Consider the following 1,153,433-nt stretch of genomic DNA (forward strand, 5'->3'; position numbering starts at 1 on the left):
TCGATGATTCGAACAGTCCATTATTTATCTTTATATAAATCGCTCTGTGGAAATTAGCGGAAAATTTCACAAGAAAATTGCCTGCGAATTCTCACCCGAAATCATTAATGTGTGTCTGAAAGCGGAAGTATACCCTGCGTTAGATATGAATTGAGAACAGTTTTAGAGTTTGGAATCGGTATCTACTATCTACTGAAGACGCCACAACTTGGTTGGTGAAACGTGTGTCGCGTCGAGAACATTATGGAAGTTCTGGTGTTTGTTTAGGAATAGTGCTGGTTTTAGATTTATTCTACGGCAGAGTTTTCAGTTCTACCTTTCAATTCCGTATTGAATGTTGATGTCAAGGGAGAGGGGTAATACTCCCATTACTCCCTCCCCATAAACTCGCCCTTGCGTCCTATACTTGTTCTCTTTTGTATCAAAAATTTTAATGGAAGTGCATTTTTGCAAAACTTAGTGAAGTAATTCATTCGATTACTTACACATACGATTAATTACTACAGTAATGAATATTATGATTGTGACGAATATGAAGTGCTAGCATTTTTATTAGTGACATTAATGTTGATAACCTCAGTGATGCAACATGTTGCCTTGAATACTGTAGATAATGATCCTAATAAATATGTTTTTTTTTGTAGTTTTATCAATAATTATCCAGGGAATGTGAGGAAAACCAAGAAAAAATATGATCTTCAGAAATGGCGGAGTAATGACCTTATTGAAGATCAAACTGATCTTCCTCTTGAAGATGATCACTTGGTGATAGAAACACGTATCGAGGTGTTAAAATAACGGTTTGGTGTTGGGAAAAAACTCCAGTAATGTTCAACCTTTTGAAATAATTGTTGAAGAGAAAAAAAATTGGATACAGCAGTTTGTGGGGGAGAATATAATAAAACGACATGATAGTTTGCAATACTGTGAAAGAAGATTATCGTGGAAACTAAAAAAAAAATATAAAGACCCTATTTCTCGAGCGAATTAAAGTAATTAAACCAATATGTGTCTTTTAACGGAGCCCTATAATCCCTACAGCTTTTGCGATGACCTGGAAACCCCATACGATTTCGTGATGGCATAGAAACCTCATACAATTCATTGCTGGCCTAGATTTCACAGTTCGCCAACTTCGGAAAATGGAAAAGTTCAATCGTTCGGACTCCTATTGAATGTGAAATGCCGATGCCTATCAAAATCTTGAGTTCCCTATTTCTCTTTATAACTCTATAAAACTCTACAAAAATATGTACAATTACCTCCCACATGGTGAAGTGGGTGGCGAAGAAAGAAGTTGGGTGTGAGGAAGAGAGGGAGGAGTAGAAGGAGAAGACTGCAATACTGACCTATAGAATGACTGCAAGAAGAACGCCACCTCACGATTCCATGATTGTGTAATGAAATAGTTCGCATTTTTGTTCCCATTTATGAGTTTTTTAATAACTGTTGTTTCCTATCGAAATAAATCAGTTTGAATTGGAAACGTAAAATCATTACATGGCGCTGCGAATAATTCAAAGCGCCATGTAGTACGAAATTCTTGTTTATTGAGTTAAAAGAGTTTTTGTTTTCATCAAGAATCTAGAATCTCCAATGTTTCCTTAGAATAGCCAAGATCCCTGACCAAAGCGTTAAATTCTTCCTGGTTAAGGAGCTCAGGAGTAATAGATATGTGAATTAAAGTCAGTAGTTCCACTTTCATTACTTGAAGAAGAGATTATTTCATCTGATCATTTCGCGTAGATGAAGATAACACATTAGGGTGAAACCATTTGGACCGGTTTTTTATCAATCCCGTTTATATCAACCACGCAATCCTTCGTCATGTCTTTTCTTATTTGCCCATAATTTCAAATACCTACTCCACGCATGTTTTATATAGCATATTCGGCACCCATTACTTGTCACGGGTGTTCATAGGAAATCCAAAGTAATCAAGATACACGCGTTTTATAAACTACGACATACATAATCTGTAATTTTTGAATGTATATTCAATACAGATGTTACAGAAATAGTTGGGATCATTTTTACAGATTTCTCGATGAAGACGTAACAAAAATGAATTTTTAAAAGAATCACACGATTTTATGAAAATCAAATGTAACTAGTACACAAATTTGGTTAATAGCTATATCTCAAAAACTAGTGCTGTTGGAAAAAAGGGAGGGTAGATTTGAAATCAGCGACCTCAAAGTAATAAACAGCCATGAAATTCCAGGCAACAAATTACATTTTTCTTTTACCTACGTAAATCGTTAATTTTTTCATGGCTCAATTTGTTTCTTGAATGTTTCAAATGGCAAGGACATAACAAGAAAAGGAATCTAGTAACTACCAGAAAAGGTAATTTCTCAAGTTTGACACAACTCACACGTTTTTTGCGATAACCTCTTATTTATTTGCTATTAAGAAAAAATAATAGCATTGGCAAAATCATTGAAAGATCATTTGATGGCAACGCAAGTATTTGGGAGTATTGATTGACCAAGGACTCATATTCAAAGAACATGTTTTGAAAGTGATAAAAACACTATCACCAATAAGGTGAATTTTCTGGTGAGAGTATGGCCTAGCCTATCTAGATGGTCAAAAATTACAATGTATAATACATTAGTTTTACCACATCTTACTTTCTGTTCTTCAATACTATTTACGGTTAATAAAAACGAGTTGTATCGAATTCAAAAGGAACAAAATAGAGCCTTTTGAATCATACTGAGTGTACCAAGAGACACGCCAATAGTCAACATGTTGAGAGAATTGAAATGGATGTTATTGAATGACTATGTGTACTATCAAACAATGGTACTGATATATCTGTTTTAAAAAATATGTTTTTTCGTTAACCAGATGCATCACCATCTATCTCCGAACTACTTGAGCAGAAAAATAACATATAATGAAAATTATCATAATTATAATAATACCAGAATCAATCCAAGTAGGAACCAAAAATAAGAGGTGTACTGAAAAATCCATTTATCATGCAGGAATGTAGGCTTTCAATAATTTAGATCATGGTATCAATAATTGTAATTTGATAAGTCAATTCAAGGGAGGGTTGAAAATGCACATAATGGACGAGTGATTTTGATTTTATATTTATATCTTGAGTTCAATAACTTCATTACTATTCCAAGGTTTTTAAAATGTTGTGTTTGTTGCTTTGTATCTGTATCAATACTTTTGTCTTACCTTTGTTGCCCACCTACGTGTAGATATTTCATGTGAGTCGTTGAAGTTCATTATTTGTGATTGTAACCAGTCATATATATGTATATATTTGTAATTCATTGTTTGAATATTTTAACATTAGCCTAATGATAGTTAGGATCAAACATATTGTATATTAGCTTATGCTGTATAAAGGAATTAATAACATTAAAACTGATACAGTTAGTCTACAAAAATTTCTGAAACCCAGCAAACACCAATGTATATAAAAATCTTAGAATGCACAAACTGATAGGCATATCTACTTTTTTGTCATACCAGCTGTAAAAAAACGTGAAACATTTCGATTTCATCTGATTCTACCCATTACTATTTTATATTTTTGTGTCAATGGCACAACTACTGTCATTAGCTTCGTGTTCTGGATAGGCTATGTCAATAACTTCCCTTCAAACAAATAAATTCTCGCCAGAAAAATATCTGGCCAAGAGGGATTGGAACCCACAACCTTTGGGTTATAGGTCGGACACACTACAACTAATGACAACAGCAACAGCATTGGAGACACTCTTGAATTTTCCCTCTTCACTTTTTTTATGTTGGTACACTCGTCTCGAACATATGTTCACAGTCACAGCTTCTTAGCATGTTTAGTTTGTTGGTGAGAGGCATAAAAGTTAGAAGTGTTTTGCGTGTCGGCGATTTTCTGCTACAAAAAAAATTGACCAAAAAATTTGCATCAAATTTTGTTTGAAAAATTGAATAAAGGGCTGAAAACACTTGGAAACTTGACAGTGGCATACGGTGATTGTACCCTGACTCAGAAAAATGTTTACAAGTGGTACAAACTCTTCACATAAGGTCGAGATGTGAATGACGCTCGCCCTGGACACCCCAGCACGTCAACAACTGATGAAAAACCTGGAAAAGTGAAGAAAATTGTTATGGAGAATTACTATTAGAGAAGTTGCTGAGGATTCCTCATGCCATGCAATTTTTCGGAAGTTTTGGGCATGAAGCATGTGGCAGACCAAAAAACCCGTCTCATGAGCATCGCTCAGGAATTGTTGAATTACTCCAACGGCGATCCAGATTTGCACAGAAGGGTCATCACTAGTGACGAATCATGGGTATAGGGTTATGACATAGAAACCGAAGTCCAATTGTCCCAATGGAAGAGTCCAGGAAAGCCAAGACCAAAAAAAAACACGTCAACTTCGATCAATGTCAAAGTTTTGCTCATTGTTTTCTTCGATTACCGTGGCGTAGTGCATCATGCGGACAATAAGGAGTATTATCTTGAAATTATGAGCCGCTTGCGAGAAGCAATAAGAGGAAAACGTCCAGTATTGTGGAGATACAATTCATAGCTTTTGCATCACGATAACGATTGTTCACTCGTCATTGCTTAGTCGTAATTTTTTTTGCCGAAAACAAAACTAATCATGCCTCAGCCACCGTATTCACCAGATTTGTCTCCCTGCGACTTTTTACTCTTCCCAATATTGAAGAAACTAGTGAAAGGATGGCGTTTTGCGACGATTGAAGAGAAAAAAACCCAATCGCCGAGAGAGCTAAAGACACACCAGAAAGTTCATACCAAAACTGCTTCGAGAATTGGAAAAAACGTTGTATTATATCTAAAGGAGAGTACTATGAAGGGAACAAAATAGAAATTGATGAGTATTTTTTTGAGAAAAATTAAAATTCACTTCATTTTTTGAACAAACCTCATAATAATAGGAGAGGCAAGAATGAGCCAATTCAGATTGAAAAATTTACTGGGTTACAATGGCTAGAGCAGTCTTCCAGGCTGAAGTGAACGCAATCTTGCATTACACAGGCTATTTGCTGGTCATTGTCTACTGAGAGGACACTTGAATAAAATAGGGCTGTACAACAGAGACACTTACTGTAGACAATGCAACAAAGAGACAAGATAGGTTGAATGGGTGACATGAAGAAGTGCAGTTTTCCAGAACCATGGGAGAAATGAACAAGTTATAAGACTGCCAAGATCTGGGTGTTTCAAAGTTATTATTATATAGTTTCTTATAATTGAGTCCAATCAACTAATATGTAATAAATGATTCAATATTTCTTAAAACCAAACAACGATTTATTATGTCGAAAAACAAATAAATTGGTACTTAGAATTAAGGCCGGAATAGTATAACTAAAGTTGTACTGTTTGCACTGGTTTGATATTATAAATATCCAATAAAGCAAAATTTTAAATGAAATCTAAGAAAACTCAAGTTTTGGACGCTTAAAAAAGTTTTCAAGAACAACTTGATCAATAACAAAATGTTGAAATATAATAGTTACAGAAACAATTGCAAAGTGAATATAATGAATTCTGTATAAAAATAAATGTTCTTAAAGTATTGAAGAACTCAATCCAATGGAAGCTAACAATGAATTTTTTAAAATATCCAAAAATTATTGTTAAAAAAATTTTGCTTTATTTGTAACAAAAATATATGTATTACCAATATTTTTGAGACCTTCATACAACAGACAAAAACACCTAAAGATTAACTTTTAAAAACAATTTAATCACAAAAGAATAGATATGAACGATCAGTATTACAAAATAAATATAAAAACTTTATTGATGGATTCGACTCAATATATACAAGTAAACAAAAACTAGATTCCTTTGATGGTTTTATTATATTAAATATTAATCTATAACAAAAATTATATATATCTATATTTATAGGTATGGTTAAAAAACAATTATACAACTAATTACAAATTATTAACATGACTTTCTTTAAAAGATTTTCTTATAAAGAAAATTCAAAGACATTGTTTTAGAAAATCTACAGTATATACATCATTGTAGAAAAAACTATGATATTTTTTTATTTTCATTTTCTATGGGAAGATGCTTCATAATTATATTCCCAGTCTGGCCACTTTGAAATTCAGGTCAAATCATGTTTTAAATGTCAAATTTTATCATCCTTGAACAAATTTCCTGCTTCCTGCAAACATGCATTTCATTTGAAACTGCAAATTTCAATATGATGCGATGATAAAAAAATCAAAGCAATATTTTCCATATGTTGAGATTTTGAAAAACGTGTTTTTATATACATTGGGTCCAAATAAATATTTAGTTTCATCTTAACAATAATCACAACTTGATAATTACTAATAAAGAATGAATTGAAATCTTTGAATTAACCCAATTTGGTCAAATATAAAATCCATGGTTTAACCTTTATTTGATACTCTAAACTTGATGTGTTTACAAGCAAAATTATACATTTGTAAAAACATTTTTTTCATTTCATTAAACTTTGTATTGAAAATTTATTTTTTATTAGATTTGACTTAATGAGATCAATAATCTATCTCTCATATCTCTTTGTCTCGATTCCAACAGGAAAAGAATTCAAAGTTAACTCAAAAACCTGATCCAACTTCAAAGACATTGAGCACACGTACCAAGAATTTAAAATTCTAAGCCTAATGAGAAGAGTCAAAGATTTTTTTTATCTACGAGATCGAAGGCAATACTAATACACCAGAGTGGTCCCCAGATTTTCAGGATTAGATTATTTTTTTGACTTGCTGTTTTTTCATTTTGGTAATCTTTAAAAAAAATCCTTCTATATATAATATGCGGATTGTAGCCATGACTTTAATTTAGGGTTGGATTGATCGTATTGCTTTTTCGTCACTGTTGACAGCCGTCAACTTAATTGAATAACATTTTTGGTAGTCACTGTTGAAAAAGTTACAGAAATCTGAATTGTTTCAGCAACCCCTTTTTTGAAACGTGCTAAGCCACTCAAAACTTCTCTTGATATTTCTTTGTTTTTTAGTATACAATCTTTATGTAGTCACAATATACACACTTCCACAGGCACAGTTTCTATGACATACACATTGACTAGAATTAGGATCTCTTATCCACTCAGACAACACTCAGTTCAAAAAGTGAGAATAATTGTTTCTGTAAACCAATGAAACTCACATGTTGAATGAATATACGAGATTATTTTCCTTTTGCTCTTATGATAGTCTCTGGAGTCCTGGTATGAAAGTCCCATTTTTTTATCTGCTGATATTGAAGACAGATAATAGCAGATAGAAGAACATTAAAAAGTGTGTTCGTATTACCAAGACTGTAAAGATTACCCAAAGGTTCACAAGTAAAATATTTTTCGATATGCAATTGTGAGTTATAGGGGTTTGCCAATGTATGAAGTGGCAAAACACTTGGTCTTGCTTTCGAAATGACTTATCGGAAACACACAATAACATAATGGTCAGTTCTAAGAATGGTTTCTCTATGTTTCACTATATGGATAAACTAATGGCTGAAGCTATAGGATTTATTGATGAAAAAATGGTCCTAGTTCAGTATGTGAGGTAAAAAGACATAAAATTATCATTCCTGGACCTACCAGTCACTTATGAGGATAAATGACAAATATCAATGTATCGAGAAAACAAGTCATTCAGGCATAGAAACAGCAATAATTGAGATACTTTCAAATGAAAATTGAAACACTTGGAAAAAAGTTTTTGAAGCAAACGTTTGCACCAAAGAAGAGGGAGCCAAACAACAAAATAAAGAGAGACAAGACAAAATGTATAAGGGATCAGGAAGGACTACCAATTATTTAAAAGTCGTCTACGTCAAAAACTCATTATAAAACTATTTTCAAAGTTGTCTTTAAATGAATTGTAACACTTGAATGTAGCCCTTTGGTGAAAACTATAAAGCAATGTGTTGAGATTTCAAAATTAGAGTATTAACTGAAATTATTCATCTATTTTTGCGAATTCAAAAGCCAACTTTTTTAGAAAGGATGCTAATTAGGGTTTCCCTCTCATATCAACAAAAGCCCATAAAAAATAATTCTCACTAAAATTTACTGAGAACGTCAAAGGAAAAAAGCCACCACGTTTCTACAAGCCATAATGCATACAGTACTGGTAGAGGGCAGCAAATGCTAAGGTGACTTTTTGTAAACATTGTATTATTCAAGGAGGACAAAATCCAGGCTAGCAGGTGGTTATTGAATGGAACCTAAAGTACCAAACGTTTCGTCTGCCAATGCGGTAAACATCTTCAGTGGTATGTGCGAGTTGTATCTCGAAGTCTCAGTAACAAATCGTTCGTAAACAAGACTTAATGATGAAACTTTCATCCTCACAGTAAACGCGCATACCACAGATGACGTTTGCCGCAGTAGCAGACGAAACGTGTAGTACTTCAGTTTCCATTTGGCGATGTCCTATTAGCCCGGATTTTGTTGCCTATGGTTTAATATTCACCAAAAAATTTGATAGATAATGCAATTTAGGAGGATTGTTCACATTTGTTAAAGGCCCTGTTCTGGCTTCATCCGGCTTTGTAAATATCTAGTATCTGTGGAAGTAAGTATACTACAACTATAAAAAAATATCAGAAAAAAGGTAAATGGAGATTACCCAATAGGATAAATATAACAAATCTGCACTTAAGTTTCAACACTTCAACATACTCTGCCGAATTATAGTGAAAACTGATTGAATTCATAGAATTTAGATCAAGGATTCATATCCTGACTAAATAATACCAAGTTTATCTAGTATGTTACATCAAGCTTCCATTAGAAGTTTGAAATAAGGAGAGAAACTATCAAAGAATGTTTCGTTTAAAAGTTTTAGATATCAATGCATCGTGAAGAAAAGAGAAATGAAACTTTCTATGTTTTTTACCACTTTTACTTGTAACTAAAGTTACTGCAGTTTCGTCCTATATGGACATTTTCACACTTATACAATAAACCAACAATGATTCATTACATTCGCCATTATATACCACCCCTATAGGTACCAATAGAACTAGAGGTACTTGACTTGATTGAGTACCTGAATTTACAGTGTGAACTGTACCTTGACTTGACTTGACTGAGAAATTCTTACAGTTCACACTGTAAATTCAGGTACTCAATCAAGTCAAGTACCTCTATTTCTATTAGTACCTACAGGGGTGGTATATAATGGCGAATGTAATGAATCATTGTTAGTTTATTGTTCAAGTTTGAAAATGTCCGTATAGGACGAAACTGCAGTAACTTTAGTTACAAATAGAAGTGATAAAAAACATAGAAAGTTTCATTTATATTTTCTTCATTATGATTTCCTACCACGTAGTAACGGCTACATCCATTAATTTATCAATGCGTCGTTTTTTTTAATAATCTCTAATATATAGAGTACCCAGTAGAAGAGTATTGCAAGAAAGGTACGTATACCAAAACAGTTTAGTGTAATATTTCCAATACAAAAATTTTACAAAACTTCGATACCTGTTTCATTATACAATATTAGGAATTTCTGCTGTGGCGAAAGATGTGTCGCAGAATAGTAAACCTTTTTAAAGTAAAAATCTTACAGTAAACTGAATCAATAGTTTTTATGATTTTTTGTGTAAAGATTCATCAATTTGTCCCCAATTTATTTCATTCAGAAATTCAATTTTCGAAGATTTGGCTGATAAAGTTTAATGCAATATTTTCAAAACTATTTTTGAACAGCTAGGTATGAACCAACACAACCCCATACTTATGAAAAGATTTTCAAGGAAAAATAGTTTTCAATTAGAAAAAATCAGTAAGAAATTGTTTTTAATTTTTGAGACTCACAGCAGTTTAAAAAACTGGTCAAACTGTTTGGAAGACCTTTAGCAAAACTCAATACCTTCCATTTAGAATTTTACGTATTTAAAATAAATTCATGCTTGCTAGCTTTCGACAACTTCACATCTCATCTCAAACTTCCAATGAAAGCTCGATGTGCTAGACACTGCTTAAATACAAATTATGGAGGACCAAAACCAGTCCATTATATATTCAAAAACATTTCTTATCAAGATGTCAACCACTTCTGTTAATAACGAAATGGTATGCAAAATACAACACTGTGATGGCATCATCCATCAAATTTTTTAAAACTAACAATAATAGGTTGAATATTTGTCATTTCTTTACATGTACGAAGGGAGTCCCAGAAATACCCGACTTGACCTAGAGATGGCGGTAGTTGTTTGAAAAATATCATCTATTAGAAAGTACACAATCTTTAAAGCATATGTTTCAAGTTTGAAGACGCTGCGTTGTTTAGTATTTGTTTGGCAGCCACCAATAGCAAAAGTTTTTGGTGAATTTGTGAAAATGAAGAAAATTGGTCAGTGTTATGTGGTACAATACTCTCATTTGAAAGGCCTCAGCACAACCAATATAACAGCTGAACTGGATTCTACTCTGGGTGAGTCTGCTTCTTCATTTACAACAGTAAAATATTGGGTAGCAGAGTATAACCAGACCATACGATCTGCCACTGTTTTTGCTCACACTTGAGAAAAAACAGTGTTGTGAAAATGTTTCAATTGAGTGTCTAGCAAAGTTTCACAGCAACAAAGCAGTATCCTTGTGTCGTTTCATAATCATGGATGAAACATTGGTTCAACACTTTACACCCGAGACGAAAGAACAATCAAAACAGTGGACTCAAAAAGGAGAACCAGCTCCAAAGAAGGCGAAGACCGTTTCATCTGCAGGCAAGGTCATGGCATCGGTTTTTTGGGGTGCGGATGAGAGAATTTTCATCTTAAAAAATGGTAAACTATCAACAGCGAATATTATGCGAACTTATTGCAATGTTTGAGTGAAGAAATCAAGCAAAAACATCCACATTTGGCTAAGAAAGAGTGTTGTTTCATAAAGACGATTCATTAGCTCACAAATCCATTACTGTAATAACCAAAATTAACGAATTAAAGTTTGAACTGCTACCTCATGCACCCTATTCGCCAGATTTAGCCCTCTGCGATTATTTTCTGTTCCCAAACTTGAAAAATGGCTCAGTGGTGAAAGTTTTTCCAACAATGAAGAAGTGATGTCAGCAGTTAATGGCTATTTTGAGGAGCAAGACAGTTCTTATTATAAAAACGGTATCGAACTTATGAAACGTAGCTGGGAAGGAGGTTATGTTTAAAAATGAATACATTCTTTCCAAAATGTTTGTGTTTTCTTTGTTGTGTCAGGTACTTCTGAGACCACTGTCATATGGAGAGACATATTGATACATTAAAATGTATCTATGTATGTAAATATAAGTGCGTGTAAGAGTCCAGAGAAACTGAAAATACACCAGCATCATAAAATAATTCATTGGTTAGAATCCAATCTTTTCAAAAAATTGAAAACTCATTTTGAATATTTTCCAAAATCACAGAACCAAAAGATCCAAGTTATTTCACTTAAGCTTATATTTCTTTCAGAGAATAGTATGTACAGTTGGGACGATAAAAGAACACATCTTTTCTTCTACAAGAAAAAAAAAAGCACAATCAAAATTTGCATTTGACTTGAGAGAGCTCTTACTTGGATGATAGCTTGCACTTAGTACATAGGAGAGAAATAGTCATACAAATGTGAGATGTCGGCAACTTCTTAGACTTTGACACCAACTGATGACATATAAGTATCGTTTTATAGTTTATTGTTGTTTATACTACATAAATAGTTGTTCCCAACTAATAAATTAGGGAGGCTTTATATTTCACACTCAGAAAATTATATCTCATAAGTATAGGTTTCAACCACAAATTGGGAGTTGCTCTGTCTAATGTTCCGCATATTGAAGAATTTGAATTGCCAAATATTGAAGTACTGATGAATTTTATGATATTGATCCAAAATCGTAACATGATTTTCAAAAATGAGAGCAATTATTCATCAAAAGATTAGATTTTTCGAAGTAGTGCTACATTTTTACGATTAGTTTGTGCCAGTTTATATAGCCAGGTTATATCGAAAGCACAAAGTGATGACGCATATGTATACTTCTATCCTCCCAACTGTCGTCAAGAATGTATACATTCTCGATAGCTTGAATCGGAGCCCTTTTACAGCTAGCAGCAGATATTTTTTTGACATCCCAAGATCAGATAACTGCTATTAGTTGTCCAATATTTTCCTTAGAATATGTCAATGCCAAATGTTTTTGATATGAAAGTCAAATGATCTATTTGAATTCAAAAGCACCTTTTCAATATGAAAGTCAAGAATAGATTCCTTGTAGTTTTATAACGTTTCAAGTTAGCCAGTATGTTCACATTCCTAACCATATACTTTATTTATGGTCAAAATATTAGCTTTGTTAAAATGTCTTGAGTCCTCTGGCTCTAAGATCTTGGACTATCTATAACTAATCTCGAGAGTAATATTCATTGATTAAAATTATTTTTTTAGGGAATGGCACGGGTCAAATGTACAAAAAATTTAACTATTTTCTGTGGTTCCTAAAATTATTAAAGCTTTGTTGAAATTATTACATTTGAGTCGACAGTCGTAATGTTTTCAACCCAAAAATTACACAACAAATAGAATATTAATTTCATGTTGATCTGTGATTTCAAACTAGTCAGACTCTACAACAAAATCATCCACAAAAATTTCAACCGTCAGCACTAAGTAAGAAAATATGAAGCTTTTTGCGTATAGGCTATAACGAATCAACTTTTTTTTTCTACAAGTTTTGATACAAAACAATTATTTCCCCAATAAATTTTTCTCACTTGATTGTTGATTATGTAATTGACCGTCACGAATGTTCCCCTTCAACAATTTTAAAAATTGAAATCATATAAAATCTTCCTCCCTCTTCAGAGTACGTTTACCAAATCATCAATACAGTTATAAAAATATTTGTTTTTGTGTTACCGTTATAAAAATGTAGAACATCATGACGGCAATAAAAACCTTTTGATCCAATTTCCGAAAAACAACTCCTTACTTCGCGTAAATATCATAACGAACACAGGATAATGTATCAATAATAAATTTGATAATGCCTAGAAGGTCCGTAAATATCACAACACTGACAAGAAGCGAGCATCACTTGAGATATGACTTGTATAAAAGTTTACTTCTGCATAAATCTTTTTCTGTTTCACAGAGAAATTGCAAGTCTCTTAGTGTCACTTTCTTCATGCGCTGCCGCAAAGGCATCTGACCACGAGCACCAGTATTCGAACCACTAGCATTAGCCTGTAAATAAGAAAAAGAAATGAAACAGATAAAACAATAACCGTTGGGAATAATAAATGCAATATAAATGAATCATTCACAATTGTGAGTTGGCAAATGGTGTTAATCCCAAAATGCATTTTCTCATTTGTTAATGGCAAACCCAGTTCACAAATTTCAATTTACATTTTTGTAGAAGCTGAAGCTAAAAAAATATCTATACAAATTGGGTAAATTCATACTAGTGGTACTGCTGTATCTGAGTTCCTTGACCCTCTATTGTTTATAGTGATAATTACATAATTTCGATAAAATTCAAAATTTGAAAGTGGTGCTGGAGGGATAATATTAATAATAATAACAATAATATGCTTGCCGTTCCAATCTTACTCTACTCGTTTGGAGTAGTGAAGTGGACTCGGGAGGAGCTGTATCAACTAGACGTAAAGACCCGAAAAATGATGCATCTCAATAGGAGTTTGCATCCCAAATCGTCTGTTCCACGGTTGTACTTCCCCCGACAAGAGGGAGGCCGTGGACTTTTGAGTTTGGAGTGTCTACATGACAGAATGATGCTGGATACAGCCTGTAAAGTCGTCAGGAGTTCGGATCCCCTTCTCTGCATGGTCCGTGACCATGAGAGAGCAGGAATTGGAGCATTTTTCTTTAGAACAGCTGCCCGAGCAGCTGATGATCTCGGTATAGTTTTCGACACCGAGTTGGAACCTGTTCAGCAAAAAGCTCAGATAAAACCCGCAGAGATCACCTTACTTCTGCGGAAACCCAAGGATAAGCCAATGCATGGGGTCTTCTTCAATAACATTGGAGACCTTGGCTTATCAAAGCGCCTGACCTTCGCTTTTCTCAGGTCGAGTGGGCTGAAGTTGGAAACTGAGGGGTTCATGGCTTGCCAGGATGGTGTCTTCAACACTTTAGTCTACCGCAGTCGCATAATGGGTATAGAGGTTCCTGACACAAGGTGCGGGGCCTGCCGCGAGGCGCCCGAGACCCTAATGCACTTGCTATCAGCATGTCCAGCATATGCGGTCTCGGCCTATATCCATCGACATAACGCGGCCCTAAGAGTGCTATACGACCATCTACGGCACTCTTACGGTATTGACGAGACACCGGTGTTGCCCTACACTCCGGGGGATATTGAATCCGTTGTGGGTAACGAGAAGTGCCGAATTTACTGGAACTATTCGTTCCCCACCCTCAGGCTCATACAAGCTAATGAGCCTGATGTAGTCCTTCTCGACCACCAGACCAAGACGATATTTGTCGTGGAGTTTTCAGCTCCTGGCGAGATTAATATCGTCAGAAAAGAGCAGGAAAAACGGATAAAATATCGAGATTTTCTCTTCGAACTCCGCAAACTCTATCCAGATCACTCTGTCAAGATGGTTAATCTGATTATTGGAGTCCTTGGTGGAATGATGTCTTCTCTACTCTCGAATCTTAAAATCATACCGGCTTGCCACACTAAGGCAGAACTCTTAGCCGCACAGATGCAGAAGGCTGTCATTCTTGGTTCACTGCGCTTGCTCAGGGCACATGATTCTCGGACCCAATGATCACTTACCCCACGGTGTGGGGAGTGGTCATTGGTTGATAATTCTGGCGCGCCCTCTCGAATGTGTCGGGGCTTCGGGGGATAGGGTCTGACCAGCGCACACTACGGTGAAAAAAAAATGTATTGCCCAACAAGTAACACCCAATTACAGGACATAATTAAATACCTCAGTAGTGACAATAGATAAAATAAATCAACAAATCATGTTCATTCTTGACATGCAACATGAATATAACATAACAATGATATATAACTTCGCATAGAAAACAAAAGAAATAAAACTAAAACAAAAGAAAAAAACTGATTGTATAACTATTCATTGCGCTACTTGGTAAGAGTGGTTATAATAACTGAATCTCTCACAACACAAAAAAGAAAAAACACTTTTGATATCACTTTGAGATTTCCATTGCAACTTTTTTTATATGATTCGCCGAGCAAGTATTAATATCGCAAAAAATGCATATTGAGTTGTAGTTTCCACACATATATTTATTTGGAGAATGCGATATTATGTTAGTTCGTGATGCAGAGCAGTAAAATGTGAGATTCACCCGTGACTGAGCTCTTGGCACCCTAAAGTTCAGTTCTGACAGGAGCAAATGGCAGTCTACTTGGCTGTGCAGTAGTTTATGCAAAAAGGTTATTGAAGCACGTCTTCTCCTTTTTTCTAAAGAATTTAATTGAAAGTGATTGAGAAGATTATAGTGGTCAGAACCCCTAGCTGGATAAATTCGTGTTTTTGAAATAAAAGAATTTCAAAAATTTTTCTTGAACTTTTTTAATTGAGTACTCATGACAGAAATAGTAGGAGATTCAAATAATTGAACAGTATTCAAGCTTGGATCTGACATGAAAAATATAATATCTTCACGACGTTTATGTTTGTGAAGTTTTGACAATTTCGTGTGATAAATCCTAACATTTTATTGGCTTCGGAAACTTTTTTGTTTATGTGATTGGCAAATGCCATTTTAGAGTCAAAAAATAAACCTAAATAAATCCTTAGTCTCCACACAACGGGTTAGCAAACTACCTTGAATATTGTATGGATATTCAATATGTCTTTGTTTTCTAGTATATGACATGACTTTACATTTACCTATATTCAGATGTAGGTTATTAATTTCACACCAAGCCTGAACATTATCTATATCTTCCTGATGTGTTATGCAATCATTCACATTTTGGATAGAATTCAGTATTTTCAGATCATCAGCAAAAAAACTTTCATAGAATTTATTTGTGTGCTTAAATCGTTGATAAATATCAAAAACAACAGCAGTCCCAAATTTGATCCTTGGGGTACGCCAGACTTAGCTTAGAAATAACCTCTATAAATGAAAGATAAAGTAATTAGATATAACTTCACTAGATGTTATGAATAATTTTTTTAAGACTGCTGCTTTCAAAATGCATCACTTGATCTCTTTGAGAAACAGGTGTATTCAGGTTCAATATAATCAAGAAGCAAAGGAAGCTTCCCAAATTTTCCTAATGGAGTTGTCGGTTTCAAAAATTGGTTACATAAAAACGCCGATATAAAAACTTGGCAAGCTAGCTTGGGTATCAGTTTGTTAATCACAGTTAAAAGGGGAAGGGAGCCAGGCTTCAACCTGAAGAAACTCAAGATGGATTTCAGTTTGTTAACTATCAATCAAAAACCGCTTGCCTGGTACTGATGCCTAACAGGCTGAAACAGCTGTCTACCGGTGGATTTTGAATTGGAACCAAACTGTGGATGATCAGAAATAGTAATCATCTATTTATCTTTTCATTTTTATGGAATTATTTTCCAAGTAGCTTTACTGCATTAACCTGTCTTAACTTTATATCATTCCTAGAAACATGTATTGGTTTTCTGATGTCATTCCCAGATAGCTTCCCAAATTTCTGCTAATGCAGTTGTCAGTTTAAAAGATTGGTCGGTTATACCACCAACGCCAATACAAAACTTGGCAAGCTAACTAAGGTGTCACACCTATAGGTGGTTCCGTTTAGGTCTTGCTTGCGTTTATGTCGTGATTTTTATCTAGTACTCTTCTTTGTTTTTCAGTTTGTCTTCAATCGGGGACGCCCTCATAAATTGTAATCAATTTGATTCCAATTATAGAGCGCCAGTAGACACTTGTTTCAGCCTGTTGGGCATCATCAGTAATGGGCAGACGGTCCTCGATAAGAACAGCGAATTTTAGAGCAGGCACTGCAGTCGGAAACAAGGAAAATGTGAACTCTTTGAAGTTGAGGTTATGAATATGAAGCCAGAAAGAATTATTCAGTTTAAAGTTTCACTACGATAATGTAGATATCTTTGTAATATAGTATCATGGCTTGCGTTTTGAAAGAGTTTCATTCTCCTGTTGGTGATTTCATAACAGTTATGCAGGACTAATGTGATTATTATTAGAAAACATATATTTGGATAGTTGCATCTAACTGCAACTGCGGCAGTCACCTTCAGTGGTATGGTTACAGTTTAAACTTTTGGAGATTGTAACCAATGAAAACCACGGCAAAACCTGGGCACCAACCCAAACATTGACGCCAGCTGTGGAAGCCTGCATTCCTATATTAGAATTTAATTAGTGAATCAAGAAACTTATTGAGACGTAGCAGAGTAATTTTTCATGACTAAAGGAGGAGCAATACAAGATTATTCCATTGCTATCACCTTGCCTGAAAGAGGTTGAGTTTTTGAAATTATGTATGTCAGACAACAAACCTTCATAAAACAAAATAGTAATTTTGCACTTTTCACATCTCACTAGTTACCTAACTTGACAAAATTGGATTTCTCTACTATCGATATTGATAACTTATTATACTTGTATTCTTATAAATGGTGCATAAAGGTGTCCCAAGTGATTATTTAATATATTTCATTTTTCAGTGTGATTCAAAGTCAAAATAGGAAAGATAACATACCTGGGATGAGCCAGATAATTCCCCATCCAACCTAGGTTTTTTCCTAGGACCAATGGCTTGCAGAGCAGTAGCATTTGCTTCTCTCTGCCTTAATTCCTCCATTTCAACTCTTTGCATTTCTTTTGCTTTCGCCTTTAATTTAGCTTGCTCAGGATCTTCAGTCCTTGATCGACTCTTAGCAGCTCTCATTAACATTTCCCTTTCCAGCTCCTCATGCCTTTTCCTTTCGGCTTTGTCTAAATCTTCTAAAAACTTTAATTGACCTAAAAATAACTGCATATTATCTTCAACGCTCGAATTTGTACCTTTTTTGCTATTACATATGAGGAACAAGAATTGCTTTTTCCATGTTCGTTAACGCATTTCAGCTTGGTATATTTTTTTATATAAACTATTAGAAACCAAAATAACTAATTAAACATGTAATACTTGGTATTATAATACTTGATCTTGGAATTAACAAAAACAAATAACATTTATTTATAATTTTCACCATATAAAAATTCCGAAAAGTTCTTTCTACATTTAATAAGCTGTACTAATTTTCAAATCGTTGCGCAGGGTGAAATAAAATTTATTTATTCAACATGATAATTGAATTCGATAGCAATGAAAACTCCGAAATCGTCTTTCAATATAAAAATTGCGAAAAATGTTATAGTCTCATCAATTTACAATTGTTTGAGAAAATCTGACTTCCAGTGGTTATGTGATAAGTATTGACGTTTTGGAGCAAAATTCATAACAGTGGGGGAGAACATTTGACTTTATTGAAAAATTACTCTTAAATACAGTCCACGCATTTCTGAAAGGAGCTTATAAGGAGAATATAATATAAGTTGTCATATTTTTGTCTGCTGGTCATAAATCTGACCGTCTGTTACAGATGAGGAAGAATAATTTCATTTTGAAGGTTCAGCTAGTATTATTGTTCGAAATGCAACACATTTCATTAATTAACACATTAAGCTAATAACACCAATATTTCTATATATATATATATATATATATATATATATATATATATATATTCCTATATATGGGTTGTCAACTTAATTTTACTTACATATTTGTATCAACTTTTTTATATAAATTATTTTCTATTTAATGTTTGATTCATGTCATTTTATATATTTTATGTTACTCGCATGATTGTGTTATTGTATGTTCTGATTTTTTTATCTTATATTATCTGTTCAATGGTTCTCTTCATTGTACTCACTTCATTATATATTTCATGTAATACATTTATACTCGTATTTATCAGCAGTACTTCATTCACTACATCTGCGTATTCCAAATATTTTGTCAATTGTATATATTTCTTACACTCATTATTTTATTACAATATTCATATAAGCTGCTGTTATACAACCTGAATATTGATTGTTATATTGCCTTTACTGTTATACTGTAACTAAATTTCTGGGAAACCTATGCACAACTCTAAGAGTCATCAATGGGTGCCCCTGACTTATTTGGTTACATTTTGTGGAAAACATACATAGGCAGACCCATGTTACTAATTTCATATATTACTTTTGTTTATTTGGTGTTGTTGTTGTTCAGATTGAAACAAAGAAAAACTACAATACAAGAAAATTTTACCCTTTCAATCCAATATAGTAACTCTGGCGAAAAATAATCAACTTTAAGAAATCCACGCTTATCAAAACTTAAACTGGAGAAACGTTTCAGAAAAAACACAATTCATTTATGTTAATCGAAAAATATTTAGATATCTGTAAGCGTGGATCTGTCTAGGATGCAGATATCTACTCAGGAATACATTTTGGATTTGTTATAATAATAAGATCAATAATCGTCTTCATTATTTCTATCTTATAAAAAATACAATAAATCTTCAGGCATTATGAGCATAAGTATGGAAACGAAGGGTTATGTGAACTTGATATGAAAAATCATCAAGACAGTTTATTATATGATTTTCACTATAAAGGGTTTCACAAAAATACGTGTTTCATTATACACTAGCTTTCTCAAGCTTAAAAAATTGTTTTACGCTTGAGAAGCTATTGTATAGCGAAACACGTGTCGCGGTTTTTGTAAAACCCTTTATAGTGAGAATCATACAATAAACTGTATTAATTTGTTTTTTAATATGCATTTTCAAAGTATCGGCCAGTTCCATTCAAGTATGATAGAAAAATCATTCCACCTGTGTATTAATATAATAATACATTTATAATGGAGGTAAAACGATAATGATTATAAAATTTGGGATTCTAAGAGATGATTTTTGTAAAATTTACTAAATTTATAAACATTTTGCGTTCTTATACTACTGTTGTCTGCATTCTGCAAAATGCAAAACTGAATGCAGACTCAGTTTTGCATTCTGAAAAACGTTGAAATAGGTAAAAGGTCTGCAGTATGTGATCATGAAAAAGAAACATTTTACAAATGTTATTGCCAAAAGAGAGTTTCTAAAATGATAGATTTTTGACATTTTAAACTTGTAAAAGCGAATCTAACATACCATAGAAAATTTAAACATTAGTTCCAACCCAGAAAGAAAAGATCCACTTTCTTTTCAAAACTTAGAAAAAGGTCTCTAAAATTTTTTTTCAACTTTAATACTACTCTTAGAGCTCTCTTCTGATATTAATAAACGGAACTGACTTATTAGTATCTACTATTAACACAAAAAATTTACTCTTACCTTTAACATCACTCGTAATTTCATAACGTTGATTAGCCTTAACATTCTCTAGCCTATGCTCAGTTATAACAGACAACTTTTCCAGTAAATTTCTAAGCCTTTCTTGTGCCGCATGCGATATGCAAGCTGCAACATCTGTGTTCGGTTCATCCAGTCCGTGTTTCATCATAATTTGCCTAATTTTCTGTTGCAGAGGTGGCATAGAACACAGCATATCTTCTTTACAAGAACGAATTTGTGTTCCCACAAACTCCGTTGATCCTAGAATTTTTTGTGTTTCTTCAGCCAAGTTTACGCCACCCATGGCTGCTACATCGTTGATATCATCATCGCCAGTATATGCTGAAGAAAAAGTTTTCTTTTCCTTGTCCTTGGCTGTAGGCTTGAGATTAGAAGGCACAGAAGGTTTCATCCCCTGGAATTTAATAGTCCCCATTGGTTGTTTCTGTAGAGGAACTGCTGTCCTCACTTGCATTTGTTGTCGAATTTGACCGGGAGCCAAGGGTCTCACCTGCTATTGCATTAAATGAATTAGAACAATTTCTTTATAATTTTTTCCAGGACAATTTCTTTTAAATACTGACTGGATACAAAAAAATAGGTGACATAAGAATGTCAAATATTTATGTAGATAAACCTTGTGTTGTTTGACAAAACTTAATACATGAATTGTTTTTCAATTTTTCAAAAAACATCAAAAGTTCCATGGAGTTTAAATTGTTCATGTGTGTTAATATAACTAGTAGTTTTGTTATTTTATAGGGAAACGTGTCGCGGTTGTGTAAACTGTTCAATGGAAATCAGACAATAAAATTACTTAGATAAGTTATGGCCACCAGATAAATTGTATTTGGTAAAATGCTTATGATTTGTTCATATTGTATATTTTTGCATTATTCATCGAGAAAATCACAAGATGATTCAAATCATAAGCCCTGTTAACACTGACAGCACATGATAGTTCTTTCTGGGGACTAAACCAGTTGTAGTCTATATAAACAAATAATGATTTAAGCATATTTACTAAAAACAAATCAAGACAAAAATTCTGTGTCAGGCGGATCAGAAATATATAAGATAACTGACTAGCTACATGCTAAGAATTACACTTTTAAAAGGCGATTGATCAGAGAAAAGAAACTTTCACGGCCCGGAGATTACCGTGTGAAAACTATTTTTCGGGTTTTTTGGCCTTAGAAAAGATAGGCAATGAACATTAATTAAATCTGGCTACCTGTCCTCAAAGGTGCACAAACAAGGTCAGGTAATCCAATTAACAACGGGAAAAAACGACTCGAGCACCAACTTGAGCACTGCGACCGTTACCACATCGCCTTTGATAATGTCTACCACATTAGTAGACGAAACGTCAGGCCTAAAAAACCTGCTGACCAAAGTCAAAATCCCGGAAAATAGATTTTATACAAAAAAAAAAATATTCAATATAACCCATTTTAACTTGTGGTGTCTGTCCCAGCAAGGAGAAAGAATTAAAACCTATGAAAATAGTTTATTAGATAGGAATACCAATTTATCATTTGCAAAACATATTTTTTGAAGGGTTAAATATTTATAATATTTACATTTTGCATTATACAATGAAATATTGAATACAATTAAGAAATATGACAAACTGAATTTTAAAATGAGTTTGAAAACACAGTTGTAGCTACAATTTTTTTTATTACTGGTAAAAGTTCTGAACTCATCGTTAAAATGTTTTAAAAAACATGTTACAAATTCAGAACACAATATCAATGAATATAGGAATGTCAATGTTTTGATTGGCTTCCGGGTTTTACCGTGGTTTTCTTTGGTTATAATCTCCAAACGTTTCAACTGCAACCACGCCACTGAAGATGACTGTTGCAGTTGAAACGTTTGGAGATTATAACCAAAGAAGACCACGGCAAAACCCGGAAGCCAATAGAAACACCATATCCACTTGTTTTCTGTTGGTAGCCGTTGGTAGTTGTTAATGGTAATGCTTGTATATCCTGCTCGATATTCTTCTGTTCATTTACTGTCTGTCCTGAATGGCTTCCTTGCAATACCCCTGAACTAATACACATTTTTCAAAAAGACATAAAATAACTAATAATCCCAAAAAACATACATGTTTTCAATGGTAATTAAAGACTCAAGCAAATAATAAAACAATAATAATAATAATAATACAAATAATCAATTAAATGAAATGAATAAAAACACTTTTGTCTAAATACCACTGGTAAATTTTATTTATACAACCGGTTTCGGGTTTGACCCCATTATCAAGTATAAAACTGAAATCTGAATTTTGAAATATCAATTTTTTTAGAATTTTCAGGTATGCTGCAAGGACAGGTATTTGAGAGACAGGATGCCATTAAAATACCACCCTGAAAATTCTAGAGGTTGTTAAACTCATAAATTCAAGAGAGGAAACCTACAAAATCAAGTTGCTCGTTTAGGGGTATATATTTCTGGTTTTTAATTGATTTGTTAATTTCCATGGCCTCCAACAGATTCATTTTTCTTCCTTTATTACATGTATGTAGGATTTTGAGGTTATCTTCATTTATCTTGTGGTTTGATTCTTGAAGATGTTCGTACATTGCTGATTTTTTGTCCAAACAGACGTGTTCACGCAGTCTTATTTCAAAATTTCTACCGGTTTGGCCTGTACATACTGCAATGCATTCGCCATACTCTTTCTATATATACCTGATTTTCTCATTCTATCCCGTTTGGGTTTTGCATTAAACAGGGTTCTACCTGTGAAAGCTGTTGAAATTTTGTATTTGGAGAAATAATTTTGAATATTTTCTGAATAATTGATGCTACTCTACTTGACTATATTGTGTTCTCGACAGTTTGGGTATAATTTACTCATAAGTGTTTTGTGAGTTTTACCTGATATTATCTTTTCTATTAGGAAAATTGGTACCTGATTGTTCACTGCAATTTGCTTAATTATTTTTATTTCATCTTAGAAATTCTTTTCCGGTAAAGGGATTGCGAAAACTCTGTGTATCGTTGACCTAAACGCGGATAACTTATGTGAGAGCAGATTGAAAGAGTCAAAGGGAATTGTACAGTATGTGAACGTGTTTTTCCGGTAGATATTGAATTGAAAACCATTATTAACTCTTGAAATATTCAAATCTAAGAAGTTAAGCTCCTTGTTTTGTTCGTTTTCTACTGTGAACCTAATTTTGTTATGCAGACTATTGAGAAAGTTTAAAAATTGATTAATTTGTCTGTTTGAACCATCAAAACCAACCAGTACGTCATTAACATATCTGAACCAAAACACAATATGTTTCTGTGAAAGGGGGGTATTAAGGATGCGGGTGTTTTCTAATGTGTCCATGAAAATGTCTGCCAGAATGGGACTTAATGGTGAGCCCATAGGGAGACCTGAGTTTTGCAAGTAAAAATTATTATTATATTTGAAGAAATTTTGTTTCAGACATGTACCAAGGAGATTGCAAAATTCGGTAGTTATATATGGATTTGTATGACTCTTATCTAATATGTATTTCATGAGGGGAAGACATTCGTCTGTTGGGATGTTAGGAAACGTGTTTTTTACGTCGAACGATACAATGCTCAGTAGAACCAAATAAAATCCAAAAGTGTTTCATATTTATTGAATTAATTATTTTCTTTGATAGATATGTGTACTCGGGTGGGCTATTAGGAATTGTAAATCCAGTAAAGAATTTTTGCCAACTTCACTTTTCACAGTTTCACAGTTTCTTTTTCTAAAAGCAGAATTGCCAGTGCAAATGGATTAAAATATTTATCTTTGTTTCTTCCAGTGAATTTCTGTGTTCATATAATTTAGTTGTTGGTTCATGGAAAGGCAGTTTATAAATATATTTTATCGCTTTATTTTTTGTTTTCAGGGGTTCCAAAATTTGTATTGTGCCAGTAATAAAAACCTTATTTAGTTAAGGGTTTGTATTCAAATTCTTGTGTCCCGCCAATATGGGCATCAAACTTATTAATCCTCTAATAATTGAAATAAAAAATGGAAAAAAGACATTTGTTATTCGAATGTGACCTAAAGAAATTAAATACCTCATAGAAAAATGTTTGTATAGTGTAAAGAAAAAACGAAAGAATACACTTGCGTCATCATTGGAGTATGCAATAAAACACATACTTTCATATAGCATTCTTTTTCTGCCACAAGTGAAAAAGCTCTTGTTTGGATGATCGCTTGCACTTGGTACATCAAACGTTAGTCTTTGCAATTTCTTGGATTTTTCGATGAACTGATGACTTTTGACGATTTACATGTTGTTTATTGAAAAACTTTCACTTTCAATACTTTTATACAACAAAAATAGTTATTTCACAACTGTGGGCATTTCATATTTTACACTACGTAAATTTTATATCGTAATTATAAATTTTGACCTCAAATTAGGAATAGTTCTGTCTAATATTCTGCATACTGAAATATTCAAATTGACATATACCGAAGTTGGAATATGAAATATAATGTATCAACATAATAATTAATAAAGTGATGATGAATTTTATGAAATTGAAACATGTCAAATTGTAACCTGGGGTTTTCACTAAGAGTATTCAGAGCAGTAGTCACATCATTTCGTTTTCATTAGTTTGTTGATTCATATCGAATGCACACCCTGATGTCCCATGAGCATTTTGGTCAGCACATGTTCTATTCTGTGTGAAGGATCCAATTCATTTTCTCTAGAACTCATTTGTATGAATGATTTAACCTATAAAAGCCCAACGAATTTATGTCCATACACTTTTTTAGTGCTCTTTGATATGACTTTTCCAATATAATTTACTTATTTGATCTGTATAGAATAGATTTATTATAATAGTGATTATTATTATTATTATAATACCCACCCATTTGACTTTCAATTTTATGTTCATATTTCGTACTGCTGTTCTCTCTCTCCTACGATACATTTTAATTGCCCCACATTCTTTTTGACTTTTTCTTGTAATATTCTGTTAATTTCATCTACTTCCAACTTGCCACTCCTTATGCAGTACATATGTGTTTATTTCAACTGCTAGTCTGTCCATTCACATCCTTTCTAAGATTAATACCCTATTCTGCATGTTAATCCTTTGTCCAACAATTTTTTGATTGAATGCAGAAGAAGTAGGTATATTTTCCCAAGTGTCCAGCTATAATATACAATTTACAGATTTCTATATTTTGAAAAACAAAATATGTTAATATGTCACTTTTACTAGAAAATCATTACCTATATATTCTGCTGAAGAAGTGATTTTTGTTAAGATTAGGCCATATTATTCAGTATTGATTGAATAGTTGCTGTTACTGTAGAACAATGAGAATCGAGATTTCTGTGACTATAACTTTCAACTCATACTAATTGTGTTCCTCGACACTGTTTTTATACACTGAATGTTTATATTATTCTTTATAAACATGTGTATTATGTGTATGTAATAACATTTTATTATCTATTGTAAACTTTTTCTTGTATATTTTCACAACCAAACATTTCCAATAGGAATTTATTCTTTACACTGTGAAGAATATTTTTAATCAAACTGCGTTGTATTGAAATACTTGTTTTTCAGGTAGTTTTATTATATCTATAGTTAATAAGTGAAGTGTAAAATATGTAATTATGGTTTTTCTGGATAGTATTCAATGTAGAAGTTCAGTTGATTAATCTTTCGTTTTTACAAAATATGAAAAAGCCAAAGCGATAATATTTAAATTATTCAATAACTTATTAGATTGGACGCAACCAAAATCGTTCTCAATCAAACTGTGGCCGCAAAAAATGACAGCAATTTTTACAGTCGTTGTGCTAAAGGGTAGATGTGGGAGTTTTAAAAATATTTATTAAAAAGGATGTTTTCCATGAGGTAACTAACAAAAACAAAACCACAGTAAGAACTGCTGTAATTTTTATTTCAACCGCTGGTGATACCAAACTTCAATTGAAAACGGCTCAACTGATAAACTATACATCATCACAATGAAATGGGTATTTGTTTTTTTTTCTCCCTTCATCAGATCCAGTGCAAACTATATTTTTTGACTTTATTTTTTCATTATTTGTATTTCTGTAATGAACTGGACATCCAGATGCTTATGCCCAATTATTATTTTCTAACAGAACTATGTTCTATGGACCTGTGTCATCTGCCCTCATTAACATGGAAAGAAAGATGGTCAAGACATTTGTCAGTCAGCCATTGATCAAAAGATGTAGTTTTTACTTCATTTAGAGTAATGGGGAGTCATAGTTTTACTAAAAATATTATTCTTTTATTAATAACTCGCAATTATTTTCTCCGATTTCGATTAAACTACATGTGTTTTTATGAATGACAAGGGACGTCTTTTCATGAAATTGAATTTGCCATTTTGATTCCACTGACGTCGCAAAGGGTTACTTGATTGATATTTATTGTAAAAATCAAAGTAGACCACTGTTTTCGTTAGTTTGATATTATTTGAAATAGCTGAACTTGAGTCGAAAGTTATTTCAACCTTGCTGGGTCTGACAGGTAATTAAATCAAAAGTAAATAATGTATATCCCTTAATTCAATTCATATTCAAATTTTACTTCAATTCATAAATATTAAAAACAAAAATTATAAAAGAAACATTCTTGAAGACAAGTTTCAATACGAATGCACTAAAAATGAAAAACTAATTTCTGTCATTGTTTGATCTAGGTTTCTCTGTAAGAGGCTTGCCGCGGATACAAAATTGCTACCTAGACTTGCGCGGGAAGATTTTGAATATGTTACCGAATAACCTATATCAAACAATTAAAGAAATTATTTTTTCAATGTGGTGCATTTGTACACGTTTTTTAACTGTTCAATCTTATAAAAATGTCAAACTTAGAGAAAAACAGTATCGTAAAATGACTTTTATCATAAATATCAAACACGTAACCTTCTGTCATGCCACTGGAATTATCTGAATCTAATTTCATAAAAAGAAGTCCCTTGTTACTATTAAATCATCAAATTTCAATAAAATCGGCGGAGAGACTTTTGATTTATTAATCATACTTTTGGTAAAACTTAGACATCCCGTTACTCAGAAACTAAGCACGTTGGAACAGACGTTCATAAAATATTACAAGTAATCACCACCAGAAATTAATGACATAATTTAAAATACACCCTATATAGCGGGGCTGAAAACATATGCACATCTGTGGTGTATTTGGATTAATTTTTTCTCAAGATTTGAATAGGCAAGTTTTTGTTTTCACTGAAGACCTTGGCAGTGTGATATAAGTATCGAACTGACCCTTGATAAAGGTTTGCAAATTAGCTGTCAATTTTCTCTTGATGAAACTTTTATTTACATGATGAGGAATATAACTATTTAATTTTATATTACGGTTTTCAAGAAGGATAGATTTCTTATAGAAAGTCCCGAGTTTCCAAAAAAATTTCGCTAATTTCTTCAGAATAGAATTTTGGCAACCACCTTTGTTTGCTGTTCTGTGATTGCGGTAACTGAGACAAGAGTTCAAATTGTATCTGACTGCCACTTCGTTATCCTTAATGGCTGTTTCTCTGGAATCCTCACTATTACCCCAGGCTCCTGTAATGTCTTTCGTGTTCTAAAAACTGTGCTTGAGGACAACACCAGTCTTTTCTTCAAGAGAACTCAATAAGAGATACGTTCCCTTTTTATACAGAGTGTTAGCCCAATGTTGTTGTAATTTTTTTCACATCATATTTAGAACATTTGCAAAAAGATAGCCATTGTCTGCAAACACTATAACATAAGAATTATTTAACATAAACTAACTCATGACATTCTAATCATGGTCATCATAATAATAATGATATAATATATTCCTTATTTAATCAAAAACATCATATGCAGGTGAATATGTTAACAGAAATAATGTTAATTCATGAAGATAAAAATTACATTTTCACTTGAAAAATACTTTTATTTTTGTAATGAAAATGACTGCACGGCAGCTTTAAAATATCTGAAAATTGTGTTTCTATTTATATATGCAGACAATTTGATATAACTTTTACAACTATTGTAGTGCAATATTTTTTTATGTATTTTTGGTAACGGTAATTGGTAATGAAAAATTTCTATCTCGTCTTATGATGGTCATCACGGTTTACTTAGCAATATAAAACAAATTATCTCTAGAACATGACTGATGTCATTATTAGGAAACCTTTTTTATATATTCCGGAATTTTTCAAAATTTTAATTTGTAATATATCAGATTCCGGGAGAAGTAGAAAGAACATAGTTCTATAACATTTATTTATTTATTTTTCATTATATATTTATTGCATGGGATCACCCCTTTCATAATAGTACGAACATAAAATATAATAAATATTCATATACAATTTGAAAAGTATGGAAAAGACTAAAAAATGTAACAAGTAAACTCAAGCACTTGAAAAGGAGTAAAAGCACTAAAATAAACAGAACTATAGATTATGCAATTCAAAATACAGATATAGATGGTGAGAATAATATAATAATTTAGTGTAAAATTTATTTTCAACTCCCTCTCAGATGACATTTGAATTTTGATAGGTCTATACCTGTGATTTCTAGGTGATAGGTTCATTATTGAACGTTCCAAGTAAACGATCAATAGGGGAGAGCATTCAATAGTTTGTATGTACGTATGTATGGGAGGAAACGTGAAACATCATTATTTCTGAGAGTTCTCTTTAGCACATGAAGTGAATCCTCTCCAAAAGTTCCGGGCATGTTATCAGGCCATTAATTAATTTGTATATAAGTATAAGGACAACGTTCTCTCTTCTTCTGTTCAACAAGTTTAGGTTGAAACTGTTCGAAAAAAATTATATAATTATGATCGTCAATGTGTATATTCATTTTATAGGCACGAAATCTCAGGAATTTATGTTGGACTCTGTCCAATGTAACCGTGATTTGCATAAAATTACCAGAAGAATATAAATTAATGATAAAGCCCTTGTCTCTTGATCAGTGTTGTTATTAGTAAAGTATACTCAGTGTGTGAATTAATACGTATGACGCTTTCATACATGTGTTCGCACATGAAGGGAGTTTCGAAACCATCAAAAAAATAAAGCTGTGAAATCACCAAAACCATCTTTACGTGGAAAAAACTGTGTATGCTGATGGTAATCAAAAACTTGCAGTTAGAAAAACAGTAAACTCATTTTATTTTATTCAATTCAAGACATAAATACTGACCCTCGACAAAATAATGGGAGCCTTGAAAGAAGACTAAAGTATGTCTACAATGATAAGCAGAAAGAAATTGTGGAAAACTTAGAAATCAAATTTCAGCTGGAAAAACCACAACAGAAAATCGCTCTCAATGATGAAATTATTTGTTGAAGGAGACTTTACCTAAGGCAGATAAGAGAGTTTCAAAATGGGGATAAAAAGGATTAATTTTCTGGAGGAAATTTAGCTTAACAAATGATATACTGTTGGGAAGATAACAAAGAACTCAAAAGTAGCTGAAAGTTATATGAAATGTCATTTTGAACTTTGTTAATACGTTACTACGCACAGAGAAATTTCCTTCAGAACTAAAATGAATAATAAGACTGAAACTAGTAATTTTTGTCCCATAAACACTTTAACCGTTATTGGAAAAAATTCTAGTTATGTGAATATATACAGAATAATCCCCTCCAAATGGAATATCAATCAGCGTTTAGATCTAATAGAAAAGAATATAATATAACTATATAATATAAATATAATATAACTACCTACAGAATAGGCTCTGGTAAACGTCTATCAGAAAACAACTATTTCCCCAGCTAATGCCGCGCTGGATTTATATCCGACTTGATTAACTTCAACACAGCTTTGCAACATTTATGGAACCTTCTGATAGAAAGATTGTTAACTATTAACAACTCCATCTCGTGAACAAAGCCCCAAGCGGGGAACACAGACAGACAGACGTCTACCAGAGTCTACTGTGTAGGTAGTTGGGGGAGATTAATATTTCGAAATTTATTTCAAAATTCGCAGTTGGTCAGATAAAGTATTTCCATCATTGATTTCAAATGTAAAACACCCAATCATGTGATTTTCCGAGATGTATCAATATTATTGAACTCTTCTTTTGTGTTATAGCTACAACTACAGCTACAACTATAGCTAACTGCTGCAAAGAGCTGTTATATTTGTATGTGTATTGTATAAAATATAAAAAGAAGGCTGCAACAATTTCACATTTCGCAATTTTTTATGAAATAATTCACTTTTTATTGATTGTTAGTAAAATAGATTGGTGGTAGTCACGTTATATAGTCAATAATTATTATTTTGGGTGCTATAAAATTCCAAAAATTATGGTATAACAATTTTTAAGTAACATGAGTAAAATATTCAATAGTTCCTCAAGTTTCATACAAATTATTCATTTCATAGAATAAATAAATATGATAATATATCTAAATACAGATTCTGATATAATAATTAACATATAGATATATTTTTAAAAATTTTACATTCAGGGGGCAATGGTTCCTTTAAACTCACCTGCATAGGCTGCCGGATGTTCAACCCTGTTCTAATTTGCTGATTATTTGGATAAACAGGATGTAGTGCTGGAGGCTGTGAAGATGAAACAATGACATTGTTTGCGACATTTGGCTGTCTTATAGCAGTCACCATTCTCGTTTGTTGTTGGCCTTGAGCTCGTATCGGGGCTACAAGTCTTTGTTGGATCACTTGACCAGGTCTGACGACAGCAGTTCCAGGTGCAACTAATCTTACTTGATTGGAAGCTATAACAGGGCGTACTGTCTGAACTGAGGGGGCAGCTCCAGCAAGTGAGAATACCACGTTGGAAGGTGGAGGACGGATGCCTTCAATGGATAGTTCTTGAGTAGCCAGAGAGTGACGCAGTAAAGGTAAACTTTTCTGTAAAAATGAGTACAATGTTATGTTCTTGTAATGCTTGAAAAATATAGTTCAATTTGTATTTCAGGTAAGATTTATACAGGTTTTATCAAAATCTTATTTCTTATCTTATCCTTTCTGTTCTGTTTGTCACAATGCTTGGATTCCTTCACAAGAGAGGAAACTCTGGATGAAGATGAAAAACCAACGTGTTCGAGATGCAAGGAAAGGAGAAAATGCACAAAGTCCCTATCAATCCATAAATTTCCCCGTATTTTAGTAATTCATTTAAAAAGATTCTCTCCAACGGAAAGATTCAGAGACAAACTGAATGATGTCATCGACTTTTTTTTAGAAGGATTAGATATTAGCAATTATGCAGCAGACAATGTGGCCCCTTGTCGTTATAATCTATATGCACTTTCGAATCACAGTGGGACTACTTGCAACGGCATTACACAGCATATTGCAGACACCCATATAGTGGCGCGCGACATGAATACAATGATTCACATGTGTCCCCAATTTCATCTAATCCGCTTGTGAGTGAGGAGGCATATGTCCTCTTTTATGAACAGAAGAGAACGAAGCAGCACTTTTAAGGTGTTTTTTTTTTTTCATCTTTTCTCTTAAATTTTGTTAATTTTCAATTGTTAATTAAAAAAAGTAGAAAATTACAAGTTTCAAAATAAATTTTTTGAACTATATTCAATAAAAATTGTTGGGTTTTCATAGCCATAGCCTACTACAAGATATTTGATGGAATTGACCGATACTTGATGAAAATCCATAACATATTCAATAAACACTTTATTGCGTCTTTACACGCCAGAAGAAGCCATTATATGGCGAAACACGTGTTGCGTTTTTGTAAAAATGTTTAGTGAGAATTTCAAAATAAAGTGTTTTTTGAACAGGCTACTATAAGAGTATTTTGTCAGGTTTGAGAGTCCTACTAGGTATGAAACTTACCTTCAAAAAACCAATCAGACATGGCTGTGGCGAAGCATTCAACAATCTTTCCAGCTTGTCACAAAAATCTTCAGGTTCAACCTTATTGTCAATAAGTTCTTGAATCAAAGTTCTTACATTTCTTTCTACGGATTTAGGCTCTCTACTTGACAACTCAAGTAGATTCGCGAGGAACTTTCTACATTTTTCTTTGGTATTATCATTTGCAGGCCGCTGAAATGAATTTGTTGTATTTAGAGCAATCAAAATAAGTTTGAAGACTGTATCAAGAAGAATTCAATGTTGATTTTACGACACTGAATAACCTGCACAATTTAGTACGGTCCAAAGGCTGAAAACACATGAGGGGGATTGCGCGGAGTTGCCCACAGAACCGGCTGCTGCCTTCATCAAAAGATATAACTTGGGTTTACTTCTGGAAAATTCACATTCGTTTCAGCCCCACATATCAGCGACTGTTAATGAGTCTCTCAATATGCTTGGTTTCCTAAGAAGACGCAACTCAGACTTCACTGACATCAAATGCCTGAAAATTCTGTATTGCTCTCTGACAAGAACTCATTTTGAATATGTATCCTCCAAATGGAACCCATCATTTGCAAGCCGCATCCATATGTTAGAACAAGTTTAGAGGAAATTCCTAAGATTGGTTGCTTTTAAATCCAGAATTCCCCTGAGGACTACATATACAATTATCCACAACTACATTCTCTCACCAATCACCAAACACTCCTTAACAGAAGATATGATAAAGACTTGGAGATATTTTTCAATAATATCGATGGAATTGCACCTCGTTGCAGGTTTGGACTTTCAGCCTCTCCTACATTCACTAGAAATACAGTTACATTTTCTCAATCACACTGCAGAACTTGTCAGTACATTCATTCCTTTGTAACACCGGCAACAAAAGCGGCAAATAAAACAGACTTTTCTTTACTTCTGTATCCAACTTCCAGAGGCAACTGAATTCGGAGTGGAATATGTAGTTTCTGTGAATGTTTTTATGACAATCAGTTCGGTGATATATTTTCATGTTATATATATATATATATATATGTGTATATTCTCTCTTGTGTGTATATATATACACATATATAATGCTTTATATTGTTTTCTGCGTTTTCTTTATTATTGTATTGTTGCAAAATGCCTTTCATTTATTTTGTTTTTTTTTTTTTATTGTATTGAGTAAAATGTGTTCTGAACCTGTGAACATATGAATTATAAAAGTAATAACATTTATTTCAGATTTCACTTGAAATATGTATTCAATGTAAAAAAATATGGATCCTTCCAATTTTTCCCATAATCAAATTGATATGATGAATCTTTCAATGTGCATACCAAATGCATTTTCCAAATTATAAAAAAAAAACTTTCAAAACTTTGAAATACAAAATAGCATGGCAGAGAGCGAAGCGACTAGAAAGCAAATGGGGTTTGTCTATATGAGGAGTCATTTCATGTCATAAAAATGAACAACAATCGTTTCAAATGAGCGTAAGCCATAGTTTTCCAGGTGGCTAGCTGCTCAAACAAATGTAAATGTTTTATATAGCATACAGTTATAACAACTGTTGTCGACCTGTGACTGAATAGACACAAACTCCCTCATGTGTCTTCAGCCAACTAAGGGTACAAGAGACCCCCATATTTCAGTTTCAAAATTTCAAATGAGAGAATTTCAGTTAAGTTTTAGCAGAACTTCAGTTTTGAAGTTTATGAGCCTATTCTTACCTGAACCTGAACTTGTACCTGACCAACTTGTGCATGCTGGACAGTCTGCTGAGCTGTTGACGTAACGGTTGTTGTTCCACTTGCATTCACTGAATTATTTGCTGAACTAACTGTCGCCTGCACAAAAAAAATTATCTCATTATTTTTATGGGTCTATATTTCAAAAATGGGGAGCACCCCCCCCCCCCAACAGCAAAAATATCAGTGGAAAATAGTATCAAAAGCTAGGTTTCCTCTGTTGTTACTACCACTGAATGATCTTGATAGGATAAGAGGGAAAAAAAAAGAAAAATATCTAAATATTAGTTAGGATCCATCATATGAAGAGATGAAGCTTTTGTTAGAGCAGTAAAAGGTAGAATGGCATAGAAAAGGATCTTTCAGAGACTTTTTTCCTCAACAATATTATGTTGGTTATTTCTGATTCTTCTTTAAATCAAATTGTTTGCTTGAAGTAATTATTTTCAATAGCTTATCCAGCCAACATGCTGAAGTTTCAACCAACGTTCAGATGAATTGCTAAGACCCTTTGAGCTAACCACTTCTGTTGTAAATATCAATGTCAGAGGTCAGTTTGTTAATATTTATTGATAGCTGGCTTTACCTCAATTAACAGTAGAGCCTTCTGAATCTTTATTATGTGTAATTTTTTTTTTGATGAGTTTCATTATTATCAATTTGACCGTTTTAATGTTACATTTAGCCTATCGATATGTTATGCGAAATAATTAAGTCTCCTCAGCAGCAACTAGTAGACCATATTTTCTTGGTTTAAGTTGGGAAGGCAGTAGAGAAGATAACGATGGTCAAGAAAAAAGGACAAAACACAAGTATTACACGAAAATTCTCAAGGCGTTCGAAGTGAACCAAACTCTCATTCAGAAATGTGTAAAGTAAAATACTTGAAAGTAGGAATCTTAGAGAAAACTCAGATTTCTTTGTTTAGAAATTTCATTATCTTATGATTAAATGTAACTTTTTGTTAATCATGATACTCACCGCTTGTACAGTTTGCATTCGAAACGTAACTGGTTGACCTCCAGCTTGTGAAGAATTGATGCTGGCTGTAGCTGGTGCCGGTCCTACCCTAAGAAGCTGGAACCCATTATCAGTCTTGACTAATAATGCTGCTCCCTGCTGACCAGGTTGCAAACCGTGAAAGGATTGTAATGTTAATTGCTAGAACATTGACAAGCACACCTTTAGACAACACGTAGCCCCTGTTTGGATAGAAATCTCAAAACTTTTTACAAAATTATCAACTTCCTGCATTACACATGCAAAATTTATGCCAAAAAAGCTATCCATGAAGCAAATACTCTATATAATAAAGCGTATCATGCAGGAAGGAATATCAGATATGAATTATATTATCTCTTGAAAATACTGTCCTTCTCAATCTGAGTGACTATGATGACTGTGTGACTATAGATTCATTTGCTAAAAAAGAAAATGTCCCAATACAAAGTTTTATGAAATTTTTTGACACTAAAAGTAAGTTTATGTGGCAATAAGGAATAAATCAATGATTACACAAAATATAAATGATATGATATGAGATATATATATATATATATATATATATATATATATATATATATATATATATATATATATATATAGTGAAATAAAATAGTGATGGAATTCACTATTTTATTATAAGACTACTTTTCAGGAACTAGAATTTTATATTTGAATTTTAAACCATAGATTCTGAAAAAACAACAAAAACAAGGATAAAAGATTGTATTTGAAAATGTGTTTCTTGAAAAAGTTTTTTCATTCCTTTAGGATTTATGATAATTCACATAGTGTAATAAAAGAGTGAACAAATTTTCTTTGTACAGGAAATAGTTTAGAAACTGCTTGAAAAAACTACCTCATAATTTTTAATCGGCTTAGAAAATTATCAATGAGAGACAAAATAGACAAATGTAGAAAATATTGGAAAAAAATTTAGGACCTTTTGTGTTGGCACTAATATGATAAACACCACATAACAATTTTGCACTAATTGCTATACTCTGAGAAATGTTTGTTCAAAATAGAAAACATTATATTTTGTCTTTGAAAGGTTAAAAATATCCAAAACTCACAAACAAACAATTTTGTAAACTTCAAAGTAACAAGAAAAATGAATACACATTTTCTTATAAAGTGAATATTCAGAAATTATTTGCAGAATACTAGAAAATTGAACAATAAAATATTTTCTCAGCTTCCCAAAATTTCAAATAGAGTATTAAAAAACCTTAAAATTGCTCAGAAAATAGAAAAGTGAACATTTACCTTTTTCTTGATAAAAAAAAATCAATTATTTGATGGACAGGACTAATTTGTGTTTCGATTTGACAGATATCAACGAATTTTAAATGGATTTGAGCTGTTGTAATGAATGTAATCATTGATATCCTCATCCCCTTGGACAGGTGCTTATGTTGCAGAATACTAGTATGCTTACGTACCTACTGTTAAAGCAAAGCATAATTTCCTTTCGATGTATTTTCAAAAACTACAGAACAATGAATAGAAAAAGTTTTTGTTGAAAAATCAAGTAGTAAGTTAGTGTAATCCATTTGATGGTATCATATTGAAAAACTGTACTAGACTAACTCGATAGAGAGAATATATATAAAATGAATGTACTGAAAACACTTTCCCTACACAGCAAAACTATTGCACTTTCTCTCAATTATTTTTTGGTCATCTCCTGATGAGGGTAACTTCATTAGCAAAACATGTGATCTAGTTTTGGTGTGTATGAAAATTGTTTTCATTAAATTTTCTAGACTAATCCAATAGGTGGATCTACTACTATTAAAGGAGGTGGTAGAACCAAAATGTAAACTTCATTTTTGTAGTTACAGTTACCTAATGAAAGCAGAGTGATTCAAACCTCCTTTTGAGACCATAAGTGACTAAATTTGTAATTTTTGAGGCAAAACCGAACAACTTTGAGCTAGTGGTTGAAGGGTTAATTATCCAAAAATTTGAATCCGCACATTGACATTACTATACTACCTTTTAGTAGTCGTGCTGGGTCTTTCAGACAGAAGGTAGACAGCTCTTGTGATTAGAATCTTCCTAACTGTTCTTTAGGACAATTCAGGGTCGATTTTACGAAGCATGTGATTAAAACCAAAACTGATTTGTGGGGTGACTAATAATTAATATAAACCGCAATGTATTTTGACAAACTTTTTTGAACACTCTTCAGTTCAGAAGACAGATAGAAAAGCAAAAATCTACAAACTATAGCTATTTTACAGTCATTTCAATAATTTAAAAATGAGCACTTTCAACTAATACTATGCAGTACCTACTAAGAATTATAATTGATTGCAGAAGCCCAAAATGTGACCAGATCGTGGAAGGCTATTTTGTAGTAAAAAGTAAATTGATCATTGAATATTGAACCCTAGTTTTACAAACCAGATCGACTACTTGTATACAATTTAGTTTGACAACTAGAATGTAAATTCAATAAACTTTATGAAATAATTACCTACATAGAAACCAAAGCAGTTTCTGAAAGATACAAAAACATTGCCAAGTAGTTCATGCACATAGTATTTAATATAGCTCAATGTGTATTACTTATTTAGCTGATGTGAAAATATACATATTACTTACAGTTCAGGTAACTTCAGCATTATAAGGAACTTCCATTATTATTATTGGTATTAGTTGTTGTCACATCAATAAGATTCATTTCCTATTTCATTTTTCAGAACTGTTATATTTTCAATTTTGTCTGATAAACCACCTTAATTGTTGTAAAACGGTGACACGTGACACAATGTTCTTGTATTCGCTTCTCTTCTCTATATAAAAGTGATCTGTTTCATTACTTATCTATTCATAAACTACAGGAACAAATTAGAGTCTACTATTAACAAGTGATTTTTTTTTAATATTGAATTTCTGTGATAAGTAAAAAACATAAGTGTGTCAGTAAACATAAGTGTGCCGGAATACATTGAAGAATCTCAAGGTATGGATTCAAATTTAAGGAATATGAGCCCTTTTACGAATAGTTCATAGTGGTTCAGTTTAATTAAAAAAATATATATATACATATATATATATATATATATATATATATATATATATATATATATATATATATATATATATATATATAAGTAGTCATAAAATACAGTCTCAGAGAAAGGGTTGACTAACCATAGGTTATGTATTAGTTGTTTGGCAATAGTGAAACATCTTAGGGTTACTGCGGTTCACTCTTCTATTGTTAAAATAATTAAGCAATGAGTTAGTGCAATCTACACATTCCTTCTTCCAGAGCAATGCCCAAAAAATACATTATAAGGGATCACAAAATATTATTTCAAGTAACCATTATTCCCACATTATACACATTTAATTACACAAAATACAACCAGCAGTGTTTGAATATTTTTCGAATTTACTCAAAACAACAACAACAAAAGACAACTAAATTGGCCATTTACTAAATACTCCTTTGACAGTACAAATAAATCCAATTCAAAAATAGAGATTTGATTTGTTATTGTTTACATAACCTAAGAAATATTTCATGAATTTATGATGAATAACTGGAAAATAATTGAATAAATGACTATACAGTTTTGGAGATACATTTTTCATAATCAAGACTGTCAAACAAGTATGCTTACTGATACTCTTTATGAGGCACACAAAATTTGAACTGTCGAATAGGAAGGCTAAAGAGTTAGGGCATTAGTATTTAAGTTAGAAAGCTGTATACTATTAGCGTACAGGTAATTATTAAGCATGGATGGTGAATGCAGTGTCTTCCCATTCGACTTTCTATCTTTAACTTACTGGAGCTCCAGGACGGGCCCCGACTAAGTGAGGTGTACTGAGCACTACACGAGCTGGTTGTCCTTTCTGCTGCTGTGTGGGAACTCCAGGACGCACATTGACAACCTGGAGGTTGGAAAGGATATTTGGGGATTGAGTGCTAGGGCTACCTACATTATTAGCCTGGGCCACAGAAGAAGTCACGTTCATTGGTAAAGTCACTAAACCAGGGGCCCCAGGTGCGCCACTAGTCTTCAGCACCAACGTAGGTTGTTTAGTTTGTATGGTCTGTACATTACTTGGATTGGTCTGCAACACCGTCTGTTGGGGAAGGCCTATAGTGCCATTAGGTAGTGACTGATTCGGCAAAGTAACTCTATTCTGTAAAATGGTTCCCGAACTAGTCATGACTTGGTTGGCTTGTCCCTGCGTGTATACTATCTTGACGCCCTCACTGGTTTTGTTTGGCTCAATAGTTGCACTTGGGTTTATGTAGCCTGTGGTCACTGCTCCTGCGGCGCCGCTAATGATCATTGCGTTGTTCGTCACTTGTTTGCTTCCATCGCTGGTGTTCATAGCACTTATCGAGTCACCGTTGGCGATAGTCCCATGTTTCTGTGGGACAACAGTCCCGCCGTTTGATATTGCACTATTTATATGATTTTGATTGATCACAATAGCTGAACCTGTTTGACCTGACGTAGGGGGTGTGGAAGTGACAAGCTGATTCTCTAAGGAGCCCACTATTGCACTTACTGCCGATTCATCAACATCTGTACTTAGAGCTTCCTCGAGAAAGCTAGCTGACGCCATTTTCCGAGACCCAAATGTAAACTGAATTGCGCATGCTCCGTCCCTCAGGCATTCTTGCCAACGTCTGCGCGTTTGCTGTTGACAAGGCGAAGGCAGAATAGCATATGAAACAAAACTTGAAATCGTACTTCTATAAACTACTCAACCTGTTTTGAATTATGTACTTTCGGGGGCGAAATATTTTACAACTCCCAACAGTCAACCACAATCGCTCAGTGTAGTAGTAATAGAGTAGTAGCCTTTTAGAAGCAAAGGCGTTTAGAACTTGCTTATTGCATTGTCATGACACATGCTCCTCTAGGGCACGTCATCGTAGGCGCGAAATTTAATTTTTATTGACCTCCATTGTAGACTTGCAAATGTTGGTATGAAAGCTCCTCTTTTTGGATGAAACAATTTCAAATAACAATACATGTATGTTATAATTGGTATATGGTGTCGTTTCTGATCTGTAGAGGCAAAAAACACTTTCATTACCAGGAAATGGATCGATTTGTAGATGAGTATTATAAAATATTTTATTCAATTAGCAAGTCCTTGGTAACAGTGTCGATCGGGATATCGTTGTTGTTTTTCCATGTTAAGTGGTCGAACATAAGACTGAATAAGGGATATTTTCAATCAAATTATTTGGCATATAGATAATTATGGAGGTTAAGGACCAAACTTGTGGACAAACTCAAGTAACGAAAGAAATCTATATCAAATAATACTTATCAAATATTCATTCAATGTAAGGGTTATCTAACAAATATGAAGGCAGTCCATTTACAAAAATATTCATAAAAATATTGAAAGTTTTTTCATTCTATTTACAACTGTTCTTATCATATAGGTTTTTCTATAATAATCAATATATAGTTCAATTGAATTTTTCCTGATAAATTATCATAATTTCATTGATATACAAATTATACAATTTACATATTTTTATTAACTTCAACCACATAAAACCAATATTTTTCTTAGTAATAGGTTGCTAAAGGCCCTTCAATCAGCATGCTATTTTGTCAGAGTACCTAGAATAAGGAACGTTGATTTCCTGTTAGTTCATTTCATTTAATTGGGCTTTTTTACTACGCACCATTCCGACAACAAAATGGAGAATGATCATTGTCAGTGTTGCCACAAACCTTTCAGAAAAAGTACTAGGAGGCCAACGAAAAAAGTAGTAGATCGAATCCATCACATATTTGACCGATACTTGATGAAAAATCATGTGAAATATCTTCTAATTATTATATGTGAGCGCTTTCGATAGCAAACTGTGCCATCATCGCAAACTGTTGGTTATTAAAGCTTCAAATACTTTTTGTGAACAAATGGTAATATTAAAACATTGAAAATTTTAAAATAAAGGAAAACTAGTTGCATCAATAAATGTGCGGTAGGCTCCTATTGATGACTGCGTTCGCTTGTGCTGTTTTCTGGTTTTTCGGCAACCAAGTGTTGCCATCTTATTTGCACCTGGCTACACCGCGATGATGAGGCCAATAGTCAGCGACACGTATCCGCGATTTGACCTTCCATTTTCTAGAGTGCTGGTAGGTCCAAATCCTTCTTTTTTGATTTCAGTCATAAATCTCCATCGCAGCGGTGAATTGGAGCAGTGTTAGTGCGCCCGACTCACGACTGAAAGGACGTGAGTTCGATCCCAACCTCGACCAGATATTTTTCCTAAGATAATTTATCTAGTTGATGTTCGGATGATTCAGCAACGTTATATAGCTGACGGACTGCAAATAGCCATGATGCTTCCTAGGTGGCTCGGGGAGTTACTAACATTGGCTACCCAGGACACGAGGCTAATGACCAATGTAGTCGATGCCGATGACACCAAGAAAAAACACTCGATTGCGGTCAGCAATTTGAAGGCAACCTGCCTACTCTCCAGGTCTCGTCGTTCAAATTTGAAGTAACTTTTTCCTGAAATCATATATTCTCTCATATAATGTTAAAATGTTTAATTCTAAATCGTGGTAACCAAAAGATATTCTTTTGGATGACAAATGTCACTTGTCCACTTCACATTGTACCGGGTAAACTTTTAACCACAGAACTTTAATTTAAATATAAGTCTAAGTTATAGTTCTGTGTTTTTAACGAAGGATTAGGGACAGTGACGTCATAATATGGACTCGAAAAATTGACTCCAACAACTTAACGTCAGATATGTCACGATGTTACATATTTATTTCCATTATGATTTGTTTTGTCACATGGTGCTAGACGCAGTGGCCAAGACGTTGTGTAATCCGCAGGTAGAACATGTATATATAAAACTGGCATCAGGACCAGAACAAATTATAACTACGATCAGGGAACACGAATTCAATATGTCTCAATTTATAAAATATTTTGTTTCAACATTTATTACCCGAAAGGAAGCTATGAAACTTGTTTGAAATTACAAATGAAACTAGCTGTAACTTATTAATAGAAAGGGCTATGGGCTACCGATTCAAACCCATAATTTTTTTATTTAAAAAATTCTGACCGATATGCATACATTTTTGTTTTAAACTGCATTTTTTGTTTCTATCAATATTTTTTGATAATTTTTCACATAAAATGTATTGATAATTCATATTTCTTTTAGAATACGTCTTGATATTTTCATATGATTGTTACAATTAACTTTTTACTTGTAAAAAGTAAATTCAGTAAATTACCTATTTTTCATTTTGTCGGTATTTTTCTCATCTTTAACTCATTCTGGATGTTTTTCTCCTTTTATTTTTCTCAATAACTCTCCATTCAATTTTTGAATCTCAGGTTTAAAATTTGTGAAGAATATTCTTAGACATAAATCGCAGGCATCTGACATTTTTTAATTTAATTTTCAGTCATATTTTTTTTATTTTTTCAATAATAATAATGTATTCAATTTTGTCACATTTGGTATACTTTAATATATATCAGTCTAAGCTCATAGAAATGGATAGGTACAGTATTTAACAAGAAAAAATATTTTGATTTCACACAGAGAACATAAAAAATAGTAGAATTTGGATGTCTATAATCGAAGTGCAATACGGGTTGCGTTTTTGTAAAACTATTTAGTGAAAATCTCACAATGAAGTATTTTTCGAATACGTTATGAATTTTCATCAAGTATCGGCCGATTCCATCATATATTTTGATTAGAAAGTCACTTCCCATTTGGAATCAACCTGTTACTTAATTTGGCAGAATGTGGTATACATTCAATAGCTTATGCGAGGTGTATATAGCCACATCTTTCTCCATAATACAGTTACTGCCACGTGTTGGTGCAGTGTGTGTATATTTTCTGCTCTTATATAATAGTTATTTTGTTGAAAATGCTGAATACTACAATTTTGTGAATTCAAAATTATTGGTTTTGCATTGATGTACCTACCGTAATAATGTCCATATTTTCTACAAAGAATTTAATAGGGATAGTAAATTAAAATAGATTTACTCAAATTCAACATCTAAAAAGTCCATTGTGACAAATATATTTTGAGGATTTTCATGCTATTATTATTTTTAAGTATTTATGTGTTTTTCTGAATCAAATAATCATTACTCAATAATTGTATTTTTTCAACAACACCAAAATTGTGTTCGGATTCACAAATGTTGGAATTTACATCATAACTGGATTTCAAAAATTCAGGTATGAGAATCCAATTTCGATACTATAAGTAAATATTCGATTGTTAAATTTCATTAATTTCTGAATATTTCGAAAGACTTTTTTAGTAATCAACATTTCTATTGCAAACCCAATACATCATGTTTGCTTGAAGGTGATTGACAATGTTTCATGATGAATTTCACTAGTTCGGACTTCCATTGTCTACTTTATAAAATGATTTGAAATCCCTGAAACAACTAAAAATGAATAATTGAAAATTAATAGCTGAAAATAACAATTATATTAACCAAAATAAACCTGAAATTAAATAATAGTAAAATAAAATACAAGTAAAAATAGAACAATTGAATAAATAAAAATAAAGAAATGAAAAAATAAAATAAAAATAAAAAGTGGAGAGATTCCAAGTCACGTTAGTTCACGACGTTTCGATTATTAGTATCTACAAATGTCTTCGGGTGATGACTGGACTGATTCCTCCGAGAGATGACTATTTATATGTCGTTCGAGTACTTTCACTTATCCCCGCTTTCCATTTTCCGCTTCCGTGGGAGACGAGCGTTTTGGCGGGAGTTGGCCATTTTTCGCTTGATGATGGGTTTCCATATGTTGCGTATTTCTACGCTGGCTTGGCTGAATACGTTGTTGGACAACATGTATGCGGCTTCCTTGAATTTTCTCCTAAACCAATGTACCTCTCTGTGCAAGATCTCAGCTTGGGACCACTCGATGTTGTGTTGATGGGTCCAAACATGGTCTGCTATTCCTGATTTGCTGGTTTCCCCTCGCTGTGTGTTGTGCTCAGCAATGCGAACATTCAATGGCCTCTTAGTTTCACCAATATAGGATTTTCCGCACTCACAAGGTATCCGGTAAATGCAATTCTTGGAATCGCAGTCCGCGTTTGGTGGCCTGGTTTTCGTGAGGCTGCTACGGATAATGTTACCGGATCTGAAGCAGGTTCTGATGTTGTACTTGGAACCAATTCTTCTTATCCTCTCCGATAATCCTCTGATGTAGGGAAGTGCAAGAACTGGTTGTGACGTGCAAGGAAGACGTGCAAGAAAGAGAAGCCGTAGATACTAACAATCGAAACGTCGTGAACTAACGTGACTTGGAATCTCTCCACTTTTTATTTTATTTTTTCATTTCTTTGTTTTTATTTATTCAATTGTTTTATTTTTACTTGTATTTTACTATTATTTCATTTCAGGTTTATTTTGGTTAATATAATTGTTATTTTCAGCTATTCATTTTCAATTCTTCTTTTTTAGTTGTTTCAGGGATTTCAAATCATTTTATATAGTAGACAATGGAAGTCCAAACTAGTGAAATCCAATACATCATAATATCATCGTTAATTTTGGACAACAATCACAATTCCTTATACGAGGTCTGGTGAAAAAATTACGTGAATTTTCATTTTTTTCAAAAAATATTCATTTATTAATCGAAGCAGTTCTGATATGTACTTTATGGCATGTCCTTGAGCTCTCTCAGCGATCTTCTCAATCGTCGCAAAACGCTGTCCTTTCATTGGTCTCTTTAATCTTGGGAACCGGAAAAAGTCGCAGAGAGGCATGTATTATCATGATGCAAAAGCCATGCATTGTTTTTCCACAATACCCGACGATTTCTTCGTATTGCTTCTTGCAAGCGACTCCTTATTGACTGTACGACCATGTGGCAAGACCTCCTGATGCACTACACCACGGTAATTAAAGAAAACGGTGAGCAAAAACTTTGACATTTGATCGAACTTGGTGTGCTTCTTTGGTCTTGGCTCTCCTGGGCTTTTCCATTAGAACGATTGGACTTTGGTATCGATGTCATAACCATGTACACATGATTTGTCACCAGTTAGACCCGTTTCAGCAAATCTGGATCGCCGTTGACGTCATTCAACAATTCCTTAGCGATGTCCATGCAAAATTCAGCTATACTAAAATGAACTTCGCTGCCACACGCTTCATGCTCAAAATTTCCAAAAAAATTACATGGTTTGAGCCTGCCGATATCCTCAGCAACTTCTCTAATAGTGATTCGACGATTCTCTATAACAATTTTCTTCACAAACCCAAAAAATAGTGACATTTCACAATCAGAGAATTGGGGATAAACTGCTTGCCAATCCCACCGGGTCTAGATCCTTCTGGTCGGTAGCTGAAACTGTTATTCAAAACTTTACATACTCCACAATTCCACCACTAACACATGCGGATGGTTAAACTGCAACAACAACCACAGAAAAAGCAAATCTACTAGCTAAACAATTTTCGTCCCACTCCACAGTCGATTTTCTGGGAAAGACACCACCCACTATTCCCACACTAGAATCCACAATTCCGTAAATTACTGGCGAATTTTGAAACATCTCAATATTAAAAAGGCATCTGGTTCTGATAAGTGCCCGTTATGCAAATCTTGGAACACTTTTCCTAACCAGAAAACTGTATACACCCCAGCAACTATTGATGCTTTATAAAGGTAAGATAAGAATTTCTTTGGGGTACCTACTGTTCTCATGTATGGAGCATCGAAGAAAGAAAGGTTGGGAGTTTGTCTCTCTTCTACTTTCACGGGAAGTATTCAAGTGACTTGGCACAGTTGATTCCACGAAGAGCGGTGTACACATATCAGAAATACGGATTGTGGCTGCTTATCGTTTTAAGCTTCAACTCAGTACACCTCGAACTTCACTGTTTAAGAACTATTTCTAGAAAACTGCGTTTATGTGGAATAAACTTCCTGAAAACGTTTTTCCAAATGAATTCAACCTTGAGCAATTCAAATCCAATGTAAATCGTTACTTTGCACAGGTCTTTTGATTTGTCTTTAAAAAAAATTGCTCATCAAATGTATGAAGCCCATGAAATTTGAATATTCACCTTATTTTTTTAACAGTCCCCGTATACTGCCGATCTACCGGAACCGAAGTTATCATCTTTATTATTTTTGATAAATTTACTCAAATTCATTCGTTTGGCAGGCTAGGTCCTAATCTTCCATAAAAAAAGCGATATTATTGGTGGGATTACTAAAGTATAGGTTAATAATCTCCTATAACGCGGCAGCTGATTAACGAAAAAAAAAACATTTTAAGAACAGAACAGATTTTTAAACGCTTATTATCATTCTATGAAATCGCATAGACTTGGTCCAATGCTTGATTCCATAGCTTTTTAGATAGAATTGAATCAAACTGCAAAATAAACAGAGACGTTATTTTATTCACTTTTTCAAGAGTCAATAAATTATATAATACAAAAATCAAATTTACATGCTACATACATATCTACATCAAATAAACAAGGGTCGCTCCTAAACACTGTTTATTAGTAGTTTACAAAAATAAACTATCAAACTATTTTCAATAACAGAAAAGATGATGAATATTCAACCTACATACTATTTACACCTACAATGTGCAGAATGAATTTGTACCTAACCCAGAATATATACAGTGCATTGCAGATAAAGCCTTTATTTATAAAAATTAAAACACTTTCGAACATATCTAGCATGTTACTAATTCAGCCACGAACTACTATTAGTAATACAATGCAGCTTTCCACTCTCATGATGCTAATGGAACACTATATCTATACCAATAGAATTGGGAATTTATGTGTACTTCGGATGAGTCTCCTCAATAACTTTTCAACTATTATAAAAAAAACAAGGTTTACGAACAGGTTAATTAATAATGTTCTCTTACTTTCTCACTTAACTTCAATAATGAAAGTTGGGTGGCACAAGAAACACTGGCTACAAAGAAGTTATGGAAAAAGGGATTGTGCCTCAATTCAATACGTCACAATCCAATATTATGATTTAAAATAGTATTGAAACAGTTAATAATCATCGACATTACAAAAATTGAATATGAAGTTTTGTCTTTCACTCTTCCTTACTTGTTTCTCTTTGTAATTATATTCAATAAAGATGTGAAGTACAGAAAATTATGGTAGTGTTTTATTTTAACCATTTTATTCAACATAGGAATTTTGGCTACAATTTTCATAGAAGCCACAAAATGATTCCAATATTACTGTATATACAGTAAAATGGGAAGAAAAATGCCCATCTTTGTTTTAAAGCACCTGGCACAACCTGCTGCGTCCATGTCTTCATTCTCTTCACATACATATCATAATATTGATATTTCGATAGATATTCCAATTTTTTATGAAACAAATTTGAAGTATATTAAAAATAATTATAAATCCCTCATATTTGGTTTAATAAAGTATCATTTTATTTCTGAATTTATACTCATAAATTGTACAAGAGTTGCTAAGCCAGTGGGCATTCGAAATTATATTTTCCACCGTCGTATTTTCATGTTGCTTCCATGTGGAGTATACTTGAAATGTAGTTCCAAAAAGTGGGGTATTACAAGCTATTTCAACACAGGGTGAAAATAATACTTGAATGATTTTTTTTCTCAAAAACGTTAAATCAATTTCATCTTTCTTACATTGAAATATTCATTTTCCATTAGAATACGGACAATTTTAGAATTTTCATATTTTGGTAATAACATTTACTTTAAAAAAAATTTATACACCTTACAAAAACAAATACATCTCATGTCTTTTTGATTCTAAGAGAGCACTTTGAAATTCTCAAAGAACTGCATTTTACTAGTTGGTGTTACCAACCACGGGTACAACAATTTCAATTTTTTTTAGAAAAATGTCTTCAATCTCATGGAAATTACAGCTTGTTTTCCTCTTTTGACAATATTTGGGAAAATAAAATTAATATTAAGAGCACACATGCAGTAGTGATATTTGTTAATGGAATACTTCACCAAGAGATGACTAAAACTAAACACTTCAACATCATCTCCTGATGATGCTGAAGTGTTGAAATTTACATTTAGATATAATAATTTTCAGGAAATGCATCTTTATATATTCAAGTTAACCTTATTCAGAACGAAGGTACCACATATATGAAAATTTTTTTTATATATCAATACAATAAATGGTAACAAAATTATCTAAGGATGCAACATTATTGAAAACATTACAGCAAAAAATATTACTATCAAGGTTGAATCAGAAAGCTCAAAAAATAATGAAGCTGAAAAAAAATTTGAATGAAGACTGGCCTATGAATCTATCAATAAAACTGTATCAAAAAAGTAATTTCTTCCTTTCCTTGAAGTGACATTGGATAATTGATCTAATATTTAAGTTTTCAACAATGATGCAACTAAAGTAGGTTATATTACATGTAATGGTTAGAATTGATATCGTCCTGAATTAAAAAATCTTACAACCACAATTACATGAAATTAATAGTTCTGGAAATGTTTTAGTCTGTATAATGAAACCGTAGACTTCCTATTACCGAAAGAAATGTATCCGCTTCCAGGAGAAAAGTTCAACACATTAATATGACCCATTTTTGTTTGGAAATTTGGAAAATTATTAAAAACTGTACCAGAACCTATGTGGAACAGTTTAACAGCATTTTGTATTTCAGTAGAAGCGAATGCCAGGATCTCAGAAGAAGGGTTGAACTTCAAGTCTTTCACGCTAGTAGTTAAATTCATTATCGTTTTTCTAGGTTTTGGTATATTAGACTGCAAAACATCCTCCATGTTATAGAGGTTCACGACACCCTGAGCAGAACCTGCTGCTAAGTATTGATTCGAAGAAGATATTGCTAAGGTGGTTCCCTGAAGACATCCTTCGTCGGTGAATTTGTGAATCACTCGTCTCATATTCATATCCCACACTGTAACTTCCCCAGTGTCACCATGACCAAACAATAAATTCCCTGAAAAGAAGGAGAAATATTCAAAAGGCAAATTGTGATGATACTAAACCTCTCCCATAGGAACAGGTATAGAAAGGGACCCTATTGTTTCAGAAAAAAGGGTGAGAGAGTTTGAATGGAGAGAGAAGTTTACGTGATGGAGGATATTTTCAAAATAAATCTTATTGAAGCATCACTATCAGATGCAATAACTCTATTTCACATGATCAGGCTGTGAAACTAGGTGCATCGTAAGATAAAAACCTGAACTTCTGCTATTTCTATCTTTCTTACATTTTTTTATAAACTACCGAAATTATTTGAACAGGTAGGAAGTTATACCATATTTCACTACTTTGGTTTTTAGTCTCGTGTTCTCGGTAGGCAGTTAATAACTCCGCGAACCACCTAGAGAGCATCATGACTATTCGTAGTTCGTCAGCCATGTAACATTGCAGAATAATTCCTATTCAACTAGATTATTTCTATTGAGAAAAATATCTGAATGAGGGACAATTGACCGTTATCAAAATTTATTAGTGTGTGTGTAGGTAATATATATTTGAATATCTAATATATATTTTTGTCAAAAGAAAATAGAAAATAAGGTGAGTAAGTTTCTTCAGTTATTTTTTTTGTTGTCAATGGCATCAACTGCTACACAGTCATTTGCCTCGTGTTCTGGGTAGGTTATATAAATATATATCCCCAATCCACCCGGGCATTATCATGGATAATTGCAATTACTTCAGCCTTGTAAGCAGAATTAACCCAACCAACTATAAAAATTGTCTTGAAAAGCTAGATTTTAACTTATGACCGTTAGATCACAAGTTGGGTCTACTACCACTTGCGCCAATTCCTCACTTTCAGTGATGTTAAATGCGCATTCAAGTCAACCAATGTTAGGTAGGTCTAAAGTGACTGGGTCTATTCGACCCTCCACCGCAACCCATAAGGGTTTATTGTTGCTCACACCTATTCACACCCGGCCAAATAAACCCAGCTACGGATCTGCCGAACTCTAAGAACCTGATTCGGCCCCCAGCGGGGCAGGCACAAAGTATATGCTCTGCCGTTTCATTATTTTCCAGACAGAGGCAACACACACTGTCTTCCAACAGTCCAAGTCTATGCATATGATGATTCAAATGACAGTGACCTGTAAGAAGGCCTGTTAGACATCATAGTTTATCCCTACTGTAGTCCAACCAATGGTAATCAAATGGATCAATGAGTGAAAACACCACTAAATGCACATTTGACAACCGAAGTAATGTCCATACCTAAATGTTGACTCTTAACTATAAACATTTTTTATAGAAATATCTCAATTAATAATTAAATAAACAGTAATAAAATCAACATACCTGTAGGGTTATAAGCAAGAGCAGATACTTCAGAGTCTTGTTTCAAAAGCCCTATTTGTTCTTTGGAACCAGATGAAAGCAGATGTACTTCTCCCCATTTTCCTGTAGCTGCTATACACTGGTTATTTGGTGAAACGATGAAATTTTTGAACTGAGTCAATCCTTGGGGCAGTTTGATCTTCAAGGACTTACCAGCAAGCAGATCGTAACTAAAAATATGAGACTTTCTAGAGCCTAGGAGAGCTTCTTCCCCATTTTTTGTAAATTTTGCACAAATGATTGGATATCTCTCAAAAGCTACGCTATGCAATTTATTATTGCGTTTACCATCCACTGCGAATAAACTAGCAATGCCACTATTGCCTGCAGCTAATGCCACACTGTACGATGGATGAAATTCAATAGAATTAATGTAGGGTCCTTCAGAATAAGTTTCACAATTCAGGTCTTTAACTTTTTTGAACTCTAGCAGATTAGGAGGCAACAGATCTTTAGAACCCTTCTTTAAGAAACCACAACTTTGCAGTATTTCTTCATCTGAGTCTGATTCGGAGTGTTTACGTTTGTTGAGAGAAGCCCACTTTGGAGTACCGACAACAGCCTGAAACTTCTGCTTAAGCAAGTTAGAGTACTGGTTACTGCGGCTGTTGATACCTCCGGAAGGTAGTCTTCGTCCTTGGGCGTCCAATGCTTGTCCCACTTCAATTCCATCATCGTCTTCATCAGTCCAAGCAGGTTTACGTATATTCTCATCACTGTCGTTACTGTCATCTTCGCCTACTCCAGAATCAATGTTCGAGTGCGAAGGGCCGGCTTCTTGCTCGGCTTCTTCGAGACATTGCAGAAAACTTGTGGATCCTCCAAAAAGGATATGTGACAAATGTTCTTCTTCAGCTTGAGCTTTCTCATCAAACGGTCGGAATTTCGATTTAGGAACATCTATCTCATATTCTACATCTTCTCTGGCTTCAACATCATGTTTACGTTTTTTATTTTGTTTTACTTTCGGCATTTTTAGTAAGATATAAGTCAATCAATATAACAGGAAACAAAAAAGCAGACAAAAGACAGAAATTGAGAAAACCAGAAAATTGAGACTTTCTTCTTCTTCTTTTTCCATCAATAGCTTCAGCTGCTAGGGCTATCCAGCCAGGAGTTCCAGGATCATGTTGCTTCTACAGGTGGAACCCACACTAAAGTGGATCTGAGTTGGACTCAAACCCCACCGGTTTTGCGCTATAACAAAGTTCGACTGTAGTTTGAGGTCATTTAACAAGCAATGTCCGCCTGCACTAAAGTGTAAGCACTAATGTGAGGTGATGCACTACGGTTACGTGTATGGACACTACGATCAGGTCATAATTGGCGAAGCACTGCATGCGAGCGAAACTGCCATTCTTCTTCTTATTTCCCGTCTTTCCGGACTTATTATCAAAGTCAAATATCCAGTTTCGATGAACAGAAAAACAATTTCGAAATAATTCATATAAGAAGGAGGACTTAATACGTCTTAATACGACTTAATGAATGAGATTTGAATGAAGTTATTCTTGACTAATTGAATAAATGCAAATTTAAATTCTGGTTAACGACTGAAAGTAATATGTAGCATATGGCAGGATGTATATAACTGGATGTTTAGTCAAAAATATGTTCAAATAACAAACTTACTCTGGGAAAGGTTTTCATATAATAGTAGTTTCGAATTTCGTGTAATTCAATGTTTATATGGAGATAACTGTTTCGAGAGGGTTTTTTTTTCAGTTTGTGTCTGAAAGTTACTTCTTTGATCTACACATCTTTGTATATAATTAGTTTTTTGAAATCGATTGATTTCTACCTTTCTTTGGAAGATTCCTAGATTTTTTTGTGGATGGAGAAGTAGAAGTAGAAAGGTGTACTTCTTCTCGCACCTGAAGAATACTTTCAAAGGGAAGGAGCACGCCGAAAGAGAATTAGAGAAGGCCATACGACCCGACCCAAGAAAGACACAAGTACAGCTAGATTTGCGAAGAATAAAAACTCAAAGTCGTTTCTACAATTTAATATCACCATCAGATGTTAGAGCGGTAAAACCATTAATAAGTACATGTTTCGAACCTATATAGGTTCATCATCAGCTAATATTTTAAATTCTACAATAAAAGAAGAACAACGTAATACTAGTTAATACAATAATGCAATAAAAATACTTATACATGGAGAAGGAAGTATTTTACTTTATTTTATAACGGAGAAAAGAAAATTAATTTATATTATCAATGAAACAAATAGTCACCATGACATATTGATAATGAAGAAATATTTTTAATATAGTAGAAAAAAATAGAAATTTTTATCACATCATATTTCTCAGTAAATGAACAAGAGGAGAAACACCACATAGAAATTGACTCGTGTTCTAAGTAAACAGATCCCATACCATCTATACATGCCATCTTGTTACAAATTGGGGGTTTATGGAAGATTAGGGAAGGGGGGAAGTTTAGTTAAAATTAAGAGAATTGAAAAACTTTTGGCAATCGAAGTGTACTTGTTCATTAAGAGATATGACATAAGGGTTAAATAATAGCAGAATCAATTTCAAAACTTTCAAGTAAATTAAGTAAAGTTCCTTTTTGGCAGACGTGTAAAATATCTAAATCAGAATCAATATAAAACTATGCTTGTAATTAAGAATGTGGTTAGAAAATTAACTTTTGTGTTATGATCATCTAAGTTTAATTTCTGAAATTGTCAATTAATTTAACATGATCAAGAACTCTTGTTTTAATTTTTCTGCCACTTTGTCCGACATCTGAGGTAGAGTTTATTGTATTCGTTTGTAGGACTAAACTGCAGTAACGTTGGTTACAAATACAAGTGATATAAAAAAAAGGAAGTTTCAATTCTCATTTTTCATGATGATCCCCTACCACCCCTACTACATAGTAAACGGTTACATCCGTGAGTTTATAACCTGAAACTTTCAATCTACATTTAGGATTTTCAAAGAACAGTCCTATTTCTGTAGTATACTTAGACATTTATGTGAGAAATATTTGATAAGGCTTATTGCCAAGTTGTTCTTAGGGTGATAACAGGTTTGCAGGGATTTTCAATAAAATTCAATTATGGTTAATATCATGTGTCATTTATTTGTCCAACTGTAATAAATAAACATATGTATTTACAGAAAACACACAATTTGACACATGTAATGAAAATCGAAATAATCTTATTTGTGATATGTATTTAATCAAACACCTATATAAAAATGTCCACATGAGAAAGATCGTTTTTCTTACACAGTATAAACAGTGAATAAATGCCTATTTCACAATGAAATTGTTTTTTTTGGAGATGTGCCTCCGTTCCACAAAAGTATAATTGCACAAAATAGATGAGGCTCTAAAGTTTTGCACAAAGAAGCTGTAAAGTGGTGCAACATAGAATAATTTGAACTGCCAGCTTTAAGAGTGATTTTGCCTTCATTACTAATGTTCTCGCTATAAGCATGAGTTCTTATTCACGCACTTGATTGTCTCGTGCTTTTGAAAATAAATTACTAACAGTTTTGCAAAGTTTTGCCATCATAATTACATTACTATTTAGGTGGTACTTTAATGTCACTTTCCGTGAAACCAACAAATATATTTAAGGATTTTTTTATCAATGTCCACGGTATACATAATTATAATATGACCTTTCAACAAGAAGCTTCATAGAAAATACATTACTAGTTGAACCTTACAATAGTATATTAGATTCATGTCTAAAAATAATCATGCCTGTATACATCCTTGGTACATTATGAGTAATCCCATAGACTTATTTTACTTTCAATATATACAAGATTTTATTTACAAGGAAAAAGGTGGAAGGAAATTTACAATACAGTAAAATTGTTCCAATGTTTTACATAGAAATACAAAGCTCTTTTAAATTAATTACTGTCCCTTCTTCAAACGTGAACTCTCTTGCTTTTCTTAGAATTATGTAACTGAAACACTAGCTATAACATTCAAAATTATAACAGCCATACAGGGTGATCAAATGATGCCTTTTTTCCTAACTCTTAGACCGTTCCGTTCATTTTCAGTGACGAAAAAAAAATAATTGAAATAAGTTGTAGGTCAAATGACAATTTCTTCAAAAGATCTTTCAATTATTTTCATTATGTATGATGCTCCAAATATAAACCTTTCATATCTCAATAGTTATCGAATTTAATTTGCAATTATAGAACATGTAGAATTTTCAATAAATCTTTGCCGAAAAATAAATCCAAATGAGGCCTTCTCTCTGGCTGATCTACTCATTATTTTTGAATTTTTTAATGAATGTACTAATCCAGTAGCGCTCAATCACTAAGGTCTTTCAATTTTTTGAGCATCGTTCACAGTATTTTCAATTTTAATGAATTAATGGTAGAGTGATACCCGAGCATGTGGATTGTTCTGGAAAGTTTCTCCAATAGTAACAGTCAAAAAGACAAAATAATATATGGACATATAGATATATTAATATATCTGAACGTGAAATAGTGAGTGTTATACAAAAATATATCAGTATTGGGGATTTGTCCACTCTAATAAATTTTATGTAGAATCTAGCTGAGTACCTAGTAATTGAAAAAGTGTATGTAATTTCAGAGGGTACTTGGATACTCATTGAAAATGGCAGATAAAAATTATAATTTTGAAAATGAAGTGTCATTAGAAAATTGAAATTAAAAAAAGAAGTCAAGATAACAAGACCAATAAAAAATAAATTTGTGTTTGTCATCTGAAAACCTGAATTGTTTTATGAGAAGCGCATGTAGAGGAGTTCATGTAGAGGAATGATTTTCAGTGAAATATTTTTGTCTCTATCAAGTTAGATTCAAGTTCAGTATTGATCGAAATTTCATAAATGAACACCCATCAACTAAAAAGTAGCTTACAGTATATTTACATAACGCCCCTAATGAAATTCAGGGATATTGTTCAAGGTAAGTACTGAAACTAAACAAATCAACCAAAACCATAGGCAGTCATTTTTTGCACGTACACAGAAAAGGAAATATATTTGCGAAAAGGACAAGCAGCCCTATTGCTCATACAATATTATACTCTCGAGTTTATTTTCGTTCAGTCCATGAAAGTGGACAAAATCTTTGATACTTTGAGAAATTTGTAACAAAAAATCTCTGTTTTGATAGTTTTAGATTCGTATCTCGGCACGGTATGTCACGTTGATTTGTTGATTCACCCTGTTAGTAAGACAATCCTCAGTCCTCACACGGAATTATACGAAAGTATATTTCACAAGGAAAAATGAGACGGTATTTTGCAAATTCTGTAATATTGTGCTGAGAGTTTCATCTCACTAGATAATGGAAATATTATGTTTAATGGGAACGTCACTTGCTTTGAAATATGTTGAGTCCGAGTCCATGATTGATTTTGAAGTTTATGCCGAAGGAGAGATACTTGATAAAAAACTTGAATTGATTACTTTCATTTACTTTCAATACATCCAGTTTATAGTCAACGATAGCGAGATGAAAACTAATGTCACCACTACAGTAAAATTTATTGTATTAGCTCTTGACTGATGAAGTGGAGCATTTCCAATAGAAAGGAAGAAGAAAAAAAATTGACTTATTTTGGAAAGGTATTGGTGGCTTGTTAAACAATTTTAATGATTCCTTTTCTTTCATTCATGAGTTTATAATATAAAATATACCAGTTTTATGCATTACTCACTCTGTAAAGACAAGGGGAAAGACTTTTTTGAAACATACAGCGAAAAGAAATTTTGGAAAATATGTATTAACTGTAACCTAACGAAGATACTTTTGTTGTGAAATGAATTACAAAAATCAAGAATTCGGATAATTGTTCCAGTGAATGGAATGCCGCCACAAAGTACATTTCAATTATTTCAATTTGTTCAAATGATTCAGAACTATATGAAAACTTGAAATGAATGATGCAACATTTTATTTACCTACTTCAAGAAAAGCAAAGTGTATGCATATGACTTCGACGTTTTTAGTTGCAACAGATTCAATTCTGTAAACGTGTATTATAAATTCGATTTGTGAATACAACTTCTTACCGTATAATATTAGATCCTAATTTCTAAGAAATACTTTTGACTAGAGAAATTTACAATCCCAGTGAATATGGGTAATTGAAAGGATTTAATTTCATTGTAAGTGAACCGCAAGTAGTTTCAACTACTTTTCGAAGGTATGGTACAAAAATGTTAACAAAAAACATCGAGTCTATTTAGGTTTAATCGATATATAATATTTGAGGAAGCACATAATTAAGAGAGAGGTTCCTAATACTAACTAGGAAATTTTTCGAAAAACATTTGCCATCGAAACAAATATGAAAAGTGGATATACATTTTATTTTTCAACAAATCAATTCTAACACATATTCGAATGTGTTTTGTTGTGTAGACATCGATATTTTCGGTATTTATATGAGAAACTGAAAATATTGGATGGTTATTTTCAATAAGTCAACAGAAAATACCTATTATTGTCCTGAAGAACGATGAAAATTTGTTGCAGGGGTCCCAATCCAAGTTTAGAATTTCAGTTTCAAATATGCAGATGAATAGTCAGTGCAATTCAAAAATGAGAAATATATAATGAGAAAAATCCAGAATTTTTTGACTATGAGAAGTACAAGTATAAGTATATTGTTTATTCAAACATGCATTTAGTTCTAACATATTTTCCACAGATTTAAACAATATTAGGGAGGTTTTCATTTATTGGCTATGAATAGCTGATTGAACTTGCTCAATATTATTCATTTATTCGAAAAATGAATATCTTTACTGAAATTTCAGAACGATAATGAAAAAAAAGAAAAGAATATAGCTAAAAATCCTATTCAGACACAATATTCGTAGGTTCTAGGGCAATCAAGTACCGACAGAACATTGAGTATTCATTTATACAAAAAACTTCATTACACACTGTAAGCTGACAAGAATATGAAACATTTTTTATACAATCATTGAGCATATTTCAGGGCTGAGTTTATTTTACATTTTTAATCCTACAACAAATTGTAATTAATGATTTCCTTATGTCTAGCAAATTTTTCGGCAAATGTTTTTCGAACTGATAAACTTTACATTTTTATAGAACGATATGATTAAAATTTGCACGACTATTTGTGCGATATCACAATGGGTTTATAATGTTATAGTGTATACTCGAGCAAAATATTTTTATACTTGTGGAACTGTGCTAATCTGGAAAATCAGCCTCTAAGGCCATTTTTTGTATCCCTAATAAGAGATATTATGTAATTTCTGGGACTTCTGGTGCTTCATTTTGCAAAATGAAGGGCACTAAGCCGTATTTGGATTGCTGCGTGCACCACGTTAACTTAAAGAAAAAGGAATGCAGAATTTATCGACAAAGGAAAAACAAAAATTGCACATGTCAAAAGGGCACTAAGCGGTATAATTGTTAATAATAATTGGATCGATATGTGAAGCACATCAAATAAAAGAGAAAGGAATGAAGAATTTATCGACAAAGAAAAAACAAAGATGGCGCAACATGTTAGAAGGGCACTAAGCCGCATCTTCGTTATTAATAGTCGGCAAAGAGGTTTAGATATTGAATATGCCGACAAAGAAAAAAAAACAAAACGTTATTTGTGTTTCAACAGTTGACGTGTGTTAGAGTGAGAGACGAGGGGCAATGTATGTGTATATGACGTCAGCAAGTGGTAGAGTGGTATCATTCAACCCTCATCTCCGAGTTCAATTTCATCTGATACGACCACCCAAATGATATTTACTCACTTCAACCTGATGGCCAAGGATCTTCCTTGCTGACCAGTTGGAATGACCTTGAGATGTTTGAAATTATACAAAATGAAGCACCATGAGAAAAAGCATTGAATTTTGTCCCAGAAACGGCATAGTAACTCTACTTCCATACCGCCATAAATTTATCAACGTATCCTCGCGAGAGCTAATAAACAATGTTCCAATTCACAACATTTTGCGAATATTCTGGTATACTTCGTTATTTTCCTCGAGTATGAAATAAAAAATAGAACGGGGAACGATAGTTTGCACAGTCTCTTACGCTACAAGTATTACCTGTATGTTGACATTCAAAAATATTTCGAAAGGAAAGATACATCACATACATTTGTAAACTTAAACTGAAATTCCATATAGCAGTCTTATATTCAATTAACACTTGTCTATACTTGCGAATTGGGCATAGGCATATATCCCAAATTTTTTCTCTGCAAGAAAAGATGGATTTCAGAAAAACGTGGTCGGTCCGAAGCGTTTCGTTTCCAGCATTCTCCCATCAAATCGTAAATTTCTCTAGGACAGGCAGAAGGCCTCGGTAGATACCTTTGACATCCATCGTTCTGGTACCAATGGTTACTATTTTCCACTACTTGTTCGCTGGTCAGCTCCGCGTATGGTTGTTGAGTACACAGCATGAGAATTTCCCAAAGAGTAATTGCAAAAGCCCAAACATCGCTTTTCGTAGTTTGCCTCCCCTGGAAATAGGAAATAATAATCACTTTATGAATGATTCCACAATATTCGAAACATGTAATGAAAAGTGAACTTGAGAGTTTTATATCACTATGAAGGGCTCATTTATGGATGTTGGTGACTGCTAGTTTGGTTTGAAAATATATTATAAACAATTTTGTTTAACTGTTTTGTAAACAAGCGGTTCAACAGTTGAACATTTATTCAAACAACTGGACTCAATCTTCGTATTTAGATAGATAGTATTCCGGCAAATTTTGGATAACCGCAAGATTCAATAGTAACAAGTCCCAAATAATTCTTTTTAGATCCAAACTCATAACGATGGAAAATGAACGGTTGATCAACGTATGACATGGGAATGATACTCCATTCCATTTCGAAATGGAATCCCGAAGCATCCATCTCTAGCAACGTACCTACACAGTATGTTCTGGCAAATGTCTGCCGGAAAACAGCTACTTTCCCGGCTAATAACATGCTGAATATTCAATTATATCTAACAGACATTTATGCAGGATATCTCACAGAGGTTAGCCTTGCAGATGTTTCTCGATCATTCAGCAGCAGGACATGTAGATAACCTACAGACCGGTTCCGAGGTATTACCTCATTCATCAGGAAAAATTCTACCCAAACAGCAGTGTGCCTGGGACTCGATTGACTTCAACAACGCGGCTCGACTGAATGTATGAAAGACTGTCAAATAGTAACAACTTCATCTCGTGAACAAAGCTCCAAGCGGGGAAGAAAAAAAATCTGTTTTTCCGTTAATAATTCAATGTCCAGCGTGGTAATACCACGCTGGGGAACTACTTTTCCTGCAGGTTTTTACCAGAACTTACTGGGTAGGTACGTTGGGAGAGATGCATTTTTCGGGATTCCATTTCGAACTATTTATTTTATCATAAACAAATAATGAAAAGTATTGCAAACTCAAACAATGGATAGGTACTTGTGATGCATTGTTAGGAACCTTTGATGTAGTAATAAATATTACTTGAGTTTTTTCCCAACACCAAACCGTTATTTTAACACCTCGACACCAAGCGATCATCTTCAAGAGGAAGATCTTCCTCTTCCTCTTGAAGATGATCATGCACTTGGTGATCAATAGGAATATCTTCCTCTTCCTCTTGAAGATGATCATTTGGTGATCGAAACACGTGTCGAGGTGTTAAAATAACGGTTTGGTGTTGGGAGAAAACTCCAGTAATATTTAATGGATAGGTACCCGATATAAGTACCAATGTGTTCAATAAGTATGTCGAAATTTGCTTCTCCTTGATTTTTTAACCATTTGAATTGTCTTTCTGAAAAATTACTGAATATTTTTCACAAATATAAATACCAAATTTGGTCTGAAAAACTTATAGGTTTCGAGTTTTGCTCCGAATGATAATATTGTATTGAACAGTCACCTCAACTATCTGAACAAACGAGTGTTTGTGTTTCATATGCATGACGGTAATAGCTTAAATAAAAACAGACATAGCAAATAATAGGTACACCATAAGAATAGTACTTACCAAAAGTAAAGCCTCCCATGACATCCACCTTAAGGGCAGCCTTGCCTTAGTATCGCTAATGTAATAATCGTTTTCATATCTATCGCAGTACATCGCATGGTCAGATACTTTCACCGTGAAATTTTTATCTATCACACAATTCCTGGAAAATAAGGTAATTTCGAGATTCTTTATCTTCAAAAGTAATAACAATGATATTTCAAACTACACTATAATTCTAAAATAGTAGGCACTGAATTCCCAGAAATGACTGTTACTGCCTAAATCTGGCGTACGGAAATTATATTGAACAGATGAGAAAAAATGATGATAAAATATATAGAATTAAAACCTTGACAACAATGTTTTCGTTTTTATGCAATAATATTTCTGAGAATTTAGTGCCTATTATTATGGAATTGTACCAAAGCTGCTTTGACTTTTTTTGGGCGAAATTCAATTTTTTAGTTTTTCCAGATTTTTTATCAGAGGAAAGTTCTTATGTATTGGCCTATCTTTGATTTGGAAGGAAATCGTTTCACAAATTAAACTATGAAATCATAGTATTTTATAGAAAACAAACACACAATTAAGTGAAATGAAAACCAAATAACTACTGCAACACCAATTCAATAATCAGCGGTTGTACAATAACGAATAAAGTTCAGGATCAGTTAAACCTCACTTAAACTATAAACTTAGGTAAAATATTGTCATCCATTGTACAATCGAAAGTTAAAACGGGTTTAATAAGGCAAAATTCAACTAACATTCATGAATACGCAAAATACCTAACAAAATACGAAACAGATTTTATGTTGACATTTTCCACAAATTGTACCGCAGTTTCTTCCTGGCTATTCAGATGATATGGTTTATTCAGAAATTCTGCAACAAATTTTACATTCCGTATCATATGACTTACTGTACCGTCATAAACATCAGAAAAGTTATCAGCAGATAGGAGAAAATTTCTAATGGCATATAACGGCAACGGGTCAAAATAGTCCGGAGGTATAATAGCTCCCCAATCGGATCTCCGGGTGGGGTGGGAGCTGATTCAAGGGCACCATCCTGCAGAAGTTATTCGAAAACCGCTATTTCTGACAGTTAGTAGGGTCTTACTAACATCAGTCCACAGGGAAATATCATGATAACTGCAGTTGCTAAAAGGCCCACTAGCAAATTCAAAATCGATTTCTGCAACATCAGAGGACTCAACTCAAATATAAACTCAGTGCACCAACATCTGCAGTCAAATAGTCCTCATATTCTTGCACTCATAGAAGCTTAAGTTTGTGCTTCAACAAACCTCGTCAATTTTCTATATCCCGGCTATGATTTCCTCTCCCGATTTGGAGGTAACTTTGGAATATATCTTTTTATCAGAAGCGATCTCTCCGACGAGAGGAATGCTGGAACCCCAAAACTTTGTTGTTATGTGGTTCAAAATAATATCAACAGAAGGTCACCAAATTCATATGTTGCGTTTATCGACCACCTAGCGATACACAGTATAGGGAACTATTCCCTTCACTTGCAAACACCATTGATTTTCTGTAACTCAATCATCCCAGTGCCGAAATTTCCATATTCGGTGACTTCAATGTCCACAATATAGAATTGCTCAAATTAACGAATATCAACGACGAACACGGTCGCGAAGCTGACGCTTTTGCAATAAGCAGCGGACATACTCAGATTATAAATGAGGCAACCAGGATTCCTGACCGTGATGAAGAATATGCTAGTCTTTTGGATCTATACCTAACAACCAATCCAGAAATTTACACAGTCACCGTAATGTCTTCACTAGGATATTCTGACCACAAACTCATTTCAGTGTTGAGTGAATTACCGATAAATATTGGGGAATAATATAAGCCGCAAAGTTTGGCATTACAGATCAGCTAAATTTCCCCTGGCTAGATATTTGTTTCAGCTCTAAAGATCCATCAACCTGAAGTCACGAAAGTTATTCTATCATCCATCGATGCATATATTCCAGTGGCGCAAAAATCTCAGTGCCGAAAACCGAACCAGGTTTATCGATGCTCGCAACCCCGTGGGTTGGGCTACCTATCGGGCGCGTACCCAGGTGGTGGATAGGGGAACGGCCAGGGTACTGGAGGCCCTGTCCGTGAAGCCAATGTTGCCTTACAGATGGGGTCGCCAGACTCCTGATCAATGGAAGAAATAAGTAGGGTGAGGGGAACTAAAGCCCCCAAAAGCCTTTGCAAAACATGCCACCGTGGACCAGCCTACCCAAACTAAAGTGTAAGGAATCGTGCCGGCAGCTGAATGGCCGCAGGTGATAAGCGGTCACGAACGATCCCATTGGGGAACTGGGCGGAACCTCATTGTAATCACCCTACCTCTGGTAATGTGGGGTTCTGCCAGAGGTGACTAACTCTTCCCTTGCTACTCGCGGGAATAAACATGAATGAAACAACGGAAATAACAAAAACACAAACCAATCTCAAGGCTGGATAGAAGTGCTCACCTCAATCTGAGACGGTGGCTGGGGATCTACCGCTTGGAATGAGGCTGGACATAGCAGATCACCTCCAACAGCAAAGGCACTTCCTGCGGCGGGCGCCAAGAGCTCCGCCTTGAATAAAGGCAAGGAACCGGCTGCCCCTGCAGGAAAGCTCCCTCACTTGTGCACCTCCACGGAGGGAACCCCAAGAAGGTTGAAGAAGCCGCGCAACGACACTAATATCGCTGCACCTTCCAAAACCTTCGCGGAGGCCACCGTGAAACACCTCAAGGTTGCCAAAGACAGTGTGTGGTCGGCAAGTCTTGGCATACTCCTGCCAATATAAAGGAGATGTCTCCTAGTGACCTGTTCACCTTCCTGGAAAGGACAGGATGGTCGATGACCTAGGAGGACAACTCCTCGGGAGGATGTACAATGGGTCACATGTGGCCTAAGTGCTGTGAGTCTACACTCACCCTCCCTACTCTTAAGATACCAGATACTTGCACGTGTTGTTGAATGCTTTATTAAGGATCATATATAACAATGGCAATCTCGCAACAGCTGCAAACTTAGGACAAATGAAAGCAAAGGACTCTACAATCAGAGAATTAGGGATCAATTGCTTGCCAATCCCAACGGGTCTAGGTCCTTCTGGTCGGTAGCTGAAGCTGTAAATCAGAACTTTACAAAATCCACAACTCCACCACTAACACAAGCGAAGGGTTCAATTGCAACAACAGCCATAGAAAAAGCAATATCTCTGTCAAGTTGTTGTATAGGAGTAATGTGTATGGACTTTTTTCTAAAGAAATGAATGGAGAACAGAGCTCCAAAATCTTTACTGTTTGACGTTTTCTACTTGATACTGTTCAAGTGAGTCTATGATGAATGTAACATTCGGCATTCAAAAAAATATTCTCTACACTTTTCCCTTAACATTAATTTTGAACACATGAATGAATAATTCATAGTGATGAACCAGATGCAACTATTATGAAAATACTCACCTAGCTGCTAAATCTCTGTGCACCAAATCTAAACTCTCCAAATACTTCATTCCAGATGCAACCTGTGTCGCTACGTATATCAGACATCCATAACTGAAAAGAAGAGAAAAAGTGGAAAATTAAATATGGATTAAAGCACGTCCATAACATCGCGAAATAATTTTTTCCCGAGTTTGCCGACATTAAAAAGCAAAAGTAAACGAGAGTGGAAAATCACTCTGGGAGAATGTTTCATAATGCGCAAAGTTTTATAGATATTAAATTGAAAACTCCCTTTGAGGTGCCAGTTCAAAAGAAGTAACTCGCCTCTGATGGATATACGAGTAATGTTTTCATTTCACGGACGATAGCAAATTGGTTTTTTTGGTAGTTGAATTCGCAAAATTGAAAGGAGTCTACAGCGGAGATGAAGGAAAAATCGAAAGGTAGAATGGAGTTTGCCTTTCGATCAAAATTGCCTGTAACTCTTTGAACGATTCTGTTCTTCATTATAGGCGCTGTTTGATGATTTGAACGATTATTGTCGATATAAGGGTGAGTTTCCATTTTCATATTTCAGTTAATATCTGTCCTATCATTGGTGCTGTTCTATTTTTTTCAAATTTCAGTTTTTTGACACCTTTCAGCTTATATAATATCGTTTGTTTAAAGGCGATTGACAATGTTTCGTGATGAATTTCATTAGTTTGGACTTCCATTGTCTGATATTATATAATGATTTATATGATGATTTGAAATCCCTGAAATAACTAAAAAAGAAGAATTGAAAATTAAAGAAGAAGAATAAAAATGAATATCTGAAAAAACAATTATATCAAACAAAAAACCTGAAATGAAATAATAGTGAAATAAAATAAGTGAAAATGGAACAAATTGAACAAAAAATAAATAAAATAAAATAAAAAATTGAGAGATTCCAAGCCAAGTTAATTCACGACGTTTCGATTGTTAGTATCCACAATTGTCTTCGGGTGATGACTGGACCGATTCCTCCGCGAGCTGACTATTTATATGTCATTTGAGTACTTTTACTTATCTCTGCTTTCCTTTTTCCGTTTCACTGGTTTAGTGGGAGATGACCGTTTGGCGGGAGTTGGCCATTTTTCGTTTGATTATGGGTTTCCATATGTTTTGTATGTCTACGCTAGCTTGGCTGAATATATTGATGGATAACATGTATGCGGCTTCTTTGAATTTCCTCCTAAACCAATGTTCCTCTTTGTGTATTTGGGGGCATTCGATGTTGTGTTGATGGGTCCAAACATGTTCTGCTATTCCTGATTTGCTGGTTTCCCCTCGCTGTGTGTGTTTCTTGTGCTCGGCAATGCGAACATTCAATGGCCTCTTAATTTCACCGATATTGGATTTTTCGCACTCACAGGGTATCCGGTAAATGCAATTCTTGGAATCGCAGTTCTTGTTTAGTGGCCTGGTTTTTGTGAGGCTGCTACGGATAGTGTTTCCGGATCTGAAGCAGGTTCTGATGTTGTATTTGGATCCAATTCTTCGTATCTTTTCCGATAATCCTCTGATGTAGGGAAGTGCAAGCACTGGTTGTGACGGCTTCTCTTCCTTTCAGGGCTCCTGCTGTCTTTTAGCCAAAGTCTGTTCCACCATCGCTTTGGAGTAGCCATTTCGTTGAAGATCATTTTTGGTGATGTCTAGTTCCTTCTCGAGACTTTCCTTCGTATAACAAAGTCCGAAAGCACGGTCTAATAAAGTTTTGATGATTCCTTTTTTGGTCGATTGATGGTGGTTGGCCTCGTAGTTCAGATACTGTCCCGTGTGAGTGGGTTTTCGGTATACAGATGTTTCCCACTTAGTGTCGCTCCTCTTCACCAATACGTTCAAGAATGGCAATTCGTTGTGGGATTCCTTCTCCGTTGTGAAAGTTATGGAAGATCTTACGCTGTTGATGTGTTTCAGGAAGGCGTCTAGTTCAGTATTCCCATGGTTCCATATTATGAAGGTATCATCAACGTATCTCAACCAGACACGAGGTTTCTTGTGGGCTTCTTCAATGGCCAGAGTTTCAAACCACTCCATATATATATTGGCTATAACTGATGAAAGTGGCGATCCCATTGGCTGTCCCTCATCTTGTGTAAAGAATTCGCCCTTCAGTTGGAAATAACAGTTTCGTACACAGCATCCTAGTAATTCCATAATTACTTCTATAGATAAATTCGTTCTATCATTCAGGTCCTCGTCTTTGGATAGCTTTCCCTGTATGATTTGGAGTTCGTTTCCGACCGGAACGTTGGTATGAAGGCTTTCCACGTCGAAACTGATTAGTTGATCTTCATGTGTGACTTCAATTGCCCCTAGTAGTTACAAAAGACGATGTTTTTCCTTGTAATGGTTGTATTATGGGGAGTAAAAATGTAGACAAATTTTGTGTAGCCGAATCTCTGGAGCTGATGATCGGTCTGAGCAAAAACGGCCTTCGTCGATTTCATCGAATCCCGAGTACCCGAGTATGCTGACGGAACAAATCGACTTGTGTTACGTTGGCAAAAGTGCACTAATTCAAATGGCGCTTATTTTGATCAAATTGCACTGAGACATTACAGTTTCAAGTGGACGTGTAAAAACGGAAAAACTTTCGAAACAACCTAATACATTCAAATTATTGAGTGCGGTTCATGAAAGTTCCATGAAAAAAATCAATATTTTTCTCACTGGACACGAAACACTCTTGCAATTTGGAATATAAAAATATTCTCAAAATAACCACAGGATAGAGGTAACGTATTATCATGTATCAGAAGTGACTGAGTCATCGAATATAATGGAAATAAGAGATCGAAAGAAAATTATAATAGGGCTCAATTTTATTCAGAAATTGTTATTGCCATATTTTTTTATTATTAAAATGGATAAAATATGCCATGTTTCATTTACCTGATTAATTTAAAGGGTTAAACTGGAAAATTGTAGAGAAAACATTAGAAAGGAATCTTTATGTTCAACAGAAAGTATATCTCCATACCCTCTGAAGACTCTCCTCGATGGGAACACTCAACAGATTGTCTCTGGTTTGAATTCCTGGCCTGGAAGGCAATGAAGCTGCAGACTCCCATGCGAAGGAGGTTGCTGCAAGCAGCTTCATCGTACCAGAACCTGTCATTGGCATCGCTTTAGGCTTTGCCAAACAAAGATTGAACACATGGATAGCAAGAAGATTTGTGGACTTCTGGCAGAATCTTCCAGGATTGGCTCACTCCAAGGCGTTTATTCACCCTTCGAAGCGTGATACCAAACAGTTGTTGGACTACAGTAGGAATGAACTACGTTGTCTAACATGCCTTCTTACAGGTCACTGTCATTTGAATCATCATATGCATTGACTTGGACTGTCGGAAGACAGTGTGTGTCGCCTCTGTTTGGAAAATGATGAAACAGCAGATCATATACTTTGTGCCTGCTCCGTTGGAATCGAATCAGGTTTTGAGAGTTTGGCAGAGCCTTATTTTCACCATCTGACCTGAAAGACCACTCACCATATAAACTAATCGGCTTCGTTGAGAAGCTGGGTTCATTGAGCCACAATAAACCTTTGCGGGTTGCGGTGGAAGGTCGAATAGACCCACTCACTTTGAACCTAACCTAACTTTGTTCCGGCCAAAGGCTGGAGACGCACCAACGGGCAAACAAAAAACATGTATTTCAGCACAATTCGAAAGTCACCCCTTATACAGAATTACATAGGGTTAATTAACAGTAAACGGAACGTTTATATATTTTATAGAAATGGAAAATTCCGTACAAGGCTATGTTTGAATAATGCTCTCAGTGATATAGAATCATCGACGTTCTCTTTTGGGCAGGATTGTTTATGTAGCACTCTTGTTAGCAATCGTGTTAGGAATCACACGTTAAAAGGTGAGACCTCGTTAGTCCTCAGCTCGCACAAGTTTCTCAACTCTTGAGAGTTGTCGTTCGTATGGGGGCGACAGCTGATTAACGGAAAAACAGATTTTACGGAACATTCCAGCTTCGTGAAATATAACCGGTTAGGAGCCAAGTATCTTCATTGCCTATTGCGACCAATAAGCCAACAAAGAAAAGAGGCAGAGAAATAGAATGGACTATCGAAAAGGAAACTGTTGATGTGTAGGAAAAAATCCTAGCAGAAGAAGAAGAAAACGAATAATGTATAAAACACTGCTACAAGCAACTTAGGGGTGTGTAGGCACGCCTTTACTCTACAAACCTTACCTTATAGTAAGTAGGCCGCTTGTTCATTTCGAGAAATATTGACACATAATTAACGAATATATTTCTGAGCATATGCCCATGAATGTGTCTACGTGATTCCATAGAACAAAGAGGCCACATATTAAACTATAAATTAGGCTATACAGGGTGTTTCAAGTTTAATCCTCACCATTGGGATCTCGGAAACTATGAGAGATACTAAGATGGTTGAATTGGGGCAAAGTTGCGCATTTATCTGACTAACAATATGCCGTTAAGAAAGTTCTAAAATCCGAGTATATCCGGAGATGTCCGGAAAAAACAGAAATTTCGGAAAATGGTTTTTATTTTTTTCTGGATTTATTTCCTAAAGGATTCGAGAATAAATTGCACTTCCACTTAAAGGCGCTACATTGGATTCTTTCCGTTTTGAATAGAGCCAGATTTTATCTTTTCAATGATGAATCATAAGTTATCATTCTTTTTCGAAAAATTGAAGATGTTGGGTTTATTCTATTCATTTGTTGAAGGTGTAAAATTATAAATAATGAACTGTGAAGCATTTGACATTTCGTAAAAGTCTAAGTTGGTTAAACGGGATTTTATCAGTGTAATATTGTTCTCATTGGAACAGGAAATGGGTTCATTTGATTGGATTTCTATTTCCGCAAAACATTTTCATGTTGGTCTCATTAGATACATGTCTCAATTTGACTGTATTTTAATTTCAATCCAACATTTTCAAAGGAATTTTTCTTATGAAGCTATGAAGTATTTTCGTGATTGCATCTGCAGTAGCTAGTAATATAAATATGCAATAATCAAGTCACTTCAATCTTTACATGAAACGTTGCATGAGAACGCCTATATCATAGAAAGAAAAACAAAATAACAACCGTATTTCATTAGTGTAAAAGCAATTCATCAGTACCGCTTTTCTTTTGAAATCTCGCCATTTGAGTTATCATGTTGCAGCGACATGCAAGCCGTGCGATAAAATTGTGGCATGTATGCATATTGTTCATTGATAGGTTTGCGGCGTACCCTCGAAAAACGTTTTGATTTCCGTTCATACAGTAACAGTCTGGTGACTGAAATATATCTTAACTGATATTATGAAGAGGAAAGATTTGTTTGCTTGCAATGAATAAACTCAAAAACTAATACTAGTCTGCTTTTGAATTCTCTTTCATCTACAGAAAGCTACATTATCAGCGACTATTATCGGCTATACTTTATTTTTAGAGATCAGTACAAAAATTGCCATAATCTAATGTGCCACCACAGTAGAATGATTCAACCGAATAATACAACCAGTGGGCTTTCTTACCACGTGATCCGCCCGAATTGCCAGGGACCTTCAACTGCTCTTAGGATGAGATTCTCATCCAATGTGTTCAGTGCTGTATTATCGAAGGATTCGACGGTCTACGGCATCGGATTATTTATAATAAACAGTCGGAAATTGATATTGTGTTTATTATAGTTATTATAGATCTATATATAGTTTTTGTAGTTGGTTATAAGTAACTTACCACAAAATTTCCTATAATATCCTTAAATTTCGTTTTTTATATGAGCGCACGCCTATGGTGAAAGAACGAAATTGGCTCCGCACTTCATGTCGAGGTCTTCGAGAACTTTGTGAATTTATGAATGAAAGTAGTGGGAGTGGACTTACTGGTTGATTTTGACTATAGTGCCACGTCTTGAAGATTTGATAAATTCACGTGTTTTCCATTGTCGGTATCAAAGTTTCATCTATATGGATGGCAGTTATTTTCATTGGATACAATAGCTTTTGCCCATATATGACTGATTAACCCGCGTAGAATCCGATCCCGTGGGGATATCAGTGGTCTGTTATTTATGAAAAATATAGCTTTCTAATAGTGGGATGATAACTACTGAGATACTTTTCACTGTGGTGCTTGTCTAAAAAAATTGCAGTAGAACACGAACAAATGCAGACTGAAATGAACAATTTATTAAAAGTAGATACCGTAGTGAGTTGTAGGGACCTACCCTACCCAGTTTGTTTCATATTTATTCCTTGCAATGGTAAAAAATGTATCATATTGTACTTAAGAGCTACCAATAAATATATTCACGATCCCTATTGCAAAATGGAAGATACGACAACTGCCAGAAAACTAATTTAAAAAGATACTGTTGAACTCTAGAAGGCATATTATTCATTACCAATTTATAAAGAATATAGAAAATGCTGTTTCTATATTTTCTTTCGATAATATCATGAATTCACATGTTCATAAATCTAAAGAAATGAACTTTGAACGTTCAAGCCCGTCTCGAATATACCTACACAGTAGGTTGAATAGACTGACGCCTATCAGAAAACAACTACTTTCCTGGCTAATACCACGAAGGGCGTTGTATTATATCCGACAGGCGTCAGTGCAGGAATCTTCACAGAAAATTTCCTGCATATGCAATTGGCAATACAACTGAAAGAGTCGAGCTTCAATTTTGGAACGGGCACACTTGCAGACCGGTTTCGGGCTCATTAGTCATTCATCAGTGCAAGATAGTGGCCATCATCGACCTAAAGTCGATGATATTCCATAATTGAAAATCGGAATATCGGAATTCTTTCAGAGTATTTCATTCCTCTTCCTAAGTTGGAGCGAACAACAAAATATCGTTCCATCTAGTGGACAAGGTACTAACCAACTGAATATCCGTAGTTTGCCCGATTCCTCTGAATGAGGAAGAAAAACTTTCTTATTAGTCTGTGAGCTATGCTTGAAGACTGACAGTAAACAAATCTAAAGAAATGAACTTTAAACGTTTGAGCCAGTCTCGTATATACCTACACACTAGGTTGAATGGACTGACGCCTATCAGGAAACAACTACTCCCCTGGCTAATACCACGAAGGGCGTTGGATTATATCCATTGTTGGATTTGCACAGTTTTTAGGTTTGCTCATAGCCGTTTGTCCAGCAATTAAATATTGTTTGGGGTTTTGCATCAAAATCCACACAAGTTACTCCCACAATCATTACTTTCCAGAACGAAGTGCTGGCTGGGACAAATAGCAACTGCGAAAAATAACCTCAACAGAGATCAGTATGATCTAGAAATTGGTACTGATAATGGGGAGCTTTTTCAGGCAGTGAAAATGCTCAGGGCTGTGGACTCGACAAAACTTGTCTAACCACATCAATCATCTAGAGCTGCAAGCCATATTTTTTGGCTTCAAATGCGTCGCCAGACTGTTCAATAATTATAACGAACAGGCAATACAACGGCATTAGCTTGTTTCAACAAAATGGACAGTGTTAGACACCAAGAATGATATTGTTTAACAAGGAAAATTTGGCAGTGGTATGAGAGACATTTATGGTCTTTTCGTTTCCTAGATTCCATCTGAGGAAAACTGGTAAGTTGTCGAGTATCCCACTCACTTCGTGCCGAAACTGAGTGGGTACTAAATCAAAACATTTTTGGTAATATTACAAGATACCTGAGACAACCAGAGACTGATATATTTGCTCAAATGGACAGCCACAATACCAACGCTATATTTCGGGGCTGAAGGATCCAGGACCAGAAAATATTGATGCCTTCATGGTCTATTGGTATATATTTCTATGCTTTTCACGGATATCTTAGTTTTCTATCAGGATATCCTCAACTCTTCCAACTCTTCCAGAAACATTTATCGCACCTTAAGTTAACACCAAGCAGCTTTATCACTAATAACTGATAAAAATTCAGGCCCCAACAAAGAAATTGAACGCTTCTTGAAAGAGGTTTTTGGACTGAGAACTTCGAAACCCAAATATCATTGCACCTGGAATCAACAACTAGTTCTTGATATTTTTCAAAATAGTCATGATTCTGGCCTAAATTTATATCCTGCAAACTAGTTACTTTATTGGCATTTGCCACTATAGAAAGGATACACAAAATTCAACTCATTGAACGTTCAAACGTGAAAATTTCGTGTTCAACGTCAAATTTTTGCCAACCGTCCTTGTCCTAGCCATATTTCCATGAAAACCCACAGCTATGCCTAGCATCTTTGCTAATGTACATGGGTATCAGTATAATACAATAAAAGGCATATGGAGTAGTTTAAATTAAACTCTTTGTCGTTAGGTGAGATCCATGGTTCAAAAAGCAGAAATAGACACTTCACTTTTACAGCCTATTCCACTAAACAGGGACCAAACTCTTTGAAGTTACAAAAGTGGTTATCAGACGTGATCAGAAAGTCGGTTAGTTGGAGTAAGGAGAGAAATATATTTGCCAAATTCTATAATAGGCCTCTGGCTAGCTCTAATAAGGTTACACCATGTGATTTTATGGCTCCTACATAACTATGTAATATTGGGGACTGGACATGAAACATAATTACTCAATCAATAAAACTTACCTGAAGTTCTGTCGAAATTATCTGATGATCCAGTCTGAAAATGAGTCAACCCTTTCCCTCCCAAATAAAAAACTTGAGGTGACTTCTTTTGATCGATTAATTATTTGAGAGTTCCTATATGCTATAAGACGCCTCATTTATAATTCTATAATCACGTTGAAGATGTTGAAAGTTATGTGCTAGCAAGGAATTGTTTTAGATATCCTTTATTTCAGAAGAAGTCACAGACAGCAAAACATGTGAAGGAGAAGAGGCATAACTAAGCAGTAGTATCAGATAATCTGTGGAATATTGTTAACTTTCAAACTATTGAAGATTTTGAATGACTTAGTTAAACTTTTAAAGAAATCAGACCATCAAATTATTAGTTTAATTACTTATCAAATCGATAGATGAACTAATGAGGTTACTAAAACACTGAAAAGTTTGATTAACACCTTTAGGTTTGATCTTATTTTGAGATGTTACATGTATGTAATTGAACTTGAATTCAATATTTTAAAATGATTTTTTACATACTTCGAAATTTATATTTTCAATTCTATAATTTATTTAAAACTCTTTATGTTGAAGTTGCAGATAAATAAATACTATTATTGTCGTTGAAAATCAAAGTTGACATGGTTGGAAAATAGTTTGAGAGCCTTTGCTGCTACTTGGGAGTCTGATTTGTCCATTTCTTTCAAGTCTCCGAAAAACAATGGATTATTTTATTTCCAGTTTGAGTTTAGTTTTGTTCTGATTTTTGAAATACAACCGCCATCATGTATGCTGTTGGTTTCATGCACATGGATAACTCTTTAAAAAAATACGAATGAAAGACTTATTCATCTGGTATGATATTAAAACTACATATTTTATCGCAAACTCGGAGTTAACGACTAGTTGTCGATCTAATAATTTTTGTACAGAAGTAGACATTTACCGCCCGCCTATCAAAGAGTACAAAGATATGAAACGGTCGATGTTAAAATATATGAAATTCCACGGAATATGTAGTTCCGACGAACTAGACAATCGTTTCAGCTTTTATACTACGCCATATATATTTTTTATTCGAAAACTGATAGAGGTGATATACCATTGTTGTGTAACGAAACGGCATATTTATGGGACATACCGGTGTTTTTTGATGAATGTATCGTTATCATCAATTTTTTTTTATTTTTCGCAAAAATACACTACGACTATTTGACATCAGAATTATGTCATCAAAAATGGGTGTTTTGTAAGAGAACAATGAAGATCATTATTTTCAACGATTATGTTGGTTTTCATCTCCTACCGTAATGTTGGCAAATACCGACTTTGCCCTTGCGACAGTCGATTTTGATAAGTTCAATTAAACAAACTAGTTATGGTTAAGGAACAGAAGTTTGGTTGATTTCGTTTACTCAAAACACATGATTTTCGGATCCAATGATCAATACACTCACGACGTGGGGAGTGGTAAATGGATATTGATGTCGGCACGTCATCCTTAGTATCGGGGCTTCGAGAAAAAGGACCGTTCAGCGCAACCTTCGAAAAAAAAAATACCATGCAACTACCGCCATCTGGCCAGAATCATCAATTCTTGGCTGGATTCCAGCAGCGAAAGTCAGATTTCTCATTGGTTTTCCGAGGGGTGGCCGTTTTTCATCCTTCGAAACAGAGATTCATCCACTTCAAAGTATTTCTTCCAGGATAAAACACAAGCACTCCAGAAAAAACCTTGAGATGCTCTCAGAGCAGTGCCTGTGCGGAAGTAGCGATTCACGTTGGATTTGAATCGCTGGAGATTAAATTCATTTGAGAAAACGTTCTCAGGAAATTTATTCCAGCAGTTCCCCAAATGAAAGAATTTTTAAACAGTGGAATTCGAGATGTACTGAGTTGAACATCATAACGATGAGCAGCCACAGTCCGTCGCGTTTTTCTGATATGTACCGCTCCTGGAAAAATCAAAAGTATCTATGAAAGAGAGACAAATCTCCAACCTTTCTTCGATGTTCCAGACTAATAAAGTTGCAAGTGATATTCTGGTCTCTCATCAGGCGGATAACTATGGGCGGAGCTCCATATATGAGAACAATACTCCAAAGAAGGTCTCATCTGAGATTTATAAAGCATCAAAAGTTGATGAGATGTGTACAGTTTTCTGGTTCGGAATAGTGTTCCAAGCTTTTGAGAAGCAGCCTTTGCAATTCCAGCGACATAATTGTGCCAAGACATATTGGTGTCCATTTCAACCCCCCAACAAACTTATTGAAGCACAAAGCAGAATTATCTGCCCTGACATTATTATATCTGGTTCGGAGACATTTATTTCATGGAGAAAACCGATGCCTGGGTTTTCGATGCATTGAATTAAAGCTGGTTACTTTTATCCCAATTCGGAATCACCTCTAGATCCTCATTAAGATATGCTGCAAGTGAAGATGTGAATCTGCATCCTATGTCCTGGAATCCAAATGGAATGACGAGACAAGTATGCTGTCGCCAGCAAAGCGATATATTGGATTCTTGTTTTCTCCCAATAAGTTGTTGATATACAATGAAAAGAGGGAAGAGGGTTGGAGACAGTTTGGATCCCTGGGGAACACCAGCGTTGATGGTTGAAAGTTTTAAAGAGATTTCCATCGACGGCCACTTGCAGGTTATGTCCTTTCAGGAAGCTGGAGAGCCATACACAAAAATGATCTGACAAGCCATAACATCGAGGTTTGGCCAGCAAACCCTCATGCCACACACACTCAAAAGCCTTAGAATTATCAAGCTCAACAGCTCTTGACTCTCCATATATCTCGATTGCGTTATTCCAAATATGGGTGACATATGATGGAAGGTCGCCTATTGATCTTTGTTTCCGAAAGCCATATTGATGATTGCTCAAAACGTTAAAGCTTTTCAAATATTTGAGAATATGCTGGTTCACGACTTTCTCCATGATTTTTGATATCACTGATAGCAAAGTGACTGGTCTATAGGATTTTTCTTGAAAGACCGATAACACGCTTGCATTCATGTTGTGAGTTGTTTATCGACATTTTACTCGTATGTGGACGAAAACTCTCCGTAGTTGACCCAGTATTTTAACGGGTATGTGAACAGAGATGGTCGAAAAGAGGACTTACGAGCTGCAACGAGAATCTGCTTGTCGATAGATGTATAACACAGCGTTACGCTAGTTGCACACACACCGATTTTGGACGGCCAGTATAAAATCGGCCGATAGCACCCGATAGCACCCGCCGATAGCGGGTGCTTGCACACTCACCGGATTTTTATCGGTCAAACAATTAGTTGCTTTGTTGTCGTAATTAGCACGCACTACCAAAACGAAGTTAATGCGTAGTAACTACAATTTCACCGAGCATTCGAGACTGGAATGGTCGGTAAAAAACCAGTGAGTATGCAAGAGTGTATTTAGTCATGTACGCCACTACTTCCCGGTACTGCCGGCGATACAGTGGCAGTGGACGGCTGCTCACTGGTATTTTACCGGCGACGATCACCGGTAGGCATGTGTGCAAGGTCCCGTTCCCACTAGCGTTACGCTAGTTGCACACACACCAATTTTGGACGGCCGACTTTGTACCGGTCGTTCAAATTCCAATAGTGAACCACATGTGGGAATGGGAACTGGCACATACGCCGACCGGTGATCGTCGCCGGTAAAATACCGGTGAGTAGCCGTCCACTGCCACTGTATCGCCGGCGGTACCGGGAAGTAGTGGCGTACATGACTAAATACATTCTTGCATACTCACCGGTTTTTTATCGACCATTCCAGTCTGGAATGCTAGGTGAAATTGTAGTTACTCCGCATTAACTTCGTTTTGGTAGTGCGTGCTAATTACGACAACGAAGCAACTGATTGTTTGACCGATAAAAATTCGATGAGTGTGCAAGTACCCGCTACCAATAAAATATCGGCCGATTTTATACTGGTCGGCCAAATTCCAATAGTGATCCACATGTGGGAACGGGACCTGGCACACATGCCTACCGGTGATCGACGCCGATCACTGGTCAGCGTGTGTGCCAGGTCCTGTTTCCATATGTGATTCACTATTGGAATTTGGACGACCGGTATAAAATCGGCCGTCCAAAATCGGTGTGTGTGCATTTAGGGTTACCTCTCTATGGCCGGGACTCATTATCGCAAGACATTTGATTCAAGATTGCATAAGCTAATTGCTCTGTTGCTTTGCGGTACACGTTCAAGTAGTGAGATTATTGAACAATTGATGCCGCTCTGAAGGAATCGCTTCACCGTCATCTAGCCAAGCTGGGGTCTAAATAGAGAGGGCCACAGAAACGGTGTATTCCGGGCCCTCGGCCCCTTCTTTTCTCCATCTGACTCTTGCCATTATACGTTACTCCGGTGACCAGAGGCATAAGTTCACCCATTTATTCTACATGAACGCAATTATCTTCATCAATCCTTAAGGGTGGTGGAAGAGTACACGCATACTATTGATATGGATTTCGAAATGGACGACTGTGCAACAGTCCATCTTAAAAAATAACGATTCGAGGATTACGGAAAGGAGGTTTAGCTCTTAGACGGGAGCATCTTACGCCATCTGAATGTCGTACACTTACCTTGGGACGGAACAAAGCCACTCCCAAAAGGTAATGATCGTAAAGAACTATCTCTGCGACAAGTATCAGCACAAACCCCGACAGATTTAGGTCATCCCAACTGTCCGGGAAATACAAAGTTGCTGCCATAATAATGCTTGCCGTTCTAATCCAACTCTACTCTTTTGAAGTACTGAAGTGAACTCGGGAGGAGCTGTATCAACTCGACGTAAAGACCTGAAAAATGATGCACCTTCATGGTAGTTTGCATTCTAAATCGCCTGTTCCACGGTTAAACATTCCCTGACATTTGGAAGGCCGTGGACTTTTGAGTTTGGATTGATAACACAACGTAATATTGTTGAGACCGTGAAAGAAACCGTGGTACGTTGAACTTAATTTGTTTCAAAATTGTAGAACAGTCTACCTTATTTGTTTGAAGGTGGTTGGAGGAAAGTCTACCTTATTGTCCACTAATTTCATTAAAAATAATAGCGATGTACACTTTCTACACTGTTACAAACTGAAATGGTCCAAATTTCCATATTTCATCATTGCCCATTCCAGGATATGTATCATTTATTTAAAAATTTGTAAAATTTTCTCTGTACTCTTTCAATACTCAGCTTACGAGTGTCATACAATGGATTTCCAACAAAACTCGTATATTCAAGTTTCGAACGTACATAGATATAATACTAGACTCTCATAGTTGTAATACTTTGAAAGTTTGAATTCGTATTTGTTTGTTTTATGTTTTTGTGTATTTTTTTGACTCGAAGACATTTTTATTTTTATTATTCATCTAATATGTCTGATTTTTTAAAACAGTTATATTTTCAACACAAAGAAACTCTTTTCCGGTCCCTGAGAAGGATTTAATCAAATTAGAAATGTTTGCAAGAAAACAATTGTTTTTTCAAAGAGAAATTGATCTTGTCACCCAATTAATCCTTTTTGAAAAAAATATTGTGCATTTTGGAGTGCAGTTCGTTCATTCAAGAACCGCGATTTTCTTAACGATTCGATCTAGATTTATACTATTATCTTCGTCAATGGCAATAATTTCTCAGTGCGAAATAAATTCAAATTAAATTCATTAAAGGCGTATACGAGTTCGATAAAAACAAAGTTGGCTCGTAAAGCGCGAAAGTTTTAAAAAGCTAATTGGCGCAGCTTTTAAAATAGTTTTCCGTTTTTCTTTGTGTTTTATGGTCGAACTTTATATTAAATTCTAAAACTTACTAACCCTAATTTAGAACACCGCTGTATGGAAATAAAAAGTCCTTTGGAACTCTTCGCATCGAAAATACCTACACGATGGAAGAGATTAGAAAGTACGCAAGTAATTCTACCAAACTATTGCAATATGAAAATTCGTTTTGGAAAATGAAAATGATGAAGGAGGAATTGAAAAATTTTTGTCCAGAAAATACTATTCTGCCTTCATGAATGTAAAAAAAAAAATTTTAAACCCATTGCAGCGATTTAAACTACCATAGAGTTAAAGGAATTTCATAATTTTTTGAATTCTCGATTGCAGGTCCAAAGAAGGCACGATTATTCTGCAAATACTGAGGTATGAAATTCAATAAGAGTTTAAAAGCCAAATAGAATAAATTCATTATTTCGATTACGGTACAAATTTTAGCAAAATCTCGAAACACGTCAGATTTAAATTATAATTTGACATACTTCAATGGAAAAATGCTACCCCTACCTTCAACTACCGTCGAATGACAGGTATAACTCCCAATTTTTAAAATGGTGATATATCGTTTGAAAGATCTTTTCAAAATGTTCAAAAATGTTATCGCTTTCAAGTTTATTGCAACAATTAAGATAAAATGAATTGAAATCATGTGGTTACCGAAATTCGATAAAATATACTAAAAATTCATTTCATGTTGAGGTATTGATGATAAGAAAGTAAGCAAAAACCATAGCAATGTTCTTTTTAGATGGTCTTTAAAAAACTGTAAATATTTTCCGTGGCAACGTGAGTTTAAAACTCCTTGTCAACTTGTTTTGTATATTACAACATTAGTTGTCAATATGTAAATTTAAGTTCAAAGTTTGTTAACTTCAAGTCTGACAAATGGTTAAATTAACGGAAATTCATAAAATAACAGATAAAACCCGAACACATGAGAAATTTCCTAATTTACCGCCCATAACTCAACGAACAATAAGCAAAATAGAGAAGCAGATTCGCGAGCTTGGTCATGTGGGGCAGATAAAAAAAGCAACTGCCAATGCAATGACTGATGAACTCAAATTAGGTGTGATGCTTGAGTTTGAGGAAAACCCACATACATTGAGTAGACGTGCATTCACTACATTCAATGTTAGTCATACATCGATAGTAAACATATTAAAAGAAAATAAAATGCATCCCTATAAAATGGTACTTACTCAGGAGTTCATGGAAGACGATTTTGATAGAACTTATTTTTGTGAGCAAATTATGGACATGCTGGATAACAATATCATCCAATTCCTGATCCAGGAAACCCTCAAGTTCCAATGAATACGGTATGGTTTCAGCAGGATGGAGCACCACCACATTACCAAGGTAATGTCCGGCAATACCTTTATACAACATTTCCGAATCGGTGGATAGGGAGGTGAGGACCGATTGAATGGCCAGCGCGATTACCTGATCTTACTTCATTAGATTTCTTTTCATGGGGATACGTGAAATACAATGTGTACAAAACTAAACCTTCAGATTTGAATGACTCAAAAGAACGAATAACGCTTGCGTTTAGGTGGGTCACGCCTGATGTGTTTAATGTATAAGTTTGAAAATGTCCTCGTAGGACGAAACTGCAGTAATGTTAGTTACAAATAAAAGTGGTAAAAAACATAGAGAGTTTCAATTCTCTTTTCTCGATTTGTGTTGTTTCTGAAAAAGTGTCGTTCCCTAACGAAAATCAATAATCAAAAGTGTATCATTATATAACATTTAAATGAAGTGTACTACTATCTGAATTACTAAATAAAGAAGTCATGTTGCATTTGCTACTCTAATTAAAACTAATTATAGGTAGACATTGGCCAGCACGGGGCTTATCGTAATCCAATAGGAATTCAGCTTGCCATCACATTTGGCGCTTGCTATACAAATATGCAAAATGTAATATACACCATCCTCAATATCCTATATATTGAGAAAAGTGAAGTGAAATTGTCTTAAAGAAATCTGCTCTTCAAGAAAAAAAATACTTACTGGGTAATGGCCGATGAGAAGCCCCTACCTCAAGATGTGCAGTAGATGTGTAAAAATCTGTTATCAGTATGTTAGATTATTCGAGCCGTAAACATAAAATTGCAAACAGAAGTTTCTATTCCTTTTCTCCTGATACTTTCTTTGTCATACCCAAACACAGATATGATTTCTTCCACTGGCCATGACTCAGTCCGGTAGCTGTAGTCAATGTGATGAATATTTCAAAACTAGTATAAAACTTCCTGTATTAGAAAGCGCTGGTTGGATCATTTATACATAATCATGAATTGGATATATCACTAATATTTTCTCACAGAATGCTCATATGAATTATTAATATCAAGTATTTAGATATTTTCATAAATATCAGGTAGTGGGAAAAAGCGAATATAAAACCTTGTGACAATATTGCAAATAACCAAAGCTCTTTGGTTAACTCGTATGTAATGTCGTATTTATCAATACCTTGATACTTATCTTAATTTAAAACACGGTGTGATAAATTCAGCCAATTCCGTCCCAATACCATTGAACGAAACATCAAAAAAAGCAAATATCGGATCAGCCCTTCCTTGTTGTAATTACTCGTTATTGGATTCTGTTCATTACTCAAAGGATTAAATTAGTCCTGGAATTGAAATAATTCGTATCGGACTAATTCGACAAAAACGGGCGCACAAAAGAGATAGTATCTCATAACGGATTATATCATGTGACGTGCGTACTTCTCTTTGTTGTTTCCAGGGTAGATTTACCTTGTGATATAACATTTTATTTGATTATTTTTTGCCGACAAACCTTTAATCAAACTTCGAAATGAGAGCGAAAATTCACGGGACGAGCTTGGCCAACTCCATTCGGATTCAGATGCGTGGATCAATTTAATTTAATCCTTTTACGCTCGCTTGAACATGCAGTCGCATAGTTCCGACGAATGAGGATCAATTTTCATACTAGGATAGGTAGATATTCAATTACAATGAAAGTTTATACTAAAAAAAAACATATTTCCTAGCTAATGATGCATTTGAATACAATTTATTGAGAATTTTATTTGATAGTTTACAGAACCTCGACACGTGTCACTTTACAGTAGCTTCTTCAGGTGTGTTCAATACTATCTGGTATATCATAGTGATTTGAATGATTATTACTAACGGTTAATGAATTTTCACCAATCTAAGATCATGGATAACTCCACTATTCATAAAAATTCACATATTACATATGTAGATATCTCCTTCTGTTTTACTGGCACAGGCACAGTTTCCACACATTTTCCAGATATCAAAGGAACGTTTTTTTCACTGAAAAGTTCACAACACGTGTTACAAAATATCTGTTGAAATCTGTTTTTTCGTGATGTCATGAGCAGAATCGCGCCAGAGATTATGAAAACATCAGACAAGATAACTTATGAACTACCAGTCATTTCAATCGCTTCCTCATTTACTTTCTCCAGGAGTTAAAGTATTCCTATTCAAGAAACACTTTATTGTGAGATTTTTACTTGACAGTGGAACGAAATTTCAACAAATGTGGCATAGGCATAGATTTCACCTCCTACTAGATATAGATAAAAATTTACATGATTTTCAAACCAGAAATAATTCTGTATTTTCATTAATATAAATCATAACATTTTAAAAATTTTTGAACAAAGTTCCAACCTCTCTATGGCAAGGTTTTACTTTCATTTAACAACAACTCGAAACTTGTTTTTCTCAAAACCAATAAGAATGTTGTCAATTAATTAATATTAAATTGGACATATTTGACATTGGGTTTACTCATTGATTTACTTATATAACAGCAGATGTCTCTGATCACGCTTGCACCCTAACAGTTCTCCTTTGTTCCATAGTTTTATCAGAGACAAACAAACACACCTTTTCAAACTGAATCACATGACAGCTATCATCGTCAATTGTTTGTTGTCTCTCTTTTTGTTCTGCAACCACATGGCTTTTACCGGTAATCCATGTTTTATTGTATTGACATGTTTCAATTGTTTGAATGTAATATACTTTTCGACTCGGCCATCTTCACTAACAGTAAGTGGAGCCCTTTCATAATAACTTTTTCTTGAAGATTCCCGCCTCGACCAGATATTTCTCTCGAGAGAATGTATCTGGTTGAAGCTGGAATGATTCTGCAACCGTGTTAGGAATCACACCGTTAAAAGGTAAGACCTCGTTAGTCCTTAGCTCACACAAGTTTCTCAACTTCTGAGAGTTGTCCAAATCAGACTGAAAAAATTCATCAAGCGAATAAAATACCTTTTCACATAATGGTTTCCGAACTTTTTGTTTGAAGAGCTTTACAATAGTTATTTTTTTAATGGATATTGGGAGCTTGTTGTACAGTTTTATTGACATGATATGAGGTCCATTAGTCACCTTGGCTAACTTACGACTAGGAATTAAAATGTTACAGTTTTTTCTCAGGGTGAAGCCCGAAAGAAGACATGTATCATCTCTGTTCTGAAACTTGGATTTATCGTAGAATTACGTAGATTACGCAATTAAGAATATACATGCAAGTAACAGTTAATATATTCAACTTTGCAAAAAGTGGTTTACAGGAATCGAGTGGTTTTTTAAAACAAATTGTTCCAATAATCTTTTTCTGGAAAATGAATAAGTTACTGATTCTATTGCAGTTGCCAAAACAAATAATACAGTAATTGAGGGTAGAGTGAACATATGCATAATAGTAATTTTTAAGAATTTCAATAGACACAATGGCCTAATACATACATGCTGGAGCTTTTGGATTCTGAAACTGTCTCTCTTCAAAATTCCCGGACCATACGTAGTTGACATGTAAAAGAACTAAAACATCGCAGAGTATAATTTTACTTTTTTTAACAAGGATAATAACATATTGGCAATGTTGGAATATGGTGAACCTGGAACTTTTAGTGTAAAACGAATTTATTGAAGACACTTATTAGAACAAAAATAGTGTCTATTGACGCTGGTTTTGCTATCCAAGTTTGCATCATTAGGAAATGAATAAGGCTTTCTTTCAGTCATATCCTGATGATGCTAACCTGGTGAGCAAAACGTACGTCGAGAGACAGTATTTTTGTTCAGGTGTAGGAATAGTGTTTTCAATAAAATAATGGGATATATTTTAGATAAATTGTTCAATATCAAATTACTCCATAACAAATTAAACCATTTTAAAACGATATAGAGTTTACCTAGAAGTAAATAAGAGGCATTTTAAATAATGTATTACTGAAATCCTATGCCATTGAAAAAAAAATGGATGTTGGAATTTTATAAGACTCCTTCGAAACAAAATTGACGTGTGCTTTGAAATATGTGTGAATACTCCAGTTTCTGAGTTATGAGGAGAGTCAAGTTCTTGTTGGTATGCCCTATGTTTTGGATAACCTCGAAGAAACTAGTAGATGTCTCTTTTTTACCGACGGGGATCCTAACAGAAAGAAATTTTTGATAGGAATCATATGACCCCCTGAAAAATTTCGTAAAAGCTTGTGGTCTATAGCAAATTTGCATATATTCTCAACTACCTAAGAATTTTTTGAAATATCATATTTGTTGACATGTAGGTCTGGTGGTTCGAGGATCTTATACTATCTCTTCTTCAATTTATCATGTTCTCAACAATTCAGGCGATGAACTGAGGGGTTTTGACTTTCTTGAATACAAAGTACGGAACATTGAAATATCTTCAACGAACTATTTCATTTCATCTAATTTTTTTAACATATCAAATATCCTTCTCTTTCAATGTCAGTTTTTATAATACCACCTTTAAGTCCTATGCGGACAAATTGAAAAGTGGTTATTTTTACTACTTTTCTTCCCACATTTTTTTGTATAAAGATGGAGAAGTAGATTAAACTAGATTGTCGGGGAGCTGGCCCCTGGCCTGATTCTCTGCGACCTATTGTTTGTTAGAGCTCATTGTCTAGCTTGATCTCTTTGATGAGACTCCCATAGCCTTGACACTTGAACTCCTTCGCCTGCCTCAGTCCTGGGAGTGTATACCGCCAATCTATCGATTCGGCATGCATTCATGAGTTTATGGATGTCTTTATACATGCTTTCGCTACTCCGCAGAAGGGTTCTGGGCCGATCATAGCTTCGGATGCGCCTTCACGGGCTAGAACATCGACCTCCTCATTGCTCTTGTGGCCCTCATGTGCGGGTATGGAGAACTAGAAAGCCAAAACATTTCTTTTCCAAAATCTCTCTTTTCAATTCAAACTCGACGTTTTCTTGTACTTTTTCGAGAACTTCTCACCCGGCTATGCCTTTATGATATTTTTGTAATTTGTTATTCGGTTTCAAAAACAATTTTGTGTTCCACTGTCACTGACATGGCTCCAGAGATTCATAATCGAATTCTTCATAGATTTCTGCGCTACGTTATCAATTCGACGTTTGTCTATAATTCATCTAGCTAGCTAATATAATTGCCTGTTTGGACGTGGCGCAGACACAGACTACCTCTAATAAATTTTTGATAAGACACGAGCAATAATTTCCTGCGCAAACCTGCGATGCGGTTCAAATCCCGAGCTATAGAAATGTCGACAGGCTCCATTCCTCTGTAATATTAAACATATCAAGGCGGAAATTACTCGACGTGATCCTATAATCCTTTCGGCGTTTCGAGCATCAAAATATAATTCGAAACTCTCTCTATTATATTTTGAATAATTCACAGAGAGAGCTTCATTTGTATAGCTGCTAAACTCAAAAGGCAACACCACAGCAAAACCGTTTTCATGTAATTCATGAACAGTTATTATTCAAATTTTGGAATAACTGATAACGTTGAAATTAATTATTCAGTTTCGGTGTTTCTGTTTTTGTTGGGTATTGGCAAAAATGTAAAAGGAGCTTATGCATTGGCCATATATATGGCCATATTCCAGTGATGAATATTTAATGAGTAGATTTGGATTGAAACTATCACTAAACATACAAAATACAATCGTATACAAAATATAGTCCAAACCGAAATTTCATTCTAGTTTTTGGAAAATAATTGAGAACATCATTAAATAACATAACTTTTTTTTAATAATATGTTAGTAGTGATTGTTTTTTATTTCATTATTAGGTTTAGTTTATTTCTATAGGTTTTTTCATTGAGCGCTTCCTACCTTCAAATTTAAATAAAACAAACTGTGTGTGTGTTTAAAGATCTGTTGATGCCATTATGTGTGGAATATAATATCGATCAAATGACCGCCACGGCTTCTCTGGTTGGAGCGCATCCGAAACGTTCAATTTTCTATGACTCTGGTGCATAAATCAGGCTGAATTTGACCAATGGCATGGGTTTGGCTTTGAGGACCGCTGTGGTTTTTGGCTTATTCGCAGACACCTGTGACTTGAACCGCACAAGAAAAAGTCCAACGGGGTCAAATCGCATGATCTTGGTGGCCAGTTCACATCACCTACACGTGAGATGACCATGACCTCAAATCGCTCGTGCAGAATATCCAATGTGGCATGAGCTGTGTGGCACGTAGCGCTGTCCTGTTGAAACCAAATGTCGTTGGTGTCCAGATCATTCAATTCAGGCCAAAAGAAGTTGGTTATCATCGACCTATAGTGTTCGCTGTTGACAGTGATGGCCTGACCAACGTCTCAAAGAAATATGGACCGATGACGCCACGCCGCCAGCCAAAAATCCACACCAAACAGTGACTTTTTCGGGATGCATTGGACGCCTTTGAATCTTATGTGGATCGGTATCGTTCCAAATTCGACAGTTTCGATGAAAATTAGGGTCAACTGCCAACTGCTCCAGAATCCATTCAGTGGACACAAATCGTTGTTTATGGTCGTTTACCTTCAGTTTCTGGGTCAGTTGAATTTTGTACGGGTGCGGGCCCAAGACACGACGCAAAATTCGCCAAATTGTGGTCTGCGAAAGGCCGAGTTCTTGTGAGCGACTGCCTCGGATTATCCTGCACACTCTCACAGACTGTGGCGATGTTTTCATCAGATCTTGCGTTACGTCGCCGTACGGGTATTGGTTGATCATTTATCGAACCAGTGGAGTCAAATTTATCCATCACATTGCGATGGTAGGACGATTATGACGACCACAAAATGGGCGATGCGCGCGGTATGTTGTCCGAACAGAACACCTAGTTTGATAAAACAATTTTATTATTTGCACGTGTTGTTGAATGCTATATCAGTCCATGTTGAATGCAGCTTCATAAATATGGCTTTTATTAATTGTCAAAGTTGAGAAGTCCTTGTTGGAATACCATATATATATATATATATATATATATATATATATATATATATATATATATATATATATATATATTTATTGATCTTACTAGCATCTTACTAATTGATCTTACTAGCAGGTGTTCCTGTGAATAAATTTGAAAAAGACACAACTGAATAGCGAAAATGTAGAACAGTTAAATGAGAAATGTAAAAATGTTGAACTCAAATATATAAAAATGTTCTAAGTCTACACCGAACTAATTATTGTGAATATCGAAACGCACAATTTGCCTGTGAAATGTCAGTTATTATTTCAGGGTCACTGTGACTTTGTTTTCGTGCTGAATGGAAATTCTTGGACAAATTTTTTTATACAGTGTGACCCATTTAAAATGGAACCACCCCTGTAGAATGAATTTTTAATTTTCTGTTATTCAATTATTCCATTTTTATTTTAATTTTCACTTCTCGTAACCTACCCTCAAATGAATGATTTTAAGGGAATATTATCCACAAATCCAGTGGCGTAGTCAGATTTTTATTACAAAACGCTTGCACCACAAATCTCTCACATTACCATATTTTCAGGAGTTATAACTGTAGAACGCATTGAGCTGTTGACTTCGGATTTTCACTGTACAAATTCACTGGTGCTCTACTTGGTGATGACAGTGTTGTCAGATCTCAAATATGTCTATATACTGAATAAAAATTACAAACAAATACTTTGTTTCCAAAATTGAAGTTGTTGTAACTTCGTTGTTAACAAATATTTTTTAATGAAAATTTGACAGTTTTGATTTATAACGACTACGAATCCAGTGGTGTAGTCAAATTTGAAAACAAAAATTGCCTAATAAACTTTTGCCGTTTTTGACAAACAAAAAAAACCATAGAGTGCCTTGGAAATGAAACTAAAATTGTGAAAGTTAGTGTCAAGATACAGTTTTTCATGCTTAATATTTCAATAAAAAATAAATTGAGATTGATTGAAAAATGCACATTCTACAGGGGTGGTTCCATTTTAAATGGGTCACACTGTATATGCATATATTTTATATTTGAAGTGGAACAGGTAAATACCTGGTTTTCCTTCAATGTTTTTGTGTATTGTGAGTTTTCTAACCTTTGGATTCCTCCTCTCTCTACTAGGAATCACTGGAACTTGGACTGGATCTGGCTTATCAGGTTGGTTTTCATTATATTTGCTTTTAATTATTAGTATACAATACAATAATATTCAATTTTCTAACTTTTCAATTATAATATAATTTAATTTCTAGAGTCAAACATTTTCGTGGCGTTCACCTTCGTTGCCTTGAGAAGAATTCTGTTGTTGATAACAAAGTTGAAAATTTCTTACTTTTCTTAGTTAACAACTCTTGATTTTCATAACTTCAAAATTTAAATTTTAATATCACAAATATATATATATATATATATATATATATATATATATATATATATATATATATATATATATATATATATATATATATATATATATATATATATATATATATATATACATATATAATAAATAGATGAGTACTCTTTGATCATTCCCATATTGATTTTAATTTAAGAGCCACCAGTATACAGCCGTTTCAGCCTATTGGGCATCGTCAGTACCGGGCAGGCGGTCCTTGATTGAAGACAAAATGAGAAAAAACCAAGAAATTTATTATTTGATTTTCATGGAATTATTTTCCAGCAGCTTGACAGCATTAACCTTTCTAGAAATTTTCCTGAAATTTATATTACATTCAGTAATCCACTGAAAAGGTTGAATTTTTATGAAAACTATCAGAATAACTACGACTCTCTTGAGGCGGGTTAGCCCTCTTGAGTGAGTGATAACTGCTCATAATGGCCAGGAACGAGTGGTGCTCATGAGACGAGTAGGCTAACGTCAGCGGCAAAATGAACCAGCCTGTCACTCAGCCTCCTTGGCCGGATGTTATTTTGGGCAGGTCCGCAAAAGGTCATGACAATTGCGGCATACTGGTAGCCGATGGGATTTATGTGGATGCTAAACACCTCTAACCCTTGTCGGCGGATCCTGGCCGACAGCTGAAATAACAGTTCCGCTCGGGGAAGGCTCAGAGAATCTGAACCTTCTCCCTACCAGAGCGGCAGGGAGAAGGTCTGGTGGGTCTAGCAAGTCCCCAGATATAAAAATTGCTCCAATTGTAGGTGAATTAGCCTCGGATGCATGTGCTGGCTCTGCTCCCCTCCCAGCAGATGACCAACAGGGGGAGCAATTAGACGACCCAAGCAAAGCCTACGGTTTTGACCTGAACCATGGTAATTCATTCACAGAGATTTGCGAGACGATGGGCTACCTAACATTGATAGCCCAAGAATATACCCACAGATCCTATTCTCTATGTCTCCTCGAGGGCAGGAACCTCCTATCTATGTCTCTGGCAGACGAAGAATGATATTCCAAAGAGTGGCATATAGATCGGGTGATACAATTTATATGCATAATTTTTGGTTTTTTCTCCAAATAACATAAAAATGACTGAGGTACTTTCCAACAATCACCAAATAATATTAATTCTGAGTTTTAAGTCGGAATTCCGAGTACTTTAGCAAAATTTTCGAATTCAAAGTAGGAAAAATATATTTTCGATCTTGATTTTCAAGAAAATTAAAAAAAAATATGAGTCTTCCACGATCTCATAAAAATGGTAACATTTTTGGAATCTTTCCTATCTGTTCGTGATTTCAGTGTTGTCACTATCATTCTGAAGATTTACTTTAGTTTTGTTCAGAACAAAAACTAAAACTCAATTATACTTTTTCTACAGATATATGCGTTTCGAACGTATCCATCACAAAACACTTAGAAATGTTAGGAATAAGGCAGGTATTGATAGCTTTCACATCGATGTCTGGACTCTCGACAATCCAGTTGGATCCGTAGATTGCTAAGTGGTTGCAGTAGAATCGCCAATCTGATATTCGAATTACTTTTCACGGAATCTGAAAAATTTAATTTCCCGCTGACCATCTACCGTATGTTTGAACAGGCACCGTAGATCAGTTGAAATTTGTCCGCGTAATTCTTTTATGAATTCCGGCAGTTTCGTTTCACAAGGATTTTCATTAACGACGATTTAATTTCAGCACGGTAATTCTTCCTTATCCCGTCCAGAAGAAGGATCACGATTTTTTATCGGGCGAGCTGTTAATTGATGTAGTTACTCGACTACCAAGCGGAACGACGAGAAAAAACGATGAAAAAACTTTCTCCCGATTCATCGTTAACGACTAGACGGTTTATTGAAATTTTTCATAAGGAGAAATTATTCAGTAATTAAGACCCCAATACCCCTCGTAATACTCATCGAAGGAGATAATAGTCCGTGTTAATGGGAAGATTCGTTTTTGGCGCTCAGTCGAGCGGCAATCATTCAAAATGGCGCTAAAAGTCGGGAAACGTTGGGAAAACTTCGAGATTGTTTGATCAAGAAGAAGTGCTGAATATAGCACCTTCGCGGACTTGAACCTGGAGTGGGAAATGATTACAGTGGCATTTTTCTTGAAGTATTGAATTGAATTCCTATCAATGATGAAGATCAAGAATATTAAACAATAGAGAAACGGCTAGATACATCAAGATTTTGAGTAAGTGTAAATGAGTCAATGAGTGGAAAGAAAATTCAGTAGCAAACAGTCCGTAAAATATAAGAATACTTATATAAAACTATCCAATAGAATTAAAATCGTCAACTGGACTCTGACAACACATCGTGAATTCTTTTTTATCATAGCATTCAGGAGCAGAAAAGATTTCAGTTTAGACTTGAATCTGAACAGGTTCGACTGGTTTTTTAATTCATCGTGTAATAAATTGTACAAATTCGCGCCTGCATATTTTGGGGATTTTTTGTAAGTGTTGTATGTGGCTAGTTCTAGTCTAAATTCTTTTTCTTGCGAGTTTTTGTGAGTTTTGAAGATATTTCTGCAGAATTCTCGATAATCCAAAAGGAACGTCAGGCGAATTATCCTTTTTTTTGCTAAAAAGACTCTGGTACTATCGGTGGCTAAACCATAAGCTACAATGTTAAAACTTATAGTCGAGTAAACCAATGCATAGATAATCCGCAATAACCGATTGACTTAAGCCATATCTTATATATATTCCAGGTAACAGAAAAACTAATAATAAGTAATTTGGAAGCTGTGTAAATCAAAAAAGGATCTGTGTTGATGAATCAGTAGTCAGTAGTAGTATTCAATAATGGACAATCACGTGTTAAAATATCTGAACAAGTTATAATGCTAATAATATGAACACAAAAAAAATGATTATTTTTCAAATTATTCTCGTATACAATTTAAATGCGCCACTGGAATGAATGAAGTCGCCCTGGAGTGCCAATTAATTTTTATTGTTGTATTTATTTTATTTTTATCGTTGTTTTAACACATTGTAATAATTTTTTATAACTATTGCAAAATGACCTACAAATTAAATATTTAAAGAATATCAATTATTCACCGTATTAAAATTCCACATAAAATTTCAAAAACGTACAGTTACAGAGAAATAACATTGAACAATCAACGTGAAAAGGTCATCCTGTGTAGCAAAAATATGCTTATAAACTAACATTCGCTACTGTATCATTCAGTGTCATAAAAATACGTCTGAATAGGGGTCATCCAGATTTTGTTATCATGGAAAACGATCCTTGTTACGTCGAGCATCAGTTTATTCGTTGGTCGACGAATGTCATGCACATAAAAACCTCCGTGAGCCTGAATGTGGAATTTTTATGAACAGAAATAAAATAATAAAACCCCTGTACCAAATCATATAATAGAATTTTTCTGTGCACAATATGCGGAATTTCAACATATTTGGAATACTACCCACGCTATTGTGTTTATATAGCTTTGTCGGAGTTGGATTTCGAAAATTGTCAGGATATTTTTCGGTCCTGGCGGAGACATGCTCTTATTCAGATTCCAAAGTAGACACTAATTTATATTTGAATGGAATTCAGATTACTTTTTTAACAAAGGTAACACTTTTTCATCAGAATACTGTGTGAAATGTCATCTGTTTGAAATTTGCATTGAAATAATGGCAGAATTCGCATTATTAGCTTCATTTCTATATGAAATAACATTCTTTTTAATAGATCGAACACGACATCGGACAAAACATTATTACGTTCCGAATTTTTGTTTTAATGAAATATTTAGGATTTTATCCATGAATGGATTATATTGATTGAACAATATTCGATGGTATTGGTAAAACTGTTGATGGAGCAAATAAATTCCTAGTAATATAATTGCTATGTGAATGTAAACAATTTGGGGAAAACAAATTTATGATTTTTGGGAAAGAAAGTTTTTGGCTTTCTACTACTCCATCTGATACAAAAAAATGGATGAGAGAATCTTCCAAAGAAAGGAGGACTTTCTTTCAGTTTGTGTCTGAAAGTTACTTCTTTGCATGATCTACACATCCATGTATAGCGTTACTTATTTTCAAATTGATTACTTCCTTCCTTTCTTTGGAAGATTCTCTCATCCATTTTTTTGTATCAGATGGAGTAGTAGAAAGCCAAAAACTTTCTTTCCCAAAAATTAATCACTCCTAAAAATATAACCCCTTTCAATTCAAATTTATGATAAAAGTTTATTTTTATGAATAGAGTTGTATTTTCGTGGCTTCTATCCCCCATTAAAAAGAAAGGATTGTAACATTTGTAATAACTTTGTAACAAGTAAAAATGAATATTTTCCTACGTATAAAAAAACCCTATACATGTTCAACTTTCTTCATCAATTTTTATGTCCAATTAATTGTTTTTCACTCATTTTTACCGCCCTGGAGAAGCTTCCCATTAGAAGCAAAAGCTTGGCAAAGTAGAGCCTACTTGCCTCTGTTCCCTTTTACAAAATGAAAATCTTCGTTGTACTTGTTTGAAACCAAAACAAAAATAGAATATTCCAAGAGAATGTTCTCGCAGAGTTAAATTCTTTTTCTGGAACGAAAAGAAATCTTCTGGGAGAACTTTGCTTGCAAAAATAAAATCATTACTAAGACTAACAAGTTCACAACGGACTGTTATTTTTTGTTTTTATTTTCTCGAAGGGATGAAATGACGAAACGACAGGAAAGATTATTGTGTTTTTGTTGCAGGGATTGTTGTCTGGGAAGAAACCGGGGTTGAACCGTATCAAATTTATTATTCAGGCCCGGGATCGGAAAACAAAAACGAACTTATTCAAAATTAACCCACATCTGTTAAACTGGAGAAAACTCTCAGAGATCGGGTAATTATTGATCACAACAAAATGGATAGTTGATTTTCTTTAAGAATCGAAAACTTGCCGTATATAATATAAAATGTGTTTTACAAAAGTGATTTATTTGATTTAATAGACATCCACGACATATTATAATATATGGCGAAAGTGCCAATGCAGGGAAATGACCGGCGCATCCGCCACAACTTAACATAATATTCTAATTTATGGTGGCATACTCTGTTATATTGTTAAGGCATGCAGAGAGTACTTCATGAACCCTTTAAAATATTATACAATCTATTCTTGAAAACTGGAGTATTTTATGTTCAAAAAAGGTAATAAACAAAATGTAAGTAACTATCGCCTAATACTTATTTTGAGTTGTTTTGTCAAAGTATATTATATGAAAACATTCACTTTTTCATAAAAAAAAGCTTATAATCAAAGAGATTTTTCAGAAAAAGGTTGATGAAAACAAATCGATTCACTTTTATGATTGAAGCGTAAGATGCAAAGCTGAAGGTCTGTGGACTCATATCGCGGATTGAAATCTGGTGCACCACAAGGATCAAATTTAGGAGCAATTCTTTTCTCGAATTTCATTATTTATATTTCACGTATTGTTAAAGCTTGTGCTGATGAATTCTGAATCTTCTTCTGGGCTGGAAATATTGATGATTTTTCAGCGCCACTGAATAATATTGATGATACAGGTATGTAATTGGTCTATAGGAAATAAATTATATTTCAATTTGATTTTGAATTGATATTGAATACATTCTCAAACAAGCTAGAAAATTCACTGGTCACTAGAATCCAAAAAAAGTGTTTGAAATAATTCTGAACGATGGATTTTATTCTATATACTTACTTCAGCAAATATACTTCTGTCCACTTCTTGCTGCTTTATGTTTAAGGCAAAATGTTTTTCATAGTAACAGTATTGCACTACACAAAATGTGACCAATATATGAGACACTTTCCTGTAGATACAATTTACTTGTGATGCACTATTTGAAACCTATTGTGTAGTAATGAATATTACTGGAGTTTTTTCACAACACCAAACCGTTATTGTAACACCTCGACACGTGTTTCGATCATCAAGTGATCATCTTCCTCTTGAAAATGATCGCTTCATTTAGACACGATTTACTTAGATTTTGTTCTTGAATGAGATTCCTCTGAATGAAAAATGTGATAAAAGTCAATATAAAAGAGATAGAGGCCAATAAAAAAAAATTGGTAATACATTCTCGACCGATTATAACATATACTTAGGTGTAGAAACTAGTATTGATACAGAACACGTATCAATACTGAAAGGTTTTCAAAAGGAAATACTGCTGTGGATAATAACAATCAAACCGTCTTGAAAACTGAACTTTAAACTTGTTGGTAAATTTATGGAATGGAACACTCGAAAAGAAAAGTTACAAACCATGTTGTTTTGTCTTCAACATCCAAACAATATTTCTACTGTATTGCTTTGAATAATGAAGTTAATAATAATAATAATAATAATAATAATAATAATAATAATAATAATAATATTATTTATCATGTACAGTTCATTTATTATAAGAAGAGAAAAGGCGAACTTCAATTTACATGATGACAAGTCATCATTCAATTGCTCTTCCACTTAACCTCAATCATCTTGTGGAAAATATATCTATAAGGTATTTCAGCAACATCGGTGAAATACCTTGGTGTCACGATATATCGACATATAAAGTGGGATTTACATATGGAACAACTTGTCAAAAAATTAAAAGGCTTTCTTCCGAAATTCAGATAGGTATCTCAAAGAATTTATGGACATCAGACAATTAAAAATGATTCATTTATTGCTAGTACGATCAATCGTAACTCACATACGGAAGTTTAGGATGGGGGGGGGGGTGTTAGTGCAGAAAACGTAAATGTGATTCAAATATATATTCTAAAATGGATATTTGCCAAGACATGTCATTAAAGTTTTTTTTTCCTGAGGGGAACGCTCCTGCTCGAAGTGTGGGACTCCATGACTCTGTCACAGCCTACCCACTAAAACCCCTCTTTAGCATTCAAGTGGCTCTTTCTGGAACTGCTTTGGGGCATTACTTCAGAAAGAGGATGCTTATTGTTCTTATTTTTTTTTCCTCATCGTTGTCTATTTTCTCTCACCCTGATGTCTCTCTCCTTCGTGTCAATTATGTATTTGGCCAGGGAGCTTATCTTAGTCCTCCAGCATCTTGTTTATTATGTTGTCTGGAGTTAGTTGACCTGTGACCGTTTCCACTTCTTGTCTTTTTTGATGCCATCTCATACAGGTGAAGAATGTATGTTCGACGGTGTCACCTTCCTCGCAGTATATGCATGAGGTCGCTATTGCTTACATGTAAGCGTTTGAGGTAAGTCTGGAAGCACCCGTGCCCTGTTAGTAGTTGTGTCAGGTGGTACGTGGTATCACTATGCTTCCTTGAAATCCAGGTAGCTATATCCGGGATAAGTTTGCGCGTCCACAGTCCTGTGTCTACTTCTCCTTGCCACCATTCCTGCCATCTTTCGAGCATAGTCGTGTTAGCGTTGGTCTTCTCAGTTGACCTCTCTTCCATTCTTTGTCTAGCCCATATGTGGATGGGGGGAATCCGTGCTACTACTAAAAGTGCCCTAGTGGATGCGATTCTGTATGCTCCAGTTATATAGATAGCTGTCCGGCGTTGAGTGCTTAGCAAGACTTTTCGGTTGACCTCTCTCTGTAGAGCCTTGTGCCAGATTGGTGCTGCATAGAGCATAATTGAATGCACCACTGAGCACAGAATTTTTCTTGTGGCCTCTCTCGGACCTCTAGCTTTGGGCATCAGCCTTCCTAACGCCGCTAGGGCTTTGTTAGCTTTTTCCGCTGTTCTCCTTATATGAGCCCCCATTGTCATGTTTTTATCCAACAGCATGCCTAGATATCTCACCTTTTCCTGGCTCTCCACCACGGTATCCTCAATTTCTAGGTTGATGGTTTTGATTTTTCTTCCTGCTACCAAGAGAACTGCTTTCGTTTTCTGTGGGACTAGTCTCAATTGCTTGAAATGGAGCCATTCTGCAATATTTTGTAGAGTCTGATTTGCTATCATATGCAGGTTTTCCTTCGTTTTGGCTGTAACTACAATCCCCACATCATCGGCAAAGCCTACTAGTCATTGAAGTAGTGATCTATTTTATAAAGAAGCTCAAATCATTGACATCGAACAACTTTTCTGCATGAACATTGAAAATAAAAAATATATATTACAAGTTTATGAACATGCTTATGAACAACGAAGTGTCAGTTACCTGGTGCCAAGAATATATAAGCAAATACCTGATGATATTCAGAATATTGAAAAATTTAGAAAATTCAAAAATTCTTCAACTGAGTGGATTCTGAAGACAAAATATTTTTAGTAATATGATAAATTCTAAGTGAGTATTTGATAGAAAAACAAAAAAAGGGTACTTCCTGATTATGTCATTTACCTCCTGATTATGTCACCTGGATCTACACTGCAATAATAAGACATATGTTAACGTACGGAGCCATTGCATGAGAACCGAAAATTCTACAAGCAACGGCCATTCAAAAATTGTATGAAATGCAGCGACTGACTTGTTCAAACATCACAGGAGCCATGAGAACAACACCAACCGCCGCAATGATATTGATTACGGGTCTGACCCCTCTGGACCTGTACGTTAAGGAGGTTGCGTTAATGGCCATGTTACGATTGCCCACGACTGGTGTAAAACTCGAAGTAGGAATGGGTCAATTGAGGCTGAGCCTATGGTAAGAAGCGCTTACTGCGCAACCACTGCTGCAGGCAACCAGTGATGCAATTGAACCCAGATTTGTGTTAATAATGAACCCTACAAAATACAAATGAAACAGAACACAGAGTCAGATGTTACAAATGCATACAGACGGCACAAAAACCAAAGAAGGCTCAGAATGTGGAGTGTACTCCTAAGCCTAAGCCTAAGGATTAAGTGGGGAATGGGAAAAATACCAGCGTGGTCCAAACAGAACTGGCTAGTATCTCAACACCATAAAAGAAATAACCAGGAAAGAAATTTCTGGCAAAAACATAACAATCCGCACTGACAGCAGACAAGCCCTATTAGCCTTGAACATACAACGTGTTACCTCAGGGCTAATACTAGAGTGCCACCAAGATTTAGTCAAAGCTTCGGTAGATAATAACATTATCCTGAGGTGGGTTAAAGGGCACGATAGGAGTCTGACAGGAGTCCTCGGATGACTCTTCAGCCGAGGAAGCGGCTGGACTAAGAATTTTAGGACTCAGTGGCACCTACGGCCTGATGAATTCGACAATTGCTCAATCCCTAAAGAGATGGGATGTAATCAAAGGATGCATTCTTGCCAGGATCACCCTGGGTGACCCTGGGAAGCTGACGCCAAAAAATATCTGGCGATGACCAGGAAAAATCTACGCTTAACAGTAGGATTACTGACTGGCCACTGTCAACTAAGGAAAACCTCCATAATATAGGGCTAGTGGACACACCTCTATACAGGATGTTTGAACAGGAAGATGAGACTGTCAGGTATGTCCTATGCGAGTGCTCAGAGTTATCCTCAATAGGAGAGTGTGTGTTCTGCGTGTCTTGGCCTATACCTGCCGATATAAAGGAGATGTCATCCAGTGTCCTTTCTGGAAAGGACAGGATGGACGATGACCTAGGAGGACAACTCCTCGGGAGGATGTACAATAGGTCACATGATGTAGGATACGTGATGTGGGCAATCACCATCCCTACTGTACAGATACAGATGTCATTTACCGAAGTGTGAAATTTACTCTACATGTAACTTATCGAAAAACCTAAATATGACTTCACCTGGATGTGTCAATATATCATGTGCAAGCAGTTTGAACCGCTTCTATGATTTTTCTGTTTATTTGTTCTTTTACATGTGTTACATCGTTCTGTAAGATTTCATTTTGTTATGCAAATAATCAATAATTTTATTATAATAATTATTTCGAGAATATATAATAAACAAAGGCAGGATTAGTCAAGGAACTTGACTAATCCTGCCTTTGTTGGCATCAAGCCCAATTCGTAGTGTTCCGGCCACGTTGACAAATTCGGCTAAAGCCTATGAATCCCAATCCGCAATTTCACTGGTCATTTACAACCCCAAAAACCCAGGCATGAAGCCGGCAACATCATCGAATGCATATTATCCGTATCGCCAATACCCTCGAAAGCTCTCACGTCTAGAGGTAGAGGTTTAGAGAGCTGGCTGCTCAAACAAAGCACACTTTACATTCATGATCGTGGCATTCGTCCATGCGCTGCTTGATATTCCGCTGATTGTTTCGTAACGTCGCAAGGTGCTACAAAAGCTTTACGGAGTAATGGGCACGATTTAAGAGCTTATTGTTCAAGTGGTGGCCGTTCACTTGTCGCTGATTCTGTCAGGTGCAGCGTTGCCGCTATCCTTCGAAGAAAGTACTGAAGAGTGTATGAAAAACGTACTATATTCAGTACGAAAGTACTCAAAAGTACTTCATTGATAATAAATATTTTAGTTACTTATCCACTCTTTCCCGCGGTATAGTATAGTTTTCATTCAGTTTCAAATTTGAGTTGGCAAATAATCGAGTCAAAAAAAGTAGATCGGAATGATAATTATCATAACGAATAAGGGTTTATTAGTTTATGAGGCCTTGTGGGATGTACAATACGGTCAATGGATCTTATACAGGATGTAACATAAGTACGAAAAAATATTCAAGTGACGAATTTCTGAGACAATCGAAAGAAATAAAATCTATATAAACTTGTGTCCGGAGATGTTTCGTTTCGAAGATACAGCGCATTGAAATTTAATTTTTTGTTCGTTTTTCAAAAATAACATTTGCAAAAAATAAGTTATTTGGGTTATTTTTATATGGGAAATCCTAATTTTGTATTCATTTTCATTTAATATCTAGAGGGCGCTTCGTACGTTGTCAATATTTATTTCTAATTGCCCTAATTTTTTTGACAGTGTACTTTTCATGAAAAAACTTCCTCAACAACGCTGGAGCTCCTAAGACCTGAGTGAAGTTGCTGAGAACATTACAAAAACTAAGTGTGTGGTGGATCTCATTAAAATAAACAACTTTTTTCAATAAAATATTTATCAAACATCATTAGTTTTCGAGATACAAATTGTTAAAATTTTTCAAAGCATGGTTGGTTTTTATCATGAGTTTTTTGCAATTTCATTTTCATCAAACATATGGTTTTATTGCAAAATATGATGGGCATCAAAACCATCAGTTCATTAAGATTAGTTAGAGAAGTTAACATCAACAGGCATTCAGTGCCTACGAGAGTGTAGGCACTGAATGCCTACACTTATTATGAATAACTACAAACGGTGGACCTAATAGTATACTATGTAGCTTGTTGAAATAATATTTTTACTATCAGATTTACCTGACTACTAAATAAGGCCACATTGTAAAACGAATTCAAGTCTAGTAGATAAGGCAACATTGTAAAATTAATTTAAGACAGTTGAGACGCAGGTACCTAGCAGATACCTTCCTCTTGAAGAGGATCACTTGGTGATCGAAACACGTGTCGAGGTGTTAAAAATAACGGTTTGGTGTTGGGATAAAACTCCTGTATCAGTCATTACTATACTAAAGGTTCCAAACAGTGCATCACAAGTATATTTGTGAAGCATAAACTTGTTTTTTCGTCCGAAAATCAATGTAAACATTCAATTTCATAAGCCATGAAAGTATTTTTCTGACTAAGTTTCATCAGAATGTAGCAATTTCTGAGTTCAACTGAAGGTATTATAGAAAATACACACACGTCATTCATGAATTACGATTTTTTAATGTCACAGAATAAGCTTGATCTGCTTATGTCATCGATGACATCGTAATGACATTCATTCACCTATTTGATAATGTTATCCAATTTGGTACTGAAGAGCCTTAGGGCAAGTGTCTTAAGGCGAAACATCGGTGTATACCAGTGAGGATGGCAGTGTTCTATGTAAGTGCAATTTGTTACCATTCATTTAAAGTAGAACTCATGTGAATGATATCTAATTTTCATTCCACAACGAATGTCTGAAATACGAACTGAGTAGAGAAAAGTATCTTCTGTATAATTCAGTGTTCATATAGAAGTATTTGTTACGAAATAATTTTTTCTTTCGTATAATTCAATGTTTATATGAAAGTAGCTGTTTCAGGAGGACTTTCTTTCAGTTTGTGTCTGAAAGTTACTTCTTTGCATGATCTACACATCCATGTATAGAGTTACTTCCTTCCTTTCTTTGGAAGACTCCCTCATCCTTCTTTTTTGTATCAAGTTGGAGTAGTAGAAAGCCAAAAACTTTCTTTTCCAAAAATTAATCACTCCTAAAAAATATAACCCCTTCAATTCAAATAAGATTCCTCTTGGCTGGGATTAAATCAAATAGGTGAATGAATGTCATTACGATGTCATCGATGACATGAGCAGATCAAGCTTGTTCTGTGACATGAAAAAATCGTAATTCATGAATGAAGTGTGTGTATTTTCTATAATGTTATCCAATTTGGTACTGAAGAGCTTTAGGGCAAGTGTATCAAGGCGAAACATCGGTGTACACCAGTGAGGATGGCAGTGTTCTATGTAAGTGCAATTTGTTATCATTCATTTAAAGTAGAACTCAAGTGAATGATATCTGATTTTTATTCCACAACGAATGTTTGAAATACGAACTGAGTAGAGAAAAGTATCTTCTGTATAATTCAGTGTTCATATAGAAGTATTTGTTTCGAAATAATTTTTTCTTTCGTATAATTCAATGTTTATATGAAAGTAGCTGTTTCAGGAGGACTTTCTTTCAGTTTGTGTCTGAAAGGTACTTCTTTGCATGATCTACACATCCATGTATAGAGTTACTTCCTTCCTTTCTTTGGAAGACTCCCTCATCCTTCTTTTTTGTATCAAGATAGAGTAGTAGAAAGCCAAAAACTTTCTTTTCCAGAAACGAATGTTTTGTCTCATAATGGTATCCATATTTGGTACCGACGAGCTGATTAGGCAAGTGTCTTTCGGCGAAACATCGAATGGCTACCAGTGAGGATGATAGTGTTCCATGTAAGTGAAATTTTATCTCTTTCATTTAGTATATTGTGTAGGAATCCTGTGAATGAAATCTGATTCAATTCTATAACGAATGTTTGGAATACAAACTGAGTAGGGCATTTTCTTAGAGTTTTTGTCTGAAAGATACTTCTTTGCATGATCTACACATCTTTGTATAGAGTTTTTTTAAATTGATTGCTTGCTTCCTTCCTTTTTTTGGAAGATTCTCACATTTTTTTGTGACAAGATGGAGAAGTAGAAAGCCAAAAACTGTCTTATACTTATTACATCTTCCAATTTTTCTTTTTCAATAATACCAATATACTGACCCGATATTTGAAGAAAATTATTGGGTGGAAATAAAAAAGCTGATGTGCGGTAAAATGGAATTTGTTTAATTATTTTCATGGTTACTTTTATAAATAACAATATTACAATAAAATAACACATCAACATGTGAAGAAAATGGCGAAGGGTCAGTTTGACTTGTTTTCCAATTCGACCAAGAAATAAAATGTATCAGAACTTTAGGAACAAAAACTGATAATGGCTGAATTTCCGGTTGGCACAATCCATAAACATTTCTATTCATGTAATGATGCAAGCGAGTAAAAATGTTGCTATGACTAATTCATTGTGAACAATATGAATGGAACAAATGAAGACATCTCGATTTCCGTGAAGACAATGAAAGTGCAAACATCCAATATTCAACAAGAATTTGACAGCCCCCTAGAATGAAACATGGTTTTGTAAAATGAATTGATACTGCAGATACACTTTTTATACACGTTATGCTGATCAATTGAGAATACCCCTCCACAGGAGCGCTAAATTCCAAAAATCACCCCTTTATAATGGGATCATCCTGTATAATAATCTAACAACTTCGATTAAAACTCTGAAATCCAAAAATGTGTTCTATAACCGTGTTAAATCCTTGCTCATTGAGAAGTGTTACTATAGTCGCCAGGAATACCTAAACGATAATTTAACGTAGTTATTTTTCGAATAGGGCTAATGTGAATGTAATAAATGTTATTTATTAGTGTTATAGTATGCTTTTTGTTTTTAATTAACCTGCCATATGTACATATTGTACCCATTGGCGGAAATAAATTACTATTAATTTTATTATTATTATATAAGATATATCTTACTGACAATTGCTTTTGTAAGTATGTTTAAATTCTTATTCTTTTGTGTTTTTACTACATATCGTTTTAATAGATTCACAAAATTTTTTTATACTTCATTTCAACTATGTACTAAGGGTAAATGGTTTGATTTAATTGACGTACCATATGTATATATTATACCACAGTGGTTTAATAAATTATTATTATTACTATTATTGAACAGAATATATTATTTACACTTCTTTTTTGATAAATTCGAAACGTCATCCAATATCAACATTATTCAAAGATCAGCTAGAAAAGCTGTATACCCACCTTCAGTCTCATGATGTCGGTAAACTCAGTTTCATTATTTCATATCAGATGTCAACATCAGAATTTACCAGGTCGTTATTAAATTGGTTAGGTTTCACTTCGATAATTTAATATGCCAAGGTTTTGCTGAAACTACTGCAGCGTGATCAAAATATTCTTCATTATTCCCTTGAATATAATAGACAGAGCACATAAAGGAGTTAAATATACCGGTACGATTGCACAGAAATTCATTATAAACCTGGCGGGATTACGTGCTGATAGTGCAAAAACGAATAGTACGAGATTATTACATTAACGTCTCATAGAAACACAATGCATGCATATCAATTCGTAGATTTTCCACTTGAATATACTGAATTTGATCGGGTAGAATATCGATTATCTATATGAAAATAACAGTGTGGAAGCAATTTTTCGTTTTTTAGCCGCGGCTGTAGGTTTTTATGCCTGGCGTCTCGTTTACTACTGCGGTAGACATTAACAAAGGGGATGTGGTGATAGTGTCAGTGCCCGAGTAGGTGATTCCGTTGTTCCATACCCATTTACTGCCATACTACCCTCCTACCCCATGCCCCCACTCGGGTGGCCCTGATATAGAATCATCCCTACACGGTTACTGTGTGCGATAGCTAGAATCTCATTCCATCCACCCCAACTCATTTATGAGTGGACCTCAACTTGTTGCTGGCACCTAAGCAAGATTGGCATCTGACCTCCTGTGGTCGGGTTGAAGATCTTTTCTAGGCATTATCAAAAAAGACCTTCAACGAAATGTTCACTGAAAAGTGATGGTAGAACAGACTTTGGCTAAAAGACAGCAAGAGCAAGGAAGAGAAGCTGTCACAGTGCTTGCAAACCAGTGCTTGCACTTCCCTGGATCAGAGGAGGAAAGGATAAGAAGATTTGGGTTCAAGTACAACATAAGAACCTGCTTCAGATATGGAAACACCATCCGTAGTATCCTCACAAAAACCAGGCCACCAAACGCAGATTGCGATTCCAAGAAATGCATTTACCGGATACCCTGTGATTGCGGCAAATCCTACATCGGTGAAACTAAGAGGCCATTGAAAGTCTGCATTGCCGAGCAATGCAAGAAACGCACAGAGCGAGGAGAAACCAGCAAATCAGGAATAGCAGAGCATGCTTGGACCCATCAATATAACACCAAGTGGTCCCAAACGAAGATAAGCTAGCATAGAGATACGCAACATATGGAAACCCATAATAAAGCGGAAAACGGTCAACTCTCGCCAAACGGACACCTCCCGTTAAACCGGTGAAGCGAAGAGAACGAAGAGGGGTGAAAGCACTCGAATGATCTATAAATAGTAATCTTTTAATAATAATAATAATAATAATAATAATGGCTTTTATTGGTGGTTCCATACAATTATAACCAATCAAATGACATGATTCTTCCACCTAATCTTAAGACCAAATAAGGAAGAGAGAAAAATAAAAAAACAAGAGTATGCTATCAAGAACAGTGCAAAAAATATATACAGCGAAATTGAAATACAAATATATACCTATGTTCTGTTGAGCTTGGAGAAAAGTTGATTGATTTCGGCATAATTCGATTAGTTGGATCTATTTATTGTAAGAAGATATTTTTTTATCTCCGGTCCAGTTATAACTCGAAGATGATTGTGGAAACTCACAATCGAAACGTCATAAAGTAACTTGGCTTGAAATCGCTTAATTTTTAATATTATTTCATTGCAATTGTTCAATTTTAAATTTTTTGCAAAATTTTTAATTTATTCTAATTCCTCTTCAGGGTTTTTTTGCTTGATATAACTGTTATTTTCAGCTATCTTTTTAAATTCTTATTTTTATTTGTTATTTCAGAGATTCAGACAATGTGAGTCCGGCGGACTAATGAAATTCACCTCAATAGTAGTACTGTTTGAAAAAGTTGCATATTCAAGATGGCCGGAACTAAAAAATGGCGGATTACATATTATCTTATGAGAATAATTGACTAACGAAATTAGTAACTGAAAACTTGAAAATGAAATAAGTAAAAAAAATTTTAATGTTAGAAGGCTTTATTACAGTATTTAAATATTTACGCTACAACATACAGTTTTTTCTCATTTTATTATTTATTAAAACAAATTAGCCTATTGCTGATTGAAAAAAATATTTTCAATCTTCTAAAAAACATTCAAGACATATTAGACATTCACAAAATATTATTACAGAGATTGGAAAGATCGGGGATAAGAGGCACAGTACTTAATTTATTTGAAAATTATCTCCAGGATAGAACTCAGAGAGTGAAAATCAAAAACTGTTATAGCAACCCCCTTCCAATCACCATAGGCGTACCGCAAGGAACAGCAATGGGTCCCATACTCTTCCTAATTTATATTAACAATATTGGAGTACTGAGAAACACCGAAAGCTCAGTAATCTCATATGCTGATGACACAGCGATCATGTTTTTTGGAGATTCTTGGACAAAAGTGTACGAACAAGCCGTACGGGAGTTAAGTATATATTTCGATTACATTGATGGCAGTCTTTTAACCATAAATACCGATAAAACAAAATTTATTACATTCAGTGCTGATAATAGAGACCAACCTGAGGGAATCACAGTAAAAAAAGGAACTTGTGACCATAGACACTGTACATGTCGAACTATAAAAAAAATTGATAAAATCAAATGCCTGGGTGTAATCTTAGACCAACACCTTCGATGGTCTGAGAATGTATCATATACAATTCTGAGACTTCGCAAACTTATACGTAAATTTTATCAGCTGAGAGATATTTTAAGCAGGAGAACTATTATGATGGTGTATAATGCACTAGCAGAGTCCATTATACGTTACTGTGTCATTATTTGGGGGGGGGGGTATGTACAAAACAGCCTTATGTGATCTAGAAACTGTTCAAAACACAATAATAAAGATTATACTTAAAAAATCAAAACTATTTTCCACAAATGAATTATATGGTGAAGCTAACTTACTGAATCTTAAACAAATTTATATATACCAATGTATACATTGGATGATGAAAACCAAAACCTACACATATACTAGTCATTCCTACAATACGAGGTCTATTTCTAATAATCTAGTGTCTGTTCCTTTTTATAAAAAGTCTCTACCACAAAGATTCATAACTTATTTTGGCCCAAAACTTTTCAACATGGTTCCCGAGTACATACGAAAAATCAAATCGAAACTTAAACTCTCTATAGAATTGAAAAATTCATTGAAGAGAATTATGTCAAGTTTGGAAACATTGTTTACTGATATACATGTATGCATTAAATCACTGTGAAAAATAGGTCCTTATCACCACACGTAGTATTTGCAACAACTATTTTCTCTCTCTCTCTCTCTCTCTATGATCTATGATCGTAGTTTCTTCTTTCCCTTCTTTTTCTTTTTTGATTGTATCTACCAACCAATATTAATATTAGGTATTCAATCATTTAAATTTAATTTAAGATTTTTTTAATTTTTATATTTTGAAAAATGACTCTCTAGCACAAGGTGAGTTGTAATACAAGTCATTGACTTAGATAATGCACCTAGTGCAAAGCATAAAATTATCTTGTAAATATGTCTGAATAAATATGTCTATATATAGAAAATATATTTGGTTTCATTCATATATTTAGAAATTTATTAGGTTCAGTTTCTTTTTTTCTGTATATAATATTTCACATCATTTTTACAACTTGTGTTGAATATGTTGAGTTGAGTTTTCTACTCGAATAAATGTTTTTATGGTATTTTATCAACGACCTCAGACACATAAAAGTAATTTAAGTAATTTCAGCAGAGATCACTGACCATCTGATTGAAAATAAGATGTTGAAAATCTCTCTGGACGTTTATCTACCTGAATGATTAAGATAACATCACACCTGAATGTATACCCTTCTCAATTTTCCGGTTCTATATACTTCTCCCCCTATTATAGCCTCACTAAGTGAACAGCAATAAACACTGCATTACAATTCAAGATGCTTCTTTATCTTCCCACAACAATCTTCATACGTACTCGCTTTGCTCCATTTACACGCTTTTCTTCACTAACAATATCTCCGTCTTCGAGGCGACACGCAAACATATACGAGCGTCTGGAATTCATTAACTACGAATGTTATCAACTGCTAATTGCTAACGACATATCAAGGGGTTATTCTCGCTATCTGTTTGTCTTCGATGAGAGCGAAGACGCGAGAGTTCTGAGGATTTCTTATTGGGAAAACTAATCACCGTGGACGGAATGAAATTTTGAATTTTTGTGGACTGTGTTGTGGTGAACTTGTGCTATTACAATTTTGAAGTGATAGAAAAGCTGCCAAACTCTAGTGGAGAGTTTTATTAACACATAATTTAGGGAAGAATGGGATAGATTCATCATTAAAAAAGATCCAAACATCTTTAAATAAAAACACACGAGATATTTCACCCCATTGAAATGTACTCGAATTTATCGCATGATGATAATAATAATAATAACGTATATTGTCACAAAACCAATAAAATCTAAATTTATTCATAAAAATATTAATTCCTTGTTATTTTCCTCGAATACCGGGCGGCATATATGGAAGTATCCAATTCACATTGTATCAAGTAATATTAACATCAATTATAATCGCTGAGACTGCTGTTACTTCAGCAAATGTTGGTTTTGTTCGATGGGAATTGGAATTGCTGACAAACGATTTATCACCTGGATATTTAAAGAGGGGGAATGAGGGAAAAGAAGGTCAGTTGATGGAAATTATGGTGGTGTCTTTGTAAGTATGATTGTGTTGTTTTTATTTAGAATAGATGTATTGCTTTTATCTAACTGTTTCATTTACCTACCACCCTACATCATGAACTGAGTAAACATAACAAAATTAAGAGTGAAACCCCCAAAAAGGATAAATTGGTAATTGGTTACCAATGGTGTCGTGACAATATTGCCAAACGTTGGCAATATACTCCAGAGTAGTTTCTGAGAACTGTATTTGAGAGAACATTTGATATGTTATGTTAAAAATATACATATATTTTTCAACATGAAGGTACTCTTATAAATATATCATAATCGGATGTTTCACAAAATAGACGTTTCATTGAAATAGCAACTTAGAACTTACAGAGTAGAAGAATATAGTGACAAAATATAAATATAATAACCAATGAAATATCAACAAGAGAGAAATAAACATCAACAGATATTTATTTACATTGTATATATACATTCATTGGTTATTACAGTTATAATAATCCACTTGTTGAAATAGAACACAGCTTATATAAAAAGTTAAAGTCAAAATTATAAGAGATAAGTCAAATGTATAAAAAATAACTGTTATTATATTTGATTTTTCTGTAATCATGTATAAAATATATATTACAAGGTGCATTTCTCAATTAATTTATGCATCAATTATATTTTTCACAGTAGTTCTGCTTGCCTATATATATAATTTTTTAACTTTTTTTAAAGATTCCAAAGTTGAAATATTTTGTGGTAAAGAATTTTTAATAACTGGTACCAGATAAGTTGAACTTCTTTGACCTATTGTTTTTTCAAGTGATGAACATGACATAAGTTATTGGTCCTCGTGCTTGAAGAAATATCGATTGGTGTATGATGTTCGAACATATAAAGACCTACAATAAAAAAGTATGTTTGTCTCATGTCAAAAAGTTGAAGTAGGTACTAGGTTCACGCAGAATCACTTTGAAAAATCACTATAGAAGGTTTTCTTACGGTTGAATATAGGTTTGGAGAATTCCACCCCAGGCAAGTATCGCGTAGTTCGAATGAGGTGCCACTAGACTTTTATATAATGTTTTTCGATCCTTAAATTTAAGAATATTCTTTGTTTTGTAGAAAAGGTGAAAAAAACTCATTATTACAGTTTACTGTATGATTTTCAATATAGAGGGCTTTACAGTAGCGTAAAATAATATTTTGACGCCTGTAAAGCGAAATACGGTTTTTATAAAAACCTTTAATGTAAAACTCGATATGATGAAAAGGTCACTCTTTTCTTGTTTATCGATTACAGAAAGGCTTTCACAGTCTGATGTGCGCTAAACTTGGTTTTTTGGTTTCAGTATGGAGGCATGTGACTTTATTACTTCATTTTTAAAAAATACGTCATGGAGCCCCGCAAGGTTCAAATCTCGCCCCGCTACTCTCCATTATCTACACATCTGACTTCTCCAATGTTCCTATGTTACTCAACATTCATACATATGCAGAAAACACTAACTTATACTACTCCAATGAAGTAAATCATCTTATTGACCACGAAACATCGCTCAATAATGATATAAAAAATCTTGTTCAGATTTCGCAGCAACACTGTCTAAACCTTAATCCTAGTAAATCATCTGTAATAGTTTTTGGAAAAGCCGGAGTCAATACTCTCATTTCAAGGTCGTACGGTACACTAAAACATCTGTATTCAAACAGACACTATCTTTGTAGGTCACTCAAAATTATCCTTTCAGACGTACTGATTCTATCCATGTTCAATCATTGCGAGGTCATCTATGGTACCTGTATCGATTTCATAACCTCTGCAAGACTTCTGAAAGTACGGAACGCTTCCATTAGACTAATATTCAGCTTGAATTACAGATATCATTTGACCCCTTCAATTAATCAATTAAATTGATTAAAAATGCAACACAGAAGAGAATTGCATTTCGCCTGTTTCATTTACAAACAATTTACAACAACCCACTTATTTGGTGAAGAAACTCCTTCCCATAAACCAGATATGTTCAAGAAACCTTATATTCAATAATAATTTTGACATTCTGAATCATAACAGCACTATCTATGAACGATCCTTCACGTATCATGCCGTAACAGTGTATAATTCATTCAGTGAATCTTTGAAAAATTCATCACTACTGCTATCTAAAATTGAATTGCTCAGTCAAGAGTGATCCAAATATGAATATTTGTATTTCATTTTCATTATTGTACTGAAACTGCAATTTATATTTTGTAGTGTTACTTTTATTTTCAAACGTGGTTGAGTGGAAGAAAAGCGCTTTGCTAAACTCCGCCATGTAAAATAAAAATCATTTATTATTATTATTATAGTGAGTTTCATATGAGTTTCAATATGGATATTCATCAAATATCGGCAGGATCTATTCTATTAAGAAAAGGTAAAGTATGGATCTCAACCTCTCAACAAGATATTCTACGTGGGAATCCCGTTTTAGATGGCTATCAATTATTATTCCTAGATATTTCAAGCTTCTTTTTGAACCGATGTTTGTTACTACACCATAGTCTTCTATTTGTAGTGAATTGTGAGTTGGTAACTCGTGCTTATACGAAGAGAATGGTACAAAAAAAGTTTTTTCGAAATTTACTGTAAGTAAGCGTATTAAAAACTGACAGGCATCGAAGAGGATATACACAGGATATACGAGTATATCAAACTCGTTCTGTTAAATTCTATAAATTCTGTTGAATTCTATAAATGCATCACTGAATCACAATGAGTAGAGAACAAAATGAAACATTGAGAGGCAAACCTTTGAGGCTGAAATAGCGGTGTTGGAATTTTTGACTAACAAATTTTTATTACCTTTGAATAATACCGATAAATAATAATTCAATTCGAGTCTATTGCCGTAATTTTTGATTTATTCCCTCTCACAACTTTAGATGTAGGTTATTTCTGCCATTTCAGGTCACTTCATAGACGACGGTTTCCTTCGGCAGTATCCTTCAGGAAATTTCAGTAGTTAAATGCGATTAAATCTGAGACATTGCACACCATTCCAGTTCCGACTTTTCTCATAGTTCCCAATAACCCGGTTTCTATGCCACATAAAGCTTATAACTAATTTTCAGGCGAACTTCAGCTTACAGAATTTCAGCGGAAGTTTATGAAAGACATTTATGTGTGTGTGATATATTGAATTGAATCGAGTGCGGGGCTTGGTCTGTGTATAGGGAAGTTTATTCTGAAAGTGATGTTATGAATTAAGGGTTTACTGGGGCCGATATTGTATGAGAATCTAGAAATTTGTAACCCAGTGAATGATTATTTATTTACTCATTTATTTATTTAGTTTCATAGGAATACACAAGGGATGAACTCAGAGAGTATTCACATATATATTACAAATGCTATGCTAAGTAACAAAACTAAATATTATAAGCAGCAGTAAAAGTATGGCACAACTTCCGAATTCGAATTAAGTTGGGCGAAAACACGTTTCTTTAGTTAGAACGCGAAGATAGTCAAGGAAATAGAAAAAAAAGCAACGCCAATAAAATTTAAAATTGATTTATAACTTTACTGACAACGATGCAGAGGGGAATTCATGAAGTGCTGTGCATTTGTTGAATATACATTTAACAATTGGTAATATCGAGTAGGATTTGTTCGATTGATGAACTATTTATTTTGTATTGAATATAGGATAATGAAAATAACTTTTATCTAACTTCTATTAAGTTTTTTATTTGTTACCACCCGTTTCGGTTTGTTGAACCATTCTCAAGTAAACTTGTCAAAACAAGTCCCTAAATATACAATGTTTACTATCAGTTACCTGAAATAACAAATGTTACCTGAGTTATTAATATCTATTAATAACTAAAACCCCCAAAAGCCCTTGCAGAACATTCAACCGTGGACCAGCCTACTCAAGCTAAGGTATAAGGAATCGTGCAGGTGATATGGGGACACGAACGATCCCTTTGAGAAACTGGGCGACACCTCATTGTAATAAGCCTACCTCTGGTAAAGCGGGGCTCTGCCAGAGGTGACCAACTCTTCCCTTGCTACTCGTGGGAACACACATGAATGAAACAACAAAAACAAAAACCAATCCCGAGGTTGGACTGAAGTGCTCACCTCAATCAAATGTCTATCCCAATCTACCGCTTGGAATGAGGCTGGACATCACCAGCAAGGACACCTCGTGCGCCGGCGCTGGGAGCTCCGCCTTGAATAAAGGCAAGGAACCGGCTGCCCCTGCAGGAAAGCTCCCTCACTTGTGCACCTCCACGGAGGTAACCCCAAGAAGGTTGAAGGAGCCGCACAATGACAGTATTATCGCTGCACCTTCCAGAACCTTCGCGGAGGCCACAGTGAGACACCTCAAGGTTGCCAAAGAGAGTGTGTGTTCGGTGACTCTTTACCTACACTTTCCAATATAAAGGAAGATGACCTAGGAGGACAACTTCTCGGGAGGATGTACAATAGGTCACATGTGGCCTACACTCACCCTCCCTACTCTACAGATAAAGTGAACTATCCATCTTCTGTAATATATCAAAGATTACCAACTATTGATTCCCAAAAGGAGGTAGCTGCATAGTTCTACTTGTCATTGAGAGTTTTGAAATTGAGGTTTCTATATAATTTATTTATTTTCAGTGCTTCCAAAAAGTTAATCTCCCTTCCTTTATTGCACGCATGGAGAGTTTTCATGTTTTCTTTATTTACAGTGTGGTTTATTGCTTGTGGAAGTCCATATATAGCTGATTTTTTATCTGATGATACATGAATTTGTGAATTTTGACAACTAGTTTATGATCCATTGGTAGCTGGAAAAATCCACAAATGGGTTTTTGGAGATCAATAGTTCGTTATCTTGATAAACTATGAGAGAAAAATAGTTTTGAATATTGTTATTGATAACAACAAATGTTACCTGTTACACAGGTAACATTTGTTATTCCAGGTACCAATTGCAGGTACCTGCCGGTATATTCAAGAACTAGTTTTAACAAAATGTATCAGTTCACTTGAGAATAGTTCAACAAACCGAAACCGGTTGCACCGAATGAAAAACTCAGTAGAAATAAGAAAGAAGTTATTTTCTTTATCCTATAATCGAGTAGGATATTGAGGAATATTATATTTGATTAGATCGTTAATTGAAATAGTATTATATTGAATGGTATCATAATTAGAAAAATAGAAAAGCAATCGACTCTTCTCAAACACCTATCATTGGTATTACTGAATAGACAAGAGTGTATGTCATTGATGAAATTGATTTACCTTGATTCTAATATCGATGCATTCAGCTGAGAATATGTCAGAAAATAATCTGTACAATTACAACTTGACTAAAAACGTCGTTGCACAAGATATATGTGGTTTCCTTGAACTTCCTCTTGAACCAGTGTTTCACCTCGTGGATAACCTCAGCTTGAGATCTCGTTATGTTATGTTAATGAGTCCAAACATGCTCTGCTTTTCCCGATTTGCCGGTTTCTCCTCGCTGTGTGCTCGCTTATTGTGCTCAACAATGCGATCTTTCAACGGCCTCTTAGTTTCATCGAAATAGGATTTTTGGCACTCACGGGGTATCCTTTAAATGCAATTTTTGGAATCACAGTACGTGTGGTGGCCTGGTTTTCGTGAGGGTGCTACGGATAGTGTTCCCAGATCTGAAGCATGTTCTGATGTTGTACTTGGACCCAATTCTTCTTATCCTTTTTGGAAATCCTCTGACTTAGGGAAGTACAGGCACTAGTTGTGACGTCTTCTATTCCTTGCAAGGCTCTTGCTGTCTTCTAGCCAAAGTCTGTTCCGCCATCACTTTGAAGTAACCATTCTGTAGAAGATCTTTTTTGTATGATGCCTTGTTCCTTCTCGAAACCTTTCTTTGTATTACAGAGCCCGAAAGCAGATCTGCTAGTGCCTTGATGATTCGTCTTTTGGTAGGTTGATAGTGGTTGGATTCATGACTCAGATACTGTCCGTGTGGGTGGGTTTTCATTCCACGTTTAATTGCTCAAAATAATTGATAATTTAGCTTTAAATTCTGATTTTATTTGTACTTTAACAGATTTCGAATAATAGTAGAACCATGGAAGACAATGGAAGTCCGAAATAATGAAATTCACCATGAGATATAGTCAACCAGTACCAAACAAAAGAAGATTAGTATTCTGATGTTTTCACTTCTTGTAATTAATTTTCCCAACCACCCGTTACAAGAAATACGAAACATAATAATCGAATTTGATGACGCGACCGTCTCGCTTGCCTCCGCGAGGACTGATTCATCAATAGCGAGATAACCGCAATGATGAAGCGAACTTTCGTGAAGATTTCGCAAAGCAATGTAAATAAAAGCCCAAAGGACCGACAGACGTATCTAATGTGATTAGGGTTGGCTTCAAACTTTGTATTATATCCATTTTCTTAGTCGCTCGGGTCCATTATGAGTTATTTTCGTGAAAAGCTGACAAAAAAGTTATCCTCAATAGAGAAACAACGGCATTTGTAAGGACTACAGACAGATCCTTCGGTTTTTATGAGGGTATTAGAGCGACAAAAAATTGGTCTGGGTGGCTTGAAGCGAGTCATTATTGATGTTGGAAACGGTGTGTAGAGATAAATAGAATTCTGGCGTAAATGTTTGCAGAGTCGTTTCTTACGCAAGTCTATTTGAAAATAAGGCTGTTTGGCGAGACATTCATCACAGAGGAAGAATTGAAGTTTCAAGGACAAATTCAGCGATTCAGACAAATTCTTTTACAAAAACAAGTCACAAATCGGGTGGCGATATCAAAGTAGACTATCATTTGTCGTATTTGTACATGTTTTAGATCACTCAGAAGTAAGACAATACATGGAAATAAAATTAATTTGAAGATATCCCTAAAGAGATACATCACCAATATTACTCATATATTCAATATCGTATTGAAGGAATACAAAAAATATTGAAAGAAGATAATTTTTTGTGGAGAAAATCGGAGTTTTTATCGACCAACAACAGATAAATAAAAACATTGCATTTATGAAGTACTTTGTTCTTGTGATGAAGGTTCTATTGGTGAAACTTCAAGATCATTAAAAGTGCGTACGAATGAACAAAATTGTCAAAACACATTCTGAAATCAGACGCCCCACTTTGTGAAACGTAAGTTCAAAGAGTCAGCGTATATACTTATACCGGACGTATATCTTATATCTTTTCTTTCTCTATTAGTTTATTTCATATTCTATTCTACAGGATGAACCCAATTACAGAATAGGGAAAAACAGTGGCATTCACAAATATGAATTCACATAATATAATTTGTTAATCTATATAAAAAAAATTAAAACAGAACTGTCAGTTAGCTAAAAAACGTCCTTTGGTTTGTATAATCTGACAGTTGAATGTATCTAGAATATGACAGACAGAATTAGAGGTATTGCACATTGTATGAATTGAAGATTTTTTCCTTATATTTGTACGCGGAGTGTTGAGAAAGGAAGAAATGAATAATATTTACTCCTTATCTCGAGACTACAAAAATTGTGAGTTTCAAGCAATTCAAAATAGGGTATTCCTACAGTTGGATATGTGCCTTCAAGTTTAAAAGACATATATTTTAGGAAGCGTCACTGTAGGGCTTCTAGTTGATTTATATGAACCTGATAGTAGGGACTCCACACAACAGATGTATATTCCAGCCTAGGTCGAACAACAATTAAATAAAGTAATTTCAATGCTGAAGCTTCTGCGAAGTTTTTTGTATTTCTAACTAAGAATCCATACATGCGATAAGCATCTGTCAGAGTAGTGTCAATATGTTTATTGGAAGAGGGGGATGAATGAAAAGTAACACCTAGATCAGTGAGTGTGTCAGGACGCTCCAGAACTTGATTGTTCATAACGTAGTTGTCTAGTGTCAAATTCGTTTTCAGTGAGTAAGACATTACATCACATTTGGATAAGTTAAGAGATACATTATTCTTCCAACACCATGTAGCAACACAATTTAAATTCAGGGCGAGACGTTCGCAATCATAAAAACATGTTATATTATGATAGAGTTTCAAGTCATCTGCATATAAAAGGAAATTGACCTCAATCTCAGCTCCGATATCATTAATGAACATATTGAACAGTAGGGGTCCTAGGTTTGATCCTTGTAGTACACCAGATGTGGCTACATATTCGACAGATTTGAGGCAATTGAGTTGGACATACAGCTTACGGTTGTGAAAATACGATTTGAAGAGAGTAATCAAGTCATTGGATAACTATCAGCATACGCTGACGATTTTACGTTAATTCTATCAAATTTTGATGATGACCACCTTGAAGAAAAATGTAATGTATATATGGAAAAGTTAATTGCCTACTATAGTGTATATATGGATAAGTTAATTGCCTACTATAGTGGTAATGACCTACATTTCAACCCGTCGAAAACACAAATCGTAAAGTTTCATACTAGGCAAAAAACGTTTCAGCAAAAACCCACTTTTACATCTGATAATGAACCGAAGGGCAGTACTGCAGAAACCGTGAAATTTTCAGGTGTATATGTTGATAAATTTCTTAGCTGGAAATTTCATTGTGAACAGTTAGTGTCAAAGTTAGGTAGCATTACATTTCTTTTTAGAGATTTGAAAGAGGTACTGGAACAAAATCAGTTGATAACTTTCTATCACGCTCAAGTAAATTCATGATTGAGGGTTGTGTCTGTGGGGTAATACTATCCATAAACGGGATGTTATCATTAGCCAAAAGAAAATTTTGAGACTAATGGCAGGAGTTTCCTATGATCATTCATGTAGAAATATTTTCCCTTCTTATAAAATTTTACCTCTAGCAAGCTTATGTATTCTTGAAGTATGCGTCTATATATTTATGAATATTGACAAATTTTATAAAAATTCCAACATTCATACATTGAACACAAGGCAAAAAATTATATTCACGTTCCATATGCGAGACTCAATATTACTTCAAATTCTCCTAATTGTGGACCTAGGATATATAACCATCTTCCTGAAATTATAAAAGCAACAAAGACATTATTTTGCTTCAAAAAAGCTTCGAATGACTTCCTATTGGAGAAATGTTTTTACTCACTAGATGAGTATTTCAAAAAAATTTTTGATTAACTTGTGCTTGTTTAATGTATTTTCATGCACTTTTATTGTGACACCCAGTTTTTGTGGTATTTTGTTTCGTTTTGTAAACACTTTATTTTATTGTATTTTATTAATACTATTCCTATACGTTCTAGATGTCAAAAGGAAAATAAATATTATTATTATTATCATTGTTATCTATTGAGGATGTCCTCAAAATAAAACGAACCAAAAGAAAAACTCCAAGATCCATTAGATTTTTTACAATTCTGAAGACACGGGCAGATTTTAGCTCCCAAAACCTTATAATGGGTATCTGTTTAATTTGTTAGCTCGTTTCTGATAGTCAGAATACGACAAGTTACTAATAAATAGGAAATAGAATACCTTTGACTTTACATAGCAACTTATCAGGGTGTAATAAAATGTTTGCACTTTCTATATCTATAGGGCCTTTCATTAAACGCTTCCTTTCTTTGAAATTGAATAAAACAAAGTGACTGTGACATATCATAAAAAATGTATTCGTTCGGAAGATGACATTATGGGTGGAATATAACATCGTTCAAATGTCCGCCACAGCTTCTCTGGATGTAGCGCATTGGAAATGTCCAATTTTCCATGACCATGCTGAATTTGACCAATGTCATGGATTATGTTAACTATAAGGACCGCTGTAGTTTGTGGCATATTCGCATTCACCTGTGAAGAAAGCCCCACAAGGAAAAGTCTAACAGGGTCAAATCTTACGATCTCGGTGGCCAGTTCACATCACCTCCATGTGAGATGACGATGCCCTCTAATGGCTAGTGCAGAATATTCAATGTGGTATGAGCTGAGTGGCACGTAGCTCCATTCGTTGATACCACATGTCGTTGGTGTTCAGATCAACCATTTCAGGCCAAAAAAAGTTGGTAATCATCAATCTATAGTGCTCGTCGTTGACAGTGATGGCCTGGAAGGTCGTTCTTTAAGAAATATGGACCGATGGCGTCGCCAGCACAAAATTCATACAAAACAGTCGACGTACGGGTATTGGTCGATTGTTTAATGAACCAGTGGCCTCAAATTTATGGGCCAAGCGTGCAGTACGTTGCCCGAACAGAACACCCATTTTGATATAACAATTGTATTATTTGCACGTGTATTATTTGACAAGATGGCCGTTATCAATTGTCAAAGTTTGGAAATCCCTCTTGGAAGATCCTATATATGAAGTTCTCCATAAAAATTTTCACATTGTTCAGGTTATAAGAGGTGAAAAGCCCAAAAAAAGTCGATAAATACTCCAAAAAACCTAATGGAAGATACCCACGCTTTTGATTGCAGAATACAAGCATGTTTTACTATAAGTAAACCTTCAAATTATTAGGATTACAAAAAAAACCCAAACCAAATCACCTTCTGAGACTCATCGTGAGTTTGGAGAAATATTTTCATCATCTGATCAAGATAAAAAACTGAAAATATCGAAGAAGTATCTTTTATTATAAAAGATACCAACAATTTTGGGGAAGCATGCAATATTCAGGACGTAATATTCGTCTAGCGGATAAAGATAGTAGGCAGAAAAATAAATAAATCTGATTGCTAATGATAATTTGTATCCAAGTGGAATATATTGAATGTAGATGAAAATAGAAAACTAAACAGAATTTTCATAATGTACAAAATCAATTACAACTTCAATTCTAGTTGAATGAATAAATTAATTGAGTTCACCTCTATTCACCCCCATCCATGAAACGGTTGTGAAGTCCTGACGATTTTCAAAAATGTATGTATAACCCGCACATTTGAGACTAACAGCATAATCTAACTACTAGCGACTGTTCAATTGGAGGGGAGGGTTATATTTTTTTTGAAACTTGGAAAAAGCTATCACCTCCAGACTATTAGAGTCTTCACGGTGTTGGGAGCTCCCCTTCAAAATTTCTAGCTTCCAGCTTTTGTTTAATGTGAAAAGTGCTAAAAAATATGTGTACGAGGTGGAAAAGCTGCGAACCATAATAGAATGCCTGATACCATATAATGAAGTTTCTACTGTAACTCGTTTTTCACGAAATATATCAGATCCCATTTGAACATCTTAGAACTTCTGAGAATTGGGAACTAGGCTATGCCTAGTTTTTAATATTCAATTTAAACTGAGTGTGTTCAACATTCTTTTCGAAGAATTCAATACTCTCTTTATGAGTTTTTCATTTCATTTTTGAACGAAATATATTTAATATAGGTAAATTTTAGACCCATGCATGTACATTCGCAACTACGGTGATAATAATGTACCACTGTAGATAAATCACCGCTTATGAGTAAAAATTTCAATTATGACGTACGTCAAAGAAAGTTTAAATGTTTTTCTGTTATTTCTTTAAAATTTGGAATAGGAAAATCAAGATTATTATCAAATTTGACTTAGTCTCGTTCAGTCAACTGTTCTCATTCATAGAAAATGTAACGTTACGTCGTAATATATTTTCCAGATCTACTTGCAAATAATTTGAGAGGTAATCAAATCCGCAAGGTTTTTATTCTAGCTTGACCCAGTCCCTCAAATTTGAAAATAATCATTGGAAAACATCCTTGACATGCTAGCTCGTTATCACTCACCACTTACTACGTGAATTCCAAAATTAATTCATATTTTTGTTAGCATCATAAAGCATGCTATATATACAACACTTCTGAATTGAAATCGTGACTTTAATTGCAGACAATCATGTCATCATTGTGATTTATGCGAAAATAATTAGAGGTTAGGAGGATATTCTTTTCGAAAAAACCCATATTACTTCATTAAATAGCTAATTAAATTATTGCGTGCTTGACTTTCCTTGTTTTTCTTCGGAGTAAAAGTAGGCGAATGTGGAAAGTGATTATAAGTTGTTTTATCAGTACCATCGGTGACATTAAACAGCGTTAATGATACCAGAAATTGTTAGTTTCTCTCGGGCATCTGAAAATAACGATGTGGAGTTGCTTAACTGGGACTGGGTGGGGAATCGATTATTGGAATCCGCATTGCGAAACTTTTATCAAATGGATTGTATATGTATGAAATAGAAGAGTGATTATTATTAACTGATGAAGAGAAGATTAATTGTGCAATCGTCTGATAATCGAGAAATCCACGGGAATTCTTGAAGTAATTGACTGAAAAATGAAGAATCGATTTCAGCGTAGATTACTTCAACTGATCCTGGATAGGGAATGTAGATACTCCTCAAATGACCTCAATGCAGAGAGTGGAGTATTAGATATGTGGCAACTATATTATATTTCAAGTAAACGATATAGTGCAATCTACCTTCTAACAGCTCCCCATTGATATTGTAGTTAGGAAGCTAACTAATTTCGTTATTCAATAATCATTTCTGATTATATAAGAAGCAAAGCAGCTCACATTGTGGCCAAAAGTATTCAATTTCTTCCTTATGATTTCAGTTGTAGGAATCTCATTGCTTTTGTAACAGTGGTCGTTATTGGTTTTTTCAATGATGTTATTAGATGAACATCTAAAGGTTTTCTTATCCTGTATCACATAAGGTTTGTTTTTGATTATTTAACGTACAGTTGAGAAAGGAATTTCGGTCGAATATGATGTTGCTTGTAATAGTTTGTTTCCCTCGAAACCAAACTTGAGATGTAGATTCTTATATATATATATTGAAACATACTCTCTGTGTTTCAATATTCAAATGCATCCGAAACTTATTCACTGGTATGTCTTCTTCGCATTGATCACCATCGCTATTGAAACCACTACACTGGAAAAAGTCTGCGTTATTACGCAGACACACGTTATTACTATTAGTACTTGTCCAAGGTCACCACATTTCAAACAGATAACAGAAATTTTGAGTAATTATAACTACACCAATATCGAATTTCAACACTGCGATCAGTTCCTGAATTGAACACGACGGTGATAACCAAGGCCGCATTCCCCGATTTCTATTCATCACCGTAACATGACTTAAATTAAATTTTATGTCTCTTCAGCCAATCATGAAACTCGGTTAGTAAAACTCATCCAATACGAACCGCCAATTCTACAGTAAACGTGGAATGTAGAATTGCCGGTTCATTTCCATGTATTGGTTTTTTTGGCCTTTGAGAGTGCCGCCAACTTTAAGTGTGCACAATATCGTTCACCTCTTCAATTCATTCCTGACACCAAATGAATTTCCGGGTTTATTTGAACAAATTATATATTCAGGATTGTATGGATACGTTGAGAAAAGTATAATTCCCCAGCAACATGGCTTTGTTTCGAAAAAAATCTGTTAATACAATTTCATTCAGCTCTGTTTGTACAGATTATAAAATACTCGATGCAATATTTACTAATTTCAAAAAGGCTTTTGACAAAGTTGATCACAATGTACTATTAACAGAGTTGAGAGTGTTTGGACTCTCTGATGGCACATTCAAAATATTCGGAAGTTATTTTGAAAATAGATTTTTAGTAATTAGGCATAATGGAAATACCTCGGGAAAATATGAAGCTAATACTGGAGGGGTACTACAGGGTTCCAATTTATGACCCTTGCTCTTTGTTATGTTCATCGATGACTGGCTCTCAGTTCTTAAGTACTCAAGCTGTTCATTATTTGCAGATGATCTAAATTTTTTGAAAAAAATTGAACTTGTCAGAGACAGTATTATGTTAAAGGAGGACTTGTAATATGTTTGCGAATGGAGTTGTAAAAATAAACTATTCTTCAATCTGAAAAGATGTTTGTTTGAAGGTGATTGACAATGTTTCGTGATGAATTTCACTAGTTCGGACTTCCATTGTCTATTATATGAAATGATTTGAAATCCCTGAAACAAGTAAAAGAGAATAATTAAAAGAGAATAGTTGAAAATAACAATTATATTAAGCAACAATAAACCTGAAATGAAATGATAGTAAAATAACCTACAAGTAAAAATATAATAATTGAATAAATAAAAATTAAAGGAATGCAAAAAGAAAATAATAAAAATAAAAAGTGTAGAGATTCCAAGTCACGTTAGTTCACGACGTTTCGATTGTTGGTATCTACAATCGTCTTCGGGTGATGATTGGACTGATTCCTCCGAGAGATGACTATTTTATAGGTCGTTGAAATACTTTCACTTTCTCTACTTTCCATTTTCCGCTTCACTGATTCCGTGAGAGATGACCGATTTGGCGGGAGTTGGTCATTTCTCGTTTGATGATGGGTTTCCATATGTTTCGTATATCTACGCTGGCCTGGCTGAATACGTTGTTGGACAACATGTATGCGGCTCCCTTAAATTTTCTCCTGAACCAATGTTCCTCTCTGTGCAAGATCTCAGCTTGGGACCACTCGATGTTGTGTTGATGGGTCCAAACATGGTCTGCTATTCCTGATTTGCTGGTTTCTCCTCGCTGTGTGTGCTTCTTGTGCTCGGCAATGCGAATATTCAATGGCCTCTTAGTTTCACCAATATAGGATTTTCCGCACTCACAGGGTATCCGGTAAATGCAATTCTTGGAATCGCAGTCCGCGTTTGGGGGCCTGGTTTTCGTGAGGCTGCTACGGATAGTGTTACCGGATCTGAAACAGGTTCTAATGTTGTACTTGGAACCAATTCTTCTTATCCTCTCCGATAATCCTCTGATGTAGGGAAGTGCAAGCACTGGTTGTGACGGCTTCTCTTCCTTGCGAGGCTCCTGCTGTCTTTTGGCCAAAGTCTTTTCTACCATCGCTTTGGAGTATCCATTCCGCTGAAGATCACTTTTGATGATGTCTAGTTCCTTCTCGAGACCTTCCTTTGTATTACAAAGCCCAAAAGCACGGTCTAGTAGAGTCTTGATGATTCCTCTTTTTGTCGATTGATGGTGGTTGGATTCGTGGTTCAGATACTGTCCCGTATGAGTGGGTTTTCGGTATACAGATGTTTCCCACTTAGTGTCGGCCCTCTTCACCAAAACGTCTAAGAATGGCAATTCATTGTGGATTTCCTTCTCCATTGTGAAGGTGATACTAACAATCGAAACGTCGTGAACTAACGTGACTTGGAATCTCTACACTTTTTATTTTTATTATTTTCTTTTTGCATTCCTTTAATTTTTATTTATTCAATTATTATATTTTTACTTGTAGGTTATTTTACTATCATTTCATTTCAGGTTTATTGTTGCTTAATATAATTGTTATTTTCAACTATTCTCTTTTAATTATTCTCTTTTACTTGTTTCAGGGATTTCAAATCATTTCATATAATAGACAATGGAAGTCCGAACTAGTGAAATTCTGAAAAGATGTGTTATGTGTGTTATGAGAATAACAAAGTTACGAGATCTGGTAACATTTCATTACATGATGCAAGGAGAGGGGTTAAAGAGTCTTAGGAAAATGAAAGACCTGGTTATTACATATGATGAGAGACTATCCTTTTCAAACCATGCAAAGAGTATAATTGAATCAGTAAACCGTATGTTAGGCTTCATAGTAAGACAAACATCAAATTTTTCCAATAAAGAAGCTGGAAAGATTTTGTACTACACACTAGTCAGATCGAAACTTGAATTCGGATCAGAAATTTGGTTAGGAAAATATCAAACTATAATTTTCGAAGAAAAAAACATTCAAAAACGAATTTTTGAGATTCTAGTAATACAAAAAAACATTATCCTGACTACAGAATGGTTAGGACAACACATTGAGAAATGAGTTCAGAATATTGTCTCTGGACGATAGAAGAAACAAAATATATTAATATTAATATTCAAAATACTGAATCATGAACTCAACTCTCCTGAACTTCTAACACGTCTAACGTTCAATATACCCCTAGTCAAGCATGTATTAGATATTAGACTGTAAGTCATACAAATCTGTCAATGTTGATTCATATCTCAAATTTTTTATTCATGTAATAAAACCTTGTAGGCCTGTTTGAATAATGAATAAATAAATAAATAAATAATTACCTAAGTTTTCAGAAAAACTATCGTGTTGTTCCCCAAATGACAAAATCTATACGCCAGCGGTCTTTTGCCTACCTATCAGAAGTCTACAATAACCCGAAGAAATAAAACATTCGTGATTATCCAAGATGACTTATCAATGATTTTATTGAAGGAAGACAATGAATGAAAGTGTCATTATTTTATCAGAATAGATTTTTGATTGTTTTGAGTTTGAATATTTGAATAACCGTTTTTCATATTTGTTGAACATTTTACATTATTGTTTTCTATTAATGTTATCCTGCACTATGGCCCATTCGAAATAAGAGAGAATTATCTTTTCGAATATGTCCATGTTTTGTGTACATTTCACATATTGACTTTTTTAAGTCACCCTATTTCGAAACAAGTGTTAACTCACTTATCGTGTATCATCAGTTATATTTCCGGAAATTTATATTATCAAACTGTTATTTTATTAAGTACCATATACGGAAAATAAATGGATAAAGAGAAATTCATAATCCCAAGACAACAAAAATATATTCTCATATCAGAAATGATGTACATAATCAAAGTATGAGGGTCAAATTGAAACTGGAACATGGGGAAACCAAAAAACCAAAATTAGAACAATTACTCTGATCCATAGTATATTAAAATAATTCGGTTGCTGAAAATTAGTTGTGCATGAAACATTCTGTCAAATATCGCTAATTTCGACAACACTTATACAGATTTTCCAAAAAATTCAATGATTGAATGTTTTTACTGTTTAAAAGAAATTATTTTCCTATAGAATAACCTAAAAATTTTCAGAATATCAGATGATTTTTCAATAATAGTTTTTAGTAGTATTACCAAATGAGGTTACAATTACGTTACAATTACGTTAAGTTTCAGATATATAAAACAATTAAGCTTCAACAAAACTAATTTAATGAAAAAATAAAGCACTCCCATCAATCCAATTTAAAATACAGGAACGAAACGAGAGATTATTTTAGTCATCATATTTATTCAAGACTCGTATTCAAAACAGTTTCATTCGTTTCAGTAATTTCTGTGATTTATATCTCGTCCATGGAATGCTTAATATACACTCGAAAATCATAATCAAAAGGCAGCGAATTTCGAGACAGCCATTACTAATGTCAAAAATAGCTCTTCATAAAGCATCGCCGCGACTTTCAGAGCTGGATCACTCATAACTCAAATTAATTTCTAACATTTATTCGATGTCAAGAAAGGTAAAATGTGTACATAAACCTTCCATTAGAATTAATTATTTGAAATTATGGCGGATGAAGCGGGACTGAAACAAGAACTTCTAATGTTTCATTAAATTAGGTAATGGCTCCCGAGTTTTAATTATATTCGCTTGGTATATTGAAAGCAAACACCAGCCGAGGCAGATCTGAGATAATCATGCATAGGGACGTCTACTATGTATTATTGCAAATTGCTCAGCGTAGGTTAGATGCTAGAGATCCGGTCGGTACACCCGGAATATATCAGAGATAACCTCGAAGATAATTGACGGAAGGGCAATCTCCGACCACTTAATACATATCTTACAGGATTCAGGTACGAGATCAGAATCTTGATTACTTGGTGCAATTACAGTTTTAGTGAAATAAAAATACATTTGAAGTTCCGATCAATGGATTTTGGGTTTAACTGAAATCAATATACTATGAACTAACTGATAACCAACAGAAATGAGGTCAGAATTCTTCAATCTATTATTTTCAAGTCTTCCAAAATATTGAATTTCAAACCTTTCCCTTGCAACTGTAACACGTCATAGTCGTTATTGAACTCATGTCCCTTCACTGCATATCCTCTTTAACTCTTTGTGAAAAACTTATTCCCGTTTGCCTAATGTAAAGTTTTGGTTGAGAGACACAGGTCTCTGATCTATCAGATACTGGTCTTTCTTGTTTAAAAAGAAAGGAATGAATGGAATCGATAAAATCTACCTTGTGACCGTTGTTGACAGCGAATTACTTTCTGACAGTGGAACATTCAATAGTCTTTGAAAGCATACTATTGAATGATTCTACTTTATAGTAGGATGTGTTGAGGAATTATACAGTGTGTGAACGCCAAATGGAATAAATTCATTATTTCGGTTACGGTGCATATTTTGAAAAAATCCCGAAACACGTCAAATTTAAGTTATAATTTGACATACCCCTACCTTCAAACCCCGTCGAATGACAGGTACAGTCCCCAATTTTTAAATAGGAGGTATATGCTTGTATAGGCTTGAAAGGCCTCTTCATTCTCAATTGAAAAATGTTGTCGCTTTCATGTTTATTGCAATAATTGAGATAAAAAATAAATTAAAATCATGTGGTTACTGAAATTCGATAGAATACACTCAAAACTTATTGCAATATACTCAAAACGTATTTCATGTTGAGTAATCGATAATAAGAAAGTGAGCAAAAACCATAGCAATGTTCTTTTTAGATGGTATTCTTCAAAAAACTGTAAATAATTTCCGTGGCTACGTTAGTTTAAAACGCCTTGTCAACTTGTTTTGAATGTTACAACATTAGTTGTCAGTATTTTAATGTAAGTTCAAAGTTCGTTAACTTCAAGTCTGACAAATGGTTAAATTAACGGAAATGCATAAAATAACCGTTTTACAAATGTTTGGTTACGGAAATAAAACCCGAACACAACAGGAAGTAGCTTGCCTATTTCATTAAAAATGTCCAAATTTACCGCCTATATCTCAAGGAACAATAAGCAAAATATAGAAGCAGTTTCGCGAGCTTGGTCATGTGGGGCAGATAAAAAAAGCAACTGCCAATGCAATGGTGATGAACTCAAATTAGATGTAGACAGGCAGGCATCTACTACATTCAATGTTAGCCATACATCGATAGTAAACATAAGGAAATAAAATGCATCTCCCTATAAAATGATAAGTACTCAGGAGGTCATCGAAGACGATTTTGATAGAAAAACTTATTTTTGTGAGAAAATGATGGACATGTTTGATAACAATATCATCCAATCAGAAGACGTTATGTTATCTGATGAGTGTACTTTGTCTCTTAACGGTCATGCTAATCGGCAGAAGAACGGCTACTGGTCAACGGAAAATACTCACTGGATGAGAGAAGAACACACGCACATGTGTTCAATTTTTTGCCTGAAGACTTGCCTGAAGACTCATCACCAATAAGAAATATTTCAAACTATCTTTGAAAAAGTTTCTCATCCGCCATGCCTTTTATTCATCAGACGAGTATAAAAGACGTAGCGACTAGGCAGTTTTGTTTCAATGTATTTTAACATGTGTTTATATTAAAAAAAAATTATTTCATTTTATTCTTATTATTCTTAATCAATTTGTAACGACTAGAATGTTTGTGATGTTTTTTTTCTTAATGTTTATATAATGAGAATTTTTCCCTCTTTATGTACTGTGACTTATCTCATGTTGTAAAGCAACCATAAGAGATTGAATAAATATCTATCTATCTAATACCCTCAAAAGGTTATTGCTTGGGCAGGGATTATAAAAAACCATATCATTGGTCCCTTTTTTTTTGAGGGCAACTTGAATGGTAATAATTATTCGACACTATTTCAAAATGATGTCATTCTAAGTTTAGCAAATTTATATCGTAATCTAGGATTGCGATTAGGTCGCTTGCCATTAGGTCGGTCACGCCTGATATATTTAATAATGTTACAAGACAGTTTTATTTGAGAGTAAGATGCTGCCTAGACATTCGCGGTGAACGTTTCGAACATCTTCTTCGTTAACATCCATAGTTCTCTTTCGTATTCTACATTTCATTACGTTTTTGCATTTTAATAAATAGTGGAAATGAAGTTGAAACCGATAACATTTTTGAATAGTGAATGAAGAGACCTTTCAAACGATATATCACAAACTTATATTTCCCATTTAAAAAGTTGGGGGTTGTACCTGTCATTCGAAGGGGTGGCATATTTACGCAGAATAATGTCATAATATAATTTACATTCAATTTGTTTCGGGATATTTTTTTACTATGTACAGTAACCAAAATAATGAATTCATTCCATTTGGCTTTTACACACTGTATGTGACAATGTCCGTTTAAGAAGATTTTTTGAAAATCATGTCCAACATTAACTTCAATAACATTCAAATCTAGTAGATTTATTGAATTTTTCACCTCTGTTTTAGTGGTGAATTAAATTGACGGATGAATGAAATTGACAAATTCGACAAACTTTTCTGCTTACCTGTACTAGTAAAACAGATTAAGATTATTAAGAAATTCATTTTCCAGGTTATCCATGAAAATAGCAGCAAAAGACTCAGCGGGTTTGCCATTATTAGACCTTCGCTGAATTTATAAAACTTTTCATTAAATTCAAAATAACACCGAATAATAACAAGTACATCTAGAATGTCTTGTTTAACTTAAAAATAAAATGGTTACCATAAATAGTTCATTGAAAATAAAAATTTGGACATGGCTTACAGAACAAACAATAATTTAGGCAAATTTATTGAAAATGAAAGCAATAAAGAAAATACTTCATTGTCGAATAAATCAGAAGTATATAAATTGACTTGACTTGACAAGTTTTGCCCGTTTTGATGTCATGATTTTGTAGCTCCATATCTCAATAAATATTTATTCTACTGTATCGCGGTATATAGTGATCGATAAATAATTTTGTACTCTATACTTTATACACTGATCCTGTTCATTTGTTTCCAAATTTTAATTTTTTGTCTCTTTTCAACGTATTATGTCGTCAATTTTTCCTGGTGGAGACTGACTCATCACAAATAGTGCGTGGAATGGCAGAAGAACTGTGTCTAAGCTCCTATGCGGTTTTTGATAATTCAAAACGTATTGGAGAGGTCAGAAAGTACGGAAAGTGTGGTCTGTTCTTCTTTGCTTTTTGGCAACAAAAACGCTCCTTTTTTTGATAAGATCGTCACGTGTGTCAGGACAGTAGTTGGACATCGATGAGCTCCCCCATTACTTCAGGATCCTATTGTGAAAAAATCGATGGAATGTACCAAAAATTGCGTCAGCAGTGTCTGATCCTGCTTCACGATAACGCCCATCCGCATTTACAAACCCACGCCCGAAAATGAAACAAATGAGCGTCGAAGTTCTGTCTCACCCACCATACTTCCCAGATCTCTCTCCAAACAAAATATTATCTTTCCAAGCACTTCGATAACTTTATCACCGGTAGAACCTTCGCCAATCAGGACCAGGTAAAAAAACGGCCTTCGTCGACTACATCGAATTCCGAGCACATAATTTTCATGCTGCCAGAATTGATCGACTGTAAAAGTGCACTGATCAAATGGCGATTATTTCCATCAAATTGAATGTGTATTCACTGAGATATTACAGTTCAAAATAGACTCATTGAAAAGTACAAACTTTTGGAATAACCTATAATCTCTCTAAAATAAGTTTTCTACGTGATGTATATCTCTGGATTGTTTGCACTCAGCTGTGTACAGTTTAAAGTTTGGCTACTTGATATTTCTTTCGAATAATGCTTTATGTTGGCCAAATCAGTTCAGTTTCCGTTTTTTTTGCATTTTGTTGGACAAAAGAATAACAGCTAATGTCTTCAGTATCTCTGAAATTCACATTCAAATTATTACAAACTAAATTCCAGTTTCTTAACCTTTTCTCTACTATGATACTCTATAATGGAGGTAAAACAAACTAAAAACCTCTCAATCGCCGAACCATCTGCGAGAACCTTTCATATTGAAGCAACTTCTCCAAACTCACATTCAAACAGTTTCGATTCACTTCTAACGTTGAAACAATGAACATCAGGCAGAACAATCGTAATACGTCTTCTATCCTCGTGTTGTTGTCTCTAATTACCATAATGAAACAATGAACAGAATTTAACGACTTCTCATACCTTCTTAGACTCTTACATCGCAGTTGAAACTCCAACAAAGAGCATCGTAAGTCGATACATCCTGAATAGTTAGGAAAGTTTCAGAATAGGTATTTTCTCTGGAAGTAAAATAACAGGAACTCCAGAGTGAGATTAAATCGAATTCAGTTCAACAAAGTAAGATATATGTCTGATTTGAATCCCCTTCAGTATTATTGAATGTGACAAGTATTTTTATTCATTTTAAGGTGAAAATCGTAGGTATTCGATTGAAAAATTCAATTCTCCAAATATCAAAACGTATGCTTGAACAAATCTATACTAATATTATAAATGTGAAAGTTTGTGAGGATGGATGTATGTTTGTGGCTCTTTCACGCCTAAACGACTGAATGGATTCAGATGAAACTTCACATGAATACAGATTATACATCAGAATAACATATAGGCTACAATTTACAAAGGTTCTGTGTGATTTTGGTCATAATATAACGATAAGTATTAAGTAAGTCAGAAAAATTCTTGCTACCTGAGAGCTATCTTGACGTGCACTGCATATGCAGTTACATACAGTTCTAAATAAAAATCCGTGATAGCATATATCTACCTCTTATGTGGTAGCCACGATATGCAAAATACTGAGCCATAAATACAATCAAATTGTAAACTCCTTTTACAATGAACATTTTAGAATATCTGTCAAATACTTATAAGAATTGATACAATTGTCATTTTGAGTATTTAATATAGATAAACTTCGTACACTGAATAATTTGAAGTATTTTTTTAAAAGTTATCACGATTAGAATAACTTGACGCAACCCAGGGGGCGGTTTAAGCAATGAAGCGCCATCGCCGAGAACGCGACCCGAACGCGTTGTGTTAGTATTGCGAAATCTCTTTATAGATAACATTATTCGATTTTTGAAGCTATTCATTACTTATTGCAGCTGGAATATTGTTTTAGTAACTGTATTTTTAAAGTAAAAATATAAATTATTAGCTGTTGCCCGCGGCTTCTCCCGCGTAGAATTTGGTTCGTCACATTAAGTTTCGTGACAGACCATTTTAAACAAATAGTTACAATATTTTTTTATTAACCCAAAACTTCAGGTTAACAACTTCAAAACTGACGAAATTCAATACAATCTTTGGACCCTATTTGGAAATTTCTGATTCCTTTTCTTGATGCTTATTTACGCTATACAAAGAACCTACCTGCATATTTCAATATTCTAGGTTCAGTAGCTTCGACTGTACGTTAATATGAGAGTGCCAGTCAATCAATAGGTATCAATAGGTGTCAGTGTATCTTCAAGTACTTATCTTGGCTTGATATATTAGTTACTTGAAAATTGTCGCAACAAATAATGAACTTAGTAGAAGTTAGACAAAAGTTATTTTGTCCAATAAAGAGGCAAATTACCTCTTTATTATTAGGCTACCCATTTATAATTAATACCTTCTTCTGTTTACCCAATTTCAAACTACTATAAATATGTCTTTACATTTACTGAATACCATAAGGAATAGCGAAACGCCTCACATAGTAGGCACAACTAGTAATATATTGTGGATATTTAAAAAAAATGTGTTTTGTTATTTAAATCCTATAATCTAGATTTTTCAACTGATTGTTCCACAAACACGTAATTGTACTACTTTTCAATCAACTGAAGTATGAATTCACTATTAATTAGAAACATTTATTAATGCAAATGAATTCATTGTTGAATTACTTCGAATTCTATAAAGCAGATAAGTGATCATTTAGATGGCGTTGAACATAAAATAGCTATTTATGATATGAGTGTTGAAAGTAAGGTTTTTCTCAACTCGTTACAAGCGTAACGAGTTGAGAAATTCCATGTACAAAATGAAACTTACTTTTAAGACAAATATCATACAAAGTTTTTTGTACAACTGTCCTGTTTTCATAATAAAATAGATCTCTCTCTCTCTCTCTATTTTGGATGGTCGTTGCTTCCTATCTTCAGGCGCATTTGACCAATGCTCCTACTGTTATGTAACTGGCTGTTACATAACAAAAGCTTCGTGGGGGGACAAATACTGTCTTGCAGTTTGCAAGTCTGTGTCCGAAATGAGGTCTACTGTTCTTGAAAATAAAACTATTGTCTTCTTCATAAAATAGTATTGTTGCGATCCCACTCCCACGTGGACATCCGGTCCACCCCGGCCTTCAACCGGCGTGAATGGGAGCAGGTATTATAAATATTTTACACAAACACAAACAATTTTTATTAACACTATTATTTTTACGATTGCTGGCTCATTATAAAACGGCGGACATCACAACACAAACTGAATTCCGTCTCCGTGTCAGGTGACGCCGTATCACCTGATTACCAACAAACAGTATTGTTTATCGCTTACGCGTTTTATTTAAAGTCACATTTAAAGTTCTTGCTGATATTTAATGTCTTGCATGATGAAGAACAATAGTGACGATATTGAAGAGGCTGCAAAAATAGCTTCAATTGAATTGTTACCAAAAAATCAACTCAGCAGTACGACATGGCATATTCTAATTTTCTTAGCTAGAAACTCAAAAACGTCGAAGGAAATTTCAGCAAAAAGCGTCTTCTTAGCGTATCTAGAAGAAAAATCAAAAATATGGAACTCGTCAACTTTGTGGAGTAAGTTTTCAATGATGAAGTCGAGTGCGCTCGTTGAAAATGATGTAAATACAAGCAAATATTTCAAGGTAATAACATTCTCAAAGCGGAAAAATTAAAGTTATAGGCCCAAAAAATTCAAAATTCTTACGTTTGAACAAGTTCAGAGGTTCATAAATAAGGCGCCACATGAAAAATATTTGATGATAAAAGTTGCTACTATTTTCGGAATATATGAAGCCTGCCGACGTGAAGAGCTCTGCCATTTATTATTAAAAGACATTCAATTAATGAATCAATCATTGATTGTTCAAATTCTAAATACAAAAACGAAAATAGGTCGTTCTTGCTGCATTGTTACAAAAAAATTGACAATTTTAATGAATACGTTACATTACGCCCTTCTGTTATCAATCATCAACGTTTTTTTTGAAATGCTCAAATTATAAATGCAGTGTCAACCCAGTAGGTATAAACATGTTTGGGAAAATGCCCTCTAACATTGCTGAGTTTCTGAACCTCCCAGAACCAAAGGAATATACAGATCACTCATTAGGAAGGTCTTCTGCTTCTGCTTAAGAAGCACGGAGGATGGAAGTCTACAACAGTAGCTGAGGGTTACATCGATCAATCTATTTCTTATAAAAAAACTATTGCTGAAAGAATAATCCTAACAGCTAGCTCCAGCGTTACAGCATCTTCCTCTTCACTTCAAGAATTAAATGTTAATGCCCATGAAATTGTTAACTCAGCTAGTTCAGATATATCACAAGGCTCTTCAACATCACGAGTTATCAATATCAGCAGTTCTTCCATAATAATTGTACTTTTCGTATTATTATTCATTAATAATAATAATAACGTGGTTAATGTATATATTACATTTGCAACATATTACAAATTGTATTATATATATTGTTCATAATAAAACATCCTTAAAAATTGAATATTTATGTTCTATTTATTGCTATTTGGTCGAAAAAAAAACTTTGACGCTATTTCGTAAACATCGTCTTTCAATTCTCTTGACAATTATTAAAAATGTCACTTTTAATGACAGTTGTGCAAAAACAATTTTCAGACACAAAATTTAATGATAAAAAACATATACCAGCCTTGCTACAGCTACATAAATTATAAAATCATAAGAAAAAAGTCATCTTTCAATTATATGAATTGACAAAGAAAATTCAAGAAGCCTACTAACGAGTCACTCACCTAATTGAAGGACCTCCCACAGAACTGCCATCCTCGCTAACTGCTCGTTGCGCCAAAAACCTCGGTAAGTCCCCAGGCTCAGAATGCTCCATGAGAGCGCACATAGGTTCGTCTTGACTACAAAAGCCCACCACTCTGGCCAAGTTGGGGTCCCGCAAGCCAGCTAGCCAGCTGGTTTCCCTCAAGAATTCATGTCTGAAATATATAGACCTTTGTTCACGTTTGAGTGGTAACGAATAAAAATAAAATAAAATGAGTACTGTGTATAAATTGTAGAGCGTTGGATTCTGGAAACAGGTGACTTTTCATGTGTCAATACACACAAACGTAGATCAATCATTGGATATCAATCATGTGAAAACCACGACCGAACGTATTAGACCGGATAGTAGTTCCCACTTTAAATATTGCTTATACTATGATGATAATGATGATTTCTATCAGCCTTTTGGCGTCATAAAATGATGAAGGTAAGTCAAGTCACAAAGAAGAGTTACTTATCTATAGAATAGGGGAGACCGGGGCAAGATGAAGTTCGGAGCAGCACGGAAAGTAAGCTTGTGTGCGTGAATAGTAATCGTGTTCGGAGCGGTGACAGCGCCATTTGCACGAACTTCACTCTCCGCTAGTGTGTCCAAGCAGAGCGAACAGGTTAGAACTCGTTTTTGCGTTGCAGAGAGAAAAAAGTGATATTGCTAGTGTTTTTACGCGATATTAGATTCGAAAACTGATGTACAGACATGTAAGTACCTGTGTTAATGTATTATTTCAATCCCGAGCTCATTATAGTAGTCCAAAACATTAAATTCAAACCAGATTTTTCCGCCGGTAAAGTTTGAGGTTAGAATTGCGTCATCGTTTTTACCTACGTGTAGATTGGGGCAAGATGATCGGGGCATAAAATAACATTTTCTATGTACTGATAATCAAGTGACTGAAAAAGGAAAAAACAAATAAAGAAACCTGGAAAAAAGACTGCAAAGAAGATTAAAGAGACAACTGACAAGAAAAACCTGCAGAAAAAGCGTCAAACCAAAAGGTGCAAAAAAGAAACTGAATCGGAAGATAGTTCATCCCAAGAAAAGGATGATGACTGTTCTTGCATCTATTGTGGGTACTTATACTCAGATTCAACCGAAGGTTGGGTCATCTGCGGCGTGTGCCACGGTTGGGCGCATAATTCATGTACCGGAGTAGATGAGGAAGATGAAGAGGCACACATTTGTGAACGCTGTCTACCCGATTAAAAAGCGTACTCGTTTTGCCCCACAGCGTTTCCCATCTTACCCCAGTTATGGGAAATTTGCCGAGTTTATTTTTTCATTATTTGCCAAAAAAAGTTCTGTGATTTTGCATGCTACAACGTTTAATTATAAGAAAGAAATGTATAATGGTTACCTCTTTTGTTAAAGAATGTTATTAAAGAGTTTGATTTTCCTTGTATAACGAGTTTTGTCTTAGCTATCTCATCTTGCCCCAGTCTCCCCTACATACAAAAATAAAATACAATAGTGAGATCAAGATAAAATAACATGAAATACAATGATTACGAAAAACAATTGAGAACCTAAAAAATAAGACCCCGTATCTATAACTACCCTGTTACTGCTTTCATAAATTCATCTACTGATTGATTGGCGGTGAAAATTTCCCAAAAATCATAGAAAATACTGAAAATCTCTTTAAAAAAACAAAAGAATGGTTTGATAGCAACAAATTAATTCTTAACGAATCAAAAACCCACACAGTATTGTTTCGCTCAAGACAGTTGCAGTTGGAATGTCCACCGACAATCAAAATAGCTACAAAAGAGAGAGAAATAACATCAAAATCAAAGTTTCTTGGTTTATATATCAATGAATTTCTGACCTGGTCAGAACATATAGAAGATCTATGTATGAAACTCAATAGGGTGCTTTATGCTATAAGATCTCTCAACAAATATCTCCACCCAAACTCAATGAAAATAATATATCATTCCAGCTTCGAATCGGTGGCAAAGTACGGAATTTTGTTTTGGGGATGTAGTCATGATGTTCAAAAAATTTTTGTAATACAAAAAAGAACCTTACGGGTTATGTTAAACATGGCCTACATAGCATCATGTAGAGGGTGTTTTCGGAAGAATAATATAATGACAATTTTTGGCATATATATATATGAATGCTTAATATATTTTTTCAAAAATAAAGATACCTTTTTGACCTATAATATTTCACACGGGCATGAAACGAGAACGAGAAATATCATGTATCCATTACACAGACTCTCTATAACAGAAAGTAGTCCTCACTACATGTGTATAAAATTTTTCAATAAACTGCCAGATCGAATAAAATCAATCAATGGCATCAGCAAATTCAATAAAGAAATTAAAAAAATTATTATAGAAAATGAACCATATAATACTGGTGAATATTTTAATTGTAATTTTCCCACCTGATAGGCAACTCTATATGTCTTCAATATATGTTTATGAATATTTTTGCAACATATTTCATATCTACTTTATTATTTAATTTTTTTTAGATTTTATATATACAAATGTTTAATGTTTTTCACTGTGACGCCTTTTCATTCTATGTCTTCATTACTGCTTCAGCTGTATTAGTCTGCATTTTTTGAAAGTATATTATTATTATTATTATTATTATTATTATTATTATTATTATTATTATTATTATTATTATTACTGGGTAGACTGTTTTTTCGAGAAGATAATTTTTCAAGCTCTCCTGAAACTGTTATATACGGAATTTCAAAACCATGCACCAGCCATTTTTGTCATTTTCTCTTAACATTTCTACTACCTGAAACTCCAAAATAAAGGCTCAATACCTTTTTCATGTGTATATAGCTTCAACTAATTTTTTGAATAATTGTATCCTTCAATTCAACAAAGTTCATAATAGATGAGGTTCAGTCCTGTCACTTTTTTAATAGAGATGTCCAGAGATAGAGAAAGAGAGTTTCATACTGTAAACGTAAGTTTTATGAGTAATCAGAGGAAATATCATTAATATTGAACATTCAATTAAAATTGTCACGTGCCCAATTGGTTGAAAAAAACAATGTTTTCATAGAGAACGTGCGTCGACGACATGATAAAATATTTTCGATAGATATTGTATGAGGTTCGAGGCTATTGTTCATCTATTCACAATCTCGTGAGCGTACATAACATCTATTATTATGATATAATACCAGACACGAAATTGGTTGCATTGATCTACTCAATGCAAACAAAAGAGAATTCAGTTCACCGCAGTGAATACTCATAAAAAAAATGAGAATTTTAGTCAGTGGTATCTAGGGTGTTTTAAAGTAATGATAAAAAAATCATACACGATTTGATTGCGATAGAGACATGTTGGAAACATATGAACACCAAAATTGAATAGAACTTAAATAAAATAGAAGCAGATTCTTCATTTTATAGTACTCAAAAATTATACAGTGCCAGTCTCTAACATGGAACAAATTCACTAGATCAAAGGTGTTGTTTCTTTTGGAAATATGCTCGTACACGTCGATTAGTATTTTAAAGTGCCCTTATTTTCATGCAAAAAAAATTATACAATGTGTATGACTTCATCGATAATTTTTTAAATGACAACCCTGTTTTAATAATGAATTTTATAAAAGGGTTCAACAAGTTGCACCTGTCTGCTTAATTTCAATTTTTTACTCCTTGTCCTTGTATTTAACAAACATTATCTAATTCAAAAAATGAATTCAATTCAATAGTCTTCCTTCAATAAATGCTTAGAATGTCGTGGATACCTGACAGTGACATTATCATAAAAAAGTTATCAAAAAAAAATAAGGAGAGTAGTCTCGCATTCCAATCATATTTGTGCACAAAAACTGTCGTTTCACAGTTTGTTGTTCGCCATTAGTAAAATGCCGTACTTAACTGGAACACATAAGATTGAAATTCTAATGATGATTGGCTACGGAGATAGGACAAGAACACAAAATGAAATTACCCTTTTATTCAGAGAGAAGTATCCTGATTTACCACCCATATCGCGAAGTACCGTAAGCAAGATCGAAAAACAGTTCTGGGAAAATGGGCATTTAAGAAAACAAATAGGTAATCATCGTCGGAGTGCGCTCAGTGAAGTGGTCAAAATAAATGTTCTTCTCTTTGTCGAAGAAAATCCCCATGTCCCCACTAGGGAGATAGCTAGGGAACTCGAAATTAGCCAGTCTTCAGTGGCAAGAGTTCTTAAAGCTGAAAAATTTCATCCATATAAAATAACAATCCTCCAGGAACTCACCGAAGATGATCCAGATAGAAGACTCCAGTTTTGCGAACAAATGATGGATCTACTAGACAAGAATGTTGTACAAAAAGAAAACGTTCTATTTTCTGACGAATCAACGGTTATGTTGGATGGTGTGGTAAATCGTCAAAATTGTCGTTATTGGGCAGACAGAAACCCACACTGGATGAGCGAAGGCCACACTTAACATCCAGAAAAAGTCAATGTTAGGGCAGGGATTGTTGGTGATCAAGTTATAGGACCGATTTTCTTCCAAAAAAATGTTACTGGAGCAAGATATTCAGAATTCTTGCAGGATTTGGCTATTTTGTTCGCTTGTCCTATAGAAGCTGACGTCCCGAATAGAAACATCTGGTTTCAACAGGACGGCGCGCCTTCTCATTTTGCAATATCTGTCCGTGAGTACCTGAATGATGTATTTCCAGGCAGATGGATTGGCAGAAGAGGACCCTATGAATGGCCACCTAGGTCTCCGGATTTAACACCTTTGGACTTTTTTTTATGGTTTACTTGAAGAGCAAAGTTTTTAAGACCAAACCGGCAAATATTGAGGATTTAAAAGAACGAATAAGACAGGAGTGTAGGCTAATTTCTGGCGAAGTAATCAGAAATGTTCAAAACGAGTTTCAGTTACGTTTAGGGTATTGTCAGTTAGTAAATGGACAACATTTTGAACACTTGTTAAAGAAAGACTATTGAATTGAATTCATTTTTTGAATTAGATAATGTTTGTTGAATATCTTTTTAAGGACAAGGAGTAACAATCGAAATATGGCAGGCATGTGCAACTTGTTGAATCCTTTAATAAAAGTCATTAAAAAACAGGGTTGTTATTTAAAAAAAATGATCGATGACGTCATACCTCATATCTGAGACACACTGTATAATTTTTTTTTGCATTAAAATAAAGGCAATTTAAAATATTAATCGACGTGTCCGAGCATATTTCCGAAAGAAACAACACCTTTCATTTGGTGAATTTGTTCCATGTTAGAGACTCGCACTGTATACTTATATACTGATATAATACTATATAAAAACACAGTATATAGGTCTCCTGCATATTCAGCTTATATGAATATTCAAAATAGATAACCTTCGTATGAAGATTCAGTATTTTGAATACATTCATAATAATACAGAAGAACATCCAAATTGAAAAAAAAATCTACGTTACTGTTTGACAAGAAAAAGGAAATTATCATGACCAGTGTATAATCGAATATTGAAAATAGAAATCTATTCACATTCCTATTTAAATATACAAACAAACTGTGTGTGTCTTGATAGGGGAACATTGGCATTATTTGCCACAAAAAGTTTTCAACCGTGTTCATTTAGTCAATATTGCAAAACACAATGTGTCGTGTTTATGAGTTTTTGGTTTTAGAAACTGAATGTTTCTCAGTTCACAAACATATAAAAAATGATTATCAACAAAATATTCTTTGGAAATTCTCAAATGTATTAATTTAATTGACTCATCAATATTAGGTAAATGACATGAATCAAATATATGTGTATCGCCTGTAAGAAAATGAATCTGCAGTAAAAATAATCATTTGAAAATATTACAACAATGGGGTAATCTAATAAATTAATTTACAGGCAAGTGTATGAAAGGGGGGGTAATTAATCAATCAAGAGTTTAAATTTCCATCAGTCTTTACTGATACTACTTTACTTTTACTACTGGAAAAATTAATTCCACATAAAAATCCATCTATAAAGTAATTACCAGTATAACTAGTTATTGCCGTAGATGAGTTTCAATATACCAACTTAAATGCTGAGAAAAATCAACTTATTCAACTAAAGCTGGTAAAATCTCATGAAAACGAAACCGACGCTGACATTTTCTCTTAGTCCTAAAAAGACTTGAATATTATATTTATAAAATAACGTTTTCATATTGACATGTATATAAATCCAATGTATTATGTAAATAGTAGGTATATAAAAATTATATCGATTATTCAAATTTTAATTTTATTCTACTATTTTTAGTAAAATTTTGAGTGTCACTATTTATTCACTTGAACCGATTTGAGGCTTGCCCTGTTTGTAACTCAATGTAAATAAATGAATAAATGTATGAATAAACGAATGAATAAATTAATCAATGTTATGATGTTTATTCCTTCAAGAACTGAATGTCAAAAATGAATTCCACAGACAGTTATTGGGTACAGGGGCCAATCAAAAGCGAAACACAGGCATCCGTTATCCCTTATCAGGAACTTCTTTAACATTTCAGAAAAATCAGGGATCCGTCGATTGAAGGAAAACACCATTTTTTATTTTTGTGACTCCGAAACTTGCAACTCCAAGCAAGGCATGGGGAGTTGGAAGATATTGGGTCTCAAAGCCCCTTAAATTCTATTTGCGAAAATCTTTAAATTTCAAAATGCCGCCTTGATTGATGGACTGCTTTAACTGTTATGCTATTTAACAGTTATTCGTTACCTATTGTCGACAGTTCTTTAAAGCAAATGAAGCTGGTTATGTTATGTGTTCAATTTTTCAAAAGAAATCAAGGAGTGACAAATCAAGTGCCTGTGGAGGTCATTTAATGCTGCTGCCTCTTTTCACAATTATCTGCCATGAAAAATGTTGATTTGAATCAACAACAGAACAGATTTCAGCTGAAAAATTTCCCTCCATATTTTGCCTGGTCGTCAGTGCATTCAGAGTAATATTTTCCTCACCAAATTTGAGGATATTCAGAAGTCAAAATTGTCTTCAGAGATTTGTGTCAATGATTTGTTGGAGATTATTGTCGAAATATTACGGAAATGCTTCAAAATGTGCAAGACAGACAATATCTTCATTATTGTATTGATGCCAGGGATCAATGAAACCGAGTAGTAGGTAGCTGAATAAATTCAACTTGTGAAAATTATTTTTTTCAAGAATATCTCAGTTGACTCTCAATTCTGTCATAAATAATTTGGGGATCTTTTCACCCTCGTTTGTGGGTGAAAGTCACAAATATCTGGGAAAAAAAGAAATGAAAAGAGTCCTTGCATTTTTCAACATTGTTGATGCTGACTGATTTGTTTCATTTTCTTTCATTTTCGTTGGGCCACAATTTTTCATAATTATAACACCCATACCATTAATCGAAGAAACCCCTGACCTCATACGGTTTTGACTACGAGCTTTGAGACTGAACGCAGAACACAGGGAATCGATGTAATCAGGGGACGCGCCACTCTAATTCAATCTTTCAATTGATTCATAATCAAAGTCAATAGAGAGGCAACTGTTGTGAGGAATAGCAAATTGATAAAACTGATCAAATTCGATTTAAACATGGGGGATATCGGTGAATGAGATTGCAAAGCTCATCTTCTGACTAGTTTCATTGGGGAGTGAGAGAACCGTTACTAACGTCATGCGTCATGAGACATCAGGTGTGGGATGAAATAATTTCATTGCTGTTCCGTATGGTAACACATTGATTGAGATTAGGTTTGGTTATATTTCCAGAAGTGAAACAGTATTTATTGACAATCTCACAAGGAATTTGCCGATCCATATGATATTACCATTATGGTGTTGGTTGAGTGAGAAATTATTCAAATCGTGAAAAATAGTTCCAAACTTTCGATCTGGGATACAAATATATTTTTAACACTTGGAAAATTAATTGTAATCCTAGGGCTGACATCAAAGGCGAAGTTCAAATCAATATCTCATTTTTTCTGATTTTTTCTACCACCAACATCACACACGCTCATCATTATGGAATATGCGCAGAACACAAAAGATAAAAAAAATAACAGGGACTCTTAACTTATGAAAGATCTGATTTATTTGATTTATTGGTTCCACAAAAAATTCTTATAGTAGTACTTAAAAGTAATCATAATAATTTTTTTAATTTCTTTTGGTATAAAGTTGTACACGTAGCCAATTTGGTAACTGAAGGATCATTCAAAGAATTCATGATGGTGAAATGGTGGAGTTCAAAGACGTTTGAATCGAATATTGATTGTTGAGAATATCGTTTCGAAATGAAATTTTTTCATATAAGTAAATCGGGATCTTCATAATGATTATTCTTTGGAATAAACACGCTGCATGTAGCCATCTACGCATTGCCATATTCAACCAATTTGTTGGAAATACTTGATCTCCAATGGACAGGTCTTTGTCAAGTATTTTCATTTTTACTATGTCTTCAATAATTATCTCCTTGTCATTTTTTCACCCAATAAACAAAACATTTCACTTTCTTCAGTTATCAACTAGACAATGATCAGTCGCAGTTTCCACACAAGCCTCATTAGCGTCTTCAGGTTTGAAAGAGATATATATCTGGGTGTCGTCTGCGTATAGATTAGAAGAACAATGTGTAAGGGAGTTAACGAGCTGACTGGCATAAATAGAATAAAGTAGTGGATCTTGGATTGAACCTTGAGGCACTTCCAACTTCAATTCGAGAAAGTTCGACTGATTGGTTCCCACTGTCACACTCTGGTATCTTTTCCTTAGATGATTATATATTATCAAAGGATTTAACACCATCTTCAGATATTTCTATATAATGCAAAAGTGAAATTAGTACGTCATAGTTCATAGTGTCAAATGCCCTACTGAAATCGATAAGTATCAGGCTGTACATACACCTTTATCTGGAACTGTGAGAATATTATATAAGGAAACAAAAAAAGGATATTATAAAAAGCGCGTAGAGCAAGAGAAGAATGCATCTACCAAACTTTGGAAAACAGTTAATGAAATTCTGGAAATATCAAATCATAAACAAATAGGTGGAATTGAAAACGAAAATGGTGACTTAGTCTCTGACATCAAAGAAAAAAATGAATTGTTCAACCAATTTTTAATACGTATAGGGGAACATTTATCAAAAAAGATTAGTGAAAATTGGAATTACAGGATAAAAAAAAATGGAACAGTAAATTCTATTTTTTTCGAACCAACTAACGAAACAGAAGTTAAAAATATCATTCAACAATTGAAAAACAAGAAAACTCCGGGATATGATGGCATAAAAGGAGAAACATTAAAACTACTTTCAAACTATATAAGTGAACCTTTAACACACATTATAAATGAATCTTTTGAACGGGGTCATTTTCCCACAGCCTTCAAAATGACAATCGTAACTCCCATTCACAAAGGTAGAGACAAACAAAAAATAACAAATTACAGATCGATATCTCTTATTACATCCTTGAGTAAAATAATAGAAAAAATAATGAAAATCAGACTCACAAAATTTCTAAACACATATAACCTTCTATATCCATCTCAGTATGGATTTAGGGAAAAAAATCCACCCAGGATACCATTCATAAATTGATAACTCCATCTATGATTGTGTAGATAAGAATGTACCAGTAATAGGAGTTTTTCTGAACCTGAAGAAAGCTTTCGATACCGTCAATCACCACTTACTCCTCGAAACCTTATATGATATTGGCATAAGAGGGAAAGCTTATGATCTACTTGCAGGTTACCTGACTAACAGGAAACAAAAAGTAAGAATAAAAAATGAACTGAGTACAAAAAGAACTATTACTTGTGGATTTCCTCAAGGTACAGTACTCGGGCCCTTACTGTTCACAATTTATTTAAACAACTTCTTTTTACAGGAAAAAGACGGAAAAATTCTCAGTTTTGCAGATGACACAGTCATCATTTATACTGGGGACAATTGGTACGATTTGAAAACAAAATCTGAGAATGATCTGAGCAATTTGAAAGACTGGCTAGACAGTAGGCGTCTTTCTATAAATTTTGAAAAAACTTACTATCTACCTTTTAACAGTCGAGAAATTGCATTACCTAACTTCAATTTGAAAATTTAGAAAAATCGTTTGATTAGACCTGAAAAAAAATTGAATATTTAGGAATTATCTTGGACCCTATCTGCGATGGGATGAACACATCAATTACATAGTTGAAAAATTGCGATGTATTCTATATAGATCCAAGCAAATAAAACCCTACCTTGACTATCAACAGAGAAAAATTGTTTACCAGAGTTTGGTTGAAACACATTTGAATTATGGGGTAATATTATGGGGAGGAGTATCGCGGAGCCACCTAAATATACTTGAAGTTTCTCAAAAAAAATTCTCAGGATGATGGCAGATGAAGATTCTAGATATTCAAGTAACTTACTCTATTCTGAAACAAGTATACCCGATACAAGGCAACTGTATTTCCAACAAATTTGTATCAGATATCACCTGCAGGGAATGAATGCAAGTTTTCCACTTTACACTCATTGCACTCGACAAAAAAATAAGTACATCGTCCCGCGAATGAATAAGGCAATAGAACAAAAGAGTTACCATTATCTAGCTCCTAAAGTTTATAACTTCATTCCAGAATCTATAAAAATTTTGAAACCGCTGGAAAAAATCAAAACAGAATAAAAAAAATTTATTAGACAACTAACAGGAAAAAAATTCATACACTTTTTGAAGTTTGACTATACTAAGCTCACACAATTCCATCTTATTCAACTACTACTATACCTACACAAATTAGAGAGATGATTTGTACCCCCTACATTTAATTCATATTTGCTAGGGCTATGATTTTGTGCGTAAGTATGTGAACATGTTTATGTGCACGTATATACGCGTATTTAGGTATATGAATGTGTATTTGTGTCTACGGTACAAAAGAGTGGTCCTTTATCACATACCTCTTAGTAATTGTATTTAATATGTGGAGAATCAATGATATTCACTTATACCAAATTGTTTTTATGTATTATTCATTAATATTAATATTCGTCTTTTTATATAAGCTATTTCTTAAAATTTGCATTTGATTGCGTTATATGTATGTATGTCATTATATTGCACTTGTATTTTATTTTTCAATCACACACAGGTTTTTAAACCCTCAGTGGATTTTAAATTTATTCGTCGCTAATTTTAAGATGTAAACCCTATTTCATATGCAACATGTACAGATGATGAATAAAATATTATTATTATTATTATTATTATCGACTATATGCAGCAAGGCGGTAGTGCAACAACCTTTTCTCTTCTAAATTCAGATTGTGTCGTAGTGAAACTATTTTTTCCAACACTTTTGACATTGTGGGTAAGATGTTTATTGCACGAAGATCCTTAATTTCTTAAGGATAAGTAGTTTTTGGAGGAAAAACATGGATATGAACTGTTCACTTAAAACTGAATATTTTTCGGAAGATTTTGTATATAAGGAATCTTGAAATATTTTGGATTCTGGATTTTTCTCTGTTTTGCTAATTTCCACTAAATGTTTTTTGCCGAAAAAACTGGATATATTTGATGAGCTGATTTGTGACAGATGTAATCGATGATTCATTTAGAAAAAAAAGGTTTGTGATACTTTTCAACATTCAGAATGTATTGTAAAATTTTTACTAAACAGTTTACAAAAGCGAAACCCGTATTTTACCATATGGTAGGTTCTTCAGGTGTGTTGAATTCAAAATTTTCAAAACTTTTTTGAATACTCTGAATACTTTAGTCTTCCAGAAAGCAGAAGGATTCTTTTTTCCAGTAGAACGAATAATCTGAATTTTGGATGATAATCTCGTAATGTTCTAACAATTTCTGATTCATTGTTTTCTAATTGTTATTCATGTACTTTTTCAAAAATGATTCCAAAATAATCATGATTCTAGGCTACTTATAATGTTATAATCATAATGAATACAAATGGGAAATGTATAATATATGAATGCTATGTAAATGAAAAAAAAACTCGCCAACTCTCTTCAAAATATATTCGATTTATCAATAATTTTTGTGTTTCAGAAAGGAAGCTTGTGGTTTAACAACTCACTTTATATCAATGGGAGCTTTTGAATCAACCATATTTACGTAAACGAAATGAAATGAAAGTTATTTTCTTCCGGTTTATTTTTCTGGTCAAAAAAAAATAATTATTTCAATTGACATCTGTCTTTACTATTAATTCGAATATAATAACTCACCTTTTAGCATCTCCACATCCCCTCCAAAGACTTTTGACGACAACCAATTGCTTCTTGTGGAAAGATGAGGCACCATTGAAATCCGGTAGTCCTTCTGCTTCACAGAGATGAACCTGACGAATAAAGAAATTGAAAAAATAATGATAAATGAATGTACGAAGATGTGCTGAACTTGAGAGAAGAAAACAAATTCAGTTTTCTCCGTTGCCTTTTCGAAATTTTATTTGGTATTGTGAGTTGAACCAAATCAAACTGATAATTATTATTATGCTTGAATTTTTGTATGGACATTTTCGAAGTTAGAAATTCAGGTATTGATGTTAGCTTTCGGGGATATGGTGATGATTTCAACTTTCAGATTGTAATAGATTCAAAAATATTTGGCAACTATGTCCAATTTTCGCATTTTTACTGAATTAGTATCTTCGTGAACAGACCCAAGAAGTTGTTCGGCTGGGTTTCATTACTTTACCGTACGGTATTCAGATAACTTTGGGATTATCTACGTGAGTTTGATTTTCACATTCTTTCACTACTTTTAGTTGTGATTCATGCGAAGGGAAAGTTTTGATGATATGCTTGTTACGTTAAAGAAATATCCAATTGGAACAAGAAATGTTGACCTTCAATCGTCAGTCAAAAGAGAAAAATAAATTTCAGCTTAACAGAAAAGTTAATTCATGTTAGATCCTTCCTTTTTCAGTTGTCATATCAATTGCAAAAAATTGTATGAATAAAAAAAGGATATACATGTATTGTTGCAAAGAAACAATAGTCCAGCTGTGAAAATTATGAAAGCAAAAAATTTTGGATTATATTTTTTATTGTATGAATAAACTTGTCGGAGTTATTGATAATAAATCAAACAACCCCAGATATTAACAGATAATAACAGATAATGACAACACAGCAAGCTGTCCCACACTTCAAATACTGCTACAAAGAACCATTATTTGTGAAACAATAGAATATGTTTTCAAAGGAGATGACGACGATCCATCATTGCAAGAATGTCAGATCAACGCCTATGCTTCATTGACCGCATAAGAAAAAAACTAGTTTCGATGCGCTCCACCAAATTCAATATCAAACTAAGCTATACCGTTGATATTATCAGCCTAGATTTACTGAATTTAATTTATATAATCTCTAGTAGCCGTGATCGTCTAGTGGTTAGGACCCCACGTTGTGGCCGTGGTAACCCAGGTTCGAATCCTGGTCACGGCATTGAGATTTTTTTTCCTAAAATTTAGTAAAATTTCCTGGAATCATTTCTGAATATTTTTGATCTTTTTTGGTTGAGTGGGAAAAATGTTTATCATATATTCATCATATTTCAGCTAAACTAGTATTTATTGCATAAAAATATCTTTTTCTGCAAATATTTACCAAAGAAGTGCTTCCGAATTTAATGAATAAACGAGGGCCTGTTAGAAAGGTAGGACAAAAAAATTATTAACAGCATAAAAATATTTAGAAAAGGTAGATTATAAATAAAATTGTTATTTCGATAATTAAAGTAATTTTCATGAATATTTATTTCAAATTATTTTTTGTTAAATAACATTCATGTATAACTTCTCAGTTATAGTTTTCATCAATTCCAAATGTAAACATTTTTATTCCATTCATAACTCCATTTCTCCATTATCTGTTTAATCAATTTTTATATATTGAACAATATTTTTTCCACCCGAGACTATTTCAAAACCTAATATTCCATACTCAAAAAACAGTCAATTTTGAAGGTATTTTGAAACATATCATATTGAAACGGCTTGCTATTACTTCATTCAATAATGGTTTATTACATTCCTACTTTTGCCGAGTATTTCAACTGAAATTATTTGTACACATGAAAAATTTCGTGTTTCTCCAGCTATTAGCGTTCACTGTATTGTGGAATTGGCCGCGGTGGTAGTGCGCCCGACTCACGATCGGAACACCGTGGGTTCGATTCCTGCCTCGACCAGATATTTTTCTCGAGAGAATTTATCTGGTTGAAGCTGGGATGATTCTGCAACCGTGTTAGGAATCTCACGTTAAAAGGTAAGACCCCGTTAGTCCTTAGCTCGCACAAGTTTCTCAACTTCTGAGAGTCGTCGTTCGTATAGGGGCGACAACTGATTAACGAAAAAACAGATTTTAAACAGAAACAGATTAGCGTTCACTGACAAATAGTCACATGTAGTTTTTCTGTCGCACCATATGAAAGAAAATTATTCAACCAAACGAAAAAAACTGTTTTTTAAGCATGCGTATTCTAGGCTGAAAGTTATTTTTTAAAGATAAATATTTCGCTTAAAAAAATTCAACATGATAGGAACACAGGTGAGTTCCCAACAAATTTCGTCAATAACAAATTATTGTATCAGGAGAAAGACATTAAAAAAGACAAATAGATTTTTTCAATTTTTTTCGGAAAGTTTCAGGTGGTTCGGTTTCGGTGGAAATGGACAACCATTTTCCAGCCCTAAAATTCCCCCATTTCTTCTCCCATACTTTGGATCGACTTTGATTTATTTTGTTTCGTATCGATCATACTATTTTCTTTTCCCTATCATTATTTTTATTCCGTTATAAATTTTTTTCTACTCAAAAGTATTTTCATTCACTGCGGAATAACTTCTCAACAATTTTTTTGGAACACAATCTCTCAACAACCCAGAAAAATTGCATGAATTAATTAATTATGAATTATTAATAGAAGTGTCTCATTTCCAATGAGAAAATTATCGTTCTTTAATGAGATAGTGAGGTGAATAGTACAAAACTGCATTTTTTCAAAAGCAAGTACGTTACTGTATTACTCGGAAAAAATTTTCTTGAAGGAAGTGTAAGTGAAATTTCCGGCATTCAACCCATTTCAAATGCAGTTTTTTTCAACGAGAAACATACTGTCATGACTTCAATACCCCCTTCAGTCCTTCAACTTTTTGAATATAACACAAAACCGCAAAATGTATATCTGCGGGCACAATTCCTATCATATTCATCCCTCACATATTTTTTCTTCTCGAATACGTCTCCCAACAAACAGTTTCTTGTCAATATTGACTCCTGTGTCCTCGAGGCTAGCAAATGGAACCAATATAGCTGTTGCTAGTTTTTGAACGAATTACATTTTTTGTCCTTTTGTGTTTGTTAATAATCGTGTTCACTGATTCATTCACATGGAAACTCTGGAACATAATCACTTCGTTTGTTGCAAAATTACCTGATGAATTATTTCATCAGTGGCTGGAAAATATATTATCGGCTTTGATCTGGGATCACTATAACTATATACAATAAAATTGCAATCACGGTATACTTCTTTGATTTCCGATTAATTTTGCAGTTGGCAAACATAGACAATAATATCTACTGTTTCTAATTTAAACAGATATTTTGTTTTTTATCGTTTGGATCTTACATTGGAAGGTAAGACCTCATTAATTCTTAGATCGCACGAGGGTCGCCTTTTGAGGGTTGTCGTTCGTGAGTAGATGACAACTTTTTTTAATATCTCGCAAACAATAGATGGATAGATAGATAGAAACAATGGGTTGGTTCATATACGCAAAAGTGATATGTTTTGTGGGACAATAATATTTTATTGAAAAATCTGGACATCGATAACATTTTCAAAATATTTGGATATATACGTATCGCTTGAGAAATAAATTCTATTATGAATTCATCATCTCATCTATTCAGGTAGGAAAAACGTGCTAGAAATCGCACGTTGAAATGTAAGACCTTGTTTATCCTCAGCTCGCACAGCTGGTTTACTGAAAATCATATGTTCATTAAATAATCAATAAAGAAAAAACGAAATAATGATAATTCCTTCTTCAATTAAGGATTTTTTTCAATCTGAAAATTATTATATTTACTTAGGAATGTTAGTTGATGAATTGTGCAAGTAATTATTGATTCAACACATTATAATCATTTTATATCTTTTATATAACTTTATATGTTGTTGTAAAACATGCCCTAAAGCAAATAACGTCGGCCGCCACTGGAAGCCATAAAACAATTGTGACGTGACGAGAAGCGCCATTAGTTCGACCGACATTTCGCAGCTGTTTGCACCGAATCGATAAAATTCCCGGCGAATATTCCACCGACTTCGATGGAATTCCGAGGAATGTTCCAGCGCCTTCGACTGCCAAATATAAGCGCCCTTCACTCGTCCATCGAGACAGTTAAGTAAGTTAAGTTACTGTGCGGTACGCGGAGTGATCTAGAAAGGCGATAGACATTTGAATAATAGTTGAAGTTTAAGTTAAAGTGTCTTGTTTTATTTATAGTGAAATGAAGCCGAGTTTGATTATTGTTCAGTGTATCAATTATTAGTAAACCCACGGGGTAAAACATAACAATATATTCACCGTCTACCAACTAAAACTCATTTGAGTTGGAATATTTCAACCAGAATTGTATAGAGAGTTCATGATTGGTATTGCAAGTTGAAATGAATTCCTACCTATTACAAATTTGCACAAGTCTCCCGACGACTTCTGAGGGTTTCTCATATAGGAGTAGCTTTTTGACAGTTGAAATGATTCTAACGATATTTGACAAAATCCCAAGTTATTTTCTATTATTCTCTTAGGAAATAGACGTACATTTGAAGTTTATTTAAAATGAAGTTTTCCAACCAAACCTGAAAACTTTCTGTTGAGGTTGAATAGTTATTGAATATTGATGTTAGTAGGAGCCACTCACCTAACGTTTTCAAGAATGCAAATCTAAGAAGAATATTGGCAAATATAGTTTCGGATTTATATTCAAACATTATAAAATACCTTACGTCAACTGTAAAGAAGTCATGTATGGGTCAAACAGAACAATTTCTCAAATATTGAAAATATAAACACAAAAGTAAGTAGGATTATGAACCAATGACCACTCCCCACACCGTTGGGTGAGTGATCATTGGGTCCGATAATCATGTGCCCTGAGCAAGCGCAGTGAGCCAAGAATGACAGCCTTCTGCTAAGATGTCTGCCTTAGTGCGCCAAGCCGGTATGATTTTAAGATTCGAGAGTAGAGAGGGCATCATTCCACCAAGAACTCCAATAATCAGAACAACCATCTTGACAGAGTGATCTGGATAGAGTCTGCGGAGTTCGAAGAGAAAATCTCGATATCATATTCGTTTTTCTTCCTCTTTTCTGACGATATTTGTCTCGACAGGAGCTGAAAACTCCACGACAAATATCGTTTTGCTCTGGTGGTCGAGAAGGACTACATCAGGCTTATTAGCTTGTATGAGCCTGAGGGTGGGGAACGTATAGTTCCAATAAATTCGGCACTTCTCGTTTCAATTTCCCCCGGAGCGCATATGCTGGACATGCTGATAGCAAGTGCATTAGGGTCTCGGGCGCTTCGCGGCAGGCCCTGCACCTTGGACCAGAAACCTCTATACTCATCACGCGACTGCGGTAGAGAAAGGTTTTGAAGACACCATCCTGACAAGCCTTGATGAACCCCTCAGTTTCCGATTTTAGCCCCTTGACCTGAGAAAAGCGAACATCAGGCACTTTGATAAGCCAAGGTCTCCAATGTTATTGAAGAAGACCCCATGGATCGGCTTATCCTTGTGTTTCCGCAGAAATGAGGTTATTTCTGCGGCTTTTATCTGAGCTTTTTGCTGAACGGGTTTCAACTCGGTGACAGAGATGTGGTCACCTCGGTCAGGGTCGGAAACTGTACCGAGTTCATCAGCTGCTTGGGCAGCTGCCCTAAAGAGAAATGCTCCAATTTCTGCTCTCTCATGGTCACGGACCATGCCGAGAAGGAGATCCGAACTCCTGACAGGGTGTATCCAGTACTATTCTGTCCTGTAGACACTCCAAACTCAAAAGTCCACGGCCTCCCTATTGTCGGGGGAAGTACAACTGTGGAACAAACGATTTGGGATGCAAACTCCTATAGAGATTTTTTGGGTCTTTACCTCGAGTTGATACAGCTCCTACCGAGTCCACTCCACTACTCCAAACGAGTAGAGTAAGATTGGAACGGCAAGCATATTTGTTGCAGCAACTTTGTTCCTCCCCGACAGTTCCGATGAACAGATCTGTCGACGTTTGTGCTGATACTTGCCGCGGAGAGAGTTTTTCACCGATGTTACCTCTTGTGATTGGCGTTGTTCCACCCCGAGGTAAGTATACGTCTCTCCGGCATCCAGATGGTGTAGGATGCTTCCATCTACGAGCTGCATCCTCTCCGTAGTCCCCGCATCTTCCTTTTTTGAGATGGACCATTGCAAATTTGTCTATCCCGAATTCCATACCGATAGCATGCGTATACTCTTCCACCACCCTCAAGGACTGATGGATATCCTTCTTTTCAGAGGCATAAAGTTTAAGGCCTTGGGTGACCTTGTGCCTCCGGTTTCCGAGGGTACCACAGTTATACCTTCGAGTATTTCTGAGCGCAACGGATAATGCCAATAGTGAGATGCAGAAAAGAAGGGGACTTTGGGAATCACCCTGAAATACACCCCTTCTGAAAGTGACCCACCCTGTTTGGACAGGGTGGGTCAGTTCGCCAAAGTGGTATCAGTTGTTCAATGCATCTCACTATTTTGTCGGGTACCTACCGCAAGGCATCTGAGCAAGTGCAAGATGAGCTCATGCTCATTATTATAATTATTAGATTAATTTTGTATCTTCCTGAGGGTGGATAGTTTTAATAAATTCAGCACTTCTCACTCGAAGAAGTTTATTCAGTATTTTCATAAGGAGAGAACACAAGCACTACAGAAAAATCCTTACGGCGCTCTAAGAGCGATGCCTGTGCGGAAGTAGCGAATCACATTTGAATCGTTGGAGATTAAATTCCTTTAGAAAAACGTTCTCAGAAAGTTTATTCCACATAAACGCAGTTATCCAAACGAAAGAGTTCTTGAACAGTGAAGTTCTACGTTCTCAAAACGAGGAGCAGCCACAATACCGACAAGTACGGCTCTTGGTGGAATCAAATGTGTCAAATCACACTTTCCGTGAAAGTAGAAGAGAGACAAATTTCCAACCTTTTTTCGATTTTCCGGGCTATCAAGGTTGTACGTGATGTTCGCGTCTCCAATCAGACGAATGGCTCTTTTCTGGATGGAATCCAGCAACTTCATGTATGGGCAGAACTCCATACATGAGAACAATACTCCAAAACTCCAAAGAAGATCTGATCTGAGCTTTATGAAGCATCAAAAGTGGCGGAGGTATGTACAGTTTTCTGGTTCGGAACATTGTTCCAAGCTTTTGAGAAGGGGCTTTTGCAATTCTAGCGACGTGATTGTGCCAAGACATACTGGTGTCCATTTCAAACCACAACAAACTTTTCGAAGCAGAAAGTGGAATTGTCTGTCCTGACATTATTATATCCGGTTCGGAGACATTTATCTTTATCGAAAAAACCGATGCCATTAGATATTAGAAGCAGATAATAATCGATCCCCAGAATTTTTGGAAAACATTTCTAGAAATAATCTCAAGTATTACTATAGATGTCGTTCACATGAGGTTCGAAGTATTCCACTTGACTGTGTATGACGGAATCTCTCCTCATCGAGATTTCATTCAACACTCATGTGTTATGTGAGCCAAACCGATGTCAGCGAACTCCTCAAAAATGATAAATGTTTTTAGCGTCTTCACGTGTTCCTTGTTAACAGTCATTTCATTTTCCGCACACATTTTTCTTATTTGAATTCGATTTCAACGCACCCCAAAGTACCGACAAAAAAGAATTCTTCTGTCTACAGCTAATTTCGACACTGTTACTCACCCAGTCGGAGTCACGCTGCTAATGACAGGCATGAATTTTTTTATTCATTACTTCGATAGAAATGAATGATGTGTGGGTTTTCGGATGGTGCCTATTAAATAAGAAATATTCCACGCGAGTGAAATGCATCCAATTTGTCTTCAGAATGCATGAACGCTCCTGCTGTTAGGTACTGATTGAAACATAATGAGAACGTTTGAATCCACACAAATAAATCAAGAGATCGTGGTTCAAACACGTTGTTAACTTTCTGTTTGCTACTAATTGATATTTATGATAACCCTTTAAATAATGCCTATATTTTCCATTTCTAGTTATGAGCCGGCGGTTTTCCTTTCAGTAAGAAGAATTATAACGTCAATGAGCAAGTGATTGTAGCTGCAATAAATATACAGTGTGTTCGCAAAGTATGGAATAAATTCGATATTTCCAAAACCAAAGGTCGTTTTACAAAAACCTGAAACATGTCAATTTTCAATTTTAATATTCTACATTTCACAACAAAATTTAATTATACCGGGTGATCCATATTAATGCGATGACGTCATCGGTAATTGTTTTAAATGCAACACCCTGTATTTGGTGTGAGTTTCAGATAGTCCGTAACGAGCTGAATCCGAAAAGGTATAATACTTGGGGTCTAACGGACAGAATTTAAAAGATGTGCGCTTAGAAAATAAATTTTATTGATATCTAATAAAAGTGGAAAATAATTATTTTATATTTTTTTCTAATGAAAAATTTAACAATGGGAAAGTAATCCAGTAATAAATACATGACTTCATTTTGAATGTTCGAACTGTAGTCCTTGCTGTATTTGACAGTAACCTAAACGTTGAATAAATTCTTGTTGAACCTTGTTTATGGTTTCTTGAGAAATATTGATTATTTCTGGTCAAATTTTCTCTTTTAATTCTTGAATATTTACTGGTTTCGTTTTATAAACAACATTCTTCAGATGGCCCTACATGAAGTAATCCAACGGATTTCAGTCTGGCGACCACGCTGGCCATTCAATATGTCCACGTCCACCAATCCATCAGTTCGTAAACATTTGGTCGAGATACCTTCGAACATCTGCAGCATAATGTGGAGGCGCACCATCTTGTTGAAACCATAGACTTTCATCAAAACTTCCAGAATTAATCCTACTGGGAAATGAAGTACCGTCGAAAGAGTAGGGTCCGATTATCCTATTTCTTACAATGCCAGCTCATACATTTACCTTTTGCGGGTATTGTGTATGATGCTCACGCAACCAGTGGGAGTTTTCTGTAGCCCAGTACCTACAATTCTGACGGTTGACCCCACCATTTAATGTAAAAGTGGCTTCATCAGAAAACATTATTTTTCACGAGGAGACGGTCTCGGTGACAGTTATCCATCATGGCTTTACAAAATTCTATTCCTTTATCTGGATCATCTTCGTTTAATTCCTGTAGAAGTTCGATTTTAAAGGGATGCCATTTTTCCAATTTTAATACTTTGTGTATCTACAGTTGTTTTACTGACATCGAAATCACGACTAACCTTACGAACATCTTCTTCAAAAGCAAGTAGAACATCTAGTTTTGCATCATCATTAACAGATGGACCACCTGATTTACGTGCATTTTCAACTTATACCAGTTTTTCGAAATTTCTTTTCAATCTTATTTACTACTGACTGCGTTATGCGTCTTTCTGGATATTTTTCATTAAATAAGTTACACACTTCCATATGAGTTGGCGATCTGTATCCATAGCCAATTATCATAAGTATTTCAATTCTTTGCCTTACACTCAAATTCATTACTACTTCAAATTAATTCGAAGCAATACTACAGAAAATTCACGAATCAATACAACTACTGTCCTATTTAACAGTTACTGAAATAATGACATTTCACAATAACAAGTCTAGTTTTTTGAAATTAATAAGAATTACTTGTTAAGCGTACATCTTTCAAATTCTGTTCGTTAGACCCCAAATATTATACCTTTTCGGAATCAGCTCGTTACGGATTATCTAAAACTGATACCAAATACAAGGAGTTGCATTTCAAAAAATTACCGATGACGTCATCACATTAATATGAATTACCCTGTATAATGAAATTTTGATGTTAAATGTAGAATATTCAAATTGACAATCGATTTGTTTCACGTTTTTGTAAAATGACCTATGGTTTTGGAAATATCGAATTTATTCCATACTTTGAGGACACACTGTATACTTACATGAAATATTATAATTGTCTTATGCGCTCCCCATAACAAAGTTAGAAACTATCGAATCTGGAAAATATTTTCTCTTCTTTTTGTGTTCACGTCGATCATGATTGGTAGATAAATGGTTTCGCTCGAGATAATTTCGAAAATATTTGAACTAGAAAAAACTTCCGGGAAAAATTCAAAGACCAGTGTTATTATTATTGAAGAAATGATTGTTTTTTTGATGTTGGTTGGTGGTGGTTCGAATGCTTTCATTTTAAATTTTTTCTAAGATAATGATTCCGTACCCGGTGGTAACACAATATTTAGATCTTTTTCAATTTTTCACTTTTCCATCATTTATTATATTTATTTAGATTAGGAGAACAGAACAGCGGTAGATACAGTTAATTGTTTCGCGAATAACAGGGTCCATAATTGAAATCTAAATATGTAATTTTATAAAATGGAATTTGATAGTGTTCAATTAACTTTCAGCTGGAGTTGTTGGTATTTCAACTAATTAAATTGATGCATTGCGTCATTCCAATTGGAAATTATGAGTTGTTTTTTTTCTATTCTTGTATCATAATTACATTGGCAAATATTTGAATACAATTATTATCGAGTTTTATCGATGATGTACAAAATTATCAGTCATCGCCAACATTCCAAATTTAATTATTCATAATAAATGTTCTATAATTTAGCGATTTTCATAGTGGATTAGTAAAATTAATTGAATTTTGGGATCTGTTCTACTTGAAGTTGAACTGTTTTCAAACACAGCGTGCGGCACCAAAAACACATAGAATATCCTCAAGACACATTAGTTGAGAAGAAAATGCAAAAATAGATCGATGAAGGGTGGACATTTTTCTATCATAACCTCAAATGACAAACTTACTCCCACGAATTTTGACGACCATCACCTTGGAATTGAAATCGGGAAAATACTTAGAGTAGAACATCATTGGCCAGGTAACATTATAAGAAGTTCATCCATGTGACTATTTATTATGCAACTTTTCATTTTGGCGCCTTCGTACGCGAAAAACATTTTCTGTGTTTCAAATTTCGTACTAGATATTTTTGATAAACATTGAACATTTTCGTAGTACGTCTGAGCTACTGAGTTTTAATATCTTACATTTATTAACATTTCTCTTGGTTAGTACTCTTCTTGCAAGTGAATTATAAATAAATATAGTTTGAAAAAACAAAAAAAACACGTTTTTAAAAAACATCGAACTAAAAAGTCGAAAATAATTAAAAAAAAGAGCTTGAAACAATAACGATAAAAAAATACTAGGATTATTGTGAAAAAAGCGTGAGCGCTAGATATATAAAAAATGTGGCACAAAGCGCCCACGCTTTTTTCACTAGTATTTTTCGATCGTTATTGTTTTAAGCTTATCAAAAAAAATATTTTTAACTCTTTATTTCGATGTTCTTTAGAAGCGTATTTTTTAGTTTTTTAAAAATATATTTATTATTTAATTTTTAGGTTCATATGCTATAAAAGCGTGTTTTTCAGTTTTTCAAAACTATATTTATTTTTCAAATCAATCTTTCCATTTGATATGTAATGTCAATTCTAATTTTTCGATTTAAAAAAAAATCTGTTTAAAATCGGTTTCCCGTTAATCAGCTGTCGCCCCCATACGAACGTTAACTCTCAGAAGTTGAGAAACTTGTGCGAGCTAAGGACTAACGAGGTCTTACCTTTTAACGTGTGATTCCTAACACGGTTAGGTTAGGTTAGGTTAGGTTAGGTTGAGTAACTGAATTTCTTAGGTGTACATTCTGCGATAACGTTTTCATTATTGAAATCCATATTCTGCTCTGCTTTCAAGTAATCGAATTAGATTTTGAAATATATCTTTCGTTTCGTTCAGAACTTTTGTCTATATTAAATCACGGGTAATTGAAAATATTCAAATACCTATCTAAATATTTCATCTGTAGTATAAAATTTCGCTAAAACTTATAATTCTCAAAATCCATGTTTTATTTTGATTTTTTTAACAACCTATCAAGGAGGTTACGTACGGCGCCATCTGCCCGCGAATAGATCAAGCAATAATACTGTCGATGATTCTGTTAATACAGATCCCGAGCTTGCACGTTACAAGCAAATAAACATACATACATACAGGTGAAGCTAATATAAAACGTGTAAAAAAACAAATTGTCTGAACTACATTCGTCAGTATCACTGTTTTTGGGTTTTGAAGGCCGTCGATTTTTGAAATTTTTTCCTGAATTTTCGCTGGTGCGAGAGGCTAGTCAGGTAGTTTGGTGTGCTAATACCTGTACCTGAATTGTTTTTTTTGAGGACGATACACAAGCACCACAGGAGAATCCTTAAGACGCTCTCAAAGCGGTGCCTGTGCGAAAGTAGCGATTCACAGTGGATTTGTAACGCTGGAGACTAAATCCACCTGGAAAAACGTTTTCAGGAAGTTTATTTCACATAAACGCAGTTCTCCAGATGGAAAAATTTATATATAGTGAAGTTCTCGGTGTACTGAGTTGAACCTAGAAACGATGAGCAGCTACAGTCCATCGCGTTTATCCGACATGTAGCGCTCTTGGTGGAATCAAATGTGCCAAGTCACACTATCTGTGAAAGTATCTATAGAAGAGAGACACATTTCCAACCTTTCTTTGATGTTACAGGCTATCAAGGTTGCACGTAATGTTCGCGTCTCCAATCAGGCGGATGGCTCTTATCTGGATAGAATTCAGCAACTTTAGGGTATCTTTGAGAGCAATACTCCGAAGAAAGTCTGATCGGAGCTTCATGAAGCATCAAAAGTTGCTGAGGTCTGTACAGTTTTCTGGTTTGGAACAGTGTTCTAACATTCGTCAACCCTTTTCTACCAGCAGTCATGGTGTTTGCTATTCTTGAATTTCTCAGAATGAAATGCTATATTCGGTTGAGGTTAACAGTGAACACGCTTTACGCAATCAACCTAATCCAGGTACATGTATAAAGCGGCCTATACACATGAGAACTTGGTTCGCTGAACTTGGTTCGTCACTCCCTACAAACAATGGAGGGGAATGTGAACAAGGGTTCGTCATTTCACCAGTTTCATTCCAGCAGTTAGGATGAGTTCTTCGAACGGCCCTAATATGGAACCTCAGGGTTCCATATTGGGGCCGGTAACCTACTCAGGATCCCAAAACATACCAGCTCGTTGTACGAGAAATCTCCAAATTTCACTGGCATTGAATTTTATAATTGTCTTCTTATCAGCATTAAGGTGAACAAAATTTCATGAAATTTAAGGCCAAATTGAAATCACACTTAGTAGAGTCATGTTTTTACAATGTTTCAGATTATTGCCCTACAATGAAATGAATAATGTAAGACGTAGATTTTACTTATTTATTGTTTTCACTGTTTCCTGTGTTGTATTTTATGACATTTCCTATATCATGTGAATGATCTTTCAAGAACAAATAAATTTATTATTATTATTATTATTATCTATGGGTATTAGTTTTCTGATGTTTGAAATAAAATGACATAACCCTCTAGAATCCAATCTCTGCATATACTCTCAAACACACAAGAAAGAAGACTTATGTCAACATGAGAAATTCAATTATTTTACCACAGTTTCGCAATAAAGGTTTCTTACGGAGCGTCTCCACCTCTGATAAATGTAGGTACTGAAATATATTCCACAGCACGCAGAGTGTTTTTTTATAGGTCGCTATTATTGGTACAGGGCATGTACCTTGTAGGTATCAGAAAAAGTGTCTAGACCGTTTGGCTAATCCAATTATATTTGGCGTAGGAAAAATGTAGTGACTTCGCAAAAAAACCTCCGTGTAAGCTCATTTCAAACGGGTTCGTCTTTCATCGATTTGAGTTACCTTGACTAGCAAATTTCAAAAGTGATTTGTTGTCGACGTGGGCAATAAAACGGACTAGTTGCGTCTGTCTCTGTAACTGGGATTCCAGAAAAACAGCACCGAGGCAGACGTTGAAAGAAAAAGTATATGTCATATATCAATTGAAAAAGAGACTGTGTCGATTTCGGCAAAACAAAAACTTGAGTTGTCAAAAAAAGAAATATTCTGAAGAATTAGTCTGTCAGCAAAGGAATGTCCCGGAAAGATCAAAAAGTTCGGTTTTTTGTCTGTGTTTTTGTAAACTGAGTTCGCTATGTGGAAACGTTCGCCAACATTATTACTTTATTTAAAGTGGGTATAAATTTCGATTATTGGCAATAGGTACGATATTTTTATTGATTTGATGTATTGTTGTTTATTTCAAACAAGAATGAGATTTAATTTTCCTGTGTAGAATTGAAGAATGCAGCAATTTGATTGCTGTACGCGACTCAGGCAAGTTTTTGTTTTGGTTTGGTGGGTTTCGAGTCTCGAGTTTGTGTTCGAAACTAAAACAAGTATTTTGTTTCTTTTTTTGGAAATAAAACTAGTCGCAAGCGAGTCCGTTTGGTGTAAATCCGTCTTAAGGAACAGAAAATCTTAAAAAGTTAAAGATGCCATTGAAGGAACATTTGAATTCGTTTCAATTTGTTTTGAATCCCTAGGGAATTATTCAGTTATTTCATTTATATCAAACACGAATGAATTTGAAGTTGTGTTAATCATTCAGTGAAATCGGTTAGAATGATTACTGAAAAATATGTTGAAATTTTGAAGTAACAAACTCTTGAGAAATTTGTTATTGTGTTTCAGCCAATTTCGTTGCAAGGAAACCTAGTAGGTTAGATTTCAGCCTGCCAATCAGCAGTAAAAATTAATAATTGGAAATTCAGTGAATGTTCTTTGGTTTGTTTACTGTGAAACACATTGTATTCAACATGCATCGTGGATAGAAACAGATTTGCCTTAACCATAGTGATATTCGAAAGGTATGAAATAGTCGTAGGGTCTCTTCAGTCAGATTTTTCAGAAGTGTTTCACCTGAGTATTTCGAACTATTGAAGGCCCAGGGTTTATTTATTCATTTATATTCTACGTTGGGTAGATTGGTTGATCAGCCGATTCCTCAGTATTTTTCAACAGATTATTATTTAGTTTTTTTTCTCTTTATGATATAAAATTTTTGATTTATGCCGGTTTTTCACCCAATAAATTATAATGATTTCCAACTGAAACAGGCAGAATAACACGAATTACTTACATGAAAGCCAAACAGATGCTCAGAATAACAATGACAGTTAGAGAGCAAGTGAAAGATGACAAGAATAATCATTTCTATATCAAAATTGTAATTTTTCTGAGACCTCTAAGACCCCTAAAGCTAGAGAAGAAAAAATAGAATATGATGAAGTTATGTACTCATTGTGATGGTTCTTGAGGTTATGCAGCATCATCAGAATGATAACATTACTTATAATAATTGAGCCCGTTAGAAATAATTCAACCCGTTAGAAATCGTGCAAAGGAAAATACTTAAAATTATAATGTTTAGAAACAATCGCTATTCCTCGGACGAACTATACAAGGAATGTCAAATAATGGACCTTAGACCGCTTTATTTTTACAACGTACTCGTCAAATACAATTCCAACAAAAACCAAATAAAAGAACATCACAGTTACTATACAAGAAATTACAAGAAAATACCGTATCCTATCATACTGAAAAAGTCAATTTCACAAAGAGCATTTTCATACACATCAACCAAATTCTACAATATTATTCCTGATGAAATTGAAAACAGTAACGGCACTCCAATTTTCAAGAAGAATTTGAAATCGTTTATATTCGAAAAACAAAGACAATATGTGATAAATATATTAGAATAAAAAGTATACCAACCAATTATGCTATATTACCCTAGTCACATTATATAAATTTTATACAAATCTTATTATTATTTTTACATTCTGTCAACATATATTGGTTTATGTCCTTGTTTTATTTCTTTTTATATTATTTGTCTTGTGCCGTATTCTAGAAAATATACTCATTGTTACCATAAACAGGCACCCTGTATTAAGTTTACACGAATCTTATTATTATTGTTTTATTTATATTTTTTGTCAACTCATAACGTCATGTCTTTTCAAATTATTATTTTTTTATTTTTATGTTACATTCTATTTGTCTTGTAGCGTACTCTATAAATTATACTCCTTGTTACACAATAACGAAACAAGTGCAATAGCGCTTATCGTTCAAGTCTTTATTCCCACTCTATCATGTAGTTCATTTATTTATATTCTGTACTCTTACGGTGAATAAAGTTTATTATTATTATTATTATTTAATGAAAGGGAAGAAAAAATGTTGAAATGATTAACGCAAAGAATTATAGCCATACATCGACTATCACAGCAATATTGATATTATTATGTCTCGCAACTACGATAAGTTGCCTTTTATGTTTCGGGATTTGGCAACCTCAATGTTGCAATCTGGCAACTGACAGCTCTATCGTAAAGTTGGACATTTTTGAGCGTATATGTACTCAGAACGGTTTGACATACGTGCATTTGTGTAGTTTACAGTAACTAAAAGAATCATCTCGGCCCAAAAATGGAATTAAATCGTCAACATTTTCGTGTGATTACTTTTTTTACAACTTTCGACGTGGATTAACTGAGCAATAGTGCATGGGTGAACTGAATTCAATTTTTGGCGATGAAGCTCCATCAAGGATCAGTGTTTATCGATGGTATGGTGAATTCAATCGTGGTCTTAGTTCAGTCCAAGACGAATTTCATGAATGTCGTCCAAAATCAGTTGTTGTTCCGAAAACCATTGATGCTGTGCGCGAACTGATATTACAAGATCGTCATGTGACCTATCGTGAGATTAAAACAACCTTAGGCATTAGTGGGACCAGCATACATTCAATATTGCATAAACATTCGACTGTCAAAAAAATTTGTTCGCGTTGGATCCCATACAAAAAATACGATCGCGGTGCTTCGAAACACGTCTATGACATCGTGACAGGTAATGAATCGTGGATTCGGGCGTATGAGCGCAAAAGTAAACAACAGTCGACTGCATGGCTGTTTCAAGATGAGCCAAATACAAAAAAAGTTGTTCGCCCACGAAGCACTTTCAAGCAAATGGTAGCCTATTTTTTCGTAAAATCTGGACATGTCGCAACCGTACCATTAGAACAACGCAGAACAGTCAATTCTGAGTGATACATAACCATTTGTTTGCCAGTTGTCTTCCAAGGAATTAGGAAAACCAACCACCGAAGACGGATCACTTTTCACCACGACAATGCGAGCTCTCACACATCAGCTCAAACAACTGCATTTTTGAGCACCCAAAACATCGATTTGATGAGTCATCCGCCGTATAGTTCTGACTTGGCACCGAATTACTTCTTTTTATTCCCGCACGTAAAAAACAAACTGAGAGGTCAACGTTTTTCGACACCTGAAGAAGCGGTTGCTGCATTCAGAATGCATGTTTTGGAGATACCTCAATCAGAGTGGCAAAAGTGCTTCGACAATTGGTTCAAACGCATGCAAAAGTGTATAGATCTTCATATGGAATATTTTGAAAAACAATAAAGTGATTTTCGAAGATTAATATTTGTTTTTGTTCCCTAATCCCGATTAATACTAATGATTTGTGAAGTAATTTATTTACCATTCATTCTTCGAACGATTGAATTATGGTTGAACTGTTGGGAAGTAGTTTCGATATCATTTCGATATTTAATAAATGTAAGCTTATTGATGAAACTATTTCAATGTGAAAGCAGGATTTATTAAAAAATTTGAATTATGGTTCATGTTTGTGAATTACTTTCTATAAAGTTATCGAAAAATTTGAATTACGGCTCATGTTTGTGAATTACTTTCCATAAAGTCATCGACCGAAAATGGTTTCACTGATTTTTGAACCCAGACAATCCATAAATATGCAATTATTCATCCGCTGAACACACACAATAATCGAAAATACGAAATAAACCTTATATTATGACAGAAATTGTGACAATTTTTTTTGTTAGTTGTAAGTAACTCCGGCTTTAGATCCAATGCAAAAATACGGTCCCAGGATCTGTGAATAATGTATTTTCAATCGGGACCGTACTAACTGTATTAATAATTAATTTTATACAAATAATCCTCAACATATTCCATTGTTTATTAACATGACTAGGACACGTGTCATTTTAAATCAATCCCTGTTTGGATATTATTCCATCAAACTTATTGTTCAGGAGTATGCCGCAACTCACCCCAATTTCGAAATATAAAATTCCCCCACGACACAAAAGGGACTTTTCTCTGGCTCCTCGATCATTAATAAAGGCGCATTCATCCTGCCATAATTAATTCTATCGATAAACGTTCGTTTGTTTATTAGGGTTTTACATAACCAAATTCATGTAACTTCGGGATTGCACAAGAAATATAGTTTTACATTTCCTCAGCAGGAGGGGTTTTATGTTCGGGAAAATTCGATGTATATAATATATATATATATATATATATATATATATATATATATATATATATATATATATATATATATATATATTCAAGTGAGGTTGTAAAATGGAGCGTTGCCGGGACTACACCTATCCAATAATGTATTCGACAGAGTTTATTATGTTACAGCTTTATCTTTTTGGATCGGGCACATAACCGTATTCTGTTCGGTTCATTACAGTTTGGTATGGTCGGAGTCAAGCTACAATCTAGATACTGAGAAAGGAAGTGAAAATGGAGGTGACACTTTTGATATATACTTCAAAGAGAAAACATTTTCACTGGGCATTCAAGTTCATACTATGAAATCTGCGTGACGGGAGGTTAATGTTATTTCAAATGAATTGCATTCCATTTGAGACACATAAGTATTGCATTTTTCCGCAACTGAGCATTTCCAATTACAACTACAAATATAAGTATGATACAATATAGACTATTGATATGACTTACTTTTGGAAATGCTAATTTTGGTTTCATATTGTTACTTTTTCATTTATTTATATCCAAACAAACCTAACCGGTCAACATTTCATGTATGAATCTAACTCAAGACTCAATATTTGCAATATCTATAATGCATTAATATCAGCACACATTTCTAAGATACTGCATTGAAGTTGTTGGCAAGGGTGACAAGAAGGACCCTAGTAGTTGTTACCAATCGAAGTATTTTGAACAAATACAGAGATATAAACCATCCTAGGGACCATAGGTTCCTATCCATCCTAGGAACCATAGGTTCCATCTAGGAACCATAGGTTCCTAGGATGGTATTTCAAGCGGAAATTTTACGCTATTGAATTGTGTGCGGAGAGATTGGAAGAATCCAACCTCATATACAAGTCAATAAAAATATTCTCGGACAGTCAAGCGGCATTGGAAGCTCTTGGCTCTCACCGAGCAACGTCTAAACTGGTAGCAAATTGCCTAAAATGACTTTTCTCGATAGATCTGGTCTGGATTCCTGGCCATACTGTCCTGGAAGGCAATGAGGATGTTTGACTCCGTTGGAAAGGAGGATGCTACAGTCCAGAACCTATCATTGGCTTTGCGTTAGGCTCTGCCAAATAAAGATTGAACACCTGGATGACAAGAAAATTTATGGACTTCTGGCAGAATCTTCCAGGATTGGCTCACTCCAAGGCGTTTATTCACTCTTCGAAGTTTGATACCAAACAGTTGTTGGACTGAAGTAGGGACGACCTACGATGTCTAACAGGCCTTCATACAGGTCACTTTTTTTCTGATTGGTTCGACCATTACTTGATGAAGATCCATAGTAATTTCATGAACTACACCTCACAAATCACTGTTGATAAAGCTACTGTGTTAGCGAAACATGTCATGATATATTTTTCAAATAAAGTTTGTAGAGATCAAATCGTGAGGTGTAGTTTATGAAATGACAGGTCACTGTCATTTGAATCATATGCAGAGACTTGAACTGTCGAAAGACAGTGTGGATCGCTTCTGTTTGGAAAATGATGAAACAGCAGAGCAGATACTTTGTGACTGCCTCGTTGGGGACCAAATCAGTTTTTTAGAGTTCGGCAGAGTTATACTCTCACTATCTGACCTGCAAGCTGGGTTTTGAACAAAGCTATAGTGTTCGAGTTTTACGTTCCATATTACATTTGATCAAAGCTAACAGTTCGGGAGAATTTATTTCATTGTTGATAATCTTGAAGAAGAAAACCAACTTGCATGTTATGCGTATTTATCTAAGTTGGCCCATTATCATTCTAGGGTGTTAATCTTTCTATTTGGACACCAGGAAGTTCATGAAGTTAGCTAGATGCGATTAAGGTAGTAGGGGCCTTTTCATAACCTCTATATTTTCTACTAGTTTGAAGAACATATCCGTGGTTTGATCCTACCCATTTTTCCATTCTGTTGATGGTGACCTTTTGGCGATTCCTTGTCAGCCCGTGGTTTTTGTTCTCGGTCTCTTGGTATCTTCGATGAACGCTTTGAAGGTCCCCAATTCAAAATGCAAAAGTCATATCGTTCAAACTACTTCCCATGACACAGTGACAGTTGTGAGTATCTCTTTTCATAACATAATCCTTTTGATGCCGAGATACTCTTCTGCTAGGGGTCGAGGAGTCAGGCACTAGGTCACTGACTCCAGGGGAATAGCCGAGGAGGTCAGACCAGCCTCTCGAGGACGCTTATCCCAAGACCGTTGTGCGCTATGAAGAATAGCACCCTGCACGAGGTGGTCCTGCATAGCAGTATGCTCACAATGCTCTGGCAGAGAGAGGGGCTGTGAACCGAACACAACGGATCTAAACAAGGCAAGTTGACAAAATCCCCCCAAGTCAAGGTGTGAGTTACCGTGCTGAGGACTGGATGGCAGCAGGGTAAGCTGTCGAAAAACGGCACCTTTGAGACACCAGGTCGCATCTCAGAGTGTCAATACCTTACCGCGGCATGCGGGGCTCTGTCGCGGCGGACTAAGTTTCCCTAGCTACTCGTGGGATTCAAATGGATTCAAAAAAAAAAAAAGTAAAAAGTACTCAGAGGGCTGAAGCCATCAGTACTGCACGGGGTAGACATTCCAATTGCACAAGAGGCAAAATACTTGGGAGTCATTTTTGACCATAAGTTGACAAGGAATCAACACCTACAACTCTAGCATACATGAGGGCACACACAATAGACCTGCAAAGGTCCCAGTGTAGTGGCTGTCCAGCACAAAAGCCCTATATTGATATAATCTAATCTACTCTTTTGCTAGGCTGTGATGAGGTTGGTTCTGATTCCTCAGTACCCCTTGATAACTTTGCACCATCAGATCAAAATTCATTTCTAGCCAGCTTCAAATTATATTCCACACCATCGTCTTACTGCTGGTCTGTTTTTTTTCATCTCTCGTCCATAGGTCAGGTCATTTGAATTCAATCTAAAGGTTATATCGCATTGCGAATGACAAATTTCATCTTCCTGTGGAGTTTAGGCACTAAATTACTTGTATGGTTCAATTTTATCCTTCTCGATTTCAGAACATTTACTTCTTACTATCTATCATTAATTTACGGACTTCGTTCTCTTTCTCATGTCGGTGATCTGTGTTTCCCAATTTGGTTTTGATGACATTTGTCTCCTCTCAGGTGTTAGCAAACTGTTGTCTATTCACGAAATGAGATGATCTCTTCTAGGTTAGCTACTCTGCCTTGTTCCGGAAACATCTCTAGCTTCATTGGGTAGTTCTCTTCTTTGTATACTGATGCCTTGTTTCATTGCAATAGTCGTTCTAGTTTTAGTAATGAGAACCCATGAAAAATTTAGTTGTCCCTTGCGACTCGCTCAAATTCATAACGGTTTGAAATAGAAGCAGATTTGAAGAAAAAAATTAATGAACCGGAAAATATAACAGATGATCTCTCAGCAAAATTTTAAGTTCCCCTTTTGTTGTCCTAGAAACGGCTTCTGATGCGGTAAAAGAAAGATTTTTCTATTTTAATGTATTTGGTGTTATTCACGGATCTTTCTGGAAATCTCAACTTAGACAATTTGAAGCTAGTACTGAATAAAGTTTTCAAAACTTCAGCTATTCGAAATCTAACTACACAGTTGAGACGAAAAATAATATCTGTAATCTAACTTTGAGTTTCACTTTGATATTGAGAGAACTTCACATATCTATAACTATTTATGATTATACAATGCCGTTGTTGAAAGTCACATAATACACTGAGGTTTTTAGATCTGTTTAAAAAAAATCTGTTTTTCCGTTAACCAGCTGTTAACCAGATGTTCAATTTATTGTATTTTATGAAAAACTAACATTCGTTCCATTAACATAACTCAATCATGAATCGTAGGTAATAAAATCGAGTTTTTTGTATTAACACGGCTTAACAAAAACATTTTTCCGTTATTGGGTATAACGGCAGAGTCCGACAAAGGCACAGATATCTAAAAAAAGACACAAACAGGCACCAAAAACAGAGCTGACCCTGCTAACGGTCAAATAATTCAAAATAGATTAAGATAATATGTCCTGGTGATATGATTTAGGGAAGACCCCCATTCAACGTGTATGGTAAGAATGGTATTTTTCTGCCTTCGAAACACTTGAAAGTTAATAAATCAAAGCGTTCCTACATCATTTGTTCACATAGGAGCGTAGGAGAACGGAGTTAGTAAAAGAATGACCAACAAACCATCAAAACTCGATTCCATAATTGAATTGCCCTTTCACGGTCGCAGAAACGAAATTGTCGTTATTTTCGTGCGCCCTCGATCCTCAATGCAGACGGGAGCAAAGAGCAATCAGACGTGTTGTAGTTCCTCGCTATTATGTCATTTATTGGGTTCATAACTGGCGTGCACTAAGAAACGAGCATTTGTACAATAGATTTCGTCACTTTGCTTCTGGGGAGAGTACAAAAGAAATATATTTCCTCACCTACAGGGAATGAATGGTCGAAATTGATGCTTCCAATAGTCGAACGATATGCCGTGATAATTCATTGAGTGGTTTCTTAACTACATAATCTTCCTAGAACTTGAGATGTGAAGTGTGAATGTCAAAAACTTTATATTTGGGAACAATTCAATGTAGTTGAAAAGTTTCAGGATATTATATTATGTGAATGACGTAGTATAGTTTATCTTTGAACCTTATGTTCGGATTATGAAAATCGATACAAAATTTATGTTTTTTGTACGGATACTTGATCACAGAATCAGATATTCTATGATATGAAATGGCACAGTGGCACATCCGTCTTCTTTACATATTCAGTCAGTTCGCAGGTTTCAACTCATTGTTTGATTCAGTAATACAACATTTTTACTATTGATTTTTATCTGAACTGAAAAGTAGAGTGTGTTCCAATGATATTCTATACACAATTTCAAGATTATCAAAGATTATCTTGCAACTTTGTTGGAGATCGTATGGTTTGGAAGTAAGCGTCATCAGCATACAATTGCTACAAATGTTCAAATACTTGGTACAAGCTTCTCACAGAAGATAGACAAGATGTGAATGACACGCTCGCCCTGGACGCCCCAACATGTCAACAATTGTTGAATGACGTCAGCGACGATCCAGATTTGCTCGAAAGCAAAGTCCAATCGTCCCAATAGGAGAGCCCAAGAGAACCAAGACCGAAACAATCATGCCAAGTTCAATCAAATTTCAAGGTTTTGCTCACTGCATAAATGAACATCATCAGTTTTTGCCACTTGCTGTGGCTCGGTCAATAAGTATTATTGTCTTGAAGTTAGGCACCGCTTGTGAGAAGCAAAATAGAAGAAACCCGAATCACTGAGAGAGTTGCCAAAAAGGGCATATCAGAATTGTTTCGTGAATTGGAAAAAATGTTGGCACAAGTTATTAATTGAAGTTATTAATTTGAAATATAAATACTGGTCGCAACGCCATTCAACTGAATAAACCCATGACTATGTGTAGATGTTCATAACCTAGTGTTAGAACTACAGTGTTATTTATATGACCTGCTACAAACATTATGTAACGTAATTAAATAAATTTATTTTGAAGTAATGCGCTGTTTACAAGAAGCAATACAAAGAAAAAAAATCATGGCTTTTGCACCACGATAGTGCTCTAGCTCACTCGTCATTGCTTGTTCATAATTTTATGGCAAAAAACAAAACTACAATCATGCCTCAGCCACCGTATTCACCAGATTTGGGCCCCCGCAACTTTTTCGTGTTCTCAAGATTGAAGAGACCCATGAAAGGACAGATAACACTCTTGTACAAGTGTAGTATTTGGAAATGTAGGCTTTCACGGCCGGCGACAATGTTTTGCCGTGATCTTCTTTGGTTATAATCTCCATAGCGTGGTCGAAGTACTCTTCTTTACATGTCGAATGAAAGCTAAGCTCCCATTTTTGCCGTGTGATTTATAGTGCTGAATTTTCGCACACATTCTGTAATGGCAGGTTTGCGCGTATTTCTTGCGCGATTTGGTTGACTTGGCTTTGTTGTGGCGCCTTTCAATGCTGGCTACCAGATCTTTGGTATCTCTCTTTCTTTCTTTTGAAATTCATTAGCGCCTAGTAACCTAAAATGTCTAGGTTTGGTTGGGTTATTAAACGTCCAAAAAATCAAACGTATAGTGTAGGGGATGTAAGGTGGACAACCAAGTATACACCCTTGGTTGTTGACGTTGTGACAACTTGTCATAATTAATTGGTGACAACGCCCCAAGATTTATTTGTGACTCTTGTAAGGCGTGATTTGTTATAATAAACAGTTCATACACAACCAGTTTTGTATTATTGTTATAACCACTATAAAGTTATAAAACAGGTACCATCGCTCCCTTTCATCTGGCCGATGTAGACTTCACCACAGTTACATACAATCTTGAAACTCCCACAGATTTGAGTGGATCTCTGCCTTTTGCTGATCTCAGATACTCCGATATTTTCTTCGTTGGTTTAAAGACTGTTAATTTTCTCCTTCTTCAAAATTTTCCCGATTCGGTTGGTGACGCCTTCTATGTATAGCAAATTGACAGTGCTTTGGGTTGATGTTTTCCCTAGTGTTTCTCTTCTTCTCCCTAGCGCGAATTATGCATTTTCTGCCGTAGCCGTTCGCTTGTAATACAGTTCTTAGGTGTTTTATTTCGTCGTCAGCGTACCTTCCTTCACATATTCTCAAAGCTCTGTTCACTAAGGTGTTAATGACGGTTCGTTTCTGTTTTGGATGATGGTTGGATCCACTATGTAGGTATCGATCTGTGTGTGTTTTCTTCCCTACACATTATGGTCTAGTTGATTACCTTCTCTCTCTCTCTAGATTTTCTTGGCTTTTGCTTCCGTACAGCGCATTTAGCCATAACCTGATGATTGGAACATCAAGGAATGAGATCTGGAGGTTTTCTTCTAATTCTATGGTGTACTGGAGTTTTCAATGAAAGCTATTTAGATGATTTGGGAAGTTCTAAAGTGCTTATTTTCGATGGCTTCAAACAACGAAAGTTGTACCTTAACCAGTGCTTCGGTCATTTTTCTGAATGTTTGAATGGCTCTTTCTTCAAATTTTTTCATGTAGAAGAGAGATTGTAACCAAAGAAGATCACGGCAAAACCCAGAAACTAACCAAAACGAGTGTATCATATCTGAGAGGGACTACTTTGAAGGGGATCAAATAGAATTCGATAAATAAATAAACATTTTTGAGAAATATGAAAATTTATCTTATTTTTTGAACAAAGTATATCCAATTTTATCAGGTGTATAAGAGGACGGAGCTGGGTGTGTCATACCTTGATCAGAGTTTCACCGTCTAGAGACGAATGTTTTTTTATATAATTCATTCCCCTCACTTTCTTTTTCAAAATCGATAAAGACTTGTTCGTAACATTCGAAAGGGAATAGTTCACTGCCTTCCGGTAACCTCATAATAGGATAATGGTATTATATTTACTCACCATGCCGAAATCTCCTTCGCCGAGTTTTTCCAACAGCCGTAGCCTGTGTCTGGGAAAATCCAGCAGATGTGCGACTCCCTCTAGCGGCGGACCTTCGGGCAGTTTGATTGGCGTGAACCGCCCGGGGGTGAAATGCTGTTCCCGTCTTTCGCCCTGCAACGAAAATGCATTATTTATTTCAGGGATTGATGGCGCCGATTTCACCGGAAAAGCTGCGTGCGAGTGGTAATTCGTTTCTCATGGAAACCCGATTAGCCGGGAAAATTCGGAAATTCCGAGAGAACTACATGGACTCGCATGAGTTGACCGAGTTTTTTCACACAGAAAAACCGCTTTGTTGTTTTCTATCACGGCATATTTTTGAATTCATTTCCATTCAATTTGCTTCGATTAGGAAATAAATAATATCATTAATAACTAACCAGTCCGTGCAAAGCTTATTGTTAAATCATCTGAAAATGGAAATTTTAACAGGTGATGATCGACTGTATTGCCAAACATGCGCCAAACAAACTGACTGTTATGAGAAAATAAGTATATTTGATGAACCAGTCAATCTAATAATAACACTGATGATCTTCTAACATGACTCAACCTTTGACGGAATCACCAAAATTTTACGAAGGTTCGAAATAGATGAACACGTCAATCTAGCAGACCACTATTATAATCTTCATGCCGTCATTGTTTAATGTGGTTCTGGCGTTGAATCTGGTCATTATTGCGCCTTGGTCAAAGACGAAACAGACTGGTTTAAGTTTGACGACAGTCGTGTCACTAAGTGTTCTGCCGATGTATAGAATTCATTGAAGCCTCTGGAGAGACCCTACATTTTGTTTTATGAGAGAGAGTACATTGGCAAATCAAGGTTTTCAGATGATGTGGTGCTGCAGGTTTTTCTGGGGTTTCCTGCAGCTGAAAAAGCCACTGGAATCAATGAAGTCGCCTCGGAGCGCCAATTCATTTTTGGTGTTGTTTTATACTTTTTTTTAATAAATGTAAAAAGTTTATTTATTAAATTCTAATTACATTCATGTGATAGAAAATCTCATTATTATGATTATATTTGACATATTGAATAAACAAGTGTTTGCTGCAGAGTAAATTTCCAAATTGCTGGAATCACGAATCATCAAGCCCTTGTACAAGAATGGAAATAGGGCAGTCTCTTTGCTGTCGGTGTTTTCTAAAGTATTTGAGAAAATTGTGAACACAAAAATGTATACATTTTTTGAAAAATTCAGAGTTCTCTCCACCAACCAGTTTGGATTTAGGGAAAGTGGAAGTACAGAAGATGCGATATAAGCTCTAACCACTGATATCTACAAGGCCATAAAAAAATTACACTAATTTACGTTTCTGTAGATCTGTCAAAAGCCTTCGATACAGTGTGTCCAAAAACTCTAGTCCTATGGAATAAGAGGACACGCATACCTACTATTGGAAAGCTATCTGTCAGAACAAAAACAAGTGGTAGAAATCGATAGAATAGTGAGTTCTTCAAGAGTTGTTTCTAATGGAGTTCCACAAAGAACGGTTCTTGGATCTCTACTCTTATTGACTATGTACACAAATAGTCTCATAAAATATCGATCTACAGGTGAAATCATCAGTTTTGCTGATTCATCATGAGGACGAATACTTTATGAGGACGAAACTTGTACAGATGTTAAAAATAAAGCTGAACAAGACTAACATGGTGTATGTGACTGTTTCAAATTCAACAATTTACCAATGAATGATGAAGAATCATACTATTTACCATTCACATCACATTTCCACTATTTACCGGAATTGAGGCCTTTGGTAGTGAACAATGTAACACATTCTAGGAAAAGATAGGTCGAAATATACTTAGGAATAATTATAGACAGGCACTCAAGATGGGATCTCCACATTAATTTTAATAACATGCTGATTTTTGAGAAGGTTCGTTTCAAGTCAATTTCGAGAAAAAAATATCAACTTCTTATGACAACTCAGTCATGACTCTAGATGTTCTTTTCTTCTTCTATGCATCAAAAGGTATTTGTGCAAATCAACATATTTTTTGTAAAAAAAATGTTTTGCTCTCTACTTCTCCATTTTTATATAAAAAAATCTTTGTATCTTCCAAAAAAAAGAAATAAAGAAAGTAATGAACTCTTCATAAAAATGTGCAGATCATGCAAAGACACTAACTGAAATTTGACTCGAAACAATAATTTTATACGAACATTGAATTATACAAAACACTTTTTTCTTTCAGTTTGTTTTCCAAACATTCTTCATGGAATTGAATCAGGTATTCATGGAACACAGGTATTCCCAAGGGCGAGCATCCGATGTTTCGTAATAAAACAGTTGCCTTTTTACCTCTTCAGCACCAATTTGAATAACATAACAAGGTGAAACACTCAATTCATTCATATAATCAGGAATTTATGACATGAATGAGTTTAATCTACTCATGTCATCGACGACATTACGTAATGACATTCATTCGCTCATTTAATTCAATTCTAGTCATTGGAGTCCTGTTTGAATTGAAAGGGGTATAAGGTATTGATTTTTGGGAAAGAACAGTTTCAGCTTCTTGCTTCCCCATCTTCATACAAAAATGAATTGTTTTCTTTCTTCCAATGGAAGGAAGAAAACAATTAAGTTCAATATAAATAAATTTTTTGTATAAAGATGGAGTAGCCAAAACCTGTCTTCCCCACAATAAATCTATCCTAAAAATATACCCCCACAAGGTCACCCATTTGTTTTATATGGATGATCTCAAACTTTATGCCTTTGGAGAGAAGGATCTCCATCAGTCCATGAGGGTGGTGGAAGAGTACACGCATGCTATCGGTATGAAATTTGGGATAGACACATGTGCAATGGTACATCTCAAAAGAGGACGATGCGGGGACTACGGAGAGGATGTACAGCTCGTACATGGAAGCATCCTACACCATTTGGATGCCGGAGAGACGTATACTTACCTCGGGGTGGAACAACGCCACTCACAAGAGGGAACAGCAGTGAAGAACTCTCTCCGCGGTAAGTATCAGTATAAACTTCGACAGATCTGGTCATCGGAACTGTCGGGGAAGAATAAAGTTGCTGCAACAAATATGCTGGCCTTTCCAATCTTACTCTACTTGTTTGGAGTAGTGAAGTGGACTCGAGAGGAGCTGTTTCAAATCGACGTAAAGACCCGAAAAATGATGCATTTTTATAGGAGTTTGCATCCCAAATAGCCCGTCCCACAGTTGTACTTCCGGGGCCGTGGGGGATCGCTGTTTATGTGAGATGAGTACCTATTCGTACAGTGTTGTGTATGATGATGTGAATTATGATGTTGACGTCTATTGTTACTTTTTTCATGGTTTATACTGTTTTTTAAATATTTTACAAACTATCCTTACCTTCTGTACATACTTGGATCGTCACTTTTGGAACACCCACACAAAAAACAATACCACCGCATTTCAGCCATTACTCCAATAAACTATCCGAATAGCAAAACAAACAAACAGAATAATCATATCTGTCACCAGCAAAGTTAGTTTTTCTATAAGGATATTTTCAGTTCATTGTAATTGTAATTGTTTGAAAATGTCCTTATAGGACGAAACTGCAGTAACATTAGTTACTAATAAAAGTAGTAAAAAGCATGTACAGTTTTATTTGTCATTTTTCACAGAATATACCTATCTAGAGAAGAAACACTCAACATGGAAAAGGAATCATGAACTTTCTGAACCAAGGATAATTTTAAGGCTGGCGATATAATCAACCTAGAAGTTTCGTTGCCATGGAACGAGAATATAGTAAAATAATGCTAGTTTGGTTAAAATGCTGGTTCAACTTGCCGTTAAAAATGACTTTGAATGTCCTTAACATATATTGTGGGTCAACTCTCAACCCCAAAACTCCATCAATTGGGTGTTTTTTTGTGAAAGACATTATCATGAAGGCGATACTTGTAGTTGACAAATCATTTTTCAAAACTCACCTACTTTAGTTACCCCAAATTTACTTCAGGAGTTGGAGATATGATTGAGATATCAGAAAGATCAGTATGAGTATAGTGAAAAATGTTTTATTGATTCACAAGTCTTTCTAGAGTATGATATTTTGCGATTCAGCACGCGAATATTTATGAATTCGATATGATATATTATCCCTCACTTTTTTCGAATTCGAATTCAAGAATGACTTATGAAGTGTCACCGAATTATAACGTATAAGCCGCAATAGAAAACATTGATCAAACTTCACATTTCCCGTTTCCACAATTCAGTTGAGGCACTCTCTATATTATGCACCATCAAGGCGTGGAATGCCTATGTCATATAATATAGCTCTGAGCTATAAAATATAGCAATTTGAGGGAGTAAATATCCCTATTTTATGGGTCAAATAAAAAATGAACAATACACTTTTGGGCCGCTTCAGCCTCGAACGGAAAAGGAGACGCCATAAACTCTTTATGCATTATCAATATGGTTGTAGTACATTCCTTTGACATATTTACGAATATTTTCTTCAGGGCACGGTTCAAAATGACGAGTATTAAGATGGAAAATGTGAGATTGTTGTGTGAAATTTATGGATATACCTGTTGTACGTTTTGTGTGAAACATACTCGAAGTTCAGTAGTTAACCTCAAAATTTTTGTCTATTTTCGAAGTACGATGTATGCCGATAAGTAGTTTAACTTCGTAGATTTCCTATAAATTGTATTGTTGATTAGAATTTGTTGGTTGTTAGTTGGAAGATATATTTAGGAAACATGTTGGTTATTTACAATTGGAATTATTAGTCCCTCATCAAAAAATATGCTCAAATATCATGATTGAAAACAAAGAACAATTTTGCATATTCGAATTTTTATTGTCTCGGAAGAACCATCAAACTGGAAATTCACAAGTACTTTTTTGAGGACAAAACACAAGCACTACAAGAAAATCCTCAAGGTACGCTCAGAGCGGTGCCTGCGCTGGAGAAGAAATTCATTTGGAAAAACGTTCTCAGGATGTTGATTCCACATAAACGCAGTTCTCTAGATGAAACAGTTCTTGAACAGTGATGTTCGAGGTGTACTGAGTTGAACATCAAAACGATGAGCAGCCACAGTCCGTCGCGTATTTTTTATACGTATCGCTCCAACCTTTCTTCGATGTTCCAGGCTATCAAGGTTCCACGTGATGTTCCCGTCTCCAATCAGGGGAATGGCTCTTGTCTGGATGGAATCCCGCAACTTCAGGATATGCTTAGGTGCGAAACTCCATACATGAGAATAGTACTGCAAAGAAGGTCTGATCTGAGCTTTATAAACCATCAACAGTTTCTGAGGTATGTACAGTTTTCTGGTTCCAAACAGTGTTCCAAGCTCTTGAGAAGCAGCCTTTGCAATACCAGCGACATGATTGTGCCAAATCATATTGGTGTCCATTTTAACCCCCAACAAACTCATCAAAGCGGAATTGTCTGACCTGACATTATTATATCCGATTCGATAACATTTATCTTCTTGGAGAAAACCGATGCTTGAGTTTTTGTGACATTGAATGGAACCTGGTCACTTCCACACCAATTCGAAAACACTTTTAGATCCTCATTAAGATATGCCGGTGAAGATGTGCCTCCGTTGCCGATGTCCTGGAGTCAAAATGGAATGAAGAGACAAGTATGCTGTCGTCAGCAAAGCAATATATTGAATTCTTGTTTTTTTCGAATAAGTCGTTGATAAACAATAAAAAGAGGGTTGGAGACAATATAGATCCTTGGATGGTAAAAGTATTCGAGAGATATCCATCGACGGCTACTTGCAGGAAATGTTCTTTCTGGAAGATGAAGAGCCATACACAACGAATTCAGTAGAAAAGTATAAGATGGAAATATTCAGATTATTCGATGGAAATCTAATGTGAAAATCACATTTAAAAACCTGAAAGATTTGTAGAGTAATAGCTATTTGTGTAACATATTCTCGTAAATGTTTCATTTTGAATAATTAGAGCGATTTCTGCGAGACCAGGGAAATATACGAGATAAAATTTCCTGAAATGTTTCACGAAAAACTTTTTTCCTTTTTTGACTGAAAACATTTTTCATTATCGATTATATGAAATTTTGCATGTTTTTGGTGACAAATGCATCGCTACTACGATCTAAGTCCCGTGTTTTCAATATGAATAGTTATACCTTTCGACTTTTTCGCGAATGAAAATGTCGATTATTTCAACCAATAAACACACGTTTTCAGACGATTTCCTGCGACAACACAAAGAGTATGTATTTTTCCCAGAAAATCATTCTAAGAAAAAATGTAGCTCATGAGAAAACATAGGAAAAGAATCAATGGAGAAAGTTGATTTCTATTCGTCAAATGAAAAACTTAAAAGTTTCAATATGAAGTAATCAAAAGAAAATGCATTTTCCTCAAGAAACTCATAGAATTTTTCAAGTGCTTAAAAAAACACTTTTGTTTTTATAAAAGTCCCTCACATCAAAGCTACGCGAGTTATGATGAAAATAATCACCTAATTAGCACCCTAATTGGAAATAATAGTTACTTGTACACAAGTAATAATACACAAGTAATAAAATAATATTTATTTCAAAAATGAGATAGCATTCAATAGCATAAAGGTGACTTATAACCATGAGTTTTAGAAATAAACAGAACATCACAGAAGTTATGAAGCTTGTGCATAAACAACACTATGCATCACTATTTTATTGATAAAAACTCATCAAAGTGTAAAATAATTTTTAACATGCCAATAAGTACTCTGTAATGCATTATTTGGAACCTTTGGTATGGTAATGGATATTACTGGAATTTTATCCCAACACCAAACCATTATTTCCAACACCTCGACACGTGTTTCGATCACCAAGTGATCATCTTCAAAAGGAACATTAAATAACTGTTTGGTACTTATGATGCACTGTTTGGAAACTTTGGTGTAGTAATGAATATTACTGGAGTTTATTCCCAACACAATATCGTTATTTTCAACACCTCGACATGTGTTTCGATCAACAAGTGATCATCTTCAACTTCAACTAGTAACTAACGCGAAGCTTCAACTAGTAACTAACGCAAAGCTAACGCTATTTATGCTATATAGATATCCCATACAGGTGAACCATCCCGGTGTACCACCCATACAGGTATACCAACCTAAATTAATTTTACAATTTTGCCTTATCTATTATTTTTCAATATATGTTTAACTGTTATAGCTGTATATAGCTATATAAAAATTAATTTCACAATATTGCCTATCTAAATTTATTTTTGCATTTTGTCCTTATGTAGTAATCAATAAACCCAACAATATTATTTTAACAAGCTATATAGTATGCTCTTTGGTATAGGTCCATCATCGTTATTCATAATATTATTGTGTTTACTTATTTCTACACTCCCATAGGCATCTAGTTGCGTGTTGTTGTTAATTTGTCTAAATAATCTTGATGAACTGAAGTCTATGGAATGGTTTTGTTGCAAAATATGATGGGCGACTGCTGATTTTTCCGGTCTTCCATATTTTTTTGATGTTTGGTTTGGTGTTGGGTTAAACCTTCAGCACAAATACATAAGTAAAGTGAATTGCTACGGTTGTAACGATCATTTTCAGTTTCATTTCACCATAATTGGGTCACTTTGAAGCTAGGAACTTTTTTATATTAAAAAAAAGTTACCTAATTCTGGAACTATTCTCCTAAGCATTACCTGACTTGTTTCTTACTTTTTTGTTACTCATTTCAATCATCCCTGGTGAGGTTAGACTTTTTCACAATTTTTTATAGCTTTCTTCAATATTCCAAAACCGCGCATTCCATAATGGACTCATTAAGAGTTATGTGTTTTACCACTCTCCGAAAAAACATAATTTGAGAATAAAAGAACTTCCAAAGCCACCCCTGTTTCTATAACGCATATTATTTCTCGAAACTTCATTACCAACTCAAATACAGAAACGTTCTCTACAAGTCAACCCGCCTCGCAAAGCCAAGTTGGCATACCGACGCCACCTGAGACCTCAGAAGGACGCATTAAGAGGAAATATCGACAGCATGGGGGCGTCCTACGACGCCGGCCTACGTCGCGACGCCCAGAGAAAACATCCGCCTGATTGAAAGTACACAACAGCTGTGGCTCGCATATTGGACCAGACCCTCAGACACGTGGGTCTGGGGTTATAGGGTTGATTCTCTCCCTATGGGCGAACTTGCGGACTTCTGAGTACATTTTCGTGTCGAACAAGTCAAAATATTATCTATTGGAATTTCGCCAAGTATTTCATAAAAGATATTGATGGTCAGGACCGACTTGTGCGATTGTGTCCTGAAGTTGAAAAGGGGTATAATTTTTCTCCAGATATGGAATATTGAAATCTCCACGCAGAAAATAAATAATGTAGTAAATTTGACATTAAGACTTCCAATGATGAAAATAATTTTTTTGGAATGTAACATTTTCTTGAGGTTTTTTTTATTTCTGGATTCCTTAAAATAATTATAGTAAATAACAAAACAACGAAAATACTGAAATTTTTTTCTTCGAACAATGAAATGCACCTTAACTTTTTATCTGCATTAGAAATGTATAGACCAATATTAAATTTTACCAGTCTTGGGGAAGGATCCCTAAAAATGTTCAAAACCTGGTACATTCTGTAACACTATAATTTCTCATAGAATAATTCTCTAGTTTATGGACTAGTAATAATAATAATAATAATAATGTATTTTTTTCACCACTAACCTGAAAAATTGATATTATTTACTCCATTCCCCTAACGAGAATTAATATTTCTCACCCTTGGTAAAAAACACCTAGGTAAATAATGAGAACAATTCTATAATTTTAAAGATATTCACAGAAACTTTTGTTAACTTAATTATCAACTAGAAGTAGGAAAATGAACATTGAAAATGAGCTTGAAAATTATTAGAAATTATAATTATTTGTACAATTGTGACAAATCATGTGTATTCCAGCATTTCCTGTATTTAATGGAACTAACATTTGGACCATGTAAATTCACTTCTATGTTACAAACAATCCTCGTATTTTGAAAGCATTCATTACCTTTTTCCACTAAATTATCTTCAACATGGACGTTTTCTAAGACAGAATCCTGACTTGCAGAAGAAGTTATATTTGAAGCTTCATTTGGTAAATTACATTTTGGCACTAATTCGGCGATTCTCTTCTTATCAGCTATTGATTCCTCAATATATCCTGCAGCCACTGCAGCCGACTTCCACCCACCGTGCCGTTTCAGGCTTAGTAAGTCTCATCCGTTTTCTGCGAGAAGTGTTGCCGAGCTACGTCTTAGAGAATGACCAATATAACACTCAGGATTTTCTAATTTGAGATAATTAGCCACGACATATGGTACTTTACTAATAGTATTGTGTCCAATATTTTGTTTAATATGTTTATCTTTACGGTATAAAATAAATAGTTTTGTAGTGTCAGTTGGCCTATTAGCTAATTATTTTTTAGTAACATCAACCCATTGTAGCTCAATAACAACAAACTTCCTTGATATTCTGTTCTTTGACTTAAGAATATTTTCTTTTATTGCAATATTGTCTTTTATTGGAAATGTCGATTTTAGCAGGAATAGAAGGAATAATTTGCCCACAATGTCGATACCTTTTTGCCTTCAGATTTCTCTTTGAAATACGCTACGTTTTCAGTTGGTTATATGCATTCATGTACAGTCTCTTTGAATCTAGTTTATTCAATCCCAGATGACAACTTCACTTTCTTCGTGTTCTGTTTCAAACTAGTTAAATGGATGATTACCTCCACTTGAAACCAACATTCAATATTGTCGCAACTCAGTTCTCGCTTGGCTATTAACGAGAGGATTTTCATTTGCTGTTTCACCCATTCATTCATTCATTCAAAAATAATGAAAGAACTCATTTAAAACTTAATAAAATATTTATTGTGAAAGAAACGGAAAAAATACTTTAAATAAACTCAAACTCAAATGTTAATAAGAAAAATAATGCATTAAAACAATCAAAAACTTACATTATACTGCCACCCAGCAGGATTGAAGAAAACGAGATTTCTGCATTTCTGAAGACCCAATCGATACGTAAATGAATACTGTCTGTTGACTGTTAACTGTTAATTGTTAATGATCTTGACCTTCCTCAATATTTATAAAGAATTATACGCTGACATTGCGACTTTGATCCGGTCACTGTACTGAGGTAAAATGCACAGCATGCAATTTGTGCCAAGTTTGCATATTTGGAGATTGTTTTATATTCCATATCCTGTGATCGGATCAATTTCGATGTCTATGAACTTGAAATATCAAAAGATGGAATTCTGAATACTGAGTGTTCTTGTGTTAAAATATTGAAGTGAGGTTGGAATATCTTTCAATTCATATATTTACTCAAATGAATCTGAATCATTTCATGATTATTTTCTATATTTGACAATATACTATTTTTGTTGTTGATTCAGTTAGTAGAAATCAACAAATCATTGATCTTCTTTTGTCATTGCCAAATATATCTTTATTGTTCTGAAATTTCTGAACCCAAACAAAGCATATATCTTAAATGTGTTTTCCAGAGGAGCTACTTTTTGAGACTTCTTGATCCTCATTTCCTATTTTTCTATAATCATATCAACCCCAGCTGGTCCAAAGTAATGGGGAATCTTTCAGAACCAGGCATTTTTCAACATGGTTTCCATGACTGCTTTCTACTTAGATTATGAATTCAGTGTAGATAATTTTTGACACCACCTCCTTATGACGTCAACTTTGTTGGCGAGAGAAGTGTTGCCATGTTGGTGTGTGAGTAAAGTGTCCAATTTCTACTAGTATCCAGTTCCCTGCAAGTTGCCGTCGATGAATATTTCTCGAATACTTTTATCATCAATTCTGGTGTTCTGCAGGGATCCCTATTGTCTCCAACCCTTTTGTAAATGTATATCAACGACCTTATTGAAAAAAACTATGAATCCAATATATTGCTTTGCTGTCGACGTCATTACCTTTCCAGGACATCGGCTGCCGATGCACATCTTCACCGGCAGCAGGAGGTTGAATATCTTAATGAGGATCTAGAAGTAATTTCGAACTGGGGTGAAAGTAACCAGTTCGAAGCCACAAAAACCCAGGCATCGGTTTTCTCCTAAAAGATAATTGTTTCTGAACCGGATATAATGATGTCAAGTCAGACAATTCCGCTTTCCGCTTCGATAAGTTTGTTCATGTCGCTGGAATTGTAAAGGTTGCTTCTCAAAAGCTTAGAACATTGTTTCGAACCAGAAAACTATACACACCTCAGTAACTTTTGATGCTTCATAAAGCTCAGATCAGACCTTCTTTGGAGTATTGTTCTCATGTATGGAGCTCCGCCCTCAAACATACCCTGAAGCGGCTGGATTCCATCCAGAAAGGAGCCATCCACCTGATTGGAGACGCGAACATCACTAGCAACATTCATACTCTGGAACATCGAAGAAAGGTTGGAGATTTGTCTCTCTCCTATAGATACTTTCACGGAAAGTGTTCAAGTGACTTGGCACATTTGATTCCACCAAGAGGGGGTACATATCAGAAATACGCGACGGACTGTGTCTGCTCATTGTTTCTAGGCGCAATTCAGTACACCTCGAACTTCACTGTATAAGAACTCTTTCATTTGGAGAACGGCGTTTATGTGGAGTAAACTTCCTGAGAATGTTTTTCCAAATGGATTTAATCTCCAGCGATTCAAATCCAATGTGAATCACTACTTTCGTCCTTAAAAATAAATAAGTGCACAAAATACTGAACAGAAAGCTGTTGCCCCTGAACCCTTCGAAGTTATCGAGTTGAATTTATGGCAACTTAGTGTACTACTCATATTGATATTACACTTTTTACATTTTTTGATGAACTCTTGGATGAGTATTGATTAATCATTGATGGAGAAAGACTTGAGTAATTGACGGTTATTCAATATGTGTATTGAAAATAAAAATACACTGAAATATAGCCACAATAAAACTTAAGTCTATGAATTTAGAAGTTTTATATTTTTTGTGACTTCATCGCACTGGTCAACGAAACCTCTTCTTATATTCAATTTCCAGCGTAAAATTTGGTTTTTCAAAGCTTCCTTGTAAATGATTCAACGCCTTCAGCAACTTTCCTGATTAAAAAATGGTTATTCATTAAACTGTATATACTTACAATTTTTCGCACTTCAGGGTTAATGAAAAGGTAAATGAAATAGATGAATTTAATTTGTAAAATTATAAAACAACAATAAAAATTAATTGACGCTCCGGGGCGACTTCATTGATTCCGGTGGCGTATTTGCTTTTTCAGCTGCAGGAAAACCCGGAAAAACCTGCAGCACCAAATCATCTGAAGATATTGATCTGCCAATGTCCTCTCTCTCATAAAACTCCTCCTCCAGAGGTTCCAATAAATTTAGTACATCGCCAGAACTTCGTGATACGACTAACGTCAAACTCAAACCAGTCCGTTTCGTCTTTGACTAAGGCGTACTAATGACCAAATTCAACGCCAGAACCACATGAACATGAATGCATAAATATTATAATAGTGGTGTGCTAGATTGAAGTGTTCATCCATTTCGAACCTTCGACAGAGTTTGGTGCTTCCGTCAGAGATTGAGTTTTGTTTGAAGATCATCAGTGTTATTATTAGATTGACTGGTGCCTCAGTATACTTGTTTCCTCATAACAGTCAGTAAGTTTGGCGCATGTTTGGCAATACAGTCGATCATCACCTGGTAAAAATTCCATTTTCAGATGATTTAACAATAAGCTTTGCACGGACTGGTTATTAGTCATATAACGAAACGCTAGATGAGGATGACTCAAGAAGTTGTATGTGTATATTTTGCTGTTTGACTCTCAGCAATGTATGTTAGGCGAATTCTACTTTCTGAATTTGAAAGAGAGCTTCAATGCTTTAAAAACAGTAACTGGAGATGATGAATTAAAGTATATTCGACGCGTTAGCTTTCACGGCCGGAAGTTGAATGGGAACTTCAGTCATTCGGACTAGGTAGCCATGGTCCAATTGATGAAGAGATGATCTCCGAGCGTTCAATCCATAAATGTGACAGGCATCTGTCCCCAGCCGTAGTTGGCAGCAATGGGTTGCAACCCCCTAATTATAGACTCGTTAATGAGTCTACCTCCCACTTGGTAGACTGGTTACTGAGTCTATCAATGAGGAGGTCGTAACACATTTTCGTGACAATCATAGCAGAATGCTGGCTAGAGCTGGTGCCAAAGATGACGTTAGATGACGTTAAAAGTCATTGAATTTTCGAATTTTAATCAAATTTAAAATTCTCATCTCTATCAATACATCAATCAGGCGTTATCAATCTCAATTTGGAAGTAACATATTTATTCACTGGGTTGAAATTGATTCAGATTTTAATGAAATATCAACTCATCACATGAGATTTCTTTATAAAATTGATTGTTGACGGTGCTCTACTTTCACAACCAATAAAAATGGGCATAATCCGTATTCCACAACTCCTTACGTAATAAATAAAAACAAAGGTGATCAATGAGGCTTTTTATAGTTCTTCCTGAAGACATTGTCTAGATTAATAGGATAATATCATATAAAAGTCGAATTTGCAATTTATGACCATTCATTACTTTTTTTCATTAGACATAAAATGCGAAACTTTCAATATTTCATGAGCCAAACTTTTATTACAATTTTCCCATTTATCTCCCATCCATACGATATTTTTATGACTGCAATAACTTGTTGCTCTTTTCCTTCATCGGCCCTATCTCGGGCTTTAGGAAGTTCTAGCGGTTAGTGTTGTAACCATCACTTTTATGATCATTTTTCAAAAAATTAACTGATGAACGTCATGACTGTTTCTCTTCCGAATGGTATTACTAGCAGGAAGTGTTTAAGCTGATGAATACAAATCTGACTATATTTAAATTTCACACAAACTGGTTATGATATTGTTCACTAAGTTAATTCAAATCAAGTGAAAACTATTCATAATTTCGGAAATGACAAATTCATTTTAATTCGAAATTGTTTCTCGACGAATAATTGATCCTCTTACCCAACAACCCATTGGAATAATAAACCCCGAAGTAAGAGTTTATTCAGTCACTTTTGTGACATTGAAATCACCAACATGTCAATTCACAGGCCAATAAAAAATGTTTTCGAAAACGATGTTTACTTTAATAGCTGATTTTTATAGATTTCTGTGTGCTGAAGGCAAATCTGATCTAAGTTTATTTGTATCACCCATAGATTTTGAAAAATTGACTTTATTATATAATTTAAAATCGATACGGTATATGGTAAAATTAATGGAATACTATGTTAAATCACTACCATGGTTTTTATTTACAGTAGGTTACTTGAAATAATGATACAGTGTTGTAATGTAGATTTCACAAGTCAGATGGAATTGGTTTATACCTTATTTCTCTTTTTCCCTTGAAGTTTCTTGTGTAGCTTTTCCTGCGATGAGTCGCTTGTTGAGCTTCACGGTGAAGTGACCAACAGTAGTATCCCATCATGTTGATGTTCCAGCGGCCCTGGTAACGTTTTTTCATCAATTTAATATCTTGGTAAAAACGCTCACCCTGCTCCTCCCTAACATCTCACAAATTTTCCGGGAAGTAATCAAGATGACGGTTCAAGAAGTGGACTTTCAGGCTCATCAAGCATCCTAGTGGTACGACATTCTGGGTTTTTTGCATTTTGTAACAACTTGCTTGAATGATACACATGCTTCTTTCTCATGTATGATTATTGTGGTTTCAAAATTTACGTCAAGCATTATTTTTCGAATGTCGGGTCCTACAAAGACGCCTTCTTTGAGTTTAGCCTCTGAAAAGTTTGGAAATTTCTGACAGAGATACTTGAAACAAGGTCCATCTTCAGGCAATGCCTTCACACAATGCCTTTACAAACTGTTTCATGAGGCCTAACTTTATATGTAGAGGTGGTAAGAAAATGTTTTTAGGATTTACAAGGTTTTTTGCGGAGAATGTTCTTCTCACCGGGTTTTGAACACTCCCTCACAGGCCAGTTTTTTTCTGCACCAATATTGATCCCTTGCTCTACTGTCCCATTCACACAAAAACATGGAAATTTGGTAAAACCGCCTTGCTGACCAAGAAGCATGCATGTTACTATCGAATCACCACATATCATCCAACCATGAGCCGAATATCCAATTTTATTCAACACTACTTCTAGGTTTTCATAGGTCTCTTTCATATGTACAGAATGGCCAACAGGTATAGATGCATAAGTGTTACTATTGTGTAATAAAATAGCTTCTGAACTATTTTTGAAAGAATCAATAAACAACCTTCAGTCTTCTTTTTTGTATTCAATACCAAACTCTTTGATCAGACCTGGAATGTCTGAGCAGTACACTAAATCACCTTCTAGTTCACAAAATTTCGAAAACTTCTGCTCTCTCTTCCTATACACATATATGCTAATTCCAACTGCCAACAAGTTTTTTTTTTTAGTCTAGAAGCAAGCAATTCAGCTTTTTCTTTTGTTAACCCAAGATCCCTAACTAAGTCGTTAAACTCAATCTGAGTAAACAGTTTAGGCTCTATATTTGCTGTAACACATTGGAACTCTTCATCATCTTGCTCATCTATATCTGACAGTACATCAGATAACATTTCAGTTTGAACAGAATTCAAATCATCTGGAGGTTCTGTGACCAGCAAATCTACATCGTGCCCTATTGGTCGGATGGCGGAAATTAGGTTAGGGTAGCTTATTACCTTCTTGTTTTTCGAGTTATGGCCAGTAATATGAATACTACAAAAGTAGCAATCATCAGTGTGGTTTCTAGGTTCCCTCCATACCATAGGAACAGCGTACTTAAAAGCTTTTTTCTCCTTTTTTGACCATTAACCATTTGTTAACCCAAAATCCCTAACTAAGTCATTAAACTTGATCTGAGTAAACAGTTTAGGCTCTATATTTGCTGTAACACATTGGAACTCTTCATCATCTTGCTCATCTATATCTGACAGTACATCAGATAACATTTCAGTTTGAACAGAATTCAAATCATCTGGAAGTTCTGGGACCAGCAAATCTACATCGTGCCCTATTGGTCGGATGGCGGAAATTAGGTTAGGGTAGCTTATAACCTTCTTGTTTTTCGAGTTATGGCCAGTAATATGAATACTATAAAAGTAGCAATCATCAGTGTGGTTTCTAGGTTCCCTCCATACCATAGAAACAGCGTACTTAAAGGCTTTCTTCTCCTTTTCTGACCATTTTCTAAGATCTTCAACACAAACATAACATACCTTATGCGGGGCACAAGATTTATCCTGATCACCAAGTTTAATTCCAAAATATGAGAAATAAACCTTCTTCACAAAGTCTGTAATGTTCCTTTGATGTTTTTTAATAACAAACTCACCACAAATATAAGAAAAACTGTCAGCAGAGTTCTTACAACCGCGATTAGACATTTTAATAAGCACATTTACTGGAAACCAGAAAGTAAGGTTAGGTTGGCAGTAAAAAAAAATCAGCTGTGAACAAAACAATATGATTCCCTTTTTCTGGACAGTTAATGTGTTTCAGCAGTGCTGCCAACTCTTCTACATACAGCACAATTTTATTTGTAGTATATAAAAGCTGTTAAATTCTGTAATAAATCAAAAAATGTATTATATTGATGTGCAAATGTGAAAAAATGGTAGATGATACAGCTTAATAAGTGTCATATTTGGATTTAGCACCCTGAAAAACGGAAAAATAAGGTGTTTTAAGTAAAAATGTTTTTTTTATCATTGTCCTATGTAAGAAGTAACAGAGTATGGAAGAGAAAATATAATAATGAAAACAAGAAGGTTAGATTCATCGAAGTACTTTCTGATCACTCATCACTTTTATATTAAATGACAGTGATCTAAGTGGAAAAGTGACCTAAATCACCCATATCGATACGGCGTCACACAAAATAAGGCCGGAACTAGCTTTGTATATGATCATATATCTCCATGAAAAAGTCAAATTGTCGTACAGCGGGTCCATACACTTTAGTCGCTTCAACTGAAAAAAATTAATCTGCACTTGTATTCATCTCCGGTGAACTGCCAATAAAGTCTCTGGGGATGGAAGCCAGGCGAAAATGCATGTGCAGACGATATTATTGTAAAACTAGGAACAAGCTGAACTCAATTACATTTAATTGGATGCTCCATTACTGCAGCTACATTTGCAGCACTACATAAGGGATATTTGTTTTTTGAAATATCGGATGTGCTTGAAATTACAATATTTCGAGTCGGATAAACTTCCTCAAGCATGTACTGAACACTTTTTTGGATGACCTGCTAGTTTCATTCAGAACTATAACAAAAAAATTTGTGTAATAAAAGACATGGAACACATAGATCAACCTATATGTGAATATAAAAACCTAATTGATGATTTTGAAACCATTAGTCATTAGCAGTACCGGAACGTATTGATAATTTGTTTGTCTAGTAGTTTGGTAATCAGTGAACTATTGGTTTGATGTTGAAGTAAAGAACTATCAAATTCATCATCATAATTTGAAGTCAATGGCTTATGTTATGAGTACTCTTCATAAATCCATTCCATAATAACGATCAGAAAAAAAGATAAAACATTGTTAAAGACCCCTTTTTGTATTCTGAGTTTTGGGTAGGCCTGCAGGTAGGGTGGCATGAAAAGGGGGTTACAAACACCACATATGTCACAGTTTTACTCTGATATGATATATTTATAACACAGGTGATGAGAGAGTGGATCAAAGCATCTGAAATATAATATGCTAACAATAACCAAAGATAAAATTATATAATTTGGAGTGGTGACAAGAATGTTATGTCTTCATTTCAAAAGTTGCAGATGAAAATTGAAATTGAATGAAATCAACTCAACACTGTAAGATTGTCGTTCAAACATCAAAGAATTTCACGATATATCAAGGGTTTGGCAGTTTATTATTGAGACTTTCGAAACAAAGATACTACTACGAATAAAATTGAATATTTTAATTTTATCTACTGATGTGAACGACAGTCAGGCTTGTTGCTAGGATATATTCGATTGTAAGTTTCAGTGGGAATATGAACTTCAAAACATTTTCTGACTACAAAGCTCACGAACTCACTCAAGCAGGTTGCTATTAGTTCTGTTCTATGGTTGAGGAATTGATAGAGGACTCACTTCAAAAATAACAAAGGAAAACGATGCAACCATAGTTCTTTATATATTTTCCTGTAAAAGTCTACGCACACTGCGATAGGACGCACAGGACGGGAACATGCCATGATGTTTATTTTCTCTTTGTATAGTTTCTTATGAAGGGGCGCATACTAAGGCAGGCGACAGATAGACACATGCTAAGACGGGAACAGTACGGGCAAGGCCAATACTGTGCTGTTTCCGTTCAAAGGCAACGCCAGAAGTACTAGGTGTCGACGCTTGGTTTTCCAACAGACCGTCTTTCGGTGTCTCGTTAATCTTTAAAATTTGTGGATCTCCGGACGATCCCAAAAATGACGTCTTCATTGGGGCAAATACCATCACCGTTTCCTACCAAGACGTGTTCTTTGAGGACAGTTGAGGTTCAATCCAGGTTTAGATCCACACTAGGGTGGATCTAAACACTGTTGTTTGGCGTTGAATCACAAATGCTTTGTTTTTGGGCTCTAGTTTCGAAAGATTCTAGAGATTACGACAAAAAATGCATGATGCTCATAGATGTCTCGCGGCACACTCTGTTCAACCTTATGCTTTGTAGTGAAAGCTGAAGAGAAATACAGAGGACGAATATCTGATATTCGAGGGTTGAGTTCTCTGTCGATCACATAGATAGGGTCTTAGTTAGGACACTGGAGTCCAGCAATGCATTTGTGGTTCAGCCTGGCACCACTGATGATACCTGGTGGGTCGAAACAGCAGCGCTGTCTGGTGTTGAATCATAAATGCGTTATGTATGGGCTCTGGTTTTCCACCTTATGATTTGTAGTGATTTGTCAGAAAACGAATCTTCTTATATTCGAAAACTGAGTTCTCTGTCTGTCTACCCATAGATGGCGTCTTCGTAAGGGGAGATGTCGTCGACCTTACTTCTTTTATTTGGTGTCAAAAATGTCTACATCCATCACACGACTATAGTAAACATAGATGTTGAAGACATAATCTAAGCAGGCCATGATAAATCTCCCGATTTCTTACTTCAGCCCACTTGAGATGTTATTGAAGAAGATACCGTGTATTATCTTGTTCTCATGGAGCCACAGGAGCAAAGTTGTCTCTGAAACTTCAGTCTATACATTTTGGTAAACGGATTTCAACTCGCTAAGAGTTCTTGTCCTAACTTCTTGAATCATTTTTAGGTCTGAAGAGGATTTCTAAAAATCGCTTGGTGACTGAATCAGTGGCAATGAACGAGTTTGTTTCTCATTTATGATATAATAGTTATTGTTATCAGCTATAATATCCCAAGGACATTGATAACTAACGAAATAATTTTATCACAGTTTTCGAAAGCACGTTATTTGGTAACATCCCGACGCCGAAGGCGGAGGGATGTTACCTAAAATAACGTGCTTGAGGAAGTTGTGATAAAATTATGAGTTATTTATCAATGTTCGAGGGATATTCGGTGAGAAAATTTTTTGCAATTCGAACAAAATTATTTATTGAACACACAGTTATTAAAAGAACAATTCGTATAATGATATAACTCCATAAATATTTTCCAAGTGTATTTTTTACTATTGACAGTATTTTTTGGTGTATTTTCTTCAATGATTTTGTCAATTGCCGCATCATTTTGAACACCAAAGCGAGGAAGTGACATTTTCGAAATAAATTGAATTACTGAAATGTCAAACAACTTTATTGTGTTGGTTGCTTAGCAATGTCATGACATAAGTGATAACTACCCGTGAAAACTATCCATGGGTGTAATGATGGTTTCATTGGTTATTTCGACACACATGACTAGAAATAGACAAATTTGATAGGATAATTTTTTTGTCAAAAAATTTTCATTTGAATAAATCAGTAAATGTTGAGATATTTTGTTGTGAATTTGGTTTACTATCATTTTCAAAAAAATACATTTTTCCCATGAATTAATGAAAATATTGGATATGAAACCCACTTACCGAATTCTTAGCTCAAATATAATTGTACTGAATACAAATTTGATACAACACACAGAAAAAGTGATACATTGAAAATGAAAAAAACTCATTTAACGAATCAGTTTTCCATTTACCTCCCGACAAAGCAAACTAGAGTCAGTTTCTGATTAAATTAAGGAGACTCAAAGAACTTTGCACCAAAAATGACGAATTCCTGGAGGTACTTTTATGTTTTTCTAATAATAGGACGATAAAAATATTTTCTTGACAAATATTCTCATATTCATCAGGAATGTCAAGTCTATATCATATTTCGCCCTAATCAGTAGACCAAAATTTCAAAAAAAAATGAGAAACAGTATGGATCCGAAATTTGTTGAATAACGTAAAAATGAACCATTTTTATCTGAGGCACTCTCAGTAATGTTCAAAAAAAGTCAATTTTTTGAAAACCTATTTGAAAATGTCAAATTTGACAGGCCCAAAATAATAAAAGAAATTAAAAATTTTCAAAAATTCAAAGAGACATTGAAGATTAAACAAATTGTTGACGTTTGGTTTGTATATTATACAGTTGTCAAGGTATGCGCAAAAATTATTGAAGTTATGACATTTGCGATTATGCGCCTATGAATAAAAGAAGCAACGTCAGTAAATTCCGTCACAGTGTTATTGACCCAGCGACAGAGAAGACCCAATATTTCCCAACGAAGCCGTAATGTAATCAGACAGTGGAATATTGAAAATCAATCCATTGCAGATCAAAAAGAAATGACATGAGAGTGGCACCGTGTTCAGTGTTGTCAAGTCTACTGGTTTTGTAGTAGATCTCCTGTTTTGGTTCCCGTTCTACTTTTGAGGGTTCATATCTCCCGATGACTCAGTTCAATTCTATAATTATTCCTAAATGACTGGGAATAATGAAAATCACTATGTATACATTTTGTTCGTATCAATCTACTATTTGTCTGGCACAAAATCTTCTGCCGAGCATGAAACACTGGCAATACTGTTCATGTGAGTATTATCTGATTGTATGCTTCATAAACACAATATGAATAAGTTAATAACTCAGCTAATAACTCAACACAACATTATTCAAAAAGTTCGCCGGTCTGATAGTTCCATAATAATATCTATTTCTATGAGGTTTAATGATAGTTTTCTTATTCGATACAGTTGGATCTCAATATCTTGGAAAAAAACAACAAAGGTATGTATTTATCTTGTTTATTTTTGTGTGAATACCTTGATGATGTCAGTAGCTGCGTAGTAGTTTTCTGATGGAATGGCCCCATTCTGGACAACGGTTCCATTTTGAACGTCATATGCAGGTGGTCGAGAAGATGGCGGAGGCGGAGGGGTTAAATTATAGAACGTCTGTGGAGTGAATTTCATGTCTTCTGGAAAACTGTTGACGCTGGTGAAATCTGGAACAGGAATTTCTATTTTGAATGTTACAGATCTATTAGCAGAGATGTATATACAGAAAACAGTCAGTTATACATTATTGAAAGCCAAAATGTGTTTTTTGTGATTCATGATTCAATGAATATACTGATGGATGTAGCCGTTAGGTAGGAAATCATAATGAAGAAAAAAAACTGCAGTTTCGTCCTGTACGGACATTTTCAAACTTTGAAATAAGTTTGAAAATGTTCGAAACTGCGAAACTGCGTTAGTTACAAATCAAAGTGGTAAAAAACATAGAAAGTTTTCATATCTCTTTTCTTCAATGAATATACATTATTGAATTATTCATTAACGTTGTATACACCAATTTTTTTTAATATTCGATGGATATTAAGAAGTGGAGAACAACCTGTTCTGGTCTCTCTACTTCCCTGATAATTCATAGGAAATGGAAATCTTTAGAGAAGGATGAAAAAGTAAAACGATTCGAAGAAAACTCTATATGTGTAGTTCATAAACGGGTAGTTCTTTCTGATACAAATTGAAATAAAGATTCTATCTGAAACAATTGCTTCCTTCCATTCTTTTTCAATTTGTCAAAACGATAATCTTGACAAAAACTTTCCTCTCAAATAGAAGTGAGATGACCATTTTCCATTCTCGCATTCCTGAATATATGGTCAAAATGAACGAAAGAGATCAAGATTAATCTGATTGCCATTATAGTTGCCAAGGTGATTAACAGGTTATTGTGAAAGTCACAATATCATTATCTTCATTATCCACATTCATTTTATCTAGAAGTTTCAACTGACTACAGTTTCTAGGAACAAAACTGAAAAAATTAAGTACGTTTATGAGTTTCTTTGGTAGTCCTTCATCCAAAATCAATCATTATAATTGATAGATATAAAATGAACAACGATCTGAAACGTTTATTAAAATATCATCAGTTGAGCAAACAACCTATTTCTCTTTCTCTTTTTTTCGAATGTATGAGAAAACATCTAGACTATAGAATGAACACTTTCACCGTCGAAGTTAAATGTCAAATGAATTTTTCGAGTTTCTTGGCCATGGTCTGCTTGGTATGCCTGAAGGCAACGAACGCAGTACACTGCATAAAAAATTGAAGGCCGTGACCAACAAAAAAAAAATTAAGTTTGATGTTTATCCCATTTATAATTATTTATATTGTAGCTTGAGGAATATTTCTGATATAGATTCTGTGAAACATGTTCTTCCTTAGGAATCAGTAGACAGTTGTCCTGAAAATCTTGAGAGAAAAAAAGTGGATTAGATAATTTAGGAAACACTTGCTACATGAATAGCATTTCACACGAAGAATTTCAGAAACGTTTTAATGATGAACGAGAATGTTTCCTACTTATTCATCAAAATCAAACAATTGTTCATGCAGTTGCAGTTTCGTAAGAATGTATCATCTTTCCCACCAACCGATTTCTTGGAGTCTTTGAAGTTCACTAGATACTCGTTAGGACAACAAGAGGATTGCTCCGAATTCTTAGGGTTCTAGTTGAATACTCTTCGTGAGCAAAAAATAGCAGAATCCTTACTCCTGACCGCTCTGGAATGAATGATTCCATACAGTCTATCTCGTCGTGTGTTTGTAAATCTTTTTTTGGAAAAATCATCAGTTGTTTACTTTGTAGTAAATGAGGCATCAGTCAATTTAATAACAACACTGATGATCTTCACTTCAATCTAGCGGACCACTATTATCATATTTATGCAGTCATTGTTCACTGTGGTTCTAACGTCGAATCTGGTCGTTATTACGCATTAGTCAAAGACAAAACGGATTGGCTCAAGTTTGACGATAGTCGTGTCACGAAGTGTTCTGGCGATGTTTTGAATTTATTGGAGCCTCTGGAGACACCTTATATTCCGTTTTATGAAAGATAGGACATTGGCAGATTAAGATCTTCAGATGATGTGGTGCTGCAGGTTTTTCCGGGTTTTCCTGCAGCTGAAAAAGCAAATGCGCCGCTGGAATCAATGAAGTCACCCCGGAGCGCCAATTAATTTTTGTTGTTTCATATTTTCATGATTTGTATTACTTTCTTCTTTCATTATGCAAATATTTTATTATGAAAATATTTCTTGTTATTTAGCGTGGGAACATTTGCTTGATTACACTATTTACTTCTTGACAATGGCTGATGAGCGAGAACAAGAATTTATATCATATTTTGGAAATAGCTGCATTATTCAACGAACACATTTAAGATAATCCCGTTGCAAACTGTAATAATTTCCCGAGAAGAGGGAAATATATACACATAAAATCAAACGGAACGTGGAATCAGATTTTCCTCAATTCCTCACCATACTCATCTTAATCAATCTTATTTCACTTTATTGCGTCACGGTTTTTCGCAATTTGTCTCATTCACTCCATTCGCGAACCGATTTCAAAGTTTAATTATCTCACACTTTTACTAAAGTCAACAGCGTTATTCGTTTTTCACTTCCGCAGCTTTAATCGAACATTCTGGAAACAAATTATATGTAATTTACATTGACATAAAATTGATTATACGTTTCTTAATATATCGTCAGAAACAAAATGAATCAATTTTTTGTTGGATCACAAAATACAAAATAAGTGGATGTTTTATTTGTTATAAATATCTTTTTTATCGACCTTTCTGAGAATTTTCAGCTTCCATAATTAGAAAATAATTATTATGGAAAACCTCATTAATGTGTGAAAACAGATCATCTCGTTCAGTATCGAAAACTGAACTATTTATAGTGGAATTTTTGAATTTGATGTGAAAATATCTAATTAGAATGTCGAACACAAATGAACATATCATTTTTAAGTCAATAAAATAATATTAGATTTTTTCAATAGTTTTATTAGTTTCAATGCTGTTCATTTTTTACAAATTTGATTTTTTTGCTGTCGTTTTTCTCTAATAATAATAAGCCAATGCATGGGGTCTTCTTCAATAACATTGGAGACCTTGGCTTATCAAAGCGCCTAACGTTCGCTTTTCTCGGGTCGAGTGGGCTGAAGTCGGAAACTGAGGGGTTCATCATGGCTTGCCAGGATGGTGTCTTCAACACCTTAGTCTACCGCAGTCACGTGATGGGTATAGAGGTTCCTGACACAAGGTGCAGGGCCTGCCGCGAGGCGCTCGATACCCTAATGCACTTGCTATCATCATGTCCAGCGTGTGCGGTCTCGGCCTATATCCATCGATATAACGCGGCCCTAAGAGTGCTAAATTACCATCTACGGCACTCTTACGGTATTGAGGAGACACTGGTGTTGCCCTACGCTCCTGGGGATAATGAATCCGTTGTGGGGAACGAGAAGCGCCGAATTTATTGGAACTATTCGTTTCCCACCCTCAGGCTCATACAAGCTAATAAGCCTGATGTGATCCTTCTCGACCACCAGAGCAAAACGATATTTGTCGTGGAGTTTTCAGCTCCTGGCGAGACGAATATCATCAGAAAAGAGGAGGAAAAACGGATAAAATATCGAGATTTTCTCTTCGAACTCCGCAGACTCTATCCAGATCACTCTGTCAAGATGATTGTTCTGATTATTGGAGTCGTTGGTGGAATGATGTCCTCTCTACTCTCGAATCTTAAAATCATACCGGCTTGCGGCACTAAGGCAGAAATCTTAGTCACACAGATGCAGAAGGCTGTCATTCTTGGCTCACTGCCCTTGTTCAGGGCACATGATTCTCGGACCCAATGATCACTTACCCCACGGTGTGGGGAGTGGTCGTTGGTTGATAATGCGCGCGCCCTCCCGAATGTATCGGGGCTTCGGGGGATAGGGCCTGACCAGCGCACACTACGGTGAAAAAAAAAGTCTTTATTTCCAATGAAAAATAAAATGTTACGTTACGGTTTCCGGTGGTTCGACAATTTGGTGCGCCACGATTCCAACGATCGACAGAAATTGCCACGTTTCGAGATCCGTTAGTATTTGCTTTTGCGCAACCATAACAATAATTTCTTGGATCGGATCGTCACTTGTGATGAAAAGTGGATCCTCTGCGACAACAAGAGACCCAGACACTTCCTAAAGATGAAAACCCACCATAAAAGACTCTGGTTTCTGTATGGTGGTGAGTGGCTGGAGTGGTTCACTAATAACTTTCACAGCAATGTCCCATCGTGAGAAAATCTACGAATTGTATCGAAAATAACATCACCAGCAGCCGACCATGGTCAACAAACGAGGTCCGATCCAAGACAACTCACGTCCATACGTTTCATGAATCATCGTCCGAAAATTAAACAATTTTATGGTCGAAGTTCTGCCTTTCCCACCATACTACGCAGACATCTCTCCAACTGACTACCATCTTTTCAAGCACCGGCAGACCCTTCGCCAATCAGGACCAGGCATAAACGGCCTTCGTCGAATTCATCGAGTATCGGCTCACAATTTTTATGCTGACAAAATTAATCGACAGTTGTTACGTTGGCAAAAGTGCATTGATTCAAATGGCGCTTATTTCGATTGAATTGAATAATTATTCACTGAGACATTACTGTGTTTCCCAAGGATCCATATCGTCTCCAACCCTGTTTTTATTGTATATCAACACTTGCCTCGTCATTCTATTTGGATTCTAGGATATAGGCTGCGGATGCACATCTTCACAGGCAGCAGGAAGTTAATTATCTTATTGAGGATCTAGAGGTGATTTCGTATGGGGTGAAAGTGATCAGGTTCAATCAAATGCCACGAAACCTAAGCATCGGTTTTCTCTAAAACGATGAGTGTCGCCGAACCGGATATAATAATAGACCACAAGCCCAGGCAAATTTTCAGGGGGTGATTTTATACACCACGAGTCATATATAATCTTGAAGTACTGGTCAAGAAACAAACTTTAGGCACTATGCCGTCAATTGCCCGCGGTACTTGAAACAGGGTACTTCTTGATCACATTATACATAACGGCACTATTCTCGTTAAAGAGTCAATTAAAAAACAAAATGCTTTAAAACTCAGTGCCGTCAAAAAATACCGGTACCGGAAGTTAGAAGTTATTTCGAATTGCGGTGAAACTAACCAAATTTAATTCAATGCTACAAAAACTCAGGCTCCGAACCTTATATAATGTCAGGTCAGACAATTCCCCTTTCTGCGTCGATAAGTTTGTTTGGGATTGAAATGTACACCAATGTTTTGGCACAATCATGTTGCTGAAATTGCAAAGGCTGCTTCTCAAAAGCTTGGAATACTGTTCCAAACCAGAAATTTGTACACACCTCAGCAACTTTTGATGCTTTATAAATCTAGATCAGACCTTCTTTGGAGTATTGTTCACATGTATGGAGTTCCGCCTCTGAGCATATCCTGGAGCTACTGGATTCCATTCAGGAAAGAGCCATCCGCCTGATTGGAGACACGAACATCTCTCGATAGTCTGGAATATCGATTCTTTCACGAGAGGTGTTCAAGTGACTTGGTGGAAGCAACTCAGTACACCTCGAACTTCATTGTTTAAGAAGTATTTCATTTGGAGAACTGCGTTTATGTGGAATAAACTTCCTAAGAACGCTTTCACAAATGAATGTAAACTCCAGCGATTCAAATCCAACGTGAATCGCTACTTTCGCACAAGCACCGCTCTCAGAGCATTTTGAGTTATTTTTCTGTAGTGCTTGTGTTTTGTCCTTTGAAAAAGAACTCATAAAAACGGACGAAACTTTCGAAAAAACCTTATGTATGCTTGTGATGGGGTGATACATTTGAAACTTTAATTCTACATCAGGAATGTCCATTATTAAATAATTACTGTTCTAACATCTGATAGTGATATTAAATTGTGGAGACGACTTTGAGTTTTTATTCTTCGCAAATCTACTGCACTCCACTTTGAGATATAATTACTTCTACCAGAGGTTAAATAATTATTGTAATCGTTATCGTTACTGACTAAAATTAAAGAGGCAACTTCGACAGTCTCTTCGAAATCATTTTAGTCGGCAACATATCCCGGCGAAAAGTGAACCAATATGCCAAAAAAAACAATGTCTCCATATCGAAAACAACAGGGCCACAGAGACAAGGTTTATACGAAACACATTGGCATAGACAGAAGAAAGCCGCGAGCAAACATTTGTATTTTCCTTAAATTGGTTTCCGAGATAAGCGGGTATGGAACAAGCGTTCCCAGCTACGGACCTTTTAAAGTGAGAGACAGCTGGCATTTTTCACGTCCCATCTAACACGAATTTCTATTAAACACGAATATCTCGCACAACACATGAATCTCTTATGATTTACATCCAAAAACAGTACAGTAAATAAAGGCTTGCATGATGTTGACGTATTAAAACGTGCGTTCGTAAACTCACTCGCAAGTTTTTGTTGTCTAGTGATTTTTCATTCATCAGTGATTTGTCATTTCTCGATGAGTAGCTGAATGAAGATGAATATTTTGCAATAAGGTTATATCCATTTCTCTTTGACGAAATTAATATGACGACAGGGCTTCAGTAAATACTACCGAGCTAAGATGAACATGGTTTTTGTCATCCACAATCGTTTTCGGGTGGATAATAACGAACGAAACGCCGTGAAGTACCTTGGTTTGAAATCTTTTGATATTTTTCATTTTTATTTATTCTTCATACCATTTAATTTTTTTTTTGGGAAAGAAAGTTTTTGGCTTTCTACTACTCCATCTGATACAAAAAAAAAATGGATGAGAGAATCTTCTAAAGAAAGGAAGGATTCATCAATTTGAAAATAAGTAACTCTATACATGGATGTGTAGATCATGCAAAGAAGTAACTTTCAGACACAAACTGAAAGAAAGTCCTCCTGAAACAGCTACTTTCATATAAACATTGAATTACACGAAAGAAAAAATTCTTTCGAAACAAATACTTCTATATGAACACTGAATTATACAGAAGATACTTTTCTCTATTCAGTTTGTATATTTTAATTTTTTTATTTTCCATTTTTGAAAATTCTAATTACATTCATGTCATACTTTTTTAATATAAAAAAAGTAATAAAAATCATGAAATTAGGAACCGACAAAACTTAATTGGCGCTTCGGGGCGACTTCATTGATTCCAGTGGTGCATTTGCTTTTTCAGTTGCAGGAAAACCCGGAAAAACCTGCAGCACCACATCATCTGAAGACCTTGATTTGCCAATGTCCTCTCTCTCAGAAAACAAAATGTAGGGTGTCTCCAGAGGCTCCAACAATTTCAAAACATCATCAGAACACTCCGTGACACGACTATCGTCAAACTTAAACCAGTCCGTTTCGTCTTTAACCAATGTGTAATAATGTCCAGATTCAATGCTAGAATCACAGTGAACAATGAATGCATGAAGATTATAATAGTGCTCTGCTAGATTGAAGTGTTCTATTTCGAACTTTTGTAAGAGTTTGGTCACCCGTCAGAGGTTGAGTCATGTTTGAAGATCATTAGTGTCATTATTAGATTGACTGGTGCCTCAGCTATACTTGTTTTTTTTATAATAGTCAGTTAGTTTGGCGCATGTTTGGCAATACAGTTGATCATCACCTGGTGAAAGTTCCACTTCCAGATGATTTGACAATAATCTTTGCACGGACTGGTTATCAGTCATATTAGGAAACGCTATGCAGTTCAAGTTCCAGAAAATCACATACGTTTTTGCAACCTTTCGAACATTTACTGCAAAGTAAACAAGTGAGGATTTTTTCAGCAAAAAATGGACAAACACAAGACGAGATAGACTGTACGGAATCATCCAATCCAGAGCAGTCAGAAATATTGATTCTGCAATTTCTTTGCTCACGAAGAGTATCCAACAAGAATCCCAAGAATTCGGAGCAATCCTCTTGTTGTCCTAACGAGTATCTTGTGGACTTTAAAGACTTCAGGAAATCGGTTGGTGGGAGAGATGATACATTCTTTCGAAATTGCAACTGCATGAACTCGTTCATCGTTAAAACCTTGTTCTTGAAATTCTTCGTCATGAACAACACTTGTAGAATGTAGAATGCTATTCATGTAGCAAGTGCTTTTTAGATTATCTAATCCAATTTTCATCTTGAAATTTTCAGGACAACTATCTACTGATTCGTGAGGAAGAACATTTTTCAAGCTGCAATCGATCCTTCCAAGTGAGGAACGGTTTCGTAGAAGGATTGATTCGGCTCTTGCTTCATGAATCTCTTCCACTGAAAGGTAACCTGAACCACGAGGACTGCAGCTCATATTTGATTGTTTGCTTATTTTTATATTTTTTTTTTATTTCTTTTCTACTCTGTGGTCATTTTCATCTAGTCATCACTTGGAGATGGATACTAAAAACCGAATCTTCGTCAAGTAACTTGGCAGGAAATATTATTCAATAACATTGTGGAACCAGCTACCAGTGTTCAGAAGTAGAACTGACATCGAGTTGTCCCACATGTTAAAAACTGCCTCTGTCACAATCTTCTTTCTATAATGATGAAAGTAGCACCCGCAGCAGCAATTCAGTTCCATTTTCACTTCAAAAATGAGTTTGGTTTGGATAGGCAAGTGGTTTTGCTTTAAACGCGCAACACTGTTATGTATCGAAATCCAAGTTGTTGTATCCAACAAATACGTTGCCAGAATCTATAAACTTATTGCCAATATTTTATTGGCCGGTCTGTACTTACATTTATAAATGAATCCGACATTACATGCAACACCCAATGTGTGGTAGTAATTCAGAGTACGTTTTTTAAATTGATAATCCTCACTGCTTGATAAAAAAAATTAAATATCACTTGATATGGGAGCCGACAAAGAAAACAAACATCAATCTGTTCTGGTACGCCTTCAGTAAAATAAAAACTACGACACGCGAAAAAACCGTTCCTACCCAGCGATCTATTTGTCATGATTGACAAGCCGGAACGAGATAATGAGGGCTCGTTTAAAAATGAAAGAAATGTTTTATTTCACAGCGCCAGACTCTCATTTCATTAAGAACGATTCTGTAAATACACAACCGAGACGCGGAAAGTAATTTCGACTTATAAACCCTTCTCTGTTATCCGTAAGACAGCTACATCCACTTAAAAAAAAACTGTTAACGGCAGCAGTTTTTTTGTCGGAAACAAACAATGCATTAAACGCGAACACCTCGCGTAAGCAAAATATTTAATTAAAATGTAGACTGCTGAGGAGCGTTGATGTTTTGCGTTTCGGTTTGAAATTCTGAAAAAGCGGACGAAATGAAAGACCGTACTTATATTATTTCTTATCTCGATCATGCAAGTCACGATTTTCTTTCTCAACGCTTTCGTGTATCACTGAATGGATACATTTTTTGTTTCGAAATTTCATTGAAAGTTAAATGGAGATACATGTTTTTCTCTCTCGACAAGTCAATTTGAAGGATTGTATTCAATATCAATTTCAGCAGACAAACATATTATGATAGAAACATAAAGCGAACAAAAAAAATCTCGTAAAATAATATCGGTACGGGATAGAAATGACTTATATTATCAATAGTGAGTAGGTCCAAAACCTACTTTACCCTCCAATACTCCAATATTGTGGCTCACACCTATTCTAACTTCACCAAATGAACCCATTTTGTCATCTGAGCCGGCTAGTTTATTTGGTGAATGAATTATCTCTCAGGTCAGATGGCAAGACTGCAAAATACTGAAAACACAAAGAATGTGCTCTGCTCTTTCGTTATTTTTCAGACAGAGCCACATAGTCTTGTTGGTAAAAAAAGGTATTCTGTGTTTGTTCAGCAAAGCCTAGAGATGCGAAAGAATGCTCTGGTTCGATGAAACCGCTAGCAACGTCCTCCTTAGAAAAGAAGTCAGCAGCTGCATTACCTTCCAGGACAATGTCGCCAGGAATCTAGACCAGAGACAATATTCTTATTGAGGTGAGCCTTTTTTGACAGTTCTCTTCCAACTTGGACGTTGCTTGACGTTGCTTAGTTCTACCAGAGCCGCTTGGCTACCGGAAACATGTTTATTCGTGAGTTAATTTTTGCCAATCGCTAAATACATGAATCAGTAGCGTAGATTTCCGCTTGAAATACGGTGACGCATGTCCATAGGCAGGCTGATAACTCTGTACTAAGTCTGCGACAAGATATTAGGTGGGATGAAAAGTTCGTAGATTGACGGATAGATGGTGCTACTAGTATTGAATCCATATCATTTTTTGTCAAACCTAACCTTCAAAATATACCTGTATAAATTTCACAGCTGTTGGACTATTAGTTTGTGGGATAGAACATTTTGAGTAAAGCAACTTTTGTTAGTCTGATCAAAATAGAAGCATTGCTTTTTGGCAAAAAAATACTGTTGAAGCCAAGGCTTGGCTTGATAAGCATTATTCGTACTTTGAACCGGGAAAATCAACTGTTGATAAGTAGTTTGCTGAGTTTAAACGAGGTGAAATGAGCACTAGAGACGATGCATGCAGTGGACGCCCCATAGTGGCTGTTACCGACGAAAACATAAAAAAAGTCCACGAAATAATTTTGGATGATCGCAAAATGAAGTTAGTCGAGCTGGCTGATGTTCGAATTGCTTCCACATCCACCGTATTCTCCAGATCTGGCCCTCAGCGACTTTATCCTGTTCTTAGAAAAAATATCTAGCGCCGATGAAGAGATACTCGTTGAAACTGAGGGCCATGTTGAGATAGGAGACAAGTCGTACTTTAAAATGGCATCAAAAATTATATCACCGCAATAATCGTTATGTCGCCTTCAAAGGCAACTGTATTGAATAATGAAACAAATTTTATGAAAAAAATATTACAGGTTAAGATAAAATATATGTGTGTAATCTTAGTCGCCTCATACCTGACATTAAATAGTCAAAAAAAAAATGTTAATATAAAATGTAGAATTATATATTGAAACATATTAACTACAATTACATAGAAAAATTTGAAATATCATCTTACTTCACCAATATGATTTTATATGATAAGTCGAGTTTAAATTTATCATATATTCCAAATCCTAGACAGTTCGTTTGTGATTTACCTTTTATCTGTTCATTTTCCTCAGATATATCAAGAAAATTGCAGTGGAATACAAATATACTGTTTTATTGAAGTTCTAAGCCAAACAATTTCAGTTAACATCACTGTTTCATTGAATCCGTATACCTTTCAATTGTATCAAAAAGTTGCTATGGTGTTTTACTATAACACTGTTGGTCAACGATGCTGATTCACTTTATATATTGAGTGACCTTTTGAAACAACTACAATAATTGTTAAGTGAAATACATGTCAAAAATAAAAAAAAATGGAGGAAAAAATTACTTTGCTGTGCCACAAATGATGTTCAAGTTATATAAATAGAACATGTCAATGCAGGTATAGCCTTGAGATATAATTTGTTCAAAGAAAAACATCATACACAAAATATTCATGAAGTAATACAAATCATTCATGAAATCATTAAAATAATCAACAGGTAGAAAGCACATGTGCTAGGTAAGCTAGAACAAAGAGACTAAAATGTAACATGAAATATGACACAGAATTAGCAATTTTGTGTCTTCCAAAGAACAAAGAATGTTACCAACATACGTGATATGAAATGTTCTATGGGACCATGCTTACCATTGAGAAAACATTACTACCAATTGCAAAGATAGTGAAAAGTTTTTGTCACTAAATTTATAAGAGAATTGTTTCTACAACAATCGTTTAAAATTTTTGCTCGAAAGTCTCAATAGTACCTACGTTTCATGTTTCAACAAAAAATTGAATTTGCTTCCCTGTCACTTTGTATTTGATGCTGATAATTTTTCTTGCGATATTCCTACACAATGCATTTTATTAAGTCTTTGTATTTGGGTTATTCCACTGTTCAAAAAGCAGATACCTTTTTCATATATACACAGCAGTGTCAAGTAGACGGTTCTCAGAGGAATCTTCCATAAAATCATTGGCAAAAATAATTCAACTTGATCGATTAGAGAATGAATTTACCACCGTCAAGGTGACTGAGGACTGGAATAAAACAGTAATGTCTATGAATGAAGTCATCAACATACAAAATTTTGTATACAAATTTAGTTCTATAATAATTGCTTATTTATTTGATTTATATAATATGTATTCAAAGATATAAAGTATATTAATTGATAATAAGGCAAAGTTTGATTATGCAAGAAAAAAAGGAAGATATTTATGAAATACATTCTGAAATTGACGGAAAAAACCATAAATTTTACTGCGTTGATGAACATCAGTTCGGTTAAGGTAAGACTCAGACTGGGAAATAATACCATTTCCAGAAACAACAAATAAACAAACAAAATTTCAGTTGAACTGTAGTCAATTTCGTGATCTTCTTTGAAGACATGGTTGCTAAAAGCACATCTTTCATCACTTTTCAAGATTATATCGTGAGACTGTTACAATAACGGATGAGTTTTCGAATTGGAAGGTCAAGAATAAATAAATATCAATATATAGAAGGTGTATGAAAAAATTCACCAAATCAAAGTTCAATGTAAGTATGAAAGTTGATTCAATTAATTGGTGAGACTGTAGACGATTGATTAGCGAAAGTGGTTAATTCGATTTATTGAATAAACTATAATTCTGAATGGGGATTCGATATCCACTCTGACATGACGGGTGTCTACTGCGTATCGTCTGATCCGTGCTAAGAATCGTACGTTTGGATAGACCTCGTTAATTATTGGATCGCTTGTGTTTTTACTATTGTGGGTTGGAAATTACACTTGTTGATGAAGAAACTAGTTTCAAATCGTTCTTAAGTTAAACCAAACGCTGAAATTATTGATTGAAAAAATGTCCATAACTTCAACTGAACACTTTCACAATTGAACCATCCTGAATACTTCCACATTCGTCAGGCTTTGTGATTTTTAATAATATTGTGATTCAAATACAGTTTCTTTCAATGTCGGCGCTGGAAATTGAATATTATTTGTTAAAAATCAATGTCAGTTCAAAGCTGGAAGTCAAGAAAGGAAAAAAAACTGGTTTTCTACCTGCCAAAGACTCTAAGTAGCTTCATCTATAGTCCTACATTTGTCATACGTTCCATCAAGTTCCATATCTTCGAGTTCCAAGCTCAACAGATATTCAATCACTTGTAACAGAACAGCTTCTTCTGACATAAACTCAAAATGATATTGCATTGTTTCGATACACAATTGTCATTGCTTCTTCCGAATTTTTGTTTAACTGAAAATTTACATGGAAAATGTGACTAACGGCACCGAATTCCCTCAAGTCTGAAACCCATTCAAACCGTCTATTCTCCACCTCTTCTCCCGAAGCTGAAATAACTGAATTCGAGCTGCGAAACTCTCCCGGAGGCTTTTCTAATCCTTAATTAAGTAAAAGAGAGCATACCAACTGTCAGATGTTCTAAATGTAAATGACGGGAACCTGTAGATCTCTTAGGTAGAATTGCATTCTGCGAAAATGGAATCACGTCCTAGTGCTCAGACACTTTGGGATCTCTTATGAATATTCCTCTGTCTATTTGAAGAACGTTTTGTGTTCTAGACACAACTATTTGTTCAGTGGCGTCCGCGTTGTATAGAGATGAGTATATAATATTAATTTCGGTAAATTCTAGGCTGATTCAGGATTGATTCATTGATTTATATCAACTATATACTTATTGTTTATATTATATATTTTTATATTCCTTTTATGTACTACGTTATGTTATGTTATCATTATCTTATATTTCTTCAAATAATTGATGTTATATTATTATATATATTACTTTTATCAACTATAGACTTAGGTATTGTTTATTTGGATATTTAGATATTTTATATTCTTTATATGTACTATGTTATATCATCATTATCAACTTCAGATTCAATTGAACCTCCCCGTCTAATCCCCTACGCACAGACTTGATCTTCTGTAGGTTTGCCCATTTATTTCCCTTCCCCGCTTATCTTCTGCACTGTGTCATATGTATGTACAAAAATGTAAAATAAAAGGAGAATAAATTATTATTATTATTATTTAGAAAGCTCGATTCAAAGAATAATTACACAGCAAAAATAATGGAAAATGTCTATTTACCTGTTCATTTACAATTAACCAATTAAGTCGTTATATGAATGAATCTTGGTTATATTTTACATTGGGGAGTTTTGAGGGAGGAAGTTGAAGCTAATACTTTTCTTTATCAAGTATATCATCCGATGCCATGAAAGTAACCAGTTCTTCGGAACATTATTTCTGGTACTGAATACTTGGACCAGTATTGGACTACCAAGATTGGACCACTCCAAGACATTTATCCATACATATTTCGAAAAGAGTCACGAAACTGTTGTAAGACTAAACAGTGATGACCTACGTTGTCTGGGTCACTATCGTATGACGACTCATCTTATAAAAATACTGTTTGGAAGTATCTGAAAGACGATTAAATAATGGGGCATATACTATACGCCTGTCTAGCCGTATACCAAGTTAGGTTTTCAATGAATGGCTGAGTTTGATTCTCGCCATCTGTTCTAAAATATCACTCAACAAATAAACTCATCGGCTTCATTGACACGTTTGGTCAAGTTTGACTTGCACTTTGAACCTAACCTAACCTGTCTTTCAATTTCATCTGAACTGCCTATCCAGATTGCTTTTTTTGACAAAGTGTTGATGGAGAGGTGTTACTTGAACATAGTAGATTGCTTCATCTCCAGAAGTTGCAGTGGACGACGAACTCAACCATGATCAACAGATCTCAAATCTCTTCATAATATAGTCATATTTACTGCTTTATTAAGCGTCTGCGGATTTTATAAATATACGTACATGAAACTGTAGACAAGGGTTAAAGTCTAATGGGAATGTTAGACTTCTGTAGAACTCGTAAACACCACTGAGTGCAATATTCAAAGTATCGTTAAGAACTCTGTAAGGACCGCCGCTGTCTTCATTTCGGATTTAAATTCGAAACCGACTCCGCATTTAATGTATTAAAAGCATCTAGAAATTCCTTGAAACATTACACAATTATTCTAAAGTGTCTCTCTTATTTTCCGTTATGAATTAAAGTTCTTCTGGTAACAGCTACAAGGCCCGTTTTTGCATTTTTATAAAAATACACTTCATTTTATGAAATGAATAAAATGTGTTATTCTGTTGAAAGATAGTAATATCGTCAGTAAGATTCCTGTATATGAAAGAACGAGGTCTCAGGATTTGAATAGTTTTACATTCAACATTATACAGTGCGCATCTACTGTTTCCATTACCTCTAAACTCTTCAATTTTGTTGAATATTAGGAAAACTTATAGAACATTATCTATATCAATATCCTGATAATTCCGTAAGAGAGTGGAGAACTGATACATGGATCAGTTATCCACTCTGAAATATCAAGATGAAGTATGAGCAATGAGTATGACTACTTTCTATGCAAGGACTCCATATTCGGCCTTCATCTACTTGCATATTAGCACATGTAGATGATGTTGAAACACCACCGTCTATCTTTTTAATAGATTGTTATAAAAAACTAATGGAAACAATAGAAGTATGTATTAACGACTCTTTTCTTTTTCAATTCCTGATGAAGTTTTGAAAAGTCCAATGTATTATTCTGCTCACCTGTATATTCTCCGCTTTTACTAGTCGAAATACCCTCCTTCTTCAGTAGACAACCATACTCCTGTTTACCATTCGGAAGTAGTTTGTAGGGTTCATGGTACACCGAAGAATTTTCACTATCAGATTCTTCCCCGGTAACATGACCATACAAATTGCATTTCTTCTGTTTCTTAGAAGTATCACTGCCCATGGTATTTCCTTTACTTTTCACTGACAACCTAGATCTCGACAGACTATTATTGATGATCGGGGTCGACATGGGGTTAGTTTTCAGGTCTTTCATATTTATCGTCGTTGGTTTGGTGCTACTAGACACCAAGGCAGTGTGTTTATGAAGGAGAGCGACCTGTAACAGAAGACAAATAATATCAGTAAATACAATGATTTTAGTAAATTTAGTATATGATTTCCTCTACAAAAGGAAAGACTGAAAATTCAGTTGATAAAAAGACAAAAATGAAGAAGAGAATGACAGATAAGTTGATAGCCTCGTAGCTCAGTGGATTTTTGAGAATATATCAGAACAGTAGAGGGAAAATAATATGCTTCTAATCTAGAAAAATCTGATTCGAACAAAAAATAATTTTTCAATGGAAATGTTGGTGAATTGTATATTATTTTTTCTATGAAAGGCAGGAAGGTGTCCGAAACTAACTAAATTATAAAGACCAACCAAAATTGTATATCGTAATGACAAAGTTCATATTATCAGAATTTCAAGTGCTCTCTTACCTTTTTTCTTCCTCTTCTGATCATCAGAAACACAGTACAAGCCAAGAGGAGTATGATCATCGCCAAGGCTCCTGTGATAAGTCCAATGTACGCTTGAGTGCTGTTGGTAGGACTGGTAGCTGGAGTCACCTCCTTTCTCGCATGGGTAGTCTCACTAGGAATACCTGGAGCAGTTGTAGTGGCAATAGTTTCAGGAAGAAGATAGTACTTCTGTAGATCATCTTCAGTGAGATTATTGGTTAATCCAACTGAAAAGAAAAGAGTATCATAATGAAGGATTGTAATTGAGCGAATTCCGAATATTCTTTACTCATGAAAAAAATTTAGGTTACTAAACGGAAATGTGTTTTCAAAAGATTGTTCAATATAGTATTCAATAATTTATTTCGGCTTTATTCAACGGCGTTATGTTTACCCTGATTATATTTTATTGATAAAAATATAATTGATGTAGATATCACTGGAATATAAAAAAGACAGTGTGCACTAAAAAAAAAGGATGAAATATATATCGGTGGTACGAATCTTGACAGCCCAAATTTACCTGAAGTATATAATTTGTTGTATTACTTGATTTTATTTCATTTCTTTTCGTTCATTAGGTTTTGTTTTTCTCTAATTTCTTCGTTAGATTTTTCAGGATTACTTTATAGATGGTTGTCTTTTATATTTCGGGATTAGAGAACAAAGACAAGCATTAATCATCTGAAATCACTTTATTGTTTTTCAAAATATTCCTCATGAAGATCTATACACTATTGCATGCGTTTGAACCAATTGTCGAAGCACTTAAGCCACTCTGATTGAGGTATCTCCAAAACATGCATTCTGAATGCAGCAACCGCTTCTTCAGGTGTCGAAAAACGTTGACCTCTCAGTATGTTTTTTACGTGCGGGAATAAAAAGAAGTCATTCGCTGCCGAGTCAGGACTATACGGCAGATGACTCATCAAATCGATGTTTTGGGTCCTCAAAAATGCAGTTGTTTGAGCCGATGTGTGAGAGCTCGCATTGTCGTGGTGAAGAGTGATCCGTCTTCGGAGGTTGGTTTTCCTGATTTCTTGGAAGACAACTGGCAAACAAATGGTTGTGTACCACTCAGAATTGACTATTCTGCGTTGTTCTAGTGATACGGTTGCGACATGTCCACTTTTTTTGAAAAAACAGGCGACCATTTGCTTGAAAGTGCTTCGTGCGCGAACAACTTCTGTTGGATTTGGCTTGTCTTGAAACACCCATACAGTCGACTGCTGTTTACTGTCGTGCTCATACGCGTAAATCCACAATTCATCACCTCCCACGATATCATAGACGTGTTTTGAAGCACCGCGATCGTATTTTTTGAGCATTTCCTTCGACCAATCGACATGAGTCTTTTTTTGAGCGAGGGAAAAATTGTGTGATGTGATGAACAATTGTTTTGACAGTCAAATGTTTATGCAATATTAAATGTATGCTGGTCCAACTAATGCCTAAGGTTGTCTCAATCTCACGATGGGTCACATGACGATCTTGCAATATCAGTTCGCGCACAGCATCGATTATTTTCGGAACAACAACTGATTTTGGACGACCTTCACGAAATTCGTCTTAAGGTGCGTATTCACCAAAAAAGCGAGCACGAGCGAGCATGAGCGAGCATTCGTGTATGTTTGCTCGTGTTCGCTCATGATTGCTCGACATATTGATGTCTCGTCCACACCAGAGCGAATATCTTCAAGTTCGTAGTTGTAATTGATCCATCTACTTTGTGCGAGCAACTTTTTATGTACCGCCTTCTTCTCAAACTTTTCTGAACGCGAATAAGCATACGTTCGCTCACTCGCTAGCCCGTACTTACCAGACGATTATTGATGCAGAATTCTCGTTCACTCTTGTTCGCTCTTGTTCGCTCGTGCTCGCTTTTTTGGTGAATAGCACCTTTAGAGTAAACTACGACCACGATTGAATTCACCATACCATCGATAAACACTGGTCCTTGATGGAGCTTCATCGCCAAAAATTGAATTAAGTTCATCCATGCACTGTTGCTGAGTAAATCCACGTCGAAAGAAAAAAATAATTGCACGAAAATATTCCATTTTTGGGCCGAGATGAATCTTTCGAGTTATTGTAAACAACACAGATAGCGCGCGTATGTCAAAATGTTCTGAGTACGTATAAGCTAAAAAATGTCCAACTTTACGATAGAGCTGTCAGTTGCCAGATTGCAACATAGAGGTTGCCAAATCCCGAAACATAAAAGGCAACCTATCGGTTATAATCCTCAAGAATTGTTTTTCAGGCATAAAATTATCGATGAAAATTTTGATTAGCAGTGAAATATTTATGTTCAATAATTGAAAATGAACAAATTTTGAAAAATCTCAATAAAAAATCGGTAATAACACAAAAAGGTTATCCAATAGTTTTGAATCGGTTTTCGAAGTACAGTTATTTGATGTGAATAAAACTTTATTGTCTAAATTACTATTCCAAAGATTGATTCATATGAAGCAAACCGGAAAATTACTTCTCAGAAACATAATAAAACAGTGAATACATTCGAATAAATTATCAAATTTATAAAATGTCTTCCTGGAAATACAAAAAATCAAAATGGAAATTAGGATGTCACCCAGTTTCAAGATATTGAAAGACACTTTATAGATTCTGTAATATAGTTAGAGGGATATTTGGAACGTAATTATGCATAAACTAAATTATTAAATTCCGTTCTGATTTCTGTTGAAATATGTTTCTTCCGTAAACCAGCTATCATCTCACAAAAGTTGAAAACTGTGCGAGCCAAGGATAACAAGGTCTCACCTTTCAACCTGCGATTCCCTATACATTACTTCATATAGTTTCTGAAATAATGTAGTAACTTTAGTAGTGGAATAATACTATACCCTATATATTCAATTTTTACTTTTATGAAAAATTGCTCAGTTTCTCAGGGTGACTGACACTGAATAAGAATTGTATCGAAAAATGACAATTGTGGCGGTTCATATCTACGAAAAATATAAAACTGAGCTAAAATTAATTCACAAAAATATGTCATATTATGTAGAATTATGAAATTTGTATACTTCGAGGTGAAATCGTCTGAATTACTTATTATTACATATCTACTTGCCTGCAAGGAGAACAAATATCCATTCTAGACAAAATTATATTTTTTAGGCACTTTTCACCAATAGAGTCTGGCCGAAATCAGCTAACAATATAATTGAAGAGTTATTTTGGGTATTTTCGCTTCACTCGAGGTATTTTTATCCGAATTATAGAGAATGACAAAAAGAGAATATTTTTCTCAATGAAATAATTAAGAGAAATTCAGCTTGATAATTTCAAAATCCGAAACTATGAAATATCATTTCAATTTTTAATTTGGAGTTGAAAATTCAACTTCAACATAAACTTCTCTCTTTCGATCGAAATTTCTGAAACTTGCGTTGATGTTAGAGAGTTGAGTATTTTTTTGCGTGGAGAACCAAAACTTGAAGTCAATCGAGATAAAAATTCGAAAAAATGTCTAAAACCGAGATATAATACTTGGGGAATCAATTTTTTTTGCGATATCATAGATTGAAAGGCCCTGTAGTGGGACAAGTATTACTCAATATATATATATATATATATATATATATATATATATATATATATATAAGTCCTGTCGGTTGTTTCAATTTCTTCTCCACCCCAAAATTGTGAAAGTTTTTTTCTATAAATACGCACGGATGCAACGTATCGGATGCAACGTATAAACTCATTTGATTTCTTCAACCAGTTTTATTGTCATCACATAAAAGAACAACTTTCGGTAGTCCATATACACCTATAAAACCCCCACCTCTTTATCTATCATCGTCATCCACAGATTCGAAATCATCATTTATTATTGTCTCAACTCACATATGCCAAGCTCATTACGCCGTGCTTTTGGAGTCAGACTAGCTCAACTTTATTCAGAAAATGTTCTCCATACACCCTCCAAGATCATTAGATATTCTACTTTGCTCCGGCAGGATTAATGGTATTATTTGTTGCACCTCCTCAATTGCCACTTTCCCGGTTTTTGTCCTGTTTTAGTACACGTAAACGGGAAGGAGTGTACGGAACTAGTTGAGTGAATTCCGCACGTCGGTTATTTGATTAAAATGCTTGATTGTTATTTGGAGCAAGGGTATGGGTTGGAAGAAGAACACGGAGAAGTCGGGAACAGATGCACTTTCTCTCTGGTTGGGACGGACTACAGTTAATCTTTCAGAACGTGATTGGCTTCTTTATGGTTGCTTGAGATATTAATGACCTTAAATTGACCAAATTAGGGTGAGGAGGAAATGAATAATTTTTCAAGAACATTTTCCATTATCAATTGACTTCTTCGCATATAAAATGTTAGGTTCTCCCACGCATCATCTCCAGATGATGATACGTGGGAGAATATTTTTCTTCTGATGTGGGAAAACAATTTTCAATATATTTATTCTTCGCTAGAGTTTCCAATTTTGCCTATCAAGCCCGTGTATTGCGGATTCATCTTTTTTCAGTTTTCGTCATTCAAAATTTTTTTGTAAGCCGCTTACATTCGACTGCAATTTGAGGCCGTTTCTCAGTCACGCGATGAATATAATGAATTCAGGAAACACATAATATTGAAGAAAATATATTCTGAGACACGTTCAAAATGTTATCCATAATGATGCTGTATACATCATGCATTGTAACAAAACTTCCTCTCATCGTGGTTAGAAACTTCTGTCTTCAATTTCCAGAAGAAAGAAAATAATTACTATTCAAATCACTCAAGATTTGTTTCTTTTCTTCAAATAACCAATTTGAAGAAATGTCTAATTGCAATCAATATATTTTTGTGCACGTTGCTGAACTACTCAAATACTTTTCAGTACGGCTCTGTGATTTGTGTTCACATCAGTACTCGTATAGTTCCATTTATCAAGTGAACCTACGGAGAAAAAATTAAGGAAAGTAAAGTCGGGGTACTGGAAGGACTAATGAATAGAGTCATGCGTTCATAATATATGAATAATAATGTTATTTTTCACCAAATGCAACAATGCGACCATAAATTGATAAGTTCCTTTTTTTGTGAGCAAGTGGCTCTCCAAAATTCGTATTCTTAGGAATTTTCTGTATTGTATCATTAGATAGATTGAAATCTTTAAATTTTCATATGGTAGTCAGAAATTTTCTTGAGGATGGTGAAAATACCCAGAAAGTTTTTTCAAAATATTAATTTTCCATATGAAGTCAAAGTTATAAGCCCAGAAAACATCAAGGATCATTGACACTGAAAATATATTTCCAACTCCGTTAAAACTCCGTTAAAAACATGCGAAGGCTGATGCGAAGGTTTGTTTCACACTTTGCGAAAGCAAAGTTTTGTTACAAACCTGCCCCTTACACTGAATTTGAATTCAATTCTTACCTAAGCAGCACAGCCGTGAAACAGAGCTGCGCAGGGTGACCTATCGCAATGCGACATGGTATAATTTCATTTTCACAAAACGTAATGCTTGTGTCTAATAGTTGTTTAGTTATATAACTTATATGTATTTTGGAAAACTTACAAATCTGGAACGAAATATCGTTTTGGAAGTGAAACCTGTGGGCATTCAACTGTTGAGACGTCAGTTCAGTCAGAAAAAATTATGGTAACAGAAATATAAACCAATATTTCTAAATCCCTCAAGTGAATTGTGAAACGTAAAATGTTCAGAATACCACAAAAGTGAGCTTGCCTGCTTTGGTGTTGGGATTAAACTGTTGGGATTAAACAGACATGCAAAAAGCTTTTGATCGAATAAATATCTTCATTTTCCTCAAGCGTCTATCAGAATTTGGTTTTTCAGTAAAATTGGTGAAACTCATGTCAAATCATCTACTCGATAGAAAACAATATGTAGAGTATAAAAGATTTAAATCTGCTCTATATACTCCCAGTTCCGGAGTGCCCCAAAGCTCGAATTTAGGACCCCTTTTATTTTTGATTTTCATTATTGATTTAACTAAAATGATAAGCAATTCGGAAAAGTTTTACGTCGATGACCTTAAAATATTCAAGGTGATACAAAATTATGGAGACTGCTTAGACTTACAATATAAATTAGATCTGACATATGATTGGTGTTCCAATAATCGTTTAAATGTTCACATTGCTAAATATCGTGTATTGTCTTTCTCTAATACAATTTACTTACAAAATTGATAACAATACCATAAGTAGAGTAAATGAAATGAAAGACCTTGGCATTAATTTTGATCAGAAATTCACTTTTGTTTCACATATAGACCAAGCTGTTTCGTCCGCTAGTCGAATGTTGGGCTTCATAATGAGGGACACCAGAGAATTCAGAGATACAAAGGTGAAAATCACGTTATTATATTCTTATGTGAGGTCCAAACTAGAATATGGGGCGATGATCTGGTATCCCATTATTAATTCTCACATACAGCAAATTGAAGCTGTCCAAAAAAATTTCTTGAAATTCTTGTCTTTTCGCACTACAGGTATTCAGCCCCAAAAGAGGATTGACTATTTCATCCCTTTGAACTAATTCAATCACTAAATACACGTAGACTTCCTCATTACGGTCACATTTCTATATAATTTAATAAATAATAACATTTCCTGTGCTCCGCTCCTACAAAAAATAAATTTTTATGTACAACACCTCAACTCAAGATACGAGAAAACGTTTCAGTGTCAGAGTAGTAGAACAAAAAATGTGAATCTCAAAGCACCAGTAAATTTAATGTGTAATAATTTTTTTATTTATTATGTAACATGTGTGACATTAATAGTAACTCTTTGAACTTTATCAAGGATGGTATCCCACATAGAACCTTTCATTTATAGTTTTTTTATATAATTTTCAATTGTTTTATGTCAACCTTGTGAAGGCCTATTCATTTATAATATGTCAATTGAATCTTATTAAATTATTTCATTTATATTATTAATACCATTTGTAATTTGTCAATTGAATATGTAATATGTAAATTCAATTGAATTGAATGTTATTTTTTTCAGTAAATTTTCTTTAACATTTCCTGTTATTGGATGTACACCTGTTGGAAATAAAGTGCTGCCAATCTATCTATCTCTTTAATCTGTTTAAAAATCTGTTTTAAAATTTGTTTTTCCGTTAATCAGCTGTCGCCCCCATACGAACGACAACAAGCACAAGTTGAGAAACGTTTGCGAGCTAAGGACTAACGAGGTTTTACCTTTTAACGTGTGATTCCTATCTATCTATTACTACACCAAAAGTTCCAAACAGTGAATCACAAGTAATGTAATTGGTGATCATCTCATATATATCACATCATATCATATATTTTCATGTATAGACTATACGATTATATATAACAATAGACGTTACTAAGTGCCGGAGTTATCAAAAATATGAAATAACAAATGATCTCAATTTATATACTGATGATCGAGAGATTCCGTGGTACCAGTGAAGATAGTGTTCAACTAATAGATATGATCTCTAACCGAAGCATCCTCATTTACAGATGCATACTTTTTGTCAGGTTGTCCATGAACAGAACTCGAATGAAATATGTAATATAATCAACAAATAACCTTGAGAACAAAGATATTTTTGAATTTTATGTAGGGTCTGAATTATTCAAGTAAGATCGTTTGTATAATTCCCCATTCAATAAAACTCAGTCCCAACGAGGATGATTTAAGGACAATCGTATCTTGATCACCCTTTCATTTTCCTTCTGATTCATATTTCTATTAAATCCGAAAGTCCTGATTGCCATCCCCCTTCTGTTCGAAGGAAAATGAAGGAAAATTGGGATGGAACTGCGGCATACCTTCGCACTTGATAAATCGGCTGCGGAGCGCGATAAAGCAGCCAGAAAAGCCCCAAGTTGCACAAGATAACTTCCACAACTTTTTTACTTGTTACACTTTTCAAAAGTTGAGACACGTTTAGCTTTTATCTATCGTACGGCTATGGGAGTTCGCCGGCTCTCGCTGCTGATCTTTCTACAGTTTTAAGGAATCAAAAGATGGATTGTGCCATAAAGAGAAGTTCTCTTTTAATCTCACTGCAACCGACATGTGCTGAAGTTGTTTAGGAGATTTTTGCAGAATATTAAGGAAAATTGATTGCAATGAATTTCATAGATTGTATCTGCGCTTATTGGAGGAATGAATGAGAATTTTATGATTGAGTGCTTGCATTCTCCATCAGAGCTTTCTTTCAGCGAAGAACTATTTGATGATATCTCAAATGAAAAATCTTAAACCACCTTTACTTACCTACCACGTAAGTTGACAGTTAGTGTTTGATAAAAGCAGATGTGTGGTAAATACAGAAGTCACTGGTGAAGCTTTTCGATAAGATAGTAAAGAATAACTTCAATTTTGGGTACTAATGGAACACCATCTGAAAACACCGTTAAAAATATCATGTGGACTTGCGTCCTTCAGTGATGAATGTCGTAAAATGCGAATAAAATCAGTTGTTTCCACAAACAATTCAATGCCACAAGCAAGATGATTGGAAAAGATCAGTATGTGACATGCCGCGAGATGAAAGAGTAGTACTTCGACATGGCAGAGTGGTCCCAGAAGTACCGACCTGACCTAGAGATGGCGGTAGTTGTTTGAAAAATATCACTGTATCAGGAAGTAGTTGCAATAGATGCAGGGTTGCTCTGTGCATATATTGAATATTACAGATCATTTGAATCTTCTGATTTGGATGCATCGGTCAACTTTTTCCTTTTTCTTAAGAATCATTCGAAAAACTTCTAGCGATATAAACTAGTGTCATTCGAAGGTTGGTGGTGATAGAAGTGGTGAATGTTTCTGGTTGCTGAAAGTTTGAATTCGATTGATATGATTTGTCTCTTAGGAATGTATGGGTTTGCTGTGAAAGAATTATTCTGGTTGGGGATCAAAAGTTTTCTATTTGGGAAAATAGAGGTGGCAGATCCACGATGAGGGTTTTCCGTCTATCTTGGGCAGAATGTTTCGAAGGAAATGCTGACATTATGATGAACAGGGTTCTGTAATTTCATAATTAATATCCTGCTCCGTAATTTTGCTCTGATCTAACTGGGGATTTCTAGATTCTCATGAAGATATATTTTTTCCCAAAGTCAATTAACAGTTGAGTATTTCTAATAACACAACGAATGAAAATATGCGACTAATGTTATAATGGCTATACATGGGGGTTTAAAGCATCCTGACGGCGACTTCAATATCAAAAATTTTTAATCACGTAAAGATTTTGAGTTATAGGTAGTTATTTTCATTTTGTTCAAAAATTTTCACCTATTATAGGGAAATATAACATCAAATCAAGAAAAAAACAATACATTTTGAGGACAGCTGACTTTATTTACAATACACATGAAAAAACATTCAAATGAAGTCTTTTGTGCATAAACTTTTTGCAAATATTGACTTTCGTTTATATGTTTCATTGTTTTCTGCTTTGGTAACGTTGCTCCATTGTCAGTATATCTTGGTGGAACCTTTCCCCTTGTTCGTCACTGACATCACCCAAATTTTCTGGTAAAAATTCAAATTGCAGTGCAAGAAATGGATTTTGAGAGACATGCGACATCCCATTCTGCAGTAGTTTTCAAGTAGTTCTTCTACAAGTGTTTCGTAATTTTCTACTTTCTTGTTTCCTAAAAACTCCGAAACAATTCTTTTGAAAGAACTCCATGCAGCTAATTCAACATTACTTAATTTTTGATCAAACTGTTGATCACTTAGTAGTTTTCTAATTTGTGGTCCAACAAATATACCTTTCTTGATCTTTGCATCACTTAATTTTGAAAAAACGTGATTAAGATATTCAAACGCATCACCTTCTTTGTCTAATGCTTTTACAAAATTTTTCATTAACTCCAGTTTAATGTATAATGGAGGTAACAAAACGTTGTTGGGATCAACAAGAGGTATATTCTTCACGTTAGCTTTGACCTACACGCCATTCTTTTACTTGATAATGGATCTGTGTTGCCCTAGTGTTCTTAAGGCAAAGAAAACAGCAAAACTTCGTATATCCGCCCTAGTAATAGTCCTATGACTTTTAGGTCACCACATATTTGCCACTTATACATATTATAACTTATTGCATTTAGAATAAGTGACATAGTTTCGTATGTTTCCTTCATGGCAACTGCATGTGCAAGAGGAATAGAGGGTCTTTTGTTACCATTATGGAGCAGAACGGCTTTTTAACTTGTTTTAGACACTGTGTTGCCAGATTTCAAACAATTTCCTCAATTTAAAGAAAAAGCAAATTTGGAATGTCGTGTTTATTAAATTTTTTTGAAAAAAATCATAATTCAAAAATCTTGTAAATTGGCTGTAAACTAGTGTAATAATATGAAAATTATCATTGGCGTCTTTCTCTCTAGAAAAACTGATTGCTGTTTTCCGAATTTCCCCACTAAGTCAAGTGCGTCTAACATGATATGCAAATGAAAATATAAGCGATTAGTTTCATTGAAATATCCTACATAAAAGTGTATGAATATGAAAAAAATGTTTTGATTAGAACATTCATTTATGGGAACTAAAATAATACAACTTTCACTGTATAGGAATTTGCCAACAAATAAGCATATCTCATTCCAACCTGTCATTTGCAAATCACACGACATGCGAATAAAACCCAAATGATTCTTTCCTCGCAGATGGCTCTCAAGATTTAAAACCCTCTTACTAGGGAACGAGCGTGCTTTTTCTTTTGTTGCGGAGATTTTATATATTTCACAATCGATACTCAGACCTTTTATCGACGAACAATTCTTCATACTCAAACCAGCAACAGTTTTCTGGTTTGCCGGTTGATAAAGTGAATGAGACATATATAATATATAAGAATGTCATGAAATATATCATTTCTTTTTTAAAATCGTTCGGTTTTACGCTTTCTCTTTGTTATCAGGTTCGGTACGTCGGCTCGAAAAAAGTTTATGAAGATGTAAACGTGAAAGCATTCGGTGACAGATATTTTAGGCTTTCGTCTCGGTTCTTCGACATTCCATGACAAAATAGATGTTTCAAATGATTGGATCTATTTCTCTCAACTGTTGTCAACACGTCAGTGGTTTGATGAATAAATACCTTTTTATGTTTTTTGCTAGTCTGATGTTTTTTATTGTTTTGAACGTCGCATGGCACAGACAGTTCATACAAAATAACTGTTGATAATAATTATGAGATAACCAAAAATAGCAGGCCAATATTTTTTGCGTAGAAGGGCAGAATCAGAAAATGATTGAGATGTGAATTGGATACGTATACCAATCTATATAATAATAATAGTGGTAATAATAATATTCATTTCACTTGTTGAACAGTATAAAAGCATTACAATACAGTAATAAGGAAGACGTATATTTATAACTGGAAAAAATATATAAAACAACACAACATGACAGATACTAATCTGGATAAAGGTAATTAACAATTATTCATCGAGAGAAGGTATTAACACTCGTCAACGGTGTAGCAGTTTCTTTCAATGAGCTATTTTTTCAATTGTCTTTCGAATATGCAGGGATGACATGTCATGACATGCCAAAGTAATACAAATTATGAAACAACAACAAAAATTAATTGACGCCTCGAGGCGACTTGGTTGGTTCCAGTGGCGCATTTGCTTCTTCAGGTGCAGGAAAACCCGAAAAACTTGCAGTACCACATCATCTGACGATCTTGATATGCCAATGTTCTCTCTTGTAAAACAAAATGTACGGTGTCTCCAGATGCTCCAATAAATTCAATACTTCGCAAGAACACTTAGTGACACGACTATCGTCAAATTCAAACTAGTCCGTTTCGTCTTTGTCCAAGCCCTAATAATGACCAGATTCAACTCCAGAACCACAGTGAACGATGACTGCAAGAAGATTATAATAGTGATCTGCTAGATTGAAGTGTTCATCTATTTCGAAACTTCGTAAGAGTTTGGTGCTTCCGTCAGAGGTTGAGTCATGTTTGAAGATCATCAGTGTTATTATTAGATTGACTGGTGACTCAGCTATACTTGTTGTCTTACAATTAGTCAGTTAGTTTGGCGCATATTTGGCAATACAGTTGATCATGACCCGTTAAAGGTTCTATTTTCAGATGATTAAACAATAAGATTTGCACCTTCTTGTTATCAGTCACATTGGGACACACCAGTTGAAGTAAGTCACATACGTTTTTGCTACCTCTTGAACAAGTACTACAAAGTAAACTAGTGAGGATTTTTCCAGCAAAAGATCTACAAATACAAGACGAGAGAGACTGTACGGAATCATTCAATTCAGAGCGGTCAGGAATATTGATTCTGCTAAATTCTTGCCAACGAAGTGTATTTAACAAGCTTCCTTAGAATTCAGAACAATCCTCTTGTTGTCCTAACGAGCATCTAGTGGACTTCAAAGACTCTAGGAAATCAGTTGGTGAGAAAGATGAAACATCCTCACGAAACTGCAGTTGCATGAACAGGTGTTTGAGTTTAGCCAGTTTAGTCGTTAATCGTTAAAACCTCCTTCTTGAAATTGTCCGTCATGAACAACACTCGTAAAATGCTATTCATGTAGCAAGTAATTTCTAAATTATCTAATCCAATTTTCTTCGCAAGATATTCAGGACAACTGTTGACTGATTCGTAAGGAAGAACATATTCCACAGAATGTGAATCAGAACCACTTCTTGAACTGCAATCAATTCTTCCAAGAGGGGTCGATACGGTTCTTACTCCATGAAGCACTTCCACTGAAAGGGAACCAGAACCACGAAGACTACAACTCATATTTGGGGAGCAAAAATGACTTTTGAGTCCTCAATAGCAACATCTAGCTTGTTATATAGTTTGGATCCAAGGTATAGATGACTCTTGTGACAGAGAGAGGTTCGGTGAGGATTCGCTATCAGCAACCCGCTAGCTCTAGTTACGTATGGGTGGTCTTGTTGGTTTGCCCTAATTTTTTTTTATATTCTTACAAATATAAAGACACATCTCATATATGTATATACTGACCAACAACTGTGAGCGTTTCCAGCTCTTTAAATGAGTTTCTGCATGAGTGTCGCCATCTCAAACTAGCTATTCTTTTGACCGCGCGCTTTTCTGAAATGAATACTCTTCCATCTGAAGACCTCATACTCCAATTCAAGATTCCATAGCGCAAGTGACAGCCAATAGTTGCATAATACAGATTTAGGAAAACCTCTCTTTCCAAATGATTCTAAATGAATCTCAGTGCATAACAGTTCGTTCGTAGTTTATCACATGGTGAATCTATATCAGGACCCCAATTGAGCTCATGATCTAGAATTAGACCTAGCATTTTTGTGTCTGGGTTGCATGTCACCTCTATTTGGCTATCTTCATATATTTTGAGATTTTCAGTGGTGTTCTGCATAGAGAATTTTACTAATGCTGTTTTGCTGATATTCATTGTTGAATGATAGTCATCAGCCCATTTCATTATTTTCTCATGTATGGATTCTGTTGTTTCTGCAAATGCTAATGTATTATGATCAGTGACCGGAACATTTGTATCGTCTGCATATGCAACTATATGTATCTACCAAAGATTATTTAGGTATTGTATCAGGTCGTTCGCATGAATAAAAAAAAGCAGTAGTCCGAGTATACACCCCTGTGGAACTCCTTGTTTGCGAACCAAAGACTGACTGTGAACACCTTGTATATCACTGTTGAACTTTTTATTCTATATTTTGCAATATATAAATTGTTATTGGACCAGCACTAATCATTTTATTGTGAACAAATATTGAGTGATACAAAAGTCATAGGTGTGACGCGCCACGAATCACAAATGCGTGTTTGCCAGATTGTGATACTGACTCGGATGATGACGTCAATGTCCTCTACGTTCATGAGAATAAAAAAAAAATTAGCGCAAACCAGCAAGACCACCCATACGCTACTAGAATGAGAGGGTTGTTGATAGCGAATCCTCACCGAACCTCCCTCTATCAGAAGAGTCACCTTGGACCCAAATTGTATAACAAGCTATAGTCCGTTCATAATTTGTCGATAGCACAAAATGAGGGCCCAAGTCATAAAACGGTCGTAAAACTCGTAAAATCATAGGCGAAGGTTCCTGAGGTGTTTATTCATTAAATATAAAGCTTCAGTTTATATTCGAAACTTGCCTTGAAAGAGTGAAGTTGTTACGAACGAAAATAATTTTTGGTTTAGTACATTTTTTAATGGCATTTAATTTACGGCTCGTTGGTGTTTCGGCGTCTACGGCAGTAATTAACGTCTCTAATATTTATTTTGCGAATTTTGTGCAGTGCGTGAGTAACTTTTTTTCATATTCCTACAAACCTATACGTACCTTTCGTTCCTGCTTGTTTTGTTTGATTGCTTGCAATGGCTTCGTCATCATCATCAACATCATCAAGTTTTACTACACCGGTACTGTTGCGTACAGTCAGTAAGTCTGTCTATTCACCAAGAGAGAAGACTATTATTTTGAACGTTCACGATGCTCTGGTTTCTCAGAATCCCACAAACACTGTTCAGAACATAATCAAGAGTTGTGCCAACATGACGGGCGTAGGGGAGTCAACAATATATAGGTTCCTATCAGAAAGAAAAAAAAAAGGTATAGCTAACCCAAATACAAACGAATACTTAAAGAGGGGGAGAAAACCTATTGAAATTGATGAATTTGCCAAAAATGGTATTCGAAGGAAAATTCACGAATTTTTTTACAAAAAAGAAATACCCAACTTAAACAAAATTTTATAAGAAGTTAGAGACGACCCGGATTTGCCTCATGTCGGACGAACCAAATTGTGGCAAGTTTTGAAAGAATTAAATTTCCGGTGGGAGAAATCAGACCGAAAATCACTTTTGATTGACCAGGAGAGATAATAATAATATGTTGGAGAATACTCTCACAAAAATTTGGACAGATAAAAATATATCAAGCTCCAGGCAAGCCTTTACGGAAGGTTGGTCTACTGGTATTTCCCCACCCTCTGGTAAAGGCAGTAGATTAATAGTTTCTCACATTGGCAGTGAAAAAGGATTTGCTAAGCATAGTTTGTTGGAATTTGAATCCAAAAGCACAAAAGACTATCACGAGGAGATGACAGCTGATGTTTTCGAAGAGTATTTTGAGCAGATGATTGAACATATACCACCAAACTCAATTATAGTATTAGATAATGCACCTTATCATTCACGACTAGTTGAAAGACTTCCAACGACTGCGTGGAAGAAACAGGATATCATTGACTGGCTACGGAATAAGTCCCTGCCTTACGAAGATGGAATGGTTAAAGCAGAACTTTTAAAAATTGCCCGGCAACACAAATCCAAGTTCAAGAAATACGTAGTTGACAAAATGGCGGAAAGACGAAACATCACAGTCCTTAGACTTCCACCCTACCACTGCGAATTAAATCCAATTGAACTCATTTGGGCACAAATGAAAAGCTATGTGGCTAGAAAAAATAAGTCATATAAAATACAAGCTGTACGTGAATTGTTATATGAGTCTTTACAACATATTACAGAACAAAATTGGCGAGATGCAGTAAGACATGCAATAGAAGAAGAACAAAAAATGTGGGATCTTGACAATATAATTGATGCGACTGTAGAGACACAACCGCTAATTATTAACCTGCAAGACGACTCGGATTCCGAAGATGATCCTGTTTATTTTGAATTTGAATAGTTTTGTAAGTAATCGTAGTTTATATCATTTAAAAATAGGTATTAATTAAATAAATATATCTTTTACAAATTGCAAGTAACTTATTATTTTTGAATAAAATGAAGAATTTTTTTTTAAATAAAAATACAGTTTACAGTACCTACAGTTTAAGAATATTAATATATTTATTTATTTAAAGTAACTAATGTTTTAATCATATACTCTACGACACTGGTCACTCATTTCCACTCAAAATACCTACATAATCGGATTAAAAGTTTTATAGCTGTATTGTATTTCTTCAGATACAAGGTGGGATAGTCGAAAACATCTTTTAAACTGCCAGTTTTAGTTTGGTTTTTGTTATTATATCATATTAGCTGTCCTCTCTGTATTTCAGTTCTCTAATGAGGGTCAAACTTGCAGTGAGCTATCAACAAATTATGAACGGACTATAGATGTTTCTATTAAGGACTCAATGAACATCTGCATTTTCAAAAGACAATTGAAAAATTTTTAATCGAAAAAAACTGATACACCGTTGACGAGTTTTATTAATTACTCTCGATAAAAAAACTGTTAATTACCTTCAAATGTACAGTTTAGTATCTGTCGTGTTTTGTTGTTTTATATAGTAAATAATTGTAATGTTGATTGCAATGACCCTGTTAGGTCAATAAGATCTTCCTTTCGTTCGAATAAAAACATGAATTCTATTGATGGATTTCAGTCGTGACGGTGTTGCTGGAACATAATTCTAAATTTAGTTGTCTGAGAACTTATTTCAGAAGATACAATTGTATTATAACGAATTGATGAAAATTGTAATTCCTTGGTGAATTTATGAGAACAAAATTCCAACATTCCACAAAAAGTTACGCAACGTCCTTAATGTATCAGCTCCAAACTGTTATGTCCGCATACGTTATCAGTCCCCGACACATTATTCAGATTTTCGTGGAAAATGCTTGAAATATTCCTGGAATTTATTTAGTCTGGGCGTCTCCGAAAATATTTCGTAACCCATCTGTAGATCCCTCTAAGCTAATGTAAAAACCGTTTTGAACATTTGTTTTGGGGTGAAATTTGTCTTGACAACCGAATAAATTCAAGGGAATTTTCATTCTACCATATTAAAATTTCACTTTACCCCCGAGACGAGACGAATATCGTAACAGTTTGAAATGGACATTTCAAAAACAAAATATGTCCTGGTGGCTTTCAGTCGAATAGGATCATCATGAATAATACATTTTTTGTCACACTGTCTCAATTTATTTGAGGACAATGCCCATCTTGATATATTTTTCATCTATTTTCTCCTTCTCGGCTGCATGGAAATAATAGAAGTCTGAGAAACGAATAATTATAGACGGAAAGTAAATGAGCAGAACAACAAGTTTTAACTCAGTGGTATAACAGTGGTTGTAGAGAAGTTTGGTGAAAAACAAATTAAAGATTATTCATCGGAGAAAAAAATTAAATTCTAATGATTGAAAATCTGGAGTTTTTTTTAAATCAGTTACGTGTCTGACAAATAAGCAATATCAATAAAAAAAACATATCACGTTAAATAGTGTTCAGATTGTTTTAAGTGTCTACAATATTTAGTTGTGGCGAATACAATCAAAAGTCTTTGTTCGATAGCTCTTAAATGGTCTTCCGTAACCACAGTTTTGACACCAGGGATCATCTCCAGATGTTCCCTAATAGTTCTCTCTGTCAACTTCAAAAGAGTCTTCCAGGTTTCTCTTCTCAAAATGCAACACTGGTACAGAGGGGCTAGGATATCGATGTGATAGGTATTTGGGTTCCCTAATCCTTCACCATTGTCTAGCCAAAGCACAGTATCATCGATAGTTTCGTAATTGTGCCTGTCCCCGTTTTGTATAAGAAAATCAAAAATGGATATATCTATTAGGTCATGTAAGCGTTTTTCAGATATTCTTTCTTTGACTGTCTTACAGTAGCTTCCAGGGAACACCTGCCACAGAGCTTATTTTCCTTTCTTATACGTCCTCTGCCAAGGAGACCTATGAGTAGCCAGAGTTGCGTTGAAGTTAAAAATCACAGCCCCACTCAAATACAAATTGTTATCACATACCGGGTCAGTTTCTAGCAAAATATTCGTGGCAACAGGTAGAACATCGTTCTTAAGCGATATTTGCCTTTCTACGCTTATAGAACACAAATGTTTCTTTAATATCATCGAGAGATAAAACCCGATGATTTCAGAAGCATATCGGTCCTTCCCTGCGTAAACTGAACCTTTTACCATCTTCGTTTTATCATACCATTTCGGTTTGAATACCACCAGTTGGTTCTTTTGTAAAGTGAGAAGGATCTTCAGTTGAGTCCCTCGGGTATCTACGTCTGCTTTGTTGATTTTAGCATGCTTCAGTGCGAATCGTACTTTTCTCAAATTTGGGCTACTTGTATTTACTAACTGCGTTTTGGAAACCTAAGTGTTAGCTTCCCTCCATAATTCCTTCAAGCTTTTTCCATCATAAGCCGCTTCAACATTTCTGTTCCTCGGTGCGAAAGTATAGATTTGAAGTTGTAAATATCGTGCAGTTTTTTTATTTCAGAATATATTTTCTCTTCAATCTAACCTAACCTCATTTTTATTAGTAGGCAAAGCAATCCAGACGTAATTAGTTGTTATTAAAAATAATAGTAAAAGTCCGTTTTTGACGGATCATTTAAAATTGCAGCCATAAAATATTCGTACTTTCAACAACTTTACTACTATCATTGCCACGAGTTTCATTCAACCTTGAAATATATATCCTATGACTAACTGTGATGCCAACATGAAGAATGTGAATTACCAAACTTCAGTTAATCACTCACAGCCAATTTATCAATGTGAGCTAGGTTAGGTTGGGTCAGAAGTGGATCTATTTGATCCTCCACCGTAACCCCAAAGGGTTCATTGTGGATCACACGTATTCCAAATAAACCCAGCTTCTTAGTTCGTATGGTGAGTGATCTTTTAGGTCAGGAGTTTGGCAGAGTGCGGCTCTGCCAAACTCTGGATACCTGATTCGGCACGCAGCGGGGCAAGTACAAAGTATGTGCTCTGCTGTTTCATCATTGTCCAGAGGCGACACATACTGTCTTCCGACAGTCTGAGTCACTGCATATGATGATTACAACGACAGTGACCTGAAAGAGATCAAGATGACTATCGTAACCTGTGAGAAGGCCTGTTAGATATGGTAGTTAATTCCTACTGTTTGGTTTCGAACTTCGAAGGGTGAATGAACGTCTTGGAGTGAGCTAATCCTGGAAGATTTTGCCATAGATTTTTTTACCATTCAGGTGTTCAATGTTTGTTTGTCAAAGCCTAAAGGCCTGAAGCTATGCTAATGTTGGAAGTATGCCTGCAAACACTTGAAGATAACGATGTGTTGTTGCAAACTTGAAACTCCTCACTCTAGAAGAGAGAGAGGATGGGGGATTATTAGGGACACTTCCAACCGCCCCTTCCAGGATCGAGCGATGAGTTGGCTCATATTATGAAGTGAGAACACCTACCGTCTTTGAGTTGCCAGCTGGTTTCATATATTCTTTTGATGAGACGATTTCCGTCCAGCCTTTTTCCTGGTTTTCTTGACGAGACGTTAGCCGTCTTGGTCTCTTGAGAACCAACTGGTTTCCCAGCTTTGGGATGGGTATGAGCCGCCGGTTTACCTCTATGTTTGAGTGGAGGTTCGATTGTTCTCTTTTCCATAGGTGGATTGCCACTCCGCCCCGCTTAATTTACTATAACGGGTACATTAGAGTGACTCGGTTGAGTAGTTGCCTGCTGGGAGGGTGCCCGAGTTTTAAGGCGAAATAAGACTTGCCCAAAACCATAATGTGGTCTGACCCCATCCTCGCCAGCACGGCCATGGATCCATCATCAACGGCGAAGGTTCATGTTTGACCAGGGCCTGATTTTTCCTTGTGGAGAACAGTCCACTCCAAGGTTGAGAGACCATGGTTCATTCTCCTCAAAATGAGCTAACAGTTATAGTTTATTTTTTCATAGAACTACCGAAAAACGTCAGAAGGAGTGGTTGCATTTTCTATTTTGTTTGCCGCCACATGAAAATGAGCGAATTCGTGTGGGTGTTGCTTTAGGAAAACGTTATTGAGTTGAGCACTTTGTTATAAAAACAATTGACCCTCTCTAAGTGTTGGAACACAATGAAAACAGGAGCGATAATAGGATAATTGTTATTCAATTTGGGGAAACTTTCAACTATTCGGATTCCGAAGGGTCTCACTTCAGCCAATTCATCACAAAAAAGTTCGTGCCGTACCTATATAGCGTGTGAACACTGAAAATCAATGGAATATGAGGATTTTTTTTGAGACAGTAAATTTTGTTCAAAATATTCAAAACTATTGAATTAAATCCATGGATTACATGAACATACAACAAAATAAAGGTATTTTGATGATGAATAGAAACCCAGGAATGTCTACGTCAGGTTGAAAGTGTAAAATTGATGAATTTTGACTACTTTCTGGTTTATATTTGATAGACATTATTTTATTTTATAATATGTTATGTTGAAGTATACAGTGGAACCATTAAAATTTAGTAATTGAAAGAAAGAAAGTTTTTGGCATTCTACCTTTCCGTCTTTATACAGAACGATGTGGAAATCTTTCAAAGGAAGGAAGAAAGCAATTGATTTCGAAATGAACTCTTCAGAAAGCTGTGTCGATCTTGCAAATAAGTTACTTTCAGACATAAACTATTCCAAACACCCTTAATGGAATCGAATCAGATATCATTCACAGAATTTCTACACAATTGAATTATTGAAAGAAGTAAAATTTCACTTACACGAAACACTGTCATCCTCAATGGTGGACATCGATGTTTCGGAATAAGTATTATTGCCTCTTCAGCACCAATCTTGACAACATTACAAGTTAAAGCACTCAATCCATCATAAAATTACGTCATCATGTCATCGATGACAATACGTAATGAAATTCAATCGCTTATCTGATTTAATCCCAGCCATAGGAATCTTGTTCAAATTGAAAAGAACCTATTTTTAGGAGACATCTAGTTATGGAAAAGAAAAACTTTGACTTTCTATTTTTCCATCCTTATACGGAATAATGTGAAGAAAGAAAGAAATCAAATGATTTCAAAATGAACTATTTAGAGAGATGTGTAGATTATGCGAAAAAGTAACTTTCAGTCACAAACTGAAAGAAAAAGCCCTTTCGTAATAATAACTTTTATATAACCTAACCTAACCCACGACTACAGTACCCGAAAAAAAATTATGTGTCACCCTTGATGGTTAAAGCCACAACACAGAATGTTAGCTACCGAGAACCATAGATAACAATAGAACATTAATAAAACTATTGAAAAAATAAATTCGAGACATATGATACGTCACTAGCTCGATATATGAAATAATTTTACTACATTTACCACATTGAACTATTTTGAAAGTACCCCGATTCCATAAATGACTATCAAATTTCTTATATTTATTTGTACAATGTGAGTATGATAACTATTTTCCTATAATAAACATTGAAATTTAATCCCGACTGTAGTATATTGTTTTAAATGTTTTTATTTATGTAAGTATCTGTATAATTTCAACTTATGATAACCATAAGTAACTTGAAATGATATTTAGTCTGGCCTTTAGTATATACTGTTTTAAATATTTTTTTACCCATTTCATTCTAATCTAAATGTAAATAAATATTAGTCGAAAACAATGAATGATTTTATTTTTATCTAAATGTGAATGAATATTATTATTATCATTTTATCATTATATAAATATTTAAATATAGGAAAACAAAAATGAATTGTTCTCTTCCCCTTTGAAGTATTTCCACATACTTTTGTATACAGATGGAGAAGTAGAAAGCCAAACCCTTTTTTTTTCAAAAAAATAATCTCTCCAAAAAATCTATCCCTCTCAATTTAATCAATGAGCTTCGGAACACAACATATAACCTCTTTAGATTGTACAGATAGTTTCAAATTATAAATTATTATTAACCAAGATATATCATCAAAATATATTAAATATTAAAACAAGCTACTTGCATAACAAGTGTCAATGAAACCCTCCCATACGAATACTCGTTTATTACCAAAAAAAATATAGTAAAATTCTTACTTAAACCCTAGTTCGGATAATGGAATATCCTGAAAAAGTTAAATTGAGTGACAAAATAAAAACTAACTCGAATACACGCCAAGTAGAATTTGCCACCTCTGACGTGAAATTAATCTACCGAGGACTAATTTTTTGTCATTATAATGAAAATGCCGTCTGCCGATGCGCGTTTCGCTAGCCAAGTTAGCATCATCAGGAGATGACTAAAACTGGTAGCGAAACGCGCATCAAGAGACAGCATTTTTATTCTGGTAAGGAAAACGTGTTTTCAATTGACTGTAATCAATGAAAATAGGACTACAGAATAGTGGAAATACTACATACTCATTATCTATTAGCTGATTGCTCAAATATTTCTCCAGAAGTTAGAAAACGCTCAACTTCGATTCGGTATTATTGCTTACAAGGTAAAATTGGTTGAACAATCTACAAAAAAAATCCAAAATATTATACGGATAGTTGGAGTTCAGATAATTGGAGTTCTATTGTATAATAACACCATTCAACACGAAACAACTCAGCGTAGTTGATCTAAGTACTGTGTTCATCCTTTTTCAGCTCCACAGTATCCTTACGTAACCTCCAAATCAACCAAGTCTTTGGCGAGGGCGATTCTATAAAAAAACTACGAGATTTTCGACAAAGTCCTTCCGGTAAATCTTTCGGTCAAAAAGTTGTTGCCACTTTTTTCTTCACTTCTCTGAGAGCAGTGTAGTGGGTCTGTAGCAATCACAATATGAGATTTACAGACCTCATATTAACTAAGTACATGATTATTTCAATAATTCATAAAATACTCTTGTTGTTCCTTGGTACATGTTCTTTGGAGTAATTGGTAAACGAGTATTTTGTTCAGTACTGAAGGCTAATAAATTCGACACTCAGATCCTCTCAACATGAGGTTCTCGTTTATTTTCTGAGTACAGTTGATATATCCGGTAGTGTGTTATAAATGTAAAAAGTTTTCCTGAACTCGCAAAAGTTTCATGCATGAAAAGTTCTTCTTTTTGAGAGTTAGGTATATTTACATTTGCTCTATATGGCTGTTTACACATTTCATATCAAGCTATAATTTTGAAGGATTTCTGAACGTATATGCCAGTATGACTATCTAAAAGTATTATCCATTGTTCCTGTCTACATCCAACGCCTTTTTATCCATACTTCCATACTCAAGAGTAGGTAATGCAATGCACTTCAATTATCGCAAACGTTTTCTTGATGACAAAGGCTGGTATAATCCATTACTGGCTAAGGACTTTTTTCCATGTTTTTGATACGATTGCTGAAAGCAATCGGAAGTTGATGAACATACGACGGAAATGCCTTTGAACGTTATAAAAATCAATTATCGCTGTTGGTTGTGTTTATTTTCTCCTGAACGATGAAAAATTTGTTCTTCTATCTTTTGGATTCAGAACTATTAAGCAATTCGTTTGACGTTTTACGAATAGCTGGAACAGAGTTGGCTCGTTCGCACGTTGAAATTATATGATAGAATCAGGTGAGATACGAAGAGTTATTGAGTCACATTAAGTAAGGTTCTGATTATTTTCGTCTGGTACTTTAGTTCACTCGGTGGAAAGAGTCAGTCACTGCACCAGTTAGAAGTTAGAGAATGAGTTCAGGTTGAACTCAAGGATGCGATGATGATTCAGTAGTTGGTGAAACGCGCGTCGAGAATAGTATGGCATTTCTGATGATTGGGAGAAGTGCTTGTTTTGGAACATTGCAGTAGGTTCATTTCTGTGAATTGTCCTCTTACGAATCTTTGTTGTTGTGGGTTATGTATAACTGACCTGTTACGTATCGAAACTCATTAATATTTTCATCAATCATTTGTTGGAAGATTGCTCGCGTTCAGCCTATTCCCAAAAAGGGCAAGAACAATCTTCCAAATAACTATAGACCAGGAAGTCTCGTGGTGGCCGTGTTAGTGGACGGACGTGCTGATAACGTACATCCACAAAGAAGGTGCGTGGATGCTATGTGCTATCGTGGGGCTCCGTTTTGTGTTGTGTTGTGCTAGTGCTTATAATAAATACTGAAATATGTGAGAGTTTTTTAAAAAAAGTGAAGTTCAAGGGCCCCTTTATTCACGCCGGTATCCAGGCCTGGGTAAAGGGGTCATATATGTGAATTCAAAAATCAGAAGGTCTCCCGAAAAGGAGGCGACCCAATAAATATATATGTATGTAATAAATCAAAAAGTCTCTTGATTAGGAGGCGACATTTAAAAAGCACATCGTTTTTTATTGTAAAAAGTGTGACAGAAAAGGAGTGGCAGCATTGCTTCGAGCAAGACCGCTGCGCCCCTCCCGACGAAGCTTCTGTCAAATTGATGTCAATTTGATAGATGGAGACTGGACAATGCGCCCGAGTGGGAAGCAACGTCCATAAAATTGGAGAGAGAGAGAGAACTATAGACCAGTAGTAGGAGGTTGTATATCTTGATGAGGATTTAGAGGTGACTTCGAATTGGTGTGAAAGTAACCAGGTTCACTTCAATGCCACGACAACCCAGGCATCAGTTTTCCCAAAAAGATAACTGTCTCCGAACCGAATACAATAATGGACGCCGATATGTCACAATCATGTCGCTGGAATTGCAAAGGCTGCTTCACAAAAGCTTGGAAAACTGTTGATAAAGCAGAAAACTGTACACACCCCAGCAACTTTTGATCTAAGATCAGACTTTTTTTGGAGTATTGTTTTCATGTATGGAGCTCCGCCCTTAAGCATATCTTGAAGCTGCTGGATTCAATTCAGAAAAGAGCCATCCGCCTGATTGGAGACACGAACATCATTTGCAACCTTGATAGTCTGGAACATCAAAAAAAGGTTGGAGATTTGTTTCTCTTTTATAAATACTGTCACGGGAGGTGTTCAAGTAACTTGGCACATTTGATTTCACTAAGAGCTATACATATCAGAAATACGCAACGGACTGTGACTGCTCATCGTTTTGAGGTTCAACTCAGTACACCTCGATCGTCACTGTTTCATTTGTAAAACTGCGTTTGTGTGGAATATACTTTCTAAGAACGTTTTCCAAACGAATTTAATCTCCAGCGATTCAAATCCAACTGGAATCGCCACATTCGCACAGGAACAGCTCTTAGAGCACCTTGAAGATTCTCCTGTAGTGCTGGTATTTTGTCCTTGACAAAAATAACAAAAATTGGGTTTGTAGGTCAATAATTTGGCCTTTTGAAAAATGCCCGTGACTGAAGCCATCTTCCAAAATTCTGATAGTGGAGATTGGACACAGAATTTGTCAGCGTGGCTCTGGAGTCAATCCATCAAATCTTGGCTAATAGTGCGGACATTCAGTTATTTTTAAGTTATTTTGTGAATAGGTATAGAAAATGAAATAGCAGAAAAAACAGCGGTTTCAGAATAAGGAGTACAAGTTGATATCACTTTTTTCCTGAAGAGAAACATTCACTTCTGCATTGAGGTTGAAATAAACATACCTATATACTTTTTCTGATTTTCCTGAACTAACGATTAGTTTTGAAATTCTTCTCAAATATGAATCTTCAGACGTTTTGAGAAATTTGCGAGACATTTGGTAATATCCCTGGTTATTTGTCATTTGCGTTGAATAAGTGGTAAGTGATTGAACCCCTACGAATCCAGAAAACTGAGCTATACAATATCTGCTTTGGATTGGACTTCTTTGCAAAACATATGTAGCAGTACACAGAATTTCCCATGAGGAAATCTTATGTTAAATTGTAAAATGTGAAAAAAAATTCTTTGTAGGTTTTATCATGATGACCAGTTCTGTTCAGGATTCGAAATTCATAGATTCTTCATTAGGAAATATGTCAAGTTACTAGTTTACTATGTATCTAAGTACTATAAGGACTGAATGAAGTGTGTTGCTTAACTACCTACTTCGCATTATTTAATATTATACAGTCCACTCAAAGTGGGCCAACAAGTCGAAAAACCAAAATTGGGACCTAACAGGATCGATCACAAAACAGAAGCATAAATATTTCAATAGTTATTGTCAGTATCACCGTATCTAATGAAATTTTCTCATTGATCAATGGAAACTGATGAATAAAAAAGCAAATGACTAACACATACGAATCAACTAAGGAAATTATAAACCCCTACGAAACCAGAAAACTGAGCTATACAATATCTACTATGGATCGGACTTCTTTTCAAAACATATGTCGCAAGCAGTACACGAAATTTCCCATGAGGAAACATTATGTTGAATTGTAAAATGTGAAAAAAAATTCTTTGTAGGTTTTATCAAGTTGATACTATGTATCAACTGTAAGAACTGAATGAAGTGTGTTACCTAATTACCTACTTCACATTATTTAATAATATACAGTCCACTTGAAGGGGCCCGCAAGTCAAAAAACCAAAATTGGGACCTAACAGGAGCGATCACAAAACAGAAGCACAAATATTTCAAAAGTTATTGTCAGTATCACCGTATCTAATGAAATGTTTTCATTGATCAATGGAAACTGATGAATAAAAAAGCAAATGATTAACATACGAATAAACTAAGGAAATTGAATCCCTACGAAACCACAAAACTGAGCTATACAGTATCTGCTTTGGATCGGACTTCTTTTGCAAAACATATGTAGCAGAACACGAAATTTCCCATGAGGAAATCTTATGCTGAATTGTTAAATGTGAAATGAAATTTTTTGTTGACCAGTTCTGTTCCGGATTCTATATTCGTTGATTCTTCATTAGGAAATATGTCAAGTTACTAGTTTACTATGTATCAACTGTAAGGACTGAATGACATTGCCAAATTTTGCCATTTAGATATTTCGGAGATATATATAAAAATTTAAATTGAGTTTTCTAAACACTGTTACGCCTCTGTGTAATTGTCTGTGTCTGGTTGTCAAGGGATACGTACCTACCCTCGGTAACCAGAAGCGTGAGTCCTGTTTGCTTATCTCTCGCTGAAGAGTACCCTCGTTCACTCAGTATGGTTTCAGCACAGTGAAAATAATCAACCAGTAAGTCAACTCCCACTACTTTCATTCATAAATTCACGAAGTTCTCGGTGACCTCGAAACGAAGTGCGGAGCTGATTAGTTCTTCTACCATAGGCGTGCGCTCATATAAAAACGAAATTTAAGGATATTATAGAAGATTTTGTGGTAAGTTACTTATCCCATACGGCGATTTTATTGGCTCTTGAACAGCTCAACCCTCGAAACATGAGGTCCACACATGTCTTAATATCACCGTCCGCCAGCCAGAGCAAAAATTCTGGCCGTTGACCATTTAGAAAATGTTCACCGCAGTTTTAAATGTGTATTTTCTCTTTTTGTTTCATTTTCTTTTTTTCTTGCCTTGAATATTTTCTTTCTATAATGTTGATACATATAATAAAATGTGAACTCATGTGAAATAACAAAAAACAAGATTTTAGGGATAAAGTTGAAGTAGAAGGTGTGTCGTCTGCTCCAGATGTCCCTAAAATTGCTTTTGCACAGTGTTTCTAATTTGTTAAGCAAATCAGGTTTGCAGCATGCTTCCAGCCATATTTTTACCCTAGAATAAAAATCTTACAGATTGAACAACTCATTAGGTACTTACTAACCTTTCGTGGATCTATAAAATTTCTCACTAAAAGTATAGGCCTTTTTTTGCAATTTTTGAAACAGCAAACATTTCCTGACTCCTTTAATAATGTCTTTTTACATCTCACATTTTCTAATCACTCAATAACAAACAGCAATAACTAACTACAAAAACTAAAAACAATAATAACAACTGCAAATAAACTGAACACAATATCAATTTCCGACCGTTTATTATAACTAATCCGATGCCCGTGGGACCGTCGAATCCTTCGATACTACAGCACTGAACGCGTTGGATGAGAATCTCATCCTAAGAGCGGTTAAAAGTCCCCGGCAACTCGGGCGGATCACATGGTAAGTACTGGTTGTATTATTCTATTGTGGTTTTAGTATATCGTAAGGAAGGTCTATTAGGTGTATTTGTAGTAAAGTAAGAACTGTTCGTTTATTGTGTAGAATATCAAAGGTTCTCATTTGTATAAGCTTAGTGGTAGTGTTTCTCACTTCAAATTAAACTTATCAAACCAATTGTCGTATTCGACATTCTGTGAAATCTGTAAATGAGGTATGACAGAATGAAGTGTGTTACTTAATTACCCACTTCTCATTATTATACAGTCCACAGTCCACTGGAAGGACTGGGACCTTACACGATTGATCACAAAACAGAAGCACAAATATTTCAATAATTAGTGTCAGTATCACCGTATCCAATAAAATGTTCTCATTGATCAATGAAAACTGATGAATTAAAAAACAAATGACTAGCACATGCCGAAACTAGCTCGAAATCGATGAATTAATCATCTACCATTCCTTACTTACAGCACTGAAATTTCCACAGTAAGGCACTTACATCAGCGGGAAACTGAGTGGGCCAATTTTGTTTCACAAATAAAGGAACACAGCCAGACAGGCCGCAATAATATAATTTCAAGTAGTTTGTACGCCTTGGGCGGGCAAATTATTCGAAGGTACCGACCCAACCTGAAGCGTTCTCTTCGGCCTTGTTATGCACGATATTATTCAAAGTGCTTGTAGTTTCCAGCTCCAAACTGGGACACGAGCAAAAACTATACTGGTCCGTCCGTGCCTTGTTCAATTTGGGAGAATGGACGATACAGAATTGTGTTGTTGCTACATTCAGATCCTTGCTTGCTACATCAAAAGTGAATTGGAAATATATAAACAGGAATTATGCCACATTCACCTTGATACTCTCAGAGGGAATCTTTGAATGCATATACAAGCTCACAATTCAATTTTTATTGTCATACTCATATGAAACTTGAATTTTCTCAGTTGTAATAACCCGAAGACAATCATAATTTGTTTGATTGATGACCTATTTATTCATATCCAATAATTTCTGCTAAGTTTATTATTTGTTACAACCGGTTTCGGTTTATTAGACCATTTTCAAGTAAATAATATATCAAGTTCCGCTCTGTCGAACTCTAAAAACCTGATTCAGTCCCCAGCGGGGCAGGCACAAAGTATGTGTTCTGCTGTTTCATAATTTTCCAAACAGAGGCGTCACACTGTCTTTCGACAGTCCGAGTCTCGGCATATGATGATTCAAATGACAGTGATCAGTAAGAAGGCTTGTTAGACATCGTAGTTCATCCCTACTATAGCACAACAACTGTTTGGTGTCAAGCTTTGAAGGGTGAATAAACGCCTTGGAGTGAGCCAATTCTGGAAGATTCTGCCAGAAGTCCATAAATATTCTTGTCATCCAGGTGTTCAATCTTTTTTCGGCAAAGCCTAAAGCTATGCAATGACAGGTTCTAGTCAGATGAAGCTGCTGAAACCCTATGCATTCTTGTGTAGTGGGAGCAAACTTCTTCAGTTCACCCCCGATTAGTTAGTATTTTTTCCGAAGAATGATGTTCTGTTCATCAGTAACTTGTCATATTCGATGATTTTATCTATAATGAAAAAAAGATAAGGAATTATACAGATACTTATTCCAGCGTTTCTAGAGATAAAATTTGCCTCCGTCTTCAGAATAGGAAAATATCTAACTATTATTGCAGTTTTTTTGGTTTGATTTATTTCTGAAACTTCCCGATAGATATAAAAGTAGTTTTGAATTGTGAAATATGTCAATGTTTGAATTGAAAGAGGTTATATTTTTAGGAGTGATTAATTTTTGGGAAAGAAAGTTTTTGGCTTTCTACTACTCCATCTGATACAAAAAAAAAAATGGATGAGAGAATCTTCCAAAGAAAGGAAGGAAATAATCAATTTGAAAATAAGTAACGCTATACATGGATGTGTAGATCATGCAAAGAAGTAACTTTCAGACACAAACTGAAAGAAAGTCCTCCTGAAACAGCTACTTTCATATAAACATTGAATTACACGAAAGAAAAAAATTATTTCGAAACAAATACTTCTATATGAACACTGAATTATACAGAAGATACTTTTCTCTATTCAGTTTGTATATCAAACATTTGTTGAGGAATAAGAATCAGATATCATTCACATGAGTTCTACTTTGAATGAATGGTAATAAATTGTACTCACATGGAACACTGTCACCCTAACTGGTATACACCGGTGTTTCGCCTTAAGACACTTGCCCTAAGGCTCTTCAGTACCAAATTGGAAAATAAACACACTTCATTCATGAATTACGATTTTGAATGTCACGGAATAAGCTTGATCTGCTTATGTCATCGATGACATCGTAATGACATTCATTCACCTATTTGATTTAATCCCAGCCATGAGGAATCTTATTTGAATTGAAAGGAGTTATATTTTTAGGAGTGAATAATTTTTGGGAAAGAAAGTTTTTGGCTTTCTACTACTCCATCTGATACAAAAAAAATGTTTATATGAAAGTAGCTGTTTCAGGAGGACTTTCTTTCAGTTTGTGTCTGAAAGTTATTTCTTTGCATGATCTACACATCCATGTATAGCGTTACTTATTTTCAAATTGATTACTTCCTTCCTTTCTTTGGAAGATTCTCTCATCCATTTTTTTTTGTATCAAATGGAGTAGTAGAAAGCTAAAAACTTTCTTTCCCAAAAATGTCAATGTTGTTGTTTGATTTCTAAAACAATTTGCGATTTAACCACTATTCATATCTTTCTTCAAAATGGGTACTCCTCTCTAGTTGAAGAATATACGTTCGTTTTGCTCCATTCAACTCGATATTAACCGTCTAATTTCAAAATGTGTTCTGACAATTCTGATCTTGTTAATTGCGTATTTCTGATATAATCTCAATGTTCCGTCTCTTCTCTTCCTTTAATGACCTTGAAGTTTCACCAATATGACTCTTTTCACAAGAACAAGGTTCTGTACATAAAAGTATAGAAGGTGAAAAATTCACTAGTCTTGAAAAAACTGTGATTTTTAAATGAAAAATTACCGTTATGATTTCCATGCATGCTGCTTTCGTGAAACTAAAACATTTCAAAGCATCACAACAAATGGAGTCATATTCCCATTCACCATCACGTTGCTATTACAGAGCTGTTCGGAAACCAAATTAATAATTAGTGCACGCAAAGCTAGATATTGTTACAGTTATAACGTTGTTAACCATTAACAAACAATTACGCGGGGTGGTTCACTTCAATTTCAAAGATAAACAGTGCCGTGCGTTCCAGCCGCTATTTCGAACCGTTGCCGGCCCTTGGGCTGTTCAAACATGTCTATTGTTTCGCCTACTTCGACATAACTTTGTGTTGCTGTTGTGTACGGAATAATGCCACTATTTATTCATTTGTGACCGTGAGATAAATTTTGCAGATAGTTGGTGTGGATATTCAATTTTGCTGGTAATTAACAATATTTAAACTTCGCTATTTAGCCAAGCGTGCTTGATACATGAGTGGGGAAGAAGAACTCAATAAATTTTGGGGTCCTTGAACACCAAGTGAAGTACAACAAAATTACGAGAAATGAATCTCAAAGCTGACATCCCCAACATTTATAAAGACTGCAAGCAAATCTAGGATATATCGAGCAGAAGCAAGTAAGATATATCTTTGAGCATAGGGTTAGCGCAGTTATTCTTTGTTTTAACCAGAGGTTTGAAAAACACCCAAATCCCAGTTAGGTAGCTCCAAGATTCTTCAGATATACATTCAAGTCAGACGATGTGAGCTTTCAGATCAGATAATGAATTCATGATGAATTTCATTAGTTCGGACCTCCATTGTCAGTCATCACTCGAATACGATTGTGGATACTAACAATCGAAACGTCAACCCAACATTCAGGTGGCAGGGAAAATTATATAGTGAAGGAACAGAAAGTATTAAACTTCTTTGGTGCCTGTATTGGAATGTATTCAATTTGTGATGGTGCTATATTTCTGGGTGGCAATTGAAATTGAACAGTAAATACTGTTTTCATGGAGCTGAGTAGTACCTATATTATTTTCATTATATTCCAGACAAACAAAAATATAATGCAAATGCGAGAAGTGCCGTTTTGTGGTTTCTTTTGAAATATGTTTGAAAATTATACTTGGGAAAACTGATCTCTTTAATTGAGGCAGACTTGATTGGATATCCTTCAATGTAATGTTAACTTATGTCATTTTCACAAAAGTTTAAAGAAAACTGTTACTCGTGTATCAAATGAAAACCCTACTTTAACTATAGGATACTATAGTCCATCATTTTGAATCATAAATTTGTATGAAGGCAGAGCATATTAAAGTTCTTGCGTTAGCTTAATAGTTTGATATTCTGACTTTACTAGACATTGAAGAACTAAGTTGAAACATCATCATTGGAACTTTATCATCAGCCTCGGCAACTCATTAATAACTAAAAAAAAACTATACACTGCATATGCATCATTTGCTTGATTTTCGAATCTTGAGTCGCGAATAATTTCTGTGTATTTTATTTTCTAAGTTTAATAATATTCCATTCCATTTATACATTACAATAACCAGTTCATACTCGTTTATTTCCATGTACTGAGTTTTGTATTCAAGGTACAATAAACTCACTTGAAATAAAAAAATCTCGACATATTGATAAGTTTCCATCTGTGGATGACACCATACAAAAACATTATTATTTTTTTTCATTACAATTATCAGAATATATTTCACAAGTGAAAATTCCCAGCTCCTAAAAATACTCAATAATTATTTACACTTCACGACTGGGTTCATCTGCACCGCCTAGAATAGTAATGATTTTTAATCACGCTGATATATTTCTGTCGTTTCACTGGGATCCGAGCGTAAATCCTTATTAACACTAATATGCCAATTTGTTTCAATCCAGCTTAATTCATACAAATTTCTGTCTGTTTTCTATGCGACATCCGACTTAATTGAGAGTAATTTGTCGGCATATAAAAAAATTTCACAGTTATTTAAATACGTGACGCAGATGATCGTTTAACGGGAACTGATCCGAGAAATTTCCAGATTTCAAAATGAATGACAAGTTATTCAAAGACTGTGAATTTTCACGGCCGAAGATATTCTACAGGTTTGTTGGCTGTGTCTGTAGAGTTTTATGCCTGACTTTTCGTCTACTACTGCGGTAGACAACATTAAAGGCAACGAGGCAACGGACGAAGTGTTGTGGTCGTGTTTAACGAAGATAATACAGATATGGTTTGGGTTTTCGTATTTATTTCATTGATGAGGGGCTTGGCATAATTCTAATTGATTCACTTGAACGACCTGATAGGAAAGCAATTAAATGCAGGTAAGCAAATTGCATCATTGCTGATTCTCAGTTATTTTTGGTTGAAATTGTTTATGTTTTCGTGGATAACACAGTTCCGCAGTACAACTTTCAAAAATATTTCAAAATTAGCATACAAGTAGAGAGGACTGGCAAAACGGCCCACCGGTAAAAGCGGAAGAAACTTGGTATACAGATGGCTCAAACACCCAAGAAGGAGTGGGATTCGGTATATACAGAGGTAGAACAAAGACGAGAATGGCACTCAGCCTCGGATATGATGCAATTGTGTTCTAGGCAGAAGTAGCGGCCATCGAACACTGTATAAGGAAAATAAACAGACAGAAGGTTACGAATAAAACCATTGCCATTTTCTCCGATAGCCAAGCGCTCAGCTCATTTCAAGTCTTCTCTAAAATGAAGGCACTCTAGCTTGGGTACCCTGATATGAGGGTTACAAGGGCAATGGGCGGCCGATGTTCTAGACCGTGAAGGCGCATCCAAGGCTATGCTTAGCCCAGAACCCTTCTGCGGGGCAGCGAAAGCATGTATGAAGACGTCCATAAATTCATGGATGCAAGCCGAATCGATAGATTGCTGAAATGAGCTCCCAGAAATGTGGCAGGCGAAAGAGTTCATAAAGAAACCATCGCTCATATTCACGGAAGACCTGCCAAACCACAACCGTAAGGTTGGAAGGGTAGTGGTGGGTCTACTAACGGGACATAGCCGACTCAGGAAATATATGAGCAACATGGGTCTGACGAAGAAATCCAATGCAGTTTATGTCAAGAAGAGGAAGAAACTTCACTGAATGTGGTCTGTGAATGCGAGTCGATAGCAAGACCGAGACACGCAAGATGCGGGGAAGAGAAACCAGAGGCTGCCATCTATCGAGGCTATGGAGTCTGATCAAAGAGATCAAGCTAGACAATGAGCTCTAACAATCTAGGAGCATCACAATAGATCTGAAAAGGTCTCAGTAAATCGGGCCATGGACCAGCTCCCTGAAAATCTAATCTAGTCTTCTGTTTTCTATCATGTTTCTATATAGTCTTGAAGAGTAACTTTGTGTTCTATCGAGGTCTCTTTAAACGTGGGTACTTTTCCTGAGTACATATTCAGCTTCCTCTGATACGTCGCGACCTGTCAACTAAAGTTTCATTGTTCCGTCTCCTTTGCCGTGGCTGATGGTGGTTGTGCGTTTCCTCTTGACGTTATGACCCAATGCCTCATCTCCACGATGGAAATAAATTCGTTTACTTGCACTCCACCGTGCTGCCATACCCAGAAAGAGTCAGCAACATAACGCAGCCAACGATATGGTTTCACGGTCGCTCGCTCTAATCGAATTGTTCTAACTTTTTCATGAAAAATTCAGCCACTATTGGTCTTAATTGGCTGCTCACTGCCTTACTTGTTCCTAGAAAATTTCGTCCTACTGAAAATACGTACTGTTATACAATGAGCAAACAGAACCTCCCCTCCATTGTTAATCATTAAGTTAATTTTAATGGGACGGTGTTTTCTATGAGCATTGCAATGAGCAGCCCGTCAGGTCCTGAGATAACAATATTATTGATGAAGAAATTCGAACAATTTGCCTTGGACCGTGCAGCCTTTAAACTATATTTCGGCTGCGAAGTGGTGGTTCGAACCTCAAGGCCGAAAGATTGATTTTCACCTCCTATCGTCCAACCTGTGTAAAGAATCACACGTTAAAAGGTAGAACCTCGTTAGTCCTCAGCTCGCACAAGTTTCGACTTTTGAGAGTTGTGGTTCGTAGGAGAGCGACAGCTGGTTAACGAAAAAACAGAAATCACCAGATCTGAACAGCTTCAATCCGAGAATACAAAAATCCAATTCATAATGAACACAATTGTCCAGACCTGAAGATGGATTACAAAGTTTATAGAAAAATAACGAACGTTCATGTGAGAAACTCAATAGTTTGAAAAATGGTTTCAGAAAAAATCGCCAAGGCAACTCCAAATAGGCCTGTCAATTGGAAAACATTCATGACATATATGAAGAATATTACCGATCGGATCGAGAGAGTTCTGGAGGAATACAAAGTAGAATCAATATTCTGGACAATGCAAACCATCAGAGAGAATATAAGGACTCCAGAGGGCCATTATATCGGTCAATGGTTCACCGCATTCCTTGTACCTGTATACCTTGTCAACGACGGAACCACGACGAGAAGTGTGAGTATTCCGCCCTCTGAATACAAGAGAAAATTTCGCATGGAGCATACTGACAAATCAGTATAGCGGTCAGTAATGAGGTTCTACCTTCAACGTACGATTCCCATCATCGATCGTCCAGCTTTGCGATTTGAACCACCGGTTCACACAGCGGACAATTGATTGAGTAGAGCAAACCACCCATGCCAACCCACCGGATATCGTCCCACCGACCAACTCATCGTTATTGCGTTCGTAGGAAAGATGAAATATCTAAGTAATCCTCGACAAAAAAACTCACCTGGAATGCTAACTTGGAAAAGGTTTCACAAAAATCCAAACCATCCTTATGGATAGGCCGAAGGTTCTGTGGGAAATCTTAGAGTTAGGGTCCAAACACTGGATATATGTAATAACTGTTAGATCAATAATCAGGTATAGTACAATTACCTGGTGGCCGGAAATTTTACAGTAAACGGCTAAGGAGAGTGCACTTTGAACACACCGTCAACGATTTCGTGAAGAGAGACGTGAATGGACAGCGTAATTGTACTTATGATGCACTGTTTGGAACCTTTGGTGTAGTAATGAATATTACTGGAGATTAAAACTCAGTATTAATCTTCCTCTTTGAAGATGATCACTTGGTGATCGAAACACGTGTCGAGGTGTTAAAAATAACGATTTGGTGTTGGGGAAAAAACTCCAGTAATATTCATATTTTTTAAATAATTGTGTTCATTGTTGTACAAACAATCTTATGCGGCCAACTATAACCTCCCTAATGCAGTGTTAATTCTGATTAGAAAGGACTGTTTCGTCCTTTGAAGGGGATGGAATCTACACCATTGATTCATTTGTGCTTGTTGAAGGTGAGATTTTATTCGTCCAACGTCAAAATTGAGAGTTTCAACTTGAAGTAATCAAAACACCAGTGCATTTTTTGCATTTTCCCTCTTCATGTTTGTTTATAACTTTGGCAATTGCATTTGCAGGAAATTTTCTGTGAAGATTTCTGCACTGATGCCTGTTGGATATAATCCAACGCCGTTCGTGGTATTAGCCAGTGGAGTGGCTGTTTTCTGATAGGCGAAATTCCATTCAACCTACTGAGTAGGTATATCCGAGACTGACTTGAACATTCAAAGTTCTTGACTTTAGATTTATTCAGTGCCAGGATTCTAGCATAGCCCACTGACTAAGAAGAAAGTTTTTGTTCCTTATGCAGAGGAATCGGGCAAATTTCGGATATACAATTGGTTAGTACCTTTTCCACTAGATGGAGTGACATTTTTGTTGTTCACTTCAACTTAAGACGAGGAATGAAATGCTCTGAAAGAATGTCGATTTTGAAATCAATTTCAATTACTTAGACCTGGACACGCAATATGTGGACGTGTATATGAGAGAACACGCGAAAGCGTGTTCGATAGAATCAGATCGCACAACGACTCAGCGCTACGCGATCTACACGATGCGTTGAACATGGATGACTCCAGGTTCCGAGAAAGGGACAAACACCCAAGGCCGAAGAAACAGAACCTACGACCATCCCCACGAGTCGCCGTCAGGCGACTCCTGTAAGCATATTAATCAGATTTTTTTTTAGTAAGTTCACCGCAGAACAACTCGACCACGATACAATTATCCTTAGATTCACTGAGGAACGCTCGACGCTAATAACAATAGCCGCCGGTTAGTTTTTGGGGGCCCCCATGCAAAAATTCAGTTAGGAATAGTCATGGCAAAGCATTTTTGCCGATCGCGAAAGAATAGCACCTAAAGACTGACTTTCGACCAAAAGAGGTCAGATGTCAATCTTGCTAAAGTGCCCATCAGTAAGTTGAGGACCGCTCGGAGAGCGGGGGTGGATAGAGTGGGGTAGTAGGTTCTCCTCGCTAACTATTTGGGGGGGAAGCTTCTACTTCAAGGCACTCAACCCGGGAGGGGGCATGGGGGGATTTTCAATTATGGGATATCATTGACTTTAGGTCAATGATGGTCACTATCTTGCACTGACGAGTGGCTAGAGAGCCCGAAACCGGTCTGCAAGTGTCCCCTTCCAAAATTGAAGGTCGACTCTCTCAGTTGCATTGCCAATGGCATATGCAGAAAATTTCCTGTGAAGATTCCTGCACTGACGTCGGATATAATTCAACGCCGTTCATGGTATTAGCCAGTGGACTAGTTGTTTCCTGATAGGCGTCAGTCCATTCAACCTACAGTGTAGGTATATCCGAGACTGGTTTGAACATTTGAAGTTCATTTCTTTAGATTTATAACTTTAGAAAAGAGGCCAAAAATTATATCAGGAATTTCTTTCCCCCAAGTAGAATCACAATTCTCTGAGAGAAGACCACAACTGATGATTGATTTGTCGTATCATTTTCACAAATGGCTAGCACATGGCCGAAAAGCGACCCTTTCAGACCGTGCAGCTGAAAGGAAGCGCCTTATTAATAAAAATGACGCCGTCAAAAAATCAACCGAAAAAAAAAACGTAGTCGCGCGAACTTTCACAAAGATAATGTGCAAATTAATGGCATTCAAAGCGGCACCGTCATTTAGTATAAATATCATCAGGCAGCTGAGACATTTATCATTATATTAGAGAATAAACGCTCTACGGCTTTATCTCGAGCTAACTTACAAGATATTTAGAGCGATGTCGCCGTTATTCGGGAACAGGTTGAGGCAATGCATCATCCCGAATTCTCACTTTGAAATACCGGCAGGCATAATAATTAAAGAAAACGGGTTTGACTTTGAAATATCCGAGCAGGATGTTGGAAATGCACGTTCGAGAAAATGCTCCTAGTGCTGACGGATGAATGGTGGTATGATATCAGCGACCTGCGAAAGGGTTGGCTATTTTTGAATGCTGTTCTGACAATATTTATTGGATAACCATCATTTCAAAAATATCCAAATTCACAGTGAAATATACTGTGTATGTGAATCAGCAACGCCCTCTATAATAGGAATATATTTCTGTATGTTCTTCCGTAAGTCAATTGATTTTCAGTAGTTGCTCGTATTGGCCTCGTTGCATAAACTTTAAGAGGACACGGGTCAGTTTAGTCAGTTTTTGATTTATGAAATTCGATACTGCAATGGATACACTACATTTCGTGCTCGTATCTTGACATATGGAACAGTTATCGACATAAACAAGAGTTTATTTTAATGAAATATGGATTGTGTTAGACAATTCCAACTGGAGCTTCAAAACAAAAACGTTCACATGTACTGTTCTTCTTTTAATCCGTATACATGATGTCCCATATATAGATATTTTCATGATTAGAAATTAACCCATACGGTTATCGCGTATGAAAAATATTTAGCGAAAAAGAAATTTCAGAAAACGATGCAAACGACAGAAATTAGGCCCCAAAACATGAGTCCCATTTAGTGACGTCACAATTTTTTATGGCTCAGCTTAGGTGTTTTGTTAAGTGTGAATATTCAAGTGTAAAGACTTGAAAAGGCTTCAAAATCTGAAATGGCTCGACCACATAAATGTTTTTGTGGGTTGTATTTTCAACAATAAATTAGACTGTGCCGTTTCTCTTTAACATCGTATTCACTTGTGCACTGTTTGGAACTATTTAGAACTTCAGTAATATTCGTTTCATTGGAGTTTATTGTTATTATGTTTATTTTTTAGTACTTTTTGATTATGAATCATCCAACCTCGATAAGAATTTTGTAGTTGGTTTGAAGAAGTTCCTTAAAAAAAATAATGACTTACAAATACTGTACGGTTCCATATTCTTGAAGTGCCATCGTATCGTGTTTTTGTGAGATAATGCATATATGAATGATACGAAAGAGTATTATGAATGAAATACCTTGATCCCCAAGACTCAACAAAGTAAAAATCACTTTTTATGAGCTAATTGGACTTCCCATTGCCACACCATCGAGTTGCTCAAAGAAGTTACCCCTCCATCACACAAATCCAGACTGTCCCTATGGACATGTAAAAGGATTCACAGTAAAACTTGGGGTTTGGGTCCCAAACAAATCTATTGACTTTATTTGATCATTGGTTTGGCAATCATGGTGCAATTGCCTGGTGGTCGAAGGCTTCACAGAAAATGGCCCAGGCTAAGCTCTATGGCTTACAGGGACAGGCTTGTCTGGTCCTCACTGGTGTCATAAGTACCATTTCCTCTCCACATTTGTCTGAAAAGAGAGGCTGGATGGACTGCATATAGACTTTTGCATATTGCCAATTGCACAAATCAATCTGATGCGGAGTGCAACAGGCTGTTGGTTGACACTGGAAGTCACAGCATTCTGGAAATGACCTCCAACTTTATGCCTCCAACTGTCAACTACGAACTGCCTTGTAAAGTGCAGTTCCCGAGTAGAGAGGACTGGATCCCCCCGGATAAGGGAACATTAGGAGCAGATAGTAGTTGTTCACAGATGGATCAAAAACACCTTCCGATTCTGGTGCAGGTGTTTCCAGTCGCAGACCCAGAACAGAGATATCAACCTGCCTAGAAACCTATGCGACTGTATTTCAAGCGGAAATTTACGCTACTGAATTGTGTATAGAGAGATTGGAAGAATCCTACCTCATACACAAGTCAATAAAAATATTTTCGGACAGTCAAGCGGCGTTGAAAGCTCTTGTCTTCTACCGAGCAACGTCCGAATTGAAAGAAAATTGCTAAAAACGACTCTCCTCGATAGGAAGACTTAACAGATTGTCTCTGTTCTGGAAGGCAATGAGGCTGCTGACTCCCTTGCAAAGGAGGGTGCTGCAAGTAGCTTCATCGGACGAGAACCTGTCATTGGCATCGCTTAAGGCTTTGCCAAACAAAGATTGAACACCGGGATGGCAAGAAGATTTATGAACTTCTGGCAGAATCTTCCAGGATTGGCTCACTCTAAGGCGTTTATCCACACTTCGATACTTGATACCAAACAGTTATTGGACTGCAGTAGGAATAAACTACGATATCTAGCAGGCCTTCTTACATACTGTGTGCCTGCCTCGCTGGGGATCAAACCAGGTTGTCAGAGTTCGACAGAGCCGTACTCTTACCATCTGACCTGAAAGACCACTCACCATTCAAACTAATCGGCTTCGCTAAGAAGCTGGGTTTATTTGGCCGAGTGTGAATGGGTGTGGGCCTCAATTAACCTCAGCCAGTTGTGGTGGAGAGTCGAATAGAACCACTCACTTTGGACATAACCTAACCCAAGCTACCTCCATTGAAAGAAACTCCGTGAGACATTCTCTGAAGTGACCGACGATATCACTCGAAAACAAGTAGGGTAGCCCCCTCGGAGATTATTAGATTGGAACATTGGTGAACAAGGACACAACAGCAAAGCCGACCAGAATATCGGTCGTCTCCAGAGTTAAGTCCATAATTTTACCAAGTCTGTCTAATCCTTGACGTAGGAGTCTGTTATTCACACGTGAGGCTGGAGGAGCCAGGCCAAATTCCACGCCAGGTGGCAGGTCGGCGAGCCAGTGTAGTGGCACTGACTATTGGTGTCAGTGGCATGTTGATTTTATGTACCTTCGAAAGAGCGTAGAGCCTGAGTGGAACAGCTTCAGTTCTCTGTACGGTTTCCGGCAGTGAGAAAGATTAAATGATTACGTTATTGTTCCTCAACCTAGATTGTGTTGGGTCCCGTATAAGTTTGCAGTAGTTTGATGGGCCTGGAAGTTCTTAAATTTTGCTGTTATATTCTTTCGTTTCCAGAAGCACCGTGACATTTTCGTTTCCCGATGGAAGAATCGGATACCCTCATCAGAGTTCAAGCTTTTGAAGGCTGCAATATCTCTTTTTGAGATGTTTCATTTTGGCGGTTGTGGCGCGCATTTATAATGGCGCAGTATAGTTAGAGTGAAAGCGTTTTGACGTAACGAAAAATTGAATGGAATTGGATTGAAGAATTTTACATTATATATAAATTTTTTTTTAAACATGTTAACTGGTAGTTCAGCAAAAATAAAAAGGCATGTAGTGTAGCCAATTCAAATAAAAATTATTAGAACCCTATCTGGAAGGGTTATTGAGAAGAATTCCTCAGACAAAATATCTTAACAATTCTGGGCTACTGAATTATCCGAACATATACTGAAAATTCAATAAAATATATAAACTCCTTCTCGAGGAGAAAATTCCAAATCGAATTTATACTTACACCACGTATGATTCCATCTGAGATGGTATCAACATCAAACTGATTCCCAAAGATCGTCAAACAGACAATTGCAATGCCTGAGCCATCGTTTGATATATTTTCCTTATCAAACGACATATTTTTATGGATCTAATCATGAAGTATCTGGAAAACAGGTATAAACCAGATCTGAATTAGGCTTATTTTGTCGTAAATGCAGGCACCTAATACAGTTATATGGACCACCGTAAAATTTTACTCGCCAATCAATACAGCCATAAGGAAACGAAGAACAACATAAAATATGGAATTGTCAGTATTCCGCAATCCCTGGTTCCAGTTACGAAATAGAATAGGTTTCAATGCAGAGTTGGACTGCCGTTCCGTGATTTGAATTTTAAGTAGAAACGGGTGGAGTTGAATTTGTGAATAGTATTATGTGAACAAATTTAAGTGGATATTTGTGTGATAATAAATATCGGAAACTACCTCAGGAGTGGGGTTGTACTGAAATTGGTTCGGAATTTAAAATAATGTTTTCCAACTAGCTGTAATTGGTGTTTCTCATTTTGTAAATAATTGGCACACAATTGACCTAATTCATTGGAACATTTGTACAACTTCACTTTAGAAAATTACTTCACCCGCAACCATAACTACTTCTTTAAGTTACCTAATTTTTTCTGGTATCATTCTTATTGATATAGAATTTGAAATGTCTTGAAGAACTGAAAGGTATATTTGAAAGATAGATTTATTTATTTTATGGGAAATATAGAGGACTTTTTCTTCCCTTCAGTATCTGAAAGTAACTTCTATGCATGTTCTACACAATTTTATAAAGTTAATTCTGAAATCAATTGCTTTCTAATGAAGTGTCTCACGTTATTTGTATAAAGATGGAGAAGAAGAAAAGCCGGAACTTAGTCAATTCAGTATCACATATATAACACACTGGAACTTGTTCTCCTGAGAGAGATAACTGTGCGTGAGAAATGTGTGTCCAATACGTAAGCGAGATAAGATAGTTTGTGTTCGCCGTTTCTTGAGTGATATTTTCCATGTTAAGACGAATGATTTGACTCTGGAAAGTTTGGAATTGGATGTATTCCATTTTTGTTGCCAGTGTAATGTAAGGTTCATTTTCAGTGCTGGTTTCATGTCCTGGTAAATACTTTTGGTTATTTGATGTGCAGATCTATCACCGCTTGCTGCTTCTCTTGCTAATCTGTCTGCTTTCTCGTTGCCTTCTATTCCGATATGAGATGGGCACCAGAGGAACTGAACATTTGAGTTTTTCTTCTGAGAAATTTCTAATTCGGACTTTATTTCAATCAGGGATGGGTGAGTTGGGTGTAATTGTGAATGTGACTGAATAGCGCTTAAATGGACACTGAAACCAAACTGATATTGAACTCGATGACGATACCGTTGATGTTTGAATACGTGGCAATGAAATGGAAACAAGACATATATTTCTGAGAGAGTACATGCATGCCACCCTAGTAAATCAATAATGAAGTGAATAGTTAATCCAAACAATATAAATGCATTTCGAACTAGACTAAATGGTATAAATTGGTGTCCAATTTTAAATATGTCTGTACAGAAAGGCTTTGCTTTTTCCCTAGAGTCTCTATCCTGGTGTTTTGATGTATCATGCCCAATAAAACAACGTTAAGTTAGGAAGCCTAAAAACTCATGGATAACTAACGATGTTCTTCAAGAAGGAAAATGCTTGAGAGAAATGTTCTATCTGATCACCAGTTATGAATTAATCGATGCCCAAAGCATGCTTACATATAAAATGAGATTGAGAGTACATAAAAAAACTATGAAACAGAATAAAATTAACTATTTTTCTAAAAAAGATGGGAATGCAGCCAACAAAACGAAGGAGACATGGAAAATAATAAACAGCGAACTGGGGAAACCAATGCATTTTGATGCTGGGTGGGGGCGGCATTACTTTAAATTATAATTCAAACTCAGTTGGGAATGCGGCGCAAAATACATCTGAATTATTTGCTCAGTACTTTGCAAACACTGCTACATCTATCATAGCCACCAACTTTGGACAGAATTCAACCCTACCCTGCACCAGTAGTACGAATGTCAGTATCCAACACCCCTTTGATAACAGCCCTATATTAGAATCTGAAATATATGACGCTCTCAGATCAATGGAAAATACGTCTACAAGCATTGATGAAATATCAATTATTACAGTTAAAGATATAATCAGTGCCATAATTGATCCACTTACCTATTTGATGAACCAGTCTTTCATACAAGGGTACTACCCAAAGGAATTTAAGAAGGCTTTGGTAATTCCCCTATTTGGAAAAGAAAATCATGCTTAGATTGATAACTATAGACAGATCTCTCAACTATGCTGGCTCTCAAAATTGTATGAGAAAATTGTAGCCTCCAGAATAAGGTAGAAATCAACAACATATTATGTAACAACCAGCATGGTTTCAGAAAAAATCGTTTCATAGAAACATCCTCTTATCACTGCCTCAGCAATATATATTCCAACTTGGATACTGGTAACTTTGTTATAAGTGTATTCTTCAACTTGTCAAAGGCATTCGACTCTGTGTCATGGAAATTTCAGCCTAATAAGTTGATTGGACTTGGTCTTTCAAACAGTTTATTCAGATGATTGGGCTTCTATATGGAGGGGCGCTGTATGTCAGTCAAATATGGAGGTACCATGTCAGATGAGCATGCTGGTAAACTGGGCGTTCCGCACGGCTCAGTTTTAGGACCATTATTATTCATTATATTTATCAATGATTTGCCTGAATATGTAAGGGGCTGTCACATAACAATGTTTGCAGATGACACCACTGTTACAGTCACTGGATATACTATGGACGACGTGGTAACCAAAATTAGTAACATTACCGATGAATTCACTTCTTGGTGTGAACGCAACTGACTAGTCTTGAACACCTCAAAATCAGTGACAATGAAATTTTATAAAAGAATTATAATACTCAAGATGCAGTGTTCTGTATCGATGAAATCGATTTGTCACAAGAAGTTAAATTTTTAGGAACAATTGTGGATGAAGCCTTGAACTGGAACTCTCATATTGATGGTGTCTGCAAGAAACTCAATAAAGCATTTTTTGCAATAAACCAGATGAAAAACTGTATAGATCAGAAAAGTCTGATTAGCATCTATTATGCAATGGATTTTTCACATATTCCCTTGAACATCATGTCTTGGGGGTGCGGTTCGGATTTCAACAGGGTGTTATAGGACAGAAACGTATTCTGAGACTAATTTTTGACGTGTAATATCGTGAAAATTGTAAACCAGTTTTCATAAGCATGAAATTGATTCCAAAAATCACCACTAGATAATGTGATCATCCTGTATAATAATCTGCCAACTTCGATTAAAACTCTGTAATCCGAAAATGTGTTCTACAACCATGTTGAATCCTTGCTCAATGAAAAGTGTTACTATAGGCGCCAGGAATACCTAAACGATAATTTAATGTAGTTATTTTCTGAATAATTCTAACGTGAATGTCATAAATGTTATTTATTAGTGTTATAGTATGCTTTTTGTTTTTAATTAACCTACCATAGTACATATGTACATGTTGTACCCATTGACGAAAATAAATTACTATTAATTTTATTATTATAATATAAGATATATCTTACTGACAATTGCTTTTGTAAGTGTGTTCATATTTTTACTCTTTTGTGTTTTTTCTACATATCGTTTTATAGCTTCACAAACTTTTTTTTATACTAACTATATACATTTGCCCTTAGTACATATTTCAACTATGTACTAAGGGCAAATGGTTTGATTTAATTGACGTAACATATGTATATATTATACCACAGTGATTTAATGAATTATTATTATTATCTGAAAAGTGTGACCTTTAAGGTTGTAGTGTAGAAAGCAATGAAATCACGAAACAGACAAAAATGATTTCTCTCTGGCGGAATGTCGTGTAGAGTGCTCCAAGATTTTCCACTGGTCCATTGATCCCGGTCTTAGGAGAAGTTCGTAACTTCAAAACTATACGCAAATTGAAATAACTTTACATTTCTGGATGTTGCAGAAATGTTGTTGTCGCTAACAACCCATATGGAATTACAAACTACTCTCAAACGTCTCTGTTTGGTCATCATTGGACGACAATGCGACTGTAATTTCGCAAAGGAGACCGAAACTTCTGAATGAGCGCAGCCGCTCACACAAATTACGAAGAATCGTCTCATATTTCTACTTCACGAGTTCAACGCTGATGTAATTGGAGATAAGTGAATTCTTCGGAGATTGTTTGAGAGTTGTGGAATTCAGAGAAAAAATAATTGAAAGCGCTACAGTCCGAGACCAACGCGTAGGCGAGTTTTCCGTGTTTTAGTCATGAAGAAGACGAAAACAATTTGATAACGATGAAATGATTCACAGGCGCAGTCGATGATGTGGACTTCTTGGTAGAGGTCATAAATATGATGGAGTAACTGATTTTGATCAAGGCTCTAGAGAAGCTTCAAAACACCCTAAAAACAATAAAGAATCGAGAGTATACTTTTTTCAACAAAACGTATACTCAGGAGAGCTGGAAAAACGGCTATGAATTCAGTTCGTTTTGTATTATCTGAAGCATTCTGGAGTTTCTTATTGAATTATTTTTTATTCATCATTCCCGAGACGGTTTCTGGTTACCCAAATTGAGTTATTGTGAATGAGTTTCGTGACTTTGTGTGCGTTCATCAAATTATTTCTAACAATGGTGTTTTCAGTGTCATTACTTTTCGAGTTTGAAAGCCGTGGATTTTTGGAATTTCTTCCTGACCCATTATCAGCGGCAGGGGTCTATCGCATACCGTGCTCTTGTGAAAAGGTATATATTGGAACCACCAAACGATCCATGGGAACAAGACTAAAGGAGCATAAAAGGAACTGCAGACTAGGCCAAACAGAATAGTCGGCTGTGGCAGAACACGCACTGAGTGAAGGAGACCACAGAATTTTGTTTGAAAACACAGAACTAATTGCCCTCAACCAGGGATACCATAGCCGACTGGTACGGGAGGCAATAGAGATCCACAAACACACGGATAATTTTAACAGAAAAGAAGAAGCGGTGAACAGTTTCAAAACTAGTAGACCCCATAATCACAACTAGTTCATAAAATCAATTCAATTCGGCTGGTAACTAACAATACTATGTTATTCGCTTTTTTCAATAATTCACTGGTTGAATGATAGATTTTCTGGCAGACGAATTGGTCGTAGCAATAGAATGTCCACCACGATCATCCGACTAATCGCCTCTAGATTTTTTCATGGGAGCATCTGGAATCGGTTGTTCATGAAACACAGCCTCAAGATTTGGAAGATTTGAACAGAGAAAAATAGCTGCGGCTAGAGACTTCAGGCAGAAGTTTCTCGGAATGGTAAAGATGATTTTGAGAGCAGAACTTGCCATTGTTTAAAAAATAATGGACAATATTTCGAACATTTCACGACATTACTTGATTTCTCCAGAAGTACTAAGAAAAAAGGTCAGTTATGTGGTATTTTTGAAAATATAGCAGGTATAACCCCTCTTTCCATTTAAAATTGATCCCTGTGTTTTTATATGCTATTAGATTTCCAGTAGCAAACGAAATATATTTCTGTATATTCCTCACACTAACATATGTTTGATTTTTCCATTTTGTCCTCTCGCAACAAGACGTTAAAGAAAGTTGGATTAGCGTGTGAGGCATAACTCGGGAATGTTCGGAAACAGTCAAAAAATATTATTCATTAAAAAGTATAAATATGATCTCAACAACGAAGAGTGGGACCTACCTACAATATATTAAAACTGTCACGATTGGAAGATGATGAGTGGAGTTCAGAGGATATTATTCATTCAAGTTCCTTTCACAGGTTACAAGTAAGTCGATGAATATTACCAACTTGTCACCAATATTAATGAAACATAAATATTATGGTGGCATGAAAAGTCAAGAATGTAGACTTCAAATGTATACCTATAGTATTTCTTCAATACCCAACATATTTTTGGATATTAGTATACTATTCATTTGTTATTTTTTCTACTGCTCTACAGTGTAGGTAGATGAAAGGAGTTTTATAGAGATAAGGATGTCGCGGTCTTGCGTTGAATTTTGCTTATTCATGTCAGAATTCCTTGAATAACTGCTCGTTGAGAAGTTTTTTGGTCATTGTTTGGTCTCAGAGTTTTTGACCGGTTGCAACCAGTAAGTAAGATTTCAATAAATGTGGTGATATGAGGACTGAAAATTGCAAGCTTTGATTATTGTAATTGCTAAGTTCGAGCCTGAATGGACTGAATTTCAGATTGCCTGCATTGTTTTTCTGGCACCAGAATAGCTGCGAGATGTAGTCTATTTAAATATTTGGCATTGAATGGATATGACTGATTCGAGTTCACTTCCTGTCGTCCAACCCGCGTTAGGAATCACACGTTAAAAGGTAAGTCCTTAGCTCGCACAAGTTTTGACTTTTGAGAATTGTCGCTTCGAGGGGGGCGACAGCTGGTTAACAGGAAAACAGATTTTTAAACAGATAAATAATGCCTTGGTGATACCTATCTAATTCTGAAATAATTTTTTGATAACTTCTTGATATTCATATTATTACTACATTGACAAGCATCGGTGGTTCAGTGGTAGAATGCTCGCCTGCCACGCGGGCGGCCCGGGTTCGATTCCCGGCCGATGCATTTTTTTTATTATTTCACTATTTATTATTTTATAAACTTTCTCAATGCAGTGGTGACACACAATCGCAAAAATTTGAGAAAATATCAAAAAGATATTTCGATTTATTCTCAATTCAACAGATATACAGACAGACGGATTAGAAAAAAAATTGATAAGGGTCAGTTTATCTCAATGTGAATTAGGGACATTTCACCAAATAACAAAGTTCAACAATCTATTTTACGACTCCTGTCGTATAAAAATTGACTTTTGTATGGGACAAAGTAGACCTGCCTGTGTAAGCAACCTAATAAATTGATAAATGAAAATTACTAATTCACCTACCCTGGTACTAGCTCACGTCTCTCAAACAAGTGAAGGCAACCCAAACAACGATAGATTATTTTATGGTCGACTTACCTGAATCGAAGGCAATCTCGCTGATCAACATCCACTTGTCTGCGAAAGACAGTCGCAGTTTGACGAATCTGGCTAACCGACCTCGAAGCCGAATGGTGATGTTTCTAGCAGATTCTCGCATACGGTCGGGCGGAATGATGGCACGGATGCTTTTCGGCTGATACCTATCGCCGTCTAGGCTCAACCACACTTCTGCTTCGGCGAAGACCTGTGGATAACGAGAAACTTATATTAAAGTATATAGAGAAATTTTAGGAATATGACTGATTTTTGGAAAGAAATGGTAAGTACTTGATGAGTGAAGTTTGGAACCTCTGGCGTAAAATTAATCTAATAATAATAATATGCTTTATTGCCCAAAGAACATCATAATATTCTCCTAAGTAAGTTATACAGTTATGGTATAAGGGGTGTACCATTGGCATGGGTAACGGATTATCTTTATCACAGAAAACAATATGTCGCTATTAACAATGTAACTTCCAGCATTGCCCTCTCCAAATTAGGAGTACCTCAAGGGTCGATATTGGGACCTATATTATTTGTATTGTACATAAATGAGTTGGAGTATGCAACGCCCGGAACAATGTATGCAGATGACACGTCGATTATAATCTCTGACAAATCAGATTTAGTTTTGAAAGAAAAATGTAAGCATGTTTTTGGAAGTATTATTAAATGGTTTTCTACGAACAAATTGTTTTTGAACGCGAAGAAAACATATTCAATGAGATTTCATCATCAGCAACGGGAATGTGATCTTATTAGTTTTAGAACAATTGATAATTCCGACACAGTAACACATAATGTACGAGCTTAAAATTTTTAGTTCTTCATATTGATGAATGTTTGAATTGGCAGAACCACTGTGATTCCTTACTAAGAAATGGAGTGTGCTTCTGGAGTCTTTCCTCTCGCTGCTCTGACGTCTTTACAGCACAAAAAAACATATACGTATCATTAGTGGCACAAGTAACCGTGATTCATGCAGAAATGCTTTTAAACATTTGAGAATTCTAACCGTTCCCAGTCTTTCCATTTTTGACTTATGCTTGTCTGTTTTTGAGAATAGAAACAAGTTGTCTGTACCAAATAAAAGTAAGCATAATATTGATACAAGACAAAAAAACAATATTTTTGTACCATTTGCAAAAACCAAATTTATCACCCGATAAGATGGCTCCATTTGCCTATAATTTGCTTCCAGATATTATAAAAAAATCCAAAACCATGTATATTTTTAAAAGAAAACTCAAGGATTTTCTTGTCGATAAGTGTTATTATCGCTTAGAAGACTTTATGTGTATAAGTAGGTACTTGTCATTATCTTTTTTTCAGTAACTTCTAGTCTCCGATCTCTTTGGTTTTTTTATTTGACAATTCCTATACAAATTTTATAACTTTGTCAAAAATAATGGAAATGAAGATTCATTATTATTATCATTATTATTATTATTACACATATATACACACACATACATATACACATATAAATATCTATACACACATATATACATATACAGAGTACAAATAATATTGAAATAGTACAAAATTCATTAAAGATATCATACAATAAAAAATACCAAAAAAGTGTCGAATGTTCAAATGCACTCCACAATACTTTGTTTAATAAAAAATACAGTTGAGAAAGTAAATTAGAGAAAGCTGTCCTAATAGAACTCTTCTTAACAATAATAGTCTTTAACTGATTTTCGAAATACACAGTTATCCTCTAAAATTTTAGTATAGCCAGGTAAATGATTGAACATCTTAAGACCATTATTATCTGTTTAAAAAAATCTGTTTCTGTTTAAAATCTGTTTTTCCGTTAACCAGCTGTCGCACCCCTACGAACGACAACCCTCAAAAGTCGAAACTTGCGCGAGCTAAGGATTAACGAGGTCTTACCTTTTAACGTGTGATTCCTAACACGGGTTGGACGACGGCAAGTGAAGATCGATCGTTCAGACTAGGGCTTGAACCACCGACCAACACGGCAGTCAATTCGAGTGAGTGAACAAAGCACCCACGCCGAACCGCTTGGCTATCGACCGACCATATATAATGGTCTTTGACTAGAGTGGAGGCTAGTATGGGTTGTCTTAGGTCTTTAGATTGACGAAGGGCATAATAATTGGAGTAACCAGTAAATATAAATTGATGTATGTTGATCAAACATACTGTTTCTAGAATAAAGATTCCAAAAACTGTCGAGATTTTATATAATTCAAATAGGGGTTTGCAGGAGTCTCGACTTTTAGCATTGCACATGAATCTTATAGCCCTTTTCTGAATTATGAACACCGTCTGCATTTGAGTTTTGCAACATACTCCCCAGAAAGGAATTCCATACCTGAAATGCGACTCAACAAGTGATAAATGAGCCGATTTAGCGGCAGAAAAACCAATATCCTTATAAGTTATTCTCACTGCAAAACACCCTGAAGCTAGCTTTTTATTGAGGGTTACAATGTGATCGGCGAATTTGAGTTAATTGTCAAGTTTTACACCCAAAAATTCAGTACTAGGTCTGTTTTCAATGATCCTGTCCGCGTCCTGTGTTGGTAAAGGAGTGCTGTCAATGAGAGCAGCGGAATGATATCAAATTGTTTTCGAAACATTGAAAGACGGCAGATTAGAGTCGCACCATTTTTTTTATATCTCGTGGAGATTACATAAAGTTTCATCACGCCTTAATATTGTGCTGTCATCGGCAAATGGGGTAAATTTTCCTTCTATATCGATAGATGCTAAATCGTTTATGTTTAGCAGAAAAAGTATCGGTCCCAGTATTGAATCTTGTGGTACGCCTTTTTTTATTTCGCCTTCTGATGAGGTTTTCACAATCTGACTTCTTTCTGAGAGAGAGAATTCTTGAACCACTTATGCACAATTCCATGGATGCCGTAGTCATATAATTTTTTAACATTGAAAACATAATGAAAACATATTTTCCTCACCAGAAAGAAGATGCTGTCTCTCGACAGACTTCTGCTACCCAAGTCAGCAGGAGATGACTAAAAATAATTCTTACAGCTTGGGTGATGACAAAATGGTTGAGGTTGCGACCGAGGTTTCTAATCCTAATCATCAAAATCTATATTGAAATCCAAATCTTGAAAATAAAAAAAAATAATTATCAATACCAAAAATTATATATTTTTCAATTATTAAAAGTTCTTTTTATTTATTTTATACTCACGTTTCTCGAAAATTTGTTTAAATATTTCGTATTCATCTGATATATAGGTCTGTGATCTATGTCATTTAGGTTGCAAGGTAGGTTGCAGTTCAAGTGGAGTTTATTTTTCAGATAATGTATATGGATGTTTGTAACTGCATAGTAAAACATTTTTGTCGCTTTTGTACATAATTTCAATAATGTTAATATGATGCCCTTAATCATATCCAAAATTTCCATTACAATTTGTCTGCATTTTTTGAGACGTAAATATGATTCGAGTTATGTTTTTTTTTCAAAACGTATTAATGATGCTACCATTCTAAAAACGAAAACCATATTTCTTTACGTGGGTAGAAAAAAACTGTTTACCAGGTTAAATTCAGTTAAACTAAGTCTGTACATAAAATGATATACTAATTTAAGCTAGTATAGGGTGACACCTCAACTAGTCATCAATACGAGGTCGGTTCAAAAATAAGGTGAATTTTCATTTTTCCCGAGAAATATTCAATAATTGAAAAATTTCTATTTCACATTTCAGATTTAACACAGCCTTTATTTTCAATCCTCAAAGTAGTTCTGATATTGATTGATATGATTGATATGAACTGAACTATCTCAGCGAATCGGATTGTATCTCCTCAATTGTCGCAAAACGCCGTCCTTTCATGGATCTCTTCAACTTTGGAAACAGGAAAAAGTCGCAGGGGGCTAGATCTGGTGGTTACGGTGCCTGATGCATGATTAATGGTGTTGTTTTTGGACAAAAAAATACGAAAAAACAATGACGAGTGGGCACGTTCATTATGCAAAAGCTATCAATACTTTTTCCACAATACCCGACATTTTCTTCGCATTGCTTCTCGCAAGCGGCGCATCTTGAAGATGATCACTTGGTGATCGAAATACGTGTCGAGGTGTTAAAAATAACGGTTTGATGTTGAGATTAATTTCCAGTGATTCACCCATTTCCACTAAATTGAATTGTTTACACAGAAATTTGATGTAGATTCTTCTATCCTTTTTTTATAGCAGAAAATCGCCGAACACGCAAACTATTTTTAACTTTTGTGCCTCTCACCAACAAAATAAATATGCTAAACAGCTGAGATTGTTCACATAAGTTGAGACGGGTGTACCAACATAAAAAAATTGCTAATCGATCCTACGTAGCCCGCGAAATTTTAACATTCACACAATTTTCTGAACAGATCTCGTTTATTCAATGTCTGAATGCTCATTTATAACTTGTAACAGTTATTTAAGATCAGTGCCAAGTAAGACATTGAGTTAACTCTATTTTATATTGAACCAATACAAGTATTTTATGAAAGACATAAAACAATTTAAAAAATGATGTAATAAATATATTATTGGTATGTGCCGTGAAAAACTTTTCAGTGTTTCCTTAAAAACATCTTGGTTGGCTAAATTTAAAACTTTCAATCCCCCAGTAAGAATCAACCATCGTATTAGTGTACTAAGTACGCTCCAGGAACATAAAAGTTTGAACATGGAGTTTATCCAAGAGAGTGCGAAGTAATTCGGCAAACTTTCGTGTTACCATATACGAAGTATTGACCTTTGGGTATATAACTTCTAGCTGGGAACTCCTGAAAAGCCGAAATCGGCGATAGGTTGGACGTTTTCCTGTAATCCTCGCTAAGAGGCTGAAAGCGCTCCTGTTTATCGCAAGTTCGTCGAAGGATTAAATACGAGACCAGTCAACTCCATCGGTGAGAGGTAACTTTGACAGAATAAATAACGTTCCAATCAGGTATTTCATTAAAAGTTTCTGTCCGGGACCTTTTAAGGTTCTATTTGCATTGGAATATTTGTTTTGCTGATGTGTTTGCTAGCGCCGACTGAGATTAGACTTTTGTGCTTTGTCTCGTGTCAAATATTGCTGTAAGACCATGTTATATTTCTGAATTTGAATTTTTTATATACAACTACTAGTAGAGTAGGCGAAATAATACAAAAATTAGAGTACACAGCTCTTAGGCGAAACTGATATTGATTAGTATAGAGTTATCTCGTTTTGTGTTTGATCTAAATACCTTTGATATGTTTTCTTTTAATGTTATTTCAATGTCGAAGAGTCAGAGAGAAATAATATTCCTGAAGGTTGATATTTTTCAGGATTAAATTTATGATTTTAGGATTATATTTGGCCACAGTGATTTGGTGTGCCGCTCAAACTTGTCACGAAAGCAATGAATCCTTATAAATTTCCTGAAGGAATGACGATTGATGAGTCTCTAAACTCCAAAAAATATATCGAATTACTCGATTCTGATTAACTTGTGATAGAAAGTGACAAAGTCTCTAAGAAAACTATTGGAATTTGTATACATGAATATTTGTTCAAGACAAGACAAGTTTGGAAAGAAATGAAAATGCAATTGGAATGGAAAAACGATGATAAGAATTTGAACAAGAGAGCGGACGAATTGAGTACGAGCTAGAAGAAAAAAACGAGAACAATTTGCATCTTCTGAAGATACGGAAATCCCCAGAATGATTTTTGTTTCACAAGCAACTTACCAATTTCAGAAATATATGCTGTTATTCAAAAGAAAACATTGTGTTGAAAAAAAAGTGACACCTCAGAGGTGAAGTTTTTGGTTTCTAGTATGTTACTGACTGGTGACTACGTAGACCTAGTGATGCATACTCTACAAAAAAGATTTGGCAGATCAGAATGCGTTATTGTAACAATCATCACGATTGCTTTTCATCAAAGATAACAATTTAGAAGAATCAATAATATTCTCAGCGAAGTGAATAACATGGTGTCCATTCTGCTGAAAACCCCAGAATCCAAGAGACATCTCTAGTATCCTCAAATAATCGAACAACTATTTATTTTCTCATAATGTTATCCGTATTTGCTACTCAAGAGCCGATAAGGCAAGTGTCTTCCGGCAAAACATCGGATGTCTAACAGTGGGGATGACAGTGTTTCATATAGGTGAAATTTCACTTCTTTCATTAATTATATTGTATAGGAATCCTGTGTGTGATATCTAATTCGATTCCATACGAATCTTTGGAATACAAACGGGATAGAAACACGTTTTTTTCGTATAATTCAGCGTTCATATATTGCTAAATAATGGCCCATCAGAAGTTAACACCAATGAATCATCCATGGAAAGTCATTCTGACACAGTTTGTATACCAAGTAGATTATTATTGAGAACAACTCCAGTCTCATCATATGGACCAAATGGACATTTGTCAGTTGTGGTGTTGTGTGAAGGTCGAGAAGCATCACGGTCGAGGGTCAGATCTCAAGGATGAATTGAGAGATATCATGTTATACAAATACAAGAACGCACATTGATTATGAAGAAAAATACTTCTGGAGAGAAACGACGCAGAAAAACAACATTCCATTCGAGATTTTCATTTATATATTCAATTAATAATCTGAGTAGGATAGAAATGTATCAATCTGATATGATTATTAGTTTCTTGGTCTCACTTTCTAACGTAGGAATAAATAGAAACAACTGAAGTTGGATAAATGAAATTAGTAGATAGATATGTACCCATCTTGGGCAATATATAGTCTTTGGGGAAAATAGTTGTAGGAATAATTTAAAATCAAGTTTTGTCAAGGTATTTTAGAGACTTTGAAGTACAATGAAGTCGTTTGTTAAACATCCAAACCGTTGATCAGGCATAGAACTATAAATTGCCCATCTTGGGCAATAGATAGTCCTTGGACGAAATAGTAGTTGTGTGAATAATTTAAAATCAAGTCTTGGCAAGGTATTTCAAAGACTTTGAAGGACAATGGAGATGATCAGGTATAGAAAACTCAAAGAGCAGTGAAGAAAACTGCAGATATCACTTTTGAATTAGTGATTATCATTGAGTGTACTGGCTCAATACTCGAAGTGATACTTCTACTTCTAATACTGAAAGTTCATTAAAAACGGTGTGTTTTCAGGAGAAAACACCACTTGAAATTTGAGGAACCCAGAAATATCAACATACGATTCATCAGTAATCTCCTATGTTGAACTAATTCAATACAATCAAAAAGCACATAACTTTCCTGGTATTTCCTGTCAGTCACAAATATATCCAGCAATTAACACGGTCAAAGGCCATACATTCGGACAAGGCAATTGTTCCATTTCCTTTGTCATCGCTCTTTCATCAATCATCCGCTCAGTTTTTGATCGTTTCTATCGGGAAATGTCATCACTCCAATCTTTCCATATCAATGAAGATTGATGCAGATAGCTGAAGCGCATCTATCGATCGTGAAAACCGAACATTAGCCGTATTTATCGAAAAATAAGAAGAAAAACGTTCAGTCCCAATTCAGTTATAAATCCATTTGGTATGCAAATTCCGTGTTGTGCCAAAACAGGCTAAAACGCATTGTGACATTTTCATTATGGAACGGATATTGCTCCGAACCGCAAAACATATTCCGCTGATGACTATATTTCCAGATGAATGTGAATTATTTATATTGGGATGAAAAAAGAAATCAAAGTGACATCTGCTTGGTGGACAACCGTAATAGGAATATCCATAGTGATAGTGCAGTAAAAAAATGTCTAGGTCAAGTTTGGTAAGCGATTTTTGGGATGTGAAAAGGTACACTGTGATGAAAAATTTCATAATATGAAGCTCTGCCATCATTTGAATACAATATCAATATAATAAATCTTCACCTTTCAATGATAGAAAGAAATCATCAAATACTATTCAACCCTTACGGGGGAAATTTGTAGGTCATCTATAGCTGTTTTTGTCCATCTGAAAGAATTACTCAGGTTTTTGATGGTATCGCTGGTAGGCACCCCAGCCAAAAACAAACATTATTGATAGCAACATAAATATCATGAACGTGAAGACTGATTTCAGTTAAAGCATAGAAAATAAAAGACAATATAGATAAGAAAAGAAAATATAGAATACCTAAAATCTATTCTTTCGAGCTTCAGAAACTACAAACACTACAGCTATTTCTTCCTATATATATTGAATTATGGAAAATTAGTTTTTTTGTATCAAATATTCATTACAGGAATTGAAATTTACATTTCCTGTTATAACTCTGCCCAATTTCCTACAGAAAATCATTATTCCTTTCTGCAATCAAACATGAACTCATAATGGACATACTTTTTTATTCATATCAATTCTTTCAACTCATAATTGTTTGACATCTGGCATTTTTCTATCTATTCTCAAAATTTGTAATGTCATACCAGTGTACAAGAATGGAGATAAAAAATCTATTGATAATTATAGACACAGACCGATATCATTGACAAGTAATATTAGTAAAGTGTTCGAGAAATGTTTAAAAGAAGAGCAGTTACCTTTCTTGCATATTAAAAAAATTTTGTCAACTAAACCATTTGGTTTTAGGAAAGAAATATCAAGAGAAGATGCAATTTTTAGTGTTACTCGAAATATATATTTCATTAGTTCAGACTTCCATTGTCTAATATTATATAAAATGATTTGAATTTCCTGAAAGAACTAATAAAAAGGAATTTAAAAAAAACGATATTTGCAAAAATATTTATATTGAGGTAAAATTAGGATGATTAAAAAATTAAAAACGAAGATATTTCAAACCAAGTTACTTCACGATGTTCGATTATTAGCATCCACAATTGTCTTCAGGTGATGACGAGAAAAAAATAGTTAAAAGAGAGAAGTCAAGAACTTGGTAGTTTTTGAGCATCATAGCCACTAGTCTTTTTTAAATTTCCTGGCAAAAATCCGTTGATATGCCGATTTTCAGTTCCAAATAGACGATTCAAGACACAAACTTTGGTATTTTCTTGCTGATATTATTACCGACTACTTTGTTTCAAAGTTAATACTACAAAGCAAACAGCTTGGAAGAAACCACCAATGGTACAGGAATTAATCAGTTTGTAATGAGTACGATTTCATACCTAGTATGATTCCACACGTTTAAAAACTTTTCATGTTGCTTACGCAAACCTGAACAGCTAGTGGACTAAATCATAATCAGTAATAGCCACAATTGAAAGAGTTCCTCAGTTGACTTTTCTGTCTAGGTCACACCGAATGCTAAAGTTTTTGCTTTCGTAAACTTCTGTGCACCTAACACTGATACAGTCCTCTTTCTGACGACCATGTTGATGAAATACTGTCCAATTCACAATGTCAATCATGCATATTATTTCTGTGTAGCCAAGGTGTAATTTCACAGATATTCATAATTTATAAAGTCCTGCCTCACATGTAGATCATTTTGTGAAATCGCAAGAATAGTACCCTATCTATCCACAACAAAACTGTCAAGATAGCTTGGTGATCAGTCTTCTCCAACTCATCAACCTAGTAATTTCTTGGAAACGGCTGAGGCTTAGCTCTCTGGCTTACAGAGACAGGCTTGTCTGGTCATCTGTGGTACCATCAGTACCACACTGTCAGCGGCCATGGAGATCTTTCTAGATCAACCTCCTCTTCACAATTTCTGGAAAGAGAGACTTTATTTGGTCGAGTGTGAATAAGTATGAGCCACAATAAACCCTTGCGGGTTGCGGTGGAGGGTCGAATAGACCCATTCACTTTTGACCTAACCCAACCTAACATAACCTGATATCCATTTTTCTGAAAGAGTGATCTAAAAAATAAATTTGTGAATGGTGTTGGGAGAAACAGTGAAAGCCCATCATTCGAATTGAAACTGAATAATGTGAATAATGACATGAGTTTATTTCATTTATTCATTCCTTTGTTCTTTCACCGGTGAAATTATCGGACTGTATAGCGATTCAATACGGTACATCAATAACAGTAATATAGCAGTGGCAATAAATACGAGATGAAAATATTTGTACGTTTAGAGTTTATATTGCCTAAGCGAGAATAAGCGAGAAACCTTCTCGCTTATTCAAAGAGCCTCCACGTGTTGTGGATAATCTGCCGACTGCTGATCCGGTGGAATCCTTCTGAAATGATATCTATGAACACCCGCAGACACTCAACTTAGACACTCCAGCCCTAGCGCAGTTCGAAGCTTTCAATAGAGAGCTACGACAGCCTGAGCTCAATGAACTGCGCAACCCGATAACCCCGGATGACGTTCGAAGGGCCCTTGTTGGTTCCAAGAACTTTGCTGCTCCAGGCCCAGATGGGCTGAACACTTATTGGTGGAAAAAACTACCAAGTACCCACCGTCATCTGGCCAGAGTTTTCAACTCATGACTGGACGGAGAGCAGCCAATTCCGGATTGGTTTGTCGAGGGGTGGACCGTTCTCATCCCCAAAAGCGGTGATTTGTCGATTCCTAAGAATTACAGACCGATAACATGCTTGAATTCGTGTTATAAGTTGTTTACAAGCATCTTATACACACGAATACTCACTGCAGTTGACCGAGTGTTCGAACGGATATATGAGCAGAGAGGGTCGAAGAGAGGAGTCGCTGGATGTGAAGATAGCCTGCTCATCGATAGATGTGTAACGCAGGACTCGATACAACATAAGCGTAACCTCTCTATGGTCTGGATCGATTACCGTAAGGTATTTGATACAATTCCGCATGAGCTCAGCTTGCATTTGCTCAGATGCCTTGCAGTACCCGATAACATTGTGAGATGCATTGAACAACTGTTACCACTTTGGCGAACTCGCTTCACCAAAACATCTAGTCAAGCAAGAGTCCAAACAGGGTGGGTCACTTTCAGAAGGGGTGTATTTCAGGGTGATTCCCTCAGTCCCCTTCTCTTCTGCATCTCACTATTGCTACTATCCGTTGCTCTCAGAAATACTCGAGGGTATAACTGTGGCACCCTTGTGCCACAACCTTGGTTGAATTATTTCTCCTAGTGAGATGGGCTAGTCTTGTAGTTGAGCTCCTTCTACTGATGAAAATATGATGGCTTGGTCTTTCGTTGGGTATTGCTGATGAGCAAGTGTTTCGAAATATGTTCTAGTAGTTGAGTGTTCATTTTGGGAACTCCTGTAGTCAGAAGTTCACGGAGGCACAAGGGTGCCACACTCAACCTTTGGACAAACAGAACAAAAGAACAAAAGATCATAGACAACTAATAAAAATTGAGTAAAACTATAGATATATGTGCTGATTCAAATAACCGCTTTCTAGATATTAGAGGATTTCATAAATTCAAACAAATGTTTTCGAAATGAGGGAAGTTTCATATTCTTAAAATCATTTGGAATAGCATTGTAAGTGGTCGATACATTACAGGAAAAACTTCTCTCAAACAATAATGATTTGTGGATTGGTGGTGTTATAGTACCTTTCGATCTTATATTAAGATTGTGAACGTCAGTGCGGAACACAATCTCTCTATAAAGGTAGGAGGGAGTTTGGGTGGAGCTGTGAAGTTTTTGGCAAGATTTCATATTTAGCCACCCGGCTTCTCGTAGCTTATGACTGATGAGTTGGCGCCTACGAATACCATGGATGAATCGGAGACAATAGTTTTGAATTTTCTGGATTTTTTGCGTAGATGTTGCCTCAAGACAAGAGCTATAGACCGTATCGCAATAAGTAAAAGTAGAAAGAACTAGAAAATCGCGAAGTATTTTTTTAAGATTCAAATTCAACGTTGCACGAGATCTAAAAAAATTTCAGTTTTCAGATACTTTTACAAAAACATTCCGATATATGTTTTTCGAATCGTAAGGAGTAATCTATCCCGAGCCCAAGATTCTTCACCACATCACAAAACTGTACAGGAATGTTATTGATAGTAACAGAAACATTTTTTTGGTGAAGAAGTCTGTCATTTCGCCCCCCGAACAGCATTGCTTTAGATTTGTTTGTATTCAATTAGAGAGAATGATATTTTGAAAATTCTATCAAGGTCTTTGTTGATTTTCTGATAACCATTCACTATGTCTGAAGGGTGGAAGGAATACATCATCCGCATACATTTGTAGATAACAATACGAGACAACGTTTCTGAAAAATGCTGTAAAATTACATAGAGAATTGGTCCCAAAATGGATCCCTGTGGATGTCAGTTCTCTTGTATGAGAAACCCTAGTATTGACTACAACTCGTTGCTTTCGACCACTTAGATCATAAAACATAACAGATTCTTCTGAAAGTCCAATATATCGTAGAATATGTTTCAGCTCAGAATGATTTAGGGTATCGAAAGCTTTCGAATAGTCTAAGTCTAGTCTAAGTCTAGTCTTGGAAAATGTTTCTATTCAAAAAGATAGAAATTCATTTTTATTGAATAGACACAGGTGTGACGGACACAAATGTCCATTCATTGGTTATAGAAATAATTGAAACGGCAACTAATACATCATATTCAAATTTGAATCAACTTCACCTAACAAATCCCTTTATAGATGATTCTCATTATGAGCAGTCCGCGAAGAATTATTTTGACCTTTCTTGCGAGAAATAAATACTCCCACACATTCGAAGAGAAATTAAAACAAAACCCCACAGACAATGTTCCTCTTGAAATTATAATCTACCGATCCTTTCACAATATTCATTATATTCTCAAAGCTTTTGATATATATCTTGTTTGCAATTTTCAACACAGCTGTCTCGAGCAGATATTTTGTATAATGTAAAGCTCTTCAGGTTGGAATAAAAGAATTTTCTGACATTTTGTTCGTTATTTTAATATAGTTTATTTTCCCCTTTGAAACAGACAAGTTGAAGTAGGGGCAGAAGTTTGGAAAGCTTATTTAAAAGTTGTTTCGAATAACAATGTTGTGCGGAAACGAAGAGTCATGTGAAAAATCTTTCAGGAATTTCATCATGTACGCGGAAATGAGGAAAGTGGGAGAGAAAATCGGCCGCGTGGAAGACTTTGAGTATTTTTCATGCATATTGCATGCATTTTTAAATAATGAAATTGGTAACGGAATTGTTTCACAAAATTGAATATTTCTGCAAACGGAATAACAATGAAACTCAACTTTTAAATGGACATGAAAGCGATATTGAGATACAGATGAAAAGTGATGACTCAGAAAAATTATTTTAAATAAGTGTATCCGGTATTCAAAAGAATTACAGTTATAACACAGACGATATACGTTTCTCTATCGTTCATTCCATGGCATTATGAACATTTGTTGATGTATAGGTGAATGTTTATTTCAACATATTAGGAAATTATCACAAAATCATTTTTGAGAAATAAAAAATCTAACTTCTTTTTTTATTGTTTTTTTGATGAATTCACAAATCATAGTTCCTAAAACTTCTACAATGAAATAGCCATTTAAATATTCACCACTTAGCAGTTGAGTCACTAAAACCCTAGTATTATTTCGTAACTTTCTAATTATTTCTAATTCAATGTTGTGAATCATGCTCTAAAAGAATAAGAGCGCGCGAATGTTCCCTGCTGCTCTAGAAGCAACGAGAATAATGCTACCGATTTTGATAGAACTTCGACGAAATTTCTAATGCATTCAATTACGATATATAAATGCTATCCAGGAGCATGTCGACACAGTCAAGTGGAAGCTACAGTGCGGTACGCGAAGCGATCTAGTAAGGCGATAGACATTCGAATACAAGTTTCAGTTGGAATATTTATTGTTTTCGAAGTGAAATAAAGTTCAGTTTGATTATTCAGTGTAGCCAACTATTGGTTGGCTAGGATAAGTTGAAAAACAGCACAAGTTGACCTCCACAATATTCAACGAAAGTCATTTTTTGTGGAGGAAAAAATCAGTTTTTTATCGACCTTTTTTTGAGTAATTGTTACCTTCCACAATCTGAAAAAACATAAAAATCATAATGGAGAACTTTATACAAGTGTAGAAGGGCAAACTTTTTAGTTTTCATCGAATGTTTCATTCTATTCAATTTGTAATTATCCGATTAACGAAGCCTATCATTATTGCTTTTATCACTATGTTAAACTACGTATTACACTTATATTTAAATTTATATTTAATAAAAAAATCAATAAATTCAGGAAAAAAGAGAGAAATGTGATTTAGGGTAATTTTTAAATTGTATTTTTAATTTCGTTGTGGCGACTGGCTAGCTTCTTCAGAGTTTTATACATCCTGAGTTATCTCAGATTACTGGATAATACAGCTGAGGAAACTATATTCATGTTGACTCGGGCAGTTTCGTGTGCCAATTCCTATACCTGGATGAGGTAATTTGCGTTGAATCGGTCAGTTTGCTGTCCTAATACTTGATCAGGAACACCTGTTTCTGGAACAGGTATTAGCACACCAAATTACCTGAGAAAGTCAACATGAATACACTTTACGTAGCATTGATATCCAGTCTTTGGAGATAACTCAGGATGTATAAAATGAATCTCTGGAGAAGCTAGCGCCGGCGAAATGTCAGGAGGAAATTCCAGAAATCGACAGCCTTCGAACGAAAATAGTGACACTGTATTGAACTATTTTGTGGATGTCACTTGCAGCTCATGCCCTGATATTTTATGTGTTGAAAAATAATAAAAAAATAAGGATGAGTTAACATTGAAATTCTGAGTAGAATATCATATTTAGATCAATTAGCATCAACTCAACAGACAAAACGATCATTATTGGTACAAAGACTCACATTCCTTCAGAGTTAGTTTCAATAGTTATTAAGTAATATAAAAGAAAATAGTGAATCCTGTCACATGTCTTGGTTACTAATTTCTTTTTTATTCTCATCACAAATAGTTCAACTAAATATACTATCTTCATTGTTAACTGGGTAGACGATGGACTTTGAGAATTTACAATGTTGTAAAAAAATCTGCTAATAAACATAATTAGGAAAAATTGAACGAATTTCGAAAAAGATTAACCAATGAAACGAAATAAAAAGTAGATAGGAAATCAATTACATGAATATGATTTTTTATGAGATCTTGGAAAAATTATTTAAAATTTGATATGAGTTTTTTTAAGTGCTGGCATCTACCACAAGAAAATTTAGGCCCCTAATTTGTTAATTAATTTTTTATTTTAATTTCTATTGTCTATTAGCTCGTATCGGATGACCTGGCATTGTTAAAATTGTTTTTCAATTCACGCCGCGTTTTTGTATCGTGAGGCCAGTTTGATTCCGGCCAATTTCACTATAAAACTAAAATTCAACCAAACTTTTGAAATGTTTTCCCGTTGTCATCTGACCAGTAGCTCGATTCAATGTGCCATGCCGTCACACTTATACATAATAGTTCATATTTTGAAAAATATCCAAAGAACTAAATGTTAGCTACAAAAACGATGGTCACAACAAATTTCGGAAAAATAAGTGGACAAACACAAACATTTATAATATATTTACATCAGGGTGGTTTGAAAAGTTTCCTCAACATGAAGATAGCAGCACTATTTTGTTGTTCATCTGTTGACAGTTACTCACCCGAATTTCAGTCATTTTGGACACTCAGTTTTTATGTAACAGTCGTTTGAGTGAGTTGATGTGAGTGTTTTGATGAAACTGGACCAAATCAAGTATCGAGCTGTCATTAAATATTTGTTTTGGAAGGCAATACGCCTACACAGTTCAAAGATAAGTTGGACTTTATATATGGGGACTCTGCTCCATCATTTAACACAGTGAAACTTTGGGCAGCTGAATTTCAACGTGCCCGTGAGAGCTTGAGAGTCGATGAACGAGCGAAACGTCCAAAAACTGCAACTATCGACGAAAACATCGCCAATTGGTGCGCCAAATGGTGCTAGACGACCGAGAAAACAAAGGTTATGAATATTTTTAAAAACCTGGAACATATTGAATTGACATTTAGGCACGAGAAAGCTGTCCATGCTCTGGGTGCCGCGCTTGCTCACGTCAAACCAAAATAAACATTTCCAACGCTCTGTTGGCGCAGTTCAGGCGCGATAAATCCGAGTCTTGCCACCAATAAATTACTGTAGAATAGGTAGGTCGGCAGGTAGTTTTAGGTGTGAGAAAATTTTAACGAGGTCCAGAAAATAAGAATTGATAATAATTAAGTGCTACTTATGTTTTATTTTGTTTCCAAATAAAATTCTGAATTATAAAACACAATACCTAAATTTAATGTGAGAAACTACATAGACGGTCTTGAGCCAGTTTATTATAGTTTAGTTCTCGACAGGAACAGAAAATTTGAAGTGTGTATTCTAGGTAGGCATCCGTTAATCTTGAACGATATTTGTTTTTCAAAAAATTCTTTTAGGAAGATGTTTCACATACGTATGTCGAGCCAAACATAGTGGTCAAATTAGTAGCTAGTTTCTTTCAATTTTCATATTTTACTGGGACATGTTTGGTCCAAAATTCTTTAGTGCATACCGTTTTATACATTTGCAAAGACACATCTTCTCTATTTGATGACAGATATAACAACTTGGCAGGGACATCTGTCCATTCTGTCGAATGGCAATTTAAGAAACGGAGATAGCTTGCCCACTCTGTAAAGTCTTGGAATCTTGTAGCAAATTCGTTCTTGAGATCGACCAGAAATTTTACAAACACCGCAGTCTTCTTCAGAATTTTTTTATATTCAAGAATTGTCGAAAAATGAATACATTCTGTTCTTGCAATATCGTTTTCAAAGATATCCAGCTTGGGAGTAAAAACAGACTCGCTTTGTATCAGATCATATATTAATTTTCCATTTCTTTGTAATTCTGTGTTGAGCGAATTCAAATATATATTCATTCTTTTAGAAAAGCCACAACCAGCATATTGTGCTTGTTTGTTATGAACTCAAAGTGATTTCTGCGTATTTAAATTTTGAAAGAAAATTTTGCAAATTCAGCCCTAAAAGTTTCAATAACTTGACCTTCACTTAGCCAAGGTACATTATTATGTTGCAGAAAGTTGATGGTTGATGCTGAAGAGCAGAATGAGCCCTCATAAAATTATTCAACTTGACCAAGCTGTTCATCACTCCTTTCAGTGCAGCACTGAGTTTACCACAAAGGGCTACCTGGTGAATTATGCACTGATACGATATTAGACCTGAGTTTTCATCCCTGATTCTCTTTTCTTTGCCAATAATTGCTAGGGTTGAAAGAACATATTTCCGTAAAAATGGTATGTAGTTCAACCTATGGATGTTTCGTGTGCGTTATAAAGGTTTGAAATTATTACTAATTCACACAAATACACACGCACACACAGGCTAGAGAGGAAACTGATCAAACGATATTAGTTATTAATAATAATAAATGGGCTTCATTCATTGACATACATTGTTTATAGAGAAGAAGTAAATACAAAAATTAATAAAAGGGCGAAGTTCAGCCTAGGCTGTTTTTACAAGTTAACCTGGGGATAGCATGTTTTATATAGAAATATAAAAATAATTACCTAGTATACATTGGTAAGTGGGTAGTTTATGAATCTTTGTGGAACTAAGAAAAAACAAAGGTTATAAATTCCAAAGTAAATATTGAAAATCTTTTCAACTTAAATAAGGTCAAATATATAGAAAACATACACAAAGATGAGACAAGGGGAAAACCATATGAGCAAGGCATAACATGAATATATTATCTATCCAGAAGACTTCAGATATGTTTTCAACTTTTTTTTGAAATTATTTATGGAGTAGTGTCTAAATTCACTGGGCAGAGCATTATATTGTTTGATGGAGTTTGGAGTTTGATAAAACTACGAGAAAAGCAGGCTGTCGAGTGTTTTGGAATAATAAAAGTGTGACGGTTTCGTGTCCTCGACTTATTCTGTGATTTGAGAGTTTTATATCTTTCATAAATATAATTTGGCTTTTTGTAAATGAGAAATTTATGTGTATTGACGAGTAGGTGGAACTGCCAGGTTTTAGCAATCGGTAACCAACCTGACTTCTCGAACTTGTGGGATATATGGTCGAATTTTCTCACACCCTAAGAAAGACGAATGCAATTGTTTTTTTTTTGTAAGCGATTTACATCAGTTTGTATCAAAGCAGCCCCTAGATTATATCGCAATATGCTAATCTAGACAATATGAGGTTTCAACTTCAATTCGCAAAGTTTCAACTTCAATTTGGAAGTCATAATATCTCTACTTTGATACAGTTGACGTTAGATACTGTATGAGCTACGACGAAGTGAATTTATATGTTTGTGAAATCTCAGATCAGCATCTAGACAAAAACCCAAGTTCTTGCTTTCTGTAATTGTTTGTAGTAAGTCTTGTCCAAGTTGGATTTCAATTCTTCCTTCAATTTACCGTATTTTGTATTTCGGGCCAAAAAGTATCAGCTGAGATTTTTTAGAATTCAATTTTAGGTTATGGGCTATAGATAGATCCAGTAACTTTTATAGATCGCTGTTAATTTTTTCCATTGCCACCTGCCAGTTACTTGCAACTACAGTTATTTATGATAATATAACTGAGTGTCATCTGTATAATGATGAATTGTGCAATGATCAATTATTTCATATATATATATATATATATATATATATATATATATATATATATATATATATATATATATATATATATATATATATATATATATATATATATAAAGAGAACAGAATTGGGCCAAGAATAGAGCCCTGAGGTACTCCATAATCAACAGGTAAAGCACTAGAACACTTTCCATCCAGACATACTGCCTGAGTCCGATTTCTGAGGTAACTTTTCAATAGATCTACAGTCCCTTCACTAAATCCGAGAAATGACATTTTCTCACACAGAATATTTTGGTCTAATGTATCGAATGCTCCACTGTAGTTGTAAGTACTCATAAAACAAGTTAACTAGGTAACTTAAAATAAAATAAGTACTAAGTTGAATTCTTTGTGGCTTAAAAATATTATTTCAATGAATGAAGGTAAAGTGTATCTTATCTACGTATTGATTTATACTTGCTATACAACACATTACAATATTCGGCGGTCCGAGGTTCGACCTTTCAGCGGACCGCGGTCCGCCTGTTGCCGACTGTTGCTGTAGATGAAACTTTGGTACACCATTATACGCCCGAAACAAAACGGGGAACTGCCTTCAAAAAAAGATTTTTCGGCTGGGAAAGTGATAACGACTATTTTTTTGGGATAGTAATGGTGGTATTTTACTCGATTATCTTCCAAAAAAAATACAGGAGCATACTATGCATCATTACTTGACAAGCTGACAACAAAACTTACGGAAGAACAGCCACATTTACAGAAAAAGAAGATCGTGTTTCACCAACACAACGTACCGTCTCATATCTTAGCAATTGCCATGGCGAAAATCCACGAATTACGGTTTGAACTGCTTGACCATCCGCCTTACTCACCAGATCTAGCCACAATCGACTTTTTTTTGTTCCCTCATCTAAAAATTGCGCTCGGAGGACAAAAATTTTCGTCAAATGAAGAAGTAATCATCTTCGTGAACAATTATTTTGCAGAAAAGAAAAACGCCTGGTTAATGAGATGGGAGCATCGCTGAGAGAAGTGGAATAAAAGGAAACTTTGTTGAAGAAACTGAGAGAATGACTTGCATATTTGTCTTGAAGACGTAATAAGTTATTATCTGGGATGATGTTACAAACATACGTTTCGAATTCATAACCTCCTTCTTTGAAGTCAGTTAACATTAACTATAATTTCAACATTTTCAGTCCACAGTTTAGATAACTTAATGAACAGTAATAATAAAAATTCATCCAACGTCGCCCCCATGTTGGCACGCACCTCTTTGATTCAGAGAAGGTTTTTGTTTTGTAGCTGCAGGTTTCGAAAAAAACAACTGCGTCGTTCAGTCGGTTGTTTTGGATTAAAACGCTTTGTTTCCCGCACAAAAACTCAGTATTTAAATTAAAATAGAATGGGGATTTTTATTCAATCAAATTCTTTGCGTTGGGACCGCCCGGGGGCATTAAAATACAAGGTAATGGAGGAATACAACTTTATTTTCGAATGCGCGATATATTGCAGGGTATTTCGCTTATGAAAGCATAAGTAAAATTTCATTTCGGTGAGTTATTGTTCGAGACAGGAAAAGATGAGGTTCGTTTAGGGTTCAATTCCAATTTTCTTGTTTTCATTCGCTTTATAGGTAGATAATATTTCATTCTGGATGTATTTCATTATATTTCCCAGGTCGTCGGAGACTTCATTAATGACATCATTCCCATTCTTTGTTAGTCCCAACTGAATAAGAAAGAGAAAGATGAGTGGGATTTCGAGGACGACGAATACATCTTTTCATTATTATCAAGGAGAGGTTATAATTGTTTGCTCGAGTGTATTTATTCAGGGGGAACATAACCAATAAGGCGAGGTACTACAAACTAATTTCATGAATATTTAGTCGAGTCTTCAAGCAACTCGAATCTATTTATTCGTAAAACTATTTTTTGCTATGAATAATATTAACTGATGTTCAATTTCTGCTGAACCACACCATCTATTTAATTCACTCAAACCCACTATTTGTTATTTGATATTCATTTCAAATATCCAAATTATGCCAAGTTGATGAAATTGAAAATCATTTATGCATTTAGTAACAAGCTAAAATGAATTACGAATTTGCTACATCTTGGCATTCAGTTGCTATTACCCTAATTGAAGACTGGGTGTCAATTTTATCATTAAACATTTTTTATCAGTATATCAAATCCAAATATTAAGTACCACTCCTAGAGGGATGATTTTGCTGTGAGAATATTATAAATGTATCAAAAAACCGTATAACAACATCCACTAACTCAGAATAATCAAAGTAAAAGTGGTACAAAATTGAAAATAATATTGTCAGGTTTTTTCTGTGGGTTTACCAATAATTGACTGCACTGAACAATAATTGAATTCAACTCTATTTCACTATCAATATAATTTCAGCCATTATTGAAATGTCTATCGCCTTACAAGATCGCTCTGCACCGCACTGTCCGCGAAACTTGACTATATCGATATGCTTGTCGGTAGCGTTTATATGTGGCAAACGAACTATCCCCAAACTGGTCGAGATATCCTCAGAAATTCATCGAAGCCGATAGAATATTTGACGGAATTCCATCGAAACGGCGCAAACATCAAACAACCGCGAAACGCCGGCTGGGCTGCTCTGGCCACGTTGTCTTACGACGGCCAGCGGCGGTCGCGTTATTTTTTTCTTAGGGGATATTCACAACAATATCATTCTATTCAAAATTTCAGACCCCAAATCAGTGCTTTTAAGGTTTGTTCCAAACGATAATGTTTTTCATTGTACGTTCATCTTAACTGAAATCTTCGAAAATAGTGCAAAAACTAGTCAACATACATCTAAAATTATGAAACTGTATATTGAACTATATTTCATTATGTGAATTGAATTTGACTCAATGCGAAACACACTTCTGGTTGAAAAATATCTCATTGAAAAAATCCCCTACGAGTTCAACAGTTGTTAATATTTACTTCATCTTTGACATATTCAAAATTTACTCAGTTACAGTGTAGTTGATCTCCAGAATGAAATCTTACTATAGTAATCGATTATTTTGATTCCAAGCTACTCTTGTTGGTTTGAGTGATCTGAATCACTTGCCATTCCTTCAAATCTTGATAACTGTATCTTTTCATTCTGTACGAAGTCAACCTCTTCTAGAAAAAGTTTTTTCGTATAAACTGCTTGGTTTTGAAAATGCTTCAAAAATACTTCAAACACCGTTAATATCTCAAATTCTATACTGATAAATTGACTTCCATTGTCAACGACAATAATTTGAAGTACTCCATAAATAAAAAAAACATTGTTTCCTATGAACTGATAATATCGCATGAGGTAGCTTTAGTGAGTGGCGGGGAACCACTGTCTCTCTCTTATGGGTGTTTGACAGGCCCCCGGTGCAGACCACACGGCACTCACCCAGTAAAGTTATCGGTCAACCACCCAATCCCGCACCTGCGGGTAACAGGCGTTGGCCGGTTTCAAGCTAGATGTGTGGAAGAGGTGTCTCGCAAGAGCCCTCGGCGGTTACTCATCCAACGCTGGAAAGGTAGCTTTCCTAACATGAGTGCCCCTTGGGGTAACGTAAGGGTATGCGGTGCAGACCACACGGCGTACACCCAAAAGTTTTTGGCGAACCGCCCTATCCCGCACCTATACGGGTAATGGGCGCGACGTCTTTGACATAAGATGTGTGGTAGAGGATGCTCGAAAGAGTCCTCGACGGTTACTCATCAATCGTTGGAAAGGAAACTTTCCTAACATGAGTTCTAGGGGGGAGGTGAGTGCCCGCTCGCGGCTGGAGGCTAGCGAGTCTCATCTCCAACTGGCGTTGGCCTCTTAGGGGCAGCGGCTTCACTAGCGGGTAAAGGGATACAGGGTTGCGGTAATCCATTCATGGGTGCATTGCAGCCCCATTACTGAGGCCCTGGACAGCTCATGCTGTTCCGTGATCCTCGCCTGCTTCTGTACGGATCCAAGCGTTCGAGGTGTCGGGGCTCGCGGTCTTTCCAACGGGCAGTAGTATCCGAGTCTAGTCTTGGAGGGTACCAATGCAGACGTTCGAGGTGTCGGACTCCGGATGGACGGAGCTACTAGTATCCGAGCTTAGGATCCCGACCGGCCACTTCCGGGACAATATTCCCAACTGATTTGGCATGGTTGGTGGAGGCAGGTGTGCGACGCGAGCACTCTCTGGCGAAAGACGAGCTTAGTTAACTTGTACGAACGTTCGGTCGAACGCTGCCGATGGTCCTGTCTCTTGGTTAGCCACACTAAGTAGATGTAAGGAGGCAACTCCGGGTTTGGTGTAGCGGGAGGAAGCCCTGCGAAATTCTGTTGGTGTGGGCGAGGGGCGGTACCCGCAAGGATTTCCCGAAAATCCACCCCACCACGCCCGATTGCATTCAACGCCAGGGTGCGTCTGGGGGGCCTAACCAGCCCCCCAGGCCCCCCGGTGCGGTCGTAACTATGACTGTCTTAATGATAAACCCCGGATAAACTGAGACATATTTGGTAAATCAATCAATAATAACTGAAACATACCTTTTTTTGACCGGAGATAAGAATCCAATGAATTTGCAGAGACATTGAAAGGAAACATAAATATTTTTGAGAGATCCCATATGACCAGCTCTAGGTAAATTCAAACTTTTACAAGCAGTACGAATAGGATATTTCCTAACATACTGTTACAAACCATTCCCTGAAGAAAATAACGTCGGCCACCACTGGTAGCCATAAATCAATTGTGACGTAGTTGAGAACGCGCCTACGTTCGCAGCCATTCTAGACGTGGCGAGAATAATGCTATCGGCGTCGATGGCATTTCGAGAAATTTTCTACCGGCTTCGATTGCCACATATAAACGCGATTCACTCGCCTATCGGGACAGTCAAGTTTCGCGGACAGTATCGTACGGAGCGATTTGATAGGGCGATAGAAATTTTAATAATAGTTAAAGTTTTAGTTAAAGTGTTTTGTCTTATTGATAGTGAAATGAAATTGAGTTCGATTGTTGTTTAGTGTAGTCAATTATTGGTAAATCGACGGGGAGAAACAATACTGATATACATCCTTTCCTATTGAAGGACAGTTGTATAGTTGTGAAATACGAGAAAGAGTTTTATATATTCCTAAATAGCGACAATTTCTTTATCATAGTAGAATTGAAGGATTTTCTGTCGATTGGCAATGGGTACCACAATTTTCCAGTCAGTAAAATTACCAACTATATTGTGATGAAGAAATATATGTTTCAATAAATTGATGGATGTAGCCGTTACTATGTGGTAGGAGATCATGATGAAAGAGAAAGAGAAAAGACGAAATTTCCAAAAACGGTATGCTGAACATGAAAGGTTCTTCAGACTGGGAAAAAATGATTCGACGTTTTCAAACCATTCCTTGGCATGCAACCACAAGTTTCCGAATCTAAACGATACGGAAATTCTGCACTATGCAAGGAAGGGTTGCAAACTCAATTATTTAGAATCCTTGAAAATTCACAAGCATAAACATTGCAACCTGTTAAATGACCAAATCGATTTAATTTACTCTCCGGTTTTTAAATTGGCACATGCGCATTGTGAACTGTAAATTCAGGTACTCAATCAAGTACCTGAATGGTATATATTAGCGAATGTAATGAATCATTGTTAGTTTATTGTTTAAGTTTGAAAATGTCCATATAGAACGAAACTGCAGTAAAGTTACAAATAAAAGTGGTAAAAAACAAAGTAATTTTCATTTCTCTTTTCATCAAATATATGTTTATATCCAGAGTTACTCATAGATGCTTATGCTTATTTTACTTATGGTGAAAATGGGCCATATTTCCTGCCATTCATGATTGAAATTTCAAGAAGATTGTGCTTTTTTCGTAGTATTTCTGCTTGGCTTTGGGGATCTAAGAGACACGGTAAAACTTATACCTAGTTGCAGTTCAATACTGATTCACGATGGTTTGAATGATGTGAAGAGAAATAATTCACTAACCAAGTACATACTATATCCTGTGAATGGACATCATTTTCAAATGTTCGCAGTAGTATTTCATTCTATTCCAAGTACTGTTTCTTTATTTGACTGAATATCTATATATGCTCGTTTATAAGAGAGAAAAAATTGAATTTCGTAGATTCTCTAGTTGGTGGTAAAGATTTTCTCGGGGTTTTTCCTAGAAAGAGAATGCACTATCTAACGTTTTTGATAGAATTATAAGAATCGAAGAGATAGATAGATAATTATCATTATATATTTATGAAGTTTATAAGGGTATTATAATCCTGCCACAATGCAATATGTTGGTAATAGGCAATCTTATTTTTTCCATAACCCTCAATGTTGAAGACGAAATAATTGCATTGGGGTTGGCTAGTGGGTTCATTTTAAAGACGCTTTCCTTCCTGTTATATATAACTCCCAAAATATAATATTAGATGAGTGCTTTGCGGTGAACCTGGTGAAATTTTTGATTTAAAAACGTGGTTACTAAATTAAATATTTCTGATTATTATTGTTTCTTTCAGCAAGACGTTGAAAATACATCCAAAAATGAAATACTCCCACCCATACTTTCATATTATGAGTATAGATTAACCAAGAGAATCCATTCGTGCATTAACAGTCGGATTCGAATATTCATTTCATTATTTGAAAGCCTTGAAAGCAAGAAACTCTTTGCATCAGCATTCACCTCTTCTTTTGAGAATTCCCAATCACTTAATATTGAGTTCGTACTGAAAGGTCGCTAACTAAGAGGATTCACTGACCTGAACTCCTCTGGTGAACATGTTGTTTGAATGGAGATGGACCGCATTGAACTCCCTTACGGTATCGAATTCGAATGTGATGTTGATGGGTTTGCCGTTGTGCGTGTCATTGTTCCATCCTACCCATCTACTACCTGGAAGAGAAACGAGGAACTCAAATCAGAATTAGTTGTCAATAAATCAAAAAACAATCAAATTTCAATTTGGGGAAAATATGAACCTACATTGAATATTATTCTCCTAGTATCTTGTCTAACTGTGGTTCAGAACCTATGAAAGAACAAATAAAATCAAAATGAATAACTGAAATATCATTTATATTAAGCAATGAAACCTGAAATGGAAATGCAATGAAATGAATAAAATAATCAAGATACAAAATAACGAAATGAAACATCTGCAAATGATACGTATATTTCCTTTAACAATTTCAGTTTACTGTCCTTGATTTTTCAGTACTTTTTCGAAAATAAAGAAGTAGAAAACCAAAAAAGTGTATTTTCTAAACAGTGGTGTCTCTACGATATGTTTTTTGTTACAAAAATATTTGTTCTAGTTACTATATTTATAGATTCTTAGGATGTTGATATATTAATAAATTCTAATTACTTGTCAAAAATGCTAACTACAAAAACTTTTCATGGTATATGTAGGGACCCAAGAAAATCGAGGAAAAAAGTACCCAAGTCATAACGGGCCTTAACAGATGAGTCTAGCAGGAGAGATGAGAGGACTGTCAAAAACGCCAAACTGTTTATATATTTGCAGGAGCCCAAGACAGTTGGAGGAAAATAAATCAAACCAGAAGGGATCTTAACACATGAGGCTAACAGTTCAATCAAACAATGATCACAATTCTAATTACTTGTCAAAAATGCTTACCAGAAAATCTGATAACTATTCATGATCTATGCAGGAGCCCAAGATAGTTGAGAAAAGAAGTACACACGCCATAAGGGGCCTCAACAGATGAATCTAGCAGGAGAATTGAGAGAACTATCGAAAACTCCGAACTGTTTATAGCTTTACAGGAGCCCAAGACAGATGTACTTACTTCAACAGATGAGCCTAGCTCATGATCATAACTTTTATCACTTATCAAAATGCTTACTAGAAAACCTAATAACTATTCATAATATACGCAGAGGCCCAAGACATTTTAGAAAAAATACCCAAACCATTAGGAGCCTCAACAGATGAGCCTAGAAGAAGAATTGAGATAGAGAACTTCAAACTGTTTATAGCTTTGCAGAGGCCCAAGACAGTTGTGAAAAAACTAAAACCAGAATGACCTTAACAGACGAGCCTAGCAGTAGAATTAAACAATCATTACATATGTCCAATGGATATATTCGGGTCCTAAGCTCCAAAATTCTCCACAGATCTTCAAACATATCCATAGGAATAATCTGACCTTCACAGATCTTTGGATAAATTCATAATCTGACTTTTTATGGAATCGTTTTTAACTGAGGGCTCTGGCACCAACTATAAGACCAAAAAAAACTTCAGGGTAGCAACCCACGAATTTGAACCATTATCATATTCAAAAATTCGTATACCATAATGAAAGGAAATAGAAGAGTGGACATTCAGAAAATTTTTGCATAATTCCATGCCATTTGTCCTATGGAACTATGTCACATAATTTATTTGTTCATATTCATGTTCGTTTCAGATGCGAGGGTTATGAAAACTTCAAAGAAAAGCAAATTGTTGAAAGTTCGAAAATGTCAATGTTTCTGATTGGGGGTGTGATGAAATAGTGTTTTGTGAGTGAGAAATTTTTGCAAAATTTGACTGTAGTTATATGCACAACTTCAAAACTCAATATCGTAGCAATCCAAAGAGCTGTTTCACTCGGTAAGTACACAGAATAAATACAATTGTGAAACGTGTTGAATCATTTGCAAACTCGAACGCCCATTAGGCAAAACGGGCCGTATCAAAGTGTGAAAAGCGGATCTCAAACATTGTTAACACTGCTACGATAAGCCTAAACGCTTCGTTCAATATTCCTCTCGAAAAAAAAAAAAACGAGGAAAAAACGCAAACACCTGCGAAAATTCTGTTGAAATTCATATATTCGACAATAGGTTAGACAAACCTTGTCCTGCTTCGAACAGATAACGCCGTTTAGGCGCGTCTTATCGTCGGATCTGGCTTCAAATTCGTCGGGGGCATGTAGAGACACGTTCGAACAAGTTCTCACGACGCTTATCTGGCGGCAAATAGGCCGAACCGTATAATGAAAAGTTATATAAGGGAGGTTATGGTTGGGTAGATGGGGTTTGTATGATTTCGAGAAAATATGACTATTTCGAAAGAGAGGGGTGTAAAAATAATGTGGTAATCGTATAGATACATCATTATCACATGAAATATCGGTAAATAGTCCATTGATACGTTTTATTCGTAGACACGTATTGCTAACACTATAGCTTTTTTGGTAGAAAGCGCGTCTGAAAATAAAAAATGTTTGTGAAAATTGTTCAAAATTATTATCATGGATCCTAATAGGTACAATTGAAACCTGTGACGTAAGATGAATCCAATAAAAACACTTTTCTCACACCAGGGCACTATTTTCCTACATGGCACTGAAATTAATGGTTATTTGAACAAAAATGTATTTTCAACACAAATGCTTTGACCATTCATAGTAATATTCCATCATACCAGGATTATCTAGATACATCTTTTCCCCATATTTCTGCCTTTACAAATAGAGATAGAAATAAAAAAGGTTCTATATGCAAATACTTTTGCATTATCATTATTAGACATAAAGACTCGAAAGGAAGAGAAAAACTCAAAAGTAGCACATGAATTTAATTATTTTAGCTTTAATCACGAGTATTTAAAATTTTTCTTCTTCACTGGGAAAGATAAAAGCTGAAATCTCAAGTATATTAAATGAATTTTTATGTTGTGTACTGTGCATGAACCTTATTATTATTATTGTTGTATTTAAAAATGTATACTGTAATATTTCAGAGTGCGGCCAAACAAAATATAATTCGGTGAAGATAATGACCACATTGTGCAGATCAAATATTATTATATATAATTCTTCTCTTTGTCACATTATGGCGATGAACGAAAATTTGTTGATATTTCTTTTACTAAGAAATCAATAATTGAATAATTCTGAAATTGTTTTTTTCGTTGATTTACTAGATCGTGTGCGATTTTCTTCCCACTGATTTGGCGTTACACTATATCTCTCGCCATACTGAGCTCGGATACCTATATTGTATATAGTTGTATTTACTGTAGTATACATAACCTGTGTTTCACTAAATAAATAATTTTTGAAAATAATAAAAAATCAATAGTTGTTGTCTGACAGTCATAATTTAGAAAGTGGAAGTGGACAGCCTCCTACAAAGAAGGCGAAATTACACTAAAACACACTATCGCTTCATCGGTAAGTTAATTATATTTTTATTCTTTATAATTAAAGAGTGCATTTATCTGTGCATTAAGCTCGCGTATTGTTGGTCTGTCTCAAGGGTCAGAAGATTCAAAATCTAGTATCTTGCTAAATTAAAATTTACACAATTTTCATAGCATATAATATTTTATAATTAATTTTTGATTATTTTGATTTCATTGTTATGAAAAGTAACGCACTGAAAATCTTGCTTGAAAAAAAATTTCATGAAGACTGACAAAATTGTATTTTGTTATTAACGGGAACATCAAAATATTAATTGATTGTTAAATTTTCTGATGATAGTGAAATTTGTTTTGAAACATTTATCATTGATGTTTATATTGCGAGATCTTCAGTAATATATCACAATAACTGGCTAAGATTCTTGAATAATACTGCAGTTTTTTCCCAACAGCAAACTCAGTTTGATCTTCCTCTTGAAGATGATCACTTGGTGATCGAAACACCTGTCGAGGTGTTAAAATAACGGTTTGGTGTTGGGAAAAATTCCAGCAATATTCATTACTACACCAAAGATTCCAAACAGTGCATCACAAGTAAGATTCTTGAGTTTACTATAATATATAACAGCCACATTGAAATTTTTTCGTGTTTTTTCAAGTAACCTTGAAAATGGCCTTATAAGCCTCATAATCTTGTTACTTGAAAATGGCCTGATGAGCCGAAACCGGTCGTAACGAATAAATAAACACAGTAGAAATTAGACAAAAGTATTTTCTTTATTCTATATTCAACATGAATTTCTACAAAATAAATAAGTCATCAATCGAACGGGTTTGATTTTATAAATATTCTTCAATTTAAGTAAAATTATTTTTTGAAACGATTCACTATAAAAAAATAGTATTACGTAGACGAGATCTGTGAAAATTTTACTCAAGACGAGCTTAACTTTTGGATGGAATCAAACATTTGTGATAAAAATGTGTTATATTTTAGTTTCGCTTGATTTTTAAATCAAGCTCAATGTGTAATGAGATGAGCAACATAAAACAAAATATTTTTTTACGCTGCCCACTGGAAACATTCTTGAACTCGCTTAAATTCACGAACTTTACGTTTCCGCATATTCAACTATTCTCTTTTCTAGAAAAAAAAAAGGGGGAAACGGCTTTTCCGTCGTTGGATCGCAGAGGTAATCAAATATTCACCTGTTGCAGTAAACAGTCGAGCCGTACATAAAGTTATGCAGTGAAATGTTGTTTTGTACAATTTGTGTAGTCGTTTCTTGATCTTGTCGCAATAAATAAGAATTTCCGATTGACAAAAAGACCGTAGACTGTCGTATTTTTGGATGTTGTCTGGTTATAAAGTTACTTTATTGTGATCCGCTGTAATAAAATTCCTGAAATATCTCGCAGCTCAAAGACTGAACACTGATGTTTTTTGTTATCCGTGTTTTTTGTTTTCCTCCAGGAGACTTAGAAGTGTAGCTTTTCAATAATTGAGGTGAAAGGGGAGACAGACAATAACTACAAATGGAGAAATGTCAGTGAGTTTCAATGTTCTTGTTTATATTTTCACCTTGTGTTTGCTTCTAGTATTTTATTACTCTTCTGATAATTGAAAGATAGTCCACTGAGGGAAATATATTTTTAGATTCATATAGGTAGCTACGAAGAGAAAGTAAGTGAAAATTAAAATATTTAATAAAAAATAATAGAATAAAGTGAATGCTCTAGGTGAACGAATTTGAATGAAAAGTTTCTATCATTTTCGAAGTGTATGGCAATAGGACACTAATTAATATATTATTTACTATATCAGTATTGATGAAGATTGTATATTCAAAGGAAACGAAAATATAGATTCAACTATGAAATGTTTGAACTCATTTGGAGGAGGGCGCAGTCTAAAGGACATATTGTCTCAATGGACAATTCTCCTACAAACGGAGTGAGACATCTGGAGGAATTTCGAGAGAAGACTAACGTTCAGGTACCACAATATACCGAGGATAGAAATGGCAAAAGCCCATCAAAGGACGTAGGATTAATATGGATCTTCAAATGAAACTGATCAAGAATCAATACATGTCTGCTTCATCATCTCATATGCCTCCATAGCATGGGGTTAAGGCGTAGAAACATACGGCTCCAAATAAAAAAGTTTATGAACATCTGCCTGGGGATGACCTTAAACACTCCTCTCAACCGATACATCTACCAGGACCTGCATTTTCAGCACCAGTACGTAGAATTTCTCCTGAGAAATCGTACTGGAAACATCGAGTGGATTTGGACATACCACAACCTAGCTTTGGATGATCTCTACAAAGCGCTTGAGAGGGTCGATTCCAGAATCCTCGAAATATACAAAAACAAGAGGGTGACGAATCAAAACTAGAGACCACCTTCGAAAGTTGTCATCCGGGGGATCCGGTGATTATAACAACACCTAAAACCAGACATACAAACAAAATCTAATATTTCAGGAAACCAAACAACAACAGAACTGAAGCGGCAAGTTGAAGACTGACTGGAAGTGACTGGAGTTGAATGGATGAGATTCTAGCTTCTGCACACATCAACTGTATGGGAAATCTTCTATCTTGGGGCACTTAACCCCTGAGAGGCATGGAGGGTCACTATTTCTCCCACCCGCTGCACTATATAATCTGTCATATTATTACTTTATTATCGGTAATCATTGACGAATCAAATCAGTTTCTCAACGAAATAATTAAGAGTTGAAAATATAAAATCAAACTCTGATATTCTGAACATTCGATAAAATCCCATTGTTTAATCTTTCTAACTGGGTGGCATCAACTGAATCGGTGACGTGAACCGAATGAAGACATCAAGTAAAAAATGTTACAACCAGTCAATCAGGGAACTATTCAAACCCATCCATAGTGAAACGCCTACCACCCAAGTGTTGAAACTTCTGACAAATTCATTTCGTTTTCAAATGATCTAGACCGACGATGAAGACAAAATGTCGCTAATAAATAAAACAATCAGCCAAAATAAAGTAAGAAGGCACGACCCCTTTTACGTTGATTAATTGTTCCAGCTCGACCATAAAAGTTAAGCAAATGGGTTTTTTGGTGAATTAGGTTTGAATAATTAATACCGCCGGAGGTCTTTTACATTAATAAAATTTTTATAAAACACTAGAAGAATTTCATTAGAGCAGGTCACGAGGAAACCTGGTCACGATGAATTTATCGCAAAGAAATTGAAAGAGATTTTGTTTGTAGATTACAGCAGTTATATTTTACTTTTATTGAAAATACGAGTATGATTTAATAGCTTGCGCAGATGACGTGGAAAAAGAGGTCTGAGTAGATTTATTTATGTAATTGTGATAAAAAGAGTTGCGTTGGTGAATATCAAATAATTCCAAGCTTTATATTACTTTGGTGTTCGCATATACATGTTGTGAAATATCTACTTTTCTGTCCGATATTGATGTTTTTTTTTCGTTTTCTGTGTACCATACCTCTTTAAAGTTTCTCGAAGATTTGTGTTCTTGAGTGGACAAATAATGTGTGAAATCGATATTATTGTGACTTTATTGATTGAGAGTTCATTTACCATTCTCTTGAGAAATGTAGCCTGTTGGGATCATTATTATCTAACGTTATACTTCGAAAACTTGCCTAATTTCATTTTAATTTGTAGGCGAGTGCCTACATTTGTATTTGTAGGCACTCGCTCCAGTCCCCTGGTCGGTACCGCCGCAACCGCTATGTCCCTACATTTTGAATCTGTGATATCTTCGAAAATATTCATTTGAAATACACGCTTTAAATGGCCATGTTGATCTATATTGAATGCATAATGTATTCAACGCACTTGATTGGATAAGGACTGATGCTGTATTGCTTGGAATCACTTCGCAAATAAACCATTATTTCACGAGGATAAAAAAGGTTATTGTGGGTTATCCCTCAGAGATAGTTACTTTCGCGGACTACGTCTATATATTAATCAATTATTCATCATGACTTGAATCTCACTGATTGATTATTAATTTAGATATATAAAAATATTTCACATCTGAACCACATGATATAATCAGTTTCCTATTTGGTTTTTTCTTTGATATCATATCGACCATCATTAATTTCGTAAATTGAACATCTGTTAGGAGTAATGTTATCACCTGAATGTTCGCCTTGTAATTGTTTCTGATAATCATCATCGCCGTAGAGTCCATCCACCAGCTGTCCAAGGCCACCCCTCATCATCCTGCCACTAAGGGTACCGTCGTAACTTATGTCTTCAAGATCGATATCTGGTTCTCGAACCTCTCCTCGTGGTGCTTCGTATTTGACAACATTTTCTGAAAAAAAAAAACAATTAAGTATGCAGACTCAACAAATAATATAGGTATAAAAATTGGATAAAATTGATTGTGACTTCGCAAAATGTTTAGACTACTTCTTACTCTTATTAAGAAAATGATGAGACTATAAGAATAATTTTTTTATAATATCAATCAGGAATAAATGAACACGTCTAAGGAAGCTATTTTATAGACTAACAAGGATATCAATAAAGTATTTGTTGAATAAGTTACAGATTTTTATCAAGCACCGACCCAAATCAATCACATACAGTAAATTTGTAAATGACTTTGTCATTTTTCAATCTATAAGTTGAGAGCCACAATTTTGCAAAATGTTTGCCAATTGGCAACTATTTCTTGTTGTTCTGCATTGCACAATTACGTCAGCAGAAGGGTGTATTGATCTTCCTCTTGAAGATGATCACTTGATGATCGAAACACGTGTCGAGGTGTTAAAATAACGGTGTTGATCCACATCTATGTGAATGACAATATTTCAACTCACTTGACTTGAGAAAGTCAAAAATGAAGTGCTTTCATCAGTATCTGTTTAAAATCTATTTGAAATCAGTTTTTCTGTTAATCAGCTGTCGCCCCCATACGAACGACAATTCTCAGAAGTTGAGAAACTTATGCGAGCTAAGGACTAACGAAGTCTTACGTTTTAACGTGTGATTCCTAACACGGTTGAGGAATCATTTCAGCTTCAACCAGATAAATTCTCTCGAGGAAAATATCTGGTCGAAATGGGAATCTAACCCACGGCCTTCCGATCGTAAGTCGGGCGCACTACCACCGCGGCCAATTCCACTCAGTTCATCTGATAACGGCTTCTTGGTTGAACGCGAGTCACAAAAAGCGTTATGACGTTGGTTGGTGAGTGTGAGCAGTTTTTCCTCATGCAATCAAAGAAGTGAAGTGATAACTCGATGATGGAGTGGTGGTCTCTTCGCCCCTCAAAAATGAAGCAAAAAAATAATGGTTCACCTCAACAAGAGAACAACTAAATATTTTGTTTGATTTTTTTGCCACTTTCAGACGATATTTTTCTCACCTGAAGCTGAAAACTGTGTCGAATAAAAGTACTTTGAGGTGGAACACTTCTGATTTTTCATAACAAATTCAATAGTTTTTGGAGCATAAAGCAATATTGGTGTCGCATCAATATCGCAGTTAGTGAAGATGTGTGAGACAGCCTTATGCCGACGAATATGGGTTCAGATCGTATATCCTGAACAAGCTGACCGGAAATACACAGTGGCTTTATGTGCCTGGTAACAGATTTGATTTTATTAGGGACCTTCAATCTATCGGACGACTACGCTTAACCAGTTTATCAAACATGCCATACTGACAAGCCAAAATAAATTCCTTAGTCTTCCATTTGACTCCAGTCAATACAACTATGCGACTGTATTTCAAGCGTAAATTTACGCTATTGAATTGTGTTCGGAGAGATTGCAAGAATTCAACCTCACAAACAAGTCAATAAAAATATTCTCGAACAGCCAAGCGGCATTGGAAGCTCTTAGCTTCTTCCGAGCAATATCTTAATTGGTAGCAAATTGCCAAAAACGACTCTCCTCGATAGGAAGACTTAACAGATTGTCTCTGCATGGTCTGGATTCCTGGCCATACTGGCCTGGAAGGCAATGAAGCTGCTGACTCCCTTGCAAAGGAGGGTGCTGCAGGGAATTTCATCGGACCAGAACCTGTCATTGGCATCGCTTTGGGCTTTACCAAGCAAGTATTGAACACCTGGATGGCAAAAAGATTTATGGACTTCTAGCAGAATACACCAGGATTGGCTCACTCCAAGGCGTTTATTCACCCTTCGAAGCTTGATACCAAACAGTTGCTGGACTACAGTAGGGATGAACTACGATGTCTATTAGGCCTTCTTAGAGGTCACTGCCATTTGAATCATCATATGCAGAGACTCGGACTGTCGGAAGACAGTTTGTGTCGCCTTTGTTTGGAAAATCATGAAACAGCAGAGTACATACTTTGTGCCTGCCCCGCTGGAGACCGAATAAGGTTTTTAGAGTCCGGCAGAGCCGTACTCTTACCATCTGACCTGAAAGACCACTCACCATAGTAACTAGTCTGCTTCGTTAAGAAGCTGGGTTTATTTGGTCGGGTGTGAATAGGTGTGAGCCATAATAAACCTTGCGTGTTGTGGTGGAGGGTCGAATAGACCCACCCACTTTGAACCTAACCTAACCTAACCTAACCAGGCAATACAAAGAAAAAAAATGCCAATGATTTGGAAGTGATTCCAGTGGCATTTGTGGCTTTGATGTGAAACTGTTTCATAAACTAGTTCAAAACAGTCATAAACTGGTCATAAACTGTTTCAAAACGGTGCAAAGTTGTGGTCAAAATTATTGAAGAGAAATAGTCTGATTTCTGTTTTGTTCAAAAACATATAATATTCAGAACTGTCCAGATGCATGTTGTGCCATGCTTAAACATTCGAAATCATCCTATCGTCAAGGTAAGTAAAACTGACCAACAGTCTATGCACAAGCATCTTCAAATCTATCGGAGTTTGTGATGATATTTGATGTGATTTTTCAGGAGATAATAATTTTGGATATATTGGATTCATAGGGAGTTATTTTAAATACTGTCTCTCAAAATACATCTTCATTGTTATAATTATCATCATTGAATCACCCGCAAGTCTATATAACCATCCATTTGTAACATATTCGTTTATGTTAACGTTGTTAAAAACCATTTCCTTTTCTCCTCAATCCTGATGCTCTTCCGCTGTTTCTAATACATTCAAGAAGGGAAAATCTAATTCAGCAAGGGTGTGAGATTTGATTTGATCGCGATAATGAATGATATTATCGTTACCACCCATGAGCAATTTATTTGTTATACCAATCGAATGTGGGGAGAAACTTTATCTCGAATATCTTATACTGCACAGTAATGAATAACATCAATCATGAAAAAATGAATACACCCCACATTTAGTCATTATTATGCATCGTTAATTAATTTCGATTTTGCCAGTCATATATCATTAATTCAAATTTTCTTTGTAATATATATCGAAGGTTTGTGAAGCATCTTTGATATCGATCATTACTGATATCGAAGGGTAGTTTTTAGTTAAACAAGACAAAAAAATGTGATAAAGATGAGTTAAAACTCATTTTCAATAATATGGCTAATTTGATATTATGCACTATTCACATGAAATTGTTAGACATCAAAATATTTGTATTCAGTGGTATTGACACAATATTCTCAAAGCGAAGAGACGTTGGAAATATTCTTTTCATCAGCTTTATAAAGTTTTTGTGGGTAAAGTTTTAGTCTGAATAAATGGTTGGAACCGGTAGAAAGTTATGAATATTGTAGACGCTTTTAAAATGATTGATGTAGTATTATTACAATATATCTTTTCAGAACTGATACCAAAAATTAAAGAGCTATGGAAATCATCCTACGTTGAAGATTTATAATTTTGATTTTGATTATCAAATTCGCCAACAGAAAAAACGTTTTGAATCGCTTTTGCGTAGAGTTTTTTGAAAAGTATTTTATTTAATAATTCAGCTTCAAACCCATTGGTTTCTGCAATTTGCTTGATGATATTATGTTCTTTATTGACATTATCTATTGATAGATAATCTATTGATGATTAACAGAGCTGATTACCGGAAAAACAGATTTTGAACAGATGAATCTGTCACTCATAGTTCAAAAGTTAACCATACATCCACAATGGAAAATGGGACATTTGGTGACTTGGTGACTGATTTCAACACGCGCTCAAGAATGGGTCGCGAGCCTTCACCAATTCCTAGATAAAAATTATAAAACTTCTTCAGAAAGCTTGCCATTGTCGGAACATGAAAACGAACTCGGTGTTCATTATCCCGTCACGGGAAACTAAAACTGACGCTCATGCAGAAAAGATCAATTTGGAGATAACCGAACCCCAGTTCCAAAACTTAAATGCTCACTCTCATATCCATAACCGAGGCATGACCTCACCATATTTCAGCAAGGACATTAAGAGAAACACACACATGTCGGGTTTGACGCGGTGTGTGCCAGTGGGCGGAATCCTCAACTTTTCATACATCAACTTTCTATGCAACACGTGCTATAAAACACCCTCGTTTCGCGATGGAACATTTACCATATTCCGACGCGTATGTATGAGGCCACTATCCCATCCCGAACTTATATATCTTCATTAGATGTCTGGGTCCTTCGGGCCAGAAATGAACGCTAGGGAATTTGTGCGGAACGGCATCAGAAGGTGACACAACCGGAGAGAGAATCACGAGGCGATATCCAGGTGATATATTTTGAATTATAATTCGAAAGGAACAAAATAGTCGAGTTACATACTGGTAGTGCCTGTGATATAAGGGTGAACAGGTGAAAAAATATCTGAGAGACGATATTGAATGTGAACTTGTTTTCAGTTGAAGGTTCTAGATAAAACATTTTTTGGACTGCGAATGCATGGATAAACTAAAAGAAAGCAGCCAGAAATACCAATACCCCACCAAAACTGTTCCTAAATATAGAATTTATAAAAATATGAACAAATATCCTATTTGGTTCACAAATGAAGTTAAAACTTTACTGAAAGAGAAGAACTACCCTAGAAAAATTAAGAAGAAGTCTAATTAGGAAGGAGGAAAAACAATACATAAAAAATTTGAAATGAATGTTTCTAAAGATATAAACCATTTCGGGAATTTTGCGAACAATAAAGAAACAAATAAAACTTGCTTGGGAAGCTTTACTCATAATGGCGAAATGGTAGCAGATGAGGTCACCGCAGAATCTTTTGTAATTTTTTTTCATCTGTTTATTGTGCAGAAAAAGCTTCATACAATTTAAACTTCGACAATTCTAGTATGACAAACGACTATATGTCTGACTATAATAAAGCTGTCAAAAAACTTGAACACAAAAAAGCTGCGGGAATAGATGGCATCCCTCCTTACATATTGAAGAGCTGTTATGAATGGTTAAGATGTTCACTACTTTATATTTTTAATTCAATAGCTAGATGATATATTCTTCCTGAATTTTGAAAAACATCTATTTCCATACCTATATTCAAATCGGGAAATAGAAATTGAAATTATAGAGGTGTCTCAATTATATACGCCTCGTCTAGGTTATTGGAGCAAATTATATATTCAAAACTGTATAAATTCGCTAATAAACACATAGCACCTGAACAGTATGGCTTTATGACCCAGAAGTCAGTAAAAATGAATCACACATCATTTTTACACCATTACATAACAAGATAGCATATGATTTTGGAGTAGATGTTCATCACATATATCATTTACAGATTGCAAGTCGATATTTATTTCTCTGTATGACATTATCGGGTTCAAATATTTTATATATCTGAATGTGTTAGGAATCACACGTTGAAAGGTAAGACCTCGTTAGTCCTTCACTCGCACAAGTTTTTCAACTTCTGGGAGTTGTCGTTCGTATGGGGGCGACAGCTGATTAACGGAAAAACATATTTTAAACAGATTTATACATGTGGTGATTACAGTACTGCAGAGCCTCTTGGAATGTTGCAGTAAACTACTACTTCAAGTAGTAGTAGGATTCCTAAATCTGCTAGGAATTGTCTGCCTCTGCCCTTTGTGAAATTATAGATAACTTGTTAACTTTTCCTTATACCTTGCTCCCATCCCACATGTCAAGGACTCCCATAGATCTTCTCTCACATCTCTTATGAAGAAAAACATCAAACTTCTTAATTCCAAGACCAATGTCATTCCATCTCAGATCGATAAAAGGAAATACAACCAAAACTTTTCTGAGCTTGTTTTAAGAAAAATAGCTTATGGTAACATTAGGTTAGCTACCAGAATCTTGAGCTCCAGTGATACGTTGACCGAATATGATGAATCCATACTTCTCTTCATGCAACCACCACATCATTTTTCAAGGGTTTCCGCTGTTACAATTTTCAGAACATGAAGTATCGGAGGCAATTAAATCTTTTTGTTCTGGTTCTACTGGTGGTTTAGATTTTTTCGCCCTTGACAGAACTTCTTTTTTCTGTTACAAAACCATGTAATTTCATTTTTACTGAAGAACACCTCTAGAACACTTGTTGGACATATTGAGCCATTCAACTTCTTCAGGAGAATTCTGTGGTTTATCAAATCAAATGCTTTCAAAAAGTCAATGGGATGAGTACAGTTGCTTTAATTTCATCAATTCCATTGATAATGTCATCTGTTATATGACATAACTGTAACCAGGTCTGAACCCCGATTGCTTCCGACGTAGAATTTTAAACTGTTCAACAGAGATTCATATTTGTATTTTCATAATTTTCTCTAGTACTTTTATCACAATTTTTTGATTTCTGATTTCTGTCAGGATAATTTGATTTTTTGCTGATGGAATAATTGGTTGTTGTTTCTCATTCACCTTAGCATCGTATACTTTATTGAATGCTCAAAATGAATAATTTTCTTGCTATTCGCTTTCCTATATGTGTCCTTTGAGACACTGGACCAAAAGGTGGTTATTAGGTATTCTAAAATGAAATTATAAAATGTAAAGTGTAAACTGAAGAGTGGAGGAAAATATGAAGATATCGCGAAGTCATGCAACAATCTACTGCAAACTCATGTATTACTTCTATTAATGCTGAAAATGGAAGGAAGAGTTATATATATGTCCCAAAACGCAGTAAGGCATATACCGTAACCTCCATTTTTCCTGTTAGATATTTGCGAAACTCACATTTCAACCCCAACTTTCAATTTCATACAGCGAATCATTCAAATGTGTTACAATAGAAGGGCGTTTCATAAAGGAATTATTCATTTGAGAACCTCATTTCCTCCAGCATCTGATGCGAGCTTCCAGTTTCTATGAATCTCTCGAAAGTAGAATAAGTTATACTGACAACAATTAGGCAACTGCCTCAACTGTGCTAATTGTTCTGAAAAGTATTGAGGCCAACTTCACGCATCAGATAACGTGAATTGCTGACAAACTTTATTTCAACTTCGAGAGTCTTTACGAGTATTCGAATTGGGCCAAACCAGACAATAGCTATTTTATCTTCCAAGTACAGATATTAATAGTTTTTGGGTGCTGTCTGGACCTTCTTCTGGCATAAAATATTCCATATTCGTACAACAAAGTCAGACACGAATCCATCAAAGAAAAGAAACGGGGATGAGAGAAGACACACTATAAATTTTTCAAAGGTATTATGCTGTAGTTGCGGCTGTCTGGATGTGAGCATTGGATTAAGACACTGATGAAATAATTAACCTTTGCAAGGATGACATAAACTTGATTCATTGGGGTACGAAGAAAAGGTTTTTTTCATAATAAAAATGAAAGTCAATGACGATCGATGTGTCTGTTAAAAATACAAACACTTGCAGTCAGAATTTCATGTTGTGCTCTTCTCTACTAGAACTGAAAGAAGCAAACATCGGTTACAATGAGGTTATTTTGATCATCATATACTTGGGTCTGCTTTTACCAAGGAGTTTAATTATAAATAACCATCTTACTTTGGATTGTCATAGTCTTGTTTTTGCGTATCTGTTATCTTTATAATTTGCTGTCAGCACCAAATTTTGTCGCCGTATTTCACATATTTTCTAAACTAATATTATTAAATGATTGAATTGAATGATTTTCGCAACGTTTTGTACTCAAACAAGTAATAAATTTATCACAGATTATATAATCTGCCTTCATTGCAAATTTTCAGATTATCTTACGAAATTTACGAATATTCAATCGCAATTGAAAGTAATCCATTTAGTATACTGCGCAACTGTTCAAAAGAGACACGATTCAAGCTCACACATGAAATTTAATGATTAATACATGGCAGCACAACACACGAACAGACTCTGTGTCACAATAGAACAAGCACTTAGTTGAATTGCGGCCTACTTTAATTTATCGCCTCACTAAGTTACGTGCAGCTTTGCTTCTCTGATCTACTGAGTGATTTTTTACTGCGTATTCATGTCTGATATGGTGATTCCGAAGTTGTGTAGAATGTTGTGTTTTGATATCAGCAATAATGAATTCAACAGAACTAATACTTCTATGGAAAGTAATACCTACTTTGAAAATGTTGAAAGTATTGAATATTCATTAAGGAAAATGTTCAGATGAGATAATATAAACATATAGTCTAAACATACATCAATTGAGTCATCAGAGATCATTGTAACAATTACCAAGTCTTAAGCTTTTGTATTTTCTCTCGAGATATAAGTGTAGTGATGATATTTTGAATATGTATAAATAAGCGAAGTATTCTGAGTTGAATTTTAAAGAATAATCCTATTATAAAATATCTGCTATCTGATCGAGGAACCTTTCCAGGTCCCTCTATTACGGTAAATGTACCTTCTCCATTTTGGGGTATTGAACTTGGGTTCTAAATCATCTCGATGAACCATCAGTTCCCTCACACCCCCATACAACTGAGAGTAATGAAATTTAAACTAACTAACCCAATAACCATTGAAGGTTATCCGGATATACATCCAGTGGGGTTCAATGACTAATGGACGGTCCATTAGTCGTAAGTCTTTACTAGAACACATTGAAGTTGTATCATCTGCAAACAAGATACAACATGCTGGTTTCTTGAGACTGCATAGGTCACTGATGTAGATCAAGAACAATATTGGACCTAAAATGGATCCCTGTGGAACACCATGCTTTATTTTTTTCAGGTCTGACTTTACGTTGTTCACTTCAACAAATTGGCACTGATTTGTTAGATAAGATTGGACGAGCATGAGAGCTGTGCCTCGGACACCATAGTAGCTCATTTTGTTAATCAAAATACTATGCGATACACAAACAAATGCCTTGGTCAGGTCACATAATGTCAAAGAAGAGCACTCTAGTACTAGCCTCAGGGCTAGTACTAAAGTGCCACCAAGATTTAGGCAAAGCCTCGGTAGATAACATTATCCTGAGGTGGGTTAAAGGGCACGGCAAGAGTAAAGGTGATCGCATTGCCGACTCTTTAGCCAAGGATGCAGCTGGATTGAGAATTTTAGGACCCAGTGGCACCCACGTCCTGATGACTTCGACAATTGCTCAATCCTTAAAGAGATGGGATGAAATCAAAGGATGTAATCTTGCCAGGATCACCTTGGGCGACCCTGGGAAGCTGGCGCCGAAGAAATATCTGGCGATGACCAGGAAAAATCTAGGCCCTACTGTAGGATTTCTGACTGGCCACTGTCAACTAAGGAAACACCTCCATAATATGGGGCTACTGGACACACCTCTATGCAGGATGTGTGAACAGGAAGATGAGACTGTCAGGCATGTCCTATGCGAGTGCCCAGAGTTATCGTTAATAAGAGAGTGTGTGTTCGGCGAGTCTTGACCTACACCTGCTGATATAAAGGAGATGTCTCCCAGCGACCTGTCCACCTTCCTGGAAAGGACAGGATGGACGATGTCCTAGGAGGACAACTCCTCGGGAGGATGTACAATGGGTCACATGTGGCCTTGGTGCGTGGGCTCACACTCACCCTCCCTACTCTACAGATACAGATATATATATATATATATATATATATATATATATATATATATATATATATATATATATATATATATATATATATATATATATACATATATATATATATATATATATATATACACTGCGGAGTGACAGTACTGTTCTTTTTTATTTGTTCTTACGATTAGATGTAAGAGCAATCTCTGCGATGATTTATCATACGCAGATATTGAAATCTGCCATTTGATTGGTTGCAATTGTATGCAAGGGTGTTCCAATAATTGAAAATTAATCTATAGCGCCAGTTGTATCGTCAAAAGCATATGTAGGAATAACTTCAGTGTAGGGAGTTGAGACTAGCCTGAATAGATTGTTCTTTCAGATGAATTATTTCAAGACGTATTCGATTGATGACCTACTTATTTTGTAGGAATTCATATTGAATTCTCTTAATTGAATCACCCGACCTTGTTTATGTACTTTTAGTAACAGGTAGCTAGATTTGAATAATGTTCATCGCCTTTACTTTTCTAGTGAAACGAAACTTCAGGCATATAAACCTGCAGACATTATTTTCAGGGGATTTGTATTTTTTGAACCGCCACGTCAACTAAGAGAAAAAGCGAATGAACATTACTGGGTACTGAATGTTGAAGATGTTTCAGATGATTCTTGAATATCAAAATATGACATATCTCTATAGGAATGTAGAATTTCATGACAGGCTTCAATGTATTGGTTCAAAACTTTTCAACTGCAACTGCGGCAGTTATCTTCAGTGGCGTGGTCGAAATATTCTTCTTGATGTATCAACTGTTGATGCGTCAGTCGATCAGTTGATACGTCACGCCACTGAATATGACTATCGCAGTTGAAACTGTTGGAGAGTGTAACCAAAGAAGACTACGGTAAAACCCGAAATCAACCAAAACATCACACATATCCTTTCACTTCTTCCAATGTTTCTTTTCAGCATCTAAGTATACAAATACAACTTAATTTTTGGGAAAGAAAGTTTTTGGCTTTCTACTACTCCATCGTGATACGAAAAACAAGGATGAGGAAATCTTCCAAGGAAAAGAAGGAAGTAATCAATTTTGAAATAAGTAACTCTATACATGGATGTGTAGATCATGCAAAGAAGTAACTTCCAGACACAAACTGAAAGAAAGTCCTCCTGAAACAGTTACTTTCATATAAACATTGAATTACACGAAAGAAAATATTCTTTCGAAACAAATACTTCTATATGAACACGGAATTATACAGACAATACTTTTCTCTACTCAGTTTGTATTTCAAACATTCGTTGTGGAATAAAAATCAGATATCATTCACATGAGTTCTACTTTAAATAAATGGTAATAAATTGCACTTACATGGAACACTGTCACCCTCACTGGTATACACCGAAACAAAAAAAATATAACCCCTTCAATTCATACAACTCAATATTTTGAACCGTTCTTCCTATAATCACCTGCGTTGTTCCTACTTCCCATTCTACACTTCTTTCAAAACAAACACTTTATGATGGGATTGCAGGTAATTTGCGCTTTGGCGAATGAAGTTTCCCGCTCTGTATTCAGACTGAATTCATCAGTTAAAATGCTATTAAATTAATTACGTTTCTAGTATCTGGACGAACTGCAATTAGTCTGAAAGTTATCCCGTGAATCCAGTCAAGTTGAAGTCCGTCTATCAAGTCTTTACATAATTTATTTCATTGTTAAACACATTTCGTTTCAGATTTAAAAATCAAAACTACACAAAAGAGTTTCGCCCTGAATTAAAATTATAAGTTAGTTTTTGTTGTTCAAGAAATTCTCAAGACGGAAGAAAAATTCGCCCACGAAATAAATATGTCGTTTCGAAATTTTATAGAAAAATTCCTTCAACAACTCCTCATCGAATTAACTCAAGTCAAATATATTCTAAGGTCAAAAAAGATTAATTATAAGTTCAAATTCAGTATCAGAATTGTATCGTGAATTGTCATCCATTTCAGAAAACGATATTGATTTTTTTATTATGATTTCTCATGTTTCAGAAAAGAAATAACTGACACTACAATTGATCACAACGCAATAATTAATTTCGTCGGCTATGGCGATGAGTTATTTGTATGATTCTATTTCATTTTCATATTATTTTCATAAACTAATGATGGAATTTGCGATTCTGATGCTTCCAGATATGAGAGCTATAAAAATATACAGAAAACCAAAAAATCTTTAAAGAACTCTCAGAGCGTACAAAACAACAATTCATAATAATAATCTTCCTTTCAAACACTTTTTAAGTGAGTCAATCCTGCTAAGATAATGTTTTTACGGGAAAAATAATCATTATTATTATTTACTGTGATGCTCAGAGCTAGATTATTCAATATACTATAAGTTTTTGTATGACACTGAGCGGGAAATGAAATGAAATGAAAATTGTCAATGAAAACTATTTGAAAAACATCATTAACATATTTTTCCGAATACAAACTTGCCCTTTTCAACACTGAAAACAAATATACTGATAAAGAAAGTTTGATTTATTGTTTGTTAAAGCTTGTGTCGAAGTTTGTCAATTTTTGCTGCTTACGACACGATGGTAATTTCTGAAAAAAATCATTGATACTCCTATTTCCTCGATAGATGATAGATATTTTTCCAAATATTAATACTTCGTTCAATTTCGTTCAATTTTCCATAATCGAAGTTGCAACTATTCCACTCAATTATCTTCCTGATGTGAGGACATTTAATAAGCACTTCCTATCTTTAAATTTGAATGTAGTGTGTGTGAGATATCATTGAAATTTTGTATTCGTTTCGTTATTTGTATTCGAATTCTCTTTAAAATCATTACTGTTACGTGCAATTAATCCGTACAAACGACAGGAGGAGGTTACAACATTATCGATATGCCAATTAAATGACAGTGTAGTGTCAAATGTGACGCCAAGATCAGTTAATGTTTCTGGTTTCACCAGGGAAACGTTTTCTATTGAATAATCAAACATCAAAATGCTCCTTTTCAAACTGTAGGACATGACTTTACTTTTTTCCGGATTTGGCGACAAGTTATTTCGATAACACCATTCTACAACCCGTTCTACGTTTGCTGAGAGGTTCAAACAATCATTTATGTTCACAACGAGGCAGTATAGTTTCAGATCAGCGGCATACAAAAGGAAATATCATTAACGGAGATATTGAAGAGCAACGATCCCAGATTTGACCCTTGTGGAACACCGGAAGAATTACTTATTCGGTAGATTTGAAACCATCGAGCTGAACATATTGTTTTCGATCCCGTAGATAGGCTGAAAAAGTGCCATTGAGGATGGAGATAATCCAAAGGCTACTAGTTTGTTTAGTAGAATGGCATGATCAAACTTGTCGAAGGCCTTAGAAAAGTCTGTGTAAATAAAATCAGTTTGGGCCCTATTGTCAATAGATTCAGCATTATGTTGACTCACAGTCAAAAGTTTGGTGACCGTTGAACGATTTTTCATAAAACCGTGTTGATTCATACTTATATTGCAACTTACATGCCGATATATAACTCGCTCCAGCAGAATCTCAAAAACCTCTGCAGAATTGCGAATAAAAGAGATAGGCCGATAATTTGAAATATCTCGTCTATCTCCTTTCTTGAAAATGGGACAGACTTCTGATGATTTCCAGATCCTTGGTATTGTAGCCGATCTTAAGCAGACATTAATTAGTATTGATAGAGGACGAGCAAGCACAAGTGCACACTCTTTTAGCATTAAAGCTGGAATGTCATCTGGACCAGTAGTCCTTTTAGGCTTGAGCAACCTTAGTGCCTCGTATACTTCGTTTTCACTGAATCTTGATATATCAAGAAAGTTATTATATTCAATATCGGAGTTTGGTTGAAAAAGGGAAGAAACGGTATACGATATTAGAGGGCCCCTCCAGCAATTGACCTTCAAAATTCAGTACTTGTGATATTTTGAAGCTATTTCGATTATTATTCACAAATGACCAACATCTGTTGAGATTGATATGCATTTCTTCCTCAGTTTCAACCAAGACATTTTAGTATGCCACATCCACATCATGCTTTATTTTTGCCCGAAGGTGTTTGAAATCTTCAAGGTCCTGCAAATTACACTCACGCTTGTATTTGCGCCAGATTCTGCTTTCAGCCTGTAAATCTCTAATAGGACAATATTTATTTTTGGATCAGCAGCGATCAAAAACATTATAAAGATGTAGCTTCGACAAGATGTTCTTTGCCAACTGTCAGAGTTCGGAAGTCCGCCATATTTGACATCAACTGGGCATAATTACCACATATTCAAATAGTTATATTATTCAAAATATTTTTATATGAATTGTTCTAGGCATCGTGTCAAAATATAGATAATAATGAATTCAGCATAAGTATACAGGAGAAAACCTAATTTTTGCAGAATGCGGCACGATGGTGATTTCTAAAAAAAAATTAGATACTTGAATTTCCCCAATAGCTGAAAGCATTCCAAATATTGATATTTTTCACCCATTTTTTTCTTTAGTTTGCTCAATTTCTTTAAATTTCCTATACTTCAAGTTGTAACGTTTTCCCTCAATTGTCTTCCAAAGAAACGCTGTACGTTTGACATAAACCGGATATATAATCACAACACATATTCAAATAGTTAATCCCGACTTCTCGTCTGCACGGCGGCAAATCGAGCAAGCCGAATTTGTGATTTCGAACACACTGGCACAATATGCGAAATGATTAATAGTAAGGGACTAATCCATTAGGCTTTTAGAAGGATTAGGAAAGCATGTTCCCTCCCGAATGTGTGTGTCCCACATCAGCCACACATATTCATTTACTTTAGGTCGTAATCTGCATTACGAAGCCTATACTCACTAACTACGCTAAGTTATTTTCCCTCGCGAATTGTAATGAAGATATACGGTGTTTTCAAAGAGCCCTTTTCGTATATTATGTTAGGCAAGATGGAACTTGGAACTAGGAGCTTCGTCATCAGAGAGAAAAATATCCTACTGATTATGTTGTCAATATTCCTTGAGGTTATACTCGTAGACATCAGAAATACGAGTATAGCTCATTGATATTCACAGTTATATTATTAACTTTTTCTATAAGGTACTTTCGAAATGTATGGTTTTGTTTAATATATTGAATGTGAGATCTTGTTGTGTTTTGATTTGTACCTGTTCCTCGATAAGTGATTTATGACTGTTAAATTTATGGGTGTTCAAGTTTTCCCAAATGTCCATGCGGTTTCTCTTGTTGACTTGTTTTATGAGTTTTATGTTCTCTGGTGGAGGGAAATTATGCAACTATGAAAAAGAAGAAGACAAAGACCAAAACGGGATATACAGTATACAATGCTCGGACTGCAACAAATTCTATATCGGCCAAACCAAGAAAAAACTGATCCAAAGTCAATGAGCACAAAAAGGCATACATAAATCCAACAGTATATAAATCAAACCTTGCAACACACGCCATACAAAACAAACATAATTTCCCCCCACCAGAGAACACAAAATTCATAAAACAAGTCAACAAGGGAAACCGCATGGACATTTGGGAAAACTTGAACATCCATAAATTTAACAGTCATAAATCACTTATCGAGGAACAAGTACAAATCAAAACACAAAAAGACCTCACATTTAATATATTAAACAAAACCATACACATTCCTAGAGAAGATCTAACACAAAGGAGAGTACCTGATGCAGAACAAATACAGGCAAATTTACCTGAAGTAATTGAAATACCTGAGTTAAGACGCTCTGACCGTATAAAGAGGCAGACAACAGGATGACCAGTTCAGTTTGAAGGGTGCCTAGAAGATGACAGTACTACCAACTGTCGAAAGCGCTCGCAGATAATTTATAGAAGATATGAAGCTTCAAATCCTTTTTGTAGAATATGTATATATATCAAATAGGCTGATGTGTTTTTTCCTTCATAACAATATCCGCAGGCAGAACTATACCGAACTATAGTACACTTAAAACCAAATATTGATTATATTCATATGATATGGATTTACTGATGACTCAATTATATCATAAAATCATAAGTGAAGTCTTTCTCAAAATCTCAAACCATGTTGTACTGAATAGTAGTATTTTCTTTGTAATTTCCAACTTGGAGGTCCCGTTATTTTATAATTCATATGAATTAACATTTATGAATATTCTGGAGTTCATTTTTTCATACTTTCATGTTTCTGAATATTTTATAATAGCGATTATACCAGCGGAAACGCCAAATAATTGACTAGTATAGGCACTTTGGGTGAAATACTTCAATGCGTCATTTTTTGTTATGTCAATCGCTGATATGAAAATACTTGAGAATGATTTTGTATAGCGGAACACGTGTTGTGTTTTGAAAACTGCTAAGTGTTTAGTGAAAATTGGTTACATATAATCCTGTAAACTCCCGCTGATTTGAGTGGATCTTTGATGATCTCAAATTTTCCGATATATTATTCGTTGGTTTGAAGACACCGTCTTTAGCCTAGTCGAGCACAAGCACAGTAACCAATTGGGACAGACCAAGAAGTCTGCAGTCGCTGAACATGCACAGTCCGGCGGGGAACACAAGATCCTTTCCGAAAATACTGAATCGAATCATTATTCAACAAGAATGTATTTAGAAGCCATAGAACGACACAACCACCAAAAGAACTTCAACAGAAAGGAAGAGAGAACAAATCCACCAAAGATCTGGCACATAGCATTGCCATGTCACCCAAATCGCGCGGGAAGTACCCCGCCATTACAGAAAGTCCGTGGAAAATCAGCACAATGAATGACATGGCAGAAATGAGAGCTTCAGTTTCAGTTGATTCGTCAAGAAGAGTACTTCGGCAACGCCACTGAAGATGACAGCCGCAAAATCGCCGCAAACACATAATAAACTTAGTAGAAAGTAGACAAAAGTATTTTCGTTATCCTATATACAAAATACCCCATTTCATTTCGAAGCCATTTTCCAAACAAGATTCAGGATAATAAACTAAGCCCATATCGTTGATTGAAACATCGAATCGTATCTAACACACTCAATGGTGCAGATCCCATCAAACCCTTTCATAACGTAATTTGCTCGGGTTCGGCGTTAAAAACGTTCTGGCAACATTCAAAATTGATCCGATCATATCGTTTCGAGTCTATACACCTCCCTCATCGAAAACACGGCAAACATAAAAAGCCGGGGTCGAACTACACGTCGCGAAATTGAATTTATTTATTCATACTATGGAGTTGAACATCGGGCGTTTCATATGGATTACGAGATGGAATCGCACCTAGTTTTTGACATGGTTTTTGATGAAACGCTTTCAACGGACACAGAGTTACGTCGACGCTTTATTAATTTTTTAGGACCGCTTGATGCCTTTGTTGTATATTTTCTATTGTACCTGATCAGTTTTCTGTTCGGGAAACTGAATGAGTTAGTGGCACTCAAACTCATTCTTCGTGGCGGAAAGCAAAATTCTGAATCATTAGTCAGCAGAAATTTCATAATGTATTTCACTAGTTCGGACTTCCATTGTCTACTATAAAATGATTTGAAATCCCTGAAACAACTAAAAAAGAAGAATTAAAAAATGAATAGCTGAAAATAACAATTATATTAAGCAAAATAAACCTGAAATGAAATAATAGTGAAATAAACTACAAGTAAAAATAGAACAATTGAATGAATAAAAATAAAGGAATGAAAAAAGAAAATAAAAATGAAAAGTGGAGAGATTACAAGTCACGTTAGTTCACGACGTTTCGATTGTTAGTATCTACAATCGTCTTCGGGTGATGACTGGACTGATTCCTCCGAGAGATGACTATTTATAGGTCGTTCGAATACTTTCACTTATCCCCGCTGTCCATTTTCCGCTTCACTGGTTCCGTGGGAGATGACCGTTTGGCGGGAGTTGGCCATTTTTCGCTTGATGAGGGGTTTCCATATGTTTCGTATTTCTACGCTGGCTTGGCTGAATACGTTGTTGGACAACATGTACGCGGCTTCCTTGAATTTACTCTTAAACCAATGTTCCTCTCTGTGTAAGATCTCAGCTTGGGACCACTCGATGTTGTGTTGATGGGTCCAAACATGGTCTGTTATTCCTGATTTGCTGGTTTCCCCTCGCTGTGTGTGTTTCTTGTGCTCGGCAATGCGAACATTCAATGGCCTCTTAGTTTCACCAATATAGGATTTTCCGCACTCACAGGGTATCCGGTAAATGCAATTCTTGGAATCGCAGTCCGCGTTTGGTGGCCTGGTTTTCGTGAGGCTGCTACGGATAGTGTTACCGGATCTGAAGCAGGTTCTGATGTTGTACTTGGAACCAAAACTGATCTTCAACGGAATGGCTACTCCAAAGCGATGATAGAAAAGACTTTGGCTAAAAGACAGCAGGAGCCTCGCAAGGAAGAGAAGACGCCACAACCAGTGCTTGCACTTCCCTACATCAGAGGATTATCGGAAAGATTATGAAGAATTGGTTCCAAGTACAACATCACAACCTGCTTCAGATCCGGTAACACTATCCGTAGCAGCCTCACGAAAACCAGGCCACCAAACGCTGGCTGTGATTTCCAGAATTGCATTTACCGGATACCCTGTGAGCGCGGAAAATCCTATATTGGTGAAACTAAGAGGCGCAACACACTCCAATTTAATCGGAAACGTTCGATACGACTTCGTCGACAGTCGATGTCTCAATTTCTTCCATCTCTTTTTCGAACACATTTAAAATCACTTCTTTCATCTCAACACTCAAATGTCTTTTTTTCAATCGTTTCCTGGCTGGACTCAGAGGATAGCTCAGCAGTGTCTGTACTGGACATCTTGGAGAACAATTTCAAACAATATACTATAACGCACGCCACACAAACACGCAAACGACTGATTACAACCCTGTGCTGGTACCGAACTCATACCAAGAAGGCGAATTCACCAATGAACGCTGCCCTTCCCATCTGACACCGGGCGATCACGTGAACATCACGCTTCGGTTTTGTTTTGTTTTACTCTATCTTGGATTTGGATAGACTTTAGATCGTCTGCACATCCCAGAACCTTATACCACTAGTAGACGTGATTACTCGTCCATTACAAGGTTCCATAGCTGCGGGGACAAGACCTCCCACCCTGAGGACAACCTCTTGATACCAGTGTCACTAGCGTTTCCCCCATAATGGTCCTGTACGCCAGTCTTCCTCTGAGCATGCATCTGCAGCTTACGTCAGATGCTTGCTCTGATGCTTGCATCTTTTGCCGTATGCAAATGATCGTCGATCATTTGCCGTATCCGTATAGATTTTCTGAGTTTTGAAGTGGAGAAGACACTATGGAGTTGAATATCGGGTATATAATGTGGATTATGAGATGGAATCACATCTTGTTTTTGACTTGCTATTTATGAAACGCTTCTTTAAATAGCTTGTCGACATAATTACGTTGACACTTCGTAGCCTATCTTTTGTTTTGTCTGTTTAATGCCTTTGTTGTGAAATGAATGCCTCAGAAAGACTTTCATTAGTTCTTTTCCTTTCGACCTTCCAGAGCACCTTTTGCTGTTATACTTCAATTAACTGACAAATCCAACCTGTCGATCGATATAGACTGGAGTATGTCCCAGTTTGTTTTCGATCCAGGTTGTGGCATGGATGATGTACTTGCATAGAAGATAATGACACTATGGACACCGACCAGAAAATAATTTGCGATGTTCATGTAGACGAATGTATCTTTATAACAAAATAAAGGAAACATATTTATATTCAAAGAGTTTTGGGAGCTCTCCATCAATGGCAGTATAATGGTACACTAAGTAGTTCCTTAGTTATGAAAAGAAAATATTCCTAGTGGCTAGTGGTTCTCATAGAGTAGGCGAAGATGTTCAACCCTTGGAATATAGGCAGTATTAGTAATTCACAGAGCTACAAGGTAACATTATTCGAAAATTGTGTTCAACTTCCAAATTGGCACATATGAAGAGTAGAGTTGGATCCTTTCAAAGCGTATGTGATTTTAGTTGCTATTCAGAAGGCCCCGACTAAAGTTATTTGTTATTTGAAACCCAAATATTTGTTGTCACTCTAGAACCCTAATTTTTTTCAGTCTTATTTATTATACTTTGTTTTATTGGCAATTTCCATTATTATATTCAAGAGCTACTGCCATGTATAATTAGAAATTGTTAAACCATGACAATATTTTTTATTCAAATGATACTTTGACTCTACTCTTCATTGGTTTGTAAGAATTTTCCATTTTATGTATTAATGTTTAATAGTTCATCAATTTTTGTCAGTGACAATATTTTTGACTCAAATGATATTTTGACTCTACTCTAAAATGGTTTTGTAAGAATTTTCGATTAAATGTATTAATAATAATAATAATAATAATAATAATAATAATGTTTATTCGCATGAAAAAAGAAAAGTTTTACATAATAAAGTACAAATGTGAATAAACAGCGGCAACAAGCAATATATGAATATTGCTTGTATGTGTTATGGCCATGCTGAAGCTAATAATGATAAAAAATAAAACAGAAAAAATACATGAAGCAGCAATTATTATATACAATCATTAACAAATATTAGCATGGATATGTTCTGACATTTCGATAATTCATTTAATAGTTCATTTATATATACATACATATACACATGTATATATATATATATATATATATATATATATATATATATATATATATATATTTACATACACAAGTATATTATGAAATTGTATCAATCGGGTTTACTTCGGGTGCAATATTTTAAGTCTCTTCAGGTTACAAATTCCAGTTCTAGTACATATATAACAACACTACAAATACTCATATACATATGCACACGAATATTCATATAAACATATTGGTGCAGAAACAAATTCGAGATATATTTAAACTTATAGACATTTATACATATACACACACATATAAACGGGTATATATGCGTACGCACACGTGTACACACACACATTGTGCCTGCAGATTATAATGTTATTACATACTATCTGGGAATATTTTGATTCACAAAATCTTAAAAAAACATTCTTCCTTTGTCAAATTTCCAACCTTTCATTTTTTTCTTTGACATTTTTAAGCTGTTAATATTCTTTATTGTTTCTGGTATGATTTGGTAAAGGCGCGGTCCCAGATAATAAGCAATTTTTGTCCTATAGTTTTTTTCACATTTAGGTGTAATTATGCGCATATTTCTATTTCTAATATGATGAGAATGAATCACTACTTCTAATGAATTTTTTTTTCTTATATTATCAAATATTCTCGAACAAAATAGTTGACGTGCATAAAGTACGCCAGATTTCTTGTAGAGTCTATCGTTTGGGTGAGTTCTACTTTTATGTAGCATAATTTTGATTATCCATTTCTGTATTGTCTCAAGGTTGTTCAAGTAGCAGTCATTCACCCCTCCCCTCTTATATGATATTTGTGATTCTACAAAAGCATGGTAAAGAATTTTCAGATATTTGGTGTCTAAGATGTTCCTCAAGTATTTGAATTTGGCCAGTGTACCTCTCAATTTTCTGACAATGTTTTCAACGTGAATGTCCCATCGTAGATGTCTATCAACAACTATTCCTAAGTATTTTATCGATTCTGTTTCTGGTATCACATAGTTTTGTCCGATGTGCAAAGGAGCCATGTTTGTTAGACTGCTAGAGTAGGACGTAAAGGGTAGGTATTTAGTTTTTTCGAAATTTATTGTCAGTTTGTTGTGTCGAAACCATTTTTCAATTTCTAAGAAATCTGATTCCGCAGATAATTTCAACTGTTTCCATGAAGGATTTTTGTACAAAATAGCTGTATCATCAGCAAAACTCAATACTTGACCTTTTGTTTCAAGACGTGGTAAGTCATTCAAATGTTCAATAGTTCATCAATTTTCTTCAGTGCTGTTCCTAAATCCAAATTATATTAGTATGATTGGTGAAAAAATAAACGAAAAGTAATGCGTTATTTGTAGAAAAAATATATAAAATTTTTGAAAACTTCTCATTTGCGACTCTATAGAAAGTACTATACTACTCGGACTTGATTAAGTGACCTCTGACCCGAGAGCTGAACCGTTTTCCACGAGCTTCTTCTTAGTTGTGGACCGTTTTAAAGCGAACCTCAATTAGCGAAACGTCAGCGACGTGGCGCAGCTTACTAGATTACTTGTGTAATGCGGGTTACTACAAACAACATTCATTTTCGCAGTTTTTATCGTGCCTCGGGCAGCATCTTTTGTAGTTACGTTGCGTAGGGGAGACGGGACCTAATTAAATATAAACAGACAACAATAAGGGCTCCTTTCATACTCCTCATGATAAAGAGCTTTTGCTGCGCGCCACACATCTGTTATGACAAGTTAAATATTCATTTTACGGTGGTTTCATTCGTTTTTGAAGTGGTTCGTACCATATCTATATATCTTATGCGAGAGCACAATGGTGGGTTGTTTGCTTGGGAGATGAATTACTTTTTGTTGGCCTTAGATTCCTGGGAGCAACGATTACAAATATTGAAGCGGTATAATTGTTTGAGTACGATATAATTTGCATTGGAGCAGGAACCTTTTGTATTGTTATTTCCGAGATCGATTGGCAATTCTGCAATGCTCATGAATATTGGTCATTGGATATGAGAGAGATACGGCCTGTGATGATCGTTGTGGTAGGCAAATATTTGAGGCGTGGGTAAGAATTCGTGAAATATTAATTCAGACACATATATACCTTTCTTCATCATTATACACTATAATCTATAAATTAACAAATGTTAACACATTTAATGAAGGACGGTCTAATATTCCTTCGCATTCAAACGTTCTGGAAGTTGTGTAAAATCTCTCTGAGGAATATATTAGCTTCTGCAATGACGTTTCCACGCCAAATTGCATGTAACTAGGAAGACGATCATCGGATATCCGCCCATTAGTAATGCGAGAAAGGAAGAGCGGCTACCTAATATCCTTCGAATACTGAGGTCTAGTTGAAATAACGATCAAATAATCAGTTGAATGGGTGAAGAAAGAGACTGAAAATGAACTTCAATTCTTGATATGAGGAAAGCACTTTGGTATTTATGTCTAATCCATCGGAGGGGACCAATTATACTGAAAGAATTACTAATTAACTGGCACTAGAATTGTTGATGACAGTAACTGGTGGCCGAAAGCTTTACAGAAAATGGCTCAGTCGAAGCTCTCTGGCTAACAGAGATAGGCTTGTTCTGGCTATCTGTGGTGCCATCAGTACCACATCCCGCTAGGCCCCGCCATGGATATCCTTTTAGAACTACCTCCTCTCCATATTTTTCTGGAGAGAGAGGCTAGATGGACTGCATATAGACTTGTGCACATCATCAATTGCACGAAGCCATCTAATGGAAAGTACACTAGACTACTGGCTGAAACTGAAAGTCACAGTATTCAGGGAATGAACTCTGACATTATGCCTCCAACTGTCAACTACGAACGACCTTATACAGTAGTTTGGAAGAATAGAAAGGATTGGATACTCCGGGAGAAGGAAATTTCAAGAGCAGATAGTTGTTGGGTCATAGATGGACGAAAAACACCTTCGAGCTCTGGTGCAAGTGTTTTCAGTTGCAGAACCAGGACAGAGATATCAACCTGCCTAGCGACCTATACGACTCTATTTCAGACAGAAATCTATGCTATTAAATTGTGTGCAGAGAGATTCGTAAAATCCAATTTTACACACAAGTCGGACAGTCAAGCGGCGTTGGAAGCTTCATCAAACCAGAACATGTCATTGGCATTGCTTAGGTTTTGCCAACAAACACTGAACACCTGGATGGCAGAAGCTTGAAACCAAACAGTTGTTGGACTATAGTAGAGATGAACTACGATGTCTAACAGGCCTCTTTACAGGTCACTGTTGTCTGAATCATCATATGCAGAGACTTGGACTGTCGGAAGACAGTGTGTTTGGAAAATGATGAAACAGCAGAGCATATACTTTGTGTCTGCCCCTCTGCGGACCGGTTCAGGTTTCCAGAGTTTGGTAGAACCATACGTCTACCATCTAACCTGAAAGATCACCCACCATATAAACTAATCGGCTTCGTCAAAAAGCTGGGTTTATTTGGTCGAGTTTGAATAGGTCTGAGCCACAATAAACCCTTGCGGGTTGCGGTGGAGAGTCGAATAGGCCCACTCACTTTTGACCTAACTCAACTAGTGAGATTATTTTTCATAAATAGGTTCAACCAACATTATTTACGAAAGGATATATCAACGAAATAACACCTCAACTGACGTATGAAAGTAAAGTCACTGTTTTTTTTTCTATAAAGGTCCGAATGTCAATTACATTACAATTACATTTTCGTACACTAAAACTTATTATTGTGAGAATACGTGTAAGAACAATATTTTGTGAGTTGTACTGAAAATAATTATATTTAATGTAAATCACTGAAATTCGCTTAACCATCTATATTTTGAGATTTTCGTTTCAATACTGGATATTTGAAAACAAGAAGTATCGTGATTCGTCGATGGGATGGTGTTTTTGAAATATTTTCCTTTCAGTTATTGCTGATGAAATTACACTGACAATCATATTTATCTTCAATAGCAATATTTATAGGAAAAAATATGTGCCTGTAATGATTTTCTTGGATGATATACATATTTGCCTGAATAATTCATTAATATTGGTCTGAGTTTCCATCTTTTGTTTCAAGTCTTCCAGTAGCATATACAATGGTGTCCATTAAGTTTACAAAAAATAGGAAATATTTTTATCAATTGCACCATCGCCAAAATTGCTTGAAGTTGCTTGAAGTCAAACAGCATACAGAGCCGGTAAACAAATATCAGATCCATTCTAAAATGAATTACCTTCATACAAATGACAGAAACTATTAGTAGGAAAAGTTATTGAGAATTCATACTCATACTCACTTTGACAATTTTTTTTTCAAATAGTAACATTAGCAGAATTCACTCGGATTGATTCATTTTTTAAGTAATTATCAACTTTCACCTATGTTGCAATAATATTCATTAGCCTTCAAAAATCACAAAATTTTTTTCAATATAATCAAGACATCAACTAATTTACACCGCTTATATCCAATGAACTCAGGAAATGAAATCGTTAACGCTTGTCTCTTCTCAACTATACTAGCAATCAACAAATTAACTTTTCAATCGATTACAATCATATCTGACGTTAATTTATCGTTTCGACCAATTACTGTACAATTTAATTAAGAACCGTCTGTTGCTAATCAAGACATTACCGGTCAAATTCATTTCGTTTGAGACGTTCGATCATCTAGTAGAATCATTCTCTTGTTCAACAGAGCATTTAGTCATCAGTTGATTAAAGCTTCTTGGTGTTTGTATACCAGACCGCAAGGTAACATTATCTAACGCAGATGCTTTTGTGTTAATAGGAAGGCGGTTAATGCAAGGTTCTATACGTGAATTTAATGTTTCCTAGTGGTTTGCAAATATCGCGACACATTAATCACTTCTCGGGTATGAACAGCTGAACGAATACGGGTCGTAGAGATGTTTTGTTTTATTCAAGTGAAATCTATTCGTTTGAGTTTAATCGAAAAACCATCACAGAACTAGAAAACAAATAGAATTCTCCGTTCATTGAAAGTCGAATATTAAAAGTTATGCGTTATCAATTAACAATTTTAATGATTTTCAAAACAATTCAGTAGAGCTAGTATTTCAAATAAAACAATCTAGAGTAACCAAGAAGAAATAAAAATTCTTGCAACTAGATATTAGTCTTTCAGAAATTCTCATAAAACAGGAAACTGAGAAATGGTACTTGAGAGAGCAAAACTACAAGGTTATTTCAGATTGTTGTAGTGAAAGGAAGCCTTCAAGGAAGCGGTCCAGGAAAAAATACCATTTCTTTGATTCCGAGATTCCCAGGACTAGCTCTGATATCATAATAAATATACCAATCGATTATACGAAATCTGCTCAGTAGTTTTGAAAGTACGCAGCAAAATCTGGTATGCGCAGCAAGATCTGAGCTAAGCTAAGTCTCAAAAGGTAGCGAAAATTTTGAAGTTTGAGGCTGATATAACATGGCATATTCAACTATCTCCATGACCAAAATGATGGGTTAAGGTACCGAACGCAACAGATTCACTGGCTCAAAGACGGTAATTGAAGCAACCACAATACTTATGGGAAAATTGAAGCTGGAGAAAATCATTTTCTGTGATGGGTCTTAAGAACAAAATACTTTTGACTTTGATGATGTCTCAAAAGGTAGCGAAAATTTTAAAGTTTGAGGCTGATATAACATGGCATATTCAACTATCTTCATGACCAAAATGATGGGTTAAGGTACCGAACGCAACAGATTCACTGGCTCAAAGACGGTAATTGAAGCAACCACAATACTTATGGGGAAATTGAAGCTGGAGAAAATCATTTTCTGTGATGGGTCTTAAGAACAAAATACTTTTGACCTTGATGATGTCATGGTTTTGTTAAAATATCTCAGATTTTCAGCCAACTCAGTTGAACTCATGAAAAACTATCTCAGTGATCGCTCTCAGTGTATTATATTAAACGAAATCAAATCAGATTTTCTTGCTACTCGGAATGGTGTCCCGCAGGGGTCCATCCTAGGGCCACTTTTGTTTGTAATATATACCTCCCAATTCCCTCATTGCCTTCGTTACACAAACATACATAGTAACGCTGATGATACGCAGTTATACATGCATTTCGAGGAATCTTCTGTAGATGATAGTTGCTGAAGAATTAATACAGATTTGAAAAGTCTGACTGAACTCTCGGAAAAATATTGTCTTTCTGTGAATGTCAACAAATCGTTTGTCATGCTTTTTGGGAGGTCAGCAACTAGGAAAAAGGGCTTGAATAATATAAGCATCACTATCGATAACGTGTCGTCACCAATAAAAGGCGAAGATGACAATATAAAAAACCTTGGTTTGCTGATAAATCCGTCGCTAAGATTTTCATCGCATATCTTACTGATTTTGAAAAGAGGGTATTGTAACCTCAAAACAACCTACCGCAACCGTGAACTACTGAATCGCCAATCTAAACAAATTCTTTGCGATGCACTTGTTTTAGCCCATGCGAACTATGCTGAAGTGGTGTACAGTCCTTATCTGTTACAAACCGATAAGGGAAGATTGCAAGTATTACAGATCTCATGCGTCAGATTGATCACTGGTTCGCGAAGACGGGATCATGTGACACATCACTTACCAAAACTGGGTTGGTTGAATATGGAAAATGGGCGTATCTTACACTTGCATGTACTCTATTTCACAAAATCATAAATCACAAATTCAGGTTTCGGACCGACGTTCATAATCTCAATTTAAGATTCAATAACTTGCTCACTCGCCCTCACCACAAAACTTCCCATTATCGTGGATCTTGGCTCTTTAACAAATGACCTAAGGAATTGAAGAATTCAACTTGTATTATATTCAAGAAAAAAATTAAACATATTTTGCTCATGAATGAAATTCCTAGCATGCTGAAGTAAAAAGTGACGATAACGACCAAGATGCTATCTATGAGATTACCAGGACATAAACCAAGAATATGGAAGGTGAGCGAGAGTCCTTACGGTGGTACAGCTGGAAGATGAAGCTGCAGAGGAAAAGCGATTTGTTATTCGGGTACCGACGTCTAAACCAGGCTTTGCAGCAGATAACAGTGAGAATCTACGTTTCTCTTTGATATTGAAGGTTCTTTGTATATCCCACAGATAACGCAAGAGAAATCGTCATAGGGCTTATTCTTATTGAAAATAGAAGACATTGATCGTTACATCCTGAGCCAGATCTGAAACTACTGCTGAGATTATAGAGGATTGAAAGAGTGCGGTCTCTCTGGTCATGAATCATCGATGTAATGTCGACGGTCGATGTAAAGCATACACTGAGGGTAGTTACGGAAAAATATCGAAGTGGTACAAATGGGAATCAAGAATTGCTTCAACCATTTTTAATGGTTTAATTAGTATAATTATTTCTATACTTACAAATTCGAGATTTCTTTATAGTATAATGTTCTCAATATAATCAGTTTGTCTCATTAGATATTATTTTTCATCAACATATTGTAACGAATCTGAAGCCGCTTCTGACCAGTTGAATTGATACGCCAGCCGACTCATCGAACAAACACATGACCTCACCTCGAAAGAATGCAGCCTGGAACCGCCTGGAACCGATATAAGCCCGTCTTCCTGACCCAAGAGGGCAGTTGAGAAAGTGAAGTGAAGAAATTCGAATAGTGGAAATAAATTAGGCGTTAGATGTAATAAATAAATTAGTTCATGATAATTGAATATAAATTTCTTCAAGACAGTTAATTCATTAATTTGTCATTTTTTAATTTGTAAAGGATTGGTTATTAACACACCTTATCCTAGTCGACCCCATTAACACCAAAAAAAGATAATACTTTGGAACAGATTGTTTGTTTCATTCGAAACATAAAAAATTATCATACTTACGTTCCCAAGCACAGCCATACAGCTCCACTCTCATACAAACTGTTCGCGGGTGTTCGCTATAGGGGATGAACCGTACTTTGCTGGCGATGAATGGTAACTCCAACCTTTGTCGAACCACAAGGTAAGTATTGCTATTGCCTGTCAAAACCTGAAAAAAAAGTAAAGATTGATCAACTAAAGAAAAAGCAAAAGTAATGTGAAAGAACAAAATGGCCATAATGCATATTATGATATAGAACGATATCATCCTCTACAAATCCATCAATAATAGTAATTACTATTCTATGGTTGTTTCATTTAATTTACAAATGAACAATGGTTTTTCATCCGCAAAAATTCCATAACTAAATAACAACAAATGAAAATGAATTCCTCAAATATTGGATTTTGTTATCGGTGTATTGTCCAACTGAGATCAATATTGCACTGAAACGTCGAATATAAAAACATAATTTATGTCTTGTTCGCCGCGGAAATGAAAATATTTATACACCTTCCATGATTTACGTTCGTAATAATTTCAATTTATAGAACAATGAAAAGTTGAATGCGAATATTTCACTTGATGAAGGATTCAAACTGATATCTAGACACAACTTTGTGAACGAGAATACTAATCGATATTTCCTGATTCGTTTATGGAAATAAATAGGGGTGTTCAGTATGTTTGCGAACGAATGATAAAAAACAAAAATTGGATATGTGATTATTTCATTGACCTTGGTTATTGAACAAAAGACATAGTTCACTGTTTTTCTTTTTGTTGGACACAAACAAGCATTTTCATGAATGAAATAACGTCTTTCAAATGCATTGTGAAATAACTAAAGTATCCAACATTGCAAAAATATATAGTTCAAATCATTAACACTGAAATTACTATCAACCTGCGACAAAAATTAATTTGCAAAGGATTTTGAAAACATTTTGGAAGAATAAAGATCTCACTTATCCCTAAGACCTACAGCGGAGGAAAATGTACCTTGGTCTGTCAACCGGATAGTTTTATAGCATTTGGTAGAGTTTTACTCTTTCCGGCTGACTGAAAGATCACTCACCAAATGAAGCAAACGGCTTCATTTGGTGAGCGAGTTCGAGCCACAATAAACCCTTGCGGATTGCAATGGGGTACACATAATGGGAATTATTATCGATCTGTTAATTAGGTTAACAATTCAGTAATGAATTTCACTGGTTCGGACTTCCATTGTCTACTATATAAAATGATTTGAAATCCCTGAAACAAGTAAAAAAGAATAATTAAAAAGAATAGTTGAAAATAACAATTATATTAAGCAACGATAAACCTGAAATGAAATGATAGTGAAATAACCTACAAGTAAAAATATAATAATTGAATAAATAAAAATTGAAAGAATGCAAAAAAAGAAAATAATAAAAATAAAAAAGTGTAGAGATTCCAAGTCACGTTAGCTCACGACGTTTCGATTGTTGGTATCTACAATCGTCTTCGGGTGATGACTGGACTGATTCCTCCGAGAGATGACTATTTTATAGGTCGTTGAAATACTTTCACTTTCTCTACTTTCCATTTTCCGCTTCACTGATTCCGTGAGAGATGACCGTTTTGGCGGGAGTTGGTCATTTTTCGTTTGATGATGGGTTTCCATATGTTTTGTATATCTACGCTGGCCTGGCTGAATACGTTGTTGGACAACATGTATGCGGCTTCCTTAAATTTTCTCCTGAACCAATGTTCCTCTCTGTGCAAGATCTCAGCTTGGGACCACTCGATGTTGTGTTGATGGGTCCAAACATGGTCTGCTATTCCTGATTTGCTGGTTTCTCCTCGCTGTGTGTGCTTCTTGTGCTCGGCAATGCGAACATTCATTGGCCTCTTAGTTTCACCAATATAGGATTTTCCGCTAACAGTTTCGTACACAGCATCCTAGTAATTCCATAATTACTTCTATAGGTAGATTCGTTCTCTCTTTCAGGTTCCCGTCTTCGGATAGCTTTCTCTGTATGATTTGGAGTGCTTCTTCGACCGGAACGTTGGTGTAAAGGCTTTCCACGTCGAAACTAATTAGTTGATCTTCCTGTGTGACTTCAATTGACCCTAGTAGTTCGACAAAATGTCTTGAATTCTTCACAAAAGACGATGTTTTTCCTTGTAATGGTTGTATTAAGGGAAGTAAAAATCTAGACAAGTTTTGAGTAGCCGAATCTCTGGAGCTGATGATCGGTCTAAGCGGAACGTCCTTCTTGTGGATTTTGGGTAGACCATACAAGTGAGGGGGCTTACTATGGTGCGGTGTTAGCCATGATCTTTCCTTGTCCGAAAAATAGACTTGGTGTTTTTTCAAAATCTGGTACAACTTCCTTTCGATTGATGCAGTAGGGTCTCGTACGATCTTTGTGTATCGTCCCTTCTGCAGAACCTCTTCGATCTTCTGTTCGTAGAGAACGGTGTCCATTACCACAGTAGCGTTTCCTTTATCTGCAGGTAGAATCTTAATGGTGTTGTCTCTACGTAGGCCGTTCAGAGCTCTACGTTCTTCCTTGCTGATGTTAGATGTTGGAACTGGTTCTCGATCCAACTGTTCTCTAATTTTCCATCTGAACTCTTCTGCCTCGGTCTGGTCAATGAGGGAACTGGTGGATTCCACTGCAGTAATTATCTCCAAAGTGGGCACAGATGTTGGCGTAATGGCAAAATTCAGGCCTTTCCTCAACAAGGATTCCTCTATTCCCGTGAGCGGGCGGGAACTCATGTTGATGACGTTGGTGGCTTCATAGTTGTCCTGTTTTCGGTCTGTATTTGGGCATTGTTTCCTCACTAACTTCCCCCACTTTCTGTTGTGGGTATTCTCCATGTCTTGGCGGATCTTCAAGCACGTCCTTTCAATCTTGGCAAAGATTGGTCCATGATCATCTTCCAATGTCTCTCTTCTTATTTCTTCGAATCGTTCTGTGGCATCCTGCAGCAAAGTTGACCTCTTCCAACGGTGATAATTGATTTGAGACCTTATCAATGCTCGGCTGGCGCGTTCCAATATGCGTTTAGCTCTCTCTCCTGGGATTGGCGATTTCAGTAGAAAACCTTTGGGGATGATGTTATTGTCTCTGGCTCTGCACAGAAAACTGAGGTGAGTTTCTTCCTTTGTAAGCTTGACCATAGTCTTCTCATATCCTCGGAATAAGTCGCTGGTTCCGGGTCCGTACCGGGTATTCAACGTTTGTTTGAAGGTGATTGACAATGTTTCGTGATGAATTTCACTGGTTCGTACTTCCATTGTCTACTATATAAAATGATTTGAAATCCCTGAAACAAGTGAAAAAGAATAATTAAAATTAAAAATCCTATATTGGTGAAACTAAGAGGCCAATGAATGTTCGCATTGCCGAGCACAAGAAGCACACACAGCGAGGAGAAACCAGCAAATCAGGAATAGCAGACCATGTTTGGACCCATCAACACAACATCGAGTGGTCCCAAGCTGAGATCTTGCACAGAGAGGAACATTGGTTCAGGAGAAAATTTAAGGAAGCCGCATACATGTTGTCCAACAACGTATTCAGCCAGGCCAGCGTAGATATACAAAACATATGGAAACCCATCATCAAACGAAAAATGACCAACTCCCGCCAAAACGGTCATCTCTCACGGAATCAGTGAAGCGGAAAATGGAAAGTAGAGAAAGTGAAAGTATTTCAACGACCTATAAAATAGTCATCTCTCGGAGGAAACAGTCCAGTCATCACCCGAAGACGATTGTAGATACCAACAATCGAAACGTCGTGAGCTAACGTGACTTGGAATCTCTACACTTTTTTATTTTTATTATTTTCTTTTTTTTGCATTCTTTCAATTTTTATTTATTCAATTATTATATTTTTACTTGTAGGTTATTTCACTATCATTTCATTTCAGGTTTATCGTTGCTTAATATAATTGTTATTTTCAACTATTCTTTTTAATTATTCTTTTTTACTTGTTTCAGGGATTTCAAATCATTTTATATAGTAGACAATGGAAGTCCGAACCAGTGAAATTCATCACGAAACATTGTCAATCACCTTCAAACAATTCAGTAATGTTTCTTTTTACACGCTTCACCTGTTTGTATGTATGTATGTTTGTATGTATGTATGCTTGTATGTATGTTTGATTGCTTTCAACTCCCAAGCTCGGGATCTGTATTGACAGAATTATTGACATTATTATTGCTTGATCTATTCGCGAGCAGATGGCGCTGTACGTAACCTCTATGATATTTCTTGATATACTCGCGGAAGATGGCGCTGTACGAAATCTCCTTGATAGGTTGTTCAAAATATAATCAAAATAAAAAATGGATTTTAAAAATTATAAGTGTCAACGAAATTTTGTACAACAGATGGAACATTTAGATATTTAAATATTTTCAATTACCCGTGATTCAATACAGAAAAAAGTTTTGAACGAAACGAAAGATACATTTTAAAATCTAATTCGATTATTTGAAAGAAAACCACAATATGGACTTCAACAATGAAAACATTATCGTAAAATCTACACCTAAAAAATTCTGTTACTTAAATATTAAAAAAAAATGGAAAAATTAGAATTGAGGTACCTGACATTGCATATCAAACCAAAGATTGATTTGAAAAATGAATATAGTTTGAAAAACTAAAAAACACGCTTTTAAAGAACATCGAACTGAAAAGTTAAAAATAAATATAGTTTAAAAAACTAAAAAACACTCTTTTGAAGAACATCGAACTGAAAAGTTGAAAATAATAGCGACTTGTGCCATATTTTTGGTATATCTAGCACCCACCCTTTTCTCACAAAAATACTAGTATTTTTCGATCGTTATTGTTTCAAGCTTATTTAAAAAAAAATATGTTTAACTTTTTAGTTCGATGTTCTTCAAAAGCGTGTTTTTTAGTTTTTTAAACTATATTTATTGATGATAAGGTTCCCACACTTTATTGAACTCTGCAGAATATTTTTTTCTACATATTTTTGTATCAAAAGACGACAATTCTTCACATTTTACTCTATTCAGCATGATACGAACGCAAATATTGGAAAGATTGATAACATATACATATAGTAGATCACTACTGTGAATGTTATTCATCGCGGAGTTCAGGGGATTTTTATTGTTTTACTCAGTTCCATATTGGATACTTGTTGTTCCTCAGGCAGGACACTGATATTGAACAAAAACCAGGTGTACCCAAACTGCATTTTATGCAAAACCATTCGTAGATAAGCCCACCGCATTGCGGGTAAGTTTTTCCCCATCATATGAGATCGTGTAACAGCTGCCGAAACGGATTCGAAGTAGATCTGTATTTTCATAACCCTTTATTACAAAAAGTGTAGGTAAACAATATACCTTTCGGAATTGACGAATGAAAGAAATGTGTTTTGAACCAACGTAAAATATTCATTTGAAATTTTCAGAAATGGGTAAGTAGTAATTACTTTCCTATGCCCTCGTCTGTGTATTGAATACATTCATACGGGTATAAAGTGTGCTCTTGAAGGTTGCAATAAATGCATTTTTTATCAAAAGCGGCATAATTTTCATAAAAATGTTGGAACTGGTCAATGTTTCAATTTTGGCCCACACAGATGGCCCTACTAGCATCAAATTCATATGATTTTTATTTGATCCTAAACTTTGACAGACATATGTACTTTCACAGTTGTTGGACTATTGGTTCGTGTGATAGTCCATTTTGAGTGAAACAAATTTTGTTAGTTTGAAGAGAATGGATAAAAAAGAATTATGAAGTACTCCTCTTGAAGTGTCAACTGACACGTCAAGAAGAGTACTTCGAACATGCCACTGAAGATCACTGCCGCAGTTGCAGTTGAACCGTTTGGAGATTATAACCAAAGGAGACCACGGCAAAACCCGGAAACCAACCAAAACAAAGACAGTGCCGTTCCATCAAAACATTGCATTTTATGAATTGGGCTTCGAATTGCTTCCGTATCCAAAATATTTTCTAGATCTGGTCCCCAGCGACTTTTCTTTTGGTGTCGATGAAGAGGTAATAGTCGAAAGTGGGGCCTATTTTAAAAATAGTATCGAAAAACTGTAGGGCCGCTATAATGATTGTATCTCCTTCGATAGCAACTGTATTGAATTATAAAATCAAATTTAATTTTTATTTTTTATTTTAGCCTACGAAAGTTTCAGCTCAAATGTTACTATTTTCGGTAAGGCGTACACAAAAAACAAAATTGTCTTAATTTTCTCTGTAATGACTGAGAACTTTTGATAGCTCAAAATTTCAGGAAGCCACTTGACCATCTCTATATCAGCGTATGTGAACAAAACTGCATCTGAGAGTTTTAATCTTCCTCTTTGAAGATGATCACTTGGTGATCGAAACACGTGTCGAGGTGGTAAAAATAACGATTTGGTGTTGGCAAAAAACTCCAGTAATAATCACTATGAAAAGGTTTTTTCTTTGTTTGAAATTGAAAATGGAATAAAATTTGCAGTGTTGCGATTACTCTCGTATATCTCCTGAATCGGCAGTCAGTGTGATGAAAGAATTTTATCTATTTCTACGCGAGTAATCTTTTGGTTGGCATTGAAGTTTCATAGAAACAAAATTTTGAGTACTACTGCTAGTAGTACTCAAAATAGCTAGTAGCTAGTAGCTAGTAGTAGCTAGAACAACTTTATCCAAACTTCAAACTTTTTGTAGGTACTTCGCTTTGCACTTTCCTGTGTCGTTCATCGAATATATGGGTTCGAATTGGCCGCGGTGGTATTGCGCCCGACTAACGATCGGAAGGCCGTGGGTTCGAATCCCGCCTCGACCAGATATTTTTCTCGAGATAATTTATCTGGTTGAAGCTGGGATGATTCTGCAACCGTGTTAGGAATCACACGTTAAAATGTATGACCTCGTTAGTTCTTAGCTCGCACAAGTTTCTAAATATCTGACAGTTGTCAGATTTTGAATAAAACAGATTTTTAAACAGAAACGAAAGACGTTTACCATACCCTACTGTGTAGGTAGTTGGGAGAGATTGATATTTTGAAATTTATTTTCTTATACATATGTATCTCTCCTCGATAGTTTTCGCTTTTGATTTCTGTTAGAGTTTTGGTATATGGGGAGTTTCTTCCGTACTTCGGGCTTTGTTCACAAGATGGAGTTGTTACTAGATAACAATCTTTCTCACAGATGAAAGTTTCATTTATATAGCGGAGCCGTGTTGAAATCAATCGAGTCCCAGACACTTTGCTGTCTGGGTAGGATCTTTTCTGTACTGACGAGAAGTAATACTTCGAAACCGCGGTCTGCAGGTGATCTACTTGAATAACTTCAGCATAGGCCTGCTGCTAGATGAAGGATAAACAAATGCGATACTAACCTCTGTGAGGTATTTTGCATAAATGTGTGTAAAACATAATTCAATATCCAGCGTGGTATTAGCTGAGAAAGTAGTTGTTTTCCGACAGATGTTTACCACCCCGTACTGTGTAGATAGTTTAAAGAGATTATTATTTCAAAATTTTATTCGAAAATTTTTTTTCCTGATACCTATGTATCCCTTATCGATAGTATCCACATTTGATTTGTGTATTTTTTTCAGTATTCTATTACGAACGGTTACCTCCGAGGTTTTAGGAAGTCTCATCTTTTAACGTGCGAAAAAACAGAAAAATATTTTTCCAAAAACCGATCACCAAATGATAGACGCACTTGACGCTGCTTCATTCATTTGAATTATTATAAAATGGAAATTCAAAGAGTCAGTATATGAGGTTCAGCCTCGGGTGCAGAGGCTGAACCTCATATACCGATAAATCAATAAGGAAATATTTTCTATAAATGAAAAAAATGGTGAATGAAATACGACTAACGAAAAGCCGTGATTTTCTATTCTCTTCATCAGTCATATCACCATTTTGAACCTTAATATACTTCTCAAAATGTATATAATTCTATATATCATAGAACGCAAATGCTTTTCCATCAAATTTCTCTCCAGATTCATATTATCCATGTTTTGATGGTATTCATCAATATAAATGAACACAATGAACTATTATTATCTTCGCACAGAGTTAATATAATTCAGGCCCTTTACCAGAAGCTCAGACACCTCAGAAGGTCTTATAATCGAGTGCTCTGATCAGACGGAATGGGGTTATTTTACCGGTTAATATTTCTGCCATTCCACTGCAGACCGATATTATTCTGAAACTTCTATGACTAGTATACCACTATAATGGAATAGGCGCATTTCACGGTGGTTTCTTTATCTAATGTCAGACTACTTTCTGCCCCGCATACGTTAGATAGATTTCCCAACTTCACGGTTGAATGTTTGTTGTCAGTCATTATTACTATTATTCAGCAAATTTAAGAGGTACATAATTCATTTTTAATTGAAATTCAAATGAAGATTCATTCATTTGAAAACTGAAATCAAAATTTCAGAATTACTAAGGGCAACTCGATTGTTTTGTTTCCCTGACAACTCCCTTGTTTCAAATTGCATAAAGACTAATTATTTCCTTTTAATTAAAAAAGCTAACAAATCAACAATCCACCCCAAATTTCCAACTCTAATCTTTAAGGCGGTAATTCATTCCAAGATGAGCAATTAAGACCGAACCGCAGTTCTTGTGACAATACCCATTCAATGATGAATATGCAGAGACCGCAAAAATGAGTCTAGAATATTTTTTAATATGAATGAAAGTGGATGTTGAATCTGTAATTTGTAGAAAGAAGTGACACAACAAAATAATCAATTATGAATGAAATGAATAATTTTGCAATAGGGTACTGCGACCGTTATTACATCGCAATTGATAGAAACCATCACAGTAGTAGACGAAACGTCAGGCATAGAAACCTGCAGGCCACGGTTTAAAAACCCGGAAGAGAGCTTTCACACTTTCGTTTCGAATGATTTGATGTCATTATTGGATGAGAGGTGATCGCAGTAGTTTTTCGAAACTTTTGTGAAGCTTGAATGTGAACCTATATCACGATTATCACTTCGAAAAACTGTATAACATTCAGACTAGAAAATGTAACATATTCTTATCTTCAACATCTTCGGGGAAACCTAAATCCCATCCTATTTCTTCTACATATCGATAACTTTCTGTGGTTTTTGTACTCTAAATATATTAGGTTAGTAAGAATTCTTTGGAAGAAGTCATATCAATTGTTTTATGAGGTGAAACAATGGCAGTTTTGTAGATTTGTGGCAAACAAAATTTCATCCTTAAATATATGATAAAGTTGACTAATATACATATGATGAAATGAATCAATTGATTGATCTCTGGAAATTAATGATGAACATAATGATGATAAACAAAGTTCGAATAATCTGTCGGTGCATCCATTCCAATAAAAGAGAATGGAGGTTCATGAAACAACCGTGTCAACCATGGTTTCGTTTTGGATAATACTGATTCAATTCATGTATCAATGACAAAGTCGATCGCCAAGGTCGAACTCCGTGCTCAAGTTTATATGGCGTACTCATAGATCAAGGCAGTTCAAGGTCTCCGAGGTCATACGAAATGCACAAAGATCAAGGTCGTGTGACGTCATTCGAAGGCAAGGTCAAGCGGTGTGGGGAGGTTCCGAAATCGGCTTAAATCAACTACATAACACTTCTAGTATGCAGTGGTCTGAATAGGAGATAATCATCTATCAAACTGAGTATAATAATTTCGGAAAATCAATAACGGTTTTGCTGTTGATAAACGCGCAGAAAGCTGACGTGAAACCCTAAGGCACCTGTGCAACGTCTTCCGTCGCAAATAACTTCCTAAATATGAAAAGCTGAAATTAATTTCATCGGAGTACTAGCTCCTTATCAGTGCCGTGTGGGTCATTTCAGACGAAGTGAACCGTCTGGATATTCCGAACAAACAAAATTAATTTCAACTAATCATAAGCGCTGCCTACAGTTGATTTAGTAGGATGTACCACTGCGCCATCTGCAGACAAAGTCAGGAAACAACTACACAAACACCTCCGGAGAGGTGCATACCTAATATTAATATTTCTGCTGATCATAATCCCCAATTGATTAACGTGTTAACGTTTCTACGTTCCAAACCACGTTCCAAAAACCAAAGAATTTGCAAAACTGGTCAAGGGACTGAAATCATTTGCAGTTTTTTTTACTGCAATATGAACTGATGTTTTCTTACATGTGAAGAACTATAACCAGTCATCAAACTTGTTATATATTTTCATCGAATACAAAACTAAATCAAAATGATCTGTGATTTCAAGTAATAATGACGAGGCCACCCACAATAGTAATATTTATCCCTTCAGTTACTATATAGAACTAATGGTTCGGAATCTCCAGAGCATGATATTAATTTTTTGCATTAATAATGAATTGGCTTTCTGAAAATTGACTTCTGGGAAACTTTGCATTCTATAGCAGGAGAGCCCACGATCCAAAATGGGGATGTACTCGAGATTATAAGAAGAAAAAAATTATATATAATATATAACTTATATATAACATATTTCATCTTAAATATGTAAAAAACTACTGTTGTATGGACTCGAGCGCGTCAAATATTGATAGGTATCAATGTCCTACGTATTTTTAATAATGTTCGTATGTTAATCTGATCGTTTGCATGATGCGGGTGGTTGTACGTAAGGGTTAACAGATTTTTCAAGGGGATGTTAAGTGCAACAAAAAAAAAGCTCTTATTCAATAATCTGACGATTTCGATCTGACGCAAACTCGCGGCCATTATTATAATGCGCCAAAAAAATTCGCCATTTTGAAATACTCAAGCGCGTCAGATTAGAATATATATAGTTCATCTTTATGTTCTGGACATGCTGTCTCATAATCTGACGATTATCTAGAGGGATTCGCCTAATCTGACAAAAAAAATATTAATAAATTTAAAAAAAATCATTGAACCTAAATAATTGAAAAGCTCAGGAAATAGCATGCAAATGAATAAGTGCATGTTTTTCAAGTAGAATACTTGTATTTATAGGAAATTAATTTTTAAAATGCTTAAAAAATTATTTTTTATAATCAATTGATTAATTAATCATCATCTTCATCACGAACGAGTCTCTGTTTTCAGATGTGATGGCGTCATGGCAACAGAATTCAGAGTGGGGACGGAGTGAGAGAGTAATAGATAGAGAAAATGTGAAAGAGGAATAGAAACTCGGAGAGGGAAATATAGGTATCATACAGCTGCACGCAATAAACTTTATCGACGAATTTTTGTTATTTCGGCTTGCGGAAATCGTCAGATCATATATTTTTCTTTATCCTTGAATTATTTCTTTCAAAATAAAAAAAAATCATCTACGCTCGATAATGTCGAAATGACGTTATTTTTTTACAACTTTGCTGCCCCACCCTTTCTTTACGTCACTCTCAAATTATCAGATTACTGGAATATACACTTTTACTAATCTGATCCTTTATCCTTCACGGGCGGCCTTATATATGGGGCTCATTTTTGGTGGAAGTACTTAACCGAGTACAAGGTGTCCCCCTGTATATTAATCTGCCGCGCTTTAGTAAATCCCGAAATCCCCGCTTGGGCTCCCCTATTACTACATCATAGCTCCTGACAAACTGATATACTTATTAATATAAAAATCATGTGTTTGTTTCTTATGTTAAAATTTTTTTGTTGATAGGATTATCTAAAATTTCAAACATTGGACTTAATTGAATATCTTCGAACCTGACAAAGATATATGTGGGTGAGCAATAAGAACCGACTAACAATGAATTATTTATGGTGTGACAAATGAATTACTATACACCTGAATGATATTATTTGATTCTCGTCAGATTATTCCTGCACCTGCCAAGAATCATAAATGTTGATACATTCTTCATTCAACGAAAGATTTTTTCATCGTTTTGATATCTGTAACCGATCGATTGAAGAGCTGAATCGGAATGTATACCGTTGAAACCCTAGTTCAACATTCGCGATGACGATCAAACACTTTTTAATACTTGTATCAACACGAAGCTTTATCGCGCTCTCCGGGACGCAAAAACAAAAGAGTGTTACACTTGTGTCATGTACTTTTATAAATTTATATCACTTGTTCCAGAACACATCTGCTGCTGTTCCATTTCTCAAATGGCGGAAAAAAGTAATTGCTTTTGTTCTTATTCAGGCATCTCTGCGGTGTTTTGGGAGATAGAATTTAATTTGAATTAGTTTTGGAAGAATTTTCACTGCAAGTTTTGTGGATGTTTTTTGGTAGCGACCTCTGGTAATATCTGATCGAAAGGGTGAAATAAACTCTACTACTTCATCATTGAAATAAATGACTATCATGCAGTCAGAATCTTTACGTCTCATGCACCCTTTGAATTGAGAAAAATTGTATACATATTGGCAAGCTCTCTCTATTCAATTCTGAAATGTTTAACGTGACAGAAAAATACTGAGGACGGAGGACATTGATTTCATTTGCTATTTCTCATACTATTTGTTTACTGCTATGGTGCATTTGTATCTGTATATGTATATGGTGCAATTGTATTCAAATATATTGTCTGGAAGGATATTCACACCTCTATAGATTTCTATTTTTACATTTTATAATCTCCTTATAGATAATTTCAACACAGCTTTTCCAATTCCAAAGATAAAAGAGAAGAAAAAGGAACAATGGCTCATAAAAGGAATAAGGACATCGTCAAGAAACTTAAAATCCCTCCACACAATCAGGAGATATACCACTGAACCATTTTTAACACCTACTACATTAGATATCATAATTTATACAAAAGGGTATTGAAATCAGCAAGAGATATGTATTATAAATCAATAATTGACAAATTTTCCTAAAACTCTGAAGAAAGCTGGAGATTGATGAACGACCTTGAAGAAAAACAAAATACTGCACTTTGAATCCCTTTGAGCCCAAATATCCTTAATGACTATCACTGTTGTACCCTCTACATTAACTGCACACTTGATTCCGATGAATAACTTAGATAATTACGTGTCAAATCTCAGTGTCCAAAAAAACTTCTATTTTGATCCAACTAATCGATATGAATTGAACGAAATCATTAGTAGTATGAAAAATAAAAATGCAGCAGGGCTGAATGAACTATCGATCAGTTCATCAACCAAACATCCCAGATTCTGATCTCAAAGTATTAGCAAATCTCATCAACCAGTTATTCCAACATGCTGTCTTTCCTGAATTTATGGAAACTTCAATTAAAATACCATCACACAAAGGAGGCGAACTTGCTGACCAATCAAATTAGCGTCCGATATCTCTCATACCTACTTTGGCTAAAACAATTGAAAACTTATTTTAGGGGAGAGTATTGAAACGTCAACTTAAAAATAATATTTCGAGCGAGAATCAGTTTGGATTCCAAAGGCAAAAGAGCACCACTGACGCAGTATTTTCCTTTCTTACAAAAGTTTACAATGAAATTAATGAAGGATAGGCAGCCGCAGCAGTGTTCTGTGAATTGTCCAAGGCATTCCACTACGTAAATCACGGAGTTCTGCTGGGCACACTATGGTTTTAGAGGAATCAGCCAGCAGTGGTTCAAATTATACCTAGAAAATCGTTCACAAATGGTGAAAATGAATCATCTCTCTCGAACGATGGCACAATGCGGTGTGCCACAGGGTTCAGTGCTTGGTCCCACACTGTTCTTACCTTTTATAAATGATCTCACGATATCTTGTTTATCTTCAATGCTACCAAGTCTAATCTATTTACATTCCGCTGTGAGCTTTCTAGCCCGAGCTTAGGCTAGATTTGTAGGATTTCACATTGATGATAAATTGAGATTTGACGACCATGTCAAGGAATTGTGCAAAAATTTGTCATCTGGATGCTACGAGGATAGAACTATATCAAATGCATTGGGTTTAACAGCTGGTAAAAAAGCTTATTTTGCTCTTACTGAAGCCGATCTAGTCTATGGCATAGCCTTCTTGGGAGTGTGCAACAAACTACAACAACATATCGTACAAATTGTTCAAAAAAGAGCTATGGGGGCTTTCTGTAAAGTAAAAATGCGTTATTCTTACAGGGACCTTTTCAAAAATGAGAATCGTTACAGTTACTTCAATTTTTATTTTACAAACCGCTTGCCTAATACACAACTATCGTAACAAATATAGTACAGTACCCTTATACCATATCAAGCGATCATCGCAAAAATTGAGATTACCTCTACCTCTACCAAAAAACAATCTTGTTAAGGAATCTCTCTTTATAATGGACTAAAAATTTAAAATTGCACACCACTAAACTTGAAGGAAAACGAATCATTAGGACTGTTTAAAAAACATGTTAAAGACCTGCTTTTCACATCATATCCATTCTACAATATGGAGGAATGTTTCAGTAGTGAACCTTTTTGTTGTCAATAAAATACGCTTGTCACCTTGATTGATTTTGATACGTTTTTAACATGTGGCTGTACCTACTTATTCATTTTACTAGCTAGCACTTGGCTTCAACATTTTACTTATACACATTTTATTATTATCAAGTATGAATCAGTACTATTTTGTCGTTTTCAACATTTCAACTTATTTCACCCTATACAATGACTTTATCGATAAGAATTGTTTCTTCTGACGTTTAAGCATATTTGATTGATTGATTGAAATAATTGGTATTGGTCCAATAAGTGGGAATCATGAGAAAAACTTTTTCACTTATTGATAATTTTGTAAGTGATATCATTCGTTAGTAAAGTTTTGATAGAATAAACTTTTCTCAAGCGTATAAAGGATTTGTTAAAAAATATTAATTGTGTTCAATTGTTGATTGTATATCAATATCAAAAAGTTGTTGAGAAACAAGTCACTTTCCTTTATGGAATTGGATTAATTTACAATAATATTTTATTTTTCAAAGCTTAGGTTTACAATGAAATCGAAAATTTAATTGTGATTATTGTACATACAAAATCATTGAAAAACATTACGAAATATCTCAATATCCTGGAGATCTTTGAAGATAAATTTAAGACTGATCACAAAGACGCCATCTCTAGGATTACCAAAGAAGTAAAACAAGGAATTTCATAGATAAACAGCAGTGATTCCTGACTCTTTGCATCTTTCACTACAATCAGTGGTTTCTGTATCTGTAGACTAGGGAGAGTGAGTGTAGGCCCACCGGCTTAGGACACATGTTACCCATTGTACATCCTCCCGAGGAGTTGTCCTCCTAGGTCAACGTCCATGCCGTCCTTTCCAGGAAGGTGGACAGGTCTCTGGGAGACATCTCCTTTATTTCGGCAGGTTTAGGCCAAGACTCGCCGAACACACACTCTCTTATTGACAATAAATCTTGACATTCGCATACGACATGCCTGCAGTTTCATCTGGTCATGCCAGATATTTCTTCGGCGCCAGCTTCCCAGGGTCGCCCAGGGTGATCCTGGCGAGATTGCATCCTTTGATTTCATCCCATCTCAGCATGGGTGTGTCGTTTGGCTAGTTCCGTAATGGGGAATGTTCCTCAATTTGAGTTATTACAGCAAATGCAAGTTTCAACAAAATAAAGTTGAGTTCAATTCATGAGTTTTTCAAATTCACTTCGAAAAGTATTCAAATTTTGATGTTTCAAATGTTGGGTTTTAATTTTCAAAGGGATTTGTTTCTAACTCACATATTGGCAACAGCGCCTATCAAGTTGAAATAATTAATACTTCCTAGATATTCTACTTTAAAAAAGGAAAATTATCTTTATAAATCAACAATTAAGGCAAAATATAAATTATAGTTAAATACCACCTCCACAAGCCACATAAACAATAGTTGTTTTGTTATTTATTTATTTAGAGGAAGATCGGTTAGATGCACAAAATGTCATATGTCACAGAATGTCTCGGAACTCGGAACATAAGTGAACAGAACAGCACGCCTCTGAAATATGTCATCTTTATTTGTCTCATACAGGTAACAGATTTATTGTCCTTTATTAGCTATAACCGATGTTGCCAAATGGTGAAATAGAAACAAATCCCTTTAAATGTTGAATGCATTATTTCATTCCCCTTTTTTTAGTATTTGAATAATTTTTTAAAGAAAAAGGTTGAAATGATAAGTTTAAAATGCGTTGTTTTAGAGCTCTTTTATGAAAACTACTTGATTTTCGTCAGGAGGAACATTCCCCATTCTTGAAGTCATCAGGCCGTAAGTGCCACGGGGTCCTAAAATTCTTAGTCCAGCCGCTACCTTGGCTAAAGAGTCGGCAATGCGATTTTACCTTCATTCTCGTGCCCTTCAACCCACCTCAGGACAATGTTATTATGCACCGAGACTTGGCTAAATTTTGGTGGCACCCTAGTACTAGCCCTGAGGTAACACGTTGTCTGTTCGAAGCTAATAGCGCTTATCTGCTATCAGTGCAGATTGAATCAGTGTGTTGATAAATGAGAACGTTATATCGTTATATCGCATATTTGGCTTTCAGAAAAAGGAGAAATTAGTATTTTGCCGATTTCATTTCATCAAAAAATGTTCTTCATTCATGTCACCATAAATTTTTCGTTTCGTTTTCTGTCGTTGTGAACACAAAGATCAACATTGAGGCACAAAGACATCGTTATCCTTCCTATCTGTCATCGGTATACAACTGTTGACAATGCCCTACTCGATCATCCCCTTCATCTGCCTATAAATTGTAGCACACTCGACAGAATTTTTCAGCGATCTCGCCTCAAAGCTGACACACGTCATTTCCGTAAAATACAGTAAAATAAGCAGAAACACTACCGAACACGTTTAACCAGCAACGTCTTCGTCTAACCTCCATCATCGCGCGTGGAGCCATCTACCGTTAATCATACTTAGTATCATTTGTCAGCCTTATCACTGAGACGTCTTGTACAACCCTTGTGCCATCTTCTTCACGACGGCCGCGTCATTTATTCATATCAAAATGAAAGATGTTTCTATGCTGATGAATCATCATCTCGCAGGATTAGACAATATATTCCAGTCGCTTTCAAACCAAATCTCATTTATATCGAGTCAGTTATTTGACTTTGAACTCGTGGTTTCTAAGAATCGCTCAGAGAATGGAACTTGTCACAAGAAATACGGATCAGTCTTAATTGCTCATCTTGAGATAAAATACGATGTAAGAGGAGGGTTCCGGGGTGAATTGTAAATTTGCGAGTTTTTTTTTTAATTAAAGGGAAATAATAAGGTTTGTTGAAATTTGAAATAGGCCGGTTTCTTCAGGATAATGAGGGCATGACAGCTGAAAAAACAGTCATTCGTTTAAATTGAAAGGGGTATACTTTTAGGGGAGAATAATTTTTGAGAAAGAAAGGTTTTAGCTTTCTACTTCTTCATAAAATGCGTGAATCTTCCAAAAAAGAGAAGGAAGCAATCAATTGCAGAAAATTATTTCTATGCAAAGATGTGGACCTTTCATATACACACTGGAAGAAAAAGCCTTCTCGAATCAATTATTTTCATATAAAAATTGAATTATACGAAAGAAAGTTACTTTCGGATCGAATACTTTCATATGACACTGAATTATACGAAGACACACTTTTCTCTATTGTAGTTTGTATTCCAGACATTCATTATGGAATTGAATCAGATATCAGTCAAAGGATTACTACTTTATACGAAGATATGCAGATCATGCGAAAAAGAAACTTTCAGACACAAATTGGAAGAAAAACCCTTTCCTATGAATAGGATTTAATTAAATAAGCGAATAAACGTTATTTACGTACTGTCATCTATGACTCATTTTTGACAAGTTCTTCAGATTTGGTGGTGAAGAGCCGACAAGGGAAGTGTTTTATGACGAAATATCTGAAGTTCTTCAGTGAGGATGACAGTGTGAGTGAAATTTGTTCCACGTCAGTGAAATTTTACCTCTTTCATTTACTTTATTTTCTTTCAATTTGTGTCTAAGAGTTATTGATTTGCATGTATAGAGTAGATTTTTAAAAATTGATGCTTTCTGTCTTCATTTGGAGGACCTATAATGGTGCTCAACCCAGTAAACAGTTTGGACTGATTTTGGAAGTCCTCTCATACTTCCTTCACAAACTTTTCAATAAGTAACCAGAACATGTTTATGACACTTCAATATAGTGTGTGATCCGACATGGGTCACGCCCAACTTTTAAATACGGCTCTGTACTTTTTGTAGCTATTTCTTGAATTCTAATTTTCATTCAATATTGGGAAATTTAGCTAATAACGATATTCCTGAGAGTTTCATGATTTGCGGATAAATTATTGGGTTTCATTATAGCCTTTGTAATCGTTCGTGTGAAAACAAGACCATGTTCCATATCTGATTTAAACATTTTTTTGAAAACTATCATCTGGATAAATTAGGCACCAAGCTCCTGAAATATAGTAGCAGTTTCTTCAAGATACTTCCCAAGATCATAGACATAACTATCTTTGCGAGAAAAAAATTTATATTTGCTTTTAAATCGAAGAAAGAAAAACACTTGCTAGCAAATCACTACATCTTCTTTTCATACATCTGCTGATGAGTCACGATCCTTTTTTGCGATGCCAACGGCATTGACTGCTCTGGTCGTAAGCCTCATTTTCTGGGTAGGCAATGTTAATAATTCCAAGAGTCACTCAGGAAGCATCATGGCTATTCGCAGTCCGTCAACTATGTTACTTTGCAGAATCATTCAAACCTTGATTTTCTCAGGTCGAGTGGGCTGAACTCGAAAACTAAGGGGTTCATCACGGTCAACTAGGATGATGTCTATTCTATTCTGATCTACCTAGTCTATCTAACGCGAATCTTTGAGTGCTTTATGCTGCGAAGACATTGAATTCGATTTATTCATTCTTCACCCTCAGGCTAATGAAAATAAATAAGTCCAATATAGTCCTTCTGGACCATGGGAACTGATACATTTCTGGGTGAGGTGATTATCTTCTGTGTTGTGTTTGAGCTTTGTAAAAAGTGTCTGATTGACGCATAGTTTCTGATATCAAGGCTAATGTCTTGTTATCATGTCTATATAAAAACGAACACCGAAAATCAACATCGGACATGTCCGTGAGGATTAACTATTTCTCTTTAATGTAGTTTCCTTCAATGACACAAAACAACTATGAAATACTTCACAAAACCCCCTTCTTCTTCGCCTCTGTCTAGAAACTGAGCACCAGCACACATTACGGTTTCATCATACTCTGTTCCGAGTTTCATGCGTTCCCCAAGGGAAATTTAACGTATGATATTGCGGATAACAACGTTCGATGTTATAGGTGCATTCTTTCATGGTCGTCTTCTTATATGTTTCTTTGCTCTTTCCGCAGTTTTGTATTTGTTGGTAATCCTCAACGTCACTCATGATGGCCCAGGAGAGTATTTTTGGTCATTTATGTGTCTGTGAACAACATTATGAATTCAGACAAGAGAAAAACTTCAACCCCAGAGTATATTAAATTTGACTTAAAATGATACTAGCTTCAGAAAGTTTAGCTTTAAAAGTATAACGAAGCAGCATTCAATAGTAGTTTCACAGAATACTGAATATTCCACTATTACAAAGGAATTTTCCAATTTTCTCAAGCAAATTTCTGTAAATAGCGATCGTTATTATCGACTCCTTTCTTCAAAAAAAAACTACGAAAACTAGCCATTTACCAGCTCATACATTGATGAACCCACCAATAACAACACTCGTTTTTTTGAAAGAGAAAGATTTGGCGTGGTTTACAAACTAAATAATGATTCAAACAAATTTTTTACAAAAAATAGACAAAACTTCGGTGATGAACAGATAGGATAGATCAGGAGTATACAAGTGGAATTGGGGGTCTTGTCCAAATTTTTATACTGGTCCAAACCGGCAAAACCTTTTTCTAAAGCATGAAAGAACCAAGAACAAGTTTTTTGGAAGCGAAAACCAACTCCATATTTGCGAAGCTTTTTTTGTCAGAAGGACATGAGTTCAACCATGTCTATGAGGTTTCACATTCACTACATGGGATGAAAAGCCTAACACCTAGATGTCGCTAGTCTTATTGCATTGCATTGTTAGGCGTACACATTCTCGAACTATCTGTCCACCTTTTCGTAACTGTTTCGTGTCACACCAAGTTTCGTCCAAATAAAAAATTTGCCGTTGTACTTGTTTATATTCAGCTATTTGTTTTGAGTATTCGTTACGTATTTCCACTATTATTCTGCTTTCCACAACTGCTTGACGTTTGTTTATTATTTTAAATCTGAATACTAGTTTCTTCATCCAATTCTGAAGAGTTCTGTCACAGCAGCTCACGTTATGACCGAAATTATTTAATTTCTTCCTTATGATTTCAGTTGTAGGAATCTCATTGCTTTTGTAACAGTCGTATATTGTTTTTTCCAATGATTTTATTAGATGAACATCTAAAGGTTTCGATAATCCTGTATCACATCGCGTCTTGCGTTCATAAGGTTTGTTTTTGACTATTTTATGTAGAGTTGAGAAAAGAATTTCGGTCAAATCTGATGTTGCTTGTAATAGTTTGTTTCTCTCAAAACCAAACTTGGGATGTAAATTCTTATATACATTGAAACATACTCTCTGTTTCAATATTCACATGCATCCGAATCTTATTCACTGGTATCAATTTTTCGCATTGTTCAACATCACTATTGGAATCACTACACTGGAAAAGGTCTTCGTTGTTATCACACTCGTTATTACTATTAGTACTTGTCCAAGGACGCCATATTTCAAAAAGATAAGTAATTATAACTGTACCAATACCGAATTTCAACACTCAAATCCCAATCAGTTCCAGAACTGAACACGACGGCGATAACCACCGCCGCATTCCCGATTTCTATTTGTTACCGTAATATGACTTCAAATTTAGTTTCAGACTCTTTGGCCAATCATAAAACTCGGTTAGTAAAAATTATCCAATACGAAGCGCCAAGTTTACAGTCCACGTGGACTAGTTCGCTGCCGGTTCATTTCTATGTATTTGTTTTTTTGACTTTCGAGAGTGGCGCCAACTTTAAGAGTGCACAATATCGTTTACTTTGACTATATAAGGTCATATGATTCCAATACAGCAATAATTAGAAAGAATTCCGTCTGTATAAAAACGCCCGAGGAAGGGTTGTAGGTATAGTGTCACTCGTGTTTTAGTTTTGTGAACTGTTCAGTGAAAATAGCACAATGGAGTGTTTCTTGAATATATATATTGTTGGTTTTTTAAAAAAAGTAAAATGTGATTCATTACCTCAAGTTATTTATTCTGATTGATGAAAGCTTACTTTTTCATGAAATCCTCCAAACCCACTTCATAACTTGTGGCGAATTCCTGATTATTCATGTTCCTGTCCAAACTCAGAATATTTACTGAAATAACAAAATTCAGCAATTAGGACCATTCAGTCCGTGAACATAGTTGGAACATACAATAACCGAAGGGCCGAGCGGTCTCTCCAAGTATTCCCCAAGGGCCGGCCCTACTCTCTGGAAGCATAATCGACCACACAATTTGCCAACTTTCCATAAGCGGCCGTTAACAATTAGTACTTCCATTTTATTACCACCCATGGCGGCAATGTTTATGGAAATTGATGTTTTAAGTTTCTCTCTCTGTGGAAAGGGTTCGCGAGTTCGGAATAAATCTTTATTGTTTCTGACAGTATGAAGATTGATGTGATAAACGACTGGAAAATGTCCCAACAAAATTTCTTTGGAATTTGTGTTACGGCTTGGAAGTGAAAACCGTCTTAACGTATTCATCTAACAGATGAAATAACCTTTGTTGTTCGTTTCGAAGTATGATTCGACATATTTCCAATATCTGGATTTTATTAGACATTTTGTTAATGCATTCAATGCATTGGAATATGAAACGAAGGAGAAATTCCAAAAGGAACATATTATTAACTTTCTTGTGAGCAATTTTGTAGTAAGATATTGCTAGTCCAGTTCTCTTCACTCAGAAATTTTTCGGAAAGTAATTTTGACAAGATTCTTCTATTCAATCAGTGTTGACTTGGCGGGTTGGCTGTCTTTGTTCATCCTTCACTGCCTGACCAACTGTGCATGCTGCTTTTGGCGAGTGCATTTTCTTGGGATGGGGAGGTTGAGCAAACCAGCCATCGGATGCTTGCTTCCACGTAGCCCCGCTGAATACGGGAATGATAGAATCACTTGCGGTTCTGTTATTTCCTAACTGAATGGCATCCCAACGATGGCTTGATCCTAAGGTATGTGTATCCGTGCCGAAAGGATGAATGACACTGAGCCTGTTTCTACGGAACCTTCGAGATACCGGGCACCGTCTCGTCGTAGCATCGCCTTGTCACGGTAATGCGGGACTCTGTCGTGATTGACCTCCTTTCCCTAGCTACTCGTGGGACTTTTATGAACAGAGTAAGCTTAAAAGTCTTTTCTGACGCTGAGTCTACAGTGAAAATGGATGTCGAGCTTACGACTCCAACTGACCTGCATGTAAATTTAGATCAGGAGCGAGAGCTTCTCAACTCTCCAACTCCTGATCCAATAATTGAACCTAAAAAAAAGGTTTGATGGTGCAACCAGGAAACGACTGAGTCTTCTCCTCATGAGCGGGGTACCTTATGAAACCGCCTATACAGAATCTGTCCCAGGTGGAGGACCAAACCTCCCATGAGCAGGTTAGCAAACGTTTGCGCTCAAGTGATGATTCAGCAAAACTAGATGCGAAAAATCCCTGCACGGTTGAATCTAAGGCATCGTCAAGTGTAGCTGACGTGCAAACACCCTCACATGGGAAGGTTGTCGCGGGTATCAAGGTGGGGATATTGCACCTTGACTATCCGACTACCTCATCAACGATGAAACAGCAAAGCATATACTTTGTGCCTGCCCCGTTGGGGACCAAATCAGGTTTTCAGAGTTCGACAGAGCCATATTCTTACCATCTAACCTGAAAGACCACTCACCATACAAACTAATCGACTTCGTTAAGAAGCTGGGTACATTGGGCCGAGTGTGGAGTGTGGTGTGGAGTGTGTGTGAGCCACAATAAACCCCGTGTGGATTGCGGTGGGGGGTCGAACAGACCCACTCACTTTGGACCTAACCTAACCTAACCTAACCAGTGTTGACTTGCAATATTCATGCAAGGTAAATATGAACTAAATCAATCAGAGATACTCTTTGAAATATTTGAAACCAGAGACCAAAAACAACGAATTAGCGATTCAATACCACATATAGCTGTTTCGACCCCCATAGATTTCATCAGTGGTGCTGTGCAGAAATACGAATACACTACTAGACTAAGGTTCTTTTTTGGTAGATAGATTTCATTCAACAAAAAAATCTTTATACACAGGAACACAAAACGTCAGATTGGTCCCTGTAACATATTTGTTTCATAGTCCAAAATCGATATTTAATGTGAATGAATGAATATAGTTTAAAACAATAATGCACGAACAATACTAGTATTATTGTGAAAAAAGCGAAGGGCGCTTGATATACGAAAATTATGGCATACAGCGCCCACGCTTTATAACTTTTCAGTTCGACTTTCTTCTAAAGCGTGTTTTTAAGTTTTTTAAACTATATTTATTTTTCATCTTTTAGTTTCATATGCTGTAAAAGCGTGTTTTTAGTATTTTTAATCTATATTTATTTCATCTAAACTTTGGGATCAATCAGCCGTATATTGTTTAGAAAAATGACCATTGTAATTTTCGTATTACGTACAGCGCCATCTGCCCGCGAATAGATCAAGCAATAATGTCGATAATTCTGTCAAATACAGATCCCGCTGATGAGCGCTAATATGATTTTTTGTGTAAAAATTAAATTTACACGTCGCTCAAGTCGACTGAAGACTGCGTCTACTTCCTCGGCTAATACCGGGGAAGTTGTTTTTCGGCAGGCATTTACCATAACCTAGGATGTAGATAGTTGGGAGAGATGAATATTCCGAGACTCCATATCAAAATACTTATTTTCTAGAAACCATAAATGATTTCCATTTGCACAGTACTGTGAATATTTTTGTGGAATATCGATACCATCTCAATGTTCCACATAATTGACTTCAATATCCAACTAATTATAGTATACAAAAAACCACGATACGGTGTAATAATGCTCGAAGTAAAGTTTATAATTATATTTGAGAGATTAAGCGAGTAGAATCCAAGGACCGTCGTCAGCGACAAATTGATTAAAAAGTTTAAAACTAATTTGTCGTCAGCAGGCATTGATACGTTCTTATAAACTGTCATAAATCTATTTGCTCTCAAGTTATATTTTACGCCCGTGAGTTCGCAACTTTTAATTGAATTCACAAGTACTTTCGACCCGTTACTTTTGTGGCTTCCGGATATGTTCATGTTATTGACGAATTTATTGCGTGGGTTGAGTGTTCGTGACGGATTCATGATTTCCACCAACGTTCACCGGTGAATTAGAAGAAAACGCGAAAGTTGCTGAACATTCTAGCAGGAATATTTCGACTGAAAAAGGAAAACTAGGGGAAAATACATTTCTCCATTGAAGAAGAGTCCTCAAAAATCAGGTTGATATACTTAGAAAGGATTTGATATTTGATTTCCTACCACGTAGTAACGGCTATATCCATCAATTTATTGAAAGAAGCATGTGTTTTCAAACAATTCCTCGAAAATATTAGCTTCCATGTTCTTGGAGGCATTGCAGGCCTCAAGTTTTTTCTACATAATTTCAAAGATTTCGGGACCCATCCTTTACTCCCTCCGCAATGCACAATGATTAGTCAGGATCCTTTTTTTTGCAGGCATGTAAGGCACACACATTCTCGAACCATCAGTCCACCCTTTCGTAACTGTGTCATGAGTGTCATACCAAGTTTCGTCCAAATAGAAAGTTTGCCGTTGTTCTTTTCTATATTTAGTTATTTGTTCTAAGTATTTGTTATGCAATTTCACTATTCTTCTGCTTTCCATAACTGCTTGACGTTTGTTTATTATTTTAAATCTCAATCCTAGTTTCGTTATCTAATTTTGAAGATTTTGTCACAGCAGCTCACGTTATGGCCGGAAGTATTCAATTTCCTCCTTATGATTTCGGTTGTAGGAATCTCATTGCTTTCGTAACAGTCGCATATTCTTTTTTTCAATGATTTCATCAGCTGAACATCTGAAGATTTCGGTAATCCTGTATCACATCGTGTCTTGCGTTCATAAAGTTTGTTTTTGACCATTTTACGTACAGTTGAGAAAGGAATTTCGGTCAAATCTGATGTTGCTTGTAATAGTTTGTTTCCCTCGAAACCAAACCTGAGATGTATATTCTTACATACATTGAAACATACTCTTTGTGTTTCAAGAGAATGTTTTTGGAAATTCAAAGTAATATCACTGATACATCTGGTCTTAGTAATAGATTTTGATATGTGAAAAAAGAATCACAAAATTCGAACAGAAAATGAAAGATCACAATTTTTACACAATGTTCTTTGGTGACGAATAATTCAAGAGAAAAAAGTAATATAGTTAGGCGGATATTATGGTACTGTGAGAAATAAAATAATCTGGAGATATCTCAAGTGTACTTTTGATAAGTGAATATTAAAAATATAAAGACTACGAAGATTTGGGAGAAGCAACAGAAGCAATTGGGGAAAAAAGCATATACAGGAATTCAAATTTTGAGGAATATATGATTTTGTTGGAATAAGTAAGTTTTGCTTCCCTCAAATGCGGGATTATCATATCCTCGAAACCGGGACATCTGCTCGGAATACAATCCAAAGAATTTCTCCTGAACTTCTCCCTGCATAGAAGTGCTTTCTTTATACATAGTTAGAAGTGCAGTGATTCAGAAAATATTACTTTCTCGGGAATGAAAATATAGAAATATTCTAAAGAATATTTGTATTCTCGTTCGATTTCACAAATGTCATCTACGTTCATATCACCAAAATGATTTTTATTTTTAGAATAGTTCTCAAAACTTCTCGTTACTCAAGACATGTTTGTAGTTGGATATATTTATTTTTACAGTAGAGAGTATTACCGAGATCCGAATATTCGAACGGTGAAGCATAAGGATTTTTTCAGTGGAGTTTGAAGATGGAGAATATAATGATAAGGATACCGAAAATAAACTGTATGCATCCAACAAACAAAGTATCCCAAAGAAAGATAGATGCGTGATGCACATTTGCATCTGTTGGGTGAAATGAACAAGTCTCCTTACGCTGGCCAATCAGGTTTAACTGCAATCGGCTGGCAGAATTTATGTTACTGGAGTGGTCGGTTACGTTTCAACACCAGTGGTTTCTACATATACGGTATTTTGAAGCTGAAGTTTAAAATGTCAAGTACTGATTCGGCTAAAGAAACTGCTACACTCCACCTAAAAAAATTCCTATACCCAGCCGCTTATTATAAAAAAACAATGGATAAAATGTCAGTCGTTCCTTAATACGACTATGTACAAGCAGCCTCGTCTGGGAGATCATGTACACTATGCATGACATTGTTTTGAAGCACGCTGTTGCTTAGATGGACAGAGTATAGTTATTAACTTGAAAAAAGGATGAAAAGTGTCAATAAATGTATTATTCTGTGATGAACTATTTCAAATAACAATATTTCATGTTGATTCTCATCTTTGCATAAACTGCAATCAGTAGAAGAAACGTTAGAAATGAAATCGATACTCAAATAATAAGTTTCAAAAATTCACTCGTTTCGGAAAATGAAAAAGAAATACATTTTTGTCTCGTTCATTAGATTGTTGTGAGTTTATTTGAATTTGCCCAAACACTTGAAGTGAATTTTCTCAGTTGTAATGTATCTGTATGTATATGTATGTATATGTAATGTATATGTATATGTATATTGACTTTATTCAGCTTCAGAAAAAATGCATTGGAATCGTACGATGTGTACAAAACGGAATTAAATTAAATTGAATTAATGATAAATTCGTATTATTTCTCCTGATACAGTCTAAAGCAAATGTATTCATACGATACAATATGATACAATGACAGTATTTCTCATCTTGGTAGTATTTTTCTAAAATCACTTCTAAAGCTCTTTTTTGTTTGTTGCTCTTGAACCAGTCAGAGGATTTGAAAAATTTTGTTGAATAATGCATCAAAATCCTCGAAATCTTTTGTCATTCGTTTATCAAATTGTTTTTAAATATTGCTGAAAAATGTGTTTTTGTCACCTGCTAGTTGGATGTCAGTGAATCATCCAAAGCGTTTGAATCCCATTTACCGAGAAACTCGGGATTTATTGGACAATGAAAAAAAATAATTCTCACCTTTTCTCCTCTGGAATCTTTGTAAGTAATCCATTGATTCAATGTTGCTCTCCAGTATTCGACTAGGAATGCTTCAGCGTACTCTTGACCTTGACCATTACCGAAACGACCTTGGGTCTCAGTCCAAGTCATTAGGTGGTTTTTCTGGAGATCAACTTCGAGATATTCTTTGATTTCACTGCTAATCTGGGCTTTTGGACACCAAGCTCCACCGTTTTTCTCATTACGTATTCTGAAACAATAATATAATATTACCATCACAATATTACAAAACATATTTTCTATGAAATATAATATCTTGTCTCTGAGTTGCTAACATGTTCTCACATATTAATTTAATTTGAAGTTAATATTATACAACTAATATTATTTCATGAAAATTGAGAATTAAAACTTCCTATGATAATAATTATAAGAAGATGATCAACCGAGAAACAATATCTTCATAGCATTTTTGTTCACTTGAAGTTTCTGTATCATTAAAATTCACAATATGACCGGTTAAGTTAATATGATCACTCGAAGCACATCTATTAATAGGAGCAAGTATTCAATCACTTTTTTGTAATGCACTACGGTTTCAAAATAATCTTGATGTTTGACCAATGTATTTTTTGCAATGATAGCAAGAAATTGACTATATTATTTCTAATTGTGATATAACAAATATTTCATTCTAGGTATGCGATTTGCAATGTGAGGTTAAGACACAAAACGTGACAATCTAATTATCGTGTCAACGGTATCACTATTAACATCATTGATGATAATTGAAATATCACTATTATGGATAGAAATATCGTTATCATCCATTGAAATATTGGTATAAGTTCGAGTCAAAGTAAATGCACTGAACAGTATCTTCAGTATCTTTTATGCTAACTATGGTTGCAGTAAAAGACAATAATGGAGTAGTATGACATGGAAAGTATTTCCGCTGCCAGTGAATAATACAGATGAAGTAACGTCTGTATATACTAAGACCTTCATTCTAACTTCTACAAATCTGCACTTTCTTTCCTACAGACATTTTTCCGTTCTCCGCAACTGTCTCATGATTTTGATGATCTCCTACAATGTAGTACAGGAGCTACATCCATCGATCTATTATTATTTTATGTGAAATGAAAAACGAAAAAACGTATAGGATACTAACGTATTCAAAAAAAAATCATTGCGAGATTTTCACTAAACAATTTTACAAAAACGCAACACGTGTTTCGCCATACAATGGCTTCTTCGGGCGTGTCTTCAAAGACACACAAAATTTTGAAAACAGGTTGCATTATTGTTCGGGGAATGGGAAAAATATATTTCGCGTTTAATGTGAATCGGAAAATCGTATTTGAAATATTGTAGCGAATACTTGGTACTCATATTTGCTCAAAACGAATGTAATAGGAAACATCCGATGTTTCATTCTAAATTTTTATTATATGGCAACTCGGGACTTTTTTAATTATTTCAACACGCTTTTATTATTATCTTCACCCTCAGGCTCATACAAGCTAATAAGCCTGATGTGGTCCTTCTCGACCACCAGAGCAAAACGATATTTGTCGTGGAGTTTTCAGCTCCTGGCGAGACGAATATCGTGAGAAAAGAGGAGGAAAACTGATAAAATATCGAGATTTTTTCTTCGAACTCCGCAGACTCTATCCAGATCACTCTGTCAAAATGGTTGTTCTGATTACTGGAGTCCTTGGTGGAATAATGTCCTCTCCACTCTCGAATTTCAAAATCATACCGGCTTGCCGCACTAAGGCAGAAATCTTAGCCGCACAGATGAAGAAGGCTGTCATTCTTGACTCACTGCGCTTGCTCGGGGCACATGATTCTCGGACCCAATGATCACTTACCCCACGGTGTGGGGAGTGGTCATTGGTTGATAATGCTGGCGCGCCCTCCCGAATGTATCGGGGCTTCGTGGAATAGGGCCTGACCAGCGCACACTACGGTAAAAAAAAATCTTTATTGTTTTCAAAGACCTAAAAGGCATAAAATAATACTAGTATTTTCCGTTCGTTATTGAAAACAAATTTTACTTTTTAGTTCGATGTTCTTTAAAAACGTGTTTGTTAGTGTTTCAAACTATATTTATTTATTTACGTTACGGGATACAGGGTGGATCACAATGGAAAATAGACGAATATTGAATGCTGCTAATCTATATATCAAAATTATATATACCAAAACGCCGCCTTATCTGTAAAGAAAAATCACTTTTTGTATTGATGTTCACAATCTGAACATCAGATTTAAGGGTACTTTTACCCCACCTAGTTTTAAAACTGAATTTTTCAAGCGATCCTTTAGCTATAATATATGCCAAGTGATCAACCTGTTACCAAAAGATATAAGAAATTCAGAACTTTCTGTTTTACGGAAAAGATTCAAACTCCTTCTGTTCGAAAGCCAACTTTAAGTATAAACTGCCCAACCCTATACACTTTTCATCATTATGACACCAGAATAAGTCTTAGTAATGGACGTCTTCTCCAGCATCCTAATAGATATTGAAACAATCCCAATTTTTTTCTATGTATTACTTTCTTTTTGTTTTAGCTTAGGTAGAATTTTTTGGAGGTTGAGTGGAAGAACAACTTGTGCTAACTGAGTTGAACTTGCCTTTTGTTATGTCAGCAACTAGCTCTCTAATTTATTTAAATATTTGTATGTAACTACAGCTGGGTAACAATAAAGACGATTATCATTATTATTATTATTATATCCTCATTTTCAAGATATTTCCTCTGAGAACGATATATATAAACTAGTTTCATGTTGACTGAACATCGAACTAGAAATAGAGCAACAAACATAACATTCAAATCAACGAATATAACTGCTACACAAATATAATTCAAAGTTCATGAAATGAAGCTCTAACTCTGGAACGAGTGCACTCAAGAGTTAGTTAACGTTCAATTGCTACACCAGAATTCGATCGAATTATAATGATGCTGGAAATCTGAAGTATGAAAAATACTTACATTGCTGATGGTGGAACATTTGAAAATCATCAAGTAGGGAGAAAAATTTCAATTCAATTTCAGAATATGTATAGTGAAAGAAGCCTTAAATTTCATGTTATTTAAATTCTCTCTTCGCGAGCAAAAAATAATAATCGTTCAATCGGACAGTTCAAACTCATAACAATCAGTGAAAGACTATTTTTGTCAGTCAGCCAGGAATATTTGCGGTAAGAAATGAACATTTTCAATGTTTCGAAGATGGGTAGTCAGTTTTTAATCTTTGATTGAAGTTTATCGATCGATATTCAACAACTGGTGAACCATTTGAAGATGAACTGCCAGAATCAAATGAATTTCTGAAATTCAATCGCTGTTGATATACATTGTGTCAGTTGTTTTTATTGAAAAATTCCATCTTCGACAATCATTATTGATCCAGAAATATGAGCTTTTGAATTCTGAATCATCCAAAATCAGTAAAAAGATTTTGTTCAAATTATTTATGGCGAAATTGTGAACTGCCAAGGTTTCACCCATGTAATCATATTTTTTGTAAGTACCTTTAGGGGGATCTGAATATAACATTTCATTAAAAAAACAATTCGAAACATAACTTCATTAGATTACCTCAAATTTCTAATGGGACACATATTCGATAAAATATACTGGTGAGACTTTTCAGAATAAACCAAAATATCTCAACTTATCATATGATAAATAGAGACAATACTGATATTTTGATGATATAATCAACCAAAATGAAATTAAAAGTGTATAATGTCCAATAATAATTATGTTCTATTGATTTTGAAGCTACCTCTCCAAGAGAATAAAAGAAGCTGAACTTGGAAAATTTTACACCAATGCAATATTTTATCAATTCTGAATGTCATTCTCAGATTTTTTTCAAGTTCATATATCTTTGATTTATTTTCATTTCAGTTTCAAAATTTTCAATGAGAAATGTGTTACTAGGTTTTTGATTTTTGGAGTGTGAACTTTCTTGAATATAGATAAAAATGGTACAGTTCTTGTGCGTACTTCTGTTCGAGTCATTCTAATTCTAGAATTATAGATAATTGTCAAATCAACGGTTCTGGTTGTCAAGCAGCTAATAGCAATTGATATTCAGAAAGTAATATCGCTGCCTCAATGATAACTGAAAGGATTTCTAGCATTTCACTTAAAATCTTACAAAGTTTCGAATATCCAGAACTTTCATCTCGATTTGGTAATCAAGATAAAAAGTGCTTGAAGAAATTTCAAATAAAAATAATTTCCAAATATTTCACAGCTGCTGATACGCTATCAAGTCCAAAAACCGCTCGATTTATGAATAAAATATTTTCACAGAAAACCTCCAGGCCCAAGAAGCTATCTAATTATCAGTATAAGAAGAGTTACCAATTAATAATTAATTTCATAACATTGAGGAGCGACCTCAAAAGCCCGAACTTATATCTTTCGAGCAACTCGAATCAAAATTGAAACAAATAGCACAAAACATAACTGAGAGCGAAGAATATTCAGAGAAGAGTTAGAAATTATTTGTCGGTGGAATGCCAGCACGATTTATGATTTTATGTAGGGGTAATTTAACAGTATTATTTATGTCGAACGAATTATTTTTGAATTATAAATATTAACAACAGAATCTATCTCTAAGGCTGCTTGAATCCAACGAAAGCTACCAAATAATAGAAACACGCAACAGTTAAATGCGAAAGACAGGAATAATGAAAGGGGGCTCTACATGGAAGCTTTGACAAAAGAAAAACAAAATGTTCAGTCAATGACCAGAGAGCGGAAGTGAACTGAATGAACAAAACGCAACCCTTCATGCAAGGACCCCTTTCATTGTAATTGTACCAACTCGATTATTAACTATTTCTTAAATACTGTAGCCAGTGACACTTGATCAAGAGAAAATTACTTATAAATTCAAGTAAATACGTCTTCGAATACAAATGGTTCCTTATTTGCACTGGCAGCAGATAGTTGTTGCTTCAGAGATGGATCAAAAACACCTTCCGGGTCTGGTGCAGGTGTTTTCAGTCTCAGACCCAGGACCGAGATATCAACCTGACTAGAAACCTATGAGACTGTATTTCAAGCGGAAATTTACTACTGAATTGTGTGCGGAGAGATTGGAAGAATCCAACCTCATAAATAAGTCAATAAAATATTCTCGGACAGTCAAGCGGGATTAGAAGCTCTTGGCTCCTTCCAAGCAACGTCTAAATTGATAGCCAATTGCCAAAAACGACTGTCCTCGATAGGAAGACTCAACATATTGTTGCTGGTCTGGATTCCGGGCCATACTGGCCTGGAAGCCAAAAAGGCTGCTGACTTCCTTGCAAAGGAGGGTGCTGCAAGCAGCTTCATCGGACCTGTCATTGTCATCGCTTTAGGCTTTGCCAAACAAAGATTGAATACCTGGATGGCAAGAAGATGTATGGACTTCTGGCATATTCTTGCAGGATTGGACCACTCCAAGGCGTTTATTCACCCTTCGAAGCTTAATGCCAAACAGTTGTTGGACTACAGTGGGGATGAACTACGACTTCTAACAGGCCTTCTTACAGGTAATCATCATATGCAGAGACTCGGACTATTGGAAGATAGTGTGTGTCGCCTCTATTTGGGAAATTATTAAACAGCAGAGCATATACTTTGTGCCTGCCCCGCTGGGGACCGAATCAGGTATTTAGAGTTCGGCAGAACCGTACTCTTACCATCTGATCTGAAAAAATCACTCACCATACAAACTAATCGGCTTCGTCGAGAAGCTGGGTTTATTTGTTATGTCTGAGCCACAATAAACCCTTGCGGGTTGCGGTGGAGGGTCGAATAGACCCATTCACTTTGGACCTAACCCAACCTTACCTATTTGAACTGGTAACTTCGCAAGAATTATTCGAAATTAAATGAAATGAAAAAGGAGATCTGTCAATGACAGGTGTTTCTGAAAACGTGCTGAGTCTCAGAAAAAGTTCACAATCTATTTGGAATCTATCGTCCTCGTAGTCTACTCAGCTCAATCTAAAATTTATATGATTTGGTTGGGTATTAGGTAGTGTAAGGAAATGAATATCTTTGGTGATTCACATTGGGTGGTGAGAATATTGAATGTGCATTGTTCAAACACACTAGCGACCGTCCCTGCTCCGCACGGATGCAATGCTGAATTCACATACCGGAAATTTAAGGGCATGGAGCAACAATGATAAAAAGGTTACTTTATTTTATGAACGCGCCTTTTTCCCCGTGGCTGGCGTACCAGTTTCATTCCCAGTGAAGAAGCCCCGGTTGAAATATTTGAAAATTCTTTTTTATTGCACATCTACATACAGAATTTCAGACTCCGAAAATATAGCGGTAGGGAGAAACGGTGTTGAAAATGTAGTTTTCATTTGCAAACGCGTCCCTTTTACCCCCTTACGACTTCATTATATTGGTTATTTGTGCTGATGTGAATTAGTGAGTTGTCGAGATCGAAAATCCTTCAACAGAAACTTCAATAACTAGTCAGTGAAGTCCATCGTCACGTTAATATCGGGTCGTCAACAGGCATCGGAAATAGGCCAAGTGATCACGTGACGGTCCATCGAGTGGGACTAAAACTAGTAGTTCGATAAACACCTATTTGATTAGAGACTGAAGTGCAGTTGGTGATTTCGTAATTGATAGAATGCTGGTCGATTAATTGAAGATATCGTAATTTCGCTGAATGGGCATAGATATGCTTTATCGTTTAATTTCGAAATTGTGAATTCAATTCAACCATTAATTGAAACGTTGGATCTTTGTGTACGAGCTGTCAATCGATTATGACGGTTGTTTGATTTGGAATTATAATAATAATGATGAAAATATTATCAAATTCATTGCCCATCAAAAATAAAAAAATACACTGCTTAACATTTGATGTGCAAATGACTTTTGGTTTAGATCGCGAATTTGCATTCGCATCTGCTTCATTTGTTTTTTCATTTAAGGAGATGATTTATTGTGGAGGGGATATTATAGGAAAAAATTGTTTAAATATTTCTTTTTTATGTACAGGAATGCTTAACACTACCTTTTCACGTAAATTCAGGTCATGAACATGAAAATGGTCAAAGGGCTTTTGTTGGGTTGGACTTCAGCAATAGACTTCTGATATATAATAATAATCTTTATTTTTTGAAATAGGAAAATCCTAATTTTCATACATTTCTAATAATTTTGTTTCAAATTTGTTACATATTGGAATTATTTGAAAAATATATGACAAACAATAGATGAATACATTCTAAAGTTGATCGATAAGATAGGCATGATGATATTTCGAAAAAGAAAATTGTATCTACAGGTAACAAACACATAATACATATAATACTTGTACATTGAAAACACATTTCTTCAGTTCGTTTTTGAAGTTTTTAATTGCATTTAGTAACTTGTTGAACCGATCAAAACCCTTGAAAAACAAAGAATTCATGGTGTTTTTGTATTTTATTCTGTTTATATATAAATTATTATTATTCAACGAAAGTCATTTTTGTGGAGGAAAAAATCAGTTTTTTATCGACCTTTTTTGGGTATTTGTTACCTTCCACAATCTGAAAAATATAAAAAATATAAAAAATAGAATGGAGAACTTTCAAGTTTACCCCGATAAGTTACTGCGTAAAAAATCAAAGTATTTTTCACAAAAAAAATCTTCTATTTATCAGTAACTTGTCGTATTTAACAATTTTGCCTATCAAAAAAAAATTAAGAAATAATACTTATCTTTTACGTTTCTTTTACGTTAAATACGACAAGTTACTGATAAATAGAAGATTTTTCTTTGCGAAAAATACTTTGATTTTTTACGCAGTAACTTATCGGGTAAACTTAAAAGTTTGCCCTTCTACATTTGTATAAAGTTCTCCATTCTAATTTTTATATTTTTCAGATTGTGAAAGGTAACAAATACCCAAAAAAGGTCGATGAAAAAAAATTATTATTATTTCGAGTGAAGTGGTGGTGAATATCATGATAAAAGACAATGTACTGTTCGAAATAAGATGGTTCTAAATTGTTCAATATTTTGTATAAAAAAATCATTGTGAAATATAATAGTTTCTGGGAAATGGATAATGAACTTACATGAATTTCATTGCAGTTGTGACATAATCAACTCATTTGTGGTATATTTCTGAGTAGGTATATATTCTTTTCCTCTTGGAGGGACTAGTTCTTGTCACTGGACCCTTCACGTGGTTTAAAGAATATGCATGTTGCATGAAATCGTCTGTTGAACATAGTCAACCACTTCAAATCTGTTAATTTGTGTGAAATTCTAGACCTACTTCTGATACCAAATATTAACCTGATGCAAGAGTTTTGAACTGTTTATATGCGACAAGTGTCGTTGTTGTCTAAACATGAATGATAAATAAAGTCACAGTGGTTGAAACGAGATAAAACTAATGAATAACATAACATTTTTTTGACATTTCATCAAAATATTGTCTATGAGGATATATGAGTTTCAGGGATGTATAAGCAATTTTAAGTTTGTCGGTTACATGTTCATGAAATCCAAGGTTATAATCTGAAATGATTGACTGTATTAAAAACAAGGAATATGAATGTTTTTTTTTCAAAGTTGAAATATTGTGATCAGTTTTGACTCAACAGTCGACCTAGAATACAAAACTGACTGAAAAACGTTTTGTCCACTGCTAAGTAGATACTTTGAACAAATCAGTTGATGATTTTTCGAAATGATATCTGTTTATATCACATCTTGATCATAGAGAGGTGTACAAATTGGAAATCATGTCTGTAAGTAGTTGAATAACTGAATTGGGAAAAATTGTTTCAAATATTCTTTTTCTTCTAGTTTATGTTCAACCGTGAATTATCTATATATTTTTGTGAAGAGTTTCATTTCTTGGTGATTTTTTTTGTGAGATTGAAAACCCGGAACAACAACAATTTGAGAACGTTTCGTCTGTGTACTGTTCAAATGATAGCAAGTTGAAAAGAAATAACTCTGTAATCCTTAATGGACAAAGTTTCGACTCCAGAGGAATATCTTTCTTCATACATCTGGTTAGAAGAAAATCCATCTTAACTCCAGTTAACCCAAGATGAACTCAGTCCGTAACTTTCATTAATTCATTCTCCGATTTCATCTCCCAAATGAGTTTATATAAGTGAAAATTTATATGGTTAGCCTGTTTTCAAAAAAGATTAAATTCCAAGAAGTCATCCTTTGAATTTCTCAAAACCCATTTTTTATATTCTGAAATTGCCTAGAATAAACTTTCTGAGTTAACTTTCGTCGAGTGTCATGAAATGTAAAAGGTCTAATGATTTATTTGCTATAGAAATATTAAGTTTGTCCTTTGTTACAATTACGCTAATTTTCTACTTACTTGGATTCATTTCTTTCTCTAATTCTGAAAGGTAAAAACAAACACTTCAAAACATCTCGTGTTTTCAAAATATAGCTAGTGCGCCGTGAAAGATTCAAAAGTTAAGCTAGTCCATACTTTCCCAAATGAAAGAAGCTTGGAAGGGAACTCCTTTACAGCAATAATAACGTTATTGATAGCCCTTCCTAGCAAATTACCCTGAAAGGCGCCCATGGCAAAGAAAGATGGTTGTTATTCTTCTTGAGTATTCAATCTATTAGGGCCATTAATTATTCATGGCGGCATGCTCTCTGCTCTCCGGATAAAGCTCAGGCATTGATGATTGTTGCCGATTTAATACACCGTGCACGCCAAAAAAAACATGCACTTCAGTTGACCGCCGCAGGATTGGGTTCAGTCTTACGTGTACCCATTGAGAAAACTGCACAAACAATGAAATTATGGAGTCAAATTAAAAGGGAGATATATTTTAGGAGAGATCGGTTTTCACTTCTGATTCATGATCTACACATCTTTGTAAAGAGTTTATTTTCAAACTGATTGTTTTACTTTGCGAGGTTGGTCCAAATGATTATTTCAAATGCTGTTTTTCATCAGTCAGTGAAACTTTAAAAACTGATTTTGAAAAAGATGATCATACATGAAGATTTTCTTTTGATATCTCTAGACGTAGAATTCCTTCTCACCAACATCCCTGTGGGTCTCACAATTGAAATTATCATTAAAAATCGACCCAAAATCTCAGATTTCACTAGTTTGTCTCTAGATGAATTTATAAAAGTATTTGAATTTTGCATTGAGTCAAACTATTTTAACTACGACGGAGTTTTTTATAAGCAAATATCCGGACTAGGAATATGCAGACCGAATGATGTCCGAAATCCAACATCGTAGTCTAGTTTTTTTGATGCACTGTTTGGAATATACTGTTGAATTTTTCTCTTGTCTTCCTCTTGAAGATGATCAATTGATGATTGAAACACGTGTCGAGGTGTTAAAAATATTGTTTTGGTGTTGGAACCAACCTCCGGTAATATTCAACGTAGAACCTAGAACCATTATCTTTTTCAGTTTCGTTTTGCAAAAGATACGTTGGTGATATTTTCACTTCAATAGCTAAGAATAAAAAAATTGAACTTCTTGATTTTTCAAAGCTTTCACCTGAATTTGAAATTCACAGCAGAATTGGAATAGGGCGATTGTCTAGCTTACTTAGACACTGAGATATCGAGAGCACCAAACCAGATTTTAAAAGTCGACTGGTACCACAGAACTAATTTTTCAGAAAGGTTCATCAATTACATTTCACAACACAATTTCAACAAAACTATTATTAGTAGGAACTTAAAATCAAGACCACTCACAGTTTTGGATACTGAGTTTCATAAAAAATTATCAGAATCATTCAAGATTTTCTTATTGAAAATGATTACCCTCCTTCATTAGTGAAAAAAAATGTAAATGAAAGTAGACAACCTCCATTGCAAACAAACAATTCAAAATATTTTTAAATTTCTTATGTGCATATAACCTTTCTGAAAAACTTGGATCAGTTTCAAATAATGAACACATCGAAATTGCGTAGGAAAAAGATTTTTTCAAAACAACAAACAAAAACTCTGATCAATATGCAATCAAACGTCATTTATAAAATTAATTGCAAAGTTTGTCCAAAATGTTATGTAGGACATACGAGACGTTACTTTAAAAACCGGTTGTCTGAACATGAAAGAGATACAAAAAAGTTGAATATTGCCAATCCACCAGCCCTTGTTGAACACACAAGAGAAAACAACTACAGTTTTGACTTTGCAAACCCTAATTTTTCAGATGTTCAACCTTCATTAGGTTAGTGAAAAATATAATAATTTGCAATATGTATTGGCATGTATACTGCTTCCTTATGAAATTATTTTATTATAGAGCCCTGCTGATGTATTTTATGGAGTCCGAAACGTTGGCGACAAACTGAATTGTTCATCTGCTAATTGTTTTATTCTATCCCTTGGAAGTTTCACACATTTTTCGAAAGAAGATGAAAAAAGTAGAAAGCATTCATTCTTTCCCAAAAACTAATCCATCAACCCTTCAATTTTCAATTCAAAAAAGATTCCTGAGGCTGGGATTGAATCAAATGTTATCCAAAACGGTGCTGATGAGGTGATAGGACTACTGTCTTATTCCAAAATTCCGCTATTGAGAATAATAGTGCTCATTGTAAGTGAAATTTTATAGGGAAACTCTTCATATATTATAATGTGTAGCATTTCTGTGAATGATATTTGATACGATTCCATAACGAATATTTGGAGCAGAAACTGAATGGGAAAAGTGGTTCTCGTATAATTGTATGTTCATGTGAAAGTAGTCCCAAAAGAGCGTTTTCTTCAAATTTGTATCTGAAAGTAACTTCTATGCTCAATCAGAACATCTTTGTGAAGAGTTTATTTCGAACTCATCGCATAAAATAGAAAGCTAAAAAAAATGTTTTCCCATGAATTAAAATTGGTAGAAAATAAGTATCAGTATATGTAACCAATTTTTTCGGTCTTGACTCTCCTGTGCTCTTCCATTGGGACGACTGGATTTTGTTTTCGATATCATAACTATATACACATGATCCGTCATCAGTTATGACCTTTTCAGGCAAATCTGGATCACCGTTGACGTCATTCAACAATTCCGGAGTGGTGCTCGTGAGACATTTTTTTTGACCAACATTCAGCAATTTTGGAATGAACTTCGCTACCACACGATTCATGCTAAAAATTCTATAATAGTGACTCAACGATTCTCCATAACAATTTTCTTCACTTTCTCAACATTTCCATCGGTTGTTGATGAGGCGAACGTCGTCATTCACATCCTTTCAAACTTCTGTGAAAATCTTGTACAGCTTGTAAACATTTCTCTGACTCAGAGTACAATCGCCGTATGCCACTGTCAACAGTTCATTTGTTTTTTTGATCCATTTTTCCGATAGCAGAAAATATTCAATTATCTTCAGAGCACGTTCACATCTCAAAAGAGTAATGGCCGTAATTGTCATTTTTATTATATCCGTTTCGGAATGGTCATTGTTACAAAAACTTGTACTGGAACTTCATGCTGCATGATACCATTACCTATCGTCTGAAACTAAAGTTGTATGGAGCACGGGCCAAGTTTTTCAAAAGCCATTGATTGTACAACCTGTTCAAACAATTCTCAATTAATAATATGATTATTGTTATAGCCACGATCACTCTTTGAAGAACAGAACCTGACAACGTGAAATGAGCTATAAAACGTGCAAATGAAACTGAAATACTTTCACCCGTTCATTTTGTTTTCTAGTTCTAGAACCATCATTCCATTGGATGATCAATATATATTATCGCATGACAGTTGAAATTTTTCATTTTCTTAATGAAAATCACGTGTAACAAAACTTATGTAATTGAACATTATTCTCCTTCACTTGACGTTCTGTTGTGTTTCTTGTATGAGTTGTAATTACAAAGTTATTTATGAAAAGCTTTCGGTTCTTGCTTCGCAAAGTTTCAAGTTGGAAGATGGATTTAGTCAGAGCCAGACACATAACATTATGAAACTTCTGTAGAGATTCAAACAAATGAATGAAGGTCATACAACATATTGAAAATTGGTTAAAAGTGTAGAAATGTTTTACATCATTATAGTTACTCAGGATATTCAAGACAGTCTATTTAGGTGGAAATTTTTATTATAGAAGAAATTTACAAATATTGAAAACACTGTGAAATTTTCTAAAGAACTGGCCTGAACGAAGTGTTCTTTTAGATGATTTGAAAAAATAACAACTTGATATCAATGAAAAAGGCGCGACCTTCGGATTATATTTGAAAATTTTTCTCCAGAAATATGTATTCATCAAATAAATAATCATAATAAATAAATAAATAAATAAATAAATCAAATAAATAAGTCTGAAACTTCGATTTTTCTTCGGAATGGAAAATTTCGGTTTAACTTTCTGATGAATGGAACATTTTCTCATAGAACTAACGAATAATATTATTTTATCTTTTATTTTTCAGAAATTATGAAAGTTTATTGGCTTTCCCCTATGAACAGAAAATGAAAATATCAGCCAGCAACAAGTAATTACGAATATTTCTCTTGCTTCAGACCACACTGAATCAGCAATGTAACGATTTATATAGGCGATATCGAATGTATTTTTCTTTCCCATTGTATTCATGAGACCTGTATTTCGGTCGTAAGTGCCAAAGGGAAGCAACATAAACGCGCCCCACGCGAATTTATTGCCAAACCAAAATTATTATTCAAATTTTATATTTACGACCGACCTGTTATAACTGCGTAATGAGATTTATTGCCTCGGATTACACCCGCTCCGGTCAAGTATGCATCTCACATATATATTAATTTCGTTATTAGTGATATATTAACGTGTGACATAACGGCTTGGATTCAGCTATGAAAATTATGGTGTTGGTGCTTTTTGATGTATCTTTATGGTGAATACATCCACCATGTGCGACCAAGGAAACGTGTCGTGAAGATAAATTAGATGAAGCTTTCGTGATCAGTTTTCACCCAGTTTTGTTTATTTGTGATTTCTGACCGTAGTTCGTTATGCGAATTTACCAACAGCTCTTATTCGTGAAGAATTAGAAACTTAATCAAGTAGTTTACAGAGATAGTCGATTTTTTTTTAATACAAAAAGGAAATGATGAATATATTTGAAAACGACGAAACGATAGATCATTGATTCAGGTTCTTGGTTCAAGATGTGACTGAAATAAAGTCGACTATTCAAAATGAAAAATTGTGGTAAAAGCTATATTGGCGAAACTTCGAGATCATTTAACGTGTGTGGGGATGAGCATTGAAATAACAACAAAAATTGACGATAAGCAGAATCAAAATTGTCAGACACATTTTGAAACCAGAAGGTGAGCATCGAGTTGAATTACAAAACGAATGAATGCCAATGAAGCTCACTCTAAGAGAATAAACTAAAAGAATCAGTGCATATTCTGGAGAGAAGTGTATTTCGAAGAGCTCCTTAGAAAGGAAACGTCCTTGGCTACCCGTCTTGAAGAAAAATATGGACAGTGGCGAAATATCATGAGACTGATATTAGAGAACACCTTGTAGTACATAGAATGTTTCAGGAATCAATCAACAACATTGATGTAATCCACAATCCTTCGCCATCTGACGAAGAAGTTGCGAAATAAAAATAGTCAGTAAAAGAACTGCATATAGATTTGAATTTTGTTAATTTCTGAAGATGAAGGCAGATTTTTTTGCCTCTGAAACGTTGAGATAGTTAAGATTAGATTGTTAGGGCCTGATTCACTGCGACCTTTTCAGATCCACTGTGATACTCTTTGTTTGTTAGAGCTCATTGTCTAGCTTGATTTCTTTGATGAGACTTCATAGCCTTGACACTATCCCTTCATATACACTTTCTACACTTGAATAAAGTTCTCCATTACAATTATATTTTTTTCAGATTATGAAAGGTGGAAATATCCACAGATTGTCAATTGATTGATTTTCCTCCACAAAAACTGACTTTCGTTCAAAAATTAATCCTATTTGAATCAACAATGTACACAATCGGCAATGCTGTGAAGTTTATCGATTATATGATTTTTTTTGTACGGGAAATATTACCATCGATTTTCATTATTTTGGAAATCGAAATATGTTATAGATAGAGGAAGAATATTGCTTACTTTGAAACCGTGATTCGAGAAGTATGAAGTGTGCCCTCATATACATGAAACAGAAGAGCCTCAATTCAAATAAGATATTACTCATAAGTCGATAGAACGAGGATATCAAATCTCAAAAAAAAACAATTTTAGATTCAACATTTCATTGTGAGTTTTTACTTGACAGTTTATTTGTTCGGTAAGCCACTATGCACATGCCATTGCAACACGTGTTCGACTATACAATAGCTTTCTCAATCATTATCATACTGGTCCAATATAAGGTAACAAATTAACGAGCAGAACTTGTTCACATATATTTTGCGCATAGTCGAGGATCGAGTCGAGGAGCGGCCCCAAGGATCTAATTTGGGGCCGCTCTTATCTTAACGTTTTATAGATGACATATGCGCATCGATATAATCAACAGAGCTGATTTTCACTGATGATTTGGAGTTTTTCAAAGAAATTTAATTTGATTGTATGTTGCTCCAAAAGTGGTGTAATGAGAACAAACTCATATCTCAATATAAGGAAATGTAAAGTTCTGACTTATGCTTCAGATTATTTGAATGTATTTGGTTGGTTTACTATAGTTTGGTGTGTGGTAAACTGGAGGAATACTAATCGAACAAAATACATTGATGCTTTGGAAAGGATTCAGAAGAAGTTCAAGTTTGCAAATTATAAGGAACATGAAAACTATCTGGTTAGAAATTATGAACACATTTGTCTTATGAATGAATGTAATTTTGCGACATCAGGAAAAAGACGAGAAATTGCAGATTTTATTTTCATGTATAAACTGATCAATAGTACCATGGACCCACCAACTTTATTGTCCTAAATGGATTTTAATGTCCCTCTATATACGTCCAGATCAAATATCACGTTCCGCATTAATGTACCCAATTCTTAGCACCATTTCTACAGTCCAGTAATCTCTATGTGCCGAAGTGTCAGTGAATACTCTATGGATTTATTTATTTCTACCCTGAATTGATTTAGAAATGATTTGTATAGATTAGATCCTAACTGAATATCAAACTGTTTACTGATACTTCCATTTCTCTAGAAATAGTTAACTGCTCTATCAATGACCTCAGCCTCCTTGATGCATGAATGAATGAATAACAGTGAGTTATTAGGATATCAAGAAAACAATTGAAAAATCACTGCTCACAAGCCCAATCTGAAGATGGCTTTAATATTGGTTACGAAACAAGTTGTCGGTTTATTAAAAATGGAAAACAAGTATTTTAACAGAACAATAATGATGAACGAGTAGAAAGCCAAAAAGTTTTTTCAAAAAATGACGTCTCCCAAAATATTTCTTTCCAATGGTTCAATATTTTTTGAGTTTCTATTGATCTATGAGTTAATTAATTATGTAAACTGTATTCAAAAGTTTTATAGAAATATGTTTTGTCAGTGAATTGATGCCAGAAAATACTAAATTGTTTTTCATGTTGTATGGCAAATGGCAATGTCGAGATTCGATTGGAAACATTCTGCATATTTGTGTCTGTCATGGGAAGAAATAAACTTCTTCATGCCGCAGGGATTTTTAATGCCCTAGGTTCACCTTTTTGTTAAAAATCAGTTATGTCCATAATTCGCTATCATAGATTTTCAACGAATGCGTATACACACCCTCCATCCGAAACTTCTCAAACTCTTATTACGGCTATGATAACATCTACATCTACACTCTTAGTATTACGGTTCCATTTGTCTTATAAATAAACGGCTTATTCAACCGAAGGTGTCCATTTATTTCAGTTTCCGCATCCCTAAGGAACGAGTAGTCTTACTTTCCCATTAGCGAGCAAAAATAATCCTTGTTGTCATAACGACACCCCACAATGTCGGTTCGAACGAGGGAGGATATTAGTAACGACCAAATCTGGCCAGGGAAAGAAGCCGGTAAAAAACTGATTGTGATCGAAAACATAAGCACCCAGATTGGGGTTGTGAAACACTCACTGCTATTTGGGATTTTTTCAACTGACAAGGTATCAGTAGAAGTGCCGTAATGAATAACTTTCAAGATAAGGTTTGACAATCGCCAAAGAAGCCTCGTGTTAGGTATTGGAATTATAAGAGTAGGTTTACCAAATACGAGTCAGTCTACGGTGGGACGACAGGTTGTATGAGGGTATATTTTGACCTAAGAACCCCATCTGAACCTTCAATTCTTCAACGTTACTGAGAAGCTTGTCAGCATGGATTTTACTCTAAAACTCATCCTGTTAATAAAATAATAGAAACCGTTGTACATTTTGGAGCACTCGCAATGTTGTTTTGCAACATACATCAATGATTCGTCCTCGCAGAAGGCCTTCCAATGAGTCAGGCGAAGAGCGATACACTTGGTTTTTGAGAATCTCAAGAAAAAATCTAAAAGGCTCAATTCGGGTTACCAAGGAGTCTATTTAATTGCACCCATCCGTCCGATCCACCAATCTCGAAAACTGTCATTTAAATAATCACATAGGTACATTTTGTCAGTAATGAGGAGAATCGCCATTTTATTGAGACACCATGTCCTCTTCAATATATAAATATAAACCAAAATTATATTCACAGATAATAATCAATTCGGTGTATATGCATTGAACCAGTGATAGGTGAATCACAATTACATGCATACGCTGTTGGCAATACAACTGGCGGAATCGATTTTCAATTATTGGAACACACTTACAGACCGGTTTCGGGCTCTTTGACCACAGTAGTTGTTTACAGCTGATTCTCGGCCTCCCCCCACCACTATGACGTATTAATTGCTTTTTTTATTGGTTGTTGTTTGGTGAAGTTTTTTTGTTGTGCAGTGAAGTCAAGGCGTTGTGACCTTGAAGTGTCTGGTGCATGGATCGTTCAGATTTTTTTTTCATATGAGATTTTGTGTGTTTATGTGTGTGTGTGTGTGTGTGTAGGAGAATGCACGGTACAGGGTTTCATCATGTGCTTGTTTGTCTATGTACAAACATACGTCTGCATACTTCGAAGATCCTCCAAGTAATAAATGCTCCATCGGTGTTAGGGCACCAAGTTAGTAGTGGAGTGACGTCACAGCAATAACCGTTCAACGGCTAGAGAGCGACATGTTCACTCCACGACGTGTGGCAGAGTAATGCGTATTCATCGGCCTGCCCTCACCTCTCCCGAAGCGCCGCTTCGCTCTAGCCCCGCTATCGATGGTGACACAACGGCAGCCGAGGACCATCTGCCTAGCGTCTACCCTCTCCGAGACCGCAATGACCACTGCTTGCTCGTATATCGACATCTGTTATCGCATTCAGTTGGGAGGTAATCTTGGCGCATGTAGTTGAGAAGTGGGGTTGGCTATGACGTCTTGACGGGTCCTATCAGAGTGTATTTAAGAAGCGTACGAGTGTTGGCTATGTCAGTTTACATCAAGTGAGTTAGTGAGAACTATTATATAAAATGTATTCCTGTGACTGTGGTAAATCTTTCACTCGTAGTGATAATCTTCGTCGGCATCAGCTCCAGAGTTGCCAAGGAGGGCCTGCAGTGAAACGGGTGAGAGTGGATAATGCAACACCTATGTATACGTGCAATTGTTGTAATGTGACAATTCCTATGACCCAAGTGAATTCTCACCGAAGAACCATGAGTCATAAAAATAATGCATGTGTTCAATTGTCTGACGGTGTTCAAATTATAACGAATGCATTCAATTGCCGCATTGCTACATACAGGGTGGAGAGTTCGATTGTAACCAGTGACTACATGTCATTTTTCAATAAGATTAGGCAGAAGGTCATTGAATTACTGGAATCAGCCATCAGGATCCATAAAAGCATCAAGGTGAATATGGAAGTTTTTGGGAATTATATTCTTCAGACTGATGATTCGAGGGACACGAAGTCATTTAATTCCCAAAATAAAATAGTGGACCAATCTTCAGATTTGAATGCTGTTTTTGATGGATTCCGTGATGTAATTGTGGCTCAAACGACTGAGTTCCAGGATCGTGACTCAGGTATTTATTTTTTAAAAATTTCAATAAGATTGAATAGTAATATTTTTTTTTTATAATTCAGGTTGGACTTGTGAAAAAATATTGTTTCTCGAGGTCAACATTAATAAATACAGTCCACTGGAAGGACGTTCATATGTGAAGCTGCCTCAATGTATTCAATGGAAGAAAGCTGTTGTGAATGTTCGTAATGAAGATCAATATTGTTTAGCTTGGGCTATAACATCAGCATTATATCCTGCAGATAGTCGAGTGTCCGAACTTACGTCATATCCACATTTTTCCACTGTTTTAGATGTCACAGGTATGGATTTTCCGGTTAAAGTTAATAATAAGAGTATCGAAATATTCGAAGATAGGAATGATATTTCAATCAATGTTTACGGTTTAGAGAGTACATTTGAGAAGGGTAAAATGAAGTATGAAGTGATTGGTCCATTGCGATACTCACAGAGAAGACTCCGGAGACATGTCAATTTGTTGTTTATAACTGATGACTCCGGTAATGGTCACTATTGTTGGATCAAAGATCTTTCAAGATTAGTTTCTAATCAACTATCAGCTCATAGACAGAAAAAATATTTTTGTGACGGATGTTTGATATATTTTTCTGATGAGAGATTGCTTTTACGTCATAATATGTATGATTGTAATCACATTAGTACCACAACACCAACTACTAATTTAAAGATCAATAAATATGGTAGAATGGTTGCGGAAAATAAACTAATGTTTGAAAACTTTGAGAGGCAAATGAGGGTGCCATTTGTAGTGTATGCTGATTTTGAATCAGTGCTTAAACCGATTCATGTGAATGAGCCAAATCCTGGAAGTTCATACACGATTAAAACATTCAAACATGCCCCATATTCATTTGCTTATTTGATAAAGTGTTCATATAATGATGATTTGACAAAATTTGTTACATATAGGGGTGTAGATGCAGCTCAGAAATTTGTGAGTAGCATTGAAGATGATTTGAAAGAGATACATGAAAATCATCTCAGAAACCCTAAACCAATGGATACACAAACTGTCGAAGAAGAAGAACAGTTTGTTGCAGCCAGAACTTGTGGTATATGTAATAAAGCATTTACTGATGGTGACGTCAAAGTAAGAGATCATTGTCATGTCACAGGAAAGAAAAGATCACATGCCGCTCACTCGAAATGTAATTTAAATTTCAAAATACCAAACTTCATACCTATCATTTTTCATAATTTAAGTGGTTATGATTGTCATTTATTCATAAAAGAATTGTATAGGAATAAAGAGAAAGTTGATGTTATCCCGCAAACTAAAGAGAAATATATATCTTTCACGAAGCATCTCTTTACACACAGCTATACCGATAAAGATGGTGTGGTTAGGAAGAATTATCTCAAAATGAGATTTATCGATAGTTATAAATTTATGACTAATTCGTTGGAGAAGTTGGGTGCAAACTTGACCTCCGATCAATGTTTGGAGATGCACAAACATTTCCCACAAATTGAGAAATTCAATTTGATGAGACAGAAAGGTGTATTTCCATATAGTTTTGTTGATGACATTGACAAATTGAATTATCCATTACTTCCGACAAAAAATCAGTTTTATGACACACTCAATTGTGAACATATATCGGAAACTGATTATGATAGGGCTAGAAATGTTTGGAATTTATTCGAGTGTCAGAATTTGGGGGAATACTCTGATTTGTATTTGAAGTCGGATGTATTGCTACTATGTGATATTTTTGAAAACTTCCGCACCACAAGTTTAGAGATATATAACTTAGATCCGGCACAATATTACACTGCACCTGGATTATCATGGGATGCCATGTTGAAGTTCACTAATGTTGAATTGGAATTACTAACTGACATTGATATGATTCACTTTTTTCAAAAAGGTATACGAGGTGGAATTAGTCAATGTAGCGAGAGGAAACATATAGCAAATAATAGATTTTTACCCAATTATAATCCCAACGAACCTTCCACATTCATTACATATTTAGATGCAACAAATCTATACGGTCACAGTATGTCACAACCTCTACCAACAAGTAAATTTACATGGTTGACACCAAATGAAATTCTTAATCTCGATGTGATGGATGTGAGTACTGATAGTCCGTATGGGTATGTATTTGAAGTGGACATTCATTATCCACAAGAGTTGCATGATAAACATTCTGACCTTCCATTTTTAGTCGAAAAAATAATACCACCTCGTACACAATCGAAAATTCCCAAATTAATTCCAAATTTGAATGATAAAAGAAAATATATTGTTCATTATAGGAATCTACAGCAAGCTGTCAAAAATGGATTGATTGTAATGAATACACATAGAGTATTGAAATTCAAACAATCATGCTGGATGAAACCCTATATAGATCTTAATACTGAAATGCGTAATAGGTCTAACAACAAATCTGTTAAAGATTTCTATAAACTAATGAATAATGCGGTGTATGGAAAGACAATGGAGAATGTAGATAATCGAATTGATGTTAGACTCGTTACACATTGGGAAAATATAAAGAAAAATATAGGTGCCAGCACTCTCATAGCCAAACCAAATTTCAAAAATTGTTCAATTTTCACTGATAATTTCGTTGCCATTCAATTGGGTAGAGTGAAGGTTCATTACGATAAACCATTATATTTGGGATTTTCCATATTAGAATTATCTAAAACAGTCATGTATGACTTTTTCTATGGATGCATCAAACAACACTTTGATGAAAATGTCTCTTTACTTTACACAGATACCGACTCGCTCATTCTTAAAGTAAACACAGAAAATTTTTATGAATTCATAAAAACTAACATAAGTAGATTTGATACATCCAATTACAGTATAGTTAACCAATTCAATATTCCAGTAACAAGTTCAGTCTTGGGTAACTTCAAAGATGAATTTCCAAATGATCCAATCATGAGTTTTTATGGTACAGGTGCTAAAGCATATTATGTGAAATCTGTTGATGGTGAATTTAAGAAAGCCAAAGGGGTTAAACGATCTGTAATAAAGAATGAATTGACATGCGAAGATTATCAAAATATCGTCGAACAAGGTGGTATGATATTCAGAAAGATGAATTCATTTAGAAGCGTGTTACATGATATGTATACTGAATTAAAAAATAAAGTTGCATTATCATATCACGACGATAAACGATTTATCATTCCGAATACTACCCACACTCTTCCTTGGGGTCATAATGATATTGAATTTTATGAAAACGATCCAAATGAGAACATTCGTTGGATAAGTAATATTATTCAACAATCACAATCTCAGGAGACTCCATTGGATCAATTGATTAATTTATTATCTGCCGAGATCAATGATTGAAATATCATTCAATATCTTCAAAACCGGAAAATTCAATATTGATATTTATGTAGCCATTTATAATTAATAATATATGATAGAAGTAATGTGATATTAATGTATTATGTATGTATGTATATGTATTACTGTAATGAATATAAAATGATTAAAATTTTATTTGTATTATTTCTATTTCCCTAATCAATTACTGCAATTTATAGTATAATGTAAATGACAGAAATATCAGTTTGAAGAGAATCATCGTAGAGTGCACAATGTCTAAAACAATCGATAAGTTTGGTAGAAAAAGAAAATGGGGTGGTAATGTCATTCGAGGTCCTCCTGGGAATGGTTTTAAATTAACAAAAGATGGTCATTATGACATGCAAAGGAAAATATTGAAAAATACAAGTGAACCAATTGACAAGAGTGATTGTGTAACTGTATCATATCTTGAGGGGGAAATTAATGGAGCAAAGGAAGTTATACTTCTAGCCCTACAAGCTGCAATACAATCCACAATAGGCAATATTGCTCGGGACGCCCGGCAAGCATTTGACGATAAAATTGCAGAGGCTCGGATAACTTTCACTCGTAAATTTGACAAACTTACAAGTGATGTAGACATAAAAATGTCTGACATAACAGCGTCTACAAATAAAAAATTTGATGCTATGTCAAACATAACAGGGACTACAATGAAAAAGTATGATGTACTGGAACAGAGAGTTGAAGTATTGGAGAAAAACCATAAAGAAGTTTTGGAGAGAAACTATAAAGTCAGGCCATCATCATCAGGTGGACTGGGATATCCAGGACTGAACATTAATCCAAATCATAGAATAATACAACCAAAACCAAAACCAACTGATGATGTATTAATGGAACCAACATGGTGAATGTATTCCCTCGTTAGGTTAGGTTAATAGTTACGTTAGGTTAGCTGCATACTTACGTTAGGTTAGGTGTTAGGTTAGTATTCCCTCGTTAGGTTAGGTTAGGTTAATAGTTACTGTAGGTTAGGTTAGGTTAGGTTAGGTTAGGTTAGGTGTTCGGTTGCATAGCGGTAGGTTAGCGTACTAGGTTAGGTTACGTTAATACATACGTTAGGTTAGGTGTTCGGTTGCATAGCGGTAGGTTAGCGTACTAGGTTAGGTTACGTTAATACATACGTTAGGTTAGGTGTTCGGTTGCATATTATGTTACGAACGCGCGCGCGAAGAGGGCGTAGATGTCTCTCCAGATGTCCCGCCTACCTGGGGCGGAGGCCCCACCCACCTGGGGGGGGGCGGAGCCCCCCCCCCCCCGTCGCCACCAACTTTTCGGATACCCCGCCCCTTCCCGAAACCCCGCCCCCTTTCCTAAGCCCCGCCCCTCCCCTCCCCGAAGCCCCGCCCCCCCCGACTCCCAACATTTGCGCATGTACACCCCTACCCTCATCGCGCATGTGCGCTCCCACCATTTTCCCACCGCTCACGCATCGAAGTCGATACCCTCCGGAGAGCACTCCACAACATTCAGTTCGAGAAGTCATCTCATCGAGAGCAGTCCACTCCACAACAAGGCAGTACGTTCCAACGACCAACTTGATATTTGAGTAAGTAAATTAGGAATGTTATTTTTTATATCAACTAACTTTGTATTATTTCTTCTTTTTCAGAATGGCAACCAATACACAGGAGGTGAATAATGCTGTGGCGTCTATTCTGCCGGTGTCCGCTGACCAGGAGGAGGCAGCATCTTCGAGAGCGGTGACGGGTGACCAGCCAACCACTTCGCGTTCGCGAGTTAGGTGCAGATCTTCTAGCCCTGACTTATTCGAGGAGGAGGAGGAAGTCAGGGCTGTGAAGAAGGTTTGCCAACGACCTGCAGCAAGGGTTGGTCCTATTTCAAAGTACCGAGCTACTTGCAATAGGACTAATCCTTATGCAGGTAGTTTTTCGACCTCTCGTAAGAGGGCCTCCACACCAGCAGCAGCACCAGCAGCAGTGGAAATTCCGAGGAGTCCTCCGGAGTTGGTGATATTGTCGCCGTTGGTGACGCGACTACCACCGCTGCCAGCGACACCGGCGGATCCTGAGGTGTTGGTGCCACAGCCTATCGGAGAGGTTAGTGAAAAGATGAGTGTTTTTCTGCAGAGATGCAAGAAAGCAGAACGAGCTGCCCGATCTAGCGAGGCCGCGTTGGTTACCATGAAGCGACAAATGGCTGAAATGGATAACCGACGGAGGGAAATCCAAAAGGAAATGGCCGAAATAGATCGGAAGTATGCATCTATGCAGGAAAGGTGTAAAGCAGAGACCTCTTCGATAAAGCTGTACAAAAAAATAGTGACAGTTATGGACACTCTTTTTGTAGATGAAGTGTAAATATAAGATTAGTTTTAGGTTAGTTAGGAGTATTTAATTATGGTAGTTTTAAGTTTATATTTGTTAAGTTTATATTGAATAAAGGAAAAGGAAGTGAAATAAAGGGTGTACACTGTTTTTTGGTTTGGTACACATTGAACAATGCGATGGTTGGAGCATTTTTCTTCACTTCCTCTTATTATTATTATTATTTTTTTTATTTCAATTCCAAGTTCTTCTAGACAAATACCTCACATCAATTTTTGTGTTCTCTAATCACTTGTAAATGATTTCATGTGAAGAAAATTTAAAAAATAAAAAATAGACATGTTTCATAGTGAAATCGACAAGTATATTTCATTTGTATTTTATCCATTCAAGTATCTCTTTCATTGAATATGTCTTATGTCACTTTGCAATTTACCCCTACTCATTGAATATGTCTTATGTCACACTACAATTTACCCCTACTCAATGTTCCACTCCTCTCCCACTCCCTCTCGAAAGTATAAAAGTAGAAATCATCTGATGAAACATTCAGTTGATCAGCTAGCATCGAGATGGAACCCGATTCAACCTCCGAACCCTATAGCTGCCCGGATCAGGGGTACAACTTCAATTACTGGGATAACAGCCAGGTACAGGTAGTCTCTTCCACCACGGAACCCCACAGTCCGCCATACGAATACCGGGATCACGACATCAGGATGCAAGTTCAACATGTCACTGGCAGTGACGAAGGACACTTGGATGACTCGGAATATCCAGATCCTGACGGATGGTGGGACCCTGCTTATGATGACATTGTCCCAATGAGTAGCGACGACGACGATGATGACGACGACGACTCTGGTGATGATGCTGATGACGAGCTTGACGTTAGACGTCCTCCACCATCCCCTATCCTCATCGAGGATAGTCCTCCGCCATCCCCAATCCTAATCGATGATGATGTCCTCAATTCCGATGATGACATATAATCATCTACTCGTCCATCATTTCCTTTCCTTTCCTTCCACGGAGTACACACTTTTTGGTTGGTGTACACGAGGCACTGCGAGGCTGGGGCAGTGTCTTCCTCCCTTCCTCTCCCTCTTATTAGTTTTTTTTTTCATAATAATCACTAGAATTTCTCCTAATAATCGCTCAGAGTTTCATTCTTGATGTTTTCGAATCTCAAACACTGTTCTACATTTCACCCCCTCCATTTCATTTCTTCCAATATAAATATAGCAACAATCCCAGTTCTATATCATTCTTCCACAATGTCGAGTACAGGACCCATCCAAGTACATGAAATAGATTCAACGTCTGATCATTTGAGTACAACCTTCGCTCAATTTCTGCAGCGAATCTATGATCTTCCTGATGATTTCGCAGAACGAGTGGAACAAGGTATTCAGGACGACATAGATGCTGTTGACGATAATAATGCGGATGATGTGATTAGTATATCATCTGATTCAGCTGATTATGACGACGACGACATCATGAGTATATCATCTGATTCAGATGACTACTATGAGGATGATATCATTAGTATATCATCTGATTCAGATGACGATACCATAATTATTGTTTCTGATGATGAGGAGCGTTAGTCCATATCATTGCATGGATTAATAAAAAAATAACAGCCCTTTTCAGGGCTACAATTAAAGACTGAAACAATAAAAAAAATAGCTCTTTTCAGAGCTACCATTATACTTTCAAACAGAAACAGATTCATACCATTGTTAACATTATGTTAACATTATAATCTCAAACGAAATATATGTATGTGAAAGTATTCATCATTATATGCATATGAATGATTGACAAATGCCAACTTCAACTTTCATTTAAAGTAGTACTCATCATATGCATAGATATTCAATGACTATCAAATTCCAAATTTCGACTTTTCAGTCAAAGTAGTAATTTATTTGTCATATAATGTATAGATATTCAAAGACTAACAAATAGTAATTTATTTGTCATATAATGTATAGATATTCAAAGACTAACAAATTTCCAACTTAGACTTTTATTAGTCAAAGTATTCATTTGTCACATAATCTATGAATACTAATACAACTAACTACTGTTTGTGTGAATAATGTAGCCCTGAAAAGGGCTGTTGTTTTTTTTTTGACCAGTAGGTCCACGGTTATTGTGCCACAGGTTGGACATTATTACATATAATACATGTAGATACTCGGGTGAAGTTTGTTAGTGGCCTCTCGCAAGCTTCACACCAATTCTGTCCCATTTCCATAATTGAGACAGTGTTGTGGGTGTTGACATGGGCATACCACCCTCCATTATTGTTTCTATGCGAATAAAACCGAAAGCAGCACCAACATAGTTTTTTGTTCTCTCCATCTATTGTGCTGATCAATACGTATGCATCCAATGCACAATACAAATCCAAGGGATCTTCCAGTGTCTCACTGACATTGAGTGTTCGCATACCGATCCTCATAGCACCATCACCTTCAGTTGTGTCAGCTTCTATCCCTTCATCATCTCCTTCTTCATCCATGACCCTCTCAAACTCCATCACGTCATCATCTTCGTCGCTTTGGTTGGCCTCGTTTTCAACTTCGTCTATCTCATCTTCATCGACTCCAACATCTTCTGCTTCAACTATTACTTCCTCTAGCGGAACATTGACATCCTCATCATCTGATTCGTCTATCCAATTGTTTTCATCAACAGCAGCTATTCTATTTAATGCAGCATTTATTTTTGCAGAATTCATCTTGTTGTTGTTTGCTCACAGTTGTAGAGAGTGAATGAATGAACTCTAGGTTTACAAGTCAACTTATATAGGAGGTGATGCGACTCCCACTTGACTCGTTTAGAGTGGAATAGTAGGAGAAGTTATCCCACTATACTTCCACATGATGTTGATTTGTATAAATAGAGATCGTAGGTATAGGAGAGAGCATTCAGAGTTTCTGTAAGTCATCTCTTAATATTTCTAATCGAATTAGTAAAATGCCGTTTCCAAAAGAGTGGAATGAAAAACCAAAAGTGTGTGTCTACCCAATGATGATTGCAGGGGCTATTGTGTGCTACTTTTGTCAAATAAGTAGACCTAAGGATTCAATCAATCCATGTACTGGTATGTGTAGTGATTGCGTGTTGCGGATTCAACTATCGCCTCCTTCTCATCCACCGAAGCGAACAAAATCGGATTATCGTCAACAACAGTTACAGTTTTATGTAATTTAATAATTCCCGATTAGACCAGTGGTATCGTTCGTAACAGTTACAGTGTCTGAAGTGTTCCGAACCTATAATATTTAACAATATAGGTATCTGTAGAAATATTTGTGGTACCTGTGCTGCCGTTCCAACTCCACTGCAACGTTGTTTGCGTTGTGATACATATTCCATGAATTGTTGGAATCATGTATGCAATGTATGTAGAAGTACTTGGGATCTGTGTGAGAAGGTTGGTCAACTCTACCCCAATAGGAGAATCCATTTTTTTCAATGTTGGTGTTTGACGCACGAGCAACAACTATTGAGGAATAGAGTCAAAGAACGTTCCACATCCACAGAGACATATTAACATTTTTCATTTTTTATTATCGTTATTGTCCTCTATTATTAATAAATATATATATATTTTGAATTTATTTGTATTATTTTCTAACATTTAAAAATACATGCATGCAACACAAAGTTTTCCTCTTAAATGACAAAGATTGTTACATGCGTGAATAGTTTAGTGAGAGAGCGCATGTGCCAGTTGATGAAAGAGCGCATGCGCTAGTTTATTTTCTTCTATAAATGGTGAGGTCTCAGTAACATCATCACCTTTCCTATCCACATTCTATTGCTATCACATATCATTCCTCAGACCTTAATAATCATGAGCTCTATGCCGCTATTGATTGCTGAAGATGGTTCACCACTTGTTGATATCGATCAGACTGATTTTGAAAATATTCCAGTATTACATTTATCGAGTCAAGATTCGATAAATGATTTTGATATTAACGACTTCGTTAACTTTGCAGATGTGCCAGAACCAAATGAGCAAATTATTATTGAAAATCCGATCGTTTCGCAATTATCATCACTCAAACACTCTTCATCTACCCTTCCTCTTGGTGTTGATAAGAAATCTAGAACAATCAAGAGGAAGGTTACTAAGGCATCTTCATCGATTGTCACTGACTTTAAAGAAAAGAAAGAATCCAAAAGTGTTGTGCGACAGAAAAAACCCGCAACGAAAAGTGACAGATCGAAGAGGAAGCCAAAAGGTACTCCTAAAGAAATGAAGAGTGATTTGAAAGCTGAACCGCTATCTTCTTTCAGTCCCCTCCATCGGTTTGGGGAAATGAAAAGGAAAGCAAAATGCCGTCTTGTAAAGGCACAGATGACTATTGCTGAACTTGAGAAGAGTGAGCGAGCTATTAATGCTAATAATGAAACTCTTGAAGCATTAGATGCCAAGATTGCATTAGCGAAGGTTGAATTGGCTAGAATGTCTAAAGATGCTGATGAACTCCGTTCAAAAATTGGTAAAGATAAGCAATTCCATCAACGTTCGAGAATGCAAGCTCAGGCTGAGCTTGAGGAGTCGACTAAGCTTTATGAGACAGCATTATCAGTGAGAGATAATTGGCAAAAAGAGTTGGATACTGCATTTCAAAGTGACGGCGATTAGTTTTGGGAATGATAATGTGTTTTCAATATCGTGAGTTGAAAAATATAAGCGGGAATGGAGTATACAATTAATTTGGTTTGGTATACACAGAACATTGCGAATGGCTGGGGCAATGTTTACCGCTGCAATATTTTTCAGTTCACATACTTATAATTGAAATGAAAACAATAATGAACTTTAATATTACTTTATTCATAAAAGTCACTATTATATACATTTAAACCATATTTGATTCATCAATCCAAGAATTTTGTTCGCTAGGAAGGCCTAACCACTTTACATATACTTTATTTTTTCTTCTCTTCAACACCTTCTCAATCAGATATACGTCAGGATTCTCGGTTCGTAATAACTCTTCTTCGTAAAAACATCCTCTAATCGGCTGTTCATTCATATCTTCAAGATTATAAGTCGTTGGGATGGTTTTATTAATTTTAACAATCTTGAATAGCTCCGTGGTAAAATTCGCAGTGTAAGACTTTTCAAAAATATGTTTGTATTTACTTATACGTACAATATCATTTAATTGGAATTTGGGTTTACTTTGTCTTCCTCCAATTCCATTGATACCCTTGAATTTTAATTTTGTTGTTGAATCAACATTGATGGGTGCCATACCTATTGTACGATGAACTTTATTATTATATCTACTAGTTATAATTGGAAGAATATCAAGCCATTTGTGGTGACCTCTCATCGAAAATTCCTTGTAGAGCCATGCCTTTATTGTACGAATCACTCTTTCTGCTATAGCTGCCTTCTTTGTGCTAAATGTTGAATAATGATTGATATTATATTCTCGCATGAGAGATGAGAAGCTTTTATTGAAAAATTCTTTCCCTTGATCGCTTTGTATGTGTTTGGGGGAGTATTTGGCTTCTTTCAGTACATGTTTCATTGCATTAGTTACTGTACTACCTGTTTTATCTTTAACTGCTACAGTCCACAGATATTTGGAGTAACAATCTATCACTACAAGTATATATCGGTATCCTTCATTACTTTTTGCATAAGGTTGCAGTTCAGCTAAATCTATTTGCCATAGATCTGCAAAACCTTTGATGGTGGTTATTCTTCTACGAAAATTACGTCTTGCAGGTTTATGTAATTCATTAACAACTTGTCGTTTGACATCACTTATTTCATTAGTCATTCTATTTCAATATGATTAAAGAGAAAAGGTGATAATGTTACTGCATTGAATGATGATGTGACAGTGATCATTACATGTGAATATGTTAATATATTATACCTTCTTCACGTAATTCTTCAATTATTGAAATTATTTCATTATCATGTCCGGTATGTCCGGCTGACTTTGAAGCTACCAATAGTCGTAGGCGAGCAACTAACTCTTTCGGTGAATTCCAGTACACATAATTCACAGGTTTAGAATTATATATTTTCTCCATTTTCACTCGTTTGAGTGCTCCACCAATTTTACTTCTACTTCTTATTGGATATTGTCGTGAGTCTAATAGAGGTTTGATAACTTCACGAAATTTTTTAGAATTTGTATTTTTAAAACCATTCTTCAGATGATATTGTTTATATGGAGCATTCGTTATTTTCAATATTTTGGAATATACTTGACGAGTTTCTTCATTATCAACATCTTGTGGATTCTTCAAAAAAATCATATCATACAATTCTGGACTACCTGCGCATTCATATTTTTTCACTTTATTAGCATCCCAAAATGAAATGTTTCCATCTTTGAAATTTACCACTAGACTTCCCATTTTCAGCTTTTGTGTAATTGGATCCATACGTACGCCAAATGTTCCATCATATGCTGGATTTCTAGATTTTATATTATTCAAATGTTTCATCAAAACATCTTCACCACTTTCATTCATAACAGGTGAGATGTCAGGATCCGAGGAATCGATGTGGGACGATGATGGTGTTTCGAATAGAGTTGTTCTCATATCGTCTTGAAGTGTGCTCGTGTCACTATTCACAGATGATACACTACCAAAAGATTGTTTTCTTCCTATTGGAGTACTCATGGGATAATTTGAAGTAGATTGAACAGTTCCATGATTTGGTGATAACACTGGTGATTTAGAAGTAGCGTTTGATGATAAAACATTCAATGGTTTCATTATGGGCTCATACAATCTTTCAAGTGTCGTACGATTTTCAATATTATCATTCTTGATAGAGTTGAATTTCTGCCTGACAGCTTCTGTTGTCTCTACTAGTTGACGTTTCAAATTTATTTCATTGTTTTTATTTTCAGGATCTTTTTTTGTATTCATAATGCCCTTTTTTTTGAATTAAAGCTTAATTCGTTGGTGAAGTGACCACTACAATATTCAGTGATCGAATAAGTTCCAAAAACAAGATCATGGGTATATAAAACTATCGAATCCTTTGCGATATCTACCTTCATCTATTTTTCTATCCTTATCAATGACTAGAAATCCATATTGGTCCTCCCAGCATTTAACACACATCAATTGGAATTGTTTGAATGTTACATCGGGTGAAACATGATCTGAATAAATGTGATGTAAATTCGTCTCATCTTGTTTGAACATTATAATGAAATTGGTATTGTCACGCACTAACTGTTTGGGTACCCGTGAATATGTCTGTGCTAGATAAAAACAATCAACATCCTTATGACGTCCCATACAGAAATATGATCTAATAATATCTTGCTTTTCACATATCACATCATCGAAAATGAAAACAGAATTAGGCTTAGCGTCGGAGGGTTCCACTATTTCTGCATTATTGCTGAATGTATAAAAACCTAATCCTTTTATAGGTTCCAAAACACTTCGCAAGTACTGATATTTAGGTTGATTGAGTGATTTCGAATAGAGATACACATTTCTAAATCTCAGTCCTTGTGGATGTGTTAATAGTGATATCATTGCATTCGTCTTTCCACAATTTGAAGGTCCTATAATGAGTCCTCGAACTGATGATGGAAGTAGTGGACCATGTCTGAATACCCTTTGTCCATTCAATCCACAACCAAATTTCTCATCTAGATTATCTACAGCAAACTTTTCTTTCTGTTTTACAATGCGCATCGTGCCGTGGTTGGAGACTATATAAATGTTATTAGCTTATTCATTTCAATGTGTACCATCAAACGATACGGACGTATTGAAAGTGATCGTAAAATTAAAAGAGGTTGTGGTTTTGTTAATGATTTAATAAACAAACTTCCTTTCGAATTACATCTACCCGGAGGTTATCAATACTGTGGACCGGGTACAAAATTGAAACAACGTTTAGCTCGTAACGACCCTGGAATCAATAAATTAGATATTGAATGCAAAAAACACGATATTCAATATTCTAAGCATCCATCCGATCTTGCAGCAAGACATTTAGCCGACAAAGAACTTGAATACAGCGCTTGGGATAGGGTTAAATCGAAGGACGCGAGTATTGGGGAAAGAGCAGCTGCATTACTTGTCACCAACATTATGAAAGCGAAAAGACATATGGGCATGGGTTGTAGTACCAATAAGAAAAAATGTAAGAGGAAACAAACGAAGAAAAATAAAATTAAAAAAGTTGCATTTGGTGCTGGGATAGTCCATAAAGTGCGAAATGTATTGAAGAAAGCTGGTGGGAATCAATTTGTGACGAATAATAGCAAAAAAGCTATCACTGTGGCATTGCAGGCGGCACGTAAATACCTTAAAGCTGCCGGTGGAAAGAAGAAAATCCGCACACCACGCATAATTCCTGTTCCCAAGATCGGTGGACTTTTACCATTGATACCAATTTTTGCTGGACTATCCGCACTAGGAAGTTTGGCGGGAGCCGCTGCTGGTATTACCAAGGCCGTGAATTCGGCAAAAGCCAGCAGAGCGGCTTTAATGGAAGCCAATCGTCACAATAAAACCATGGAGGCTGTAGCATTAGGCAAACGCGGAAGTGGAATATATCTCAAACCATACCGTAAAGGTTTAGGACTATATTTAAAACCATACAAAGCCACAAACAAAACAAAAAACTAATTGAACCCCTACCTCAGAGGCCTCTTACTGATCTCGATCTCAGTTATTATGCACAAAAAATGAAAATTCCACATTTTCGTGGTGTTTTTATGCGTGATAGATTACCATCTTCAGGTCCAAAACAAAACGAGACAGCTATTGTTAATTTAGATGGAATAAGTGGACCAGGAACACATTGGGTGGCATATAAAAAATGTGGGAAAGAAGTCACATATTTCGATAGTTTTGGAGATCTACCCCCACCATTGGAATTGACTCGATTCTTTCGAAAATGTTCGAATGTAAAAATCAAATATAACTATGATCGACAACAGAAATTTAATACAGTTCTCTGTGGTCACTTGTGCTTGCAGTTTCTCTCTAAATAATTTTCCAAATAAAAATGGATTCAACACCAAAACTGGATCGGGAGGCTATCAAGGGAATGGGGTTTTCACTTAGAATGTTTTCAAAATATGGTACCTTGAAAAAAATGGATAAAGTGATGCTTGCAAATATGCCTAAGGAAGTGATACTTGCATGTGTTGCACATGAGATTGCATATGTTTGGGAAAAGTTGCCTAAGCATCTGCAAGATGACATCGATATAATGAAACATAGATATTGTTACCACCAAGATCAAAATTCAGAATCGGATGTTAATGACGGTCCTATACCTCGGAAATCTATGTGTTGTATTTGTAATATAGAGGATGTGAATATTGGTATCAATAAAAATGATACTTATTACAATACATCACCTTCCAAAAAGTGTAAATTGTCTCAAATGTGCTGTTGCTGTGTACAATAATAAATTGAAATGTGTTTCAAAATATTCATCAGTCATGTCACGAAAGTTCGAGCTACAAGCTGTCGGGACAAGTGTCTTGAGTGCGGATTTTTTTCCACCAATTGAATTGGATAGGAACAGTCGTTATGGATTAGGACTTTTGGGATTCTATGGGTGCAATACAATCAATAATATAACTGAAGCTAATAACTTAGTTAGTTTTAGAATCAGTAATGACAACTCATCGATACCCCAAAAGTTGACAATTGAAATTCCATGTGGTGCTTATGAAATAGAAGAGATCAATGCCGTCATACAGAAACATATCATGTTCAGATTGTTTCATGATAAAAAACCAAATGATGTCGTTGCAGATGATATTTTCTATCTACACGCCAATAATAATACATTCAAATGTGAAATGCGATCCAAATATGAAATTGATCTGACACATCCAAATTCAATAGCAGAAATGATGGGGTTCGCTCATGAAATATTTCCACCAAATCAGATACATGAATCATCATTACCAATAAACATTACAACTGTGAGACTTATCCGCTTAGATTGCAATATAATATCTGGTTCATATATAAATGGTGAAGAATCCCACATTCTTTTCTCATTCGATATTGATGTTGAACCTGGCTACAATCTCACTAAAGAACCACACAGTATTATATATATGCCTGTCAGTCCAGAAGGTCGTCAATTGATTCACAACATTACAGTGCGTATTTTGGATGAAAAAAATAACCTTATCGATTTTGGAAGTGAAGAAGAGATTTTCATTATTTTGGAATTGAAGAAAATCGAATAACTGTTGTTATGGGTTTCATTTATAATAGACAAAATCGCATTGAACAATCCCAAACGAGTTGCACTATCAAAAAGAAAGGTGTGCATAAAAAGAAGCTCATTCCACAAGTGTATGCTAAACAGTTAGCACATAACGCTCTGTCTGTGAGTGATCTTAAATTTTTGAAATCGATTGGATTGAAAGTGAGAAAATAACAATGGTGCTCGAAACAAACAATGAAAAGTTGAATATATTCAATGAACCAGTGCTCGATCATTCTCTCATAAGTTTACATGAGCACACATATAAGCCCTATGGATCACCGCTATTCAGGAATTCGGATGAAATCAGAATTGCAATCAATAATCAAGATGTTATACTAGATATTGCCGAGAGCTTCATTTACATAGAAGGTAAATTCACCCCCAAAGATGTAGCGAAAACATGCTATCTCTCGAATAATGCAATTGCATTTCTCTTTGACGAAATTCGTTATGAAATGGGTGGTGAACAAGTGGCTGTTGTTAGAAAACCTGGGATAACATCTACAATGAAAACCATGATATCATTTGGACAATCTCATGCTAACACATTATTGACATCTGGTTGGGGACTTTCACAATTGAAGCAAGATATCTTGGATACAAACAGTCATGTTTTTAGTGGAAAACTACCACTGAAATATTTGATGGGTTTTGCTGAAGATTACAACAAAAGTATCTTGAATGCCAAACAGGAATTGATTTTGATTATCGCTCGATCATTCAAAAACTCATATATAGGTGAAGTTGATGCTGATTTGGAAATAAATAAAATCGAATGGAAAATAAGACATATTGTACCAGATGATAAACACAAGCTTAAACTTTTGAGTAGAATAAACGAAAGCGGTCTGAATGCCAAAATCAAGTTGGCGTATCGTATGTGGGACCTCTATGAACTACCATCATTACGTGGGACTTCTTCAGACATATGGGCCATCAAAACAACTAACGCATTGGAAACTCCTCGTTTTGTCATCATCGCATTCCAAAGTACTACCACATCTGAAGATAGAACACAAGATATTACAAAATTCACAACTGCTGATATCAATAGTATTCGAGTATACTTGAATTCTGAAGTTTATCCATATGAGCGTTGGAATTTGAATTTTGATAAAAAACTTGATGCTCCTGCTTATTATGCTTTTGAGAGTTTCCAGCGAAGTTATTATGATAAAGATATGAGTGAACCTCTGATGGACATTGGACAATTTAGAGAGAATCCACTATTCGTCATCGATTGTTCCCATCAACCGAATGCAACAAAATCATCAACTATTGATATAAAGATTGAGTTTGAGACGAGGAAGACCAAGTTTCCAGACAACACTAAAGTATATGCATTAATTTTGCATGATACAGTTTTAACATACAATGCATTGGATGGTTCAGTTCATAGCAGATATTGACACTTTTTTTTCACTCTATCATGTACTGTTTTATGATCTTTTTTTTTTATTTGTAACTGACTTATATCATGTATTGTATTTTATATCATATTTATTGTTTTGTAATCATTTTCTATTGTATTTCATCAGATTTAAATAAATAAAACATGAAAATAATACAAAGTTTTTTATTCGACATTATTTATGATTTACAGGAACATACAGACTATCTAAAATAACTTCTTCCTCATAATCATCATTTTCGCGACCATCTTCAATTTCCTCTCGATTTTCATCATTCAATTCAAAGTGATGAATAATCCATTCTGGCAAGTATGGTTGGAGGCTATACAGGAATCTTCTTAGGTTCAGTTCAATCATAACCTCACAAAGTTGCCACAATTCCAATTCATTATCCAAAAATTTGTTGCAAACTTCTGCACCACTCCAATAGTTCTCAGCATCACGAAGGCTTAATTCGATTTGTTTTTCATCATAGCATACACTCATATCATAAACGCTTGCATGTTCGGCTCCATCACCCAACACCTTCAATTTAGACGACAAATGTTGAACCGATGATTTGAGATCTACAATATCGACCCAATCTTGACTTGCGTACTGCATCCACATCTTTAAATGGTGGAACTGAAATCGAATAAAAAAAACAATAAGCAACCTCCAATTTTTCAGTGATATAATACTCACATTCCCATTTTACTTGTAGTTACAAAGTGAGTGTATTCAACTAAGTTAGTAATGTTTATATTTCCATATAATTATCATCTAATATATGAATATTAATAAAACAATAAGAAATTCATTATAATTACTATTATCATTCAATCATATTGAATTTGACTAGAGTTATCGTTTTCACACCAAAAAAACTTTGTAAGCTATGACCTAAAGAAATTCACTATAAATTATTACTATTATTCAATCATATTGAATTTGACTAGAGATCGCGTTTTCATGCCAGCAAAACTTTGTTGGCTCTGTCCTAAATACATCATCGTATATTTACCACCTGATGAGTTGATACAAGATATATCGTCATCACTGAATTGCAACGAAATACGTTTTGGTAGCCATGTTTTAAATAATTTATCATTGCTCACATCTTGCAAAGTTAATAAAATTGATTTACCAAATCGTGTAGAATAAGTTGACATATTTTTAATTATGTACACTTCATCAATTGGCAATGATGATAAGGCCTTTTGCTCTAGTATTTCAACCTCCTGTACAATCAAATTATTAATTTTATTCAAGTCTACTTTTGAAACGGACATGATGAAAATATATATGAAAATATAAACAATTTCCAACAGACAAATACACTCACCGTCTTCCTTCTATTACGAACTGAATAACACTCTACCAATTGCTAACTGCTGCAGATATATTCGTCTACTGATTTCATAGTGTGCCAGGCATTTCTTTTATATTAAACAGTGTGAGTCACCCCCACCATGAAACCGTGAAAGATTCACATTGCTAGTTGCTATCCATTAGAGATGCCTGACGTCACAGCCAAGCCCATCTCCCAACTTGATGCGATAACAGTTGCCGGTACGAGCAAGCAGTGGTCGTTGCGGTCTCGGAGAGGGTAGACGCTAGGCAAACGGTCCTCGGCTGCCGTTGTGTCACCATCGATAGCGGGGCTAGAGCGAACCTTCATCGCTTCGGGAGAGGTGAGGGCAGACCGATGAATACGCATTACTCTGCCACACGTCGTGGAGTGAACATGTCGCTCTCTAGCCGTTGAACGGTTATTGCTGTGACGTCACTCCACTACTAACTTGGTGCCCTAACACCGATGGAGCATTTATTACTTGGAGGATCTTCGAAGTATGCAGACGTATGTTTGTACATAGACAAACAAGCACATGATGAAACCCTGTACCGTGCATTCTCCTACACACACACACACACATAAACACACAAAATCTCATATGAAAAAAAAATCTGAACGATCCATGCACCAGACACTTCAAGGTCACAACGCCTTGACTTCACTGCACAACAAAAAAACTTCACCAAACAACAACCAATAAAAAAAGCAATTAATACGTCATAGTGGTGGGGGGAGGCCGAGAATCAGCTGTAAACAACTACTGACCACTAGTCAGTGCAAGGTAGTGTGTATCATCAACATATAATCAATTCTTTCCGATAATTGAGAACTGAATTCCTTCTTTCAGAGCATCATTCTTCGAACTAGGCAACAAACAACATGTTTGTCATCGCCCCATCTGCCCGACAACGAGGTAACCAACCACATATCCCAAATTTGCCCAGTTTCTCTTATAAGGAAAAAACTTCATAAAATGAGTGATTTATAATGGGCATTCAGCAAAATATGTTTTCACATTCAATATTTCATAGTTTTTACGTCATTCGCAGTTGAAGTTTACTTCGAAATAACATTTCGCGTTTCTATCACATTCACTAAGTTGGAAAGTCTATAATTATTTATGTCATTAATGAACCTTTTGACATTGAAGTTCCTAGTTGGAACCATAACAAGCTGAAAACTAAAGTAGTCAATTTACATACATATTGATGTCAAATTTATTGGAAATTAGTTCAAACAAAAACATTTTAAACTTTAAATGGCCTGTAGAATTTGACTTGTGATTCATTTTCGTGAAATAAATATTCAGACTTATATTTTTGAACTCATAGAATGTAAATACATTTTGAGGTATTTCTAGAGTACTGACGTAACAAGAGAATACTTTTTGCAGTCTGATGGGAATGTTGTGAATGGCCCACCAGCTATAAAACTAGTAGACGAAATAACGGAGATTGAACACCTCATGAAAAAGCCATTACCGAACATCCAATTGTTTCCAAGAATCCTGGGGTCTAAGAATCGAATCCACTGGATTATGTTACCGCTCAACATCTTGCGTGCTTTCCCGAGGGAGAGCAGAATTAAGGTGGATGAACGGTCAGCTAATTGGAGTCATTTGTTTTGCTGCTTCTGACGTTTGTAATTGTGTCATTTCACGGTTCTTCCACTGACTGCCAACCGAAAACCACGTGTAAAGTCATGAAAATTTCAAAGTTATTAATGCTGTTAACTGTTAATATTCGCTTAGAAATGATTTTGTCACGACTAAAATTAATATATATTACTGGAGTTTAATCCCAAACCAAAACGTTATTTTTAACACCTCGAAACGTGTTTCAATCAATGATTGATAATCTTCAAGAGCAAGATTGATCTTCCTCCAGTAATAAATTCCAGTAATATTCATTACTACACCAAAGGTTCCAAACAGTGCATCAAAAGTACGAACAAAATCATTCAAAAAACTTTCTAAATTCAAAAAATGGTATACAGGGTGGGCCATCGAAAACTTGACTTGGAGGTTTTGGGTACTTATCTTGCAAATCCGAAAAAACTCTCGGATAGGTCGATTTTTATTGGGGGGGGGGCAGTTTTTTCCCCATTTACAGCGTCGTTACTTCAACCCCGGAGCAGAGGGGCAAACAACTCTTGGAATTTCAATAGGGAATAAGTAGCGAGTCGCACATCGTTTGAAAGGTCTTGGAATTCTCTAAACAACGGTGTACATTTTTTTAAAATTGGATGTATTCAAAAGAGTTCTTTCCGATAATAATCTTTTTCAATATTATTAATAGCAACAAATTGTTGTACGCCACTGCTCAATTGAGATGTATTTGGAACTCTTTCATTTGTTTCTTACATAACTTTTTTGGTTAATTTTTTAGTTCTTATTTGATAAGAGGACTATTACAATTGAGAAATGGTTAAAAAGGCTGTTTCTAGTGAGAGCCACTGAACTATTCTATCAACAATATGCACAATATGCATCCTTACAAGATTAAATTAACGCAAGAACTGAATGAAGATGATTTCGATCGACGCTTACAATTTTGCGAGTTGGTTAGTGAACGAGCGGTGGAAAATCCACATTTTGTTTTCAACATTTGCTTCAGTGATGAATGTTCTTTTTTTCTAAATGGCACAGTTAATTGCCATAATTGTCACTATTGGGTTGATTCAAATCCTTAAATATTTCATGAAGTGCATACTCATCGTCCACAAATATTAAATGTATGGGCTGGAATTTTTGGTGACCGTATTGTTGGTCCATTGTTTTTAGAAGGCAATTCAACTGGACAAATGTATCTGGAACTTCTGGAAGATACTATTAATCCTCTTCTCATTGATATTATTGAAAATGTCCACAATTATCGGAAGGATCTGTTAATATTTCAACAAGATGAGGCTCCTCCGCACTATGCTCTGCCTGTTCGGCAGAGCTTTTTCAGACTTTTCCGGATCACTGGATTGGGATGCGGGGCACTATCGAATAGCCACCACGATCACCAGACCTTTCGCCGTTAAATTTCTTTTTGTGGGCTCATTTGAAAAGCAGAATTTAGTGTACTCCTCCTGCATCACTCGAAGATTTACGGCAACGAATCACAAACCTTTCCAGCAGAATCTGTATTATTGCATGGAAGCTGGAGGTGCCAATGTTGAGCATATGCTAACATGAGAATAAAGTAAGTTATTTAGAGAATTCCAAGATCTTTCAAATGATGTGCGACTTGCCCCCAGTTCCCTATTAAATTTCCAATGGTTGTTCACACCTCTGCTCCCAGGTTGAAGTGACGACGCTGTAAATGGGGAAAAAACTGTTTCCCTCCCAATAAAAATCGACTTGTCTGAGCGTTTTTTGGGATTTGCAAGATTAGTATCCCACCCTGTATGCATATTCCCCCTCGAAATATGTATGTACATTGTATCTCGCTGGCGTAAATTATAGCAAGGTATTTCCTGATTTGTTTGTGATATTGATTACTTCAGGTAAAACTGATACCTCTGGTAACTCATGATTCATTGATGGATAATGGAAAACTCATTAATTAATTCAGCTCGTTTATTTCATGTGGAAATTCTGCGATGGACAAATTCTCAGTTTCTTTAACAAACAACTGAATATTTTCAAAACGATCCATTTTTGGTTTGGGAGTTATTACAAAAACTCATATTAAAATTATGTCAGGTTTCTATTAATAGTAAGGAAGTTTACATCGACTTGTGAAGTAAAGTGGAGATGCCATTATTTTCATTCGACAAAACTATTAAAAAAACCCTTGCTAATTTTCAAAATACGCAAACCAACGGTCATTGCGTTTTATCCTGCTCAAAAGTGAATTTGATAACCCAAGAAGTAAAGATCGATTATGGAATAAGGACACGTTTTCATATTTTGACAAAAACAAGAAAATATATTCGACTGAAATAATTGAAAAATTATACATATCCTTAGTATTTATATTCGTTTGATAACAATGCCTTTTGTATCTACTATTATCGATTCCATATTAAATTCACTTTAGTTCTTTCAAGTTCGATGTGAAGTGATATAATCATTCGACAGAAAGGTCCTTGAACGTGGTAGGATCATTACCGGAAACAAAGCATTCTGTCTTTCCTGTTAAATTGTTCCAAATGGCCCGAAATCTTGGTAATCGTCTACTTCGGCTGTTATTGATGACAGGTATTATCTGGCACTGGACCACGGATTTCCAGCTCGACTATTCTCGACTGTTTTCCATCGGATTTTTCACCTGATAAAAAGCTTTCTTTCGTTACGGTACAGTTTCCCACTGCTCCCTTGTCATTATCCCTTCGGAGCTGAGTGAAAACGATCGCCCTCGAGTGAAGTGATATAGAATGTGTCAATTCTGGAAGAACAATGATTTTGGTGAAAACAAGACTTTGAAAATAACTGTGTCTCCATCTCAAAACATAAGTGTTTTATTTTCCGCAGAAACTCGAATGTTACAGCGGAATCAATGAACGGAGTTACCTATTGTGAAACTCTCATTCAATGATTATAGATGAAAGGGTGAAAAACTCCACTTCAATTGTTGCTCCTTGAAGATGATCTCATATATTTTCAGATACAACATTCAAATATTTCCACCTGAAAATACAGTTATGTGCTATTATAAGATTTTTGAGAATGCCTGTTTGGAATTCCACGAAACCAAAATTTCATTTTAAACTATCTAACCATAGAAACATTACTAATTTGGCATGGTAATGTCACGATACCTATAGTTTTTCTATACAATGAGGATTTTGAATCATCGAAACACATGATCTTTGCGTGTTAGCATAGTGCCTTCAACACCTTAGTCTACAATTAACAAGATGATTCTGATCAAATGGCTTCCTGTGGAATAATTGATCCTCAACAAAACTGATGATTCAAGAATATATCTTCATTTCTTACAATCGGTTGGTGACCATTCGTCAGTAAGTATACAAGTATTACCGAAATTCCTAATGATTTCTTGAAATATTTTGGAGTTCCAGGTTTTCTATTCTGGGAAAAATTGAGTATTTATTTTGTTTTGTACATCTTATTAGCTAATAAAAACTAATAGTTAGTAATAAGTTTCAATTGGCTTTGCTATAGCCTGAATTATATGCTTTTTTTGGAATCTCTGTGAGATCCTGTTCAGTGATTGGAATCATTCATCGCAACTTTTCACAATTTCTTCAGTTTCTTCTTCGGCTCCAGACTCTGAACTCAAATCCTTCTGTTACATTTGATCAGTACCATTTTTGTTCACAAAAAATGATTACCGAATGAAATATTCAGATTGTGGTGTAGCCTTATACGTGCAAAACAGTTTGAGAAGACAAAAAATGCAATAATTTACAACAAACTCAGTTTTATATTTATCGGTTTTCGGTTTGACAATTTTTTTGAAAAAACACAAGCACCACAGGAAAATCCTTAAGGCGCTCTGAGAGCAGTGAAGCCACAGCCGTCGTATATTTTCGATATGTACCGCTCTTGTTGGAATTGAATGTGCCAAGTCACTTGAACACCTATCGTAAAAGTGTCTATAAAAGAGAGACAAATCTTCAACCTCTCTTCGATGTTTCAGATTGTCAAGGTTGCAAATGTTCTTGTCTCCAATCAGGCGGGTGGCACTTTTCTGGAAACCAGGGTATGCTTAGGGATGAAGCTACATACATGAGAACAATACTTCGAAGAAGGTCTGATCTGAGCTTTATGAAGCATCAAAAGACATGATTGTGCCAAAACATATTGGTGTCCATTTTAACCCCCAACAAACTTGTAGAAGTAGAAAGCGGAATTGTCTGTCCTCACATTATTGTATCCGGTTCGAAGACATTTTTCTATTTGGAGAAAACCGATGCTTCGGTTTTCGTGGCAGTGATTTGAATCTGGTTATTTTCACCCCAATTCAAAATCACTTCCAGATCCTCATTAGGAAATGCAACCTCCTGCTGCCGGTGAAGATATGCATCCACAGCCGATGTCCTGGAATCCAAGTGTGCTGTTGTCAGCACACTTGGTTTGTATCCGAGAGCAATCCGTCGATGGCCACTTGCAGGGAACATTTTTCCAGGAAGCTGGAAGGCCATACACAAAAATGATCTGACAAGCCATAGCATCGAAGTATGGCCAGCAAATTCTCATGCCACACAAGGTCAAAGGCTTTAGAAATATCAAGCGCAATAGCTCTTGACTCTCCATGGGTGCCTGTTGATCTTCGTTTCCGAAAGCCATATTGATGATCGCTCAAGATGTTGAACCTTTCCAAATATTTAAGGATCTGGTGGTTTACGGCTTTATCCATGATTTTTTATATCACTGATAGCAAAGCGACTGGTCTATAGTTATTTGTAAGATTTTTCTTGCCCTTTTTGGGAGAAGGCTGAACGCAAGCAATCTACCACCAAGAAGGAAAAACCTCTTTCTTGTAAGACAGGTTGGAAAGTCTGCAAAATACTGCTGCGAGTTCATTTGCGCACTTTTTCAGTACGATGACGGTTCTTAGCCTTTTATGTTACACGAATAGTTGTTTTCAAAAATAATTAATGTGAGCTCTTCACATTTCATAATTATGAATTTTCACCACAATTGTGTCCAGTGTTCCACCTCCTGGAATAATTGAATTGTCAGATATCGGAGTTAGGATATATAATCGAAAATATGATGTACTTACAGGATTATTAACGACAAGCTGACGAACTTTATGACACTGACCTAAATTTATTGAATTTCGATAATAAAATGAAGTCTCCAGTGAGAAATTAGGTTTTTCGGAGCACCCACCACTTAATTTCGTCTTATTTTGGACGCATTAATTGATGACTCATATTTGAAGATGACCGTACGATATTTGAGATTTGAATCAGATCGAATTCCAAAGGTTGAAACAATCCAGCAAAACCAGGAAAACTCGTTAGTACATAGATATTTGTTTATTATAGTTTTGTACTGATTGATTCGGCCGTTACTTGATGAAGATCGATAGTAATTTCAAAAACTACACCTCACGATTTGATTTCTACAAACTGCTACTGCTACTGTGCTAGCGAAACATGTTGTGATTTATATCTTTTCAAATAAAGTTTGTGGAGATCAAATCGTGAGAAGTAGTTTTTGAAATTTGAGGAATATTTTTCAAAAACAATTGTTCCATAAGAAACATTGAAATCCGAGAATGTTGAAAATCCTGGTTGAAACTACCCACGAACCAGTTCAGTCCCCATCACCACGAAAATAATCACTTAACATATCCTCACCCTTCGCTGGTTTTCAACAATGCACAAATTCCAAAAGGAATTGCCGAGCGATATCACTTTCGAACCCACACACCATAATAGCACGGTTCGAATTCTAAGTAGGCGGGAAAGAACACCTGAAAGTGCATCAAGTACTCTGGAAAGGAATATCAATGCATTGAATGAAGAAAATTGTGGGGAGGTGAAAAGAAATCGGTCTGCGGTGGTTGGGGTGGCTCTGAGCGTTTCCCGATAAAAATTGAAGAGTAATTGCTATCGGAAATTGGGTATTATTTTTCATCATAACAGTCTTTACAGAACAAGAAAATGCTATTGGGAAATGCAAATGAATGCGGTTCTCGGAAATCGTTCCTAAATAGATTAAAATAAGGAGAATGAGAGGATTTTATGTTTCTATGGAAGCGCAGCTTGTAAATACTGATGAGTGTTGAAATGGATTCATTGGATTGATTGGATGGAAATATATTTCGAGCTAGATTTTTCAACCCTAATTGAAAATCGCACAACGTGAAAGGAAATAATGTTTTAAACTCTGAAGAAAGCGTGATATCCACTGCATCAAATTGAAAAAGTAAGCACTGGAAAAATAAACTGATGTCTTTTGAAACGGGGTATCATTTGATCTCTATTTCCATTTGAGATTGAAGGGTTGGATATCATTACTTCAAAGGGAGAGGGTACATGATTCAAAATATGCTCAAAAATTCGCCCTAGAGATATAAATAGCTTGATGTCATTGATATTTCACTTACTCATTAAATCATATGATAATGCTTCTTTATAACAGGTTACAATAATTCGTTTTCTATACAAATTCCAGTTTTTATATCTTTGAATTTAATACTCATTGTTAATTTTTTGGCATTTTCTTATCTTCCTTTCAACTTTCCAACAGTACGAATATTCATGTTCTTGTAATATTACATTTTCAAAATAATATTCATTTTCATTTTATATTTCTTTTCATAGATCATCCTTGGTAAAAACCTGTAAGAATAACCAAAAATAAAATCGTCCGAGAATTTTTTTAAATGGAAAATATGAGAAATTGTCTTTGTTTAGTTTTCCTTGTTTCACCCTGTGTATCATATCTCCAAATACTTTCTCCATAAGATCTCCACAAGATAAGATCGTAATAATGAAATATCGTCAAGCAGAAGTAAAACTCCAGCACCATTCGTGTTGGGAATCACACGTTAGAAGGTAAGACCTCGTTAGTCCTTAGCTCGGACAAGTTTCGACTTTTGAGAGTTGTCGATCGTAGGGGTGCGACAGCTGGTTAACGGAAAAACACATTTTAAACAGATTCGACTGACAGAATTTAGTGCAACTGATACTATGAAAGCCAAGTTATAGTTTTATTCAACTTATGCACATTGTATTTGTGAAGCACGAAGTTGGGCCATACCAACACAAACAGTGTTGCCAGATAATATTCATACCAAGCAATAAATTCCATGTCAAAAAAACAGTGTATTGATACAGAAATGATAAGAAATATATTTTCTGTATACATACAACATATATGGTAATCTCTCCTATTTACAGTCATTCATTAATTATTATAAAAAGAGAAATAAACGTGGCAACACTGAACACGAAACTCCTCTTGTGCGGTTTTTCTTCATATGCGGTGGATTGACTTGCAATCTTCTGCATTCTAATTGCAATTGATAACTGCTCCTGATGATGTCCTGAGTTAGCATAATCAGGAGATGACTGAAACTGTCATCTGTCAGTTTTTATACAGGGTGATTCAATTAATATTGAAATAAAATTTTCTGGAAACCATAGAAATCACTTTGAGACTTTATAAGAAATACAGAGCTTTCAATATAAATCATGAAACTATAAAACAATAACAACAATTAATTGGCGCTCCGGAACGACTTCATTGATTCCAGTAGCTCATTTGCTTTTTCAGCTGCAGAAAAACCCGGAAAAAACCACATCATCTGCAAATCTTGATCTGCCAATGTTCCTCTCTTTCATGAAACAAGATGTAGGCTCCAATATAGAGGCTCCAATAAATGCAATATATCGCCAACACACTTCGTGACACGACTATCGTCAAACTTGAACCAGTCCGTTTCGTCTCCAACCAATGCGTAATAATGACCAGATTCAGCACTAGAACCACAGTAAACAATGACTGCATGAAGATTATAATAGTGGTTCACTAGATTGAAGTGTTCATCAATTTCGAACCTTCGTAAGAGTTTGGGGCTTCTGTCAGAGGTTGAGTCATATTTGAAGATTTATCAGTGTTATTATTAGATTGACAGGTGCCTCAGCTATACTTGTTTTCTTATAACAGTCAGTTAGATTGGCGCATGTTTGGCCATACAATCGATCATCACCTGTTAAAATTTCCATTTTCAGATGATTTAACAATAAGCTTTGTACAGACTGGTTATTAGTCATATTAGGAAACGCTAGTTGAAGTTCCAGAAATTCACATACGTTTTTGCTACCTCTTGAACATTTACTACAAAGTAATCAGGTGAGGATTTTTCCAGCAGAATATTTAGAAACACAAGACCAGATAGACTGTACGGAATCCAGAGCGGTCAGGAGTATAGATGCTACTATTTTTTTGCTCACGAAGAGTATTCAACAAGAATCCCAAGAATTCGGAAAAATACTTTTGTTGTCCTAACGAGTAGTGGACTTCAAAGATTACTGGAAATCGGTTGGTGAGAAAGATGATACATTCTTACGAAACTTTCGTTCTCCAAGTTTTTTCTCAAGATTTTCAGGACAACTCTCTGGTCATTCGTAAGGAAGAACATGTTTCACAGACTCATAAAAATTCAAGAATTTGGTGCGGTAACTGCCTTTCATACAAGTGGCAAATTCAGCTCATTTTTTAGATGTATTTTGATTGAATAGTTGACCTTTTAATATTATTTAAGAAAGGTACAGAGATTATATAAATGTAGAGCCCTAAAGACGAGTGCTAATTTTTGTCTTATTTGTATATTATAGAGTTTTCATCATCAAGTTCAAAAAAACTGTTCCTCATAAAACATTACGATGATTACTTTGGTAAAAGATTTCGGGAGTATAAGTGAAAACATGTGATATTTTTATTGTGAGGAGTCGGGGTAATGTGTTCGATTCTTTGGCAACCTATGATCTGTACTGCAATTCAATACAGTGAATTCAGAATTAGAAAGAAATGGAGAACTTCCATAGGCGTGATGAGTCGGTGAAAAAATAGATATGAATATTTTGAAAATCAGTCAGAGTAATATATCTGGGTACAGGTGCCAAAGTGAAAAAAAAATAATTTCAGTTGAACTGGTTTCAGTCATCTTCTGATGGTGGATGCTTACTCAGTTAAAGAAAAAAACGTCTAGAAATAGTGCTTGAGTTCTGGTATGAAAAAAGATTACATTTTTTCAGAAGTGACTTTTGGTTCACTAGTACTACATCTACAAACCAAAATGTGGAAAACTTGCGTAAAACGAAGGAAAAAAACGATTTCAAAATAAATTATTACCAATAGTTTGTAGAATATATACAAAAAATTCTTTCATATATAAACTGGAAGAAGTAGCCCTTTCCAAACAACTACTCGTACTGTCACACGAACATAGAATTCAACAAAAGACAATTGTTTTCAAACAACTTCTTTGATATGAATATTCAATTATATAAAAATCACTTTTTTCTATTGAGTATTTCATTTATGTGAAACACTTCCATCCTAAACAGTGTGAAATTCCTAGTATTTTCATTTGGGGAATACTTCTCAGAAACTCCAAAAGTTTTATCATCTGTAACATTAAAAAAATCAACTAAATAAGTAAATCAAATTAAAAAAAAACGAACACCAAATTCCATTAGGATCATTAGATATCACTTTACCGAAATGAACGTAAGACTAACACAAACTAATGATCCAGAAAACTTGATGATTGGCATATAATTATTCCAAGTTCGAACTTAAATTGCTTTTTCAGATCATTTCCTCAGAACAATCACTCAATTCAACAACCAAATCAATATTCAACAAATTATCCAGAAAACGAATGCTTCTGAAAATCGTCTAAACATCACATGATTCGAATAGGCGTTGTAACGATTTATAATAATTTCAGGGTAATCGAAACTTCTGCTCTTGAAAGGTCCATTACGAAACTGTAATTTACAAAAATAATAACAATCAGATCGAATACACGACAGTATCGTTAATCAAACCATTGTTAATAGTTTTACGAAGGATTTGTAGCACGAAAGAGTATCGAGAGAGGTCAAATCAGGTGGTAACGATAAGTCTACAGTTCGGACGGCGGAATAATACACATGTGTCACCAATAAAATACGCGAAAAACACACTTTCATATGACATCCTTATGAATAAAAAAGAATACAAAAGGTTTGTTCTGGTTCTAACATCCGAAACTGTTTGGAAACTGCGCAAGACAAACAAAAAATCTCAAACAGTCCAAAATAGTCTCGGACACTTGGTTAAACCAGAACGCATTTTGAGGAGACCACTGTGCCACCTGTCGTATATATGAAGAGATGAAGATGAGAAAATACTGTTGATCATGTCTATTTTGTTATGTATTCTTTAATTCAAATAAACAGAAAAACATCCTAAGAATAGCTCAAAGAAATTTTCACATGAATGCGCATGAGCAACGGGAACAGTTCTCAACAGTTCAGCTTCGAGAGCAAGAACGATTCGGGACGATTCAAGACAGTTTAGGATCATTTTGCAGTCGAAGCCAGACCAGAGAATTCATCAATTCGAACTTATCCTCAATAAACCAGAACGCTCTATATCCACTGCGCATGATCCTGACGTCCTAGAACCTGAATTTCGTAGAACCAGAACAAACCTAAAACAGCTAACATTTGCATTATTTTTTGACAGTTCTTGTTGGGATGATAGTCACTCATTAGGATAGTTGCGGTTCTAACATCCGAATCTGTTTGGAAACTGCGCAAGACATGATGCGTACTAGTAAAAACTATCAAACAGTCCGAAATAGTCTCGGACACTTGGTTAAACCAGAACGCATTTTGCTACCTATCGTATATATGAAGAGATGAAGACGAGTAAATACTGTCAATTATGTCCATTTTGTTATGTAGCGTATCCACATAAATGCGTATGAGCAACAGGAACAGTTATCAACAGTTCAGCCTCGAGAGCGAGCACGATTCGGAACGGTTCAAGACAGTGCGTCTAAGATTTCTGCCTTAGTGCGGCAAACCGGTATGATTTTAAGATTCGAGAATAGATAGGGCATCATTCCATCAAGGACTCCAATAATCAGAACAACCATCTTGACATAGTGATCTGGATAGAGTCTGCGGAGTTCGAAGAGAAACTCTCGATACTTTATCCGTTTTTCCTCCTCTTTTCTGACGACATTCGTCTCGCCAGGAGCTGAAAACTCCACGACAAATATCGTTTTGCTCTGGTGGTCGAGAACGACTACATCAGGCTTATTAGCTTGTATGAGCCTGAGGGTGGGGAACGAATAGTTCCAATAAATTCAGTACAATGGATTCAATATCCCCCGGAGCGTAGGGCAACACCGGTGTCTCTTCAATACCGTAAGAGTGCCGTAGATGGTAATATAGCACTCTTAGTGCCGCATATGCGGTCTCGGCTTGTTATTATTATTATTACATTATACATTTAATGTATAAATTTGAAAATATTCTCATAGAATGAAACTGCAGCAACGTTAGTAACAAATAAAAGTGGTGAAAAAACATAGAAGGTTTCAAGCGTCATTTTTAATGACGATTTCCTACCACGTAGTAACGTCTATATCCATAAATTTATAGTACTGAGTAGGTAATTACTGATTTTTGACTTTCTTTCTGCCCTAGGCATCTCAACTTTCAAATAGCATTCGAATTATTCTGATAATTCAAGGGAGAGAGATCAATATTCTATAATGAAGAGCAAATTTTTGGGCATTGTTTGCTCATACCGCCAGTTGACGCGATTTTCCACAAATTATCTGTAACATTCGAGATATAATTATCATTTCAATATGAAAACCAGAGCACAAACACAACGAATTTACGAAACAACACCCGGCATAGATCCGTTGTGCTAGGCAGAACTACAAATGCATTCATGGACTCTTGAAGGACAAACCTAATCAAATGAGGGCGATGACATATATCCTTATAGTGAAAGCTGTCGTGAAGAACAGAAAAAGAATCTTGTCGGCTTTGCAACTGACCGCCTTGAAGAACCTCTTTTATCTTGTATATTCGAAGATTGATTATCTGTCAATCCCAAAGATTGGGTCTTAGTAAGGGGGGCTGCCATTTACCTTACTGATTATTATATTATCTTTTATATCATAATGATACTAGTTTTCGCTGACGGATACAGCAATGTTGACTGTAACATTATGAATTATTATAAACAATCTGTAGCATCTGATACATATGACGGCCCATGTATTCTCAATAATTCTCAGCAAATTTTTTGTTTTTGTTACATTGCAGAAAGTTATTTAATATTCCAACTGACCGTGCAATAAGAATCAGTTCCACCTCAGAGAAACAAAACCTCATATACTTGATAGAAAATTTTTGCCCTTGTCAGATGTACAGTAGATAATCTGAAGTGACCTCGACATTTTGTGAGAATGTACACAATTCTTATGCGAGTCGGAAACGAAAAACTTCTTTTATGAGATTTCTCTTGACAAATTGCTTGAAGTTTGTTCCTGAATTCGGTGAAGCAGGTCAAACCAGATACCAGAAACAGCAGCTGAGATCTTGAAGTATCTTCTTTGTATGAGTTACAGATAAATAAACGCCAAATTGCGGATTGAAAATATCAGTTTTGAATAAACTGTTATTCAAGATTCAATCACAAATGAACGTTCCGTATAATCCAGGATAACTCGTGATCCTGATTAGGAAAATAAACTTTGATTCGCCTGTTAGCGAGAAAGAAAAGGCTGGGCTATTAGAATCTAGTCCAGTTGAATAATATCTATATATTCACTGTGATAACCCGATAACCCGAATGATAACCCGAAGACGATTGTGGATACTAACAATCGAAACGTCGTGACATAACTTGGTTTGGAAACTTTTAATTTCTAGTTTCATTTTTTGAATTGAAGGGGTTATATTTTTAGAAGTGATTAATTTTTGGAAAAGAAAGTTTTTGGCTTTCTACTACTCCATCTTGATACAAAAAACAAGTATGAGGGAATCTTCCAAGGAAAGGAAGTAATCAATTTTATAGTAAGTAACTCTATACATGGATGTGTAGATCATGCAAAGAAGTAACTTTCAGACACAAACTGAAAGAAAATCCTCCTAAAACAGGTTGGTTATTGCTTGTACCTATGTTATTTCTTTGAAACTTCAGTTTTTTGTTTATTAAAAATGTTATTTTTCCATTAATATTTTTAATTTCTTTCAGGGATTTCAAATCAAATTATATTATATTAGACAATGGAAGTCCGAACTGATGAAATACACCACGAAACATTGTCAACCACCTTCAAACAATGAAGGGTCAACTTTATGAAAATGCATTGACATTATCGAAAGATGACAGGGCTTGTTAAATATACAAACCCTAACAGATTTAGTTGAAATTTTTCCAAAAGTATTGTATAATTCATTAGTAGACCCAACACTACAGATCTATTCAATTTGTGTTAGAACGACATTTCAAATATATACATATCTTCATTGGTATCATCTATATTAATTCAACATTTTGTTGTCTCGAAGCATGTATTTGATTCATATATTTGTTAGCTTTTTTTACAATTTGTATTATAGACCATTTGTAGTTATGAATAAATAACCATTATTTTTGTAGCAAATGTATTTGAATTCATTGAGAAGCGTTTTTTTTTTTGTTACAGAAAAACGTAAGAGTGACAAAAAAAGATAGTAGGCCTTTCTATTGAAATTATCAACGGCCTAATACCGGTTGAAGGTTTTGAATAAAAATGTAGTTAACGACTAAACCGGATATGTTTCCAGTCTGAAAAATTTCATCAATTTGTCCCCAACTGAATTTGCCGAATCCTAAAGCAACAGAAACCGCTCCCTCCACATATTTTTTGACCGGAACGCTCACCTTCAATCATTTTCACCGATACATCGATAGCGGCACGAAACAAACATTGAAACTTTCCAATTTCCTAGATAGAGCGATGAATATGGTATCCGACAAAAAATATGCCGCTTCTAGAAAAATAATATACACGTATATGACATTTTCGACATAGGTCGGATGATAAATTTAAACAAATGTCACGGAAACCGGCATGACTTTGTTTTCACATAAATCTTCCGAACTTTATATGTGAATTTATAGTGCAGAAGAAGGCTGATAGTGGATTTTAAAATGTCATATCGCAGGTTTCTGACGAAGCTGATTATTATGTATGCCGCAAAGGCGATGTCGCCTACTTTCAAGGGCCTGTGATAACCGTGTGTTGAGTTTAAGAAATGAAAAAGATACAGAATCATATTGAAAAATCATTCATGAAAAAGGAAGAGTTTCCCGTTAAAGATAGAAACACACATTTTCAAATAGCTTCTGTTAGTATATTCTAATGTTTTTTAATTCTTCTCTGATAAAGTGCATATCTGAAAAGGAGGTATCTTTATCATTACTGCGAAAATAAATATCTCATTTTAAATTCATATCTTCCTTCAATTATACCCAAGATTGAAAAATTTTCTGATTATTCTGCAGCCTATTTGTACAAAAGTTAGTAAGGATTAGAACAAAATAATGAAATAATCGATAATGACATCAGGTTGCAAATAAATGTTGGAAAAATTTTGCAGAAGTTTTCAGAATTTTTCAACAAATCAGGGAAAAAATAAGGAGGAAGTGAAATATTGAAATATTTTTTGGCAATTCAATTAAGGTTCCATTTATTCAGACTTCTGGAAAATTTTATAGTTTTTTTTTCATTGTTTCAAGATTTTTAGGGAAATGTTAATTGATAGACACTACGGACTGACCTACTGACTCACTAACTCCATACAAAAAAATAAATATAATTTAAAAAACACGTTTTTGAAAAACATCGTACTGAAAAGTTGAGAATATATTTTTTAAATGAGCTTAAAACAATAAAGAACGGAAAATATTAGTATAATTGTGAAAAAAGCGACGGGCGCTTGATATACCAAAAATATAGCAGGAAGCGCCCATGCTTTTTTCACAATAATACTAGTATTTTTCGTTCGTTATTGTTTTAAGCTTATTTAAAAAAAAAATTCAACTTTTTAGTTCGATGTTCTTTAAAAGCGTGATTTTTAGTTTTTTAAAACTATATTTATTTTTTACTTTTAAGTTTCATATGATATGAAAGCGTGTTTTTTTAGTTTTTTAAACAATATTCATTATTTTGATTTTGTTTTGAACAACCTATCAAGAAGTACGTATAGCGCCATCTGCCCGCAAATAGATCAATAAATATCAAGTAAGTTGCGTACAGCGCCATCTGCCCGCGAATAGATCAACCAATAATGCCGATAATTCTGTCAATACAGATCCAGAACTTGAGAGTTACAAACATATACAAACAAGCATACATGCATACATATATACATATATACAGGTGTAGTTAATACAGAGAATGTAGAAAGACTGAAGTTTCCTTAGTGAAGCAATACTTTGAAAGGCACATTCGTTTCAATGCCACCAGTATTTGCATATTTCAGTTTTTTCAAGCAGTATTCAATTGAAGATTTTAGTTGATGGGAGCAATTTCAATCTGAATTCGCTCGAAACATCATATATTTCGGTGTAACAAGAACTTGTAACTGCTATACCTGTTGAGTCAACTGACGATGGAATTCAAATTACAAATTGTCTCGAAATCAGCATACCATAAAGACATGTTGATGAAGTAAATAAAATAGATTCGGAATATCTGAAATGTCAGACATATTTCAATTTCCGGAACTGAAATGAAACTTCATACTTGGCAACGGCATTCTCATCGCGAACTGTTGCTATGACGACTCACCTGGCAAAAATACGGAACAGATTCAGGAACAGACTCCAATAACCCTGTAATTGCATTAGCCCTTGTAAACAATGTCGCTGACGCTGCTCGATTATCTATTCTACTCGGACAAGAGCGCTGAATTTACTACGAAGCAGGTGGGGTAATGGGCTGTAGCAAATGAGGTTTTGTACTGGCACTGTAATTAATTTTTTCTCGCCAAACACTACAAACTTCGTTTCCGTTAATAATGTTTATTTAACAAAGTTAACGCCGAATGGAAAATGCATGTTCTGTTGAACTATTTTTCTCGTAAAACACCAGATAATTGTAGTTTCATTCTTTCAGACCATATCAATAGTCAACTGAATACAGAACTAAGAACTTCTGAAAAAGTGATGTGTAGTACTTATGCAACCACATTTATGTAATTTCATGACCTTGACATCTTTGCAGAAATGACATCATCAGAGGAAGCAAATATCACAGCAAGAATGTATTACTTTAATTCACCTAAATGATTATATACCAATAAATTGGTGGATGTAGCCGTTACTACGTGGTAGGAAATCATAACGAAGAAGAAAAGAGAATTGAAACTTTCTATGTTTTTTACCACTTTTATTTGTAACTAACGTTACTGCAGTTTCGTCCTAAAAGGACATTTTCAAACTTATACATTAAACTAATAATGGTTTATTGCATTAGCCCTTATTTAGCACTCCTGTAGGTAATAATAGAGGTACTTGGCTTCATTAAGTTCCCGAATTTACAATTTACACTGGGGATATGCTAATTTGAAAACCGGTGAGAAAACTAAATCGATTTGATCATTTAACAGGTTGCACCCGCAATGTTTATGGTTGTGAATTTCCAAGGATTCTAAAAAATTGAGTTTGTAACCCTTCCTTGCATAGGGTAAAATTTCTGTACCGTTTAGATTCGGGAACTACTCCATTGGTTTATGTGTGGCGTGATGGGTCATTGAAAGACCTAACAAATATTGGAAATAAGAAAAATGAATAGAATTTTAATTTTGCATCAACATATAGATAAGGTTTGCAGAAGTGGATACTTATTTACGCAATTATCTCGCAACCTTGACGATAAGTTTTGATCGCGACGAAGTAAACGTTTCCACGTTAACGAGACTCATTCGGTTTCATGTATATGTATCGGAACCCTCATTGAAACATTTGGAGAAATGATGAAAACAAAAAGTTTCAAATACGTGAAGCACTTTTCTGGTTTTCCAAAAGCAACGGATCTGGAGCTAGTTGAAGAAGAATTATCGCCATTGAAAGATGAAGGTAAATAGATCAGCAATAGTAAATGTTTTCATGAAAATATGAGTTACGATGCGAACGGATAATAATGAATGATATACAATAACCGATAAACGGTGACAAAAAATATTGAAAACGATTAGCAAAAAGCCCAAATTGTTCCTTCAAAACATTGTTACTTTTAACTTACAGAAAAGTATTTGGAAATTTCTTAATAAATATGACCATCAACCTGAAATATTAAAAAAGAAATCTCATTACCAGTTACAAAACAATTTGGTTCCATGATTTCTTATTCTTGCTGTTTGATATCGGTGCCATATTATCCATTGAAAACTGAAGAATGGAAAAGATGGTAATGGTACAAACATTTGAAGTTCAATTGAAATAATAAAAAACATCAAATTTTCAAGACAGATTAGTATTTTTTATGATGAATAAGTTGAAAGCTCACTTCCCAAAAAACTCATCTCTCCTAAAATTATTCTTTTTCAAATTCCAATATGATGAGAGATAGACAATCAAAAGCTTTCTTTCCAAAAATTATTCTCTTTCGAAAACATTCCCATTGAAATTTAGGTGAAATTCCTACGACTAATATTGAACCAACTAATTATATAAACGTACTGTCATTCTGACAAGAATAGTTTTGTCACTTTCGGTGACATAAATTAGTAATGTTATGAAAGAAACGAGTGCTTGTAATGTTATCCGAAATGCTCCTGATGAGTGTTGAAGACAAATTTCTCGTCCCAAAATTTTGAAGTACTCCATTGACTATTGACAATGCTGGTGTTTCATATGAGTGGCATTTTGTATCAATACTCATTTATATATCATATTGTGTAGCGTTCTTATGAAAACTCAGCTAAGGACTTCTGTAAATCATTTTCTCGAACCAAAACTAGTTTGTGAAATATAGGGAAAGGATCTCCAATTTCTTGAAGTCATCAGACTCATTATCAATGAGAAATCACCAATGATAAAATATATGGAATTTAGCAGTTTCTGAGTCTATTTAAGTGTGAATGGTCTTACCAAAACCATCGATTTCTTCAGCGTACAGAAACCTTCATAAATTCGTGAAATCAATGCATGTTGAGTTCAGAAATCTGACTTCGAAATTTCATGTATAATAACTGATGATTGCAATCAATCAAGGCATTTCTATTTCAGGCAGGAGTTAGTAGAATAATCTGCCTACTTCAAGAAAAAATTGTGATTTTTTACATCGATGAAACATCTGGATCTGAAAAGGATTTGAAAATCATGTACGTTCAATTTCATCACCAGAAAAATATATGTGACTGAACATTTGGGAGCTGGAGAATTGTGTTAACTTGTCTAATGTTTTTATTGCCAAAGAAATTATCGTTTCTCTAGCCAGTTGATTAGCTGAAATATTTCAAGCAGCACATTATTTCTTGTTCATTTCTCTACGAAATAAACTTTTGTGATTTTTTCACAAACTTTCGAATAATCGCAAAAGTTCTGCCAGCATCGATGCCGAATGAATCAGAAGATACCTTATTATCCACTGAATATAGCTAAGAGAAACCATATTTCGAAAGCGTGGATTGTCATCCACGAGGTCATTGCTAAATTCCATCTTCATCTTCGGAGCAGCATTGGCTTATATTATCCTTGTTTTTTTTAGAATCCTGGTTGACTCTTGCTGTTTTCCAATCAAAAATACACCTAACACATACGTGTATGAGAGGTCAAACAACTTGCTCTCAATTAGTTTTCCAACAATAAGACCAACAAATTTTGGAACACGAATTTTAATATCGATTCGAAAGTTTTTTTCTATTATTATTTTCTCATTGAATTACCTGGATTTCGCTTGGGTCGAAATCAGATTCACATTGTTTTTAATTTTTTCCAATAACAAGTAAGTGTGACAATTCTTTCAATTGTAATTTTTTCAATTATTAATGTGCTCAAGTTTATTTTTAAACCTTTGAATAGCATTGAGAATGATTGCCTCATGCGGTATTCAATGAACCCGTTGATTTTGTCTCAATGTTGATTAGTATATACTTTCGATTGAAACTCAAATCATTTAATATTGTTTATGATCACTGAATGAAACCTCACATTAAAATTTCATGGATTATTTAACCAACAAAATCAAAATCCTCTATCTTCTTTTGCAAGTATTATCATTTTTCGAAAATGAGGAATTAACTGTAATGTATTACCAAAAATTTAATCACAATCAATTCCTACGAAAAGTTATAAGAATACGAAACTGTTCAATAGAATTATAGAAACCAAGAATTCCAAATTTCCCCTTGGTAAATACGTCGTTGGAGGATTTGGTTGGAGAACTCACACCATATCGAATGGAAAAGGAGATTCTCAGAGCTTCTTGTCTCAAGATCCGTATCTAGTGGAGGATTGTGAAGATTTTTCATTATCTAGCATACTGGGAGTTCTAGGACCTTCTGGGTAAGTGCAAAATCCGAAAACAAAAGAAATTCCCGAAGAATGACTGAGATGAAACAGTTGATGTTGTTTTTGTTCACCTTCTTTCAGATTTATTGTGTATGATGGTGGAGAGAGTCTTCTCTGAATCATTGATCATCAACGTTTGTCCATTGACAAAAGAATTATTTCATATAAACCTTGCGTGAGAGTTCTACATTATAGTTGTTATTTAGTTGTGGAGGGTGTACACGATGAGAGCAACTATAAGTGAGTGTGTTCCCGAGTAGAGAGAACTGGAACCCCCGGGAGAAGGAAATATTAAGAGCTGATATTCGTGTCTGTTGGTTCACAGATGGATCAAAAACACCTTCCGAAGGCAGTGACATCAACCTGCCTAGGAACCTATGCGACTGTATTTCAAGTGGAAATTCTCGCTGTTGAATTGTGTGCGGAGAGATTGGAAGAATCCAACGTCTAAACTGGTAGCAAATCGCCAAAAACGACTCTCTTCGATAAGAAGACTTAACATATTGTTTCTGGTCTGGATTTCTGGCCTTTCTGGCCTGGAGGGCAATGAGGCTGCTGACTCCGTTGCAAAGGAGGGTGCTGCAAGTAGCTTCATCGGACCAGAACCTGTTATTAGCATCGCTTTAGACTTTGCCAAACAAAGATTGAACACCTGGATGGCAAGAAGATTTATGGACTTCTGGTAGAATCTTCCAGGATTGGCTCACTCCAAGGCGTTTATACCAAACAGTTGGTGGACTAGAGTAGGGATGAACTACGATGTCTAACAGACCTTCTTACAGGTCACTGTCAATTGAATCCTCATATGCAGAGACTTGGACTGTCGGAAGACAGTGTGTCATCTCTGTTTGGAAAGTGATGAAACAGCGGAGCACATACTTTGTGTCTGCCCCGCTGGCCGTACTCTTACCATCTGACCTGAAAAACCACTCACCATATAAACTAATCGGTTTCGTGAAGATGATGAGGTGTGAGCCACAGTAAACCTTCGCGGGTTGCGGTGGAGGGTCAAATAGATCCAGTCACTTTGGACCTCACCTAACCTAACTATAAGTATACAACTGTTGTATTTTTAGGTATGAAATGAATATACTTATTGATCTGTGTAATTTTTCTATGAAATAACAGAAGATTGGAAAACACAATTTCATTTAAATCCTTTGAAAAAATCAATCGTAATGTTATGAAAATATCAAATCAGTACACGGAAAAAAAAGATTTGTTGAATGAAATAAAATTCACTTCATTCAAAGAAATAAAAGTGTCATATATGCACGACAAAATATTTTGTTGATGCAAGTAAAAAGAATTCTTGACTCCTAACTATTTCTTCAAGCATATGTTCATTGTATCAAACAAATATTTCATTGAAACAATCGGATCCATTAGTTATTTCAATTCAAAGAAGAATTGAATTCAAGTAATATTTTGTCTAATTGATAGCGAGAATGGTTTAGAGTAATTCGAATATTCTATTGAAGAAACAAAATTTAAAGATGGGTGAAATAGTGGATCTGTTTGAAATAACCAAATGTATTTTCTATTTGAGTAGAAGTTATGTTGAAGAAACATAATATATCTGCAGGATGATGGAGAACTTTGCTTGTTTTGATAATGGGAAAATTTCCACTAAAGTAATGATTTTGTTGAACAAATAATGAATAGTAGTTGAACGAACAATGTTTATACCTCATTGTGAGTATCTTTCTGATAGAGTAAAGCATTTCGAAAGTTGAAAATAAGTATGAATAATGATATACCAAATGAAATGAAGTTACAAATCAAAATCCTTCCCTCTTGTTTGAATTTGGTTATTGGATTCAATTAACCAAATATTATACTAATCTGAGTACCACCATCTCGTTGGTAGTAATTTTCAGTTCTACTGAAAATTACTTTTCTCTTCTCCAAAACTTCATTATGTTTTTTAAGTTTGTAGATAAAAAGCATTACGTATAGTTTTAGTATATTGAGAAAATTACTTTTCGGCAGTATTAGAAATACAGAGTCAGTGATTGAATTTACATGAATCTCCAATCAAAATAGATCAAGTTATTGAATAATTGTGAGAATATATTATAGTTTGTTCAACAACCTGATTTCTCAATACATTAAATACACTTTGTATCATTTTCTCAACTGGATTATTGATCTACTTACGTATCACGATTTTTTAATCAGCTGCTGATGGGAGTCTTGCGGATAATAATTCATATTCAATACTGATTATGTAAATGCCATGGAAAATTGTTCAACGTGAGAATGAGCAAAATATAAATAAAAATCAAGAAATTTTGGTACAAAATTTATTCAAACAATCAATAAATTATAATAGAATTCTACAAATATTTAAATGAAAATATAAATTTTTCACAAATGGTTAATCCTAATATAAAACATTAACATATTTTATTATTTATTATTATTATTGGTGATATCTACTAAAAAACAATTAGAGTTGATTTCGAAACCTTTCACTGAAGTAATGATCTAAAATGAAAGAGAACAGAGATTAGTGATAGTCTACATTTTCGCAATAATACTATTGGATCAATTTCTACTAACTAGCTTAGATATTGTCCCATAGAAATATAAAAATATATTTTTTTTTTGTACACATCCAATTTAACAAAAGGAGTTACCCTTATTTTTTGATAATAGGAAAAAAACAATGACTTACTTCATCACAGAAAAATTTGATTAGAAATATGACTGTGATGACAAAATTTACCTAGGTCTCCAATCGTAACTTTCAGGCCTTCAAATCTATTAAATTTAAGAATTCTAGCATTCAATTACTTAGGTATAGACCTGAATAATAATAAGTATCTACAGCAAATCGCAAAAATATATAGTTATTTGAGAAAACTGAATATGTTTTTAATTGAAATGGTATACATATTTATTATTAAAGTTATGAATGAAAGACATACCTCTGTTATATATGATTCTTAATTTATTCCTTCAATTGCTTCCTTGATTGAATATTTTTCTTTTGCCAATTGGGGGAGTCATTTCTTTCATTTCTTCATCAGTGAGCCTTTTAGCTATGTCTAAGGTTACATCATTTTCTGTCTGAAAAGTATGTGTTTTGAGTATATTATTAGGAGATAAATAATATATGTATTTTTTAACCTTTAAAAATGCTAATTAGGCCATTTAATCCCAAGTTATTAAGAAATTCCTCCATGTCTAAAAATAAAAGAGATTATATTGCATGTTTTGAGTTCGTGCAGTTTTGTTGGATGTCATCATTTCTGTAAATATGTTACAAATAACTTTCCTTTTTCGGTATTACTGATTTTTATAAAGTAATACAAGAGAAAACTGTGATTATTTCACAATGTTCTTTGAAAGAAAAATCTTAAAAGGAGATTCCTTCAAGGATTCAGTATATACTATCATGATGAAAATGAAATCATTGTTTATGGCACCATTCAATTATTTATGATGTAAGAAATTTACAATTCGAAATAAAGTTACAGCTCTTCGCCGACATTGTATACCTACACCTATTTCTGTGGCAAACACCTCAATTGTATTTACTCTGAAAATGTCCAATTCCTTCGTATCCAAAGATCAAAGGTCAACTAGGTACCCAGTGTATGCATACCTACCTCTCAATGATAATCATTTCACTCGACAACTTCTACTTTCTTAAAAACAGAATTGAAAACATGGAAGCTTTCCTTCAGTCATTACATTAAACAATAAGAACTTCAAGCCACTTTTATAGATAGCTGTCGAGAAAAATGTATCGGCACGTGCTTGAAAAAAACCATGTCCATTTATCCAATACATGCTATTCATAATTATTTCAAAATATGGAATGAAAGAAACTATATTATCAACATACCTGTGAAAACACTGAAAAACTTCAATCCACGTATAATCAAAAAGAAACTGTAAACCTCTTCGTCATTTCCTTGAAAATCACAAAACACATTTTTAATTCTTATTCCATTCGTGATTAGTTTACGGTTCTTGCGAAAACGCAAATGGTGCCGACCGGCACTCTATTCCTTAGAAGTATTTCAACTATATCATTTCTTTCAAGGAAACAATTTGATTTTTCAAACCAACAAATAATAAAAATATTGAAATAAAATTATCCATAGTCTTGAAATTATTTCCAAATTTAGTTAAAGGTAATGATATGTATTGTTGAAGTGAAAATGAATATTCAGTTGATTCAATTATATATTAGTGTCAGAACAGCACCCCATAGTGTTAAACTGAATTGGAAAGTTTTCATTCAACAGACGTACTTTGATTTGATGAAATTATATTGTTTGACTTACCTGAATTATTTTGAGAACTCAATCAATGTTATTCTTGAAATGATCCACAATTCATTTGACTAAGTAAAAGATCTCTTGAATTGAAATATTAGAGAAATTAAAATGAGAATTTTATTTTGTCTCCGCAAAATTATCATCTAATCGATACAATACACACGTCGTTTGGAATGAATGATATTTAATCAAAGTGATGAAATAAATTAGACTAAATAAATTTCTTTGAAGTAACAGATCTTTTTTTTCCTGTAAATAATCATTCATTTGATTTTCAAATAAAATTAAAAAATGTGCTCACTGCACACCCTAAGATAATTGATATTTCGTGTTCACATAGGAGGAGTAGCCAAAAAAAAATATATTGATGACATCCATCTATTGAAAAGATTTTCCCCCGCCAAAACAAAAAAACTGTCGCTAACGTGAAAAAATGTTCTCAGTAGATTGAACACTACTCCAGAATTTTCAATTTCACCTTTCAATGCAATCTATTCCTAGATGTTTTCATTTGCTATGATGCAATGCTTGAAAGGCAATAGTTGTTTCAGACTATTGTCTCCGGTTTGTATCTACAAGAAATATCAGTGGATGATTTGCATATTTCCCCAATCCCCAAATCTAATTGCATAACGATAGGTTGTTTCTTTCCTTTTTCTGTTGGACCTTTACAGGTACTTCTTGATTGCATGGAAACGTAAAAACTAATGAAAGTATTTTCATAGTAAATCTGATTTTTGCTACACAATTCAGAATTCCTATACCTTACTGAAATTTTGAACTCACCTTCATTGAACATTTCGAAATCTGAGCTATTTGTTTTACTATTTTTCATTTCGTCTCGATCGTTGCAATCTTGGAAATGAAGCACCTGCGGGAATTATAAAAATCATCAAGCTACCCGTTTATATTAGATACTCAAGTAATAACGTTCAAAATTCACTAGTTTGTTTTTTCTATGGCTATGATATTACGTGTTTTTTTCAATACATGTTTCATTTGTATGTCTTCATGAGAATGTCGAAGCTATTTTCTGGGTTTGTTGGCAATGATCTGCATTTTTTATGGCTGACGTTTCATCTACGACTGCGGTAGAGATGATCAAAGGAGATAAGGTTACGGATGAAGTGTTTCAGTTGTCCTCAAAGCAGATAACTAGTATCTGCTGCGGTATAGAAACCTGCAGACCACGTCCAATAAACCCGGAAAATACCTCCGACATAGTCAACTGCGGTCTTGAAAATTTACACTCTTTGATCTTCGAAATATAAATTTTATACTCTGAAAATGATGCAAGTTAATTTAATGAACACGCTTTAATTTGGGAAACTTTATGACAAAGTGATTTCTTTATGGTTATTTTTGATATAATCAAAGAAATACAGCATCTGTAAGTAACTCAAAATTGTGTAAAAATGAGAATTCCAATGAGAGGTCATCACTTTGAACAACTATTAGTTTTCAACATTTATAAATAACCAATAATCATTTTATTCTTGCAAAACTTTAATAGTTCTTTATCTGCTGTTTGACTGACAAGCAGCATTATAATTGATAAAATTGAACAAGTAATGAAGAATGAAAAACTGCCATATGTTCTCAATACACAACAATTTCAATAGTTTTTCAGCATACCATGGCTTCCTGGAAATTTGTACTCCTGAAAAAGGAGAAACAGTAGTTGTTTCGGCAGCAGCTGGGTCAGTGGGGAGTCTTGTGGGACAAATTGCTAAAATAAAAGGTTGCACGGTAATAGGAATCGCTGGCTCCGTTGAAAAAGGAAATTGGTTGCTAAATGAATTGGGATTCGATGGATTCATTAACTATAAAACAGAAGATATACATGAAAAACTATCAAAGTTGGCTCCAAGAGGAGTGGATTGTTATTTTGACAATGTGAGTATATTATATTTGTTGGATTGTCCCACCATATGAATGACGTTTCAGACTAGTGGAGAATTTCAGAGATTTTCCCATTCTTGAAAAATATTTACGATTGCACGGGTGCAATTCAGAGGTAATTTTATCACGAAACATAGTTCAGGTCCAAGAAACATATAAACGGAAAGTCTGATTTGTATAATGTAACGAAGTATTTTCACCTACTTATTCAACCTTGATTATACAATTATTCAGTTGGACTCCAGGACTATGAGAGAATGCAAAACGATCTTGATGCATTTGCAGAAATCTGTGGCAATATACCTAAATCACGATAAATGCCACAAAATAATTTTTACCAGAAATAGAAATCTCCTTGATTATCAATACCAAATAGGAAATCGTACAATTATTCGTAAAACAGCGAATGAAATACGCGATTTAGGAGTAATATCCGTAATCGTTTATTGGAATTCATTATCAGAAATACAAGACCTTTCAGAAATGCAAAAACTCTGGTAAATATATATTACTCTTCAAAAAATAATCCTTTGAACTCTGCATCTGTCCTTTGGAGTCCGCAATATACGATTTATCAACAGAGAATTGAAAGTGTTCAAAATAAATTCATCAAACAATTAGCCCGTAAAACAAAAATTTCTGTTAACAATGGAAATTTTCGTCCAGTTTCAAAAAAATATTCCTTTTTATCTCTAACAGATAGGAAAAAAATTTCAGATACCTATATGAATGTTGTACAAAATACTCAATAATCGTGTCGATTGTCCAAAGTTGATAACAATAATTTCTTTGCTATCCCATTTAGAAAAACCAATTCAGGTAAAAACTCTCCTGTATGCAGAATTGTCAGATCCTTCAATAATTATTGTAATGATTTCGAAAAACAGAGGATACCGTTTCTCAAATTTCAAAACTTTGTGAAATCTATTTATATTTATAAATAATTGGTTCTCATATTTGATATATTTAGTGCATATTGTTCAAATATTTCATATATTGTTTATTTACTCATAATCTTTCATATGTAAAATGAGGATATTTTTTGGATATATTCTGTTTGTATCCCTAATCGTGTAATAAATAAGTAAATAAATGAAACTATATCAAGAGTCCAAATATCATGTTTGCGGTTTATTTGTGGCATACGAAAATTTGAAAAAGTTTCCCATAACTATATATTTCACAGGTGGCAACAAATTTTAACAAAATTATTTTCAAACAATCCCTTTCATGGATGCTCAAAGAGAATATGAATATCTCAACAATATCTAAGTTGAGATATTCATAATATAAACAAGACAACAAGACAACAACTTTGCACTAAAAATTCGCACATACAATTCTCAGATATCCTTCACTGCTCTACACCGATGAACTAAAATCTACACCACATTGCACAGCAATCAATAATGATGTATTTTTGGTTCATCAAGTTTTCAATTTTTTTCAAAACTACACTATTTGTTAATTTTCGTAAATGTGACCTGTGAAGTTTTCTTCTGATTGGATTTTTTTTTGTTTTTCTTTACCTAGGACCGACTTTCAATCTTACAAAAACGCAACACGTGTTTCGCCATATAATGGCTTCTTCTCTTTACTCAGTAAAGACAGGCACGAAGAAGCTATTGTATGGAAAAACACGTGTTGCGTTTTCATAAAACTGTTTAGTGAAAATCTCACAATACTCCAGTTATAGAATTTCATCAAGTATCGGCTTATTTCAATATATTTGTTACTTATAAGTTGAATGAAAGACAAATGAAACCTATATTTCATTAGAAGATGTGAAGTACTTTTTAAAACTCATTAATACAGTTTATTGCATGATTTTTACTATAAAACCACGACTGGTGTTTCACTATAGAGAAGGTTTCTCAAGCGTTAATAATCAACGCTTGAGTATAGCGGAACAAGTGTCATGGTTTTGTTAAACCCTTTATAGCGAAAATCTTACAAAAGCTTTCTCAAGCGTTGATACTTAACGCTTGAATAGAGCGAAACACGTTTCGTGGTTTTATGAAACCCTTTATAGTGAAAATCTTACAATAAACTGTATTAATGAGTTTTAATATGGATTTTCATCAAGTATCGGCCAGTTCTATTCAATTATTGCAGTACCCTTCTCCAAAAAAAATGAGAATGATATTGGAAGGAACAAATTGATAATTTCGATTTTCAGGTTGGGGGAAATATCAGTTCGATTGTTTTGCGTCACATGAATGATAGTGGAAGAATTTCAGTTTGTGGTTTGATTTCAGAATATAACGAAGAGGAGAAAAAAGGTAATCATTTTATTGAAATCCAATCAAACCTTACTTTATCACCATTTTAATTCACAAAAGTTTTGATAGTGAATCCAATTATTTGTATTTGTATTTTGAAACGGCGAAATATCCTAGAAAATTCAAAACATAACCAAAACATTTTATACTGATATAAAACATTTTTAACATCACTGAAACAATTAATAAGATGAATCATTACCTTTTTTGTTCATTAAAAAGTTAAGAGAAAAAATTTTTAATTCATTTAATAATTTCGATTCATCTCCATCCATCTCCAATCAATCATAATATGATGGCTAGTTCTTGAGTAGACTCCATATATTTTTCTGGATAACAGGAGCCACTGCGCCTTGTTCAATTTTGTTTCAATATTTTAACTGGTAATGTTTACAGGAAACCCTATACATGTTTAATTACAAAAGGCGACAATAACAAAGAGCCAACATCCATCCATAGGATTGAATGAAAACTAACTTATGAATTAGGGCAATTTTTTGAAAATGATGATTATAACAAAAAAGCAGGAAACTTATTTTTCTGTGGAGTGAATTGCATAACGAATAAAAGAGGTAATATAGACTCCCTAGTGAACATTTCGGTAGAAAACTACAAGTTATTTGAATAAACTATAGGTTATACTTAATACCTGTAATTTTACTTGAAAGAGGGTTTATTGAAAACGATGAATTTTAGTGAAAAAAGTGGTGAAAATAACCACCAAAAAGGTAATAGATATTTTTGCAAGAGTTTTCTATTAATGAAACAACTCATCTTATCTATAGTTCTGAAGAGATTGATTTTTTTCAAAAGAGTATTGATTAGATTAGCTTTTATTTTTAGAAGCTATAATCTTATCAACATATAGGCCTATGTAATATAGGGGGGATAGAAGTGACAAAGCCATTAGACAGATCCATCAGTTACTTTATGGAGAATGGAAACAAAATTATTTATCGAGATTGATAATTTCGCTGTAGTTTCATGTAATTAATTCAAAAGTAATGTCTTCGAAATAACAGAAATATAATATCGTGAACTATACTTTATACATATGTTATATTGAAATCATTATTTTTTCCAAAATTCCATACTGTCTTGAAAAAGTAACCCCCTCAAATAAAAACTTATTTCAGAAAAATCAACTCTGAAGAATCGCAAAATATACAGTGAGATATTTTTTGATAGAAACAAAAATGGTTTGAAGAGACATCAAGCTATTAGAAGGTGGTTGACAGTGTTTTGTGGTTCATTTCATTAGTTCGGACTTCCATTGTCTATTATGATATAAATTGGTTTGAAATCCCTGAAAGAATCTATAAAAAATTGAAAAGATTAGCTGAAAAATAACAAATACAAGGTGTAACTAAATAAGTGTAAAACATTTAAGGAGGTGATTCTTCATCGAAAAAAATATAGTATCTTCTATATAAAGAAATTTCATTGGAGTATCCCTTGTTAAGATACAGCCCCTTGAACGGGGTACATAAAATTTGTATAACAATTTTTTTTCACAAGCACTGAAGAAGTTACAATATTGAAATTGACCTGACGTTTTGCCTACCAAGAAGAACCTTAGCCAGAAATTTATTTGGTTAACCCCATGGTTGTAAGAGGTGGAAAACGCAACCCCTAAAATTAATTTCCAATGTAACTTTCTGTCTTATTATTTGTTCACCATTTAAAAATTCATTTCCGAAAGCCTGTTTCATTCTAAACAAAAAATGTCTCTTGGGTTTTTTACCCAAAATAAACCAGTTCGCAGCAAAACATTATTTTAGGAACAACTACAGAGATAAATCGTCATAAATGCGAAAATACGAAACTATCTAGTAGGTCGCTATTAGCGATAATGACAATTGAATGGGTATGACGCTGTCAGTTTGTAAAATTTAAATATTACTAATTGTTTGTTGTTGTTCAGTTCTCAATTTGTCACTTTAATAATTCACTTGTTATTAAAATGACATACACTAATGAGGAAATGGCTGATATGCATTACGTTTAAGATCTGTCGAAGGGGAATGGGTTAGAAGCTTCTAGAAGATATGCTGAAATGTATCCTCAACGGCAGCATCCTTCACATAGAATATTTGCCAAAACAGTACTGCTGGAGGAAGTTCCTTTGGGCATCAGAAGGGATATGTTTTTTATGCATGATAGGGCTCCCGCCCATTTTAGTCAAGTAGCACGTCAGCATTTAACTGAAACATATGCAAATCTGTGGATAGGTCGAGGAGGGCCACAGAACTGGCCCGCTCGATCCCCGGATCTCAATCCTCTCGATTTTTCTATTTGGGGTCATTTACAGCATTAGGTTCATCGTACTCCTGTTTGCGATGTAGAGGACTTAAGAAACCGCATCATCGATGCATGCAGGGTAATCAGAGAGACTCCAGGAAAATTTGAGCGAATGCGTGGCTCAATGCGCCGACGTCTAGACGCATGCGTAATGTCTGAATGTAGACATATTAAACATTTACTATGATTTCTACATGTTGTGTGTTTTGTTATTGATAAATTAGTTTTGTTTATTTTAATCATTTAATGCAGATACTAACTAAAAAATAACAATAAATCCAGTTCGCATTTATGACGATGTATCTCTGTAGTTGTTCGTAAAATAATTTTTTGCTGCGAACTGGTTTATTTTGGGCAAAAAACCCATGAGACATGTTTTGTTTAAAATGAAACAGGCTATCGAAAATAAATTTTTAAATGGTAAACAAATAATAAGACAAAAAGTTACATTGGAAATAAATGTTAGGGGTTGCGTTTTCCACCCCTTACAACCATTGGGTGCACCAAATAAATTACTGTCTAAGTGTCTTTTTGGTAGTACAAAACGTCAGGTTAATTTCAATATTGTAACTTCTTCAGTGCTTGTGAAAAAAATTGTTATACAAATTTTATGTACCCCCTTCAAGGGGCTGTATCTTAACAAGGGATGCTCCAATGAAGTTTCTTTATATGAAAGATCCTATATTTTTTTCGATGAGGAATCACCTCCTTGAATGTTGTACACTTATTCAGTTACATCCTGTATATTAAGCGAATAAAAATGAAATTACAATGAAATAAAATACAAGCAACAACCAAAAATTGAACTATTAACATGAGCTGAAAATTGAAAATTATCAACAAGAAATGAAAAATTAAAGATTCTAAGTCAAGTTACGTCTCGACGTTTCGATTGGTAGTATCCACAATCGTCTTCGGGTGATCACTGGACTTATTCCTTCGGGAGAGGACTATTTATAGGTCATTCGAGTCATTCGAGGAAAAAGGGATAGGTGAAAGTACTCGAATGACCTATAAATAGTCAGATCTCGGAGGAGTAAGTCCAGTCATCACATGTACACGATTGTGGATACTAACAATCGAAACGTCAATTTTAAATTTTCATTTCTTGTTGATGATTTTTAATTTTGAACTCGTGTTGATAGTCCAATTTTTTATTGTTGCTTATATTCAATTTTATTGTAATTTCAGTTTTCTTCGCTTAATATAATTTTAATATCTCAGCGAATCTTTATAATTTTTTGAAGATTCTTTCAGGCATTTCTCAATTTATATCGTATTAGAAAATGGAAGTCCGAACTAATTACAAAAACACTATAAACTTGAGTTCTTCGATGATTTTATGTGACAATCTGCATGGATTTAACTATTTTTATATTCTCAGGAGGATACAATCAGTTCACAATACTGAGTAAACAACTGAGAATCAAGGGATTCTTGTGTGAGAAATGGTATGGAAGAACCGATGGAAGAGATCAGTTGATCCAGTGGTTGAAAGAAGGAATAATCAAGTATCAGGAAACGAAAACGAAAGGTTTTGATAAAATGTTTGCCGCTTTCGTAGATATTCTAAATGGTCGTAATTGTGGTAAAGCCATAGTGGAAGTTTAAAAATCGATAAAAATATTTTGGAATGAATGACCCAAATATCCTAAATATTGTGACAAATCCAATATTTTTAAATACTGATGAGATCGTAGCTGTTAATTAAACCATGTAATACATAGCATCAAACTTATATAACAATTGAACGTTATATCTGAATTAATGACATACAGATTGTGTTTATTTCACTAATATTATCCATTAGTCACTGTTCCAACCACACTAAAAATAATATAAATAATTACCTTCAAAACCTGGTCACCCCATGAACATTCAAAAGCAACACCAAAAATATGACTTACATCAATCATGAAGACCCACATTTACATACAGCATTGTATATATTAATATTTAGAGACTACATGACGTCGCCGCGTCTAGTGCTCCCGAGGGGTTGCAATAATTCAAAGGGTCGAATGCAAGCTTGATATTGAAACCGAGCCACCGTCTATCTAGGGATGTTACTCAATTACAATCTACAAACTCCTACCTAAATACTGACCAATGTCTACGTCATGTTCTGCAAACACATATTGTCAATATTTAGGGGCAGTTAGTTGATATTCGATTACCTCAGTGTTGATAGTCAATTGTCTACACCGAATAGGTATCTGTTATTGGGAAGTCTCACAATCAATTGCTTTTCATAGAAATGGATTGTTCCATGTTTTGTTGAAAGAGCTTCTCTCACTTGGAGAAGAAAGCAGTAACGAGTAATACTCTGCTTCTCTCTCTCTTTCGGAAACAGTACTAAGCCGAAAATGAATAGTTCATAATTGATTACCGTTAAATTTGTTGACACGAATTATTTTCAGGATTCAAATATCCCTTTTTGTGATTCAGGAGCCACAGACTGGAAAGTCCGAATTATGTACAGGATATTCACTTGATCACGTTCACCTGTTTCTTTAGATGCATGTTTCACTAACTAAGTCAGCATCATTAGGAGATGACTAAAATAATGCTTCAACTTTTATGCCAGAAACGCGTTTTCACTAGTTACATAAACAAATAAAATTGGCAACCTCGATATCGAAATAATTTTGGAAATTCCAAGAACAGATATTAGTAGTGTGAATAAATGAATAACTGAAATGAACGAAAGTATTGAACAACGAAAGAGAAATGTTGCTATTGCTGAAGTCGAGCATCGTGAACCATTCGAGCAACTAATGGTAATTTTTTGCCAGTGGAATAATATACTTCTATAACAACAGGACTATTTCGAAATAAGATCCATTTGTAGAAGATTTCGAGAGAGAAATATCATCAAATCGCCCCGTGGGTTGGTCTACCTATCGGTCGTGTCCCCAGGTGGCGTCCCGTACTTCTGGTCAGTTTCAAAAATAAGTAGGGTAAGGGGAACTAAAACTTCCCAAAAGCCTTTGCAAAACATGCCACCGAGAACCAGCCTACCCAAGCAAAGGTGTAAGGAATCGTGTCGACGATTGTAAGCGAAACCTCATTGTAATCTACCTCTGGAAATGCGGGGCTCTGCCAGAGGTGAGCAACTCTTCCCTTGCTATTCGTGGGAACACACATGAATGAAACAAACACAAAAACCGAAACAACAAAAATGAAAACCAATCCCGAGGCTCATCAGAAGTGTTCACCTCAATCTAAGGCGGTGGCTGGGGATGTCCACAGAAATGTCCACCCCAATCTACCGTTTGGAATGAGGCTGGACATAGCAGATCACCTCGTAATGTAATACAAAGGCCAAGACGTGAGCGCATTTGCGGCGCCGTGGCCGAAAGGAGAAAGAGAGCGAAGGAGGCAGGAGTGGTAGCAACTATAAGTGCACCCTCCTCCTCCCCCACTCTACCTCCAACAGCAAGGGCACTTTCTGCGGCGGGAGCCAAGAGCTCCGCCTTGAATAAAAGCAAGAAACCGGCTGCACCTGCAGGAAAGCTCCCTCACTTGTGCACCTCCACGAAGGGAACTCCAAGAAGGTTGAAGAAGCCGCACAACGACAGTAATGTCGCTGTACCTTCCAAAACCTTCGCGAAGGCCATCGTGAGACACCTCGAAGTTGCCAAAGAGAGTGTGGGTTTGGCGAGTCTTGGCCTACACCTGCCAATATAAAGGAGATGTCTCCTAGTGGCCTTCCTGGAAAGAACAGGATGGACGATGGCCTAGGAGGTCAACTCCTCGAGAGGATGTACAATGGGTCACATGTGGACTAAGTGCTGTGGACCTACACTCACCCTCTCTACTCTACAGATACAGATAGAGATCATCAAATAGTATAACGAGAAGCAATCTGTTTTTTGTTAGTCAACTCAATTTCTGACAGTTTGAATATTGAGTACAAAAAAGCGGCTTACAAATCAGTGAGACATGAAGTTATTCAAGACTTTACCAACTCCTATTTTGTTATCAAATGATGACTTTTAAAAGAAATCAATTTTTATCTCTATTTTTTGTCAGAAAATATATTTCGAAACGAAATGTCAGTTCAGTAATTATGTTTGACAATTGTCATGAAAAAAATATTTTTTGAATTGTTGTCACAGTTGTGACACCCAAACAGGAGTATGAATACTATTCCAGAGCTTCGGTAAAGTGTTGTAGGTTGTCTCACATTAGACTCATAGGGGCCATTCAATTATTACGTAAGCCTATTTATTACAATTATTCACCCCCCACCCCCTATGTCCGCAAAAGTAAGCAACGCCCTAATCCACCCTTCCATACTTACGTAAACACTGTTGTATGATTTCTCTTATAATAATAAGGATGAAGGACTTTAAAGCACATAATATTCAGTCAAACAAACTTTATTGACACAATATTCAATGATTATAATCTAAAGAAATATAATTAATAAAACAAACTCAATTGAAATTGTCGGTATACATATTATATCCAGTCTATAACACTCGAATCTATGATTCTAAGTTTACAATAACATAGGATGTTTGCTAAAATTTTAGACAACTAAATAGCGCGTGGTAATTCCCTTACTCGGTTCTAAGCGAGCTCCTAAACGTAAATATTATTTACGGGAATCCCCAAGAATGCACTTCGTTTTCAAACACAGATAATGTGTGGGTTGCCATATGAGTGAAAAAGTAAATAACTACTGCTGATGTAATCACCATCCAGACCCCCCGCCTCCCATGTCATCAAAAATAAGCAAATCTAAAGAAATGAACTTCAAGCCAGTCTCGAATATACCTACACAGTAGGTTGAATGGATTGACGCCTATCAGAAAACAACTACTCCCATGGCTAATACCATGAAGTGCGCTAGATCATATCTGACAGGCGTCAGTGCAGGAATCTTCACAGAAAATTTCCTGCATATGCAATTGGCAATACAACTGAAAGAGTTGACCTTCAATTTTGGAACGGGCACACTTGCAGACCGGTTTCGAGCGCTAATTAGCCACTCATAAGTGCAAGATAGTGGCCATCATCGACCTAAAGTCAATGATATTTCATAATTGCAAGTCGGAATTCTTTCAGAGTATTTCATTCCTCTTCCTAAGTTGGAGCGAACAACAAAATATCACTCCATCTAGTGGACGAGGTTCTAATCAACTGCATATCCGTAATTTGCCCGATTCCTCTGAATAAGGAAGAAAAAACTTTCTTATTAGTCAGTGGGCTATACTTGAGGACTGGCAGTAAACAAATCTAAAGAAATGAACTTTAAACGTTCAAGCCAGTCTCGATTATACCTACACAGGAGGTTGAATGGACTGGCGCCTATCAGAAAACAACTACTCTTCTGGTTAATACCACGAAGGGGGTTGGATTATATCCGGCAGGCGTCAGTGCAGGTATCTTCACAGAATATATTTCCTGCATCTGCAATTGGCAGTACAACTGAAAGGGTCGACCTTCAATTTTGGAACGGGCACACTTGCAGACCGGTTTCGGGCTCATTAGCCTGGGAAGTAGTTGTTGTTGTAGATCTGTTTACTGCCAGTCTTCATGCATAGCCCACTGACTAATAAAAAAGTTTTTTTTTCCTTATTCAGAAGAATCGGGCAAATTACGGATATTCATTTGGTTAGTACCTCGCCCACTAGATGAAGTGACATTTTGTTATTCGCTCCAACTTAAGAAGAGGAATGACATACTCTGAAAAAATTCCGATTTTCAATTATGGAATATCATTGACTTTAGGTCGATGATGGCTACTATCTTGCACTGATGAGTGCCCACTGACTAATAGGAAAAAAAAAATAGGCAAAGCAAAAACCGCCCCCCACCTCCTTATAGTGCTTACGTAATAATTGAACGACCCCATGCCAGATACGAAAATTTTTTATAACTTGATATGTCCGACGGTAATATTCCACTTCAAATTGTAAAACCAAAAAATTCGTTTTTATTTGACAGAGTGATAAGTTTTTCAAAATTTTCAAAAACTAGTATTCATACATTCTGTTATCTATATATTTCAGGATGACTTTCCAACTGCCTGTTCAAAAACAAAACATATATAGGGTGATCAAGGTACTGTGGAAAATAATTAATTCATTTGAACAGGAAGTACAAAAAATTGCAATGATACTAATAGTTTGATCATCACCAAATGCGATTTCCTAATCAAAATTACTAAAGGATCCAACGAACCCTCTTCATTCTGTGAATCGTTATCCAATACAAGAAACAGAGAAACAAGAGATAACTACGAAATTTGTTATCGTCGAGTCCTGTTGCGGTCGGACAGGACGTAATCCGCGAGGATTATGCAAACCGCTCGGGATACCGGAAGAGAAAGGAGAAAATGTTTATATTCCCCTAGATTATGATGTCTACAGTTGCGAGTTTTGATATTATAGACGAGCTGACTGTTTTATATAATCCATATTTACATAAATTTCACTTCATCGCCCAAGTTGCCAACTGAATTAGCAGTTACCACGGATTTACGATTATTTGCCGGCGAGTCGGGAAATTTGTTCCTCGGATTAGTTGTCGGTCTCAACCACTGTTTTTTTACGTTCTAACTTTTCTTTGAATGTCTTTAAAAAGGAAGGTACATTTTCACAATCTGATTTTACAATTTTAACTTATATGTTTTGCCTAGCTTTCGTCTCAACGTTCTCCGTGATTTTTTATCACCACACGTTTCATCTTTCACGTGTTTTTCCCATCGACTGAAAAACATGATCAGACCAGTATGTGTTTGAACTTGCTGCTATTTCTGGCAGTTCCCAAAACAAACAATCATACAAACACATTATTCCTCAAGAAATATGAACGAGAACCATTTGATTGTATCGTTTCAGAGAGCATTCATCTCAACATGTCTCATCAGGTTTTATAACTCTAAGACAAATGCCATTTAATTCATAACCGATTCAATATGAGCTATATAATTATTGATCAGTGGATATATATATATATAATTAACAAGTAGTTATCTACATGGATATATATGTAATTAACAAGTAGTTTGATCTTGAAAATGATCACTTGGTGATCGAAACACGTGTCGTGGTGTTAAAATAACGGTTGGTGTTGGAAAAAAACTCCAGTAATAATCTAACAACTGTTCATCTAGCGGCTAGTTGAATAAATAGAGCAAACTTTTATTTCTACCTAACCGGCTATCGTTTTATTTCAACTGTGTCTGATTTTTTTATTATCTGGTAATTTTAAGACAACTCTCGTATATCTGATCTGCGAACTCATACATTTTTTTCGTTCAATTCGGTAAGTCATGAAGAACCGAGTGCGATCCATTCACTTCTATCACAATTTGTTTTAACAAGAATTCAAAACCCTTATTGAATTTTCAATTTTTTACAAAATGAACAGCATACTATGAACTGTCCGATAAGAGAGTAATAAATTACTGCGTTCATGAATTCCCAGATGCGTCCACAGCTAAATGTAAGAGGGCTTTCGAATGAATTTATTCATGGGCATCTACCAGTGTGACAAGATATAAATGATATTTATTCATTTGAATCCGACGCGTGCCCTTTTAAATATTCCGTTTTAAAAAATTCTTTGTTAATCCTGCCTCCGTGCCTACTACAACATTCAACAGAACACAATAATGGAGGATCATTAATTATCTTTGTATAAATACAGTGTTGATCATACCTTTTAGTTTCCTTTCCCAGTTTATTACCGTAATGTTTTATAGAAAGAAAATATGCAAATGAGTTTCGTGAATTGAGGATTATTGCCATTGAATATTGAAGAAAATATACCTCCATGCAAGTAAAGTTGAAGAACGTCAGAGCCTTGTAAAACTCTTACAGCCAATAATGGAAAGGAAAGTTTACATTTCCTCAGTTCTCTCCACGGATTGAACTCAGTGCTTCTGATAGTGGAAACACTGATAACTGAGCTAATACTAGATTAAAACTAGATTCCATAAACAAAGCAATCGTTATCCAACACCTCCTTATCATAGGTGGCCGTAGCAAGTGAAGGCAACGCCACCAGATCCCAAAGACAAAGCACCATAGTTCACCACAGGCACCATCATCAATGGTGTTAGCCCGTTGGACTTTGGTTTCATCTAATTCTATTGCAGTGTGAGCTGCAGTGACCGCCTTTGAGAATCCTGTTTGAGTTTGATAGTCTTGAATTGATTCTTCTTTCTATCCCAGAGCTTGAGAGCAATAAGCTCAATAGTTTATTGAAACCTTCTTTCTCTTCAGTTAGGTCTTCATGAATATTTTAGGAATGATGTGCCATTTTGAAGAAAAATATGCTTTTATGATGCTCCTATCGTTTGACTGATACTGGTATAAGTGATTGTGATGGCTCTTGATGAATGTTAATAATCAACCATAATAGAAATCAGAGTTTATCCGGCTGAAATGTTTTTAAATATATCCATTTGCAGTCTGGTAATAGGCGATGAGATTAACGAATTCTTCATGTGCATTATCAACTTCTACTTAATGAGTTGCATGGCAAATTCTCTAATTGATACATCAATACTGATGAACAGGCCGGTCACCTTTTCTCATGCGATCTATCATGGTATCTGGACAACTCTCATCTGAATATTCTCGTCTAGAAGCTAAGAGAAAATCATTCCACTTTTCGAAATGTTCGGATATATCCGAAATATTTTTTTGAAGAAGACGTTTTATAACGATGGGTGTTCAATGTCAGGTGGATTCTAGATTCCGTAAGGTGAAAAAACTAAAAATGTAGTGGCTCAACATCCAATAATCATTCGAAAGACCTACCTTTTTGAACAAAGTAACTCTTTCTATCGCTAAACGTTAAAAACATACTGAGGTATTTTAGAAAGACGATAATATTGATAATTGTTTTTTGATTTTTGTATAAACCAATACTTTCTGACTGGAAACAGAAATACGTAGGAATGTACTTGTATTTTATGATCACTCTAGTTATTCAAATGAATTTTGATGACTTTTTTTCTCACTGCTCATAGATTCATGTAGCAAAAGAGATTTTTCCAATTCGGGAATAAAACTAAGAATTGCAATTCATATACTCACAATGAAGTCGCTGCGGTCACTAAAAAAATATACCTACCCCAGCTAATAGCAATTATATCAGTTGTGATTCTGTCACAATAGTGTCAAAATCGTGTCAGTTTTCAATGCGACAGGTTACTGATTGAGTGAATTCTGTTGTACAAATGCTTTGATCTAGCTATATTACAAGGTGAGTTCAAAATAAAGTGGATTTTTGGCTTACTATTTCTCCATCTCTATACAGAAAATCCTTCTCAAACAACTACTTCCACACGATCAGTGAATTACACAGAAGATACATTACTTATGAACTTCATTCATTCTCAGAAACGCTACAAAATATAATATTTGAAAGAGTTACGTTACGATATAGCATTTCATACACATGGAACATTGTCATTCTTAATGGCGTACTTCAAAGTTTCGGAATAAGAAGCCTCATGAGTCCCTTTTTATTCGAATTGAAAGGGGTATATTTTTTCACGCGAGACTAGTTTTTGTGAAGGCTTTCTACTCCTCCCATATTTTTGTATGAAAATGAAGAAATGGAAAAAGTTCAATATATTATTTTATCCACGACCAGCATGTGTTTAAACAGTCGGAAGTTATTTCAAATTTCAAAATAGTGTTTTAAATGTCAAAATTCTTTCCTGTAGTTCTTTTTGAAAGGTATTTCAAAGATATGAATTTGTGCAAAGACATTCTCAAAAAAGATGGTAAGTTTTTATAGAGATATAAAAAATAACAAGATAAGTTGTGTATCGTTCAGAAAATTTTGAAAGGAATGTAAAATGAATAAATAAATAATTTTGAAGGGTTATTGGGAGAAGAAAATGCGGAAATAGTTAGGGAGAATGCTTTGCTTGCCTATTTTTGGAAAAAAATATTTCACTTGATGCCACAAATCTACCACTTTACGCGGCACAGATGGCGGAAAATAACAGATAATTAACTAATTATTGACATTGATGTTTGTAATCGTATTTTAACACTGCTCTATGCATTGAGGGTCCGGTTCATGACTGAATAAAGACATTTTCACTGTATACCCGTATGTATGGTGATTTGGTATATAGAGTTTCTGAAATATCCCAAAACCATTAAAAAAATTATTTCATAATATATGAATTTCAAGTTTGGTGGAATCGATTATTTGAAGTGAATAATGGAATGGGGTTTTTATTATCCTTTGTGAGTTCATAGGACCCAAATCACCAATAGTTTTGTAATTAAGGTTCAGAGCCCTTCGTATTGAAGATCATTAGGTTATATGGAAATTTTTGGCAACAAGGGGACTACTGTATTTCAAAGGATTATCTGGGATATTTCGCGATGAAGAGCCTGAACAGTTCCCGTCTCTCAAGTTCGCAAAGAATTTCCTTTTTAATGTAAAATTGAGAACGAATCCAACCCGAAACATCCACTGAGCAGAAAACCTTATTTTCTAAAGATTTTGCTTCAACAATGTTGACTGATGTTTGGCATTAACTTTGAAACCAGTGTTACTGCGCTGCCATTTTTCAAGATTAAATGAAAATTTATATCTCCGAAATGAACACGGTGAGACTTCGGATTTCCACTCATTATGGAAACTCAGAGCAAGGAAAGCGGAGCGGGAACTGACGCATTTTATGCCCAATTCTATTTTATGCGCGAACAGGTGGGTTATAAAGCCGCGGGAGTAAAAAATGGGCGGCTATGAACTGCTGTGAAAAGTATTATTACAAATGAAAATGAGCAAGTTTTCAGAACTACTACGTGAAAATAGGAGTGATTATTTTCATTCTTTGTGTGGAATTTTGACATGATGCAAGGACAAACTTATATATATTACTCCGCGTTTTATTCTTGTACTATTATTTCTAAACTACAAACAAAACAAAAAAATCACTATCAGAAATATTGGTTGAAAAAGCTGAATTCGAAAAAATGCTTGGCATTAAATTTTTTCAATACATAGTAACATCTTACCAAAACATTTGTATACTTTCTTTCCTTTCACATATCACAGTGATGTCACAACTCATTTCATTTTGAAATTATATACCATTTCAGTTACTCGTTTTGGAAATTTGAAAACATTCTTCTCACAGATTGGATATGCCATTTTAGAACTGAACATTCCAGTGCCTTTGAAAGTGAGAGTTTGTTCATTCGAGAAACAGTAATAAATTTTCGATCGAAAATGAGACTTAAATCAATCAGTTGAAAAAGAAATTGTGAACAATTCTAGTTCCTATTCACTGTTGTTAGTTAATATTTGATTTGCGGAACAGATTAATTACTTCTGAAGGGTCTGGGTAAAATATTCTTCTGAGAAATATAATCAGAAACTTTCTTGTTATGAAGCAAGTATAGGTGTAGGTGACAAAGTTATTTCTATTTCAGCAATTATAGGTAAGGTACTACGAATGCTTCAGTAGTCATATATGCTGAAGAATTATGTATAATAAAATATATTATATTCAATAACAGAGAAACAAGAAAATATCTTGGACATTTCAAAATCAATCGTAACATCCAGAAGTCGAGAAAACTCCGGGAACTACAGTGAATGAATTTATCGACCATTTCTTTCCTTTTTCTGGGTATTTTGAGTTCCTACAGACTTAAAATTGATACTTTTAGACAGAATTCATCATACTGAATTTATCATTCAGTTCTCTGTGATGAAACGTATTTAAAGGATATTAGTTGTTGCCCGCGGCTTCGCCCACGGGCGAAATATGGTCCGAAACTTGCCAGTCTTGGATTTTGTTTGATATTATGAAGAGAGAAACTTTGGATGAACATGAAAAACCGATGTGTTCGAGTTGCAAGAAAAGAAGGAAATACACAAATCTCTATCAATCCATGAGTTTCCCCGTTTTGTAGTCAATCATTTTGGAAGATTATCTCTAACAGAAAGATTCAGAGGCAAGTTGAATGTTGCCATCGAATTTTCTCTAGATGAATTAGATATGAACAATTATGCAGCAGACAATGTGACTCCTTGCCGTTATAATCTATGTGCACTTTCGAATCACAGTGGGTCTTCTTACAGCGTTTTATACAGCATTCTGCAGACATCCCTATACTGGCACGTGGCACGAATACAATGATTCACACGTGACACCAATTTCACTAAAATCGCTGGTGAGTGGAGATGCATACATCCTCTTTCAATTTTAATGTTATGATGAATCATGAAATGATTTTTTTTTTCATTTGTACGTTTCTGAGTTAAGAGTTGAAATAGTTCTTATAACATTCAATATGTATCAACTACGTTCCTTTCGACAAATTGAAAATAATCTTCAACCGAGGTTGAACGTTCCTGAGAGTACCAATTCTTCACACTGAACCTAAATCAATAATGCATTTAATTCCTCCACCAGCTGATTTACCCCGCGGTTGGCGAACTTCGAGAATGCCCTTCGAAAGTGGCATTATTTTCCAATGCCTCCGTTCCACGCAATAAATAAATAAAATCATTCTTTTCCATTTGGGGAAATGATCACGTGCAATTTTCTAACAATTTTCCTCACATGCCCATAACTTTCAATCACTTGTTGGGGTACGTCTGGCCGGATAAAAGTTATGTAGTCGGGAAGAGCGGACGGGCGGCAATTTACTGCCCCTGGGGATTTGTACAATACAGTTAACGATACGGCCGGACTTTTGGGAGGCTCCTAGCCCTGTCCGACGCTGACTTCTGACCAAGGTTTGCGAAAAAGAAGTTCATTGTTTGATTCCCTGAAGATTAGGAAAGCGATGACGTGAGTGATGCCTTGGATCATGATTGGGATGTTATTTAATTTACGGGGGAGATTGAATAATTACTTTTTTTGTATTAGTATTATAAACTGTCCCTGTAACAAAGAAGGTGTGTATTTTTCAGTGACTTAAAGTCATGCATGGATTGCATTCTACAGTTTTTCAGCCGAAGCTTCTAGAAATCTACCCAAAGATTTACAGTTTATGGAATTCAATATGTAGATTCTTACATATATATAGTGAAATTTCACGAATAGCTCAAACAGTAAGTATTGTATAGCTCATAAAAAACAAATAGAACGGTGTGTTTATAGTGTTCATCTCAATTACCTGTTCAAAGTGATTACTTTAAAAAGAGAACTTAAAATGAAAACAGCATTTTTGTAATATTACTTTTTCTTCAAAACAACTCCAAAAACTATCACTTGCCGCATTGATGAATGCACATTATGACTATATTTTGAGTATCATTGACAGTTTATGAGTTATTTTGAAGAAAAATCAATTTTTTTGCAAAACTTACACAAATGCTCTATTCAATTCAAGCAATTTTCAAAACTGAACTCGAACCTATCCAACTTCTAGAGCACATTGAAAGTACACGATTGAAGTGAATTATGAAGTTCAAACGAATATTTTCGACTGGGGTGTGGATTAGGAGATAATTTTTATATTTTCTTGTCATCGAAAAATATAGGAATCAACATCATATTCGTTACAACTACCTTAGTTTTGATGAAAGTTTTTTGAACATTTCAAAAAAGATTGAAAGTTTTTCTCGAACACTGCAGTACTTTTTGATTACTGCACGTTGAAATTTTCAATTTGGACGTTTGATGAATGAATAAGAACCAGACAACGTAAGCAAACCTTTTTTTCTTGTTTTATAAGCTACATGTTTTCGATTGAATAATAATTTTTTTGAGGAATTCGCGAAAATCCCCATAAAAGTTAGGTTAATTGATCGAAAAGTTGATACTTTCAGCCGCGAATAAATCGAAAACTACTGACTACTGGACGAATTTAAATATCTACCGAATGGTATTTTCAATGAAAGATGTTTCGCCCCTACCCCCCGAGGAGAGGTGGGATTAACCCAGTTTTTAACACGCTTCAATTAGCTTCATCTGTATGTATGTATGTATGATTATTTATTGGTTTGTTTGTAACTCACCTTTCCATTTCATATTTATTCCCGTTTGAATGCTCGGGATCTGTGTTTGATAGAATTATCGACATTGTTGCTTGATCAATTTGCGAGCAGATGGCGCCGTACGTAACCTCCTTGATATAATTCGAACTCACTTTATATGTATTTCTTTATTTGAAAAAAACGCGCGCCTGCTGCCTTATTTGTACCCTCATTTGCGCTTTTAAAGAACATCGAACAAAAAAGTTAAAAATAATTAAAATCCAAGTCCCTTCTATTATGCATAGGTAGAACTGGAAATTAGATCTCTTTATATATGTTACAGAATTGGGCAATACTAGTGATAATCCATTATGAAGTATTCAAGTAACACTTCGTGAGATTTTCACTGAACAGTTTACAAAATTGCAAACTGTTATCACTACCTATATACAAAAGCTTCTTTGGGCTTGTTTACTACCGTACTGCCGAAGGATTATTTAACTTTCTTGCAGTTTTCGATAAATCTCTTCCAGGAAACTTTTCTTGGAGTTGTTCTAGCAGGTGAAAAGGGGGAGTGCTATCTACAAGACGATTTTCTGTATTGTTTACACAATTATTCATCTTTATGTTGAAACTTATTTTTCAATTCACCAACTGTATAATTGACCTAGTTGAGCGTCTCTTAGACAAAAACCATGTAAATTCACAAATAAAATAAGAACTTTCGGGCTTACTTATTATTTATCTTTCTAGAAATTATTTCTGATTCGACGAAAAGTTTTATTCGTGCAGTGAAGGAGTAATAATGGGTAACCCGTTTAGTCTTTTGCTAGCTGAAACTTTCATGGATAACCTAGAAAATGAAATCCATAATAATCAATTATTATTTACCGTTTTTTGTAATGGTACAGTCTGTTCACTTGTCTGTTCTACTTGTACAGCAAGACAATTGGGTAAGTTTGTCGAATATGTCAATTCCATTCACCCGTCAATAAGATCCACTACTGAAAGGGAGATGAACAATTCAATGAATTACTTTGACTGAACCATTACGAAAATTAATAATAAACATGATTTTGCAATTTTCCATAAACCATCTTATACAGACATAATTCATAATAATAATTCCCCCACTCTCCCATATTAGCGTAGTAGCTACCATTCAATAGTATGCTCCACAGACTATTGAATATTCCACTGTCGGAAAGTAATTTCCAGAGAGAGCTGAGTTTCATCAAACAAATCGCTGCCAACATCGGTTACAGGGTGGATATTGTTGACTTCGTTTTTTCCAAAAAACTATAAAAACAAGCCATGGACCAAGTCTACCCAAATTTGAGAAACGATAGCGTCCGCTATAGGATATTGTCATATTTTGGTAAGCCACCAATAATATCGCTCGTTTAAAAAAATGTTTGGACGTGGCTTACATAACGAATAATAGTTTGAGTACTTTTATTAGAAACAATGAAGACAAAACGTCAGTATCGAATAGATCAGAAAGAGTATAAAAGTTGACTTGTGGCTCTTGCCCAGAACTACATATTGGCCAAACTAGGAGAACTTTTCCCAAAGAATCAAAGAGCATAGAAGTAGTGCCCTGAATGGAAAAACCAATTCCACATTTTCAAACCATCTTTCAGCAGAAGAAAATGAATTCAATCATGAATATGACGTTCAGTGAAAGTCCCACAATTAAGTGTTTCTTCAATATTTTGAATCCACTTTTATTACCCCAAACAGAAATGTATAGATGAATGGATCAATGAGAAAACTGAATATGCGTTCAAAAATGTCTTATAATGTTACCAATATAAATTTCGTTCGTCAGATCAATCGATAGGTTGCCTTTTATGTTTCGAGATTTGGCAACCCTAGTGGTTGCCATCCAAATGTACAATACTCTGCCTGATGAATTCAAAAAATTCAATATAAATAAGTTCAAATATAAATTAAAGCATTTTTTACTTGGTAAGCAGTAAGCATATTTATACGACCAGGCATATTAATTACTTCGACTACTTCATTCACAGCTCATACTCCAAACAATTTGTTAGAATATATATATATATATATATATATATATATATATATATATATATATATATACATATATTTTTCTTTTCTTGGGCTGTGTCCCTCTGTTGGTTGAGTAGAATAGCTTTGAGCTAGACTGCGCCAACAGTCTATGAATGACCCAATTATGTACCTACTGTTCTAGAATGACAATAAAAGGCGTTTATTATTATTATTATTATTATTATTAGTTGCAATCTGGCAACTGATAGCCCTATCGTATAAAGTTGGACATTTTTGAGCTTGAGTTTTGACATACGCGCGCTATTTGTGTTGTTCACAGTAATTTAAAAGGTTCATCTTGGCCCAAAAAAATGGAATTAAATTGTGAACATTTTCGTGCGATTATTTTTCACAACTTTCGACGTGGATTACAGCAAGAGTGCATGGATGCAAATAATTCAATTTTTGGCGATGAAGCTCCATCATGGACCAGTGTTTATTGATGGTATGGTGAATTCAATCGTGGTCGTAGTTCACTCCACTCCACTCACTCACTTCACTCCAAGACGAATTTCATGAATCTCGTCCAAAATCAGTTGTTGTTCCGAAAACCATTGATGCTGTGCGCGAACTGATATTACAAGATCGTCATGTGACATATCGTGAGATTAAGACAAACTTAGGCATTAGTGGGACCAGCATATATTCAATATTGCATGAACATTTGACTGTCAAAAAAATTTGTTCGCGTTGAATCCCACACAATTTGTCAATCGCTCAAAAAAAGGCTCGTGTCGATTGGTCGAAGGAAATGCTCAAAAAATACGATCGCGGTGCTTCAAAACACGTCTATGACATCGTGATAGGTAATGAATCGTGGATTTACGCGTATGAGCCCAAAAATAAACAGCAGTCGATTGTATGGCTGTTTCAAGATAAGCCAAATCCAACAAAAGTTGTTCGCGCACGAAGTACTTCCAAGCAAATGGTTGCCTGTTTTTTCGGAAAAACTGGACATGTCGCAACCGTACCACTAGAACAACGCACAACCATTTGTTTGACTGTTGTCTTCCAAGAAATCAGGAAAACCAACCGCCGGAGACGACTCACTATTCACCACGACAATGCGAGCTCTCACACATCAGCTCAAACAACTGCATTTTTGAGCACCCAAAACATCGATTTGATGAGTCATCCGCCGTATAATCCTGACTTGGCACCAAATGACTTTTTTTTATTCCCGCACGAAAAAACAAACTGAGAGGTCAACGTTTTTCGACACCTGAAGAAGCGGTTGCTGCATTCAGAATGCATGTTTTGGAGATACCTCAATCAGAGTGGCAAAAGTGCCTCGACAATTGGTTCAAATGCATGCAAAAGTGTATAGATCTTCATGGGGAATATTTTGAAAAACAATAAAGTGATTTCCGATGATTAATATTTGTTTTGGTTCTCTTATCCTGAAATATAAAAGGCAACCTTAGTGTTCATGAATGCCGAGTTGCACTATTAGTCCAGAACTAGCTCGGGGTAACTAACCCTTTCACCCTCGAAAATGAAGGAAAAAAAAACCGCATGTTCCTTTTCACTCAAACCAACAAAAATAAACATATTATGAATTTCAAACCCAGACAGTGACAAGCCTAATACTGGAACCGAGCCGTGTTTGCTTCTTTTAACGAACTCCTTATGCACGTCACGTTTCCAGAATCGAGGCGAAGAACGGTATCATGCGGCTCTCGTTTTCAAGGCCTCCTGAGTGCAAGCCGACGACCAAACGGCTGTTCGAATCCCTTCGAGTGCATTCCCCGAGTAAGTTAGTTACTCGACTGCAACGCCGAACGCGCGGAACAGGGCAATCTGCGATCGATATGGTTGGTCGGAGAAAATGCGATGTTGGCAACCCTCGCGAAATTCAGTAGAAAATGGAACAACTTGACAATCAAGCACTAAGTGAAAAAAATCAAAAACAAAATGTATATTGTCCTATTCCTCTCCATAATGTTGAGGTTCCTATGAAAAGAATATTAGTTGCCATACTTCATACGGCTTGACCGATTATCATGAAGTTTGATATTTATATTCGATCGGTCTGAGAAGCGGTTGAAAGCCACCGTATGATTTACAACTGAAAGTTGAATTGCTCCGTAATTTGAATCCACCACGGCTGTACAACGGCACGCGATTTAGCAAATGAAAATTGTTATCAAACTATAGCATTGAGAGATTGATATCATTTGTAAGTTCATTTTTATAAAAGAAATAATCAATTGGCAAAAAAATGTTTGCTGGGTCAGCTAGAAATAGATTCAAATCTCTTCCACATACGGGGATTGGTGGAAAGAGAAAAATGATTGGTGCGGGAGAGGAAGGGGTCGGCAGGGGAAAACTGCAATATTGAACCCCACGACGCAAACGTCACCACACAGCCCCAGGATAGGGTATGGAAGACGCCCCCGCTGATGGTAACGGGTAGCTCTCTGCCCAACAGAGCCAGTCTTTCTACGAACTGAGTGACATTGCGTCCGCGTCGTTCATGGAAGATATCTAACGATACCTCGTGTTTATGGGGCTGATTGTGATAACTTGAAGAATTTCTTAGCCAGCCTTCTGATATGATCAGTGACCAAATCTAGCCAAGTGAAAAAATCGTCTTTTCCTTCGAGACATCTCGAGAATATTGGAGCTCTCGTTCGATATATTGAGGAGCTGTTGGACTGAGATTATTGTTTGATTATGCAAAAAATTTATTTTAAATGAATGTAAATGAAACTGAAACCTAGGAGAAATGCATTCGTGATTCTGCAGTGTATCACTGCTGGATGGAACATGCATTAGTTCTCAAGAGGAACTAGACCATAAAGGTTGCAATATCTCACTGTATGGCAGAAAAGAACAACGCTCCGATTGAAAATTTTCATCATCCAGCTTCTGTTTATAACGTTGAAAGAATACAAATTATGAAATTATGAAACAAGTATCCAGAAAAGTGATCATTTCCACAAAACATATAATAATAATAACTATACGTATTTCTTTGTTATTCTTGTGTCTTATTAAATTTATAAATTTGTGAGTTTCCAAGTGTCTTTATTATTAGTTATTATAGAGAGGGAATCAAGAAGTATGCTAACCTATATATTTCTACTCCGGCAATATCAAATTTGAAATTGTTTTGAAAATATGTTCATATTGTTATTTTGGTTAGTCATTTTTTTCTGAAACTGACACAGTGAATATCATTACCGTTGTTGTAATTGACGATGAATGTTCTCGCAGATGTATTCAAAACTCTATCAAGTTTGTTATTTTCAGTATTGATTCATCGAATTGCAATTTATACTAAAATTTTTCTGCATTTTTTGTTCTGATGAAGGAAAGTTTACTCACCAATCATAGAGTTGATTAAAGTTGATCATAGTGTGTACTAACCTGAAACAAAAACGACAGGTCTTTTATATTATGTTTGAAGTTCTTTCCTAAATCGACAACACGGAAACTATATGCAATGTTCAAAAGTACCAGTGCTATATCCGAAACTCTCTAATAATTTGAGAGTAATTCAAAATGTTGCTTATTAAAAAAATAAAAACACAAAAGTTTCACTGTGAACATAAATATTAAAAAACAGTTTATCAATAACTAATAATAAAATCTTATATTGAGATAAATATAAATTCAGTAAAACCATTTCTCCTAGTACATGAAAATATATAAACATATTAATACTTTTGTTCGAAGGTGGTTGACAATGTTTCGTGGTACATTTAATTAGTTCGGACTTCCAGTTATCACCCGAAGACGATTGTGGATACTAACAATCAAAACGTCGTGAAGTAACTTGGCTTGGATTGGCTTTCATTTCTTGTTAATAATTTTTAATTTTCATCTCGTGTCAATAGTTCATTTCTTTATTTTTTATCGTTGCGAGTATTTTATTTTATTGTCATTTATTTTGCTTAGTATAATTGTTATTTTTCCAGCTGATCTTTTTAATTCTTTATAGATTCTTTCAGGGATTCCAAATGAATTTATATCGTATTAGACAATGGAAGTCCGAACTAAAGAAATATCAGTACCTATATAGTGTATTTTCAGAAATGCTTTCAAAAACTACTATTCAACTTTCCTCAATTATGAAGACCATTATCATCATAGCATTACTTTCAGTAACAAATTTGGGAATTTCAGCTGAATGAAATGAAATTTGTGACAGAGAACATTTTTGAGAAAAATTCAACTCACTGCACTGTGTTATTACTTAAACATGAAAATAATGAGTTCAAAGAAAGACAGAAGTACAAAAGCATCTGAAGAGAAACAAAGATGTACAGCTGTCATTATTTCAACCAACGTCTTACTATTTCAATTTCAGTTCACTCTCGAAAAGACTTTTTTCTCGGAATATTAATGATAATGATGTTCTACCTATCAAGATTATAGTTTATAAAAAATTTAACACATAGGTTCATTGCTTATTTTTCCCATCTTTCGAATGACACTTACTCCAACACTATTGTACCATGCACCTAACTTCTACACATCCCCCATTGGATGTAGGAAAGTCATATATTTCTGGACATAATTTGGGTTGTCCATAAATGGTTTGCAGTTTGCATAACCTCACATTCACGTGAAATATGAGGAGCAGTACCTGCCTTTTTGTTGCATTGCCAGCAATTGAAGCCTCACTGAAGTTGAGGTCTCCGTTGTACACCCTATTTTTTTAGGAGAACGTGCAATGATCAACCCTGAAATTTTTCCGAGCCAATTGCAGTTATTCTTCAGTTTTTTTCTCTGATGACCCCTTTGACGGTACCAATGTTTTCCTAGAACTCTCTTATGATTCTTTCACACCCACATTCCAATCTGGTTCTGAACCAAAGACTCTGGTACTTCCACATCTGAAGAAGTTGGCAAACTCATCGATGTTTTCGTAGCCTGCGATGCCTGAGTGTCTTGAGACACAGCATATATTCAACCTATTCCTGTCAGCCAGTCTCTTCAGTTCTTCATCGCATTCCTAGAGCAGTCTGCAAGTAAAGCCTAGCTTCCTGTAAAAATATTGATCCGCTCATTTCGTTGAGATCTCAGTTCAATTCATTGCAATATATCATACACTTCAGCCTTGAAGATGTGTAGTGACCGAGCGGGTGGAATGAAGATTTCTCTCTGCGCAGAAAGCATATTCCAGCTCCTGTCCCATGTTCGATTTTAGATCCATCTGTATACCAGGCGTTCCTGCTGAGCATGTTCTCAGAATGTCTGTTCATTCTCTACTATTCTCGGTTTGAAGCTTTAACAGCAAAGTTAAAGTATTTTGGTGTCATGTGATCCGAGAAAATGTTTGATGATCGTTGCTCCACATATTTCGAAATTTATGTTTTACCGGATCCCATGTAGGTACGTACACTTAGGATATATAGAAGCTGTGTGCTCAGTTAGGATATAATAACTGTCCTCGGTTTATCATGACATATCAAATATCTCCTCACGAAGTGAATGGCCTCTGTATTAAAAATACAAAATCTGCTGAATTTATTGGAAACCTCAAATGGAAAATTGAACACCGAAATGACTAATAACGCTCTGCTATATAGTAGTCGACCTGGGATTTCATTCAGAAGGGGATTTTATTTCCGACTGAAATCAATTTCGAACTAGCGAATGTCATGGAATCATCCTGCTTTTAGCTTAACTAGTGAATTCATAATAAACATGATGTGACAACACCGCGCTAAACAAGCGCCACATGTGCTATTATTCCGGACCGGATTAACTGGATATGAATAACAGGAAAACCGTAACCCGGAACAAAATGTAAATTACCCCAGTTTGATTACTTTTATCCAGATTATATTTCCTTTGTATCTTGGAGTGTTCCGAATGGATTTGTATATTTGTGTGGATTTATCCAGTTTTCCTCCAGTGAAAAAATAAACTGCCCCCAATTTGGAAACGAACATGCTTCGATATGTTTATTTTAATCTCCAAGAGATTCGACATCAATCATTGATGAATATGTTTTTGCATTTATACAGGGCTATTCAAATTCGTTTCTGTACATGGGGATCTTTGCCATAATTTAACCGACACTCTTATCGTTTACGAGATCCCCATGTACAGAAACGAATTTGAATAGCCCTGTATAATCGAGTAGTGCCTGGAACTTTTGCATTATACATGACAGTTTTGGCACGGAGTGCAATAAAAACAAATGATAGAACAAAATTGATAACAACAATAACCAATACTTTTCAAAAAGGTTTTTTTTTATTTCCATAATTGGTTCAACTGATATTTGTTAATCAATGGGAGAGCCTATAAATCGTATTATTTTTAAAGAACATGAAGTTTTTAGTACCTAAACGTATACGAAAGAGTTATGAATATTATATTTTCTTGAATAAAATGAAAAAGGAATTATAATAAGAAACAAATGTATAGATACTGAAGAGGACAAGAATCTCTTAGAAAAATCGTCTTCAGTTTTTATTGAAACAGATGCAGAAGGCGGTCATTCTTGGCTCACTGCGCTTGCTCAGGGCACATGATTCTCGAACCCAATGATCACTTACCACTCCCCACGATGTGGGGAGTGGTCGTTGGTTATTACCCATCCCTACTTCGAATTAAATCACGGTGGTAAGTTGTTCAGTCATTCACCTCTAGAAATGAGAACTGCATATCTAAGCAACATCCATTTGAAAAAGGCGGTGAAGAACCTACTTGTTGAAAAACTCTCTCCGCGGCAAGTATTAGCACAAACTTCGACAGATCTGGTCATCGGAACTGTCGGCGAAGAATAAAGTTGCTGCAACAAATATGCTTGCCGTTCCAATCTTACTCTACTCGTTTGGAGTAGTGAAGTGGACTCGGGAGGAGCTGTATCATCTCGTTGTAAAAACCTAAAAAATGATGCATCCCAAATCGTCCGTTCCATGGTTGTACTTCCCCCGAAAATAGAAAGACCGTGAACTTTTGAGTTCGGAGTGTCTACATGACAGAATGGTACTGGATACAGCCTGTAAAGTCGTCATGAGTTTGGATCCCCTTCTCTGCATGGTCCGTGACCATGAGAGAGCAGGAATTGGAGCAGTTTTCCTTAGCGCAGCTGCCTGAGCCGCTGATGCACTCGGTATAATTTTCGACTCTGAACGAGGTGACCACAAGTCTGTCACCGAGTTGGAACCCGTGCTTAGATAAAAGCTGCAGAGATCACTTTACTTCTGAGGAGACACAAGGATAAGCCAATGCATGGGATCTTCTTCAATAACATTGGAGACCTTGGCTTATCAAAGCGCCTGACGTTCGCTTTTCTCAGGTCGAGTGGGCTGAAGTCGGAAACTGAGGGGTTCATCATGGCTTGCCAGGATGGTATCTTCAACAACTTAGTCTACCGCAGTCGCGTGATGGGTATAGAGGTTCCTGACACAAGGTGCAGGGCTTGCCGCGAGGCGCCCAAGACCATAATGCACTTGCTATCAGCATGTCCAACATATGCGATCTCGGTCTATATCCATCGAGATAACGCGGCCCTAAGAGTGCTATATTACCATCTACACCTCACTCTTGCGGTATTAACGACACATCGGTGTTGCCCTACGCTCCGGGTGATATTAAATCCGTTGTGGGGAACGAGAAGTGCCGAATTTATTGGAACTATTCGTTCCCCACCCTCAGGCTCATACAAGCTAATAAGCCTGAACTATTCCTTCTCGACCACCAGAACAAAACGATATTTTCGATATATCTTTAGAAAAGAGGATGAAAAACGGATAAAATATCGAGATTTTCACTTCGAACTCCGCAGACTCTATCCAGATCACTCTGTTAAGATGGTTGTTCTGATTATTGGAGTCCTTGGTGGAATGATGTCCTCTCTACTCTCGAATCTCAAAACCATACCGGCTTGCCGCACTAAGGCAGAAATCTTAGCCGCACAGATGCAGAAGGCTGTCATTCTTGGCTCACTGCGCTTGCTCAGGGCACATGATTCTCGGACCCAACGATCACTTACCCCACGGTGTGGGGAGTGGTCATTGGTAGATAATGCTGGCACACCCTCCCGAATGTATCGGGGCTTCGGGGGATAGGGCCTAATCAGCGCACACTACGGCGAAAAAAAAATAATAAAAAACAATGAACACGAAATATTTCAATAAGGTAACTGGTATAATCGCCAGTAATTTCAATTCAGAGAACCAGGTGGAACTCTAGGCTACGATATACGAGTACATTAAAACACTTTTACAACTACGAAAATGATGAATATCCAGCATGACAAATTGGCTAGTTTATAAAACTCTCCTAAACTTTCCCTACTTCAATAACCCATTGAGCTAGGTATTACAAAATTACTTTACTTTCCGCTATTTCACAAAGACACTTCGTTCGAAAGCGCAACTTTTCCTGTTCAAGCTCCAGGTGTCCGTCTCACGGAAAACAACAGCGTACCGCTAATGCCTAAGAGCCGACAAACTCGACTGAAAATAAAAATACCGTTGCTCATAATAGAGCTATCGTATTTAAAATGTAGAACTGCGAGCGGAGTTTCATTTTGAAATTAATAATAAAGTATTTGTAATCCTCTAGTCGGTTGAAAGGCAGATGGGACCTCAATTAGGTCGCATTTTAAAAGTACGGCAGCCTAAAGCTTCTAGCGTATGATGAATTTCAGGAATAAAGCTTTCGCTGGAACTGACGCTACTCCGAGCTCTACTCTCACTGACAATGAGAATCGATCGAATTTAAAAAGTTCTATCAACTTTCATTAGTTGCTGAATCATGGATGAATTATGAATTTTGGAAACGAAGTATTTTTGGGAGAATGTTTTTTTTATAACTTTTGGTGACCTTGGTAATGTAGAATATTCAAATAGATTCAATAATCAATAATACAACTCTCACTTTGTTTGAACTTAACAACAAATAAATAATAATTGCACAAAGAAAATTTCCCTCAGTTATCTCAAAGGTGCGATTTTGTTCCATCCTTATCAAAAAAGAGGACGTATGCTTCTCCACTCACAAGCGATTTTGGTCAAATTGGTGACACTTGTGAATCGTTGTATTTGTGCCACGCGCCAGTATACGGGTGTCTGCAGTATGCATATAGATTTTTGGGAAAGAAAGTTTTTGGCTTTCTACCTACTACTCCATCTTGATACAAAAAAAGGATGAGGGAATCTTCCAAAGAAAGAAAGAAAGGAAGTAATCAATTTGAAAATAAGTAACTCAATACATGGATGTGTAGATCATGCAAAGAAGTAACTTTCAGACACAAACTGAAAGAAAGTCCTCCTGAAACAGCTTCTTTCATATAAACATTGAATTACATGAAAGAAAAAAAAATCTTTCGAAACAAATACTTCTATATGATCACTGAATTATACAGAAGATACTTTTCTCTACTGAGTTCAAATAAGATTTCTCTTGGCTGGGATTAAATCAAATAGGTGAATGAATGTCATTACGATGTCATCGATGAGATAAGCAGATCAAACTTATTCTGTGACATTGAAAATCGTAATTTATGAATGAATTGTGTGTATTTTCTATAATGTTATCCAACTGATGTACTGAAGAGCCTTGGGACAAGTGTCTTAAGGCGAAACATCGATGTATACCAGTGAGGATGACAGTGTTCCATGTAAGTGCAATTTGTTACCATTCATTTAAAGTAGAACTCATGTGAATGATATCTGATTTTAATCCACAACGAATGTTTGAAATGCAAACTGAGTAGAGAAAAGTATCTTCTGTACAATTCAGTATTCAAATAGAAGTATTTGTTTCGAAAAAACTTTTTTTTCGTGTAATTCAATGTTTATATGAAAGTAGCTGTTTCAGGAATAATTTATTTCAGTTTGTGTCTGAAAGTTACTTTATTGCATGATCTACACTTCCATTTATAGAGTTACTTCCTTTCTTTGGAAGATTCCCTCATCCTTTTTTTGTATCAAGATGGAGTAGTAGAAAGCCCAAAAATTAATCACTTCAAAAAATATAACCCCTTCAATTCGCATATGGATTATAACAAAAAGTAACCACATTTTCTGCTGCAAAATTGTCCATATCCAATCCTTCTAGAGGAAATTCGATGACATCATTCAATTTGTCTCTAAATCTTTCCATTAGAGAGAATCTTTTTAATGAATTACCAAAATATGGGGAAACTTGTGGATTGATAGGGACTTTGTACATTTCCTCCTTTCCTTGCATTTCGAACACGTTGGTTTTTCATTTCCATCCAAAGTTTCTTCTCTTGTAAACGAATCCAAGCATTGTCACAAACTCAGTTGGTTGGTCGGTTCTTTGTGGTATGAAGAGAGACAAATCCCAGTAAGGATCAAAGGTTATCGATGAGTGTCCACAGTGTGTGCATTTCATCGTGTATTTCAATTGACCAACGAAATTATCTACAATCTTAGAGGTATGCATCCTCAAATGTGTGAGCCATGACTCTTGTGCATTTCCGCTGTCGCTCAATTTTTCGTCAATCTCCGTTAGGATTGGTTTAGGTTTCTCAATTATTATATTAACGTCTTTATGTAAACTTTCTAAAAGATAACAAAGAAACTCCTGGGCGTCTTGATGGGAATTACCCATGAATCGAGGAGCAAAACTATCAATCTGATTTTTAAGGACGCACAACTCCTAGATGACTTCTGCAGAAGCTTTGATTGAAGCACCCTCAATACTAGAAATACGAGTATTATTATCTTCCATGAATTCATCCTTTTTCAAATATTCCAATAACCATCTCGTGTTTGATAAACATTGGATTACGCTGTTCATGAAACAGGTGTTACCAATATTTTTCAACCCTTTCAATCCAAGGATTTTAACTGAAGAATCTATTACTGGACAATTCGAAATATCTTTGAAACCCATTTTAGAATGTTGCTGAAAGTATTTTTTCCATTTGCTTTTTATTTCTTTTTCTTAAAGTGGTTTGTTATTACCTCTCTTTTCTTTATAAAGAGGTTTTCTACTATTCTATTTCCACTTTATATGTGCTTATATTAGTTTTTCTGAACTGAAAGAGTTACATGGTCGATCAAACTCTATCGACTGATTTGTTTTTCGGTTTCAACAGCATTGACTGCTAGTCATTAGCCTCGTGTTTCGGGTAGATCATGTCAATAACTCTCCGAGCCATCCAGATAGTCTCATGACTTGACTATTCTCAAAACTATATAAGGTAGCAGAAACAAGTCAACTTCTAGTAGAAATATTTTCTCGAAAAAATTATGACAGCAATATTTTTTTGGGTTTGATACACTTAGATGATAAAGTAGATGTTTCGTATTCTGTTGGCTAAACTTAAGACCAATGCTAAATGTTTGACTCCCTAAAAGACAAAATATCAGCCGAAAAACATACCCTTATTCGACCATAATAAAGATTACTTTGGATCGATTAACTTCACAGGTAATTAACTGGTGAGAATTGTAAAAATGTTCGTTGAGGACTTGAAATTAGTGTGAGGGCCTCCCTTTTTATCATGAGAGTCTGTCGAATATGAAGGAAAAATCTCAGTATTCCACCCATCTTTTCTCTCATTTCGGACGAAAAATTCCATGACGAATATCATCGTACTTTAATGGTCGAGGAAGGCTACATTATGATTATTGGTTTATATTAGCCTGTGGGTGGGAAAAAATTCCATAATAAATTAAACCTCCCTCATTACCCACATCATATTTTTCAATTAATTCATAGTGTATTATTTTTTTAAGGAAATTCAAACAATTTTCTGGTATACCATAACAAAAAAAGTCGAAGATTTGATGCTTGACGTGCATTTCAGTGAAACTTCTCATTTCCTCGAATACCTATTAGAGACAATATCCATATAAAGTTAATACATACAAATTTTTACTTCAACAGGGATAGCTGGGTTTTTATCAAGTCATATGTACATCGATGCTATTCATTTTTTCACCAAATTTAAAGTTCTTGCCTGTTCTCAGATTTTTCCTGTATGATATGGTTGAGCGATTATCGGCCAATACTTCTGTACGAATTCAAATTGAACCAAAGCGTCGCCGAAACAGAGAGATATTTGGCAATGATTATAGTAATAAACGCATTGTTTGACGTTGGTTTGCGAAATTTCGTTCCAGAGATTTTAGTCTCGAAGATAAGCCCCGAAGTGGTCGACCTATTGTAGTCCAGGACGAGGATTTGAGGACCCTTGTGGAGACTGACCCATCATAAACGGTACGTGGGATAGCGGAAGAACTGAGCGTCAGCTCCCATGCGGTTTGATGGTTTAAAACGTATTGGAAAAGTCAAAAGTGACATAAATTGTCACGTTTTGAGGTCTGTTCTTCTTTGCTTTTGCACAACCAACACGACCCTTTATTGGATCGGATTACCACTTGTCATAAAAAGTAGATCCTCTACGACAACCTCGACGACAACAGGAGACGTTAAGAACAGTGGTTGTACAGTGATGATCCGCGATTGCTCCTCCCGACGGCGAAAACCCATCAAAAAATACCTGTCTAGTATGGTGGTCAGCGGCTGGTGTGATTCACTATAACTTTCTGCAACCGGGCCAAACCATCACAGCAGAGTCCTGTTGCGGGGTACCTAAAATTGTGTCAGCAGCAGCCAGCCCTGGTCGAGAGAATAGGTCCGATCCTGCTCCGCGATAACTCCTGTCCGTAAATTAAACGACTTGAGCGTCAAAGTTCTGCCTCAGCCACCATACTTCCCAGACCTCTCGCCAACCAAGCACTTCGGCAACTCTACCACCGTCAGAACCTTCGTCAATCAGGATTAGTAAAAAACGGCCTTCGTTGACGTCATCGAATACCGAGCACACAATTTTTGTGCCGACAAAATTAATCGTCTTGTATATCGTTGAAAAACGTGCACTGATATTACCGATAAATTGAATGAGGATTTTTACATATTTGTGAAAAATTTCCGTCAGTGATGTTTTCATTAGGGTTTGTTTCAACACTCTGGATGACATAACAAAGTTTAGAATCTACACTGTCTATGAGGGTGGACGATCGAATGTCAGAGGAAGAATTTTAGGAACTGTTACACAATATTAGGATCGATTTATGAACACAGTTTCCTGAAGTTTCACAGTTTCCATGCCCTCACAAAACAGGAGTTTTGTGAGGGCATGAGTGAGAGATTAATGCAAAATCACGAGCTGCTTTATAACATCTGTTTTTCGGATGAAAGATAATTTTATTTAAATGGTTGCGTGAACCGTCACAATTCCCGTTATTGGTCGGATGAAAACCCAAGACAATACGCAGAAATACATACCCAACAAGTTGAATGTCTGGGCCGGAATATTAGGCAATCATATTATAGGTCCATTTTTCATTGATGGAAATTTAACCGGTGATTCTTATTTACAACTTCGTGAAGAGGCAATACAACCTCGTATAGTTGAAATAATTGAACAGGATCCATGATGTCAAGATGAATTTATCCATTTTCAGCAAGACGGTGCACCACCCCATTATGCCCAGCAGGTTCGAAATGTTTTGAATATTCATTTTGAAGGACAATGGATTGGCAGAAGATGTCCAATTAAATGGCCAGCACGATCACCAGATTTGACACCACTGGACTACTTTTTGTGGAGATATTCAAAGTCTAAAGTTTATGCTACACAGCCAGCCAATTTGGATGAATTACGTCGTAGAATTATTGATGAATGCCGAGCTACAACTCCTGAGATGTTGAATAATGTCAGAGCAAAATTCGAACAAAATCTTTATTGTTGCATGGAGCAAAATGGCGTTCATTTTGAACATTTACTCTAAATTTCCTATGTGACTTACCCTTATTAGGTGTTACTTTTTTTGTGTGTGCTTTAAAAACAATTATTGGGATTTATTAACCCTAAAACAGTTTTTTAAACTTTTCTTTGTCATCAGCATTCAAGGAAATCAAAGGAAATCAGGTTGTGCTCGTTGTGTAGGTAAGTTTTTAGTATGATTCACTTTATTATCAGAAGCATAAAATATCCACGTCAAAAGGCAACCTTCATTAGGAGGTGCCATTCAATTTACCTAAAATGTAAGGGTGGTAACCAACCCCATCCCCCGGAAAAACTCTTCGTAATAAAAAAATAATTGTTACTTTTTCACGAAATCAAATGACACGTATTAGCAGGTTGTCATAAAAAGCAAAAATTTATTTTTTTATGAAAGTTCTGAACGTAAATTGTACCTTAAAAACAATTTGATTTATTTTAAAAAGAGTTGAATTCAATAAAAATACCTTTAAATCTTCAAATTATCTGGAAAACTAATCGTTACAAAAATTTTCTTTTATCAGAGATGTAAAGGTATTCGAAAGACCTTTAAAACAAGGTGCCACTCGACCTACTTTCCCTATCTAAATAAGGGTCGTCGGACGCACCCCTCCGAGGGGGTGCGTACTACAAAAAATGTAATTAGTCTGAAAGGTGTCCTCCTTTAACTAGAAATCGAAGTGTCCGAGATTTTTTTGAAAATCTTACTTTTTATATTCAAAATCGGCTCTGTTAAGTTTTCGTTGTTACACACTGTATACTCGTATAAAACTTTGACTAAGTCTTCATACGAACAGTTAGTATTTGTGAGATACTTCTGTCGAAAATTTACACATTTTCAACGATTTTCGACTATTTCTTCCTTTTTTTAAAGATAGGAAGCCAAAAAGAAAAAAAATAACTTACACGAAGTTTCAGGTACGAATTTTAAATTATCGTATATTCAGAAAATCCTAAAAGCAACAATTACTTCATATAAATACCGGACAAATATGGGTACGAATGCGAGATGGAAAGTAATACTGAATAATCTCTCTAATTTACTCATAGAATGTAAAGGATTTCCAACGAAACGAACACATGCTTCAAAATTATAACCATAAGAGACGTAATCCCAAATTAATATCAGAGTATGCTCGTGAAATCAGTATGAATAACCATATGAGTCCCAGGAACCATATGGAATTGCATTTTGGTATTAGTAATAAATAATAACATATGTTCTGAATCACTCAATGGTTGTATGTGGAGAAACCTCAGCTAAAAACTTTCGTTCTCTATAATTTTGAAATCACCGTATTTTCAGTTTTCTAAAGAATAAATTGAAAATGGATTCAGATGATGGAATGTTAGTTCAGATACTAAAAAGTTGCTCTGATGTATTTTAGTATATTACGTATATAATTGATATCTCTGGCGCAAAATAAATCCAGGTGATAATGATGATTACACTTTATTGTTCAAAGAAAAAACTTGTTAACAAAGCTAGTAAATGAATATAAAAAAATACATAAATGTTCTATGTATATAAAAATATAGATGAAATATAATGTAAACTAAAGTTTGAAAAACACTGAAAAAAAACACAAACAACGATAGAAACATACATACACACAAACTGTGAGACCACATATTGGAATTTCATACATGGCCTTCCCCCTGCGCTTGATAAAACGGAAAAAATCCAAACCTTGGATTACTAAAGGACTTGAAATTTCTTCGAAAAATCTAAGGTGCCTACATACCATTAGAAAATTCCACAGTGACAATATATTTTTATGTCACACTTTACTAATTTTCGTCGTATGTACAGAAAAACTATTAAACTAGCCAAAGATCACTATTATAATGAAAGACTGAATGAAGAAGGGAGTAAACAAAAAGATATAATCTCAGATGGCAGGCCGATTACTTTTCGAAAAAAAAAAGATTTATGTAACCTCAAATATGGAATAGAAATACCGTTTTTTGCAATTTCAGATTACAATACAATTACAACAATCAAAACCCTGATGTTTGGATTCAGCACACGTGAAGCCCTCAGCAAATTATAATCTGATCTCTGGTTTCAAAAAATGTTGGCCTGCTATTGATTATTTAGAAACGAAGGTACTACTACAGCTACTGCTAGGTAGCTGTAGCAACCCAAATAATTACAGAATTATTCCCTTTAAGATCATCAAAAGAGTGTCATGAAAACTACCCTTTTATTTATTCTGATAATACTGTCATAATAGGATTCTACCCCATTATTATGTCACAATTTCATGGATTGGATGAAGGAAATTCATGTTGAAATGTCAATTGGAAATCCCAGTCTATATCAATGGAAAATCAAAAATCATGAAACGAATTTCTCCATTGTTATGTTTTGAATTCAGTCTATTGGGTACGTCACATGAAAATACATATCTAGTAGAACATCACATTTGTTGGAGCGTTATTATTTTTCTGTCACCATAGTGTGCGCTGGTCAGGCCCTATCCCCTGAAGCCCCGATACATTCGGGACGGCGCGCCAGCATTATCAACCAATGACCACGTGGGGTAAGTGATCATTGGGTCCGAGAATCATGTGCCCTGAGCAAGCGCAGTAAGCCAAGAATGACAGCCTTCTGCATATGTGTGGCCTTAGTGCTGCAAGTCAGTATGATTTTAGGATTCGAGAGTAACCCGCAGCATGCCCGCATATGCTGGGCATGCTGATAGCAAGTTCACTAGGGTCTCGGGCGCCTCGTGGCAGGCCCTGCACCTTGTGTCAGGAACCTCTATACCCATCACGCGACTGCGGTAGACTAAGGTGTTGAAGATACCATCCTGGCAAGTCATGACGAACCCCTCAATTTCCGACTTCAGCCCACACGACCTGAGAAAAGCGATCGTCAGTCGCTTTGATAAGCCAAGGTCTCCAACGTTATTAAAGAAGCCCACATGCATTGGCTTATCCTTGTGTTTCCGCAGAAGTAAGGTGATCTCTGCGGCTTTAATCTGACCTTTTTGCTGAACAGGTTCCAACTCGGTGACAGAATTGTGGTCACCTCTTTCAGTGTCGAAAACTATACCGAGTTCATCAGCTGCCCGGGCTGAGCATTATTATTACTATTATTGAAATTATATATAGTATCATTTTTGAAAATCGTATCTTGTACAAAAATAATGACCTTTTTGTAAAGAATTCTATGTCGAACAAAAGACGAAATGTTATTTCATTATATCTTTCACCAAAAGTTTCATAGATATTTCAATTATATATCTATATCATGACACCTACGAAATAGATAATTTTATGATAGTGAAGAGACATTGATAATTTTTTTCAACTTGACTAGAAATCAGAATCAGAAATGAAACAATGTCGTGTCCACGAAATGTATACATATATATTTGTAAGTTAGAAATTGATAGCAATTAGATACGTTTCGAGTGGAGTGAACCACACATCTTCACTAAAACAAGAAAGCTACAAAAAAAAAGGACATAACCATAAACCATAAATCACCACGTATGACATCGTTATTATTCAATTGGTTCAACCTAAGTTAATTTAATAATTTTTATAATATAAATACTCGAAACATGTATTTCATCAGTTCAGACTTCCATTGTCTAATATAATATAAATTGATTTGAAATCCCTGAAAAAAAATTAAAAAGATTAACCGAAAATAACAATTTTATTAAACAGAAAACTGAAATTACAAAGAAATAACATACAAGCAACAATCAAAAAAAAATGAAATATCAATAAAAGCTGAAAATTAAAAAATATTATTAACAAAAAATGAAAAATAAAAATTAAAATATTCTGCCGGATAACTGCCAGGTATCTCCCGAAGACGATTGTGAATACTAAAAATCGGAACGTCGTGACGTAACTTGGTTTGGAATCTTTGAATTTTTATTTTTCATTTTTTGTTAATAATATTTTTTAATTTTCAGCTTTTATTATTATTTCAATTTTCAATTTTTTTTGGTCGTTGCTTGTATGTTTTTCTTTGTAATTTCAGTTTTTTGTTTGATGAAATTATTTTCGGTTGATCTTTTTAATTTTTTTTTTCAGGGATTTCAAATCAATTTATGTTATATAAGACAATGAAAGTCCGAACTGATGAAATACACCACGAAACATTGTCAACCACCTTCAAACAAATTCGAAACATGTCTAACTGCCAATAATTTCTGACTTACAAATACGAGTATATATGTATAAATTTCGTGGAGACGACATTATTTTAATTATGATTAATTATCTCCACTTCGAGCTATGGACTAGATGGCAATCCATTAAATTATTTCGCGTGGGGTTTCATTAAAAATATGGTTTACTCTACTCCAATAACAACAATGGAAGATATGAAATCGAGAGTTACAACTGCTTTCAAAAGTTTGACTCCAGACTTGATCAGAAGCGCTATACATGACAATCTTTTGAAGAGATTACATGTTTGTTTAAGTAGAGGTGGAGATGTGTTTGAACATATTCTGAAATACACTGACGATTAAATTAACTCATTAATTTATGGGTTTATTATTTTCAGTTCGTGTTTCAGCGTTAATAAAACTATTGTTTGAAGAGAAGTTTCATTCGATGGTTGAGGAGTATTTTAATAATTATCTTTTCATTGTATTATCTGTGACTAATTGAGAAACATCAAACGAAATCTGTTTTACAAAAATGAGTGATAAACAAGGAAACCATGTCAATTTCCGTTTGAAACAGTTTATCTCGAAAACGGTTCAAAATAGAAATAGTATTATCTGAACAAAGTTGATCTAAAATTGGATGTAGAGCTCAAAAATGTTGAAATATACAGGGTGTTCCATTTGAAAAAATTGAGTTCCACTCATTTTTTCATGAGATCAAAGTATCTGCATTTTTTGAAGACCCTGTATGGGGCAAATGAAAATATGACTCGCAGTGAAGATGATAATAGAATCGCTCCACTCCATTTCAAATTTGATAGTTTTAGTGCCAATGAGTTCATATTGACTTATGCATACTGTGGAATTTTCAGGTTGATCCGTTGAATAGTTTGCCAGAAACGGCTAATTAACGCTCATCATGAAAAGCCCTGTATATATCAACAGAAACACTTACTCTTTGAAGCCTCGAGAAATTTTCTTAGATATTTTTGAATTATATTCAACTACAGGTGAAATGTCTAGTTTTCATTTTTGTTATTCTCGTATGACCTGTTTCTCTCGATTGTTGTTGAATTTTACTGAGAATTCGTCAAAAAATATAACACAGATTTTGGAGTTTTTTTACTGTTTTTTGTTTATGTAGAAAGATATTTAAAGGCATTTTCTCATGATAATGGGTTATTCAGATGAAATTTCATGTTAATATGTCTCTCCTTATAATTGTTTCAACTTGTCCAATGAAAGAAATTGCCATATCATGACCTATTGATTGGTTAATACTGTGTAGGCCTTACTTGACGTTAGATCGGACTCCAACTGTAGAATCTCGATATTGAAAACTTACAAAACCTCAGATATATTGTTGATTTCATTTCGATGAATGAAGAATAGTGTTTTCAGAAAAACATCGAATTGAATTTGCAACACTGAGCAATTCACGAAAATTAATCGCAGGTATTGAACTATGTTTCAAATTCAACAACTATTTTGAAATTAGATGAAATAAGCTCATATTCCATCATACCCGGCAATGTTGGGGGATTTGCTTTGATTCCATATTCTCATTTCCTCTCACATCCTTCCAACAATTTTCATTAAGTATCACCCCCTCAGCGTCAACCAACTCATGACATAAATAAACATTCCATTCCACTCCAACTCCGACATCGACAATATTTCATGCCGACTGCAGGGATTTATATTTCGAAATTAATATAAGATTTTATGCAATTTCCCGTCTGATGTTGTCGCAGCTGAGTTTCTCAATGGATTTCTCCTGAACCGTTTTGCTACTAAATTGTAGAATGTCATGTTTGCATTTGTGATAAAGCGATGTCATTAAGAATTAACTGCGGATCTTAGTTGGAGAATCAAACAAGTTTCTGGTTCACTTGTTTTCACACCTGGTACGGTAATTGATCGTTTTTACCCTCGCTCCATTAAATGACTGTGACAGATTTGATGGGATTATGATTACAGTTAATCTTGAAGGGTCCAATTCATGTCTCACATGATGTATTATAGTCAATTAGTTATTTAATGTGTACACTGCTGTAGTAACTGATCACAGTCACAACGCCACCGATGTGCTGTGTACTTTCGCCACATTCAAAAGTATTAGATGCTGGAGAGAACTTTCTGCTGATTAAAGTACACCCGGATGATTTTTTCTTCTATACGTATTTCATAGTGGAGAATAACACCTAGACAAATTCAAGAAATAGTCCATAGCTCGAAGTGGAGATAATTATTCATAATTAAAATAATGTCGTCTCCACGAAATTTATACATATATACTCGTATTTGTAAGTCAGAAATTATTGGCAGTTAGACATGTTTCGTATTTGTTTGAAGGTGGTTGACAATGTTTCGTGGTGTATTTCATCAGTTCGGACTTTCATTGTCTTATATAACATAAATTGATTTAAAATCCTTGGAAAAAAAAATTAAAAAGATCAACCGAAAATAATTTTATCAAACAAAAAACTGAAATTACAAAGAAAAACATACAAGCAACGACCAAAAAAATTAAAAATTGAAATAATAATAAAAGCTAAAAATTAAAAAATATTATTAACAAAAAATGAAAAATAAAAATTCAAAGATTCCAACCAAGTTACGTCACGACGTTCCGATTTTTAGTATTCACAATCGTCTTCGGGAGATAACTGGCAGTTATCCGATAGAATATTTTAATTTTTATTTTTCATTTTTCATTTTTCATTTTTGAATGGAACCTTCCGTCCAAAAATCATTCGTAAGAAGACTAAAGTGGATGATGATGACAATGGTATAACAGTTTTGGGATACTTTCATGCATTTCCAAATGCTTCTCTGCACAAGGCTGAAAGGAAGCTAGGTATACCCTACGTGACAATTTGTCGAATTCTTAATAAGCATAAATGGCATCCCTATAAGTTCTACTGTGTCCAACATTTGAAAGAGACTGATTTACCTGGTAGAGTGGAATTCTTTGAATGGTTACTTGTCAAGACTCAAGAGGATGAACATTTCCTTGACAATATCATATGGACAGATGAGGCCAAGTTCACAAAAAATGGAGTTTTCAATAGACACAACAGTCATTATTGGGCGCCAGAAAATCCCCATGTTGTCCGCCAAAGGGGTTTTCAAGAAAGATGGCAATTCAATGTATTTTGTGCCATAAATAATGAGTCAATTTTTTTATCGAGTTTTATGATGATGATTTGAATGCATCAAAATATGAAGATTTACTGAGGAATGGAATTCAAATGATTTCAAATAATACACCAGGAAGAGAACGTGTATGGTACGAAATGGATTGTGCTCCACCCCATAATTCTCATTCAATCAGCGAAGCTTTAACCGAAATCTTCGAAGACAGATGGATTGGTAATAATGAAATTGGTAAGAAATTGGTAATTATTAAAATGGATTCGTCTCAAATTTTTTAGAAGTGAATTAGCTAGTCGTAGGAATATTTCTAACAAAGTGTCGAACTGTCATTGTTACGAAGCAGATGTGTCACTTCCAGTGACATAAAGCCGTGACATTTTTGCAAAGATTGAGTAAATCGTTAAGTTACTGAGACAGATGTTGAGTAGTGTTTTCAACTGAAACTTCTACATAGTTCATCAGAAGATTGAAAGTTTTCCTAGATGGTGAAAAACTATATCCATATTTCACCTTATGTCGCGTTCCTGAATATGGTATCTGTTTATTTTTCTTTACGAATGAAGTACGAACTGAATGGTAGAAGGGATTCTGATATATACTAGTCAACGAGCCAGCAGCTCGTTTCTGTAAGAAACTTTTCTGAATATTCACTGAAAGAAATATTAGAGGTATATTCAATGGTTTTCTCTTTCTTCGGAATTTTCCACCCTCTGAATACTGACAGAAAAGCAGAAATCCAAAATATTTTCCCAAAATAAATATTTCCCTTCCGATTGTCTATGAGTTTCAGGGGATTGCTTCTATAACCCAATGTGCCTCAATGGTTTCATATTCCTGCCTTCTACTTATCCCCAGCAACATATCAGAGTAGCCTTGAACCAGTGGAAATTAATCAAAGCAAACTAATATACGAAGTGATTACGCCCAACCCATTCACACAGAGAGTCAGATCAAAATCAACGCCGCCGAATCCCCAGCGACCATTCAAATTTTGCGATTCGAACCGTCGATAAATCAAATGATTATCCTCGACCGAATACAAGGGGAAACCTGGAATTTACTATCCGAAAATGAGCTTATCCAATTAGTATATTTTCGGTAAACATCGTAAATTAATGAGCGGGCTCGGGTATTCTGATACATGACGCGCAATATAGCTAGTCTAAGTGTATTATCAAGTGGTCGTGTAGATGGGGTTGAATACAAAGGGTTGCGGTATGGTATCCACTGCTAGTTTAATTAGACAGATCATCAATTCGAGACACGTAGGACCTTTTGAACGGCGAAGCAGTTGGTCTCGGTGTCATACGCATGTTGTTCGGTTCAGAATTGATTCACTTCATAGTGAGAGACACTCCTCGATGCTCAGACATGGAGTTGGGAAGCGATCATATCAACGTTAGCAAAGTCATTGTGTGTCATTTGTCGGGATTTTAATTTTCAGAGTATATGAAGGCAAGAAAACAGATCCAGGATACTGTACCATCAAAATTCAACCCATAGGCTCTCTGTTCAAAAAAATACAAATCCTCCTCGGCCTCTATATCTAAAAAGTGAAAAGAAGTATTTCAACCATAGTTTTCTGAAGATAAGTTTTGTTTTCACTGGAAGAACTGAGTAAAATCTGCTCGCTATTGAAATGTTTTCTGTTCGCTAAAATTTCGAAACTTTTCTACTGAATTGAAAGTAGGGCAATTTGAATCATTGGTAACCCTCTCAAAACCTTTTTTACATTGGCAGAGATACTTTTGTAGAGTTTTCAGTAAATTGTCTGAGTCCTCCTATTACTGTCCATTCCAGAAGGATAATAGCGAAATCCAGTAGTACTCTCCTTTACGTTTGATCTGCAGGTCGGTTCAAATATAGAGGAAGTCCTATGGCGTACATCTTTATATATTTATCATGTTGGACCTTTACGCAGTGCTCAATAGGAGACGTCTTTTTGAACAATAAAATATTCAACATTGCACCTCCTGCTGCAGGCAACCAGTGATGCAATTGAACCCAGGTTTGTGTTTAATAAACCCTACAAAGTACAAATAAAACAGAACACTGAGTCGAATGCTACAAATGCAATACGCATATATAGTGTGTTGTGTTGTGGGCCTACACTCACCTTCCCTACTCTACAGATACAGAAATACAGATTCAACATTGCAAGGTTTTTTTCAATTCAAAATAGAAAAAAGTGGGATTTAAAGAAGTCAATCAGGCAAATCAACAATTCTTATATTATAGTTTCTCTAAATGAAGCTGGTACCCAGGTTGGAGAGAATTAGATTTTGACCTATAATAATCGCACTCTTACCTATGCTCCATAGAAGGAAAAATGCTCGGAGAAATGCGTTGTTCATGGCAATTGTTTCTATAGGAAATTGTGATATCCGGAAAGCTCATCCTGATATAACAAAGCAATGCGTTATGGTTGTGCCAAGTCATGCATCAAATGTAAACATTCTCTTGTAATAATTATATTCCGCAAGTGCTATATTCACAGTTTTTTACAGTTATATAATTGTCACAGAGTGCCTGTGAATCTATCTTGAATGACATATCTGTTTACTCTTCCCTGGTTGAATGAATTGGTTATAATTAATCGATCCGTTTTTGATTTATATTTCAGTATACTCTCTTGAGTATACTGAAAAATTGTTTTTTCCTAAGCATACCTGAAGGCGTAGATGCCAGGTTTGACAATTTGTGATACACTTATAAAACGAAATCGTACGAGGAGATATATTGCAATAACTTACTGTAACGTAATATTTTGAATTATATGTTCTACTAAATAAAAAAGATATCAATTGAACGAAGATAGTTCACCAAAAATTATCTCTTGAATGTAGTATGATAGATTCCAACACTCTCAAAAGGTTTTTTAAATAGTTAAATATATATTTTTCCCAACTTATTTTTTTTCGTTTCAAGAAGTTTCAAAAAAACTTTGGTCATATATTAGGACAAACTGTTACAAGTGAAGCAGCATGGAGAAGATTTTCTATTTGTTTATAAAAGAAATTCTGTTAATTGATTTGTATTCCATGATTCTTCTGCTTTGATTATTGTGTTAAAAGAAATAAGTTTAACAAAAAAAGTGATTTTATGTGTTTCCTCATTTGAGAATTCAATAATATCCAATGAAAATTGGACAGCTTATGAACAATAATGTAATGAATAATATCTCTGATACATAATTTGTAGAAACATGTACAAACAATCAGCTTTTCGTGAGTCTGCTGTTATTATCAAAACATGAGAAAATGAGTTTTTGGAAGTTCATCTTATTATATTTATTGAATGCTACAGTGAATAATTTGAGAAATATAATTCCGGTTCCAAACTGTCAAATACTTTCACTAATAGAAATATATTCTTGGAATGAAACTTCTAACAGTTTTTCATTAATTAATTCCCCTTGGATTGATGTAAATCGTCACTACTAACTTTAATGCAATCTCGCATAATTCAGATCATAATAGTCGAAAAAATTACAAATCATCTAGTCGAGTATTAAACTATAATTTAGCGGACTTAATCTAATGAAGAGGTCAACGTACTGTGGAAAAACGTGGTAAACTAAACTCGTAGTGAAGTTGATAATACCGATCAAATATATCAACTTTGTCATCAAGCATTTTCAGTAAAAATTATAGCTTTGTCTCGACTCTAAGGCGGCATTCCCACCCCTTTGCGTGCATTAGGAAATCTAAATTTTCTGAAACTGTTTTGCATTCAAATGAAAAGATTTACATTTTATCGATCGATTTTTGAAAGTGGATGTGAAAAGTAGCCCTTTTGAAAACCACATTTGTTATACAAAATATAGATTACCCCATTCAACAGAGCATATGCAATTATGCAGAGTGTCAATTCTGTTGAAATCTGTTTTTCCGTTAACCAACTGTTGCCACCCTACATACGATAACCCTCAGAATTCAAAACTTGTACTAGAAAAGAATTAACGAGTGATTACCGTTCAACATGCGATTACTAGCAAGAAAGCTCAAAACTGAGCCAATGAAGTTGCAGTATTTTTTGAAAACTTTGCAGAAAAAAACTACTCACAAGCAGCGAACGTATCTGTCTGTTTTCAAATCTGTTTTTCCGTTAACGAGCTGTCGCACCCCTACGACAACCCTCAGAAGTCGAAACTTTTGCGAGCTAAGGATTAACGAGGTCTTACCTTTTAACGTGTGATTCCTAACACGGAAGTATACCTATTGATTAGGTACTGACTGATTCTATTAAAATGTATTCATTTTACCAATCATAGTTGAACAGAAATGATATCTTGAGATTCGATGTAGTTCATTCTTTTACATAACAACAAATGGCTTACGTCTATTAGTTTGCTTTGGTTTGCTTTCTGATCGAATGAATTCGTCATTTTATCGATTGTACCCATACAGAAATATTACCAGATGTTTACCATAGTTGCTTACGTCTAATAATTCACAGTATAATTCGCCCGAGGTTACCCATAAGGGAAAACATTTTCCATATATACCTGCATTACTATGGTTACGAGAAATGAAATTCGCATTTCATTGATTGAAAACTTTGTGTGATACTCTGAATAAATAAGAAACATCCAACTTTTGTTGAGAACATTATAATGTCACAATGCCTACTTTTCCTAACCTTACACCCGATCAAACTCATAAAATTGATTCATTGGAGTGGATAAATTCAATTCAAGATATTTTGAAAACTTTGCGTCGCAGGCAACGAACTGCCCCTTCAGCAGGCGTAAAAAGTAACGGATTCGGTGTTTTTCTCAGTTTTTGTAAACAGACAGTTTTTGTAAACAGACAGTTGACTATTTTGTTTCAATGTGTGACTTCATGTGACATTACTTATTTTTGGACAAAACACAAGCACTACAGGAAAATCCTTGAGGCGCTCTCAGAGCGGTGCCTGTGCGAAAGTAGCGATTCACATTGGATTTGGATCGCTGGAGATTAAATCCATTTGGGAAAACGTTCTCAGGAAATTTATTCCACATAAACGCAGTTCTCTAAATGAAAGAGTTCTTGAACAGTGGAGTTCACAGGGTACTGAGGTGAACCTCAAAACGATGAGCAGCCGAAGTCAGTCTGATATGTACCGCTCTTGGTGGTTCAAATGTGGCAAGTCACTTGAACACTTCCCGTGAAAGCATCTATAGAAGGGAGACAAATCCCCAACCTTTTCCCGATGTTCCAGACTATCAAGGTTGCAAGTGATATTCGCGTCTCCAATCAGGCAGATGGCTCCTTTCTGGACGGAGTCCAGCAGCTTCAGGGTATACTTTGGAGCGGAGCTCCATACAGGAGAACAGTACTCTAGAGAAGGTCTGACCTGAGCTTCATAAAGCATTAAACGTTGCTGAGGTGTATAGAAGAGAGAAAAATCTCCAACTTTTCTTCGATGTTCCAGACTATCAAGGTTGCAAGTGATGTTGGCGTCTCCAGTCAGACGGATGGCTCCTTTCTGGATGGAGTCCAGCAGCTTCAGGGTATGCTTTGGAGCGGAGCTCCATACAGGAGGACAGTACTCTAGAGAAGGTCTGACCTGAACTTCATAAAGCATTAAGAGTTGCTGAGGTGTATAGAAGAGAGACAAATCTCCAACCTTTCTTCGATGTTCCAGACTATCAAGGTTGTAAGAGATATTCGCGTCTCCAGTCAGACGGATGGCTCCTTTCTGGACGGAGTCCAGCAGCTTCAGGGTATGCTTTGGAGCGGAGCTCCATACAGGAGGACAATACTCTAGACAAATCTCTAACCTTTTTTCGATGTTCCAGACGGAGTCCAGCAACTTCAGGGTGTGCTTTGAGGCGGAGTTCCATACATGAGAACAATAGTTCAAAGAAGGTCTGATCTGAGCTTCATGAAGTATTAAAAGTTGCTGAGATGTGTACAGTTTTCTGGTTCGAAATAGTGTTCCAAGCTTTTGTGAAGTAGCTTCTGCAATTCCAGCTACATGATTGTGCCAGAACATATTGGTGACCATTTTAATCCCCAACAAATTTATCGAAGCAGAAAGTGAAATTGTCTGTCGTGACATTGTTATATCCGGTTTGGACACATTTATCTTTTTGGAGCAAACCGATACCTGAGATTTTGTGGCACTGAATTGAACCTGGTTTGTTTTACCCCATTTCGAAATCACTTCTGAATTTGTCTTGGTTTTTTTCGCTTTCGCTCCAATCGCTCAAAAGATTCGATTATGAAAAACCGCTCATTATGAAAACATCGTCTAGAGAAGGCATGATAAAAAATGTTTGCGTACTGTGTGGAGAAACCACAGAAAACATTTCACAAGAAAACATGCGAATCAAACTAGTATTTGTCTGTTTAGTGGAATTCGAGTTTCGGAATTTGTTTTCGAAACTAAAACATGTTTTTTGTTCCTGTTTTTGAAAACGAAACTAATAGCAAGCGAGTCCGTTTTGTGAAAAAATCGAGTTAATGAATGAAAGGGTATTTATATAAAATTCAACTTCTACTATTAAATTGTGAAATATATGTTATTTCTATATAAAAGTAAGTATTTATACTACTTCAGAATCTAGTCTAGTCACTTGAATACCAGTCATAACTACTGAAATAATGAAAAAGGCTTTTTTAGCATGAAAGTGTGGATCCGTGGAAAAGAGTATTCATTTAGATCAATTCTATCGAACCGTAACGAATATTCATTAATCATATAAATTCCGCTGAACTTGCATGTTTAACGACTGAAAAAATGTTGTTGGAACTTGGCACAATACACAAACGTCAAACTCAATCGCACATCGACAATAAAATCCATTTGCGCTCAGGTAAAATAAATATTTATTGAAATGCCGTTCAGCATCCAATTTTGTTTAACATTGTTACATCGAAAACAAATTACATACGCATTTGATGTAACATGAAAACATTTTCAGTTTCATTAGGTTTTTTGCTGTTAATGCAGGAAATTCATTTCTACCTGAATTGCTCTTTAGACTATTTGCATAGCTAGCTGCAATATCTGAACGAGCGTGCACATTTTGAATGAGCAGTTATCATTGTTTATTCAACATTTCAAGAATATTTATAAGCGACATTCCGGTCCCCAAGTGGTACATATCTACAAAATCCAACCATTGAATTAAATGCTGTTTCTTACTGAGAACATTTTTTTGCTTCTATTTGCATCTCTAGAAATCCACACTTAGGTAATCAACAGGAATGAATTTATCCACTTCAATGAATCAATTCTATGAGTTTGATCGAGTTTAAGGTTAGGAAAAGTAGGCATTGTGTCATTATAATATTCTCAACAAAAGTTGGATGTTTCTTATTCATTCAGAGTATCACACAACAGTTTTCAATCAATGAAATACGTATTTCATTTCTCGTAACCATAGTAATGCAGGTATATATGAGAAATGTTTTCCCTTATGGGTAACCTCTGGTAATATTTTTGTATGAGTACAATAGATAAAATGACGAATTCATTTGATCAGAAAGGAAACCAAAGCAAACTAATAGACGTAAGACATTTGTTGTTATGTAAAAGAATGAACTACATCGAATCTCAAGATATCATTTCTGTTCAATTATGGTTGGTAAAATGAATACATTTTAATACAATCAGTCAGTACCTAATCAATAGGTATACTTCCATTCAATTCATAAAACATTAATTCATTTGTCAACCGTAATAGCTTATAATGGACAGGTTGATATTTTTGTATAACCGCAATGAAATAAGTATTCATAATAACTCAGTTATTCAGAATATCAATTCCTCAACCTCTCAAAACCACTGTTTGTTTTCATCTACTTATAACAAACTACTTATTCCACATACCTTTTAGGAGAACTAATTCGTCTCAATATTCTCCTTTATGTAGAATTGCTCGCAACACTAACAAGTACAATGATCAACTTGATATTTTGTCTACATCCCATCAAAAATTAAATACCATTTTCAAACGACCCACGTAGTTTTGCTTATATTAGTTAATGCTGACGACTTATAAACTATTTTTTGTCGTTGTCACCTTAATATTTATATATTTTTTCATTTCAATTGAAGGTTTGATTATTTTAGATTGAGTCAAAGTTAAATTGATAGTTTGACGTCAGAAGTTTTACAACTTATCAACTTATTATTATGTATTAAGTACTGATGTATTATTTTATAGTTTTATACCTGCTCCAGTGAAGATATACGAATTTTGTAAATGAATTTTATTCAATTCAGTAATAAGACAAAATACATAATCGTCTATGACAAAGGGATTGAAAAAATAAAATAAAACAAAATTGAAATAAATATAAAATAAAATAAATGAATAAAAATACATGAAATGTAGAGATTATACAATTCTGATGAAAGTCACTACCTAAGCAAGCTTGTGTTGTAGCCAGCAAACTAAATAGTATATCTTTTCCTGTATAACCAAACATAGTGAAGTGAGTATAGAAAGGAAGAGATAGTAAGAAGATAGAGGACTTATCAACGTAGATACTATAGTGGACCTGGTGTCTGTTTGCATCTTCTATGACCATTGAATAAATAAATAAATGAAATATTTTTTATTTTTGCCACTCTTTCAGACCAAACATCTGCTTCTAAAGACTTGACTTGGGATTCCTAGTATTTACGGGTGTTATGGGTGTTGAATTGAAATTTCACCTCTCACCTCTTTCACATACTATATTGGGCAGCCACAATAAACCCTTGCGGGTTGCGGTGGAGAGTCGAATAGACCCATTCACTTTGGATCACTTTGGTATTGGGTAGCAATCTCGTGAATATCTGATTCAATTCCAAAACGAATGTTTGGAGTACACACTGAATAAAAAAAGTGTTTTCTTATAATTCAATGTTCATATGGAAGTAGTTGTTTTATAAGTATATCTTCTCTCGTGTATGTTTTCATGAAATTTGTTGTTTCGAAAAGGCTTTATCTTTCAGATTGTGTCTAAAAGTTACTTCTTTGCATATTCCACACATCTTTGTAAAGATGAAGCAGTAGAAAGCCAAAACCTTTTAACTAATCAAGAACATTATGAAAATGGAATACTATAGAAACGTCTCAGTGACAAAAAAAAGACAAGAAACGTATAACCAAGCAGAAAGATACTTAGAATTTTCTTTGGAATTTTCAATTTATATTTTTGCAAATTATTAAGAAGAATTTTTTCTTTATTTCTTTCAGGTTTTGAGTGGAAATCACAATTACAAAGCTTCTCATTTTTGAAGGGAATCGATACCTCAGAAGATAATGGATTATGGTATAGAGATGTTATATCTCATTTAGAAAACATAAATTGTTAAAAATTATTCATTTTGAAAAAAGAAAACAATACTGTTTTCCCTTAAGCTATATAGTATACAAAATATAATTTTAAATATTAACGTAATTTGAACGTAGCTCCATTGCAACTATAAATTGAAAGTATAAGTAAAATGAACCTAAGAAGATGAAACTACTTTGTGTTGTGGGTTGGAAACTGCGTATTTGTCGGATATCGATTCAGCAATGTCCGCATTATAATTGATCTTGTTCATTTATGTCACCTTGGGTATGAATAGAGAAGGTTAATAAACAACATATAACAGAAATTTACAGCGCTTGGAGATAATGAAATAACCATACTCGTATATTTTCATGTTCTACAATCAATTGACGTTACTACATAGTAGGAGATCATCATGGAAATTGAGAAATAAAACTTTATGTTTTTTCACCACTTGTATTTGAAACTAACGTTACTGTAGTTTCATCCTATGAGCATATTTTCAAATGTTTTGTTATAAGAACTTCCTATGTTTTTACCACTCCTATTTGTAACTAAAGTTACTCTGTATTGTATTCATTTAAAAATGTTCTGCAATAACGCTCGTTACAAATACAAGGTGATATAAAGAGATAGGAAGTTTTATTTCTCAATTTTCATTTCCTACAATCATTGGTAAAATATCAAAATATAATGGTTATATGCGGGCAAAAATCTTTACATACCACCTTACAAATATTGGTTGTCCCCTTCAACAATATAAGATATACTCCTACATATCACGGATTTTCTGTTTCATTAGAAACTTTCCTATGTTTGCCTCTGTAATGAACCATCTTATATCTAATATAAAGAAAATGTCTACACCCCTTTCCATAATATACCAGATTTCAAGAAGCCGATGTTGAAAATTGAAAATATAAAACCCAAAGTTATATTTGAATTCAGTTGTTTGTGCGTGTTATATCTGAAACAATTCATCCAACTGCTAGTCAGATAATATATTCAGTAAAATTTACTGATCCGCTCACGTTTTCAATTTATGTTGAAAGTCAGTGTCCAAATTCAGGTCACTAGTCTATTTGATTATTTGCCAATCAACTAATTAGTTCCGGAAACCGCTACGGTCTAATGTAATGGGTTGGAAGGTTTTCCGAAAGGCAGTCGGCAATATCCGATTGATGGAAAACAAAGAACTGATGGGCGACAAAAAATACTGGAATAAGGCTTTTAAAATCGTTTGAAAACTTTCATTGTTGATTATGGCAACCACAAGTGGAATGAAAACATGAATTTAGATTATAGGAGGGATGCGGCACTATTTTTTAGTATTGTTTGAAGGTGATTGAAAATGTTTCATGATAAATTTCATTGGTTTGGACTTCCTTTGTCTGACATTATATAAAATGATTAGAAATGTCTGAAAGAACTAAAAAAGAAAAATGAAAATTAAAGAAGAAGAATAAAAATGAATAGCTGATAATAAAAACAATTATGTTAGGTAAAAAACCTGAAATGAAATAATAGTGAAATGAAATACAAGTAAAAAATGAAACAAATTGAACAAAAATATAAAATTAAGAGATTCCAAGCCAAGTTACTTCACGACGTTTCGATTTTTAGTATCCACAATCGTCTTCGGGTGATGACTGGACCGATACCTCCGTGAGTCGACTATCTACAGATCATTTGAGTACTTTCACTTATCTCTGCTTTTCTTTTTCCGCTTCACTGGTTTTGGTGGGAGATGACCGTTTGGTAGGACTCAGCCATTTTACGCTTGATTATGGGTTTCCATATGTTGTGTATCTCTGCGCTACCTTGGCTGAATACATTGTTGGATAACATGTATGCGGCTTCTTTGAATTTCCTTCTAAACCAATGTTCCTTTTTGTGTATGATCTCCGCTTAGGACCATTCGATGTTATGTTGATGGGTTTCCCCTCGGTGTGTGTTTCTTGTGCTTGGCAATGCGAACATTCTCTCTCTCTCTTAGTTACACCGATATAGGATTTTTCGCACTCACAGGGTGTCTGGTAAATGCTATTCTTGGAATCGCAGTTCTCGTTTGGTGGCCTGGTTTTCGTGAGGCTTCTCTTCCTGCTGTCTTTTAGCCAGAGTCTGTTCCACCGTCGCTTTGGAGTAGCCATTCCGTTGAAGATCATTTTGATGATGTCTAGTTCCTTCTCGAGACCTTCATTCGTATTAAAGTCAGAAAGCACGATCTAATAGAGTATTGATGATTCCAAAAACCCACAATTCTGAAGAGTTTCGTCACAGCAGCTCATATATTGCCGGAAGTATTCAATTTCTTCCTTATGATTTCAGTTGTAGGAATATCATTGCTTTTGTAACAGTCGTATATTGTTTTTTTTTCAATGATTTTATTAGGTGAACATCTAAAGGTTTTGGTAATCCTGTATCACATCGCGTCTTGCGTTCATAAAGTATGTTTTTGACTATTTTACGTGCAGTTGAGAAAGGAATGTCATCTGATGTTGCTTGTAATAGTTTGTTTCCCTCGAAACCAAACTTGAGATGTAGATTCTTATGTACATTGAAACATACTCTCTGTGTTTCAATATTCAAATGCATCCGAATCTTATTCACTGGTATCTCTTTTTCGCATCGCTCACCATCGCTGTTGGAATCATTACACAGGAAAAAGTCTACGTTGTTATCACAATCGTTATTACTAGTAATACTTGTCTAACGACGCCACATTTTAAACAGATATAAATTTTTTTAAGTAATTATAACTGCACCAATATCGAAATTCAACACTCAAATCGCGATCAGTTCCTGAACTGAGCATTGACAACACGACTGTTCTTATTCTATTCGTCACCGTAACATAACTTCAAATTTAATTTTATGACTCCACAGCCAATCATAACACTCGGTTAGTAAAAATTATCCAATACGAACCGCCAATTCTTCAGTACTCGTGTACTAGTTGGCAGCGACTTTATTTCTTTGTATTGGTTTTTTTGGCCTTTGAGAATGCCGACACTAAGTGCGATACCAGTTACTTCTACTATACCAAATAACAAAAATCAATCAAGAATATATGATACAAGAGGTAACCCTTCAAATTGTTGTATGAATTCATCTGTGTCAAATTTCGTTCGTCTTGTCTGACCTTTCCGTCTGCATTTCTCTGCTCTGTGGACAGAAGACACTCATTACTCTTTTTGCGTACCATTTACATCTCCCATTAGAAAATATCTGAGACCCGCACCTTCGCCAATTAGTCGACCTTTAGTTTCTATAGAGTCCATACGCTCCATTCCTTCCTCTTTGGAAAACAACGTAACAATGTCTGCAGGGCCAAAGGATTTTGGTCAACGAAAACGTCGCGCTGAAATCCGCCATACATGCAGAAAACACGAGTTCTCCATCAGAGACCACCGACTAACAAAAGAAATGGGACTTGCGGCACGGCGCTACATAATGTAAAATATATTCGTACTAATTGTGTGGCAGACGCAAAGCAAAAGCCCGGCTAAAAGCCCGCAAGGTATGTCTGTACAGTTCGGTTCGACGAAGGTCGCTTTTATCTGCAAACTAACTCGAAACTACACGAGCACGATATATTAGGCGAGAATTTACTATTTAAATGTAGGTTCATTGTATAATATACGTATGGCGGAGCTATTAGTGTTATCGATCCTGAATAATTACGTGTCGTATACAGGATTGTACGCCAATGGCATGAAAAATTACCTGTCACACCGGGATGAAATATGGGTTTGGTGAAGGTGGTAATTTCCCGTGAAGTTGGTCAGTGAATACAATATGCTGATCTTTTGGGCTGTTGTATGCATTTTTTGCATTATGGGTTTTTGACATTTTTTAAATGAGTTGATCGTGTTACTGTTGTTTTTTTTCATCGATATACAGCTAGCTATAGTTTAATTATATCATATGAAAAATGATCATGTTTGAATAAATAAAATATTAATAAAAATAATATAAAATAGGGTCTTTCATTACGCGCCTCCTATCTTTGAATCTGAATAAAACAATGTGTTAGGCATTATCAAACTTTTTCATTTGTTTGATAAACTTATTGATGCCATTACGAATAAAAAATAATCAAATGTCCGCTACGGCTTCCCCGGCTGAAGCGCATCCGGAACTTCAAATTTTCCATGACTCTGGCGGATAATTCAGGATGAATTTGACCGATGGCATGGATTATGTTGGCTTTGAGGACCGCTGTAGTTTATGGCTTATTCGCATACACTTGCGACTTAAAACAAACCTCACAAGAAAAACGGGGTCAAATCTCACGATCTTGGTGGCCAGTTCACATCACCTACATGTGAGATGACCATGCCCGCAAATCGCTCGCGTAGAATATCCAATGTAGCATGAGCTGTGTGGCACGTAGCGCCGTCCTGTCGAAACCATATATCGTTGGTGTCCAGTCATCCAGATCATCCAAAAGAAGTTAGGTTGACAGTGATTGCTTGGTTAATGTAGTTCTCAAAGAAATATGGACCGATGAGGCCGCCAGCCCACAATCCACACTAAACAGTGACTTCGTCGGGATACATTAGACCCTCTTGGATCTCTTGTGAATTGGTATCGTCCCAAATTCGACAACTTCGTTTATTCGCATACCCATTCAACCAGAAATGGGCCGCATTGCTGAAGATGATTTTGTTTCTTCATTGATTTTTATTTTGTATCATAAAGTTTTATCAGAGAATTAACTTTTCATAACTGTGTTATCGAGCAGTAGTCCAAAATATCCATCTGCTTGTGTTTTTTGTGTCAATTCTTTTATTTAGATTTTTACTTAACATTTTCATATTTTCTCATCGCATATCGTTGGCATGTTCTCTTCTCGTCCCACTGTTAGTCAGGACAGTGGGACAAGAAGACCTATGTTAACGTATGGAGACATTGCATGGAGACCGAAAGTTCTACAAGCAAGGGTCATCCAAAAATTATAACAAACAAATGGCTTGTTAAAACATCACAGGAGCCATGAGAACAACACCAACCGCGGCAATGGAATTGATCACGGGTGATCTTGATCTGTACGTTAAGGAAGTTGCGTTCATGGCCATGGTACGATTGCGCACGGCTGGTGTAAACCTCGAAGTAGGAATGGGTCAATTGAGGCTAGGCCTGTGGCGGGAAGCGCTTACTGCGCAACCTCTGCTGCAGGCAACAAGCGATGCAATTGAACCCAGGTTTGTGTTCAATAAACACTACAAAATACAAATTAAGCAAAACATAGAGTCAGATGATACAATTACAATACGTATTTATACAGACAGCTCAAAAACCAAAGAAGCCTCAGGGTGTTGAGTGTACTCCAAATCACTGAGCCTAAGAATTAAGTGGGGAATGGGCAGCAATACCAGCGTGTCCCAAACAGAACTGGCTGGTATCTCAATCGCCACAAAAGAATTAACCAAGAAAGGAATTTCTGGCAAAAACATAACAATCTGCACTGACAGCAGACAAGCCCTATTAGCCTTAAAGAGACAACTTATAACCTCAGGGCTATTACTAGAGTGTCACCAAGATTTAGCCAAAGCCTCGGTAGATAATAACATTATCCTAAGGTGGGTGTAAAGGCACGACAGGATTAAAGGTAATCGCATTGCCGACTCTACAGCCAAGGAAGCGGCTGGACTAAGAATTTTAGGACCCAGTGGCACCTACGGCCTGACTACTTTGACAATTACGGAACTAGTCAAATGTTACACCTATGCTCAATCCTTGAAGATATGGGACGAAACCAACGGATGTAATCTTGCCAGGATCACCTTGGGTGACCCTGGGAAGCTGGTGCCGAAGAAATATTTGGCAATGACCAGGAAAAATCTACGCCTAACAGTAGGGTTTCTGACTGGTCACTGTCAACTAACAAAACACCTCCATGATATGGGGCTGGTGGACACACCTCTATGCAGGATGTATGAACAGGAAGATGAGACTGTCAGGCACGTCTTGTGCGAGTGCCCGGAGTTATCGTCAATAAGAGAGTGTGTGTTCGGCGAGTCTTGGCCTACACCTGCCGATATAAAGGAGACGTCTACCAATGACTTGTCCACTTTCCTGGAAAGGACAGGATGGACGATGACCTAGGAGGACAACTCCTCGGGAGAATATACAATGGGTCACATGTGGCCTAAGTACTGTGGGCTTACACTCACCCTCCCTACTCTACAGACAGAGAAACGCTCTCTTCTCTCAGAACGAAAGTTTATTGACGAAAAACAGATGAATATTTAGAACGACAGACACCATTTGGGATGTTTTGAGTAGGTACTCATTGGTAACACTTTTATAGATTAAGATAAGGAATTTGGACCGAGATGGTTGATCCTTTTTGACTATATTTATGAATCCGACCATTGTCAGCGAGAAAGTTACTTCGAACACATTTTTAGCCGATGCATTCATTTATTCTGTTCTGAAATTGCGGCCGAGAACTATTTCTTATTCAGGGATTTTGGCCGAGAACTAAACTCGCTCTACAGTCTCCTCGCTGATCGAAAAAAGACTTAGCGTTAGTTCCTCGAGGTTACCCTGTAATTTTCTTGTTTGTGTTTTGTTTGTTGTTGTGTAATGTAAATTTTATTATTGACAAACGCTGTGTTCTTCTAAATAATAATTCACCTATCACCAGTCCCGACAATTTCTTAATGAAAATTGGGGTCATCTGCCAACTGCTCCGGAGCAGTTAGCGAACACACGAAGGTCTTTTACCTTCAGTTCCTGTGTCAGTTGAATTTTGTACGGGTGCCGGTCCACGTCACGACGCAAAATTCGTCGAATTATCTTCTGTGAAAGGCTGAGTTCTTGTGAGCGATACAAAATCGACTGCTTCGGATTCTCCTGCACACTCTCACAGACAGCCGCGATATTTTCGGCTTTCGTCGACGTACGGGTGTTGGTCGATCGTTTACTGAACTAGTGAACTCAAATTTATCTACTACATTGCAAATAGTCCTCTCAGTAGGACGATTATGGTGACCGTAAAATGGGAGGAGCGCGCGGTACGTTGCCCAAACAGAACTCTCTAATTTCATTATTTACACGTGCTATATCCGTCCATGGTGATTTGGCAGAACAGATTGAATAATTGACGAATGATTTGACAAATGTAGCTTCAGCAAGCTTCAATGTTCTGGAGTCCCTGTTAGGAAACCCCATATTTGAACAAAACAGAAGTACACATTGAACTTCCTCAAAATATTATAACGTCGATATTGCCACAATCTCAACATGTGAATAGCGATAGTTCGAATGCGATCATGGTAATAATTTCGATATTGGAATTATTTTCGGTCGTTTCTGGAATGGCACAAATCACTCAGATCGAAACCCAATACGGGTTTGAAATACATCCACATCGAACGTAATGTACGAGTCTGGCATAAAATCTGCAATAGTTCGGATTTCCCATATTTCATCCTACAACAAAAGTCCGGACTGCATATTACCACATGCAAATATGCCAGCAATGTGCGGACTATGGTGGGGCTTCGTATGCTGAACATTCTTGTATCTGAACCAACGTATTATGGATTTTGAATGGACCTTTGCGCGATTTATCACAATAATATCCTCTTGTTCGATGAACATACAGTGTGAAATGAAGGAATGCTCCGTATTGAAGTTTTGGAAATTTCAACGAATTTGAATTTCTTCAAAAAGTATCTAATGCACAGGGAAATTATTAGAAATGTGGAATAGTTTTTTTTAATAAAATGAGATATTTTGTATTCAAGAAATACTTCATTATAAGATTTTCACTGAACAGTTTTACACAAACTCAACACATGTTTCGCTATACAATAGCTTTTTCAGGAGTGTCTTTACACGCCTGACGAAGCTGTTGTATGGCGAAATACGTGTTGCGCTTTAGCGTTTGCGATAACCCCGTTCAAAAAATAATTGACACCAGACTTATTTGGTCTACGGAATTGAATATCAGCCGCTTACTGATTTTTTGCCTATAGTTGAAATTTGACTTATCGTTCTACCCATATATCATTTCATTGCCATTTCTGAAACTTGCTTTCTTCATAAGTTAGTGTTATTATATTTTGAATTTTGTGCTCATCATTCATTTTTTATTTTATCAATTTCCTTTCAATTTTTGAAAAAATGATGGATTATCAATGGAACTAGCCTCATCATATCAAAGTAATGCATTTGGGTACAAAACCAAGATTTTGGAGTTCACTCAGAAAAGTAAATTCTCTATTTTTCTGTTTGATAATTTCATAAGTTATTGTATTCAAAATAGTCAGTTAAAGCTGAATTACTAAGATGAAGATAAATTATAGACTACTACACTAGACACATAAACAGAAACACAGTCGCACACTACATATACACTTACGTTAATTAATCATTAACGTTGTGAAGTGCATTAAAAACTGAAAAAAATTGAAATGTTTTGTTCACTTCTATTTCAAATAGCAAAACAATGAACAAACGAAGACATTCAACATTAGGACCTTTGACAGCATTCCGCCTACGAGCTAGCGGGACTTGATATATTTTTTTTTTGCCTAGTGTTAATATTATGAGTAGAACCTATTGAAGAAAATCGACTCTCATTTTGAAAAACGTATACACAAATTTCCAATATGTACATGAAGAGTAAAGTCAGTATTTCTGCTCTTTCGAAAAATGGTTTACAGGACTTCATGTAATTTATACCAGTTATACTTCGGATGATGTTTTCTGAGACAGAAAACTTCACCTACGTTCGTTGACCAACCCTAGAAACAGACACCACAGCGCAACCCCAACTCTAATTTTCAGTTGATGTAAACTGAGAATATGGCTAAGTTTTCATTGCTTGAATGCGAAGAATGCAATTTTGGTATTAGTTCATCGCAAATTCAGGTTTTTGTAAATCTCAACACCCCAAAATTTGATAATTTTCGACAATGAAAGCGGACGACTATTTACATGAATATATAGTGTGTCAAGAATTTTTGATGATTACAAAATTGAATATAGCGAGTAACTGTAAAACCCGCAGTTCAAAGATGTCATTGTTTGCTCGTATTTCCGTTGTATACTCGATTGGTAGACACCATAATAATCGTGCCAACGTCATCAGTAAATTTTACGCACTTTCTGTCAGGAACAGATTCGTCAACTTTATCTGTATATACTCGAAATAGCACAGGTCCCAAGACTGAACCTCATAGTACTCCAAGCAAGTGATAGAGGTATCCGTTTAAAGTTAACTGTTCTTTTGTTACCACCAATTACATTGGGGGTGGTTACATATTGGCATTGGCCAGATATAATGAATCGATCCACCAATTTTCCGCTATTTTTCTCAGAACCAATTTCATGTAACTTTTTTGAGAGAATCTGAGACCTTGTGGGTTGCCAGTGATTTTTGCGATTTTTTTTGGCCTGATGAAAAAACATTTACTTTCCTGGAGGTACCTCAAAAAAATCGAAGTATATCTCACATTTTCCTTTGTAGATTCGTTCTATAATACCTAAAAGATCCTGAGAATTCTGAAGAAGTTATTGTCTGTTTTGAAATCCACGGTCATGCTGGGAATTTATTTACCTTTTTTGGGCTGTATTCTTCAATAAAACGTGAAATCTCGAATAGATGGATGTCACGACAAGGATAAACCAACATCAAGCGCCAACAAAAAACTGATACCTCCTTGTCAACAATAGTCGAAGGAAAAGGGCTTATAATCCCATCAGAAAAGACACATTACTCGTGAAAGATTTCCCTTCCGAATGGGAACGTTCGCCAACAAAGATGGCAGTCCGTGTTCTCAACACGAGAGGATTTACAAACTCATCCTTATTGTTCCTTCACATACAGTGTAAACAACCTAGACAAACAAGAATAAATCTTGAGGGAACTGACGTGTACGCAAGTTATTTCAATTTAACTGGCAGTGGCACGTAAATTCCGACGCGTGAATTCCAAGAGATCTACAAGTGATTGTTTGAAGGCATTACATTCGTCAAGGTTAGTTTCACGGATTTTCAATTATGCAAGGAGTGTGTCCTTACGTGCGGTCTGGAACTTCTGAACTTCGATCATATGTCAAACGAGTGGAAGCGGTAACTCCTGGGGATTTTCACGAAATATCTTGTTTTGTTTGAATGAGTTCGGTTTCCAAAGTGAATCCTTACTTGGAAGATTTCGTGTGAGAGAAAGATCGGAATTTTACGTTGTGAAATAAGTTGTAAATGTTTGGAAGTCTCTTGGGAGACCCTTCACAACGTTAGTCTATAGATTGGAGAAATTCAAAGATAAAAATGTTTGAGGAATAGTGGCTTTCGTTAGATATAACTGAAACGTCGATTCCGTCAAAAGTACCGTAAAAAGTTGCATGGGAAGTGGTGAACCATCTGATTTAACCTAGGAAAAAGGAAAAATGAAAAAAAGTAAACAAATCTAAAGAAATGATCTTTAAATGTCCATGGTAGGTTGAATGGAGTGACACCAATTAGAAAACAACTACTGGCTGGCTAATACCACGCACGGCGTTGGATTATATCCGACAGGCGTCAGTGCAGGAATCTTCACAGAAAATTTCTTGCATATGCAATTGACAATACAATTGAAAGAGTCGACCGTCAATTCTGGAATCGGCACACTTGCAGACCGGGTTCGGGATCCTTAGCCACTCGTCAGTGCAAGATAGTGACCATCGTCGACCTAAAGTCAATGATATTCCACAATTGAAAATCGAAATTCTTTCAGAGTATTTCATTCCTCGTCTTAAGTTGTAGCGATCATCAAAAATCTCACTCCATCTAGTGGACGAGGATCTAACCAACTGCATATCCGAAATTTACAGACGGGCGGTAAACAAATATGAAGAAATTAACTTCAAATGTTCAAGCCCGGCTCGGATATACCTACACAGTAGGTAGAATGGACTGACGCCTATCAGAAAACAACTACTCCACTGGCTAATACCACAAATAGCGTTGGATTAGCCAGTGGAGTAGCTGTTTTCGATGCGTGGTGAATGAAATATAAAATGAATCTTCTACATGTGCTTATAATGTAATGATGTAAAACATGAAACAATTGACGAACTGAATCAATTTCTGGCATTTCAAACACAATGATAGAGATTCAGAATTTCTTGTTTGATAATGAGTTATACAAGAACAACTACATGAGAGCTAAAACACATTATTATTGTGAGAATGTGAGAATTATTCTATATCATCAAGTTCACACGAACTTGAATCAAGAGTGCGTGAATATTCCAAAAATTATCATGGTCGCCAATTCATTTAACCATGTTTCTGTCGTTATAGATCCAGTAATGATGTGTTTCAATGACACGTACAATGATAACGATAGTGAAAATAATAGCAATAACAATTCATGCGGTGAATAGCCTCACAATAGTAAAGCGAGCAAAGCATCGCGAAAAACCTCAAATTCTGTGAGAAACGCATATAATTCGCCGCCCGCTGATAGGGTGGAATCCTTCTGGAAAAATATTCATCAATATACTACGCTTCCACTTAATCTGGACACCCGATAACCACGGATGACGTTCTGAGAACTCTTGTGGGTTCGAAAAACTTCGCTGTTCTAGACCCGGATGGACTGAACCCTTATTGGTGGAAAAAACTAGCAAGCACCCAACGTCATATGGCCAGAGTTTTCGATAATGATTGGAGTAAAAGCGAATCCGGATCAGTTTGTCGAGAGGCGGACCAGTGTTATCCTCTGAAACGGAGATTATCGATTCCTAAGAATTGCATAACAGAAACTTGCTTGATTTCGTGATATAAGTTATTGAGGAGCATCTCATATAATAATAATGATGATATTTATTTACCAAATCTTCTTGGATTCATTACATTAATTATTGAAAAGCTTGAAGGTATCCTAAGCACAGATAGTGAACAAATAAAACGATTGCCACTTAGGTTCACATGGAACTGTCTGTGGCTTTGTCTTTCCAAAAACAATTTAACGAAAAATCACGCACCTGTTTACAACTCCTGGTTCCATTTTTCATAATTATCATACTTCATTGCGAATGTGTTTGAAGATTGAATAAAAACCTGTAATTGAAGAGCGCCTTCACTGCTTAAATGAAAATTTGATATCTACCAGTAAAAATTTGCATTCTGTTTCATCGCCGCATCGTCCAAAGCCCACTTGATCAAAGTGTGCGTTCCAAAGTCTACATGAAAAAACCTTAAAGCTTTGTATTTCAAAGATGACTCTAGCAAAGACTTTCAAAAAGGTAATTTTAAACTCTATTGGGGTATCTCATTAAGAAATAGTTTTCCATCGATAACTATTGATATCTCATTTGAAAAAATGAGTTTTTCACACCATTGAATTTTACGTAAAAGAGTGGTCTGGAAATGTTTCCATAGAAACAAGAAATTTTTGACAGGACAAAAGTTACAGCAACATTTCGAAAATGCACATTTTCGAAAATCGAAGTTTGTCATAAAATTTGACGTTCAGACACAACCATCAGCTTTTATCTATATAGTTTGAAAACAAGAATTTTCCTTTGAAAATGTCCAATTTGGGCCACTCTGTATAACCGAGAAATAAGGTCACCAATTTTTATATTTGGATGTCTTTAAACTTCATGCCTATGGAGAAAATGATCTCTATCAGTCCTAGAGTCCTCGTTTTTAGCAGGAGTTGACTAAACATGAAAAGCTATTGGGCCTTGTTAGGGGTGTCTATTGGGGTTGTTTTGGAAGTTTTATGTTGCGAATGATCGATGACTTTGAGAACTTTGGCTACTTTATTGTAGATGAACATTCATTTTGAAACAGAAAAAGTTAAAACTATCTGACTGAATGTTAAACATTTATAGCTTTACTTTTTCTGAATTCAATTTCTAATGAGTCTTATCCTTGTTCTTGGTATTGATGTTGTATAACCTGAATGTATAATTGTTCTGAAAATTAATGAATTCTCTCCTCAACATAGGACACCTCTAGAGATATTCAATCACAATGGTACATCTTTGTATTATCAATAATGCAAAAGGTTTATCGGCAGTTCATTCTCATTGGGGAAAACAAAGGACCACCAAACGAAACTCCGCACAACAACATTATACTTTTACGGCAACTTCAATATTCTATGAAAGTATATAAAGCATCACATGAATTTTCTCGCAGAGCTCGTATACCACAAAGCTTTTAGATAATTCAGTAAGCAATTTCAGTTTTATTTCATATAAGGCTAAAATTCATCGCCCAACCATCTTTTCCGTAAAGCTTAGTCCGTAAAATTACTAGCATCCAATGGCGTACGTACTCTCGAGAGGATTAGGGTCGTAGACTTGGATGAGTATGTATGGCAAACTGGATATATGTAACAAAACTCTGCTACATATTTGAGTAAATTTCAATGAATACACTCTTTTGATTAAAAAAAGGAGATTTCTATTGAAATTTTGACATGTTGATTTGGTGGAATTATAATGCATGTTTTTTATGAAGATTACATCATTATTACAAAATAACCATTGTCGATGTAAGTTGTAAGATGATAGTTGTGTATGATTTTTGAAAAAGCATATACAACCATTTTTTGAAAAATACATCAACATTTATTAAATTTTTCAGTCCAAACGAGAGACAACTCATGATTTGATTGGTATTCATGCAAAATGAAATATCTGAAAATTGTTGATAATTTTTTTTCAATTGATATTTAGGTGTCTGTTTTCACTTGTGATGCACTGTTTGGAACCTTTGGTGTAGTGATGAATATTACTGGAATTTTTTCCCAACACCAAATCGTTATTTTCAACACCTCGACATGTGTTTCGATCACCAATTAACGCGAAGCTAACGCTATTTATGCTATATGTTATATGCTATATGTTATATATACAGTGTGTCAATTTGAAAACTTCCCACCCTCAATATCTCCCTTCCAGTACATAATATGAAAAAATGGTCAGACAGGTCAACTTTATTTGCAAGGGGGACACTCTGAATGAATATTTTCAACCCTCGGGGTTCAACCCCCTAGGAGGGGTGGATGTTACCCTCAGAATTTCAAATGGAAAGGGGGGTCAAGTGGCACATCATTTTGAAGGGCATTCAATTCGCTTGCCGACGGTGCCCTCATTTATTATTTTCCGATCAGCAGTATCCGAAAATGTAGTTCTAAACTAATAGAAGTAATTAGAATTGGCCTATACTAAAATGCCTGGTTATCAAGTTAGTATGCAAAGAAATACAATTTATTGACTCTCTTATAAGTAAAACTTGTGATGACGGGTCAGCTTTTCAACTTTCCATCAGGGGTAAAATTAGACAAGCCTCAAAAAATTTACATTAATTAGTTATCTGATTTCGGTGACTTTCATTTGGGTTTATTATCGGATTTAAAACTCTTATCCCTTTTTTGTTACTTCTGCTATAAAAAGTATCGTTTTTTGAGCAAAAAAGGTGTTCATCGCATTCAAGCCATTTGGTAGTACTATCATTTCAGTTTCATTTGTTGAGCTGATCAGCGATACCTTAGAAAGTGTATAAATTGTAAGAATGGTTTACACTATCCAAGACCGAATTGAAATAATTTTTATTTATGGAGAGGTGGGCAAGTGCGCACGAAGGGCGGCATCTCTTTTTAATGAAAGAAATCCAAATCTTAATATAAGTCACCGGTATGTGCTTGATTTGGTGACAAAGTTTTCCGAAACTGGTTCGGTGAAGAATAAAAAAAGGATTAACCCCAGAGTACTGAATGAGGATGCTCAAATTGAGGTGTTGGGAACATTTGCTGCAGAGCCGACTAGCTCCTTACGATCAGTAGCAGAACAGACGGGAATGTCACACGAGACTGTAAGGAAAGCACTGAAAATGCACAAATTTCATCCATATAAAATGCAGATTCTCCACGAGCTCCATGAGGATGATTATGACAGAAGAATAGAATTCTGTGAAATCATGACTCTTCGAATCAATGCTTTACCTAATCTTCTGTTCAATATCTGTTTCAGTGATGAATGTTCATTTTTCCTGAATGGCAATGTTAATAGGCAAAATTGTCGCTATTGGAGTGACGAAAACCCTCACAATTTTCGAGAAGGACATACACAACACCCACAAAAAGTTAATGTTTGGGCTGGTATTCTTGGAAATGCCATTATCGGACCTTTATTTTTTGAAGAAAACTTGAATGGTGATTTGTACCTAGATATGCTTCAAGCACCTATCGATCCACTTATAACTCACGAGCTCGAAACTCAAATTGATGCACACGGTAATTTACTGTTGCAGGAAGATTTGTTACATTTCCAACAGGACGGTGCGCCACCTCATTATTTTCGCCCCGTCCGACAATGGTTGAACGAGCGATTCCGGGAGAGATGGATTGGCAGAAGGGGATCAATTGAGTGGCCACCGAGATCACCGGATTTGACTCCATTAGATTTTTTTCTTTGGGGATATCTCAAATCTGTCGTTTATAAAACACAGCCCACTGATATGGATGACCTCAAAGGACGAATTACAGCAGCATGCCGGTCAATTAGTGGTGAAGTTTTCCAAAATGTTCGAGAGGAGTTCAAAAACAGACTGTATTACTGTTTAGAGCAGAATGGACAACATTTTGAACATATTATCAGATAAAGCGTAACAAGATGGTTGAAATTTGTTTTTTGCAATTTAGTATTTTTTGTTTGCACTCGATGCGTATTTCGTTAACTAAGTAGTTCTACATTCCTCTTACATCCACGAATTCGAATATTACTCAAGGGTTGGAACGATGCTACCTAGTACGATGCTCACCTTTTCCAATAGTCCATTACAATCATTTGTTTTGAATACCAACCTGAATACCAAACATCTAGTGCGGGCGAGTTTTAATCATTTATTCTTATTCACTTCTAATCACCGTTCGTTTGGAACGTTATTTTTCAAAAACTGCTCATCAAAAACTAATGAAAAAGGTATCATTGGCAAGAGAATTGAATGCCCTTCAAAATGATGTGCCACTTGACCCCCCTTTCCATTTGAAATTCTGAGGGTAACATCCACCCCTCCTAGGGGGTTGAACCCCGAGGGTTGAAAATATTCATTCAGAGTGTCCCCCTTGCAAATAAAGTTGACCTGTCTGACCATTTTTTCATATTATGTACTGGAAGGGAGATATTGAGGGTGGGAAGTTTTCAAATTGACACACTGTATATGTTAAAATTGATAATTGTCATTCTCAATCGTATGGATTTAGGAGTTCCTCAAGGATCTATTTTGGGACCTCTAATTTTTTTACTTTACATTAATGACACGCCAGACTATGTTAGCACGAATTGTATTGTCTTATATGCGGATGATACAACTCTAGCAACTAATGCTGAAAGTCCCGAGGAACTTCAAGATAAACTGAACTTACTGTCATTTGAATTCACGAATTGGTGCAAGAAGAATTCATTAGTAGCCAATTCGAGTAAAACAGTATTGATGCAACTTTACTCTAGAACAACCAAAAAAATTGAAGAATTTTTTGTTAGGGTAGGAAATGAGAACATTGAGTCATCAGATAAAACCAAATTTCTTGGTACCTTGATAGATAGTAATATGGCATGGGAATCAAGTATAGCACAAGTGAGTAAAAAAGTTAATTCGGGTTACTTTGCTATTAGACAGTTAAAATCAGTATTTAACAGAAAACAGCTGCTCAATGTTTATTTTGCCCTGGTATATTCCCACATTTCCTATAACATCGCTGTATGGGGTTGCTCCACCAAGCTACATAAAATATTTGTTTTCCAGAAAAGAGTTATGCGCTTAATATTCAAATCAGACTACCTACCGGGAGTCATGTAGAACATATTTTATTGAAAATGGAATTATGTGTGTACCATGTATATACATCTACAAGTGCATACTATTTTTTAAGAAATACATACATGATCATCACCGAAATTCTGAAATGCATTCGAACCCAACGAGATATGGTGATTTGATAAGACTTCGACAACATTCAACCTCGTTTTGTGAAAACTGCCCGTCTTTTACTGGTGCAAATTTTTTTAATAATCTACCTCTCATAATTATAAGTGAAAAAAGCGATATTATCTTCTATGCATCTAATAATAGATGCTATGTTAAGTTCTATTTGCCAACTAGTTTATCTATACCTATATGTATGTACGTTTATTTGCGTTCATTTATACTTATGTGTATGTATTATCTTTATCGTTGCATTTACACTTATATTTATAATTATATGTATGGATATTTATATTTATGTTTGTATGTATATATTTTATTTTCTATAAGATGTATCCTATATCATTTTTTGTGATCTTAAAGGATGTAATAAATATAATAATAATATAATAAATATAATATATTATTTTCAATTTTCAATTGTTTAAAATCGATTTTTTTATATTTTGATTGTTCAAATAATTAGTTAAGAAATAATTTTGCTTTTGAAAATCATAATTTACACTAATTGTTTGGCAAAAAAAAAATCATTTATTATTTAATTGTTTAATAGTTTAATTTGTTATAAACGAATATTGACCAACGTGATTTTTTTTGAAGCAGAAGAAAATTATAAAAAACAGCTATATATACCATATCGTATGATATTAGAAAGTATTATAATAAATGAAAAAAAAAATTTATGACACTTTTTTGTATATAGCTGTTTTTAAAATTTTTCTACTTCAGAAAAAAAAAATATAACGTTGGTCAATATTTCTTCATAACAACTAATAAACAATTAAGTAATTAATAAAAAAATATGTTTTTTTGCAAAACTATTTAAAAGTGTGAATTATGATTTTTAAAAGCAAAATAATTTCTTAACTGATTATTTACATAATCGCAATAAAAAAAAATAGATTATAAACAATTTAAAATTAAAATTGAGAAAAAAATGTTTTTGAAATAATAATTATCTCTAGACAACAAAATAGCAAAAAAATAATTCAAATATATTGAATTTCTCTACTTATTTAAAACAATTTAATAAATAAATTACGTAAAAAGTTCATATCCTATGTTGATAACTGCCATTGTTTAATGTGAAAACAGACATAGCTAAATATCAATTGAAAAAAAAAATGTTCATCAAAAATTTTTTGCAATAGTTATAAAAATCATAATTAATAAATTTTTATGAACTTTTATCGCAGGATCGTATGATTTTTTCTACGGGACTTGATTCATTCAAGTGTTAAGAAGTTACTAGATATTTTTAAAATTTTTAAAATGACATAGCGGCAGCGTGCGCATGCCGTAACAGCCACGCGGAATCCTATTTTCAACGTCAAATTAAAATTACAAATAATGAAGATAGAGTTTCGGGAGTCGAGACTTTTTTATCGGAAATTTTCTCCTCTTTAATGATCTTTTTTAAAAATTGCTTAAATATTAATATTTTTTGAGTTATTAACGGAAAATTAAATACCATTTTTTTAAATCCTATTTTGCAATTTTTTATCTGCACCAAAATCCCCCGGAAACCCCAGAAAGAGCTCAAAATGTTAGAAAATAGTTTGAAAATAGACTATAATAATAGGTAATGTGCTTCTAGATGCAATATGTCTGTATACCTTTTTCGAAATACACACCCTCTGACCACTTGATCCCTTTTAAATATTTTCATACTCCGAATGTTTCGGTGACACAAAAAAGAAAGACGCATCACACGATCAGATAGATCAAAGAACGTACAAAAACGTCCTATCTATCTCGTCACGTCCCGTTCAAGCTAGCAGACTTCCTGTAGATACCGCCCTATACACTACCCACGGATGCACAAATTGCAAGAGTTCCTTCGGAACCGACTCATCCTCGAGCAGGGAATCCTTGCACAATCAAGATTAACGCTGTCACATTGTCACGTGCCAAGAGCGAAACCGTTTAACGGCCAAACACTGCAAATAACCCGATTTTATCGTCGCAAAGTTATTAGGTTTTGATTAGAACGACGGTTAACGGCGAATTTCGAATGAACTCTCTCGGATCATTGAGGATGGAGAGCATCAGGAGAGCGATTTCTCCTTTAAATAGAAATCGACCCGTCACCCTCTGCAGAAAAGGGTACGTGTACGCGAAGGAATTTCGGAGGGTTGCAAGGTGTTTATAAGCGAACGTTTTATCAGTCCAAAGTAATGAGTTTACGAAAAAACAAAACTCGAAAACTTTCCACCCTCAGACGGTCTCCGTTGCCAAGAGGGTGGATTATAAGGTCTTTGAGAGAAAATTATATGTTACTTTTCTTATTTCTTATTTTATTACTATGATTTGTTTCAAGGACGGGTACGAGTATGATAAAAAATTAGATTTTGATATTCAAAACCGACAGATTGGTGCTGATGAGACAATAAAACAAATACCTTACTCCGAAACATCGAAGTCCGCAATTGTGGAGGATAGAGCTCAATGAGGGTGCAATTTTATATCTTAACTTTTTCACATATTATTGTATCGTGCAGCATTCGTATAAATCAGAGGTGGCCGACCTGATAAGACCCAAGATCTACAGTTCACTGACGAAACCCTGTGTGATCTACCATTTACATACTTCTTCAAATCTCGAATGAAATAGCATGGTTCAGTACACAATCATGTAATATTTTTTATTCTATCGAGAGAAAATACACAAAACTGAGGATTATTCTTAGAAACTACTTACTTATATTAGTGTGAACATTGTGTCTGAGCATCATCCGATGGACTAACAAAATCGGGTGTTTGTAGTTGGAAATTGCAAACCTAAAAGAATACAATGTATGAGCGCCTGTCAAGCGAGAACGGTAGTTATTTTTTGTATGTTTCAGGTAGGAAAATGCTGACTAACATAATAATGCTGAAACAAAACACAAGTGCAGTTGTTCAACACATTTCTTCTAATTTGGATTGGTTGGTTGGTTACCTCGTTCACAGGCAGATGACGCTATAACAAATCTGTTGTGTGTTGTCCGTTTCAGCCTAGTGGGAGAAATGATACTCTGAAGGAATTCGATTTTCAATTATCGGAAATCATCGACTTTATGTTGATGATAGACACTACCTTGCACTGATGAATGGCCAAACAGCCCGAAACCGGTCCTGTAAGTGTGTTCCAATAATTGAAAGTCTATTGCGGCAGTTGTATTGCCAACAGCATATGCAGGAATTACTTCAGTGAAGAATCCTGCACTGGCACCTGTTGGATATAATCCAACGCCTTTCGTGGAATTAGCCAGGGGAGTAGTTGTTTTTTGATAGATGTCAGTCCATTAACCTACAGTGTAGGGAGTTGAGACTGGTCTGAACAAATTGTTCCTTTAGATGATTTGATTTATAGCCAGTCTTCAAGTATGCTCACTGACTATATGTGAAGTTGGATATTTCTTGTTGGAAACCACTAATCTAGATTTGAGGATGACCTTGCTTATATAAATGTCGCAGCGAGGGTAAAACTTTCGTTTTGAAATATCATGTGGTACGTTTGAAATGTATCTGCAAATTTTGTAGCAGTTCCACCTTGATCAATGGAATCAATAAACGGATAACTAATGAATTTCATCAATTCAAATTTCCGCCGTGTACTTGTCAGGAAGGAAATTGTAGGTAGTATATTTTTCCATATGATCCTTGATGTTTACCATTTGTTGAATTTTTTTATTTTCGATATCAACTATGATAGACGCTGTTTGACTTTGAAATGCTGCGATAGAACTCAGTTCTGTTACTGTTTACCTCTTGCCTTGTAGTTCCTGACTTATTCTGCTCACTTTTCCAGGAAAATCTGATGAAAATGATAAATCACATTGCCAATCTAAACCATGCAGTTGCTGATAATCATCACTCATCTCTTCAAGAAATTTTGTTATTTCGTCCAATAGATCTCAAAATCTTTGCAAGAACTCGTTTCGACTCAACCACCTAACGTCAGTGTACGATGCCAAATTTGGTTCCATCTCATCTAATTGCTGTTCAAAGGGCTGCATCTTCCTTTCATGGAATTTACAGTCTTGAAAGAAATATCCAATATATGTTTCGTATTTAATCTCTTACTAGCCAGTACTTGTTGATGAATTATGCAGTGGCGGCTAATGAAGTATAGAAAATCTTCGTCTTTGTGACGAAGAGCAATAAAATCATCATGAATATCTGTCATTGCCAGAGCCTCATCAGTTGTCACTGATATGAGTTCATATAAAGGTATGAGGGTTTGCTGGCCAAACTTTGATGCTATGGCTTGCCAGATCATTTTTGTGTAAGGCTCTTCAGCTTCCTGAAAGAACGTTCCCTGCAAGTGGACACCGATGGATATCTTTCAAATACTTTCACTATCAACGCTGGTGTTCCCCAGGGTTCCATATTGTCTCCAACCCTATTTTTATTGAATATCAGCGACTCATTGGAAAACCAAGGATTCAATATATTGCTTTGCTGACTACAGCACACTTGTCTCAAGGACATCGGTTCTGGGGGCACATCTTCACTGGCGGCAGGAGGTTGCATATCTTAATGAGGATCTGGAAGTGATTTCGAATTGGGGTGAAAGTAACCAGGTTCAATTCAATGCCACAAATATCGAGGCATCGAAGATAAATGTCTTCGAAACGGATATAGGAATGTCAGATCAGACAATTCCGCTTTCTGCTTCGATGAGTTTGTTGGAGTTTAAAATGGTCACCAATATATCTTGGCACAATCATGTCGCTGGAATTGCAAAGGCTGCTTCTCGAAAGTTTGGAAAACTGTATACACCTCAGCAACTTTTGATGCTTTATAAAGCTGTGGTCAGACCTTCTTTGTAGTATTGTTCTCATGTATGGAGCTCTGCCCCCAAACATATCCTGAAGTTGCTGGATTCCATCTAAGAAGAGTCATCCGCCTGACTGGAGACGGCCCATCACTAACAACCTTGATAGCCTGGAACATCGAAGAAATGATGGAGATTTGTCTCTCTTCTATAGATATTTTCCCGGGAATTGACAATCCGTACGTAAGTTTCACAAGAGGCATAAGGGAGATGTGCATGGAACTCTCCTGAAAGATTTTACCCCATCTCCATGATATTCTCCAATATATTATTGATTGAGATTGAGTTTGCATTTATATATCTTCTTTAGGAAAAAATCAACACAGAAATGAAGTATAAACATCAAATTGGCCCAAAACAAAACAATATGAATTGTTTTGAATTTCATAATACGGAAGTGTGCTCTATCAATATCCAAATGAATTTTAGTGGATCTCTCCTTGTATCGTTATCCCTTATATCAATGGAATTATCATTAACAGATATCTTTACGTAAGTAAACGTAATACCACAAACAAAAACAATCAAATAATTGAAAGAATGACCAAATATTCGATATTATGATTGGCATTGTGTCAACTCCTTAAATTCTTGAATAATTTGAATTTCAAAATTGATTCCTTCGCTAATCCATTGAAGAACGACTTTCTTTTTCCATCATTCATCTTTAAACCCTTCCAGATGAAGCTAGAGTCCAACATTTGTGATCTAACACCATCAGTGGTGCTATGCTGAACCACGAATATATTGCTGGACAAGTCCGAGTAGCTGAAGGCAATGACATGCACCCTTTACTATTCTGTTATTTCATGACGATTTCCACACGACGGACATTTGGAGTGATTCAAATTTTATATACGAACCTATACTACAACATGAAACAAAATACCAAATTACATATTCATTCAACTTGGCAGGAAGCAAAATACGGATAAGGAGAAGACGAACGAGCAAACACTCAAAGAGGGCGCTGCTGGGCTGATATCAAATATCGACTAGCTAGAGTTACAGACAGGTAATCAAAAGTTGAGAGCATATCTTTTGTGAAATATTCGGCTCCTTTTTCCCTGTTACTTGTTTCTTTTGTAAACTCGCAACAAATGGTGAGCGCGAAACGAGGTATTGCAACTTTCCAGATTCCCAAAGGCCTATTATAAGTTTCAATACCGATATATCATGTAGCCAGTGTATTCTAAGAGCCATCCCGATAAGTTTTGCATGGTTTAGGAAGATTAATGAGCAATGTCTTTCAGAAGGGGGTCTTCAACTCCGGTGAAAATGACATTGAGGGTAGATTGGGGAACATAGATGTGAAGTTTGGGCTGGTATTGGAAAAAGCACAAGATACAAACATTTTTGAACAATTTTTGATTTCGACTTTGAATTTTCAAAATATGGAAGTCGAAAAATTTTATATCTGTCTTTTATACGTTTCCAAAATACAAGCTATGAAATGGTGAAGTGGCGTATCAAAGTTATGTTTTTTTCAATGAAACACCGTTGATTTTTGTCCCCATTTACAATTTTCCTGAAGAATATTTTCTAAAAATCAGGTCATGTTTATATATACCTTACGATTTGATCTGCACAAACTTTATTTGATTCCTGAATGTTCTGCCAGTTTGACCAATATATACCTTAGGACACGTTCTACACTTTAATTTATATACCCCTAATTTCTTGAATTTGGAAGTTTTGTCTGTATTATTTTTAACTAACTTTCCCAACGTACTTGTTCTTTATGCAATTTTAATATCTCATTTCCTCAAAAATGAAGTAACTTTTTCTGTTGTTTGTCCAAAATACATTAAAGCTCTATAATTTTGATTGTGATTATCTAACTTATGAATGGAAAAAACGTCTCGAGTCGCTTTTACGTAGACTTTTTTGGAAAGTATTTTGTTTATTAATTCAACTTCAAAAAAAAACAAGTGGTTCAGATATTTTATCAAAATAATGCTAAAAATAAAATACATTCAACAATCCTCATATTGAATTGTTCGGACTTCCATTGTCCAATACAAATGTCCAATACAATAATTATATTGAGCAAAAAAACTCCAAGAATGAAATGAGAGTGTAATGAAATACAAGTTAAAAATAGAACAATTAAACAAAAAAATAAAAATTAGGAGATTCCAAGCCAAGTTACTTCACGACGTTTCGATTAATAGTATCCACAATAATTTCAAATCATTTTATATAATATTAGACAATGGAAGTCGGAACTAATGAAATTCATCATGAACATTATCAATCACCTTCAAACAATCCTCATATTTCCCGATCACTCAGTTGGAGAGTTCGTTTTTGATGGAGCTTTTCCGTTGGTGACAATTGATATGAATTATTTTTTGGTTTCCAGGATTATCAAAACTAGAAAACATTTTTGAAATTTGTTTCAAATGAAGCACCAAATTTAATAGAACATACTTTGAAAACCACCTTATAAAAAAAAAATTCATGTGGATTCATGATGAATCCAATATTTTCAATAAAAATATGCTGGAAGTTTTCAGAAGAAGAATTCGAATAATTATGCTTTTCATCAACAAATAGTGATTACGAATATCAATAATTTCGGATTATCAATAAATTTCTACTGCAAACGGTTTATAATTTGTAATTTCCCTTCCTCAATAATATACATACATTTTTTAGCATACTAAATTTATTTTGAGCTTTCGCTTATAAATCGTTTGAGGGTATATTTGAATCCATTGATTTTGTCATTGTTCTCAATTCTACTGGGAGTAGGTTGTACAATTTTGGACCATAATAGAACAAAAATCTTTGTGTACGGGTTTCCTTGTAGAGTGACATTTTGATATTTAGATTATCGACTATTCAAGTTCTTACTGTTGTATGAGTTACATATTTGTTAAAGTTCTAGAACACCCATACTAGACACCGGTAACTATACAGGGCCTTTCATGATGAGCGTTAATTAGCCGTTTCTGGCAAACTATTCAATGGATCAACCTGAAAATTCCACAGTATACATAAGTCAATATGACCTACACGCCTAAATATTTTACACAAAGCGGCGTTGTCGCTTCTACTATAAAGTAGCGGCTTCTTTGATTTTTCAAATGGAATACCCCGTATATAATATCATATTATGATTCATTATCACTTTGTCAATAAATTCATTTACTATTTCCCTATACCTATCTATTACCGTTTAGAAGATATAAATTAATTTCGATATTTTATTTACCAAACATGAACTTTTATAAATGCTGATAATCTTGGACTCTCTTGCACTGAAACGATCAAATTTGAAATGGACTGGAGTGATACTATGAGGATCTTCACTCCGAGTCATATTTTGAACATATTCTGAAATACACTGACGATTAAATTAACTCATTAATTTATGGGTTTATTATTTTCAGTTCGTGTTTCAGCGTTAATAAAACTATTGTTTGAAGAGAAGTTTCATTCGATGGTTGAGGAGTATTTAAATACTTATCTTTTCATTGTATTATCTGTGACTAATTGAGAAACATCAAACGAAATCTGTTTTACAAAAATGAGTGATGAACAAGGAAACCACGTCAGTTTCCGTTTGAAACAGTTTATCTCGAAAACGGTTCAAAATAGAAATAGTATTATCTGAACAAAGTTAATCTAAAATTGGATGTAGAGCTCAAAAATGTTGAAATATACAGGGTGTTCCATTTGAAAAAATTGAGTTTCACTCATTTTTTCATGAGATCAAAGTATCTGCATTTTTTGAAGACCCTGTATGAGGCAAATGAAAATATGACTCGGAGTGAAGATCCTCATAGTATCACTCCAGTCCATTTCAAATTTGATCGTTTTAGTGCAAGAGAGTTCAAAATTATCAGCATTTATAAAAGTTCATGTTTGGTAAAAAAATATCGAAATTAATTTATTATTATTTATTATATTTATTAATTCATATCTTTATATCTGAAATATTTTAGGCGTGTAGGTCATATAGATTTATGTATACTGTGAAATTTTCAGGTTGATCCGTTAAATAGTTTGTCAGAAACGGCTAATCAATATAATGATCTTAAGTTATGTAAATTATTATCTTGATGTAGATGATCCATTAAAAACGTATTTTTTCAATATCACTTTCAAAATTGAGTTTTGTGCTATATGAAAACAAGTTTTCATATAGTCTTCTACAAATTTTCAGGTAACTGAAAAGTAAAAACTTTTGAAAATGTTTAAAAACTTTTGAAATTGTTAGAATACACTCGAGATATTTTTTACGATTTGAACCCAAATTTCAATAAAATGTTTTACGTTCCACCCCGCCATATGTCAGCTTCAAACCAAACTGTTGAAAATAAAGCTCTAATCTTGACTTGACTCGTAACACTCGACATCAATTATAACCTTTCAACCCGACTACCTAACAAAAACTCGATATAATTCTTCATTCCTATTGTCGTTGCGAGTCTCTTTGTAGGGCTATCTTTCAGGGTCTCCAAATCTCATTTCGGAGTAATAACACAAAGAGTGGCACATGTTGTGAACAGGAAAACTGCCGTATTTCAACGTTCGGCTCATAATGGCCGATGGTTTAGGTAGCAGAAGTAAGTGGCCCGATGGCGATAAGGGGGACAAATCGATCGACGGGGCCGCAAAGTCCGCTCCAAAGACTTTCGGATGCGGTTCTTGAAAGGACACGCGTTGTTGACGACGGACCTTTTTGCGCAGCGTTTTGCCTTTTTTCTCGATGATTAGGGTTATTACAACGGAAAAGAGCATAAATAAGGGTCTGCCTCAGTTGAATTAGGATCGAGATAGAAATGGAGGTCGGTAGTCTTTCAACTTGGGACCAATGAATAAGGTGGTGGTTTGTTACACACTGTGGTCTTCCTCAACCATCTAAACTCTTATGAAAATATGGAATTGAGCATAAAATGCTTTTGATTAAAGTTTTTGAACTCATTTTGAGAAAAATATGGTGGAGAAATTTAAGAATCATGGGCACCCATGTCGAGTGAAGAGATATTTATCTACCTTCAATTGAGGAGCAAAAGATCACAATCTGAAAATAAATCTGCCTGTGGGAAACAAAGCTCGAGCGTTATTTCTGACACCTTCACCGTTTAAATCTGTTTGTTTTTCCGGTAATCAGCTGTCGCCCCCATACGAACGACAACTCTCAGAAGCTGAGAAACTTGTGCGAGCTAAGGACTAACGAGGTCTTACCTTTCAACGTGTGATTCCTAACACGACATACTTCAAAATATGAGAGTAGGTAAGCTCACGTTTTGCCAGAAATTTTACGAAATTTCCAGTATTCATATTCCTGGTAGTTAGATAATTTATTGGTATTTTATACATTCAACAGTATTTACACGAATCAATACATACGTATTAATAAAATTAGCATATGTTAGGTATCTAATGATATTTACATAAACAATAGTTGCTTACAATTCGAAGAAATTTTTTTTTATAAAACAGTACATTTGAGAAAATTTTTGGCTTTCTACTACTCCATCTGATACAAAAAAAGGAATGAGAGAATCTTCCAAAGTGTATTTTCTATAATGTTATCCAATTTGGTACTAAAGAGCCTTAGGGCAAGTGTCTTAGGGCGAAACATCGGTGTATACCAGTGAGGGTGACAGTGTTCCATGTGAGTACAATTTATTACCATTCATTCAAAGTAGAACTCATGTGAATGATATCTGATTCTTATTCCACAACAAATACAAACTGAGTAGAGAAAAATATCTTCTGTATAATTCAGTGTTCATATAGAAGTATTTGTTTCGAAAGAATTTTTTTCTTTCGTGTAATTCAATGTTTATATGAAAGTAGCTGTTTCAGGAGGACTTTCTTTCAGTTTGTGTCTGAAAGTTACTTTTTTGCATGATCTACATATTCATGTATAGAGTTACTTATTTTCAAATTGATTACTTCCTTCCTTTCTTTGGAAGATTCTCTCATTCCTTTTTTTATGTATCAGATGGAGTAGTAGAAAGCCAAAAACTTTCTTTCCCAAAAATTAATCACTCTTAAAAATATAACCCCTTCAATTCAGTACATTTGAGTTATGTCGACGAGCACATTTAAAATCAAAGCATGTACATTAAAAATTGGGTATTATAAAACAACGATGGTTAAAGAACTTATATCACAGTTCAGAAAATATTCAGTGCTGAAGAAGGCGTTTTTTATTAAAAAATATTTTATCCTCATTTTGAATATGTTATTAGGTAGAGATCTTATGTTTTGTGATAATTTATTGTTGATTAGGCGACAATACCATAAGAAATAATGGATTCATACAAGGAAAAGTATGCTGTTCGAAGAGTTGCTATTGAAACTTGCCTGGAGAGGTTTATTAGTAAAAATAAATTTCTCATGAGTTTTTTAAATATTTCATTTATGTGATGACCCCATTTGAACTCACTGTCAAAATAAGTTCTCAAAAATTTCACACTACTTTGCGAAATTGAATAATTTTTCATATTTCTTAGGGTGAATATCATGTTTTGGGTTTTGTTTTTATTCAGATATTATTCGTTGCCATTGAACTACCTTTCATTTTGTGACTGTGCTTCAGAGGGTAATGTAAGAGTTTCAGCATGTGTTTGGATTGTATCGTCTGCATATAAAATATATAATATCGGTTTCTCCCGATATTGTAGGTAATTAATGGAAATTATGAAAGATAGAAGTCCCAAAATAGATCCTTGCGAAACATCAGTTGTATTTTTTTTCTTGTTGATAGAGGATTGCCCACTTTTACAGTCTGAAATCGATTTTCTGTATGAGTTGATCAACTTTATACTGTTATTGAGTTTTAATTTATTTAAGATACATGCGATACAGAATCCAAAGCTTTGTTTAGAACACAAACAGTTATTTCTGTATACTCTAGATTTTGAAAAGTTCTTATTTTATTGCTAAGATCTATTATTGCCATTTCAGTATTTCTACCTTTTCGGAATCCATACTGGCAGTCTGTTGAAATCCTCAAAATAATGTACAATTTTCCGAATATTTTTGATATTATTGGTAGCAAAAATATTGCTTTGTAGTTTGTTGGATCATTTGGATTTCCACTTTTGAAGATAGGTATTACTAACGCTTTTTTCCAGACGGAGAGGAAAATGCAATCTTTTGAACACTGGTTCAGCAGTTCAGTTAAGGGGATAAGAATTAAATTTAATTTGCATTTGATCAGTTCAACATTCAGACCGTATATATCTCTGCTGGGTTTATTTGTTAATGCTTTTATTACATCTCTAACTTCATTGTGGGTAAATTCGATTAGAGTAAAACTTTTAAGATTCAAATTGTTTAGTTTTTCGAGAGGGTTCTAGTTTGAACTGTTAATTTCTTGGATTAGGTTTTTTTTCATTATTTATAAAGTAGGCATTGAAGGTGTTTGGTGAGACTGGTGAGTCTTCAATTATCTGTATACTAGTCAGGTAAACTTGCATAAGCAAACCAGAAATGGTAAACCGAAAGGTTTCAATTCAAGAGATAATGAGCAAACAAGATGACCACTGAAGTAAAAACGTAAAGTATGGTGTGAAGATCACAGATGAATTAATAGTTCTGCATAATTATGAGGCAATATCAAAAAATTAATTATCCTGGATGAATCCTGATTATCCTGGATGAATTTGATATCAGTTCAAATTCAACCTTGCTTTCAAAGAAGTAGCCAAAAGTAACCTTGAAACTAAACAAGCATCGCTTAGGTCTACAAACATATGCAGTTTGCCCTGCAGCGTCTGCCACATACGCTCCGGTTCACAAGGTACAGGTGACCTATATGAGTGAACCTTATGGGTATACCCGAGTGAGACTGACGAGCATAAGGGATCCTGAATGTTCTAAATATATACATTCCCACAAGCTGTAGGTTGTAAGATCTTTGAGTACGCAGTAAATGTTTCCTCCCCTACAATTCAACAGAGCGATTTGTATTCGAGTTTACAATTTGAATACATTTCTTACAGAGATTTTCACAGCCTATCATTTTGTCTATTACTGCGGTAAAAAATCATTAAAGGCAATTAGGCAACGGACAAAATGATCAAGCTATTCTCACTGTGCATACTCAGCGTTTACGATGAACACCTGCTGCAGACCATCGACAAAAAACCCGGAAAATATTTTAGACACAACTCACATGATTTTTACCAACGCTGTGGATCATACCCTGAAAAGGAAATAATTTTGAGGGGTTACAAACACAATTTGAACTTTTTTGTAGGGAATTCTGCTGAAATCTTATAATTTCGAGATTTTATATACTATTTGATTATGTTACAACGTTTCTCCAAGGATGGAAGTTTAAGTATTACGGTCAGTGCTTATCCAGTTGGTTAGTTGGTTAGTTAGTTGAGCCCTACGACTACTTGTGAAATGTTGAAATTCTATTTTTGCGTTAAGTATGATATTTTGTTGATATTTGATGATGAACTGAAAAAATGGTATCTTCAAATTTAATCAAAAATTGCCTAGGGGGATAATGAATTTTGCATCCCGGCAGAAAATAAAAACACTATATGTACTAGAAACCAATAATTGAAACAGTCGTTGGAGAAACTCCACTTGCCCGCCAACTGCAAATTTGCAAAATTAAATAACCCAAGATTTGTAAAACAGGTGTGGTACATACATTTGTAAGCGGAAGTCGATTTTTATGGACAATATGGGTTTTCCGAGCAACTGATTCAATTGATTATGAGAAAATGTATTGGATACACCATGTATATATTTCTAAAAAAAACGAAGCGAACTCTGGAATGAAGAAAGGAGGAGATTAGTTCCAATCGATCAAGTTGTTCGTGATTCAAAAAATATAACAACCTTTGGCAAATAAACATTTTCAACACTTATAAAATATCCCAAAAAATTTAACGCTTTACAAGATTGAATGAAAAAATAGATCTCACATGAAAACGGTTCGTTTGAAAGTGATACTTACTAAAAAAAATGATAACGTAAATGACTCGATTCAGATTGCGTAGATGCGTAATTCAATGGATGCTATTCAGTCTATATGAAGCCGATATGATCGATTAACGAAGTCTTTTACTCACCTATTCAGAATTTTTAGATGGAAGTACTAACCTGTAACAAAAAAAAATGATTGAAATACGGAGGTACACGTACATTTCACAAATAAAAATTACAAAAATCCTAAAAGTCAATTTCATTACATCTAGAGATGCTGATATCCAGCCATTGCAAAGTAAAAAAACTTAATGAGAAAAACCAAAATAAGAAGATTAATTGATGTAACTTTATGAAAGAACAAATAACATGAAACTTATTGAATATACTGAAGAAATACTCTTGGATGTATTTCGTACATGATGTTAATATCATAGTAAATTGTCTGAGTAAGAAAATATATAGACAGAAAAATAAGCCTAACGTTTTGTTTTTATTATATCCCTATGAGCATTCAAGAATCTGTCAACATTTGGAGCGCTGTAAGATCCAGATAAATAAATAAAATTGAACAACTCTATTGTGCTAATTGTTCGTTCAGAAACCCTCTACAAAATTGCTATGATGTCATTTTATTGCGAAATGAACTGGAAACAAGTTATAACCTCCAAAAGGAAAGTTGTAACAAAATTTTCACTTATTTTTGTTTATAACTTTTTTGTTGGTCACTTGACAATAAAATGTAATAGAAATGAAATTGTAGAAAATTCAATTTGCTATATTTTATATTCGATAAAATTTTCAGAGATACAGCGCTAAAACCCTTTGCACCGCTTTTTCCAAGATGGTGGCCGGGGGAAAAGGGTGGCGACCCCACAAACTTGAACTTAAGCTTCTACTGACTCCCCCTGCACATTGAAAAAATAAAATTGCGTCCTGTGAAAAACGCAACCCTAAATGTAACTTTTCAATGGACTATCTAGTTTCTTGGGAACGATAGAATTTTATTAAATGTGAACAAGTAGGTATCCTCTACATACATAACTGAGATTCCATGCTTAATTTTTGTTCGACCGAACCTGAATCCTCAATAATAAACATAGATCACCAAGTCAACATAACCTTCGGACATATTTCATATTGCATTAATTAAATTCGAGAGCTTTGAGTCTCGGATTTCAATCCAGGATTGAATATTTGAGAGGTCGGGTCGGTCCGTGATTCGTTTCACTGCCACAGAGATGTAAATAACTACCAAAATAAATTAGAGCCCTAGGAAATGTTTATTCATACAACAAATTGGTCTTAGTCGCTTTTCAGGAGGAATGCACATCCGAAGGACTCGGCAAATGATGTTCTGAGATTGGGGGTGAACGGGGAAATGAATTGCGGAATTTCTGTTATTAAAGTGCCATTTGCAAGTCTCGTCTGATAGTTAATGGAATTTCAGTTTACTGTTCCAAGAGACAAGAGTAATGTTGTATACTGTACAAAGACACGTCATAATAGAGTTAGAAGGTAGAGAGATGGGAAATTTGTTTGAAGTTGTTTTCGCAAAACAAGACTCATTTTCTTGACAGTTCCTGTGAGTCAAAATTCAAACTCGAAGGGGATTCATATCGTCTTCAACCCTCTTTTTATTGTATATCAACGACTTATTGGAAAAAACCAAGAATCCAATATATTGCTTTGCTGACGGCAGTACATTTGTTTCGTCATACCATTTGGATTCCAGGACATCGGCTACGGAGGCACATCTTCACCTGCAGCATGAGGTTACATATATTAAAGAGGATCTAAAAGTGACTTCAAATTGGGGTGAAAGTAACCATGTTCAATTCAGTGACAGAAAAACCCAGGCATTGGTTTTCTCCGAGGAGATAAATGTCTCCGAACCGGATATAATACTATAAGGTCGAACAATTCCGACTTCTGCTTCGATAAGTTTGTTGGAGGTTGAATTGAAACCAATATGTCTTGGCACAATCATGTCACTGGATTTGCAAAAGCTGCTTCTCAAAAACTTAGAACACTGTTCCGAACCAGAAAACTGTACACACCTCAGGAACTTTTGATGCTTTACAAAGCTCAGATCAGACCTTCTTTGGAGTATTGTATGGAGCTGTGCTCCCAAACATACCCTTAAATTACTGAATTCAAGGGACGTGGTCAAGTGAACTGGCACACTGGCACAAAAAAATCCACAAAATCGTTATGAATGATCTACAAGTGAAGTTACGTGAGTTGCTGACATTGTAAAGATATCAAAAGAAAGAGTTGGCTCTTTATTGCATGAGCAGTTGACTATGAGTAACCTTCGTTTGACCATGTTTAAACATAACAAACCGGAATTTTTGCGTCCGTATGTGACAATGGAAGAAACATGGATCCATCACTTCACTCTGGAATCAAAACGATCGTCATTTGAGTGGAGAGCAACTGGTGAACCCCGTCCAAAGCGTCCGAAAGCACAACAGTCAGCTGGAAAGGTTATGGCCTCGATATTTTGGGATGTGGGTTGTGTAATAATATTCATCGACTATCTTGAGTAGGAAAATACCATAACTATTGAATATCATATAGCGGTATAGGAGCGTTTGAAGACCCAAATTGCGGAAAAACGACCCCATCTGAAGAAAAAAGTGCTGCTTCATCAAGACAATGCACAGTGTTACGAATCCAATGGAAATGGAGGCAAAATTGGACGAAATGGGCTTCCAATTGCACCCAGCGACTACTGGTTGTTCTCAGACCTCAAAAAAATGCTCACCGGTAAGAGATTTCGCTCGAAAGAAAAGGTTATTGCTGAAACTGAGGCCCATAGCTTTTAGTAAAATACAAAATGATAGATGAGTGTCAGCTAAGTGGGTAAGAAGATATTGTATATATAAAATATATTAAGATAAAACGATGATATATAGATGAAATGTTTTACGATAAAAGCTAGAAAATGGTAACAATGTCTTAGTAGAAACTGCATGAGGTTAGGTTAGGTTGGGTTAGGTTAGGTTAGATTAGGTTAGGTTAAGTTGGGTTAGGTTAGGTTAGGTTAGGTTAGGTTAGGTTAGATTAATGAAACAAAAAGAGGAGGAAGAACGAAGGCATCAAATTGCTGCAGAGGAAGGACAGGAATAAGTCTTTGGCACGCAGGAAGCCTGAAGAATATCAGAAGACAGTCCCGGGCTATCCTGGCGAAAGGGGGGGTTTCAGTCGGAGTAGCGCCAGATACAACAAAAAAAAAGGTTAGGTTAGATTAGGTTAGGCGAGTAAAGATAAATGATTTTAATTCATTTTTGGTAAGAAACTACATACTAAACTAACTACATCTAAATACATAAATTTCTCAATTCACGTGGTAGCTTATTATACAGATGCGAATTCAGGTAATTGCATTGTGAAATCGCAATATATCTATGAGGCCTCATATGGTCTGCTTCCCTAGTTGAATAATGGTGGAAATCGTTATTTCCGTCAATTTCAGTTTTTTTGTATGTATTTCAAGATAGAAGCTTCTGAAGAGTTCTTGGCATGAGTCATTATACGGGGCATCAGCCATCAATTGTATAGACGGAAATCTGTAACAGAGTTAGGTGAGTTTCCCCATGAAATAATTCCTTAATTCAAATGAGAGTGAAAAAGAACGTGATATGAAGATAAGAGGGTAGAAGAATTTAAAGAATACGTTTCAACAGAAAAAGCTGAGTGGATAGTATTGAAATTGTTAGATCGGCGCTGGAATAAATGAATGAAAAAATGGAAGGGAGTGATTATTCATTACACCATCGTGACATTTTGGATGTGTATGAAATTACTAGCTATGATCATCATACAAACTACAACGTTCAAAAGTGTGAACGTGTGAAAGTTGTGGAGAAATGAGGTATTTCCATTTGAGTTGCGATTCCTGACACGTTAAAAGGTAAGACCTAGCCCAATTTCTAGCCAGAAGTAACAAAAACAAAAAAAATAACTTTTTGAAAGTCTACACAAGATTACTTGAAAGAGTGCTAATTTAATGAATCCAATTCTACGGTAACGATGGTTGAAAGTACGATCTATCCATGTTTTTTCGCCAGTACATTTAATTCCAACTACGCTACTTCATCCAACCTCAAAATTAATGAGTGCACCATACATTAAATTCCGAAGCCAAGCGAGCGTGAGGGCCTATCAAAATTTGAAAACTCATTTTTACCATACAGCCAAGCCGAATTCAAAAGCAGAAAGCAGTACATACCCGAACGAATACGTTCCGTTGGAGTTTCCCGAACAAATAAACTTTATATACCTTCTCGAAATGAATCAAGTACAAATAATTCATGAGAGAGCGTCATTGCACTAAATCCGGATATATAAGTTCCGGCGATGTAATTTCCACCTTGAATGGAGTTTTCCAAATATAATATATGAGCTCGAGGAGTTCGTGGCACGCAAACATGGAATCGGTCCGCATCAAAAGAGATTTCAGAGCGACTGCTGTGCGTTTTATTAGGCTGAATCAATCAAGGAGTGGAAGAATTCCGGAAAGCTTTTTCATTTTGAAGGTGAGTTATGCTCTGTATCCGGTATGCTACCTGTAATATACTCGAAAAAATTTGCCTGAAAAACAAACAATTCATCTGGAAGAGATGGAGGTTCTGTTTTATTGAAATAAAAGGAAACGTCTCTTATTGGTTGAAAGTGGAACAAGTTACCGGTAGAACATTTATTATAAGTTCTTCAGAATTTTTTTTCCACTATAAGCTATATAGGATGCTGGTTCGATTATCTGGAACTTGAAAGAGAAGGTGGGATTCGTTTTTTTCTGTAGACACTTCATGAGAAGTGTTCAACCCGCTTGATTTCGCTGAGAGCGGCATATAGAAGAAGAAGGTGATCACATGTAGATGGAGTTCAGCACTTTTGTGGAATATACTTTTATTATGCGGAGATGCTTATGAATCTTCAACCCCTGGTTCATTGGTACAATGGCACAACGTTTAGTGACTCAATAAAACTGTATTTGAGACGATGAAATGTGAAGATAATATATCAGATATTAATTTTAAATAACTTCTATGAAGATTTTGGAAATATTGGTCATATGTATTTCAATTAAACTGTCGAGGTGTTGAAAAAAATGGTTTGGTATTGGATAGAGTTCCAGTAATATTCACTCTTTCATCTAATTAACTTTCACGTAAATTGTTCATACAGTGAATGAATTCTATATCATGTATCTATGAACAACTACTTCCTTTCTTAACGAAACATAATGTAATCAACAAATTTCAAAATGGATTTTGCCCTGGTAAATCGACGGAAAGTGCGACTACAGCTTTCTTGGAAAATATCTATAGAGGAATTGACAAAGGAAAGTATGTGGCCGAACTCTCCTTCGATTTATTCAAGACTTTTGATTCTAGAAACTTCAATATACTGGCCAAGAAACTTAGTGCAATTGGAATTCGAGGTGAATTTCTATCTTGGATTATATCTTACATGAAATTTCGAAAGATGTACGTAGAATGGAATAATGTAAACTCGAATACTTATGACTTGGAAGTTGGAGTTCCACAAGGCTCAGTCTTGGGACCATTAATAATTTTACTATACATAAATAATTCACCACAACATATCGGCACTACTTTGATAGTTCTTTTTGCCGATGATACTTCTATTTCCGCAGAAGCCGACAGTCCTTTGGAACTTCAAGAGAAATTGAATGTAATAAGTTGAAATTTCTCAAAGTGGTGTTAAAGAAATAGACGTATGGTCAATGCAGAAAAAACAGTATTGGTACAGTTTTCTCCAAGAAAATCTGTGGAACATTCCATACACGTTATTATAAATAACACGAATATATACCCTTCAGAATCCACAAAGTTTTTAGGAGTTCACATCGACCACTCATTGAACTGGCAATTTCAAGTCGACTACGTGAGTAAAAGACCGAATAGCAGTTTCTATACCTTAATGCAGCTTAAAAAATAATGAGTGAAGAACAACTGTTTGATGTTTACTATGTTCTTGTGAATCCTGTTCTATCTTATAATGTGGTCTTATGGGGGGACGCAACAAATATTAACAGGGTATATGTTGCTCAGAAACGAATAATTCGTATACTTCACAATCTACGTCATACTGATTCATGTGGACCTGTTTTCAAGCAAAGGACGATATTAACAGTACCTTCTCTCTATATTTATAAATGTCTGCTTTTTGTAAAAAAACGAGAACTCGAATTAGAAACTAACTCCCAATGTCATAATTACGCAACAAGGAACGGGAATTTGATCAAACCAAAACAAAATTATTCGAAAAGACGCCATCTCTAGCAGGTTCAAAATTCATCAATTGTCTACCTTCCGGCCTGAAATGTGTAGCATCAATTTTAGTATTTAAACGGAGAATTAGAGAATATCTCGTAGATGGTTGTTTTTAAAATATTACTGAATCAACATTATTTTAAACAAGCACTCTTATATGTTTAATGTATGCATTTTGTAATACTGGTGTACTGATGTTTATATACATTTCATGTTTTTTACCATTGACGACTCCTATATCATTGTGAAGTGATCATTTTAAGAAATAAAGATATTGTATTGTATTGTATTGTATATTATCCTTTAAGATCTTTCTATCTGTTATGTTGTTGAAATACGCACCAGAATAAATTCTCCTGACAGTCAACTCATTGTCCTGAAAGCATGACAACTTTAATCAAGTCAATTAATATTAATACTCCTTCAAGCGATTACTTACCGCCCTTCTCTAATATCTAATATCATCCGGTGTTCATATTTCATAAGAACTAGTCCACGGGGTGAATATTTGCGAAAGGGGTGGCATACTTCGATACAACAAACAACACTCCGGGGACAAAACTCTCAATTTCCGGCATATTTTTAGCATCGCCTTGGCACAGACCCAATTTACAATTTAATGAATAAAGAACAGACTTGGTCGACATGGCAACAATTATTAATAAGATTTACGTTATGCTCCGGTTAACGGCACTCATTTCCGGAATGCTCCGGACTAGGCGATAATCGATGATTAATGGGGGATGCAAATGGTCCTTCGTCCTGTCCAGGATACACACGTAACTTACTTTATGGCCGTCTGCACACTAGGATTTCTCCGAGTCACCGATAAGGACGTGATGGGTAAGAAGGTCAGGAGATACCAGAGAGTGTGAAAGAATTTCATCCAGTCTGATATATTTTCAGAATAGCGACTTTTCATTGATAATCCTATATTTCGGAAATAAACATTATTTCATATGGGCAAACTATCATCGACAAACCTGATTATCAACACAATAAACCTAGAAAAAAATCATTTCCGTAGAGAAAACAAAATCGAAAACAAGAAATTCTCATCGAGCAAAAAGTAAAATGAAGTGCTACATGATGACTCCAAGTGACTAGCGTGCATATTTCTCCATATTTTCGACTGAAAAATTTGTCAAATATTTATGTGGCGCTTTTTATACAAATGTAAACAATAGTGTAATAAAAACCGCTGACTTGGGACCTTTTCTTTTTCAAATATACACAACTTGTTTCAGTCTAAAAGAGATTACCGCCGCAGTACGAAAACCGGTACGATTTTGAGGTTCGAGAATAAAGACAAGATTCCATCCACGATTCCAATAATTTAAAGCTCCATCTCAAGAGCGGGGTCTGGATAAAATCTGTTTTCCTCCTCTTGATATTTGTCTCACCTGAAAAATAAGGGTTGTTCGCTTGTATAGTTATAATGAATACTCAAAAGGTTAAACAACTCCAGTGTCTCGTCAAAACCGTGGGAGTGCCGAAGATGTAAATGAAGCAAATATCTGATGAGTAAAAATGATTCAGGATTCGGTTGTTGAGAAATGTTCAACTGCAGTCTAACATGCAAAAAAACATTTATTCTGCTCAGAAGAAAATCAGATTAAAAATGGAAATTCGGATGTCAAGCTTTCCAAGGTGAATATTCAATTAAAACTTTCCACTGAAACGAAACTTTTCCAGATTTGGAAGTGAAATTCAGGTCAATATATTGTGCCACGGAAAAACAAATCCACACCGCCGACAAAAACCGTCCCTTTCAATTTAATTCTTTCTTGCCCCAATTAAGAGTCAAAAATTTAATTTATGGAACACCAATGAATCCAAATGACGTAATAAAGTCCATTTAATCTACTTTATCGCTTTGGAGTTGTATTTTCTTTGAAAGTGTAGACGTAAAGTTTGTTTCTTTTGTATAATATTGAATTCTCCGTTGGAAATCTCCTCAAAAACTTATTCAACTTGTTAATTAAGTGAATTATAAAAAACGCGGCTTTCGACTATTTGTTCAGATTCATATTGTTCGAGGAAGTTTTAGTTCTGCTAGTGTATTTTTGCAAAGCCCTGATACCCTTTCATTGTTTAGGTAATTAATGAAGTTCGACAGCGGAAGTTTGAAAGGTTTCGATGAGAAAGATTCAATTGTGAGAAAGATAAAGAATAATTGATGAGAAAAGACTCGAAAGTATCATAAAAGGTTGCTTCAGATGAATGAGGAACTTAAGAAACTCCCAAAATGCAAGTTGGCGTTGACTTGAAATTGAATTTATATAAAATCTGACAAGGAAATCGAACGTGATGAATCTGGGATGAGAACTGGGACGGTTTAATGAAAATTCATTTCTCACGAAAATTATTTGCACCTCTATACTGCTATACCTAATTATTGGTTACTATTTTTAGTATACTTACTTTCATCATATGCTTTTACATTATATAGTGGGATGTAATCAAAACATCTGATTCATCAATAAGGCTTTTTTCTTCCAATTTGTGTCTGAAAGTTACTTCTTTGCATGATCTACACATCTATGTATGGAGTAGTAGGAAGCCAAAAACTTTCTTTCCCAAAAAAACGAAAATACTTCTAGAAGAGATTGGAAAAATATTTCGTGAAGTCTTACATTGTTCGATTCCATAGAAAAAACTGTCATGAAACTATGAAGAATTGGGGGAAATCAACTAAAATCAATTGAAACAAGGAATTGCGTTCCTTATTATCAAAGGGTAGACACTCAATAAAAAAACAAATGGTAGCTGTAACCAAACTAATAATAATATTTTCTACAACTCTATTTTGAAAAAAAACTGTTTAAAATCTGTTTTCCGTTAACCAGCTGTCGCATCCCTACGAACGACAACCCTCAGAAGTCGGAACATTGCTAAGGACTAACGGGGTCTGACTTTTGAACGTGCGATTCCTAACTCTGGTTGGACGATAGCAAGTGAAAATCGATTGTTCAGCCTGGGTCTTGAACCAGCGACCAGCACGGCGGTCGATTCGAGTGAAGTGAACAAAGCACCCACGTCGAACCGCTCGGCTACCGACCTACCTCTTTTACTTACATTACAGAAATAACGCCTAGATTGGCCAGAATTTTCAAACCTTTCGAGAACATCAAAATTGCAAATAAAACTGTTTTAACTATTGGATTCATCTTTACCAAATAAAAAGAAAAAGCTCCAGTACTTCAACGTTCAGAACTGATTTATTGTATAGCATGCTCCAACTGCAATGGAGAATATATTGGACAAACTACAAGATGATTGAAAGATAGAATAACAACTCATGAAAGTGATTGTAGATCAAGAGCACGTAAATAAAGAAGGCCATTGTATGTACTTTAATTCTACAAAAATACTTGGAACTGAACATAACTATCACAAAATACTCTTATCTCACGATCACGTTTATGCTTTAATAAAAAAAAATGATAGCAACCATTTAAGTGAAATATATTCCTACCTGGTACACTTGGATGAAGGAAATGTCCAAAATCTTTCTAATGATTTGTCAAATTTCTAACATATATTCAAATGTTAGCTTCCAGGTATTTCAAATTGCGATATCCAAAAAAAAATTTATATTCTAATATATCTTCAATTTTTATCAAATAAAAGTTAGGACATCTATCAATTTTTTTCCAATGGGTGTTTTATGATACATCTCAACTTAGTGTTCTATGAATCTGGTTTTTCCTGGATTACCATAGCGTGGTGTATAAGGAGTTCTTGACGTCGTACGATCAATTAGGAGTATTATCTTGAAGTTATGCGTCGCTTGCGAAAAGTGATACGAAGAAAAATGGAAGAGACCAATAAAAGGACGGGGTTTTGCGACGATTGAAGAAATGAAGACCTCAAGGTCATACCTTGACTACTTTGACGGGGACAAAATAGACATCGATAAATAAATGAATATTTTCTGAGTAAATGAAAATTCACCATATCTTTTGATTAGAGTAGTATACGAGAAAGCAGTCATATTCCCTGATTACATATATGGTTTTTGATTAACTATTTGAGGTTAAAACTAGCAGAACTCTGAAATTTCTTGTACTGGTGAATTGAAAAAGTCAAACAACATAGTTTTTAAATAACTTATTCAGTGTTATTGCCTTTATACATGCTGCTATATCGCAAAATATGTTTTACAAATCAGTAGTCATATTATCTATGGTTTGTTATATATCCAGAAACGATGAAAATATCTGAGACTTACAGAGGTTTATATGAAAGAAAGATAAATGGTTAATTTCGACAATTATATTTGGGTAAGAGTTTCGACAGTCTCGATTAATTATGATCAAGTGAATTAGCTTCAACATTTCTCTGATGGTGATACAACAATGAACGTTTTGTAAAATATATTTCATGAATGCCTCTACGAAATAATAAATTGTTGGATTGGCCTGGATTGACTGTGTAACCATAATGAAAAATACAATTCCCACATGACTTTGATTTGGCACACAAGCAAGTTCATCACTCTGAAAAATTCCTTCCTCAAAGAAACTCATAACGTTTCTCTTTCCCGTTTTGTGTATTATTCAGGCTTCGGTTGCGCTTTTCGTACGATTCTCTCCCCGAGCGTCCTACATGGAACTTTCTTGACGCTACATCGGACAATACACGAGATACACTTTGGTTTGTAACCTAAAGGCATCTGTTTTTAAAGGGATTTCATTTTCCTCTCGACTGGTTCTGTGGAAATGCCCATTCTCGGTTGGACGTTCTGCTAGCCAATTTTGATGACGGTCGTTCTTTTCTTTCTCGTGTTCCAGTTTTACCGAGCGAGGTTATTTACCGAAAAAAATGAGGCGAATATCGGAAATATTTCTTCTCCAGATTTTTCTTGATTATAGGTATAGCTGCAGGTTGCTTGTTTTAGTATAATTTGAAAATGTGAACAGGTTGTTCGGCGACGATAGACAATGTTGAAAGAAATTCATTATCAGAAAGTAAACGTATCAGGAAAATAAAAAATATCAAATGATATTTAGAGAACATTGTAAAATATGTCCTTTTTATGCGAAAATATGTGAAAAATACGTTTTTCCGTTAACCAGCTGTTGAAACTTGTGCGAGCTGAGGACTAACGAGGTCTTACCTTTTAACGTGTGATTACTACCACGGGTTGAACGATAGTAAGTAAAAATCGATCGTTCAGCCTGGAGCTTGAACCACTGACTAACACGGCGATCGATTGAGTGAGTGAATAAAGCTCCCACGTCGAACCGACCGGCTGCACTCTTTCTCTTTGTCCTAATATTTAATCTTTATCTGTATTGCTCGCCTCTATTTTTCCTTTCAATTCAATCTTCATCTTCAGGAGGAAATGATCACTTCTACTTCCTCATCTTTCTTTACTCTGACGTCATTAATCTTTTTACAGAATTTGACACTGACCTAGGAATAGGTCAGGTTATTCATTGACTAACACGTTTCAATAAGAGAAATGGAAGAGTCACTTCAAAGCAAATTAAACATAGAAACGAATGGAATAGCATTTATGTGTATCTATACTTTAATCATAAACTGCAATACTAGGAAGTCATAAAAATAAGGTAAGTTATCACTTGGCGGTATTTATAACTAGTAGTAACGTAGTACTACGGTACTATTGAATATTGTTTGCTAATAATACTTGATAAAAATTCTAGTAAGGGTCATCACAGATAGAATACGTCAACTGATTCGCCATATTCGTGAAGAAATGTTTTGGAAAATATGTTTTTCCGTTAACCAGCTGTCGCACCCCTACGAACAAAAACCCTCAGAAGTTGAAACTTGTGCGAGCTAGGGACTGACAAGGTCTAACCACTATATGCGAGTAGTGCTTGTGTTAGATACGTTGAAATACTTTCCAACATCATTTGCTCTGGTAGTTTCCGAAGTATGCAGCAAAAAATGTTCATAAAATAATGAAATATGATCATGTGATAATTGTCGTACAAAAGGCCCGTATATCGGCCGCCCGACAATTCGGTGAATTTCCGGAACAACACTGCAATTTTAATTAAAAGTTTTGCCGTTGAGCCTCCGGGGAACGTATTGTATCCAAAGTGCAGCACATCGCCAGTATACTGATATACCTGCCGTGGTGTTGTTGTTAATTAAATTCTAGAGTTCCCCGGGGACCGTAGGTTAATACTGGCATAGAATGTAACCGAAAGTTTACTTTTCCTTGATTGACTCTAAAAGGCTGACTAAATGATAAATTTTTACTGTTAATGAATCGTGAATCATCGGAAATGAAAACTGCTTACGAAGACGAGAAATTTTTCAAATCAATAATACTAATTCAGGCAAATCAAATATTTTGCTAAAAAAGGAATCCAATCTCTGATCACATTTTTGAAATCATTATTATTTACCGCTCCTTAGTCACGAGCAACCCTGATAGCTTTGAACATCGAAGGAAGATCGGGATTTCTTTCTCTCTAAGATACTTTACGTGAAGCTTTCGACTGATTTAGCCCGCTTGAGTCCGATCAGAGCGATATATTCGCAGCAAAATACAGTAGTTCAACACTTCGACTACAGTTTCTGAGAACTCTTTCATTTGGAGACGAGTTTTCCAAAAATAATATATTCTCCAGCAATTTGGAACCAGCTGAATCGCTTCCTTCACATAGGCACTCCAAAACAAATTACATTATTATTGTTGTAATTATTGTAACTCCACCCAGCAGATGGCTCAAAAACCAAAGAAGGCTCAGGATGTGGAGTGTACTCCAGATCACTAAGCCTAAGGATTAAGTGTGGAATGGAAAGAAATACCAGCGTGGTCCAAACAGAATTGGCTGGTATCTCAATCGCCACAAAAGAAATAACCAAGAAAAGAATTTCTGGCAAAAACATAACAATCTGCACTGATAGCAGACAAGCACTATTAGCCTTGAACAGACAGCGTGTTACTTCAGGGATAGCACTAGAGTGCCACCAAGATTTAGCCAAAGCCTCGGTAGATAATAACATTATCCTGAGGTGGGTTAAAGGGCACGACAGGAGTAAAGGTACTCGCATTGCCGACTCTTTAGCCACGGAAGCGGCTGGACTAAGAATTTTAGGACCCAGTGGCACCCACGGCCTGATGACTTCGACAATTGCGGAACCAGTCAAATGTTACACCCATGCTCAATCTTTAAAAAGATGGGATGAAATCAAAGGATGTAATCTTGCCAGGATCACCTTGGGCGACCCTGGGAAGCTGGCGTCGAAGAAATATCTGGCGATGACCAGGAAAAATCTACGTCTTACAGTAGGATTTCTGACTGGCCACTGTCAGCTAAGGAAACACCTACATAATATGGGGCTAGTGGACACACCGCTATGCAGGATGTATGAACAGGAAGATGAGACTGTCAGGCATGTCCTGTCCGAGTGCCCGGAGTTATCGTCAATAAGAAAGTGTGTGTTCGGCGAGTCTTGGCCTACACCTGCCGATATAAAGGAGATGTCTCCCAGCGACATGTCCACCTTCCTGGAAAGGACAGGATGGGCGATGACCTAGGAGGACAACTCCTCGGGAGGATGTACAATGGGTCACATGTGGCCTAAGTGCGTGGGCTTACACTCACCCTCCCTACTCTACAGATACAGATCTCCACCAAGCAGAGTATTCGAAAGAAGTAATTTTGATTTCAAATGTATAACTTGTTGCATGGCATAATGGAAGTAGGGATTCACTTGAATATTTGAATCGCTGAAAGGTTGATTCATTTGGGAAAACGTTCTCAGAAACTTTATTCCACATACACGTTCTCCAAACAAAAGGGTTCGAGGTGTCGAGTCCGTCGTGTATTTTTGGTGGAATCAAATGTGACATGTAACTTGAACACCTCCCATTAAAGTATCTATGAAAGCGAGACAAATCTCCGATGTTTCTTCAATGCGATATTTCAAACTATCGAGGTTGCAAGTAATGCTCTAGTCTCCAATCAGGCGGACGGCTCTTTCCTGGATGGAATCCAGCAGCTTCAGGGTATCCTTAGGGGTGGAGCTCCATACATGAGAACAATACTCCAAAGAAGGTCTGATCTGAGCCTCACAAAGCATCAAAAGTTGCCTGGATGTGTACAGTTTACTGGTTCGGAACAGTGTCCCAAGCTGGTGAGAAGCAGTCTTTGCAATTCCAGCGACATGATTGTGCCATAGCATATTGGTGTTCATTTTAACCCCCAACGAACTTATCGAAGCAGAAAGCGGATTTGTTTGTCCTGACATCATTCGGGGGGACTTTTATCCTTTTGGAGGAAACAGTGGCATTGAATTGAACCTGGTTACTTGCACCCCAATCCGAAATCACCTCTAGATCCTCATTGAAATATGCAATCTTCTGCTGCCGTTGAAGATGTGCATCTGCATCCCATGTCCTGGAAACCAAGTGGAATGACGAGATGAGCGTGATGTCGTCAGCAAAGCATTACATTGGATTCTTGTGTATTTCTAATGAGTCATTGATATACAATAAAAAGAGGGTTGGAGAAAATGTAGATTCCTGGAATACTTTAAAAAAGAATCAAAAGGTTCGACATGCAAGTTTATTTATGTTTTTCAAAGCATGTCCATTTCCCTGATTGAAATTGGGAAAGTGAACATTTCAAGCAACATATATTTCAAGATTTTGATGATTTTACACACATGGTTTCACTATTCTCAGATTCGAACTCATTGCAGCTGCTGTTATTTTTTTTATTCGACATTTGAGTATATCCAAATTGTGAAGATATTTGAAACCTAACAAACTCTGTTATAATTAGGGCCATATGCAGCTCAGTTCCATTTTGCAGAAGTTCACGTTTCCATTACAATATTGATGCACAGTTTCGCGAGCCTCCAATTACATATCTTAATGAACAGACGATTTTTAACGCTAGGTTGAACGAATTGACAAAATCGTGATCTCCAATCGTCATCATTCGTAAGATAGACTTTTGCTAAACAATTTTCTGAAAAAGTTAAGGCCACGTGAAAAACACTGGATATCGATGACGATGAGCCATGGTGCCTGCTTCTTATGAATTGGTTCTATTGACTATTACTGTGGCAAATAAGACAAAAGAGAAAATCGAATGTTTTCAACTGGTCATAGTCTGAATTTGTGTTTCTTTTGAACTGAATTGAATAATTACCTAGGGACCAGAACCGTCAGTACTGTAAACTGAAAAGTGCTTGTATGTACTGTGGAGGAACATTTTTGAATGTCGAATAAAAACCAACTTCTGAAATATGAAAAAATATCATGATTTTCCGCTCATAGCAGGTTGCTAAGCATGATTCGTTTGTTCTACACATGCAATCAACCACTTTGAGATGATAAGTAAGTTTCAAACTGTGGGATTTGAGATTTCCACTGCGTATCGTCTGACGCTTGCTAAGAATCGCACGTTAACGGGTTAGACCCAATTAATCCTTAGCTCGCCCAAGCCTCAACTTCTGAGGGTTGTCATTCACGGAAGAATAGTTTTCGAAAGATTTTTTAAAGAGAGTACGAATTAATCCAAGTATCAACATCCGAATAAGGTATGATTTTCTTTAAAATTATCAAGAACAATTACTTACTTACAACGGAAAATCTGAGAGTAAGATAACCTACAGTTGATGAAAAATTGCAGGGTAAAATTATATTGGACTGTAAAATTCCGTTGTAAAATTATGGTGGAGTGTAAAATTCCATTGTAAAATTATGGTAAAGTGTGATATCACGATAGATATCATGATATTACATTGCAAAATTACACTCAAAATGAAAAATTATAATGAAACATTCCATATTTTGTGTTAGAATAACAAAGTAATAGTCAGCAAGGAATGTGAAATCACAAACAAAAAAGTAATGTTTCGCTAAGTTGGGCGACAATTAACATTTTCACCATAGTATCACCATGATAAAAATAGGTCTCGAATGTACAGTATGTCATATTACATAATGACTGATCTCGTATAATCAATGTGCAATATGACAATCTGGTTATACGTCTAATTACTGGAATAGAAAGAATTTCATAACATATGAAACCATTTCTTCTTGCAGATACTCCCGTATTTTTGCCAGCAAAAATTCAATAACTACAGGTTCAACAAAAAATGAACGGTTAATGAGAATTATTGAAAGAATTACATGCCAATCGAAACTGCAATTGAAATATTTCTTCACATTCTACTTCTTACTGCAGACCTTACCTAAACCGAAAATTTCACCATGCTCTCATTTCGAATATAAATTAATTCCGCCCAGGACTAACATAAATTCAAACTTGGCTTCGCATTAAAATACTTCGAGCTGATATTTTTTGTGTCGTAGGAAACGATAAAATCCTGAAAATCTCCTATTAACGTTCCTCAATCCATTTTAGTGAAGGTCGCTCCGCCCCATCCATTCCGAAATGTTATGGTAGCTATGCGAACACGTTCCGACATTATCCGAAACAATATAAATTTTACTAGCTACTAATAATTTAAAACTTGAGATGTAGCTGAAAACGACAGCTATAAAAAGTCGAGGAACTAAAATGGCAACGGTTGCAACTTCGGATGTGTAGGATTGTGCCAATTCCTTCTACGAACGTTGTTAAAACTGCTTATTTAATGTCCTTCTTGGCTTCTGTAACATGGAGTCTGCGTGCGACGATATGAAAGTTGCATACAGAAACTTCATTATTATGCAGCGGTTTGAATAATAATGACAGCTTTGTAGAAAGAAAATTCCTAGTGTTGATCTTAGTTGTTGTTATGGAAATAAGCGCCATTCGTCACTTTTTTCAATGTAACACAAGTTGATTAATTCCGTCAGCATGAATAATGCGTGCTTGGCATTAGCTAAACTCGACGAAGGCCTTTTTGGCCTGGTTCTGATTGGAGAAGGTTCTACCGGTGAAAAATTTATCGAAGTGCTTGAATGTCAATATGTTCAATTCCCGAAAGAAAATTTGGGATACGGGCAGATGGACGTTGTTGTGGAGCAGGATCGGAGCTCTTCTACTGAACAGTGCCGGTTGCTGCTGAAGCAATTTGCGGTACATTTTGTCTATTTTCCCACAATATGACTCTGCTGTGATGGTTTGGCCCGGTTCATGGAGGGGAGAGGTGAGGAGAACCGCCTCTGTGTGGGAAAACTATCTGTTAAAATGTGCTAAATAAGGGTGGCTCTAAATTTTGAAGTGCTGAACGTTATTAGAATAGGATAGAGACATAAAAAGGACGAAAGGACTTCCGTTTCGTTATGGCGCACTTCTCAAAATAAGAATACAATAATCAATTGTTTGCTTATCATTTCCTAACGCTTCATCAATATAACATTTAGAAAATAATACATAAATAAAATATCCGAATTACAGTTGTAAAAGTAGAGAACGAAAGTTAATCAAAAGCAAAAAAATTAAAATGAATTTCATAAATGTCAGTTTCAAAATATATGTGAAAATTCATGTTAATAATCAATGAAGAATATAAAGAGAAACATTTAGACTTGCATTAAAAATAATGAGTCTCTTTAAACGACGAACGACACAGACTGGATCATTATTTATATTTTTTCAATTTACGCCCACTTGGACAACTTTTCACCATGCATATATTGCCCATTATTGCTCACAATTCAATACAATGTATTGTAACAGTAAGCACTACAAAATGACAAAAAGTATTATTTAAAGCTGATAAGAAAATTCAATCGGTATCTCCACCTTTCACCACAGCAATAATTATAGGTTATATTGACGACATTAGTTTGGACTACGTGAGCATATGAGGTCTTGTATATTACACTGTCACTAACTACTCTAGTCATTAAATTTCCTAACTCAGCATACTTCAATCAGTTAACAACTGCTTAATTCACATCACACCCTGTGCTAGCGCAAGTCTGGAGGGTTTTTGCACTATTATTCACAGCTGAAAGTTGGACACTTTTTCGATCTTCTTCCCATATGAGACGGTTCTCCTTACCTCTACCCTCCATAGCCCGCTTGCAGAAATTTGTAGTAAATCACACCAGCCGCTGATTACCACACTGTTATCATGGCTTTTTTTGGTGACTTTTCACCTTTGGGAAGTGTCTGGGTGGGTATCCAACCACAATCCTGAACGTCTCCTGTTGTCGTATACTATAATTCCAAAATAGTAGGCACTGTATCCTCAGAAATGACTACGTTTATACAGTGGCGTAACCTTGACCTTGACTACAATGTTTTCGTTTAAATACAATAATATTTCAAAGAATATAGTGCCTACTATTATGGAATTGTACTATAGAGGAATCACTTTGCATCACTTGTGGCAAAAAGAGTCGTTTTGGTTGCGCAAAAGCGAAAAATAACAGACCTTGAAACGTGACAATTTATGTCTGAGCTTTATGAAGCATCAAAAGTTGCTGAGGTGTGTACAGTTTTCTGGTTTGGAATAGTGTTCCCAGCTTTTGAGAAGCAACCGTTGCAATTCCAGCGACATGATTGTGCCAAGACATATTGGCTCCCAGTTCAACCTCCAACAAACTTATCGAAGCAGAAAGCGGAATTGTCTGACCTGACATTATTTAATCCGGTTCGGAGACATTTATATACTTGGAGAAAACCGATGTCTAGGTTTTTGTGGCATTGAATTGAACCTGGTTACTTCCACCCCAATCACTTCTAGATCCTCATTAAGATATGCAGCCTCCTCTGCTGCCGGTGAAGATGTGCCTCCGTAGCCGATGTCCTGGAATCCAAATGGAATGACGAGACAAGTGTGCTGTCGTATTTGGAGTCTTCGTTTTTCCAATAAGTCGTTGATATACAATAAAAAGAGGGTTGGAGACAATCTGGCTCCCTGGTTAACACCAGTGCTGATGGTGAAGTATTCAAGATATATCATTCGACGGCACTTGCTGGGAACATCATTTCAGGAAGCTGAAGAGCCATACACAAAAATGACCCGACAAGCCATAGCATCGAAGTTTGGTCAGCAAAGCCTCATGCCACATACGGTCAAAAGCCTTAAAAACATCAAGTGTAACAGCTCTTGACTCTCCATGTTTCTCGATTGCGTTATTCCAAATATGGGTGACATACGATAGAAGGTCCCCTGCTGATCTTTTTCTCCGAAAGCCATATCGATGATCGCTCAAGATGTTTGAAGCCTTCCAAATATTTGAGGATATGGTAGTTTACGACTTTTTCCATGATTTTTGATATCACTGATGGCAAACGAAAGACTTTGAGAAAGATTTTTCTTGTCCTTTCTGGGAATTGCCTGAACGCGACCAATCTTCCAACAAGAAGAAAAACCCCATTTCTTATAAAACAGGTTGAAAAGTCTGCAAAATACTGGTGCGAGTTCATTTGCGCACTTTTCAAGCACGATGACGGGCACTTCATCAGGGCCAGATGCCCTGAGCTGTTTTAAAATTCGCCCGACTAAACGTTGTCGGCATTGTGGGTTCTAGTGTGGAAATAGTCAGTGATGCCTTTCCCAAAAAATCGACTGTGCAGTGGGATGCAAATTGTTCAGCTAGTAGGTTTGCTTTTTCAATGGCTGTTGTAGCAATTGAACCATCCGCTTGTGTTAGTGGTGTTATTGTGAATTTTATGAAGTTCTGAATAACAGCTTCAGCTACCGACCAGTTGAATCTAGACCCGTTGGGATTGGCAAGCAGTTTATCGCTGTTCATCCTGAAGATGAAAAAATAAAGTGTCGAAACGTCGACAATTTAGAAATTGTCTTCAACATTTTGTCCGAATTCCCGCCAACTTGACAATCAAAATCATATTCAACGGTCGCCATCCTATTCAAATATACAGTTTATCCCTAATTCTCTGATTGTACGTAGAGAACTCGTAGAGAAAAATTTACCGGAAATCGACTAAAGACATCATACAGTTATAAACCGCAAAGAGGCAAATAAATAAAATTTGGAAAAAAATCAACAGCATCAGCGTGGAGTACAAAATTCTCTATCGATCAGTATCTATCTATCTATCGACAAAGTAGAATAAATATTAATTGAGATATGGAGCTACAAAAACAAATGACAGTGAAATGGACAAAACATTCGAAACAACCTAATAATAAATGCATATGATTTGATATGTGTGTTTTCCTCCAATTGTTAGGAAAATTGTAAGTTTCATAGATAGTTCTTAGGATGAATAAATACTCCAGAGAAGATATGCCAATGTGAGAAAACTATGTAACCTGCTGTTACTTAAACTACCAACCATTTTCTTGGCCTTTTTGATGGTATAAAGGTAAAACTGAAAGTTATTTGAAAAAAAAATTCAATATACATATCAAAATTGAGATCTCAAAACCTTACTTCAAAACAAAATGTCTAGCATCAGCTGGCCACCTCAAAGAGAAAAAATGCCACCAGATAGATAATGCTACCAAATCGTTGATGCTACCAAATCGTGATCAAACTCATTGATCTTTGCCGAACGGCTCCTCTCTAGCCCACGACCACAAACACGAAGGTGATCATTACGAATCGAATGAACGCCTCTGATTATGACGTTATACGATCAATAAACGAACCATGAATATGTAGCCAGGTAATGAGCATGAAAAATGAAACTATAAAGTGATGAGAAATGCGATGGCTCGGAAGTCCTGGCCTTTAATTTGCAAATGGAGTGTTCCGTGCTGTTAACGCGGTTAGAACGGCCCAAAGTGAGAGACTACCCGACACGGTCGGATGATCAAAGCTCTTCCATCCCGGTGTTTCTCCTTAAAGCTCTACGAAATCTGCTTTGCGCGGCTTAGAACTCCTGATGCAACCTTTTCGTGAAAACTCCTTGGATCTTGGGAAAATTATGTTGAACGATGCATCACTTCACGATGTCACACTATAATTAAATCGATATTATAACAGATTGGTCCAATCGACAGAGATCTATACAAGGCATTCCTTTGAAAATTTGACTCCACCTGTAAGTCAGAAACGGACGTGTAATCGAAAATTTCAAAAAACACGTCAATTTTCATTTCTAGGGGACTAATTCTGATATGGAAATCATACCCAGAACTTCACCCCTGCGGTCAGCAACTACTCCCCCTATTTTTTTCAACGGCATGAGGGGTCGAGTGATATATCATTTGATAGGTCATTTGTCCCATCATTACCTTTATACATTTTTTTCGAAATTGGTTCACTCGTTATTGAGAAATTAGGAAAGTTTTTTTCGTGAAAAAACAGAAAATTCGCTGAATTTCATTAGTCCGGACTTCCATTGTCTGATATTATATAAAATGATTTGAAATTCATCAAGAAACATTGTCAATCATCTTCAAAAAAAAAAGAGAAAATTCGCTGTCGCTCATTTTATTGAGGAAATCAACAAAAGTAATATCAATATGGCAACAGAATCAATGGAAAAAGTGTTCAAAATGACCTTCATCTAGTTCCCCACAATAACACAGTCTACTTTCGAAAGCGTTCCTTACATTACAGAAAGAAGGCCATCCGTGTGAGATCAGGTGATCTAGCTGGCCACTCCACTGGACTCCTTCTGCCGATCCAACGCATTGGAAAATGTTCGTCCAAAAACTGTCTCAACCGAACATGAAACTATGGGGGTGCACCATCGTGCTGAAATGTTATTTCATTTTCTACTAAATTGTCATTATTTTCTAAAATTTGTTATCATAGGATCAACACAGTCTTGTAATAGATTTAAGTATGTGTCTCCATTGAGATTACCTTCAATGAAGAATGGTCCAACGATATGATTACCAAGAATGCCGGCCCAGACATTCAATTTTTGTGGAGTATGTGAATGTGTTTCCATCACCAACGGAGGATTCACATCTCTCTATTAACGACAATTCTGTCTATTCACTTCACCATTCAACATGAAAGAACTTTCGTCTGAAAAACATGGGTTTTTGGTCAATTTTTCGCTGAACTAGCCTTATTTTGAAAAGATGGAATTTGTAGGCTTTCAAAATCCGAAATTCACTAGTAGCTGATAAACCAGACGCTCTAGCTACTTGTCTGATAAATTGTCGATTGTCCATTTGTACATGTCCTGAAACTGCAACCTCAACTCAGTCATTTATGACAAGACGGGATACTTCATGTTTTCTGTTGTGAACAGAATCTGAAGTTCGAAACTTATCCATTAACTGTTTAACGTATTGATGGCTCACGTTGTGGTCTGGATAATTCGTATCATAAATTCTTGCAGCAGCTTTAGCACATTCATTATTCCGGTAGGTTGCAACAATTTCTATTCTTCCTTCAGTAGAATAAACCATGTTGGAACACTGTGAACAAGGATGACTGAATAATAATTTGTAAAAAAGTGATAGTGGCCAACTATATACTTTTTGTTCTGCGACAACTAGATCAAACAAAAACTACCAGTGCAGAAAAAACTAATAGTGTCGTCGTCCATTTCAAAACGTTTACTACTAAATAAATGAATTCTACAAATCTAGAACACCTGCGATAGAGATTTGTTCGGGAATGCCGATTTCTGACTCCGGACATCTTCAGTAATGTAAGGAACGCTTTCGAAAGTAGACTTTATTATTGTATGGAACTAGATGGAGGTCACTTCGAACACTTTATTCATTGATTGCGTTGCCATTGATATTACTTTTGTTGATTTCCTCAATAAAATGAGCGACAGCGAATTTTCAGTTTTTTCCTGAATAAAACGTTCAACATTTAATTTCTCGATAACGAATGAACCAATTTCGAAAAAAAAAACAGAACTAATAGAGGGACAAAAGACCTTTCAAATGATGTATCGATCGACCTCCATGCCATTGAAAAAAATAGGAGGCATGGGGTGAAATTTCGAGTATGATTTCTATATCAGAATCAGTCCCCCTAGAAATAAAAATTTACGTGTTCTTTGAAATTTTCTATTACACGTTTTTTTTCTGACTTACAGGGGGGCCCTGTATGTAAACTGGAGTTTTCTCATTCGATGTTAAATGTACAAAAAAACCTGTTTTTGATATTATTTCGTGAATTATCATTGTATCAATATACGAAATGGAATATCTCAGTTACTCTCAAACCAATAAATGGTAGCGAGTTTTATTCAATTTGGAATTCTCTAGAATCATATATCTCGCTTTTTCCTAGAAGTAAATGTTTTCAAAAAATTCAGTTCTATTCACTATGCCGATATATTCCACAATTTATTTTTGTAATTATGTAATATTTCAACAACACTTCAGAGTCATTTTTTTATTGTTTTTTTGCCGACGTTTCGAATTCAATTGAATTCTTTTTCAGGGGTCAAAAAATAGTTTGTTCATGTTGATGTTATTGCTATTTTAAGAACTATCAGAAATATTAGACACATATCAAAAAAAAAACCTTCCGAGACAACACCAACAAAAAGCGACATGAAAAAAACGAATTCGTTTGTTTCAACGAGTGTACTCTATACAGAATGCAGATGAATTGCAGCAAAGTTTTAGATCTATCTCTGCTATCCGAGAAAAGAAATCTACTGAAGAAATTCAAGAAACGAATAACGTTCACGACAGTTCTTCACCGCAGATTACTACAAGATATGGTCGAAAAGTTAAAGCTGTTCAAAGATTGAACTTATAGTGAATTGAGTTATCGAACCTAGATCAAGGTGAGAGTATGTGTTGGATTTTATAGTGCGTGTATTTTTTGTACACTTTATGGGATTTTCATTGATTATGTCTGTTTTATGTCACTTGATAAAAGAAATTGAGTAATGAATATATTTTAAAAAACTAAAAAACACGCTTTTGAAGAACATCGAACTAAAAAGTTAAAAATAATTTTTTAAAATGAGCGTAAAACAATAACGAACGAAAAATACTAGTATTATTGTGAAAAAAGCGACGGGCGCTTGATATACAAAAAATATGGCACAAAGCACCCACGCTTTTTTCACAATAATAGTAGTATTTTTCGTTCCTTATTGTTTTAAGCTCATAAGAAATATATTTTAAACTTTTTAGTTCGATGTTCTTCAAAAGCGTGTTTTTTAGTATTTTTAAACAATATTTATTTCATCTAAACTTTGGGATTAATGAGCCGTATATTATTCAGATAAATGACCATTGATATTTTCCGATTCCGGGGAGGGAGCCTGAAAATCAGCTACCAAGCCCAAGGCAGCAGGCACGCAAAGGAGGGTTACAAATAAGGCAGCAGGTGAGCGTGTTGATAAAAAAAATAATTTTTCCAAATGACATGTAAAGTGAGTTCGAATTACGTACAATGCCATCTGCCCGCGAATAGATCAAGCAATAATGTCTATATATCAAGGAGGTTACGTATAGAGTCATCTGCCCGCAAATAGATCAAGTAATAATGTCGATATATCAAGATTGATAATTCTGTCAAATACAGATCCCGAGCTTGAGAGTTAGAAACATACATACATACATACATACACAGGTGAAGCTAATAAAAGCGTGTTGATGTTAAAAAAGTCTTTGAATGAAATTAGTACTTATAACTGTATTTCTCATCTATATTCGACGTATTCAGTCACCGGGTAGGTGAATTTAGAATATATTAAACAACCAGAAATAGTGAGGAATTGATTTGCTATATTTTTTTCATCATGAACCTTTACAAACTATCTTCATTATCTAAAATTTGATTGACTTCAGAAAGCAGTAATAAACGAAAGACATTTTTCACAAAACTGGAGAAAACAGGGGTAATAAATTGTTTTCTAATTTTTCATCCTGATCTCATAGTCCACATTCTATCCTGTTTTAATCACTACTAAGTTTAAAAGTCCCCAATAAGATTTGTTAGAAGGTGGTTGACAAAGTTTCGTGGCGCATTTCATCATTTCGGCCTTCCTGATGAGAATTACAACTTTGTATTTGAAAAAAAATCTACTTTTCCGAAAGCCAAACATCAGATGTATGAAACATACATACGAAAGGCATTTAACAATGCAAACTCAGCTCGTTATAGGTGTAGGTTTAACAAAAAGACTTCAGCAACATGATATTTTCACAATAATATTTCGTTACAAAACAGCCGTGAAAACACCAGTCTTTGCTTTTTCCTGTGACATGGTAAAAGGATCTCAAAAAAGCATAGCAAATTGGGGATCATTTACCTGTTTACTGAAAGAACTTCATGAATATTCGTACAAAGAACTCTTCAATTCATTCTTTTTATATGCCGAGGTTCTTTGAGGACGAACTCACTTCTACATTCACTTTTTTTCGCGATGCATGGACGTTATCAGACAGAAATTCAATGTAAATTTTTCTTCAGTTCACAAATAAATAATTCAGGGAAGGCAAATATTATAATTAGATCTCTTCATTCAATCGGAAACTGAAGTCAAAGAACCTTTTGTGTGTGAGCAGAGGTACGTCTAGAGGGACTTTGTGAATTTTTAAATTTCATGATGAATAATCCGAAAGATAAAAAATATGTTCGTTTCCAATGAATTTGAATAGAACAAGAAAACAACTGTGGTATTACTCTGTCAACGATTCAAGGATGTTCCGGATAATATAATAATAATAAATGAATTTATACACTGGCACACTGGCTGATAATGGAACAATTTTACGAATGATAAGTGTTTCACAAATTTTCTTATGTATTCAATGAAAGTTATTTTTCACAATTTTGGGAAATTGTCCCACAAGTTCGCTGGGAAACTATGTGGCATTTGAGAAATCTCTACAATATCATCCATTCGAATAAAAAATTTGTTTATTTTTAGAACATAATAATCTCGACGAAAACCATCGAATAATTTTCTTTCGAAGTGTTCTAGGTTTGTCCGATATATTTCCAGAACTTTTTCCGACGCCATCTTTACAGGTTATCGTTCCCACGATCGGAGAATTACCACGCAAATACTGCTATACCAGATGTTACATGCAGCATCGATAATTGTAACGGAAAACACGAACGTCTTTTATTGACTTCTTTTGTTATCATTGGTCCCACTCGGGATTCGGTGAGATCACGTACCGTAGGAAACACAAACAAAATGACATCTTAGATCGGAATAATTGTGGGGTACGTGAAGTTTCATGGCTCGGATTATTTATGTACAAAATTATATTGGTGATTGAGATCTAAGATGCCAATCACGAAAACAAAAACGTTTCCCAATGTATGATTACACTGTTATTGGTTGATTCAATGCTCGAGATAGCTTTCAAAGAATATTATCATACCGGTTGAGATTTCTGTTAGAAAGCAATATTTGAATTGTACCTCCATCATGAGAGTTATTCTGACCTTTGTAAATAGTTATTTGAAAAATAAAATTGAGAAAGAATATTCGACAGTTGTAATCCATATGTGAACCATATCTGAATTGCATGATTTGTTGTTTTTGCTAAGAGCAATAGATGTTTGAATGAATATTGTTGACAATATTTCTAAATGAATGTTAGATATTCATACCTCCATTGCAGACTTGAAATCTAACAAAAGATTGATGAATCAAGAATTTAAATCTAACTCAAGAAGTATGCTATATAATTAAAACAACGATAGAAATAAAATGAAAACAACAATAAAAATTAATTGGCGCTCCGGGGCGACTTCATTGATTCCAGTAGCGCATTTGCTTTTTCAGCTGTAGGAAAACCCGGAAAAACCTGCAGCACCACATCATCTGAAGATCTTAATAAAAAAATGTTCTCTCTCTTATAAAACAAAATGTAGGGTGTCTCCAGAGGCTCCAATAAATTCAATGCATCGCCAGAACACTTCGTGACACGACTATCGTCAAACTTAAACCAGTCCGTTTCTTCTTTGACCAAGGCGCAATAATGACCAAATTCAACGCCAGAACCACAGTGAACAATGACTGCATGAATATTATAATAGTGGTCTACTAGGTTGAAATCTATTTCGAACCTTCCAAAGAGTTTCTTGCTTCCGTTAGAGGTTGAGTCTTGTTTGAAAATCATCAGTGTTATTATTAGATTGACTGGAGCCTCAGCTATACTTGTTTCCTTATAACAGTCAGTTAGTTTGGCGCATGTTTGACAATACAGTCGATCATCACCTGTTAAAAATTCCATTTTCAGATGAAGTTCCAGAAATTCACATTAGTTTTCAGTACTTCTTGAACATTCACCACAAAGTAAACAAGTGAGGATTTTTCCAGCAAAAGATTTACAAACACAAGACGAGATGGATTGTACGGAATCATTCAGTCCAGAGCGGTCAGGGGTATTGATTTTGCTATTGTTTTGCTCACGAAGAGTTTTCAACAAGAACCCCAAGAATTCGAAACAATCCTCTTGTTGTCCTAACGAGTATCTAGTGGACTTCAAAGACTCCAGGAAATCGGTTGGAGGGAAAGATGATACCTTCTTACGAAACTGCAGCTGCATGAACAGTTGTTTGAGTTTCATGAATAAGTAGGGAACATTCCCGTTCTCGTTCATCATTAAAACTTCGTTCTTGAAATTCTTCGTCATGAACAACACTTGTAAAATGCTATTCATGTAGCAAGTGTTTCCTAAATTATCCAATCCAATTTTCTTCACTAGATTTTCAGGACAACTATCTACTGATTCGTAAGGAAGAACATGTTTCACAGAATCTCCATAAGAACCATTTCTCAAGCTGCGATCGATCCTTCCAAGTGAAGAAGGGTTTCGTAGAGGGATCGATTCGGCTCTTGCTTCAAGAAGCTCTTCCACTGAAAGGGTACCAGTTCTACGAGGACTGTAACTCATTTTTTGGGGGCAAGAATGACCTGAGTCCACTGACCGCACTGAAAAAGAAGAAGGTGGATCAATCACTCGTGAATTAACCTTGATAGGAGACTAATGAATATCCACATATCTCGGCTTCTTTCGGAGAGGTTTCAGTTCCGTACTGAAATTACGGCAATGCATGATCTCATCAAAATTATGTGAAGGAGGAATATTTCCAAGTACTGAAGCAGCATTGCCACGTTGAATAGCAATACTAATTATTTCTATCAAAAAAGAAGTGGAACGGTGATCTTTCGTTGCTTGGCCTTTTCTCCTTCCGAGTTCATGAACGAATAACAGAGACTCCGGGCCATAAACACCAAAAGTTTCAACCGTTACTGGATGAAACAGAGAGTTGTTTCCTTTTCAATTTCTCGCCAGATAATGCTGCAGTTCCAGTAGAATTGGAACTTTCGGCTAGATGGGAAGCCGCGACCGTGTCAACGCAAGTAAAGTCCCATACCACAGGTTTACCGTATTTCCATGGTATGAGAGACATGCCATCTGGTATTATATCTGGTATATTAGTACCGCTATATTCGGATGAATTGAAAAATGATCAAAATTGTCACCAGTGAGTATGACATATTGAAAGAATCAAATGAAGTATTTACGAGTATACATAAAAATAAAATGAAATACTTGTGTTGCACTTTTTGGAACCTTTGGTGTAGTAGATATTACCTACAATACTAATAAAGTGTAATATTCCAGTAATATACATAGAATGGAATATTGAATCACAGTCATTTAGTGAAGAATAATAGTTTTTATTACCGTTCATTATGACCACATTGTACAATTCAAAATGAGAAACATGTTTTTTATCGAACTTTTTTTGGGTATTTGTTACCTTCCACAATCTGAAAAATATTAAAAAAAGTCGATAAAAAACTGATTTTTCCTCCACAAAAAATGACTTTCGTTGAGAAACAAGAATGTATATACCTTAAAATTAATAATATGCGTTTTTTACAAAATACAATTTATTAGAAAGCCATGCAAGTCTTATACAGCTTATTATATCCGGAACTAATCCATAAGAATTCAATATCTTTCTGGATGACTCTCATTGGTTCTGCATTTTTATCAAATCTAAGACTACCAAAAATAACTATTTCTGAAGTAATGACTATACATACGTTTATAATTTTCGCGCGTTTTCTATTCATTACATAATTCCTGAAAAATCAATTTTGAAATGATTCCCTTTGCTACGTTTCCAAAAAAAAAACACGATAAATAAAAATGAGAATGGGATAAAGTGTATCTACATTGACAATTAATTTTAATCAGCTACAGGTCTAAATTGAAGACGGATCATTGTTTATAAAAGAATAATATTTGTGTGAAAACGTTTCGGGCTACTACGTATCAATCCTCAAACAAAAAAATGTTGGAAAAGCAAAAAGTAGTTGTAAAGGAGCTTTTTTTCTAGTTTTTACTGAAAAAAATTTTGTGCATATTCCTAATACCCTTACAAAGAGTTTGTTTCAAATCTATTTGCCTCTCCCTTTCTGCTGAAGTTTCACAAATTTTTCGGTTTGAAGATGGAGTAGTTGGAAGCCAAAACGTATCTAGGTCTTAGTGTTTTCCTAATATCGACCAAACCTGCCAATTGCCGATTGTTCTTTGAACTACCTTCCAAACGCTGTCGATCCCTTTCAACCCTTCTCATTCAGCATTGATCCAACATAAATCCATACTAATATCATCGAAGCAATCTTTAATAGTGCTGGATGGAGATTTTCTGTTCTCTTGAATTCATGAATAAAATTATCATCAGGTAGGTGATTTAAATGGAATTATGAGTAAAATATTCAGAAGTGTCAGCATAGGAACAAAAGGTCAGTCCCTTGTCCGGCATAATGTAGGGCAGACAGAGGCGAACATGGAAACGGGATTTGAAATGGCTCTTATGGCGTTTGATGTGATAAATGGATTTCGTGAAAGATGATATGAATTTATAACGGATGCCAAATGGATTCCTAAAGTAGAAAAAAGTCAATCAAAACTTGAGGCAATCTCTCTTAGATTTTCAGTTCGAGATAAAATGTGAGGTTCAATAAATATTGAAAGATATACGATTTTCATTTTCGAAAGATTGTAAAATTGGAGAATATAGAGGAATCCTGTAAAAAATATTTGTGTTTTATATCATATGTGATATGTTCAATATTGTTAAAAATATAAGTTGTTTTATAGAAAAGAGTAGAAACGGTTGAATCTTGTTTCATAATGGAACCATATCGATAATATGAACTTGCATGTTGTATTTAGTAATTCAATAATGATACCAACAATGTTAAAGTAATATGCTTATTAATAGTGTTTACTGTAACAAAACTAGCACCCTCAAAATCAAAGAATTTTAACTAAATCAGAAATGGAATTGAATGAATACCAACAATATCTAACACCGTGATTATGGCCAAATTCTGAATTGAAAGTCATCAAAAGGGCGTTCAGAAAGAATTGTCAATTTTTAAAGAAAGGGGGATTACATAGGACTCACGTCATCTATCCAATGATGCAACACAAAGAGTCAAAACTTCTATTTCAAAAATTTTGTGTTATCCTGAGAGCAACAAGAAGTGTTTTCAACTACTTTTGGGCTACCCCCCGAGAGAAATCTCGTAATGAACAAATTACTATTCTTCTAGAACAAATGAACAGGCAGTCATCTTACTCCATGATAAAAATAATGATACAGCAGACCCTTGAGAGCTGTAACATCTTAGATCGTCCAAAAATAACATATACCAAATGGATAAAGATAGAAGCACCTGGACTTATGAACCTTTCAGTTGATGAGATAAAATAGTGGGAGAAAGAATGATACTGGATGAACGTGGATGAACATGCTTGGTAGAAACAACTGATATAAAGAATATGGTATTGAAGCTGTTACTATACTGTGAGGGCTGAAAATCAAATTGTAGCTACCCAGTGTTTTCTAAGGCATTTAAAAAATTTGACAGTGAGTTCTTAGAGTATCAATTATACAGGCATCCAAGCGAAGAGGGATCGAAAATACCAGCTGCAAATATATAGACTGGAGAAAGTTATGCAAGATTACTATGGGGAAAACAATAGTGCCATTGGTAGACAAACGCTATCCTCAGAAGGAAACCCCGTAACGAACTAATTAATAGTCTTCTATAGCAGAAGACGAGACAGTCATCCATGGTTAAAATAATAATCCAGTTAAGGGACCCATGCAGCAAGCGCTGAATACTATAAGAAGATGGTCCCAGCTAAAACGGCTCGATACAAGCCCCTCCAAAAAAAAAACATTTTCCAAGAGGATAGAGGTAGCAGACATGTTTCACAAAAAATATGAGGAATATGGTATGGAGCATGGAATTTACTGTGAGGGAAGAAACTCAAGTTACAGCTACCCACACGGGCAACATAGGACGGCTACCGAAAGACAAAACTGAATGATAATAATGATAATACCGATTCATTGATATTTACCAATGCACTCACATGCCTTATTGAACTATAGTGCCTGTTACACAATTTTCAACATGTGTTTTTAACTTGTTATATGACCTATTTTAAAAATGTTCTTTGAGTGTTTTGTTAAAATCTCATAATAATGTGTAGTTAAAAATGTTTTTCATGGATTTTCGACAATTTTCATCATATATTCCAGGAAAGATTATGACTCGTTACCTACCGAGGAAGTAAGTAATACTAAGCTAGTTTGATTATGACCGAATTATCAGTCATCATAGTGAATACTATTATTGTAAATCATCTCCTAAAAAAAAAATAATGCCGGCCGCCGCTGGTCGTCATAAATCGATTGTGACGTGGCCAAGTCCGCGCTCAACTCGACGTGCGCCCTGCGATTGTTCTAGTTAGATGCAGGTTGCTACGATAGACTTCTAACAAATTCCCTGTTGGCTTCGAGATGATTCGATTATCATATATAAACGCTACCCACACCCCGATCGACAAGTAGAAGAAGAAGCGACAGTGCGGTGCGGACTGAATTCAAATAAGGCGATAGACATCTGAATATCAGTTCGACGTTATAGTGATTGGTAGTATAAACAGATAATGAAGTTGAGTTAGATTATTGCACATGTATAGTGAGCCAAACATGGATTATCAACTCTATATATAGGCCCTAAACCAGCTGAGTGGTACCAAAATGTTTGGTATGGAACCACATTGGAAAATGGATTTATGAAAAATTCAAATAGTACTAAAAAAACATACTGCTTCAACAAAACAGGGATCGGTTCAGAATGATTGCAGGTCTACTCACTTCACCAGGAGTAGAAGAATGGACGATGTAACACCACTTTCCATTCCATTTGGAACGGAGGTGAAATATCTTGGCGATGTTCTTGATAAAAAACTCACCTGGAGCGCTCACTTGGAAAAAGTTTCACACAAAGCCAGACTGTCCTTATGAACATGTCGAAGGATTTGTGGTAAAACTTGGGGTTTAGGTCCCAAACAAATCCATTGGATTTATGTGATGATTGTCAGACCAATGACCACTTATGGTGCAATCGCCTGGTGGCCGAAAGCTCTACAGAAAACGGGCCAGGCGAAGCTCTCTGGCTTACAGAAACAGGTTTGTCTGGCCATCACTGGTACCATCAGTACCACACCATCGGCGGCCATTTTTCTGAAGAGAGAGGCTAGATGGACTGTATAGAGACTTGTGCACATTTCCAATTGCACAAATCAATTGAATGCAGAGTGCAACAAACTGTTGGTTGACACTGGAAGTGACATCATTCTCAAAATGACCTCTGATTTCATGCCTCTATTTGTCAACTACGAACTGCCTTATGAAGTAGTGTTCTCGAATAGACAGGACTGGATCCGCGAAAAGGAAATATTAAGAGCAGATGGTTGTTGGTTCAGAGATGGATCAGGAACACCTTCCAGTTCTGGTGCAGATGTTTTCAGTCGCAGGCCCAGGACGGAGATAACAACCTGCCTAGCGACCTTTGCGACTGCATTCCAAGCGGAAATTCACGCTATTGAATTGTGTGCGGAGAGATTGGAAGAATCCAATCTCATTACCAAGTCAATAAAAATATTCTCAGAAAGTCAAGCGGCGTTGAGAGTTCTTGGCTCCTACCGAGCAAATTGTCAAAAACGACTATCCTCGATAGAAAGACTCAACAGATTGTCTCTGGTCTGGATTCCTGACCATACTGGCCTGGAAGGCGATGAGACTGATGACTCCCTTGCAAAGGAGGGTGTTGCAAGCAGCTTCATCGGACCAGAATCTGTCATCGGCATCGCTTTAGGCTTTGCCAAACAAACATTGAACACCTAGATGCCAAGAAGATTTATGGACTTCTGGCAGAATCTTCCAGGATTGGCTCACTCCAAGGCGTTTATTCACCCAGCGAAGCTTGACACCAAACAGTTGCTGGACTACAGTAGGAACCACAGTAGGAATGAACTACGATGTCTAACAGGCCTTCTTACAGGTCACTGTTATTTGAATCACCATATATGGAGATTCGGACTGTCGGAAGACAGTGTGTCGCCTTTGTTTTGGAAATGAAACAACAGAGCACACACTTTGTGGCTGCCCCGCTGGGGACTGAATCAGGTTTTTAGAGTTCGGCAGAGCCGTACTCTCACCATCTGACCTAAAAGACCAGTGTGTTCGAGTGTGAATAGATGTGAGCCACGGTGGAGGCTCAAATAAACCCACTTACTTTGAACCAGATCAGAAAAATATAACATTCATCTTGTGAAGGACCTGTACAAACTAGTTCAGGGCACAAGATTGTTGGAACGGGTGTCATGAAAGGCGCAATGAGCCCATGAGGTTGCAGTGTTTTCTGGAGACTTGGGAGAAGTGACTCCCAAGTAGTAGGAATGTTATAAAACACCTATTTTGATACTTGACAATTATAATCCTTTGAATTGACTGAATTATTCTCGGAATTAGGACATCACAGGGCCTCGACCCCAATCCTTGTAAACATAAATCCTTTTTTCGTCCCAATTCGACGTTCCATCCCGACAAATGTCACCTTGTGAATCCGTGATTTCGGTAATCCCGATAGCACGTACAAGCCTCCTTGATCATATCCGGAGCAGGGCGTGTGATTGATGCGCAGCGCTAACCATTACTCTCCACCGGATTCTTTCGATGCTATCGGAACTTGATTGATTGGATCCGGCTAATGTGCATCTCATTAATGGCGTGATGCAAACTTTAATGAGAATCGTTTCGGAAAGGAAATGAACGCCAAAGAGAGAAGAGCGGAGTTTTTCGATTCGGAAAAGCCGGAAAATTATTATACACCAGTGACTGTGGAAAGGAAATAGTTTCAATGAAGATTTTTCTGTTAGTGAGGTGGTATAAGTGTATAAAGTTGATGGTGATTTCAAATATCAAGAAGATTTGGAATATAGATATCCTGTACGAAAAAACAGAGGAACATCTTGAGCCATCAATTGGTGGTATTTTTCATTCGCCATCTATCTTTGAATTGATGCAATTGGGAGATTCAGACTCTCAAGCTTTTGCGCTTGATATTTCCAAGGCGGTCTTGATCATGTGTGGCATGAGGATTTACTAATGGAGTTTCAATGCTCCCTTTTCCATTCCTGGTTCTCTTGCTTCCTCAAAGGCATATCCCAATAAGTATACATCTCTTAGTTTCATCATCAACGCTGGTGTAATACTAAGATTCATAGATCACGTACTCACGACATCCTAGAAGTCAAAGTCAAACCTTTAGGAAAAAGGATTAGTGTTATAAAACGGATTCATTGAGTCGTGTGAACATCAATTTTAAATGGAGTAATAATTAGGTGAAATCAAAATTCCCTGGAGCCAAAATGACCGTTAATTTAACGTGACACTTGTAATAAAAATGAATGAAATGCAAGTGATGCATCAAATATATTTCCATGAAGTAGAACCTATGCAATAAATGACAACCATATGCAAACTATCCCAACATTAAAATATAAGTTTTCAATCGATATAAAAATTATTGGTTTCATTTGAGAAAAAGTAGAATAGCATTCCTGCACTTACTATACTGGAGATTTCGCGTTAGAATACAAAAGTTGGAATGATATGGTCCTAGATAGAAAGTAATTATATCAGAAAATAGATAGGTGAGTAGATAGCACTTTACTTCCAACAGGTGTACACCCAATTACAGGAAATGTTGAAGAAAATATGCTGAAAACATAACATAACTAGATTCAATTTACATTCTGTAAATGAATTAGTTTTTACTATGTTGATATAAACTGAAAATTAGAAGATAAATGTATATGTGAAAAGTTCTATGTAAAATACAATCCTTGATGGAAATCCCTTAGTATCACACATATTACACACTAAATTAAAATTATAACACATTATATTTGCTGGTGATCCGAGATTCGAATTTGTTCTACTACTCTGACAATAAAATGTTTTCTCAATATTTGGAGTTGAGGCGTGGTACATGAAAATTGATTTTTCGTTTATAAATGTGACTGTACCTGTGATACGAAAAGACAATAATTCAAAAAACTTTTTTTGGACAGCTTCAATTTGCTATATGTGAGAGTTATTAATAGGATAGCAGATCATATTCAAGTTTGGACCTCACATAAGTATAAAATAGCGAGATAATTATCTTTGTATCTATGAATTCTTTAGTGTTCCTCCTTATGAAGCCCAACATTCGACTAGCAGATGAAACAGCTTGGTCTATATGTGAAACAAAAGTCAATTTTTGATGAAAATTAATGTCAAGGTTTTTCACTTCCGGCAAATTTTATATTTCACCGTAAACAGATCTCAACTTTCTGACTGCGCATATGTCAAATTTACGAGGGTCATTCAAATTTTACGTTGGCAATGATGGTAGTCAGGAAAGTGTTGGTTATACAAATAGATGTTTAATTATGTCTGACCCTTGATCCAAGCTATAGTTGTTATATCACCATGAAAAGTGGTCATATTCTCTATAACACTTATTCTATTTTACATCAACAACCTACCAAAATACCAGGAGTACAATATATTTCTTAATGAAAAGATACTAATATCTTTTTTCTATAAGCTACTAATGCATACTTTTCCTGAAAAAAAGATGATTTATATAGGGATTATTTCTAGCAGAGAAAGGTTTTTGAAAAAGAGTACTTCGAAAACCTTTAAATTGGTTTTCTGACTTCCTACAAACATTCGTAATGGAAATTCCTTTTGCTGGGATTGAATTGAATAACTGATTCTTCTCTCGATATATTTCAAAACAGTACTGATGAAGATATGAAGACAATCATTTTGCCCTAAACTTCCAAGTACACCTATAAAAAGTTATTTTCATGTAATTTAGTGTTCTCATGTTTTTTCTTCCCTTTTGTATCTGAAAAAAACTTTTTACACGATCTACAGATCATGGTGAGTGCTTGTAATTTGAGTCGATTATTTTCTTCTTCCCATTAGAAGTTACCCACAGTATTTGTATAATGATAAGGAAATAGAAAGTCAAGAAGTGTTTTCCCAAGTTTCACATCTCAAAGAAGATATGAGTGAAATTTTTGCTGATGGTGGCTAAGTTGAATTTTAAGTCATCAGTTATCTCTGTGAAGTTAATGTGGCAGAACCGAAAATAACAACTACTGTTGGCGTTGATCGATTTGTTGGGATTCCAATATGTCGCGGCACAACCACGCTAATGGCATAGAAAAAACAGATTCTCCGAAACTTGAACCACTACTCCAAATCAAAGAGTTGAACACATTTTAGCAATTTTCAAAGCTTCATGGAGCGCGAATTACACTTTTTGGAAAAGTGCTCACATATAAGCAGCTTTGCCCATAAGAGTATTCTGAGGCTGCTAAATTTTATCATGCAAAGAGGCATTCGCCTAATTGAAACCCCATATATTATAAATATTGATAGCCTGAAACATCTGAGGAAATTTATAGACTTGTCGACTGACTATACGCGGCGAACTATAACTTCCCATTTCCCATCACTGAAAAGTAACGTTTAAAGAACATTTCTGATTTTATGTTTGTTGTATATCTCAATAAAACTAATTATTTCAAACCTATTCATGATTTATAACTGAATATTTTCGACAAATAATACTTTCAAAAAGTAATTCTAGTTTCTGGACGATCAAAAATATATATGTTGAATGCCATTGAAAATATTGATTTCGAGTGATTCGTTCAGAACCAGACAATGAACATCATAAAACGGGAAAAAACCGATATACAGATCTATCAAAATATCGCAGCAAAGTTTCAAAACACACATCTCCTGCGGACGATTATATTTCATGACCCGCAGCACATGAATTGATAAATATAACTTTTCCATGTTTCATCGCAGAACAAATAATAATGTTTTCCAGGCTCATTGGAACTGTATAAATTGTCATTCGATTGATGAACATTGAAATTCAAATATGGGAAAATCACGTAACTTATAATGAACCTTACTGAAATAAAAACCACCAAACCATGAAAAGTTGTTTACTGATGCGCTTAGTGGACATATGCTAATAAATTTCCTGTGGATCGAGCAGAGACACAATTTTTTCAACTCATGTGGTATATTATGAAATTGGGATTTATTTTTCCAACATATTGAAAAAGTTGATTAGCTAACTGCATTGTGAAAAATAAAAGGATAATTGTCAGTAAAAACAAGAAATGAAATGAAATTTGAACCTTGGAAAATTGTTCATTTTGCTATACTATCATAGTAATGCGTAAATTGGAAAAACTTCAGGTGACCACAATGATAAGATAACCAACGTTTGATGTCTACCGCAGTAGTAGACGAAACGTCAAGCATAAAAGGCCACGGTTAAAAAAACTGAAAAACAGCTTTGACCCCGGACTTTAAAGGTTACACTCTTCAAGAAAAACATGAAAATGTTGTCAAAGACATAATTGATCATTACAAATGAAGAATATGTTATGTATTCCTTTCATTGAAAGTTTTTTAGGGAGTGAAGGATGTTAAGATTCTGGAATAATCTAATAGTCCTTGGTGAGCTAAACTGAATACGTCTATGGAAAAAATAATGTTTCAGATTCATACCAAACGACTGAGTTCTCCAAAACAGATTAAATTCATCTCCCACTCGTTTATGTGAACAATTCCCATGTTCTGCTCATTTTTTCCAAGCCATTTACGATACATTTTCCTTCTAGTGTTCAAAGGGCTAATAAAACGACAAACGCCGGTGTTAGTTTGATGAAAAATTCCAGTCTTGTAATAATAATTCTGTTAAAGCTACAAGAGACGGCGACAAGTGGCTAAAGTCTTACGTGAGGTCATGGATGTGGAAAACGAATAAAGCAGAATCGAATACAGGACCGAATCAAGAGCCTGTTTGAACCTTTTGGCAATCAAACATTATTCAGGAGTTGGACCTCTACAAACAAAAAAGGATCGGAATAATCATCAGGAATATGTCACAGAAGACTAAAAATTTTGGGAATAGCACCAATGGCCATTTTATTCATTCAAACTGGTTACTATTGAATAATATTGTATTATATTATGAATAATATTAACTCAATTGGTTACCCACCGTTTTTTGTGGAATCCTTTACTGTCCATTCACAAATTTTGAATTTTTGGGGAAGATAAGGAGTTAAGAGTTTCTTTTGAAATAAAAATTGAACTTTCTTCTATATTGTCAATTTTGTCTACAACCCTCTTTTTATTGTATATCAATGACGTATTGTAAGGAACCAAGAATCGAATATATTGCTTTGCTGAAACAACACACTTGTCTTGTAATTCCATTTGGATTCCAGGACATCGGCTACGGAGGCACATCTTCACCGGCGGCAGGAGGTTACATATCTTGAGGATCTAGAGGTGATTTCGAATTGGGATGAAAGTGACCAAATTCAATGCCACGAAAACCCAGTCATCGAATTTCTCTGAAAAGATAAATATCTCCGAACCGGATGTAATAATGTCAGGACAGACAATTCCGCTTTCTGTTTCGATAAGTTTGAGGGCACAACCATGTTTCTGGAATTGCAAAGGCTGCTTCTCAAAAGCTTGGAACACTGTTCATAACCATGAACAGTTATAAAGCTCAGATCAGATCTTTGGAATGTTGTTCTCCTATATGGAGCTCCAATCCTAAGCATACGCTGAAGCTGATTGATTCCATCCAGAAAAAATCCATCCGCCTGATTAAATACTCAACCATCAATTGCAACCTTGATAGTCTGGAACATCGAAAAATGGTTGGAGATTTGTCACTCTTTCATAGATTCTTTCACGGAAGCTGTTCAAGTGATTTGCCACATTTAAATCCACCAAGAGCGATACATATCAGGCTGTGGCTGCTCATCGTTTTGAGGTTCAACTCAGTACACCTCAAACTTCATTGTTTAAGAACACTCTCATTTGCAGAACTGCGTTTATGTGGAATAAACTTCCCATGAACGTTTTTCCAAACGAATTGAATCTCTAGAGATTCAAATCCTACGTGGATCTGTTCTTAAGAAAGGAATTTTCTTTCTATTTTTCACAAAAATCGTGTTAGGAATCACACGTTAAAAGGTAAGACCTCGTTATTCCTTAGATCGCACAAGTTTCGACTCCTGAGGGTTGTCGTTCGTAGGGGTGCGACAGCTGGTTAACGGAAAACATATTTTAAACAGATACCAGTAGAATTATTTTTTCTTCAGCATTGATGAAAAATGTACACAAGGTGATAAGGTGACTCTGTGAAAATTTAGTTGAAATGAGAAAAATATTTTGTGAAGAATACCTACCGGGAAAATTAGAACAGGAGTCTGAATCATTTTGATAACATCTAAAAAAGTATAACTTGAAATTCAAGAGTTGAAGGTATATACTGAAATTATTACTCAATCTGAAAATATGCCACTATATTTGAACATATTCATTGCTCTAACAACAATCAATTATTAAAATCAATAGATTTTAGTAAACCCCAACTGATTTCTTAGGTAGTGAACGTATTCAATGTCAGCTATTACTTTTCAAATTGAATTACTTGATATGAAAATGCCATCCCAATTTGAATTCCTATGAAGGGTCAATATCCAAGAAAATTTTTTATCTATAGTAGGTCTTGGTAGGTTGTAAGATACTTCGTTTCTAAAGTGAATTTCGTTAATTATTTTAAGACAAAGTGAATCAAAAAATTATAAAAGTGAAATATTACAAAAAAAAAAAATAAACTGATCATGTGAAAAAAATTTTAAAAACGAAGTTTTTGAAAATCAAATCGTTTCTAGTATGATTCGTGGAATTGAAATCATTGTTTTCTAATCTGTTTATACATTGAGAGTAATAGATGTGATTTCATACACAAGTCAATAAAAATATTCTTGGCCAATCAAGCGGCGTAGAAAGCTCTTGGCCTCTACCAAGCAATGTCTTAATAGAAAGACTTAACAGATTGTCTCTGGTCTAGATTCTTTGCCATACTGGCCTGGAAGGCAATGAGGTTGCTGACTCCCTTGCAAAGAATGGTGCTGCAAGCAGCTTCATCGGACCAGAACCTGTCATTGGCATCGCTTTAGGCTTTGCCAAACAAATATTGAACAACAGGAGGGCAAAAAGATTTATGGACTTCTGGCAGAATCTTCCAGGATTGGCTCACTCCAAGGCGTTTATTCACCCTTCGAATCTTGATACCAAAGAGTTGTTGGACTACAGCAGGGATGATCTACGATATCTAACAGGCCTTCTTAGAGGTCACTGTCATTTAAATCATCATATGCAGAGACTCGGACTATTGGAAGATAGTGTGTGTCGCCTCTGTTTGGAGTATGATATAAATCCTTTCAATCAGTATTGAAAATTTACTGAATTTGAAAAAAAGTAACTTTGAAAGTTTTCGATTGAAAAATATCAACAAAACAATGAAAGAGACTGGGGTCCGATCCTGGATTGAAATAAGAGTTTAGTGTGTCGTAAAGCTGCACATCGAGACATTCCCGAGAACAGGCCACTGGAGATTCCATCGGAGTCCCGTCATTAAAAGAGCAGACCGGATGATTGGATCTTTCAAACTGAAGCCCAGAATAACAATCGAAGTTCATTTTTCCGCTATATAAACACCTACTCAAAAATAATGGAACTTCCTTCGATTACGAATCAACCGTTTGATGGGATTTTGGATGAAGAACATCTTTGATCGAAAGAAATAAAAGTCAAATCTGTTCAACGTAGTTTGAAAATTGAAGTTAATAACAGAAAACACAAGTTTGAAGTTGAAAATGGATGTATTGACCTCTGACTCATTCTAAAAATCGCATGTTGAGATGTGAGACTTCGTTAATCTGTCATGTGATGATGACACCGCAGGTTAATGGAAAAACGCATTTCAACCAATTTTCACTCATTTCAATCTATTATACTTCCGAACTAGACAATTATACAATGTCAAGAGCATTAAAAAAGTCTTGCTTGCTGAAAAGTTTACATCCAATTCAGAAACTAATTTTAAAAATGTCTGTTAACAAGAATTCTGCCCTGAGGAAATACTCGACGTACTTTCAAAATGTGACTTTATCCAAAATACACCAGAGTGGAATTAGAGTTGACAACTTCAGTTAACTAGTTTAGTGATCCAATAATATTTCTGAAGAACAACAAGAAACCTTCCTTCTTGACAGCATCTTTTGAAGCCAAAACTCAATCTAGAGATATCAAAGAAAAGGGGTTCCTCAAGGAGGTTCGTTGCAAAGCCAATCTTTGATATCGACTGCCGAACTAGATTCGTTCTCTATATTTCACGTCAGCTTTTAGTGCAAGGTAATAAGATAAAACCACGGCCCAAACAAAGTGTGAGGGAAGATACCATTGCCTTTACGTACTCAGGCTTTTCATTTAAGAGCAGTTGAGTCCAGAAGTGCATGCTAAGTTCAGCCTAGTACCCCTGAAGAGACATCTGAAAAGTCAAAATAGCGCTGTCTGGTCTTGGATTATGAATATTTTGTTTTCGGGCCCTGGTTTCACATCGAAAGAGTATATTGAGTTGCAGTACCTCTTTTACAGCGAAACGACTATTCTTCAATTTTTAATGAAACACTAAATTACATTCGACAGAATAACAAACAATTTTTCCAACACTTTGTTGGACTCTTTTTATCAATTTTATCAAAAAATCAATTTGAAAATTCACATAAATGGGAACATCAATTTTGGGCAGTAAATTAAATGCTTCTTGCCATAACTTCACACATTTGTTTTCACGAATTAGTCTTGACTTCAATGGCAGTAATTTTGATATCTTCTAAGCTACCTTCAACTTCAACTTGAAATGCGATTCTATTTCTTTGCCTCGTTTGTCAAATATCATTTCTTGAATTATTCACAGGTTTTTCAGAATTCATCTGAATTACCAAAAAATATTTTTAATTCATTTATAAAACTCAAAAATTAGATATTCTTCGGAAATTTATTTTCACTTATGAAAGAGCACCGCTTTCAAGTACACTCTAAGACTAATAAAAAAATACTCTGACTTCTAGAATTCATGCAAAGAAAACATGCAGTATTATTTTTTGAAATTTGGTAAATTCATTATCCCTGACCCGAGCATAAAAGTGGACTCTGGAAATGTGGTTCTTTCCTGATTCCATAAATATTTTCATCACCAACTATCTAATGTGCATAATCAATGGTAGTAATTAATCGAACACAGTTTATAGTTCCATCCGTTCAATCCATAATAATGATTGTACTAGTGGAATAATAGAGTAATGTAATGTGCCGGTAACAGGAATATCATTAAAATTTACTTTGTGCTCTGGTGCATTGAGGGAGCTTCAGCAAATGATGATCGCTCATCCAGAACATGTAGTGCTGTCATGACGTTCATAATTCATTTATGGGAGGTTTCACCTAAGGTAGTAAGTTATTGGTTTATGAAATAGGTTATACCTGAGATAAAACTGATATTGTTGACTAATGTTATTACATGTACCTTCAAAATGCATAATTACGTAAGGGCAATGGTTCAACTTCTTTGATTTTAGGGAGTTTTCAAACTAATTTGTTAATGGAAAACTACGAAATAAGGAAATCTTGATTACCTTCATGAAATTTTCACAGATTGGGTCGTTATGTTTTCGATGTATTTCTATTTTATGTTTTGAATGTAATGTTGAAGTAAAAACATATTATTCTTAGTGACATTAGTTGAGAACAGTAACCGTAGTGATAAATGTAAATAATTTTCCTTTTAAAAGTCATTTTTCAGTTTGTATATTGAATAATAACGGTGACACTAATTATAGTATACGCTTCATCAGCATGAACAGGCAAATGTTGTTGTCAACACTTACTTTCATCAATGGTCTTTTGCGAAGGATGCCTGATTTACAATGAGAAGGATAAGAAAAGTATAAAAAATAAGAATCCCTCAGAAAAAACAAGGTTGCTGGCGAAAGTATATGAAAATGATTTTCAGCGGGCCTGTTGTAACTCTTATAAGGATTCATCACCAAGAAAGCTAAAACAATAAACAAGGAAACATAGAGTAAAAGGAATGACTCATCAACAATTTACTTAGCAATCTATTATATCTAGAAAACTGTAACAGTTTCCATTATCAGATCAAAAATGTAATATTGTGATGGAAATTGAATTGTTTTGTGTCAGGTAACTGAGCTTTTGTCACGCTAAATATTTGTTTTGACCATTATTTCCATGAATGAAGTGATACCAATCGTTATTGAGTACTCAAAAATTGTTTTAATTTTCTCACCTCTAGATTAGATTAGATTGCCGAGGAGCTAGCCCATGGCCTAATTTACTGCGATCTTTTGTGATGTTCCTTGGTTATTAGAGCTCATTGTCTAGCTTGATCTCATTGATGAAACTCCATAGCCTCGACACTGACCCCTTCATATAGCTGGCAGCCTCTGGTTTCTCTTCCCCACATCTTGCGTGTCTCAGCCTTGCAATTGCTTCGCATTCACAGAGCACATATAGTGCGGTTCCTTCCTCTTCTTGACAGAACCTGCATTGGGTTTCTTCTGTCAGACCCATGTTGCTCATATGTTTTCTGAGTCTGCTATACCCATTAGTAGACCCACTACTACAACCTTACGGTTGTGAATCCGGGTGATGGTTCTTTATGAACTCTTTCCCACCTCTAGTAATATGTCATTTCTGATGATTGTGAATAGTGATTGATTTTGGATTTATCTACAACAGCCAATTCAGTTTTACTTTTCATTTGATGTATACGGGTGGTCAGCATTATCCATAACTTCATATACATATTCATCAATAAAAAAACCAGATTGTACATTTATATTTCCGTCATAAAGAATGTATGAAGAGGCTGCATAGAATAACATGTAAAGATGAAGTACACAATAATCGTGTAAAAGCTTTTCTCTTGGAACAACCTAGCTGGGGTTATTTTGGCGTTTTTTTTCCTGGTTTTTATGGTCTGCTCGAATTCTCCTTCGCAAAAACTCTACGCACCAGCCACAACAAAAGAGAGGTATAATCAAAATGTTGGTTGAGAGAGCACGACATATCTGAGAGTCTTTCTGGGGAATTCAATCACCTAAAAACTGGCTTCAGAGGGAATGGGCACAGCAAAGGGAATTTAAGCCGGCCATACGACCCAGGAGAGATAATACCAAAGTAACCACAGCTAGGCTGGTCAATGAAGCTTTCTTAGAATCTCAGAAATACACATGAAACCAATATTTAAGGTAACAAAAACTACCAGACATACTCTGAGGTCAGCTAAAGACTCCAGAAAACGTTCAGCAATACACGGGGTTTACCGGATTCCTTGTAGCCTGCGGATCGAAAATAAGTGTAGGTATCAATTGCGGTATACGTCTCTCTGAACAGAAGGAAAATTGTCGACTGCTACAAACCGACAATTCGGTAGTAGCTGAACATGCTCTCAACAAAGCAGGCACTCTTATTATATCATTCGAAGATACAGTAAAACTCAAAATAGCCACCCAAGTGTATATAGAGAGTCAATAGAATTTCAACAACGAGAACAAGTCCAGCACCAACTCGGGCACTGCGATCGTTACCATCGCCTTCGATACTGCAGTAACAGACGAAAAGTCAGGCATAATACCCTGCAGACAACGGTCAAATGAAGTAAAATAGCTTTCACACAGTTATATTCCACCGTGACAGTTCATATTTTGTGTACAATAATCACTTTATATATAAATAAGGTAACTTCATAGGAGCTTCTTAAACTTCAAGATTGGGAATGAACATTATATTCAGGATAATTCGAGTCACTGATAAGGTCTGCTGGTGCGGTTGATTGGGAAAACTTTGATAAAAAAGATATTTTTTGTTAGTCAAGTTTTTGAGATCGAAACTGCTCAATATTCTAGCTAATTTGGCTCCTTATATCTAATATACTGAACCTATCAATCGCCTAAATACAGAAATACATAACTCCTGTAATCATTCGCATTCCCAAGTTGGCGTCTTTATTTCCTGAAACGCCTACTTGTTTAGTGAAACGCGCGTTGAGAAGAGTGTTGCAGTTCTGGTACTTGAGAAAAGTGCTCGTTTTGAATTCATTGTGCGCCAGAGGTTCTAGTTCAATCTGTTATTGCTGTGGATAACGATAATAATAATAATAATAATAATAATAATAATTAATTCGTTCGCTTTTCTCAGGTCGAGTGGGCTGAAGTCGGAAACTGAGGGGTTCATCATGGCTTGCCAGGATGATGTTTTCAACACCTTAGTCTACCGCAGTCGCGTGATGGGTATAGAGGTTCCTGACACAAGGTGCAGGGCCTGCCGCGAGGTGCCCGAGACCCAAATGCACTTGCTATCAGCATGTCTAGCATATGCGGTCTCGGCCTATATCCATCGACATAACGCGGCCCCAAGAGTGCTATATTACCATCTACGGCACTCTTACGGTATTGACGAGACACCGGTGTTGCCCTACGCTCCGGGGGATATTGAATCCGTTGTGGGGAACGAGAAGTGCCGAATTTATTGGAACTATTCGTTCCCCACCCTCAGGCTCATACAAACTAATAAGCCTGATGTAGTCCTTCTCGACTACCAGACCAAAACGATATTTGTCGTGGAGTTTTCCTCCTGGCGAGACGAATATCGTCAGAAAAGAGGAGGAAAAACGGATAAAATATCGAGATTTTCTCTTCGAACTCCGCAGACTCTATCCAGATCACTCTGTCAAGATGGTCGTTCTGATTATTGGACTCCTTGGTGGAATGATGTCTTCTCTACTCTCGAATCTCAAAATCATACCGGCTTGCCGCACTAAGGCAGAAATCTTAGCCGCACAGATGCAGAAGGCTGTCATTCTTGGCTCACTGCGTTTGCTAAGGGCACATGATTCTCGGACCCAATGATCACTTAACCCACGGTGTGGGGAGTGGTCATTGGTTGATTATGCTGGCGCGCCCTCCCGAAAGTATCGGGGCTTCGGGGGATAGGGCCTGACCAGCGCACACTACGGTGAAAAAAAAAAAAAAATAGAACTTTATTTGCCAAATATAGAAAATAATAACTTAGGAGGCAAAAGAAGAGAGAGACAATTCCATTGAAGGAAGAATCTTGTACATGGGTTATACAGTTGAATGTAAGAAAAATTTACATATACATACTATCAGTGTATTCAACCAATAAATATTTGAAACCCATTAAAACTTCTACATTTGCGCACGGGTAACAAATATTTCAGGTATATTTTAGTAATTTGAAATCTTGTTAATTATGATATTTGGTAATAAATTGAGATTTTACAATAAAATTATAATCATTGGAGTAGGTTACTATTAATAATCACATTTCTAATGATAGGTAGAGTAAAATTATATTTCATTTATATAATAAAATCATTGTATTTTCAACAAGACAACGAGCGGTCTCTCTTTTCATATTGTAAATGAAATTTTTAAAATATTTCTTAAATAGTTGTTCAGAGTTAAATATTCTTATATATGTTTTATAATCATCAGGAAGATAATTAAATAATTTTGCACTCAAATCAATATGACTTTTCTGACCAAGAGATCCTGAACAAGAAGTTATTTGAATTTTTTTTGTGTTGGATACTTCATGTATGGGTTTGTGAAAGGTTGTGAAAGGTTATATAAATATTGAAGTAAACTGTAAACATACAATTGTCTTACATAAAAAATATTTTGGATTCTTCAAAGAGATCATTAGATGGATAAGTGCTTGTTTTAGCATAAATAATTTTTATAATTTTTTTAAGTACTTCAACTCTGTTTAAAGGACAAGAAACGATACCACCCCATACTAGAATTGCATATTCTAGGCCCGATTGTACCAAAGCGGGATAAACTATTTTCAACTGCGATATGCTTAGAATAGTTTCCAGCATTGAAATTATACAAGTAGTAGTATTCTAAGTACGTTTGTCAGATCATTAGCATGGTAATCCAATTTTAAGTGTGAATCTATGATGACACCAACATATTTGATATGATCAGTTTTCTTTATTACTTTTACTTCACTTTCGTTTATTCGAACTTCAATTTCGTCATAGCTTGGAAGTTTATTTTTATAGCAGCAAAAAAAAGAAATGGATTGTAAACAGTTTATGGCTTAAAATTTCGAATAACTTCTAAGTTCGGTTTCGGTTGTACTTTTGAGGTCAGTCCAGTTATGCGCGGAATAGAGCGTAATATTCAGTATGTCATTTATATACACTGAAAACAATATAGGACCTAATATAGTGCCTGGTGGAACTCTATACTTACCAAATGCCTGGTTACTTGTTACTCCATTCACTTCAGTAATGTGCGTTCTACCTTGACGATCATTTGTCACAAAAGACTGTGCTTTCTGCAACCTGGACATTCTAATGTGCAGAATTATATATTATGTGATGGAACTGGAAGAAGTTGATGAGAAAATGATACAGTACGTATCTACAGACACTTCATTGTGAGATTTTTACAGAATAGTTTACAAAACCGGAATACGAATATAGTAGGTACGTATTGCGGTTTTGTGTATTGTCTTCGAGAATATCACTGTGAATTATTATTTAACACTTTGAATTCCAGACGAGTTCAATCACAATTAAAATAAATTACTCCGAACAAAGTTATAAGTGGTACATGTGCATTTGGGGAATTGGAAGTATGCATATGAAATGGGGCTGTTAATTACTAAAGTATAATAACCAAAATGACCGTGAGAAATATTTCAGAAGATTTTCATTCACGCATAAATGAAGCAAACTACCATAGAAAAATTTCAGCCATCATCGTGAAATATAAATTTTTAAGTGGACCTCGACGACTCTTGTTGATTCTGCACTTTGCGAACATTTATGGAGGCGTGAAGTACCTTTCAAGTGGACAACGGTTGGCGCTAGCGATCATTCCGAAGGACGACGATGATATATCGCTTCATATTAACCAGCTGTAAAGAGAGCGTATCCTGCAGTCCTGCGGAGCACTGTTACATTGGTGGGGAAGTCGTGTTCGCGTGATGTATAGGTCTGCGGAACGGTCCGAGCCTGATACCGAAATTTTATTTACGTGTTTTCTTGGTTTTACGGTTCACTCGAGATTTACCTTTCCCAAATGGAAAACGTGAAAAAACCTGTGGCAGAAACATGAGAATAGTCTTTCTTGGAGATTATCAATAATACAGCTCATAATATTTCAATTTGGGATTTTCAAAGAGAGATAGACATTTATTGATCATACACCAATTAACATTGTATTGATAAGTAAAAAACAGAACAATGTTAAAATAATAAAACAATAAAACACTTCCAAACCATTTTCAAACCAATTAACACCAAAAGTATGTCGTACACAGTACACTGTACATTGACAGTCCAAAATGAATTCTGAAATATTAAAAATGCCCTAGTTGACAGATAAGATTTCAATTTTGTTTTGAATCTGAACAGGTTTGACTGATTCTTCAAGTCATCATGTAGTATTTTAAAAAAGTTTGCCCCAGCATATTTTGGGATTTTTTATAAGTCGAGTAGTTGACAATTTCCAATCTGAATTGGTTTCTTTGACGGGTTGGGTAGTGGTGGAATAGCTTTGTTCTCATTCGGATTATCGAATGATACGATATACCACAAAGGAAACAACTTCATTGAAAATTGAACAAATTATCCCTTTTATGTTATGAATAAATAGATATGGATCAAACGAAAGTCATGTATCCCAAACGATGGAGTTAGTACCGTCAAGGAGGAATCGCCATCTATGGTCTGGTGACCAAAGATGGAGGATACTTCTGCTATTAACGAAGTGAATAGGTTGAGAAAATTTGAATGTTTGGAAATGACGGAGCGGTGAAGACGACTCCAACAATTGCTTTGGAGACAGTCTTGAATCTTCCTATATAAATCATAGTCACTAAATCATACCTAATTATTGCTTATATAAATCAACAACTTGAATCATATGAGAGAGAGTATGTGTTCATTATCCAAGATACATGACCTTATTGATAACCACTGGTAAAAAAGAAAACATGTAAATAACTACATCCAGATAAATATACAAGTACATAATTACATAAAATTCAATATTTCTATAAAAACACATTTTGACATATCTTGTAGTTAACTAGTTTCATGTTATCGCATTTGCTGTAAAGTGGACGTGTCAGATGACGTCAAATTACCTGGTTACCAACAAACAGTATTGTTTACAACTTATGCGTTTTATTTGACGAAATATTTAAAGTTCTTGCTGGTGTTTAATGTCTTGCAAAATGAAGAACAATAATGAAGAATTATGTGTTCAAAATGATATTGAAGAGGCTGAAAAAAGAGCTTCAATTGAATTGTTACCAAAAAAGTCGGTTCAGCAGTACAATATCGCATATTCCTAAATTTTTTAGCTGGTGTAGACTTAAAAACGTCGAAGGAAATTTCAGCGAAACCGTCTTCTTAGCTTATCTAGAAGACAAATCAAAAATATGAAACTCGTCAACTTTGTGGAACAAGTTTTCAATGATTAAGTCGAGTGCGCTCGTTAAAAATGGTCTTGATAGAAGCAAATATTTCAAGCAGAAAAATTAAAGTTATAGCCCCAAAATATTAAAAACTCTTACGTTTGAACAAGTCCAGAGGTTTATAAATGAGGCGCCAGATGAAAAATATTTTATGATAAAAGTTGCTACTATTTTCGAAATATATGGAGCCTGCCGGCTTGATGAGCTGTACCATTTATTAATAGAAGACATCAAATTAATGGATAAATCATTGATTGTTCAAATCCCAAATACACAAACGAAAATAGGAGTTCTTTTTGCACTGTTGGAATCAAAATTGACTATTTTAATAAATACGTTGCATTACGCCCTTCCGTTACCAATTATCACTTTTTTTCTGAAATACTCAAATTATAAATACAGTGCCAACCCAGTTGGTATGAACACGTTTGGGAAAATGCCCTCTACCATTGCTGAGTTTCTGAACCTCCAGAAATCAAAGGAATATACAGCTTACTGTTTCAGAAGGTCTTCTGCTTCTTTACTAGCAGAATCATGAGCAAAACTAACGGATATTAGAAGCACGGAGGATGGCAGTTCACAACAGTAGCTGAGGGTAACATCGATCAATCTATTTCTTATAAAAATGCTATTGCTGAAAGAATAATCCCAACAGCTAGTGCAACAGTGCAAAAAGAACTCCTATTTCCGTTTGTGTATTTAGAATCCCAGCGTTACAGCATCGTCCTCTGCATTTCAAGAATTAAATGTTAATCCCCATGAAATTGTCAACTCAAATAGTTCAAATATATTAACATCGCAAGGTATTAACATCAGCAGTTGTTCTAATTGTACTTCTCATATTAATATTCATAAATGATAATAATAATGTAATTATTGTATATCATGCATTTGTAACAGAATTTAATGTAATTTAATTGTATCTATATCTATTGTTCATAATAAAAATTCCTTGAAAATTGAATGATTATGTTTTGTTTATTGTTGAAAATACTTTCAACACTAGTGTTAAAAATATATTCAACACGCTGCTTTGTAAACATCATCTTTCAATACTCTTGACAACCATTGAAAATGTCACTTTCAATGACAGTTGAACAAAAATCAATTCATCTACTTCGCGGTACAGTCGACATATATTAAAACTGAAATGTGAATACCGCCCTGCGAATACATATAATTCGCTGATAGCCTTAATTATCCAAAATGGATTGCTTCGAAAGCAGTAGCATGTTTCTGCCACGTTCAGCCATAAAGAGGAACCCCACCTACCACCAGTTGTGTGAATAAACATCTCGGCTCTAGAATTCTGGGGCTACTGCACCATCTCATATATGTTATATTTATAGAGGAATAAATCACTTCGTTTGATATTTATTCAGTAGTTGCGGTCGAGATGAATTCTGTTCGGACTTTACACTACGTTGAGGGAATGTAGACCGTACTACAAATATTGCTAGTTCATAAACGTGTGTTTCAAATAACTGAGATATTTGTACTTCAACATGGATTACTCCAGGAAATATTCACATGTTCATATGATAGATGAAATAAATTTCTTAAATATCAATTGGGAAGTCAGATGGAAGATAAAAAATGGTATTCTATCATCTTATCAACTTCCAATTGAATATGCGCAACCCTATGGCCGTATTACTTTTCATTAAACCCATACGAACAATCTCATTACTACTACTGGCTTCTGTAGGCCTTTTTCTTTATGTCATTCATATTCTTCTGAAAACCACTTTCATTGCCCATAATTTGCTTACTTTCTCTGATTCAAAACCAACGTAAGCATAGGGTATAAGGAGCTGTTTCTATCTCTTTGATACATCCTGTTGAACTCTTCGATTTACATTTTTTATACGTTATATAAGAGCACTTTTCTATTTGTTTATAATTGAACAGTAGAAAACAATATTTATCTTCACAGAGCGGCAAATACAGGAAAATCCACATAGTATCCCACAGGGGTCTGTCTTGGGACCACTTTTATTTATCATATATATTAATGACCTGCTCTTTTACATATTTCCTTATAGCAAGATGTCATATGCAGATGATGCTACCTATTTCTCAACAAAAAAATTATTGATAGTCTCCATACCACTATCAACCAAATCGAAGCTGAAATATGGAACAGTAACAATAAGCCTAAACTAAATAATATGGAAACTCAAACCATTATCGTCTCCAATCAAAATGATATGCGGACTGGGAGAAATTATTGTTTGGCGAAACTCGTGTTGCGTTTTTGTAAAATTGTGGAAGTGTTTCTTGAATATATTATGAATTTTCATCTGTCTACTCTAACCGTCGCGACGCTTGGGAGGAGGCAGATTGGGACCAGAAACAAGACCAGGGGAGTAGGCAGATTGAAACCCCGGCACCAAGCCGGGGTCACTACCAGAGGAGTAGGTAGATTTAGACTTCAGTGTAGTCACAGCTTCTTGTGGGTTCACAGTTCAAGCCGAAACGTTGAACTTGAAACAACAGACGCGGTTTAACCCGGACTTTAGATTATCATTTCAATCGGTAAGAGAACTAAATATTAAAATGATACTCAGGTGGAAAGTGAAGGTAACAAATCAGTTTTGAAAATTTAATTATCGCCACGGCGAGAATGAATTCGAATTGTCCGAGTAATTTCCGAAACAACAAAATTCTTACGCTAATCCGAAATAGAACCCAGTAACATAAATTTAAATAAGAATTTAGTGAAGACAGACTGGTAGAAAAAATGTATTTTATGTCCATTAACATTTCTGTTTGAACTTCAAATAGATTGCGGAAAAATTTAGGTAATTTATTTAGATATTTTTTAAATCAAGAAGAATAATGATAATAATAAAGGACTTTAATTGAATTTTCAGTTATTTTCATCTACTTTATTCACTTTGGAAATGTCTAGTTCAAAGAACTGAATTTGTATCGATTTTTCAGTTAGTACTAACCTTCAAGAGAAAGTTGTTGAAATTTCATCATATAGACTCATGAGTTTGCGAGTTATTGTGCTTAGAACGACACTACTTTTGTTATATTCTCAAAACAATAGATCAAAAACAATTTCGTGTTTTAATTTCATAACGTTCAAGCAAAGCAATGGCTTGAAACGTGTTATAAGGACTCCGATCCATCCAAAATAACACTGAACGTTGGTTTACTGACTTCAAACGCGGTCGTAGCAACTACTGGCTATTCGCAGACCACAAAAAAATACTCACCGGTAAGAATTTTCGCAAATTTGAGGCAAAAGACAAATGATAATAACATAAAATATTCTTCAAATTACATAACGAGGGTAAATAATTGATTATGCTAGGTCTTAAAACCAATTCTTCCACATAAACCACAATGAAAATAAATGAACATTCTAGATTCTAGCTATAGTTGTACCACGATATAAAAAGACATCAAATATAAATAAGGAAATATTCTAAAAAAAAAATCTTGTTTCATTGCTTCTCAAACAAATGTTTTTTGGTATTTTTTTGAAAATTTGAATTGATGTAGAGATCTCTGGAACCTGGTAGGTAAATGACCTTTTATGAATTTCTTCATTGTGTACAGGAATATGTATCATATTTTTTCTCCGAAGATTGACGTTATGAACATCTGTCCAATATACAACCTTTCTATATTATTATAAATATTCAGGATTTTGGCACGAATGTCTTCTGTATACGCTAATTGCGTTCGACCTGCCTCGGGGCCTGATCCGGTGGATTGGGTCTTTCCTGAAAGACAGAACATTTCAGGTCAGAGTCGACTGTGATCTGTGTGACAACAGAGAGATCCTCGCTAGAGTGCCACAGGGGGCTGTGTTCTCTCCCACGCTGTACTCCCTTTACACCAGTGACCTTCCAATGTCCGAGCGTGATCTCTATACGCCGATGACATGGCTCTCATCTTAACTTCCATGGGTCGGGAGCTAGGGATCGTCTGCATGCAACGTGCACTGGACGAGCTCGAGCGCTAGTACCTCGAATGGAAGGTCCGAGTGAACCCGGACAAGACTCAGGCGATAACCATGGGAAGAATGTTATCTTCTCCAGTGAGAATCTCCGCAAGGGAGATCGACTGGCAATCGCAAGTAAAGTACCTTGTTCTTCTGATACACCGTAGGCTCACCTGGAACCGTGAAGGCAAAGATCGAGGGTCGGATCAAAAATCTCTACCCTCTGATCAACAGATGATCTAAACTAAGCCTTAAAAACAAGCTTTCGATCTACAACACGATGTTCAAGCCTGTCATCATGTATGCTTCAGACGTCTGGGGACAAGCGGCTCCGTCTAAGATCTCCATTCTGGAGATAGTACAAAATAAGCTAATACGGATGATTGTGAATGTTCCATGGCCCAAGAGGCTGCGGTGTTTTCTGGAGACATGGACCAACTGGACAAGTCAGACAGCTTACAAGGGACCAAAAAAAATGGTTCGTGCGGAATGAAGCCATCTGTAGAGATTTGCAGCTGCCTTCCATTCAGCAGTCCTTTCAGTCGAGGAATCGGCGAGTTTTTGATTGTGTGAAAACTCACGAGAATCCCTCAGTTAGGAAAGCTATAGATTATGCTGTAGACGACACCTCACGATATAGAAGGCCCCGTCACTGTGTCGAATGAGGCTTTCATGTACTCCGTTAACGGATGAACAATTTCCTCATCCATTACACCCCAGGTAGATGTACACCATCAAGGGCTATATCGATGTCTTAAAACTTTCATACCGCCATCACCTAGGCTCCAACCATGATTGAACTGAAGATGGCTGTCGAAAATTCAGGATTTTTGAATTTCAGTATTTTATAGTAAAAAGTGAGAGCGTGTAATTTGCGTCTGTTGTACATAGTCAACCATCTATACATGAACCATACACAATGTCACAGTGATTGAAATGGGAAAATATCATAGTATCGCTCAGATCGTTCTATTAATGAATGAAACTAACTTTGAAAAAAAAGCGTTTTCTTTCTCAGGCCCGAAACTTTCCAGCCCAGGTGTTTATGTTCAAAGTTTGAGAATTTAAACAGAACATAGGATTATGAGTTGTAATATTTTTATTGTGTACACGGATTGATTGTATAATCACTCAAATAAATCATAAGTCGAGTCACAAACACAATCAATTCACCGATGAATCAAATTTCTTGATAATTTTTCTCAATATTTTATACGAGGCTGAGTATACTGCTTTCTGTTCTAGTTTTCAATCTACCCGTAGCTCCAGAATTCATTGATTATTAAGGTGTGAACTATAATAATATGCTTTCATTATTGGAAAAGAAGGGAAAGTATTGACTGTTTAAATCTTCGATGATTCGCGTTGACGGCAACTATATTTTGAGTACTATAATTATGTAAATGATTGGTCACATTAAAGCAAAATTTACATAATTGCCATCAAGTTAATACGGTAACGAGCTTTCATTCAATTTACGTTTCCATCCCTGAAGCGAAATTCGAAGTGATTCAAACTATACATATTATACAGGGTTTCGTTTTTCTCAATCACTATGAAGCCTTTCAAAAGTCTTCTCAATGTTATGAATAACAATAACAATAATAATTGTCCAGAAGGGAAAAACTGGGACCTCTGGCGTGAATTGAATCCAAAAAAAGGAGTATCCGAATCAACAAGAATACAAAACTTTTCTCGACGCGCGTTTATGTTGGCCGGTACAAAATTATCTCTAATTACTTTGATTTTTCGAGACCACTCAGTCATTTTACCGGGATGGAATATAAGGTTATTCATTGAAAATTATTTATTTTGATAAAATTTGGTTAATGGATAGAAATATTGAAACTTACAGTATTGCAGTACTGTAGTTTCAACAAATCAATTCAAATAAATTTGGAATGATCATCGTAACTTCAGAAATAGAACTTAATTGTGTTGCGAAGTTTCAGGGATAACTTTCAAAAAAAAGATAGGTACTACCAAAACTATTTGCATTGAAATTTCATTATCATTTCATGCAGAATGTTTTATTTCTTACACTATTTTTCATGAACCTATTGAAAAAAAATATAACATACTTGTAATTGAGGATACTGAAACTTACTTCTGTAATCCTTCTATTATTTTTTACTATCAATATACCGGGTGACCCGGAACCAATTTACCCCCCTGTATCTGTACTGTTGTTATTTTATATTGATGTTTCAAATTCGGTACTTCGATTTGATGTTATGAATGTACAATTTAGCAAGTATCAATCCAAATATGACACTTTCGGTTTGACCGGAAGCATATCCAATTTTTAATATTTCAAATGGAAAGTATGTATTTATTTCAAATGGAAAGTATGTATTTATTTCAAATGGAAAGTATGTATTTTTTTTTAAATTACGATTTGGTATAGAATTACATTTCCAATGATATGTAACAATCATACTTCTAATTCATAATCTGCTGATATAATTGAGATTTTATAAAAGAATACTTTTTGTATTTTCCTCGTAACGGACCATTTTCATGAAAGTATGCTCTGGAAGATTCAGAACAATATCGTATAAGTAAGAATAATTTATGGCCCAACTTTTTATACAATAAGTTTTATGTAGACTAACTATTTTCACAATTTTAGTTTCTCTTCATTTCTCAACTTTTAAATGCTAACTTAGAAATTTTTAAAGTTGGTTAGAAAGCCAATACATATTGAAATACAAAACATGGAAAACCTCCATATATTTGTTTCCTATTTATTTTTTATGAAGTTAATTTCGATGCTATACCTACATTTGTATTGAACCTTTCAACTTCACCTCAATTGGCTATGATATTGAATTTCTTCTGGAGGCCTGGTATTATTTTTGAAACTGCAAAATCGAACACAACAAAATATTTATTGAATTTCACTAGTTCGGACTTCCATTGTCTACTATATAAAATGATTTGAAATCCCTGAAACAACTAAAAAAGAAAATACAAGTAAAAATAGAAAGAAAATAAAAATAAAAAGTGGAGCGATTCCAAGTCACGTTAGTTCACGACGTTTCGATTGTTAGTATCTTCAATCGTCTTCGGGTGAGTCATCACCCAAAGACGATCACAAATGATCATTTTGGAACATTCAGAACATTCGAAATGTCAACAGTTTGGTGTAAACACAACGACAGAACAATTCAACAAATTTAATTCCATAGCCAATTAAAATGAAGTTGGAAGGTTCAATACAAATGTATGTATACCATGGAAATTATCTTCATAAAAAATAAATAGGAAACCAAAATATGGAGGTTTATTCATGTTTTGTATTTTAATATGTACTGGACTTTCTAACCATTTTAAAAATTCCTAAGTTAGCATTCAAAAGAAATGAATATATTGATGTTGAAAAATGGAGACAAACTAAAATTGTTAGTCTGCATAAAACTTATTGTGTAAAAACTTTGGCCATGAATTATCGTTACTCACACGATATTGTTCTCAATCTTCCATAGCATACTTTCATGAAAATGTCCCGTTACGGGGGGAATACAAAAAGTAATCTCAATTATATCAGCAGATTGTGAAATGGAAGTGTGATTGTGACATATGATTGGAAAGGTAATTCTATACCGACTCTCACTTTTGGAAAAAAATACACACTTTCCATTTGAAATATAAAAATTGGATGCGCTTCCGGTCAAACCGGAAGTGTCATATATTTGGTTTGAAGCTTGATAAATTGTACATTCATAGCATCAAATCGAAGTACCGAATTTGAAATATCCATATAAAATAACAATGAATTGGTTCCGGGTCACTCGCTATATTCAAATTTGATAATTGAATATTTTTTATCGTTTACAAATGTCATCAAATCTCTCTTGACAACTCAATTGGAACGCATAAACACTCGTTCATATTTCAACATATTATATATTGTATAGGGGATGAATTTAAACGGTTATATTTTTGTGAAAGAATAATTTTTGGGAAAATTTTTGCATAAAGATGCAAAGGAGTAACTTTCAGACACCAACTGAAACAAAAATTCCTCTCGAAACGACTACTTCTGTATACACATTGAATTACACAAAAAAAAATTGAAAGAACTACTGTTATAGAATTATAGAAGAAACACTTTTTTGTATTCAGTTACAACTCTAAAAAAGTATATTTAGTAATTATTTCTGTATTCATCATAATTTTGTGACTTTTATTTCAGCAATTGATTTGGTTTATCTTCGACATGACACCCCGTACTATTGTAAACGATCACATCGAAAACGGCCAACAAAGGATGTGATGCTTTCAGCGCATCATCGATTTCACGGATTATTTGGCCTAATCCACCGATTAGTAACTAACTTAACGTCAATTAACGATTGTTAACGCTTTTTTCGATGTAATGGCAACATTCGCAGAACATCCTCGATGCGCTGTGTAATTTCGATACAACACAAAACAGATTCCGCCGATTGGTACTGATCAATATAGTTATTTTCTGTTCAATTGAAGTAATGGTTTTCAATATGATTTAGACCACATTACTGATGTTCTGATATACCGCCCTAGGGGATGTTATCAGCGATGAAAGAGCACTTTCGATGATTGTTGGTTATTACATCATTACACAGAGCCTCATTTCCTTCGGCAGATTCAATGAATGAGGTCATATGCAAAATAGTGAACTATTTCGAATCGGGAAATTCAATTGAAGGCCATAAAATTGTGAGAACTGACTTAGATCACTTTTATTTCAACAAATACAATTCACCTAACTCACCAAACGTATCTCAATTTGATCAAAGAAGTTTTTTTCTACCAGATGGGATACTTGGTGTTCTTTTTCCCAATAAAGCTAACCTATGAACTCTGTTCTGGATCATTCACTCAGATTTTCCAGTTTTCTCCTTCCACCTGGAGTGTATTATTGAAGAATTTGCTGAAATAATGAATAATGAATCCTTTTTATACTTCCTTATGATTTCCTGTAGGAACACAGCTGAACTAAGAGCAGTTACAATCATTTTCAAAATTCTATGATAGTAGCTTTGAGAGTGATTATCTCAGAGTCGTCCATGATGACTGACATAGGAGAATTGAATTTTCAATCGATCATTTCAGCACCATTGAATTCTGAAGAGGTATTCTAGTCAATATTTGACTTCATCTACATTATGTGGACGCATTTTTTCCCTGTCATTATAACAGCCATCCATGTCTTCTCTAAAATTGGAATATAAAGCTGAGAATGAGATGAGTCTCTTTGAATGAATGGAAAACTCCAGAATCTTGCCTTGGTGTCTAATTTGTTCAATTTTCAGTTGAACTTTATTTCACCGTTATATCATTTCAGGTTTTTTGCTTAATTTTTTTCAGCTATTCATTTTTATTCTTCTTCTTCAAATTTTGATTCTTCTTTTTTAGTTCTTTCAGGGATTTCAAATCATTTTATATAATATCGGACAATGGAAGTCCGAACTAATGAAATTCATGATCCTATGGATATTTACCGATGCCCTCTTCACATCATTTGTCAGTTCGGTACTCAAGAGAACCTAAAGAAATGAACATTAAAGGTTCAAGCATTCACAGATGATTTTCTGTGAAGATTCCTGCACTGACGCCTGTTGGATATAACCCAACGCCATTCGAGGTATTAGCCAGTGGAGTAGTTGTTTTCTGATAGGCGTCAATCCATTCAACCTACTGTGATATTCGAGACTGGCTTGAACATTTAAAGTTAATTTATTTAGATTTGTTTACTGCTAGTCTTCAAGCATAGCCGACTGACTAATAAGAAAACTCAAGAGAACGTCAACAATGGAATGAAATTTTTTTTATACCATCAAATTACCATTTTTTTATTATCTATAGCTATAGATTATAGAAAAATCCAAAATTGAATTCATTATTGAGAAAGTTCTACCTATTTTCAGATTTTTTCCAGCAAACAATTAAAACCGATGAACACCAACAAATAACAAAGAATAAGTTATGACTTATAATTCAACAACTTAAAAATTGTTTACCGAGTAAAATCGCCATATAGCTTTTATTTCTACAAATAATCAATCAATGGACACTTGAGAAACGTGTAATTAGATATTTCATTTGGAAGAAATGAATAACATAGGGTCTTTTATTAAGCGCTTTCTATAGTTGAATTTAAATATATTCAATTTTTCATTCGTTATGATGCCATTATGTAACATAGACCATGCCCTCAAACCATGCTACGCGAAATCGACTGCCTCAGATTCTCCTGCACACTCTCACAGAGAGAGACAATGTTTCCAAAGAACGGTGGTTGCTCGATCGTTTACTAAACGCTTATGTGGATTGATATCGTCCCAGTGGTCTCAAATTTATCCATCACAATAGTTCTATCGGTAGGATAATTATAGTGACAGTAAAATGGGCGAAACGCGCGGTACGTTGCCCGAACAGAACACCCATTTTTATAAAATAATTTTATTATTTGCACGTGTTGTTGAATGCTATATCCGACGAAGGTTATTTAGAAAAACATACAGAATAAATGATAACTAATTTGATAGATTCATCTCCAACAAGATGTCAGTTATCAACTGTCAAAGTTCTTCCTGAATACTGCACAAGCTTAGCTGTCTACGGTAGGATTATTTACCTAAGTGCCTAACAAAAAACGAGTATATATCAGAAACTTCTAGAACACCGCCTTTATAAACCTTTCTGAGTGTTCATGTTTTCCGAGCGACTACTTCAATAAGAGGAATTCGTATGTTTGCTATTTTCCAAAATAAAATCAAGCAGTCCTCATTTCGGCCCAAGGAATTTGAATAAAGCCAAATTTCATAATTCAATATTTGCAGATGAAGTTTAACTACCAGAGAGAGTACACTAAAAATTAAACGGATTCTCCTTTTGTATACCTCATTCGCTTTCAGTATTTGTCTAGAACAATTATTTTCAAGCTATGTTAAGCGAAACGTGAAGAAGGGGCATTAGAAGAGATTCCAACTCATTGTGTTATTCCGTTTATGTTGACTCAAGCGATCATTCTTTCTCTCCGATATTTGCTGTAAGAAAAATGTAAACGGCGAGATCAAATGGAATACAATATACCGTGCGTAATTTAGAGAAATGTTTGTTGTACAAGCTCACTAATTCGAGACAGAATTTTTCTGGATATTTTCAAGAAATGTAGACAACGTAATGAACTGAAAAATGCTCTTTATTAGAAGATGAGAGGCATACTAACTGGTCAGTCGTTGCTGAGACTTCGAAATACTACCTTCGTTCTCCCAGTACCACTGAAGATGTATCACGCAGTAGCAGGCGAAACGTTTGATATCATAGTTTCCATTCGACTACGGCCTATCTGCCCGGATTATGTTCTCCATGATCCTGACTCCGGTCGTGAAAGCCTATGTTCTTATATTGATTCAATATTATCGTAGTTTTTGTATCAGAGATACTGTCACAATAAAATAAACAGGGCCATGCGCATTACTTTCAGGCAAACAGATCAATATTCTTGAAGACATACATGAAGCACCTAACGCATTGTAGAAGAGATAATATCAGGAGATAGTTGGTTAAATATGGAAAAACAAACGTTATCTATTCATATTTTCATCTCCATGAAACTATTTTCCAGTAGACATTAGCCTATCTTGATTGTGTATTATCATATGCACCTTTCCTTGCGTTGCACATGTGCCTGATGGTTTACCTTCAGCTTTATGTACGGCCTTAGCTGATGAGATAGTCGTTGTTTCTCGTCGGCTATTTGCCACACGTACCTACGAAGTCGTAGTTCTCATATAGGAGGCAAGGGTTTGTTATTCATACCAGAACATGGGCATATCATAAGCACCTATTCAGAATGGGTTTATAATTCAGACTCCCACCACAGAGTAGGTGTTTGTAAAGTTGCCTCCGGACTTTGCCTGCAGGTGGCACAGCGTTACATCCTACTGAATCAACAGCAGACAGAGCTTATGATTAGTTGAGAATAATTTTGTATGTTCGGGGTATTCCAGACGGTTAACTCTGTCTGGAATGAGCCACCCGGCACTAACGAGAGGCTAGTACTCCGAAACCGATCTGTCGGTGGTCATCCTGACCTATTGAAATTAATTTCAGCTTTTCGTACATAGGACAAGGTGCCTGATGGTTTTACTTCAGCTTTCTCCAGGGCATTAGCTAATGGGTTATAGGTGTTTCTCCATCGGGTATTTGCCACACGTAGGTACTTACAAAATCGTAGGTCCTATATGAAAGGCAAGGCTTCGATAATTATCACCAAAATTTGGTCAAATAGAGGTTTCCGACATTTATATGAAATACTCAACAGTTCAAAATGCATGTTATAGGATATCAAATTAATTTTCTCGTTGTATGTCGAATATTAATAGTTGAGTAGATTTTCTACAGGAATGAAATTCAATTAAGGGTATAATTTTGTGGTTACTGGTTTCAACGTATGGATTCGTACACACTAATTGTTAATATTTCGTATTTAGTTAGAGGCAAAACTCCACTGCATTCATTCGTTTGAACTAAATTTCATTAACGAATCAATTCAGCTGTATTTTCATATCGACTATCAATTGTATTGTTCCAGAAACAAATAAACAGATAAAAATAAAACAATCAGCGACCATTTTATTATTGTTGTAAATAACAAATGCGGTAGAATATTGTATAAGTTAAACAACAGAAAATTTTCATTATTTCTTTTTTCAAAAAGATATAATGTTGGCAATGGTAGTTGTTGTCCACGATATTTGTGTTATTCAACTTCAAAATAGTTGGTGTTTCAAATAAAACTCGTGTAAATTTAAATGACAGAGAAAATATATTCACATATATTCTGATCACGAACCTCTAACGTGTTTTATATTTTGGAAATTGGTCAAACTTCAAATTTTATGAAAAAGAAATCCACATTTCATTTGATGTAAACGAGGAAGTAATCATTCCCATCGTTAATAGTTCTTTAAAATAAATTACATGACATGTTCTGAATTACTCGTAAGGAAAAACTTTGAGTGATTTAAGGTCAGTTCGAGTATATTTCCCGAGTTCCTTATGAAGTCAACCGCTTTTGTAAGTAATTATTCGACATTTTTTAATCATCCACTAACTTTAATTTCCTAAAAATCACTCAATGGATTTGAATGGTTAATATATAAAACAATCATTTTGTATCAATACTCATTGAAAAAGTTTTTCTCAGTTTCCAAACTCTTAAAGTTCGATAATTTTATTGATTTACCCTCTAAAATAATCAGTAAACTGGTTGCAAGAAAAATACTCGAGCTACGCTATCAGCTACAAACTTCTAAATTATTATTCCGTTACCCACAATGTAGTCGTCTCTCATCTAATATACTTTTCCAGACTATCAGTTAGGTTATAGCTCTCGTTAACAATTTTATGTTATATCTACCGTAATGCTGAAATAATAAAACTACCCACTGAATAATTGATATGCAAATAACCATTACAGAGATACTAGTAAACTCAACGGTAACTTTTGTTATCAAGTACTTTATTCGACAAAAGAATAAGGAAAACGCTCATGAAAATTCCTTTTCCTCATTCAATTTATACTACAAACACTATCGTGGAGTACTTCCAAATGTCGGTACAAGACACTTGTCTTATCACCTCATCAGCATAGTTTTGGATGAAGATAAATCACTCATTACTTTTATAACATTACAGAAAAAAAAATTCACGAAAAACCTGATCTCTCCAAAAAATATACCCTTTTCAATTGGAGTGAAATTCCTATGGCTGGGATGTGTATTGGTACTGTTATCGTGAAAAGAGCCAATTTGTATTTTTCAGCCTCGTAATATTATCTAGATCGGTGCTGATGGGGTGATAAGAAAAGTTTCATGTCCCGAAACTTCGAAGTGTAAAGGAGAAAAATTTTTTCTTTCGGTTGACTATTCTTGTTGGTGTTATAAGACAGTTCAGTTTTCTATAGACGATATTTTCAATAATTTGTTCCTTTTATTACTATTTTATGTGACATTCTCCATGTGTACTTTTTCTTTACTTGATCTGTTTTTATGTCCTCTGATACCATAGAGCATCATTTGTTGCTCACTTTCATATGCTGTTCATCCTTTCCCAGTATCTCGTTTTCAGTATTCTCCCTATTGATTCCATAATAATAAATTTTAGTGCTTTTCTGTACAAAAACTGTTGACTGCGTCAATCCTCAGTTAATCTCATGAAAGTTACATGAGATAGGTTTTGTGGAAATTTTTCATCGATCGACTCATTCATGTCTGGCAGAAGCCAATATGTAACCATCACCAATGTAATTGAGAGTAACAAAAGAACAATCAACTCTCAACGGATACCTCCATCATTCGAGGTACCACAAGGTTCACTCTTGGGACCTGTGCTATTTCAAGTATATATAAATTGAGTTGATGAATCTGTTCCTGATGGAAAATGCGTAAAATTTGCTGATGACGTAGGCACGATTTTAACAAGCTCCGACCAAACGAGTGTACAACGGAATGCGAACAAACAATGACATCTTTGAACTGGTGGTTTTTTCAGTAAATCTCTTGTTTTCAATTCAGATAAAACAGTCATTGTTCAGTTTTGTAATTATCCAAAAAGTTCTTGGCACTATATATAATCAACCGCTTCCAAAATTGCATTCTTTAGCGTTTAAGCTATGTTGAAGTAGAGCAGTGGTTGCGCTAGGGTGTCCATTTCTGGGGTTGGCCAACTAACGCAGGTGAAGATTTTTTGGCTCAAAGAAACATCATCAGAAGTATTACTGGTATAAGTTTCATAGAGTCCTCTAAACCGTTCTTCAAAAAAAATTCAAACACTGACTTTACCCTGCTGGTACATATTGAAAATTTGTGTCTACGGTTTTCAAAATAGGAGTAGAATTCCTTTAATGGGCTCTACTCATACAATTAATACCGGGCAAAAAAATTACATTGAGTTCGGCTAGCTCAAGGTCAATTGCTCTCAAAGGTCCTAATGTTGCAGGTCCTCGTTTATTTAATTTTACCAAGTGAAATAGAAGTGAATAAAACGTCATAGATGTTCAAAACAATTTTTTTAAGTTTTCAATGCATTTCACAGCTTAATGTTTATTTAACGTAAGTGTATATGTGCATGCATTTTACGTGTGTGTGTGTGTAGTAGTCTGTAATGTATTTTTATTTTTATAAATGAGCTTTTACTGACTATTTCTAATGCAATTACGTATAAAATTATTAAACAGGAAAATAAAGGATTTGATTTGTATAATTCCAGATTTTCATTTGAAGTTTCCTTATCTTTACCTGTTATTACCTAATCGCCTTCGACTTACTTTATTCTCAACATTGTTATCCACATTTCTAGCTCAATGAATAATATACAATTTATTTTCGAGCGCGAAAATACAATTATAGTTTGCTCTGGCCTGTGCTATACGTACGTCAAAAATATTACTCGGCACTAATGGATGACCCTAGCTCGTGTAAATTCTGCGAATGAGGGCAGAAATTATGAAGATGAATGTTCGCCAACTGCTAATATTCCAACAGACAGCCAGTGTTCCATCCTACGTAGGCGTGATTCCACGTGTTTCCTTCGACAAATTTCAGCGGATGCTGAAATGATCGCAAGCACCGTAAACTGACTTGAGAGAAATGATATGTACCCACCTCTTGTGCATTCACGATGTGGCAGATGAGTGTATTCCTCAGAAGTGAAGTAATCTGTTTCGGCATATGTATTAAAACCAATTGATTTCGATACGACATAAATGTATTCTTATTCTAACTGGAAATGAAACCATGGAGTAGATATTATCGCCGTGTTTTTATTTTCGAAGTAACATAGATTTGAATTTCTCGTCTTCAATTGCACTTTATGCAACGTACGATGTGTTTCTTTAAGTGTGCAATGTTGAAAATGAAGTGTCTTCAATCCGGAAAATGCAAAAAATTGTTATCTAAAAAAGTTAATAATAAGATTCACCAGTTACGCTCTAATGCAAGACTGTATCAGTATTCTGATCGAATCATATTCAAAGTGGCCGCAATCGAATAACTTTTGCATATACCTTGCCAAATCAAAGGGTAATGGTAAATTTACCAAATTTTTACCAAATTCGTGGAGTTCTCGTTTTTCAAATTACATTCTGGAAGATTTCACATATCAGAGTGATCGTAGGTTTCGGGAACAAACGATATACACAGGTCGATTCACTATTTTTTCATGAATACATTATGATCATATATATTCAATTTAATATTTTGCATGATTATTTGTAGACAATCAATAAAATAGTTATTAAACAAATTTCCATCTCCGATAAAACAATTATTACTATCTACTGTAATGTTGGTTTGGAGGTATTGTGATTTGTTTATTAGCATGCTATGATTCGCCAAAGTGTTCCTTCATTCGAATTCATCTCAAAACAAGGCATACGTTCGATCAATACTATCACTGGCAATTTATGTTTTTTATATACATCGATTTATGTTCATGTAGCATATGTTGATAAGGCTCAAGATGTGGAGTGTACTCCTGATCACTAAGCCTAAGGATTGAGTGGAAAATGGGAAAAAATACCACCGTGGTCCAAACAGGATTGCCTGGTATCTCAATCGCCACAAAAGAAATAACCAGGGAAGGAATTTCTGGCACAAACGTAACAATCTGCGCTGACAACAGACAAGCCCTATTAGCCTTGAACAGACAACGTGTAACCTCAGGGCTAGTACTACAGTGTCACCAAGATTTAGCCAAAGCCTCGGTAGATAATAACATTATCCTGATGTGGGTTAAAGGGCACGACAGGAGTAAAGGTAATCGCATTGCCGAGTCTTTAGCCAAGGAAGCGGCTGGACTAAGACGTTTAGGACCAAGTGGCACCTACGGCCTGATGACTTCGACAATTGCGGAACTAGTCAAATTTTACACCCATGCTCAATCCCTAAAGAGATGGGATGGAATTGAAGGATTCAATCTTGCCAGGATCACCTTGGGCGACCCTGGGATGCTGGCAATGACCAGGAAAAATCTACGCTCAACAGTAGGATTTCTAACTGGCCACTGTCAACTGAGGAACCACCTCCATATTATGGGGCTAGTGGACACATCTCTATGCAGGATGTGTGAACAGGAAGATGAAACTCTGAGGCATATCTTATGCGAGTGTCTGGAGTCATCAATAAGAGAGTGTGTGTTCGGCGAGTCTTGGCCTACACCTGTCAATATAAAGGAAATGTCTCTCAGTGACCTGTCAACCTTCCTGGAAAGGACAGGATGGACGATGACCCAGGAGGATAACTCCTCGGGAGGATGTACAATGTACCCTCCCTACTCTACAGATTTGATACAGATAGAGTTCATGATCATATTCGTTGAAAATAGCATAATATGTTTATGGCTGTCAAGTTCAGAGACATGTCTCCTCAAATTCACATCATTCAGTAACGTTAATATATTTTCTTCTAATTTCGTTAGTGAAATAACTCAAATTTCAAATAAAAAACGTGAAGATACACTCCTGTACTATTACTCGAATATATCATTATAAAAATTACAGGAAACTGTTTCCAGATATATAATTTTCTTCTTCACGGGTAATGGATGAGTCAGGAATATGTTAGTTATTCGAACAACTAATTTTATGTCATTCATATTCTATTCAGTTGTAAGTAGGTAGGATTATTGGCGATAATGACGAGCATGAACGATTTCTTTGGGAAAATGGACAGCTTTTCTGGGAAAGATCAATCAATAAGACATCCATTTATTGGGTGGAGTCGTAATGAAAGTTAGTTTTTTGTTCAGTCTGATATATAATGAAAACCACTGGAAAAATTGTTTTAACCACCGAGAAAACTTTCATTTATTTATTGAATCATCAAGAACTCTTTTCTAGATCATAGTGCTTGAAGCAAGTTCAGTATTAATTTTCTTCATCAAATATTCAAACCTTTGTACACTACCATCAATCAATTCTTAAAACAATAATAAAAATTATATCGACTGTTCCAGAAAATTTTAAAACATCAATCAATCGGAAATCATAAATGAAGCGACATAACTAGTATCGACTAAATATGTAACTATAACAAAATTTTCGTTTCTATCGTGATTGAAGAAATCACTTGACTTTTGCCAAAATAACAAAAGCAGCATATTTCAATTGTCATATGGAAAAATACAGAAATGAACTGATATCCCATGCACACTCCTCGAAAAATACATATACACTTTTCAATATGCAAACAAACTATTATGAATTATCATCTGAAGTAATACATTGTGTTTTTCTGAACACTTATTGATTTTTCATCAGCTGAAATTAAAACAGAAAGTTTTAAAGTTATGAAGGGAACATTATAAAACTTGATCGGGTATCTAACTGCATTATACTATAACTGAGATGAAACAGATTTATTCCCGCTAGTGTCAGTGAAACACTGAATATGAATTGTTCTATATTTTATACGGAAAATATATATTTTATATTTATTTTCCTGTCCTGGTACTCATTTCAGTAAATTCAGAAAGGAATCGTATTCTGAAATGAATCGCATATTCCTAACACTACTAGAAATAAGGATAGTAAGTATAGTTTTCAATTCGATTCTAAAGATTTGGTGCTAAAAATTATATCATTGCTTTGAATGAAGATATATTGGTTTTTTCAATAATCAACCTATTTTGATGTACAATAATGAAAAACAGACAAATAATGTAATTTGATTTTTTCCTAAAGTCCCCTGTTAGATTGTTTGATATCAATAAAATCAAGTGGGTGGCTTGAACAATATTTAATGAAACTGAAAATGTAGCCACATACTTATTGAGTTTGAATACGAATCCATTATTTAGTGTTAAAATATCTTGAATTTTCAAATTTGAACAAATCTAATTTGCCAAACTGCAGTGTTCAATTATAAGGATTTGAAGAAACATTCGATTATGAGATTTTCATTAAACAGATTTACGAAAACGTAACACGTGTTTCGCCATACAACAGCTTCTTCAGGCGCCTCTATACTGTCGGGCGTGTCAAGCGAACATAGCTGATTTTCTGAAAAGTAGGCGACTTGAAAGGTCATATGTAATATTTTACGAAAGAAGATTTTTTTTTTCAAGGACGGAACACAAGCACTACAGAAAAATGCTGAAGGTCCTCTAAGAGCAGTGCCTGTGCGAAATTAGCGATTTACGTTGGATATGAATCGCTGTAGATTAAATTCATTTAAAAAACGTTGTCAGAAAGTTTATTCCCCATTAAGGCAATTTTCCAAATTGGAGAGTTCTTGAACAGTGAAGTTCGAGGTGAATTGAGTTGAACCTCAAACGATGAGCAGCCACAGTCCGTCGCATATTTTTGATATGTACCGCTCTTGATGGAATCAAATAAAGCAAGTCACTTGAACACCTGCCATGAAAGTATCTTCAAAAGAGAGATAAATCTCCAACCTTTCTTGCATGTTCCAGGCTATGAAGGTTGCAAGTGATATTCGAGTCTTCAATCAGGCGGATGGTTCTTTTCTGGATAGAATCCAACAGCTTCAGCGTATGCTTAGGGGCGGAGCTTCATACATGTGAACAATACTCCAAAGATGGTCTGATCTGAGCTTCATAAAGCATCAAAAGTTGCTGGGGTTCATATAGTTTTCTGGTTCGGAACAGTGTTCCAAGCTTTTGAGAACCAGCCTTTGCAATTCCAGCGACATGATTGTGCCAAGACATTATTATATCCGGTTCGGTGACATTTATTTTTCTGGAGAAAACCGATGCTTGGATTTTAGTGGCTTTGAAATGAACATGTCTACTTCCACTCCAATTCGAAATCACCTCTAGATCTTCATTAAGATATGCAACCTCCTGCTGCCGGTGAAGATGTGCATCCGTATCCGATGTCCTGGAATTCAAAAGGAATGACAAGACAAGTGTGCTGTTGTCAGCAAAGCTACATATTGGATTGTTGTTTTTTTTTCAATAAATCGTTGAGATACAATAAGAAGAAGATTGGCTCCCTGGGAACACCAGTGTTGATGGTGAAAGTATTTGAAAGATATCCATCGATGGCCATTTGCAGGAAACGCTCTTTCAGAAAGCTGGAGAGCCATGAACAAAAATGATCTGACAAACCATATCATCGAAGCCCTCATACCGCACACGGTCAAAGGCCTTCGAAATATCAAGCGCAATATCTCCTAACTCTCCATGTTTCTCGATTGCTTCATTCCAAATATGGGTGACATACGATAGCAGGTCGCCTGTTGATCTTTGTTTCCAAAAGCCATATTGATGATCGCTCAAGATGTTGAAGCCTTCCAAATATTTGTTTTTTGATATCACTTGTAGCAAAGCGACTGGTGTATAGTTATTTGGAAGATATTTTGCCCTTTTTGGGAAAATGCTGAGCTCCAGCAATCTTCCAACAAGAAGGCAAATGACATATCAAATGTTTTTATCCGAATATATTGGTTACATTTTCGAGAAAGTTAATTAATTTGTCCTTCAGCAACAATTGAATTCCATTTCAATAAGAGTATATTTTAGAGGGGTGATTACGGGATCAGTCAAGTTCTACATTGTCAAATAATATCTCAATAACTCCAACCAAAATAACGTTGCAATTGTTGAACTTACCCCGATGAGAAGAACATTAAATATTGAATTCGACAAACATCTGTTTGCTCTCTTTTTCATCAGGAATTATTGATTAGGAAATGTCTTGAATTGTCGTTAATCCAGTTCAATATTTCATGAACTTATTGCAACCATAAATGATGGGAAAATGCGCAGATGCTATGTAAAAGGCCAATCGCTGATGATTGTAGATTATTGACTAGGATGTATTCATTATCCTGGAAAAATAGTCCATCTTTTCTTTCATTATGGTGTATTCCTTTCATAAAACAAACTCCGTAGTATACAACTTAGCCGAAAATGCCCCTGTGAGGGTACTCGAGAGCTTTATTAAATAAAAAGAGCACGTATGAGTTTAAGCGGAGTTTTAATGTTAGTTTATATTGGTTGTGCACCCCTGGACCATAAAAAGCTCCCTTGTGCGGAAATTTCTAAGGGAAGGAAACTATAAGCTGTTTCGTGTCACGCCAGGTGCCGTCATCACGCGAAGTTGTTTTTTTTCACTCGAGAAAAGACAATCTTGGTTACTTGATTGCAATGGTTTGCGAACGAGCTGATTGACAATTGAAGTGCTGATAAATTTCATCGAGTTTTGGATTAGTTACCAATAGTAATAGCTAAACGAGTTTGATAATTAAGACATTTTTTTCAGTTAATGAAACCACATTGTTTGTGAGCTGAGTCTAATTACCTGAAATAACTTGCTTGCGAGAATTGTGACATTTTCAATGAACTATTTCAGTTTTTTCTTCGCCACTTTCCGTTTTAAAAAAATCTTCTTCGGGAGTTCGAACGTTTAGTCTCAGATATCTTGCTACTCTTTGTTCACATTGAAATATATGGCACCAATACCAAGTCTATCTATAACACATTATAGTAATTCGTCAATTATTTGAAGGTAGCCTCATATCAAAATTGTGAATATTGAACCTGAATGAATATAGATCTATAACTCTTCATGAAACTTTTCGCTCGTTCAAAAATTTTATTTTAATAGAAGTGATAACAACCTATTGAAATGACCAAGGAAATCTTGGACTCATTTGTTAAAAGTAATAATAATAATAATAACAATCGTCTTCATTACTACAATCACAATTTTTTCACAGTATTAAGTTTAAACTACATATATAAAGTTATATCAGAAGACGAGGTTCAATTTTCGCTTCTATGAAAATAACTGCTATACTGTTTTTCCATTTTACGTGATCAAACTCATGTATCAGACCAGATAGTTGATCTAGTTGAAGGTTTTATGCTACGTTACATGGCCGAGGGAAACACGAATATTCATGTTTTCGTTAAGGTGACTCGGAGAGTTATAAAAATAACCTACTCAGAACACGAGGCTAATGACCACATACATGGATTCCGCAAACACCAAATTGCACATTCGCTCTCACTAAGAGTATGCTGTCCAGATTAATTCACCATATTTAGTGACGGAAATTCAACTTATCGGAAGGGCTCAATGAAAGGCAACTGGATTGTCTAATTTTTTAAGTTTTCGGAAAACACTGTAGTTCCCATGAGATAATTGTGTTCATCTACCCATCTTCCCTCTGGCGTATACAACTCATTTGATGTATATTTGTCATATTTCTCTAGACATAATTTGGGTTGTTCATAGATTGTTTGCCTCCAGTGCTTTACATTTGCATGAAACATAAGAGGGAACGCTATATTCTCTTGCGTTTTTTACCATGTGCATTTATGCAAACATCTCCTAACTTAGTCCTGTACCAACATTTTTAGTACAGCTGTTTCACGGCCTATATCTAAAATTGATTTTTCTGCGTCTAGCACATTTTTTGCGTATCCTGATACCTAGCATAGAATCAATCTATTTCATACCAAAAGTTTCTTCAGTTCTTTACGACAGTCAAGTTATTGCTAACTTTGTCCAGTGATTTGCTTCAATTAGACTATTACTTGAATTTAGAATATTCAAATATTTTGATAACGAAAGTCTTGATTGTAACCTTACGCCATAAGTGATCCAATAAATTAGGAGAACATCACCTAACCTCAAGTCAATGAAAATATTCTTGGGCAGTCAAGCGGCGTTGGAAGCTCTTGGTTCCTACCGAGCAACGTCTAAATTGGTATCAAATTGACAAAAACGACTCTCCTCGATAGGAAGACTCAACAGATTGTCCTGGCCATACTGGTCTGGAAGCCAATGAGGCTCTTTACTCCTTTGCAAAGGAGGGTGCTGCATGCAGCTTCATCGGACCAGACCCCGCCATTGGTATCGCTTTAGGCTTTGCCAAACAAAAATTGAACACCTGGATGGCAAGAAGATTTATGGACTTTTGGCAGAATCTTTCAGGATTGGCTCACTCCAAAGCATTTATTCATTATTGGAAGCTTGAAACCAAACAGTTGTTGGACTACGGTAGGGATGAACTACGATGTCTAACAGGCCTTCTTACAAGTCACTGTCATTTGAATGGTCATATGCAGAGACTCGGACTGTCGGAAGACAGTGTGTGTCGCATCTGACCTGAAATACCACTCACCATACAAACTAATCGGCTTCGTTAAGAAACTGGGTTTCTTTGGTCGAATGTGAATAGGTGTGAGCCAGAATAAACCCTTGCGGGTTGCGGTAGAGGGTCGAATAGACCCACTCACTTTGGACCTAACCTAACCTAACTATAAGTGTACAATTGTTCTATTTTTAGGTATGAAATGAACATACTTATTGACTTGTGTAATTTTTCTAAGAAATAACAGAAGATTGGAGAAACAGTTGCACTAAAATCCTTTGAAACAATCATTCATAATGTTATGAAAATATCTAACCTATCCTAGGAGAACATCAACATGTTAATAGTTTGTAAATGTAATATTCAGACTGATTTTGATAAGGTGGTGAATAATTTTATTTCAAATAAATAACAGCAAAATACAAAAAATCTATAATATTTCATCTTCTTTGCTATGTTTCAGTATCTATGATGATCTATAAATAGCATCGTTCAACAAATAATTTCATCTCCACTTTACTTGAATTTAAATAACACTTTATTGTGAGATTTTTACTATTATAGTCTAATGAAAGTTGCACAATAATTTGAATATGTATTTTCATCTTCCTTGAAATAGACAAATCTTTCGAAAATCGAATGAAATATTTTATTTTGTAGGTTAGTAATATTCTTGTGGTTTCGCAATTTCACGGGTGAAAAATTAATAAAAATGTGTTTCCAGCGATTTTCATCTGTTTCTAAACTGGCATATCCTTTTCAGTTATTTTCATATAATGTTCTCCTCAAATTATTGAATCTTTTATCAACTCACCGAATAATTTGTTGAAATTTTCCACATTCATTTCATTGTGATTGATCCACCTTCTTCTTTTTCAGTGCGGTCAGTGGACTCAGGTCATTCTTGGCCCCAAAAAATGAGTTGCATTCCTCGTAGAACTGGTACCATTTGAGTGGAAGCGCTTCTTGAAGCAAGAGCCGAATCGATGGAAGGATCGATCGCAGCTTGAGAAATGGTTCTTATGGAGATTCTGTGAAACGTGTTCTTCCTTACGAATCAGTAGAGAGTTGTCCTAAAAATCTAGAGAAGAAAATTGGATTGGATAATTTAGGAAACACTTGTTACATGAATAGCATTTTACAAGTGTTGTTCATGACGAGGAATTTCAAGAACGAAGTTTTAATGATGAACGAGAACGGGAATGTTTCCTGCTTATTCATCAAACTCAAACAACTGTTCATGTAGCTGCAGTTTCGTAAGAAGGTATCATCTTTCCCTCCAACCGATTTCCTGGAGTCTTTGAATTCCACTAAATACTCGTTAGGACAACAAGAGGATTGTTCCGAATTCTTGGGGTTCTTGTTGAATACTCTTCGTGAGCAAAACAATAGCAAAATCAATACTCCCAGCCGCTCTGGACTGAATGATTCCGTACAACCCATCTCGTCTTGTGTTTGTAAATCTTTTGCTGGAAAAATCCTCACTTGTTTACTTTGTGGTAAATGTTCAAGAAGTACTGAAAACTTATGTGAATTTCTGGAACTTCATCTAGCTTTTCCTAATACGACTAATTACCAGTCCGTGCAAAGCTTATTGTTAAATCATCTGAAAATGGAATTTTTAACAGGTGATGATCGACTGTATTGTCAAACATGCGCCAAACTAACTGACTGTTATAAGAAAACAAGTATAGCTGAGGCACCAGTCAATCTAATAATAACACTGATGATTTTCAAACAAGACTCAACCTCTAACGGAAGGTTCGAAATAGATGAACATTTCAACCTAGCAAACCACTGTTATAATATTCATGCAGTCATTGTTCACTGTGGTTCTGGCGTTGAATGTGGTCATTATTATGCCTTGGTCAAAGAAGAAACGGAGTGGTTTAAGTTTGACGATAGTCGTGTCACGAAGTGTTCTGGCGATGCATTGAATTTATTGGAGCCTCTGGAGACACCCTACATTTTGTTTTATGAGAGAGAGGACATTGTTGGATCAAGATCTTCAGATGATGTGGTGCTGCAGGTTTATCCGGGTTTTCCTGCAGCTGAAAAAGCAAATGCGCCACTGGAATCAATGAAGTCGCCCCGGAGCGCCAATTAATTTTTATTGTTCTATTTATTTTATTTTTATCGTTGTCTTAAAATTGTGTATGTTGTAAACCGCAATAGGTGTTTTTGGAAATGTAGAACCGTTTGTGCTGAGTATTAAGTACTCTTATTCGAAACTATTATACATGCTAACATTTTTTTCGGTCATAATGTCGAAGTATGTGACTAATTATAATGTTCACCAATTAAACATACAGAAGAATGTTTATGACTATAAATTTTAATTTCAAAAGAGTTAAGTGCCTATCTAACTAATGACAACGAAGGAAAATGCGACGTTAACCTTCAAAAACAAAGCAATCCCAACCTTTCTTCATCACGTGTGATGCATGGGTATGTGAGGCTACTTGATTTTTTTTGTCACGTGATAGTTTAAATTTTTTGATAACTACAAAGATATTAAATTAAATTGTTCGGATACGTTATATGTATTCAACTCGATAAAAAATTACGTCGTTCATCGTTGAGAACCGTATGAAAAATCTTTCCGTAATTTTTGAGTTTATCGCGTTCAGACAGACAGAAACGACGGGGAACTTAATACGTAATAATACATTGAAACACATCACGAAGTGTCTAATTGCATTCAGCCACATGTAGCAGTTGTAAAATCAGATGCATTTCCTCGTATGGTTGTCATTTTTTTCACTCTTGAAGAACTTTCGTAAATATTTAGATACTTAATCGGATTCGATTACAAATATTTGCTGACATTTGACGAGTATAGGATGTGATATTTTATACGTTCCTTCCTGTCATATGAAGTTTCATTTCGGAATGAGGTGGCTCTCAAAATATCGTCACACATATGTTACTTTTCCTTTCTTTTTCATAACAAGTCATGCCGAGGTAAATAAAACATCTGGTATCTTTGGTTTGTTTCTTTCTCTCGCTTACCTGGCACACCCACAAAACAATAAATTACGATTAATTGCGAAGACGACTGTGAGGTATTGGAAAGGGGACGTAAAACCAATTTACCAGAAAACAAAAACTTCGGAAACAAAGAGTATAAATGTGGTTGGAATCGGTTAACGACAATATGGCAGAAAGTTTACTTTGATAGATGCGTTCATTTTATGATAATATTAGGAATGAACGGAGGTTGAGAGTGTTGTTATTCATGAATTAACAATTTATTGCGAATTATTATTGACATATAACTGTTATTGATAACACGGCTCTGCAAAACAATTTTAGTTCCTTTTCAGTTTATCTTACGATTTTTGCTTAATTGTGCACGAAAACAACAATGAAATGCCCTTTTACCACATGAAGTTTGCTTCTGTAATAGTTGAAATAATAATACTAATTTTCGAGTTTTTATACGAATTTAAATTAATTCGAGTGACAAATAACATTCAGATGTTTTGTACAAGTCTAGAAAGAATTAAAATGTCGTGGTCACTTCAGAGAAGTGTAAGATGCAAAATTTGTATTGAAGACATGTAACGTTCTGTGTAGAGCCAACAAGTATATCTCCACTTTCCTTTTCGAAACCAAGATAAGGCATGGACTCTACATGTCGCTTGTAGTACATGTAAGAGAAGTTTGGAAGTTTGGAGGTAAAATATAATGGACTCAATAATTTTTATTTCTATATATTTCAGGTTGGTATCGAGATGGTAGAAAGTCTATGGAATTCAAAGCACCGATAATTTGGCGAGAACCAAAAGACCATGGTAATGACCGCTATTATTGCACTGTCAATTTGATTCTTCTTCTGCTCCAATCCTAAATAGCTCGATACTTCCAGTACTTGAATATCCCATAGAATTATCCCAGAAAAACTCATCTTTCATTTCTAACAAAAGTGCTTGAGGTGAGGAATTTTAACATACGCCAGAAGAGGCCGTTTCAATCAAGATACCATGAACTTCAAACAACGTTCAAGGTCAATATAATAAAAATATGATGGGAGACTATATTTAGGATTTATTGAGAGAAAATACTCACGAATATAATAGGAAAAGTTATACCGTGCATTTTTAAATCATTTTCCACTTTCTAGGCTGATTCGATAATAAAAATTTATAAAAATTATGTATCCCTTCATTATAAAATACAGCTCAAAATTACAAATTTTCAAAAATATCGTTAGAACATTCTCCTGGATACAAAAGCAAACTTTTTCATAGCCTTTTTCATGTCGTTCATCTATGATCTGATTGATCAAAATTTCATATGTTGAGTTCGAAGTCAATTGTAATTGTTCCTATGACGGTGTTCTGAAATTTTGAAAGGATATTCTTTAGTCATCAGATTCAGAATTTTTTTTCAGAGAACACTGTACTTTTATATTAACAGAAATTTTTTTGAAGAACTATATGAACCTACACGTAATGTCATTTTCATTTTAGTTTTACCTTCAATTTTGTCGATAATCAGCCACTCGAAAATTGTATCCAAGTGAAGAAGTTTAATGTTGAATGTGATATTATAATTTTTGAAATCAGTTTTCGAACCTATATAAATTAATATTTCTCAAAAACGTTTCAGTTGAAAAAAAACTATCAATCGGTAACTAAAGAAAAACTATATCTTCATGACCAAAAAATCTTCAAGTGAGATTCAAACCCCCACAAATGTATACATCTTGAAATCATATTTCATCGTTTGGCTTCTTTCAGACACCGTGTATATTTAACAACATTTCAGAGAAACCCAATGCATTCATTTATATCTGCAACTTTCATAAAAAACATTTTTTGATAATTCCACTCCTCATACTTTCAATGGAGGCTCGATGTGAATCATACTGTATAAAAAATTAATGGCTGGCAAAAGAATACCTCAACATTCCACTTCGAGTACATAAACAAAACTATAATCAGTTTTCCAATGTCGTCTGCACTCAACAATGAACCGAATTCCATTCAATGAGATACCCATTAAGTCTCCTTCAAGTTTTTCCGAGGAAATTATTTCACGCGGCTTGCCACAATTCAACATTGAAATCGCGAGGGAGTTTAATTTAAAAATGTCAGAAACTTTGGTTCGGCAAAGTCGGTCGAAGTGGAATACCACAGTTGACATGGATAGAATCTTTTCATTACGCTCCAGCGACTAGAAAAGTATGGTAGTCGAACCGACTGATTGAAAATCCAATCACCAACAATGATAAAGTAAGTAGTACATTTGAAATTGAACTCACGTCGGTTTGATCCTCGAACAGGATGGTTTGAACTTGGAATGTGGCGGTGATATTATGAAGATAAAAGAAGTTGAGAATGCTAGAGAAAACTACAACGTAAAGCCAAAGTGAACATTGAAAAACGCGAGATAAGGGTTTTTTGGATTCGATATTCAAATCTGCAGCTTAGCATTGGTTGTAATTGAGTCGTGCGGTTAGTTATGATTGGGTTATTGCATCCCTCTTTAATTTATATTCACTTGACTCTGTCTATTCTGAATTTTCCAAAGCCTTTGATAGAGTCAACCACGGCCTGCTTATATCTAAAATTCAAGCGATTGGTATAGGCGAAAATGTTTTGCAAGTAATCAATGGCTTCTCAACTGATAGAACTATGTCTGTAAAATACGGAGATAAAACATCTACGCCCATCAGGTTCCATCAGGGGTACCGCAGGGATCCCATATGGGCCCACTGCTGTTCAACTTGTTTGTATCGGAGATAGACGTTGTTTTCAAATATTCAGAATTTCTTATGTTTGCGGACAATTTCGAACTTTATCGAGCAATTACTTGCCGGGAAGATGCTGAATTAGTTCGAAAAGATCTCAAAGTTTTTGCCACGTGGTGTAGGAATTATTTGTCAGAGGTAAACATCGATATGTGTCAAATCATTACGTTCGCTGAAATTAGAAGTCCAATATTCTTTGAATATACATTGAATAGTAATATAGCTCTTAAAAGAGAAACATTTTTTCGCGATCTGGGAGTTAAATTTGATAGCAAAATTAATTTTATTCTTCAAGTATCAGAAATAGTGGCAGAACGTCTTGAAATGCTAGGTTTTGTATTGAGAATTTCTACAGAATTTTCAATTAAAACAAAAAAAATGTATTGTACTTTCGTATAATCCATTTTCGAATATTGTTCAGTCATATGGGACCCATACTATAATGTGAATATCGATTTGATTGAGAATGTTGAAAAGACATTCTTAAGGAATTGTGCTTTTCACTTTGGTATTCAACGAAATGAATATGAGTACAGTCAACTCTTAACCAAGTTAAATATCAAATCATTGGAAGATAGGAGAATTTCTATGAACTTGAGTTTTCTCTTTAAATTGATTAATAGTGAGATTAACTGCTCAGAACTACTTCAACTAATAACTTTTCATATCAAACAAGAAGTTACGAGAAACCCTGACATTATTCATAAAATTGTTTTCCATACCAATTATGCTTTGTCCAATTATGCAAACAATCCAATTCCTCGAATTCTGAAGCTAGGAAATCAGTATCAATGTATCACTTCACGTCTTTAAAAATCAATTGAAAAGGCTATAGCGTTTTCGAAGCTTTTCTTTACCTTACCATTTTCTTTGTAAGTACCAGATTTGTTACATCTTTTTCCTCATATGTGCCAGAATTGTTTCATCTTCTAATAATGTCGTCACTAGACATAAGGATTTATTAATATTTTGTATTTCACACTTCGCTAAATGTTTTGTAAAATTGTAATGTACATATCAGACATGAACATTCAACACACTTTGTAGTTCTTCACATTTTGTTAAATATGCTTTTGTAAATTTTCTTTGCCTTGAATAAATGAATAGATAAATAAATAAATGAATGAGTAAATGGATTTTTCACATAGCCATTATTTTGGCAAATTATCAGCCACATAACTAGTTTTGCAATAAAAAAAAAGATCCAAGGATGGTAAATGTGACAAAAAGGTGAATTCAATATATTTTCATTGTACTTGTTCATGGTCATAAAACAACATTTTTTCATAAACACATGCAGCGTTATTCATCAATTTTACTACCCAAATGCTTCTACATCACTTGAAGTTGTTAAAACTTTTGAGAAAGTATCTCCTTGCTTCATTCAGTACGTTGGGCAGTCAGTTATAGGCTTCACTAAAATAAAACTTCACTCAACAGATGTTTAATCAACTAAGCTAGTTGTTTCAAATTATATATATATATATATATATATATATATATATATATATATATATATATATATATATATATATATACAGGGTCCTGCAACAGTGGCGCGGTGTTCCATATCTCTATATAGGAAGCAGATAGGAATCTAATTTTCTATAATATTACCTTATTGCTCGAGCTCGACAAAATAAAAATATTGGCGGTCACACAGGGTGTTCGATTTTTTCTGGGCGGATCCCAACTGTGTCTTTTTAAATGGCAACCTATATTTTTTATCGCTTTTTCGATTTCTTCATAGAAAATAAAATAAACTTTATGTATATCTGTACTTCGAAAATATTGATGGTTTTCGAGATATCTAGCATGACAGGTTTTTTTTCCCAATATTCGTCACTCAGAATATTTGAAATTATAAAGTGGTGCCAAGTCCAGTTGAAATTTTTTTTTGGTCGAATATTCTACATTGGTAACTCTCTCAAACGATATATCTGAAATCGACCTGTGATATACAGGGTATGAAAAACCGCTTGCCAAATATTGTAAATGAAAATTTGCAAAATCTTCCTTATATTAAATGGAACACCCTGTATATTATTGATCCATAAGAAGCGCCAACGAAACCTCTACAAATTTCATTAAGTATTCCCTATGGCTAAAATCAATAGTTTTTCTTAAATGAGCATTTCTTTCGAAAAATGGTCATTTTTTCAAAGCGAAATCCATTTGACGACTGATAAAAATATACGAAAGATATCTTGTTTCAATTTTGTACATTAGAAGGTGTCCAAACAAATATTTTTTAACGAAAAATGTATGTACCTATCACTTTTTGCTAAATGGAAAATTAATTTTTCATTGGATGCAGAATTTCACTCATAAATCGTGCAATATCAAACCAAACAAGTTAAAAGAAAGAAACATTATAAATAACTATTTTTTTCATGTTATTATATTCATTCAGAGCTTGAGTTCTAGATATTCAAATTTGTCAACTGGCAAATTACAAAACTACAAAAGGGAGAGTTTAATTAAGATTGATAATGAAACTTTTATAAAATAGGTTCAACATGTCTTCCATTTTCTTGAATGCAGAGCTGAAGTCTATGTTTGAAAGACTGTTCTACCCTGCGCAAGACAGCTGGTGTAATGCTGCGAAAAGCATTCGTTATTCTAAGTCGCATATTTTCGGGAGAAGTTGGTGGCTCAACGTAAACCATATTTTTTATGTATCCCCATAAGAAAAAATCTAGTTTCGTCAAATCTGGTGATCTAGCGGGCCACCGTACAGGCCCATTCCGTCCTATCCATTTATTGGGAAATACTTCATTTAGATGATCTCTCACTTCTGCCGAATAGTGAGCAGGTGCATCATCATGTTGTAACCACATTCTATTGCGGAGGTCAAGAGGAATATCATCTAACAAACCTGGTAAATCATTTCGTAAGAAATTGAGATACATTGCACCATTCATATGTCCCTCAAAAAAGTATGGACCAATTACATATTCTCCAATGATGCCTCCCCAGACATTTATCGACCACCTATGTTGATAATCCACCTGTCTCAATAAGTGAGGATTTTCTGTCGCATAATAATGGTAATTATGTCGATTTACAAATCCATTTTTATGGAATGTCGATTCATCCGACCATAAAATATTATTGAAAAAATATTCGTTTCGACGAATTTTGTTCATGGCCCAATTGCAAAATCTCACTCTTTTCTCGAAATCAGCATACAGTAGTTCTTGATGTAACTGAACGTGGTATGGATGCAAGCGATGTTTCTTCAATACTCGTTGCACTGATCTCTCACTTATATCCACTATTTCCCCAATTTGTCGTTGACTCCTACTAGGATCTTCTTCAACAGCAAGAAGAACTTGCAATTCATTATCTTCATTAGTAGCTGGCTTGATGCGCTCATGTTTGGAATAATTAATAGATCCAGTTTCAACGAATCGTCCCAAGACCTTTCGGAAAGATCTTTCATCTGGATGCCTTCTATCTGGATACCGTTGAGAATAAATTCTACTTGCCAATAAACAATTCCTGTCTGATTCACCTAATATGAAAATCATATCAATCAAATCACTTTTTGATAACAACATTCTGATGAAATTATACCGACAGTTCAACTTCACGATTGACTAAAAATTTCAATATTCATTTGCAGCCAAATATTTTGTTCTGTCATTTGCCAGACAACTTGATTTCCAATAAATATTTCATTCGCTGAAAGGTTGTTTTAGACCGAAAGAATATGGCACAAATTCCGAGATTTTTGAAATTATTGTAACTATTCAAGAACGTCCATTTTGTGGTGTAATTCGCAACTTGTTTATCTAGCAACAGGTAATTTTAGGAATGGGCGATATTTTAAGGAAAGGGTATTTTTTGTATATTCTTATCAGTCGTCAAATGGATTTCGCTTTGAAAAAATGACCATTTTTCGAAAGAAATGCTCATTTAAGAAAAACTATTGAACTTAGCCATAGGGAATACTTAATGAAATTTGTAGAGGTTTCGTTGGCGCTTCTTGTGGATCAATAATATACAGGGTGTTCCATTTAATCTAAGGAAGATTTTGCAAATTTTCATTTACAATATTTGGCAAGCGGTTTTTCATACCCTGTATATCACAGGTCGATTTCAGATATATCGTTTGAGAGAGTTACCAATGTAGAATATTCGACCAAAAAAAAATTTCAACTGGACTTGGCACCACTTTATAATTTCAAATATTCTGAGTGACGAATATTGGAAAAAAAACCTGTCATGCTAGATATCTCGAAAACCGTCAATATTTTCGAAGTGCAGATATACATAAATTTTTTTTTATTTTCTATGAAGAAACCGAAAAAGCGATAAAAAATATAGGTTGCCATTTAAAAAGACACAGTTGGGATCCGCCCAGAAAAAATCGAACACCCTGTGTGACCGCCAATATTTTTATTTTGTCGAGCTCGAGCAATAAGGTAATATTATAGAAAATTAGATTCCTATCTGCTTCCTATATAGAGATATGGAACACCGCGCCACTGTTGCAGGACCCTGTATATATATATATCATATTTGAAATTGAAATTTTGTAAGTCCTGGCATTATAATTCAAAAATTCTCTGTTGCTGACCATTTGTACATTGGTCGCTCATTTACATAGGAAAGCGAGACAGATGCTCTTTGATCAACACAACATTATATTAGATTTTATGTCTTTTATACTAGTTTGTTGATGTTAAAAATAAGATTGAGCCAAATGGTCAACTTTTCACAACTGAAACTATTGACTGAATTGGTTCAGGTGAAGCCATGATGAAGCTAAGGGAGTTCCAAATTTTCTGCTCTTAGGAGTTAACGAAGTCATAAAGGAAGTAGCTCAGAGGGCTACCTCTATATTACGGAGGTGAAGAGGAGGACTGAAATACATGTATGATGAACGATCAAGTGGATATAGAAGCTACGATGTGAACTAATATACGTTTCTCTTCTCTTTTGGCTATGAAATCTGTCTTGAAAAGCAGATGCGTTTCTCCATACTCCCTGAAAAAAAGGAAGAGAGACCTCCGTTCTTTCAGAAAGGTGTCGTTAGGAATCGAAATTCAAGGAGAAGGACAATGTCTGGTTATCCTCAGCTATCATGGATCACAAGTGAATCGCAAAGGAAGAGCGATATACAGTGTGACCCATTTGAATTTGTAAATCGATTTTAATAATTTTTTTTTAAATGTCAAGTACTTAAAGGTCTACCTTGGGACAAAATTTGAAATGTTTATTGAAGTTTCAGGGCATACTACGATATTTTTTCTTAGTCGAAAATCGGGATTTTTTATTAGCGACTTTTTATTGAAAAAATCACTACGCCACTGGATTCAGAGTGCCTCTAAATATGTGTGACCAAAATTTCATGAAAAAATATTCATTATTAACAAAGTTATGACAACTCAAAAAATTCGAAAACTCACACAGCTAACAGTCACAATTATCATTTTTTTTATGATTTCAACAATAAAGTGCCGCCAGAAACAAATAACGTATATATTTTTAATGAAAATAACGAAATTACATTCACACAATTCAACTAACAATGAAGTAAAAAAAATTAATAAACGTAACTAATGACTAATTATTGAAATGTTTAGATTCAGTGCAACTATTAATTCTATCTCATATTCTAGTAGCCTCTACTAATCCACCACGTATTTCGATACATGTGTCGTAGCGCTTACGAATGTTTCTGATTAAGTTCCTTAGTTCTTGAGGACTAATATCTGCACATTCCTGCCGAATTCTTGCACAAAGTACAATTCTATCTCTTGAGCGGTTTTTGTAAACCTATTGTGTGAGAAGTCCCCAGAAAAAAAAGTCCAAAACTGTGAGGTCTGGAGATCTGGGTGGCCAATCTATAAACGGACTACCACGGCCTATCCATCGGTTTGGAAAATGTTCGTTAAGCCATTGCCTCACAGCTCTGGCATAATGAACTGAACACTCATCTAACTGGACAATTACATTTGATCGTTCATTGATTGGCAGCTCGTGAATAGCATCCCAAAACTCTGTGTTAAAAAATTCTAGAAACTTCTGCGCATTAATGTTTTCCTTAAAAAAAAAGGACGAATAATTCGTTCGTTCAATATCCCACACCAGACGTTGATTTTTTGGGAATACTGGCTTTTACAGCTTATTACCCAGTTAGGATTATCCGCTGCCCAATAGCGACAATTTTGTGATGACACTACTCCAGTTGTAGTGAAAGTAACTTCGTCGGTATATAAAATATTTTTTAGTAAATTTCTATTGTTTAAATATTCTCCTTGGGCCCATAAACAATATTCTAGGCGTTATGCTTTGTCGCCTTCTTGAAGTGTGTGTAAAAATTTTGGCTTGAAAGGTTCAATATTCTTCACCTTGAGACATCTCCGAATAGTTTCTCGTGGAATATTCAAATCTAAAGTGGCATTCCTTGTACTGGCATTAGGATTATTTCCGAAATAATCTAAAATGATTTGATTATTCCTGACATTCCTGTTTCGTCTTTGTACAGTATTACTTTTTAACATCATTTTTGATACTGCACCAGTTTCATTGAATATTTTATTTATTTTATTTACCGTACCGCACCTAATACGAGGACGATCTGGATGTCCCTCATTAAATACTCTACAAACCTCTCTAGCACTTCTAACGTCATCTCCCGAAAGGCGTACAATTTCAATTTTCTCTCTTACGCTCAATCTTGCAGCCATGACACAAAATAATTCGAAGAACTGTAAGGTGAATATTGTTGACAATAGTACACTTGAATCTTTCACAAGTGTCAAACAGTAATATCATTTCCATGGCAACTAAGATTTGAATTGAAATATTAGGTTTAAGTTTTACTTAATTTGCGTGAAAACTTGAATGTAATTCCGTTATTTTCATTAAAAATATTTACGCTATTTGTTTTTTTTTTCTCATCTGGCGGCACTTTATTGTTGAAATCATAAAAAAATATTCTCATGGCTATATCTGTTGATATAGGGTGTTTTTTGTAACTGTTAGCTGTGTGAGTTTTCGAATTTTTGAGTTGTCATAACTTTGTTAATTATGAATATTTTTTCATGAAATTTTGGTCACACCTGTTTAGACCCACTCTGAATCCAATGGCGTAGTGATTTTTTTCAATAAAAAAATCGCTAATAAAAAATCCCGATTTTCGACTAAGAAAAAATATCGTAGTATGCCCTGAAACTGTAATAAACATTTCAAATTTTGTCCCAAGGTAGACCTTTCAGCACTTGACATTTCAAAAAAAAATTATTAAAATCGGGTGACAATTTCAAATTTTTTATTCATAGGTCAGAAAAGATGGACGATGTTATGAATAAGATTCTGATCTTATTATTTTTTCCAGCAATATTGTCATAAGAGACATATTGAAGGATTCATTGTTGAAATAACAAAAGCGATATTTCGTAGAAGTCCCAATATAAAAATTCGCTTCGATATTTTTCTCTATTTCTTAGAGTTTCGCATCGCCACTTTGTGGCATCAGCCCCCTCGAATTGCTGACTGCTCCATAATGTCCTTTGTAGATGTTAACCGACAGTTAGCCGTGTCTTATCAAGACACGGCTAACTAGCGATTAGAATCAAAACAATGAGCGTGGCTTGCATCCCTCTCACGAAAAGCAGGATACGCCCTAGTCAATCAACCTAACGAATCCTCTTCTACATACAGTACAGTGGGCACATACAGCCCGAGGTTACAAGTAACATTCAACTTTGAAGATGTTCATTACCTCGTGAGTTTATTCACTGACGATGGCGTAATTTAGCAGTATGCACACTCGCAGCTCTCTAGGACGAGGAAAGTGCATCTCGGTGCTCCTCCAGAAAGACGTGAAGTATCCCTGATGTGCTTCACTGTCTTTCAAACCCTGCGGAATGTTACCGTTGCCATAGAAACGGCCATTGAATAACGTGTACTTCGAGGTGCTCTAACAAGGTATGGAATCACAAGTTCTTCCAGAGATAAGCATGATGAAATTGGCTGCCTAGTAGATACGAGGTGATAACTATTCCGAGGAGTACAGATTTCAAAGATAAAATGTGGCGATATTTTGGAGCTGGGGAGGTGGATTAACTCAGACTTCATGTTGGGAATCACGGAAAAAAATGAGACGTTAACCTGTGTAGAGGATTTGTTAATTCCAATGGAGAAATGAGCTCAATGGATTATCAAAATTATATTACAGAAACATTATCCCGTTATTTTCGAATTCTTGGGATACTTATGCTCCGGTTGCTCTCGTCTGGTGACTGGGTCGTGAGTAAGTCTAGGAAAATGTCATGAAAAATCCGTTCTCTAATTCAGAATTCTTTCAGTTTCTTTTTTTGTTTTTATGGGCGCCACCCAGCTTGTTTTCTCTAAACTGGGAAATATAAAAAAAATACTTTCACGGACTTTCGGAGAAGGCGGGTTTATTGCCACAATAAATATTAAATTGTATATTAATAATTAATATATAAAAAATATCGGTACGCGGAGTAACGTTACCCTTGGCTTACACTTCAAAATTAACACTTATTTTCTTTCGAACGACCCCAAGGGTCACAATAATAGTACGTATATGTGGGAACTAAATATTTGTTAGGATTATCTTTTCTAATCCAGAGCTCGCCTTTTGCAAAATCAGGGAGGGAAGGTTAAATAATCCAGGAAGGGATATATGCTGGAATTCTAACGGTACACGGGGAAATTTCTCCTACGTCCTTGCACAATTTCCATATGAAATAAAAAATAGATTCGGTCTGACCTTAGGATCCAACTGATTGAAGCCCAAGGTGAAAATTATTCATTCATCTTTTCTTATCCAACTGCACCAATGAATTATTGTGATTAATAGTAATCTCCGTGTTACCAATTTCTATGTAAAAACGGCGTTATTGATATGATAAGGTATGGAGGCCTGACAGATCTACGAAAATTAGAATTGAATTTAACTTTTGATTCAACGATATAATTGTCAAAACGGATAAGGATGCAACCTATCTTCTTCCCAGAACAGCCTCCAAAATTCCTTTACATATCAACAGGTACAGGAATGTGATTTCGCTTCTTTTGATAAACCAACGAAAAATTTTGTACCGGCTAATCTTCTCGACTCCTTCGTTCTCGATCTCTTTACCGTTCTGTTAGTCGGGACATGCGCAAATTTGAATTCCAATATTTAAATCAATTAAATCTTCGAATTAGCATACGGTATGCAACCTTCCTTACCCTAGTAAATAGGTTTATTCCAAATATCTACCGCGTTACTTGTTGATTTAGTAAGGTCATTTCGATTCTCTCTGAGGGATCTATACCCAGGTTAACAAAATTATCCCAACGTTTCTGAAGTGTTCAAATTTTTCGTTACAATATTAGGATAAGATAGAAAAGGCAGCTTTTAGATATTTTCAGAAAACAAAAACAAAGTGGGTAATGATAATAAAAACAAAGAGACTATTAGTGTCGCCAATAGAAGTCAAGCTCAACCGTAATTGACGAAATTATATTTTTATACCAATCTTGTGTTCAAATATACTGATGCTTCCAACATACATTTTTATCTTCTGGAGGATCTACTGCAAACGAACCGACAGAAAAATCTGTAGTATCAAAATTTCGAATCCGGAAGTCAATATTTGACAACCGTTATAGATGTCAGTGGTAATCGTCGATGATTTTCCATGAGTTTAATCTAGATTATTGACAGTAATCAGATAGAACAAATCAAAATAGACATCTCTGAATATTTAAGATATCTAAGAGAAAACCCGAAATAATTAAGGTAATTACTGAAAACAAAGAAGAGACGGTTTTGGAAAATTCAAAATCATATCTTGATAAAAACCAATTAGGAAAAAAATGTCAACAGTCGATTGATACTGAATTATTCACTAATTATGCTAGCAGTAATTATTTGCCTTTCAGCAAACAACTACTTCTTTAGCTAATGTCATGCAGGATGATGAATAACATGTCAATACATGGTGAAGATACACACTCTCATCGAAACTCGCTGGTATACAACCTTCCTCTGATAATATAGCAGACGTTGAAAAAAATGTTCAATATTCAAGATATAATGTAACGTTCTATTCAAGAATGAATTCTATTTTCGAAAACTGACGATTCATTACACCCACCCTAGCGAAAACTCCATTCGAACTGTGGCTCACGTTGACGTAAAAAAGATCGAAACAGTCTCTTGTTAGACGAGGGTCATGTTCTTGAGGGCAATTTATCACAAGAAAGACACCTAGTCGTTCCCCCAATCGCTTCTATCCACTACAAGAATAATTGATAAATGTTATCTCCACTTTCCCAACCAAATATCCCCTAATAAACGACAGAATGAAAAATGCTCCTTTTCCCATTGAAAAAAATCGAACAACTGTTTGAGTAAACATTTTCCTATACACTTTTTACCTTCCAGTTATCTACACACAGTGTTGCCAACTCGATGAAGGCGCAAGGTATAAATTCATGGCAAAATGGAAGCACACCTGTTTTTTTTTCGGTAATCAGTTGTCGCACCCCTATGACCGACAACCCTCAGAAGTCAAAACTTGTGCGAGCTAAGGATTAACGAGGTCTTACCTTTCAACGTGTGATTCCTAACACCTGAATCATAACCTTGAAAAAAGTCACCTGTATTCAAAATTTGACGAAATGCACTTTAACAAATGAAAAAACAAATTAAACAAATAGATGAATTGATCATGAAAGGGGTCTAATGTATTATTTGCTATTTTCGGGTTCATTAAACGTGACCTGACGTTTCGTCAGCATGCCACGTCGCCATTGATAATATCTGCTGCAGTTGAAGAGGTAACGTCAGGCACAAAAACCTACAGATCACGGCAAATGAACCCTAAAATAGCAGCAAATAATCTTTCACATCGAATGATATCAATAATAAATTATATCAAAACATAAAAGAGTAGAACATGTTTGATTGATCTTGTTCGGAGCGTTTGTTTCAACAAAAGTTTAACAATGAATTGTACTGAGCCTGAGGAGAAACTAGTCTGCCGAGACGAAGTAGTACGGTGTAAAATGTGCAGAAAATCCTCAAACACCAGAAGCGCAACAAATGGTAAATATACTGAAAATACTCAGAGTTTCTGTTCTTGACGCCTAGTTGGCAACACTGTCAAGAACAACTACCCTTAGCCCGCAATGGTATTTTCATTTGTTTGTGAGTTAATGATGAAGGGGAGTCAAAGTAATTTTCTACAAGTCAAAAGGTTTAATTTATAGATGTCGGGTCTTTTGCGTCGGAGCATTAGCTGAATGACCAATTGTGGACGGAAAAAAGCTATTTTCCCTTTATGATGTTCAACTTCAACTCCAGGCTGAAACGCGATGTGTTAAATTGATGGAAATGCTCCCATTCAATCATTTATTATGTTTTCTTTGTCAAAGGGGTTCGTTATATTCAAAACGAATATAAATGGATGCAGTCATGGAAACGAAATGATTACACTCATTCATGAAATTCGAAAAATACTACTGTTGAATTAAGGAAGAGTTCGCAGGAGTTTAACAGGACATAAAACAGGAGAAAAAAAAGTAGTTTATTAAACTACATTGAAATCAATAATTTATGCATTTTATGTGCACGTCATCATATTTACTCTTTCTTCCCAATTTTGAGGTGTGATACCTGAAATTGAACTTCGATATTTTTTTAAATACGGGGGTTACTAGTTTACCCTTGAATTATATTCGTTTTGAATCCATTCATGATGAACTATTGTTTACAATTTTCAATAAAAAAAATATCTGGCGTTGAATTCGAAATACTACTCGTCAGTCAACGTCTACACCACTGAAGAAGTCTACCGCGAACGAAACTATTGGTATTAATTTCAACTATGGCTATACCAGCACAATTTTTTTTTCTAATGACAACCCCGACCGTAAAATGTTCCCACGTTATAGATATTTGTGAACAATAAATAATATCTAGATCTTGGGATACAGAAGTTCTTGTGACTTCGAAAAAAATCTGGTACTTCAACAACTAATAGATGAAAAAAAAGTAATCTTAAGTGAATGCCGCTCGAGAGAAAGATATAATATTTTATCAAGCAATTGAAAACCCAACCACGGCGTGAAGTTATTAACATCCTTAAAGTATACTGAGAGAAAAACAATAAATGATTATTCATGTCTTTAACATCTATGCATACCTGCCATATTTCCAGATAATATGTCAATTGATTGTTTTGGTGTGGAAATGAGTTAATAATATTTTGAAAATTAGTATCACGAAAAGTTGACTATGTACCTAGAAAATTGTGATAGGTACATAGGTACGCTGATCAATTGAAGCAGATGAACTTAGAAACGGGGTTACAATTGAAAACATACGTATCATTGAGAATCAAATTTGTAGATCCTGAAGATTGAGATAAGTTATTCCCATTGATGAACTGAACAAGATGAACGTTACCTCTAAATTTTCTAGGTCTTCTAAGGGGGTGGAAATGTGGTGTACACCTAGAAAATTGAGATATGTTAATTCTGTTGATCACACAAGATTTCAAATTGATTTCTGAAAAAATTAATGAATTTGCATGTCATTAGCGTAGTGGAGTGAATGAGAAATCTGAAATATGGTTGTTAAATGGAAGAGATCCAAGAATTGAAACCTGTGGAACGCTTCAATTGGGGTTCCAAACTTTAGATTTGATTTGATTAAGGTTAACACACTGAGTATGTTTTTTCAATGAGACCTATCGCATCCTATTCATTAGAAAAAAAGTTATTCGGTTCATAACATCAAATATCACCTCAACAATAATGGATTCTACACAATTGCATATGCAGATGACATAGTTATTTTGCAGACCGGCAAATTTGTGAACACACTGTGTCATAGAGGGCAGGATGTACTCAAATTATTAGAAACATGGTGTAATCTCAATCCCAATCCCAAGAAGACTGAGATGGTCCTTTTCACCAGGAAAATTAGTTTATCTAGCTTAAAACCTAAGAACTAAGAAACACCTCCATAATATAGTGGACACACCTCTATGCAGGATGTGTGAACAGGATGATGAGACCTGTCCACTTTTCTGGAAAGGACAGGATGGACGATGACCAAGGAGGACAACTCCTCAAGAGGATGTACAATGGGTCAAATGTGGTGCTGTGGGCTTACACTCACCCTCCCTACTCTTCAGATACAGAACATCAAATATGGTGACCTACTAAGGTATCAAAAGGCTTGGAATAATCTCATGAAGCTAATCAAACGATATTTTATCAGCTCCAATGATTTTTTTATTCCTTGACCCATTTCCACCGCCTTAGACGTCATGGAAAAATCGGAGGTGAAGTTCATCTTGTTCAATAGATCCATAGAAATATTATTACAATTTTTTTTGTGTGCGAATTCAAATTTAATAATAATGATACGTATTTTTTGTTTTCACACAATTTTGACCCCCTCGGACTGCCTGAAAATTCACAAGTGAAGTCCATTTTGTTTGATTGAGCAAAACAATATAAAATCTCAATGTAGTAGGTATAGAATGTTAACTTTGAAAGATACGATGTTTCAAAATATTCACCCTGTTTAAAACACTTTGGACGGTATGGAGAATTCAGAGGTGAAGTTCGTCTTGTGCAAGTGATCAACAGAAATGAAATAAATCTTGTATGTTAGTTATTGCATCTATCGTCTATATCTATGTTATTTTTTTATCAGTTTCGAAAACCTAATAACATTCAATCGAATCATAAATTCTTAGACGAGTCTGTCCCTTTTTATCTAAATCACATTGACAACTTTTCTAGATATCGGCAGAAACAACGGGAAAAACGAACATCCACTAAGCATACAATAAACTCCCCTCTGTATGCAAAAACCGTAACAACTTGGAAGGACGAGTATACACGAGTATTGGGGAACCTAAAATACAACAATTTTCATGGAACATAAATCTGAACACGCGTTATAAAAGAACTCCGTTTTCAGCACGTGGTTAGTTTGGGGGCGGCAAAATAACTTTATTATAGCCTCTTTTATTCGAATGAAATGTTTATGGAAATATATTTCAAAATATAAAGTACTACTACATCCATTCATGCTTGACTGTATATTACACCCGATTCGTGAAACATGAACATCAAGTTGATAATGGATTTTGTACTGTACGTTTTTCAGGAAAACGAAAGTATATTATCAACGGAAAAACAAAGATACGGATTTTGTTATGGTGCTAGTATGTTGAAGGGTGTATTATTTCTCAAAAATAATTCTATTCCAAAAATTGATCTATCCTAAAAATATACCCATTTCAATATATATGGATTGATTTAAGGCCATACACTTTTTCAAATGTTTTTGTCTGTAAAACTTCAAATAGTTGGTTTTTGGTATAGTTATCTTCAAAATGCTAATAGTTATCCATTAAAGAACTTTGTATTTCATCTGTCCTCGAATTTTTGTTCGGTACTTTGATGAACTGTCGCGAACGATGGAAGCGTTGTCAAGAACTATTACACTATTCGCATCCAAATTTAGGATCAATGTGTTTTCAAACCATTTCTCAAAAATATTAGCTTTTATGTTCTTATGATAGTCAATTGTTTTTTCCACATAATTTCAAAGAATTCGGAACCGATCCTTCACTTCCTCTGCAATGCACAACGATTAGTGGCGATCCTTTAGGCGTACACATTCTCGAACCATCAGTCCACCCTTCTGGTAACTGTGTCGTGAGTGGCATACCAAGTTTCGTCCAAATAGAAAATTTGCCGTTGTTCCTGTCTATATTTAGTTATTTGTTCTAAGTATTTGTTACACAATTCTACTATTCTTCTGCTTTCCATAACTGCTTGACATTTTTTTATTATTTTAAATCTAAATCCTAGTTTCTTTATCCAATTCTGAAGAGTTTTGTCACAGCAACTTACGTTATAGCCGGAAGTATTCAATTTCTTCCTTATGATTTCAGTTGTAGGAATCTCATTGCTTTTGTAACAGTCGTATATTGTTTTTTTCAATGATTTCATTAGATGAACATCTAGAGGTTTTGGTAATCCCGTATCACATCGCGTTTTGAGTTCATAAGGTTTGTTTTTGACTATTTTACGTACAGTTGAGAAAGGAATTTCGGTCAAATCTGATGTTGCTTGTAATATTTTGTTTTCCTAGAAACCAAACTTGAGATGTAGATTCTTATATACATTGAAACAAACTCTCTGTGTTTCAATATTCAAATGCATCCGAATCTTATTCACTGGTATCTCTTTTTTGCATTGTTTACCATCGCTATTTTGGAATCACTACACAGGAAAAAGTCTGCGTTCTCTCTCTGTTTGAAATTTGTTTTTCCGTTAATCAGCTGTCGCCCGTATACGAACGACAACTCTCAGGAAGTTGAGAAACTTACGTTGTTACCACATTCGTTCTTACTATTAGTTCTTGTCTAAGGACGCCACATTTTAAAAAGATAACAAAAATTTCAAGTAATTATAACTGCACCAATATCGAATTTCAACAGTCAAATCGGGATCAGTTCGTGAACTCAACATTGACGACACAACGGCGAAACTTATCCGACACGACAAAAATTATCCAATACGAATCGCCAATTCTTCAGTCCACGTGGACTAGTTCGAAGCGGCATTATTTCTCTGTATTGGTTTTTTTGGCCTTTGATAGCTTTAGGTATTCACAATAAAGTTTACTTCGACTATAACTCCAACGGTATAGGCTGCCGCACGCCAAGATAGCTCTCAGGGAGCAAGAATTTTTCCAACTCACTTAATACTTATCGCTATATTATGACCAAAATTACACAAAACCTTTGTGAATTGTAGCCTAAATGTTATTTTGATGTATAAGCTGTATTTATGTAAAGTTTCATCCAAATTCGTTCAATCGTTTGAGCTTGAAAGAGCCACAAACATACATACATACTTACATTTATCCATCATTATAAACTTTCACATTCATAATATTAGTATAGATTATATCAATCATTTGACTCCACCATATTTACAGCGTTTCATTAGGTTCAATGGAGATATTCATCATCAACTCAAGGGATGATAATTTTGTTTGTTTTGTTTTGGTTATAATCTGTGTAATGTACCATTCAACATAAGCGGAAAATAATGGTCTCATATTTTTATTATTTCTTTCTTGGACATTTACACTTTAAAGTCAAAATTTCGATTTCAACTCTATATTTTGAAGTTAAAGAAAATTTTGAGCTTCAAGTCGAATTTTCGACTTTCAGGGTATACTCGTATATATAGTCTCATAGACTATATCGACAATAATCGACTCTGTTATATGAGTACCGTATCATATTTAGTAATGTGTAAAACATGGACTGAATAAAAGCTGGTTTCCAACGCGATCAGTTTGTTGATTTACGATGTCATTAAATACGAATTTTTATACTTTTTTGTCGTAGGTTGTCGTGTCGTCACGTAGGTTATTTGCCGATAGAAGCGTGAGATTACGGTTCTGCATTTAATATCGGCTTATTTTTGAACGATTTTTGCAATAAATTGCAATTATGAGCTATGAAATGATTATTTCGCGTGAGGCAAGAACTTCGGGTTATTGAAGGTTCAAACCGACTCATCGTCTATATAAGTTTGATTTGTTTATGATTTCAGAAGAAATAATACAAAAATACAATAAGAATAAGTAGATGAATGGAAAATAATATATTCCAAACTGAGGGTATCTTGTGATGCAGTGTTTGGAACCTTTCGTGTGGTAATGAATGTTACAGGAGTTTTTTCCAACATCAAACCGTTATTTCAACACTTCGACACGTGTTTCGATCACCAAGTGATCATCTTCAAGAGGGTATCTATTCAACAAGTGCATGCCTCAACAGAATTGATGGCAATGAGTGAGTGGATGATAGTTCAAAAAAAATTAGCAGTACCCTATCCAGAGCTCTCTATTGAAAGGAGAGGAAGCGATAAAAAATCGATATGTACGATTATAAATTCAAGGTTAATTTATGCCTAGAATGTGAGTAGTGTGAGCACCTTTATTGTAAGAAAAGCGATTATGTACAATACTGAAAATACGTAGGTATATCTATTTTTAGGTGAGGAAAGTAAAGGAAAAATGCAGAAGCCCAGGGTTGGCCTTAGCCATACAAAATATACAGAAAAAATTATGAAAATCTGGGTATCAACTTAGGTGGATATTAGATGGGATATTTTGTACGTGACGGTAAACACTTGGCACCCGTTGTATTATCATATAATATCACATAACAAGAAAAGGGAAAAGAGAGGAAAATAAATGAGATCCAAATCGATGGCACGATTACAACTCTGACAAAAATTCGAAATTCATGTGACAACAGTCAAAATAATTTGTGGAATGAAAGACGAATTTTAGAAGAAAATAAACTATTTCATATGATGAGTATTTTTTGTATTATTTTTGACTGAAATGGATATTGTATACATTTTGCCTTATCTACAACAGCAAAACATTTTCCACTAGAATGTTTTTATTGTTTTCGAATCCTGATTTGAAATACATCTAGGTCCTTTAAATCTGACATTGTTAACGTTGTGTATATGAATAATTGAGATGATGAAGATATCAATATACTTAACTGAACATTTTCCTTTTATATCGTTTAGTCAATTCCTCAATTTGTAAATATTTTGAAAATTTTTTTTTGGTCTCACGATAATTCCTAAGATTCAAGTATAGGTATTTCATTTTCTGCAAGCAATCATAAATATCCATTGTATTTCAAGATCTGCCACTACAATTTGGACGAAATTAGTTAATTCAGCTTATTTTTGTTGGAACTGTTCTGTCAAGGATCTATTAAAAAAATGATTGGCGAAATGAAGTATCATCCCTCATTAGTTTTGTCTCAATTAAATAATTTACAATTTTCAAAAAAGAATTCATCCAAACTGTGAGCTGAATGAATGAATTTGTAGATTTGCCAATCTTTGATTTGTAACCATGAATGATTCGTATGCCTGTGTGTAAAATTAACACTATCATAAATGTATTCCAAATGATATATTTAAAATTGAGAAGGGTATAAAATTTTGAAACTGATTAAATAACATCAATTGGTATGAAGACGAGTAAACTTATTATATAGCTTTTGTTACCATCAGTTGACTATTACTTCAAATGCTACATATCGCTTTTGATTCTATTCAAATCTATGGTAATTTTCCTGCACCTTGTGCAGAAAAATCAACATAAATTAGATAATAACCTGGTAGATTTCGATAATCTGTGATATCTCTGATATAGTGAACGGTTGTTTCCATATTATGTTTTTTGAAATGTTCAATTGTAGTTCTTATATAACTTCCTATAATAGAAACAATGGACAGCGGATTTTCAAATCATGAAAACAAATTAACGAAAATAAAAGTAGACGAAATCAAAAAGAAATATTTTGCGTTGATTTGCATTCTCAAAAGTTGATTTTTCAATCAAATCGGGCTTGGACTCTTCCTTAATTACCAAAAACAAATGATACACTCAACTCATTCGGATTACGTAACCAATGTAATTTGAATCACTGAGAAAATAAAATAGTTACCAACACCCCGCCGTCACTACCAACCCTGTATACACAGTACGAACAATAAAAACTCCCCTTGACAAAAGATGAGGAGTGGTGACGGAGACCCGATTAAAAAATCAATTTCTCTATTTCCATTAAAGCGGTAAACCCATCCCAAACAGGCTCGAGAAGAGGTTTAAATTACACCAAGTACTAATGAATTGATCAAATCGAGACGATAACACAAACTTCTACGACTACAATGTGCGTCTTCGACCCTTTCAAGTATCAATATCTCCCTTGAAGGGACCGAAATGTATATATCCTTCCCCTTTAGTGTCTTTTCGGGCCTTTTACCGGTATGGCAAGAACTCCTCTTCCGGAAGCAGATAAACAGCATTCTGAGAAAGGAAGAAGGGAAAGTTGACTCATTTTTACATTCACCATTTCTATACAGATGATAGCAAAGAAATGGAAATTGATACACATAAATCTATTTGAACGTGGCAGGGCAATACTTTTCTGTTCATTCAAAGGTTAGAACTTCTATTGTCTGAAATTATCAGCAGATGTGAAACTTGAAACACAAATACACTAATAAATGAGAATAATATAATTTTGGGTATTGTTTTTCTGATTGATCAATATAAGACAACGAAATGACTCACATATATCATTTTCAAGGACTAATCTTTCATATAGGTCACCCATTGTGACTGGGCAAAGGTTGTTCAACATCCGGAAAAATTAAATAATTTGTAACATTGAAAGCATTTAAAGAATGTCTTAGGAAGTACCTATTGAGAGGTGGATTCTACTCTTTGGAAGAGTTTTGGTGTTAGTCGTAGTTTTAGTTCTATATATTTTTTTAGTGAATTGGCCACTGTTTTTGGACAAATTTTATACATGTTCCTGTATGTCATTATAAAAATGAAGTATTATTGTTATCATTATCATAATCTGAAGGTTCAAGGAATTGTTTACTACTTTATTGCAAATTTTTGAAAGGAAATTCATTATTTTGACTTGCTAATCAAGTGGGTACAAATTCACCTTGACAATATTGTCAATATATTGAAATTGTTTGATCATTATTGTTCTCTTCTTTGTGAATAATCAACATTTTGTTCAGAATTTCAAAAGAACTCACCTGGCATTTTGTGGGCCGACAGACTTTGTCTCGTAGGACGAACTGGCAGAAATTGCATGATCTGGGATTCGACCCTCTTCCATTCCAAGAGCAGTACGACATTCACCTATAATGAAAAGTCATTGTAATATACTTTGACACAAAAAATAACTTGTTTTATAGTAGATAAATAGATATAAATTTGCTAAACTGATTGTGCATATGGGGTTCTATTTAGTAAATGATGAAATATTGAATTCGGATATTATCTGTGAATACTGGAATCACCGAAATCTAGAAAGAAACTGAATTTGTCACATATTATATCAATTTTTTCAGAAATGTACGTATCCGGCATTAGAAGAGAGATATTGATTTGACTTAGTGTAGCAGTGGAATGAAAAGTAAAACATGAATTCACAAAATATATACTTTCTTTACATCGTATCGAATACGGTTCATCAACTGAAAAATACATTACACAATTCACAACTGAATGGACATGAATGGAAGGTATACGAATATGCAGGGCTGTAGCGAAAAGAAAAACCAAGGGGGGGAGGGAATCCAAATTTTCCCAACCCCACCAGCAAAATTTACCAACTTTCGAAGAAATGAAAGCCGAGGGATTAGATACTACTATAATATATTAATTTTCTTACTTAGCTATCCGAAGATTGGCTGAATGTTAATGCCCGTAAGGGTATGCACAAACAAAAATAAACTTTGGTGATTATAAAAATAATAATGGGAATCACTTCACTTTGGACCAAGGTTCTTGGTCTTTCACCATAACCATCATGTATAGGAATATTCAATACAAATGAAAGGAAACAACACTTAAATAATATTGTGCTTATTATTTTCTACAATTATGTTTTCTATCTTCATGGCCCGAAATTTCCTAACTTTTCCAAGTCGAAAAAACAGCGAAAAGTTGAGATTTTTGTAAAATTGTCACTTCAAAATTTGTGAACTGTTCAGAACTGTTTTCTTAGTTGGGAGAAATTGAACTCTTTTGAAGATTTCAAACGACTCAGAATTCTCTTCATGTTATGCATGTTGGGAAATCCCAACCTTCTCCTGGTTTTTTCCCTTTTCTCATTACCTCTCCTTTTTTTCTCTCATGTTTATTTTTTTTAATTTTTATTCATTTTTTTACTATTATTTTTTTTATCTTGGCCCAAAATTTCCCAACTTTTCCCAAGCCGAAAAAGCAGGGGAGGAGGTTCCCCCCCCCCAAGACGACGACCCTGCGAATATGAATGCAGCTATCCAAAAGATACAACAATTAGCAGTTATAATATTCAGTAGATATATAGCTAGAGGATGAACCTATAGTCAATCTTTTTTATGCAGAAATATATCGCACAAAATCAGCCGTGGAAGTAAAATGAAGAAAAATTCTTATATTTCTGAAATGTTAAACAGAAACGCATAAATCAAACAAATGAACCAATTATCGACGCCAAAAAAGCAAGGAGTGTCCCTAGAGAGACAAATCAATAGCTGTCTAGGATATTTCAACCCAAAGATATAAAATATGGAAACGACCAGACTGACAAAAAACGCTGAAAATCCGTCCATTAGTAACTATAATCTTGATGAATATTTAAACCGATGTTTAATGCCTTTTTCGTGCTCACGAATAATTCTATAAAAAGTCAAAGCATTCGTTTATTGATATTCAATTAGTTAGTTGATTCATCGACGTTTTTAAGAGAAACTTATCTCTGGTAGTACGAGGGTATGCATAAAGAAGATTTTCACAAATTTTTTTGAACTTATAGGTCAGCAGGATCATTTTTATATGTAAGTAGTCTCAGAAGATAAATAAACATGACATACGAAGTTTTTGACGACATTTTACTAAAGAGTTCGAGTAAGAGTTTTTACAAATTACGAATTGATTTGGGGCGATTTCAGCGTTAGCTCATATGTATCCACTTTTGATAAAATATGTTAGGTCGAAGACAAATACGAAAATAACTATGTCGACCGATACAAAAAGATTCTGAAGAAAGGAGAATTGAAACTTTCTAAGTTTTTACCACTTTAATTCGTAACTAACGTTACAGCAGTTTCGTCCTATACGGACATTTTCAAACTTATACATTAAACTAAAAATGATTGATTACACCAGCCCTTATTTAATACCGATGTAGGTAATGATAGTAGTGGTACTTAGCTGCATTTTTTTTATTTGTCACAATGTGGATACGCTAATTTGAAAACCGGTGAGTGAACTAGATCGCTTGGATCATTTAACAGATTGCACCCGCAATGTTTATGCTTATGAATTTCCAAGGATTCCAAATGATTGAGTTTGAAACCCTTCCTTGCATAGTGCAGAATTTCTGTATCATTTAGAATCGGGAACTTGGAGTGGTTTGAAAACAACGTCGAAGGTGAGTATCTCTATTATTACCTACAGTTGTGTTATATAAAGGCTAATGTGATCAATAATTTTTAGTTTAGTGTATGAGTTTGAAACTGTCCTTATAGGACGAAACTGCGGTAACGTTAGTTACAAATAAAAGTGGTAAAAAAGTTTGAATTTTCTTCTCTCCATGAAGATTTTCTACCAGGTAGTAACAACGGTTACATTCATCAATTTAACAAAGGAATTGAATAATAACGAATCTTTTCGAGAAGTAGTTCTGTTCAGGCTGATACAAAGAAAAAGCATATAAGGGCAAAACTGAAAAAAAAGAAAGTTTCAGTAAACAAACTTGACATTTCAGCAAATACCTTCCTGAAGTCTGTAGTGGAGTTTATTTTTTGAAATTGTATTTGAATAATTATGCATGAACTACATAATTATTTAAATACAAACTGAACTGGAATGGTTCGATTGCATTTCGTAATTCCAGAAATGTTCTGTTTGAGCATTCTTATATTCCGACCTATCATTATAAACACATAGCGGTAAATATCGACAATTCCATTCCATTATTCAAACATGTTTTGTGTGTCGCTGCAAATTTGACTATTTACCTATAAAATAATCATAGACACAAACTGCAATTTGCGTTTATTCCCAGTAGCGAATCGAATGAGCATTTATATAACATACATTCAATTTATTGTTATGATAGATAAAATTAAAAAGTGATTGACGGTCAGCCGCATCGGCATGTCCTGGAAATTTATTTGGCATAAACACAAATTCGGAAAAGCGAATGTGGGTTACTCCATTATCATTCATATAATATTTCAGAGTTGGCATGCGGACATCAGAGCATGATTGGACATATCAAAATGTGTAAATGTTCACCAAATAATTTTAATCGAAAAAGAAATCTCACCAACCATATTAGCTTATTAACTGGTGAATTGGTGAATATAGGAATTGGGCTGGGAAAATTCTTTTTTAGCTCTGTATTTCTCCATTGATGTGGAGTATGGGCAATTTCTATTGAAAGTAAAAAAATGAGTATATCAATAAAATATGTGTGATTGATGATTTGTTTATTTTGTGGTAATTCATGATCACTTTAATGAAATGAATAAAAACACTTTTGTCTAATTACCACTAGTTGATTTTATTTATACGACCGGTTTCAGGTTTGACCATATTATCAAGTATCAAGTTTAAGTTTTATACGACCGGTCTCGGGTTTGACCCCTTTATCAAGTATTATTTGTGGTATATACCCTTCCTACCATTCTATATGTATTGATAGAGAAGTAGAAACCTGCAAAGGTGTTTCCAAAAAAAACAATCTCTTCTAGAATTGGACTCGATGAGCAAACAAACTTATTAGGACTTACAGATCAACGCAGTAGTAAGTTGAAATATAAAATTAAATTTCTGACAATTTGACGATGATAAAAACAGTAGTATTTTAGATCCGCTGCTGTTTATGACATGTAAATACCACTTGTACATACGAAGCATATACAGTGTCACACATAAAGTCCGCATCAAATGGGAATTTTTGTTCATCTTTTCAAGCAACTTTTGATATCTCCATTAGGTTGTGCTTTAAAAATGATCTCTAGTACAAATTTAGTTTTTTTTACAGTTTTTCGAAAATTTGACATTTGCCGATTTCTCAAATTTAGCCAAACCTCAACAAAGTTAGTGCTTTATGCCTAACTTATCTTTCCAACGCATTTTTATTACCAATTGCAATTCTAAATACAACTTATTTCGCAAAAATTTAAAACACCAGAAGAAATTATCGCAAAAATGATGCAAAGTTGATACAGTTTTTAAAAACAGATAAATATTTCACTTTATTTCTACTTTTTGCGAAATAGCTTGATACATAAACATAATTAAAAAACAATATCAATGAAAAGTCAATAATTTATTCTTTACTGCACTTTTCAAACAATTAAACTTTGATTTGCTGATTACTAAAAATTACAACGCAATTAAACTAAGGGAAGGAATTATACGAAAGTAATTTCACATTTACTGAATATCTTTTATGAGGTATGAATGAACAAAATTACTTCAGAAATTAATTTAGATTTTGTTGCCTAGAAAACTAAACCGTAAAAAATTCTAACACATATCTGTTAAAATAAAGTTATAATTTAAATTAAGAACACTAAATCAAATCGAAACATATGCCTAAACCATGTAAATACCAATAGAAATACAAAATAAAAAGTCACATTTTGGTGTGCCTTCCACCACGTTCAATGCAATCAATTGTCCTTTTTAAAACATCTTTAACTGCATTCTTTATACTACGGGGTTTCGTGCTTACAACACATTCTCGAATAACTGCCTCTAAATGGTTTATATCTCGAAAAGGTCTTTGCTTATACACCTTTTGTTTTAAGTAACCCCACAAGAAGAAATCTAGTTGGGTTATATCAGGAGATCTAGGCGGCCAAAAGTGTTCCATATTGCGACTGATTACTTTGCCCCTAAATATTTCCAAAAGACCGCTCTTTAACCACCCTTGTAGTATGAATAGGTGCACCATCACACTGATACCACACAACATTTCTTACTTGAAGGGGCATATTATCCAAAACTTCAGATAGTTCGGTATTCACAAAGTGTAGGTAGTCCGCAGAATTTAAATTATGTCTAAAAAAGTATGGTCCTATAATTTGATCGTTTAATATGCCACACCATACATTCGTCTTAAACGAATATTGATCTCGACATTCGATTACGAAATGTGGGTTTTCTTTTGCCCACCACCTGCAGTTTTGCGAGCTCACAACGCCATTTGAAGAGACGGTCGCTTCATCTGTCCATAAAATTTGATAAGGAAAATGATAATTTTCTTCTTTTTCCCCTTGAAACCAAAAAGAAAAATACAAGCGCATATCGAAGTCCCTTTCTTTTAATGTATTGATAAATTTCGGTTTATAAGGCGTAAATTTATTTTTGTGTAAAATACGTCGTACACTATTTCGGTTAACATCTGTTCTATCTGCAATATCTTGAATACTTGTTTTTTTATGTTCTACGATATTCAAACATATTTCAAATTTCACTTCTTCAGTATGTCTAGAAGGATGATATGCTTTTCTAAAATTACTCTCAACCGAGCCAGTAGATTTAAACTTAGCTATTATCCTACTAACAGTTGACTGATGAATATTTCTTACAGGATGTCTGGCATTGAAAATATCAGCTACTTGTCGGTGACCGGTATTCTCGCCGCATATTGAAACGATTTCAATTTTCTCTTGAAGATTCAGCATTTTTAACAACACACTAGACAACGAACAAACTATTTTAAATCTAAAACTGATAAACACTATTTTGAGTTATTCAACAAATGTCATATGACAATAAAATATTTTGCTTATTCAGTTCAGTTCAATTGTTTCCAGAGTACCCTTAGTTTAATTTCGTTGTAATTTTTCGTAATTAGTAAATCAAAGTTTAACTGTTTGAAAAGTGCAGTAAAGAATAAATTATTGACTTTTCATTGATACTTTTTTTTAATTATGCTTATGTATCAAGCTATTTCGCAAAAAGTAGAAATAAAGTGAAATATTTATCTGTTTTAAAAACTGTATCAACTTTGCATCATTTTTGGCATAATTTTTTCTGGTGTTTTAAATTTTTGCGAAATAAGTTGTATTTAGAATTGCCATTGGTAATAAAAATGTGTTGGAAAGATAACCTTCCAACTGTGATCCCTTTTACTTTTTCCTCCTTGTTATATCTTCTATTTCTATTCTTTCTTTCAGCTGTAGTTATTTTTTTCAAGTAATTATCCTGTCTGTAGAAAATAAAGTGCTATCTAATCTAACCTAATCTAATGTACGACCGGTGTTTTCACTTAAAACATTTGGGACCATTTTTTTTCTCTGGGAATTCCTTCAGCTATACATATTTTTGAAGAATTAGAAATGCACAGAGGTTTTTCGCTAAAACATAACCTCTCTTGAAATTAGCTTCGGCATCCTAACTGATCAAAGTTCTCAAGACGTGACTCATATATCGTGAAGAGCAAGTTACAACAGAAACTGAAATTTTTGGTCGTTTGACAATGAAACCAGGAGTTCCATAAAATGAAATTTTAGACCCACTGTTTCATTTGCAGTTCATATGCTACATAAAGCTTTTGCAAGGATTTCATCAATTTTGTCATTCGTTATTATCTAAAAAGCTTTATACGAGGTAATTTAGACTAGGTTTATATTTATTTATTTATTAGTACATTCAACAGTCACTGAATGCGAAAACAAAATTCGAAAGATGCAAAAACAAATACTTGAATAAATAGTGAATACTATATAAAAACAATGATTTGAACAATACAGATAGCGTGATATTGTGTGTCAGCTATAAAAAAAAATCTGTCGGAAAGAACTCAAACACAACTCTACACTGTGGAATGATATCACGTTGAGAATTGAGAACACTGGCTAGCAGTGTTTTCAACCAAACCGTATAGAGATTTTTTGATGAGATGCACAAACACGGCACAGAAATACTAAAAGCTCTATGTGTTTTTGGAAATATATGGAAGAACCATCTCAGGAAAAAATAATTAAGAAAGGAGAGAAGTACCAAATATACTTACGATGTGTCAGGCTATCAAAGGTACAACCAAGCGGATGGCTCTTTTTTGAATAAAATATAGGAGTCACGGAAAATGATTGGTAGAATGTTACATACATGTAAACAATACAGATCTAATTGGAGCTTCGTAAAATTGCTGAGATGTGTTCTGGTTCGAACTAGTGTCTGAGGAGCTTACTTCATTAATTCAGACACGTGATGATACCTCAACGGTAGAAGTCAAATTGATAAAATGCCTACTTCATTATCAATTGCAGCTAGTATAAACAGTGGAGTCCCTCAGGGGTCTATTCTTGGTGCCATAATCTTTCTTCTATATATGATCTGACATCGTTGGATACAAAGGGAAAGTTCAACGCGCTGTTGGCGACAGCACATTTGTCTCTTCATTACTTTATGGTTTATTCTCTATCAGTACTTATTCATTCATTACGTTGTATAGCAATTTTCTTGTAAGATATCTTTTATGAATGCTCATCATTGAACGTAGTTACTATTTAAATTTTTTTTCTGGTTTAGGTCTGAGGAAAATTTTCATGATGTACACAGATGGCCTTTGCGAAGAGTTTTCGTTAATATATTAATTTGAAAGTTTCCTACTCTTTATATAGCACCGATTACTGTTTCTCTGCATTGTCGGGTCCAAGTCGGCAACCCTGCGGTCCTCACAAAGTAAATCATAATTCCGACAGGGACCACGAAGCTGTCATCAATTCACGGCACAAACTCGACTCAAACCGTTCGTACCCGTGAACAAAACACGTCATCCCGCACCTACCCCCTTTCGCTCCGAATTCAATTCGGGCCACCGGTGTGCAGAGACGTATAGACCCTAATTAATTTATAGCGTTTCATTTTCCCTGAGAGTCACTTTAGTTTCTGTTCGGGGTGGAGAACACCCCTCGCGAAGCGCAATAACGTTGCCGGTTTCACTATCAGGCCATCTGAAACGTATGTTTCTGTTCCATTAACATCATCAAGCGAAACTCTGTCGCATGTAGATTACGCGGAGACATTTGAATTTATTTTGTCGGCAGCATCACCGACGAGGCGGATTTGCATCGGAAGGTCACCGTTTATGGGGTATTATGAGGTAGGAATTCGATTAAATTAGGATGGTATTTACTCGTTTGTATGTAGATCGCGGTTACGGAAAATTGCCTACCGTCGCTGCGGAAAGATGATTATCTACATCGCGTCGGAGTTTCATGATGTTATGACCTGGCGGGGAATATGTTTCGAAATACAGGAGAAAATAGAGAATCGTCAACGTACACAGAGAGAACGGGTTTATTTGGACATCTTCAATGAAACATGGGGTTACACAAGGGACAATATTGGAAGTACCTCTTTCATTATGAAAATTGTTTCTAGACTGAATAAAACACACAGTTACAAGAGAAGATATAAAATAAAAACTACAGTTTAATCAAAAGAAGATATGACAAATTTTTTAAAAGGCCCACACACCTGTGTCTTATATTATATGCTGAACGAAATTTATTACCTACCTCAATTGAGTCAATCTATTGAAAAATTGAATTTTGCCATTCAATAATAAACAGAAAAATCTATCAGACGAATGAAAGTTAATTCCTTATCAATTAATCTAGTTATAACTTGTAATCTAAGTATCACTTCGTTGAAAATACCTTGTTATATTCAAATAAACAATTTCGTAACTTGAATTGAAGGAGTTATATTTTTAGGAGTGATTAATTTTTGGGAAGGAAAGTTTTTGGCTTTCTACTACTCCATCTTGATACAAAAAAAAGATGAGGGAATCTTCCAAAGAAAGGAAGGAAGTAATCAATTTGAAAATAAGTAACTCTATACATGGATGTGTAGATCATGCAAAGAAGTAACTTTCAGACATGAACTGAAAGAAAATCCTCCTAAAACAGCTACTTTCATATAAACATTCAATTACACGAAAGAAAAAAAAATCTTTCGAAACAAATACTTCTATATGAACACTGAATTAAACAGAAGATACTTTTCTCTACTCAGTTTGTATTTCACACATTCGTTGTGGAATGAAAACAGATATCATTCACATGAGTTCTACTTTAAATGAATGGTTACAAATTGCACTTACATGGAACACTGTCATCCTCACTGGTATAAATCGATGTTTCGCCGTAAGACACTTGCCCTAAGGCTCTTCAGTACCATATTGGATAACATTATAGAAAATACACACTTTTCATTCATGAATTCCGTGACATTAAAAATCGTAATTCTAGAATGAATTGTGTGTATTTTCTATAATGTTATCCAATTTGGTATTGAAGAGCCTTAGGGCAAGTGTCTTACGGCGAAACATTGATGTATCCCAGTGAGGATGACAGTGTTCCATGTTAGTGCAATTTGTTACCATTCATTTAAAGTGGAACTCATGTGAATGGTATCTGATTTTATTCCACAACGAATGTTTGAAATACAAACTCAGTAGACAAAAGTATCTTCTGTTTAATTTAGTGTTCATATAGAAGTATTTGTTTCGAAAAAAGTTTTTTCTTTCGTGTAATTCAATGTTTATATGAAAGTAGCTGTTTCAGGAGGACTTTCTTTCAGTTTGTGTCTGAAAGTTACTTCTTTGCATAATCTACACATCCATGTATAGAGTTACTTATTTTCAAATTGATAACTTCCTTCCTTGCTTTGGAAGATTCCCTCATCTTTTTTTTTTGTATCAAGATGGAGTGGTAGAAAGCAAAAAACTTTCTTTCTTCAAAAATTTTGTAACATTCTGTAACAGAAAAAGACAGGTTTTGACTTTTTAGTCTCCATCATTATACAAACAAAATGTGGGAGTGTTCCAAAGAAAGGAAGAGAGCAATTTATTTCAAAATAAACTCCTTACACATATTTGTAGATCATGAATTGCTTTCTTTCTTTCTTTGTAAGATTCACACATTTTTGTGTATGGAGATGCCTGTGTCGCCAACCAAGCGGATGGCTTTTTCTTTCTCAAAAATTAATGTCTTCTGTCTTTCCTGTCCTGTCTTTCAATTTAAATATTATCGTCAATTACGCATTAAATCTCTCGATCTTAATATCATAGTATGAAGAAATCTCACCTTTCTATTTATATATCAACTCCTTCATCTATTTATGGAATGTATACTAACTATAATCAAATGAATACTTTGTTAAATTTATCTTTGTAATACTGGAATCATTCGTTAGATATTCGTGGCAATTACTTAACGATAACTTATGAAAAATAAGTATGGAATTAAAAACATTACTGACCTATTATATAGCTGTCAATTCTACCTACTCATCAGTCCTGTATTAGCTATGATCCAAGGAACATTTCATAAAAATTATCCTCATTACAAGGAATTTTGCAAAACAGTAAAAGGGAATTCAAATTCAATCCAATCATTTCGACAGAAATGCCCAATAGTTTCGAAAAAACATGATTTGAAAAAAGAATGTACAACAGCACTGGATAATAATTCCAGATAGACATGCTGTTTTCAATACATACAAATACACAGCCATGTTATGAGGTCATCAAAGAGGAAGGGTATAATATAGAAATATAACGGAATGGAAAAAAATACCAGCGTGGTTCAAACAGAACTGGCTGGTATCTCAATCGCCACAAAAGAAATAACCAGGAAAGGAATTTCTGGTGAAATCATAACAATCTGCCCTATTATCCTTGAACAGACAACGTGTTACCTCAGGGCTAGTACTAGAGTGCCACCAAGATTTAGCCTAAGCCTCGGTAGATAATAACATTTTCTTGAGGTGGGTTAGAGGACACGACAGAAGTAAAGGTAACCACGGGTGGGCTAAGAATTTTGGGACCCAGTGATACCTACGGCTTGATGACTTCGACAATTGCGGAACTAGCCAAATGTTATACCCATGCTCAATCCCTAAAGAGATTGGATGGAATCGAAGGATGCAATTTTGCCAGAATCACCCTGGGCGACCCCGGGAAGATGGCGATGACTAGGAAAAATCTACGCTTAACAGTAAGATTTCTGCCTGGCCACTCTCGATTAAGGAAACACCTTCATAATATGGGGTTAGTGGACACACCTTTATGCAGGATGTGTGAACAGGAAGATGAGACCGTCAGGCATGTCCTATGCGAGTGCCCGGAGTTATTATCAATAAGAGGGTGTGTGTTCGGCGAGTCTTGGCCTACAGCTGCCGATATAAAGTGACCTGCCTAATGACCTGTCCACCTACCGAAAGGCAGGATGGACGATGACCTAGGAGGACAACTCTTCGGGAGGATGTACAATGGGTCATATGTGGCCAAAGTGATGTGGGCCTTCCGTCTCCCTCCCTACTCTACAGATACAAATAGAAATATCAATTCATTCACTCAGAAATGTATCTTGAGATTTGTCAGGAAAGGTCAAATTGGTAAACATAGAATTGGGTTGAATCATTGTTTTTCCAGTATTCAATACATTTAATGAATAATTACAGAACTTCCTGAAGCACTTTGAAATTTTATACATTACCAGCGACTCAAGTCACCTATCTATCACAATACTGTGTTAATTTACATATCTTGCCAATATAATGGCTTTTGAGCCAAGTGATTTGTCAGCTAACAGCGAGAACTTTTATGAACACCTTCCTTGACGTAAGCACTTTACTAACTGTTCCATGCAGTATTCATGAACTAGTATTTTTACAATCAATATCTTCATAAATTCAATTTTTCATAATCAACACGAAGACTCTTGAATATCAAAGATAAATGAAGCTTCTCAAGGCCGTCGCTTGCAAAACCAAGCTTTAACATCGACCGTCGAATGAGATTCATCCAGCTGCAAGAAGAACTAGTTGAAACTATCAGAAAACAACGTATTTGTGATCCTACACCAGACAGTGTTGTTTCAACCTGCCATCAGCGGTACTAGACTGAACCACAAATGCATTGTTGGATTGAGATGTCATTGATAAACCTGACTAAGTGGAGGCGATATCTGTTCTCAATGTTCAGAATATTTGTATGTAATATTATTGAAGATGACATCCTTGTTAAAGGAAGAGCTCTTCTGAAGCCATGCACGATTATATCTGTTACACGTAAACAAACTGAATTAACGAAACACGATGGTGGAAAGTATACCAAGATGGATAAGTGAACCGTAATGTCTCTCGAAAGACAATCCCAACGGGTCAAATGCCTCCTCACCTAAATAAAGCTAATATTACGTGATTGTCGAGATAGCTGAATTTATTATTTCATACAAGATGTCAGTTTCGAAACAGGAGATTTTATCTGTAACTGTTTCTGCAGGAATATTACAAGTCAGAAGGAAAATCTGTCCGCCTGAAGAATTGCTGTGAATGTTTGAGAAGCATTCGTGATTCTTGGAACTTATCTCCGTCGTGTAAAACTCGACGAACACACTTATTTGCACGACTTAATTTACGAGATGATCTACGACCCTAAGGATTTGGTCTTCTGAAAGGCACCTAACTGTTGTGTCGTGCAGAAAATTCAGCTTGGTCTTTCTTCAATTTATTGATTGCAGTCAGTGTTGCGTGAAATCCCATTAAACTTAGTAGGATGATGTTCAATTCACTTGTACCGCCTCTCGTTATTGGAGCTCAAATTCAACAATACATTACTACCAAGAGGAGAAACTGTCTTGTAGCAAAAGAAAATACTCGAAAATAAAATATTTCCAATTTTATTTTAAATTTTTCGATAAATTAAACACACAGATGCATTGTGCCTCGTGTTACATTGATATTAAAATGATGATTTGTTTTAAAACAGTTGTCGAGAAAATGGACATATCGAATCCAAACCAATAACATTATATGCCTTTTTTCAAGTTACTGATTGAATATTTTTTCTTGGACTGAAAGAGGAGATGGACGCTCCTAGGTTTCATTTCTTATTTTATTATAGTGATTCACCAACATAAACTAGTTTTTCAACAATACGATCGATGCCTGGACTGTAATGAAATATAACATAATTGAAATCAACGTGTTTTATATTCCATGTCTTCGTTGAATAAATAATTCCTTTTTCATTGAATATTTCACTTTCAATAGGAATGGACACCAAAAAAAATTCACGTTTTGGTAAATGGTTCCTGGACTATCAAAGTTCTAAACGCAAAATTACTAAAAAAAATTTCGAGAAGGTTTTGGTTTATGGATCATAATTAGAAATTGAAGATAAGTGTTTTGATATTTACAATTGTTACTTTTAGACCTGGGACCTTTTGCGATTGCTATTTATTTGTTTCTCTATTTTGTCTGACATTTCTCCTACGGTTGCGACTCATTAGTTTTCTTTTTTTGTCTAATATTTCTTGAGCGGTTGTGAGGTGAAATTTAATATTTTTGTCTGTGAAATTCATGGAGAACAGTGAATGCTTTTCTATAGAACAATTATAAAAAAGTTTGTTTTTCTGTGTCCTGTTGGATTTTGATCTATTTCTCAATCTATGAAGATGAATTAAATTGATGAAATTTATTTGTTGAAAATTTTCCATTTTGTCAAGTATCAGAATTATTGAAGTAAATTCTGTTTTATTGTTCGATCCCACATTGATGTAAATATTTTGTGTTCTACAGAAAAAATATATTTTTGAAAACTGAATTTTGTTTTCTACAATTTTTTTTTTAATATGAATTTTTGTGGTTGAATTAATATTTTGTTGTATCCTTCTGAAGTTATCTTTTGACAATGAATCCTAAAGACACGAAGACAACAAAATATTTTCATATTACATAAAAATACAAGGCCTTTCAAAAAGAATAATGAAAAATTAAATTTGAATTCTGTACTTTTCAAAGTAGTTAGATTTCAGATTTATTCAGAATAAAGTGTAGAGAAAAACGTACATTTCGACGATTATTATAAAGCTTTTGATGGATGACGAGACTGCACCTAAGCATTTTGTATGCTTGGGTCGACCATGTTTGCTACCCTCCAGAAACATTGTAATTGTACAGTAAATCATTTAATAGTGAATGTGTAACTACTCAGTATATTATTAATTGAAGGGAGAGTGAGATCTTTTTGTAGAATGAGATAGTTTCAGGAACATAGGACTGTAGCATAGGAAATACCGAGAATACATCAACAAATTTATTATTTTGTAAATTTCTCTTGGATGTTTCAGAATTAGATCATTTGATAGTGATAGTGGGCCTAGCACTGTTCCTTGTGGTACCCCAACTGATATTTCTAAAGGATTACTACAATATTCTCCTAAATTCACTTTTGGAGATCTTTCATATAGATAATTGTGTAGAATATCGTTTACCGGTCCTCTGATTCTATAATTGAAAAGCTTCGACAAAAGAGCTTTGTGAGACATAGTATGAAACGCCTTGGTCAGGTCAAGAGAATTTTCAAAAAAAGTTGCATGGCATGAGCCTACCGATATGCCAACATCCTAGGCAACTTCTCTAATGGTGATTCGACAATTCTCAATAGCATTTTTTTTAAATTTCTCACCATTTGCATCGGTTGTTGATATACTGGAGCATCCAGAGAATCGTCATTTACGTCTTCTCGACCTTCTGTGGAAAGCTTGTACCACATGTAAACCTCTTTCAGACTCAGAGTACAATCACCGTATGCTACTGTCAATATTTCAAATGTTTTTTCAGCACTCTATTCCATTTTTGACACACAATTTGATACAAATTGCAAAAACGTGTCAAAAACGGTTTTAGAATACAACTCCTACAGTAATATAAAAATCACGACAGCTTCTACGAAACAATTATTTTTACAAATACAAATTAAGAGTACACCTTTCTGAAAACGAAAATGCTTCAGAATTTGTTCTGTGAATTGAGAAAAACGAACGACTGAAAACTGTGTTAACGACAGAATGAGATTTTTAATAACATCACTCTTATACACAAACTGCAACCGTGGTAGGAAATTGCGATAATCAGTAAAAGATTTCATTAAAAATTTCCATTTCAATTTCGAGTAAATGGATAAAGGAAATCTTAGAAATAATCCCCTCGCAGAATTCCAGCAGGAGTATTCCATAATTTGTATTCCAAAGTGCTTTGTGGAATTTTTATTCAGTTATGAATACTGTCTGAAAAATCAGGTTAATGGAATAATAGACACTCCTCGATATTTTCAGCGGAATAATAAATTGTCTGAAGTGAGACACCAAGATAAATATGTTCGCGTGCTTTGTTTGTATTTATTCTGTTCACTACGTTTCTATGCTTTATGCCCACATCGAAAGGAATATAAGTAAAGCGATTACTAATTAACCAAATTCATGATAAATTTGAATGAATAGGAATTTGATCAGATAGCGACATTTTGTTACGTTTTCTGAATTATTAATGAAATAATTGAATTTTGGGATATTTCAATTAGTTCTGGTCTGATTTTCCTTTGTTTTCATGGCAAGTTTCATTTAATTCTCCCTGTTAATCCGAAATATATGCCAAAAAGCCGAAATCCGTTGTAGATTTTCGAAAATAATTATCAATGAGTGTTAATTATCGCATGAAATGACAGGTAATATACACAGGCGTTTCGAAAACTAATTTTGTTTATATATGGGCGTTAACGATCACTTTGAATATTCATTAAATGAAAATATTATGTTAATTGCCACATCATCGTTCACTCTTATTATTCTGGAATGTATCCATAAAACATAAGAACGAAAGCTGTCCTGCTGCTGGATGAAAGAAAAAAATCTGCAAAACTCATCTCTGTGAGGTACTTGCATGAATATCTGTCGGATATAATTTATCCTGCGTAGTATTAGCTGGGGAAGTAGTTATTTTCCGGCGGGCATTTACCAGAACCAACGATGTAGGTAGTTGGGACAGATGAATATTTCCAGATTTTATTTCGAAATAATCATTTTCTTACAGTACTATTCACCGAGATTTTGAAGGTAGATCATCTTTTATGGGACACATTGTGTATTTATATACACAATGTGAAGTTATGTAGAAGGAAGGGCATACCGTGCAGTAATTTAAATTTGAAATATATTGGTACAACTTCCAGAATTTTTTTCTGTGAAATAACCTCTCCTAATAGTGGTTGAAAATTAGATAAAAATTTCGATGCAGTAACGCAACATTTTCTTTGCTCAAAATAAATAGAAACCCTTAATTGTATCAACAGATATTGAACATATAACTAATATTTATACTTATCTTTTAGATAACGATCAATTTCGTTGATCCATATTGAATAAAATAAAATTACATAATATAAATAATGGACGGAAAATATCTCTTTTACTTTTTGAGTCACTTTCGTCATTACAGGTAGCTTTGAAAACAAAAATTATTATGTCAAATATGCTCGAAAGTTTGACATCATTCTCAGATTTTTTAAAAACTATTAGTTATGAAGTATATTTCCTCAATTTACTTGTAGAGTATGTATATGTTGAATAGGTGGCCAAGTGACAAAAATTAGATTTTCTGTAACCATTGATGTTACTGCCAGGTGCACATTAACATACTACATTCATATTCGACATGAAAAACATGGTCAATATGCAGGTATAGCCATCATTGGAATATCACGTTGTAAGCCACCTATAGCAGATGATACTTTCTATAAAATTCCCTTATATGAATGTTATAATAAATAAATCTGCTGCTGTCAATTTTTTATATGAATCCACTCCAAGTTCCACTCGAGACCATTGTGATGCGTTATTTGAACCATGAATAATTCGTCAACACATTATATTTCTTATATAGTGACTGAACGACAGATGAATATTTTGAATATACTTTCATATGTTAAAAAAATTAATTGGCGCTCTGGGGCGACTTCATTGATTTCAGTGGCGCATTCGCTTTTTCAGCTGCAGGAAAATTCGGATAAATCTGCAGCACCACATCAAGTGAACTTGATCTGCCAATGCCCTCTCTTTCATAAAACAAGATGTAGAGGCTCTTTGTGTCACTGAGTGTTCTGGCATCGCCAGAACACTCGGTGACATACAAATGTGGAATACAAATGTAAATAAAATTAAAACAGAAATGCATGAAAGTAGACATCACGTTCATCTCTATAACTGATAACAACGTATATTTTCTTTTTATAAGTGGATCAGAAAATACCAAGAGGATATGTTAATAGATTAAACAAATATAATAAATTAACATGAATAAAACAAAAATACTTTTTTGAATGTGTAATATTTATCTCGGTCCATATTAACGTTGTTCAACTGGATCAGCCTCTGTTTATTTTCAAAAACTTTTTGATAAAGTCATGTCACTAAAAAAATCAAAAAAACTCATGGAATGAATATCGTTCTAGAGAAAGAAAAAAATTAAAATCATGAGCCTATAGAAATTGGATAAAAGTATTTCAAACGCCTTTGAAAACACTCTGTCAAATTTTGATAAAGCTACTTCCGTCGAAATGTGCTTTATACTAATAATGAAGTGCAAGATAAACACAACCATTAGATGGACTGTTTATTCCGGAAGATATAAATAAATTGTTTGAGTGAAGGGAATCGAACTACATCCGGGCCGATTCACAGCCACATGCCTATGAACAAACGTAATGTAAATATTGGGACGGAAAAAATCATCGAATATACGATCAAAGAGATCACGAAATGCTGAAATGCTGCACGAAAGAGCTTGAATCACTTTGTGGCGAACGTATCACATTTCTAGATGATCTCTATATTTTGAGTGAAAAACAATGGAAATACCTTGTTGATGAAACTAATTTTCTGCCTCTTCATTTCATCAGATATTGTGTAGCAGTAAAATCGGTAACTTAATACGCTTCACTGTTACAAAAAATATTTCTTGTTGACGAAGTCTCCACACGAAAATGTAAAATGAAATACATCAATGGAAGATCGTTGCAAAATAATGTTAATTTGGCAATATGAAGCTGATGGACGAAACTGTTGAATAACGCAATATAAACTATTACGAGTGGAATATCATAGATGTTAGATTAAAACTACAGCTCCCAAGAAGTACAACAAAAAAGGTTATTTCGAAAGTATCAATATTTCATCTAATGTAAAATGTAAATATTGCAATTGACTCTGCAAAGGTGAATATTGCTAATAATGCATACTGTGCCGATAATAAAAATAATAATTACTACGCAAATTTTCAAGAGGTCAAAGATATAGGTTATATTCATTTCATTATGTTTGTCTTTGTGTTAGAAATCACACGTTGAAAAGTAAGACCTCGTTAGTCCTTAGCTCGCACAAGTTTCGACTTTTGAGAGTTGTTGTTCGTCGGGGAGCGACAGCTGGTTAACGGAAAAACATATTCCAACAGATATTGCCCGCAGTATCAAATTATAAGGCAGGTAGATTTTTATTCTTTTCTTTGATCATCTATAAGAAAAACTTGAAAATTGAAAATTTGTCAAAGGAAAATTCATCCATTTCAAAGGGTCTGTCCCGATAGATACCAACTCTTCTTCTCAAAATTCTACTATGATATGAATTGTAAAGGATATTATTATATTTTTTCCATTATGATACTATGAACTAATATTCGTCACTGAATAATAAGTGGATTCTTTTTTCACTGAAAAATTTCTTCAGGATTGGATAACATGAATATACATTTCAAATAAAACAATAATTTCAAAATGAATGTTCCATCAGAAGTCAGGATTTCAAATTAATGCAGTATCACTCTTTGCATGAAATGAATGCTCTCATTTCCACACTGAATTTGAAACTAGTTCCACCATTTTCATCTATTTTTCGAGTTCCAACACTCCAAAACTCTGAAAGTTTTTGCTGTCCGGTTTGAATTAGAAGCTATCTGAGAAAATTCAATTTATTTGGCCTAACTTTCTGTTGATCGAGCGGTCCTTATTCCTTGTAGGATCTATCAAAATCCGACTGAAGTGTAAAGTAATTCAATCATCTCTGAAATGGTTTAAACAGTTTTCTGTACCAGTGTAATCAGTATCCAGTAATGGTGTCAGACTGATTTGTAGCCATCAATATATACACAAAAATTAAGGTCAACGTATTGAAGTTTGAATATTGAATATTCAATGATGATAAAACGATAAAACCTCAAAACTCACCATAAGAGTTTTTGTAAAAAACGTCTTTTTTATGAGTCATGATGATTTCTCTGGATCAGGAAATAGACATGAGTCATTTGAATGTTACGACGAAAACCAGTTGAAACATCGTGAATACCTCATTATCTTCGTTATACTAAGTTTATTTCCATACTTTCATTAGTTTCTTGCTCAGTTTAATGATTCTATATGTAGATATATTTTCAATAATTTTTCTTTCGTTTATTTTACTATTCATTTTGAGTTTTGAATTTTGTGATTTTGAATCCAATAAATTTCACTGCGGAAATTGAATCTTACTGGAAAGAACTCTGCAATGATTTTTTTGTTTCAGAAAAACATTTATTGTATTTTAGGGTTAACTTAAAAAAAAATGGATTTCTGGCCCAGCACCCAATACAATATGAATTCATTATATTTTTGCTCAAGTACTAACACTCTGATTGGACTAACTACAGAATTAACAAAAGAGTTAAAATTTTTCACGATTAACCAAAATATTGTTACAATTCTGGATTTCAAACTGACATAGAACTTTCTGAAATTTCGAACAGAAAAGCCAACTACAGTTGGTCTCACAGGCTGAACATTGCAGCTCGGTTTCTGAGATATAAAGTGCATTTTAGCTAAAATGACGCCAAATGAGTCCTATAAAGAGTCGTGAATAACGTCAACTTCACTCTTCAGGGAAGAAAGTTTCTACGTAAAACGTCTGGTCAGAAACCCCACCCCACAAGAATACACACGTCAGAAATTTCAAATTGGACTTTTAGTCTTGTGACACCTTATATTTGAAAGGCATTTTAATTCTGTATCCAATCCTCTAACATTTTTGAACTACCTATGATAGAAAATCGATTCTAGCAGTTGTATCGCCAACAGCATATGCAGGAAATACTTCTGTGAAGATTCCTACACTGACACCTGTTGGATATAATTCTAGGACCTTTGTGGTATCAGCCAGACTGGTAAGTCTGGCTATAGTGTAGGTAAGTCTCGACTTACCACTACAGTGTAGGTAAGTCGAGACTGGCCTGGGAAATTTGTTCTTTTAGTTAATTTGATTTTTCAACTTGGAACGATAAGCAATGTCAAAAAAATACTTCTTTGAGTTTGTATTAAATTTGGAACTAGAAAGTGAAACAGAAAAATTGACTTAATCATTTCGAAGTGAGCAGCATTAACTTGCATAAAATGGTATAAACAAGCTTCTGGGTTCTCCATTACATTTTGAAGAATATCTAGGTTAGTAGCTCACAACACCTGGTCATTTCATCCGTAAATAATCCACAGTAGCTGCCATAGAACTGTGATTTCAACCATCCCAATAGAAAAAAGTGCAGTACAGTTGAGGAAATGATTGGTCATTCTGTAAAACTTTTTCATCAGATCCAGTGACCCACAAAGTTATTATCTAGGAAGTGTTGCATTGGTACTACGCATATGAAGAGGAGCTCTTTGTTGATGAACTACCCTATTTCGCAAAAAAGGATCTAACTGAATGGTGTTGTTGATGATTGGCAGAACTTGATTATTTAGCAACCATTATGGTGTATCAATTTCAAAAATTCAAATCCTAATCATGTTAGTTGAAAACATTAGCAGTGACCCTTGTAGATTTTCCATATTCGTTGTGCAAACTCACTACTCAAATCTGCTCTTGAAGTGTACACCACATTTTTATAAAACAAAAAGATAATAAACTAAATAATAACTTCGACTTCGGATAGGGCAAAAATTGAAATACCTAATGATAAAACTAACATAGGAATGTAGGCTTTCACGGCTGGCATCAAAGTTTTGGTTGGTTTCTAGGTTTTGCTGTGATGTTTTTTGGTTACAATATCGAAACCTTTTAAATGCAACTACGGCAGTCATCTTCGGTGGCGTGGTCTAAGTACTCTTTTTGACGTTTCAGTTGATACGTCAATGATGTTCATTTTGCTAACAATTGCGAAACTAGCCAAACGTCACCCATGCTCAATCCCTGAAGAGATGGGGAATCAAAGGATGCGGTCTTGCCGGGATCACCCTGAGCGACCCTGGAAAGCAGGCACTGAAGAAATATCTGGCGATGACCTGGAAAAACCTACGTTCAACAGTAGGATTTCTGACTGGCCACTGTCAACTAAGGAAACACTACCATAATATGGCTAGTGGACACACCAACCAATGAAACTGTCAGGCATATCTTATGCGAGTGTCCGTAGGTATCGTCAATAAGAGAGTGTGTGTTTGGCGAGTCTTGGCGATATAAAGGAGATGTCTCCTAGTGACATGTCCGCCTTCCTGGGAAGGACAGGATGGACGATGACCTAGGAGGACAAGTCCTCCGGAGGATGTACAATGAATCACATGTGGCCTAAGTGCTATGCCTACACCCACCCTCCCTTCTCTACGGACAAAATGCTTAATTTTGAACATTTCAAATAATGAAATTGTGTGTTCAGGTTGACCAAGTTTGAAACTGAAAAATAATTCAAAAGATCATTTAATTTTTTCTGACATTGCCTATGTTACAGAGTTTGATACAGAATGAAAAACTTTTCGAATGAGGTTACTGGACTTTTATTCCCATTTTGATTTTTTGGCATAAGGGTTGTTGTTTGGAAGGGGTGGCTGTCAAGGTTTGATTCTTACGTAGATTCGATTTTTTCAGCCTCAATATCATATGACTCATTTCAAGTGAAATGCACCATATAAAAGAAACAATGAATGACTTGTGATGCGCTGGTATAGTACTGAATATTACTGGAGTTCTATCCAACACCAAAACGTTATTTTCAACACGTCGACAAGTGTTTTAATCACCTAGTGATCATCTTCAAAACGACGATTGAACTTAATCTTTCTTAAAGTGGATCTTCCTCTTCTAGATGATTACTTGGTGACTAAACACGTGTCGATGTGTTAAAAAAACGGTTTCGTGTTGGGATAGAACTCCAGAAATATTCAACAATGGAATAGTCAATTTACAATAGAATGGAAGTTCTGAATGTCATGAGGCAAGCTGGTACTTGTCGATCACAAGTACATTTTTTCCAGTATTTTGCGAATATTCCACACTTTTATACACCGGTTCTGCCTGAGAAAAACTATATGAGGCAGAATTCACGTGGAATAGGGAACAGTAGCAAACATTTTGTGAAATGATTATTGACATTCCAAATGACAGTCAATTTTGCCAAATCACTTGAATAGTATTTTCACAATAATTAGCTGATTTCAATAAAGTATTCAGCCAATAGTCTCACCACTTTTTTTGAACCTCTAAAAAAATAAAACTGGGACTGAAATTTATTTATAATTTCTAGTACTGAATGTTTGGAATAGAATGAAAGTACGATTTCTCAAACTAGATTCTGAATTAGTATATTCAATTAGAACAATTCTGTCCGAAATGTTTTTTTTTCATTTCCCTTAGTCCTATTGAAAAGAAAAAAATCAAATGAAGGTATTTACTTTATATTTCATTCCGGTAATTAGTGAACACGACAAAAAATGAAAGCGAACACTTCTCGAGTATTTTTCAAAGAGCTCATCTCCAACAAAATATAAAACCTAATGAATTCATTAAACTACCTAAATGCAAGACAAACAAGTCGGATTGACGGAGTTTTCTTTTGATGTTGGTCTAGGTTTCGACGACAGACATAAATTAAACAACTAAAGTATAAAATGTAGCGAGAGCAGAGAATAAATTAAAAGCTCACAATACTGTTGAAGTTTGGATGGATGAAAAAACGCTGACGGCGGTTTGAGCGGCCAAAAGTTTAGTCTTGAATTTTGCATATAGGGTAAGAATAAAGTGGTTGCTTGATAAAATGTCACAGGGGGAACATGCCTGCTTGAGGGATATTTCTCTTTGCGATTGTTTTTCGGTGCGTAAGTACTTATCTACATTCGACAGTTTACTTTTGTATCTTCGAAGTTTCAGATGGTAAGGATGGAATCATAAATTCAATATGAATTCAGAAACACTGTTGGAATGGAATGAAAAACATAGTTTTCAGACTGAAACAATGAGGAACATATTGATTACGTAATAATGCAAAACTCGCAAATTTCATCATACTATTACTCTAGTTAAGTTAATACATTGAAAACATCGATACTCTGTTCTAGAATGAATGAAACATGTGATTAAGCGAATATTGATAATACATCTTCGAAAAACAATGCAAAAAATAATAAATATTGAAGACAAGTGAATTCAATAATCAATTTAAATATACACTCAAATGAAATGAAATTGAGGTTTCTCACATTTTATACATGATATTCATGGAAAAATTGATCAAATATTCATCAATATTGAATAGATCAATATTCTCAGTGGATGATAATCTGAAGTATTGACCAAATTGGATATATAAATTGGATGGTATAATCACGTTACTGAATCAAATATATAAATTGAATGATTATTACCTCATGATGAAATAAATATTACTCAGATCGAGTAAATATATTTCGAATGAATCGAAATAGTAAATTTAAACAATATTTTTGGGTACAACTAAAGTTCAGACACTGATGTAACAAATGACTGATGAAACGGGAAGGATATATTGAAGTTTTATTGGAAACAATTATATTCATTAAGTAGAATATAGAAGAAAAATGAATAGATTCAAATGAGTCGAGCAAGTTATTTTATGATGTCCATTCTATTGACATCGGATAAAATACACTGCTGGGCATATAATCAAGGTCACTCGCTAAATTGAAGTTATTTTGAATTTTCTTGATTTTTTCGAATATCTTCCTGATGTCGTATTCTTTGTCGGTGTTTTCGCGTTCTTTGTCGCATATCCCTATTTTGATGGCTCGTTAGCGGCGTCCTCAAGGAATATAAGGGGTAGACATATCTCAATAATTTTGTGGGTGAATTGCAGTGCTATTTGCTTGAGACGAATATGTTGCTTTCTTTGATGTAGCGACATGTTTGCATTCTTGAAATTCTTTTACTCTCAGACAATACTGAACTATCTATAGTACAGTATGGTACATTCAAAATAATTCAGATAAAAACATAAATTTCTAAGATAACTTCAACTCATGGGGTGAGCCTGATTTTATAACCGGCAGTGTATAACGGGACAATTCTTCAAGTATTACATCTGAATATAATACAAATCGTCATCCTCCACTCACATTCAATCAGCCTCAGTCATCCTCTTTTCTCGATCCCATTCAAATCCAGCGAGCTTTCAGTTTCATTTCTTACATTCAATCAACCCAGCCATTGTTCTCCGCTACTTATTCAACCCAGACAATTATGGAATTTCATTACCACGTCAGCTTCAAGCCTCCTTATTTGTTGACGGACTAACAGAGGTGCACGATGAAGAATAAGCAACCTGATCCCGACGCTATACGTTAATGAGCCACCGTCTGGGGATTCAACCCTTCCGGACCTCTCGAATTACATGCTCCACTTTTTAGATTATTTGGGGTGGCAATTGAATGTGAAGGGTTAGACTCTCATAATGACTCCCCTTTTCAATGAACTCATACGATATCGGGGATAGAAAGAAGGATACTGACTACGATTGCACATATACGCAATTAGGTGAGCTTCTGCAAATAACAGGCGGTATGCAAATGCATTGTTGTTGAGGGAATCGCAGCCGTATAGAGGGCGGAGTTCGTGTTTGCTTTTTGTAATCTCGAGATACAAATGCATTCTGCTGTGTGTACATGAAACATTAATTGGATTTCTTTTTGTCTCTGAGGAATGGGGTGACGATGATAGAATAACTTTCAGAATATACGGCAGCATAACAACTAATTTTCACATATCCGGGTTACTCGTTGAAATACGTAAGCAATTGGCGGATTTCTCGAACGTATGATGGAATGTAACATTAGAAAGTAATAAAGGTCAGAGCAAAGAGTGTCTATCAGAAGTCGGTATCTTCTTAAATACGTACATATGGATTGCGTACATATCTGGAAAGGAAACACACAAAGAATCATCTATTTATTACTTGCTGGATTGCATACATTCCTCTTCCAACTTCGTTCGCAAGAGATATGCCAATTCTGTTACGATTATTTCAACTCAGTTGAAATGAATGTAACTCGAAATTGATTCAAAAGCCATAAACACATAGGCGATGCAATCTTCTCTTCTCTGGAAGATGTATTGGGATAGTAATCTGTGATTTCTTAAAAGCGTTCGACTGTGTGAACCATGAAACACTATTATTTGAACTTCAGTGTTATGGCTTCAGAGGATTGTCATATAACTGGCTTAACAGTTATCTAACAGGCAGGAAGCAGTTAGTAAAACTCGAAGGAAATACATCGCATATTCAGAATAGGTGTACCACATCATCAGGTGTACTACAAGGTTCGTTTCTGGGTCCCTTTTTTTTTCTGCTTTATCCGAATGATCTGGTAACCATTGACACTTTTCACACTTTCTGCGGATGACACCACGATCCTTTGGTGTGGGACAAATGAAGATAATCTCAGAGACATCATAACTCTGGATCTCTATAGGGTTGAACAGTGGTGCGATTCAAACTCCTCATGTTAAAACACAAGTAAAACAAACATGGTTTGCTTCAAATTCAATTTTAACGACTTACTTATAGAAAACACGCTATAGTTAACAAATCTCACACAAAATTTTTAGGGGAATTTATAGATGATAAATTGAAATTTGATGAGCATATAACAAATGTATGCAAAAAATAGTATCTGGCTATTATGCGGTTCGAGTTGTTTCTAACGAACTCAATCACCCCTCAGCCAGAACTGTGTATTTTTCCTTGATAGAGTCGCTCTTGAGATATGGAATTGCCTTTTGGGGCTTTTGTAGTCAGTAACTACTAAATTCAGTATTAGTTCTACACAAAAAGATACATATGTAGGGCAAAATCACAAGACTACTGCAAACATTTTTCATCAGTCAGAAAATTCTTACTGTAGCTTGTTTATTACTTTGAGAAGTCGTTTGCCTAATTCACAAGAAATATTCCAACTCAGCAGCAAATAATGACTGACGTTACCACACGAGAGGAAGTCGGAATTTACTCTTGCCAACCCCAAAATCATCAATTACAAAATTTTCTTTGATATATGAGTGCATGAAAATATACAACCACCTTCCAATGTGCTATAGGGCAATAACAGAAAATTCAGAAAATTAGTTAAAGGAGTACTGCAAAAAACCTACTATGACTTAAAGGAATATTACGATGATGTATTTCAACTCTAAGTATTTCAGATGTTTACATATCTGAAATGATTTATTTATTTATTATTTGTAATGTTTTATATATTGTTTTATTTATGTGTATTCGTATATGTGAACTTTTTAACTCTATAATGATAGTTCACTATAGGTATATCATAATTTTATTATTTTTTAAAAACTTCAACTTTGTTGACTTCACTAGCTTCGTCAATAAGGATATCTTGGACAATAAAGCATGACTGATTGATTGACTTGTGTCTGACTCTCAATACAGTTCATGTAAGCAATATTGGAAAATATTTAAGTACATTATTACTGGCTATTTTCCTGAAGAGTTTTATTGTGCTAAGTAAATACAAACTGTTTCTGTTATCTTTTTATGTCCTATTTTGTTACATATACATATATTCAGTATCTGCTTGAAAATGTATATTATTTTATGTTTTTTATAGTTTCATATGACTAAGTAGCGATAGCTACTTAGTCATATGAAGTAAAGTAATGCTTCACATCAGGTTGGCTGACAAGTTCGTAGGCTAACACATAAACGACGCTCCTAGTATTAAATCCATATGATATTTAGTTAACCCCAACCTTCAATATTCACGTGAACAAATTTTACAGCTGTCGTATTATTAGCTCGTGGGATAGAAAATTTTATTTGTTTGAGGAAAATGGATAAAAACGAATTTTGTGTGTTAATATAATAAAGCATTGCTTTTTGGCGCCGCAAAGAGGATGTTGCAGACGAAAACATAAAAAAAGTTCACAAAATATTTTTGGGTGACCTCAAAGTTAAATTGATTGAGATAGCTCGCTTTCACGATATTGAAGGAACATATTGGACATATCGTGCATGAATATTTGAGTATACAAAAGTTTTGTTCAAAGTGGGTGGTGCCGCACGAGTGTTTTGGAATGCGCCAGGTATAATATTCATTGACTATTTTGGAAAGGAAAGAACGATCAGCATCGACTATAACATAGCGTTTTCGGATGGTTTCAAAGACGAAATCGCAAAAATCGGCCTAATTTGAAGAAAAAGAAAGTGCTAGTTCATGCATCATGTCACGAATCAATGAGAGCGATAGCAAATTAGCATGATTTGGACTTCGAATTGCTTTCACATCCCCCGTATCCTCCAGATCTAACCCTCAGCAAATTTTTCCTCTTCTCAGACCCCAAGAGAATGCTATGGAGATGAATTTAGCGCCGATGAAGAACTAATCGTCGAAACTAAGACCTATTTTGTGGCTAAAGCAAATTGTACTAGATGAATGATATCTAAAAATTGTATGACCACTATGATCCTTGTATCGCAACAATTTCATTTAGAAAAATGTCTGTTAGCCTACGAACTTCTCAGCCCAATTGTTGATGATATTTAACAGGGTAAAAGTCGATTATTTGTGGATCATCGTTACCTGTTCTCAAGACTATTCCTCCTCAGTTAACTTCCACTTTGCTTCGGTAGATAAATTCATAAACGAATTTCATTATCCGAGATTATTGCTTTATGTCTGCGAGAAAATATCAAGATTAGGTTTTGTCTGTAGTTCCTTTGTGGAGAGGAGCGAGTCAAGAATAGCTTCCGGTCGTGTAAAGCTCCATTAGATTTGACGGCTTCTGAAAGTTCAGTAGAAGGCAGGAAGATTTCGAAAGAAGAATGCCCGGTTTGAAAAAGAAAAGAGGATACTAATTAATTTTCGAAAATTCAGAAAGGTTGGTATCTTCTATAATTAGGTGTCTGATTGGGAGACGAAATTAATACATTGAATTGAACATCCACAATTTTTATCATAAGGAATTCGATGTGTGATGAAATTGGCAAATACAATGGAATTACATTGAACGTGTTCGCTATACAAAAGCTTCCTCAAGCGTTTTCGGAATGAAAAGTTTGGTATAAAACGTTCGCCCACGTTCCTTCCTAAGATTTTTTCTGTGTATGACAGAATTATAGTTTCTGATGATTATATTGTCGATTGCATAACAATATTGATTCAAGTCCGCTTTCGAATGTCCCAATAATGCATGCCAAAGCATGCCCGGATCGATTCAACTGTCACAATTCCAAATATCATATTTCAAAAGATCGTCGAGTATTCCGTGTTGAATCCTTTGACCATTTGGCCATTGACAAACTGCAAGTCATTTCGGATCGTTCCCTTTGTTGTCACAACCAGAAGTCAAATTAACTCAAGGGATTGGAAATTTGTACCGTTTGTATGTGACCAGTCATTCAGGACGTTTTGAAAGGACAAACGTTCAATGAGTCAATATAGTAATTACATTCGCCTATCCTGCAGATGAAGCAACTGAAGTAACGGAAGCCATTAATAGATTGATAGATGTAGCCGTTACTACGTGGTAGAAGATCATCATTTATCAATAATAGTCTAAAAAAACTAATGAAACACTTATTAATAGCAACACAAACTAAAAAATAAAAAAAAATCAAAACTAATTCAAGATTGTGTTCAATATCGGTAATAAGTCCAATGGATTGATGTAACTAATGACTTTTAATAAGTCTGAAAACAGAATATTTCTATTCACAAAAATATTAGTTCTGTTGTAAAAAACTTGGAATACTTTAAATTATAAATTTATTATGACACCAATCTGGCAAAATACAGTTTGAGTATAAAACATTGAGGAACACACTTTATAGATTCAAGTACTTACGAAATATACTAGATACCTCGCGAATGAAAACAATTCATTATGCAATTATAGAGTCTCGTCTTGCATATGGAATAGTAGGCTGGGGCGGAGTAGCACATTTGAAAAAATTAGATGTATCACAGAAAAAATTTCTAAAAATTCTCCTCAGAAAACCAACACAATACTCATCGGAAACACTTTTCAAAGAATCAAAATTGCTCGACCTCAGACAACTTGACTTCCTGGGAACTGTTGTGGAACAACGCAAAGAATGAACAAAACTGAACTATGAAGATCACAAGCATAATACAAGATTTGAAACCAATGCGCAACTAACACGACATGCTCCACAAAAACAATCGTTCAGAGAACATATATTCATCTTGAAAACCGGCTCTACAATTACTTACCTCTGAAAACGAGACTTGCACCGACAACTAATTCATTTGAAAAAGATATCAAATGTTTCGTTTCAGAAACAGAATTTCTATACATCGATTAATTGATCTCTCGAATGCATGAAATGCGATCATTTGCCTTACCATACTTACTCAGAGAAAATGGGTTCATGATCATATTCCTTATATTCCTGTATATCTTATGATCCTTTAACCGCATACATTACTTAAGTGTTTCTTAAATGCTGCAAAAATGTGTATATGTCTACGAGTCCAATACACTATTCAATGTCTAATGTCACTACTACACTCTTTTTTTAAATATTATGCCTATAATTATTCAATAACCATACACGATGACAGAACACACACGCCCAGGTAAGGCTTTTAGTAAGTGTTCCTTCATCACTAAAATTATTTATACCACATAAGAACACTGTTGAAACTACCTACTAAAATGGGAACTAGTAAAGTGGGACATTTATTTGCCAAATATTTGTATCATTAAAATTGTAAAATCATAAGAACACTGTTGAAACTACCTACTAAAATGGGAACTAGTAAAGTGGGACATTTATTTGCCTAATATTTGTATAAGGTTCATTCCATCATTAATATTGTAAAATCATAGCTAATAATGGCACATTTTACAGCCTAACATTTGTTGCAATTTTTATACTTTTTAGATATTTGCATTTTCATTTTAAAAATTCACCAATTTATTATTTTTGCATTATATTTTTACATATTACCTTTTTACATTCTTACATGAGTATATTTCAACATTTTAACATTTCTAACATTTAAGATTTCCACATCTTTACATTTTCATATCTTGAATTGTCAAATCCATTTTACTCTCACTGTTCTGATTTATAATAGCAGGGGAGCCGACGATGCAAAATGGGGATTTACTCGAGAGTCATAGAGACCTATTAGGATGCAAATCTTAGATGATAAGAAGAAAAAATTATTTAATATATACCTTTTCATCGGTGGGGAAAGCTGCTATAGATTATTGAATATGTAAAAAAACTGTTGCTTAGACATACTCGAGCGCGTCAGATATTGATACCATCAATGGCCTACGTATTTTTAATAATGTTGGTATGTTAATCTGATCGTTTGCATGATGTGGGTGGTTGAACGTAAGGGTTAAAAATGAAAAAAAAAATTAATCGAGCGCGTCAGATTTTCTAAGGTGGTGTTAAGTGCACCAAAAAAAAGCTCTCATTCAATACCCTGACGATTTTGATCTGTCGCAAACTCGCGGCCATTATTATAATGTGCAAGAAAAAATCGTTATTTTGAAATACTCAAGCGCGTCAGATTAAGATATATATGGTTCATCTTCATGTTTTGAACGTGCTGTCTCATAATCTGACGATTATCTAGAGGGATTCGCCTAATCGGACAAAAAAATATTTTTTTAAATATTTTTTTAATCATTTAACTCAATTAAGTGAAAAGCTCAGGAAATATGCAAATAAATGAGTGTATGTTTTTTAAGTAGAATACTTGTATTTATAAAAAAATAATTTTAAAATAATGCTCAAAAAAATTAAATTTTTTATAATCGAGTAATTAATTAATGAAGAAAAGGGAAATGAAACTTTCTATGTTTTTTGCCACTTTTATTTGTAACTTGCGTTACTGCAGTTACTTATACAATATATAAGTTTGAAAATGTCCTTGTAGGATGAAACTGCAGTAACGTTAGTTACAAATGAAAGTGGTTAAAAACATAGAAAGTGTTAGTTACCAATAAAAGTGGTAGAAAAACATGGAAAGTTTCATTTCTCTTTTCTTCATTAGTATTTCCTACCACGTCCATCAATCAATTGATTGATTAATCATCATCTTCATCTTCATCACTTCAGTCTCTGTGATCAGCTGTGATGGCGTCATGGCAACAGAATTCAGAGTGGGGACGGAGTGAGAGAGTAATAGATAGAGAAAAAGTGAAAAAGCAATAGAAACGAGACGAATTTTTGCTATTTCGGCTTGCGGAAATCGTCAGATTATATATTTTTCAATATCCTCAAATTATTTTCTTCAAAATAAAAAAAAAAAACAGCTATGCTCGAAAATGTCGAGATGAAGTTTTTTTTATAACTTTGCTGCACTCCCCTTTCTTTACGTCACTCTCAAATTGTCAGATTACTGGAATATACACTTTTTAGCATGTAATTAACTCACCCTACCTTGATCTGATGCGCTCGAGAATTTTTAATGATCAATTTTTTTTTACTAATCTGATCCTTTATCTTTAACGGGCGGCCTTATATATGGGGCTCATATTTGGTACAAGGTATCCCCTGTATATTAATCTGCCGCGCTCCAGTAAATCCCGAAATCGCCGCTTGGGCTCCCCTATTATAATGTAAATATTGTGAATAAAACGGTAATAACCACGCACATGGTGTCATTTGTGGGTACCCACATATGGTTTTGAAATTGGATTTTGATGTATTATTGGATTTCACAACTTGACTTCTAGTTTCACCATTTCTACGTTCAGAAGTTAAATACGGCTTGTTAGCCGTATTTGATTTTCAATGTATCCATTTACAATTACTGAACCACAACTAAGATTTTTTATCCTTTTTAAAACGTTTTCACACACGAAAAAAAGGCACACCAATTAACCCACAGTAATTTCAAAGTGTTCATATAATTTGCACTTCGTAAATGTAGAATAATCGCAGCTTTGAGTTGAACGTAGTCAAATAAAAAGTCAACGAGGTGTTAATAAGTGGTTGCTTGGCAATACACACCGCCGCCTAATTGGCTTGGTTACTCTTAAAGCCATAAATATTTACGAGAAGATAACTTGTGGAATAATCAGTGAAATACAAATCGCGTTTTGAGTGGCATTGAGCGTGTTATTCAAATTATTCAGTAAATATGCAAAATCTGCAGGAATTCCAGCTGAAAATTACATATTTTCTGCATGATTCAGTTTTGGAAGAAAAAAAGAAATTTCTTAACGCACATTCACATATGCAAAGCATTCCAGTCAAAAGAATGAACTATACGAAATTCAAAACTGTGGTCTAAACTGTGTTCCTCAAATTTTCTTATACTATTTTTGGTAGAATACCTGCAGGTATTATTCCACTCTACTTTGAATAGAGAATGAATCTCACCGATGGAAAGGATCACTTGAAATAATTCTTCCCTATTGAAAATTGTGTGCGTCTAACAGTGTGGTCTTCAGAAGAAAGTTTCAAATGCCTACCCATAACAGAATATTTGTAATTTTAAGGCAGATCTCCAAGTGTTTCTAAAATGAGAGCCAATGGTTAGTTTACTTCATCTTTTATTTTAATCGCAGTGCGTGAAAACCTTTGAGGTGGTATACTTTTTTCAGAGATATATCGAAATGTGTGTAGATACTGCAACTTGGAGTAACTTATTTTACAACCTTAAGCCAGGAGCTACTTTGATATTGTCTGAAAATACGAAATACAAAACCTGCAGCTGGAATGAAAAAGTACCTGATATCATTAATACTCCAGATATTTTGCACCCTGCTTGGTTCACAACCTCTTGCCAGAAGCGGAAACATGTGTTATTTTCAATACTCCCAAGTAGTTTCATCGTTTTCATATATTTTGCAAACAGACAATGCATTTCACACTACTGCTAATTTGTTACGATGCCCCAGGCAGCAATTTTTCTCCTCACTCCTCTTCTTGGTTCCAATGTAGATCTATCCACAGCTACAAGAGAGAGAAAAAAACAATGTTGCTGAAGGTCTCAGGGGTCGTTAGTTGACCTAAGACGTTGTGTTCAACCAGAAATCTATCGATCCAGTCCACAACGTTCTTCATAATGCAGGTCTGTATACCTGCTAGTTCCCTGAGGAACCAAGTCATTTGAATATTTGTATATTATTGGAGAGGTTGAGTGTAAAGTAGAACCTTTACCAAGAACAAATCTGAAAATGAGGTAATCAGAAGTATCACCACAAACAACAAAAGCAGCGAAACAAATAAGTGGTCTATTCGAGGTTTCATTTTGAAAACTTGGTATATGAGATCAAAACGAATTTCATTTGTGAAGAACGCATAGCTATAGCTGTTAAATTGGGATCAACAAAAGTTGATTATCTTGAAAAACCGTCTATGATATTTAGTATAAAAAAGTATAGTAGTATGGTAGTATACTTGCTATGTGATGAATTTGCAGAAATAATGCGCAGTATTTTCCATGTTACAAGATAAATCAGATTAGTGAACTTCAAACGTTGAGGGGGATTATTATTTATCAGCTCAGGTGCTGGCAAAAGTAATTTTCATTAGCCACGGAATGTACATCTTTCCCACTCAAAAGTATTCGACGTAATCTCCTCATTTATAAGTCTTGCGAGCTGTTCGACATGAGAGTACTTTATTGATTACTTTTCCTGAATGACATTACGGTACACCTGCCTCGAGATAATATCATTGGCATCCTGGTTTGCCATGAACAGCTCAGCTAGCGCCGCACATAAGTGAATTTCCACTACGCAAATTCGCCATGAAATTTACACGTCACATTTTCCAATGTAAACGTTTGATTGACAGGGATATAAGGCTATTGTTCTGTATTCCGTGATATGGAGCAATTTCATTATATCAGTGAATACTACGTATAACATGAAATATTTGATACTCACAAATATTCCAATGCAAATAATGTTTGAAAATGACATTATTAACAACACAAAAATTGTTATGAAGTAAATGAAATAGTGTGCTCATCTGTGTGTTTCAAATATAAATAGAGATAGTAAGGTTAAAACTCTAAGGGTTTTGAAGTGGTTTCTACTCGATATTCTGTTAGAAATACCTAACAGAGAGCGTATGATGCGCTCTTGTGCTGTGATAAACTGGATGATCCCGAAATGTAATTGAGCATAATATAATTTCATCAGGTCATCATTACTAAGGATCGATTTCAGATTCTCAAACTGTTAAGAGAAGGAATTCAGTTTGGATATCAGTTACTACAGAAACGTCACTGCAGAAAATTTTTTCAGAAACTTTCATAACCGAAGAAATGTTATTTGATAATTTTTTTTGAAATGATTGTTTGAAATTTTGATTGTTTATTAATTTTTAATGTTGAAATTTTTGTTATCAGAGTGTTGGCTTTTAAATTGTTTCGGTTGAAATAATCATCAATGCAATATATTTCAATATATGAAAATTGATAAATCTATCATTTATGACATTTATGACATTACTCCATAAAAGATGGAATTGAATATTGGAATCATTGAAAAAATATTTGTTTTCACCTTCATAAGAGTAATTGAGAATACTCCCAATCATCCATCAGTTTCTTCCTACACCGTTCAATTTTTTTTTCGCTTCAGGAATCATAGAAATGATCTATTGAAAGAAACTGTTAAAATATGTTCCTCCGTTAACCAGCAACAGAAAACATTTTTTTACAGAGAATGAATTGTGGCCAAAATTCAAAAACACCTTTCCGTACGAAGGTTTTTGATATTGTCAGTGTTGAAATGAAATTTGAGTGATAGGTTGTTTCCGGTACGAAAATTTATGACATTGAACAATACAAGTTTTTGTCCATTGTTCATATTCATAAAAGGTATCAAATGGAAATTATTAATATTTATCAGTTGTATTCAATCAGTAATTGTTCTAATCATCTACAAAGTCACCCAAAAAGTGCCAGGCAAAAGTTAGCCAATGATCATTATGGAATATTAACAAAGAGATCCTATCAATAATTGAACAATAGAATAATTGAGAACGTCACAAAGGAACATAAACGATATATAATGGATTGTTAATGTCTTCCACAAATATTCAAGTAGCTTTGGTATGAGAAGTATAGTTTTATTGGTTCTTTGCGAATCATTTACCTAACGACATCGATGAACAAATATTAAATAAATGTCTGTTTCGTTCGAGAAAAAAAAAGCTGAATATTTGATGTACCTAACCTACATATATAGTGGATGTGGATCTTACTTATTGATACACTAGTTTACAGCTAATTCACGACTGTAATGCCAAAGGCGGTGCTTTGTTAATTTTTAGCCAATAAATGCGAAAATGATAGTAAAAATTTCCTAACAAATGAGCTTTTCCCCAAAATTGAGAAAATTGTTTAAAATCTGGCAACACAGCGGCTCTGCTCAGTATTCGAATCTTATTTACTAGCCCCTAAAACCAAAGTTACAATACTTAGGAACCGTAACCATGAGCTAATCTCGTTTTTTACTATGCGGGATAAAATGTGTGTTGGTGTAAATCCAAATGATGTGATGGAAAAATTAGAATTTGTACATAACCCGGACGAATTGCGTTCATTTATAAATGAAATAAAAACAAGTTTAAACGCCGTTCTGCTCCATAATGATATCAAAATACCCATTCTTTTTGCACATGCAGTTCCAATGAAGGAAACACAAGAAAGTATGCCACTTATTCTAAACACAATAAGTTCTAATACCTACGTATGAGTGGCAAATATGTGGTGACCTTAAAGGGTATAGGACAATATTACTAGGTTTCCAGGGCGGATTTACGAAGTTTTGCTGTTTTCTTTGCCTTTGGAACAGTAGGGCAACACAGAGCCATTATCAAATAAAAAAATGGCCTCCGAGCGATAACTATATTCCAGGTCAAGCTAACGTGAAGAATATACCTCTTGTTAGTCCCAAAAACGTTTTGTTACCTTCATTACACATTAAACTGGGGGTTAATGAAACATTTTGTAAAAGTATTAGACGAAGAAGGAGATGCGTTTAAATATCTTAATCACGTTTTTCCAAAATTAAGTGATAGAAAGCTCAAGGAAAGTATATTTGTTGGACCACAAATTAGGAAACTACTGAGTGATCAACAGTTTGATCAAAAATTAAGTATTGTTGAGTTACTTGCGTGGAGTTCTTTCAAAAGAATTGTTTCGGAGTTTTTAGGGAACAAGAAAGTAGAAAATTACAAAACACTTGTAGAAGAACTACTTGAAAACTACTGCAGAATGGGATGTCGCATGTCTCTGAAAATCCATTTCTTGCACTCCTATTTGAATTTTTTCCCAGGAAATTTGGGTGCTCTCAGTAACTGGGAAAGGTTCCACCAAGATATACTGACAATGGAGCAACGTTACCAAGGCAGATGGGATGCAGCAATGTTGGTTCCTTATGAGGGAAATTAATGAATCATATAAACGAAAGACTTTATTTGAATATTTTTTATGTCTATTGTAAATAAAGTCTGTTATCCTAAAAATATATTGTTTTTTTCTTGTTTTGATCTGAAAATAACTGAGACTCAAAATCTTTACGTGATGGAAAATTTTTGATGTTGAAATCGCAGTCAGGATGCTTTAAACTCTCATGTATAGCCATTATAATATTAGTCGCAATTTGTTTTTCTTAATTGTTGGCTAGTGAATCGAAGACCTATTGACAAAAGTAAGTTTTTAGTCCCACCCATTCTCAAGTTAAGCTAGAGGGAGAGCAATGTTTGACATGCAATTGTTTTATGAATCATCGTATGTAATACTTGTGTTTGTTAACAGACTTTCAAAATTGTTTATAATGGAAAACAAACAATAACTCGAAAAGACATATCCCTAATGAGTCGGCACCTACGACATATTGCCCATTTGACAATTGAATAGTCGATTATTGTCGATTAACAGATACAAAAATAATGAAAAAAAAAACCTTCAACATAAAAACAAATTTTCACTTATTTTATTTTCAAGATTTCAGTTTCTAATTTTGTTACCCAATTTTTCTCATTCTGTTTAGTTCATTTAGTGCCTCAGTATTACAAGGTTTAAATCCCGACAATTTGCTGCAGTCTAACTCCTCAATACATTTTGTAGCGCGGTCATCTTGGATTTGCATCTTTTCAAAGTGTGTTACTATTCTACTTGTCAACCCCTTTCATTTGATACCCATATTGAGGTAGTTGTGAAAATATATGTAATCTACCATTTTGTAGCTGTGGGCATCTTGGATTACAGAATTCATTAGATTATATTGTCATCTAACTGTGTGTACCAAATATCAGATCAATCTGTCAACAGGAAGAAAGTCAACCAAGACTAGCTAAATAAAACCGTTTGATGTTAATTGATGAATTATAAAGGCCATCTAGGATCCCCACCAATGGACCAATGGATGCCCACAAAAGACAATACAATACTAAAAAAAAACTTTCCTTTTTAGTCTTATACCTTCAAAACACCAGTGAAACCATTCTTTAGGTTACGTTAGGTTTCCATAAATTACCTGTTTATTATCTGCACAAGTTGCCTTTGGGTACTCTCATTAAGGTGTTGAATAAGAATAACAAACTAATATCATCATTATTAACATGAACGAAAATAAATAATTCTGTGGCTTCACACAAGTGAGGGTTGTCTTGTTCATGTTAAATGATGATTTGATAAAACCTGAAACGTGATATCAATGGAAATGCTCGTTCACCAAACTAAGAAGCTTATAGGATTTTTTCGTACGTCCCGTCAGTACAACGAGAAAGATTTATTAGCTTCATTACCCGCATTTCCGATTCGATGATACAAAAAATAACAGGGATTATTGAGTCCGAATACAAATAACAACAGAAGCGTAGCTTTTTGATTTGATTCCAGCGTGTCAAATTTTGACGTGTAATGATGCTAATCCTGCTTTATGAATGGTTTTCTATCCGGTAGATTTTATTGAGGATTTCTATTATGGGGATGAAGGGAAAGAGGTTTAGCGAATTGCATTTCTGTACAACCATTAAAAAGTCCATTAAAGTATTGAGATGTATGAGGGAAATAAGTACAAAAGATTATGGGAACAGCAGATTGGTAAATTTCCTATCAGTACTTTTTCTACGAGAAATCAGGGAAAGTACTAGTTTATGGATAAATAACTAAGGTGCACAATTATTATTATCCCTGTAAAAAAATTAAAAAGATCAGATGAAAGAACAATTTTACTAAGCAAAAATCTGAAATTACAATGAAATAACATACAAGCAACAACCAAAAAACCGAAAAAAAACAAAAAACTGAACTATCAACACGAGCTGAAAAATTGAAAAGTTACTAACAAGAAATGAAAATTTAAAATATAAAATTAAAAGATTCCAAACCAAGTTACTTCACGACGTTTCGATTGTTAGTATCCACAATCGTCATCAGGCGATAACTGGACTTATTCCTTCTAGATCTGACTATTTATAGGTCATTCGACTGCTTTCACCTATCCCCTCTTTCCTCTCCCCGCTTCATTGGTTTTTTGCGGGAGCTGACCGTTTGGCGGGAGTTGGTCTTGGTTCCACTTGATTAGAGGTTTCCATATGTTGCGTATCTCTACGCAAGCTTGGCTAAATGGGTTGTTGGAAAACATATATGCGGCTTCTTTGAACTTTCTCCTAAACCAGTGTTATTCCTTGGGGATAATTTCAGCTTGAGCCCACCTGATGTTATGTTGATGAGTCCAAACATGTTCTGCTCTTCCGGATTTGCTGGTTTCTTCTCGCTTTGTGTGTTTTTTGTGCTCGGCAATGCGAACTTTCAATGGCCTCTTAGTTTCACCGATGTTTGATTCTCCGCACTCGCAGGGTATCCGGTAAATGCAATTCTTGGAATCGCAGTCTGCGTTTGGTGGCCTGGTTTTCGTGAGACTGCTACGGATAATATTCCCAGATCTGAAGCAGGTTCTGATGTTATACTTGAACCCAATCCTTCTTATCCTTTTCGACCATTCTATGATGTAGGGGAGTACAAGTACTGGTTGTGGCGGCTTCTCTTCCTTGTGGAGCTCTTGCTGTCTTCTAGCTAAAGCCTGTTCCACAATCACTTTGGAGTAACCATTTCGTTGAAGGTTCTGTCAGCTAATCTTTTTAATTTGTTTTACATATTCTTTCAGGGATTTCGAATCAATTTATATCATATTAGACAATGGAAGTCCGAACTGATGAAATGCGCCACGAAACATTGTCAACTACTTTCAAAAAAACGAAAGAATAATAAATATATTGTAAAAAATATATTATAAACATTAAACAATTTTTCATTGGAGTTGTACTGCTCTCTAGAAAAAAATTAATGAGAAGTTTCAAGAAATTAAGTATTTTTTTGGATGAACACCAATAAGTTCTCATTGGGTGAAAGTGTTTTTCATTTCAGTGTTAATGCCCGGATAAGAAAAACTATTTCTGTTTTTTTATCAAAAGAGGGGTTGATAATTTCAAGAGTTGAGTTCATTTGCAGAGTTCGATAACTTGTGTAAATTTTTGTAGAGATGCTGTGTTTAGCATCAAATATAACGAACCTATAACATGAAAACCTAAATGATTGATATCTGGAGATTTGCACTATAGATTTTTTTTGGAGCCCATAAGAAACAATCAGTTTCCCATGTGAACATTCAGTACTCTTTACCGATACCGATACAGGTACTTCACTATTAGACTATCGTGAAAAACCTGTCTTTGGTATTTCTCTACATAAAATATATAATAAAGGCGAAATTTCAACAAAAAAGACAAAAATAATGGGTTTGATAATCACGTTTTTCCGAACATTTAACATTATGAATGATTCATTCATTATATATTATAAATAAATATAAAAAAAGTATAAATCAAAAACAGGTTTTCCATGAATTAAACTACGCCAAAATGTTTTCAGTAAACCTGAATAGAAACCTAAACAATGTTTCAAAAATTATATTTTTTTAGGGTAAAACTAAACTGGTTTGAATTAATAACTATTTTAGCCTTCTTCCACCAAAATATATTTAAAGCTCATCTCTTCGGAATCTAAAATTCTCCACTTCAGACTATATGGAAAAAACCTCTAATTAGAGCCTCTTATTAGAGGTTTTTTCCATATAGTCTGAGGAAGAATAACCAAACATATCAAACTAGCAGAAACACTACTGCACTTATGAGTGAATCTGTATCATCTAATGTTAATAACAGTAGCCTTGAATCACCGCATTATACCCGCTTTTAATTTCATTACCCAAATATATGTCTAGAAAGATCTATGATGCGTGAAATGAAATTTTGACAGACCTTTATGGATGCAGAAAATTGCAATAGGACAATGAATTTTTAGCGATGGGGAGAGTAGCCCAGTACCGAGGGCACTATTGTGGTGTGTCACTTGGCAATGTGAATGTCTCTCGAAGGGTAGCCTTCGGTAATATGTTGAGTGGACACGTGTGTAATCAACCCGTTAAGTGATATTGGCTTGAGTTCTGGGGGTTGTGTAGAATGGACTGTAAATAGCAGATGCTGTTTCAAAACAAATTATATCCATCCATTTCGGAATATGTACAATTCAGCAATAATATTGGTGAACAAGCTGTATTTTCCTCAATCGTTCCGTAAATAACACCCTCTTGAATGAAACTACTCAATTTGAGCTATTTTGATGAGTAGAATTTGGGACCTCTGGCGCTGAATGATTCGTTTGAAAATATGTTTCCCTCACGCTAACAAATTCAGCGTCATTCAGGAGATGATAAACACTACTGTGTGTTGATCCTGATGATGTTAACTTGGTTAGCAAAACGCGGCCTATGAAATAACTTCTCTCCACATTTACATTTGGATCAGTCGTTTCAGAAATCCGTTTTGTTAAAAAAAAATGATTTTCGCTCTTTCTAATATTTTGTATAATGTAATGCAGTTCTATAAACTCTGCTTCTCCCGTTCCAAGAAAGCTTTGCAACCATGATAGTATGTTCAAAATTTGGCACGTTTTGAATTGTTTTTGGATTTTTCCAAAAGTTTCAGTTTACGAACTTTTGTAATAACGAAAGTAGTGTTGAATTGAAAGGGGTATAATTTTAAGACATATCAATTTTTGGGAAAGATAGGTTTTGGCTTTTTACTTATTCTTTATAAAAAAAAAGTTTTTCCGTAACATATGATCATATAAAAGTAGTATATCCTAAAGTATTTTTTCTTTCGTGAAAGTCAATGTTTATATGAAAGTGGTAGTTTCGAGAGGGTTTTTTTTCAGTTCCTATCTGAAAGGTCCTTTTTTGCCTTATCTACACATCTTTGTGAAGAGTTTATTGAAGTGACAGGGGAAAACGTTGCCTTACGTAACGCGTAACGATTCCAGTTTGTCTGGCTTCCCTTTCTCACGCATACGTCAGCAGGCTTCTCCTCTCTAGTCGGACAGTTGATCAGTGTTAGGGGTGCATTAGACATATACTGTTGATAGTATCATTGAAATCTAACCTGTTCAACCGTACAAGTGTTTTTTACATAATTTTAAGGATTCTATAATTTTTTAATTTTACATTTTTGACCCTGTGGTCAAAAAGTAATCTCAAAGTGTTTATTGTACACATTTCTCTTAATTTGAAAAAAATCTAACCAGCTTTATTAGTATCAATATTAATTCCTACAACAGTAGTAACTGGCTTATGGTAGCTATAATATATGTACATACACAAAATAATCAGAAGATTTTATCAATAAATAACCTTTTCTTATATTATCATATACATACATACAATTTAAGTAATAAACTGAGCTTTCTCAAGTTAAACAATTTCAATATTGAATAGTTCAACATTTTTTGAAATCAATTGCTTTTTTCCTTTCTTTGGAAGATTCTTACATTTTGTTGTACAAAGATGAAAAAGTAGAAAGCCAAAATGTTTGTTCCCAAAAATAAAACTCTCCTAAATATCCGTTTCAATTCAAACAAGATTCCTATGGCTGGGATTGAATGAAATGAGCGAATAAATGTCATTACCTACTGTCATGACATGAGTAAATTGACCTAATTCGTGACATAAGATCGTAATTTTATCAGTTTAAATCTGTTTAAAATCTGTTTTTCCGTTAACCAGCTGTCGCGCCCCTACGAACGACAACCCTCAGAAGTCGAAACTTGTGCGAGCTAAGGATAAACAAGGTCATACATTTTAACGTGTGATTTCTCACACGAATGGATAGAGTGCTTTATTTTCAAATGATATCTAGATTGGTGCTGAAGAGGCACTAAGACAAGTGGCCTATTCCGAAACATCGATGTCCGCCGTTGAGGATCACAGTGTTCCATGTGAGAGAAATATTACCACTTCCATATAAACTATTTTGTAGTAGTTTGGAGTGGGGTTTTTCTTCCAGTTTGTGCCTTTGCATGATCTACACATAGGGAGTTTATTTTGAAATCAATTGCTTTTTTCTTTCCATTGAAGTAGAAAGCGAAAACTTTTCTTTCACAGAAAGTAATGTGTTATTGCGGCAATACATAGAACAGATCAATTTTGGAAAAAATGAAAATATATTTTGATTCTGCATAGGTCATCAACAAAATTCCGAAGTTGAATAAAATGTCACAATAAAATGTATGTTTACAGTTTTTGATCAACCGAGTTTCCTCAGTGTATTATTTGAATGTTTTCATGCAAAAAAATATGTTGAGGTAGGACGGTAGCCTGGTGGGTTGACGTGGGTGGTTTGCTCCACTCGCTCAATCGACCGCTGTGTGAACCGGTGATTCGATCCGCAAGGCCGGACGAACTCGTGTTATGAATCACACGTTGATATACCATGTATGATACTATAGAAATCTCAGAATTATATGTGGTTACTTTTGTGAATAAAATAATTGAACGTTTCTGAGAAATATTGTTCGGATAACTTTCCACGTTCTAGTTCTAGCTTGTACTCATACTTCATGAAATTATAACAAATTAAGGCATCTCTTTTATATAGAGTTTCAGTTCCTGAAACAATGTCACATTCAGCAAAGATATCATACCATTTCCAATGATAAAGTTGACAGAATGCTACGAATTTCTCCACAGTTAATTAGCTAAAAAAATCAACAAGAAAAGTCCATTCCTCTGCACCTCGACGTTAGACAAAGAAATATTCCGAAACATTAAGCAATATTTATTTGTACTATCAGCTGGAAACTTATTGACATCGCTTCGCAATTGTTTCATGTTTATGTTACTCTAACATATTCGATAACATCTACAGTCGTTCGTTATCTCTCTGCATCTCGGCAATTCTCTGAAGATGAACAGTTACTCTTTTTTAAGTGGTTGACTTTTATAACGAGTTTTTTCAGTGCACATGTTATTGTTGGATCTTCCGCTCTGTTAAGGTTGTTTATAACGTTACGAATTACTGAAAGTACTGAATAAGCTACTTCACAAGGCACAAATAAACAAATGATAATGACTAACCGAAATAGTCGGGAAAGATGTTTGTTCATTAGTTAAGAGTGTACTTTGCTAGGATGAGTCTATAATATTATTCGAAATTGAATGAGTTTATATTTTTAAATTGCCTTTCACAACATTCTTTCCAAAATGCGACATGAAACACTATATGTTGTGACATTATTGACAAACTGATTGGTCTCACATTCTTTGCACAAACTGCCATTCTTTCATATGTACACTTGAATGGTAAACATAGTAGTGTAGGGTTTTTCCTACAACTACTTACTTCAGAAACATTTTATTTCCTGATAGATTTTTATTTTTGTATTATGAATTCTTGTTAGGAAATCAACTTTTCATAACTCTATTATCGATCACTGTAAAATATGGAAGGAAATTTTGTCACTCGTGCATATCGGAGAGTTATTTTGGAAAATTTGATAAATAGTTGTGCAAGAGCTGAAATTCTGTATCAAAAGAAAAGGCTATGTATCAACGGTACTCAAAGAAAAAGATAGAACACATATGTCCAAACTGATCATCAATACGAAATTGAAAAGGAAATAATTTTTATAAGTTAAGAGGAATATTTTTGTGATGGAATATAAAAATGATTGAGACATTTTGACAATGCCTACAGAGTATTCATCTGTTGTAACAAGAGTAAAAGAAAGTAGAAAATGCAATGAGGTCTAGCAAAGTTGTTTTTTGAAGAGAATGGGGCCTTCAACTGATCAATACCATGATATATGTCCTTTGAAGTAACCATCCGGACTTGGATGGTTACTTCAAAGGGTATCATGAAAGTGCATGTTGATAATCTTTACTAATTACCTTTTTCTTGACGTTATTCTTAGAGATATCCGGTATTTTGAAAAAATTGTGACTTGTTTATCAGACATGCCATAGTGACCTTAACACAAACGGTTGAGTGCACTATGGGTTAGGAAAATGTATTTTTTCAAGATACCAAGATAAATGTAAATCTGTAAGTTATCCGTATGATATTTAAATAAAACTACTTGATATTTTTTCAATTAGTTATGGTGAAATAAGGATTCGTATTGAAAGTTATACTATCATAATTACCCCACCTCAGTAGGAAATTTTATATGATACACGTAATTCAATACTTTCCACTTGACTGTTTTCCCTTGGTATTGTGTATTCATGTAGCAAGGTTAGAAATTCAAGATCCCAGCAAGGTATTGATTGCATATTGCTTATGCTCACCAATATCATGCAATCGTTTCATCAATGTATGTAAACAATATGTTATTAGGTTAGAAATATGTTTTCATTATGATAATGAAGGTGGAACATGATGAGGGTGGAACTGCAAGTGAAATCATTCAAGTAATATGCAATTCATACATAGCGCCTATATAGATATAATTAAGGAGTTTTAAACTTCTGCTGGTGATGAAATTATACGCAGATAAATTATTTGAAAATCCTCAGATTGTCTTGGAGAACCTTTTTCAATCCCAAGAAAATTCAAGGGAAACTTGTTTATTCAATATGGACGTTCTAGAAGTTCCTGGAACAATTAGAAGTATATTTTTTGTTAAGTACACTTTTGTTCAAAAAATCTTCTGCATTTTTCGTGTAAACGACAGTTTATTAAAAACTGTTATGTTATAAAATAATTCAAATATTTTGAAAACTTGTTGACATGACCACCATATGAATTTTGATTCCACTAAGGTCTTAGCTAGTGAACCACATTCAACAAAAAGGACCTTGAATTGTAATGGTCACGAAGACTCCTAGTTACATAAATATATATATATATATATATATATATATATATATATATTCAATTTTTGTAAATGTATTGTACCAATGTTCATCCAACATTATGTACCCAATATTTTACATAACCATCTTATGAAACATCCTCAACAAAATTTCCATGCATTTCCATTTCCATCCATTTATATTTTAATATTACTTACTCGCACAATTTTCTAGCACCCCTGGTGATGGAAACAATTTATTAAATATCCGAAAGCTTGGACAAACCTTAAAGAGTAACTCTTTTATTTGCTGCAAAGCCCCACTATTTACTAGTTCCATTTCTAACTAGTCAGCAACGACTAACCTTTCCTTATATATGTTTATAAGCTTTTATTTGCTTATAAGCTTTTATGTCACTTCAACTGAAATATTGCAATTGAATTTGGACTACTTATTCTCAACCGATAGGGCTGAAATTTTGCATACACGTTCAGTTTGAACGACAATATATGGCGGATCGCCCCAAATGGCGGACTTGTTTCTTCTCATAATATGGGTATGAAATGAAATAAATTGTTGAAAAAAATACGAGAAATAACATGCGACGGATTTCCAGAGATTTAGGAGTATGTTTTTCATGCACCTCTATGGTATGGATATCCAATGAAAGGATTCAAGCAAAAACAAATTATAAAATATGTCGGAAAACAATATGGCTGCTATAGTTTGGTGCTCAAACAGATTTTGTAAAGACCGACCATGCAATAATGGCGCATTGAACGAAATAAACAGAGTGAGGAATATGTTTAACGATAATTAAAAATGAAATATAAGTTGTTAAGGAAAAATATTTTTGTGAACAAGTTTTCATTATCATGCTCTGAAAAATAAGTTTTGAATGAAATGAAATTCTACTGTGCAGATGATTTTTTGAAATCAATTCAAAATTCATTTCCTTTTGTTAGAACATGTTAATGAAAGAAAAGTTTTCATTATCATGCTCTGAAAAATAAGTTTTGAATGAAATGAAATTCTACTGTGCAGATACTTTTTTGAAATCAATTTAAAATTCATTTCCTTTTGTTAGAACATGTTAATGAAAGCTTGTTTTCGAAAATATTTTTTGCTATTAATTTTTCCAAGGTAACTATATAGACATTCCCACTGAATGCGTTTTTCTACCTTTTCTTCTGGGTAATAGAATGTCCCATTGATCTGTTAGACCGTTGTGGTCATTATCATGGTCAATTTTTCTTCAATAAACAGTTATTTATCCAAATTGATTATAAACGTAATAACAAAAACCTACTTCGAATAAAAAATCAACAAGATTCATTTTCCATCGTATCTTGCGTATGAATATCGACATTATCTTATTTATGCTTGCATGTTAACGGTGTTTCAATAATTTTATCCCACTCAAATTCGCAAGAAACACTTAAACTTCTCACAACTAATTGAATGTTTTTTTTAACACGAAAAACAAGTTATAAATCTTCCGTAATTGACGACCACTATAAATTGAAACATGATACACATCTGCTCTGTCACTGCATGTCCCACAAATCTGCTGAAAATGAAGGGAATCTTCCGAAATTTTTCAGTGGTTGCCATGTCGATACCACACTGTGATTACAATTTTTGTGAGTTGAATATAACTATCAAAATCTAATAGCATGATTACGATATTTTGCTTTCTTTAAGATATGATTAGATTTATATATTTTAGGAACGAATTATTGCATAATAAAAAAAATCTTCATGTTCTTGAAATTCTTCTGCATTTTGGAACTTGAAATATTTGAACATTTGTTATTGTTTCAAAAATTTTGAAAGAAAAAATTACGGGGTCTTTATTTAGTTCATTGAAAATGATTATTTGTATTGTTTCAATTGGAAAAAGAATGACATAATCACGTGCATTTCACTAAATTTATGAATTTTCCTATCTTAGTATGATCATTGATATAGAATTCAATACTTTTGCTTTCAAAAATATGATTGGAGGACGTTGATGAAATCTATTGCACTATTTGCTATCTTGAGTACGATGACTTTGTTTCTTTCATTAAATGGTTTACGAATTTGTATCACTTTCGTACCTAATTACTTCTCAGTTATTCATTTTGATTCATAAAACTATTATTGATGGAATTACAATAGTTCATAATATATGAGAAATATTTGGGAAAGAAAGTTTTTGGCTTTCTACTACTCCAAAAACTTTCTTTTCCAAAAATTAATCGCTCCTAAAAATATAACCCCTTCAATTCAAATAAGATATGTTAGAGTCAGCCAGAAAAATCATCTCAAATGATCCATATTCGTGAAAATTCTGCAATTCTGTATTTTTTTTTGTTTTTTTCATGCATATGTAGCAGAAATGGAAACTTTTATACACATAAAAAAAGGGTGACTATTGCTAATAATTTCGTTATTAAAGAATTTCGACAATGATTGCTCTAGAACTATCACACAAAGCATCTTCAACTGAACCAACAATGAAATCATGATAATGAAATAAAAATCAACACATGAAGTATTATTATAAATGAGTCGATGATGTTTTCTTCAATTTCTTTCACATGCCAACAAAAGCCCTATAGTCCGTTCATAATTTGTTGATAGCTCACTGCAAGTTTGACCCTCATTAGAGAACTGAAATGCAGAGAGGACAGCTAATATGATATAATAACAAAAACCAAATCAAAACTGGCAGTTTAAGATGTTTTCGACTAACCCACCTTGTATCTAAAGAAATACAATACAGCTATAAAACTTTTAATCCGATTATTTAGGTATTTTGAGTGGAAATGAGTGACCAGTGTCGTAGAGTATATGATTAAAACATTAGTTACTTTAAATAAATAAATATATTAATATTCTTAAACTGTAGGTACTGTAAACTGTATTTTTATTTTAAAAAAAATTCTTTATTTTATTCAAAAATAATAAGTTACTTGCAATTTGTAAAAGATACATTTATTTAATTATTTTATTATTTTTAAATGATATAAACTACGATTACTTACAAAACTATTCAAATTCAAAATAAACAGGATCATCTTCGGAATCCGAGTCGTCTTGCAGGTTAATAATTAGCGGTTGTGTCTTTACAGTCGCATCAATTATATTGTCAAGATCCCACATTTTTTGTTCTTCTTCTATTGCATGTCTCACCTCATCTCGCCAATTTTGTTCTGTAATATGTTGTAAAGACTCATATAACAATTCACGTACAGCTTGTATTTTATATGACGTATTTTTTCTAGCCACATAGCTTTTCATTTGTGCCCAAATGAGTTCAATTGGATTTAATTCGCAGTGGTAGGGTGGAAGTCTAAGGACTGTGATGTTTCGTCTTTCCGCCATTTTGTCAACTACGTATTTCTTGAACTTAGATTTGTGTTGCCGGGCAATTTTTAAAAGTTCTGCTTTATCCATTCCATCTTCGTAAGGCAGGGACTTATTCCGCAGCCAGTCAATGATATCCTGTTTCTTCCACGCAGTCGTTGGAAGTCTTTCAACTAGTCGTGAATGATAAGGTGCATTATCTAAAACTATAATTGAGTTTGGTGGTATATGTTCAATCATCTGCTCAAAATACTCTTCGAAAACATCAGCTGTCATCTCCTCGTGATAGTCTTTTGTGCTTTTGGATTCAAATTCCAACAAACCATGCTTAGCAAATCCTTTTTCACTGCCAATGTGAGAAACTATTAATCTACTGCCTTTACCAGAGGGTGGGGAAATACCAGTAGACCAACCTTCCATAAAGGCTTGCCTGGAGCTTGATATATTTTTATCTGTCCAAATGTTTGTGAGAGTATGACCTGCGTTTACCCACGTTTCGTCCTGATAGTAAATTGGCCTTCCTTCAGCCCGAAATTTTCGTATAGATCTTAGATACTTTCTTCTCCAACATATTATCTCTTCCCGGTCAATCAAAAGTGATTTTCGGTCTGATTTCTCCCACCGGAAATTTAATTCTTTTAAAACTTGCCACAATTTGGTTCGTCCGACATGAGGCAAATCCGGGTCGTCTCTAACTTCTTGTAAAATTTTGTTTAAGTTGGGTATTTCTTTTTTGTAAAAAAATTCGTGAATTTTCCTTCGAATACCATTTTTGGCAAATTCATCAATTTCAATAGGTTTTCTCCCCCTCTTTAAGTATTCGTTTGTATTTGGGTTAGCTATACCTTTTTTTTCTTTCTGATAGCCTTCCCAAGCTATGATATAAGGAATCGTGCCGACAGCTGAATGGCCGCAGGGTGATATGTGGTCACTAACTAAGGTAGATCCCAGCTGAAGAAAGTCAATAATGTGTATTTGGAAATTTCGGCTATAGATTGTAGAGTGCCCCAGGGATCTGTTCTGGGGCTCATTTTATTCCTATTATACATCAACGATCTTGCTACAGTTGATATTGAAGGGTCATTCACAATTTTTGCCAATGATACCACATTGTAATGACATGAAAAAAATACCAACAATTTGAAGCGAATGATATCATTAGATTTAGAAAAAGTCAAACAGTGGTGTGATTCTGATTTACTCTCCTTCAACGTGGACAAGATCAAAATTGTAAACTTCAAATTTAGCTGTGACAACTTGCTATTAGATGGTAGGAAGATAGAAGAATCGACTTGCACTGAATTTCTTGATCTGCATATTGACAATAAGTTAAAATTTAAAGAACATATCACATCTTCATGCACAAAATTGGCTTCAGGATCATTTGCTGTCAGAATTGTCTCCAATGAACTTGATATATTCACTGCTAGATCGACTTACTTTGCCCTAGTAGAGTCTCATCTTAGGTGTCGCATTGCATTTTGGGGATTCTGTAGTAAACATCTATTGAATCAGGTCTTCGTGTAGCAAAAGAGATCTTTGCGGTTTTTATGTGAGGCAAACCATAGGGATAGTTGTAGACAACTTTTCGTTGAATACCGAATCCTCACTACGTGCCAATACCCAGATTGACTCTTAGAAAACACTCTAACATGTACAAATGCTAAAAATGTTCAACCATTCACCACAGGTAGTTAGGGATATAATACAGCAGCAGAGACGTTTCACGGAGTCGGTCAAAAATATACTGCTCATGAAAGCTTATTATACCCTGCAGAAATATTATGAATTTATAAGCTTAACAATATTATGTATTAACGATCACGTTTTTATCATTATTATTATGAATATGTTCTTGATTTATTTCACATTAGTATGTGAACTCGTATGTGTGAATTGAATTGTGATACAATTGCATTCATAATGAACATGCAAGGTTTGTTTTTTATGACAAATATGTTTTACATACTTTTAATTTCCTGTTTTACTTATTTATATTTTTATATATATAAATATACACATATATTTACATTTTTCATCAAACTTTGTCAATGAGAATTAATTCTTTGGCAATGAAGTATATTTATCTATCTATTTAACGATCTCCTTGGGGAACTGGACGAAACCTCATTGTAATCAGCCTACCTCTGTTAATACGGGGCTCTACCAGAGGTGACAAACTCTTCCCTTGCTACTCGTGGGAACACACATGAATGAAACAACACTAAAACAGAAATAACAAAAACCAATTCCGACATGGGATGGACAGAAATGTCCATCCCATGGTTGAAAGGTTGAAGAAACCGCGCAATGACAGTAATATCGCTGCACCTTCCAAAACCTTCACAGATACCACCGTGAGACACCTCAAGGTTGCCAAAGAGAGTGTTTGTTCGGTGAGTCTTGGCGAGTCTTGTATACCTGCCTGGAAAGGACAGGATGGACGATGACCTAGGAGGACAACTCCTCGGGTGGATGTACAATTGGTCACATGTGTCTTAAGTGCTGGGAGTCTACACTCACCCTCCTCAATCTACAGATACAGATACTCAAATAGGTCGAGAAACATTTTTATTACCGACACCCAAAAATTATTTTCGTTCCATACCTTTTCCACATGCGAAAATAATCCTCACCACGAGAACTTTTGTACAGCATGTTCTGCGGACCATTTTTCCAAGACATCAGTCAATTCAATTAGAAATATTTTTCCATGATAGATGTAGAACTTTATATCTTTGGGAGAATAATATGTATCAATTTTTGTGTTATATCCTCGAACATTTTGGAATTGCAACATACTCAATGCGAAGTGGGTTTGGAATTGTTTAAGCAATACCGGACCAATCCCGTTCGTTAAATCAGTTAATAGGATCCGAAGTAGCCAGCAAATGAATCCCCATGCGCTTTCTTTATATGGTCGCCTCCATACGCTCCGGCTATCAACGCCTTTTCCGCCATAATCCCGTCCCATCATCCACATTAACATTAATTACCCCAGTTAACACAATTCCGACATCATCCCCGCATTTCGCGCCAATTAAATTCATAAATTATTCTTAATTACGTTTCGGAGGGGCTTCTAACAGAAACATAATAACATATCCGAGAACTGACAATTAGAAGGAAAGTAGACATTTCCTCAACGTTTCTCCTTGGTTCCGAAACATCCTGACGGCGTCATCGGGTGGGAACTGGCGTCAGTCGAAATAGCGAAAAAATTGGTGAGCTCACAATAATAGCTGAAATACCGGCATAGGTCATAAGTATACTGTTATGGATAAAATAAGTTCAACTCTCCTGAATTTCTTTCATAGATAATATTCAATGTGCCTGCAAGAAGAAAGAAAAATTCTCTTATGTTCAATATACCCCCAGTTTGTAGTACAGGTCACAGCTCATAATCATGTTGCGACTAGCCAATACATTCAACTTATTGATGGATACAGATTGGACTGTTTTATTGTGCGTTTTCAAGAGAATCGTTACACAGTGCATAAGAATCTTCAATTTAGCATATATTAGATATAAGACTGTGAGCCATACGAAAGTATCATGTATTCATGTAATAAGGGCTTGTAAGCCTGTTTGAATAATAAATGAATACCAAAAATCACCACCAATCCCATGTGAATGAAAAAATTGAAAGACATTGCATTTTAGTCGTTAACTATAAGTGTTATTGAAAAAAATAGTTGAACGAAAGTTGTAAAGCATGCACAATCATCTCTCTCATAGTTTTTTTTCCACGAATCATCGTTCCCAAAATATTAGTATCTCAAGTATGGACATTACTAATATGGTTTCATTACCTAAATAGCAATTTTATATTTTATAATAGGTGCGAGAACGTTTCAGAGAAATAAATTATAAAACTATATTTCTCCCAGAAATGTTGTCAATGAGTTTATAAAATAGCTACAAGTACGAAATTGGCACTGTTTTATAAAACATTATAGTCTTTATTGATATTTTGTAAGGTCTTTTACAAACACTACAAAATAATTTTATAAACAATAAAAAGTAGTTTTGTAAACACTTATGAAATAATTAAAATATAGTTTTATAAGAGTTTATTAGTAGTTTGAAGTAAGCTTTATGAAATATAACGCAGACTGAAACAAAAATATAATAAAATAAATGAGTCTTAAAAAGTTTCCTTAAAGGGAAAATATGTCAGATTATGTCATCAACTAAAAACTAACAATAAGAAAGGTTAAGCCATTTTATTGATTTCACTTTTGCAGATATTGTTTGTGTTTCAAAGATTGATGTTTTTACTAGGAATAAAATTTTATTGACAAATATATGTATAGCCTATTATTAGAAAAATTTAGGCACTAAGCACTAAGTTCCATGGAGAGATTTGAAGTGTTTTGTTAGTATTTCCAATATACAAGGTGATTCAAAAAACTTTCAAAATCCCAGTCATTTCATCGTCCATTTGATGTACCTTAAACTGAGTCTGAAGCTTTCACTCTATGAAATTTTCTTTTCATCGGTTTTGAAAACTAATAGCAACCAAGCTCATTTTCGTAACATATTTTCAGTCTTCGTCTAAACGAACCACTTTTCTTATTTTTTTTCCAATGACCAATATTACAGGACATTATTAAATACCTATTTGGTTATTGGGACGGTAGGAAGCAATTTGATTTTATAACAGTTTTTTCATTGTTTCGGAATTGAAGTAAATATATTTTACTATGAAATAGTTGGGAAATTATCCAGTTGTTCCAATAAAATAATTTCATCAAAGCTACAGGAAGCAGTTAAGAAATTAACTTGAAATAGTTTTATTAAGATCATATCAACCTCGCAGAAAAGTGCTATGAAACTGCAACAAAATAATAAATTTTTATAAGAAAATATGTTTCATAAATTACTTGTAAATACAATTCTGTGATGATTTAGTGACTATTTTGTAATGGTTTTTTAACTTTATTTAATAATCATTTTTATAACATATTTATAAAACACTTTCATTGCCTACAACTGTATTGTGTTTACTTCTCGTCTAATATAATCAATTAGCATTTTGAAAATGATCAAAAAATACCAACAAAATAAAACTGTTGCAGCACCATGAAATTATAAAACAATTTTGCTGGTCGGGTACTTAATTCCCAACCCTTTGGCCCCTATATCCTTATGGGATCAAGGAGTTCATGGAGAGGTTGGTCATAGAGTGTCTAAAATAGTTAACGATAATTCTGACTATAAAAAAATATTAACATCCATCGTTGTTAGTGATGATGTTGATTATTTTTGCCACTAACCGTATGAACTCGAGTTGTTTGGATTAATTGAGATTGAAACCTGGCAACACCCAAGTGCAAAAATAAACATATTCATGAGAAAGTATACCTGCTTTGAGAGCCATCTCAAATTTGTTAGGAATTCTTAGGTTAGTCAGGCTCCAATACTGGGTCAAATACAGTAAATGAAGATTCTTATGACATCGATGACAAAAGAATTGTAGGGTCGTTCTTTCTTTCTTCGGAAGATTTCCATATTTTTTTGTATGAAGCTAAAGAAGTAGAAAGCCATAATCTTCCTGTTCGATGAAAACTACGTTTTATTTTTCACATTCAATATTACATATGCAATTATCTAGAGAAGTTGAACTGGACACTGGTGTTGGACATGAATTTATAATATTTCAGAGCTATTTCAAAATTGTTATGATCGCTTAAGTCAGTGTTGCTCCAATATTGAGTCGAATACAATAGATGAAGGTTCTTATGATATCTGAATAATCATTATGTCTTTCTTTTCATCATCTTAATTACTTATCAATTTATACAAATCCAACAAGAAAAGGCAGAAAAAACCGAAGAAATTTTTCCAAATGAAAATAATTCATTTCACTTTCATCATTATTAACAGTTGTATATTCAATTATTATATTATTTTTTGATGAAACTAAATGCCAATAGCTTGTGGAGAGTACCTACTAGAGACGCATGGTTGTATAAATGAGTCATTTGTGAAAATTTCTGTAGAATATTGAATGATCTATAACTTTTATTTGACCTATTTCACTTAGCGTTAACGAGAAAAATGCAGAGCAGTATCATTTTCTATCTGTATCGTAATGGCTTGCCATCTTTATGCCTATTTTGACCGGACTAACCGGAAAGAAACGGGTCGAACTCTACCCCGCGGCCGGATATAATTCCGATATCTAATTTCTCTACGACTATTGTAATGACGCGATACAAGCCCAAGCATGAATCAAATACTCTGCTTCCATTAATTAGATACCTGTATCTGAAACAATGGAACGGCGACTGATGAGCTTTGTGAGCCGTCCCGGACACGCTGGAATATGATACTGCAACATGCAACTCAAATTATTTCAGACGATGTCTTCGTTTTGAATAGGATGACTGACGTGTTTATGAAGTTTCTATTTAAAAGCTGTCAGTTGACTGAACAGGAAATATAGTTTTAACTTCGGTTCGGGAGCTAATTTTATTCGCAGGATTCGAAGTAATGGACTTAACTATATGAAATTTGTGATTAATAAATATTCTGCACAAATATTTTAGTCTTGTAAAAAATTTGGGACGTCAAAAATTATTTTTTTCGAAACCAAACCTAATATACTAAATCAAGACATTTTCTATAACTGAACTAAAAGTATAGACAAACATTTCGTACAGTTTATACGAATCTTAGTACTACTTCTTAATGATGAAGCGAGAATTAGAAAATAATAGTTTATAAAAGTATAAAACATGGTTAATTCGCAATACAAACAAAAAATAAAAAATAATTCGAAATTATTTTAGCCATAGGGCTTGATAAAATCAAGTCCAATGGCTTGATGTTTAATAAGTTTAATAATAACTATTCTCAGTACAAGACATACTAACGTATCCTAACAAATGGCAGAATTCAACATCTATACACACACAAAGCATTTGTTTATAACAATTTTTCGAAGAATATCAGATAAAAATTTCAAAAAAATCATTTTCATGTAGCTTCTAGCCATAAAAAACCGATCTCAAGTTTTTCATTGAATTCTCAAGTTTACTAACATAGGTCAGTTCAATTTTTTTTTTGTTTTTTTTTAATGACTCACTGAATTAGACTCACGCTAGGCAATTATAGCCTGTTTTGTGATGTCTAAATCAGAATGTCATTCGTACAATTGTATGTCTTATGTAATTGTATTCAGATGGCATATGCAGTTCACTTACATTATTTATGATTATACATATATATACATATCATTTTAAAATTCCAAAATTAGCATTCGAAAGAGACTGGACGATTTGAACATTTCAATTGGGGTATAACCTAACCTCAAACTTGGTGTGGTATTATTGTAAGTTTCCGGTAGTGTATGTGAAGAGCCTAGATACACAATATATAGGAACAATTAAAGGTAAGTATTTATTACATTATAAAATTGCAAATTTTTCTGGATGATTATATACATACTTTTTTGCTTCTTTTTTGAATCTGATAACTGATAACTTTCAATAAGTCTGAAATCGGAAAAAATCTATTCAAAAAATTATTCTGTTGTAGAAAAGCGTGGGATGCTTCAAATTATATTTGAGGAAATTATTTAATCTCGGCGATCCTGTTCAGGATAATGAGATACTTATAAAATTGCAGTATTGTCAAAGTTTGACTACCGTTTAACGTTAGTCAAAATCGAGTTTAAAGGAGTCGGTTACAAACAAACATATAAGTGAATCTGATAATGAAAGCGTGTTAAAAAAAATTACAAAGCATTTGAAGTTGCTAAAATACCTGAAAACGGAAGATATGAAAGATAGTGATAATCTGCGGCATCGGAAGTGTTGAAATCAAAGGTTAGCCAATTTCTGAAGGTGTTTCAAGAACTATAGATATTACTGTCAATCGTAGGGAAAAAATCAAAAGTCAAATTGGCAAGGGGTTTGTTTAACGTACTTGATAACTTGATGATCAAATATTCGTATAGTCAATAATTTCAAAATTTGACGAAAAACGAAAAGAGAATTAGAAAACAAAAATCATTAGTTGTAAGAATGCTTTTGTTTAAGAGATTTATATCCATAGTCATTTTCATTAGTTGTTAGTTGTGGTATACGACTTTGCTTAGGGACTTGATATATAAGCTTGTATGGTAGTTGGTATGAAAGGTTATACTTTAGATTATAAGAGGTCGACGGATTTTGCTTTATATACCCCTCACAATGGATAGCCCACCCATATGAAAAAGGCTGTAAATGATCTAAGGGGTTTTCCAAGAGTGTCTGCTTGTTGAAGCTACATCTGTCAAATTAGTTGTCATTTATCCAGTCTGTTTTGCCAAATTACCATGGACGGATAAGGCATTAGAAAAATCGTTTTGTTTCATCAAAATGGGTGTTCAGTTCGGGCCATATTGCCATTATCGTTCTACCAAAAGGACTTTTCGCAATGTGATGGATAAATTTTGCACCCTTACGTCGACAAAACGCAAGATCTGTCGAAACATCGTAGCTGTTTGTAATAGTATGCGGGAGAATCCAAGGCATTCGATTTCGTGTCGTTCACAAGAACTTGGCCTTTCGCAGACCACAACTTGGCGGATTTCGCGTCGTGACTTTTGCCTGCACCCATACAAAGTTCAACTGACCGGGAACTGAAGGAAAACGACTATAGACAACGACGTGTGTTGACTGAAAGGACTCTGGAGCAGTTGGCAACATCCTAATTTTCATAGAAAAATTATCTTTAGCGATGAGGCCCATTTCTGGATGAATGGGTACGTGAACAAACAAAATTGTCGAATTTGGAACGATACAATCCACATGAGATCCAAGAGCGATCAATGCATCCCGAAAAGTCACTGTTTGGGGGGGAATTTGGGCTGGCGGCGTCATCGGTTTTTATATTTTCGAGATCGACGTTGGCCAAGCCATCACTGTCATCGGCGAGCACTAAAGGTTGATGATTACCAGCTTCTTCTGGACACACGGCTCATGCCAGTCATGCCACATTAAATATTCTGCACGAGCGATTTAAGGGCATGGTCATCACACGTAGAAGTGATGTGAACTGGCCACCTAGATCGTGCGATTTGACCCCGTTAGACTTTTTCTTGTGGGGTTGGAGGTGTATGCGAATGAGCCATTAACCACAGTGGTTTTCAAAGCCAACATAACCCACGCCATCAGCCAAATTCAGCCTGATTTATGCGGAGTCATGGAGTCTTGGAAAACTAGACTTTACGGATGCGCTTCACCCAGAGAAGCCGTGGCGGACATTTGAACGATGTTATATTCCACACATAACGGCATCAATAGATCTCCCAAACACACTGTTTTATTTAAATGAAACTGTAGGAAGCACTCAATGAAATATCTTATACACTGTGTCCGTAAAGTATGTAACAAATTCATTTTTAGCTAAACAGGCCATTTTAAGAAATAATCCTGAAACACGTCGATTTTTGATGTTAATTTACCGTATTTTAAAATAATAATCTAGTATACAGGGTGAATTACGTTCGAGTAATGACGTCACCGTCATTTTTTTTAAATGGAACACCCCCATTTTGTCTCAATTTTCGGATTACTCCAGCTGAGCTGATTCCAAAAATGTATCACATGTTGATTCCAATTGGTACAGGGTGGACAAAAATACAGCAGTTGTGTGTGTGCTAATAAAGTAACGCGTAACATTCTTTATTAGGTAAATTAACAATATTATCAAAAATACTTATTGTCTAGCGGCAATTGGTTTAAATGTAACACCCCGTAGTTTGCTACATGTTTAGAGTAATAAAAATGAGCTGTTTCCAAACATGTTTGGTACTTGTGGTCTAGCAGACAGAATATAAAAGAAATTATTTCTTATCTACATTTATAAAAAACATAGTCGTCTAATAATGAAATATCATTATTTGTTTAGTAATTTATTGATGTTCAGTGACAGCTTAGTACTACAATATTTTTGGTATTCGTGAATATTCGAATGATTGCTTAGATTTAATTGAAAGTAAAACAAAGTGTAAAACAAAGAATTGAAATACTTATGATTGGGTATGGAGACAGATCGCGAACCAGATGGAAGTGTGCAATTTGTTTAATGATAAATATCCAGAAAGACCTATAACGCGTTCAACAGTCAGTAAGCTGGAAACGAAATTTCGAGAAACTGGTACAGTTGCAAATGTACGCAAATCAGGTCGTCCCCCTGCAAATGCTGATACAGTATTAGATGTTTTACTGAGTTTTGAAGAAGATGCGCACACTTCTGTTCGTAAAGTTAGTCGCGAAATCGGTGTTGGCAAAACAACGGTACACAAACTATTGAAGCTTGAAAAATGGCATCCTTATAAAATCAAACTTGTTCAAGAATTAAACGAAGATGATCCCGATAGACGACTCCAATTTTGCGAAGAAATGATGGCTAAATGTCACCGAGACCCTCTCTTGATACAAAACATTATTTTTTCTGATGAGTCCACTTTCACGTTAAATGGTGAGGTTAACCGTCAGAATTGTAGATACTGGGCAAAAGAAAACCCCCACTGGATGCGTGAGCATCATACACAATACCCTCAAAAGGTAAATGTATGGGCTGGAATTATACGAAATCGAATCATTGGACCCTACTTTATCGAAGGTAATTCAAACGGGGCAAAGTACCTAGAGTTTTTAAGGGGGTATCTCGTACCTACTTTACGTAATTTATTTCCCAGCAGACGTAATCCTGGAGGTTTTGATGAAAGTTTATGGTTTCAACAGGATGGTGCACCTCCACATTATGCTGTAGATGTTAGAAGGTACATAGATGAAATTTTTCCGAACAGGTGGATTGGTAGACGTGGACCCACTGAATGGCCAGCGAGGTCACCAGATTTAAATCCTTTGGATTATTTTCTGTGGAGCCATCTGAAGAATGTTATTTATAAAACGAAACCAGCAAATATTGAAGATGTACAAGTGAAAATTCGAATAAAAATAAACAATATTACGCAAGAAACCATACACAAGGTTCAACAAGAATTTGTACACCGTTTGGGTTACTGTCAAATACAGCAAGGGCTGCAGTTCGAACATTTAATATGAAGTCATGTATTCCAGCATATTCTGTCCGCTAGACAATAAGTATTTTTGATAATATTTTTAATTTACCTAATAACGAATGTTACGCGTTACTTTATTAGCACACACACAACTACTGTATTTTTGTCCACCCTGTACCAATTGGAATCAACATGTGATACATTTTTGGAATCAGCTCAGCTAGAGTAATCCGAAAATTGAGACAAAATGGCGTGTTCCATTTAAAAAAAATGACGGTGACGTCATTACTCGAACGTAATTCACCCTGTATATTAGATTATTATTTTAAAATACGGTAAATTAACATCAAAAATCGACGTGTTTCAGGATTATTTCTTGGCCTGTTTAGCTGACCTGTTTAGCTAAAAATGAATTTGTTCCATACTTTACGGACACAGTGTATGATATTCCACAGCACTCGTGACTTCTGAAATGTAACACAAATATCTCGGATGTTCCTAGATGTTCTATCAAGGTGCGAATTCACAAAAAAGCGAGCACGAGCGAACAGGAGCGAACAAGAGTGAACACGCATTCTGCATCAATAATCACCTGGTGAGTACGGGCTAGCGAGCGAGCGAACATATGCTTGTTCGCGTTCAGAAAAGACCGAAAAGAAGGCGATACATCAACAGCTGCTCGAACAAAGTAGATGAATCAACTACGACTACGAACTTGAAGATATTCGCTCTGGTGTGGACGAGATATCAATATGTGGAGCAAACACGAGCAAACATGAGCGAACAAGAGCAAATATACACGCACCTTCATGTGTCTTTCAATTTCTTCAAAAACTGCTTGAATTGAATAAACTGGCCAATACTTGATGAAAATCCATATTGAAACTAATTAATACAGTTTATATAGAGGTATTAATGTATGTTGTTAGCTTCAGTGAAGCTTCACCGATCTTCGAAGATGCTTTAGAAGACGCGGTAACACAAGATTGTTAGAGGCCACTCATTTCCCCACGTTGCCTGATTCAATTGCTAGCTCAAGATACTCGCTATTCCAATCAAACAGTTCAATACCGAGGATTAAGTTGTTGAGTTGAAAGCGTTAGAATAATACCAATACAATGCGACAAAAGCAAGATCAGTCGAATACGAAGCTCCGAAATCGAAATTCATTTGTGTTGGCAGGGAGCAGCCGGCCATGCGTCGACGTCGCGGCGTTTCGCAGTCACTCAGCAGGCAACACGGCGTCTATGAAATTAATTTCTCCGCCGACCGGTGATTGAGGAGTTTTGTTCCGCGGATCAAATGACTGTCAGCAGAGAGAATGGAAAGAGGCGCAAAGCGGATCAACGACGACGTCCTGGTTTCCTTTGTTTGCTGCGGTACGGGATGTTGCCAGTGGCGGAGAAGTTGTTGAAAAACAACAAACGTACCTCATATCATTCATGACATGAATAACAAATTTTCACAATATGGACTTTATTTCCAGTATGCATGTCACTACATAGTAGCTTTCCAAAACCTTTTTGCTCTGTTCGAAGCTTTCTAGGCGAGTTCGCATCGATGATTTTGTTGAGGGTTGAAATGGACACCAATATGTCTTGGTACAATCATGTCGCTGCAATTACAAAGGCTGCTTCTCAAAAGCTTGGAACACTATTCCGCACCAGAAAACTGTAAAAACCTCAGCAACTTTTAATGCTTCATAAAGATCAGGTCATATCTTTGGGGTATTGTTCCCATGTATGGAGCTCTGCCCCCAAACATACCCTGAAGTTGCTGGATTCCATCCAGAAAAGAGGCATCCGCCTGATTGGAGACACAAACATCACGTGCTTTCTATAGATACTTTCACAGCGATTCCAATCCAACGTTAGTCGCTACTTTCGCACAGGTACTGCTCTTAGAGCGCTTTAAGGATTTTCGATAGTGCTTGTACTCTATTCGTAAAAAAATAAGAAACAAGTGGAGAGTAGTACTTATAAAAGGTTATGTTATAAATATAAAGCCAGCATAAAAATTAATATTATCCTTAATACATTATGAAATCTGAAAGATACGGGAACAGTCGTAAAGTTAAAACACATCAAAACGACCGTAAAAACGGGAATGGATGTTTTAAATTTTCAAAAACCATTTTGTAGACTTTTTATGGAGGACAAGTTTAAGTCAACTGTCAATTGTCTTTATTATGACAATCAGGCATAGAACTCAAATTGGATAGAAGCGTCTATCAGATTGAATGCCTGTACCACTGGAATTATGACACTTCATAATATTTTTGCTGAAGAAGTAAGACAGCTGTTATGCAGAAAAATCATGTAATGTAAATGATAAACTAGAGAAAGTATTTGATAACTGATCAGTTGTCATGTTATGACCAGAAAGATTCGAGGTTATTTTAAAAGAAAATGTACTATTAAAATACTACGTCATTGAAATAAGCAAAGTAAAAAAAACATTTATCATTGGAAGAGCATAGTTAGCATATTATCTGTTTTAGTTTGTGACAAACGGATTTTAAAATATGTTGTTATCATCTATACTAACTTGCTCCTCAACTTAGTATAGAATATGTTAAGACCTTCTATTTCCCTTCTTGAATTCAGAATGAGTGAATATTTGAAGATGTTAGATATTTCTAGAATAGGCTATAGAATAAGCTATTGGTGTTGTATAATTTTTTGACACTGTCATATGCTATTTTATGGTCCAACTTGATGGAGTGTTGTGCTAGAGGGCAACTTTTTATATTGTTTTCAATATCACTTTTGTCTGTTGTAGTTCTGTCTTCGTGGAGTCTAATAGTTTGACCTATGTACCTATGGTTGGAACCACCACAAGGAATTCCATAAAATTGGAGTTTTTTCCTATTTTGAAAAAAAGTTGTTAATGGTAGGGGTATTTTTGAATGTAATTGTAATATTTTGAAATGTTTTGAATTTTCTTTAATGAATATTTGGGAATTATACAATTATCAACATAATATGGACTTGTGAAGTGTCTTACTCTCTCTACACAATAAGTACGAATTTACGATTGAAAAATTGAAATGTTGACTAGCCTTAGAGGCGAGTCACATTTGATGAATGAATTTGAAAGTTTTTGAAGGCTGAACATCTGTAGGGTGGAATGACTTGTAAAGATAACTCATTCCTAAAAAATTGACTTTTTGTTTGTATTCATGAAACGATTGATAATGCAGGAACCTACCAGACGTCCTGATTTGGTGTACCACGAAACAATTAGAGTGTTATCTTGCCTCCTCCCATTCTATTTTTCGATGGTGAACTGAAGATTAGGGTCATAGTTATTGAACCTCTTCCATTCACTCATACGGAACACAGAGTTTAATATCATAAACGTATTTTTTTTAAGCGGTATTTGAAAATTAACATTATCTAAACAAAGATGAAAGAGGCTTTCCTATGCAGCTCGAAATAGTGATGTTTGGTATTCAAACACAAATGCTTTGCTTTTGGGTTCTAGTTTCATCTAGCTGCCTTGCAGTGAAAGTTACAGTGGAAGACGGTATTGAAAAGTTCCTTTTATCTTTGATTCAAGAGTAGTTGACTAAAGCAGTGATTTCGTGCTTTAGCAGAGTGCCACTGAGAAGATCAGAACTATAGTGGGTTGACTGGTGTTGGTGAATGCTGTGTTTTTGGGCGCCCAATGTTGGTTTTGCCACGGCCAGCCTTAGGAAGCCTCGTTTATTTTTGATATTCACAGATTATGTTTCCTGTCTATTTCAAAGATGGAGTCATCTCAAGAAAAAATGTCACCACCTTTACTTGAGGTGCCACCTAACATGAGAATATAATAGGTCTGTTATAAAATCCTCATTCTTCCAATAAAAATTTTGTTTTGTATTCATTATTTCCACCATGTTATTTTATACAAAAAGTTGCAATCTGCTCCTCTTATTGTACGCCCTTGTATGTTCAGTATCCCTGAATGGACAACCCAAGAATGCTGATGTTTGTCACATGTTTCGTCTAGAATGAATCTATACTGACTCTACGGGGAATTGACCGAACTAGGGGTGTTAGCGTGGCATTCACGCCTGGCAGGGAAGATCCTCTTAGATCCGCGAGCTTTGCACATCAGACGAGGAAATGTAATCGCCACATTGTCGTCTCCCCGTACCAGGCCTACTGCGATTGTATCATCAAAGCTTTTGAATCGACGGTGCTGCGGAGAGATCGGAGACCGAATGCTTGTTTTCGACGGATTTTGAGGTGTATTGTCGATGGAAAGTTCCGTGTTTCCAAGGAAAACTCGGAACAATGCCCCCTTCCGGATGATTCCTAATACCCCGCGAATGCGATTTCAGAATCTCTGCATTAGCATAATGGATACTCCGTGCAGTTATCTCCGAGAGATTAAGAACTCATTCTGAATTATCTGAATGTTTGAAAGTTTTTCAACATCAAAGAGGTAGAATATTGAGCATGAACTGTTACTGAAAATATGAAGCAGAAACCAGCTCTGACGACATTTTTTCGTAAACTTAGTGTGAATAAAGGAAATATTCTTTCGCAAAATATATTCGTTTTTTAAACAGCAAAAGCGAAAGAAATAAGTTGGATGGCTAGCCAAACAGCGGTTTGAGGAACACTTCCTACAAAATATACCATTTTTTTTGCAAATTATTCTAAAGAGAAAATCAAATTATGTCTCCTTGAGTCAGGTATTGAAAGAAACGGATTTTCAGAAGGAATCCAAAGCTGTGTATGTAAAACAGATCTGAATATGCGTCACTGAAGATGATTTCAGAAAAACTTCAGGGACGGAATTCTTTCTCATAAAAAAAACAGCACCAAGTGCATTTCTCGTCCATGCAGTTGTTTGGACAAGTTACAAGGGATGAATGTCTTTTAATATAGAACAAACCTAGAAAAAAAAGACCTTATGGAAAAATTCATTCCAGTCTCTTACTAAAGGAACTATCAAAAAAAGAAAAAATATATACAGGGTGTTCCTTAAACACATGCTAATATTTAAGGAGGTAATTCTTAGACCCATTTTGAGGAAAAAACGTCCTATGGACGTATGTCCTAAACGACTTAACTTTTGAGATACAGGGTGGCAAATTTTCAAAAATAATCAGTTTTTTAATGATTACTGAGATAATTTTGTAGACATCTTTGGCATATTTGGTACATATGTTCCATGCCCCAAGGCGCATTTTCTGATGTACAATTTTCTTAATTTTCTCTGCCAGTGGCGTACATACGAGTTTTGAAATGTATATTTTTGGCGAAAAAAATACTACGCCACTGCTTTATCTTGAATTGAAAATTATTTTTAAAATTTCCATACATTTTTGAGCACATTTGATTTGCTGGGTTTTCTTTGTCCGACGCATGGTTTTCGCTCAAAAAATTAAAAATCGCTTTACTTAAGGATAAATTCCTTAAAAATCTGATGCGGTATCGTGCATCGACTGAAAGCAAACTAAGAGATCAGATTTGTTGCAAAATAATTGAGGATCTAAAAGGTATTTGTTAGTTGTCAGATGCACTGTTTTCAATTAAAATTACGTCATAACGCAGCACCGCTTAATAATATCCTGGAATAAATGACGTGTAGCAGAATTTATTTACTGCACCTCTTGGAAATATGGAGTTTGTCGATATTGATTTCTTTTAGAGATTAAAAGCAGAAAAAACAGCGTACCCATCATAGCAGTAAAAAACGAATTCTCTGTATGTACAAACGTCAGTAGCTGATATTGATGTTGGTTTAAAGTAAGGTGTTGGTGTTAAAAACTGTCACAGCGCGTTTTGATTGATTTTGAAGTGTTATTGAAGTTATTTTGGTAGTCCGCTGTTTTTCTGAATATCAGTAAATATGGTAAATTATACGAATGCGGAAATGGCGCAAATGCATTACGTATATGGCCTTGCCGATGGTAATGCAACAGAAGCCAGGCGCATTTATCAGGAAAGATATCCTTATCGTGCCGAACCTTTTCAAATATTCATCGTCGACTTGGGGAAACTGGTAGTTTCAAGAAAGGGACTCCTGAACTCCTGAAATTGAGGAAGCGGTGCTGCAAGAAATTGAGGAACATCCTGAGACGAGTACGAGGAAGATCGCTGGAACTCTGGATATTTGTCATCAAATTGTTTGGCATATTTTGGTTGATTTTTTGTTATACCCATACCATATTTCAAGAGTGCAGGCATTACTCCCCAGAGATTTTCCACAGCGTGTGAACTTCAGTCAGTGGTATCTACAAAGTATTGCACTAAATCCGCAGTTTGAGACACACATTTCGTTCACAGACGAAGCAAATCTTTCGCGGAATGCCATTCAAAATTTCCATAACAATCATGTGTGGGCTGAAGAAAATCCCCATGCAATAACCGAAACCCATTTCCAACACAAATTTTCGGTTAATGTATGGGCAGGAATTATAGGTGATCATCTAATAGGCCAATTTTTCCTACCAGGACGCCTTGATGGTCGTTCTTATTTACACTTTCTAGAAGAAGACTTACCTGGGTTATTGGAAGATTTGCCACTTGCGTTAAGGAATCGAATATGGTACATGCACGATGGCGCCCCTACTCATTTCAGTGTAATTGTCCGAAACCATTTAAATACAGTTTATCCTAATCGTTGGATAGGTCGCGCAGGATCTCAGCAATGGCCAGCAAGATCTCCCGATCTCAACAGTTTAGATTTTTTTTATGGGGTCACCTTAAAACTCTTGTGTATAAAACTCCCGTTAATACTTTAGAAGATTTAAGAGAGCGAATAGTTGCCTCGTGTGAAACTATACGAAATACGCCGGGAATATTTGAACGGGTGCGTAATTCCATGCGTAGAAGGGCGGAAGCATGCATACTAAGTGCAGGTGGCCACTTCCAACAATTTTTATAATCAGTTTTGGTATTATTACTAATTAACAAATTTGTGCTATTCGTTTAGACTTACTGTCACAAAATAAAATAAAACTCGTTTTTGTGAAAAATTTATTTTTTTGCAGAGTATGTTTTCAAATATTATAAGGGAATTGGTAATGCGTTATGAAGCAATTTTCAGATTCTCATTCATTTTAGAATTGATCTAATTTCTTAATTTGCTTTCTGTCGATTTTTATTTTTTTGAGTGAAAATCATGCGTCGGACAAAGAAATACCAAGAGATCAAATTTTCTCAAAAATGAATGAGGATTTTAAAATTTATTTTATTTTGAAATGAAAGCATTGGCGTAGTAGTTTTTCCCCAAAAATATTCAATGCGAAACTCGTTGGGATGCCACTGTTTGAAAAAATACAAATTTGTGTACATCAGAAAATGCGCCTTGAGGCATGGAACATATGTACCAAATATGCCAAAGATGTCTACAAAATTATCTCAGTTATTATAGAAAAACTGATTATTTTTGAAAACTTTGCCACCATGTATCTCAAAAGTTAAGGCGTTTAGGACATACGTCCATAGGAAGTTTTTTTCGTAAAATGGGTCTAAGAATTACCTCGTTGAATATTAGCATGTGTTTAAGGAACACCCTGAATACCTACGAGGTAAATTTTCATTTTTCACAAAAAAAATATTTATTTGTTCATCAATTTCTACTTTATCTCCTTCAAAGTAGTCCCCCTCAGGGTCAGAGTATTATCCAATACTCGAATAAGTTCTGATATGTACATTTTGGTGATGTCCTTGAGCTATATCAATAAATCAATTTATCTCCTCGCGAAACACCGTCCTTTCATGGTTCTTTTCAATCTTGGGAACAGAAAAAAGTCTCAGGGGGCAAATATGGTGAATACGGTGGCTGAAGTATGCTGTTTTTGACCAAAAAATTACGAATAAGCAATGACGAGTGGACAGGTGCATTATTGTGATGCGAAAACCATCAATTGTTTTTCCATATTGGACGTTTTCTTCGTATTCCTTCTCGCGATTGGTGCAAAACTTCAAGATAATACTTGTTTGAAGGTGGCTGACAATGTTTCATGGGGCATTTGATTAGTTCGGACTTTCATTTTCTTATATGATGTAAATAGATTCGAAATCTTTGAAAGAATATATAAAAAATTAAAAAGCTATTGTATTGCGAAACACGTGTCGCGGTTTTTATAAAACCCTTTATAGTGAAAATTATACAATAAATTTTATCAGTTAGTTTCAATACGGATTTTCATCAAGTATCGGCCAGTTCAATTCAATTATTAAAACAATTCTCGAGTAATCAACTGCTAGAATATTCAAATATTCCTTGCCCTAGTTTAATAAAAAACGTTTGGTGACTGAAACAAATTACTTCAATAAGTTTTTCAATACTGTTATTCTCAACTGGGCAATATAAAAGTAGCATTCAAAGTATGTTACAAATACATATTTGTATTCATTTTTCAACATATATAACGAGAAAACTTTCATTATAACCTAGAACACATAGAAAAACTGAAGATGTTGAACTATTTGATTCGGAATTTTATCAATTTGTTATGCATGCAATGGAACGAAACCATAAGAAACATAAACATTCACTATTTCACTTTAAATATTGACTTCAATTCCAATAAATGAACTGCGTTCGCCCTAAGCTTCATTATGGTGAAGCAAATGATCAAACAACTATTCCAAATGAGAAATCGTTGAAGAATATTTCATCAAGAAAACTCATAAACTCGTCAGGGAGACATTTATTTGTTTACCCTCTAGTTTCTTTTCCAATACTATCATCGCTTAGGGCAATTTATCAATGTTGGAACAACTGTCTGCTGTCTCTAGCTTCAGGTTGTGATATCAGAATTCTGAAGGATACAATTGATAGTATATGGGATAGAAATTCATTTACGACTGTTACTTCGATGAATGTTTCGATTTCAATTAAACAACAATCAGAACAAAAATATCAGTGACCATTAGAGCTCAAAATGACATTCTACCACCTGAGCCTGAAGAGTCTCGGGCCTACCACATAGATGGCACTAGTCTCATTGCATTCACCTCTGTTTCAGTCAGTACTAACTATCATGATATTTCATGATGAAATATCTTTGTGGGAAAAGTAGCGTTCAAGCGAAGCAATGGCTTGAAAAGGGTTGTAAGGACTCCGCTCCATCAGACTCAAAATTAAACGTTGCTTTGCTGACTTCAGACGTGGTCGTAGAGACACCAAAGATGCAGAACGCAGTGGACGTCCAAATGACGAAGTAACACAAGAAAACATAAAAAAATCCACAAAATCGTTTTGAATGATCAAAAAAGCTGACATTGTAAATATATCGAAAGAATGATTTCGCTTTATACTGCCATCAAGCCAATTTTAGAAAAGAACATGTATTCTGTTTCTTACCCCGATAATTATATTCTATTATTTTGATCTGAAAAAAAATTCTGAGTAATCCATCGCCATATGCGACAAGAGAGGGTGAATTCGACTCTTTGACCACGTAATATTAGTTTTTGGTTTCTCATAAATTTGTGATTGAACAACTTATTTGTTTGTTCACTTGGAAAACACAACTGCAACAGAAACTCAATTCTAAATCTTGAGGATTTTCATTTGTTTGCTATTGGTTTGCTATTGGTTCTGGTTTCTACTTGAAAATTCCATTATCAACACTCAAATGAATCAAAATCCAGTAAATCAAATAAAAGCATTGTAATAAGATCAAATAAATCATGTCCGTTGAATATGAAGATATAAAAAAAGGTGAACTTGTCAGTCTATCCTTGAAACAATTTCAACAATTTCCCTTTCATCTGTGATGTCTCACCGTTAAAAGCGCTATTTCGGTTGCACATTGACCACAGCTGCGCATTAATTTCAAGAATGTGTCATATTGAATTACCTTCTCATCGTGGCACGTGAACTGTCAAAATAACCATATGACTTAAAACTGCAATCTGTGTGATCAGATTTTCTTGTGTCAGTCATAAAAGACAAAGAAATTCGAGTAATGCTTCTGGTTTTCAACAGGATTTCAATTTATCACATTCTTGCAGTAATTAGTCTCTAAGTCTGTATGTTGAAACTAATAGTCCGGTCAAATTAGACCGAAAAATAAGAGTAAAGCTACCTAAAATTCCACCAAGCTGAAATTCAGTAATATTAGAACTAGCCCAAACTTTACTTCCACCTGCGCCGAAAAAACTGCTCAATACAATTTTTTGCAACCAAAAAGGGGTGCAGTGCTACATGTGGTTGTATTGTTCTCTGGCATGAACACATTGTCAAGGCCGTTCGTGCTCTAACATTGAATCAGCAACAGTGGAGGATCCGTTTGATTCTAACGAAGCGACATGCGATACATCGCTATTAACGCAGTTTACATGTACTTAGGATGAAGTTGAAAAAGAACAAGAAGGAGAAGAAGAACAAGACGAACGAGAACAAGAAGATCAAGAAGAAGAATTTGAAAGTTACGACTCGGACGATTAAATTTCACTCTTTTCTTTTATCTTAAATTGCTTTTATCTTTTCAATCTCTGCTAATATTCATTATTTTGCAATAGTTTCAAATTAAACAGGATCATAACTGACCCGTGGAAAAGGCCTACTGGGGAAACCACGTTAAAAAAACCGCGCTCAGCACACTACCTCATAGGTGGCGTGGAAACGTGTGCATATTATGACGATTACAACTTTTACAACTTTTTTAGTTGTTATTTCCCAAAAACAGTGACTCGTAGAAAAAAAAATGTTGATGAATTTTTTGTAGATAATTTTATGATCTCCAATTTTTGTCTGGAGTATTTTTATGATAAAACTAACCGTTTTGCTTAAAATCACGAAAAACTAATTTTTTTGAACATGAATAACATTTTTTTCCGTACAGGGAAAAGATGGGGAACTTTGAAATTTCATTTTTAATCATATTTTGAACAATCTCACTCATTTTCAGCTTTGTGAGAATTTAGGTAGCTTCGAATGTCTAAACTGACCGGACTATAAACTGTGGGGAAACTTAATAAGTACTCAAAACGTATGATGTAGAATATTGATGAATTACGCTTTTCAATATAAATAAATAATTGAATTCACAACAAAAATAATGGAACCTTGATAGAAATGTAAAGACCAAAGAAACTAGACTGAAAATGAAGGTAAAAAGTACTTTCTCCTCTATAATTTATTATTATTCATTATTAAACAACAAAATTTTGCAACTGCGTCTAGTTACTTCTTTCAGTTGAGTGACGTTGAAAAAAATATTTGGAAACTACTTTAGAGCTCAAAAAGTTTTCCATAAATGAAGTATTTATTACAGAAGAAGATTGAGAAATGTAGTTTATATTACTCAGAAAAGAAAAATCTGATAATCCTAAATTGATATTACACGATTATTGGAAAACACAATTACTGATGATGAAAAAAATAACATTTTCTACCACCTCATCTAACAATTTGGTATTTGAAAGTTGTTGAACCGGAATGCATCATTGGCATATTGGATGAGAATAAATTCCGAAAAGTTTGCTCATTTTCATTCCCAAACTTCGGAGATCTTTTTTGATTTACCGCTCGATCCTTTCCACATATATAACTCGGGCTGGGATTCGATTTTCAATTAACTTTGAAAGTTTACTTTCGCTTTCCGCGAAAGGGATATACAGTTTTCTGTTCGAAAAGCTAACTAATTTGAAACCTTGCGTGGAGAATCGAATCGAAAAGAGGGATTGAAATAAATTAATTGGCGATTAGGAGTTTACTTTCAAATATTCCAATTAACTTTTCCACAAACATTGATTGATTTCCAGAATTGGAACATTTTACTGTACAACGAAATTCCAGTCGAAACCTTATGACGTTGAAATTGAGAAAGTATGAGTTGTTTTAACTTTGATACGATCAATTACGGTTTCAGATGATTTTTCAGGATGTGTTTTATTACTAATGAGACCTAATTTATATTGAAATTTCATAAATGAGATAAATGTCAGCTGTCAAGTCGTATACTTGAATAGAACATTAATATAAAAATGATATAAGCTCTTCCAACAAGTAACTTTGACAACTGATAACAGGCATTTTGTTGAAGCTACATCTGTAAAATTAGTTGTTATTCATTCAATATATTTTGCCAAATCATCTTGGACGCATATAACATTCAGCAACACGTGCAAATAAAAAAATTGTTTAATCAAAATTGGTATTCTGTTCGTGCAACGTAGCGAGCGCTTCACCGATTTCACAGTCGCCATAATCGCCCTATCGAGAGAACAATTCGCAATGTGGTAGATAAACTTGAACCCACTGATTCAGTAAACAGTCGACCAATACCCAAACGCCGGCAAAACGCAAGACCTGTAGAAAACATCTCCGCTGTCTGTGAGAGTATGCAGAAGAATCCGAAGCAGTCGTTTTCGTAGACTATAATAATAATATCATTTATCATGCATAAAAAAACATTTACACATAAAAGGGAAAGCGTTAGCCATAGGCTATCTTCCACCCCTCCCAAAAATTATACAGTGACTGTTTGAAAATAATTAAAAAAAATACTTATTCACCATCATAACAATGATAGAAATGAGATAGAACATATAGTTATCTTATTTTTTTTTAAATTAGCATTGAACAGTGAGCATATGTAACTATGTACAAAGAGCTATGGTTACGCTGAGATTTTTAGTACTGTATACCCAGTCAATGTCTGCATTATCGAGAGTGAGACTAAAGTTACACTGGGTTTCTACTATTTGTCTTTGAAACCCAATGCATAAGGCCAAGGTTTTATTTGGATTGATTTTCAGTCCATGATTCTCCGAGTATTGGAATGTTTTGTGCAAATCTGTGTTTATATTGGCCACGCAACTTTCTGTATCGGTGTTATGAGAAGACAAATATAACTGTATATCATCTGCGAATAGATGTACTTGACAATGTGATGAAGAAGTGGGGAAATCAAAAATAAACACTGAAAACATCAAGGGTCCTAAAATATTTCCTTGCGGTACATCTGATATTGTTTCTTTTAGGGATGACCATGATTAATCATCCAGTTTGACCCTCTGTGAGATAGCCTTTGAGATAGCTGAGAGAAATGTCATCGAATCCTATGGACTTGAGTTTGCTGACGAGTAAATCGAAATTAACTAAATTGAAAGCTTTACTTTGATCAAGGAGTACTAAAATGGTGACATTTGATCTCTGAATCTCGCAAGATCCTCGATTACTTTCAAAAGGGCAGTCTATGTTCCGTGTTTGTTGCGGAACCCAGACTGCTCGTACGGGAGTATTCGATTTTCTTCAAAAAAAGCTCTTATTTGACGAAAAACATTTTCATAAAACCTTCGCAAAACATACCACCGTGGACCAACCTACCCAAGCTAAAGTGTAAGGAATCGTGCCGTCAGCTGCATGGCCGCAGGGTGCTATGTGGTCACGAACGATCCCCTTGGGAAAATGGGCGAAATCTCATTGTAATCAGCCTACTTCTGGTAATGCGGGGCTCTACCGGAGGTGACCAACTCTACCGTTGCTACTTCTGGGAACATACATGAATGAAACAAACACAAAAACAAAAACCAATCCCGAGGCTGGACAGAAGTGCTCACCTCAATCTAAAGAGGTGGCTGGGGATGAACATTAATGTCCACTCTAATCTACCGCTTGGAATGAGGCTGGACATAGCAGATCACCTCGTGATGTAATCCAAAGCCAAGGCATAAGCGCATTTGCAGCGCTGAGGCCAAAAGGACAAAGAGAGCGAAGCAGGCAGAAGTGGCAGCAACTTTAAGTGCACCCTCCTCCTCCCCCACTCCACCTCCAACAGCAAAGGCACTTCCTGCGGCTGGCACCAAGAGCTCCGCCTTGAGTAAAGGCAAAGAACCGGCTGCCCCTGTAGGAAAGCTTCCTCACTTGAGCACCTCCACGGAGGGAACCCCAAGAAGGTTGAAGAAGCCGCGCAACGACAGTAAAGTCGCTGCCACCTTCCAAAACCTTCGCGGAAGCCACCGTGAGACACCTCAAGGTTGCCAAAGAGAGTGTGTGTTCGGCGAGTCTTGGCCTACACCTGTCAATATAAAGGAGATGTCTCCTTCACACACACCATTTGTTTTATTTGGAGCGTTTAATGAAATACCTTATACAAATTCAACTCGAAAATATTTAATATTACTGGAGTTTTATTTTCAATACCAAACCGTTATTTTAACATCTCCACACGTGTTTCGATCACCAAGTGATCATCTTCAAGAGGAAGATCGCAAATATTTGCTCAAAAAATGAACAGTGAGTGGACATAATAAGGATATAGTTCATAGATGAAGAAAGAAAGCTATACTTAATGGAATGATTCAATAAAAACTGATTCATCATTACCACGTATCTATATAGAGAAACATATTTTCAATATTATTTGAAATGAATGTATATATTGGTGTTCTGAATATGAACACCAACTTCGATGTTAGTGAAATACAAGGAAGTGGGTAAATGTAGATTTGTTTGCAATGAGAGGTATTGCACCTACTTTTCACCATTATTTTGCTCAAATGAAAATATCCGTTTTCAATGTCATTTTTGAGGTTATAAAAAATTATAATGTTCCAAGATTCGGCCACTTTTCAAAATAGTGGTGCTACACTGAATCAAAACGCTCAATTTTCAAAGTTATTTTGCTAAAATCATTAATTTCCATGCACAACTATTTTCTGAGATTCAATCAATAAGACAACCTACAGTCACTTATATAATAATTGAGAACTGAACAAACACGTCGCGTTACGTTATCTCTTCCGAACATGTTTCGAATTATTTGTGTTCTTCTGAAACTCCAGTGCAGATTACCACTCGAAGATTATTTTCGAGTTCACAAAAGAATGTGTGTAAAACGTTTCGACTGTCACTTAAGCAAACACTGAGCAGCTCTAGAAATGCTAAAATAAGACCGAATATATCTCTTTGAGATCTCCCCAACTATTTGAACATCTGTGTTAATTATCGTTTTATTTTATTATCCTTGTAAAGTTTAAGGCTATTTGTCTTGTTTCACCAAACGGAGAGAAATAGTAGACGCCATAAAATGGCAGTGTTTGTTTACTTTTTTGTTTCTCTCCACTAAAGTTGAATGGGTTTCTAGTTAACGAGTTTCGGGGATGTTTTCTTCATATATTGAATGCAAACTTTCGCGAACAACGAGAGGCTTTGTTCAATTCTCCACAGACACAAATTGTCTTACCAGAAAATGAATATTGTACAATACTGGATACGGCCGAGAAAGGCGAAAAAACAACTGCAATTATTGAAATTTACGAGGATAGACTGTCAAAATACCCACCTGATAGCAGGCCCTTTTTTCCTGAAAAGTTAACTATTTCGACAAAATGTTTTTCTCAGACATTGGAGTACTTGAAAACCAACAAAATAGATGAACGTACTCACAACGTTTTGATGTACAAGTGCTATTTGTTTTGACCAAAAAATTAAAATTTCAAGAGAACGTTAACGTTGGATTATTTTTCACAAGTTTCGACGTGGATTATCTCAACAAGAATGTGTCGATGAACTCAGTTCCTTGTATGGCGATGAAGCACCATCAAACACCACAGTAAATCGCTGGTATAGTGAATTTAATCGTGTTTGTAGTTTGGTCGACGACGAATTCCATTAAGGTCGTCCAAAATCGATTGTTGTGCCAAGAAACATCGATGAAGTGCGTGAACTGATAATGCAAGATGGTCATGTGACACATTGTGCGATAGTGGCATCCTTGCTCATTACTTCCACTTCAATACATTCGATTCTGAATGACAAATCAATTGTGAAAAAAAAATGTTCTAGTTGGATAACCCTTAATTTATCAATCGCTCAAAAAAAGACTCAAGTCTCGAGTCAAGCAACCATGGTGCTTCATCAGACGTGTATAAAATCGTGACACATGACAAATCATGAATATATGCGTATGAGCCGGTAACAAAATAGCAATCGACCGTGTGGGTATTCCAAGATGATCTAAATCCAACAAAAGTTGTTCGTGGGAGAAGCAAATGCCTGTTTCTTCGACCGAATGGGTCATCTGGCCACCGTTCTGCTTGAGCAACATAAAACAGTCATTTCTGAGTGGTACACGACCATTTTTTTGCCGGAAGGCTTTGGAGAAATTCGTGAAACAAACCACTGAAGCCGAATCATTCTCCATCATGACAATGCGATCTCTCAATCTCGTCAAACAGGTGAATTTTTAAGCAGTCAAAAGATCAAATTGATGACTCATCCTCCGTACAGTCCTGATTTGGCATTCAATGACTTCTTCTTGTTCCCGAATATCAAAGGTGAACTGCGTTTGGAGATTGTAACCAAAAAAGACCAGAGCAAAACCCGGAAATCAACCAAAACAGCTGTGAAGGCCTTCATTCCTATATAGTATGGTCAACGATGTACGAGTGCCGAAGAAACAGTTGAAGCGTTCAAAAACCAGGTTTTGAAAGTATCTCAAGAGGAATGTACAGATCTTCAACAGAATGGTCACTGGGAACAACTGATAGAAATTCACGTTGAAATTTTTATTCAGAACGATAAAAATGACCTCACTTATGTTGGAAAATTACTCTTTGTATTGCGTATCCGCAGGCATAATTTTAATAAGCAATGTACTTTTCATTTAGAATTGAATATTGATATTAAACATGTGTGAAGTCATAACGTTTCACTTCATGGTTGCGTTAGGTTAGGTCCAAAGTGAGTGGGCCTATTCGACGCTCCACCGCAACCCGCAAGAGTTTATTGTGGCTCACACTTTTTGACACTCGACCAAATAAACCCAGCTTCTTAACGAAGCCGATTAGTTTGTATGGTGAGTGGTCTTTCAGGTCAGATGGTAAGAGTACGGCTCTGCCGAACTCTAAAAACCTGATTCGATCCCTAGTGGGGCAGGCACAAAGTATGTGCTCTGCTGTTTCATCATTTTCCAAACAGAGGCGACATACACTGACTTCCGACAGTCCGAGTCTATGCATATGATGATTCAAATGACAGTGACCTGTAAGAAGGCCTGTTAGATATTGTAGTTCATCCCTACTGTAGTCCAACAGCTGTTTGGTATCAAACTTCGAAGGGTGAATAAACGCCTTGGAGTGAGTCAATCCTGGAAAATTCTGCCAGAAGTCCATAAACCTTCTTGCCATGAAGGTGTTCAATCTTTGTTTGGCAAAGCCTAAAGCGATGCCAATGACAGGTTCTGGCCCGATGGACTTCATGGAGTGATGATGGATATTTCCGCCGACAGAAATTTTTGTGCAATGTATTGATCCAATGTGAAATCAATCCGTGTAATTGTAAGCGCCCTTTTTCTGTTCATTCTTGGATGGACATGCGCAATTGAATACCCGACATGTCTATCAAGATATTTCTGCGTTTTCGTCTAGAATAAGTGAAGATGAGTATATTCTTGCGAAATTTCAAGAATTCATGGGAGAATAAGTTTTCAATAGACGATTGAATGTATAGTTTTCTCCTTATACATTATAGAGTATTCTTTCATGAAAAGTATATCCTAACAACCTCATATCACCTATTATTCAATTTCATATTTGTGATAAATAACATGTTAGTTGATTTTTGAATGATCACAAAATAAATTTTGAATCACCATACAATGAATACTAACCTTATAATAATGATACTATATTTCCAAGATTTCTAGGAATAGATTAAAAGCAAAATTTATTACTACTATTAGTTACATTTACACAAAAAGTCGAGTGTTTCAAATCACTTTGGTGAACAGAAGCTATTCCAAAATCGTCTGGAAAGTTGAGGTGATAGAAAGATTGTTCGGTGATCCCTGAAATTACTCTTTCGAGCAATGAGCTATATTTTATTGGAAACTTCAGATTTATTGCATTCATAGAAAAGAAATACATTCTGAACATAAAATAATAGGTATTCCTTTGGAAAATGTGTTGAGATTACTCTTTCTGGAAAGGTGCCTTAATCAAAGCGTTCACAGAAGTTATCAAGGAATTGTGGTCAGAAGATTCATCTGATAGAGTAATAAACATTGCTTACTTGAAAAGTCAGATTCAAAAATTTGTCCCTCGATTCATGGGATCTGCCCATCAAGACGCTGAAGAATTCCTTTTCGATATCTTTTAGAAGGTTTACATGAGGACCTCAATAGAATTACTGAGAAACCTGAACCGATCTTAACGGAGATTGACGAAAATTTGAGTGACACCGAAAAAGCGCAAGAGTCCTGGCTGAGATATTTAGACATAAACAACTCTAAATTGTAGACATTTTCGTGGTCAATTAAAATCCACTATGAAGTGCTCACACTGTGGACACTCTTTAGTAACCTTCGATCCTTTCTGGGATTTGTCTCTCGACATATCACAAAGAACTGACCAATTGAGTTTGTCACAATGCCTACATTTCTTCACAAGAGAGGAAAATCTGGATGGAGATGAAAAACCAACGTCTTCGAGGTGCAAGGAAAGAAGAAAATGCACAAAGTCCCTATCAATCCAAAAATTTACCAGTATTTTAGTAATTCACTTAAAAAGATTCTTTCCAACGGAAAGATTCAGAGACACATTGAATGTTATCATTGACTTGTCTTTAAAAGGATTAGACATGAGCAATTATTCAGCAGACAATGTGGCCCCTTATCGTTATAATCTATATGCACTTTCGAATCACAGTGGGAGTACTTACAACGGCCATTACACAGCATATTGCAGACACCCTTATAGTGGCACGTGGCATGAATACAACGATTCAAATGTGTGCCCAATTTCACCTAATTCGCTTGTGAGTGAGGAGGCATATGTCCTCTTTTATGAACAGGAGAGAACGAAGCAGCTCTTCAGAGGTGTTTTTTTTTCTCTTAAATTCTGTTAATTGATTTGTATGTTCTATTGGGTGAAATTCATTATACTTTTTCTGGAATAAAAATGTAAGAATTATCTATGAAGTTAACACATTTTTATGTGATTTGGAAGGAAGTTTCGAAAGAACACTGATTGGTTGAATGTTATTTTGCACGGTGTGGAAAAATATGTGACAAGGATATATATCTAATAACTGGCCTGAAGAGTCCCGGGCCGTAAAAAAACGCTTTTTATTTGTTCAAATTTTTTTGCAGGTGAGCATTTCTGTCTTCTGTCTGGTCTGCGAACGGGCAGTAGTCGCAGGAAGCCAAACCTGGTGAATATGGTTTATTCATGTAGGAGCAATTCGAAGCCCATTTCATGCAATTTTCCAGTCGTTTTCAATGATTTGTGACACTGTGTATTGCCTTGATGTCTATTTCTTCAAATGGGGTCGTTTTTCCGCAATTTAACCTTTCAAATGCGCCAATAAAGCTATATAATATTCACTGTTCCAGATATTCGACGAATATTACACCACGCATATCCCAAAATACCGAGGCTATAACCTTTCTAGCCGATTGTTGTGTTTTCGGGCACTTTGGACCAGGTTTACCAGGTGTTTTCCACTCAGATGAGAATCTTTTTAATTTCGGATTGAAGTGATGGATCCATGTTTCATTTACTGTCACATATCGACGCGAAAATTCTGGTTTATTATGTTTGAACATGGTCAAACATTGATTTCTCATAATCAACAAGTTTCATCTCACAACAGTGGTCAAACGGAATTTCAGAAAGTTTTTTGTTCATCACGTGTATGTTGTGAATACCACCAGTTTGGTCCTTTATGAAACTGAATTCTGGGTTTTTCTTTTTCTTTGTTTTTATATTATCAGTTGTATTGCACAGTTTGTTGAAATTGATTTGTTGGTGATTGGTTCATAGAAATTTGATGGATAGTCATTTGCGTGATATTGTTTTGATAAAATTCAGGTGTTTGGTATGTTTATGATGGAAAATTCTGATGGCTAGATTTGTTACGCTTATCATAATACTTTTCTATTACAAATTGTTGCATTCGACTCGAAGTTTGAATAACTTTGTGACCAGATATTCTTTTTAAACCAATAGGTCTCAAATTCTCCGTGTTAGTTGTTTTTCAGAGTCATATTCAGAAAACGTATGGAGTTGATATTTTCTTTTTCGAGGATGGAAACGAGGATGGAAGGATCTCAAAGATAGGGATACATAAAATAAAATTATAGAATTATCGTTTGTAGAAGTGACATATGTAATCAAGAATTGAAATGACTTTTCCTCAAGTAACCAAGTTTGCAATGGTTGATAAGAGAGAAGATCCCATGGCTGTACTGAAAATTCTGACATATATTGTTATTTGTGAAATATGAGGAAAATCTTACACCTGATGTTTCTGACCAACGTTTTCTTGAAATTCCAGATCAAATTCAAAGGAATTTGACCTGGAATTTCAAGGTAATGTAATATCACCAAAAGATAGAAATACAAATGCACGGAGCCACCAGCAGGAGCCAACTGCACATTTGTGGTTTCGGTCGGGCCGAAAGCCTGAAACACGTGTCTATGGTTTGCCACTTTCTTGAGTACTATGTCCGATATTAACTTCTGTTTCTATATCAAGACACTCAATACTCAATAAATACTCAGAAATACAAAATTTAATTCAAATTTACCATTATATTTTAACTTTTGATCAATAAAATCAAACAAATAATTTCAATATAAAAAATTATATGTCACTTACATCATTTAAATCTCACTGTATTTGCAAATATCTTAAAAATCACATTTTCTCTGGTGCTGAAATAATCTGTCGATAATTATACTACTTAATCATATTTATATAAATTGTTACATTTCACGATATATTTTCTCGTAAACCATTAGACCTATCTTGTAAAATTCATGAATTACGGCAAGAATACAAAATTTCCAACTGTACGCCCATGGATATAGTTATTCAGCACCAGTTTTTAGTCAAACCGAAAGGGTGTTTTGCATATATTGGACGGATGCCAGTTTACGCGTAGCATAAACAATCCCGAACTTGGACTCAAGGCTTTTTATGTTCGTGAAATTAGCAAATTTATGGAGTGTTTTGCTTCAACCACCATGAAATGTATTAATCCCGAATGTGAGGGTGTGGTATGCCTGAGATCCTATATTTTGTTTTTATTTTTCAGATGTGTTTACGACCGTGATAGATAAAAAATGTTCCTCCACAAGTTGAATAAAAACTTAGATATATGCGTCCTGGAGGATATTATTTCCTGGAATACTTCCTGAATATATTGTTTAACTTCAACGAAGTCAAAAACTGGAAGTTTGGAATGATAATAAAAATACACAGTTGGGGTGGTTCATTATTTATACACTCTCTAGTCCATGGAGAATAGAACTTTTTTGGAGAGCCCCAGTTTTCAGTTATTCGCAATACAGAATTCATTACAGTTAACGAGTTAACTTGAAGTTATAAGGAAAAGACGCTCGTAAGTTCGAATGGAAGAATATAGTTCACAACCTTAGGTCGGTCGGTAGCAGGTCGGTTCGACGTGAGTGTTTTTTTACTCATTAAAATTGACTGCCGTGTTGTTCGGTGGTTCAATCCCCAGGCTGAACGATCGATTTTCACTTGCTATCGTCCAACCCGTGTTAGGAATCACACGTTGAAAAGGTAAGACCTCGTTAATCCTTAGCTCGCACAAATTTCGACTTCTCAAGGTTGTCGTTCGTAAGGGTACAACTGGTTGATGGAAAAACAGATTTTAAACAGATTTCAATGCCATATTTAGTTGATCAAGTTCCCATTGTTGGATTTTTCTTTCATGTGGCTTTTCGAGAATCCCCATAAAGGTTTTGTTGAAAGAAATGGGGAAAGGACATCAACTGCCTCGTATTTCATTCCTTTTTGACTTGGAACACGTATCAATATTACTCAATTTCTTTTTGTCATTCGAGATCATAAGTTCTATTTCTTGAGTTTACTACTGGAGGCCTTGTCATGCTGCCTAACTGTCTGCATTTCTGAACTATGTTTTTGTAAGATGCGTTTTTTTATTCGAAAAAATTAGGACTTATAGAAATTGATCCTTATTCCATGGTTTCCTCGTCAGCTCCTTCAGTCATCTTGGAACCACCAGTATACAATATCAACAAGGTCCAAACGTAAACACTCGTCTAGTGTTTAGGTTTGGCAATCAAGACAAACTTGAAGATTAGCTGCAGAGGCGAGAGCCAGTCAATAAACAGCTAAGAGGATGTGAGTCAGATAGTGAGTTTTTTTACTGTGCACTTTTTGTTTACTCAGTATGTGTTGAGTATATATACATACAGAATATATATGTTGGCTACTTTTCACCTGCCAAAACTATGATGATCCAAACTGCACAGTAGCCTATTGTTTCATATGCAACCGTATTAGGAATCACACGTTAAAATACCTCGTTAGTCCTTAGCTCGCAAAAGTTTCTCAACTTCTGAGAGTTGTCGTTCGTATGGGGGCGACAGCTGATTAACGGAAACACAGATTTTAAACAGATATCATGTTGGGGCCATGCGCAATTTTTTTTATAAGGTTTGGTATCCACCAGCTCTTGCTTCCTCACCACTCCATCAATTAGGCCTCAGATAACGATAGGTTTGATAACTTCTAACATTAAGAATACTTCACAGGATATACGGGTTGTTACTACAAATATTATTATCCTAAGCCAATGTTTGTTCTTATGGTGTTTCAGGTTCCTTTAAAGGTTTGAGCTTTGGACTTATACTCTCAACCCTGTGTGAAATTAACCAGTGCTTCTTTGTTAGTATCAACAAAGTGTTCTTCCTATGGGGCTAGCTGTGGATCAAGTCCAGGACCTTTCGCTTGAGTTTTGTCGTGATCTCATCATTCTTGTTCTCAAGTGACATCAAGGTTAATGACAGTACAGTCAGTTGTTAACATTTGCTCAGGTATGTTTGTTATTAGGACTTTTGACAACTCTAAGTATTGGCAGCTATTTTTCTCAGTAAATTCCTTGAATTTTTGAGATGAATTCAATACACCAGCACTCCAAATATCGAGATAAAAAAGAATCTAAACTATTGAGATCTTAATAGTCATTGATGAAGGCTCCGCGATGTATGAAGGCTATATAGAATATAACAAAAATGGCATCTGGTGTATTTTGTCAAAAAAATCTAAACGATGATCACATTCATTTTTGAAGGTGATATCAACATTTCGTTAAAATTAAATTACATTACAAAGGTTCAAACAGTAGTTTCCGTCCTTGAATAATTACCTTCAGAAAACGAAAAACGTCGACGTCTATGACGCAAAATTCAGTTGAAGCCGACTTCAGCGTGATGAATATTCAGCAGTGTGGCTGATCGGATCCAAATCAAATGACTCGACACTTCCGTGGAATTTTAAACGGAGACGCATCCGTTCTTAATTGTTACCAAGTTTTCCGGCAGAAAATGATTAGGAAAAGTTTGAGTCTGAATGAATTTCAGACGGTTGCCATCGCCTTTCTGTTTGTTACAATTTTTGCTTCAATTTGCGATCCAGTTATTCTTTATTAAAAATTTCAGGCTGGTTGTGCATCGGAGTCAATTGAATTTTGAATGGTGCGAAGGAAAAACATGTATAATTGGAAGATATTATTCTCGTTGAGGGTGGCGGAAAATGATGATAATTTTGAGGATTGAGAAAATAATATCATTGAAAGTTTGAAAATGCGTGTCTGAACAAAATTGAGGGTTGCCATATACCCTCCTCGAATTTTTCAATTCCATTCAACCGTTAATTCAATCCAACAATGAAATGAAGGTGGATAAATCAATCAATTTTGTAGACATGACTATTACATTAATTCATAATGAACTTGATTTCACAACTTTCCACGATCCATCTTATATGAACATTGGCAAACCTAATTTCTAGACAGATTCCTATCAACATATATTAGCAGCATTCTATAGTATGCTTCACTGCCAGGAAGTAATTTTATCAAACAAATTGCTGTCAACAACGATCACAAGGCATATATTGATGACTTACATATTTCCTAAAAACTTTTGAAACAAGAAAGTTACCTACATGAAACAATAGTTTCATGAAGTGCGATTCTTTGGTGAATAACATCTTTTTTTTGTGATAAAAAAGACTCGGATGTAGTTTGCAGAACAAACAATATATTTTGGGCAAATTTATTGAGAACAATAAAAACAAAACTTAGTGTCGCTTAAATCACTTGTGGTTCTCGCCCGAAATTTTACATTGGCCAAACGAAAAGAACATTTCTCCAAAGAATAAAAGAACGTTGGAGTAGTTTCTTCAATGTGAAAGACAATTCCATATCGACTATGACGTGTTACATTTGGAAAATGAAGGTTTGTAAGTCAATTTTTTGGAATAGATGCGAAAATTCTGAAAATTTACTGAATGTCCGAATATAATTGAGTACTTCCCTCCTATTGAATCCTCCAGGGCGATGACATCTTCACTTACGAAGACGTCATCTATGGGATCGACAGAGAACACAATTCTTGAATGTCGAGGCTCCCCAAAGCGGTCAGTTGCAAAGTCAAGCTTTGACATTGACCGTCAACGAGATCATTGATGGCAGGTTTTACACCCTGCTGTAATTATAATCTGTAGCCAAATGTCAGTTCGCGATACTTCGGAAAATACTTTGATAATTTTTTGTAGCCTTATCCAATGTTGATTATTTTCGAAAATAAAGTCAATGCACCCGAGATTTATCTAAGCCTCTGGTGTCATTCATGTCTGAGGATCGAAAAATCTGCAGTGAGATCACGCTCGGCGACCATATTGGTGGAAAACTTGGACGCGTGTCGCCCCGTATTTTCGCTGACGAGCCAGCGGACGTGAGCTGCACCCGACGCCGAAAACAAGCCATTGTATGATTATGGCATTAAGAAAGTCCTTTCACTAAATCACTATAAAAACCAACAGAACGCGGCGGTCATCTTAATTTTTCCGCCGTAATTGTTTAAGGGCGGTAACAAGTAGTCCGGTGAACATATTTGCAAAATATTAGTCTCATGATGATTACAGAAATGATTTATAAATATTGATACATGATCGTCAACTTAATGACGTTTGTTGTGGAATATAATATAATTCAGTTTTCCATCAACAAAATATTTGGCAAAACATTGAATATCATAAATATGTGTCGTTACGAGGTCTATTCTTAAAATACGCTAAATGTTCAAATTTCGCAGGCAACATACTTTGGATTAGGTTTTTTTACGTTGGTACACTAGTCTTGAACATATGTTCAGAGTTTCAGTTATTCAACATGTTCAGTTTGTTGGTGAGATGCATGAAAATTACAAGTGTATTGCTTGTTCGGCGATTTTCTGCTATCGCAAAATCAAAGAATATGCATCAAATTTCAGTTGAGAAATTGACCTGAGGTCTCAAAAAACACTTGAAATGTTGACAGTGGCATACGGTGATTGTACTCCGAGTCAGAAAAATGTGTAGTAATGAATATTACTGAATATTACTGAAACTTCATTTTTAACACTTCGACACCTGTTTCGATCACCAAGTGATCATCTAAAAGTTCAATCTTTATCTTGAAGATTATCACTTGGTGATCGAAACATATGTCGATGTGTTAAAAATAACGGTTTGGTGTTGGGATGAAACTTCCAGTTCAGGGTCATAACTGGTGACGAATTATGGGTATATGGTTATGACATCGAAACCAAAGTCCAATCGTCCCAAAGGAAAGGCCCAGGAGAGCCAATACCAAAACAGCACGACAAGTTCGATCAAATGTCAAGGTTTTGCTGACTGTACTGTATCAGAAGTTCTTGCGACATGGTCGGGTTAATAAGGAGTATTATCATGAAGTTACGTGCCGCTTACGAAAAACAATACGATGAAAACGTCCGGTACTATAGAAAAACATTTCATGAATTTTGCATCACAATAAAGCACCTGCTCACTCGTCACTGCTCGTTCGTAATTTTTGAACCATAAACAACCCTGTAATCATGCCTCAGCCACCGTATTCACCAGATTTGCCCCCCTGTGACTTTTTTCTGTTCCCAAGTTTGAAGAGACCCATGAAAGGCCGGTGAAGAGATATTATATCTGACGGGGACTACTTTGAAGAGAACAAAATGAAATGAATGAATAAATTGATATTTTATGAGCAAAATTAAAATACACCATTATCTGCTGACGGTAAATATATTACTTTGGTATTATTACAAACAAAGAATGAAAGATCTGAAGATGAGAGTTATTAGTAATCCAAAATAACGTTGTTTCAGGTCCATATTGGAGATATCATTCCAAAAATAGAAAAGAGCCCAATTATTTTGATTCCTCATTGAACTACTAATATATTATTTTTCTTAATATGAGTGTCCTGTGGAAGACGTGTTTTGGGATCACATCTTATATGATAACATCTCCTCTGAATTGATGAAATACACATTTTCTCAATTTGGAAAAATCTAATTTCCTTCAATATAACAATAGAAGTTGACATGTTAAACGCTCTCACTTGGAGCGCCCCGCAACCGTTGGAACTTGGCTCCTGTGGTTCGAAGAAAAAATTTTTCGACAATCTCATCTATACCTGATTATCTGTTTACAACCGATCCCGAGGCTGGATAGAAGTGCTCACCCCAATCTAAGTCGGTGGATGGGGATTAACAGAAATATCCACCACAATCTACCGCTTGAAATGAGGCTGGACATAGCAAATCACCTCGTGATGTAGTACAAAGTCCAAGGCGTAAGCGAATTTGCGGCGCCGAGGCCACTCCTCGCCCACTCCATCTCCAACAGCAAGGGAACTTCCTGCGGCGGGCGCCAAGAGCTCCACCTTGAATAAAGGCAAGGAACAGGCTGCCCCTGCAGGAAAGGTCCCTCACTTGTGCACCTCCACGGAGGGAACCTAAGAAGGTTGAAGAAGCCGCGCAACGACAGTAATGTCGCTGCACCCTCCAAAACCTTCGCGGAGGCCACCGTGAGATACCTCAAGTTTGCCAAAGAGAGTGTGTGTTCGGCGAGTCTTGGCCTATACCTGCCAATACAAAGGAGATGTCTCCTAGTGACCTGTTCACCTTCCTGGAAAAAACAGGTTGGACGATGACCTAGGAGGAAAACTACTCGGGAGGACGTACAAAAGGTCATATGTGTAGACCTACAAGTGCTGTGGTTCTACACTCACTTTCCCTACTCTACAGATACAAATATCTGTTTACAAATCTTTCGCAATTATTATAACAGTTGTACGTACACCTAGTCGAGCCCGTGGCTGTTGCGGATTATCGCTTCAAGTCAGAGCTACCAGTTACGTTTCTTATGCAGTGGCGTTTTTGAACACGTTCTTGATGTTCTTTCTGTTGATACGTGCACTTGGTATTGAAATGTCTCCTCCTAATGAGAACTGAAAAACAAATACCGTATGTGACGTCAGGAAATGAGTGAAGAATTTGCGCAGATCTCGAAAATTTTAATTAAGGGTAACGAAGCCATAGAGGATGAATGTAAAGATCGTTTATTTTTCCCAATTTCTTAAATCTTATTTATGCAGAAAGATGCATTACCTCTCAAATATATAATAACATTGAATAGGAAAGCAATTCAAAAAACAAATGGATACACTGTTATGATGATTATTGCTTTCACTGCATTCGTTTTACGATATTTACAGATTAAAATTGACTTTTATGTATATTTATGCATATATAGATGTATATGTATGTGTTTTTTATTTTCTGTATATAGTTAAGTACTTGTCGTAAGTGTTCGATCTACGTTCATAATGTGGACCATCAATATTATAATTTATATATTCTGTTATATATTTTAATCAATGATATGTCTGATTTCATGTAAATGATCGAAAAGACGAATAAAGTTATTATTATTGATTTATTTGAAAGATTGTGGGCTTTAACCTGATTACGAGTACTAATCATCATTCCTTTGTGAAACGGACTTTAGACTGAATTTTGTGCACCTTGCAAAAACCTTCCATTCATTCCAACACTGAAATCCTTTCACTAAATCACTATAAAAACCGAAAGAATGCGGCGGTCATCTTAATTCTTTCGCAGTAATTGTTTACGGGCAGCAATAAGAATGAGAATTTCAAGTGGTAATAACAGTCGTTGTCGAAATAAAAAGATAAACGGCCGTGTATATGACTCGCTCAGATGCTGGCTTTATTGGACCACAACAATGCCGTAAATTTAGTAAAAACTGTTCTATTGTTGCAATAATTGAATTCTGTACACGACCGTTTTCGGTTTAATATTTTGGTCGGGCGGATATTCCATCGAACATTGGATTATTACATCCGATTGTCTACTTCGGTGGCCATTGTTTTATTCATTCTACGAATACATAGTTTAACGCCAGGCTAATCTCGAACAGGAATACAAACTTCGTTTGTGATGACTTAATAATGCAAATTGAGAATACTATATCGACATTCTCTTCTTGATTACGGTCACTTTTGACATGACATATTTGTAATTGAAACTCACATACAGGGTTACTATAAATTTTCAAATATAGAAACATATAAAAAACAGAAAGTAATACAAATTATGAAATTGGCGCTCCGGGGCGACTTGATTGATGCCATTGTGCATTTATTTTTTCAGATGCAGGAAAACCCGGAAAAACCCTGCAGCACCACATCATGAAGGTCTTGTTTGATCTGTCAATGTCTTTTCTTCCATAGGATAAGATGTAGAGTGTCTCCAGAGTGTCCAGTAAATTCGAAACATCGCCAGAATGTGACACGACTATCGTCAAACTTAAACCATTTCCTATTTGATCAATGCGTGATAATCACCAGATTCAATGCCAGAACCACAGTTGCTTAGATATCTTCCAAGAAAAACTCAAAAATACACCTGAGAAGAACGAGTGAGTTTGACAAATTATACGGGTTTCTCTATGAATCAACATAAACTGGATATTCAATAGAACAACCCTTTTCTATCCAGGAACCTCTAGGCTTGGCTTTAAGTGAAGGTTCGGGCAGATAATGATTTGTTGATCATATTCACACTGAAATATATTTTCTTTATTTGTCTTACACATCGAAAGCAGCAAGCGAAAATTCAAAATTCGATTATAACGTACCATATTGCACTATTAGATACGCAATGCTGCAAAGTAAGGGTTATTTCTATTATTGGTATATTATTATATTCAAAGAAAGAATTACCAGAAAAAATTGAAATTATCAAACATATCTAATAATTAATGAATTTCATTTATAGGAGTCGGTTACTTGAAGAAATAATTTCAGCAGAAACAATACGATACATTCCAGTTGAAACGACTCATTTGGTACTGGGGCTTCTACGAGAAACTCAACTCCTTGTCAACGACCCCCTCTCTTCAACCACCTATATGTACAAAGTTTCAAATGGGAATAATAGTCGCCTGACACATTATTTGCAAAATTTTTCAATTCTGTATTCAAGACTGTGATATCATAACGCTAAGATGTCAGAAAAATTCAATACTTTTTAAGTTTTCATTCAATTTCGAATTAGAACAGAGATATTAACTTCATGAAATATTGGAACTGAGCATCATCAACTCGCATACAATGTTATCAACTATTTTCTGTTCCCTCCCTCACTTTCTGGTGTATATAAGATGTCAGTAATCGACAGCATCTGGTAATTTCTTTCCCTACTGTCAGCATTAGTTGTCTGTATCTCTTAGACCTTGATTTCAACCATCCCATAGAAAAAAGTCCAGTGAAGACAATTCGGGGGATTTGGGTGGCCATTCTGTCCTTCCAATTCATCGACCTAGAAATTTGTTATCGAACAACTGTCGCACTTGATACTATACTTACCCTATTTCACAATAAGAGCTTCTAACCGGATTTCATTGTTATTCGATTATTTGACGAATTGAAACATCCCTGACCATTTGCGTTTTTGCCTCAAAGAATGATCCTATAACGGTGTTTCCTGCAATTCCTGCACGAACATTTATTTTTTGGTAATATTGATTGTGAATTTAACCTGCCATATTGGAATACGAATCACTCCAGTAGCGAAAATTCTGACGATTCACTTGCCCATTCAGATAAAAGGTACCTTCAACCGAAAAACAAAGCTGGATTTCGCTTGACACGTTCTGAGAGGATTTCCGAAGTCATGTTCGTTCAATTCATGAATCACTTGCATTTCTGAGGATGGAATTTGTATCGATGGCGAATTCTGAACACATTCATTTGTACGACTCACTCCTGGTGCTTGGGTCAACTTAGTCAAAGACAGCGTATGAAAGCATGCAATTTATGGAAAAAATACCAAAGAACTGATATTATTTCAATTTTATTAATATAATCTTCAATTTTTATTATCAAATTCTGAAACATCCTATATAAGAAGATATACGCAAAATTACTTTTTCATTTATATTTATCACGATCTTCTTTAAAATTGATAATATTCAGCACGTTTGGAACAAACACAACGATAAGTATTTTTGTGATCCAAAATTTATGATTCGAGTAGACCATGCCTGAAAGTCTCCGAACACATGATATTTCCCATCGCTGTTGTTCCGTTTCATAGAGTACCGAGATTAACAATGTTTTCCAACATGAAAAAACAATATCTTCCACAATTCAAACAAACTGAAGTTGCACGCGAAATATCAGGTATATTTTGGCGAATCCTACTATTATCATAGCAGTATCGGTTTCGTCGCAACAAGTTGTGGGTTTTTCGTTCAATTGTTATTCTTCCACGAGAACACATTTACGTTATCGCGATTGAATATCGATGAGTAAACATTATTTCGGATTCGGTACGAAACGGCAGACAGACAGGATCTTTCGATGCTGATAACATCTGCAGTTGTTCATATACCAGAAGCTTCTAGAAGTGAATACTTAATGAGTTTATACGTTCTGCTTTTTTGCCAGTGTCGGTGATGTATCAATCAAGATGTGAGCATTTGCATTTCATCCGTTCAACGCAAATGCCAAGTTGCAAACAAAAACGTTCTTTGTTTTCCAAGCGACTTGTATGGAATAGTCGAACTTATATGGAGTTGGGCTGAAGTAGTACGTATAACTTACTGGTGTTCACGAAGTAACTTTTCAGAATAGAAGTTTGGCCTTGCTACACTGCTTATACAGGGTGTTTCCTAACTACGGTACGAAACTTCGGAGGATGATTCGTTAGGTCGTTTTAACAAAAAAGTTCCAATGAACATATGTCCGGAGTTGCTTCGTTTCTGAGATACCGGGCGATGAAGTTGAAAAAGGCGCTTATTTAGCCCTAACTAGGTTAAAATTATGAGGTCCAGTGAAGTCTCAGTGGGCACCACATCAAACAATATTGGAAAAAAACGTACGCCACTGACATGTTGTTGTAGTTTTCTATTTCTTTATATACATCAACTGAAAATACAACTTTTTCGTCGCCTGTGTTTTCTTCCTACCTAGCTTCGTTTTCGAGAAAAGATATTGAAGCCACTTTGCATATCATGATCACCTGCTTTAGAGACCAGCTGACAGTGATATAGTGTTATCATATCAGTGACAGTCAGAGTTGTCACTGATATGATGAGTTGAACTATTTTACTAACGCTGAAATGGCTGACATGCACTTTATTTATGGATTAGCAACTAAAAATGCGGAAGGAGCACAGAGAATTCACCAGGACAAAGTAATTCCATGTGCTGAAACATTTAGAACGCTGCCATGCATCATTATGTGAAACTTGTAGTTTCAATAAAAATGCAGGTGGTGGAACACCATAAACTGTAACAACGCCTGAACTAGAAGAAGCTTTACTTGATGCGATAGGGAAAGATCCTTCAAGTAGTACCAGGAAGAGTTCACTGCAGCTAGAAGTCAATCCCAAAACCGTTTGGACAGTTCTGAAAAGAAACATCCTATACACATATGAGATATAGCAGGTCTAAGCTCTACTACCTCGGGATTTTAACCCATGGTCTATGTTTCACAGGTGGTTGTTTCATACGATAGCACAAAATAATAAATTTTTACCAAATATTTTATTTACGGATGAAGCCAATTTTTAACGAGATGCTATTAAGAACTTTCCCAATGACCATTTCTGAGCCGACGAAAATCCCTAAGTTATTAGAAAAAGCCATTTTCAGCAACAATTGTCGGTGATCGTTTGGGCGGGAATGATTGATGATTATCTAATTGGCCCATTGTTTCTACCAACAATATTAACAAGTGCCATCATCTACCCATTTCGTTGGAAGAAGTGCTGGTACTTGTAAGATGCAACATGTGGATCCAGCTTATTTTGGTGTTCTTGCTCGTCAGCATCTCGACATCACCTACCCTAATCGCAGTATTGGACGTGGAGGACCTCAAAATTGACCAGCTTGCAGTCTTGATATGAATCTTCCAGATTTATATTAATGGGATCATCTGAAGGCTCTTGTTTATAAAACTCCTGTATTAGATACGACTTACTAGAAAAATCAATAAATTGATAAATACAATGTCATGAGGAATACACTCCAGGTATTTTTGAAGTTTCAGACAATCAATTACGAATCTATTGCAGTCGTGTATTTTATCAGAAAGTGCTCTTTTACCTCAAGGTCAAAATTGTTTATTATCAACTTTTGACTTTCATTGTATGTTGTCTAAGGATAGTTTTTAGAAGTGATTTTTTTGTCGAAAACAAAGCTTGATATGAAGAAAGCACAAGCGACAAAAAACTTGAATTTTTGGTTTCTTAATTCAAAAAAATTCAAAACTACATAAGAGTCAGTGGCGTTCTTTTTTTTTGTTCTCAATATTGTTGGCCAAATCGGTGTAAGGCTGTTTGTGATATTTTATAAATACCGATTTTTCACTTCAAAGCCCTGCATCTCAAAAACAAAGTAACTCCGGACATATGTTCGTAAAACTTTTTTTCAAAACGGCCTAACGAATCACCCTCTGAAGTTTCGTACAGCAGTTGTGTATACTAAAAATCTTAATTATATTTTTACATTTTCTCAGATTGTGGAAGGAAGAAATTAGCATAAAAACTATAATCGTGATTGAGTGAAAACATTTACATCTATTTTGCTGTTTCCATATTATATATGTAGGATATTCTCCTAGCAATCTACAACAGTTTCAAATAATTCGGTAGAGAGAGTAGTACATTTAAGCGATGGTTGCAAATTGTGTTGGATATTGTCTCCATATCTAGCATGAATTAAAAGTTTGAGGAACTATCATTGTTTTACAACTTCACTGTTCAACACTGCTCGACCAAGCTTTACAAATTAATGTAACAGAAAGATATTGAAGTTTCTAACTACTCTCATTCTGTTATTGAGTTATAGAAAAAGGTACTTCGTTTCGCAAACGGATCGCCAATAAAATGTTTTATTAAGATTGAAAAGTACTTGTTATAATTAATAACTGTGTTGATTCATTTATACATTTATACAACAACAGAAATTAATTGGCGCTCCAGTGGCGCATTTGCTTTCTCAGCAGCAGGAAAACCCGGAAAAACTTGCAGCACTACATCATCTGAAGATCTTGATTTGCCAATGTCCCCTCTTCCATGAAATAAAATGTAGGGTGGTTTCAGAGGCTCCAATAAACTCAACAAACGAGTATCGTCAAAGTTAAACCAGTCCGTTTCGTCTTTGACCAATGGATAATAATGACCACATTCAACGCCAGAACCACAGTGAACAATCACTGCAAGGAGAATTATAATAGTGGTCTGCTAGATTGAAATGTTCATTCATTTTGAACCTTTGTAAGAGTCTGGCGCTTCCGTCAGAGGTTGACTCATGTTTGAAGATCATCAGTGTTATTATTAGATTGACTGGTGCCTTAGATATACTTGTTTCTTTATAATAGTCAGTTCGTTTGGTGCATGTTTGGCAATACAGCTGATCATCACCCGTTAAAAGTTGCATTATCATAATAATGAATAGGTTAATATGTTTATTCAAGAAGATATTATGTACAAGCAAAATGGTGTTTCTCATCAGAATCTTCGTACCAACTGCATGGTCTGATTTCCATATGTCGTCTTCTTTTATAATACATTCAATATATTCTCGCCATTTTTCAAAATGGCGAGAATATGAATATCGTGTGTGTGTTTGTTCTTGCATGAAATTCCAAACGAATTCAATGAAATTACGAGTAGGTTCGCAATGATAAGGAGGCAGACGCAGAATAAAAATATACTATGGATGGTAGTGTCTTTCTAACCATACTTTCATCAAATGATATGTTTTTTTGTCGAAGCCACTAATGATATCCGCATTTCTTCATTAGTTGGACAACACATGCAATGGAAGCCCACAACAATAATCATTAGCTTTTCTTTTCCAGAAGGCGACTTTGATGCGGTAGACCAGCCTTCTGGAAATGCTTGACCTGACCTTATAATGTATTTGTCTTGCCACATCTTTCCAACAGTTCATCCTTCGTTAAGCCAAATGTCCAGATGATAAACCTTTTTATTCTCACGTCGAAACTACTCTTATCTGCCTCAGTTAATGTCTGCTCCAGCAAATAATTCATTAAGGGCGATTGTCTATTACGTTTTTCACAGCTGGAATTGAATTCCTTCACAGTATTCCACAATTTCTTTGCACTAATCATTAGAGACGTACTTTGGTCTCCTTTCAAGGCTTCCATTATTTCGACGTGGGTCGATAGTTCTTCTGATTGTAGTAGTTTGTAGTTTTCATCAACAGGAATAGTTCTTCAACCTGGAGATGGTTTGGTGATCATCGTAATACGAAGGATTTTGATGTATGAAAGCGTCGTTGGGGATAATAGTATTTTCGTTGACGGAATAAAAATCTTGTTTATTCGTACTGGAGGGAAAACTGAAAAACTGGGATATACAACAAGTATACTTTACTAATGACATCACTGATCAAGACGCAAGGGATTTATAATTAATTCATTTGAGAAAAATATATCAATTATAATTGTTCTATCTATCTAGTTCACAGCCAATTTTCGGCTGTAATGCCAAAGGTAGACCTGTGTTAATTTTTTATCTCTAAATGCGAAAATGATGATTAAAACTTTCTAACACGTAAGATTTTTGAGTTATGATTCTTTCACAAAAATTTAATAAACACGACACTCCAAATTTGCTTTTCTCCTAAATTGAGGAAATTGTTAAAAATCTGGCAGCACAACGACTCTGCCCACTATTCGAATCTGCTTAACTAACACTTAAAATCAAAGTTACAATATTAAGGAACCGTAACCATGAGCTATCCTTATTTTTCACTATGCAGGATAAAATGTATGTTTGTATAAATCCAAATGGTGTAATGGAGATATTGGGATTTGCACATAACCCGAACAAATGACGTTCATTTATAGAATCGTCTAAAATAAGTTAAAAAACCGTTCTGCTTCATAATGGTAACAAAAGACCCTCTATGCCTCTTGCACATGCAGTTGCCATGAAGAAAACACACGAAAATATGTCAGTTATTCTAAATGCAATATGTTATAATACGTATAAGTGGCAAATATGTGGTGACCTAAAAGTCATAGGACTATTACTAGGTCTTCAGGGCGGATTTGCGAAGTTTTGCTGTTTTCTTTGCCTTTGGAACAGTAGGACAACACATAGCCATTATCTAGTAAAAGAATGGCCTACGAGAGATAAATATATTACACTGGGGTTAATGAAAAATTTTGTAATTCCAAAATTAAGTGATGCACAGCTCAAGGAAGGCATATTTGTTGGACCACGAATTAGAAAACAACTAAGTGATCAACAGTTTGATAAAAAATTAAGTTATGTTGAATTAGCTGCGTGGAGTTCTTTCAAAAGAATTGTTTCGGATATTTTAGGGAACAATAAAGTAACTACTGCGGTATGGCATGTCGCATCTCTCTCAAAATCCAGTTCTTGTACTCCCATTTGATACTTTTCCCAAAAAATTTGGGTACTGTCAGGGGAAAAGTTCCACCAAGACATACTGACAATGGAGCAACGTTACCAAGGCAGATGGGATTCATCAATGATGGGGGATTATTGTTGGTTCCTTATGAGGGAAACCATGAAACATATAAACGAAAGTCAACATTTGCTCAAACTCAAAATCTTCACGTGGTGGAAAATTTTTGATGTTCAAGTCGCAGTTGGCTAGTGGATGAGAGTATTTATTGATGCGACTGTTCTTTATTTTTGTTACTCACCGTATATATACAACTATAAAAAGTTTTTTGAGATACATTATATCAAATCATATATAACGGCATTGAAGGCCTGAAATAAATACTAGATTTTATGCTCCTCAACAGACCCAATTTATGTACGTATATGGAACAGCTACTTGAAAATGATTCATTAACCCGCTGCTCAAGAAAATATACTATAGTTGAGATCTCAAAGCTTGCATCGAATGAAAATATTCCAGGAAGAAATATTCAAAGTAAAATGATGAATTTGCTTCTGGAATCGGCCTTGAATGTGTTGATGGAATTTTGCCTACTAATATGTCATTACCCAATGAGAAACAGTCATAAAACCTGACACTTCTTCCTCTAGTCTTGAAAAAAAAACTGCACATTACACTGGAGTATGATATTTGATAAATCATACAACATTTATGAAATTAAGACATTCATTTGAAAAGTATTATCTGAAACTACTCTTAGCACTTAGTTGGTCACTGTGGTCACCATAAATCATAATTCCAAATAGAATAGAAATTTCTAGAAAAATCATTTCCTCTTAACGATATTAATTACGACTAACACGACTATGAATCGCATCCCAAAACACTAAGGAAATCATCAGATAGTCTCATTGAAATAATCATCGCATCATAAACAATCTAGAAGCACGTATCCGAGTAGTAATATATCGACTCTCAGTCAATTAAAATGTCTCACAGTAATTTCTTTCACGACACGAGTCAGATATGAGAAGTGAAAAGTAACGAACCGGCATTTGCAAAGCGTTAATAGTTACGGCCACATGTGTGTTATTAATTGAGACCACAGATAATAAACTTACTGTTTAAGGATGGCTGTGTGAGGTCAGTTGTCGGGGAATTTGGAATCGTCTTGAATGCAATCCTCTCACTACTTGGTCACAGTTATTAACCCGCTTACTGAAATTAGTGAGTTAACATTCCATTTTCGTCCACCAGGTGAATGAGAGTTGGGACAGTTGGGATGAAACATGAGTTGGAATGTCGAGACTGGTAATAGGTGAATTATTATTCAGCGTATTCAACGATACAATAATTCATTAACACAAAGCACAATGACAAACATAACACGAAAAAGAAAATTACAGGGTAACCTCGTGGAACTAACGCTAGTCTTTTCTCGATCAGCAAAGAGACTGTAGAGTGGGTTTAGTTCTCGGCGGAAACCCCTGAATAAGAAACAGTTCTCGGCCGAAATCCCAGAACAGAATGACTGCATCCGCTAAAAAATGTATTTGAAGTCACTTTTTCACTGACAGTGGTCGGGGTCATGAATATTATCAAAAAGGGTCAACCACTTGTGCCCGAATTCTTTGTCTTAATCCATAAAAGTGTTAAAAATGAGTACCTACCTACTCGAAACATCCCAAGTGGTGTCATTTGTTTTTCGGCAACAAACTTTCGTTTCGAGAGGAGAGAGCGAAAACAATCAAAGTGAAGGAATTAATATAGAAACCCAAGGAGGTGCAGTTATGAAAAGTTGATTTCCTAACAAAAATGTATAATACAAAGTAAAAAATCAATGAAGAAATGAAATGTTTCTGAACTAAATAGTTGTAGTAGAAACCCAACAGAAATAAATTTCGTTTTGAGAATTTGTTGTTTGAAAAGAATGGATGAGATGCTTTTATTTCCTAGAGGAAATAACTCTCAGTAATAATCAACGGACTATTTGCCACAGACAAACTTTGAATGCATTGATCTGTACTATGATATCTAGAAGAGATATTGATGACATTACAGTATAACTGACACTGAACAAGTAAAGTATGTTATGTCAGAACTGCATGTCCATCTATTGAAGGTGAAATATGGCGATAATGTGAAGTTTTGACAAACAGAAACTATCTGCACAAAAATTTCGATTCAGTTTCTACTCACTTTCAGAGTAAATCCTATATCGTGGGTTGCTTTTACCATGGAGGTAAATGCAACCCCTTCTCGGGGGGTTAAACGTTTTTCATACACGATATATAAGGGAATGGATACACAACTTCCTTACTATAAAGGTTTTTCTGAAAGGCCATACTCTCCAACTGCAATAGTAAATTTTTCAATCAATGACCCCATATTTTCTGATGGTTTTTCACGAATAATTGGCATCTCTAGATCCAACATAAACGGAGTGACAGGTCATTGAAAATTAATGCATGCAACTATTTTTGAATTACATCAAAAATTAACTAGTCATTTCTAAAATAATGTTGGTTCCTATTAGTTTTGATGGAAAAATGTAAGAATCGTCCCCTAATTACCACTCCAAATAAACATGATCATTATCACTTTACATTTCAGTTATGTTTAAACTTGTAATAGACTCTAGAAGTCTGACCGATTTACAGTACTTAGATATGGAAAACTTTGAACTCTTTTTTGGTCTTTAAGCTCAATTATTCACAAAACTAGGCAGTGTGAAACGATCTGACGTCTAGAGTATATTTCACAAACTACACCTGATGATTTGATTTTCACAAACTTCATTTTCAAAAGATCAAATCGTCAGGTGTAGTTTGTGAAATTACTATGGATCTTCATCAAGTAACGGCCGAATCAATCAGAAAAAAAATCTAGAGTATATACATAAATGAAGTGAGTTGTGAGATGATAACGATTGTTTGTCGCCTAAAATAATGGGGACCAACATTATTTTCGTCAAAACTCGCTTAGTTTTGATTTAGATAACTTTTTATGAAAAATAAAGGTTGAATCAAGAACTTCAAAAAATGCATTGTTTTTTGTTCACTTCATGTTGAAACTAGTTTGGCGCTTGACGAATAATAACCAATCCTCAACAAGCTATTACTCCGTTTGTGGTGGTGCTTCGCAAAATTATAGGAGAAAAAGATCATTGAATGGACTAAATATGTAAAAGCCTTTCTTTCTGTTTTCACAACGATGCACAAAAAAGAATGGACAGGGCATTTTTCATTAATATGAGTGTTGAAATCAGATTATCTTGTGTTTTTTGATTACATATCTTATGCGGTATCCTGAATAATACTAGTGTTTTCAATTTTCTTACATTATTATTATAGAAATATTGGAAATGATTTTTGCTACTATTTTTTCTTCTTCAAAACTTATCTTGTTAAATATTTGAGAATTTTCAAATCTCGCAAATGGAAAATGAACCACACCAGTATATTTCATCAGGAAAATCATGTTGCCTTTCTAAGTACCACGAAATATTTTTTTGATTTTTTTATGTATTCATTGTTATAACACTGTAAATTTTTGCAGTTGGTATATATCAATCTGCAAAAATCATGCGTAATGCCATTATACATGACATAATATAACATTGAAAAGATGTCCTTTTGTCAATTTCTGTTACTGGAAATTAATATTTCATATGTTTCTGCGTTCTATATATTTTAAATAAAAGTGTCGCGAATGGAAATGTTCCACATTCGCTTGTTGAAATTAGCTTATTTATTTAAAGCTTTCTTGCAAATTATTCGGTGTATTTGAGTAGTTAATGATAGAGAAATTGATCGTTTCAACAGTTTTTTACTGTTCATGAAACTACATAACTAAATGAAAAAACTCTCTCAAAATAACTACTTTCTTATGAACATTGAACTACACAAAAGAAAAATACGAACGAAAATCACTCTTTCCCATTCAGTTTGTATTCCAAAGACTCATTTTGAATTGAATTAGATACCATTTCAACGCTACACAATATAAATATGAAGAAGTAGAGACTTGAAAAACTTTTTAATGCGGTTTTCCAATAATCACTACGAACGACAACCCTCCGAAGTCGAAACTTGAATGACCTGAGGTTTAATGAGGTCTTACATTTTGATGTGCGAATCTTAGCATGGAATAAACAATACGCAGCGAACATTGATCGTGCACGAGTTGGAATCAAACACAAGTTCACAATAGCAGTAGTCTTTTGAGCAGGACTGATCAACTGACCGGCTACCGGTTGACCAAATGATGAAAAATGAAAGTAATATTTCGTGGGAAAAACGAATTGGCTTTCTACCTCTCCATATAATTTCATGAAAAAAAAACAGTTTCGACCTGTAATGCAAGCGAAAGTGAAATTCTCATAATTTAATGTTCATATAAAAGTACTTTTTCTATCGTCAGGCTTTTCATTCCAGAATGTATCTGAAAGAAATTTAAATGCATAAATGAGGGTTCACCAAAAAATTTCGGCGGCTACACCAAAATAAGTCTAATAATCCTGTTACTGAAAAAAGATAATTCTAAATTATCTTTTTGGTCCCATGTACTGAAAACCATCAAAATAAATGATATAGATACTAAATCATACGATCGATAAAGAAACTAATTCTATTATGTAATTCTTGGATTTCACTAAAGAAAAAATATTTCTAAACCAGAATCCAAATTTTCCCGGGAAAGTACATATTTAATTAAACATTATTTCACTGTTGCACAAAATGAGATACCGACCGAGCTAAGTAAAATCTTATATTAAAATTCTTTCATAAATCCCTCCCAGTATGTAACCACAAGGAAAATTAAATTTTTAATGCTTCAGATATGCTGCCGTTTCGAACTCGTTTCGGCGAGTCTTCATAGAGATTGATTGTGCCGTCAATTACCCCGATTTTTCATTTAAATTAATATTGGGTAACAGGAGGCGTCGATAGAAAAAACAATTGGAAAGTAACCGTAATTGAAGTTCCCAAAAAGGAAGAGAAATTAGTTCAAAAGTGAATCAACATGAACCTTAAGATATCATTAATTTTTTTACTTGAATTAGCTTTCCCTCGAGTATCTGATTACATTGACAAGGTCTTCACAGCCTTCTATCGAAATGGATTTTGAGGAAAGGACAATTTATCAGGAGTTATAGCTTGAAAAATATTTCAGAATATAGTTGAAATCAAAGCTGTTTAACCATATAAAAACCACACTGAAAAAAAAATAATTAAAAGTACACAATCATTACATATTCTATAATATTTCATGAACTTTTTATCGAAGAGAAAAAATTATGTTTTTTGAGACCTGTTATTTTCAGTATTAGTATTATTAGTATCGTTGATATTTCTACATTTCATCCAATTTCTTCATAGTTTTCAACTATGTCAACACTTAACAACACAACATGAGTCCTAACCTGTAACACTGGAAATTTAATCATCCAAACATTTTTCACAGACTCACTATTAGTAATCTATTAGTTGTTTCAGGTAATGAAGAAAACAACAAATTTTTCGTGTTTTATAGAAAGGAATCGATGAGCCAACGTGGATTCATTACTTACATTGACGCATTCTGAGTGGCATTCTCCCTTCACTTTACTTAAAATTCAAAATATCTCAAATATGCAAATCGTGCAAAGGTATTTTCTGAAAATACACCCAGAAGTCGGAACGAAATCCAGAACTGCTAGCTCAAAAAGGATTATAAACCTCATGAACAAAATAAAAAAATGTAATTTGAAGAGGAATATTGTTTGTTTCAAACTCATTGTCGGTCAAGGCTTTGTCAGAATTAACAATTCTGAAAAAACTGAAAATGATAATTTTACTTAGTATATATATTATTTGAATCATTCCTTCTCGAATAAAACTGAGATAAACGAAGGAATTGTCAAGTTTTTCTTGTAATCCGCCATTTTTTAACTGAGTCCATCTGGAATTAGCAACTTTTTCAAAGTGTACTACTATTCTACTAGTCAAGCCATTTTATTTGATACCCATATTGAGATAGTTCTGAAACAATATGTAATCCTTCATTTTGTAGCTGCAGTAATCTTGAATTCACAATGACACACAATTTTTTAAATTGTATTGTCATCAAAATTAAATGTGTGTACGAAATATCAGATCAATCTATCAACAGAAAGGGGGTCAAACTTCAATTACTAATATTCTCATTGATTCGGCCGTTACTTGATGAAGATCCATAGTGATTTCAAAAACTACACCTCACGATTTAATCTCTACAAACTTTATTTGAAAAATATATCACAACATGTTTCGCTAACACAGTAGCTTTGTCAAGTGATTTGAATTCAAATCACTTGACAAAGCTACTGTGCTATTTTTCAAATGAAGTTTGTGGAGATCAAATCGTGAGGTGAAGTTTTCGAAATTCAATCACTAAATTTGACCCAAACAAAGAAACAGAGCAAGCTAAATAAAACCGTTTATTTATTAGAATAAGTAAAAAAAAATGTTACACGGTTTCAATGGAAAAAAGATATAGATAATGTACTAAAAAGTGAAAATAATGCGGAAGGTCCTAGGTAGCAGTCATTACACCACTCTCCTCAGCAATCTACGGTATTGATCAGTAACCTACTAGGACCTTCCGAATTATTATCATCATGATCATCTTTTTTCAACCGTTCAACATCATTTTTTTCACTCATTTTATTTTCAACTATTCACACCCTCATTCACAACAAAAGAGTTAGTATTCAACTTGAACACAATACCTACTACTTAACAGTCTTTTATACTAATTAATCACGGAGGAATATAAAGAGGAAAATGTGTTTTATATGAAGGTCTGCCTCAACAATTGAAGATTTTTTCTTCTCTTCATAACTCAGCGATCGTGCGTAAGAACACCTATAGAGATTGTTCATTGTCAACCTTTCAGGTTTTTATGTGCAAAAAATAATTTGGATGTTCGTTAATCATCAGTGCTTACTGCATAATAAGTTATATTCAGCCAGCAAAGCACTTTAAATAATGTAATAATAACTTCTGCGTATCAAATCAATGTTGACTGAACTTCTGCAACTGGCGGCAAAACTATTATTACTACTCTTGCAAAACTGAAATTTTCCCGTTCACTTTTGCATGATTACACTCTGATTTGATTACACAGTTAATTAGGAAACTTTGATTGACTCAGTTGGAAGTACACGAGACCATGAGTAGGAATCCGCGAATTTAGAAGGCTTACAGTGAATGAGAGAAAACCAAAGATGGAATAATTTATAGCAAAATTAAATAGTGGTCACTGGACGATAGAACTATATCCTGAATGGAAACTTATTCCCAGAAACGTATCGATACTTCCAAGATGTATCATTGAACACTCTTGTTGAGTTGCAACACATGCAATTTCAAGTTCCTTAAACTTTCTTCAATTCCAATTCGAAATGACGATTGGAACTTCGATGCATTGAATAAAGATTGAATTCGTATAGGAAAGAACGAGACCCGTTTGATAGTTGTAGGACGCATTCGAACTTTGTTGACATGAAATACTTGGCTGTGAATGTAGGAAATGTGTTACATCAAACATACAGAAATCAATAAAATCTATTAAGTTTTCACTGGTGATTTGAAACATTTTGACAAAGGTAACAATGTATGTGAGTTTATCAAGTATTCTTGGATTCCTTCCAAGGAAGTACTTTTTTATCAACTTGATCTTGCAGCAGCAAACATTCCAAACTCCTTTTGCTGGGTTTGCGTGGTTTTCTGGGTAGATTTTTGGGATCTTTCAGATTTTCAACAGCATTATTTTCAACCAAATTTTCAAAATTGCTGAATTTTGACCAAAAAGTCCGTAGCATGAGCATCGCTCAGGAATTGTTGAAGTTAACGGCGATCCAGATTTGCTTAATTTGCTCAAAAGCGTTATAACAGGTGACGAATCTTGGGTATATAGTTATGACATCAAAACTAAAGTCCAGAAAAGCCAAGACCAAAAACAGCACGCCAAGTTAAAATCTGTTTAAAAAATCTGTTTTTCCGTTAACCAGTTGTCGCACCCCTACGAACGACAACTTGTGCGAGCTAAGGATTAACGAGGTCTTACCTAACACGAGTTGGACGATAGCAAGTGAAAATCGATCGTTCAGACTAGGGCTTGAACCACCGACCTACACGGCAGTCAATTCGAGTGAGTGAACAAAGCACCCACGTCGAACTGCCTGGCTACCGACCGACCAAATGTCAAGGTTTTGCTCAGTGTTTTCATCGATTACCGTGGCGTTGATCATTGGGAGTTCTTGCCACATGGTTGTACTGTCAATAAAGTATTATTGTCTCGAAGTTATGCGCCGCTTGCGAGAAACAATTCGAAGAAAAAGTCCGGTATTGTGGAAAAACAATTCATGGCTTTCACATCACGATAATGCACCTGATCATTCGTCATTTCTCGTTTGTAATTTTCTGAAGCAACACCGTAATCATGCCTCAGCTATCGTATTCCCCAGATTTGACCCATGCGACTTTTTCCTGTTCCCAAGATTGAAGCAACCCGTGAAAGGACGGCAATTGATAAGATAAAAACTGAATCACTGAGAAAGCTCATCGAAATACCAAAAAGTGCATTTCAGAACTATGTCGAGGATTAAATAAAACGCTAGCACAAGTGTATTATGTCTGAGGGGGACTACTTCGAAAAGGTGCGAAATATAAATTGTTGAATGAATAAATATTTTTTGAGAAAAATTGAAATTCACCTTATTTGTTGAAGTGACCTCGTATAAATAGATTCCTATTGCCTCTTCAATTATCCGCAACTCCGTTCTTGTTGACCCAAGTTTTAAGGTATTCCCACCTCTGATTCATAAATGTAACTTTCAGATAATCGAACTGAATAGTATTTTTATAGTATTTTTCCAAGAAATGTTTGACCTGATTCTTTAAATTGTTATCAGTATTTTTTTCTGTGAAGGGAAGAAAGTTTGACATTTTATCTCTGATGACAGGTTACAAAATGTCACTTTTTATGAAATTACTTTTTCCCCCGTGAAAAAAGTGAGTACTTTTTTCACGGATATATAGTATATAGTACAATTATTAAATGTGCATTGTATGAATGATATGTTCCTTGAACTATTCGGCACAACAGTCGAATTTTCTTGTGTTTAAATTATATTTATTTCTGCCATACACAACTGCCGTTGATGTACCTGGTCGCAAATCGGGTGTGGGTGTTATTTCAGCACTACCAAACGTTCTCAACACTTTACTAACTATTTCTGTCCTGTGTGCTACCGATTCATCAACATGCCCTTCAGCGACCGTTGATGACTTCCAACCGCCATGTTTCTTTAGTGTCATCAAGTCTCTGTCCCAGATTCAACTAAAAGTGTAGCAGGCGATCTCCGAAATGAATGACCTGTATATGAACTGGCATTTTCAAGTTGAAGAAAATTAGCCACTGCTTCAGGTACCTAATAAAACTGATTTTTACCCACAAATTGATTGATACATTTTCCATTGCGATATGCTTAAAACAGGCGACGACCCTTTGCTGCTGATGGACGAAGGGTTCGGCAAAATTCAATATATTCTTTAGTAACTACAACTCTTCTGTTTATATCATTCTCTGTTTGCTTGAGTTTCACAATTAATAACATTCCCGAATCTTCAATATCCTGGCTGGTTACCTGGCTGATTTCACAAATTTCACAAGCTCTTGCAATCCCAAATAGAACAATAACCTTGGCCATTAAAGGAACTCCATCGGGAGAATTATTTAAAAAGTTACTAATATGTGTACTCGTAAATATCGCAGCTTTCTTGGGCGTGTAACCTTTCCCATTTCGTTTCAGAAATGTAATTATTTTGAAATATTTTGAAATGTCTACATTATTATTGGATTGTAACTTACTTTTGATCATTGAATAATTCGACCATACTGTTGATAGCTTTTGTTGTTGTGCCAGTTCCGATAAATAAGTCAATAACACCGTCTCCGAAAAAGAACTGCATGTCTTTTCATCTTCCATTCCATGAATCTTGAATACGCGGTTTCATTAATTTTCTGCGATTTAGCTGGCAATAATTTTTGTGACGCTACTTTCGCTGCTTCTACTAACTCCGGTGGAATCAGAGAAAACTCGGGATTAGACATTTTCCAAAATAATTACTGACCACTAAGTTCGCAGTTTTTAAATCAAATCACAGAATTAAATTGACAGATATTTGATTTTCTATTGATTGATTTCCTAGCAACGCTATGAGAACCTACAACAGCCAACACTGTTTAAAAATTCAACATAACTTCGAGCTAAAACCTAATATTTTTTCCCTTGTATAATAAATAACTATTGATATCGATTTTCATAATCTACCGATTGAAACAAATCAAACAGAAAATGTTAAGTAAAGCGAAATCGGGTACGATAGTTCCAAGATAAACGCACAGAAACAATGCAAACAGGCAAAAATTCCAAAAATCAATGTTTTGAGACCTATTGCGTTCATAAAGACAACGAATAATATTTTTCCATGTACTGACAGCGATCAGCGATACTTTTATTATATGTATTGAATGATTAAAGAAAACTTTTCAGTTAGTATATTGTGTTAAAATCCTGTGAATGATATCTGCTTCAATTCCATAACAAATATTTGGAATACAACCTGAGTAGAGAAAAGTATTTTTTTATTCAATGTTTATATGAAAGTAGATGTTTCAAGAGGGCTTTTTTTCCAGTTTGTGTCTAAAAGTTACTTCTTTGCATGGTCTACACATCTATGTGAAAAGTTACTTCTTTTGAAATTGATTGATTGCTTCCTTTCTTTCTTTGGAAGATTCCCACATTTTCTGTATCAAAATTAAGTAGTCAAAAGCCAAAAACTCTCTTCCCCAAAAATATCTGTTGTATTCTAAAATGCAGGTACTGAAAATAAATATTTCCACTCTACTGATGTCATTAATAGTTTTATTTTCCAGCATTCATATAGCATGAACACAAACAGATATTATTAGCTCATTATTCGTTCAATAGAGTATGCGAATGCAGTGGAGAATACGAATGCAAAGTTATTCAAGTGAATTTCTCCTAATGGCACTGACAGTTAATGAGAGAGGAGGGCATTGTCGTTTTACTATCTTCAAGATTCATATCTTCGTAGCGTCGCTCACTACATCCAGATGCTGCTCAAATGTTTATTTCATTAGAGAATATTCTTGAAACGTTTATTAGAGCGAGTTTCGTACTTCCCAATGCAAGGATAACTGCATATTTCTTCATTAAAATGATCCTATAAACGAACAAAAACAAGCTTTTTCTCGTTTCCTTTCATAGAACATCAAGTATAATGAAGTGGTCTGTACAAAAATATCGCCATCGATGAGTTCGATTAATTGCCTTCGCGTTGAAAAGTATGAAATGATTTCTATGCCACACAGGATATTCAACTGAAATGTTTATTGTCGAGTCGTCTTGTTCAGGTTTATCGCTCTCACCAGCATATTAAAATCATTCTCAGCTGAACAACCGACGACCACGATCTCTTTTTAAAACGACCGCGATCACTTTTCAAAACGACTGCGATCTCTTTTTGAAACAATATTCTCCGGTTAGTTTTTGGGAACCCCATGCGAAAATTCAAAAAGTAAAAGCACCTAGAGGCTGACTTTTGACCAAAGAAGGTGCCCAAGAAGTGCCCATCAGTAAGTTGAGGACCGCTCCGGAGGAGCGGGGAGTGGATTAACGAGATGTGATGTTCTGCACACAGTAACCGTGTGGGGAAGATTTCAACTCACGGCACACAACCCGGAAGGGGGCATGGGGTGCAGCTGAACAATCTACTGAAGATAAACCAGCAAAAATTGTAAGCGTACTGTAAACCTCCTCAAATCTATAAATGAAATTGACGTAAAGAAAGAACTACCCAACTCAGGAGTTATGAATAAACTGATTGCAAATCCTAACAGTTTCAGGCCTTTATGACTGAAGCCAATAAGTTTATTGGACCCCACAGGACATATTTCGGTGTATTTTCTCCGAAGCTCTGTGGAGAATCATTTATCAGAGCCGTAGGGGGCTGTGTGGCATGGTTAAGTTGTTAGAAATGCATGTTTCTAAATCTAAAACGTGAAACCATTACCCAAAATTCCAACAAATCCTTGAAAGTGGCATACAAGCAAATGAACTTGTTGAGCAAATTTCGACAGCGTGTAATTTAACGATTCATGAAACAGTTCAACATCAACAAGGCTGCATACACTAATGAATTTGCAGCAGTGGCAGGCTCTTCAACTTGTCTTATGACAGGTGTTTTCCTTCTTTTCTCAAGATCATCTAAAAAATTAAAACTACATACCAGTTGCTCAACTTTAAGTCATTTCAAGTATCACGAAAAAAGCTGTGAAGCTTAATCAAATAACGTGAACTTTCATGGCCGGAGATAACTACATGTTAAAGGGTTTTTTGACCGTGGTCTGCAGGTTTTTATGCCTGACGTTTCGACTACTACTGCGGTAGACATTATCAAAGGCGATGTGGTAACGGTCGCAGTGCTCGAGTTGTTTTTTCCAAGGCAGAAACTGGTGTGATGCTGGTATTTCACTCTGATTTTATAGTATTATTGGTTGACATGGCTTGGTTCCTCTTGATTGGATTACCTGACCCTTTTTATGTACCAGTACCATTAAGGACAGGTAGCCAGATTTAACTGATGTTCATTGCTTCTTTTTTCTATTGAAATCAGCCCTGTGTTTTTGAATTTCTATTGTATGTATACATAAACTGTTGGTTAGTATTTTTGAGTTTTATCGAGTATCACTGTATCTTCCAACGATATTATGTGAGTACTATTTTGTTTTTCTGTTGGGAGCATGTTCGGCTACAACTTTGTCGTTTGTTTGTCGTTTGTTTGTCGATTTGTGCGAGTCGACAATATCTCTTGTGTTTAAAGATATTTTCGACTCGCACACTTCTTTTCGTGGTTCCAATGTAGACCGACCCACAGCTACAAGGAATCCGGTATACCACGGGAGTTCGTAAAGGTTTTCCGGGATACATAATTGACCTTAGACATCATCTGATAGTTTTTGTTGGCCTAACTATTGGTTTCACGTCGTGTTTCTCGAAGATTCTCATATTCTGGTTTGTGACATTTTACACATAGGGAAGGAGAGCTTCTCCCCCGATCAGCGTAGCGGGGGTTACTTTGAGGTTCTCTCCCCTGGGTCGTATGGTCCGCTCAAATTCTCCTTCGGTGTACCCATTCCCTTTGAAGGCATTGTCCAGGTGATCGAGTTCCTCGGAAAGACTCTCAGGTTGACAAAAACGTCGTGCTATCTCAACCAGCCTTTCAATTACCGCCTTCTTTTGTTGTGGTTCGTGGTTACAGTGTTTGTTCAGGTACCTGTTTGTGTTTGTTGCAGCCCAATGTTCTTCTCGTCTGGTCAGAAGAACATCCCAGAAAGCTACAGTTCCTTGGAGTGCTCGTTCTGTTGTAAAAAAACTTACATACCACGGCAAAAAAACCGGAAAAGTAGCTTTCAGGCTGTAAAGCTTGTTATATCTCGTACTCATTCTATTCATTCGAAAACAATTATTTGGCATCTAGTTGATTCCTTCTGCTATATTCGGACTCATATTTTGGCCCCTAAATCATTTATTGTTATTTGCTCATTCTTTCAGAACCAGATCCCTTTAGCTGACTCAAACTGAAAACTGCGAATAACCAAACCATTAAAGCAGGAATAAAATTATAATTAACATTTTGTTTTGTTACTTTTGACCAAAGTCACATTCATTTCATGACTTTATAAAATAACAAGAGGTATTTCTCCGATCAACGTTATTATATAGTGTAAACCCAGAAAAATAATTTTTGAAGAATCCCTCGGTGTAATTTTGCATTGAATTTCATACACGGTTCATTTTTACGGAAAACAAATGATCAAATATGCTAAAAATATCACAACAGATGCTATCAATGCAATGCAAATTTGAATAACCTCTTGATTAGATTGGCTCCACAATTCAACTTTATTAATACACAAACATCAAGTTGCGTTCAGCAAACTCCTTTTGCTAAAAATACCCTAAAGCTGCTATCCAGGAGCCGGTTTACCGAAGTCGAATATAGATTAGCACAGTGAACCGCAACTACACCCTAGCAACAGGTCCCGCTCACGTAATGCAGATATAGCCCTTTCACCCTTTTGCGAATATAACTGTAAACTACATATTGATTGATATTTGTGGGAATGCGAATACTGAATGCTTGAGCAATTTAAAAACTTCGTGGGTGCCGAAATTATCAAGATTTTGGAAACTCTGGCGGCTGATATATTCGTCTAGACGTTTTATTATTAAGCCCTATTGATGAAGGACAGTTTCTAAATTATTTGATCAACTTTTTCAGCATTGACAGATTTCCTTCGACTTTTCTGAATGGGAGATTTAATGAAAAATATTTTATAGTTCCTTTCAACGAAAAGAAGTTGTGATGATCCATGAATTCAAGATGTCAAATTATCTAATTGTACTTGATAGTAGGAACTGGAAGCTTTGAACAAGTATCAGGAGATGATTCAAACTAAATTCAACAACTGAGTTAGAGCCTTTTCCTGGTATCTGTAGAGTAGGCACTGTAGAGTAGCACTTAGGCCACATGTGAACCATTGTACATCCTCCCGTGGAGTTGTCTTCCTAGGTCATCGTCCTTCCTTTCCTTTCCAGGAAGGTGTACAGGTCACTAGGACACATCTTCTTCATATTGATAGGTATTGGCCAAGACTCGCCGAAAAACATTCCCTTTAGCAACCTTGAGGTGTCTCACGGTGGCCTCCACGAAAGTTTTGGAAGGTGCAGCGATATTACTGTCGTTGCGCGGCTTCTTCAACTTTCTTGGGGTTCCCGCAAGTGAGGGAGCTTTTCCGCAGAGGCAGCCGGGTACTTGCCTTCATTCAAGGCGAAGCTCTTCGCGCACGCCGCAGAAAGTGCCTTGGCTGTTGGAGGTGAAGTGGGGGAGGAGGAGGGTGCACTCCTGCCTGTTACGCTATCTTTCTCATTTTGGCCTCGGCGCAGCAAATGCGCTTACGCCTTGGCCTTTGTATTACATCACGAGGTGATCTGTTATGTCCAGTCTCATTGCAAGCGGTAGATTGGGATGGACATTTCTATTCATCTCCAGTCATCGCCTTAGATTGAGGTGAGCACTTCTGTCCAGCCTCGTGATTGGTTTATGTTTTTGTTGTTTCTGTTTTTGTGTCTGTTTCATTCATGCGTGTTCCCACGAGTAGCAAGAGAAGAGTTGGTCACTTCTAGCAGAGTTAGAGCCTTACATATACATATAAATTCTTCTGATACACTATTCAGCACCTCTGTGGTAGTAATGAATATTACTGGAGTTCTATCTCAACACCAAACCGTTATTTTCAACACCTCGACACGTGTTTCAATCACCAAGTGATCTTCGAGAGGAATATTAAACTTCCCTTGAAGATGATTACTTTGGGATTGAAACACGTGTCTAGGTATTGAAAATAAAAGTTTGATATTGGGATAGAACTTTAGTATTGTTTTTCACATATAACTCAACTATTACTATTAATCTCGATGTATATAGGGGGCTTTAACTTAGTTACAAGATCAAGTTCTAGTCACCTGAAGTTAGCAAAACGCATGTGATTTTAAATATCTCTCCATTCTCAGTAAAGGACTTCAGGTTGTGTAATGGTCAATTTTGATGAGAAACAAGAAAAACATTTCCATTTCTCACATTGTTTCTACTATCGTTCCATACTTCTGATTTTCCAAAGATCTCATTGAATTAAAGTATAAACTACAGATAAAAACACCCATCAAATAATGCAACACACTAAAAATATGCAACAATATGATGATAATTACTTACCAATATGACTTCCAGCGACCATCACCCTCGCCATACACAACAATCCGAGAACGATTGACACAAACATTTTCACGTAAAAAAAATAAATAATATAGTCTACACTACCGAAATACACAAGACATTCCGAAACCTAACACGACCGTCCCAAGTAGTTTATGAAACGATTTCAGTCCTGTCCATTCCTGTTCCAAATGGAGAGAAAGAAAAAACGGAACAGCACAACCCGAAAAATGTTTATGACGATTCGGAAGGTCCGATTCAATCTAGTGACTCATAAGTTAGATCTTCCTTCAGTTTGCTGTCGCTGATATTATCATGTTGTGGACATGAAATGATGAGACACTGATCCAAGTGTCAACCTGTAACAAAAATGAATAATGAGTATTTCCAGTGTAGCTTGGAATATAGAGAGTAGGGTTAACATTACGAAATATTTATTTTACAGTATTTTTTAGCTCCATTATGCAGAAATGAAGGGCTCTGATAAAGCTAAATCTTGTCATTTATTCGGTCTCTTTTGCCAAATCATGTTGGCCGGGCCATCACTGCCAATAGATAGATAGATAGATAGATAGATAGATAGATAGATAGATAGATAGATAGATCTTGATTGTCTAAAATGTAATACACTTTGTCAACACAGGCTGTCATGTTCATAAATACATAAAATGTTGAAATTATTTAAAATGTTTTTTTAATAGTATTCACTAAAATACAGTGAAGATTAAAAATAACAGACAAAAAAAACAATCAAAAAATATCAAAGACAAGAAAAAATGTATAAATATGTTATCAATAAAACAACACAATTTTGAAATTACTTGACATAAATCGTACTATACATCGTGGGATACCGAAAGACTAGAATTTGTATGCAAAATACTCTTCCAAACTGTAGAAGCACTTTCCCAAAACTAGGTTACTTACTGATTTTCTAAATTTTTCAAGTTCATTAATTGATGTAATATGTTTTGGTAGATGATTATACATTTGTCTACATCCATAGATTTGAGACTGCCTGGTCAAAGATGATGTAGGCAATGGAAAGGCAAGTTTTTTATCGCTACGCGTAGATTTTTCTGTATGGCTTTCAAACTTTTCTTTTTGTTTGTGAAGTAAGCAGACAGTTTCTAGAATGAACAGTTCAAATATTGTTAATATTTCATTTCTGCAGAAAAGTGGCCTACACAATAATATTAATGATAATAATTATTTATTCTCCAGAAGGACAATACAAGTATGGTAAAGGAGAAATCGTGTTAGAAAGCACACGTTAGAAGGTAAGACCTCGTTAGTCCTTAGCTCGCACAAGTTTCTCAACTTCTGAGAGTTGTCGTTCGTATGGGGGCGGCATCTGATTAACGGAAAAACTGATTTTAAACTGATTTGAACTGATCTGAAATTAACAGAACATGATAACATTCAGTTAAATTGTATATAACAAAACAGTAAATTTGCAGATATTATAGTCGTTCATCTATAGTATAGAATAATTGTGTAACACATATATACATATACAGACATATATACATATATTCGCCCAAATACACAAATAACAGAGAAATCATAAAGGATTTACAAATACTTATTATAGTGCCTGATCGACTTTATAATAGCATCTTTCAATTAAAAAATGTTCAAGTCTTTTTTTAAAACATGTTAAGCTTCGACTTTCTCTTACATAGTCTGGTAAGTTATTAAATAATAAAGGACCTAGTGAGTTTGGAGAGTTTTTAGATAATTGGACCCTTGAAAAGGGTATATTCAGCTAATTTTTTATTCTTGTGACATGTTTATGAATGCTATAGTCTATTTCAAAAGAGTGTAGAGTAATAAAATCTCATTAAGTATTCAAAAGCGCTACAGGGTGATCCGTCAATAAATTCTGTCACTTCCCTAGTCCGCATTGCAAAATTATGTCGTTTCATAAAGAGCAGGTAGGTATCACCCTGTTTTAAGGGATTTGTCCATTGTTATCGACGGATAAATACTGAGCCAGAGGCGCGCTAGTGGGATAATTGCCAAAAGAATATGCATTCATAAAAATTATATTAAAGGAAATAAAAATTTAATACAGCAGAACAGTGTTATTAAAAAAATATAAAATGTAACAATAAAATATATACGAACCGAAATCGGGAAATACTCACAAACACACACGAACGAACTTTACGTATTGAAACACTTGTGGGGACTTTAAATCAATTTATTCACAAAAACGACAAGAACTTTACTGGATACGTTATTACAATTTGACACTTGAACAATACTAAAACTGTGAACTTCCCTTAACGTTTAACAACACTCTATTTATACCCTAATTGAATGTTCTAGAGATTACTAGGTACAATTTTCGAGAACCTTCCGAGAAAATAATTATTCAGACTACCCTTAATTCTAAACCCTAACCTAAGCAAAAGTGTCACTGTCACTGATACACTGGTCTCTGTCCAGATTGCTTATCCCGCTACAGTATATTTACAATTCAATTAAATTATTCTACATCAGTATAGTCTTCATCCGAAGAACTGTCATCATCCCCTGGTGTTATAATTATAGGGTCAACCACCTGATCGACCAAGTTGTCCAGTTCCCACATTTTATCTTCCTCTTTTAAAACATGCTGGATTGCTTTTTGCCAGTTTTCTGATGTGATTTCCATAATGGCTTGATCAAACAATACCTTGACATCTTTCATTTTAAATGTGGTATTGTGCCTTGCAACATATCCTTTAACTTGTGCCCATATAAGTTCTATAGGATTTAATTCGCAATGATATGGCGGTAGGCGCAGCACAGTTACTTTATACTTTTCTGCTACATCTTCTACGGCATATTTCATGAAGCGAGATTTATGTTGTTTTACTATGGCTAGTAGTTCCTTCTTTACTGAATTCGTCTCAAACTGAATACCTTTATTTGACAGCCAGTTAATAATTTCTTGCTTTCTCCAAGCTGAAGTTGGTACCTTCTCTAAGCGCCTTGAATGGTAGCTTGCATTATCCATAACCACGACCGAATCAGCTGAAAGAAATTTTAACATTTCCCCGAAGTAGTCTTCGAAGACATCCGAATTCATGTCCTCATGATAATCTCCCGTCCGGCACGACTCAAAGCTTAACAAACCTTCTTTTAAAAATCCGTCTTCGCTTCCAATGTGAGCAATTATAAGCCTCTTCCCTTTTCCCGAAGGCACTTTAATACCCGTCGAAAGGCCTTCTATGAAAGCTTGGCGAGAACTTGTTATATTTTTATCTTGCCACATTTTTTTGACTATATAACCTTCGTTTATCCACGTCTCATCAAGATAAAAAATTTTCTTTTGCTCTCTGCGGTACTGCTTTATAGTTGTCAAATATTTTCGTCTCCAGCAAACAATTTCATCACTTTCCAGTAATAGTGCCTTTCGATTGTGCTTTTCCCAGGCAAAATTCATACTTTTTAAAGTTTTCCATAAAAGTTTTCTGGATATCAAAGGAATATCGTTATCTTGGCTTATCTCGATAAATATTTTTTCAAGAGTGGGTATTTCCTTTTTAAAATAAAACGAATGAACTTTTCTTCGAATGTCACATTTGGTGTCTTCATCTAAGATTTTTATTGGTCTTCCTGATTTTCTCTTGCATGGACTTACCTGGCCTGATATCTTTCTTTCTCGCAATAATTTAAAAATCGTGGACTGTCCAATTCCAGTCATTCGGGCACATCGCTCAACACTTTCTTGCACAGACAAACTAGGGTGATCGTGTTTTATGCAATCATATACATTTAAAATTATAACTTTTTCGCAAACAGATAGCGGAGAATTTTTTACACTTCTTTTCTTTGGAGTAAATGTCCCCATTTTATAACTTTTTCACTATTTCTATATCACAATATCACTGTACGTTTAATTGGTGTAGTAACAATTACTATTATAACTCGAATGTTTAAGACACCATTACAATATATTTAAACCCTTTTTCTTAATTACCTGGGTTTAATAGGTATTGCATGATTGGTGGGAAGGGTCAAAAAGGGATTATTATAATGACATGGCACCTCGGAACTAAGTGTTAACCCTTTTTTGAGAAATCATGCTCAAGTATATGAACCCAAATTGCATATTAAATAAGTTTACAAGAACCACTAAAATTAATCTTAATCTTTTTTTAAGAAATTTTACTTACCTAAATACATGTAGGTACTTAGTTTTAGACCAAATTACTTCCCAAAAATGGCCTTTTATTATTATCTATGTCTGTAATTTTTAATTTACTTTAATTATTAAGTTTAATAATCCTAAGATTTGCCTACGCCCATGGACGACAACGAAATTCAGGCAAATTTTATGACACTTCATGATTTATTACTCTACACTCTTTTGAAATAGACTATAGATCTGGTTGAAAAATTGTTATAGTTACTAAATATATACACACAAACTACAAAGATAAAGAGCGATGGTAGCGTCATGATTTTACATGTTTTGAATACATCAACGAAGCTTTGTCGAGAGGACAGACTTCCCCAGAGGAAGATGGCATATCAAAGTCTGGAGTCCACTTGGGCATAGTAGAGCATCAGCAACTGATCATTAGACAGAACTGATCTCAAATTACGTAATTGATAGGAAACAGAATTCAATTCATTGATTAAGATTTTACAGTGTTCTCCCCAGCTTTTGCCATATCGTTGATATAAAGCAAGAATAAAATTGAGCCTAGGACTGATCCCTGAGGAACTCCGCGTACATTTTTCCCACTATCAGAAGTGTTGTTGCTCAATGTTATTTTTTGACTTCTACTAGTGATATTAGATATGAACAATTCTAAGGCTGTCCCCCAGATTCCATAATGGAAAAGTGTTTGCAGCAGGATTTCATGTTCCACGCAATCAAATGCCTTAGAAAGGTCCAGAAATACTGCCGCCGCTTTTTTTATCATTTAGGGTCGTGTAGACGTTTTCGAGGAAATTGGTCGATGATTATCAACTTCTTTTGGTCTGAATTAGATGATTTGTACACCAACGACATGTGGTTTCAACAGGACAGCACTACGTGCCATACAGCTCATACCACATTGGATATTCTGCACGAGCCATTTGAGAGCATGTTATTGTCTGAAGTGAAAGAGTCACTGTAATGAACTGATATTCAAACTAAGTTCTGTTTCGTATCTGATACGAAATTTCAAGCCGATATCAATCACTGTAAATCAAAGTAAATTATTACTAAGCACATATAGAATCTAGAATCAGATATGGCATTTGCCTTTGGGGCAGCTCTTCATTGACTACAAATGTATTCATTGTCCAAAAAAAAGATTATACGACTTTTAGCAGGCGGTAATCAGAGAACCTTCTGCAGAGATTTATACAAACATTTAAAAATTCTAACATTCCGGATCATTTCATTTTTGGAATGTGTGTATTCATACACACCAATAAGTCGAAATATGATCGCATTTCATCTTACCATAATGTAAATACAAGAAAGTGCAATGATTTTCACAGAAATCCCGTCAAACATAATATAACTGCTAACTCACCTTCTTACTTGGAGCTAAAACTTCATAAGAAAGTGTCCGATTCATTGAAAACTACTGATAGAATTCAGGTTTTCAAAACTACACTCGAAAGGTTTTTATTAGAACATAATTATAATACCATAGATGGATTTATCAATTTTATTTCTCTATCACATTAATTTAATGAAGCTGGAGTTGAATGAAGTTGATATGTTTTGTCCATCATTGTATGCATATGACAATCTTTCATATCATGTATGTTTGGTTTAATTTTACTACAAGTATCTCAGGCGATAACCATGGGAAGATTACTATCTTCTCCGGCCAGAAAAGTGAGAATCTCTGGAAGGGAGATTGACTGGCAAGCGCGGGTAAAGTACCTCGGCCTTTTAATAGACCGTAGGCTCACTTGGAACCCGCACATTATGTACGTCAAATCTAAGATCGAGGGTCGGATAGCCAGTCTGTACCCACTGATCAATAGAAAGTCAAAGATGAGTTTAAAGAACAAAATTACGATCTACAACACGATGTTCAAGCCTGTCATCATGTACGCTTCAGGCGTCTGGGGACAAGCGGCTCCGTCCAACATTTCCATTTTGGAAAGGTTGCAAAATAAGTTAATTAGGATGATTGTGAATGCTCCTTAGTTCGTGCGGAATGAAGCCATCCGCAGAGATTTGCAGCTGCCTTCCATTCGGCAGTCCATTCAGTCGAGGAATGAGAGAGTTTTCGAAAAAACGGAAACTCATGAAAACCCGTTAGTTAGGGAAGCCACAGATTATGCTGTAGACGACCCCTCCCGATATAGAAGGCCCCGACACTCTGTCGAATGAGGCCCTCATGTCCCCCGTTAAAGGATGAATAACTTTTTCATCCATCCCACCCCAGCCAGGTAGGGTATCCCGTGAAGGGCGGCACTGATGTCTAAGGACTTCATGCCGTCATCTATCAGTTGTGTACCCATTGGCCCCTCTCAAGGATAATCAGCCAAAAGGGTAGGGGAGCTGGTCTCCAAACCTGGACGAAATCAGGATGACTCGTCACTACAAGTATCATTTTATGTATGTTCAAAATGCTATTTGACCTATAAAACAATTTCAGAACAAATAGTAACAATATTTGTAGATAATTCAAAATTCCATGTGAGCTCTCATTCAACTCGAAACTAAAAATACCTGTTCAGTTGGAAGTCTATTTGTTCGTAGAACATGCATACGAGCAGTCTGCAAACAAGTCAACTTCACATTAGCAAGAAATAATTGCTGGACTTCTCTAAACAAACGTATGCTGTCTCATTTTGATTTCATAAAACAATATTTCTACACATAATCAATTCATATATTTTTTTTTTATTTTTCAGCAACACTTCGAAATGTGCACAGGTTACTTATATCACGTACGTACTGAGGACACATGTTTCTGACAAACCAGTTTAAGAGGATCATTGGTTCCCTTTTCAGGACAATGGCATTAGTTATGGAGGACTTCTCTTTTGAATAACGAATGGAATATAAAAAAAAACAATATATTCGATCACCAAGTTTGCAGATTTCAACATAAAAATTCTAGACGTGCTTGGAGAAACAACAAGAAAACATTTACAATGAATGATACCTAATGCATCGGTGGAAGGGCATGTAGTAACAGAAAAAGCAATCAGTTACTTTCAAATTGAATGAGTCGAAATACATTACGTTTTCTCATATAATGTTTACAATTTTTCAGATGTGATCAATCCAAACACAACCAGGCGAGAATCAAAAATCAGTTTGATGACCAATCAGCTGCATAGTATATTACATACCAGGTGGGAAAAGAAGGCAATTACCCACGAGCAAAAATTGTAAGCACTATACTTTTCCTATGACTGACCGTAGGAAGGAATGGTAAAATATATTTGTTTGAGATTATGGCTTTGGATATTAAACTCATTAGGTCAGTCAGTCAGAACTGACACGCCTTATTGCTGAGCTACTCTGGCGATTACCAATGTGATGTCTTGTTGTGATATGAGTAGTAAACATAATTGATATTCACTTTGTGAGTGAATAAATACATTTGAAAAGTTCAAAATAATATATTGATGTCAAATACAAGTGCGAACAGGTGTTTGTTCTGTAAAATATTTTAAATTCCTTTTGCTTGGTTGCTATAGTTCATAGAATTACCGGAAGTAGGCTTTGCTTTGGAGGCGTCTGGCAAATGGAAAATGAATGGTTATATGGTAAGGTTGAATACTTCAGTTATAACCTTTATGTTGTGTCTTAGTATTTCAAAAATTGTTGCAAAAATGAATAGAAAGAAAAAGCGGACTTGTGTTACCTTCGAAAACAAAAAATTAATGAATTGATTCATTTGTTCAGCGGTAAGCGTCGACTTTTTCTTCGGTTTATATCCATCAGATTTGCGTTTCAAAGAGGCACGATATTTGGAATATTTTTCTTGATATTCATAATACTTCTCAGCATGGAGTAAACTACCCATAATGAGGATGGTTTCAAAGTTTTTGCTAAATCTTCGAAATAAACAAGAAGAACATTTTCGGAAAACGAAGTTATATTTTTCTTCTCTCTCCAACTCATAAAATTCTCGAAATTATATGCGTATTTTCCTTTTGATTTTGCTGGCAGCAAATTATTCATCGCAATATTTGCTTGCTCGGTAATATATGATGGGGTAGCACAAATTTCTTGATCGATATCACTCATTTTGAAGTTTTACGACATACTGAATGACAGCTCATAATTAAAACGAGTGGTTGTTGATTCACGGATGTAACTAGATTCATTACCAACCCACAAACTGTTAAACTGTTAAACAAAGTGTTAAACGATAAATTTACTGAAAATATAATATTCTTTTGGATTTTACAGATAATTTGGAGAAAAAATTCACTAATTTTGATTTATTGGCTTTTGGACAATTGAATGTATCAATGAGATCATATTTATCAAAGAAAATGTTAACATATCATAATTTTTTCAAATTTCTTACGTATCTTAAGTGAGTCATTAACTAACTGCTGTCAAACACGAAGTGATTAGTTTTAAATGGAGGGAGTAGAAAAAATGCTAAAATTAGACAGAAACAGGTTTGAGATTTGAATTTTTCTTAGCATTTCCCTTCATAGAAGATTTTGTCTCCAGGTTATACTTTCAGCATATATTTTGTAAAACATTATCTTTCTCAACTGCAAATGAAATTATACAAGAAATTGTGATGCACGTGGTATTTTTATTGTATTGGGAATATTTTTCATACATGAATACATATTTCATTATTCAATGCTGAAGAGTGATTTCAATCATAGAGACAAAGATGTCACCCTGATTCTTATACTACTTAGTAAATTTCAAAAAAGCTTTCTTTAATAGGTTTTCAGGAGAACGCGAATCTCCATGGGAATTCATTCCGCAGTGCCAGAAATCTTCTTCCATTTTACTTCCGTGAAAATCCTATTTCTCAATATTAATCGGACTTGAAAGGCCGGTACCCTAAAATCTTTCAACAAAGTATTTTTCTTCTTTGGTATAAGCTGTCTCTCCACCCTCATACATAACTTTGAGCGTCCCCTGGTTATAAGCGACAAAACCTTAATTGGATTTTCTGTTATACGGACCGACGTTTGAACATGTCCCGCCGGTAGATTCTATTAAACGCAGAGATTGATAAGCAGATTCCAGATTTTGCACTTTAATTGCGCTATTTCGCCATAGTTTCCATTACTTCTCATAAAAGCTCTAATTCCGAATGAAATCTAATTATGCAAATAACGGTTCTGGAAGTTCATGAAATGAAAAGAGAATTTAGTTTCAGACGGGTCGAGTTGGTGGTTTCATATGTATAGGGTGAATATTCCGTTGTAGTTGCTTCATGATTCGAAAAATTGAGAATTCTCATTCTTGCTGGTTTATATATATATATATATATATATATATATATATATATATATATATATATATATATATATATATATATATATATATACAGGGTGTCCCTGGACTTCCTCTTTTCCTCTCGGGAATGTATTGATGGGGTCAAAATATCACCAGTACTTCATATAACTTTTTTTCCTAAAATCCTTCGTTACCAAGTAACGGGCCCTCGAAGTTACAAAATGAAAAATATTTTTCTTTGATAACTTTTCAAGTGAATATTGAAAATCATCCAAATTTTGGTAATTGACTAAACAAATGAATTCTTTCGATGAGCTTTCATGCAGGAGTCAGTTGTTTTGCTACAAAGTCAGGAACGGACTACCCCCGATGGTCCACACCCCAAAACTTTGAAATGACAGATATTTTTCAATATTTTTCAACAAATTAAGGTTACTTGGACAATTTTATGAATAAAAGTACTCGTGTGGAAAGTCGATCGGAGCAACGAGTCTTGATAAAAATGTAGTTTCACTCGACGACATCAAACCCGCTCGTCCACCATTATTTGAAATGAATAATTATCAAAGCAGAAATAATAATGATAACGTTAATTCAACAACATTTATCCTGAGATGTCTACCATTATTCGAAAATATTAGTTTTTAAGGAAAATGGAAATGATAGGTAAAATGTTCATACCGAATTTTTATAATGCAAACACGTTTAACTAACGAAACTCAAGAGCCTCAAGAGCAAACAGAAATAAAAAATCCGCTACAGAAACTGCTCGATATGACCACCTTCTCTCTCTATACATTTTCTTAGTCTGCGAAGACACCCTCTCTGTACTTGAAATAGCATTCCAGGGTCGTTTCGTATGGCTTCACAATGTAATGTTATTCTATTCAACAATGCATCTCTTGTGTGAATAGGTGTAGCGTAAACAAGGCCTTTTAGATGCCCCCACAGGAAGAAATCCAATGGATTTCAAACCGGAGACCGCGATGGCCATGAATATGGCCCACCTCTACCAATCCATCTATTGTGGAAAATATGGTTCAGATGGTCACGCACAATCAAACTAAAATGAGGAGGAGCGCCATCATGCATAAACCACATATCTCTTGGGGTTTGCAATGGAACATGTTCCAAAAGTCCATTCAAATCGTTCTGAATGAACTCCAAATAACGTTCTTCATTCAATCGGTCCTGTAGAACAAATGGTCCTATAAGATGGTTTCCTATGATACCAGAGTTGATAACTCCATCTCTACTGAAACCTGCTTCATCAGTGAATAAAACTCGATTAATAAAAGTCATATCCTCTCTTTGCCTATCCATGAACCAATTGGCATATTCCAGTCGTGCTGGAAAATCTTGAGGTGTCATGGCATGTACCTTCTGGATGTGAAATGGGTGGAGCAGTTGTTCCCTAATTATTCTATGAATAGTGGACTTGGATGTATGGAACTGTTCTGATAGATTTCTGATGCTCATTGAAGGATCATCAGCGACGGCTTCCAAAATATTTTCCTCCAATACAACGGTACGTACAGTCCTCGGAGCGCCCTCACCACCTCGTTTTGGCAAAACTGTACCTACAATAATATCGAAATAATACAACGTGCTCAAATTAATTATCAATTATTACATACCTGTATCCCTCAAGCTGCGATCGACACGCTCGAATGTTTCTCTTGACGGTACCGTTCGATTGGGAAAATGCTCGGAATACAGACGACGAGCTTCTGCAGCATTACAAAATGCTCGTCCATAAAATACATGCATATCTGCATATTCATTGAATGTAAACTGTTCGGCCATATCAAAAAAATTCCAAATATCCTATAGAATATTGACAATACAATGATAGTCATATGACAACGCACCACTCAACAAAACAAAATCGCATTCCAGTTTCGTGTTAAAGAATTTCTCCCATAAAATTATAAATATCAGTGAAACTCCTCAACAGTTTAGCTGTAAAGAAGAATTTGAAACATTCGAATGTTGAGTTTCATGAGATTCAGATAACTGATCAACACGAAACGTGATTATTCCACACGTATTATGTACATACAAAATATGGAATGAATTCGATATTTCATAGTAGTGTAGCTTGTTGGTTTAAAAACACCACGAATCTACAGAACTTGATATTTCTTTTGAAAAAAAATCTGCTATCACAATTGTGACTTAAACTTCCATATAGGTACTGTACTTTTTGTTTACGACTTCATTTTAGCATACTTTGTATTATTCCTGTTATAAATGTTGTTGAATTAACGTTATCATTATTATTTCTGCTTTGATAATTATTCATTTCAAATAATGGTGGACGAGCGGGTTTGATGTCGTCGAGTAGAACTACATTTTTATCAAGACTCGTTGCTCCGCTCGACTTTCCACACGAGTACTTTTATTCATAAAATTGTCCAAGTAACCTTATTTTGTTGAAAAATATTGAAAAATATCTGTCATTTCAAAGTTTTGGGGTGTGGACCATCGGGGTAGTCCGTTCCTGACTTTGTAGCAAAACAACTGACTCCTGCATGAAAGCTCATCGACGGAATTCATTTGTTTAGTCAATTACCAAAATTTGGATGATTTTGAATATTCACTTGAAAAGTTATCAAAGAAAAACATTTTTCATTTTGTAACTTCGAGGGCCCGTAACTTGGTTACGAAGACTTTTAGGAAAAATAGTTATATGAAGAGTGCCTAGAAGATGACAGCACGACCAGCTGTCAAAAGCGCTCGCAGATAATGAAATAGAAGTCATAGAGCTTTAAATCCTTTTTATAACTCACAATAATAGTAAAATATATATATATATATATATATATATATATATATATATATATATAAACCGCACGAGATGTCATCTCTATCTTTGACGAAAATGTTGTTAGTTTAGGTTATGCTTATACAACATTTAAAATTGGAACTTATCGTCACAAAAAAACGTATTATGGAAAAAATCTTCATGATGCACTCCATCATTTTCAAAACGAAACACAGACGTTCATTTTAGATATACAGATGCATAATAAATATTCCGAAAGTTGTCGATGTAAATATTGATTATATAATGATACTGGAAAGTCGGCTTAGATATTAAGAATTCACTAAACCTGATTTTCTTTTTTTATCAGCAATGTTAGAATTTCGAAACAAGAGTCGAGAAGGTTGAATTCCTTTTCAATTCATATCCACCATAAACCGGTATAATTTTTAAAATTGGTATCCAATCCATCTTCATGAAAAAATATTACCGATTCTCTTCACTGAAAAACAAAAACCCTATTCATTTGGGATTCCAAACAACATTACGAATATCCAGAGATGTCACTGATCCTTCATCGCATTACGTGGTTATTCTCTGTATTTTGTGAACTAGAAACATACTCTCATAATATGGCCGCAACTTTGAAATCCTCCTAAGGATAAACGGAATTTACGCTGTCTCTCTCCATTAGGTATTACCGAAAATGTCGGTCAATTTGTACTCCCGGAACAAACGAAAAACATTTGGTCAACAAGCTCCACAAAGGTCGAAAGCCTCGAACGAAACTTCAAAGCTAATTCTGTTCATGATAAATGTCTAATAAAGGGAATTATTATACCAAGCTTCACTACCAACTGTTAATTAACTCTAGCAGAAGTTGGAGCGAAATTCATTTGGAGTAACGTTTTAATGAAGGCTGAAAAAAGGTAGCGAACTTTTCTTTGATGATTGTCCCGAATTAAATGAAGCTTGGTCGTATCCGATTACCTCGAAGAATAGACTGATCAATGAATGGAAACGATCTGGCGTGGTATATTATGTTATCATTATGAAACACATATCGGAGTGAATTTCTATATAAATGAAACTCAAACAGTTTGGAAACCTGTGATGGAACGAATTTCACCATCAAAATGGAAGGAAAATTCAACTCGAAGTAAGATTATGAACTTTTTTCATGCTTTGAATGCTATAAGTGGGAGATATTTTCAAAATGCCTCACAATTCTATTGCCATCTTGAAAGACTGAAAGGGTTCATTTACAAGGGAAAAACATGAAACACATTTTTACGCTGAAGTTTTGTGGTGTAATGAAAATATCTTATCAATTATCGGAGAAAAAAACTATGTTGCAAATAATCTTCATTGCAAGACTCTACCAGAGTGCGAATTTACTAATAGGCAGTTGTTTTTCTAAAGGAGTGATTGATATATGATGTGAAAAAAAATGTAAAAACTTCAATTTTGAATTATGCAATCTCAAAAATGCCAACTATAAATAAATAAATTTAATGTTTATGGATAATCCGTATGTATAAAATCGAAAATCTTTTTGTATTGTTTGACGTCATTAGACTTCTCGAATATATATTGTATACCAAACAAAATTCCTCGACTCAGCTGAAGAAGATGAATTATGCTTGCTATTCAATCAATCACGCTTCAAATTTTCATTTCCAAAACTACACTTCACGATTTGATCTTCACAAACTTTATTTTGAAAAATATATAACAACATGTTTCGCTAACACAGTAGCTTTTTTAAGTGATTTATACTTGTAGTTGTTCTTACATTAATATTTATATACTTCAGATAACCATAATTGAAACTACCTCAAAAAAAAATACTTTAACCTCTTCTTAAGGTACCTGTTTAATAAACTGATGGATGTAGCCGTTGATTACTACGTGGTAGGAGATCATAATGAACTAATACAATAAACTATTAGTTTGAGAATGTCCATATAGGATGAAACTGCAGTAACGTTAGTTACAATTAAAAGTGGTAAAAAACATAGAAATTTTCATTTCTCTTTTCATTTTACCTGTTTAATTATGATTACCTATAGCATATGACCTCACATCTACATCAATGATAATTCTTTCTCGGTTCTTAGGAAAACAAGTTCAATAATGGTTATCTATTCAAATCTATTCATTAGAATGTTTGAATTCTTAAGTTTATTAATTTCCATTGCTTAAATAATGATTCAGTTTCAAACTTTCATTTTCTATGAGCCAAATTTCGAACTCGTTATCAAAGATATGATTTTCTTCTAGAAGATGATTTGAATATGTTGAATTTGTGTTCTCATTTACATAGCTCGTCTGATGTTCCTGGATTCTATTCCTTAATGTCCTACCAATAGGTATATACCTTAGGACACGTTCCACACTTTAATTTATATACTCCTGATTTCTCGAACTGGGTTGTTTTGTCTTTAGTATTTTTAACTAACTTGCCCAAAGTATTACTTGTTCTATATGCAATTTTAATATCTCGTTTCGTCAAAAATGAAGCCACTTTTTTCATTGGTTATCCAAAATTCGTTAAAGCTCTATAATTTTGATTATCTACCTTATCAATAGGAAAAACGTCTCAAATCGCTTTTGCGTAGACTTTCTTGGCAAGTATTTTGTTTATTATTTCGGCTTTAAACCCATTGTTAACCGCAATTTGTTTGATGATATTATGTTCTTTATTGAAATCATCTATTGAAAGAGGAACATTGACTAATCTGTGAATCGTGCTATTATAAGCTGCTACTTTGTATTCATAAGGATGGGTAGAATCGTGATGTATAGTAATATCCGTATAGGACGATTTGTGATAAATTGAAAAATCATGTTTATTGTTCATTCTAGTAATTGTTAGGTCTGAAAAATTGATTGAGTTGGCTGCTTCTATTTCAATAGTGAATTCAATGTTTTCATGAATTTTGTTAATATCCCAAGGAAAAGTATCTAATTGCCTCTTAGTACCTGTAAAACATACCAAAACTTCATCCACATATCTATGCCAATACAAAAAAATCTTAATCAAAGGATGTTGTCAAATTGAAAATAATTTGTTTGAGACATAATGACAGAAGGTCAATTATTTCGCGTTTTACGATTGGGTTCACTCGATTTCATCTAATAATTCTATTACTAAAGTAATGTTATCATCAGGAGGTATCCTGGTAAATAGATTCTGAACATTAAAAGGCAGTAATTTTGCGTTATCTGGTAGAGGTATGTTCTCTATTTCATTGATTAAGTCATATGAATTCCGTAGACTGAATTCTGATTGGAAGTTACAATGGTTCAAGATGATATTGATTAGCCTTTCTGATAGTTTCACTGATGGTGCAGTGACAAAGGAAACCACTGGTCTAATTGGATATCTCTGTTTGTGCAGTTTTATGAGTGAATATAATTTGGGCATTTTGCGGTTCATCAATGGTAATTTTGAATTTTCAATTTCAGTAAAATGTATGTTTGAATTTTTCAAAAAATTTTTCACTTGTCTTTGGAAGAATTAGTTGGATCACGTTTCAGCATATTTCGTTTCAGCAAATTTTTATTTAGGATTAGAATATTACGAAGACGTTCATAACGAGCATTTCGATCATCAAGAAATGATACTTAGTTTTTGACTGTATTGTTTCAAATTTCTGTAATCATATATTTTTTCATGTTAATTTCTGGATAGTCTGAAGACACCTATAATTTTGGAAAGAAATGATGGGTATAAAATATTGTACACGAAATATGTCTATAATGTTCTGAAGAATCCAGAATTCGAATATATATGGTGTTAAAATGAGAAATTGGATGTAGGCCACTGCCACATTACATACTCCGCATAAAAATGCTTTTATTTGATAATTATTGAGTCATTTCATTTGGTTGATACGCAATGAATACAAACGGATCTGTATGATATTTCAAGTCAATTCAAGAACAACATCAAGAGAGTCAACCCCTTTCCTAAAACAAGTCGCCCATCTATAAACCCACGTTCGGCTTTATCGACGGAATCATTTTCCAGTACACACTCCCCGCCAGAATGTAATTTCACTTACCATGTTTACTCTCCTTAATTCAGTTTCCGCAGACTAAAATAACAAAGAAGGAGACACAAATTACACGTCGTAGCAAGTTTTTCGGGGGTTATATAAACCTCCGGGGCGGACAAGGGATGCATTTAGACCACCCTTGGCGAGTAAGGTGTGAACAGAAGGGCGGTCACCCTTCTGCTAATAAAGGGAACGAATGTGTCCTTTGTGGCCTGCACATTTTCAATTTGGATAAAACGACTGTTTGGATCGAAGGGGGTCCTCGTTTTATTAGTTGCATAGGTTCTTTGGTGCAGGTCGGAAGAGAATGGGCGGACGTAGGTTATGGTCTCCAGGGAACTTGAAAAATACACGATGTCTATCTGTAATGGGTGTGAGATTATTCATGTCGAATGATGCAAACTTTAATAGAATTTGGAGCAAGTGACTTTTGCAAAGTGCGAACGATAGTGACTGTAATATTTCAATCTGACGAATGATATGATCTACTCAATCAAGTGGCTGCCCAAACAATATTGACAATATGAGAATCTCGATATGAATCAATGAATGATGATAAAATTATCAGCTATTGTTGATCATAGCAGCTAACAGCAAAGTTTGGCTTTTGTTGAACAGAATAGTGTTTATTATCAAAAGCAAAATATCATGGTGTGTAGAATTTAACGGCCGGTGTTTTACAAAGTATTCTGTTTCTGGGTTTATTAGCCCTGGTCTGTACGTATGAAAACTTGCAGATCCCGGCTAATGAACCCGGAAATATCAGACACTTTGTTAAAAGCAAAATTTGTTAAACAATGTACTGTAATGGACAGAAACAAATTCGTAGATAAGCAGTCGGTAGAACATATCTATATCAGTTCCAAAAGTTTCAATCACATGAATATGCAGAATTCTGCAGAAATATGCGGAAAGCAGAGCATCGTTGAATATGCAAAAATGGTTTCAAAGTTGTATTTTTACACTGAAACACTGCTGGTAATAATGTTTTACACCAGTCAAGCATGTAATAGTTACAGGACAGTTTTTTCCTGGTGTGTCCATGTTTTTAATTTATATTTGTTAAAAAAAACTTACGTAATTTCTACAAAAGAGATGCACAACAAAACTATTTTTTCTCAACGCTATCACTTTCAATACAAACAAGCTGTACACTTTCTGAATCGTGATTCGGATTGAAGAGAATATCATAAATTCAATTAGGCCACACATATTGAATATTTGAATTTATAAAATTGCATTCATATTCTACGTGACGCAAAAGATTTGCCACCACCATTGAAATGAACCTCTCATTCAATAGTTCTGTTTCCTTTGTGATAATTCAGTTTGAACTAATTACTACAGTTATGAAAAAAGGACATGAAAAAAGAAGGCGTTATTATCGAAGTGAAAAAATTAATGATTTGATGAAATAGTCTTTTATTGTAATAGCTTGAAAATGTCCTGCAGTTACGTTAGTTACAAATGAATGCAAATGAAATAATTCACTTGAGTTTCTCCTTGAGAAAGACATTGAATCTTAATAACGTCTAACTATCTGATACAGCCAAACTCCTAGGTATGTACTTTGAAAAAACTTGTCTTGGGAGCCTCACATTGATCATGTTTGTAAAAAATTGAATCAGGCAATATTTGCAATACGCGAGCTGAAAAAGTTGCTTGACTTAAATTGTATCAAGATGATGGTCTATTATTCTTTGGCCTATTCTCACATGGCTCAAAATATAGTAATGTGGGGTACTTCTACTGGCGCAAGACGTGTATTTATTCTACAAAAAAGAATCATGAGAATCATATTTGACATTACACCGAGATATAGCTGAGGAGCTTTATTTTCAAAATTTAAAATATTAACTTTACCCTGTATCTATATTTATAAAGCTCTGCTTCATGTGAGATACAACATACTTCATTTCAATCACGAGTCCAGTCACTCATAATTGTGCAACACGAACTAAACACTTGACCATCACAAAACTTCAACATTCAAGGAATCTCTTAGGTATAACGGTATCATAATTCAGAATTCATTGCCACAGGATGTCAAGGACCTACACTTAGTAAGTTTCAAGAATCATATCAAAGAATTATTGACGAACGGGGGTTATTATAGCTTAGATGCTTGATATAACTTGTTCTCCCTGCTTTTCCTTCCTATTTTTATGTTGAACCTTTAAATTGTATAGTTGTTTCATAATAACTCGTCTATGATTTTAAAATTTGCATCAGTATGTCGCTTGTACAACAATGGAAGTGGTAAAAAAACAAAGATTGTTTTATTTCTCAATTGTCAGGATGATCTCCTATCATGTTGTAACGGATACACCATCAATTTATTATGTTCATTAGGAATTTATATTATGTGACTAATGACTAATGAAAAGTATATATATTATAAAAGAAGGTATTTTTCAGCTCTACTTTTGTCAAACCCTCTATAATTTTCGTTCAAAAACATTGGGTTCCGGAATAGTTGGTCTTATTTTTGAACTTCTTTTTAAGCGAGGAAGCAAATTATTCGTAAGTAATAAAATAAATGACAGTGATATCATTGAAAGAGTTAATTCTTTCCTCTTTCAAGTGTGTCAGGATGATCTACTATCATGTTGTAACGGATACATCCATCAATTTATTATGTTCATTAGGAATTTATATTATGTGACTAATGACTAATGAAAAGTATATTTATTATAAAAGAAGGTATTTTTCAGCTCTACTTTTGTCAAACCCTCTATAATTTTCGTTCAGAAACATTGGGTTCCGGAATAGTCGGTCCTATTTATGAACTTCTTGTATAAGCGAGAAAGCAAATTATTCGTAAGTAATAAAATAAATGAAAGTGAAATCCTTGAAACAGTTATGTCTTTCCTTTTTCTAGTGTGATGAACTTGTGTTTTTTTTTGGAAATTTCGATGGAAATCACATTTGTGGAACGAAAAATGTGATTATGTTTACACGATTACAAATTTTTCATAGGATCTAATTCCATGGTTATCAAATAACGCACAAACTCATTCTATTCTAATTGGCAATCTACCTTGCGTGTCAAACTTCTACGTAAGTATTCGATTCCAGTAGAAATCTTCCATTCCATGCACCAATGAACTGACTATCACTGAGTAGGAAGTATATCAACATCAAGTTGAATATGCATCCTACGTATCTGGGGTAACTTTTAGAAATGGCTTGTTATATTGCATATCACGAGCAGAGAAATTAAATCCGCTTCAAGAGAATCTAATAGGAGCCGCAGAATGTTGTGACTCCCACATGTTATGTTGGTGGAAGAAACCGTGAAAAATGGAAATAGGTGGTGATGTATAACACCATTCAAGAAACAAGACGTGGAAAAAAATATGTGTTTGAAATATGTTTTTTCCGTTAACCAGCTATCGCACTCCTACGAACGACAACCCTCAGAAGTCGAAACTTGTGCGAGCTGAGAACTAACGAGGTCTTACCTTTTACCTAACGAGGGTTGGACGATAGCAAGTGAAAATCGAGCGTTCAGCCTGGGGCTTGAACCACCGACCAACACATCGGTCGATTTAAGTGAGTGAACAAAGCACCCACGTCGAACCGACCGGCTAGCGACCGCCTAAGAAAGTTCTCAACTGCCATTGAGTACTTTGAAAATTTTAAATGTATTGAACCACGCAATTTTGAGGGAGAATCAAACTATCTTGAAATCCAAGGTTGCTGTGATGTAAACGAGATAAAATTTATTAAATACGCCAACCGACATCTCCCTGAAATACTAGAAAAAACAGGTCATCCAAAATTTGGCTATGATTCGAGTATTTCATACTGCTATTTTCATTGACATTGTTATATAATTTAAACATCAACATGATGATAATGAATGAATGATGATTTCAGTAGCCTGAATTGCATCTTTTGTGAAAAAACTAATTAATACAGTTTATTGTTTGATTTTCACTATCATTCTTTGTGTATATTGTTAGGAACTTCCGTCTCAACCTGTGATCACGGTATTACCAAGCCTGTTTGATCTGAGGATGATAATGCTCAGGTGCTTTGATAAGATCAAGCCATCTTTATTGTCAAGAAAACTCCCATTTCCACTTAGAAATTCAAGAAGAAAACATTACAAAATATGGATCAATTCCTCGAAAAATTATGCAATTGAAGCCATAGATTGCCAAGTTAGACACCTGATGAAAAACATTTAAACACTTTAAACCTGTCTCATTATTATTTTTTTAATATTCTCGAGTGAACAATAACTTTACTTAAACCCTAAAAATTGTAATCGAATTCAAATTCAGTATATTTCGAAACTGAGTCTCAAAGAACCCAGGAAGTGAGTGAAAATACGTACAAAGGAACAAGAGAAACATGAATTTTTTTTATGAAATCGACAGACAGTTGGTAAAAATCCATGGTGAACGTATTTCACGAATGATGGGGAAACAATGTACAGCAACAAATTTTTCAATTCCTTTTAATGGATTCAGTTCTTTTTCGTTCAATTTCGCTAACAAACTCGTAAATTACTCACTCAAATCCACCGTTCAACTGTACGGATAGCATTTTGTTCACATAATAGAAGAAATTATTGGCAAATTTCGTTTTTTACCCAGTCGTACAGAGCGAGTATCGATTTTGTGGGCAACACAATAGCACCTAATTAGATTCTTTCATTTCAAGTGATACAATATGGAAATTGATTTGGTGGGTAGACTATAGGAAAATGTCGGTTCTAATATTTCCGGAAAAACGCCTGAAATTGAAAAATGTGAGTGAATCGAAAGTTAAAATGTAATTGTGATGATTAGTTGAGAAGCAAATGGTGAACATATCACAAATCATATAATGAAATTTGAATTTATTTTGATGAACATGTTCCGAGCTTCCAGGCATCGTATTGTTATTTCTTGATATAATTTATCGTTGAGTAGGTGTTTTTCGAGTTGATGTTTTGGATATTATATTATATTCGATGAAAGACAGTTTTTGTGGAGAAATCAATACTGTTTACGATTCATTGGACATTGAACCTTTCACAATTTGAAAAGTATATGAAGCCATTGATAGAGAATCCGCTAAAGTGTAATAGAGGGTGAATGATTAATGCTGATGATTATACAATTTTCACACAAAATTTTATTTGAGATGCGTTTCGCTACACGGTAGCTTCATCGATTGCACCAGTTCAACTGTCGAAGCTACCGTGAAGCAAAACACGTCTCGCATGAAATTTGCTGTGGACAGTCCATCTGACCAGTAACACTAGCCAACAAATGAGAAAAAAAATTACGACTAATATTATAATGGCTATACACGAGAGTTCAAAGCATCCTGAATGCGATTTCAACATCAAACATTTTCCATCACGTAAAGATTTTTGAGTTATAGTTATTTTTATTTTATACAAAAATTTTCACATATTATAGGGAAATATAAGATCAAAACAAGAAAAAAATATTCTGAGGATAACAGACTTTATTCACAATACACATGAAAAAAAAATCAAATGAAGTCTTTTGTGCATAACCTTTTTGCAAATGTTGACTTTCCTCAACAATGCATCGTTTTCCCTCATAAGAAACCAACAATAATCCCCCATCCTTGCTGCATCCCATCTGCCTTGGAAACGTTGCTTCATTGTCAGTATGGCTTGGTGGAACCTTTCTCCTTGTTCGGCAGTGACAGCACCCAAATTTTGTGGGAAAAAAAAAGTCAAATGGGAGTGGAAGAAATGGATTTTGAGAGACATGCGACATACCATTCTGCAGTAGTTTTCAAGTAGTTTTTCTACGAGTGTTTCATAATTTTCTACGTTCTTGTTCCCTAAAAACTCCGAAACAATTATTTTGAAAGAACATTACTTAATTTTTGATCAAACTGTTGACCACTTAGTAGTTTTCTAATTTGTGGTTCAACAAATATACCTTCCTCGAGCTTTGCATCACTGACTTTTGGAAAAACGTGTTTTAGATATCCAAAAGAATCACTTTCTTCGTCTAATGCTTTTACAAAATTCTTCATTAACCCCAGTTTAATGTGTAGGTAGTAAATTGGCTGTAAAACAATTTGCTTACTTAACTGTCTAATCTCTTGTCCGTTTCCGACCTTGTCAATACAAATTTTCTACAACGGTTGCATACATTAATTCCCTGATCTAGCCATCTTAGTATCACAGTTGACTCGACATTTTTTTGTTATTGTTTATTTATGGCTACTCCCAGGTTGGGTTGAAAAACAGCCTTGGCTGATATTCCGCCTATTCACCTCTGTACTGTTTGTTGTTTTTTCCTCTCTTTGTCTGTTTTAATTGTACTTTCTATAGTGAATAAAGTCATATTATCATTTTTGAACCTCACACTATAGACTTGCGCTAGATGGATATTGTTTTCTAATACTTGTCAAACCTAATTGACTGGATTCAGAAGCCAGTGTTAATAAATCATAATTACAATCTACTCATCTCACAAAATGCGGGTAGATTTATTAGTTTCGCTTCGTTAAGCGATGTTCCCGATAGTTTCTGGTCTGCCTTATCATTAAAAATATTAACCTCATTATTCATCACAACTAAGGCAAGTCGTTATAGTTTAAACCCCGAACTTCCACACCCACAATCGATTTCCGGGGATGATAAGCAACGTGGAATTTAGACGAGGAGCTACCAATAGTGATATACTCAAGATGAAATATTCATTTTTTTCATGTTCATCAACGTTATATCCTCCAAAAAACATAAAGTTTTCAAAAAATTTGGATATTTTCATACCTCAACAAGCTAGAATGGTTACGATAAAAAAATCAAAACAGTGAAATGTCTGTTAATTAATAACTCTTATCTACTTTTAATGAGTTACTGCTTCTTCAAATGATTTTTTGCCTAAGAAGGTAGGATATTATCAAAGTAATTTGGCATGTCGAATTTCACAATACGAATGTATATTTGATAAATATACACTTCCGCTATATTTCGTCAAACACTGGATCGGTGGATTCGTCAACGATTCATTTTGAAAAATGACAAAATAAAGTTAGGGCGAGAATTCAACCACCACGATTATTGTTTTCAGAATACATTTGTAACAAGTGAACGCCAACATTTTGTAGCTCAAAATTGGTGTCTATCTTTATTAAAGGAGGAGTAACTAACTGTGACAAAATTGGATAAATTAATATGTATAATTTTTCAGAAAGAAAATATAAGAGAAAATTTACTTCGGAAAATATATACTTAAAGTAAATTTTTATCAAATAATTACTTTCGCGTTTGATGGAAAATCAAATTGATTGATCCATTTGAGTTCAATTGCCTGATTGAATTTCAAATTATTATTATGAATCAATAAGGAATACAATTGGATTTTATTGAAAAAAAAACACCGATTTCAGTACGTTTTGATTGAAATTACCAGTATTCTGCATTAGAAATCTATCTTTTCGTAACTTAATAACCTTGGTCAAAATAATTTGTAAAATTGGAAACTAAAAAATAAAAAAAGTAGTCAGGAATTAATTTTGCATTCTCATAACCTATTTTTTATGTTTCACTGAATTAAATAGAAATTGAGGTGTATACAATTTGTGTATATATCCCATAAAATTAATGAAACATAGTTCTGAGTACCATTTGTGATCTCTTCAAATTCCCCGCCTAATATTCCAAACTAACTCCAAAACAACCACGTACTTTACTATTAGGTCCCGTTTGGCCTTTGTGCTCTTTGTATCTTTAATAATCAATTAAGGAAAAGCAATCTGTTCTGGTTTATCAGAGATCTATTCAGTTCCTGTAAATCTTTGTATGGGTGTAGTACGGAAATTAGAACCGAAGATTAGTTTCGATCCTTGGCCTGACTGTTGCAAATTTGCGATCATAAACAATATGACCGAGAAAAATCGTAGTAAAATGACTGAGTGCTTAGCTTGGACTTTATCTGAAGTCGTAACCCAACTGGTTTGTTCACAGTAGAAAGGTTCGTGTCGAATTTCTGACGGTAACATGTGAAAGAAATATAATGTTTTTGTGATAAGAATTTTCAATTAACACTTATACGTCGAAAGAAAAAGTTGGGACCTTGAAATTTTTAATTGAAATCTGAAACTAAGTCATGGTTATGAATCTTCAACTTCATGCTGATGCTACTTTCATATTATCAATAATCCTCTGTTAGGATTAACATAAACTACTGTGAAGGTACGGTGAGAGACATGAATATTTCGATATTTCATTTCGAAATATTTATTTTCTTATACGTGTGTTTCTCCCATCATACATTCATCAAACTTGTTTTGATTTCTGTCGAGAGTGTTGGTACATGGTATGTACCAGAGAGAAGTATAAAAATAATAATAAAAAGATTTATTCACAAATTTTTACAAAATAAATTTCACAATTACACAGTAATACAACATAGAGACACATCATATAAATAGGTAGGTATATAATAAAATTTGATTTGTGAATAAAGAACTGCAAAATCACTGAAGCAGTCATTAGACTGCATGTGCGTGATATTCAAAATACTTAAAGTAAACTGTGTCACAATAGTGTGTTTGACATTATAGTTGGTAAGTATAAGTATATTGTTATATTCGGTATATTGTCACAATTATGTGTTCGGGTCATATTCGGTATATTGTCGCTTTCGGTTTGTTATAAATTCAATAAATTATGAATAAGGTACCATCATTTTCCATCACCCATAATATAGGCTCCTTTTTATAATAATGAAAGTTTGAATTGATTTTTAGGTCGTCTGGTATCAACGATCATAATCTGGGCGCGACATAATTTGTGTTCATTTGGCCAATTGTTTTTTCACTTCGAGGAAAAAACAGTTCATTATGTCTTCTTGTATTGTGGCTATGCTTAAGATACTTCAGTTTTGTTTTTCCTTTTTTTTTTAATACAAAAATTTTTTTACAGAACAGGTGGCGAGAATCCATTATTTGAATTTCTTCATACAGACTTCCAGATATTTTTTTCTAAAATTATTTTCAAAATCCATTTCTGTAATACGTTGATCTTGTCTATGAAATAGTCTCTCACACCAACTCATCTCAAAATTCCATATGTTAATTGTGATTGTGCCAATGCAAAATAAACTGTTTTGAGGTGTTTAGGATCTAAAAATGCATTCAAATATTTGAATTTTGGAAGTATTTCTCGTATTTCATTCGACAGATGCTTCATTTGAAGGTCCCATCTGAAATGCCGATCTATCATTATACCAAGATATTTTATGGATTGGGCTTCAGAAATGTTTGAATATAGACCAACATCAATATCTCCCAAATGTGGCAATCTACATGAATAGGAACAAAATGATAGAAAACAGCTCTCATTTAAGTTGAGAGTAAGTTCATTGTACTGTACGAAAATTATTCTCAATATTTTCCTGAAGTTTATTCCTAGTGTTTGTATTATGGCTATTTCATTTAATTGTAGAAGCAGTGTTACATCTCAGTGTGTCTCAAAAGACACTCAAAACTCAATCATTGAATCATCATTACAATTGTTCCTTATTTCTGACTATCAGTTTGCATCCGCTCCTTTTCTTTCATACAGTTTCAATTGGGATGTAACTGAGGAAATGGAAATAAATTCTAACCAACATCATTACGAACTCAACTCAACTCTCAACAGAGAAACTGGAATTACTCTAGATATTGATTGAAACTCCGCAAACGCGATTTGACTAGAATTTTAAGTTCTACAACTCATAAAAATTGACGTTCATAGACGAACACTTTCCGCATGCCGACGAAGAATCTTTACATTAACGCCAAAGTCGTTCGCGATGGAAGTGCTTTGAACAGCTGTTGTCGTGCCATCAAATTATGGTATATTAATGGTACATTGAACAATGTTTTGAAGTAGAATATTATATGAATAGATAAGTACTTTCTGATCATTCCCATATTGATTTCAATTTAAGAGCCACCGGTAGACAGCTGTTTCAGCCTACTGGGCATCGTCAGTATTGTTAGGAATCACACGTTAAAAGGTAAGACCTCGTTAGTCCTTAGCTCGCAAAAGTTTCTCAACTTCTGAGAGTTGTCGTTCGTATGGGGGCGACAGCTGATTAACGGAAAAACAGACAGACAGACAGATTATAGACATGGAGTCAAAATATTGTTCAATGAAATACTGTCACTGGATAATTTCGGTCATTTTGTCATTTCATTTATCGTGTTTCCTTCATTTCGCTGATTTCAAAATCAATTTCATGTTGAGTAGTACTTCAACGAAATTCTTTACTTAACAACATTTCAAAGTAAAAACTGGTAGAAATTTTTGTTCCTCTATGGAGTGATTTCAATGTCAAAGGTATATTAATCGGTATTTTAACTTTTTTAGAAGTAAAACTATGATCCCAAAAGTTGGGGGGAAATAAAATCATAAAAAAATATTTTTACAAACTTTTCAAGTACTTTACAAGCAGGCGAAAATTCCGCAAATAATTTGTTCCCCGAGGACTTCGTTAACACTGGACCTAAATATATATTTCATCATATATAAAATTCTCCCTTCTTCAAAATTACTATATCAACAATAGGACTTTCTATCTGAAGAAACAAAGTTGACCTTGGAATTGGGGTTTGAGATCCTGCAGTTTTTTGTTTCATCCCTAGACCAGCGAGGTTTACGGGGGTTTCCATACTTTTCCCCAAAGTATGGTATGGTCAAAGTCACTGATGCTGCATATGGGCGAGCTTCTGGTACAGCTGTTGTCGTACCATCAAATTATGGACTTAATGGTATGCAATAAAACAATGTTCTGATAAGAGTGGCGTTTTGAAAGTGTTAATAAAATAAAACGGAAATATCGATAGGCTTATTTTTAACACAGTCATAACAAGTTTTCGAGATGCGCCGCAAGATAAAATTGATTGAACGGGGCTTTGATGCTCGACCTGAAGTGTTAAACACTCGACTATTCAAGAAAACATATGGTACAGGGCGAGAATGAAGAAGAGGAACAGAAGGTAATCGAAGACTCAAGTGAACAAGCAATCAACCTCAAGTATGTTTACTCCCGTGGGAATGTAATTCTAAAATCAATCGCAGGTGGCCTTTACAATCATCATAATACTTATTCGCTTGTATACAACAAATAACTTTTTTCGGACACGTGTGATACATACAAATTTTACATTCATGTATGGTATAGTACAAAAGAACAAATGTTGTTTAAAGGTGGTTGATAATGTTTCATGGTGAATTTCATCAGTTCGGACTTCCAAATGGAAGTTGAAATTAATTAATTAATTTAATCATTCAATTTTCAATACATTGCTTATTTTTTATTTCATTGTGATTTGTTTTTAGGGTTTTTTTGCTGAATATAATTGTTCTGTATCTGTAGAGTAAGGAGGGTGAATGTAAGTCAAATGTGACCCATTGTACATCCTCCCGAGGAGTTGTCCTTCTAGATTACCGTCCACCCTGTCCTTTCCAGGAAGGTGGACAAGTCACTAGGAGGCATCTCTTTTATATCGGCAGGTGTAGGCCAAGACTCGCCGAACGAACACACACTCTCTTATTGTCAACACACACTCTCTTATTGTCAGGCATAAGACATGCCTGACAGTGGCCAGTCAGAAATCCTACTCTTGAGCGCAGGTTTCTACGGGTCATCGGCAGATATTTCTCCGGCGCCAGCTTCCCAGGGTGATCCTGGTAAGACTGTATCCTTTGAGTCCATCCCATCTCTTCAGGGATTGAGCACGAGTATGACTTTTGGCTAGTTTTGCAATTGTCGAAGTCATCAGGCCGTAGGTGTCACTGGTTCCTAAAATTCTTAGTCCAGCCGCTTCCTTGGCTAAAGAGTCGGCAATGCAATTACCTTTACTCCTACAGTGCCCTTCAATCCACCTCATGATAATGTTATTATCTACCGAGGCTTTGGCTAACAAGGCTTTTCTACTATCAGTGCAGATTGTTGAATTTTTGCCAGAAATTCCTTTCCTGGCGATTAAGATACCAGCCAGTTCCGTTTGAACCACGCTGGTATTTTTTTCCATCCCCCACTTAATCCATAGGCTTAGTGATCTGGAGTAAACTCCACATCCTGAGCCATCTTTGGGTTTTGAGCCGTCTCTTTATATGCGTTTTGAATTTGTAGCATCTGACTCTGTGTTCTGTTTTATTCGTATTTTGTAGGGTTTCTCGAACACAAATCTGGGTTCTATTGCATCGCTGGCTGCCTGCAGCAGAAGTTGCGCAGTAATCGCTTCCCGCCATTGGCTTAGCCTCAATTGACTCATTCCTACTCCAAGGTTGATACCAGCAATCGTAACATGACCATTTAACCAACTTCCTCAACGTACAGGTTCAGTGGGGTCAGACCAGTAATCAATTCTATGGCCGCGGTTGATGTTGTTCTCATGGCTCCTGTGATGTTTGAACAAGCCAACTGCTGTATTTGATAATTTTTGGATGGCAGTTGCTTGTAGAACTTTTGGTCCCCGCGAAATGGCTCCGTACGTTAACATAAGTCTTATTATTGCAACGTAAATCCAGGTGACCCCACGGGGTGAAATACCCTATATGCGTCCCACTGTCCTCCGACATTACTCATAATCCACATATGCTCTTTTTGCTGTACTCTGTAGGTGAGAGTGCCATGTTAGCTTTCTGTCGAGGGAAGTACCAAGGTATTTCACCTTTTCAGAGAATATCATTTTTATTTTCAGCATTTTTTCATTTCTGAAACTAATCAATACAGTTTATTGTATGATTTTCACTATAAAGGATTTTACAAAATCCGCGACACGTGTTTCGCTATACAATAGCTTTCTCAAGCGTAAAATAATTAATTTTCATTTGTTATTCTGGAGTTTTCAAATCAAATCATATTAGACAACGTAAGTCCAACCTAATGAAATCTAGAACAAATGTTAAAAAAGTATTTATAACTTTCCGAAAAAGTTTCATTTGATATTTTTATTTTACGTGATTACAAAATAATTCACAACTGTTGCATAAATGATTCAAATGCATTTCTATAAGAATTACTCCATTATTGTTGAAGCCCTATTCGAATAGTATTACACTCTGCTGATGTTTTTATTCAGAAATAAAACTAAATTCATGTTCCACAAAACAGGACTGGAAATATTATTATCTTCATAACTTGTGAAAACTTTATGTTCGTACATGTTCTGGTAATGGCGTCTAAATCCTCAGTTCGTTAAGAGGCAGCGTTCCCTATGCAAATGAATATGAGGTATTGTTAAGCTGGAAATATATCTCAGATAAAAGATTGGGTTCTTCAGTAACAATCAAAAGTAGATAGTCTGTAGCAGTAGGTTAAATTTTTGAGTACACCTATACAGACCGGTAATTAACATATATCTTTTGATTTTTCGTATCTGAATGACACTCCATCACAACTTCATATAAGGTTTTCTTCAGCACCTTGAACGTTTCAATTATATTGTCAGTCATACGAATACCATGATTTTCCAAAAAAAAATTGGAATCACAATGTTTGTATCGTCTACATTGATTTGCAAAACGACCTATTTACTTTAGATACCATACTTACCTGAATTTGTTCTTAACCCTGCAACATTAATTTGACGTATAGTATAGTTATTTTGCTTGGTCCAAAGTTATTGGTATTGGTAGACATTCTTATCTCACCAAATTCTGAGAAAAATCGTCTTTACTAATTTGTATAGTTGTCGTGTTTGTCATTTATGACACGTCTTTCAAAATCCAAAATTATGCATACGCATTTTTTTTATCACACACCTATGAAACATAACCAGGGTGTAAACAGAAGAAAGACAGTTCAACTGAAATGAATTATTAAATTTCATCAGTTGAATCATTGATTTTTGTATCACGATTTACTAATAACTTGTTTTCTCCTACGCACAATAGAACATCAATAAATTTTACTCTTGCGATCAACAAACCAAGATAAATAAAAAATGACGTAAACAATGTTCATTATGAGATCACGCGATAACACTAAGATGTATTTGCTTTTCTGCGTCGCATTGAAACTAAGGATGTCATCACTCATTCAGAGACTTTTTTTATATCACTTTACCTACTCCGTAATACAGCTAACAGGTCGGAAATATTATTTTACTTGTCAAGATGATTGAAATTTTCGTAATCAACGAAAATAAACAAAAGAAACTCGGTATCACTGAAAATTTGCAGAAATCGTCGGATTGTGAACAAATTAGGAAATTTCTTAAAGAAGAAAATGGTTGAGAAAATGTAGTTTGTTTTTTTAATGGCAGTTACAGAATGTAAGGTACCCCCTATATTCAGTCCATGTCTACGAGCTAACTTGTGATTTGTAATCATTTACTTACTTTATTTTTTTTTCTTTTTATATACCTTTTTTTTTCAAGTTAATAGGTGAAGTTGTAAAATAGCGTAAGCTGAACTTCGCCTTTCATCGGCAATCTGGTAACTTGTGTATTGTTTATTACTATTATTATTATCAGTGAGAATATAATGTCCAATTGAATGGCTTCTTATTGATGAACGTTTCTATGAAAGTGCTTGACAATAATTGATGGTGAATCTTACTAGTTCGGACTTCTATTCTAATATTCTATTCTATTCTAGTCTAATATGATATAATATGATGCGGATGCACGTCTTCACCGGCAGCAGGAGGTTGCACATCTCACTGTGAATCTAGAAGTGATTTCGAATTGGGGTGAAATTAACCAGGTTCAATTTAATGTCACAAAAACCCAGGCATCGCTTTGCTCCAAAAAAAATAAATGTCTCCGAACCGGATATAACAATGTCAGGAGAGATAATTCCGCTTTCTTCTTCGATGAGTATGTTGGGGTTAAAATGGACACCAGAATGTCTTGGCACTATCATGTCGCTGGAATTGCAGAGGTTTGTTTTCAAAAGATTGGAACACTATTCTGAACGGGAAAACTGTACACACCTCAGCAACTTTTGATGCTTCATAAAGCTCAGATCAGACCTTTATTGGAGTATTGTTCTCATGTATGGAGCTCCGCCCCTAAGCATACCCTGAAGCTGCTGGATTCCATTCAGAAAAAAGCCATCCGCCTGATTGGAGGCGCGAACATCACTTGTAATCTTGATAATCTGGAACATCGAAGAGAGGTTGGAGATTTGTCTCTTATCTTTTATAGACACTTTCACCGGAGGTGCTCAAGTGACTGGGCACATTTGATTCCACCAGGAGCGGTACATATCAGAAATACGCGACGGACTGTGGCTGCCCATCGTGTTGAGGTTCAACTCAGTACTCCTCGAACTTCACTGTTTAAGAACTTTTTCATTTGGAAAACTGCATTTATGTGGAATGAACTTGCTGAAAACGTTTTTCCAAATTAATTCAATCTCCAGCAATTCAAATCCAATGTAAATCGCTACTTTCATATAAGCACCGCTCTTGAAGCGCCTTGAAGATTTTCCTGTAGTGCTTGTGTTTTGTCTTTGAAAAATCTCTAAATTATTCTTTCGGAGATTTCAAATCGTAATGTATCATGTTAGACAATGAAAGTCCGAACTAGTAAAATTCTCATTGATGAATTGTAAGGAAGTTTGAATATTCATAACAAACTACTTTTTCCATAATGAAGATTGTTGATGTAAGAAAAACGGTTGGAGACAATATGTATCCACGAGAAACACCAGCGTTCAGACTGAAGATATTCGAGAGAGAAGTATGTATAGTGTCCTTGTAAGTAACGTAGAGGAAAGTTCTTTGGGAAACAATTCAAGAATACTTTGTCGTGACTGAAAGTCTATCGATTCTAACCATTCAATTTCGTTAATGAATAATCAACAGAATAATACATTGACAATGGAAATACATTTCAAATGAAGAATTACGCAACCCTCCTTTAGAATGACGAGAGAATCGAAGTTGGGGATGATATTTTTATCGTCACATCGAAAGAGTTGAAGAGGCGAACGATATTTTCATTTCATACCTACAAATTGATATATTTCAGGATTTCATAAACTACATCTTACGATTTGATCACCACAAACTTTGTCAGAGAAATATATCACGACATGTTTTGCTAACACAGTAGTTTTCTCAACAGTGATTTGAATGTATTTTGAGGAAACGAGATATTAAAATTGCATATAGAACAAGTATTACTTTGGGAAAGTTTAGTTGAAAATAATAAAGACAAAATATCCAAATTCGAAAAATCAGAAGTACATAAATTAAAGTGTGGAACGTGACTAAGGTATATATTGGTCAAACTGGCAGAACATTCAGGAATCGAATCCATGAACATCATATGAGCTATGTATAAAAGAAAACAAGTTCAACATATTCAAATCATTTTTTAAAAGGAAATCATATCTTTAACGAATAGTTGGAAATTTCACACATAGAAAATAAAGGTTTGAAACTGAATCATGTGGAAGCAATGGAAATTAATAAACTTAAAAATTGAATTCAGTTGGTCATTCTAATGAATGACCAACTGAATTTGAATATATCACCATTATGGAACTTGTTTCCTTAAAAAACCGAGGAAGTATTTTTATTGATGTAGAAGTGAGGTAATACGCTTCAGGAAATCATAATTGACCTGTGATATATAAATATTAGCGCAAGAAGCAACTTGTAGTATTCAAATCACTGTTGAAGAAGCTACTGTGTTAGCAAAACATGTCAGATCAAACATATCAAATCGTAAGGTGTAGTTTATGAAATTACTATCGATCTTCATCAAGTAACGACCGGAGCAATCAGAAAAAAAGAAAAAAAAATCATGATATTTCATCTTGGACAATTAACGCATAAAATGAACTCATTCATCATCTCTGAAGCACACTGTATAGTACTATATATTTTCTTTGTTGATGTACCAAAAAATGATATTTCATTTTCCTCAATTACTTTTTGCAGGTCTTACTGCACATTGAACTTCAATCTGGCAACACTGAGAACCACTTGAAAAAAGTATTCTTGAAAAATTCACCACTACTTTCGTGACCTCGAAGTCAACACTTCGCGATCGATACCTCACCTTTCCGCTGAAACGTAAACGTCTAAAATCGGAGAAGGAAACACTTTTTATCATAATTCTAATATCCGTTACAGAAGTCGAGCTTGGGAAAGTTCCGTTTTTGTTCGATTCGTTTACCGGTTCGCTAATCCGATTGGAGTTGCTATCTTCGAGCGGCAGCTGTCACTAAACACGTCACCATCAAAGAAAATCTCGAGCCCTTTGCCGATTATTAGCGCCTACACAAAAAAGCTTAATTCATTCTCACCTCTTCTTTCACTTCTGTCATTCTTAGTGCCTGGGTCGTAATGATTTATGATATACCTTCAACATTAAGTATTGTTCAAACGCTATGTGAATCTATCACTTAGATAGAGCTACACTACTTTGACGGTTGGTAGTAGGAAACAACACACATTTTCAAAAAGACTCAAATGAACGTGTTTATATTTCTTAAAGAAAGAAGAGTTTAGCAATATAATTATCTCTAAGTTCACCTACCAATAACCTGACCACAGCACACCTAACAAACAGCACGAACACTCCACGATGCCGCCTCTGATCTCAAAAAGTATGAAGACGCCATCTTGAAAAGCAGATTACTCAGGGCCAGACTTGCGACATGGTGTCTATAACAGAGGCGTACTGGAAATTTTATCTTGTCATAATTCATGAAATTGAACTTGTTTTCAAATGACTTCATTTAATAAAATAAGGTTCGTCATTTGTTTGTTGCTATTTTATTCACCATAATGAATAATATATTGATACGATACTATTTGTAATTCTTTCAAATAATATAAGACGTGATAGCTAAGGGTTTTCAGAATTAGATTTGACTGGCACAAAACGTGAGAATCACTTTACGGAAAACATCATCTCGTTTGGTTTGTTGCAACCCACGCAGAAATTTTCCTCTATTCATACATCAAGAGCCGTAGATGTGCATGGAACCTTTGGTGTTGAAGAAGAAACATTCGAATGGAGCCCAATTTCTTAAATTCCAAACATTTTTGTACTTGTTGCACGTTTTCACTATCCATGTTAGCATCTTCAGAAGTGAAATTGATATTAAACATCAATTAATAAAATGCTAATTTGGTTACTGAAACGTGCATCGAGTACAAGTATGGTGTATGGGAAATTGAGCTCTAATTGAAAGGTTTCATTAAGGGACGATTATAGTCTTGTATGATCCTCAACTAGGGATTATCTCATTTTTGTCAGCATATCTCATTTGTTGAATATCACCATCCAATTTTTACAAAATTCTGCATTACTTCTATCAATAATAACAGCTTTGTTGCATAATACTTCAAAGTGTGTAACAGGGTAGAAATTTAAAAAAAAGTTAAACATAAAAATCAGAAATGCAATAAAATGTTTTCTCTATCAAATATTGTTTGAATTTGTTCTTGAACTTGTATTTGGAGTCGTCTAAATTCCAAATATGATCAAATTTAGTTTGAAATTGTGTATTAACTCGCTTGAATAGAAAAATTGATCAATCAGATTAAAAGAAACCATGCTCAAAAAGCTATTCACAAACGTTAGTAACTGAAACTCTCAAATAATATTGCAATTGATTGTAAAAAATGTATTAGAGGTACCTACACACAAACATACATACATACATGCATGCATGTATGTATGTGTATCTATATTATCTTTCACAGATAAGTAATTTGTTCACAAAAAAGAAGGGGGGTTTCTTCTAAAACAACTACTCCTAAAGGCTTTGTATAACATAGAAAAAACTTTTACTTGAACAATTTGTATATTATTATAATTCACGTATGTACCTTGAATCGGTCAGATAACATTTATAAGATTACACATCATGTATGTACTGTACAGAAAAGTATAGTGTAATTCTTAAATACCTATACTCATTCAACCTTGGATATCTGTATGTAATCTAGTAACCCAGACAAATTTGTTTTTGCAAATGACAGCTGTTCAGAGAGCTTCATTTAATAAAAAAGGTTTTGTTTCCTATTTTCAATGATTTGGTGAAGTAGAAGTTGAACACAGTTGCATTCAAACAAAATGATAAGTTTTTGAAAGTTAAATTAAATGTCATAGATTCTTTGATTATTATTTAATTTTTTTTTCAATTTCATGTCAACAATTCAATACCAAAATTAAACTTGACAGGTCCACTGCTTTTCAACATGGCCGACATAGCGACGCGAAGTATATGCGCGTCGCTATGTGAGTGTCCGTGCTGCCCAAGTGAGTGTTCGTGCTGTTAGGTATGCTGTGACCTGACACTAGGTAAATTGTTTTCAAATATTATGTAAAAGAATTGGCCGATACTTGATGAAAATTTATAACGTATTATCCTCAGAAGTGTTTGTGAAACAAGTGGAAACTAATGGAAGTCGAAGATTTCATAACCACCCATTCTTTCCTGTTTTATAATAGTCGCACCTGATGATTGTTTAATTATATGTATATGAAGTACATGAGGCCTCATCTTTATGAAAAAATAACCTGGATTGACGTTGACCACTTGAACGTACGATTCAAATGTAGACACCGTTGCATACAACGCTACGACCAACTTTCTCGAATAACATAACTAGGCTCTAAAACGAGATCCCAAATGATTTGAAAAATGTGTCCATTCCTTTCTTCGGTTTCAAACTGGCAAGATGTCTACTATCAGGTGGGTTATCACGGTGAATTTTTGTTAGTCCTAATCCATAATTAGTTGTTATGTCATGCCGAAATTTTAGGGATAATTGCAGTAAACTATAGTCTTCAATAATATGTAAGTTTGCTTGATTGTTGGTGAAAGCTTGAGTTGTCGCACCCTGTATTGATTTAGTTCAGTTGGTTGAGTGAAAGGAAGCACTTATCCCACCCCTCTTTGTATATGAACCGGTGCTAACTCTGCCCATTGGTAGGTCATTTCCTCTGGCGCTATTTTTATTTGAAGTAGATTGGGAAAAACGTTTTTGACTTTCTACTACTTCATCTGGATACAAAAAAATGTGGGAATCTTCCAAAGAAAGGAAGGAAGCAATCAATTTTAAAAGGAAGTAACTCTATACATAGATGTGAAGATCATGCAATGAAGTAACTTTGCTACACATCAATGAATAGAGTTACTTCTTTTGAAATTGATTAATTCCTTTCTTCCTTTGGAAAATTTACAATTTTTTTGTATCAAGATGGAGTAGTGGAAAGCCAAAAACTTTCTTTCTCAAAAATCAGTCACTCCTAAAAATATAACCCTTTCAATTTCAGTTAGATTCTACTAATAAAGTCGATTATTATTATTATTATTATATTGGATTTGAGTTATCAAGTAAGTTATCAACAAATATATTTTTGCTGGTTGGTTGCTAAGAGAAAGAGGACCTGAGGGGCAGGAAAGAAAAATAAATTGTGAAGCCCACATATTTCCAATGTTTGAATGGCTCCTCACGAAGTCAGAAAATATCCTTGATGATACTAAAATGAAACTCTTCGTTTATTTTCAAATCTATTTCATATATATGAGAGTCAACTCATTCTGGTGCTGGGATAATTGATCGACCAATGTTGATCTGATTCATTTCGTCTGTGATACTTCTGGAAGAGTTCACGGAAAATAAACTTGCAAATGGAATTCTCTAGCTCCGGGCTAGTAGGCCGTGGAACTCATGGTACGAAATGTTTCGTTTGGTTAACTCAGCCAAATTTCTTCTTTGGTTACAGGACACCTCACGACGATGATGGACTAGAAAAATCTTATTAGCTTTCTGAGCTTGCCTGTCATTGTCCAGAACTGGTGTATTGCTATTGCTTGGAACGTAATGTCTTCAGGAAAGCAACTATGATCCAACCAATCCTTGTATCAAAAATGAAATATCATTTCAAGTAGACCGATTTCGATTGTATCCTTGATCTCCAAAGTAATGAACACGGTTACCAAAACTGGAGTTATTAGAGAGCTGGAACATTCAGGGACATTGTTTGAAGACTGCTTATCATGGTATGTCTTACCAATAGTGAATCGGCGATTTTTGCCTCAGATCTTCAATGCCAAAACCACTGATAGTGTCTTGATTTATATTCTAAGCATTCGACCTCATGTGGAACTACAAGAACCGGAAGCTTCCTGATGCTATCAGGATGCTATCAGGAATTTTCCAGTTACTAGCCAGCTTTATAACGGAAGACTCTTGTGAAACAATTTTCCTCCCATGATAACAAACTGCGAAAACTACTTGCTAATCTGCAGTTTTCTGTATGACAGTATGGAATGATGCAGTAACTTGCAATGGTAACATTTTTTTTTAACTGGAGGTATTTCAGGAGCTGAGATCTAACCTTGACTGAAGGAATCATTGAAATGGAATCATGTTCCTAGTTTGAACTATTATCTAAAACCAATTCATGAAAGGATTGGAACCCTTTGGGTTTCTGAACAGTTTACCGATTCTGACTGACCGACAGATGAAACTTTTCATTATATCTACATTAAATCACACCGGCTGAAAGCGTTGCGACGAAAATATATTCCACTGATGAATTTCGTGCCGACGGCATGTTTTTCCGCCATTATCAGATGAAAATAAAACGGCGGATTTGAAATAAATCCCAAACCACAGCAGACATTACAGAATCACCAAACATTCAAATAGAGCCGATGACATTCAATCCAAATGCCCGTTAATGGACGAACGCAACTGTACGAAGTATTGAACTGAATGTGCAGAAGCGAGTAGCTGCATCGAGATACCTGCATTCAGAAGGATTAAACCAGGTGAACGATTCACATCAAAGCTCTGGCTTCCGGTAATTGTTGAATCTATTCATTACCTTATGGGGGCTATTCGCTTAAAACGGAATTGTTTGTGAGCTCAACCAGGAACTAGTAATGAGACAGAGAACGATCAAGTAATCCGCAGAAGATATATGAATAGTTGGCTGAGTTCTAGCCATGAAAATTTGGAGACGAAAGACTCAACAAAAAACAATAACATGTTTCATCATTTTAGTTTTACAGAAAAAAGGGTGTAGAAGTTACTTCCGGCCTTTGTATTTGAAATACTTGTATATGAATGTCACTGGAATTTTAGTGCAATCGACAAACATGATATTTCCAACGACTTGACCGTGTCTTGCAATGAGGTTTAACAGATTGAACTTTGATGTTACGGCTTGCCAGATCGCCTTCGTTTGTGGTTCTCCAACTTTCCTAAAGAACGTTCTTCAGAAGTAGGAGTCGACGGTTAATTCCTTTACCTCCAATACCTTCACCTCCAATGCTAGTGTTCCTCAGGGTTCCCCGTCTCCAAATTTTTTTCCATTATATATCGACAAAAATACAAATGCAATAATTTTTTCTGTTGAAGACAGCACGTCAGTCTCATCTTTCCATACATCTTCGGCGACAACGAATGCGTTTCAGATTCGATTGGGGTGATCGATTTCAATATTCATCTTTCGTATTGGTGATAAATGATACTGCTAATGAAAATGAAATGTTGAAATGTATGGTAATTTTTACCCAACCCCCTATTCTTCATCATCAATCATTGTCGGCAATTAACTTTCAAAGCATGCTAGATTAAAGGCCGCTATGTGTGACCACCTGATGCCGCCGCTTGGCCCACGTTAGACGTAAAATGTAATTCAGAACCGTGATATGAAACAATCAAGAGAGTGGTAGGTAGCTTAAATATTCATAGAACGTTCAAGAGATTCATTGTTAGAGGATTTGGTTCGTGAAGAAAGTTGAATATTACGATAATACTTTAACGCTCTACACCGAGACACAAAAGGTTGTCCTGATGGATACTTTCCAATATCGTGAGTGAATTACACCGTTACTTTCTATGCCAAGGTCGCTATTGACGAGGTTGCCAAGAAATCTTTAAAATAACAAGAAAAAATTTTAATTGAGTCGATGCTTTGCCTATCCATAGGTCACATTATTACTAGTATTTTTCAGGAGATTCACAAGCACTGAAGGAATATCTTGAAGAGAATCTGGGAGCGGTGCCAGTGGAAAGTGATGAGTTCCATTCATTTATTCATTTGGAAAAATAGTTCCGGAAAACTTAATCCACAAGAACCATGATCTCCGAAATCAAAGAGAAATAGAAACTTTCTAATTCTGAATAGTGTTGGGAATTTCTGACAATTAACAGTTACTTTTTCAGCAACGTGTTTCCTAGCAGTAAATGCTACTATTCCTCAGCTGAAATAGCCTTCAGGAACATATAAAAAAGATTTTGTTGGACAAGGTGATCAGCAGGATGTTCTGGCATCTGAATGTGAAAAACCTATTCAATTTTTGGTCCTCATCGAAGTTTGATTGAACTTATGGCAAATACGATCAATATCGAGCGCGATAGCCCTCTCCTGGTTTGTTGATGAGCAGCTTTACCGTTTAAACTATTTAGAAACATTTGGGTAATGAATTGACTTCATTACACATGATGATGGAGTGTCAGCAAGTTCTGTTTTTCATCAAGTAATGTAGAAGAGATAACATGCAAGAGGGTGCGAGGTGAGGTATTATAATTGAACAACTGATTAGCGAAGTAAATGATCCTTTGAGAGTATTACTTGAAAATCATAACCAAATATATTATATATTTTTTGTTCATTATTGGAAGAGACTCAAATTATTTTGAAAATGAACGAAAATTACTGTGAGTTATTAAATTTTCAAACTCTGTATCGGTTTATTTCCACCAGAGGTTAATTATCTCTTACTTTCATCGATTATATTTTCATTTCAAGTATTCTTTACATTTCTATTGATGATACTTGAAATGTCCTTCATGTTCATAGTTGGAACTGAAAATTCCGTTGGATTGTTTTTTGATTCAACAAAATATTTAACGGCGATTTTTATTTGAATTCTCGAGATATTTGAATTCGGAGAAATTTTAAAAATAAAATTGGTTTGGATACGATATAAACTAGATCTCAAAGTGTTGTGGAATTTGTAATTGAAAAGCAGATTTTCATCGAGGTAATTCAATTGCGAGAATTTTTTATGGCGATTCTAAACGAAGATTAATTTAAGGCTTTTTTCGTGTTTTTCATCATTTCTCCATATTCAATGCCGTTTATCACCATAATTGACTCACGGTAATTCATTGCTAGAGAACGTTAATCAGAATGTCACAAAATTCTGGTCCCACGTTGGGCGCCAACGCCATCTCGATGTTTCAACAATTTTCAATTTTCAACACAGTCAAGCCACTCTAAAATTCGGAATAAGGTTATAGGTTCCTAGAAAGAAGTGACATTATTTTGATGATTTTTATTATGATATCTCGTTTTCGATACCAACCCACCGTATTCTCAGAAAGAATAAAAAATACCTTCTAGAAAACCTTATAGTATTCAGAAACCAACTCTTTAGAACCGCTTTATATTTCGAATTATCAGTATTGACAACAATGAAATGAAGTTTAATTATATTTTTGTGATTGAAAATCTTTGTATTCGGAAATATCTGATCTTCAAAGTGTTTCTCTATTCTATAGGGATTATATTTATAGATAAAAAAAACACCAGTAAAATTAACAAGCCATTCGTTTCAGCTTATGAGCCATTATACTAAAGCAAAAAAATGTGTTTCATTGGAAACCTACATACACCCTACCAAAAAAAGATATACATCAATGCGTCTGCCATCGTACCCGTAGAAAAATCGAACCCATTACACGACAGACTGAAGATCTGATAAACTGAAAAAACACATGTCGCTTGGCTTCATTGAAATTTTCAATTATTTTTAATTAGTACTTCTCAACCCATCGGCGACATGCCTATTAATTTACCCAGAATGACGGCGAGCGTCGATTTGTTGATAGAAGATCGTTTTTTATTTCTGTTAATTGAAAATTTACTCCGGTGGGATAAATCAAATCGAAAAATGATTGGAGATGATTTACTGCGATTGTTTCTTGTTTAATTGCATGTTACAACTCGTTATTAGTGAGAGTCTGTGTGTGGTAAAACCAATTAATCCGCATTTGTTCGATACGAATGCGATTACGCTGTTCCTAAGTTCAATTCGGTCTGTTTATTGAATTTATTGAAGGCGGTTCCAGAGACGATAACGGCCAGTAATGTGTAGTAGGCTTGTAGCAATCGACTTTCAATTTAATGCTTGAATCATACGGTGTAGCTCAGGTACAAATGGCTACGTGAGAAAATATGGGAGTGGGTGCCGTACCAAGGGATAAAAGATACCGTATGTCTTCTTTCAATATGTAGGATGAAAACCAACAACTGAGAGGAAAATACTACACTTATTATCGTTTATCATTTCCTGTGGAATAATACTTACGTAATGTCTATACATACCATACATATATAATGACGTTATAACTATAGACCATTTTAGAATTTCATTAACATCACAAGCTTCTGAAGATGACATCAACACTAGATTCAGTTGTATAAGAGAAAAGTCAAATCGCTAACATGATTTCATGAATTTCAACACAGGAACAAGCAGATTGATTGGGTTTATGTAATTTTCAATAATGTCGCTAAACTTCTTCAGATTTTCCACTCATTTGTGAGGATGATTTGTTACTATTTGTGTTGAATTGATGAAGTAGATAAGTTACTGTTTTATAAAGTTGGTGTTGCAAGAACTAACCACATTCGAATCTCAGAATTTTTTGAAACGAAATGATGGTCTTGGTGGTTCAGGTGTTTATTTTGATCATATGAGTAAAATAAGGGTCCAAAAACAAAACATTCATGATCCTCGTATACAGCACTGTTTCAATCTGCCATAATAATGATAATGATCTTTATTAAATCCTTCAAATCACATGCAGCATGATATAGGATACGTCACAAATAAAAAAACGTGTAATGGTAGACAAATTCACAATCAACAATATTAAAATATCACTATTCAATATATTTGTGCACATATACATGAATAACATTATTTATATTCATACATATGAGCAAACACATTTTCATTTTGTATCAAGAAATTATTTGATTCTATTGTAACATTTGTCTTGCAAATATACTTTCAATTTTGATTTGAAAAAGATTTTATTCCGTTATTCTCTCAGGTTTGCGGGAAGATGATTGAAAAACTTTATACCTCTATATGAGGGGCTTTTTTCATAGAATAATGAGCTATGTGCAGGAATTCTGATGAGGTCTCCGTTTCTTGTTGGGTAACCATGGCAATGAGAGACTGTTTGATACATCTCAACATGTTGCATAAATAACATCATACATTTGAAAACATAAATCCATGAAATTGTTAAAATTTTATATTTTTGAAAATACGACACGATTCATCTGGTTTTAGATTGAAAATGAGTCGAATAATTCTTTTTCGGAAAACAAATATTTTGCTTGAGTTACTGCAGCATCCCCTGCTGTTGATGTTATAGGATATGTTGCAGTAGATTAGAGCATAACATACATTGATAAGTTGATTGACCAGTGATGCTAGATCAAACCACAAATGCATTTTTTTACCCAACTAGCTACTGATAGTAGGAAAAACATATTTTTTCAATAGGTTTTTCTGTTGCAACCAACGCCTTACAACCAGCTGCGGGCTGATAATTAATGATTTTTCGTCTCCTTTCGTCAGGTTTTCAGAAAGAAAAAGAGTAGCAACCTCAGGTTCAATGATGAATATTTCGAAGATATAAGGAGGTGTTTCATATTCGGAATGCTTATAATTTTTTCGTCCTATGATATTGAAAGGAAACTGTCTCAAATCATTGGGCGAATTCTTCGAAAGTGATAATTCCCAAAGCTTTGAACGAAGTAATTTCAGAAGATCTCAGGAAGTAGAAAAAATTGTTCAACCTGCCACAAATAGTTGAAAAGAGACCTTCGCTGCACCATGTGGTTTATGAAACATACCTGAATATTCAGAAGAAAGAATTTATTATAACTGTCATTAATTTCAGTCAACAATAATCATACAATATCATTTGAGATATTATGAAGTCGAAAGAAACAAGGATGATCGATCCATTTTGATGGAAATCTACTCTGGACTTGAAGAATCGAATATCGTATGGGATAAGACACATTCAGCGTTCCGTATGTCGCGCACTTACCTTTTTGTTATTTCAAATATGCCCCAACTCAAATTCTATGGGGAGATTACGGAAACCACCTGAAACCAAGACAATACCCACCTCATACACCTCGCATGAATCATTTCCACTTCCTTTACTTTCACACAAGGATCTCGTACGTGTAGTGTTGAGCTGATAATCTGATTAGAATAAAAATAAATCCTTAGTCTTCATCCTCCACAACTTGAACGCTGAGACAATTCATCACAAAATCAACCTGTTCGGCGATATGCATAAACCGCTGGTGCACTGCAGAGTCGGACTGGCCACATGGTCATGGTATTGTTTGCTAGCCTGGCCAGCCCTGTCTAATGACTGATATGTTGAATGGATCATTGATACTAAGAGAACAAAGAAGCTGGAAATTTTGGAATGTGGTTAACTATGACACCAACTCTGAAACTTATCATTATTTTATAGCTGGTAGGGCTTGAAGATATTTCTCCTCTCGAGTTATACACACTTGTATGAGCTATATCACCTTTTTGAGTTTGTGAAATCAATATTTACTAATTTATGAATGCCAAAGTCACTTAACACCAATTCATTTTTGTTTCTCCGTACTGGTAAGTTCAAGGAAGCTGAAATTTGGTATTGTATAGATGCTTCTCAAGTCGTAGATGCGCAGTAAGAAAGGACTTTTGAATACTCCAACTAGAAAGTTCTTCCTAGGGATGAAAGGAGCGCGTTTACATATGAACATTACACTTTCATCCCTGTCTCTCCGTACCACGATATTTTCGGAGGCGGAAACTTTGCATGTTGTAGGTTTGTTTTATATTGTAGATGTGTAATAAGAAACGATTTTCAAATATTTCCACTAGGGCGCCAGCCACGGGTAAAAAGGCACCTCAGAACAAAATATACTTTTAATTACCCTCTCTTCATATCTTCGAATGTCCAATGGGTGAATTTATATTTAGTATCAGTGAATTATCCGGTGCTGTTCTTTTGTACATTGTCTATTCTGAAATCTTGCTCCATAATTATGTATCTATTACATTATAAGGAAAGGTTATTTTTATAGCAATATTTAAACTGAATAATTGCTTTTCAGGGCATATTATGACGTTTTTTGAATACTAGAAGTACTAGACTTCCCATAAAATGTCGTTTGATTAGTAATATTGAAAAAAGTTAAATAGAAAGAGCATACTGAACTGAATAGATTCAATATACATATATATACTATATAAATGAAAAAGAGGTGCATCAACTCAAGTTGAATCTGATTTGCGAAATTCAATGTTTTTTATTAAGGAAAAGAGCGGATAGGTATATTGAAAAGAAATATCTATTGTAATTTCATTCTTTGATAATCTAAATATTTACTCAATCGATTTGGCTCAGAATTTCCAGTAATCTGAGTGCCCACACATGACGAAACAACTTCCCAAATTTTTAAAATTATAATTATACTCCTATTGGGTGGCCATGTTTCAATAAAAATCATATAATGGGCAATATTTAAATTAACAGGTATAGTACGTACCTTTACTTCAATAGATAGACGAGACGATTTTGATTTACAACAGTTTTTTTGTGAATTGCGCTACTGTTGCAATATAAGATTCTGTGCAATCTACATAATGTATAACTTTCAAGTTTTGACAATGGTTCATTCCCGACGTTTTTATTGAAGTAGCACCATATTGAATGTTTGATATATTTACAAAATCGAAACAGGGCTATTGAAAATTATACATAGGTGTTGCAAAATCAATTTGCCTTCACCCTTGTAAATGGTAACTATATGGAATATATTTTTTTGTATAGATAGATGTCTGCAAAAGTAATACACATCTAAGAAAATATTTTAACTGAATAGAGCCTAAATAGTTTATTGATTGATAAAGTGGAAATTCGAATGATTTTTTTATTACAAAGTTTGATTCTATTTTGTTGAATTATTTTTCTAATATTGATATGCTGATTATTTAGATGCAAAACACCTTTTTGAAAATGAACGTCTGTTGAAGTTTTCTTATACAGGGCAGAAAACAAATAAACTTCACATTACCTGTGAACAAATTTGGCTCTACAGTACTTGAAAACTTGTCTGTGAGAGATGCGTGTCTTATTCCGCAATCATGGCGCAATTTATAGAAAAAGGGAAAATCAACCACCACCATCTCACTATTTTCTTCCCATTCCCCTAAAATTATGAATACGAGTCAGTCGTTGTTGAAACTCCGATACAAAACCATCCTCGCAATTAATGTATAAACCATTGATGATGTCCGCCGCAGTAGCGAACGAAATATTTGGTACATCAAGTCCCATTCGGTCACCAGCCCACCAGCTCGGATTTCGTTTTCTCTAATTGTTACTAATATGCTGTCATATTATTTCATTATTATCCGATAGTATCCCATTTACCTTTTTCCTGGAATCGTGGAGATTTACCGGCCACACAACCCTTTCAGCCCAGTCCAGCCCTGCCGCCAATAAATAACTGCAACGGAAAGGCATCCCTGCCATGAAGTCGGTGGTTCCTGCTGGTAGACATCGACCTGTAATAATGCACCTTATCGCGATCACCGTGTTTACAACCTCTTATCTACCTACGTGGAGCAGGATCGCGTGTTATCTCGCTACTTCACCCACCTCAAGCTCAGGAACGAGATGCTATCGTCGTTATGCATCTATGTTCTTTGTGTCGATGATGAATTGAGATTTTACAATTACTACTGGATGGTGTATACTGATGCACGATCGGCATATCGATTCTAACGCTGGCTAGATGCATCTACACCAAACCCTCAGAAGTATTCGTGAGAGTTTTGCAGCCTACGGAAAAGCGGGGGTCTCACTTTCAATGTGGAATCCTCAGAACGAAAATAAAAAAAGATACTACTCGTTCTTGCGCTAGATGAACAACCGATTATCAAAACAATCTTTTAGATTCATGATAATTCAATAAACAAATGCATATCTTTCATGGTTAATTTGGAGTTCGCTGAAACATTCAAACCACGGTGTTTAACGATTGATGTCATCCTTGGAATGTGCATTTTATTATTTATTTTTTATTTATTTCACATTATTTTACAGGATGAACCCAATTACAATTATAAATGTAATCCTTGATATTATGGATCTGTATCTGTAAAAAAGGGAAGGTGAGTGTAGGTCAACAGCTCTTATGTGCACATCCTTCCAAGGAGTTGTCCTCCTAGGTCATCGTCCATCCTGTCCTTTCCAGGAAGGTGGACAGGTCTCTGGGAGACATCTCCTTTATATCGGCAGGTGGAGGCCAAGACTCGCCGAACATACAGTCCCTTATTGATGGCAACTCTGGACATTCACATAGGACATGCCTGACAGTTCTATTTTCCTATTCACACATCCTGCATAGATGTGTGTCCACTAGTCCTATATTGTGGAGGTGTTTCTTTAGTTGACAGTGGCCAGTCAGAAATCCTACGGTTAAGCGTAAATATTTTCTGGTCACCCTTGGATCACCCTTGGCGCCAACATCCCAGAGTCGCCAAGGGTGATCCTGGCAAGATTGCATCCTTTGACATCATCCCATATATTTAGGGATTGAGCATGGGTGTGACATTTGGCTAGTTTCGCAATTGTCAAAGTCATCAAGCCGTTGGTGCCACTGGGTCCTAAAATTCTTAGTCCAGCCGCTTTCTTGGCTAATGACTCGGCAATGCGATTACCTTTACTCTTGTCGTGGCCTTTAACCCACCTCAGGATAATGTTATTATCTACCAAGGCTTTGACTGAATCTTGGTAGCACTCTAATACTAGCCCTGAGGGCTAATAGGGCTTGTCTGCTATCAGTGAAGATTGTTATGTTTTTGCCACAAATTTATTTCCTGGTTTGTGTTGTTTTATTTGTATTTTGTAGGGGTCATTAAATACAAACCCGGGTTAAATTGCACTGTTTGCCTGCATCAGAGGTTTCGCAGTAAACGCTTCTCTTCATAGGCTCAGTCTCAATTGACCCATTTCTAGTTCGAGGTTTACACCAGCCGTTCGCAATCGTAACATGGCTTGCACACGATATTATGGATATTATGAAAGATATTACCTAACTGAGATTTGTAGCTGAATGTTGTAGCTAACTGGGATTTATGAGATTTCATGAATATTAATAATAATAATCGGAACCCAACCAAAACCAACTTCATAAATTTTCATCCCTGCCAAAAAACTGTAGACCATACATATTCAATTATTATAGAACCAGAGCAACTCAAACAGACCGGCTGAACTAAATTTCAAGAGGTATACCTAGAGGAGAAACTGAAATGGGGACTTTACTGCTCTAAGGTAATAAATATCTGGGTCAAAAATTGTATCTGTTCAAAAGTCTTGAAGGATTTTTGAATGATTCAATGACTGAATCTGTCTCATAACAGAAAAATTGGGAGCTGGAATATGGTATCCTGTTGAATGCCCGAAATCGGATAATTAGATGTATGACCTCTTCATATTATTTCTCACCATGCAAACCACTTTTTAAACGCCTATGCATTTTAACAGTGGTCAACTTGTATATACTGGAAATAGCTTGCTTTGCACATGATACACATCCTATGTCTGTACGTGACTTCATTGGATTAATAAATACTATTACCATTATTAATAATGATGACATTGATGATAGTAATAATAATAATAATTCGGAGGAATGCGTACAGTGGTAAAAGGAATTTGTCTTTGCTGATGTTCAATAAAAATGCTGAATCATAAACCTGTCTGATGAGATCAAGAGTGAGTCGAAACAGAGCGGTTGTTTGATCACGAATGTTTTTTTACTCGAAATAAAAATTTGGGCTCTGGTTTTAACAACTTCACTGTTCAAGAACTCTATCATCTGGAAAACTGCGTTTATGTGGAATAAACTTCCTGAGGAAGTTTTTGCAAATGGATTTGATTTTCAGCGATTCAAATCCAATGTTAATCGCTACTTTCGCACAGGCACCACTCTTAGAGCGCCTTGAGGATTTTCCTGTAGTGCTTGTGTTTCGACCTTGAAAGAAAAAAAAATAATAATCCTGTGGATGCTGTTATTGGAAATTGTAGAGTTATGTTAAGACATTGCATATCTCAATCTTTTTTGAAAATATCGACTGTTTTAACTATACCTACAACAATCTGATGGAATTATTTTGAAATCTTACATCTTTGTTTATTTCAGTTTTTGAAGTAAATCTCTGTACACAGTAAAAAGTATTTCTTTTGAGGAAGATCATAGGTTGCTTTGAAGTTTTCATCTCTATTGGAGAAATTATTACTTCATGCCAACATGGGAAAAAATTGAATATACCCTGTGCAGCTTGAAATTATTGAATATATTTTCTTTATAAATGTGAAAAACGTGAAAACAGTGAATGTTTTTATTTAAATAGCAAATCACATACCTTAAAGTATGTTTGTATGATCGTGAGTTAAATTTTTTTAATGAAACATTTTATATTTTCCATTGATCCTCTAATAATACTCACACAACACTTTGAATTCCTATAACGGTTCCAAAATGATTATTTTGAAAGTCAATTTTTCTGTAAAGACTTCTGTCCACTTCAAAGTGATTTGAGGTACCTCTTTTGAATTGATTATTTATTTCTGATAAAGGAATGTTTAATCACTTTTTAACTTGATAGGCATCGTATGTTGAACAATAAGACCTCAGACAAGTTTAAAATTCTGAGGGTTGTCGTTCATAAGCGGACAAAAATTGGGTTGATTAACGGAATAAACCCACTCAAACAGTTTTTTATTGAAAAAAAGTGGCAGCTGTTTTCATAGTTTTACCTTTCTAGATATTTGAAATAGTGGCTAACGATAATGTGCTGATTTCTTCTTTCGTTTCAGAATCTAAGTGATGTTCCGGCAATTGAGGATAAACAAAAGCAGAATGCAAAACTTGATAGACGATAGTGATTATTTTAATTTTATTTACTAGAATGGCATCTAGTTTTAAAAACTTTATTCGTGTGAAATTACTAATAAATCAATTAATTTTCTTGTCTAACTTGTGATGTTGTTTATAGGCTTCGATTTTATTTTATTTGCAATTTGTCAAGAATATGAATATTTATTTCTGTTATTTGTATAACTGTATGATCTCTCAATAGTGTGCGGATGGAATATGACATTTAAGTAAGGATTAGCAAAGAAAATTTAGTTCTCTATTACGATTTGTTTTTCATCATTTGTTTTTTCAGGATAATATTCATGTTTGCAATTGCTTGAAATAAACCAATCATAATATATAATGTATTATTTAATTTCTTTCCTTACCACTTATAGCTGTTCATATTACTTTGGATTCAAGTAACTGAAGACATCCATATTAGAGGGACAGTTTATAAACAGAAGCATAAGTTTATCTTTGATGAAGTAAATGAGTTTATTTGATTTTTACAAATAGAAGCGTTCGAATGAAAAATGCTTCTCTTCGAAGGAAAACAATTAATTTCTTCTACGGAGATATTTGAATAGTGTTCTAAGTTAACATATCATTCTTTCAAAACTCAAAAAAGTTTTGCTTCGAGATTAATTTTTCTCACACTAAAGAATGTATACTTACTTCTCATGAGCTAATGTGATGATTTCTATTGAAATGTATGCAGAATCTTGTTGGGATATATTTTTACTCGAAAGAGGCGTTTATTCAGTTCATTTGAAATAATGATTCAAATTCAACTTGAGAGAATATATTTCTCAGTTAATAAAAATATTTCTTCATGAATATAGGAGAGCTAGATTTATTTAAATCGAGATGATGTTTTGCACTTTGAGATTTTTATTTTTACTGTGTACAAGAGAAAGTATCCTTCTGACCTACAAACACTCCATTTCCATTTCTTTCGCGATGAATGAGTATGTCATTTAGTGGCGAAGGGAACAGTGTGAAGAGCAATATATCTTTCAGGTCAGCAACTCATCTCTGTGGTAATTGATTCGTTGCTCATTTCCTGTTGGAGATTAATGGATAAACCGTCTGTCAACACAATATTATACAAGCAAACAAAAACGAAATGTCCACTGCAGGTGGAGCACATCGTACTGTGGAGGATACTGGCAGCGCCAGTGACGTTCCGCTGTTTAAATCCCAAAGATGTTCAAGTATTTTTGTAACTGCGCCAACTCAAATATTGTATGAATATATAAACACTTTTACTTGAATTTTTATCGAAAAGGAAACCATTTGCGCATATTTTCAAACATATTTTCAAACAACTCGGGTTAGTTTCACACCTAAAAGGTAAATATGGATTCAAGGGATTTTTTTAAATTTTGCACATTAATTTTCGAAAAAAAAATGAAAACGTAGCTCTTTTTGACGAATTTTTGTCGTTTTTCACATTGTCACTTATTCTAGATTAGACTGTGAGTTCTCAAATATTCAGCCGTTATAAATATTCAATATTTCTCAAGAAATTAGTTGAAATAACCGAATGCGGTTCATGACCGGAACATCAGGGGCGCATACGAAATCTTTTTTCGGGGGAGATCTCTGAGGGAGCAGGTGTCAATTTTAAAAGTATTTTGTGTGTTTGATGTAGATTTACGAATTTTGTGTATTTGCTTGATATGCCCGAAGTGTTGTTTGAGTATTAATGAAATAGATTTGAATATTTTTAGCTATTTTGCTGAAGAAAAATCAATGGGATATCTCTTAGGTAGTTACTGCAAATTCATTAAGTAAATAAACCTAATTTCAATGAAATGATGAATCTAAATCGATAAGGGTGGGCCGTGAGAAAGAACCAATACAGACTTTATCCTTAGTACATGAATATGTAGGAAGCAACCAAATTTGTAATGCAATTAGTAATGCAACATATGAATTGAAGAAATATCAACAACACATTACTTGAAGAAAAATTAAGAAACATGTCAGACATTATTAGGACAAGACGTTACAAGATATCGAGGAATATACTGTTAACATATAATGAAAAAGTACCAAATCCAATCGTAGATTTGAGAGAAAGGACACTTCATGGCCATGCCATAATTTCAAACAGAACAGTTCACTTTTCCAAGATATGGAGGAACGATATGGAAAAAATGGAAATCTGAAGGAGATGAAAGAGAAAGAATTAGAAAAATGTTTCCTATTTTAAAGATCATTTGAATGACATGCTGACATTTAGGGAATGTCGATTAGGTGTTATAGATCAGTAGAGTTGTTATCAGAAAGAAAAACTTATAAAGGGTTATTATTTTTCAGTTCTTCCAAGAACTGAAATTATCTCAGACAAAACGTCGGGTTGAAATCTGTCAACAGCTGATAAGTGACAATGTGAAAGGGTTTTTTGTTTTTTAAAATCTTCTTGAAAGAATCCAAAAAAAATATAATAAAATCAGCAAAATTCTGTTATTCTCATGACATTTTGATATTTGAAAAATGGGCATCTATTTCCTATCTTGTTCGATTTAAGTTTCTGATGTTCTCATGCTGGCCATTCCTATCTGGGATAGACAGTATATATATTGCTGAAACCTGAATATTTCCGAAAGGCGGTTTTAATGGAAGTTGAAAAAAGTTCGAAAAGGAATGAATCAAAAATAGGTGACACGCCTTCAAAGGATTTGGCATACAGTAGTGCGGGCTGTCGGAATGTGGCGCTTTGTAAGAAGACGCGTAGGTACTACAATTCTGATTGTTTCTTTCAACAATAAATGTATATAAATACAACAAAAATTGAGAATTTCCATTATAATCATTGTTGACAAATAATCCGAGAAAGTGCTGCGACTGGAAACATATGGCTTCGATTGCCAGTCCACCAAAAAAATTTATGGAAAAGAAAACAAGTTGACTTGAAAGCGGCCTGTGTATGCTCAGTGTTCACAAGAAAAGAGTTAAGAGGACACATAATTCATACAAGATATGGAGAATCTTTAATCATTTTCTGTCCATTTCTTTCCATGATGAGTACTGCATGTGCAAATATCTTTTATTTCAAATTGAAGGGGTTATATTTTCAGAAGTGAATAATTTTTGGGCTCTCTCTAAGACTCTTCAGTACCTTAAGTGTCTTAAGGCGAAACATCGATGTATACCAGTGAGGATGACAGTGTTCCATGTAGGTGCAATTTGTTACCATTCATTTAGAGTAGAACTCATGTGAATGATATCTGATTTTTATTCCACAACGAATGTTTGAAATACAAACTGAGTAGAGAAAAGTATCTTCTGTATAATTTAGTGTTCTTATAGAAGTATTTGTTTCAGGAGGACTTTCTTTCAGTTTGTGTCTGAAAGTTACTTCTTTGCATCATCTACACATCCATGTATACAGTTACTTATTTTCAAATTGTTTACTTCCTTCCTTCATTTGAAAGACTCCCTCACCCTTTTTTTGTATCAAGATGAAGTAGTACAAAGCCAAAAACTTTCTTTCCCAAATCTTTTTATCAATAAATCTCCTCCGAATGATATTGATGGAGATCCCGTATTTCAAATTGTGGGTTGTTGTACACTGAGAAATTTAAAAGATTTTGTCCGTTATTGAAAACTGAGAAAGTTTCGTGGAAGATCACAATTATATACTCAAATAAATAAGCACTTTTTTTAAAGAACACATTTAATGCTTCAGTCAGGAATATACTTACTTGTTCACATTCTTTCTTCGATCTGATCTAAGAAATCTGATTTCTACCCGCCGCTGCTTTTCTAATGGTCTTCTCAAATTTCCACCGAAATAGAATAATTAATGGTTGAGCAAGGGATGAATGCCTTCGTTTAACATCACTCATAAGTTTGCAAACTGATGGGTACTTTTGGCAAACAAAACAATATCATTAAACCCTACAACGTTATATTTAATATACCAAAAGGTAATAGATTTCAGTCGTTTCCATTGTAACGCTTCATTAAAACACTTTTGTTCGACTCTCGACCTACTCGATGTTTTGTAAGTTTAGATGGAGTTTACAGTTGACGTGCAGTCACTCAAAACATAAATTCATTTCAACATTTTTTGTAGGACTTGCTGACCTGAATGAATTGTTTGGTGATATAACGAAGGTTTACCTTTTGGAATGAGTTGTTTGGGCAATAATGGAGATAATTGCTATGGTGATGTTTTCATGGAAAACCAAAGAAGATGGTATACCTAGATAACGTTATGACCACAATATAATTTACTTGTGATATACTGTTTGGAACCTTTGGTGTAGTAATGAATATTACCGGAGTTTTTTCCCAACACCAAATCGTTATTTTTACACCTCGACACGTGTTTCGATCACCAAGTGATTATCTTCCTCTTGAAGCTATATATTCATCAAGAATTGTAATCGGCGGTCTTGCTACCAGTATAATTTTCTCATTCCAGATTAGATTAAGTAGTTTGTGACTTTTCGCATGAATCAAATCATTTCGGCTTGCTGAGAATTAGACGTTTTTTTCAATTTTCAAAAAACTGGAGAATTCGTCCAATAATCGAAAAAGATTGTAATTGTAAATCACCGACCAATCATTTTGATAATTTCTGCGAACTTTCTGAAACACTCATTCATCTCTGTTTCTCCATAGTGGTAAGTCCTGAGAAGCTGAATTTTGTCGCTTCTTCGGTCTTATATACGCACTAAGAGACCATTTCTGAATATTGCAGCTTGGGCGCCCCCCCGTGGGGGTGAAAAAGGCGTGTTTACATATGAAAATTACTTTTTCAACACTGTTTCTCCGTATCGCTATATTTTTGGAGGCTGGAAAATTGTATGTAGGTTCGTTTTATGTTGAAGATGTGCAACAGAGAAGGATTTTCAAATAATCCAAGTGGAACACCCCAACCGGGGATAAACGGAGGGCGTTGACATATGAAAATTAGTTCGTTTCATGTTGTCCTTAAATTACCGGTGGGTGAATTTCTATTTCGTATCAGCATTGCACCCGTGCGAAGCCAGGGCAGGTTGCTTTCCAGATGGAAAAATATTGTATACTTCAACTCACAGAAAGCCTTTGATCATATCGATTTGCTGATCCTCATTTATTCGAGTTTCCGTGCGATATGGTTCAACTTTTTAAAATGATTTTTTCGACACATACCAGAATGTTGATAATTGAAAGTCGTTTTTGGCAATTTGCTACCAATTTAGACGTTGCTCGGTAGGAGCCAAGAGCTTCCAACGCCGCTTAACTGCCCGAGAATATTTTATTGACTTGTGTATGAGGTTGGACTCTTCCAATGTATCTGCACACAATTCAGTAGCATAAATTTCCGCTTGGAATACAGTCGCATAGGTTCCTAGGCAGGTTGATATCTCTGTCCTGAGTCTGCAACTGAAAACACCTGCACCAGAAGGTGTTTTTGATCCATTTGTAAACCAACAACTATCTGCTCTTAATATGACCTTCTCCCGGAGGATCCAGCCTTTCAACTCGGAAACAGGACTTTATAAGGCAGGTCGTAGTTGCCAGTTAGAGGCATGAAATCAGAGGTCATTTCCAGAATTCTGTAACTTCCAGTGTCAACTAACAGTCTGTTGTACTTTGCATTGAATTGATTTGTGCAATTAGCAATGTGCATATGCAGTCCATCTAGCCTCTCTATCCAGAAAAATGTGAAGAGGAGGTAGATCTAGAAGGGGTACAACAACATTCAAACTTTGGTGCTTCGCCCTCTCAATAATTTTTGATGATATATCCTTCAATTCATTCTGTACGTGTACCTTGACTGAAATAATCTTGATATTAATTTTTAACTTTCAAATGGTATTATGATTATCATCCCAAACTGAGTACTTCTGAATGTTCTTTTTTAATAAAAATGTGACGATTGAACCTGAATATAATATTGAAAACGACCATATACAATAATTTAGGCTATTCCACGAATCTATGACGTCATGGAAATACCCACTTCATTCTTTTTTTATTTGTATTGTCATTTTTTGTTTTATATTACCTAATTTTGAGCATTTCCTACAAGGAAATTTTAATCTATTGGAAATGAATAGTTATCTAACGAAAATATTATGAATGGGACACTCAACTCCATCCCTGAATAGCGTTGACCAGTGTATATAGGCTTATCTCTGTTCTTGGCCGGCAGATCATATCGAACCGATAGTTCAGATGTTGGCCATCAGTGGGGCTTGATATGCACCTCTAATATTACTTCACTAAAAGACTTCACGAGCAGAAACCCGATATCACTCGACACTGACAATCATTCTTGTGCTGAGCTTGAAGCTAGGAAGAACAATCGTTCTTGCTATCGAGTACAGAACAGTTGCGTGTCGTCTTCAGCGTGCTGAGCTGGACGAAATATTTTTTTAGTAGCTCTATCATCGAGTGGTCTCCAACTAAGACGGCGATTCTCTGGGTTGGCAATTGCTGCTGTTTGCAGTCGTCTTTGAAACGTAGTGAGCTCAAGGTCCGGTGAGGGAGAAGCACAACCATTCCGGCCTGTTATTCCGTCTGAGTAATGTCCCCTGAATCTACAGCTCATATGTGGATAGATTGAACCATTCTTGAAAATATGATCTTTCTTATTTATCTGTAGGTACATAGTTTCATTTACACTAACTGAGTGCCTTTCTACTCGAATCCTGAACATATTTTCTACAAACGAGTTATCCCAGTGGAGAAAACCAAGTAGAAAACAACTAGAAACTACCCAACTGTAGATGTAAACCTAACCACTAGTTCTATCTTCCAATCGATTACAAGAATGATTCCTCTCAGGCAATTCATTAAATATTCAACATTCTAATTCCCATACCTGCTCCGTTTGAAGTTTCCGCATGCTAATTTAAAATTCCCATTCAGTGTTTTTGTTTAATTCCCTTTCAACTGCCCTTGAATATTTATATATTTTTCATTAAAAAACGCTTCAAGGCACGACAGGGCCTTTCATGAAAGATTCTTTTTGGAATACAATTCCCGTTTGAGGGAAACGGAGATAATTAAATACGATGTACTCATTTGAATTGAAACACGGAAAAATGATGAGAAATTTCATTGTCCGTTCATCTTCTACCGAATGGAACTTCAATTAAGGAATAGGAATTCTCAATTGTTCAGGATTGAAGAAGTATAGTATAGATTTTCCCTGCTGTTGATTATTATATTGATTGTTTGATGGGATTGGGAAAAAGTTGAAATATGTATATGTGATATTTTATCTGGTATACCTACTATAAATAAGACAAAACCTGGTTGATCAGTTTATGGTTATAGTTGTTCAGTTGAAACTATTTCAAGTATTAAAAGGCATTTGATAAATTGGTTAAGGTTTGGAACTGTATTCTAACGTTTCGCCAGCACGAATGGGCTTCTTCAGAGGTTTATTCATCTTGATGGTTCACCGATGACTCCAAACAGTTCCAAACCGTGACGGCCTTCAAACCCGAATGATGATCGTAAAAATATTAGGAGACCGTTTATGTGATTTCTGTCAGTTGTCAGACATTTTTGTATATATACCAGTTACCTTCAATGCAGTAGTTAACCATTACGTCCTTTTATTTCATGATCATCAATGCCTATGCCGCAGTAGATACTTAAAAACAAGATTACCGGTTGTCCAGATACTACTGTACACCATGACAATGTGTCAGGGTTCTACAGTGAACATGTAGAATTATGAGATTATCTGACTGTGAAGTAAGTATGAAAACGCGATTTATGAAGTATATTTACTGTTAAAAATTACACACAGACGTATTATTGACATGGACTTGACAGTCGTAACAGAATATGTATAATCTAGTTGCTCCCTATCTCTGAATTTGAATAAAAGAAAGTGTGTGATTTATCATCGAAATTTTTTATCCTTTTGAAAGACTTATAGATGCCATTGAGTGTATAATATAACATCGTTCAAACGTCCACCACGACTTCTATGGATGGAACGCATCCGAAACTTCCAATTTTCCATAACTCTTGCGCATAAATCAGGCTGAATTGGACCGATAGCATTGGTTATGTTGGGTTTGAAAACCGCTGTGGTTTGTGGCTCATTCGCATAGACATGCGACTTAAAGAAACTCCACATGAACTGTCTGTCTGTTTGAAATCTGTTTTTCCGTTAACCAGCTGTCGCATCTCTACGAACGACAACCCTCAGAAGTCGAAACTTGTGTGAGTGAATAAAGCACCTACCGACCGACCTGTTCACATCACCTTCACGTGAGATGACGATGTCCTCAAATCGCACGTGCAGAATATCCGAAGTGGCATGAACTGTGTGGCACGTAGCTCCGTCCTGTTGAAACCACATGTCGTTGGTGTCCAGATCATCCATTTCAGGCCAAGAAAAGTAGGTAATCATTGACCTATAGTGCTCGCCGTTGACAGTGATGGCCTGGTCAACGTCTTTCCAAAAAAAAAGAGATCGATAATGCCGCCAGCCCAAAATCTACACCAAATAGTGACTATTTTGGAATGCATTGGGCCTATTCATCCAGAAATAGGCCTCATCGCTGAAGATGATTTCTCCATGCAGTTGCCAACTGCTCCGAAGCTCATTCAGCAGACACACATATTTGTCTATGGTCATTTATCTTCAGTTCCTGGGTCACTTGAATTTTGTACCGGCACGATGCAAAATTCGTTGTGGTTTATGAAAGGCCGAGTTCATGTGAATGACGTGAAATCGACTGCCTTGGATTCTACTGCAAACTCTCACAGACAGAAACGACGTTTGCGGCAGATCTTACATTTTGTCGACGTACGGGTGTTGGTCTACCATTTAGTAAACCAGTGGCTCAAATCGATTCATCACATTGCGAAATATCCTCGGTAGGACAATTATGATGACCGTAAAATGGGCGTAAAATGGGCGCGCGGTACGTTGCCCGAAAAAAAACACGTTTTGATAAAACAATTTTATTACATGCACTTGTTGTTGAATGCTTTATCCGTCTATGTTGATCTGGAAAAACAGACTGAAAGAATGACAACTAATTTGACAGATGTAGCTTCAACAGGCATACCTTATATGTTACTGTTTGAAATTCTAAATTACAATTTCACTTGAGTTTTCGGATATCTCTCTATAAATTGTTCTAAGTAAAAGAAAAGTTTTAGCGTCTACAGTAGAAATAGGAACGATTTGGTTTTTCAATTCAGTTTTTCCTTCATGCGCTTGCATATCGCAAATCTAATATTTCATGTTTTCAGTAGTTTCGCCTCAAATTTTGATCGAGGATCGCCTATTTCTTTTTGTAACATTCTATGTCGAATATAACGATCGGGATTTGGCAACTCTAGTGTTGCAATCTGGCAACTGACAGCTCTATCGTAAAGTTGGGCACTTTTGAGCTTATACGTACTATGAACGTTTTGACATAAGCGCGCTGTTTGTGTTGTTTACAGTAACTCAAAAGATTCATCTCATCCCAAAAATGGAATTGAATCGTGAATATTTTCAGCTATAATATCCCAAGGACATTGATAACTAACGAAATAATTTTATCACAGTTTTCGAAAGCACGTTATTTGGTAACATCCCGATGCCGAAGGCGGAGGGATGTTACCTAAAATAACGTGCTTGAGGAAGTTGTGATAAAATTATGAGTTATTTATCAATATTCGAGGGATATTCGGTGAGAAAATTTTTTGCAATTCGAACAAAATTATTTATTGAACACACAGTTATTAAAAGAACAATTCGTATAATGATATAACTCCATAAATATTTTCCAAGTGTATTTTTTACTATCGACAGTATTTTTTGGTGTATTTTCTTCAATAATTTTGTCAATTGCCGCATCATTTTGAACACCAAAGCGAGGAAGTGACATTTTCGAAATAAATTGAATTACTGAAATGTCAAACAACTTTATTGCGTTGGTTGCTTAGCAATGTCATGACATAAGTGATAACTACCCGTGAAAACTATCCATGGGTAGTTATCAGTGTAATGATGGTTTCATTGGTTATTTCGACACACATGACTAGAAATAGACAAATTTGATAGGATAATTTTTTTGGCAAAAAATTTTCGTGCAATTATTTTTTACAACTTTCAACGTCGATTAACTTAGTGCATGCATGAATTTAATTCAATTTTTGGCGATGAAGCTCCCTCAAGGTGGTCGTAGTTCACTCTAATTTCGTGAAGGTCGTCCAAAATTAGTTGTAGTTCCGAAAACCATTGATGCTGTGCGCGAACTGATATTGCAAGATCGTCATGTGACCAATCGTGAGATTGAGACCACCTAACGCATTAGTGGGACCAGCATAAATTCAATATTGCATAAACATTTGAATGTCAAAAAAATTTTTTCGTGTTGGATCTCAAACAATTTGTCAATCGCTCAAAAAAAGGCTCGTGTCGATTGGTCGAAGGAAATGCTTAAAAAATACGATCGCGGTGCTTCGAAACACGTCTATGACATCGTGACAAGTGATGAATCGTGGATTTACGCGTATATGAGCCTAAAAGTAAACAGCAGTCGACTGTATGGGTGTTTCAAGAAGAGCCAAATCCAACAAAAGTTGTTCGCGCACGAAGAACTTCCAAGCAAATGGTCGCCTGTTTTTTCGGAAAAACTGGACATGTCGCAACCGTAGCACTAGAACAACGCAGAACACTCAATTTTGAGTGGTACACAACCATTTGTTTGCCAGTTGTCTTCCAAGAAATCAGAAAAACCAACCGTCGAAGACGGATCCCTCTTCACCACGACAATGCGAGCTCTCACACATCGGCTCAAACAACTGCATTTTTGAGCACCCAAAACATCGATTTGATGTTTTGGGTGCTCCATATAGTCCCGACTTGGCACCAAATTACTTCTTTTTTATTCCCGCACGTAAAAAACAAACTGAGAGGTCAACGTTTTTCGACACCTGAGGAAGCGGTTGCTGCATTTAGAATGCATGTTTTGGTGATACCTCAATCAGAGTGACAAAAGAGCTTCGACAATTGCTTTAAACGCATGCTAAAGTGTATAGATCTTCATGGGGAATAATTTGAAAAACAATAAAGTGATTTTTGATGATTAATATTTGTTTCTGTTCTCTAATCACGAAATATAAAAGGCAACCCTTACTATGATCGGAAGTTATTAGTTGTTGAAAGAACGTAAATTTTCAAGTTCTCTCAAACTATCAAAATAAGACTTTGTTAGCTGTGTGTTGGTATTCAATGTTGATGCCAATCGCTTCACTTTTATCTACGAACTTTCTTATTTCCCCAGTATCCAATAAAACCGACGCGTCGTGTATCTTATCAACAAAGTTCAGCGTACTCATTCGTCTGTTTCACGCGGTGGATGTTTATCTTTCAGAAAACGTTCAAATAGTGATGGTAAAAAAAATGTGTCGCCGTACTACGATAAAGGTTACTTTTTAGTCCCCTCATGAAGTGTTTATTATCCAACATCACTTTACAACCACTATTTGGGTAACTGCACAGACAGAGTAGTTATCAGCAACGTGCAGAATCGCTAAATATTGACTTTTCTAGCCTGATGAATCCTGAGGGCAAACAAGTTCCTTTAGAGATAAAATCAAAGGATACGAGTAAACTAATGCAGTATGGAACTATTTCAGAAATGTGAGGCATTAGTGGCTTCGCGTCTATTAAATTGAGCATATCTTCTCAGTCGTCAACCATATGTGGGAATATTAATCATCTGACACCCCTTTCGAGAGTTTGTTACTCATCCGGAAGGGTGTACAGGAAGTTGAGGAGATAATGAAACAGATTCTTCTATGATTTCTCTGCAGACCGTGTTACTGGCTACATGAAATATTTACCCAATTAGCTGTATTCCAGAAAATGTTCATGAAAGATATATTATGCTGCCAATATATCAGTTTAAGTGTTTCGGTAATGTTCATGTTTATTCTTATGATTGTTTTGAAATTTTGTTATAGATATCAAGTCCACTTTAAAAATCGGGACACCTAGGAATAATAATTAACCCAACTACAAGATGAACTGAAAGTGTTATATAATAAAATAATAATAATCATTTATTATTTACCATAACATAAATTCAGATTACATAACGAGGTAAATAAATGGATTATGTTAGGTCTTGAAACCAATTCTTCCACATGAACCACATATAAAATAAATAAGCATTCCAGCTATAGTTACACCAGGATATAAATAGAACTAAAAAAAAATTGAGGCAATATTTCTATCGTGTTTGGAATCACAGGTTAAAAGGTAAGACCTCGTTAGTCCTTAGCTCACACAAGTTGTCTCGAGAGTTGTCGTTCGTATGGGGCCGACAGCTGATTAACGGAAAAACAGAACAGAACAAACATTCTTCATCTTTGTACAAAAAATTTAGGATTCCTCGAAGAAACGGAGGAAGCAATTATTTCAAAGAGGTAACCCTATACAAATATGTGGAGTTCATGTAAAGAAGTAAGTTTCAGACAAAAACTGGGAAATACCCTGTCGAAGCGACTTTCATATAAACATTACACGAAAGAAAAATAATTTCGAAAGAAATACTTTTATATGAAACCCTATATTTTTCTTCGATGTAATTCAATGTTTATGTGAAAGTAACTGTTTCAAGAGAGCTTTTCTTTAAGTTTGTGTCTGAAGAGAACTTTTTTGCATGATCTACCGCTTCATGTATAGACTTACCTTTTTGGAATGAATTGCTTCCTTCCTTTCTTTGGAAGACTCTTTCTAAAAATTTATCACTTCTGAAAATATACCATTTTCAATTCAATAGAACAAGTTTTCAAATATATCCTGAATAACAAGGGCCCTACTACTGACATAAGGGGTACAATGTGTTTTATGGGGGATATCTCGAACACCATATGAGTCCAGTTTCCTAAATAAGTAGTTGTGGTTACCATAATCAAGGGTTTTTCTCATATTGAATAACGTCATTACTAAGTTTTGAATAAACATACACTTGATGTGAGCTTTCCAGTAGGAAGTTTACAAAATAACGACACGTGTTGTGACGCCCGAAACTGATATTGTATAGTGAAACGCGTGTCTCGGTTTTTGTTAACTTACAAGTGGAAAACTTACATCAGAGTGTGTTTTTTGAATACGCTACTTTCAGATTTATTTTCGGGAAATGAATTAAAGAAATGAGTTTGAAGTTGTTTGCGAAGCTGCATTTTTATTCAATCGTCAAACTTTTTTGAGTTTGAATCTAAGAAGCACAGGCAATTGGCAGTTTTTTTTGTTAAATTCGCTATAACTAACTTAAAACTCCTTTCCCATTCAGATCTGGAAAATAAGACGGCAAAAAATCCATTTGTCCTGCATGACAATATTTTTCAATGTTACAGTCGAATACATTCAATTATATGTTGGAAAAATGAGTTATTCAACAAAAATGTTTAAAGTCTTTTCCTTCACATCCAAATCTACTAATACTCGAAATTAAATTACATTGTGGTGACACAATTAGACAGACGTAAAAAAACAAAATAATAAGTATTCACTGTTTATGAATGAATGTAACAAGTGGACACAAATGGAAATTCGTCCTTTTTATAAAAAAAAATGTACGATTGCCAGATATGACGTCATTAGAAGTGTTGGAAGTATTCTGAATTGAATTCTTCTATTCAGTAGTCTAAGATATTATTAAGATTTGGACTATGCACGCCAATATTCCAGATTTTTTTCCAATCTTCGAAGCAATTATGATATACACTTTTTGGTACGTCCTGGAGCTCCCTCAGCGTGTTGGTTTTTATATCCTCAATCGTCGCAAAACGCCGTATGGGTCTCTTCAATTTTGGGAGCAGAAGAAGTCACAAGGGCCCAAATATGGTGATGGTGATGGCTGAGGCATCTCCAGTTATGACTCTGTTAGGCAAATCTGGATCGCCGTTGGATCTGCCACACGCTTCACGCCAACATTTCCAAAAAATTCAACAATATTCCGATATCCCCAGCAACTTCTCCAATAATGAGTCGATGATTCTTCATTATAATTTCTTTCACTTCCTAAACTTTTTTATTGTTTGTTGATGTTCTCCGGCGTCCAGAGCGAGCAACGTCATTCAAATCTTCTCGATCTTCTGTGAAAAGCTTCTACCACTTTTAAACATTTTTCTGACTCAGGTTACTCACCGTATGCCACTGTCAACATTTCAAGTGTTTTTGAACACTGAATTTCATTATCATTTCATATCAAAAAACCGCTAATCGACTGTACACAGCCCGCGAAATTTGAGCATTTGAGCATTAACCTTAGTTTTTTAACAGACCTCATATGTCTTGATTATTTTCTGGATAATCCAAAAATTGTTGAATTATATTTCGGGATTAGAGAACAAAAAAATATTGATCATCGAAAATCACTTTATTGTTTTTCAAAATATTCCCCATGAAGATCTATACACTTTTGCATGCGTTAGAACCAATTGTCGAAGCACTTTAGCCACTCTGATTGAGGTATCTCCAAAACATGCATTCTGAATGAAGCAACCGCTTCTTCAAGTGTCGAAAAACGTTTTCCTGTCAGTTTGTTTTTTACGTGCGGGAATGAAAAGAAGTCATTCGGTCAGTACTATACGATGTTCTGGGTGCTCAAAAATGCAGTTGAGTTGTGTGAGAGCTCGCATTATCGTGGTGAAAAGTGATCCGTCTTCGGCGGTTGGTTTTCCTGATTTCTTGGAAGACAACTGGCAAACAAATGGACAGGATTGACTGTTCTAAGTTGTTCTACTGGTACGGTTGCGACATGTCCAGTTTTTTCGAAAAAACAGGCGACCATTTTTTTGGAAGTGATTCGTGCGCGAACAACTTTTGTTGGATTTGGCTCTTCTTGAAACACCCATACAGTCGACTACTGTTTCATTTTGGGCTCATACGCGTAAATCCACGATTTATCACCTGTCACGATGTCAAAGGACGTGTTTCGAAGCACCGCGATCGTATTTTTCAGCATTCCCTTCGACCAATCATGACAAACTTTGTGATGTGATGTGATGAAAAATTTTTCTGACAGTAAATTGTTTATGCAATATTAAATGTATGCTGGTCCCACTAATGCCTAAGGTTGTCTCAATCTCACGATAGGTCACATGACGATCTTGCAATACCATTTCGCGCACAGAATCAATGGTTTTCGGAACAACAACTGATTTTGGACGACCTTCTCGACCACGAACACGATTGAATTCACCATACCATCGATAAACACTGGTCCTTGATGGAGCTTCATCGCCAAAAACTGAATTGAGTTCATCTATTCACTGTTGCTGAGTTAATCCATGTCGAAAGTTGTAAAAAATAATCGCACGAAAATGTTCACGATTTAATTCCATTTTTGGGGCGATATGAATCTTTTAAGTTACTGTAAACAACACAAATTGCGCGCGTATGTCAAAACGTTCTGAATATGTATAAGCTCAAAAATCCCCAAACATAAAAGGCAACCTATCGTATACAGAATACTGCATTCAAAATGAGAAAGTTGTTATTAGCCAACATTACGTGGCACAACCTGTATATACAGTTTTTATCCAAAAGAAAAACGAAATAAATAGTAATCGACGGATTGTGTATACATATATCCGTATACGAATTGGAGCAGAATTATAGTTTGTTTCTTTTGTGTTGTTGAACAAAATGAATTTTCGAACAAAGTCTTACATTTCAAAACGATAACAAGATTTCTACTGATTAGAAAAACGTACAATCGCAAATTACACATTCTACCAGACTTGCAAAAACTCCACATCCCCATGCAGGTGTCACTGAATTAGCGCGGCAGCATTATTCGCCTGGGCGTCAAATAACAAATACAACCGCCGGGAAATTACCACCGACTCAGTTCCGGGAGCTTCATACGTTTCTGTCATTCATTACCGGAAATGAAGCTTTGTTTTCTCTTTGTCAGCAAACAATCTTCGCTTCCAGGTACCGATGGCACAGACTAATAACGCTCGTTTATATTTATGGGTGTGAATTAGCAATTTGCAAATGGGAAAAATGTTTTGAGTTCACTGTAGATGAGGACTAATTAGTCTAAGATCCAGTATTAGAAATTTCGCGAGCTAAATACGTTCGATTAGCCAATTTTTATTTTACTATGTTGGTACAGTCGTCTCGAACATATGTTCACAGTTTTAGCTGTTTAGCATGTTTAGTTTGTTGGTGAGAGGCATAAAAGTTTGGAGCGTTTTGCGTGTTGGGCGATTTTCTGCTATCGTAAAATTCAAACAATGAATTTGCATCAAATCTAGTGTAAAAAAATGGAACTTAGTGCTCAATAACACTTGAAATGTTCACAGTGGCATATGGTGATTGTACTCTGAGCCAGAAAAATGTTAACAAGCGGTAACATTTTAACAAAAAAAATCGTTGCATGAATATCGCTGGGAAATTGTTGAATGACGTCAACGACAATCCAGATTTGCTTGAAAGAGTCACACCCAAAGTACAATCGTCCCAATCTTCCCAATGGAAGAGCCTAGGAGAGCCAAGACCAAAAAAGCACGCTAAGTTCGATCATATGTCAAGGTTTTAAACGCCGTTCTGTTCGACTACCATCGCGTAGTGTATAGTGCATCAGGGGTTCTTGTCACATGGCCATACGGTCAATGCGCCGCTTACAAGAAGCAATGCGAAGAAAACTTCCGATATTGTAGGAAACAATTCATGGCTTTTGCATCACGAAAATGCACCTGCCCACTCGTTAATGCAGCCACCGTATTCACCAGATTTGGCCTCCTTCATGCTTTTCTATCATTCCTCAGGCTCAAACTCAACAACTAAAATCTAGGCAACCATGGATGTGACAAATTTTCGCCAAGGCATTTTATTACCATTATATAACTGATGAGGGTATATTGATGAAGTGAACGACCATCATTTTATTTTATTCATACTCGCCTTTTTAATTATTCATGAAGAGGTTTAATTTTTATTTTCATAACTATTACTCATTCCAAAATGTTTGTACTTGCAAAATGATCTTAAATGTGAATATTACTGGAGTTTTCGATCACCAAGTGATCATCTTCAGTTTTATCTTCCTCTTGAAGTAATATTCATTACTACACCAAAGGTTCCAAAACATCACAAGTTCTTAAATGTGTTTGCTTTTTTAAGCATATTGCTTTTTTTCGTCGTGTTTATCATTTATGCAAAAAAATTTTATTTGCTGTATACATTATTTCTATTGTCATGAATAAATGATATTAATATTATTATTATTATTAATACCTGGGAACTACTGGTACTGGTAGAAAAGAATAAGCAATCCATATTTTTTTCTTTTCCTTATGACATATTATCTCTGTTAATAAATATAAACAACCCATCCTAGACTAAATTATTTATTCTTGAACGGATAATTATTGACACAAGAAAACTCAATAAATATAAGGACGATGGCCTGACGATATTCAAATATAATTCAATTGATTTATTATCGAATTAATTATTCCGAATATCAAAAAACAAGCCTCCGTTTTCTCTGAGATAGTATTTAATTAACCTTTAAACTTTTTAATTTGACGTTCGTATTCCTGAAGTGTTATTGATTTAAATGGATATCATCGTAGATTTATTAGTATTCACTTCATTTATATAAACACACACGTTTATATTATTATCTACAGGATGAAACTTGAAGTAGGTTAAAAGTTCAATTTATTTTTTTCTCAAATTAACGATGTGTTGGAGAAAAATCGTTGGGTTAGAAATAATTTTATAAGTAAATAATACTATCAAAAAATTATGTTTACAGGTAATTATCAATTCCAGAAATGAAATACTCCCCATTAATAATGAAAAAAATATTTTGAAACTGAGTTTCGTGAGTCTATATTATTTTAGTGTGTTGAAAAGTTCTAGCAGTACCTGAAACAATAATAGCTTCCACTATTTTTATAAATTTCCGGAAGTGAAGGAAATAATCTCTATAAACGAGAAAAGAAATTTCATTGGTTATATGAATGAAATCGTAATGATTTCGATACTATATAAATGTGGGTACTACATATATCAGAGTTTTCGATATGTAGAATTACCATTATATTTTTTTGCTGCTCCTGAGCTGTTAAACTTCTTCTTTTCATTCTAACTCAAGAAACATTTCGAATACTACTGAAATTAGAGTTCAAAGAAAGGTTATATGAAGGTTGTTAGTTGCTGAGTTTTAATGCTTGCTTATACGGCAATTCTTCAATTTTCCAAAACTTCTCGATTTCAGTCGAATTCATGCTTAAATTGCAATGAGTTGCTAAGATACTAATTGATCTGCTAGATTAAAAATATTAGAAAGAAGGTTTCAAAGAACTCTTGAACGTTGCAAAATACATTCAATAAGCATCAAAGTATATTCCTCCTTACTGAAGTTCAATTGCAATCAGCTACGAATAAAACTCGTCGGTCTTGATATAGATCTTCAAGGATGTTAGGATTTATAATGGTTTTATTGCAATCCTCAGAGAGATGTAACTGAGTTACGTTAAAACTAGAGTCAGTTTCATCATGTGATTCTGACAGTCTGAAATCAAATCTTGAAACGAGTAGTATTGATGAACAGTTGCAGGTTTTCAAGTCCTTTGAGTATGAAAATAGTCCTTCCATTCACATCAGATGGCAGAAAACTTCAACTATATTCACGCTTTTTTAAACGGGCATAAATTCTGCTGAAAGGCTGAAAAGATTATTATAGGAAACAACTGTTTCATCAGGGCATTATGGTCAGATATGTAGTTCCTGTAAAATATGATTTGATTTAGTTTCCATATTTTAATTTTGAAAATTTAGAATAATGTTTGAAGATAGATCATGAGGACAACTTTATTCCAGGTCTGACTGACTCGGGTCTGAATCACGATCTGACTGCATTTTGATTATTGTCTTGGAAAAATTGTGCAAAAAAACACTTTTGAAGTGAATTCTCATTATTTTTATTTTCCCTAATTAGTTAGGCCCGCGATATTTCCTTACCTATCTACTTGATGTTCTGTTCTTAATGAGGGCCCCATTATTGCGCCTTCGAAGCCTACCTCAATTCATTTGGAACAGGGATTTTTTAGAGGTGATCATTTTTGAAAAAGTCTGTTGTGTTGGTATTTCAGTGTTCATATTTGAACCACTTAATTTTTTTGATTTGAAAGATAATATTTCACCTTCAATTATATGTTTGATTTTCCTCAAATGGAATATCACTTCTCAGACGTCGTTTTTTGTACAAGAATGTGTCCTGTTAATGGGTGGGTTTTCCTTATTTTTGGACTGGATGAGTATTTGAGATTGACACCCTCATATTTGTATGTCTGGTTGTTCCAAATAATATAATCGAAAATGAAAACAAAACCACAAGGACCCTCTCCCACTTCACTTCTCTGAATCGTTTCCGTCACCCCTTCAACTCGTAACCGAAACTTTCGAATTGTTTCTAAGCATACAGTAACATGTGCGGAGAGTATAATAGCAGGTTTAATAGGAATCACGATAGTTCTGACATTAATACTGAATGTGTCAGTAAACATGAAGGTAATATTCCAAGTAAGTTATGTGAGCCAATCCAGAACTTAAATCCATATGGCAGTTATCTGCGGTACTGTGCGACGTGAAATCAATATATTCGTCAGCAGAATCGGTGGCTTAACTGAGAGGAATTAGAGTTTCGCTTAGTCCTGACTGCTGAGAATATACTGACACAATAACGAGATAATACATGAGTTCTGAATGACAGACCGCATTGCTACCCGATTATGGATAACTACAAAGTAGCTCGGGACCAAACTTGTCGACAGACTAAAGTTCAATACTATTTAAAACTAGATTAACTGTCTTCCAGGGTATGACAAAACTGAAAAAAATTGGACCTCAACTTCACTTGAGTTTCAACTTCAAAAAAGTCTGCATACATTTCTTGATATGAATATAGTGATGGGCCAATGACACTGACAAAACGGAAGACAAAATGACTTGCCTAACTTTCGTCTCACTGAGAGTAGATGTATTAAACTCTTAGGCTGGAATATATGAGGATCCAAAAACGTTTCATTTGGTTTTTCAGAAACATTGGACTTTCTAGGACATTCTTCTTCCTGAACTAAATAACTGTGGTGCCAGAATCTTTCAATAGTTCGAAAAACTTAAAGCTCCTTTAAACTTCAACCTGCTGGAAGTAGCATTCTGGATTTCTAACCTTACATCAAAAATTTTACTATTGAAGATGTTTATCATATCCTGAAAAAATTAAAGCCTAAATTGACTGCGGGACCTGATCATATTCCAGCATTCATCATTAAAGATTGTGCCTCAGCTCTGGTTGAACTACTAACGACTCTCATCAATATATATGCATGAAAACATCAACTGTATCATCAATAGGGGAAATGCCAGAAGTGTGCCCAATTTTCAACAAAGGATATGAAAGTGGGATACAAAATTACTGATCAATTTCTATCATATGCAACTTTTTATAAAGTGTTTGAAATACTTCTTGAGGAAACAATCTACTGTCATGTTAGCAACATTATTAGCCCCAATCAATACGGTTTCATGAAAGGGCGTTCAACCATCACCAATCTTGTAACAGTCACTCAATGTATTGCAGAGGTCAGTCTCAGACTGATGTCATCTACACTGATTTTTCCAGAGCGTTCGACAGACCTGACCATAGTATCCTGCTCAACAAGTTTTCGACTTCTGGGTTATCCTATGACTTAATTACTCTATTCAAATCGTTTTTTTACAACCGTAAGCAGTATGTCCAACTCAACGCCCTCAAGTCTGTCGAATATGTAGCCACATCTGGTGTACCACAAGGGTCAAACCTACGACTCCTACTGTTCAATATGTTCATCAATGATATTGAAGCTGAGATTGATGTCAATTTCCTTTTATACGCGGATGACTTGAAACTCTATTACAATATAACATATTCTAATGATTGCGAAGGTCTCGCCCTAAATTTAAATCGTGTTGCTACATGGTGTCAGAAGAATAATCTCTCAGCTTATCTGAATGTAAGGTAATGTCCTACTCGCTGAAAACGAATCTGACATCACACAACTACGTCATAAACAATCAAGTTCTCAAGCGTCCGGACACACTCACTGATCTAGGTGTTACTTTTGATTCATTCCTCTCTTTCAATAAACATATTGACACTACTCTGACAGCTGCTCATCACATGTATGGATTCTTAGTTAGAAATACAAAAAGACTTCGAAAAAGCTTCAACATTGAAATGACTTTATTTCACTTTTGTTCGATCTAGGCTGAAATATGCATCTGTTGTGTGGAGTCCCTATTAGCAGGTTCATATAAATCAACTAGAAGCCCTACAGTGGCGCTTCCTAAAATATATGTCTTTTTAACTTGAAGGCACATATCCTACTGTAGGAATACCCTATTATGAATTGCTTGAAACTCACAATTTTTGTAGTCTCGAGGTAAGGAGTAAATATCATTCATTTCTTTTTTTAATCAAAATCATAAACAATATCATTACCTGCTCCCAATTGCTACATATGGTGAATTTTTGGGTTCATAGACGGTAAGGAGTAAATATCATTCATTTCTTTTTTGAATCAAAATCATAAACAATATCATTACCTGCTCTCAATTGATACGTATGTTGAATTTTTGGGTTCCTAGACGGTAAGGAGTAAATATCATTCATTTCTTTTTTTAATCAAAATCATAAACAATATCATTGCCTGCTCTCAATTGTTACATATGTTGAATTGATCTAGGAATAGTGTCAACTTTTATTTCGAACAAATATAATGGAAAAATCCCCAATTTATACAATGTCCGATAATTGTGTTAGTCGTATCCTAGATAAATTCAACTGCCAGATTATACAAATCAAAAAGACATTTCTCAGCTAACTGACAGTTCTGTTCCTAATTTTTTTTCATGTAGATTCACAAATTATATCATTATATATATTTGTAAATGCCACTGTTTCTCCCTATTATGTAATTGGGTATGAAATAAATAAATAAATAATTAAAATCTGTTTAAAATCCGTTTAAAATCTGTTTTTCCGTTAACCAGTTGTCGCAACCCTACGAACGACAACCCTCAGAAGTCGAAACTTGTGCGAGCTGAGGAGTAACGAGGTCTTACCTTTTAACGTGTGATTCCTAACACGGGTTGGACGATAGCAAGTGAAAATCGATCGTTCAGACTGGGGCTTGAACCACCAACCAACACGGCAGTCAATTCGAGTAAGTGAATAAAGCACACACGCCGAACCGCTTGGCTACCGACTGACCGAATAAATAAATACCAGATCGTGAAATTTATATTGAAGTGACTTATGAATTAGATACTGATAAAAAGAATAATTATACCAACTGCTATTGCTGAAAATTTTCTACTTCGAGTATAGAAAAACAAACCTACAATATTCACTTGGTTCTAAGGTTGTATTATTTTGTTACGTAAGGAAGAGTTGAAGTTTCATGTACAATATGGAATGGTTGATAAAGAGAAAATAGAATGCATATTCTCATTGAGGCATAAGCGCATTCATTAGTGTCAAGAGAAAACTTTTAAGGCATTTTTTATGACTGCCAAGGTAGGTTTCAACGTTTTCTGTTAAAGCTGTTTTCTTATTGAAAGAAACTCATTTTAATGTTTAGGAGAAACGAATTGACAGATAGTATTTGCAATATTATTATGATACGATTTTTCAAAGTTGTATAATAATGGATATTACTGGAGTTTTTTCCCAACACCAAACCTTCATTTCCAACACCTCGACACGTGTTTCAATCACCAAGTGATCATCTTCAAGAGGAAGATCAGTTTGATATTCCTCCTTCGATTCTTAGAGAAAATGGGAAGAGTAGGTACTGAGGAAGATGTAATGTACTTATTAGATTGATATGTTTTCATCTGTTGAAGTGTTATTGAAAAATTGAGTAGATGAGATTGATGACACCAACAGAATGTTTTTCGATATCTAGGTTGATGTAGGTAACAAATTTTTAAAGCACAAGTATAGGGAGTTCATGGCCTTGTGAGCAGGTTACTTTACAAATCCCTATCATGTTTTTACCTGAATAATACTATACAATTTGTTCGAAATTTGTTCAGTTCAGCGTCAGCCAAAGTAGTATTTCGAGGTAGTTACGATGAAACTAATCATGTTCTTTTTTGAATTCTTCGAATGAAACCTATTCTCGAATTCAATTGTTTCAATTTGTATCATTAATTTTCTGATTGAATATGCCGTAACTTGATGAAGATCCATAGTAATTTCAAAAACTATACCTCATGATTTGATCTCCACAAACTTTATTTGAAAAATATTATATGTTTCGCTAGCACAGTGGCTTTCTCAAGTGTATGAATACTTCAAATTGTTCTTACATTAATATTTATATGCTACAGGTAACTATAATTGAGAAGGTAACTATAATTGAGACTACCTCCAAAAAATTACCTTAACCGTTACCTGTGGTACCTATGAATTATGATTAGGTACCTAAAGTATATTACCTCATATATACATCATCAATAATAATTCTTTCTCGAATTTAAAAAAAAAACAAGTTCAATAATGGTGATCTATTCAAATCTAGTTGGTCATTCATTAAAATGTTTGAATTTTCAAGTCAATTAATTTCCATTGCTTCTAAATGATTCAGTTTCAAACTTTTATTTTCTATGTACAAAATTTCGAACTTTTCGTTAAAGATATCATTTTCTATTAGAAGATTTGAATATGTTGAATTTATCTCCTCATTTACATAGCTCGTATGATGTTCCTGGATTCGATTCCTAAATGTTCTGCCAGTTTGACCAATATATACCTTTGGGCACGTTCCACAGTTTAATTTATATACTCCTGATTTCTCGAATCTGGATGTCCTGTCTTTATAATTTTCAACTAACTTTCCCAACGTATTAGTTGTTCTATATGCAATTTTACTATCTCGTTTCCTCAAAAATGAAGCCACTTTTTCCGTTGATTGTAGAAAATAAGCTAAAGCCCTACAATTTTGATTATCTACCTTATCAATAGGAAAAACTTCTCGAATCGATTTTGCGTGAATATCATTAATGTAGGCCAAGTAAATGAAATACGTATTTATGGAATTTTTAGTGATCACTATTTACTTTTTATCCTCTTTGTTAATCATAGGGAAAAGATAATAAAAATTAGTCACATACGTCTCGTATCTAGCATTCATCAGCCATCAAAGTCAATTCACCGATGATGAATATGTTGTTTGTCTAGATAATTTCCTATAATCAAACCTGCATTGGCTGGGACGATGAATCACATTACAGAGATAAGCCAAATGTGCATTTTTAAACTGCGATTCACGTTTTATGGAACACGAAAATATCAGTAATGCCGATTCTTGAAATATTTCACATTGATGATCATTGAATCACTGTTTCTCAGATTTTGAATTATGAATTATTTTAAGAGACCCTAAGTATCTGGCTGCTATACAAAAATATCCACGTTTCATCCATATATTTATGTATTTATTTCATACACTATTCTACAGGATGAATCCAATTACAGAATAGGGAGTAACAGTGGCATTTACAAATATGTATTTACATAATATAATTTGTGAATCTTTATAAAAAAAAATAAAAACAGAAGTGTCAGTTAGCTAAGCAATGTCTTTTGATTTTTATAATCTGGCAGTTGAATATATTTAGGGCATGACTAACAGAATTAGAGGTATCGCACATTGTATAGATTGGAGATTTTTTCATTATATTTGTACGCGGAGTGTTGAGATAAAATGTGATACTATTCCTAGATGACCGTCTGGGAACCCAAAAATTCAACGTATGTAACAGTTGAGAGCAGGTGATGATATTGTTTATGACCTTGTATAAAAAAAGAAATGAATAATATTTACGCCTCACTTCGAGACTACAAAAATTGTGAGTTTCAACCAATTCATAATAGGGTAATCCTACAGTAGGTTACGTGCCTTCAAGTTTAAAAGACATTCTAACTAGGAATCCGTACACGCGATAAGCAGCTGCTAGAGTAGTGTCAATATGTTTGTTGAAAGAAAGGGATGAATCAGAAGTAACAACTATATCAGTGAGTGTGTCAGGATTTTCGAGAACTTGATTGTTTATGACGCAGTTGTGTAAATTCAAGTTCGTTTTCAGTGAGTGAGACATTACATTTCATTTGGATATGTTGAGTGATAGATAATTTTTCCGACACCATGTAGCAAGGCGATTCAAATTCAGGGCGAGACGTTCGCAATCATTAGAAAATGTTATATTGTGAATCTCATCTCTGATATCATTAATGAACATATTGAACAGTAGCGGTCCTCGATTTGATCCTTGTGGAAAACCAGATGTGGCTCTATATTCGACAGACTTGAGGCCATTGAGTTGGGCGTATATGTAAAGGGAAAACTGTTCAATTTATGCTGATATTGTTTTTCATGAAAGTCTATCAACATATGTACAACAGAGCTTTTTGACACAAAGCTTTTTCCGGTTATCGTTCTTCTCGTATCTTACTCTTATATTCTTCAATATCTTGTATAGACGAAAATTTGCTATTTATTTTCGTTATACTTCAAGAAACATGCTGTCCAAAGACAGTTTAGACTTCGGTTCCGAATTTGATAGCTGCCGATAACTCCAACGACTTCAGATAAAGTCTATTTTTATTCTATTTCAACTGCGGTTCACTTCTGTCGAGTTCAATTACCATTTTTGATTATAATTCGATTGCTTTCACTGGTGAAAACAATTCGCTGGTGAATTTTCAGGACGGTGTTTACTGTTCTATATTTATTGAAATACCAAAAAAAATAAATAAAATAATGTATGAAAATTATCTACATCTACAGTCAGATGTAGATAATTGAACAGACTGTTGAACAGAAAACTACTTTGATGAACTCTAGCAAAATCTATATAGAAAAAATGTAGGTTCAGTTACAAATATTGATGAATAGAAAAATTTAGGGCTTTAGAAAAACTAGAGGTATAAATAATGATCCCAAGTGAATTACTTAAAAATTCAAGAAATGATAACAGGTAATACTCCACGCTAACAACAAATCATTCTCAGGATCACCAATATTTATCTGCAATTCTGTTGATGACGAAATTGAGTGCAAGATCAACAATTTCAAATTCATTGTCCACTTATCATCCACGATAACTGCTCAAACTGTAATCGCTTTCTGAACTCCAATAAATTCGGAAACACCATCCATTCCGGGACCTAGCAACAAACGACAATGTTGTCGTGAATGGTGCTGGTAATAACTCCTGCTAAAAGCGATTTAATGCTTTCACAAATAGCAGGTTTAGATGAAATGCAACGTCATAAATCATTGGACATGGTGAACCGGGAGTCCATTTCAAACATTAAAGCTGCCAGGTATTTTATACAGAATGACGTTCACCTCATATAATGTTCGGAATATTCGTTTCAAAATTCATGCACATGTTCAAATTAGGAAATTGACGATTGTGACGCCTCGCAAATCAGACTGAAATATGAAATGGCGGTGGGGTTGTTTCGGATTATCAAATTTTAGACGATATTCCCTCGTTTTTACGTGTTTGCATCGTGATTTCATGTTCCATACATTCTGCAGTAGTCGAAATCTGCATTCCTTCATTCAACAAGTCCGTTGGACTTCTTGAATGAAGCACAACTATAGTATTCACTTTCGAACAATATCACTTTACTGTATAGAACTTAACTGTTATTGGTTGGGTGGCCGATTTGAACCACATAATAAACATCCCAATTGTCGCGGTGGTCCACGATTTGGACCAGCTACAGTAAACATTTTCTCAGCTGGAATGGTGGTTCATTTTTTCGTTCACCATCGCCAACGCTTTCGTAGATTGCTACGTGACTTAGTGACATCATGATTTTAGCGCGAGCTTGGTTTTCCTATCGAGACTCAGTCTCCCGAACTGCGGATTGGAGGTTAGGTTCATTATTTACATCGAATCACAGTCATCAGTGAAGTAATGCAACTTGTTGTCATATACATATTTATATATTGTTCTTTACTATACTGTTTGTGAGTACAATCCATTCTTCGTTTGAAAATTGTCTTAGAAGTTTGAGAAAATCATTTAGATTTGGTGGTAATTTTTTTTGACCACCGCTCCACTGCAACGTAAAATATTTTTCAAATTACCTGATGGTTTTCAGGATAATAGCAAATAACAAAGAAGAAAGATCATTCAGATTAGTCGGTATGACCTCGAAGGAATTTGATGAACTGCTGGACGATGCTTTCGTCGACTCTTTACCATCTGAAACTGAGTCAGTTATATCTGATGCTATAGATTCAGACGAGAATAATGATCATGACGAAATTGCCGGTGAAATGTTGTTGATGGACAGTGAAGATGAATTACAACAGGAGGTCTCTGAAGACGATATTCATTTATCCATGCTGCGCACCAATCTGAAGAAACAAATAAAGGAAAAAAGGATGCCACATATGTGGGGCATATTGAATAGGCCAACATCGCCACCGTTATTCATAGCTGAATATGGCGTTCCAGGTTTTTTGAAGAATTCTACTGACATGACACCATATCAACTATTTCAGTTATTTTTCAAGATGACTTCATCGATCTTTTTGTATTTCATACTAATCTATATGCAGAACAACAAAATTTGGCAACAGGAAAAGCTCTACTAATACAAATATTGAAGAAATGAAGGCGTTCTTGGGTTTGAACTCATTGATGGGAATAAAACGGCAGCCAAGCTATGAGGACTACTGGGCAAGTACTCCAGAACTTCATGATACTTACATAAGTTCAATTATGACTTCGAAAAAATTCAGTTGGCTCTTGTCACATCTACATATTAACGATGATTCTATGATTCCCTCACGTGATTCACCATTGCATGATAAACTTTATAAAGTACGCCCATGTTGGATCACCTCACACAAAAATTTGAAGAGTGTCTGCTGCCCAGTAAAGAATTAGCCCTAGATGAATATAGGATTAAATTCAAGGGTAGGAGTACGATGAAGCAGTACATGCCCAAAAAAACCATCAAGAGAGGGTACAAAGTATGGATGCTCTGTGATAAATCAGGGTATTGCTTGAAATATGATATCTATACCTGAAAATCCTCCACTGGGGATGTGGAAAAATGTTTGGGGTCCAGAGTGCCTATCTTCAAAACAGATAAGCAACTGAACCGAGGTGAATTTGAGTGGTACACCAGTGACAGGGGACAGCTTGTCATTAAATGGAAGGATAAGAGATCTATTCATCTTCTTTCTAACTACCACAAACCAGAAAGCATCACTGAAGTAGATCGTAGGGAGAGAAGCGGAAATGAAGCAAAGGTTGACTACAACTCAAATATGAATGGGGTTGATAAGTTCGATCAGTTACTAAGCAGTTACAAAATCAATAGACAAAGTAACAAATGGTGTCATCGCATATTTTTTATTTTCTCGATGCTTGTGTTGTGAATTGTTATTGTCTCTACAAGCTAATGAACTTATCCAAAACAAGTTCAAAAGCATTCAGAAGAGCAATTATAGCTGGACTTACGGCTTCAACGTTAGCATCCTCAAACAGGATCAAGTCTTCTTCTAGAAGGACAAGCTCGAATGTATCTCAATTGGAGATCGAAAAATCGAAATCTTATGTTCCGAAAGAGATTCGCTGGACATCATCGATGCATCAGCCCGAACGTACTTCAAGGAGGAGGTGTGCTCTATGTAGCACAAAAGCACACCCCGCGCGTACCGATTGGAAGTGCTCCACATGCGGCGTTCCTCTTTGTTTAGGGAAGAAAAAAACCTGTTTCCAAACTTATCACTCACGTTATTTCATCTTTCCTATATTTTACTTTACTTTCTAATTAAAAGTATCATTTTATTATTATATTGACTTTTTTTCAAAGCTGAAACGGTGGTCCAAATGATAATTGACGATTATATGTTTTATTTTCTAGATTAAATATGATTTTTGTATAGACAATCATATAAAATTTCATGATGATTCTGAAGCCAGTAAGAGTTAAAGAGGGTGAATTAGAAACCACAGTCTGCCAGAAAAGGCTCACCTAGATTTTATCCCTTTCTTCGCACAATCTGATTGATTTTGTTATTGGGTTCAACCTCATACTCAGGATGATTTGGAGTGGACTGTACGTTGCATACTATGTAGGTTTCTATGCACACTTTTCATGACAGAATGATTATTTTTCAAGTAAATATTGGATTGATAGTGGTAACAACAGATGAAACTCGGCTGACGATAATTTCATTAATGACTTCTTCAAGGTAAAGTACCAAATTTGCCTGATCTGCAAAGCTGAACAGATCTGGAGTAACCCGTTACTTGACAATAATCTAACAATTTTCACAATTTTTTTCATTCCACACACGTTTTGCTAACGATGTAGCTGCATCGTAAGTAAGTAGTTTTACATACTACGTGACGAAGATGACGTAAAAATTGAAATATTATAAATTGGGAATGTACGGAGGCATTGAAATATTATTTTTCCATAATTTCAATTTTTAACTGTGAATATTGATGCGATCAAGTGAGTTTATGTAGGTCTATGAAAAATAATAAGAGATTACGAGTGGTATGAGCGTTTCCAAGATGTTGGTGAAAAATTTGCCTCCCCAGCATATAAACAAGCGATGAAAACGACAAAAAAGGCCGGATTTATGTAAAATCATGACTTTTGCTACACGATAATGCACCTGCTCACTCTCCATTGCTTGTTGGTGAATTTTTGCCCAAAAATAATTCTATAACGAAGCCTCAGCCCACAAATTCGACAGACATGGCTCTGTGTGACTTTTTCCCATTTCCAATAGTAAAGAGAACGTCAAAGAGTTGCCGTTTCACAAGCATAAATGACATTGAAATTATTTCATTGAAAAAGCTGAAGACTATCCTGAAGATAGAGTTCTGAAAAAGTTTCGAAGATCGCTGGCATAAGTGCATAATATCTGATGGGACTATTCTGAAGGCGTCAACATTGATGCGGACGACTGAATCGATATTTTTATAAAAACGAAAATTCCCGTTATTTTCTGAATTGAATGAAATCAGTAGCTCATCTCTGAGCTGATCTCCGCTGATCGGTTTCTCAGTTTTCTCTTCACAGATAAAATATTTTCATTACCTGTATGATTTATGAACGCACTTAGAAGAATATCTCAAGGAAATGATCGGATTCACATTCGTCATTCATTAGCAGTATGTATGAGATATACGAAGTCAATTTGAATGGCATAAAAACTAGATAGTTACCGAACGTTGGCAGTTTATCTGTATGGCATGGGCTTCGTGATAGAATACGAGGTCTTATCATTATTTTTATGTGGGAGGTTTTATATGGTACTAACTAGTAAATTTATCAGACTCGATACATTGATCTTCAATTAACCTGTTCAAATTGACTTTGTATAGACCATAAATATGTGCACATATATAACTCTGTCTTTTTATTACGCTAAGGTGCGATACTCACAATAATTTTTCTACCCCAGCAATTTTCGGGCCAATAAAACTCCAGACTTTTCTCCATTCTACAAATATCTAACAGTAATTCTTGTTACCTACAGTAATATTGATCTTATAAATTTCGTATCTGATGCCCGTAGTGATAATTGTTGTTCCTCAGAACCTAATCTCTTGTTCGTAGAAAATTACTCATTGAAAGATAAATTGAATCTATTTCATTGTTAGTTATTGGCGAGATTTTCTGGCATATTTAGTTTGGTTTTCATTCCTCGTTTTCGCTGTTTTCCTTTCAGTAATGATCATCATCATAAAGTTCTTCACTTCAAATCCTTATACTCAAGCAAGATTGATACGGGAGCTAGGTTTATATATTGATGCTTCTACAGGCTCTAAATTTGATTCTTTGTGATTTTTCGCATTCATTCGACTAGTATTATCAAAAGCCTTCTGTTTCAAGTCCAAAGCACAAGGATTGTAAATAATTAAAGAATATATTTTACCTTTTCAAAATACCGGAGTATTAATAGCTGAATGAACATACTTGAATATTTCCGAAATATTATGTAGCAACATTTTCAAATTGTAGTTTCGAAATACATATATATATATATATATATATATATATATATATATATATATATATATATATATATATATATATATATATATATATATATATATATATATATATATATATATATATATATATATTTGTGAAAATCTAATAATACATGTTACGTAGGATAAAAGTATAGTCACTTCAACAAAAGTTGTTATAACACAAAGTAGAAACCATGAGACGCAGCTCTCTAATCCACTACATACTTATGAACTCAGCATATCTGAAGTGGTACCAATTAAAATTTCAAAAACATCACTCATGATACTCTGCCTCATCAGAAGACGATTGTGTGGTTACGAATAAACAAAAACAGGTATTATAAGTAAGGGCAGTCCTAAATTTATCTCAGAAACCACTCCACTTTTACGAGTTCGAAACAGATTGAATGCATTCTTTCATAGAAGAGAATTCCCAAAAAATAAATTCCCCATCATCCGGATAACAGCTCCTCCTTTATTATGATCTGGATATATTCAATGAGGGCCCAGCTTGAGTAAAACGCTCAATATATAATTACCGTATACATTCAGCAATCTGAATAGCCTCTAAAAAGGCCGAAGAGCTACCACATACGCTTATTGAACATAAATCAGGGAATTTAATGATTAAAGAACGATAAAACTACACATTGTAGAGGGCATATCGGTATTTAGTGGATGTATTAGCTTTAGGAGGGACCTATAAATGTTCGAAATTAATGGTGTTTATTCCGTTCTGTGCTCAAGTGATTTACAACCCGGTTTGTTAGATAAGAAGTTCAAAACGCTTTTGTTCGTTCGTTTTGTTGGATATTTTTTATACGAATTATTGGTTTGTGTTTATTTAACCAAGAATGGAGTTGCCTTTCGTTTATTTAAGATATTCATATAGAAGCGTCGTCATCAACACAAGCAACTTGTAGATGTGAATGTTCAAAACTGGTGAAATTTTCATTTTAATTTTGTTAGATGATCGTTAGATTCAAAAAAATTTTTTACGAATGAACAAATTTTGTTAATCAAGTCAACTATCAATTTCACGGAGACCGTCAATTATTGACACATATTTTGAATCGCAATTATTAATAATAATGATAATAATAATAATGTTGTCATTGCCATTGCCATTGCTACTATTACCATTATCCGTTGCGCTCAGAAATACCAGAGGGTATAACTGTGGCACTCCCGGAAACCGGAGGCACAAGGTCACCCATCTGTTATATATAGATGATCTTAAACTTTATGCCTCTGGAGAGAAGGATCTCCAACAGTCCTTGAAAGAGGACGATGCGGGGACTACGGAGAGGATGTGCAGCTCGTAGATGGAAGTATCCTACACCATTTGGATGCCGGGGAGACGTATACTCACCTCGGGGTGGAACAACGCCACTCACAAGAGGTAACAGCAGTGAAGAACTCTCTCCGTGGCAAGTATCAGTACAAACTTCGACAGATCTGGTCAACGGAACTTTCGGGGAGAAGCAAAGTTGCTGCAACAAATATGCTTGCCGTTCCAATCTTACTCTACTCGTTTGGAGTAGTGAAGTGGACATGAGTGGAGCTGTATAGTTCTACCAAACAAGTAGCAATGCATTGAAACATTTCGAAATCGTTAATACAACGTATTTTGTCAAAAAACAAATTCCATCCATACAAAATACATTTGGTTCAAAAACTACATCCATATAATAATCTTCATGGAGATGCTGATAGGAAATTGAACTTCATTGCATGGTTGTCCACCCATATTCATGATAAGATCAGTTTCTGAAAAAAATATTATGGAGTGATGAAAGCCGTTTCTATAACAACGGTATAATAAACAAACATAATTGTCACTATTGGTCTGACGTGAACCCTCATTGGTTGCGAGAAACGATATTTCAGTCTGTGTGGGGGGTTAATGTTCGGTGCGGAATCATTGATGGTTATTTGATAGGACCTCATTTTTTCGAAGGAATTCTCAATGGGAAGAGGTACTTGGTTTTTCTACAACATGTGTTGCCGAATCTCTTGGAGAATTTACCAATACAAACTCGACTGGTTTAAACAAGATGGGACACCTTCACATACAAATAGAATAGATACCCAATATTTGGATGACAATTTTAATGGAAAATGGATTGGAAATAAGGATCCAATACCATGACCAGCTCGAAGTTCAGATATAACTCCACTAGATTTTTTTTTGTGGGGATATATCAAAGACTTAGTTTATATGCGACGTCTACAAAATGTAGAGGATTTGAAAAATAGTATCACAAATGTTTGTGCTTCCATAACGCGAAAGACGCTTTTAGCGTCGGGAATTACTAAAAATATGTAATATGTGTGTTCTACGTGAAGGGAGGCAGTTCGAATACTTTCTAAAATGATTCTTGTTATCACTAATTGATTTCTTTATCATCATGTTAGTCGAGTTATGATCAAAGTAACATATTTTTTGGTAATTTGAAACATTTATTTTAATTTGTACAGAAATACGCGACTAGATAAATTTGAACAGACAATGAAATCATAACTGATAAATTAATTTCATTAAATTTGTATTATTGCATTCATTTTGACTCATTCATGGCCCTCTTTTTAATATGCAATGAAATTGCATTTTTTCATCTGTATTCAAGGAATACTACAAATGTGCTATATGGCTGAACTCATAATTCAATGCAAAATCCAAAAACGAATCGGAAAAACTAGGTTATCATTTTGAAAAATTGGCGTCGGTGTTGCGACGCCCTATTGGATGACGCCTACTGCTGGATCTCTTCGCAAATAAGAGGACCCTTTGACATCAAAATCATCTGCCTTCACGAAATATGGATATTCTCTTTTATTTTTCAGATATTTGCCCGCGGAGTTTTATATGGGACAATCTGTATATGTAGTTAACATTCAATATTGTGATTTTGTTAATGGTTGTAGTAATGAAGACGTTTATTTTTATTATTATTATTATTATTGTATTTCTTTCTTCTAAAATCCAGGTGTCATTCAAAAAAGGGTTAGGTAACCATAACTTTAATGTTGAGTCGTAGAATATTCCGTTTTTTTTAAATTTTTTCTAAGCCCTGTGTATACGTATCCTGCACGAAACACGCATTACAGACATGTCATAAGCTTCGCTGCAGCGGAAGATAAGCGAAGAGGAGGGCCAGAGACATTCTGCGGCAGTTCGTTGTGTCCCGACCGCATCGTTAATCCATCGGCATTAATTTCACGGCGAACAATGCGCAATACTAATCACTACAAAAAGCCAAATCTCGTATTTGCTCGTGCCATTCATCAGAGCTTTTCTTCGTCGAAAATGGACGGCCATTTTTAACGCCGTCGCTTTCGATGTTGACTGTATCGTATCGACAAAATGCATTCCCGACAACTGGGGCATTCATACTGTGTTGAATTGAAAACAAAATGAAGATGTAGGTTGCATCAGTATGGAAAGACCACTGTGTTGATCGCCTTTTCGCGAACTGAACCTGAATGAAAGGTTCTCGAACTATAGGCAAATCTGTAAACAAATTTTATGTCTCATGCAAGTACGTAGGAAAGGCAATTAGAGTTATATTGAAGTGATAAAATCATCGGTATTGAAATTATTTATTCAGGAGAAATTTATCTACTTAAATGGTGGCGTAGAATCTCAATTCTGTTGTTGACATATAACAATCAAGATGCTCGAAAAGCAGTATGAAACCTTCATTTCGTTCTTCACAGGAAAGGGTGCTCTATAAGTGTATTTAAGAGTAAAATGAGATGAATTTCGCCACCATAGAGAGCTATAGTTATATTCTGACTACAACTGCTACAAACTATGGGAATCAAGCGGGCTAAATCAGTCTAACCACTTCCGTGAATGAATCATCAGAAGAGAGTCAATACCCTATTTTAATGTACGAGACAAAGAATAATCACCATGGTTGAATCTCCAATGAATGATTAAAGGATATTTCTAAACACAGCAGTTACCAGTTATGCTAGGCAATGTAGCTCCATATATGTGAGCAATGTTCCAAGAAGATCTGATTTGAGTTCCAGAAAGTAGTTGCTGAGAGGTGTGCAAATTTTTAGTTTGAAATCATATTCAGAGTCATTCCAGTAAAGATATTTTTCTAGAAGAATGTTGCTAAGCAATTTGACACACCACAATTCAGCTAAAGAAGCCGTTGATTGATTTCACTTCAAGCTTGAAGTTGCTCCAGTCTTATCATAAATGTGGTTTTCAATGAACATGTGACACAGCTAATACTAGGACATTCTACTGTATTAATATTTGGTTACTTTACCCATTACAGATAATATGGATACCTATGCAGAAATAGGAAGTAAACCTTAAAGGTTCACTGATCAATGAACCTTCGAGGTTAACTGATCAAAGGAAATATAAAGAACCAAAACGGCCAAAACTTTTCGAGTTTCTTGATTGTATTATTGAAGAGAGATGAAGGAAACGTCTCTTGTTATTTTCTTGTTATACATATAATGCTTGTTACTCAAGATGTTGAAGTATTCCAAATGATTAGGTATACATTCATGTACCGGTTTCTACGTAAAGTTTGATGTCAGTGACAGCAGAGCAACTGATCTGCAGCTACTTGAAGTATTCTCTTCGTTCTATCGATCTCAGACTGCCTACAAGCAGATTTGCGAAGAAAAGACAAAACCTTCATTTTGTAGGATAAGTTGAAGAGCCCAAAGAATGAGTGAGCTATTTCAGGATCATATTCAATAATGGTTAGTGTTTTCATCAGAAAATTATTTTTTTGGTTTGATATCAGTGACAGTAGACCAACTGATCTGCAGCTACTTGAAGTATTCTCTTTGTTCTATCGGTCTCAGGCTGACTACAAGCAGGTATTCGAAAAAAAAACAAAACCTCAATTTTTTAGGATAAGTTGAAGAGCCCAAATAATGTGCTGTTTCAGGATCCTATTCAATGATGGTTAGTATTTTTATCAGAAAATTGTTTGTGTGGTTTGATATCAGTGACAGTAAAGCAACTGATATTTCTACAAACATATTTTCGAAAAAAAACAACAGAACCTCTATTCTGAGCCCAAATAATGTGCTGTTTCAGAATCCTATTCAATAATGGTTTGTATTTTTATTAGAAAATTATTTGTGTGGTTTGATATGAGTGACAGTGTAGCAACTGATCTGCAGCTATTTGAAGTATTCTCTTTATTCTATCGGTCTCAGGCTGACCACAATCAGATTTGAGAAGGAAAGACAAAACCTCTATTTTGTAGGACAAACTGAAGAGCCCAAAGAATGAGCTGTTTTAGGATCATATTCAATAATGGTTAGTATTTTTATCAGAAAATTATTTTTTTGGTTTGATATCAGTGATAGTAGACCAACTGATCTGCAGCTACTTGAAGTATTCTCTTTGTTCTATCGGTCTTAAGCTGACTACCAGCAGATATTCGAATAAAAAAACAAAACCTCTTCAATAATGGTTAGTATTTTTATCAGAAAATTATTTGTGCAGTTTGATATCAGTGACAGTAGACCAACTGATCTGACTACAATCAGATTTTCGAAGAAAAAAACATAACCTCTATTTTGTAGGATAAGTTGAAGAGCCCAAATAATGTGCTGTTTCAGGATCCTATTCAATGATGGTTAGTATTTTTATCAGAATATTATTTTTTTGGTTTGATATGAGTGACAGTAGAGCAACTGATCTGCAGCTATTTGAAGTATTCATCGGTCTCAGGCTGACCACAAGCATATTTGAGAAGAAAAGACTAAACCTCCATTTTGTAGGATTAGTTGAAGAGCCCAAAGAATGAGCTGTTTCAGGATCCTATTCAATAATGGTTAGTATTCTTATCAGTAAATAATTTGTGTCAGAAATGAATTGTAAACTGATCAAAGTTGCTGGAAATACTTTGAACTTTGAGAGCCTTGAAAAAGTATATCAGAAATAGAAATAAATACTTGGCAGTTACATTTTCCTTCGATGAAATATTATCCTCAATTCCGATCACAGCAGCTTGTAATGAGAACAGCGTCGATTTCTTATTCTGGAAAAGGGGACCAACATATGTGAACTAATTGACGTTTTATTGGATCTATCCGTTCTGGATTGTCAGAACAAAAAGTAATCTGGCAGTATACCACTATATTGGTTTTAATCTGTTTTAATCTACTGTTATTTTGCTCTTATTGGATTTGAGACGTAAGATGATTCAACAAAACTCGATGGATGAAGTACTTATAGAAATTTATCCGGACATTTTTCATCCCTAGACATTCTAAACTATGAGAAATACTTACTAAAAACAAGGCACTATAATAATGACTGCTGATTGAATCTGAAATAGAACAAAAATTCACTTTCTGAAATAAACAAAAAATTTTGCAATTTAAATCAATATTTGTCGAATTAAAGTCATTTAATGCGGATGAAGAATCTACGAATCCCACTGAAAAATATTCATTTTGGCAAAAAGGAAGTTCATATTGAAAAAAGTTGAAAATTTCTCTCAATAATTTTGTTTATGGTAATATACTCATAATTTCTATGCTCATGCTATCTCCAATGAATTAACCAAGCAGGTCATTTGATAGATCGCCCAATTCAGTTTTTATATTGTACAACATAGCGATAAGTGAACTTTCGAAAGTATAAAACCCTCACTGATCATACAGTACCCCAAAAAGCAGTCAAGTAATCAAGTGGTAATAAGTGGTCCATTTATCATTGAACTCGAATCTGTTGAAGATATTACAGTCTCTCGACGTGCATTTCGCTCACATAGTTAGCGTCCCCAGGAGATCATTATTGTGTTGGGAAATAATTTTCGAAAAATTGATTTCACGCCTGAAGTTTCTGTACGAACTATCAACATTGAAAGTCAACTCAAAAAGACCGATATCTGATTTTTTTTACAAAACTTCCCCAACTCCAACTGCTCTCTGATACCCCACTATTCTAATTTTATAACTGCTACCACGAGACAGATACTATCCAGTAGTTCACAAAAAAAAACAATTATAATTAAAGAAAACTCAACATACTCTTTAACAAACCACTGGTCAATTGCCTTTTCTGTTCAATAATATGATTATATCTCTGTCACTTTTTTGATTACTGAGCAATTTTTGTAATTCATTGCGAATAGACAGTATAATTTTTAATATATATATATATATATATATATATATATATATATATATATATATATATATATATTCTTAATTTTTTTACGTTTTTCCAAGAGATAAGAGTGATTGTATTATGCTTAAAAATAATCAGCATTGAAAATGCATTTTCAAATCTCCAATCTGATTGAGGTCAGATTAGAACCTGTGAGATTGGAAGAATTCAACAAAAATACTTTCCCCACTCACCAGAAATCTAACACTATTTTCGGAAAATTTCAGAAAGTTTGAGAAAACAACTTATAAAACAATGCCTCTTTCCATCGTACAAATGCTACTGGAAAACGAGATTTGAGCAAATTTTAACTTGAACTGTCACTGGTCAGTTTGCAATCAAAGAACAACCTTGATTCTGTGAAAACTAGGGTTGGCTGTTTGGATGAAATGGGAGAATACCAAGGAGAATACCTACCAACTGACTGGAACTAAAAAAACAATTCAACATAACAAAACACTGTTCACAATGCACCTGCCGTTAAAGTACGAATATTACCCATTTTTCTGTTTTGACTTCTATTATGTGATAAAATCCAAAAGTATTCACTTGAATCATCTAATCATAGGTAATGAAAAAGCTTACGAACTAAGAAGATGAAGAAAATCAACCTGTCCAGTACAGAGTGACGGTATATCATATCGTATTGACTAACGATCAACAATAATTCATCAAGAGTCATTGCGAAATTCATTCAATTTCGGGAAATATTTCTTACTCAGGGATGCTGTAGTTTGAAACGAGTTTCGTTAGATTGTTGAGTCTGACCAATATATAGTACCAATAATGGTACATTTTATGGATCTTGGACTTCTATTTTTTCATAAACTAATGTTGAAGAAAAATGTTTTATTAATTGATAATCACACTCAAGAAAAATACTTTTTATGGATATTCAAATAAAAGTATCACTGGAAGTTATATATCATGGCGTAATCTTTGTATATTACGGCAAATCCATCGAGAGAAAAACAAATGAATAATTTCGTAGCAGAAGCGGCAAAAGCATGCATCATTCGGACGTACGAGTGGCCGAGATAAGAAATCGAATGCAGTCATTTCTCCTCGCCGGATAGGAATCTCGACACCTCCATAATTCAAATTATAAGATAATCAACTGCAAGAGCAAAAGTAGACTCTAAATCTTGTTCATAACAAGCCGGTCGGCGAGTCTTGACAAAGGCGAAAAAAGTCGCGGAGCAATAATTAAGGCATTTAATTCCTCCACTGATGAGTTGGCAACAAGATAATTCAAGGAGCTTCATTGTAACAGACGATTGCCTCGGCGGGTTCGATTTAAATGATATGCGAAGCAAGTCTTGTAATAAAAAGAAATCTGTTCTGATTGATATCTAAATCTCGTTTTTCGCGTAGGTATTACTCCTATCAAGTTTATCTGAGTATTTATCAAGTTCTGCATGATTTATAACCGTGAAGTCAAAAAGGTAAAGAAATTGCTAATCTCACCACATCATAAAAGCATAGCGGTGCCATTTCTGTTTCAATTGTTCGGAACTGTAGCAACTGGATTGAAGTGAACCGGACTTTACTTCAACAAGACTTAGGACCTTCAGATAAAATTAAAACTACTAATGAAGTTGAAGAATAACTGATCATCTATCATGTGGGTTTTCATGTGGATCATTTTCACAGATCCTTTGAACCATGAAAATGAAAGAATCTATTTTCTGGATAAATGGGTACGCGAACAAACAAAATTGTCGATTTTCGGAGGATATCAATCCACAGCCAATAATGAAAGATAAAAATAAAATAAAATAATTGTGCATTGAAAATACTCGGATTTTTTCATACACAATAGTTAATAATTAAATGAATGATTTCTGGAACTCAAATAAAAAGCTCAAAGTGTTAATGAATTAATAATAAACAAAAAAAATGAAGCATTATTGTCATATCTGCAATAATTCACGTGTTATTATAATTTTAAAAACAACAGAGCAGATGAAAAAACCAGTTTTAAGGCATAATAATATTAAACGCTATATAAAAAATAGAAAAAATAGAAGAAAAATTTTTCAAATGAAACATACATGACAACTTTTATTACATAATCAAGTATAAAAAATAAATGGAAAAAATTAATTCATTTATAACAAGTTGGTTTTTGAATAGACAACTAAAAATGATTTTTTTCTTTAATCTCAAAGAAAAATAGAATTTATGATTTTGAGAAAAAAAATATTCCTTAATTTTAATATTCGGTCGCAAATGACGATTGTTAATGAATAAACGCATTTTTTAGCAACAAATAAACATTTTTAAGGAACGTTTTTCCGTTAAAAATCATAATTTCCATCAACATGTATAGTACGACACATTTTTTTCGAATTTAGAACAGTAAAAATTAAAAATAAATCATTTTTGAGTAGCTTTTAACCGTTAAACATCGAAATAATCAAGATTTGGGAAAAATTATTTGATTTTTAATTTTTATTTGTTGAGAAAAAAGTGGAAAATCAAAATTTTGTGAATTTTGCAATGGCAATCTTTTCATTAGCCTATTGAGAATGAAAAATTGTAAAATTTTAATTTGTTTGTAGTTATCAGGGTTTAAATGTTAGCTTTCAGTTTATAAAAGATTATTAATTAGCAAACGCGTCATTGATGGAAAAATTGGGGAAAAACTGCAAATTATTATTCATTGATATATTCCAAAACAACACGAAATTTTTCATTACTTAATTTTCATATTTAATATTTTCAAATAATTTTTATTGTTACTGTGTCAGATTGACGCACCGTGCGCGAAAGCCACACTACTCGTTTTTGGCTCCAGATTGAAGGCTCTGTAAAAATTATGAATAATAGAGCTCTGGGAGTCGAAACTTTTTTTAGCAACTTTGATGATTTTCATGGAACTTTTTTTTTCGAAAATTATGAATATTTTTCGAGATATTAAAAAAAACAAACCTTAATTTTGCCAGTCAGTCGTTTATAGCTTCTGTAATTTTTTTCAGCGCCTTTTTGAGCTTTCCTTAATGGTTCTACATGACAATGCGAATCGAATGACACCTTGGTCGTAATTTTCGGAGTATATATAAAAATTATATTTAATTATATTTAATGTATTGGTCATTCGTTTATCTGTAAAGGTAAGACCCTGTTAATACTTTGTTCACGCCAATAAAGAACCTAGAGGCGTAACAGGTCTGCACTATTTTACATAACATTGCTTTGAATCAATCAGAGGTATCAGTATTTTCTCATAATATAAGTTGATAAAAGGAACTGAACCTAATTTTCTAACCAGAACTGGAGCAATTTTTATATTTCTCTCTCATGTAACCTACAAATCCCAAATTGATCATAATTGCTAACGTGACTCCAACGAATAGTGAATATTGGATTGCATGACCTAAAATCATAAATATGAATTTTTTAGTCGTCCAAACTCTTATGTAAATCATTATAATAATCACACATTTTCCCAGCGTGCATGTTCTAAAGTGAAATTGATAAGAAACATGGTATATAATCGTGTTACACATGCGAAACGTAAGTGAAAAAATGCGGGAAAATATTAGATTAGAACGATCGGAAGGGTTGAAGCAGACTGAAAATGGGGGCGGTTAAACTAAATCGGCGCCAATCAAAAACTGGATTCCGCAAGGTCAGTTGTTCATTATGGTTCACTAATAGAAGTGTTTTTTCTTGAGTACATATTGCATTAAAAACCAGGAAAGTTCTTTGTTGGCAAAGATTGAAATAATTTTTTCAACGTCTGACCAAAAATACCAAGAATTCTACTGACCTTCATTTCAAATTTGAAATATTTCTTCATCTAGAGTTTGGATAGTTCGGGCGAATAACATTTTTGATTCAGTTATTTTATGTAAAGTGATCAAGGGAATATGGGAAAAACTAGCTCTCTTCTTTTACCTTTGAGTTGTTAAATTAACAAAAATTCATTTCAGAAAATCATAACCACTCAATGACAAATTAATGATGTATTCATCTTTGCCTGTTAGGAAAAAACTTTCAATGATAGATCAAAAACATTTGATACATTCTGAAAGATTTGAATATTGGCTTTCCAATATTGGTTGAATTTTTCATTGGATTTTTTAGGGTGATAATGATTGTACAATAAGAGCTGGCCCAACGGCCAATAATATAAGAAGAGGTGGACCCTCTAATTCATTAAAAATGAAAAATATCTAGGAAAAATCAATTGTAGGATGAAAATCTCTTCGCTTTCCACTTTTCCATCAATATTCAAAGAAAGGAAGCTTCACGTCTGGGGGGTTTTCTCACTCACCGACTTTTAATTATAGAACTTGAATAATACAGAAATCACATGTTTTATTCAGTTTGTGCACATTCGTATTGGTATAAAATCTGACTAAATCTGATTAAAAGTTTCAAATTTTTAGGTGGACAGTAGTTGTTTACAGCTGATTCTCGGCCTCCCCCCACCACTATGACGTATTAATTGCTTTTTTTATTGGTTGTTGTTTGGTGAAGTTTTTTTGTTGTGCAGTGAAGTCAAGGCATTGTGACCTTGAAGTGTCTGGTGCATGGATCGTTCAGATTTTTTTTTCATATGAGATTTTGTGTGTTTATGTGTGTGTGTAGGAGAATGCACGGTACAGGGTTTCATCATGTGCTTGTTTGTCTATGTACAAACATACGTCTGCATACTTCGAAGATCCTCCAAGTAATAAATGCTCCATCGGTGTTAGGGCACCAAGTTAGTAGTGGAGTGACGTCACAGCAATAACCGTTCAACGGCTAGAGAGCGACATGTTCACTCCACGACGTGTGGCAGAGTAATGCGTATTCATCGGTCTGCCCTCACCTCTCCTGAAGCGATGAAGGTTCGCTCTAGCCCCGCTATCGATGGTGACACAACGGCAGCCGAGGACTGTTTGCCTAGCGTCTACCCTCTCCGAGACCGCAACGACCACTGCTTGCTCGTATATCGACATCTGTTATCGCATTCAGTTGGGAGGTAATCTTGGCGCATGTAGTTGAGAAGTGGGGTTGGCTATGACGTCTTGACGGGTCCTATCAGAGTGTATTTAAGAAGCGTACGAGTGTTGGCTATGTCAGTTTACATCAAGTGAGTTAGTGAGAACTATTATATAAAATGTATTCCTGTGACTGTGGTAAATCTTTCACTCGTAGTGATAATCTTCGTCGGCATCAGCTCCAGAGTTGCCAAGGAGGGCCTGCAGTGAAACGGGTGAGAGTGGATAATGCAACACCTATGTATACGTGCAATTGTTGTAATGTGACAATTCCTATGAGCCAAGTGAATTCCCACCGAAGAACCATGAGTCATAAAAATAATGCATGTGTTCAATTGTCTGACGGTGTTCAAATTATAACGAATGCATTCAATTGCCGCATTGCTACATACAGGGTGGAGAGTTCGATTGTAACCAGTGACTACATGTCATTTTTCAATAAGATTAGGCAGAAGGTCATTGAATTACTGGAATCAGCCATCAGGATCCATAAAAGCATCAAGGTGAATATGGAAGTTTTTGGGAATTATATTCTTCAGACTGATGATTCGAGGGACACGAAGTCATTTAATTCCCAAAATAAAATAGTGGACCAATCTTCAGATTTGAATGCTGTTTTTGATGGATTCCGTGATGTAATTGTGGCTCAAACGACTGAGTTCCAGGATCGTGACTCAGGTATTTATTTTTTAAAAATTTCAATAAGATTGAATAGTAATATTTTTTTTTTATAATTCAGGTTGGACTTGTGAAAAAATATTGTTTCTCGAGGTCAACATTAATAAATACAGTCCACTGGAAGGACGTTCATATGTGAAGCTGCCTCAATGTATTCAATGGAAGAAAGCTGTTGTGAATGTTCGTAATGAAGATCAATATTGTTTTGCTTGGGCTATAACATCAGCATTATATCCTGCAGATAGTCGAGTGTCCGAACTTACGTCATATCCACATTTTTCCACTGTTTTAGATGTCACAGGTATGGATTTTCCGGTTAAAGTTAATAATAAGAGTATCGAAATATTCGAAGATAGGAATGATATTTCAATTAATGTTTACGGTTTAGAGAGTACATTTGAGAAGGGTAAAATGAAGTATGAAGTGATTGGTCCATTGCGATACTCACAGAGAAGACTCCGGAGACATGTCAATTTGTTGTTTATAACTGATGACTCCGGTAATGGTCACTATTGTTGGATCAAAGATCTTTCAAGATTAGTTTCTAATCAACTATCAGCTCATAGACAGAAAAAATATTTTTGTGACGGATGTTTGATATATTTTTCTGATGAGAGATTGCTTTTACGTCATAATATGTATGATTGTAATCACATTAGTACCACAACACCAACTACTAATTTAAAGATCAATAAATATGGTAGAATGGTTGCGGAAAATAAACTAATGTTTGAAAACTTTGAGAGGCAAATGAGGGTGCCATTTGTAGTGTATGCTGATTTTGAATCAGTGCTTAAACCGATTCATGTGAATGAGCCAAATCCTGGAAGTTCATACACGATTAAAACATTCAAACATGCCCCATATTCATTTGCTTATTTGATAAAGTGTTCATATAATGATGATTTGACAAAATTTGTTACATATAGGGGTGTAGATGCAGCTCAGAAATTTGTGAGTAGCATTGAAGATGATTTGAAAGAGATACATGAAAATCATCTCAGAAACCCTAAACCAATGGATACACAAACTGTCGAAGAAGAAGAACAGTTTGTTGCAGCCAGAACTTGTGGTATATGTAATAAAGCATTTACTGATGGTGACGTCAAAGTAAGAGATCATTGTCATGTCACAGGAAAGAAAAGATCACATGCCGCTCACTCGAAATGTAATTTAAATTTCAAAATACCAAACTTCATACCTATCATTTTTCATAATTTAAGTGGTTATGATTGTCATTTATTCATAAAAGAATTGTATAGGAATAAAGAGAAAGTTGATGTTATCCCGCAAACTAAAGAGAAATATATATCTTTCACGAAGCATCTCTTTACACACAGCTATACCGATAAAGATGGTGTGGTTAGGAAGAATTATCTCAAAATGAGATTTATCGATAGTTATAAATTTATGACTAATTCGTTGGAGAAGTTGGGTGCAAACTTGACCTCCGATCAATGTTTGGAGATGCACAAACATTTCCCACAAATTGAGAAATTCAATTTGATGAGACAGAAAGGTGTATTTCCATATAGTTTTGTTGATGACATTGACAAATTGAATTATCCATTACTTCCGACAAAAAATCAGTTTTATGACACACTCAATTGTGAACATATATCGGAAACTGATTATGATAGGGCTAGAAAAGTTTGGAATTTATTCGAGTGTCAGAATTTGGGGGAATACTCTGATTTGTATTTGAAGTCGGATGTATTGCTACTATGTGATATTTTTGAAAACTTCCGCACCACAAGTTTAGAGATATATAACTTAGATCCGGCACAATATTACACTGCACCTGGATTATCATGGGATGCCATGTTGAAGTTCACTAATGTTGAATTGGAATTACTAACTGACATTGATATGATTCACTTTTTTCAAAAAGGTATACGAGGTGGAATTAGTCAATGTAGCGAGAGGAAACATATAGCAAATAATAGATTTTTACCCAATTATAATCCCAACGAACCTTCCACATTCATTACATATTTAGATGCAACAAATCTATACGGTCACAGTATGTCACAACCTCTACCAACAAGTGAATTTACATGGTTGACACCAAATGAAATTCTTAATCTCGATGTGATGGATGTGAGTACTGATAGTCCGTATGGGTATGTATTTGAAGTGGACATTCATTATCCACAAGAGTTGCATGATAAACATTCTGACCTTCCATTTTTAGTCGAAAAAATAATACCACCTCGTACACAATCGAAAATTCCCAAATTAATTCCAAATTTGAATGATAAAAGAAAATATATTGTTCATTATAGGAATCTACAGCAAGCTGTCAAAAATGGATTGATTGTAATGAATACACATAGAGTATTGAAATTCAAACAATCATGCTGGATGAAACCCTATATAGATCTTAATACTGAAATGCGTAATAGGTCTAACAACAAATCTGTTAAAGATTTCTATAAACTAATGAATAATGCGGTGTATGGAAAGACAATGGAGAATGTAGATAATCGAATTGATGTTAGACTCGTTACACATTGGGAAAATATAAAGAAAAATATAGGTGCCAGCACTCTCATAGCCAAACCAAATTTCAAAAATTGTTCAATTTTCACTGATAATTTCGTTGCCATTCAATTGGGTAGAGTGAAGGTTCATTACGATAAACCATTATATTTGGGATTTTCCATATTAGAATTATCTAAAACAGTCATGTATGACTTTTTCTATGGATGCATCAAACAACACTTTGATGAAAATGTCTCTTTACTTTACACAGATACCGACTCGCTCATTCTTAAAGTAAACACAGAAAATTTTTATGAATTCATAAAAACTAACATAAGTAGATTTGATACATCCAATTACAGTATAGTTAACCAATTCAATATTCCAGTAACAAGTTCAGTCTTGGGTAACTTCAAAGATGAATTTCCAAATGATCCAATCATGAGTTTTTATGGTACAGGTGCTAAAGCATATTATGTGAAATCTGTTGATGGTGAATTTAAGAAAGCCAAAGGGGTTAAACGATCTGTAATAAAGAATGAATTGACATGCGAAGATTATCAAAAAATCGTCGAACAAGGTGGTATGATATTCAGAAAGATGAATTCATTTAGAAGCGTGTTACATGATATGTATACTGAATTAAAAAATAAAGTTGCATTATCATATCACGATGATAAACGATTTATCATTCCGAATACTACCCACACTCTTCCTTGGGGTCATAATGATATTGAATTTTATGAAAACGATCCAAATGAGAACATTCGTTGGATAAGTAATATTATTCAACAATCACAATCTCAGGAGACTCCATTGGATCAATTGATTAATTTATTATCTGCCGAGATCAATGATTGAAATATCATTCAATATCTTCAAAACCGGAAAATTCAATATTGATATTTATGTAGCCATTTATAATTAATAATATATGATAGAAGTAATGTGATATTAATGTATTATGTATGTATGTATATGTATTACTGTAATGAATATAAAATGATTAAAATTTTATTTGTATTATTTCTATTTCCCTAATCAATTACTGCAATATATAGTATAATGTAAATGACAGAAATATCAGTTTGAAGAGAATCATCGTAGAGTGCACAATGTCTAAAACAATCGATAAGTTTGGTAGAAAAAGAAAATGGGGTGGTAATGTCATTCGAGGTCCTCCTGGGAATGGTTTTAAATTAACAAAAGATGGTCATTATGACATGCAAAGGAAAATATTGAAAAATACAAGTGAACCAATTGACAAGAGTGATTGTGTAACTGTATCATATCTTGAGGGGGAAATTAATGGAGCAAAGGAAGTTATACTTCTAGCCCTACAAGCTGCAATACAATCCACAATAGGCAATATTGCTCGGGACGCCCGGCAAGCATTTAACGATAAAATTGCAGAGGCTCGGATAACTTTCACTCGTAAATTTGACAAACTTACAAGTGATGTAGACATAAAAATGTCTGACATAACAGCGTCTACAAATAAAAAATTTGATGCTATGTCAAACATAACAGGGACTACAATGAAAAAGTATGATGTACTGGAACAGAGAGTTGAAGTATTGGAGAAAAACCATAAAGAAGTTTTGGAGAGAAACTATAAAGTCAGGCCATCATCATCAGGTGGACTGGGATATCCAGGACTGAACATTAATCCAAATCATAGAATAATACAACCAAAACCAAAACCAACTGATGATGTATTAATGGAACCAACATGGTGAATGTATTCCCTCGTTAGGTTAGGTTAATAGCTACGTTAGGTTAGCTGCATACTTACGTTAGGTTAGGTGTTAGGTTAGTATTCCCTCGTTAGGTTAGGTTAATAGTTACTGTAGGTTAGGTTAGGTTAGGTTAGGTTAGGTTAGGTTAGGTTAGGTTAGGTTAGGTTAGGTGTTCGGTTGCATAGCGGTAGGTTAGCGTACTAGGTTAGGTTACGTTAATACATACGATAGGTTAGGTGTTCGGTTGCATAGCGGTAGGTTAGCGTACTAGGTTAGGTTACGTTAATACGTTAATACGTTAGGTTAGGTGTTCGGTTGCATATTATGTTACGAACGCGCGCGCGAAGAGGGCGTAGATGTCTCTCCAGATGTCCCGCCTACCTGGGGCCGGAGGCCCCACCCAGGCAGTGGGCGGGGCCCGTTAGGGCCACCCCCCCCCCCCCCCCCCCCCCCCCCCCCCGTCGCCACCAACTTTTCGGATACCCCGCCCCTTTCCGAAGCCCCGCCCCCTTTCCGAAGCCCCGCCCCTCCCCTCCCCGAAGCCCCGCCCCCCCGACTCCCAACATTTGCGCATGTACACCCCTACCCTCATCGCGCATGTGCGCTCCCACCATTTTCCCACCGCTCACGCATCGAAGTCGATACCCTCCGGAGAGCACTCCACAACATTCAGTTCGAGAAGTCATCTCATCGAGAGCAGTCCACTCCACAACAAGGCAGTACGTTCCAACGACCAACTTGATATTTGAGTAAGTAAATTAGGAATGTTATTTTTTATATCAACTAACTTTGTATTATTTCTTCTTTTTCAGAATGGCAACCAATACACAGGAGGTGAATAATGCTGTGGCGTCTATTCTGCCGGTGTCCGCTGACCAGGAGGAGGCAGCATCTTCGAGAGCGGTGACGGTTGACCAGCCAACCACTTCGCGTTCGCGAGTTAGGTGCAGATCTTCTAGCCCTGACTTATTCGAGGAGGAGGAGGAAGTCAGGGCTGTGAAGAAGGTTTGCCAACGACCTGCAGCAAAGGTTGGTCCTATTTCAAAGTACCGAGCTACTTGCAATAGGACTAATCCTTATGCAGGTAGTTTTTCGACCTCTCGTAAGAGGGCCTCCACACCAGCAGCAGCACCAGCAGCAGTGGAAATTCCGAGGAGTCCTTCTCCGGAGTTGGTGATATTGTCGCCGTTGGTGACGCGACTACCACCGCTGCCAGCGACACCGGCGGATCCTGAGGTGTTGGTGCCACAACCTATCGGAGAGGTTAGTGAAAAGATGAGTGTTTTTCTGCAGAGATGCAAGAAAGCAGAACGAGCTGCCCGATCTAGCGAGGCCGAGTTGGTTACCATGAAGCGACAAATGGCTGAAATGGATAACCGACGGAGGGAACTCCAAAAGGAAATGGCCGAAATAGATCGGAATTATGCATCTCTGCAGGAAAGGTGTAAAGCAAAGACCTCTTCGATAGAGCTGTACAAAAAAGTAGTGACAGTTATGGACACTCTTTTTGTAGATGAAGTGTAAATGTAAGATTAGTTTTAGGTTAGTTAGGAGTATTTAATTATGGTAGTTTTAAGTTTATATTTGTTAAGTTTATATTGAATAAAGGAAAAGGAAGTGAAATAAAGGGTGTACACTGTTTTTTGGTTTGGTACACATTGAACAATGCGATGGTTGGAGCATTTTTCTTCACTTCCTCTTATTATCATTATTATTTTTTTATTTCAATTCCAAGTTCTTCTAGACAAATACCTCACATCAATTTTTGTGTTCTCTAATCACTTGTAAATAATTTCATGTGAAGAAAATTTAAAAAATAAAAAAATAGACATGTTTCATAGTGAAATCGACAAGTATATTTCATTTGTATTTTATCCATTCAAGTATCTCTTTCATTGAATATGTCTTATGTCACTTTGCAATTTACCCCTACTCATTGAATATGTCTTATGTCACACTACAATTTACCCCTACTCAATGTTCCACTCCTCTCCCACTCCCTCTCGAAAGTATAAAAGTAGAAATCATCTGATGAAACATTCAGTTGATCAGCTAGCATCGAGATGGAACCCGATTCAACCTCCGAACCCTATAGCTGCCCGGATCAGGGGTACAACTTCAATTACTGGGATAACAGCCAGGTACAGGTTGTCTCTTCCACCACGGAACCCCACAGTCCGCCATACGAATACCGGGATCACGACATCAGGATGCAAGTTCAGCATGTCACTGGCAGTGACGAAGGACACTTGGATGACTCGGAATATCCAGATCCTGACGGATGGTGGGACCCTGCTTATGATGACATTGTCCCAATGAGTAGCGACGACGACGATGATGACGACGACGACTCTGGTGATGATGCTGATGACGAGCTTGACGTTAGACGTCCTCCACCATCCCCTATCCTCATCGAGGATAGTCCTCCGCCATCCCCAATCCTAATCGATGATGATGTCCTCAATTCCGATGATGACATATAATCATCTACTCGTCCATCATTTCCTTTCCTTTCCTTCCACGGAGTACACACTTTTTGGTTGGTGTACACGAGGCACTGCGAGGCTGGGGCAGTGTCTTCCTCCCTTCCTCTCCCTCTTATTAGTTTTTTTTCCATAATAATCACTAGAATTTCTCCTAATAATCGCTCAGAGTTTCATTCTTGATGTTTTCGAATCTCAAACACTGTTCTACATTTCACCCCCTCCATTTCATTTCTTCCAATATAAATATAGCAACAATCCCAGTTCTATATCATTCTTCCACAATGTCGAGTACAGGACCCATCCAAGTACATGAAATAGATTCAACGTCTGATCATTTGAGTACAACCTTCGCTCAATTTCTGCAGCGAATCTATGATCTTCCTGATGATTTCGCAGAACGAGTGGAACAAGGTATTCAGGACGACATAGATGCTGTTGACGATAATAATGCGGATGATGTGATTAGTATATCATCTGATTCAGCTGATTATGACGACGACGACATCATGAGTATATCATCTGATTCAGATGACTACTATGAGGATGATATCATTAGTATATCATCTGATTCAGATGACGATACCATAATTATTGTTTCTGATGATGAGGAGCGTTAGTCCATATCATTGCATGGATTAATAAAAAAATAACAGCCCTTTTCAGGGCTACAATTAAAGACTGAAACAATAAAAAAAATAGCTCTTTTCAGAGCTACCATTATACTTTCAAACAGAAACAGATTCATACCATTGTTAACATTATGTTAACATTATAATCTCAAACGAAATATATGTATGTGAAAGTATTCATCATTATATGCATATGAATGATTGACAAATGCCAACTTCAACTTTCATTTAAAGTAGTACTCATCATATGCATAGATATTCAATGACTATCAAATTCCAAATTTCGACTTTTCAGTCAAAGTAGTAATTTATTTGTCATATAATGTATAGATATTCAAAGACTAACAAATTTCCAACTTAGACTTTTATTAATCAAAGTATTCATTTGTCACATAATCTATGAATACTAATACAACTAACTACTGTTTGTGTGAATAATGTAGCCCTGAAAAGGGCTGTTGTTTTTTTTTTTGACCAGTAGGTCCACGGTTATTGTGCCACAGGTTGGACATTATTACATATAATACATGTAGATACTCGGGTGAAGTTTGTTAGTGGCCTCTCGCAAGCTTCACACCAATTCTGTCCCATTTCCATAATTGAGACAGTGTTGTGGGTGTTGACATGGGCATACCACCCTCCATTATTGTTTCTATGCGAATAAAACCGAAAGCAGCACCAACATAGTTTTTTGTTCTCTCCATCTATTGTGCTGATCAATACGTATGCATCCAATGCACAATACAAATCCAAGGGATCTTCCAGTGTCTCACTGACATTGAGTGTTCGCATACCGATCCTCATAGCACCATCACCTTCAGTTGTGTCAGCTTCTATCCCTTCATCATCTCCTTCTTCATCCATGACCCTCTCAAACTCCATCACGTCATCATCTTCGTCGCTTTGGTTGGCCTCGTTTTCAACTTCGTCTATCTCATCTTCATCGACTCCAACATCTTCTGCTTCAACTATTACTTCCTCTAGCGGAACATTGACATCCTCATCATCTGATTCGTCTATCCAATTGTTTTCATCAACAGCAGCTATTCTATTTAATGCAGCATTTATTTTTGCAGAATTCATCTTGTTGTTGTTTGCTCACAGTTGTAGAGAGTGAATGAATGAACTCTAGGTTTGCAAGTCAACTTATATAGGAGGTGATGCGACTCCCACTTGACTCGTTTAGAGTGGAATAGTAGGAGAAGTTATCCCACTATACTTCCACATGATGTTGATTTGTATAAATAGAGATCGTAGGTATAGGAGAGAGCATTCAGAGTTTCTGTAAGTCATCTCTTTATATTTCTAATCGAATTAGTAAAATGCCGTTTCCAAAAGAGTGGAATGAAAAACCAAAAGTGTGTGTCTACCCAATGATGATTGCAGGGGCTATTGTGTGCTACTTTTGTCAAATAAGTAGACCTAAGGATTCAATCAATCCATGTACTGGTATGTGTAGTGATTGCGTGTTGCGGATTCAACTATCGCCTCCTTCTCATCCACCGAAGCGAACAAAATCGGATTATCGTCAACAACAGTTACAGTGTCTGAAGTGTTCCGAACCTATAATATTTAACAATATAGGTATCTGTAGAAATATTTGTGGTATCTGTGCTGCCGTTCCAACTCCACTGCAACGTTGTTTGCGTTGTGATACATATTCCATGAATTGTTGGAATCATGTATGCAATGCATGTAGAAGTACTTGGGATCTGTGTGAGAAGGTTGGTCAACTCTACCCCAATAGGAGAATCCATTTTTTTCAATGTTGGTGTTTGACGCACGAGCAACAACTATTGAGGAATAGAGTCAAAGAACGTTCCACATCCACAGAGACATATTAACATTTTTCATTTTTTATTATCGTTATTGTCCTCTATTATTAATAAATATATATATATTTTGAATTTATTTGTATTATTTTCTAACATTTAAAAATACATGCATGCAACACAAAGTTTTCCTCTTAAATGACAAAGATTGTTACATGCGTGAATAGTTTAGTGAGAGAGCGCATGTGCCAGTTGATGAAAGAGCGCATGCGCTAGTTTATTTTCTTCTATAAATGGTGAGGTCTCAGTAACATCATCACCTTTCCTATCCACATTCTATTGCTATCACATATCATTCCTCAGACCTTAATAATCATGAGCTCTATGCCGCTATTGATTGCTGAAGATGGTTCACCACTTGTTGATATCGATCAGACTGATTTTGAAAATATTCCAGTATTACATTTATCGAGTCAAGATTCGATAAATGATTTTGATATTAACGACTTCGTTAACTTTGCAGATGTGCCAGAACCAAATGAGCAAATTATTATTGAAAATCCGATCGTTTCGCAATTATCATCACTCAAACACTCTTCATCTACCCTTCCTCTTGGTGTTGATAAGAAATCTAGAACAATCAAGAGGAAGGTTACTAAGGCATCTTCATCGATTGTCACTGACTTTAAAGAAAAGAAAGAATCCAAAAGTGTTGTGCGACAGAAAAAACCCGCAACGAAAAGTGACAGATCGAAGAGGAAGCCAAAAGGTACTCCTAAAGAAATGAAGAGTGATTTGAAAGCTGAACCGCTATCTTCTTTCAGCCCCCTCCATCGGTTTGGGGAAATGAAAAGGAAAGCAAAATGCCGTCTTGTAAAGGCACAGATGACTATTGCTGAACTTGAAAAGAGTGAGCGAGCTATTAATGCTAATAATGAAACTCTTGAAGCATTAGATGCCAAGATTGCATTAGCGAAGGTTGAATTGGCTAGAATGTCTAAAGATGCTGATGAACTCCGTTCAAAAATTGGTAAAGATAAGCAATTCCATCAACGTTCGAGAATGCAAGCTCAGGCTGAGCTTGAGGAGTCGACTAAGCTTTATGAGACAGCATTATCAGTGAGAGATAATTGGCAAAAAGAGTTGGATACTGCATTTCAAAGTGACGGCGATTAGTTTTGGGAATGATAATGTGTTTTCAATATCGTGAGTTGAAAAATATAAGCGGGAATGGAGTATACAATTAATTTGGTTTGGTATACACAGAACATTGCGAATGGCTGGGGCAATGTTTACCGCTGCAATATTTTTCAGTTCACATACTTATAATTGAAATGAAAACAATAATGAACTTTAATATTACTTTATTCATAAAAGTCACTATTATATACATTTAAACCATATTTGATTCATCAATCCAAGAATTTTGTTCGCTAGGAAGGCCTAACCACTTTACATATACTTTATTTTTTCTTCTCTTCAACACCTTCTCAATCAGATATACGTCAGGATTCTCGGTTCGTAATAACTCTTCTTCGTAAAAACATCCTCTAATCGGCTGTTCATTCATATCTTCAAGATTATAAGTCGTTGGGATGGTTTTATTAATTTTAACAATCTTGAATAGCTCCGTGGTAAAATTCGCAGTGTAAGACTTTTCAAAAATATGTTTGTATTTACTTATACGTACAATATCATTTAATTGGAATTTGGGTTTACTTTGTCTTCCTCCAATTCCATTGATACCCTTGAATTTTAATTTTGTTGTTGAATCAACATTGATGGGTGCCATACCTATTGTACGATGAACTTTATTATTATATCTACTAGTTATAATTGGAAGAATATCAAGCCATTTGTGGTGACCTCTCATCGAAAATTCCTTGTAGAGCCATGCCTTTATTGTACGAATCACTCTTTCTGCTATAGCTGCCTTCTTTGTGCTAAATGTTGAATAATGATTGATATTATATTCTCGCATGAGAGATGAGAAGCTTTTATTGAAAAATTCTTTCCCTTGATCGCTTTGTATGTGTTTGGGGGAGTATTTGGCTTCTTTCAGTACATGTTTCATTGCATTAGTTACTGTACTACCTGTTTTATCTTTAACTGCTACAGTCCACAGATATTTGGAGTAACAATCTATCACTACAAGTATATATCGGTATCCTTCATTACTTTTTGCATAAGGTTGCAGTTCAGCTAAATCTATTTGCCATAGATCTGCAAAACCTTTGATGGTGGTTATTCTTCTACGAAAATTACGTCTTGCAGGTTTATGTAATTCATTAACAACTTGTCGTTTGACATCACTTATTTCATTAGTCATTCTATTTCAATATGATTAAAGAGAAAAGGTGATAATGTTACTGCATTGAATGATGATGTGACAGTGATCATTACATGTGAATATGTTAATATATTATACCTTCTTCACGTAATTCTTCAATTATTGAAATTATTTCATTATCATGTCCGGTATGTCCGGCTGACTTTGAAGCTACCAATAGTCGTAGGCGAGCAACTAACTCTTTCGGTGAATTCCAGTACACATAATTCACAGGTTTAGAATTATATATTTTCTCCATTTTCACTCGTTTGAGTGCTCCACCAATTTTACTTCTACTTCTTATTGGATATTGTCGTGAGTCTAATAGAGGTTTGATAACTTCACGAAATTTTTTAGAATTTGTATTTTTAAAACCATTCTTCAGATGATATTGTTTATATGGAGCATTCGTTATTTTCAATATTTTGGAATATACTTGACGAGTTTCTTCATTATCAACATCTTGTGGATTCTTCAAAAAAATCATATCATACAATTCTGGACTACCTGCGCATTCATATTTTTTCACTTTATTAGCATCCCAAAATGAAATGTTTCCATCTTTGAAATTTACCACTAGACTTCCCATTTTCAGCTTTTGTGTAATTGGATCCATACGTACGCCAAATGTTCCATCATATGCTGGATTTCTAGATTTTATATTATTCAAATGTTTCATCAAAACATCTTCACCACTTTCATTCATAACAGGTGAGATGTCAGGATCCGAGGAATCGATGTGGGACGATGATGGTGTTTCGAATAGAGTTGTTCTCATATCGTCTTGAAGTGTGCTCGTGTCACTATTCACAGATGATACACTACCAAAAGATTGTTTTCTTCCTATTGGAGTACTCATGGGATAATTTGAAGTAGATTGAACAGTTCCATGATTTGGTGATAACACTGGTGATTTAGAAGTAGCGTTTGATGATAAAACATTCAATGGTTTCATTATGGGCTCATACAATCTTTCAAGTGTCGTACGATTTTCAATATTATCATTCTTGATAGAGTTGAATTTCTGCCTGACAGCTTCTGTTGTCTCTACTAGTTGACGTTTCAAATTTATTTCATTGTTTTTATTTTCAGGATCTTTTTTTGTATTCATAATGCCCTTTTTTTTGAATTAAAGCTTAATTCGTTGGTGAAGTGACCACTACAATATTCAGTGATCGAATAAGTTCCAAAAACAAGATCATGGGTATATAAAACTATCGAATCCTTTGCGATATCTACCTTCATCTATTTTTCTATCCTTATCAATGACTAGAAATCCATATTGGTCCTCCCAGCATTTAACACACATCAATTGGAATTGTTTGAATGTTACATCGGGTGAAACATGATCTGAATAAATGTGATGTAAATTCGTCTCATCTTGTTTGAACATTATAATGAAATTGGTATTGTCACGCACTAACTGTTTGGGTACCCGTGAATATGTCTGTGCTAGATAAAAACAATCAACATCCTTATGACGTCCCATACAGAAATATGATCTAATAATATCTTGCTTTTCACATATTACATCATCGAAAATGAAAACAGAATTAGGCTTAGCGTCGGAGGGTTCCACTATTTCTGCATTATTGCTGAATGTATAAAAACCTAATCCTTTTATAGGTTCCAAAACACTTCGCAAGTACTGATATTTAGGTTGATTGAGTGATTTCGAATAGAGATACACATTTCTAAATCTCAGTCCTTGTGGATGTGTTAATAGTGATATCATTGCATTCGTCTTTCCACAATTTGAAGGTCCTATAATGAGTCCTCGAACTGATGATGGAAGTAGTGGACCATGTCTGAATACCCTTTGTCCATTCAATCCACAACCAAATTTCTCATCTAGATTATCTACAGCAAACTTTTCTTTCTGTTTTACAATGCGCATCGTGCCGTGGTTGGAGACTATATAAATGTTATTAGCTTATTCATTTCAATGTGTACCATCAAACGATACGGACGTATTGAAAGTGATCGTAAAATTAAAAGAGGTTGTGGTTTTGTTAATGATTTAATAAACAAACTTCCTTTCGAATTACATCTACCGGAGGTTATCAATACTGTGGACCGGGTACAAAATTGAAACAACGTTTAGCTCGTAACGACCCTGGAATCAATAAATTAGATATTGAATGCAAAAAACACGATATTCAATATTCTAAGCATCCATCCGATCTTGCAGCAAGACATTTAGCCGACAAAGAACTTGAATACAGCGCTTGGGATAGGGTTAAATCGAAGGACGCGAGTATTGGGGAAAGAGCAGCTGCATTACTTGTCACCAACATTATGAAAGCGAAAAGACATATGGGCATGGGTTGTAGTACCAATAAGAAAAAATGTAAGAGGAAACAAACGAAGAAAAATAAAATTAAAAAAGTTGCATTTGGTGCTGGGATAGTCCATAAAGTGCGAAATGTATTGAAGAAAGCTGGTGGGAATCAATTTGTGACGAATAATAGCAAAAAAGCTATCACTGTGGCATTGCAGGCGGCACGTAAATACCTTAAAGCTGCCGGTGGAAAGAAGAAAATCCGCACACCACGCATAATTCCTGTTCCCAAGATCGGTGGACTTTTACCATTGATACCAATTTTTGCTGGACTATCCGCACTAGGAAGTTTGGCGGGAGCTGCTGCTGGTATTACCAAGGCCGTGAATTCGGCAAAAGCCAGCAGAGCGGCTTTAATGGAAGCCAATCGTCACAATAAAACCATGGAGGCTGTAGCATTAGGCAAACGCGGAAGTGGAATATATCTCAAACCATACCGTAAAGGTTTAGGACTATATTTAAAACCATACAAAGCCACAAACAAAACAAAAAACTAATTGAACCCCTACCTCAGAGGCCTCTTACTGATCTCGATCTCAGTTATTATGCACAAAAAATGAAAATTCCACATTTTCGTGGTGTTTTTATGCGTGATAGATTACCATCTTCAGGTCCAAAACAAAACGAGACAGCTATTGTTAATTTAGATGGAATAAGTGGACCAGGAACACATTGGGTGGCATATAAAAAATGTGGGAAAGAAGTCACATATTTCGATAGTTTTGGAGATCTACCCCCACCATTGGAATTGACTCGATTCTTTCGAAAATGTTCGAATGTAAAAATCAAATATAACTATGATCGACAACAGAAATTTAATACAGTTCTCTGTGGTCACTTGTGCTTGCAGTTTCTCTCTAAATAATTTTCCAAATAAAAATGGATTCAACACCAAAACTGGATCGGGAGGCTATCAAGGGAATGGGGTTTTCACTTAGAATGTTTTCAAAATATGGTACCTTGAAAAAAATGGATAAAGTGATGCTTGCAAATATGCCTAAGGAAGTGATACTTGCATGTGTTGCACATGAGATTGCATATGTTTGGGAAAAGTTGCCTAAGCATCTGCAAGATGACATCGATATAATGAAACATAGATATTGTTATGAGCACCACCACCACGATCAAAATTCAGAATCGGATGTTAATGACGGTCCTATACCTCGGAAATCTATGTGTTGTATTTGTAATATAGAGGATGTGAATATTGGTATCAATAAAAATGATACTTATTACAATACAACACCTTCCAAAAAGTGTAAATTGTCTCAAATGTGCTGTTGCTGTGTACAATAATAAATTGAAATGTGTTTCAAAATATTCATCAGTCATGTCACGAAAGTTCGAGCTACAAGCTGTCGGGACAAGTGTCTTGAGTGCGGATTTTTTTCCACCAATTGAATTGGATAGGAACAGTCGTTATGGATTAGGACTTTTGGGATTCTATGGATGCAATACAATCAATAATATAACTGAAGCTAATAACTTAGTTAGTTTTAGAATCAGTAATGACAACTCATCGATACCCCAAAAGTTGACAATTGAAATTCCATGTGGTGCTTATGAAATAGAAGAGATCAATGCCGTCATACAGAAACATATCATGTTCAGATTGTTTCATGATAAAAAACCAAATGATGTCGTTGCAGATGATATTTTCTATCTACACGCCAATAATAATACATTCAAATGTGAAATGCGATCCAAATATGAAATTGATCTGACACATCCAAATTCAATAGCAGAAATGATGGGGTTCGCTCATGAAATATTTCCACCAAATCAGATACATGAATCATCATTACCAATAAACATTACAACTGTGAGACTTATCCGCTTAGATTGCAATATAATATCTGGTTCATATATAAATGGTGAAGAATCCCACATTCTTTTCTCATTCGATATTGATGTTGAACCTGGCTACAATCTTACTAAAGAACCACACAGTATTATATATATGCCTGTCAGTCCAGAAGGTCGTCAATTGATTCACAACATTACAGTGCGTATTTTGGATGAAAAAAATAACCTTATCGATTTTGGAAGTGAAGAAGAGATTTTCATTATTTTGGAATTGAAGAAAATCGAATAACTGTTGTTATGGGTTTCATTTATAATAGACAAAATCGCATTGAACAATCCCAAACGAGTTGCACTATCAAAAAGAAAGGTGTGCATAAAAAGAAGCTCATTCCACAAGTGTATGCTAAACAGTTAGCACATAACGCTCTGTCTGTGAGTGATCTTAAATTTTTGAAATCGATTGGATTGAAAGTGAGAAAATAACAATGGTGCTCGAAACAAACAATGAAAAGTTGAATATATTCAATGAACCAGTGCTCGATCATTCTCTCATAAGTTTACATGAGCACACATATAAGCCCTATGGATCACCGCTATTCAGGAATTCGGATGAAATCAGAATTGCAATCAATAATCAAGATGTTATACTAGATATTGCCGAGAGCTTCATTTACATAGAAGGTAAATTCACCCCCAAAGATGTAGCGAAAACATGCTATCTCTCGAATAATGCAATTGCATTTCTCTTTGACGAAATTCGTTATGAAATGGGAGGTGAACAAGTGGCTGTTGTTAGAAAACCTGGGATAACATCTACAATGAAAACCATGATATCATTTGGACAATCTCATGCTAACACATTATTGACATCTGGTTGGGGACTTTCACAATTGAAGCAAGATATCTTGGATACAAACAGTCATGTTTTTAGTGGAAAACTACCACTGAAATATTTGATGGGTTTTGCTGAAGATTACAACAAAAGTATCTTGAATGCCAAACAGGAATTGATTTTGATTATCGCTCGATCATTCAAAAACTCATATATAGGTGAGGTTGATGCTGATTTGGAAATAAATAAAATCGAATGGAAAATAAGGCATATTGTACCAGATGATAAACACAAGCTCAAACTTTTGAGTAGAATAAACAAAAGCGGTCTGAATGCCAAAATCAAGTTGGCGTATCGTATGTGGGACCTCTATGAACTACCATCATTACGTGGGACTTCTTCAGACATATGGGCCATCAAAACAACTAACGCATTGGAAACTCCTCGTTTTGTCATCATCGCATTCCAAAGTACTACCACATCTGAAGATAGAACACAAGATATTACAAAATTCACAACTGCTGATATCAATAGTATTCGAGTATACTTGAATTCTGAAGTTTATCCATATGAGCGTTGGAATTTGAATTTCGATAAAAAACTTGATGCTCCTGCTTATTATGCTTTTGAGAGTTTCCAGCGAAGTTATTATGATAAAGATATGAGTGAACCTCTGATGGACATTGGACAATTTAGAGAGAATCCACTATTCGTCATCGATTGTTCCCATCAACCGAATGCAACAAAATCATCAACTATTGATATAAAGATTGAGTTTGAGACGAGGAAGACCAAGTTTCCAGACAACACTAAAGTATATGCATTAATTTTGCATGATACAGTTTTAACATACAATGCATTGGATGGTTCAGTTCATAGCAGATATTGACACTTTTTTTTCACTCTATCATGTACTGTTTTATGATCTTTTTTTTTTTTATTTGTAACTGACTTATATCATGTATTGTATTTTATATCATATTTATTGTTTTGTAATCATTTTCTATTGTATTTCATCAGATTTAAATAAATAAAACATGAAAATAATACAAAGTTTTTTATTTGACATTATTTATGATTCACAGGAACATACAGACTATCTAAAATAACTTCTTCCTCATAATCATCATTTTCGCGACCATCTTCAATTTCCTCTCGATTTTCATCATTCAATTCAAAGTGATGAATAATCCATTCTGGCAAGTATGGTTGGAGGCTATACAGGAATCTTCTTAGGTTCAGTTCAATCATAACCTCACAAAGTTGCCACAATTCCAATTCATTATCCAAAAATTTGTTGCAAACTTCTGCACCACTCCAATAGTTCTCAGCATCACGAAGGCATAATTCGATTTGTTTTTCATCATAGCATACACTCATATCATAAACGCTTGCATGTTCGGCTCCATCACCCAACACCTTCAATTTAGACGACAAATGTTGAACCGATGATTTGAGATCTACAATATCGACCCAATCTTGACTTGCGTACTGCATCCACATCTTTAAATGGTGGAACTGAAATCGAACAAAAAAAAAAACAATAAGCAACCTCCAATTTTTCAGTGATATAATACTCACATTCCCATTTTACTTGTAGTTACAAAGTGAGTGTATTCAACTAAGTTAGTAATGTTTATATTTCCATATAATTATCATCTAATATATGAATATTAATAAAACAATAAGAAATTCATTATAATTACTATTATTATTCAATCATATTGAATTTGACTAGAGTTATCGTTTTCACACCAAAAAAAACTTTGTAAGCTATGACCTAAAGAAATTCACTATAAATTATTACTATTATTCAATCATATTGAATTTGACTAGAGATCGCGTTTTCATGCCAGCAAAACTTTGTTGGCTCTGTCCTAAATACATCATCGTATATTTACCACCTGATGAGTTGATACAAGATATATCGTCATCACTGAATTGCAACGAAATACGTTTTGGTAGCCATGTTTTAAATAATTTATCATTGCTCACATCTTGCAAAGTTAATAAAATTGATTTACCAAATCGTGTAGAATAAGTTGACATATTTTTAATTATGTACACTTCATCAATTGGCAATGATGATAAGGCCTTTTGCTCTAGTATTTCAACCTCCTGTACAATCAAATTATTAATTTTATTCAAGTCTACTTTTGAAACGGACATGATGAAAATATATATGAAAATATAAACAATTTCCAACAGACAAATACACTCACCGTCTTCCTTCTATTACGAACTGAATAACACTCTACCAATTGCTAACTGCTGCAGATATATTCGTCTACTGATTTCATAGTGTGCCAGGCATTTCTTTTATATTAAACAGTGTGAGTCACCCCCACCATGAAACCGTGAAAGATTCACATTGCTAGTTGCTATCCACTAGAGATGCCTGACGTCACAGCCAAGCCCATCTCCCAACTTGATGCGATAACAGTTGCCGGTACGAGCAAGCAGTGGTCGTTGCGGTCTCGGAGAGGGTAGACGCTAGGCAAACAGTCCTCGGCTGCCGTTGTGTCACCATCGATAGCGGGGCTAGAGCGAACCTTCATCGCTTCAGGAGAGGTGAGGGCAGACCGATGAATACGCATTACTCTGCCACACGTCGTGGAGTGAACATGTCGCTCTCTAGCCGTTGAACGGTTATTGCTGTGACGTCACTCCACTACTAACTTGGTGCCCTAACACCGATGGAGCATTTATTACTTGGAGGATCTTCGAAGTATGCAGACGTATGTTTGTACATAGACAAACAAGCACATGATGAAACCCTGTACCGTGCATTCTCCTACACACACACATAAACACACAAAATCTCATATGAAAAAAAAATCTGAACGATCCATGCACCAGACACTTCAAGGTCACAATGCCTTGACTTCACTGCACAACAAAAAAACTTCACCAAACAACAACCAATAAAAAAAGCAATTAATACGTCATAGTGGTGGGGGGAGGCCGAGAATCAGCTGTAAACAACTACTGTGGACAAAAGTTTCGAGTGAAAACAGCGGCATTCAACTCCTTTGCAAAAACTTCACGACTCGTATCACTGGTAGGAACATCTGCTATATCACAATAGCATTTGGTGAGAATCATCACAAGCTAATCACTCCAGGCATGCCTAGTTCACTTTCATATACAGGCGATAACGTAATATTGTAAATCATCCCATGAAAAAATAACTTCGGCCGTCGCTGGCTTCCGTCAATCAGTTGTGACCTGTCCAGGGTCGCGCTCAACTCGATTCACGCTTCGCGATTGTTCTAGATGTTGCGTTGGTTCCAGAGACTTCTAGGGAGTTCCTTATCGGCTTTGAGAGACTTCCATTACGATATTAAAACACTACCAACACGCAGATCGTGAAAGTACGCCACGAAGTGGTCTAATAAGATGAGATACTAAAGTTTCAGTTGAAGTGTTTGTGTTTCGTTTATTGTCCTGTATTGCCAATATAGGAGTGAAATGAAGTTGAGTGTAATCATACAGTCTATAGTCAATTACAGGAAAAACGAAACAGTAATTAATGTAGATCGTTTCCACTGATATTGAAAACTTTACAAAATCTCTCTGTATGTTGATATACTACTGACCCGAAGTTGCAGCTCCTTCCCAAATTTGCACAATCAATTCCTCTATTTGAAATTTTCCATCTGATATTCGAAAATGATCTGACTAAATCACATACATTATTAACGAATTTTTCAGTTTGGAAATACTGATCTATGTTTTCTTTCCATTTCCTGAGGGCATTCGTTTTCATTCAAATATTTCGATTTTCTACACAAGCGATTTGAGCCGTTTTCCATATGGATAGGCAGAATTATGAATTCGATATTTGCACGAGAATAGTATCATATAGTTCATATAAACAAAGCTCATTTGTAGGCTTATTGAATTGTTTGCTTTTAATCAATTTCCGATCTAGTTCCGAGATAAATTCAGTAATTACACTATTTGAGTAAAACATTGAGTATGGTTCAGTTACAGTAGTTGATGATGCGTTTTTTCGAATATATAATAACAGTGTTTCGGAGTTTCAACCAGTGTTCTTCAGGTTATAATACAATAATTATTATTCTCCATTTGTATTAAAATTGAAGTTTCACTCTTCTTAATTTAAGCAAAAGTGAGGATATATCGGTTGATTATCGTTTTGAATGATATGATGTAAATTATGGAATTGGCCGCGGTGGTAGTGCGCCCGACTCACGATCGGAAAACCGTGGGTTCGATTTCTGCCTCGACCAGATATTTTTCTCGATAGAATTTATCTGGTTGAAGCTGGGATGATTCTGTTAGGAATCACACGTTAAAAAGTAAGACCTCGTTAGTCCTTAGCTCGAACAAGTTTCTCAACTTCTGAGAGTTGTCGTTCGTATGGGGGCGACAGCTGATTAACGGAAAAACAGATTTAAAGAACAATGATATTCATTGTTCTTCATTTCTAGTATTGATCTGAAGTCTGGTTGTTGAGCGATTGAATAATAGGAACGAAGAGGGTACCAGTTCAGAGTAATATTTTACTTGAATTCGGATTAGGTTGGTAGTCTATGGTAGTTATAATGTTAAATGTGTTTCATATTCACGAATTTTCAAAGATAAATCTTATTTTCCATATGAACTCTCTGAAAGATTCATAGTTTTCATATTGAAGATACCCAAAATCGACGTTCAAAATAAGTATATTATTCAATTTCAGAATTTCAAAATGACTCAGTAGTAACTTCATTTGTATTGATTTAAAATTCTATTAGATTTTTTCATCAAAATTTTGATATTTTACAAACTATGCATACTTTCGTGAGTATTTCAGTATTTCAGTATTTCAGCTAGCACTCAAGTGAAACATTATTTCTATTACCAAATTATTATGTTCTGAAATAATAGCGTTCATAATAATGTGTGTATAATTTTCATTCGTAGTTGAAGCCGCAATTTTGAAACTTTCCTCAGAAAAAAATTTTCTATGAATTTCATTCGTGGAAAAATCATACTGATTTCTTAATTATTCAGCAACGGGTCATTGTCTACATACCGCTGTATGTGTAGTTCTATACAAGGTGGTCGAAAGAAAACAAAACTTTGACTGTAGTACTTGCACTCCCAAACGATGACGAAAAATACACACAATAGTTACTTTCCAATGGATTGTACACAGTAATGAAAATTTAAAAATGTGTGTGATGAAATTGGTCGAAAAATGATATTTATGTAATTAACATTTCATTGTGAGATATTTACTGGACAGTTTACGAAACAACGCTATACAATAAGTGTTATTTGAACAATTTCTGAATGCTCTCGGATATTTTTGATATTCTTTGTTAATGGTTGTATTCTATAGATTTTATCTTCAACAACTCTTTAAAAAAAACACTTAGAAGACGACAAACCTGTTGATTCTGAAGACCATTTGAAGACTCCTCTCTGTCCAATTCAGAGCCATGGAAACTGTTGGTATGAATCAATGTTGAGATTTGTTTGGTATTTCAACATATTAAACGGCACTGGATTGGGAGATGGAACGGCTTCCACGGTCACCATATTTGTCACTTGTTTGATTTCTTTTCGTGCTTGTATCTGAGAATTAAAACCTATAGATCTAGCATCTGTGTAAGTTTTGGGTATTATAATTTGAACTGAAAAGTAAAATTATGGCATAGGTAGACTCTTTTCATAACTTTAATAACTACGAAGGAACCATCTTTTATTTCTAAACCTTTTCATTTGCATAACCATAACTATAACCAAACCTCCCAGTTGAAGCATTTGTTGCACTGGAAGCAGAATGCATTATTCAAACTCAGATTTTTCGGCCAATTAAACGGAGCAACGTAATGAAATGGCTAAGAAGGCATTTCTCATTCAGAAAATCTGTTTGCGTTTCTAGATAATTAACTTATGCATAAGTTGCCGTGAAAACTAAGATGGAGGCGTTCATTTTAAGTTCGCCGAGAAGGGGCCATCGCCGTGGGGTGTGCGTTTTCTTCCCTTGTAGTCATTTACATTTGTAATGAAATAAAGACATAAATTAGAACAGAAAGTAGAACTTTCCGTGGAATCTTTGTTTTGCCAATAGCAGTTTCTGAAGTTATGAACACTGAGAAGCCAAATTAGTTGCCAAATCTAGTGAGCATATTGCAAATGATTGTTGACGATGTTGGAAAAGTAGGAATCCATTAATATATAGCAATCCTGAACGGGAAAAAAGTTCTCAGTACTCAATATGCAGTTTCAAAAATTTCAAAAAGAAGCGAAAAATTGATATAGAAAATATTATGAAATGATCAAAGTGTCAGTCAAATCATCAATATTTCAATTGAGAAACTTGAAACGAGTTCTGGATACTGAGCATTGATTGCTGACATTGCACAGGTTGGGTGTAGGCTAGGATAGTATTTATGTTTCTGGATTATTTCTAAAATCTCACCTACTCTTGACTCCTGATTCATTAATTGATTCCAATAAGAAGGTTTTATTGAATATCATATCTCAGTTACGAACAAATTTTGAAGTCGTTAGCTGAAACTCTAAATAGTTGATTTTACTTACTTCCACGAGAGAATTTTATATAATTATTTTCTGAATTTCTTTGTACAAGTTACCGACCGTTGTTTTGTCATGAGGAAGTCTTTGGAAACGATAAACAATCACCGAGAAGTGAATAAATATTGTTTTGGTCTTGTCGACTTTGAGAACTGAAAATGGAGAGCAATTATATATTCAGTTGCTATCTATAAATCCATAAAAATCAAGCAAGCAAGTTTTATTACAAATGTTCTTTTTCGAGCATTTCTTACATAATTGTTATATACATACACATAGTGAGATATGAGTTTATTATAAAATCTCATTATGATTTCCAAAAACACTTTTGTTCTAGAAACTTATGGAGAGGGGTGCACTGAAATAAAACATTAGCAATTTCGGGCGCTGAACGGTATATTTCATTTCAAGCAGGACAAATCATAAATTCACTAATTTCAAATATGAGCATGGACGTCATTGAATTTCAAATAAGGAAAACGTGTCGACCTATACCTCATATGAACGATATTTCAGTTCTTCATTCAATTGAAATGAATTTCACAATTTTCATTTAACCTTTACAGAGTTATCATTAATGGAATTCAAACAGTGAAGAGTATCAGAAGATCAGAATCTTTATAATACTGAAAAGTAAATAATTTACAACAATACCAACAGCAGGAAATAATATCTTGCTGTCTTCATAGTTTATATTTGTACACATTTCAATTTTCGAAAGTTGAATTCATTCGTCAATTATCTGTGCGGCTACCATTTGGGTAGGTTTACCAACCATGGTGGTGAAGCAAGGATATGCGTGTATTGTATGATTAAACTGCTGGATTTGCCCTGAGTGAGAAGGCTCAGGATGTGGAGTGTACCCCGGATCACTAAGCCAAAGGATTAAGTGAGGATTGAGAAAAATACCAGCGTGGTTCAAACATAACTGGCTGGTATTTCAAACGCCTCAAAAGAAATGACCAGGAAAGGATTTTCTGGCAAAAAACAACAATTAGCACTGATAGTAGACAAGACTAGACTTGAACAGACAACGTGTTACCCCAGAGCTAGTACTAGAGTGCCACCAAGATTTAGCCCAAGCCTCGGTAGGTAATAACATTAACCTGAGGTGAGTTAAAGGGCACGACAGGAGTAGAGGTAATCGCATTGCCGACTCTTCAGCCAAGGAAGCAGCTGAACTAGTTCATAATATGGTGTATCCATAGAGCAGTGAACAGGAAGATGAAACTGTCAGAGATGTCTCATGCAAGTGTCGAGTTACCGTCAATAAGAGAGTGTGTGTTCGGCGAGTCTTGGCCTAAACCTACCGATATAAAGGAGATGTCTCCCAGTGACCTGTCGATCTTTCTGGAAAGGACAGGATGGACGATGACCTAGGAGGACAACCCGTGGGAGGATGTACAATGTGTCCCTACTCTACAGATACAGATTGCACTGACTGAAGATATCGTTGGATTCTTTTGTAGCAAGGAAAAAATGAAAATGAATGGTTACCATTTTACCACACATTATTCATCACCACAATGGAAGTCTGATTTTTGAAGGTTAGTTTGTAATTTTTCTAACCACAAAGCAAATCTTGGTTTCTTGATAAATTGACGAATGAAAAGAATTTTCAAAATTCCCAAAAGTCAAATCAGGTAAGTTGGTCTGAAGTTAAATATATTCCCTTTCCAATAATGACAAGTAATGAAAATAGGATTTATTGTATGAGATCACAGCTACGATTTCAACAATCATTAACCCTGCAACGAAAAAACAGAAATTGTTCAATGTATGCCCGTTCAATCAGAATTGAAATATATAACAGAAGAAGTAACTGTTGTTTTGAAAAAAAAGTCAGCCCGTGTAGTTTTCAAAAACAGAAATCTGGAAATAAAATTTGTCCTGTTCGAAATGAAATTCAAGGGATATATCATCAAGTACAAGAAATTACATGTGTTTTGTTTTCGCCATATGGTTGCACAATATCTCAAAGAGAACAAAGTATCAGAAGACTACTCAAATTGTATTCCCAGATTTGACATTACTGATTTTTCTCAGCTTCTACTTTCAATAAAACTTCGGAAATTGAAAGGCAGCTTTCGGAATGAATAGCTATAATTTATTCGAGCGCGAGGCTTTTCATTGGGATGAGTGCTTCTTTCATTTTCGATGTCAGCAAGACATACGTCGGTAATGCAAACAATTTGTATCCGAAAAGAAAATCGCAATCTCGGCGATGGGGAAAAACCCTTAAGTGCATTTTAACAAATTTCACTCTATCGCAAGAACCATCAAACGTGAGAAAACTGTTTTTCTTTTATCTCCGCATGCTTTCAAACAAATCGCGCATTTTTTCAGCGACAGAAGAGATTGAATGCGAAGAAATATGTGACTGAAGAGTGATATAAGGGTGTGGGGTTAGCGGTTTAATGGGTTGTGCGTGTATATGAGTCACGCTGACTAGATAACTGGAGTTAAAACACCGTGCATCACAGAAAATCTTCGAAATGAGATACTTTAGAGGCTTCGGAAAAGTCGTAAATATGTAATCCCTAGGATATGAACAAATAATATGTTTTCAAGTCGTAGCTCTCAAAAAAAATGTTTCGAAAATTTATCTTCCAGCAAAAGATAAGAAATGAGACTTCTATACAATATCAAGAAGAAATCGTGGAACTTGATACAGCAAAAACTACTTTAATTTTTTTTATTTTGAAAAAAAGGTATATTTTCAGAAGATACTCATTTTTGGGAACTATTTCCCAGCAAACAATTTCAAAATAAACCTTATAAAAAGATAAATACTTCATACAAGGAAGTAACTTTGAGACACAAATTGTTCTATCTAAACAACTATTTTCATAGAAACATTGAGTTACTTGATAACAAAAGTTTCGAAATAACTTTTCGAAACTTTTGTTATCGAAAATAACTTTTAATGAAAATTAAATAAGTACTAATACAAAAAACACTTTTTCCTATCGAGTTTGTAGTCCATATGTTCGTTATGGAATTCAATCAGATTTCATTCTCAGGATTGCTATACAATAAAGTAGGTAAAATTAACTTACTTGGAACACTGTCATCCTTAATGGTGGATATTCGATGTTTCGGGATAAGGTTAGGTTAGGTACAAAGTGAGTTGATCTATTTGACCCTCCAGCGAAGCCCGCAAGGGTTAATTGTAGCTCACACGTATTCACACTCGACCAAATAAATGCAGCTTCTTAACGCAGCCGATTAGTTTGTATGGTGAACGGTCTTTCAGGTCAGATGGTAAGAGTACGAATCTGCAGAACTCTAAAAACCTGATTCAGTCCCCAGCAGGGCAGGTACAAAGTATGTGCTCTGCTATTTCATCATTCTCCATAAAGAGGCGACACAGACTGTCTTCTGACAGTCCGAGTCTTTGCATATGATTATTCAAATGACAGTGACCTGTAAGAAGGCCTGTAAGACATCGTACTTCATCCCTACTGTAGGCCAACAACTGTTTGGTATCATGCTTCGAAGAGTGAATGAACGCCTTGGAGTGAACCAATCCTGGAAGATTCTGCCAGAAGTCCATAAATCTTCTTGCCATCCAAATGTTCAATCTTTGTTTGGCAAAGCCTAAAGCGATACCAATGTCAGGTTCTGGTGCGATGAAGCTACTTGCATCACCTTCCTTTGCAAGGGAGTCAGCAGCCTCATTGCCTTCCAGGCCAGTATGGCCAGGAATTCAGACCAGAGACAATCTGTTGAGTTTTCCTATAGAGGAGAGTCGCTTTTGGCAATTTGCTACCAATTTAGACGTTGCTCGGTAGGAGCCAAGAACTTCTAACGTCGCTCAACTGTCCGAGAATATTTTCATTAACTTGTGTATGAGGTTGGATTCTTCCAATCACTTTGAACACAATTCAATAGCGTTAATTTCCACTTGAAATACAGTCGCATAGGTTCCTAGTCAGGTTGATATATCTGTCCTAGGTCTGCGACTGAAAACACCTCCACCAGAATCGGAAGGTGTTTTTCATCAATCTGTGAACCAACAAGTATCTACTCTCAATATTTCCTTCTCTCGGAGGATTCAGTCCTCCTACTCAGGAACAATACTGTATAAGGCAGTTTGTAGTTGACAGTTAGGGGCATAGAGTCAGAGGTCATTTCCAGAATACTGTGACTTACGGTGTCAAGCAACAGCCTGTTGGACTCTGCATTATATTGATTTGTGCAATTAGCATGCAGTTCATCTTGCCTCTCTCTCTCCAGAAATATGTGGAGGGGAGGTGGATCTAGAAGGATCTTCATGGCCGCTGATGGTGTGGTACTGATGTCACCATTGATGGCCTTACAAGCCTGTCTCTGTAAGCCAGAGAGCTTCGCCTGGGCCGTTTTCTGTAAAGCCTTCGGCTTCGGGATTGGACACTTACCTTATGGCCCCTTCAGCGACAATCTGGATACCATTACGACATGAAGCACTTAATTCATTCATAAAATTTCGATTTCATGTCATGAATGAGTTAAATCTTCTCATGTCTTCGATGACACTACGTCATGACATTCATTCTCTTATTTGATTTAAAATGTAGGAGATTCCCAAATTTTTGTATGGAGAAGTAGATATCCAAAAATTTTTTTTTCTATTTTTATTCATTTTATAGTTTCCCTGTAGCTCGTGAAAAACTTTTTTGATACTCATCGATACAATTCTTTCTTCAAACTCTGTGAGTCTTGTTTGAGTTTTCATGAATTTCTTCTTCAATAACCTTGATATCAGTTGGGTAGCACAGTAGCTACCAGATTATAATCAAGATCGTTCTTTCATGGTTATGGTTTATCATATTCCAAATGAGGCTCACTGAAGCATTGAAGCAAACATATGTATAGCCTGGTGACAATAGATTCTTAGGAATTCAAATTGTCCAAAAGTATCGGATTTTCAACTCTCTCAGTTGAACGGTTTATATGTATATAATTTCGACTTCTTGCAAAGGTTCGTAAAGAGAAATTCTTTGCTTTCATGATGTGAGGCCAAAATCCAAACTTCATTTCAGACACTTCGGCTCAACGTCAAATGAAGATTATTTTCATTGTAGGTAAAGATCAAACAATTCTAGAATATAGTGCACCATTATCCCAAAACTGAGACCGTTTCTCAACAGGGGTTTTGTCAGGCTATACATTTTTCATCAATTATACCATTTTTTCAGTCTGGAAAAACATTTGTTCTCCTCAACTCTTATAGATGACTATTGTCAGATAAGGTGTTCGTGCCAGCATATAAGAACAGTTATTCGTGCTAACGCAGCCTAATTACCATCTCTAATATATAAGGCAACGTAAATGGAAACGTATTCAATTTTTCAGTTATAATCACCCCAGAATCTCACATGACATCCACTAACTTTGTTAATTAACAGTCAATGAGATTGTTTTTCTTGAAAAAATCAAGGTCTTACCGAAATGAAATAATCATAAGTACAATTTCACACGACTGGTTTTTTTCACGATATCTTAGAAAAAACATGTTCTCACACAATGAAAATCGAACTTAATTTCTATAATATATTTCATATATCGGAAAACTATGCCACTTCCAAAGCTCAGTACCTACTCCTGTAGATTAGCTTGTTTCAAAAAGCGTAACCTGTTAATATGCAGCAAAATAAAAAAGTTTCTTTCCGATTTCAATAAAGTAGTAGGTACATTTTGATAAATTCAAACACAGTTCCAAAAAACTATTGGGAGATGGTACTATTACACCGGGGTGTATTCTTAGAGTTACACTTATAAAATATTACAACTTTATTCAAATACTCAAAATGCATGTTGAAAACGCTATACTTGGATCATTTCACTTATAATACACCATCGGAACCTCTCGAACATTTCTCAAACCGTTCACTCTGCCCCATGATGACTAATCGTTCTTCATATTTCACCTTGCATCCCTTGGAATAATTTATAAGTATGTTTCATTACTCAGTACTTTAACACAATGATTCACCACTAACTCAAGATTTCTTCGAAAATGATGTTGAATGCCTCGTCGACACAAAGGCGGCTTGTTGTGCCCCATATTCATCAGTACTATTTTGAAATTTATATATATATATATATATAATATATATATATATATATATATATATATATATATATATATATATATATATATATATATATATATATTCATTCATCTCTATTATTTTTCTAAAGGACAATATATTCCTTTTTGGATCTCAGTATCAGGCCAAGAATAAATGTTGTGAATAACATTCTGAATGAGAATAACTACCCCATAGAAAAATATGAGAATATGTTGAGATATCCACACATCGTAAATGTAGAAAAGATATTGGAGTAATACAACTATATTGATGACAAATGATTTTGATCTAATATATTTCCTTGGCAAAGTTTGGTACCACGAATTTATGCCACATATTTTTGTTAAAATAGTACCCTAGTTATGATTGGAAGGGTTTTGTTCCAAAAGACCAGTATTGCTAAAAATTAGTAGAATATATAATTCAAATTTGCGCTCAATGAATAGTTACAGTAACAATTATCTTGGTTTGTTATGTCTCTTTAGGTGAAGTGAGCTGGTAAAAAGCAGAAACTGTCAATTTGGTTCGCCTCATGATTGATGAATACTGGTTACCTGAAATTAGTACCCCCTTTTATAGCAGTATCGATAGTTTCACTTCCTTTGATACCGATGTGCATTTTGCCTACATAAATACAAATATAATTGATTCTGAAAAAAGTTCATGAAAAACCTGCTTGGAGAACAAATATGGTATCAAACAACATGAGAGATATTTCTAGACAGCGTCTGGTTTTTGAGGAGAACTTTATTATTCAAATAACACTGTTGTGAGATTTTCACTGGACACTGTTTCACTATGCAGTGGCTTCCCCAGGAATGTTCATACAGTATGACCACGCCTAAGAAAGCTTTTGCATAGTAGAACTCTTGAATATCACGGATTCTCATCAAGTATCGGCTAATTCCATTACAGAACTTGATTATTCCAGCTGAAATAATCAGATACGATGTTTATGATTTCGCCAGTTGATCCTTTGTATCAGTATTCTTTATGAAGTATTTTATTCTGCAATGATAAAAATGATTTCTCTCAATTCTACCACTTCGAAAACGTTCATTATGTTGACATTCTTTCATCGGAAGTGAATGATCCGTGTAACATATACCCAAGAGTCCATCAGCTGATGAAATACTCTACCCTCTTCCCAAGAGACGATGATGCACTGACTTGCTAATCTATCAAGTGCAATGATCTGTACAGAAAAGAATCGAATGATTGCCATTGTCCGCCATAATCGAAACCGATTTAGGACAATCAAATTATTTAACGGGATAAGAGGCAATCTCTTATGTGATATAATATGACAAAGCTCAGAATAGACCTTGACGATACTGATGTCAGTTAACAGTAGGACGAAACGAAAACTGAACAAAAAATTGCAAATTTTTCAGAAAATTTTGAAATACCGAGTTTCGGCATCTGATTCACTTTTTTCAAAAGTGACTCAGAAGGAAAAAATCAGCTGAGCAGAAGCTGCAGAATCAATAAATAAGTTTATCTCTTTTGCTGAGGCTAGTACTAGCTACAGTGCTTCAGAAATTATTGATTACCATACCATTAGAAATAAATTCTATACTAAACGCCAAAAGTCAAGAAAACAACAAGACATTCGTGACTTTTTTAAATCTAAGTAAAATATGTTTTACAGTACATATACATACATTATATGAAATATAAAATAAACTATGTTGTTTTTGCATACTGTATTTCTAGTTTGATTATTAACCTAATTGTTCTTATGATTACGATTTATGTGTGCATGTACTTAAAAAAACAAAGAACATACAAACAAAGACTAAAAGAAAGCGGCACCGCTGGTAGACCGGAATTTTCGGTAGTTTGGCACCGAGCTGGTCCTGAACGTGCCGAATTATCGGACTTCTAAAGTACTTTTAATACTAATTTCTCATCGAGGAAAATTAAAACGATTACTTTTTTCCGAAAAATTCAAGAATAACACATAACAGTTATATAGTGAGGATCAGATTATCTCAACGAGTGTTTCGAATAAAAATATATAGGTAGAGATAATCGATCGTCCGGCCTCGCGGCTTGAATCACCGGTTCACACAGCGGTCGATTGAGTAAGTATTGCAAAGTATCCACGTCAACCTGACCGGCTACCGTCCTGGCCCAACACTATGACTCAAGTGTGTTTTGAACATGGTAATACTCGTAAATCTATGAGTTCTGATTTGAATCTTTAGCTGTGATGAACATCAATTCACGTCCCTAGCGTACGAAATCTGTACAAAACAATACCTTCCTTTGAGCTGATGTGCTATGTCTCCAAGTAAACCTTCTATGAAGCTTGTTTAATACATGGTTTTGGGGAGAAAGTCCTGTTGGACCTCATTGGTCCAACAGGGTGTTGAAGAAATAAACATATATTGTTTAATTCTGATAGCTGATTGGTTGGGACATTTTTGTTGAAGATAATTCAAATTCTAGTAACAGGAAACGAGAAAACTGAAAGATCATGCATGACATACGGAATAGTGACGAAATTTTTTTTGAATGTTGTAAAATGAGATATCATCAGGCCATTGAAACTAATATTTGAGATTATTCGAGTCGAAAATACCTTTGAAAGCTATCAGTCATCATTATTGAAAAAGAAGCTTGATGGATCCTTTCAGAAGTATCGTTTTTGAAATGATGATGCTTCAACTGGAAATTTTGAATATGTTAAATCGTCGAATCAAAATGTCTGTTATGTTTCATTCGAAAGCAGATCATGTATGAATGGAGCTGAATGATGTAAAAGTCTATCATTTCAGTTTCATGGGAGTTTTTAAGAACTAGGAAAAATCAATAGATAATAGTTTTGGTTTGTTCACAATCATTTTTCATTCAAATCGTTCATCACACATTGTCATGATTGAATTCTGCTTTTATTGTAGATACAGCGACTCGTCAAAGCTTTGTACGTGTAGTAACATCGCCTCGGCTTCACCTGGATAAAACCGCCGCATCAGCTACACATAGTTCTATTTACAAAAAATATAATTGAATAGTTCACACAAAATATTATTAAATTGATACACATACAACCATCACTCCGCTCTTTGATGAATACCGTATGAAAAACCGTTCGGTAGTATTTCGCAGTGAGACAGACATACATTTAGACAGACGCGACTGGTTTTATATACATATCGATATTCGCGATTCACCATCTGAATCCCTATGAAATTAGAGGGCAAGATAAAAAAGAGATACCTCGAAACATTTGAATCTCATTTGAATATTATCTTCAAAATTATGACAGGCTAGGAGTTACTTTGGTTTTATTCCAAGTATTTTATATTTATGATAGTTTATAATTGAAAATAACACACAGATTAATCAGAAAACTGAGTCATTTGGGTTTCAATACTCTTTCTCCAAATCACTAACAAGTTCCTTTTTCACAAGGTCAAACCCAAGCATCATTGACTATGAAATGAGGAGCATATTCATGTAGTCGTGACTTTCAAGAGGAATCGAGTTTTCCCCTATATCGACGAATAGGTACTTGTAAATCGGTCAAAAACCTCACTACGAGAGGGTACTGAAGGGTATAATTCTCAAATGTAGCTCACTGTAGCCATTAGAGAGTATTCAGTTGAACAAGTATATGAGAAGAGTCTTCAGTTATCACGGAAAAGTTCACGTTTGAGCTTTAACTCGTTCTGAACTTTGCCACGATACTATTTGGCAAATGAGATCTTTTGTTCGCAGATTTCGTATGAAATTCTGTTGATATCGCAGTCATTTTCACTTGACTAATATTGTAACTTGTTCATTTGTAACATAAGAAATCATTTGATTTGATGGACAAGTAGTGCCATCTTACTTCCCCATCACCAAGCATCTGATACTTCCGTGGGCTGTTCCATATTTATTTGTATATCTTTTTGTTTCTTCATGAATATATGTTAAATAATTATTGGCGACTAAATTATTATTGCGCTGGTCAGGCCCCATCCCCCGAAGCCCCACGACAAATATAGTCTTGCTCTGGTGGTCGAGAAAGGCTTATTAGCTTGTATGAGCCTGAGGCACGTCTCGTTGTCCACAACGGATTCAATATCCCTCAGAGTGTAGTTCAACACCGGTGTCTCGTAAATACCGTAAGAGTGTCGTATATGGTAATATGGAACTCTTAGGGCCGCGTTATGTCGATGGATATAGTCCGAGACCGCATATGCTGGACATGCTGATAACAAGGCCCACTCGACCTGAGGAGAGCGAAAGTCAGGTCTCCATTGTTATTGAAGAAGACCCCATGCATTGGCTTATCCTTGTGTTTCCACAGAAGTGAGGTGATGTTTACGGCTTCTATATGAGCTTTTTGCTGCTCGGGCAGCTGCCCTAAAGAGAAATGCTCTCTCATGGTCACGGACCATGCAGAGGAGGGGATCCGAACTTCTGACGACTTTAAAGGCTATATCCAGCACCATTCTGGCATGTAGACATTCCAAACTCAAAAGTCCACGGCCTCTTTGTTGTCGGGGGAAGTACAACCGTGGAACGGGCGATTTGGGATGCAAACCCTTATAGAGATGCATCATTTTTCGGGTATTTACGTCGAGTTGATACAGCTCCTTCCGAGTCTAATTCACTACACCAAACGAGTAGAGTAAGATTGGAATGACAAGCATATGTGTTGCAGCAACTTTGTTCTTCCCCGACAGTTCCGATGACCAGATCTGTCGCGGAGAGATACTTGCCGCGGAGAGTTTTTTACTGCTGTTACCTCTTGTGAGTGGCGTTGTTCCACCCCTACGTAAGTATACGTCTCTCCGGCATCCAAATGGTGAAGGATGGTTTCATTTACGAGCTGCACATCCTCTCTGTAGTCCCCGCATCGTCCATTATTATTATTATTTCACCAACAGCTCACAAAAAAAACAATTAATTTCAAATATTACCTACACGGGCTATTGAAAATATAGTTTTCAACGTAGGTCCAAAAATATTGATGCACTCTGTACATTCTAAAATTTCAACAGAGATTAATGTATTACTTTTTGAAGTCTGGAATGAGATTATTCATAGAAATATATTCAAAATGTGAAATTGTGGATTGATAAAATGCCTGGTATATTTCCGTATAATGCAAAGGTAACAAAAAGGTTTAAAATTGATTTTCATGAACGTTACCTCTTTTGCTACAAAAATTGAACTGTGTAATAATTATGCGTGTGTTAAGATGATCAAAGTTATTATTTTCTTTTCCACAATTTCTACAAGCAAGTACAAGCAAATAATACTATTTGAAACATGGAAAAACCATCACAAAGTAACAAGAAATTCGAATTATATACAGTGATTAATTGAAGAAGTTCACTAATTTGAAGATATCATTTTGGTAGAACGAACACCAAGGCATTTGGATTAATTTCCCTTCAAACTATTCGAAACTCAAACAACAAACTTTTGGAAGTAATTCGACCTACATGAAGTTAGGATCGTCCAAAATTCAAAGAGGGCATCCATTCCGGAACGATCTTCGCATCGCTTCACCATATTTTCCATTACCCAGATGACCTGTTGAAATACCCATGAAACTTATTACAATAGACTATTCAGCATATTCGCGCCAACTTAGAATTTACCGAACCACCACAGAGAATGGAATCGTAGCATACATATCACTTTATAAGCACGAAAGCTTTCAACGTTAAATATTGAGACGATGTTTCAAACTGACCATATTGATCGAATGCAGTCCCAGGTCCGTTACTACAGTATTCTTAGTCTTCTCTGGTGAACTATGATTTATGTGTTGTTACGCAAGGAAAGAGATATTCAAATGTTTAAGCGGGTAATTACTTACTTTTCATCATCGGGTTTCACATAAGGGTAACAGTGTTTTCCCACGTTTCCATAGGTCACTACTAGATTTTCTAACATCGAATATCCCTCTTCTAGTTTGTAAATATCTCCTGAACGAAAACAGAGTGCTCCTCTTATTAGCTCCTGATTCTTAGTTGATATCTGCGTTACAGAACAGTTGTTATATTCTTCTCTTTGATGATACTTTTTCACCAAAATTTTCTCAACTATACTCTCGAATATGCGTTCCAGGTGATCTACGTGAATAGTTATAACTCAGTTTCGAATACAGATTGATATGATAGATTTGGAAATCCCTCGAAATATCCTCCAAAGTTTGGAAACTATATAATAACCAGATCGCCCATGACTGTCATCTTTTCTGATTCTTACTCTATGAAAATTCCATGGCAACCGCTTGGTCTCATTAGTTTTCATTTGGGTTCATGTTATGGAGGTGAACTATTTTGAGTTTCATCACATACAGTATAAAGTACCAACTGTCAGAAAATTACTCAAACAAACAAGTTTGTTGAACGAAGTTCTTTACATCCACTGCGATCATAAGGCAAAAGAAGTATATTTGTTTGAAGGTGATTGACAATGTTTCGTGATGAATTTCACTAGTTCGGACTTCCATTGTCTACTATATAAAATGATTTGAAATCCCTGAAACAAGTAAAAAAGAATAATTAAAAAAGAATAGTTGAAAATAACAATTATATTAAGCAACAATAAATCTGAAATGAAATGATAGTGAAGTAACCTACAAGTAAAAATATAATTATTGAATAAATAAAAAATTAAAGGAATGCAAAAAGAAAATAATAAAAAATAAAAAAAGTGTAGAGATTCCAATTCACGTTAGTTCACGACGTTTCGATTGTTGGTATCTACAATCGTCTTCGGGTGATGACTGGACTGATTCCTCCGAGAGATGACTATTTTATAGGTCGTTGAAATACTTTCACTTTCTCTACTTTCCATTTTCCGCTTCACTGATTCCGTGAGAGATGACCGATTTGGCGGGAGTTGGTCAAAATAGTCATCTCTCGGAGGAATCAGTCCAGTCATCACCCGAAGACGATTGTAGATACCAACAATCGAAACGTCGTGAACTAACGTGAATTGGAATCTCTACACTTTTTTTATTTTTTATTATTTTCTTTTTGCATTCCTTTAATTTTTTATTTATTCAATAATTATATTTTTACTTGTAGGTTACTTCACTATCATTTCATTTCAGATTTATTGTTGCTTAATATAATTGTTATTTTCAACTATTCTTTTTTAATTATTCTTTTTTACTTGTTTCAGGGATTTCAAATCATTTTATATAGTAGACAATGGAAGTCCGAACTAGTGAAATTCAAAAGAGGTATATATTATTTCAGATACAATAACTAGTATGTGCAGAATATCAAATACCTGTCTTCATCAGGTGAGTTCAATGTTGATTTCAGGTGAGCCTTGGATATTGATTATGGCATCAGAATAACTAACTACATCCAGTAGTTTTATTTTACTCTAAGTGATTCTTGTTACTGCATTTGTCTTCTCTACCTGTTTTGCATCTGGCTTCCATTCAAATATTTCAGTTCCAAAACTATTCAACTTATCTCCTGCAAAACCTCTTTCGCTAATGTGAAAAACTCAGGAATGTGCAAGGGTCCTCAAGGTGTTGAAGATTTTCACTGTGACTTATTTCTTCCTTTCATTTATGTGAGATTTTGTAGTAACCCCCTAATTGGAAATATAGTTGGATACTATCATAACATAAAACTCTATCCATGATCAAGTAGGACAGTTCTTCGTTGTGGCAATACTATTGTCCTATGATATCAAATCATAGAAGGCATCAACATTATTAATGGCCTCACGATCTCTGAAAACTGAAGGAAGAACTTTCTTCACATACTTTGAATTTTGGTGGTATTTGTCTGTTTTTTCTCAGAAGTTTCTACCGCCTTTGATTACGGTATATAAACGCTAGCCACGAGCATATCGAGACAGTCGAATGGAAGTTACAGTGCGGTACGCGAAGTGATCTAGTAAAGCGATAGGCATTCGAATATAAGTTGAAGTTTCAGTTGAAGTGTCTATTGTATTCAAAGTGAAATGAAGTTAAGTTTGATTATTGTTCAGTGTAGTCAATTATTGGTCAACTCACGGGGAAAAACGTAACAGTAATGTTTGGGTTTGTCAAAAATAATTGAAAATGTAGTCCAAGTTATTCATCGAATAAACACAATTTTGGAGCCATGTAACCACTTATAATGTAATGCCTATCAAATTTCAAGATTTCAACACTGCCAGGAAAATATCTAAAACATATTTTTATTCAACTGGAATGAATTATATAAGATGAACAAAATAATTTCCTATGATATCAACTATAAATCAAAATAGTAAAATCAGTGAGGTGCAAAATTCGTTCTTGGCCAGTTTCAAGGCCATATACCGTATACCGTATACATAGTCCAGGGTGGAGGGTTGGTATAAGTATCCTGGCCGCCATTTTGGAAAAAGGGGTGCAAAGGATTTTTGCCATGTATCTCGTGAACTATCAATCCTACATATTATTCAATGGGGAATAATTTGTATCAAAGTAAATCGCCTACAACTTTATTTTCATTACTTTCTATCGTGAAATGGAAAATAAAAAAAAGAAACAAAAATAACGAAAAATGTTTGAACAAGTTTTCTTTTGGGCTTTATAACTTGTTTTCTGGTTGTTTCACACTATAATGACATCAGATCAATCCTACAGAGGGGTTTTCAACGGATAACTTTCACTTCAGATTTGTTTGAATTCATTAATTTATCTGTATTTTAGAGTGCTCCGAAGTTGATCGGGTTCTTGAATACTCGTAAAAATACGATAAAAACGGAACAGTAAGCTTAGTTTTCCATAATATATTTTTTATTCACATAATTTATCATTTTCCCAATACTCTTATGGTATTATGAAAAAGTGATAGCAATGAAGTTGTAGACGATTTGATTTGCTACAAATAATATTTCATAAAATTTTCTGTAGGGATGCCAGTTTACGAGATATAGCGCAAAAACCCTTCGCACCCCTTTTTTCAAGATGGCGGCCGGGGGACACAAACTTAAACTTGAGCTCATACTTTCCCTCCACACACATCAAAAAAATAAAATCATGTCCTTTGAAAAGAGCACGCTGAAGCTTGAAAAATGTAACATTTCAATGGACTATCAGCATTGAAGACGATCCTGTATACGGTATCTGGTCGAGAGTTGTAAATCTGTGAAAGTTATTCAATTTTCGATGTAGTGCCATTGAAACGGCTACCGTTGCAGTTTATTTCTCAACATTCCAACAGGATTTATGGAGTACAAGTATTCGATCCCGACGGGATGCTGCTCGAGATGCACTTTGGTGGTGATTATATTGCAGAGGATGATGATTTACAATAGAGACTTGTTTTACGGGAAATGTTTGCTCTACTTAAAACGAAAAATGCGGAAACATTGCGGAAAATTGCTTCATGTTTATATTGAATTATCTGAGGTAAACGGAAGTTTGTTTATGAGGAGGCTGCACAAACAGGGTGCAGAATGGAAAAAAGAAACTTCATATATTGTGAAAAATGCATATCCTCTGTAGAAATTTCTATACTGAATAATAAAATTGAAAATGGCTCAATATATGGTCAAGGAATCTCATTCGTCAGTTATATCCGGTGATGATAGTGATAGTTTTCAGTGATGGAAGACAAATGTATTTGCATTTGCAAAAGAAAAAAAAGAGGTTTTGAGCCAGATCGAGGACCAAGTTGATGGCCATGTTGAGGTTCTATCTCGGGGCTCAAAAATGTGCAACAAGGAGGCTTGACACTGACGTGGTAATGAATTTTATCTGGAATATTTGACGTAAATATTTTGAAGAAGATATTCGAGGTACTACCTCGAGAACCACACCAAGGTCGCAATCGACGACAAACTCGAAGACTACCTCTAACACCTCTAAGGATCGCGGACACTTCGTGAAGGTTTCTCTCAGCTTCAGCCATCAAGCCACGGAATCGCCGATGACAATCATCCGACACCATCACTACTATCGTTAGTTCACAATCACTGGCGTCGAGGATAACGACCCAGCCTACCACAACGACCACCTGCGTTCAATTCTTCGATAATTTTTATTTGAGTCTCCATGACATTTCCAGGTATTGGTGGCCTCTGGGACCACGTGACAGCCGCTTGGATTGTCCAGCCTGTCTCGTTGACAAGGTAGTTCGTTGGGGACAATGATCGCTTTGAATTTCCCGTTGTGCGGGTGGTGGCTCCTGATTGGTTGATGTGATGACGGCAAAAGTGGAGGAGTGGGGGTGTTCTGAAAAGTGGCCTTCCTTAATATTCATTTAGAAGGTTACAACGTTGTTGTGGGACGGAATCCATTTTATTTTTCATCTTGGTCTTTTTCATTCTATAATATTAACATTCGTATTGTAAGACGTTTCCATGTCTGTGGTTCCTAAGTTATAAACAAAGTTGACCAGGTAATTGACAAAATCATTTGTGCAATCTCCAAGGTTTGTGATATTTCCTCCAGTAACATGTAGAGTCTAATAGAAACAATATAGATTATTCGAGAGAAACAACACAAATTTCAGAAAACCCCCACGAATTTCAAAACCTACAAGGAACTTTCTCGAAATATTATGTGTGTGGTAAAAAAATGGGAAGATTGAACCTTTTGTTATGAGGTCAAAATCGGTTTATACTAGACATAATACACTAGTGTGATAAATGATCACAGTTTGATAATTATAACTTTTCGTCAAATATACCAAAAAATCGTGATTTATAAATTCCTGTGTTGGAAAATCTCGAAAACCAGAAACTGCAGAACTATTCTGGAATCGGATTAGAGTCTCAAAAGTTTAGTTTATGTTATTCCATAACTTCATTCAATGTCAAAAATTGGCATAGAAAACATTTCGCGTTTTGACGAAAAATGTGTCTATGTTCATAAAAATAAAAAAAATTACTCCCAATTCGGATATTCGGATGGTTGTGGAACAAGAAAAATGCAACATTTTCATATAAATTTTGCAAAAATAAAAATGAATTCAAGTGCTCCTGATCATTTTGGCCTCAAAATATTCAACAATATCCTAGAAGAATTGAAGTGTATAAATGAATTGTCGTCATTCACATATGAGTTGAAAAAATATTCAATAGAAAAATGTTTTTATAGTTTATATGATTATATTAAACTTCATACTCTATGATGAGTGATGTGAATTTCAGTGTTAGTGTATCTCAACCTTTTTTTTATGTAAATTTTATTCGAATGTACTATTTTAATTACTAATTGACAATTACAATACATGTAAGCCACGTCGAGAAGTGGAAATGAATATTGATTGATAGATAGAGAGCGTAATAGCTAGATAGAGGCTTTCTGTTTTTATTACTATTATTATTGTTGGCATGGAACGACTTCTAAGGGCGCATGCTCAAAACTCAATTGAAGTATGCTTATCTATCTAAACCATATAAATAGAGACCTACCTACGATCTCATGCTAAGTACGCTACGTGAATCGCTATTATTTTTGCTAATTACTTATTTCGCCGTGTCTGCTCTGGACTCTGTGTCATCTTCGACTGTTTGGTAACTTATTTCAACTTCCCGTTTTGTTGTACAATCCAGTGAAGCTGAAGGAAGAACACTCCAAGAAAGGGCCCTTTCAGAAGCAGGGATTTGTGCTAGGAATTCGATGAGTTCGCTTTATGCCACAATTCTTACAGTCCACTCTTGTTTTTATTTTTATTATTTTTTAAGTATTCGAAGATGCGACAGGCGTTATCTTCTGAAAAATCCCAAATACAGGAAATGGGAGATAATAAAAAATGCACTTCTTTTTCATTGAAAATGCAATGTTGAAAACATAATTATTTAAATTTTATAATCATTTTTGAAAAATATCGGAAGAAGAGGAATGGACGAATAATTATTTCATTTGTACGGACAAACAGATTGGAAACTTGGTCTCAGAAATGGTAATGAACATTGAGGTCAATGTTGAATAAAGATATATAAAAATTAATAATCTATACCACCATTCCAATATGATTGAAAAATTTCAGTTTAATATTAACGGTGGAAATATCTGAAAGGTTTTCAGGATTATCATCAAAAAATCTTCCCATGTTTTTTCTTACGTGAAGATGTAATTTTCGTTTCAGAATTCAATTATCCCTTCCATCATTTATTCCCCGATCTTTTCTAGTTCAGAATTTTCTCTCGCTGTTTTGACCAAACCCTGATTATTTTTCCTAAATTACCCCTTTACAGAATAGTTACCAACCCGATGCCTTCACTCAGAAGTTATTTACTAAATTCGACCTGAACTCTGTATTTCAACTTCAGAACATCATTCTTTCGTCGGTCAGGAGGCAGTAAATTTTTCGAGTACTTGTAAATATCCCAAATGAAAAGCATGACAGCAAGCATTTAAAACGTCCGACGTCAAGTAGGGAAGACCAGGTCTCGTTATTCCGTCTATTTAAATAAACATAATTTTTGTTATTTCTGTCTAGGTGGCTTTAATCTCCCAGTGAATTATTGGAGAAGCGCAGCAGATGTAACGAGTTCGCCACAAGCAGGATATGATTGACTAATATTCCCATAAAGACACACCATGCCATTAAATGTAACTGGAATGACGCCAACGTTAATAACTCAAAAGTTTCGTTTATTTATAGGCATCATTCATACTTAGGATACGGCACTGTGTGTGCACGCTCTTTGTTGCTTTTGATTTCTTAGGACCAGTTGTTCATCGCGTAAATTTCTTTAATCTCCAGATGAACGAACACGACCACCATTAGCTTTCTCGTGTATCTCTAGATCCTCGAGGATGATAGTTGGGACGGGTCGAGTGTTGCTTGCAGGATGGCACTGCGAAAGATGAAAGAGACGAATTGGCAGGAATAGACAACGCAGGCTGGCCAAGTTGAACAATAAGATAAGCGTCCTCTATTCAGCTAATAATTTTTTTCATAGCAGGAGCTTTTCATGGAAGACTGATTCGAAACTGAATCTTCCACAGTCAGAAGCTGAAACCAACGGAGTATGAAAAAAGTATATACCTATATATTTTGAAGTAAACTGGACTCATTTCATTGAATCATCGACTTTTTTCGAATAAAGAAAACATTCATGATTTTTCACCACTCAAACTGGGACTGAGGAAGTTCAGAGTTTTTTCATAATATATTGTTTATTTCTTCGTTAATGAATTCATGATAACGATGCGATCATTATTAACAAATATAGAACTTACTGCCTTTTTGGCATCATCTTTGTTTTTTTGTATTTTCCAATAAATTCTACACCCCTTTCCGTTTCCTTTGATGTGCTGCATCCCGTCAATCTAAGTATTATTAACGAAGATACAACTTGGTGCACTTTTGGCATCATCTTTGTTTCTCTTCTACACCCCTTCTCCTTTCATTTAATGTGCTGCCCGTAGCGATCCAACTATTATTAGCAATAATACGGCTTACTGTCCTTCTGGCCGCCATTTTTGTTTCTTTTTCTCAATGAATTCTATATTCCTCCGCCGTGACGATGCTACTGTCAAAACTATCAGAACTGAGGATGGCCAATCGAGGCACCACCTCAATGAAAATATATTGTATACCAGATTCTGCAACGAATTCCCATAATAAAATATGTGATATCTGATTTATATTTGAAACACTTTAAATATTATACGTGTCCATGAATCGCAAGCTTTAAGAAAACTGATCGATTGATTGAAAATATTATGTCCTTTTTCGTGAAAAAAAAACTCTACCAATAATGGTTACTTACTACTATTACAGCTGATAACGTAAACAACATGGTCGCTTGAGAAAAATATCTGATGATCAAAAGGAAACTCGATATCCATTGGAACGATTGGACTTTGGTTTCGATGTCATAACCATATACCTATGATTCGTCACCAGTTATGGCCTTTTTGAGCAAAACTGGATCACCGTTGACGTCATTCTACAATTCCAAGCGATGCTCATGTGACGGTTTTTTTGGTGAAAATTCATCAATTTTGTGACGAACTTTGCTGCCACACGGTTCATGCCCGAAATTTCATAATATTGCTTGGCATGAGCCAATCGGTATAGCGACATCCTCAGTAACATCTCTAATAGTGAGTCGACGATTCTCCATAACAATTTTCTTCACTTTCTCATCATTTTTATCGGTTGTTGATGTGCTGGAGCGATTGCCACCATTCACATCTTCTCTACCTTCTATGAAAAGTTTCTACCACTCGTCAACATTTTTCTGACTCAGAGTACAATCACAGTATGCTACTGTCAAAATTTCGAGTGTTCCTGAGTACTTGATTCCATTCTTTCATTCAAAATTTGATGCAAATTCTTTGTCTCATTTCATTGAGGAATTTCATGCCTCTCACCTACAAACTAAACGACCTCAATCAATCGCTAATGAAATGTACATAGCGAAATACTGAAAATTACCTTTATTTTTCGAACAGACCTCATATCTCCCTAAGAGTAAACGTAAAAACAATACTGTGCTACCCACTCAAAAATCCTCATTCGAAATCCTGATAATGATTCCCACACAAATTAACACGTTAGTCGCCAAGCCCAAATACGTTGTCACGAAGCAGGGGCCATTTGCATATGTAACACCATTTGTACAATTTCGTTCGACTCGATTTACTGTAGCACGTCACGATATGAGCTCATCTAATCCAGTTCACTGTATTTGCCGGGCCATTTCAATTCGATACAGCAATTTTCGGAAAGGCGGAAAGGTGAAGGGTTGGAGAAAATCGGTGAAATTTTGCCAAACTTTTAGCTCAAATACGTGACACGAACGAATCAAGTAGGGTCAAGTGGGACCAAATTCGAAAACCGTACATTTCAATTCCCACAGTCTTACCACTTGGTACGACTTGCTTTTTCATCGTTAATTATTATATAAATTTATATTTTCAGAAATCAAGAAGTTCATTTCAAGTTTTCAAATGTCAAAACGATTATCAACCCGTCTACAAACGAAGTATGTGAAGATTTGTTTCTTACCTACCTATGAGGAAATTATTGAATAATGAGAACAATGAGAGCGCAATTTTTTGGAAAAAGATTGTTTACTGAAGCCTGGGTCAATTATTTTGATAGATACCTAAAAAAACTTTTCTGTCTGCTCTCTTTTTGATATTGTAGAGTTTGATGTATTTTCTGACGGGATATAGAAGAGAGAGAGAGAGTATGTGTTTATTATCCAAGATAGATGACCTCAAAATCTGTTTAAAATCTGTTTTTCCGTTAATCAGCTGTTGGTTCCATACGAACGACAACTCTCAGAAGTTGAGAAACTTGTGCGAGCTAAGGACTAACGAGGTATTACCTTTTAACATGTGATTCCTAACACCTTATTGACAAACTCTGGTAAAAAGAGAACATTTAAATAACTGCATCCAGATAAATATACAATTATATAATTACATGAAAATAATAAATATAAATAATCTCATCTAGGTAAAAGTACACATATATTATTACATATAAGCACCGTCAATTTCATATCGTCATCAAAATATTCTGTAAGATTGTGATAGGTTTTAGATGCCAGTCTTTCATGTAACATTTTACTAAAACTTTCAAGAGAATCGATGTTTGTTATATCTTAAGGAAGTTTATTATACGTTTTGATACCGACGTATATTATTAGTCTTTGGTCAGTGTGGATTTAGGGATGATTAATGATACATTCATTGCATTCCGTGTAAATGAGACATGTAGCTTTTATACCGTAGATTGAGTGTCAATATTCTGCGTTTAGGAAAAGAGGTTTGCAGGAACTCAACCTATTTACTTGGCACAAATACCGCACCGCTCGCTTTTGCAGCACAAATACACTCTCAAAGAGTTCATTACTTCACGAACCCCAGAACTGGACTGCGTATCTCAAGTTTTACTCAATGAGAGCAAAATAGACATTTTTTGCTGCAGCATAACCTAACTCTTTGGCTGTAGACCTGAGGGCAAAATAGCCGGATGATAATTTTTTGTTTAGCATGTTAATATGATTTATGAATTTCAAATTGGTATCCATGTTGAATCCCAAGAATTTAATATTGTTGTTGTCAACACGAACCCCAGAACTGGATTGCGTATCTCAAGTTTTGTTCAATGATAGCAAAATAGACATTTTTTGCTGCAGCATAACCTAACTCTTTGGCTGTAGACCTAAGGGCAAAATAGCCGGATGATAATTTTTTGTTTAGCATGTTGATATGATTTATGAATTTCAAATTGGTATCTATGTTGAATCCCAAGAATTTAATATCGTTGTCAGATGATATAGAGTCAGCACCTAATTCTATATCCGGAAGAAGACATTTAAATGCGAGAAATTTAGTATTATTGAAATTCAACATTGTAAAATTTTTTCCAAGCAAATTCACATCTTCAGAGTGCCATAGAATGGTAGTGTCGTCGGCAAATAAAGTGAAGAAACCAGATATATCTAAGAGGGAAAGATCATTTATATACAGAAGAAGTGGATATATACCTAAAACTGATCCTTGGGGTACTCCCCAACTAACTTTTAGTAATCCGGATGCATGATCAGTACACTTAAGAAATACCTGACGGACTGTGGCAGCTCATCGTTTCAAGGTTCAACTCAGTACACCTCGAACTTTCATTTGGATAACTGCGTTTATGTGGAATAAACTTCTCGAGAACGTATTTCCAAATGAATTTGATCTCCAGCGATTCAAATCGGTACTTTCGCATAGGTATCGCTCTTAGAGCGTCTCAAGGATTTTTCTGTAGTGCTTGTGTTTTGTCCTTGAAAAAATAGCTTTCACGCGACATACTAGCATAGTTGTTAATTGTTCCACTTGAGACTCATCACTGGAAATGATTCTATCAACTTTTGAATTGCCAAAAAGTTTTAAGTCTCATGTTTTTTCAACGGCTGCTCTTGGGAAAAACTTCCTTTCCAGATCTGGAAGTGCACACTATTATTTTCTCGGTGATCGTATACTTGCCTGGAAATCCACCTTTTTGCCTAGTTGATAATTGAAAGAAATGTACAAAATGGAAAACAAATTCTGCTGAAGAACTGTTTTCCACCATACCAATGGAGATGAGTTTTCAGTAACTCAGATTTCAAAACGTATTCCATGCTATTTCCAGCACCCTTGTTGAAAAATTCAACATTGCTTGAGAAATAATTTTCAGCTAATCACTTCATATGTTGACACTTTCACTTTCCGATGATAAATCGGGTTGTTTTTTTATAAGTAGTCCTCGTTTACTTTTCACTAAATCTCCTTGACTAAAACAACACCGACAGAATATAATTACTCAACTCAACCACTCCGAATACGATACTCCTTGAAAAGGCGTATGCTCCGTTACGTCTAGAGTTCGTTCGACGTTTGTTAAACCGAAATGTGGGTCGCACTTCGCCCTACACGCCAAACACCCCTCTTTGATAAACGATCCAGAAAACCTAACCCATAAACCGAATCAAAGTTAAACTCCGATCCTTTGATCTCGCATCCCTTCACAAGTGCATTATCTGCTGACCCAAAAACACAATACCGTCTTGTTAGGAAAAAACGGAGTTAGTTTGTAGTGAGCGCTCTCACAGAGATCGGGCTTTAATTGTGATTGGGAAACGGCCGAACGGAGACAGCTTGCTAACTTTATTTACAAACGCAGCACTAGCGGTTCGGGCATTAGCTGCAGCTTTGGTTTCCGACATGGAAGGAACAATTTCAGTTCAATTGTTCCTGAAACAAACGACGTTCATCAAGTCGGTCGATGGCTCCTACGATGCTGGAGTACTAATTCTTGGATTGCTCTGGAGTCAAGCGAGCAGTTTCTGGAGTGATGTGTCGTCAGATACAACTTAGCAATCATTGACCTTATTGAAAAATATTTATAATTTACGTAGAAATTAATAATTCTGAAAAATAAATCATGACGTTATAAGACAACAACAAAAATTAATTGGCGATCTGAAGCGACTTCATCGATTTCAGTGGCGCATTTGCTTTTTCAGCTGCAGGAAAACCCGGAAAAACCTGCAGCACCACATCATCTGAAGATCTTGATCTGCCAATATCCTCTCTCTCATAAAACTCATAAAACAAAATGTTGGGTGTCTCCAGAGGCTAAATTCACTGCGTCGCCAGAACACTTAGTGACACGACTATCGTCAAATTTAAACCAGTCCGTTTCCTCTTTGACCAAGGCGTAATAATAACCAGATTCATCGCCAGAACCACAGTGAACAATGACTGCATGAAAATTATAATAGTGATCTGCTAGATTGAAGTGTTCATCTATTTCGAACCTTGGTAAGAGTTTGGTGCTTCTGTCCGAGGTTGAGTCATGTTTGAAGATCATCAGTATTGATTGACTGGTGCCTCAGATATACTTGTTTTCTGATAACAGTCAGTTAGATTAGCGCATGTTTGGTAATACTGACAATAAGCTTTGCACGGACTGATTATTAGTCATATTAGGAAACGTTAGTTGAAATTCCAGAAATTCACATACGTTTTTGCTACCTCTTGAATAATTTTTTCAGCAAAAGATTTACAAACACAAGACAAGATAGACTATACGGAATCATTCACTCCAGAGTGGTCAGGAGTATTGAATCTGCTTTTGTTTTGCTCACGAAGAGTATTCAACAAGCACCCCAAGCACCCCTCTTGTTGTCCTAACGAGTATCTAGTAGATTTCAAAGACTCCAGGAAACCGGTTAGAGGGAAAGATGACACATTCTTACGAAACTGCAACTGCATAAACAATTGTTCGAGTTTGGTGAATAAGTAAGAAACATTCTCGTTCTCGTTCATCATTAAAACCTCATTCTCGAAATTCTTCGTCATGAACAACACTTGTAAAATGCTATTCATGTAAGAAGTGTTTCCTAAATTATCTAATCCAATTTTCTTGTCATTTGAATGTATAGATAAATTATATCCCATCCAGCAAATAGCAGATAGAATTAAAAGTACCGCGAATCAACATAGAATGATGTGATTCTTCTAGCATGAGTGTCATCTATATAATATTTGTAACATAAATCCAGTGCAAACACAATCTTGATAAAAAATGCTTTGTTTATAATCGTAACGGAATTTTCAGTCTTCAAGGTACTGTGAAATACTAAAGTTTTGAATTTCATATCAAATAGTAAGAAGCCGAAGAGTTATTGCGTTATATCATATAACCTCACAAAGTCTCCAAACACTAAAAAAAGAAGGAGGATTATTCATATTATTATTATCATTATTGAATCTGTGATCAGTTATATCTCCATCTTGATAGCAGGATACAGTGTGCCATTTGAAAAATTATAGTTCGTTTATTAAAATTGATGATGTTGCCCTATGAGGATGTTGATAGTATCAAGGAAAAAAATAGGAATCCTTTGAAAACATATAACCGTAGTTCATCTTAAAAAATTCCGCTTTTCTATCTTCTTTTATATTTCTCTATTATTTTGTCCCTTCGATTGATTCATGACCAATGATTTTTGCTTAGTTTTATATCATAATATTTTTAGCTACTTGGCCAGTCACTGATCTTTATTCACTATTTCATATGCTTATATCCATGCTGTGCTACTTTAATACCCATGCAGATACTTTTTTAGGTTGAATGAAAGAACAGTTTAGCGGTTATAATAATAATAATAATAATAATAATATGTATCAACTCGACGCACGGACCCGAAAAATGATGCATCTCTATAGGAGTTTGCATCCCAAATCGTCCGTTCCAAGGTTGTACTTCCCCCGACAACAGGGAGGTCGTGGACTTTTGAGTTTGGAGTGTCTACATGACAGAATGGTACTGGATACAGCCTGTAAAGTCGTCAGGAGTTCGGATCCCCTTCTCTGCATGGTCCGTGACCACGAGAGAGCAGGAATTGGAGCATTTCTCCTTAGGGCAGCTGCTCGAGCAGCTGATGAACTCGGTATAGTTTTCGACTCTGAACGAGGTGACTACAACTCTGTCACCGAGTTGGAACCCGTTCAGCAATAATCTCAGATAAAAGCTGCAGAGATCACCTTACTTCTGCGGAGACACAGGGATAAGCCAATGCATGGGGTCTTCTTCAATAATATTGAAGACCTTGGCTTATCAAAGCGCCTGACGTTCGCTTTTCTCAGGTGGAGTGGGCTGAAGTCGGAAACTGAGGGGTTCATCATGGCTTGCCAGGATGGTGTCTTCAACACCTTAGTCTACCGCAGTCGCGTGATGGGTATAGAGGTTCCTGACACAAGGTGCAGGGCCTGCCGCGAGGCGCCCGAGACCCTAATGCACTTGCTATCAGCATGTCCAGCATATGCGGTCTCGGCCTATATCCATCGACATAACGCGGCTATATTACCATCTACGGCACTCTTACGGTATTGACGAGACACCGGTGTTGCCCTACGCTCCGGGGGATATTGAATCCGTTGTGGGGAACGAGAAGTGCCGAATTTATTGGAACTATTCGTTCCCCACCCTCAGGCTCATACAAGCTAATAAGCCTGATGCGGTCCTTCTCGACCACCAGACCAAAACAATATTTGTCGTGGAGTTTTCAGCTCCTTGCGAGACGAATATCGTCAGAAAAGAGGAGGAAAAACGGATAAAATATCGAGATTTTCTCTTGGAACTCCGCAGACTCTATCCAGATCACTCTGTCAAGATGGTCGTTCTGATTATTGGAGTCCTTGGTGGAATGATGTCTTCTCTACTCTCGAATCTCAAAATCATACCGGCTTGCCGCACCAAGGCAGAAATCTTAGCCGCACAGATGCAGAAGGCTGTCATTCTTGGCTCACTGCGTTTGCTCAGGGCACATGATTCTTGGACCCAATGATCACTTACCCCACGGTGTGGGGAGTGGTCATTGGTTGATTATGCTGGCGCGCCCTCCCGAATGTATCGGGGCTTCGGGGGATAGGGCCTGACCAGCGCACACTACGGTGGAAAAAAAAAATAATTATCGCTTATTATCCATAAAATAAATACATTTATACAGAAAAGAAGAAGTGTTGGGCAAAGACCATCTTCCACCCCTCCCAACAATTATACAGAGACTGCAAGAAAATATTTATAAAAATACTTATTTACTATCATAACAATGATAGAGAATAGAAATAAATGATAGATCATATAGTTGCTAGTAACTCTTAATATTCTTAACATTATTTGGGTCAATTTAACAATTTCTTTGGCACTAGGCATTACTATACATTGAATTTTAAATTTTTAAATTAGCACTGATCAGTAAGCATCTGTGATTTTATTTCTTTCTTAAATTGATGATATAAGAAAAACATCCTTTGAATTTGGAAGTACGGTACCTAGGTATTTTGAATGAGTTAATTCTCAAATTGACCATATGTATTTCAGAATGCCTGCTCAATAAATTATATAAATAACTAGGTGCCACTTGAACAAAAAAGATATATCAAATATTGGATTCTGTACCTCACATTCAGCTTCTTTATTTTCAATAAAAATGATGTGACATGTTCACCATATGGTATACAGCATACGAATCGCATGCAAGCATTTTGTATACGTAAGTTCTGCTTGTTATATTGCCGCAAAAAATTGTAATACACCGAAAAACAATACATATGGGGGTAAATACGAGTTTTGACTAACCTGCGTTTTATTTCTTCTGATAACTGATCCTTGAATTTGTATAGCGATTTGAGTTTGACGAATGATACTTTGAAATTATTTGTCACATGTTCATGGAAAAGCAAAGAGCTCTATGGTTACGCCAAGATTTTTAGCTTATCTATAACTTCATATATGTAATTAAAACTTCATACTGTGAAAAAATGTGGTTGTAGTAATAAAGACGTTTATCATTATCATTATCACTTTCGGAGACTTCTGAAGATTACCGTTATGAGAGGAATACAGTCAATAAACAGCAAACTCTATTTTGTACCTAATATCGTCATGATTCAAAATACACAAAATCAAAAAGAAGGATATAGTTAAGCAAATGATTGGATCCTACTTCAATAATGAAAAAAACGTTGAATCTGAAATGTTATTTTCAATACAAACGACAACTCCCTTGACGTAAAGAAAAAATGCCGTCGGTAATTTTGTCCAGTAATTGAAAAATTTCATTTCTGCGAATCATTAATGATACATCTGTCTCATATCCTTCAATCACCACCAAACTCAACGGCCCGATATGCCATGACAACAATCATCAATTGTTTAATGCCCCAAAGGAAATCTAACGTGTTATAATATTTATGCAGGTGATGCTTGAGAAGGAAAATTCAAATTTTCTTCGTGACTTTCCCAACGTCTACTACGTACGTACGTTCTTTTTGATAATATATTTATAGGGTTCTTAATGAAACCTTTTTACGTCGTTACATTCTTTTTTCTTTCCAGAGAAAATCCATTGTCTTTCTCTCAAAAATTCGAGAGTGCTGAATATTCTATCACTGAAAGATCAAGGGATACTCACACTTTGAAGCGAATCTGTAGACGATTGTCTCAGATTGAATGAAAAATATAATGAAATATTCATTCAGAAGTTATATTTGTTGCTCAGCCAACTCTCGATAAAATTTCCATTGAAAATTATACCATCTGTTTTGTTATTTATTCAAGGGACCTACTTTGCAAAATAATTTTGTACTCGTAATTTTGTGACCCCTTTCAACTTTTCAAAAAACTGTCTGAGAAATGAATGTGGTAGCTGTTTCAGCTAGTATTATTTTCAATAAGTTATATTCGTCAGTTAGAAAACAGTATGAAGAATTTCATCTCCAATAAAGAATGATTGCAAGAGTATATTATTTGGACTTTTGGATAACCTTCATAGCAAAAAAAATTCTGAAAAAGGGGTTGGTTGGGTAACGGGATCAATTTTTTTTGAAAAAAACAATTGTATACTTGCCGACGTTTCGGATTCAATTAAATTCTTCTTCAGAGCTCTGTAACAATGAATTTTCATAAATATACCTTCCACAAAACTTACAATTATTATCGTTTCAATTTCACAAGAAATAATGAGTTCTCAATTAAATTACTCACCGGAAAGTAGTTTTTTTGTGTTGATATCAGACATTTTAGATATATATTTTGAAACCAAAAATTAAGAACATTGCAACAACAAATTTCCGAGACAATACCAACACAAAACGACATGAAAGAAACGAATGGCTTTATCTCTGATTCTGTGATAAGGTGGTATCTATTTTTTAATCAATGGCAGAAAGAAAAAGAATGGAAAAAGTGTAAAATTATTCAGGTATTTTACGTATCAAATTGAAATATTCAGTATTAAGGCCATCGACATCGACTAGTGTTAACACTATCGCATTTGAGGATGTGTATCATTTCGCTCAGAAGTTTTTTGGATAAATACGGTTGAACATCTAGAATAGTTGGATGTCAAAATTAAAAATGTGTCCATATTCTTTTTCATGTTCAACGAGAACTGTGGGGTTTTTCATATTCAGTTTCTTAGAGTATCTCATGTGTTCTGAAACTCGTGTTTTGAGATACCGTCCGGTTTGACCAACATAACATTTATGACAGCTTCCGCAGTTCAATTTGTACACAATATTGGATTGAATTTCTTTGGGTGTTTTTGTTTTTTGTTTCGAGAAAAATCGGCAAGAATACAATTGTTTTTTTAAGAAAAAATTGATCCCGTTACCCAACCAACCCCTTTTCTAGTAATGATCATTATATCACTAAACTAGTAAACAAAAAAAATTTTTAAAATAATAATGAAAAAAATACGCTTGAGGAAGCTATTGTATAGCGAAACACGTGTCGCGGTTTTTGTAAAACCCTCTATAGTAAAAATTATATAATGAAGTGTATAAATTACTTTTAATACGGATTTTCATCAAGTGTCGGCGAGTTCTATTCAATTCCAAGCAACAATTAAAATGAAGGAAAATGTTGATATAAAAATGTATCGAAATGCTGGATGGATGAAAATTATGGTTAAACCCTTCTATTTCAAAATTATCGTTAGAAAATCAAAGTATTTGAAACTATGTCTCCACCAAACTGGTTCAACCTGAATCGTCCGATTTCGATATACTTTTTGGGAAAGAAAGGTTTTGGCTTTCTACGTCTCCATCTTAATAGGAAATGTGGAAATCTTCCGAGGAAAGAAAGGAAGCAATCAATTTAAAAAAATTAAATCACTATACAAAGATATATAGATCAAGCAAAGCAGTAACTTTCAGACACAAACTGAAAGAAAAAGCCTTCTCGAAACAGTTACTTTTATATAAACATTGAATTACACAAAAGAAAAAGAATTTCGAAACAAAACCTTTCATAAGAACACAGAATTATACAAAAAACACTCTCCTCTATTCAAATTGTATTCCAAATATTCGTTATGGAATTGAATCAAATATCATTCACAACATAGAGAATGAAAGAGGTACAATATCCCTTACATGGAACACTGTCATCCACAGTGGTAGACATCGATATTCCGTCGTAAAACACTTCTGTATCTGTTTCTGTAGAGTAGGGAGGGTGAGTATAGGCCCACAGCACTTAGGCCACATCCTCACGAGGATTTGTCCTCCAAGGACATCGTCTATCCTGTCCTTTCCAGGAAGGTAGATAGGTCACTAGGAGACACCTTCTTTATATTAGCAGGTGAAGGCCAAGACTCACCGAAAACACATTTTTTGGCAACCTTGAGCGAAGGTTTTGAAAGGTGCAGCGACATTACTGTCGTTGCGCGGCTTCTTCAACCGTCTTGTTGTTCCCTCCGTGGAGGTGCACAAGTGAGGAAGCTTTCCTGCAGGAGTAGCCGGTTCCTTGCCTTTATTCAAAAGGGAGCTCTTGGCATCCGCCGCAGGAAGTGCCCTTGCTGTTGGAGGTGAAGTGGGGGAGGAGGAACGTGCACTTATATTTGCTGCCACTCCTTCCTCTTTCGCTCTCTTACGTTTACGCCTTGGCCTTTGTATTCCATCTCGAGGTGATCTGCTATATTCAGCCTCATTCCAACGATAGATTGTGGTGGACGTTTCTGTTCATCACCAGCCACCGCCTTAGATTGAGGTGAGCACTTCTGTCCAGCCTCTGCCTTATGAGCTCTTCATTACTATCAGGATAACATTATAAGAAAAAACACATAATACATTAACTTTTCAGATCGGAGTGTGACGTATGGTGAAAAGTAGATCCTATACAACAAGATTATTGTTAGTGGTTGGACTCCGATGAGCCACCCAGCAACTTCTCAAAGGTTAAAACCCATTGAAAAAGACCATGGATACTGTGCGAGTGTGGTGGTCAGCGACTGCAACTGGGCCAAACCATCACATTGTGAGGAAATCGACGAAATGTACCGAAAATTGCGTCATCAGCAACCGTCAATGGTCAACCAAAGAGGCCCGATCCTGCTTCACGACAGAGCTCATCGCAATTTTTATGCTGATAGAATTAATCGGACGGACAAACTTTTGAAACAACCTAAAGGCCGGGACACACCTGTCATACACCCTTCAGATCCGACTCCTAACATACAGTCGGACGAGTGTTTGAGAGGGAAATTGTACTTTAGTCCGAATAGAGTAGTAAGTACACATCGTTCCGATACGTGGCCAACCCCGCTCCCACCCGACTCCGTTCCTGTATTCGATCATGATTTGATCGTGGAGTCTGATTGTTCTCCACCTACGGGACGTGTATCGCTTGGAGTTTGTATGATAATTGAGTTTTTTGTTTTCTTCAAATTAAATTTAGAAAATGTCATTGAAACTTGAGGAGCTTATTGAACCAGTCAGAAAATATCCAGTTCTGTATGACCAGACTAAAGAGCTGTACCGCTGTTCTCTATGAGAGCTCTCCGATTTTCTTCATCTTCTTCTTCCATAATGACGAAATCGCAGTTGCTAAAATTCTTGAACACTTTGCCTAGAGGACCTTCCGAGATACTGTTTGAATCGACAATGGCGAGAGTGGCAAGTGTATCAAGCCGGAGCAGTAAATCGGAAAGAAGTCGGAAGCACGTATGACAAGTGTGATTACCCACTAGCGATCCTGCACCGATTTGCTTTTGGGGCAAAATCAAACCGGAGTCGGAGTCGGAGTACGAAAAAATGTGTCTCGGATATACTGCTGAATAGGTATGTGAAGTTTTAATTTTCATCGTCTAGTGATGACAGAATTATTCTTATGCTGAGATATAGAAACTTTCACGTTATTTTCACCTGGAAGAATATTTTCTGCCGTGTTTACACATATATGAACCTTGATTACTAATATTTATTGTATGCTTTCGAATGTGGAAATAATGAAGACGACTATTATTATCATTATTCGAATTAGTACCAATGAAAAACTTGTGATGTACTGTTTGGAACCTTTGGTGTAATAATAAATAGTACTGTAGTTTTAACCCAACACCATACCGTTATTTCAACACCTCGATACGTGTTTCGATCACCAAGTGTTTATCTTCAAGAGGAACATCAAACAGTTTGATCTTGGGAAACAGTTTGGTGTTGGGAAAAAACTCCAGTTATAACCAATGAATGAAACAGAAAAATAATGCAAAACTTTTCTATGCGAACATTACATTTATCAGTGATTTTCAATCTTGACTAGGCTATAAATGGGGTTCAAACATCTAACTGCGATCAAACAGAAAAACGGCGACACCAACAGCTACTATCTACGAGAGAAATCTTTGTCACTTGAAAGGCATGTGAATAGATATCCAGGCAATCTGTATTCCGTGCAACTATTTGAACCTAGTCACTTGTAGGCCATTTATATAAAATTCACTGTTTAATTCCCACTTCAGATCAACACGAAAACAATGGCATCATTGTTTCAAAACAAACATCGCTAGTGGTAATTAATGACATCCAGAGACAGGAAACGTATTTTTTATTGCACCATTGAGTGTTAAAATGGCAGTTCCAGGCTTCGTGTAAACATTGACATGGACTGATACGAAACTGATATGAAAGTTTGTTAATTGTAACCTTCTTGAAGCAGTTATCGTGACGTTTTATAGCGTCGTTGAAAGAAGGGTCAACATTCTTTCAATTTATTTCGGGAATTCAGTTTATTGTTACACGAAGCAGAATGCCATAATGTATACAAAAATGCGAAGAAATTTCAAATAAACTGAGGATAAGTGGTACTACCGATGATAAATGTGAGTGAACGAATTTGTCTCGCATGAGGTGGTGCATTCAAATGGAAAAGAAAGATGTTGAAAATATTTCAGAAAACATAATGTAGATAGAACTTGAAAACACTGAAATACAGAGAATGTAGAAACAGGAATGAATGCATTCACATTTCAGCAGCTGTAGCTAATTTACTTGTGAAGTGAAGCTTATTGATTACGTTACATACATGTTTGGAGCAAGTCATTTGAAATCAGACTGAAGGTCATACATATTCTTATAAATATCACGAACACTTTAAATTTGATAACTGCAGTTACAAACAGAATATTTAAATATCTGAGACAATTTACTACAAATAACGAAACTAGCTCAACCATTGTCAAATTCAACTAATAAAAGTGTGGTCCGAATATCCACTGACAAAATGAGAACATTATCTTCAGTAAATAGTATTTTATAATATCTTAAACTTAGACTGTCTAAGAACTATTTTTCTGGAAAACAAATATACAGATATGTCGTCGATATGTGGGAACGAAGACAAGAGACCTTCTGAATCGGATATTATTTAGGAAATTCTTGGCACAAAAAAAAAATTTGTTTTTGGCACCTCTCCTCAGATAATTTTGAAAGAAAGAAAGAGAAATAATAATGCACTTTGGATCTTAGACATTCACAGGTAAATACTGTAGGCTAGACAAGAATATGATAAGAAAAAGAAAGAGATTTTGACGACACTTTCAAGGATTCCAAAAACACAAATGAATACAAAAACTTAGAGTTGAATCAAAAATGTTTGGCAAATAAATTCAATTAAGGCCAGTAATGAAAGAAAAATCAAACATCGACCACCTATCACATTCACCGTTGAAGACATACTTATGAATAAAATGAAGTAATTAATATACTAAGACCGAAGTATTTGGAAAAGCTACTTGAAAATAGATAATGTGAAAAATACACATTTATGAAGTTCACCTTTACAATTTTTATATTGTACATGTCTGTTATACTCACATATTTGAATGGATGTTGATTCTTACCTGAAACAGAAACCATATTTATAAATCACTGAAAGAAACAAAAAGAAACAAATTGATGAAAATGAAATCAGGTATTTCTCAAATATTCAACATTTTAATGAAATAAAATTTAACAAAATGTGGAATAGAAGTTTTTGGATTTAGAATCAATAAAAAGGCGACTCACAAGCATATTTTAGTACTCGATATCGAATAACTGTGATTTATAACACACATAGAAAGTCCGCAATTGGAATATGAAAAAATTAAAAGTTATTCTTTATAAAACACAAATTATTAAAAGGAATTTTCCAAATTTGCTCTCTTAAGGAAGGTTATTAACGTCTTGATGAATTGCACAAGCGAACTGGAATTGTACGTGATTAACTGAACCGTGTGGAAAAATTGAGAGGGTGCTAAACAATTCCTCATTTTTTTCCATGAGCAACTCATTCATTGTGATATCTTAAAAAAATCCTATTAGGAAGGCATTACTTTTCATAAGACGTGTAACTCACAATTTTGACTACCAATAAAATAAATGCATAAAACTGTACTACGAATCTATAATTCAATTGATAGGAGGTAGCCCAACTAGCAGTCATGATCAATATATTAATTGAAGCAATTAGGCAGATACCAATATCGGATTTAATTTCATAATATTCAGAATCGGTACAAATGATAACTGAATCTATTAACATGTGATACGGATATCGTCATACAATTTTGAAATGGTTCCTTACGTCAGTTGGATTTCGTGGTCGAACTGATAAATAATATACAAGGCTATTTATATTTTCACTTACATCCATACATGTTAGGTTAGGTCAGAAGTGAGTGGGCCTATTCGTCCCTCCACCGGAATCCGCAAGGGTTTATTGTGGCTCACACCTATTCAAACTCGACCAAATAAACCCAGCTTCTTGACGAAGCCGATTAGTTTGTATGGTGAGTGGTCTTTCAGGTCAGATGGTGAGAGTACGGCTCTGTCGAACTCCAAAAGCATGATTCGGTCCTCAGCTGGGCAGGCACAAAGTATAAGCTCTGCTGTTTCATCATTCTCCAAACAGAGGCAACACTTTCTTCCGACAATACGAGTCTCTGCATATGATGATTCAGACGACAGTGACCTGTGAGGAGGCCTGTCAGACATCGTAGTTCGTACCAACTGTAGACCAAAAACTGTTTGGTTTCAAGCTTCGAATGGAGTGAGCCAATCCCGGAAGATTCTGCCAGAATTCCATAAATCTTCTTGCCATCCAGGTGTTTAATCTTTGTTTGGCAAAGCCTAAATCGATGACAATGACAGGTTCTGGTTTGATGAAGCTACTTGTAGCACCCTCCTTTGCAAGGAAATCAGCAGCCTCATTGCCTTCCAGGCCAGTGTGGCCAGAAATCCAGACCAGAGACAATTCGTAAAGTCCATACATGTTTCACAATGATGTATTTCGCATGAATCAACACCTAGGCAACCAGATATTATATAGTTATTTCGAAAAAATCAAAGTAGAATAACCTTCAGAGAGAAGTAGAACTAAATCATGATATCGATTGTTGCTATCGGTAGTGTTTTGATGATATACCAATGAAACTGTGAAATAATATACGCAATTGCTCAAATGAATCGAATTATTATGGCTATCTGCTAATGAATTTCCTCAAAACACATGTCTGACGGTACTTGACAAGTTATGACATTTAGGGAGGCTGAAATCTGGCGAGGTGAAAAAAATCCACAAATTAATTCTCAACTTTCACCTTATTTGCTTCAAGGAAATTCTCTTCAAGACATATTCTATACTAGGGCTACCGAAAAAGCGCCCTATGAATTCAACAGTGATTCAGATTCGACGATGAATTGCGTGAAATTATATAACGAGATAGTATACCTTTCACTTGGTAAATAGTTTGTAACAGACAATAAAACTGTAGTGATACAATAGTTCGAAAGGAGTTTCATTTCTAAGATTTTAACTTCCATTTTATCTTCCGATGGAATCATGGGTGTGTGGTTATGACATCGAAACCAAAGTTGAATTGACCCACTGAAAGAGCCAAGACCAAAAAAAAACACGCCAAAGTCTATCAAATGTCAAAGTTTTGCTCACTGTTTTAATCGATTACTTTGGCATAATGCATCAGGAGTTCTTTTCGCATGGTTATTGAGAAGTGTTATCTTGAAGTTATGCTCCGCTTGTGGGAATCAATACGAAGAAAACGGCCGGTATTTTGGAATAACAATTAATTGCTTTTGCATCACGATAACGCACCTACTCACTTGTTATTGCTTGTTCGTAATTTTTTGCCCAAAAAACAACACCACACTCATTCCTCAGCCACCGTATACACCAGATTTGCCCCCCTACGACTTTTTTCTGTTCACAAGATTGAAGAGACCTATGAAAGCAAGGCATTTTGCGACGATTGAGAAGATAAAAACCGAATCGCCGGGAGAGCTCAATGACATATCAAAAAGTGTTTATCGGAACTGCTTTGAGGATTGGAGAACACGTTGGCACAAATGTATTATATCTGAAGCGGACTACTTTGAAGGGCACAAAATAGAAATTAATGAAAAAATAAATATTGTTTGAAAAAAATTTCAATTCACCTTATTTTTTTAACAGACCTGGTATCCTCAAACAATCAATGATAAAAGAGAAATTACATTCCATGAATACCAAACTAATCCAGTTCCTGAAACATTTCTGTTTAAATTTCGAAATTTCTGAAGTTTTTGAATTCTCAAGATTTACCCAGTCTCATTACACACCGTCTAAAGCCAACTTCGCAATTATTCAGCAGTCATCATTGCCGACTGTCTTGAGTAAACTGAAAAACAAGCAAGAACTTTTGTTTTTGAATAGAACAAGGTTTTACTGCCGGAAATAATGGCATTTATGCAGATGTGGGGGTTGTTGAATAGAACAAAGATGAGTATTATGCTGGTTATTATTCAACAGAGAAGCCAAGTTTATTGCATTTAATGAAACCAGAGACGAAATTAATGAGTTATAGACATGAGTTGACCCACGCATCATTTGAGATATGCGAATGAAAGAATGCAACGGAAATGATATTCCTCAGTGAGATGTCTGGGTTATATTTGATATTCAGTTATATACTTGAATAAGAGTTGTTGTTGAATAAGATATGTTTTCGCGTGGAGGAAAGTTATGTTTGTTTCGAAAACAAACAGAAAGCATCAAACTCATAAAACAAGTCAATAAAGGAAATCGTATGGAAATCTGGGAACACCTAAACATTCATAAATTCAACAGTCGTAATTCACGTATCGAGGAAAAAATACAAATCAAAACAAAAGACCAATATGCTACACAATAGAATACACATTTCTAGAAACAATAAACAAAGGATATTACCTGATGTTACCCAAATACAGGTAAATTCAAAGAAACATCTGGATGACAGGAGGGGACAAATACCTGCACTAGGGGTTCTAACAGTATGAAAGAACAAACAAGGAGATAAAACGTTCAGCTTTCAAGAATGCTCATTTCCTTTATCAATAAACATTCTCGAAAGCTCAACCATATGACAAAGTGTATTCTTTAAACAACAGCCCAGTAATTTGACTGCATATCCAACAAATATATGAGCTTTTGACAAATGTATGCCATGATTTACTTTTATTGGTTCTATCAATGAATTATTTCCATAAAACAATCAATAGATTATTTTTTGGTCAAATTTTGACTGACATCACAAATTCAGCAAGCACTGCCCAGCCCTACTGAAGTTTCTGTTCGGGTTTTTGTAAGTACAAAAATCAGAAATATGCTTTTCCATTTGGACTCCAAAGGAGTCGGGAAAATTTTAGGCAAAATCTTTTTTTTTTCAACATTTCAGGATTTTTTGACCATCGGGGTTGTTTTTTCTGTTAGAAGAGATTTTTCTTAATCCCTTGTGTTGAAACATACGAACTCACAAAATAAAACAATGAGAAATGAAAAATATTCAAGACAATTCTTTCATAAAAACACTTGGTATCAACTGAACATTTCAAGGCAACTGAAAACCTTAAAATAAAACGTGTCTACAATAATAAAGAGGAGCAGCGCTGCTAAAAAAACAGGTATCAAGATGCTGATGACAATAAAGATTATCAACTAAGACTTTTAATAGTATGTTTCTCCTTACCAGTGGCCATATTTTAACTGACATACGCCACGGAGCTGAGCTGTCACCATAATGAGTCATAAATTATCATTATCTCCCAATCGACGACTGGGAGTTTGGATTATCAAGTTTCCAGTCGGTGTTTATATGGTAGATTTCTCAAATTAAAATATGCCTCTAGAATCCGATAGCAGGAATTCCACGAACTTGTAAGATTTCTTGAGCCCACACGAAAGAATCAGGTGTTTTTTCCTTCATGAAATTAGTAAACGTGAAGGAATATCTGATACAAACCGTAAATCAGAACTTGATTTATGTGAATAGGTTTGAAATACGTTTTTTGATATTTTATATACTCGTGTACTTTTGAACTGATCATTTCACTGATTATGTTTTAATGCAAAATCTATATTAGTTGAAAGTTGTATAAAACTGATTTAGCTTCATTTGAAGATTAAGTATAGAAAAGGGCTACTTCATACTGGTTTGTTTCAGCATTAGGTTGAACCTTCATCGTAGATTGTGCATGTGAAAATTTTGGGAAAGTGGGGGGTAATTTGCCAAAAGATCTTGTGGTTTTAGCAGTGTTGCCAATTGATATAAATTGGTGAGTTCATGGGACGGTAAACGTAAGATCAATCCCTTACTGGAATTAGGGTTCAAGATCATTTATTTTTCTTCAGTTGATCATACCTTCACCGTCCATCGAACGCACGAATTGATAGGACACGAGGAAATAAATGACCCGTTTTGTTATAAAAAGTGATTTTTGCGAAAGCTTTACATAAATTGATCAGCTTTTCTTATACCTACACTTTTACGAAAATGAAAATTTTTCTTTTTTTCCACTGTCATTTTCTGTACGGCTCGAGGAAAAAAGGACCAGTCGTAATTAGTATGTAAATTCATAAAAGCCGTACATATTTTATACAGAATCCTTCTCTTCTACAAGTAAAGAACGAAGACAAAACAGTTAACGTTTGCATTTGATGGGTGATAATGGATTGGGTACATCTAAATGTTTGAAAATGTTCTTATGGGACGGAACTGCAGTAACATTACAAATTCAAGTGGTAAAATCCTTTATTCCACGTTTATTCTACAAGTTTATTCCACATAAACGCAGTTTTCTGAATGAAAGCGTTCTTAAACAGTGAAGTTTGAGATGTACTAAGTTGAACTTCAAAACTATGAGCAGCCACAATCCGTCATGTGTTTCTGATATGTACCGCTCTTGGTGGAATCAAATGTGCCAAGTCACCTGAAGATTTCCCGTGAAGTATATCAATAGAAGAGAGACCAAACTCCAACCTTTCTTCGACGTTCCAGACTATCAGGGTTGCAAGTGATGTTCGCGTCTCCAATCAAGCGGATGGCTCTTTTCTGGATGGAATCCAGCAGCTTCACGGAGGAGCTCCATACATGAGAACAATACTCCAATGAAGCTCTGATCCGAGCTTTATGAAACATCAAAAGTTCCGCAGAAAGCGGAATTGTCCGACTTGACATTATTATATCCACTTCAAAGTGTTTTCTGATTTCAAAGAATATAAAAAAACAGAAATTAAAAACAAAACTTTCTAATTGGAGCTATTTCTATAAGGACTCCCGAAGAAAAATATTTTAAATTACACTATTAATCGTGTTTCACTAGTTCGGACTTCCATTGTCTACTATATAAAATGATTTGAAATCCCTGAAATAACTAAAAAATAAGAATTAAAAATGAATAACTGAAAAAAAAATTATATTAAGCAGAATAAACCTGAAATGACATAATATGAAATAAAATACAAGTAGAAATAGAACAATTGAATAAATAAAAATAAAGAAATGAAAAAAAGAAAATAAAAATTAAAAAAGTAAAAAAATAAATAAAAAGTGGAGAGATTTCAAGTCACGTTAGTTCACGCCGTTTCGATTGTTAGTATCTACAATCGTCTTCGGGTGATGACTTTTTTTCATTTCTTTATTTTTATTTATTCGATTGTTCTATTTCTACTCGTAATTTATTTCATTTTATCTCATTTCAGGTTTATTCTGCTTAATATAATTGTTATTTTCAGTTATTCATTTTTAATTCTTCTTTTTTAGTTGTTTCAGGGATTTCAAATCATTTTATATAGTAGACAATGGAAGTCCGAACTAGTGAAATTCATCATGAAACATTGTCAATCACCTTCAAATTAACAGTGTTGTTCGAAATGAACATTTTTGTTAGTTATTTCAGGAGGTAATCCATTTACTACATCTCTTTCCCTTCAAAAGCTTCATTAAAAATCCTTTTTTTTGTGACATGCAATGCTATATTTGTCTCATCAAGTTCTCAAACATGTGCTTTGAATATTGTCACATATTGTTCGTTCATTGTTGAGTAATCACCTCTGATGATATAAATGCTCTTGGCAAATACCCACTTGGTGTACCTTGACGACAAATTCCCTGTTGTCTCTACATCCTTTCAAGTAATGTCACTTCCGATTAGAATCCACTTCAATTATCTCTTAATCAACTAAATTACATGGTACGACAATGTTATGCACTGTTATTCGCTGGTATATTTCACTATTTTCCTCCGTGAATGACGAACTTTCTCAGAAAATCTACACCGCTTCCGTTAAACTAACTTCATTATAAATAGTTGTCATCTCTGAATATTTCATGATTTTGAGTATTCCAACCTGAGATGGGAAATTGATGATGGATGATTGATGAAAGTTTCACAAGCAAGGTTTATTTATCATCTTATTTCATTGTCGTATTGAACTGGAAAGGAAAATATCAAATATATTAAATCAAAAGAAAGGTGTAGCATGAGTAAAATCATTTGGTTTTCCTGTATATAAATAAAAAAACAAAAAATTATGCTGTATAGAGTATGTTCAATCATCTAGCGATCAGGAGCTCTACCAATGTGTAAATATGAATATCACACTAGAAAAAACATAAATTATTTACATTATTTTTGATTACAACTAATAGTCTGAATTTCAACATCAAACCGTTTTTTTAACACCTCAACATGTGTTTCGATCTCCAAATGATCATCTTCAAGAGGAAGATTGAACTTATTCCTATTGATGATGTATCAATTTTCATTGAATTGTGTAATAAAAATTCCATTGCAATTTTTTCATGATTAAATATTGGTGATATTTTACTATATAGTGACACGATCAATATAACGGGTGATTTTTCAAGAGGTATAGGATTTGATTTTCAAAACAACACAAAACAATAGAATAAACTGATGAAATATTCATTGGAATCGACAGAACGATCAATATAATTTAATGTTTGAAGATGATTTCAAGCAAATGTTGTCCGCGGCTCCGCTTCAGATGGTCCATGCACAAGATCCAATTTAGGCACACTCTCTCTAACATATCGACCGGTATTTCACGTATAAATGCTTCAATATTGGCTTCCAGAGCGTCAGTCGTTGCTGATTTATCCCTGTAGACATGAGCCTTAACATGACCCCACAAGAAATAATCCAAAGGCGTCAAATCACACGATCTAGTCGGCCAATTGACGGGCCCCAAACGCATGTGGCACCGGTGGCTTGTGGCACCGTCTTGTTGAAACCATTTGTCCAATTCTTTCATTTTGGGCAACAAAAAGTCGTCAATCATCACACGGTAGCACTCGCCATTCACAGTAACGTTCAGGCCATTGTCGTCTTTGAAGAAGTATGGCCCATAATCCACACCAAACAGTGACTTTTTCGGGATGCATCGGTAGCTCTTGCAATGCTTGTGGCTGGTCTTCATTCCAGATGCGGCAATTTTGCTTGTTAACGTATCCATTCAACCATAAATGAGCCTCGTCGCTGAATACAATTTTTAGATAAAAATGTGGATCTTCCTACAACTTTGTCAGCGCCCATTCACCAAATGTTAGACATTGTGGGAGGTCGTGTGGCTTCAATTCTTGCACCAGCTGTATCTTATAAGGTTTTACACCCAAATCCTTTCGCAAAATTTTCCACGTAGTGGAGTAACAGAGGCCCAATTGCTGCGAACGGCGGCGAATCGAAAATTCACGATCATCACGAACACTGGCGGATACAGCCGCAATATTTTCTTCGGTCCTCACTCTACGTATGCGTGTTGGGTTTAATGTCCAATAATGTACATTGAGTCCGAAATTTAGTCACAAGCTTCCGAATAGCTCCCTCAGTAGGCCGACGAAACTGCCCATTAATTGGAAGAAGTGCACGATGCACTTTCTTCACCGAGCATGAATTTTGATAATGAAATTCAATAATTTGCAAGCATTGTTCATTCGTAAGTCGATTCATGTTTGAATTATAGACCAAATTGCACAAGTTTGACAACGACACAAGACACGATTCACGCGTGATCTGTTAAAAACAGTGTTGCCAAAAAGATAGGAGCAAAAAAATCACTCATTACAATCTTTTGGATTTGTCGTTTCAAAAAAAATATTTCAGGACACTAGCATACATTTGTTTTCTCAAAATCTCATCTCTATATAAGGGCATTCTTGGGATTTCATTTCAACGATAAGATTTTTTTTTTCTAAGTCGAGCAACTCCACAAAGCTAAGAAAGACTTGAAATACTATCTTTTGTTGCACCACATGGTAATGGATGTACTTCGCGTTATGAAAATAGATATAGGCACGTACCCTATACACCCACCCCTATATACAATAAATCCATTCCAAAATATGAAAAAGAAAAATATTGAATTAAGCTACCAATGCCTGTAAATTTTTTGAAATAAAATATGTTAGTTTCGTAGTTCTGCAGTATTTCCTGAAACAGGAGTGAGAGTTGTGGAATTGGCCACGGTGGTAGTGCGCCCGACTCACGATCGGAAGGCCGTGGGTTCGATTCCCGCCTCGACCAGATATTTCTCTCGAGAGAATTTATCTGGTTGAAGCTGGGATGATTCTGCAACCGTCTTAGGAATCACACGTTAAAAGGTAAGACCTTAGCTCGCACAAGTTTCTCAACTTCTGAGTGAGAAATCTCGTTCGTATGATGGCGACAGCTGATTAACGGAAAAACAGATTTTAAACAGATTTTTGAACAGATTCAAAATGAGCATTTTAGCACAGATTAGTTTTATCACCACAAACGATTGTTTAGAAAAAGTGGTTTTCATGTAATTCAATGTTCATGTGGAAGTTGTTGTTTATAAACGATGTTTTCATTCAGTTCGTATCCGGAAGAAACTTCTATGCTTTTGAAGATGAAGAAGTAGACGTCCAAAAAGTTATAATACTCTTCAAATAGACGTAAACTGTTTTTTTTTTCAATAACCACCCTGAGAACTTGGGCGAGCTACATATGCAACAGTTAACTCAAACTCCTGAAGACACCAACCTGCCCGATGGAAGGTGCGTCGAAAAAAGTTCTGGTGATTGAGAAAAATGCTTGTTTTGGAATGAGGTTGTTCATAAGCCTGCATCAACTATGTTTTCAAACGAAAATCATTTCAAATGGAGACCTAGAATTCAGCTGTTTCGATAAAAACCCTCAACTAACCCACAAGCACGCTGCCAATTCATATTTCAGAAACCTGTACCGACTTCAGTAGGACGTGCTGAAAATTACATTGCAGAAATGTGTCACAATGCTCACGACTTCCTGACATAAAATGGAAATATAGGTAACATAAAAATCTACTCCATATTTTTATTTTTATTCCACGACAGAACAATTCCGCTTTTCCATCATGCCGGAAAATCGCATTCGAGCTGAATGTCATTTTTCATTAGGGCGTTCCGTCATTTCCAAATTGAAAATTTTTGCAAATCCCACGATGACGTTCTATCAAGGCTTCACCGGAAAAATTTCGCTGGATTAACCAGATCACTCTATAATTTAGATTAATTTTGTAGAGAGCCAAATTACATGTGAATTAATAATGATATTTCAGTCCCGGTGCGTCATGTGACAATGCGTATCGCAGATGGCGTTTGGGCTCAAGTGCTACCCTTGGGATGGTCTGCAACTCGAAATGGTTATTATGCACCGCGAAATTTTCAGAACGAGAAACTAAGTTTGTCGAATCATTTTATAATATTCCAATGTAGGACTAAATAGTATTTGCAAATCAGACTTATAACAACAGGAGAAAAATATAGTATACAAATATTGCAAATGAAATGCAAAACATTCTCTCTATGTCTCTCTTCCTTTGTATAGCCGTGGCTTTCCTCTCGGACGTATTTGACCAATTCCTTCCTGTCAACAGTTGACAGGACTTTTCGTATCATTTCGTGGCATTGAGTCGGACAAGATGGCATTGCCCGACTCAATACTCTCTCAAAATATCTAATTTTTCAAGTTCGCCTCATCTTCAAAAGGCCTTTTAGTTTTTTTTTACATACATGGCCCCCTATACGTGGTTATCCGAACCATGCTGGCCTGGGTACCGGCGTGAATAAAGAGTGCCCTCACTTTACATTCGCTACGTTGACTTTACACATAAAGGTTATTTTAATGATGAACATCCACTACAAAAAAGTAGCCCTGCGACAACACATGGCATCCACGTACCCTCTTTGTGAGCGGACTGTATCGGCACGTCCGTCCACTACCACTGCCGCCACAGAACTCGTTTTAGGACTTCTTTGTTTCACTTGAAAAGCCTACCGCTCAAGTTTATAAATTTTTTTTTATTTTATTTTTTTCATGCGAAACACCCATATCACTTTTCATTTCTACACTGGCACGGATGGAATATCTCTTAATGATAGCTGAGTCACTCGGTAAACGAAATCACAAGCGAGAAAGAAGCAGAATTCCGTTAACCAGAACAGAACCGAATAAAAATTGTTCTGAATGAATCTGCAAATAGATTTTATGTAGAATCAGAATCATGTGAGAATCGCGAAGTGTCCAAATATGCTCTATTCTATACTAATAGATTCTTTTTAGTTTTCTAGTTATGATTTCTTCAACGTAAGAGATGTTTTAGATTGAGGAAGAAAGGACCTTAGTCGATAGTTTATTGGATCAATTGAATTTGGTCCACTGAATGGCATTCATTATTATTATTTGCCGGACTGGTTTTCGTGTGTCGGTATTGTTCTTTCACGCATGAAAAAACAACAAAACTTGTGTCATAAATAGAAACTTCACATAATAGTAAGGCAGAGACCGTTAGCGGCCATGGAGATCCTTCTAGATCTACCTCCTCTCCACATTTTTCTGGAGAGAAAGGCTAAGTGGACTGCATACAGACTTGTGCACATTGCCAATTGCACAACTCAATTTAATGCAGAGTGCAAAAGACTGTTGGTTGACACAGAAAGTCACAGAATTCTGGAAATGACCTCTGACTTTATGCCTCCAACTGTCAACTACGAACTGCCTTATAGAGTACTATTCCCGAGTAGAGAGGACTGGATCCTCCGGGAGAAGGAAATATTGAGAGCACTTGGTTCACAGATGGATCAAAAACACCTTCCGGTTCTGGTGCAGGTGATTTTAGTCGCAGACCCAGGACAGAGATATCTACCTGCCTAGGAACTTATGCGACTGTATTTAAAGCGGAAATTTACGCCATTGAATTGTGTGCGGAGAGACTGGATAAATCCAACCTCACTCACAAGTCAATAAAAATATTCTCGGACAGTCAAGCGGCGTTGGAAGCTCTTGGCTCCTACCGAGCAACGTCTAAACTAGTAAAAAACTTCCAAAAACGACTCTCCTCGATAGGAAGACTTAACAGATTGTCTCTGGTCTGGATTCCTGGCCATACTGGCCTGGAAGGCAATGAAGATGCGGACTCTCTTGCAAAGGAGGGTGCTGCAAGTGGCTTCATTGGATCAGAACCTGTCATTGGTATCGCTTTGGGCTTTGTCAAACAAACACTGAACACCTGGATGGCAAGAAGATTTATGGACTACTGGCAGAATCTTCCAGGATTGGCTCACTCCAAGGCGTTCATTCACCCTTCGAAGCTTGATACCAAACAGTTGTTGGACTACAGTAGGGATGAAGTACGATGTCTCACAGGGCTTCTTACAGGTTACTGTCATTTGAATCATCACATGCAGAGACTTGAAACAGCAGAGCATATACTTTGTGTCTGCCCCGCTGGGGCCCGAATCAGGTTCTTAGAGTTCGGTAGAGCCGTATTCTTACCACGTGACCTGAAAAACCACTCACCATACAAACTAATCGGCTTCGTTTAAGAAGCTGGGTTTATTTGGCTAAGTGTGAATATATGTGAGCCACAATAAACCCTTGCGGGTTGCGAGTTACAGAGCATTGACATAAGTTAGTAATCTGACAGATAGCAGACGACAACAAATTTTGACAAGAAACGAGGTGACAAGAAATGAAATAACCGACAGATAGCAGGTAACAAATGATAACTAGAAATGAAGGAAAAGTGAATTTGACTGTATAAAAACACAAGACACTAACAAATCAATGAAGAGGAGGTGGTAATAGATAGATGACATGTTAAAGATAGTGAATTGAAAATCACTATAATTGTATTGTATGATTTTCCGGAAATTCGACGAAATATTTCAGTATACTTAATCCAAACTCTGAACCTACTTTTTCATAAAACAGGAATAATCTAAATGTCTACTCAAGAATGTCCGATTGAGAACACATGACTGACGTTAATAAATAAAAGTTGGATAGCATTTGTATACCTGCTTGTTTCGGTATAATATTATTATTTCTCTCCCATTCTTGGTTGCGATATAAACGTAGTTATGGCCGAAAACCGTTTTTCCAGACGATTTCCGCCGTGGAAGTGCAACCTATCGTCGATAATTTTCCACTAGAGAGTGAAACGTGAATTAGAATGGTAGACTGAGTACGTAAGGGAGAATGTTTCTTTTGTTATTTTTCAGTTGATATGGAATATTTCCATTCATTTTAATATCCCACAACATGGCTGGAGTTTTTCAACAAATTTGTTTTTTTTTCAAACAAATGTTCTCGGCATACGTTCATCTTTAAAATACTGATACTTTTCCTTCTAAAAATTATGAGTGTACTCAATAACAACCCTGTGAGGAAAACAACTTTTCCTGTAGTATTACTGAAAGTATATAGGAAAGATACATCAGATTTGCGGATAAGTGTATTTCGGAAAGTTAACTGATGGATTACTCACGCTGACTTTACCAAAAAAACGTATATGATGTTTTTATATCATTCCAATTATAGCTTCAATATCTGTAGAGGAAGATGTGTTTTTTTAATTTCAACTCCCCTGAAATCGTTAATACTAATAACAATTTGTGTTAAAGTTCTGATGAGCTTTGGTTAGATTCCTTCTATGCCAAAATTTCAAATTCAACCCTCTATTGCTCAATTTATTGGTCAAACTCTTCAATTCATGATACTGTCATTTTCAACTCCTAAACCATGTTTGAATAACTGCAGTTTTCACAAGATATATCAGTCGAAGAAATATTAATTTTTCAATGTGATTCCTAACGTGTGTTAGGAATCACACGTTAAAAGGTAAGACCTCGTTAGTCCTCAGCTCGCACAAGTTTCTCAACTTCTGAGAGTTGTCGTTCGTATGGGGCGGCACTGATTAACGGAAAAACGGATTTTAAACAGATTTTTTTAAACAAGAATACTTTTTCTACAAACAGAGGCGAAACAAAGATAAAATCATTATAAATATCTCATCAGATAGCTTCAAACGAGAAGATACCCAAACATCTCTACACAGTAACAGGTCAGTCAGGATCAGTTCAGTACCATAATCTTAACTTTGTGAACTGTTATACTCAGTAGTCATTTAGGAATATCTAGAATTTGGTTCCCATTTGACGACTCTCTACACCAGGGGTCTCCAAACTTTGAAGCCTTCGGGCCATAATGATTTTTTCAGTTTGTTCCAAGGGCCAATTTCTGCCCTTAACTATATTTCTAGACTAGGATAGTCGCAAAGTGCGTGACCTAAGCAAACTTACGCTTTTTTTGCATTTCAATTTTTATTGTGTATTGTGACACTTAACAACAACTAGTGGCGAGTAGTGGTACTATGTACTATCTTTTTCAGCTACCCACTGGGTGGCATTAGGCGTAATTAAATATTTGGAATTACCGCGTTGTTTTGAGAAAGTTCTGGTTCTAGCTAGTGTATTCCGATCACCTCGAGATGGCAGTAATAATTGCGTATAAAAAGACTAGCGGCGCAACTGCGAGTTAGTCTGCGTAGGAAAGGCGAAGGAAGCGAAACTGTCTGTTGTGAAATAAAGTAACACCCGTCAATAAAAGCATTTTGATTTGACTTATTGTTTTTATGTGTGATTTGTTAGTATGGAAAAGAAGCGAAAAATCGACAGTGAATGCAGAACGACCCAAGAAAAATGGAACTTTCAGTATTTTGTGATTGAATCCAGTAATAAGGCGCTATGTTCAATTTGTAATGAAACCATAGCTGTTCTCAAAGACTATAACATTAAACGACACTATGAATCGAAATATCTTCAAAGTTACTCCAAGTATACAGGAAGTTTGCGGAAGGAAAAATTTGAAGCTTTGAAACGCGGACTCTAATCGCAGCAATCTTTGTTCACCAAAGCGAATACTGAACAAGAGTCTGCAACTCGCGCCAGCTTTCATGTGGCTCTTGAAATCGGAAAACGTGGCAAACCATTCACCAATGGAGAAATGATAAAAGAATGCTTGATTGCAGTAGCCGAAGAAATATGCCCCGAAAAGGTAAATTTATTTAAAAGTGTCAGTTTGTCAGCAAACACCGTGGCTTGGAGGGTGCAAGACATCGCAGAAAATATATCATCTCAACTGTCTGACAAAAATGGACATCATGAGTGGTTTTCTCTAGCATTGGATGAGTCAACGGATGTGTCAGATATTGCTCAGGTGTTGATTTTTATTCGCGGAGTAGATAAAAGCTATGAAGTGTATGAAGAACTTCTTGATAATGATAGTATTCACGGCACGACAACTGGGGCAGATATTTTCAAGGGAGTTGAAAATGCCATTAATAAAAAGAACCTTCGATGGAGAAATTTGAAATCTATAACAACTGATGGAGGCAAAAATATGTATGGTAAAAATAAAGGAGGTGTTGCACTTGTGTCAAAGGCTGTAAAAAATGATGGTGGTTCAAAACCATTAGTCTTGAATTGTATTATTCACCAACAGTCTTTGTGCGGAAAATGTTTGGATATATCTGAAGTTATAAAACCAGTCATATCAGTTGTTAACTTCATCAGATCCACTGGGCTGAATCACCGACAATTCCGCAAGTTTATTCAACAGATTGGAGAAAATGATTTACCATATCATACTGCCGTACGCTGGCGGAAAAGTCCTTAAGCGATTTTTTGAACTTCGAGCAGAGACCAATTTTTTTTTAATGAGAAGCAGCACCCTTTTGCCGATTTAGAAAATAGTGAATGGATGAAGAAGTTAGCCTTCTATGTCGATTTGACAAATCATATGAAAGAACTGAATTTGAGATTGCAAGGAGAAAATCAGCTTCTCCCTGATTTATACACCAATAATAATACTATTTCAATCGCAATTACGTGAAAAATGTTTCCCACATTTTGAAACATGTTACATATTCAGCCACACTACAGAGACTGAATTTCCCGTCAATTTTGCAATCGAAACTTCGATTGCATCGAGTGCTTTGAAGATGAATTGTGATACTCGTATTTCAGATTTTGATGTCATTGCGAATGAAATTGAGCATTGTCAAAATCCTTTAGATTATGACATTGAAACCCTGGCTCCGGAAGTCCAAATGGAAATTATTGATTTACGGTGCAGTGATATGCTTAAGAACAAATATCAAAATTCGTCTTTGTTGGAATTCTATAAGAGTCTTCCACTGGAACAATTTGATAATTTGCATAAATTTGCTCGTGGGTTGTTTTCTATTTTCGGTACTACTTACTTGTGTGAGAAAACGTTTTCCAAGATGAAGTACACAAAGAATGTTTACAGATCTCAATTACCCGATGATCATCTTAAATCTCTTTTGATATTTAATACAAGTAAAATTGATCCACAACTACAAAGTATTGTCGGTGGAAAATCACAGTTACATAAATCTCATTAGTGTTTTTGTTTTACTGTGATTCATTTCAATTATTTGTTAGTTATTAATATGCTTAAACTTAGATACTTAAGTTAAGTTTTCTTTGTCATCGTTTCTGTCGTTAAGTTTTACCTTGCAAGTAAATAAAACCGAGTAATTATCATTCTGTGTTTTCTTCTTCAACTTATCACAACAATAGTAACAACAATTAGGTAATCATTGGCTGTCGCGGGCCAGATTGATGACACTGGCGGGCCGGATTTGGCCCGCGGGCCGTAGTTTGGAGACCCCTGCTCTTATACACTAACGTATAAGGATATTCGCGCTCAGTTGGTATCTAACACCTGGTCTGAAAATTAGACTCATAGTCTTCAGTGCAAAAAGCTCAGTGATGTGTCTTTGCTATCTCATATCAACCTGATGAATTGCTAAGTGGTAGTGAAATCTATTGTGGAATCGATATTATGAGGTATTGATTTCATCATTACGGAGAAATGCAGTTCTTTTTTGGAGTTGCTGAAAAAAGGCCACGAAAATTATTTCATCAAAAATACAATAGATCATTAGAGAAACAATGCAGAGTTTCATTGTTTCTTAATGATACAGAACACGGAAAATCCTTTCGTTCTTTTATTTCAATTGTCCATATTCTGCAATCTCGAATATTTGATTTCATCCATTCTTCTTTCCACTCACACTATTGTACAACGTTATGATAACAATAAATATCCTGGATCATCATGCCATAATGGCATTAGGTTCTGGTCACGGAATCATTCTCGACCGAGGAAAACCGGAAAATGATATAATAAACCGATTGATTTTTATTGCCTACCTCTGAAAAGACTCGGAAAAACTGCTCACGGAAATCTTTAAGGGATATATTGTGGAAGTTCTTTTATATGTGTGTGAATCTGGAACTATCTCGGAAAAATTTGTAGGATGGGAGGTAATAAAATAAATTTTTGTCGTTTATTCTATTCGAGAGAGACCTTTCAGGTGGAGTACATAACCCAAGTAAACTGAAAGATTGAAAAGTGTTTGATTCACTGAAAAATTAAATACTTATATATTCTGAAAGCGAGTTAGAAAGTGTAGTTTTTCGTTAGAACACCGTTTAATTTTTTGTAAATCATAAACTCAGCCGTAACATGTTTAGGAATACATATCAAACAACTGACTACAAATTTTAGTTTTCTGAAAACTATCAAACTATTTTAGGGAATTTGACGTTCTGCAACCAAAAAAACAATGACATAACAGGAGAACTTTATACAACTGTAGAGAGGATTAACTTCCCAGCGTTTCCTGCATAAATACTGTCAATATCCTTTTTTGAAAGGAAATTCAAAAAAGTCTTCTACACAGAATTTGTTTCATTTCCAAATTTCTTCGAATGTGTCGAAGAAGAATGAAATTATAAAAAATGTCAAATTTGTTGATTTTCTTTTAAACGAATGATCTAGTATGACTAATCAGTTATGCACAGGAGAAACACACAAAAATGTCGGCAGGCCGAAGACATCTGAAATCGTTTGGAATGAGTTAATGCACAATCGTGTTCAGACTTCAATATGCAGAAGAGTTATAGGCAATTAACCAATTAAAAGACATCCGTAATAAATAAAGTCGAAGATAAATAAGAAATAACTGCAGGAAATGTCATAACATAACGGATTGAAACGTTTGATGGGGGAGCCTGTGGCAAATCATTCATTTGAGGAAAGGATCTATTTATTGCAAATTTACTAGATATTTTGTTTACATTTTTTAGTCGTTAGTTAGTCGTAGTTAGTTAGGATTAATGAGTTTATAATGAAAGTGAACGTTCTACTCGATAAATGAGCACAGTAGGGAGTTTTATTGCTTTTACTCCTTAAAACAGTTTTTTGAGCATCACTTTTTTTCTCCTTCCTTGACTTTTTCCATACAGCATTTACTGTTTCCAGGAGATAAAATCAAATTTTATTCTATTCTATGCATGTTTATGAGTGACACAAACAGATAAATAATATATCTACTCAGAATGAATAATCAAATATTTTTAGGAGTGATTAATTTTTTGGGAAAGAAAGTTTTTGGCTTTCTACTACTCCATCTGATACAAAAAAAAGGGATGAGAGAATCTTCCAAAGAAAGGAAGGAAGTAATCAATTTGAAACTCTATACATGAATGTGTAGATCATGCAAAGAAGTAACTTTCAGACACAAACTGAAAGAAAGTCCTCCTGAAACAGCTACTTTCATATAAACATTGAATTACACGAAAGAAAATAATTCTTTCGAAACAAATACTTCTATATGAACACTGAATTATACAGAAGATACTTTTCTCTACTCAGTTTTTATTTCAAACATTTGTTGTGGAATAAGGATCAGATATCATTCACATGAGTTCTACTTTGAATGAATGGTAATGTTCAAAGTAGAACTCTCTCATCCCTTTTTTTGTATCAGATAGAGTAGTAGAAAGCCAAAAACTTTCTTTCCCAAAACTAATTTGATTTCAGAAATTTTCATTCCAGCAATACTGTGTTAATTTTGATGATCCCGGGTATTCAACATCGCCAAGTGCTATTTTCAAAAATTAAAGAAAAACTGTTTCTGATAGATAACTTGACTGTAAATAGTCGGTTTCAAGAAAAGTATGTGAGAGATGGATTGAAAATAATAAAAGCACTAAACTTGAGAGACAATGAGTATGCAGAGTGGCAATTCAACAAGTTTATTTATTAATTTGGAAGTGAGAAAACTGTTACGAAGTACGGTTCTGTCCACCTACATAAGAGTAGAGGGGGGATTCGTGATAACTTTCATTAGAAAGGATAATTTCTTGTCATTTGGAACATTCAACATATTATGATGAAACACGTTATGTATTCATTATAACGATAACAAAGGCTTCTTTTTTTGCAATAAGATTTACAATTAGTTGAATATATACCTTCACAATAAACAATTGAAATTACAATACGGTTCATTTGTGTTTTTTATAGATCACTTAGTTCTTAGCATTGATATACCCTCTGTTTAGTAAAATTCTATCACGAAAATGGATATCTAGCAAGTAGTGAGTTGAGATCACATCAATTTGACCTTTCCGAAAAACAGTTATCTTGTCTTACCGTACTCGTCAAAAATATGAAAATCATTCAAACCGCTAGACTTGAGTTGGTTTTAAAATTTTTTTCCCCTAAACAGCTCTCATCTTCATAATAATGGTAACCCAAAAAAGTCGAAAGTGATATACAGAAAGCCAAGAGCTCGCTCAAAGTGAGCTTCATTGAAATATTATCCAGAAAATAGTCATAGATTTGTAAAAATCATCAAAATTTTCGCCTATTCGTAACCACAATATGTACTAAGAGCTGAATTACCTCATGGATAAAGTATAAAGGATAAAGAACTGAATTACTCATGGATACAGTAGACGATGTACTTAGCAAGCAGAAGAGATCGAATACGGTGTTCCTCAAGGGACTGTTCTCGGTCCTATACTCTTTAATATATAGGTATTGTTAAAACTCATCTCGCAACATTAGAAATCATCCAGAAAAGGTTTTTGAGAATGATATCATAAAAAACTAAAGATATCCATCTGAAAATCTTTTCAGTGGAATCAATGTTCTCGACTTGAGACAGTTGGATTACTTTGAAGTTAGCATGAAATATAATTCAATAAAAAATCAAGCCCAGTGTCAAGTCATTGTTATGCTACCCGTCAAAACAATGTTTATATTGTACTTTTCATGTCAAAATCTTCTGGACAAAGATCTTCTTCTTATATTGCAACAAAACTATACAAGTCTCTTCCGTATAGAGTACCCAGCATTAACAGTTATTTTCTATTAAAAAAAACGCTATTAGATTTTCTTCAAAAAACGCCTAGAAGTTTAATTAGTGACATTATAGAAGGAAAAAATCAATAATATATATATATATATATATATATATATATATATATATATATATATATATGTATATATATATATACGTAAATATTTAAAAGAAAAGGGAAATGTTAAGACTTTTGTCACTTTGAAACAAGTATTAGGTTACTTTCCGAATATCAGTTATTTATTCACCCATTTATATAATTTGAACTTGTATTGTCGTTGTTTTGATTCATGGATAAATAACATCACTGTTATTATTATCGTTTCTTGCTTCTTGATTTTTCAGACAGGGATAGACAACTAACTAATCACATTGAAACGTACAAACCTAAGAATAAAAACCCACCCTACGATCCCCCAACTTCTCAGAAATCCGTGACAGACCCTCTATTTTTCCTCTCTTTGAAATTATCAATCATTTTCATACACATCCGAAAAACACGTGTTACTGGCTACAAATACGAACTCACGGTGCGTACCTGCTTGGTTAAGTTGCTGCAGTTCGGAGCTATAAATATGCCTCGAAGAATTCGAAATTGATGGGACTCCTTCACTGAACTGCACTGAGCATGAGAAAGTCAATATATCACTTCTGCTTTATTTATGGGTGTTTCAAAATATCTCGTTAAGACGCAACCTCAGATACAACGAATGCTAAACAAATGAGGTGACAAAAATTTAAACACGCGTTTCCCTGGTTAGTCACTCATTAGACGATCAAGTTTCGAAAGAAGATTGGGAAAATGTTGGCCCCAGTGTCGAAGGATTGATCGGTATACAAGAACGATAATTTAACTTTCAGCATTTTTTATTGTGCACGGAAAAACCCTTTCTTGGAGGATGTCTTGATGATTTTACAGCGACTTACGCTAAGAATGGCATGTTGGAAGTAAGATAGAAAAACAACTAAAATAATGTTATTTGAGAGACTTTTCTTAATTTTTTAAAGTAAAACTTCTTTACGCTTGTGGAGTAAGCTGATGAATACGTGACAAGAGAGTTACGAAAAGTGTGATCGTGCGAGGCGAACGGAAGTTGAGAGGTAGATATAACTTAGCGAAGATTGAAAAAGAGAGAGAGAGAGATCCGTTTCGTATATTACTGTAAGGACAAGAGAGAAAGAGAGAGAGTTGCGAGCACACATTGGTCGAGAAGGATGTAAAGAATTAGTAGAAAACTATCATACGTTGCCACAAATTTTAGATTTCAATGTTAATTTCGCGTCCACATGGTCCTCTTCAAGGAACAACGGGTGGTTTTTCTTTTTTACACGCTATATAGTTAGCTTCACCTATATATATATATATATATATATATATATATATATATATATATATATATATATATATATATATATATATATATATATATATATAAATAGGAAAGTTATTGAGTGTCTTGATATAGAAAGAGAAGTTAATATCGGACATAGCACTCATGAAAGTGGCAAACCATAGACACGTGTTTCGGGCTTTTGGCCCATCATCAGTATGGTGCAGCCAAGTGTGAGGATGGGCAACACTTGGTTACCAAAAGATAGAAATACAAATGCACGGAGCCACCAACATCCTCACACTTGGCTGCACCATACTGATGATGGGCCAAAAGCCCGAAACACGTGTCTATGGTTTGCCACTTTCATGAGTGCTATGTCCGATATTAACTTCTCTTTCTATATCAAGACACTCAATAACTTTCCTATTTGTATAATTTCCTGGACCCGGATGTCACGCAGGTAGCTGTAACTGCCTCCGTGGTGATTTTGATAGTTTTCTTGTAAACACAAGATCTATCATCTGAAACCACAAATGTGCGGTTGGCTCCTGTTGGTGGCTCCGTGCATTTGTATTTCTATCTTTTGGTAACCAAGTGTTGCCCATCCTCACACTTGGCTGCACCATACTGATGATGGGCCAAAAGCCCGAAACACGTGTCTATGGTTTGCCACTTTCATGAGTGCTATGTCCGATATTAACTTCTCTTTCTATATCAAGACACTCAATAACTTTCCTATTTGTATAATTTCCTGGACCCGGATGTCACGCAGGTAGCTGTAACTGCCTCCGTGGTGATTTTGATAGTTTTCTTGTAAACACAAGATCTATCATCTGAAACCACAAATGTGCGGTTGGCTCCTGTTGGTGGCTCCGTGCATTTGTATTTCTATCTTTTGGTAACCAAGTGTTGCCCATCCTCACACTTGGCTGCACCATACTGATGATGGGCCAAAAGCCCGAAACACGTGTCTATGGTTTGACACTTTCATGAGTGCTATGTCCGATATTAACTTCTCTTTCTATATCAAGACACTCAATAACTTTCCTATTTGTATAATTTCCTGGACCCGGATGTCACGCAGGTAGCTGTAACTGCCTCCGTGGTGATTTTGATAGTTTTCTTGTAAACACAAGATCTATCATCTGAAACCACAAATGTGCGGTTGGCTCCTGTTGGTGGCTCCGTGCATTTGTATTTCTATCTTTTGGTAACCAAGTGTTGCCCATCCTCACACTTGGCTGCACCATACTGATGATGGGCCAAAAGCCCGAAACACGTGTCTATGGTTTGCCACTTTCATGAGTGCTATGTCCGATATTAACTTCTCTCTTTATATATATATATATATATATATATATATATATATATATATATATATATATATTATATATATATATATATTTTGTATATCAAGGACCCGTCGTTTTTTTCACAATAATACTAATATTTTTCGTTCTTTATTGTTTTAAGCTTATTTAAAAAATATTTTTGAGTTTTTAGTTCAATAATGTTCTTTAAAAGCGTGTTTTTCAGTTTTTTAAACTATATTTATTGAATATGAATTTGTGTTCGTCTTTAACTTCCCGAGGTTATTTTTTGTCTCTACACCTATATTCGTGTCCACATTTTGATCATCCTGCCGCCTAACGTCACATACACTGTAAGTTGTGTTTTTGACTGATTTCTTTTTATATATCTAATCTATTCTCTTATTCATATTGTAGCATCCCTGATGATGATGATGAAAATTGTCGAAAGCTGGGAATGTGTGTTATAAGTGTACACCGTTTTGGCCTTCTGCACACCCAAATATTGTTTCACTCATTATATACATGTATATATCATACATATGTATAATGTTTGTTTCGATATTCCTCATATGAAACGAGGACGAAAAGTCTTATGAACTAATTTCAGATTTTGTGGATTGAACAAAATGAACACTGATAATGGTAGAATCGAGGAAGATTTTGATCAGAGGCTTAAGCCACTAACAAAAATTATTTAAAACTGGCAAGCAATTTATTGATAATTCTCTGTGGACATCATCGTAATTTTTGTTGAAGTATGGTTTGTCGTTAGAACGACGTTTTATTAAAAAAAATAACAAGCGTCCACGCCTGATAGAATAGAATAACTTCAGAAGCATGTTGACAGATCACCAGAGAAAAACAAACGGTCATCAACATAGAGTTCGAAAATTGTCATGAAAATACCTTTCCTAAATGAGAAAAACTCATTATATTTTTACTATAGCTTTACACTATAGCTGCGCTGAATTTTATCACAATTTCTACCTTTCCATGCGATTTTGAAATGATATGCATATGTTCGCAATAGTATCTCTAACAATAACATTCCATCTCGTCATGTAAACTGTATATGAGGGATAATGTTGCGAAGCTTTAACGTTTCCAATATTGAATGGAAAATATAGCCGGGAGCCGATTAATTTAATAACAATATTTTGAGTTGATCAATGGAATAGATGGGAAAATGGATAAACGAGATGAATATCAATAATTTGCATTATGATCGTTGCAGAATATAATGAAATGAATGAAACAAATGTAGAAGGATTGAAAAGTATTGATTTCATTTGAAAACACAAAAAGATAAAATGATCATTTCCATCGATTTTGAAAGAGTTTCATAAATATTACTTTTCAGTATCCTTTTAAAATACAATCCCGATTCCAGGAGGACAGTCTGATAAATAATGATTGAATGGGCCTACCAGAAAAAATGGCGCATACGATTTTGCATTCCGAGCTACAAAAATGGCTTAGCATCAACCTGACAGAAGGACGAGCTAGGAATCACACCCTCATTTCGAACAGTTCAAACTTCGACTTCCGATAGTTGTCATTCATATAGCATATAGGGACAACAAAGAGTTGGTTTAAGAATAGACTCATTTTATTCGTTCCTGAATTGTTTTATTCAGATTGACCTGTTTGTCTGTTTGTTTTGGTCAAATTCAGTAATTGAAGTTTGACCCCCTTCCTGTTGACAGATTGATCTGAAATTTGGTACACACATTCAGATTTGATGACAATATAATTAAATTAATTCTGTATCATTGTAAATCTAAGATGACCTAAGCTACAAAAAGAAGGATTTCATCTTCAGAGGCCTATGTCCTTTTGACAACTATATTGAATATTGTAGCTCTAGTATCAGCTGAGGAGCTACTCAGCTACACTTTGATATTACGTCAAAAGCTACAGTCAAATGATGCGGATCTCTGGGCTGCTTTGAACTATGTTGACTATGTACTTCAGAGTCTGAAGTCACTAAGAGAAAAAGTTAATGAAGAGTTTTCAGTCAAGAGGCACAAAAAATGGCCGAATTGATTGAAACTACAATTAGTGATGGAAGACAGACACACAACAGCAATGTCTCAGCCGAAAGCACAAAACCATTTAATAGAATTAACGTATTCATCCCCTGGATTGAAAGTTTCATTTCCTACATCGAAAAATGTCTCTTAAAGCACAAGAACATTTTGAAAGGGTTTCACACTGCTTGCTTCATACTCATCCAGAGAATATTGAAGAAAGTACAGAGATGAAACAGGCGTTTTTGAAGTTGATTGAAGTTTATGAAGAAGATTTGGAAAACAACAACTTAAACGTGTTGATGGCAGAAATGGAAGTTTGTCAAGCTTTTCTCCAACGAAACAAGGCACCACGTCAATGCAATTGATTTTCTAAATATTTGTGATGAAACAATATTTCCAAACATCCATATCCTACTTGAGATTTTCATCAATATACCTATATCGACCAGCACAGCAGAGCGCTCCTTTTCCACTCTTCGGAGAATCAAGACATACCTAAGAAACAGTATGTCTGAGAGTAGGCTAAATGGCTTAGCCAATCTTAATATCTACAGGGAAAATCCAGTTGACACAGACACTGTATTATCCATACTGACAAAGACCCAAAGAAGACTCAATTTTGTTTTGTTAGACAGCTGATGTAAAAAGATTTTGTCAAAATAAAACCTAAAATTTAATTTTATTTGCTGGGTTTTATCATTTATTCCTGTAGTCCCCACTCAAAACTTGCATTCAAAGAGCTGAAATAAACTCAAAGTAATGCCTTAAAATACTGGTTATTCTAAGAAATGTTTAAAAAGTTTTCCGTTGGTGCCTAGGGACCCCCGGTCAGCCCCCCATAATTATTTTCTGAGTGCGCCACTGGGTGTGATGACTGCTACCTAAAATCTTCCGAATTATTTTTTACTTTTCAATACATCATCTACATAATTATTATCTATTTTTTCAATAAAACTGTTTAGAATATTTTTTACTCATTTCATTTCAACTCTTTTTTGCATTAGTACCATTCAAGCAAATCGAAGTTCACGTGGTATTTGTATGTAGGAAATAGTAATCGCTTTCAAATACAAACTGGAAGAAAGAATCCTCTCGAAAAAACTACTTTCATAGAAACATTGAAAGAAAAAGCACTTTTGAATCACATCGACAAAACTATGAAGATCCCGAGAGGGAATATCACAAGGAAGCTGAGAAACCCGCATGCTTTAGCCAGAAAAATGTACCACAATTTCTCACAAATAAGGTTATGTAATTTCTTCTGTCAAATTCCCATACGTGACATATGGTTTATTTTTAAATAAAATATTAGTGAATATTACTGGAGTTCTATCCCAACACCAAACCGTTATTTTCGAAACCTCGACACGTGTTTCAATCACCAAGTGACCATCTTCAAGAAGAAGAATGAATTTCTATCACCAAGTGATCATCTCCCTCTTGAAGGATCACAACGTGATCGAAACAGGTGTCGAGGGGTTAAAAATAACAGTTTGGTGATGGAAAAGGACTCCAGTAATATTCATTACTACACCAAAAGTAATATGAATCCCTACACCAAAGGTTCCAAACAGTGCATCACAAAAAAAATTGTGTACCTACCATTGTTTCATCTCACCTCTCCAACAAAACTCATGCCATATTTTTCGAAGGCCAATAAAACTGTACTTTTAGTCTAAAAAAATTTAAATTACTTTTCCAAAATTATTTCTGAAAGTCTTTTTTTTTTATAACAACTATATGGTGAGCAAAAAAATAAAAAAACAAGAAACAAACTGAAAAATATGAAAATCTGAATAGCAAGTCTCAACAAAGACATTTAATTCATCTGAAATCGGCTCCAACAACCAAAAAACCTACCTAAAATATAGTTATTTCTTTCATTATACGAGAATACAAGGAACATAATGAATACCTAACGAAAGTTTTGAATCCATTTTAATTTTCAATATACATAGTCACACCTTTCCAATGCCTCATTCAGTTTGAAGAAAATACTTTTCCCAAACCATAACAGAAACGTTTTTCTGAGATATTTCAAACAAAAAAACCCAATTTTTATTCACGAATAAATTTCATGTGAATGAGTAACAAACTTACAGATAGATATCCAAATTTTACATGACAAACAATGTTGCTCTTTAGCTCTGTCTTTTCAGAATCAATAAAAACGTATTTCAGGAATGAATAATGAGATGTGAAAGATAATATTTGCCATTGCATTTAATACACTATATAGGTTAGGTCCAACGTGAGTGGATCCATTCGACCCTCCACCGCAACCCGCAAAGGTTTATTGTGGCTCACACCTATTCACACTCGACCAAATACACCCAGCTTCTTAACGAAGCCGATTAGTTCGTATGGTGAGTGGACTTTCAGGTCAGATGTCGAACTGTAAAAACCTGATTCGGTCCCCATCGGGGCATACACAAAGTATGTGCTCTGCTGTTTCATCATTTTCCAAACAGAGGCGACACACACTGTCTTCCGACAGTCCCGATTCTCTACATATGATGATTCAAATGACAGTGACCTGTAAGAAGGCCTATTAGACATCGTAGTTCATCCCTACTGTAATCCAGCAACTGTTTGGTATCAAGCTTCGAAGGGTGAACAAACTCCTTGGAGTGAGCCAATTCTGGAAGATTCTGCCAGAAGTCCATAAATCTTCTTGCCATCCAGGTGTTCAGTATTTGTTCGGCAAAGCCTTAAGCGATGCCAATGACAGGTTCTGGTCCGATGAAGCTACTTGCAGCACCCTCCTTCGCTAGGGAATCAGAAGCCTCTTTGCCTTCCAGGCCAGTATGGTCAGGAAGGCAAACTTGGGGCAACGCCCCTTGACTGTCCGAAAATATTTTTATTGACTTGTGAATGAGGTTGGATTCTTCCAATCTCTCCGCATACAATTCAGTGGCGTAAATATCTGCTTAAAAAACAGTCGCATGAGTTTCTAGGCATGTTGATATATATATATATATATATATATATATATATATATATATATATATATATATATATATATATATATATATATATATATATATAATATATATATATATATATATATATATATATATATATATATATATACCTACACTATACATATAAATGAATCTTATTAAAATCAATGAAGGAGGTCAAAAATGGTAGGGTGTTGCAAAATCATACTAGGACGCTACGAAAAAGTTCGTAGTACGCTAACCCAAGACCCAAGAAGAAATTAGTTTCTGACACAAAATACTGGTTAATATCTTCCAGCGCATCAACCGATTTAGAGTAGAAATGGCAGAATATCATCCACGCCTCTATTAATGGATCATGCGACCTGGTGATTTAAATTTATTCACGAAAATAGCTGACTCCAATCATTACAAAACAAATTATATGGGAGACATGTAATGTAACCATCAATTCTGAATAATCAGATTCATAATGAATTGGGAACAAAGGAGGACGATTCTAACCCGTATACCGACTGTCACGCACGCTTGCCCCCAAATGTATCTGAATAAATATATAATCTGATCCAATCATGTCGTTTGACAGAAGACATACTGATTCAAAGGCAACTAAAATGGATAAAAACGAGGATAAAATGAAATGTCACTCTATCTAACATGTGGATGACTGGTTTGGTGATGAACGATCCAAGGATGATTCTTGGGTATTTTAATTGAAATGCTTCTGTAATTAGTTTGACTAGAATTGAAAAAACCGCTTTTTCATCTCTCAATTGTGCTTATATAGACAAAGACTCACCTTTTAACATCATTTATTTCACATGACACATTCGTTCATATGAGTTTTAAGTTTTTGATACAAAAAATCAAAAATATAAAACTTGGAGTAACGGGAAGAGAATGTTGAAATTTATAGAATTGCCGACCTATTGACAGTGTTAATTGGCATCTTTCCCAAGATTAAAGATCTTCAGGGTTTTAATATGTTTGAATTTTTGAGTTTATCAATTTCCATTGCTTCCAAATGATTCAGTTTCAACTTTATTTTCAATGTGCAAAATTTTGAAGTTTTCGTTAAAGATATGATTTTCTTCTAGAAGATGCTTTGAATATGTTGAATTTGTTTTCTCATTTACATAGCTCGTATGATGTTCCTGGATTCGATTCCTAAATGTCCTGCCAGTTTGACCAATATATACCTTAGGGCACGTTCTACACTTTAATTTATATACTCCTGATTTTTCGAATTTGGATGTTTTGTCTTTATTATTTTTAACTAAATTTCCCAACGTATTACTTGTTCTATATGCAATTTTAATATCTCATTTCCTCAAAAATAAAGCCACTTTTTCGTTGGTTGTCCAAAATACTTTGAAGCTCTATAATTTTGATTATCTACCTCATCAATAGGAAAAACGTCTCTAATCGCTTTTGCGTAGGCTTTCTTGGAAAGTATTTTGTTTATTCATTAGGCTTTAAACCCATTTTTAACCGCAATTTGCTTGATGATATTAAGTTCTTTATTGAAATCATCTATTGAGAGAGGAACATTGACTAATCTGTGAAGCATGCTATTATAAGCTGCCATCCTCATCAACACAAAATAGCAGAAGCATTCAATCACTTGAAAAAGCTACTGTGCTAGCGAAACATGTTATGATATATTTTTCACATAATGTTTGTGGAGATCAAATCGTGAGGTGTAGTTTTTGAAATTACTATGAATCTTCATCAAGTAACGGCTAAATCACTCAGAAAAAAAAATTATATTCTACTTGCTTCATACTTAATTATATTGTGACAGTAGTTCAAGAAACTCTTTTTCATATTTTGTTTTCGTATCTATATCATGGAATATAGTGATTGTAAAATATCTATTCTATACAAATATACCGTTCAAATTACCGTGAAATTACAATTCAATCTTTATATTAAGAACACGAAAAATTCACATTCAACATGAAAACCTACAATGTAAATTAATTTTCATTATATGATATCACTTAGTAATTCAACCGAGAATTCAACAGAATTTTTCTTCTTTCACAACTCACAACTGAATAGAAATTTTGAAATCAGGTAGAACATTATTTCTACTCAACAGTTGTGATTTGATATACTCACATAAAAATTGTAATGGAAATATGTAGCGAAAAAGTTCTGAATTCACAGGAATTTTCTTGGTGCCCGAAAAGTTCTAAAGGTGTGTCCGGATGTACTCATTAAAGAGACCACCTGAACAAAATAAGGTCGTATAATGGAGATTTCAGCTGCAGGCAATGCAGTAAAGGAACATTTGAAGCTCGTCACTCGTCATGTTTCATGCGAATGAATCACAGGGGGCATCCAATTCATAGACGAATATGTCAAACATCAAGAAAAGTCCTGTACAAACTAGTGAGAGAAACAATATTGTTAGTTTCAGAGTTTTTAGGAGACTTGTTTGGATACTGGAATTTCAATCTTAAACTTCTGGAAATTTCCATGTAATTCAATGTTCATATCGAAAATCGATAAAGACTAAAGCTGAATTAAAATATGAGTCATCTAGTATTATTCATGTGCTTGTTTTGAATACATGTTCACTTTCATTCAGTGTCTGAAAAAAACTAATTTGTTGTGAAGAAATTTTATTGACTACAGGCCAATAACCTGTGACAAACGATAAACTTTATCATTAAATCACTTCTACCGCTTCTCCACTTACAGAAAATTATCACAGTCATCAGCAAAACAGGTAGATAGGCAAATGTACACCTGCGGTAGGTACGTGGGAGTCAGCGGGTGCATTAAACAGGCAGGAGACACATTTCAGATACCCCAATCGAGCGTTGCACTAAAAGCGCACATTCGTATCGATGAACGTTGATTAATGCTCGTCTCCTTTTTGAATGCCATTCAAAACATCAGACTTTTTTATCTTTGATCTAATATAAATGGAAGGAAGAATGCCGGAATCGGCATCGTAAACTCGTATAAAGGAACCGAATCGGTTGGATTTCCTGTTCACCTTGTGAAATCATAGGGGAGGAGTTTATCCCTTGAAATGCGTTAGCGAGCGGAAAGTACCGATTGATACACAACAGTGTCATGATTTTTTATTAGGTGACGTTTGGATTGAAAAAAATTAAAACTATTAAATTCTGATTCACTATCGTCTGACTTGTACATTGTTTCCTTCATTATTTTCATGACACCCATTTCAAAAAATTTATTTATTTATTAATTTACGGGCAAGCCCATTTGAAGTATAAATTACAATGTTAATTTATGATCAAAATAAAATCAAATAAGGTACTGAATCACAAATTACAACTAAGAATAGCTTAAAAGGGGTTAATTTAAAGTTTAAAGGGGGTCAATTGTAGAGTATAAAACGACAATAAAACATATACCAGATATGCTACTTCAAACTATGTATACACTAAAATATCAAAGCACAATATGTCCTAATTGAGTTTTAAAATGATGCAAGGAGATGTTAAACATCTCAAGATCAACGTAATTATTGGCAAATCGTAAGATGTTTGGAATGCAGCTATTGAATGTGTGGTTCAAACGATAAAATGGTACATAAAATGTTTGTTACTGTCGAGTTGAGCGGTTTTAAAAATGTAGATAAATTGTTTCCAGGAGTTGTCCATAAATTGCTTGCTTCCTTTGATCTATTACATGAAGGGAACTCTCTGACCATTCCATTGTCTGCCACTGAGGACTTCGTTATAGTTTGTTAGGGAGTTTACTTAATGGACAGTGTCCAATGACTAGGCCATGTAATTGTTCTGATCCAATCTCTGCTTTTTTGAACCAGTTCTTCAGTTTTCTTCATGAAGGATCCCTTCAAAAAGGTGTTTCCTTATACGTGCTGGTACATGTTTGAAGTACGGTTCATTTCTTATTGACCATCTCCTTATTTGGTTCTGTACCAAAAGTCTTGATACTTCATATATATATGGAGTTGTGCTTGACACATTCATCAGCTTTTCTGTTACTTGTTTTTAGTGAGGACAGCAGTACCCATTACAAAGTCCACCATTGCCCTGAGGTCTTCACAGCATTTCCAGATCGGTATCGATGTTAATTTGGGCAGAAGTCATTGCCATGTACCTTCGAAGTTTGTGTATTCTTGAATAGTTTTTTCCAAAACTATTGTGAATTTGGACTATACCTGTTGCCTCAGAGTATAATCTTTGTTAAAAAATATACATATAGAGAAACGAAGTTGACAATTTCAGTTTCAGAATATTTACAAAAATGTAAACATTTGATAAGATTAATCAATATGAATATATAGTAGAAGTAAATTATAATTTGGAGCCTTGAAAAATATAATCAATAGTAACAACTAGAACCGAATTAAAATAAAAAGATTGTTCAGTTTGGAATAATAACAATTTCACAACGATATAAATGTAGTCTCATAATGGTCAAACTGTGGATAAGCTCTCATAAAATGACAATAAACTGAATTTTTGACCTCGAATCTGAAACGAGACTCTAACATCTTCCCTATCTCTCCAATTCGAAAATGAAATTCAGTATAGAAATCATCAGAAATAAAAACAATCACGATCAGCAAGCACTATTTTCATTTCATGTCAGAGAACTATCGAAGTGGATAAGAAATATTGGGTCAGAGTACAAAAGTGGAACCTGCTTGAAGATTCGGGCAGACACTATCCTCAGCAGCCTCATTGAAATCAAGCTGTCGATCCCAGATAACGACTTCAATGATTGCAGTTACTAAGTGAGAAGACACCAACAAATCAAGCAGCAAGCTAAAATCATTCACAAGATGATTTCATGCGTACATATCATATAACAACAAGATGATCGTGAATACTAACAATCAAAATGTTATTATTCTCTATTTGAAATTAATTTCTTAATTTTTTTCCAATTTTTTTATATTTTATTTTGTGTTGCTTGTGTATTTTCTAACCGATGTCATTTATTTCCATTTTCTTCACGAATTAGGGAACTAGAGTTCTTATACTTGATAAATTATCGTTTCAGTATTATATCATATACGCTCTTCTTCAACTGTTTCTGATCATTTTCAGTTTTCAACTAAATCATCTAACCGTTTCAGCTAAGAAAAGATTGTAAATAAAGCAGCTCGAAAGGTAGTTAAAACTGCTGTGGTGTGTCATAAAGTAATATGCAAGTTGATGAGCACGTTATAACGAAAAAAAAACCCAAAACATTCAGATATCTCATGAAAGAATAACATTTGTTTTACGCTACTTTTCTATTTTGGTCATACCCGGCACCTCCGCCAAATTGTAACACAATTTCACAACCTTTTTTCGTTTTTCTCTACAAAAAGTATGTGAAATGTTGTTCTCCTTCAGATTTTCTCAATATATCATTTCAATAATATTTCTAATACAAAAGAATTGGTACATCGGTAATATTAGTTATCTCATTGGTCACTCTGGGGGTCACTTTTGTGCACTGAGTATTGTTTTCTACAAATGTTTTTGTTACTTCGTTTGCCACTAGAAAAACTTCATCGTATGGAAACTGATATGAACATTTGTTCGTCCACATGTACATAAACAATGGTAATTCCTCCGTCTATGGAACCCAAGAAGCGTGACTAATACCAATCGAATTCATCCATCTCATCTCATAATAAAAAATAAAAGCAAATCCTCGTTCGTGACAGGAACAATGAAGCTCCTTTCGGAATAATATTCTAACCGAGAATTCAACCTACTTTTACTAAGGAACATTGTGGAGATGATTTATGCCTTTCGGTTTTTCTCATTCAGCTTCATTACCCGTTTTGGTTGTTTTGGTTATTGGAGTTTCACATGAAATGGGACGCTGTGATTTTTTCCAGTTTGCAAAATATTCCCCTTTCATTTTAAACTTTATATACATGATTATACAATCTACTTACTGAAAAACATATAATATATAACATATAATGTAATAAATTTATTTTCATATGATTTTAAAATATTTTTATAATCTGTATTCATATTGATATTATGTTACTTGTATGATAACCAGAATCGTATTCAGTCTTATAAAAAACTAAAAAATGTCTCCAGTTGTTTATTATACCAGTCGAGAAGGGCATCTTGTAATATCCTCCAAAGCGCGATGGACGTTGCTCACAGTTGGTGCCTGAGGGAGCAGATGTCTGTCAACTCCAGCAAAACTGTGACAATCCCCTTTACGAGGAGGAAGAAATTGGATGATCTAACGCCACTTTCCCTCAATGGTGAGGTCATTTCATTTGGAACGCAGGTGAAATATCATTGTCCTTGATAAAAAACTCACCTGGAAGGCTCACTTGGAAAAAGTTTTACACAAAGCCAGACTGTCCCTATTAACATATCCAAGGATTTGTGGTAAAATTTGGAACATAGGTCCCAAACAAATCCATTGGATTTATGTGATGACTGTCAGACAAATGATCATTTATGGTTAAGTTGCCTGGTGGCCGAAGACTTTACAGAAATCGGCCCAGGCGAAGCTCTCTGGCTTACAGAGATAGGGTTGTCTGGCCATCAGTGGTGCCATCAGTACTACACTGTCAGCGGCCTTAGAGCTCCATCTAGATCTACCTCCTCTCCACATTTTTTCTGGAGAGAGACTGCATACAGACTTGTTGACACTGGACTGTTGGTTGACACTGGAAGTCACGGTATTCTGGAAATGACCTTCTACTTGCCTCCGTCAACTACGAACTGCCTTATAGAAAGGACTGAATCCTTCGGGAAAAGAAAATATTAAGAGAATATAGTTGTTGGTTCACAGATGGATCAAAAACACATTTCGGTTCTGGTGCAGGTGTTGCAGACGTAGGACAGATATATCAATCTGCCTAGGAACCTATGAAAATTTACGCTATTGAATTGCTTGCGGCGAAATTGGAAGAATCCAACTATATAAGAAGTCAATTAAAATATTATTGGACAGTCAAGCGGCGTTTGAAGTTCTTGGCTCCTACCGAGCAACGTCTTAATTAGTAGCAAATAGCCAAAAACGACTCTTCTCTATAGAAAGACTTACACATTGCCTCTGGTCTGGATTCCTGGCTATACTGACCTGGAAGGCAATGAGGCTGCTGACTTCCTTGCAAAAGAGGGTTCTGCAAGCAGCTTCATCGGACCCGAACCTTTCATTGGCATCGCTTTAGGCTTTGCCGAACAAATATTGAACACCTGGATGGCAAGAAGATGTATCGACTTCTGGCAGAATCTTCCAGGGCAGAGACTCGGATTGTCGGAAGACAGTGTGTGTCGCCTCTGTTTGTAAAGTGATGAAAGAGCAGAGCATATACTTCGTGCTTACCATCTGACCTGAAAGAGCACTCACCATACAAACTAATCGGCTTCGATAATCAGCTGGGTTTATTTGGTCGAGTATGGATAGGTGTGGGAGTCGAATGGACCTACTCACTTTGGACCTAACCTTACCTATACCAATCGAATAACAGGATATACCTGAAATATTTTAGATTCACTTCCATATCCATGTTTTACTTGTTGCACTTGAAAGAGAAAGAGATGATGGTTCTTCAATCTTTTCCCAGTCCAAATAATGTTAAACAAAGTCATAATCCATGTGAGAAATGTAACACGCTAATGGCCGAAATGGTTAATGCGGATATATGTGCTAAATGAAAAAACTTGGATCAACAGAATGAATCTTTCAAGCACACTCGAAATAATGATATTTGTTAAAATGTAATGATCATTATTGACTCATTTTATATTTATATGATGTTCATGTTTATGTTAAAAAAATATTTTTAGGTAAGTATTCGAAATCCCAAAAAATATTTAATGATTTTTCGGCAAAAAAAAATCTGAATGCAATTTTTTCAACTCTTTCACATGTTTGGTATTCTTGATTAAATTTCTGAAAATAATTCTTCAAACCCCTCCTCTTGTTCAGAGAATGCTCACAGATTATGAAATACCTATTCTGTTACATTCTGTTACAATAGGCGTTCAGTAGTTTCCATAGCTGAGCCATGCTAAATTATAGATTACGATGTCAATGGAGTCGAATAGATGGTTATTTTAGAATATATTTCAGTGTCGGTTTTATATAAATAGGAAATAATGAGTCTTTGTGAAAGGTATCTTTTCCTACAAGCTTTTATGGAAATATCCTCGAAAATGGCATTTTAGCGTGACTGGATGAAATCGAGTTTGTCTCTATTCTTTATGACGATCATGAAAAATAATCTACATGAAAGGAAAAGTGGATATAAATTATAGATCAGTGGAATAATTACGTACATTACGTCTAACATCTGTTTTCACGTGTCACACGATGAAGAAAAACTGGCTAATGTTGACACTGTGAAATTCATGATTCCTTTGACGTTTTCCTTCTTGTGTGAAAACAAAATTAGCATTGGTTTGACGTTATGAAAACGACGCTGTCTGTTTAGAAAATAGGATGAATTTTAATTTTTCGCAAAAAATAGTCATTGAGTCATCAATTTCTATTTTGTCTCCCTCAGATATAATACACTTGTGCCAGATTTGTTTCCAATTCTCGAAGCATTTCTGATATGCACCTTCTGGTATGCCCTTGAGCTCTCTCAGCTATTCGGTTCATGAAACAAGAGGAGCTCACTGGGGGCCAAATTTGGTGAATACCGTGGCTGTTGTTCCACAATCCATTCAAGCAAATACGTGAATTGGAAGGTGCTTCAACCTCAACTTCAATATTCTAAAACAAAAACACTCAGTATTCATAATTTCATCTTCCAATATTCCAAGTTCATCAGAATTGATACGATTAAAGGATATAGAAATATAAAACAATTTCCAAATATGCAAACTTGCGTGGATGCGCATTAAGAATTTTGCCTTAGTACGGTGAAGGGAGCAAAGTTGCAACCTCAGCATATGAATTCTCATGAATATTTATGCAGGTCAATATCATAAAGAAGAAATAATAAGAAATTCACTCAGTATTCAATGATCACTCTTCAGAAACGGTTTCAGAGCATTTTTCAAAATGCAGCACATCTTCTTCCCATCGATACTGCTGAGTAGCAGTATAATGTAAGTTTTTGGTGATTCATTGTATTTTTTCTTTCAACTACTTGATGTAGGTTCATTCCTCAGCGTATTTTTTCTCATTTTTTTATAATAAATATTTTGATGAGTTTTCAAATGAGTTCTTTTCATTGTTTTGACGAATAAGGGTCGGGTGAAACAACAAAAAATCCTCTCGAAATAAGCAAAGCGAGTACCGAGTTGCGATATATGGTGGGGGCGCAATATTGAAGGTTTTTTCCTTAACTTTTATGCGACAATATCAAAACCATATACCCATGCTTCGTCACTAGTTATGACCCCTTTTAATGAATCTGAATCGCCGTTGACATCGTTCTCGAATGTATGTAGCCCGCGAAATTTGAATATTCACCTCATGTTTTGAACAGTCTACGTACATACATTTTTGAAGTTTAAGATAAGGATGTTACAAATGAAAAGTAAAATATACTTCCTTTCTGAGAATGTGAGTACGTTCTCTCAATCAATCAAAAATTAATAAGTAACTATTTATTCAGAGAGTCAAATATCATAAACAATCATACGACGAGCTGAACAATTGAAGAGATGTTCCGCGGTTACACGAAACCCAAAATGTCCTTGAAGATAGTTGTACATATTTCTCGATGAATTTATACGTGAATCATGAAGACAATGACACTTCACCAACTCATGCATCATGAGTCATATGACGATCATTCAGACAAACTGATATTTAGCACTGTCCTGTGTTGACGATTAAGTCATTGTCTCCCGCCTTTGTTACAAAATTTGACATCACACCTTCTACGAAAGTGGTACTTTGATCGAGACTTTGATTTAATAATTTCTTGTTTGACTTGTAGGTATCTTATAAACGACCTTAGTACCCACAACTATCCATCAACAATATCATTTGTTACAGCCGTAATCTCAACCTCAATCTTCTATATCTTTAAGTAGTCTCGGAATCGTTCTTATGTATGATTTACATTCATATTCAATTTCAACTCCTTTGAAACCGTCGGATACATTACTTAGCATCATAATGATACCGGAATGAAAGTACGCTGGGAAATGTTAGAGTTTGAAATTAAAATATGATGAAAAGTTTGAAATCCTATTGAAAACCCACCTTGCTCATAAATAATCATAACATTCTATAGAATAATAAATTACTTGACATCACATTCCAATTCACTCTCGATGAGCTTGGGTGCTGAACTAGGCTTTTGGTTGAGACGTATTTCATTATTCATTGAGGTGTGATGAACGTGTAATGAAGAAAAATATTTTTATCTGAACTTCTACTGCCCCAAAAACAAATTTGTATATAGAGCAGAACATTCAGGAATCGCATCCAAGAACATTATAAGAGCTTTGTAAATGAAAAACAAATTCAAAATATTCAAATCATCTTTTGGAAGAAAATAATCTCTAATGGATACTTTGAAATTATACACATAGAAAATGAAGCTCAATCATTTGGAAGCAATTAAATTATCAGAATTGAACAACTGAGTGACCAATTGGATTTGAATAGATAACCATTACTGAACTTGTTTTCTTAAAAAACAACAAGTTACGACTTCTGAGGGTTGTCGTTCGTAGGGTTACGTGCGATAGTTGTTTAATGGAAAAACATATTTTTAAACATATTTCAAACAAATATAAAATTGATATGATATGCTCTAGGTAATCATAATTTGAGTATATACTGTAGGTATAAAAGTTGAATGAATGCTTTAGGTAATTATGATTAAAGAAGTTCCTGCGTAGGTATCGCTCACTTATGATTACGTGGGGTATATAAAAATTAGTCAATATAATTAACTTTCAGTATGTCATTGTGATTTATACATGCATATCAAGAGAGAAGTAGAACAGATTTTTTTTCTTGAAAAGTAATCTCTTCTTAAATTATTTCATTCAATAAATGAAATTCTCAGTGCCGGTTTTGCACTACCGGCGCCCTGGGCGAGATTTCTACAGCGCCATCTAACTGCAAGACAAATCCATACGAAAAAAACAAACTAGGGATATAGATAATGAAAGAACCACTTCTTAAATACCCATTTGTTACAACAACAAAAAAAAACAATAAAAATTGACTTTTCTGACTTTCTTATCAGCAAACTCCTTTCGTTGACAACCAAATTATTTGAATTATTTTTCCCACTTATCGATGTAATGAAAGCAGTGTCGTAGTAGTTATAAAATTTTCGCAAGAATTTTTCTGTGATTCAATTTTCAAAAATATACAAAAGGGTCTCATGAACAAATGAAGCCTAGTGCCTCTGCAGAAAAACTACGGAGATCAACCCAGATATCACGAGATATTCCTCTATACATTGAAATTTCTTGAAATATGTTTTTCCATTAGCCAGCCTCCTTATGAATAACAACACTGAGGAGTATAAACTTCTGCGAGCTACAAATTAACAAGATTTTACGTTTTAGCGGGCGATTTCTAGCACTGGTCAGACATACCCAGGGAAAATCGATAATCCCACACTTGAAATCGAATCCACATACAATTATCATTTGTGTACTCGTTTGTATATCACGTTGATGTGACATTCATCCAAATTACATTTCAATTTAGATATTATAATGTTTGGTACAAAAACCGATTTCGGCAAAGTAATTTCATGTAATTCAATTTTAAAAATCAAAAGTGGCAGATTTTTCGGGCTGGTTTGTATCTGAAAGAAACTGGTGTGTGACTTGAAAGCCAAAGAGGTTTTTCCCACCAATGAAATCTCTCACATCAAAAACTTTCTTTTGTATAGTTATAATTACAATTTTTTTAATAAATATTTGGAAGTGTCATTAACAGCAATACATTTATTGAATTTCACCCTCAAAAACTGGATGGCTTCATAAACAAAACGAACTGTAAATTATACGATGTAGGATATTGAATTTGAAGGTTTTTTCGGTACTAATGAAAACCACTGGTGAATTTCACAAGTCGTATTGATTGAATGTGATATAAAGAAATGAGTATCAAGATTATTCCGATATTTTTTCCTGCATAGGCAAGGTGATGATGAAAGTAAAGAATCGATAGTTATATTTCTGTATGAAAAATGAGTAACTAGACTTTCAGTTCGGTACCGCTCTAACCATTTAGCCCCGAATTTATTGAAACAAGAACTGCTATTTATGATACCATCAAAAATATTGTTATTGATTTCGATGGGGAGTTAGCAACAGAAAGCAGAGTGTTGTGTTGGTAGTTGTTTCAATTCCTGTATCTCAATTTGTATTGAAGAAAATGTGGTCATTGACTGAATTGAATGTATCATTTTGAAAGTTAGCGAATGACTATTCTGCCTCATAACTATAGGATTATCGCTGAAGAACATATAATTTCCATTTGATCTATCTGAATGCTGTTAATAAGACTCGTGACAAGGCGTTAAAAACAAACGAGTGTTTTATTCGAAATTTAGTTTTGAAGTAAACAGTATTTTCATTAACAAAATTTTATATCAAATTTTTTGAATTCATTACTTTGTGTAACCCCTCCTGTGTTCTAATTCTCAAGAGTTTCCCGAGACATTTTCATTATAAACGTTCAATGAAATATAGATTTGAAAATCTTAATATTCTTAGAGTACACAACACATATTTGATTTTAGATGGTCTGTGTGAATACGGCCCCATATCAACTTGTTGGTAAGGAATTATCCAACTGGAAGCAGGTCCTCCCACACTTACGTGTTACAGTTAATTCGCTAGAAAGTCGGTATAGATGGTATCGAAGGTGCACGTGCAACAAAAAATACAACCATTATTAATTTTTTATCCACTGGTGTTTCATACTTCTAGGCCAGGGCTGTTTCTTTTCTTTTCCTGTTCCTTTTTTTGTCGACTGTTTCAGACATCATGAAATTTCGATTTCTTCATTCTGTTGTACTTAACATGCTAGAAATCAAACTTTGCCAATTTCGATTTCTGAGGTTGTCGTTCGTAAGATAAGGTTAGGTGGTTACCGAAAAAACACATTTTCAAACATTCGAAAGTTTTCTTGATATCCTGAAGACGCCAACTTGGTTGGTGAAACGCGCGTCGAGAAAAGTATTGCATTTCTGATCATTGAGAAAAATGTTTGTTTTAGATTTATTCCAGTTTTACCTTTTACTCAGAAGTCATTGATTCTCTGGCCTTCAGATTGAACTTCGTACATTTCATGATCTTGCATTCGTTTCATTTTAATGTAGGAGATCGAATAGGGTGCTAATATGTCATGAACTCACTTGGGACAACTGAAGTAAAGAATATTTCCATTCTGGGAATGCAGGCAGGTCATGCTACATACAGTTTTTTCAGTTGTTTTAATATTTTCGATTATTATTCTTGGCCAAGTTTACGCGGTCGCCGGATATTCACACACATGAATAATTCATACTATGTTTTCAATTATATGCAATAATATCGCGGAATTCAAAGAAATCGCCATGGGAGATTTTGATCTTCAGTATGTGTGAAGGTGACAAGTATGAAATCACCATAATTTCGACTAATTTTTAAATGCGAAGACGATATCAATGATATACTATAGCCAGAATTGGTATTTTCATCTTTCTTCATTCAACAAAATGTTCAACAGTCGATATATTGGCAATAATGAAATCAAGAAAGATTAAACGTATCCCAAAATAACCTAGGCCGCACTTTTAAAAGTTGGAAAGGATTTTACCTTCTCAGTTCGTAGGAGTGCATTGAATACTTTTCACAAGTTCTGACAAAGAAAAGCTGATTCACTAACGAAACATATTTTTTAGGGCGATTACGATGAAGACTTTTCCCTGATTGATTTTTCCAATAAACTAGATATTTCTCTTCGAATTGAATTTCTCAATTCATCATCTGCTCAGGATGAGAGCCGATGAGATGACAAATACTTTGCTCATTCCATGTGAAACTCTAAATTACAGTTAGCCGAAGTTTTGGCTTGTTTACAGCTTCAATCTACGCTTTAATGAATAATCCAACCGAGAGAATCTGTAAAAATTTGCCACTTAGCCAATGACGAACTAGGATATCCTCGAGCACATCGATGCAATTATTCTGACAAGAACCATTCAATAATTCCTAGCATTTTTCGGAAAAAACAGAAATTACTGGGAAACCATACATTTTCACAGTTGGATCTGAATGCTAATTCTTTTCATTCTCTATCGTTCGTGTTGAAATTCAACACAAATGTCACTCAGATGAAGTATATCAATTGTGAGATTAGTCGTTTATATTGGAGTTATAAAAAAATCAAATTGAGATTTGTTTCAGTTACGTTCGGAATTTCATTGTCTTGGTAAATTTTTAATAGAATCTTGAGGGTAAAACTGATTTGGCGGCACTATATTCAAACTTGGAGAGATTTAAATGTCATAATAGAAGAGTAGATATCAAAACAACTGATTATTTTCCTACCTATACCTAGGAAAATATTTCAGAAAATAATCAGCGAGATAATCACTGACAAGAGCAAGCAAAACGTAAAAATGACAAAGTTGACTGTTTTAATACGATTTTGTTGATATATTTTACTTTGGGCAACTTCAATCTACAGTAATTTTCCTCTTGAACTCTAAATTTTAAAGTTACAAGTTACTGCATCATTTTTCTTACTTAGTGATCATTCGTCAGCCTATTCAGTACAATAATATAACTCAAATATATTCCCAAATTGTCATAAACACCATGAGCAAATATTACACTTCAAATATTTTCAAAAGCCTTCTTGATTGTTTCAATAAGTTTCAATAAGAATTTATCAATTACGTGATTTGAAAGTGTAACATCTGGATCTATCGACTACACTTGTGGTCATCTCCTGACAATGCTTTCTTGGTTAGCAAAATACCCATCAAGCGACAGTATTTTTGATCTGGTGTGGGAAAAATGTTTAAATACGACAAAGCTTCAAATTCTACCAATCAAATGAAATTTCAGTTTTGATCTAGTGGTTACCTTCCTCAATAATAACTAGCAAGTCTTTAAAAATGAGAAAATAAAGTAAGTAAGTACTAATTTTAATATCAACGCAGGTTATCAATTTGTGATATTTCCAATCTAACTCGTCAATATATCAAAATATATAAATTCCTGTTCATAAAATCAGTTTTCGATTCTATCAGTCAATTCTGGGAAATTTATACATGTGTTTTGAATGTATATGTTCAACTAATGAAACAAATATACTAAAAACATGTTTCGCAACTGAAAATTGCAGGTTATCTAAAGACACTTTCAAAACGAAGGTATAACAATAGCCACCTTCAACGTTCTGCCGATGTGAGGATTAATTGCCATTTCTTCATCATCACTTCACTATCTTGAGAACTCAACAAGTTTGAAATCCTCAACGAAATCAATGTAAAGAACCAATGAGATACGTTACGTATTTGAAGGTCTAGAACACACCGAAATATAGAAATCAAAGAGTGAAGTTGGCGAAAATTTTGATGTTGTCAGTGATGAAAATACGAAACTTTAGTGGAGTTCACATGATTTGTCAAAAGTGCAAGGAGTCACATAAGCATATTTCACCACCACAACATTCAATGATGGTGGAAATTCTATAGACATGTAGAAACTGAAATGTCAATAGTACCTATCAAATACATCGACTCAGATTTCTGTCTGTGAATTAAGTCAAACCAGCAGATAGGTACCATTAATTTTCTACATAAATGTATCAAAATCTCCTCTAGTTTTTCGTCCACAAAATTGTTCTTTCCCCGTATTGAATTATTCGTCTTATAAATATACAACTAGCAAAAAATATGAATCAAGAAATAAATTTCGCGACCAAAAAATCGCATGTTCCCTAGACACACAGTAAAAATCCAGATGAAACAAAAGCTACCTTGAACGCTCTGCCAACGTAATCCGAAACTGTCACAACCACCACCACACCAAAAAGTAACACGGTCAACAGTAGCAGCGAAAGGTTCCCATTCACGAAACCTCCACAAATACGAGTATCATCAACAACTCCCAATATCTGCAGTGGGTAATATCAACAGATAAGACACGTTTCAGAGATGCGGCAAACCATGCACCTCTCCACGTCTATCGCGCGCGTGTTCTTTCTGACTGAGCAGAGCGCTGCGAGTCTGCAGAACGGGAGCCCTTTATCACCCCTCCCTTTTATCATCTATTCCGAGAGCATACGGGGTGATATTTCTCCAAACATTGCGCATATACCCAATTTTACACAATCATAATAAATATATACCTTTCTCCCTGCCTGGTCTTGCTACTTGCGAGCTTATGTCTGTATATATGGTGTTGTTACAGGTGTCCGCGGTGGCTAGGCTATTGATTTTCACCATTTTGCAATGAGGAAAATCTAGATCTACGGGAGAAAAATTGAAATAAAATACTACACGAAAGACAAAAGAAAATTATGTGTTCTTGACGAAATATAGGGTGTTTCAAATTCTATCCTCACCATTGGGATTTCGGAAACTATGAGAGATCCGAAGATGCTTGAATTGGAAAAAAGTTGGGCATTTACCTGAATAACAATATGCCGTTGAGAAATTTCTGAAATTCCGGAGATATCGGGAAAAACAGTACCCGAAGGATTTAGAGAACACCACTCGTGTGAAACTGTCCTTCAATTAACAGTTTCAAAATGGAAGAATGAAATCGATAGTGATAAATTTATAGTAGTATTGATTTCAAGAGGGCATTTGAAACTATCGATAGGCAAATATTACTTTGCAAATTGAGATATTTTGGAATCGATGGAGTAGCCTTAAGTTGGTTCAAAAATTATCTCAATGGCAGGTCACAAATAACTAGAGTGGGGAAATGTTTCTCAAAAGAAATTTTAAACAATATAGACGTACCCCAAGGGAGTGTCCTGGGACCACTGATGTTTATAATTTACCTAAATGATGTGAATTATATACAAGGTTATGATTTTTTCGAATTTATTTGCAGATGACACATTTCTTGCATGCTATGGAAATGACGCTGTAGAAACAGTTGAGCGCATGAATCGACTGTTGAAAAAAATTGAAAAATATTTAAACGAAAATGAACTAAAAATGGATACGAATAAAACCAAATCAATGATAATTAGTAGGAAACATAAACTGAAATCAATTGACTATGAAAAGCTTCAACTCGAAGTGGAGGGAGACAAAATTGAATGGGTGTCAGAATTCAAGTATTTAGGCTTCGTGTTGGATTCCACATTTCCAGGACAGAATCTATGAAATCGTTGTTTTTCAGAGGATTGAATGATTTCAACCAATTACCATACGACGTTAGAGATTCTGTTACTTTATATTTATTCAAGGTTCAGTTGGAAATATATATTACATCACGTACTCTATGAATTTTCTGTTTTTTTTCTATTATGTTTCACATTATCGAATTGTTTTATTGGTTCGAGCTTTTATGTGTTCTGTATATATTATGTTACGTCGTTGACACATTGTAATATGTTGAATAATTCATACCCACTCGAATAATTGTTTTTATGCCCTAGTATAATTGTAATATGGAACTAACTATTCTGAATACTCCTGATTTGTTCTGTGTTATGGGACAATATTCTCATCGACACATTTCTATTTCTAGCTTTTTAGCTTCTTGTATTTATATATCATTTGAACGTATTTTATTGTTAGAAGAATTTTGTATTTATATTAGGATTTTCTATTTTCAAATAAATAAATAAATAAACAAAATAATTTGTAAAGCCGAGGAAAAAATACGGAGACAGAATGGACCAGGAACCTAAAGAAATGAGGTATGTATGAGGTAAGTTAGACATTGTGTCCTTTTCAATGAAAATTAATAATTTGCAGATAAACATGAACTCGAGGAAATCTACTTCAAAATGAATATTTGTCATACAAGTGCTTGGGGACATTTTGAAAAAAGCGGTTTCAAATGTTGAAAAATACACATATCTCAAAAATTGCATCCAGGTGATCCCGAAAAGCGATTAGAATTTTGTAATTGGCTAATAAGAATACCTGATTTTCCTGTTTTTCTGGAAAATGTGCTCATTTATTCCTAGTTTGAAATCGAAACAAAAATAAATGTGGCTCTTCTGCGTTTTCGTATCCATTAACTCCAGATATCCAGTATTCCAGGAGTATTCCGAACGCTTTGTAGTCATAGCTTTTTCTATTTCGGAACCACGAAAGAAAGAATCGAAACGCGTTGTAATTAAGGCAAAAAAAACCAATTGACAGTTTCGGAATATGCTCTCAGGAGGCATACATGACGTTGCATTTGAACAAACACAGGTTATATAGGGTTCCAACACATATAGGGTTCCTGGTAACTGTAGATTAGGGAAGGTGAGTGTAGACCCACAGCACAGCTGAATGTGACCCTCCTCGGGAGGATGTCCTCCCGAGGAGTTTTCCTCCTAGGTCATCGTCCATCCATCATTCCAGGAAGGTGGACAGGTCACTAGAAGACATATCCTTTATATTGGCAGGTGTAGACCAAGACTCGCCGAACACACACGCAATCTTGAGGTGTCTCACGGTAGCCTTCGCTCGTTCGTGACCGCATATCACCCTGCGGCCATTCAGCTGCCGGCACGATTAGCTTGGGTAGGCTGGTCCACGATGACATGTTTTGCAAAGGCTTTTGGGAAGTTTCAGTTCCTCTCACACATTGACTTCCCGGACAGGGCCTCAAGTCCCCTGGCCGTTCCCCTATCCGGCAGGCGCCCAATCCACGGGTGAAGCTACATCTGTCAAATTAGTTGTCATTTATTCAGTATGTTTTGTCAAACCACCATGAACAGATATAGCACTCAACAACCCATGCAAATAATACAAAATGGGTTTTCCGCGCACCTCGCTTATTTTACGGTTGTCATAATCGTCCTATCGAGAGGACTTTTCGAATTTGGGACGATACCGAACCACGTGAGATCCAAGAGAGTCCAATGCATCACGACAAAGTTAGTGTTTGGTGTTGATTTTCGCCTGGCGGCGTCATCGGTCCAGATTTCTTCGAGAACGACGTTGGCCAGGCCATCACTGTTAAAAGCAAGCACTGTAGGTCGATGATTACCAACTTCTTTCGGCCAGAATCTGGTGGTCTGAGCACAGTAAAAACCAACCATCTCACCCTCCCTCCATCCCACCACTCCCACGTCTTTCATTCATAAATTAAGAAAGTTCTTGGTGGCCTTGAAACGAAGTGCGGAGCCGATTTCGTTCTTTTACAATAGACTTGCACTCTTATAATGTCTTCTCCCATTTTTGTATCACTTAATAATAAAACAAACAACAATTACCAATTACAAAAATTAAAAACAATAATAACAACAGCGAATAAACTTAACACAATATCAGTTTCCGACCGTTTATGATAATTAATCCGATGCCCGTGGCACCGTCGAATCCTTAAATACTACAGCACTGAACACGTTGAATGAGGGTCTCATCCTAAGAACGGCTGAAGGTCCCCAGTAACTCAAGCGGATGACGTGGTGAGAGAGCCTACTGGTTGTATTATTTTACTGGTCTGAACACCAACAAGATGTGGTTTCATCAGGACGGCGTGCCACACAGCTCATGCCACATTGGATATTCTGTATGAGCGATTCGAGGGCATGGTCATCTCACGTGGAGGTGATGGGAACTGGCCATCGAGTTTGTGTTATTTGACCCCGTTTTACTCTTTCTTGTGGAGTTTTCTTGAGTCTCAGATGTATGCGATCAAGCCACAAACCACAACTGTCCTCAAAGCCAACATACCTTAACCCATCACTCAAATTCAGCCTGATGACATAATGACTGATGTCATTATGGGTCTTTCAAACGAATAAAAATTTCGATGAAATATCAAGAACACCAGCATTTCGAAACACAAAAATTCTCGCAATAATCAAGAAGAGTCAGACCGAGCAAGTACGGAAACAAAAGTGCACGTCCGATACCCGAAATGATATTTCTTCAATTTTTCCAATTTTACACATCCAAATAAATATATAACTTTCTTCCTACCTTGCTACTTGTCAGCTTATGTCTGTATTGGTATTGCTGTAGCTGCTCGCGGTGGCTAGTCTATTGATTTTCCCAGGAAATATCATTTTGTAATGAGGAAAATCGAGATGCAATTCGTGTTTGTGAATAAGAGAGTTGTGGAAATGGACTGGACGTTGAAAAACAACTCAAATACTAATAGAAACTTCTACTAGGAAGCGGGTAGTAGCGTAACATTTCCTCGAATTCAAATTTTACGGATTCTAGATATTTATGGTATTGAAAATATTTTCAGTATTCCTGAAGCAAATATTCTGGAAAGACGGTTGAATTTAAGCCAAGTTACACATGTATATAACCAAGGAAATGCCGCTTTGTTAAAATTTTTCTTGAATCATTGGGGAAAAAGTAGAAATTTTTTGAAATTTGATGATGAAATATCTCAAAAATAATCACACATTTCCAATGCCACTTTTTCTAAATGATGATGTTCTCAGATTTTTCATTTGAGGTTTCGCCACTCGGCCACCATTTACAACTATATTTTTTCTTATGAGCGCCATATCTGATTTTTACAGTTTTTGAAAAGCGCCAATTTCCAAAGATGTATCACAATTTACTCTTGTTCATAAAAAATGCAGAATAACACATTTTATGCAGTAGTAGGCTGTGATTTTTCATACCGTCACATTATGATGAAATTTTCACATGCAGTAAATCTCTATTGTCGATCAAAATCAACTCCATCAACTCCATTGATGAAGAACGCAAAATGATGATTTTTTTTTTGAAAAATTAAATAAGACTGTGTGAAAATATTGGAAATGTATATGATTATATATTCCGAAAGAAAACAACTTTATCTTTCAAATTATTGGACAGACATCTTGCTGAGCTCATAGTAATCATGAAAACGAAATCTATATTGAATTTTGTTTAGGACATTGAAAGAGAACTCAAAAACACTTTCAATGAAAGCAAAAAATTCCTGGCCACTTAAAAAATTTTTGAATCACATAAGATGCCCTTAATGTTATCTGTGACTATCTGAACAAGTTTTCCCGATTGTTTTTGAGATAAGTAATGCTCAATCTCTCACACTTCCTATTTATGTTGAAAGGAAGATCTCCAACATTTTGGTATTTTTCCACTACCGAATCTCTCTGCTTGCCTTGCAAGCTTTTTAATATAGGGGTGCCAATTTCCAATGAAGAACACGAAATGAAGGTTAGAAAGGCAAGTATGAGAAGCAAAAATCCATTTCAAAATGAGAAAAATCAAGATGCCAATACCGAATGTTTGTACCGTCCAATTAGAATCGATAAACTAATCCATCAGAGAAGTCATCATCTATTTCCATGAATCTCTAGAGCCTTCAACATTTTCTATGTACACGAATGAAACAGCAGTTCCATTTGAGGTCAACTCAAGTCAAGGAAGTATTTGTATGTCTGAAAATGTTAGTTTGATTTTGAACTCAAACACTGACAAGACAAAATTTATCACATTCATTGATCAAACAGAGTTTGATAAAATAGAAGAAACCTGTCACCATATACATTGTACATGCCGAACTGTAAAAAAAAATTAAAAAAAATATCTGGGTGTAATCTTAGATCAACACCTACGATGGTCTGAGCATGTATCATATACAATTCTGAGACTTGGAAAACTTATAATTTTGTCAGCTGAGAAATATTTTAAGCAGAAAAACCATTATGATGGTGTATAATGCATTAGCAAAGTCAATTATACGATACTGTGTCATTATTTGGGGTGGTATGTGCTAAACAGCCTTCTGTGATTTTGAAATTACTCAAAACACAATTATAAAGATTATATTAAAAAAAATATTTATCTGTAATGAATTATATCGTGAAGCTAACCTACTGAATCTTAAACAAATCCAATGTATTCAATGGATGATGAAAACCAAAACCTACACATATACTAGTCATTCCTACAACACGAGGTCTATTTCTAATAATCTAGTATCTGTTCCATTCAACAAAAAGTTTCTACCACAAAGATTCATAACTTATTTCGGCCCATAACTTCTCAACATGGTTCCAGAATATATAGAAAAAATTAAATCATAAGGTAAACTCTCCATAAAATTGAAAAATGCGTTGAAGTGAATTATGTTAAGCTAAAAAACATTGCTTACTGATATATATATATATATATATATATATATATATATATATATATATATATATATATATATATATATATATATATATATATATATATATATATATATATATATATATAATATATAATAATAATACTGATAATATAATATATAATCAAATTACTGTGTGAAACATGTCGTTATAACCATGCATGCATATACTGAAACCAATAATCATCTTTCCCTCTCTCTCTTTCTCTGCTGCTCTACTATGGCATTTTTTTTCTTTTCCTTCCCTTTTGATTGTGTCTACCAACCAATATTATTTTTGAGGTAGGTATTCATTCAAATTCAATTTTTGATTTTTTTTGTAAAATAACTCTCTAGCACACGGTGAGTTGTAATACAAGCCATAGGCTTAGACAATGCACCTAGTGCGAATCATAAATTCCTCTTGTAAACATTCATGTCTGAATAAATATATCTTATCATATATATCATATTAGATTGTACAATATACTTGTTTCTTTGAATACACAGACATATTTTTTCCAGTAATCATGAATAATAAATGTTTATTCAATATTCATTTCATCCTGTGTCTATGAGATGAAAAAAAAATCCAAGAAGAGCATAACTGAAGTGGGGGTTTTGCCAACAATATTGTAAATTATGTCACGTCTGTTATTTTTTTGTTTCTTTATTATCGCGAACATCCTCAAAATCTTTTCAATATTCAAGTAACACTTCGGTTGAGACTTAATACTTTCGATATTGCATGAGATTCAAAGCACAAATTCCGGGAAGGTTTGCCATATTCCATTGTTATGTTGGTTTCATATCGCATAAGAATTCTGAAATGTTCGAATATTCATTTCATTTATAGTACCCACCGACTCTTACAGAGTGATTTAATGAAGAAATTCCCTATGTAGTATTTGTTAATATGTAGTTGAACTATTTACTCATTTCAAAACTTTTATACAGTTTCATGGGTCTACTTTAAACTATAATATCTTACTGAATAGTTATTCTACAGTGTGTAATAACGAAAACTTAACAGAGCCGTTTTTGAATATAAAAAGTAGGATTTTTAAAAAAAGCTCGGACACGTCGATTTCTAAATTGAGAGAGACACCTTTCAGACCGATCAGATTTTTTGTAGTACGCACCCTCTCGGAGGGGTGCGTCCGACGACCCTTATTTAGATAGGGAAAGTAGGTCGAGTGGCATCTTGTTTTAAAGATCTTCCGAATACCTTTACAATTCTGTTGAAAGAAAATTTTTGTAACGATTAGTTTTCGAGATAATTTGAAGTTAAAATTACCATGTTAATAATACATTAGACAGACCACTCGGTAAGTTGTATGCCTAAATAAAAACATTTTCGAGCAGTTCTTCTTATCAGTTTTTTGTAAAATGAAATCCCTCTTTTGAAATCAATACCCACTCCTCTCCTTCCAGTTTTCATTAGTACATCGTTCGATTGTTTTTTTTAAACGGGTCGTGTATTGTGCCTTACACTACTGCTGAAAGGGTTTCAGTTATTGCTTTATTTTTTGGAAACGACCAAAATGCTGAAAGAACATCGATTTTATTTAACGAGCAAAACCCTGGTAAACATCTAAGCAGAAATCGTTCTGGATTTGGTCACAAAATTCAGGGAGACAGTTTCGGTTTTAAATAAGAAAAGAAATGTTCAGAGAAGGGTAGTGAATGACGATAATGCGATTGGAGTGATTGGTCAAGTCATCGCCAATCCCAGGTTAAGTACCAGAGGTTTATCAGCAATGGCCGAAATAAGCCATATGAGCGCATGGAGAATCCTTAAAAACCACCATCCTCACAAAATAAAACTTGTTCATGAACTCAATGAGGATGATTTTGACCGAAGACAGGAGTTTTGTGAGGGCATGAGTGAGAAATTAATGCAAAATCCCGAGCTACTTTATAACATCTGTTTTTCAGACGAAAGTTCATTTTATCTAAATGGTTGCGTGTTATTGTATATTATATATATATATATATATATATATATATATATATATATATATATATATATGAAATCTGAAGTTTTCACGGATAGGAATATGCTGAACTGGTTTTTCCGGGTACTTGATCCGTGTATGTGATATTATCTCTAATTTCACCGACGTTTCGACAAAATCTCATTTGTCATTATCAAGGTGTGCTGTTACGTGTTCACAAGTTTGTTGACCTTGCTCAACTCACTTCTTACTATAATGGTAAAATGGTATTCGTTACGTGTTCAGAGATAGAGTACTACCTACTATTTAAATGTTGTTGAGTTTTACCTGAGTTCTTCTTCTTCTTAGTTGACCTCATCTCCCCGTTAAGGTTTCGAATATGAAATCTGAAGTTTTCACGGATAGGAATATGCTGAACTGGTTTTTCCGGGTATTTGATCCGTGTATGTGATATTATCTCTAATTTCACCGACGTTTCGACAAAATCTCATTTGTCATTATCAAGGTGTGCTGTTACGTGTTCAGAAGTTTGTTGACCTTGCTCAACTCACTTCTTACTATAATGGTAAAATGGTATTCGTTACGTGTTCAGAGATAGAGTAGTCCATTAACCCTCTACTACCTACTATTTAAATGTTGTTGAGTTTTACCTGAGTTCTTCTTCTTCTTAGTTGACCTCTAATTTCACCGACGTTTCGACAAAATCTCATTTGTCATTATCAAGGTGTGCTGTTACGTGTTCAGAAGTTTGTTGACCTTGCTCAACTCACTTCTTACTATAATGGTAAAATGGTATTCGTTACGTGTTCAGAGATAGAGTAGCCCATAAACCCTCTACTACCTACTATTTAAATGTGATGTGAAATGTGAAATTGGAGATAATATCACATACATGGATCAAATACCCGGAAAAACCAGTTCAGCATATATATATATATATATATATATATATATATATATATATATATATATATATATATATATATATATATATATATATATATATATATATATATATATATATATATATATATATATATATATATATATATATATATATATATATATATTATATATGGGTGTCACACCAATAGGTGGTTCCACTTATGTTTTGCTTGCGTTTACGCAGCTATTTTTATCAAGTACTTTCTTGATTTTTCTCATTTTGTCTTTAATCGAGGACCGCTTGCCCGGTGCTGACGATGCCCAATAGGCTGAAACAGCTGTATACCGGTGGCTCTTAAATCGAAATCAATATGGGAATGATCAAAAAGTGCTAATATATTCATCTTATAGATAAATGTCTCCGAAGCGGATATAATAAAGTCAGGTCTAACAATTCCGCTTTCTGTTTTGTTAGGTGTTAAAATGAGCATCAATATGTTTGGCACAATTATGTCACTGGACTTGCAGAGGCTGCTTTCCAAAAGCTTGGAACACTGTTCCGTATCAGAAAACTGTATACACCTCGGCAACTTTTGGTGCTTCATGGAGCTCAGATGATACCTTCTTTGGAGTATTGTTGTCATGTATGGAGCTCTACCCCCAAACATACCTTGAAATTACTGGATTCCATCCAGAAATGAGCTATCCGTTTGATTGGAGACGATAACATCAAGTGCAACCTTGATAGCCTTGAACATCGAAAAAAGGTTGGAGATGAATCTCTTCTATAGATATTTTCACGGGAGGCGTTCGAGTGACTTGGCACATTTGATTTCATCAAGAACGATACGTATCAGAAATACGCGACGGACTGTGGCTGCTCATCTTTTTGAGATTCAACTCAGTACACCTCGAACTTCACTGTTTAAGAACTCTTCCATCTGGAGAATAGTGTTGATGTGAAATAGAATTCCTGAGAAGGTTATTCCAAATGGATTTCATCTCCAGCAATTCAAATCCAATGTGAATCGCTATTTTCGCACAGGCACCGATCTGAGAGCGCCTTACAGATGTTCCTGAAGTGCGTATGTTTTGTCCTTGAAAAAAACTACTTTTGCACAGGCACCGCTCTTAGAGCGCCTTAATATTTTTCCTGTAATGAGTATCCTTGCTCACCCAAGATAAATGAAGGCCCCCAACGGAACTCTGTTCCAAAACCAAGCTTCGACATCGACCGTCAAATCAGCTTTTCTCTCGTTAAGTTGCTTGTTTGCGTTGAAAGTTACAGAGGAAGAAAGAAAGTAATTTCCGAAACGCGGTGGTCTATGTCGTAGCTTGAATTTCGAATAGATCGCTGTGAGCATCCTTTTATATCAAAAAAGCTAAAGTAAGGCTAACCATATACGTACAGTTTCAACAGCTATAACTGTCAGTTAAAACTGTGAGTGTGTCTCTGTCTCAGTTGACCTCAACGATTCAGTCAAACTTAGAAACGAAATTTATATATTTCGAACTGAAAGGATTAAATGAGCTTAGCGTGTACGGGAGTTCAATAGAACAATGCTCAGTTCAGTTTGTTTCAATGGCGAGCGCGATTATGTTTTGTTCCCTTTCCATTTCCATGATGACGCGTGAACAAAAAGTAAAATCACCCTTCTCGTTCGAATTTATTGTAAAAGCTGTAATTGTGTGGCCAGCCTTAGAGGATAATTGCCTACTCAATCAGGATTCTAATAATATACTCGTGGTTCAGCCTAGGATCATGCACACTGTCGGCCGAAACAGTACTGCCTGATTTGAATCACGAATGCTCTGCTTCTTGACTCTGATACCATCTCATTGCCATTAGAATAACTCTCAGTATCAGTATTGATTACTGCCTATTCTTAGTAGTTCATATTTTTACAGATCTGCGATCTTCTGTTTGTTAATTCAAAATAAATATAACATACTTGATTAATTTTTTATGCAATCGGTTAACGTAAGTACCGAGCTTTGTTCGGTGCAGGTTTGATGCAATCTAGTTATATTTTACTATTCGATGATGTAAACTGAAAAACGGTTAGAGGCGAATCAGATATTGAATTCTTTGCATTCCAATTCATTTCATTTCAGTTCAAATATTATCATCAGGAAGCGTAAATGAATAGTTCAATAATTTTTCCTTTGTGAAACCCAATCATCAAGTGTGTATTTTTATGAAATAACGCGTTCGAAGTTATGAATATTTCAATGATTATTCAAATATTAGTTTAATTTTCATTCAACAAATATGTTGTCACTTGTCCCATAAACTTCAACATATGTACAACTTAGTAATCTGTCATGTGATAATTTGTCTGTACTTGTAACATGACTCGAGAATATTAAAGAAATCAATTTCGTCCCACGACAGCTTGTTTGTAGAAATGAGTTCCATACCTACAAGAATTGTACCATAAATCTAATATTTTTTCATTGTTTTCATTAGCTGAAACATGAGTCTCCTGGAGAGCTCACTATTCCGTCTGCATAGTGTCGCTGTTACCTCATAAATTATTGAATGTGAATTATTTGGTGAAAATTGTTAGAGTATATCTGTATTTACCAAGTCACAGAAACGGAAAATATACGATAAGAAATGTGAGAATCAACTAATATAGTGATACAATTAGAAACTGAAAAGGCCAACTACAGAACATTTCAAAATGTATAATTTTTCAGCAGAGGTTATCATTTCACTGATCATAAAACTTTCTAGATCCTATAGTATACTTTTAATCGGTGAAATGCTGATTTTCACTTTCAATAGTGTCGAAAGTACTAATATATACTACTAATAACATTTATCAGAACAACGATTCATAGCATAGGTTATTTGATTTCAATCTAAAATGTTTGTGAATGCTACAATAGGGTAGGAAGCCATTGCTCAATCATTTATTTTATTCACAGGCAAATATTATCAATACGTCAAGTAACTCACCAGCTTCCTCAAAGTGTTATTTAATTTAGAACCTTTTTGGAGGATCTCATAAAACATCGAAAAACATCGAGTCCTCCACAAAAAAGATGTTTTTTCTGAAAATAAAATACAACATATGTTACCCGTTGATAATGTAGCTTGCTGCGGTCATAACTTTGCAATCATTCGTGTATATGGGAGAAAACTTCAAAAAACTGAATGCCACCATCATCCTGTCCAGCTGAATTCCCTTTTGAATTCCCTCATACACCGTTCTATAAGAGTCACTGATAATCACAACAGATCCAGGAAACTATACGAACTTCAAAGCTGCCCTTTACCAAAACGACTATCTCGTCTCCAAATACAAAGATCCATCCAACTACAGCAAACACAAACCCCATCCCACGAGTTACCCGAGGAACAGACTAACCAGACAAAAGCTTTTCTCCCCTACATCCACGGAGTTACTGACAAAGCGAGCCGAATTCTGAAGAAACATAACGTAAAACCAGTATTCACAGCTCCAAATCTCCACTATTTATAGAACACCCAAGTACGCAATGAAGCACAGGGCATATAAGAAATGCCATGTTCTAATTGTACCAGAACTCACATCGGCCAGACCAACAGAAGAACTTCCAACAGAGCTTATGAACATGAACGGCCGTTCATGTTTACCACCACCAGGAAACAAATACTTCTATATGAACACTGAATTATACAGAAGATACTTTTCTCTACTCAGGTTGTGTTTCAAACATTCGTTGTGGAATAAAAATCAGATATCATTCACATGAGTTCTACTTTAAATGAATGGTAACAAATTGCACTTACATGGAACACTGTCATCCTCACTGGTATAGGTACATCAATGTTTGGCCTTAAGACACTTGCCCTAAGGCTCTTTAGTACCAAATTGGATAATTAAAAAAATTATATTCACTTAGCTCTACGGCTGTATAATCTTGTGATTTTGGTGTGATATCTATACATACAATTTTTCTCGTGATTTTTTTGTTCATACTGAAAGGAACTATATTTTTATATAATCTATGCTATATCAATATGATATAACCCACACACAGGTTCATCTTTCTCTGGGAACTCTACATTCATTTGTCGTTAACTAAGATATATTTCAAATTGAATGGCAAATAAATATTATTATTATTATCAAATGAATTCACTCGTATCAAAAATCACCTAGAGAGAAGTTTCAATTATATTGCTATGTCAAAGAACAGAAATATGTAGCAATAAAAATCCAGTCACATCTTTGATAATTGACATTTTCGATAGTTGAGGAACAAAAAATAAAGGAAGTACTAATTTTGATGGATGGAAATAGATCTAAGATCTTGAACTCAAACATTTCTTCGCATTTGAGGGTAAACTCGATAGTTTTCCTTCAAAGTTCCTGATAGAGATGAATCGTAACAGTTTCCACTCCATATCAAGGATTATAACGTGCATCTATCCATCATCAAAGTCCCAGAATCGATCCCATATTACACGGATAGAACACGATGTCCCGGAAGATGACCGATTATTCACAACAGCAATAATCATTTGATTAATCACATTTCAGGGTATGTCCTTCCCGTCAATTCTCCTTCCTTAATGCCTCTCCAGCGGAGGCTCTAAACTTTCAGGGGAGTTTACAGCGTGATTTATGAGAAACTGGAGAGATGTAGGTTACGTTTGCATATATTTTTCAAATTATAACCACCGCTCAAGTAATTGAATGGATCGATATCGTGGTGTGTTTTTATCTTCAGTATGCTTTCTTGCTGAAATCTGCTAAAAAAAATTTTAATGGAGGGTGTTCGGTAACCAAATGAATATAAAAGTATTATTATGGAATTTTTGCTGGTGTCTTGTGGTGAAGTTGTACGTTTGAAAGGAATAACTCGAGAAAGTGAAATGGAATTTCAAAATTCCATTTCACTCGCTCTCATGATTTCACAATAATTATTCGAGTTTTGGAAGAGATTATAGACCCAGACTGGCCTGGAACCAATACTCAAAAAATTAAAAAAAAAGGTGGACGTAGTATATATGCTGGCCGAACATTCTTACGGGAAGATATGGGGTTTGAAAGAGGCATAAAAAAACTACGGTAATATGAGCATAAAATAACAATTTCTATAACGACTGGAATTCAAATGAAAAGGGGGAAATTTTTCTGGCTTTCACTCCTACTTTATAAAAAAGTTATGGAAAACTTTATTAGAAAGATATTTTGTTCATACATAAAACTTACTTTCAGATACAAATAGGAAGAGAAATCCGTCTCGAAACAACCACTTTCTCATGAACGTTAAATTACAGGAAAAAAAAAATATTTTTTAAACTAGTATGATATGAAAAAATAAATTATACGAAAATCACTTGTTTCAATTCAGTATGAAATCCAAATATTCGTTTGGAGTTCATACGAATGCTACATACTACAATAGGTCAAAGAGTTACGATATAAAGTTTCACTTACATGGAACACTACCAACCTCACTGTCGGACTTCATTTCGTAATAAAACACTGGTCTTATTACATAACACGGATTTATGTGATGGCTGTCAGACCAATGATCACTCATGATGCAATTGCCTATTGGCCGAAGGCTTTACAGAAAAAGGCCTAGGCGAAGCTCTCTGGCTTACAGAGAGCTTGTCTGGCTAACAGTGATGCCATCAATACTACACCGTCAGCGGCCATAAAGATATTTCTAGATCTACCTCCTCTCCACATTGCTCTAGAGAGAGGCTAGATAGACTGCATATAGACTTGTGCACATTGCCAATTGCACAAATCAATTTAATGCACAGACTGTAGGTTGACACTGGAAATCACAACATTATGAAAATGACCACTAACTTTATGCCTCCAACTGTCAACTACAAACTGCCTTATAAAGTACTGTTCCCGAGCAGAGAGGATTGGATCCTCCGGGAGAAGGAAATATTAAGGGCAGATAATTTTTGGTTTACAGATAGATCAAAAACACCTTCCGGTTCCGGTGCAGGTGTTTTTAGTCGCAGACCCAGAAGAGAAATATTAACCTGTCTAGGAATCTGTGCGACTGATTTTCAAGCCGAAATTTTACGCTATTGAATTGGAAGGATCAAACGTCATACACAAGTTAATAAAAATATATAAGGTTTCTACACATATTCACTACACTATATAAGGTTTCTACACAGTAGATGAATTTATACTTGGAGTTAGTAATGTCAGATCATTGTCATTGTGACGTATATATCGTAACATTTTGTTTATTTATCTATTTCTATTTTTTACATATATTTTAATATGTATATGTTTGTTTAACAATGTGTGTCACATTAATTTTTATTCAAATGACATCTTATAATGTTATACATTTATATTATACCTGAGAAATATGACCTGTCCCATCTACATAATGTAGCACAAAGGACTAATAAATCTATCTATCTATCTATTATCGGATAGTCAAGCGGCGTGGCTCCTACCGAGCAACGTCTAACTTGGTAGCAAAATGTCAGAAACGACTTCCCTCAATAGAAAGACTTAGCAGATTGTTTCTGGTCTGGATTCCTGGCCATACTGGCCTGGAAGGCAATGAGGTTGCTCACTCCCTTGCAAAGAATGGTGCTGCAAGCAGCTTCATCGGACCAGAACCTGTCATTGGCATCGCTTTAGGCTTTGCCAAACAAATATTGAACACCTTGATGGCAAGAAGATTTATGGACTTCTGGCAGAATCCTCCAGGATTGGCTCACTCCAAGCTTCGAAGCTTGATACCAAACAGTTGTTGGAGTACAGTAAGACTGAACTATGATGTCTAACAGGACGTCTTACAGGTCACTGTTATCCCATCCTAGAAGTTCTGCCAGATTCTATAAATATTTTTTATATATAGGTGTTCAATCTTCACATCTGTTTTTCCGTTAATCATGCAAATCATGGAAATACCTTCATGAACGGTCCGGAAAGGGAACTGAAGAAGTGCTTCAACAAAGCAGGAATCGGATAGAAACAATTATAGAACAATTATGGACAACCTAAGTTGTGTCCAGAAGTATATGATATGAATCCAGCAAGGGACCTGTACAAACTAGTACAGCGCACAAAATTGTTGGAATGGGTGTTGAGAAAAAGATGGAAGAAATGCGCAATACTCATGAAGCCATAGTGTTCTCCGGGGACTTGGGAAAAACATATGAGTCAAGCATCTCCCAAGTTTTAAAAAAACCTTCAGATGAAATAATGTGAATGATGTTTTTATTGAAATTACTGTCTAAAAGTGTGGTGAACATACGTTGATGATGTTTTTGTTGTTTGGAATGAAAACGAGTTGTTTTCAAATAGCCTAAATGGCCCAAAACCGACAATAAAGTTAACTAGATGGAACGAAAAAATGATCAACTTTCTTTCCTTGATGTTATGGTGAAAAATATCTCTAAAAAGCGAATGTATATTCAGATTAATTCGTAAACCCTTCAATAAATGCAAGAGATTACGTTCATTTAGCAACCAAATATTAGCATAAAAATGTTTCACAAAATTATGAAAAGCTGATAGTTTGGAACAGAGTGATTTGGAGAGAGCTCGAAAGCTAATCGAGATATATGGGAGGGGGAGAAGCTGAAATTAGATCGTGCTATGTTTCAAATGTGAGTGTTATTGTTTATTATTTCCTGGTACCTTGATCATTGTTTCTTTTTATTATTCTATTTGAGATGAACATTTTGATTTATCAGTAGAATGAAGAAGTTTCGTTCATTCTATTTGAATATTCCAAGTTTACTCTGTGTTTATATCTGTAGAGTAGGGAGGGGGAGTGCTGGCCCACAGCACTTATGCCACATGTGACCCATTGTACATCCTCTCGAAGATTTTTTCCTCCTAGGTCATTGTCCATCTTGTCCTTTCCAGGAAGGTGGACAGGTTACTGATAGACAACTCCTTTATATCGGCAGGTGTAAGCCAAGACTCGCCGAACACACACTCGGATAACTCCGGACACTCGAATAAGACATGCCTGAGAGTTTCATCTTCCTGTTCACTAGTTAATAAAAATTGACAAATATTTATAATCATTGATTTATCGATAGTTCATCAACTATATATGGCGTGTTTTCGACCGGAGGCCCCGGTTGACCTGAAGTGATGCTGTGACCGCGCGCTCTCCGCCCTCTATCTCGAAAACGGTTCACCGTATAAAACATTTTCTGGAACAAAATTTGTAGAGAATTTTGTATTCTACAATATTGATAATGAATACAAATAGCAAAAAACCCATAGGAAATGAGATATTTCCAAAAAAAGCGCAAAAAACCGATTTTTGTGACCTTTGACCTTGAAATTTATTAGTTGCTTACACCCTACCATATTTAGGTTTTGAGACAACTTTTAGGGTGTCAATATACAAGTATTTACAGACTTACAGCTGGGTATCTCGAATTCCGAGATTCTTACCTAATTTAAGCTTAAATGACTGGATTAGAAGAGTCGACAATGCGATTACCATTACTCCTGTCGTGCCCTTCAACCCACCTTAGGATAAAGTTATTATCTACTTAGGCTTTGGCTCAATCTTGGTGGCACTCGAGTACTAGCCCTGAGGTAACACGTTCCAAGTTTGCTTTCGAATTATTTCCAACCAAGCAGAAGAAATGTAAACATATTGGAAATTTTATCGATTGCAACCCCAAAATTGAATTTTGTATATCGTTTTATCAAAATATTTTTATTTCAGTCATATTAATATGAAATGGAATTATATACGGAAATGCAGGTGTTTTCAAATTGTAATCTATACGTGGTGTTCCTTTGAAGTGAAACATTAGCATTTTCTTTAATTCTTGGATATAAACTTTCATTTATACACCATTCGACACTACATTCGACGAAAAAAGATACACTTTGGTTGGTTAAATATGAAGAATCAAAGAATTGAGCAAAATTGATAAATCACCCATATCTTGGATATAAACATTCTGATATCTATTGAAAATAGGTTTTACAGAACTAACTTGGTGTTCCGTATGTACTTACAACGTATACCCATTTCCTCGTGCAGTACTCTGTACTGCACGTCGTTTCATACACGAAAGATCATTTTGTATTTAACCCCAAATACTCCAGCAACAATCAGAAACTTATAACGATATAGCCGAACTCTATAATTCCCTAGATTATCAACTTGAAATATATTTATCTGTTCAAGACTTCTACCACCGACTCCAATCCATTCTCAGCCCGCGATTCATTGCTGTCTTGCTTTATCGTATTCAAAATATTCGAATGTCTTTCAAATTTTCCCATCTACTTCAAAGTTAACAACGCTTCCACACGATAACGACTCAAGTACAAAACTCTGCCTTGAATGGGATTGAGTTTCTCGTGGAAAATTAGCATTGACGAACCGTTTTACGCACCACAATAGGCACTTGTTATCTTATTCCTTTCCATACTACATTCACTCACTGCTAAAGATTATGAATATAAACAATACAGCTTCATCGATTGGGGAGTATTTCACTTTTCATTGTTGGATGTTTCACTTTTCAAAAAGATGAGATAATTCAGACATGTCTCTGGTAGGGACTGTGGATAATGAACGCAAGTTGGTGTTTGGTTCGACGCTATTGTTCTGATGTAATGGAATCTGATCCAGGTTTTTAATAAATGAACAACGAATTCATCATTAGACAAAATACACATTACAAAGTATCAGTTTCTCTAATAACAACTGAACTCAGAAGACATATAATCCAATTCAATAATTTTAGTTGCAGAAAAAACCCTCATGAAAAGTGAAGTATTCACTCGCCAAATTATCTCAATTGTTTTCAGTAGAACAACATCTGTATTATCTAACTTTAATGATATAAATATGAAAACTTTTGTCTAATATTCACTAGTCATGTGAAATGTGAAACCAAGGGAGATGAATGAACAAGGACCCCAACTATAAAATTCAACACTTATAAGGTTGTCAAATTTATAAATTCGAGAGTGGAGACCTACATAAATCGAGTTGCTCGTTTGGGGGCATATATTTCGGGTTTTAAATTGAATTATTCATTTTCATGGCTTCCAGCTAATTCATTTAATTTCCTTTTTGAGGTTATATTTACTTATCTTGTGTTTTGATTCTTGTAGATATTCATACACTGTAGTTTTTTTGTCTAAACAGATGGGTTCACGGAGCCATATATCAAAAATTTTTACCGGTTTGGCCTGTATATACGGCAGAGCAGAGTATTTGCTATACTGTATTGTATATATAATAATAATAAATAATAAATCGGCTTTATTGATATAATACAAAAAAAAGATACAAAGATTTATTCGAAAATGAAAATAGGTTACACGAGATTCTGGTACTCCTTGGCGAAGTCTAGCTCAAAGCTACTCTAACTCAACCAACAAGCACCACTCCATAATTCACGCAAACATACAAAAATGAAAGCAATTAACAGTGATGGTACCACGAAATGAGAACCGTAAATAAAATAATAATTTGTGATTACCTTCTAAAGATAGTTGATAAATAATTTAATTTAATTGATCTGTTATCTAAAAAGCAAAAGTTGACATTACTGACTATCATAGATATAATTTTTATATTTGTATTTGAATTTCCTGATATTGAATCTCTTCAATCAACCCAAATGATGAATCATACGGTTTTTCATATTGAGCCAGTAGGAGTTTTGAAAGGCTTCAGAAATTGAATCATACTTACGAAGTCCAAAAATTAGCCGGCAACAAGAATTTTGCACTTTTTGTATGGCCCATATATGAAGTCACAGTAGTTGAAAAGGCTTAGCACCAAACTATCACAGAACATTCTTTTTAGAGGTTGGCTCAAAATAAAACGATTACAGTATAACAGTTTCAATAACATATAAGCTTTTTTCATTAAATTTTCAACATGACTAGTAAATCTAAGATCAGTGTCAAGCATTACCCCTAAGTGTTTAGCTGTATTGACAGGAGTCAAGATAGTATGACCTAGTTCTAAACGGAAATTGTTTTCTGCAAACTTACGATTCTTCTGCGATCCAAAGTGCATCATCATTGTTTTATTAGGATTAATTTTCAAATCATGTTCACTTGATAGCCCATTGATCAAATCAAGATCTGTGTTGAAGAGATTTTGTGCCTCAGCACACTCATCGATTTCAAAGTGAATATATAATTGTATGTCATCAGCATACGCCTGTATTTTACATTTCTTGATGGACGAGATAATGTCAGTAGTATAAATGATGAACAATAAAGGTCCCAAAATGGAACCCTGTGGTACTCCTGATAGAATATCAAGAGGTAAGGAGATCGACCAAGTAAATAAGACCAGATGAGAAATAAGGCAGCACTATCAAAACCATAATATTTGAGTTTCATGCAAATCAGCTCATGATTGATGGTATCGAATACTTTCGAAAAATCTAGTAGTACCAGAGTGCTAATCATTCCCTTATCAAATCCATCAACAATGTCTTGTGTAACAGTAGCAAGAGCTGTAGCCGTGCTAAAACCCTGCCTAAAACCACATTGCGATGGTGATAACAGAATATTGGTATTGAAATATTCATTAATTTGTAAATAAATAACTCTTTCAAAAATTTTACTCATGGTTGGAAGTATACTGATGATTCTGAGATCAGAATAACTGGATCATTATTCTTGGGAATGGGTTTCCCAATGGCAATTTTCCACAAGTCTGGAAAATATGAACGTTCAAAACAATAATTGATGATATGTGTAATATATTTATCTATAAACGGGCTACAAAGTTTCAACATTCTGATTGAAATATTATCAACCCCTGAAGGTTGACTTTTAATATCATTCAGGATTTCATGAATAGATTCTTCAGTAGCGAATCGAAATGAGAAATTATCTTGCCTGATTAAATAATTATTGCTATAAAATTCAATATTCTCATCACAATTATCAGAAACATTTTGTACGAATTGGGCAAAATAGTTGTTTATTTCATCGGGATTCGAGAGGTGATTGGGTAATGAATATTGTTTTCTTGAACGAACATTGAGGTTAGAAAGAGCATTCCAGGTTTTGCGTGGTATTTTTTCAGAATAGACAGACTTGAGATATGTCCTTTTTTCAGTTTTCTCAATTATCTATACCTCATACGATCATTAACATATTTAGTTTTTTTAAATTTTTGAAAGGCTTTATCACGTTCTTTCATAAGAAGTCTGAAATTTTGAGTGAGCCAAGGAGCGGGTGGTTTGGTAATTCTAACTTTTTCAAGAGAGGCGTGTTTATCAAAAGTAGAGATCAAAAATTAATTGAAATTGTACAATTTATTATCAAAATCATTTTCACTTATAATTTCGAACCACGGCAACTGGTATAAATCTGATAGATTCTTCAGAATTGGATAAGGAAACTAGGATTTATATTCAAAATAATAAACAAACGTCAATCAGTTATGGAAAGCAGAAGAATAGTGGAATTGCGTAAAAAATACTCAGAACAAATAACTAAATATAGACAAGAACAACGGCAAAATTTCTATTTGGACGAAACTTGGTAGGACACTCTCGACAAAGTTACGAAAGGGTGGAATAATGGTTCGAGAATGTGTACGTCTAACATTCCTGCCAACAAAGGATCCCCAATGATGATTGTGCATTGCGGAGGGAGTGAAGGATGGGTTCTTTGAAATTATGTGGAAAAAAACTTGAGAGCTGCAATGTTGACTCTAATAAGAACACGGAAGCTAATATTTTTGAGGAATGGTTTGAAAACACATTGATCCCAAATTTGGATTCGAATAGTGTAATAGTTCATGACACCGCTTCCTATCAGTGTGACAGCTCATCAAAGTATCGAATGAAAATTCGAGGAAAGATGAAATACAGAGTTTTTTAATGAATAACAATTTGTATTTTGAAGATAACTATACCAAAAACAAACTATTTGAAGTTTTACAGACAAAAACTTGAGAGTATTGCTGAAAAGTATGGACACACCATACTGAGACTTCCCCCCTATTTTTGTGTTTTCAATCCTATCGAGTCGATTTGAGGAAAATTGAAACATAGCATCAGGGGTGAAAATAATTTTCCAAAATTTGATGAGACCGTAATAGAGCTAGTTGAAGAAAAAGTATCTAATATTACCGAAGAAGACTGACAGAAAAGGATTAAAAAAGTGATTTTAGTTGAAAAAGACTATATGGAGATTGGACACTTCCATATTAATGGTGGAAATTAATTCATTATTGATTCAAATGACGACAGTGATAGTGAAATGAAGAATATGGAAGAGGAATTATCAGGAGTTAGTGAAGTGAAGTGTATATATATATATATATATATATATATATATATATATATATTTGTATTTATATCCTGGACCCGGATGTCACGCAGTTAGATATAGCTGCCTCTGTGGTCATGTTAGATGTAGCCTAGGAATTCTAGGTCTTCTAACTGGAACCACAAATGTGCGGTTGGCTCCTGTTGTTGACTCCGTGCGTTTGTTCTGTTTCATGATTTCGGCAAACAAGTGTTGCCCATCTTTACTTGGCTACACTACGCTGATGAGGCTAATAGCCAGAAACACGTGTCCGCGGTTTGCCCCACTTTGGATATAACTGACAATGAATTTACGCGCCGCGTAACCACTTCAGATTTTGACGCCTCTCCAAGTTTAAATGTAAACAAAAGTACACATAAGTATTGGCACTTACTTCCATGTACACCCCTTCTGACGTCACGTATGTTTTTGGTGCGAGCGATTGTTAGTTTGCATTTCTGTGGTTTTTATTACCTTCAAAAATAATAGTGCTCATTCAAAAAATATTCAGCATATATGATAAATTAGGGAGGATTATAATGCAGTCATCAAAATATTTGCAGGGCTATTTCACTCAAGGTAATAGAATCTATTACCTTGAGTGAATAAGCTAACAGGAATATTATTTTTTCTAAAACTGAAAATATGGAATTCATTCTACGAAATTCTTTTCTCGTTGAGTTATATACGTGAATCCTCAAATTTCCACGGCCCATTTCATTTTACCTTGACGAATTATATATTAATAGGTTCCAGATCTGTGCCCATCAACAAATATCCCTTTACAGGGAAAAAGGTTTAAACTCGCCATTTTCTGCAAGAACTAGACACTAGAAAACCTCAGTTCAGACAATTCCCACCATTACGAAGAGCTGTTAGCGGCGGTCTTATATTACCTGGACCATCGGCCACGTCGGTCAGTTCATGGAATGACCGCAAACCTGTGGCGGCGCTAATGGACCTCGACCAGACAAACGGCCAGGAGTGGGATCCTGAAAATTTCAGCAACCCTTCAGGCGGACGCAACACATTTATTTTGAATTTCCGGAGAGAGAAAGGATTGCAAGCAGAATGTCCTGATGCAATTTAGGAACGGTAGCATACAGAATTACTCTTTAATGAGTTCGGAGCGGTGTTTTATCTTGAAAAACACCCTTTTGGGGTAATTGCCTGGAATCAGGGGAATATTGTGGAACGAGGATTCTTCACACTGACAACCTACTGGACATATTATTTTATGGATGGACCGACCCGTTACCTAATGAAAATTAATAACACTATTCCCGTAAAGAATTTTGACGATGTTTTCAATCTTAAAGCGGTTCTCTGACATAGTAGCTTCATCGGTAGTAATAGTAATGCTCCAAAAGTAATGCTGGATTTTTGTATTGAGAAACAAATATGTTCATAACAATTTTGATATTGGTTTTTCGAAAATGTGTTAAAAACAATTTTATTTTCACAGCAAGTTCAAACAATTAATCTCACCACCAACTCAATTTCTATTTTCAGAGAGTAAAGTAGAAAATCCACGGGGAAGATCATTCAAAAAATGAATAAGTATTTCAGTTTTTCAACTTCTGGATTCTTAATAAATCACATAAGCCTTTATATAGCACCCCTGTAGGTGATAATACAGGTACTTCGCTTGATTGAGTACCTGAATTTATAAGTTACAATGCGGATGTGCCAGGTTGCACCCGCAATGTTTATGCTTCTGAATTTCCAAGGATTCTAAATAATTGAGTTTGTCTTGCATAGTGCAAAATTTCCGTATCATTTAGATTCGGGAACTTGTGGTTGCATGCCAAGATATGGTTTGAAAACGTCGAATCATTTCTTCTTAATCTGACGGACCTTTCATGTTCAGCATACCGTTTTTGGAAATATTGACCACATTGCCACAAATAAACACTATTACACTCCAGACACTTGAGCTCATGAACTCCAGATTTCTCCAATTTGTCCACCTTATCTTTGACATTGAAAAAGAAATCAGATAATTTGGCATGTGGTCTGAATGTCACTTCCTCATTGTTTTTTTTTCAGAAACCCGCAATTATATCTGTTTTTTTCCAAAATATGTTAGAGTTACTCATTTCTTGATTTCTGGTTGTTTGGTCTGAGGGTATATTAATGCACAGAGTTCAATTTTAGTTTCATTCGATGTAAAGAGCATGTTCTCCAACATACCATACAACGAGTGTAAGCCCTTCATTTTAGACATATTTGATCAAGCGAAAGTAGACCATATCACTTCTTCTGAAGTTTCAACAGCTTTCGATGTGTGCCTGAATCAGAGCTACTTACATTTCAACAACAAATTTTATAAACAGGATTCAGGTTCAGCAATGGGCTCACTCCTTAGTCCACTATTAGCAGACATATTCATGAACAACTTGGAGACCACTATAGTAAATTCCGACCTGAGTAAAAAACATATTCATTTTTGGTACAGATATGTAGACGTTATTCTCGTCTGCTTCAGAGGTAATACACGACAGCTGAACCAATTTATGACATTCATAAATAATGTCAATAGCAACATTCAGTTCACATTCGAAACAGAGATAGAAAAAGAGATGAGTTTCTTAGACCTGACCATTACACAGAAACAGAATAAATTTGAGTTCAATGTTTTCAGGAAACCTAGCTATACAGACATCACCATCCCAAGTGATTCTTTCCATCCAGACAGTCATAAGTTAGCAGCCTACAATTCAATGTTGCACAGAGCATCCTCACTGCCTTTGTCTGCTAACAATCTAGCAAGGGAAATTGATATAATTACACAGATAGGTGATAATAATGGTTGCAACGCAGATACTATCCAGGATTTAGTCAGAAAACAAAGCCAACAACTTACAGATTAATATAGTCTCAGGTCAAACAGCCAGAAATCAAGAAATGGGTAATTTTAACATATTTTGGTAAAGGAACAGAGATAATTGCGGGTTTCTTCAGAGAAAACAATGTGGAAGAGGATTTCAGACCACATGCTAGGTTATCTGATTTCCTTTTCAATGCCAAAGATAAGGTGTACAATTTGGAGAAATCTGGAGTTTTTAAGCTCAAGTGTCCGGAGTGTAATAGTGTTTATGTGGTACAAACTCAATTATTTAGAATCCTTGGAAATTCACAAGCATAAACATTGAGAGTGCAATCTGTTAAATGATCAAATCGATTTAGTTTACTCACCGGTTTTCAAATTAGCACATCCGCATTGTGAATTGTAAATTTAGGTACTCAGTCAAGCCAAGTACATCTATTATTACCTATAGGGGTCCTATATAAAGGCTAATGTAATAAACCATTGATCCTGAAGAGGCATAAGCCTATAGCAGGGTCCCAACAAGACATAAAAACATTGCAAACTACTAACCCCAAATCTAATATATAAAAATGGAGGTTTGTTGGTTGGTTGGTTGATAAGTGATAAACTTCTACATCGCTTAACCGATCGTGACGAAACTTGACATGCATAAGTAATTTTACATAGAGAAGGTTTATAGGCTATCAGTTTTTCTATAACTCGCCACTAGATGGCGCTTGGCGCTATAGAGCGATTTTTTGAAAGCACTGTTCTATAACGCTGCGCACGCCTAAGTTCGTTGATTCTGATACTGTCAGAACATTGGAACAGTAGCAATACAGCAACATAGTGCTAATTAGTACTACAACTACCAAATTCTATGCGGGTGAAGCCGCGGGCAACAACTAGTAATGAATAAAGTAATCAAGCAACCATTTTTAGTTCAATGTATAAGTTTGAAAATGTGCTTATAGGACGAAACTGCAGTAACGTTAGTTACAAATAAAAGTGGTGAAAAACATAGAATGTTTCAATTCAATTATCAAAAGAATAAATAGTTTTGCATATTTGAGTACAAAAATATGCTGTCATTCATGAGACACTCGAAAAACACATATGAATAAAAAATTTCCTTCCACGTATCTGCTCCGTAGAAACATATTTAATAAAATGTTTGTCTTGGATGACATGTAAAAATATACAACTACTCATATTATTCGAGGGTAACCGAGACATATCTGAGCCCACATGTTACAAATGTGTCGCCGGCGTAATCCTTTTAAGTCCGGCTCAATCAAAACGAGAATAATACTATTTTCATTCGATATGGCCGTATTCGATTAAGTAATTCCCCGAGGCATTCGCCTCTACCATTACGTCATCTATATCTATCACTGAGGGGTCGGAGAGTGGCAAATGGGGCAAATATGAAAGAATGTGTGAAATATCTGTGACAGGTGCACGTGTTTATTGAATTGACTCTTTTGGTTATTACTTAGGAAGGGGACAATTTTTTTCTACGAAAAGCTCATTGAGGGTATCGGTTCCCCCTGCTATGGAATGCTGTAGATTTGACCCTCGTTTCTTATAATGCCAAAGAGAATGGGAGTCATTCAGCGACTCTCAATAACTGTGGATTTGACATTCCTGGATTTTACAAATTTTCAGCGCATGGATATTCAATTTCTTGGTGGATCTAGGTGTCTTCGTCTTTCTTTTGGGTGATATCATTCTGAAACTAGAATGATAATAATAATAATAATAATAATGATAGCTACCCATTTACAGTTACACATTACAGTTACCCATTTACAGGACAATAAAAGAATTTATTCACAATACTTAACCATAAACGAAAAATAAAATGAACAAAAAAAGAGAAACTAATTCTAATTACCTACTTCAAGTAGGTACGCGTTAGCAATTCTAATAATGTTATGAAGGTTAGTGAAGAATAAATCACCATGAGCACAAATGCTATTGAAATTTGTGCACATAACATATATTGGGAAATTGAGCATAATGTTAGTTCTTGCTCTGAGAGGTCTGAAGATGGATTGAGATCGTGAACCTGGCTGTGGTACATTGAAGTTAATTTGTTCAAGAATTTTAGGACAGTCAACCCTATCATTGACTAACTTGAATAAAAATATGAGCGACGCACATTTTCTGCGATGCTTCAAACTAAAAACTTCCAAACGTTCATATATTACATCATTACTGATACCTCTTTCAGGGAAAGAACCATCTATTCTGAAAATTAGAAATTTACAAAACTTTCTTTGAACGTTCGTATGTGAAATACAACAGCTTCATGGCTTTAATATTATGAAAGTTTCTGCAATTTCTAACAATGAAACCATAACCTCTGAGAGATTCTGAAACTTTTTGTGAAATATGTCTACCAAATGTTAATTTATGATCGAATATTACCCCTAGGTATTTGATCTCATTACATCTCAGCAGATCTGAATCCTGTATTGCATACGGGAATGTATAAACCTCTTTTTTTCGACTATAATCCACTACTTTACATTTCTCCACATTGAGTTCCAATTTATTATTGCTACACCAAGCAACAAGAAATTCTAATTGAGATTGAAGATTTACACAATCACCTACTTCCTTAAGTATAGAAAATAATTTCAAGTCATCCGCGAAGCATAACCGCTCGCAAGCTTAACTTTCACATAAGTCATTAATAAACAATAAAAACAAAAGAGGACCTAGGTTGGAGGCCTGAGGCACACTAGAAGAAGCTATATATGTTCCAGATTTAAAACCGTTATAGGATACGAATTGTTTTCTACATGTCATGTAGGATTGAATAAGCTGACAGGCAGTATTCGGAAAACCGAAACTCATCAGTTTATTGAGCAGGGTACCATGATCAATTTTATCAAATGCTTTAGAGAAATCCGTGTATATAACATCAACTTGCCATTGTTATCTAATGCTTCGAAGATTAATTGGGTAATAATGACTAGATTTGTAACAGTAGAACGCTTAGTAACAAATCCATATTGATGATGAGATAGTTGCCGTTGAACAGAAGCATATATGCGATTATATAAAATAATCTCAAAAATTTCAGAAAACATACATAAAATAGATATGGGTCTGTAATTCGCTATATATGATTTTTCAACACTTTTGTATACAGGACATACTTTAGCTAATTTCCAAATATCTGAGAATGTTCCAGATATCAGACATGAATAAAAAATTCTCATTAAAAGTTTTGCTAATGCTCCTGCACAATCTTTTAACAAAAATGATGAGATCATATCAGGGCCTGCAGTTTGTTTTTCCTTCAGTTTTTCAGTTGCAGATATAAACTCATTTTTTTGAATGATAAGTAAATATTATTGTGGAAGAATCGTGGAAGAATCAAATATTTTTTCTGATATTTGAGTGTATTGTTCAAAAAATTTATTGAATGTTCATGTTTCGCCAGCTACATACATTCGATTGGCAATTTTTTAAATATTTTATGTTGGTACACTTGTCTCGAACATATGTTCACAGTTTTAACTGTTAAGCATGTTTAGTTTGTTTCTGAGAGGCGTGTTTTGCGTGTTCTGCGATTTTCTGCTATGGACAAAATTCATCAAAAATGTTGCATTAAATCATGTGTAAAAGTAGAATTAAGTTTTCAAAAACACTTGATGTGTTAACAGTGACGTACGTGATTGTACTCTGAGTCAGAAAAGATATTACAAGTGGTACAAGCTCTTCACAGTGTCACCTCACAAACCACAAGAGGAGACTAAATCATCTGTCGGTAACAAATAATACAGATGGGTATCCGCGGCTAAACTAAACAGTGGAGACGGGAGTGGGTTAAACAACTTAGCAATTTTCAAATAGATCTTAATGGGCGCCAGGTAAATTCAATCCTCCAGATACCCTAAGTAACTCACAATATCAATAACTTACCAATTAATATTGGAAATAAAAGATAAAGATCCCCAATATGATTTATTCAGTAATCCTAACTTACATGGATTAACCAACAACGATTCTAAGACAACAATGCGATATTCACACTACTACGCGATGTTCACATGTCAATACAAGAGCGCGGTGTATATAACCACGAATTCAATCAGCCATAAATTACGGTAGTAACGACGCTCAAAAGAAAACTACAATACGTCGAGTAAAACTACCACGAAAATTGAGTAGGTGAAATCGTAAATACCAGTATTGGAAGGTAAGACAAACTCGTTTGCGTCGCGTGAGCTCAGGCGTAGGCGCATCGGTGTCAACAAGCAATCGTAAAAGGAAGAAAATACCTCAATTTCCGTTTCACAAATATCTATATCAATCAGGTATCAATGAACAAACTCTTTATCAATGAACGATAAACAAACACTACATCAAACAGGTATCAATAAACAGAAGGGCAAACAATTATTCAAATAAGTCAGTAGGTATGTCACCAATATTCAAATAAACCAATTATAACTTGCGTGCTCCTTTTGGGCCACCCGGTATATGGTGTTAGGCTACCCCGTGGTCCGACGGAAGTGGATCACCCTGTAGTACGGCGGAGATGGATCACCCTGTAGCACCACCAAGATAGATCATCCTGTAGGGCACAACAAGCTGGACCAGAAATGGATCACCAAATAAGACCCAAAAAGAAAATAGGAAAAAAAACCCTAAAACCCTACGAAAGAAAATTTTCAATCAGAATCAGATAAAAACAAAGTGAGATTCAACCCCCATTCAATAGGGACTAGTTGACTAATCAATACCCCTGGTATATTGGGTGCCCTGTATAACCATATAACCCGTAAAAAAATCAAGAACATTGAATGAGTGTTGAAACCTCTCTTCAAAACTAATATTCACTTGAATGACAACGCTGGGATCAAATACTACTAAAATCATTCAAAACACATTTAATGGTAAAATTCTTACCCTGGCCAAGGGGTTTTCTATACGTTTCTTCGTGTGCGGTGCTCTGCACGGAAGTCCTACTGGGACTTGATGAATGACTAAGGGCCTTCTGTTTCTTATGAATCTAGAGACGAGAAACGAAGGTTGTAGAATTGAAGAGATGATATCATAGCTAAGACCACATGAGAGATGCGACAGTGATTCAGACATACCTAATTTCGGAAATTCTTCCACCTGGCACGAGTTCGGTAACCACCACAAATCCTCAAAAGAGATTAAGTTTCAGACTGCAAATATCCACACCAAAATGACCAATCAGTCTTCCACTATACAATCCTGACTTGTAGAAATAATCCCCGTGAAGGATGGCACAAATACAACCATATATATCCTACAATCAGTCTGATGGTACGCTTGAACTCCGAACCAAGCTCATCGAAGGTCAACTCCCGAAATCCAAGAGACTGCCACATCTGACAGCTAACCAGTTGTTGCCACTGTGCGTCCAACCTACACTACAAGCACCAAGGGGGCGCTGTGCACAACATCATAAATCTATCAATTCCTCCACAGCCACTTGAGACAATATCAACAAGTCCATGACCCATCAAAACTCCTTCTACAGTTGTTCACCCGTGAACAACTGTAGAACTAGTTCGGTGTAGTTCGTCGGAACGACACTACGAAAGTTCGGCGGATGTCTAGCAACAGCTGACTCTCAACCTTGTAATTGAATGTTTACAAAAATATTGACTCCAACCTATTTTCAACTATTTACCGATCCTTATTCATGCCATGGAATAGAAACACATAAGGTAAGTCGCCACCACTTCCCCATTCAGTACGAATATTTGAGCATTCATATTTTGCAGAATATTTACCGAAAATACCAAACAGTATTCAGAAACCCAAAGCTAACTAATATTGTTTTTCAGGCGATATGGCTCTAATATGAAAGTAATCCTTCTGGAAGTGATGAATAACAATCTATGCAAGAAATATTCTTGGAAAGGTATAGAGAATAAGGCAGACAACGGCTGAAAAATGATAGGCGAAGTAAACTGAGAAGCAAACAATAACAACTATTTTAACCTAGCGAGGAATTTTGGATCTCCAACGTCGATTGGCAATAGGAGAATGCGTAAGTACTGGTCAAAGCAGTTAGTCAGGGAGCATACATATATTCTTGTACATTTCAGGTATGGTTTTCTATGGAACGGAAGATTCCCATTACTATGATGTTAAATGAATAAAATCAACTTGTAACTGAATTACATTGTTAATATCCTCTGAATAAAGATCTTAAAAGGTAAGGTAGTGTCACATAAGAGCAGTTTTGATCTAGTGCTAAATTGAAACGTAACAATTGAAGGTCGAGAAGATGTGAATGACGACACTCGCCCTTGTCGACTCAGCACATCAATAACCGACGAAAATGTTGAGAAAGTTACGAAAATTGTAATGGAGAAGTATTGAATCTCTGTTAAAAAAGTTGCTGAGGATGTTGGCATAGCGGTCGGCTCATACTACGCAATTTTTTTTAAATTTTGGGCTTGTAGCGTGTCACAGCGAAGTTCGTTCCAAAATTGCAGATTTTCTTATCAAAAAAAAACGTCGTATGAGCATCGCTCGGAAATCGTTGAATGCCGTCAACAGCGATCCAGATTTGCTCAAAAGGATCATAACTGCTGACGAATCATAGGTATATGATTATGACATCGGAACCAATCGTCCCAATGGAAGAGTCCAGGAGAGCCGATACCAAAAAAGCATGTCAAATTTGATCAAATTTCAAGATTGTGCTCATTGTTTCCTTCGACAACCATGGCGTAGTGCATCAGGAGTTCTTGCTACATAGTCGTACGGTAATTAAAGTAATTGAAGTTATGCGCCGTTTGCGAGGAACAATACGGAGAAAACATCCGGTATTGTGGAAAAATGATCCATGGCTGAAGTTAACTAAATTTTTCAATCACCACAACTAACTTATTTAACAATTACTTATATCAATTATTAGATAAATAATCTCAGATATAATTAAACTCTATAGGCCCTTCTCGTCTTTTAAAACAATTCAAGTTTTCTTAACTAAATATCCAATATAAGTGAGTAGAGACAGTTTTTTTCTTATTCAACCCTTCATTCCAGGCACTAATTGAGAAATTGAAGATTATGGTACTTTGTCACGGTCAATATGCCACCGCCATTGTTCATTAGGTGAATATTTTTGAAGAAAAATGAAAATTCACCTTATTTTTTAAACAGAGAACTTTCCACAATCTGAAATATACACAAGCCTCAATCCATAGAGAATCTGATGAAGTGCAACAGAGGTGAAACTGAAAAGTTCACTACTGAAGAGTGAATTTTTGATTTTGAAAAATAAAAGCTGATTTCTCAAATGGTAACGAAAATCCTTGAAATGCTCAGAACTTGAGAAAACTATATCAAGAACACATTTTTGAAGTACCTAAAAAAATCGAAACTAGGGAAGGTAGAAATCGAGACGTTTCTAAAAATTTTGAAATATTGGATTATTGAAATGAAAAAGTGGATTGTACCTACCAAAAACTCCAAAATTTTGAGACAAGAAAAAACTGATGGGTAGAATTGAAACCTCCCATGTAATATTTGCTGCAAATATCTAGAACCCAATGCTTTCTGATGACTTTCAATATCAATTTTAACCACGAATTCCTTTACTGCTGCTCCACCAAATGTGAACCTTCTCTTCCTGATACTGAAGGTCATCATATAACTTCTTAGCAAACAGTAAGAGTTGTGTCTGAGAAACTGGGTCTGCCAATGAGTAAGGTGACATATTTTTCCCTAATCAAATCACACTTGCGATATGGTATTGCATTTTGGGGTTATTGCAGCAAACAATTGTTCGATTCTGTTTTCGTCCTGTAGAAACGAGCAGTCAGATTCATATCCAGAGCTAAATGCACCGACCATTGTAAACTATTATTTATAAAACACATAATTTTGGCTTTATCTTCCATTATTTAGAGCATAAGCACAAGTCCAACGTCTCTGATACTGAGCTCATTCAAACAAGCCATAATACTCGTCAAATAACGAGAAAAAACTCACCTCTCTCCATCCCCCACTTAGAATTAACAAAAAAATCAATAATGTGTGAGAGTAAAAAGATATATCACAATTTGCCACCCTGTTTGAGAGAAATTTCCATACACCATATTTTTCGAAAAAAAGTCAAAAAAATACTTTTGCTCAAATCCTATTATACCTTACAGGAGTTTTACGATGATGCTCACTTTGTTGTATTGTAATAAAATTTTGCTTTTGTCAACTTATATTATGTACTATTTACAAATTTAATCATACATATACATACAGTTTAGATTATAAGCTACGTAAGTTATTTTTTTTAAGATGATGCTCACTTTTTGTGTTGTGAAAATTTTTGTATTTGTATTTTTGTTTTGTATGTACTGAGTTAAAAACATAAAAAGCTTTGTCAATAAGAATATTGATATTGATAATATTGGACAATAAAGTATATTGATTGATTGATTGATCTCATACATATGAGAAGATGTGAATTCCAATCTCAGTTCGATATGTGATAGGTACTTTTATTTTGTCTAAATAGGCTTGCCATCAATTTCTAATAATAGGGGTTCTGTATCTGTAGAGTAGGGAGGGTGAGTATAAGCCCACAGCACTTAGGCCACATGTGACCCACTGTACATCCTCCCGAAGAGTTGTCCTTGTAGGTCATCGTCCATTCTGTCCTTTCCAGGAAGGTGGACAGATCACTAGGAGACGTCTCCTTTATATTGGCAGGTGTAGGCCAAGACTCGTCGAACGCACACTCTCTTTGGCCACCTTGAGGTATCTCACGGTCACCTCCGTGGAGGTGCACAAGTGAGGGAGCTTTCCTGCAGGGGCAGCTGGTTCCTTGCCTTTATTCAAGGCGGAGCTCTTGGCGCCTCTCACAGAAAGTGCCCTCACTGTTGGAGGTGAAGCGGGGGAGGAGGAAGGTGCCCTTATAGTTGCTGCCACTCCTGCCTCCTCCGCTCTCTTTCACCTTTTGGCCTCGGCGCCGCAAATGCGCTTTCACCTTGGCCTTTGTATTACATCACGAGATGACCTGCTATGTCCAGCCTCATTCCAAGCGGTAGATTGGGGTGGACATTTCTGTTCATCCCCAGCCACCGTCTTAGATTGAGGTCAGCACTTCTGTCCAGCCTCGCGATTGGTTTTTGTTTTTGTTGTTTCTGTTTTTGTGTTTGTTTCATTCTCGTGTTTTCCCACGAGTAGCAAGGGAAGAGTTGGTCACCTCTGACAGAGCCCCGCATTACCAGAGGTAGGCTGATTACAATGAGGTTTCGTCCAGTTCCCCAAAAGGATCGTTCGTGACCGCATATCACCTGCGGCCATTCATCTGCCGGCACGATTCCTTACACCTTAGCTTGGGTAGGCTGGTCAATGGTGGCATGTTTTGCAAAGGCTTTTGGGGAGTTTTAGTTCCTTTCACCCTACTTATTTCTGCCACTGACCAGCAGTCCGGCGACCACATCCGCAACGCCACATTGGCGCCCACGACAGGCCCTCCAGACCTCTGGCCATTGCCCTATCTGCTACCTGGGGACGCGCCCGATAGGTAGCCCAACCCACGGGTAATAATAGGGGTTAATCTGAAGATGAAATCCTGCAGATGAAATTGGCCTAAAATTCGTGAAATTATATGTGAGTCACACTGTTTTTACCTATTTGTGTGAACATTTCAATGTAGATAATTATGTGGCAATTCCAATCTGATTTGTATACTTGCATGTGTGCTTACTTTCGAAGGAAATGTGTTTCAGCGTTCAGATAACGTCGGTCAATATTTATCTCACGAATCTGCTGTTCATCATTCTTCAACACTCGTGAAATTGTTTTCATTGGAAAGTTGAGTAAAAAGTGTTCGTAAATGTTTATTCATGAACTCTCACGAAAAAACTGGTGAATCGGCGGTTTCTAATTCCGACCAGCGAGTTGATCAGAAGGAATTTGAACGCATGTATATTTGAAGAATGGAAGAGTAAATAATTTTTTTCACCTACAATGTGAACGTACAAAATTCTTCGAACGTTATATATCATAATCAAAACGTATCTGCGTCGAATTCAAAACACATGCTGCTTGAACTCTCATACATATGTCTTCAATGTGGATTAAGTGGTACAATAACAAAGAAACAGTGGTGGTTTATTATTACTGAAGGTAGTAGAAGATGTATACTTGTTTAATTAAAGTAGAATACAGAGATAGTCTGATTGATTATACAACTCAATGAATTTAGAAAATGTGTAAACAAAGGATGGCCACTTATTTTGTTATTTACCTGATGATTTATGTGATTGATGACTTGTTTACTTTATGGTAATTCATGATCACTTAAATGAAATGAATAGAAACACTTTTGTCTAACTAAATACCGAAACCCGAAACCGGTCGTAAAATAAAATTTTCTAGTGGTATTTAGACAAAAGTGTTTTTATTCATTTCATTTGAGTTACCTGATGATATTGGTAGTGAGGTGAATCCAAAAATCTATAGTTTTAGTGCTACCTGCAGTAGGAGATATACCCGCCTACCCCTACCCTATAATTTTTCTGTTGAGCAAACTTCTTTGTACATAGAAAAATCGTATTTTTTGATTCATTTGATCGATCAATTGAGGCGCTGTATAGTAAGTATAAAAACTTAAAATTAATTGTTTGTGGTGACTTCAACATTGATATATTAAGGTTGTGGAATTGGCCGCGGTGGTAGTGCGCCCGACTCACGATCGGAAGACCGTGGGTTCGATTCCCGCTTCGACCAGATATTTTTCTCGAGAGAATTTATCTGGTTGAAGCTGGAATGATTCCGCAACCATATTAGGAATCACACGTTAATAGGTAAGACCTTGTTAGTACTTACCTCGCACAAGTTTCTCAACTTCTGAGAGTTGTCGTTCGTATGGGGGCGACAGCTGATTAACGGAAAAACAGATTTTAAAGAGATTTTTTAAGTAATGATAAAATCCACTTCATAGCAACATAAAATTAGTGCTATTATAAGCGAAGCTTACAACATACATACATGAGATGTTTTAGTGAGTATAATATTGAGAAGATTTCTAGTATACTGTTGAAGACTGATTAGTCTTTAGTGTATGACTCAGTTGGTGCAAATTCTAAGTTTGATAGTGTCTATAATACAGTTTCCTATCATTTTGACCCTCCATTTCCAAAAAAAATTGTTAAGATCAAGAAATCTGTGGACCCCTGGTGGATAACTACCTACTGAGCTGAGAGAAATTAGTAGAAGGTTAATTGAGTTATCTGAGCTGAACAAAGTATATAAAAACGATTTGTATCACAGGGAATATCGAGTACTTAAAACAATATACCGACCTTTTTTGGGTATTTTTTACCTTTCACAATCTGAAGAATATAAAAATTATAATGGAGAACTTTATACAAGTGTAGAAAAGACAAACTTTTTAGTTTACCCCGATAAGCTACTGGGTAAAATCCTAGTATTTTTCACAAAGAAGTATGTTCTATTTATCAGTAACTTGTCGTATTTAAAAATTTTGCCTATCAATAAAAAAATTGCTAAGAAATAATACAATACTTATCTTTACGTTTCAGAGGCCAACATTTGCTTCCGTCTTCAGAAATGGAAAAAAAAATTCTAAGATATTGTCAAATATAGAAAATAATCATGAAATAATTCGAATTCATTTGAGTCAATACATGAATTGAAAGATGTTCCAACCTCAACTTCAATATTTTAACACAAAAACAACCAGTATTCAGAATTCCATCTTTTAATATTCCAAGTTCATAAACATCGAAATTGATCCGATCACAGGATATAGAATATAAAACAATCTCCAAATACGCAAACCTGTGCAAACGTTGCACAGATTGCATGCTGAGCATTTTACAGTACAGTGGTGGATATCGTCAAAATAAACAACTTTTTTCCATAAAATGTTTATCGAAAAATTTTCGAGATACAAATTGTTGAAATTTCTCAAAACATGCTAAAAAGTGTTTTGTAATTTTAGTTAATTTCATCAAACATTCTATGGAAAAAAGATCCACCACATACTTAGTTTTTGTATTGTTCTCAGCAACTGCGCTTAGCGCCCTGGGAGCTAAGTTATATGCATCGATATAGAAAATTGTAAATAATAATAATAATAATTCTTTATTCTCCAGAAGGACAATACAAGTATTGTATAGGAGTAGTCGTTCATCTAAAATTAACAGAACATGATAACATTCAGTTGAATTGTATATAACAAAACAGTAAATTTGCATATATTATAGTCGTTCATCTATAGTACCTATAGAATAATTGTGTAACACATACAGGCTGATTCACGGTGGATGGCACATTAGACGTTTCTGGTGAACCAGACAACGGATCACTTTGAAAATTTAACGGAGGTCATATTCGGACATTCTCTAGCCAACTAAAATATTTTCGACAATGCGGTGTTGCCGCTTCTATTAGAAAGCAGTAGCAACTTTGATTTTTCAAATGGAACACTCTGTATATAATATTATTTTTGGAATCTCCAATAATTGCCCGACAACTTTTCTTGATATTTCCCTATACCCATCTGTTACCGTTTTCGAAATAAAAATTAATTTCAATTTTTTTCTTCGAAAATCATGACTTCTAAAAATACCGATATCTTTTAGTTAAGAAGTACTATGATATCGAAATTTGGTTTGGAGTTAGGTGATACTTGGATACTTCCCACACGTCAGCCTAATCTCCGTTACTTCAATACAGGGTGGTAAAAAAATACAGTTTTTTCGTTTGCTTGAAAAAGTTGCTGAAATTTGATTATTTTGAATGGAACACCCTGTATATTATTGAAAATTCGGAAAGCTGCTGAAATTTGCTTTCTTTCTATGTATATTATACCTATACCTAACTAATCAAGTTTCGGACTTATGAACATTTATTTGTGAAAATGTCCCTTCAGAATGGTATTTCCATTCGGTATTTGGTAAGCAGGCCATGATTACTATTTGACAGTAGCGTTGTGACATTCTCCTAACAATATCGACATTTTCGTCACTTCAGAAGTTGCAAATACCTTCAAAACGATGGAACAAAACTATTCAAACGAAGTTCTTATAAATTTGTTTATTATTTTTGGACAGTGTGACAAAATTATCAGCGGAACATGTAGAAAGTTCAATGAAATGTATCCGAATCTACCGCCAATGAACCTCAAGAAATTTATACGAATTCAGAACAATTTCAATGCATTTGGATCAACTTTAAAAGCACCAAGAAACTTGCCTCGACCCGTAACTTTCGAAGACAACCAGATTAATGTCTTAGCATATTTTCACGAATTTCCCGAGTCATCGATAAGAAGTGCTGAAGAAGATTTGGGTATAAAATATTCATCGGTTCAAAGAATCTTGCGAAGACCCCGAAGATAAATTCACCAGAATTCAAGCAATGAAGCCTCAAGATCCTCAACAGAGAGTAGAATTTTGTGAAATGTTGTTGACACGCATTCAAGAAGATCCACTTTTTTTAAATAAAATTATTGGGACTGATGAATCGAAATTTTCGAGAGGAGGGATTTTCAATAGAAAAAATCGTCATTATTGGTCTAGTGAAAATCCTCACGTCACAAAAGAAGCCGGATTTCAAGAAAAATTTAGTTTTAATGTCTTCTGCATGTTGATGGACAACAAATTGAGGTACGTGATATACGAGGAGTCATTAACATCCAGAAGCTACCTGAATATTTTGGAGAATACTGTAGACAGTTTCGTGGATAATCTGCCACTCGAAGATTATCGAAACTGTTGGTACCAACTAGACGGAGCTCCTGCACATTGCACAAGAGAAGTGAGCGCAGAACTGGATAGACTATTTGACGATCGGTGGATGAGGCGCTTGGGACCATGGAATTGGCCAGCGAGATCACCCGATCTTAATCCATTAGATTTTTATTTGTGGGGAATGTTTAAAGAAAAAGTTTAAAAAATACCCGTGCGTTCGAGAGATGAATTGTAAGAAAGGATTGCCCAAACATTTGAAGATTTGGATCCCAATGAAATCAGATCTGCCACCACGAAAGCAATCAACACCCGCATTTTGAAGTGTTTGGAAGTGAACGGCCAGCGATTCGAACATATTTTGAAATATTCCACATGATTGTTTTACTTTTTTATAATTATTCATATCAATATTTCCAATTTCAAGTTTCTTGGTGCTTTTTTAAAGTTTATCCGAACATATTGAAATTGTTCTGAATTTGTATAAATTTCTTGACGTTCATTGGCGGTAGATTCGGATACATTTCATTGAACTTTCTACATGTTCTGCTGATAATTTTGTCACACTGTCCAAAAATAATAATCAAATTCATAAGAACTTCGTTTGAATAGTTTTGTTCCATCGTATTGAAGGTATTTGCAACTTCTGAAGTGACGAAAATGTCGATATTATTAGGAGAATGTCACAACGCTACTGTAAAATAGTAATCATGGCCTGCTTACCAAATACCGAATGGAAATACCATTCTGAAGGGACATTTTCACAAATAAATGTTCATAAGTCCGAAACTTGACTAGTTAGGTATAGGTATGATATACATAGAAAGGAAGCAAATTTCAGCAGCTTTCCGAATTTTCAATAATATACAGGGTGTTCCATTTAAAATAATCAAATTTCAGCAACTTTTTCAAGCAAACGAAAAAACTGTATTTTTTTACCACCCTGTATTGAAGTAACGGAGATTAGGCTGACGTGTGGGAAGTGTCCAAGTATCACCTAACTCCAAACCAAATTTCGATATCATAGTACTTCTTAACTAAAAGATATCGGCATTTTTAGAAGTCATGATTTTCGAAGAAAAAAATTGAAATTAATTTTTATTTCGAAAACGGTGACAGATAGGTATAGAGAAATTTCAAGAAAAGTTGTCGGGCAATTGTTGGAGATTCCAAAAATAATATTATATACAGAGTGTTCCATTTGAAAAATCAAAGTTGCTACTGCTTTCTAATAGAAGCGGCAATACCGCATTGTCGAAAATATCTTAGTTGGCTAGAGAATGTCCGAATATGCCCTCCATTAAATTATCAAAGTGATCCGTTGTCTGGTTCACCAGAAACGTCTAATGTGCCATCCACCGTGAATCAGCCTGTATATACATATACTGACATAAATACATATATTCACCCAAATACACAAATAACAGACAAATCATGAAGGATTTACAAATACTTATTATAGTGCCTGATCGACTTTATAATAGCATCTTTCAATTAAAAATATCTCGAAAACTATCACTTCCAGCGGTGTTGAGGAAGTATAAATGTTTTATTTGAAAAATGAGTGGGATCTAGTTGTTTTCACGAAAAGTACCAAAAGTTCACTGTCACAAAGTTAGGGCAAGTTGAAATAAATAATGACAGCGTATGCAGTGTAATCTAGACGGTACATGAAAATTAATACGAAATTATAATTTCCTACATCCAAAAAAACCCCGGGTGCAAATAACTTGCATTTTGCAACAGTTATTTCAGAAAAACGAACAAAAATATTAAATTTCATTACCCTGTATCTCCGAAATTAAGCATTTCTGGACACAAGTTCATATAGACTTACACTTGTCTCAGAAATAAGTCACTTGAATATTTTAGCGTACTCATGTTACACCCCGTATATCTATCAACATTTTCTCAAACTTATTAGTGCAGTCTTATTTTTATGATTTTTTAAGATAGCTTTTCAATGATTTCAAAAGAACCAGAGTTATTTTGAGCAAGGCATGTGTGTGTGTGCTCTGACGAACACCAGATTCAAGTCGAACTCTAATTATACCTTATCACAAAGCTGAATCGGGACGGCATCGTATCTAAAATGTTTTAATTGGAAAAATCCTATTCACAGCCACCCCCTACAACCTCCTTCCCGTATTTCCGCGGAAGAAGCGATCTTATTATGGAATCGAGCGATGTACGTTATGACAGGCGGCATGATGCATGGCCATGTTAATTACACAGGGTGTTACCGGCCGAGTACACTTACGGAAACGCAATTATGTTGATCGGATGATTAATCTGAATGCGGTCGGATCGTCTGAAAGGGAACGTGTGAATGATCTCGACCTTCTGTCCCTTATTCCCCGTTGAGAGCGGAGTCGGCTTTTATGTGACTGTAGCCAAAACGTGGGTATTACACGGGGTGTATCAAATGGGTGTGACAAACGTTTTTTCTTTTCAAGAACTACAACTCTCGATTTGACCTCCATAAACTTTATTTGAAAAATATATCACAATCTGTTTCGCTAGCACAGTAGCTTTCTCAAGTTATTCAAATCGTGAGTTGCAGTTTTTGACATTACTATAGATCTTCATAAAGTAACGGCCGAATCAATCAGAAAAAAAAACGTTTTTTTGTTTGGTTTCGAAGATTTACTAACCCGCAAGGGTTTATTGTGGCTCACACCTACTCACACTCGACCAAATGAACCCAGCTCCCTAACGAAGTCGATTTGTTAGTATGGTAAGCCTAAAGCGATGCCAATAACAGGTCTGGTCCGATAAAGTTGCTTGCAGGACTCTCCTTTGCAAAGGAGTCAGCAGTCTCATTACTTTCCAAGCCAGTATGGCCCGGAATTCAGATCAGAGACAATCTGTTAGGTCTTCCTATTGAGGAGAGTCTTTTTTGGCAATTTGATACCAATTTAGACGTTGTCCTGTAGGAGCCAAGAGCTTTCAACGTCGCTTGTCTGTCCGAAAATATTTTCATTGAGTTGTGTATGAGGTTGGATTCTTCCAATATATCCGCATACAGTTCGATAGCGTGAATTTCCTGTTTCTTGAGTCTGCAACTGAAAACACCTGCCCAGAACCTGAAGGTGTTTTTAATCCATCTGTGAACCAACAACTATCTGCTCTTGATATTTCCTTCTCATGGAGGATCTAATCCTCTCTTCTCGGAAACAATACTTTATAAGGCAGTTCGTAGGTGACAGTTGGAGGCATAAAGTCAGAGGTACTGTGACTTCCAGTGTCAACCAGCATTTCGTTGTAGCCTGCATTTGATTTACTTACTACTCACCTTCCCATTATTACTTTGCCAGAAAGACATGTACTTTCTATTAAAAGTTCTGATTATCTGAAAGGAACAAAATGTTTTTATATAAGACAAAAAATACCCCATTTATACTCTGAATTACATTTTTACTTCCTTTGAAATCTGTAGAAAAAACTCTATCCATACCAGAACAAAAACACTTTCTCTCGATGTGCGTTTCGCTAACCAAATTAGCATCATCAGGAGATGATATAGGCTCTACTTATCAACCTGAGGGTTCATGACTTTATATCGTTTGTAACAGATGAACAATAACTTTCTAAACTGAAGATTGATTAAAATTTATTTGTAGAATTTATTGTTATAGCTTTTATCAGAATTTGACATCGATTGCTGCTCTTATTGTGATAAAAATAAACTGGAAAAATAGTAAGCACATGATTCGCATTGAGTATTTGCCGAACTCGATTTTTTTCTATAAAAATCAGAGATTTTATTTCTATCATCAGTAATTACGCAAAACTGTATCTGCACAAAATAATTTTGATTTTTTGTGATTGTTTTGATTACAATGATATAATCAATGAGACACAAACTACAGTTTCAAAAGATGGTATTTTTGAAAACACTATAAATAGATACAAAAGATTTCAAATAATAACTGTATTTCTTTTCAATTTTAGTAGGTAAATATGGTTCATACGTGTGTCCAATTTCACCAAAATCCCTTGTGTGTGAGGAGGCATATGTCCTCTTTCATTAACAGGAGGGAACGTAGTAGCACCTTTGGAGTATTGTCTTTTTTTCCTTTTTTTTTTCATAAACTAAATTATGTTTGTTGATTGTTGATTGTTATGTTTGATTAGTAAATTCTTTGTGTTAGGGTCAATACTTTTTATTGAGAAAATGAAAAAAAATATATTGACAAATTTGATAATTTACTGCACAACACGACGGAATATGTTAAAAACAATAATTTCAATAATGATTCATGGCTCCAAGCAACGCATCCGGACTAGGGCTACGTTCGGCTATATTCCATCCTTCTTTCCATATTTATCAATATCAAAGACGTTTTTTATGCTGAAGGTGAATCACTTTGGCATGGCATGGGACCGACCTCTATACGATAAGACTCGTCTGAAAGCAGCAATGATCAAGGAATCGGGTGTTTAGCTGAATGCTTTACCAGTTGCATCTCTTGGAACACTATTAGACGATGAATCTTTCAGAATAGCAGTAGGACTTAGGGTGGGTTCATCTATTTGTGTGCCTCATACTTGTGTGCCTCATACTTGTGTTTGCGGTAGTATAGTTGATGAGGAAGGTTCACATGGTAGACATGGTGTCAGTGGAAGTTCCTGCAATTTTGGAACCCTTAGATACTAGTAGAGATGATAGTAAACGACCAGATGGTATGTCTCTCATACCATGGAAATACGGTGAACCTGTGGTATGGGACATCACTTGCGTTGACACGGTCGCGGCTTCCCATCTAGCCGGAAGTTCGAAGTCTGCTGGAACTACAGCATTTTCTGGCGAACAATTGAAACGAGAGAAATACTAAAATCTGTTCCATACAGTAGCTGTTAAAACTTTTGGTGTTTGTGGCCCGGAGTCTCTGTTATTCGTTCATGAACTCGGAAGGAGAATAGGCTAAGCATTGAAAGATCACTGTTCTACCTCTTTTTTGATAGAAAGAATTAGTATTGCTATCCAACTTGGTAATGCTGCTTCGGTCCTTGGAACTATTCCTCCTACACATAATTCTGATGAGATCATGCATTGCCCTAATTTCAGTACGGAACTAAAATCTCTTCGAAACAAGCCAGGATATGTGGATATTAATCAGCCTCCTATCAAGGTTAATTCGCAAGTGATTGGTACACCTTCTTCTTTTTCAGTGCAGTCAATAGACTTAGGTAATTCTTGCCCTCAAATATCAGTTGCAGTCCCCATGGTCCTGGTTCCTTTTTAGTGGGAGAGCTTCATGAAACAAAAGCGGAATCGATCCCTCTCGATTGCAGCTTGAGAAATGGTTCTTATGCATGTGAAACATGTTCTTTTTTTCGAATCAGTAGGGAGTTGTCCTGAAAATCTTGAGAAGAAATTGGATTGGATAATTAGGAAACACTTGCTACATGAACAGCATTTCACAAGTGTTGTTCATGACGAAGAATTTCAAAAACGAGGTAAAACCTCGATGAACGAAAACGAGAATGTTTCCTACTCATTCACCAAACTCAAACACCTGTTCATGCAGCTGCAGTTTCGTAAAAATGTATTATCTTTCCCACCAACCGATTTCCTGGAGTCTTTGAATCATTCTTGCTCCCCAAATATGAGTTGCAGTCCTCATGGTTCTGGTTCCCTTGCAGTGGAAGAGCTTCATGAAGCATGAGTCGAATCGATCCCTCTACGAAACCCTTCATCACTTGGAATGATCGATCGCAGCTTGAGAAATAGTTCTTATTCAGATAATGTTAAACATGTTCTTCCTTATGCATCAGTAGAGACATGTCCATTTATCATTGATCATATTATCAATTATCTTTCATTTTGAGCAGTTTACTAAAAGTGACCGCTTCGTTTCATTTGCTTTAATTGAAGTTATAAGATGAAGTGATATTTTTATCATTCAACTACAATTATAAACTTATTTGTCACTTGGAATACTTTTTCAAGAAAGCAATTCAATTTGTTTATACAGAACTGATTGAATAATCAAACCAAATTACCACAATCAATAGTGAAAAAAAATTGAATGAATTCTTTCATTTACAAGCTCTAAAACAATAACTTTGAACGAATCGAAACCATCAATGTATATACCCATATATTATGATTCTTCTACTTTGATTATTGTATTTTAGGTGGTGAGGTCAGTACTCCTTATTTTTTTTGGAGTATAATCTTCAGCAAACAAAGAAACAAACAATGTTTTCGAGAAAATGATAAAAATATTTTATCTTTTATCTTATCATCAATTATCTTCCAATTTTGGGCAATTTACTAAAAGTGACGTTTTATTTCATTTCGTTCAATTGAGATTTTTATTATTCAACTACAATTATAGGCTTATTTGTTACTTCAAATACTTTTTCAAGAAAAAAATTCAATTTGTTTATACAGGATTGATTGGATAATCAAACCGAATTACAACAATGAATAGTGAGAAAAATTTAAATGAGTTTTTCATTTACATGCTCTAATAAGGAAAAAATAAACTTTGAATTAATCAAACCCATCAAACTAGATAACATAAAAGACTTTTCCAATTATAGGAACATTGAAACATTTCTTTCAAAGACTATGAGAAATTTGAATTCTGCAGTACCTTTTCGAATTGAACTTTACAGTTTGTCCTTTATTACTTCAGCAGACTCTCTCTCTATTGGTTTATCTTTGTTAATTTTTCAGATTGTGGAAGGTTACATACGTAAAAAAACTGTAGGAACTATTGAGTCCTTCACAAAAGCTGTCTTCCAAAGAAAAATTATCTATAGTGACAGCTGAAATTATTTCCGATACGATTTTTGTAATATGTCTTTCAGAGTACCCCCTTGTACACCAACTTACCACACCAAGGGCTGAATAATGGATTTCTTCGGGAGGGTCTAAAACAGAGGGTGAAACTACAACAACCGCAACATATTTACTTCATCAAAACAACTTAGAGTCACCCCATATAGAACGTTGATTACGAGAATTCATTGTAATGCAAGTTCTCTGACTTTGATTAAATGATTCTGTAGTCTAATTTCGTGTATCCTGTTCGGCTATTTTGCTATTACTAAAAGTTACATTGATTCTGTTTTTGAAATCTTAAAATATTTTACTACTAGATAAAATGTAGATTTTATAGCTGAAGCGTATGCAATTTTATGGGTTATTATTCAATTTAATATTCAAAGATAATGAAAATGTTGTTTATTTCACCATGCGATGTACTAACAAATGAAAAGCATCACTAACATTGTCAGAGTTTTTTTCATAAAACAACTAATCCACCATTGTTCAACATGACGAATCACGAGACAAATCAGGAGTCCATTCATAAAGATGATGCCTATGAAAACTATATTGATAGAAATCAAGCAAACAGAAACTATGTGTTGATAGATTTGAAAGGTATGAATAGATAAAGAAAAACAGAGATGTTGAAAACAAGAAATGAGTCATAACAGTCTCATTGTAGCAGGAGTAAATTTAACTCATCCGTGACATAAAGTCGTGATATTAAGAATCAGATAAGTGTTTCATCTTGTAATATTATCCAGATCGGTGCTGAAGAGGTGATAAGACAAGTTTCTCAATCTGACATATCGCCATTGGCCTGTTAGACACCTCTATTTCATCCCTAGTACAGTCCAACAAGCTTCGGAAGGTGAATGAACGCCTTGAAGTGAGTCAATCCTGGAAGATTTCCATGAATCTTCTTACCATCCAGGTGTCTCAATGTTTGTTTGGCAAAACTAAAGCGATGCTAATGACAGGTTCTGCTCCGATAAAGCTGGTTGTTCTATTTTCCATGTAAGTGAAATGCTATCTCCTTCAAATACTATTTTGGATTGAGTTCCTGTGAATTATGTCTGATTTGATTCCATAAGGAATATTTGGCGTTCAAACTGAATTGAAAAACTGTCTTTAATTCAATTCAATGTTGATATGAAAGTATTTGATCTAACAGTAACTGTCTTTCGTATAATTCAATGTTTGTATAAAAGTAGTTGTTCCGAGAGGGCTCAGTTCATTCTCCACACCTAATTTCGGTGTACATCGTGGAGAGATTCGAGAAATGGGTCAACCTTCAGTATCAATCCTAACAAGTCAGGCGATATTATCCACCTGGGTGAATGTAGAGCCGGAAGAGCAAGTCATCTTCAACGGACAGGAAATTTCTTGGTCAAACTGAGCAAGATATCTAGTTGTCACCCTCTACCTAGGTGTCACCCTCTCCAAGAAACTAACATGAAAGTACTATATCACACAAAGAGATTGAATATGTTCCTTGAAAAACACCAGTTGTTGTCAGAATCACAACACGGCTTCAGAGAGAATATGTCCACCCACGACCCAATGAAAAACTAACCCAGCAAATGTATTCATGTTTGGATGAATCGAAACCCCCTATTGCTGTTTTCATAGACCTTAGGAAAGTTTTCGACACCGTCGACCACTCTATCTTACTGAATCTTCTGGATGTAATGGGAATCAGAGATATAGATAATAATCTTTTCAAAAGTTTCCTTTACAACAGAGAGCAAAGGGTTAAAGTGGGCAATCATATAAGTGGAGAGGAAATTATTACATGTTGGGTGCCTCAGGGGACGGTGTTAGGACCAATTCTATTCAATATTCACTTGAATAACCTATTTCTACAAAACATCAACTCGAAAATTCTAAGTTTCGCCGATGATACTGTTTTGTTTTGCGAAGACGAAGACTGGTTTAATTTGAAACAGAAGTTAGAACATGACCTTCATCAAATCAAATTGTGGTTCGACCGCAGGCTCTTATCTATTAACTTTGAGAAAACATTACGTATTATTCAGTAGTTATGACAACTCTCTACCAGAATATGACATCAAAATATATTGAAATAACTTTAGACAACAATCTCAGATGAAACCAGCACATATACCACATAGTTAAAAAAAATACTTTGCATACTTTTCGAATTCAAACAGATAGCAAACATACTCAATCAAAAACAGAAAATTATGTTATATGAGAGTTTAGTCGAACCCCATCTGAGAAATGGTATAATTGGTTGGGGTGGAGTGTCGAAAATTCATCTATATTCCTTTGAGGTTATGCAGAAGAGATTTATCAGATGTATCCTTCAGAAAGGTTACGACACTACTTCATTCAGAATCTGGAATATTTGATCCCAGACAGCTGTTTTTTTATAAATAATACTGCTGTACAGCATAAAAACAAAAAAGAATCAACTACTTATCACCATCAATATGCTACACGTCGGAATCATAGTATCGTCATACCATTAATGCTCAAATCAGTTGGGCAGGAATCCTACCGGTATTAAGGACCAAAATTCTACAGTTTTCTTTCTGAAAATTCAAGATACGAATCAAGTCTCAAAAATGTATAACAAAAATTAAATTATTTGTTAAGAATATACCACGAGCAGAGATACATAGACAAATATAATTTAAAATACTCACTTCCACGATTGTGGATATATATCGTGATTTGTTTGTAATCTAGAACCCTCATGTTTAAAATCTCTATATCCGTTGATTGTTCAATTTATTTATATTATGTCCAAATGTGTCCAGTTCAAAATTATGTTTTTATCCATACTTAGTTCACATTCAATACATTAGTTTATTTTTAATTTTTCATATTCTATTGAAATATGTCCAATTAAAACTTATATTCTTATCTATATCTAGTACTTATTCCAATAGATTGATAGGAATTTATATCTGTTTAAATCTGTCTGTTTGAAATCTGTTTTTCCGTTAATCAGCTGTCGCCCCCATACGAACGACAACTCTCAGAAGTTGAGAAACTTGTGCGAGCTAAGAACTAACGAGGTCTTACCTTTGAACGTGTGATTCCTAACACGGTTGCAGAATTATTCCAGAATACGGGAGGCAATAGAGATCCACAAACACACGGATAATTTCAACAGAAAAGAAGAAGCGGTGAACCTCAATCAAATATGGAACCCCATTTTAAGGAATTCGAGAATAACGAACAGAACAACAGGCAGCAAAATTGTTAATGTTCAAAGAGGACAGGAGGGCACAAACCATTCTAGATAAGACTACGAGAAGAATTGGAGACAGATGGGAAACGGGACTCTTGTGGAGAAATGAAAATTTAGTTCTTCGAGGAAGCAGAAATAATGCGTTGAATAGTTTAGCAACTACGGATAGGAAAATGGACGAAAGCTTCGAGTATGGTAAGACATACTGTGAGAAGATGGATGACTTTCTGAAAAAAGGGTTTATTCACAAACTCACGAAAAAAGAATGTAAAATTCAATTTCCAAAGATTTGGTATCTTCCACATTTTGGTATTATTAATCCAAATAAACCGAATAAATTTAGAAATCAAATGGCATGAGCTTGAATGATTGCTTGATGATAGTTCCCGATTTATATAATTCGCTTTATACAATTTTGATGAATTTCAGGATCAAGAAACATGCTTTCACCAGTGAGATCAAATAAATGTTTTCACAAGTGAAAGTTTGCCACGAAGATTTTCCAGCTCAAAGTTTTCTATGGCGTGGACTTGACAGAAATAGAGAACCCGATGAATATGAAATTGGAGTAGTTTTCTTTGGATCATCAAATGGCCCATGCCTTGCGCAGGAAGTAAAGAATCAAAATGCCCTAGAATTTAGCGAGAAATTTCCAGCGGCAACGAAAGAAATCATTGAAAATCACTATATGGATGATTACTTAGGTAATGCAGATTCCATTAGGTAGGGTAAGAAACTCATTGATGATATTATATATGTTCATTCAAAAGGTGGATTTACCATATGCAACTGGATCTCTAATTCAACTGGAATTCTCAATCATATCAATCCCAAGTTGAGACTATTAGAAGAGAAAAACTTCTCAATCAAATTCGGAAAATGTAACTGAAAGAATTTTAGGTGTTTTCTGGAATCCCTTTAGTGATACCTTTGCATTTCAAACAAAATTTCATAAAATTGACAATAAAATTTTGGAATTGAAACGACGGCCAACTAAGCGAGAAATATTGAAATTGGCTGACTCTTTAGGTTTTTTCCTTATTTCACAATTCAGAGCAAAGTCCTCCTACAAAATATTTGGAAAATAAAACTCAGGTGGGACGATGAAATTACAAATATTCTCAAAGATGGCAACTTTGGCTGTCTGATCTCAAGAGAATATTTTCTTTTGAAATCCAAAGATTATATTCCACTTTGGAAAGAAATGAATCAACAATTCAACTGCATTTGTTTTGTGATGCTTCTGAAAGAGCATATGCTACAGTAGCATATTTACGTTACCAAAACAAATATTCGGTTCAAGTAGCTTTTGTCAGTGCGAAAGCAAGAGTTACCCCCTTGAAACAACCTGTTTCGATACCCAGGTTGGAATTACAAGCAGCATTGTTGTGAGCTCGCTTAGCACTACTATATTAAAAATTTGGACTTAAAAATATCAGAAGTTATTTATTGGACAGACTCTGAAACAGTGTTATACTGCACATAGCACATAGATATAAAGTCTTTGTGTCTCAACGTTTGGGGTAAATACAAAGCCTCACCAAAGAAAATCAATGGAGATATGTGAGCTCCAATGATAACGTTGCGGATGAAGCTACTATATGATATCAAATTTTGGATTTCCATCCAAATAGTCTATGGCTTCAAGGTCCTGAATTTCTTAAATTTCCTAGGGAAAATTGGCCTACAGATAATGAGAATACAACTCCAAGAATAATGGACAAAACAGTTTTGGAAGAAAGAAAGGAATATATTTTCTTGACTTCTGATAAAACTGTTATTCCAATTCCAACCCCAGGACATCTTTCAAAATGGACATAATTGTCAAGAGCAACTGGCTGGATGCTCAGATTCATAAAAATAAGTAAACGAGGAATTGGAATGGGAAGGATTCACAAAAAGCACGTTAATTTGAATGGATACTTAAAGAATATCTTCACAAAAGTGGAAGAACTAGAAAGAGTGGAAATTATGTCAGCACAGAAGCTATTATATAAGAAAATTCAATTAGAGACTTTTTCCGAAGAGATCAAATGTTTAAATGATGATGTTGTTCTGAAAAAAATCAGTAGACTTTATTCATTGCCTTGTACTATGGATGAAGATGGATTACTTCGCTTACAAGGAAGGCTAGACAATATGGTGGATACACGAGAAGATTTCAGAAATTTTGGACCCTAAACATAAAATTACCAGACTCATCATTCATCATTACCTCGAGCAAGTCCATCATCATGGACGAGAAGTTGTTGTCCGGAATTTAAGACAAAAATTTTGGATTTTACGTATTAGTCAAGCAGTTAAATCAGTATGGGCACATTGTCAAACATGTAAAAATCGTAGAGCTACTCCACTGATAGTTTCATAAATGTTTCAAGACAATTCAGGCGTAGAAGAAGATTTCCAGAAAAACTCTACAGTAATAATGGATCCAACTTCAGATCAGCACAACGTGAACTTTAAGAATCGTTAAACAGTCTCAACCAGAGAGAGATAAAAACATTTTGCTCACTGAAGAATATATCTTGAAAATTTAATTCTCCATGCAGTCCAAATATGGGAGGTGCCTGGGAACGTCTCATCCAGATTGTTAAAAAAATCTTGAAGGAGTTGTTACAAACCAAATATCATCAAGAATATGTTCTACGAACTGTTCTAGCAGAAATAGAGAATACAGTGAACTCACGACATCTGTGCAGCAAGTGCTGGACAAAAAACTTACAGGCAATTGCAGAAGTTAAAACAGAATGCATGCACCTCACATTCATGAATTCACGATAGAAATTGAATTTCAGGATTGAAAACCAGAATCATATTTTCTCACAATCAGTTATAACAGCTTTCGATGCGGCAACCCCATTACGTAATTGCCATCTCGTATTGCGGCACTCGAATATCATTCTAATCTCATTATTGACTCACGCTCGCTAGCTTTCAAACGAACACCTACATTCAATTTTATTAGTCCATTATTCTTTCTGGAAGTGGTGTAAAAATTCAATTGTGGCTACTCTGAATGAAGGGACGAAAAATATCATGGTTGAAGTGAATCAGTGGGAAGTAACTCCTCAAAAAACAATGCATTGGAAAGATCACAAATGTGTTCCAACCTTTACTGAAAATAAAAAGTTTCATTCTTTTCTTTTGAATATACAGAGCGAATGTTCATTTTTGAACTTTGAAGCCTCTATACCGAGGTTCTCCAGGTGGGATGTACGTCCAAATTCATATCTGAAAAATCAAATTCAATGGTAATTGAATATTTCAGGAGAGAAAATTCTCTATTTTATTTATCAAAATTCAGCTATCTGAAGACGTACATAAATCAGATGATTTTGCGGAGCTTTCCACTGGTCCTCTTCTACCAGGAAATGTCTTATCCCTCATTGGGATGTCGTTTCTTCACAATTTTTCAGTAGGTCTATTTTTGCTGATATCAGGAATGTTATTGACTCATCACTTTTTTTGCAGATATACATTGTAAATAAATAAGTTTATAAACTCCGTGCTAACTGCATAGGCAAAATATCTCTTGAAAGTGGAAAACAAGTATAACATTCGTTTTTGACGTAATTTTCAATCTCGATATTCATGAAGGAAACTAGGTGATATCAAAAAAAAATTTGCTTGATTCCTAATTCTATTCAAGATTTAGGAGTACCTAGTCTTGCGAAAAGAGGGGAGAAGATAAAGGTGAAAATATTTCTAAAAAATGTATACCTTACTCTATTTCATTTTCATCGTCCCACTCTACTCAGAAAACGATGATAGGTACAATTTTTTTATCCTTTCGCAACAGAAACAGACATATTTTGAATATGACTTGAATGCGTCAGAGCTTAACATTTTGTGATAGGATGAAACTCAACTGAAATATTTTTCAGAATTTCATTATCTTAAATTTTCCCCCGAATGTTATGATATTGGAATGTATGTAAAGGATCCTAAAATTGATTACTATAATAGTTAGAATAATAATAAGTTAGTAATATACGTGAATACAATTTATTTGAATTTTTATAGAACAAATCGAAAGCGTAGAGTTTCGGCTCAGATTATATTATGTTCAATACTTTTTAGAACTATTTTTAAAAACTCTAGTATGATTTATTGCGCAATCCCCCCATGAGTTTATGGATACCTAGCAATTCTACCAAGACGTATCACAAAGTTTTCAATTCCAAAGTATGTACCCATTGTGTCTGGTGAAATACTAGTCCCGAGCCTAACAAATAGATGTCGTTAGTCGTATTACATTCACCAACTTTTCAGTTGGTAGGTAGGTAGGTAGGTCTAAAGTGAGTGGGTCTATTTAACCCTCCACCGCAATCCATAAGGGTTTATTGTGGATCACACCTATTCACACTCGGCCAAATAAACCCAGCTTCTTAACGAAGCCGATTTGTTTGTATGGTGAGTGGTCTTTCAGGTCATATAGTGAGAGTACGGATCCGCCGAACTGAAAGAACCTGATTCTGTCCCCAGCGGGGCAGGCACAAAGTATATGGTCTGCAGTTTCATCATTTTCCAGACAGAGGCGACACACACTGTCTTCTGACAGTCCAAGTCTCTGCATGTGATGATTCAAATGACAGTGACCTGTAAGAAGGCCTGTTAGACATCGTAGTTCATCCCTACTGTAGTCCAACAACTGTTTGGGATCAAGCTTCGAAGGGTGAAAAAACGCCTTGGAGTGAGCCAATCCTGGAAGATTCTGCCAGAAGTCCATAACTCTTCTTGCCATCCAGGTGTTAAGTGTTTGTTTGACAAAGCCCAAAGCGATGCCAATGACAGGTTCTGGTTCAATGAAGCCGCTTGCAGCACCCTCCTTTGCAAGGCAGTCAGCAGCTTCATTGCCTTCCAGGCCAGTACGGCCAGGAATTCAGACCAGAGACAATCTGTTTAGTCTTCCTATCGAGGAGAGTGTTTTTTGGCTATTTGCTACCAATTTAGACGTTGCTCGGTGGGAGCCAAGAGCTTCCAACGCCGCTTGACTGTCCGAGAATATTTTTATCGACTTGTGAGTGAGGTTGGATTTATCCAACCTCCGCACACAATTCAATAGCGTAAATTTCCGCTTGAAATACAGTCGCATAAGTTCCTAGGCAAGTAGATAACTCTGTCCTGGGTCTGCGACTGAAAACACCTGCACCAGAACCGGAAGGTGTTTTTAATCCATCTGTGAACCAACAACTATCTGCTGTTAATATTTTCTTCTTCCGCAGGATCCAGTCCTCTCTACTCGGGAATAGTACTTTATAAGGCAGTTCGTAGTTGATAGTTGGAGGCATAAAGTCAGAGGTCATTTCCAGAATGTTGTGACTTCCAATGTCAATTAACAGTCTGTTGCACTCTGCATTGAATTGATTTGTGCAATTGGCAATGTGCACAAGTCTGTATGCAGTGCATCTAGCCTCTCTTTCCAGAAAAACGTGGAGAGGAGGTAGGTCTCCATGGCCGCTGACGATGTGGTACTGATGGCACCAATGATAGCCAGACAAGCCTGTCTCTGTAAGCCAGAGAGCTTTGCTTGGGCCGTTTTCTGTAAAGCTTTCGGCCACCAAGCAATTGCACCATACGTGATCATTGGTCTGACAATCATCACATGAATCCAATGGATTTGTTCGGGACCTAAACCCCAAGTTTTACCACAAATCCTTCGACATGTCCATAAAGACAGTATGACTTTGTGTAAAACTTTTTCCAAGTGAGCGTTCCAGGTGAGTCTTTTATCAAGGACAATGCCAAGATATTTCACCTCCGTTCCAAATGGAATGACCACACCATTGAGGGAAAGTGGCGTTAGTTCGTCCAATTTCCTTCTCTTGGTGAAGGGAATTAACACAGTTTTGCTGGGGTTGAGAGACATCTGCTCCCTCAGGAACCAACGTCAAACGCGCTTTGGAGGATATAACAAGCTACCCTTTCCGACGTGGACCTTGCCAAGATGACAAGATCATCTGCATAAGCTTGCAGATCAACTTTTCTTCTGTCGAGGGCATCAAGCAGACTATCCACCAGGAGCGATCACGGAAGGGAAGATAGTACCCCACTTTGAGGGCAGCCCCTGGTGACCCTGAACCTGATACCCTCGCCTTGAAGAGTCGTAGTTGCAGTTCTGTTTACTAGCATGCCATAGATCCAGCCAGTTTTGGTCGATTCTATACCCTTTCTAGCCAGAGACAATCCTATAGATTTAGGTAGTGCATTGTCAAATGCTCCTTCAATATCAAGAAATACAGCAACCGCAATCTCCTTGTTGTCAAGGGATTGGGAGATTTTCTCAACAAGGTTGTTTGATGCTGAATCTGTCTATTTGCTGGTTTGATAAGCATACTGGTGGTTATTCAGTTGGTACTGAATAGCTGGTAGTGAATAGCTGTTACTATTCACTACTCGTGAGTTATTGTGCTAAGAGTGATAGTTCTTTGTCATTTTCAAAACAGTGGATCAGGAACAATACCGTGTTTTAAATATACACTGCTTCTTGATGTAAAAAATACAGATCAAGGGAAGCAATGGTTCGAAAAGTGTTGTAAGTAAGGACATTGCTCCATCAGAAACACCAATTGAACGTTATTTTGCTGACATCAAATGTGGTCGTAAAGACACCGATGATACAGAACGCATAGGACGTCACACTGAGTTGGAAACACCAGAAGCTGACATCAGTCAGAAGATATTGTAAAGATATCAAAATGGCGTGTTGGCATTATATTATATGAGCATTTGACTATGAAAATGTTCTGTTCATAGTGAGTGCCGCGCGATCTCTTTGTTGAGCTCACGTCTTGATGATTTTGAGCAGAGTTTGGCCATATTTGAACATAACACACTGGAATTTTTGCGTGAGTATGTGACAATGAATGAAACATGGATTCATCATTTCTCTATAGAATCAAAAAGATCGTCATCTGAAAGGAGAGTAACTGATGAACCTCGTCCAAAACGTCCAAAAGCACAGTAATCGATTGGAAAGGTTATGGCCTCGGTATTTTGGAATGTGTCTGGTGTAGTATTCATCGACTATCTTGAGAAGGAAATTACTATCAACAGTGGATATTATATAGCGTTATTGAAGCGTTTGAAAGCCGAAATTTCAAAGAAACGACGGCGTGTAGCAAAGAGAGACATGTTGTTTTATGAAGACAATACAACGTGTCACAAGTCAATCAAAATAATGGCAGAACTACATGAATTGAACTTCGAATTGCTCCCACATCCACCGTATTCGCCAGATTTGGCTCCCAGTGACTACTGAATTTTTGCAGAGCTTCAAAAAATGCTCAACGTAAGAATTTTACTCGCATGAAAAGGTTATTGCTAAAACTCAGGCCAATTTGTGGCAAAAGATGAATTGTTCGACGAAAGTGGTATTAAAATGTTACAGCGGCGGAATGATTGTGTGGATCTTGATGTAGATTACGTTGATGAACAAAGCCAATTCTGAACAAAAAAAAAACGCATTTTTTTCTCAGACCCGGGACTTTTCAGCCCATGTATTACGTAAACTAAATTCAAATTTATATCATGGAAATGTCATGTGAGAAAAGATCAAAAAGATCAAAAAGAAAAAAAAATCACTACATGCTACACCTCGAAAATGATTTGATTTGTCTGAATGGAAGTGAAAGATTGAGCTTTCTTTTCGACGATATTGCTCCAAATAATATTTTTCCATCTCAAGAAATGCATAACCCAGTAACCAAGAAAATATACATTACAATTGCTCTTATTATTACGATATTATTCATATCTAAATTCAACTAGAACTAGCCTTGATCTGAAGCTGTTTTCACAATTTACCTACACAACACGTAGTTGTTGAATAATTTCATGAAATCGATACCATAAATATTTGACAAACAGCCTAATTGACTAGACTTACCTCCAATGCAGAATAGTTGCTTCCGAAATGAAGACTTCTTGTTGAATAATTTAGTTAACTGCTTGCCATTACTCGGGTATGTATTGCCTATTACGGTATTTAATTGAGTTCATTGCTCCTCTGTTTTCAGCGAATAATTTGCGTTTGATCATTATAAAATCCATAGATTACATGAAAATAATTCAAGCAGTGATTATATATGTTGAGTGCTGGTGGATTTTACTGAAAATGAGAATGGAGTAAAATCCGGGAAACAAATTCAAAATTTCAAAATAATATCATTAGAGTCGAAGCTTATTTTATTTGTAATCATATTCATGATTTCATGGATGAATTCTACCATCTCAATATTTCGAACTATAGGGTCTTGTAACAGGGGCTTTCGAACTTTGACAATTGATAGCAGCCATCTTGTTGAAGATGCATCTGCCAAATAAGTTGACATTTATTCAATCTGTTTTGCCAAATCACCAGCGCAATGCCACAATCACCAGCTCAATGCTGAGTGAGTCATCTCACGTGGAGGTGATGTGAACTGGCCACCGAGATTGTACGATTTGACCTCGTTAGACTTTTTCTTGCGAGGCTTTCTTAAGTTGCAAGTTTATGTAGCAGACAAACTCTTCAACCTAGGGATTCGTGGTAATATAAATCAATTACTTGTTTCTTTTTTGGCGAATAGACGTTTTTAGGTGAAGAAGAATAACATCATATCGAATACATTTTCAGTCACAACAGGTACCTCTAAGGGCAGCGTTCCTGGTCCACAATTTTTTTTATTGTATGTAAATGATCTTCCTCCTAATATAAGTCATGGAAAAAAATTCCTCTATGCAGATGACACGCCTATCATTCTTTCTAGTGAAACATCTGATAACATGATACAAATGGTGAATGCTGTTTACTGTTTTTATGCAAGCTGGTGATTCATTCATTTGTTTTTTTTGAAGGAGGAGGTCAAATCTTCATAGACGCTGTGCCGGATTCTTACCGACTAAAACCCCTCCCCCTATTCTCGGTGCCAAGTACCGGGAACCGCTCTCGCATTACTTCAGTACTTGACCCGTGGTATATCCAAAGATCGGACAAACAAACAAACAAAATATATTGTAACTAGGTACTTCAATATTTACTCTCCCTCTCCTTTGTCTCGATAATTTTCCTCATTACTTTGTATGCACAGTCCCATGAGGTCTCTTCTCCTTTGAGATCTTCCATCATATGTTCGATGTTGAATATTTTCCCCATTTCTTGGTGGTATTCCGTACGCATTTCAGTCCATCTTGAGTATGCAAAAAGCGTGTGCTCCGCATCATCATCTACCTGAAACTGAATGCAGGATGCGGACTCCGATCTTCCTCTGTCGAACAGATATTTACCGAATCAGCCGTGTCCAGAAAATGCTTGAGTAAGGTAGTAGTCTACTTCTCCAAAGGGTCGGTTAACCCAGCTCTCTACGTTTGGAATGAGTCGGTACGTCCATCTCCCATATGGACCACTGTCCCATTTCAGTTGCCACCTACACATGAGGTTTTTCCTGGCTGCATTTCTTCCCAGACCACTGTAGCGCTCCAATCTCTCCAGCACTTGAATTTCTATCGGAGAAACTCCCGCTATGACGCATGCTGCCTCAGCGGATATTGTTCTATATGAACTGCACGTCCGAACGTTCATTTTTCTCTGCACCGCCGTTAATTTCTGGACTAGTTTCTTATTTTGCATTGCGGTATACCAGGATGGTGCACCGTACAGAATTTGTGAATGACCTACGTTTGACATAATTCGTCTCTTTGAGGCACTGGGACCTCCGATATAGGGCATCAGGTTTGCTAGCACTGTAGTTGCGTTCTCAGCCTTGTTTTATATGCTCTGCAAAGGTCAGCTTAGTGTCAAGCCATACTCCCAGGTACTTTACCGCCTTGCTCAGTCCAATCTGTGTTCCTTCGATATCAAAATTGATTACCCCTATTTTTTTACGCTGTCAGGAGCACGGCTTCGGTTTCGGTTTCTGGGGCTAGTTTCAGGCGCCTACTTTGCATCCACTTCGATACTCGTAGTATTGCTCTATATTTGCTACATTCATTACTGCAACTACTGCAACGTCGTCTGCAAACCCTACCAAATCAGTTCCATCGGGTAATTCAATTGAAAAAAGCTCATCATACAGGATTTTCCACAACGTAGGTCCTAGGACTGATCCCTGTGGGACACCGCTATTTATACTGATAGTTTTTGTGTCATCAATGGCTTCCAGTGAAATTTCTCTCTCTGATAGATATGAGGCTATCATATAAATTAGGTTTTCCTCCACGCCTCTGTTTCTAAGGGCCTCCAATATGAATTGCCATGTTGCACTGTTGAAAGCATTTTTCCCGTCCAGCGTTATGGCTACGCAGAGATTTCGTTGAATTCTTGCCTGATTGACAATATTAACTACAGTGTTTACGGCGTCTACTGTTTGGCGCCCTTTTCTGAACCCGAACTGTCGGTTAGCTAAACTCCCTGTTCGTACAATTTCCTCATTAAGATGTTCAAGTATTAGGTGTTCGAAGAGTTTTCCTTCAGAATCCAGGAGACAGACACGTCTAAATGATGACGGGTTGTCTATAGGTTTATTTTCTTTCCTCAAGAGTACTAGTTTTGCCTTTTTCCATTCGGCAGGAAAGATTCCTTGATTTATTGATTTGTTATATACAGCTACAGCATAAGCTGGTTTGTTTAAGGCTACAGATTTGAGTATTTCTTGGGGTATGTAACCCGGTTCCGGAGCGTTATTATTTTTCAACTTTGTCGATACTCTTTGGATTTATTCAATGGTGAAATTTGAGAAACTCTCATTCCTATCACAGATAAACTGAACCTTCTCATGTACAGGAAAAAGGTGATTTGTTACGTCTTCTATAACACTCGAAGTAAGGTTTGGTTTAAATCCAAGTATACTCTTCGTGACTATTTTGTAGCCGTCGCCCCAGATCTGCCTCTGCTATCTATCTATCTATCTATGCGAATAAGCCAACAAGATTGTACAATTTGATCCTATTAGACTTTTTCTTGTGAGGTTTTCTCAAGTCGCAGGTATACGCGAATGAGCCAGAAGCCACAGCGGTCCTCAAACATTTGAACGATGTTACATTGCACACATAATGGCATTAATAGGTTTTTTCAAAAGAATAAAATATTTTGATGATGTCTTTGTTTCGTTAGTACATAAGATGGATGGTGATTGTAGCTGAATAAGTGAAATTTGTAGAAATATTGTTTATCATTTGAAATCCTAGCGGGGATACAAATTATAAATTTTCCTGCGATATAAACAAATACATGGAAAATGTATACTGAATGATTTCAATCGATTACCGCGCCACATGAAAGATTCTGTTACTTTATATTTATTCAAGGCTCAGTTGAAAATAAGGCAGCAGGCGCGCGTGTTACTGAAAACATACTTTTTTCAAATGAAGAAATACGTGTAAAGTGAGTTCGAATTATTTCAAGGAGAGCGCCATCTGCCCGCGAATAGATCAAGCAATACTGTCGATAATTCGGGAGTTACAAACAAAGATAGATACATACAGGTGAAACTAATATAAAACGTGTAATATATTACTTCACGTACTATTTGAATTTTTATATTCCACATGGTTCATACTTTTATTTGTTCTATTTATAGTGTTACATTGTAATATGTTGAATATTACATCACCTACCTCACAAATAATAATTGTTGGTTTTTATGCCCGAATATTATTGTAATATGAAATTAGCCATTTTTAATACTTCCAATATTTGTTCTGTAATGTGTAATAATATTCTTAGGCATATATTTTTATTTTCAGCTTCTTATATACAGGGTGTCCCTGGACTTCCTCTTTTCCTCTCGGAAATGTATAGATGGGGTCAAAATATCACCAGTACTTCATATAACTTTTTTTCCTAAAATCCTTCGTTACCAAGTAACGGGCCCTCGAAGTTACAAAATGAAAAATGTTTTTCTTTGATAACTTTTCAAGTGAATATTCAAAATCATCCAAATTTTGGTAATTGACTAAACAAATGAATTCCTTCGATGAGCTTTCATGCAGGAGTCAGTTGTTTTGCTACAAAGTCAGGAACGGACTACCCCCGATGGTCCACACCCCAAAACTTTGAAATGACAGATATTTTTCAATATTTTTCAACAAATTAAGGTTACTTGGACAATTTTATGAATAAAAGTACTCGTGTAGAAAGTCGATCGGAGCAACGAGTCTTGATAAAAATGTAGTTTCACTCGACGACATCAAACCCGCTCGTCCACCATTATTTGAAATGAATAATTATCAAAGCAGAAATAATAATGATAACGTTAATTCAACAACATTTATCCTGAGATGTCTACCATTATTCGAAAATATTAGTTTTTAAGGAAAATGGAAATGATAGGTAAAATGTTCATAACGAATTTTTATAATGCAAACACGTTTAACTAACGAAACTCAAGAGCCTCAAGAGCAAACAGAAATGAAAAATCCGCTACAGAAACTGCTTGATATGACCACCTTCTCTCTCTATACAATTTCTTAGTCTGCGAAGACACCCTCTCTGTACTTGAAATAGCATTCCAGGGTCGTTTCGTATGGCTTCACAATGTAATGTTATCCTATTCAACAATGCATCTCTTGTGTGAATAGGTGTAGCGTGAACAAGGCTTTTTAGATGCCCCCACAGAAAGAAATCCAATGGATTTAAATCCGGAGACCGCGATGGCCATGAATATGGCCCACCTCTACCAATCCATCTATTGTGGAAAATATGGTTCAGATGGTCACGCACAATCAAACTAAAATGAGGAGGAGCGCCATCATGCATAAACCACATATCTCTTCGGGTTTGCAATGGAACATGTTCCAAAAGTCCATTCAAATCGTTCTGAATGAACTCCAAATAACGTTCTCCATTCAATCGGTCCTGTAGAACGAACGGTCCTATAAGATGGTTTCCTATGATACCAACCCAAACATTCACGTTGAATTTCCGTTGGTGTTTGGTTTGCAATATCCCATGGGGATTTTCTTCGGCCCATATATGGAGATTATGAGAGTTGATAACTCCATCTCTACTGAAACCTGCTTCATCAGTGAATAAAACTCGATTAATAAAAGTCATATCCTCTCTTTGCCTATCCATGAACCAATTGGCATATTTCAGTCGTGCTGGAAAATCTTGAGGTGTCATGGCATGTACCTTCTGGATGTGAAATGGGTGGAGCAGTTGTTCCCTAATTATTCTATGAATAGTGGACTTGGATGTATGAAACTGTTCTGATAGATTTCTGATGCTCATTGAAGGATCATCAGCGACGGCTTCCAAAATATTTTTCTCCAATACAACGGTACGTACAGTCCTAGGAGCGCCCTCACCACCTCGTTTTGGCAAAACTGTACCTACAATAATATCGAAATAAAACAACGTGCTCACATTAATTATCAATTATTACATACCTGTCTCCCTCAAGCTGCGATCGACACGCTCGAATGTTTCTCTTGACGGTACCGTTCGATTGGGAAAATGCTCGGAATACAGACGACGAGCTTCTGCAGCATTACAAAATGCTCGTCCATAAAATACATGCATATCTGCATATTCATTGAATGTAAACTGTTCGGCCATATCAAAAAAATTCAAAATATCCTATAGAATATTGACAATACAATGATAGTCATATGACAACGCACCACTCAACAAAACAAAATCGCATTCCAGTTTCTCATTTTTTATCAAAACTTTCTAAAAGGTTTTTTTGTCAACATCTGTGAAAGAAATGGAACATAATTATTCCCTGGATATTTTTCACCTGATCATGTGCAGCCGTTTTTGTAGCTCATTCGTTTGCTTTTTATTAGTATAGTAAATATTTTTTCCGATGTGCGTTTTTTCAGCTAAATTTAGATTCGTGTTAAAGAACTTCTCCCATAAAATTATAATTATCAGTGAAACTCCTCAACAGTTTAGCTGTGAAGAAGAATTTGAAACATTCGAATGTTGAGTTTCATGAGATTCATATAACTGATCAACACGAAACGTGATTATTCCACACGTATTATGTACATACAAAATATGGAATAAATTCGATATTTCATAGTAGAGTAGCTTGTTAGTTTAAAAACACCACGAATCTACAGAACTTGATATTTCTTTTGAAAAAATATCTGCTATCACAATTGTGACTTAAACTTCCATATAGGTACTGTACTTTTTGTTTACGACTTCATTTTAGCATACTTTGTATTATTCCTGTTATAAATGTTGTTGAATTAACGTTATCATTATTATTTCTGCTTTGATAATTATTCATTTCAAATAATGGTGGACGAGCGGGTTTGATGTCGTCGAGTAGAACTACATTTTTATCAAGACTCGTTGCTCCGATCGACTTTCCACACGAGTACTTTTATTCATAAAATTGTCCAAGTAACCTTATTTTGTTGAAAAATATTGAAAAATATCTGTCATTTCAAAGTTTTGGGGTGTGGACCATCGGGGGTAGTCCGTTCCTGACTTTGTAGCAAAACAACTGACTCCTGCATGAAAGCTCATCGACGGAATTCATTTGTTTAGTCAATTACCAAAATTTGGATGATTTTGAATATTCACTTGAAAAGTTATCAAAGAAAAACATTTTTCATTTTGTAACTTCGAGGGCCCGTAACTTGGTTACGAAGACTTTTAGGAAAAAAAGTTATATGAAGTACTGGTGATATTTTGACCCCATCTATACATTCCCGAGAGGAAAAGAGGAAGTCCAGGGACATCCTGTATATTCTTTGAACGTATTTTTATATACTACTAGTTTTTATATACTACTTTACCTACCTGGACCTGTCTTTATATTAGGATTTCCTATTTCATATAAAGAATTTCAATTTCAATAAAAAACTTCATAAATAACGCTAAATGAAGAAATGTATTGTAGTGGGACCAGATATCTACAATTTCATGATTGAGATATGCAACTGTCGGAAAAGTGACTCAGATTGCAAACTGATTTCGAACAAAAACTCAAGGTAGAATACCCAGAAAAGCGGAGGTAGCACGGATGCTGGCTAAACGTACTCATCACAAAACTTTGGTGCTAAAACCAGACATATATGTATTGGATATGCCTAATGGTGGTTGAAGCTATACTTTTTTGGTTTGGTGGCCAATGATAAAACAAACTAGGCGGGGCATCAAGACTTGTTCCTTCGAGAATTACGTAAACCCTTTTGAATTTCCCTTCCACATTTTGTGATAACGGGAAAGGTCAGAGTCGACCAATTGATACTGGAAAAAGAGATCATCATCTTGTAACGTTCCGTTTTTCTATTTGTAATTTCATATTACTTGTGACACAATCTGAACACAAAATAAACATTTTTCTTTTCAATATCACCTTGTGAACTATGACATACCAATTATCAAAATTCTTATTTTTATTTTCACAGATCTGGGATTCTTCCGAGCTGTCTTCGGTAGCGCTACCCAACAAATATAAATCGGAATATTGACATTCAAAAGCCATATTATTTGTTTTGATTATTTCATTTCGTATCACGGTTAGGCATGCAAATAGACGTCAGATGAATCGTCTTCTTCTTTTGTTCAGTTACAGAATTCATTTTCAAAGAGTAATGTTATCAAGTCGGGGAATTCATTTTTACCGTGTAAGGTCAAGTTAGAAGTTAGACACAGAGAGAGAGAGAGATGTATATTTTTATGTCATTTTTAAAACCGGTGGACTTTGTTTATATGTCTATTTTATTAGCTGAGAGAAGAGTTTCAACTTTGAACTAAGGGAGAACGTTTGGTGATGACAAAATAATTATAAAATTTTGATAGTCATCCATATAACTGGATTCCAACTAAAAAGGTAATTATGGGTTGTAAATTGAATAGGGATGATAGTGAATAATGTTATGAAATTGTGAATTGGAGCTAACCGTAGAATCAATTGAAATTTTTTTGACAGTAGTTTTTTTATTCTAGTTCTGCCAAGTTAAATTGAACCGATAAAATTAAAACTGAAATTGAAACAAAAAAGTAAAAGTAAAAATAAAACTGTACATAAAAACTGAACCTAACATTCAGGCAAAAGTGAGGCGTAGTAAATTATAAAAACTATTGAGAGGAGGGGACCACAAGTGGTTGAGATAGGAGCACCACTATATGAGAGTTGGGGGAGTCCGTTAAGGGAGTGTGGAGATCTACCGGAGACTGCCAGAATCCTGGATCATCTGAATGGGAGATTACCAGTCATCAGTTTTGAGTTATATTGACGGTTTCAAAGAATAAGATTTCCATATGATATTATAAGATTTAATGCATTAAACCCTTTGGTGAGTTCTTATATTTATTAAAATTATTATCGAGGTCATCATCGGATAAAAAACTCATTCTGAACCACCTACAATCTGGTTCATTTGTATAAGAATCGGGCCAATTTTTTTTATATTTACTTTATTAAATTTTTACACCGTTTTTCCTTGTTTTATTGGTAGTCTGGAAGTGTCTCATATCCCTGTGTAGCAACGTTGATTTACAGTGACGAGTGTTGAAAAGGGTGCCCTATTTCTATATAATTCTGTAGATGGCGCTCATTTAAGGACTTGTTTTTGGTAACCCTTTTCAGAACCCAGTATTGAGCTTCTATAAAGAATATAAGAGACGAACCAAGCTCTTGCTCTTGCCTCCGCATCATCCACAGCTTCAGAAAAGAGTAAGGTAAAGTTACAATCTAAATATCACATACGACACAAACTCCACGGTTGAAGTTACAGAATGTGAAGACTGGATACTCGGTAGAAACATCTGATATCTGATTAAGGGATTTTGAAGGAATTTTTGCTTTAAACCTGTAAAAAAGTTCGTATATTTTAGACAAATTCTGATTTCTATCCACTGACACCACTATTTATTTCAAACCCATCTTAATAACAAGTTTGAGGGTCAGATATGATTCAGTATATATGATGGAATTCCATAACTAACGTATTAGAAAAAACACACAAGGAAGTGTTTTTTGAATACGTTATGACTCAGTTTTTTGAATTTGCAAATCCAGCAATCGTTAAATCTACACGGACACTTATTTGACGACCCATTTCTCGATTGTATTCGTTGCTCTCTCGACAAATACATCACACCCAGCCAGAATAATTACCGTCAAAAAGTGATTATAAAGCCAAATATAATTCCGGAACAAACTCCGCTCTCTCTACTATACGTTATTTATCTAGAAGCGCAGCATTTGCGTGGACAATGAGATAACAGAAAAATAACGATTTCTACTCTGGTAAACACAAGTGCAACTTTTGGATGATGGATGTATGTCACCGTATGTATTTGCTTGGGATCGTTATTGGGGGTGCATAAATAGTGGTTTTCGTGGGGACGCAGCAGGCTTCAAGTGAATAATTTGACTCATGAAGGTGGATACTCAATAGGTATTGATTGATTGGCTTTGATATTAACAATTTTTACTGAGACTACATTTACAATAATAGACGATCGATGATATTTCCTCAATTGGGTAAACCGGCATTGTTAAAAAGTGGCTTCACATCAAATGATGATATAAAAAAAATGATCAATTTATCATTGACCTGCAGAAAGTTGAAAATTTCACCTACGGATATGATATGTGAGTTTGCACCTGCTTACTTTTAAAATTTGTTAATTTCTTCAGAAGGGAAAACAGAAAAAACAAGCTCATGCAAGATATTTCATCTATTCTGAAACGAATCCATCGAATAACTATTGGCACTGAAGTAGTATGAATAGGAGACAAGAAGACCTATTTGAAATATGATACAATGACAGTTGCACCTCATAGCGTGTACAGACCATCTGTAGTAGCCTTAGTAGAATGAGTCCTTCCATACTTTCGAACTGAGAAAATACTAGTCGCTTCTTGAATGGTCACTTGAAACTTTATATCTATGAACAGGATACGTACTAAAACCAGGCATGATATGATGGAAATACATAATAGTGATTGAACCGATAACATTTGCATGTTTGTTTTGGTAGAAAAAAGTGGAACAAACGATCATCATTTGAACATCAGATGAAATGCAAATACTTGTTTGGAGCAAGGAGAACCACATATTGGTAAGACACTCTTGGGATCTACTCAAGAAAGTAAGGCTTCTTCCAAGAAGAAAATACATAATACACTGAAAATACAACTTTCATCTCATCAGTGGTGATAGGCTGAGCTACCGATTATTGTTGGATTCAAATATTAGTTAATGGGTCAATGCTTCATTTTTGGACTTCGATTCCAATTATCCCCTTGCAGTGAAGGCGCAGAGGTGTAACGAAAATTTCGTTCCATTTCTAATATTTAATATTTTGCATGGAAGTAATGCCGGGACAGTGGTCACTTCCTCTTTCAATTTCGAGTGAAGACCGCTTGCGCGGAAAAAGATCGGAGAAATCGATGGATATCAAGGAAGTTTGCTTCCGAGGAGAGAAGAGAAGAAGGGTAGCGACCGTGAACGTGAACAGGTGTGCGGAAAAAGTGGGTAGAAGGCATTTTTCTGGTAAAAGACCTAATTATCTGATTTATCTTTTATTAATTTGTGCAGACAGTAGATTGAATTGAACTGAACGTTTAGATAACTCGTTGAGTAAATTATTTTGATTTACAGTTTCCAATTTTCGGTTTTTTTCCGAGACCACGAGGATTGAGGTTAAAATCCAAATTTCCGTTTATTTAAAGAATCATTGGAAGGAATCAAATTTCAGTGCTAATTACTTTTTAGGAAGATTCCATTGGAGAATATCGATAAGATATTTTTGGTTATTCACTGAAATTTGGTAACTTTCAAGGTTCAACTTTTCAAATCTATCGAAACCGTGTCTACTCAGAATACCTTTTTCAGATAATAATATCATTGTTCCGGGGACTGATCTTTAGTTAGGAGGTCTGACTGGCGACTGGAGGACAAGTACGGTGCTGACTGCTGGTACAGCCCGACAAGGAGCCAACAGGGGAATTCTTCAGGTGAGCATTTATTTTCTCTTTATTTGTTCATTGTTAATGATATCTCTGTGAGAAATAAATGCGAACCTGAGAGAGTTGTTCTTTGTTCTTCCGAGCTGTGCAGTAGTTAGCATTGGAATTTCCTCTCTCGGAAATTCAATCTCTGGTCTGTACAACTCATTGCTCAGGTCTACCAGGTAGTATCTTTGGCCTTTACCATTTGTATCTGCCACCCCTGTCAGCGTTGAAGGTAGCTCTTTCTGAATCCAAAGTTATCTGACAAAATTTTATTTAGGAATTGTCACCCATAATTTATCTTCCTTTGGATTCAGAATTATTTGAATCGCTTCTCTTATTATCTTATCGCTTTTTCATTATTTCTTACTCTTGAATTTGCATTGCATATCCTTACGATATCCTTACAAATTATCAAAGATATTTTTTCATTATATTTAGATTCATTTAGATTTCCAATAAAATTCATAAGGAATTCATTTAATTATCAATTTTATTGCCTAGAACTTGTAGTGGAAGTTATTATTCTCCATTTTCTTAGGAGAATACTGGCTGTTCTAGTTTAATTTTTTTTAATTTATTTTATTATTAACCTTTACTTGGTTTTGAAAGTAAAATTTTGTTTAATAAAATTCAGAATATACCCTAAGGTTCTAAGGATATCCTTCGTTCCCTGAACTATTGTTTTTTTCAATTCTGATTCATTCCGTTGTTTCGCATAACCTTGAGGAAGCCAAATACTGGGTAGAGGATTGGTGTTACCAGGAGGTCCCCTTGCTGATAATTTATAATCGAAAAGGCTCAGTTAACCAGAACCAACCATTGTCCTGCTTTATAGAGACCATTGAGTCGTCCTCGTCGTCAAGGTATTGTTAGCCCAGTCGATTCCAGCCTAACAGCACTTCGCTAGGACCAGCATCGTCAGACCACCCACCCAGGTATTATCCAACCAGGACCATCTTTGAATCAGATTGACAACTTGTAAATATTCTGAATTTAAATAGCCTTCACCTTTACAAATTTTTGGTTGTGAATAGCCTTCAGCTTATTGTTGTTTTTTTTATTAGTAATTAAAGTTGTTAATTGTTCCTGCTGGTTTATTCTGCCTTCTTCGCCAAGATAGAGAATTTCTTTGGTAGTAATTATCTTTATTTAATTTTCATTTGCTACCTGGCGCCCATTTATCGAGCCGGTCAAGTCAACTTTGTCATATTGGTAGTAGTCAGTTTCAATTTGCCTTCGACTATTACCAATCATTGTTGAAACTTACTCACACCCTCCCCGTAACAATCTGAGCAGCCTATAAGCCCATAAGTGATAACTTCCACATTTTTAACTTTGAGTTTTCACCTTTGAACGTTTAAAAATTTGAAGGGTTACAGAGGAAGACAGATGATGAATTTCATGCGGTAGTTGATGCATCTTCTGTTTGATGGCAGAAGATGGAACAAACGTTCATTATTCACATATTAGGTAGAATGCAAACACTTGGAGACACTCTTGAGTCTACTCAAGAAATGGGTAAGTAAGACTTCTTCCAAGAAGGAAATATATAAAACAATCAATTTACAATTTTCCCCATATCAGTGGTGCTAGGCTGAACTACGAATGCATTGATGTATGGCTTTAACCAAATAACAGCGGAGATCGGCGAAAAAATAGATTATCGATGCCAAAATAAATAAATTGTTATTTTCTATTTTTTTATTAACAATTGAAAATTATAATTTTATAAAAAATACATTACAATTTTTTTTAATTTTTCATTGTTTCAATATCTCATGGCTAAAAACTGATCAATATATTTTTTTTAATTTTTTACAGCTATTGTTAATAAATTTATTATAAACAAATACAAATGATGATTTTTAGAAAAAAAATGGTTTCTTAAAAAAATCTCTTTGTTGCTAAAAAATGCATATGTTAATTAACAATCGTTTTTTGCAACTAAATATTAAAATCAAGGAACCGTTTTTTTTTAATCATAAATTCTATTCTTCTTTAAGGTTTTGAAAAAACTTTTTTTTATTCTTTTTTTAATTGTTTATTAAAAAAAAAAATTTATAAACAAATCATCTTTGCAATTTTTATTTTCAATACTTTGTTCTATAATAAAAGTAACTATGTGTTTTTTTTTTATTCTATTTTTTATAAAACTTTTAATATTGTGATATTTACATTTATTATGTTTAAATAATTTTTTTTTCATGTCAGTGACGAAAGGCGCGCTTTTGGCTCTATTTTCAGGGCTCTGTAAAAATTATAAATAATCGAGATACAGTTTCGGGAGTCGGGACTTTTTTTACGCAAATTCATTGATCTTTTCGAATCTTTTTTCAAATTTCCAAAATTTTGACAATTTTCCGAGATATTAAAAAAAACTAAAGCCCCATTTTTTTTCACTTAATTGTTTATAACTTTTGTAATTTTCATCGGCGCGTTTTCGGACCTTTCCTTAAACTTTCTAGGCAAAAATACGAATCGAATGACACCTTGGTCGTAATTTTTGGACAGGCCTGAAAAATGTCACCAAAAAGTACATACATGTACTCGTACATACATGTACGAGTACATGTGAACAAGACTATACTTGCCTTATTGCGTCTTACGCACCAATCTGGATAACATTCCATCATCAATTTACGACTTCATTCTACAATAAAAGGGATTCTGAGGTTGACATTTTAGTTGGTCTATTTCATCTTCATTGGACTGCAAGATTGGTTGACGAAAAAAATTCGGAAACATCTCAACATTTTTCGAAGAAGAAAGTGAAATATTTGCCACATGTTGTGTGACCTCACCCTCAGTCCAATTTGATTAACGTTTTCACATTCAAACCACCTACTCATTCATCCACCTCTAAAAATCCCAGACCTGCACATCGATCCGATTGCTTACTCATTTAGTTCAAATTAACACATCGCGAAAATCAATTGATGCCCCCAATATGTTGACACCAACGTAGTGATAGTTGGTAATACTGTTTGCATTCCAAATTAACGTCGCTATTCATTTCAATCCGTCTCATTATGTCTTCCGGGGTGGTTCAAAATGTATTGTAACAAATTAGGCAGCAAATTATCTATCGTGAAAGGTTAACATTCTAATTGCATAGTTTTATTATCGCTTTGGGGTGGTAAACTGTTTCATTAGAGAGTTTTTCACATTCAAGGTGTGGGATATCTTATGTTCTTAAATAGTGAAAATTTCAGGTGAAAACAACTGTAAACGAGAGAGGATCAATTCGCGATATCGTGACCAGAACTTATGATATATACTGAAAGAAATGGTGCGGTTTCTCATAGGAATATTTCTGTAAAATTTGTCATGAATTATAGTCTACGATAAAAATAATGATGTATTCACCAAGCTTATATTGCAATTCGTGAAGAAGAAGTGGTTAATAAATGGGTAAATGCCACGGAAGTTCATTACGTTGTGGATTGTGTAGAACAGCAAAATAATAATCACAAATAGAACTCACACGATGAAATCTGAGAACATTTACTGGTAGAGTATTAAAAACTCATGAAAATAACCTAACTTTATGAAACACTGTCTCACAACTATGAAGATAACACCAGATCTGGCGACTTATAGAAAATACCCAAACTGCAGTTGACAACTTCCAAAATTAACTCTTTGAACTCAAATCTATATATTGAAATTTCGTCAAACTCAAGGAGTCTTAATTTTGATCAGTTCAAAATTATAATGAAACAATATTTAAAAGCTAGATGTTTTTTCAGTGTAGTATTTGCAAAACAATTTTTGCAAATAGTTGTATATGTAGCAGCCAAATGTTTAAAATTGCCGTTCAATCAAACAGCTAGCTCTTTGACTGAACAACGCCATTCAATCACACTGCTAGTTTTTTAATTGAATATTTGAGACACTTAAAACGTTCAACGCTACAGCTGATTCAAAAGCCGCCATCTAATTGAATTAGTTCACAAGCTTCATCCGGTTTCATTTGCTTTTCGCGGAAAGGTGGATACAGAATTGAAAAAATCAGAAAAAGAAAGGTGTAATTGAGAAAGTCGACAATTCTAATTGGGGAACGCCATTAGTATCAGTTATGAAGGCAAAATTTAAGACATTCAGATTTGTGCCAATTATCAAATGACGATAAACAAATATCTTAACCCTGCGTCCGACACGTGGGGTGTGACATACCCCGGCCATAGAAAAGTCCGTATAACTTTTCGAAATTGGTGCCCCAGCGTCGGATATATTTAGTAGCTTTCGCATATAGTCTCCACTGTCATATTCACATCTCAAATCAGTCGTCGTTTGACGTATGTTTGAATCAGACCTGTTATAAAGCGACTGGGGTGCACGAAACCCCACATGTCTCTAAACGTTCCAAAAACGTGAGCATTCAAAGAAACCTAAATCGAGTAGTTTTTCAGATATTCAATAAAAATAGATGATTATGAGCGAAAAATGGCCCGTCTTCAGTCCTTATGGAATGAAAAAGAAAATGATGATGAAATTGACGAATCTGATAGTGATGAAACGAGCGATGATGTCAGCTTCGTTAGTAACTATCCAGATTTCGAAGATCAGAAGCGAAACTGTGGAACTTTTATCCAAAAGATCTGAATAGAATGGCCAAAGAAGGTGTTAAGATTGCCATCGTGCCCGTAATCGAAATACAAAATACATTTGTAACAAATGCAATAAATTCATATGTCTGGACCATGTAGAAATGTACTGCAAATCTTGCGTTGAAATGGCAAATGTTGATGACCTATAATTTTTTTTTTTGATTTCCGATAATATTGTTTTTATTTCTATTTTATGATGTTTCATTATCTGTTTGAACCAGCAATTTGATATATATTTAGTCGTTTTATGTGCAAAAGACTTTTTCGCGTAAATCTATATTTTTTTCCATTTAAAGAACTCATTGTTTTGGTAAAGACGGAATATAACGATTTATTGCACATCAACACCAATACAGGAAGGAAACCTAAAATAAAACAACTACGACGATATCTGCCGAAGAATTTAACAATTACTTTGTGAATATTGTAAATGAAATAATCAATGAAATTCCACCTTCGAGAGCTCATTTCTCGACACATCTGGGTAAATCCCCTACTACCGTAAATGGAAATTCACTTTTCATCTATCCTCCAACAGAAGGAGAAATAACTGATATAATAAAATCACTCAAGAATTCCAATTCAACTGACATCTACAACCACGCAGTGTGCATGTATAAAGAAAATCTAGATGCATTACTAAAACCAATAACTCAGATAATAAATAATATATTAACAACTGGAATATTTCCGGATAAACTAAAAATCGCAAAAGTGATACCAATATTCAAATCAGGAGATACAACATCGATATCAAACCACAGACCAATTGCATTGGTCCCCATTTTGGGTAAAATTGCTGAAAATATAATTGCAATACGAATAGCCTCATTTTTAGAACAAAATAACTTATTGACGAGTTCACAGTTTTTGAGCTAGCCAATTTCATAGGAGAGGGATTCGAAGACAAAGTATCAACCTTGGCAGTATTTGTTGATCTGAGTAAAGCTTTCGATTGTGTCTCAAAAAATATTTCACTCGAAAAGCTGGAATACTATGGTCACAGAGGTATATCTCTTGATTTGATGCGATGATATATGACAAATCGAACACAATTTACGTACCATGACAATAAATTCAGTAAATAATCCCCAATAAAATATGGAGTGCCACAAGGCAGTATTCTTGGTCCCTTGTTTATATATATATATATATAAACGATTTGCTCTCTTCAATTAATAAGAAGAATATCTTATATGCCGACGACACAACATTTTATACGAGGGTAAGTCAAGGAGAGGAAACCTCCGTTGTCCAGGACATAACTGAGTCAGCTAATGATTGATTTAACGCAAATAAAATACAAATCAATAGAGCGAAAACAGCTTCTATGATATTCTTAAACCAAGGAAATGATGCTCAGTCGTTAAAGTTTTTAGGAATTCACTTGGACAGCAACTTGTTGTGGAAACTCACACAGACAATCTTTCGAGTAGGTTATCGGAGGCCATTTATGCTATTAGACAAGTTAAAATTAATTTAGGTAGGGAAGCGGCTATCATGACATACCATTAACTATTTCATAATGTTATGACATATGGATTATTGAATTGGGGACACTCCATCTTCTTACAGCCTATTGTTTTACTCCAAAAAAGAGCAATTAGAGCAATTGTAGGTTTAAACAGATTGGAAAGTTGTAAGCCCTGGTTTGTACAGCTAGGTATTTTGAAGTTACCTTCATCAGTCATATATACTAACTTGGTATTCATAAATGAAAATATCAGCAACTATCAGACACTTAGTGATAATCATAATTATAATACACGAAATAGAGACAAACTGCTGCTGATTCCACATCATAAATTAGCAAGTACTAGTCGCAATTATCAAGGAATGAGACTGTTCAATAAATTAACTATTGAATTGAAAGATACACACCTGGAAATATTCAAAAAGAAACTAAAGAGTATTCTGTTGAGGAAAGCCTACTACGAAGTGAATGATTTCGAATTGTCCTAAGTTAATTTGAATTACAATTCCTGTTATTTTTTCATTTTTTGGTTAAATTTGTTTCAAATTATTACATAATACTCCTAACTCTCATTTATTAATATGACTTACAGATTTGTTAATAACCTATATGGACCTTAATATGTTTATGTTTCACTTTTAAATTTGTTTCATATGTCATGTGTTAGTAATTATGTTGTAATTTTACGTTGTAAATAGTTTATGATTTACAATTTATATATGTCATATATGTGTATTTTATGTGACTTGTCCAGACACCATGGTGTACATGTGATCAATAAAAAAAATTGAAAAAAAAACATTTGTATTTATGCAATGAAGAATAAAGTGGATGAGATGAAGCACTCTATTTTGTCAAGTGTAACAATTCATCCGCTCAAGTTTTCAGACTATTATTTGAACTTTATTTCAACTGAAAACCCAAGTTATAAACAATAACAAAACTGAACATCATGGAATATTGACAAATAAATTAATTTGAATTGATTCAATCATCTTTTCTTTGCAAATGATTTCTTTCCAAAATAACAGAGTCGCAATCAATTCAGTTCCGGTATTATCAAATGTGATGTTGTTAATATTTTTTCATCAAGGGTTCTCTACTTATGAATTGCATGAATTATGTTTCAATTTCTTACTGAATATGTTTTATTTAATATGCAGAGAAATGTATCTAGGTTTCCTCTATTCACATCATGATCAAAAAACCTCCATTCACTTTTTCATTTCTGTTATAGTGATTATCACCCCATTCTTTGTCTTTTCACAAGTATAGCCGAAGTCATAAATGAAATTGACCGCTATTATCAATCAAGCCTTTATTGCTACGGTTTCCCCTACTTCGACGCTAATATAGCAAATATCATAAAGGGGGTACGAACAGAAATTCAATTATGAATTTTAAGAGCAAGTCGCTTATTAGTTGTGTCATGGAACTCTTATTGTGACCAACTTCAGTCATTGTTTGCTGCCATGCGTCTGACGTAAAAGAGATCCTTTCCTTCATTAATTTTCGTTCCTATTATTACTCCCTATTATACGAATGGCAGTAATAATTTTCCAGTTGTTGTTTACTCTATTGTGTGAAGCAGTCTCATTCCATATTTCGTGATTGCCAGAGAAGTTTAATTATGATTAATTCAATAGCTGTTTTAGTTTCTTTGGATCTTTCAGCAACCACTTGTTTCTGCATGAGAAATTATGTATGCAGCAGGAAATAAATGTTTTCAGAGGGATGTTCTGTCCAAATCTGAAAAGGAACTCCAAGATAATTGAAGATGTCGAAATAGCTTTGAATTCTAGTTTATATTTTGCTTTCAAGTTCCACTATATAATTTCTGTCAGTTACGAACAGTATTTGAAGTCGGCTAGTAGAGCTAATGTTGAGTAGAGTAGAGTGGTGGAATTGGCCGCGGTGGTAGTGCGCCCTACTCACGATCGGAAGACCGTGGGTTCGATTCCCGCCTCGACCAGATATTTCTCTCGAGAGAATTTATCTGGTTGAAGCTAGAATGATTCTGCAACCGTTTTAGGAATCACACGTTGAAAGGTAGAATCTCGTTAGTCCTTAACTTACACAAGTTTCTGAACTTCTGGGAGTTGTCGTTCGTGTGGGGGCGACAGCTGATCAACGGAAAAATAGATTTCAAACAGATTTTAAACAGAGAAAACGTCAATTAGTAATAGATTTCGAAAATGTTTGACAATAATAATATGAGTGGATTGTAGATGACGGGATGGCGGTAAATCGGTATTTCCTCCGACAATAAAGGAAATGCTCTCGAATGAGTTTGCAGGATTGAACGGGGTAAGGTTACATTGGGTTAGGTCTAAAGTCAGTGGGTCTATTCGACCCTCCACCGCAACCCGCAAGGGTTTATTGTGGATCACACCTATTCACACTCAACCAAATAAACCCACCTTCTTAATGAGGCCGATTAATTTTTATGGTGAGTGGTCTTTCTGGTCAGATGGTAAGAGTATGGCTCTGCCAAGCTCTGAAAACCTGACTTGGTCCCTAGCGGGGCAGGCATAAAGTATGTGCTCTGCTGTTTCATCATTCTCCAAACAGAGGCGACTCACACTGTCTTCCGACAGTCCGAGTCTCTGCATATGATGATTCAAATGACAGTGACCTGTAAGAAGGCCTATTAGATATCGTAGTTCATCCTTACTGTAGTCCAACAACTGTTTGTTATCAAGCTTCGAATGGTGAATGAACGCCTTGCAGTGAGCTAATCATGGAATATTCTGCCCGAAGTCTATAAATCTTCTTGTCATCCAGGTGTTCCATCTTCGTTTGGCAAAGCCTAAAGCGATGCCAATGACAGGTAAGAGCCAAGAGCTTCCAACGCCGCTTGACTGTCCGGTAATATTTTTATTGACTTGTGTATGAGGTTGGGATTCTTTCAATCACTCCGCACGCAATTCAGTAGTGTAAATTTCCGCTTGAAATACAGTCGCATATGTTCCTAGGCAGGTTGATATCTCTGTCCTGGGTCTACTCGATAACAGTACTTTATATAATCCAGTCATTTAAGCTTAAATTAGGTAAGAATCTCGGAATTCGAGATACCCAGCTGTAAGTCTGTAAATACTTGTATATTGACACCCTAAAAGTTGTCTCAAAACCTACATATGGTAGGGTGTAAGCAACTATTAAATTTCAAGGTAAAAGGTCACAAAAATCGGTTTTTTGCGCTTTTTTTGGAAATATTTCATTTCCTATGGGTTATTTGCTATTTGTATTTATTATCAATATTGTAGAATACAACATTCTCTACAAATTTTGTTTGAAAAAATTTTTTATACGGTGAACCGTTTTCGAGATAGAGGGCGGAGAGCGCGCGGTCGCAGCACCACTTCAGGACAACCGGTGCCTCCGGTCGAAAACGCGCCATATATAGTTGATGAACTATCGATAAATCAATGATTATAAATATTTGTCAACTTTTATTAACTATCATATTATATTTTATCATTTTCTTCATGCATTAAATCTATATCTATTCAATAATACTGATAACCGTTTACTAAAATTAAAAAATAATTAAGAGAAAAACTTAAATCATAATATAATTTCATTCCCATTTACACTAATGACATTTTAAATAAAAAATAATTTAGTGCCTCTTTAAAATCTGTTAATTTTAAAATTCTTCCACTACTATGGAGCAGCAGAGAAGACTTGCTGCACTTTCAACCAGTTACCAGTTACTCAAGAAAAATTCTTATCAAATCGAAATAACAAAGATAAGTTCATTAATATGTCAATTAAAAAATTACAAGCTGCAAATATTACTACTAAACAAGCCAGAGATGATGCGGATGTTCTTATTGTTGAAACTGCAATTGAAGAATCAAAGTCTAAAAAAACTGCAGTTATAATAGGACAAGATATTTGTCACTTGTCATTTTAATTGGGCGTACACTGTCTTACGAACAAAAAATTTTCTTTAAAAAAGTTATGAAAGATAATGTAAAAACGAAGATATACTCGACTAAAAGTTTGTTTTGATAATTATCCTCATTCTAAAAAACATATTTTATTTCTGCACGTATTAAGTGTCTGTGAACCAACTTCTGCGCTTTTTGAAAAGGGAAAAAATCATTTTTAAAAGTTTTTGAGAAACTGATTAATTTGAATGAACTAGCTGCAGCATTTGAGGAAGAAAATTGTTCGGCCCAGAGATTATTAGAGAGTGGAACTCAAACCTTATTGGCAGTCTATAATGCTCCGAAATCTGTGAAAAGTCTCGATCATCTTCGTTATATGCATTAAGTCAAGTCTACAAAACTTAATAAACCTGTGCAGCTTTCAAATATTCCACCAACAAGTGCAGCTGCTCATCAACATTTCAACTGTGTATATTATCAAGTTCAAACTTGGTTAGGACATGATTTGGAACCCCAGGTACGGGGTTGGGCAATGCGAAACGATTTTCTGGAGCTTATCATGACAATTTTACCACCTGCTCCAGAAGATTTGCTAAATACAATTTTCTGCAACTGCAAGAGTGGTTGTGGTTCGCGATGCGGATGCAGGAAAGCGGGCTTGCAATGCTCTTTAGCTTGTGGCCAATGTAATGGGCAAGCTTGTCTCAATGCTCTACCATATCAGAGCGACATTAACGAAGATGGAACCTTTGACCCCGAAATCATGGAAGAACTTGAGACAAATGTCGTTGAAGACGATAATGAAGACCAGTTTGAAATTTACCAGCAGCCAGAAGACGACGATGAAGAGGAAGAAGATGATTAAAATTATAAATTGTAGTTTTTGTAACCTTTAATCCATTTCTTTACTCTCAATAAAAATAAATGTATTCAATGATATTTTTCAATAAAAAGAATAATTCATAATTTACTTGTTTTTTTTTTTCATCATGTAGGAAGTTATAAATATCAATTAGGTTAAAATTCAAATATAATTCCCATATTTTCATTAACAATTCTGCATTTACATGGGTAGGTAAGTGTTGTTAAATAAATTAATACTGAATACAAAGTGGATGAGTTAGGAAAAAAATGATAAAATATAATATAATAGTTAATAAAAATTGACTATATATGGCGCGTTTTCGACCGGAGGCACCGGTTGACCTGAAGTGATGCTGTGACCGCGTGCTCTCCGCCCTCTATCTCGAAAACGGTTCACCGTATATAAAATTTTTTAAACAAAATTTGTAGAGAATTTCGTATTCTACAATATTGATTATGAATTCAAATAGCAAAAAACCCATAGGAAATGAAATATTTCCAAAAAAGCGCAAAAAACCGATTTTTGTGACCTTTGACCTTGAAATTTAATAGTTGCTCACACCCTACCATATGTAGGTTTTGAGACAACTTTTAGGGTGTCAATATACAAGTATTTACAGACTTACAGCTGGGTATCTCGAATTCCGAGGTGAACTTACTATAATGACTGGACTAATAAGGCAGTTTGTAGTTGACAGTTGAAGGCATAAAGTCAGCGGTCATTTCCAGAATGCTGTGACTTCCAGTGCCAAGCTAGTCTTTTGCACTCTGCATTAAATTAATGTGTGCAATTGGCAATGTGCACAAGTCTATATGCAGTCCATCTAGCCTCTCTCTCCAGAGAAATGTGGAGGGGAGGTAGATCTAGAACTGTTGGCCAGACAAGCCTGTCTCTGTGAGCTAGAAAGTTTCCCCTGACCCGTTTTCTGTAAAACCTTCCACAACCAGGTGATTGCACCATAAGTGATCACTGGTCTGACGGGGTTAAATAAAATTGCTAATGGATTTTTACTGGCGAAAAAAGATATTTTTTGAACAGGTTTTTAAAGAAGAATTGTAGAAACCCATACATTCACAACACTGTAATGAAATTACAAAACAAGATGACTGGCACAATATTTTCCAAAATTTTCAACTAGAAGTAAAGAAAAATACTAAGAACATTCGTAGTGACATCACGAACATTCCGTTTGTTGTTCGGATCGTCTAATTTAAAAATAGATTCATTCTTTGTTCTACTTATTCTTCGGCGAAATGTTCAAGTCTGTACGAAGCCTAACTACGATAAATTCAGGACCGCTATTCTTGAGTTTCAGATAGTTGAAATGTTAAGAGAAAGTGGAAAAAAAAGGAGCGTGGTTCCGAAATGCTACATTCTTGAATGATTTCTGGTACAAATTAGTAGAATTAGGTGTCTTCACCGTCTCTTCTGGCTCGAGTGATAAAATCTGAAATCATAATATGAGAAGTCTCACAGTCCAAGTTTTTGTGCAGTTCATTTATGAAATTTAATTCGGAAAAATCACATTTTATTTCTTCTTGACTGAATTTGACGGACGTCAATCTGTTCATCTATTAGAATTATTAAATTATTGGAAATATGGAAAAATTTCTAGAGAAATAGCATATAAAGATGCCCTTCCACAATCTGATCTCTAGTTCCATATTCCTATAGATATATCTGCAGATTTTCAAGTTTGTATTATGTCAGTTGCCTCAGGATTTTGTGCAAAAGAAAAGCCTCAAGAAATGATCTAATCATTTCGGGACTATCAGTCTATAAATTCCTGATATCTCACACTATTGCCCACACCACAGCACAAAATGTCGGGGCTAAATTTTCTTGTCCATGCGGCTCTTACGTTCCCCTTAAATGAAGAAAGATACGATATTGATGAACATTTTATCAGGGACACAGCTGAAAGCAATCTCTATTCTTCAAATGTAGTAGATACGTCATTCAGGAAACGTGAATTAAGGAAGAATCTCCGTGAATCATTGACGTTTCAAAAAGTCGTTGATGCAAAATTTCTCAGTGTGAACCAAGATGCACTAACGGATTGGATCGAATTTCTGTAAGGAATAATGTGGAAGTAGCCTTGAAAACTGCTTGCTTTGGTCATACTAGGCGAGCTATAAAACTCGTTTCAAAGAACACGCAGCAAATATCTGATTTCGGACCAAAAGAGTCTAGTGTAGTAGAGAGGCCATAAAACGAATGAACATTGTTTTGATATAAAAAGGCTGCATTCGAAATTCAGAAGCTAGTGATTTCAGTTCTACCATTCATGAAAAGCAAGACATGCATGAAATAATCCTCGAGGAGTGTCAGAAGAAGTATGGTATTTGAATGAAACTAATTTCGTACAAGATTTCCGCCTGAAATACAATATTGTTTAATTTATTGACACCGTCACATGACATTAGTTTTTTGAAAGCTTTCGGAAGTGTGAAAAGTGTAGCACAAGAAATATAAATTATATATATATATATATATATATATATATATATATATATATATATATATATATATATATATATATATATATATATATATATATATATATATATATATATTTGAGCTTGAAAAAAGGTTGGTTGATTTCGACATAATTCGATTAGTTGTATCTATTCATTGTAAGAAGATATTTTTTTATCTTTCGTTTGAAACTTCCCAATAGCAGAGGTTTATATTCAATGGGTATCCGATTATATAAGTAGGCAATATGGTTAGTAAAAGATCCACGAAATAGTGTACCTCAGTTATAAAGGATATTTTTTCGAAAAGATAATAGGGTTTTTTTTGTTTTAAGGAGGTTTTAAAAAAAATGTTGCAGAATGAAATGTTCGTCTGGATTCTATATTCAACCAACCCACATCCCCGAACACATGGAAAATGTGTTCTCGCTTCCTCGTACCCGTAATGAGCCCAATGCTTGCATTCTGAAGCTTTTGGATTCTAAAACTGTCAATCTTCAAAATTTCCGGGTCAGAAACCACATCTGCGTAGTTGGCATGTGAAAGCACTAAAGCATCGCAGAGTATAATTTTACTTTTTTTATTCAAAAATGCTCTGTTGTAATATATCACTTTCAAATTTGTATAACCCCGTTTCAGAATTTGCAAAATGTGTGTTTCAAAACGAAGACTGTTGTCAAGATATAGACACAAGTTTTTTGTAACTCCTTTCAAGGGAAGTTCTGTTCCATCAATTACAATATTTATGAGGCCAGAAAATTTGTCGCCGCTTTTCTACCTAAGAGCATGACATTAATAGATAGGCAATATTTAGTTGACAAGGATCGGTAGTATTTGGCCATAGGGCCTCCTTAATTGAATTGCATGTACAGGTGAGTATCGTCAGCATAACAATGCATTGTTGCAAATTGCAGTGACCTATAAAATTGAGCTGTGTATAAAACGAACAATAGAGGGCCCAATATTGAACCTTGAGGAACATCTTTTTCAATTTTTGTGGATCAGTTTTTTCGTTATTATACACAACTCTTTGAAAACGATTGCAAAGGTAACTTTTGTAGTGCTACAGCATGTATTGAAAACCCTAGGTATCCCAAAATAGCAAAGATGGATTCATAGTGCATGCGATCGAACGCCTTAGTATAGTCCAATAATATCAGAAGACAGAGCTCGTTATTATCGATAGATCTGTGCACATCATTCACAACTTTCAGGAGAGCAGTCGTACAACTGTGGTCAGGTCTGAACCCTGATTGACACACAGGTAAGATATCGAAGTGATTCAGATAATCACTCACGCATCTGCAAGTTCAATATTTTTTTGGAAGTCACTGATGTTTTACTGTGAGTGAAGTGGTTACTTTTGGATACATATAGGCGAAATTTAACGAATTAGAAAAGGTCATCTGTTGTTCACGTTGATTTGACTGTTGAAAAATGTCTTGCAGTTCTAAGGTATGGCAGTAGCGTTTGTGTTTTAATTTTAATACAGAGGTTCCAGTCTATCTTCCAAAACATTTCACTTGATTATCCAACTGGAAACAAAAATGAATTTGATTTGTTCAGACAATACAAACCGTCATTTTGATAACAGTCCTGTAGGAGTCAGAATAAGTTATGACCCAATAGTGAAAAATAGTTCAAATCGAAAAGGAGTATTTTTAGGAGATATCAACTTTTGTTAAAGGAAGGTTTTGGCTTTCTACTTTCTCATCTTTGTGCAAAAAAATGTATGAATCTTTCAAAGTGTTGGGATTGGTGATAGGTGAATTATTAATGATACGGACACAGCGTTTACAAATAATAAAATTTATTAATAACCCCAACAAAACGACAAACAAAAAAATAACAGTGTAACTTCGTGGCGAGGAGAATCAGAATTAGAAATAGTTCCCGGCCAAAATCCCTGAACCGACTGAATGCATCGGCTGAGAAAATGTGTTTCCAGTAACTCTTGAAAAATTATTTCACACAATGGCCGGGGTCATAAATTTAGTCAAGGAAGGTCAACCACTTGGGCCCTTGTTTTAATCCATAAAAGTGTTAACAATGAGTACCTACTCGAAACATCTCAAGTGGTTTCTGTCGTTCTGAATATCCATTTGTTTTCTGGCAATAAACTTTCGTTTGGAGAGCAGAGAGCATTTCAATGATATGCGATAATAAAATACGAAAATGATAAGTAAAAATCAAAATGAACAATTAACTTTAAAAACCCAAGCAGATGGATATTTTGGACGACTGCTCGATAATAGAGATGAAAAGTTTATTTCCTAACAAGAATTTATGATACAAAAATGAAAATCAATAGCGAAATAAGATGTTTCTAAAGTAACTAGTTGTAGGACAAAACCTACAAAAGAAAGGATGAAATTAATTCCAGAATAAACTCTTTACAAATATGTGACATTCAAGAAGTAACTTTCAGGCACAAACTGAAAGAAAAAGATCTCCCGAAACGATTACTTTTATATAAACAATAAATTACTTAAAAAAATACTTTCGAAAAAAACTACTTTGATATGAACATTGAATCATACGAAAAATATTGTTTCCTATTCCGTTTGTGCTTCAAAAATTCGAATAAAGATGGATCAGTAGAGAGGCAAAACTGTTTTTTCCTGAAAAGTAATTTGGTCACGCTCGTCTTTATTTACTTTGGGGTATGGTTTAAAGTAAATTATGCAACATATCTCGTCTCCAATAAATATTTTAACATAACATCTAGTAGTTCGAGTCCATTAAGTAATTAATTCCATTTTAAAAGTTGTTTTGACTATTTAGATTGTCACTTTCTTAAATTAAATAACCTATGAAGATTATATCTTCACACAATTTTTCATGTATTTTATCGATGTGTTAACCGTTTAAATTACGGTGTTTATCAATTAGTGCCGTACGTGAAAGCATCATTTCGTGATATTCAGTAAGCTGGTGGAAACCGGTTATATTTCCGTTGTTTGCTACATATGGTCAGCATTATTGAATTATTGCTGAACATAAACTACTAGGTAATTATTATTCAATTATATGTGGATATTTGATCTGCTAAACAATTGTTATATAACCTCAAATTTCGTTATATCATTATATATAGTGCAGACGTAAACAGTCTGCCACTCTCTTAACTTTTGACAAGATATCGAGATCAGATTTAATTTACATGAAAAGGTACCTTTTGATGAAATCGTTGCCAAGACGACGCTACAAATTATCTAGTTTCAAATTGATTTGAGGGGTTTGTGATCATTTGTTTGATATGTACTTGAATTCTTCATTAATTTTTCATTTTTAGAAATATTATCAAGTCAAGTTCAGGAAGTGTATTGAGCTGTTCACTTCCATTTAATCGATGGGTGAATGGAGTTGCCAAATTCTACAAATTTGTCCTTATGTATAACCAGTTGTTGCCGCGGCTTAGCCCGCGTAGAATTTGGTTTGTAACATCCAGTGACAGACCATTTCAACCAAATATTTTTGATATTTTTTTTATCAACCCAAAACTTCAGGTTTCTAACTCCAATACTGACGAAATTCAATACAATCTTTGAACTCCTATTTTTCCCCATTGAAGATAAAAAATGTTGATTCCCTTTCTTGAAGCTTATTTACGCTATACAAAGAACCTACCTGCATATTTCAAGATTCTAGGTTCAGTAGCTTCAGCTGTACGTTGATATAAGAGCGGGCAACAGCTAGTAATTTATATTTTTACTTTTGAAATACAGTAACTGAAAAAATGTGCCAACTGTACTAAGTAATGAATGGCTTTGAAAATCGAATTATGTTACCTATAAAGAAATTCGCAAAACTAACTCAACCGTCAACGACGTCGGCCTTCACACGTCTGCCCGGGTTCGGGTCGCTTTCTTGGCGATGGCGCTTCATTGCTCAGACCTCCCCTCTACCCCCGCGCATCATCCTACAGTAGACGCGACGCGTCAAGTTAATCTTATCGTGCTAACTTTCAAACGATTCGTCCAAATCACTTAGTGTAAAAGACAATGTTTATTTATGTTTAATAATTGAATAAAACGATAATTTTATCAATTTTTATAAGAATTTAACAGATATTTTAGTGGCTACCATATAAGAGGTAGATGTATGCTATTGCGGACTTTTATTTAGAACTATTTAAAACAAACATTCTTACGGTACATCATCTGCATGTAACTCCAACGGTATAGGCAACGCACGTTAAGACAGCTCTCAGGGAGCAAGAATTTCTCTCCGACTTATTTATTATGTATCGTTATACAGTGCCATCCCCAAAGTATGCACCATATGGGAAACTTATTTATTGAGGGTTTTTCGACAAAAAGTGATTCTTGATAAAAGTTTGTGCACCCCCCTAAAACTGAACATGCACCAATGAAATACAGTAAAACACACGTAATATACGAGGAGCCTTCAAATATTTGATTTTGAGAAGTTTTTGAAAAGTTTTAGGAAACGTTAATCAGAAAAGTTGTTCAGCATTGAAAAATACACCTAGATTTGAAGTCATAGCCATCTAAGTGGAGTTGAATTTTTTTATTATTTTTTTCAAATGGGGATCACGAAAAAAATTGCTAAAACGATGAATAGACAGCATCTCCTGCATACGACGGTTCATTTCAAGAGCCTGTGATATTACAAATTACACAACTATGGTGTTAACCACAGTCAATTTTTTTGAGGAGTAAAATAATTTTCAAAGTTTTTGGTGCAAAGTTATTTGTATTTTTTGTTAACACCGATAATTACTTGAAATTATACAGTATTGTAACCAGAACTCAATTTCAATAATATCAAATCACAAAACATCAAAATGAAACAGGTATTTCGGAACAAACTCAATGATTTTCTGGAGATTTTCTTGTCCAAAATAAGTGTTTTAAGTTGAATCCTCAGAAAATCAATGAGTTTGTTCCGAAATACCCATTTTACTTTGATGTTTTGTGATTTGATATAATTGAATATTGAGTTCTTGTTACAATACCGTATAATTTCGAGTAATTTTCGGTGTTAACAAAAAAAAAATTTTGAAAATTACTTTACTCTTCAAAAAAATTGACCGTGGTTAATACCATAGTTGTGAAATTTGTATATTACAGGCTTCTGAAATGAACCGTCATATACAGGATGCTGCCTATTTATCGTTTTAGCAAATTTTTTTTTGTGTCCCCATTGAAAAAAAAATGGTAAAAAAACTCCACTCAGATAGCCAGGACTTGAAATTCAGATGTATTTCTTAAAGCTAAACAACTTTTTTGAATAACATTTCCCGAGATTTTTCAAAATAAGAATACTTTACTCCTGTCTCAAAATCAAATATTTGAATGCTCCTCGTATATTACGTATGTTTTACTGTATTTTGTTATTGCATGTTTGAGAATAACTATTTGTCAAAAAACCCTTAATAAATAAGTTTCCAATATGGTGACCAAAATTACACAAAACCTTCGTAAATTGTTATATGTTATTCTATATGTTAAACATGTTATTCTGTTGTATTAGCTATATTTTGTGAAGTTTCATCCAAATCCGTTCAGTCGTTTAGACGTGAAAGAGTCACATACATATACATATTTCAGTATAGATTGATGATGAATCAGTTTCTCGTTCAACTCCTAGTCGAAAATCAGTTTTATTTTTATTTTTGATCCAATCTTGAACCATTTTTGAAATACAATCTGCGATTTGTTTAAAATCTCTTTAAAATCTGTTTTTTTCAACAGCTGTCGTCCCCATACAAAAGATATTATCCCAAAGTCGAAACTTGTGCGAGTTAAAAAATAACGAGGTCGTACCTTCTAAAGTGCGATTCCTAACCCATTGCTTACACACGACTAGACGTTCGATCAAACTTCCATATATAGTGCTTTTTATGATGTAACACTGCGCAGATGTCCTAGCAACGACGCCGGCCGTCGCAGTGGCAATAGTCAACTCCAGCACGACAATCGTACCGTTCTCTCCAAAGATCGATATGTGTACAATAATCAATTCACTTATTCACGTCACTGTCGATCCAGATCCAATATGTGCGCGGGTAGACAAATGTTTTTTACTGTGAAGTTTTCAACTCAAGCAATATCAATATCGTTAATTCATAGTCGTACGTAGGAACAACTAAAAAAGAGTGTTCCTGTCTATAGATTCACAAATATTATATATCTTCACTAACAATCCATCCTACTGTTTTTTCACTCGTGAAAAAACAGTAGGATGAACTACTTTCCATACTGTTGGGTTTTTTCCTGAAGCAATATTTATACCGTTAATTTGTGTTCGGATGTAGGAACAACTAGAGTTGCGTGATGAAAACAAAGTATTCCTCCATAGAGTCACAAATGTTTTACATCTTCACTAACAATATATCTAACTGTTTTTCCACTCATGAAACTGTCACTGAATATTTTAGTGTTCAGTCATCAATTTACAACATACAACATGTATTAAACGTATTTCAATGAAATATTCAATTAAAATGAATGATGAACGAGAACCACTGAGCATTAAACAAGGACTCCCACATGTTTTGGCATCAACGTAGTACAATATAAAAAATGTACTGAATATATTGAAATGCCAGTGATGTATCGATTTAATTGGTGGAGCTATCGGAGAAAGTTTGATAGAAATTTAATGTTTTTTCCGATATTGCTAATAAATTAAATGAATGATATACTTCACTGCCCACGGTCATTTTCAATAGTTTTTATAAAAGGGCAACATTATAACGAAGTCAAATGGAAAACCCCTGTGTTGCATTCAGAAGATTCATTAGTTTTGAAACATTGATTTTTTTCTTCTTATTAGTAGTATTCAAATGAAAATCTCCCCAAATTATTGAATGCATTCCAAATATTCAACACCTTTGAAAATTATTCCATTCCATCTCGCACATTTTTGTACAGAAAAAACATTTCTCAATCGAATATGTTTTCTTTTCTTTCTCATCAGAATTGAGACTCAGAATAATTCACTAAAAGCTAACAGTTAACATCCTGGAAACGCTATATCTTTTCTATTTTATTTCTTTTGGGATGAAATTCATATCTTTCCAGAATTCTCATACGAAAATCACAATTGATGATAGAAAATAGCTGTTCACTTTACCCGTATTTGCCTTGATTTGTTCAATTAGGGAACTTTTCAAAGAATGTAACCTTCCATAGTCGCGGATAACTGTGTGACAGATTTCACTAGTTCGGACTTCCATTGTCTACTATATAAAATGATTTGAAATCCCTGAAACAAGTAAAAAAGAATAATTAAAAAAGCGGAATGGATACTCCAAAGCGATGATAGAAAAGACTTTGGCTAAAAGACAGCAGGAGCCTCGCAAGGAAGAGAAGCCGTCACAACCAGTGCTTGCACTTCCCTACATCAGAGGATTATCGGAGAGGATAAGAAGAATTGGTTCCAAGTACAACATTAGAACCTGTTTCAGATCCGGTAACACTATCCGTAGCAGCCTCACGAAAACCAGGCCCCCAAACGCGGACTGCGATTCCAAGAATTGCATTTACCGGATACCCTGTGAGTGCGGAAAATCCTATATTGGTGAAACTAAGAGGCCATTGAATGTTCGCATTGCCGAGCACAAGAAGCACACACAGCGAGGAGAAACCAGCAAATCAGGAATAGCAGACCATGTTTGGACCCATCAACACAACATCGAGTGGTCCCAAGCTGAGATCTTGCACAGAGAGGAACATTGGTTCAGGAGAAAATTTAAGGAAGCCGCATACATGTTGTCCAACAACAACGTATTCAACCAGGCCAGCGTAGATATACGAAACATATGGAAACCCATCATCAAACGGAAAATGACCAACTCCCGCCAAATCGGTCATCTCTCACGGAATCAGTGAAGCGGAAAATAGAAAGTAGAGAAAGTGAAAGTATTTCAACGACCTATAAAATAGTCATCTCTCGGAGGAATCAGTCCAGTCATCACCCGAAGACGATTGTAGATACCAACAATCGAAACGTCGTGAACTAACGTGACTTGGAATCTCTACACTTTTTTAATTTTATTTTTATTATTTTCTTTTTGCATTCCTTTAATTTTTATTTATTCAATTATTATATTTTTACTTGTAGGTTACTTCACTATCATTTCATTTCAGGTTTATTGTTGCTTAATATAATTGTTATTTTCAACTATTCTTTTTTAATTATTCTTTTTTACTTGTTTCAGGGATTTCAAATCATTTTATATAGTAGACAATGGAAGTCCGAACTAGTGAAATTCATCACGAAACATTGTCAATCACCTTCAAACAAATGTGTGACAGATATTTTTCGGTTTTTTGGCCATTGCCTGCAGGTTTTTATGCCTGACGTTTTGTCTACTACTGAGGTAGACACTATTAAAGGCTATGTGGTAATGGTTGCAGTACCCGAGTTGGTGCTCCCTTTGTTACGGACGAATTACCTATGATGCCCCACCCCATGTCTCCTACCTGGTTGAGTGCTCCGAGTTAAAATCTCTCCACACGGTTACTGTGTGCAGAACATCCCACCTTGTTCATTAACCCCTGCTCCTCCGGAGCGGCCCTCAATTTACTGATGGGCACTTCAGCAAAATTGACGTCTGACCTCTTTTGGTCGAAAGTCAGCCTTTCGGTACTTTTTCTTTCTAATCTGTTTTTGCTTTTGTCTTGACTTTCCTAACTGAACTTTTGCATGGGGTTCCCAAAAACTAACCGAAGACGAGTGTCTTTTGTTGCGAGCATATTTGTTTCTCAGTGAATCTGAAAATGAAATGACAGCGACTCTCGGGGTTGGTCTCTGTTGGCCTCCTGCATTTGTTCCTCTCTCGGAATCTGGGGTCATGATCATCCCTGTTCAATGCGTTTTGTAGGTCGCTTAGTGCTGGATGGTCGTGCGCTCGAATTCTGTCAAACGTGTCCTCTGCGTGTTTTCTAATGTATTCTATTCGGTACATATCTTGGGGCGTTTACGGCGGCCCTTACGCACGCGATTATAACTGACTGAATCTGCGCACTGGCCCCAGGCAGTGCAGACATACAGGATTATCGGTAATATTACGGTCTTTATCATCAGCAGCTTCACTTTCAATTCCATGTTGCTTCTTCGACCTATTATTGGTAATAGGTTTTGTCGGGCAGATCTCGCTATTCCTATTCTCTGCCGTATGTGAGACGTGAACGTTATTTTTTTGTCTAAGTTGACTCCCAGGTATCTAGCTTCGTTGGTCACCTATGATTCTTTTATTTAACTCTGATTTTACATTACCATTAGTGGGCGTGGCATGGTTTCCCTTATCTGTTGTGTATGTCTGAGGAGAGTTAGCCAGATTTCATTGATGTTCTTTGCCTCTTCTTTTCTATTGAAATAATTTCTGTTTTTTAAATTTATTTTGTATCTATTTATACTTTCGGATAGTAATTTTGAGTTTTATCGAGTATTACTGTATATTTGAATGAGATAATGTGAGTACCCACGCTTCTTTTCGTGGTTTCATTGTAGACAGATCTGCAGCTACAAAGAATGTATGTATACCCCGGGTGTTGCTGAAGGTTCTCTGAGGTCCTTATTTTGATCTCAGACTTTGTCTGATAGTTTTTGTCAAAATTGTTTCACGTTGTGTTTCTTCAAGGTTCTCCCAATCCGGTCTGTGACAGTTTCAACATAGGGAAGGAAAGCATTTCCCTTGACCAGCCCAGCTGGGGTTACTTTGACATTTTCTCTCTGAGCCGTATGGCCCGATCGAATTCTCTTTCGGTATGTCCATTCCCTTTAAAAGCATTCTTCAAGTAATTGAGTTCCTCAGGAAGACTCTCAAGTTCACAAATACGTCATGCTCTCTCAACCATGTTTTGAAACCCTTTAAGTCGTAGAAGTCGAGACACATTTTAACTGATAATTCACTTGTGCTTTTCAATAAACTGCAATTAACTAGGAATAAAATATTTGTTTCATTTTTTTTCTCTTCTGGTTATTTTTTGTTGAGGAGGGAAATTATTATCCCAAAGGACTTTCAGTTGGACGACTATTTCCACAAGTTTACTGGGAGAATAATTTCCCATCTGTATGAAATAGAAAACGTATTCTTATGTGAAATGTCACAAATATTTTCTATTTATTATAAAATAACAAAATGTTTACCAAATACTAAACTGTACATAAAAGTACGAAATAACTTAGGTAAGACTTAGACAATCAAAGTAAAGTACTAGACTGAATTGAACTACGACTTAGCGACATTATAGATTAAGCAAATAATGTTGCTTGGTTTCTTTGCTTTGGTGCTATACCGAGCGCACCTTCTATGAGTTTTAATCGTTGTGGGCATACGATCGCCTACGTTCGAAAGTCTGATAACATTTTGAACAGTTTCATGCCATCAGAAATAAGTGACTGCCCTCTTTGATGACGTTTGGGTCGTGAAAACAGGTATTTTGTATTCAACGAAAGTCATTTTTTGTGGAGGAAAAAAATCAGTTCTTTATCGACCTTTTTTTTGGGTAATTGTTACCTTCCACAATCTGAAAAAATATAAATATTATAATGGAGAACTTTATACAAGTGTATAAAGTTGTGGAAGGTAACAATTACCCAAAAAAAAGGTCGAAAAAAAACAAAAAGTTCTCCATTATAATATTTATATTTTTTCAGATTGTGGAAGGTAACAATTACCCAAAAAAAAGGTCGATAAAAACAGGTATTTTGTGTTGATGTAAATGGCATATTTAATATTTCTGGAGAGGAACTGGAGACAAATCTGGGCTGCTTGTACGAAATAAGACATGTTCAGATTCTTGTTTTTGATTAGGGCCACTAGGAAATTGCTGGTCTTGTTCTAACGTGAGAGTTGAACTTTTTGCCGAGCTTACGAGGGATATTGATTTGGAACTTATATTCATTGACTCTGGCATGTTATCTTTTCCATCCGAATCACCCTCACATTTAGAATTAATAGCCATATTATCAGTGATAATATCTTCTTCATTCATCAGCTTTTCTAACTGCTCATCTGACATTTTTTTCGGATTTCACATATTGACTACATTACATGGGACGAAAATCGCACATTGCCACTGCAAAAAATACGCAAAATGAGATGCGTGTATTCCAGCCCAGTTAAGTATCAAATATGTAAAACTATGTTTTTTCCCACAACTCAAATATTGACGGGCATATATATAAAATATTACCTTTCTCAGTCATAAGTCAACAGAAAAAAAAACAATATAAAATGTACAACTTGTAACCTCAAATTCTTTTTCCACAATTTCACGTACACTGTGCTGTGGCTAAATGTCAATACTATTTAAAACAAATACAGTATAATTTGGTAGTATTAAATACTTATGTAACTCACTTACATTTTTTTTGGAATATTTTCTTCGATTATTCATTGAAAAGGCACAACATGGACAAAAACTTTCAAAAATGTATGCTTTTTTATGAACTATTGGGATAATAATTTGCTGCCTGATAGTTCTGTGCTAGAACGACGCTTCCTATATTGGCGAATAGATGGCGGCACATGCCTTCTTATGTATAGGTACTTATATCTTGGGACGATATTTTCGCCGTAAAACATTAGCTGCCTGACTTAGATATGGTGTGAAAATATTATACCACTAAACCTTAATGGATTATTTACCCCGCTCTTCTGTTGTGGCTGATGTTTAGAGATTTTGTTCAGGTAACTGTCTGTGTGTAGAATTCTCCACACTCATCAGAATGATTCAAAATAACTTTGTATTATAAATGATTGGGTTTTTCAATAAATGTGTGCAAACGTTTTTTCTATTGTCCGTAGAAACCTAAGAGTACGTGAATGATTAATTAGACTATAACTTCATAGTACATTTTTCTCAATCATCATGTTACAATTATTTAAGTGGAATCTACTGTAATACAAGTTTTTTTTCCTATGGTTCAACTTTGTACAAAAATCTTAGACTTAGACTTATTTGCTTACTTCAACACATTACCAAAGAGATTACTCAAACAAATTCAAAACTAGAGAAAGCTTTCGTTATGGATGCAGTTACAATTAGAACTTTTTTATGAGGTAAAAGAAGAGAAGATGAATAGACCAAAATTAATGTTACAGTTCAATATATTCATTATAGTAGAAACATTCAACTTCGGTATGAGTAAAACTAATTAATACATTATATGGTATGATTTTGAAAAAAGCGCGACACGTGTTTCGCTAAACAATAGATTCCTCAAGCGTAAACTAAAAATTACTTGTGAAATACAACCATTTTATACTATAATATATTACCTACTCGTATGCCTACTTTTTAATGAATGAATCTACCTGATAAGGTCAGGTATGAATTCATTTACTATATGAATAAGTTTTTCGACACTACCGTAAATATACTCAATCTTTTTTCACCTGAAAATGAACAGATTTGATAATGGCGAATTATCCAATTCAGCTTGATCAAACATTTCTTCTGGAAATGGAGGGGCTTGTATTCATAGTTGAACTCATGTCCCTCTGTGATCGAATGAGTGGCCTATGTGGAACTTATTTTTCCATTCTGGTAACTATTTTTGTGTTCCTTTATGCAGGCTCTAAACGTTCTTCCAGTTTGACCTATATAAAACATCGGACATGACCCACATGATTATTTATACACTCCCTACTTTTCCAAAACTGAACTTTTACTTTTGTCAATCTTTATGTGCATGCCTAAGTTGTTGTTAGTTTTGAAAACAATATTTACACCTTCGGTATAAGTGAATTTCAGAATTAAATTTGAATTCTCGTATGAACCAATGACTACGATATGGTTGTTGATAAGTTTCATTTTCATGAATAACGTGAAAAGAGAGATTAACGAAGTTTCCAACGGATTGAATGAACAATTACCTCTGATTTTTTTCGAATTCCTACTATACGAATATATCAGTTAACATTCTCTTTTGAGAAATTAAAAAGTACTTCATGCAATATGTGGTTTGTGATATGCAATCTGTGATATGAATGAATGTTATTATATCAATTTAAAAAAACTCAACAGGAAATTGTTCAGTTTCTGTGAAATTGTTCACTTTCTGTTCTTTTGGAAAACGTTTTCTTCCGACTTCAAAGTGTCATAGCACTTATATCGCTTTCGACACAAATAGCGGAAACATTCATCAACCAAAACATCTCAGAATGAGAGCGAATTCAAGTTTATGGTATCTGTCCAATATTACTTTGATGTATACCTTTATAAAAATAGAAGATACATCGTGTAGAGCAGACCGCAAAAATTTAGTGCAGAAAACATTTCTCAGTCCTTCAAAGTGAAAAATATCGTTCGAAAGCGATACCGCATTAATGACTCCATCGCGATGATTGATTCACACTTTTAATTGAATGAGATGTTGCCGAAAATTAAAAAAAAAATTGAAGGTCAGATATTTGAAGCTGGAAGGTAGAAATGCTAACGAGATAAATTTCTACTTGAACACAAATTTTGGAACTTCATAGTGACTTCAGCCTAATATTGCTAAAAAAATAATCATTCACATCACCCTCAATTTGAAACAAATTTCATCGTTACAAATAAGGCACTTACTGTTATTCCTTTATAACTTTCAGGATCTGAGTGACGATAAAGACAACAAAATCCGGGCTGGTGGATCGAATGGAACCTGGAGTATTAAACGTTTCGTCTACTACTGCTGCAGACATCATCAGTGGTACGTGCGTTGACTGCATCTTAGCAACGACTGACCGCCAGTCAGTCAGTTAAACAGTACATTGTTCAAATTAGAGAAACTGTGTAATCATGTTTACTAGGGTACTAAACAAACACTATCGAGTCCCATGACGAAATTACTCATTATTTAAAATCCAAAGATATCATATCTGGAAATCACGTAGGACACTTGACAGGTATCCCTATCCATATAAATAGCTGTAATAATCATGCAAATTTGGTTCAATAGGACCTTGATAGTACCCTAAATAGTTGTTGATTTCGTTCTGAAGCGAATTTTGATTTACTTTACTTGCCATTTGGATTTCCTACAGCACCCCACTTCTAGATAAAATGACAATCCCTGAAAAATTTCAGCAAACCAAGGAGCTTTCTTATTCATTCAACATTGAAGTTTTGATAATCTTCCAACTCTAATAATAGTAGAAAAATGCTTTTCAACAATAACAATTTGTTTGTTTTCATTGTTCAAATCATGTTACATAAAAACTCACACTTTGGAACTATCATTGGTTACTATGAAATGTAGAAGTCTTCGTTTTCATAATGATTGAATCGGATAAGAACGGTCAAGATGAACAGTTTATTGATAATGATAAATGCATATTATCATTATCAATTGAATTACCAGACATATTTAACATGCAGCACTTTTATTGATTAAAAACTGTTAATGAATAAAGGATATTTTCGCGAAACAGGTGTTTGTATTCAATATACAGTTATATCTAAGGGAATAAAATGATGAATACGAATACCAAATATTGATAGGATACAAAATAATCAACTGACACATTTTTATCAAAGCGTTTTTTCGGTCACAAAATTCGATATCAGTTACCTGAACTATTGCCAAAACTATTTTTCACCACTAATTTTCAAAAATATTTGCGAAATTTTTGTTAGCAAATTTACAATTCCATAATAGTAGGCACTAAATTCTCAGAAATATTATTACATTATAACAAAAAAATTGTTCTCAAGGTTGTGATTCAATATATTTCAGCATTTTCAGTCATCTGTTTGGTAAAATTTTCGTACGTCAGTGTAAAAGAGAGATTAAGGCAAAAACGTCAGTCATTTCTTACAATTTACTGTCTACTATTTTGAAATTATAGTAGTTTACTAAAGGCAGATACATATTTTCTTTGAAATATCCATTCTCAATGCGAAATAATGCTGTAATTCTCATTTCTCATGGGGTCAATGTTATTGGTTTTTTAGCACTCTATATGCATAGTTCATAACATCAGTTTGAAATGGAAGTACCTGTATTAAAATGTTAACCTGTTGAAATATCTGATATTTCACTTTTACTTCAACAGCGCAGTGTGTTGATTTTGCAGCTCATTTTTTTTACCAAATTCTGACAGCCTTTTCGTGTATTTATGTATATAAGGAAAATGTAATGTTTTCACCATTATCAAAACCTATTAATTTTCAATCTCTACTGAAGAAACAAATAATGAAACGTCTTCATTCACATAGTTATTCATTAAGAAAAAGCTACTGTGTTAACAAAACATGTGATATTTTTTTTAAAATAAAGTTTGTGGAAATTCAATCGTGAGGTGTAGTTTATGGAAAAATATATAAGAACAGAAAGAGACAATATACAAAAAATATTGAGATGAATGGGCGTAGCTGTTAAACTCAACCCTTATGTGTGAAAAAACAGCAATTTGTGTAGTATGATCAAATTCACTTTCTGACAGCTGCAACTGTTTACAATAGTTTACCCTGAATAGAAATGTATTAATGAAAATAATATGGTAGGATTCCAAAATTAAAAGGTCATCTTTCGTTGCGGAAAATTAATTTGCTATAATATAAAAATATTTGTTAATTGTAAATAAATAAGATGAAGATCTTCAACTAAACTGTGTTGAGTCACTACAATGTTCAATATATCCTGTGATTCGATATATTTTCATTTGATGAATCTAAACAGATATTTGCCGCGTAAACCAAAAAACTAGATGGGAACCAATTCAGAGCAAATTCTCTTTGGTTTGAGTTCAGATGGAAAAATACACTTACATCCTTTAGTATTCCACATCTGAGATGATGTTGGAAAAATACATTATTCCGGAATTTATCAATGTTATGAATTCGAAGTTGAATTTTTCAAAAACATTGACCAACAGGTACATCGTATTATATCTTCAACAGTTCTAATAATGTTTCAATAGTTCTATCTGAAAACTATATCATGAAATCGATCTGATGAAAAAGGTAACGTTTGAAAAAAATGCTGACACCCTCTTTGCACAAAATTTTATGGCAATCAAATGCTCATTATTATATATACTATATACTACATAATACATACTGTATATTATAATATACTATATATTATATACTATATTTATTTATTTCATACACTATTCTAAAGGGTGAACCCAATTACAGAATATGAGTGGCATTTACAAATATGTACTTGCATAATATAATTTGTGAATCTATATAAAAAAAAAATTAAAAACAAAACTGTCACTTAGGTAAGAAATGTCTTTTGGATTGAATAATCTGGCATGACTAACAGAATTAGAGGTATGGCACATTGTATCAATTGCAGATTTTTTCATTATATTTGTACGCGGACTGTTGAGAACAAATGTGATACTCTTCCTATATGACCGTCTAGGAACCCAACAATAAAAAGTAATTGGCGCTCCGTGGCGACTTCATTGATTCCAGTGGCACATTTGATTTTACAGCTGCAGGAAAACCCGGAAAAACTTACAGCACCACAGCATCTGAAGATCTTGATCTGCCAATGTCCTCTCTCTCATAAAGCCAGAACACTTCGTGACACGACCATCGTCAAACTTAAACAGTTGAGAGCAGGTGATGATAATGTTTATATATATAGTATATAGGTACTATATACAATATGCCATATACTATATGATATTCACTATATACTATACACTGTATACTATACACTATATAGTATTGCCTCATTTATTATATTTTTGATTATTCTAGAAATGATTCAGTTTCTTCAACATGTGAATGTTATGAAATGATGCCAAAGATTTTGAAAAGTATACTTGTTTGACAGCAAAAAAACATTTTTATATTGACATTTGGTGAATTGAAAACGGTAATAACTCATTCCGTAGCAGTATCTAATTATCAAATTGGATGTATCTAATTGAAAAATTTCTTAACTCTCATATCGTATGAAAACCTCTATTCATATTCCATGGGGTAGATGGACCAGTGTGCATTAGTCCAGTGCAATCTTTCCCATGGTTCCCAATCTTTCCCATGGTTCAGTTCCGAAATACCATGAAATAATCTTGGTGAAACTCTTGATAATATACATAGTTTTCAATAATAGTTATTATAGCATACTGAAAGTTTCACATAAATATTTTCCCTCCGAAACAGTACAAAGCTTTTCTATTCTTAGGTAATCAGATGAATATAAAAATATAAAATGCTGAAATTATTTGTATTTTCATTCAATATATCATCTCGCAAGGCATGTGGCTTCTTGAAATATTCAACGAGAAGGTTAAAGCAGCGAAAAATGATAATATTGACACTTTTTCAGTCACAGTATCACAACTGCCATCAAGATATTGTGATAAAATGTAAATTTCAATATTGTTCCAAAGTTAGCATAAAACCGGAGTTATTATATTGATTATCCTTTCTGGTTCAAACAGTTCCTCTGTAATGAAAAAAGTATTGAAAGGATTTTCGTTTCAATCCATTGCATCTACAGAAAATCATTGAATATATTAGGCAAACAAAGATTGACACTCGCTTGGAAAATTATTATAATGCAGACAGAAACCTCGAATTCTTCATAAATTCGTGAATATATTTCGATGGATTCAATAAAGCGCGAATCGTCCATTTAACGCCTACTGAAATCTGGAGTGCTTCTGTCGAACAAAATTAAATCAAGTAGGCTGAACGTTCCAAGTTCTGTCAGAAATCGTGAAACCGCGGTTATTGGATCATATCGCGTTTAACTCCATAAAAGATTAACAAGATTTCAGGCTATTATGTGGGATTTTTTCATTTCGAGCACATATGCAAAAGCATTTCGATATGTATTGAAATGAGGATAGTAGGGAAAACTTGAAAGGGGAAGGGAAAGTTATACCAGAATACTTGACTTCTTCTATATTCACTATTCATTGATGGTCTGATTTTACTAAAATTTTTGAATTAATCCCATCTATAAAATATTGTGAGCATGCATTTGCATTTTGATATCATTTACAAATTAATTTCTGATCCAGGTAAAGAATTTCTGGCAAAAACATAATCTGCACTGTCAGCAGACAAGCCCTGTTAGCCTCAAACAGACAACGTGTTACCTCAAGGTCAGTACTAGAGTACCACCAAGATTTAGCCAAAGCCTCGGTAGATAATAACATTATCCTGAGGTGGGTTAAAGGGCACGACAGGAGTAAAGGTAATCGCAGTGTCGACTCTTTAGCCAAGGAAGCGGCTGGACTAAGAATTTTAGGACCCATTGACACCTACGACCTGATGACTTTGACAGTTGCGGAACTAGCCAAATGTGGCACCCATGCTCAATCCTTGAAGAAATGGGATGGACTCAAAGGATGCAATCTTGCCAGGATCACCCTGGGTGACCCTGGGAAGCTGGCGCCGAAGAAATATCTGGCGATGACCAGGAAAAATATACGCTTAACAGTAGTATTTCTGACTGGCTACTGTCAATTGAAGAAACACCTCCATAATATGGGGCTAGTGGAAACACCTTTATGCAGGATGCGAGTGCCCGGAGTTATCGTCAATTAGAGAGTGTGTGTTCGGCGAGTCTTGGCCTACACCTGCCGATAAAAAGGAGATGTCTCCCAGTGACCTGTCCACCTTCCTGGAGAGGACAGGATAGACGATGACCTAGGAGGACAACTCCTCGAGAGGATGTACAATGGGTCACATGTGGCCTCAGTGCTGTGGGCTTACACTCACCCTCCCTACTCTACAGATGCAGATAATTTCTGATCTATTAGGACAAATAGAAAGTTGTTCCCAAATGATTCCTGTTTGTACATTACACACGATATTCGTTAACAATCAGAATATTTCACCATAGTACGAAGTTCCTTCAGAAGAAAAATATTTAACATTATCTTGTTTCTCACTTATGTTTGTCTAACAATGTTTTGAATATTAGCAGGTTATTTTCCAGCCCTTTTAATGGAATTATTCATAACTGAGGCGGTTTCGATGAATTATAAATGGTTTACCGGAGGTGTTCTAATTGGGTTCTTGGGAAGAGATATAAATAAATTAATAATACTTATCCCTGATGTGGAGGGTAATATGAAAGGGAATTACTGGAAAATCGACTCAAGTTGAGTTGAGTTGCTTTGAACAGAATTCGAAAATAATTCTTTATTATGAATCAGACAAATATTACCCAACATCGAAATTGTATAATTATGGATTACGAGGTGTAATGTTGTGTCACGAAGTAGGTATGAAATATGTTTGTGGGGAAATTCCACTTTGGCGAAAAATGTTTTTTTGTACAAAAACGAATAGTAATAATATTAGCTAGAGTTCCTAGTACACATTCCTGTAGGGACATTTTAGAATTTTGACCCTCTCTGTCTATATTTATGAATTATCCGTCTTTATTTTTAAAAATAGACAAAAATTTGTTTTGGCGGGAGATCACATGTGTATATAAATGTAAGTGTATGAGTGTATATGTATTTTTATGTTGACTTCTATATATCTTTATTCCTAAGTGACTGTACTCTGTTTTAGTGTTCTTTCATTATATACTGACCATTCCTATGCATTTTATATGTCTTGTGGGAAAATAAATATTATTATTATTAACTGTTTGAGAAAATAACAGTGGAATCGTGTCGCTCTATTGACTTCTTCAGGTAATTCGACAGTTACTCATTGCTTCATTATCAATTATATCTAGTTTCATTGATGATCTTTTTATTTTGTAAAAATTCATACCTATAGGATGAAAAAAATAACTATTGTTTGATTTAGTTTTCAGAATGGTTACTTGAGAATGGTTTATCAAACTAAAAACGGTCATAACACATAAACCATACATATGTTATTTTCTTTATCCTATGATCAATGATATCGTTAATCCTAGGGATAGCCGTTAATAAACAAATTCTTGAATATTTGAAATGCGAATCACATGCTATGCTATCAATATAGTTTCCGGAAGCAAAAATCAGCAGACGATCTTTATGTTACCCACCACTGAACAAATGCATTCGAGGAATATGGTTATTTCCAAATCGGGTGCCGTATACAGGGTGATTCAAAAGTACTTTGACAAACTTCAGGAGGTGATTCCTCACAATATTCTAATATGAATTGTCCAAATAAATAAAGGTCCGGAAACCGTCACATCTTTCTCTTTTTTGAAGATTCATAACTTTTTTGGCCGTAATTCTAGCACATTTTTCAGTAAAAAAATCGATTTCTCTATCATATCTACGTAAATAAACTACCCTTGTTACTAGTCGCTGTAAGCAACCGTTTTCTAAATATTTGGACTTGAAAACTACAAGTCGATTATTTGATAATCGATGCATGTTGAAGTTATTACGAATATTTTGCTTTTTTCACAAGAATGCTTTGGAAATGAATTTGACGTTTTACTCGTTTGAAGAGGTCATTACTGTTGGGTACGTTCCATTATGACATCCTTAAGCGAAATAGTTATTTTTGTATCAAGGGTGCATAATCAGTATTTGTTTTAATAAAATTTGCAAGAAATGTCAACATTTTATTTCAGGAAATTTTGAATATGTAGAATAAACTAAAATAAACGAAACTAAATTATATTCAAATAAATTGTTGGAAGTGTCCACCTTCAGCAAAGATACAGGCAGTCAGTCGTCTAGTCATTGAATCTCGTACCCGCTCAAAAATTATTGGTGTGTTTCTTATTGTTTCACAGGCGTCTACTATTCTTATATCTTATATCTTATAAACTAGTGACTTCAAATGTCCCCAAAAATAAAAATCTATCGGGTTTAGATCTGGGGACCTTGGTGCCCACGCCTGGTTAGGTTCTTCTACACTCCTACCGATCCATCGATTTGGATAGACTGTGTTAAGGAATTCTCTGGCTACAACGCTAAAATGGGCCGGAACCCCATCATGCATAAACCACATGCGGATACGAATTTCTAATGGTACATTCTGAAGTAGTCCCGGCAATTCATTTTCTAAAAAGTGTCTGTAAGTTGCGCCATTCAGTCGGAGCGGAAGAAAGAAAGGTCCTATCAAGTAATTATCAATTATTGCCGCCCATACATTTACAGAAAATTGATACTGATAATGCCTTTCACAAACTACTTGCGGATTTTCGAGAGCCCAAACATGGTTGTTATGGAAGTTTGTGATAGCATTTCGAAAGAAGTTTGCCTCGTTCGTGAAGAGTACATATTTTAAATATTGAGGATTTCCAGTCAATTTTCTCAAAAACCATTGACACATAGTAATGCGTTGGGGAAAGTCTCGAGGCAAAAGAGCTTGTACCCTTTGAATATGGTATGGATAAAACTGTTGATCGTGGATAATTCTCCAAACTGTGGACTGAGTAGAATTGACAGCTCCAGCAATTACTCTTGTGCTTGTTTCTGGATTCTCCTCGAGATCGTTCAAAACAGCTTTTTCCAATTCTGGGGTTCGGACTGCTCGTGGTCTTCCAATAATATCAGCTGCCCTCTTAAAGCTACCTGTTTCTGCCAAACGACGGTGAAGACTAGCAAATGGTGGAGCTGAAGGCTGAAGGCTCCTATTACCAAGTTTCGTTTAACCAAGTTCAGTATTTCAAAAGTTATTTGAGAAAAACGAAAATAAAAATGAAACTTCAACATCCTGTATCATGGAAACGAAGCGTTTCCGGACATTTATTTATTTGGACAATTCATATTAGAATATTGTGAGGAATCACCTCCTGAAGTTTGTCAAAGTACTTTTGAATCACCCTGTATATTGATTCACATCAGATCGTTTTTTTTGTCTCCATTTTTCTCGAAGAATTTTCCCTTCAAATAGCCATCGATAGTTTCATCTTGGATATCTACCATCAGCGCTGGTATTTTCCAGGGATTCAAAGTGTCCAACCCATTGAACAGGGTGCTTATCAAACATGCGGCAAAAATCAAAGGACTATTCTTTGAACTGTTCCAAGGATATTTTGTACTCTAATGATTTTTAATAGGGCGCTTTGTTTCGAAGATACGGGGTGAAACAAATTTCGACAATAACAATTTTGGTAAATTTAAAATTATCAGGCCCAAATGAAAGTTTAGAGTACTACACTGGAACTACCAAGTGATAAAAAATCTAACAATTCCGTTGAAACCTACCAACAACATTCCGATTAGTATAAACGGCTGCAGACATTCAATATGAATAGTATGTCTCGTAGGTGATCATTTGTATGTGACGAATAGGTTGAAACTGATTGACTTTATCTATTTGACGTGCATTTTTTGGGTTTGATATTTATAAAGTCTTGTTAGTGAAGTCTTCTATCTTGAATGCCTATAGTAATGCAGAGATGGCTGACATGCTATTCATTTATGGACTTGCTGATGGCAATTCATTGGAAGCTGGGCGGTTTTACAGTGAACGATTCCCTAATCGTAATGTAACTAATAAAAAACACCTTTCAAAGTAAACATCAACGACTTCGTGAAACAGTGTTATTAAATCGAAATGGAGGACCAGGAAGCCAATAACAGTGAGAACGGTAGAAGTAGAAGAGAATATGCTAGTCATGATGGAAAAAGATCCAGGTACCTCGACTCGAAAAATTGCAAATACTATAATTATAAGCAAGGGGACGATTTGGAACATTCTAGAAGACTATTTGTTGTACCCATACCGCATACAACTTGCTCCTGCAGATTTTCTTCCATGTATTGCATTATGTCAATGGCTTTTGCGCACATTGGTGCAAATCTCCCAACTACTGACGCTTATTCTTTTCACTGATGAAGCCAGTTTCTCAAAAGAAATGACATAAGGAATGTCCAAAATAACCATGTTTGGTCTAAAGAAAATCAACATGAGGTGTTCGAAGATCGCTTTCAACACCAGTTCTCGTTGAACTTTTGGGTGGCAATTGTAGGTGACTTCCCAATTTGACTGGTATTTCTGCCAGAAATACTTACTGGCGAGATATACCGCAACTTTTTGGAGCAAACGCTACCTTAGTTTTTAGAGGATGTACCATTGGTTACAAGAAATGAAATGTGGTTTATGCACGATGATGCACCAGCACATATTAGCATATTAGCTCGAGAATTTTCAAAAGTAACATACGAAGATCGCTGAATTGGTCGAGATAGACCTTACTTATGACCTTCTCGATCATCAGACTCAAACCCCCTGGATTATTTTCCATGGGGCCACCTGAAGTCATCAGTTCATTCTACTCCAGTAAAACATTTTTGTGGAAACTTTTCTTTCCCAAAAGTCATTTTATGTGTTGATCGTAGAAAATCACCATTACAGTACTGATGATCCATTAATAGAAAGGAATAGAAGAATAGAAAATCTACCTCTTTCTTGAATCTGATATACCGACCATATACACCACAAGTCTCAGCCAAAATTGAAAAGTTATTTTTTTCAAATGTTGCGGCTTTAGAATGATGAAAAAATCAATATTCCATTGTTTTTGATTTTTTTTATAGCACCTCTTCTATAAGCCTGCGTTTTGTAGGAAAGTATATTCCCCGTTAGATTCATTCTCATACATGCTTTCCTATAAATGAAGTGAATCATTCTAAAGTTGGCAAATTTCCAGAAAGAGCGAGTATCGGACTCAGAAACAAAGTTTAGGATCATAAATTATATAAAACTAGTTATTGCCCGCGAATCAGACCATGTGGAATTTGGTATCTCACATTAAGTTTCGTGACATACAATTTTAAACAAATAGTTACAATATATTTTTATCAACCCGAAACTTCAGGTTTCCAACTTCAGAACTGACGAAATTCAATACAATCTTAGAACCCCTATTTTCCCCCTTGAAAGTGGGAATTCCTGATTCCCTTTCTTAATGCACATTTTCGCTATACAAAGAACCTACCTGCATACTTTAAGATTATATGTCCAGTAGCATCGGCTGTACGTTAATATAAGAGCGGGCAACCGCTAGTAAATTAACGTTCCACTTTAAAAATACAGTAACTAAAAAAATAAGCCAAATGCACTAAGTAATGAAACTAACACAACCATCAACGACGTCTGCCCTCACGCATCTGCCCGCGTTCGAGTAGCGTTCTCAGCGATGGCGCTTCATTGCTTGGACCGCCTCTGCACTTCAGTGCATCTCCACCGTCGTCTTACAGTAGACGCGGCGCGTACTGGCTTACTGCGTTGCGTCAAGTGATAACTTTTAAACGATTCGTCCAAATTACTCAGTATAAAAGACAAAGTTTATCTATATTAAATACTTAAAACGACAATCGTATCAATTTTAATAAGAATTTGACAGATGGCTCGGTATTGTGCTTATAGTGGCTACCAAGTAAGAGGTAGATATATGCTATCGTGGACTTTTATTTAGAGAATAAGCAATTTTACAGTACATTATCTGCAAGTAACTCCAACGGCATAGGCAGCACGCGCCAAGGTAGCTCTCAGGGAGCAAGAACTTTTTCGACTCACTAAATACTTATCGTTACATTATGATCACACAAAACTCTTATAAACTTCAGCTTATATGTTATTAAGTTATAAGTTATAAGCTGTATTTATCTAAAGTTTTATCTAAGTCTGTTCAGTCGATTAGGCGTGAAAGGGTCACAAACATACATACATACATACATACTCCATCCTCAAAAACTCCTCACATTTATAATATCAGTATAGATTTCATTTTGTATGATATTCAGTAGAACTTTTTTGTAGCTCGAATGCAAGAAAATGAAGATATAAGTGAAAATCTGAAGAAATTATCATTTTTTGATTTTTTCAAGATGGCGGCGAGCATAAGTTGAGAAAAGTATGCGTTTAACATTCTGAAACACATATCTACTAACCATGCTAGACTACAGATCAATAACTTGGAACTACCAGACTTTTTGTAAGTGAACCTATCTCTTCTGGCCACTATTTATGGACTATACATAAATTGTCTTTGCTTCAAAATTCATAAATGTTGCACGATTTCTCACGGATAATATCTCGAATGCCTACCATGAAACATAGACGTCGGAGATCGGTTCTGAAAGATTGCCAGATTGGAGAGGACCACACGGCCGGCCCTTCGGTCATTTTATAACCCTTCACCGACCTGTCGAAATTACAAACTGCTGTTTGATGGATCTATAACCGTAGGCATTTCGGACTCGAACTTGCCCCAGATTTCATCGTGTCAAATCCATGAATTTGATCCAATGCCCGTAGGTGAAAGCAGTCTGGTTGTTTTTGAAGTTATCGGCGATGATGGTATGATAATTTATTGAATACTGTGCTGTTGAGATTGTGGTAAAATTATTGAAAAAAATTCTACATAAATGGAAAAACAATTGAAAAATCAGAATATATAATATCTCTATCAGAAGGTGTATTTTTTTTAATTTTTGATCCGGTTTGTATTTTCTAGTTGTATAGCGTTGGTGTGGAATAGAAATGATGCAAGCGCCCATGGTGCGATATACTTTCATTTACCTTTTATTATAGATTCAGTTGAGGAAAACGTATGTAAACTGTTTTTTTTCAGTCGACGTGAAAAAAAAATATTATTTTAATTTCAATTTTCATAAAGGCGTATACGTTGACGAATTTTACAGCTGTCAGATTATTAGTTGGTGGAGCAAGTTTCGTTAATTCCATCAGTTCGGACTTCGGAAAAATCAAAAACATTAACCGAAAATAACAATTTTATTAAACAAAAAACTGAAATTACAAAGAAATAACATACAACAACAACCAAACAAATAAAAATTGAAATATTAATAAAAGCTGAAAAAAAAGAAAAAAATTAAAAATATTCTTAACAAAAAATGAAAAAATCAAAAAATTTCAAACCAAGTTACATCACAACGTTTCGATTGTTAGTATCCACAATCGTCTTCGAGTGATAACTGGATTTATTCCTCCGAAATCTGAATATTTATAGGTCATTCGAGTGCTTTCACCTATTCCCTCTTTCCGCTTCAATGGTTTTGGCGGGAGATGACCGTTTGGCGGGAGTTGGTCGTTTTTTGCTTGATTAGAGGTTTCCATATGTAACGTATCTCCATGCTATCTTGACTAAATGCGTTGTTGGACAACATATAAGCGGCTTCTTTAAATTTTCTCCTAAACCAGTGTTCCTATTTGTGGATGATTTCAGCTTGAGCCCACATGATGTTGTGTTGATGCTGGTTTCTCCTCGCTGTGTGTGTTTCTTGTGCTCAGCAATGCGAACTTTCAATGGCCTCTTAGTTTCACCGATGTATGACTCTCCGCACTCGCAGGGTATCCAGTAAATGCAATTTTTAGAATCGCAGTCTGCGTTTGGTGGCCTGGTTTTCGTAAGGCTACTACGGATAGTGTTACCAGATCTGAAGCAGGTTCTGATGATATATTTGGACCCAATCCGTCGTATCCTTTCCTGATGTAGAGAAGTACAAGTACTGGTAGTGGCGGCTTCTCTTCCTTGTGGAGTTCTTGCTGTCTTCTAGCTAAGGCCTGTTCTATCATCACTTTGGAGTAATCATTCCGTTTAAAGTAATTTTTGATGATGCCTAGTTCCTTTTCGAGACCTTCCTTTGTATTACAAAGCCCAAAAGCACGGTCCAGTAGAGTCTTGATGATTCCTCTCTTAGTCGATAGATGGTGGCTGGATTTCTGGTTCAGATACTGTCCTGTGTGAGTAAGTTTCCGATGTACAGATGGTTCCCGTTTAGTGTCGATCCTCTTCACCAATACGTCTAAGAAAGGCAATTCGTTGTGGATTTCCTTCTCCATTGTTGAAGTGATGGAAGGCCTTACGTTGTTGATGTGCTTCAGGATAGTGTATAGTTATGAATTCCCATGATTCCATATTATGAAGGTGTCGCCTACGTATCTCAACCAGACTCGGAATCAATTGAAAAGGTTATAGCGTTGCCGAAGCTTTACTTTACTTCGCCATTTAAGTACAAGATTTGTTACAACTCTCTCCTTGTAAGTACTTACCAGATTTGTTTCATCTCTCAGTAATGTAGTCACTTGACATAAGGATTCATTACTATTTTGTATTTCACACTTTGCTAAATTTTTGTAAAATTGTAAATTGTAAATTAGACATTAGACATGAGCACTCAAAAATACTTTCTACTTCTTCAAATTTTGTTTTTGTAAATTGGCTTTACCGTTGAATAAATAGATAAATAATTGAATAAATGAATGAATGAATAGATAAATACTACGATGATATTACATGACAATACGAGATGGTCGTAGTTCCCGTGGGAAATTTCATCAAAAACGTTACCCAATCCCGTTGAGATACAACAAATCAACTCGCTACATTTTGTTCTTTTCATACTTTTATAAAAAATTCTGCTTTGGCTTTCGTTTTTTCAAGGAAAACTTCAAACATATTATAATGTTATACAAATAGTCACCAAATGGTAAACGACCAGATGGCATGTCTCTCATACCATGAAAATACGGTAAACCTGTGGTATGGGACTTTACTTGCGTTGACACGGTCGCGGCTTCCCATCTAGCCAAAAGTTCCAAGTCTGCTGGAACCGCAGCATTGTCTGGCGAGAAATTGAAAAGGAAAAAATACCAAAATCTTGGAAACAACTATATGTTTCATCCAGTAGCGGTTGAAATTTTGGTGTTTATGGCCCGGAGTCTCTGTTATTCGTTCATGAACTCGGAAGGAGAATAGGCCAAGCAACGAAAGATCACCGTTCTATCTCTTTTTTGATAGAAAGAATTAGTATTGCTATTCAACGTGGCAATGCTGCTTCAGTACTTGGATCTATTCCTCCTTCACATAATTTTGATGAGATCATGCATTGCCCTAATTTCAATACGGAACTGAAACCTCTTCGAAACAAGCCGAGATATGTGGATATTTATCAGTCTCCTATCAAGGTTAATTCATAAGTGATCAGTGCAGTCAGTGGACTCAGGTCATTCTTGCCCCCCAAAAAATGAGTTGCAGTCCTCGTAGAACTGATACCCTTCCAGTGGAAGAGCTTCTTGAAGCAAGAGCCGAATCGATCCCTCTACGAAACCCTTCTTCACTTGGAAGGATCGATCGCAGCTTGAGAAATGGTTCTTATGGAGATTCTGTAAAACGTGTTCTTCCTTTCGAATCAGTAGAGAGTTGTCCTGAAAATCTAAAGAAGAAAATTGGATTGGATAATTTAGGAAACACTTGCTACATGAATAGTATTTTACAAGTGTTGTTCATGACGGAGAATTTCAAGAACAAAGTTTTAATGATGAACGAGAACGGGAATGTTTCCTACTTATTCATCAAACTCAAACAACTGTTCATGCAGCTGCAGTTTCGTAAGAAGGTATCATCTTTCCCTCCAACCGATTTCCTGGAGTCTTTGAAGTCCACTAGATACTCGTTAGGACAACAAGAGGATTGTTCCGAATTCTTGGGGTTCTTGTTGAATACTCTTCGTGAGCAAAACAATAGCAAAATCAATACTCCTGACCGCTCTGGACTGAATGATTCCGTACAACCCATCTCGTCTTGTGTTTGTTGTAAATCTTTTGCTGGAAAAATCCTCACTTGTTTACATTGTGGTTAATGTTCAAGAAGTACTGAAAACTTATATGAATTTCTGGAAATTCATCTAGCTTTTCCTAATACGACTAATTACCAGTCCGTGCAAAGCTTATTGTTAAATCATCTGAAAATGGAATTTTCAACAGGTGACGATCGACTGTATTGTCAAACATGCGCCAAACTAACTGACTGTTATGAGGAAACAAGTATAATCGATGTCGTAGGAATCAAAATCAGAGTAGGTCAGAATGATATTTTAGTGTATTGCATCTATATTCCTCCTACTGTGACTGCAGCTGAATTTGAATTATTTTTTGATGAATTTGAAAGTTTTTGTAGCAGATACAATGATTGTAAAATTCTGATATGTGGCGATTTCAACATAACTATGTTCACAGCTGATGTTGAGGATAAGTATTGTTCAGCTATAAAGAATTTTTGTTCTCTTATCAATGTTAAAAATTGTAATGAGATCAGGAACTCAAACGGTAGACTGCTAGACCTCATCTTAGCGTCTTTCACTTGTCACATTCGCAGAGATCCTTCTCCGCTTCTTAGAGAATCCCAACATCATCCTGCATTGGAGTTTGAGTTCGTGATTTCTGATAACTCGCGTGAAAATTTCGATTATGTACATGGACATACTAAATCCAACTTTCGTAAAGCAGATTATGTCAATATGTACAACAGATTCTTGGAATTTGACTGGAGTGTACTGGAAAATCTTAATGAGCCCAACGAGGCATGCTCTAATTTGTATAACGTCATTAACGACACGTTTAGTACATTTGTCCCTACCTATCGTAAAACCGTAAGGAAATATCCGCCGTGGTTTTCGTCTGAAATAATTCGAAATATTAGAAAAAAGCACCTAGCTCGATCTAACTTTAACAAACATAGGATCTCAACCTATCACCGCCAGTTTGTCGAACTCAGAACGCTCGTTAAACGCCAAATTAAGGTTGCCTACGCAGCGTTTATCCAAACGGCCGAGGACAATATAAAAAAAGAACCATCTGAATTTTGGAGCTTCATATCTTCAAAAAATTCTAATCCTAGAATTCCCAACGTTATGTGTTATGAAGGTATTGAGTACGATAATCCTCAAGCAATTGTGGATGCCTTCTCTCTCTTTTTCTCAATTGTCTATCTATCACCCAATAACTCTCAAACTGAAGGCTGCCCTTACACTAAAATTAATAACACTAATATCAATATCTCTATTATAACCGAGGAAAATATTATAACGGCATCGAAAAAACTGAAGAACAAATTAACTTCTGGTTGCGACAATATTCCAAGCTTCATTGTGAAAGACTGTATTTATGTACTTGCCAAACCCTTATCTATCATATTCAACATGATGTTGAAGTCGGGCCAATACCCTGAAATTTGGAAAAAAACAAAAATATGTCCGGTATTCAAGAGTGGTGAGCGCAATGATATATCCAACTATAGAGCAATAGCCATAATCTGCAACTTCGCGAAACTATTTGAAATAATTTTATACGGGACTATTTATAGGGAAGTCAGTGGTTGTTTATCGAACAAGCAATTTGGTTTTATGACCGGTAGGTCAACGGTATCTAATTTAGTATGTATAACTCAATTTATTTCAACAGCTTTGGAATCCCAAAGTCAAGTAGATGTAATTTTCACGGACCTTCAAAAAGCTTTCGACAGAATCGATCATCACATATTGCTGTCAAAGCTGGATGTGATGGGACTTTCTGATCCTCTTATAAAGCTAATGTCATCCTACTTGATTGCGCGAGATCTTTACGTTGAATATGGTGGTTACAGGTCAGTCGAATTTCAAGCAGCTTCTGGTGTGCCTCAAGGATCCAACCTGGGACCACTGTTGTTTTTAATATTCATTGACGATCTATCTCAGTTGTTGAAATGCAATCATCTTCTTTTTGCTGACGACCTTAAGATCTACAATCGTATAAATAATTTGAACGACTGCCATATCTTGCAGATTGGACTCGATTTGGCAACTGAATGGTGTTCTAAAAACCGTTTATCTGTCAACATTGCAAAATGCAAAGTTCTATCGTTCTCCAGAAAACAAACTATTTTACAATTTGATTACAACATAAATGATAATGTCCTTGAAAGATGCCTTTCTATAAAGGATTTGGGAGTTTTATTTGATCCTAAACTAAGTTTTATGGATCATATATCAAAGACAATCTCGTCGGCCCTCAAAACATTGGGATACTGTATAAGAAACTGGTCCAATTTTGCGAATACTAGTACACTCATTATCCTGTTTAATACGTTCGTAAGAAGCAAATTGGAGTATGCTGGCCTAATATGGTCTCCTTTTTACCAGTACGCCAAAATAATGATAGAATCTGTCCAGAGGAAATTCCTGAAATATCTATTCTTCAAGTGTAATGGCATATATCCTGAACGCGGAATTGAGTATAATGTTTTGCTTGAAACGTTTTCATTCGACTCTCTTGAACTACGAAGAGATCTGTCGGCAATTACATTCCTCTTTAAAGTCTTGCACAACAAAATTGATTGTCCAGACATTCTAGCTCAAATTTTCTTTAGAGTACCTCGTCTTCAGTCACGTAAAGAAATTACATTTTACACTCCTACACCAAGAACCAATCTACTTATTGGATCACCAATATTCCATATGTGTGGTTTAGTGAATGGAATGAGCTTGCAGTGCGACATTCACCATGACTCACTAAATAGTATATTGGAATGTTATCGGAGGAATACGGTCTTACTCTGAGATCAGCAAGGGCTACGGGTTTGTCGTTCATAGTCAATATGCCGTATGTATGTGTATAAATTCCATTTATAAGTTTCTGCATTCTCTTGAATTTCATTTGTTATTAATTAATTTTATATTAGTACTAATTTTTATGCCTATGTAACATTTCATTATAGTATCTCTAAGAAATAGTTTTAATTGCATTGTTCTGTATTTCCTGTGATTGGGTGTTAACCTGTTGGAAATAAAGGTATTATTATTACTATTATTATTATTATTATTATTATAAGTATAGCTGAGGCACCAGTCAATCTAATAATAACACTGATAATTTTCAAACAAGACTCAACCTCTAACGGAAGCAAGAAATTCTTGGGAAGGTTCGAAATAGATGAACATTTCAACCTAGCAGACCACTGTTATAATATTCATGCAGTCATTGTTCACTGTGGTTCTGGCGTTGAATTTGGTCATTATTACGCGTTGGTCAAGGAAGAAACGGACTGGTTTAAGTTTGACGATAGTCGTGTCACGAAGTGTTCTGGCGATGCATTGAATTTTTTGGAGCCTCTGGAGACACCCTACATTTTGTTTTATAAAAGAGAGGACATTGTATGACCAAGATCTTCAGATGATGTGGTGCTGCAGGTTTTTCCGGGTTTTCCTGCAGCTGAAAAAGCAAATGCGCCACTGGAATCAATGAAGTCGCCCCGGAACGCCAATTAATTTTTATTGTTGTTTTTATTTTATTTTTATCGTTGTTTTAATAAAAATAGTCACCTATAATGTGGTTATTGAAAAGTTAATAGGATGGATACGATAATAATCCTAATCAAATTATAACGATAGTTGTCTTAAACATTTCATGCACATTTTAATTTATCTTTACAGAATCCAGTTGATTATCAATAAATTAAAACTATCGCGCGAGAAAATAAATTCAAGTGGCTTGAGAAATCGATGAGATGAAGAAATGTTTCAATTGCGTTGCTTCTGTTCTTCAGGTAGGTACCTGTTTCCAAATTAAAATTTATAGTTGTGAATATACTCTTGTTTGGGAATATATAATCGAAGGTTATTATTTCTATTCAGTAGCTGGGTATACGAATTTGCTCAGGAAGCTGATATGTCATTGTGGTAGTTGAAACTTTGAATTATGAGAGGTAGACGCATCTTGCTTTATATACCCCTACCCCTATATAAAAAGGCTCGGAATATTCCACAGTGAGTATGTTTTAGAATGATCTGAAATACCCTTGAATAGAACATAGTCTAGATATTCTTGAAAAGTACACCTTTCACGTAAAACTGAAAAACTTTTTCATGGATGTGGAATAGAAGGCTACCACACCATATAATTTCTTTGATCCTTCCACAATTATCTGTAATACTAAAAGACGTTCCTGAACTTTCCAGAATATTCCCTAACATTTCAGAATATTACGGGATATCCTGGAAAGTTGTGGAGTACTTTCGAAAGTCTCCAATTTACTGAACATTCCACAACAATGTTTCCACAACATATAATTCCCTTATTCGTTCTACAATGATCTCGGATTTTTCTAAACATTATAGATGCTTCCAGACCAATCCACCACATTCAAGAATGTTTTGGGATGCTATAAACTATTGTGAAATGATGCGGAATGATTTCGTACGTTTTCTAACGTTCTAAATCCTTCTGCAACTTTCTAGATGGCGAATCTTCCAGTTCTCATAGCTTCAAAAGCACGCTTCTCAAGTAAAAACGAGAACTTTCTCCATGGATGAGGAATAAAGAGCTACCACACCATCGTTGCATAGTGATCTGGGATGTTCTCGAACGTTCCAAACTATTCTCGAACATTTCACAACATTCCAGAAACTTTCGGGTTGTTCTGTAATATTGCAGAATGCTTTCGAATGCTTTGGAATATTCTGGACTATTCTTCATGGACATCGGGTTGCCAGTAGATTTTCTACTGGCAACCCGATATCTTTCAAGATAACTCATAAATGTAAAGAGCTGTATTGCTTTAAGAACAGCTTATTTTTCTCTATTCCATTCCCATATCTGTTATAGTTCAAGGCTTTGGTGAAGCTCTAGTCTATCTTCTGAAATTTCCAAATGTCAAAAAAAAGCTATAAAGATTATTGCCAGTGTTGGTTTTTGTGATTCTTGCAGAAATGTTCTCAGTGAATTGAAAGTCACGACCATGTTTTCTTTATGTATCCACGAGTCTCTTATACCAATTCATAAGAATATTAGAAAATTACAATCTATTTCTGAGTTACATGACTACAACACAAGAAATATCAATCATCTGTTAGTGATTCCCTTGATTTGGACTTGTTCAATAAACTCCCAAATGAGATGAAGAGTATGAGTCATAAAAAAATCAAAGAACTATCGAATGCTTTCATATTGAGAACTCTTTTTACACTCTCGACAAAAATAAACTTCTAGTTTCTCATTATATATTAGTTTTGAGTAATTTTAGCAATTACTCCTGTAAGTACCAATTTCATGATAGTCTCATTATGCTTGTGTTATCATATAAATACTGTATATGTTGATGTATTGTGACTTGCTACAATATTTTCATCATAATGTAGCCAAATAAAGTATCTATCTATCTATATCTATCATGTCAACTGGGGTGAGTGTCTCCATCAGATAGTCGCATCGATTTCCAAAATAGCTTACGAGCGAACTGCATAGAATATAACTCGTGTAGATGAAGAAAGGGATGCTCAAAGACGAGAATAAAAATGGAATTTCTAAAAGTCGTTAAAATTAACATTCACCTGCATCAAAGGATGCATATACTTCCTACACTCAGTCTCTTATTAATTAATCACTGTTTCCACGTCGCTGGTGTTTTTATTAGTTGTTGTTGAACAGTTCATCTCATCACTGACAAATTGTATCAGATTCAATAGATCCTTAATTAATTTTATGCTCACGTTTCCATCGTGAGGATGTCAAACGGGTGGAAACTCCTCCTTCCGTCAAGGGGGAGCGTTTTCAAAGAATACTTCCGCGAGCTTGTTATGTGAAGGAAATTGACGGTTTATCTGAGATGATGGTATTTCAACGTTATTTTGGTGGTATATTCCACAAAATATTATTTATATTGATGACACTTTGTGAGTTTCTCATTTTGTATCTGATTACAACGGATACACCAATGCATATTTGCTTGCTTGGTAGATAATAGATGGAAAACGTCAAATAAAAATTTAATTTTGATCTGATATATATAAAAAAGTCACTACAAATAGTATAATGTATATATATATATGTCACCTTCTAGGCACTCCTAGAAGTGCCTAGTGACATATGTCATGTCAAATATCTGTCAATCATTCCAAATTAATGTTTTGTGAAATTTCGACATGTGACATTATTCTTCCGTCAAAATAATTTTAAACTGTAACGTTTTTCACAAATATTTTATCCAATATTAGACATCCTTTAACCAGTTTTATAAATGTATTGTATCAATGTTCATCCATCATGTTGTGTCCAATATTTTACATAACCATCGTATGAAACATCCTCAAAAAGTTGTAAGTTTAACCATTCATAATTATATATTAATATTACTTACACCCTCAAATTGTAGCATCCCTGATGATGGAAACAATTTATTAAATTTCCGAAAGCTTGGACAAACTTTAAAGAGTACTCTTTCATTTGCTGCTTAGCCCCATCATTTGTTGGGGCTATATATATATATATATATATATATATATATATATATATATATATATATATATATATATATATATATATATATATATATATATATATATATTATTTAGGAAACAGATAGGAATCTGAATTTCCATAATATTACCTCATTACTCGAGCTCGACAAAATAAATATATTGGCGGTCACACAGGGAGTTCAATTTTTTCTGGGCGGATCCCAACTGTGTTTTTTCAAATGGCAACCTATATTTTTTAACATTTTTTCGGTTTCTACATAGAAAATAAAAGACTTTATAAATACCTTCACTTCGAAAATATTGACGGTTTTCGAGATATCTACAATGACAGGTTTTTTTCAAAATTCGTCACTCAGAATATTTGAAATTATAAAGTTGTGCAAAGTCCAATTGAATTTTTTTTTTTGGTCAAATATTCTACATTGGTAACTGTCTCTGAAATCTACCTATGATATATAGGGTATGAAAAACCACTTGCCACATATTGTAAATAAAAATTTGCCGAATATTCCTTATTTTGAATAGAACACCCTGTATATTATTGATCCATAACGAGCGCCAACGAAACCTCTACAAATTTCATCTAGTATTCCCTATGGCTAGGTTCAATAGTTTTTCTTGAAAAGGCATCTTTTTCGAAAAATGGTCGTTCTTCCTATTTCTACGCCATAAACTCGATGAAAGACTTTATTCAAAGCGAAATCCATTTGACGACTGATAAGAATGTACGCAAGATCTCTTGTTTCAATTTTGTACATTATAGCGTGTCCTATAGTTTTTCTTATTTTTTTTATGTTTTCTAAAAAGGACAACCCACTATTGTATCGCCATAATATCAATGATTTTTTTACTGTGAAATCCATATGTGACGGCGTGATCGAGATATGTGTAATGTTTATAACACATTTATTCTCTAAATAGAACACCGTGCAATTTTTTCATTTGATGCATAGTTTTTGTCCAAGCCTTTCCTTTAAATATCGCCCCATGCATAAAATTACCTGTTGCTAGATAAACTAGTTTTGAATTACTCCGCAAAATGTACGTTCTTGAATAATTACAATATTTTCAATAATCTCGAAGTTTGGGCCATATTTTTTCGGTCTAAAACAACCTTCAGCGAATAAAACGAAATTAAAAGATTTGTTGTACCTGGATGTATCAATTATTCTAAACATGAGTGCAGCAAGCCAACTACTGATGAAGATAATGAATTGCAAGTTCTCCTTGCTGTTGAAGAAGATCCTAGTAGGAATCAACGACAAATTGGTGAAATAGTGGATATAAGTGAGAGATCATTACGAGTTTTGAAGAAACATCGCTTTCATCCAACTCATACTACAGTATGTCGATTTTGAAAAAAGAGTGAGATTTTGCAATTGGGCCATGCTAGGAAAAATTCGTAGAAACGCTTATTTTTTCAATAACATTTCATGGTCGGATGAATCGACATTCCATTAAAATGGATTTGTGAATCGACATAATTACCATTATTATTCGACTGAAAATCCCCACTTATTGAGACAGGTGGACTATCAATATAGGTGGTCGATAAATGTCTGAAGAATGTCTCACTGGAGAATATGTAATTGGTCCATACTTTTTTCAGGGACATATGAATGGAACAATGTATGTGCGCCTGCTCACTATTCGGCAGAAGTGAAAGATCATCTAAATGAAGTATTTCCCAATAAATGTATAGGACGTAATGGACCTGTACGGTGGCCCGCTAGGTCACCAGATTCAACAAAACGATTTTTTCTTAGTGGGATACATAAAAAATATGGTTTACGTCGAGCCACCAAGCCACCAGCTTCTTCCGAAAATATGCGACTTAGAATAACGAATGCTTTTGGCAGCATTACACCAGATGTCTTGTGCAGGATAGAACAGTCTTTCAAACATAGACTCCAGCTCTGCATTCAAGAAAATGAAAGTCATGTCGAACATATTTTATAAAAGTTTCATTATCAACCTTCATTAAACTCTTCCTTTTTTAGTTTTGTAGTTTGTCCGTTGACAAATTTAAATATCTAGAACATGAGCCATGAATTCATGAATATACACCATAACATGAAAAAAAAATTAGTAATATTCACAATGTTTTTTCATTTAATCCTGTTAGGTTTGATATTGCACGATTTATGGGAAAAATTCTGCATCCAATGAAAAAAATAATTTTCCATTTAGAAAAATGTGATAGGTACATACATCTATTTCGTAAAAAAATATTTGTTTGGACACGCAATAATGTACAAAATTGAAACAAGATATCTTTCGTACATTCAAAACTTGTTTTATCTAGCAACAGGTAATTTTAGGCATGTGGCGATATTTTAAGGAAAGGCTTGGACAAAAACTATGCATCAAATGAAGAAATTGCACGGTGTTCTATTTAGAGAATAAATGTGTTATAAACATTACATATATGTAATGTCACATATGGATTTCATCATTGCCAGTCTGGAAAAAAAAATTAAAGAGAAAGGGGGGTCTTGTGACAAATCATTTTGAAGCTCTTGACGAATTCTTCACAACTATCGAATATGAAGTCAATATCTTCATCTACTATAAAATGGCGGAACATTTGATAATTTCCTGAAGACAAATACATTAATATATATATTTCTAGGAATATTCCTTTTTTTCCGCCATAATATGGCAATTCCAGCAACTCGATAAGGTTTGTTTAGTTACTTTTTGTTTTTGAAAACGAAAAGAAACGTCAGTACGACAATAAACATCTATGTTCAGTTACAATATTCTCATTTGGTTTTTTGTTTCACTAGTAGAAAGGTACCACGTGAACAATCTCTGAAATGGTCTCGTCCATTGGAAGAAAAAATTGAAGCGATTTTCATTTACGGTGCGACGCGTGACTTTCAATGAACGTTTTCCAAATCGTCCTATCTGTTGAAAAAATAAAATATTTAAGGGAACTTGTATCTAAATTCACAACTACTGATAGCATACATAACAAAAAGCCCCAAGTCATCCGTCCATTCCGAAAGAACAGCAAGTGCAAATAATTGGTGGTATGGTAGTAAATCCTAAACAGTCGATTTTTTTCGTCGCGAATGTTTGTGAGGTGTCTACTTCTACTGTGTGGAGACTTTCGAAGAGAAATAGTTATCATCCATACAAAATTAAAATGTTACACCAATTAAGAAGAACAAAATTCTGCGAAATCATGACGGAAACCATTGCAAGGCATCCTACCTATCTCCACAATATTTGTTTTAGTGACGAATGTACATTTTTTTCAAAAGGCAATGTTCACAACCAAATTGCCGTTGTTGGAGTGACACCAATCTGGGAAACACTTACCCAATATCCAGAAAAAATTAAGGTTTGCGCAGGAATATTGGGAAACCATATTGTAGGACCTCTATTTATCGATAAAAATGTAACAGCTGAACCATATTTGAATTTGCTGGAAACTGCTGTTGACCCTCTCATCACTGAAATTGTCGAAGCGAATCCTAATGAATTCGATATGGATATTGTATTCCAACAAGATGGAGCGCTACCACAATATTCCAGAAAGTGAGGAACTATATGGATACTACTTTTTCCGGACGTTGGATTAGTCGTCAAGGTCCTACAGATTGGCCAGCCGGCTCGCCAGATTTGACACCTTTGGACTTTTTTTATGGGACTATTTGAAACAAATGGTGAACGGAACTGAACCTGCTGCAGTATTGGAATATTACATATTTGTAAAGATATTGACGTCACTGTGTTCAAAAAGTTCAAGGCAATAATTTCGAGCATCTTCTGAAATGATCCCAAGCTCATCACCTCATATTATGTAGTTAAATGTCAATGTATTCAAGCAATTATTAAACGTTCCGCCATTTTGTAGTGGTTGAAGATATAGACATTATATTCTAGGTTTGTGAAGCATTTGTCAGGAGCTTCAAAAAGATGTGTCACAAGCCCCTCTTTCCAATAATTTTTTTTTCACAGATGGCGTCAGTCGCCATCGTAATATACCGATAGTAGAGATTCGGTATCTATTCTACATTTTAGTGATTTTTTTTTAGGCAATACGATGGGTGCAGTTTCTTGGATGGATATTTTTTAAGGGCAAAACACAAGCACTACAGGAACTCTATATGTTCTTGCCATGTTAAAAGGGAATCATTTTTCATGAAAACATTATAGAGGTTGTTAATCTCATTAAATAAGACAAACTGTCTCTCATTTACATTAACGATTAGTTTGTTTCAAAAACACCACTCATTGAATTTTTGCAGTAGAGTATTAACTTAGGTATTCATTTCATCCAAAGGTTTGCTCGATATCTGCATGATATCATCTGCATGGAAGTACACTTTACAATAACTAATGTTATTGAGAAGATCATTGGTATGAAGTGAAAATATCAGCGGACCAAGAATACTACCCTGTGGCATTCCTGTTGCAACAGAAAAATATCGGTTAGTCAAGAAAAACACAATATGCCTATTAATATTGCCTCTCATACCAATGTTGAAGAGTTTTTCAGAAATTATTTCAAAACTCAGGGTATCGAAAGCTCTACTCAAGTCAGAAACAAGTCCCACAACTTCATTTTCCAGAAAATCATTATGAAGAAAAGAGAATTGAAACTTTCTATGTTTTTTTCCAGTTTTTTTGTAACTGACGTTACTGCAGTTTTAGTCCTATAAGGACATTTTCAATCTAACACATTAAACAGGAGAGAAGACGCCAAAGTAACCCCAGCCATAGGACCATCGAGGTGGAAGCTATCCATTCCTATGTTGGGAGAATTTGGGAGAAACACGACGTGGAACAAGTATTAAGGCCAACGAAAAGTCCAAGGTTGAGGACCTAATAAAACCTTCAGCAACATCCGGGGTGTACCGGATTCCTTGTAGCTGCTGCTCGGTATACAGTGGAACCACGACAAAAAAAATACCCGTCGCCTCGGACATACCAACGAATCAACATGCTCTTGAAAAAGGCACTCACATTATCTCATCACAAGATACAGAAATACTTCGTTTACCAAGTATTTCGAAATCACTATTCAAGAATATAAAGAGTGGTAGCAGAAACACAGGAATAATTTCAATAGAACGGAAGAGGCGATGAACAATAATGAAATTTGGCTACATAAAAAAGGTCAGAAAATCCAATTCAGATAAACGAAGCCACCTATGATAATATACAAATGGAGACCAATTCCAGCATTTTAGTTTCTGCCAAAAACACCGAAAAGAAGCTTCGACACAATTAGCTTCAGGTGTGAAAGTTTACTTCCTTTGATCAATATAATGTTGATCTACTAATCTGTGAAAAAAAGAATGTCCTAATTAATTTCTCTTCTTTTGTCTTCTGAAATAAAAAATTGTTTCTCGGAGATGACTGTCTGTATTTTTTCATATAATTTTCCTAAAGTGTGTTTTACTGTCTGAATTTAACTATTTGTAGTTAGCATATGTATTATAATTTTTATCATTTTTCATATTGTATTTTGTTTATCCTCACCTACATATTGTAATTTTCTTTCATTATTCAGTAACTGATATTTACTCATTGTATTTTTTTGACGATTACCGTGATCATAATGGATCTCAGGAAGTTGATTGAGTGAGTGATTGATCTGTCAATTAGGAAAATTATTATTATCATCAAATCGTGTTTGTATGCTAATCCCAATACCTTTGCGTAGTATCACAAAATGGGCAGAATCTACAGTTTGAAAATTATTAGTAGTAGTTTCACTATTCCAGCAGCAAGAATTTGTCTCAATACCGCTAACCCATTATAAGTTGATACTTTTTTAAAGCCTGTCTCATATTTATACATATAACGGATTTCAAATTAAGTGTAAATGACTTTCCTGTAAAGAATGTTTCAACCATTAGAGAATTCGAGCAAACTTGAAAATACAGTCAGTTGATAACTGACCAAACTGATATTCCAATGATTCCTAAACTATATCAATTTATTCACCAAATGTACCGAAACACCGAACGAACATTATCGATTTCATCTCAAATCATTGGCATATTTATCATAATATTTGGTTCCATTTAGAACGCCATGTTCTGGTAATTAATCATATTCCTTCAAAACATATTGCACTGCAATTAATAATAATAAAATCTGATACATGTCGATAGAATTATAATACATCTCATGTGAATTTCTGAACCCACAATGAAATTGCTAAAATCATTGTGGTACATTTACTGATACGGAAATTATTACGGCGTGTATTCTGCATCAGCATACATAACCAAAATTATAATTATCAGTGTCGATGTCAATTCACACAGAAGAACGATAAGCGTAGACGAGTTTCGGATATGAGTATATTGATTTATACGCATTAACATATTATGTACAGTGTACTAAAATATTTCTCAAATTTGACGAAGGCGCCGTTATACAGGGCTTTTCATGATGAGCATTAATTAGCCGTTTCTAACAAACTATTCAACGGATCAACCTGAAAATTTCACAGTATGCATAAATCAATATGACCTACACGCCTAAAATATTTCATATGAAGCGGCGTTGTCGCTTCTACTATAAAGTAGCGGCTTCTTTGATTTTTCAAATGGAATACCCCGTATATAATATCATATTATGATTCATTATCACTTTGTCAACAAATTCATATACTATTTCCCTATACCTATCTATTACCGTTTAGAAGATATAAATTAATTTGGATATTTTTTTTACCAAACATGAACTTTTATAAATGCTGAAAATCTTGAACTCTCTTGCACTAAAACGATCAAATTTGAAATGGAGTGGAGTGATACTATGAGGATTTTCACTCCGACTCATATTTTCATTTGCCTCATACAGGGTCTTCAAAAAATGCAGATACTTTCATCTCATGTGTGGAGTGGAACTCATGAGTGGAACTCAATTTTTTCAAATGAAAAACCCTGTATATTTCAACATTTTTGAGCTCTACATCCAATTTTAGATTAACTTTGTTCGGATAATACTATTTCTATTTTGAACCGTTTTCGAGATAAACTGTTTCAAACGGAAACTGACGTGATTTTCTTGTTCGTTTTTTTGAATTCATCACTTATTTTGGATATTCAACTTTTTTTTTATACTTAGTAATATTTCTTTTTGATCCAGTTTTTTAACTGTCTCAGATCAGTCAATTCGAAATTGGTATGTACCTACCTACCTTAGAAAAAGTTACAATTTGTATACATTGAGGTATTGGTCTCTAACGTACAACAGTACACATTAATATTTTTTAATAGTGTGCTTTGGAAAAATAAATAAACCAATTATTTAACGTCAGACTTTCGTTGGTGGTTTCGACTGATTGTGATAGCTACCAATTATAATAGAATAATGTCAAGATTAGGTTACAGTAATGAAGATTTCTTGAATTAATTAATAATTTATGGTGAGTGCAATAGAATTGCAAGTAGAACATGCCGAGTATTTCATGAAAGATATCCACAGCTTCCGAAGCCAAACTACTGAAAAACTGTAGGTTGAATGGAACCTTCCGTCCAAAAATCATTCGTAAGAAGACTAAAGTGGATGATGATGACAATGGCATAACAGTTTTGGGATACTTTCATGCATTTCCAAATGCTTCTCTGCACGAGGCTGAAAGGGAGATAGGTATACCTTACGTGACAATTTGTCGAATTCTTAATAAGAAGAAATGGCATTCCTATAAGTTCTACTGTGTCCAACATTTGAAAGAGACTGATTACCTCGTAGAGTGCAATTCTTTGATTGGTTACTTGTCAAGACTCAAGAGGATGAACATTTCCTTGACAATATCATATGGACAGATGAGGCCAAGTTCACAAAAAATGGCGTTTTCAATAGACACAACAGTCATTATTGGACGCCAGAAAATCCCCATGTTGTCCGCCAAAGGGGTTTTCAAGAAAGATGGCAATTCAATGTATTTTGTGCCATGAAGAATGAGCCAATTTTTTATATCGAGTTTTATGATGATAATTTGAATGCATCAAAATATGAAGATTTACTGAGGAATGGAATTCAAATGATTTTAAATAATAGACCAGGAAGCGAACGTGTATGGTACCAAATGGATGGTGCTCCACCCCATAATTCTCATTCAGTCAGCGAAGCTTTAACCGAAATCTTCGAAGACAGATGGATTGGTAATGATGGACCTTTTCGTTGGCCTCCTAGAACACCAGATGGCAATCCATTAGATTATTTCGTGTGGGGTTTCATTAAAAATATGGTTTACTCTACTCCAATAACAACAATGGGAGGTATGAAATCGAGAGTTACAACTGCTTTCAATAGTTTAACTCCAGACTTGATCAGAAGCGCTATACATGACAATCTTTTGAAGATTTTACATGTTTGTTTAAGTAGAGGTGGATATGTGTTTGAACATATTCTGAAATACACTGACGATTAAATTAACTCATTAATTTATGGGTTTATTATTTTCAGTTCGTGTTTCAGCGTTAATACTCCTCAACTATGGTTGAGGAGTATTTCAATAATTATCTTTTCATTGTATTATCTGTTACTAATTGAGAAACATCAAACGAAATCTGTTTTACAAAAATGAGTGATGAACAAGGAAACCATGTCAATGTCTGAATATCTATTACAGCTCTTCAGATACCAAATATCTGCTTGTATTAGCCTAATTTTTGTCGGGTACTTACGATACAGATCCCATAACGTTGACCTGGACATTATTTTTACTTGTGATGCACTACTTAAAACCTGTGGTGTAGTACACCAAACCGTTATTTTTAACACTTCAATCACCAAGTGATCTTCAAGAGAAAGAATAAATTCGAAGATGACCACTTGGTGATTGAAACACGTATCGAGGTGTTACAATAACGATTGAGTGTTGTTATAAAACTCCAGTAATATTCAATGACTTTATTGATGTCTTTCAATACTAATAACTTCTCGTCAAAGTTGAATGAGAATGAAATCCATATATTTTCCAGCAGTAGACCAATCGTCATTAAACAACCCCAACTTTGAAATACCTGATTGCCCTATTAGACATTCCTCGATGAAGATCGATGAAGACCACTAATAATAATGAACGGTGGCTGTCAACAAGTCGCCCCTTACGACTCGACCCTCTCAGCTTCAAGGTCTGTGATGCATACCACTTAGGTATTTTCCCTTCTCCTTTTATACACACCCTTAACCTTCGCAATGACACTCATATCCCTATAATGTCGGTTGCGAACGACGTATACGCGATGAACTCCTCTCCAATTGCCATGTAAGGGTGAGCTTACCGGGTGATGAAAGAAATTTACAAAAGATTGTAGACGAGATGAACGATAACTATTTGAGGAGTATTATCCAGTATTGTTTCAGAGCATCAATTTGTTAAAACAAGTATTTGGTGAACAGGTTCTATTGCACTTCTTACTTTGGGATTCATCTATATGAATATATATTTTTTTACGATTAGCACTGAGCTTCAATTTCAGTGATATCATAGAAGTGACATCTTCAATTCGTAAAATATATCTTTCCAACAAACAGAGTAACCCAAACAAAGTATGATGACCGCAAGTATGATGACGTAATGAAAGTATGATGACCACGCACATTTGCATCTATTGGGTAAAATAAACAGGCTTCTTACGCTGGCCAATCAGATTCAACTGCAATCGGCTGAGGGAATTTATGGGAACTTATGTAACAGTGTCGGAATGGTCAGTTACGTTTTAACGCCTGTGGTGTGTATATACAGGGTGTTAATTGAGTATGTACCATAAATTCAACAGACGATTCTTCAGGTAATTTCAAGACGAAATCTTCATATAAACATGGGTCCACAAATCATTCGTTCTCAAGTTACAGGGTGTTAAAATTAAAATTAAAAAAAAGTTATTCGTAAATATCTTAAATATCCTTTACCTAATTTTTTTGTAATTTGGCAATGGTATTTATGACATTAAGTAGCTAACTGAGCCCGAACGTGATTCAATTTATTGAGTCCAGTGGCATCTCAAGCGGGATTTGAACGAATATTTTTGACTTGAAAATTTACGCCACTGACTTTTGTGCAGTTTTCATAATTTCTTTGGATTAGGCAATCAGAAATACAACTTATTTGTCTCTTGAATGTTTTCAAGAATAATATGGGGAATTAAATGTTTCTTTTGGAAATTATTATTTTTACAATTTTTCAATACTGATTATGTAACAATAACACCAAATATCAAATAACATTAACATCTACACTAACGAATTGAACTAAACTAAGTGTTGAAAATGGCCTCCTTCCGCTTCAATACAACCGTCTAGCCGCCGCATCATTGAATTTCGCTCTCTTCTGAAAATACCTGGCGTATTTTTCATTATGTGACATGAATTAATGATTTTATTCCGTAAATCCTCTTCACTTTGAATAGCAGTTTTGTATACCAACGCTTTAAGGTGTCCCCAGAGGAAAAAATCTAAGGGATTCAATTAGGTCGACAAAAAAGTTGTATTTCTAATTGCTCAATCCAAAGTAATAAATAAATAAAAAAAATTGCACAAAAGTAAAAAAAATTCGTTCAAATCCCGCTCGAGACGCCACCGGACTCAATAAATTGAATCACGTTCGAGCTAAATTAGCTGCTTAATGTTATAAATACCATTGCTAAATTACAACAAAATTAGGTAAAGGATATTTGAGATATTTACGAATAACTTATTTTTATTTTTATTTAAACACCCTGTATCTTGAGAACTAAGGATTTGCGGACCCATGTTTATATGAACATTTCGTTTTGAAATTACCTAAAGAATACTCAATTAAATTTATGGTATATACTTAGTTAACACCCTATATATATATATGTTATTTTGAAGATTGAAATTTTTGAAATGTCAAGTACTGATACAGTTGAAAAAACTGCCAATTTGTGTCTCTCTATTCCACCTAAATTTTTTCATAAACCCACTTATAAAAAAATTATTAAAAATTCGGTCGTTCCTAAGTGTGACTCTATACAAGCAGCCTTGTCTGAGAGATCACGTGCACCATGTATAATGATGTTTTAGACTATTATGTTGCTTAGATGGACAGAGTATAGGCAATAAAATTGTTTTTCAATGCCCATGAGTACAAAAATAACTTTTTCTATGTTTATTATTGCTCCGCATAAACACCAGAACAAAAATTAACTACATAATGAAGTTTCTGCAAATGGAATGCATGCAGAAGTATATCAATCTTGAAGAACCATGTTTTCAAAAACAATAAAACAGTTCGAACAAAAAAGGCTCCATTTTTTTAAAAAACTCGGGTAACTACCCTCATATCGTTATTAGAAAGGGGAGGTGATAATCTAGAAGTGACCATCTTCACATCACCTGCATATGCAAAAGGGTCGTTCAATCCAGTGTTATGTGACAATCACTAAGAAGTGAATTTTTCCTGATTTAATGAATATCTGTATCTTGGTTAGTTGTTGATATAAATATTATGTTGTTTCAAAAGTTTTGTCTGTTTTAATGACATGTTTTGTAACCCTAAGATTTTATCCTCAAAGATGAGCATCAACGTGGTCGACCTTACAGTAGTACAGGACAAGAATTTGAGTATCGTGGTGGATGGAGATTGGCCCATCAAAAACAGTGCGTGGGATGGCGTAAGAACTGGGCATCAGCTGTCATGTTGCCGTGCTTTTTTTGATGGTTTAAAACATATTGAAAAGGTCACAAAGCTCAAAAAGTAGGTGCCATGGTTTGAATGATCGACAGAATTTGTCACATTTCGAGATCTGTTTTTCTTTGCTTTTGCGCAAACAAAAGTATACTTTTATAGATCGGATCGTCACGTGTGATGAAAACTGGATCCTCTACGACAACAGCAGACGTTCAAGACAGTAGTTGGACACTGATGAGCCATTCAGGTTCTCAGACGTGGAAACCCACCAAAAAAGACCGAAATCACTGTATGGTGCCCGTCAGTACTTTTCAGAAATCATCCCGTCCAAAAATTAAACGAATTTTCAAATTTGTTATGCATTATGTTGAAGATTTATTATCTGTATACTTCTCAAATACTCCAGGTCCTTATCGAGTCCAACTCAGGAATAGTCGATAACGAATGCATTAATATTCCATTTGTGCGACATGGTGCCTTGATGGAAAATAGGTAGTCGTCGACTTAGCATCCAAGCATCAGAAGTGAGTCGTTGGAACATTTTCAAAAATGTTCATCGACAAAAATTCTACTTCAACAAAATGCAAATGATTCATGAATAGAAAGAAGGCGATTTCAACTGAAGAGTAGTCAATGTCTTGGCACAATCATGTCGCTGGAATTGCAAAAGCCGCTCCTCAAAAGCTCGGAAGAGAGTTCCAAACCACAAAAATTTACACACCTCAGCAACTTTTGGTGCTTTATAAAGCTCAGATCAGACCTTCTTTGTAGTATTTTTTTCATGTATGGAGTCCCATCGCTGAGCATAACCTGAAGCTGCTGGATTCCATCCGTAGGAGAGCCATCCACCAGATTGGAGACGCGAACATCAATTGCAATCTTGATAGTCTGGAACATCGAAGAAAGGTCGGAGATATGTCTCTCTTTTATAGATACTTCCACGGGAAATGTTCAAGTGACTTGGCACATTTGATTCCACCAAGAGCGGTACATATGAGAAATACGCGACGGCTTAACTTAGTAAACCTCGAACTTCACCGTTCAACAACTTTTTCATTCATGGTGCTTGTGTCTTATCCTTAAAAAATCTATGTACCTTTCATCTGAATGGGCAACGTCTAAACTCGCGATACTGAAGTGATTCAAACCATACTGAAGCACAATCCTCTTAGAAAGTTAACCTGAATGGTGATCGATATTTCAATTCAACGAGTGATGCCTAGCATTAACGACGTCATCCTTAGAGCCTTTTTTGTGAAATAGGGTAGTTTTGCAACAAGGTGGAGCTCCTCGTGACTGCATAGTACCAGTGGGACAGTTCCTCGATGACTCGACTCGATGAATTAGAAGGTTCTCTTCTACAGAATGGCCACCCATGTCCTCCGATTCAACTCCACTGAACTTCTTTCTGAGGAGATTTTTGTAAACAAAAGTTCACGAAACGCAGCCAATTACTGCATGTAATTCATGGAAAGAAATTACCAGGTGCAGGCAACACCCGATATTCTTCCGAATGTAATTGAGGGAAATAAGCTCGTTTTTACCATTGTATACAAGTTAATAGCTACAACTTGGCTATTATTTATAATTTGAGTTTTTGATATTTTGTTATGGCAGACAAGAGGTTGATTTGATTGTAGTAGTATTTATTTATTTAGGTTACCTTAATGTACAAACGTTCAATATAAATATAATAATATTTGATGTGACTTGAAGGTAGAATAATTGAAAATGGAAAGAATATGGATGTCATAATAAATAGATATACAGGGTGTAATTGAATAAGTGTAAAACATTCAAGGAGGTGATTCCTCATTGGAAAAAAGATAGGATCTTTCATATAAAGAAATTTCATTGGAGCATCCCTTGTTAAGACACAGTCCATTAAATGGGGTACATAAGATTTGTATAACAATTTTTTTCACAAGCACTGAAAAAGTGACAATATTGAAATTAACCTAACGTTTTGTACTACCGAAAAGACACTTAACCAGTAATTTATTTGGTTTACCCCATGGTTGCAAGGGATGGAAAACACAACCCCTAAAATTTAATTCCAAAGTAACTTTTTCTCTTATTATTTGTTTACCATTTGAAAATTCATTTCCGATAGCCTGTTTTATTCTAAACAAAAAATGTATCTTGGGTTTTTCGCCCAAAATAAACCAGTTCGCAGCAAAAAATTATTTTACGAACAACTACGAATAACTGCGAAATGTTTTTGAATACCCTTGTTGGCTGGGTATTCTTTGTACAGAGATTGTAAGATTGCACCCGTGCGGAGCCGGGGAGGGTCGTCAGTACACATATTATAAAATGTGTTATCTTCTTAAAATGCTGCGATAACGCTTGTTTGAAAGTGTGAATACCTTTGTTGTTTCTCAAAGAACCAGGCAGTTTGTTTAATTTCCCTAGTCCTCTGATAAACAGACTTTTCATTGCTGACTTTGACTTTGACCTGGATACATGAGAGCTCATTTTGGTTCTAGTGCCATATTGGGAGACTCCATTGTTGATTTTAATTAAATTATTGAAATAGGTTGATTACCCTTTATTATTTTGAATATAAAAACCATACTCAGATAATAAGAACTGTTTGAGATTGATGACCTCTGAAGAGAATCGAATATAGTCTTTATAGGGGTGAATCGGGACCTCTAGCAACTTTTTGAAAAATTTCAAGAGGGGCTGATCGATACAGACCTTTGAACAATAAAAATTATTATTACCCATTAAATATCATTATTAAGAAAAAAATCACATACCTTTTAGACACTTGAATAGACGAAAATCCATAGAAAAAATTTTTTCTCGTCATTATTTTATTAGATAGCCTTCAGTTAATTAACTAAAATTTCCATTGCTTCAATTGGATTTTCCAGTTTTTAGCGTCTTTGACTATTAATAACAAAGTGGAAAATCTAATTTTTTTCAATTTTTACAACAGAAATCTTTTTTGGAGACTTAGAAAAGCTCGAAGACATGAACAAAATTTGAGGTTTTCAGTTTGAAAATTATCAGGTTTTTATGAAAATTGTAAAATGTAAAATTTATATCTAATAAAATAGTAACGGGAATTTTTTTCCATGGATTTTCGTTTATTCAGTTATCTAGAAGGTATGTGATGTTTTTTCTTAATAACGATATTTAATGGTTGAAATAATTTTTATTGTTCAAAAGTCGTGTGGATCGCGCATCGCCTGCTTTTAGCGCTATTTTCGCCTCTAAATCAAAATTATAAATATTGGTGATAAAGTTTTGGGAGCTGAAACTTTATTTTTAGAAAATTTCCTGCTCCTCAAAGATCTCTTTCCAAAGATTAGATATCTATAATATTTTCCGAGATATTTGCAAAAAATTAAAGCCCCCTCTTCTTTTACCAAATTGTTTATAACTTATGCAATTTTTTCGAGCCCCTCTTGGAATTTTTCGAAAAGTTGCTAGAGGTCATTCCAAATCGAATGAGCCCAGGATCATAATTTTCGGTGCCCTTGGACAGAAGTTTCAAAAAAGTCTGTTTTGCAGTTTTTGTAGCTGACAGTGATGTAGCACAGAAGAATTATGCAGTTGAAGATTTTGAGTTTCGAGGTAATACTAGTCTTGAAAAAATAATCATTTTTCGTGATTTTTGTTATAATATAATCAGCATTTTTCAATAACCATACACGATGAAAGTACACCCACGCCCAGGTAAGGCCTTAGTAAGTGTTTCTTGATCACTATAATTATTTATACCACGTAAGAACACTGTTGAAACTACCTACTAAAATGCGAACTAGTAAAGTGGGACATTTATGTCCATCATTAATATTGTAAAATCATGGCGAGTAATGGCACATTTTACAGCCTAACATTTGTTGCAATTTTTACACTTTATAGATGTTTACACTTTCATTTTAACATTTACCATTTTTTTGCATTTTATTTTTACCTATTACCTTTTTATATTCTTACATGATAATATTTTTACATTCCTAACATTTAAGATTTCCACATCTTTACATTTTCATAACCTGAATTGTCAAATCCATTTTACTCACACTGCTCTGACTTATAATATGAATATTGTGAATGAAACAGTAATACCCACGCACAGGGTGTTCTTTGTGGATTTCCTGAATCTGTTCATATTGTTCCAATTGTTATTGACTGATCCTTGTACTGAAAATTGAATGAATCCATATTATTTTTATTATATCATTATTATTATGACTATCGAGTGTCAGTGTTCCATGAATCACTAGATATTTCATCTCGGTAACAATTTCAAAATTTTAATTTCCTATTTTGATGTTCAGTGTATAATGGTCAATTATATTCAGATCCAATTAGCATCATTTTGCTTTTTTTACTTCCAGAACAAGTCTGTTGCTCAGTAAATATTCAACAGTTCGATTTGTTTAACACCTCGACACGTGTTTGGGTCACCAAGCGATCATCTTCAAGAAGATGATCACTTGGTGATCGAAACACGTCGATGTGTAACGGTTTGTTGTTGGGATACTACACCAAAGGTTCCAAACAGTGCATCACAAGTTCGATTTATTACATTTTGCATTTCCTCTATTGCATATTTAAGTTATTATTTGATATGTATAATAAGGGGTCACCTACAAAATCAGTCAATCGATTATCTACTTGTTGAGTAGTAAATATTATTTTGATATACAATAAATAAGAGTGTATCCTGTACACTACCTTGTGGGACCCCTGAGTCATTCACGAATTCTGTCGAAGTTGATGATTTCTACTGCTTCTAATTTTTCGAAAAATAACTCTCGAACCAAACCAATACGTTGCCTCCAATTCCATGGTACGTCAATTTTTCTAACAAAATATTTCTTTAGATGTGGAAACATGTCCCTCTGTGAATTTAAGTTGCTTTTTTTTCACTCTCTCGATATCAAATTACTCATTCAGAGTGGTTTGTTTTGAACGAAATGCACTGTTATTAATTTTAGTTGAAAAAAGTTGAGACTGATTCTCTCACCAATAAGTCAGAACTCCACACTTGCAAGTGAGTATATGTCAATAATTATCGTTCTCTCTCATGATCGAACAATATTTGAAATGTTGAACAAGATTATCAAATAATTCATCAGAACGACTATCATTTGCTGGAAAATCATATTTCCATCAGACATTAGGATTTCCAATTAGCGAAAAAAGTAAGTCGTCAAATAATGAATTATCTCAGTCAATTATTTTTTCCCGAAGATCCCTATGGAACACTATCCTCGATGAAAATTTCCAGCGCTTATATTTTCTGGAGAAGATTACAGCAATCCATTCGATGAATCCCAATCTAGGTTAATTACCTCATCAAATTGGAAATCTAAACATTCTGCAAGAGCTTATTCTGTCGATAATCTCATAGGAATTGAATTGGTATCGCTAATTACCAATCGTGCATTGCCCATTATCGAATAGTAAACATAGTTTGCTGACACAGGTAGCTGAAGTAATCGCTGAACTGTAGAATTAATTCTGGATAATCTTCCTTCAGACTAGCTTGCAACATGCTAGTATACCTGGGAGAGGGAGAAAAGACTTTATGCGGCAGTCTACTAGATGATCACTTTTCCAAAATGTACCAATAGGGTAGAAATGGATTTCAAAATTGTGGAATGTTGCAAATTGCAAGAGCCTTTTCATAAATGTTGGTTATATGTTTTATCCAGACCTATTTCTACTCAATGTATGCAGTTTGAACAGTTCAACAATAAATCAAATCGAAAATTAGTTTGGTTTAGCTTTGGTTAGTTTGGTTTAACTGAAACTCACATGGATTCGGCTGAAACAGATTTCAAACACATAGGAGGTTATACACTAATGAGTAATTTTTGTAGAACTTTTTATCATAAAAGTGGTGTTGCACTTTTTGCTCTCGATGAATTGAATTGCTCAGAAATTACATTAAATTAATTTTGCTCTGAAAAACATTTTGAGATATATGGGTTACACCGAAAAAACTACAATTCCACACAGCACCAGATATTCATGGAATATTGCCTCTTTGTCATAAAACGAACGTATATAATCCAAATATTCATAGAATATTCTTGGAATATAAACATGCCCTCAAAATATTCATAGAATATGCTTGAATGAATATGGCAGGATTATTCTCGAAAGAATAGACATCGAATGTCTATAAATGGTTTATTCTCCCGTGAATATTCTAAGAATATTGTCGATCGAATATACCATATGGTATATTCTTAGAATATATCTCCACGGTATATTTTGGAATATTGTATTATATGAATTATCTTATGATAACGTATTCAAATAATTCAATATTATTAAAAACAAAAATATTTGAAAATTTCAATCAAATGCATAACCTAACTTTTTGAACTTAACGCGAAGATTCTGAAGAATTGCTCCAACTGCAACTGTTGGAAACGACAAAAAAATTTGAATGGGACAATAAATGTACCAATTGCATCAATAAATCGGTTTATTGTCATCCTATTTGTCTTTTTGTATCTGAAATTATTCAATTACAAAGCGACAAATCTTGGCAACAGATACATGGGGAAGTGAACTATTGGACGTTTCTCATTGGTCAATTGAAGTGTAGCGCGCGACAGACAACGCTTGACAGATTTGCGTTGAAATCGACATTTGATTTAACATGGCGGTTGACATGGCAGCTTCGTGTGTGTAATGCATGGAGTATAGGTGTTATTATTAAAGTTTAATTATCTCATGTATAGTGTGCCATTTATAGTTTGAGGTTGTCGAATTTGCAGCACAGCGAATAGTTTGCTTTTGCATCTTCGAACAGTAGAGTTACATAGAAAAGTATGTCGTGATGCTTAACCTACAATATCTCATTTCAGGCACGAGGAGAGTTGGTGTGTGGGATTTGTTGGTTTGTACATGTTTAAACTAGAGTAATTTCAGTTGGGTCTCTTCAGTAGAGAAAAGTAAGTAAATGACACATTTTTTTTGTATAATTTGTTTTCATAATTTTTATCACTCTTTTTCGAGATAGTATCAATATGCCCAAAAGGAAACGGAGTGGTACCTGATACAAGAAAGTGCGCCAAGAAGCTGAAAACGTAATAAGTACTTTTCAATAAGGGAATGCAAGTTGCTCTCCAAGTCATAAAAAGTTGTGAATATTCATGAGGAACCTATCAGAAAAATATCTATTTAATTCTTATTCCAATTTTATTGTGCCACTTTTTAATAGTGATAATGAATGTTAATGTTGGACAAATATCAGGAAAACTCTTCTGGTAAGGAAAGTTTGGAGAACTTTAAGTAAGTGAAATTCATTGAAGAACCCATCATACTATCATTTAAAATACTTCATTTGTGGGTTTATTTTTTGAAGTGAGAAACCTATATCTTGCTCATTTCTTGATGTGATACATTTTTTTCTTCAATGAAATGATATATTTTTTATTTTTCAATTAGCGTTGATGAATTCACAGAGTTGTTATTTTAGTATATTTTTCAGTATACATTTTTTTGAGAGTAGGAACATCCTAATTCAAATACATTTCTAATATTTGTAACATGACAATATTCAGGAGTATTTTTTTCAATGAATAAATATCTCGAATTAGATTTTTTATTTTTAATATTGGTAGAATATTGTTGTGTACATTGTTTTTGAAATATATTTGTTTCTGAATATTATGTATTTTATTACTTGTGTGGATCTTGCATCAAAATGCAATATGCAAATATATATGCATTTTGATTCATGAGTATATGCATAAGAGCATATACTCTTCACATTCTTGGAATATTCCAAATATTCGTAGGATATTTATGAACAATATTTGAAGAATATTCTATGGTGATTTCCTATTTTATATTAATACAATAAACTATGAATATCCTGAATATTTCTGAAATTATTATATATATTATATATTATTTTAACAGGAGATTTTAATACTGGTGCAACTGAAAGCTCTAGGGATGCTACTGCCTATGATAGTTTGACATTTCTTTTGTCTGGTTTTGATCTACGTCAGGTGGTCAACACCTCCTTCTGATCATCGAACTGTATTATTTGAATATGTTGGGACTGTTCCTCCAGTAAAAAGGGAGGTACCACAACCCCGCAGAAGTTTCAGTGCTATTAACGTAAATAGTTTCATTTAATCATTAGAGAGAGAGTCTTGGAATGACGTGTACAATTTTTCCAATGTCGAAGACGCATATATTACCTTCAACGACATTTTTGTTTATCACTTCAACAGTTGTTTTCCGCTCAAAAGGCATAGAAAATTCCAAACTGAAGGATTTATTTCTATTGAAATGTAGTTTTCCCGTTCTGAACGAAGCTTATACATGAGCATGAATTTTTATTTTAACAGAAACTAAGCGCTCCTACTACCAAAGTAAAATATTTAATGCAAACAATCTTGCAAAAATGGTTTGAAATGTAGTATATGATTTGACTAATTGTACGAAAAAACATTCCTTTAATAATATCTCTATCTCGCATGAAAATGAATCTGTTGAAGACCGAGTAATTTATTTAATTAATTTTTCATAAATATGCCCATCAAACTTCTCAGTGAACATAGTCCTCAAAGTACAGCTCAACTTCCTGATCCTCAGGTATTGGGTTCAATGAGTTCCTGTTTCTCGCACTCTTTCCAGAATCTGAATTAATACAATTGATATCGAATAAATTGAAGAATAAAGCCTCGTCGGGGCCAGATGAGATTCCGTCATTTATTTTGAAGAAGGTCTCTCTTATATAGTCAATTTTTCTTCCATTTGTGGGCATTTTCCATTTTCCATCTTTATTGAAAATTATTAGAAAGTATTACAATGAATAAAAAAAATTATGGCACTTTTTTATATAAAGCTATTTTATATTTTTTTTCTGCTTCAGAAAAAAAAAATATAACGTTGGTCAATATTTGTTTATAACAAATTGTTAAACTAATAAAAAATTAAATAATAGATAAAAAAAAATTCGCCAAACTATTTACAAGAAGTGTAAATTATGATTTTTGAAAGCGAAATAATTTCTTAACTGATTATTTAAACAATCAAAATATAAAAAAATCGATTTTATACGTTTGAAAATCAAAATTGAGAAAAAAAATTTTCAAAAATCATAATTATCTCTAGACGACAAAATGGCAAACAGAAATTTTTCAAAAATATTGAATTACGTAAAAAACTCATATCCTATGTTAATAACTGCCATCGTTCAATGTGAAAACAGACATAGCTAAATATCAATTGAAAAAAAAAATATTCGTCAACAATTTTAAGACATTTCATTTCGCAATAGTCATTAAAAATCATAATTAACAAATTAATAAATTTTTATGAACTTTCATCGCAGAATCGCATGAAGTATCTATATCAAAAGGGCCCCACGAAGTTTAAAATTTATAGGCCAATTTTATCCCATTATTTATGCCAACTGAGATTGGGAAAAAATTTGTTAGTTAACAATTGAATCACTTTTTGAAAAATGGTGATAAAACTTTTTTTTTCTACGGGACTGGATTCATTAATGTATTAAGAAGATACCAGAATTCTTTCAAATTTTTAAAATGTCATTTTATGTTATGAAAAAATTATTTCTTTTCATAAACTCTCTTTAGCGGCAGAACGCGCATGCCGCAACAACCGCGTTGAACCTTATTTTCAAAGTCAAATTGAAATTATAAATAATGGAGATATAGTTTCACAATTTGGGACTTTTTTATCGGTAATTTCCTTCTCTTCAACAAGTTTCTTTCAAAATTGCTAGAATATTAATATTTTTTGAGTTATTAACGAAAAATTAAATACTATTTTTTTAAATCTTATTTTGTTAATAACAATTGCAATTTTTTACCTGCACCAGAATCCTGTAAAAACATTTTTCTAGAGGTGATTCCGAATCGAATGAGCTATCGCTCATATTTTCAGGACCTTTATATCTATTTTTCATGTTTTTGAATCTGTTGATTAGACTAAGATGTAGTTATTGCACAAAAACGCATTTTAAAAATTATTTGCGATACCCCAAGCAAAGTATCCTGTAGACCGATTTTTGAAGGATCAAAAATTTCAACAATGACAAGTATTTCCATTTTAGAAATGTGTGTATACGTATACACAAATAAAAATAAGTTTACTAAAATCCAACAAGTCCGCAGTTATAATACGAGGAATTGCGATAATTTCCACATTCCCTACTGTTAATATGTTGTATCTTCGAAGTCTTCTGGATATTCGAGTCTGAAGATTTTTAATAAACTGCGTAAAGAAATAGTTAGTTCCGCCAATATTTTCATTTTTAAAACTCGCTTTTCATACACTTCATGAATTTTTTATTCTTCAGATCATAAGTGACTATTCCTATATGTTTTATCATCTTTGAGAAAACAAATGTAATAATTAATATTATAATTATTATTGGTTTCAACTTCTAACATCCATGTACTTGTGTTGCACTGTTTGGAACCTTTGGCGTAATAATGTAATATTACTGGAGTTCTTTCCCAACACCAAACCGTTATTTCCGAAACCTCGACACTTGTTTCGATCGCCAAGTGATCATTTTCATGAAGGAGATCAAGATCAGTTCGAAGTGGGCGACCTACAGTAATCCAGCACGAGGATTTGAAGACCCCAGTATAGACTGACACATCACAAACAGTTCATGGGATTGTGGAAAAACTGGGCGTCAGCTACCATACAGTTTTTGATGTTTCAAAACTTATTAAAAAAGACAAAAGTGCGGAAAGCGGGTTTTTTGTTCAGTTCAATAATGATTTCAAAAAAGTGTAATGTTTTTGTTTTATTAATATTTCGTTCGAAACTTATTTTTTTGAGGTGTGAAACGTTGAACCTTGAGTGGTAGATCAACTCTTCGAAAGATTAGAATAAAATTTTTTTTGAAAGATCAATTCGGAAATTTCTCTTCAAAAAATCGATACGAAAAAGTAATTGAATATTAATGAACTCTCTCCATACTCCATTTATACTGATGGAATTCGTATTGTGAATCACAAACGATACCGAATCATTATGTTTTTCTTTTTAATGAAAAGTTATGAAACCACTATGATATTTTCAACAATTTCAGAGAAATTCGTTTCGAATTCTCAGGTTATTTGAGAATTCAAAAATATCTTGCTTTGGTATTCAAGCTTGATCACTATCTGCTTTAAAAATACTCATATATCTTTAATAGAAGGAAATTACGTATCTCAGGTTGAGGAAAGTTGAAACCGTCCAATTTGTGTTGAATCTATCGCTTTCTTGGCGAAAGATATATATGACAATTTCTCGAATTCGCGATCACGATGCATATTTCATATTTCGTTCTAGTCTCATCGAATCTGGATTCCGAGGTAGTTGGTACACATTATTTGAATTCTACTTTCAAATCAAATCTCTGATATATTTACCCGAATACGTACAGAAATTCGAATCTATTCGGATATTTCGTTCCGGTTAGTTTAGTTTAACATGTGGATATGGGATTTTCATAAATCTTGTTCAACGAGTATTTGGTATTCATAGTTGTATGTTTTGAGAACGTACCTACATGAAAGAATTGGAAAAATTTCACACTTTCACAGTTTATAACTTTTATGAATTGATATAAAATCTTCATATAATACTGATGAAGTCAAAAATTCGTTCAGGTGGATCAAGAAGGACTTTTTCTCAAAAGTAATCAGAAATAGCTCCAATTTAGGTGATTTTTTTTATTTTGTTTCTCATATCATTTGAAATCGGAAACCTTTTGGAGCGAAGACAAACAAACAATATGTATGATGTGTAGGACATGCAAAGAAGTAACTTTCAGACACAAACTGAAAAAAAGCCCATTCGGAACAAACAACTACTTTCATATGAACATCGAATTATAAAAAAAAAACGTTTCCCTATTCAGTTTGTGTTCCGAGCATCCGTTATAGAATAGGAGAGGATATTGATGAGTTCAGCACTCGTTCATGAAGAAATGCTAATTTAAACCATTCAAAACTAATACCTCTCAACTAGTTATATATCTCAATATAACAATAAATTATCCTTCCTTCATTCATGCATTGATTGGATGTGATACCACATCTGCTGAAACTTTCTTGGTTGAAAAACCAAGTGAAGAAGTGCTTTTGATTGGATTATTTAATATATTCCCACGATTAATGGTGATGAAAGTGTCAAAAACTTGAATGAACGTTTTAAAACAATAACTTCTACAATCAAGAGCATAAACTGAGATATACCGAATCAATATATCGATTTTAGACTTTGAGATCAGCTGGTAGGTAGGTACTCGACATGTATTGAAGTGAATCATTATCAACTCATTCGCAAGCAAGTATTTACAATAATTTGATTCAATTTGTCTTAGTTTAAATCAGAAATAAATTGTCATTCTGTACATATATCACAATATCGTACCACTCAGTTCATTAGAATAACATATCAAGAGAGTTTACCCACTTGTGAATTCAACGATGGGAAAGTAATGCTCTTACGCCTCCTGAAGGTTATGGTTTGCAGCAGAATAACTACTTCTAATCAATAAAATCAATGAAAATGATTATTGTGTTTCATCACTATTATATTGATCAGTTTATCATAAAAAATATTTCAATGTGAGATTTGCACAAAACCGCGACACGTGTTTTGCGGGGCATGCACAAAGTATGTGCTCTGATCTTTCATCATTTTCTAAGAAGAGGCGATACACACTGCCTTCCAGAAATTCGAGTCTCTGCATATGCTGATACAAATGACAGTGACCTATAAGAAGGCCTGTTAGATATAGTAGTTCATCCCTACTATATTCCGACAACTTTTTGGTGTCAATCCCCGTAGGGTAAATAAACGCCTTGGAGGTCAGTATGGCCAGGAATCCAGACCAGAAACAATCTGTTAAGTCTTCCTATAGAGGAGAGTCGTTTTTGGCAATTTGCTACCAATTTAGACGTTGCTCTTCAGGAGCAACTTGGAATTGGTCTTTCTATTTACAAATAAAAGCATAGAAGTAGTTTTGTAAATAGAAAGACCAATTCCACATTTGCAAACCACCTATTAGCAGAAGGACATGAGTTCAATCATTAATACGATGTGTTACATTTAGAAGAGAATAAATTTTAGAAGAAGAAATCTTCTAGAATGAAACACGTGTTGCGTTTTTGTAAAACGCAACACGTGGTGAAAATTACACAATGAAGTGTGTTCTGTCCTGTTTCTTGCAACGTTTCTTCCTCTTAGTTGAAATGAAAAGCAGCTCCGGCAGCTGTTCGTCTTGGTGAGCAAGCAAAAATGTGTAATGGAAGGTCAAGGGCATTTGAGTGTATATCTGACTGAGAACAGTATGAAATTATATAATGGGTGCCACCTGGTTAAATATAATAATTAGAATTCGAAGTTTGCCCTGCCAGGGTGACAAACTGAAACTTATGAGTTTAGAAAAATATTGCATTCACTTGAACAACCTAAAAATATCAAAAGGAGCAAACAATGAGGATTTTGATTTCAATTAATCGGCTATAATCAACATTTCTTGTCTAGAAATACAGACACCAGCAATAAATTATACCTTATCCTGAAGGGGTTAATACTATCTTTATTTTGCACAGATCTTCACCTTGCAATGACCCAGTACTGTGTGTTAGCTTACAATTCATATAAATATGTAACCAATGAATTTGAGGTATATGATAAAATCAGGAAAATAAAATGTACATTTGATGCCTAAGGGATTCTCAGCAGGAACAGATTGCAGATGACTGCGTATTTTCAATTCACGGAGGTCCTGTATCACGGTGGAACCATCCCTACAACCCTACGATGAATGGTTAATTGAAAAAACAAAATCTTCGCTACTTACCCCATTGAAGTAGGTGTAAATTTTCAAAAATTAGGGAAAACTCTTTTATTCCATACAAATCGGAAGTAGAGATTCTACAACTTCACTAATGGACTCTTAAAATAAGAATGAATGGGATGAGAATTTACCCAAGAAAACTGTAAAATGAAGTACTAACAAAAAAAAGAAGAGCAGATAGTACACAGAAAACTACGAAAAGGCGTTTTAAACATCCTATATGATTCTGCTTCAAAAAGATTATCTTATAGACGAGTGTTCAAATCAACAAAAGGGAACCATCGGCTCAGAACGCCATTTACTGGAGGCACGCGATTTTTCAAAACACATTCCCTTTCACTCTTCATGAATTCAACTTACTCTCTAACCTAGTGGTCATTTACGTACTATTAGCATTTGCGCAGATAGCGGGTCGAATATCACGGTGCCATCTCTGGGAGATAGAGTAGGCATATGGATTTTCAAAATTTCATTATGAAATGATCCGACTCAAAAATATGATTGAATCACTAGCGATAATGAGGACAAAAAAAAGGAGAATTTGATAACGACAGACAAAGTAAGCTATTTCCATTTAAATTATACTTAGGTATTAACAGCTGATTTTGTCAAACCATTTGAATTTTTTTTACTTCACAGGCTCCACACTAGTATTTTCAAAGTGTTTTCATGAATCAATAACAGAACAGAACAAAAACAGAACAACTGGAATATTTTCTATTAATAAAAATTATTATTTGTAAATATTTATTGGAAATCCCGATAAATAGGCAATCAACATTGCATTAGAAAATGCAGTTGACTACCTTCTCCAGTACTCTTGCCAGTTTCTGAACATTAATAAGCTCTTACTATTATTGAGAAGTTGAACATTTATTTCGCTATCCAAACCCTTGCATTTCGATAGAGATACCTAAAACTTTCCTAATGAAAACATTTGTTGAATTTTTGTGTAATCGGGAAATGTTAAGATAGTTGGATGGAAGAGCAATTTCTGCCTTGATTTGTCATGTGCAGACGTTGAATTCTGCCATTTGTTACGTTAGATTAGTATCTCTTGTACTGAGTAACATTTCAATGAAAGCATTTATTATTATTATTATTAAATGCTACAGTCTCCAACTCAAAACACCTGCACCGGAACCGGAAGGTGTTTTTAATCCATCTTTGATTTCCTGTTTATGCAATTAGCAATGCAACTGAAAGAATCGACTTTCAATTTTGGAACGGGCACACTTGCAGACCGGTTTCGGGCTCATTAGCCACTCGTCAGTGCAATATAGTGACCATCATCGACCTAAAGTCAATGATATTCCATAATTGAAAATCGGAATTCTTTCAGAGTATTTCATTCATCTTCCAAAGTTAGAGCGAACGTCACAAAATGTCACTCCATCTAGTGGACGAGGTACTAACCAACTGCATATCCATAATTTGCCCGATTTCTCTGGATAAGGAAGAAAAACTTTCTTATTAGTCAGTGGGCTATGCTTGAAGACTGGCAGGAAACAAATCTGAAGAAATGAACTTTAAACGTTCAAGCCAGTCACGATATACCTACAAAGTAGAATGAATGGACTGACGCCTATCAGAAAACAACTACTCCGCTGAATAATACCACGAATGGCATTGGATTATATCCGACAGGCGTCAGTGCAGGATTTGCATAGATTTGTCCCTTCGTGGTATTAGCCAGGGGAGTAGTTGTTTTCAGATAGGCGTCAGTCCATTCAACCTACTATGTAGGTATATCGAGACTGGCTTGAACGTTAAAAGTTCATTTCTTTTGATACGATCAATGAACAAATTCGATAAACTATACAAAAAGATTTCAAAAACATTCAACTGGCAGATTATTGATGATGGAATTTAGTGGAAAATTTCATAACTGAAAACACTAGATCATTATGGGAACAGTACCCTTATTCTATATCGCCATCTTTTGTCTATACTACACAAATTATTCATCAAAGTGTCCAATATTATCAAATTTATAGTTGCAATGTCATCTGAAATTATTGCTGTCTTCTGACAAACTGATTGTAATGATTTGCCAAGTGATGCTGGAAATTTGTTTCACATATGCATATGACTTATTAATTTTGAAAGTTCAAAATTTTTCCATTTGGCGTAAACACCTGATCACTTTCTCTTTGTACGTGAAGTGTTGTTATTCAGTGAAGTTCTCAATGGGATACACCTCCTGGATTCTCAGCGACTTGAAGATGCTGTCTGCAATCTTTGTATACTATAGGAGAAAGTAAAGCATACCCGTATTAAAATCGAAATATCGATTTTAACTTTCATGCAATCAAACTGGGATAAAATAGTTCGACACACTATTATACTATCAAATATCTATAACTTGATTGATTTCTTCACTTCATTAGACATCCCCCTCTATGTATCGTAAATACTGAATGAAGAAGAGAACACGTTTTCACCTACATTGTTCAGAATTGAAACGGACTTTATTATTTAAACGAATAGTCCTCAAGAAACAATGTGAGACACCAGAAGTCGATTGTTCACATCGTAGGCATTGTCTCATAGAATATTCACCCATTTCATGTTTTATTCTTTCACTTTGAACTATTCAACAAGTTCTTCTTCGGTGGATGTGACAAAGAAGAGTGAATTGAATTTTATTTTGTATAGACTTTTGTTCAGGACGTAAAGAAGGTTCATTTAATTTCAACAAAACGGAAATGCATATCTTATTTTCTCAGAAATATGCAAGATCAATCGTGAGTACAAATAACTCTAGTGATTCACAAAACGGAGAATTACTTTTTTCTTCCTAGTAGGTAATGAAAACAATTATTTTTCTAATGGGTGTCGTCTTATAAGCTAGCAAAGTATTTACTTTTTTGAAAGGGGTGTGGTTTGTATCTGTTGAAGTATAAAAACATTACATCTATTCATTTCATTTATAATAATAATAATAAATGGTCCTTATTTTTCGTGGCGGAGTTTAGCAAAGCGCTATTCTTCCACTCAACCACGTTTGAAAAAAAAGAGACATTCCAAAAAATAAATGACAATTTTAGGACAATATTAAAATGAAATACAAATGTTTATGTTAGATTCACTGTTGGATGAGCAATTCAGTTTTGAGTTTACTTTTGAAAAGCGGTAGTGATGAATTTTCCAAAGATTTACTGAATGAATTATACATTGTTACAGCATGATACGTGAAGGATCGTTCATAGATAGTGCGGTTATGATATGGAATGTCAAAATTATTGTTAATTCTAAGGTTTCTTGAGTATATCTGATGTCTGGGAAGGAGTTTATTTACCAAATAAGTGGGTTGTTGTTTTTCTATCAATTTGTGAATGAAACAGGCGTAATGCAATTGTCTCCTGTTTTGCATTTTTAACCAATCCAATTGATTGATTGAAGGAGTCACATGATCTCCGTTATTTAAGCTGAATATTACTCTAATGCAGGCGTACTTTTTGAATTCTTGCAGAAGTTATGGAATCGATACAAGGGCCATAGACGATATCGGAATAATTAAACATAGATAGAATCAGAACGTCTGAAAGGGTAATTTTGAGAGACCAACTAAGATAGTGCCTGTTTGAATACACATGTTTCAGAGAACCGTACGACCTTTCAATAAGAGTATTGACTTGATGAACAAATCTGAGGTTGAAGTCTATATGAAATCCTAAACATTTTATTTTGTCAGTCAATTCCACAAAATATCCATCAACATACAAATTGATGTTATCTATGGCCCTTCCAAGAGCTGATTCACTTCATCGGAGTAATACAAGTTAGTGTCGTCTGTATATGTGAGAATGTTGAATAACTTAAGGACCTTGGAGAAGTCAGATGTGTAGATAATAAAGAGTAGCGGGGCGAGAATTGAACCTTGCGGGCTCCATGACATACACTCATATTATCAGACTGACTACTCTTCATCACATCACGTTGCTTTCTATTTTTTAAGAATGTCACATGCCTCCATACTGAAACAAAAAAAAAACAAGTTTAGCGCACATCACATCGTTATTCATGGTGTCGAAAGCCTTACTGTAATCGAGATGAGACAAGAGAAGAGTGACCTTTTCGTTATCAGTGGCTGAAAAAATATCGTCGGTCATTTTCAACAGAGCACTGTGATTTTTCTGTCCCATTCTCATTTATTCATATTGATCGATATCTTTCCGCATTTTTCACATTTGAAAATATATATTACGTGAGGGGGAAGTATTCAATTCTAATTAATCATTCAGTTAATAAATAGAATTTCTAATTTCTGAACATTCTAGAAGATTGACTTTCAAACTCTCCTCTTCTAAATGTAACACGTCGTATTCACGACTGAGCTCATGTCCTTCTGCTAAAATGAAACTGCAAACTGAACATGCTAAATAGCTGAAACTGTGAACATATTCAAAACGAGTTTATCAACATAGAAAAAAGTCAAAAATCGTCAATCAAATATACGTAGCCCTCGAAATTTGAACATCCACTTTATTTTTTTAACACTCCACGTATTTGACCATCATGCGATAGTCAGTATTGTAAATTTTTTTTTGTAAATACATCTGTGCAGTAAAAAATGTAACATTCGGCCATTTTTCCGCTGAGTATGATATTATGCTCAAATAATAATATTATTTATTTTTGAATCATTTTGTGAGATTTATGTATTTTGGGAAACTTACCTTTAACAATATCATGTGCATGGATTCAGTTTTTTAAAAATCTGTTTACTCTCAGGGATGAGTTGAGAAACAGATTTAGCTGACTCTTCGCTCATTTGTCATAAAATCTTTCTCCAATCGATGTAAATACAAATAAGATATCCTTCATCTCTTAATTCCGGTTAATACGGAAGAGTTTATTGGTAGTTTACCAAAGTTTTCAAAAAAAATTACTCCATTTCTCACACTGACTCTATTGAAATGATACTGATTGAAGAAAACAATTATACCATACTAGACTTCTCACAAAATGGGTTATTGATGATTGTTTCCCCATTTCATTGGATTATTTTCAAACTTCGTGGTTTTGAGCAACGTATCTCTTTTCGTAGAGATATATAAAAGGTTATATCCATTTCACTGTATTTCTTTCAGAAGTGAAACAGAAAGAGGCTTCGAAATATCCTACCAAATATCTAATTATCATAATTCTTACATGGTAATATCCTGGAACAGTAACAGACATTCAATCACCATTTGTTATCGCGCTATCCTCTACTATTTTAGGTAGAGCAGACCTAAGTTTTATGGCTCCGCCAAAAATTCTCGGCACAGTGAATGTTGAGCTGTGGTTATATATAATGTATGTCGAAGGGCATATACTTCCTGGACTTGCCTAACCCGCCCTTCATATTACATGATCTTACTTTAAAACTTATGACCCTCTCTGCAATTCAGTGGCGTGAAACTATGCATGTGGTTTGAATCTCTATTGTTGAATACTTCAACTGTATTTAATAATGGATAATCATAAAGAATGTTATAGAAACTCAAAACTGAACGGTTTATTGAAAAAAAGGTTATAATGAAGGTCCTGTTAAGAAAGAAAATAATACAAATCATGAAATTATGAAACAACAACAAAAATTAATTAGCGCTTCGGGCGATTTTACTCATTCCAGTCGCTTATTTGCATTTTCAACTGCAGGAAAACCCGGAAAAACCTGCAGAACCGCATCATTTGACCATCTTGATCTGTGAGTTTAGCAGGGGTACTAATGCTCTGAAGGATCACTTTTTTGTGTTGTGTTGAATTTTGCTGGTTCCGGTGGACCCCCTTCAGCTACATTTTTAACATATTCCCAAAACTTGACAAAAAATGTGAAAATTGGTATGGAATTGCTATGGAAATAAATATTGAATTACCAGTTTTCGAATGGATGAAAAGCGAAAAATGATTGGTTAATTAATTAATTGATTGTGATATGAATGAATGTAAAAAAGTGAAGTTGGTCAATCAAAAAAACATACAACACTTGAAACCAATCAATTCTCACTTATTGTATCTAGAGAGAAGAAATATTATTACTTATATTGGTGAAGAATCAAAGAAGTTCATGCAAAAATGCAAGCACTCACACAAAAGTTGGATTTCGTTCCCTTTGCACGTCTCTACATCCGTTGCAGACGGCGGCGCCTTGCAAGTCTTGACACGTTGTACTCAAAATAGAATTAGCAATTTTTTACTTGTAACAGTCGCTAATCGTCTCAAAATATCATCTGCCTACATTGATAGATAAAGTCAAACATTTTATTCTTCACTATCGAAATCAGATAAATTTTCGTGGAACCCCGCTTACGAATTGTGAACCACCATTTTTCGGTTACGCCAACTTAGACTCCCGTCGAGTCTCTCATAGACCCTCTCGTCTCTCGTAGATGAATGAGTACCAAAGGGGTCCACCTGAACCCCTTGATCTAGAACAACTTTTGTGACATCTGGATGTCTCAAAGGTACTGTAGACAACTCCCAAATATTCTTGGGAAAAAAGGTTTTGGCTTTCTACTACTCCATCTTGATAAAGAAAAATGTGGGAATATTCCAAAGATAGAAAGGAAGAAATTAATTTTAAAAGAAGTAACTATATACTTCTTTTCTTTGGGAGATTCCCACATTTTTCTGTATCAAGATGCTACAATGTATAGAGTATAACATTCTCTATCGGTGGAATACATAGTTATTGAGATATGTAGCTATAAAAACACATAATATCAAAACTGATAAAACTTTCTCAACAACCTAGTACAACAAATTATTCTTTGAATTCAAAAAACGTTGGAAATAAAGAACGTTGGATATGAGTCAGGTGGAATATATAGTGATAATCTTCATTTCATATTGTTTCGAGTATTGGAAATATTCGAAAATATAACATGCAATAGTTTGGGGAATCCAAATTAGGAAGAAAATGTATTGTGTTCATCTAACACAATATTTGGTTTATACTGAATCAATATTTGTATACATACTCATTTCACTGTTATTCTGAATTGAGTGGATCCACAAGGGGTTCAGGTGGACCTAAAGGGGTCCACCTGAACCCCTTGATCTAGAACAACTTTTGTGACATTTGGATGTCTCAAAGGGACAGTAGACAACTCCCACATATTCTTGGGAAAGAAAGTTTTGGCTTTGTACTACTCCATCTTGATATAGAAAAATAAAATGTGGGAATATTCCAAAGATAGAAAGGAAGAAATCAATTTTAAAAGAAGTAACTATATACTTCCTTCCTTTGGGAGATTCCCACATTTTTCTGTATCAAGATGCTTCAATGTATAGAGAATAACATTCTCTATCGGTGGAATACATATTTATTGAGATATGTAGCTATAAAAACACACGATATCAAAACGGATCAAACTTTCTCAACAACCTAGTACAACAAATTATATATTATATAAATTATATAGATTAACACTAGTATATTATATAGTGTTAATCTTCATTTCATATTGTTTCGAGTATTGGAAATATTCGAAAATATAACATGCAATAGTTTGGGAAATCCAAATTAGGAAGAAAATGTATTGTGTTCATCTAACACAATATTTGGTTTATACTGAATCAATATTTGTATACATACTCATTTTCAGAAAACTCCATGTTCCCGATTTGTAAATAACTACTCCGTCATCTAGCATAAAGAGATCGTTTAAGTAGATGTTGAAGAGAAATGGACCCAAAACTGTCCCCTAGGGTACACCAAATTGAACTATGAGAAGTTCACTGAGAGTGTCTTTGATTTATACACATTGATTCTCTTCATGGAGATAACTATAGAGGAGTTGGTGGGATGTTCCTCTGAACCCAGTACTCTCAAGTACCTCCAGAAGTTGGTCATGGCTGACTGTATCAAATGCTTTCTTCAAGTCTATAAATATACATAGTGATGGCGATTTTTCGTCTATTCACTGATGTTTATTATTTACTGATGTTGCTTTTAAGGAATGTTATTCCATCTTCAGTTGATTTTCCCTTTTGAAATCCAAATTCATTACTTGATAAGATTTTATATTTTTATTGGTATTCTCCATTGCGCGATTTCAAGATGGTTTTGAATATTTTCGCAAAGTTTGTAATTACGGATATTGGGCGGTAGTTATACACTTCGAGTTTATTTCCAGACTTGAATATTGGTGAAATAACAGCACACTTGAATAGAGCTGGACATATTAGAATACTGAATGACCAGTTTATTAGGTATGTCACTGGAATTGCTAGTTTTTTTTGCTATCAATTTGCTATACATAACTTGCAAGACTTCAACATTCATTACTTTTTTACAGCAAAAAGGAATTCATAATTCTGGTTTTAGGTTTATGATTTTTAAAATTTGGCCTTTTTTGTATTTCATCCGCCAGGATTTTACCAATTCCGCTATAATGTTCAACAAATTTGTTAGCAATTCCATTGAAACATATCTCGAATTTTTTCAGAAGTGTCGTTGCAAGGCTCATTGTGCTCGTGAATCAGCTCAATTTGTCAGATAAGAATAGATCTGGATCGTACTGAATGAATCCGTTGTATCTCATAAGAACCCATTCCACATTACATGTTAATTCTCTGAAGAACAAAAATGTTTTTTCAGATAAACGCCAACGACTCCACACTCCACCACTGCCTGTATTCCAACTCGAGGTCATTATAGCCAACAATAACATCCCTTGCCACCGAAGCATGCGGCCAAAGAACTATAAAGTGATTCTGAGGGAATAGTTCCCCAACTCAGTACATTATTTGGTGGCTAGCTAGTAGTTCGTAGGGGCGGCCGGCCGCCCCAAAGCATATCCTTTGTTGATTAATTGTGTGTGTACGCCATTCTGTTTCCTCGCTTCTTATATCATCAACTGATCTTGGTTAACAACAGCCTCTTGTGATGTTTTGTGACGGTTCAGCTATTGACTGACGCACTTGAAAAACAGCAGTAATTATAATGAAACTATGGGTCTCGATATATTTTAAAGAAGCCCTGGAAGTTAGGATGGAACTTGTCTAATAACTTACAAAAGAAGGTCTGAACAGTAAAATTGAATTTCTTAATCGAGAAATCCCCATGAAATCCCACTCAGCTGTCACCAGTGTGATTAATAAATGCTCCTTTCTGGTTTATTTATTCTTTTTAAATCAATTTTGGCAGCTGCTGTCACCAGCTGCGTATTTTTCCACATCAAATTTTGGATGTCAGGCAATTCGGAAAAAAGGCTTGAAACCTGATCATATGGTATGCATACTTGTAGTTTTCTCACAATATATGGTTCCAGAACGATGCCGAATATTCTACTGAATTTTATTCTTAGTTAAAATACTCTCCACTTACTATTCTCTTCCCGATAGATTGATTAAGAAGTACCTAATTATTTTTGTTTTCTCAACTTTATACTCTACGAGGATGATATTTTTCTCAGTCGAAGAGATAATGAAAGTCTGAGCTTTCAAATATAAAATATAATGTGTACAAAATACTTACAGTTTCACTTTCACCCTAGGGAGAGTGGTGTATAACCTCAAATTCGCTTTCTTTTTTATTTCTAATCTGAACTCTAGATAAACAACCCACACTAGAAACCCAACAAGTTATATCAACTCAGACAAAATTATATGTGCATTATCTCTCTCTCCCAATATCAACTGGATACTATATAAAAACACACTCACATAATATCGCCTCTTTGGTGGTTCATGGTCAACCATAGGTTTCGTTGACCCGGTATGTCCAACACTTTCAACTTCCCTGTACCCAATACCAGCTCACAATGTCGCTAGTGATTTTCTTTAAATTTAGCACCCCGTGCTCAGAAATGAAATAACTTTCCTATTCAGGCCACTATTCAAAGCCTTGAAGGCTGAGGAATGACACCCCCGAACCAACCTCCACGGGCTTTCGTGTCCGACCCTCTTCGTGGTTATCCCAAGACTCCCCAAACCTTATGTCTTTTCTGCTTTTCAAAAAGCCAGGAACAAATAACGAGTGCTTCGTCCCCCCCGTTTCTCAAACCGTTCTTTCTAACAGTCGTCCACATGCGACGGAGATCACCAGAAAACCTATTTCGATGAATTGACAAAACTCACGATTTCAAGACCTGTATATTGATGTGCCCATATCTACATCTTTGGAGGTTTTCAGCTACGTGACAAATGTATCTGACTGTACATATTTCCAAAACACACCGATGATTTCTTTTTTTATATAAACACTCTCTCGGTCTGACTATGATGTTACATTGTGTGAGACACAGAACTGGCGTTTGAAGAAATCTGTCTCTTCCCGAAATTAGAATGTTGAAATCTGTTTAAATCTGTTCAAAATCTGTTTTTCCGTCAACCAGCTGTGACACCCCTACGAACGACAACACTCAGAAGTCGAAACTTGTGCGAGCTAAGGATCAACGAGGTCTTACCTTTCAACGTGTGATTCCTAACACATGTATATTACCATACAGAGCGTTTGCCAGGTATTACACTGGTATGAGATGAAAATACTTTTTTTACATCACGAGTGAAGCAGTGTATTAAGAGAATGATTGAATCCAGTTGGAAAAACTTTCTCGGGAAGTTTATTCCACATAAACGCAGTTTTCCAAATGAAAGAGTTCCTAAACAGAGAAGTTCGAGGTGTACTTAGTTGAACTTCAAAAAGATGAGCAGCAACAGTCCGTCAAGTATTTCTAATTTGTACTACTCTTGGTGGCATCAAATGTGCCAAATCATTTGAACACATCCCGTTAAAGTATCTATAGAAAAGAGACAAATCCCAACATTTTCTTGATGCCCCCACTTGAAATAGCAGAATAACTAGAAACATTCAAAAAAAAATATAACGAATATAAATCAAATAAATTGACGACTTTATTAGGTTATTCCAGTGGTCATAGTGCGCAAAAAAATCAGGTTATGATATTTGTGATTGTGCGAACATAAATGGATGGTACTTGTTACGTCATAATGAAAGCAAAATCAGCATTATCCATTTCATTTTCAATCACAATGCCACAAATAGAAAGACCTCATCATTCCCAACGAAACTTTATTCAAATTAGACTTCAGAAGATTTCAAAACCATTCACTGAAGATGAAGAAGAAATCGCACAGGATGAGTGCTATCTTTAGTGTTGCCAGGTCTACTGATTTTGCAGTAGATTTTCTGTTTTTGAAGTACTCTGAATTTTTGGGAAAGAAAGTTTTTGGCTTTCTACTACTCCATCTTGATACAAAAAAAGAAGGATGAGGGAGTCTTCCAAAGAAAGGAAGGAAGTAACTCTATACATGGATCTGTAGATCATGCAAAGAAGTAACTTTCAGACACAAACTGAAAGAAAGTCCTCCTGAAACAGCTACTTTCATATAAACATTGAATTATTAGAAAAAATTCTTTCGAAACAAATACTTCTATATGAACACTGAATAGAGTGTTACTTTACATGTATAGAGTTACTTCCTTCCTTTCTTTGGAAGACTCCCTCATCCTTCTTTTTTTTGTATCAAGATGGAGTAGTAGAAAACCAAAAACTTTCTTTCCCAAAAATTAATCACTCCTAAAAAATATAACCCCTTCAATTCATACTCTGAATTGTTTCCAACATATTTCTACGAAATCTTCCTATGCTTTCATTCCATAATACAAATATGTTTTCACTAAGTCATTATAACGAACTCGTAGTTGGTTACAATCGAAAGTTATTTCAAAAAAACTGAATAATTAGACACGTAATCTCAGTTTTTTTCACTACGCACTTACTATGATGATTCACTTTTGTAATGCTGTCCAGATAGCATAGAGGTAGCATAGATAGTGAAAGACCATATTTCTGATTAGGTAAGTGATTGCTTTATTGGTGAAAATGAACTTATTCTTTTTTCACCGTAGTGTCAGGCCCTATACCCCGAAGCACCGATACATTCGGGAGGGCGCGCCAGCATTATCAACCAACGACCACTCGCCACACCGTGGGGTAAGTGCTCATTGGGTCCGAGAATCATGTGCCATGAGCAAGCGCAGTGAGCCAATAATCAGAATAACCATCTCGACAGAGTGGTCTGTCTGTGATAGAGTCTGCGGAGTCGAAGAGAAAATCTCTTATTACTATTATTATTTGAAAGATAAAGTGCTGTAACATTAGTGAACAGAAGAGGGACAACCACCGTTTCGTGTAGGATTCCGAATTTCATAGTGGCGGTTGAGCTGAGTTTTTTTGGATTCTTACTCTGTTCTTTCTATTTCTCAAATAATGCATTAGCAACAGACGTATTGGAAAAACTATTATTTTGAACTGAAATCCAGAATAATCCAAGTAAGATCTGGCATTTGGCAGATGGAATTGTTAGGAGAATTGAATATTTCAAATCCAAGTTACATCCTATTTCATCAGTTCGGACTTCCATTGTCTAATATAATATAAATTGACTGAAATCCCTGAAAGAATCTGTAAAAATATTAAAAAGATTAACCGAAAAAATAACAATATTATTAAACAAAAACTAAAATTGCAAAGAAATAATATGCAAGCAACAACCAAAAAAATTAAAAAATTTAAATATTAATGCAAGCTGAAAATAAAAAAAAATTAAAATATTATCAACAAAAATGAAAATTGAAATTTTTTTTACAGATTCATTCAGGAATTTCAAATCAATTTATATTATATTAGACAATGGAAGTCCGAACTGATTAAATACACCACGAAACATTGTCAACCACCTTCAAACAAAAGTTACATCCTTTTGCCACCTGACTACCTGAAAATTCAACATGGGTTTGCAGTCTATTATGCCGAATATCGAAAACAACACATTTGGTGAAGGCGCTAGTGTATAAACTGTTTCTTAATGAGTGTCCGTTACTTCTCAGGGCGATTCGTCGGGTATTTGTGAAACACAAAAAGTTTCTTCAAACATGGGTGAATTCTGATGTAACATCCATATCTGAAAGGTAATCAGTTCTTTTCATCACTAGAAATTCAAAATTATAATTAGTTTTGCTCTCAGTTGTACATGCGTTTTTCTATTTTGAAGAATCAAAATCATTCTGTACTTGTTTGTACCAGATTTTGAAAAAACACCAAGTCTATTTTACGAAAGAGAAGAGATCCGCTAACACCGCACCACAGTGTAAGCCTCCTCTACCCAAAATCCACAAGAAGGATATTCCGCTCAGACCGATCATTAGCTCCAGAAATTCAGCCACTCAGAATTTTTTCAGATTTTTACTACCGGTAATTAAACCACTGCAAGGATAAACATCATCTTTTGTGAAAACTTCAAGGCATTTTGTTGAACTACTAGGGGTAATTGAAGTCAAAGAGCATGATCAACTGATCAGTTCTGACGTGGAAAGACTCCACACCAACGTTCTGTCGGAGAAGCACTTCAATTCATACAGAAGAACCTATCCGAAGATGGGAACATGAAAGATAGAACGAACAACCGATACAAGTAATCATGGAATTAATAGGATGCTGTCTACGAAACTGCTACTCCCAACTGAAGGACAAACATTGAACAAGCCCACAAGAAGCACCATGTCTGATTGAGATACGTGGACGACACCTTCATAATATGGAACCATGGAAATGAAGAACTAAATAATTTCCTGAAGCACATCAACAACGTAAGTCCTTCCATCACTTTCACAATGGTGAAGGAAGTCCACAACGAATTGCCATTCTTAGACGTAGTGATGAAGAGGACCGACACTGAATGGGAAACGCCTGTTTATCGAAAACCCACTCATACGGGACAGTATCTGAACCAGGAATCCAACCACCATCAATCGACTGAGAGAGGAATCATCAAAACTCTACTAGACCGTGCTTTTGAGCTCTGTATACGAAGGAAGGTCTCGAAAAGAAACTAGGCTTCATCAAAAATGATCTTCAACGAAATGGTTACTCCAAAGTGATAATGGAACAGGCTCTAGCTAGAAGACAGCAAGAGCTCCATAAGGAAGAGAAGCCGCCTCAGTACTTGTACTTGCCTACATCAGAGGATTGTCGGAAAGGATAAGAAGGATTGGGTCCGAGTATAACATCAGAACCTGTTTCAGATCTGGGACCACTATCTGTAGTAACCTCACAAAAACCAGGCCACCAAACGCTGACTGCGATTCCAAGAATTGCATATACCGGATACCCTGCTAGTGCGGAGGATCATACATCGGTGAAATCAAGAGGCTATTGAAAGTTCGCATTGCCGAGCACAAAAAACTCAACGAGGAGAAATAAGCAAATCCGAAATAGCAGGGCATTTTTAGACTCATCAACATAACATCAAGTGGGCTCAAGCTGAAATCATCCACAAGGAGAAACACTGGTTTAGGAGAAAATTCAAAGAAGCCGCATATTTGTTGTCCAACAACGCACTTAACCAAGCTAGCATTGAGATATGTAACATATGGGAACCTCTAATCCAGCGGAACACGACCAACTCCCGCCATACGGTCAGCTCCCGCTGGAAACCACCTGAAGACGATTGTGGATACTAACAATCGAAACATCGTGAAGTAACTTGGTTTGGAATCTTTCAATTTTATATTTTGAATTTTCATTTCTTGTTAATAATTTTTTAATTTTTCAGTTCGTGTTAATAGTTCAATTTTTTTGATTGTTGCTTGTATGTCATATCATTGTAATTTCAGTTTTTTGCTTTATACAATTTTTTTTTCAGCTGAACTTTTTAATTTTTTTACAGATTCTTTCAGGGATTTCAAATCAATTTATATCATATTAGACAATGAAAGTCCGAACTGATGAAATAGTACTTATATGATGCTACAGACAATGCAAAACCTTCACAAGCCAGAATAGAGAACAAGATTGTACTCAAGCTTCTATAATATAAAAAAATTAACGAAGTTGAATCGATAGAGTATCTGTTGAAGTGTAATAAACGACAAACTGAACAGTTCATTTCGAAAAGTTATTGCTTAACATAAACCACTAAAAAGTCCACTTAGTAACTTGCCTTATTCATTAATTTCGTCTACAAATTCAATCAACAGAAAAAAATATAATTGTTTACTTAGCTTTCTTCAGATGATCGACGTAGCAAAAAATATTTCTTTTCAGTCTACAAAACTCAAAAAAAAATCACTTGTGGACAACGCCTCTATCGAAAACAAGTGTGTTAGTTTACTCAGAACTTTATTCAAAGCTAGCGAAAGCCGTTCAGCTGGATAAAAAATAGTGTGAGATGAATGATATTGCATCCACCCAACAATTATGTCAGGAGGATGTCTGAGTTGATAATGAAAATGGAATATGCCCAATTAATGTTCAGTTATCTAACCATGAGTAGGAATGTAAAATTCCAGTGAAAATAATAGAGGACTGAATGAATAAGAGAAATAAATATTGAGCATTTTTTACTAAAAAGTGTATATTGCAAATGTTACTTCACTTCAAAATTCATACTGACCATGAAAAATATGATAAAACTGACATAATGAGAGCAAGTATTTTTATTTTTGCCAAAATGGCTACTCCACTACTACCAACAGGTAAACCAGCTACAATATGATCCTCGATACCACAATGATTTTCCCCTCGTACAATTTTGAATAATCCTTTGTCACCCCAGTGTTCATTCCATGAATTCACTACCAACCAATATGGTACTTTTTCTTCTACGCCCCAACCGATAATTTTAACTGCGTGCTCGCCAATACTGGTTAAATTATCCTCCTGCATTCTGTAGACACCTGAGAAAAACAAGTGTTTATTAACTATTGAAACCGTGGAAAAAGTTACGTATTATCATTTTATATAATATTCAGCAGCTTAAAGTGTATTCTAAATTCAAAATCTCATCAACACTGGTTTTGAATCGAAATATTCAATTTTTTTCATAACAGATTGCCATAAAAAAAGAAGCCTTCTTTTCAAAAACATATGAACTGCTAAAATTTCTACCTATTTGAGTCTTCCATTTTTTGTTATCCTGAAGGAAAAGATATCAATATAGTATACCCAAACTGAATTCAATGAGTAAGTTTTTCCAGGAGGTCAGAGCCGTTAGTTTTATTGATTTTGAGATCGTTTTTTCGAAACAAAGCTTCAGAATATTATAGAATCTAACCTATCATTTTTGACACAAACATTTCATACTCGTGATTCCGTCTAACTCAACACATTTTTCTTATCAAAGCAAATCATTTCTTTGATGAAGCTTTGATGAAGCTCAGTTTTGAGCTTTATCAAAGTTATTATGCAGAACAAAAAGTTGTATGAACTACCCTGAAAATGAAACCGGAAGGTCTCTGAATTTTGCCAAAAAATATTGAATTTCGAGAGATTTTGGATACTTTTAATAGGTCCTCATTTGTCCTCGAATACTGTAGAAAAACATAGGTGATATCTAAGAACACCATTGCAACTGTATTGATGTTGAATTTATAGGAGCTTCCAGTTGAATACTAAGATCCGAAAGCATAACATTCGTAGATCCTGTTAATTTCAGGATTTATAGTAAAGGGTATGAGGGTCGTACGGTCAATAAGGAGTACTTTTTTCAAGTTATGAGCCGCAATACGTAGAAAACGTCCGGTATTGTGAAAAAACAATTCATTGCTCCTAGAATCAGGATAACGCACCTGCTCACTTGTCATTGTTTCTGGCCAAAAAAATACAGTAATCATGTTTCATCCACCGTATGCACCAGATTTGGCCCTCTGCGACTTTTTTCTTCTACCATAATTGATGAAACCCACGAAAGTCCGTACTTTCGCCTTCATTATGAGACGATTAAAGAGATATAAATAGAATAAATTTTTGTGAAAAACTAGTTAGATCGATTTATATTAAATGGAAGGTTTTTTATCGATTCATGAAAGGGTAAACCAAAAAGTGCATATCAGAATTTCTTGGAGAATTGGAAAAAACGCTGATGCAATCGTATTATATTTGAGGGGGAGTACTTTGGAGGGGACAATATAGTAATTGATGAATAAATAAATAGTTTTTGAGAAAAATGAAAATCCACCTCAGTTTTCGAATTATACTTTTTACATGACTTCAAACAGGAATATGTTTGAAAAAGATTTATTCGTGAAGTATAACGCAAATCAGAGTAATAACATAAAATTTCATGACATGAATTAATCTGAAAAACGCATTTTTTCCGAATGTTTTTTGAGATTTATAATCGAGAGTCGAATTGTCGCATTGTTTTGTGCATGCAGGTGTACTCGCATGGCCAGTGCAGTTGATTCCTCCCTTTATGTGGTGGTCGCATGGCTTCAATGAATATGCTTTACATCCCTGAAATATATAGATAACTGAAAAGCATATGTACACCTGAAAGAGTTTTTTATGGAGAGCTGAGAATTTTCAAAATGAATCAGCTACTGAAATATTTTTTCAGACCATTAAAATGAATTTTTTCAGTTCTCCAAGTTATCCTCCCAATAAGTGACTATTATCCTAACAAGAATTGTTAGACCAGGCCTATGTATTATTCAATAAATATTATCGCAACATTGATTCCAATCATTCACAGTTTTAGACCAATATTATGCATTTCCAGAGAGAAATGAACTTGAAACTATCATACATAGGTACCTCTAAACATCAGACGCACCTATATATAGGGTCTTCTAACAATTGATAACGGCTCTCTTATTGGAGCTACATCTGTCAAATTAGTTGTCATTTATTCAATCTGTTCTGCCAAGTTTTGCTGTTTTGGACGAATACAGTATTCAACAACACGGACAAAAAATAAAATTTTAGCAAAATAGGTGTTCTGTTCTTGTCACCATAATCGTCCTACCGAGGAAATATTCGCAATGTGGTCGATGAATTTGAGTCCACTCTTTCAGTAAACTATCAAAAAACATCCGAACGTCGACGAAACATAAGTTCTGCCTAACACGTCGCCACTGTCTGTTAGAGCATGCAGAAGAATCCGAGGCAGTCGATTTTGCGTTGGTCATAAGAAATCAACCTTTTGCAGACTAAATTTGGGACTATACCAATCCACATGAGATCCAGGAGCGTCCAATACATCCCAAAAAAGTCACTGTTTAGTGTGGATTTTGGGCTGGCGGCGTCATCGGTCCACATTTTTTTGAGAGCGACGTTGGCCAGGATATCACTGTCAACGACGAGTACTATAGTACTTCTTTTGGCCTGAATTGGATGATCTGGACACCAACGACATGTGGTTTCAACAGGCTACATGCCACACAGCTCATGCCACATTGGATATTCTGCACGTGCGATTTGAGGGCATGATCATCTCAAGTGGAGGTAACGTGGACTAGCCACCAAGATCTTTCGTTGTGATTTGATCCTATTAAAGTTATTCTTGTGGATTTTTCTCAAGCCGCAGTGAAATGTGAATAAGCCACAAAACACATCGGTCCTCATAGCCAACATATTCCATGCCATACGTCAAATTCAGCCTGATCTATGCGCCAGAGACAGAAAATTGAACATTTCAGATGCGCTCCACCCAGAGAAGCCGTAGCAGAAATTTGAACGATGTTATATTCCACACATAATGGCAGCAAACGAATAATTTTTTTTATTTAAATTTGAAGAAAGGAAGCGCTAAATGAAAGACTCTTCAGAAATAAATATCATAAGAGCTGAAAAATATGAATATATTACGTTATACAAATAAACAAACAGTGTATCTTGATTTTCTCAAGCTGAAACCACAGTTAAATTCAGTCAGTAATTTTCTATGGTCTTGAACAGTGGGGCTTATCAGCCCCCAGAAATATAATATTTTGACAATATTGACAGATATACACATAATTCCAAAGAAATGTGGAGAACTTTGAAGAGACTGGTTAACAATAATAGCCATAATGTCTCGAATTGCATATATTTTGAATCAAATGAGCATAATCGACTATTACCGAGTAACATAGAAATAGCGTGAGGTTTTAATAATTATTTTGTTCATAGTATTAATGATATCGTACAAAGTATTAGCAACACTGAAAGCTGGCACAATGTGAACAATAATTTATATTGTAAATCCGAAAACTTCGAAATGCTCTCTATGATAGATTTGCGGAAAGTAGTTAGTAACCTAGACAATGAATTCTCCATATATGAAACGCTGAACTGTCAAATGATCAAAGAGGTCTTCGAAACCATCGGTCATATTATTCTTAACTCAATTAATACATCTCTATATACAGGAAAAATATCATATAAATTGGAAAGCAGAACTGTTATTCCTATTCCAAAAATAGTAAACACCAAAAAAGCCAGTGAATTTCGACCCATCAATACTTTGCCCTCAATTGAAAAAATTCTGAAAGTTGCTGTATATGATCATATGATCAATTATTACATCACGTCACTAAAAATTCAATTTTGATAGATAATCAATCGGGTTTCCGTAAAAACTTCTCATGTGAAACAGCATTACAGCTCACAATATGTAATATTAAAACTAATTTGGATAACCAGAAATATGTTATGGCCGTATTTTTAGACTTAAAAAGAGCTTTTGAGACAATTGATAGAGAAATTATGTTGTTGAAATTGGCTCAGAATGAGTTTGATGGAAAGGTGTTAGAATGGTTCACTGATTATTTGAACAATAGAAAACAGAAAGTGAGTTTTAAAGATGCACTCTATCAAATGAAAAGGGTATTGATATAGGTGTTCCCCAAGGTAGCATTCTGGGCCCACTTCTTTTTGTTTTATATTTAAACGATATTGGAGTTTTTATTGAATCTGAGCTCATAAACACATTTGCTGGTGATACGTTGCTTATGTGTAGCGATATGAATTTAAATAGAGCTATTCATAAAATGGATAGGATTTTAGGAGCGGTAAATGAGTATTTATGCACTAACAAATTGAAATTAAACGTAACAAAAACAAAAGCAATGATATTTACCACGAAATATAAATACAGTTCTCTAGATGTCAACGGTATAAACCTCAATATCAATAACGAAAAAATTCAAGTTGTGTCATCAGTCAAATACCTTGGTTTTCAAATGGATGTTTTTTCTTTGATTTTGACAATCACTTTCAATATATACATAAGAAAATATCACAAAATTTGTCAATGCAGTCCAAAGTAACAGTTTACAATACCATTATTCAACCACACTTATTGATTATTATACGTCATTATTATTTTTATTCAACCTCAATAAATTAAATATACTACAAAAACTATAAAATCGAGGGATGAGAGTAATCTTGAAAACAAATCGCCGTACTCCCATAAAAAGTATGCTTGATTGTTTGAATTGATTATCAGTTGAAAGTAGTTTTTACAATGGCTCTAGTATACAAAATTGTAAATGGAATGGCACCAGAATATCTCAAAGATACATATCAAATTCAATAAAAATATTCATAACTATAATACAAAAAATTCCAATAATATACATATAAACAGACCAGCATTCGGAAGTTCTAAAAATTTGTTAATGTTTAAGGGCTTCCACGAGTTCAATGAATTACCTGAAGATATAAAAAACTATCCATTTTAAAAGATTTTAAAAGAGCACTTGAAGAATTCAAAAAAAAAGTAATAGAATACAAATTGTATAGTTATGTGGAATTATTTGGGACATTATTGGCTATCATTTATTTGTTTTTTCATTTATTGTTTTTGATTGTTTTCAATTGTTCACTAGGGTATTTGTATCTGTAATGAAACCAAATATTACTGTTTCAATAATAATTTAATATATATATGTACCTATATTTCATTATCTCTGTTTAAATGTTACTTAACATATGATACTGAAATCTTTATATGTAATGTTCACTGTCTGGCTACACGCTAGTTCAAATCTCAAATTGTTCAAATTTAAATTTTTTTTTACATTCATTTTTTTTTATATTTCATTGTGCTAATGTTATTATTACACTCATAGATATGTATATTAGGTTTCCTATTTCGATGAAGATTATTATTGTTATTATTATTATTATTATAGTTTATTAACAATGCCCAGTTTCTATATCAACCAAACTCTGATTTTTTTATATAAACAATATTTCAATTATTTCTAGAAATCCGCAATTCCATGAACATTTCATCAGAAATAATTATCATCTACATCAACGTCATAGTAGATTGACAGCATCAGAAAATCTCCCCATTTGCTTCGGGGTTGAGCTATATAATGAGCTTAGTAAGGACATTAATTCCTCAGATATCAATGTCTTTGAAAGGCGTGTCAAAATTTTTCTATTGCAAAAATCATACTACTCTGTGGATGAGTTTCTCCTTGAATCCTAATTTGATTATGGTTCATTAACTTTTTTTTATGTATGTTTCATATCGACCTTTTTATGTTTGTTTCACCTGTTGAATCAGCAAGTATTTTATGACAATGTTATATTTTCTTTTGTCTAATGTGATTGTGAAGGAAAACTGATTCAATAAATGTTTGATTGATTGATTGATACTCTCACAAATTGTAAAGAGAAAAAGAAGTGGTTAGAAGAACTGAAAAAACATCATTTATAGAAAGAATACACCTGCCATAATTTTTGGAAAATGTAATGAAATCAAATAAGTATTTTACGGAATCTGGTGAAAGTACCAGAGAATAGTAAGAGAATATGCGAAAAAATTTTTTTACAATTCCCTATAAGTATATGAGAGTTGTATATGTACCTTTGATAGGCATCGATTCCGGGTGTGATAATATTATTGTTTTTTTGACGATATTCTTCAAATATCTTCTTTCCTTAAATAAGTTTCATGAATATTTGTTTCAGTCTTATCAACAGAAGTAAATATTTTTTGAGTCATTTCCACGATACGGTTGCTTTACTTTTAGAATTCTCGCTTTGTTGTCTGTTTTACCGACAGTCAAAATTTTTCTTTCATAAAATCATTCTGTTCTTCACAGGCCAAGAATATGGTTTCATTTTGAAATGTATTAAGGTAACATACAACTGATAAATGGGTTATATTTGGGAAAGACTTCCTTTCTTTCACTGGAAATGTATTCAATTACATGTATTCATTGTTTGCACTTCTCCACTTTTTCCTCATTTCTTTCATACTACTTACTTGAGTTGAATTTTGGTAAAGTCCACCGCTGGCAAGACCATCAGTGTACCAATATTCCCATGCTGCTGCGGGATAACCACCATCACAACCATTTCCACATTTTTCTATACCACAACACGATAAAAGATCTTCTGCTGATACTAATATCTGTTTTTCACCATTTGAATGGATGCATATGCGGTCAGACATTGCTTCGACTGCAGCAAAAGCCTATAAAAGAATTATTTGCCAAAAATGGTGTACAATATGAGGAGCTTGTTTCCCTAGTTCTGTTATTGCTAACTAAATTTGAAGATATATAACAAATAATTTTCAACCAGTCATTATTGGTATTGAGCTTTATTATCATTAAAAGGTACAAATTCTCAGATCATATTTTGTTAGCTTCAAAAATTCAGAAAAATCGAAGGTAGTTGATTTCTCAATTTTTACTGGTCGTTAAGTGAATGTCATTATTATGAAACTGTGACAATTGCTGCAGATTATTGAACAAAGTAACTTTCAGTCCGCAACCTTCCTGGGTCGTATAGCCCCCGCTCGTATTCTCTTTTGATGTACCCATTTTTTTAAGCATTTCTCAGGTGATTGAGTTCCTCAGGAAGACTCTAAGGTTCAAAAATCCGTCGTGCTTTCTCAGCTTCTTTTTGTGGTGGTTATAGTTTTTGTTCAGGAACCTGTCTGTGTGTGCTGATTTCCTATATACTCTGTTCACAAAAACATACAAGACTAGAGTCCCTTGAGATTCTTGATAGAAAAGAAGAAGCAATGAACATCAATAAAATCTAGCTACCTGTCCTTACAGGTACCTACACAAACGAGGTCAGGTAATCCAATTAGGAGAAACCAAGCCACGCCCACTAATAATAATATAAAACCAACTCGGGCACTGCCATTGCCAAATCGCCTTTGATAAAATCTGCCGCAGTACAGTAGACAAAGAGCCAGGCATAAAACCCTGTAGCCCTCGGTCATAAAACCCGGAAATTACACATTCACTTAACAGTTCACCTTTGGAATTGAAGCAAATAAAAGGAGTCAAAAAATGAGTGTGGATATATAAAGTATTCATGTGAAAATTAAAAAGTAGTATAATTCAACCATAATAACTTATAATCATTTAACAGAGATATCTTATATTATTTGATTGTGTTAATGTATAAACCTTATTCTTAATTTTGAATGTTAATGGATGATAGTGTTTTGTGCCCACAAATAATAAATAAATAATATGAGCAACAACAAACATAAAATTTAAACCCTGTTAGGCAGTGAATCTGGAGATGGAAATGATGAAATACTTCATATAATAAATGCTGTAAGTGTGACATCATTCAGTAGAAATGTCGATGATTTAACTACTAAGTTGAATGCTGTCCTACATACTATAGTCGATAAATCCATATCTATCGACAAATGCACTTGTTGAGGATGGTTCTGTTGGATTGACATCCAAAGCCTTAGAGTTTCATTCAATAAACCACGCAGATTTTGTATCACGACCGAGGAATGCATTTAGGAATAATACGAAGATTTTGAATATCATTATATCGATGGTTCATTAAATAATGAGAGTTAAAACCATCGTATGAATTTGATATGTATTATAAATAAACATCATTGTTTTTTTTGAGAAATTTAGTTTATTTCTAGAAAATAGAAAAAAAATTGTTTGGTCGTTGCAAGCTATCAAAACCTACGATGTTATCCAATAATGAACTTATATTATTAACAGGAGAATGGAGAATCAATGGGTTGTTTGTAGTGATTTTTGTGAAAATTTCATCACCTAGTAATTTAAAATTGAATGATTGATTGAGTACCTACATTTGTTGGAAAAATATAACTCTTGAAAAAATATAAATGATAAGGCAATGATACCATTTATCGTAATGGATTTCAAGTATTTCTGAGATATTGCGTTATGTAATATTAGTTGATAGCAAAAGTTTGTTTCGACACGTGTTTCGTAATAGATGTCTCAAGAATTTACAATAAACTGAATTAATTAGTTTTAATATGGATTTTCAAGTATCGTCCAGTTCTATTCAATTAATGTGTATATATATATATATATATATATATATATATATATATATATATATATATATATATATATATATATATATATATATATATATATATATAATTGTTTTCACAGAATAATTCATAAAGTGTCAAAGAATCTTATAAAATTTGCCAAAATTATCACATGGGCTCCTTTTTACTAAATTCCAATAATAAAATCAATTCTTGATTCAATAGTTAGGTTGATCATTGTAGTAGCTTCGTTGTTTCATTCTTATTATTTTGTCAACTTATTCAGGATGCACAAACTGACGTATTAATTTCCATTGACCATAATATATGCTCCGTTCAGCCACTTTTTCTCCTTGAATGAAACTAATGTCAGGATTTTCTTGGCATTATACAGAGTGTTTCCTGACTACGGTACGAAACTTCCAAGGTTGACTCGTTGGGTCGTTTAAAAAAAAGTTCTCATGAACATATGTCAGGAGTTAATACGTTTCTGACATACCAGGCGTTGAAGTTAAAAAAAACCGGTACATATTCATAAAATATCATGAATATCTTTACACCGATTTGGTTGAAATTTGTTACAGTTATTTGAAAAGGCACTTATTAGCCCCTTACTAGATTGAAATCATTAGGTCCACTGGAGTCCCAGTGAGCACCACACCCAACAATATTGAGAAAAAAGTACCCCACTGACTTGTTGTTTTCAATTGTTTTTCATTATTCAACTGGAAATACCACATTTACGTCTCTTGTGTTTTTTCCATTTCTAGCTTCGTTTTCGAGAAAAAAAATTAGGCCACTCTGCATATCATGAACACCTGCTTTGGAAACCAGCTGACAGTGATAGTGTTGTCATATCAATGAAAGTCAGAGTCGTCAATTAGTCGTCACTAACGCTGAAATGGATGACATGGATCATCAAATAGCAACGCGGAAGAACACAGAGAGTTTACCAGGACAGTAATTCCATGTGCTAAAATATTCAGAACTGAGAGTTTTGATAAAAATGCAGGTGGTGGAAGACCACAAACTGTAACAAAGCCTGAACTGAAAGGAGCTATATTTGATGTCATAGAAGAAGATCCTTCAAATAGTACTAGAAAGATTTTACTGCAGCTGGAAGTCAACCGAAAAACCGTATGGACGGTTCTACTGTACCTATATTACCTTCAGCGGTTCCAAGCTCTACTGCTTCGAAATTTTCACTCAAGATTGATGTTCTGCATGTGGTTGATTCATACTATGGTTCATAATAATCTTTTACCAGATATTTCATTCAAGAACGAAGCAAATGGTTCATAATAATGTTTTACCAAATATTTCATTCAAGAACGAAGCAAATTTTCCACGGCATATTTTTATAAACTTTGACAATCACCATTTTTGGGCCGACAAAAATATACACGTTTCAACAATTGTCGCTGAACGTTTGGGTAGGAAAGATTGGTGCCTACCACTACCACCAAGATTAACGGGTAAATCCTTCACGTACTTAATGCGAGATCATACCCATTCTGTAAGAATATGTGCCGGTACTTGTAAGAGGTAGCATGTGATTTATGCACGACGGAGCTCCAGCTTATTTTCTTACTCATCAGCATCTCGACATCACCTACCCTAATCGCTGGATTAGACGTGCAGGACCTCAAAATTGGCCAGCTCGCAGTCCTGATATCAGTCCTCTATATTCTTGTTTATAAAACTCATGTACTAGAATAACTCGGGGCATTGAAAAGTTGACAACTGCAATGTTATAAGGAATACTCCAGGTATTTTTGAATATGTCAGACAATCAATAACAAATCGATTGTAGTCGTGTATTTTATCAGGAGGTGGACATTTTGCTCATTTACTTCGAGGTCGTAATTGCTTTTATTCACTTTTGGTTTTTATTTTATGTTGGTCATGGATACTTTTTAGAAGTAATTTTTTTTCTTGAACACGAAGATTGATATGAAGAAATCACAGGCGACGAAAAAGTTGTATTTTCAGTCGCTCAATCTAAAAAAATAAAAAACTACAAAAAAGTCAGTAGCGTTCTTTTCTCTCAATATTGTTGGCTGTGATGCCCATTGCGACGCCACTGGACCTAATAATTTCACTCTAGGTCAGGCTTAATAAGCGCCTTATCACTTCAAATAACTGTAGCAAATTTCAATCAAATCGGTGAAAGGATATTTATGATATTTTATAAATGCCGTTTTTTTTAAACCTCAACGCCCTGTATCTCAGAAACCAAGCAACTCCGTATATACATATGTTCATAGAAACAAGTCTAGTGAGTTTAAAAAACTGTGTTAACTCTGTCTAGTGTTCCACTGATTAATCGTTATTTATGTATTGAAGATAATAAATAATCAGTGTTAAAGTCAATATGGAGCTCTGGCAAAGATACTGAATGAAATTCAGTTGAAAAAAGTTATCTAGTGTGTTCTGCATATACATTTCGAAGCAAAATATGAATTTCAAATTTATTCTGGATAAAATTTTGAAAACATCTTTTTTTCTTCAAGTCATTGAGAACTATTTCACTTACAATTAAGCGAAATTTATGGATATAGCCGTTACGTTACCATAATAGAATTCATCATGAAAAATGAAACTTTCTGTTTTTTACCACTTATATTCGTAACTACGAATATAACTAATAGAATACAGTAATACAATTATTATTTTAGTTTGAAAATGTCTTCATAGGGCGAAACTGTAGTAATATTAGTTACAAATAAAAGTGTTGAAAAAACGTGGAAAGTTTCATTTCTCACTTTTCACATAGAAAGTTTCATTTCTCATCTCTGTTCGTACCTGGACCAGCAAAAACAAGTCGATGTAGTTTATTTAGACTTTCAAAAAGCCTTCGATCAAATAAACCACTATGTGCTTCTCAGCAAATTGACAAAATTTGGACTGTCTAACCTAGTTAACAGTCTAACCTAGTTATCTAGTTAACAGAAAACAATTCGTCGAATATGAATCTTTCAAATCGGCTCAGTACGTAGTTACATCCGGGGTACCACAAGGTTCCAATCCTGGACCTCTTTTATTTTTAGTTTCTATTAATGACTTGGCAACCTCTTTGAATATTCCTAGCCTACTATTTGCAGACGACCTGAAGCTATATTATAAAATCGACGACATTACTGACTGTCAACGTGTACAACATGAATTAGATGTAATCAAACTTTGGTCTAACGATAATCGTCTGCAACTGCACTACGTCTGCATTATTTGTAACTTTTTATGTTGCAATTCTACGTATATGAATATTTTACATATACTTTGTTTCAACATTTACTTTTATACATTTCTATATTCCATTATTTTTAATATTTATTTCATATATACTCTGTAATAATAGCATTTCCTCTAACTGAGTACTCCTGTTGAAATTAAATCGCTTTTTTTAATCCAGATCAGAATCTCAACCATAGTTGAATTCAACTGTAATCTACTATCATGACTATACTCACCCAACAAGATCCGCAGTTTGCTTGATCTCTAATCATATGAATCGATTCGCAGTTGGACCATTTTTTTCTTGCATCAAAACTTTCGGGAATTTCAGTATCATCCTTCTCATCGTGATATCGAACAGGTAAGCTCCCAAGTTTATTTTCGGGCCTTAAAACTCCAAGCAAATTTTTGATATCCGATAATGTCATGGAATCATCAAAAAATCTCCTAGCTTTCCATGTTAAGCTTTGTTTGTTGATGTTTTCTATATATTCGTCTGACAATTCATCGAGAGTATTGCCAGCAACGACTAACCCTATAAAGAAGAAAAGAAGTGAAACTCGCATTTTTAGAAATTGAAAACACTTTCTATTCATGTTATAGCAAAAGATCTGTTTTTATATCTAACATAAAGTGAATCACTTTCATTATCTATTGATAAATTCAATCAGAATTATCATCTGTCAACAATCTCAACAAGGTTATTTCCAAGCAGTTCTAAAAAAATTTTAATGGACACATTAATAGTAACAATATATGAAAAATTGAACCAGATGTTTTCGGAAGTGTTTTCTGAGCTAGTATTTAAAAAAATATAATAATAATAATAAATAATGGGATTTATCCATTGGCATACATTGTTCGTAAAGAAGAACAAGATAAAGGGCAAAGTTCAGTCGACGCTTAACAACTTAACCTAGGGGATAGCATGTAATATATAGAAATAAAAAATAATTATCTAGTATACATTGATAAGTGAGTAGTTCATGAATCTTTGTAAAACTAAGAAAGAAACAAAGGCTATAAATTTCAAAGTGAATATTAAAAATCAATTCAGCTTAAATGAGGTAAAATATATAGCGAAACATACACAAAAGTGAGACAAAGGGAACACCATATGAGCAAGGCATAATATGAATATATCATCTATCCAGAAGACTTCAGATATGTTTTCAACTTTTTCTTCAAATTATAAATAGAGTAGTGTCTGAATTCACTGGACAGAGCGTTATATTGTTTGATAGAGTTGTACATAAAACTACGAGAAAAGCGGTCTGTCGAGTATTTTGGAATAATAAAAGTGTGACGGTTTCGTGTCCTCGAATTATTCTGAGATTTGAAAGTTTTATATATTTCCTAAATATAATTTGGCTTCTAGTAAATGTAGAACTTATGTGTATTGACGAGTAGGTGGAACGGTCAGGTTTTAGCAATCGGTAACCAACCTGACTCCTCGAACTTGGGAAATATATGGTCGAATAGAGGATGGAGAAAATATTTTCATCAATTCCTACCCAGATTTTTATTTGTTACGACCAGTTTCGGTTTATCATATGTTGAACTGAAATTTATTATTAATTTTTCTAGTGGTGAGACCAAGAAAGATAATCCTATTGTTTTGTTCAATTTCCTCCGTGAATGTTGTCTTATCATGGAAAGTGTTGAACAAATGCAGGAACTGATTCATCTGACTCGTCGAGCCGTCAAAACTCAGGAGAATATATCAACATGTCTGAAACAGAATGAAATATGTTTTCAATAACCGTTCCAGAAATTTTGATGATAATACTTTTATGCGTTCTACAAATAATAATATAAGTACCATCGCACTTGCATCATTTGGGGTGGATGTCCTACAGAACGAAATTTCATGAAAAGTCCTTTTCCACAGGATTCAGTGTGGCGGCTCCTAAGCTTGGAGCTAGCTGGTTGGATGATGACCCTCTACCTTATACCTTCTGGAATGGAATGCACTATCAATGGTGCGAAGTTGAATGAGCGGGTCAATGCTGCAAAACCTAACGGTGCCTTTCACTCCAGTAACATCAAAGCCAACTCCGCAGAAGGCTTTTATCGTTACCAGGCCAGCAGAACCACCAACACGTCAACCATTAGATCGACCAAGGCTCTTTGAAGTGTTCATAGCCCATGTATTTGAAATTGGATTTAGGAGAGTGACTAATTAATAAATACCTATAAGGCATCATCATTTCAGTATAATTGCCTCTCATATTGATTTGGTTCAGCAGTTTCGGCTAATCATTCGACTCATGTATGCTCATAGACTCATATAGGCTAATTAGGACATTATGAAATATGAAATCTTCAATTTTACTGCAATGAATTTCTGGAAGTATCTGCTTCAGAAGTTATTACTATTCTGTGATACAAGGAATAGCACATCCAATTTGATTGTCGTTTCGAGTCCATCCAACTACCTTCAGGCTTTGGTATCAACATTGAAACTTTGGAAAAGGAGCTTAGTATAGTTTCTACCTGGAATCTCGTCAGGAAGCTAACAATATTGTCGTAGAGCTTGCTTGGCTGAATGAACCTCAACATTCTGCAGAACATTCACCTTGCTTTCTGTGGATTGGGCCTCATTAACAGTTTAGATAACACTGACGAGAGAAGACTGGAAAAAATTAATATAATGAGACATAATAATGAATAATACTCATTAATATACTCACAGTCTTGAATCCAAAGAAAGAAGACAGCTGGAAATCCAAGAAGCTCCAGTGGTACTCTTTAGGAGCTTGATGTTCAAAGGCTAGAATAAGAAGTTCAAATAGAGATTCCTCTCGAGCAGTTCCACTTTTGATACCACTTCTCCACCCTTTCACCCAACACCTCCACATCACCCAAGACAGACACTAAATAAAGTCAGAAATCAATCTTGAGGTCACCTTGCCGAAAACATTCAATGTCAAACCCTCTCAATGTCACCTGGACACTTAAATAACTCTTGTCAGGGGTTTCTCTTCCATACGAAGTTCATAGGATGAGGAGAAAAAAATATGTGTCAACTTATCCTTATGATGATGACAGGACGGTATACTGGTGGGTGGTCAGCTCCACTCCTATGTGCGAACCGGTGGTTCGAACCGCAAGGCCGGACGATCGATTTTCATTTCCTATTGTCCAACCCGTATCAGGTATTAAACGTTGAAAGGTAAGACCTCATAAGTCCTCAGCTCTCACAAGTTTCGACTTTTGAGGGTTGTCGGTCGTAGGGGGGCGACAGACATTCTCAAAGCCATCCTACTGAAGGCGTTTGAGATTGCTCTAAATCAAACCTTATCAAAGTCACCCTGTATGGAAAAGGTATTCGCAAAGAAGTACGCCCCATGTCTATTTTCGCGACTGATCCTTATTTTATAAGAATTTAATAAGGTAAGGAAACCCACTCATCTTGATAATGACATCGCCAAAGGTCAATCAAAAATTGCAGGTGAAGGTAGTTTAGAAGGTCGAAAGACTTTCTCGAAACCATTCAAGGTTAAAAACATAGTCACCTTCATTATAACGACAAGGATGTTTCAAGGAAAAGTTCAGTGGAGTATTGAATTTTTAGTGAAAAGTTTTATATTTTATTTTGCTCGAGTACTGATTTAATTTCTTTGTTACTCAATTGACCTATTAGTATTTGCAACTCTAACATTGAAAACTTGAAACATCAGTATTCTTATTAAACGTTAAATCGTGTATGTTTGTAGAAATATTTAAAAGTTGAACAAGTTCGTTCTTTCAATGGGTTTTTGGGAGAAAATAGTCATCATTAAAATACATACTACGATTTTTCACGAAATTCCTGTTTAAAAAAATCATAAGAGAAAAGGTTGATTTTTTCCAACAAACTAGTGTATACGGTTTTAATGAACCTTCAATACGGAAACCGTAAAGAATCAGCTTGAAATTTAAGTGGTCCCAAACTCTTACTTAAATTTCACCTTGATAGGAGTTAATTACAACATTACTCTGATCTACCGGTTTAGTTTCTGTTTCTTTTCAGTCTCATATGATTTGAAATGATAAAATCGGATATACCAATGGGAGAGTGAAGTTTTCCCACACGCTTTTATGATCGTATGATTGGAAAAATGTAAAAAATGCATCAGCTTGTTAACCAGCTACTCTGAATAAACAGAATATGTAAAAAATTTCGATCTTACGATAACATATCAGCTCATTTGATACCTAATAGCCAAGCCCAATTAATTTGAGGATGTTCTTCGCACGTTAACAACTGAATACTATAATTCTAAGATATCTGATTCCATTACATACAGGGCGTTTCAACGAAAACTTGACCCCCCTCCCACTGTAAGTCATAAATGGACGTGTAATCGAAGCTTTCAAAGAACATGTCGATTTTTATTAATGAGGGGTGCTGCGGTCAGCGCCTACACATTAAAAAGTATTTCTTTTGAAGATCATAGGCTGTTTTGAAATTTTTATCTCTATTGGAGAAAGTATTACTTCATAACAACAGTGCCATGTTCCACAAGCGAATCACACCTTTTTTTAACGGATAAATCAAATTTCTTGGCATCATTCGTTTGATTATATTATTGCGAAGATGAACTATTTCGAATCAAGAAAATATAATATCATCTCAAAATCTACCACCTATTCAAAGAGAAAAATAAACTGTTTCAAATGTAGAACAATATCAACTTGATCTGAAAACATATTGTTTGTTTGAATTCAAAACTGTATCCCTTCAATTCGTTCATAACAAGAATTTTGTAAATCTATATACAAAACTATATTATGATCCACTGAAGATAACAGAAATTTTGTATAGAATAAACAGGGATTCTTTTAAAGAAGTATTTCATTAATTTCAGTTTGAAAAAAACTGTTTTATTTGAACATAGATATTATTGAAAAGAATTTATATTTAGTGTAATGAGAAACTAACAATTTAGAACAGAGTTGTACGCGCCAGTATGTGTTGGAAAGTGACGTTGGTATGTTGTGACTCTAAGGAGGAAGTGTTTTATGTGTCTGTAGGTAGTGCAATTCTTTTCCGATTATTTTGTATCTACCGTAATGGAACAGATTTTACAACACTGGGGTCTTATACAGTTGGAAGATATTTTCATGAGTAAGTATTGTAGTTGGATAAAATTGAGGTGTTTGGGTTACTTGAGAAAGAAACTTCGCTATATCAATAAGTACCGAATAGTACCGAAGAGAAAGTGGTAAACTTTGACAGCACCACTTAATTTTGCCCTCATTTTGCGAAAATTATATGATTGCTTCGTAATTTTTCAAACATGCATTATTACATTTGCCGAGTTCTGCAAGTGTATATTAATTTGACCTGAAAACTCCTCCACGTTGATTCAAATTCGCCAATTTCTTGTTTTGAACATATCTTTTTATCTTGTTTTATATAAGTGCATTTTCTCTAAATGAAATTTTATTTTTTTTAGACCGAATTCATTTTTTATTGAACGAAAGAGGTTGTTATAATATTATATACAAAAAATACCAAAATAGGCGCCAGTAGGTATAAAAAGCACTTACATATGACAGCGCCACTTTCTGATTTCAACATGTAAATGTTTGTTGGATTTCGAAACGTCTTTGCTTTCTGTAATTACTTCAGAAATTAATGTTTTTATGTTACTCATTGGGAACAAATTCAATATACCCTACTCAGCTTGAAATTATTTAATATATTTCCTTTAGGAATGTTAGAAATAGGTACAAATGTTACCAAACTCACTAGAGGAGAAATCAGAATTTCCATAAACGTAAAAACAGTAAATGTTTTTGCTAAATTTTTTAAAAGAAACATTTTCCATTGATAATAATAGGCAATTTTTCTGTAAAGGCTTCTGACCACTTCAAAGGGATGTGAGGTACGTCTTTTGAATTGATTATTTATTTCTGATCAGAAGGAAAGTTTAAGCATCTTTCAACTTTCTAGGAATCGTTTGTTAAACATTAAGACCTCAGACAAGTTGTCGTTCGTATACGGACAACAATTGAGTTGGCTAACGGAATAAACCCACCCAAACAGTTGTTTATTAAAAAAAGATATTTTTTTCGATTAAGTGGCAGTTGTTTTCATAGTTTCACCTTTCTAGATATTTGAAATAGTGGCTAACGATGATATGCTGATTTCTCCTTTCGTTTCAGAATCCAAGTTATGTTCCGGCAATTGTGGATAAACAAAAGCAAAATGCAGAACTTGATAGACGATAGTAATTTTTTTAATGTTATTTACCAGAATGGCATCTAGTTTTCAATACTTAATACATGGGAAATTACCAATAAATTAATTCATTTTCTTGTCTGACTTGTAATTGTTGTTTATATGCTTCGATTTTATTCCATTTGTTAATTTGCAATTTGTATTTGTATAACTGTATGATCTCACAATAGTGAGCGGTTGGAATATGACATTCAAGTGAAGATTAGCAAAGAAAATTCAGTTATCTATCACGTTTTGTTTGTTATCATATGCTTTTTCAGGATAATATTTATGATTTGCAATTGCTTCAAATAAACCAATCATAATATATAATGTATCATTTAATTTCTTTCCTTACCACTTATAGCTGTTCATATTACAGATGAGATACTTTGGATTCAAGTAACTAAAGACATGAGAGGAACAGTTTATAAACAGAAGCATAAGTTCATCTTTGATAAAGTAATTGATTATTTTGGTTCCTAATATGTTTGCAGAATTTTGCTTTGAGAAATGTTTGATGCTGAAAACAGTCAAATATTCAAAAAGCATTTGTCATACGAAGAAGATGAAGCGGAAAATGAAGAGAATGCTGTGGTCTCATCAAGACTTTGAAAAAAAGTTGATTCTCGGTCAATAGTTTTGAGATAGAATATGTAACATTTCAAAATGGAAAGTGTCATAATTTTATTCAAGATATTTTTTCTTTCTAAAAATTAAAAAAAAAAACGAAGAAGAATGAAGCAGTCAGTCACCATTGAATCTGAGTATTTTGAATTTGATATTTTGGTTAGTTTGGGGTTTTGCCATGGTCTTCTTCGGTTACAGTCTTGCATTTCAAACGTTTGGAGATGATAACGAAAGAAGACCACGGCAAAGTAAACATCCCTGTATTTTGAATTTCAATTATCAATCTCCATAGAGATACTTGCGGAAGAGAAAAGTGTGATTTGTGTTTTTCAATCATTCACTGCTGACATCAAAGTATTTTAATCAACCAAGTACCACTCTGCTCTTGAAATTATTATCATAGCGATTGCTGATGAAGATACTACCTTCATGTCATATTCATCCCCCTATGTGATCAGAAAATAAAAATGAAAATGATTATTGTCTCCATATGTATAAAAAAATTACATTATGAAATCAATACATCTGAATAAAATCAGAGTCCAGATTATTGAATCTTCTGAGAAGGAGAAGTTTTAACTTTCTACTTAACTACCTTGATATAAAAAGTGTGAAAATCTTTCAAAGAAAGGAAGGAAGCAATCAATTTTGAGAAAAATGTTCATAATAAGATGCACAGATCATGCAAAGAAGTAACTTTCAGACACAAACTGAAAGAAAAAGCCTCCTCGAAACAGCTACTTTAATTTAAACATTGAATTACACTAAAGAAAAATATTCACGAAACGAATACTTTTATATGAATACTGAATTAGACAAAAAAACACTTTTGTCTATCCAGTTTGTATTCCAAACATTCGTTATGGAATTGAATCATATATCATTCACAGAATTTCTACACAATATAGTAAATGAAAGAGGTAAAATTTCACTGACATGGAACACTGTCATCCTCACTGGTAGACATCCGAAGGTTCGCCGTGAGACACTTCCCTCATCAGCTCTTCACTTCGAAAACTGGATAACGTTATAAATAAAAACACAAAAAATGTATTAATAAAAGTTTGAATTCATGTCACTGAATGAGTTTGATCTACTCATGTCATCAATGACAATTCTTGTGCCAGCATTCATACAGTGCAGACGTGATCGACCACAGTAAAAGTGAAGTGAATAGTGCACCATCTAAGCCAAAAGGATTACCTCAAAAACCTCATTGTGAGACGAGTCCCTGATTCCAAGAATCATACTCATCATTGAGATACTGTACACCCCCTGGACGCCCCGCAGGGGCCCAAGGAGGATCCTCATGAAAAGCTCCCATTGTCCCCTGCCAGGTTCCTAGGAGCCCTGAAGGATATTCCGGAGCGATTCCACGACATCCTTGAAGAGTTGCCGCTGTCGATTAGGTAAAAGACAGCTCAGTGCCAGAGTAGGAGACCAGGAATAACTAGTTCTACCTATCCCCCAAAACTCATCAGACTCCGAACCAACCAACTGACTACCTGCAACTGTACCGGGACAACCTCACTAAGGATAACCCAACCCATACACAAAAACAGCAACGAGAGAAGACCAGTAATCCGACCAACACAGGCAAAAGCACTGTAACCATGCATTAACACCAATCATCAAAGACTAGATTGAGCTACACACAAAAACAATAATTATAATTTTTTACTCAACACAGCCCCAGAAGAGGCACTAGCCTACAGCAGGGCACCACTTAAAACACATGTTATACCAACATAAGATAAGACGATAAACTTATTCAATCGATCATCGATGACATCGTAATGACATTCATTCGCTTAAATCCAGGCCAAAGAAATTAAGTTTTGATTGAAAGGGGTACTTTTTAGGAGAGGTCAGTTTACTATCCTAAAGAAAAATTTTGAAACAGTCTTTCATTGAATGGTGTTTCAGTTTCTACACATTCCTGAATACTTTTCCGATTGTTTCGCAGAACAACCAAATAGTCAATTTAATATTCCACAATGCATTTCAGTGGAATGTAAAACTTTTCATCGCTAGGAAAGATAGGGTTGAACGCAATGAATCTCTATAAATCTAAAAGACCCAAATGGTGACAGAAACTGCATACTCGTCGAAATAGTCACAGGTAGCCACTCAGTGGTTAGTCGACGTTTAAAGCACCTCATCCCTTATTGATAACCCTTATTATCGATTCCTTCTTGGGTGGTAGGCCCATCAGACTCTTAATAGATCCGGTGGGGTGATGTAGTTGATAGCTCGACGTGGTATTTTAATTGTTATAAATTTGGAAAAGTATAACTTGTTGAAGTATGTTTTGGGTTTGAATGAATTTTGTTCGTATCTTTGATTTGGCATAGGTGTGAAATTATATTTCAGTGAGCTGTATAATATGGGAGAATATATTCAATTGAATTTTCGATCAGGACATAGTAACTTTTGTTTTGCACAAATTAATTTCAGTTCATCTTCACAATATAGTTGCCCGATGGTATACGAGTATTTGTTTGCCGTCTGCAATTATAAGAATATCTAACGGGTGAATTTTTAAGAGGTATAGGATTATATTTTCGAAACAACACGAAAAATTTGAAAAATTGATGAAATCTTTATTGGAATCGATAGAACGATCTATATAATTTAATGTTTGAAGATGATTTCATGCAAATGTTGTCCGCGGCTCCGCTTTAGATGCGCAAGGTCTAATCTTGGCAACCTCTCTCTAACATATCGACCGGTATTTCACGTATAAATGCTTCAATATTGGCTTCCAGAGCATCAGTCATTGCTGATTTATCCCTGTAGACATGAGCCTCAACATGACTCTTCAAGAAATAATCCAAAGGTGTTAAATCACACGATCTAGGCGGCCAATTGACGGGCCCCAAACGTGAGATAAACTGTTCACCGAAGGCGGCTCTTAATTGGGCCATTGTTTCGCGTGCCTTGTGCCATATGGCACCGTCTTGTTGAAACCACATATCGGTCATGTCCAATTCTTCCATCATCATTCGTCAATCATCACACGGGAGCGCTGGCCATTCACAGTAACGTTCCGGCCATTGTCGTCTTTGAAGAAATACGGCTCGATGATGCCACCGACCCATAATCCACACCAAACAGTAGCTTTTCTGGGATGCATCGGTAGCTCTTGCAATACTTGTGACTGGTCACTCCAGATGCAGCAATTTTGCTTGTTAACGTATCCATTCAACCAGAAATTCAAAAATTTGCAAGCGTTGTTCATTCGTAAGTCGATTCATGGTTGAATTATAGACCAAACTGAACAAGTTTGACAATGACACAAGACACGATTCACGTGTGATCTGTCAAACACAGTGTTATCAAGAAGATACCAGCAAAAAAATCACTTATTATATTAAAAAAACAGTACGTAGACGCTGTCTGTTCAATTAACAATCAATGTTTCTCAAAAAATACTCGTTCATTCGGAGATTATAACCAAAGAAGCCCACAGCAAAACCCGGAAACCAACCAAAACGTTGATTTTTTTGTTGAAGCTATGTTTGAGGGCTGTAGAAAAAGACCCATTGATGTAAAAATTGGAATAAATTTTATTTTCCATTCATTTGTGAACAATAGAAAATATATTCCAAATATTTAAATCGATTTGATTTCTCGTCGATGAAAGACACATTGATGTATTTGATGATTATTATTGATTATTCATCTGGTTATCCAACAATGATTGAAAAAAAAATTATTGCATGAAAAGACACTCATCAGTTAAGCTGCTCATTTAAAAATTGAACAAATGAAAATTTAATTCAAAATTAAAAAAGATTTTCAACCAAGTTACTTCACAACGTTTCGATTGTTAATATCCACAATCGTCTTTGGGTGATGACTGGTCTTTTTCTCCTAGAGATCACTATTTATCGGTCCCTGTCCCCTCTTTTCTCTCTCCGCTCCACCGGTTTAGCGGGAGACAATTGTAGATACTAAAAATAGAAACATTGTGAAGTAACTTGATCTGGAATCTTTTTCAAATTCAATTTCATCTTGTAATTGTTCAATTTTTAATTTTTTGCTTATTTTTATTTTCATTTTATTTCATTTCTTTTTACTCCTTACACCTTTTATTTTGATTATTTTATTCGTTCAATTGTAATTTTATCTCACATTTTATTGCTCAATATAATTGATATTTCAGCTATTCATTTAATTTCATTTATTCTTTCATAGATTTCAAATGATATTACATTCATATTAGACAATTGAAGTTCTAACCAGTAAACTTCATCTTGAAATATTGTCAACTAATTTCCGACAAACAATTTGAAAGATTTGTTAGTGCAATTTGATGTCCTTGATACCATCGTCAGAAGAAAAGTAGATCTGCAAGCTTTTGCAGATGACCTTTTCATCTTGACAAGATTCACGTCCGGAAGGGTAGCTTCTAATATCCTCCAAAGTACGATGAACGTTGTTCACAGTTGGTGCCTGAAGGAACAGATGTCTGTCAACCCCAGCAAAACTGTGATAATCTATTTCACCAAGAAAAGAAAATTGGACGATCTAACGCCACTTTTCCTCAATGGTGAGGTCATTTCATTTGGAACGGTGGTGAAATATCTGGGCGAAGTCCTTGATAAAACACTCACCTGGAACGCTCAATTAGAAACAGTTTTACACAAAGCCAGACTGTCCCTATTGACATGTAGAAGAATTTGTGGTGAAACTTGTTGTTCAGGTCGCAAACAAATCCATTGGATTTATATGATGATTGTTGAACCAATGATCACTTATGGTGAAACTGTCTGGTGGCCGAAAGCTTTACAGAAAACGGCCCAGGAAAAGCTCTCTGGCTCTCAGAGACAGGCTTGTCTGGCCTTCAGTAGTGCCATCAGTACCACACTGTCTAAGGCCATGGAGATCCTTCTAGATCTACCTCCTCTCCACATTCTTCCGAAGAGAGAGGCTAGATAGACTGCATATAGACTTGCGCACATTGCCAATTGCAAAAATCAATTCATTGCTGAGTGCAACAGTTTGTTGGTTGACACTGGAAGTCACATCATTCTGAAAATGATCTCTGACCTCTTGCCTCCACCTGTCAACTACGAACTGCCTTATAAAGTACTGTTCCCGAGTAGAGAGGACTGGATCCTCCAGGAAAAGGAAACATTAAAAGTAGATAGTTGTTGGTTCTCAGATGGATCAAAAACACCTACCTGTTCTGGTGCAGGTGTTTTCAGTCGCAGACCCAGGACAGATATATCAACCTGCCTATCAATCTATGCGACCGTATTTCAAGCGAAAATTTACGCTATTGAACTGTGTGCGGAGAGATTGTAAGAAACCAACCTCATACACAATTAAAATATTCTCGGACAGTCAAGCGGTGTTGCAAGTTATTGGCTCCTACCGAGCAACGTCTAAATTGATAGCAAATTGCTAAAAACGACTTAAAAAGACTCTACTCGATAGGAAGACTCAACACATTATCTCTGGTCGGGATTCTTGACCATACTGGTCTGGAAGGCAATGAGGCTGCTGACTCCCTTGCGAAGGAGAGTGCTGCAAGCAGCTTCATCAGACAGAATCTTTCAAGATTAACTCACTCCAAGACTTTTATTCGCCCTTCGAAGCTTGATACCAAACAGTTGTAGCACTACTATAGGGATGAACTACGATATCTAGCAAATTATTGTTCGGACAACCATTCTGTTGGAAATAAAAATTTGTTATACTCGCCTATGATGTAACTCTGGGATGTTGACGTTTTGGGAAATGCATGCGTTATGATTTACTAGATTTCGTATTCATCTTTCGTTTTCTCAAAATGCTTTTTTGGTATATACTAAATTATTTCTAATTCGAAAGACTGTTATAGTATTTGAGAACCAGTTCAATATTCTCGAGTTGACAGAGCAGAGCAATAACAGATCTTATACTTTCGACTATGCTGTTATTCCTGCAATAAAAACCTTTCGTTCAGGCTAAATATTAGAGTAGGTAGAAATACGGCCTCGCCAAGTCGGTTCTGTTGGAGTTAAAATTTAAAACGCAATTTTGAGAAGAGTAACCTTTGAATTACCCGTTCGAACGAGCCGGACTGATTTGTTTCCATGTAGAATAGTCCAGGAAAGTAGAATGAAAGTACCTTATGTTATTCCGTTTCTTTCATCCGATCAATTTTCTCTCAGATCAGTAGGCTGACATTTTGTATTTAACGAGTCAGTCAGAAATGCCATTAATTTTCGCAAATAAAAATAGTAGCCACACCTTTGAACCAATCACAGTTGCACAGATACATAATTCACAGATGAGGAAATGTATTAATTTGTTCTTATGATGTACTGTTTGGAACCTTTGGTATAGTAATGAATATTACTGGAGTTTTTTCTCGACACTAAATCGTTATTTTTAACACCTCGACACGTGTTTCGATCACCAAGTGATAATATTCAAGAGGAAGATAAAACTGGAAACTTCGCGAAACTAAAGCTATTTATGCTATACAGATATACCATACAGGTATACTACCCATACAGGTATACCACCCTGAATTAATTTTACAATCAGCCTTATCTATTAGTTTACAATATATTCTTATGTAATGTTTAAATGTTATAGCTATATGTAAAACAATTTTCTTGTTAACTGAAAGGGAGATAGGTATATCCTACGTAACAATTTGTCGAATTCTTAATAAGCATAAATGGCATCCCAACAAGTTCTACTGTGTCCAACATTTGAGGACATATATGGACTGATGAGGAAGGGGGTTTATAAATTGCTGTCAGCTCAACTTTTTTCAAACCATACAGGAGTAATGTAAATCGTATTGCCTCACAAAAACCAATTTTCACTAATTCATATCTGTTTTGGATTGAACTTTTCACGTAAATCATAATACGATGTTCTGATTCAACTATTCATAGTCATAGATTGAATCAGATTTTTGAATAAAATATAATGAGGGGTCCCAATTCCATCATGTTTCTGTTAAAATAATCAAAGGAAACAAATAAATGGAGGAACAAAAACAAAATGATAAGGAAGCCAATGCAAAACTTTCTCTTTAATAAAAATAAAAATTCATGAGCATTCATATGATTTCATTAATTTCAGACAATCCCAAAAGTGAAGATAACTTCTTACCAAACCACTATTGAGAATGTTCATAGACATAGACATAGACATAGACATAGACATAAATTGTTCTTTGATTACATTTGTAATGAATTATGACAAAATACCGTTTTCACATCATTTGTGGAATATTCAACTTAAATTTTTTGCAAAACATGTTTCATTTACGGACACCGTAAATATAGAAGAAAAACATGCAATATAATTACATGTTTGTTGAAAAACTACATTGTTAGAGAATAAAACAAAAATTGAATAGTCAACAATATGATGAGAAAAACACTACTTGTCGGGTCTGGTGCAAATGAGCCATTTCCACTGTCCGTATTGTTATTTCTGAAATCTGGAAGGCCAGCAACTACTGTGCTTTCAATTCCACAGTGATCCTCACCACGTACTATTTTGAAGAAACCATTTGTACCCCAATCTTCATTCCAAGAATTTGCAATCAACCAATAGGAAACGTTTTTTTCAACTCCCCATCCAATTATTTTACCAGCATGTAATCCTACGAACTTGGAGTAATTTGACTTTCGGTATACTCCTGAAATAGAAATTATTATAAAAGTATATTCATCACTGAATAATTTTACAACATTCTGGTAATTTGGCTTTTTTTTTCACTTTCTATGATTCTGATAGATCGATGTAGATGTTTTATCGTTTTTCGTAAACTATACCAATTCAATCTCCATTTGGAGATCAAAAGGTGTAGTTTATGGACTTACTATGGATAATCAGCAAGTGACGACCGAATCAATCTGAAATAAAAGTTGACGTTTTAAACGACCAAACACTATGTAGCATAGTATAATATTGGGTAATGAGCACAACGTGTTGGTCAAGATTTTGTGTATCTTCGAGATCTCATATTGATATTCAATGAAGAATATCATGATGAGAATAATTTAGTGAGTTTGAAAATTGCATATGTTCAAAGACCATGATGGGTTTTTTCTCCATTTTCTCCATCGCAAGTTGTAGAATACACTCAATATGAAAGATTTGATAACTTGTAAGACCGCTGTAAAGTTCTATAAGCTATTTCATGACAAAAAACAATCCTGCCAAAGGCAATTAGATAGTCAAGAGATCATTTAATGTTTGATAGTAGATGCAGAATAGCCGAAGGTCCAGCTCGAACAGAAATCTTATTTTAAATCTTATATGTGTTTTATGGATCTGGAGAATTCTCGATCAAACATGCATAAATTACATAGTCAACGACATTCTTCATTGTATTCTGCAATGAGAATGATATCGGTAGCGTTTTGTGTTGGTGTTGCTCGGAAATTTGGTTGTTGCAATGTTTTTTTTAATAAGTACCTAATATGTTTGATGGTTTTCAAGATAGTAATATTACTAATACGAATAAAATACTTTTTGAGCCCTGAAGAAGAATTTGATTGAATTCGAAACGTTGATGTCGGAATAGGTCAATTGAGGATAAGCCTATGGCGAGAAGCGCTTACTACGCAACGTCTGCTGCAGGCAGCCAGTGATGCAATTGAACCCGAGTTTGTGTTTAATAAACCATACAAAATACAATTTGTATGGGATATGGGATATGTATGATGGGATATGTATGAGATACCAAGGCTGGTATCTCAATCGGCACAAAATAAATAACCAGAAAAGCAATTTCTGGCGAAAACATAACAATCTAAACTGTTAATAGACGAACTCTATTAGCCTTGAACAGACGTGTTACCTCAGGGCTAGTACTAAAGTGCCACCAACAATCAGCGGAAGCCTCGGTAGACTGGCACAACAGGAGTAAAGGTGATCGCATTACCGACTCTTTAGCCAAAGAAGCGACTAGACTAAGAATTTCAGGACCCAGTGATACCTACGGCCTGATAAGTTCGACAATTGCGGAACTAGCCAAACGTCACACCCATGCTCAATCCCTAAAGAGATGGGATGGAATCAAAGGATGTAGTCTGGCGACCCTGAAAAGCTGGCGCCGAAGAAATATCTGGCGATTACCAGGAAAAACCTATGCGTAATATTAGGATTACTGACTGGCCACTGTCAACTAAGGAAACACCTCAATATTATGGGGCTTTTGGACACACCTCTATGTAGGATGTGTGAACAGGAAGATGAAACTGTCAGGCATGTCTTATGCGAGTGTTCGGAGTTATCGTCAATAAGAGAGTGTGTGTTCGGCGAGTCTTGGCCTACACCTGCCGATATGAAGGAGAGGTCTGTCCACCTTCTTGGAAAGGGCAGGATGGACGATGACATAGGAGGACAACTCCTCATGTGGCCTATACTCACCCTCCCTACTCTACAGATAGTTAACTGATATCGGTATTATATGCTGAATGGATTCTAACAGAAACATGTATGTCCCAAGAAAATCTATAGAAAATCTTCATTTGGTTAAATTGGAATATGTCATAGAAATTATCAAGTTTCCAAAGTTCTTATTATTTCATTCCATCGAGGTCAAGATCTTTCATTGATCTTTACCAGGTGCATGCGAGGAAAAATCATAGTTCTCAACGACCTACCTCATATGAAAGATTTCAGTTGATAAATATTTTTCTGAGGCGGCCTGAACTGAGAAATGAGTATTCGAAATGTATCACGGGATATTTAGTGATATGTAACATTCTAAATACTTGGACTGCTACATTTGATTTGATGAAATAGATATTTCGAAATGAAATTTCGAAAAGGTACACATTTTGTTCACAGTCAGCAATGAAAGGATTCAACTAAATTATTGAATCTGATAACCAATATTACGATATTTCCTTCCACCAAAGTTTTTTTTGCCAATTTTCTGTTCTGTTACTCTTCATCACTACCCCTGTTTCGTCCAAATAAAATATTTAAGTTCTGAAGAAGAGCTTTGGAAGATGCCAGTGGTAATGTTAATTACCTTCTCTTCATCCGCTACATGTGATTGAAGTATGTTAATGTTTCAAGAAAACACAGTTTCGAATTGAAAATGAGCAATCTAATATGGTAGCCTAAAAATCAGCATACCTCGATTTCTTGAATATAATATTATCTTTGGATTTTTCACATTGGAAAGAACAAATTCGCATTCAATTCTGGAAAAATCATCATGATGATAAATCCATGAATATGGTCTCTATAGATCGAGACAAAGGTTACTGCACTGTTCAAAATAATTTATAAAAAATTTTTTTTGTTTTAGAAAATTTGGCGTCAAAAAATGTCTCATCATATTTTTAACTTACCTGATTTATAGCTAAATAGGTCTGAATAAACTTCTAAAGTCGCTGCCACTGGTCCATTCGTCATTATCTCCAATTGAATATCTTTTTCATAACCTATAATAGTGTAGGGCTTGTGTCCATAAGTTTTCTGAGACGTGTAGTTGAGGGTAATGTCATCACATTGCCGTTTGCATTGAGGAGTTTCAGCAATGTATGTACAATTTTTATAAATTCCTGTCTTGTTATGTTCACATGGGGCAATTGAATAAGCTACGCACCCCTGAAAATTGTGCATGAGGTTATAGAGAACGATTATATAACATTTCTAAATTCAGTTTTAGTTCAAATTTCATAGAAAGTAGATAGAAAAGTGAATAGGTCCACTGCGACCAACGATGGTTCATTATGATTCCCACATATTCAAATTCGACCAAATAATCCCAATTCTTCAACGAAGTCAAATACTCCATTTGATGTGTGATCTTTCAGGTTAGCTGGCAAAAATAGGACTCTACTGGAATCTGAAAAAAGAATTCGGTTCGTGACGGCAGATCAGACACGAAATATGTGCTCAACTGAAAAAATAAATAATCTAGTGAAGACCTAATCAAGGGTCAATCTCCGACTACCTTCTTTAGGCAGATGGGCAACATAAATATTTTCCAGGAAGACGTCCTTTCATGTAGTAACTGCACCCACCAGCCGGAAGACGCTCTTCTAAGGTAACTCGTAGCGATCCAGTCCAGAATGTGCAGCTCTGGAACGGTACCTTTGGACCATCATTTGAAAAATCCTCTATGACCAAATAAACCCAGCTCCTTAACGAAGCCGATTAGTTTGTATAATAAGTGGCATTTCAGGTCACAAAGTGTTGTTTCATCATTTTCCAAACAGAGGCGACACACACTATCTTCCGACAGTTCGACTCTCTGTATAAGATGATTCAAATGACAGTGACCTGTAAGAAGACCTGTTAGACATCGTAGTTCATCCCTACTGTAGTCCAACAACTATTTGGTATCAAGCTTCGAAGGGTGAATAAACACCTTGGAGTGAGCCATTCCTGGAAGATTCTGTCAGAAGTCCATAATTTTTTTTGCCATCCAGATGTTCAAAGTTTGTTTGGCAGAGCCTAAAGCGATGCCAATGACTGGTTCTGATGAAGCTGCTTGCAGCACCCTCCTTTGCAAAGGAGTCAGCAGCATCATTGCCTTCCAGGCCAGTATGGCCAGGAATTCAGACCAGAGACAATCTGTTAAGTCTTTCCATCGAGGAGAATCGTTTTTGGCAATTTGCTACCAATTAAGACGTAGTTCGGTAGAAGCCAAGAGCTTCTAACGCCAAGATAATGTTTATTGACTTTTGTATGAGGTTGGATTCTTTTAATCTTTCCGCACACAATTCAATAGGTGAGCAACTTTTTCATATGCGGGCATCTGCAAGTCAATTATAACAGACGTAACATTGAATTCAGAAATGCCCTTTGCTTTTCCGCCTTTCGTTTGGGTGAACCGTCGTTTGAGCATTAGCATCTGCTAACTATCTTGAAAGGAATTCGCTTCCTCTTTGCTGATCAAGAATTCAATCCAAGTACTTGTGATGCACTGTTTGGAACATTTGATGTAGTAATGAATATCACTGGAGTTTTTTCCCAACACCAAACACTTATTTCAACACTTCGAAACGTGTTTCGATCACCATGTGATCATCTTCTAGAGGAAGATCAAACTGATCTTTTCTAATCCAAGGTAGATTCATAAAATATCCTGGTCTTGAGGAAGCAATCAGTTGCTTCTTAATTGCACCACCTAGCGTCCTTGGTTTGTTAACAGAATCAAAAGGATGAGGCGTTATTTAGGAGGACTTCCACCTCGATAGGTAGCATCCTACACGACAGGCAATTTCAGAGTTTGTTCACCTCAGTTTGAATGTTGTTTTAAATATTTCTCACAGATAAAACTGTCTAACTGTCTACTGTATGCAACATCATTCATTATAAACACAACTTATTTAAAATCTTCTCTTAAATCTTGAATGGATGATTCAGACATGTTTAACTATTATAAACCCACTTTCAGCGCCGCATTTGCTGACTTGGGGAGATTGTTCTGTGATCGATATGACCAGATTACAAGCAAATCAGTTCTGATTTTCCTAATTCTTTCCGAAGGTTTTTCGATACACAAAAGAACTAACAACGGCTTCAATTTCTTCTTTTTGAAAAATTCATCCTAACGCAGATTATTCTTTGTCAAGGCTTTTCTTTGTATTACTGAAACTGTAGACACGATTAGTTACAGTCTTGAAGATTCTCTTCTTGATAGATTGGTGGAGAATGAATTAGTAATTCAGTACGGTAGGCCTCACACTACTGGGGTGTTGCAGAAAGGCCGTCAATTCAGTGTTTGTCTAATCACATAGTAGTCTATGCATGTTGCCTATGACTGATGAAAGAAGCGATCTTCTCGATCACAGTGGGTTTAATGGACTGACGCCTATCAGAAAACAACTATTTCCCTGGCTAATACCACGAAGGGCGTTGAATTATATCCGACAGGCGTCAGTGCAGGAATCTTCACAGAAAATTTCCTGCATATACAAAGGGCAATACAACTGAAAGAGTCAACCTTCAATTCTGGAACGGGCACACTTGCAGACCGGTTTCGGGCTTATTAGCCACTCATCAGTGCAAGCTAGTGTGACCGTTCCAGAATTGAAGGTCGACTCTTTCAGTTGTATTGCCAATTGCATATGCAGGAAATTTTCTGTGAAGATTCCTGCACTGACGCCTGTCGGATATAATCCAACGCCCTTCGTGATATTAGACAGGGGAGTAGTTGTTTTCTGATAGGCGTCAGTCCATTAAACTTACTGTGTAGGTATATCGAGACTGGTTTGAACGTTTGAAGTTAATTTGCTTTAGATTTAAACCCCTGAAGCTCAGGAAGTACTGGGGCCTAAATGATCTGAAGAGGATTCTGAGTTGCTTTGATGAGATTCATATAACTTTTTTGGCCATATGATCTGAAAAAATATTCATGTTTCAGCAGCAGATAGTTAGTACTCACGTCATATCTCTCGTAGTTCCCGCCAGTGACTATACCGTCAGTATTCCAATACATCCAAGCTTGAGCAATAAATCCTCCATTGCATCCTTTTCCACATTTCATCCCGCAACAAGCCAATAAATCTTCAGCAGATACAGAAATTTGCTTTGTTTGATTAGAAGCAATACAAAGCCTATCGGACATTGCCTCAACGGATGCGAATGCCTGTAATGATAAAAATTATTTTTACACCGAATAATCAGGCAAATATGTGGCTTCAGTACTGAACCCTTGATTTCTATGAACTGAAAAAATATTGTTTTCAATATGATTGGTTTGTAGACCACACTGTTTATAGTTCACTATTTATTTGATACTAGGATAGTCCCAGAAGTACATGACCTGACCTAGAGATGGCGGTTTGTTTGAGAAATGTCACTGTATTGAAAATTTCACAATCTATGTAGTATATGTTTCAAGTTTGAAGACGCTGCGTTGATTAGTATCTGTTTGGGAGTCATTAATGGCGAATGTTTTCGATGAATTTGTGAAAATGGAGAAAATTGGTCATCGCTATTTGATTTTGAAACATTACAGAAAATTAATTAATAAAATGAACAATATGAAGAAATATTTTTCTTCAGGATGAATAATTGAAGAAACGAGTAAATGTTAAAAACATTTACTCGTTACTCACTACGAGTAAATGTTAAAAACATTTACTCGTAGTGAGCAGTTTGCGAGATGACTTTCATTTGCTGCTACTTGCTGCTTATTCAGAAAAAAAAATTACCAGCAAAAATCCTCCTTATTCATACCATAAAATAATATTCAGATCGGATGTACATTACCTGAATATCCGATACAAATCAACGCTTACTCCACCAAGTTACCTCTCTTTAAAGGTTCATTTTTTATTATGTAACTTGTGCTAATGAATAGGATTCCACGTGGTTATAAACATCTTTAATTTTATTCAAGAAACACATTAAGAATGAAATTATGAACAAAATGCATGCATCAGAAATGAATTGAAGCATTAATAAAAAAACTGATCCTAATAACAACACCAGTATCTCACATTAGTAAACGTTCTTTTGTGCACCTACTTGACATGCACGTTTTGTGGTTGAGTGGAAGAAAAAGTCTCTTCTGCCGACTAGACTTGACCTCTGTCTTTTGACTGACAATATTTTCTCTATATTCTCTATATATTTTGTATTGTCATATTCTTACGTATTTATATAATTTGTATTTCAGTCAATAAAAATGATTATTATTTTGTTTTCAACCATAGTTTCCGCTGGTCAGGCCCTACCCCCCGAAGCCTCGATACATTCGGGAGGGCGCGCCAGCATTATCAACCAACAACCACTCCCCACACCTTGGGGTAGGTGGTCATTGGGTCCGAGAATTATGTGCACTGAGCAAGCGCAGTGAGCCAAGAATGACAGCCTTCTGCATCTGTCCTGCTAAGATTTCTGCCTTAGTGCGGCAAGCGGCAAGCCAGTATGATTTTGAGATTCGAGAGTAGAGAGGGCATCATTCCTCCAAAGACTCCAATAATCAGAGTAACCATCTTGACAGAGTGGTCTGTCATCACGCGACTGCGGTACGCTAGGGTGTTGAAAACACCATCATGGTAAGCCATGATGAACCTCTCAGTTCCCTACTTCAGCCCACTCGATCTGAGTGAAGCAAAATTCAGGCGCTTTGATGAACCAAGGTCTCCAATGTTATTGAAGAAGACTCCATGCATTGTGTTTCCTTGTGTTTCTGCAGTAGTCAGAAACACAAGGCGGTTTTTATATGAACTTTTTGCTGAACGGGTTTCAACTCAGTGACAGAGTTGTGGTAACCTCGTTCATTGTCGAAAACTATACCGAGTTCATCAGCTACTCGGGCAGCTGGCCTGAAGAGAAATGCTCCAATTCCTGCTATCTCATGGTCACGGACTATGCAGAGTCCGGATCTGAACTCCTGACGACTTTACAGGCTGTAACCCGTACCATTATATCATGTCGACACTCCAAACTTCAAAGTCCACGGCCTCCCTGTTGTCGGGGGAAGTACAACCGTGGAACGGACGATTTGGGATGCAAACTCCTATAAAGATGCATCATTTCTCGAGTCTTTACGTCGAGTTGATGCAGCTCCTTGCGAGTCCACTCCACTACTCAAAACGAGTAGAGTAAGACAGGGACGGAAAGCATATTCATTTCAGCAACTTTGTTCTTTCCCGACAATTTCGATGACCTGATCTGTCGAAGTTTGTGCTGATACTTGCCGCGGAGAGAGTTTTTTACTGCTGTTAACTCTTGTGAGTGGCGTTGTTTCACCCCGAGGTAAGTATACGTCTCTCCGGCATCCAGATGGTGTAGGATGCTTCCATCTACGAGCTGCACATCCTCTCCGTAGTCCCCGCATCGTCCGTTCCACGGTTGTACTTCCCCCGACAACAGGGAGGCCGTGGACTTATGAGTTTGGAGTGTCTACATTACAGAATGGTTCTGGATACAGCCTGTAAAGTCGTCAGAAGTTCGGATCCCCTTCTCTGCATGGTCCGTGACCATGAGAGAGCAGGAATTGGAGCATTTCTCCTTAGGCAGCTGCCCGAGCAGCTGATGAAGTCGGGGGAGGTTTATATTTCATTTTTTTTTTTCCACCGTAGTGTGCGCTGGTCAGGCCCTATCCCCCGAAGCCCCGATACATTCGGGAGGGCGCGCCAGCATAATCAACCAATGACCACTCCCCACACCGTGGGGTAAGTGATCATTGGGTCCGAGAATCATGTGCCCTGAGCAAACGCAGTGAGCCAAGAATGACAGCCTTCTGCATCTGTGCGGCTAAGATTTCTGCCTTAGTGCGGCAAGCCGGTATGATTTTGAGATTCGAGAGTAGAGAAGACATCATTCCACCAAGGACTCCAACAATCAGAACGACCATCTTGACAGAGTGATCTGGATAGAGTCTGCGGAGTTCGAAGAGAAAATCTCGATATTTTATCCGTTTTTCCTCCTCTTTTCTGACGATATTCGTCTCGCCAGGAGCTGAAAACTCCACGACAAATATCGTTTTGGTCTGGTGGTCGAGAAGGACTACATCAGGCTTATTAGCTTGTATGAGCCTGAGGGTGGGGAACGAATAGTTCCAATAAATTCGGCACTTCTCGTTCCCCACTACGGATTCAATATCCCCGGAGCGTAGGGCAACACCGGTGTCTCGTCAATACCGTAAGAGTGCCGCAGATGGTAATATATATTTCATTATCATTATTATTATTGTTATTATTACTCGTTATTTGGCCTTCTTGCTCATTCATTTGAATGTTGTAACTCATTAACGATAATTTAGAAAAAATGTGTGTGTGTGTGTCAATATATTGTCTTCACATTAAAAAAAGGAGAGCCAACTTATGCTTCAAATTTTTTGTCAATAATACTTTTCTGTCGAATGAAAGGTACAAATATTCAATTTGAAATACGATACTAAGGTTAATAACATGTACTGTCACCATGCATGGGCTACCTATAAAAACTGCCATCCACTTACCCAGCATGCTCCACAGTTGGCTTGATCTCTTATCGTCCTTATGGATTCGCAGTTACTCCATTTTTTACGCGAATCAAAACTAACAGGGACAGTTGTATTCTTATCAACCTTGCTTGGATAAACTGTTTTGAGCTGAATAGAAGGTTTTCCAGGTAAAACTCCCAGAAGACGTTTAACATCGGAAAATTTCACAGATTTGTGGAAGTTCCTACCTGCTTTCCACGATAAGTTGAGTTTATTTATATGTTCGATGAACTCATCAGAGAGAGGATCTGGTATATCTTCAGCGTATGTTGCCAGAATGAAGAGTATGAATACTGATAATTTCATTTTAAAAGGAGAAAATGTCACTAGCAAAAATCACTTGATAACGATTTGACGAATTTTTGGTATACTGATCGATCGTAACTCGGAATCGAGTCACAATCACATTATCACTTAGCCTATACTATTATTTCATTATTGATAAGAACTCAAGTGGGTGACATCAGAAATAGAAATTTCCAAAATATTGTCCGAGAAATAGTTTTTGACTCAAATAGGCTTTGTAAAAGATTCATCGAAAAATTTCGAACAATAATTTTTCAACTAGGTTTCAAATAAACGAAATAAACGATCTCTTTCAGAGTTTCATTGAAAGTTTTTGTACGAATTGGATCACTGTGGGATTCCCAGAGGATAAAATGTGAGTATATGCTCTAAGGGAAAGATACCATTCGAGTGAATACAGGTGTAACTGTTTTAATGAATACAGGAATGTACGATAAATAGCATTTCTACCACTAATATGAGAAAAATAACATAGTAAAGATAAATACTATAAATTATCTCATCTGATTGTCAACGTAGACATAGTCAATACTACGAGTGATATAGCATTAATGATAAAAAAAGATTTTGGCTTCTTCACTTCCTCATCTTCATATGAAAAATTGTGGGAGGCCTCCAAAGAAAAAGGTGAAACAATTAAGTTCAAAAAAAGATGCACGTCACTCAGTCGGGACCCGACCTTCGAGATTCTGAGAAAAACGAAGCTTCTTATCCGTTCATCAAGTCTTGAAGAGAACACGAAAGAGGTCATTCGAAAATGTGAAGCCTTTTCGCCATTTTTATATGGTTTACCAAAAATACTAGACTTGACGAAGTCATGCTTTGAGCTAGACTTCGCCAAGGAGTACCAGAATCTCCTGTAACCTATTTTCATTTTCAAATGTATCTTTGTATTGTTTTTTTTTGTATTATCAATAAAGCCGATTTATTATTATTATTACTTCAAGATAATGTGCCACTTAGACCTATCGTAAATGCGATAGGTTCTGGCCTATCCCGTGGGTTGGGCTAACTATCAGGCGCGTCTTCAGGTGGCGGATAGGGGAACGGCCAGGGGACTGGAGGCCCTGTCCAGAAAGCCAATGCGACCTTACGGACGGGGTAGCCGGACTCCTGGTCAGTGGCAGAATTTAGCAGGGGGATGGAAACTAAAACTTTCCAAAAGCCTAACCAAGCTAATGTGTAAGGAATCGTGCCGACAGTTCAATGACCACAGGGTGATATGCGGTCACGAAGGATCCCCTTGGAGAACTGGGCGAAACCTCATTGTAATCAGCCTACCTCTGGTAATACGAAGCTCTGCCAGAGGTGACCAGCTCTTCCCTTGCTACTCGTGGAAAAACACATGAATGAAACAAACACAGAAACAGAAACAACAAAAACCAATCCCGAGGCTGCACAGAAGTGCTCACCTCAATCTAAGGCGGTGGCTGGGGATGAACATTAATGTCCACTCCAATCTACCTCTTGGAATGAGGCTGGACATTGCAGATCACCTCGTGATGTAATACAAAGGCCAATGCGTAAGCGTTTGCGGCATCGAGGCCAAAAGGAGGAAAATAGAGAAAGAGGCAGGAGGAGCAACAATAAGTGCACCCTCCTTCTCTCCCACTCCATCACCAACAGCAAGGGCACTTCCTGCGGCGGGCACCAAGAGCTCCGCCTTGAATAAAGGCACGTGTTCACCTCCACGGAGGGAACCCCAAGAAGGTTGAAGAAGCCGCGCAACGACAATAATGCAGCTGCATCTTACAAAACCTTCGCGGAAGCCATCGTGAGACACATCAAGATTGCTAAAGAGAGTGTGTGTTCCGCGAGTCTTGGCCTACACTTGCCAATATAAAGAAGATATCTCCTAGTGACCTCCTGTCCACCTTCCTGGAAAGGACAGGTAAGACGATGACCTAGGAGGACAACTCCTCGGGAAGATGTACAATGGGTCACATGTGGCCTAAGTGCTGTGGGTCTACACTCACCCTCCCTACTCTACAGATACAGAGCTGGCCAAATACTTGACAACCCTATTAGAGCCTTTGACAGGAAATACTAAGTCACCTATTGAATATTCAGGACACTTTATCGAAAAGAGTAGAGATATGAAGGTAGGTCCTGGAGGGAAGTCGTGGTATAGCAAGAGAGTGAAGAGACAATGAACAAATTTCTATCACATCTAGACTCTTTCGACCCAAGAATCCAATTCACATTGGAATGAGAAACCAAAGAGACTGTAGCCTTCTTTGATGTTCTTGTGAACAGACGTGAAGATGGTACATTGGGCCACAAAATGTTTAGGAAACCAAAACACTCAGGCAGGTACCTACACAAAAATATCAACCACCAGCCACAACAAAAGAGAGGGGTGATTAAAACGTTGCTTGTAAGAGCACAACGTATTTGTTAACCTGAAAATCTTCCTGAGACATTCAATCACTTGAAAAATGTCTTCAAAGGAAATGGGTAGGTACATCTAAAGAGAATTCGAGCGGGTCACGTGACACAGGAGAGAGAACATCAAAGTAACCCCACTTAGGCTGGTCAAGAAAAAAGCTATACTTACCTATGTTGAAAATGGTGCAGACCGAATTGGAAAAAAATAAGGGAGGGAAACACGATGTGAAACCAATATTTAGGCCAACAAAGACAATCCCACAAAGTCTAAGGTCAGCTAAAGACCTCATAGAACCTTCAGTAACACCCGGGGTATACTGGATTCTTTGAAGATGCGGGTTGGTCTACTTCGGAACCACGAAAAGAAGTGTGGTATTCGTCTTTCGGAACACAAGAGGAATTGTCGACTCGAAGAAACCGACAAATAAGCAACAGCCGAACATGCCTCCAACAAAGAAGATACCCACGTTATCGCATTCGAAAATCCAGTAGTACTCGATGAAACTCAAAATTACTATCCAGGAGTATATACACACGCAGGAGGGTTGGCTGTCCTTGTACATCTTTCTTGTACATCTTGTACATCTGTGCATTCTGTTTCTGGCGAGTGCATTGGCTTGGGATGTGGGGGTTGAGCAAACCGGCCATCGGATGCCTGCTTCGAGTAGCCCCGCTGCATACGGGAATGGCAGAATCACGTGTGTATCCGTGTCGAGAGGATGAATGACACAGAGCCTATCAGCTGTCTTTACGGAACCTTCGAGATACCGGGCGCCCTCTCGTCGTAGCAACGCCCTGTCATGGTAATGCGGGGCTCTGCCATGATTGACCTCATATGGAAAGGTTGTCGCGGGAACGAGTATCAGGGTGGGAATCTTGCACCTTGACAATCCGACTACCTCATTAACGATGAAACAACAGAGCAGTTACTTTGTGCCTGCCCCGCTGGGGACCGAATCAGGTTCTAGAGTTCGGCAGAGCCGTACTCTTACCCTCTGACCTGAAAAACCACTTACCATATAAACTAATCGGCTTTGTTGATTAGCTGGGTTTATTTGGTCGAGTGTGAAAAGGTGTGAGCCACAATAAATCTAACCTAACTATATACAGAGGCAAAAGAAATTGAAAAACCCAGGAATAATTTCAATGGAAGAGAAGAGGTAATGAACATCATTAAAATCTAGCTACCTATCCTTACAGGTACACAAACAATGTCAGGTAATCCAATTAGGGAAAACCAAGACACGCCCACCAATAATAGTGTGAAACCAGAGTAGTTATTTCGATTGAAACGACAGGAACAACACATCGCCTTTAATAATGTCTACCGCAGTAGTAGACGAAACGTACGTATGCAAACCTACAGTTAAAATAACACAGTTGAAATAAACTCTTCACGAACATATGTTCATGATGCATAGAGCTGGAAAAAATACCCCTCGAAACAACTACCTATCCACTGTTATTAAAAAAAAAATGACTGAACATTTCGGAAATAATATATCGAAGTCAGCATAAGTAATTCTCTTGTATCTATATCGGCCACTAAAGAGGAAGTTGAAGACGTTATCGCTAACTTAACTAATAAAAAATCCACTGGATTAGATGAAATCCCGCTTGATATATTAAAAAAGTGTGCTTGTATTATATCACAATACCTTGCTGACATTATGAACCTATCAGTAAATTCAGGCACTTTTCCTAGTGTTCTGAAATCGGCTGCCATCATTCCCATATTCAAAAAAGGTGATACGAGCAACATAGAGAACTACCGCCCAATTGCTCTCCTGAGCAAATTTTTCAAAATCATTGAAAAAATCATTTGCAAAAGAATTACAGATTTCTTCACAAAGCATAAAATACTTACTGATTGCCAGCATGGTTTCCGCCCTGGCCTATCTACCGAAATAGCCATAACAGAACTTGTCCAACACATTAATGATCTGATGGACAAAAATGAGTATGTAGTTGTCATATCGTTTGACCTAACGCGGGCATTCGACACGGTTAATCGTAATTTCGTCTCCGAAAAAATCAACAACCTAGGTCTACGTGGCCCAGTGAACGACTGGATAACGTCCTTTCTTGAAGATCGGAAGATCATCGTGAGAATCGGTGAAACAAAATCGAAGGAATACGATTTAGATCTTGGAACACCGCAGGGAAGTGTCATGGGTCCCTTGATCTTCCTTACCTATGTCAATGACTTGGCTCATAACATAAAGGACGGTAGAGTTTTCATGTATGCTGATGACACCTCTATTGTGGTGTCTGACACTGATCGCCAAAGACTACAGCAAAAAACTGACTCAGTTTTGAAAGATTTTGCGGATTACTGTATGCAGAATACACTAATAATGAATCAAAGTAAGACAGTAATAATTGAGTTTCACACAAAACATGGAATACCTTCTAATTTCACCTTCGAAGTCAATAATAATATTGTTGAAACCTCCACTTCATCTAAATTCTTAGGAACGCTCATAGATTGTAACCTAACATGGGAGGATCAAATACAAATAGTATGTAAAAAAATCAACAAAAGCTTTTATATTTTGGCAACACTAAGAAATATTTTGAACACAGATTCATTATTACAGGTTTACTATGCATCTGTGTATTCCACAATTTCCTACAATATTATAGTATGGGGTCAGGCATCAGACATAACAAGAATTTTTGTTACTCAGAAAAGAATCATAAGGCTTATCTTTAACATTAGTAGTCGCCAATCATGCAGACAGGTTTTCAAAACTAAACGGGTCCTCACGGTGACATCAATTTATTTAATGAAACTATTAACATATATTTTCAATAACAAACATTCATTTCCCATTAATAGTGATTCACACTCTTACAACACCAGAAATAAAAATGATATCAAATTGAACAAGCCCAAACACTCCTATTACAAAAAATCTCCCATCAATGCAGGCTGCCGTTTTTTTAACTGTCTTCCGAACGAAATAAAATACGCGGGATCCCCGGCGGTTTTTAAGTATAGACTTAGGGAACTCCTTATCAGAGAATGTTTCTATACTGTTGAGGAATTTGAATTATACTTTTCAATTTTGAGACGATATCGAAGTGTATTTTACATAGTCATCATTGTGCTTGTTTCGTCCTGTTTGTCAATTAAAACTTAATGACACTGTTTTTGACTTATCCTATCTATTGTTAACAACAGTTGAAAGGATTAATAAATATTTTATTTTTATTATTTATTTAAATACTTTCATACGAGTATAAACGTTGAATTACACTTAAGAAAAAGTACTTTGAAAATACCCATTTTCATATGAACATTAAATTATACGAAAATGCCTTTTCAAATACAGTTCATACTCCAAATACTCGTAATGGAATCGAATCAGATAGCATCCATTAGGAACGCTACACAGTATAGTAGTTGTTTCGACAGTACATTTTTTTGTTGTAAAATCTGATGATTATATGAAAATAGTTGTTTCGCGAGGACTTTTTCTGCCACTTTATACCTGAAAGTATCTTTTATGTATGATCTACACTTTTTTGTGAAGAGATAACTTTGATCTCAGTTGTTCAATTGCTTAAATGCCTAATTCTTTTGAAAGTTTCTTCAAGTTTTTTTATTATTCATGTAACTAGCTCTCTGATGACGTTAGCTAATAAAAATATGTTCAATAATGTAAAGGTTTTTGTCACCAAATGGATAAATGAAAACATGGACGACAAAGAGACCTCGTACCAAAGGTTAGACTATTGCAAGTTAGCAGTATTTTGGGAAATAATAATAGGATTCATATCCTGAAAATTGTCAATTATAGACTTTTCAATATGCTTCATCGAATGAAAATAATGGCGTTTCTCCATAACTTCCGGTCGGTACTAACTTTTTCAATTAAAATGTTACACCCTGTATATTCTCACATTTTTGAATACCTGGCATATTTCTAAGAGGAGTTTCCAATAAAGGATTTCTATACCAAAAATGAAGAGTTCTCGAAATTTTCATTTGTTTTCGCAAAGAAACTAGGTATTCGCTTCTCGTGTAATTCCCTCATAAAATTTAAAAGTTTGATAGAATACATGATAAGATATTATTGATCCATCGAAATACTTCAATCCATCATCTCGTAGGAATAACATTTCCTAAATGTAAAACAATGTGTTTACTGGAGCTATTAATTTGCCATTTGGTTTTTATTGAAGACAGGATTACAAATGAATGAATAATGAATTAAAAAATGTGTGTTCTGAGTGTTCCATAAAATATTGCATTGTCTTCTCACTCAAAATATAAAAACTATTTTCGCATCTGGAGTGTTGATTGTTCGTGAAATTTCTCTTACCTACCTCCCCACTTGAGACAGGATATGCACATTCAATATTTTCAATATGTCCACATACATAATAGTCCATAGAAAACAAACGGGCTGGCCAAAGGTACGGCCTATTATTGGCAAACCATCTATCATGAAATAATCATTTATTTTGAAGAAGGTGTGAAGTCACCTCTATCTTATCTGGTTAATCTTTCTTTCACTTGTGGATGTTTTCTATCTTTATTGAAAATCGGCAGTCATCCCAGTATACAAAAAGCAAAGCAAAGCAAAATCCAGCAAATCTTGAAAATTATAGGCTCATTACTGTCACATTCTGCTTTTCTAAGGTTTTTGAATATTCCTATCTCCAAAGACCTATGAATTTTGCATTAGGTCATAGCATCTTCTCAAATAACCAACATGGTTTCCTGCCAGAACGCTCAACTCAGAGTGCGGAGTTGTCATTTTATGAAAAGTTGATCAAAGCAATCGAATCACGTGAGTGCCCTGTTGAGATCTTCTGTGATCTCAGGAGGGCATTTGACTGTGTTCAAATTCCACAAATATAGTATTTGTGTAGTTTCATTTGACAGGATACCAAGTTTTTTGACCCACAGAAAACAGTTTGTTAGTATATCTTCCACTGAATCTGCATATCAAAATATCTCTATAGGCGTTTCTCAAGGCTCTGTTTCTGGGCCAATTTTATTTTTATTCTACACGAATGACATGGATAATATCGAATCTTCTGCCAGCTTTATTAGATATGCAGATGACACCAGTATATTTGTCTCTGACAAATGTGAAAATACCTTGGAACAAAAGTGTACAACTGCGGTTGCCAACCTCATTTCATGGTGTGATCAGAAGTATCTCTATTTCAATAGTAATAAGACAAATTTAATTCGATTCCACAACTACCAAAAACAATGCGAAACTGTAACAATAGAAACTGATGAAATCTTGATTGAGCAATCAGTAAAATTTCTTGGAATTACTATAGACGCTGGTTTAAACTGGAAAGAACATTGTACCAACTTGATCTCAAAATTGAAGTCATTACGTTTTATGTTCCGAAATCTTAAGAATATTTTGTTACCTGAACAATTATTCGTATTATAACATGCACAAGTAGCCTCCCGATTACGATATGGCATATGTTTCTGGGGTGTGTCCACTCGAGCACCAGACGTATTTATTGCACAAAAACGCATTTTTAAAATTATTTGCCATACCCCAAGCAAAGTATCCTGTATTTTAACAATGACAAGAATTTTGATTTTTAAAATGTGTGTATACGTATACACAAATAAAAATAAGTTTACTAGAATCCAACAAGTCCATAGTTATAATACGAGGAATTGCGCTGATTTCCACATTCCCTACTGTAAATATGTTGTATCTTCGAATTATTCTGAATATTTGAGTCTGAGGATTTTTAATAAACTGCATAAAGAAATATTTAGTTCCGCCAATATTTCTATTTTTAAAACTTGCTTGAGAAAATATTTACTGGACTACGCTTTCAATACATTGGATGGATTTTTTATTCTTTAGATCTTTAGATTATAAGTGGCTATTTGTTTGAAGGTGATTGACAATGTTTCATAATGAATTTCACTAGTTCGGACTTCCATTGTCTACTATATAAAATGATTTGAAATCCCTGTAACAACTAAAAAAGAAGAATTAAAAACGAATAGCTGAAAATGACAATTATATTAGGTAAAATAAACCTGAAATGAGATAATAGTAAACTAGAACAATTGAATAAATAAAGAAATGAAGAAAGATAATAAAAATAAAAAGTGGAGAGATTCCAAGTCACGTTAGTTCGCGACGTTTCGATTGTTAGTATTTACAATCGTCTTCGGGTGATGACTGGACTAATTCTTTCGAGAGATGACTATTTATAGGTCATTCGAGTACTTTCACTTATCCCCGCTTTCCATTTTCCGCTTCACTGGTTCCGTGGGAGATGACCGTTTTGGCGGGAGTTGGCCATTTTTCTCTTGATGATGGGTTTCTATATGTTGCGTATTTCTACGCTGGCTTGGCTAAATACGTTGTTGGACAACATGTATGCGGCTTTCTTGAATTTTCTCCTAAGCCAATATTCCTCTCTGTGCAAGATCTCAGCTTGGGACCACTCGATGTTGTGTTGATGGGTCCAAACATGGTCTGCTATTCCTGATTTGCTGGTTTCCCCTCGCTGTGTGTGTTTCTTGTGCTCGGCAATGCGAACATTCAATGGCCTCTTAGTTTCCTCAATATAGGATTTTCCGCATTCACAGGGTATCCGGTAAATGCAATTCTTGGAATCTCAGTCCACGTTTGGTGGCCTGGTTTTCGTTAGGCTGATACGGATAGTGTTACCGGAACTGAAGCAGGTTCTGATGTTGTCCTTGGAATTAATTCTTCTTATCCTCTCCGATAATCCTCTGATGTAGGGAAGTGCAAGCACTGGTTGTGACGGCTTCTCTTTCTTGCGAGGCTCCTGCTATCTTTTAGCCAAAGTTGAGCCATCTGTATACCGAAAACCCACTCATACGGGACAGTATCTGAACCACGAATCCAACCACCATCAATCGACTAAAAAAGGAATCATCAAGACTCTTTTGGGCTCTGTAATACGAAGGAAGGTCTCGAGAAGGAACTGGACATCATCAAAAATGATCTTCAATGGAATGGCTACTCCAAAGCGATGGTAGAAAATACTTTGGCTACAAGACAGCAGGAGCCTCGCAAGAAAGAGAAGCCGTCACAACTAGTGCTTGCACTTCCCTACATCAGAGGATTATCGGAGAGGATAAGAAGAACTGGTTCCAAGTACAACATCAGAACCTGCTTCAGATCCGGTAACACTATCTGTAGCAGCCTCAAGAAAACCATGCCACCAAACGCGGACTGCGATTCCAAGAATTGCATTTACCGTATTCCCTGTGAATGCGGAAAATCCTATATTGGTGAAACTAAGAGGCCATTGAATGTTCGCATTGCCGAGCACAAGAAACACACACAGCGAGGGGAAACCAGCAAATCAGGAATAGCAGACCATGTTTGGACCCATCAACACAACATCGAGTGGTCCCAAGCTGAGATCTTGCACAGAGAGGAACATTGTCCAATAACGTATTCAGCCAAGCCAGCGTAGAAATACGCAACATTTGGAAACCCATCATCAAGCGAAAAATGGCCAACTCCCGCCAAAACGGTCATCTACCACGGAACCAGTGAAGCGGAAAATGGAAAGCGGGGTTAAGTGAAAGTACTCGAACGACCTATAAATAGTCATCTCTCGGAGGAATCAGTCCAGTCAACACCCGAAGACGATTGTAGATACTAACAATCGAAACGTCGTGAACTAACGTGACTTGGAATCTCTCCACTTGTTATTTTTATTTTCTGTTTTCATTTCTTTATTTTTATTTATTCAATTGTTTCATTTTCACTTGTATTTCATTACACTATTATCTCATTTCAGGTTTATTTTGCTTAATATAATTGTCATTTTCAGCTATTCATTTATAATTCTCTTTTAGTTGTTTCAGGGATTTCAAATCATTTTATTTAGTAGACAATGGAAGTCCGAACTAGTGAAATTCAATAAGTGACTATTTCTTTATTTTTTATCATCTTTGGGAAAATAAATGTATTATTATTAACGGAGTAATGCGCTTACGATCCCGAAGTTATGAGGCAGTGATCTATCCTGTTGATGCCAAACATTTTCCGCATCTTCAAATGATGAATTATTCACTGCAACTCTCACATTTTATAGTATGTTACAGTATCCTTCACCATTCTAATTTTCATCATAGATGTACAAACATTTAATCCAATTGTGCGTTATGGCACAATATACGTCAAAACTCCAACTTCCTTCGAAATATCGGTCACGTGTAGGGTGTAGATTTTCATCAGCCCAAAAATGAGTATTATGACGATTAAATAATCCTTTTTTTGGGAAAACCAGCAAATCCATGTATTTCACAAAGCCGCACATGTGTTTCGCTAATTTGACTAGTGAAACGCGCATTAAAAGACACTTTTTTAATCTGGTGTGGGAGAAGTTTTCTCTTTAGATCCATTTTACGTCAGAACTAGAGGGGACCCAATTCCTAAATATCAAAATAAATAGTCTGTCAATTTTATAATCCGATTAAGAAAATCAACAGTTTCCCCTTTCCCAATCAAGTTTTCAACGTATATTTTATGGCAGACATCAATCACGCCGTCGTACCGCCTAGGTTTTCAGGTGCATCAATAATTAGAATATTTATTACCTGACGCCTGTTATAGCGCTCTAACACACATTATCTAATTTACATGTCGGGTATCATGTTCATCACACTGAGCTCGTTCAAACGAAGCCAGAGTTATGTAACACTTTATCTACATCTTAATTACTTCCAAAATATTTGTTTTTATATAAAATTAGCTATTTCAGGTTCATCTAGAAAGTGGTGAGTATGAGTAGTAAGTGAATACTGGGTGGGCTGAAAATTTCGTAGGCTGACATGCAGATGGCTTTTAGTATTGAGTCCATTCAGTTAACCCTAACCTTCAAAAGACACGTGTACAAATTTCACAGCTGTTGGATTATCAATTTGTAAGATAGAACATTTTGAGTGAAACAAGTATTGTCGAACAAAATAGATAAAAAGGAATCTCGTGCGTTAATAAAGCATTGCCTTTTGGCGAAAAAAATGCTGTTAAAGCCAAGGCATGGCTTGAAAAACATTATTCGGACTATGCACCAGGAAAATCAACCGTTGAGAAGTGGTATGCTGAGTTGAAATGAGGTGAAATGAGCACCCAGGGCGATGTAAGCAGTCGACGCCTCAATGAGGCTGTTTCCGACGAAAACATCAAAAAACACCCTCAAGTACAACAATATACAGTTTGACTATGCAATAAATGATATCACGTTAGAACAAAGCACTGAAACTGAAGATCTGGGCATTATATTCGATAAGAAACTTAGCTTCACGTCACAAATTAATCAAATCATATCTTCTGCAAAAAAATGCTTGGCCTTATCTTCAGGACGTGTAGAGACTTTTAATGCATATGTCCGATGTCGTCTAGAATATGGCTCCCTAATCTGGTCACCTATATACAGTGTGCATATACAGCAACTCGAATCTTGTCGAATAATCTTTATGAAATACATGGCTCACAAACTGGATGGAGCTTACCCATCCCAAGGAATTGATAATAGAGTGTTGCTAAATACATTGGCCCTCTTATCCTTAAGAAACAGAAGAACATATTATGCCTGTATCTTCATATATAAATTGATTCATATTCTGGTTGACTGCCCTGATTTGTTATCTCAACTAGATTTTCACGTACCGAGACGAAGTAGTACAAACGACATTTTTTTCTTTTTGCCTTTGCCTAGGATCAACGTGTTAATAAAATCTCCAGTTCATAACATCTGTAAAATTTATAATAGTTTCTATTCAGAATGTGATATTTTTGTTGTTCCATTTGAACGCTTCAAGTATATAATTCGTAACAAGCTATTTTCTATGCAAGTCGAACTGGAATCTAATTTCAACCCATAAGTAAAATACTGCCCACACCTATTCACACTCGACCAACTGGACCCAGCTTCTCAAAGAAGCCGATTAGTTTGTATGGTGAGTGGTCAGGTCAGATCGGTTCTGTTCAAAATCTGTTTTTCCGTTAATCAGCTGTCGCCCCCATACGAACGACAACTCTCAGAAGTAATTAAAAATTGTGCGAGCTAAGGACTAACGAGGTCTTACCCTTTAACCTGTGATTCCTAACCCGGATGGTAAGATTACGGCTCTGCCGAACTTTAAAAACCTGATTCAGTCCTTAGCGGGACAGGCACAAAATATATGATCTGCTGTTTCATAATTTTCCAAACAGGGGCGACACACACTATCTTCCGAACGTCCGAGTCTATGTTTATAATGATTCAAATGACAGTGACCTGTCAGAAGATCTGTTAGACATCATAGTGCATCCCTACTGTACTCCAACAACTGTTTGGTATCAAGCTTCGAAGGGTGAATAAGCACCGTGTAGTGAGCCAATCCTGGAAGATTCTGCCAGAAGTCCATAAATCTATTTGCCATCCAGGAGTTCAATCTTTGTTTGGCAAAGCCTAAAGCGATGCCAATGACAGGTTCTGGTCCGATGAAGTTGCTTGCCGCACCCTGCTTTGCAAGGGAGTCAGCAGCCTCATTGCCTTCCAGGCCAGTATGGCCAGGAATCCAGACCAGAGACAATCTGTTAAGTCTTTATATCAAGGAGAATCGTTTTCGGAAATTTGCTACCGACTTAGACGTTACTCGGTAGGAGCCAAGAGCTTCCAACGCCGCTTGACTGTACGACAGTTTTGTTATTGACCTGTGTATGAGGTTGAATTCTTCAAATCTCTTCGTACACAATTCAATAGCGTAAATTTCCTCTTGAAATACATAGAAAAAAAAATACTGTGAGAGATATTGAATTAAATCTTTCCATTATTTGATATATACGTATCTGTTCAACTGATTTTGCATTCTGGAATCAGATAAGAGGAAGGTTACTATTGAATACAAACAAAAGATAAGATAAAACTGTATATTATTGAATCTCAATGCCAGTCTACTTACAATATAATTGAAAATACTGATAGTAATAGAACAGTCACACTAACTCTCGGTATCATATTGATTGCACTAGGTAAACACGGCAAAGCCGTAGTTATATTCAATTCAATACCATATTCGTCATTTCCTCGACGTATCTTGAATAATCCTTTGTCACCCCAAGATTCATTCCAAGAAAAAACGACTAACCAGTATGGAACACTATCTTCCACTCCCCAGCCAATTATTTTACCGGCGTAAAGGATGCCTCCCGTTTCATTTTCACCCTTTGTATAAATACCTGAAAAAACAATCTACCAGTTAAATCATCTAATTTGCAGAAAAGTACCTGCGTAGAGTAACATTGGTAAAGTTGAACCTTGAACCCTAAAATAGCATTCGTAATCCAAGCAGCGTTTTTTCTTTTTGTTATATCATCAGCGATGCTAGAGAAAGCACGAATATATTGTTGAAATCAACTGTCTTTGAAAATGAGCCTGAGATGATAAAGGCTATGACGTTTTCTCTGATGAAAACGCCATCTATAAGAGCAATCGAATACTCTATCTTCGAATATTGAAAAAGATGGAGAAGGTGCGAAGTTTCCAGAGTCCGAAAGATAAGCATGTTTACGAAAAGGCAATGAAGAAGATGCAAAGATTATGTAGGGTAATTGAAGTGAAGTGTTCACTAGTTATTTTGAATCAATGAATAGTTGTTGAATTTCATCAAGTCATACAGAATGACCTTCAATTGAAAGGAGTCTTTTTAAGTGCGATTTCAATTAATGAATATGATCTTAATCGATCAAAAAAGAAGGAAATTCACGGAACAACACTATAGAGAAGAAGGGGGCAAACCGCGGACACGTGTTTCTGGTCATTGACCAATATGAAATACCATCCTGACGATTTTAAATTACCTGCAAGTAACAATGAAATTTGGCTAAACAATAAAAAAATTGGTATGGTTCAACTCGATAGTTAGTTTGTCAATATTGCTGAATATATTTTTCAAACCAAGAACATACCTGATGAATAACTATTGAAGCTTTCATAAACTCTTAAAGCTGCCTCTACGGGCCCATTTTTCATAATTTCAATTTGAATGTCTTCAGTAGTATTCGCCAGTATGATATATGGTTCAGATCCGTAGGTTTTCTGTGCTTCATAATCCATTGAAGGGTCGTCACATGTTTTAGAGCATTTAGGTGTTGTCGCTGGGTTTAATGATGAACAGTTTATACCTCCTTCTATATAATGGGAACAAGGCTCGAAAGAATATGATTTACATCCCTGAAAAACACAGATGAAGAAATTTGGGAACTTTAAGACATTATCGTATCAATGCATATCATTTATTATGCAGAACCTTTATAACTAAGACATTAAAAATAGGACATATATAAAATATGTTAATATGTATACAACATAGGCTGAAAAGTCTAGACCCTAACACATAGATAACACTAGGTTAAGTGTTTGCTAAGTATTTTCATTATACAGGGCGACCCATAAAGCTACTAGAAATTTTTATAGAACACCTAGTCATTTCTTCGTCCATTTGAAGCGCTTCGAACGGAGTCTAAAGCTATGTTTTGGAATTGTAATAAATGAATCATACCATAAAATAGTTGGGAAATCATCATTGAAGTGACAATATGGTAATGAAAATAAAATAGTGTTTGAAAGCATTTTAATAAAATGATTTCATCAAGGCTACAGGAAAAGGTTATAAAAGAAGCTTGAAATAGTTTCATGACCATCATAAAAATCTCGCAGAAAAATGCTATAAAACTGCTACAACACAATTATTTTCATATAAAAATAAATTTTACAAGTTGGTTGTAAAAACGTTATAACGGTTTCTTGATTTTATTTCATAAACGTTTCTATGAAAAATTTATAAAACATTTTTATTGCCTGAAACTGTATTGTGTTCACAGATAGTCTAGTATATTCAATTAGCATTTTGGAAGTAATTATAAAATACTAATGAAATTAAACTGTTGCAGAACCATAAAATTATCAAACAACTTTTCTGGTTGGGATCACTGTCCTGAACGTCACCTGTTATCGTCACCTGTTATCACACGTGACTATCCGATTCCATGGAAGATCGTTTCGGTTGCACAAAAGCAAAGAAGAATAGACTTCGAAACGTAATAATTTGTATTGATCGTTCAAATCGTGATATACCCACTTTTCGAGCTCTTTAACCTTTCCAAAATGTTTTAATCCATCAAACCATCAAAAACCGCAAGGAAGCTGACTCCCGGTTTTTCCAGCATCCCACGCACCTTTTGTGAAGGGTCAGTCACCACCAATGTAGAGATTGTAGCGCCTTTAAACAAGCCAAAAGAAAAGCTCAAGTATTTCTTGGCTTACTTCAGGATGTTTTATTCTGTTTTCATTATTTTCGTGGTAGTTAATTACTCTCACCGGATTTAATTAAAATACTCATGAAATATCCAATACCATTTCTTGATACTCACTTTTTTATCTCCAAAAGGTCCTCCACTAACAATACCATCGGTGTGCCAATAAGTCCACGTATTTCCAGCGTGCCCTCCGTAACAACCAAATCCGGCTTTAGTATTTCCACATGATATTACGTCTTCCGCTGATACCAGTGTTTGGTTTCTTCCTTTCGAATGGATGCAAATGCGGTCGGACATGACTGAAGTGGAAATCATAGCCTGAAAAAGACATATTTCATAAAAAGTATTTCAATATTCTGTAACAAACTAGTGAGCAACACCAAAAGTTTGTTGAAGCTCATATTAGACTATTCATATATTATTGCTTTCATCATACATATTTAACATCAAACACACCCCGACTATGCTTGATTCCATAGTTTGCTCAATTCTATTTCATAAAAAAACATTGATTCAGTGTTTACTTCATCGATAATGATACTTTGGAATTCAGTAAATACGTGGAAATAAATAGGTATATACTTTCTATTGTTATGGGAATGTTTTATAAAAGTAAGTCAAAATCATCTCGGAATTTCAAAACTATCCTAAAATACAAAGTGTTCCACTCGAAAAAAAATGAGTTTTGGCAAAGTTTTATATCTTCAGAAAATATCATCCATTGTATAATATTGGATAAAATTAATTATTTTGATAGATAAATAATGTTTTATTATTAACACGCTTTTAATAGCTTCACCTATATGTATGTATGTTTGTATGTATGTTTGTTTGTTTGTAACTCTCAAGCTCGGGATCTGTTTATGAGAGAAATATCGACATTATTGTTCAATCTATTCGCGGGCAGATGGCGCTGTACGTAACATCATTGATATAATTCGAACTCACTTTACATGTATTTCTCCATTTGAAAAAAGGATTTTTTTTATTAACACGCGCGCCTGCTGCCTTACTTGTAACCCTCCTTTGCGCGCCTGCTGTATTGTGATTGGTAGCTGATTTTCAGGCTCCCTCTCGGATATCGGAAAATATCAATTGTCATCTTTCTAAACAATATACCTATGGCTGATTGATCCCAAAGTTTAGATAAAATAAATATAGTTTAAAAAGACTAAAAAACACGCTTTTATAGCATATGAAACTGAAAAATGAAAAATAAATAATAGTTTAAAAAACTGAAAAACACGCTTTTAAAGAACATTTAACAAAAAAGTTAAAAATAATAACAAACGAATAATACTTGCCTTATTGTGAAAAAAGCGTGGACGCTTTGTACCATATTTTTTGTATATCAAGCGCTCGTCGTTTTTTTTACAATAATACTAGTTACTGTTTCAAGCTTATCAAAACAAATGTTTTTAACTTTTTAGTTCGATGTTCTTTAAAAGCGTATTTTTTAGTTTTTTAAACTATACTTATTTATTTACGTATTCTATTATAAATTTTTTTTATCAATATGGGAGAATCACTCGAGAGCCGAATACCTAGTTTTTTAAGAAAACAAATGAATATTTCGAGAAGAGATTTTCAAAAGTGTAAAAATATACAGGGTGTTACATTCGAATTAAAGAAGTTGGTGACCAGGTTGGTGACTGTATAACCAGGAGTCTCGAAAAAACAAAAGTTTCAGTGAGCAATTTACGTTTTGATTGATTCAAGCAATGCCTATAGGCATACATCAACCTCAAACTATTGTTAGATTTCTTGAGTAAATCACTAACATGGAGAATGAATTTCAAATCAGAATCAAAAATTATACATGAATTTTTTTTGTAGATTCAACTATTGATATCACCTATTGGTATCACCTATTTTGAAATTGATGTTTTGTGATAGATTCCATTTGATTTGTTCATTGCCAAATAGTATTAGATGACACTCATTATAGTTGAGTTTTAAATTATGCTCAGATGCTTGGCGATTTATTGATCTCAGATCATTGTTGATATGATTTTGAACTTTGCATTCAAACAGGAATATATTTAGGTATCATCTGCATAAGCCTGTATTTTGCAGTTATTGTTGGTCTCTTGAACATTACAAATCATAATGATGGTAAAGTGAAATACAATTCACAAAAGTCGTAGATGAGAATGTGAAAGTCTATGTTCTTATATTATTTCAGTTTGTTAAAATCAGTGTACTTAATTTGTTTCTTTGCTAGGATTTCCCATGTCTCTTTATCCTGAATCCGTCGTTACAACAATAGATTGGTGGACGCTTATATTTTGTATAAAAATAAACGATTCCATACGGTCATGAGTTCGAAAGTTTGTTTTGATGAAAAATTCCCCAAGAAAAGTTAAAATATTTGTTCGAGTTATGTCGTTTCAATATGGGAAAAATTCGAAGTAACCCGAGTTGCTTTTATATTCTCCAATATGATCATCATCTGATAGTAAATCGATAATAATTTCACCAGTTATTACATGCATATCGCTACAACCAAAATCTTGTAGATGAAAGAGAAGATATTCTATGGAGTTTCGTGAAAACAAACTTGAAGATCAATGTATAACGGTCAATATTAGTTTTTCATCATTGATACTTTCGTGCTATACTGTGAAATGCATGGACGTAGAAAAATAAAACGTCCGTGGTGAAATGTCAGATTTTCTTCTTCGAAAACATATTGAAGTATGCAATATTTCCACAGATGTGATTTCATTTTAAGCCTCTCTTGCAAACGTATCCATAATATAAATGAAGTGTATTAATATATAGTATATTCAATACCAATTGGAACAGCACAGAGAAGGAATTCCCGCCTCCACATAGGCGTCGGCATATTATTTTTCAGTGGTAGTTTTTCAGTTACTTCTTTACTTTACTATTTATCGGAGATGTTGTTGATTTGTACGTAGTTAAATCATTGAATTCAATAGCTCTTTTATTCAAAATCGCCCCGCACTGACACTAGTATTTTTTATATTGATTCAAGAGAAAATTTACCCGTGGGTTAGGCTACCTACCGGGCACGTCCCCAGGTGGCGGATAGGGGAATGGTCAGGGGACTGGAGGCCCTGTCCGGGAAGCCAATGTGGCTTCCGGACTCCTGGTCAGTGGCAGAAATAAGTAGAGTGAGGGGAACTAAAACTCCCCAAAAGCCTTTGCAAAACATGCCACCGTGGAGCCTACCCAAGCTGAGTAGTATGGAATCGTGTCGACAGCTGAATGGCCGCAGAGTGGTATGCGGTTACGAATAATCCCCTTGGGGAACAGGGCGAAACCTCATTGTAAAGCGGGGCTCCGCCAGAGGTGACCAACAGATATATGAAACAAACACAAAAACAGAAGTTACAAGAAAAAAACCAATCCCGAGGCTGGACAGAAGTGCTCACCTCAATCTAAGACAGTGGCTGCGGAAGAACAGAAATGTCTACCCCAATATTTCGCTTGGAATGAGGCTTGACATAGCAGATTATCTCGTGATGTAATACAAAGACCAAGGCGTAAGCGCATTTACGGCACCGAGGCCAAAAGGAGAAAGAGAACGGAGGAGGCAGGAGTGGCAGCAACTATAAGTGCACCCTCCTCCTCTTCCACTCTACCTCCAACAGCAAGGGCACTTCCTGCGGCGAGCGCCAAGAGCTCCGCCTTGAATAAAGGCAAGGAATCGGCTGCCCCTGAAGGAAAGCTCCCTCACTTGTGCACGTCCACGGAGGGAACCCCCAGGGGTTGAAGAAGTCGTGCAACGACAGTAATGTCGCTGAACCTTCCAAAACTTTCGCGGAGGCTACCATGAGACACGTAAAGGTTGCCAAAAAGAGTGAGTGTTCGGCGAGTTTTGGCCTACACCTGCCAATATAAAGGAGATGTCTCCTAGTGAACTGTCCACCCTTCTGGAAAGGAGGTAATTGACGATGATCTAGGAGGACAACTCATCGGGAGAATGTACAATGGGTCACATGTGTCCTAAGTGCTGTGGATCTACACTCACACTCCCTACAGATACAGAACAGAACATTTATCTGAGACTTATCATACTCACATAGTTAGCTCCACAGTTAGCTTGATCTGTAACCAGTTTGATCGAATGACAATGAGGCCATGATTCCCTGGCATCAAAATAGTCAGGAATTTCTAGGCCATCTTCGACGTATGACCGTATAGGTACTTCTAGATTTCCATTGGTGAATCTTTCTCGTTGACATTCTGAATTCTGTTTATCAAAATACTTGATGTAATTTTCGGAAAGATGATTACCAGTAACATCAGCAAAAACTGATGCTATGAAAAGTGTAGCGACAACTAGTTTCATTTCGTTAAATGATAACACGATAGCGGTACCAATGCTTTTATAGATACCTGTATTTTATACATTTCGAAGTGCAGAAAAAAGTGGATATGTTCATTGATATGCGAACAGATAAATTCTAGCGAAGTGTTTTATCTTCATACGATCATCTCCATTTCTTACGAATATTTCTCAGGTTGAACTACTGGTCGATGTGAAAAAAAAAACAGTTGAAAGTTTCGCAATTGCTCCAGGAATTTTTACTTAACTTTTCCAAATTGTTTACTGATACTTTAGGCCATCAGAGACAAAACTTTTATTTTCAATGTTTTTTCACTTGTAATGATTTTTTCCTCTGTACTTTCAGGTTTTATTCATTAAAAATGTAGAAAATCACAACATTAGATGTTGAGTTGTATAAAATGCATTCCGTTGTCCTCCATATTGGTATATTTATCTAGACCCTATGCATACGAGCGTGAAATTCAACGCGTCTGAGTTTTTCTGCAATTATTCCAGCGCCACTCTAACATTTCATCAGTTTGTAAAACGATTTATCTTTTGCTTCAAAATAGGCCTCAGTTTCAACAATAACCTCTTCATTCAAGCTGAATTTCTTATAGGTGAGCATTTTTTTAGGTATGCGAATACTCAGTAGTCGCTGGGAACTAAATCTGGCGAATCACAACACAACAAAGTTTTTGTTTCGGGGTTGAAATTAGATGATTTTAATGTATTTCCTCGTGTTAAAACCGAAAGTGACCATAAAAATTATATATTAGCTCTTGTTTTCAAGATATAGTATCATTATATTATATATATATATATATATATATATATATATATATATATATATATATATATATATGTATATTGAGTTTTCAACAAATGAAATATTTCATCACCAACAGTTGGTACACATGTTTGTTTACATAACACCCCTCTCATCAGCTGTTCTTAAGTAGTAAACATAACCTATGTGAGTTTGTCAATAGTACGCACGTGGTTGCTATTGAAATTATCGTGTGAAGTTGATTTTTAAATTAATTTAAGTGCTGATCTGAAATGCCTCGAAAGTGTGTGAACTCTGTCGATAGCTTTTGCTATATATGTGGTGAAATAACATTTAAGGCTCAGAAACGTAAAATGACACCTATCGTTAAGACAGCCTATGAACATTATTTTGGTGTGAAAGTTGGGGACCAAGATAAATCATGGGCTCCTCATATATGTTGTAATTCTTGTTCCGTCATATTGCGAGAGTGGCTGAAAAATAAAAACCGGGCAATGGCTTTTGCAGTACCTATGGTTTGGCGTGAGCCTACCAATCATACAGACGACTGTTATTTCTGCTTACCTCCTCCCATTAAGCAAGGTTTATCTATGAAGAAAAGAGGAACGGTTAAATACCCTAATCTCCCACCTGCTCTTCGGCCTGTACCACACTCAGACAATTTGCCAGTCCCTTCTCCACCCCAAAACTATGAAATTTTAGAGGAAGGTGATGAAGACTGTTTAGAAGGAGCAACCCATCCTTCTACATCCTATGACCCTGATTTTGAGGTAAGCGATAGGTCTAGTGATCCGCACAGAATTAGTCAAGCAGAGTTGAGTGACCTTATAAGAGATCTTCGCTTGTCTAAGGAAAAGGCTGAGCTGTTAGGGTCAAGACTACAACAGTGGAATCTTCTAAAACATGATGTGAAAATATCTCAGTACAGACAGCGTCAAAAAGATTTGCTTCCTTTTTTTGAGAAAAAAGAAAACCTCGTAGTTTGTTCTGATGTTAATGGTTTGATGGACTGCTTGAATTTGGATCACACTCCATCTGAATGGAGACTTTTTATAGACTCTTCAAAACTAAGCTGTACTTCTGCATAATGGAAATCAGCTACCCTCTATTCCTATAGGTCATGCAGTTCACATGAAGGAAACGTATATAAATATGAAAACACTTCTCCAATCAATCAAATATGAACAACACAAGTGGCACATTTGTGGTGATCTGAAAGTCATTGCTATACTCCTAGGAATGCAATTAGGGTTCACCAAGTACTGTTGTTTTTTGTGTCTGTGGGACAGTCGGGATAGAAAATCTCACTATAAAAAAATGAACTGGCCTACACGAGACCTAAGCCCTAATGAGAAAAATGTAGTTTACGAGCCTCTTGTAGATCCTAAGGATGTTCTCCTTCCCCCATTACATATTAAGTTGGGACTAATGAAAAACTTTGTGAAGGCCATGGACCAGGAAGGACAATCTTTTAAGTACTTGAGAGCAAAGTTTCCCAGGTTGAGTGATGCTAAAGTCAAGGAAGGCATCTTTATTGGGCCTCAAATCCGTGAAATCGTAAATGATCCTGCTTTTGACATGATTTTAACAGGGAATGAAAAAAGAGCCTGGGAAGCCTTTAAGGGGGTTGTACATGGGTTTTTAGGTAACAAAAGAGATGATAACTTCACAGCATTGGTTAAAGAGCTTCTTCAAGCTTACCACCAACTTGGATGCAACATGTCCTTAAAAATTCATTTTCTTCACTCTCATCTTAATTGTTTCCCACAAAACTGTGGAGCTGTGAGTGACGAACATGGAGAAAGATTCCATCAAGACATTGCCTTAATGGAACAGAGATATCAGGGCCGTTGGAATGAAGCAATGCTTGCAGACTACTGCTGGTCTGTGTGTAGGGATGCTCCAGAAGTGTTTTATAAAAGACAAGCTAAACGACAGCGATCTTACAATGAATCGGATGGACTTAATTGAAATTTGGTGGTACAAACTTCTTTTATTTGTCAAAACACTAAGAATAATGTTTTTTTTTATTAATTTTGTACTTGAAATATTCTAAAAGAAACATAACAATATTGTTTTATGTACTTTCACTTTTCATGTATAGTATAACTACTCTTTAAGATTAAGTACTGTGTATCTCAAAAACCAGAGCTAATAAACATTTTTCATTGTTATTTTCGTTTTTATCACCCCAAAATTAGTAGAAATTGACTAATTTAGTGTAGGAAACATTCAAAAAATATTTTTTTGTTGTGTTGTGATATGGTATATGTGGCAGCAACTCGAAGCCCATTTCAGGCAATTTTGCCATCGTTTTCATTGATTTGTGACACTGTGCCTTGTCTTTCTTTCACTTCATATGGGGTAATTTTTCCACAATTTTGGCTTTCAAATGCATCAATAACGCTTTATAATATTCGCTGTTGATGGTGTTTCCCTTCTGAAGATAGACGATGAATATTCGGTACACCACGCACATCCTAAAATACCAAGGCCATAACCTTTCCAGTCGATTGTTGTACTTTCGGGTGCTTTGCACGAGGTTCATTTCTGGATGAATGGTTACGTGAACAAACGAAATTGTCAAATTTAGGAAGATACCAATCTACATGAGATCCAAGAGCGTCCAATGCATCCCAAATGAATCACTGTTTGGTGTGTGGATTTTGGGCTGGCGGCGTCATCGTTTCATATTTCTGTCAGCGGCGAGCACTATAGGTCGATGATCACCAACTTCTTTGGCCCGAATTGGATGATCTGGATATCAACGACATGTGGCGCTACATGGCACACAGCTCATGCCACATTGGATATTCTGCAGGAGATATTTGAGGGCATAGTCATCTCACGTGGAGGTGATGTGAACTGGCCACCGAGATCGTGCGGTAGACTCATTCTTGTGAAGTTTTTCCAAGTCGAAGCTGTATGCTAAGAAGCCACAAATCACAGTGGTCCTTCAAAGTCAACATAACCCATGCCATCAGTCGAATACAGCTTGATTTATGCCCCAGAGTCATGGAAAATTGGACGTTTCGGGTGTGCCCCACCCAGAAAATCTGTGGCGGACTTCCAAACTGTATTATATCCCACACATAATGGCATCGATAACTATTTCAAACGAATGAAAAATTTCAACAGTTTAAGAGAATATTCCACTGAGATGAAGTGACAATTATTAATTTTTTTTCTGCTTATCTTCATTTTCTTGTTGAAATACTAATCAGTTTCATTGTTTTATCTACTCTTTTGTAATATAATTGATATGTAGATAACTATCTGAATGATTATGTACTGCTGTCAGGGGATATCTCCTGTTACTCTGGTCAAAACATTCCAAATTACAATAATTTTTCGAAAAACTATTGTAAATAAAATACCCAAAACCCCCAAAGATCTCATTTGTGCCACTGGTCAAAAATGTTGTTTTTTGCATTGGTTCAGATAATGATATCAGATAATGATATGTTACGGTGAAAATATGACGGATAAAATTTGTAGATCTTCCAACAGTTACGAATCTCCAATCCTGAAAAATCGTCATTTCAAAAGTTGAACAAGTCTCAAATAGAGTATTCTTGTTAGATGCTGCAAAATATATCGTGATTCGGTTTTATTAAACACAATTCAGTTGAACTAATAAATAATACTATTGCTAATAATGAAAGTTAAATTATTTATTGGCAACATTTTTTCAAATGTTGCTCTAATAGTAATATATACTTCGGTTACTTTCTCCACTCTGTTCAATCTTCCTCTTTAAGATGATGAAGACGAACATTGAACTGAGTGTCATTTCTTTACGAGTTTGAAAGCCATGGGTTTTTAGAATTTTTTCCTGACGTTTCGCTGGCGCGAGTGGCTAGCTTCTTCAGAGGTTTAACCATAATGGCTTGCTGTCCGATGACTACCTTTTCGGCTTCGTAAAGCGTATTTATGCCTTGTCAGGTAATCAGTTGTATTTGTACCTGTATTTGTACCTGTATTTGTACCTGCATTTGTACCTGTACTCGTTCCTGTACTTGAACTTGGAACATTAACAGTCTTGCTGCCTGTTGTCCTGTTCGTTATTCTCGAATTCCTTAAAATGTGGTTCCATATTTGATTGAGGTGCACCGCTTCTTCTTTTCGGTTGAAATTCTCCATGTGTTTGTGGATCTCTATTGCCTCCCGTACCAGTTGGCTATGGTATCCCTGGTTGGGGGAATTACTTCTGTGTTTTGAAACAAAATTCTGTGGTCTCCTTCACAAAGTGCGTGTTCTGCCACAGCTGACTTGTCCGTTTGGCCTAGTCTGCAGTTCCTTTCATTCCCTTTTAGTCTTGTTCCCATGGATCGTTTGGTGGTTCCGATATATACCTTTCCACAAGTGCACGGTATGCGATAGACCCCTGCTGTTAATAATGGGTCTCTTTTGTCTTTAGCCGAGCTGAGGATTTGTTGTTTCTTCCTCGTGGGTTTGAAGACTGTTTTGATGTTGTGTTTGCCCAATAGTTTTCCAATTCTGTCCGTAACCCTAGGGATAAACGGTAGATATGCGCGTGCAACCATCTGATCCTTTTTCGCCTCCTGAACCGTGATGCCCTTCGGTTTCATGGCTTTTCTGGTCTCGGAGGCACTGTATCCATTCGATCTCAAGGTCACTTCAAGGTATTTCAGTTCCCTCTCCAGATATTCTGGTTCATATATTCTCCGAGCCCGTTCCGTAAGAGTGGAGATGACTCCTCTCTTTTGGCTAGGATGGTGGTTCGATAGTGCGTGCAAGTATATATTTGATGGTGTCGGTTTTAGATACACTTTGTGGGTTAGTCTGGTATCACATTGTTCTACTAGTACATCTAGGAAAGCTATCCGTTGGTCTTGCTCAATCTCCAAGGTGAATTCTATGCCGTTTCCTAAACCACGATCAAGTGGTTTAGGAAACGGTTCAGGGCGTCTCTTCCATGTTTCCAGATGACGAAGGTGTCATCCACGTAACGTAGACACAAGGTCGGCTTCAATTCAAGTGTCTATCGCCTTCCCTTCAAACCGTTCCACGAAATAATTTGCTATCATTACAACGCCATCTAGTTGCTCATAGTGCACGGTATGGTATCGCGTGAAAAGGTAAATATCGGAACCACCAAACGGTCCATGGGAACAAGACTAAAAGAGCATAAAAGGAACTGCAGACTAGGCCAAACGGACAAGTCAGCTGTGGCACTTAGTGAAGGAGACCACAGAATTTTGTTTGAAAACACAGAACTAATTGCCCCCAACCAGGGAGACCATAGCCGACTGGTACGGGAGGCAATAGAGATCCACAAACACATGGAGAATTCCAACCGAAAAGAAGAAGCGGTGCACCTCAATCAAATATGGTACCTCATTTCAAGGAATTCGAGAATAACGAACAGGACAACAGACAGCAAGTTTGGTGCAGTGCAGGAACGAGGTGCAAATACAATTGATTATCTGACGAAGCATAAATACGCTTTACGCAGCCGAAAAGGTAGTCATCGGACAGCAAGCCATGATGGTTAAACCTCTGAAAAAGCTAGCCACTCGCGCCAGCGAAACGTCAGGAAGAAATTCCAATAATCAACGGCTTTCAAACCCGAAAAGAAATGACACTGAAAACCTCAGCCGTGAAAGTCCATTTTGTCGAACATTAAACTGTTTAATCTTTCTCTTGAAAACGATCTTGGTGATTGAAACACGCGTCGAGGTGTTAAAAATAACGGTTTGTTGTTGGGATAAAACACCAGGGATATTCATTACTACTGTTGGAATATTGTTCTTTCTTTCAGATCCATTTTCTGCCAATCCGCTTCTTGATTTATATATTTGGCAGGTATTGACAAAATGGCGGGTTCGTTACATTCTTTGTATTCTAGTAAAGTTAGTAACCTCAACTTCCAAATTGAATAATTTACGCCATCGAAAATGGCCAACATTATGTCTTCTATTCTTGCTTGTTTAGCTATTTTGTTGATAACTCTTACTATAATTTGCACTTTTGTCACCAGCACGAGGCGTGAGCTTCCCTTCACGGTGTATTTTCTGTTTTTGGCTTGTTAGTCACCTAACCACGCTCTGCTACCATGTTGGAATATTTATCAATAATACACCTTGTTGTTGTTGTAACACACCACTTTATTGTAATAATCAAAAGTAAAATAATCTCAATTTCTGTCAAAACAGTGTAGGTACATACATGAAGTCAAAAACGGTCATGATTGAAATGGTTTGTTGACGTCATTATTGTTTACACTATTGAGCAGCAGATGGCGTTACGCATAATGAAAATAAAAGAGAATACAATTTATTATTCAACATATTACAATAACTACACCAAAGGCTCCAAACAATACATCACATGACCACCAGTATTGATAGAAACAAAACTTTTACTCCTCACTATCCAGCCTTCACGTGATCTCTGGGTAAAAAGAGACATATTGTAAGGATTTGAAGAAACTGGTGCAGTAATAAAATGTTTAAAATAAATTTCATGCACTTAAAGTGAAACTCATCCATATATTAAAACTGGGTTACCTCTAGAAAAGTCTCTCTCACGATCAGAAAAATTTTGAAACTGTATTTTCACTCTCACAATCTGGTAATAAATGAATTTGATTATCGAAACTCATAGCAAATTGGATCGCAAGTAATAAATAAAATAAAAAAGTATTTTGGATTGATATTTCGTGCGATTTGTTCAATATCTGATATAACCTCATCAACTTTAGTAATAATGATTCGATCTTCATCGATTGATGATGGATGAAGAACCAATATCAGAAGTTATGTATTAGTCATTCTACAGAGTTTTTTGATTTCCGAGTCATTATTTCAGAAGTAATCGAGATGGCAGCGACGGGTTGACTGTCCCTGTTCATCTTTCATTGCCTGAACCACTGTGCATGCTGTTTTTGGCGAGTGCATTGGCTTGAGATGTGGGGGTTGAGCAAACCGACCATCGGATACCACGTAGCCCCGCTGGATACAAGAATAAAAGAATCACTTGTAGTTCTGTTATTCCCTAACCTAATGGCATCCCAACCATGGTTTAATCCTGAGGTGAATGGCACTGAGCCTATCAGTTGTATCTACGGAACCTTCGAGATAACGGGCGCCCTCTCATCGTAGCATCGCCTTGACACAGTAACGCGGGGCTCTGCCGTGATTGACCTTCTTACTCATGGGACTTTTATGGACAGAGTAAACTTGAAAATGTTTTCTAACGCTGAGTCTACAGAGGAGATGGATGTCGAGCTCACGACTCCAAGTACCTCCCTGTACATTTAGATCAGGAGCGAGTCTACAGAGGAGATGGATGTCGAGCTTACGGCTCCAACTGACCTCCCTGTAAATTTAGAACTCCCTGATCCAATAACTGAACCTAAAGAAAAGGTTTGGTGGTGCAGCAAGGACACAACTGAGTCATCTCCTCAAGAGCGAGGTATCTTATGAAACGGCCTTGCACCAAATTCTTGAGCAGCGTACGCAGAATCTGTCTCAGGTGGAGGAACAAACCCCCCATGAGCAAGTTAACGAACGTTCGTGCACAAGTGATGATTCACCAAAAGCATAGGCGAAACAGCACTGCACGGTTGAATCTATAGCATCGTCAGGTGTAGCTGACGAACAAAAACCCTCATATGGGAAGGTTGTCGCGGATGCCAAGGTGGGAATCTCGCACCTTGACTATCCGACTACCTCATTAACGATGAAACAGCAGAGCATATACTTTGTGCCTGCCCCGCTGGGGACCGAATCAGCTTTTTAGAATTCGGCAGAGCTGTACTCTTACCATCTGACTTGAAAGACTACTCACCATACGAACTAATCGGCTTCGTTAAGAATCTGGGTTTATTTGGTCGAGTGTGAATAGGTGTGATCCACAATAAACCCTTATGGATTGTGGTGGAGGATCGAATGAACCCACTCACTTTGGACCTAATCTAACCTGACCCTAATCGAAATGGTATATGTTTCTATGATTTTTCTGTGCACACTTATCATCACTTCAGGTATAGGTATCTTTTGAGCATATTTGACGCTTTCGTATATTTTTGGACATCCTCTGATAAAAACATGAATATTCCATAAAAAAATTTGTGATACTTCAGAAAAGTTGACCGGTGATTCTCCAAATTTCATCACATTCATTCGTATTCCTAGGTTGAAATTTATACAGTGTCACCATTAAAGTGCGCACCATATGGTGAACTTTTTTTTCGAAAAGTTTCAATGAAGTTTAACTTCGGCACTTGTTTGTGCTTTGAATTTAACTTAGAATGATGCGGCCAACTGCGACCCACTGACTTTCAGTGTTTGTCAAATTCAACTTTTTTTTTGAAAAAAAATTGAAAAAGTGCATTTCTAGATCGAATTTAACGAAGAGTTACTTGAAAAAGTTGTGTCTACGGCAATTTTATATCCATATGTCAAATTTTATGCAACTAGAATGAAGTTAACGTTTTGCTTATTTTTGACAGATATCCCCTTTATTTTAAAAAACAAGTTCGGTTAATTGTCATCAATTCATATATACATAACAAACTCATCATGGAGTTCAACTTTTCTGATAAATTTTCACTTATATGGACATATTTAGAGAGAAATTAAAAATGTGCTATAAAAATTTTAACATGACTGGCGCAAAGTTTCAATCACTTGGCTATTTTCTTAAACAAACCTTTGATTTCGAAAAAGCAGAGGCAATAAAAAAAATGCAAATAATTTCGATAGAACTATTATTACTATTATAAATTTTAAACATCAATGATATTATAGAAAATACAAATGGGTACAAAAAACTACTTATTGATCTAAATGAGGTTGTCAAACACTTATAGCCTACATTTCAGTATGTCGTTCTCCACGTTCAATACAAATTATGGTCCTTCTACTGACATCTGTAACTGCATTTTTAATAAATCGTGGATTTATATTTGCACAGCACTCGCGAATGGTATTTTCCAGATGTTGTATGTCAGTAAATGGTCTACTTTGGTACACTTTTTGTTTCAGGTAACCCCACAAGAAAAAGTCTGAAGGCGTCAAGTCGGGTGATCTAGGTGGCCAATAATGTTCCCAGTTACGTCCAATAACTTTGCTTCTGAACATTTGTTGGAGGAATTGTTTTACAGCAAACGTGTGATTTATTGGTGCGCCATCAAGCTGATACCATAGGTCGTATTCAATATTTGAAGGCAAAATATCTAAAACTTCACTAACCTCATTATTTAAAAGGTTTATATAACCGACGGATGATAAATTTTCCCTAAAGAAAAATGGCCCAATTATTTGGGCGTTCAATATCCCACACCATACATTTGTTTTAAAGGAATACTGATCACCACATTAAACTGTGAAATTGGAATTTTCTTGGGCCCACCATCGGCAATTTTGAGAACTTACCGTTCCATTTGAAGAGAACGTTGCTTCATCTGACCATAAAAGTTTATACGGAAACTTTTACATTTTTTTCTCTCTCTCCTTGTAACCAGAATGAAACTCCCAAACGGACATCAAAATCTCGTTCTTTTAATGTGTTGATAAATTTTGGCTTGCAAGACCAAAATTTATTCATTAATAAAAATTTTCTAATACTTTCTCTCTTGTAATCGGTATTTTATATAATATCGGTTATGCTCGTTTGCCCGTGTTCAATAACTTTTAAACAAATGTTAAGTTGGGCCTCCCCATCATATTAACTCGGAGTGTGCTTTTTCTTAAATTGATTATGGATCCTGTTTCTCTGAATTTCGACATTATCCTTGACACAGTAGTATGTTGAAGATTTTTTCCTGGATGTCGTTCATTAAAAATGTTAGCAACTTGCCGGTATGGTGTATTCTCACCACATATTAAAACTATTTCTATTATTTCCCGAAGAGACAACATTATTGCAACAATAACTGTTAAAAATTTGACAAGTAAATCAACAACTTGGCACTACCATAGCATGCATTTTGTTTGTCAAGACCTACTTAAAAATTTTATTCAACGTGATTAAGCATCCTAAGTGTTTATAAATAATCTGTAAGTACTGAATATTGAAATTTTAATGTAATTTCAACTCTAGTAATTTTATTAATACTTATTGCAGTTTTTGAGTTTTGTCTGCTTTTTCTAAATTGAAGGTACTGACGTTTGTTCCAGAAAATAGCCAAGTGATTGAAACTTTGCACCAGTCTTGTTAAAATTTTTATAGCACATTTTTAATTTCTCTCTAAAAAGGTCCGTATAGGTGAAAATTCATCAGAAAAGTTGAACTCCATGCTGAGTTTGTTATGTATACATGAATTGATGACAATTAACCGAACTTGTTTTTTAAAATAAAGGGGATATCTGTCAAAAATAAGCAAAACGTTAACTTTATCCTAGTTGCATACAATTTGGCATATGGATATAAAATTGCCGTAGACACAACTTTTCCAACTAACTTTTTGTTGAATTCAATCTAGAAATGCACTTTTTCAATTTTTTCAAAAAAAAAGTTGAATTTGGCAAACACTGAACGTCAGTGGGTCGCAGTTGGCCGCATCATTTTGAGTTAAATTTGAAGCACAAACAAGTGCCGAAGTTAAACTTCATTGAAATTTTTCGAAAAAAAATGTTACCCATATGGTGCGCACTTTAATGGTGACACTGTATATAAAACAATATGTTTTCACACAGCTATTTTCCTCAAACTTCACCCTACATTTTCTTCTCGTGTTTACGGAAAGTAGCCAACATGGTACACGCGTGATAAAATCCAAGTTGAGCTCTCATTCATAATTCCTTTGTTATCAAATATGTAGCAGGATGATGTTTCGTTGAATCTCCTAATTCGTGGCAATTGTCCTTATGGCAGATTCTCGTTTTCTCCTCTATTGTCCCAGCTTTGGGTTGGGATATAACAAATTATATTTTGTCCAGTTTAATCTAAACTTTTGGCGAAATAGAATTTTGGTGAATCTGTTGATCTCATTTTGCCCACTAAATTGTATTAGAGGAAACAGTATATTTTTTTATGTTTGTATAAAATAGACGTTGGATGACTACAAATAGAAATTCAAGATGATAGATTCACACTTTCTCAGTTGATCAAAAGAGAGCCGAATAATAAGTATAATCTTTTCCTCATTTCTGAAGTAAATGGTAAATGTCATATTCTTGAAATCCCTTTCAATTCACTTTTAGCCAAAATTTTCATTTGCAGATTGCAATAATCCAAATTGATATTTGGATTATTGGGGATAATTTGTTTGTGAATGTATATTTTTCTATTGTTATATTTCGAAACATCAGGAGAAGTAAAGTATCACAAATATCATTTTCAAAATACTAAAAACAAATTCCTAATTTTTCATAAAATATGTAATGATGCCTTCTTTTGCATGTTGAACTTCCCTCCAAGTCAAAAATAAACGAAGTTGAATTACCAGGCAATCTACTGAAGTATAATGAAGAGTAAACTGAAAAGTTCACCATGAAAAGTCTGTGTGTGATATGAACCAATGTATAGTTCAATTAGTAACAAAACAAAATTATTTTTCAAAAGATATTGGTAAATACGGTATGTGCCACATTGAAGGACTATTTCAACAACCCTCAAATTCTCACAACAGCTCAACTCTGTTATGAAGATAAAAGGACAATAAAATCATTTCTACGTACTGTATTCATCAATCGGCTGGAAAAGTATTTTGGGATGTGTGTTATTGGAGTGTTTGAAGGCCAAAATTACGGAAAAATGATACCATCTGAAGAAGAAAAAAGTGCTGCTTCATCATGATAATGCAGCGTCACAAATCAATGAAAACGATGGCAAAATTGCATGAAATGGGGTGCGAATTGCTCCCACGTATACCATATTCGCCAGATTTGGCTCTTAGCGACTACTGGCTGATCGTAGACCTCAAAAATATGCCTACGAGTGAGAAATTTTGCTCGAATGGAGAGGACGTTGCTGAAACTGAGGCTCATTTTGAGTCAAGAGATGAATCGTTCAACAAATGTGGCATAGAAATGTTAGAGTGGAACTGCAATGAAAACGAGTTTTCTTTCTTAGGCCCGGAACTTTTCAGCCCAGGTGGAACAGACAACAGACAACAATCGGCAGACAAAAGGCCAGACATTTGTCTTGAAGACTGGCTTTAAATCAAATTAACAAATCAACTGAAATAACAATTTGTTCAGACCAGTCTCGACTTACCTACACTGTAGGTTAATGGACTGACACCTATCAGAAAACAACTATTCCTCTGGCTAATACCACGAAGGGCATCGGATTGTATCCAAGAAGTGTCAGGAATCTTTATAGAAGTATTTGCTGCATATGTTGTTGACGATACAACTACTGGAATCGACTTTCAACGATAGAAACGGCACACTTGAAGAGCGATCTCGTGCCATCTGGCCTCTCGTCAGTGCAAGGTAGTGGCCATAATCAACCCAAAATACGAGGAATTGGGCAAATTTTCGATATGCACTTGGTTAGTACCTTGTTCACCAGATGGAGCAATGACAAATTATGGAATCCTGCACTGCACTGCAGTGCAGGATTCCATAATTGCACTGACAGGGGGCCAAATAGTCCAAAACCGATCTGTAAGTATACCGTTCCTTCAAATGGAAATCGATTCCAGCATTTGTATCGCCAACAACATATGAATGAGATACTTCAAAGTCAAAGTCAAAATACGCTTTATTGTCTGACAAAGCTTATTGACAAAGCTTTGTTAAAATAATTCGAGAAACAAATTCACACATAGTAGCTATCGCTACTTGTCAAGTTATAATTATTCGAGAAATATTCTCGAAAACTATACACTATAAAATAATATACATTGGCAGGTAGTTGTAGAATGAAATTTCAGGTATTTATTGAACATATGTACGAAGAACAAAAAAATAACAAAAACAAAAACAATTAGTATTTACATAGCACAATACATCACTTGCACGAATATAGCCAATAAGAGTTTATTTGGAAAGTTTTCAATATTAATTGCATGAAACGAGTCAGCCACAAGTCGAATCAAAAAGTATTTTGATGGTACTCTGATAAATTATAATAGGCTCTCTCACAAAAAAAATCCTTCAAAACTTCTCTAAAGTTTACGTTATTGCATGCAAATTTCAGATTTGATGGTAGGTGATTGAACATTTTCAACCCATTATAAATGAAAGAGTCTTTAATGAGGGAATATTTTGGAATGAGCAAATTGAAGTCGTTTGTTTGTCGAGTGGCGTTTGTGTTAATTGAAAATCGATTTTGATGTTTTGCTATGAGACATATAGTTTCAATATTAAAAATAGATATTACAGTCAGGATTTTCTTTTCCTTAAACAGTGTTCTGCAAGAATCTGGTGGTTTTGCTTTACATAGAAAACGTACAGCTCTTTTCTGTATAACTAAAATTGATTTCAGTGTTGTCAGAGTACAAGCACCCCAGAAAGAAATTCCATATCGTAGATGAGATTCTATGAGAGAGTGATATATTACTTTGGCAGCAGCAAATCCCAACTCATAAGATGTCAGCCTCACAGCATAAGACCCTGAGGATAACTTTGATTTGAGACTCTTGATATGGCCTTCAAATTTTAAATCAGTGTCAATGGATAGTCCCAGAAATTTGGTTGATGGTTTATTCTCAACAAAGATGTTTTCAATTCGTAAATTGCTGATGGAACATTTGAAGCAAAGTACGTTCGTTTTAGAGATATTAAAACTGAGAAAATTTGCGTCACACCATCTTTTTATATTGTTAAAATCATGATTTATTACTGTTTCAAGTTCAGTGGGATTTTGATCATGCCATAAAATTGTAGTGTCGTCAGCGAATAGTGTGAACTCTCCTTTAATATCAATAGATGTTAGATCATTTATATGCAAAAGAAATAATAGTGGACCTAGGACTGAGCCTTGTGGAACTCCACAGTTTATTTTTTCTTCCTCAGAATAATCAGTCGTTTTAACAATTTGACTACGCTCAGATGAATAAGATTCAAACCAATTGAGACTTACACCTCTTATACCACAGTGTTGTAATTTCCGAAGCAGTGTATCATGACTAACACAGTCAAACGCTTTCGATATGTCATAGAACACAGCAGCTGCAATCTCTCCATCATTTAATTTGTTATATAGACTGTACAATTTTGAAAAAATGGCATCATGAGTGTTTTTTCTACTCTGGAATCCAAACTGACATTTGTTCAATATCTGATTTCTCTCGAGAAAATCAACTAGTCTTCTCTTGACTAGTTTTTCTATAATCTTTGCAAGTGTTGTTATTAAAGAGGTAGGTCGGAAGTTAGAAGAGATGCCAATACCTCCACCTTTATAAAGAGAAATAACAATAGACGTTTTGAGAAAATTTGGAAAAACTCCTTCTTTATATGAGATATTTATTATGTCAACTAGTACTGATAAAGCATTTTCTGGTAGATTTTCGAAAATATTCAAGGAGATGTCGTCAATTCCCGAAGTGTGTTTATTTTTTGTCTCCCTAAAGACTCCTTTCAATTCTGAGAGGTTTGTGTCATATAGAATAAAATTATCTGCTATATCAATATCGATTAAATTATCAAGTGGTGAATATTTTCAGTTGATTTTTCTCCTATCATGCAAAAATAGTTATTGAAATCGCTGGATGATAATGAAGTGTCCAATTTTTGCTTTCTACCATTTCCCCTGAGATCATTAATTTTCTTGCATGTTTCTCTTGACTTATTGCTTGCTTTGTTTATTCTGTTAGTATAATAAAGAGTTTTAGCTAGTTTTATGGTGTTTTTATACATTTTGCGGTAGCAGGTGAAATAATTTAAAAAATATGCGGATGATATGAACTTTCTAATGTATTGTAGGCAACGAACATTTCTTGCAGACACCCTTATTCCCTTTGTTTTCCATTCTTTTTTAATATTATTTTTTATTTTAATATTTTGTATTGGAAATCTATTATTGAATGTGAACAATAACATGCTATAGTATTCTAGAAATGGATCTTGAGATAGTAGAATTTGATTCCAGTCTACTGAAAGGCACAAATCGTAGAACCTATTATAATTTGTAGCACAGTACATTCTTCCATATTTGAATTTCGAACAATTTTCATTGTCTGTGCAGATTTCCACACTGACACCTGTTTAATATAATCCAACGCACTTCGTGGTATTAGCCAGGGGAATGGTCGTTTTCTGATAGGTGTAAGTCAAGACTGACCTGAACAACTTTTTATTTTAGTTGATGATAGTTCAAACTTGACGCCTATTCTTATAATTGGTCTGTACATGAATTGTGTACCGTTCACAAAATATTCCTGGAAACTCATTATACTCCTTCTTCAAGTCATATCAAAATAACTCAGTGAGAATTTATGTCAGAAGTTTTACAAATATACAACAAAATCGTACACAAACCTAGGAATATAAAAATATCACAAAGTACTCAGAATGTATTTCGTTTCGCAGATACTTGAAATTGGAAACATCAAATAGCATTCAAATATATCATGCACAATAATATCTCTTCCATATAGGAAATATGAACATGTTTCATTCAATATTCGTTAACCTCTTTCATGCAGACGAGCTCACCTGCATCAAGCTCCAACCAGAGTGCATACAGTCGCTGGTTTCATTATCATTTATGTCGCGTTGCATTCCCTTCTCACAAAGGAAATGGATCCCTGTTCACGTCTACAAAACGCTGGGAGAAATATTGCAAGTTGGTGGCACACTACTTAACTAACATTTATAATATTTACAATGAAATCTCGCTGGGATTCTCTTTTTGTTCCCAACTTGTGGGAAAAAGAGCACGTTCATCATTTTAATTGTAGGGCTTGAGCGGTGAATATCAACGTATTGTGGGTTAAAGAGCGTATAATACCAGAAATTTTTCTTGCGAGGTTAACATTATACAAATGGAATCTTTTTCGTGGTGATTTATTCAGGGGTTTTGGTGTCCTTTCAGGATGTTTGTTGGGCAGTCGCTTTTCATAAGGTTGAAAGCAAGATATTTTTCACGGATAATTGAGATTTCAGGGGCTCTTGGTCAGGAATTCTCCATAAAAGTAAACGGAGCTATAACTCAAAGAGGACTCGTTTCACTTTTTAATTTCCATCAATATAGAATCAGTAAAACTTTTTTAGTGGAGTATTGATCTTTGAAAATACACATGGGAGCTGAAGTTAATGCTTACCTGTAGTAGGTTTATATCCGAAACCTGCCAGATTTCAAATACTTCAAATTGATTATAATAATGATGAAAATACTTCACTTTCTTAGTGATATGCAGGAATTTCTCAAAAAACAGAAGCCAATAAAAAAAATAAACCTTAACTTAAACCCTTCCAAGAAGTAAAATCCACCTTTTGAAAGGTCTTTCTTGATACATTGTTCGAATTTTTTCAAGGACAAAACACAAGCACTACAGGAAAATCCTTGAAGCGCTCTCAGAGCAGTGCCTGTGCGAAAGTAGCGACTCACATTGGATTTGAATTGCTGGAGATCAAATTGGGAAAACGTTCTCAGGAAGTTCATTCCACATAAACGCAGTTCTCCCGATGAGCGAAACGATGAGCAGTCCCAGTCCATCGCATATTTCTGATATGTACCGCCCTTGGTGCCAAGTCACTTGAACAATTCACGTGAAAGTATATAGAAAAGAGACAAATCTCTAACCTTTCTTCGATGTTCCAGGCTATCAAGGTTGCAAGTGATATTCGAGTCTCCAATCAGGCCGGTGGCAACTCAAGGGTATGTTTGGGGGCAGAGCTGCATACATGAGAACAATACTTCAAATAAGGTCTGATCTGAGCTTTATAAAGCATCAAAAGTTGCTGAGGATTATACAGCCTTTGCAATTCCAGCGACATGATTGAGCCAAGATATATTGGTGTCCATTTCAACCTCCAGTGTTACACACGATTCAATTTTGGACGAAAGTTAATTGAACAACGTTTGCCCAGTCACAGTGGGTGATCTATATAGAAGATGTTATTTTGATGTCTCGTTATAATAACGTGAATTTGCTTATTAGTTCAAATAACAGAATACAAAAACCACACTTACACAAATATTTACAAACACGGCAATGTTATACTTTTATAACTTAAAAAAATTCTTTACAGCTAGAGGTACGAGAGACACCAGCGATACAACGAATCAAACGTTTCTGCGATATGAACACATCCTTAAAACAAGTGTATGACCCCCAAATACGTATCTTAGTCGGGGTTTCACCTGTGTATAATATAACAGTATCAGTTTGTTTCTCCGTCAAAATTGAGGTTATGTTACTGAGTGATTAGCTGATAGAGGTTTAATTTAAAAATCTCTGACTCACAGTGTTTCCTCCAATCAAGACATCCACAGATGTACAGGCCCAGAAACGCTATACATGATACATTTTCCGAAACTTTATTATCGGGGAGTTATTCAATCCTATTTGGTCATTCAGTTGATGATCTGAATTCTTGAATATATTTATTTATGATCATTCTAAAAGATTGAATATCAAACTTCACTATTACAAATGTAACATGAATAGCAAATGTGGAATCGGGCTTTTCATTGAAGAAACTACTTCTATGCTCTTTAATTCTTTGGGAAAAGTTCAACCCGTTTGGCCGATATAAAATTTCAGGCAAGAACAACAAGTCAACTCATAAACTCCTTATCTATCCGACACAGAAGTTTTATCTTTATTATTTTTAATGAATTTGTTCAAATTATTATTTGTTCTGTAAGCCACGTCCAAGCATTTTTTAACCAGCAATATTATTGATGGGTTCAGCAAATAATAGTGTCCTATAACGGACACTATCGTTTCTTGAAGTTGGGTAGACCTGGTCCATGGATTGTTTTCGAATTTTTTTCGAAAGAATGGACTCGATAATATTTACCTTGTAATCGTAGTTGACAGCGATTTGTTTAATGAAACTCGGCCCTCTCTAGAAAGTACTTTTTGATGAGGTAATTTTCAACAGTTGGTACTACTGAATGCAGCTACTTGATGCTGATAGGGATGGGTGAAAGAATTATGTATGACAATGTCTGTATGAGATGGTTTTTGGAAAATTGCGAAATCATGTTTGTTATTAATTTTCGTAATAGTCAAGTGAAGATAATATGGCGTCATGTTCGAACAGGGTAACTTCCCTTGAGAAGAGAAGCTGAAATGGGAGAATTCCACACCGTGAATGAAAAAACTGTCATTTTATTTGATATTTACCAAGTTTGTGTGCAATTTTCGATGTTTTCTTCAAATATTTGGAAAAGGGGTCACAGATAGTGTTGAAAACGTCAACCAAAGGGCTTATATTTTCATTGAAGTTGCTAGTTTTTTGAATATATAGTCAGAATTTATAATGATTAGTATGACTGACAAGTTGAACGAAACCATGTCTTAGTTATATTCAAAGGCAGTAACACTTTTGGGTCCATTCAATGATTTGCTTCTCATGTTTTAATCAATTCGATATTTTTTTAATGAAACTGAAAATTCAGGAAATAACCAACAGCGTCATTGGAACTGAAAAATACATCATATTTTTCATGACCCAAATCAAAAATTTTTTGAGTAAATAATTGTACATTGTCGAAAATTATTATTATTCAGTGCTCCCCTATACTATTAACCAAAAATCACTGGACTTTTTTCAGACCAGAAATAAAGCTTGGTGGTGATTTCATGAAATGCGATTTAAGGTCAAACTCAAACTGTTTTGATGTTATGTATCACCGTATTATAATTACATTTTCTCTAAAATCACGCTACCGTCAAATTACCAATGAATTACTTGCATAACTTGTATATTTCGAGGATATTAAAGAGAATATCCTGGAATTTAAAATGTCCTCGTACGCCAACTGACTCTTTGTAACATATCTGAACATGACAGAAAACAAACCGAATCTCAGGTGAAAGCGATTTGCCTCCTTCGGATTCTTTCCTTCGCCGTAATAGGATGACTTTTGGAGCTGGACTACTGCCAAATTGGCAGTGGCGATCGTTACGACATGCCAACTGTGCCATCTGTCCAATGCCACAGATGCGGTCGATGAAAAATGCCAAACAGAAGTATTATACTTTTATTGGCGATGTTTGTTAATAATGAGTAGTCGAGTTTTTTACTTGATAACTAGTAGATAACTAGAATGTGTGGAAAAATGTACGATTCATATAGATGTGGATATTTCATGAGGTGAAGCTTCTGATTACTCAATCTACAGAGTGAACAGCAAAGGAGAGGACTTTACGAATATACCATGAAGGAACTTATTTATACTTCATACAATACTTCAAAGAGGAGTGAGTAATGGAATAGAAATATAGTGTCAGCGTCGATAAAATGAAAATCAAAGTATCTACATATGTTGTTGTAAATGTCATCAGATTGAAAATATCTATAAAATTGTGTATGAGAACAGGAAATGAGCCACAAATCGAATTTCAATCAATGATATTCATGAAATATGCCTCAAAAATATAATAATAATAATAATGACAATAATAATAGTGTTTATTGCCCATTTACAGAGCAGAAATTAACAATACAATTATACAAATTATAGTTCTATTTCATTTAGATACAAAAGGAAATGAATTTCATACAAAACAAAAAGTTAATTGAAGTGACCTATAAATCATTAACAATTATCCATAACTCACAAATATGCACGAGATTTATTTTTCAGCTCGCATATACCTACTGCAATACAAAATATCACATGAGGACAGCTGGTTTCACTAGTGATTTTAGCAGTAAATTAGTTTGAGCTCTTTTGCCCAAAATAGAGGTATCATTTCTAGTATTGATCTTGTTACAAATAAATCTATTGCAGGAAGGAATTCTGGATTCTACCATTCAACATCTTGTGTGAAAATTATCAAGAGATAAAAAATCAAATGTTCGCAATTAGTTTTCAAACTTGAGTATTTCAAAAACTTATTTTGGACTCTTCCAATATTTGATATATACTGATCATGAAAAGACGTACATTCTGAATTTGGCCTTACTGAGCCAGAATATAGGAAAGTAAGAGATTATACATTATCGAAATTCTAATCATTTCTGGCGAAACCGTGAGCGAGATAGGTAGAGTCAACAGTAAAATTATTATCAATATTAAGAGTAAGTTGGGAGGGGAGATTCTGCCATAAATTCCATAAATCTCTTGGCATCCAGGTGTTCAATGTTTTGGCAAAGCCTAAAGCGATGCCAATAACAGGTTCCTAAGAAGCTGCTTGCGGCACCCTCCTTTGCGAAGGAGTCAGCAGCCTAATTGCCTTTCAGGCCAGTATGGCCAGCGAGACAGTGACGTCATTACGCTAGTCAAGTTGTTTCTTAGTTCGCCAGACAAGACAAACAGATCACTCAGCCAACCAGAGTGCACCAAAATGTCACGTGGCGTCCTTGAACTGTCACTCAGCTAGGTAGGTGGTGAGACAGCCAGAGTGTACCAAATTGACACGTAGTGTCCTCAAACTGTCACTCAGCTCTTCAGCCAATCAGAGTGCCTCTCAGAACATCGTCGTTACCCAGGCGGAAGATATGAATTGTCTGTGAACATAAATACTCCAAGCAGACAGATCACCAAGACAACCAGGAACAGGCGTATCCCTCAAAGAGACAGACCACCCAGTCACGTGGCGCGCTTACGTCGTTCAATACATTTTTGTTTCACCACAGCAATGACGTCAGAAAAAAAGTTAACGTTGGAGAAATGAACGCAAGTCGTCGATGTGATAGACACTTGATCCGACACCACCGGCAGAAAGTAATTGCGAACTGTTAATAGTGATAAATAATTTCACTTTGGTAACACTAGCCAACAGATAAGAAAAAATGCGACTGATATTATAACGGCTATCCATGAGAGTTTAAAGCATCCTGACTGCGACTTCAACAACAAAAAATTTTCCATCACATAAAGATTTTGAGTTATAGTTATTTTTATTTTATACAAAAATTTTCACATATTATAGGTAAATATAAAATCAAAACGAGAAAAAAACAATATATTTTGAGGATAACAGACTGTATTTACAATAGATATGAGAAAAAATTCAAATGCAGTCTCTGTGCATAACCTTTTTGCAAATGGTGACTTTCGATTATATGTTTCATCGTTTTCCCTCATAAGGAACCAAAAATAATCCTCCATTATTTCTGCATCCTATCTGCTATGGTAACGTTGCTCCAATGTCAGTATGTCTTGGTGGAACCTTTCTCCTTGTTCGTCACTGACAGCACCCAAATTTTCTGGAAGAAAATTCAAATGGGAGTGCATAAAATAGATTTTGAGAGACATGCGGCATCCCATTCTGCAGTAATTATCAAGAAGTTCTTCTACAAGTGTTTCGTAATTTTCTACTTTCTTGTTCCCTGAAAACTTCGAAACAATTCTTTTGAAATAACTTCACGTAGCTTATTTTGATCGAATTGTTGATTACTTAGTAGTTTTCTAATTTGTGGTCCAACAAATATACCTTCTTTGAGCTTTGCATAACCTAATTTTGAAAAAACGTGTTTAAAATATTCAAACGCATCACCTTCTTTGTCTAATGCTTTAAAACAAATTTAATTAACCCTAGTTCAATGTGTAATGGAGGTAACGAAACGTTTTTGGGATAATAATAATAATAGTTTATTAACCGTTTGTTGGTACATTAGGTACATATGGTAAGTCAATATTATATTATAATTTGTTACACTGAAAAATAAAAAAAAAATAAAAAAAATAAACAAAAAATAAAAATAAACGGACATATGTATAAATAAATAAAATCTTTCAATTCGTACATATGAATTGGAGCGTCAGTATATATAAAAAAACAAACAATCAATATCGTTTACCATTTAAAAACTTAACAGTCATGTAAAATCTGTGTCTATCATATTATCATTTATAAACTCTTGGTAACTATAATAGCACTTTCTTAGTAAAAAATTTTTAATTTTGTTTTGAAATACCTTATCATCGGCAATTTGTTTCAGCTGATTTGGTAACTTATCGTAAGAACTGATTACATTGTACCGTGGGGAGTTCTCATATAATGAGGTTCTGTGCTGTGGAATTCTTAAAGAAGCTCCATGCCGTGTATTATGTTCGGGCTCAGATCGATTTGTCGCAAGAACCGATAAGTTATGTGTTGCGAACAAAACACATTTCAAAATATAAATGGATATCAGGGTTAAAATCTTTTTTTCTATAAAAATGGGCCGACAACTATCCCTGAAATTCAAATTAAATATAAGTCTAAGGATTCTTTTCTGAGCCACAAAAACTCTATTTGAGTCTCTTGCTCTTCCCCAAGCCATGATATTTAAACTAAGTCGAGAGTGAACCATTGCGTAGTAAATATTTAGTAAGCCTGCTTTATCTAAACTGGGCTTCATCTGCCGTATAGCATAAAAAGCTTTGTTCAGATTTGCACATACATGATAGATTTGTTTTTCCCAATTTAGGTTGGCGTCAAGATGAATACCCAGGAATTTAACTTCTGTGGACGTGTGCAAGTCTTCAATGTCGATAACGTTGTGGGGTCGCCATTTCCTGTAAAATTTCACAGCCACTGACTTCGAGGTGTTAAGGATTAGTTTGTTTCTCTGACACCAGGAGCTGAAATCATCGATCACGGTCTTCATGTTGGAAGCAAGTTATTCAACAGTTGAACCTGATACGGTAATGGTAGTATCATCGGCAAACATTGTAACATAACCTGTTGTTATATGTTGGGATTAACAAGAAGTATATTCTTCACATTAGCTTGACCTGGAATATATTCATCTCTCGGAGACCATTCTTTTACTTGATAATGGCTCTCTGTAGCCCTACTGTTCCAAAGGCAAAGAAAACAGCGAACCTTCGTAAATCCGCACTGAAGACCTATTAATAATCCTATGACTTTTAGATCACCACATATTTGCCACTTATTCGTATTATAACGTATTGCATGACATACTTTCGTGTGTTTCCTTCATGGCAACTGCATGTGCAAGAGGAATAGAGGGTCTTTTGTTACCATTATGGAGCAGAACGGCTTTCAATCTTATTTTAGACGAATCTATAAATAAACGCCATTCGTCCGGGTTATGTGCAAATTTTCCATCACACCATTTGGATTTACACAAATACACATTTTATCCTGCATAGTAAAAAACGAGGATAGCTCAAGGTTAGAATTCCCAAATATTGTGAATTTGGTTTTAGGGGCTAGTAAATTCCATTGTTGTAATCTAGACCCTAATTTTTTGAATGTGAAATCACCCTAATTTGGAATGTGAAAAAAATCATAACTCAAAAATCTTACGTGTTAGGAAATTTTAACTATCATTTTCGCATTTAGGGACCAAAAATTAACAAAAAACTGCCTTTGGCATTACAGTCGTAAATTGGCTGTAATCTAGTGAATTGTTTTTCGAATTGTTTGTCGTCATTAAAACATTTGAGTTATGAATATGATCCTTGTTAAGTTTGTAAAACATGTTTAGTTATGTTTGAAGAAAAACGCCAATGGACTACTTAGGAAACTATAGAAACTATAGAACTATAGAAAACATATCTTTGTGATATTAAGTTGTTTTGCGTTTCTATATATTTCTGCTGGAAAGAGACAATGAAGTACTTTCAGAAAAAGCAAATCATAACTATTTCGGAAACATCTAGTGGAATGACTAGATGGAGTGACACTTTGTGAGGTTCAGTCCAACTTCGGAAGAGGAATGAAATACTCTGAAAGAATTCCGATTTTCAATTGTGGAATATCATTAACTTCTGGTCGATGATGGTCACTATCTTGCACTGATGAGTGGCTGATAAGCCCGAAACCGGTCTGCAAGTGTGCCCGTTCCAGAATTGAAGGTCGACTCTTTCAGTTGTATTGCCAATTGCACTGCACTGACGCCTGTCGGGTATAATTCAACGCCCTTCGTGGTATTAGCCAGGGGAATAGTTGTTTTCTGATAGACGTCAGTCCATTAAACCTACTATGTAGGTATATCGAGACTGGCTTGAACGTTTGAAGTTCATTTGCTTTATTTGTTTATTGCCAGTCTTCAAGCATAGCCCACTGACTAATAGGAGAGTATTTCGGAAACTATCGATCAAAAAATGCCACCCTTGAAAATGAAATTTAAATTCATTTTCCATTTTTGACACAAAACTATTAAGGGTGAAAAATTTTCAAATTGACACCCTCCATAGTCGTAGGTTTACTAACCTTTTGACATTGATAAATCATTTGAGAGCCTGGAATAACGAATCTGTTTCATCCTGACTGCCTGTCTCAGGATTCACCCTAGCGAAGCATTGTTCCTTTCCTGTTTCCAGTGTTTCCTTCCGTAGCATGCTGATATGGGGAAGGGAGGACGGTAACACGATCGCTTACCCACCACATACGTCGTTACGGAAACTCGAACACGGCGTCTTCTCCTTGCAAAACTCAACAATCACTCCCACTAATTGGCTCATGGTTTCGCAGACATGTGTTGCACCTTTCACGTAACTCGCTGGCTTCAAGTTTATCGCAAAATTGGCATGTGCCCGAAAGTTCATGGCAACTATGTACGGCCTTTCAAATCTGAGTAAACTCATAACATGGTTGATTAAACAATGGGGTTCAGGCTAGAGCGTTTTTGTGAATGTAAATGACTTGAAATATTCTCTGATACCAGCAAAATTCATAACGAACTTTCTCGAAATGAAAATGTCACATTTTCATAAGAATAAGAGTCTTGACATGGTTAAAAACTGCTCTGCATTCAGGAACTCAATGATAGTTTCATTCAGTTCATAAGTTTTTATAGCTGTAACATATTGGGAGGATCATTGAATTGAGAATCTAACTAGACCCTTCAACAGTCTCTTGTAAAATGTCGAAATGAAATAAAATTGAACTCGTGTTCAAGGTTCTGGTTTTCCTGCTGACATCCAACCTCTGACCACTTTTCCTTCCTTCAGGTTCGGCGCTTCACTTCTAGTTTCAATGTTTTTTTATCACTGTTGACTTCCGTTGGATACAGTCAAAATCACCTTCATTCAACTGATGCGACGCCGGCATTTATAGGCGCATACGATATGACAAAGTTCTGGTAAAAATAGCACACCCTTGCCTCATATGTGAGACCTATGAGTTTGTAGGTACGTGTGGTAGATACCCGACAGAAAAAATGACTCATACACTGGTGTGCAGTGGTATTATACACTGTAGACTTCAAATGACCCCATAGAAAATCTACAGGGGTGAGATTCGGATAACTTGGTGGCCATTCTGTAGGACCTCTTCTACCAACCAGGGAAATTATTATCCAAAAATTGTCGTACTGGAGCTGCATAATGAGGAGGTGCACTATCCTGCTGAAAAACTATTTTGTTTTCGAATAAATTTATATCCTCCCCAATTGCCCTATTGATGCACGATATTATTCGATTCTCCAACATATCCAAATATTTATAACTAGTCAAATTATCATCGATAAAAAGATCCTATATTCAGGAAATAGAATATGTCATTACCCAAATTTTCAGTTCTTAATCTACCATTTTCACTCCACTGACTTCGAGTTTATCAACGTTCCTACTGATTGTGGATTTGCTCGAGAAACAATCTAAGACAAATTTGTAAAATAGTTTTGATCTTGATAAAACCATTGTGGGCTTTAATTTGTTCCAGATTGGATTGCTTTTATGTTGCGCATTCAGTTTAATGAAATTTTCGCCAAGAGGGGCGGCATACAACAACACTACAATTTATGAGAAATTACAATGAATATCAAAGTTCATTATTATTTCATCAATTTAATTAGAGCTCCGTACGGTTTTGTACATAATTGAATTTTTGATTGTATGTTATGAATTTGTGTGTTTGTTGGTCTGATATTAATGGCTGTATTCATCTAGACATACTTTTATTGTGAACAAAATCAAAGGGTATCTATCCATAAAATCGATTACCATATCAGAAATACCTTATCATCACAATGAAATTTATATAATCTGTATGTTGGTTTCATTTTCCAATGGAAGGTTTCGTAAACCAAAGATTACAAATCACCAACTTGAATTTTTTTATGTCTCATGAACCCCGCTTCAATTTAGACAATTTTTGCGATGAACGCTTTCATTAAAATTAGAACAGAGTTCAACTGAACAAATAAAAAATTGAATAGTGTCATTAATATATAGCAAGGCGTATCATGGTGCAGCATGTGGATGATGTATTTGAAGTGAAAAACAATCAATAGTTTTCAATCAACCAGATTGTTTTAAACGTTCGTCATATTTCAATGGAGTACTATGAGATATACATTGGATGGAAGTAGCCGATAATTGATAAAAATCAATGTAAAAATATCAGAATCCCGCAATCATTTTTAATATAAGATATTATCTCCAAGCTCGTTTTATAATGAATTCAACAAATGATCTAATCTTTCACCAATTGTTTAACTAGTGATAATGCATTAAAAATCAATCTCGAACCAGAGTTACCTCAAATATTCCAAATAATTACTAATTTCATCATGAGGATACGAATTCATCAGAAAATAAAAATTATTCAGTTGTACGTCATCAATGAGTTATTGTCATGAATTTTTGAATCTCCTAGTATCCAAGTATTCTGAAAGCTTAATTTATATACAGTGCATTCCATTTAAAACGAGCCACCCTGAATAACTTTTGAAACAATGATTTTCACGAAAAATAAAAAACACCTCAATAATAGTATACAGGAAGACACATTTTGACATATTCACATTTGATGTTACGTCCCCTATAAGAAATATGGTGTCGTCAAGAATAAATATATATGTAAATATAACAGTGAGCTAAACGATTTTTTATATGGATTTAATAAATCAACTGAAGGCCAAATGAACTATATTGAAAGAATTTTATATCGTTTTCTGTCTAACAAGACATATTCATCTCCTAAGGATCTGATGTTTGTTACTATTACAAATTTAGTGTCTACTCATAATGATGATGCTGTGTTCTTATCTACATCTACGTCTATGGACCCTTCTGATGTAATACAGGAGTCCATTTTTAAAAAAGACTCGGCCGACAGTGGAAATGACGTGAATTTATTTCGAGAAAATTATGATAACAATTCAAGCAATTCAAGGTCTGAATTGATAACCTCTAATATCGAAACACTTATTGATGGTAATGCTGTAAATGAAATACCTTTTTCGCAAGAACTTAATATTAATAATAATTTGAGCAAAGTAGTTTGTTTAGAATCAATAACCTTAAACACAAATCCTCCTTTGGCCGATCATTTATTAGTAAACAATAAGGAGAACAATTTTTTATACCCTAGGTTATCCCAACTGATTCTTATATCGTAGATTCCAAAGTTTATAATATATATGTCATGTAAACGTGCAAAGCTTTATGAATAAAGTTAATAATAGAACTTATGATAAATGACAAACATATGGATGTTCTGTGTCTGTCTGAACACTGGATAGTTGAAGAGAACATTGATCATATTTCTCTCGAAAATTACAAAATAATTAACAATTTTTCTCGATGCAAGCCATGGTGGATCACTCATTTTTGTTAGAAACGATATTGATGCTACTCAGGTTAGTATATTTAAATGAACTCTCTATGGAATGTGAGATAGAAATGTGTGGTTTATCTTTCCGCATATCAGAACATGGAAATATTGTTATTATCAGTGTCTATAGAACTCCTAGTGAGGATATAATAGTTATTTATGTATCAAGGGAATTAGGAGGGCCTTAATTACCGATGGCAAAGTTTGCGTCCCGAGGGCCTCTGGCCCGAGGGACAGCAATTGCCTGAGGTTATTAAGGCTCATTAATTCCCGTGGTACATAGATAATTTCATTTCTGACCGATTTCAATAAAATTTTGTTCATTTTTGAAACGGAAAAATGTACCAATTCATTACCTTCCCGGTATATTTGAATCAGGTACCGTTGATTATAGTAGAGTTTTCTTGTTGCTAGGTTGTTGCTATGTTACTTGTTTATAAACAGAACTTTGTTATCAAGCTGTGTTTGCGGTGAAAACGTGTTTTCTACCCCAAATATAATGGAGGATATTTTGAAAAAAGCTGAACAAGCAAGAGAATCATTAATTCCATCGAAAAGTGAAGCCGTATACCAAAAAGAATACAAGATATATCTGGACTGGCTGACACGGAAAAATGTTATGCCAAAAGATGTCACTGAAACTGTATTTCTGGCATATTTTCAAGAACTGGTAAGGAATTTTCTATGTTTTTCGGTAGATTTGGTAGTAATTGTGTTTATTCGTTTCAGTCCATTTATGGACTAAATGGTCAATGCTAAAATCGATGGTGACTATACATGAGAAACGAGATATCACCAAGTTCAATGAACTACAGGCTTTTTTGAAACGGAAGAGTAAGAGTTATAAGCCGAAAAAGTCTGCTGTTTTATTTCCTAAAGATGTTATCAGATTCCTAAAGGACGCTCCTAATGATATTCATTTATTGCATAAGGTAATTTTTTTCTTATTTTCCTTTTTGTGTGTATTTATTTTCTTTTTTTTGTTATAGGTTGTTTTGATTATGGGTTATTTTGGAGGATGCAGAAGTCAGGAACTTTTGAATATGAAGATATCGGATATAGAGGACCGGGATTTCGTTATGGTAGTGAACGTACCGGAAAGTAAAACTGGTGTATCGAAGAAATTTACAGTTGTGGATGAAAAAGAGTTCTCCGCTTTGCCTTTATTAAGACTTTATATGTCTTTGCGTCCTGAAGGTATTGAACGATTTTTTTTGAGCTTCCGACAAAATAAATGTACATCTCAGCCAATTGGAAAAAACATGTTTGGGAAAATCCCCAGCAAAATCGCAATGTATTTAGGATTGCCAAACTCATCTTCCTATACGGGACATTGCCTTCGTCGCACTTCTACTACTGCTCTAGCCAATGCAGGAGCAACTATGACTAACTTAAAAAGACACGGAGGTTGGAAAAGTTACACGGTGGCGGAGGGGTATTTAGAGGATAGCATCGAATTGAGAAATAAAACGGCGCGTATGTTGTCTACTTTGTCATCAGGTACCTCGACTGTAGTGAACAGAAGCTCCAGCCATACAAAAGAAGAAATTGTTTCCAGTGGCGGAAGTAATTTTCAGGGAACATTTCAAAATTGTACATTTATTATTTGTAATGACGTGAATAAATAAAATATGGTTCAGTTTTCATTTCTATTTATTTTTACTTGTGAAAGGTAGAGGGAATTATAAAATCTATAATGTCCCAAGGGAGTTATGACCCTCTTTATTGATAGCTTAACTATGACGATATAAGCTTATAATATCCCGGTCAGAAATAAAGGTATTTTTAATAACCTTATGTCAGCACTACCATCGATTAGCAAAACATTTAACTACATTGTGGCATGTGGTGATTTTAATATAAATTTGCTTGACAACTTGTTGCCTACCAAAATTCTCTGCGATATATATATTTGATTTTTTTAACTTAAATATCACCTCTAGAGCACCAACACGAGTTTTCACAAATATAAGAGGGCAAACAAGTTTTTCATGCATAGATTACATAGCGACAAATATTTCTCATGTCGTGGAAATATTTGACCCAATATTATTAGACCATTTTGCCCAGTTACTTTCTGTATGTTTTAAAATTAATCATAACATCGAGAACACAAGTGTCAATAAAGTATATAAGCGTGATATACGAGAACATAATATGCAAGAATTCAATGATCGTCTAATGGGAATTCATATTAAATATAAATGTAAATAATGGTTTCAATGTGTTTATTGAAAACGTCACTTGGTGTTTCGATGTTTCATGTCCGTTAATATTAACTTAAAAAAAACCACAGTCTTGCAAAAATGACAAAGGTTGGCTGTCAAATGCATTAATCGTAGAAGGTAAAGAGATTCGTAAAATATACAATGAAATAAAAAACTGTCTTGAAAATAATTTACTTTACATGGAAAGGAAAAAAAATATATAGAAAAAACATAAAATAATAAATGGAAGGTCAAAAACTGGTTTAAGAAATATTACTCCAAATATTCAAAACAATTCAACTGCTGATGGGAAAGAAGTGTCAAATTGCTTCGCATCCCATTTTTCTAGCGTTGGGCCTAATCATATCGCCGATCATTTTGGATATAACTTATCTTTGCCCTGTACTCTGTCCGAACATAGGATAAATTCCATATTTTTTATTCAGTGAATAAAAATGAATTAGCAACTGTTATAAGTAATCTTAAAAATAAAAAGTCGTCTGGTTTGGATAGTTTCACTACTCACATCATAAAAAATATTTGCAATAACATCATAGACCTACTACTGCACCTCATAAATCAGTCATTTCTCAGCGGAGAGTTTCCTGATCTTCTCAAAATAGCCTGTATAATCCCTATTTTTAAAAAGGGCTGCATGAGTTAGGAAGAAAATCATAGACAAATATCCTTGCTAAGTGTATTTTCAAAATATACACGGATTAAGGCCATCAAAATCAATAGAGACAGCATCCGCACATTTTTTAAAAATATATGTAATGAGCTAGATGATGGCCAATATGTTTAAACTCTATTTTTTGACCTATCTAAAGATTTTGATTCGGTGGACTGGAACATACTTTCTAAAAAATGATATGATATCGGTATAAGAGGATGTCTCCTAAGCTATATCAATTCCTACATGAAAATAGGAAACTAATTGTAAAATGTAACAAATTCCAATCGGACATACATGACGTAACTCTCGGTGTTCCACAAGGTTCTATTTTAGGTCCACTACTATTTTAAATTTATGTTAATGATTTACCAAATCATATTCAATATGGTGCCACCACTTTGTATGCTGTTACTGTGTCGGGTGTTACTGAGGAGGAACTTTACCACAAAACTCAGGTAACGCTTGACGAAGTATATGCGTGGTGTCAAAGAAATAAACTTATTTTAACGGTTTTTTTTTTTTAATTTTAACCTTAGGAGACCATTAAGACCCGGCTGTAAGTTTGTTTTATCTGAAACAACTAAGTTCCTTGGCACCTTTATAGACAGCAAGTTAACATGGGAACCACACATTAACCACATCTGCAAGCTGCTTAATAAAGCTCATTTTGCCATTTTACAGCTTGAAGACAATTGCTAAACAGGGTCTTTTAAGTGTGTACTATGCTTTAGCTTAGTCACATATTTCATTGAATAGGTATATTAACCTGGGGACGATCGAGTCATTTGAAGCGCGTTTGACAATTCATTTTCTAGCTATAAGAGTTTCACAAATCAGATAGCGTCTAATTCATGGGTTGCCCAGATTGGGAAGATCGTCGTTTCTTCAGCTGCATCATTGGTAGCTTGCCTGTCATCCGTCTCTCTCATCTCTCACGACACTCTCTACCCACTCATTCGCCCACTCATTCCTTCCGTTCCTGTCTCTCAACTGCATTCCTCCCTTTTCATGTTACAGCCGTTCTTTTCAGGCTCCCCCCATCCACATGTGTACGGCACCTCCTGCGCCAGGTTAAACCTAGCCAAGTATCCCGGGAAGTTACCGTGCCCCGTGAATAGCTGGACTGCCTTCCTCGACAGATCCAGTGTCTCATACCCGACTGTTCTACAGAAACTGTAGAGCAGTCGCCCGGTCATACCGTTGTCCCATTCTCGCTGTTATTCTTCCTTGATCCATTCCTTTATCCTCTTTCTCTCATCACTTTTAGTAATCATTCTCCTCACATTCCATGAAATGAAATCCCTACGTATTCCTTTCTCAGCCTCCTTGTGGGCCTTTTTATTGCCTGAGTTGTCATGTTGGTGACCCTTGCGCCATACGATTTCGGTCCGTGCCCCCCTTTGTAGCCACCCTTTTATTGCTCACACGTACCACTTTTATCCTTTCCACCGCTATTGCGGAGTCACTGATCATCCTTACGTTCTCATTCATGCCCCACATTTCTATCACCTTCTCTATCGCAATCAGTTCCGTTTCATTCACAATGCTCGGGAATCCTCTCGTTCCCTATAGCCCATTCACCTACATTTCTTGCGCCCACCCAATACCCATTCTTTCCTCGTACATCCTCGCTCCGGCATCCACATATACCTCGTCCATCCCTTCGTCCTGCGTCTCCTCCAGTAACCCCTCTTGCATCCAGGGAAGTATCTTATCTATACCTTTCAATCTGTTCTGAGTCTTTCTTCCCCCATTCATTCTCCACTCATGGTATCTAGCCCCAGCTTCTATTTGAAGTGGGGCTATCCCCGTGATCACACTGAGCGCGGCTATCGGCGCCGTCCTATATGCCCAACATACGGCGATGAGAAAAGGCCTCTGGGCCGCGTTCAGCTGTCTCCTGACTCTACTTTCATGCACTCTACTCTCCCACACTTGCACACCATACATAGCTGCAGATTTCGCTACCCTTTCATAAATTATTCTAACACCCTCTCTCTTCATTCCAATATTCCTCCCGGTACATCTCCTCATTTTCCCCCGCCGGTGTACTTAGCTTTTTTCTTACCTCCTTGTGGTGGTCAATGAACAGTAGTCCAGAGTCCACCACTATTCCCAGGTATTTGACATTCATTCTAACCTCAATTTCTCTCTCACTCACTATTATGACCGGGATTCTTTCATCCCATCTGGCCTGTATGTACATGCATTCTGTTTTCCTTTCGTTGTATCCCACCCACATCTCTTCCTCCCATGCTTTGCATTCTTTCCAGACCAGATTCCATTTTCTCTCAATGTCGTCTGCAGAGCTACCTTCGATCATGACCAGCTGGTCATCCGTATAGGCCTGCACTTGTACCCCCCTCTCTTTCATGCTTCTGATTCGTTCGAACCATACCTCCATCACAATCAGCCATAGGGTTGGTCCCAGACTTGAACCCTGTGGACAGCCTCTGTTAACGTTGTCAGAGACCGCTCCACAGGTGTCTGTTCTCTCTCCTATGAAACTCATGCACGTCCTCCTTACCATTTCCGGCATACCCATTCGTCTCATGCATTTCTCAATCCGGTGCCCAAGCGGTATTAAAGGCATTGGACAGGTCCAATGCCACAACCAGACTGTGTCTCCTTCTTCTCTTGTTTTCTTTAATCCTTTTCACCATTTTCTCTACTGCCATTACCGTATCCATTCCTCCTCTAAAACCATATTGGTTTGGAGAAAATTTCAACTCCCTTTCGCACCAGATTTGAACCCTACCGTTAAGAAGTCTGCCCAACATCCGTCCCATGCCTGTCAGTAAACTGATGGGCCTGGGGAGTAAACTGAGGGGCCTGGGGAACTGATGGGCCTGGCGGAACTGATGTGTAAATTTTTCAGTGGAAATCTTACAAAAAGGTGTTTTTTGAATTCAACATAGAGATTGGATATTACCCAATTTGTCACGAAGTGTTCTGGCGATACATTGAATCTATTGGAGCCTCTGGAGACACCCTACATTTTGTTTTATGAGAGAGAGGACATTGGTAGATCAAGATTGTCAGATGATGTGGTACTGCAGGTTTTTCCTGGTTTTTCTGCAGCTGAAAAAACAAATGCTCCACTGGAATCAATGAAGTCGTCCCGGAGCGCCAATTAATTTTCATTTTCGTTTTTATTTTTATCGTTGTTTTAATGAAATTTCCAATTTCTGATAATAATCTCAATATTTCTTATATTCCTATTCGCAAATGATACATTCTATATTGATGCAGGAAGAATTTCCACTCGAAGATTTTTTTTCATTTTGCAGGACACAGTAAACGCCACATTTCCTTCAACTTATCTTATTGGACCGTGTGTATCTCCTTCATCCACTTTGAAAGCAGTAAATTGTACTAAAAGCCCTGCCCCAGGCTCTTGAGCAGCAAATGGTGTATGAAAATAATTGCATTATGCATATTTCTCCTTCAGTCTCACAGGTGGCGCCGCCTAATGACTATGTTGCGAAGCTTTAATCTTTCGAAGCGAATTTGTCGCATTATCGTAATTTTCACACATCGGATGCAATATTTCATGTATTTATTGCATAAATATGGAGTAAATAATAGGTGGGATCAAAAGAGGAAACTATCTGGTTTGGTTTCAGTAAGTTGAATTAGTAAATGGTGTTTTTGCTAAGATTTTTTTGATTGTTTCGATCGGTTATCATATTATCCGGTTTTCAAGGTAGCAATATCCAGTTTTTAGTTTCGGAAGTCGCTTTTTGACGAAATTCGACACATTTGTCACTGCTGTGAAAAACAATTGAAAAAAAACATATATCTACTTTGACGGTTTTGTCAGTAGGAGTAAGGAAAGAAAAAAAAACAGACAATGACAATGAATACATTTCAACCCCTTTATTGAATCATTCTCAGGACTCTAGAATGAAATGAAACAATACGGGAATATGAAGGACAATAAAATCAATTTATAAGATTAGCTTAGGACACATCATCTGAATGCTTTATACGAAAACTTTGGAGCACTTTGGATTTCCTTCGTTAAAAATATATACATAAAGATTATTTGGATATACTCATAACGTCGAGAAAGTTTTCGGTACTGCATTAAATAATATGCAAAATAATGTATGTCAAAGCGAAGGTATGGAACACCGATCATGTATTCAAATGGCAATAATTTTTTGTGGGTGTTTTGTTCAGAGCTGTTTTCTATCCTTCTCAATAAAGGAACTAGAAATATGCAAAGAAAATATAAAACCAAAAAACGAATGTTCGATAGATATGTACCCGATGATACAACAATTTTTTTCTCAGGGCTGCTCGACATTATGAGTGGGTTTTGAATTGAAACTTTCTATGTTTTTCATAACTTTTATTTGTAACTAACGTTACTGCAGTTCCGTACTATAAGGACATTTTCAAACTTACCCATAAAATTTGTACCATACTGTATTGAATGTGTAAGTTTAAAAATATCAGTTCTAACATAGTCCATCTGTTTGTTTATAACTAGCGATGGGATCCCCACTATCTAGCATTATATTCGAAATATACCTGCAAACCATAGATGAGAAAATCTTAACAATAATAAAAACACGTGATGAAAAAGGAGAATGGTTCAGATACGTTGACGATGGACTGTACATATCACAAAACAATGGAATAAGAATAGAACAAATAAAAAAAGAAATTAACGAAATAAATCAAAAACTATGTTTCAGCATTGAGGAAGAACACAACTCAAAACTCAACTACTTGGACATAACCATAGGATATAACCACAACAAAACACAATTTCAAACGGCAATATACAGGAAACCTACACAAACAAGCTCCACCATACCCGCAAGTTCAAACCATCCACCATCACACAAAATGGCTGCCTATAACGCATTCATATATAGAATATTAAGAATACCACTCAGCAATGAAGCCCGAAACAAAGAACGGAAAGTCATATACCACATAGCGAACGAAAACGGATACACCCAAAAGACAATAGATAAACTAGAAAACAGAATCAAACAAAAAATACTGAACAAGGATCAAGCCACCCCAACAGACAAAACAACACAACGATGGACAGCATTTACGTACGTAACCAAAAAACTAACAAACATTTTCAAACCACTGAACATCAACATCACATACAAGCCGAATACGAAGATAACACAAAAAATAAACAACTATGAAAAAGAAGATGACAAAGACAAAAACGGGATATACAGTATACAATGCTCGGACTGCAACAAATTCTATATCGGCCAAACCAAGAAAAAACTAATCCAAAGGTACAATGAGCACAAAAAGGCATACATAAATCCAATAGTATATAAATCAAACCTCGCAACACACGCCATACAAAACAAACATAATTTCCCCCCACCAGAGAACATAAAACTCATAAAATAAGTCAACAAGGGAAACCGCATGGACATTTGGTAAAACTTGAACGTCCATAAATTTAACAGTCATAAATCACTCATCGAGGAACAAGTACAAATCAATACACAACAAGACCTCACATTCAATATATTAAACAAAACCATACACATTCCTAGAGAAGATCTAACACAAAGAAGAGTACCTGATGCAGTACAAATACAGGCAAATTTACCTAAAGTACCTGAAATACCTGAGTTGAGACGCTCTGATCGTATAAAAAGGCAAACGACAGGATGACAAGTTCAGTTTGAGGAGTGCCTAGAAGATGACAGTAGTACCAACTGTCGAAAGCGCTCGCAGATAATCAATAGAAGATATAAAGCTTCAAATCCTTTTTGTAAAATTGAAATACTGAAGGTTGACAAAAAATATATATATTGAATGATTTGAAGCTTTACAACTCCTATTCAATTATATGCGAGCGCTTTCGACAGCTTCGTGCTGTCATCATCAAGGCTCTACTCAAACTGCACGTGTCAACTTGTTGTTTTTTTTATGCGATCCGAACGTCTTAGTGTAGGTATTTCAGTTCTGTAGGTAAATTTTCCTGTATTTGGATTACGTCAGGTACTATTCTTTGTGTTGGCTCTTCTCTAGGTTTACTGTTTCTAGGAGTATGTATTATTTTATGTAATATATTGAATGTTAGGTCTTGTTGTGTTTTGATTTGTATTTGTTCCTCGGTAAGTGAATTATGACTGTTGAATTTATGGATGTTTAAGTTTTCCCAGATGTCCATAGGGTTTCCTTTATTGAATTGTTTGATGAGTTTTATGTACTCTGGTGGGGGAACGTTATGTTTGTTTCGTAAGGCGTGTGTTGCGAAGTTTGATTCATATGTTATTGGGTTAATGTATGTATGTATACAATGCTCGGACTGCAACTCCGTTTAGGTTTTTGTCTTAATCTTTTGAGATTGTATTCATTCCTTCTCACCTCGAAATCAGTTCAAGCCCCTGAAAATTCAGAAGTCATAATATTAACCTCGATCTCATATCAATACTTCAAATGGACTATAAAAGAGAAAGTTAGAACACAGTATTTCACAAGATAAGAGATCGCCAATAATAAGTTGAAGGATATTGATTAAAACATAATCAAACACGTAGCAGGAGGAAAAAATGGACGACGTCAAGTAATTCATTTCAGATTACGAATCGCATATACCAAATTGACCCACCAGCATATCTTCAAGAAAGAAGAACCTGTTAATTGTGAATCCTGTAAAGTTCACATCACAGTGAAACTCTTTTTCTCGGAATGTCCCGCCTTCTAACAACAAAGAGAATCCTGTGAACTATTAAATAGCTTTCGAGTAAATCCACAGACGAGTAAAATTAGAAATCTTATGAAGAATTAAATAATGTTAGTGATCGGATTCTAATTTTTGCAATCCGTATTTTGTCATTAACATGCTAGAAGATATCCGTAACAATTGATACTTTTTTTCATACATTCACAAAACATTTCCATCAAATACCAAACTCGCTGTTTTGTTTACAGTTTTCACTCAACACTGAACTCAGTCTCCCGTTCATCAACAACTCTACGCCAGGTCATTGACCATAACCTCATTTAATTTATAGCAGGAAAACGATTTTCGTAATATGAAGTCATGATTGCCACGAGCTATCATGTTAATGAGCTGAGTTATTGTTTGATAAAACAACACAGAACGGTGGTTTTAAATCATAATAATATGACTTATCGTAATAAATTAGATGCTATTTCGATTAAACAATAGTAATGCTATTTCATGCCTGGCAACTTCCTATGTTTACCTTCCGCTACGAATGCGTTGAAAAAAGCGAGATTGAAGAATCAAAAAGAAAATGGCAATAACAGTATTAGAATATGTTACCTCCGGCATGTTTGAAATATTATACGAGAGCAACCCAGGATTATTATGAAACCACAGTCGAGGTTAATTTCTTCATGTTCAGTGCCTGGTTGTTCTTGAAACCGCATGTTGAAAGGTGAAACCTTTGCCTCAACCAAAAAAGGGATATTTTTTAGAAGTACAAATATCTTTCTGATTTTTCCTACGTAGGAGGAAAGAAAGCAGTAAAGTTCAAAGTAAACTTTTCATGAAGATTTGTAGATCATGCACGAAAGTTTATTTCAGATACAATCTCAATAGAATATCAGAATATCACACAACATATGTCCGTTAGAAGTTATTATATTCAGTACATATATCATTTTTCTTAATGATCATCCAGAAAATATGGCAAGAGTTTATACAGTTCATGAAACAGACGAGTGATCAGTAAATATTGATTCCAGATAAAAAGCAAAGAGGTACAGAAATTGGTATAAGGTAAGTACTTGACAGTTATTTTAAGTTATAGGTATCAACAGCTCAACATTATTTTTAGAATAGCATTATAATAGTGATTATTATTATTTGTTTTGAAGTAAACTAGGTATTCAATGGTTTTCTAAAATTATAGATAAAGATTAATATTAATTTAATCTGACTCTATGAGCTCCTTTACTTTAGTTTTGAAAGCTCTTTCCCTTCTCAATCCTTTCACACAAGAGGTAGTTGATTATATAGTTGAGGGCCAATGAAAAAAACAAATCTTCGTAAGTGACTTTTCATGAAAATCGGCAAGTCAATAGATTTGTTCTTAATGAATCGGGTAGCATAATGTTTAAGTGTATTAACAATGGGCTTTGTTTTTTTTTCATTCATGTGTGTTCCCACGAGTAGCAAGGGAAGAGTTGGTCACCTCTGGCAGAGCCCCGCATTATCAGAGGTAGGCTGATTACAATGAGGTTTCGCCCAGGTCCCCAAGGGGATTGTTAGTGACCGCATATCACCCTGCGACCATTTAGCTGTCGGCACGATTCCTTACACCTTAGCTTGGGAGGCTGGTACACGGTGACATGGTTTGCAAAGGCTTTTGGGAAGTTTTAGTTCCCCTCACCCTACTTATTTCTGCCACTGACCAGGAGTCCGGCGACCCCGTCCGTAAGGCTTCCCGGACAAGGCCTCCAGTCCCCTGACCGTTTCCCTATTCGCCACCTGAAGACGCGCCCGATAGGCAGCCCAAGCCGCGGGATAATCTGTCATTTTTGAAGAGTATTCTCAGCAAACAATTTTGAGTACTTTGCAACTAAATTAACATTTTTCATATGAAGACGGAGAAGTAGAAAGTAAATAAAAATTACAAAACATTCGCCTTCCTCTAGCTCACGTCTCTGGTAAATTCTAAAAGTTGGTAGCATAGAAACATCTCGTTGGGAGAAAGAAGAATCCTTAACAGAGTTGAACATGCTCCTACAGAGTTGAACAATTCCTTCAATATTTCTACTTTTGTGGAAAGGTTTTCATTTGTTTCCAATAGGTATTTATTGAAAGTTATCAGTTTTCTACCAGTGTTATAATAGAGGTTTCTTGACTGTTCATCAAATTTAGGAACACGCAGTATCTGAAAGTTGAACTAAATAAAACATCTGCATGATATATTCATAGCATACCTACTCAACTGATTAAAAACGTTGCAGAACCCGTTGTGAACTCGTATACGAGTAGTTAACATTGGTACAATTATTGAATCAGCCAATTTCTGTGGAAATTCCTCTTTGTTCCAGACGATATTTTATATAAGTTTGTTTCAAAAGAATTGTCCGTTTTGAAGTCAAATGTTTTTGTAGCTCCATACTTCAAGAAATATTTGTCTCACTGTGTCGTGGTATATACTGATCAATAGAGATAGAGACAAAAACGGAACATATGTTTCGCTACACAGTAGCTCATTCAGACACGCTTGGAGAAGACATTGCATAGCGAAACATGTTCTGCGTTCTTGTCTCTATATCGATCATTATATATCACGACACATTAATCAGGATCAGGAGTATACAAGCTGTTTTTTGGCTCTTGCCCAAAATTGTATATTGTCCAAACATGAAGAACATTTTCCCAAAGAATTAAGGACCATAGAAGTTGTTTTGTGGATAGAAAGACCAATTCCACATTTGCAAACCACCTTTTAGTAGAAGGACATGAGTTCAATCATGAATACGATGTATTACATTTAGAAGAGAAGAGATTGAAACTCAATCTTCTGGAATGTTTAGAAATCAATAGATCCAGGAATTCGAGTAATTTATTGATGGATCAATTAGATTTGAATAAGTCTCCGTTACTAATTTTATTTTCAAATGTGGAAACTGTGACATAAGCTCAGATAATTTAATTCATTACAAACTTAGGTAAAAATCAGGTACTTGAAATGTAGCTACTTCAATTTGTAGAATAAGATATATTTAGCATTAAATATGTAGAATTTGTTAGTGAAGACACGCCCGAAGGAGCCATTGTATGGTGAAACACGTGTTGGGTTTTTGTAAAATCGTTTAGTGAAAATCACACAATAAAGTTTTCCTTGAATATATTTCAATTGGTATCTTTAAAACTATAGGAGTCATAAGACTGATCAGTGTAGTGGAATTTTATATTCAGGAGCAATATGTATTGGTGGAAACATTAAAAAAATGTCAGGTTTCGTTATGAAAATGTCTATCAAGATATAAATCAGTTATCATCAGAAGAATATTATGGATACTAATAATCGAAACATTGTTTCGTTGTTTGTATTTTATTTTATTGTAATTTCATTTCTAGTTTTTTTATAGTTAATATAATTATTATTCTCAGCTATTCATTTTGATTCTATTTATTCTTTCAGTAATTTCAAATCAATGGACAAAGGAAGTCCAAACTAATGAAATTCAGAAATTTCTGTACAACCACGAAAATAAAATGAGTCATTTTTGTATGAAAACAGCCAAATCGACACATTTTTCAATAATTTGCTTTCGTTAGATTCCCTTATTCAATCCTTGCCTGTCTCAAAAAAACTCAAGACATTAGTGTTGTGACTCAATTCCAAATTATTCAATTTCTCATCTTTCTTTTTTCCACTCAAAGAGGTGATCCACTCAAAAAAGCTAACTAACAAAAATGCAATGTTTTCATCAATATTCAATTGAAAAAAAACACACAAAATCATCTCGAAACTTTCTGTGTTTTTTACTACTTTTATTTGTAACTCTCTTTTCTTCATTATGATTTCCCACCACGTAGTAACGGCTACATCTATCAATTTATCAAATTCATCTCGTTTCACGGTTCTGCAAAGATTTCCAAGTGAAGCAATCATCTCTGAGGCTGAAGTAGATTTTGATGTTATAGAAATGTGTCATCTCAACCCAAACGTATATATAGACGAAGATTTTGTGGCTGCTAAATTGTGAACACCAAAGAAATCATAGTTTCAGCTGGAGAAATATGCAACTAAGATAATGACACTCCAGATACCCAATTAGTAATTAAAAAGACTAGTGATACACCAGCACATTTCCAGACATCTCCTGAACGTTGTACGTCGAACTCTGAAATAGAAATGAAAGACCTGTGTGAGAATGATTTAATGACGCTGATGAAAATGAATGTATAATAAGAAGCATTATATATATATATATATATATATATATATATATATATCTGAACAGTAACTGTCTCCTGTGGGGTATTTGGGCTTATGCTCAGTGCTCAGGTTATGACTTTACCAAAGCCAAAACAGACCAAAAAATTACCAGGCATTTGGCATTGATGGTGTTGATAAACGCAATGTTCGACGTTGGTTTGCGATATTTTGTTCCGCAGATTTTAACCTCGAAGATGAGCTCAGAAGTAATCCAGGACCAGGATTTGGGGACCCTGGTGGAGACTAACCCATCACAAACGGTGCGTGGGATAGCGAAAGAAATGAACGATTTAAACGATCGACACATATTTTCTACCAAAAAAACGAATATGATTACTGTGTGGTGGACAGCAGCTGGTGTGATTCACTATTACTTTCTGCAAGCAGTCCAAACCATCACAGTAGACTCCTATTGTGAGGAAATCGACGAAATGTAACAAAAATTGCGTCAGCAGCCGCCAGCACTGGTCAATAGAAGAAGTCTGATCGCCCGTGGACTTCATCAAATCCCAAGTACACAATTGTCATGCAAATGGAATCAATCGACTTGTGTTACGTTGGTAAAAGTGCACTGACTCAAATTGTGTCTATTCGGATCAAACTAAATAAGAGATATTACATTTCAATGCAGACTCATACAGATGAGCAAACCTCTTAAAATAACCAAATACCTTCCATAGTATTCAATATCGGTCCAAATCAATGATTTTTTTAATACCAATTACACCATATCTATAGACTTGTGCACATTGCCAATTGCACGAATCAATTTATTGCAGAGTGCAACTGAAAGTCACAGCATTCTGCAAATGACCTCTGACTTTATGCCTCCAACTGTCAACTACGAACTGCCTTTTAAAGTACTGTTCCCGAGTAGAGTGGATAGGATCCTCCGGGAGAAGGAAATTTCAAGAGCAGATAATTGTTGGTTCACAGATGGATCAAAAACACCTTCCGGTTCTGGTGCAGGTGTTTTCAGTCGCACACCCAGGACAGAGATATCAACCTGCCTAGGAATCTATTCGACTGTATTCCAAGTGGAAATTTACGCTATTGTGTGCGGAGGGATTGGTAGAATCCAACCTCTACACAAGTACACAAGTCTATAAAAATATTATCAGACAGTCAAGCGGCGCTGGAAGCTCTTGCTCCTACCTAGCAACGTCTAAATTAGTAGTAAATTGCCTAAAATGACTTTCCTTGGTGGGAAGACTTAACATATTGTCTCTGGTCTGGATTCCTGGCCATACTAGCTTGGAAGACAATGAGGCTGCGGACTCCCTTGTAAAGGAGGATGCTGCAAGCAGCTTTATTGGATCAGAACCTTTCGTTGCCATCGTTTTAGACTTTCCCAAACAAGCATTGAACACCTGGATGGCATGAAAATTTATGGACTTCTGGCAGAATCTTCCAGGATTGGCTCACTCCAAGGCGTTTATTCACCCTTCGAACCTTGATACCAAATAGTTGTTGGACTACAGTAGGGATGAACTACGATATCTAACAGGCCTTCTTACAGGTCGCTGTCATTTGAATTATCATATTCAGAGACTCGGACTGTCATAAGACAGTGTGTGTCGCCTTTGTTTGGAAAATGATGAAACAGCAGAGCACAAACTTTGTGCCTGTCCCGCTATGGACCAAATCAGGTTTTTAGAGTTCGGCAGGGTCGTACTTTTACTATCTGACCTGAAAGAACAATCACCATACTAACTAGCCGGCTTCGTTGAATAGCTGGATTTATTTGGTCTAGTATGGATAGGTATTAGCTACAATAAACCCTGGCGGGTTGCGGTGGAGGGTCGAATAGATACACTCACATTGGACCTAACCCTAACCTAACACCAAATATGTTTTTTCATTGATCTGAGTCATCATAATTTTTAGTGAAAAATTTTTTGCAAAAATATTAATGAACAACTGTTGACCAATGATCTGATTTGAGTGATCTGTAATATTCTTTTCTACTCTTGAAAGATTGCTGACGAAATTGTATCAGTTGATAAGAATGAACTCGTAAAGATTTCCTAGACATAACAGAATAAGACAAAAATATTCACACTGGTTCATATTCAAAGTATGAGTCCAAA

General features: G+C 35.1%; 9 protein-coding genes, 3 long non-coding RNA genes and 2 other non-coding genes across 22 annotated transcripts; 6 read left to right on the plus strand and 8 right to left on the minus strand.

Annotated features, from left to right (window-relative positions):
* Positions 1 to 11,205: 11,205 nt before the first annotated feature.
* Positions 11,206 to 39,902, minus strand: Taf4 (TBP-associated factor 4). Of its 5 annotated transcripts, none has more exons than XM_074171992.1 (8): positions 38,851 to 39,902; positions 35,020 to 35,154; positions 34,021 to 34,137; positions 32,281 to 32,493; positions 30,946 to 31,329; positions 20,408 to 20,921; positions 17,725 to 17,987; positions 11,206 to 13,244 (listed from the first exon to the last, which is right to left on the minus strand). In XM_074171992.1, exons 1-8 carry the CDS (start codon positions 39,640 to 39,642, stop codon positions 13,092 to 13,094), a joined length of 2,571 nt encoding a protein of 856 aa, XP_074028093.1. In that variant the 5' UTR covers positions 39,643 to 39,902; the 3' UTR covers positions 11,206 to 13,091. The 5 variants fall into 5 exon arrangements, with proteins under 5 accessions (XP_074028093.1, XP_074028091.1, XP_074028095.1 ...); XM_074171990.1 differs by having other exon boundaries at positions 35,020 to 35,199; XM_074171994.1 differs by having other exon boundaries at positions 39,004 to 39,900.
* LOC141481042 (uncharacterized) lies at positions 23,767 to 25,890 on the minus strand. The gene is made up of 2 exons (XR_012464718.1): positions 25,657 to 25,890; positions 23,767 to 25,576 (listed from the first exon to the last, which is right to left on the minus strand). It is a non-coding gene; the product is annotated as an uncharacterized lncRNA (long non-coding RNA).
* Positions 39,903 to 46,477: 6,575 nt separating the features above from the next.
* Positions 46,478 to 51,502, minus strand: wcd (U3 small nucleolar RNA-associated protein 18 homolog wicked). Its single transcript, XM_023165440.2, has 2 exons — positions 50,410 to 51,502; positions 46,478 to 49,060 (listed from the first exon to the last, which is right to left on the minus strand). Exons 1-2 carry the CDS (start codon positions 51,419 to 51,421, stop codon positions 48,573 to 48,575), a joined length of 1,500 nt encoding a protein of 499 aa, XP_023021208.2. The 5' UTR covers positions 51,422 to 51,502; the 3' UTR covers positions 46,478 to 48,572.
* Positions 51,503 to 53,526: 2,024 nt separating this feature from the next.
* LOC111506585 (discoidin domain-containing receptor 2) lies at positions 53,527 to 896,517 on the minus strand. Of its 5 annotated transcripts, XM_074171997.1 has the most exons (18): positions 896,290 to 896,517; positions 789,053 to 789,090; positions 702,486 to 702,844; positions 591,227 to 591,332; positions 346,143 to 346,374; positions 318,875 to 319,022; positions 290,578 to 290,757; positions 283,005 to 283,138; positions 257,678 to 257,885; positions 209,055 to 209,302; positions 208,323 to 208,668; positions 192,548 to 192,744; positions 171,124 to 171,276; positions 145,267 to 145,379; positions 133,000 to 133,194; positions 63,933 to 64,025; positions 60,465 to 60,606; positions 53,527 to 58,937 (listed from the first exon to the last, which is right to left on the minus strand). In XM_074171997.1, the coding sequence occupies exons 3-18, from the start codon at positions 702,550 to 702,552 to the stop codon at positions 58,626 to 58,628; spliced, it is 2,874 nt and encodes a 957-aa protein (XP_074028098.1). In that variant the 5' UTR covers positions 702,553 to 702,844; positions 789,053 to 789,090; positions 896,290 to 896,517; the 3' UTR covers positions 53,527 to 58,625. The 5 variants fall into 5 exon arrangements, with proteins under 5 accessions (XP_074028098.1, XP_074028100.1, XP_074028097.1 ...); XM_074171999.1 differs by lacking the exon at positions 789,053 to 789,090 and having other exon boundaries at positions 192,548 to 192,729; XM_074171996.1 differs by lacking the exon at positions 789,053 to 789,090.
* TRNAH-GUG (transfer RNA histidin (anticodon GUG)) lies at positions 146,422 to 146,493 on the plus strand. The gene has a single exon. It is a non-coding gene; the product is annotated as a tRNA-His (tRNA).
* Positions 257,207 to 257,277, plus strand: TRNAG-GCC (transfer RNA glycine (anticodon GCC)). The gene has a single exon. It is a non-coding gene; the product is annotated as a tRNA-Gly (tRNA).
* On the plus strand, positions 369,955 to 371,047 carry LOC141481044 (uncharacterized). The gene is made up of 2 exons (XM_074172002.1): positions 369,955 to 370,172; positions 370,236 to 371,047. The coding sequence occupies exons 1-2, from the start codon at positions 370,021 to 370,023 to the stop codon at positions 370,942 to 370,944; spliced, it is 861 nt and encodes a 286-aa protein (XP_074028103.1). The 5' UTR covers positions 369,955 to 370,020; the 3' UTR covers positions 370,945 to 371,047.
* LOC111506586 (prostaglandin reductase 1) lies at positions 404,707 to 417,499 on the plus strand (the record flags this gene model as incomplete). The annotated part of the gene is made up of 4 exons (XM_074172208.1): positions 404,707 to 404,936; positions 410,860 to 411,133; positions 413,319 to 413,421; positions 417,107 to 417,499. Coding segments are annotated over 4 exons (834 nt in total), but the record flags the coding sequence as incomplete, so codon positions are not given.
* LOC141481045 (uncharacterized) lies at positions 407,258 to 409,838 on the minus strand. The gene is made up of 4 exons (XR_012464719.1): positions 408,799 to 409,838; positions 408,078 to 408,134; positions 407,876 to 408,017; positions 407,258 to 407,432 (listed from the first exon to the last, which is right to left on the minus strand). It is a non-coding gene; the product is annotated as an uncharacterized lncRNA (long non-coding RNA).
* On the plus strand, positions 800,270 to 801,466 carry LOC141481043 (uncharacterized). The gene is made up of 2 exons (XM_074171995.1): positions 800,270 to 800,579; positions 800,643 to 801,466. Exons 1-2 carry the CDS (start codon positions 800,428 to 800,430, stop codon positions 801,352 to 801,354), a joined length of 864 nt encoding a protein of 287 aa, XP_074028096.1. The 5' UTR covers positions 800,270 to 800,427; the 3' UTR covers positions 801,355 to 801,466.
* Positions 896,518 to 1,053,183: 156,666 nt separating the features above from the next.
* LOC111506936 (cathepsin B) lies at positions 1,053,184 to 1,065,720 on the minus strand. Its single transcript, XM_074172238.1, has 4 exons — positions 1,065,351 to 1,065,720; positions 1,059,844 to 1,060,053; positions 1,054,942 to 1,055,090; positions 1,053,184 to 1,053,585 (listed from the first exon to the last, which is right to left on the minus strand). The coding sequence occupies exons 1-4, from the start codon at positions 1,065,708 to 1,065,710 to the stop codon at positions 1,053,240 to 1,053,242; spliced, it is 1,065 nt and encodes a 354-aa protein (XP_074028339.1). The 5' UTR covers positions 1,065,711 to 1,065,720; the 3' UTR covers positions 1,053,184 to 1,053,239.
* Positions 1,065,721 to 1,079,119: 13,399 nt separating this feature from the next.
* Positions 1,079,120 to 1,089,281, minus strand: LOC111506935 (cathepsin B). Its single transcript, XM_023162157.2, has 4 exons — positions 1,088,865 to 1,089,281; positions 1,085,334 to 1,085,537; positions 1,082,287 to 1,082,545; positions 1,079,120 to 1,079,612 (listed from the first exon to the last, which is right to left on the minus strand). Exons 1-4 carry the CDS (start codon positions 1,089,192 to 1,089,194, stop codon positions 1,079,293 to 1,079,295), a joined length of 1,113 nt encoding a protein of 370 aa, XP_023017925.2. The 5' UTR covers positions 1,089,195 to 1,089,281; the 3' UTR covers positions 1,079,120 to 1,079,292.
* A 13,194-nt stretch (positions 1,089,282 to 1,102,475) lies between these two features.
* LOC111506934 (cathepsin B) lies at positions 1,102,476 to 1,109,226 on the minus strand. Its single transcript, XM_023162156.2, has 4 exons — positions 1,108,929 to 1,109,226; positions 1,104,992 to 1,105,195; positions 1,103,528 to 1,103,792; positions 1,102,476 to 1,102,798 (listed from the first exon to the last, which is right to left on the minus strand). Exons 1-4 carry the CDS (start codon positions 1,109,196 to 1,109,198, stop codon positions 1,102,518 to 1,102,520), a joined length of 1,020 nt encoding a protein of 339 aa, XP_023017924.2. The 5' UTR covers positions 1,109,199 to 1,109,226; the 3' UTR covers positions 1,102,476 to 1,102,517.
* Positions 1,109,227 to 1,129,010: 19,784 nt separating this feature from the next.
* Positions 1,129,011 to 1,132,757, plus strand: LOC141481046 (uncharacterized). Its single transcript, XR_012464720.1, has 2 exons — positions 1,129,011 to 1,129,267; positions 1,132,428 to 1,132,757. It is a non-coding gene; the product is annotated as an uncharacterized lncRNA (long non-coding RNA).
* Positions 1,132,758 to 1,153,433: the final 20,676 nt, after the last annotated feature.

Source organism: Leptinotarsa decemlineata, unplaced genomic scaffold, assembly GCF_025532065.1.
Source record: "Leptinotarsa decemlineata unplaced genomic scaffold, Ldec_3_MD MMD2_tig00000035_RagTag_RagTag, whole genome shotgun sequence".
Lineage (NCBI taxonomy): Eukaryota > Metazoa > Arthropoda > Insecta > Coleoptera > Chrysomelidae > Leptinotarsa > Leptinotarsa decemlineata.

What these genes read in the sequence shown, in the direction of transcription:
- LOC111506936 (XM_074172238.1), bottom strand. Translation starts at nt 1,065,710, where the DNA reads ATGAATAGAAAGTGTTTTCAATTTCTAAAAATGCGAGTTTCACTTCTT. An exon ending in CAAACTGCGGATCTTGTTGG is followed by an intron (nt 1,060,054 to 1,065,350) that starts GTGAGTATAGTC and finishes ATTCTTTTATAG; the next exon opens with GCTTTTGCTGCAGTCGAAGC. An exon ending in TTTACCAAAATTCAACTCAA is followed by an intron (nt 1,055,091 to 1,059,843) that starts GTAAGTAGTATG and finishes TATATATTTCAG; the next exon opens with GGATGTAAAGCATATTCATT.
- wcd (XM_023165440.2), bottom strand. Translation starts at nt 51,421, where the DNA reads ATGCCGAAAGTAAAACAAAATAAAAAACGTAAACATGATGTTGAAGCC. An exon ending in TCTTGCTTATAACCCTACAG is followed by an intron (nt 49,061 to 50,409) that starts GTATGTTGATTT and finishes CCTTCTTTTCAG; the next exon opens with GGAATTTATTGTTTGGTCAT.
- LOC111506935 (XM_023162157.2), bottom strand. Translation starts at nt 1,089,194, where the DNA reads ATGAAATTATCAGTATTCATACTCTTCATTCTGGCAACATACGCTGAA. An exon ending in GGAACTACGAGAGATATGAC is followed by an intron (nt 1,082,546 to 1,085,333) that starts GTGAGTACTAAC and finishes CACAATTTTCAG; the next exon opens with GGGTGCGTAGCTTATTCAAT. An exon ending in CCTATTTAGCTATAAATCAG is followed by an intron (nt 1,079,613 to 1,082,286) that starts GTAAGTTAAAAA and finishes TTTCTATTTCAG; the next exon opens with GAGTATACCGAAAGTCAAAT.
- LOC111506585 (XM_074171996.1), bottom strand. Translation starts at nt 702,552, where the DNA reads ATGTTTGTGTCAATCGTTCTCGGATTGTTGTGTATGGCGAGGGTGATG. An exon ending in TAAAAGCGGAGAATATACAG is followed by an intron (nt 192,745 to 208,322) that starts GTGAGCAGAATA and finishes CATTCAAAATAG; the next exon opens with AAATTCCTGTTCCAGATTTC. An exon ending in GCGAAGGAGATTTCGGCATG is followed by an intron (nt 145,380 to 171,123) that starts GTGAGTAAATAT and finishes TTTATTCGTCAG; the next exon opens with GTTCATCTCTGTGAAGCAGA.
- LOC111506934 (XM_023162156.2), bottom strand. Translation starts at nt 1,109,198, where the DNA reads ATGAAACTAGTTGTCGCTACACTTTTCATAGCATCAGTTTTTGCTGAT. An exon ending in GACCTTTTGGAGATAAAAAA is followed by an intron (nt 1,103,793 to 1,104,991) that starts GTGAGTATCAAG and finishes TGTGTTTTTCAG; the next exon opens with GGATGTAAATCATATTCTTT. An exon ending in CTTCAATAGTTATTCATCAG is followed by an intron (nt 1,102,799 to 1,103,527) that starts GTATGTTCTTGG and finishes TTGTTTTTTCAG; the next exon opens with GTATTTATACAAAGGGTGAA.
- Taf4 (XM_074171990.1), bottom strand. Translation starts at nt 39,642, where the DNA reads ATGGCGTCAGCTAGCTTTCTCGAGGAAGCTCTAAGTACAGATGTTGAT. An exon ending in AGGTACAAGTTCAGGTTCAG is followed by an intron (nt 32,494 to 34,020) that starts GTAAGAATAGGC and finishes AATTCATTTCAG; the next exon opens with CGGCCTGCAAATGATAATAC. An exon ending in AATTACGAGTGATGTTAAAG is followed by an intron (nt 17,988 to 20,407) that starts GTAAGAGTAAAT and finishes AGTTATTTTTAG; the next exon opens with GTCAATTAAAGTTTTTAGAA.
- LOC141481043 (XM_074171995.1), top strand. Translation starts at nt 800,428, where the DNA reads ATGTGCGCTCCCACCATTTTCCCACCGCTCACGCATCGAAGTCGATAC. An exon ending in ACGACCAACTTGATATTTGA is followed by an intron (nt 800,580 to 800,642) that starts GTAAGTAAATTA and finishes CTTCTTTTTCAG; the next exon opens with AATGGCAACCAATACACAGG.
- LOC141481044 (XM_074172002.1), top strand. Translation starts at nt 370,021, where the DNA reads ATGTGCGCTCCCACCATTTTCCCACCGCTCACGCATCGAAGTCGATAC. An exon ending in ACGACCAACTTGATATTTGA is followed by an intron (nt 370,173 to 370,235) that starts GTAAGTAAATTA and finishes CTTCTTTTTCAG; the next exon opens with AATGGCAACCAATACACAGG.